The 1,079,284-nt window shown below is 44.2% G+C and overlaps 232 protein-coding genes and 3 non-coding genes across 235 annotated transcripts in view, besides 607 other annotated features; 108 read left to right on the plus strand and 127 right to left on the minus strand.

Annotated features, from left to right (window-relative positions):
* The first annotated feature begins 3,333 nt into the window (after positions 1–3,333).
* Positions 3,334–3,365: a microsatellite.
* A 3,431-nt stretch (positions 3,366–6,796) lies between these two features.
* On the plus strand, positions 6,797–7,760 carry PVX_094230 (hypothetical protein). Its single transcript, XM_001614267.1, has one exon. It carries the CDS (start codon positions 7,064–7,066, stop codon positions 7,409–7,411), a length of 348 nt encoding a protein of 115 aa, XP_001614317.1. The 5' UTR covers positions 6,797–7,063; the 3' UTR covers positions 7,412–7,760.
* A 195-nt stretch (positions 7,761–7,955) lies between these two features.
* Positions 7,956–8,054: a microsatellite.
* Positions 8,055–8,466: 412 nt separating this feature from the next.
* Positions 8,467–8,561: a microsatellite.
* A 222-nt stretch (positions 8,562–8,783) lies between these two features.
* Positions 8,784–8,822: a microsatellite.
* A 473-nt stretch (positions 8,823–9,295) lies between these two features.
* Positions 9,296–9,331: a microsatellite.
* A 617-nt stretch (positions 9,332–9,948) lies between these two features.
* Positions 9,949–9,996: a microsatellite.
* A 2,430-nt stretch (positions 9,997–12,426) lies between these two features.
* Positions 12,427–12,447: a microsatellite.
* A 208-nt stretch (positions 12,448–12,655) lies between these two features.
* Positions 12,656–12,675: a microsatellite.
* An 89-nt stretch (positions 12,676–12,764) lies between these two features.
* Positions 12,765–12,811: a microsatellite.
* An 844-nt stretch (positions 12,812–13,655) lies between these two features.
* PVX_094235 (hypothetical protein) lies at positions 13,656–13,925 on the minus strand (the record flags this gene model as incomplete). Its single annotated transcript, XM_001614268.1, has 1 exon — positions 13,656–13,925. One exon carries the CDS (start codon positions 13,923–13,925, stop codon positions 13,656–13,658), a length of 270 nt encoding a protein of 89 aa, XP_001614318.1.
* A 2,532-nt stretch (positions 13,926–16,457) lies between these two features.
* Positions 16,458–16,477: a microsatellite.
* A 998-nt stretch (positions 16,478–17,475) lies between these two features.
* PVX_094240 (variable surface protein Vir12/24-related) lies at positions 17,476–18,899 on the minus strand (the record flags this gene model as incomplete). The annotated part of the gene is made up of 2 exons (XM_001614269.1): positions 17,476–17,526; positions 17,619–18,899. The coding sequence occupies 2 exons, from the start codon at positions 18,897–18,899 to the stop codon at positions 17,476–17,478; spliced, it is 1,332 nt and encodes a 443-aa protein (XP_001614319.1).
* Positions 18,579–18,628: a microsatellite.
* A 498-nt stretch (positions 18,900–19,397) lies between the features above and the next one.
* Positions 19,398–19,454: a microsatellite.
* A 491-nt stretch (positions 19,455–19,945) lies between these two features.
* Positions 19,946–19,969: a microsatellite.
* A 2,956-nt stretch (positions 19,970–22,925) lies between these two features.
* Positions 22,926–22,956: a microsatellite.
* A 393-nt stretch (positions 22,957–23,349) lies between these two features.
* Positions 23,350–23,375: a microsatellite.
* A 3,646-nt stretch (positions 23,376–27,021) lies between these two features.
* On the minus strand, positions 27,022–29,332 carry PVX_094245 (variable surface protein Vir12-like; the record flags this gene model as incomplete). Its single annotated transcript, XM_001614270.1, has 4 exons — positions 29,116–29,332; positions 27,869–28,958; positions 27,330–27,784; positions 27,022–27,204 (listed from the first exon to the last, which is right to left on the minus strand). The coding sequence occupies exons 1-4, from the start codon at positions 29,140–29,142 to the stop codon at positions 27,022–27,024; spliced, it is 1,755 nt and encodes a 584-aa protein (XP_001614320.1). The 5' UTR covers positions 29,143–29,332.
* Positions 27,800–27,842: a microsatellite.
* Positions 29,333–29,519: 187 nt separating the features above from the next.
* Positions 29,520–29,544: a microsatellite.
* Positions 29,545–30,092: 548 nt separating this feature from the next.
* Positions 30,093–30,132: a microsatellite.
* Positions 30,133–32,319: 2,187 nt separating this feature from the next.
* Positions 32,320–32,357: a microsatellite.
* A 2,870-nt stretch (positions 32,358–35,227) lies between these two features.
* Positions 35,228–35,283: a microsatellite.
* Positions 35,284–38,540: 3,257 nt separating this feature from the next.
* Positions 38,541–38,594: a microsatellite.
* A 1,257-nt stretch (positions 38,595–39,851) lies between these two features.
* Positions 39,852–39,964: a microsatellite.
* Positions 39,965–42,996: 3,032 nt separating this feature from the next.
* Positions 42,997–43,039: a microsatellite.
* Positions 43,040–43,656: 617 nt separating this feature from the next.
* On the plus strand, positions 43,657–45,383 carry PVX_094250 (hypothetical protein; the record flags this gene model as incomplete). Its single annotated transcript, XM_001614271.1, has 2 exons — positions 43,657–44,370; positions 44,520–45,383. The coding sequence occupies 2 exons, from the start codon at positions 43,657–43,659 to the stop codon at positions 45,381–45,383; spliced, it is 1,578 nt and encodes a 525-aa protein (XP_001614321.1).
* Positions 45,384–46,801: 1,418 nt separating this feature from the next.
* Positions 46,802–46,826: a microsatellite.
* A 1,576-nt stretch (positions 46,827–48,402) lies between these two features.
* On the plus strand, positions 48,403–56,904 carry PVX_094255 (reticulocyte binding protein 2 precursor, putative; the record flags this gene model as incomplete). Its single annotated transcript, XM_001614272.1, has 2 exons — positions 48,403–48,453; positions 48,962–56,904. The coding sequence occupies exons 1-2, from the start codon at positions 48,438–48,440 to the stop codon at positions 56,902–56,904; spliced, it is 7,959 nt and encodes a 2,652-aa protein (XP_001614322.1). The 5' UTR covers positions 48,403–48,437.
* Positions 50,656–50,682: a microsatellite.
* Positions 50,904–50,935: a microsatellite.
* Positions 50,941–50,974: a microsatellite.
* Positions 51,276–51,308: a microsatellite.
* Positions 51,921–51,988: a microsatellite.
* Positions 52,614–52,639: a microsatellite.
* Positions 56,905–57,053: 149 nt separating the features above from the next.
* Positions 57,054–57,087: a microsatellite.
* Positions 57,088–58,984: 1,897 nt separating this feature from the next.
* Positions 58,985–59,009: a microsatellite.
* A 529-nt stretch (positions 59,010–59,538) lies between these two features.
* Positions 59,539–59,659: a microsatellite.
* Positions 59,660–59,896: 237 nt separating this feature from the next.
* PVX_094260 (hypothetical protein) lies at positions 59,897–60,493 on the plus strand (the record flags this gene model as incomplete). The annotated part of the gene is made up of 1 exon (XM_001614273.1): positions 59,897–60,493. One exon carries the CDS (start codon positions 59,897–59,899, stop codon positions 60,491–60,493), a length of 597 nt encoding a protein of 198 aa, XP_001614323.1.
* A 182-nt stretch (positions 60,494–60,675) lies between these two features.
* Positions 60,676–60,698: a microsatellite.
* Positions 60,699–62,652: 1,954 nt separating this feature from the next.
* Positions 62,653–62,707: a microsatellite.
* A 286-nt stretch (positions 62,708–62,993) lies between these two features.
* Positions 62,994–63,022: a microsatellite.
* A 190-nt stretch (positions 63,023–63,212) lies between these two features.
* Positions 63,213–63,233: a microsatellite.
* Positions 63,234–63,390: 157 nt separating this feature from the next.
* On the minus strand, positions 63,391–68,578 carry PVX_094265 (cytoadherence-linked asexual protein (CLAG), putative; the record flags this gene model as incomplete). The annotated part of the gene is made up of 9 exons (XM_001614274.1): positions 63,391–64,629; positions 64,846–65,612; positions 65,785–65,943; positions 66,164–66,349; positions 66,494–66,619; positions 66,764–66,826; positions 66,925–66,978; positions 67,106–67,681; positions 67,783–68,578. The coding sequence occupies 9 exons, from the start codon at positions 68,576–68,578 to the stop codon at positions 63,391–63,393; spliced, it is 3,966 nt and encodes a 1,321-aa protein (XP_001614324.1).
* Positions 64,169–64,196: a microsatellite.
* Positions 64,807–64,889: a microsatellite.
* Positions 65,541–65,562: a microsatellite.
* Positions 66,123–66,142: a microsatellite.
* Positions 66,208–66,231: a microsatellite.
* Positions 68,009–68,039: a microsatellite.
* A 310-nt stretch (positions 68,579–68,888) lies between the features above and the next one.
* Positions 68,889–68,937: a microsatellite.
* A 470-nt stretch (positions 68,938–69,407) lies between these two features.
* Positions 69,408–69,449: a microsatellite.
* A 1,503-nt stretch (positions 69,450–70,952) lies between these two features.
* Positions 70,953–70,975: a microsatellite.
* A 686-nt stretch (positions 70,976–71,661) lies between these two features.
* Positions 71,662–71,700: a microsatellite.
* A 1,581-nt stretch (positions 71,701–73,281) lies between these two features.
* Positions 73,282–73,302: a microsatellite.
* Positions 73,303–74,209: 907 nt separating this feature from the next.
* Positions 74,210–74,233: a microsatellite.
* A 290-nt stretch (positions 74,234–74,523) lies between these two features.
* Positions 74,524–74,548: a microsatellite.
* Positions 74,549–76,319: 1,771 nt separating this feature from the next.
* Positions 76,320–76,365: a microsatellite.
* Positions 76,366–77,122: 757 nt separating this feature from the next.
* Positions 77,123–77,159: a microsatellite.
* Positions 77,160–77,473: 314 nt separating this feature from the next.
* PVX_094275 (hypothetical protein) lies at positions 77,474–79,739 on the minus strand (the record flags this gene model as incomplete). The annotated part of the gene is made up of 2 exons (XM_001614275.1): positions 78,996–79,739; positions 77,474–78,868 (listed from the first exon to the last, which is right to left on the minus strand). The coding sequence occupies exons 1-2, from the start codon at positions 79,185–79,187 to the stop codon at positions 77,474–77,476; spliced, it is 1,587 nt and encodes a 528-aa protein (XP_001614325.1). The 5' UTR covers positions 79,188–79,739.
* Positions 78,150–78,200: a microsatellite.
* Positions 78,366–78,513: a microsatellite.
* Positions 78,515–78,549: a microsatellite.
* A 1,918-nt stretch (positions 79,740–81,657) lies between the features above and the next one.
* Positions 81,658–81,700: a microsatellite.
* Positions 81,701–83,119: 1,419 nt separating this feature from the next.
* Positions 83,120–83,140: a microsatellite.
* Positions 83,141–85,612: 2,472 nt separating this feature from the next.
* Positions 85,613–85,637: a microsatellite.
* Positions 85,638–86,511: 874 nt separating this feature from the next.
* Positions 86,512–86,536: a microsatellite.
* A 207-nt stretch (positions 86,537–86,743) lies between these two features.
* Positions 86,744–86,781: a microsatellite.
* Positions 86,782–87,699: 918 nt separating this feature from the next.
* Positions 87,700–87,745: a microsatellite.
* Positions 87,746–88,301: 556 nt separating this feature from the next.
* Positions 88,302–88,336: a microsatellite.
* Positions 88,337–88,442: 106 nt separating this feature from the next.
* Positions 88,443–88,472: a microsatellite.
* Position 88,473: 1 nt separating this feature from the next.
* Positions 88,474–88,524: a microsatellite.
* Positions 88,525–89,173: 649 nt separating this feature from the next.
* Positions 89,174–89,214: a microsatellite.
* A 161-nt stretch (positions 89,215–89,375) lies between these two features.
* Positions 89,376–89,402: a microsatellite.
* Positions 89,403–89,404: 2 nt separating this feature from the next.
* Positions 89,405–89,430: a microsatellite.
* A 21-nt stretch (positions 89,431–89,451) lies between these two features.
* On the minus strand, positions 89,452–91,374 carry PVX_094280 (hypothetical protein; the record flags this gene model as incomplete). The annotated part of the gene is made up of 4 exons (XM_001614276.1): positions 89,452–90,564; positions 90,712–90,947; positions 91,002–91,093; positions 91,297–91,374. 4 exons carry the CDS (start codon positions 91,372–91,374, stop codon positions 89,753–89,755), a joined length of 1,218 nt encoding a protein of 405 aa, XP_001614326.1. The 3' UTR covers positions 89,452–89,752.
* Positions 90,443–90,468: a microsatellite.
* Positions 91,375–92,339: 965 nt separating the features above from the next.
* Positions 92,340–92,680: a microsatellite.
* Positions 92,681–93,065: 385 nt separating this feature from the next.
* Positions 93,066–93,089: a microsatellite.
* A 3,100-nt stretch (positions 93,090–96,189) lies between these two features.
* PVX_094285 (Pv-fam-h protein) lies at positions 96,190–97,308 on the minus strand (the record flags this gene model as incomplete). The annotated part of the gene is made up of 2 exons (XM_001614277.1): positions 96,827–97,308; positions 96,190–96,654 (listed from the first exon to the last, which is right to left on the minus strand). Exons 1-2 carry the CDS (start codon positions 97,022–97,024, stop codon positions 96,190–96,192), a joined length of 663 nt encoding a protein of 220 aa, XP_001614327.1. The 5' UTR covers positions 97,025–97,308.
* Positions 97,039–97,087: a microsatellite.
* Positions 97,309–97,945: 637 nt separating the features above from the next.
* Positions 97,946–97,966: a microsatellite.
* Positions 97,967–98,734: 768 nt separating this feature from the next.
* Positions 98,735–98,893: a microsatellite.
* Positions 98,780–100,396, minus strand: PVX_094290 (Pv-fam-h protein). The gene is made up of 2 exons (XM_001614278.1): positions 99,900–100,396; positions 98,780–99,700 (listed from the first exon to the last, which is right to left on the minus strand). Exons 1-2 carry the CDS (start codon positions 100,092–100,094, stop codon positions 99,203–99,205), a joined length of 693 nt encoding a protein of 230 aa, XP_001614328.1. The 5' UTR covers positions 100,095–100,396; the 3' UTR covers positions 98,780–99,202.
* Positions 98,946–98,982: a microsatellite.
* Positions 99,044–99,066: a microsatellite.
* Positions 99,192–99,256: a microsatellite.
* Positions 99,962–99,997: a microsatellite.
* A 119-nt stretch (positions 100,397–100,515) lies between the features above and the next one.
* Positions 100,516–100,539: a microsatellite.
* A 134-nt stretch (positions 100,540–100,673) lies between these two features.
* Positions 100,674–100,695: a microsatellite.
* Positions 100,695–100,743: a microsatellite.
* Positions 100,744–101,045: 302 nt separating this feature from the next.
* Positions 101,046–101,110: a microsatellite.
* A 403-nt stretch (positions 101,111–101,513) lies between these two features.
* Positions 101,514–101,545: a microsatellite.
* Positions 101,546–102,492: 947 nt separating this feature from the next.
* Positions 102,493–103,658, minus strand: PVX_094295 (Pv-fam-h protein; the record flags this gene model as incomplete). Its single annotated transcript, XM_001614279.1, has 2 exons — positions 102,493–103,251; positions 103,467–103,658. 2 exons carry the CDS (start codon positions 103,656–103,658, stop codon positions 102,493–102,495), a joined length of 951 nt encoding a protein of 316 aa, XP_001614329.1.
* Positions 103,006–103,045: a microsatellite.
* Positions 103,178–103,217: a microsatellite.
* A 369-nt stretch (positions 103,659–104,027) lies between the features above and the next one.
* Positions 104,028–104,104: a microsatellite.
* A 2,081-nt stretch (positions 104,105–106,185) lies between these two features.
* Positions 106,186–106,229: a microsatellite.
* A 222-nt stretch (positions 106,230–106,451) lies between these two features.
* Positions 106,452–106,475: a microsatellite.
* A 396-nt stretch (positions 106,476–106,871) lies between these two features.
* Positions 106,872–110,449, minus strand: PVX_094300 (Pv-fam-h protein; the record flags this gene model as incomplete). Its single annotated transcript, XM_001614280.1, has 3 exons — positions 109,676–110,449; positions 107,341–109,501; positions 106,872–107,095 (listed from the first exon to the last, which is right to left on the minus strand). Exons 1-3 carry the CDS (start codon positions 109,784–109,786, stop codon positions 106,872–106,874), a joined length of 2,496 nt encoding a protein of 831 aa, XP_001614330.1. The 5' UTR covers positions 109,787–110,449.
* Positions 107,304–107,325: a microsatellite.
* Positions 109,878–109,914: a microsatellite.
* Positions 110,450–111,675: 1,226 nt separating the features above from the next.
* Positions 111,676–111,695: a microsatellite.
* A 104-nt stretch (positions 111,696–111,799) lies between these two features.
* Positions 111,800–111,827: a microsatellite.
* A 122-nt stretch (positions 111,828–111,949) lies between these two features.
* Positions 111,950–111,979: a microsatellite.
* A 1,223-nt stretch (positions 111,980–113,202) lies between these two features.
* Positions 113,203–113,229: a microsatellite.
* A 94-nt stretch (positions 113,230–113,323) lies between these two features.
* Positions 113,324–113,418: a microsatellite.
* Positions 113,419–113,541: 123 nt separating this feature from the next.
* Positions 113,542–113,579: a microsatellite.
* A 149-nt stretch (positions 113,580–113,728) lies between these two features.
* Positions 113,729–113,755: a microsatellite.
* Positions 113,756–113,899: 144 nt separating this feature from the next.
* Positions 113,900–113,937: a microsatellite.
* A 3,172-nt stretch (positions 113,938–117,109) lies between these two features.
* Positions 117,110–117,150: a microsatellite.
* Positions 117,151–117,483: 333 nt separating this feature from the next.
* Positions 117,484–117,503: a microsatellite.
* Positions 117,504–117,537: a microsatellite.
* Positions 117,538–117,551: 14 nt separating this feature from the next.
* Positions 117,552–117,586: a microsatellite.
* A 626-nt stretch (positions 117,587–118,212) lies between these two features.
* Positions 118,213–118,358: a microsatellite.
* Positions 118,359–119,792: 1,434 nt separating this feature from the next.
* Positions 119,793–122,669, plus strand: PVX_094305 (tryptophan-rich antigen; the record flags this gene model as incomplete). Its single annotated transcript, XM_001614281.1, has 2 exons — positions 119,793–119,993; positions 120,261–122,669. The coding sequence occupies 2 exons, from the start codon at positions 119,793–119,795 to the stop codon at positions 122,667–122,669; spliced, it is 2,610 nt and encodes an 869-aa protein (XP_001614331.1).
* Positions 121,436–121,492: a microsatellite.
* Positions 122,076–122,096: a microsatellite.
* Positions 122,183–122,223: a microsatellite.
* Positions 122,369–122,405: a microsatellite.
* A 1,011-nt stretch (positions 122,670–123,680) lies between the features above and the next one.
* Positions 123,681–123,700: a microsatellite.
* A 356-nt stretch (positions 123,701–124,056) lies between these two features.
* Positions 124,057–124,086: a microsatellite.
* Positions 124,087–124,564: 478 nt separating this feature from the next.
* Positions 124,565–124,589: a microsatellite.
* Positions 124,590–124,645: 56 nt separating this feature from the next.
* Positions 124,646–124,679: a microsatellite.
* Positions 124,680–124,808: 129 nt separating this feature from the next.
* Positions 124,809–124,834: a microsatellite.
* Positions 124,835–124,998: 164 nt separating this feature from the next.
* Positions 124,999–125,019: a microsatellite.
* A 235-nt stretch (positions 125,020–125,254) lies between these two features.
* Positions 125,255–125,325: a microsatellite.
* A 354-nt stretch (positions 125,326–125,679) lies between these two features.
* PVX_254313 lies at positions 125,680–130,761 on the minus strand. Its single transcript, XR_003001233.1, has one exon. It is a non-coding gene; the product is annotated as a large subunit 28S ribosomal RNA (ribosomal RNA).
* Positions 125,972–126,003: a microsatellite.
* Positions 126,794–126,822: a microsatellite.
* Positions 127,836–127,855: a microsatellite.
* Positions 128,057–128,087: a microsatellite.
* Positions 128,713–128,742: a microsatellite.
* Positions 128,864–128,884: a microsatellite.
* Positions 129,320–129,344: a microsatellite.
* Positions 130,621–130,777: a microsatellite.
* On the minus strand, positions 130,762–131,686 carry PVX_094307. Its single transcript, XR_003001214.1, has one exon. It is a non-coding gene; the product is annotated as an internal transcribed spacer 2 (transcript).
* Positions 131,028–131,047: a microsatellite.
* PVX_094308 lies at positions 131,687–131,814 on the minus strand (the record flags this gene model as incomplete). Its single annotated transcript, XR_003001215.1, has 1 exon — positions 131,687–131,814. It is a non-coding gene; the product is annotated as a 5.8S ribosomal RNA (ribosomal RNA).
* Positions 131,815–132,420: 606 nt separating this feature from the next.
* Positions 132,421–132,572: a microsatellite.
* Positions 132,573–134,445: 1,873 nt separating this feature from the next.
* Positions 134,446–134,465: a microsatellite.
* A 206-nt stretch (positions 134,466–134,671) lies between these two features.
* Positions 134,672–134,713: a microsatellite.
* A 996-nt stretch (positions 134,714–135,709) lies between these two features.
* Positions 135,710–135,812: a microsatellite.
* Positions 135,813–136,034: 222 nt separating this feature from the next.
* Positions 136,035–136,209: a microsatellite.
* A 7-nt stretch (positions 136,210–136,216) lies between these two features.
* Positions 136,217–136,403: a microsatellite.
* Positions 136,404–136,406: 3 nt separating this feature from the next.
* Positions 136,407–136,582: a microsatellite.
* A 388-nt stretch (positions 136,583–136,970) lies between these two features.
* On the plus strand, positions 136,971–138,365 carry PVX_094310 (hypothetical protein, conserved; the record flags this gene model as incomplete). Its single annotated transcript, XM_001614282.1, has 2 exons — positions 136,971–137,050; positions 137,102–138,365. 2 exons carry the CDS (start codon positions 136,971–136,973, stop codon positions 138,363–138,365), a joined length of 1,344 nt encoding a protein of 447 aa, XP_001614332.1.
* Positions 137,955–138,015: a microsatellite.
* Positions 138,221–138,248: a microsatellite.
* Positions 138,289–138,352: a microsatellite.
* Positions 138,366–141,296: 2,931 nt separating the features above from the next.
* Positions 141,297–141,321: a microsatellite.
* A 147-nt stretch (positions 141,322–141,468) lies between these two features.
* Positions 141,469–141,538: a microsatellite.
* Positions 141,539–141,760: 222 nt separating this feature from the next.
* On the plus strand, positions 141,761–145,084 carry PVX_094315 (RNA binding protein, putative; the record flags this gene model as incomplete). Its single annotated transcript, XM_001614283.1, has 7 exons — positions 141,761–142,025; positions 142,269–142,386; positions 142,566–142,654; positions 143,645–143,722; positions 143,950–144,037; positions 144,364–144,669; positions 144,839–145,084. 7 exons carry the CDS (start codon positions 141,761–141,763, stop codon positions 144,861–144,863), a joined length of 969 nt encoding a protein of 322 aa, XP_001614333.1. The 3' UTR covers positions 144,864–145,084.
* Positions 143,824–143,858: a microsatellite.
* Positions 144,104–144,133: a microsatellite.
* A 13-nt stretch (positions 145,085–145,097) lies between the features above and the next one.
* Positions 145,098–145,120: a microsatellite.
* Positions 145,121–145,295: 175 nt separating this feature from the next.
* PVX_094325 (hypothetical protein, conserved) lies at positions 145,296–146,671 on the minus strand (the record flags this gene model as incomplete). The annotated part of the gene is made up of 3 exons (XM_001614284.1): positions 145,296–145,562; positions 145,842–145,917; positions 146,160–146,671. 3 exons carry the CDS (start codon positions 146,669–146,671, stop codon positions 145,296–145,298), a joined length of 855 nt encoding a protein of 284 aa, XP_001614334.1.
* Positions 146,281–146,304: a microsatellite.
* A 287-nt stretch (positions 146,672–146,958) lies between the features above and the next one.
* Positions 146,959–146,981: a microsatellite.
* A 789-nt stretch (positions 146,982–147,770) lies between these two features.
* Positions 147,771–147,797: a microsatellite.
* A 58-nt stretch (positions 147,798–147,855) lies between these two features.
* Positions 147,856–147,880: a microsatellite.
* A 56-nt stretch (positions 147,881–147,936) lies between these two features.
* PVX_094330 (hypothetical protein, conserved) lies at positions 147,937–149,502 on the plus strand (the record flags this gene model as incomplete). The annotated part of the gene is made up of 1 exon (XM_001614285.1): positions 147,937–149,502. The coding sequence occupies one exon, from the start codon at positions 147,937–147,939 to the stop codon at positions 149,500–149,502; it is 1,566 nt and encodes a 521-aa protein (XP_001614335.1).
* Positions 148,892–148,914: a microsatellite.
* A 362-nt stretch (positions 149,503–149,864) lies between the features above and the next one.
* Positions 149,865–149,887: a microsatellite.
* Positions 149,888–149,896: 9 nt separating this feature from the next.
* Positions 149,897–149,952: a microsatellite.
* Positions 149,953–151,134: 1,182 nt separating this feature from the next.
* PVX_094335 (hypothetical protein, conserved) lies at positions 151,135–153,957 on the plus strand (the record flags this gene model as incomplete). The annotated part of the gene is made up of 1 exon (XM_001614286.1): positions 151,135–153,957. One exon carries the CDS (start codon positions 151,135–151,137, stop codon positions 153,955–153,957), a length of 2,823 nt encoding a protein of 940 aa, XP_001614336.1.
* Positions 152,278–152,376: a microsatellite.
* Positions 152,479–152,515: a microsatellite.
* Positions 152,874–152,893: a microsatellite.
* A 256-nt stretch (positions 153,958–154,213) lies between the features above and the next one.
* Positions 154,214–154,265: a microsatellite.
* A 473-nt stretch (positions 154,266–154,738) lies between these two features.
* Positions 154,739–154,761: a microsatellite.
* Positions 154,762–155,319: 558 nt separating this feature from the next.
* Positions 155,320–160,842, plus strand: PVX_094340 (hypothetical protein, conserved; the record flags this gene model as incomplete). The annotated part of the gene is made up of 2 exons (XM_001614287.1): positions 155,320–155,566; positions 155,708–160,842. 2 exons carry the CDS (start codon positions 155,320–155,322, stop codon positions 160,840–160,842), a joined length of 5,382 nt encoding a protein of 1,793 aa, XP_001614337.1.
* A 1,456-nt stretch (positions 160,843–162,298) lies between these two features.
* Positions 162,299–162,345: a microsatellite.
* Positions 162,346–162,546: 201 nt separating this feature from the next.
* PVX_094345 (hypothetical protein, conserved) lies at positions 162,547–164,303 on the plus strand. The gene is made up of 5 exons (XM_001614288.1): positions 162,547–162,997; positions 163,276–163,356; positions 163,738–163,765; positions 163,886–163,971; positions 164,163–164,303. Exons 1-5 carry the CDS (start codon positions 162,873–162,875, stop codon positions 164,221–164,223), a joined length of 381 nt encoding a protein of 126 aa, XP_001614338.1. The 5' UTR covers positions 162,547–162,872; the 3' UTR covers positions 164,224–164,303.
* A 1,872-nt stretch (positions 164,304–166,175) lies between these two features.
* Positions 166,176–166,195: a microsatellite.
* Positions 166,196–166,382: 187 nt separating this feature from the next.
* On the plus strand, positions 166,383–170,045 carry PVX_094350 (hypothetical protein, conserved; the record flags this gene model as incomplete). Its single annotated transcript, XM_001614289.1, has 1 exon — positions 166,383–170,045. One exon carries the CDS (start codon positions 166,383–166,385, stop codon positions 170,043–170,045), a length of 3,663 nt encoding a protein of 1,220 aa, XP_001614339.1.
* A 3,539-nt stretch (positions 170,046–173,584) lies between these two features.
* Positions 173,585–173,606: a microsatellite.
* A 501-nt stretch (positions 173,607–174,107) lies between these two features.
* Positions 174,108–174,131: a microsatellite.
* Positions 174,132–174,536: 405 nt separating this feature from the next.
* PVX_094360 (hypothetical protein, conserved) lies at positions 174,537–175,362 on the plus strand (the record flags this gene model as incomplete). The annotated part of the gene is made up of 2 exons (XM_001614290.1): positions 174,537–174,911; positions 175,075–175,362. 2 exons carry the CDS (start codon positions 174,537–174,539, stop codon positions 175,360–175,362), a joined length of 663 nt encoding a protein of 220 aa, XP_001614340.1.
* A 255-nt stretch (positions 175,363–175,617) lies between these two features.
* Positions 175,618–175,660: a microsatellite.
* A 420-nt stretch (positions 175,661–176,080) lies between these two features.
* PVX_094365 (N-acetyltransferase, putative) lies at positions 176,081–177,016 on the minus strand. Its single transcript, XM_001614291.1, has one exon. The coding sequence runs from the start codon at positions 176,665–176,667 to the stop codon at positions 176,209–176,211; it is 459 nt and encodes a 152-aa protein (XP_001614341.1). The 5' UTR covers positions 176,668–177,016; the 3' UTR covers positions 176,081–176,208.
* Positions 176,637–176,656: a microsatellite.
* A 1,090-nt stretch (positions 177,017–178,106) lies between the features above and the next one.
* Positions 178,107–183,233, minus strand: PVX_094370 (hypothetical protein, conserved; the record flags this gene model as incomplete). The annotated part of the gene is made up of 2 exons (XM_001614292.1): positions 178,107–182,194; positions 182,507–183,233. The coding sequence occupies 2 exons, from the start codon at positions 183,231–183,233 to the stop codon at positions 178,107–178,109; spliced, it is 4,815 nt and encodes a 1,604-aa protein (XP_001614342.1).
* Positions 182,334–182,358: a microsatellite.
* A 2,160-nt stretch (positions 183,234–185,393) lies between the features above and the next one.
* On the minus strand, positions 185,394–187,439 carry PVX_094375 (40S ribosomal protein S20e, putative). The gene is made up of 2 exons (XM_001614293.1): positions 186,475–187,439; positions 185,394–185,841 (listed from the first exon to the last, which is right to left on the minus strand). Exons 1-2 carry the CDS (start codon positions 186,572–186,574, stop codon positions 185,585–185,587), a joined length of 357 nt encoding a protein of 118 aa, XP_001614343.1. The 5' UTR covers positions 186,575–187,439; the 3' UTR covers positions 185,394–185,584.
* Positions 186,961–186,982: a microsatellite.
* Positions 187,029–187,048: a microsatellite.
* Positions 187,440–188,403: 964 nt separating the features above from the next.
* Positions 188,404–188,423: a microsatellite.
* Positions 188,424–190,068: 1,645 nt separating this feature from the next.
* Positions 190,069–191,209, plus strand: PVX_094380 (hypothetical protein, conserved; the record flags this gene model as incomplete). Its single annotated transcript, XM_001614294.1, has 1 exon — positions 190,069–191,209. One exon carries the CDS (start codon positions 190,069–190,071, stop codon positions 190,927–190,929), a length of 861 nt encoding a protein of 286 aa, XP_001614344.1. The 3' UTR covers positions 190,930–191,209.
* Positions 191,210–192,040: 831 nt separating this feature from the next.
* PVX_094385 (hypothetical protein, conserved) lies at positions 192,041–195,958 on the minus strand (the record flags this gene model as incomplete). The annotated part of the gene is made up of 1 exon (XM_001614295.1): positions 192,041–195,958. One exon carries the CDS (start codon positions 195,956–195,958, stop codon positions 192,041–192,043), a length of 3,918 nt encoding a protein of 1,305 aa, XP_001614345.1.
* Positions 195,298–195,323: a microsatellite.
* Positions 195,733–195,758: a microsatellite.
* Positions 195,857–195,876: a microsatellite.
* Positions 195,959–196,620: 662 nt separating the features above from the next.
* Positions 196,621–196,656: a microsatellite.
* A 157-nt stretch (positions 196,657–196,813) lies between these two features.
* Positions 196,814–196,833: a microsatellite.
* A 2,760-nt stretch (positions 196,834–199,593) lies between these two features.
* Positions 199,594–203,777, minus strand: PVX_094390 (U5 small nuclear ribonuclear protein, putative; the record flags this gene model as incomplete). The annotated part of the gene is made up of 1 exon (XM_001614296.1): positions 199,594–203,777. The coding sequence occupies exon 1, from the start codon at positions 203,347–203,349 to the stop codon at positions 199,594–199,596; it is 3,756 nt and encodes a 1,251-aa protein (XP_001614346.1). The 5' UTR covers positions 203,350–203,777.
* Positions 200,184–200,204: a microsatellite.
* Positions 200,622–200,747: a microsatellite.
* Positions 202,787–202,819: a microsatellite.
* A 1,661-nt stretch (positions 203,778–205,438) lies between the features above and the next one.
* PVX_094395 (hypothetical protein, conserved) lies at positions 205,439–206,330 on the plus strand (the record flags this gene model as incomplete). Its single annotated transcript, XM_001614297.1, has 2 exons — positions 205,439–205,830; positions 205,955–206,330. 2 exons carry the CDS (start codon positions 205,439–205,441, stop codon positions 206,328–206,330), a joined length of 768 nt encoding a protein of 255 aa, XP_001614347.1.
* A 205-nt stretch (positions 206,331–206,535) lies between these two features.
* Positions 206,536–208,393, minus strand: PVX_094400 (60S ribosomal protein L13a, putative). The gene is made up of 2 exons (XM_001614298.1): positions 208,096–208,393; positions 206,536–207,492 (listed from the first exon to the last, which is right to left on the minus strand). The coding sequence occupies exons 1-2, from the start codon at positions 208,105–208,107 to the stop codon at positions 206,896–206,898; spliced, it is 609 nt and encodes a 202-aa protein (XP_001614348.1). The 5' UTR covers positions 208,108–208,393; the 3' UTR covers positions 206,536–206,895.
* Positions 208,394–208,772: 379 nt separating this feature from the next.
* Positions 208,773–208,873: a microsatellite.
* A 1,856-nt stretch (positions 208,874–210,729) lies between these two features.
* Positions 210,730–210,758: a microsatellite.
* Positions 210,759–211,409: 651 nt separating this feature from the next.
* On the minus strand, positions 211,410–219,782 carry PVX_094405 (hypothetical protein, conserved; the record flags this gene model as incomplete). The annotated part of the gene is made up of 2 exons (XM_001614299.1): positions 211,410–217,303; positions 217,496–219,782. 2 exons carry the CDS (start codon positions 219,780–219,782, stop codon positions 211,410–211,412), a joined length of 8,181 nt encoding a protein of 2,726 aa, XP_001614349.1.
* Positions 215,142–215,162: a microsatellite.
* Positions 219,555–219,585: a microsatellite.
* Positions 219,658–219,688: a microsatellite.
* An 87-nt stretch (positions 219,783–219,869) lies between the features above and the next one.
* Positions 219,870–219,953: a microsatellite.
* A 2,148-nt stretch (positions 219,954–222,101) lies between these two features.
* Positions 222,102–222,127: a microsatellite.
* A 453-nt stretch (positions 222,128–222,580) lies between these two features.
* On the minus strand, positions 222,581–226,060 carry PVX_094410 (hypothetical protein, conserved; the record flags this gene model as incomplete). The annotated part of the gene is made up of 1 exon (XM_001614300.1): positions 222,581–226,060. One exon carries the CDS (start codon positions 226,058–226,060, stop codon positions 222,581–222,583), a length of 3,480 nt encoding a protein of 1,159 aa, XP_001614350.1.
* Positions 224,946–225,028: a microsatellite.
* A 313-nt stretch (positions 226,061–226,373) lies between the features above and the next one.
* Positions 226,374–226,409: a microsatellite.
* Positions 226,410–229,251: 2,842 nt separating this feature from the next.
* PVX_094415 (hypothetical protein, conserved) lies at positions 229,252–232,306 on the minus strand (the record flags this gene model as incomplete). The annotated part of the gene is made up of 2 exons (XM_001614301.1): positions 229,252–231,585; positions 231,835–232,306. 2 exons carry the CDS (start codon positions 232,304–232,306, stop codon positions 229,721–229,723), a joined length of 2,337 nt encoding a protein of 778 aa, XP_001614351.1. The 3' UTR covers positions 229,252–229,720.
* A 1,145-nt stretch (positions 232,307–233,451) lies between these two features.
* Positions 233,452–233,478: a microsatellite.
* Positions 233,479–234,092: 614 nt separating this feature from the next.
* Positions 234,093–234,159: a microsatellite.
* A 2,249-nt stretch (positions 234,160–236,408) lies between these two features.
* PVX_094420 (hypothetical protein, conserved) lies at positions 236,409–238,512 on the minus strand. Its single transcript, XM_001614302.1, has one exon. The coding sequence runs from the start codon at positions 237,780–237,782 to the stop codon at positions 237,171–237,173; it is 612 nt and encodes a 203-aa protein (XP_001614352.1). The 5' UTR covers positions 237,783–238,512; the 3' UTR covers positions 236,409–237,170.
* Positions 237,388–237,413: a microsatellite.
* Positions 237,472–237,501: a microsatellite.
* Positions 238,345–238,408: a microsatellite.
* Positions 238,513–240,485: 1,973 nt separating the features above from the next.
* On the plus strand, positions 240,486–244,191 carry PVX_094425 (hypothetical protein, conserved; the record flags this gene model as incomplete). Its single annotated transcript, XM_001614303.1, has 5 exons — positions 240,486–242,921; positions 243,116–243,273; positions 243,417–243,521; positions 243,699–243,908; positions 244,056–244,191. 5 exons carry the CDS (start codon positions 240,486–240,488, stop codon positions 244,189–244,191), a joined length of 3,045 nt encoding a protein of 1,014 aa, XP_001614353.1.
* Positions 244,192–244,516: 325 nt separating this feature from the next.
* PVX_094430 (hypothetical protein, conserved) lies at positions 244,517–245,765 on the minus strand (the record flags this gene model as incomplete). Its single annotated transcript, XM_001614304.1, has 4 exons — positions 244,517–244,849; positions 244,996–245,096; positions 245,226–245,462; positions 245,630–245,765. The coding sequence occupies 4 exons, from the start codon at positions 245,763–245,765 to the stop codon at positions 244,517–244,519; spliced, it is 807 nt and encodes a 268-aa protein (XP_001614354.1).
* Positions 245,128–245,148: a microsatellite.
* Positions 245,502–245,544: a microsatellite.
* A 929-nt stretch (positions 245,766–246,694) lies between the features above and the next one.
* PVX_094435 (ADP/ATP carrier protein, putative) lies at positions 246,695–248,082 on the plus strand (the record flags this gene model as incomplete). The annotated part of the gene is made up of 3 exons (XM_001614305.1): positions 246,695–246,902; positions 247,046–247,360; positions 247,580–248,082. 3 exons carry the CDS (start codon positions 246,695–246,697, stop codon positions 248,080–248,082), a joined length of 1,026 nt encoding a protein of 341 aa, XP_001614355.1.
* Positions 246,825–246,850: a microsatellite.
* Positions 247,206–247,269: a microsatellite.
* Positions 248,047–248,072: a microsatellite.
* Positions 248,083–248,942: 860 nt separating the features above from the next.
* PVX_094440 (hypothetical protein, conserved) lies at positions 248,943–249,917 on the plus strand (the record flags this gene model as incomplete). Its single annotated transcript, XM_001614306.1, has 1 exon — positions 248,943–249,917. One exon carries the CDS (start codon positions 248,943–248,945, stop codon positions 249,915–249,917), a length of 975 nt encoding a protein of 324 aa, XP_001614356.1.
* A 152-nt stretch (positions 249,918–250,069) lies between these two features.
* PVX_094445 (tRNA ligase, putative) lies at positions 250,070–251,677 on the minus strand (the record flags this gene model as incomplete). Its single annotated transcript, XM_001614307.1, has 1 exon — positions 250,070–251,677. One exon carries the CDS (start codon positions 251,675–251,677, stop codon positions 250,070–250,072), a length of 1,608 nt encoding a protein of 535 aa, XP_001614357.1.
* Positions 250,420–250,443: a microsatellite.
* A 1,178-nt stretch (positions 251,678–252,855) lies between the features above and the next one.
* Positions 252,856–256,387, plus strand: PVX_094450 (hypothetical protein, conserved; the record flags this gene model as incomplete). Its single annotated transcript, XM_001614308.1, has 1 exon — positions 252,856–256,387. The coding sequence occupies exon 1, from the start codon at positions 253,148–253,150 to the stop codon at positions 256,385–256,387; it is 3,240 nt and encodes a 1,079-aa protein (XP_001614358.1). The 5' UTR covers positions 252,856–253,147.
* Positions 254,247–254,352: a microsatellite.
* Positions 255,599–255,628: a microsatellite.
* Positions 256,224–256,248: a microsatellite.
* Positions 256,364–257,322, minus strand: PVX_094455 (hypothetical protein). The gene is made up of 3 exons (XM_001614309.1): positions 257,006–257,322; positions 256,855–256,902; positions 256,364–256,642 (listed from the first exon to the last, which is right to left on the minus strand). The coding sequence occupies exons 1-3, from the start codon at positions 257,072–257,074 to the stop codon at positions 256,517–256,519; spliced, it is 243 nt and encodes an 80-aa protein (XP_001614359.1). The 5' UTR covers positions 257,075–257,322; the 3' UTR covers positions 256,364–256,516.
* A 178-nt stretch (positions 257,323–257,500) lies between these two features.
* PVX_094460 (hypothetical protein, conserved) lies at positions 257,501–258,765 on the minus strand (the record flags this gene model as incomplete). Its single annotated transcript, XM_001614310.1, has 2 exons — positions 257,501–258,413; positions 258,698–258,765. 2 exons carry the CDS (start codon positions 258,763–258,765, stop codon positions 257,501–257,503), a joined length of 981 nt encoding a protein of 326 aa, XP_001614360.1.
* A 731-nt stretch (positions 258,766–259,496) lies between these two features.
* Positions 259,497–259,522: a microsatellite.
* Positions 259,523–259,654: 132 nt separating this feature from the next.
* Positions 259,655–259,712: a microsatellite.
* A 2,214-nt stretch (positions 259,713–261,926) lies between these two features.
* Positions 261,927–266,546, minus strand: PVX_094465 (regulator of nonsense transcripts, putative; the record flags this gene model as incomplete). Its single annotated transcript, XM_001614311.1, has 1 exon — positions 261,927–266,546. One exon carries the CDS (start codon positions 266,544–266,546, stop codon positions 261,927–261,929), a length of 4,620 nt encoding a protein of 1,539 aa, XP_001614361.1.
* A 118-nt stretch (positions 266,547–266,664) lies between these two features.
* Positions 266,665–266,697: a microsatellite.
* Positions 266,698–268,226: 1,529 nt separating this feature from the next.
* Positions 268,227–268,247: a microsatellite.
* A 1,631-nt stretch (positions 268,248–269,878) lies between these two features.
* PVX_094470 (hypothetical protein) lies at positions 269,879–272,050 on the minus strand (the record flags this gene model as incomplete). The annotated part of the gene is made up of 1 exon (XM_001614312.1): positions 269,879–272,050. The coding sequence occupies one exon, from the start codon at positions 272,048–272,050 to the stop codon at positions 269,879–269,881; it is 2,172 nt and encodes a 723-aa protein (XP_001614362.1).
* Positions 270,516–270,537: a microsatellite.
* Positions 272,051–273,392: 1,342 nt separating the features above from the next.
* On the minus strand, positions 273,393–275,132 carry PVX_094475 (hypothetical protein, conserved; the record flags this gene model as incomplete). The annotated part of the gene is made up of 1 exon (XM_001614313.1): positions 273,393–275,132. One exon carries the CDS (start codon positions 275,130–275,132, stop codon positions 273,393–273,395), a length of 1,740 nt encoding a protein of 579 aa, XP_001614363.1.
* Positions 275,133–275,245: 113 nt separating this feature from the next.
* Positions 275,246–275,770, minus strand: PVX_094480 (hypothetical protein; the record flags this gene model as incomplete). Its single annotated transcript, XM_001614314.1, has 1 exon — positions 275,246–275,770. The coding sequence occupies one exon, from the start codon at positions 275,768–275,770 to the stop codon at positions 275,246–275,248; it is 525 nt and encodes a 174-aa protein (XP_001614364.1).
* Positions 275,771–277,301: 1,531 nt separating this feature from the next.
* Positions 277,302–277,321: a microsatellite.
* A 1,615-nt stretch (positions 277,322–278,936) lies between these two features.
* PVX_094485 (hypothetical protein, conserved) lies at positions 278,937–279,812 on the plus strand (the record flags this gene model as incomplete). The annotated part of the gene is made up of 2 exons (XM_001614315.1): positions 278,937–279,483; positions 279,673–279,812. The coding sequence occupies 2 exons, from the start codon at positions 278,937–278,939 to the stop codon at positions 279,810–279,812; spliced, it is 687 nt and encodes a 228-aa protein (XP_001614365.1).
* An 888-nt stretch (positions 279,813–280,700) lies between these two features.
* Positions 280,701–280,731: a microsatellite.
* Positions 280,732–280,904: 173 nt separating this feature from the next.
* Positions 280,905–280,930: a microsatellite.
* A 1-nt stretch (position 280,931) lies between these two features.
* Positions 280,932–280,962: a microsatellite.
* Positions 280,963–281,003: 41 nt separating this feature from the next.
* On the plus strand, positions 281,004–282,668 carry PVX_094490 (hypothetical protein, conserved; the record flags this gene model as incomplete). The annotated part of the gene is made up of 1 exon (XM_001614316.1): positions 281,004–282,668. The coding sequence occupies one exon, from the start codon at positions 281,004–281,006 to the stop codon at positions 282,534–282,536; it is 1,533 nt and encodes a 510-aa protein (XP_001614366.1). The 3' UTR covers positions 282,537–282,668.
* Positions 281,868–282,044: a microsatellite.
* A 393-nt stretch (positions 282,669–283,061) lies between the features above and the next one.
* Positions 283,062–284,607, minus strand: PVX_094495 (hypothetical protein, conserved; the record flags this gene model as incomplete). The annotated part of the gene is made up of 2 exons (XM_001614317.1): positions 283,062–283,214; positions 283,426–284,607. 2 exons carry the CDS (start codon positions 284,605–284,607, stop codon positions 283,062–283,064), a joined length of 1,335 nt encoding a protein of 444 aa, XP_001614367.1.
* Positions 283,916–283,939: a microsatellite.
* Positions 284,436–284,460: a microsatellite.
* Positions 284,461–284,508: a microsatellite.
* Positions 284,608–286,402: 1,795 nt separating the features above from the next.
* Positions 286,403–286,446: a microsatellite.
* A 66-nt stretch (positions 286,447–286,512) lies between these two features.
* Positions 286,513–288,299, minus strand: PVX_094500 (hypothetical protein, conserved; the record flags this gene model as incomplete). Its single annotated transcript, XM_001614318.1, has 5 exons — positions 287,822–288,299; positions 287,261–287,408; positions 287,074–287,134; positions 286,718–286,877; positions 286,513–286,583 (listed from the first exon to the last, which is right to left on the minus strand). The coding sequence occupies exons 1-5, from the start codon at positions 287,937–287,939 to the stop codon at positions 286,513–286,515; spliced, it is 558 nt and encodes a 185-aa protein (XP_001614368.1). The 5' UTR covers positions 287,940–288,299.
* Positions 288,300–289,117: 818 nt separating this feature from the next.
* Positions 289,118–289,153: a microsatellite.
* A 1,022-nt stretch (positions 289,154–290,175) lies between these two features.
* Positions 290,176–290,199: a microsatellite.
* A 705-nt stretch (positions 290,200–290,904) lies between these two features.
* Positions 290,905–292,697, minus strand: PVX_094505 (hypothetical protein, conserved). Its single transcript, XM_001614319.1, has 3 exons — positions 292,062–292,697; positions 291,266–291,428; positions 290,905–291,143 (listed from the first exon to the last, which is right to left on the minus strand). The coding sequence occupies exons 1-3, from the start codon at positions 292,110–292,112 to the stop codon at positions 291,034–291,036; spliced, it is 324 nt and encodes a 107-aa protein (XP_001614369.1). The 5' UTR covers positions 292,113–292,697; the 3' UTR covers positions 290,905–291,033.
* Positions 291,177–291,214: a microsatellite.
* A 1,498-nt stretch (positions 292,698–294,195) lies between the features above and the next one.
* Positions 294,196–294,227: a microsatellite.
* Positions 294,228–294,688: 461 nt separating this feature from the next.
* PVX_094510 (hypothetical protein) lies at positions 294,689–296,338 on the minus strand. Its single transcript, XM_001614320.1, has 6 exons — positions 296,028–296,338; positions 295,761–295,852; positions 295,506–295,572; positions 295,283–295,326; positions 295,143–295,169; positions 294,689–294,970 (listed from the first exon to the last, which is right to left on the minus strand). The coding sequence occupies exons 1-6, from the start codon at positions 296,134–296,136 to the stop codon at positions 294,914–294,916; spliced, it is 396 nt and encodes a 131-aa protein (XP_001614370.1). The 5' UTR covers positions 296,137–296,338; the 3' UTR covers positions 294,689–294,913.
* A 194-nt stretch (positions 296,339–296,532) lies between these two features.
* Positions 296,533–296,558: a microsatellite.
* Positions 296,559–296,774: 216 nt separating this feature from the next.
* On the minus strand, positions 296,775–299,714 carry PVX_094515 (hypothetical protein, conserved; the record flags this gene model as incomplete). The annotated part of the gene is made up of 1 exon (XM_001614321.1): positions 296,775–299,714. Exon 1 carries the CDS (start codon positions 299,451–299,453, stop codon positions 296,775–296,777), a length of 2,679 nt encoding a protein of 892 aa, XP_001614371.1. The 5' UTR covers positions 299,454–299,714.
* Positions 297,103–297,129: a microsatellite.
* Positions 298,448–298,504: a microsatellite.
* Positions 299,049–299,072: a microsatellite.
* Positions 299,566–299,590: a microsatellite.
* Positions 299,715–300,107: 393 nt separating the features above from the next.
* On the plus strand, positions 300,108–300,971 carry PVX_094520 (hypothetical protein, conserved; the record flags this gene model as incomplete). The annotated part of the gene is made up of 1 exon (XM_001614322.1): positions 300,108–300,971. The coding sequence occupies one exon, from the start codon at positions 300,108–300,110 to the stop codon at positions 300,969–300,971; it is 864 nt and encodes a 287-aa protein (XP_001614372.1).
* Positions 300,909–300,930: a microsatellite.
* Positions 300,972–301,020: 49 nt separating the features above from the next.
* Positions 301,021–301,139: a microsatellite.
* Positions 301,140–301,229: 90 nt separating this feature from the next.
* Positions 301,230–301,388: a microsatellite.
* A 105-nt stretch (positions 301,389–301,493) lies between these two features.
* Positions 301,494–302,075, minus strand: PVX_094525 (thioredoxin domain containing protein; the record flags this gene model as incomplete). Its single annotated transcript, XM_001614323.1, has 1 exon — positions 301,494–302,075. One exon carries the CDS (start codon positions 302,073–302,075, stop codon positions 301,494–301,496), a length of 582 nt encoding a protein of 193 aa, XP_001614373.1.
* Positions 301,527–301,546: a microsatellite.
* Positions 301,626–301,741: a microsatellite.
* Positions 302,076–302,078: 3 nt separating the features above from the next.
* Positions 302,079–302,098: a microsatellite.
* Positions 302,099–302,937: 839 nt separating this feature from the next.
* Positions 302,938–306,824, plus strand: PVX_094530 (hypothetical protein). The gene is made up of 4 exons (XM_001614324.1): positions 302,938–303,096; positions 303,288–303,358; positions 303,570–303,673; positions 303,804–306,824. Exons 3-4 carry the CDS (start codon positions 303,671–303,673, stop codon positions 304,737–304,739), a joined length of 939 nt encoding a protein of 312 aa, XP_001614374.1. The 5' UTR covers positions 302,938–303,096; positions 303,288–303,358; positions 303,570–303,670; the 3' UTR covers positions 304,740–306,824.
* Positions 303,956–303,986: a microsatellite.
* Positions 304,031–304,064: a microsatellite.
* Positions 304,460–304,484: a microsatellite.
* Positions 305,403–305,422: a microsatellite.
* A 57-nt stretch (positions 306,825–306,881) lies between the features above and the next one.
* Positions 306,882–310,488, plus strand: PVX_094535 (RNA binding protein, putative). Its single transcript, XM_001614325.1, has 4 exons — positions 306,882–308,163; positions 308,614–308,778; positions 309,096–309,174; positions 309,328–310,488. Exons 1-4 carry the CDS (start codon positions 308,146–308,148, stop codon positions 309,816–309,818), a joined length of 753 nt encoding a protein of 250 aa, XP_001614375.1. The 5' UTR covers positions 306,882–308,145; the 3' UTR covers positions 309,819–310,488.
* Positions 307,769–307,830: a microsatellite.
* Positions 310,489–310,985: 497 nt separating the features above from the next.
* Positions 310,986–311,006: a microsatellite.
* A 318-nt stretch (positions 311,007–311,324) lies between these two features.
* Positions 311,325–311,354: a microsatellite.
* A 1,693-nt stretch (positions 311,355–313,047) lies between these two features.
* PVX_094540 (hypothetical protein, conserved) lies at positions 313,048–314,809 on the plus strand (the record flags this gene model as incomplete). The annotated part of the gene is made up of 7 exons (XM_001614326.1): positions 313,048–313,246; positions 313,405–313,464; positions 313,632–313,683; positions 313,984–314,073; positions 314,246–314,286; positions 314,458–314,549; positions 314,723–314,809. 7 exons carry the CDS (start codon positions 313,048–313,050, stop codon positions 314,807–314,809), a joined length of 621 nt encoding a protein of 206 aa, XP_001614376.1.
* Positions 313,941–313,968: a microsatellite.
* A 1,239-nt stretch (positions 314,810–316,048) lies between the features above and the next one.
* Positions 316,049–318,386, plus strand: PVX_094545 (hypothetical protein, conserved; the record flags this gene model as incomplete). Its single annotated transcript, XM_001614327.1, has 8 exons — positions 316,049–316,615; positions 316,826–316,898; positions 317,031–317,087; positions 317,262–317,326; positions 317,481–317,581; positions 317,694–317,758; positions 317,879–318,003; positions 318,140–318,386. Exons 1-8 carry the CDS (start codon positions 316,539–316,541, stop codon positions 318,384–318,386), a joined length of 810 nt encoding a protein of 269 aa, XP_001614377.1. The 5' UTR covers positions 316,049–316,538.
* Positions 316,383–316,420: a microsatellite.
* Positions 316,420–316,439: a microsatellite.
* Positions 318,090–318,123: a microsatellite.
* Positions 318,308–318,329: a microsatellite.
* An 89-nt stretch (positions 318,387–318,475) lies between the features above and the next one.
* On the minus strand, positions 318,476–320,207 carry PVX_094550 (dynein light chain 2B, cytoplasmic, putative). Its single transcript, XM_001614328.1, has 4 exons — positions 319,789–320,207; positions 319,273–319,339; positions 319,051–319,102; positions 318,476–318,803 (listed from the first exon to the last, which is right to left on the minus strand). The coding sequence occupies exons 1-4, from the start codon at positions 319,880–319,882 to the stop codon at positions 318,675–318,677; spliced, it is 342 nt and encodes a 113-aa protein (XP_001614378.1). The 5' UTR covers positions 319,883–320,207; the 3' UTR covers positions 318,476–318,674.
* Positions 318,495–318,560: a microsatellite.
* Positions 318,749–318,826: a microsatellite.
* Positions 320,208–320,854: 647 nt separating the features above from the next.
* PVX_094555 (Rho-GTPase-activating protein 1, putative) lies at positions 320,855–323,144 on the minus strand (the record flags this gene model as incomplete). The annotated part of the gene is made up of 5 exons (XM_001614329.1): positions 320,855–321,280; positions 321,445–322,292; positions 322,456–322,568; positions 322,744–322,857; positions 323,056–323,144. 5 exons carry the CDS (start codon positions 323,142–323,144, stop codon positions 320,855–320,857), a joined length of 1,590 nt encoding a protein of 529 aa, XP_001614379.1.
* Positions 321,582–321,733: a microsatellite.
* Positions 321,776–321,802: a microsatellite.
* A 1,418-nt stretch (positions 323,145–324,562) lies between the features above and the next one.
* Positions 324,563–324,614: a microsatellite.
* A 522-nt stretch (positions 324,615–325,136) lies between these two features.
* Positions 325,137–325,170: a microsatellite.
* Positions 325,171–326,132: 962 nt separating this feature from the next.
* Positions 326,133–326,155: a microsatellite.
* Positions 326,156–326,808: 653 nt separating this feature from the next.
* Positions 326,809–326,888: a microsatellite.
* Positions 326,889–327,132: 244 nt separating this feature from the next.
* On the plus strand, positions 327,133–329,194 carry PVX_094560 (hypothetical protein, conserved; the record flags this gene model as incomplete). The annotated part of the gene is made up of 2 exons (XM_001614330.1): positions 327,133–328,215; positions 328,418–329,194. The coding sequence occupies exons 1-2, from the start codon at positions 327,145–327,147 to the stop codon at positions 329,192–329,194; spliced, it is 1,848 nt and encodes a 615-aa protein (XP_001614380.1). The 5' UTR covers positions 327,133–327,144.
* Positions 327,270–327,296: a microsatellite.
* Positions 327,318–327,376: a microsatellite.
* Positions 328,041–328,071: a microsatellite.
* A 129-nt stretch (positions 329,195–329,323) lies between the features above and the next one.
* Positions 329,324–329,370: a microsatellite.
* A 250-nt stretch (positions 329,371–329,620) lies between these two features.
* Positions 329,621–329,647: a microsatellite.
* Positions 329,648–330,034: 387 nt separating this feature from the next.
* Positions 330,035–331,135, plus strand: PVX_094565 (hypothetical protein, conserved; the record flags this gene model as incomplete). The annotated part of the gene is made up of 1 exon (XM_001614331.1): positions 330,035–331,135. The coding sequence occupies exon 1, from the start codon at positions 330,488–330,490 to the stop codon at positions 331,133–331,135; it is 648 nt and encodes a 215-aa protein (XP_001614381.1). The 5' UTR covers positions 330,035–330,487.
* Positions 330,280–330,312: a microsatellite.
* Positions 330,483–330,530: a microsatellite.
* A 337-nt stretch (positions 331,136–331,472) lies between the features above and the next one.
* Positions 331,473–331,503: a microsatellite.
* Positions 331,504–331,791: 288 nt separating this feature from the next.
* Positions 331,792–331,820: a microsatellite.
* Positions 331,821–332,033: 213 nt separating this feature from the next.
* PVX_094570 (hypothetical protein) lies at positions 332,034–332,844 on the plus strand. Its single transcript, XM_001614332.1, has one exon. It carries the CDS (start codon positions 332,172–332,174, stop codon positions 332,514–332,516), a length of 345 nt encoding a protein of 114 aa, XP_001614382.1. The 5' UTR covers positions 332,034–332,171; the 3' UTR covers positions 332,517–332,844.
* A 356-nt stretch (positions 332,845–333,200) lies between these two features.
* Positions 333,201–333,530, plus strand: PVX_094575 (hypothetical protein, conserved; the record flags this gene model as incomplete). The annotated part of the gene is made up of 1 exon (XM_001614333.1): positions 333,201–333,530. The coding sequence occupies one exon, from the start codon at positions 333,201–333,203 to the stop codon at positions 333,528–333,530; it is 330 nt and encodes a 109-aa protein (XP_001614383.1).
* Positions 333,531–333,870: 340 nt separating this feature from the next.
* Positions 333,871–333,916: a microsatellite.
* Positions 333,917–334,926: 1,010 nt separating this feature from the next.
* Positions 334,927–334,954: a microsatellite.
* A 307-nt stretch (positions 334,955–335,261) lies between these two features.
* Positions 335,262–335,284: a microsatellite.
* A 52-nt stretch (positions 335,285–335,336) lies between these two features.
* PVX_094580 (asparagine-rich antigen, putative) lies at positions 335,337–339,482 on the minus strand (the record flags this gene model as incomplete). Its single annotated transcript, XM_001614334.1, has 1 exon — positions 335,337–339,482. One exon carries the CDS (start codon positions 339,480–339,482, stop codon positions 335,337–335,339), a length of 4,146 nt encoding a protein of 1,381 aa, XP_001614384.1.
* Positions 339,483–340,537: 1,055 nt separating this feature from the next.
* Positions 340,538–340,564: a microsatellite.
* A 735-nt stretch (positions 340,565–341,299) lies between these two features.
* Positions 341,300–341,319: a microsatellite.
* Positions 341,320–345,879: 4,560 nt separating this feature from the next.
* Positions 345,880–345,906: a microsatellite.
* Positions 345,907–346,000: a microsatellite.
* A 441-nt stretch (positions 346,001–346,441) lies between these two features.
* Positions 346,442–346,491: a microsatellite.
* Positions 346,492–347,144: 653 nt separating this feature from the next.
* Positions 347,145–347,165: a microsatellite.
* Positions 347,166–348,189: 1,024 nt separating this feature from the next.
* On the minus strand, positions 348,190–350,562 carry PVX_094585 (hypothetical protein, conserved; the record flags this gene model as incomplete). Its single annotated transcript, XM_001614335.1, has 1 exon — positions 348,190–350,562. One exon carries the CDS (start codon positions 350,560–350,562, stop codon positions 348,190–348,192), a length of 2,373 nt encoding a protein of 790 aa, XP_001614385.1.
* A 267-nt stretch (positions 350,563–350,829) lies between these two features.
* Positions 350,830–350,887: a microsatellite.
* A 32-nt stretch (positions 350,888–350,919) lies between these two features.
* Positions 350,920–351,096: a microsatellite.
* Positions 351,097–352,276: 1,180 nt separating this feature from the next.
* Positions 352,277–352,296: a microsatellite.
* Positions 352,297–352,393: 97 nt separating this feature from the next.
* Positions 352,394–352,456: a microsatellite.
* A 61-nt stretch (positions 352,457–352,517) lies between these two features.
* PVX_094590 (eukaryotic translation initiation factor 3 subunit 7, putative) lies at positions 352,518–354,924 on the plus strand (the record flags this gene model as incomplete). The annotated part of the gene is made up of 1 exon (XM_001614336.1): positions 352,518–354,924. The coding sequence occupies exon 1, from the start codon at positions 353,287–353,289 to the stop codon at positions 354,922–354,924; it is 1,638 nt and encodes a 545-aa protein (XP_001614386.1). The 5' UTR covers positions 352,518–353,286.
* Positions 352,582–352,665: a microsatellite.
* Positions 353,090–353,156: a microsatellite.
* Positions 354,045–354,085: a microsatellite.
* Positions 354,925–355,120: 196 nt separating the features above from the next.
* Positions 355,121–355,145: a microsatellite.
* A 249-nt stretch (positions 355,146–355,394) lies between these two features.
* Positions 355,395–355,565: a microsatellite.
* Positions 355,566–356,649: 1,084 nt separating this feature from the next.
* Positions 356,650–356,669: a microsatellite.
* A 236-nt stretch (positions 356,670–356,905) lies between these two features.
* Positions 356,906–356,941: a microsatellite.
* A 402-nt stretch (positions 356,942–357,343) lies between these two features.
* Positions 357,344–357,521: a microsatellite.
* Positions 357,522–357,749: 228 nt separating this feature from the next.
* Positions 357,750–357,772: a microsatellite.
* A 520-nt stretch (positions 357,773–358,292) lies between these two features.
* Positions 358,293–358,312: a microsatellite.
* A 407-nt stretch (positions 358,313–358,719) lies between these two features.
* Positions 358,720–358,745: a microsatellite.
* A 558-nt stretch (positions 358,746–359,303) lies between these two features.
* Positions 359,304–359,323: a microsatellite.
* Positions 359,324–359,549: 226 nt separating this feature from the next.
* PVX_094595 (hypothetical protein, conserved) lies at positions 359,550–366,170 on the plus strand (the record flags this gene model as incomplete). The annotated part of the gene is made up of 1 exon (XM_001614337.1): positions 359,550–366,170. The coding sequence occupies one exon, from the start codon at positions 359,550–359,552 to the stop codon at positions 366,168–366,170; it is 6,621 nt and encodes a 2,206-aa protein (XP_001614387.1).
* Positions 362,372–362,422: a microsatellite.
* Positions 363,007–363,027: a microsatellite.
* Positions 366,171–368,128: 1,958 nt separating the features above from the next.
* Positions 368,129–368,150: a microsatellite.
* A 1,847-nt stretch (positions 368,151–369,997) lies between these two features.
* Positions 369,998–370,063: a microsatellite.
* A 388-nt stretch (positions 370,064–370,451) lies between these two features.
* Positions 370,452–381,566, plus strand: PVX_094600 (hypothetical protein, conserved; the record flags this gene model as incomplete). Its single annotated transcript, XM_001614338.1, has 1 exon — positions 370,452–381,566. One exon carries the CDS (start codon positions 370,452–370,454, stop codon positions 381,249–381,251), a length of 10,800 nt encoding a protein of 3,599 aa, XP_001614388.1. The 3' UTR covers positions 381,252–381,566.
* Positions 380,579–380,638: a microsatellite.
* Positions 381,246–381,268: a microsatellite.
* An 817-nt stretch (positions 381,567–382,383) lies between the features above and the next one.
* Positions 382,384–383,607, minus strand: PVX_094605 (endonuclease, putative; the record flags this gene model as incomplete). Its single annotated transcript, XM_001614339.1, has 1 exon — positions 382,384–383,607. The coding sequence occupies one exon, from the start codon at positions 383,605–383,607 to the stop codon at positions 382,384–382,386; it is 1,224 nt and encodes a 407-aa protein (XP_001614389.1).
* A 976-nt stretch (positions 383,608–384,583) lies between these two features.
* Positions 384,584–384,613: a microsatellite.
* Positions 384,614–384,886: 273 nt separating this feature from the next.
* Positions 384,887–386,350, plus strand: PVX_094610 (hypothetical protein; the record flags this gene model as incomplete). Its single annotated transcript, XM_001614340.1, has 7 exons — positions 384,887–385,039; positions 385,135–385,256; positions 385,354–385,458; positions 385,618–385,663; positions 385,746–385,829; positions 386,013–386,064; positions 386,238–386,350. The coding sequence occupies 7 exons, from the start codon at positions 384,887–384,889 to the stop codon at positions 386,348–386,350; spliced, it is 675 nt and encodes a 224-aa protein (XP_001614390.1).
* A 715-nt stretch (positions 386,351–387,065) lies between these two features.
* On the minus strand, positions 387,066–389,415 carry PVX_094615 (26S proteasome regulatory subunit 4, putative; the record flags this gene model as incomplete). The annotated part of the gene is made up of 2 exons (XM_001614341.1): positions 388,650–389,415; positions 387,066–388,360 (listed from the first exon to the last, which is right to left on the minus strand). The coding sequence occupies exons 1-2, from the start codon at positions 388,696–388,698 to the stop codon at positions 387,066–387,068; spliced, it is 1,344 nt and encodes a 447-aa protein (XP_001614391.1). The 5' UTR covers positions 388,699–389,415.
* Positions 387,564–387,589: a microsatellite.
* Positions 389,416–390,181: 766 nt separating the features above from the next.
* Positions 390,182–390,252: a microsatellite.
* Positions 390,253–391,833: 1,581 nt separating this feature from the next.
* Positions 391,834–394,656, plus strand: PVX_094620 (hypothetical protein, conserved; the record flags this gene model as incomplete). The annotated part of the gene is made up of 1 exon (XM_001614342.1): positions 391,834–394,656. One exon carries the CDS (start codon positions 391,834–391,836, stop codon positions 394,654–394,656), a length of 2,823 nt encoding a protein of 940 aa, XP_001614392.1.
* Positions 394,657–396,231: 1,575 nt separating this feature from the next.
* Positions 396,232–396,275: a microsatellite.
* A 593-nt stretch (positions 396,276–396,868) lies between these two features.
* PVX_094625 (hypothetical protein, conserved) lies at positions 396,869–398,823 on the plus strand (the record flags this gene model as incomplete). Its single annotated transcript, XM_001614343.1, has 1 exon — positions 396,869–398,823. The coding sequence occupies exon 1, from the start codon at positions 397,315–397,317 to the stop codon at positions 398,821–398,823; it is 1,509 nt and encodes a 502-aa protein (XP_001614393.1). The 5' UTR covers positions 396,869–397,314.
* Positions 398,824–401,185: 2,362 nt separating this feature from the next.
* PVX_094635 (tubulin beta chain, putative) lies at positions 401,186–403,383 on the minus strand (the record flags this gene model as incomplete). Its single annotated transcript, XM_001614344.1, has 3 exons — positions 401,186–401,474; positions 401,671–402,623; positions 403,288–403,383. 3 exons carry the CDS (start codon positions 403,381–403,383, stop codon positions 401,186–401,188), a joined length of 1,338 nt encoding a protein of 445 aa, XP_001614394.1.
* Positions 401,512–401,534: a microsatellite.
* Positions 402,493–402,533: a microsatellite.
* A 4,000-nt stretch (positions 403,384–407,383) lies between the features above and the next one.
* Positions 407,384–409,258, minus strand: PVX_094640 (nucleolar protein NOP5, putative; the record flags this gene model as incomplete). Its single annotated transcript, XM_001614345.1, has 1 exon — positions 407,384–409,258. The coding sequence occupies exon 1, from the start codon at positions 408,821–408,823 to the stop codon at positions 407,384–407,386; it is 1,440 nt and encodes a 479-aa protein (XP_001614395.1). The 5' UTR covers positions 408,824–409,258.
* Positions 407,455–407,504: a microsatellite.
* Positions 409,259–410,636: 1,378 nt separating the features above from the next.
* Positions 410,637–410,656: a microsatellite.
* Positions 410,657–411,632: 976 nt separating this feature from the next.
* Positions 411,633–411,668: a microsatellite.
* Positions 411,669–411,709: 41 nt separating this feature from the next.
* Positions 411,710–411,769: a microsatellite.
* Positions 411,770–412,003: 234 nt separating this feature from the next.
* Positions 412,004–412,062: a microsatellite.
* Positions 412,063–412,098: 36 nt separating this feature from the next.
* Positions 412,099–412,123: a microsatellite.
* Positions 412,124–412,320: 197 nt separating this feature from the next.
* Positions 412,321–412,344: a microsatellite.
* Positions 412,345–415,219: 2,875 nt separating this feature from the next.
* Positions 415,220–415,371: a microsatellite.
* Positions 415,372–415,616: 245 nt separating this feature from the next.
* Positions 415,617–415,784: a microsatellite.
* A 2,198-nt stretch (positions 415,785–417,982) lies between these two features.
* On the minus strand, positions 417,983–420,118 carry PVX_094645 (RAD protein (Pv-fam-e)). The gene is made up of 3 exons (XM_001614346.1): positions 419,969–420,118; positions 419,694–419,809; positions 417,983–419,469 (listed from the first exon to the last, which is right to left on the minus strand). The coding sequence occupies exons 2-3, from the start codon at positions 419,760–419,762 to the stop codon at positions 418,681–418,683; spliced, it is 858 nt and encodes a 285-aa protein (XP_001614396.1). The 5' UTR covers positions 419,763–419,809; positions 419,969–420,118; the 3' UTR covers positions 417,983–418,680.
* A 408-nt stretch (positions 420,119–420,526) lies between these two features.
* Positions 420,527–420,548: a microsatellite.
* Positions 420,549–421,694: 1,146 nt separating this feature from the next.
* Positions 421,695–422,686, minus strand: PVX_094650 (RAD protein (Pv-fam-e); the record flags this gene model as incomplete). The annotated part of the gene is made up of 2 exons (XM_001614347.1): positions 421,695–422,408; positions 422,618–422,686. The coding sequence occupies 2 exons, from the start codon at positions 422,684–422,686 to the stop codon at positions 421,695–421,697; spliced, it is 783 nt and encodes a 260-aa protein (XP_001614397.1).
* A 3,119-nt stretch (positions 422,687–425,805) lies between these two features.
* Positions 425,806–425,832: a microsatellite.
* Positions 425,833–426,066: 234 nt separating this feature from the next.
* Positions 426,067–426,093: a microsatellite.
* Positions 426,094–426,379: 286 nt separating this feature from the next.
* Positions 426,380–427,030, minus strand: PVX_094655 (RAD protein (Pv-fam-e); the record flags this gene model as incomplete). Its single annotated transcript, XM_001614348.1, has 1 exon — positions 426,380–427,030. One exon carries the CDS (start codon positions 427,028–427,030, stop codon positions 426,380–426,382), a length of 651 nt encoding a protein of 216 aa, XP_001614398.1.
* Positions 427,031–427,323: 293 nt separating this feature from the next.
* Positions 427,324–427,390: a microsatellite.
* Positions 427,391–429,843: 2,453 nt separating this feature from the next.
* Positions 429,844–429,906: a microsatellite.
* A 1,110-nt stretch (positions 429,907–431,016) lies between these two features.
* On the minus strand, positions 431,017–432,016 carry PVX_094660 (adenylate kinase 2, putative; the record flags this gene model as incomplete). The annotated part of the gene is made up of 2 exons (XM_001614349.1): positions 431,017–431,622; positions 431,894–432,016. The coding sequence occupies 2 exons, from the start codon at positions 432,014–432,016 to the stop codon at positions 431,017–431,019; spliced, it is 729 nt and encodes a 242-aa protein (XP_001614399.1).
* Positions 431,208–431,230: a microsatellite.
* Positions 431,813–431,838: a microsatellite.
* Positions 432,017–432,376: 360 nt separating the features above from the next.
* PVX_094665 (diphthine synthase, putative) lies at positions 432,377–434,144 on the plus strand (the record flags this gene model as incomplete). The annotated part of the gene is made up of 1 exon (XM_001614350.1): positions 432,377–434,144. The coding sequence occupies exon 1, from the start codon at positions 433,329–433,331 to the stop codon at positions 434,142–434,144; it is 816 nt and encodes a 271-aa protein (XP_001614400.1). The 5' UTR covers positions 432,377–433,328.
* Positions 432,725–432,753: a microsatellite.
* Positions 434,145–434,339: 195 nt separating the features above from the next.
* Positions 434,340–434,364: a microsatellite.
* A 1-nt stretch (position 434,365) lies between these two features.
* Positions 434,366–434,401: a microsatellite.
* An 88-nt stretch (positions 434,402–434,489) lies between these two features.
* Positions 434,490–436,256, plus strand: PVX_094670 (hypothetical protein, conserved; the record flags this gene model as incomplete). The annotated part of the gene is made up of 1 exon (XM_001614351.1): positions 434,490–436,256. The coding sequence occupies exon 1, from the start codon at positions 434,856–434,858 to the stop codon at positions 436,254–436,256; it is 1,401 nt and encodes a 466-aa protein (XP_001614401.1). The 5' UTR covers positions 434,490–434,855.
* Positions 435,169–435,216: a microsatellite.
* Positions 435,474–435,506: a microsatellite.
* A 1,079-nt stretch (positions 436,257–437,335) lies between the features above and the next one.
* Positions 437,336–437,371: a microsatellite.
* PVX_094675 (hypothetical protein, conserved) lies at positions 437,348–439,987 on the plus strand (the record flags this gene model as incomplete). Its single annotated transcript, XM_001614352.1, has 1 exon — positions 437,348–439,987. One exon carries the CDS (start codon positions 437,348–437,350, stop codon positions 439,985–439,987), a length of 2,640 nt encoding a protein of 879 aa, XP_001614402.1.
* Positions 439,027–439,066: a microsatellite.
* Positions 439,356–439,453: a microsatellite.
* Positions 439,528–439,550: a microsatellite.
* Positions 439,988–440,084: 97 nt separating the features above from the next.
* Positions 440,085–440,143: a microsatellite.
* A 286-nt stretch (positions 440,144–440,429) lies between these two features.
* Positions 440,430–442,181, minus strand: PVX_094680 (hypothetical protein, conserved; the record flags this gene model as incomplete). Its single annotated transcript, XM_001614353.1, has 1 exon — positions 440,430–442,181. One exon carries the CDS (start codon positions 442,179–442,181, stop codon positions 440,430–440,432), a length of 1,752 nt encoding a protein of 583 aa, XP_001614403.1.
* Positions 442,182–443,443: 1,262 nt separating this feature from the next.
* Positions 443,444–445,291, plus strand: PVX_094685 (hypothetical protein, conserved). Its single transcript, XM_001614354.1, has one exon. It carries the CDS (start codon positions 443,880–443,882, stop codon positions 444,978–444,980), a length of 1,101 nt encoding a protein of 366 aa, XP_001614404.1. The 5' UTR covers positions 443,444–443,879; the 3' UTR covers positions 444,981–445,291.
* Positions 444,458–444,483: a microsatellite.
* A 315-nt stretch (positions 445,292–445,606) lies between the features above and the next one.
* Positions 445,607–445,627: a microsatellite.
* A 5-nt stretch (positions 445,628–445,632) lies between these two features.
* On the minus strand, positions 445,633–447,512 carry PVX_094690 (hypothetical protein, conserved; the record flags this gene model as incomplete). The annotated part of the gene is made up of 4 exons (XM_001614355.1): positions 447,229–447,512; positions 446,830–446,934; positions 445,997–446,621; positions 445,633–445,772 (listed from the first exon to the last, which is right to left on the minus strand). The coding sequence occupies exons 1-4, from the start codon at positions 447,340–447,342 to the stop codon at positions 445,633–445,635; spliced, it is 984 nt and encodes a 327-aa protein (XP_001614405.1). The 5' UTR covers positions 447,343–447,512.
* Positions 447,513–447,732: 220 nt separating this feature from the next.
* Positions 447,733–447,779: a microsatellite.
* A 1,647-nt stretch (positions 447,780–449,426) lies between these two features.
* On the plus strand, positions 449,427–451,028 carry PVX_094695 (protein phosphatase 2C, putative; the record flags this gene model as incomplete). The annotated part of the gene is given in 2 exon segments (XM_001614356.1): positions 449,427–449,488; positions 449,508–451,028. 1 exon segment carries the CDS (start codon positions 449,820–449,822, stop codon positions 451,026–451,028), a length of 1,209 nt encoding a protein of 402 aa, XP_001614406.1. The 5' UTR covers positions 449,427–449,488; positions 449,508–449,819.
* Positions 451,029–452,082: 1,054 nt separating this feature from the next.
* Positions 452,083–453,660, minus strand: PVX_094700 (hypothetical protein, conserved; the record flags this gene model as incomplete). Its single annotated transcript, XM_001614357.1, has 1 exon — positions 452,083–453,660. One exon carries the CDS (start codon positions 453,658–453,660, stop codon positions 452,083–452,085), a length of 1,578 nt encoding a protein of 525 aa, XP_001614407.1.
* A 1,019-nt stretch (positions 453,661–454,679) lies between these two features.
* Positions 454,680–454,711: a microsatellite.
* A 1,423-nt stretch (positions 454,712–456,134) lies between these two features.
* PVX_094705 (hypothetical protein, conserved) lies at positions 456,135–460,429 on the minus strand (the record flags this gene model as incomplete). The annotated part of the gene is made up of 2 exons (XM_001614358.1): positions 456,344–460,429; positions 456,135–456,222 (listed from the first exon to the last, which is right to left on the minus strand). Exons 1-2 carry the CDS (start codon positions 459,784–459,786, stop codon positions 456,135–456,137), a joined length of 3,531 nt encoding a protein of 1,176 aa, XP_001614408.1. The 5' UTR covers positions 459,787–460,429.
* Positions 458,453–458,488: a microsatellite.
* Positions 458,792–458,815: a microsatellite.
* Positions 459,302–459,322: a microsatellite.
* Positions 460,113–460,134: a microsatellite.
* A 300-nt stretch (positions 460,430–460,729) lies between the features above and the next one.
* Positions 460,730–460,893: a microsatellite.
* PVX_094710 (WD domain, G-beta repeat domain containing protein) lies at positions 460,855–471,088 on the minus strand (the record flags this gene model as incomplete). Its single annotated transcript, XM_001614359.1, has 3 exons — positions 460,855–461,113; positions 461,287–461,412; positions 461,514–471,088. 3 exons carry the CDS (start codon positions 471,086–471,088, stop codon positions 461,017–461,019), a joined length of 9,798 nt encoding a protein of 3,265 aa, XP_001614409.1. The 3' UTR covers positions 460,855–461,016.
* Positions 466,272–466,300: a microsatellite.
* Positions 466,358–466,393: a microsatellite.
* A 480-nt stretch (positions 471,089–471,568) lies between the features above and the next one.
* Positions 471,569–471,594: a microsatellite.
* A 184-nt stretch (positions 471,595–471,778) lies between these two features.
* Positions 471,779–471,798: a microsatellite.
* Positions 471,799–472,922: 1,124 nt separating this feature from the next.
* On the plus strand, positions 472,923–475,451 carry PVX_094715 (hypothetical protein, conserved; the record flags this gene model as incomplete). The annotated part of the gene is made up of 2 exons (XM_001614360.1): positions 472,923–475,151; positions 475,350–475,451. 2 exons carry the CDS (start codon positions 472,923–472,925, stop codon positions 475,449–475,451), a joined length of 2,331 nt encoding a protein of 776 aa, XP_001614410.1.
* Positions 475,452–475,612: 161 nt separating this feature from the next.
* Positions 475,613–476,870, minus strand: PVX_094720 (hypothetical protein, conserved; the record flags this gene model as incomplete). The annotated part of the gene is made up of 2 exons (XM_001614361.1): positions 476,170–476,870; positions 475,613–475,918 (listed from the first exon to the last, which is right to left on the minus strand). The coding sequence occupies exons 1-2, from the start codon at positions 476,503–476,505 to the stop codon at positions 475,613–475,615; spliced, it is 642 nt and encodes a 213-aa protein (XP_001614411.1). The 5' UTR covers positions 476,506–476,870.
* A 695-nt stretch (positions 476,871–477,565) lies between these two features.
* PVX_094725 (hypothetical protein, conserved) lies at positions 477,566–478,453 on the plus strand (the record flags this gene model as incomplete). The annotated part of the gene is made up of 1 exon (XM_001614362.1): positions 477,566–478,453. One exon carries the CDS (start codon positions 477,566–477,568, stop codon positions 478,451–478,453), a length of 888 nt encoding a protein of 295 aa, XP_001614412.1.
* Positions 478,454–479,019: 566 nt separating this feature from the next.
* PVX_094730 (hypothetical protein, conserved) lies at positions 479,020–485,201 on the minus strand. Its single transcript, XM_001614363.1, has one exon. The coding sequence runs from the start codon at positions 484,591–484,593 to the stop codon at positions 479,323–479,325; it is 5,271 nt and encodes a 1,756-aa protein (XP_001614413.1). The 5' UTR covers positions 484,594–485,201; the 3' UTR covers positions 479,020–479,322.
* Positions 481,327–481,351: a microsatellite.
* Positions 482,922–482,942: a microsatellite.
* Positions 483,370–483,389: a microsatellite.
* Positions 483,981–484,000: a microsatellite.
* Positions 485,202–488,003: 2,802 nt separating the features above from the next.
* Positions 488,004–488,028: a microsatellite.
* A 477-nt stretch (positions 488,029–488,505) lies between these two features.
* On the plus strand, positions 488,506–490,018 carry PVX_094735 (hypothetical protein, conserved). Its single transcript, XM_001614364.1, has 4 exons — positions 488,506–488,860; positions 489,028–489,304; positions 489,559–489,617; positions 489,792–490,018. Exons 2-4 carry the CDS (start codon positions 489,033–489,035, stop codon positions 489,809–489,811), a joined length of 351 nt encoding a protein of 116 aa, XP_001614414.1. The 5' UTR covers positions 488,506–488,860; positions 489,028–489,032; the 3' UTR covers positions 489,812–490,018.
* A 747-nt stretch (positions 490,019–490,765) lies between these two features.
* Positions 490,766–492,325, minus strand: PVX_094740 (hypothetical protein, conserved; the record flags this gene model as incomplete). The annotated part of the gene is made up of 3 exons (XM_001614365.1): positions 491,764–492,325; positions 491,063–491,620; positions 490,766–490,893 (listed from the first exon to the last, which is right to left on the minus strand). Exons 1-3 carry the CDS (start codon positions 491,939–491,941, stop codon positions 490,766–490,768), a joined length of 864 nt encoding a protein of 287 aa, XP_001614415.1. The 5' UTR covers positions 491,942–492,325.
* Positions 491,902–491,935: a microsatellite.
* On the plus strand, positions 492,145–494,090 carry PVX_094745 (hypothetical protein, conserved). The gene is made up of 8 exons (XM_001614366.1): positions 492,145–492,356; positions 492,514–492,550; positions 492,674–492,741; positions 492,984–493,181; positions 493,353–493,400; positions 493,584–493,634; positions 493,770–493,842; positions 493,996–494,090. Exons 1-8 carry the CDS (start codon positions 492,348–492,350, stop codon positions 494,076–494,078), a joined length of 567 nt encoding a protein of 188 aa, XP_001614416.1. The 5' UTR covers positions 492,145–492,347; the 3' UTR covers positions 494,079–494,090.
* A 165-nt stretch (positions 494,091–494,255) lies between these two features.
* PVX_094750 (eukaryotic translation initiation factor 2 beta, putative) lies at positions 494,256–497,599 on the minus strand. Its single transcript, XM_001614367.1, is given in 6 exon segments — positions 494,256–495,189; positions 495,205–495,417; positions 495,595–496,516; positions 496,716–496,775; positions 496,906–497,256; positions 497,457–497,599. 2 exon segments carry the CDS (start codon positions 496,185–496,187, stop codon positions 495,342–495,344), a joined length of 669 nt encoding a protein of 222 aa, XP_001614417.1. The 5' UTR covers positions 496,188–496,516; positions 496,716–496,775; positions 496,906–497,256; positions 497,457–497,599; the 3' UTR covers positions 494,256–495,189; positions 495,205–495,341.
* Positions 496,378–496,398: a microsatellite.
* A 490-nt stretch (positions 497,600–498,089) lies between the features above and the next one.
* On the plus strand, positions 498,090–500,427 carry PVX_094755 (hypothetical protein, conserved). The gene is made up of 7 exons (XM_001614368.1): positions 498,090–498,704; positions 498,936–498,987; positions 499,242–499,302; positions 499,430–499,551; positions 499,716–499,861; positions 500,059–500,164; positions 500,316–500,427. The coding sequence occupies exons 1-7, from the start codon at positions 498,580–498,582 to the stop codon at positions 500,376–500,378; spliced, it is 675 nt and encodes a 224-aa protein (XP_001614418.1). The 5' UTR covers positions 498,090–498,579; the 3' UTR covers positions 500,379–500,427.
* Positions 498,135–498,158: a microsatellite.
* Positions 498,557–498,597: a microsatellite.
* Positions 498,937–498,965: a microsatellite.
* Positions 500,428–500,670: 243 nt separating the features above from the next.
* Positions 500,671–501,555, minus strand: PVX_094760 (hypothetical protein, conserved; the record flags this gene model as incomplete). Its single annotated transcript, XM_001614369.1, has 1 exon — positions 500,671–501,555. Exon 1 carries the CDS (start codon positions 501,529–501,531, stop codon positions 500,671–500,673), a length of 861 nt encoding a protein of 286 aa, XP_001614419.1. The 5' UTR covers positions 501,532–501,555.
* Positions 501,300–501,325: a microsatellite.
* Positions 501,556–502,897: 1,342 nt separating the features above from the next.
* Positions 502,898–504,219, plus strand: PVX_094765 (hypothetical protein, conserved; the record flags this gene model as incomplete). Its single annotated transcript, XM_001614370.1, has 4 exons — positions 502,898–503,631; positions 503,742–503,837; positions 503,924–503,972; positions 504,157–504,219. 4 exons carry the CDS (start codon positions 502,898–502,900, stop codon positions 504,217–504,219), a joined length of 942 nt encoding a protein of 313 aa, XP_001614420.1.
* Positions 504,220–505,126: 907 nt separating this feature from the next.
* Positions 505,127–505,149: a microsatellite.
* Positions 505,150–505,163: 14 nt separating this feature from the next.
* On the minus strand, positions 505,164–506,329 carry PVX_094770 (hypothetical protein, conserved; the record flags this gene model as incomplete). The annotated part of the gene is made up of 4 exons (XM_001614371.1): positions 505,164–505,376; positions 505,643–505,717; positions 505,976–506,049; positions 506,257–506,329. 4 exons carry the CDS (start codon positions 506,327–506,329, stop codon positions 505,164–505,166), a joined length of 435 nt encoding a protein of 144 aa, XP_001614421.1.
* Positions 505,777–505,825: a microsatellite.
* A 1,006-nt stretch (positions 506,330–507,335) lies between the features above and the next one.
* Positions 507,336–507,362: a microsatellite.
* Positions 507,363–508,123: 761 nt separating this feature from the next.
* Positions 508,124–508,171: a microsatellite.
* Positions 508,172–508,738: 567 nt separating this feature from the next.
* Positions 508,739–511,354, minus strand: PVX_094775 (hypothetical protein, conserved; the record flags this gene model as incomplete). Its single annotated transcript, XM_001614372.1, has 2 exons — positions 508,739–508,973; positions 509,115–511,354. 2 exons carry the CDS (start codon positions 511,352–511,354, stop codon positions 508,739–508,741), a joined length of 2,475 nt encoding a protein of 824 aa, XP_001614422.1.
* Positions 509,776–509,804: a microsatellite.
* A 330-nt stretch (positions 511,355–511,684) lies between the features above and the next one.
* Positions 511,685–511,709: a microsatellite.
* Positions 511,710–512,218: 509 nt separating this feature from the next.
* PVX_094780 (SNARE domain containing protein) lies at positions 512,219–513,972 on the plus strand. The gene is made up of 4 exons (XM_001614373.1): positions 512,219–513,068; positions 513,275–513,331; positions 513,493–513,567; positions 513,664–513,972. Exons 1-4 carry the CDS (start codon positions 512,928–512,930, stop codon positions 513,745–513,747), a joined length of 357 nt encoding a protein of 118 aa, XP_001614423.1. The 5' UTR covers positions 512,219–512,927; the 3' UTR covers positions 513,748–513,972.
* Positions 512,830–512,854: a microsatellite.
* A 765-nt stretch (positions 513,973–514,737) lies between the features above and the next one.
* PVX_094785 (hypothetical protein, conserved) lies at positions 514,738–516,534 on the plus strand (the record flags this gene model as incomplete). Its single annotated transcript, XM_001614374.1, has 1 exon — positions 514,738–516,534. One exon carries the CDS (start codon positions 514,738–514,740, stop codon positions 516,532–516,534), a length of 1,797 nt encoding a protein of 598 aa, XP_001614424.1.
* Positions 515,727–515,748: a microsatellite.
* Positions 516,535–517,058: 524 nt separating the features above from the next.
* On the minus strand, positions 517,059–517,880 carry PVX_094790 (20S proteasome beta subunit, putative; the record flags this gene model as incomplete). The annotated part of the gene is made up of 1 exon (XM_001614375.1): positions 517,059–517,880. One exon carries the CDS (start codon positions 517,878–517,880, stop codon positions 517,059–517,061), a length of 822 nt encoding a protein of 273 aa, XP_001614425.1.
* Positions 517,737–517,758: a microsatellite.
* Positions 517,801–517,828: a microsatellite.
* A 324-nt stretch (positions 517,881–518,204) lies between the features above and the next one.
* Positions 518,205–518,227: a microsatellite.
* Positions 518,228–520,559: 2,332 nt separating this feature from the next.
* On the minus strand, positions 520,560–521,087 carry PVX_094795 (hypothetical protein, conserved; the record flags this gene model as incomplete). Its single annotated transcript, XM_001614376.1, has 1 exon — positions 520,560–521,087. The coding sequence occupies one exon, from the start codon at positions 521,085–521,087 to the stop codon at positions 520,560–520,562; it is 528 nt and encodes a 175-aa protein (XP_001614426.1).
* Positions 521,088–521,861: 774 nt separating this feature from the next.
* Positions 521,862–523,493, minus strand: PVX_094800 (hypothetical protein, conserved; the record flags this gene model as incomplete). Its single annotated transcript, XM_001614377.1, has 1 exon — positions 521,862–523,493. One exon carries the CDS (start codon positions 523,491–523,493, stop codon positions 521,862–521,864), a length of 1,632 nt encoding a protein of 543 aa, XP_001614427.1.
* A 1,000-nt stretch (positions 523,494–524,493) lies between these two features.
* Positions 524,494–524,524: a microsatellite.
* A 381-nt stretch (positions 524,525–524,905) lies between these two features.
* Positions 524,906–524,929: a microsatellite.
* A 451-nt stretch (positions 524,930–525,380) lies between these two features.
* Positions 525,381–525,401: a microsatellite.
* A 46-nt stretch (positions 525,402–525,447) lies between these two features.
* On the plus strand, positions 525,448–527,055 carry PVX_094805 (DNA repair protein RAD23, putative; the record flags this gene model as incomplete). Its single annotated transcript, XM_001614378.1, has 1 exon — positions 525,448–527,055. Exon 1 carries the CDS (start codon positions 525,835–525,837, stop codon positions 527,053–527,055), a length of 1,221 nt encoding a protein of 406 aa, XP_001614428.1. The 5' UTR covers positions 525,448–525,834.
* A 2,257-nt stretch (positions 527,056–529,312) lies between these two features.
* Positions 529,313–529,341: a microsatellite.
* A 1,462-nt stretch (positions 529,342–530,803) lies between these two features.
* Positions 530,804–530,825: a microsatellite.
* A 482-nt stretch (positions 530,826–531,307) lies between these two features.
* On the plus strand, positions 531,308–536,372 carry PVX_094810 (QF122 antigen, putative). Its single transcript, XM_001614379.1, has 3 exons — positions 531,308–531,901; positions 532,213–532,358; positions 532,829–536,372. Exon 3 carries the CDS (start codon positions 532,830–532,832, stop codon positions 535,785–535,787), a length of 2,958 nt encoding a protein of 985 aa, XP_001614429.1. The 5' UTR covers positions 531,308–531,901; positions 532,213–532,358; position 532,829; the 3' UTR covers positions 535,788–536,372.
* Positions 532,419–532,440: a microsatellite.
* Positions 535,411–535,436: a microsatellite.
* Positions 535,907–535,926: a microsatellite.
* Positions 536,373–537,948: 1,576 nt separating the features above from the next.
* On the minus strand, positions 537,949–539,972 carry PVX_094815 (hypothetical protein, conserved; the record flags this gene model as incomplete). The annotated part of the gene is made up of 6 exons (XM_001614380.1): positions 539,592–539,972; positions 539,304–539,430; positions 538,980–539,141; positions 538,760–538,841; positions 538,356–538,495; positions 537,949–538,074 (listed from the first exon to the last, which is right to left on the minus strand). Exons 1-6 carry the CDS (start codon positions 539,888–539,890, stop codon positions 537,949–537,951), a joined length of 936 nt encoding a protein of 311 aa, XP_001614430.1. The 5' UTR covers positions 539,891–539,972.
* Positions 539,867–539,888: a microsatellite.
* Positions 539,973–541,255: 1,283 nt separating the features above from the next.
* Positions 541,256–541,345: a microsatellite.
* Positions 541,346–541,520: 175 nt separating this feature from the next.
* PVX_094820 (hypothetical protein, conserved) lies at positions 541,521–545,391 on the plus strand (the record flags this gene model as incomplete). The annotated part of the gene is made up of 9 exons (XM_001614381.1): positions 541,521–543,086; positions 543,313–543,409; positions 543,633–543,693; positions 543,835–543,945; positions 544,067–544,128; positions 544,230–544,267; positions 544,383–544,466; positions 544,608–544,708; positions 544,929–545,391. The coding sequence occupies 9 exons, from the start codon at positions 541,521–541,523 to the stop codon at positions 545,389–545,391; spliced, it is 2,583 nt and encodes an 860-aa protein (XP_001614431.1).
* Positions 541,572–541,661: a microsatellite.
* Positions 542,508–542,552: a microsatellite.
* Positions 542,723–542,754: a microsatellite.
* Positions 543,190–543,292: a microsatellite.
* Positions 543,852–543,880: a microsatellite.
* A 1,643-nt stretch (positions 545,392–547,034) lies between the features above and the next one.
* On the minus strand, positions 547,035–548,294 carry PVX_094825 (hypothetical protein, conserved; the record flags this gene model as incomplete). The annotated part of the gene is made up of 1 exon (XM_001614382.1): positions 547,035–548,294. One exon carries the CDS (start codon positions 548,292–548,294, stop codon positions 547,035–547,037), a length of 1,260 nt encoding a protein of 419 aa, XP_001614432.1.
* Positions 548,295–549,492: 1,198 nt separating this feature from the next.
* PVX_094830 (hypothetical protein, conserved) lies at positions 549,493–551,046 on the plus strand (the record flags this gene model as incomplete). The annotated part of the gene is made up of 3 exons (XM_001614383.1): positions 549,493–549,772; positions 549,932–550,468; positions 550,813–551,046. Exons 2-3 carry the CDS (start codon positions 549,950–549,952, stop codon positions 551,044–551,046), a joined length of 753 nt encoding a protein of 250 aa, XP_001614433.1. The 5' UTR covers positions 549,493–549,772; positions 549,932–549,949.
* Positions 550,827–550,854: a microsatellite.
* Positions 551,047–551,241: 195 nt separating the features above from the next.
* Positions 551,242–551,303: a microsatellite.
* Positions 551,304–551,331: 28 nt separating this feature from the next.
* PVX_094835 (ubiquinol-cytochrome c reductase, putative) lies at positions 551,332–553,214 on the minus strand. Its single transcript, XM_001614384.1, has 2 exons — positions 552,484–553,214; positions 551,332–552,239 (listed from the first exon to the last, which is right to left on the minus strand). The coding sequence occupies exons 1-2, from the start codon at positions 552,689–552,691 to the stop codon at positions 551,866–551,868; spliced, it is 582 nt and encodes a 193-aa protein (XP_001614434.1). The 5' UTR covers positions 552,692–553,214; the 3' UTR covers positions 551,332–551,865.
* Positions 552,422–552,499: a microsatellite.
* Positions 553,215–554,427: 1,213 nt separating the features above from the next.
* On the minus strand, positions 554,428–556,926 carry PVX_094840 (hypoxanthine phosphoribosyltransferase, putative). Its single transcript, XM_001614385.1, has 3 exons — positions 556,560–556,926; positions 556,120–556,213; positions 554,428–555,983 (listed from the first exon to the last, which is right to left on the minus strand). Exons 1-3 carry the CDS (start codon positions 556,574–556,576, stop codon positions 555,393–555,395), a joined length of 702 nt encoding a protein of 233 aa, XP_001614435.1. The 5' UTR covers positions 556,577–556,926; the 3' UTR covers positions 554,428–555,392.
* Positions 555,258–555,292: a microsatellite.
* Positions 555,576–555,614: a microsatellite.
* Positions 556,148–556,169: a microsatellite.
* Positions 556,927–558,490: 1,564 nt separating the features above from the next.
* PVX_094845 (phosphoglucomutase, putative) lies at positions 558,491–560,423 on the minus strand (the record flags this gene model as incomplete). Its single annotated transcript, XM_001614386.1, has 1 exon — positions 558,491–560,423. The coding sequence occupies exon 1, from the start codon at positions 560,270–560,272 to the stop codon at positions 558,491–558,493; it is 1,782 nt and encodes a 593-aa protein (XP_001614436.1). The 5' UTR covers positions 560,273–560,423.
* Positions 560,095–560,118: a microsatellite.
* Positions 560,424–562,102: 1,679 nt separating the features above from the next.
* PVX_094850 (GMP synthetase, putative) lies at positions 562,103–564,495 on the minus strand. The gene has a single exon (XM_001614387.1). The coding sequence runs from the start codon at positions 564,124–564,126 to the stop codon at positions 562,483–562,485; it is 1,644 nt and encodes a 547-aa protein (XP_001614437.1). The 5' UTR covers positions 564,127–564,495; the 3' UTR covers positions 562,103–562,482.
* Positions 562,545–562,582: a microsatellite.
* Positions 564,483–564,509: a microsatellite.
* A 1,837-nt stretch (positions 564,510–566,346) lies between these two features.
* Positions 566,347–566,369: a microsatellite.
* An 862-nt stretch (positions 566,370–567,231) lies between these two features.
* Positions 567,232–572,052, plus strand: PVX_094855 (hypothetical protein, conserved; the record flags this gene model as incomplete). The annotated part of the gene is made up of 3 exons (XM_001614388.1): positions 567,232–571,327; positions 571,540–571,741; positions 571,947–572,052. 3 exons carry the CDS (start codon positions 567,232–567,234, stop codon positions 572,050–572,052), a joined length of 4,404 nt encoding a protein of 1,467 aa, XP_001614438.1.
* Positions 567,797–567,820: a microsatellite.
* Positions 568,647–568,671: a microsatellite.
* Positions 569,101–569,123: a microsatellite.
* Positions 571,945–571,975: a microsatellite.
* Positions 572,053–572,841: 789 nt separating the features above from the next.
* PVX_094860 (hypothetical protein, conserved) lies at positions 572,842–575,139 on the plus strand (the record flags this gene model as incomplete). Its single annotated transcript, XM_001614389.1, has 1 exon — positions 572,842–575,139. Exon 1 carries the CDS (start codon positions 573,058–573,060, stop codon positions 575,137–575,139), a length of 2,082 nt encoding a protein of 693 aa, XP_001614439.1. The 5' UTR covers positions 572,842–573,057.
* Positions 575,140–576,361: 1,222 nt separating this feature from the next.
* Positions 576,362–578,061, minus strand: PVX_094865 (hypothetical protein, conserved; the record flags this gene model as incomplete). Its single annotated transcript, XM_001614390.1, has 2 exons — positions 577,547–578,061; positions 576,362–577,374 (listed from the first exon to the last, which is right to left on the minus strand). Exons 1-2 carry the CDS (start codon positions 577,674–577,676, stop codon positions 576,362–576,364), a joined length of 1,143 nt encoding a protein of 380 aa, XP_001614440.1. The 5' UTR covers positions 577,677–578,061.
* Positions 576,979–576,998: a microsatellite.
* Positions 577,301–577,320: a microsatellite.
* Positions 577,579–577,601: a microsatellite.
* Positions 577,627–577,658: a microsatellite.
* A 2,435-nt stretch (positions 578,062–580,496) lies between the features above and the next one.
* PVX_094870 (hypothetical protein, conserved) lies at positions 580,497–582,406 on the plus strand (the record flags this gene model as incomplete). Its single annotated transcript, XM_001614391.1, has 3 exons — positions 580,497–580,564; positions 580,648–580,742; positions 580,890–582,406. The coding sequence occupies 3 exons, from the start codon at positions 580,497–580,499 to the stop codon at positions 582,236–582,238; spliced, it is 1,512 nt and encodes a 503-aa protein (XP_001614441.1). The 3' UTR covers positions 582,239–582,406.
* Positions 581,620–581,651: a microsatellite.
* Positions 582,407–582,683: 277 nt separating the features above from the next.
* Positions 582,684–582,723: a microsatellite.
* A 105-nt stretch (positions 582,724–582,828) lies between these two features.
* PVX_094875 (hypothetical protein, conserved) lies at positions 582,829–586,796 on the minus strand (the record flags this gene model as incomplete). Its single annotated transcript, XM_001614392.1, has 2 exons — positions 584,397–586,796; positions 582,829–584,178 (listed from the first exon to the last, which is right to left on the minus strand). Exons 1-2 carry the CDS (start codon positions 586,497–586,499, stop codon positions 582,829–582,831), a joined length of 3,453 nt encoding a protein of 1,150 aa, XP_001614442.1. The 5' UTR covers positions 586,500–586,796.
* Positions 583,310–583,371: a microsatellite.
* Positions 584,061–584,089: a microsatellite.
* A 2,525-nt stretch (positions 586,797–589,321) lies between the features above and the next one.
* Positions 589,322–589,352: a microsatellite.
* Positions 589,353–590,959: 1,607 nt separating this feature from the next.
* Positions 590,960–591,007: a microsatellite.
* Positions 591,008–591,408: 401 nt separating this feature from the next.
* On the plus strand, positions 591,409–594,901 carry PVX_094880 (hypothetical protein, conserved; the record flags this gene model as incomplete). Its single annotated transcript, XM_001614393.1, has 1 exon — positions 591,409–594,901. Exon 1 carries the CDS (start codon positions 592,115–592,117, stop codon positions 594,899–594,901), a length of 2,787 nt encoding a protein of 928 aa, XP_001614443.1. The 5' UTR covers positions 591,409–592,114.
* Positions 593,940–593,976: a microsatellite.
* Positions 594,902–596,375: 1,474 nt separating the features above from the next.
* PVX_094885 (hypothetical protein, conserved) lies at positions 596,376–598,867 on the minus strand. Its single transcript, XM_001614394.1, has one exon. It carries the CDS (start codon positions 598,501–598,503, stop codon positions 596,554–596,556), a length of 1,950 nt encoding a protein of 649 aa, XP_001614444.1. The 5' UTR covers positions 598,504–598,867; the 3' UTR covers positions 596,376–596,553.
* Positions 596,764–596,847: a microsatellite.
* Positions 598,868–599,135: 268 nt separating the features above from the next.
* Positions 599,136–599,155: a microsatellite.
* A 934-nt stretch (positions 599,156–600,089) lies between these two features.
* On the minus strand, positions 600,090–603,796 carry PVX_094890 (hypothetical protein, conserved; the record flags this gene model as incomplete). Its single annotated transcript, XM_001614395.1, has 8 exons — positions 600,090–600,800; positions 601,008–601,230; positions 601,689–601,801; positions 601,967–602,149; positions 602,296–602,403; positions 602,511–602,585; positions 602,717–602,817; positions 602,956–603,796. 8 exons carry the CDS (start codon positions 603,794–603,796, stop codon positions 600,090–600,092), a joined length of 2,355 nt encoding a protein of 784 aa, XP_001614445.1.
* Positions 601,123–601,142: a microsatellite.
* Positions 601,413–601,484: a microsatellite.
* Positions 601,882–601,920: a microsatellite.
* Positions 601,997–602,063: a microsatellite.
* Positions 602,268–602,287: a microsatellite.
* Positions 603,797–607,123: 3,327 nt separating the features above from the next.
* Positions 607,124–607,152: a microsatellite.
* A 153-nt stretch (positions 607,153–607,305) lies between these two features.
* Positions 607,306–607,457: a microsatellite.
* A 1,696-nt stretch (positions 607,458–609,153) lies between these two features.
* Positions 609,154–609,251: a microsatellite.
* Positions 609,178–614,609, plus strand: PVX_094895 (phospholipase C-like, putative; the record flags this gene model as incomplete). Its single annotated transcript, XM_001614396.1, has 4 exons — positions 609,178–613,241; positions 613,353–613,431; positions 613,581–613,642; positions 613,834–614,609. 4 exons carry the CDS (start codon positions 609,178–609,180, stop codon positions 613,925–613,927), a joined length of 4,299 nt encoding a protein of 1,432 aa, XP_001614446.1. The 3' UTR covers positions 613,928–614,609.
* Positions 610,695–610,725: a microsatellite.
* Positions 614,126–614,159: a microsatellite.
* Positions 614,610–615,277: 668 nt separating the features above from the next.
* Positions 615,278–615,299: a microsatellite.
* A 388-nt stretch (positions 615,300–615,687) lies between these two features.
* Positions 615,688–615,723: a microsatellite.
* Positions 615,724–616,051: 328 nt separating this feature from the next.
* PVX_094900 (hypothetical protein, conserved) lies at positions 616,052–622,171 on the plus strand (the record flags this gene model as incomplete). The annotated part of the gene is made up of 1 exon (XM_001614397.1): positions 616,052–622,171. One exon carries the CDS (start codon positions 616,052–616,054, stop codon positions 622,169–622,171), a length of 6,120 nt encoding a protein of 2,039 aa, XP_001614447.1.
* Positions 617,126–617,179: a microsatellite.
* Positions 617,271–617,294: a microsatellite.
* Positions 620,124–620,236: a microsatellite.
* A 769-nt stretch (positions 622,172–622,940) lies between the features above and the next one.
* Positions 622,941–623,606, plus strand: PVX_094902 (hypothetical protein, conserved; the record flags this gene model as incomplete). Its single annotated transcript, XM_001614398.1, has 2 exons — positions 622,941–623,215; positions 623,372–623,606. The coding sequence occupies 2 exons, from the start codon at positions 622,941–622,943 to the stop codon at positions 623,604–623,606; spliced, it is 510 nt and encodes a 169-aa protein (XP_001614448.1).
* A 44-nt stretch (positions 623,607–623,650) lies between these two features.
* Positions 623,651–627,543, plus strand: PVX_094905 (hypothetical protein, conserved). Its single transcript, XM_001614399.1, has 4 exons — positions 623,651–625,030; positions 625,388–625,478; positions 625,703–626,594; positions 626,767–627,543. Exons 1-4 carry the CDS (start codon positions 624,956–624,958, stop codon positions 627,152–627,154), a joined length of 1,446 nt encoding a protein of 481 aa, XP_001614449.1. The 5' UTR covers positions 623,651–624,955; the 3' UTR covers positions 627,155–627,543.
* Positions 625,047–625,086: a microsatellite.
* Positions 625,509–625,535: a microsatellite.
* Positions 625,987–626,012: a microsatellite.
* Positions 626,965–626,990: a microsatellite.
* Positions 627,544–628,522: 979 nt separating the features above from the next.
* Positions 628,523–631,717, minus strand: PVX_094910 (initiation factor 2 subunit family, putative; the record flags this gene model as incomplete). Its single annotated transcript, XM_001614400.1, has 1 exon — positions 628,523–631,717. One exon carries the CDS (start codon positions 631,715–631,717, stop codon positions 628,523–628,525), a length of 3,195 nt encoding a protein of 1,064 aa, XP_001614450.1.
* Positions 631,718–633,616: 1,899 nt separating this feature from the next.
* Positions 633,617–633,659: a microsatellite.
* A 325-nt stretch (positions 633,660–633,984) lies between these two features.
* Positions 633,985–634,024: a microsatellite.
* Positions 634,025–634,051: a microsatellite.
* Positions 634,052–634,294: 243 nt separating this feature from the next.
* On the minus strand, positions 634,295–636,081 carry PVX_094915 (GDP-L-fucose synthetase, putative; the record flags this gene model as incomplete). The annotated part of the gene is made up of 6 exons (XM_001614401.1): positions 634,295–634,366; positions 634,480–634,515; positions 634,635–634,699; positions 634,791–634,967; positions 635,125–635,407; positions 635,734–636,081. The coding sequence occupies 6 exons, from the start codon at positions 636,079–636,081 to the stop codon at positions 634,295–634,297; spliced, it is 981 nt and encodes a 326-aa protein (XP_001614451.1).
* Positions 636,082–636,193: 112 nt separating this feature from the next.
* Positions 636,194–636,217: a microsatellite.
* Positions 636,218–637,194: 977 nt separating this feature from the next.
* Positions 637,195–637,270: a microsatellite.
* Positions 637,271–638,571: 1,301 nt separating this feature from the next.
* Positions 638,572–643,383, plus strand: PVX_094920 (hypothetical protein, conserved; the record flags this gene model as incomplete). The annotated part of the gene is made up of 1 exon (XM_001614402.1): positions 638,572–643,383. The coding sequence occupies one exon, from the start codon at positions 638,572–638,574 to the stop codon at positions 643,381–643,383; it is 4,812 nt and encodes a 1,603-aa protein (XP_001614452.1).
* Positions 641,059–641,104: a microsatellite.
* Positions 642,483–642,579: a microsatellite.
* Positions 643,384–643,670: 287 nt separating the features above from the next.
* Positions 643,671–643,692: a microsatellite.
* Positions 643,693–644,481: 789 nt separating this feature from the next.
* Positions 644,482–644,504: a microsatellite.
* Positions 644,505–645,280: 776 nt separating this feature from the next.
* Positions 645,281–647,790, plus strand: PVX_094925 (hypothetical protein, conserved; the record flags this gene model as incomplete). The annotated part of the gene is made up of 2 exons (XM_001614403.1): positions 645,281–645,319; positions 645,409–647,790. 2 exons carry the CDS (start codon positions 645,281–645,283, stop codon positions 647,788–647,790), a joined length of 2,421 nt encoding a protein of 806 aa, XP_001614453.1.
* Positions 645,637–645,664: a microsatellite.
* Positions 645,836–645,864: a microsatellite.
* Positions 645,866–645,892: a microsatellite.
* Positions 646,269–646,307: a microsatellite.
* Positions 647,791–648,073: 283 nt separating the features above from the next.
* Positions 648,074–648,093: a microsatellite.
* A 239-nt stretch (positions 648,094–648,332) lies between these two features.
* Positions 648,333–648,357: a microsatellite.
* Positions 648,358–649,250: 893 nt separating this feature from the next.
* Positions 649,251–649,276: a microsatellite.
* A 1,955-nt stretch (positions 649,277–651,231) lies between these two features.
* Positions 651,232–651,330: a microsatellite.
* Positions 651,331–654,220: 2,890 nt separating this feature from the next.
* PVX_094930 (hypothetical protein, conserved) lies at positions 654,221–659,586 on the plus strand (the record flags this gene model as incomplete). The annotated part of the gene is made up of 2 exons (XM_001614404.1): positions 654,221–658,877; positions 659,035–659,586. The coding sequence occupies 2 exons, from the start codon at positions 654,221–654,223 to the stop codon at positions 659,304–659,306; spliced, it is 4,929 nt and encodes a 1,642-aa protein (XP_001614454.1). The 3' UTR covers positions 659,307–659,586.
* Positions 659,482–659,512: a microsatellite.
* A 35-nt stretch (positions 659,587–659,621) lies between the features above and the next one.
* PVX_094935 (cyclin dependent kinase 7 (cdk7), putative) lies at positions 659,622–661,219 on the plus strand (the record flags this gene model as incomplete). The annotated part of the gene is made up of 1 exon (XM_001614405.1): positions 659,622–661,219. The coding sequence occupies exon 1, from the start codon at positions 660,242–660,244 to the stop codon at positions 661,217–661,219; it is 978 nt and encodes a 325-aa protein (XP_001614455.1). The 5' UTR covers positions 659,622–660,241.
* Positions 659,669–659,713: a microsatellite.
* Positions 660,276–660,300: a microsatellite.
* A 201-nt stretch (positions 661,220–661,420) lies between the features above and the next one.
* Positions 661,421–661,444: a microsatellite.
* Positions 661,445–661,994: 550 nt separating this feature from the next.
* Positions 661,995–662,024: a microsatellite.
* A 423-nt stretch (positions 662,025–662,447) lies between these two features.
* PVX_094940 (hypothetical protein, conserved) lies at positions 662,448–667,029 on the plus strand (the record flags this gene model as incomplete). Its single annotated transcript, XM_001614406.1, has 2 exons — positions 662,448–662,922; positions 663,011–667,029. Exon 2 carries the CDS (start codon positions 663,025–663,027, stop codon positions 667,027–667,029), a length of 4,005 nt encoding a protein of 1,334 aa, XP_001614456.1. The 5' UTR covers positions 662,448–662,922; positions 663,011–663,024.
* Positions 662,461–662,515: a microsatellite.
* Positions 665,996–666,105: a microsatellite.
* Positions 666,112–666,252: a microsatellite.
* Positions 666,406–666,471: a microsatellite.
* Positions 667,030–667,600: 571 nt separating the features above from the next.
* On the minus strand, positions 667,601–673,807 carry PVX_094945 (transcrition adapter 2, putative; the record flags this gene model as incomplete). Its single annotated transcript, XM_001614407.1, has 1 exon — positions 667,601–673,807. One exon carries the CDS (start codon positions 673,805–673,807, stop codon positions 668,201–668,203), a length of 5,607 nt encoding a protein of 1,868 aa, XP_001614457.1. The 3' UTR covers positions 667,601–668,200.
* A 369-nt stretch (positions 673,808–674,176) lies between these two features.
* Positions 674,177–674,285: a microsatellite.
* A 4,350-nt stretch (positions 674,286–678,635) lies between these two features.
* Positions 678,636–678,677: a microsatellite.
* A 3,058-nt stretch (positions 678,678–681,735) lies between these two features.
* Positions 681,736–681,803: a microsatellite.
* Positions 681,804–681,946: 143 nt separating this feature from the next.
* Positions 681,947–683,788, plus strand: PVX_094950 (prohibitin, putative). Its single transcript, XM_001614408.1, has one exon. The coding sequence runs from the start codon at positions 682,448–682,450 to the stop codon at positions 683,297–683,299; it is 852 nt and encodes a 283-aa protein (XP_001614458.1). The 5' UTR covers positions 681,947–682,447; the 3' UTR covers positions 683,300–683,788.
* Positions 683,013–683,047: a microsatellite.
* Positions 683,141–683,171: a microsatellite.
* A 49-nt stretch (positions 683,789–683,837) lies between the features above and the next one.
* Positions 683,838–683,932: a microsatellite.
* Positions 683,933–684,363: 431 nt separating this feature from the next.
* On the minus strand, positions 684,364–687,069 carry PVX_094955 (hypothetical protein, conserved; the record flags this gene model as incomplete). The annotated part of the gene is made up of 5 exons (XM_001614409.1): positions 684,364–684,626; positions 684,748–684,823; positions 685,061–685,451; positions 685,585–686,452; positions 686,715–687,069. 5 exons carry the CDS (start codon positions 687,067–687,069, stop codon positions 684,364–684,366), a joined length of 1,953 nt encoding a protein of 650 aa, XP_001614459.1.
* Positions 685,211–685,249: a microsatellite.
* A 528-nt stretch (positions 687,070–687,597) lies between the features above and the next one.
* On the minus strand, positions 687,598–688,224 carry PVX_094960 (hypothetical protein; the record flags this gene model as incomplete). The annotated part of the gene is made up of 2 exons (XM_001614410.1): positions 687,598–687,820; positions 688,172–688,224. The coding sequence occupies 2 exons, from the start codon at positions 688,222–688,224 to the stop codon at positions 687,598–687,600; spliced, it is 276 nt and encodes a 91-aa protein (XP_001614460.1).
* Positions 688,225–688,539: 315 nt separating this feature from the next.
* Positions 688,540–688,562: a microsatellite.
* A 214-nt stretch (positions 688,563–688,776) lies between these two features.
* Positions 688,777–688,804: a microsatellite.
* A 575-nt stretch (positions 688,805–689,379) lies between these two features.
* On the minus strand, positions 689,380–696,816 carry PVX_094965 (hypothetical protein, conserved; the record flags this gene model as incomplete). Its single annotated transcript, XM_001614411.1, has 1 exon — positions 689,380–696,816. One exon carries the CDS (start codon positions 696,814–696,816, stop codon positions 689,557–689,559), a length of 7,260 nt encoding a protein of 2,419 aa, XP_001614461.1. The 3' UTR covers positions 689,380–689,556.
* Positions 691,144–691,171: a microsatellite.
* Positions 691,343–691,364: a microsatellite.
* Positions 693,013–693,091: a microsatellite.
* Positions 696,817–698,587: 1,771 nt separating the features above from the next.
* Positions 698,588–698,607: a microsatellite.
* A 1,864-nt stretch (positions 698,608–700,471) lies between these two features.
* Positions 700,472–701,476, plus strand: PVX_094970 (FAD synthetase, putative; the record flags this gene model as incomplete). The annotated part of the gene is made up of 1 exon (XM_001614412.1): positions 700,472–701,476. One exon carries the CDS (start codon positions 700,472–700,474, stop codon positions 701,474–701,476), a length of 1,005 nt encoding a protein of 334 aa, XP_001614462.1.
* Positions 701,477–702,507: 1,031 nt separating this feature from the next.
* PVX_094975 (hypothetical protein, conserved) lies at positions 702,508–704,283 on the minus strand (the record flags this gene model as incomplete). Its single annotated transcript, XM_001614413.1, has 1 exon — positions 702,508–704,283. Exon 1 carries the CDS (start codon positions 703,759–703,761, stop codon positions 702,508–702,510), a length of 1,254 nt encoding a protein of 417 aa, XP_001614463.1. The 5' UTR covers positions 703,762–704,283.
* Positions 704,284–704,536: 253 nt separating this feature from the next.
* On the minus strand, positions 704,537–707,947 carry PVX_094980 (cysteine -tRNA ligase, putative). The gene is made up of 3 exons (XM_001614414.1): positions 707,449–707,947; positions 706,640–706,794; positions 704,537–706,488 (listed from the first exon to the last, which is right to left on the minus strand). The coding sequence occupies exons 1-3, from the start codon at positions 707,684–707,686 to the stop codon at positions 704,821–704,823; spliced, it is 2,061 nt and encodes a 686-aa protein (XP_001614464.1). The 5' UTR covers positions 707,687–707,947; the 3' UTR covers positions 704,537–704,820.
* Positions 707,948–708,847: 900 nt separating this feature from the next.
* PVX_094985 (methionine aminopeptidase, putative) lies at positions 708,848–710,218 on the plus strand (the record flags this gene model as incomplete). Its single annotated transcript, XM_001614415.1, has 1 exon — positions 708,848–710,218. One exon carries the CDS (start codon positions 708,848–708,850, stop codon positions 710,216–710,218), a length of 1,371 nt encoding a protein of 456 aa, XP_001614465.1.
* Positions 709,378–709,406: a microsatellite.
* Positions 709,700–709,719: a microsatellite.
* Positions 709,774–709,803: a microsatellite.
* A 1,067-nt stretch (positions 710,219–711,285) lies between the features above and the next one.
* PVX_094990 (hypothetical protein, conserved) lies at positions 711,286–713,382 on the plus strand (the record flags this gene model as incomplete). Its single annotated transcript, XM_001614416.1, has 1 exon — positions 711,286–713,382. The coding sequence occupies one exon, from the start codon at positions 711,286–711,288 to the stop codon at positions 713,380–713,382; it is 2,097 nt and encodes a 698-aa protein (XP_001614466.1).
* Positions 712,899–712,920: a microsatellite.
* Positions 713,383–713,904: 522 nt separating the features above from the next.
* Positions 713,905–715,608, minus strand: PVX_094995 (hypothetical protein, conserved; the record flags this gene model as incomplete). Its single annotated transcript, XM_001614417.1, has 1 exon — positions 713,905–715,608. The coding sequence occupies one exon, from the start codon at positions 715,606–715,608 to the stop codon at positions 713,905–713,907; it is 1,704 nt and encodes a 567-aa protein (XP_001614467.1).
* Positions 715,609–717,039: 1,431 nt separating this feature from the next.
* PVX_095000 (heat shock protein 60, putative) lies at positions 717,040–719,048 on the minus strand (the record flags this gene model as incomplete). Its single annotated transcript, XM_001614418.1, has 2 exons — positions 717,040–718,640; positions 718,907–719,048. 2 exons carry the CDS (start codon positions 719,046–719,048, stop codon positions 717,040–717,042), a joined length of 1,743 nt encoding a protein of 580 aa, XP_001614468.1.
* Positions 718,684–718,706: a microsatellite.
* A 661-nt stretch (positions 719,049–719,709) lies between the features above and the next one.
* Positions 719,710–719,751: a microsatellite.
* A 481-nt stretch (positions 719,752–720,232) lies between these two features.
* PVX_095005 (hypothetical protein) lies at positions 720,233–722,394 on the minus strand (the record flags this gene model as incomplete). The annotated part of the gene is made up of 9 exons (XM_001614419.1): positions 720,233–720,385; positions 720,526–720,658; positions 720,818–720,885; positions 721,055–721,127; positions 721,253–721,326; positions 721,421–721,475; positions 721,597–721,817; positions 721,908–722,071; positions 722,328–722,394. The coding sequence occupies 9 exons, from the start codon at positions 722,392–722,394 to the stop codon at positions 720,233–720,235; spliced, it is 1,008 nt and encodes a 335-aa protein (XP_001614469.1).
* Positions 721,617–721,642: a microsatellite.
* Positions 722,260–722,280: a microsatellite.
* Positions 722,395–723,858: 1,464 nt separating the features above from the next.
* PVX_095010 (ribonucleotide reductase small subunit, putative) lies at positions 723,859–725,567 on the plus strand (the record flags this gene model as incomplete). Its single annotated transcript, XM_001614420.1, has 5 exons — positions 723,859–723,945; positions 724,103–724,135; positions 724,270–724,406; positions 724,613–725,270; positions 725,475–725,567. The coding sequence occupies 5 exons, from the start codon at positions 723,859–723,861 to the stop codon at positions 725,565–725,567; spliced, it is 1,008 nt and encodes a 335-aa protein (XP_001614470.1).
* Positions 724,651–724,676: a microsatellite.
* A 2,187-nt stretch (positions 725,568–727,754) lies between the features above and the next one.
* Positions 727,755–727,777: a microsatellite.
* Positions 727,778–728,067: 290 nt separating this feature from the next.
* On the plus strand, positions 728,068–730,834 carry PVX_095015 (enolase, putative). Its single transcript, XM_001614421.1, has 2 exons — positions 728,068–728,405; positions 729,010–730,834. The coding sequence occupies exons 1-2, from the start codon at positions 728,363–728,365 to the stop codon at positions 730,305–730,307; spliced, it is 1,341 nt and encodes a 446-aa protein (XP_001614471.1). The 5' UTR covers positions 728,068–728,362; the 3' UTR covers positions 730,308–730,834.
* Positions 730,352–730,371: a microsatellite.
* Positions 730,663–730,686: a microsatellite.
* Positions 730,835–731,702: 868 nt separating the features above from the next.
* Positions 731,703–731,730: a microsatellite.
* A 1,160-nt stretch (positions 731,731–732,890) lies between these two features.
* On the plus strand, positions 732,891–734,390 carry PVX_095020 (hypothetical protein, conserved; the record flags this gene model as incomplete). Its single annotated transcript, XM_001614422.1, has 1 exon — positions 732,891–734,390. The coding sequence occupies one exon, from the start codon at positions 732,891–732,893 to the stop codon at positions 734,388–734,390; it is 1,500 nt and encodes a 499-aa protein (XP_001614472.1).
* Positions 733,832–733,870: a microsatellite.
* Positions 734,057–734,081: a microsatellite.
* A 287-nt stretch (positions 734,391–734,677) lies between the features above and the next one.
* Positions 734,678–734,700: a microsatellite.
* Positions 734,701–735,214: 514 nt separating this feature from the next.
* Positions 735,215–737,075, minus strand: PVX_095025 (hypothetical protein, conserved; the record flags this gene model as incomplete). Its single annotated transcript, XM_001614423.1, has 2 exons — positions 736,171–737,075; positions 735,215–736,019 (listed from the first exon to the last, which is right to left on the minus strand). The coding sequence occupies exon 2, from the start codon at positions 735,929–735,931 to the stop codon at positions 735,215–735,217; it is 717 nt and encodes a 238-aa protein (XP_001614473.1). The 5' UTR covers positions 735,932–736,019; positions 736,171–737,075.
* Positions 735,482–735,508: a microsatellite.
* Positions 736,707–736,727: a microsatellite.
* Positions 737,076–737,201: 126 nt separating the features above from the next.
* Positions 737,202–737,227: a microsatellite.
* A 422-nt stretch (positions 737,228–737,649) lies between these two features.
* Positions 737,650–739,909, plus strand: PVX_095030 (hypothetical protein, conserved). Its single transcript, XM_001614424.1, has one exon. The coding sequence runs from the start codon at positions 737,880–737,882 to the stop codon at positions 739,575–739,577; it is 1,698 nt and encodes a 565-aa protein (XP_001614474.1). The 5' UTR covers positions 737,650–737,879; the 3' UTR covers positions 739,578–739,909.
* Positions 738,273–738,296: a microsatellite.
* Positions 738,931–738,960: a microsatellite.
* Positions 739,132–739,156: a microsatellite.
* Positions 739,910–740,735: 826 nt separating the features above from the next.
* On the minus strand, positions 740,736–743,801 carry PVX_095035 (hypothetical protein, conserved; the record flags this gene model as incomplete). Its single annotated transcript, XM_001614425.1, has 1 exon — positions 740,736–743,801. The coding sequence occupies one exon, from the start codon at positions 743,799–743,801 to the stop codon at positions 740,736–740,738; it is 3,066 nt and encodes a 1,021-aa protein (XP_001614475.1).
* Positions 743,135–743,167: a microsatellite.
* Positions 743,441–743,464: a microsatellite.
* A 2,004-nt stretch (positions 743,802–745,805) lies between the features above and the next one.
* Positions 745,806–745,830: a microsatellite.
* Positions 745,831–746,138: 308 nt separating this feature from the next.
* Positions 746,139–746,221: a microsatellite.
* Positions 746,222–748,639: 2,418 nt separating this feature from the next.
* On the plus strand, positions 748,640–751,573 carry PVX_095040 (hypothetical protein, conserved; the record flags this gene model as incomplete). Its single annotated transcript, XM_001614426.1, has 1 exon — positions 748,640–751,573. The coding sequence occupies exon 1, from the start codon at positions 749,375–749,377 to the stop codon at positions 751,571–751,573; it is 2,199 nt and encodes a 732-aa protein (XP_001614476.1). The 5' UTR covers positions 748,640–749,374.
* Positions 751,428–751,544: a microsatellite.
* Positions 751,574–752,279: 706 nt separating the features above from the next.
* On the minus strand, positions 752,280–755,318 carry PVX_095045 (hypothetical protein, conserved; the record flags this gene model as incomplete). The annotated part of the gene is made up of 3 exons (XM_001614427.1): positions 753,078–755,318; positions 752,604–752,830; positions 752,280–752,408 (listed from the first exon to the last, which is right to left on the minus strand). The coding sequence occupies exons 1-3, from the start codon at positions 754,849–754,851 to the stop codon at positions 752,280–752,282; spliced, it is 2,130 nt and encodes a 709-aa protein (XP_001614477.1). The 5' UTR covers positions 754,852–755,318.
* Positions 754,664–754,755: a microsatellite.
* A 16-nt stretch (positions 755,319–755,334) lies between the features above and the next one.
* On the minus strand, positions 755,335–758,207 carry PVX_095050 (hypothetical protein, conserved). Its single transcript, XM_001614428.1, has 4 exons — positions 757,269–758,207; positions 756,751–756,922; positions 756,283–756,592; positions 755,335–756,127 (listed from the first exon to the last, which is right to left on the minus strand). The coding sequence occupies exons 1-4, from the start codon at positions 757,302–757,304 to the stop codon at positions 755,695–755,697; spliced, it is 951 nt and encodes a 316-aa protein (XP_001614478.1). The 5' UTR covers positions 757,305–758,207; the 3' UTR covers positions 755,335–755,694.
* Positions 756,111–756,180: a microsatellite.
* Positions 756,311–756,332: a microsatellite.
* Positions 756,426–756,593: a microsatellite.
* Positions 758,208–758,310: 103 nt separating the features above from the next.
* Positions 758,311–758,337: a microsatellite.
* Positions 758,338–759,344: 1,007 nt separating this feature from the next.
* PVX_095055 (hypothetical protein, conserved) lies at positions 759,345–762,572 on the plus strand (the record flags this gene model as incomplete). Its single annotated transcript, XM_001614429.1, has 1 exon — positions 759,345–762,572. One exon carries the CDS (start codon positions 759,345–759,347, stop codon positions 762,570–762,572), a length of 3,228 nt encoding a protein of 1,075 aa, XP_001614479.1.
* Positions 759,367–759,391: a microsatellite.
* Positions 760,310–760,366: a microsatellite.
* Positions 761,078–761,097: a microsatellite.
* Positions 761,444–761,486: a microsatellite.
* A 539-nt stretch (positions 762,573–763,111) lies between the features above and the next one.
* PVX_095060 (hypothetical protein, conserved) lies at positions 763,112–764,266 on the minus strand (the record flags this gene model as incomplete). Its single annotated transcript, XM_001614430.1, has 1 exon — positions 763,112–764,266. One exon carries the CDS (start codon positions 764,264–764,266, stop codon positions 763,112–763,114), a length of 1,155 nt encoding a protein of 384 aa, XP_001614480.1.
* Positions 763,129–763,150: a microsatellite.
* Positions 763,805–763,825: a microsatellite.
* A 912-nt stretch (positions 764,267–765,178) lies between the features above and the next one.
* PVX_095065 (hypothetical protein, conserved) lies at positions 765,179–766,578 on the minus strand (the record flags this gene model as incomplete). The annotated part of the gene is made up of 1 exon (XM_001614431.1): positions 765,179–766,578. Exon 1 carries the CDS (start codon positions 766,376–766,378, stop codon positions 765,179–765,181), a length of 1,200 nt encoding a protein of 399 aa, XP_001614481.1. The 5' UTR covers positions 766,379–766,578.
* An 898-nt stretch (positions 766,579–767,476) lies between these two features.
* Positions 767,477–771,691, minus strand: PVX_095070 (hypothetical protein, conserved; the record flags this gene model as incomplete). Its single annotated transcript, XM_001614432.1, has 1 exon — positions 767,477–771,691. One exon carries the CDS (start codon positions 771,689–771,691, stop codon positions 767,477–767,479), a length of 4,215 nt encoding a protein of 1,404 aa, XP_001614482.1.
* Positions 769,129–769,155: a microsatellite.
* Positions 769,478–769,532: a microsatellite.
* A 1,788-nt stretch (positions 771,692–773,479) lies between the features above and the next one.
* PVX_095075 (hypothetical protein, conserved) lies at positions 773,480–775,583 on the plus strand. The gene is made up of 3 exons (XM_001614433.1): positions 773,480–773,886; positions 774,069–774,166; positions 774,434–775,583. The coding sequence occupies exons 1-3, from the start codon at positions 773,869–773,871 to the stop codon at positions 774,480–774,482; spliced, it is 165 nt and encodes a 54-aa protein (XP_001614483.1). The 5' UTR covers positions 773,480–773,868; the 3' UTR covers positions 774,483–775,583.
* A 556-nt stretch (positions 775,584–776,139) lies between these two features.
* Positions 776,140–776,164: a microsatellite.
* A 79-nt stretch (positions 776,165–776,243) lies between these two features.
* On the plus strand, positions 776,244–778,189 carry PVX_095080 (40S ribosomal protein S3a, putative). The gene is made up of 2 exons (XM_001614434.1): positions 776,244–776,794; positions 777,244–778,189. Exons 1-2 carry the CDS (start codon positions 776,632–776,634, stop codon positions 777,867–777,869), a joined length of 789 nt encoding a protein of 262 aa, XP_001614484.1. The 5' UTR covers positions 776,244–776,631; the 3' UTR covers positions 777,870–778,189.
* Positions 778,190–778,478: 289 nt separating this feature from the next.
* PVX_095085 (hypothetical protein) lies at positions 778,479–779,660 on the minus strand (the record flags this gene model as incomplete). Its single annotated transcript, XM_001614435.1, has 5 exons — positions 778,479–778,525; positions 778,674–778,737; positions 778,849–778,979; positions 779,190–779,393; positions 779,561–779,660. The coding sequence occupies 5 exons, from the start codon at positions 779,658–779,660 to the stop codon at positions 778,479–778,481; spliced, it is 546 nt and encodes a 181-aa protein (XP_001614485.1).
* Positions 779,175–779,201: a microsatellite.
* Positions 779,661–781,396: 1,736 nt separating the features above from the next.
* PVX_095095 (hypothetical protein, conserved) lies at positions 781,397–789,816 on the plus strand (the record flags this gene model as incomplete). Its single annotated transcript, XM_001614436.1, has 2 exons — positions 781,397–789,296; positions 789,690–789,816. Exons 1-2 carry the CDS (start codon positions 781,465–781,467, stop codon positions 789,814–789,816), a joined length of 7,959 nt encoding a protein of 2,652 aa, XP_001614486.1. The 5' UTR covers positions 781,397–781,464.
* Positions 785,218–785,259: a microsatellite.
* Positions 788,131–788,160: a microsatellite.
* Positions 788,424–788,491: a microsatellite.
* A 516-nt stretch (positions 789,817–790,332) lies between the features above and the next one.
* PVX_095100 (hypothetical protein, conserved) lies at positions 790,333–794,971 on the minus strand (the record flags this gene model as incomplete). The annotated part of the gene is made up of 1 exon (XM_001614437.1): positions 790,333–794,971. The coding sequence occupies exon 1, from the start codon at positions 794,557–794,559 to the stop codon at positions 790,333–790,335; it is 4,227 nt and encodes a 1,408-aa protein (XP_001614487.1). The 5' UTR covers positions 794,560–794,971.
* Positions 790,349–790,421: a microsatellite.
* Positions 792,092–792,114: a microsatellite.
* Positions 794,972–796,764: 1,793 nt separating the features above from the next.
* On the plus strand, positions 796,765–797,742 carry PVX_095105 (HesB-like domain containing protein; the record flags this gene model as incomplete). Its single annotated transcript, XM_001614438.1, has 1 exon — positions 796,765–797,742. One exon carries the CDS (start codon positions 796,765–796,767, stop codon positions 797,740–797,742), a length of 978 nt encoding a protein of 325 aa, XP_001614488.1.
* A 156-nt stretch (positions 797,743–797,898) lies between these two features.
* On the minus strand, positions 797,899–800,578 carry PVX_095115 (D123 (regulator of eIF2), putative; the record flags this gene model as incomplete). Its single annotated transcript, XM_001614439.1, has 3 exons — positions 797,899–798,003; positions 798,107–798,268; positions 798,560–800,578. 3 exons carry the CDS (start codon positions 800,576–800,578, stop codon positions 797,899–797,901), a joined length of 2,286 nt encoding a protein of 761 aa, XP_001614489.1.
* Positions 799,896–799,925: a microsatellite.
* Positions 800,579–801,305: 727 nt separating the features above from the next.
* Positions 801,306–801,328: a microsatellite.
* Positions 801,329–803,460: 2,132 nt separating this feature from the next.
* PVX_095120 (diacylglycerol O-acyltransferase, putative) lies at positions 803,461–805,170 on the plus strand (the record flags this gene model as incomplete). The annotated part of the gene is made up of 1 exon (XM_001614440.1): positions 803,461–805,170. The coding sequence occupies one exon, from the start codon at positions 803,461–803,463 to the stop codon at positions 805,168–805,170; it is 1,710 nt and encodes a 569-aa protein (XP_001614490.1).
* A 160-nt stretch (positions 805,171–805,330) lies between these two features.
* Positions 805,331–805,446: a microsatellite.
* Positions 805,445–805,478: a microsatellite.
* A 621-nt stretch (positions 805,479–806,099) lies between these two features.
* Positions 806,100–806,121: a microsatellite.
* Positions 806,122–806,166: 45 nt separating this feature from the next.
* Positions 806,167–810,228, plus strand: PVX_095125 (hypothetical protein, conserved; the record flags this gene model as incomplete). The annotated part of the gene is made up of 11 exons (XM_001614441.1): positions 806,167–806,275; positions 806,406–807,469; positions 807,785–807,874; positions 808,093–808,178; positions 808,315–808,378; positions 808,518–808,582; positions 808,797–808,859; positions 809,001–809,152; positions 809,736–809,785; positions 809,917–809,974; positions 810,098–810,228. The coding sequence occupies 11 exons, from the start codon at positions 806,167–806,169 to the stop codon at positions 810,226–810,228; spliced, it is 1,932 nt and encodes a 643-aa protein (XP_001614491.1).
* Positions 806,442–806,462: a microsatellite.
* Positions 807,650–807,683: a microsatellite.
* Positions 807,776–807,853: a microsatellite.
* Positions 810,229–811,294: 1,066 nt separating the features above from the next.
* Positions 811,295–812,971, plus strand: PVX_095130 (mRNA capping enzyme, putative; the record flags this gene model as incomplete). The annotated part of the gene is made up of 1 exon (XM_001614442.1): positions 811,295–812,971. The coding sequence occupies one exon, from the start codon at positions 811,295–811,297 to the stop codon at positions 812,969–812,971; it is 1,677 nt and encodes a 558-aa protein (XP_001614492.1).
* Positions 812,162–812,193: a microsatellite.
* Positions 812,972–813,023: 52 nt separating the features above from the next.
* Positions 813,024–813,055: a microsatellite.
* A 1,099-nt stretch (positions 813,056–814,154) lies between these two features.
* PVX_095135 (cyclophilin, putative) lies at positions 814,155–815,688 on the plus strand. Its single transcript, XM_001614443.1, has 2 exons — positions 814,155–814,377; positions 814,515–815,688. The coding sequence occupies exon 2, from the start codon at positions 814,531–814,533 to the stop codon at positions 815,041–815,043; it is 513 nt and encodes a 170-aa protein (XP_001614493.1). The 5' UTR covers positions 814,155–814,377; positions 814,515–814,530; the 3' UTR covers positions 815,044–815,688.
* Positions 815,689–816,909: 1,221 nt separating this feature from the next.
* Positions 816,910–816,935: a microsatellite.
* A 96-nt stretch (positions 816,936–817,031) lies between these two features.
* On the minus strand, positions 817,032–821,220 carry PVX_095140 (hypothetical protein, conserved; the record flags this gene model as incomplete). The annotated part of the gene is made up of 4 exons (XM_001614444.1): positions 817,032–817,127; positions 817,272–817,607; positions 817,724–818,035; positions 818,182–821,220. 4 exons carry the CDS (start codon positions 821,218–821,220, stop codon positions 817,032–817,034), a joined length of 3,783 nt encoding a protein of 1,260 aa, XP_001614494.1.
* Positions 817,071–817,094: a microsatellite.
* Positions 819,741–819,775: a microsatellite.
* Positions 819,857–819,882: a microsatellite.
* Positions 821,221–821,327: 107 nt separating the features above from the next.
* Positions 821,328–821,347: a microsatellite.
* Positions 821,348–822,032: 685 nt separating this feature from the next.
* Positions 822,033–822,054: a microsatellite.
* Positions 822,055–823,478: 1,424 nt separating this feature from the next.
* Positions 823,479–831,224, minus strand: PVX_095145 (hypothetical protein, conserved; the record flags this gene model as incomplete). The annotated part of the gene is made up of 1 exon (XM_001614445.1): positions 823,479–831,224. The coding sequence occupies one exon, from the start codon at positions 831,222–831,224 to the stop codon at positions 823,479–823,481; it is 7,746 nt and encodes a 2,581-aa protein (XP_001614495.1).
* Positions 826,623–826,718: a microsatellite.
* Positions 828,405–828,424: a microsatellite.
* A 1,337-nt stretch (positions 831,225–832,561) lies between the features above and the next one.
* Positions 832,562–832,647: a microsatellite.
* Positions 832,648–832,808: 161 nt separating this feature from the next.
* Positions 832,809–832,834: a microsatellite.
* A 1,631-nt stretch (positions 832,835–834,465) lies between these two features.
* Positions 834,466–834,534: a microsatellite.
* Positions 834,491–840,854, plus strand: PVX_095150 (hypothetical protein, conserved; the record flags this gene model as incomplete). The annotated part of the gene is made up of 5 exons (XM_001614446.1): positions 834,491–839,549; positions 839,731–839,937; positions 840,197–840,285; positions 840,418–840,517; positions 840,660–840,854. Exons 1-5 carry the CDS (start codon positions 834,948–834,950, stop codon positions 840,852–840,854), a joined length of 5,193 nt encoding a protein of 1,730 aa, XP_001614496.1. The 5' UTR covers positions 834,491–834,947.
* Positions 835,159–835,221: a microsatellite.
* Positions 838,027–838,056: a microsatellite.
* A 519-nt stretch (positions 840,855–841,373) lies between the features above and the next one.
* PVX_095155 (ATP-dependent RNA Helicase, putative) lies at positions 841,374–843,896 on the minus strand (the record flags this gene model as incomplete). Its single annotated transcript, XM_001614447.1, has 2 exons — positions 841,374–841,720; positions 841,958–843,896. 2 exons carry the CDS (start codon positions 843,894–843,896, stop codon positions 841,374–841,376), a joined length of 2,286 nt encoding a protein of 761 aa, XP_001614497.1.
* Positions 843,619–843,662: a microsatellite.
* A 1,467-nt stretch (positions 843,897–845,363) lies between the features above and the next one.
* Positions 845,364–847,961, plus strand: PVX_095160 (hypothetical protein, conserved; the record flags this gene model as incomplete). The annotated part of the gene is made up of 1 exon (XM_001614448.1): positions 845,364–847,961. One exon carries the CDS (start codon positions 845,364–845,366, stop codon positions 847,959–847,961), a length of 2,598 nt encoding a protein of 865 aa, XP_001614498.1.
* Positions 845,516–845,551: a microsatellite.
* Positions 845,686–845,864: a microsatellite.
* Positions 847,962–848,749: 788 nt separating the features above from the next.
* Positions 848,750–849,724, minus strand: PVX_095165 (protein kinase, putative; the record flags this gene model as incomplete). Its single annotated transcript, XM_001614449.1, has 2 exons — positions 848,750–849,293; positions 849,420–849,724. The coding sequence occupies 2 exons, from the start codon at positions 849,722–849,724 to the stop codon at positions 848,750–848,752; spliced, it is 849 nt and encodes a 282-aa protein (XP_001614499.1).
* Positions 849,725–851,562: 1,838 nt separating this feature from the next.
* Positions 851,563–851,605: a microsatellite.
* A 627-nt stretch (positions 851,606–852,232) lies between these two features.
* Positions 852,233–855,559, plus strand: PVX_095170 (hypothetical protein, conserved; the record flags this gene model as incomplete). The annotated part of the gene is made up of 1 exon (XM_001614450.1): positions 852,233–855,559. One exon carries the CDS (start codon positions 852,233–852,235, stop codon positions 855,557–855,559), a length of 3,327 nt encoding a protein of 1,108 aa, XP_001614500.1.
* Positions 852,995–853,025: a microsatellite.
* Positions 853,152–853,175: a microsatellite.
* Positions 854,068–854,138: a microsatellite.
* Positions 855,347–855,366: a microsatellite.
* Positions 855,560–856,924: 1,365 nt separating the features above from the next.
* On the plus strand, positions 856,925–859,397 carry PVX_095175 (N-acetylglucosamine-1-phosphate transferase, putative; the record flags this gene model as incomplete). The annotated part of the gene is made up of 7 exons (XM_001614451.1): positions 856,925–857,421; positions 857,642–857,772; positions 857,945–857,995; positions 858,130–858,190; positions 858,328–858,492; positions 858,630–858,697; positions 858,897–859,397. The coding sequence occupies exons 1-7, from the start codon at positions 857,172–857,174 to the stop codon at positions 859,395–859,397; spliced, it is 1,227 nt and encodes a 408-aa protein (XP_001614501.1). The 5' UTR covers positions 856,925–857,171.
* Positions 859,398–860,893: 1,496 nt separating this feature from the next.
* PVX_095180 (hypothetical protein, conserved) lies at positions 860,894–865,849 on the plus strand (the record flags this gene model as incomplete). The annotated part of the gene is made up of 1 exon (XM_001614452.1): positions 860,894–865,849. One exon carries the CDS (start codon positions 860,894–860,896, stop codon positions 865,847–865,849), a length of 4,956 nt encoding a protein of 1,651 aa, XP_001614502.1.
* Positions 861,594–861,625: a microsatellite.
* Positions 862,814–862,845: a microsatellite.
* Positions 863,393–863,418: a microsatellite.
* Positions 865,850–866,199: 350 nt separating the features above from the next.
* On the minus strand, positions 866,200–868,238 carry PVX_095185 (hypothetical protein, conserved). Its single transcript, XM_001614453.1, has 2 exons — positions 866,721–868,238; positions 866,200–866,532 (listed from the first exon to the last, which is right to left on the minus strand). Exons 1-2 carry the CDS (start codon positions 867,891–867,893, stop codon positions 866,311–866,313), a joined length of 1,395 nt encoding a protein of 464 aa, XP_001614503.1. The 5' UTR covers positions 867,894–868,238; the 3' UTR covers positions 866,200–866,310.
* Positions 867,096–867,115: a microsatellite.
* An 817-nt stretch (positions 868,239–869,055) lies between the features above and the next one.
* Positions 869,056–870,787, minus strand: PVX_095190 (histone H2A, putative). The gene is made up of 3 exons (XM_001614454.1): positions 870,442–870,787; positions 869,869–870,120; positions 869,056–869,685 (listed from the first exon to the last, which is right to left on the minus strand). The coding sequence occupies exons 1-3, from the start codon at positions 870,533–870,535 to the stop codon at positions 869,555–869,557; spliced, it is 477 nt and encodes a 158-aa protein (XP_001614504.1). The 5' UTR covers positions 870,536–870,787; the 3' UTR covers positions 869,056–869,554.
* Positions 869,057–869,085: a microsatellite.
* Positions 869,834–869,870: a microsatellite.
* Positions 870,763–870,785: a microsatellite.
* A 1,318-nt stretch (positions 870,788–872,105) lies between the features above and the next one.
* Positions 872,106–872,139: a microsatellite.
* Positions 872,140–872,584: 445 nt separating this feature from the next.
* Positions 872,585–872,606: a microsatellite.
* A 662-nt stretch (positions 872,607–873,268) lies between these two features.
* Positions 873,269–875,617, minus strand: PVX_095195 (ATP-dependent RNA helicase, putative; the record flags this gene model as incomplete). The annotated part of the gene is made up of 2 exons (XM_001614455.1): positions 873,269–874,815; positions 875,227–875,617. The coding sequence occupies 2 exons, from the start codon at positions 875,615–875,617 to the stop codon at positions 873,905–873,907; spliced, it is 1,302 nt and encodes a 433-aa protein (XP_001614505.1). The 3' UTR covers positions 873,269–873,904.
* Positions 875,059–875,155: a microsatellite.
* A 1,791-nt stretch (positions 875,618–877,408) lies between the features above and the next one.
* Positions 877,409–877,433: a microsatellite.
* A 2,226-nt stretch (positions 877,434–879,659) lies between these two features.
* Positions 879,660–879,685: a microsatellite.
* A 483-nt stretch (positions 879,686–880,168) lies between these two features.
* PVX_095200 (hypothetical protein, conserved) lies at positions 880,169–883,570 on the minus strand. Its single transcript, XM_001614456.1, has 8 exons — positions 882,522–883,570; positions 882,226–882,290; positions 881,930–882,011; positions 881,682–881,743; positions 881,465–881,551; positions 881,253–881,310; positions 880,842–880,908; positions 880,169–880,725 (listed from the first exon to the last, which is right to left on the minus strand). Exons 1-8 carry the CDS (start codon positions 882,562–882,564, stop codon positions 880,629–880,631), a joined length of 561 nt encoding a protein of 186 aa, XP_001614506.1. The 5' UTR covers positions 882,565–883,570; the 3' UTR covers positions 880,169–880,628.
* Positions 882,592–882,618: a microsatellite.
* Positions 882,768–886,424, plus strand: PVX_095205 (hypothetical protein, conserved). The gene is made up of 6 exons (XM_001614457.1): positions 882,768–883,604; positions 883,633–884,356; positions 884,485–884,597; positions 884,785–884,818; positions 885,042–885,110; positions 885,393–886,424. Exons 2-6 carry the CDS (start codon positions 884,219–884,221, stop codon positions 885,501–885,503), a joined length of 465 nt encoding a protein of 154 aa, XP_001614507.1. The 5' UTR covers positions 882,768–883,604; positions 883,633–884,218; the 3' UTR covers positions 885,504–886,424.
* Positions 883,431–883,498: a microsatellite.
* Positions 884,718–884,760: a microsatellite.
* Positions 885,791–887,520, minus strand: PVX_095210 (pyrazinamidase/nicotinamidase, putative; the record flags this gene model as incomplete). Its single annotated transcript, XM_001614458.1, has 1 exon — positions 885,791–887,520. Exon 1 carries the CDS (start codon positions 887,126–887,128, stop codon positions 885,791–885,793), a length of 1,338 nt encoding a protein of 445 aa, XP_001614508.1. The 5' UTR covers positions 887,129–887,520.
* A 359-nt stretch (positions 887,521–887,879) lies between these two features.
* Positions 887,880–887,909: a microsatellite.
* Positions 887,910–888,156: 247 nt separating this feature from the next.
* Positions 888,157–888,242: a microsatellite.
* A 123-nt stretch (positions 888,243–888,365) lies between these two features.
* Positions 888,366–888,386: a microsatellite.
* An 856-nt stretch (positions 888,387–889,242) lies between these two features.
* Positions 889,243–889,264: a microsatellite.
* Positions 889,265–889,595: 331 nt separating this feature from the next.
* Positions 889,596–889,698: a microsatellite.
* Positions 889,699–889,839: 141 nt separating this feature from the next.
* Positions 889,840–889,864: a microsatellite.
* Positions 889,865–890,021: 157 nt separating this feature from the next.
* Positions 890,022–890,048: a microsatellite.
* Positions 890,049–891,607: 1,559 nt separating this feature from the next.
* Positions 891,608–891,631: a microsatellite.
* A 580-nt stretch (positions 891,632–892,211) lies between these two features.
* Positions 892,212–892,450: a microsatellite.
* A 242-nt stretch (positions 892,451–892,692) lies between these two features.
* Positions 892,693–892,719: a microsatellite.
* An 809-nt stretch (positions 892,720–893,528) lies between these two features.
* PVX_095215 (hypothetical protein, conserved) lies at positions 893,529–903,719 on the plus strand (the record flags this gene model as incomplete). The annotated part of the gene is made up of 1 exon (XM_001614459.1): positions 893,529–903,719. One exon carries the CDS (start codon positions 893,529–893,531, stop codon positions 903,717–903,719), a length of 10,191 nt encoding a protein of 3,396 aa, XP_001614509.1.
* Positions 893,952–893,971: a microsatellite.
* Positions 894,241–894,262: a microsatellite.
* Positions 896,458–896,503: a microsatellite.
* Positions 896,925–896,946: a microsatellite.
* Positions 898,842–898,867: a microsatellite.
* Positions 898,983–899,020: a microsatellite.
* Positions 899,226–899,263: a microsatellite.
* Positions 899,876–899,896: a microsatellite.
* Positions 902,756–902,784: a microsatellite.
* Positions 903,720–904,749: 1,030 nt separating the features above from the next.
* On the minus strand, positions 904,750–906,573 carry PVX_095220 (T-complex protein 1, epsilon subunit, putative; the record flags this gene model as incomplete). Its single annotated transcript, XM_001614460.1, has 1 exon — positions 904,750–906,573. The coding sequence occupies one exon, from the start codon at positions 906,571–906,573 to the stop codon at positions 904,966–904,968; it is 1,608 nt and encodes a 535-aa protein (XP_001614510.1). The 3' UTR covers positions 904,750–904,965.
* A 1,655-nt stretch (positions 906,574–908,228) lies between these two features.
* Positions 908,229–909,899, minus strand: PVX_095225 (hypothetical protein, conserved; the record flags this gene model as incomplete). The annotated part of the gene is made up of 1 exon (XM_001614461.1): positions 908,229–909,899. The coding sequence occupies one exon, from the start codon at positions 909,897–909,899 to the stop codon at positions 908,229–908,231; it is 1,671 nt and encodes a 556-aa protein (XP_001614511.1).
* A 633-nt stretch (positions 909,900–910,532) lies between these two features.
* PVX_095230 (vesicle transport protein Sec22, putative) lies at positions 910,533–912,801 on the minus strand. The gene is made up of 5 exons (XM_001614462.1): positions 912,147–912,801; positions 911,663–911,769; positions 911,450–911,536; positions 910,956–911,273; positions 910,533–910,757 (listed from the first exon to the last, which is right to left on the minus strand). Exons 1-4 carry the CDS (start codon positions 912,311–912,313, stop codon positions 911,059–911,061), a joined length of 576 nt encoding a protein of 191 aa, XP_001614512.1. The 5' UTR covers positions 912,314–912,801; the 3' UTR covers positions 910,533–910,757; positions 910,956–911,058.
* Positions 912,802–913,758: 957 nt separating this feature from the next.
* Positions 913,759–916,122, minus strand: PVX_095235 (hypothetical protein, conserved). The gene is made up of 5 exons (XM_001614463.1): positions 915,492–916,122; positions 914,998–915,106; positions 914,750–914,812; positions 914,319–914,458; positions 913,759–914,176 (listed from the first exon to the last, which is right to left on the minus strand). The coding sequence occupies exons 1-5, from the start codon at positions 915,518–915,520 to the stop codon at positions 914,080–914,082; spliced, it is 438 nt and encodes a 145-aa protein (XP_001614513.1). The 5' UTR covers positions 915,521–916,122; the 3' UTR covers positions 913,759–914,079.
* Positions 915,993–916,027: a microsatellite.
* Positions 916,123–916,151: 29 nt separating the features above from the next.
* Positions 916,152–916,224: a microsatellite.
* Positions 916,225–917,859: 1,635 nt separating this feature from the next.
* Positions 917,860–917,898: a microsatellite.
* A 391-nt stretch (positions 917,899–918,289) lies between these two features.
* Positions 918,290–918,335: a microsatellite.
* On the plus strand, positions 918,327–919,582 carry PVX_095240 (hypothetical protein, conserved; the record flags this gene model as incomplete). Its single annotated transcript, XM_001614464.1, has 1 exon — positions 918,327–919,582. The coding sequence occupies exon 1, from the start codon at positions 918,689–918,691 to the stop codon at positions 919,580–919,582; it is 894 nt and encodes a 297-aa protein (XP_001614514.1). The 5' UTR covers positions 918,327–918,688.
* A 960-nt stretch (positions 919,583–920,542) lies between these two features.
* On the plus strand, positions 920,543–921,940 carry PVX_095245 (hypothetical protein, conserved; the record flags this gene model as incomplete). Its single annotated transcript, XM_001614465.1, has 1 exon — positions 920,543–921,940. The coding sequence occupies one exon, from the start codon at positions 920,543–920,545 to the stop codon at positions 921,938–921,940; it is 1,398 nt and encodes a 465-aa protein (XP_001614515.1).
* Positions 921,941–922,330: 390 nt separating this feature from the next.
* On the minus strand, positions 922,331–930,713 carry PVX_095250 (ABC transporter, putative; the record flags this gene model as incomplete). The annotated part of the gene is made up of 4 exons (XM_001614466.1): positions 922,331–922,443; positions 922,583–930,138; positions 930,331–930,433; positions 930,572–930,713. 4 exons carry the CDS (start codon positions 930,711–930,713, stop codon positions 922,331–922,333), a joined length of 7,914 nt encoding a protein of 2,637 aa, XP_001614516.1.
* Positions 924,119–924,142: a microsatellite.
* Positions 924,421–924,449: a microsatellite.
* Positions 927,408–927,435: a microsatellite.
* A 189-nt stretch (positions 930,714–930,902) lies between the features above and the next one.
* Positions 930,903–930,979: a microsatellite.
* A 276-nt stretch (positions 930,980–931,255) lies between these two features.
* Positions 931,256–931,275: a microsatellite.
* A 1,551-nt stretch (positions 931,276–932,826) lies between these two features.
* Positions 932,827–933,720, minus strand: PVX_095255 (elongation factor 1, putative; the record flags this gene model as incomplete). The annotated part of the gene is made up of 3 exons (XM_001614467.1): positions 932,827–933,018; positions 933,252–933,402; positions 933,593–933,720. 3 exons carry the CDS (start codon positions 933,718–933,720, stop codon positions 932,827–932,829), a joined length of 471 nt encoding a protein of 156 aa, XP_001614517.1.
* Positions 933,382–933,405: a microsatellite.
* Positions 933,721–934,778: 1,058 nt separating the features above from the next.
* PVX_095260 (RNA-binding protein, putative) lies at positions 934,779–936,681 on the minus strand (the record flags this gene model as incomplete). The annotated part of the gene is made up of 4 exons (XM_001614468.1): positions 935,993–936,681; positions 935,770–935,868; positions 935,469–935,623; positions 934,779–935,303 (listed from the first exon to the last, which is right to left on the minus strand). Exons 1-4 carry the CDS (start codon positions 936,111–936,113, stop codon positions 934,779–934,781), a joined length of 900 nt encoding a protein of 299 aa, XP_001614518.1. The 5' UTR covers positions 936,114–936,681.
* An 890-nt stretch (positions 936,682–937,571) lies between these two features.
* On the minus strand, positions 937,572–941,429 carry PVX_095265 (kinesin, putative; the record flags this gene model as incomplete). The annotated part of the gene is made up of 1 exon (XM_001614469.1): positions 937,572–941,429. One exon carries the CDS (start codon positions 941,427–941,429, stop codon positions 937,572–937,574), a length of 3,858 nt encoding a protein of 1,285 aa, XP_001614519.1.
* A 1,345-nt stretch (positions 941,430–942,774) lies between these two features.
* Positions 942,775–942,808: a microsatellite.
* Position 942,809: 1 nt separating this feature from the next.
* Positions 942,810–942,844: a microsatellite.
* An 8-nt stretch (positions 942,845–942,852) lies between these two features.
* Positions 942,853–942,929: a microsatellite.
* Positions 942,930–943,125: 196 nt separating this feature from the next.
* Positions 943,126–943,147: a microsatellite.
* A 265-nt stretch (positions 943,148–943,412) lies between these two features.
* Positions 943,413–943,440: a microsatellite.
* Positions 943,441–943,700: 260 nt separating this feature from the next.
* On the minus strand, positions 943,701–944,759 carry PVX_095270 (ubiquitin-conjugating enzyme E2, putative; the record flags this gene model as incomplete). Its single annotated transcript, XM_001614470.1, has 2 exons — positions 943,893–944,759; positions 943,701–943,757 (listed from the first exon to the last, which is right to left on the minus strand). The coding sequence occupies exons 1-2, from the start codon at positions 944,316–944,318 to the stop codon at positions 943,701–943,703; spliced, it is 483 nt and encodes a 160-aa protein (XP_001614520.1). The 5' UTR covers positions 944,319–944,759.
* A 943-nt stretch (positions 944,760–945,702) lies between these two features.
* On the plus strand, positions 945,703–947,685 carry PVX_095275 (endonuclease/exonuclease/phosphatase domain containing protein; the record flags this gene model as incomplete). Its single annotated transcript, XM_001614471.1, has 1 exon — positions 945,703–947,685. The coding sequence occupies one exon, from the start codon at positions 945,703–945,705 to the stop codon at positions 947,683–947,685; it is 1,983 nt and encodes a 660-aa protein (XP_001614521.1).
* Positions 946,085–946,161: a microsatellite.
* Positions 947,686–947,965: 280 nt separating the features above from the next.
* Positions 947,966–947,997: a microsatellite.
* A 129-nt stretch (positions 947,998–948,126) lies between these two features.
* Positions 948,127–948,176: a microsatellite.
* Positions 948,177–948,735: 559 nt separating this feature from the next.
* Positions 948,736–949,450, plus strand: PVX_095280 (RING-box protein HRT1, putative; the record flags this gene model as incomplete). The annotated part of the gene is made up of 1 exon (XM_001614472.1): positions 948,736–949,450. Exon 1 carries the CDS (start codon positions 948,992–948,994, stop codon positions 949,448–949,450), a length of 459 nt encoding a protein of 152 aa, XP_001614522.1. The 5' UTR covers positions 948,736–948,991.
* A 730-nt stretch (positions 949,451–950,180) lies between these two features.
* PVX_095285 (potential phospholipid-transporting ATPase, putative) lies at positions 950,181–955,304 on the minus strand (the record flags this gene model as incomplete). Its single annotated transcript, XM_001614473.1, has 1 exon — positions 950,181–955,304. One exon carries the CDS (start codon positions 955,302–955,304, stop codon positions 950,181–950,183), a length of 5,124 nt encoding a protein of 1,707 aa, XP_001614523.1.
* Positions 952,523–952,569: a microsatellite.
* Positions 953,541–953,564: a microsatellite.
* Positions 953,646–953,665: a microsatellite.
* Positions 953,878–953,907: a microsatellite.
* Positions 954,892–954,916: a microsatellite.
* Positions 955,035–955,070: a microsatellite.
* A 2,337-nt stretch (positions 955,305–957,641) lies between the features above and the next one.
* Positions 957,642–959,678, plus strand: PVX_095290 (hypothetical protein, conserved; the record flags this gene model as incomplete). The annotated part of the gene is made up of 3 exons (XM_001614474.1): positions 957,642–957,714; positions 957,963–958,025; positions 958,114–959,678. The coding sequence occupies 3 exons, from the start codon at positions 957,642–957,644 to the stop codon at positions 959,253–959,255; spliced, it is 1,278 nt and encodes a 425-aa protein (XP_001614524.1). The 3' UTR covers positions 959,256–959,678.
* Positions 959,408–959,431: a microsatellite.
* Positions 959,679–959,729: 51 nt separating the features above from the next.
* On the minus strand, positions 959,730–961,531 carry PVX_095295 (triosephophate isomerase, putative; the record flags this gene model as incomplete). The annotated part of the gene is made up of 4 exons (XM_001614475.1): positions 959,730–959,849; positions 960,023–960,117; positions 960,384–960,504; positions 960,698–961,531. The coding sequence occupies 4 exons, from the start codon at positions 961,529–961,531 to the stop codon at positions 959,730–959,732; spliced, it is 1,170 nt and encodes a 389-aa protein (XP_001614525.1).
* Positions 961,350–961,392: a microsatellite.
* A 3,610-nt stretch (positions 961,532–965,141) lies between the features above and the next one.
* Positions 965,142–967,877, plus strand: PVX_095300 (RNA-metabolising metallo-beta-lactamase domain containing protein; the record flags this gene model as incomplete). The annotated part of the gene is made up of 1 exon (XM_001614476.1): positions 965,142–967,877. One exon carries the CDS (start codon positions 965,142–965,144, stop codon positions 967,875–967,877), a length of 2,736 nt encoding a protein of 911 aa, XP_001614526.1.
* A 224-nt stretch (positions 967,878–968,101) lies between these two features.
* Positions 968,102–968,144: a microsatellite.
* A 93-nt stretch (positions 968,145–968,237) lies between these two features.
* Positions 968,238–968,263: a microsatellite.
* A 46-nt stretch (positions 968,264–968,309) lies between these two features.
* PVX_095305 (hypothetical protein, conserved) lies at positions 968,310–982,798 on the minus strand (the record flags this gene model as incomplete). Its single annotated transcript, XM_001614477.1, has 1 exon — positions 968,310–982,798. Exon 1 carries the CDS (start codon positions 982,335–982,337, stop codon positions 968,310–968,312), a length of 14,028 nt encoding a protein of 4,675 aa, XP_001614527.1. The 5' UTR covers positions 982,338–982,798.
* Positions 969,189–969,215: a microsatellite.
* Positions 970,540–970,667: a microsatellite.
* Positions 971,596–971,615: a microsatellite.
* Positions 973,354–973,389: a microsatellite.
* Positions 975,743–975,765: a microsatellite.
* Positions 979,477–979,544: a microsatellite.
* Positions 982,799–984,817: 2,019 nt separating the features above from the next.
* PVX_095310 (hypothetical protein, conserved) lies at positions 984,818–989,967 on the plus strand (the record flags this gene model as incomplete). The annotated part of the gene is made up of 17 exons (XM_001614478.1): positions 984,818–985,537; positions 985,648–985,819; positions 986,050–986,092; positions 986,223–986,286; positions 986,389–986,439; positions 986,576–986,633; positions 986,781–986,860; positions 987,057–987,162; positions 987,278–987,351; positions 987,493–987,564; positions 987,721–987,861; positions 988,080–988,149; positions 988,279–988,360; positions 988,518–988,584; positions 988,712–988,782; positions 988,962–989,080; positions 989,912–989,967. 17 exons carry the CDS (start codon positions 984,818–984,820, stop codon positions 989,965–989,967), a joined length of 2,046 nt encoding a protein of 681 aa, XP_001614528.1.
* Positions 985,174–985,233: a microsatellite.
* Positions 989,968–990,403: 436 nt separating the features above from the next.
* Positions 990,404–993,774, plus strand: PVX_095315 (hypothetical protein, conserved; the record flags this gene model as incomplete). The annotated part of the gene is made up of 3 exons (XM_001614479.1): positions 990,404–990,482; positions 990,708–991,129; positions 991,288–993,774. 3 exons carry the CDS (start codon positions 990,404–990,406, stop codon positions 993,772–993,774), a joined length of 2,988 nt encoding a protein of 995 aa, XP_001614529.1.
* Positions 993,775–994,617: 843 nt separating this feature from the next.
* On the minus strand, positions 994,618–1,001,757 carry PVX_095320 (DNA-directed RNA polymerase II largest subunit, putative; the record flags this gene model as incomplete). The annotated part of the gene is made up of 1 exon (XM_001614480.1): positions 994,618–1,001,757. One exon carries the CDS (start codon positions 1,001,755–1,001,757, stop codon positions 994,618–994,620), a length of 7,140 nt encoding a protein of 2,379 aa, XP_001614530.1.
* Positions 995,489–995,513: a microsatellite.
* Positions 997,105–997,130: a microsatellite.
* Positions 1,000,940–1,000,968: a microsatellite.
* Positions 1,001,300–1,001,327: a microsatellite.
* Positions 1,001,758–1,001,918: 161 nt separating the features above from the next.
* Positions 1,001,919–1,001,951: a microsatellite.
* A 2,347-nt stretch (positions 1,001,952–1,004,298) lies between these two features.
* Positions 1,004,299–1,004,326: a microsatellite.
* Positions 1,004,327–1,004,910: 584 nt separating this feature from the next.
* On the minus strand, positions 1,004,911–1,005,987 carry PVX_095325 (stomatin-like protein, putative; the record flags this gene model as incomplete). The annotated part of the gene is made up of 1 exon (XM_001614481.1): positions 1,004,911–1,005,987. One exon carries the CDS (start codon positions 1,005,985–1,005,987, stop codon positions 1,004,911–1,004,913), a length of 1,077 nt encoding a protein of 358 aa, XP_001614531.1.
* Positions 1,005,305–1,005,338: a microsatellite.
* Positions 1,005,339–1,005,361: a microsatellite.
* A 1,394-nt stretch (positions 1,005,988–1,007,381) lies between the features above and the next one.
* On the minus strand, positions 1,007,382–1,008,646 carry PVX_095330 (hypothetical protein, conserved). Its single transcript, XM_001614482.1, has one exon. The coding sequence runs from the start codon at positions 1,008,443–1,008,445 to the stop codon at positions 1,007,795–1,007,797; it is 651 nt and encodes a 216-aa protein (XP_001614532.1). The 5' UTR covers positions 1,008,446–1,008,646; the 3' UTR covers positions 1,007,382–1,007,794.
* Positions 1,008,647–1,008,791: 145 nt separating this feature from the next.
* On the minus strand, positions 1,008,792–1,010,907 carry PVX_095335 (hypothetical protein, conserved; the record flags this gene model as incomplete). The annotated part of the gene is made up of 2 exons (XM_001614483.1): positions 1,008,792–1,010,630; positions 1,010,842–1,010,907. The coding sequence occupies 2 exons, from the start codon at positions 1,010,905–1,010,907 to the stop codon at positions 1,008,792–1,008,794; spliced, it is 1,905 nt and encodes a 634-aa protein (XP_001614533.1).
* Positions 1,009,574–1,009,625: a microsatellite.
* Positions 1,010,908–1,011,278: 371 nt separating the features above from the next.
* PVX_095340 (26S proteasome regulatory subunit p27, putative) lies at positions 1,011,279–1,012,324 on the plus strand (the record flags this gene model as incomplete). Its single annotated transcript, XM_001614484.1, has 1 exon — positions 1,011,279–1,012,324. Exon 1 carries the CDS (start codon positions 1,011,443–1,011,445, stop codon positions 1,012,322–1,012,324), a length of 882 nt encoding a protein of 293 aa, XP_001614534.1. The 5' UTR covers positions 1,011,279–1,011,442.
* Positions 1,012,325–1,012,726: 402 nt separating this feature from the next.
* On the minus strand, positions 1,012,727–1,021,944 carry PVX_095345 (hypothetical protein, conserved; the record flags this gene model as incomplete). Its single annotated transcript, XM_001614485.1, has 10 exons — positions 1,012,727–1,012,808; positions 1,013,030–1,013,332; positions 1,013,581–1,013,654; positions 1,013,761–1,013,803; positions 1,013,971–1,014,042; positions 1,014,160–1,014,206; positions 1,014,352–1,014,418; positions 1,014,572–1,014,648; positions 1,014,775–1,014,846; positions 1,015,105–1,021,944. 10 exons carry the CDS (start codon positions 1,021,942–1,021,944, stop codon positions 1,012,727–1,012,729), a joined length of 7,677 nt encoding a protein of 2,558 aa, XP_001614535.1.
* Positions 1,013,887–1,013,942: a microsatellite.
* Positions 1,014,925–1,014,947: a microsatellite.
* Positions 1,017,535–1,017,558: a microsatellite.
* Positions 1,018,719–1,018,741: a microsatellite.
* Positions 1,019,981–1,020,015: a microsatellite.
* A 2,490-nt stretch (positions 1,021,945–1,024,434) lies between the features above and the next one.
* Positions 1,024,435–1,026,075, minus strand: PVX_095350 (40S ribosomal protein S11, putative). The gene is made up of 4 exons (XM_001614486.1): positions 1,025,827–1,026,075; positions 1,025,302–1,025,501; positions 1,024,959–1,025,129; positions 1,024,435–1,024,729 (listed from the first exon to the last, which is right to left on the minus strand). Exons 1-4 carry the CDS (start codon positions 1,025,848–1,025,850, stop codon positions 1,024,639–1,024,641), a joined length of 486 nt encoding a protein of 161 aa, XP_001614536.1. The 5' UTR covers positions 1,025,851–1,026,075; the 3' UTR covers positions 1,024,435–1,024,638.
* Positions 1,026,076–1,029,177: 3,102 nt separating this feature from the next.
* On the plus strand, positions 1,029,178–1,033,490 carry PVX_095355 (kinesin-related motor protein, putative; the record flags this gene model as incomplete). Its single annotated transcript, XM_001614487.1, has 2 exons — positions 1,029,178–1,029,465; positions 1,029,645–1,033,490. The coding sequence occupies 2 exons, from the start codon at positions 1,029,178–1,029,180 to the stop codon at positions 1,033,488–1,033,490; spliced, it is 4,134 nt and encodes a 1,377-aa protein (XP_001614537.1).
* A 3,016-nt stretch (positions 1,033,491–1,036,506) lies between these two features.
* On the plus strand, positions 1,036,507–1,038,343 carry PVX_095360 (hypothetical protein, conserved; the record flags this gene model as incomplete). Its single annotated transcript, XM_001614488.1, has 2 exons — positions 1,036,507–1,037,845; positions 1,038,114–1,038,343. 2 exons carry the CDS (start codon positions 1,036,507–1,036,509, stop codon positions 1,038,341–1,038,343), a joined length of 1,569 nt encoding a protein of 522 aa, XP_001614538.1.
* A 3,231-nt stretch (positions 1,038,344–1,041,574) lies between these two features.
* PVX_095365 (hypothetical protein, conserved) lies at positions 1,041,575–1,050,460 on the plus strand (the record flags this gene model as incomplete). The annotated part of the gene is made up of 1 exon (XM_001614489.1): positions 1,041,575–1,050,460. The coding sequence occupies one exon, from the start codon at positions 1,041,575–1,041,577 to the stop codon at positions 1,050,458–1,050,460; it is 8,886 nt and encodes a 2,961-aa protein (XP_001614539.1).
* A 4,438-nt stretch (positions 1,050,461–1,054,898) lies between these two features.
* PVX_095370 (protein kinase domain containing protein) lies at positions 1,054,899–1,059,074 on the plus strand (the record flags this gene model as incomplete). The annotated part of the gene is made up of 1 exon (XM_001614490.1): positions 1,054,899–1,059,074. The coding sequence occupies one exon, from the start codon at positions 1,054,899–1,054,901 to the stop codon at positions 1,059,072–1,059,074; it is 4,176 nt and encodes a 1,391-aa protein (XP_001614540.1).
* A 792-nt stretch (positions 1,059,075–1,059,866) lies between these two features.
* PVX_095375 (hypothetical protein, conserved) lies at positions 1,059,867–1,062,630 on the minus strand (the record flags this gene model as incomplete). Its single annotated transcript, XM_001614491.1, has 2 exons — positions 1,059,867–1,061,477; positions 1,061,611–1,062,630. 2 exons carry the CDS (start codon positions 1,062,628–1,062,630, stop codon positions 1,059,867–1,059,869), a joined length of 2,631 nt encoding a protein of 876 aa, XP_001614541.1.
* Positions 1,062,631–1,064,145: 1,515 nt separating this feature from the next.
* Positions 1,064,146–1,065,584, plus strand: PVX_095380 (20S proteasome alpha subunit G, putative). The gene is made up of 2 exons (XM_001614492.1): positions 1,064,146–1,065,055; positions 1,065,154–1,065,584. Exons 1-2 carry the CDS (start codon positions 1,064,611–1,064,613, stop codon positions 1,065,468–1,065,470), a joined length of 762 nt encoding a protein of 253 aa, XP_001614542.1. The 5' UTR covers positions 1,064,146–1,064,610; the 3' UTR covers positions 1,065,471–1,065,584.
* Positions 1,065,585–1,067,257: 1,673 nt separating this feature from the next.
* PVX_095385 (hypothetical protein, conserved) lies at positions 1,067,258–1,069,210 on the plus strand (the record flags this gene model as incomplete). The annotated part of the gene is made up of 2 exons (XM_001614493.1): positions 1,067,258–1,067,473; positions 1,067,611–1,069,210. 2 exons carry the CDS (start codon positions 1,067,258–1,067,260, stop codon positions 1,068,943–1,068,945), a joined length of 1,551 nt encoding a protein of 516 aa, XP_001614543.1. The 3' UTR covers positions 1,068,946–1,069,210.
* Positions 1,069,211–1,069,279: 69 nt separating this feature from the next.
* On the minus strand, positions 1,069,280–1,070,864 carry PVX_095390 (40S ribosomal protein S15Aa, putative). The gene is made up of 3 exons (XM_001614494.1): positions 1,070,654–1,070,864; positions 1,070,027–1,070,259; positions 1,069,280–1,069,882 (listed from the first exon to the last, which is right to left on the minus strand). Exons 2-3 carry the CDS (start codon positions 1,070,257–1,070,259, stop codon positions 1,069,723–1,069,725), a joined length of 393 nt encoding a protein of 130 aa, XP_001614544.1. The 5' UTR covers positions 1,070,654–1,070,864; the 3' UTR covers positions 1,069,280–1,069,722.
* Positions 1,070,737–1,071,852, plus strand: PVX_095395 (hypothetical protein, conserved; the record flags this gene model as incomplete). The annotated part of the gene is made up of 3 exons (XM_001614495.1): positions 1,070,737–1,070,839; positions 1,070,874–1,070,946; positions 1,071,068–1,071,852. The coding sequence occupies 3 exons, from the start codon at positions 1,070,737–1,070,739 to the stop codon at positions 1,071,369–1,071,371; spliced, it is 480 nt and encodes a 159-aa protein (XP_001614545.1). The 3' UTR covers positions 1,071,372–1,071,852.
* A 547-nt stretch (positions 1,071,853–1,072,399) lies between these two features.
* PVX_095400 (hypothetical protein, conserved) lies at positions 1,072,400–1,073,217 on the minus strand (the record flags this gene model as incomplete). Its single annotated transcript, XM_001614496.1, has 2 exons — positions 1,072,400–1,072,761; positions 1,072,896–1,073,217. The coding sequence occupies 2 exons, from the start codon at positions 1,073,215–1,073,217 to the stop codon at positions 1,072,400–1,072,402; spliced, it is 684 nt and encodes a 227-aa protein (XP_001614546.1).
* Positions 1,073,218–1,076,251: 3,034 nt separating this feature from the next.
* Positions 1,076,252–1,078,487, plus strand: PVX_095405 (transporter, putative). The gene is made up of 3 exons (XM_001614497.1): positions 1,076,252–1,076,715; positions 1,076,912–1,077,516; positions 1,077,932–1,078,487. Exons 1-3 carry the CDS (start codon positions 1,076,526–1,076,528, stop codon positions 1,077,956–1,077,958), a joined length of 822 nt encoding a protein of 273 aa, XP_001614547.1. The 5' UTR covers positions 1,076,252–1,076,525; the 3' UTR covers positions 1,077,959–1,078,487.
* Positions 1,078,488–1,079,013: 526 nt separating this feature from the next.
* PVX_095410 (hypothetical protein, conserved) overlaps positions 1,079,014–1,079,284 on the minus strand; it is a gene marked incomplete at its 3' end in the record, with an annotated part of 1,475 nt that continues 1,204 nt past the window's right edge. Inside the window, exon 1 of the mRNA XM_001614498.1 lies at positions 1,079,014–1,079,284. This exon is cut by the window's right edge and continues 1,204 nt beyond it. Coding sequence (XP_001614548.1) covers positions 1,079,014–1,079,284 — 271 coding nt within the window.

The following is a 1,079,284-nucleotide window of genomic DNA, read 5'->3' on the forward strand; positions in this document are numbered from 1 at the left end:
TGGTTCTGCTTGTTCTCGCATGGCTCTTTTTTTTCTCTTCTTGGAGCCTACTACCATTTCTTGCTTGATATTTGCCAATTCAGCCGCTTTTGCTGCAATAGCCTTCTTTTCCTCAGTGGCAGCAACAGCCTCTTCTTCCTTCTTTTCCTCAGTGGTCTCAACAGCCTCTTTTTCCTTCTTTTCCTCAGTGGTTGCAACATCCTCTTCTTCCTTTTCCTCAGTGGTCGCAACTGTCTCTTTTTCCTTCTTTTCCTCAGTGGTCTCAACAGCTTCTTTTTCCTTCTTTTCCTCAGTGGTCGCAACTGTCTCTTTTTCCTTCTTTTCCTCAGTGGTCTCAACAGCCTCTTTTTCCTTCTTTTCCTCGGTGGTCGCAACATCCTCTTCTTCCTTCTTTTCCTCAGTGGTCGCAACAGCCTCTCTTGCCAATGGAGCTGCTTTTGCTACGATAGCTGCCATAGCCTCTTTTTCTGCCTTGGCTTCTCTTACCAATACTGCTGCCTGTGCCTCTCTTGCCAATACTGCTAACTGTGTCTTTCTTACCTTCCTTACCTTCCTTTCCGCAAGTTCTTCCACAGCCTCTCTTGCCAGCACTGCTAACTGTGCCTTTCTTGCCTGCATTATCTTCCTTTCCGCAAGTGCCTCCACAGCCTCTCTCGCCAGTATTGCTAACTGTGCCTTTCTTGCCAATAGAGCTTCCTGTTCCTTTCTTGCCTGCATTGCCTTCCTTTCCACAAGGGCCTCCACAGCCTCTTTTGCCAATGCTGCTAACTGTGCCTTTCTTGCCAATAGAGCTTCCTGTTCTTTTCTTGCCTTTCTTGCCTTCATTTCCGCAAGTTCTTCCGCAGCCTCTCTTGCCAGTACTGCTAACTGTGCCTTTCTTGCCAATAGAGCTTCCTGTTCCTTTCTTGCCTTTCTTGCCTTCATTTCCGCAAGCTCTTCCACAGCCTCTCTTGCCAATACTGCTAATTGTGCCTTTTGTTCTCTCACACGCTCTCTTTCCAATAAAGCGTCTATTTCCTTATCTATTTCCTCGTCTGATTTAGCATCTCTGAATAGGAACTCATGGGTGTTATGTCTCTCATAGATATTTTCCGTGTTTATGTTATTCACCACTTTTGCGCTGTTGCTGTTGGTGGTATGGGTCATTCCTCTTGGTGATGAACAGCTGCTTATGTTGCTCTGGTGGTAATTTCCATCGTCTTTGTATTTATGCATATCGTCAATGAAAAGTTCACAATCTTGAGGTACACGCTGGATGGGCTCTGAATGATGTGATGTATCATCGGTGTTGTAGTCGCCCTGGATAACCCCTGTTGATAATGGCAAAGTGTTCATCTCGCTCGTGAGACCTTTTGCTTGGTCTATGTTATTAAACAAATTGCCATTGTTACGGTTACCCTGGCTAAAGTTTGAATGGTGTGATGCGTCGTCAATGTTGTTGGTGTTGTTATAGCTTTGGCTAGAAAAAGTTGGTGCTGACAAGTTGTTCATAGTGCTCTGGAGACCAAATTTCTGGCCTTGGTTATTGAACAAATTGTCACTAGTGAAGTTGCCAATGCTGAGGTTGCTATAGCTAGAAAAAGATGGTTGCGACAAGTTGTTCATAGTGCTCTGGAGACCAATTTTCTGGTCTTTGTTGTTGAACAAATTGTCACTAGAGAAGTTGCCTTGGCTAGAAAAAGAGGGTTGTGACAAGTTGTTCATGCTGTTCTGGAGACCAAGCTGTGGGTCTTGATTATTGAACAAATTGTCACTAGAGAAGTTGCCACTGTTGAAGTTGTTGTGGCTAGAAAAAGATGGTTGCGACAAGTTGTTCATGGTGCTTTGGAGACCAAGTTGTGGGTCTTGGTTGTTGAACAAATTGTCACTAGAGAAGTTGCCTTGGCTAGAAAAAGTTGGTGGTGACGAGTTGTCCATGGTGCTTTGGAGACCAAAGTGTGGGGTTTCGTTGTTGAACAAGTTGTCACTAGAGAAGTTGCCTTGGCTAAAATTGCCTTGGCTAGAAAAAGTTGGTGGTGACGAGTTGTCCATGGTGCTTTGGAGACCAAACTGTAGGTGTTGGTTGTTGAACAAATTGTCACTAGAGAAGTTGCCAGTGCTAAAATTGCCTTGGCTAGGTTCTAATGGCTTTGACAAATTTTCCATGTTGTTATGGCCTTGGCTAAATCCCCACTGCTCTGGCAAGCTGTTCATGTTGTTCTGGAGACCAATCTGCGGGTCTTGGTTGTTGAACATGTTGCCATCGCTGAAGATGCCACTGCTGAAGTTGCCACTGCTGAAGTTGCCACTGCTAAAGTTGCCTTGGCTAAGTCCTAATGGTTTGGAAAAATTGTCCGCCATGCTTCCCTGCTCAGTGTTGTCCTCCTTCATAGGATTAATAGAATGAAAAAAATTTTGGTTCCCCTCCTCGTGCACCTCGCCCTTGAAGAATGCGTTTTCACTTTTAGGTTGTTCCCATGTGCCCGTGAGGCTGTTGTACACATGCTGGTCCTGTGTTGACTCGCTCTTGAACATGTTGTCACTGCTGTGGTTTTCTCTTGGGTCCCTAATATACGCACTCCTTTTGTTCTGTGAAAAATCGGGTACATGATCACTGTACATGCCATAATTACTGGGGTAATTTGCCATTGTTCTTGGCAACTCTTCATTATTTTGGTTGTAGTTGTTACACCCAGTCTCCATGGCATTGCTAAAGTTGAAACTCTTTTTTCTCTTACTGTCTCTTTCTTCATGCACTGTTTCATTATCTTCAAATTTTCTCAGTGAGCTTCCCATATTTCCACAGAAATTGCTATCTCCGTTTGATGCTTGGGCGAGGGCGAAGAAACTTGAACCATGACTTTTGTTGTCGGCTGCTCCATTATATGAATGAATATCTTCACTTTTAGCACTTTCGTTGTTCCTTTGCTGCATAAAAGTTCCACTGTTTTGTAAAGTCCAAGTTGGTTCCTGAACAGAAACATCCCCATGATTCTGCACAGACACCGCCGGTTCTTGTGACCAAAAGTTGGAACTGTTATGAACAGCACCCACGGCACCCTGCACAAAACCCCCCCGGGTTTGAACAGGCGCCAATGGTTCTTGTGCCGAAAATGTGAAGCTATTTTGAGTAGGCGCCAGTGTGTCTTGCGGCGAAAAAATGAATCCATTTTGGGTACATGCCACTGGTTCTCGCGGTGAAAAAATGAATCCATTTTGAGAAGGCACCACTGGTTCTTTGGGCGAAAAAATGAATCCATTTTGAGTACATGCCACTGGTTCTCGCGGCGAAAAAATGAATCCATTTTGAGTAGGCGCCACTGTCTCTTGCGGTGAAAAAATGAATCCATTTTGAGTAGCTGCCACTGGTTCTCGCGGCGAAAAAATAAATCCATTTTGAGAAGGTGCCACTGGTTCTTTGGGCGAAAATATGAATCCATTTTGCGCAGGCTCCACTGATTCTTTGGGCGAAAATATGAATCCATTTTGCGCCGCCGCCACTGGTTCGCGGGCCAAAAATGCCGAGCTATTCTCAGAAGTCTCTACCGGTTCGAGGTCCAAAAATTCCAAGTTACTCGAAGCAACCTCCATCTGTTTCTGAGTGGCGACCTCCAAATTATCCTGGACATTCTCTAAAGGCTCCTCAACAGCATAGCCATTTTCATCATATGTAACTTTCACTACGTCTACAATTGTGGAACTCTCGTGTGATGTGTTTTCTTCTGGCTCTGATACCTCTTTACCGCCTTGGTGTCTTGGAATGTCCATTATGCAAAGTATAGGTCCGCAATAGTTTGTTGATGTGTTTTCTGTTGACCCACTTACCACACCATCGCAGTTGTACGATGGATTTTTAAACGTATCTGGAATACTCTCATAGCAATTATATAGAGAGTTACGCGCAGTTCCATCAGTACAAATGGGGGCGTTGGCTTTTCTCTCTACGTACTCTTCATGTTTTGAACGGTTCTTTCTTTCATTTTCATATTCTAGTTCGCGTATTTTTTTTTCCTCATCATCTGAATCTAAGAGTCCAAAACTTTCAGCTGGGGAAGAGAAGTCGCCATCACTTTCGTCATCGAAAATCAAATTTTTCAAATCATAAATGCTTAACCAACAGGGAGGATCCTTCGAATAAACGAGTCTAATAATGCTCTTCATCTTATGCTGGATGTACATTGAGGGCACTTTTGTATATGTATGTATGCAAATTTCCTTAAATATGTCATTTACTCTGATAATATCCTGTCCTAATAAGTTTTCAAACCCTTCACACAGCTGATCATAAAATATTCTCGTATACTTATAAATACTGTACGCATTTGTCAAAGAATTCATATCTCGGTATATATGCGGTTTGTAGGTCCCATCCTCCGTACACGTCTTATATCTGTACAATATTCTTATTAAATTATTTCGCGTCACTACAAAATTCTTCTTATTTCCATACGATTTAAACGTCTCATAATGTATTTCTGGAGGCAATTCCCACACATCAATTCCACTCAAAAATAATCTCGATATGATATGAAGCCAATAATGCACAAATCTATGACTGTAGCTCAACTGAGAAGCATACGTTCTAAGAACACTGTCCATTTTGTAATCATAGAACTGGATTATGTAACGCCCTTTAGAAAGTGTTTCCTGAAGTTTCTCAAAATATTCATCAATTTTTGTCAAAGCTATAATGTAAGGATGATCTGCAGCGTATATACCATCTGTCTTCTCAATACTTGTTCTATATCGTTTTCTATACGCGTCAATTGTACATCTCATATCTGGAGCTTCTAAATCTCTTATACTTTTCTTTATGGACCGTATGATTTTTAAAACGTATGATCTGAATATATATATAATATCACTGTAAGAACGAAATTTCATCTCCTCATAGATCTCTACACAATCATCTTCTAAATAGTCATCTCTAAATAGTTCAGTAATTGGATTCAATGGCTGCTTTTCAAAATAGGCAAACACCTTTTTACAGATAGAAAAACGATATTGGGGGTATAAACTATGAATCTTCTTTCCATAATAATAACGAGTCGAATAATTTGGGTAGAATCTATTGTTTCCTTTGAAGTGTGCAAGAAACTCCGAAGTAATGGCCTCTGCATATTTTAAAACACGTGAAGCTTCTCTCCAACATATGCCCCCTTTTCTGTCAATATAATTTTTATATTTTTCTCTCATCTTTCGTGTTGGATCATTGAAATACGTTCTTCTAATTTGGTTAAGCGATGTGTCCTGCGGCATTTGAAACAAACTTGGAAGCATATATTCAGCTGTACGTCTATTTCCATTAATAATATCTGCTTTTCTTTCTTCATATTTCGGTATAAACACTTTTTTCATATGCACAGTTTCTTTTTCTAAATCACTATCCCCATGTGTCACACTTCCTTCATCCTTCTCGCCACAATCTGAATGTGCTGTGTCACTCAAATATGTATTGCCCTCTTCACCGGAGTCCCTTTCATTGTCATTATCGTCCTCAACAATATGGGTGCTTGCTTCTGAATCCCCATTATCACTGCTGCCACTGCCACTACCACTGTCACCAAACGGTTCATTACTACTCGCTTCATGCCTCTGACCCATCTGATTTTCGTAACCCTGTGCAGCTGCTCCAGCTGCAACTGCAACAGAGCTTAAATCAACTCCATCAAATAAACCGCCAGTCAAATTTGCCCCACTTGAATCACCTATACCGCTATCCAGTTGCATCATCCACGGTGGAATTAAACTTGAGCTACTTTTCCAGTGGCCCCCTCGTAAACCACTGTGCTCACTTGTAACATCCCTGCAATATGGTGCAACATCGGCGGCGGCATCCAGGCAATCTTCCCTTTTGAAGCTATCCTCCCTTTTGAGGCTATCCTCTCTCTTAAAGTCGTCCTCCCTTTTGAAGCTATCCTCTCTCTTAAAGTTGTCCTCCCTTTTGAAGCTATCCTCTCTCTTAAAGTTGTCCTCCCTTTTTAAACTCTCTTCCTCTCGCTTTACACTCCTGTCCCACCTGTTCCCTTTAAAACTGTTACGTACATAGACCTCTTCACCTTTGGAGGGCAAAACGTCATTTTTTTTCTCGGCACATCTTTCCCAAGGCAGCATATACGCACTGCTACCCACATCGTCCTCTCTTTTTAAGTTATCCTCATCTCTTCGACTCCTTCCCAGTGGTAACATATATGCACAATTACTCGCAGAATCTTCTCTTTTTAAGTTTTCCTCACCAGATTTTGCGCAAGAGCTCCACGGCAGCATACGGCCAGAGAAACCTCCGCTCACCGTTTTTTCTTCTTCCCTTTCAGCATTCTTCTGTGCACTTCTTTTTTTCCACTTTTCCCTTTCTTCATCTGATTGCTCATCTTCACTTGACGATTTCTCGTCATCCGTATGGCCTTGGTCATCCGAAGAATTTTCCCCATCCGAAGGACCATCCCCGTTGTGATTGTTTCCTCGGTCGTTTCCACCTCCGCTTCCACTTCCGTTTCCGCTTCCATATCCATGTACGCTTCCATATTCATGTAGGCTTCCATATCCAACTTCGCTTCCAAAATCACATTCGCTTACATATTCATATCCATATCCATATCCACTTCCATACCCATATCCATATCCGCTTCCATACCCATATCCATATCCGCTACCATATCCGTTTCCGTTTCCACTTCCGCTTTCACTTTGTATTTTACTCACGACTTCGCAATCAGCACCACAGTCCTCTATCATCATGCTCCTTTCCCTGGGAAAATATGGCCCTTTAATTACTTCTGCACTTTTTCGCCTCTTTATTTTCTCCTTGCCTTTCCGCACTGTGATCGTGTAAACAGCATTCGTCCTCCTAATAAGTCCTCTGTTAAAATTATATTCCATTTTTACGTTACAAAGCGATTTGTACATGTCGTATTTCTTACCATGAATGTATTGAAAAACAGCATTATATGATGTTTGGCGGATATTTCTCACCGCGCAGTACCGTGTTTCCCAAAAACAAATAGAAAATCCCTTTGTCTGGGGTAAACAATGAACCCTATTGGATTCATTATCTACTACCTCCAACAACTGTGCATCATTTTCCATGGAAGACTCAGCAGGCAGATTGAAAAGTTCTCTAACATCTTTCAAATCGCACTCTGCAAAATCCTTCGACAGCACATTTGCCACTTCCTTTGTGGCTTCCACAGTCTCCTTGAAGAGCGTCTCAACACCACTCAAGTCACAGTCCGCAATATCCGTAAACAGCAAGTCGAATTTTTCCTTTGTGGATACTGCAGACTCGTTGAAGAGTGCCTCAACACCGCTCAAATCGAACTCTTCCACATCCCTAACCAACAGTTTTTTACTCTCCACCGTGCATTCAGTGGCGTCTCTTGGCAGCGACTCAAGGTGTTCCCCTGAAGCAGGCGAAGCAGGCTTAAACTGTTGACTAACGTGGTCCAACGTATGCTCTATAAAACTCATCAGATCTTGTACGCATTCCATTTGGTCCTCTGAATTACGCTTTAACGAATCTGATGAGCTTTTCGCATTCTCTACCGAACCCTCTTTGAACACAGTCTTAAAACGCGTAAACTTGTCTTCAATTTTACTTCTCATCCATTTTACCATTTGCACAAAATCTTCCGTTTCAGCATTGGGCAACACTTTCAAGCCCTCTTCAGTCGAGCTCTCTACATAGTCTTCCGAAAAATCGCTCTCACTTTCGCCTCCTTCCTTACTTCGTGGACTATTAAAATCCGTAACTACTACACTTTCCAACTCTTCTTCTGAATCGTCAACCGCCGAGGTAACGGAATAATCTGTAAAAACAAGTGACTCAACAGCACTGAGGACATTCTCTTCATCACTCTCAACCGCATTCAACTCATTTATGGACAAATCATCTGAACAGCAATCCATCTTAACAACACATTTGTCACTTACAGCTTTTAGATCTGCGCCTAGTTGACCTTCTAGCGCATCCTCTACTGTGACAACTCTCTCTACAGCTGTGCTTACGAACTCGCACTTGTTCTCCACAGCGATTTCTTGGACGATTTCTGGGGCAACTTCTGCAGCTATTTCTTGGACAATTTCTGGGACAACTTCTGGGACAACTTTTGCAGCAATTTCTTGTACGACAACCATTTTTTGATATTTCTTCTGCTTCTTCCTAGAATTCTTGGTACTCTGCGGGTTGATGAAAGAGAAAACATAATTTTATTTTCTCCATTTTAGGCAAGTTACGGAAGAATGAAAAAGAATAATACACAACATGCACATTGTACAGCCTTTACACAAATTTTTATGCACACCCAACGTTCGCGGAGAGCAAACCACATGTGGTTTTTCGCACGAAATTCTAGGTGCCAATTTAAGTAACGCAGAAACGATCGTCCTAACTTTACGAGTCCAAGTGATTGCCACGCGAAAGATGTTAAGGGGTCTCCGAAACATCTCATGCCAAACACTTGAATCTCGTGAAATTCAAACGTCACGCATGGAAGATGTAATGCAAATAGAGATATTCCTATCCATATGGATAGAAATATGATGTACATTACGTACCTTGTTGTGTTTTTTTTTTCCTTTTCTAGGTCTCCTAGTATAGTAGTTCCTCTTGCTCTTTACTATACTCTTACCACCCATGGTTACAAGTAATAGAATATTTGGATATTAAGCAAAGAATACTGCCTCTTAAGAATAAGTGGCTTATAAGTATGTAGGCGTGTGAATACACGTAAGAAATAAACACAAATAGGGCATAAATATAGATGTTTTCTCTGCAATTAACAAGTGCCAAGGGGCAGATGCAAATGCGAAAAATGACAGTTCAAAGGGGAGATGTAACAATGATTGGAAAATGTAACAGTGAAGGGAAAAATACCAGTGAAAAAGTGGGGAAATGCCAATGAAAAGGGGGGAAAATACCAGTGAAAAGGGGGAGAAAAAGTGCAAGTACAAATGGGAAAAAAAAAACAGTGAAAAAGGAGGAAAATATATGTAAAAGGGGGTGCAAAAAACAAGTGAAAATGATTCAAAAAGTTAGAGAAAAAGGATGCAATAAACGATAGAAAAAGTGTTCAAAAAACAAGTGAAAAAAGATGAAAGGAACGAATGAAGGGAAAAGGAAAAAGGTGATACCTACAGGATACGTTAGAGCGTATTATGTAAGGCTAAGCCATACAGGTATACTTTCAAACAAATAAGGAAAAAAAAAGGGGAACAAACATGTCAAATAAAGAATACGTTAGAGCGTATCTTATGTGGGTGTGCAAATATTGGTATTTTGACAAATAAAGGGAACAAATGATAAGGTATATGAGTGCGAAGAATAAGTTACTATACAAACATGACCAACAATGAATACGTTAGAGCGTATTATGTTAGGCTATGAAATACAGGTACTCTTTCAAACAAATAAGGAAAACAAAAAGGGAACAAATATGGCAAATGAAGAATACGTTAGAGCGTATCTTATGTGAAAGTGTAACACTGGTATTTTTACAAACAAAGGGGGCAAATGATAAGGTGCGCGCGTGCAAATAAATGCTTACCATGTAAGCATGACCAATGATGAATACGTTAAAGCGTATCATGTACGGGTATGCAATACAGGTATACTTTCAAACGATGGGTGAAAATGGTAAGGTGCAAGCGTGCGAAGGAGAACGCGCCACAAAAACAATCCAAATAAAGGATACGTCAGAGCGTATTTTATATGGGTATGCAATGCGTGTGAGCTCCAAAGAAAAAATGCGTCATATGCAGTGTATAAGATAAAAATGTATGTGATTCACAATGATATACGTAGTACGAAACATGAAAACAAATTTACTCGACGGTAAATTATTTTTTGAAGGGGGGGAGGGGAAGTTTTGCCGTAAGCAGTACCTTCGCAAGTATACATATACTGACCTCGAAAAAATTACATGAAGTTTGCCTTAAACAAAAATTTGCTTTCGAACAAAAAATGTAACCTTAAACGCAGTAAACACACGTATACAAACTCAATACTTAAGTAAACACAAACAGGTGAAAAACTTGCATGGTAATACTCATACGAAGAAAAAACTTTTTAAGTGCTCTTATTTGTGAAAATAAATTTTCATAAAAGTGAACAAATAAATGTTTTAAAACAAAAAAAAACAATATATGTTTACCTTTTTGCAATTGAACTTACGCAAAAAAACGCGAAAACTTTTAACAGAAATTGCTCTTTCGATTAAGCATTTACAAAACTGCGCGAATGTGAGGCTCGTCAACCGTTCAAGGCATCAAGTAAAAATTGCATACCTATAGCACCTGGCTCATTCATTTCCGCGTATTCCAATGTGATCTCAAAAGGGTTCACTACCAAAAACAGTTATATTCCTTTAGAGAACACCTGTTCTAATAATATATGATTTGCTGAATGCAGTTTTTTCTGCTTTATTTTTTAATGGGTTATTTAACTATACAGGGATTCTCTAAGCACACTAATTTTCCAAAACACTGTTTTCATTATAAGAGGTTTTTCCGCATTTTTGCGAATTTTGGGCATTTTCAACATTGTGATGACCCCGATATGCTGCTTCGCACGAAGAACCATATGAGCACAAGGTGAAAATGAAAAAATAATAAACACACCCCTTGTGTGCTACCACTTGAAATAACTAGCCAGTTTGTTCTTACAAGCTTAGCCTCCGCGTATTCCCTTTAAAAATTTATATATATAAAGGAAGCACATGAGCATACGAAGAACTAGAGGCATATGGGCCAAAGAAATACCGTGGATATTCTGTATGCTCAGCGTACCTCATATGTATTCAATACGAAGTGCGCACAAGGGGGGGCTGCAAATTGTAAAAATTCACAAGGGTATGCTCTTTCGTACTGCCTGGTTTCGTGCTTAAATATACAGTACGTACATATTAAAAATGGTCACAATGAACGGAAGAAATCTGAGGCTCTCAGGCTTTTTCAGAGTACTTCATTCGAGGTAGTGTATAAATCTGGTGCACGAGAAAACGCGGGAAATTTTGGAAAAATCCACGAAAATTCGCGCAATATACGGTTAACATATTTTTTTATATGTATCAATCTCCTATTTTGCTGAGTGTTTTTTTTTTTTAAATATTTTATGTAAATTGTCATAAGAAATAATATGGAGATTGTTGCGCGGAAAAAATGCTTTGTCATATGTATATATACATACGCAAATAGAAGCAATCCCTGTGGGGTTAAAAAAAAAAATATACGTTAAAGCATATTAAGGGTTACTTTAAAAGGTACCTTCTTCATCAGCGTAATTTCCTCTTTTCAGGGTAATTTTTTGAAAGGAAAACTAAATGTATATTACACTTAACATAACAATAACAATGGAGAGGTGTTATATGTTCCTTGAGGTGTAATTCTCAGTTATGCTATGTTCAACTTTGCAGTTTGGTTTTACTCATACAGATTAATTTTGCGCTTACGCTTAAGTATAAACTTAATTTTTTTTTTTAAACTGTAAGGGTTAAACGTAAACTTTTTTTTTTTTTTTAACCGTAAGTGTTATGTTTAGCCGTATATTTTTTTTCTTAATCATACGTGCTGAGTTTGGGCCTTATTATATTTTTTTTTTAACTGTAAGGGTTACATTTAACTGTAATTTTTTTTTTTAACCATACAAGTTGATTTTACGATTATTTTTCTTTTTTTTTTTTGACCGTACAGCTTAATTACAACATTATATTTTAATTTTCTCCGCATATTTTAAGCATATGTCATATCATTTTTTCTCCTTTCTCTCCTGGGCATATTTGCCGGATCATTCTGTTGTACTTTTGTTTTCCCCCCAGAACAAATGCTACCCAACTGGCACGATTCGTTAAAAAAAAGATCGTTTCGACCCTGTGCACCGTACAACACTTCAAAGGGATAGCAAATGATTTTAAATGTGGGCAATAACCAAAGTCGGAGCTGCATTACGCAAACATGCGTGCATGCAAGCGTGCATTAATGCGTCTTTCGGTTCTCCTAACATAAAGGCACTACGTTTATGCTATACGGGGCAAGGACTTATACTGCTTTTTGAAGCGTATCCGTGTATCTGTACATGCCTGCATGTAGCGTTTATCCAGACGCGTCCTGGGGAAAAAAGGCACAGATGCGTCTATATACTTGTGTATACAGGCATTTCCTTCACGTGGTAAACAGGGAAGTTGCATTTTAAACCTCCTCTCCTTTTGTTGGGTGAATATTGAACAACTTCTCCTCCGTATGAGGTGTCATATAATAGTATAAAACACCCGCTCTTACGTACAACCGAAGGGAAAGGGGCAAACATTAAGAATATAAACACTTTTTTTTTTTTTTTGCTGTGCTGACGTAATAAAACATATTGATCAGATCAATTGAGCATATATGTAAGTGATAACATGATGGAATGTATAATATCCTTCCATTTTTGTCAGCTACGACATCACATTCGACATAAGGACAACCACAACAAATGCGCTACATTGGGGGGGCTGTACATGAACAATTATTTAACGGATGGATGTTAAACATATTGTTTCTTGCCATATAAATATTTCGCAACACAATATACAACCTTATTTCATGGTCACATACTTTGCTACAAGCCTTCGCTTAGCTAAGATTTACTCGTTCTTATGCTGTGCAAATTTGCCGTTAACCCATATGTATGTTAATTTTTTTTGGATTTTTTCTTCCCAAAAAAAAAAAAAAAAATATGCTTAAAATTGTGAATATATGGGAAAGGGGAAAATAAAAAAATTTTCCCTTAGCTGATTCGTGTTGATGTTCTCATTAACATATATTTTCATCAAAAAAATGATTTTTTTTTTTCGCGAAAATTAATTATATATTGACACGAATATGCGACATAATTTTTTCTCATACTTCAATTAATTTTTTATTCGTCATGATGGAAAAAGCGCGAGGTGAGCGGAAAATAGGAAAAAAATTCGCTTAATTTTACATGGTCACATAAATGCCATAAGTGAGTTATATTCCTTGTGTCATTTCCTTTTTGTGATTTTTTTCTTTTTTTTGGGGCTGTTTCGTACACGAATATTTTTGACTTTTTTCTTTTTTTTTTTTCCAAGCCCTGTGATTTTGTAATTGACCGTACACTTTATTTGGCCGAGCCAAGTGACTTTGCAATTGATCATGCACTTACATTTGCGCGAGCGTTTAACCTTGCACGTTCACGTATACTTGCAACCTTGTAATTGATCTTATGCTTGCCCTTACGTTTTACTTGACCTTATACCTGCACTTGACCTTACATTAGCTCTTAAACTTGTACTTAGCCTTACATTAGCTCTTAAACTTGTACTTAGCCTTACATTAGCTCTTAAACTTGTACTTGCTCTTACACGTGTACTTGATCTTGCATGTTCACTTATACTTTACCTGCCCCGCAACTTTGCATTTTGCCATACATTTGCAATTGCCCTTCATTGTGACCTTATATTTACACTTGCTCTTATACTTGCACTTGACGTTACACATGCACGTAACCTTACGCTTACACGTGCACATTCATTTTCTTTTTAACTTTCATTTTCCATTTGACTTTAACTTGCTCTTACACTTACCCATTCACTTCACATTTACGTTTGCTCTTGCATTTATGCGTGCACGTGACCTTACATTTTCCCCAACACGTGCTCACGACCTTGCTCGTGCCCTTGATCTTAATCTTGCCTTGTTCTTACTACTAATAGTGACCTGCTTATAAACCCAACCCCTTTCTTGTACTTAAGGCATGCCTTGACCTTGCCCCTATATAATACCCTAGCCTTGACCTTGCCCCTATATAATACCCTAGCCTTGACCTTGATCCTTCCCTTACTCGAATTCTTCTTTCGATTTTTTCTGAAAAAAATGAGGTGCTCCATACCTTCAGCCTTCATTGAATAGCATACAAATAAAACTATTCCGCGTATCGATTCATCTAAGCTCATGTGTGCATTATTGTAAGAAGAACATTGGCATTAATTAAATCGATGCGTTTAACCACTTTAATTTATTTCCATGCAAATGACGGCGCATGCGGGGTGATTTTCCTCATTTCCGGCTTTCTGAGCAGTAAAAATATTCACATTATCTTTGCGCAAAATGAATAAATATCAAGCAACACATATTTTTATTTTTTCCACTCTTTTGAGTTTCACAGGAGTGCAAAATATGGCCAAATGTTTAACACAACTACGTATATGCATGTTTCTTCACATTTATTACTTTATTTTTCACGAATATTTTTCTTGCGCAAATTATATACCCCTTCTCAATATACACATTTTGAAGTTTAAAACTTCCCAACCCCTCATATGTGTAAATTGTTCATGCCAGTTGGCAACTTTTTTATTATAACAATGGCAATTTGTATACAGGGTTATTTTCCTTTTGCCAATATTCCATTTTTACAAATAATTAAAGGATTCACTAAACTCATTTGGGGAACATCCTGAACAGCTAACAATGTTCAGAAAAAAATCCAAACGCTTATGATTTATGTAAGCACACACATCACATTTTTTCATTTTCCCTGCTTACTTTTGCGTAAATAATTTATTTTCCTGTCCCCATTTTTAGTAGCTAAATATGATACACGTGCATTTTCGAGGTATCACGCCACCTGCTATCATGCGTACACAAGAAGGTACATAAAAACATGCTCGCACATACTTACATATGTGTACGTATGCACGTCCAAACTCCGCTTGTATGGGAACTACCAAATAATCACCGCGAGGAGGTAAGAAAAGCATGCATGCCATGATGCATCGTATGTTACGAGAAAAACCTCGCATAGGACGCTTGAACGCTCATTTTTTCCCCATTTTCCCGTTCATCTCCCATTTTCGAATAATAGTTAAATAAAATAAAGGTACCATTCCACTTGCACATCAATATGCGTACGATCGATCATCAATATTAGTATTTACCAATGTGTACAATGAGCGAGGAAGATTTAAAAAAAATAATATTTCGGTGAACCTAGGGAAAGATTGCAAACGCATTCACACACAAAACATCTAAAAATTGTGTGAAGTACATTTCAACGTCGTACAGCAGGTGTATGGCAATTTATAGATATCCTTTCCCTAATGCGCATCCATAATATAGCGTCCATTTTGAAAAACATTTAAAGAAAAATACTTATTTTTAAAACATATGCAATTTTGTGATGGTTTATTTCGTTGAGTATATTTTTAATAAGAAAAAAATATTTTTTAGAATTGCACATGCATAGTGCAATATTTAACGGAGCTTTATAAAAATTACAGAGCTGGATGAGCTCTTAAAATGAAATATTTTGTGTTAACATGACTTTGCATTAGACCAAATGTGCGCCGATTCACTTGCACCGCGATGTGTCCACATTGTGAGTTGGGAAATAAGGCAAAAGGGTAAATCGCGCGTAGTATATGTCCGTATACTCTCGTGTATATCCATATAATTAACGTTGAAAACCTATGTAAACCCGTGGTCGTTCTTTTCCCCACGTCATATACAATACGGGCGGTATAGTACTTCAAAAAAGGAAAAATCATGGAACTCTTATCGCATTTACGCGTAAACAACCGTGCAATTTGTGTGGCGTTTTAAAAAAGGAACACTCATACTATACTCATCCTTATATCATAATAAAAAATGGTGTATAAAAATTTTCAAATATTCACCTTAAGAAGTGTTTTATTGCACCTTCGCCTCACCCCATTTTGCTGATGTAGCCTCTTTAAATTATCCCTTCAATAATGGCGTGAAGGACGCACATGAAAGGGAATAATGAAGGCCTTTAAATGTGAACAAAATGATTCTTCAAATTTTCGTACTTTTAACATTTTACACCTCTCAAAGAACACAATTTAATCGCATTTTGGAGGAACGCATTCTCCATATTCGTACGCGTGACTCATCTGTTAAAACAACCCCCTTTGTGGATACTCCCTGCAGGCACATCGCAAGCATAAGTCGCTATTTTTTTACTCCCATTTTGGCCACAGCGGTGAAACCCTCACCTCTTGATGGAACGAAAAAAAAAGAGAACATTAACGCGTGAAAATGTTTAATTTAATCACAAAAAATTGCTACAAATAGTTTGCGGGTTGAGGAAGTATAAGCTTGCTCTTCACCCAAACCAATGTAGTGATTCCGCGTGTAACCTTTCCTCAGGGAAAAACAAAACTGTGAATTTTCCCCGTGAAAAAAAAATTTATCAAAGCGTAGTTCATTCGGCAATATCCACAATAAAGAGAGCGACAGGGTTATGTAATTTTATTCCTTTCTTCGCGCTCTTAAAACATGAATTTTTTCATACATTCGTGTTTTACCCCCATGCTACGGGCACTTTGTAATTTTCTTAAAAACCTTTCGCGGGGAAGTGTGTTGATAACAGTTCAGCCATCTCAACATGGGTACATTTATGAAAGATTTCCATACAATGATGGATCTGTACGGAAGCGAAAAAATGTATATTGTACAATGGTTAATTTATGACACAAAGGATGGTGTTTGTTGAAAGTTTTTACATAATTAATGAGAAAAAAATTAAAGAAAAAAAGGTAAAAAGGCAAACTTAACTTGTAAAAGGCTAAAACATACGCGCACGTGTGCAAGCACACTCATGTACGCACATACGTACGTGATAACGTGTATAACAATTTTATGCACACATAATCCGTATGATTTTAAAACAAAGGGAGTTATGACGCTTCTGCACTTGTACGGTGGTACCAAATGCGTTTTCATCGGTGTTGCAGTACGTTGAGAAATACGTATGGGGCAATTTAATTTTCCACTCTTCGAGGCACACACGATTTATTATTACTCTATTCACACAGATGTCCTTTCAGGGGGGCACCTAACTTGTTCGTTCGTTTGGTGGTCCACCCAACGGCTTATCACATTGGTTCTGTTTTGTTCCATACACCCGTAATGCATCTCTTAGTGCATGCTCCATTGCGCTCGCATAGTAACAAATAGAATGTTTCCCCCATAGCCCCCTTTTTTGCTAGTCATTTCATATGTGTTGCATTTATTTATGGTCATTATACGGTTCATTCTGTCGACGAAAAGCTCTAAATTTGTATCCTACCTCTGACATTCCTTCATAGTCCCTTCCAACATTCTACTCAAATCCGTAAACTTCATATGTTCAAGCAGCTAATAACAGTTTTCTAAACAACCCCTATCGACCATCTGAAGTGTCCTTTTTGCATTCTTTAGATATTCAAAGCTTTTTTCTCCTTCTGCATAGTAAACCTTGCTAAATATAATTCACAACAGCGTAATATTTACCATCTCGTTATTATCCTCCCTAATAATTTTCCATTTGTCCTTACACTAGCACGACGCTTCATGAAGAATGATACACTAGGCGTATTCGCTCGTTTTGGAAGTTTGGAGGAACCGGCATGGGAGAATTGCTTGGTAATGTTAGCGGAATTTCTGGGTAATATGTAGGTATCCTATTTTTTTTACTGTGACCTCTTTTATTTAACCAAAGTCCTAAAGGCGTAAACTAAAATGAATGGAAAAAAAAAATAGAGCGAACGTGCACTCATTTATTTTGCAATTATACATTTAAAGCGAATTTAAATTAAAAATTGTGACATCAAGGATGAATGCTCCAAAAGGGTATTTCCGTTTACCTTATAATATACGAATGAAATGGAAAATATTCCTAATATGAGCAAAACGGACACACCAGTTTTAAAATATTTGGGATTTTCTACGATACTCTGTATATTTAAATTATCGAAAAAACTTTTCATGGGAACCTCCTCCTTTATGGCAACTTCGGCAACTTTTTTAGGAACACTATTTTTAAAAGGGTCAATTATAGGTTCCTGTTTAAATACTTCATCAAAGCCGTGATAATTTTCAGCTGAAACTTCGCGGCATGCAGCATAGGTCGGTAAAATATCATTTTTCATTTCTTTACATCTCAAAAATTTATATGTTGTTTGATTTTCCGGTTCAGAACTGGTAGATATGTTAGGTCTTGGACTTTCGGCAGCCCCTGCAGTTATGGTAGTTCTGTCTTCTGAGATTTCCCCTTCCTGAACAGGGCTTACATCACTATCACATTTTAAACTACGTAACAGATTATTTGGATCATATTCCTTTTCGCATTTAAAATAATCTTGACAAAGATTTCCCCAAAATATATCACAGCAGTTGTACTCCTTTTTGTGTTTCTCATACAACCCTTGAATGTAGACCAGGTATTTATTATATTTCTCACACTTTTCATTTTTGGTAGAAATGTTTTCCTTGATTTTTTCAAATTTTTTAAAATAATCGTATAATTCTTTTATATCTTTACACCTATCTAATGTGCATACAGGATTGTAAAAACAGGGTTTGTATTTGCTAAATTCGCCATTACTAAAAAGTCTCGTAGGTGGTTTAGGTTTCCAACGACCCCGAGAGTCAACAGATCCACCATTATTGTCACCCCCTGCAGCATTAGATCCTGCCGGCAATAGGGACTGATAGTTTTTATTATAATCTTGATTCATTAAATGGTAATTAATTTTATTCCATTCCAGTAACAGTTCATCAATGTCGGCTGTGTTAATTGGTTTTCCCCCATTTCCATTAAAGGATTTATATATTTCGTCAAATACCCACCAATTAAAATATAAACAACGATCCCTGTACCTTTCATCTTTTATTTTATCCGTTTCGTTCAATTTATTCAAATTTCTCTCAATTTTTTTACATAGCGTTTTGATATCTTCATTTTTAGTTTTTAAGTCTTTGCAATGCTTAGTAACACTGTCATCATTAGCCGCAATGTCTTTATTCAACTCTGTGTATATTTCTTGGGAAGCTAACTCGGTCAATACATCTGCCTGTATACAAAATGGGGGAGAATCAAAAATATAAACAGTTAAATGAATTATGTCCAAAAGGAATTCTCCCATTGTGCATAACAAGAATTGTAACAATTCCATGAAAGATCATAAATATTGTTAAAATATAAAGTGGAAATGTACCCATTCATTGTCACCACCAGACGTCATTCTATATTAAATTGTGCTCAGTTTATTCGATAATAATTCTTCTTTTTTTAACTCTCTGTATGTTACAAGGAAGAACAAAGTGTATTCTTACACACGCACGTACTGCTAAAAATGACACATAAATATATATTTCTTTTTATCTAAGACTGAAACTTAATAATATTTTTATTGGGGTAAGGCATAGACACACATAATTAGAAAAAATATGTATTAAAAATAGTGTAACCGTTAAGGAATAGTCTTGTGGAAAAAATTTTCCTCTTACTAAATTTCAAGCTCAGCTTGCATTTTGCACAATTCTATTTGCCACCCTCAGAGAAACAGCTTACTAAAAGTTGCACATGCACAAAGTGCAATTTTTATACAATTATTTTTGTGCGTACTTTCTTTAAATACACACTTTAAAAACAAGTTTACGAACACATAAATTTTCTTTCAAAAATAACTTATGGGTTACCGCATAATTTAACTAACCGTTTGTGACATTATGTGTAAGCTGCAAATACAACCATGGTAATGCACAACTCCGTTTTACACACCCAACCAAGTGTGTATATATGGTTTAAAAATCAAACGAAGGGAAAGATATTTCGTAAATTACATTTTATTATATAATAAATGTCTGTTATAACACGATAATGGTATTTTTTCTGTTATTTAAATTTTTTTTGAAACATTTTGAACTCCCCTACTTCAACTTTTATTAATGCTTGGGGAAATTAAAAGTTTCGCTTTTTTCCGCATTACAACTATGAACATGCAACACCCCCATCCTAATCTCATACGTATTGTTCACAAAATATTAAAACACGAAATGGTGTACACCAATTATTTCGAAAATTTTACATTTAAGATAATTTTATGCTTCTTTTGAAACATAAAAAAAAAGAAACGAAATTTTATTCATTTTACAACCCCAGGAAAAGTATTAGCACAAAATTTATTCTGATCACCTTCGTGTGTACATAATACACGTGCAACTCTGCAAGCATGTTCATCACACATATTTTGCTTTTTTCTTAATCTATCAGCACATATTTTACAATAACCTATTCGGATGATTCGTTCGTCTTACACAAAATCGTAAGAACGTTAAATAATATTTTAATTAAAAAATAACAAAATGGCAAATGATAATTGGTAGCACATTTCTATTTATTTATTCACTTTTTGACCATACAAATCATGAACTTGTTTCTCAGCATAATGAAGCCACTACATTTTTTCCATCTTAATATTGTTGATATCAAAATTAAATGCATTTTTGTCTTGTACCTTGCAGTAAATTGGGAACTTTACCAAAGCGATATATGAGGGATAATTTTTTATTTTCCTCCTCATTTGAAAATAAGATCTAAAAAATTACGCGCAATTATTTTGCACCAATTTTTTTTGCAAACATTCAAAACAAAATTACCTAATTGGAATGCTTCCTAAATTCGTTATTTACCTAGAACGTCAAAGATTAAACGAACATTTGCAACATAACAATTTGTTTTTTTTCCATTTTGAGCGAACTATTTTGCCAAAGAAACAACGCTTTTGATATACACATCCATTTGATGTATTAATGTTTTAAAGTTCTATGCGAAATTTACACATTTTTATGCTTTTATCGAAACAAATTTAAAGTGATACACTTCCACGTGCTCTGGATAAGATATATAAAAAAAGTTTATACCTACGCCGAAATGTGAGATATAGCTTTATATTAATCCTTTTCTGGACGATCAGCAAAATGTATTCGTACTAAAAAAAAAGTGTAATTTTGCTTTGCGTCTATTCTAATGTAAGTTACCCTTTTCAATATTGCGCCGATCACTTAACGGATTGCAAACCAAACAATCCATAGATTAACGCAGCACACATTGAAAAGGTATCCATTAAAGCAAATTAAATATACATAAATTAAAAAGACATAAATGAAATAGACATAAATTAAAAAGACATAAATGAAATAGACATAAATTAAATAATCAACATTTATTTTTTGTACAAAACGTTAAACAGTTGTAAAAACGAAGATCACATTATTTCAAAATAAAGAAACTTATTCAAAATTATAATTCAAAAAACAAAGAAAAGGATATATGTGTGTACTCTTCTTAGTATTATAAGCATGACAGTTCTCTTCCACATTTTTATTTTTTCCGTTCTCTTAAATAAATTAAATATGGCCTATATTACATGACCAACTGGAAAAACCGCTTAAAATAAAGGTGTCTTTCGCTTTACTAAGATGTTTAGTTTTAATAAATTGTAATTATGGAGTAAATAGGATCCTAATAGAATGTCCTATTCGAACTACTCCCCCCACCATTGTCTGAACTATGCTCCATACGCAATGTTACTTCTTAAAATCATGCTATCAATCTATGTATCAATGTATACTCACTTAACATCAATTTTGTAACTTCATCCAGGAGATTTAACTCCATTTATTGTACAATTTTGTAACATTTTTTTTTATTTATTTCGTTTTAAATAATTGACGCATTTAATTAACTTCATGTGAATTATCTCTGACAAAGCAACTTCATTTAAGGTGTAAAGCGCACATATATGTACGCACTACCCTTAGCTAGAACACCATTTAAGTTATAACATTTGTGGATACATACAAGGGCTTGCTAATTTGTTACTCAATCAGTAAGCCAAATAGAGGGCAAATATAGTAAACATGAACCCAAAGGGGAAACACATTTTCCTCAACTTTTATTACAAGTTATGTATTCTTGAAATGTTTTTTTTTGAAACAAGCAATATAATTAACAGTTCTGTTTCGTCTTTCCATTTTTTATTGTACAGTTGCTTGCAAAGTCCCATGAAATTCACGTTTTCTTGGAATTATTTTAAAATCAAGAATTATTCATACTGCTATATCGTATATGATATTGCCTTTCGCCTACAGGCTGCTCCATTTGTCGAGGATCATTAAATGGTAAGCCATCAATTTCTCCTCCAAAATAATTAGGCATTTCACTCATCGTTTTTTTACGAGATCCTAGGTGTGATCCAATTGGGGTAAACTAAAAATAAAAAGAATATCGCATTTTTAAATATATAATCCTTTAATGAAGATAATTCTCCTAAGAAATGCATGACTCAAATAACATTCAGATGCTGTCTTATTTTGAAAAAATATTAACTTTAAACAAAAGATACAAAAAGGAAGTTACTCCTAATGCTCCACAAGAGGGAGTTACTATCTTTGACATAAAAACTCTGGAATCATTACTTTCAGCATGTGGTAAATGTTCACTTCCAGCACGTGGTAAATATTCATTTACAGAACCTTGGAAATTTGCATGTCCATTCATTTCTTTATCAGTACGTGTGCCTGGTAATTCTTGAGCAATTTCTATGCTAAGCACTTTATTTTCCATTTTGCATAATGAATTTTCACGCTCAGTGGAACAAATATTTTCTTTTAACAATTTACATAACAATGTTCCATTTGCAGAACAAATTTTTTTAATTTTTTCATCTTCATTTGTACAACCAGAAATGTAATCAAGACATAATTTGCTAAACGACACTGATTCAGCAGCATTAGCTATGTTGGTTGTTTTATAATACTTACAAAATTCATTATGTGTTTCCAATATTTCAGATTTATCAAAAATTTTCTCTGAATTGTCTAAGGGACAAATATCCACACCTGTTGGATCAGTATAATTCCCCTTCCATTTACTAATAAGGAGAGTAGCATTTCATGGGTAAATTTATTAGTTAAAACCTGATCGTAAAACCAGTAATTTAGATATTTACATTTGTCAATTTTTGTAGCGCTATGATCTGATTGATCTTTCAATATTTCACGATTTCGAAGTAGTTTTTTACAAAGATCTTGAAATTCAGATTTTTTCGATGGTGTCTTTTTCGGCAGGATGCTACATGTACTCGCATAACCTCCTAAGCTATCATTATTGTTAAACTTTATATATAAATTATATAAAGGAGAATTTTGCAAAACTTCTAACTATATATGGAAAGAAAACATAAAAATACATGTGAATAAACTATTCATTTTAATTCTGAAACCTTTATATATCTATTATGCAGATTAAAATAATGGCAGCAAAAATAGATTTTAATACACAATGAAAAAGTACTTGTTCTGCCAATTTAAGAAAATCAGGCTTTACTGTGTTTTCGGTTTGATCTCCTAAGCGAAAGGATAATATTATTTACTATATATACTTTTATGTAATACATTACAATTCTATAAATTATTATTATAGTATACAATACTTTTTGTTAAATATAAAACGTAAATCAACGTTATTATGATTACCTTTCGATGGTGAAACTTCACTTACTTCATTATCAGATTGCTGTCCTCTAGTTTCTTCTACTGCTTTTCCGTTTCCACGTTCACCCATGGTTGTAGTATCACCATGTTCACCAGATACGGGTTCTTTACTTTTTCCATTATTTACACATTCTAAAACTTTTAATTCAATTTCTTGATATATTTTCCTACAATACTCCAATTCACTGCAATAATCTTTGTTATTATCAGTACTAACACATGCAACTTTCTTATTGTACTCTTCAATTAATTCATTAAAAGAATTACAGCATTCGCTTTCTTTTATTTTTTCTTCTATATTAGACTTATTTGTAGCATTTTTATAGTTTTCCAAATAATCGTATAATATTTTTATGTTCTTAATTTTATCCAACTCCATTCTATAAATTGGACACGTTTCTGAATGTTGTTCTCTATATCCTTTTAGGATATCATCTTTCTCATTCTCCCCAAAAAAATTATTGAAAATTTCTTTAACAATGCTTTCAGAAATACGATTTTTTATTAAATAATAATAAAACCAATATTTAAAATAAAAGCATTTTTTTGTAGAATCACCCGTAAAAAATGAAGTATCACTTGCCTTTTTATCATAAAACAAATAATTTTTAATAAAAGTATAATAAGCATTTCTGATAGATTCGATGTCTTTTGTATCATCCGTAACATCCGTATCATCCGTATCTTCATCAAATATATGTTGTAAATCGAAGTTCACAACACCGTCAGTAATACTAAAGTGATCATCTCCAAAACCATCATGAAAAACAGGATTTCCATCTTCATCAGGTACAAGAATAGGATCAATATCTTTTACTCCATCTAATGTTTTAAAATATTTCTCTAAATTGGTATTTTTTGGAATGGTTATCTAAATATAAAGAGAAAGAATAAAACATCCATATTAGTATATTCTAACTATTCGAAAAGATCATATACTAATATCTAGAAAAATAAAACATTAATATAATGTGCCATAAACAAATGCTTAAATAAAATATATATGTTAACCTCCTTTAGAGATTCATTCAGTTTATAATAAGGATCTAAATCATTGTCTTCTTGTTCTTCCATTTTTTAACACATGTGATATAAGTAATGGAATACTTGTTCACACATTAAATTATATGTAAATAATAAGATAAAGTAAAATGGTGATCTGTTATGTATTTTCCTTTTATCAATTTTGAATCCACTAAAAATGCTAATACACACCGATGTTTAATTATTAATTATAAATAAATTAGAATAAGTAACATAAAATTTTGTGCACACTTTTAAATATGAAAATGTAAGAAGAAAATTAAAATTATGGTACAATAAGGATAAAATTATGTCTTCGAAAAAATACAATTTCAGATTTATCATTTATATAATCATTATTTTGTAGACATTTCTACATTATACAGAAGATCCTATATTTAGTGTTACAAATAGTGAAACTTAGAATTTGGTCTACAGTGCTATTCCCTTGGTCATATTATATCATAACAATATGCTACAATTCATCAAATAATAATTACCAAAAAGTAATTAATATTACATTAGTTTTCTTTCAAAATAATGCCTAGAATGATATTTATTAAGAGTAAAAAAACATGATAGAAGAGGAAAACTAGGGGGGAATACATCAATGTTATGCTTAATACATATAATCACCCTTTCCATGCATTAAGGTTACATCTTTTTAGAAACCTATTCAATATGACATTATGTGAAAAAATCGAACAAAAGGAAAAGGATTAAACATTATAACAATATTTAGGTTTTCTTCCTTTTTTTCTAGCACTCAATTCATCATTAATATAGCGATATATTTTTAGTGTAAAAATTTAATGCTATTTATAAGACATGGAAATACTTTTTTATTCATTGCTTGTACCTTCTCTAAATAGATGCATTTAGTCCTTATACGATACAGAATAATGCTAATAAATAAACAATAATTAATAAATGTTAAATAATCTTACGAAAAATTCGTAGATTTTTATTTATTTTCATAAGTTATAATAACATTTAATATTAACAAATTTTAAATTTTAAATTAAAAAAAAATTATTTCCCCTATAGCTTAACACACAGTGTAAATGATGGCGATATAATATGTATATACTAATATGAATTCACTGTTTTTTTATATATTTGGATCATTATTATTAAAATGCGCCTAAATGAAGCTTCCGTTTTATTAAGGTAATAACGTAACTATGAATGATGCAGCACTCCGTGCAAACACACATTTCGAATGCCCTCTTTTAATAAAATGTTTACAAAAAAGGAAACTATTAAATATCATTTTATAATTTTTTTTAATTGAAAAATTAATGTTTAATAAGAATAGAATTTATCCAAAATGCATAACTTATTGTAGAATGTGCGTAAGTTTCACCGAAGGTTGAGCAAACCCTTCATCGTTATTTTAAAAACTAGAGAAAATACGAACAGTGCAGTAAACATTTTAAAATTTTAATACATTCTGCATAATTTTTATTAGCGTCTTTTCAATTATATTTTTTTTATATTTTCCACATATTTTTCACAATTCTTCTTTTCGGCTCTACTGCTTTTCATATTAACATAATTTTTAAAGTAGTCATGAACATCTTTCTCTACTTCCGTTCAAAAAATTCACCTTGAAAATATAATTTACAAGGGGGCCCTTCTTAACATTTGATTATTAATTTTGTTCATTACACCTATATGGCTGCTATAAATGCTATCTTTACAACTAAAATTGGAATATGTAGAAACCGCTTTTCTTAATTTATAATGTATCAAGTGCTGTTGGTAAAAACGATTTTATATACCCTCATAGCTATCACATATAGTGGCTAATTCTTTTAATTTTTTTTTTCACTTAAGGTTTTATATTCTTAAATGTGCAAAATAATTTTTTTTTTAAAGATGTATACAATACCATTTTGAGCATTGAATTACATACCAAATTGGTACTATCACAAATACATCAAATATTGTTGATTAAATTAAATAAACAAAAAGACTACTACTAATTGTAATATAGTAACTTTTAAACAATGTCAAAATAATAAACTAAAAAAAAATGCTAATAAAAAATAAAAAAATAAACAAATAAAACAAATCAAAAGTTTTAATTATAAAAAGTGAAATACAGAGAGATGTTCGCAAAAGGTCGTAAAAACAATTGCTTTTATTATTCATTCAGACAGAAATATTCAAACATATTGTCTTATGTGACCTTGCAAATTAGGTAGTACTCTCTAAAATATTTTTACAAATATATTTTTTTAAACAATATTTAAATGATGCATAGCACTGGGGGGACGCTCCTATCATATATCATTCCTTATCTTTCATTTTTACAAAGTTTATGGAAATATAAGAGCGAATAATTGAGGTATGTAGCACACTGCTACTGAATCAGTCTTTCTCATATACACCCAAACTATAATTCTAGCGTTTTTAAAAAATTAATTCACTCTAGATTGGTCTAATATTGTGTCACGTTTTTCCAATAATAATTAATGTGACATATTATGCATTATAGTTAAGCGCCTTAAGGATTATAACAAACATGTACATCTTTGTAACACATTAATTAACATTAACTTGTTTATCTTTCCCATTTCATTATCTCCACTTTTTATTAAAAGTAAATACTTGAACTATGTTGGTACTTTCCCCCTCACATGTGCTCGCTCCAAACTTTTTCATGTTAAAAAGGTCTAATTAGTAGTAAGAGTCTTGATCAGGGTGATAATTCAAATATAATCGATCCGATTCAGAATCTAAAAACGTTTCCTCAGAACCATACATTTCTAACTCCTTTTCATACTCTTCGTAGTAATTATGCTCAAATATCTTTCCCTTTTTCTTTTTCTTTTTGCGTAAACTTGATTCTAATCGAGAAGACTAAAACAAAAGAGAAAATAAAAGGTGTAAAAATGTAGTAAAATGGTAAATATTGGGATAAAATAAAAATAAATTATAGCTGCGAACACAACATTCATATGTCATAAAGTATAATGTGCAATTACCCTGTTGTAGTAGAAAAGGAAGCAAATTGTTCCAAGTACTGCAACGGCCATGATGATGTTACGAAAAAAGTTTGAGTCTAACTCTTCATGTGTAGTTCCTACAGCACTAGGGGTGTCAGCAACGGCCAAAGGTACTTCACTGCTTGCAAGCTCTGGATTATAAACTTGCGCTACATGAACGCCCTGCTCAGCGCCACCTACTGGTAGGGAACTCAAAGGTGCTTCATTATGCAAGGTTCCTGACGTTTCACTTACTTCCCGTCGACGATTTTCCGGCTCAGATACTGCCGGCTCAGTTTTTACCACCACGTGTTTTGCCGCTGCAGGTTTTACCCCTACGGGGGGTTCCCTTGCAGGTTCTGGTGCTGCAGACTTTGTCGCTACAGGCTTTGCCGCTACAGGTTTTGCAGCTTCAGGGTTTGGCCTTCCAGATTCTGCTTCTGGAAGCTTTGTCGCTACAGGTTTTGCAGGTGCAGGTTTCGCGGCTACAGGTTTTGCAGGTGCAGGTGCCCCGTTAGCGAGCTCTGGTTTCTCTTTACCAGTTGTTAATTCTTTACCAGTTCCTGTTACTTTGGGAGCAGGCGCTGATTTAAGAGGGGGGTCAGCTGTTTCCCCAGCCTTTCCTTTAGCTGGCGGTACGAGTTCCTTCGGTGCCTTTTGGCCTTGACCGGCTACTAAATTAGCTGATTTTTGCTGAGTACTAGAAACTGAGGAACTCCAAAATGAAAATGGATTGAATGAAAAGGGAGATCTAGGTGCTTCTTCGGGTTTTTTTACTTGCACTTTTACATCACTGGGTCCAGTTCCCACTGCACTACTTGCTTGTTGACGCGATGCTTTATCTTTACCTTCTAATCCACCCGCTCCAGGATTTTCAGTACCAGCACTTAATTTTTCACCTTTTGAATGTACACCATCACCTCCACCGGGTGTATTAAGCTCCTGTCCTTTATTTTGCACTGCTGCACCTGTCTCCTTTGTTTTAGCAGCTGCTGCTTGGGGTTTAGCTTTTTCTAGTAAGGGTAAGAGATCCTTCGGGTTGAACTTGTCACTTTCTTTTTCAAAAAAGGGTTCACAATCATTAAAATAATAATCCACAGTATTACCACAGTCCTCGTAATGTTTATCAAATAGTTTTATAATGTAGGGTACGTACTTATGATATACATCGTATTTATCCTTAGAGCTAGCGTTCTTTTTAATGGTTTCATAATTTTTGAAATAATGTTTCAAATTCATCTTTTCTAAATTTTCTTCAAATTCTTCGTAATCTTTGTAATTAAAATGATATTGACAAGTAGTTTTACCCTGTTTTTTACTAATGCTCGTTTGAATATTCAAGAAATCTTCTATAACTTCCTTCGCAAGGGGATCGTTCTTTTTTGATCCAATCAATTTCCACATTTGATTAAATATCCAATATTTGTAATTATCACAAGTATTGTCATGTTCAGTCTTATCTGCTATGCTATATACATGTTGCAAATTTTTTGCAAATTTATTACAGAGTTCATTACTAATCTTTTTACCGGTAATTTTTAACGTTTTACACTCATCAGTTATCACACTCGGTTTGCTCACATTGTCACTTAGCTTTTTATACAAAGGTGTATCTTCCAAAACTTTATCCTGTTACATGAGCAAAAAAAAAAAAAAAAAAATCAATTATATGACAGATTAAACGATTTTTTTGAATGTACAAACTCTACACTGTGATCTCCGTTCCCAATACAATGTTCTGATAATAAAATCTGGTGAATTTGTCTATTATAAAATATTAATTTACCCATAGTTCTACAGAATAGTCTCCCATTTTGTTTTCATTTATGCTAACTATGATACGTAAGAAAGGTTCGTTCTATGTACACAAGTACATATATAATAAACATATAAACTTTAGTGGTATGTTAATATACCTTCATGCTAATTTTAGACAAAATAAAGATATATTCCTATGTACTCTTTTGAATGTAGCACAAAATGAAATAAATACTTTTAATTTCAAAAAATAAATCACAAACATAAAGAATTTAGGCCATTTAATCAAAATATAAAGCTATAAAGGAACAATAAAATTTTACAAAATATGCATTCGTAAGCAAACGGGTATGTTCCACCAATAGCAAAGCATATATACAATTATCTCCCTTTTTGAAAAAAAAAAAACTGTAAAATCAGTACAGAAATGTTTATTTAAAATATCTATGTAGTGTTTAAATTTTTCGTTTACGGATAATACTTCATTTGAAAAAAATTACAAAAATCGCAGTATATAAGAAGTAACCTTCTATCAATTTCGAAATGCTTATAATATTATTTTCTTCTCCAGTATACTACTATTTTCTAGGCATTAAAAAAGGTATGTATATCATTATGGTATCAACCTTTGCCTAAACCCCTGTTAAAAAAATTAAACAAAAACTGAAAATAAAAGAGAAATATCTTCATTTAATTGTAAAAACGACATACAAAGAATAAACGACATTTTATATAAAGCCATTTTCATTTATCGCAAAAAATTTAATCTACGTAAATTTTAATCAAACATATGGCGCGACGTCTACTCCTTCATAACGTTTCCGAAAAATTAATTCACATGCTTTGTTCCTTCTTCAAGTCTCCTCGCGTCATTTAACGCATAATTTTTTTTATATTTATATATTTATTTAAATTTGTAAAACTGTATGTAATAATTATTTCTAGAAAAGGAATACTTAGAATTAAAAAATGTTTTTTTTAGTTTATTATAAAAACCTAGGAATTAAAGGATGCTTTTCTGTAGATAGCAAAATTTTATTTATTACCCAATTGATGAGTCAATACGATACATGTATGACATACTTTAGCATATTATAAAAACAACCTTGTGATGTATTTTCCTACCTTTCCTTAGTACGTATATAAAGGAACATTCACATTTATCTTATTTTTTACAGTTTTTTTTTAACATGTCATTCCTTTGGGTTTACATTATGGGAATTACCCCCAATGGTTAATTTCATTTTAAATAAATGAAAAATTAAAGAAGAATAATTCTCATTTTGCTTTCATATTCCATATAGCTCTCGCAATAGAAAATTCAAGTCCATGTTTGCATATAGCGCAGCATATAAAGCTTTTTGACATAGCTTATTTTGAGTCATTTTTCTCCTTTTAACGATTAATTTAAGTATATTTATAAAGAGCTTCTACTTGAAGCGGAAAAGGACTTACTGTTAACGAATATAGGAAGTGCCTTCCTCTTGCTAATCAGTACATGCATGGTGGATGCACATTCATAGCCCCCATACGCTACGGCAATACTTAAGTAGTTTCTTTTAAGAATATATCAACCATGTTAATGTAAATACTATTGCTATTCATAAATTGTACCATTTATTAATACCCCGTTGAGAAGAAAACTTGCCATTTATGCTCATGAGAGCGTTTTATTATTATAAAATTGGTCATGCTTAAATTGTCTACATTGTACCTATATATTTTGATGCATTCTCAGTTTGCCTCAATATTGCGCATTAAATAAATTGGCTTATTATTTCGATAAAAAAAGCCTTAATTTAGAATAATTCTACATTTATCCTAAATTCAATTAGGCATACTAACTCTCTCCTATTTTACATGTTGCAAAAAAAAAAGGTGTCTAATACTTAACATCACAAGGTCTAACTGTTCCAGGGACTTCATATATCTGCAGTGGTCTTATCGGCTTACCATAACACTAGACTCCTTATGGGTATTTGTTTTATTTGTGCTAAATCAGTACATTTAGAGGGAGTAACTCAAGTAAGCTCCTTCTAATGTTAAATAATGTAAACCCATTTCTATAATTTATGTTGACTTATTGATTTTTTTAATAACCACTTTATTAGTATCAATAATATAAAGGTGCTAACGTTCAGCAAAATCTTTTCATACACAGCTAGCAGTGCGCGTACTTCCATAAAGTGCACATTATATGCTACACAGTTAGTTACCCTGTTAATCATTTCATATTTGAATTTATTTGCATTTGTCTAGCATATACATTTTGCTTGTTTTTTTTTACATTTCCGTTTTAACACATGTATGATAAATATATATGCCATGTTAGCATCTTATTATGGTGGTGCATCATAACCAATTCGATATTTTCTTCGGCGTTCATTTCGTTTACATATAGATATTTCCTTTCAATTTATTGTCTCATTAGGTAAATTTTCCATCCACCATGTTATGCCCTATGTTAAGCAATTCTTATGCTTACCCACGTTGTCTTTACAATGCTCCGTTTTGGTGATGCATATAAAGTCGAAAATTTTCGGCATTAACTTATCTTATATGTTAAGAGCTAAACATTCGTTTCATAACACTTTCTTATTTTTATCGGTGTCTTTACGAATGTATTTGCTAAAGGGGCAATGCTCCAATTTGGCCTTAAATGTACATTAAAAAAAGGAGGTGTCATATACAATGGTCCCAAGAATAAAGAAATAAAAGAACAACAAAAATATTAAAATGGCTAAAGTCGTAGCATATTTTTAACTACCGTAGGATCCTTGTTTCGTTCGTTGGGGGCTTGACTGCATCATATATGATGCTGCGAACACCCATAATATAACACTTTGAATTGCAACAACGTGATTGCTTTTTATACGAAATGATAAATAATTAAGCAATTTATTTTTACATCATTGAGTGTTCGAACCACATAAGGGCAGAATCTCACATAACATTGATAATTAAGGGGTGCGTGTTATATAATACCTCTCATGCGCTTTCTTTCTCTTACGTACCTGTTTCTTTGTTTTTTGCGCCCTTTTCTGTAAGCACTATTGTTATAAAGAACCACATAACGATAATGTGCTTTCTTCTCCTTCTAATTAGCGCCACATATTGAAAGGCATATATCTTTTCCTTTACCCATTTCTGAATGTAAAATTTTCATTTTTTCCAGCTCCTAAGTGGTATTACTTCAATGAATAAATAGGCAAATATAGCTCCCCACTAATCATTCTACAGGAGTCATTCTATTTTTATTATGAACATTTTCTAGGTTAATACTTTATAGTATAATTATTTCATGTTAGAAGTTTTAAAGTTAATACATAAAAAATATCATGTCTATTATTAAATCATGAATGGAATAATTATCCTCTAATTGCAACAATTTATCATTATGCAATATTTATCCAAATGAGTAATTTTATGTGATTAACAAAAACGAGAATATCATAAAAAAAAAATTAAAGATGCATAATTCCATGCATAGCAATTAATAATGACCATAAATTATATAACACACATTTTTAAAACCAATAAAATTAGCGCTTAAAAACATTGACAACATATCCAATTTTGTCCATACAAAAAGACAAACACATTTTTGTTTTTACTGTATCAAGTATGCACTGTGCTACACATATGCCACCTTGCAATTATAACAAACATTAATAAAATTATATTGAATGTAATGGAATATAAAATTCATTCCACTTTATGACCTAAAAAAAAGACTATTTTTTATATAACTTAGATTAAACAACAAACATTTATAAAACCTATGAAACAGTATATTTTGCACACCAAACAAAAAAAAAAAAAAAAAAAAAAAATCATAAAGAATTGCGTTTATGATAAAAATATAAATTTAATTAACAACCTGATGGCTTTAAACCAGCAAGGATCTCGCGTACTAGTTCAACGCTTGTGCAAATAAACCTCCAAGTACACAAAAAAGAAAAGCTCATTTATATGTACCTTAATAGGAAACATTAAATTATGCTAAAGCGTTATATCAAATATGGCGAAAAGCCGTAAACAATTTAAATATATATGAAGCACAAGCACACATATATATTTATTTATTCATCCATTTTATCTACACATATGTTACATTTGAGGGGAATGTGTCTGTAATGACCAAATAATGCCCAACGTGCTTGTCCCGTAAGGAATCTGATTCTAGATAACATACGTATACCTCTGTAGAAAACTTCATTTTACAAATGGATACTGCCGTTACAACTACAATTACAAGTATATTTATATTTTCTTTGCAATTTCCTTTCATATTGAATTTTTTTTACTAATATGTAAATAAGTGTTAAAACAGAAAAGATACTGAAAACGTGCGAAATTAATATGTTCGCCCCCAACAAAATGTTTTTTGCAATATCAACTGATTCCAAAACTTTTGTTGCACGCAGTATAAATACTAGTAACCCAAACAATTTCGTAATAAACGGCATAAGCACAAACATACGATATTTTTTAAATAATATTTTTAAGAACATTTTTTTATCCATATTCGGATCCTTCTGCAGATTACTTATATAGTCAAAATTCCTATACACTCTATTTTCAAAGTGCCTATCTATCTTTTTCCACGTTTTATATATAAAACCCTTTCTTCTTTTAGGTCGTGCGTTCGATTCGGTATCGTCACCACTAAAATTTAATCTTAATTCTTCTTTTCTTGGGGGGGGTTCAATATATTTTTTTGATTCACTTTTCTTGTCAAATGATAATTTCTCTTCTTTCTTCTTTCTTGACCTTCTTTTATAGATATATAGAAATTTCGCTTTTTTCTTATTTTTTAAATTTTTGTTCACACCTGGCAAAACTAAATCTTGGTCCACCTGTACACCTTTGTTCACATGAACGACACGTCTTGATAATAGACGTCTTCTCATTAAATCTGCCCCATCAGTTATCTTGTGCTTATTATTAATTGGATTCTCAAAGGTACCCTAAAAAGAAAAAGCAATTATTTATTAATTACAAAAGATAATTTATTATGTCCTCATTAAAATATGCTATCATACGTAAGGCAAAATTGGGAAAATATGAAAAAAAAAAGGCATTAAAATATTTTTAGCATAAATACCTCATCCTTGTAATAACGGTATAATATACAAATTAAAAGGATGAGCGTAGAACTTTTAATAAAAGTCATTAATTTATAATTTTCCCTCAAATGACGCCTTAGTAATCTTCTCATGACTTCAGTTAAAGGAATGTCACATAGTCTTTACAAAGTGTATAATAAAAAAGGCGGTTATCAAATTATCGCTATTTATCCTCATGATCTTGCAATTATAATATTTTAGACGTATTTAATGGAACATAAAAAAAAAATATGATTGGTATATATAAATAAATTAAACAAATTTTATTAAACTTTAGGAAAATAAAAGACAATTGAAAATAGTTTGCTAAAATTATTACATATAATTTATTTTAATAAAACTAGTTTTGACAAAAACATTTTTTTATTAAATTTCATTAAAAATTTCCAAAGTACGTAAATTTAAATTTTCACAATTAAATTTTTTTTGTATTAATTTTTTGAGAGCAAATAATATTTAAAAATAAAAATGTCTACCATATTTTAAAATGTTTTTAAATTAAAATCTCTCGCATCTTTTTGGAAAATTATATATTTTTTTTTTATTTCGTGCTTCCATAAAATGTAATAAATATTATTAACGGTCAAAATAATTGATTCACAAAATATATCTGCTCTTTGCTTTGTTCTCCATTAATTGATAATTTGTAAATTATTTTCTCCATAAATAGTATGTACTATAAAATATGTATGCACTACTCAAGGTATAATGGTACCAATATTTTAGTATTAAATATTCCTGCATGTGAAAAATTATTTTCTTCATAAAATGGGGATATATATGCAGTTCAGTGTAACGGATCATTCATTCAAATTTGGGGCATTAAATAGGGTTAACAAAAAGGATAATAATATGATAAGTATGACGATAAGTATAACGATAAGTATGACGATAAGTATGATGATAAATAAAAAAATGATAGATAGAATGATAAAAGTTTTGCCCCAGTAAAATTTATTTTCAATTTTACCTTAATGAACCACAGATTTTAACTCCGTGAAAATTTACTGTGCTTTTCCAACAATAAATTCTTCATTGAAATGTTTTAAAAAATTTTAATTTTACTTTAAGCATTTAATTTATTCGTAAAAAAAAAAAATATAATGGATAACCCTGTTATAGGAAAAAATATTCATTAACATATTTATTTTAATAATGCATTGAATTCTTCCGTTGGTACGTAAATTAGGTTCCGTTGACAAATTATTTTATATTCAATGATTGTTATTTTTTTTTCATTCGATTTTTAATAAAAATTTTTATACATTTATGATGTCCTCCATCATATTTTTCTGTACGCTCCAAGAAAGATACATTTTGCATAATCAGTTGTTTTTATTTTTATTTTTATTTTGTTACTGCATTATTCAATAAATTAGTGTTTAATTTGACGTGGCACATAATAATTATTACAATTTTTAACAACATACACTCTATAGATGGGGCACTATAATAAAAGAAAAAAATATTTTTTTTATTTTTTTTAATTAACCGTTATTTAATTGATAAAATTTTGCCTTACAATATTTCTCTGTGTACACTTTTTAACTTTGTTATTTCTAGGAATTTTCACCATTTTTAATGTTTTTCCCATTTTACTATTTTTCCCATTTTTCCCATTTTTATAACTTTTATTTCTCCTCGTTAATCCAATTATTTTGAGTACCACACAATTCATCTTAAATTGTGCACTGTCATATTTGTATAAGTGTGACTACCACAATATGTTGCAAAAATAAAAGGGATTAGGTTACCCCTCCTACTAAGCGTATACATCAATAAAAGGATACTGAACAAATTACCAAAAAAAAGACATAAAAAAAATAAAAATAATAAAACGTAAAAGATTAATGCATAACAAGTACATATACTATACGTAAATATTAACCATTAAATTCACACAAACATAGCTAAAAAAATATATATGCCATTTTTGACATTAATCCGTATAAAACAATTTAACATGAATCGGCAATGGTAAAGTATAAGAATGTGCAGCATAAAACAATTTTAGCAAAGTATCGCGAAATTCATAATAATAGAAGGATGCCTTGCGCACATGCTTACAATGATATGCATTCCTGCCCTACTGCTTACCATTGTTCTTTAGGTACCCAACAAAATGTTGTATCCCTTTACGCCGTTTAACATAGAATGCAATATTTTGGTTCATAATAACAATAGCACAATTATGCGTATTAACTAAAAGGTGTTTAACATATCAATAGTTCTAACCATTGAATTGACCACTGAAGTGTAGGAGTGTAATCATACATTGCATATATTTCCCCGTTCTAATAATATAAAATTAATAATTTTTGTTTCCTTATGAGGAAAATGATTTTTGCACTACACGATACGTGTTCGAAGTCCTTGCACCTTGGCTCTTCAGTTAACTTATCTTTTCGTGTTTCATATTATAGAGCATACGTCATGATACCTTAATAATTATATTTTCTATAAAACGTATTCACATTTTGATAAATGCAAAATTTGTGTTCCATGTTATACGGTACAGTCAATTATGACGCGAAAAAAACATCGCTTGTAGTCATGACAAATGATATGCTAAGAAAGCATCCAAGAGTTAAATCTTTTGTAGAATAAATATGTCTCTGTGCAAACAAAATTCACGATATTGCAAAAAAAAAAAAAAATATATATACATATATATATATGTTCGTTTTCCCGCACAAAATAGCGAATAAAACGCATAACATAAAGTACGACAATTTAATAATTACTTTTGCACGCAAATCATAACTTATTGGGTGTATTTTTTAAAGCACAAGAAAACCGCTCTTGTATTATTCTACCTTGTTTATGAGGTTGCTCCTACGGAATCGTTTTATAGCCCGGCTTATCTTTCCAGTAGGGTCAAAATTGGAACCTTTTCGTTCGTATGTTTCAAAAATTATTTGCGCAGTTGCTAAATGCATTTTACGACATTTCGCGGAACGTTTCATCATACTGGTATCTGTGCACATCATAGAGGTAAAATGTGAATTATCATCTACATTCCACTATACCTTTAACCATTCTACCTTTTCAAAAGTACTTAATATTCCTTCTTTTCAACTCAATTATCTATAGAATTATCTTCACAGTATATAATACACAGCAAAATTATGTTACTAGTTAGTATAATTATTTACAATATTGTGCAGTGTAATTTGAAACTTCTCTAAGTTTGCGTCGTTTTTAGACAAATTTTATTTTGTAACAAAGTTAGCACTATATTAATAAAAATTAATATGTGCTCAAGCCAAAAAAAAGTAATTAGAAAATTTAAAAAAGTAGAGAAATAATAGTACAAAAAAAAAATATATTATTTTAGACAATTCAAAAGCAATTTATATTTTATGGGGTGAAATTAAATGGAAACTATAATTGCTTCTTATGAATAAATTTACTTTAAAAAATTCACACATTATGATCTTTTTTCCGCCATTAATAATAATGTAGCAAAATGAAATAACGGAATTAAGCATCATAAGTGGTTTACTTAAATAAGTAGGAACTATAATTAAAAAAAACATAATTGGAGGTAAGAATAAATGTGTGTATATTTTTTATTGCAACATAGGTCATATGTAACAAAAAATTTATGCCTTACAATAATCCCCCAATTTTATACTAAATATATAAATAATATGAATATATGCATATTCAAATTATTTTCTTTTTAACATAGATTTATGTTATAAAATGGAAAAAAAAGAAAAGGGAAGAATATATTAATTCGAAATTTATAATCTTGTTATTTTTGATATTATTTCCTCATATAACTTATTTTATAGAAAAAAATAATTCTTCACCTATGCGCCATTTTAATACATTTTATTTTTTATAATTTTAATTTTTATTAACCTCTTGTCTTTTACTTATTAAGGCGAAATCGATGTCATCCATAATATGTATAATTTATCTTCCCTTTTTTTTTTCCACCTTGTATATAAGTGGAACAACGTTACGAATTCGCCTGCTCTTCAAGCTAACCTTCATCGTAATTAATATGATTAATATAATTAACATAACTAATATAACTAATATTACATATTATGCTTTATCATTACTTATTTCAATGGTTGATATCCTAAGGATAAATCGTTAGGCATCGGCATCGGCATAGCCATAGGCATCGGCATAGGCATAGCCATGGGCATAGGCATAAATTGCGTTTCTTCGTCTAAATCATAATCTAGACGTTTTTTCTTCTTTTTTTTGCGTCTGCCAAAGAGGGGTCCTCCCGTATATATCTAATAAAAATGTAAAAAATATAATTCATATACATTTATGTGTGTTATATAATTATAGGTATATTCACCTAATATATATTACTAATGCGAAATATCAATAATTATCATCAAGAGTAATATTTACCTTATAGAACATCAATATGAGGATGACTGTTACAGATAAAGAGATACACATAGGGATAGTAATTTCAAACTCATTAATTTTGCCTATTATTCTTGTGAACATTTTCTCCGCAAATATAGACGCACTATCGACTGCCCTCACAGATTTTAATGTGTAATGTGCAGATGTTTGTATGGTTTCTAAAACTGTAATTACATTTTCAATTGTTGTTTTGTGATCTGTAACATTTAATCCACATACTGTAGTCGTGTTATTTAATTTTATGATATCTCTTAATTTTTCTGTATAACATTTATTAGTTAAAAGTTCTAGTGCAGTAGGTAATCTAAATGGTAATGAACTAAATAATGATTGTGGTAATGGATTAACTAATGATTGTTGTAATTTACTAAATAATCCTTCGGGTAAAAAATTAGAAAATACATTAGATTCTATATTAGGTACTGTATTATTTGAAGTTTTATTTCCTGTCAAACATTCGTTAAATGCTTCAAAAGCTTGCATAGTTGCATTGTTATCTCTAATATCAGAACACGGACATCTATTAGTACGAGTTTCAGAAACATTATTATCCAAACAATCACATATATTTTCAATACTATCAAGCATTGGAAAACTAACTTTAAATCCTCCAATCAATTCTTTGCATTCCTTCGAAGTAAAACTCATTTTGTCTTTCTTTAAAAATTACAAAAATAGTAAAAATAGAACTCTTTTTTCTTCATTTGCTCATTTTATTAAGGTAATTTTGAAAAATACATAAATTACTTGTATAATCCAAAAAAAATTACATCAATAATAATCAGCCTGTAATTAATGCAATCTTCTATTAGTATTTAATGAATAACGACACCCTTTTTTGAGGCTTACACTCTAATTACTATTAAATATGTCTCAGAAAAATAAACAGTTCTTCTAGTTGTATTATTTGCGAAATTTGTCTATATACAACTATGGTCAAATTATTGACAAGATTCAAATGAACACAAAAAAAAAATATATATATTATTAATTAAAAAATTAGGGTCAATAGAATATTATTATTTTGGTTGTCCAAATGGATGCTCAAAAGAGACATGTAAAAATTATTACATAAAAAAAAAAATAATAAGTAATATTTGCTAAATCAATTATGTAGGTTCCCTTTAATTTGATTACCAAAAAAATGCATAAAACAGAAAAAATTATAATTGATTAAATAGTAAGATTTCAAAACCTAAATAGACAGTCATTATTGCGCATACGTTTTTTTTATTACTAATTTTTATAATATATATAAATATTTTTTAAAAGACATTCATTTGGTTGTCACCTTCGAACAGTTTAACATACAACTGCGCGAACCTTTTTTTTGCTGAAAATTGTTATTAATAAAATTTAATATAGAATGATAAAAAAATATGGCATATAAAATGTCATTATTTAAAACGTTTTTGTATACATTTGTGTCTCATCTCAAAACGCTTTTTTTCATATAAATATTTAGGACTCATTTGTTATATATATTTAGGTGCATATAAATTTTTTTTTGTATTACTGTTCAATATTACAGTTATTCTGTTTGATGAAAGCACGTTATTTTTTATGCATGAATTTTTTTTATTTTAATTTTCGAAAAAAAAATACATATTAAGTCTTTTATATTTTATATTATAAAGTTACATTTCTTCTGTATAACATAACCTTTTTGTTTCTTTAAAAGGTAATTTTTTAATACCTTATATGCGCATAGATAAATTTCTTTTAAGAATTAAAAATTCTACCTTGTTCTAGCATACACTAGACAAACAAAACGGGGGGAACGAAATCGATATATTTTACTATACCTTTTTTAATGGCATAATTATGTCATTATATGATTTATAATTTTTTTATATTGTATTAAGGATGCAAAGCATACGTTAACATGACAAAAGAATGAACTATTACGCATATGTTTTTTATTTCAGAAAAAGTCTCTTCACATATAAGCAAGCGAATCGTTCGCATGTCATAGAATCATTTTATAACTGAAAAATAGTCATAGTTCTATCACACCATTATTTCGATCTACATATAAATTGCTGCTGACGTTGGAATTGTACTACATTTAATAAATATTAAGAGATCCACAAAATTTTATTTTTTTATTATGTAGTTAATATTAGGGGCATTCGCTCAAAATAGAGTAAATTTTTAGTAATAAGTAAAAATAAAGATAACTCTTTAAACTTGCTTTATATGACAATTAAAGAACACAACTGATAGGTGGTGAACATTTTATGCGTAACTTAAAATTTAAAAACGTGAGCCATTCCGCTCAATTTGTTGCTCTGACAATAAATTTTTTCATTTGCCCAAAAATTTGTTTTCCCAAAATGTACATACAAAATGTGGTTTATCCTTAGTGTCTTTTCTACGCCAGGGGCAACAGAATAAAATTTCTTCTAAATTATGAAGTGGCATTTAAACTAAATCCTACTATGCCATGCAAAATTTACACATTTTGTCATTTGCATGTTGTATACTTTTTATATTATTTGTTTTCTAAATTTATTCATTTGATTAATATACCTAATTCGTGAATGCTATATAGCAATTTCGTCGTTAAGAAGTTTATTTTATGCGAAAAAAATAATAAACATATTGTACCAATAATAAAAATGTACTAATTTTTACAAACTGATAAGCACGATGGGTGGGCTTGCTCTTTTTACACGATTTTGCCAAACGTTGCAAACCGCGTTAGACATTTTAAAAAAAAATATGCTATTTTTTTGCTACATTTTTGCATCCCCATGTGTTAGCAATAAGGGGGGAAGAGAATTAGCTCTTTTTCATGCTACCTTATATATTTACCAAGAAATAGAGTCATATAAAAAAATATAAATTGGGCGATAATGTGGCAATTATGTGTTACCGGGAAGTAGGCCCAAAGAGGACGTATATGTATTTAAAAGCCGAGCATAAATTTTATCAGTTCAGTTTGACTCAATTTTGTAATTATATTTATGTTATTTTACGTAGGAGAGAATGATTAATCTCATTTCCCCCCCTTTTTAACGCATTCATTTTCGACATTTTCTATCCCCATGTCTGCCCTTAAAATAATAGTAATAGTAATACATATAATGGCTATGCAATGCGCTAGGATATCCTACCCATATTTTGAAACAAAATGGAAATATAACATCATTTGAAATGCAGGGGAGTCAAAGAAACTACTTTGCATTTGCAAAATTGTACACACTTCTCCAAATTACTCAATTATAATGGATAAAAAGGCCCTCACAAAAATAGACATTTCTGCAGTTAAAGATTGCCTACATTTGGGAATTGCCTTCTTCCTTAAAATGCGTTCGCGTACCATTTCTAGGCAGCTAAAATTTGTAGAATTTATACATGTAATATTAAGGCAATATTTAAAATAGGGTTAACTTGTAAGTAAAGCTGTATGAACGAAACACAGTGATGCCGTTTTAATGGACACATCGAAACAGTTATTTATAATAAAGAAAATTTTATTGTCCAAATTTATCCGCGGACAATTCGTTCATAAAGAGAAAACTAAATATGTAGTATAATGCGGACAAAACATGCAAATTTTGAAAAACATATTTTGTTCCGCATGCGTAACGTAACACGTGAGTAAATTATAGCGGTGTGAAACCAAAATGTGCCACACGGTATTACATTTTAGCGTAGTTTCTTCCGAACAAATATTTATATCGTTTCAATTAAATGTTTTCTCTTTTCATTCCATGAATGATACTGAGACAACCATATAGTGATGTATAAAAAATGGACACGCTTTTCGAATATACTCAAATTTAATCCTCATTGTTACGAAAAAGTAATCAATAAAATGTTAACCGACTATGTAACATTACTCTCTATATTTAGGTTCCTTCACAACTATGAGAAATTACATACGCTTTTATTAGGATGGCTGATGATGTTGTAAAAATAACCCTCAATTTGCTAGATCAAGAAGTAAAGCTTAAACTTCTCTAAAATTAGCTGTTTATAGAATGTCCTTTTAGCATACCAGTGCTTCTCAAAATGAGCAAACATTATTATGTATATTTTAATTTCGTTTTATTCATAGGGTGCACCACTGAAAGAATCGAAACTAAAACTGCTTCATACAAAATTTGAAAATGCAAAAGACACTTCGGCTTCTCACGATATATGCAGTCTTACAAATGACCCAGACAAGCCAGCTACAGTTCACCCTAATATTAATATATTTTGCAATCAGATTGGGAATATATTAACCAAAATGGATGATATTTGTCAAGAACATGCTGATGAAAGTATCGGCAACTGCTGCGACTATTTCGTGCATTGGGTGTATGAAAAAATTATAGACAACCAATATGATGTCTTTAATACTCGATGGCTTTACAAAAAGGTTCAGAAATTCATTATAAGTAATAACTCTGTTAGCGGTAAAAAGCTTAAATGTAATGAAAATTTCTTGGCAGTTCTAGATGCGAACTTACTAAAAATTAAGGAAGCGTTGTATAACTTTTTGCAGCATTATGACAGTGTAAGAAATTTATTGAATGGCGAATCTCCTAACCGGGATGAATACTGCAGATATATAAAACGCCATTTTTCGTTATACAAACAGGTGCAAAATGTAGATCAGGCAAAATCAGTTAGAGCCTATAGCGATGAAATAAAACAATTCAGAAACAAATTTAATGCCAGCGAAATTGCGCTCCTTGAAAGCAAATGTAATGACGCTTCTAAAAGGTCCACATTCTTTAAAGAGTATAAGAATATACTCTCATCGGACGAAGGACAAACAACATATATGGAACAAACTGATCCAGAAGTTCTCAATAAACAAGTCATAAATGTAAGCGGAACTCCTAGAGAGATACACAAATAAATGCATCTCCATTTTTCTGTTACAATTATATTTGTAAATCTTCATTTGAAGACAGATCTGCTAATAATAGAAATCAAAAAAATATTTCACATAAAGCAATTTTTCCCTATTTATGCATTTTCATTTCTCTCTTAATTTTTAGTATGATATTTTTTATGAAGCAGATGTGTATGATAAAATGGAACAGCTGGCTGAGAGCAGTGTAAATTCCATGTCTGGCATTACTCATTACTGTAATAAAATGATAAGAGATCCTATGGAAAACGATACTGTGATTGCAAAATTTTGTGAACTTTTTATAACATATTTTTGGAATTTGAATAATTATAATACTTCTAATTCATCTGGTCATGAGAAATATCTGGAATATATGAATTATTGGTTAAACCACAAATTAAAAGATGATGAAAGAACTCCTAAATACTTTATACAATTTCTTAATGAACGTTTAGACAAAAGATTTTCGGCATTTGGTGATTATAACAAATTTAAGGAAAAGGTATATGACATGGACAACAATGTTTATCATGAAATGAACATCCTGTACAATTTGTACCTTAATTTTAATAAAATTAATAACCAAACCATAAGCGAAAGAGAATGTTCAAATCAATTCAAAAAATGTGCCGATATTTTTGAGCAAGGAATGAATCTATATTATAAGACAAAAAATCCTAAATTTTTCAAAGAATTGACAAAATTTTGGTCCACATTTAATAACTATTTTAAAAGTGATTCCAAAGCGTGTAAACTTGAAGATTCACAAAGATTGCCAAAAATTAAAACGTTGGAAGAACACGAAAGGGAGACGTCTTTGAAAGAAGCCTTAAAATCGTGTGACTCCTTAAGCTCCAACAATTTGGACATACTTCCCCAATCAAATGATAATTATGTACCTAATCATTTTCTGTTACAGTTAATTATGTAGCTATGTAGCTATGTATCTCAAAAAATTTCCCCACTGTACAATGCTCAAGGGGATGTTCTCTAAAATGAACCATTTGCGCAATTCTATTTTTCATCTTTTTGCTCCAATTTCAGGCAGAACTTTTGAAAGCTTTATCCGCCGATAAAGCATACACACTTTTGAACGCTAACCAGTATGATAAATCTATATGTGGAAAATACTGTGGAAAGGTAACTTCTTCACCTAGTAACCACTTGACTAAATTGCTTTGCGCGAAGCTTGCAACGAACTTGACCAATTTATCTGATGTGCTGAAAAGTGTAGCATCCCCAGATGATCGTTGCTCTTATTTGACATATTGGACGTACGATAAAATTGCGAGCATTCTAAAGAACAGGTGGACGAGTGCTCACTACAACAATGCTATTCAAGAAATTAACCAAGTAATATATCGTGTTAATCATGAACTGGAAAAACATGGTAAAAATTGTTCCTATAATCTCTACAGCAATGTTGATCACTGGAAGGATGAAAAAGCTTTGCATGACTATTTTAACATTCATGGAGACATAATTAATTGTGTTTCTACTAATCAGGGTGGTTGTTCTAAATATTGTGATTACATTAACTACATTAATGAGCTTTATAAAGAATATGTGACACACTGCTGCTCATGTTATAGTTATCCTAAGGTTCTATGTTTGGATAATTGTCCAAAATTTTTCAAATGCAATAAGGCATATTACCCCTACGATCTCATGCTTAAATTGAACTGCCGAAATTATAATCCCAGCGAAAGGATAGACCATATATTTAAGGCGATAACATTCGACACCGATGTCTTACGGAGAAGTCAAACAGCAACAGGTTTTACGTGTAATGGTTTAATATGCAATCCGATTGACGCTACCATTTTGGTGGCTGTTACACTCCTTGGGATATTTTTCACCTTATTCGTTTTCTATAAGGTAACTAATTCTATTTTTATGTGCAACTAATTCTAAGTTTCACAACTTCCTAGCCTTACATGAATAACACAAAAAAATGAACATATGACAAACGCTTCCTACATGTTATCTGCGCCCTAGTTTACTCCATTTGGATCTTGGCTACACAGAAGAGCACTAAAGAAGAAAAGGCTCAAACAGAACGTGCAGACCAGACGCCCTAGATTAATCTATAGCAATGCAGAACCAACGAGCGTCAGATTGCAAAACAGAAGAATTAGTGTACCTTATCATAATTCCCCATAATCTTTGCAAACTTGCACAAAAATATACAAATGTGATCAAAAGAATCCTATTCCATGTAACGCTTATCATGTGCTATGACTAATTGTACTTAATCAGAAGTAGAAATAGATTTACTTTAAAAAAGGGGGGTTCTTTTTGGAATAATTTAAGCCTACTTTGTATTTTATTTTATTTTATTTATTTTTTTTTTTTTGTTATTTTTAAAGAATTCCACTTTAACTTCAACATTTTTGTCTCTTGTTGATAAAGCTATATGCTACTCTTTGTTAATTAATCGTGAATGCACACATTTGAGGAGTACGTACATATTATACTTAGCGCACAAAATAAAAAAAAGGACACAACCCCATTTTACCTGTTTGTACTTTTTCTTTTTTATCATGTCACGGTTTTTATTCAAAAAATGTTCCGAATAAATATTAAGATAGATTCATTACGTTCGTAACATGCCTCAACAATCTGCTTATTTGTGGTTTTCTAATTTTAGAAAGTTAAAACAAAGTTGATAGAACAGTTGTTCATATGAGATTAATGAATGAGTCCTCATGCATTATACTCATTCTGAGCAGTCAACACAAATTGCAACATGTGCGTGTTTATTATGATATGTTTTTTTAACAAACCTATTAACATCCATTCTGTTCATTAATTATTTCTTGGACCGTTAGGGGTAACTTTTATTCATTATTAAATACACCCTTTCATCAACAAAACTAGAGTGCACCGTCAATCATGCAAAATTCGTGTTAACAATAGAGTAGAAAAATGGAGTAAAAATTTGCACATATGCTTGTTCTTTCTTCATTTATAAGTAACAATTTCTTAAAATAACGTGAACAGTGGGTAAAAAAAAAGGGATAAAAATGTGCAAAACCAGCAAGAAAAAATGCTTACTACATCTATAACCATATTAATTTGTTAAACATATGTACAACAATATAGAAAAAAATGTGCCAAAGGGAAAAAAATTTTTTTTGAGTAAAATGAATAATTCACGTATGCAGAGCAATTTTCCCTTTTGCAAATGGCAAGAAATAGCTTATTTTGCGAAGGAATAGTTGAGGGTAAAAATTTGCACATCTATTTCAAAATTTCACGAACCAATTACTAAATCGTGAATTCTGTAAATTTAATTACGCTTCAACAAAAAGTAAAAGCAAAGAAGTGTAAAAATAAACTGCACATTTTTGGGGAAATGAAAAGTAAATCAGAGAAAACACATCAAAATATGATCCTGAACAGCGACATTCACAGTAATCATTGTTCTTATTTATTTATTAGCAAATAACCATTTCAATAATTAAATTCATTAATTCTAAACGTTTAACAGTTGCACAAATTATTTAATAAAAAAACGACACCGCGTTAGTGCAAAAAAATTTCTTGTAAAAGAAAAAATCCCAATGTGTAAATGTAATAAAGTAAAAAAATCATAAAATTGTTTAGATCTTGCCTGGTGATTCTTAGAATCAAAACTGAATGGCAATTCGTAAATTTTTTCTCTTTTTTTTTGTGTAAAATTATAGTGCCTTAAAAATCAGGGAACCCACTAATATCTAAGGTGTAATTTTTCAACTTATGATACATGCATAACGTCAAAATGGTAAACGTGTTTTAAATTTAAAAAGACTTTTCTTTAACAGCTGCTTTGTCGCGACGCACACATCTAACAAATTAACTTTTTTCCTTTTTCAATCGAAACAAATTAATTTGAATGCTATTTGTTAAAGCTTCATAAGAAAAATTAAAAAAACATTATGTAGCGAAGAGGCCTTTTTAACTATTTTTTTTTGTGTGTAAAATTTTTTTCGTTTGCAACTTAAAGTTTATCCATAGATTCGCAAGTTACACATTTAACAAAATTAAAAAAAAAAAGGAAAATCGTTTATTTTTAAATATTTTCATGAAAATTAAAAGTAATGAAAATATAAGTTTCTTTTTTTTGAGGCACAATTTGTTAAAAACACTTTCGAAGAATGTTAGTGTTCCTACGTTCCTCACATTTACATATAGATAGATATCCTTTTCTCTAATTTGTAGAAATGGGAAATTAGCCTATTTTATATTAATCTAAACTATTCATAGAGTATAATTTTTTTTTTCGTTTTATATTCTTGTACATTTCCTATTATACAAATGTTGCTTAGCTGTGATTACACCTTCTACCTCGGGTTAATTCTGTTGTAATAAAAAAAAAACAGGTTTTCCAGCATTTTTTTATCCTACATGAGTCACCTATTTATAATTCAAACGTGAAAATGTACCATTCGGTTTTATATTAAAATTTATAACAATAACATCACTTAGTAACGCTTCTTTTTAATATTATTCTTTTTCCCATCGTAACGATAAGAGAATGCAAATATTTACGTTACGCTTGTAAGTAATTTCTACTACTTTTATGCAAACTGAACCACCTATCAGTGAAAAATAAATTGCACCATATCCTCATTAGTATACACCTAATTAATAAATCCTTGCGCCAAATTAAACTAGGATGCAACATTCCTGATTAATAGCAAAAAAAAGAAAAGGTTACACTTCCCCCCTTTCATATATGGAAATAAACGCGCTTTGGACGATTTTGTGCAATCTTCTATTGGTCCTTTTAGGTAGAAAAAAATTAAAAGAGATAAATGAATGTACACATGTAGACACACACATGAGTGCACATATGGACACACACACAAGAGTGCACATGTAGACACACACATGAGTACACACATAGACACACACAAAGGAGCACACATATAGACACACACACATGAGTACAAATAATAATTTCGTAAGCCATTGCATATGCACATACCTATTCGTTTTCATCTATTTCAATAACACGCCCTGTTGCTCACTCTAACGCTCAGTAATTTTACACACGCATGCATATACACTCACTGTAGCGTCAAGTAGAGATGTCAACAGGAGTAAACCGAACAGATTTAAAAAGGAACTCACGTTATCACCCATATATCAAAATTTAATTCGAAGCAGTCAAGTACAACATGATAAAAACTATGAAGTTGATGATGGCAAAATTAACGATGGAGGTGACGAAAAAGCGCATTCCCCTGATAGCTCATTCTCGGGGGATTCAGAAAGGTATAGCGCTAAAGGAAAACCATCGTACTATTCTTACATAAAAAGAGGGGACATATATACACACAGTTCAAACACAAATAAAAGCTTAAATGATAGTAACAAGTTGAATAGGAATACGATTCCAAACGAATTTATTCAAACTAGTAATAAGGAAAAACCTGAGAAGAAAACTACCAAAAGTGAACCAGCTCCAAAAAACGGTCAAACGTCTCCTTCACCAAAAGAGCCTTCCCCCGAATCTACACAAATTACCAATACAACTGATAACATAGACTACTTCGACATTTCAGATGAGAGCAATTACTATTTAATTTCCCAGTTAAGACCACATTTTTCTAATATATACTTTTTCGATGAATTTAAACGTTACGCATCATATCACACAGAAATCAAACGTTATGAGGACATACATAAGACAAAAGTTAATTCCCTTTTGAACGAAGCATCCAGAGCAATCGGCATTTGTAACAGGGCAAAAAATACAGTGAAGGGGTTAATAAATATTTTAGAGAATCCCCAAAAGTTTAAAACGCAAAGAGAATCATATGATGTAAAACTTCGCCAATATGAAGAAAAAAAGGAAGCATTTAGGGGATGCTTACTAAATAAAAATCGGAAGAATTTGGATCAAATAAAAAAAATAAATAACGAAATTCGTGATCTGCTAGAAAAACTGAAATGCTCACAGGACTGTCAAACTAATGTATATTTTGACATGATTAAAATATACTTGGTAGATTTTAAAAAAATGCCTTACGAAAATTATGACACTTTTATAAAACAGTATAAAAATTCTTACCTTTCTGGTGTTGATATGATAAGGAAAATTGAAAAACAAATAGACAACCCAGTTACCATAAATGCGATAAAATTCACTCAAAAGGAGATGGGATACATTATAGACAGATTTGAATATCACCTGCAAAAAGTGAAACATTCCATTGATCAAGTGACAGCATTGTCCGACGGGGTTAAACCAAAACAGGTCACTAAAAATCGTCTTAAAGAGTACTACTTTAATATAGGTAACTACTACTCCATTTTTAAATTCGGCAAAGATAGTCTCAATATGTTGAATAAAGCATTAATACATAAAGAAAAAATAGTCCACAACTTACTTGGTGAATTATTTGGCCATTTAGAAGAGAGAATATCTAAACTTATAGATTCAGAGTACTTCATAACAGAAAGTAATAACATCATTTCACAATCCGAAGAAACTTTAAAACTTGCGGAAGACGTATATGATAAAAACACCAAACTGATAGAGGACCTTACACTGTATCCACACTTAGAAATTAACGAATTCAAAAAAGACTACGACAACAATGTGGAAGATTTGAGAGAATCTATCATCTACATACAATCATACGTCTCATCTATTAAAAGTGCGTATAGATATAATGTGTTAGAAAAGGACTCTGTAGAAAGTAAACAAAAGAACATACCAGCTAACAGTAATGCCCAGAAGAAAGTCGATGAGCTGTTGAGCATTATAGATAGCATAAGTTATAGCAATTTTTCCGTAGCCGAGAATTTTCAAAAAATGAAAGATTACTATAAAGAAATCGAAAAATTAAAAATCAAAATACTGCAATTAATAGAAGCCATTAAAAAATACCAACAACATGTGGAAGAATTAATCAACAAGGAAAAAGCAGTTGCGATTCTCAAAGAAGATATAAATAAAATAATAGAATATATAAAAGGAATAATAGAAAAATTGAAACAACTAATTTCTGCGAATAAAGATTTTGATAAAATTTTCCAGCAAGTTGAACAATTAATTAACGAAGCGCTTTTTAACAAAGACCAATTTGAACATAATAAAAATGACTTACACACCAAAATGAAAGAAATAATGCATACATTTCACGAGCGTGATTTACAACAATTTTTGGACAATATGTCGAAATTTTTAAAGGACCAAGAAGCTTCCTACCAAAATGCAGACAGTAAGGAAAAGCTTGACCAACTGCTAACAACAGTAAAGGCAAAACAAGATGAACTTAAAGAGATGAAATGCGATGACATTCCAGACATAATCGACAATTTGAAAAAAGAATCGCAAAATGTTTTAAATCTAAAAGATGAGGTCATAAATAAACAGTTTGAAAATATGCGCACAGAAATGTCAAGTTCATTGGATCAAATGACCAAAGAGTATAACGCTCTCAAAAGCAGCATAGAGGAATACGAAGCGGAAAAAAAAGGAATAGAAAACCATAAACAAAATATAATTAAAAGAAAAAATACATTCATCGTTGCTGAACATGAAAATGATGAAGATGTGCCGGAAGGGAAAAATACCTACAACGAGTTTATAAGCAATAAGGACACAATTTTGCAAAAAGAAAGCGCAATTAGCAACCAGATGAACACATTAGAGGAAAAAAAAAGAAATAGAAAAACTACGTTACAAACATATGGTGACGCAATACAAAAATTAGAAACGTACACTGAAAAGAAGGATGAAGAAACTAAAGTGCTGCTAGACAAGTTTAACACCGAAGTGGAAAACTTCAAACTAGATGAAGATGAAAAATCATTTAACGATGCCAAAAGTATTGTCAGTAACACAATAAATGAAGTCGAAAATGAAAACAAAAATATAGACTCCATTAAGAAAGTGAATATTGCAATGAAACGCTCCAGAAGTAACCAACAATCCGTTGAACAGCTAATCAGAAATAAGGATAATCTTCTAAAAGAAAAAATGGAAAAACACTTTCAAAAAATAAACACAGATGAAATAATAGGACAAAGTGCCAAGGCAAACTTGCTAAACAATCTAGAGAGCGAAAAAGCTATCATAAACGAACAGTTAAATGACGCTCATTTGAATGACCTAAAATTGCAGATAGAAAAAACTCTAAGTTATTGTGAAAAATCAAGGGAAAATATTAAAGGAAATAATGGAACACATCCAGAAGAATTAAACGCAAGCGAAATTGAGTGGGAAGCTACGAAAGGAAAAATAGAAACACTAAACAGTAATTATCAAGCGTTAAACAAAAACATGGATGATATAATCAATAAGCAGCACGATGAAATGATAGTGCTCATTGATAGAGATATAAAGGAGAAGGGAAAAGACATCGAGCTTAAAGTTGAGCAACGTATACAGGCGCTCGAAAAAATGAAAGCAAAATTGTCCTCATTTGATACCAATGAGGATGTTAAAAAATACCAAAGTGACATAAATAAAGAAGAACTCATAAAATTAAAAGAAATGTCCACTGCAGTCCTAAACAAAATTGATCAAAATAAAAATCAATTGATTAACGTAAAGACAAAATCCAGTGGCTACGTCGCAGAATCGAATGGAATAAAAAATAAACAAACCGAACCGAGTCAAGAGAAAGACAAGCAAATTGTGTACAACACAAATAGGGGTGACATCGAAAAAGTTTATAAAAACATTAGAGACATGTACAACGAACTGGATGATGTCGAAAAGGAAGAAACCACCTCAAACGAAGTAGACAACATAGAAATGCAGTATGACAGACTTTTAATCAATTTGCTTGTTCAAAAGATCAACGAAGAAAACACAAAGGCGAAGGGACTCATGGAAGAAATTAAATCATACATAGAAAATATTGAAAGTGTACAGGCCAAAATGTCAGATGAAACGCGAGAAGGCGCAACTGAGTTTGAGTTTAATCAATATCAGCAGAGCAGTTTAGCCAATGATAAAAAAATTACCGAAATTGTTCAACATGCTATAAATAAGAAGGGAGAAGCAGAAAGAAGTAAAAAAACGAATGAAGTAAAATCCATCAAAAATGACGTTAACACTTACATGCAACAAGTTATAGATGAATATAACGCTATGCAAAAGGCGTTAGGGGATATTAAAAATGTGAACGATTTATTAATATCAACCAGTGGTAGAAGAATCGCTGAAGAAATATCGAAGAGCACTAACGAAGCTGAGAATTTTGAAAAGCAAGCAAAAGGAGAATTAGGAAAAATAAATGATATAATTGAAAAAATGGAAAATCAAATGGTTCAGGCAAAGGAACACGAAAATAAAATTCATATAAACTTAGAGGATAAACAAATAGATGAAGAAGTGCAAAAAATTAGACAAATTCATGAAGAACTTATAAATACGAAAATTGCAATGAATGAACATTTAAGTAAGACAAAAGCCGCTAAAGAAAATTGCCTTTCCCAAGTCCGTAATGCCGAGAGGGGGAAAATTAAAATAGATTTTCTCAATAATAACAAACAAAGTAGCAATTTGAAAGACGTCAATATGGATCATGTAACTAAAAATATTGCCGACTGTGTGGAACACTCAAAAGAAGTTAATAAAACTGAAAACGAAGCTGAAAAGGAACATGACCTATTCCTAGAATATGAAAAAGATATTACCAGCATATTAAACAGATCCTCAATTTTAGGAATAGAAACAAAATCGAAAAAAAGAAAAAACGAAGCTACCAAAATAATGGGCCAAATTGAGGGGGAACATTCTATAATTAAAACGGAACTTCAACAATCTTCAGAAAATTTTAAACAACTGAATGAAAAATATAACCTTAGCGAAGAAAAAAGTATGCTTGCCAATCCCACATCCACCAAAGCAAATGAGTCCATACAGTATAACATAGGCAAGGTGAAACAAAATTTGTTATACATAGACAATATAGCGAAAGAAGTAGACACTATTTTAACTAACGCACAAGATTCAATTAGATCAATATCGCAGATTTCCAAACTAGACGGAAGGAATACACTACAAATGGTGGAAAAGGAAGCAGCAGATTATGTAAAATATTTAGACAAAATAACCAAAGAGAAGGAACTAATGAATGATAAACACAAAGACCTCAATCCCATAAAGTCCGATATTGCAAATATAGAAACAGAATTGAAAAAGCATAGGAAACTTTTCGAAATAGGACTTTTGAATAAGGTTATCGAGATAGCTAAAACGAGAAAATTGTACATGGATTCAGTGGAACAGCTCCTAAATTCCTCCATCAATAATTTTGTTACCCTCTTTAATGGGTTCAATTTAAAAAAATATAAAATTGAAACCAGTTTAGACGTTTATAAAGGAAAAATAAGTGAATTCCACACTGAATTCCTTCAGCCATACGAATCAATTCAAAATAAGGAAAAACGCGTACTGGACCCTTCGGTAGATTTTAGTGCAGCAAAAAATATGCGAGAAGAAGCTCAAAAGGAGGAAAAAAATATCGAAAATGTAGAAAAAAAGACAAAAAAATATCTAAGCGATATTAACAAAATGGAATCCTTTACATTCATACGTAATATGAGACAAACTTTGGATGAACTAAGCAAAACATGCAAACAGGAATACGCAGAAGTCGAGGGAGGTCACAAAGACATTGAAAAAATCATAGAAGATATTAAGAGCCTAAACGATGAAAGTGGCTCGTCAGCTAAATTACAACAAGCAGAGGATAAAAATAGCCAAATGAAAGCCAAAGTGAATCATTATTCACTTAAGAAAGAGGCACACACTATATTAGAACAAATTGTCAAATCAGCCAATTTTGTAGGCATTACAATAGTGACAGCGTTACAGCCATCAGATTTAGCTGCTAAAGCGAGTTTGCAAAAAGCACCAGAATTGCAGTTTGAATCCCAATCCAAAGTAACACTAGAAAGCGGACAATTCTTAGAAAAAAAAAACCAATTGGATGTCCACGAAAATGTGCAAGCCGCCTACAATACCGTTCTTCAGATATACAAATATTCAGATGATATAGTAAGGAAGCAGGAAAAATGCGAACAATTAGTAAAAGACGGAAAAGATATATGCCTTAAATTCAAATCAATAAACGAAATTAAAGTTATGATTCAAAATAGTAAGGGAAAAGAAAGCACCCTTTCAGCCAAAGTGAGTCACTCCTTTAACAAGCTAAGTGAGCTAAACAAAATTAAGTGCAATGATGAAAGTTACGATGCCATTTTGGAAACACCCAGTAGGGAAGAACTAAACAAACTAAGGAGCACATTTAAACAAGAGAAAGACACCATCGCAAACCAAGCAAAATTGAGTGGCTATAAAACAGATTTCGAAACTCACATTGGAAAATTAAATGACTTAGCCAAAATAGTGGACAACTTAAAAGCCAGCGAAACTCTTCCAAAAAATATAGAAGAAAAAAAAACGTCCATCAACCTAATTTCAACCAAATTGGAAACCATCGAAAAGGAAATTGAAAGTATTAATTCCTCCTTTGATCAGTTGCTCGAGAAAGGAAAGAAGTGCGAAATGACGAAGTACAAATTGGTAAGGGATAGCCTAAGCACTAAAATAAATGACCATTCTGCAATCATTAAGGACAACCAAAAAAAAGCCACTGAATATTTAACGTACATTCAAAATAATCACATTTCCATATTTAAAGACATTGATATGCTAAATGAAAACCTGGGTGAAAAATCCGTAAGTAGGTATGCCATAGCCAAAATCGAAGAAGCAAATGATCTTTCCGCACAACTAACCGCTGCAGTTAGTGAATACGAAGCGATAGCTAATTCTATTAGAAAAGAATTTACAAATATAAGTGACCACACCGAAATGGACACTCTTGAAAATGAGGCAAAAATGTTGAAAGAACATTATGACAATCTAATAAATAAAAAAAACATCATAACAGAATTACATAACAAAATTAATTTAATTAAACTGCTTGAAATAAGAGCCACCTCTGATAAATACGTCGATATAGCTGAACTGCTTGGCGAAGTAGTAAAGGATCAAAAAAAAAAGTTACAAGAAGCAAAAAATAAACTGGACACGCTTAAAGACCATATAGCAGTTAAAGAAAAGGAGTTAATCAACCATGACAGCTCCTTCACCCTAGTGTCCATTAAAGCGTTCGACGAAATATATGATGACATTAAATATAATGTAGGCCAATTGCACACATTAGAAGTAACTAACTTTGATGAACTTAAAAAAGGTAAAACGTATGAAGAAAATGTTACCCATTTATTAAACAGAAGGGAAACCTTACAGAATGATCTCCACAATTATGAAGAAAAAGACAAACTGAAAAATACAAATATAGAAATGTCAAATGAAGAAAACAACCAAATAAGACAAACCAGTGAAGTAATAAAAAAATTAGAAAGCGAATTTCAAAACTTGCTAAAAATTATTCAACAAAGTAACACGCTATGCAGTAATGATAATATAAAACAGTTCATTTCTGATATTCTAAAAAAAGTGGAAACTATTAGAGAAAGGTTTGTCAAGAATTTCCCCGAGAGAGAGAAGTACCATCAAATAGAAATCAACTACAACGAAATTAAAGGCATTGTTAAAGAAGTAGATACAAATCCAGAAATAAGCATATTTACTGAAAAAATAAATACATATATACGGCAAAAAATTAGAAGCGCTCACCATTTGGAAGATGCCCAAAAAATAAAAGACATAATAGAAGATGTTACAAGTAACTATAGAAAAATAAAAAGTAAACTCTCTCAAGTTAATAACGCTTTAGATAGAATTAAAATAAAGAAAAGTGAGATGGATACCCTATTTGAATCATTGTCCAAAGAAAATGCCAATAATTATAATTCCGCAAAATATTTTTTAGTCGATTCGGATAAAATAATTAAGCATTTAGAAGACCAAGTTAGCAAAATGTCAAGCTTAATAAGTTACGCCGAAAGGGAAATAAAAGAATTAGAAGAAAAAGTGTATAGCATATTAAATCGACCTGTTATTGATAACTCCGCTTCGGAGCAAATCAAACTGTTAAGTGATACCCAAGAGAACGATACAGACGAAGCTCAAAAACGGGAATTTGCTGAAGAACAAATTCTGAATTTACCTAAACAACAGATACATTCAGATGAGGGCAACAATAATGATATGAGCACTACAGATAGTGCAAATGAAGAGAAACAAACTGGAGAGGAAGAATCACAACATGAGGATCAGTCACAACCAAGGGGGATACATAGTCGAGTTCGCCTTGCAGAAGGAATTATTTTGGGATTATCTGTCTTTTCAGGTATTATTTTTATCTCATTCAGGCATAAGGATGAGGAAAAGAAAGACCCTGAATCCGTCGGGGAACAATTTGAAGGTAATAACAATTTTAATGAAGACGATAAGGAAGAAGTCATAGACGTTTGCTTCGACAATAGCGATTATTCTGAATAGAACGCAAATACTCTACCTATGTAGAAACAGAAAATTAGCTAAAAAAATTGTGCTAAAAGTAAATTTGGAAAGAAGACACTCAATGCAGTTCAATAGATTAGAAGATATCTACAAAGGAGTAACTTCAAATCAAATAATACCCGAGAAAATGCACATTACAAAAATGTTTAATGATAAATTGTAAGGGTATAATAAATTTGTCAGCTTTTTTAATTTATCTTTTAAAGCAGAAGGGGAGCGTCTCTACGTCTTCACAGGTGTGTATTCTATGAGGAACATACCTTAAGGAGGAAAAAAGCAAATAACCGAGTTAAATGTACGATTGTTATTGTATTATAGGGAAATTCCCTATAACGGCAAATAATACCTACTACCATTTTGTGTTCGTTGTAGTAAAAGGTGAGTAGAAATTCAAGAAACAATTAATGCACAGGGGTTGTGTTCTACTAAGGAAAAAAAAACCTAGATATATTATTTTCTGCCAAATGCGTTACTTCTACAAATGGCTAAATTTGATGAATTTCTAAAAAAATGAACAAATTATTAAATTGGGTATACCTCTTTTTAGATTATAAAAATCGCTGCCAAAAAAAATTAGGAGAATTACATTCATAATTCCACTGATTTGTATATTTGTCGTTTCCTTCAGAATGGTGTTTATATCAAGTTACACTTTTGCACAATTTTATTTTTCTAATTTTTTAATGCACTTAATAATTGTTAACTTTGAAACGTTGGTAACTCGTTTTAAAAATGAATGTAAATCCGTATGCGAATTATATAATGGTAAAAAATGCATTAAAAATTTTAATCACAATTTTGACATTTTTTTTACATATTAAAATGTTTGAAAACGCTTTATCACAATTCGATTTACTTAAATTTTTTTTTTTTTTAGTTTTATATTTAGTAAAGATGACTAAAAATCTCGTCACGCACATTAAACTTATTTATTTTCCCGTTAACTCTCTTTCTAAGGTGCTTTACCTTCCCCTTGTTAGAAAGATCATAGCATAAATAAACTACGCTCCTTCATAAGCATATTTTTAATAACTTTTCAATACCTTTCCATATACTTACCGATTCGGCTTTTTTATTATTAGTACCTTCTCCAAAATAGGTAATTTTTATTAATATATCACTCTGTTAGTTCGGAATGCCTTTTCATCGTTTCTAAGTATGCACGACATCGTTTTTTATGCCTCCGCGTTGCTTAAAAAGGAGCGAAATTGTTGCGGAAGCATAACTATACATATACATATATATATACATATATATACATACGTATAACATAGTGAAAGTTTTACCACAATTTTATTTAATGAGCAAACAATTCTATATTACTAATGTCATAATTAAGCTACGTTATTTCGCATTTGCCCTCAGAAAATAGCGGTTTAACGTTGGCGTTATTCGAAGTTCTCTATTTTTTAGTTACTCTCTCGTGCGAATAAAATTTCCGTGCCGCTTGCATAAAATCTTTATAATGACGCAAAATTTGCCTTTATTTTGCCCTTCCCACATTTTATACTTTAATTTATGCAGCCTTTTAGCACTCTGCTCAATTTAATACGCATTTATGTAAGCTCCTTTTAAAATATAAAAAACTTTGTGCATTTTTATCATTTAACCTATTTTTGATTTACCAAAGGGTTATTCCGTTAAACATTTATTTTTAGTGCTACATTATTTATAAAGGGGAACAATCCACATTTTTTCACTCAAGAGGATTTATTTCGTTATAAGTAGTATCTTAAATATTGTCGTGCATGTCGACTTTTTCGCGTTAGGGTGATGCTTACTCTGCCTATTTAAAGCGCAATTTTACGTTTGTTCAAAAAAATAGTATATGATGTACTAATATATGAACTTATCAATTGAACACCCGCCCCTTTATATAACATTTTAAGGAATAATGTTTGCAATTTATTCCTAAATTCACTTTGGCATTACTTTTTATCCTATCGATTTTATAAATTACATAAAATTTTCCGTTTATTAAAAGCCTCCATTTTGCCTTTTTTTCTTTAACAAGTTCATTTTTTTCATTTCATTGAAAGAAAATTTTATGAATAATATTTTCCTCTTAACAGTTTGCCATACAAACTGGAAAATAATGTACCCCTTACCATTTTTAAAACACATGTCATTGTCTTATTGTCAATTAATTGAACGAAATTACCCCCTCGTTCTATCATAGCGTAAACCCTTACACCAAGTACATATTATTTTTGCGATATTATTGTTACGCTTTTGTGTAAAAAATATTAGACCACAATTAATTACGCATTGTGCGATATAAATTTATGATTCTTCTCAAGAAATATTTTTTTTTACATTATAAAATTAATAATAAAGTGAACATCATAGACTAATAGTGTAACTGTTTTTTTTTTTGGTCAGTTATGATAAATATAACAACTTTGAAATTTTATTTTTTAAACCAGTACACATATTCGTGTTTTTAAAATGTTTCCTAAATGGATGTAAAGTACATTCTAATTTTTTTTTTTTTTTAAGTAACGAATTCTTTCTCCTTTATTTGAACATTCAAAAGTTCATTAAGCAGTGTATAACTTTATTTTTAAAAAAAACAGTACCATATTAGTTAGTTATATTTGACTTAAATATGACGAATGATCATTTAAGCCAATTACCTTCCAAGAAGTTCTATAAGAGTTTGGATGATGTCGGAAATTCAAATGATTTTTCTGCTGAATGTGACCAAATAGAGACTGATTCTTCCTCAAAAGACGGAACTCAAAAAGTTTGCTATAAATTAGCTAATAATTTATCATCCCTTGAGAATTAACGTGCAAACAATCATCTATCTTATTATAAGCATTGTTTTGATTTGAATTTCTGGTTATTTAAACAAATACCTGAAGTTCCTAATTCTGGGGAAACTGTAAGTAATCTTAATGTTGAAAAATTTCACAAATTATGGAAAATTATTATATACAAAATAAGTAGTAAACTATATGATGTATGTATGCCTGAATCCAAAAAATATAATAAGGAATTATATCAGCACTTGAAGGATTTGTTTGATTTCATAGAAGACCATGATACAATTAAAAAAGAAATTGAAGAGGGTAAGGAGACGAAGGAGCCGGAAAAAATTAGTACATATTGTGAATATGTTAAAAAAGCAATTCCATTATATGAGGCGTTTAAAGGTTTATGTACAACTCCAGAAATTAATAAATGCACACATTGTATTAAAGATTACCAAAAGTATGATCCAAGTGCACTCTTGGAAAAATCATCATGTGATAAAAAAATAAAAGAAAAAGGTAATCAAGATGAAAGTATTAAACAGGAAATCAAACGATTACAAGAATCACCTGAAGATAATCCTGTATTATATTCAACAAACGACAAAGCATATGATGCAAGTGACTTGATTCCATATCTAATGAATTTATTGAAGGACGGTCTAAGCTACATTGGTATAGATAAGATTTATAATTATATTCCATTTTTACAAAATATAATTAGCTTAGAAAAGTTTAGTGTAATAGTCGCATCGACTATTTTATTTATTGGAGGACTAATCCTTTATTCTATTTTGCATAAGGTAAAATAAATGCCTGCTTTAAAATGTGTGTCTTATACAGAACAGCATTAATAACTTATTTTTATAAAAAATATACAATTATGATGCGAACATAATAGACACATGATTTATTTTCTTTCAATTTTATTTTACTTCCTATCCGTTTTAGTGCTTTCCGCATTTTAGTTGCTTGAATATTTTAAGACGAAGAAGACGTAGAGGTATGAATGCTTTTGAACCTGCACAGCAATTAATGCCGGGCATGCTTGATTTTCAAAATCCTATGTTCGGAAACATGCAATCTGGTGCCCCCTATGGTATGCCATACCAAGCCATGCAATATGGCGCATGAGATAATTTGGCACAAAATGACTCAAGTTAATTATGGCAGTTATTGGACAAATGGGTGGAGAAAAAACTTCAACCGCAATTTCGTTTACAATAAAAAATAAAAAAATAAGGAAGACAGTATATTAATCACGTGCATGTAAAAATAATCCAATTGAGAAAAAAAACTTAACACTTGCTATTATTTAGGTTTTAAAAAAATAGTCGTAGTCTAAGCAGAAAAGATATCGTTTGGTCAAAATGAATCCCATTAGACACCATTCCTTTAGCCACAATAAAAGGGAACATACAAAATTTATACACTATGATATGAAATTCACAACATTTACTATCTTTTTTTTTTGGTGGTAACTACAGTTATATTAATCCCTTGTGATATGGTCACCATGGATGTATCTAGCCCAACAATGTGCCATGGCATGCCTGTCAGTTTTTACCGCATTTTTTCAAGAATACTTATTATGCATAATTTACTATCATGATAAGTATTCATAAATTGAAAAAATAATGAGAATTCTCAGAATGTTTAGCCAACGTGATCAACGTAGGGCATGACGGTGTCTTAGACAACACTCTACTGCACTTTAAATTTAGTACAGTGTAATTTTTGTGTGCCTAAAATGATGGGAATCCATCTTCGCCGATTTACGCATTTGTTATGAGCTTATATTATTTTAATTACTTCCCATTCCCACCTTATATCACTAAAAAGGGTTTTAATATAAAATTGTCTTCCGTCCACTACAAGCAAACCTCTTATAATTTGAGCTACTCTTTTGTTACATTTGTGCCATTCGTGGGAGCAACGAAACGTTCATTTTGAACAAATGTTTTCGATTTTTTTAGTTTTTTCAGTTTTTTTTAATTTTTTTTTTTCGTTGTGCGCAATTTTAACAAAAATGCTTATATTAATATGATTTGATTAATATATGAATATGTCCCTCTCAAAATTGCGACAAGCCGAGGGTATTCCCCACAAAAAAAAAAAACCTTCATTTTTGTGTTTTAATTTTAAAAATGTATCTAAACTATGATTAATTATTATTACATTTGTTATACTAAACACAATTTGTGTTCTGTCCCCAAATTAAAATTAAATTTACACAGTTTTATTGTCTTCTTATTTTACTTCAAATGTATAGCGCATTCTACATGATTTCTCATTTTCACCACTTCATTACGCTACCTCAATATGCCCTTATTTATCAGTAGAATTTTTTTTTTTTTTTTTTTTTATAAATGCAGCGTAATGGTCTCCATTATGCTGCTTCCCTTCTTATTCCGAAGACTCTTTATTAGAACCACTAATAAATTAACTGTTTCCAATTAAATTTTCCAATAATAGCCTTCTTCTAACCAAATATTTACTTGTTGCGTGGGTGCAAACTCGTGTAGCATCATGAAAGTGTAACTAAACATAGATGGCTTAAATAGACAAATGGTGATTTACCTTATTTGTCCTTTTAAGAAATGTGTGAAATGCATTTTATTGCGTATCTATGTTATATGATTTACTATCTTCATTCCTAACTTGGTGTACAGTGCCACAAGATACGACTCAATCACATAAACTCTAAAGGAACCGCTCTGACGTATTTTATCTTATATTTTTTCTTTAAACTATTTCTTCTCATTCTATCATTTGTATTCCTCCAAGGACAGACACTTATTACATGCGTTCTTTTCAATTTGTAGCATTATCAAGTGCAGCTGGTTCGAATTACAATTTTAGGCAATACTGCAAAACGGTTCCTACAAAAGTGGATTCATATTTTCTACCTTTTCTTTCAAATTACTTCTACACATGGCATTAGCTAACCATCATGCAGAGAGTAACCCCTGCTTAATGTGTCTATTTTTTTTTATTCATAAATTTAGAAGTAGTCTACATTTGGTTATGCAAAATTTTTTACATCATCCCTGAGGGGAAACATTGTTGGTGTTACTATGGATATTACATAAAGCACGAAAAAAGATACCAACAGGTAAAAAAAAAAGGGTGCACTAGCATGTATTTACAAAATGACTTGCCACTTTGCACCACATGGTAAAAAAACGGCATCTTGTAAAGCATCCCCAAAGCGCTAATAAATAAGACAAAGTCGAAAAAAAATTATCAAATGTTGTAATTATATTATTTAGATAAAATAAATAAACAAATTTGTATGACATAAAATAAGTGCAGAGGCAGCCATTTTTAGAACATGTTTGCTCAAATGTGCAAATCAAACACTACCAAAAAAAAGGCAAAAAGGAAAAGAACTTAATCTTCTTTTTCTACATTTTTTGCGGAAAATATGTATATAGTTTTTAAAATAATTATTTACATCATAATTAAGTTGGTACTCCCGTGATTATTTACCTAACCCGTTTAACCACCACCTGTAGCTCATTATTAAACTAATCATATTTGTAATAGTCAAAATGGGGAGGCAAATATGAGGGACCTGGTTGTCTTTTTTTTTTTTTTTTTTTTTTTTTCTCATATTCTGCATTTCTACAATCGCTTACATTTTCAGATCCTCCCAGGGCACCCATGTATCGTGACCCAATAACAAACTGGACGGACAGATTTGCGACTAATTTGTAGAAATGTAATACTTGTCATTTAAAAATTTCTCTTCTTCCCCCAAATCGTCAAAAAAGGAAGCATCATCTACGTAAAATGAATATGCATTTTTGAGCAAATTGTCTATTATCTGGGGAGACAACATGGATGTATTCCCTCGAAAATTGGACAGCATATTAGTGTCCCTATCAATTTTGTATTTCACTCTAGCATTCATTGATTCCTCCATGTAGCCCCTCCTTTCGATACTTCTTAATTTTTCATTTACCAATTTTAAGAGTTTATCCGTTGTGTATCTTCTAAAATACACCTTAACAAGATTCGAAGCATAGTATTCCACTACTCGATAAAATCGGTGTAGCACCCTGATGTTGTTCACAAAGATATAAACGAACGTCTGGTATATGGCATACATGCGCATAAAATTAAATAAAAATATGGTGCACAGTAACCCATTAATAACTTCCATAAAGGTCTTTTTAATAAGCGAATGCACGATTGGCTTTTTCTTCAAAAATTCGGGAAGTCCCCTAGTTAGGCTTAAACCTTGCTTTATTTGATTCCCGATTCTTCCAAAAAAACTTTCGGGGAACACACTTCCAGAACTGACAAACAAATTAGAAGTCACATAGGCAGTTAGAATACCCATAGGTTTGCCAACATCTGGCCAGAGTAACTTATCGTAAATAAATTCAAATTCGTTCGGTTGGGTGCCAACATTTTGAATCCTCTTTACAAAAAAGGTTAAGTTAATGCCTATATATTTTCTATTAATATACTGAATCACCTTTTCGGAAGAATAATAGTTAGGGCTAGCTATAGCCTGGTTTTCACATAAAATGCTTAAATTGTTTAATTTCAATATGGTGTACATTTTTGAACATAACAGAAATAAGTTTGCGAAGATAAATGTTTTTCCATATTTTATTTGAATAATAGGTTTTTTGGCATAGGGAGGTAAAAAGCTGTTCTTCACATTATCCAGTATACTTCCATAATAAGCATATGCAGCTTTAAAAAATGCGGTTTCGTGCAACGAGATTCCAATCATTTTTGCTGATCCATACTTCTTATCAAGCGTGCTTGCATTATTACTTAATTTCATGGAAAAAATCATTTGAAACATGGTAAACACTGTTTTGGCGAAGAATTTTGACGACATGGAGTTGTGTATTTCTTCTTCCCTTTCTTCCTTGCTCATTTTTGAGTAATTTTCTGATACATTGAAGAAAAAGATGTTGCTTAAGCTCTGAAAAGGGAAGAAAAGGGGGAAGAACGAACCAGTTGGCAAGCGCGTCCTCACAAAAGTGGAACGCGTAAATCGCGTAAAACGCGGAAAGAGTGTAAAACACGGAAAATGTGGGAAATTAAAAAAGCAAATCCCATCGATCGGATAAGAACTGACAACTACGAACGTTTACGTGCCATTTCACGGCGTAAACCTTTGCACGCATTTATGTCCAACCATTTCGTCGTTTCTCCGCTGCACACCGAAGCTGTTCTCAATTTTTCTAAGCAAAAAATAGACCGCTTGCAAAAAGGAAATGTCCGAGAAAATATTCCTGTTCGCCTTAAATATCCCAAATAATTCGTCCACAATTTCTTTAAAACATTTTTCATTCATTGTGAATCCGTATATGATGCCATACCTATAGAAATCTAAAGAATTCCCAGCAATCGAATGCATATAATACAATGTTCTATCTAGTAGAAGCTTTGTAGGAGGGGTAGACGATAAGTATTTTCTTATATTGAATATATCCGCCAGAAAAATCATGTCCTTATAATGCTTTGAATATAATTCGTAGCAGTCCTTCATTAGCAAAATTCTTTTACTTATGTTGTAAAAATTATGATACTTGAATAAATTTTTTACGTTCCTTTGTTCGAAATACGATTCGTATGCTCTCATTATGTATCTTTTTAGCACTAAATTCCACTTCTGATATTTTGGAGCTACAAAATTTCCGGACTTTATGTTGTCTCTCATCCGATTTCTTGCAAACTCGTTATCATAATTTAAGAAGAAATAACCAATCTGAGAATGATCGTACCACTCCTTAAATTTATGCTCAATCATTATGGACAATGCAAAGGGACGCATCTCCCCAACTGGGGGTTCATTCAGGTAGCTAAAAAAATCCAACTGTAAGTAAGAATTCACGTGCACCATGAATCGGATGCTTTTTTTCTTTTTCTCTATGGAGGTGCTACTTAGCATATTTTCTAGCTCTGCAGGGTAGTGGGGGACGCAGCGAGGCCGTTTTGTCGAGGTGAGTACGTAAGTTCATGCACAGTAATGCGTAGGCAAATTCACATATACATACACGTAGCTGCATATTCGTTAAACGTTACGTCATGGGCAAATAGACAAAACGAATAGTCAGCGTGTTTCCATACATACTTTCTACTAAGCTGAAGGGAATGTTTCTCCTGACATACAATGTATGAGCTTTTTTCAAAGCGGAAGGAAACCAGTAGCTTGTGGTAACTGTTAGGTGAAAGCTGTCTTCCCTTTTTAAACTCAAATACATGGCTTCTGCTACATTATTACTGACAATGCCTGCAAGGTAAGTTAATACATTTTTCATTACTGCAGGGTGGTTCGTACAAGTAAAAAAGAACTAATTCATTGATTAATTTATTTTTTCTATTGTGATGAGGGAGGGGATTCGTTTCTCCCCTTTAATAGCGCTCACTATATTTTCTATCAACCACAGGAAGAACGTTTTTTCGTTATCCATTTTGTGAATTTCTTTTTATCTCTTTCTTTCTGTGATTACCCTTGTAGGAAGTAAGTCTAAAGAGCAACAAAAACGTGTACCAATTAATATCGTTCGTCAAAAAGTTATCGTAATCCTCGTAAATGTCCACATTTCTTATTAGCGTGCTCACATTATCTATTTTGACAACGTTTGCGACGTAATTGTAATATTTTTGTAGCATGGATGGGTTTTCCTCATGTTTTTCTAAAGGAAAAAAAAAGGACACAGCAAGGAGCACGTTGCGTTGCAATGGGGACAAAAAGAGTGAAAATGAACGGAGCACACTAATATGTTTGTATATTTATATAAGTCTAATTATTTGTCTATTTTGGTCCCATTTAATATTACTATTAATATATATGAAGGTTCCTTTACACATGTCGCACTTTGCCATTCTCAACTGTTCGTAAACGAATTGGTATTTAGCCTTTGATGCCCTTTTCTTTTTGCGTGGGGAAATACACCCGCGGATGCCTGCATTTTGGAAACATTTGCATTAACCATTTGGTCACATAAAAAAGTGTATATTGTCACTTAAAGCAGAACAGAAATTATTTTTTTCTTTTTCTCGATAGCTGCATATCATTTTGTTCTTTCACATGAATGTTTAAAACGTACATTCTATCAAATTGCGGAATAGGTCGGTGATGCTGGAAGTGTCATCAAAGGCCAACTGAATAGCTAAAAAAAAAAAAAAAATGTGTACATATTCGGATTAGCTAATTATTTATTTAATCACAGTTGCATACATTTGCATGTATGCATTTTTTTTTTTTTACCGTTGTAATATCCTGGTAGGTGCAGTGAAGTTACGTAAGCCTTACTCTCGTTATCTGCCCGAATTGAAAAATGATTATATGCGTATGTTAAAACGCATAATGTGATGGCGAAGTGGTGAAAAATGTAATAAAAAAGGAGTGCTTGTGTGCACTCTTACAGATAGTTGTTCTCAAAAATTACTTAAAATTCCAATCAGGTTTAAAAAATGCATGTATAAAATTTTCTTCGGCGTGAAATGATTGTACCGCATTACAAAGTTGAAATAATTTGTGTACAAGTTGAACGGGTTTATTCTCCTAAAGTAGAAAGGGCGGTTGCTCAAGGGAGTCAGATTGATGCCCTCCCTTATAAAAGGAGAACTATTGTATACATTACAGTAGTAAATACTGTTGCACATAAATTTTAAAAAATCATCCTTCATGTGTGTGTGCTCTAGCAGCACCTGCGTTTTAAAGTCCTCTTGGTATATATTTGTGATGAGCTCCATTTGGTATTTGTTAAAGTGATGAACTAGGAACTCCAATATGATGCACTCTTCCGATGAGGAGTTTTTGTTTTTCTTTAAGTAGATTTTTCTTCGCTTCTTGTCTGAATAAATAACCCCATCGGCGTCGCACATCGCGTCAAGTAGCCTAAACCTATCTGACACATTATATTGTAAAATTTTTTGCCAGCTAAAAAACCTTAATTCTCCATGCACGAAATAACTCTGAAATTTCTTGAGAGCTAGTTTAAGGACAACAAAATATCCTAACGCTGTAATAATGAGGAGTAAACAAAAAAAAGTAAATGCTGCTTGAAAAAAAAGGAAAGAATTTTTTTTTTCCAATATTTACGAATGCGGAGAATGGCAGCACCTATCAGATGGGAGCCCACCAAATGGAATATCGAAATTCCGTAGCTGTTCGATATTTTATCCAAGTCAGCCATAAAACTAATATCGTCATTGGTGGTAAAAAGTAAATCACTGGGACGCTTTACATCAAAGATGGCATTGTTCAATATGGTAGACGAATATGCGTTGCTCTTTGGGTCCATTTTCTTTAATTCATTAATGTGGTTTATGATGCCTCTAAAATATTCGTCATTATATGTATTAGAAATGTCGTTCTTAAACAAATCATTGTTGTAATGGAATATTGCATTTATTCGCGTGAGCGATTCCTTTAAATCTTGTGTTTTTCTATACGCAATCATAGGGGTTAACATAAGTTTAATTATTTTTAGGGTCCGTATAATTATAATCTTCCTCTTAACTAAATCCGACTTTTCCAAAGTGTATGATTTTATAAGTTGCTCTTTTGTGATATGCTCGTATTTGATCAAATCATTTGCAGTAGCATCTGGACGAGGTATTATATATATATCCCTAATTCCACCCTCAGAGTTTATTTTTATTATTTTGAAATTAGACATGTCTCCCAGATAGGACACATTTTCAGGTGTTACTATAGGTACTTTCAATTCATCAGAATGTAACGAGGTGATTATATTTTTCTCTAACACTTTTAAATTCATAAACATTTCCTTATTATCAATCATATTCTTCAATTCGTCAACATTAAGTTTACGATGAAAAAAACATCTTATATTTCCTTTAAAAATTAAAAGCACCAGAATAATTGACAACGGTACACTGAACAGCGCTGTCATCTTTAAAACTGCTCTATTTTACACATTACCATTTTAGCTATGTGCATCATGTTAACATTGAACAATTTAAAACGTCGTAAAATGGGGAAAAAATATATCATAAAAGGAATAATGCTATATACCGCATTAAATGGCATAACATTTAGAAGCAAAGAAAGACTAAACGGTTGTAATATACACACATATATATGAACATTTTTTCATTGCACATAACGCATATCATATGGTATATTTTCAAGGGTAACACGATTATGACTTTGAGAAATATGCGATGATTATTTGAAAATGTGTACACACTGGGGAAATAAAAATAAAAAAATATTTGTTTATTTTCACAAAATTTATTTCAAATTTCCCTTATTTATCTAGCATGAAAGAATGTTTTCACCTTAAAAATATGCCTCCTTTGTAATCATTCAATTTTGTCATCCTTTCTTAAGTCTAAGCATTTTTACTTGATCGCAGGAAAGGCAATTTTTCAGCCTTCGGTGCACTGAATAAATCAAAATTATGCAAATGTTATCCTGACATTGCAAATATATACAATCTAATGAATGTACACATGCCTAATCATTTAGAGTTCCGTTAACCAATGGAGACACCTTGCTCAGCTATACATTTTTAAATACCTGACACTTTCGAAAGTTATAACCTTTCCTTTATTTCTCTCTTCACATAGAGAAACAAACAAGCTCAATTTTTTTGTATACATATTTATACATCGCTACTACGTTAAAACAAATTACATAAATTTGTATTTGACTCTTTTGTTTTAAACCTTTCACACATTTTTTTAAATATAAATAAATAAAAATGCGTTACATAGCATGCGCTAGTAAATATAATAAATGGAGAAATTCTATCACAATAACGATAGCAAATAAATAATTTAAAATAACCTCAGTGCATGAGAATAATCATTGAATTTCATCAAATAAAAAGCAAAATTAATTTTTAGATTTTATTTACTCAATGTTAACATTGAAAGATGTACACAACGAGCATGTATTCATATTATGTACATGCACGATATATCCATGAATCATGGGAGAGAGAGCACAAAGCAGATAATCCTTTCTATTCATCCTTTTAAACACCGTTCGTGTAGTTATTTAAAATGTTATAATAAGAATAATCTAAGTTTGTAAATTCAAAAAATATATAAAAGTAGTATTTTTTGATTTATCCTCAAGTTTATTTTTTTCAAACAGGTTCCAAGCGATTTACTATTAACCTTTTTATAATTCAATTTATTCACTCACGTTCTTGATCTTATTTCTTTTTCCTCAAAATTCGCTGCTATATTTCTTATTTTACATCTATATTGTTCTTTTTCCGTTTAAAGTTGTTTATTAAACTTTTTTTTTTGATTTACAATCCGATAAAACATTACTCAAGTTCAGTTAGAGACTTTTATTTTGGCCTATCCCGATTTTGCTCGTTTTTCTTATTATGATTCTTTATTGACTATTTACGCGATGTTGTAATTTTTCCGATTTTTCATTGCTTTTTTTTGCATTTAAGCAATTATCCGTTATTTATAAGAAGCCATTTTAATTTTGTTTTATAAATCATAGCCTTTCGTACAATACATTTCCACCCTAAGCAAATAATGTTAACAACACAGTGGTATTCATATGTTCCATTAGTTGCTATTTCCGCTGCCATGTTGATTATTGTTATAATCTTCCTAGTCATCGCTAATTTTGTCACTTTTTTTATTTTCATCCATGTGTTAGTTGCTGCCTTTCTTCTCTTCAACCTCCTCTCCATCTTCTAGTACCTCCATTTGAGGATAAATTGTATAAATATATCTCCATCTTCTAGAACCTCCATTTGATGATAAACTGTATAAATATATCTCCATCTTCTAGAACCTCCATTTGATGATAAACTGTATAAATATATCTCCAACTTTCTTTACCTTTCGTGGATTCGGCATGCACACTACACATTTTTCTAAACATCTTCAAATAACCTTATTTGTTTGGTGCCATACGTTTTAGAAGATATTTATTATATGAAAAATAATTAAAAACCGATGGAATAGCACCTAAATTGGATATATAATCACGTATAAATTGAAAAATCTATTACATTTTAGCATTTTGCTTCATTTTTTTTTTTTCTCATTTATGTTTTCCTTCTCCAATAATTTTGTAGCATCATCATAACAACTTTTATCTGTTTATTATTTTTTTATTTATTCATTCCTTCTCCACGTTTTATGCATTTTTCTGAGCACCAATTTTGACCTTTGCATTATATATCATTATAATAGCACTCATTTTTATTACGAAGTGGTGTTCTCTCTTAGGAATAATATATTCACCATAATCATTTGTTTTCAGAAGTAGATCCACTAAAGTAGTCGTATTTAAATTGTAACACTTGTGAAGCATGTTTTATTTACTGTAGAATATTTGCAACCTTTGTGCTGCACGTTCCAATTTGTGCTGTTTTTTTAGGTCCATACTCTTTTAATAGGATAATATATTTTTCCTTGTAAAAAGATTCTTTTTTCTTTCTATGCTATCATGTTGGTGCATGGAAATAACTCACAAAATAAGATGCAATAGTGCAATATCTCACTGCATATTTTTCATAGAAAAAAAAAAATTGCATCAAGATGATAATTAGATCGAGCGACATATTATATTCCCTTTTTTCTGATATTATAAATATATCCTATCTTTTGTATATCCCAGGTTACGTAAATCTTTGTTGACCTATTTGTAGAAAAAAAATAATAAGAAAAAGAAGAAATACATCTTTTTGTGCATTCCACATTACCTCCATCATAAAAAAGTAAGCAGTGGTTGATTTTATCATACGTATTATTTCGTTCACCTTTGTGAAATAAAGTAACATGCATTGCCAATTTCAAAACTCGAAAGTAAAAAAAAAGACAAAATATACTATACAAATTCATTAAATTTTTTTTTTTTTAAGATCCCATGTTACACGTTGTCTTGCTCGGATCTGCATGCATGTTCACGCACCCGCCCCTAAATAATTTCGAAAATTAGAAAAATTGATAGAATTAATATGCAAGGTAATGAGCAAATGTAGCGTAATATGCGAGAAGGCTCTTTTTCACAACAACATTATCTGTAGTTCTATTTTTGACTTCTGATGCTCATTCGAAAATTTTCATTTTTTTTTTATAAATACGATTTTTCTATAACCCTTGTAGCATCATAACATCATAACATCGTAAAATCATTATTAATAAGGCGATTAAAAAAAAAAAAATAGACTGGAATATTCTTTTAATACCGTTTTCTAATAATTAGAGGGAATCGCCCAGTTTATTCTCTTCATTATTAGTTCTACTCCACCTTTCCAACAATTTTTCTGCTTCAGTCTGAATAAACTTGCGCAAAAATATAAAAGGGATAGAATACGTATTATCTCCATAGTTCTCTGTATTTTAAACGAATAACATTGTGAGAAATTTTTGGTTCATTTGTTTATTAAATATATTTTTTTTTTTTTATTATTCATTTATGTATTCATGTAAACAATAAAAATGAGTACAAATTAGGACATTCAAATTTATACCTATTATGCATTACTATATATCTAACTTTTGCTTAATTAATATGGTAATAATGTTAAATATTAAACTGGCTTTTTACTTAAATAGTCTTTATCTTTGGGTTTTAATTGAATAACTTCATATGATTGTTTTTTCATGTTTTTTTTTTTTTTTGCAAAAAGTTAGGTAAAAAGTGTAAATAAAGTTCGTTGTGTACAATTATATCCTACTTATTAATACAGTGAATTTTAAGAAAGGCATTTTATTTTTATATTATAAATAAACCCACGCTGTTGTGTAGTTCGACCTACCATTGCCGATGGTGCATATGCATTTCATTAAACATTTCCAACAATCAGTGGTATTTATTACATTTAAGTTCCTTCATCTGTTCTTTCATCTACATATGCTTCAATTAGATTTATAACTTAATCGTAATTTATTTTGCATTTCGGGGAAAATATCAGCGAAGTGTTAAAAAGAGCTCCTAATAAGTGCATGGCTACTTTTTTTCCCCATTTAAGCCCTTGTATAAAAAATATCAAATATCAATCATCAATTTTGTAATTTCATTTGATTAGACACTGCTTACGAAATTATGCTATAATTCGTTTTATCCTTCTTTTCATAATGTTGAAAAATTTCCTTGTTTAGTAATATTCAAAAAATACATATGATATATTACACTTATATTGAGCAGCGACAAATGCATAATCTGAGAAATAAAACTGTATCTAAGATAAATTATCCGCATGCATGTACTTACGTGAATATATATTCATGGGTCAAATGGTTTGCCAAAGTAGGTTTTATAATAAAGGACATAGGAAATATATTCTTATTCGTGGGTTTTATATTAAACCTTACGAATTTGCGTCTTTAATTTTGGGATATCGTCGTCCTGTGCGAACTTTTTTTCTCCTTTCTTGTCTTCTTCATATTTTCTTCTTACAATTACATTATTTGATGCATTAATCTTGGTATCTCTATTATTTTATATAAATGTTACTCATTTCCGTTTTCATGATTTACCCTGCCTTTCTCCCAATGAAGGATCAACCAATAGGCGACGGACAAAAATGTTATTCCATTCTCATCATATAAGGAAGCAACTTGTTATAGGATAAAAACGAAACATAAATTAGAAACACTACTACGTAATAGGTAACACAAATATCTAAAAACAGCATTTTAAAAAAGGTCACTATCATTTTTAATTAATATAGAAGCCTCGGTTAACTTCTTCATTCATGCGCCTAAACCACCGGCAATAATAACGTAAGAGGTACTAATATAGTGCATGTGAACCCTTGCCATAATGCAATTTCCGTGAAAAATGTACCTTACATGATAAATACGCTATATATAATTATTCGTAAGGATATCCATAAAAATTAATTTAACCAATTACACTTATTTATGTAGTATAACTTTCGATACTCGGGGAAGTACCTCCATTTTCCTTTATTGAAAAAGATCATTTGCGTGTGGGGGACATTTCGGACATAAAAAAAATTAAGTTGCCATAATTGCCTACTACTTTTCATACGGATTAATTCCTTCTCAAAAATGTGTATTTCAAGTGAGGGCAATGCTAATTTTATAATAAGACGGTAGTAAAATTTTATTTGTACTTAGGGCATCCTCACTGTCGCATGAAAACATAAAAAAGGATGTACGAAATGTTACACTAGACCAAAATTGTTAGTTGAACAGTGAAACTTTTTTATTTCATTCACTTTAGTTTTCACATGACGCGCTCTTCGCCGCGTAGGTAACATGCGTATATGTGTTTTCTTCGCATGTTACGTTGTATGCAAAAAATTTCATCCCCACATAAAAAAATTTTTATATAAAAAAGTTAATTATTGTGAAGCTAAAATGCACGCGAAAGTGCATGCGAAAATGCGCACGAAAATGCATGCGAAAATGTACGCAAAAATGTACGCGAAAATGGCCGCAAAATGGGAGCGAAAGGGCACACCAAAATGCGCACCAAGATGTAATAATTGGGTCGAATGGTCTTCCTAAAATATGTAACAGTGAGGTACCATTCCTTGCTGCCTTTTTTCAGTTTAAAAATATATACAAAACAGAAGGAATAAAGAGCAAACCATGTTGAGGTAGAGGACCCCCAGAAATAGCTTTATTTTTTCCTCTCCGCATGGAAAACATTTTTCATAAAGGATTACTCATCTATACAACTTTTCATTTGATATAATTCTGTTAAAGATCTCCATAAGAGGTAAACCGCATAGAAAACCTAACAAAAAGGGAATGGAAGTAACCCACTGTCCTAAAGAGACAATCGAAATGAAGGTAATCAGCATACCTAAAGACACCAGTGCTATAAGGTCCCTTAGCCTTTTTATCATATATGTGTTATTACACTTTCTAAATAATTTTCTTTGGTCATATTTTACGTAGGACTTCTTAATGCCATTTCTAAAGTCTTCGCCAAGTTCGGCATCATGGACCAAATCGGTTATTTGCTCATATGAATTTATAACATTCTTCACGTTAATCTGTGCTTTATTTTTTCTCCGCTTCGCCTTTGATAATTGCTCATCAGAGCTGTAAACTATCCCTTCATCATTAAGCATTTCTCCTAAGTGCCTGTTAGGCCTGTCCAAAAAGGGGCTTCCTTTGTCATTATTCCTGCTGGAGACATTTTTAAAGAAATCCTAAAAAGTAAATTAAATTTTGTAATCCGAAAGGACATGTATTTTCATTTTAATGAAATTATTTTTTCAAAAAAATAATGAAACAACAAAAATGTACAAAACTTTTTTGAATCTTTCTGCATTATCCTACCTCTGTACTGTAGCACAGACAGAGCCAAATGACAACAGCAAAGGTAGCAAATTTGACGTAGCGAAAAAGGATTATTTGTTCCTTCTTAAAATTTTTCATTAATGCAGTGGTGGCATTTCTCGTATTAATCTTTCTACCTCAATGCTGACTCTTCTGATATGTTTGCAACCAATTCAGCGTAACTTGTCTGTTGATCAATTTCTTTTAAACTTTTTATTATTTAAAACATATTTGTAAAAATGAGGCAAGTATAATAAAATTGTCCCTATTAAATTTTACTTACATATCATGGTTATACTTTTTTTTTATCATCTTTTTTGTACTTAATATTATTTAAAAAAAAAAAAAAAAAGTATTATATTTATAAAATTAACCATTCATATTGTCTGTCCAATAATTAACATTAGACTAATTCTGAGTGGGAAAAAAATTACTCCTCTTTGTGACAACGTCGTTAAATATTGTTGCGTAAAAAGGTAGCGCCACCATTATACATAAATAAATTGATATTTTATGTACGAAAATTCACTACCTTTTGAGTCGTAAAAAAATGTCTTAAAAGAAAAAAATCCTCACATTTAAAACCAAGAAATACGCAAAAGGAAGAAAAAAAAATCATAAACTTATGTACAATAGTTTATTTAATTAATTGTTACAGAAAAACAAATTAACTATTTTAAAAATGTAAAAATTCTGCCGCGTACTTTCCTGCAATATCGCGAAATTTTAATTCGTAAAAATAGCAGTAAAGTCACCGAAAGTAAATGCCAAAACAGGAAGTACAAATGGCCCCAGTATAAATTAATTTTTTTTGAAAAGAAAATAACTAAAAAGGTCACCCCTGAAAAGTTATGCTAAGTATGCATTTTGCGTTCTGCAATGTTTTTCTACTAAGGTAAAAATAAAACCATAAGTCGCAGAATAACATCATACGTAATGTTTCTTATCCTTTAAAAGGACGTCTGTTAAAACTTTTTGGTCATATTTAAAGTACCACTTAGCTTTAATCTGTTAATGGCAAAAGTACGCCTATTTTTATATATCCCCACGTTATAAGGTCAATTTTGTGCCAATTTTTGTAAGCAGTGCTTCGCTAATGTTAAAAGTGGGCTCAACGATGAATTTACATACATAGTTGCCATTTTCGTTAAAACGAATCGCACAAATCGCACATGCATGTTCAGTAAAATAAATCTTTTAAATGAATTCCAGCAGCGGAGACCACTTATAAGGCAGCACAAAATTAACAAAGTAGAAAAACTCCCAGCATCATTCATCAAATCGGTAACACAACATTTAACAAATCTTTTTGTAAAGAATTGATTTTAAAAAATGTTGTGGCATCTTCTCGCCGCGATTCTTAATGCGTGTAAAAAAAGTAAAAATGCATGAGCAGTATTTTTTCCGCGGAATAGACTTCATTGCGAATTTTTCGAAGCACAATGGGCATGAAAATTAAGGCACATATATATCCTTAGCAAAGAAGCGGATCATTCCGAAAAATTAAAAAATATATATACGTATATATATACGTATATATGTACACATATGTGTATGCCCAGTTTGACACCTTTAACGCCGAAATAGGGGCACCTTAACTTCTATGCCGAATGAAGGCCAATTTGTCTTAATTAGATGGTGGAATAACGCCTTACGGCTAGATATGAATTTTTTTATAATACTATAAAAATTTTAAATGACTAACCAATTCAACACAACTCTTTGAAAAATTTCGCAGTGCATTAATAACAAGAAGTGACACATAAATAATTCACACGCACATCTATACATATGTGCAAGGTGCACGTCGCATGAAAAATATTTCTAATAAGTGTACCAGACCAACCGAAGCGGTTTGGCAAAGTACAAGCAAAACCTTTTCATTAAAACATAATATTGAATTATTTAAAAAAAAAAAACAACGGATGAATGACATGCAAAGGTGAAGTAAAAGTACTACAACATAAGTGATAAACATTTGTGTACATATATTTATGTGTAATCAAATAAGGGTTGAATAAACATATTATGCTAAGGAACATAAGAAAATTAACAAAACTGTTTTAATGTGTCCCATAGCGGATTTAGCTACGTTTAATCTTTTCACTGTCTTTTATTTATTTATTTACTTATTTATTTTTTTTTTTTTTGCTTCTTTCACCACATACCAAATAAAAATTCTTCACTTACTTTACACTGTGTATTTTCAAACCTTTACAAACAATCGAAAGATAATTAAAATTATCGCGCATTGTAAAAGAGTGAACAATTGACATTCCAGTTATACAAATAAGTGTCATACTACCCGAGCTAAGGCAGTGGCTCAAAGGCCGAATTAAATTTTATCCTTTTTTTTGGCACTTTATTAAATTTTTCTCCTAATTTACTTATCTTTTTTCGCAAATTCGTTTTACAATATGTCTGTTTTTCCGATTTAGTTCCCCTATTCTTTTCTTGTATTGCAATTTCCGAATCGATAATTTAAAAGTATGCACTCTTTTGCGTGTTCAGTTATTGGGCAGCCTTCGTTTCAGTTCATTCTAATTTCCGGCATTGCATTCCGCGCGTTTCAACTCTTCATTTTCTGTGTCTCTATTTTCTGCGTATTTATCTTCCGTTTCAGCGCGTTCGGTTTTATTACATGCTAAATCTGCAGTTCCTGATCCAGAACAGGCAGTGCAATCTGATAAATTAACTTCCGTGTTATCCAATTTTATTCTTTTTCTACTCTTTGAGCTCTTTTTCTTTCCTTCAGCGCAATCTGACAGATCACCTTGCGTACTGCCTGATTCTTTATTATTTGACTTTTTATTAAAATATTTCGCCTTTTTTAATTCTTCTTTTTTAGCTTCATCAATATCTGTACAGTCTGATAAGTATTTCACAGCTCTTGCAATTTCCGATTTTCTTCTCTTTTTATTAAGTTTTCTTCTTTTTCTTCTGTTTCTTTTTTTTAATCCATTCTTCAATCCCTTCTTCGGTTCACCATTTGATTCACTGTTCGATTCATTGTTTGATTCGCTGTTTGATTCGCTGTTTGATTCCATGTTCGATTCACTGTTGGATTCACGATATGATTCCATGTTAGATTCGCTGTTTGAATCATACTGCGATTTCGTATCCTTAGATACACCCTTTTTCTTTCCTTTCCTTTTTCCTCCTTTTTTTGCTTCTTTATTTTCTGATTGTTGAATTATTTCCGACAATATCGAATCTAAGTCTTCTATTTTTGCATTTCCTGCTTCACCATTTTTCAGTTCTGAATTCCCTTCCACATATAATGTTTTTTTTTTTCTGGGTTTCTTTTTCGATTTTTTCTTAGATCTTTTCCTTCTTTTCTTTCCGTTTTCTTCCTCATCGGGAAATACATCTTCAAGGTAGCTAACTTCTCCGTTTAGTAATTTTATATATTCATTTTCTACACCCTCCGTATCTGAATCTGCCCATTCTTTATTTTCGTTATTCACATATGAACATTCTCCTTTTTGTTGTTCTGTGTTTTCTGTTCCGGCTAGTTCCCAGTCTCCACTTTCATCTTCCACATACCACATTTCTCCATTCTCTTGTTTGGCACTCTCCACATCTGAATCTTCATTGTCTTTTTCTTGAGTTGTTAAATTTTCCTTTTCGAGATATTCCGATCTTACACCCCCTGGTACAAAGTCGTTTTCTACGAAAACGGTTTTTTTTCCTCTAGGACGCTTTAATTTTTTTTTTTTTAGTTTTTTTTTTAACGCTTTTTTCCTTTTCTTTTCTGCGAGTTCTGTTTCAGTAGTTTCGCACATAGAGCTCTTCTCATTATCCGACGCGCGATGACTCGGACCGGCAGCTCTCTGTTCTGAATCATAATCAACCGCTGCAATAATTCTGCTATTTCTCAGCTCGGAGGGATTTCCCAGGCTCTTCTTTTTGTTCAGGGACTTACCACAGGTGGACTAAAAAAAGAAAAAATGATAATCATTATTTTTAAAGTACCTACTTATTTTGCATTAAACAATGTTTTGCTTTTTAAAGGGACGTAAAAAAAAATATAGCCTATCGATTCGCATAATTATTAGTTACGTCGTCGCTATAATGGCACATCCAAATGAACAGAGCAACAGTAAACACCTTCATGATGTAGAGGGGCATGTTTTTCTCTTTTATGCATCTATTCCTGGCGTTATGCATATTTGCCTTTTCCGAATTTTTAAAAGAATTTGTGCATCCTTCGGAAGATGCAACCTTATTAAAACAATCAATTGAGTTAACCATTTTTTTTTTTTTTTTTTGTTCTTTTCTAAATTAAAAACATCTTCAAACTTACAGTAACGATTTTGGTAAATCAAGTACTGTTATAAAAATAGGTACAGCAAAAAATTACATGAAAAACATGTTTGCTAAATTTTTAGCCAAAAATATTTGACAAAAAATTAGTTTAAATAAAAGGATATCAGGTAAAAATTACAAATATACTTTAAATATACTTTACATATATTTTAAATATATTCTAAATATATTCTAAAAAAAAGTACCTTTACTGTTAGCACCAAAAAAAAGCAATGGCTGCAATAGCAATGGCTGTAATAGCAATGGCTGTAATAGCAATGGCTGTAATAGCAATGGCAATAAAATTTTGCTTTCATTTCAATCAAAAGAATAAAAAGCTGTACTCTTTGTAGATAAGTTATACGACCACCTTTTCTCATTAGGAATAAAAAAAAAAACAATAAATGAATAACATATAAGCGATGTGAATTACCTCACGAAGGCTTGTAAAAAGAAAAAAAATTATGAACATGGAATGTAGTTCTGAACGATGTTTTCTCCATAAATTCAGTTTTCACTCTTACGATGTTAGCAATGCGCAAAATGAATCGCAGAAGTGGCAGTAAAATAATATAAAAGTAGAAGGGCTGAAGTGGCTACTCGCGCTATGTAGTATGTACTATATAGTATATTCTTATACTATATATTATATATTCTTATTTTTCCTTCTCTTTTTTTTGCAAAAAATAGAATCGCGCTTTGCTGAAGAACCTCTACATAAAAAAACATATCACATGTATGCCATAATAAGCAAAGTAAGTCATTTCAATTGACTATATTCTACAACATCGGTTTTATTACAAAAATGGAATTGCTTAAGGTACAAATAATCGTTCCATTTTAGGAAAAATTTTACGTTTTTTTTCTTTTTTTAACTTCCTTTCGTTCTATACATTTGTATAAAATTCACTGTTGCCCTGCAACCGAGTGACCGATCGAACTGCAAAGAATTGTATAAATAAGAAAAAACGTATAACCTTGTCGTTGATGTAAACCATCGTAATTCCCTTTTTAAATAATTTTACTTTTATCTTTACTAATGATCGAACGGCCTAATAAGCAAACGGCTAATCCATAACGCTACATTGCTTCCTAAAAATGCATATCAAAAGGTACAAGTCTGGCCACGTTCAATACGGCAAAATGTAGTCCGATTAACCAACAGAGAAGTGTACACAAGTAGGTGTACCTTTTTTGACTGCGAAACGTTCCTTTCATGTCGTTTACATTTCTGCGCAGATGCACTATACATAGTCGCATTAACACAGTAACTCTTTTTGAAATGCCGCTCGCATAGTGACAAAGAAAAACATTAATTCCTCCTCTTTCCACTTCAAAATTCTAAAAGTGCTAATTTTGGCATAACATTCTATACGTATCATTAATTAATTCTTAGTAGGAGGAAAATTACCTTATTTGTATCTGATAGTTCAACTTTCAGAGGATGTAAAAAAAAAAAAAAAAAAATTATCAATTCTTTTTTTTTTTTTTTCGCAAAATATTTTATAACACATTTAACACATCATATATAATATAGAAAGTTCTAATGACATATGTACTTCAAATAGTAACATATGGTTTGGAAAAGGGGGAAAAAAGAAAGAAATGCATTCGCTTAATTTTATGAAATCAAAATGTAACATACTATACATATTTAAAAATAAATAAACAATATGCGTAACTAGCTATGAAAGATTAAAATGATAACATAAAATCAGTATGCAAAATATGATATGCATTTTTCACCGAGATCAAGGATATACAACGTCGTATAAATTCAGTGTAAACATATAACTGGTGCACTCCACGGCTAATATGAAATAGCACAGAATTGTGTTGCAGACATAAATATGTACATACATATATATGTACATACATATACATTTACATATACATATATACATATATATATATATATATATATATACATACATACATACATACATACATACATACATACATACATACATACATACATACATACATACATACATACATACATACATACATACATACATACATACATACATACATACATACATACATACATACATACATACATACATACATACATACATACATACATACATACATACATACATACATACATACATACATACATACATACATACATACATACATACATACATACATACATACATACATACATACATACATACATACATGCTTGGCCTTCTATGCAAATTCCCACAAAGTGGGGCCATTAATTACACAATTGGGACTGAAACAGCTGTGTAAAAAAAAAAAGGAACAAAAACAATATATAAGGAGACATGGGACTACTAAATTATGTTAAAAAACTATTTGAAAATCCAACATAAAAAAAAAAGAAAAAAAGATACATAAATTAAAATATACGCTAGGCACACATTTGCGCCGTTTAGTACCGATGTATTGGTATATACATGCGAGGCACCACAAAAACGAGGGATATCGCATGAATGTATCTTAAGCTGCTATGGTATAGTATGCTCCCTCCTTATGATGTTACCCCTATTTATATTCCATTTAAATTGCCCTTTTAGCATTTCTCCCTGTTTAGCCTCACTGTAGTTTTCATATTTTCCCACTTCTCCGTAAATTTATATAACAACTGACGTATCAATATTGAGCATAAAAGAGCACACGTATGCCCATAAGGATAACATCAAAAAGATTGTAATTTAATTACACGTAATGATAACTGCTTTGAGTGCCTTTTCTCTTCTTTCATACCCATAACACGCTACTTTAATTTATGCTTTTTTCTTTTTATTTTATGCGTCAATTCCTTAATCGAGTGTTTTTTCTTTTTTGATTTTTTCTCCGGTGTACTTTCATTGGGATTATTCAAATTCTCATCTGAGCCGCTTTCCACAGTGCTACTACCTGGAATATCAATTTCCAATCCTTCATTCTTAGACGAATCCTTTTTCTTATCACTTGAACTATGTTTTGATTCTGATTCCTTCGATTCACCATGCTTCTTATGATGAGATGAGTTCTTCTTTAATAATGAACTATACACTGGCGAACTTTCTTCACTTAATGCAGTTTTACTTTCTGTTTTGTGAGTTTTCTCCTCAAAATTGATCTTACCGTCTATTGAATTTCTTTTCACTTCTGTGACCTCAGATGATTTCTCTTTGCTTCCCTTTTTCGCATCAGTATTCAGTTTAGTATCTGATATATTCTTTTTGAATCCTATATTTTGTGTGTGCAGCTTTTCCTTACTTCCAGTTTTCGCGCTTTCCGTTTTGGAATCAAGATTTAGTTTACTATCGGAAATATTTTTTTTAATCCCTGCATGGTGCACTTGAGAATTTTCCACATGCCCCGTCGCCTTACTTTCTGCTTTATAATTTTTAGGGTCAAAATGCTGTTTGCTGTCCGATGGGCTTCTTTTTAATGACGTCTTTGACAAATGGAGCTTGTCCTTACTTCCGCTTGCTGCATGTTCAGTTTTATCCGCTTTCGTTTCAACAACTAGTTTACTGTCAGACGTATTTTTTTTTAAGCTAGATTTATGCGAATTGTGAGTGCCTTTACTATCCGATTTTGCACTTTCCCCTTCATGGGCCGCTTTACTACCAGATATATCTTTTTTTATTGCACTGTTTCCCGAATGGATGTTTATTCTAGGGTTTGGCATAGGTTTTTTCTCCCCAGCAATTCCTAACTCGGAATTACCCTTATGGTGTAATGTAGGAACAATAGGTGATACCATCGGTGCGGTGTTACTTTTTTTAACGTCTAATTTATTTTCTTCCCGTACCATTTCTGGCCGTAAATCCTTTTTACTTTCTGGCACCTTCTTCTTTTCTGCACTTGAATCGGTTGTTTCCTTTTTCGCGGAATCTGCAACATTGGACACTTCCTTTTTCGATTGCTCCGTTTCGGGTTCAGATTTCTTTACCTCGTAAGAAGCGTTACTTTGTGGCTCTCCCTTTTGAGGGTTATAATTTTGTCCACCACTATAGGTGCTTCTTTGTGGCTCCCCCTGTTGAGGGTTATAATTCTGCCCACCACCATAGGTGCTTCTTTGTGGTTCCCCCTGTTGAGGGTTATAATTCTGTCCACCACTATAGGTGCTTTTTTGTTGCTCTCCTTGTTGCGGACCATAATTCTGCGCACCACCATAGGTACTTCTTTGTGGCTCTCCTTGTTGCGGACCATAATTCTGCGCACCACCATAGGTACTTCTTTGTGGCTCTCCTTGTTGCGGACCATAATTCTGCCCACCACCATAGGAGTTATTTTGTTGCTCTCCCTGTTGAGGGTTATAATTCTGCGCACCACTATAGGTGTAATTTTGTTGCTCTCTCTGTTGAGGGCCATAATTCTGCCCACCACTATAGGTGTAATTTTGTGGCTCTCCCTGCTGAAAGCCATAATTCTGCGCACCACCATACGAGTAATTTTGCTGCTCTCCCTGTTGCGGACCATAATTCTGAGTATTTCCAGATGTGCTTTGTTCCGGTTGTGCATACTGCGACCCAGCAGTGTTGTTATAATGTGTTGCATTTGCCCCTTCACCAGCATACGGTGCTTCGTAATAACCACCACTATTATTTGGATGGTTGCCGTTCCCACCTGCATACTGAGATTCGTAGCTAATATTATATTGGGGTGCATTCTCTCCTGAGTATTGATGTTCATTGTAATAGCCCTCGTAATAGGATTGGTTGGTATTCCCTCCCCCATATTGAGAATCATACTGTTCATTATAAGCGGGTGCATTCTCTCCTAAATAATTATGTTCATCGTAATAGTTATCATAATACGATTGGTTCACATTTCCCTCACCATACTGCGAATCGTAGTGTTCATTATAATTGGATGCATTTTCCCCTCCGTCTCCATATTGTTCTGTATAATAGTCATTATAATTTGACTGATTCGATCCACCTCCCACATTCTGATATTGGTAATTATCATTATAATGTGGCTCATTTCTTCCCCCTGCTCCTCCCGCATGCTGTTCCGCATAATAGTCATGGTAAGTTAGCTGGTTTCGGCCCCCTCCTCTCTGCTGATTTGCGTAGTAGTTATTGTAATGAGGGTGGTTTCTTCCATCTTCAACAAATTGAGAACCGTAATTGTCCTTACAATCTGATAAAAACTGTTTCACACCGGTGATCTGAGATTCACACACTTCCTTACAATCTGATATAATTTTTTTCACACCAAGGAAGGGCAACCCCCCCAAATCTTTGCAATCTGATATAATTTTTTTCATTCCAAGGAAGGGCAACTCACTCAAGTCTGAATAATCTGTAAAAAACTTTTTTACTCCCTCGAACTGTGATTCACATGTTTCTTTACAATCTGACAATATTTTCATCACTCCATTAAATTGATTATCGTAGTGTTCTGCATGACCAGGAGGATTTCTCCTTACTATCATATTTTGCCCATAGTTATTTGGATACGGAGCTCTGTTACTACCTGGTTGCACATGCTGGGGAGGGTAATTATTATAAGGCGGTACATGTTTGCTTCCTCCTGGAATATGTGATTCATAGTTCATTTCATAGTCAGCTAAGCTTCTTCTTCCCCCCGTAAAATGTGTGCTAGGTTTATTATTACTCTTTTTCCACCTCTGCTCATAATTGCATTTTTGACAATTCTTGGGGGGCTTAACTCCCAATTTAGGTTTTCCACTGTTCAGAGTTGTTTGCTCTAACTCCGCACTGTTGCTATCATCAGTTCCGTGTACTACTTTGGACTTGTCGGAATTCTCTGTTTTTTTTTCTAATTCGTTTTTTTCACATTTCCCTTTCTTACCTCCTAACTTGGGAATATCACCAGATATTAATTTATGCCCTAAATCGAAATTGCCATTTTTATTTTCTGTAGATTCGTTTAATACCACAACTGGTGTGTCATGGGTGTCGTCAAATGATTGTAATATTCTGCTATTGCTCAGGTCTGCTGCGTTCTCTACACTTCTTCTATTACCCAAGTGTTTATCACAGGTGGACTAAAAATGGTGAAAAGGGGAGGAAAAAAAATGCTCTATGAATATATCCATTTCTACGCTAAGATATAGACAAACATTAACATACATATTAAGATCACTTGCTGCAAAAAAAAAGCACAACAAAATAGACTTCTAATGCATAAATTATTACATTCTTGTAATATTGGCATGTCCAAAAGCACAGCGTCAGTATGAGAACATTTTTAAACCATAGAAAAACAAGTTTTTGTTTTGTATAAGGCTTCTTTGAGACAATCATAATTGTAGCGGTAAATCTCTTAAGTGTATTCGTATGATGCTCATAGAGTGCGATATATTGCTGCAGTCATTATTATTATTTTTGATCATTTTCTATTTTTGTCTAAAACCAAAAGCACATTTTAAAACGATTATGCAGCTTAAAAAATTGACAAATGTGCTCAAGGAATAATAGGACTACCAAAAAAAAGACTTCTTACACATATATCACTCGAGAAAATTTTGAAAAAAAAAAAAAAAAGGCTCACGAAAAATTATTCTTATATGTATGGCTTAAAAATACAATGAAAAAAAGCGCAAAGCGATCGTCGCTTCCCCTTATCTTATTTGAAAATATAGCTTATTTGGAAGCATAAATAAAACTATTTTTGCGGTAATTAAAAAATGACGCGATTACTTTAAGCATAAAAAAGGGCAAGCGTTTCGGCCATATATAATACTATTATTGCGACATGTATGCATATGCTTCACGAAAAAAAAAAAAAAATAGCAATATAAACGGTACAGCTGAACGACGCGCAAAAATAAATCCTCTTCCTATCGCGTTTAATTATATATCAACAAAAGGCAATAAAATAAAAAAAATACCAATAATGAATTAAGTTTCTTTCTACTGTTACACGCGTTATACTATAAACTATTGAAATGCAGCATATAACGTATTATTTTTATTAAAGCCATAAAAAAACATTAAAGCGGATATATTTGACGTCATAAATAAATAATTTTTACTATGAATTCTCTTTATCTTAACAAAAAGGTAAAGGAAAGAACCTTTTTTCAGCAAAAAAAATTTATTTTCATTAATTTTGAATAAAATGCAACAAAATTGATGAAACGTTTAATTTGCATATAATAATATTACTATATAAAATTATAACATGCAAACATTCACATATAAAAAATATATGGAAGGAATTTTAAAAAATGTTTTCCATACAATTGTAAAAAAAAAAAAATATTCCAAAGAAAATTTATAGTAAACGAAATTGGCGCGTTTATATTTTTTCCGGAATGGCAAACAATTCCATCATTATTAACTTTGCATGAAAAAAAAGGAAATGCTAACTATTAAAAAAATTAATAAAATTAATAAAATCAAATTAACCCAAAATTTGTTAAAAAAAACAATTCAATTGCGGTGAAAGTTGTGTTATCACATAGCTATATAGTCGCTTATGCAATTAACGCAAAAAAAATGTACATTGCATAATAGATTAAAAAATGAAAACGTGAAATGGGTGATGGGATGATGACTAATAAAAATGTGGAAAATCTTTATACTTCTTTTGTTACTATTTTTTTTTCTTTTTTTCACAATTTCGTTTTTTCTTTTTTTTTTTTTTTTTTTTCTACTAAAAAAAGTTCGTAATTTATTTTTTTACTCCTAAATATTTGCTAATGGGGGGGGAGGAAGTTTTAAAAAAAATATCATGTGAAGATTTTTTTATTTATTTTATCTATTATCATTCATAACGCACTTGTGTTAAAATAATAATATCGATTTTAAATTCCATCAGAAATATCGCATTTTTATTTTAACTGGTCATTTTGATCCACACTCTGGGGTTATAATAACATATGGAATAAAGTAAAAAAAAAAAAAAAGGTATTATATCATTTTAATATTCTACTAGGTCAAGATAAAACATTTTTTTCGACATTGTAAATTATCCTTCCAGTTAAAGCAAAATTTCAAAGTCGAAATATTTGAATTACCTTTTTTTTGAGTGTTATTTTATGGCACGAAGGGGCTGAATTGGGTGAGTGAAAGAGAGAGTACCTTACGCATCATCTATATGTATACATACATATATACGTACTATATGTGCATATGCGTTAGATGGATAAAATCGCTTCTTCGCCATGTCGAAGCATGCCACTTCTTTTTTCCTAACATATGTAGTTACAACTGCGTTTTAAATAAATTTCATATCCGAATGTGCAACACACATTCCTATAGTATGCTCCCATGCGCGCGATTTACCTCCTCTTATCGAATGTGCTCGTTTCAAAAGAATGCTATTAACCAATTTAACAAATTTGTGAAAAACTATTTCTGTGAAGAATGACGAAAAGGGTAAAAAAGGAAATATCAAATGTTCTTTATTTTGGAAAGGATAATTTTTTTTTTTTTTTTTCCTAACCTGTGCGTTTATTTTTACGCACATAAACCTCTGCAAAGAAACCTTTTCTCCTTCGTATTTATGATCCTTAAATATATCCATCTGCAATTTCATTTATTGACACGCCTAGTAATGTACAGAATCCTGTTCATAGTGATCTCCACTGAGTGCGAATTGTTACACTATGTTCCTTCAAAAAGTGCCCGCTTGATCAAAAGAGTTTTTTCCCATTTGTGCAGATTAATACGCTGATAACTTCCCTACATTTGCACATGAAATGAAAGTGTTTATTCCGCTTTGTTATTTAATTTTTTTTCTCATATGGTAGAAGTTTATGTATCCGTTCTTATGCAGATTAGTACAACTTATATTTCGTCGTCTCTTTTTTTTTTTGCACGTCTGTTCCTTTTAATGCCAAGGTGTTGTGTTCTTCTTAATTTATACCTCTGTTCACATAATGACTAGCTCGAAATTAATCCCATACTTGTTGGGACCTTTCAGAGATTTTCTCCCTCTATTTTTTCCCTCCATTTTCGCCCACTATTTTCGCTCTCCGAAGTGGTTAATGCCTTTTCGCCGGTTGAAGTAACCCTCGATCGCTGCCTACTCTCCCATTCACCGCAATCACGAAAGTGGGGAAGGAACGCCCCCGTCGTCTTCTAAAATATGTCACAGTTATGTGGAGAAATTACGGGCCAGGGGATAAGTCTGCACTAGTAGTCACGTGTTCATGAAAAAAAAGAAAGCTTTATTTGCTACTACTATTTTATTTGCGCGTCAAGAGGTTTCGCTCGAAAATGGGCACATGTACCTATGTACGTATGTATGTATATAATATGCACATGAGCGCTCGAAAAAAAATTAGCACCGTCGAAATGGCCATGCGGGATTGCCCTTCAGTTCGCGGTAACTGCATCCATGGTAGCATATCCGGTGTGGCATTACTATTGCGTTCCTTTTCCAAGTTGACATGTACATTTTTTATAAACGTTCCGTGGCTCAGTATGCGGATTATCTCACACGAATTGCGGAGTCTTTTTAGATATGATATTGTTAAAATGTGTTCCCCTTAACTGCAAATTTTGCGAAACGCGCGCTCTTCTAAATTGCTATCCTTTTAACTATGCTACACTGCGAACAGGGCCTTGCACAGACTTCCTCAAAACAAATTGATTCTTTTAAATGTAACAATTCCTTTGCAATGTATAAAATGGGGAACATCAAATTCGATGAAAAAAAAACCAAATAAAGTAATTCGTCCTTGAAGTGCCGCGTCACTCTTAATAATAACATTTTTCCTTTAATGAATGTACATTTATTTGAAACTTTTTAAGACCCACTCGAGTTAGCGGTGAGTTGAAAATATGTCTAAGGGTAGAACATATACTGCACGCAGGCGTCCCCCACTTTTGTGCACAACATTTTATTAATACGTTGCTTACATGCTTATAGCATTATATTTGGTGAAAATTGTTTTAAAAAGTTTCGCTTTATGTACATTAATTCAAAAACTAGACACAATTAAATAAATTATGATTTAATATGAATTAGAATTAATTAATATGTACTCATTTTTACAATTAAATTAAATGTAAAGCTTGTTAGACAAATATTATATATCCCAGAAGAATTATAAAATATTAATTAAAAAAAAAAAAAAAAAAAAAAAAGCATAAAGAATGGGAAAATATATACAAGTGTGTCATATGCCAGGAATGTTATTATATTTTTTGAAGTAAAGAAATTTTTAGAAAGAATATGCAATAATAACATTTTTCACGCACACTTGCATTCTTATTATACATTTTTTTTTTTTTTTTTTTTTTATTATTGAAATATTTTATGTAACAAATTTTAGAGGAATATATTCAACGTTAGAACATTCAATTTAAAACCGACTAAAAAAGAGGATAACGAACGGCCCCCTTCTGTGCAGAATGATATATATACACCACAAAAAAGGCACATGAATTATTTACTTTTTACACCTTAAAAACAAATAAAAAAATAGAGCAAAAGTAGAGCAAAAATAGAGCAAAAATAAGGCAAAAATATGGCAAAAATAAAGCAAAAATAAAGAAAAAAACGAGGGAAAAAAATAAAATATATAAAGTTTAATAAGAAAACGAAAAAAAAAACATGTTTTATGAATCCATAAGATATTCACGTCTCACTCGTTTTTGTTCTTTCCTTTTCTTTTTAAGCCTTTTAATATAGTAGGACGTGAATATAAAAGATAAAGTACTACATAAAATGGGTATTGCTACATAATGAAAGCAGGAAAACACGACACCACCAATGAAAAAAACGGTAGAAAGGAAAGGTAACTGTTTCACAACTTTGCCATCATATTTTTTTATATACTCTCTCATGCGTTTATCAACAGTATTTCTCTTTTTACTATGAGGCACTACTGTTAAGTCATGACTTTCGTATTCATTATCGTCTTCTTCATTTACAATATACTCGCTATCTCCATAAACACTGTTCTTTTTTTTTAAAGGAAGTGTGTAGTGCTGGTCTAAAAATGCCAAATCATCGTCGTCATCCCCATCATCATCTTCGAATGCATTATGATTACCGTGCTCGGAAATTACATATTTAGTGCCTTTTAAAGAACGAGTATCAAACGTATCATCGAACATTGAATAATCATCCCTGCCATATGATCGGTGGTGTCCACTACGTCCTTTACGTTGGTAGGGAACTCTACGGCGATGGGGCAGGGAACCATTAAATGAATAATTTGAAAGATTATCTTCTTCAGAGGTTGAGCCCTCACTCTCATCATCGTCGTCGATAGGTGCATATCGAATATCCTCATAATTTTGATGAGAACCACTGAAAGATTTGGTATCATCATAATCCAAATCTAGACGATTTGTTCTTTCAAAATGTTGGTGAGGTAGTCCATCAAAATCGAGGTGAGTTGGTTTCTCAAAATGGTGGCGAGGTTCTTCCTCAAAATGATGACGATATGGGCCCTGATAATGTTGACGAGGTTCTTCCTCAAAATGGTGGCGATATGGGTCCTCATAATGGTGGCGATATGGATTCTCAAAATTTCGTCTATTGGTACTTTCAAAATTTCTCCTATTAGTACTTTCAAAATTTCGTCGATTGGGGCTTCCTACATTTTGGCGTCTATGCCTACGACGAGATGAACCATTCGCATCTTGGTATCTTGAATAATTATCCGTATGTTGATAGGAAGGATAATTATGGCCTTGAAAGATCACATAATTATCATTATCATAGGATGAGGAATAACGTCTATTATCTCCAGCACGCGAATTCAAGAACCTTCTTGCATTCTGTCTATTTGCATAATTGTTGTTTCTTTGGGATCTGGCAGAAGCATTTGCATATGCCCAATCACTTCCTTTATCATACCTCCTCCCACCTTCTGTCAACGTTCTGTTCGTATTTACACTAGGCTTATCCTGTACTTTAAATTTCTTATCCCGGACGGAATCGTAATTACACTATAAAAAGGGGGTAAAAAAAAGGCAACACATGAAAAAAATGTGAGGACAAAAAAGACATACATTTTTTTGTTCCTTTTTGTTGCTCATTTTGTGTGCCATAATTCTTATGACGAAGAATGCATAAAAATACAAAGGGGAAAAAAAAAAAAGACATGGTCATAAAATGCATTAAATAAAGCTATGTAGAAAAAGTTCCTTACGTCAACAACGTTAAAACGGTCCAGAGTCCATATTGAAATAATAAATAATAGTAAGTTTTTAATAAAAATATTTAACATATTTATTTTTTCAGCTGTATTACTTGATTCTTTTCAATGTAAACATATGGCCCCACAAAAAAAAAAGGAAAAAAACGAAAATTCAAACTTTACTCTATTAATAAAATATAATAATGATTAACGGCTTGGTTGTGATTTGCCGTAAATCATATTATATTTTATTAAAATCAGTTCAAATTTTTGCATTATGCGTAAAAAATGATTCGAATATAACTTTTGGTTGCAGAGTGGTTAAAACATAAAAATATAAAATGCGGGAGCAAACCAAATCAAGTAAAAAGTAAATATCAAAATTTATAGTAATTATAAATTACTATAATAATTAACAATGTTTTCTACTGCAATAAATTTAAATATGCTGCGCGTACGTTACATACATATATACATGTAAATACATATATATATATGTACAACGCTTTGATAACTCTTTCTCGCAGGAGTCAAAAAATACGTATTTTTATTTTTTTCTTTTTGGCATATTCCTTTTTTTCAAACAAATAGTACAGCAGCTGTTCGATCTGAAATAATCTTTTCGAGACGTCAAAAAAAAAAAAAAAAATTAGAAAAAATTAGAAAAAAAAATACAACAAATAATGAGAATTTTATTATTATAACAAAATATTTAAATATTTAAAAGCATAAATGCCTAAATGTTTAAATATTCAAATATTCAAATGTTCAAAATGGTAATGTTAAATAGTATTCAAAAGTGCTGCCATAATAATACATCCAACACGATCACATACTCGTGTTATGACATATGTTGTAACAGTTTATAAATGCAGGAATAAATGTTACCGAAGAGCTACATGTATGGCAAAATGTTACAGCAGCACAAAACAAATAGTTGAATTAAAGGCATAACATATACATATATAACATTTTAAACGTAAAAAAAACAACAAATAAATGTTTCATTATATATATAATACATATATAACATATAATATATGCATTTTTTCCGCTGAGTAATAATCGAAAATTTAAATATTTTTTTTTTTTGCAAATTATACGTAACATACAAGTTATAAATCATAAATACAAATCATACTATAGTTTTATTGTATTTATAAATATATCACATTAAAATAAATAATTTTTTTATTGTCATCATAGTAAAAGCAATGCATCATGTTACAACAATATTTAGAATGAAAAAGCGCATAATTTGTTTTAACACCAGTATATTTTCTATTTGCTGTTCTTTAAATTTCAGAAAAAAACGTTTATTTCATTAAATTTTAATAGCAATATATGCACTTTTCTACTATACCTTTTCTTTTATTTTTTTTATTATTTTTTCCGTTCAGGGTTTTACGTTTTACATACATTCATTCTTGTACGCTTAGAAATAGTTCTAATTGCGTAACAGAAATACGCAAAAATAAATGAATATAATATACATATATATTTTATACATATATATTTTATACATATATATTATACATTAATATGCATTACATATGCATCACTCATGAATCAGCTTCAATCTCTTGAAATGTGAGAAATATGAAATGAAAAGGAAAGGGTTTGAATAATCATTTCACGAAAAATGTACGGTACATTTTATAAAGCAAAAATGTCAAACTGTTATCCTCATGTCATGTATACTCACTCAATGCATTCATTCTTTTCCTCTCAATTGTGATAATAAAAAAAACTGTGTTCGCGAAAAAAAAAATTTAAATAAAATTGATCAAATTGTGTTGACAATTTTATTAATAAAAAGGGTTCGTGATTTGCTACCTCCTCGTAGTGCGATTTATAAAATCCATCGAACTTCGAAAAGCATAACGCAGTCAATAATTGTATATTTTTCTATCCATTTATTTGTTCATTATATGATTAAAAAAAAAAAATAGGGTCGCATATTAGTACAAATATATATATTTATAATACGGAGTGCATTTTTTTTCGCTCGTTTTTTAGCCTAATACCAAGACATATACATTTTAGCCGTATTCTTAATTCAAATGAAATTCCTTTTTTTTTTTTTACTCGTTAAGCCCACACATATTATAACTGTGCTCAGAGCGATATATTGCAAATGACGCAATTTCATTTTCCTTCAGCGCTGTGCGTGTGCCAACAACCTCTCTGCATCGTTTTGTAAATTTAGCTCATTTAGTGAATATTTATTTTTGTAAATTGTTGATATCTCCGTATCGTTTGAAAAGCAAAAGGGCATATAAATAAATGGAAATAAAATATGTTAACAATATTTCACTTCCCTCCATTAAGCGGTATACAATACTATGTTTTACCACGTTTACACTACTTTTTTTTTTTTTTTTCCCAAACTTAATCGTTTTGTACATTCTTGTGTGCTCTTTTTTTTATTATTTTTATTTTTTTTTTCTTTTCTAGTATTTCTCTTTCATCATCCTTTTGTGTAACTTATTTTTGAGCAACTGGAAAATGTTTTATTTTGAAAGATCGGTGAGAAGGATATGACTGCGAACTGATTCATCCCCCTTATTACCACTTTTTGCCATTCCCATTTTTTAATGTAGCATAGCATAAATATGTGTGTTTTAGCATACGAATGCATAATTCTTTACACCCTGAAAGTCTCCCCCTCCCAATATTTCTTTTTTGCCCCACTTACGTAGTTCCCTTCGTTGGAAAGCTTAGCGCTAATTTTATAATTTTTGGGAAGCAAACATATGTGCCTGCCCCTCTCTGCATACATTTCACTTCAACCCATTAAGCATAAAACTGTCTCTTCCGTGTTGTTGCACCTTAAAAAGAGTAAACAAAGAGGACATAAAGGGGCACTTATAAAAAAAGGAAATTCCTCTTGTTACCTCGAAGGGGGATTACTCAATTGAGTATCCTCGTTATGGTCAAGTGGTCTCTTTCATTAGTAATTCTTCTCCCTCCACAATGCGAACCACATTAAATTCCAAAAAAAAAGACATACACATTGTATACCTCCCTTCGGGAGTCAACCCATTTGGAAACATTTCATTTATATCTTAATTACACAAATTGTGTAACATATATTGCCGTTCCTTTTAAGAATGAAGGAGTGCCTACCCATGTGCATATGATTAGTAGTAACAACAGTGGCAGTAGCAATGCTAGTAGTCGCAACACTCTTAGGGTATTTTCCTCCCATGTTGGGAGAAAGCACCTAGTTGCGGTGACCATCTTAAATTTCAACAATGCAGTTTAACTTTTGAAAAATTGAAAATAATCACGTGGTTTTACATCTCACAAAATGTAGTGTGCCCCTGTGTGTACCTTATAGAACCAATTAAAGCTCGAAATGGACTCCAAATTGGGGTGTCCCCTCCCTCAACATACGAACGAATAAAACTATTTCTGAAAAAAGATGAAACACTTTCGCTTGTAAGAATGAGACATATTTTACACATTTTAGGGCAAACCTCAGCTATATTAGCGCATAAAGAAATAAACGTGCCCGCTTGTTATATCATAAATGGTGTGACTGCCTAAATGGGTTTGACACTCTGCATGGGTGCTATTCGCTTTGGCGTTAATTCATTTTAGGGCTGAAAACTGCCTCTCCTTCTACGGGTATGCATATGTATATATATATGTGTGTAAATATGTAAGTATGTATGTGTGGGCATATTTCCACTTCCTTGGCTTCAATTATCACCGGTGCGCGTTATAGACAAGGGAGAGGGGTTGCACAGGTCGTTCGAGTCGGCCATTTTCTGGCGCATCACAGAAGTTAAGCCCATAGTGCGTATTACACTCAAGCAGTTAGCTTAAAATTTGTGAGCGTCTATGAAGTGTACCCGAGGTTGAAAAGGAGGTACGTCTAAATGTTTTTATTCACGTTCTTTCCCTTCCCTTCCTTTCCCTTCCTTCCAGGAAGTTGCGGGAAAGTCCACAATGAACGCGTAAAGCAATATCCATAATTTATCTATATGCTGCATGACAGCTCTCCATCTTGCAGTTTACACATTTCCCTCCGTCGAGGCAGTACGAGCCGATAAGCTACAAAACGACCCATTCGTTTTTTTTTTAACAAAAATTTAATTATCAAAGGTTTTTACCCAATTTTTATAAAATCCTTATAATGTAAAAATTATCCAAAAAAAAAATGTACACAAAGGGAGTCCCCTTTATATGCAAGGTGGGACACAAAAACGATGAGTAGAAGCCCCGACGAATGCACCACGAAGTTGTATAGCTAATTTTTCACCCAATGAAAAAGGCAAGTGTATTATTATACGCTTATTAAAATGGAAACTAAAGCATGGTGTTTATGTGTATACAGAGTGATTCACAACTTAGCTGCAGTAAAAGGGATAAGCACACCGGTACGTCTACACGTACATTCCTACTTGTGCGTATTAAAACAAACGAGTGAAAAGTAAACGAGTGAAAAGTAAGTGGGTGAAAAGTAAACGAGTGGAACACATTAGGGCAGTTCCAAACTAAAACAAATATTGTAACAACCAAAGGTGGCAAAAATGATGAATATTATTATCAAGCTGCGCAATGCACAAAAGGATTATCAAATCGCGAATCCCCACATAAAATGCATGGTAACAAAATATAACACTTTTGAAAGACACATAAAAAAATTAATCAAATGTTTGCTTATCTAGTGAGGTCCAATCGGCCATTTCGAAAAACAAATGAAATAGTTTTAACGCTACGCTAAATACATGAACGAAATGGCGCTAATTTTTTTTTTTTTTTTTTTTTTCCTGTTAGACTTTATGCTGCGCTTTTCCACACAGATAAGAGTGAATCCATTTTACCACAATTTAAAAATGAGCAGAATAAACTCCTCGGAAAAACCCTCACTATATTGCTTAGCATCACATCACATCACATACTTTCCGCCATCCTTGAAAAGATATATTTTAAATCCCAAGAGAAGTTCACAAATTTCAAAATCAGTATAACCATTAGGGCTGCAAAAAACCTGTAATATTCATTAGAATACAATATGAATGCACACAAGACCAGAAAATAGGGATAAGATAATTCCCTGAAATTGTTGGAAAACGCTGAAATGCTATTGTCACTACCCTGTTTTATAATACGCTCGCAATCTCCTAATTTCTTCCTGCGCTGTTGATCCATGTCCATGCCTTTTGTTTTATCTAAATGGGACTTCACAGTCGTTTTGATTCTTTCTGAATCCTCATCAGTGTATCCCATTTTAGTTAAAAAGTTTTTCTTATACAAATCGAACACCGCATCGAATTGCACTTCCGATTCGGCTAATAGTCTGTAGCCGCCTAACCATTTTGGGATTTCCCTATCACTCTTGACTTCATAGCTCGCGTCCTACAAATCGTCACAGTTGAGGATAAAAAAAATACACGGTTTATTTTCACACTGAAGAAAATGTAACTACGTTTAGGGGCGTACGTATATGTGCCCTCATGAACACCTTCACTGATGCACGTAGACCCCCAACCGCATCGCGACGGGGTTTCCAATCTTCCCACAAGCTTACCTCGCCGGAACACCGTATTATCCATATTAGAAGGGAAAACATAAGAACTTTAAAAAGGGTAAAGGTGCCTATTTTATCGCGGATGATTCCCCCCGCTTTTGACGCATTCTCATTTTGCCTCCTAAAACGTAGAGCTGCTTTTTTTGCCGATTCCAGATATGTATCCTCACTCGACTCGCTAAAAGTTACCTCTACCATTTTGCATATCCGTACAGGTTTAGAAGTAGTTCAAATTATGAACCAAATAAATTATATATAAAGGGAATTGCAAACAAGGAAAAAAATTAGCAAGCAAAATAGCAGGAGAAACTGCTTTGCTTAACTTCGCTCATTATAGAAAAATTGTATTTGTGCTTGAGCAACACGCTATACATTACTAGGATGACACGAGAAAATAAAAACGGCTGACAAATATATGCCCGTTAATATAGTTCCATATTTATCGCAGCGAATCGTTACGACGTAATATACATATTATATATGTTATATATTATATATATATTTTTTTTTTTTTTTTTGCCAAAATTGTGGCTTCTAAAAAATTCAATTAAAAATTTTAATGCGAGCAAAAATATTTTTTTTTCGTCCATGGACGTACTAAAATATTTCTACCACCCCCAGAAGCGTTCCCTAAAACTTATTTCGCAAAACCATATTTCCTCCCTGCCTTATAGCATATTATGTGAAAGATTCAACGCATATTGTTAATAGCATTGCTAAAGCCATTAAGAAGACCATCATAGAAATGAAGCAGCTTTATTCTATAGCTCCTAAGCAGCGAAATGAGGGACCCCAATAAGCATAAAATTATTATAGCAATTTTGTTACAGCTAGCGGGAGGAGTATGCCCTGTTTTCATCATTTAACGGAACAAAGGCGGGTAGTTTGTAAAACATAAATCTTAAGTAAAAGTTTTAGTTCTAAAATGAGCCCCGTTTTGCCTGACGTTTTTGTATTCCCCTCATCTGGGAGATAAACAAAGGCATAAACCGGGGCTGTCGCTTTCCCCACAATATAATTGCTATTCTACCTGCGACATTCTTGTAAACCTTTTCGGGGGCAAGACCAAATCCCCGCGCCGGACTTCCACAAGAGAAAAAAAACATAGCAGTTAAAAATGTACCACTACGAAGTTTCGCTTCTTTTATTTTACTTCCAAAACGGGGTGGGGGAAATATTTTAGCAAAATGTCCCCCATTGAGCATATAGATATAAATGCGTCTGGTGGTTCACTTCTCTAATCTAGCTTAAGCGCTAAATCAGTGGTGTTCTATCTCAATTTTGTAGCTATAAGAAATATACAAATGAGCAACATGTCTGCTCTTTTATTTTTTTTTTTTTTCCCTTTTTTGGTCGTTTTCCTCCGTTGCAATATGAAATTGCAAAGCTATCACTTCTTACATGATAACCCTATTGGTGTGTTCAAAATGACCCCCTCTTCATAATTCATCTTAATAATGACCAATTTAATAGACTGCCAAAAAGAAAAAAAAAATGACTTATTATGGCACACTCTATGGCAGATTATTTTTGTGCAATTTTTTAACCTCACCCTTTTGGTTAACACATAGGGAATTTAATATAGACAAACTATTTTTTCCAAAATAATGGCACTGTTATCACATGATACGTTTCATGGGCATCCTTCACGGAGCCATTTTGGCTTAAATCCGATTAGGTAAAGAAGGCCAAAAATATGGAGTCTACTTGTAAGTTTTGAAAACGCAGAATGGGGCGCAGTTCCCACTGTTCCCTTGCGAAACAAACCAACGAACGAAAAAAAGGAAAAGCACACACACATATATATGTATACATATACATACATACGCATGCACGTTAAACGGGTTGATTAAAATACATGGGCATCCCCAAATGGGGAACAAATCAGCCATCCTTTTAAAATGTTAACATAAAGCACTGTATGGAGGCACGAAATGAAATGCTTCAAAAGTTTCTAGTGATATGCATCCACATCTGTTAAAATGGTAATTCGCCAATGATAATGCTCCTCCTAGTTACACCAGGTAAGCTTACGTACGCTGTAGACATATATGTGTATATGCGCAGATGTCCACCGTTTAGCATTATTTTGACACGCTTATGCTGCATGGGTATGCACACCATTCGAAAGTATTATTCTTTTTTTTTTTCAAAACGCTGAAAAGGCTATTCGTTTGAGTACCAATAGACAGCCTCACAGTAGACCACCTAACTACCCACGAAGGTGCCCCCCTCATATAAACTACATTCTATAAATAGCTTCTTCCCTCTTTACTAATATACCATTTTTATATAAGCTCCGAAAAGCTCGTCATTTTCTACATGTATCTCACAGTTTTGCAAACAATCTGGGCAAAAATAAACATTGCAAAGAAGTTACAGAAATTTCAATTTTTTATTTAAGCTTTCCAGTTCCCAAAACATATTTAGTACTATAATTACGCCCATAACGACGAGCAGGTATCGAGACTTAAAGTATCCAAGAGCTACGATAAGAATGGTGAGTGATGTAAGCTTGTAATTTAAAATTAAATTTATGAGCGAACCAAAAATTCCTACAGATTTAGAACTCTTTTTTTCTTTATTTGCCTTATCCGAAGCGTTATCTGATCCTCCACTTCCTTCCTCAGATTCCTTTGCATTCTGCTGATCTGTCACATTCCATTTTATTTTATCGAAATAGGACTTCACAGAATTTTTTATAGTTTGGCATTGCTCTTCATCACACCCCAATTTTTCCAAAACGTTTTTTTTGAATGTCCCATACACTTCGTCGAAATCCATTGGCGGTTCTGCTAATAATCTGTTAGCGCTTTTGTGCATGGTCGCTTGTCCTCGCTGGGGGGTCTCTCCCATGACTCCACGGGTTGCGCTCTAAACATCGTTGGGGACGTTCAAAGGGGGAGGAGAAGAAATGTATGAAACGTTTGCATTCACCCGCGCGTACAGAACAGGTGCATTCGTATATGCATAATACGTATGTGCATAATAGGTGCGTGCATAATCTGTACATATGTACATCTGTGCAGGGTCTAAGGGCGACACCGCGCGAAACGCGCTGCTATTGGCTCACCTCGTGCGAACCCCGCGCTATCCATACGAACAGGGCAAACATGAAAAGCTTTAAAAAGGCAGCATACTTTACCCCTTTTCGAGGACACTGTTCTGCTAGCCCTTCAACGTCGCCATACCCATCTGCGCTAGTGACATTTTGTGCCGCCCCTCCACAGGCAGTTATCACGTTTGCCCCTCCGTAACTCATCTTCATCGTTTTCTACTTTTTGCAGTTTTACAAAATAAAATAAAATTTTCAATAAATAGTATAATGATAAAAAAATATTAACATACGTAACTTATCCTATGGACATTTCTACAGCAGCGAAATAAATTTATTTTAGGTTCACTTCTACAGAGAAAAATGGCAAGCATAATTATTCAAGCCATCAGGTAGAGGGGATTATTCTAAAAATAGAAAAATGTTAACACGAATAGGTTCAAATAAAAAATCGCATTTTTAGCATATTAACTTCTCATCATACTTAATTGAATTATGAACTTCAAATCAGAGTTATTTATTCCTCTTTTTAGAAAAAAAAAAAAAAAAAAAATTATAATCGTCCACAAAATTACGCATAATTTTTAAAATAAAAGGGGAAAAAATAAAATTTCAACAAGTGCGCTGCACTGCGCTACTAGATAATTTTTCCCCTACCAGTTCTGAATGATTACATAAAAAGGACATCGTTGCAATTTCATTTTCGTAATACATTAAAATTTTAGTGGTACATGAAAAAAAAAAAAAAAATAGCGTATAGATCTGCGGAGGGCATATGTTCCCTTTCTCTTCAAATTATAACGCCTTTTTTCTTCCCTAGTGAAGAGAATGCAATGCCCGTGTTGCAACGTCCCAATGCATGTGCCTCATCATCCCTTCCACGTCAATTTAAATATAATCCACACACTTTTCACGATTCGTAAATCTTCAATAAAGTTAAAAAGATACGGCCAACTACATTTTATATGCCATGTGACAGCCCGAAGCACGGTTTGCGTCTGTTCTAAAGAAGGCCATTGCAGGCATGTGCAGGAAGAGCTTAACCACGCATACCTACTCAGTTCTTAAAAGTGACGAACGAAATGGTATAAAAAGTGGAGAAAAATTTTGCATCCCAAATATTCTTAAAGGTGCATCTATTTTTTTATCATTCCAAACGGGGGAAATAAACCTCACATCGTGACAGTTTGACACACGTGTATGTCTATACGTATACAAATGCATACACCCTGGCGCAGAGAGGGGCACCAGTTTAAACTAACCACGGTGTAGCACTTTAATGGTTCGACACTAGCTGTGAGGTCTCATCACCTTTGATAAGCGCAGAATGGAAAGATAAAACCCGCTTCAGGCAAAAACTGTCTCGCTTTGTTTTATTGTATAATTGTTCCCCCCACCGCCAAAGGGCCACTTAAAATTTGGGCACTTTTCCCCTCTCCTAAAAGTTAAGAAAACGCTTAATGGGTTTTCCGCGGGGGCAACAATTAAAACTACTAATTTATGCTAACTATAAAATAACCTTTTTGATGCGCGCAACGGTGGGGCGTTCCCCCTATAGGACGGTTATCTAGTCGTTATACCATCTACCACGCAACAGCCCTTTCAATATCTTACGCTTCGAAAGGTACGCTTTTGCCACAAATTTTGGACATTTAATGGGCATTTTTTTTGGCGTCGAAGTTGGCAAGCATGCGGCACAAAATCCAAAAAAAAACACTTTAACCGCATTTTTGTCATGACAAAGATTTCATTTTAACATTTAGCTTGTAATGAGTATAAAAATGGAGAGTTTTAAGAAGCAATTTATTTATAAATAGAAAAATATGCCCACGTCCGTATGTACATAATACTCATATGCATGTTAACGTTTTATACATACGCTCACATATTTTCTAAGATATAAATGAGGACGCATATAGCTTCGTCTGTTTGTACTTGCTTCATTCATCAACTCGCACGACAAATGCATTGCACATATTATATTTAATTATTAAAAACTAAAAATTCTTTGAAGAGTGGTTGTCTAACTTATTATATACATGCAGACTATTGTGTAGCACAAAAAAAAAAAAAAAAAAAAAAAAAAATGGTATCTAACATGTATGGAAAACATACATATTCATACATGACGAATTTTTAACACCACATGCTGGGGAAAGGAATATTGATAAAGAAAAAAAAATATGGTGTGATGTGATGTGATAAGGCATGACATGATACGGTGTAGTGTGGTACAATGTGGTGTAGTATGGCACGGTATGGTGCAGTATAACATGGCACCCGACCTTCCTAAGAAGGCTAATCAGTATGCCCATTAACTCTCGAATTTTATAGGGGGAGACTTTACATATAAAAAAAAAATTACTCTATATTAAATTAAGCTCATTAGGTGATCTTTAATGTATATATATATATATATATATATATATATATATATTTTTTCCCCCTCCTTTTCCTTATTATGGTAATCGTCATCACATCACCATCGAGGCCGCGTCATCGCTATATTGCTTCATAACTTTGCGACACCCCAACATTGCGCTCTTTGGGGTTACCTTCTCTCTAAACTGCTCACGCTTAGAAGGAACATCCGAACTGCCGAATAAACCGTCTACTTTTTTTTGGGGAAAAACATATCGTGCATCATTTTGAGGGTCCAGAAAAAATTCAAAGCTTTCAAAAATAATATGGAAAATAAAAACAAAGTAATGTGAAACTGTCCGAAACATGCTGATATAATTGAGCTCATGATAATGAAGGAGGTGGACCACAAGAAATTGAAATAGTTCAAATATTGTAAAACGGGGCTACGGTTACTATTATCAGCTGGTACTATCGTCTGTGTTTTTTGTTGTTCTCCTGTTACTTGCCCATCACCATCATTTGAAGTACCCTCTTCGCCTTCCTTCTTTTTTTCTGGGTCTCCACTTTTACTTTCATTTGGCGATTGCAAAGGGCAAGAATTGGAAGGGCCGCACAGTCCGGGGAATGCAGGTGGGCACGCTCCAGGTGGACACATTCCTGGAAAAGCTGGGGAGCACGCACCTGGTTTCATAGGTGGAAACATTCCTGGCATTCCTGGCATTCCCGGCATTCCAGGCATTCCTGGGGGGCACTGCAACATACTACAGGGGTTTTGTTGAAATTGTTTAGCTAATGCTCCCAAATCTATTTTATCAAAATATGATTTCATCATAGTTCTAATTTGGTCCTTCTGGTTGCTATCGCATCCCATTTTGTCTAAAAAGCTTCTCTGATAGAGATCGAACACTTGGTCGAATTCGACTAACGGTTGTCCTAACAGTCTACTGGGTCTGATGGTGGCTGATCTGCCCATGTTGTGGTTCCCATTCATGAACTCGCCAGAGTACTGCAAAAATTGGAAAAAAAATTAAAAAGAAAGTTATATTAACACGTAACAATTATTTTTTTATTTTTTACTTTTGTGCCAGCGGGAATGCCACTACACGTATACACATTCCTTGTAGCCATTCGCACTTAACACGCATTTATGCACATATGTACGTGGGGCCTCCAACAAAGCCGCTGCACAGAATGCCTAATTCGTGTGAGTGATTAACTTACCATGCTGGAACACTGTACTAGCCACAGAAGGAGAGAAAATGTCACAACTTTACAAGCGGAAAAGACACCCATTATTTTGCCTCTACCACTGTCCTTCGCTGCGTTTGCACCATTGCTATTTGAGCTGTCCGTTACATGCTGTGCCGGCTCCTCACCAAGGGAGGCACCCTTTTTTGATTTACCAAAAGCCATTTTCTTCGTCTTATCTTCTATAAACTTTGCGAGTACGTAAAAAAGAGGCACAGGGAAGCCTTAAATTGGGAATGAATGCCTTCCACAGTAGCGAAGAATCGCTAACTAAATACTAATATGTATATATGTATATATAATAGATCTCTCAAGGGGGAATGGCAACTGATTCGCACCCTGTTTTACGTATGGACATGTACATGTAAGCTTAAACGGCTGTTACGGCGCAAATGCCACGGACACTGCTGCGTTGGGGGAAGGTATAAATATGGGAAAATACAAACTTCAGAAAAAAAAGCATTAATGAACGTAAAAAGCTGCTACTCTGTAATCTATTTTTAAACAGCTCTCATACATATGACGAACGTTCGAAACAAAGCAACAATATTTATAGGCAAAATGGTAGTACAAAATTAAAAATTAACAAAAAAAAGAAGAAAATAATAATATATCAAAAAAAAGAACGGTACGCTTTGCTAACAGAAAAATTCTATATGAATAATAGCAATAATAATAAGAATATTTTCTTTTGTCACTATGAAAAAATTATATTAATTATTTTACTTTTAAAAAAATATATGCGGTCGTAATTTGTTTTGCAATTCTATAAATATATATACCTGTAGGCAATTGCATATGACAATACAATGGTGGGGATAAAAATTATTGCAATAAAAGAAGATATGAAAAAAACCGTTTCTAGTTTAAATAAATATAAAAATTTACGGCTGAGGCAAAAGTTTTGTCACAATTTTAAAAATTACAGAAAAAGTTCGTTATATTTGAAAGCGCCATATTATATGTAAACAAATTTATATAAACAGATAAATTATCATATATAGCATATTATATACGAAAGAAAAACGGATTCATCTTGTCTCATGTATAATTTTATATAATATATACCTTTTGGTACTTGTATATATTTTTATTTAATATTAAAAAAACTATATTCTAAGTAAGCTATTTTAGGCCTAAAATCAAGCCAACTCACGAGGTCCTTTTTTTTTTTTTTTTCTAACGCAATGCTAAATATACGCACAGAAAAAAAAATATACATATATATATATACATTTTGCGAAATGATGAAATTTAAAAAATGCGACATATTTTATTTAGTACTACATAAATTATAAGTGCTTCGCAATAAAAAAAAATGCACGAAAAGGAAGAAGGTATGTATGGCTATCTCATTTATTTTATATTGCCAGAGGAGCTATGAAGCCGACACCGCTACGCGACAAACGGAATAGCAAAAAACAATACATGCATATTTTATCTCATAATTTTTTTTTTCTAAGAAAATCAATCCTTTGTGCCACGACCTGACATGCACTGGTGCGTATTGGCGCGTATTCCTATTTTCATTTATGGTATACTTTACTATAAAATTAAGGCGAGCCAGCCGCGCGGTAATTACCTTTATGCCTATACGTATAGCAATTACGCGTGGGCATAATGTATATATATATATGAATAACATATATACGCTGCTGTAAAGAACGAAAGAGGCTAACCTATCACCCTTCGAACAATTTTTATAAATCCCAATTAAGAATAATAAGAGTGAGAAGACGAAATGGTATACGTACAATACTGTAAAGCGGTCCACATGTAATATTAGCAATCCATTTTTTTTATTATCTAAAAAGTTACAATTTAAAAGCGCGCTAAAGGTGGTACATAACGCGTTAACATATTCTTCTCACCTTTATGAGTGGTGTCACCTTCTGAGTACTGACATAGTGGGGTGACTATACTAGCTAAATGTGGCAAACGCAAAGAAGTAACTATATTTGTTCTTTTTCCTCCAAATGTTATTATACGTACATTGTTACATTATATATTGTAACATTTCCCTTTCGTTTGGCTGCACTTTTTTCATGTAAAAAGCAGCACCCCTATTTAAAGTTAGTTCATCTTTTTGGATGTAACACAGTCCTTAAATTTGCGCAAAAGGAGGTTCACCCAAATAATCAATTTAACTTTGCTAATCTGGCCCTGTTTTAAGGCACACAAATAAATAGGCAAAATAGCTGTTTTTTTTTTCTTTTTTTGACCTATTTGTCCACACCGCCTCTATATAAGCATGACAAACGTTTGGTTTACAAAATCGTCAGAACAAAATGCCCTTCTATTCAAGTTCACCACTTTTTCTTCCGCATAAAATAAAAGCTAGCATAATGACATATATGACAAAAAAAAAAGAGGCACTTTTTATTGTCCGCATTATGGCAAAAATTTACTCCCGTGAATGCAAATTCGATTGCATGTTCCTCATCAGGGGGTATTAAACGGTAGATAAAAATGGCAAATAAAAAATCATTCACCAAGTACTGGCCATTTGAACATCCCCACGAGTACATTTGCATACGTACGTACGTATGTATGTATATTTGCCGACGTGTCTGTACATATAACAATGCAGGGTCGAATTTAACAAATCTCTTATGGGAAAGGTTTTTAATATTAACGTTAATTAAAGCAGGCTCATATGCAATAAAAATTAATTTCTTTTGCCCATATAAAAAGCAAAACCTCACGTTTTTATATATACTCCAAGTGTAAAAAAAAAAAAAAAAAAAAATATACATACATATATATATATGTATATAAATATTACGTTTGCGCAGGGCAAATAAACCAATTTTTTATAAATTATGAAAATATATGCGTACATATTATTACATAATTTTTACAACAAGGATTAATGTATAAAAAAGGTGTTTAAAAAGTAAACGTTATATCACTTAGCAACTTTATAAGTCATAAATATGTATTAAAAAAAAAAAAAAACTTGTAAAAAACGTATATACGACGTGGTATTCAAATTGTTACACAACACATGAAAAAAAAAAAAAAAAACATACACATTATATGTAACATGAACACATATATATGCATATGTATATATTGTATAACACTTGGGCGGAACATGTCATATTTTAAAAAATCTTCAGAATGCACGACAGCCATATTATTGGGCTTATCATCTCTATGTAGGATGGGATGTGACATCCAGGTGCGAAACAAGTTTTGTCCGAGCACTCATTTGAATGGAGCAAACCCTCGTCTCTCAACTTTTAATGTGAAAATATAGTCATCAAGTTATACTCCAATTCCTAATTCGTAAAAACGTACAAAGATTTTTCCAGCATGTTAAACAGTCTGCATTTCCACTGATATGGTTATATATGCAAGGTACATATAAGTACTTTATATATATATTATGTACGCATCTTCTTCGTTTACCTTATTCGGTGGAAGGAAAAAACTGTGCGCCCAAAAAAATCGCTCATCATCATCATCATCATCATCTTCATCTTCATCTTCATCTTCATCTTCATCTTCATCTTCATCATCATCTTCATCATCATCTTCATCATCATCTTCATCATCATCTTCATCTTCATCTTCATCAACATCTTCTTCATCATCATCTATTTGCGCATCATATTAAAGATGTTGCCTAACTCCCTAAATAAATTCAGCCCTATAATAAACATCATGGTATATACGAAATATTTAATCTTATAGTACGCAAGTCCAACTAGAAAAGTTGCATTTACAGCGAATCTAGCATCGATACCAAAAAAATTTAATTTATTAACAAAACTTGCTAGTGCGCTAGTTTCTCCTTTTTTTGCTAATTGTGGACCAAATAATAAATCCAGACTAGGCATACCTGGAACGCCAAAGTTTGCGAAGGGGTCAAAATTTGCCTGATCTGGGGATAGCGGCATTTGGGGCATTTGCGGCATTTGGGGCATTTGGGGCATTTGCGGCATTTGGGGCATTTGCGGCATTTGGGGCATTTGGGGCTTCTGTGGCATTTGGGGCTTCTGTGGCATTTGGGGCTTCTGTTGCACTTGCGGCTTCTGTTGCACTTGCGGCTTCTGTGGTGGCAGTTTTGGTAGTGGAGGTGGTTGCTTTATATCCTCCATTTTTTCCACTGCATCTTCAAATACTTCTTCTTGTTCTTCTACGGCATCTACAAATACATCTTTATTCTCGGAATCATTTGCATCTAGATTCTCCACAACTACTTGTCTTTTCTTTTCCTTTCTCTTTCCCCCTACAGTAGTAGCTTCTTCGTTCTTCTCATCCTTTATTTCCTCAACCACGACTCCGGGTCCCTGAGCCAAATTATTACCCTTTGGTCCTCCACCTTGTTTGTTGTTAACCTTGTTTGGCTCAGCTCCACGAAGATTTCCTGGAACTGCATTTCCTCCCTGTGGAGCTCCTCCAAATAAGTTTGCACTCTTTTGTAAATCTTCTAAGAAGTTAAAATTTGGGACACATGGTTGCCCATTTCCGCATGCACCTGGATTTTGTCCTCCAAAAAGTTGTGCCAAAGCGTCTAGTGGAGGAAATGGCATTCCTGAACATCCGCCTTGTTGGGATCCTCCATTTGCACAACTATTAGGTGGAGCAAATAAATCCGCGAAAGGTGGGAATTGAGGCAATGGTCCTGGCATTCCCGAACTTGGCCCTGCTTGTGGTCCAGCATTATTGTTCGCTCCTGCGCCTGGATTTGCTGCTGCAAAAAGTTGTGCCAAGGCGTCTAGTGGAGGAAAGGGCATTCCTGAACATCCGCCTTGTTGGGGTCCTCCATTTGCACAACTATTAGGTGGAGCAAATAAATCCGCGAAAGGTGGGAATTGAGGCAATGGTCCTGGCATTCCCGAACTTGGCCCTGCTTGTGGTCCAGCATTATTGTTCGCTCCTGCGCCTGGATTTGCTGCTGCAAACAGTTGTGCCAAGGCGTCTAGTGGAGGAAAGGGCATTCCTGAACATCCGCCTTGTTGGGGTCCTCCATTTGCACAACTATTAGGTGGAGCAAATAAATCCGCGAAAGGTGGGAATGGAGGCAATGGTCCTGGCATTCCTGAGCTTGGACCTGGCATTCCTGAGCTTGGTCCTGGCATTCCTGAGCTTGGACCCGGCATTCTTGAGCTTGGATCCGGCATTCTTGAGCTTGGACCTGGCATTCCTGAGCTTGGACCTGGCTTCTCACCATCATCTACCTTTGAACTTGGACCTGGTTTCTCAACATCATCTACCTTTGAACTTGGACCTGGTTTCTCACCATCATCTGCCTTCGAACTGGAGCCTTCCTTATCATCGCCATCCTTCTCATCATCATCTTTCTTCTCACGATCATCACTCTTCGAACTTGGACCAGGTTGGGCTTCCCCATCTGCGTTAGCACTTGTACCAGGTTGAGGTTCTAAATTAAAGCTTGCGCTAGTTCCTGGCTGAGGTTCTGCATTAATGCTTGCACTTGTTCCTGGTTGGGGCTCTTCATTAAAGCTTGCACTAGTTCCTGGTTGAGGTTCTCCGTCTGAACTAGTACTTGTGCCGGGCTGGGGGGACGAGGAGTTATCTTGGGGAAGTGGAGCGAATGGACCAAACTTGCTGGGATCTTTTTGAAACTCTTCAAGCATATTGGGTGGGGGTGGGAACTTTTCCAAAACATTTGGAGGGAGATTAAGCTTTTCCAACATACCAGGGGGGGGTGGGAACTGTTCGAGCAAATTGGGTGGGATTTGAATCTGGCCAGGCATATTTGGATTTGGCGCAAATTGTTGGAACATTTCTGGATTCTGTTGAGCCTGTCGTTCTAAGGCAGCTAAATCTAAATTTTTAAAATATGAATGCATAATATCTTTAATTTGGCTTTGTTCCTGATCTGCTAATCCCATTTTATCTAAAAAACTATCTTTGAATGTGTTAAACACGGAGTCGAATTCTATTTTGGGTTGCTCTGATAACAATCTGCCATTTCTTAAGGTCTCTGATTTCCCCATGTTATGCGCGCCATTTGTGCCCTCGTAGTGTCCATCCTGAGCAGAAGCGAAACGGGTTTTCAACAGAGTAAGCAAAACATGAACCTACTTGCCCATTCAAACGTATCTAAATATGAATAGGGTGTATGCGCCACATGGGGTTTGTTGTCACACCATCGTAACGTTTATATATGTGGCCGCTGCTTAAAGCTATGCTTCTGAAAAACTTACATTGTTGGAACATTTTGCAATCCATACTAAGAAGGTAAATAAAGATATTTTTAAAATGGGGCTAAGAGCAGTTTTTTTTTCCTTTGTATTTCTTTTTTTTGCTTTTCCCATATCTGTAGCTGATGTAAAAACTTCGCGCTAAAAAGGTCACCGCAAATGAAGGGTAAATCAGGTAGGTAAAAATTTAATCTAACTCTACTCTGTCAAGTGTACAAAGTTTATATGTTCATGGATATACGTATCAGTATATACCTTATAACATATAAAGTACGATAAAAAAATAACACAGTTTTGTTTAACCCTATTATGATTATATTTTCGAACGCCTTCACGTTTTCTATGCAACGTTAGTAGCGGCCTCTTTAATTACGATTCGTAAATATGGTAACAACAAATCTATAGTTAAAGAGCGCCTTTGCAAAGCATGAAATTGCTACTAAAAGGCTATTAAACAAGCGAAATGAACTTATAGAAAATGTACTTTTTTAACTAATAAATTATATATATATTATATGTATGTAAATGTATATATTACATTATTATATATATGCATATTTTTTTTTTTTTTCTTTATTTCTCGCATTAATCAATTCTAAAAAAAAAAATATAAATAATACTGCTAAAAATATTTAATATAAATTTATACGTAAAAAACATGAACATTTTTTTATTTAAAAAAATAAAAATTATTTAATTTTAGAGTCATAAAATAAATAGGGTGAGCTACAAAAAAGATATTTTTTTTTGTTAATAATTCAATTCCATTACTGCGTTACAAAATGATGCGAAGCGGTATTCTTTTTTATTTATTTGTAAGAGGCAAAAAAATAGGGATATACCACAAATTAATAAAAATTTATATGCGTAGCGTAGCCCACTCATTACGGCTCGTTTTTGTTCATAACATTAATAAATAAAATGTAGTGACAATAAATAAATGCAAAAAAAGCACAAATGAAATCAATGCAGTATCTGCGAAGCGCCAATTTGTAGGTACACCGTGCATCATATCGTACAAAAGTAAGATAATCGCTTCTTGCAAGCTTAAACAAAATTGTCGCTAGAGAATGTAAAAGTATAATAAATGTCGCTTCCTCATTAGATATTATTTTAATAAAAATTGTACATAACGAATTACTTTTTTTTTTTTTTTTTTTTTAGACCCCGCGGATCGGTGCCAGAAAAAGGGAGCCGCTATTTTTGCGGGGTCTCCCTCAAGAGCAACGCGCAGCGCTGGCTAAAAGGTACATACGTACATACATATATATATCTATATACATACATACCTTCAAGCACCAGATAATAATACATAATAATGCTGCATTACGTAACTGCATATACGAGCACAATATAATGAATCGATTATGCCGCGATGGCTCCCCCAACGAGCGAAGCAGGATACGAGTTTTGCTCCGCGCATATAATGCTGCGATTGTATTGCATTCTGTTGTACTGCATTATATTGCATATAAACGATTTATCTTACATGTGTTTTTACTTACAAAACGCGCTCCCGTCCGCTGCTGCGTTTTGAAAGAGCGATAACAAAGAAACAGCCAAGGGGAGGAGCTGCCTCCAAAAAAAAAAGTTCAAAACATATAGGTATATAGTAGGTACCTTTTTTTGATTTAAAAAATGTACATGCAAAAAATTAGTACAAATATTTTTGTATACCTTTTGTTGGCCCATTTTTTAGATCATATTCTTTTTCATATCTGAGTCGATGCCCCCAAAATGCATGAATGCCCAAAATGGGCTCTTTATGCGTATACCCCAAAACAAGAACAAAATTTCGCGCCTTTTGCCATAAACACGAACAGGGGAAAGGGGCAGAAAAGCTTAAAAATAGGCCATTAAGTTACAATATAAAAAAAAAAGGAATAATTAAGAAAAAATATGGCAAACCTCATCTTTTCATATGCCTAGTTACGAAAAAGCAAATAAGGGGCACCACGTATGTGCCCATTTAATGCTTAAAGGAATATATGTAATCTATATAACAAACTACCCTAGCCCATTATTGTAGCATTTAAAAGTGCTATATACAATGGGAAGGAGACGACTAACCATCGATTCTCGGTTGACCATCTCTAAGGTCTCTGCCAAAATGATCTACAATCTTTCATTTAAGCAATATGTACTAAAGGATGCTTCATTTAACCAAAATTTTCTGCACATAAAAGGAAGATTCCTAATTTAAGGGGTAATAATATGCTACTTTAACTCTTATTGTGGTCGAAAAAAACCATGCACTTTTTATAAATACCCCTTCGCATAGTAGCGTAGTAATTTAATTAAAGCAGCTTTGCCAGCATATCTGTCATATGCTGACTCCTAGTTGGGCTTCACAAAATTGGCCGACTTGCTCAAAGCGCAGTTATTCCCCACCATATGGACGAATAGCAAATGCGAATAATAATATTGCAATTATTTACATGTGTGCGTATTTTTTATACAATTCGCATTACACATAAATGAAAGGCAAAGCAAATGGGGCTTCTTTCCCTAAAAAAAACGCCCCACTTTTTCAACCCTAACTCTTTTCACTAGATATAGTAGGATTTATTTTTTTGTCAAGCTTAGCCCCGAGTGCGAAAAAGGATGAAAGTATAGGTTACTCATATGGGAAAAAGTTCCTTATGAAATAATTAGGCAAAAAGGGTGTATACATATTTATATATAAACCTATTTGTGTGATTAATGAGCACCTCTTGTGACCTTTTTTTTTTTGGTTTTACCCCCTTTGTTCGGCAAAAAAAACTATAAGGAGATATAAAGAGAAGTTTTTTTTTTTTTTTCATGTGTGCCATGCGTCCCCAGTTTGAGCACAAGGTGGACGTTTTCTAAATGCTCTCACGCCCCTGCCATGCACAATGCGTGAGGAAGCTAATTCAAATTGGTTTACAATCAATAAAGGAGAAAAAAGAAAAAAAATGTAAACATTACGCATGAACAAATTTGCCTTATAAAATAAAACCCATTTATACACTTGAAACGATATTTTTATACATACCTTTTTGCTGCACTACCAACGGAGTAACCACTTACATGTGTAATGCTACTCGAGCGATATGAAAAAATGCGTAAGAGAGTAAAAATGCACTGATAAGGGAAGCAGTAAAAAAAAAAAATAAAAAAAAAAAAAAAAACCTAAAGGTAAACCATTTATTTAACTTATCCAATATAAAAGTGGTCCTGAAATAGTATTTGCATTTAGGGCGCGTAATACCTATTTTCTAAATAAATTTATTAAACCTATCCCCCCACACACTTTAATTTGCTTAATTTTTGTCCTTCCCAAAAATACTCTTCGCATTTTACATATCGCAATCAATCTGCGTATTTGCTTTTTTCTAATTGGTATGGATTTGTGCTTACATAATTAATTAAACGAAAAAAAAAAAAAATAACCGCGTGGAGAGCATATTTATTTACAAATACTTGTTGCATGAATGCTTACTGCGCATATAAATATATCGTACTGTGGCATATATGCTTTCATAACGTGTACATTACATGTATTGCATATATATACATAAGTAGCGCGTACGTAAGCTGCGTGCATGCCGTTTTATGTCCACCACCAATTAATTGGGAGGAAAATCGAGGCGCCATCTACTAGCCAGCATATAAAAATCGATCAAATCGCATTTAGAAATAATCAAAATAAAGAGAAGAGGAAAAACGTCTTAACAAAAGGTAGGGTAGAAAAAAAAAAAAGAAAAAAAAAGAGAAAAAAAAAGCATAAAAATAAATATTAGCAAAATAAATATTAGAAAAAGAATGCTTATAGGTACATCATTTATCTTGTTTCGGTTGCGTTAACATTTTTTTTTTAATCACCTTTTTATTTTCTAAAAAAAAATACGTATTTTTTTTTTTTTTTTTTTTTTTTTTATCCAAGTATGCCATCATAGATACGACAATAAATAAAATTATAAATTAATTTTGCAATATATACGGTTTCTACAGGTATAAATTAAAAAAAAAAATAAGTTACTACCGTATCAAATATTTATTAATTAACCTTTTTATGCGCAACGTGCTTTTTTGAAAATTAGAAAAAAAAAAAAAAAAAAAAATTGCCTTTTTCTTGTACAAAACTTTTTGTGCTGTTTTTTTCTCCTCATTGGTACATACATATAGATAGATATTTTTGCATTTACAAATGCTTAAGCGTCTGGCCAAGCGAAATTATTTTGCGAGTAAAACATAACATTGCGAATATATGAGTAGCAGCTCTGTAGACCTGCCTCCGCGAGCTTTTGCCCCAATTTAAGTATGTACAAAATAGCATCTTTGGAAAAAAAAAAAAAAATACATATAATATGAACATACAATATATACATATAATACTTACATATACATGAACGTATATACATATGTATGGCAATGTACGTACTACGTCAGTACCTGCAGTGCCGCCCTCTGCTTCGCAATTTTGTCCACAGTTATGCATAAATCTATGGCCATTTTGCTTTTTTCATAAATTATAAATGAACATCAATTTTACCTACAAAGAAATATTCCATTTGTCTTCGCCTACCTTACCGTACAGGTCGTCCGCCTCGAGATTCAGACTCTGCGAATGTTCATCTGAGCTAAGACGATATAGTTGTCTCCTGCCTTAATAAACGAAGAAAGGGACCAACATTTATGCATAAATATAAATATAAATATAAATATACATGCGAACCTGTTTGTCTAGTGTCGCCTTTGTCACAAATCCTTTGAATGTAGTGACGACGTACGTGCGTTGCTAATTCTGGGAGGGACACTGCGAACCTGCATAACTAACGAGCCAGTCACATTGCACAAGTGCCTGCAGACTGGTCTTGTTCCGCTGTTTGTTTCGCCAGCAAGCGGTCCTCTCCCCTTAGAAGCTGCGTTCAGCTAAGCATAGCAAGGGAATATTCACCCCAAAGTGTTGTCACCCACCGCGTTATCCACATCTCAAAGAGAAAACGTTCTCACCACTGCTTCACACTTTCAAACCCTCTGGACAATTAAAACGTTCCATTCACACTCATAAAAAAAGAAATTCCAAAACGCTAATAACGCAAAATGGAGGCCCAAGCAATAGTAAGCGTAGCTCAAGTGAGCCCACTGCCCCAAATGTCCGCAGAATACAACAAATGGAAAACGCAAGTTATTTCCGACTTTATTAGCAACTTCAACGATTTAAATAGTGTAAGTAAGCCAAGATGCAAAGGAATTTACAGAAACTTAAACTACTGGTTGGATGACAACCGTGATGAGTTTGTCCTCAACAAGGCTAAATTATTTGGCATCACATCTCCAGAAGATACATGGCTAACAGATATAGAAAAACCTCTCGTCGCAAAAATCGAGTCCCTAGATTATTTATCCCTATTTAAGAGAGCCCCATATAAGTATCCAAAAAATTTGAGAGATGTCCTCGGAGAAGTAGAAGAATTTCTAGACGAAAGAGATATATACCTTCACGAACTGAACATAGATTGTAAATCTAATGAGTATTTACTTTTCAAAGATTGGATTAGCAGGAAGAAAGATTTCTTGACCAACCACTCCGACTGGCACTTGGTAGTAAAACACAAAAAAGATATTCCTCCCGCACTCAAATCAAGGTTCGACGTGGACAACGTATTCAAATCTGAGTCCTACTGCAGAGCTAGTGTGCCAAATAGGCATTTACCAAACAACTTCAATTTCTTAAACACATATCAACCACCTCCCAATGTGAATAAAGACTTCTCTGCCGCTGTCACTAGAGATTTTTGGGTCAATTTCCCCCAAAGTTTGGTCTACTCAAACCCGATGATAACTGTCAGCATAATTGCCTTTCAGTGCCTGTTGCTCTTCTTCCTCTTCCAAAAGGTAAGTTAAGTTAAGCTAAGCTAAGCACAAAAAGGGGCTTTGCACCAAGTCGTAATGATATACGCCCCGTGAAGCCTTTCTTTTCGATCAGCACGAATGGAAGGAGCTTCACCTGCTGCAAATTCTTCCTGTGTGCGTGATACACCCCTCTCTGTGTATTTTCACTACCCCCCTGGTGCACGCTTAATCATACCTGTATGCATCCACCACCCCCTACTTTCCCCACCACAGAACTTCTATCCCGAATATTCCAGCAAAAAGAAAAAAAAAGCCAGAAGAGAACTATCCCCTGATGGAGAGGAATTTTACAACCCAGACGGTACGATAAACCCTGCTGTACTTTCAAGAGGCAATAAATCCAAAAACGAATACTACGCTTTTTACCCTGTTAAACCAAACAAGACAAAAGAAGGCCAGGAGAAAAAGGAGAAAACTGTCGATGATTCTGATGATGCATCATCTAGCTCCTCAGGAAGCGAAGGAAAAGGATTAAAGAAAGAAGAATTAGAAAAATTAAAAAAAGAAAATTTACCAGACGAAATCGATGTAGAAAATTTAACCAAAAAAAATACCTACGTATTCCCAAATGAACACAACGATGGACTGACCATCATCGATATATACGTCCCATTACACAACAATGGTGAAGAAGTCGTCGAGTTGTCCAAGGAGGAAGTTTTGGATGTCTGCAGGCAGCTATTTAAAAATAGAAAAGCTAAAAAACCAGAGACCGATGAGGAAAAAGAATTAGTCCAGAACGGAAAGAAATACGTTGTTCTCTAATCATGCCGTGATAGGCACGGAAAGGATAGCGCAAATGACGGGCGGGGGAAGATACACCACATAATATAAGTATATGTAGTAAATAATATTTAAGACACCCCTTTTTACAACTCACCCAGGAGAGCGAATTAATTTTTAACCCTTCTAGGAAGGTAAGACTTTGCTAGGCTGCTCAACACGAAAAGGAAAAAAACACAAAATTGCTATTTCGCCAACATGACAATTTTGCACCAATGATAACACACTTTTTGGACAAAAAAAAAAAAAAAAAAAACTTTATACATTTAGAAAAAAAAAAAAAAACTGTACCCGGGGAACAGCCCTAAACGAAACTCTCATTTTGTGTATGATCATTATTTTCATTTTACCAAAAATAAGATTTACAACACTTTGTAATTTTCACCTATTCATTTATGCCGCACAAAGATCGACAGTTAAAATGGAGCCTTATTCCCAATTAAGTCAATCATTTATATTTTTTTTTTTTTTTTTTATTTCCCCCTTTTTTTTTACCTTTTATGATTACTTTAAGTTGAAAATTTTTACACCCATTTTTTCTTTAATTACTTTTTGTTAAAACAAAATGCTCGCTTTTGCAATGCGCAACAAACGAACCACGCATTCACAATTATAAAACCATGACAGTCATATTAGCATCCCCCCTTTTTTCTTAAAATGTGGAAGCGCATTGTTTAACAAGCGTTGTCTCGTAAAGCGGTACACCATGGAAGCTTAAAATTTTTTACGTATATATATAGGAAGAAGGAGTGCCTTTCATCCGCCTCCCTTTTCCTGCCTTTCTCCTTTTATATAAATTTTGCTTCACCTTCATACGATGCAACTTGTTTGCACTTGCTAGCCATCCACATTTTAGCCGATTATACAAAAATGTACAAACGCAAAAGCCCGTTTTGAATGCATACCTCGGGCGGAATAACACAATTAGTTTTTCCTTTAAAGGGTCTCAACAGGAAGCCTTTTTACTTCCATTTACGTTGAAGCGGTTTGGCTTGCACGCTTCGTTTGAAGTGCGCCTGCTAATGTACAGTAGCCAATTCGAACAACACATTTGAAGTTTTGCTGCCAACTTGCGCAAAGAAGAAGTTCCTTCAATGTTATGCACATTTTGCAGTGGAACCATCTTAACAATGTCCGTTTTGTCCTTATGCATATCAGCAGGAAGGACAACCATTCATATGTAGGCACTCACGATGTAGTCAATTAGCTCATACGTAACATGAAGAATGCCGCAAAGAACCTCCCCTTGCTGCATGCAGTTAATTTAGCGCCCTCCTTGCACCCTTTCGCATCAGCCCTTTGTACTGGTAAAATTGCAAAACGTTAATTGAAGTGATAAGGATGGCCAAAATGGATATGCACTGACAATCGTAACACACCGGAATAACTGGCGAAATAAATAAAGGGAGCGGGAGCGGTCATTAAATCGCTACCCTCGTAAGCCACACGAAAGCACCCACCAGTCGTCATCACCATCGCCATCGCCCTCACCCATCAGAATCACTGCATAAAAAAATGTCGCTCCATCCAGAGAGAGCAAAACGAAGGTTAAGCGCAACCAGGTAGCAACTTCAAAACGATGGCATAAGAAGTTAACTTTGTGGTACGCGTAAAATGCAGTCGTTCCAACGGAAAACTCACAAAAGCTACTTAATACAGTGGACACGAGGAAAGCAATGAAGCCCCCCTTACAAGTAACGCAAAGGTGGCAATAATGACGAAAAGAAAAAAAAAAAAAAAGAAAATTTAATTTGAAATTTTAACTGTTTGGAAATTTTAACTGTTTGGAAATTTTAACTGTTTGGAAATTTTAACCATTTGAAAATCATAACTGTTTGGAAATTTTAACCATTTGAAAATCATAACTGTTTGGAAATTTTAACCATTTGAAAATCTTAACTGTTTGGAAATTTTAACCATTTGAAAATCTTAACTGTTTGGAAATTTTAACCATTTGAAAATCTTAACTGTTTGGAAATTTTAACTGTTTGGAAATTTTAACTGCTTGGAAATTTTAACTGCTTGGAAATTTTAACTTACGCATTAGTCGCAAAAAGGAGAAAAAAAAAAAAAAAAACACTCATGTTAATCGTTTCCTCCCAGGAATATAACCCTCATAACAAAACATCACCTCCTCCTTCGTTGCAAAAAATATTCGCAGGTGAAGAGGTATATATATTACAATGCGCACAGTGTTAACCCTAATTTTTCTCTTTGCCCTTAAGTAGTACCTTATTGGCAAAAGAACGAAAAAAAAAAAAATTCCTACAAAATGGTGGAACCCTTAACATTGTGAAAAATATGTTCGTAAAGATAAATTAAGGAAAGAAAAAAATTACTACAAACGAGTTAAAACTTTCCAATTTTAACAAAAAAAAATTTTTTAAGGTAGAGAAGCAGCAGCAGAGATATTTAAAAAAATACATCACGCGTTATTTATACATTGGCATAGAACTAAAAGAGGTAAACGGTTTTCAATTCATTTTTTAGCACAAATTATTAGCAAACATTATATAATTGCTCCTCCGCGAAAAGCCCGCTCCACGTTTTTTTTTCTCTTCTGTGCGTTATAGCATAATAAATTTGTTTGCAATCGCTAATACTATGCGTTTTATATTATATAAATTTTTGGTTTAAATAAAAGAACAAAAAAAAGAGAGATTTATTTGTTGCAATAGAAAGAAGCGCGATTTTTGTTAATTTTATATATATAATTTTTTTTTGAAGAAAATATAACAAAAATAAAAGGTATAGCAAATAAAAATTCAGCGTGTACATGAGCAACGGTATTGAAGGTACATCTATAATTTTTTTTTTTGTGTTTTTTACTTTTTTGGTTTTGTGCCTTTTTAGTTTTGTGCCTTTTTGGTTTTGTGCCTTTTTGGTTATGTACCTTTTTGGTTATGTGCTTTTTTAGTTTTGTGCCTTTTTAGTTTTGTACCTTTTTGGTTATGTGCCTTTTTGATTTTGCGCCTTTTTAGTTTTGTGCCTCTTTCGTTTTGTACTTTTTTGTGAATACCTTTCCGTTTAATTCTCTTCTGTTTATTCTATTCGGTTTATTCCCTTCGGTTTATTCCCTTCGGTTTATTCCCTTCGGTTTATTCCCTTCTGTTTATTCTATTCGGTTTATTCCCTTCGGTTTATTCTATTCGGTTTATTCCCTCCGATTTATTCTCTTTACCTTTTATGGCCCTGGCCCTTCCCGCCTGTACTTCCTTGCGCCTATCCGTTTGTACGATGATCGATCTTTGCCCTGTACCCGCTTGTTAATTTCATCTTTATCCAATGTTAGCTCCGTCCCCCCTGCTTATTCTTCCTTTTTTTGTTTACGACCGGTCTTTGAAAGCCCCCATTTTGCAGTCGCTCGAAATGTCATCACGGGAAATTAACTAGCTAAAATAATAAAAAATTTGCATTTTCATTGAAAATTTTTTTTTTTTTTTTTTTTGTTGACACAATGTTTGAGCGTCTGGAAGAAAATTGGCTTCATATTCGCAGAAATGATGATTTTATAAAAAAAAGAAATGCTCCATATAGCCTACTCTTCTCCAAGAATCTGAAAATGTATGGAGAGAGTAACTCGAATTCTTCATTATACTACATGTGTATTGCAATGTCCATTGTTCTACACTATGGCTTAACGTGCGTCATTAACACGGTAAGGATAATACGCGAGAAAGCGTTATCTGTGCATGCGCACATAAGCACATACGTACATAAGCACACACGCATGGCACACATCCTTGTTACATATCTGCACATTTGCAAAAGCTGTAACTACATGCCCACGCTCACATCTACATGACTCTCTCCACGTAGCCACTACATTCAAACCGAAAAAGCGCAATAATAAAAACAGTTCCATTGATGGAATAACCATAGCAACGCACACCTCATGATTTTCCTTTAAATTTCCCTTTTGTAGAACTCCTTCAGAAAAAGGGGACACCGTAGGTACTATGACTCGTCATACACCGATTTTGAGGAAATTAAAAAAAGTGACACAAGTGAAAACTCATCCAACGATAAAGATTACAACCAAACAAACAATATCGTCGATCAAATTATAAATCCAAATTTTGCAAACATAAAAATTGGAAGTAATTCTAACATAACAGACCATATCGTTTCCCACGCAAGGGGCGAATATTACCCAAACATAACCAACGAGAAATTTACAAAAATAGATGACGAAACATTTTCAAACCTTCTGGATGGTAGCCTCTCCAAATTCGAAAATGAAAATTTTACACATGCAACGGAGCACAAATTTGAAAAACTGCCAACATTAAAATTTGTAAAACAGACTACATCCAAATTCTCTAAATTAATTACACCTTGTCAACGGAACACAGCTACCGATACCTGCCCCGACGTAAGTAACGAACAGTTATTTAATCTGATGAGCCAAAAAGCGCCAAACGATGAATCGGAAAGAGCGCCAAATGGTGAATCTAAAAAAGCACCAAACGATGAATCTAAGAAAGCACCAAACGGTGAATCTAAGAAAGCACCAAACGGTGAATCTAAGAAAGCACCAAACAATGAAACTAAGAAAGCACCAAGCGATGAATCTAAAAAATCGCCAAACGGTGAAACTAAGAAAACACCAAGCGATGAATCTAAAAAATCGCCAAACGGTGAATCTAAAAAAACACCAACCACAATAACGAAAAAGCGTACAAGCGATGAATCGAAAAAACCTGCTCATGTAACGTCCAAAAAACCTCCTAATGTAGAATCGAAAAAACCTCCTACTGTAAAGTCCAAAAAAAACCCCAACGCAAAATCCAAACAATCTCCAAGCGCAGCAACAAAAAAATCTCCAAACACAGGAAAAAAAACGCCCCCCAACGCAGCAACAAAAAAATCACCTAACGTGGCAACAAAAAGAACGCTTAGCATAGAAGCAAAGAAGGCGACTAATGAAATATTCAAAGAGGATCCCAACTTAGGAGCCAACAAATCTCCAGCACAAACAGCAAAGAAAGCTCCAGCACAAACAGCAAAGAAAGCTCCAGCACAAACAGCAAAGAAAGCTACCGAAGTAACTACTAAGAAAACACCCACAAAAGCTGCTAAAAAAACTACCGAAGAAACTACTAAGAAAACACCCACAGAAACTGCCAAGAAAACGCCAGCACACGCAACAAAAAAAAAACCCGCGAAAGCTGCCAAGAAAACTCCCTCAGAAGCTGCTAAGAAAACTCTCGAAGAAACTGCCAAGAAAACTCCCGCAGAAGCTGCCAAGAAAACTCCCGAAGAAACTGCCAATAAAACCGCCTCAGAAGCTGCCAAGAAACCCCCCAACGCAGCAAATGAAAAAAAAGGGACACCCAACGTAGACGAAGTGGAACCGGCTGCAAAGTCGTACTTCCAAAATTTTATGGACAACACTGTATTCGCATGGAGGGAAAAAATACACTCAAAAATGAATGCAAATAAGGAAAAATTGTTACAAGATAAAACAACGCAGTCATCGGAAGGAGAACAAGGTGATATAAAAGATGGCTCGAAAAAACCAAAAAAAGAAGAACCCACGGAGGAATGGAAAATACAACAATTTAAAAATTGGTTAAACAATTTGGAAAAGGAATACGATGCCTGGAAGGTTTCACTAGTGAATGATAACAACGAGTGGATTCTTAAGAAAAATGAAATTTTTGAAAATATCCTAAATAGAATAAAGGAAAAATGGGAATCATGGAATATATACACACTGAAAGATATAAACGATGATGTAATTAGGTTAAAAGATTTAGACACTGAAGAACAGTGGAGTAAGTGGTTGGATGCGCAGTGGAAACCTTATAATAAGCAAACCTGGTTTGACCTCATAGATTCATATGAAAAATTGTATCATCAATGGAAACGTACCCATTGGGATAAATGGAAATCAAGAAAAATGACAGAATGGATATCTCAAGAATGGAAAGTTGATGAAGAAGAAAAATGGGCACAATGGGAAAGTCAGAAATGGGAAAAATATTTTCAACGCAAAGAGAAAAAGGAATGGATTGAAAGAAATGAAATAGAAATCTCCATCATAAGGGACTGGCTAAAGGAAAAAGAAAGTATGCCTGTGCAATGCGATGGCTGGTTAGAATGGGATACGTGGAAGCAGGAAAAGTTCCAACATTTGGATGATTACTTGAATTCGCTGAAAAATCAGTGGCTCGCGGAGAAGAAGTGGATGATCTTGGCGAATGCGTCAAAGGAACGGGAGCTGGCTGAACAGCGGGCCGCGCCAGGGGGGAAAAAAGCGGCTGCAAAGGGTGCACCGCAAAATGGTGATAAAGCTGACGACAAAGCTGACGATAAAGCTGACAATTAAAGTGCCAACCAAAGTGACAACCAAAGTGACAACCAAACTAACCCAATTTGGAAAGTTAAAAAGTTCTTACAAGCCAGAGCACTTTCTTCCCTAATCGACGTGTATGCGGAAGTCGCGCAGCCAGCCGCTCTCGTTGCGCATGGACGAAATGGAAATTTCAAAACCGAGCAAACATATAATATACCCCTGCTGTATGATGTCAAAAAAAGGGGATGCACAAAAAGATGGTTTTTTAGCTCGTGTTAGATAAATATTTTGGAACGCTGTTCCACTTTGTCACATAATATTTTAAACAAAAAAGGTAAGAATAAAAATAGTGCAAGGGAATCCACGCACAGTGGACCCCCATGAGCATAAACAAAGGTGGCAGGTGATACGTGTTATGGCGTAAACGCGCATCCACTGCAACCGTGGCGATCGCGGGGATCACCCTTTCTTTGTAAATTATGCATCATCCCACGTATCAAAGTGCAACGCTAATTTGTTAACTTAAGTTAGCTTTTAACTTAATATTTTTTTTTTTTTTTTTTTTGATACGCTTATCCCGATATGCTCATCGTTACCTTCATTTATTTGTTCGCCTTTACAATTTGTTTAAAATTCGTTTCGAGTTTGTTTAGTATTTGCGGAAAGGGTATATTTACCTCCTTTGCGCGCCACCCCCCCACACTTCTTACCTTTTTTTTTTTTTTTTTGTTTTCCTTAAAACACAAATTTTTAATTTCCCAATATTGATTAAAAAAGCGCACATGCGTGCTAATTGCTAAATATGCATATATATATATTTATTTATGCACATATATGTGGGTTAGTACAAACCAGTGTGCATATCTATACAATTTAAACAGCGCGGCAAAAATGGCCGAGTCTCTTTCCTTTTCACCCTTCAACTGGCTCCATCACGTTTACGATGATGATTCACATTTGTAGCTGCTTTTCCACAGAGGCATAAAAAGGGTAATGTATTAGCTGAACATTGCTGGACAAACCACGCACGCGAAAAAGTAAAAATAAAATAAAAATAAATGTCAAATATATGGCTTAAATACACGTCGTGTGAACTGTACCACGTGGGAGGCAAAGCATGAAAATTTTCCGTGAGAAAAATTTAAATGAAGTATCTTAAAAATGATGAAATCTACGAAACTGACAAGGAATTAAAAAACGCATTTTCTTTAAACATTTTAATACGTAAAGAACATAAAAAAAAAAAAAAATTGATTATTTTCCCCCCCACCTTTACACTTTTTTTTTCCCGCAATAGGGCGGGAATACCTTTATATATATGCATATCAAATGAACGTATATAAATGTACATATGACGCAAAAACGTGCTACATTTTCGTATTGCGCAAAGATGCTTCGAATTGGAACCATTGGAGTGAGTGCTATGAATGGACCCTGAAAGGAAATGCTAAAGGCACAGATACATATAATACGTATTATATGTAAACCCGTTTTTGTTGCATTATATGGGGAAAAATTTCCACATAATAGCTAGCTTTGTACTTCTTCAGTGAAAATTCCCCCCATGTCAATAGCACCATCGCTCCACCAAAATACCAGAAACATTAACACGCAACGCATACACAACACCATTTACTTTTTCCCCTTGTTTCACCTCCTACATTACACCAATGCGTTTGTAAAGAGCGCAGCTCGCGTGACAGTTAAGTATGCTTTTTTTTTATTAGCGCAAAAAAATGTTGCACACAGGGCATACATATGCGGCAATTTGTAAGTATTAAGGCATTTGCTTAAATACGTACGAGGAGGCATGCATAAGGGCATACATAATTTCATGCATTAGGCATACATAATTTCATGCATAAAGGCATACATAATTTCATGCATAAAGGCATACATAGTTTTATACATAAAGGTATAAACATTTTCATGCCTAAGGGCGAATGCATCCGCAGATGAATACGCAAGTTCACATGCAACGCCACAAACAAACACCCACACTTCAGTGCATATAAAAGCGCATATACTTAAGGGCTATATATGGTCATATGCCCATATAACCAAACACATAAGTAATAAGCACACGCGTACGGCTATTCATAAGTAATGAAAGCTCGCACACGGCCATATATTCACGTACGTACATAAGTGCATACGAGCACACACATAAACATATACATAAGCACATATAAAAACACATATAAAAGCACGTACATAAGCATATACATAAGCACATATAAAAACACATATAAAAGCACGTACATAAGCATATACATAAGCACTTATGAAAGCACTTATGAAAGCACATATAAAAAGCATATACATAAACACGTACATAAGCATATACATAAACACGTACATAAGCATATACATAAACACGTACATAAGCACATAAAATATAAGCATATACATAAGCACATAAAATATAAGCATATACATAAGCACATAAAATATAAGCATATACATAAACGCTTATAAAAGCACGTACATAAACATATACATAAGCACATATAAAAGTATATACATAAGCACACATAAAAGGTATATACATAAGCGCTTATAAAAGCACATACATAAGCACATAGATACATATGAAATATACAGGCACGTATATAAGGCCATATGCCCACATACGTACTAAGTACATACCACATACGTACTAAGTGCATGCCACATACGTACTAAGTGCATGCCACATACGTACTAAGTGCATGCCACATACGTACTAAGTGCATGCCACATACGTACTAAGTACATGCCACATACGTACTAAGTACATACCACAGACGTATAAGTACATGCCAGATACGCGCTAAGCACATGCTAAGTGAACCATGCACAGGGGCAGCGCACGCGCACGCAGGCTCGGCCGCCACACGGCCGCTAACTCCCGCGAACCCCCGCGAAGGGAACACTTGAGAACAAAAGGTTGATTACTTAAAATTGTAGGGCGCATTACTTTATGCGTGGATATGCAGTTCGTAGGAACTTACATATGCGCATGCACGCAAATAGTAAAAGAGCGCTAGTAATACTTGGTTGTAAAAAATGAAAGCCCTTGGATGAGCCTCAACAGATCGTAAAATGAGATTTACTTTCATGTTTACAGCACCAGGGGTAATTCAAGTCGTCTACAGGCATTTTTTAATTGCATTCTGCATTATAAAAATTACGGTGAAAAAGTATTCTTCTCGGTCATCACAAAGAAAAAGGAGGCACATAGCATTTTGAGCTCAAGCGGCCGAAAAATGGAAAAAAGGACAACCCGGTGTTCCCCTCACTCCCGTATCTTAAAAAGTAATACGGGAGATGAGTATAACAACAAACCGCCCCATTCTACCATACTGCAAAAGGAAACTTAATGTCACTCTACAATTTGGAAAAAATTGAGCATAGCTGCTTCTACCATAGATAGCGGCGAACTCTGTAACGCAGTGCTACCCCCTCCCCCTTCTTCCAACTTTGAAGAATACTCTGGCGGATGGGTTACTAATATGCATATATACCCTACAAAAAGTAAGGAAGCATATGTATTCTTTTTCCAGTTTTGCTTTAGTAAAGCAAAACATGTGAAAAGCCAAATTATGCAGAACACGCTTACAGTAATGTTTATCCAGCATGGATTCTGGCTTGAGATGTATTCAGCCATTATATATATATCATCCAACAGACGTAGCTTCGGAACTCTGGCTTGTCAACCAATTCCTGTACCAAATGTCTGAACCAACTTTTCCTCTCGTACTCAGTTGGATTACCGTCACATTATCAATGCGTTTTTGATTTAACAATTTTCATCAGTAGGTTTAAAACTGGGCGAGTCTCATGACTGCCCCAACACTCAGCACACGTTCCCTGTTAGCGGTTGAACAATCCGACACTTTGGGACTTCTTCGTCCCAATGATAGGAAATGCTGATATTACAAAATGGTCAAAAAGCTACGTCGCTAAAAGTCGCTCGGCGGCCGCAAGAAAGTTATCCCTATTATAACCCTTTCCTATCGCCCCTTATCTGCACATTGTATGGAAGGCATGAGCGGGCACACGCAGGTGAAAGCGTACATATGCACGTATGTACGTACATACGTACATTTTCACTTACGTATGCGCGCGCATACCCCCATGACTTTTTCGCAGGAATAAGGTGATAATTACAGGCCATACAAACTCCCCAAAAGGAGTACCACCTTAGCAGGCATTTCTTATATTGCAAAGTCCCCAAGAGATTTCTGTTCTCTTTGAGTCTGCTAACTGCATTCGCACATTGTACCCCCGCCCTTCATCGAAACAAAGGGTGAAAGGCAAACGTAGCGGCACTGTAAGTTAACTCCCCACTAGGCTGTGTCTCCGCGTAGTGCTATTAAGGGGAGGAGCATACATGCGCAGCAAGAACGCACATACATACGTACATACATAAGTACGCACGTAAGTATGTGCATATCCACATACGCACGTGTGCCCCTTTTTCCCCACACTAACGGATAAGTAAAAGGACTTTGGATGGAGTGGTATTTCACTTGCGCGGAACCCTTCTTTCAGAATTCCGCTCCCACTTATGCTACACAATCGGAAGCCGTTCTACAGAGCCTACCTGGAGTCGAGTTAAATAGGGTCTTCTATGACCCAACTGATTTAACCAAGCCTGTATATCCCTTGGTTGTGGTTTCGCTAGATTGCAAGTAGGGACAGCAGGAATTTTGTTTATCTACTCTAAGTGCCCTTCGATTATTAAAAGTACCAGGCCGTCATCTCAACCTTGGGGGATAAAAAATACATTACACCACATAAGGCCTGGAGGACCAGATAGAACACCCGGCTCACAAGCCATAGGCAGCATAAAAGTACTATATATGCCCTTTGGCAAGAATCAGGAGGCACGCATAATGATGGAACACTTGGCTAAATATCAGAAGCTGTAGCAACTACTTCCGCCATTTGCCTGCGCATTTATCGAATTACAGTCACTCTGTTATTCAAAAGCACTGGGCAGAAATCACACTGCGTCAAGGGTGCTCCAAAGGAGTACATACAATAAGCATATGCGTATATACGTTATACGATAAGGTATTTATACCTACTCTCTGAGGGCGCTCACAGTGTTATGTCGTAAACAGTCAAATTCCTCTTGTCCGTTTCAGTTCTGATTCGATGCTGTATATGTACACAAGTCAGTCACGGCATGCCCCCATTTAAGGCACGCTGAAGCAGTGCTCTTAAGTAGGAAAAATACCATAACTTTCTCGCAGTACGGAAGAAGGGGGGAAAGAAATCTATAGTTATGGGTGAATTAAACGAGCACACAAAAAAAAAAGAATGAACAGATGAAAAATCATCCGTAGCAGCCTTATTATTTGCATACCCGCTTGATCCCCCCAGACCTATATGATAACTAACCACCCCATTATGATCTCCACTTAGCATCATCAGAGCCATATCCTTATCCCGAAGTTACGGATCCAATTTGTCTCACTTCCCTTACTTACATTGTTCTATTTAACCAGAGGCTGCTAACCTTGGAGACCTGATGCGGTTATTCGGTACGCACAACAATGGTATTCAGCTTATATGAAAATAAAGGGGGTGAAGACTCCCCGCTGGAACAGGAATTTCTCCCCCATTTTCAAAATTTACTTGTTCCCTCCTTTTTTCAAGGATAGTCCTTACGCTTTCGAATAATTCCGTAAAAAAGAATTACTATTACTACAAGGGTCGGAGGAGAACTGCATATTGGAAAGAACCGAAGTTTCCCCAATGCGCACCTTTCCCCCGATATGCAGGTTCGGCATACCTCTTCGCCAAGTGAATTGCTCCTCAGAGGTTTGCCGCCAAGTTAAGTGCAAAGATAACGCACCTCGAATGTAAGGCCTATGTTAAGGAGTTCATTTGCTATTTGTGTTACCACCTTTCTGCTTTTTCCGGGAAAAAACCCTGAACATATGTTTTACATACCATTCGTATGGCACAGGAATGTTAACCTGTTTCCCTTTCGAGTAGGCCGGGAAAAAGGGATTGCACAATATGTTCATATACACAATGCGTCATACATATAATGCATTTCACATATGCATACGCTCACTTGTGCAGTCCCTTTTCCCCAGCCGCTTTTCAAACCCTTCGGTTGCCTCTTAGGAGCGGCTAACTTTTGCACAAACACAGTTGGCAAAAAACCCTTCTCCACTTCAGTCTTCAAAGTTCTCATTTGAATATTTGCTACTTCCACCAAGATCTGCACTAGGGAGATGTTCCACGAAAACTCACGTATTTCGCTTCGACACAAAACCCCACGATTTTCTACTCATAAAAGGGTTATTACGAAATGAAAAAAGAAGAGGTTCCCATTTCGCTCCTTTTATGGCCCGGTATCGGTAATCCGCTTTAGCGCCATCCATTTTCAGGGCAAGTTCATTCGGCAGGTGAGTTGCCACACACTCCTTAGCGGATCTCGACTTCTGTGAGCACCGTCCTGCTGTCAGTACGAACCAACACCTTTTCTTTAATTGGATCTAATGAGCGAATATTTAGGCACCTTATCCAGGCGTTAGGTTGAACCCTCACAGCCATTTCCTCTCACCGGAAATGGTCCACTTGGAGTTATCATTTAATTCAGAGAAGGCGCCTAAAAAGGGATGACGTACAACATAGTCTCAAACTAGGTTCACATTTTCCTCAGTGTACAAAATTAAGGAAAATCGAGAGAGAAGTCGCCCCAGCAAACGAATCGCCACCCGCTAGCGGAGCGTTCCCCATAAAGAAGTAACAACCCCAACTAGCGAAGCAACACCCGCAACCGAATGCGATCCATTGGTCTCATGCCATAAGTATCACACATTGTAACGCTCCTGTATACGCAATTGCATATCAGGGCTTACAAAATACTCGCCTTTGCATCCGAATAACTGCCGTATGTATGCTGCACAAACTCCAGCGATCTTGAGAGATCCTTCGAAAATAACCAGCTATTAGGCTTTTCGTATGGTCTTTCACCCCTAAACGCAGTTGAAGTGAACGATTCTTACATCGATTTCAGTTCGACCCTCCATCAGCCTTTCGACTGACTTCAGTCTCACCACGCCTAGTTCAAAGCCTTTCGGGTCCTATCAAATATGCTCATACTCAATAAGGCGTATATTCACCCCATCGGTATTGTATGCCCAGGAGAAAATACGATAAAGTCCCCCCTCATGCTACAAATTACATATATATGTAATATATACCGTCGCGTATAAAAAAAAGTTATCTCACAGTTTAGCCTAACCATATACACTCGCATATTTGATAGACTCCTTGGTCCGTGTCTCAAAACGGGTGGGTTAAGAAAGTTTCACATAAAAATGTTAGGATTATCTTAAATGGTAAAAAAAGGAAGAAGATACTTGTTCCTTTTTCTACGATTTAAATTATACTTCCTCAGTAAATAGGATTTATGCAATTTTCCCTGGGGGGAAAACCAAGAAACCTTCATGTTGCCTTAACCTAAATCCGAAAACCTAGAGACAACACTCAAAGGCAAAGAATCACAATCCTGTTGTGTAACGGTCCTCATATATAAAAAAAAGAAACATATATGGCCCCCTTTTTCTATCCCGATTCACTGATAATCCTTTTTATAATAAAGAGGAAAAACAAATTCCGAAGAATAATTTCCCCTCTTTACTACATTTCCTCTCTTAATCCGTTCCACCTTAACGATTTCAGGTACTATTTAATGGCTCATTCCTGAGTACTATTTCATCTTTCCCTCACGGTACTTGTTTGCTATCGGTCTCCTACACATATTTAGCTTTATGTGAAAAATGTATGCAAAGTCACACATATTAGTGCTCCAATCTTAAAGAACACGACTCTATAAGTGAACTTCCAAAAAATTGAAAGCGAAAGCAACAAGCTACGGGCCTTTCACCCTCTTAGGGAGAGCTTTCCTGCTCACTTCGCTTGAATGCTAAGGCATTAATTGGAATGTTTACTCAACATGACAATTCCCAAAGTAAGTTTGCACAAAACTGAGGGATTTTCCTTTTGAGCTCTTCCTTGTTCACGAGACGCTACTAAAGGAATCATTGTTATTTTCTTCTCTTCCGCTTAATCGTTATCCATTCGGCGGATCCGCCCTTCTATTATGTTCTTTGACATTCAATACTGAAATATGTTTTATAGGTAGTGCAACGCGGGCTGCTACAAATACCCACCCGCAAAACCTATGTCATGGGAAGGGAAAATGGTTAGACCCTAAAATAATACACTGTAAAAGAGAGATATATACATGAGTGTCCATGTATATACATTCATATTTACTACCCCTACGTACAGAGATACTTCTCTATTCAAGAGTAAAACACACCTGAATAAAAATGCAAACCCGCGGGCAAGTATCACTTCAACATCTTAACATCCTCGTCCTCCATGATGAATTTTTTTTAACTGGTTGTCCCCACTTTATATACCGAAGTATTGGGTATGCAGCTAAGAAAAATTCATAGCCCGAAGGAAGCGGCTCGCATAAGGGACATACATACGTATAAAACGCAGCATGTACTTATAACTCACCGATCCGCGGACTATTTTGTGGCCAACTCACGGCACACGAAGGAAATACTCTTCGGTTAATACGAAAGAAGGGGAATACACATACACCTTTACGATAAATATTATCGCAAGGCATACATGCTTCCCCTCCTTTGGGGTAAAAGCCTACTGTTGATTCTTACGTACTGAAATAAATTCCGCACGTGTATATCTCTACAAGTGGTATCCAATATTGAACCGCAACATGAAGACTCATCAAGTGAGGTTTCTATCATGCTCTGTAACAAGGAACATTTTTAGCGTCTCGAAATCTATCCGATCGTTTATGGGCAAATGTAGAGATCCTCCCTCGTTTCCAGTGCCATCCGCCCCCCCAAATGTATATATATATATACACTTAGGAAGAGCTTCATTTCGCGCTGTTGCCGTGAATCCATACTGCAGTAGGCGAAATTTATAAATAAATTTCTTAAAAATAATAGAAGTACTGCCAATTGGTGAGGCCCCTTTGGGTAAAGAGACCTCTTGGAGTGTAGTTTACATTCAGCATTCTGATGATGATTCGCAGAGACATACATGCAAGCTTCATTGCCTATCGTATTTTGCTACGGCCTTCATCGCTGTAGGAACCAAGACATCCATCGTTAAGGCTGTGATAATTTTGAACTTCACACCTGGGGAATACACGCCACAAAGCGAGCATAGCCATATGTGCTCTACACGTAGGGGTATAATTTAAAATATACACCTGCGGATATGCTCATATTACTTCTGCTCACAATGTGCCGACCCCGTGCTCGTCCAAAATTAGTATCTATATACACTATAACATACACGCACCAAAGGTGCCACGATTTAATATATGCAAAAAATTGATTTTTATTTATGTTTCAGATTATGATGAGTGCTCACCGACGAGCACTATCATCTGTGCGTTATGCGGACATGCATAATACTCTATATATATAGGTATATATATATGCTCGCATAACGCACCCCGCTAGGGAACATATGACTCCTTTATCCTTTCTTCCGAATTGACAAGCGCCTCAAAAAAAGAGCGCTACAATAACGGCTTAAGAACGAAGAGTGGGCATTGCGCTCCTCCACGCGTATCGTCCATAAGTACATACATTCATATGCTTATACTCCTATGGTACGCTAAACGACCTGCAAATGATTCTCACAAGGTAATATTACACAGCCCAGCATATAATTGGCATGGACCCTCCCGCAGCAGCCCTTTAATGGGAAAAAACGGCCACGCTATATATTAATTAGGGTCAACGGAAATAACCTAATGTAATTATATAACAGTTCACTGCGTGCTCGGGGGACTACTTGTGGAATGGGCGCGCAGGAGGAAGAGCGGTACTGTTTTTCCTGCATACAGTTTCCCTTATATATGGTACAAATATACAACCCGCGCAATCACTACTGCATTCTCTCGCTGCTACTCCACTTAAGGGGAAAACACACGAGGGAGGCAAAATAATCACGCTGGTGTAATTGCCACATATATAAAAACTATATTCGCGGTCTGCACAACCCGATGTGCCTTAAGTAAAATCATTCCTTTCCGTTCCTTTTTTTATTTGCCTCCTACACTTTCTGACGTGTTTCCTCCAGCCCACATATATGGGCATAAGCACTTTAACCTATCTGCTGGGTGCTAAAACGTTCATATATACATATATATATTTATATATATATTCCATTCCGACCCCGACACACAGATACATTTTATTGCTTGGAGGAAGCAATGCGAAATCTTAAAGCACCAATTGGGTGTAGGAAGAAGGCATTACCGCCTCTAAGGCATAATTCACTTCCGAGGATTGGCCGCTTCCAAAGCATAAGCTCCATTCACGGCAAATTCAATTTTTTAAAACTTTTTTTTTCATTTCTTTAACTTTTCTTCCCATTTTCCTCCCCCAGAGATATGAAAATGTCCCACAATTGGACGTTTATTCCAGATCACCATTCGACCTTCTTAGTAAATTTCCTATTGGCACGAGTTGGTCCTGATAAAACGTCTTCCTGTTCAGCATCAAACGAAAATTAACAGTAAATCCCTCTGCCTACAAAATTAAAAAAAAAAAAAAAATCATCCCCTGCTATTATAGGGGCAACAAGAAATCATCCCTTCTTATTATAGGCAGCAAAAAACGATTAAACCCTTGTATAATAAATTCGGAAAAATATATTATCCCCTATCAGGACTGGAAAATTATATCATCCGCGGGGGGGTAAAACAGGCGCACAAAATGTACTAATCCCTCGTACTGTGTTATGTACAGAAAATTGTCACTATAAATTCATGAGCCTTTACACTTGGGTAAAATATTCCTTACCAAAATTTTCGTATAAAATTTTGAAGCCTTTAAAATTGCTAGGAATTTCTTCACGGCAAATTCAATTTTTTAAAACTTTTTTTTCATTTCTTTAACTTTTCTTCCCATTTTCCTCCCCCAGAGATATGAAAATGTCCCACAATTGGTCATTTATTCCAGATCACCATTCGACCTTCTTAGTAAATTTCCTATTGACACGAGTTGGTCCTAATAAAACTTCTTCCTGGGTCAGTCAGTGCCTGTCAGTGCCAGTGCCTATCCAAAAATTGACTATATATTCCTTTGCCTGCAAAAAATAAAAAAAATTTCCTTTTCCTTTTATCCCTTTATATTCCAAGGTTGGGCAAACATCCCGCATTTAATAGTATTTTCCATAAGGTTACTCGGCACGTTTTGTAACTTCCTCTTTAACACCCTTGTGTAAAAATGACTTCTGTTCTTCGTATCTGCGTAGGAACAATTTTCGCGAAATGTTGTATAAGCGTTGCAGGCGGGGAGAGAAAAAAAAAAAAAAAAGGTATAAATGAATTTTTGCCGCAAAACCCACTTTATAAAATTACACGCGGAACATAACACACGGGAAAAAATTCATATAAGGAAAAAATTTTGAATAAAATAAACCAAAGAGAAGAGTAAAAAAAAAAAAAAAAAAGGTATGAATTAACCACATTCATTTACATATAAAGGAATTTTTTTAAACAAATGTAAGCAAAATATTCGAACGTAATGAAAAATGCTCAAAGTGTTATCCCCATATCAAGGGAAAAAATGCGCGTGCCAAATAAAACCCTTTGCCCTCATTTTTTACACTACTTTTCAGTTCGCCGTTCTGTCATCATAGAACTTTTTGTACTGATTAATGTTGCATAATTGTGTCAATGAATTGCGCTAATGATCGAGCTGACCCGCGCTAATGCAGGGGAGAATGATTTAAAACCCAGCCCTCCGTAAAATGAGCTATACCTTCTCTCCATTGCTCATATTTCTCCGCTCTTCCTCTGATTGACCACAAACACTATCCAACATCCTTTATACTGATTATTTTCATAAATGGCGATGCTTCATTCGTGCCTTTCCTTGAGCCATCGTACTGTTGATAATTTCTTTTACTTCTTCCACTTGCATTTACATATGTGCTTGCTACAGGGGAACAACTTTTGGAGGGGGTGGGCGTGCGCGAAAAGCTCACGTTACCTTGTTAAACTCAGTGCGAAGCATTTGAACCTTCGAATGTTCGATCGATCATTGCTGTGCCATTGCATATATGTGTATGTGCTTGAGCGCGTGAGCGAGTGCATTGCTTCGAGCACATTCGCCTCACTCGTACGGGCATATGTACAATCATGTGTATCTCACATGTGAACGCGCATGCACAATCACGATACCCCCAATCCTGAAATTATCTTAATCAAACACTGAGCAGAAACCATCTTGCGTTTTCTTCTTCAAAAGAAAATCTTGACGCAGCGGGGGGGAAGCATGTTTCCTTTTCGGCGCTTGCATCGATAAGTGTTCCTGTGTACCTCTGTACCCCTGTGACTATGCACTTACGCGCGAAAGCATGGCGATTTGTCGCTCCCCCGCCCAACGGTGTAACTCTGCGGAGAATTACGCACGAGCGAAAACAGAAAGGGAGGTCTTAAAAAAAACGTTTCAGCTTCCCCAGGATACACGAATTAAAGAAAAATGAGCCAACATTAAAAGTGTTCAAATATGCTCAATTTTGTACTCAATTGCAGAGGCATACAGCTCACGCTCATGGCTCATTTGCCTCTTTCAAAATGTAATAGAAAACCTAGAAGCACAAATGGAAGCAGATGGCCAATATGCATTTTTACATGTACGGAAAGGGCACTATTCACTCCCATTTCGCGTCAATGCCTTCATCTAATGCGCCACTCGTGTATGAGCTAAGTAAAATATGTAAGCTCCGGCGAATAATAAAGCATGAAATGCAACATTTAACAAAAGAGTAGGTCATCAAAAGGCGGCAGGCGCGGAATGCAAAATGGGTGACACGGGTTTGCTCACCAGGGGTACGTACCAGGTGGGGCATACTCCATAAATGGAAGCAAAAGGAAGCCCAGCTTCGACTGCAAGGCGACCATCATCTGCTTCACAAAAAAAAGGCACATGGATGAATGGATAGATAAAAAAATAAAACTTTAAAATCTTTACTGCCACAAAAAAAAAAAAAAAAAAAAAAAGCACAACTGCGACAATGTGCCTACAATAGCATGCCATTTAACGTTGCTGCATCCGTCAACGTGAAAATTTTGCTAATATTTTGCTTCCCTCCCGTTATGCATAAAACCACCGCGTAACTGCAAAAAGGGCGCCACACTGGAAATGCAGAATATTTGCAAAAGTAATGAACGTGCTTAAAAACGAATGATAAAAATGAAGAAAAAAAATAAAATAAATAAATAAATCATCATGGCTAAAATAGCAGCACGCTATATCGTTAAAAGCGCTTCGAAATGCTACTTTTTTGAGAAATGCCGTCACGACATTTCGAAACAAAAGACACAACATAAAAACGACAAGGAAACAAAAAAGCACGGTACGGTGATGTATGCAAAATGGGGCAAAACATACCACCGGGGGGGGAATGTCTCTCCTTTAGTGGCCTTCCAGCAGTTGTGCAGCGGTAAATATGTACATATAAGGGTAAAGCGTATAAACATTTATGAACAAAGGAAAAGGTAAAACCAAACCATGTAGCTACTGATTTTGTAATTTTCAACTGGATCATTTGTTTATTTTTACTACCCTTCGCAGTCACTTTGGCGATGCTTTTACGTGCGCTTTTACGTGCGCTTTTATGTACGCTTTTATGCACTTTGAAAGAGAGTGGCATTTTTACCCTTGGCCCGTCTATACGTACATTTTGACACTCCCCTCTGCTTAATTTCGCGCGAAGTGTCAGAGATGACCATCACTTTTATGTATGGAATCGTTTCAGTCGTTCTGTGGTTCATATAAATTGAGGCTTTAAAAAAAAAAAAAAAAAAAAAAAAAAATAGCTAGACAGAAACAATATTAGCTTTCCTCGTCTGCATTTTGGCTGTTTATTTTGGCTTTTTTTTTTTTTTTTTTTTTTTTTCGCTACCTATATTAGCCACTTGTTCAGCTCACCACATTTGCTATTTTTTTCTCCATTTTTAACCGCCTAGTTCCGCATCGCTGTGGTGTCCCTGTTCCTATTTCCGGTATGCGCACCAGATTTGTGGAAAACGACAGGTTAGTGCTACAATGCTTAAAAGAATAGTTTCAGTCCTTTTGTCCCTCACAGCATTTTTTTTTCTTTGTAATTTCTCCCCACCTCCGCGTCCATGCTATATATGCACAGAGAAAGGAACATTTTCCCGTTTTGACACTACCTCCATTTTGATACTACCTCCGTTTTGATGCTACCCCCGTTCTGCCGCAACCTCCATTTTGCCCCCCTTTTTTGTAAATGTCTGCCACTCTGCTTTTCCTCTTAATAATCCGCTTAGCTCTTTCCTTACCGCCCCACAACGCCAAGGCGGCAAATCCGTAATCAATAAAAGATGCAGATTTTGAAATTACGTACGAACCGAATGGCAGGCAACTGCACGTTGGCAGCCTCAACCAGGAAAGGTGCAACAACTACAGCTACTACATAAATCAGCAGTGCGAAATAATTCACTCTCTCGAAAAAATCGATGAGCAAAATGCTCTCTTGTGTAAAAACAAAAACAAATGTGAGTACCTCATAAATTATGTGTTCCAAAGTCTGGGCATAGAAGCCGTCCCAGAAGAAGACTTCTTAAATTTAACTCTACCACTTAACGAAAATGTTGGGGAAAAAGAAAAATGCAACAAAGAAGTGCAGATAAATGAAAAAATGAAATGCATGTGCTGCATCAAAGAGATGGAAAGTAGCGAAACGGAAAAAATAAATACCGAATTAACCCCAGGGCAAAGAACCCAAAACGCTGCGTACCCCTTCGGTGATTGCAAGTGTGTTCTAAAATATGAAGTAGACGACGAACACGCCTTAAATGCCGATAAATGTAAAAACTTCATCTGCAACAGTGGGATTTGCACACGGCGCATGGATGGAGAACCCCTCTGCTCCTGCGAGGAGAACCATTATTTCGACAAAAGAGTGAGTGCGTGCGTAAGGCATCAAGATGGGGTGAACGGAGGGGCGAGCCAAGCGAGTCAGTCAAGGCAGGCAAATCAGTCAACTGAGTCAAATCAGTCAACTGAGTCAACTCGGTCAACTGAGTCAACTCGATCAACTGAGGCGGTCATGGACCAACCGCGCCATGTAACATATGAGAGCGACTCGAACGGAAACAAAATAAATGACGATCACAAAAAGGGGGACCATACACAGAGAGTTAACGACAACCACGATGACGACAGCGAAACACATTCTCACCACGCGCAAGGAAGCCAAAATAACCACGAAAATAGAAACCTAAGCAATGCGTTCACCGATGAGTGTCCAATAAATCACGTAAGAAATAAACAGGGGGAGTGCCAAAGGAGGGAAAGCAACTCAGCAGAGAACATCTGCCTCAGAATAGAATGTTTCGTCAATTCAGACCCACCAGAATGTACATGTGTAGATAAAAATGGGGAAAAAATAGAAAAAGCTATCTTCGACGTTTCCCACATAACAATGTGCACCCTCAATAACATAAACTGCGACTACGGGATATGCAATAACTCGACAAAAAAAGGAGAACTCGCATGTATTTGCGATAAGAAGTATAAATATAACAGCTCTTTGAAGGTATGCATTGGCTACGCCGTAGCACGTCTTCTCAGTTGGGTGCTCATCATCGCGCTGTTCAGCATAATCGCAACTGCGCTGTGAGGTGAAGAAAAGAGTTAAATAAATGGGCTTTCTTTCCCTTTTCACTCACACCAAACAACACAATTAAATAACTCACATGAAGGTGCGTTTTCCCCATGCAGGGTATTCACTCTTTGTATCACATCGTTCCTTTTTCTTTTTAAAATGTTGTACCCCCCAAAATGCATAGCTACCCGCAGGTGGGAATAACCAAACGGGGGAGAAATCACCTCAGGAAAGCGCACCACACCTCGGCAAAAAAAAAAAAAAAAAAAAAAATGGAAATATGCGTAACCCATGTCCAGAGGCGGTAAAAACATGCGTTATATGCCTCCCTGGAAAAACACCCCTTTTAACCATCCATGCCATTTACTTCTTTTTTTTGGCAGGAATTAATTCCCCTGGGTGATGTTATTCATCGCACGATTAACAATTGTTAATTTATGCCCCTTTTGTTCATCCCCAAATGATTAAATGTTTAAATGTCGATAATGTGGAAAGCACATTTGGCATGCCAAGAAAAAAAGATTTTTCTTCCGTTCTTTTTAATTCTTAATAAATAATTTTTTTAAAAAAAAAAACACTTTGTTGTCCTCCCTTGTTTGAGCAAATAACGCTTTTAAAATTTTTCCCATAAAAAGTGAAACAGCGTAGCCATTTTGTAGGACATGTCCAACTGGCACTGCAACCATTGACCCGCAAAACTGTCCGACCCCACATGGAGTGTAAAACTACTGCGGTATAATGCGGTCTACTGAGCTATTGGCCATATTGAGGGCGCACAAATGGGCTAACCAGCTTCCCATAAGTGCACCAGAAAGAAGAAGATACAAAAAAAGAGGGGTACCATTATGCAGCCATGTTGTAAAAAATAAAGAAGTAAATTTTTTCCCCTTCTACCATTTTAGGGTGACACAACGTACTTACTTTAATTTCCTGCCCCTTCCGTAGTTGCCTTTTTTAGGGGCTTTTTTGAGATCATCTCATTATGGCCCTCTGAAATATGTACCATATTGGCATTCCCCCAAACAGGCACATCAATCCTGCAGCTTTTTAATTCTTCTCCCCCCAATTTTATACCTGACATGGAGGACAGGAAAATGCAGGCAACTGAATAAACATGTTAATCAAAAAAAAAAATACACATAAGAGGCGCCAAAAAAAAACGATATGCACTGCTCCATCAAGTGACAGGAAAAGGCCTAAACATTTAACCGTTTCGATAAAAACGTTTGCCCAATGAATAACAAATTGTTGCAACAGTTTTATCTGTAATGTTTGTGTACCCACGTTCTCTGCTAGCGCTCTTAATGCTTGCCCTATTCGTTAAGCTGCGCAGCATTACTGCGTTTTTACCCGTGGCCATAATAACTCCCTATAAAGTAACATAGCCTAAAGCCTTAACGTGGCTCTGAAGTGTGACCAAGTTGGAACCCCTCGAAAAGATTTTCATTCATTTCTCCGCACGCAACCTATGTAACAAATATAAATACATACATTTGTGCGCATAAGGTATGTCCCATGAGCCATGCTAACCGTGGAACAAATGCCCTCCTCCACCTTTAACCGTTCGACCGTTTTGCATGCTCACCGTGTTTCCTGCACCCCTCTTTACACCACATAAAATCAACCGCAGAAACTGCTTCGTATATGCGCTTGCCGCTTATCAACACAAATACGAAGCAGATGGTGATGGAGTCAAAAAATGAAGAATACCTCCCTCATGTGTTCTCTTCTGCCTTTTAATTTACCAAAAAGGGTCGTTCAAATTGGGAACGTTAAAAGTGGGTCCCCCCGTGTGGAAACCCGTGTGGAAACCCGTGTGGAAACCCGTGTGGAAACCCATGTGGTGATGGGACCCGCGTCATGGCTCGCACGCAAATAGGAAAAGATCAAAGCGTTATTTTCCCCTTTTCGCTCACAAAAAATATATGTTGGCACAGGTGCTGCTCACCTCCGAAGAACAAACGCCACATTTGTTTTCTCTTTTCTTAAAATAAGTTTTACATGAAGGGAACGCACGTACATGCGCAGTCGCATCAATGAGCGAAAATGGAACGGCAACCTTCTTCCTATTTTAAAGGCGCAATTTTCCCCAGCCCGCGGGTGTAAATCTTAAATTTGGTTTCCATTTTTTAAGCAGGATGGGATTCAAAAATGTTCTTCAAAAATATGGCTAAACTGATCAACATCAATTTTTAAAGCGAAAAAAAAAAGGGGGGGAATTGGGAGAACATGCGTTTTTCTCAGCAGAGATGCATACATATTTATGTGACCCTAAACCAAGGTGGTGGAAACGTAAAAAAACTGCCAACAAATGCAGGAGCGTGTGCTTAACCTTATATGTATGCAGCTTAAACGTATGCTCATAACGATGCATACACTTATGGGCATGGGACGCCTCATGCGTATACCTCTTCGTGCTCACGTATGCAGGAAGGAAAAAAAAAAAAAAACATCTACAAAAAATATTGCCAAATTGTCAAAAAAAAAAAAAAAATAATATAAACGTATTTAAATAGCCAGAGAGGGAAATATAATTGTGTTTTTCCGGAAAAACAAAAAAGGCTCATTTGCCCCAAAGGGAAGAATGAATAAAATTGAACCATTAAATTCACGTTAACGAAAACAACCAATGCGTTTGTTTTGTGCGCGAGAAGGGCTTCATCATACATGCATTTGAATTTGCGTTCACATTTGCATTTACGTTCACATTTGCATTTACGTTCACATTTGCTTTTACATTTGCGTATGCGTATATACATACAATCGCATCATTCACAGTTTTACGTAACTTCCCCTTCACCCATCGTTCATCGTCACCAGTAATTAATCACGCGCTTGTAAAATTAACAACTGTGAAGTATTTGAAAAAAAAAAAAAAAAAAAAACATGGAGAAAAAAAAACAGTACATATAGCACTATCTTGCAAAAGAGTTCATATTAATTGACAAATATAATTCGTGGGATGTAGGACAAAAAACATATAACATTTAAATATGAGTGTACATTAGAGTGCATATGTAAATCGTGTAAACGGATAGGAGCGGGCCCACTCAATCATGGTACTGCTTACCCTTATAGGAGGTATGCTTTAAGTACTTACATACTTGTGCTCCATTTCCGTGCTTCTTAATTTAAAGGATGCTTTTAATCCATACCACCCCCTCCACTGCTTCCACCTTTTGTTAAAGAGCAAATTCAGTTATCCATTTATCCACCTATCCATTTTTCATGTACACTCTTTCATTTGCCGTTGTGTCAGTTTTTTTTTTTTTTTTTTTTCCCACCTGCACCCACCATTCGCTATCACATATATGTATAGCCCCTTCTAACAAACTCCCCCCTTTCCTTGTGTACAATTTTTTCGTTAATTGTAAAAAGCGTATACACATTTTTTAAGTAAAATAAAAAAAATGAGCTATAAAGATGATAAAAGGGACTCTGAAGAGCGCGACCATGAACGTGATCGAGAACGGGACCGCGATCGGGAACGCGACCACGACCGGGATCACGACCGAGACCATGATCGGGACCATGACAGGGATCATGACAGGGACCATGACAGGGACCATGACAGGGACCATGATCGAGACCACGATCGGGACCGCGACCGGGACCGCGACCGGGACCATGACCGGGACCGCGATCGGGACCACGACAGGGATCACAAGAACGATGGTAAAGCTGGCAAAATGAGCAGCACAGGAGGATGTTACACCGCATTGTTTTTCGCCATGCATGTGTAGCGTGCAGCAGTCTACGCCGCTCCTGCATAGGCACACACAACCGTGTGTACCTTCTTAAGCACCACATTTGCGTTGCGTGGGGTTCACTCTTTACACCTCTGACAGGAGGCGCTTCTAAATATGTTGCCCAATTTGCACGCCCACACGCAACTCTCACCACGCCCTCTCCCCGAAGGAACAACCCTGTACGTGTCAAACTTAAGCTCAAAAATAACGACGTCCAGGCTGCAAGACATTTTTGAAGAGTACGGGACGATAGAAAAGTGCTACGTCATCAGCAACCCGATCACCAGGTAGGGAACGTCCGACACCCCGTCCCATTTTGCGGTTCATCCTTAGTATGTGGACGCTGTGCGTGTGCACTCCGCGTATGTCCACTCCCTGCAGATAATGTCGCCTCCATTTTTCAGCACACGCAAGAGGCAACTCGAATTTTAGGTAACTTCCGCCAAATGTTCCTCCCATCCCGCAGAGAATCCCGCAACTTCGGATTTGTCACGTTCAACAATCCCGATGACGCGAATAATGCCATGATCAAGGCCAACAAAATGGACATTGAAGGTTATTAACAAAACAAAGCGAATACATGTGCCTGCAGTTTGCATGCTTTTCATATCTGCGTATTATTGTGATCGGCGTGGCGCAAACAGGGAAAAAATAAGCAAAATAAAATAAAAAATAGTGCATCATAATATATTAAAACGTAGTCACATCGCTGTGCTGTAGTACTCATCTTTAAAAAAAAAAAAAAATCCAATAAAGGAATGGCAACTTAATGTGCATGCGAATAACCAAAAAGATATGCATAAATCGGGAGCGCTCTTCTACAAAGGAAATCAACTCCATGGAGGGACTTCCCCCCAAAAAAAAACGTGATTGATAAGATGATTCCCAACTTGCAGACAGTCCATAAGCATACATACATTACTATGCACAGTCGCAGAAATTACTACCACAATAATGCTGCTACCGTTTCTTTTCTCTCCCCAATATAAAGAATTTTCCGTCGTTCGAACCCTTTCCAGCATGCATGCGATATATACGCAATTCACATATGTCTGTCTACACATTTGGGTGAATACTCTTGGAACACACCAGCATTGCAGCCCTGCGGCCATACAGCTATTTCAATTTGAACAAATTTAACCCCGTTGCCATTCCCAATACGACTAGCCATCCTGCTGACCGAAAGTCATATTCGAAAAGAAAACGCATCTTTTTCTTGCCTCACAAAATTGTCATGCAAAAAGATTACGTACAAAAAATGCCGACAAAGTGTTCCCGAGTTTTGCCTCCACCATGTATGCCCCCACTGCATATTTGTGAACATGTGGAAAAGTTGCAACTTTGAAATGATGTACTCCTGCCTGCACGCTTACTCAAAAAAAAAAAAAAAAAAAAAAATGCAAAATTCCCGCGCTTCACAATACCCGTTACAAACATGCACACGTTGTACGCCCAATGCTGGATGTATTTACAAATGATGTCAAAAAAAATTATCAGCAAACAAATGAAATAAACACAATCATTTTCGAATTTTTTTAATGATAGGGCGTATCATCAACGTAGAAATAGCCAAGCGAAACGAGCCGCACGATCCAACCCCGGGAGAGTACAAGGGAATTCAAAGTAGGTGCAGCGTTCACGGGACGCCCCAAGCATGTTCGCATTAGCACACGAATTGTTGCCCTGGCTGCCATAGCTGCCATGGCTACCCCGTGTGTACTCGTTTTAGGAAATGCCTCATTTATTTACAAATAAATACGTTTGTAACCATGTCAAACACCATTGGAAAGATTTCCATCCCCCCAACATGAATCTTTTTTTTTATTTTTCCCCCTTTTCTCCCCCCAAAGATATGATCAAAAGAAACGGAATGAGGTACGATTTTTATGGCAGAAGATACGACAGAGCATTTGACAGGAGAAGATACGACACAAGAAGGTAATTCGAGTTAATGAGTGGAGTCTTCCACTGAGGGAGAAAAGTGTTGCCCACATCAGACGTCACACTCAGTTGACTGTTATGATCGGGCACGTTCATGCATCCCCCTCGTGGTACCACCTTTTGTGTTGCGTGTATTGTAAAATCCGCTTGTCGAACTGGTCCATAGGTCCCCAATTGGGGAAAACTTCATTCCATTTAGCAATCACTTTTTTGAGACCCCCATTGTTATCGCTCCGTTTTGTACACCCATGTGGTGGAGGGACCTATGCACGTATATACTAACCCTTTGATGACTGTCCCCTTTTTCCCCTTCCCCCGTGTAGACCCTACCCATACTACCGAGACCACGTCCAAAGTTTCGGCTACCATCGCAACAACTCGTATAGACACTACGACAGATACGGAAGGAATGCATATGATGACCATCGACATTACGATCGAAGGTCCATAGACGATAAGTACTACAAGAGAAACGATTATTACAAAAGAAACGCCAGGAGCAGTGACGATGAAAGGGATTACTCCAGGGATGACAGTAGAAGAAAGAAACGATATGAACGAAGCAGAAAGTCGTCCAGTATTTCGAATAGCGAGAGGAGACACTACAGGAATAATTCCTCGATCGAAAGGTGAGGCCATTAATATGAGAGTTTGAAGCGAAGGGGGAAGCCCCTCCCAGTGAGTAGAAACATAGGCAAATGACTATACACGCAATTTTGTAAATCGTTTTCGCATTTATACTTGTTAATACCTGCACACGCACGTCGTGTATTTTTGCTTTTACCCATCCCCTTGTAGAAGCCCGCACCACAGAAGGAAGTGAAATGAGAACAGGCACAAATTGTGGACCGCATGCCAAAATATTTGTACACTAAAAGCAAACACCCAGATTATGTTTCCCGAATTAAGAGGAGAGGGTTTCATATTTTTGTATATTTTAATCCCATGACAATTTTTTTTTTTTTCCAAAACGAATAAATCAATATGTTTGAATGTTCATAAAAATTCAAATTTTTAAATTTTTAAATTTAAGTACGCACAAACCCCCAAAAAAAAAAAAAAAAAAACACACACATATATATATTATATATATATAGCTGAACGAATGAATAGCATTTTTTTCATTTTTTAATTCCCACGCATATGTCGTAAACTACCAAAATTTTAAAAACAACATAATGATAAAAATGAACCACTTCAGCAGTCACAGCTTGGTTTAAAAAAAAAAAAAATAACAATCAACTTATCTTGGTCGCTAAATATAATCATCATCGTACCTCCACCTTTTTAACAACTTCTTGTAACTAAACAAAAGGGAAAAAAAAAAAAAAAAGAGGCATACAATGTGGTAGAGCGTGCCAGCAAAATGTGACAGCAGAATATGCGCGTCGAAACACAACACATGAATCAAAAATTGCACAAAAGTTTCACAAAAATTGCATAAAAATTTCGCAAAAGTTTCACAAAAATTGCATAAAAATTTCGCAAAAGTTTCACAAAAATCGCACAAAAAACGCCAGTGCTGCATGGGCACTTCCGAAAATGAGTGCGCGAAAGGCCCAGGACAGTGCAGTGCGTTCCCCGCTACGAATGTACCCTAAAAAATGAAAATCAAAATAGCGCAAAAAGAAAACAAGACGAGCGAAAGATGAGATAAAGATGAGAGAAAGACGAGTCAAAAACGATCGAAAGACGAGCGAAAACGAGCGAAAGACGAACCCAAAGCAAAACAGAACAACACATAAACGCACAGCCGAGCGATTACTTCTTCATTTTTCCATCTTTACCTAAATATTTTTACAGGTAAGTCAGCTTTTTGCCTGCAATAATTCTCGCACATTTGCAACCACGTCATGAGTTCTTCCCTGGTCCCCGCTCTGTACATTTGCGCACGCGTGTCCGTCATGCAACAAATGAGGTATAAAATGATGTGTACAAAATGAGGCTGTTAACAATGAAGCACTTAAGCGGAGAATACGAAACGAGGAACGGCCAACTCGCATGGGCGACCGATCGAAGGACCGCACACAGTCAAGCGCGCAAAATATGAGGCGCATGGAAAAGCAGAAGCAGCTGCAATGGCAGCGGCACCGCCACGAAGCAGCATCTAATTCGTTACCTGACGGGGTATATTTTGGAAAACTCAAGGAAGCAGTTTTTCCCCTTTCCTTTTATACACTGCTCAGGGAAATTTGAATAAAACGAATGAACATATGCCCGCTCCCTGTCCGAGAATTTTTCGTTTAAGTAGGACGCGAATACCCAAAATAAAAACCACTGCGCGTGGCATGGATGTTTAACGTCATTTGAATTTAAGCTTTCATCAAACATGTAAAAATTCTCTTGCTTTATTTTTTCCATTTCGTTATTTTTTAAATGTTCTCCCGAGATAGTTTGTACATCCGTCTGTGGCAGCCTCTGCATGGCCTGCGCATCCGTCTGTGGCAACCCCTGCTCGGCCTGCGCATCAGCCCGTTGCCACTTCTCCCCTTTTGACAGTCCGCCGGGCGGGAAGCGGCCATTTTCCCTTTTCTTGTTTTTGTCTTCATCTTCGTAATGCTTAATCTCCGCAACATTTTTTTTCGTATCATTATTTTTGTAAAACACTTTCGATGCCACTTGGTTACCCATGATGCCGTACCGACATCTTAATCACATGGGTGATTGAATAGTACCACCACGCAAGGAAGGATGACGAAGCGTCACGCAGGCTCTCGTATCGTCAGTGCAATAGACAAAATGGCTGTCACTATATACACTGCACATGTGCCAAGCGGGTCTGCTGCTTCAACCATCAGCAGCTGCGAACACTTGCAGATACATATACGCACGTATGGTGCTATGTATTTTTTGGCGCGTCTCACTAGGATGGACTTCTCTCTTCTTCACCTCGTTAGACCTCGCCCCGCTATTCATTTTAAGGATTGACGATGGGGTCACTACTTCCCCGCCCCTCTTCCTCAAAAAAGACCGTTAATTAGGCGTTACACTATATCATGAAATTTCTTCTGCGTAAAAATTTCCGTGTTATCTTCTGGGCGTGTGAGAAAAATGGGATCCGGGTATACAATCGCAGTCTCAAAAAGGGGAGCCGGGTATACAATCGTGGTATCAAAAGTGGGATCCTGGTGTAAAATGGTAGGGTTAAAAATGGGATAACTCCCTGCGCGCTCTCGCTATATAGAAAAGCAGCACACTGGAAAGAAAGTAAATCAACCTTTCGTGGGGAGCAGCTGGAATGGCTTCCCAATTACGAATCATTCGAATTGCAGTGTGGCGGTTGGGCAGCATGCCAAGTTGCCAAAATGAACTGAATTTTTTCGTAACCGGAGGTGAAGCAAATCAGCTAAGAAAATACGCAAAAATGGAAGGCCCCTAAACACTATCGTTTGGGAACAAGTAGGGCAATTTTTCCTTCCCACAATAAGAAAAAAAAAAAAAAAGGGGAGCCTACTTTTCTGCCCCCCCCAACTGACAATTGTGCATACGACCACGTAGGTAGGAAAAATTGAGTTGGCCCAAATAAAAGGGATAAAAAAATAAGCATGCCCAAATTGATACAATTGTGCAACACGCGTGAACCACTTGCGGGCGCTGTGTATAAAAAAAAAATCCTCGCTTAACCCACTTGCAACTTGCAACTTGCAAAAGAGGCAAAAAGCGAAAAGGGAGCTTCACTATGGTACGCGAAAATGCATTGGGGTAGAAAACCTTCCACACTTAAACAAGGAGTAAGGCTTAAGCGAAATGGTGAAAGAGGAACGACTGAATGAGAAGAGGCTTATATCATTGCAAGCAAATGCGTTAAACCCTTCGCCAATCCCAACCCCCCCCTCCAGTGACACATTATGCCAACTTCTTAAACAAACTGACCAAACGATCATCGCTATCACACAATGCTTTTAGTAAACGCAAGTGCCAGGCTCAGATATGCTGTGAATCTCACCCTATTCTTTTTCTTTACAAAAATAGTAATTTGCATTTTATGTAAACATAACAGTACCCTACGCAGTAGCAACATTTTCCGCCACAAGAGCAAAAAAGTATTCCAAATAGACCCCTCCCGAGCTGAGAAAAAAATTCCCAAGTGTGTAACCTTCATCCATTTTAACAGTCCATACAAAAAGATAGACACCAGAGAAAAGGAATATAAACTGAATGACGACTTGAGGAACATCATCCTCCTGTTTGGGAGAATTGCAGAGCCGTATTACCCCAAGACAGCTGAACAGTTTAATTTTTACAAAGAACCGTATAGCAAATATATCCACACGGGTGAAAATCCAAGTCACACAAAATGGAAACACGTTTTTAAGGACCATCAAACAATTAATAAAAATATTTTCCATGAAAAAATTTGCCAACTGAAATTTAAATGGCCAATTAACCAAGATGAAAATATTGCAGAAAATAACTTCTACAATTTAGTTATAGAAAAATGCCTGAACAACATCAACATTGTAAAAAATAATATCCACCAGTTGAAGCTCCTTCTCAGCAGAGCTATAGAAAGTAAGAAGGAACCTGCGGGGAGGGGCGGCAAGCAGGCCACACCCGCCGAGGAACAACGGAGACTCTTCCTCCACAGTTTGTACGACGAACTGGAAAAGGAATTCTTCAGCGAAAATGAGGAGGCTTCGCAGCGGGAAGAGCGGTGGAATGCGCGGCAACAGGGGGACCCCCTCGAAAGAGACAGGCGCAGGAGGCAAATCCTGGAAAAATTGGAAAACTTCCACCTGAGCGACATCTTTAAGCAACACAACAGGTCCTACACAAGACTGCTCGTAAACGAAATTTTTAACAAAGAATATCCTTCCAAAAAGACGACGGATTTATTCCTTCATTTGCTTTTCCAAACAAATGTAGAAGAATTTTCGTATGAACAATTTCTAACCTGCCTGAACAGGCTAGGCAAAAAAATCGAGCTCTTCACCTGCAACTACAATTCCAACATTCACTTTGATCACTTCTTCTTTCTCATGAAAAATGAATTTAAAAAAAACTCCATTCTCCTGAAGAAGAAAAAAGCGGCTCCTCCAAAAATTGCAAAAGCGAAAAGGGAGTACAGTAACGACCCAAGTAAAAGCCTAACTGCGCAAAGAAACAAAACGAGACTCATCCAACACAGACATAACAGTGTAGGGGAAAATGCGAAAAAAAAAAGGAAACAAAATTCGCTCATCATACAGCATGATGCCATCGGCAACCAGTTTAATGGCACACAGGGGAATGTCAAAAATGAAGACCATTTGCACCAAATAGATGGTCTGGATACGCGGCAGGCAAATTTTATAATTCCTCCCACCTTGGACACCGAAGAAAATGCAAAGGAAGGTAAAAAAATGCACACCGATGGTATGCGGACCGGTTCCCAAACTGTGGGCACCAACCTCAAGAGCACAGTTATTCGGCTATTTAACTACATCGTCGATAGCATAAAAAAAATGGCTTCTAATGGGTGAGTGTAAAAATGGCTTTCTTTTTTCCCTCCATTTGGTACAGCTCCGCCGTTGGCTCGTCAGCGCATCAAGGGATGCCTTGCGGCCACGTGGGGAGAGATACCAGCACGTTCTGTCAAAGCTCCTCCAAGTTGTCACTACATGCGTAGGTACACACGTTTGAACTTCGCAACGGTGCATTGATAGGCGGCTGTGCGCATTTCTTCCCCGTGCGTCCCCTTTATTTTTCCTTCTTTTTTTTTTAAAAGTGCTCTGCAAATTTGATAATTGCGTTATCTCATTTGTGGAAGTTCCATCCGCACCACAGTTTGCTGCCCCTCGTTTGGGAAGTTCCCCACGAGAGGCGCTTCTCGAAGGGGTCATTCGGAGGCCCTTCGTCGCCCCCTCGCCAAGTTGGCATTTTTTTTCAATACACCCACAGCGCAACAAAAAAAAAAAAAACGCACCTCTGACGCCCATTTGTTTGTTTCTTTCTTCACCTAAATAGTGATACCGCTTCCCTCAAACACCATTCCCTTGTCCATATGACCATCAAAGCTGTATGTTCGTATGAAACACCAATGTGTACACTTCTCGCATGATGCTCACGTGTATCGCCCTTGTTTTTATGTCTATAAAAAACAAACGCACCAAAGCGTTAGCCTCAATTAAGGAACAAATCCGCGCCAAGTGAAGTAGAAAATGTCTGTTCCTCCGTTAATCCTTCCGCTTTGCTTTAAAAAGAAACCTTTTCAACTCCAGAGCGGGATAAACGTTTTTACCGCGCTAACTCGTACGTAGGATACGCGTCGGACTAACATAGGTTTTTTTTTTTTTTTTTTTTTTTTTTTTTCTGACCATCTTACGCATTGGTAAAAGTGAAGGACACAAATCGCTTACAAAATGGGAAAAAAAAAAAAAAAAAAAAAAAAATTCTAATGAGTGGAATTTTTTCCCCCCCACTTTCTCAACCCTGTATGCGAGCATCTCCCCACAGCGCATAATACCAATTCATTTTGAGGCTGCTTAACCTGCTGAAGGACGAAACGAGTGATTCGTAAGAAGTGCTACACCCCCCGCATGTGAACAATTTTGTATGACTTTTCGCTTTTGTATTTCCTTCCCCCTGGCCACTAACAGAATTGTCTCAAAATGAACAGAAACGTGTGATTTTTTTTTTCTTTTTTTTTCCCACCGCCCCCCAATTGGTTTTCCCTTTTAAAACACGAGTTAGCACCTTCCGTGTAAAGCATATCACCCTTTCTGTGGCCCCCTTGTGTCATATTCGATTGTCACCGTTTGAATGCACACACGTGGGTGGTCCCCCTTGTACGTATGAAACACACACTTGTGCATGCTTGCCCCTCCATTTTTTGAGCATTCCCCCTTTGAACCTGAATCTGAGGAAGACAGGCTAACACTAGGCCCCCCTTCTCGCCGCCCAACGGGTCGTTCAGCATGTGCTGCTCAATCTAGTTAAAATTGCGTCCCGCGGTTAGGAGCGCCATTCCGTTATTCTTTTTATTCTTCCCACGCCCCATCCGAGTAACGCTGCGTATATGTGTATATATATAAATATATTTGTTTATATATTTACATATATGCGTCTGCCCATCTGCCAACTCCCCTCATCACGCGCGAAAAGCGGCAGACAAAATGCTCGGCAAATTCATCTCCGAAACGTACAACAAAGTGAAGAGCAAAGCAGATGAAGTGAGACTGCACGTAAGCGTTCAGGCCATAAAGGCGAAGGAAGTTTTCGGGCTGGTCAAACCAACCACTGTGGAGCAACTGGAGGTTTTACTAAACTATGAGCTGCAACAAATAGACACAGCGGAAGCCCTAATAGGAACATATAAAAAATGGATTTACAATTTATCTCAGTCGGAAAAATGTGACTGCATAAGGTACTATAAAAGTGTTAATCGGGGCAGCGAAAAGAGGGAGTCCGCAACATCCAGCGCCCGCTCCTTCACCAACAGCAACGAAGAACAGAAGGATAATACCTTCCAAGTGAAAAGAAGAAGCGAACATACCCTATCGAATAGCAACATCACGAGTGCTTGTAACAGTGATATCGTCGATGCGTATGACTCCTACTGCAATAGCGAGGATGAGCCTGCAAAGGGGGGGGCAGATCTGGAGGAACAGCATCAGAGCATTGCAGGAATGGTAACTCCGGTTAAGTTAAACGACATCTTTGATGCGGAGCCGAGGCGTCACGTGATGCTAGGCAGCCAGGAGGGTCTGCCACATGAAACGACCATCGCGGAGAAGAATAAAAGCAACGCGGACGAGAGTAAAGGCAACACGGACGAGAGTAAAGGCAACACGGACGAGAGTAAAGGCAACACCGCCCAGGAAACCGCCCACTCCACGAGCAAGTGCGAACCCAGCCAGAACGCAAACAAAGAACAGCCAGCCAGCTACATCTATGATGATCACTACGGATACAATTTTAAAGAATTCTTTCTAAAGAGCAACATTCTGGAAAAGTCAATAAGCCTAATTTTAGAAAAAAGAGATATCAGATTATCGCTAGTTGGACCCATAGAAAAAGACGATCTAGAAAACCCTAGAACGACTATTCTAACCCTGTTCAGTCACTGCCTAATTGGAAATCAAAAGCTCCACAAAGATATCCTCTTCATAATCTTAACAACGGATAAGCTGTTTGACAATCACAAAGAATTATTTTTAGAACTACTAGCTGTTCTAAAGTATGACTACTTAGATGTGTATTTGATGAACATCAGGAAAATCGTATCAGCTGAGGTTCTTTCCCTAAAGAGTAAAATACAAATGTACGATTCGAAGCTCATCAACGTTAGTAAGCTCTCCTCCATGGACATCCTCAGCCCGAGGACCAGCGTCTCCTCCATCGATTTCGACAAGGAGGAGCTGCACTCCCAGCAGTATGCAACGCGTCAAACGGGGAAGAGAGATCTCGAGGTGTCTTCCCCCCCATTCAGCTTCGAAAGTTTGGACGGCCAACCGCTTTACACACAGGAGCACAGCGGCGCTGCCCAGTTGTCAGACCATCCGCACCCACTCGGGGTGACCAACACAACAAATCCAGCTAACCAGAAGAATGAGGAAAATACATTCGATACGGAAGGCGCGTGGGAAAATGACCCCCCCAAAACGGAACTCAGCAAAGAAATCAGCAAAGAAATCAGCAAAGAACTCTGCAAAGAACTCGGCAAAAAACTCAGTAACGAACTCAGCAAAGAACTCCACAGAGAGGACTCCCCCGCAGACGAAAAGGAAATTATAGAATCGAACAAAATGCAGCAAATAAAAATACTCGCCTCAGCAAAACTGATAGAGTTACACAAAATGCTACAAAGGATCCTCCAAGTGGCCACGGAAAATAGACAAAAGAGGAAAGTAGAAATCAAAGTGAAGTTAGAAGAGCTGAAGAAAATCATGGAGGTCTGCAAAAAGGATTGCGAAATAACTCTACATGATACGGAAGATTCAAAAGTACACATAGAAAATGTCTACGTAAAGGAACTGGACCTAAGAACGAGCAGCATTAACCAAACACAAGAACAAGTAGACCAGATGAAAAGAACCATAGAAGAGCTATTAAAAAAGAAAAGGGACCTCTACAATGAGTATAACCTTATATGCAATGAAATAAACATAATGAACAAACAACTCTCCACTGTCCTATCCACCCTGACAGCTTATAAAAAGGAATTAAATCAAGCCGAAGTGGAATATTTAAATAAACTCTCAAATACAAATAAAGCCAAACATATGCACCAGGAGAGGAAATTATACGTATCAAATTTGGATAACATCTCGGATGAAATTTTAAGAGAATATGAAAGTTCGACCTACATAAGTACAGACGAGTTGGTTTCCAAAACGCTGAAAATGAAGAAGCCGCTAAACAAAGTTATTACTAACCATTTGACCTATCTGAAGGATAAACTGTGCTTGCTAAATGCATTGCTAAAATTTTATGTGCACCGGGTGAAGTTCCTCCTGGGGCAGCACCCCACTGAGGGGGGGGCAGCGGAGGGGAAAGCCACGGAAGGCAACACCATGGGGGTTATGCAGAGCCACTCCGCGAAAGACACGGAAGGCAACACCGTGGGGGATGTGCACAACCACTCCGCGAAAGATATGGAAAGCAACGCAATGGGGGGAACGCACACCCACTCAGAGGTATATCCGGAACGCAACCCCCTGGGAGACGAACCCAACTCCCTCGCCCCCCCAAACCATCAAGAGCAGGCCAGAAAACTAAAACTCATCAAGTATAAAAAATGCTACTTCAAAATTATCGAGCAGATAAGCAAAGTCTGGGTAGCCATACAAGAATTTTACGACCTCAATAAAGAGAACATAGACGATGCTGAAGGGGACTGCCCCGCCGATGCCGTATACCAGCAGATTAACGATCTGTACAATTACAGCAAGCGGTTTATCATGCAGAATGGCTCCCTCATTTCGTCAATTTCGTGATTCGCGAAATGTGAGGAGGTCTTAATCGGGGGCCGTGGTGCATGCCTGCACACCAAGTGCTGCTCCGCGTGTGGAGCGTATGTACATATGTATACCTTATTCCCATCTGATAGCTGATTTATTTCCCCCTTTTTTTACGTAATTTCTTTTTTGCGAAATTTTTCTCACCTGATCCATCGCCATTCCTTTGAGGAATAGCATCCACGCGTATACAACACCACACCGTCGGGAAAATTGAACAAACGAATGCAAAGCATGATGCGCATACGTTCAACCGCGTGGTAGCCTTTTTTGCTAAACAGTGAGAATACTCCCCAGTATATTTATCCATACACCACTTTGTACTTTTCCCGTTTTTTTTTTTTTTTTTGTGCCATTTTTTTTTCCTTACGACTGCTCGCTTACCAACAACTTTACATTCCAGCAGATGAACCCCCATTTGGTGACTCCATCCGATATGTGGCTCGTAAACGGGGGGAGAGGTCTTCGCCCCACTTGGGAATTACGCAACGGCTCAGCACGGGGTGTAGCGGCGTGGCGGTAAGGTGGCCAAATGGCCAAATGGCCAAACGGCAGACTGACCAACTGCGGACCCTCGCGCGGTCAATTTTACACCACCATGTCACCGGCGAAATATGCAGCCAAAATGACGCAACGCATGCCAAAAGTTCCGAAAAAATACACGCACAAAAAGTTAGCACAGGGGGTGTACAAAATTGCAACAAGGCTTTCCTCACTTTTAGTAACTTTGCCAAAATGCTACTTAAACAAACTGTCACAAAGGAACAATCGCGATGAATTTCCCACATAAGTATCCCTCACCTTGATGTTACCAAAAAAAAAACAACTCTACATATGCTTGTACATGAGCGCATTTTCAAATTTTTCATTTTCCAAGTGGTTCACGCGTTAAACGGTGTGGTGTACGCCGTATGTTAACTTCTCAAGCCCGGGAAAAAAAAAAAAAAAAAAAATACGCAAAAGTGAAGAAGGAAAAAAATTAAATAAAACAAACACGAAATAAGAGATAAGCAAAATGATTTTTTTCAAACAAAACGCACAAATGATAAGAAAAAATTGACGCTTTAAATTAATTTCCGCGTAGCAGTCATTTTCCCGTCGAGGTGACCAATTTGCGTATGCATCCCCTCTGAAGTGAAAAGCGGAGGGGCGCGCCCGCACAGCGGAAGTGAACTTTTGCGAAATCCGCATTTGCGTATACTGCATATCAGCACATCAGTTAAAAAAAGGGAAAAGGAAAACGAAGCTGAGGGAACTGCTCCAAATTGTTCCAAGTTGAGCGAAAAAAAGCGACGCACGCGATAAATCCGAACAGCGCGGAACTCGCTGCCCAAATGGACCATGAAAAACAACAACAAGGCCACGAAAAACTGTTACCTTAAGGAACCCTCATGCAACCATGGCAACAATGCCCTAAACAAATGCTCCAGCTACTTTGACATAAGTCAGATTAAACAGTTATACGCACCCCAAAGTGCCAATGGGTATGAACAAATTTTTTCCCCTCCTCGTAAAGCCAAGAAGGCAGGAAGAAAAAGTAAAAAAGAAATATCCAACACTAAGGGCGCCATCCCTTCATTCCACAGTGGTAACGACAAAATGAATTGAACGAATTGAACGAATCGAACGAATCGAACGAGTGAGAAAAGATTTTCCCCCCCTAAATGGGAAAATCGCTAACCCAATTAACACACCCTCATTATACTGCATCTCCCACACCAACCTGCAGACCAGTACCAAAATGACACGAAAACCCCCGTACCTGTAGGAATAGGAGAAAGGAAAAAAATGAAATTTAACGCGCCAAATGAAGATCCCCACTTTTTTTACAGCAATTCGTTTGACCAAACGCCCAGAAAGCACTTCTCATTTAACGACGCGGACCCCCAAAATGAAGAATCCCCAAACCTCTATAATCCAAGCGGCAGTGTTAGAAAAGGTGCCAACAAAAAGGCGATTAGCAGAAACGCTTCATTAAACAAATACGATTTTATTAGATTTGTTTGTTCTCCGACCAAAAAGAGCGTCGATAATAGAAGCGCAAAGTGTGATAGTGAAAGGGGCACCCCGGCGAAAAATGGAACCACTGGAAATGCAGCCAAAAATGACCGCAAAAAAGGAGCAAAATATGGCGAACACACTGCCGCTAACATGGGCTCTACGAATGACCCCAAAAGAGTCGTAAAAAATTACCCCCAATGGGAAAATATTTTCGATCCGAAAAATGACCCTAAAAATGGAGCCAAAAATGACCACAAAAATTACCCCCAAAATGACCGCAAAAAAGGCGGAAACTACGGTGAACACACTGCCGCTAACGTGGGCTCTACGAATGACCCCAAAGGAGTCGTAAAAAATTACCCCCAATGGGAAAATATTTTCGACCCGAAAAGGGACGCTCAGAATGCCTCCAAAACCGACCAAAAGTTTGACCCCCAAAATGATCGCAAAAAAGGCGGAAACTACGGCGAACACACTGCCACTAGCATAGGCTCTACGAATGACCCCAAAGGAGCCGTAAACAACTACCCCAAATGGGAAAATATTTTCGATCCGAAAAGGCACCCACAGAATGCCTCCAAAATCGACCAAAAGTTTGACCCCCAAAATGACCGCAAAAAAGGCGGAAACTACGGCGAACACACTGCCGCTAACGTGGGCTATACGAATGACCCCAAAGGAGTCGTAAACAATTATCCCCAGTGGGACCAATTTTTTGACCCAACAAGGGAGCACCAGAGTGCCTCAAAAACGGAACAAAATTTTCACCCCCAAAGTGACCTCAAAGGAGGTGTATTATATGCCCAAAATGTTACCCAGAACAATGACTCAAAGAATGACGCAAAAGGGGCCCATAACAGTTGCCCCCAATGGAACCAATTTTTTCAGCCAACAAGGGAGCACCAGAGTACCTCAAAAACGGAACAAATTTTTTACCCCCAAAGTGACCTCAAAGGAGGGGTAGTGTATGCCCAAAAAAAAGCCCAAAGCAACGACGCAAAGAATGACGCAAAAGGAACCCAAAACAGTTGCCCCCAATGGGACCAATTTTTTGACCCAAGAAGGGACCCGCAGAATGCCCTCAGAACGAACCAAATGTTTGACCCCCAAAGTGACTTCAAAGGAGGGGTAGTGTATGCCCAAAATGTCACCCACAACAATGACGCAAAGATTTACGCAAAGTGTGCCACCTTTCGTGTCACAAAGAGTTATCCGCAAAATGACCCAAAGTGGGATCCCAAAAATGCCCCCAAAACGGACCCTCAAAATGAGTCGATTTTTGATCCCAAAAGGGGTGCAAACTGCGGCGAACGCGTTGGCACAAATGGGGCCACTAACGATGACACGGGGGAAGACCCCCAAAGTGGCATAAAAAATTGGCCAAAAAATGACCTCCAAAGTGACATAAAAAGTTGCCCAAAAAATGACCCCCAAAATGGCATAAATAATGGTCCAAATAACTACCCCCAGAGTGGCATAAATAATGGCCCAAAAAGTTACCCCCAGAGAGGCATAAATAATGACCCCCAAAATGACCTCAAAACGAGTCAACATTTTCCCCTACAAAATGCCTCCCAAAGTGGCATAAAAAATTGCCCAAATAACTACCCCCCAAACGGCGCTAGTAACTCCCCCCCAAATGACCCGCACGATGGCAGCAACCAAAGCAGCGGGAACTCGCAGGAGAGCACCCCCCAGAACGGGGCGCAGAACAACGGACTGATCGACCTGGATAGCCACGACTCCATCGACCGACTCAGTAGAAACTTTTTCATAAACAACAAAAAGATTTTCCTTACGCACTTTCGAAAAGATAAGGAGGCACACATTACACGTGCCAGCAGTCATGCGCATAGCAGTGGTGGGAACGTTCCTCTCCGTTACGAAACCCCCGAAGGGGGCAGGAACGAAGGAAAAAATGAACACAGCAAATGGGGGGAAAATGCTGAAGGGGTAACCCCATGTGGTGAAACTTCGCAGTGGGGCCTTTTTGCAAAAGGGAATTCCCCGCATTTTGAGGACTACATTCAGAGGGGGGAGAAAAGCGGCGGAGTGGAAAACTGCAGTAGGGGTAGTTACTACAGTGGGTGGAATCACCGCATTGGGGAGAACCAAACCGCACATGACGACTGCCACGAAGATGACGAGCACCATAATCACGACGCACGCTACTCCGAGGAAGAGCCAGCTGACGGCAGCAACTTCCTACAAGACATGAACTCCTTTGTGCGCAAAAACTGCAACGTGACAAAATCGCTGTACAGCCACCTGGACGTCCCCTACAATGGCAGCAAGGCAGAAATTAAAAAGGCGTATAAGGAAAAAATAAAGGTGCACCACCCAGATAAAGGAGGAAGCATAAACAAGTTCCTCCAACTGAAACTCTCATATGACATCCTAACGAACGATAAAAAGAGAAAAATGTATGACAAATATGGGCATAGCATATTAGAATTATTAGTCAGCGAAAAATTTCAAAACTATGAGATATGCTCATCGGAAGAAGAAAATTGTGAAAACGAAATTGATGAGGAAAATTTAAAAGTGTACGATTTGTTTGTCCAAAAGTACAACAACACATCGTACCTACACAATTTAAGCGATTTAAAAATGGATAGCTATCAGTATAACGATTTTCAAAAATTAATTTTCCATTTTTTTAATGACGAAAATCCCATGTTCAAGAATACCTTCCATTTATTCCCCGCGTACTCCCCGGCGGTCCCTCCGTATAGGAGGAAAAAGGCGAACCAGCGAAAAGCAGATAAAAAGAGGGCAGCCGAGAAAGGGGCGGGTGAAGAGGCGGAAAAAGAGGCAAATAAACAGGCGAATAAACAGGCAGATATAGGAAAAATTCCCCGCTTGGAATTTCCCAGCAGCTTGGAGAACTCCCCTAATCGGTCTGCCCGAACGAATGAGCTTCTCAGCCCCGCAGGCAGTTCCACCTCTCGAAATGACTCCCCCTCAAATTGCAGCGAAACGAAGGAAAGCTCAATTTACGATGTACTGAACGCAGGACATGTCACTAACCTGTTTAACGAAATGGACGACGATTTTAAATACTTTTACAAAAAATGCATCGTTCATAAAATAGAGGAATCAGAACAGGCTAACAACGCCAGGTATGGCAAAAAAGGGGCCACAAAAAGTGTAAGCCGACGGGATGGCCATCACGTGGAGGGGGAGGCCAACGGGGATGATGCCTCCACCCCAGTGAAGGAACATACCCACCACCCGGCGAAGGAACATACCCACCACCCGGCGAAGGAACATACCCACCACCCGGCGAAGGAACATACCCACCACCCGGCGAAGGAACATACCCACCACCCGGCGAAGGAACATACCCACCACCCGGCGAAGGAACATACCCACCACCCGGCGAAGGAACATGTAGAGCGCCCCTTCGAACAGCCCTCCTACGATGAAGATGCCGCCACCCCCCTAGCGCAGTGCCAACTCTCCCAGGAAAAACACACCTCCAACCGCCGCAGCCGAAACGAAGAAACCGCCCACTCCTTCCGGGACATCCAGACCTCCCCCATTGCGTACAAAATTATAAACGAAAATGATGAGAGGCACATAGCCGAGTTTTACAGGTGGTTTGAATTATTTTTCAGCCACCACCAGGGGGCGCACCCGGAGAGCGAAGCGGCTAACGAAGCGGAGTATGAAACGACCAACGAAACCGCGAACGAAGTAGCTAACCACGCAACCCAAGGCGACCGCCGCATTTGTAGCGATGTGCCCCCCGGGACACAAGAAGAAACACATTCAGCGCAAACTGACGTAGCGGATGTAGAAATCAACTCGGAGCCATTTAGAACGTTTCAATACTGTGCAGAGAAATTCTGCGCCTTTGGGCAGACGCTGCGTAGCAGTAATGACACCCCGAATGGGCGAGTAAATGGGGATGCCCCAAACGGGCGGAGCCCCGCAAGATTTGCACATAACAGCGGCAAAACGGAACATTGTAATGGCGGTAAAACGAAACACTTTAATGGCGACAAACCTAGCAGACCGCGAGAAGAAAAGGCGCACAGAGGAACCCCCCCGCGCAGCAGCGCCAAAGCGGAAGACAACCACCTGACAGTCAACATTGAAGAAAAATATGGCTTCAATTTGCTGAAAAAAAGTGAACAAAAAATTAAAGACATAACGCACGATTTTAATTACATATATATAGGAAGTAACATGATGAAGAAAAACAAATTTATCCTTTTCGTAAAAGAAGAAAGTATAAAAAAATTTTTAAAAATTAAACTGCTCATCGAGAAAATTAAAAAAAAATCAAATTTGAAACTCATATCCGCATTCGAAAAGGAAATAGAAAAAAACATAAAACACATGGAATATATTTTACTCCTGACAACACACAGGGATGAATTTCTTCCCCTTAACGATTTTTACCTGCTTGACAGAAATGCTTTTGCAAAAGAGCTTTATTGCATACCCATATATGTAAAAAAGAACAGCATAAGCAGACCAACGCATTTTCACATCAGGTGGATTGTATACACCATACAGTCGCTCATTTTTTTTAATTTTTTTTTTAAAAAAGTGAATAAGTATATGTGTGCCTTCCCCTTCTTTAATTACAAGTATAATTTACTCAAACATTTTTTGGGCCATGAGGAGAAAGCCAATAGCATCCACCATCAGGTAAAAAATTTTTACATTTTTTTCCAGCAGTACATCCTCAAGAATAAGCACCACTATTTGAAGTACTTTCCGCACTCTATCATCGTGCACTTAAAAAATGACGCATCGCAAGATGACCAGAGTAAGAAGCCCGTGCGAGTAAATATGTCCTCCATTTTGGTGCTCACCTCGAACAAGCATACACCCTCCGCGGAGTGGTAGCCACGGATGGGTGCATCATTTGTAGCGGTGTAATGTGTGTACACGCAGGTGCAGGCGAAGCGGACAAAATGGGTTTGCACCACGCACCCGCCAAAAGTATGCTGAGCTCCGTAGAAGTATTGCCCGCCGATCGGCTTCCCCCCTTCGTACACACTTCTGCCGTCTGCCCATTTCCTTTGGGGCACTTTGCTGTACATCCCTTTGTTATGCCCACCCACTTTGTGAGCAAATTCGCCTCCCCATTTTTGTTACCATATTACCAGGTGGAAGAATAGTTGGCGTGCCTGATGGGCGACGCGGCTATCCACCACTTTGTCATTTGATTATTTTTCCCACTTCCCCGCTAACTATCATTTGCATTTCACTGCCCCCCTTTTTTTTTTTTATGATGATGCCAAAAAGGGCGAACCTTAAAAACTCTTTGTTTAATGATGAGAAATGGGGTCTCCCCAATTCCCCCATGGAGATTCACCCCCCAGTTTGCACGCACACGTTGACGTACAAATGTGCTACGCGTACTTTTTTAATGCCATGACGTTTTTACACGCTCATTGGTGTTGCCCCTCCAGGTTCAGTCTACCACAGCTCAGCAGCTGAAGCTGCCAATACCACCATTTTTACAACCCAAGTTACCACTACCACCATTTTTAACCGTTGCCAAAAATTGCAATGTCGATGCTTCCACCCCCCATGAACGAATCAGTTGCGCGTTCCAAAAATGAGTAAATGTTAACGTTAAGGTTAAACGGATTGACATAATGAAATACCCTTTTGTGTGATTCGTCAGAGTGCCCCACCGCACCCGTGCTGCCTCACCTCGCAGTGTACACGTGATACAGTTTCGTCCGCCCATCCACAGCCGCTCAAACGAAACCACACGTTTAAGTGGTACCCTCTAACGGATGCGTCATCAATTTTGGCATGTTCCTCATCTCACCCCGTCCGCAAAAAGAAGGATGGAAAATGCTTATACATTTCACCTATCCGCTAACAGACGGAAAAGCTTCCTACGCCAAACGCATAACTCAGCAGCGAAGGAACCTACCACACCTTTACCCGTATGCATGTGATGGAGCTCACGTAGGATGCGAGAAACGCGTTGAAGTTTACTCATTCGGGGAATCACATCCTCACAACATTATACAATTCAACACGTCTCCACTCATTTGTTGAGGATGTTCCTTTTATATACCCCTTGCACGCACTACCCGTAACAGTATCTCCCCCCCCAAAAAAGAGACGCTTTTCCCCCCTACCGGGATATAATCACGTATATTCTACTGCTTACCCCCTGCGTGTGCCATTTTTTCTAAAATTTCGAGGCCAAGCTGGGAAGAGCCAAAATGGGGGTAACCCCAATTCTAGGGGGGAAACTAACCGGGACGCCGACCGCAAGGGCGGGAAAGGCAAAAACAGCCCCCCCAAGTAGTCCCCAAACTAACCACAAATCAAAAGGGTAAGGAAAAAAGCAAATGCGCAAAAATAAAAATAAAAATAAAATACTATCACTGCCAACATTGTCAAATTGTTGAACAGCGAAAAGGTCAAAAAAAAAAACTGGTGAATCAAATAGGAAAGCCAAAACGTGGCAAAAAAAAAAAAAAAAAATCACCAAATCAGAAATAAAAAGGCAGAATGGTAAGTGACGAATGGCAAAGGCCAAATGACAATCGCCGAATGACGAACAGAAAAAAAACAAACATTACTGTAAGGAATACGGAGGTGACGCAGATGAGCAGATAAGCAGATGGCGTAAAATGCCAAACGAAAGGCTTCCCAAAACGCAGCAGAAAAAGCATTTTTCCTCACTTGTACGAGTGACGCATATTCAAAACGTATTTGATGCCTCGTGACTGGCGATTCTTGTGTGATTAGAAAAACACCCCTGATGCGCGGACCAGCAAACATCAAACCCTCAAGGCAACAGATGAGCAAAATAACTTTATAATGAAAATTGTTTAACCCTGTTTTGGTAACCTCCTCTAACACATTTTCAACAGCTTTTTTTTTTTTTTTTTTTTGTTTCAAAAATGAGCCAATCAAATAAAAAAATCACCAAGGCCAAGATAGAAGGCATAAAGAGCGCCGACCTGGAGGTATTCAAGAGTTCCTTAATTCCCTTTAACGCCACAGTGGAGAAGTACACGGAAAAGGAGTAAGCCCCCATGTAGATACTAGCTTCGCTGCTTGCAGGACGCGTCAGCATATGCTTATATATTTACGTACATGCTTGTGCAATCCTGCGGCTGTCCCCTGCACTTGCCCTCACCAGCAACACGCACATGTGTACTTGTGCCCATTAGCAAAGAGATCCACCACAACATAGCAGTTGCATCATTATACGGAGTAGAACCCTTTCTGCCGCTCAACTTCCACCCCCTTTGTACCATCTCATTTTTGCCTTTTTCCCCCCCATCACCTTTCCCTTTGCAGCGAAACAGCCATAGTGACATTCAAGGCGGGCATAGAAAAGAAGCACCTAGACGGAATTGGAAAATACACCGTTAAGCCCATGTAAGTAGCTTTGCGGGGGGTTTCATAGACACCTCCTATTGCTCGGATGTGCCTGTTTGTATGATTAGACGATTGCATGGTTGCACAATTGCGCCTGTGTTTATGTAGTGGTGCTACGCATGGTTGTCTCTCAAACGTTAAGACGTGGCCCACGGCACATTCACGCATTATACATACGGAGAACTCAGGGCAAGGGCGCCATCGCAGGGCAGCGATAATTGATTGAAAATTTGGCCGCTTCGTACGAACGGGGCTGATCTTTCAGCGCACCATCCCTTTTCCCGTTTAGTTATGCCTCCGTGGATGTGCTTAAATGTACACATGTATGTACACACATGTATACACGTGTATGTTTTTTTTTTTTCTCTCCACTTTTCCCAGGGAATTCGAAGGCGAGTCCGGCGACCAAGTACAGTCCCACCGCGCATGCCAGCGCTCCATCACCCCCTTTCGAGGCAACGGCATAAACGGAAAATATCCTGCATCGAACCCTCCCTCCTTTTATTTTTTTTTCTTTCCCTTTTTGTAGAACCTGAGAAAGCGGAACACGAATTTTATTTGCGATCGGATTGTGGTAGATGAGCATGACATTATCAAGTTTTTCCTCAACACCACGTAAGGCACAAGCGGACAGCACGCCGCTTCGGACAGCAGTTAACCTTAGGGGGGCGAGACAAATGCCAACCTGGGAACTGCGTAGTGAAAGGCGAAATTCTCGCCTTGTTAATAAGCTCCTCCTTTTTCCATCGCTGTGCTTACTCCTCACCCATTACTTTTATTTTATTTTTTTTTTTTTTTCCGCGCAGGCTCATCGCGCCCGTTATATTTGTCCTACTGAGTCTCCTGATATTCTTTTCAATTTTCTGATGGACCCATGATTATGCGAGATGGCGTAAATCGCCCCTTTTTTTTATCACCACCCCAAAGCTGCAACGTGTATGTCTATGTGTATGTCTATGTGTATGTCTGTATGTCTATATATCTACACGTATGCGTGTTTTTTTTTTTTTTTTTTTTTTTTTTTCCTTCCCCTTTTTTTTGGAGACACATATCCCACCCTGTTTCATGTCCTCACGTTTTTATAACATGTAACAACACCCTCCACGTAAAAATTGTATCATTTTGAATCATATTCGACGTTGTCCTGCTGGCACTTTCCTGTACGAGCGGAAAATGTGCCAACTGTTTGACGAGTTGCGAATGGGCAGTCTCAAAGAAGCACACACAGGGGGTAACGCTTTCGTTTAATTTGTTGCCCACTGAAAAAGTCTAAATCAAATCATGTGGCAGGAAAAAAAATGAACGAGGTGAACCGAGTGACTCTTCCAGAGAAGCATAATGGCACCACCCCATTTGGTGGAAATCCCCAACGCGTCACCATCATCATAACCCTGTTTAGGCGCAAACAGTTTACCCCTTTCGAAATGACCTTCTGAGAGAGAAGTGAAACACACGAAATGCAGATTTGCGTCCAATTAAGTCTACTACATCTGTTTCACACTGAACGTGTTGGCCACTCGACCGTCTCCCATTTGGACCTTCCACGGTAACGCATTTTTATTTTTTAATTATTTAACTTGTTCCCCTTCTTCCGCTTCCTTTTCCGCTTCTCTCCCTCCATCGTTTAACTGTGAAAAACGCTTCTGCTCATAAGGCACACACTTTGGGGGAGGGAAAAAACTCACTCATAAACAATTTAAAGCGTTATGGTTAGCCAAAGGAGTCCCCTTACATCTGCCGTTTCGTTTGAGTGGAATCTTCCACTTTGTTAGTCATCAAATTGGTTCGAGGAAAAAACAATTCGTACGTAATTTAAAAGGCGCAAAATGGCCAATACGTATGACACCAACCCGTTGAGTTTCAACCCTCGCAGTTGTCTTTAGATGGATGAACGGAGTTGGGCCAAGTGAATACGCCAAGCTGGCCCCTCCGAACCTTGCGCATGTGTATACACGAATTAGTACAATTAAAACATTTTGGTGATTCGTTTTGCCGTTCTTTTTCCATTTCTTTCGGTTTTTTTTTTTTTTTTTTTTACACCATTCGCATACCCATTTGAGGAAACATTTGGTGCGCTAATTCACACACGCATTTTTTTTTTTTCCCCCCTTCATCTTCTCCCCAATTCGGTAGTGATACCAACGCGGAGACCAACTAAATGGCTCTGTTTTATTAAAAGCTATACATAGTAATTCAATTTTTTGTTCGCCTCATTTCTGCTCACTTTTTATTTTGCTGGTCGGACGGGTATTCCAAAGCGCATGTGTGTACACACTTCAGTATGCACATGCGTATGCCCGTGCGCATACGGCTCGCTTTAAACATATGCACTATGGTGATCATTTTTTTTTATAAAATGTCACCTGCTTTGCTGTCTTTCTTAGGAGTCCATACACGTGCATGTTATTTTCCCCCTTCACATAGTGCGAAACGGCTATTTTTGCCTCCCCCATCACTTAACCCGGCTCCCACATCTGGGGGAAATGGGGTGGGGTATTCCCAGCGAGTAACAGCGCGTCTACCACTGAGTGTTCAACTTCTCCTCAACGCTTTAAACATTTGAGAGGCCCTCCTTTCAGCATTTTCAAAATTGTTAAGGAGAAAATGTGTGCAAATTTTTTTCCCCTCCTTTTTATGCCCTCATAAGTCTGCATTCGAGTCCCATGCCGAGTTCGTTTCGCTTCTTTATTTTTCTTCTTCCTTGTCCGACCACGGCGTTGCGTAGCTTAGCTTGAATCATGCCTCTTCAATTCGATGTGATAATCAGGCCGCGCAATTTGCAGGAGCTGCTCCTCGATGCTCCACGAGATGGCTCCCTGCGCGTGTGCGCGTCCGCACTTGTGTGACTGCACCCCACCCCCCTAACTGCATATGTTGTTACTCCGTTTTTTTAAGCCTATACATGTGTATACCTCGTTTGTAAGTGGTGCGTAAAGAGATAGCCACCAGGACGATTCAGCCGCCTCTCCACGACGCCTTCATTACCCCCCCCTCTCCACACCGCCTTCATTACACCTCTCTACAAAATGGAGAACCCCGTGAGGCACTCGGTGGACATAAAGTCGGAAGACTTCGTCGTCCTGATTTCGCTCCAAAACCTGCAGACCTTCATCATGATAGGGTACACAGCCGTGAACAAAGACCACCTGAATTTCGACTTCTCCTACTTATGGGCCCTCTGCATCGGGACGGGCCTCTTCATATACTCCCTCATCAGCTTTGTACTCATAAGATCCCTAGCACTGTCAAAAATAGACATAGGCAAATACGTCCTGGAGCTGCTATTCAGTTTGAGTATAATCGCCACATGTTCACTCTCCATAATAATTGACTCTTTCAAAATAGCCAACATGCAGTTGCTTTTTTTTTCGTTCGCTTTAACGGGCTATGCCTACTACAATTTGATGAGCCTCTTCTTTTTCTGCACACTGGTAGGAATGACCATTCAGTACAATTTAAGTTTCACTGGGTTCAGAGCGCATTCGACTTCTTTCTTCTTTTTAGATATGCTATCTTACCTAGTGCAAATGATAGGAGGGAACATCCTCTACTTTCGCATGTACGAGCTGTGTACCCTAATCGTCATTTCGAAGAGGAACCCCTGCAAGTATGTTGTCGCATCGAAGGAAGTGAAACAAGTGGAGAAGCAAATTTTCTCTTCTTTATTTAATTCTTACATGTGCATCAAGTCCAAAACTTATTCAGATTTAACCTGCACTAATGATCTGTTAAATAAAGACAGTCAATCTGTTGTCGGTAGGGATACGAACCCTAAGTGGAACTCCCCCATTGGTACTTCCTACCAGGATAAGGTCAATCATACGAAGAAGTTACTCCTTCGGAGGGGAAAACGGGACAAACGCTACCCCAAAGGGGGAGGGGGAGCTCGACTAACATGTGCAAAACATAGTGCCTACCATAATAGCCGAAGTCTTGCCAACTGTGCCAGTAAGAATACCCCCATTTGCACAACTAACTTTAGGATATCTAACACCCTTTCACTTAAAAATCATTTCAACCCTAACCTAACCTTAGAAGCGTCTCCCCCCGTTTGTAAAAAATGCGTTTCGGAAAAGAATAGCCATAAGGATAATGAGTACAAAAACGGGGAAGAGAGAAAAAAAGCAAAACGTGGTATCAAGTCGGGCACTGCAAACAAGTCTAACCAGTTGGGCAACCACGGGGGGGACGCTACGCAGGTGGCTAATCCTACCTACAGAACTACTTCCCACGGGGGGGACGCAACCCAGGTGGCTTATCCTACCTACAGAACTACTTCCCACGGGGGGGACGCAACGCAGGTGGATAGTCCTACCCACCCAACTACCTCCCATGGGGGGAACAACTCGTCGAGCGGGCACCCCCAAGACGACGAAGTGCTCATCCCCATTAGGGGAACCAACGCCACTAACGATGCAGCCGCCACCTACAACTCGAACGCTAGTTGGATCAAAACCGCTGCGGTTATTGACGTGTCTGTGGAGGGGAAGCAGAAAAAGGGGGGACATCAAACGTTCGCGGGCAATCCCGTAAATTCATCCGCTAATTTCCCATCGGACAAGAAACCTTCCTACAACTCGCACCGCAACGGAGGTACTCCCCCCCCAAATGAACAACTCAGGTACTACGCCTGCCCCTGCTACCAGACCCACTCCAGCGGATCGTCCCTCAGTGAGGTGCCCTCGGGACAAACGACGAAGCGGAAAAATAGTGCGCACAACTCGGTTGAAGGGGGAAACCCCAAAATGGATAATCAGCAAAGTCGCCGCGTGAGTAACAAGCGGGTAGATGGCGCAACGGGTGAGGAACATGACCACCCAAGTGACCCCCCCGCAGATAACCCAAATGGAAACTCCAACACCTACCACTGCAATGTGATGGCGTGTAGTTATAGTATAATAAAAGGCACACACAATGGGAGTACGCCCAGTGGAGGGAGACAGGGCGATAGGTCCTCTCGAGCGGTAGGGGCTCAACGGGTCGAAATCGGCGAAATGGAGGTCATCCCTCGAGGGGGAAATTCGATCCAAGCGTACCCCCGCGGGAGAAGGCCCTCTGCGCACAGTAACTGCACGGATCACCTGGGCGATGAAAGTCGCCAAAGTGAAAGCAAATTCGAGTCCACGTCAAACGAGGACGCGTCGGACACGCTGGAGAGGACACTGCCTGAAAGGGAGCAATCGCATGGGCTAAGCCAACCCACGCGGGGTGAGGCAAACCTATCTGGCGAGGCAAACCCATCGGACGAGCCAATCCCATCGGATGAGGCAAACCTATTGGAGGTATACCGAGGGGCCCAACCAAACGACCACAACGCCCCGGCGAGCTGCAAAAAGGAAACCCATTTTCACAAAAAGCTCCCCCTGCGCAAGTCCAAAAGCTCGCTACACACAAACCAGTGGGGCGAAAATCCCCCGCACAGACACCCCTCGCGCAGCAGCAACAACACCAAGCTGATCACCTTCACAAACAAGGAGTTGCGCGCCACCTCAAAAAAGGAGTTGCAAAATGGAAGCAACAGCAACTCGAATTGCAAGTACAGCAAAAAAAACGCATCAAGGCAGCACGAAATATTAGACAAAATTGTGCAACTGGACATCAGCAATCAGGACCAAAAAAATAAAAAAAAAGGCAAAAATAAAGACGCGTCGTCGTTATCCTCGTCGTCCTTACCGCCGCTATCGCAATCGCCGCTATCTCCTCCAATGGCCTCCCCGATAGGAAGAAAAAAAATTTACTTTGCGAAAAAAAAGAAAAAAAAATACACGTCAATCTTTCTGGAAAATCCAAAGGTACAATATTTATTTGTGCACATTCCACAGTATTTCAAACACATCTTCGACATGACGAAGAAAATATTTTTCGATTTAAAAAAAAAAAAAGTGCTCATGCAAAACGCAACTTGGAAAAATAAAATATTCATCCCTGAAAGGGACCCACTAGGGTTATTCAAAAACGCAAACCTAGAAAAGTGGTACGTGTCCTGGATGGACGAGTTTAACAGAAATATTATCTCCAAAACTTACTACATAGCCATCTACCTCATCATGTATATAATTACCCTAGACTTTATAACAGCATATAAATTGTACTACACAACAACGAGGAGGAAGATAAACGGGGCCTTAATCACTCAACACAGTTACCTGCGCTACTACTTCTTCAAATCGATCGTCAACACGGCTGTGTATCTCCTCTACATACTCTTTTTAACATTTAAAATACGAAAGGATCCCACTTATAATGTTAAGCGGTATTATTTTGTTACCCTTCTGTTGTGTTTAGTCAAACTCATCATATCGTCTTTAGACATTTACGTGGCCATCACCTCGCTCGATTACTTCATCAGCCCCTACTACGTGTACATATACATCCATATGCTGATCGTGCAGACGTCCATTTTGTTACTAGTTAGATACCCTACACATTACCTGCTATTTTTTCTGTATATGATTTGCTTCACTTCGTTATACTGGTGCTTTTCCATCCACAAATGCTTTATGGAATTTATTTTCATCGTCGCTTGTGTTTCTTTTACCATTATTTATTCTTATGTGCTTTGCTCCAGGACGGTGGAGATCAATCGGCGCATTTTGTTTTCCAAGTATGAGCTGCCCTACCTCTTGTACCTCAAGGAGATTGCCGGGTGCCTCAGCAGGCGCCGCTCCCAGGGGGAAGCGCCGCCATGATGGAAGTGGCCACCATACGGGGAGTCACCGCCATACGGGAAATCACCGCCATAAGGGAAATCACCGCCATACGGGAAATCACCGCGTGGCGCACCTGACAGGGGGGTTTATCAGAGTTGTTCAAGTTGGGGTGAGCCCAACGGATGTGAACTGAGGAGAGATTAAACGAGTAGAGATGCACCGATTCGAGATCGACCCCTCCGAGATAAAGCGAATCCAGATGAACCCATTCGAGATGACCTCCCCACCTCTGTCGCCCCACGCCACCCCCATGCGCGCTTGTTTTGGTTACACCTTGGTTCCCGTTCTGGCGGTCCCCACGCACACACACACCTTCCACCGGAGTCCCGAAGGGAAACATATTTGAAGACCTTCCATTCGGCCTCCCCCGTTTGTGCATTTCCCCGCGCGTGGGGTTAACTGCTAGGTGGCTACGGCGGCCTCCAATTATTTGGCCTCATTTGTAAACCCGCTTTTTTGACCGCCTTTTTAACCGACTTTTTTGACCGCTTTTTTACCGCCCTTTTTAACCGCTTCTTTTACCGTCTTGCGGAACAAACGCCGAGCCCAATTTGAACTTCCACTTCTGACCCCCACCACGTCCAACATTTGTGCCACGCGCTTTAATTCAACGTTTTGTATTTGCCTCTCCCGAGTGAGGAGGCGGCAGCCTCCGGGGGAGCTTCACCGGTAGGAACACTTCCTCCCATTTCCACTGGCTTCACTTCATGCGCTTTGCCCTTTTTTCCGCTCCCTCACTCGGCTTATCTTACGTTTCCCCCGTTCGGAATTTGCCTAACCATTCTTTGCCCCCCAAAAGGAACCCTTTCTCCCCAGTTGCACAAATAGCACGCCTCACCTCACCCCTCCTCACCGATGGGGCGTGCAAAATTTACGCACCTCAATCGGCATGGCAAAAATAATTATCTCCATGTGTACGTACCTTCAAAGTGGAAATTTACCCGCAATGTTTGCCATTAAAAAGGTGGCCATGCTACAATGTGCCTATACCCTCTACACGCACAAAAAAAAAAAAAAAAAAAAAAAAATACCCACACTGCATAACCACGCGCAGTATGAACAAACGTGTGCCCCTCTAAGAAGCTGAAAGAGTTCCGCAAAACGTTTTACTTACCTATGCGTTCATGCCGTACATAAACAGCTGCACATCCAGTGTGATAGCCTTCAAAATCTTTCTCCTTACAAAACAGTTGGTCTCGCCTGTTCGACTCGTTTGACGCCATAATAAGGATATTACTGCGGGAGGTACTTCATCGCCCAGGAGTTTATCACCCGGTCACTGCGCCACTCTTCCACTTTCTTTACCCAACTAGGGCTAATTCACACAAACGAAAAAAAAAGGAACACCCCGGGGAAGTACCTTTCAGACCCAATTTAATAGCCCCCCTTTTGAAGTGCAGTCCTACTGAATGAACACAAAAGCTGCCCCCTTCATGCGGCCAACTTGATAAAAGGTATGGCCTCCCCAAGGTGGCAGCTATGCCAGTTATGCCACCTGCGACATGCCATTATCCACCCCATTTAGATACATACCCACACATACACAACTCCATTCGTAAGCACAAATCCTACCGCGCACACTTCTCAACACGCAGAGGAAGAAACGCTTCCCCCCTCGAGATACCCCCAACCCAGGAGAGTGGAAATAACTCCAACGGCTTTGTTTATCCATCCCCCTTTGATAAGATGATCTTAGTAAGAATGAAAAAGGAGGCTGAAAAATAGCTCCACGTGAAGAGAGCAATTTTGTAGGCAATCGCGTCCTCCTTTTAAAAATGAAATAAAAGAAAAGTAGCCCCCCTTTACGTGGTTACTCTGTGTAAAGATGTCCATCAACCATGTGCAAGTTTGACGGGCAGATATTCTCCCTATGAAGTCTCTTTCTTGCCACATTAGTGTGCATACACCCATTTGGGGGAAGGCAACCCAACTGTGTTGTTATAATGCGATAAATAGAAGAGATTCTTTTCTTGCCAGCCCCTCCCTTTCGAAATGTCCATTTTGCTAAATTCATTTTTATGCCAACTTTTTACGCAGAAAAACCGCTCCATTCGTTACCTGTCGAGTGAATTCAAGTCTCTCCCCAAGCCGGTTCGTTTGATTATGCGGCACGTGCCTTACACCACCGCGTACCCTACACCGCCGCGCGCCCTACACTGCCGCGTCCCCCACTGCCTTCGTAGCCCGCAGGGACAGGCGTCGTGTTTCACGGAAAACTCCAACAAGTAAAATACGCCATCAGTTTCCCGAGTTACCTGTTTATAATTTTTTCCGGGTTTATGGGGGCCATGTCAGGAAATTTCTTTTTTAAAAAATACATTTTGAGGAGGAACCCCCCCAACGTAAGACTGCGCATGCGGGTGTCGGTGCGCCCAAGCACTTGTGCGTCTATCGTCCTGTCATTATGTCCAATAAGGGGTAAATTCTCGTGGTATCCTTTACCGCTTCTCATTCGCGCCCCATATTTTCTTCTTTCCGCCCAGCCCCTGAGGGACCCCAACGACTTGCCGCCGGAGAAGCACCCCCACACCCCTGAGGAGGAAGACTAACATGGGGAAAGAAACAAACGGATAAATATGTAGCCAAAAATGCAGACAAAAAACGGGAAGGAGTGAGCCGCACTGTTGTGAAGGCCAACCCGCTCAACTGCGAAAAAGGAAATAAACAAAAAATAGAAAACTTTTTTCTCATTGCGAAGAGAGCACCCCGCAAAATTGAAGTAAAGAAATACTCGCCATGTTGTAAGTTTCCACTTGTCCGTTAAAATGTGTGCGTGCCACATTGATAAAAAAAAAACCATTAAATGAAGGAAGCACTTCAAAACTATTCTGAAGACGCCCCTTCCCATGCAACTAAATTAACCATAGCTATATTGTCTCCCCCAAGAAAAACGCGTAAAAGTTGCTCAGAATTTTGCCAAATGGCCCAACTGCCAGTATACACATTTATAGGTCAGTTAAGAAAAATTCAAAGAAGCCATTTGAAAAGCACGTGAAAATAATTCCCATTCGATTGTTCGTAAAGTAGGCAGCATGAGCAGAGATATCCGTTGAGTAGTTCCCCTTTTTTAAAAATGACAATGTGCATTTTATTCCCCCTTTTTTTTTTATTGTAATTGTTTAAAAAAATGCAAATAAAGAAAAAATTTCAAAATGGATCCACATTTTTAATACACTCCACTTTTATAGCTGATAAATCAGACCCATTTATCCCCCCACGTGTACAGTTACTTTTTATTTCCATTTTTCCCCACCCCCGTCTTTTGTATTAACATGTCGCCCCTTTACTTTAAATAACACACAGGAATATTCATGAATGTTTCTTCTTCCCACCTCCCCCTTTTTTTATGTGAACACATTTGTTTAATGCCTTTAAAATAAAACTCTTTACGGAATTGTCCTTTATGCAATTTTATTGCTTAAAAATAAGGCAACGGAAATGTCGCAATGGCGTACATACTTTTTTTAAAAAAAAAATTGCGAACATTTCGCTTCACCCATTTGATTGGTGATCTCACCTATGATGAGAGAAGTTCGACGGGTTTATTTTTTTCTTTCAGTTGAGCCACGCAAAAATCAGGTATTCCAGTTTTTGCAAAAAAAAAACAACGTCCATAAATTTGCCTTTGGGGCGGGACACACTGCTGTTAAGAAAATAAGTTTGTCCCTTTACTGGGGTTAACTCCCACCAATATGTACACGTAGGAACTGCCTTCTTACACATACACCGGCATTTTTTTCCTTTTTTTTTTTTTTCACCCCACATTAAACTGAAAAGACAGTACAAAGTTTCCATTTCGCTTATTTACCCTGCTAACTATACCATGTTACACACATTTTTGCAACAATTCAGCTCATGTGCACGTACAACATTTGTGCAAACTTTTCGAGACATAATAATTTGGCTTGCCACACGTCCGACCCGACATTTTGCCCCTTCCTCAATCAGTCGAATTTTCTCGCACACTACAATGGCAAAATATTTTCTTTGCATATTGCTGCGCCACTAACACATATGCTTTTTTAAATGAAGCCAATTTAAAAAAAAAAAAAAAAAAATCACAACATTTGCCATCCCCTCCATGGGGGCCCAAAAGAAGTGCAGTAACTCTAGCGGGTTAGCAACTTTTGCGAATCCCCCTCAAAAAAAAACAACAAATCGGAGCAGTGTATACCTGCGCAAAAGTTTCCCTAACGGGTGATCGATTGGATTCGTTTTTTCTCCACCGTGTGCAGGTTGATTTTTTCACCAGTAAAGGAGTAGCCCCACGTGTTGACAAAGCTGTAATGAAGCAGCGTCAGAGCCGCGACACAAGATCGGGCATCCCTTAAGGCAGCGTTACCTCAATAGGAACAATCATCCAGCCAGTCCGATGCTCACATAGGGGTAGTGACCCTCCGTAAAAATGAGTTGCGCTTCACTAAACAGCGTACTTCTTTTCCCCCTCGAAAAAAACGGAAACGCCTTGAGATGTACCTATATTTTCTCCTCCTCCTGCTTACACTCACCAAAAGAAACTACACCCTCAACATTAAGAAGAGGTCCCACGTTTTGAATTTTGTGCGTTTTAGCAACTCTAAGGCATCAAGCAAAAATGTCACCTTCACTTATTTAATGAATAAGAATTCAAGTCGGCATGAGATATACAGGAAAAGATTCGAAAGGGAACTGAAGGAGACACTCCAGTCAATTTTGTACAAAAAGGGGATTAAAATAAATTATAAGTACCACATCGATGAAGATATAATAGAAGGAATAGCCATTCACCAAGTGCAGCTGAACAGCGATTGTTCTGTGGCAAAAGTTTTTATCGAAATAATGGGAGACTCCATCGATTCCAGACAGGTACTGCACGTGAACTAGCAAGTGTGAATGAGTTTACTACACCGGGATGCTCGCATTTTATGCCGCATGGTTGCACACAAAATGGCGATACTGCTTCGTCATTTTTTCAATTTTTAACACCCCTTTCTTCTGCTTCCTACCGCTTTTACCGCTCCCCCCGCAGGGCTACATCTGGATGAAGAAAAACTGCAAACGAATTCGCTACATGTTGGCCCAAGCAATTAAACACCGGAAAAGAGTCCCATTTTTAAACTTCGTCCTCAGCAATTTAAGTGAGCAAACACAGTTGCTTTGCCAGATGGAAAACATACGGGAGTACTACGGAGATATGTTTAAGGAGGAGTTGGGGGAGAGTGAATCAAACGGGGAAGAAGCAGATGGGGGAGCGAATGGGGAAGAAAAAGGGAACACGCAGTACCCGCAAAGTGAAGAACCGGGCGACGAACAGTAGTTACCCAAAACAGCTGCAAGGACGAAGCTGACATGAGGGACATAACCACGCATGTGCACAATTCTGCTAGTAACAAGTCGCCCACCATTTTTTCCTTTTTTTTTTTTTTGTGTGTTTCTCGTGAAAAAAACGCATAGTTGCACATTTTCCTCCACATATTGCATCTCTCAAAATTCGACTAAACTTGCGAAAAAATTCATTTAAAAAAAAGCAACACATATATATGCGCAGCTTTGTCCGTTCTGGTAATAAAAAGTTAGGCGAAAAAACACACACATCGCGCAAATACGACAGCACAAAAAAATATGAACCGTTCAGGCATTTCACAATTTGGAAAAAAAAAAAAAAAAAAAAAAGACGTGTGTACGAGTACAACAATGTTTAGCTAGCTCAAACATTTACAAAAAAAAAAAAAAAAAAAATTAAAACTGCAAAAGTAATCCAACAAACGGAAACCCGAAGGATGCTCCATTTCAAAGCTGCTTTTTTTTTGTTTTCTCACAAATGAGGCTTACATTAGCTTTATGTTATCCAACTTTTGCAAAATTGTCAAACGTGGGCAAATTTCAAAATGTGCGGTGGTGTAGGACAGAGGGGTGCCTTCATAAAATGGGATGCCCCTTCACTAAGCATTGAATGCCGCTTTGGGTGGGAACTGCACACTTTTTTTTTTTTGCGTGCCTCCTTTGCGACGTAAAATGTCGCAATTCCCATCACAATGTGCGTAAATATGTTCATCTCATTTGGTAATTAACATTTTAACATTTACAATGTCGCAACATCGTAGAGGTGATCAACTCCACGACGGTGACGGCCACCACAAAGGACTCCTCTCCTGCCATGGGCCTATTTAACAAAAAGGTGCTCCATCAAATAGGCGTCTTCCTTATTTCCATAATACAACGGTTCGATTCCCTTCACTTTATAATTTAACACGTTATTGTACAAATTCAACGCGGCGTAGTTGCTCACTCGAACATGCAAGCAAATGTTATGTACGTGGTATATATCATTCACAAATTGGTGTGTCTGTGTGATTAAATGATAAGCAAGTTTCTGCTTCCTGTACGTTTTCAAAACGGCAACTGAAGTTAAATGACCCTTCTTATCATTTTCTTCTTCCAACTTTCCTAAGGTATATCCGCAAACTTTTCCCTTTCCATCCTCTGCCACTTGGCTCAGCGATGGCCACGATAAGGCATGGTAAAAATAATATCTCATGTTGTAATTTTCGGGCAGGTTTACGCTATTGCACTGTTGCATGGACAACAGGTCGTAAACGTTGCTCTTCCTTATTGACAGCATTGGCGTAGCAAATGAAAAAAGGAGGAAACAAAAAAAGGGATGCTTCTTACAAATACGAATAAAAAATATCAACAAAATAGTAATTATGTGATTATTTTGAAAAAGGTTTTCCCCACGTTTTGTGCCTCCCACACATTTCGCCGCGGCGCCTGTTGAATTGGTCCAGCTGCTAATCTCAACAATGAGCAGGACAAATGAGAAAACTGCTATTCCTCCGAAAAGGGCAAAACAACTGTAACTCTACTTGCTTCGCGCCAGCTCTGCAAAATGTACTTTTCTGCCAAGGGGGGAAAGTCATATGTAAGCAGTCACTCCCGCAATAACGAACATCGCGAATGATATATGTACGCAAAAATAATTCGCAAAAAAGAAAAAAATGTTCTATATGTGCTTCAGCTGCGAAAAGGTAACGTTAGCTTTGCCCTCCATGCATTGTTGATTCTTCCCGCTCGTGCTGCAAAATTCGATATTTAAAAAAAAAAAAAAAAAAAATTGACGCGGGGAAAGGGGCAAACTTGCAGCAGCTTTTCAAACGCGTGCCCCCAATTTTTTCTCCCTCAAATGATTTTACAATTTGTGTTTTGTTTTTTCACCATTTGAAGGTAAATCTGTTACATATATATATTTATATGCTTAGGTTTTTCCTCCCCCTTTGTGTTTATTTTTTAGCCTTCATTTGGGGGAAAAAAAAAATACCCAACTGGTACATGCGTACGTTCACTTCACCCCGCACGTAATATGCTTCCCATTTCGGTTTAACGAACACTTAGGGGGCCATTTCTTTCCCCCCTTTTTCCTGCTAAATTAAAGCTAACAGAGCGAAAAAAGGAAACTTTGCGAAACCTGGCAATGTTCCTCCACTTGCCGCTGCAATTACAAAAAAACGGTCGCCGCAGTTGTTCGCGTCTCTCCCCAATTCCACCCACACGATGATGAACAACGTCAAAAGGGGGGAACGAATTTGTCACACATGAACACACCAATAGGGTGATTAAATCAGTTCGTATTTTTTTTTTTAACTTCTAAACGAGAGGGACATATTTTTATAACCCCAAACGGCACTGTTCCCCCTTTTCCCCAATAACCCTTCGCGCCATAGACGATGGTGACCGAGAAGTAATTTCACCCCACGTGCACACATGCACATGGAGGGGGGGAAAAGAAAAGCGTAACCAAACAGTACACCATCGCCTTTTTTGCGACACGAAACATTTAGTTGATTGCGCGGAAGGGAGGGGGCGACGGGGAAAACACAGGGAAAAACTAAATACTAAAAATGGGAGAAAACTATGGGCAAAAATACAAATTGGGGCAAAAATAAAATGCTAACTAATTGCCAAACCGCCTGTTGGGGGCGAAAGACGCTCAGAAAAGTAACGCCGCGAATAGCCGCAAACTCAAACGCACCCGTGTGCGAATACGCAGCAGTCTCGTGGCCCCTACCCGGGGGCGTCCCAAAAGAGGGACGATCGCAAAAGCAGGAAGTTGTCCGCGTACAAAAAAATGTACCAAAAAACTCTCGAAACGAACATGAGGTGGTATATGTCGAAGGGCTCCGCGGAGTAGCCCGTAGATGTGCTCTCCCCATTTATAGCCAGTCTGTAAATTTCTGCACACTGCATATTCTCTGGTATGCTCATGAAAACGTTATGCATGTTTATATTTTTGTTAAACTTTATATTGCTCAGTTTGAAGAATTGTCCCCCCTTTAATTTTATATACCGCATGGCTACCTCCTCGGGGGTTAAGCTATTGTACAGAGTAAAGGGGCCCTCGAAGAAGTACCTCCACTCATCCTCTTCCAAGGTACAACACGAAATGTGAATCATATAAATTAGCGCCGTCTGGATCATGAAGAGAGGATATATTTTCTCCAAACAAATTTGTATTTCATCAAAGGATACCAGTCGAGACAAAAACATATCATTTGACATGTGCCACTTGGGTACATATTTGTAGGACATTTTTTTATTTTTCTTCGCGAGTAGTTCTTCCACTGAGTTGGGGCTTCCCTCATCAGGGTGGTTGTTCGTGCGGTATGGATGCTCCGTTTTATCGCTTTTAAGACTCGCATGGTTTAACATCGAATGGGTTATATGGTCGCCTTGGTGCGGCACTTCTCCCTCTTCTTCCTGTTCGCCCCTTTCGCTTTTCTCCCCCGTGGAGAAGCCCCCCCAGTTGTCCTCCCCCATCTCGTCGTCCAAACTGCTGGGAATATAATCCAAAGAGCAGCTACTCGACGTGTCGTCATATTCCCCCCGATTGGCCGCACACTCCCTCCCCTTCCTCAAGTAGTTCTTGTAGTTGATGTAGTATGAGGAGTCCACCATGGGGGCCGCGTCACCATGTGGCACCCCCGCAGCTTTCCCAAACCTTCCCGTCTCAACGCCCAAACTGGATGAAAGAAAAACGAACAACTTAACAATGTCAGAGGTTATTTTATTTCTCAGGAGAACCATCTCTCGATTCTTCCCCTCATACTTCAACAGATTTAAAAAAGCATTTCTCGAGTTAAACACCTCATTAGCTTTTTCACTTCTATACATCGATATAAAATGTCTACTAGGCACGGGGAAATCCGGAATGACATAAGGCACATACCTCATGCTTTTCATGAAACCATTAAAGTTCACATTTTTGGGAAATATTTTCTTCTCAAATAGAATATGTTTTGGCAAATCTGGGTCTGAGAAGCAGATGCCCCAGAAGACTTCATCTACGGAGGTGAAATTTGGGTACCCTTTCACCTTCCTCATATTTTCTGTAAATAATTTTAGCGTCCTCAAATTGATTTCTTTCACCTTCTTTGACGCGTCAACTGTGTTGAAGAAGTTTTCGTACGTGGGGGATACCTCCTCGATGGTTTCGCTAAGCCAGTACGGTTCGGCCGCTCCACTCCCCGCTTCTTCCCTGGGGACGTTGGCTTTGAGGGAGTCCCCTTCTATCGCGTATGCATTTAGTGAGTACGCTTTTAAGGAGTCCTCTTTTAATGAGTCCCCTTTTAGGGAGTCCCCTTTTAGCGAGTCCCCTTTTAGGGAGTCCCTTTCTAGCCTATCGTGGGGACCCCCCTCCCTCCACTTGGCAAACGTCGCGGCGATGTCCCCCTTCATTTGCTCTTCATAGGTGCACTCCGAGTGGTGCCTCTTTTGCGTGTCTGGGAAGTTCTCTCCGAGGTGCCGATTCAATTCGTTCGTCTCTGCGATGCTGTTCACCTGGGCTGTCTTTTCCCCCCAGTTTGCTTCCTCTCCCTCCAGGGCGCACGCCTTCAAGTTGGAGCTGCCCCACCGGGGAGGAATGACTCCCCCGTGTGCATCACTCCACCCCTTCACATGAGGCTTCTCCCCATACTTAGCGTACAACTTGCCGGTCAGTGCCAACAGCTGAGCGGCCTCCTCGATAACTCTCCCGTCTAGAGAGCTGCACCCCCTGTGCGCCTTTTTATACTCTCTCTCAAATTCGAGGAGGGCCTCAAAAAAATGCTGCACTGAGGGAAAGCCATAGTAATACAAAATGAACTCCTTCATCTTCCTCATTTTGTTCTGAACTTTCTTTTTCCGCATGTACCGATAATAATCCGACTGGTATGGAGGACTACCAGCATAAAACCCATCGAAGGCATTCTTCTCCTCTGAGTCTTCATTTAAATCTTGTACCAAGGCCTGATGCACATATAAAGTTTTACTCTCACCATCCTTCAACCCGACCTCTTCAACATCTTTTACGAAGAAGAAGGCATCCTTGGGGATGAAAATTTTGTCCAGAAAAAAAAAATGATTTTTAAAATGTGTATTAACTTCTCTAGTCAACTTGAGGTAATTCATTTTGTTCTTCACCAAATGTACGTTTGCATTTCTTTCTCCATGCAGACTTGAGCTTTGCATCATTTTGTTTCTCTGCGGGTTCAGCATGTAGAAGCATCCCTTATTCTCTTCATAATCCAGAGGGTATGATTTTAGCAGGCAAAATAGATTTTCCAAAATCATCATTTTGTAGTCGAAATTCCCTACGTTGTATCTGCAGAATGAGTGGAAGTTTCCCCACATGACGTATTCCTTAAAATAGTTTTTACTCATCTCCTCGTTTATTTTCTCCTTCAGCAGTTCGCAAAATTTCTCGATGGTGATGCTATCCGCGAGTTTAAACTTCATGTACAAGTACCAGAATATTTTCTTCACCTTGTTCAGCTGCAAAATTTCGTTGAGCGAGATGTCCAGGGCGCCTAGATGGTCTTCCACCCTGTCTAGTAAAGCGGCGCACCGCTTCTCCGGCCCTCCTCTGTTTACTCCACCGCTTAACCCACTCGTGTTGATTGTTTCTTCTCTTTTCCCCTCAGCTGCTTCCCCTTCATGACTAAATACCCGATCCACATACTTCGCAAAGTACACCCGTGCGTCCCCTTCTGCCCTTTCGCGAATGCCTCTTCTTCCCTTCTTTACCACCTCCCCTTTTTTCTCTCCCCCCCTCCCGCTCCTCCGCCGCTCCCTCTCCAACACCATCAGCAACTGCATTATGCACTTTATCCCTAAATCCTCCTCACAGCTTTTTCCTCGGTCCTTTGCCTTCCTCCCGCGGTCACTTACGTCGGGGGTACGCCTCTCATAGGGCGCCACGTTGGGCGTAACATTGGACGCCCCTTGGCCTATCCCGTCGGTGGAGTCCCCCCCCTTTTCGAAGCTCACTTCAGTAGTGAAGGACTCACGCGTGGACGTCTTCCCCTTCTTCACATCGTCAATGTGGGGAAAACTTGCAACATTTTCACCCCCCCCCGCGTCATGCATTATGTACACATCTCGGGTGTCCTCCTCCCCCCGAGTACTCACTTCGTGCATGTCTTCCTCATGCACGTCTTCCTCGTGCTTATCCATCACGGGGGCATCCTCCCCAGATGTGTTCACTTCGGCTGGGCAGTTATATGCCACCAGATTATCTCCACCGTTTTGCTTCTTCTTCTTCTCCATTTGTCCCCTTATAGCGAAGTATAACCCCTCCGTGGGCTTCTCCCCCACTTCGCCAGCATTTTCTAGAAGTACCTCGCTCAACGACCTGGCAACGTTATGCATTCTGCGGTGACCCTCAACGTGATGCTTCAATCCTCTTCCACCCTGCGGCGTAGAATCTGGGGTTATCCGGCAGACCCTCCTCGCGACGCTGTCCACCCCGTCTGCACATGTTAAGCTGCACTTGCTGGGTACCCCCCCTCTACACATTAAACTTGACTTATTTGCCACCCCCCCGCACGCACTTCTCTGCCTCACCACCTCCACCCGTTTGACAAATGGGGAAGTGTTGCTTCTAACCGCCTTCGTCATATGCGTACGGCCATTCAGGGGGCACCAGTCCGTGTGCTGCTTACTCCTGCTTTTGCACAACTTGAGGGGGTTCGTTTTTCCTCCCCCGTCAACATCTCCATAGCGATGTAGGGCACCACAGAAGAGCGGCCTATCACATCGGTGAGGCGCATCACTGGACCATTCCGTTTCTCCCCCCTTGGTAATTATCCTCGAAACGTTCCTCCCAGGGATTTTCTCTGAAAATGTGTGCAAGGAGGCACTCAACATGCGCTTCCCCCTGCCTGAACTGTCGCTCAATTCGTTTGGATGTGCAACATTCACTTCGCTGCTGCTATTGGGCGGCGTGTCTGTGCATTTGTAAGGGGGCACTTTTGCGCCCTTTCGGTGGAATCCACCCTGAGTGCGGGTCCCCCCACGGGGGCCGCTCACAAAACGTTGCTTCTCCTCATTTGACTTCGCACAGTTGGCACACCCAACGCAGCAGTGCAACGCCTGCTCCTCCATAGTGGCGGAAAAAACACCGGGAAATTTGCCCTCGCGCTTCTTACCCTTGCAGGAAAAACACACACCATCACTTGCGTTGTATCCAACTGGGAAGTTCATCCCATTTGCGTTTTTTAACTGATGAGTTGACGAGTTGGCATATTCGATATGACTATAGTGAACTAATTTTCCGTCGTGCGGAGTACCCATCTCAGACAACATTTCTCCCGCGTGGGAATTTTTTTTTTTTTTTTTTTCGCCTTCCCCCTGGGTGAAGTCTTTTTCCAATTTGTGATTATTTCCACACGTAAAAAAAGCTTCATTTATGCGCCCCTTCTGAAAATTCCTTTGTGTGCACGTTTGTTTGCCCTCCCCTGGGTGATTTGCGCTGCCTTCGCGTATGCACCTCCCTGGGGGGTTACTTTTTTTTTCCTTTACATGATAAAAATTATTTTGCTCACAAACTGGGTATACGAGGACATCCATTTTTTTGTAATTTCCTGATTTGTCATCAAATAAGACAGGTTGTTTTATTTTCCATTCGTGATTTTGCACATTTTCCATTTTTTTTCTCATCAGCATGTTATTTAATGAGTATCCATTTGTGCGCCCCGCATTTGGACTGTCCCCACACGTTGTTTCACTTCCCATGGGGGTTAATTCTCCCCCTTTTATTTTTAACCTGCTACATTCGTCATTTGAACTGTCATATGATCTTCCTTTTCTCGCATACACCGCCTGACTTTCACTGGGTTTTTTCTTCTCCGTCCTCGCGAAGTTAAATATGTTCATTTTGCTCTCTCCCACGATGGTTTTTTTGTACGCCCAAAAGGGGAAGGGTCAGCCAAAAGTGGGGCACTATATATTTGCTCCAACACGGGCTATTTTGTTCGCCTTCAGGAAGATGATATGACCGATCTGCACATGTTACAATTTGTTTGTGCCGGGAGAATAAGCGAAGGGGGGGCATTCAAAGGGGGGCACTCGAAGGGGGCCAATCGAAGGGTCTGCTCATGCACGCCTATACTTACACCACGCTACAGTCAGCGAGGTGCCTGGCGTAAACAAGGGCATCCGCATCAAACGCAGCTCGGTGTTGCATAATTCTCTCACCAGCGGTGGTGGCTGTTTGTACAGACTGGAGCACATACAAGAGGCAGGCGGCAGACAAACGGACGGACGAACTGACTGATCGCTTATCGTAAATCTTCCCCTCGGCACAGGTACAAGCGGATAAACGCACGCGCAAAAAGTGGTATACACATGTGGGGGGCCACTCCAGTGAGGGTAAACCCAGTCGCACACGGCAAGCACACACAAACTGCTAAGTACACACTCGCGGGATGACAAAATTAAACTCAACTTGGTACTTAAAAAAAAAAAAAAAGGAAAAAAATTGGAGTTTTTACACAAACAGATGGGTCATGGAACTCTCACTTTTCAACTAATCAAACAATTTGACGCGTCGTCATCTTCGTCTTCCTCCGCGTCTGCGTATGTGGTTGCGGTGTGCAGACAGTCATCTTGGGTGTACCCCCCTTCCCCAAAAATTGACTTCTCACATATCCTCAGAATTAACCACTCTGAGTGGATTTTTTTTTTTTTTTTTTTTTTTTTTACCTTTCGAACGACTTGGTACCACCGCATGCATGCGTTTGTTGGGCCCTGGGGGGAGACATTAAAACACTCGCAATGAAGCTGTTGAAATAGGGGAAAAAAAAAAAAAATACGCATATATATGCACTACACAGTGGCAGCGCAGCAGGATGGGTCACGGACAATGCGGAAGTAACCAAATGTAACCGCCCTGTCGCGGGAAAGGGCAAAATTTCTGCACACTTCTCCACCCCTGCTAACAACGCCCTGTTCTGGAAAACGAAAGAAAACAAAATGGGCCAAACGCACATGTGCTATACATACATGCATACATACACAGTAGCACAAATAGACCAGTTGTAACCCCGCGCCCAGCTGACACAACTGCGTAAATGTGATGTGCACTGAATTGCATTCCTTCCAAGTGGAGCAAACAAAAAAAAAAAAAAAAAAAAAATTGTCTACGTTGCTCCAACGTATTCTTGCAACTATGCATGCGCCACTTCAAAAATGTGCAAAAAGATGGAACTTGAAAAATAGGCCATTTTGTTACCCTTTTTTTTTTTTTTTTTTTTAAATGCGCATTTTTGCGAAACGCTGTGCGATAATCAGTTTCGTAAGAATGGACTGCAAAAGAAAGGAGAGACAAAGTGGCAGTAGACCAAGAGAGAGAACCCTCATAAACGCGTCTCCCCTTTTAATCACCCCAACGGACTGCAACGAACTGCTGCCTCACAGCGTACTCCCCCAATTGAGAATGACATAACGTTCGTTTGTGCCAAATTGAGCTACCCTCATGTGGGACCTCTCCCTTCATTAACACCACTTAATACGCATAATGCTTGTGACACATGCGCCATTCTTTTAAACAGCGTGCTAGTAAGGCAAACCACAATGCAAGTCACTGCGTCGGAGTGGACGCATGGCTGGGTTGCTACACTTCACCTGTAGCATATATGCACACCCATCCTGCGGGGAGTGACGTTACAAAACCTGCCGAGGAATATTTTGACCCATATTAAAACATACCTTCTACAGATCGAACCATTTTGGTACGTTTTAAATGGCGCAACTTCCCAAATGTGCATCATCTAGTGTGCCAACGGAATAACAAAATGAATGCCTCTTTTTTTTTCCCTATTTTAAAATTAAGCTATTCACAAGTAAATTGACGCACGTTTATTCCTAACTGTTATCCACTTTTTGGTTCAATTAAAATCCTTAAAAAAACAAAAGAAGAAGCGCACAAGTGGCGTAGTAAAAAACGTAGCAGGAAAGATAGAAGGAAAGATAGAAGGAAAGATAGCAGGAAACGTAATAAAAAGGAGAAAAAAAAAAAAAAAAAAAAAAAAAAATTAAATAAAGGAGGAATGAAGCACTTCGACCCGCAATTTCAACAAGCACAAAATTTGGGCGTAACAATTCTCCTACTCTTCCACGAAATGTTCCTCTACCCCAATGGTCCTTTTTTGTACTCGTGTACGCACATCCCCTGTCTTCATCAAATTATTATTTTTTTTTTTTTTTTTTTTCCCTTCTTCCCTAATTTACGAATCTGTTATAATAACCTCAACCTCAACCCCAGGGTCAATGTTGATGGATGTCATCTGCGTAACAACCTCACATTGGGAATACAAATCAATCAGTCTTTTATAAATTCTGAGTTCGAATCTATCCCAGGTGTTGGTACCTTCACCGCATGGAGATTTCCTCGTCGTTATCCTCAGCGTTTTTACTGGTAGCCTCACCGGTCCGGACACGTTTAGGTTCTTCTCCTTCGCGCCTTTCATGATGTCGCTGCAGACTGAGTAGTGAAGGGGGGAGTGCATATGAGGAAAGTGCGCACATGGGGAGATGCACCAGCGCAAGAAAAGATGCATACACGGTTCAGCTCATCACGAATAATCAGCTCCGTAGGGATATTCAAAATGAATGTACGCTCCGTGTGTGCGTCATGTTAAGGGGATCTCGTTTCGTTGGAGGGCTGATTACTAATCCGGTAATTCACGCTTTCATACACCCTCGCATGAGTATATATATATGCACAGTGGGTTGTTAATCTTGCGCACACCCCCTCTATGCTATGGTGACCGCAATCATCACAGGGTTTGCTGCTCCTTTAACTTGGAAGCACATATCACATTCGTACGGTCCTCTTTTTCATGATTGGCAAAACGTCTATGTAGACGCCTGGCCATTTCACAAAAATGATTTTGGCGCATCCCCACTGTGCATGTACCCTCACGCACGCCTACATACTGTCATACGTAGTACAGCCGTGCTTGCAATTTTTTTCATCAACTCTCATAAGAGAATATATTTACGCAGTTCGCACGAAATATCGCTCTTCCCTTTTCTCCCCCTTGGGCAAGGCTCACATACTACACTGCCGTGCGGTATGTTGGCTGCCCCCCTGGGGGGAAGGTTAATTTTTTACCTTTCTCTATGGCCCTCAAACTCTTGGAGGTTAAAGCAATACGAATGCGACGAAGTCTAAACTTCTCGCTTTCAACGGCTCCTTTCATCAATTTACTCATTTTTGAGAAGGCGAAATATGTGAAGGTGATTTTTGCGTGTTGAAAATGTTAAAAAAAAAAAAATTGCCAAAAAGTTTATTTTCCCCCTTTTCAAATTTTTACAATTCGATGGGTCACGTACGTGATAGGTATGTAAATACGATATGGTTGGTATTTGTCACTTCTTATCTGCTCTTTTGGAACATTTTTGTAAAACAAAATGCGCTTGGATTGTTTTTAAAGATCGCTTCGTGCTTTATTCGTTTCATGCGAAGGGCATGCAATGTTACGATATAGTGACATGACAAATAATTTGATTGAATTTTTTTTTTTTTTTTTTACATTTTAAATGTACAGTTTTAATGCGCGATTAGGTTTTAAAAAGAAGTATTCAAGAGGCATGTAAGCTTTTTTTTGTGCGTACAATTTATGTATACCATTTTGTGCCTGCGATGAGAGGGGGTAAGTAAAATGGCCCTTGGAACGGCTTAAAAAAAAAAAAAGGATACCTTCACGTAGCAAAAAACGCTACCAACTACTACTGTGTTCACTTTTTTTTTCACGGTGCTTAAATATTGTCACCCACATATTACTTATAGGCTTTTTCGCAGTTGCCAATAAAAAGGAGCTACATAAACCTGCCGAGAAAAAGCATTCTTTTGCCGCAGGGCGCTCCGCAAAATGTATGGGGTATGTATTTAATTTTATATGTACGCTCTTCTGTCAACGCCTGCAACACAGAGTAGTACGCGCGAGGCACGAAGGAACGTGTTCACAGCATTCTCAATTTGGGCAACTCTACAAATGCCACATTAAATAAATTTACGTCATTTCGATTATGCAAATATGTCGCAAAAGTTCATTCATTTTTATGTCCTTTTATATTATTTTATTTTTTTTTCCCTTTTTGCAAAAAATGTATGCTATAAGTGATCGCATATGGGCGGCACAGCAGTATGCCATAAAAAGGTGCACCTACATCACCATATGCATTTCTTGATAGCCCAGCATGTTTTCATCAAATTTATGCGCATGAAAAGATAGCCACATTTTTTTATCACATTTTTGCTACATTTGCGTATTTAATGCTGATAAATTAAGGGGGGCGAGGGAAATGTAAAAACAATTTGTAGGCCAATTAAATTGTAATAAATGCTCAGTTTAATGGCCGATTAACCGTGCGACCAAACCGCAAAGTTGGATAATATTACTACGTTTTCGTTTAATACCCTTTGAAGGTGTCACTGCGAGGGCGCATAAACTCCACACGCTTAAAATTAAGCACATCGCGACCTAGGCGTTTAGGGCTCCTCACAAGCGACATAAATTCAATTGTGTTTTTAAAATTCACTTACGTCATTCTAGTGGGAATGCCATTTTTATGTGTACCATGTTGCCTCATGGGTACTATCAGAGAAGGAACAAAAAGGGGGAAAAGGAACCACTATATATAGAGTAACCAATTTGGTTACTCCCCCAACGTTCACTTTAAAATAAAACAAAAATTTTTATTTCCCGAAATTTACCACACGTCAATTTTTTTTTAATTATTTTCCCCGTTTAAACCGCTAACTTTTTGAAAAGCACAAAAGTGACAAGTTGTGCAAATTTTTGAAGGTTACAAAAGTGCGAAAAGTGGAGTGAACGTTTTATTTTTACATCATTGCGCATGTCCAGGTGAAGGCAGTTCCTCCGTCTATATAGATTCATCTAAGCGATTACTTAAAGGTGTACAGGTCAACTGCGCCACGTGTTTAGCCGCGCCCACAGCTGCTGCTCCCCCCTCGAGTGGAAATTTTTTTTCGCGAAACATTTGCACATGTTTTTTTTTTTTACCTCATCTTACCTGCTGAAGAGAAAAAAGGCCTCGTGCCCCTCATTCGGCAGTTCGATCGGCGCTTTGCCCAAATGGCTAATTCGCAAAAATAGAAACATTTCGATTTGTCACCCACTGTGAGCGTGTGCCGTACGGCAAAAAGGGAAAGAGAGAAAAAAAAAAACGTAACTGCTTATTAAATATAGCTACTTGCTACTTAACCAAATGGGCGAATGGTGGTGGCGTTTCATTATCGCATAAACGTGGAGGAGGGAGTAGCAATTCACGCACGTCCTCAACCTGTGCGGTATATGAAGGGATGGGGAATCTGTATATACACAGTACACACAGGTGTTACGCTTGTGTACATACATAAACATGCCCATAATGTATACACCAGAAATTCACACACTGGAAAAGCGTAATGGAAGTTTTTAATAATTCAAATATTTCCAGCAAAAGGGGAAAAATTTCATTTTCCAACATGTGGCTATTTCACCTAAATTCCTTTTTTGTAACATAAAACTGTGTGACAACTAATGGGTAGCAATTTTTTTTTTTTTTTTTTTTTGTGAGAGATGTGAACCGTTATATGAGAATTTTTTTTATGAACAGCCATTTTTTGTGTGCATTTTTTTTTTTTTTTTTTTAATTTACAGCTATTTGTGTACATGTGTACAGTACACCTCTACAAACGCGTACCCCACAATGTCGTTTTTGTGTGTACATTTTAAACAAAAGAGAAAAACAAAACAGCATAAAGGTGAAAAAAAGTGTACACATAATGTTCTTTAATTCAAATGTTCTAAATTATCCCTAATTTGTTCGCCGTAACCGCCTTTAAAAAACTAAGAGTTATATGCACTCGCAAAGTTAGGTGAGTAAATTTACCTGAACTGTTCATGTAATAACCGCGTATTGTGTCGTACAGCTATTTTTTTTTTTTTTTTCTAAAAAGGAGTAATAACTAGTGATAGTGCCATTTGTGAAAAAAAAAAAAAAAAAACTAACTAAACAAACGAACAAACGAATGAATAAAAAAGAAACAAAAACAAACGACGAAAAATCAGTTAACAAGTTAAACAAGTTAAACAGGTTAAACAGATTAAACAAATTAAATCTGAGTGTAACAAGTTTAGCGGATATCCGATTGAACGTGAATGCAAACGTTTTTCTTAATTTTTCCTTTCCTCCTTCATTTCTTCTTTTTGTTTTCTTTTCACCATTTTGATTAACGTTTAAAACTTAACAGAAGAGTTCTTCATCTGTGTTTTTTTTTTTTTTTTCGCCCCGAGCTAGTACTGTATTTTGTTGTGTGTTGTTTGTTCTGCTGCGAATTTGTTCTGCCGCTAATTTGTTCTGCCGCAAATTTGTTCTGCTGTGAATTTGTTCTGCCGCGAATTTGTTCTGCTGCGAATTTGTTTTGTTGCTAGTTTGCTTTTTACCAATCCACTCTGTGCCATTTTTACCCCATTCGCCATTTCCAACCGCCTTCTCCTTTTTGCTTAATTTCCCCCGCGACATCTCCCCATTTAAACGCAAAAGTGTACACGCTCACCACCGCACTTGCCAAATTGCACATAAATGAGCAACCCGTGAAATTGGCCTGCTTTCCCAACAGTGCTGATTTTTAGCTACACCTTTTTTCCCCTACGCGAAGTTTTCTCTTGTGCTGTGCGCCTCCCGACGAACGAACAAAATGTCAGGCTCAGTCAACAGATCCAACAGCTTCCAAAAAGCAGATAGCATGGATGCCAAGGAAACTTCCACAGTCGACCGAAAGTGGGTTGCCCTAACGGCGTACCAACCCGTGGACGTCGTCACCAAAACGGTTGAAGTTCCCGTTATCAAAACGGTAGAAAAATTTGTCCCAAAAACAATCATTCAAGAGAAAATCATCCACGTGCCTAAGAATGTCACCCACATTGTAGAAAAAATCGTAGAGGTACCAGAAGTTAAGTATATAGAAAAAATTGTTGAAGTGCCACACATTCACTACAAGAATAAGTACGTGCCCAAAATTGAAGTTGTAGAGAAGGTTGTGGAGAGACAGAAAATTATCGAAAAATGGCATGACAAAATTGTGGAAGTACCTCAAATTAAGGAAGTCGTCAGATTTAAAGAAATTGAAGATGCTGAGGAAGTTATAAAATACATTCCAAGAAACTCAAAAAATATTAACTGGGAAGAGGAGTACCAGAAGTACACGCAACGAAAGGGACAAGAGAGATACAGCTTGGATAACAACGCCTATCAGCAGAAGATGAGCTCCTACAATGACTATAATGAGAAGGCGTACTCGCAAAATGCCTACAGCAGAAGTCTAGATTTTATGAACAAGCAATCTTCCAGCCTAAATAATCAGAGCAATATCAGGAGCGAAGATTTTTCCCAAATTAATTTCTTCAACCAGTACATCGGAAGTGCCGGGGCAAGTTACGACAAGCAGAGAAACAGCGTCCCCACCTCCAGCTTCGACGCGCGCGGCAGCTTGCAGTTGAAGAGAATGCCCTCCGAGGAGGCCAAGCCCGTCGGCTGCTGCACCTCCGCCTGCACTTGAGCGGTTAGGCGGGTTGGCGGCAGGTCGGTCGGCTGGCCGCATCCCCTTTTTATCCACATTTCGATACCCCCCGTTGTATGATGAAGCGCATCGTGGGAAGCTTCTGCGCGTCGCCCCTTTTTGTGTGCAACTGTGACGGCGAAGCGGCGTCGTAGCGAGGCTGTCCAGACGTTCAGACGTTCAGACGCTCAGACGCTCAGACGTTCAGACGCTCAGACGCTCAGACGTTCAGACGCTCAGACGTTCAGACGTTCAGACGCTCAGACGTTTTTACGACGCTGTTACGACGCGCTGCCATTCCGTTTTCCCCCCCTGCTAAGTGCAACAAAACAAGACAAAAAAAAAAAAAATTAAGCAAATATTTTAATATACTTCACCCCCCCGGGAATAACGCACCTTTCACGAGTGTTACCTTAAAAAAGAAAAAAAAAAAAAAGCGAACTGATACAGGATTACATCCATGCATGATTCTACCTCTGCGCATATTTACCCACAGACGGGTGCGCCTAACAAATGTCGCTACGCATTCCGTGAAAAGTGACACTTCTTCTGCCCCTTTTTCTGCCCCTTTTTCTGTCCCTTTTTCTGTCCCCTTTTTTTTTTTCGTGTTTTTTTTTTTTTTTTTTCCCAAAATAGTTCTAATTAATGTTAAAATAAATATAAAAAAAAAAAATTTAATTAAATAGTGCCGTTACCCGTTGCCGTGCATTTGGCTTGAGACAAAAAAATTTAAACAAATGGCTTGTTAAATGCGTGCGTCCAACTTGGGGCGTTCATTGGGACTGACCTAGCGCGGTTGGGAGCGGTTTGACGCGGTTGGACGCGGTTACACGCAGTTGGCCTCGGTTCAGCTCAGTAGGCCGCTATTTGGCGCGCTCCCCCGCAATTACCCCACCCGTCTGTTGACCGATGCACCTTAAATTGCGTTTAAAAGGGTCCTCCACCGCTACAACGTGTTCATGTGTGTGGAGGGGGTGCACCCCTAACGAGGTGCATAAATGTAGCATCACAAACTAGACGTTCCGAGGATAACATAAAAAAAAAAAAAAAATGGGCATGCCGACAGAGAGGCTAATACGAATTGGCAGAATGAAGACCCCCCTCCACCCCCTTACACATTGTTCGACGCGCAAATGTTCATATACGCCGTGGTCTTGTCCAACCCTATGTAGTGAATTTTTTTCTGCAAAAATTGATCGGCCGCCTTCAGGTCTGAGACCAAATCGTACACGTTGGTGTGCTTCTCCAGCTGCGTAATCAAACTCAGGTGGTCCCTCCAGGTGTTTATGGCGTTACATAAATCAATGATTGGGTTTAGGAAGCTAGGGAAGTTTTTCCTCACGGCCTTTTCAAATTCGTTAAAGTTGTTTTGTGGGTTATCTTGACCCGTGGGGTACTGGCCGTTTTGCCTTTCTCCCTTCTCCGTCTCTTCGCTACCAGCTCCTTTGCTGCTCCTCCTTTGTGCGCCGCTTCCCCCCACGAGGTCGTGATCCTTTGGCCCAGTTCCCTCCCCTTCAATGTCTCCACCGATGAGGCAGTTCCCCCCATCAGTGCACGTATCTTCCATGGTGCTGTCCCCCTCATAGGCATGTTCCTCACTCGGTTTGTTATTCTTCATGGTGCAGCCCTTCCAACTGTTCGGACCGCTTAATTCCGCTTGTTCATTGGGCACATTCGCATCTGTCCTGGAGGTCTCCCTTTTCAACGCTTGAAGGTCCCTTTGTTCGACGGGCTCCGTTTTGCTGACCTTTTCGTTTTTGGGCGGGAGATGTGCATCCCCCTGGGAAACTTCTTCTTCCCCTCTGTGTTGACTTACCTGGTTACTCTTCGAGTTATTCCCTTCCGCAGCTCCCATGACGGTTTCACTGTTCACCTTTTCCTCTCCCCCCCCCGCAGATTTTCCTCCCTCCCTCTGTGCTCTCTCAGATGTAGTCGTTTCGCTTTCACTGGTGGGGTGGCCGCAACCCTCACGGGAGGTTGCCTCTCCCCTTTTTAGGTCGTCAAAATTGAATAGCAAAAAATACTTGGTTAAAACCCCCATAAGGTGGTGCGTTACGAAAAAACCTGAAATACTGCTATCATTAGGGTTGTATAAATTTTCCGGGAGGAGGTGTATTAACTCCATATTACTTATAAGTACATTGGCCACACAAGCCTGCAGCAACTGCCTCAAGGTCTTTTTAATAATTTTAACAACAGCGAAGAAGGCACACAGGTCAAAGTCAATCAGCCCATCATACGTCCTACAGGTATCAATTTCTACACTGTAAAGGGAATATATTCGAGACAAAAGGGTGACACTTTTTTTATCTTGTTCGGACAAATCTTTGGAACTCAAAACAGACGCGTAGGCATTTTCGGGATAGGCCTTTCCATTTGGAGGGACCAAAGGCTCCGTGGTTAAAAAACCAAATTTCAATAATTCAAAAATGATCAAAATGTTGCTGTCGATATCTTTGTTCCTCACTTCTGAGAGTAGAAGCCCAAAAACGGTGACTCCGCAATTTTTCGTGAAGATCCCCAGATTTTCCAGAAACATGTAGTACACTAGGGACAGGAGGCTTTCGAAATTCTGGTTGCTCACCTTCAGCAGGTTTTTGTAGTAGTCGTTGTAGTGCTTCGTCACTTGGTCCGCGTGCGACTCGCCCTCTGGCGAACTCTCCACGTCGGAAGCGTCTCCCAGGTTGGGGGCGTCACCCTGGTTGGAAGCGTCACCCTGGTTGGATGCGTCCCCCCGGTTGGAAGCGTCCCCCCGGTTGGAAGCGTCCCCCCGGTTGGAAGCATCTCCCCGGTTGGAAGCATCTCCCCGGTTGGAAGCGTCCCCCCGGTTGGAAGCATCTCCCCGGTTGGAAGCATCTCCCCGGTTGGAAGCGTCCCCCCGGTTGGACGCACCTTCCGCGTCCTGCTCCTCTGCTGTGTACCCTCCTGAGCTCTGCGCCGCCTCCTCCGTGGCGCGGCCATTCCCCCCGCTTCTGCGAGCACTGCCATGTTCACTGCCACGCTCACTACTACTCCTACTGCCACGTTCGCTACCACGTTCACTTCCACTCCTGCTGCCACGTTCGCTGCCACGTTCGGTGCCGCGTTCGGTGCCGCGTTCACTTCCCCTCCCGCAGACGAGCGATACGCTCCTGCTCTCCGAGTACAAGTGCCAGCGCAAAATGAACTGCAAGTCGACCCTGCTGCTGTTCTGCCTCTTTATCTCTTCACCCACGTTGGCCTTATTGATGTCCCACAGAAAACCATCCACCAGCCGCACATCCAGGTACGTGAAATTCTCTTTTCCATCCAAAATGTTATTCACATAGTACCCATAATCAAAAAATTTGATCTTCCTTTTGTAAAAAAAAGGATTCAATTTCACCGAAATGAGTCCCAACATCCGGCAGCGGTATTCCCTCAAATCTATTAGAGAGTCCCTATACTCAAACGAGTCAATTATTGGGTGCGTGTAGTCAATCCACTCTCCTAACGCTAAGACGCATGGGATCTTTTTGCTCAGAAGCCCAATTGACATTAGGTAATAAACGCTCGTCGGGAACTTCGCTCCAACCACGTTTAGGTAGTTTTCCGGCATTACATGGTCGACATAGAATCCTTTTTTGTTTTTTTCTGCCTTTGTTTTTCCATTGGGTTTGCCCTCCCCCGATGCTTCTTCACCGTTGAGGCGATTCGCTCCATCGTTGGGGGTTACCGATTCACTGCCCTGCATGTGATCATTACTGGAGGGGAACCCCCCCAAGTTGCTCCTATCTGCTTCGCCATTGTTATGGGATTTTCGGCGAGGCGCACCGCTTTCTTCGCCACTTCGCACGGTAGTTCCCTCTTGGTACGCCACGCTCACATTTTCGCTCGCTTCGGTGTGCCCTTCGTTCGCTCCGCCCGGTTCACCACCACTTTGAGATACGCCCCGACTTGCCTTCCCCCCTTTGCGGGTCCCTTCCAAGTGGGCAGCATCCCCCTCCGCACCATCTCCATCAAGCGGCGAGTTCGGCTGACCGCCCACGCCGCTCACGCCGCTAATACCGCTAATACCACTAACACCGCTAATACCGCTAACACCGCTAACACTGATAGGACCCCCCCCCGCCTGGCCACCTTTGCCCGAGTCATCCCCCTCCACTTCAACGTTGCCGGCGAAGAAGTCCACCTCCCCGCTGCAGAGCAAAACGATGGGGAACTTCAAAAGCGCTTTGCAAACGCAGTACCCCTGGATGTGGTTCGCCCCCACGTCATCATTGGGGAGGTGTTCCAAGTAGCTCACGAGCGATGCTTGCTGGACGAACTCGATGGCTGTCTCGAAGCTGAAATCGTTCCTCCCATAGTTAAAGTGAGACATATTAAGAAAAGGAAAGGTTAAGCAATATTCTGTGCCTGCCAAAAGACATGCATCAAGCAGTTGCTCATTTGTGATGTTCCAAAAATTTAGTAAAAACGGTAAGTCTACCCATTCGAAATAATTCTCTTTCCATTCAAAACTTAGAATAACCTTTGATACATTCTGCAGCACAATCGTTGGAGGACCAAACACTAAATCTATCAAATGGATGTGATCGAAATAGGACAGCTGGGAAATGGCTAGATAAGGAGCATACATACATTTGAATCCTTTGCTTTTTAAATAATGAAATAATATAAAAGCAACATCTGCATTACATATGTTGGAAGCTCTTTCGAAATTTGAATTGGATAGTTTTTTCTCCCTATTTACATAGTACAACCATCCTTGTTCTATATTTTGGTGCACAGGGGCTGAAAAGAGCTTGTGCGCCCTGGGGGTTATCCCATCAAACACGAAGATCACATTTAAGTTTAGGCTCTTGAAATGGTCGCACTGCTGGTCTATCAGGTGAAATATACAGGGGGAGACACACCCAGACACGTCACTTAGAACATCCTTCAGCTCACTGCACGTTCGTAAGAAGTATAGGGCATCCACCCCTAACGTTAAGTTCTTTATATCTTCTAGGGCACTCTTCTTCAGTAGGTTCCGCTCTGTCAGGTAGCTCTGCAGGCGTCGGACCCTCATCTTGGCCTCTCCCCTACACGTGATGTGCGTTTGTACGTTTGTATGCACGTATGTATACGCCTGTATCTGTTGTTACATGTGCTCACAGATTTATAAACTATCTTGCGCTCTCCCGAGTGCAGTCCCCTGGAGACCTCCGCCAAACTGCTTCCCTGCCAGACAAGCACACCGGCGGGGAGTCGAACTGAACCACTTCTGCCCTTCCTGGTAGACTACTACCATGCGCACGGGGAGATTCTCTAACGGGGGGTGCCTCTCCAACTGACGTGTTACAATAAAAAAGGAAGAGAGTCTTCTTGGGGGGGGGGGGGAGAAAAAGCTTATCAGCTTTGGCTAGCTACAAACATGTGCACCAGAATATGCAGACTCACATGGCTTTACATGGCTTTACACGACTTCACATGGCTTCTTCACCTTCAGGGGACTCTTCAAATGTGTATCTCAATTTGCATGTACGTGCTACTTGCACATGATGGGGGGGAAAAAAAAAAAAAAATTACCTTTTTTGGCACCAACTCATATGTACAAACTGGGATGGTCACAAATACGCGTAAGGAGGAATGGCCTACTAGCACTAACTACCCCTTTTTTGTAACCGCCGAAGAGGGGAACACTCCAAACGGAGGGGTACCTCTTCTCTTAAACCTTAAGCGGTTCTTCCGCTCGTGCGTTGCGATGTAAAACGCACTGGTGGGGCTGTACGCTGACACCTCCCACTTCCACACACACATAGAAGCAAACGCGGTGGGCACCCTCACGCAAGTTCAACCAACTGCGTAGCCATGCAGGGGTTCACAAATACGTTGCGTCTTGCGTGCATTTTACGATGGGGCTAAGCTGGCCCTACACATGTGCAGCGGAACTGCGCGGCAAAAAGGGGGCGCACAAAGGGGGACACGACAAAGTTGGCGTGCAAACTTCGCAGCCGTGTGGACGAAAAAATCGCAAACTTCTCAGCGCCTGTAAAAACACACTTGCAAAAAAACATACACGCAAGAAAGGGGGACCCCTAAATTGCAAAGTGGCCAATGTAGAGGCTAAAACTTAACCGCAACAGTGAGCAGGCATCCCCACAATGTAAACGAAAAGGCATATTAAAAAAAAAAGGGGGAAGCAAAGAAAAAAAAAAAAAAAAAAAAGTCCCCTATACGCTAACAAAGGAACGGCAAAAATGAACACAAAGAGTAGAGGGGGGCGAAAAAAGAAATGTTCCATACAGTTTTGCAAAAAAAAAAAAAACGTTCCAAAAAAATTGCGAACAGTTTAGCAAAAACGGGCCAAAGAAGTACCATAAAATGTCTCCCCTCTAAAAAAATTGCCACAAATTCGCCCTGCGCGTATGCAGCGTGCGTCCCGCAAAAGGGGGTACTGCTGCCACTGTCACGGCCACTGCTACTTCTGCTACTGCCGCTACTACAACGTAAGTGCTGAACACACAAACGTGGAGGCGCAAACGCGGGGGAGCAAAGGTCTGCCCACGAGGAAGGAAACAGGAGGAGGGCGGCTTTTCTCACAACGGGCGCAGTCTCCCCAGCTCTATCCCTCTCACCCGGTCGGTCACCCAGTCGGTCACCCAGTCGGTCACCCGGTCGGTCACCCAGTCGGTCACCCGGTCGGTCACCCAGTCGGTCACCCGGTCGGTCACTCGGTCTCTCGCTCAATGGCAGAATGCACGCGCACCCCTCTTCACTACAAGCGTACACATGTACAAAAGGCACTCCCTCTCATAACATAAAATACACCATGCGGAGGTACACGTATATATAAGCATTCGCTTATTTTTTTTTATTTTACTTTTTTAACGTAGCGCTTCGTTTGTTTCCCACGTTTGTTTTCATTACGCGTTTGCCCCTTAACGAACACACAGGGTTACATATGCTCGAAAAAAAAAAAAAAAATAACAGCAAAGATTAGCACTACAGTTATGCCGCGTAACGCCGCTTTCTTTTCTGTTTCACCCAGGGGGGTATCTCCTCATTTGTAAACTTAAATTGCAGTCCACGGGAAGAAGCGCAAACTTCATTCCGTCCTGCCAAGTGGAGGGGAAAAGCGGCGAAATGGTGGAGCGGCTAAAACGCGCGGTGATACATGGGGAGCGCAAAATGACACAGCCACACTGGTGAGCAATACACTTGGCACTTTTTTACACAAACTTTTTTTTTCCTGCCATGGCATGCTTCTATAAAAATTGAGCAAAAAGGTGACCCTCAGGAAAAAAACATCGCTGGGTTGCATAAGGCGCTGGCGTACTGGCGCACTGACGCAGCGATGGAGCGGTGGAACGGTGGAGCGACGCGCTGACGTGACGGCATGCGCGCAAAATGATCGTCGCCCCTCCAAAGCTACACTACACAGTTTCCACAAAAATTACAGTTTAAACTTTACGCAGTAAGCCTGAGCGTATGTCCGCCCCAGCGATAACGTGAAGAATGTGTTTTGTCCCGCAGAAAAAAAAAAAAGTTTGCGAAAATTCTTAAAAGGGATACCAACAAAATAAACTTCTCTTTGTACGTACATGGATGCTCCACTCCATATACACATACATAACCATTTAGCAGATAAGGCAACCCTTTTTTTTTTTTTTTTTGTGTGTATGCATCCCGCTGAGGCGAAGCTTTGGACACGCCGCGATGCAGCTCGCCTTCTACATAAAAATAAAAAAGCGCAACATTTTGGTGTGCACGTGGCAGGACCAATCGTGTTAACTCACGCAAAATGTTAAGCGGAATAAGTTAAACGTTGCTGTGTGTAAATAAAAAAATGGCTAATCATCCCCCGTATGTTTTTTTATTTTTTATTTTTTTTTTTGTTGTCATTTAACCCCAGTTATATGTGGACGAATCAGTTATCCCTCCCCCAAGAGGCGTAAATATATCGCGTATGCATGTGTGCGCGCGGGCCCATTTTTCCTTTTAAAGGTGAAAACATTTTTTGTGCCAACGTTTGGCTCCCCCTCCTACCCCTTCCCATGCTAGCAGCGTAGCGGCAGTGTAGCGGCAGGGAATGATCACGTAATGGACGGCGTTAGAAAGAAAACTTGCTGATTCCCCTCAACCTCCGCAAAGATGCGTACTCTCGAATGACCCTCTCTGTACGCCTTAACTGCAGGAGCATAACTCGTGCCAGGTGTTCGGTACGTCTTTTAAGGAAAACATGCGGGTTGGTTAATTGCCCGTGTTACTGCTCCTTTTTTTTTTCCCCCTTATAAGCCACCCCTCAGTGGGGTACTCCCTCAAATCGCACGGACAACTGAGAAAACAAAAATAAATTGACCAAATCTGCCAAATGAGCGAAATGCAGATAGGCGTTATATGCCCACAGGGGCTACCCCCATCTCGCCTTGGAGTGGAAAAGCACATCACACACACCGTAGTGGATAACTGGGCTGTGAATTAAAAAGTGGCACCCTAAAATGTGCTGTTGCAGAGTTGCGCGTTTCCGTGCAGCCCACCGGAAGCGGCAGCGCGCGCGAAGTGTGCAAATAGGGATAAAGTATCATTAGGGATTAAAAAAAGAAAGAAAAAAGAAAAAAAAAAGGGAAAAGTCCATACCGGTCCCCACAGGTACACACAAGTACACACCCGTGCCTGTGTGACCGCGTGCCCGTGTGCCGCTCGCCGCTCGCCGCTCTCCCCTCAGAAATACTCCGCGAACTCGTCCTTTATGTTGAGCAGCATGGGGTCGTCAAAGAACCGGTTAATCGTGACGTCCTCGGTTAGCCCCTTCCTCCTCCTGGTTTTCAGCAAAAACTCCCGGGCCAAATGCTGAATGGGGGCAGGCTCCAGGGGCCTTAGAACGACGGACTTGTCTAGAGGGTCCCCGGGAACGATATGCCAGTGGTCAAACATGCTCAAGCAAAATGCCTGGCCACTTGTGTGGGTCCTCAAATCTGTTTCAAAGCCGAAGGACTCAATGGCTGGCAAGTACGCGTGGACCATATACAGGGGGGTCCCCACTTTGGGGAAATCTTTCAACACGTGTCCTCTTCTTCTAGACAGCACATTATAAACAGATGAAACAGAATCACCTGAACAAATAATTTCTGTAAATAAAATGGGTTCTAATAACCTCGGGGTAGCTAATAAAAAGGAAGAATATATAGCTCTCCTCGCTGTTGGAATAATTTGGCCAGCTCCCCTATTGATTGGGTCATCGTCTATTTCTCCTTTTAAAATTTTGACCTTCACATTTTTCATGCATTCCTCGATTAGGGGTCCCTCCTTCGTGGCCCAGCAGAATCCCTGAATGATGTTCTCCTTAATGGAGTAGAGGCTTTCTTTATTTGTTTCTTTATACAAAGAATCGTCCACTAGGACGTTTGGGCTGTTGCTCTCCGGGCCGAAGGCCCAAATGGATCTTATGGAGAGGAGGTCCCAGTTGTGCTTGTCCGTGAGCAGCGAGATGACGTTCTTGTCCAGGCTGTAATTCAGCGTGTTTGGGTGCTTCTCCGCGGGGGGGTCTCCGTTCAGAGGGACTTCGCCGGGTTCGTCCGATTGGTCCGCCGCTTCCTCCGCCGCTTCCTCCGCTCCCCCCCCCTGGCGCAGCAACCCGTCGAGCGCGCGCAGGTACTCCTCCACGTGGGCGTCCCGCTCGCTCCTGTCCAGGTGGACCAACCCCTGCACGATGTCATCCACCAGCTCCTTCTGCATCGGCTCCACAATCATATGCAGTTTGTTCTTCTTATTGGGCGTCTCCGCGAAGCAGTTCAGAGCGGAAGTTTCGATCACCGTCTCGTTGAACTGCACCACAGGGTCGGACACCTTAATTTCGAGGTCCCCATAAAGCTTCCTCAAATCGTGCAAAATGCAGTCCAAATATAATTCCCCCGTCCCCAGGATTATGTGCTCACCAGATTCTTCCACTTTGGTGCTGGACAAAGGATACGTTTTATCAATTTTCCTCAAACCCTCTAACATTTTGGGAAGTTCCGAAGGGTTAATAGGTTCACAGGCAACTTTAAAAACGGAGTTGGCGCAATTGATATATCTGAACTTCCTATGTAGGGGGTAGAATATCTCCGTTTCTGCTTCATCTTCTTCCAGAAGCATCCGCTCTTCCTTCTGCAAACCGTTTTGGGATCCTAAAGTGGGTGCCATTCCCGTTCCTTTCGTTCCACTCAGCTGATCCTTCTTCGCACCTTTTACGTTCGCACCTTTTACGTTCGCACCTTTTACGTTCGCGCCTTTTACGTTCGCGCCTTTTACGTTCGCGCCTTTTACGTTCGCGCCTTTTCCATTCGCACCTTTTACAGTCGCACTTTTCCTCCTCTTCACATTCGTTATGGTGCACGTTTTGTTAATGCAGATGTCCACCCCCCCAATGAGCACGAAATTTCCCGCGGGGACCTCATCCACCTCGACTCTGTATCTACCCTCATAAATCCACAAATGAGTAACCACCCGAGTGATCATATCTTCGTCGTCACTAGGGCTGTAACCTTCGCCCAAGATACGCACCGTTTGTCCCTTCCTAATTGTGCCACACATGACCCTACCGAAGAGGTCCAAAATGATGCACTCCGGTCGGTGGTAATTCTTAATAATGTAAATCATGAGGTTGTCCGTTTGATCCCCCTTAAGGCACCTCATCATGTCGTAGCAGATCTTCGTTTTTAGCGAGCCGGAGTAAATTTGCCTCGTCTTCTGTTTCGCATTCTCCACTGGGGAGGGGCAGTTATCCAAAATGACATCCACGAAGGCAGTTGTGTCTTCGAATATCATCCCGTTGATCTTTTTAAGTAAAAATTTGCTGCTAAAGAGGTAGTCGTTTTTCTTCAGTGTAATGTTAAAATTTTTTAAAAAGGGAATGAGGAACTCTTTTTCTTCCGAGCAGACATAGCCAAAGATTTTGTAAATGGGGTTTAAGATAAACTCCACAAATGACCTCCTCTGATTGGAGTACAGTGGAGATGACACGAAGGAGAAGTCCCTCTCGTTAAAGTAAAGATCTCCCCAGAGGTGCTGTGCAAATTCGTCAATGTCGATGCTGTATGCGCTATACAAGTTACAGTAAATTTTACTAAACGATTTGAGGGTGAAAAAAACTCCATACATGCTGGAAGCGAAGAGCACGTTGTTCTTCAGAGGGGACAACAGAAATCGCTTCTTCTCCTTCGCACTCTTGTTCAGCATATCACAAAACGATTCAATTTTTTTGTTAATCTCCTCAATGGTATAATTAATTTTGTGGTAGGCATCATTCGGGGGTAGCCGCAAATCCATTATTAGCTTATCCAAGCAGTTAACAATTAACACCAGCTTCACATTTTCGTAAATGCACGTTTTTATAACATTCTCCGTCACGTACATGCACCCATCGGTGACGTCCACCACTAAGCAGCAGCACTCGCAGATGTTCACCGCGCATAGGAATTCATCAAAAAAATTGACATGCCCAGGGGTGTCCACGATATTAAAAAGGTAAGACTTATATTTCAAGTTGTTCTTTTTTTTATTTAGTAAAATGTTACTTGAGATATTTTCATACATTTTATTTTGAAGAATGAGGGAGATGGGAATTGCCTTGATGGATAGCCCTCTTGCTTGTTCATCCAGCCTCGTATCTGTGTAGTTCACTAGGTGGTCAATTTTTTTCGCATTAAATGGAGTCACCAGGGATGTGTTATCCTTTCGGGGGGTGTTTCTCCTTATTGGTACTCCCTCCATTTCGGCATTCACGTGGAAGAAGCTGGCCGTGCCGCTGTTAGGGTTTCCCCCGCATCCCATGCCACTACCGTAGGACAGTTTCGTTTTGCTTTCCTTCTTCTCTCGAGTAAATTCGATTATCCTATCCAGGAAGGTCGTCTTCCCGTGATGGAAGTGCCCCGCTATGCAAATATTTTTTATAAACTGCGTGTGAGCCATCAACTGGGATAGGTATTTAAAACTGAACGTGTTGTTGGGCAGACTCGTTTCGATCAAATCGAAATTTTTCCTGTTCGCCTCCACGTCTAGCTTCTTAATGAAGCTGATTCGCTCTACATTTGTGTTTATCTTGTTGATCGTTGCTTCTTCTATGTCTTGCGTATCTTCCTGTTCCACGAACACCTCCACCCCTTCGTACGCTCTCTGCAGCTCGTCTAGGTTTTCCCCGGGGCGGCCCCCCTGGCTGTCGTCGCTGCGAGATTCGTTTTCCCCCCCTTTTTTTTTCCTCCTTCCTCTCCCCTTTGGCTTTCCCCGCCGGGTATCGCCATCTGAGTGGCTACCTACATCACTACCTACATCACTATCTGAATGGCTATCCGAATGGCTATCCTCATCGCTACCCCCATCGCTACCTCCGTCCGAGTCCGCATCCTCGTCTTGGTCCCCATCCGAGTAGTCCCCATCGCTGTCGATGTCTTCCCCTATGTAATTCCCAAACTCGTCATACAGGTTGTTCTTCGTCTCCATGGCTGCCCAGCAACAGAGGAGGGGTGTGCTGAAAATGGATTTCTACCAACCGCCGACCTTTGTGGATGCGCTCCCCGCACGGTAGATAACTTCCCCCCCCGATGCCGCCGGAATTTGGCTGACGAACTGACACTGTCACGCAACACAGACTGCAGTGATGGCCTCGATAAGCATATAAAGGCAGCGTCCCCCTGCAACTTTGGCGCGACCTCGTTCGTTCCCCTTCGCAGTCGAGTGGGGCGTCAAACTGCGCTCTTCGATTAATTTGCTTATTTTTGCTTATTTTTTTACTTTTTTTTTTCGTATTTTTTGTTTTTTCCCCCTCTCCGCTTCTACTCCCTTGGAACAGTTGCGTTTCTTTTGTACACTCCCCGCGGGGTTACTCTCGAACCAATGCGGATCACCCTTGGCAGGCTTCTCCCCTAAGCGCAGTTCGTTTTTCTCCCCTGGGATGATGGCAGCTTGCTCGCCTTGGAAAGTGGCAATTCGGGGACTCCTATTTTTCTTACCTTCGTCGTCGCTTTTCCGTTTTTTTTTTTTTTTTTTTTTGCGTGCCATTCTTTGGCTGGCATTTTTGCCCTACATTTTTGTGCCACCTTCCCGTGGTGTTATTATTTTTTTTTTTTCCTTTTCCTCGAGCTACACGGTCAACATGCTGGTGGACGAGTTGGCGCAGCAGCTCTTCTTTAGCGCGTTCAAGCGGTTCACCTGATTAGCGTGTCCCCATTTCGCCTCTCACCTCCCACCTTATCAGCAACCATGCACAGTGACTCCTCCATGCGCAGGGAAGACGAGGCGAACGCCCCATATGGTCCCAGGGGGGGGGAAAGGAACACCCCACGCGGGAAATTAAAAAAGGACCATCCATTTCGATGTCGCCAGGTGCAGCCATGGAAGTTTTACTAAATAAAGGTTAATCATTTTTTTTTTTTTTTTTAATATGCCCACACGAAAAGGACAATAAAAGGGCCATCACCCTTTAAGCATAGATAAGGATAATCCCTTTCGGTAGGTATGAAACAAAATATGAATTTATATTCCCCTCTTCTAACTGCACCCACGTGGAAGTACATCCCTGGAGGTACCTGCTCATATAGCCTTCTTCGGACATCCTCTCTTCTCCCTTTCCGATTGGATTACCCTCCGGAGAACCTTCAAAAAAGGGGACCCATAAATACAGCCCCCCCTTTTAAGTTAACCATGTGTGTCACGACGGTTGGTCTTTACTTCCCTTTTCGCGTGCATGCACAGTTAGGAAAATATTAATCATCACTCTGTGGGTACCTCTCCCCACTTCGAAACACGTGCGTAGCGCAGCATACGTTCCGCCATGCATTTGTGACGCGCGAGATAACCCTGCAAGGAGGTAAACTAACGGAGAGGGGTACTCCCCTAAGTGGACGTCCTAGCGGGCACCTCTCCCACATAAGTTCCGTGTTCAACGCGACAAATAAAAGGTGAATCATTAAGGGGTATGCACTTGGCCATCAGTGCACATGGGCACTAACCTGTATGAGCTTTTTCGCATCGTCAAACGTGCCATTCCGAAAGGGCGTTATCTTAAAAAGGCGCAAAAGGGATCGCCGCAAAAAAGAAGGGCCTCCATGTTGTGGCCCCTCCCACGTGCTTCTCCAGTTCTGCTTCTACGCTGCTACGCTACGTCCGATTCGACTTGTAGTTTTTTTTTTCCCCCCCACGCAAAGTATTCCCCCAAAGGGGGTAGGCAGCCACATAAGAAGTAAAAAAAAGGGCTAGCCGATAGGACATCAAAAAAAATAATATTCATAACAGCAGCCGTGGTAGAGTTAACTACACACAGAGGGGCGATCGCTTAAATTGGAAGCAAACTGGAAGGGTAGACAGCGGAAGGGCGCGCGACCGTGTTACGGTGCAACTGCAAAGGTGGTCGCCCACCCCAAAAACTATATATCTCGAAATCGGCAAAGAGGCAGAAAAACAAACGTGTGCATTTTCCTGAACATATATTTAGGCACACCATAGTGAAGTAGGTATACCCCTGCACACCTCTTGGTGAAACTGGCTACCCCTGGTGAAGCTGCACCCCCCCTGGTGAAGTGCCCCCCCCAAGATGCACCCCCGCGACGGAATCACCCCCATCGAAATCGAGAAGATGCGAAACGACTTCGTCAGATGCATCATCAAAGATGAGGAGTACAAAAAAAAAGACGAGAAAAAAAAAGAAATCGTAAAGTACTGCAAAAGCTACAAAGATTTCTGCAACATCGTAAGCTCAGTAAATATGAAACCCGTTAGGACATACGAGCAGAAGGTCTCCTATGAGGACTACGTCAACTTGAACGTTTCCTCTTCGCAGTCTCAAATGGAAGCGCTTAAAAGGAGAAACAGACGGAGCCAAAAATTTCACCTCACCAATTTGTTTCAGATTAATAGCCCCGTGGAATTGCCCTCTCCGCAGGAGGTCCAAGAGAGGAAGTCCGAACAGGAGATAAAGCAATTTTTGTAAGCCCCTCAACAGATGTCGCGACTGAGCGGAGAGAAGCTGTCGTGCCAAATGTGTCTGCACTTCTTCCATCGTCGACGCAGCTACCATATCCCATTTGCTTGCACACCCCTCACACCTCAGAAACCTGTTGCGGGACAACCAAAAGGATTACGCCAATTTTATAAAACGCAACTATACGTCTGATGAGCTGACCGACGTGCTTAGCCTTATAGGCAGAAAATGGGACGACCTCTTTGAGCCCACTGCTGCGGATTCCCCCGTGATGGAAAACGCTCAGCAGAAATTCCGCAACTTGGCCGACTTCCTCATTCATCTGGCGAACCACTGGGAGAGGCAGAACCTCTCCGCGTACTTCACGCAGGATGAGCTGAACCGAATAAACTTAAACCTCCAGGATGTGATTGGCAAGATGGAAAGGGCGGCTTCTACGTATGATGACGGTGGCAATGGCGAAGCAAGCAGAGTGATACGTCAACTTAAGGGGATTCACCTTTAGAGGAACCCCTGGGGGGGGAGGTCTACACCTGCCATTTGATGCTTGCCACTTGCCACTTCCCACTCTCTGCTGCGCAAACCCAGCGCACACAGTGGGAGTCACCCCCCAACGTAACATACGCAGCTAATGGATGTGCACGCCGAACCGATTCGTCAATCGAAGGGGACCTCTCCCCTCTCACAACCCTTCACCACCACCCTTTGTCGCTACTTAATTATTTTTAAAAGATTATTTAAAAGGAATTTTCCACTGGCATATGAGGTGGGTCAGTTGTGCCGGTCAAGTCCAGGGATGCACATACATAAAGATATACAGCATATAGATACACCTGCGTTGGTAAAAACTTCGGTCCCGTTGGCCAAAAAAGAGTTCCTTTCCCTTTTTAATCTCTCTCGGTGATAGGTGGCATGCAAAATGAAAAAAAAAAAAAAAAAAATACACACGCACATGCGCACACACAAACTGCGCACCCGTGTACAAGCGCACGCACGTAACATACGTGGTGCTGCATGCAGACTGCCCTCCCGTACACACAGCGCACACTCGCATCATGCTGCCTTGCTCCCTACGCGTAGCCAAAATTTTCTAACACCTTGCGCTCCTCAGGATTTATCATATTCAGCGCCTCCGTCTTTAACTCCTTCTTCTCATTCAACACACTCACCTTCTTTTTGTAATATAACTTGCTCAGCTTTTTTCTTGATATTTCATTTTTCTTCACCAATTCGTCGTAGTTCCAACCCACTCTCGAACTTAACGTTCCCAGACGACAGTATCTTCTGTGCTTCTTCAATCTGAATGCTCTCAAAGCACTTGGTAGGACGTACTTTTTCTTTTTATCATATGGGTATGGCATGCCTACGAATACCTTCAGTTTTTTAAGGGCAATTTTTCCCTTGTACGTTTTATGTGGTAGCATTCCTCTTACACATCTCCACAAGATTTTGGAGGGCTCTCTCAAATGTAGGGGTCCCTTCTTAGGGTTCGTGTTCGTTCGCAGCCTTAGAAATTCCTGGTACTTGAGTTTGTTTCTGTAAAGGCTGCCCGATATGTTTATATCTTCGCACCTCACGGCGACTACCCTCTGGCCGTTCAGAAGCTCCTTGGCGATTATCGAGGCCAACCTTCCCAGCAGGTGTCCCTTGCAGTCGATTACGTATACCTGTGGGGGGGAGCGGTAATGTGAAGCGGTAATGTGAAGCGGTAATGTGAAGCGGTAATGTGAAGCGGTAAGGCGAATCGGTAAGGCGAATCGGTAAGGCGAATCGGTAAGGCGAAGCGTTGTGGAGAAGCGGTACGGCGAAGCAGAGTACTTGCGCGGGGTGCCCATTCGCAACTTCGCTACACTCGCACCTTCGCACCTTTGACGCATTTCAACATGCCAACGTGTGCGCCTGTGCATCCTCCGTGTCACTCTCTCCCTCGCTACACGTTCTGCAAAAATGCGCTCACATAAGGATGAGTTCATACCCACACGAGGCCGATACACACGCGGTTATAAGCGATGACCGATGCGCCTCTACAATCTGGCGCGACTGCCTCCCCGCGAAGTTGTACACCGCCTTTCACCCTCCAATTTCGCGCCATCCACGTGACGCATATGCAACAGTTGCACGCGCATAAGCATACGCTCCTCTCATCGCACGTGGCACCCTTTTAATTTTTTTTTTTTCTTATACCACTCGGGTTAACATCCGCGTAGCATACACGTTAACGTCCGCGTAGCATTCGCGCTAACTTCCGCGCTAACGTTCTCATGGGGTACCTTTTTATACATGGTTTTCCACAGGGGGCTGAAGATGCGAAAAGGGATTTCTGTTCAGCTAAACAGTTAAAAAAAAAAAAACAAATTTTTGCAAAAGAAAAAAAATGCCGATTTCGAATTCCTGACGGATGTTTAATTATATCATGGCATAACGAAGGAGATGCTATTTTGTAATAACATAGCTAAGCGAGAGAGAAAAGAAAAGGCAAAAAAAAAAAAAAAAAAACATATATACTTATGTACCACCTCAGCGCAGTGTTGGAATAGCTTAAGTTTTATGTTAAACACGTCGAAAGGGAAAAAAAAGAAAAGAAAAAAAAAAAATAAAATGAAGCAAAAATCAGTGTTGCTGTGAATATTGGCTTAGTATGAAAAAACCGTTACGAGCTCTTCCCAAACGAATCAAGCGTATTATAAAATTGTTCTTTTTTTTTTTTCACGTCACGCGTGTGGTATTATTTATTGTATGCGCATGAGGGGAGCTCCTCCGCCCCTTCGCGCTATGCGCAGGTATGTACTGCGTATGTATGTACTGCGTATGTATGTACTACGTATGTATGTACTGCGTATGTATGTACTGCGTATGTATGTATGCCCCTTCCTTCGAGTGACCCGCAAAGCACTCGACGGCCTACCTCTTTCATTTTTGCCGCACGAGGAATAGCGCCAAAGGAAACAAAAGCGATTAACATTGCCCTTCTGCCCCCTAAAAAATCAGGTGCAACGCAGGCATTATATGCATACTACGCGGTAGGTATTTTTTTTTTATTTTCATTTGCATCGCCTCTGAGCTCCTCCTACCCACTGTACATTCATCTCATACGAATTAAGCACACGGTGCCACCCACCCCGCGGAACACCTTCCCAATTTGCCATTTCCGCTAAACAGGGGGAAAAAAAAATATACGTAATTTGGTAATTGTTGCCAAAGGGGGGAGGGGGGTATTTATTCCTTCCAAAATGACTCCACAGTTTTATCATAATAATCATAAGGAAAAACGAGCTGGTCAAAATAAATCCCAACTTATTTTATATCAAACAAATGAGCAAACTTTCTTGCCATTCTTCCAGCTATTTTTTTTTCCTTTTAGTATGTTCATTTTAAAGAAATCGCTTTGCCTTTTCCGCGTGCCTTTTCGCCGTCGTCAACCCAAAAGGGGTATCCCCCCCAAAATTTAGGGGCCCAAAAAAAAAAAAAAAAGGCGCGCAGGACACTCGATCGACGAACTTCCCCATTTGGCTCTCCCTTCACATCATTGACACGGCATAAGTTTATGGGAACAGAAACAAAGAGGAAACACACAACAATGTAAAAAAAAAAAGTATCACCTACTTTCGCGAAACTGTTTTTCCTTTTTTTTGTGCGCCACGCTAAAGCTCGAGGAAGGAAACAACCTCGATCAATCACCACCTAACTCGCTTAATTGTTTTTTTTCATCTGCAAAAGGAACAAAAAAAAAAAAAAAAAAATACCACTTAAGGAAAAGAAAAATAAATGTAGATTTGTTCATATTTGGATATATTCCTCATTTAACATTCCTTCAACAATTTTCACATTTTTGATTCTTTTTTGCAAAGGGGTTATTTTGCCAATTTCACAACAATTGGGTATTTTTTTTATTTTTCGCACCCCGATGCGGACCCTTTCCCATTGTGTGCTGCCTCCCCAAAGGGGCCAACCGCGCACTCACAGCGACCATCGCATCACGCACATGTAGAAACTTCTCCCATTCGACAAATCTTCATTTTTGTGAAAGCTGCAAAAATTAAGCTTTACATATTTGTCCCCCCTTGCATGGGGTCCACCCCGCACACCAGTCGAATGGTGCTTATATTACCGCGCAATTTTCCTCCCCCCCGGGACTCCTATTTTTTCATGAGAAATGTTCTGTTTGGGTCATGCCCCCAGTTGCTAGCATATTCCAAAAAAAGGAAAAATAAAAAAAAAAAATATAAAAGTAACACTACCCATTCTCTCCGCATTCCACACAGACATGCAGCGCTCTCCGTAAATCCATTTTAGCAAACGCATGCGCGCACAGCGGTGAATGCCATTGTTAGCCCTCTTTCCATGGCAAACCAAAGGGGGCGAATAACCGTTAGCCCTGGACGTAGCCCATGAGCACTTCCTCTTCGTGTCAAATTTCTCCACCGCACAGGGGCAAACGGGGTCATTTAAGCAATTGCTAGAAAGGGTACCACATTTAAAGGAAAGAAACTTCCACTGTAGAGTCCCCCTAACGTTGGGTGCAACTTCAATATGGCGTGTAAATCGGAGAGCACAAAAAATATCACTGAGCATTTTCCCCTCTCCTACGTTGACCCACCTCTGCATATGCTTTGCCAAAGCTCCCACAACGGGCATGTGCTACCAAAGGGTACTTACCTCCCCGCCGCGTCCATCACGTGTAGCGTAGGACTGTGCATTTAAAAAAAATAAGAGAAGCAAATTACCCTCCGAAATGATGCACACTGGAATAGGCAATCGAGGGGATTCACTCAGGTACGCCCTTCACAACACCGCATGGTCACTTCCCCATTTCGTGTGTGCCAGGTGGACACCCTTTTTTATGGTAGCATTTTTAAAAAGTTCGCCAAAATGTTGGGAAAAACTTCGAAAGGGGAAAGCGCTGCGATGGTCATCGCTGAAATGGGGTGATAAATGGCCACAACAGGAAAGGGGGGAAAAACATAGAGAGGGTACGATATCTTCAAAAAGGGGGGGAAGCTTAAAATTGCAACAAAAAAAAAGAAAAAAAAAAAAGAAACTCACCGCCAGCACGCACACTCACATATATATATATTTATACATTTTCACGTGGGATACACCCCTGTGCACGCGTGCCCCCAACTGGAGAGAAAGGCAACCACGGGGGGCTCTTAAATGCCCTGTCGCGGGGAAGCCATCCCTCCACTGCCGCTTCCACTGCCACGGTCACTCATCTGAAACTAACGGATGCGCGTTAAATGAAAAAATCAGGGAAAAGGAAAAAAAAAGGAAATCACATACGTAAACGGGTTGAAACAAAACAGGAGGGGACAACTGAAATGGGACGCCACGCAAGCGCCGTCATGCAGAGTGGTATGTGCTTGGCGAGACAGACAAGTTTGCACACGTTTGACACGATTTGGATTGGTACGAGGAGATGGTGGGGGCCAGAGGGGAATTATCGAAAAGGGTGGGCTGAACTGGGGAGGCGCTCCTCCGCGTCGCCACTCCGCCGCTTCACCACTTCTTCACTCCCCCACTTCACCGCTTCACCGCTTCACCGCTCCCCCACTTCTCCACTTCTTCACTTCACCGCTTCCCCCCCCTAGATGTATATCAAATACACCGCGTTGTCCTCGCGGCGGAGGGCCCACTCGTTCTTCTTCTTGTAGGTAATATCAATGTAGTGGTCGGAGAGGAACAAGTAGCTGAGCTTTATCCTGGAGAGCTGTATGTCCCTAGCGCACTTGGACTGAATTTTCAAAAATCCACTGAACAGCCCCGCAGTTGTGCAATTCCAGATTTTGAAGGAAAGGTCCAGCTTGGAGTAGGAAGCTAAGCAAGTCCCCGTGCTGTTAAAGTTGATGCAATCTACGTCTCTCTTATGCCCTTGAAAAATCTTCAATTTCTTTGCGTTCTTCAAATCGTATAGATAAATGCATTTGCTCATGTTATTTGCCACAGCCAATCGTTGTGTAAATTTATTAAAGCAACAGATGGGGTACTGTTTCACTAAGGTGTAGATTAGGCTGGTCGATAGCTTCAGGCAAAGGATACGAAGGTTGTTGGAGGGGTCAAGAGAATTCAAAAGGATGTCAATTATAACGTCCATGTAGAGGATAAATACACATTTATAATTTTTTATTAAAATTATGAGAAGGAATAAAATTTTATTCATACAGGATACTCTCCTCTGAACATGACTTGTTATATAATGTAGCGTCTTTAAGAATAAGAAGGGCTCCGTCCTCCCCGTGTTAATTAATATTTTTAAAAAGCTCAGATTGTTCGTTGATAGGGTATACAAATCGAAGATATTCAAAATGAAGTGACATATGTTAATGTAATTGTGTTCATTTATTTGGGACTTTTTCCCCTTCATTTGGGCCATTTTCATTTGGAGCATCTGCATTTGCATCATCTTCATTTTGCTTTCATCACATGATAGGTGGTACACCTCATTGTAGTAGCTTTGCCCTCTGCTTATCCCTTCCACGGGGTGAATTTGATCTGATGAACCTACCTGGTTCACCACTCCAACTACTATTTGGGATGGGGCTGACCCTGTTGTCCCTGCATCGAGGATTTCATTTGACCTCCCCAGGAATGCGCTCCTCCCCTCACTGTGTGCCTCTGAAAAGACATTTTCATAAGAGTTCAGTGAGAGCTGCTCTTCCCTCTCAGACTCTAACTCTCCGCCCGCTTTTCCGTTATCTGCTGAGCCGACAAAATCGTCCAGGTAATTCTTCAAATTGATTTCGCTCACGGAGTGGCCGAGCGTTTTATCGCTCCCCGCGATGGGCATGGCCGCCCCCGCGAAGGGGGCGTTAGAAGCGGCAGGAGCGGTGGGAGCGGTAGGAGCGGTAGACGCGGCAGGAGTGGCAGACGCGGCAGGAGTGGCAGACGCGGCAGACGCAGCAGTACCACCGCCAGTCGCCGCGCCAGTCGCCCCTTCTTCTGGCGGCACCGCCCCCAGGATGTAATAATCCTTCAGGGCCCTAAAGTAGCTCTCATCGATCATCCGCTCGTTCAGGTGAAAGTCCTCCTTCTTCAAATGCAAGTTGAAGGACAGGTAGGACACATTCTTCATGTTGCTGGTGAAGATGCCCCTCTGAATCAGCACGTGGAAATCCCAGGTGATAGAAAAGCTCAGAGAAAGCAAGTGAATAAAATGAAACAATTTAAATTTGTTAAACTTATTGTCCTTCTCTATGAGGTACTGAGTGTCAACGAAAATGTAGTAGCAGATGTGATGCACAATGAGGGTTATCATGCTGGCATTGGTATAGAACGTTTTGGAGTTCCTCAAATAGTGGGACTTCACCAGGAGTAGCAGCAGTAATAGGGTAAGGCAAATTTCGTCCGCGTAGATAAAGGGGTAGAAAAAAAAGGATCCCACTTTTGGTATGATAATTGTAATCACATAGGTCCCTGTCGTATCATACAACGATATTTCATCCATGCTCTTTTGAATGATTCTTTTTTTCTTATTATTTATTCTTAAAATTTCTGTGGAGGTCTTGGCGTACTTATCCAAAGTTTTGTCCTTCACATTGGCTATCACCGTGCACATAAACCTTTGCAACTGTATGCGTATACTCTTATCGTATGGGTACATTGATATGTAGCTCAGGAGAAACAGATTCAGCGTGTTGCTCTCGGGCAGATTCTCTACTATGTACCTCCTAAAGTTGAAGAGCGTGGCAGGGTCGTAGCGCCCCCCTTTGCTGCTGGCGCACCACAGGCTCAGGAACCGCAGCATGAAGCAGCAGTACAGCGTCTTCACATACACGCTGTTGCAGTACACGTCCACGGAGTTGTTCTCGAAGAGGAGTTCCCGGTGGGGCGCAGAGAGCCTCCGCGGGGGGGGTCCGTTATGGGGTGGCACGTGATGGGGTGGCACGTGATGGGGTGGCACGTGATGGGGTGGCACGTTATGGGGTGGCACACGATGGGTTGGCACACGATGGGCATGGCTACCACAATGGGCATGGCTACCACAATGGTCACTCCTTGCAGAGCGACGAAGCCGGTCGCGCTTCACATACAAGTACAGACTCGACTTGTCCGACGAATAATTGGCGAACTCATCATCGGAGTATTTCAAAAACCACCGGGTCGAGCCCGCCACGGTCCGCCGACGCACCCCCAAATCTTTGTAGTAGTTATACTGCATCATGTGGTACTTCTTCCTCCTCGCCCGGGCGCTAAAATGCTTGGAATCTTCTACAGTGTTCCAGAGACCACAGCTGGTGCCTGAGGAGGCCTTGCGAATGAGTCGGTTGGCGGCCCCCCCGTCGCCCCTAACCGGTTGGCTATGTATCCCACAATGTGCTTCCTTAAAGCTGGGCCGCTCAGGGTAGTTACCACCGCGGGCGCTACCGCCAGCAGTACTGCAGTCACTCCCGCTGCTGCTTCTCCCCTGTGTGGGGCCACGGCGACTGTTGAGCATCTCCCCCTCTTGGGGAGGCGGTTCCTGGAGAGGCGGTTCCTGGGGAAGCGGTTCCCTTTTTGGCCCCTCCCCCTGGGGTTCCTCCGCCGCAGTGAGATCATCACACAGAATCACCCCCGGGTCCACGTTGAAGATGCTGCTCCCCTCGTCATACCTATACATCTGCAGATTCTTATACTTGGAAAACTCCATAAAGTCGTTGCACCGCCGCTTGAGGCTCCCCATCTTGATGCCAAAAATGAGGTACTTCTTTTTATACTCTTCACTTAGGAAAAACTTTCTCTTAAATTTGTTATTGTAAATGTAGGGCTGATCCAAGTGTAGGGAATCCAAAATGAATTTTTCTTTTTTTTTTTTCTCCTGAATTTCGTACCTGTCTCTCCTCCCTCCACTAATGGTGACGTACACGTTGCCCTCACAGGTACCCTCCTTCAGGGAGTGCATTTTGGAGAAGTAGTATATCTGCGTGGACATCGGGATCAGCGTCGACAGAGTGGATTCCTTCCCGTGAATGCACAACGAAAAAGGAATTGAGGGGAAGTTCACTAGGAAGGAAAACAGCTCCCTACAGAGATGCACACATTTGGGCGGCAAGAAAAAAGGAAAAAAAAATTTCGTCAGCGGTAGAGCCTTTTGGGACAAATTGCTGTCCCTGAATAGGACGTAACTTATGACTGGTATTTGGCTCTTCACAAGGTAGCTGGAGGGGCGCTTCTCTACTCTTCTTGGAAATCTTTCACTTCTCGCCAATTTATCGCGGGGGGGGCTCCTCCTTGGGGGGGCGCCGTGGTATGCCTCCTCGCTGTCCTCCTTCCCGCGCTGCGCGAGGGGGGTGCTGCCCTGGGAAACTGCTCCGCCGCCGCCGCCGCTACCGCTACTATCGCTGCCGGTCCAGGCGTCAACCGCTCCGCGAACTGCCCTGGTAACCTCCCCGCCGCCCGCGCGCACCCGGTTGAGGATGCGCACCGACGTGACGTCCACGCCCAGCTTCATGTGGCACGTCTCCGTGGGGACCACGGACATGCCGGCGAAGTCCGAATCGTAGAGGGACCGCAGGAAGCGCCCGCTGCCATACTCATAAATGAAGACCAAGTTATTCAGCGAAGTGATATACAAGAGAGAGGAAAACGTATTGACATAGACGTGATTTATTAACTTAAAATTAATTTCGTTCTTCTTCTCTAGCTTTTTAAATGAGCAGTAAAGACATACACTGAGCATGTTCTTTATTTCCCCATGATGTGCCTTCCTCTTTTTATGTATTTTCCTCTTCACATGGTAGAAGCTCCCTTTAGAATCACCGGCAGGTCTGCTCATGGTGCAGGAGGTGGCATCGTAAAAGCCTTTCATTAGCTTTATCTTTAAGTCTTTCTTAATTTTGAGAATGTGTAGTAGGTTGTCTTTCCTTTCTGTAGCTCTCCCGTTATTATATATTCCCTTTTTTTTAAAAAAACTTCTCATATAATTTAAAAAGAGGATTTTCTTTTTCTTTTTTTTGCGACGCTCCAGCTCCTTCTTCCTTAACGATTCTTCATCCGTCGTTATGGCTATTCTGCATCTATCATTTTTGCAAAACAGGTATGCGAAATTATTCTCGTCGTAATGGCTTTCACTCAAATTGAGGAGAATCAGATTGTTGCTGGCATCACAGCTTAGAACCCAAAATGATTCCATCTGGTTACTCCCCTCTGTTGGGTCCCCTCTGTTGGGGGCATTCTCATCGATAACGCTGTGGATGCTTCTTACGTAGTTAAAATGGCACGCCTTTATAAACTTCTTCAATTTAAAGCTTCTTAAATCCCATATTAGAATGTCTCCTTTGCTGGATCCCCCTACCAGGTAGTGCCCCTCACAGTGGAGAGTCGTTATGAAAACGTTCTTTTTTAGGAGGTACCTGGGGATGGGTAGCTCTCGGATGAATCTACTTCCCATCACCCCATTTGTTTTCCCCTTCTTACATCTCATGATTTTCCCTCGAGAGGATTTCCCATAAGAATTAATTAACGCACTTAGGACATGCCCATTGGTGAAGCTTAAAAAAATATAAATGTTAAGATTCCTCTCTGCTATTGCGTAGGCCACTATGGTTCTCCCCCCCCTATCGAGTCTTCCCCGTTCAACATGCTCACCCTGCATGGTGCACTCCTTATTGTGTAGTAAATCTGTGAGGAGGTCACTACACCGGCGTATGTTAGGCGGAAGGACATGCTCCGTGTGCAACCATGAAGTAGCATCCCAGTTGTCATCCCCACTGAGTAACGGGTTTGCCTTAACGGGCTCGTTTTTTTTTCCATCCAAGATGGTTCCATTTCCACTCTGGGCAATCTTCTTCCCCTCCATGAGTCTCTTCCTCTTCGGCAAGAGCCACACCTTCTCCAATTTTGTGGTCTTAAACCAGGCAGTGAGTAGCCCCTCAAAAAGGACCACCCGATTGGGGTTCTTCCTACTAACAAAAAGAAACAGCAAATCATCCGTACACTTTGCATACTTCTTAACAGAGCCAATTTTATTCCCTCTGGTTCCTCTACAGATGGTGTTGCTCTTGGACAGACTCACGTATTCCTGAGAGGTGGGCCTAGACAACATCACCTGCTCATTCGAAGCTGCCTTAGATTTTAAAGATCCTATAGAAAAGTTACTTCTTAAAGAAGTGGGAGTAACCTCCGTGCTGTCATTTATTTTTATCCTAAACTTATTGCTGTTATTGTAGTTACTCCCCCCTTCGTTGTGATTGCTCGCTCTATTCTCCTCCCCATCGTCGTCCTCATCTCCTAAGAAGCTCCTCTTCCTGCATATGCGCTCCTTGTATATCACTATAGGGATGGGGCTCTTATGCGAACCCAGGTACTTCTTCGAAACCTTCGTCAGGAAAAAGGACTTTATGTTTGACTGGAAGGAAAGGAAGAGGCTGGAAAACTTCAGAGGCAGGGTGTAGCTGTAGAAGTTCCCCTCCGTCGTCCAGGCGATTATCGAGCCGCACACGTTCTTGGACAGCTTCTGCATCACGTCGAAGGACTTCGTTTTGAGTCCGCTGCTTTTGAAGATGCCTGCAGGGGGGGGGAAGCATAGCCAGGGAGTGACGCGTGGTTAGAGGCGGGGGCTACCGAGGGAGTACGTCCAACAGTGCAGCTTAGTGCAGCGGCTTAGTTTAGCGGTTTAGTCTAGCAGATTAGTCACACCGCTCAACCACACCGCTCATCACACCGCTCAACCACGCCGCTCATCGCAGCGAGGCGTACCCGAGGAAAACCGCAAGAGGGGGCGGCGCACCACCTGCAGACCCACCCAGTGGGGGTTCCTGCGCCTCCTCTTCTGGGAGTCCTGGTGGTAGTCCGGGCAAAACAAGTCCATGAGAGGAACAAACGCGGAGGAGAAGTCCTTCCGCTCATAAATGATCAACCTCGTTTCCTGCAAAATGATGACGTAGCTGTCTATGACCCCAATACGGCTGGAGTTCCCATTCGTAGCAATTTCGACGCAGTCCTCAGCTGGAGTTAAGTTAGAAATCAATTTAGCGTCTATCAGGTACAACCCACCGCACTGTTTATACCCTTCATGACATTTCACACACCTGTCATGAGCTTTCAAATTCATATCATGCGAAGTGTGCACTTTAATTTTTAATAACTCATCCATTATACAATTCTCTGCAATTTCATTTATAATTTCGTTATACAAATCTAGTTCTGTTTTTTCTATTCTAATTACGAACCTACATTTTCCTTTGTAGTAGGTTAGAAAATCAGTTAAGTCCCAACAGATGATGTCTCCATTGGATAGCGACGCGACGATGAATACGGGGCAGCTAAACAGGTTATTTAGCTTCTTATTAACTTCATCCTGCTTCATCTTTTCATATTCTTCATTTTGATCCGTTGCAGAGTTACTTCCACTGAGGTCTGCCTCATTATCGTGTAATGCCACCCGTTTAGAATTTTCCTTTTTTTTATAGGAGCTGTATAATTTCTTCTTCAACAGTTTGAAGCACTGGATGAGTGACCTTTGGTTGTCCTCCTTTAGGTACGGCACTAGCCCTGTTGCGATGCAGCATATTCGTACGCTCTCTCTATGGTCACCTCCTTCCATTTTGCTTTTCTTTGTTACACTTTCTGTTGAGTATTTCTGCCCCTCCAGGGTGGCGTAGCTGTTTGCTTGCCTCCTCACGTTCTGCCTCGTCGTGCCGACACCCAGGTTTGCGTTGCTTCGTTTGGCGCGCCTTTTTTGAAGAGAAACGGATCCCTCCTCTGCGATTGCTTCCTCTCCGTTTGCTTCTTCGTATCCTTCCACTTCTGCACCCCCCCCAGGGGCTTCGCTCCCATAGGGGAGTTCCCTCCCATATGGTGGCTCACTCCCGTCTGTCGCCTCCCCCCCGTCAGTGGCGTCACTCCACGGCCCTGCCGCCACTCCCCCATCGATAAGCGCCCTCTCGTTCACTTCGCCCGAACTGGACGACGAAGAGTGGTGCCTGTCAACCGAATCCCCAACGAAGTAATTCCTCCCTACTGCAGAGCCTTTATTATCGCACTGATTTGAATTTCCAGCCGATCCTGGGGTGCCTCCCTTCTCGCCTTCCATCTCCCCCCTCTTGTGATTGCTCCCCTCCATGTAGTTATCCAAAGTTAAATGCGCAATGATCTCTCTGCTCTTGTTCCCCCAGAGGTCCATCAGAAGCACCTTCCTATCCCCACACAAGAGGATAAACCGTCTATCTGGCAACACCCTCAAGTTGTAAATAAAAAAATTGAAGCCCTTTACTACTCTGAAGCACCTCCCCTCATCTAGAGACCAAAAATATAGGCAGTTATCCAGATGAAGCGAAATTAAAATCTCTTTCGATATGCATTCGATGAGGGATGAGCAGGACAGTCCAAAGCACAACTGCACGATGCTGTTGCTACACGTGTTGTTATTATTACTTAGGAGGATACAATAGGGGAGAAAGTTGATTCTATTTTCTGGGGCCTCCCCTTCTTGGTGCCCTCGCTCTGCTTCCCCTCCTTCTGGTTCTTCCCCCGCCTTGCCATTCCTCCTTCCCCTGCTGTATACATATTCGCTCGTCCCCTCACCGTTAACCTGTTCCGTCTTTCCTCGCCCCTCCCCCATTGGCAGTTTAACCCCATTCGCGTTATGTGCAGCGCCCCCTAGTTCTCCCTCCCCAGGGGAATTACTACTAACCGGGATTTCACTCCCATCGGGGTGCTTCCCCACAACGCTGAAGCTGTTCCCTCCCCCGGGGCCTTTCTTAAATTCCTCTTTGTAACTTCCACCCGGGGATACAAACAGGGCACCCACACTGTCTACACGACTCACACCGGTTTCGTTCGAACCGGGGAAGCTCGCACTGGCACAACTGCCACCCCCTCGCGCGCTACTCGCATTCTCTCCGACTTTAAACAAAACGATGCTCCCCTCGTAGCTCCCCACGGAGAGGACGGTGCACCCCTCATTCATGCAGTAGCATGAGATGCTGAAGGGGGATGTGAAGTTGGGCCATACGATGGATCCTAACTTTAAATCTTCGTTCATCGTTTGTTCATAGTTGGGTGCAAATTAGAGGTGCCAACTGGGCGGTGGCAAAGTAGCGGTGGTAAATTAGCGGCGCCAACTTGGCCGTGGCTGGAATGAAATAAAGGCAACTTCCTCACAGCCAGCGGGACAACCGGGGCACCAAATCAAATTTGAAACGTGCCTCCCTAAAAGCTCGCACATTCATGTCTTCACAAGGCTTCCCTTCTGTTAGGAGCGACGCGTTCGTTTGGTCCCCTTCGCTGCTACTTCGCTGCTACTTCGCTGCTACTTCGCCGCTTCTTCACTGCTCTGTGTGGCGGCCCGTTTTGTCGAGGGGCCCAGGACGCAGCTCGCGCACAGCTTGGTTGTTCCTATCGTCAGCTCGCTTCGGCTTCTGCCAGATTAGCCTCTGCCAGCTTAGCCTATCCTATTTGTTTATTTTTCCCCCGGTAGATATCTGCTCACCTTGGCGCTGCGGCCACTGTTCCGCCCGCGCGCAGCTGCTGCCAGCAGGCTTGACTTTATTTTGCTCGCCTTTGCATACGTTTCTCCTTTCTGCCTCAATTTGCAGCATGTTCAGTTGAACATAATCAGTTTAACTGCTCGCAGTTGGCTTCACTCCGGGCAAATCGCCTCAATCGCGCACATCATTTTAACCCCTTTCGGTTTTTTTTTTTTTTCGGCCCTCACTCGGTTAAAATAAAATTCGTTTGGCCATATTTCACTTCGTCCCGCTTAGCGTGTGCCTTGGCCATTCCTCCCTACCCATGTAAGCTACCCCTACAGCCGCATGCACATATTGCATCACCCACCCCCAGCTGCTGCTCCACCCCCGTGATGGCAAAATTATTTATTCTCATTTCTATTGCGAGCACATGGAAGGAAGCCGTACGGGAATAGTTCCTCCTTGCGCTTTTCAAAACGTTAGAAAAATAAAATGTGGCCGGCTTAACCTACCCGTTTTGACTACCTCACCTAATGGGGGGACCTGTCGGGGTAGGAGCCCTCCTCTTTGTAAAACTGACTCACCCGTAAGGTCCATAACGAATGGAGCAAATGTGATAAGAGATAACACTTGGTTAGCCAAATGAAAGTGTAAAATGTAAAAGCGAGGAAGGAATAAACTAAAGGGACAACCCATGTACTTACGCTGCTGCGTAGTACCTGCACGTGTCTCATCTAGCTTCCCCCGAGTGCCTATTCATTTGTGTACCAGTGGAGAACCCCATAGGCACACATTTGTGGGACGCCAATTTGTGAAGGAAGATCTTCCCCCTATAATGACATGCCACAACGGTCCGTATGAGAAAACCATCAAAAGGAATCTCTCAACCTAATCGAACTCCCCGTGGTGGGGGGGGCACCTAGACGTTTTCGAACAGCTGGGCGAAGTGGAGGGGTCCCCCAACGCGGCCCCATCTTTGTAACCTCAACATTGTAACGGCAACATTTTAACAACTTTGTGAGAATAACTTTTATTTTATTTTTTTTTTTCTTTGCTCCGCTAAGTCCACTCAGTCTTGCTACGGAAGGGGCCGCAAAAATGGTGCCACTCTTTTTTAACTCCCCCCTTCCATTTTTGTTTCAAAAAAACGGCTACAAATGGGACACCTCTGGTAATTTTCCCCCGTGGAGGGGCTACAAATGTGACGCGCTCCTCCATTTGGGTTTTCTACTCTGGGGTGGCCCGGCCAGGCGTAACGCAAATTCGCACAAGGAGAACCTTCGCAAGAGAGGGGCCTGCACCAAGGGGGTACCATCCTCACTCCTCACTCCTACACCTCCACCACAGCGCAGTCCGAAAAAATTGCAACTCTTTCAACCATTCGGATATTCATTCGTTAAAAGTTAATTTGAAAATGGGAATGATAATTCATAAAAATGAGGAGCGATGAATCGACACGCACATCATTGGAGTGGTACACATGTGCTCATTGGTCTGTGTAGGACACACGCACATGGGATTTATGCAAGTGCTCGTCGTGCACACGAGAACTCGCGTAAAATCTGCACACAATTAAAAAAAAAAAAATTGTGAAGAAGTAGACGGGATGAGGGGTGAAAATGTGGACTAATAAAGCTACTTCATGTGAAGGTATCACGGGGAAGGGGGGGGATTTTTCAAACAAACTTTAAAAAAATAAAATAAAGCGCAGGCCTGCCAATTGCGCTTCCGTATGTATGTACGCATCAGATGGTCACCTCCACATGTTCCTTTGAAACATATTAAAGGGGAAGAGGCAAAAAAATGGCGATGGGACTAAATGGCGAAAGCGTGGAGTGGCGAAAGCGTGGAGTGGCGAAAGCGCGGAGTGGCAAAGGGCAAAACAACACTTTTACAATACAATAAAATTAAACTGCGCCACCTTTGCGCCACCTTCCCCCCCCTCGAAGTCATATGTTTAAATATGGCTCTTTTCGGCAAAAAAAAAAAAAAAAAAAAAAAAAAACACTTATTTAAAAATATAAACAACGTAAAGATCCGACTTTATAAAAAGGCAGGAAAAGGATAAAAGTGGGGGAAGAACAAATTTGCAAATGGGTGCCCTGTGCTGGAGCGCATATATTGTGCCTATAAATATAAGACACTGACGCACTGGGCCTGGGTGTTTGGGGGGGGTAGGTTCATACGCACATGCAGCTACGCTGATATGCCTCCTCGTAACCCTAATTGGCATGCTGCGTGAAGTGCGCAAAATGGGGAAAAGCACACAACAAGCGCCCGTCTAATGAACGGTGAGCGCACAAATAGGGGACATATTTTCCCTCCCCCCATTTGACAGATTTTATTTTAAAAAAAAAAAAAAAAAAATGGATTACCCTTGGGGTTGATCTTCATTTGTGCCATGGGTATCACCTCTGTTCCGATCATCACCACTGCCGCTTTCTTTCTCCTTTCCGTTCATCCTACCCGCGCCAACATGGTTTTCCCCGTCCAGGTGCATAGCGTCCCTCTCAATGTTACCTTTTACAGAATGGGCTGCGCTTCCCTCATTGATTCCCGTGGACTCCGAGTGGGCTGCACTTTTGGTTGCCCCCCCCTCACGGGCATTCGCCTCGCCGGCACCGCCAGCATCGTTCCCACCGCTAACACCGCTAACACCGCAAACACCGCTAGCACCACCAGCATCGTTCGCCCCGCTTTCGTCATGCCCCTTTTCGCTCCTCTTTTTATCCTTGCCGTCGTACCCCTTTAGCCAGTGCAGCCTATCGAACAGGTACTTCTTCACTGTGCTTTGCTTCTTCTGGCTATTCCTGGCGTCCCCCGCCTCTTCCGCTGCCGCCACCTCTGCCGCGCCCCCCTCAACGCCGCTACCCGAGCTGCAATTATTCCGCCCATCCACATGCTGACTGCTCTTCGACTTCTTCCTCATATTTTCCTTTTCGATGTCACTCTCCTTGCATTGCCCCGAGCTGTTATTGCTGTTGCTTCCGTTGCTATACGCTGAGCTCACTTTTTCGTAAATCCTCTTTTCGTTTTTCTTCGATGCACTCCTAACGCTTCCGCTTTGCTTGTCCTTGGGGTCACTGCTACTGCTGCCCTTCGCACTGGGGCTCCCAGAACAGTCATCACTTTTAGCACACGATTCCGCATGTGTGGCATCTCTTTTGGTATCCCCCTTCTGCTTATCATGGCAGGTGGCACCATTCGATCGATTAGCATCATTCACACCAGTGCCGCTTGTGGAAGGCCCCTCACCGTTGAACACGTTGCAACTTGGTTTCCTGTTTGTAGGCACACTTTGGCTAAAGGGACCCCCCGGATCTGGGTCTCCTTCCCTAAGTCCGTTTTTGCTTAATTGGCCATCCACGAATCCCCCTTCCTGCCGCTGCGAATCATTCCCCCTATTTGTCACGTACGCATGTGCAGCATTCATAAAAGCAGAGGTCTCAAATCCGTCGACTGTCAAGTCGAATGGATTCTCCTGGTTGGCCCCCGCCACCGGCTCAAACTCGGTCGTCCCGGTAATCTTCGTCGACCGGATACCCCCCCGTGTAGGATCTCCCAAACTGTCTGTGCCACCCCCTTGGCCAAAGTTCAAACTGCTGTCAACATCAAACATCCTCGCGGGGTCAAACACGTTGTCTGTTGTGTGGAGTCCCCCGGGTACCGATTCGTGCACCCTGCTCCTTACGCGCAATCCGTTGGCGTGCATCCCTCCCGCGAGGTTCTCGCGTGTACTACCGCCCCCTAGATTTGTGGTACCTCCGCTTCCCTTTTCGCTCGAATTGTTATTACTACCGGCGCGGTTTCCCTCCTCGGCAGGGCTCGCGCCGTTCCCATTCGACGCGCTTCCCTCGCCAGAGGGCCCCTCCACTTGACCTTCCGCTACTTCTGCGACTTCCGCTACTTCTCCTACTTCTGCGGCTTCTGCTACTTGTGCTACTCCCCCCTGACCCCACTCATGCACATTTCGGCTATCCGAATTTCTGTTGCTGCTTCTGGCAAACACTTGCGGCGCGGAGACAAACCCGACTCCCCTATTTGTATCGTTACCTCCAAGTATAAACGTATTGAAAATATTTTGTATAATGCTCTGCGTCTGTGCAGATGCAAATCCCTCAACCAGGTTGATGTCGTATTCTTCCGTGACGGGGATGTATCTCTCCCCCCCCTCCTCCGCGAGTAAGCCGGAGCCACTGGTCTGCTGTGCTGAGGGGTCATTCGACTGTGCAGTAGTGCTGCCATCCTGAGCAGTAGTGCCACTACCCGGAGCAGTAGTGCCGCTACCCTGAGCAGTAGTGCTGCTACCCTGCGCAGTAGTGCCGCCACCCTGAACAGTGGCACCATCGTGCCTGTTTGCCGACGGGGCTGCCTCCCCAGCAGGGGACTCCTCCTTCCCCGGGGCACCCTCGTTGCTCCCCTGCGGACAACCACTATTACCTCCACCAGCGTCACTCCTGCCAACGGCATTGTTACTCACGGAGGTACTCTCCGTGTTAACCCCATTAGAACCTCCAAACGTGTTGTTGCGAGAAATTTCTGAGTTGATCCTTTCCCGTAGTTCCTCCCGCTTACAATTATACTCCTGATCATCCGTGGGAAGTTCAAAGCGGCAAGTGGGACACGAATTTCTCTCCTTCAACCACGGAATGATACACGAGCAATGAAAAACATGCCGACATCGCTCATTATCTGTTACCCTATGTACCTCATCATTTTCTTTATATTCCTCTCTGCATATGGCACATGATTCTAACTCCTCTGCTCTTTCTTTGGTTAGCACCTCAACTTTCAAATTTTTTATAATTGCTTCGGATGCAGGTGGGGGTCCATTTCTGGATGGATCACTCTCCATGATGATGGTCAACACTTGGTCTAAAGAAATATTGTCGAATGAGTTGGTTAGTATGTTGTCAATCAAGTCGTGGAAGTTCAGCCTGATTGGGGAGTTCAGGGGGATGTTGGTGATGTCAATTGCCCGGGTGATGATTCTGGGGCTCCTGGGGTTCCTGCTCGCCCCTCCGCTGGCATTCACGCTGCTGGCACTCACGCCGCTGGCACTAACGCCGCTTCCCACACCGCTTCCAACACCGCTTCCAACACCGCTTCCAACACCGCTTCCAACACCGCTTCCAACACGGCTTCCACTCGTGGCACCTCCATCCCCCCCGCTGTCACTGACCCGGCCGACGCCCCCCGCGCCGCTAACCCCGGTGAACCCGGTAAATCCGCCCAACCCGCCAAAGGCACCCAGCCCGCCGACCCCTCCTCCACTGTCGGCGCCGCCATTGTTGTATATGTAGTTCCTCCCGAAGAAGACCCTACCCTGCGCATCATTTCGAGGTGCACTATCGGGCATTCCCCCCTCCGAGGCGGGGCCACCAAAGTTGGCGGTAAAATGGATGTCCGCATCACTGGGCCTCAAATTCGTGTTGAACATCTGCTGATACACATTTCTGAACATCATCAAATCGTTAAAGAAGTTTTCACTTGTTCCGAAGAAGCCGCTGCCATTGCTTCGGTTGCCCTGTCTATTGCTGCCACGGTTATCCCCATTGCCCTCCGTGGCGGATCCTCTCCCACCACCACTTTCATTCCCATAAGGGGTGTGTAAATTATTCGCATAATCGTTACTAGCACCACCACCTTCTTCATTCGTGTTCCGTCTCTCCCTATTGGAGTTAATCGAGTGAAAACTCAGGGGGTCATCTTCGTCAATTTTCTCCACAAAGCCCACGTGATTGCAGCTTTTACATTTTATCTCCCCATCGTATATAATTTCGATATCGCTAGTTCGTTTCACATCTTCACAACTATGACAAAAGTACTCATAATCATCAACCTGATTCATAATAATATGAATGTTTTTCCTTTAATTTGTTTAACAAATGGGAGGTTCTCACCCGTTGGACACAAAAAAAAAAAAAAAGAAAAAAAAAACATGCGACAAGGTTTGGAGTGATGATGATCAGCTGAAGGGGGGTGAGCCAAGTGGCAGAAAAAAAAAAAAAAAAAAAAAAAAAAAAAAGACTTCACTTGACTTCAATTGACTTAACCCAAATGACACAAATGTAATGCTTCCCCTTTTCACACTTCTCCCTTTCCAAGGGGTTTACACTCGACGGGCGTGCGTACGTTACGTGGAAAAAAAAAGATGCGACTCACATGCGTTTTATATGTAAAGCAGGTGTACACATGTGCATGTATATACGCAGAAATGTACACACGGGCATTCTCATTTCCCGCCTTCCGCTCGTATATAAAAAAAAAAAAAAAAAAATAGCTGCACGGGTGGCCGCGAGGGAATAAACACGTAGGCCATTTAATTCTTCCCCTTGCCGTGGAGGTACACGTTCCAAAATTTTGTTAATTCAAAAAAAATTAGATAAAACAAAAAAAAAGGGTGAGGGAAGCACGGGGGGAGGGTCGCCTCGCTGGGGTCTTATTCGCAAAGCGCAGGGGGGTGTACGTGCACGCGTGAGCGTGTGAAAGTGTGGCCGTATGGCAGTATGGCAGTATGTCCTATGTCCGCTTTGCCGCTTTGCCGCTTTGCCGCAAATCCGTACAGCACAAACGTGTCACACGCAAACGCGTCTGCAGACACCTCATACACAAACGAACGCACATGCATACACGCGCGCGCAATGCGTAAGCACGCTCAAATGGAAATACAGTTGACGCATTTAAATTTAAAAAAGTGTAAACGTATGCACAGAATATGCGGCGCGTACACGTTCGGGGGAGGGAGTGAACGAGGGAGTCATTACATGTACGTGTCAAACTCGGCGAGCGGCGTGGAAAACCCGCAGTATGGGCAATTGGTTGTTTCTCACGTGTGGGCGAAAATGCAGCAACGTGAGGCAAATTGTGGCAAAGTGAGGCAAATTGAAGCAAGCGAAACGGAGCGAAACGCAGTGAAACGAAGTGAGGCGTAAATCAGTTAAACACGCGTGTTCCTCTCTGCTATTTTAAAAAAATAACAAAACGAGTAAAACATAACATTACGAAATGTTTCTACATTGACATATGAACTGCGAACATGTTCACGTGACATTCGTGCGATTGTTTTCTCTGTTAAAAAAAAAAAAAAAAAAATGCTGCTCAAAGCAAAATGGAAACAGAAAAAAAAATGAAGAGGAAGAAACATACCAATGCAGGAAAAGAACGAACATATGGTGTTATTATATATAGCCGCATCACGTGCAAGCGCAGTTTTTTTTTTTTTCTTCAAGTGGATATTGCATGCAGAGAAAGCAACGTGTTTTTTTCACTTTTCCTTGTTCGCTCTCTTTAGGCATGTTTTGCGAACACGGCATACCTTCGCGTATGTTCATTCAAGTGACATGTTCAGCATGGGGTGGGGGGCGCGCTGCTCACCTGCAAAGCATGAGCAAAGGTGAAAGTTGGTTTTGTGTTGGCAGAAAATTGGGTGGAACACTCGCCTTTTTTTTGGGGGGGGGGGAGGGGGGCGCTGTTTCTCCTTTGTTATGCTATGCTGCTGGTTGCTATGCTGCTCGACATGTTTATGTAGGACGTGGGGAAGGTCTTTCGCTCAGTTCGCGGGGGAAGTGCTCACCGGTTGGGGCTAACTCGGTTGCCAATTCGGTCGTTATTTTTAGCGTACATTTGAGCGGACCTTTTTAATGAGCAATTTTCACGGTTGCCTTTTTTTTTTTGCCATACCAACTACACCACGCGGATATGCGCCTTTACCACTTCTTGCGCCAAGTGAACAACGCAAATTTCTCCACCCGCCTGCGTTGTACATGCATAATATTGCTTACCACGCGTAGGCGAGCAGGGCCAACCTGTTCCTGCATCATTATGCCACCATGACCCCAATGGAGCAATCTTGTCAGGCTAAGAAGCATCCCTTTTTTTTTTTGCGCTGTTACGGTGGCATATGAACAGCTTTTATTTTCCTGCCAACGAAGCGGAGGGCTGAAGGGTCAAATGCTATTCCTCCCATGTTTTTCCCCCAGAGGGACTTTTTAAAAAATGACCATCCGTGCATGTACAGGTCAACTCAAATTTGCATGCGCATGTGAGCATTTGCCGCAGCGGGTTGCCCATCCGAATGTGCAGATCCGTATCAGATGGCAACTGCAACATGCACGCACCAATGAAGCTTCCATCGCACACCCGATGTGCATCCGAACATTGGCCCTATGTTCTTCCCAACTCCCCTCAAGTGGCATTTCATCGGGCGTTTCCATCGCGGCGGAAAAGTTGGGTGCCCGGGTAAGTGGCCCAGAAGTTGCAGTAAACGCGATTGACATGTGTTATTAAGAGTACCCATCAGAGAAAGGTAGCCAACGGGACGAAGCAAACTTGTGAAGGGGTTATCTGTACACCACCACCATCCTATCCCCCGCATAGACTGCGCGCACCGCTCCACTGTTCATATGCACAGAAAGTACTGCGCCACAGTGTGCTGCCTTGTTCTGTAAGAAGCAGCCCCCTCAGGGTTACCACCTTTTCTGTACCATTCATATGCATTACACGGTCAAACACGACTGAGCAGATAAGCGGCAAAAAAAAGGCAAAGCGCAATCCCCTCAGCGGTGAAACAGATGCGACATGCGCTTACACGCCGTGAGCCCCTCCCGCGTGTAGCCACCGGTTCTCACTTTTAGCTTTGAACGAAAAAGGTTCTGTTCTATGACCATCCACGCGAATGGGAGGAAGCCCTCCCCTCCACAACAACCTACAAAGTTATAGCATGTCCGCAAAAAGGAAAGTTCACAGAGCAACGTTGCATGGTCCCCATTGTATGGCGTCACGAAAAGCGGCTTACTACACAACAACATGGTTAGCGCATTTTCCCCTAAAATTAGCAGCGTGACTACTCCCGTAATGGCCAACGCTGCCACATTGCTTCTTTTGTTTGCACCACCCGAAAAACCGCACACAATCGGTGCTGCAATCTACATAGGTGTACCACTCCCCCATGGCGAAATCGCCCTCACCGCTTCGAAAAAATTAACCATTGAGCGATGAATAGAAAGTCTATCGTGTGTGGCGTTGGGAAAAGTCCACTATTAATGCACACGTGGTAAGCATGCCTGTTTGGGGCTGTGAACACCTGGAGCTCCCCTTTTCACAGTTTCCCAAAAACTGCCTCTTCGAAAAAAGGGGCCACAATGACCAGGAAAAGGAGCCCATAAAATGGTACACACGCACGCACATAAGTAATTATATAAATAAATGCATGCATACATTATTTAATTATTTTGTGGAAAAAAAAACTCCCACATTGAGGCGATGAAAATAATTGCTCACTGTTCGCAGCGCATGTCGATGGGCTGCTGGGTGGAATCGACATGAAGGGGAAGAAGCAGGGGATGGTGACGAATCCCCCACAGATGGATTTCATGAGAGTAACACGAAGCTGATTTGTGTAAAAAATGTCCTAATGCACGAGGAGTATCCCTTTTACCAAGTGTGTTTTGTCCTAACGCACGAGGAGCATCCATCTTACCATGTGCGTTTTATTTACCACGACCACTCCCTACGAACCACTCTCAGTCGAATTTGCCTTGTTCACGCACACCTTCTTCGAAGCGGCCCACTTGTCGTTATTCGCACTGTCATCGTAATAAATATCTCGCAGGTCTCTCCTGGAGCAGGAATCTTCGGACGCTTTTCTTCCCCTTCGTCCGCCTTTGGTGTTTCTCTTATGCGACTGCTGCTTCGCCTTCACGCTCACACTTCTGCTCCTGCTTCTGCTCCCATAACGGTCTCCCTCACCATCCTTCAAAGCGCCATCTGCATGGTGCTCAGCCTTATCTCTCACATTTGCAGAACCGACGACACTTCCCTCCTCATCGCTTTTGTACATATTTTCCTCTTCATCGTCTCCTCGTGTGCTCAGCTCTCTATCATTCTTAATTGCCTCCTCCCTTTCCTTATCGACAGAGTACTCATCCTCCTTATCCTTGCCTTTCACGGAACTTCGCTGGTCGTCCGCTACATTATCTTCTAAACGATCTGCACTTTCGCTTCTCCCATTTTTGTTATTCCTTCTTTGTTTCGTGCCGCCCATGTTCCCCGCTCCTCCGCTTCGGCCACTACTACTCCCGCTTTTTTCTGACAACCTATCGGCCTCTCCCAAGTTTTCCTCCTTAACCTTGTTGTTCCCTCCTCTGCCGCTGAGCTGACTGTGCCTGTCCATATCGTTACCGTCGTCTCTGCCCTCCCTATTTGCAGCGTCCTCTCCATTGGCTCTTTCTCTCTCTTGTGAGCTGCCCCTTCTCTTATCGTTGTGCGCGCCTCCCCTTCGGTGGTCCTTGTCCCCCTTGTCATGCTGCCCGTCCTCCTTTTCGTCCCTCCCGAATTTGTTCCTGTCGTGGGGCTTGCCCGTCTCCTTCTCTTGGCGCCTCTCATGCTTCTCATGCTTGTCACGCCTCTCATACCTGTCATGCTTCTCATACCTGTCGTGCCTCTCATACCTGTCGTGCTTCTCATACCTGTCGTGGGGCCTCTCCAGAAAACGCTCCCTCCTGTGGGCGTCCCTGTCCGCGTCGTACCCCTCGCGGTGGTGCGCCCTATCCTTGTCATCAGAATGGGGGTGATGGAAATTAGGGTCCCGTCTATCCTCACCTCGATTTTTAAATTTCAAGTTGAGAGGAGAATCCACAAATTTCATAACCTCCACGGCTAGCCCGTTGAATTTACGACCGTTTAATACCTCCACTGCCTTTTTCACAGTCTCGGAATTATAATACTCTATGATGCCAAACCTTTCTTTATTATCGTCTTGTATAATGTTGGCATAATTAACTGACCCTACATCCCTTCCGAAGTCTTTCAGATCTTGCCAGCTAGCTTTTTCGTCTATATTTTTTACTACAATTCGTAAGGCATTCTTCTTCTCTCTGCTTTCATTCCTATTGGGGGAATAGGTCCTTCCGTACGGGGGGTAAAAACTTCGATTGTCACTTCGGTTGTGAAAGTAGTTCCCCGCATGATGTGGTTGCACATTTAGCTCCTCTCCAAAAAAAAACTGTCCATTTTCTTCCTTTATGGCAATCTCTGCATGGGACGTTTTCTCATACTCTATAAATGCAAATCTCGTTTTCCACTGCATGTTTACTATGTCACCGTATTTCAAAAACTTTCTCCTTACGTCTTCTTCTCTCGCTTCGGGGGATATATTTCCTACGAAGATTTTACATGGGTCTGCTTTTTTGTAAAAATAATTCCTCACCTCTCTTGGTCGTTCCCTTCTCATCATTCCTATGGTGTTGCTCATTCGGTTCGAATCATTTTCATACACGTATCTTTGGCGGTCTCCCCCTGGGGAGTATTTCCTCATGTTCATTCTTTCGTCGCGACCTTCTCGGTATTCGTGCATATTGCTGTTGTGTGGGCCACCTGGGTGATGCTGATGTGGGGGGCGCTCAAATGGGGGGCGGTCATATGGAGGGCGGTCATATGGAGGGCGGTCATACGGGGGGCGCTCAAACGGTGGACGGTCATACGGAGGGCGATCATATGAGGGGCGATCATATGGGGGGCGATCATACGGAGGGCGCTCATACGGTGGACGGTCATGCGGATAACGATCATGGGGGGGGCGATCCAGTGGGTGCCTTTCATGCGGGTAACGCTCATGTGGGTAACGCTCCGGCTCGTAGTGGCCCCCGTTCTTGGTGTCCCACTTGCTGCTGTGTTCTTTTTCATATTTGTACTTATCACCACGCTTTCGCTCTCCGTTTCGATCGTCATAAACCGCCGCGTTTCTGGTTCTCTCTTTGGAGGAGTTTCTCTTGGGAGACTTGTTGTGATATTTGTCTCTTGGGAACTTATGATGATGTGGGCTACGGCTACGTGTGCGACTGGGGCTGTGTCCTCCTCGATTGGCATCATATCCGTTTTCTCGGTGGTGCTGACGATGTCCATGCTGGTGGTAATCTCTCCTCTCCCGGGAATAATTTCGACCCCTTTCTACATTGGAGGTTTCATTTCTTTTGCTGTAATTGTCAACGGAAGACTTCCTATAACCGCCATGGTTATGCTCATTCTTGTGATGGTCTCTCCCTCCTGCAGTCATTTTTTCGCGACTCCTGGATGCGTACCTCCTGCCTTCGTCCATGTAGTACGCCTCCTTGTTATCTTTCATATGAAAGGTTAACTCGTTCGGGTTTATTGCAATTATGCGCTTTCCCCCTGTGTCTATCTCTCTGTGGTAATGCTCCTCTCGGTTGCTCCTTCCGTGCGTTTGGCTTTGCCGCAACAAAGGGAGGGCAAAAAAAAACGCTGCTACTATATATGCTATCTCAGCTACGTGCAGCTGCGGTTATGTGCCTTTCCACTATAACGCAAACCGTGGAGGGGCACTGCGCGAGGGGGCAAACGCTCTTTGCTCGTCCTCCCGCGGGAACTACACAACCAAAGGGGTTGGAAAAAAAAAAAAATCCTCTTCTACTTTCACCAAGCATAAATTGTCATATATAATACGCTACGTATGTAACAAAATAACGCATGGGTGAAACCTCCAGCGATTTTTTTTTTTTTTTTTTCTCACTTTTCCGCAATCTACAAAAGGTACGGTACTACGTACTACTTTGCTTTTTCGCTTATCTTCTTTTAATTTTTATTTTTTTCCACAAGGCGAATTGACGTTATCGCCAAAAAAATTGCTAAACAATGTAGGGAAAAAAAAAAAAAATAAGCGAGGGCAATGCGAACGCGAAAGTGAAGGGAAATAGAAAAACTACGAAGCTTGCAAAACTCGCAGCTGAAATGAAAACAAAACGTGACTTCTGTTTCCGTTCGTATCTCCTTCCAAATGGGAAGCAAAAGGGTGACGCAAAAAATGGGGAGCATAAAATGGAAAGAAAAAGTGAAAAATGCTACGCGAAAAATGTTATGCATGATATGTAAAAAAAAAAAAAAGCAATCTTCGCTGCGCAGTTTTTTCTTCTCCCCATTCTGGTATACATTGCTAAAAAATTAAGTGCTCCATAAAAAGGAAAGAAATGGCAATCCCCCATGCGATAGGATAGCTGCTCTTCGAGGGGCGGCACGCATATGGCTCAGTTTATTTCGCATATGAAATTATCCTCTACTTGTATACATCATTTTGCTTGCATACCATTTGGGCTTATATATATGTTCCCTCTCGCCATTCCTCGGGACGTGCAAAATGCATACCGAACGACGAGCTTACATGAACGTTCCAACTTATGCAGCTTCTCACTCACGCGAATTATGCTTTCGGGGGCGGCGTTATTTTTTTGCCGCTTAACATTTGTTTAGCCAATTGCGCCAATTGTGCCTATTGTGCCCATTTGGCTCTTCTCCATTCGGCTGATTTACCATTAATCGCCGTGACAGCCCGTTGGACGCACCTAGTCCGCCGCAACTTCCCCCCCCACTTATCCGGATGTCAAACGTTTGTGCTGACTGCGTTCCGTAGTTTATTCACGTAACCTTTTTTTTTTTTTTGGTGCTCTTAATATGGTAGCAAATGGTAGGCATATACATAGGATGCAAATAACTCGATGTTCCCAGGAAAAACCCTTTTTTTCTTTCTTTCTTATTTCCAACGGATGGTCACAAAAATGCGCTATGCAATCATATGCACGTTTCTACATACATACATGCGCTACATAATATGAATGTTTATTTTTCCCTTGACTCATTTCGCTTTTTTTTTTTTTTTTTTTTTGTGGGCCCCTTAACCCCCCCATTAATCACTTGACCGAAAGGCAACTCCATTTCGGGAAAATCAAAAGGGTCATATACACAATATGTTAACTACGCATTGAGCATACATGCACAAATGGCACAATCTTTACTCTTTAACTCCCCCCAAAATGTAGCATTAACAGGGGTGACAGACCCACCACTTGACATTTCTTCTTCCGTTGTATTTTCACTTTGCTTATAAAAATCAGCACGTGCGTTGGTATGCGCAAGTCATGTATGTACATATGTGCGTAAGGCGCAGCATATAATTGCGTTTCGATTATGTTACACCTTCCTCCCTGTGATTATTTTTTTTAATCCCTTTGGCATTGCATACATATACATACATATATATACATAACATATATAAATATATCCTTGTGAGCACTGCTGATTTACCACCTCCCTGCTGGACTGCCCTCTTTAAAAACGCTTTGCAAAGCGGCCAACTGTTACCTTTTCTTCGAGCAGCTTCCAACACAAACATGCATATAGGGTGAAGCGCAAGGGGCGCAACGTGTACTCATGCCCATGCGTGCAAGCCCTCCAAAAGCGTTTCTTTCAATATATATATGTACAACTTTTACGTGGCCTTTTAGTTTACCGCCTAAATATTTGCAAACTGAATATGTTCATAAGGGCGTTTATTGCTTCCTCTCCTTTTTTTTCGAATAGCTAAACTTACACGTGGCCTTTACCCACTACGTGAATAGAGAATCGTTCAGTTAATCGGCCTTCGCTGAAAATCCCCCTGTTTCTACACGGGGTTATAACCCTATATATACAAACTTATATAGCAAAATGTACTATTCGTGTCACAACCCCAACAATCGAGGCGTGTGAGTTCTCTCTAAATGGTGTTAACATTTCCTGGCTACCCACGTACGTATACATTCATACAGGCTGCTCCCCATCACACCTTTCACATTGTTGCCCATCCGTGCTGCCAAACAATCATACGGGGGTGTACATAAGTCCGCCATAGCGCCATGGCGCCATAGTGCTGAATTTTTTCGTCAGCCCTTTTCTACATCCAGAAATTCCATACACTCGTCACGTGTGATAAAAAATAAAAAGCGACAACATCATTTGGCATAAGGCAGCTCAGTTCTGCAAGATTAACAAATTGAATTCACTAGCTTGTTGCATATTTTACCATCGTTGCGGCAGTTTCCGCTCCAACCATTTTAACAAAATTTCTTTCAACATTGCAAAAATGAGTGACAAAATAAATAAATTCCTCTCGTGCTTTCTTAATATATCACTTTTTAAGCACCATTTGGTTAAGTGCCAAATGATAAACATGTGTAAAGCTCGAATGGTAAAATGAGCGACAACAATTTCAGGTACAAATTATTCCAAAAAAGAAAAGTGTCAATTTTACGTCTAGCTTCGATTTATTAAGTGAACGCACATTTGTCTGTGCATGGGTGCGGACAGAAATGTAAAATATACATATATGTGCGCATTTTCCATTTTTCCATTTTTGCTATCTTACCCTTTTTCACTTTTCCACGTCACGCCGCATATCTTCGCGTATAATTCTGAACCGTTCAGGCAAAAAAAAAAAAAAAAAAACTGCCCCAAATAAAACAAAGCCAAAACAGTCATTTTGGCGGAATAGCCATTGCGAATAAGCAACTTGTGTGATAGCCATTTTTTTTTTTTTTTTTTTTTTTTTTCCCATTTACTGCCTTTTGCGGCACTGCTCATTAATGAATGAAAACTACAAACAGGCGTACACTTCTCCACAGCTTCATATAACAAAATGGCACTTATCTTTCCCTTTACGTTCGTTCTGTATCGTTTTACTTTATTTTTCCTCTTAGTAGAGCGTAAAAAATAGCGTCAGTTCACTTTTCAAGTTATATCTTTTCCCAAACGCGCAATGCGCCACACACTCGTATATTCATATAATCTATGCTTTGTTAGAAGTCCCAGTAACTTTCTTTCCTTTACATTTTTAAAGCAAACAATATGTTTAAAAAAGGTACGATAAAATAGTGTAGCCACAAGCTGTTCCTCACAAAAGTGTACTACATATAAGTATATATATATATATATATATATATATATATATATATATTTATACGTATATATAATGCCTCATGAACAACGACCAAATAATCCCTTTTTGTTACTGCTTTTTAATCCTTCTTTGAACGTTTTGACATTTTTCAAATTTGCATAAATGTACAGAGTCACATTTTTACGTGTTTCACGGGGAAGTCCCCACGTATGCAACGCACACATGTATGCACGTACTCACGTACAAATGCTTTCTTTTCTTGTGTGCATAAGTATATAGACTGAAATTGTTTTTCTCAACAAAATATCATTTGTAGGCCTCCAAATATATTTGCTTACTTTTACAAATCTCACATTGTTAATTAAAAAAAAAAAAAAATGCTATATTTCGTTATGATAACCATTTTCGTTCCTTTTTAATTTTTCGAAAATGTGATAATTTTACCAAAAAAAACAAAAAAAAACCAAACAAATTTGCACATAAAAAAGTTGTAGAAGTCTGTTTCGTTGATTTATTATTCGCGCCCCACTGGCTTTATATATTAAGTAGCTCTTTAACAAGCACAAAAAAAAGAAGAAATGACGGTATTATAATGGTATAATAATGGTATTGTAATGGTATAATAATGGTATTATAATGGCAATATAATGATATTATAATGGCAATATAATGGCAATATAACAACATCGTAACGGCATTACAGCAGCACCATAACAGCGTCATAATAACAGCATAACCAACTGGCGGGAATAGTACAAAGAAACAAAATAACAAATCAAATTACTTTCCAGTAACCCCACGTGAGCTTTCCAAAAAATAATGCTAATGGTAAGATAAATCGGACGGAGGAAAAAAAAAAAAAGAAAAAAGAAAAATTCTGCTTCCTCAAAATAAATCCTTTTATTTTACATGATAAATAAAACAAATTTAAATTGAAATTTAAAGGAAAAAAATTTTTTTTATATGATCCATTCGATAACCTCAACATATGTGCTATATATTGGATAAGATATTTTCCCTTTTAACCATCCTGGCACCATTTCGCGTGCACTGGGGCTCAATGTGGCCTGCTCTCACCGGCAAAGGTACATAAACAGAAATAAACTCCGCCCGACTTGTTCTTCCAATCTGTACATATTCACGTACTGCCACTATACAATGATTTTACTTCTCCCGTGTTGTGAAAGTGCTCCGTGGACTCTGCTGTGATGGCCCATTCTTCTCCATAACTTTTTTTTCACGAATTCTCCTCCCCGGCCTTACTCAAATAATTTTCAAGTTCAAAAATTTTGACATCTAAAAATTTATCCATTTCTGTTAAATTGTTATACTGATTTTCGTGCTCCTTCATTTCTATTAACAATTTGCTTAAAATATCCTTTAGGGAGTTAAATTTTAAGCTTACATTCAGCTGATTTTCAAAATCTTCCGTTCCTAGGCATTTGTTCAGATTAATGTACTCCAAATTGTAGTTAGCATTGACATTTTGCAGCTTATTATTTAAATCCTGTTTTATTAGCTCATTCCTCCTGTAATTTATTTTTTCATTTATTTGAATTTCCTCCGCTACATTTTCAAAAGATTGCTTTAAAAAATTTAAAAAATTATTTCCATATTGATTTAAAATATCTTCATACTTAACATCCTTCACCTCTTTTAATTTTTCCAAAATGTTGCAGGCGTTATATTTTTGTTCAAACTTTATGTTTTCCGTTCTCATTAATTTTTTCAACAAAATGATGTTCTCTTCGTATTTTTTTTCTTCTTCTATTTCTTCTCCTTTTTTTTCTGACGTTATATCCGAAAATAAAAAATTCCAAATGAACTTCAACTCCTCAACGGTCGACATGTTTCTTTTTGCGGAGGGGAAAAAAAAAGTTTGCGTGAAAAGCGCGCAGTTCGCGATTTTGCATAACTCCCTTTTAGCACGTTTGTGCTTTGGCAGTTTGTACTATTGTCACTTTTCTGCTTCTCCTATTGGAACATTCCTTACTTTTCTCCCTTTTCGTCGCTTTCGTTTGTTCCCTCTCCCCCTGCTGTTTTTAAAACTTTCAACGAATTTGTTCCCTTCCAACGAACGAGCAAAATGTTAAAAAATCAATTCGACAAAGCGGAATTTTGGGAAGGCAAATTTTGCCGCATGCACTTGCGCGCTGCGTATGGTATGCATATGTAGGCATATAAGTTCAGAGCATGCAAACCACCTCGTGCGCGCGCATAGGCGGCATACGCCACATAAATGATGCCTATGCGCATAACATTTCCGCTTGATCACTTTGCGCGCACGATGAATCCCAATTCATCGAAAAAAGCACGTTTGCGCGTTTCGCAGTGCTACAGGCAAAAATAAGGGTAAATTTCCTTTTCGTGCGCGGAATGGTCAAATGCAAACATTCATACGTTCATCCGTTCGTACTTCATATGTTCATACGTTTGTACTTCATCCGTTCATCCGTTCGTGCGTCTCGGGAATGGCGAAACAGCCATTCGCAGAATTGTGGCAATTTTGCCAAACGGGGGAAAGCGAAGTGGGGGGTTTTCCCAATTGACCATTCCGCAGTTTTGCTTAATTTTTACGTAAATTCGCTCATAATTTTTTTTTTTTTTTTTTCTGTACACATATGTACACGCACCGAGTTCCACCTGAACGGCACAAAAATATTTTTGCCTCGGGCTAAGTGGCCAAATAAAACATTCCCTGATAAGGTTAATCAATTTGATTTTTATCGTGTGTAAGGGTTTTCTTTTCTTTTTTTAAACTTTCTCGATACTGCAAAAGGGCAACTTCTTCGCAGTTTACCTCGCGTTGGTATGTATATGCATTTCGTTGGGGAAATTTTTAAAATGAGGGGATATGAGCGAGCGCTCAGAAGGTACCGCCAACAGGTTTGAGAGCAGCCTTCTGCTAGCGGAATACAGTCCGCTTTTCAAAGGGGAAGCATCCCGCATGTCATTTTATTCCTGCTGCTTGTTCCATGTGCGCGCCCGAGCTGACCAAGCCAAACTGGGCATATACCACAAAAATATGGCAAGCATATCACAAGCAGAACTCAAACGCATTTAAATAAACGGTAATTTTACCTGAAACACACTTTTCCGCGTCGCGCATTTGTTTACATACCCCTGAGTATGCCCGCGTTGGCACTGCACCTTTGCACACAAAATGGCTATTTTTTTTTTTTTTTTTTAACCATTTTGCGAAATAGTATGAACGGTTAATCCTTTTTTTTTTTTTTTTTTTTTTTTGCGCTCCAAAGTAGCACTTTTCTGATAAGACCTTTGCGATTTATCTGTAGTTCTTTTTCCCATGTGTGCGCAGCAAAGGAGTAGTTATGGTGAAAAGAGTTCACTCCGTAGACGTTCTTACGTTTGAGTGTGCACATCCCCGCGTGTCCCTTTCACATTAACACATTTGCAACCCCTGCTTGCGCACGCTCTGGTACAGTTCTCCACAACTGGCACTGAGAAAAGGATATATAATGCAGTTCTTCAAAATGGCAACCACCCCGTGTGTGCCAAGTGTAGCCGCTCTTCAAATGCATGTTCGTTGGACGTCGTCCCACCATGGAAATGGAAAAATAATTTCCCGTATGATGGCCTAGCGCCGTGGGGACATATGCACCCCGCATGTCCAAACTCGCACATAAATTAATTTCTGATAATGTCATAATTTTTTTTGCGACGCTGCACCGTATGGTGGTGTTTTTAACATGTGTGCAATGTTGCAAAAAAGGAAAACAAAGTCCCACCATCAAACGGTTCGCACATTTTAAGTCACTACCCAAGATTCGCGTGTGCACATGGGTACGCAACTCCCAGTGTATATTTCCCCTTTTTGCCATTTTTCGAAAATGTGAAGTGAGCACTTTTTGCAACGGAAAAAATACCTGTACCATAGTATAAGCTAAGCTGCAGTACGGGGGTAGCTTCCAACCGTGTGGCGACGTCCATCCAAAGCGCAAAACGGCACGCTAGGAGGCAAACTGCCTGCACAGGGCATGGTTCCTTCCTGGACGGGAGAATACCCCTTTTCGATGACAACAACATAACTGTGTTGTATGACTCGTCCGACTGTGATATATCCCCCTGCACGCTTCTACCATTTGGTCTTTTCCCCCTTTTTCGAAAATGCTGAAATACTTCACGAAGGAGCACTACTCGTACCTTTCGAGCAGCAAGCGGATGTCCTTCCGGGTCGAGAAGGACATTAAGACGAGGTATCAACTGAGGGAAGAAGGCACATGGTGGTGTAGCAGCGCGGGGTGGATGCGCAAAGGGGGAGTTGACTCCCTATTTGGAAGGAAAACGGGGAAGCTTAATTGAAATGTGCTGCGTGTGGCTAACGCTCTGTTGAATGCTCTAAAAGTGGAGGAACACACCCAAGGGGTGCCTCGTTCGATACGCCAGGACACCCCGCGTAATACCACTGCTTGTTATCTTTTGGTAGCTTGGGGCACCTTTTGGTATCCTTTGCTATCCTTTTCATCGATATCGCCTCCCCCCCCATTTCGCTCCAAGGACGACGTTCGTCAACCGGGAGGACCTGAAGCACATGTTCGTGATGGACTCGCAGGACACGACAGCCGGGCTGTGCCTTCTGAACATCTCGTTGTTCCTCCTAGGGGGGTTATCCCAAGAAAAAAGAAAAGGAGACCTCGCGACGAATCTACAAGGAGGTCTTTTCATCATAAGTTTGATCATCTTTTCAATACAAAAAATGCTAGCGCGATGTATCCTGTCAGATGTGACCTTCGCCCTCCTACTGTACATTTCTTGCGTGTTGCCATTCCTTCTTCTAGAACTGAATGGCTGTTTTAACAACCTCGTCTTCTTCCCCATATGTGTCATGTTCTATTTCACTCGGTACCACCTGAGGACTTTATTCATCCTAGACTCCTTTCTCATTCTAACCATTTTGGTAATTAACGTTTCCATAAACTCCAGCACCATCGATATATATATTTTCCTCTTTTTGCTGACTGCCCTCTTTCTCAGTATGATTTATTACCGCTATTTGTACTACTTTTCTAGAGCCCTTTCTAACTCTGTAGCTAGCCCAAGAAATATGATTTTAATGTTCCCCTATATAAATGAATACCACCAAGTTTGTTTTGCCAAGCTAGCCGATGTGCTGCTGGACTTAAACAATTACATGCACACAAAATGGAACATCTTCTGTGGAAACATCCCGAAGGGTCATTTAAAAAGTGAAAAGGATTTCCGCAACCTACAAATTGTGGCTAGCAGATTGGCAAATAAATTTTTCACTCTCAGGAATCAAAAGGTCTTTTCCACTTACCCTCCGTATTACTGTCTAAAAGTTCTTTATCATAAAAAATTGTATTTAATAACTTCTGCTATTGAGAGGAAGAGAAAACAGATTGGGAAGATGCACTCCAATCAGAATAGGAGCAACTTCTTATTCTTAATGGAGATGGTAAGGCTGCACAGGGGGGTTGAGCCTCTGCAAGAGGATGCCCGCCACTCGGGGGGAGATCCCCTCCAGTTAGGAAAAGGCCCATCTCAAAGAGGTAAGAAGAAAAAAATAAAAAACGCCACCCGTGAGGATGCGAAAAGGGGAAAAGAAGGGAACAACCGCGTAGAACAGAACGCACGTGTAGATCCTACTCCTTTGAAACATGTGGAGGAGGCGAACATACCGCAAGCGAGCGAACAAACATGGGGAGTCAAACCGGAAGAAGGAACAACCTCCAGGGGAGAACCCCCTTCTCGGGGTCACAACAAAAATAAGGATACACCCAAAAAAGGACAAAAAGTGAAGCCAGCAAAAAGCGCCCTCAGGAGCAACGAAAAAAATGACCACCTTCAAAACGACGCCGCACAATATCACCTCAAAGAGGAACACAAAAAGGAAAACAAAAAACGAAACAGTGTGAAGGACAATTCTGTAAATAATAGTTCCACCCTGTTTAGGAAGAGTGCCGAGAGGGGAAGGGACCTTTCTGGGGAAACTCCACATACTAAGAAAGACAGACTACAAATCGAAACCCCAATTGGCCATCTGCTCAGCACCAGCGAAAATACTAAAAGAGAAAAAAAGCGCTACAAAATTGGCAACAAAAGTGAAGCACTTGGTGAAGCACTTTTTGAGTCCAAATATGAAACACGCGGGGGGGGCAAACCTGAGCAACCCAGAGCAGTCTCACCCCACCACGGTACTGACGCCTTTAAAAAGAATAAGAAGAAGACTGCACGTAGAAGCACACACGTAGGGGGGAACCAAAATGATGAGCACCGTAAATACGACACGTGGGGGAAAAGGCTGAAAAGCAAATTCGCACACCAGAAAGAGCATGGCTTTGAATTTTTCACCAAAAGGAGGGAAAAAATGGGGCATCAAATCCGCGACCGAGGCAGCGCTGATGGTGTAAACCCCAATGGGGCCCTCCCTCCTGCAAACAAAAACGAGGTCGATTCACAAATCCGGCAAAATTTAAATTCCTACGTGAACGATAAAATGGTAGCTACTCCAAATGCGCAAAGTAACTACATGAACATGTACATGTACATGCGCAGGCAAGACAACAGTGGGAAACAAACAAGTGTGCATTACTCGAATGAAGGCACGCAAAAAAAAAAGAAAAAATCGGAAGGAAACTTCTCCTCATCAAGAAAGTATCATCATGACTGGAGCTTGCTATCGGAAGAGAAAATAATTTTCCTAAATTTCTCCTGCCTCTTCTATGTGTTCATCCACAAAATTAAATGGCTGTTAAAATATATAGAACAAGTGAACTCTGTTGTTCAGGGGGGTTACTTCCGGCAGGGAATCTCCCCAAAGAGGGACCATCTGTTGGCCTACATAGACCAGAAGGTCGAGCGGTACTACATCCTTTGGTCCAATTCCTTTGATTTGGTTTACCACGTGGAGAATTACATCCCCCACATTTTGCTCATCCTCACTCTGCACCTCTCCTCCGTTTTCGTGCGAGTTGCTCCCCTGCATCTCAGCGGCTCCTACGATTTGGTAAGCGCGCCTGGGGAGGCTGAGTATGCACATAAATGAAGAACAGGTGTGCACTTGATGATTCATTTGTTTGCTTCTTTGCCTGCTTCTTTGCCTGCTTCTTTGCCTGCTTCTTTGCCTGCTTCTTTTCTTGCTTCTTTGCCTACTTATTTGCTCGTTTGTCTTTTCCCCCCCTTGCGAACGCTGCTTCCCAGTTCCGCGTGGCCAGCTTCTCGACCATTTTCGCTGCCAGATTTCTGCTGGCCCCCGTCGTGTTCGCCCTCATCTTCTGGCCGATAATCAAAACCAGATCAGTGAACCCCAGGAACATTTTCAAAATTAAAATGCGCTTTTTCCTCCTCTCCCTTTTTATGTAACCAGAATGAACTTCCCCCTGGGTGGGTAGAAGCCCGCCGCGGGGCGCACGCTCAAGCATAGGCATATGGGTAGACCCCTGCGGTGGCACATCCCGGAGTGTCTACTCACTCGCGCGCCGCCGCTCCCCCCGCTTGACAGCATGACGCTCTCCACCTTGGACTACCTGTGGACGATACTCCTCGTGCAGAAGAATTTCTGGAGGCTGGATGGCGCTGTCCTGGCGGAGCTTCAAAGGACGTACAGGTGAGCCCCCCCGCGGATGAGCGGGGCACAGTTCATTTTTGCGGCGCGACACAGTTCATTTTTTCACCTCGCCAATGGTGCATGTCTCCCTACCTGAACTGTTCATATTTTTTTTTTCTTTCTTCTTTCCCGTCACTTACTCTCCCCTCTTGTCATGCCCCTCCCCTCCAGCTGCAGTATGTTTTCCCTAGCGGAGCTAATCTTCTTCGCGCCCGTCTTCTACTTCCTCATCATGCATCGGTTAAAGTCTCTCTGGTACCTGTACATCATTTGGTTGGGCCTAATAAATGGGATCTATTGGAGTTTGATTGGCACCTTCCTCCCCGGCCTGAAGATGAATATCTCCCTGGCGACTTCAGTTGCGATGTGCGTCTTGTTCATTATCAGGTCCGCATGGGAGGTCATTCGCGAGGGGTCCATTTTGTGCAGTCCACTTTGTGCCGTCCATTTTGTACTGTCCACTTTGCGCCTTCCTTTGTGCCTTTTTTCTTTTCCTACCGCGCCCCTCTGCACACGCTTCCTCCCCCTTTGCAGGCCCTTCGAGATGGTCAAACGGGACATATTCTGCAGGTGCGTCCTGCCCTACATTTTATTCCTGGACGATGTATTATGCACCCTCGACTGTGAGAAAAGGCTCAAATATCTGCGCATGCCAAAGGTGGGGGAATGAAGAGGCTCCCTCGGCCAACTGCCCATCACGCTGCTATACACCCACCAGGGAGAACCTCCTCCAAATAAAGAGTAAAAAATTGACAAACAAATGAGCAAATTAGCTAATCAGCAAAAGGGGAAGACGTTATTACGCAAAAATTGAAAAAGGACAAAAAAAAAAAAAAAAAAAAAGTTGAAACGTCGAACGAATGGACGGAGAAGTACCACCAAATTGGGGCACTCCATGGTGAGGAAGACAACTGCGCAGAGATGAAACGCGTCGGAGAAATCTTAAAACGGTTAAGTTACGCAAAAGGGTGACGGTCGGGGGTAAACCTGTTAAGCTAGCCCAGTAAACTCGGGTCATTGGCTAAGTTGCCCAAAATGGCCGCCTTGTAAATAGGCGTAGAATTGAAGAAGGCATCCACATTTGCATCAATGGAACATTTGCAAGAAAATATCAATTCATATTTTTTCTCGTTTTGCACCTTCCTAAACTCGTTCGAGATGTACAGATCGTCAAGTCTAACGGAAAAATACAGCCGATTGAACCGCTTGCAGTCGTTATATAATGGCTGTACTTCTGCCCTCTGCTCATTCGTCAGCTCATAACCCAGGTGAAAAGGCACAGTGTGGATAACGCTCGAGGGGGTGAGCAACGAGTATTTTATTTTTATCTGTAAGGAGGGGGAAATGTGTGCAGATGTGCCATGGGTCCTTACGTTCGCCACGTTAGGGAGGTGACCCTATGGAGGTCGCTCCACATTGCTGCTTCACCTTTGTGTCGTTTTTTTTTTTTTTTTTTTTTTTTTCCACGCCTTACGGATAACTTGGTGGGGAAGGTCCTCTCGTCCTTGTTCGTCGGCACGCTTATTTCGCTCCTCCGCGAGAGGGGCGTCTGGTTAGCTGAGCTTTCCCCCAGGCCTGCAGTTGGGGAAAGGGAAGGGCACCCTCCATAGATACACTACCATGAACCACTCGCACAGATGTATTAACAGAGGTAGACTCTCCACATGCAGAGTCAATGGAGAGAAATTCACTCCTCGTCCCTACCCCCATTGTACAAGAGACAGCCGTGATTCGCTCCCACCGGGTAGTAAAAATACTTTACGCTCTCCGCAGAAAGGCTATACGTCAGTGTGGTGTTGTTAGTGACGCTTAATTTGATGTTCAGTTTTGCCCCAATTATTACCCTATTATTTATGTACCGAAATTGAAACGTATTCGCATCGTCTTCAAGTATGCTTATCTCGGGGGTGTACGAGGTGGTCCAAAATCCTAGCAGCACTCCTGTGGGTGTTACCGTTGTGGGGTGGCGATATATTGGTCGTATGGAGGTGCACCCAACAATGCGAGTATTTATGCACAGGTGGAGAGCCCACAGGACGGCCGTGAGTACCCATGTCGCAACCCCGCTAGAGGTTCTCTCTCCCTTTGGAGAGGTGGTAGCTGCTAACCTCCTACAAAGCATGCCATAAAAAGGAGCGTCAGGTAGACCATATGAAAAAATACGATTTTCTTGTTCAGGCTGTTTTTCTCGGATAGCTCATTTTGGTAAGCTCTCTTTCGCTTGTGCGTCACTTCGCCTTCCATGCGTGGGTACGGACAATTGGGGGGTTGGGAGGTGTGGCGAGGGGGTAGCAGCGGGTTGGCCTGCAGTATGAAATGCTATATGGAGCGCTTTCTTGAGCTCTTTCTAAAGTGCTACCTGGCCTGATACCTGCCCTGCTATCTGGTCTGCCAGTTCGAGTGCCTCGCCGATGCAGCGATCCAGAAGGGGTATGCAGACCAGCCAGGGGAGCGGCAAATGTGCGCAAGAGAGGTACACAGGAGAGGTACACAAAAAGGGGTAAGCAAAATGGTACTTAAAAAGGGCACACAAAAAAGGCACACAAAAAAGGTACACAAAAAAGGTACATAAAATGGGTACACACAAATGGTACTTAAAAATGTGCGCCAAAATGTGACGGAAATGCCCGAGGTGCCACAGATTCAAAGCAAGAGCTGCCTCCGCGCATGCAAATTTTTTCACGGACGCGTACAAACCGTTGAGGGCCCCCCCCCAAAAAAAGCGATAAAGAGGGAACGCCTCCTAGCAGGGATAAGCTATACACTTACGTAGGTAAAGATACTCCCACAATTTACGAAAAAATGTACAGACAATTGCAACGATCGCCATATGGATGTGAGTGCTATTCGTGTGGCGTTAAATACACAGGTCCCCGTTTTTGCCCCTAACCTATAAACTCCCCAACCGCGTAGCTGAAGAGCAAAACGGGCAACTCTCTTGAAACGGCATGCCGAAACGGGGAGAAAAAGATGAAAAATATAAGAAAAAAAATCACTAGGGAAAAAATGGAATAAGCATTACGCTTCCTCTTTGCGAACAAAGATTAGAGTCACGCTCCTTTCCAGTTCCTTTTCACCATTTGAAAAAAAAAAAAAATTCCCTGCTAATTGGTACCCCCTTCTTATAACATAGCAGTTTATTCCCCCTTTGCAATTTTTTTTTTTCTTTTGATATGGAAAATTACTATTTAAAAAAAAAGGAAAAAATTAAATATAAGGAGTTATTCATAACGACTTTTTTAACCCATGGAGGATCAAATCTCATTTCTAAGCTTCTCGTTTCTCCCTTGGAGCGAATTGTAATCATTAGACAAACGCAACCTTTTTTTTTCAGAAACGTTTTGCTCCACTCCTCCTTTACGTACTCAAATATAGTGAGAGGTAGGTCGGGCTGCTCGCAGTAGGGCTGGAAAAGGAGGCACCTCAACGGTTGCCCTCTACGTCCCCCACCCGCCGCGCTTCCTTACTTGCGTACGATACACCTACACCGCCGCGCACCCCTCGCTCCCTTCCACGCACCCAAGGTATATACGCCAAGCAAGGCCTGACGTCCCTCTGGTGGGGGTACCATGCAAGCATATGGAACTTCCTTTCCTTCAGCTTCTTCAGACTACTCTTTCACGATAAGATCAAGTACAACCTAGCGATAGAAAACAGCAAAAAGAACTACCTAACAACCTTCTTCCTCCTCTACACCTCCAGTTGCTTCGCCGCTGCGATTTCATACCCGCTGGACACCATTCATAATTGCATGGCACTGAACCATGAAACAGTTAAGAATAAAAAGCTCACCAGTAGGGGCATTTTCCTTTTCATATACGATTTGGTTCTAAAAAGAAGTAAGAGCATAGAGGAAAGGAAGTAGCTGCGGAGGGGCGCACACATAAGACGGCTCTACGAGTTTATGTGACCCCCTGCCGGTGTGCAACGGGCAGGCGCACGCGTGGGTATATACATGTATGCCTATGCACTTGATGTGTTCCCTTCGCTGCCCCCAATACGGTCGTCCACTTACATTCAGTTCATTCCCCCAATACTTTTCCCCCTGCATGCCGCAGAACTTAAACACCTGTACGCTGGGTACAGCCTGTGCCTACTAAACTTCATCCCCTACTTGCTCATCTCAATAAAGCTGAATGAAATTTTTACCAAGCACTTTATCGAAACCAATTCGCACGAAAAAAATGGCGATGCCCCACAGGGGGGAGAAGAACAATATGCTGATAGAAACATAAGTGAAGAATATCGAAGACTGTTTAAAAAAACGCCAAACGTCTTGTCCTACATTTTCCTGGGTGTTCTCACCGGATACATATCACAAGTGGCCACGTACCCCCTGGAGACCATCCGCAGGAAGTACCAGTACCACGTCATATATGAAAAGAATTTCCCCCAAACATTAATGCATAGTAAAAATTGGAAGGTGAAGAAGCCGCAAAAACTTATCGCCAAAATTTCGAATGTGTACAGGGGATTTTCCTTGCATACCTTTAAACTAATTCCAGAGTATTTAATATTCAGTTGTTTTTTTTACTACGTCAAGAATAATATGCCTATATGAGTTTGTCCCCTTCCCCTCCCCTCCTCATTGTTGTGGTTCCCCTTGTTCTCAGTAGTGTGACAAAATTTGCCTGAACGGTTCATATTTTTTTTAATTTTTTAACTTTTTAATTTTTTAATTGTTTAATTGTTTAATTGTTTAATTGTTTAATTTTTTTTTTTTTTTTTTTTTTTTTTCTGTAATTTTGGCTAGTTATAAAAAATTGCCCATTTTGCTGCGAAACGCTTGTGCGCCCAATGCCCCAGTTTGTGTCACACGCTTCTGATTTATTCGTTTCCTTTCCGCGTTTTGCGAGTTTTAACCCGCAGTCTGTTTACGTATTTATGTATTTACTTGTTTATTCACTTATTTATCCACCTATTTTTTCGTCGCTGCTACCTTTGCGTATGTTTTGTGCAAGTGCGGCTTGTTCCCCCCCCAAAACTGCACACATTTGAATTTTTTTTCAACCCCCCCCTTGTATTGATCTCTCCCTGTGCGAAAGAACAACATTTTATGCTCACGCACCTGCTGCCAACCTTCCCATTTTGAAAATGGCAACAAATTGCAAAACTGCACGGGAGATGTATGACAGTGTCCCATGTGCTAGGCGTCAACAGGGGAGTTACAACGTGTAAAGGTATCCCTACATTGGGGCTTCTTCACCTGGCACGCAAAAGGGGGACACAAAAAGGGGTAGAAAAGAGCAGATAGTGATAATCCGCTTTAGGTAACCCCTTACTGGTGAGCGCCTGTTGTGGAGATACCTACCTGCAGATGCAGGTGCATGTGCACTTTGGCAAACGTGTAAGGTTACCCCATCTGCATAATATTACGCTGGCCTTCGCGTTGCCCCCTTAAGATAAACCGCTCCACCCACCATGCAGAGGGCCCTCTTCTCCAACGCGCGAACGTGCCACTTCCTAAAAGCGCAGAGGAGACACGGGGGGACGTCCCTGCTGACCAAAATCGGACAGTCATTCAACCAGGAAAGTTTAAAAAATGCGAAAATAAAGTTAACCAACTACGGAAGGAGCATCTCGCCGAACCATCTGGGAAAGACAAGCAGCAGTCCTGGAGGAGCCAGCGGAGAAAGTGGCATATTCCAACACTTTATAGACTTATTTAAAAAGAGAAGAAACGTAAAGGACACCCCCGAAAGTAGTGACAAAAACGAAAAAAAGGAAAAGGAGTTTTTTGAATACTACGTAAAATGCTTGATGAAGTATGAAGGAATTTTTACGTATCGAAAATTTCAATCATTTTTAAAAGACCTGTGTGACTATTTCAACCTCTTTGGCTTGACATATAAATATAAAAAAAAAATGAACCCCCAATTGGAGAAGCTAAAGAAGCAGTATGAAGTTATGAATTCATTTTTACCCTACGAGTTGGACTCGGATGATTACAAAATATTTCACGAGGAGAGCAAAATGTACATAGCTCAATCGTGCAACGTTGATGTTAACTTCATTGATGAGTTACTCCTTTTTCACGATTCGTTAAAGACTGACCGGACGTGGTTTTATCGGAGAATTATTTTAAAGAGGAAGCTACCCGAAAGTTTTGAGGAGCGAGAAATTGAGGCTCCGTACGATAGACCCATCACGAAAACTTTTAATTATGGCATTAAGGAATCTTCACTGGAATATGAACAGTTCATGCGAAAGCATGGGCGCAAAATGAAATTCAAAAAATGGATCTCGAAACATCACCCGTGGTTTAGGAAAAACAGCTCTGGCAAGAACAGATGGGCCACGCGGCCCTACACGAAGAAGTTCCCCTACCTGTACTACTCGCGCGTCCCCGGGCATTTGTACCTCTCCAGGAACCGGCCTCGCGTGGGGGCGCACTGAGGGGGAGCGGCGTTACGGCGGTGTTACGGCGGCGTTAAGGCGGTGTGAATGTGGCGTGAAAACGACGCGAACGCGGCGCGGTCGGCACCCTACCCGGGGGTAAACTTATGAGGGACATGCCACATAAGTGACACTCCACTTCGAACTACCCCTCACACGATCTTAATCAAACCGCGAAGGGCGAACTGACGCGTTGGCTCCGCCAACATGAGCAGGGAAGCGCCGCCCGCGGGGGAGACGTCCAAGCCGATGTTGCGCAAAATGGAGGAACAGATATGCGGCATAATGGGATACAAAAAAACGGAAACAAATTTTATGCCCTCCAGGGTCTCATAAATTATTCGATTAAAACGGACAGAATCATCAGTACACTTCCAGGGCTCCCGATGGACGAAAAATTTGTTCACCTGTTTTATCAGCGTCATCAAATTTTCCAAAAAGAGGGGGAACTCCCTATTATGAATTAGGGCTACTAACTTCTGTTTGCTTTCTGAGCATTGCCTCAAAATGGGGGACTCTAAAAAATCGGTTTCTCCAATTTGAAAGATATTCAAATAATTACTATCCACACAGAGGGATACAACTCGGTAGATTAAATTTCCAACGTTGTTTCGAACAAACAGTTGAAACGACTCAAGATGAGTTTTCTTAAAATTTTTATCCTCAAAAATATTGGCACAGCCGAAGAAGTATAGCCTAACAATATCTGTGTCATATTTCTGCACAATATCAAATGGACTTATCACATTGCCAATCGTTTTTGACATTTTCACATTTTCGCTTTTTATCAATCCATGGCATAGTATTTTTTTCGGCAATTTTAAGTGAAGACTTTGCAGCAGGCAGATGTAAAGCACCCCATGGAATTTGAGGATGTCCTTTCCTATTATCTGTACTTCTGGGTTCCATGCCTTTTGGAAGAGCCTGAAAAGGGTGCCATCCGAGGGGGTCATATCAGATGGGGGCGCCTGATTCCTCATGTGGGGATCGCTTTCCCCGTGGCGGGAATTCCCCAAACGGACTATGCTTAAGATGTCTTCATAGGAGCAAACAAGTTCGTCTTTCTCCACATCGTTCGAGGGAGGAGAACATGGAGAGCCATTCGAACTTTCCCCGTCAGGTGAGCCCCCCCATGGTGGGGAAAGAATACCGGGGGAGTCCCTTCCACCACCTAGTTGCCTCCTCTTCACCATGTGCAACACAGAGGATACATACGACAGGAGCGCATCGAACCACACGTAGATGGTCCCTTTTTCCTCGCCAGGAATTTTGATTCCCCACTGTGTGTTGTACCTACTTATGCACACATCTTTCAGTTCGTGATTGACAAAATGGAGCATCTCCTTCTGTAGGTAGGATGGGTAGATAACCTCTTCACTGCGTTGATATAAATCTGTTAAGAAATTTTTAAATTTTAAAATGTTAAAAAAGTAGCTATTTTCTTCCTCAATGTAGAGAACACTGGGGTCGTTTTTTCTCTTCTGTTTTAACTCAAATTCGTTCAGATATTTTTCTTCATTTACGTCGTAGTACCCTCTATAAGTTCCTTTGTATATGTAGCCATTCTCCGCTAAATATTTCCAAACCTGTTGCACAAAGCTTTTGTGAAATTGGCTAGTCGTCCTATAAAATATATTAACATGTACATGTAATTTTTGGTTCATCATTTGGTAATAGCTGCTCATATTGTTCACATGCTCCGCGATGGAAATTTCCAGTTTTTTAGATTTTCGTTCAATCTTCAATCCGTGCTCGTCCATCCCGGAAAAGAGAATAACCCGTCTGCGTCTTCTTCCCTCTGCGCATTCCCATTTGGCGAAGCGGCAAATGATGTCGCTCAAAACGTTGCAGTACGCATGGCCTATGTGTGGCTTGTCATTTGCGTAGTACACGGGGGTGCTAACGAAGTAGTCCCCCTCCGTTTGTTCTTCGCCCGTTTGGCCATCAAAACGTGGCACATTGGTAGAGCGGTTCTCAGTGGAGGAATTATTCGCAAGTTGCTTCTCCTCGGTGGGGGAATTATACACAAGTTGCTTCTCCCCGATGGGGGAACTCCCCCCCGGGGTGCTACCCCTGACGCTGTTCTCCGGGTTCCCCTTTTGCAAAGCTCCCAATGTCCTTTTTGTAACCCTCGCTCGTGTAGTGCTATGCCCCCAAGGCATATGCTCCTTGCCCCTATTTACGTACGCATAGTAATGTTGGTATTTCCTCTTTGGGTTTGCCCTCCTCCAGTTGTTGCCTCCTTCCTTTCGGCGAAATGGTGATGCCCATGTGGGGTGTCGGCCAATTGGGCGAAAGTCGCCACGGGGGGTGGAGAAGGACGGGGGGCTTCCCTTGAACGCTTCTGCGAGGGGCACACTTATCAGGCCAACCAGCAGGGGGGGGAGCGCCCATTTCATAATTTAGCTCAACTGGTTCGTTCACTTGGGGTGCGGGCTGCAGCCTCCACAGTGACAGATAGTCCCTACAGCGATAGATAGCCCCCACAGCGACAGATTGCCCCTACTTTTTGCGTTTTCTTAATTTTTCGTTACTTTAATTTTTCCTTTTTCCGAGTACCCCCTGCGACATCGGCAGCGGGCGTTTCAAAGGGGCACGTGGGTCGTCCCCCCAGAGATACGCAACCTGTAAATAGCAGCCTCTTAACAGCAACCTGCTGATTGCAACCCGCTAACTACAATCTGCGCGCGAGCGGCCGGGGTTGTTTGCCCTTTCCGCCGCTAATCCAGGGAGGCGTATAGCTTTTTCCTGGGAAGGAAATATTCGCCCCATTTTCCCGGCGCATATTTGCAAAGTGGGCGAAAAAAAAAAAAAAAAAAAGGCTAAAACGGGGGATGCTAACTACCTCATATCAGGTCGCCATTTATATTCCGCTTTGTTCGCATTTTTCGCGGAATTTTACGCGGCAATTTGCGCAGCATTTTAGGCAGCATTTTGCGCGGCATTCCACGCGGCATTATTTTCAAACGTTTCGTCATTTTCTCCCCCACCTGTTGCTATTCTTTTCCCCGTTTCTGCAAAATTTCCACAAATCGCTTTGTGGCCATCCCGCGTGGTGCCCTGTCACCAGAAACATGTGACGAACCACCACGGTAAGAACCCCCCGGATGGTACTACTTGCATAGCAGTAGCGCTACTAACGGAAATAGGAAGAGTCCCCCCTTTTGGGATTCCCCTCCATCAGTAACTATACCACCCGCGGCCGCTTCTCTTTCCTGATTAACAAACAAATGGGGAAGCGAACCCGGCGAGGGAAGAGGAGAATCACCTCGCTGAACGAGCTGTACGAACTGGAGTATGTAAAAAAAGAAAAAAAAAAAAAATTGAAACAACTCAGCTCATTTACAGTTAAGAAGAATGACGAATCGGGTGTAGAGGAAAACAAAGAGAGAGACAAAAACGGCAAACAAATTAACCCCTTGATACTTGAGGAGTATAAAAAATTGAAGGAATTAGAAGAACCGACTTGCGAAAAAGGAAAAGAAACAAATGGAGAGGAAAGGAAAAATAAATCAGCCCACGCAACCTTCTTGCAAATCTTAAAAAAAAAGGAACAACAGGAGAGAAGAACAAATGGAGACACGATTAGTCACGTTAGGAAAAAACACCCAAATGGGCGACCCGCTTTAGCAGATCCGTCTGAAGGGACTACCTCCCATGAAGAGGCAAACCGGGGAAACTCTCCTAACAAGGGGGAAGCCAAAGAAGGCACCACAACCCCTCAGATTAAAGAATCCAAAATAATGGCGCCAAAAAATGTAGACGATTTGTACATGTCCTTTCTCATAAGAAGTGTAAAAAGTCAGAGGAGCCAACAGATCGGAAGGAGCTCCCCCAAATGGGAGAGTTGCCAAGGTATGATGAACACAACTAAGGGGAAAAGCCCAACGGATGGTTGCTCAATCAACAGGAGCGAAGCACACAGTGAAGAATTCAGTGAAGAACTCAGTGAAGAGGCTCCGGAAGGAACCCAACCACACCCCAATTACTGCCCTACCTACAAAGCCAAATGCATTTTTAAAAATTACATGAACGAGTCATACAAATTGCATGAAAACAAAATGGACTACTTCTTCACTTTTTGCCAAAACGTGGACGAGAAATTTTTGCAAAAATTTTGCGCAAAAAAGGTGAGCAAAGTGGGGAAAGCTGCTACCGGCGAGCGAGGCAGGAAGGGCGAAACAATCGAGGAGGCCTATGTGACGTCCAACTTGTTTTTAGAGACGAACATTTTTAGCGGCTCACGGGGTGAGCGCGGTGAGCGGCATACCGGGGAGCGGACCGAGGAGCGAACTGAGGAGCATACCAACGATTGCAGCGACAACCGCAGTGACAACCACACCGCTACCCACGCCGACCCCGAGGGCGAACTCTTCTGCGACGTCCAAATCAAGCCGCATTTTTTCTCCAGCTACCGGGAGAGAAACCACGTGCCGTATTACCTGCTGAACGTTCTGGAGACCACCCCAAAGTGCTTTCTGCACAAAGGGAACCCCTACAACGTGTACGAGCCTATAATCCAGCGCGCGGAGAAGTACCTCTCCGCCTTTGAGCACCCCCTGGCGTACTTCAACAGGGCGGTTTACAGATACCTGGGGGAGTACTACAGCGATGGCCCCAATCCAGTCAATCCAGTGGGGGCTCAGCAAAATGGTGAAACTTATGATAGTGGAAGAGACAACCCTCTTGTCCAAGACCACCGCTTTACCCCCCAACTCCAGATGAAGGACAAAGAGAAAACGCAAAACGTGGTGAACCTCATGCAGCACGACGAACTGAAGAGCTACTTCCACTACGTCAATTCGTACGTCGATGTGTTGTACTCAAACCAACACCTCCTTAACAGCCATTTTGTTAGACTCCTAAATTGCGTCCACCTCCTGACCCACTTAAAGAAAAGGAGGAAGAGAAAAAAGTACATAAAAAAAAAAATAGAAAAATTGGAAAAGGAACAACAGGTAGAAAAGGACAACGTGCAGGTGAAAGAAGAACTCTGTGATGAAAGTTTCGCAAAACCAAAAATTTTAATCCTCTGTGGATTCAGGCACATTGCAAAAGAGTACACCGATTTAATCATCCATATGTTGACTCCCTCTGAGGTGAAAAATAAAAACAGATTTGTTGACGAATATGATGTAACTGCTGAAGAGAAAAAAGGCATCAGAGAGGTCTTCCTAAAAAAGAGAAAACCCATTGATTATATAAACATGTACAGAGGCAATAACGATGACTGTTTCAGGCTAGGAATTAAACTGCTCGACGATGAGAAGAAAATACAACTGTATAGCCCATTCTATGAGAGCGACATTTTAATATGCTCCCCGCTTGGGTTGGACGTCATCATTAAGGAGAGCCATGGAGAGGCCGAGGAGAAAGTCGGCCTAGAAAGTGAGGACTCTTCCGATCGAGACGGATGGGGGGACGAGGAAAAGGGTACATCAGACAGAGGAAAAAAGAGCAACCGAACAAAAGAAAACAATTCGAAAAAAAAAAAAAACGAAAAAAAAAAAAAAAAACTTTACGAATATGACTTCCTCTCTTCGATCGAAATTTTAATCATCGACCAGGCAGATATCATTTTAATGCAAAACATTTTGACGCTGAAAAATGTCCTAAACTTTGTGAACAAACCTTTGCTCAAATGGGGAAGTGCCAACATAAACCGAATCCCCAAGTATGTTATAAACGGGTACGTGAAGAACTACAGACAAACGATAATTACCGCCAGCATTTTGGACACAACGTTCATTTCGCTAATTCAGGCGGCGGCCAATTACAGGGGCTTCGTGAAGCTGTTCATGAAGGGGGGAGACGCCGAGGGGGAGAGGGAAAATGGGCAGCTAGGTAACGAGAAAGATGGGAAACGGGGAGGCAGTGGACAGCTGCTCAATGCGGATGACCCGAGTCGCCCCTGCAAAACGATCTTGCTAAGCGTAAGAAACCACTTCCACACAAACCAGTATTTCAGAAAAATCGAGTGCCCGCACATTCTCCAAATAGAGGAAAGCATCATACAGTTTTTCGCCACAAACGTAATTGACATCCTCACAAATATTAAGCAGCTCCTCATTTTTTTACCCACCTACATTGAATACCTTCGCATACACGAAATTTTAAAAAAAAATGACATCTCCTTTAAAGGGGTGAACGAATATACAAATGAAAAAAAAATTGGGAAAATTCAAAAGCTGTTTAAACTTGGAAGAATAAACATCCTACTGGTAACGGGCCGTTTGGTTTTTTACGAGAGGTGTACCTTCAGGGGGGCCAACCACGTCATTTTTTTTTCCCCCCCCAAATTTCTTTTCATGTACTATGAAATGATTAAAAATTTAGCCCCCTCCTCAAATTCGTCCTCCATTTGTTACTATACAAAATATCATACTTACGAGTTGGAGCGGATCGTGGGGCAAAAACTGGCCATGCAGTTGATGCGGGAGAAGCCCGGAAAAATTACTCTCTTTAAGTGAGCATACGTTCGTGTAGAATGGTGCGCAGATATATACAGAAAATAAACGTGGGGTGAAAAAAAAAAATTCATATAAGCCTCTGTATCCGTCGGGGCCTACCGATAATACATCCGTTCGAGATGTTCATCTTTATTTCGCCATGAGGGAAGACCATCTTCTCTTGGTGCCCCTCCCCATTTTGGAAAGCTCTGCAAAGAAGTCGCGCTCTACAATTCCTTGATGATTTTCCAGTGCATATCTACATTTAGCCTTTTTCTGTGGTAGAGAAAAAAGTGGTGAAATTTTTTTCCACAAAAATGTGTAACGTGTAACGTGTTGCGTTTGCGTTTGCACCTGGTGGCTGTATTACCAGGACATTTGCTTCTTTTTTTTTGTGTGTTTCTTTCCCTCTTTGCTTTTCTCATTTTTCGTGTTTTTCCCCTTTTTTTTGTCCACATTTGCGCCTACCCCAAAATGCCCCATTTTACCAATTCGCCATAAGACTCAATTTCCAGCTTTTCCAGTTTGGCCATCATCTTAAAGGTGAAATTTGCAAACATGTGTGCAGTTAAAGCAGCCATTTGTAGTATGAACAGAAAAAAAAAAAAAAAAAAAAATAGCCATTTTGGCTGTACAAACCATTTCCGCTTTGGCTAGCTGGAGCTCATAATCCGATAATGTTGATTTTTTGCCTGAACAGTCATGCATTCTGCAAATTATAGTGTTTGTTCGTAAAAAAGGAAACAAAAGCGCCTTCCTGCAAAAATGTGTAAACCGCTCTATGTGCCTAATTGGGGGTAAAAATGCTGAGCACAGTGGCCATGTAGTTTCCTTCAGCTCGCTAACAAATGTGCGGAAGTGCAACGAAAAATAGGAAGCAAACGCGGCAAAGGTTCAATCGAAATGGGGAAGTCACGAATGGGACGAAACGTAAGCCTCCATTGGGTAAGCATCTTAAAAATTGACGTGCTCGCCAAGCAAAAACACCAACAAGTGATTTTTCGACACACGTGCTTGTTGTGCGTAAAAATGGGAAAGCGAGTGGAGCAACAACGAATTAAAGGCCCCGTTTCCCCCACTCTCACCGCACATGACCCCGCGTGACGGCACACATGCTGAGCTAAAAGAAGAGTGTCAAAGCTCAAAAAGGGTAGACAGCTGCAGGGCATCCATTTCTTGGTTGGTATCATTTCGCGCGTTAAACATTCTGATAAAGTTAATATTTTTGCACAAAACGCGATGGAAATTTTGTAAACTCTGCAAATTCACCTCTTTTATTAGCGTGTTCACCAGTTTGTTGCTCCTTCTGCAGCTGTTAAAGTACTCCGAGAATAAGTTATTCGTCACGCAGTCGTCATCGATTAGGTTTTTTTCTTCCGCTTTGGCGTCCGCTTTTACTTCCCCGTTTTTTTCTCCCCTTTGGGTCGCGCCAAACCTGGCATGCCCCCCATTTGAGGGTCCCTTCTTCAAATAAAAGGCATTTAAAAAATTATCCAGTTCGCAGATGAAGTCCCCCTTGGAGTACATCCTATGTTTGTCTATGTACGAGTCTATCGTTACAATTTTGTTCACATAAGAGTTGACTTCCCTATCTCCTATGAGGAAGCTGTGGTTTTTCGCCCCCCCTGCATTCAGGCATACTGCGTTAGTCTCACCACTTGGTTTATTTTTCCATCTCGACGGCTGCGAATTGCTATACGAGTGGTACATCAAAAGGGCGTCATCGAACTTGTTATTTTTTTTCTTCTTCCCCTCCCTCCCTTTATCATTATGACGTACCCTAATTGAAGAGTAGTTCTCCAGCACATACTGAGCAAAGAAATGTGGATCCCCCTGTAACGTTTTCAAAACTACCAGACACAAGTCAATGCACTTTTCTATGTTCTTCTTGGACTTGCCCAACTTTCTTCTGCTATTCATTTTTGAGCTTCCACCGTCATCCCTTTTTATGCCATCGTTCTCTTTAATTTTGTCGAAGGAGTAATACAAATTGGGGACCAAATGTTTGAGGAGGACCCCAACGAGGGAGTCAACCCCCTTTTGGAATCTGTTAAGGAGGGGGGGAGGTAGGAGATATTTTAATAGTATAAACCGCTGTTCTGATTTACATACGCCCATAGGGAGGGTCCCCTTACGTACAGGCCAAGTCAAGTAGAACCGTTCCACGTGCATGCATAAGTGCGTACTGCTGGGTTATTCACCCTCTCGCAAGAAAACACATGCTGCAATTATCATGCCGCCCCACCTGGCGCATTTTTCAAAGCACAGACACGACTGACAAAAAGGAAAAAACTGCATAACCACTCTGCGTAGCCACTATTCTGGGATCACCTCACACACCGTTTGTGTTCCCCCTCCCCCCGTAAGGCAGTGAGAACATCGCCATTTGTCATCCTCATTTCTACGAAGACACGGCTCCATATGTGTTACTGTGTGTGCCTAGATGATCGTATATATACGCGGGTGGAGGTGATTTCCCTACCGTTTTGGAAAAACATCTCCATGCTCCATTTTTCTGCTTATTTTTTTTGCGCTCCCCCTGTGTGATCACCAGAATGGTTCAACTTGGGCGGCAAGCGATTGGGCAGCACTACGGGGTAAGGGTGCTATCAAATCGGAGCAACCACCACTTAGTGCGGGCAAGTGATTGTCCAAACAGGAACGAATACGCACAAAGGGAGAATTTCAACGGAAAGGATTTAATTTGCCCTTTTGGAGATGCTCTCCCCTTGTCAGGTTTCACATACGTATTCACCTCCTGTTGTGTGGAGAGGAGGCTCCTCATTTGGGAGGTATGCACAAATAGACGCTGCGTTGGTTAGCCACATAGAGGTACACATGTGTGGGAAGAGAAGGAAAAAGTCCCCCATTCTTTTGCCCTCTCGAAAAAAAAAAAAAAAAAAAAAACGCTTTAACCACGAGACAGCTTTATGGAGGGTAAATTTTGGTAATAGTGCGGCGTCAGGGGGAGAAGCGTGTACACATTTGGAGGAGAGTCCTTTAAAGGGGAGACCTTCGTGATGGCCTCATCTTCCACAAGGCGAATATCGCTTGGCGAAATTGCACCTACGTTGTTCTTATCGTGCGCGCATTTGGGGGGAGTTTTTTTTTTTAAAATGTCATGCGTATGTTTAATGTATGTGTACGCTTTGGAGGAGTCACCACAAGTAATATGCGCCACGCAGTGGTCTCCCCCTTCACGCGACGGAAATTTGTTTCCCCCCTTTGTGTTCCCACCAGGACAATCAACACACCGTTTGACAAAAAATCGCTTTAATAACTTCCGGAGGTACAATTTGCACGCTGTCTCAATTTTGAATAGCCCATATATCTTTTTAAAGCCTCTAAATAATTTAACTCGCATTTCGCTACGCTTAAAATGTGCCTTCCTTTCAACCTCGCGGTAAAATTCGTTAAGCGCTTCTGCAGTTGGGGATTTAATTTCCCCTTGTACGAGGCCCACCCCGTTGTAGACATAGACGCTTGGTTTTTCTTCATCTTCTATTTTGTTAATAATTTTTATTTTGCCAAAAGCATTTCGTAACAATTTTTTTTCGCTGATCGCCTTGTTCAAAATTTCAAGTCCCCTCCCCGTTTTGAGGGTGCTCGTGACGAGGTCCTTCCCCTCCTCGAAGGTTAGGAACTGTTTCTTTAATTTCTCGCTAACTTTGGACGCGGGTGGGTGAGAAAGAAGTGAAGGGAGGTGGCTAACCGGACGGAACGTTTGCACTTTTGCAAGTTGGCATGTTGGCACTTTTGCATGTTGGTGGGGGCCCCTCTCACAGCAGCTGCACACGCGGGAACAGACAGCTAACATGCAAGTGTGCCCCACCTGAGCGGGACTCCCCTCATTCGTTTCCTCATCTTACGCTTACTTTTAACCATTGAGGGGTTGCCTATCCGTTCACTGTCGAGAGGGTGCTACTCTTTTTTGGTTTTTATTTTTCACCTTTTATTTTTCTGTCCATTTGAAGTCCACAAATAGGCTTCACCCTTGTTCAGTGCCTTCCTTCAAAATGAGACACTTTTTAGCGGCAGGGTAAAGCTCCCACTATGTGCCGCAAATTTGGGTCACTCCCAGAGGGGGGAATTTACAACGCGGGTCACAAAGTGATGAAGCTTGTGAACAGGCTGCGTAATTTGGCGAGGGGCCCAACAACTTACAGACAATAAAAAAAAAATAACATCAAAAGCATGCCGCACTATCTTGGTCCTTCACCTTACCTGCTTTTATGCAACGGGCGCGTTTTTCGCGTGCTGCCCATTTTGTGCGTTCTATTTTTTATTTTATTTTTTATTTTTTTCCTCCATTTGGAGTTAACATTTCGCAGTTTTGTCCCCCACGTGCATGCAAGTTCATCCGTCCCTATCGCGCGCGTCTCTTACAGTTGAGTTGTTCACAGGAAAAATTGCAATGGACGAGGAGCGGTGCAGGTGCTATGGGAAGGAAGGAACACAGCTCCATCCAAGGCAGCAACTACAGGTGCATTTAAGCGTGTATATTGCGCAATGTATGTGTGCATATGCGTAGCTTCTCCACCTGCACAGACAGCGCGCTGGGAAAGAAAAAAAAAAAAAACTTACGACGCGCATTATCGATGAGGATGATCTTGTGTGGTCCACCTTCCAACGAAAAATTACAAAACGGGTAGGAGCGCGCGTTCTCATGTGCGCACGCGGTGTGAGGCGGCCACGTAGGACGGCCACGGTGTAGGGCGGCCACATGGGTGTGATATCCTCGGTACCGCTCTCCCGCTTAATTCCTTCCACACACATGCATGTATATGTGTGGACTGGCTAGACGGGCAAAAGCAACTGCGCGAGGGGACACATGTTGGTGGGCCTTTTTAAAAGCAAAAGGGCCTTCCCTGGTCGAAAAATTGTTGTTATTTTTTAAGTCATATTCCTCCACAGGTGGGGCAGACGAAGAACCTACTTCGTTAAGGAGCCTCTTTATATTTTCACCCTCTAAATTTATATAAAGTTATTTGCACCTCCATCTCGTGTGTAATTCCCATCGTTAGGTATACAACCCATGTGTGGGTAGCCCCCCCGTAATGTGCATCACCCCAATTTGGATGTTCCCTCTGTAGGGTGCCTACGCCGTCTTTCGAACTTCAAAACTTCGAAAGGGAGTCTACGGAGAGCAAAAATATATACTCCTTCCATTTGTCAGCCTACTTGCCTGCTTTCCCACTTGCCGCTTGCCACCCCTTCGCATGGTCACTCTGGACACTTACACAGGTACGATTCGCCCGCGTGGGCATGTGCCTAAACAAATTCACTCACCTATAGGGGTTGCTTCCATGATGGGTCATCCTCCAACGGTATGGTCCAACCTGCTTCTACCATCTCTCCTTCCGTCCGGTTATGCCCCTCACTACTATGCTTCGATATGCAGAAAAAGAGGAAGGCGGCACGCTCCTTCTCCATGGGAAGATCACAAAAAAAAGGAAAAAAAAAAAAAGTCCCTCATATGAGCTGTCAAATGTGGATCCTCATCTGGCCTGTAAGAATATGCCTACCTTACTCGAACTGATCTTTATGTGAAAATGCCTTTTCATACATTTCTATTTCGGTATCTCCTTACATCTGCTGTGTTGGCTAGTTTCTGTTTAATCTCCCCGTGGTGGCCGCCAGCGATGCGCGGTTTGCGTGTATGATGCGACCCGTGGGAGCCCTGCCCATTGTGCAGACTGGAGGCGTCCCTGTCATTGCCGTAGTAAAACTGGTAGGGGAACAAATCTGAGTTCCTCACGAAGCTGCCTCCGCCGAAGTTTTCTCTAAAGGAGGAGTCCACCAAGTGGTTGGCCACATGGTTCCTATCCTCACTCAAACCGCTGTTACTATAGCACAGGAAATTTGGGTTGGCATAACTTTTCGTGCTATGCGAAAGGGAAGGGGCAGGCTCATAATTGGGGAAGCTATCACTTGGGGAGTTTTTATTAACTATAGAGTCTTCATTAAATTGGGAGAGCTGACTCAAATTGTTTACGTAAGATTTTACCCCCTGCTTCGCTCCGCCTACTTGCCTTTGGTGCATGTAGCTGAGGAATTCCTTGTTCATGACCGCGTCACTGCAGTAGCTCAGGTTGGACGTGTTCATGTGCATAAAGGTGTTGCTGCTTTGGGTCTTTCCGTCGCCACTGCCGGGGAGGCTCCCATCGCTCTCACCACTTCCACCGCTGCTATCGCTCCCACCGCTTCTTCCGCTTCTTCCGCTTCTTCCGCTTCTTCCACTTCTACCGCTCCCCCTGCCGGGGAAGGCGCCCGCCCGGGGGGGCCGCTCACTCGGCAGGAAGTAACTAAAGTTGATGTACCTGGAGGGCTGCTTCATCGGGGTCGGAATGTGAATGTTCATGGGCTTCAAATTGGACAGGCACCCCTCGACGATGAGTTCCTTCTTCTTAAACTGGCTGAGGAGGTTAATCCACACAGAGTTAACATTCGTGATGGTCTCATTCGAGTTATGCATTTTCTTTATCATCACGTGGTGTCTGGAGAGCACCTTCGCATTGCCACAGATGATCAGTCCATACTTGGCCCTCGTCAAAGCTACGTTTAACCTCCTTGGGTCATTTAAAAAACCGATTCCCAATTTTTTGTTCGAACGAACACAAGAGAGGAGGATGAAGTCCTTTTCTCTCCCCTGAAATGCATCCACAGAGGCCACCTCTATCTCTGTGGAGTGTTGATAGGAAATATTCTTTTGGAAAAGGGAAGTTATGTAAGCCCTTTGCCCCTCATACGGTGTTATTACCCCTATCTGGGTTGGCTTCAATCCACAACTGATGAGGGTCCTGACTAGCTTTTCCATGTTGGAGGCTTCTGCTCTGTTTAGGTAGCTCGTCCCTGAAGCGGACATTTCCTCCAACCCAGTGGAGTTATAAAAAAACATGGGGCACTTTGGATTTGGCCATGGGAAGTCCTTCAGAGGGTATTCTCTCTCCTTTAGTGTAATACCATTTTGGAGGCAACCATCATAGAAGACATACGATGGGAACTCACTTAACGCTGGGTGCATACGGTACTGGACTTCTAACCTGAAGGGTGTGATACCCAACATGACTAATCGTTCGAAAAGACTCTTTCCCAACCCTGCATTGGCTGCCTTTTTACAAACTATTATGGGACCTAACTGGCAGTGGTCTCCAACGAGTACAATCTGCTTAGCCCCCGTCACGAGGGGTACTAAGCACTCCGGTTCTGTTGACTGCGTCGCTTCATCAACTAGCACTTGACTAAACCGGAATCGTTTCAACCGTTTGTCCATGGCCCCCACACAGGTGGTACATATCACATCTGCCTCTAGCAGTATTTTATACTCTGCAAAAAAGATTAGCTTCTTTAATCTCCTTTCGTCCTTCTGGGATAGCTCCCCAACTTCCTCCTTCAGCTCAAGTAGCTTGTTCAACTCCTCTCCAATATCCGATTTGAGCAATTTCATTTGATTATGCAGGTAGAGGTAATCGGCAATGCTGGGGACGTACTCCCTACTCTTGGCACAGAGCCGTACCACCTTCAACCCCGTTTTGTGGATCCTCACAGAGAGCTGATCCACAGCGACGTTACTCGGGGCAGTGACTAACACTTTGCCCATCTTTGTCTTAGACAGATGGTACACCAGAGTGGCACACGTTAGCGTTTTCCCTGTACCTGGTGGCCCTTGAATGAGGGATAAAGGAGACACTAAGCTTTTCTTTATAGCATCAATTTGTGAGTGATTAAGTGCGGCTAAATTAGGGGCTGAGTAATTTACTATACGTGGGGGAGACCTCTTCCCATGGACTTGACTGCTCAATGCCGTTTTGTAATAATTGAGTGACTCCTCTGAGACTTCATGGCCAAGTAGCTTATGGTACAAATACCCACTGAGTGAGTAGGAATTTTGCGCAAACTCATTCAACGCTAACTGCATTCGATCGTACGCGGTGCTTTTCCACACAAACTCGACGGCGTACCCAGTGGTTATGTTGTTTACCCATGGCCCGTTGGCCGTACTGGAGGTTCTCAACTCTAGGGCTATTTCCTCCGTGTTGTGAATTCTGGAAATGTGCCCTTCGCAACTCCACACCGTTCCGTTAGGATATGTGTAGGACAGCTTTAGCTCATCTCCTGCTACCAACCTTAACTCACTTTCCTCCTTCACGTAAATAAAATGGGCATATCTTTTTTTGTTCAACCCTATATCCCACCGGACGGTCACATTAGCCTGCTTCTGCCCCTCCTTAATCGATTTGTCATAATCAGCTTCCAACTGAATTAAGGGTGCAAAGATGGACTGGTAATGGTAGGCATCTTCATACCTTAGCTCCACCTTAACGGGTTCATCATTTAGAATCTCTCCATCTAGCTCATCTATATACACGTCTTTTTTATTTTTCCATAGCTCTTCTAGCTTGTTTACATTATACGATGTGGTTCTCTTTCCTTTCCTCTCTGCTTCTTCCGCCGTGGGGATGTTTACTAGCCAGTCGAGCAGACACCTGTCCTCAATCACTGGTTGCCATTTGTTCAGGTCCCAGTCCTTCATCTTTATTAGCTCCTTTAGGTTGTTTCCTACAGTTGCGCAATAGTTGCTTGCGTCCTCCGAGTCCTTCGATTTCACATCCTGCTCCGTTTGCTCCGTTTGCTCCGTTTGCTCCGTTTTTTCCTTTCCATTTTGACCCTTCTTCGCTGCAAACCTGTTGAGGGAACTTCCTCCCGCGGAGCTCCCCTTTTCCTGCTCACTCGTGTACCCAAAATCGTCGCTGCTTAGGTATCCCTTGTTCTTCACCATATTCGTGTCTTCCTTCGTGCTCGCAACGTCATCTTCATCCGTGCTGATTGGGTCATCTTCCCCGTGGAAATGTTCGTACGGGAGGCCCTTTTTCTTCTCCTTGGGCTCTCTCTCCGGGGGGTCCTTCAGTTCGGCGGGGTGTCCCTTCCCATTTGCTTGCGGCCCATCTGTTTGCGGCGCATCTGCTTGCTGCCCATATGCTTGCGGTCCATCTGCTTGCGGCCCATCTGCTGGCTGCCCATCTGTTTGCTTCCCCCCCTCTTGGGTGACCCGCTCCTGTTCCGCTTCGCCCCTCCCGCTCAGCGAAATGCACCTGGCCAAGCACGGATCCCTGCATATGATGACGACGACCCCCTCCTCAGGCGTGGGTAGGAACCCCAGCAAAAACACATTCTTGCACCCGCAGTTGTAGCACTCCAGGATGGTTTCACCCAGCAGGCTCTTCTTATGAAGCTTAATCTCCTTGTGCTTGGACCTCACCAGGTGCGTGACGATGTGGCTGCCACACGTGCCATAGGACCCATTGCAGAACCATCGATTGCACGTGTTGCACTGAACCACACTGTCCACAGAATCCATTTCACAGTAACGGCATCGAAAATATTTTGGCTTTTCTTTATTCCCCTTACTGGCGCATGCCATGTCAACACTATAGCTGTAACTATCGCAGTTGCTGTTGGAGTACTGGCTGCACTCCCTTGGGTACTTCCCCCTGGCATTGTAATCTTCGTACATTTTTTTTTTATCCTGTTCGTAGTCCTCCCTGGGCAAGCTAACATACCTGTTGGACGTTCGGTCCCCACAGCTGCTTCTCTCCTGGAGGGAGTGCCCCTTCTCGTTATGGTTACTGTGTGGGTTGTTGAAGCCCATGTTTTGTGTATCCCTCTGTTGGTTTTTTTTTTTTTTTTTTTTGCATCCCAAGTTATTCCACGCGTCAGTTTTACCATACTTAGCAATGCGCTCCTCTGCCAAACTTTCATCCTCCAGTGCGATGTCACCACCGCTTTCGTGAAGGCCATCATCTACGTATCCGTATCTGTGGTCCAATTCGAGAGCTCTCCTCCCCATCAGGTGGTCCTCTTCCTCTCCCTGCACATCATCCAGCCTCTTCTCATGCGAAGCGTTGCGAGTCCGTCGTGCTGGTTTGCTCTTCTTTCCAGTGGGCCTACTTTTCTTGCTTCCTTCTTTGTACACGGTGGTGGTGTCTACGGAGGAGTTATCCGTGCCGTCTTCGCCGCCCTCTCCGCCGTCCACCACGTCTGCCCCGCTTTCTCCACCCGTCTGGAAAAACTGCTCGGCAATTTTTTTCCCATTTTTTTTTTTCCCCTTCAGAGTGCAGAAATTGTAAAAGTCGTCAAAATCGTCCACATCAATTTGGTTGTAGTCGAACGTGTTCTCCATGGTTGCCACGTGTGGCGGCGTCTCCCTTTTGCGCAGCGGCAAGGGGGGCTCCTCCACGGGTTATGTGTAACAGGAGAGGGGAGGAGCTCCTCGCAGGTACAATAAGTGACTGCATGCGCACGTGTTATCCTCTTTCTCCCGGGTGGATTTTTATCCCTACCGATCGATCAGGGGTGCCTACGTACTCACCACACCAAAAGTGCAAACAGGAAAATACGTCGTGGGTTACGTTATCCGTGTGCACAAATGAGTATTTCACAACTGTGCGTGTTTACCCCCCTCGGATTTCTCTCTCCTTATGGGCGCGATAAAAGGAGGGCACTACCACACGGTGTTAGCTTCTAAAAAGTGTACATTGTACGTACACGCTGAGTGAACCAAGTGCCGACGCCCACTCCGTGTGCACACTTCTCATGTGAAAGCTCCCACTTGGGCAGAACTGCACCACCCCTCTGCGCTCTGCAACTTGTGGGTACCCCTCCCCCAAAAAGAGGTCACAAGGGGGGGAAAAAAAAAGAAGAGGAAAATTAGCCAACTTCCTGTAAAAAGAGGCAAATTAGCCAATTTTCTACAAAAAGGAAGCAATTTTTTTGCCCTCCCAAACGGCACTGCACAGAGCCGAACAAAGTTGTACACGGAGGAACTTCCAAATGACATACACTAGGAATACACAGCGCGCGGTTTCACCGCTACCCAATTTCGTGTGTTAAAAAAAGGGGGGACGACAATATCCTCCTTTGATTTTGCACAAAAAGGGCCCAAAAGTCTGGTCATTTCATACACCTCTCCTATATATGTACATGCGCACATGTCATATGTGTACAATTGCACAAGGGCGAATACACATACATAAGGGAGAGAGAGTGCATCCCAGTTTGGTGAAAAAAAAAAAAAAAAAAAGAAAAAGGAGAAGAAAAAGGAGAAAAAGAAGAAAAAGAAAAAAAAGAAACTTTCTTCAGCTCAACACCTCTTAATCATAGTGTGCTTGCCTATACCTCATCTCCACCTCTCTGCCTTTTTTTTTTCTTTTTCTCAGCATGCCCTTCAACCTAGCTGGGTATGTTCAGCGAGTTGACGCAGCTCCGTTTATGCTCAAAAGGGTTAAGCTGGCCAGGCGGGTAAATGCAAAAATGTGAAAATATGCATTACGTGTATGTAATAAATAAATAAATACACAGATATGTACATATTTAAACATTTTGTGAAAAAAAAAAATTCCATTATAGCTCCATTTGACGTAGGTTAACTCAGGAAAAAAAATAAATAAATAAATACTCAATTTTGTGTACATGGGAGTACTTTTTTTTTTTTTTTTTAATCCCGACGTTTTTGGTACTCACTAGCAATCCAGCCTCGTACACCTCCTAATCCTTTCCGCGTTTTTTTTCATTTTTCTCTTCATCAGATTGTTATATGTTTTTTTATGCAATGTGAATGCCTTTTCTCCGTTGCTTTAGTTATTCCCTGATGGGTACCTTTTTTTACGCATGCAGGGAGGGGGGGCATACAAACTTCCGCACATGCACATAACAGGGTGGCTACGTGTATGTACAGCGCCTACGCAAGTGCCATGCGCGCAGATATGTGCGTAGGGAGGGATGAAGAAATGAGCGGGTGTACTTATGATCGGATGAATGGATGTACTTCTGAACGTACACTCGTGTGATAACGTTTCCCCCTTGCGCGCCGCTTCCTAACCGCCCTCTGCAGGGCTCACGAAGGTGGCATACTCCATTTTGCTCTTTCTAAAAATGGGATATCCCCTTTGGCAAAAAGGAAGTTTCCTCTTTTGAGACTTCTCCCCCCGCAAAAGTGAAGAAGGCAGGAATAAAATCTCACCCTCTCCCTCCATATGTGTATGCACATGTCCTGGGGATACATAACCAATTGTGTTTGCAGTTTTGTGTGGGTACTCATTTGTACCGCCATTTATTCATTTATGTACCTACCTGCATGTACCTCCACACACGGCATACGGAGGGACATCCCCCCGTTGCAGTTCCCCACGATGCGTTGCATTAACACAATTTTGCACAGTTGGGACAGATCGGTCGTCTAAAAAGAGGCAACACTGAAGTGAACATCTTAATAGGGGAGCAATATTCCTCCATGCATGTGTGCCTATAGTACATGCCCATGTGCATTCCCTCGCAAAGGGTTGGAAAAGAGGAAAAGAAAATGTAAGGCGAATAAAAACGGTCAACATGTTCGTTCCTTTGAAGCCCCGAACGGTGCCAGCGGGGTGAACGCAAATGTCACTAAATGGACGGGGGGCGAAAAAAAAAAAAAAAAAAATCTTTGTTAAAAAATTGCCTCCATTTGTGTTTCCCTTTATGGTGGGCCATCAACGGTAAACACCAAGCAGAAGGGCACAACATGATGGGTTTCTCCCTTCCTCTGTACACTTCGCGGGAAAGCTGCGAATACTCAGCTGTCATGTGTATTATATGTCCCAACGGGGAAATAAAAATTCCTGGGTGAAGGAGACAGCACAGGGCTGGAAAAGCGGGAAAAATAAAACTTTAATGTGAAAAAAAACAACGCCACGATGAATTGACGAAACTGTGGGGGGAAGTCACTACCGTCGCGCAGGTATCTTGGTACCCAGTTAAAGCAAACAAGAATGCGAAAATTGGCAGTAGGCCCAAATGGCCGTCGCAAAGGTTTTTCTTTCATCGCAAAGGTCTTTCTTTCGCTGCAACGCCCCCGGCGAGGGGCCGACGAAAAATCCCAACTTGTGCTGCGCCATGTGAGCCTTTCCCCCTTTCTGCGTCCAAATAGGCACCTCTCGCAGTGCTTACCTTTTGGTGATGTGTCTCCCCAACTGCGGAAGCATCGCCCCAGACTCATCCCAACCATTTCGCTCTTCTAATTTTGTCATTTAAAATTATTATTTTATTTTATTTATTTTTATTTTTTTTCAAAAGTTATCTAATTTGAAAACAAACTCATCGGAATTTAAAAAATGCAGAGTGGGGAATGAACATCAAAAGGTGGGAAAATAAAAGCGGCGAAGAGCGTGCTCAGCGTTAGGCACGCAAAATTATAGCGGTGGTTACTTCACATTGGTACACGTAGGCGAGTTACGCTCGCCAAACAAAAAAAAAAAAAAAAAAAAAATCATCACGTTACGTCACATCACATTACATCACGTAAAAATAATGAGAAGAGTAAAAATGTGCACACAAATGACGGGCAGCATAACCACTTCAAACGAAAGGCTGCAACTAGAGAGCTATCCTCATGGAGGGCACTGCCAGTGGACCCTTTCACAGAATGAAGCCAAAAAAAAAAAAAATAAAACGACGCAAACGTTAAAAAGGCGACAAGCGTTATGGCAGTTTCTCCCTCTTGTTGCCCTTTTTATTTTTATTCACCTTTGCAGGCACGTCAGCAACAACCTTATTTGCTGCGTGCCCTTCCTTCTGTATGTGTGCAAATAATTTATTTCGCGAGTCAAATGTTTCCCTGCACATTTTACACACCAGACTTTTTGTACTTTCTTTAATTTTACTTTTCGAATTTGCTTTTCCGCGTATGTCCTTACTGTCTTCCTTCGGCTCCTCCAAGTCTTTTTCTTCGTTTTCTTTCCTGTTAACACCTTCTTTTTTTTTTTTTTTCTTTAGCGATTTTTTTTTTCGCTTGGAAGATGCATAGTCGTCGCTCGAGTCCGTTTCGTTTGCGGCCTGCGAGGGGGCCTTCTGCTGTGCAGAATCGTCCTGCTGAGGCGACCCCTCCCGCTGTGCAGAATCGTCCTGCTGAGGAGACCCCTCCCGCTGCAAACTTTCTGTTGCGTCTGGCATGCCCTCTTCTTCCGTTGAATGCACCAATTTGTTTCGATTCCGCTTCTTCCCTTTGTACCATGACAAGACGTCTTCATCCAGGTGTGAGGACTCCGAGGCGGAGTTGACCCACTCGGGCAGGTTCTTCTCTGGGGCCGCGCCCTTTTTGTCTTTCTTTTTTTTCGCCTTCGACTTTGGGGCGCCCAGGGGAGCGCGCCCCTCCGAGTTATCGCTTTGTGGGTTATTAGGGGCGTCCATCTGACCGTCCATATGATCATCCATATGATCATCCATCGGGTCGTCCATCTGATCATCCATCGGGTCATCCATCTGATCATCCATCGGGTCGTCCATCTGACCGTCCATATGATCATCCATATGATCATCCATCGGGTCATCCATCTGATCATCCATCGGGTCATCCATCTGATCGTCCGCCTGCCCATCCACCCGCTTACCCTGCGACTCGGCCCCCCCGGCGCCGAAAATGCCCCCCAAGGCATACCTCTTGGCGTGCTTCAAAAAGTTGCTCACGTGCTTCTTGGACTTCTCGTGCGAGCTGTACTGCTTCATGCTTTTGAAGTTCTTCCTGCACACTTCGCACCGGTAGATGATTTCGCCGTAGGGGTTGTCCTCATCTTTGTCGCCTCCCCCGGCTTCTCCCTCTTCACAATACGAGTCGTCGTTCCGTTGGCCCCCGCGACCAGCACGGTGCTTCCCCGCTTCGCGGTGGCCCTGTTGGCTGCTCGAGGAATAGCCACAGGGTTGCTCCTCCTCCGATGCTTCCTCCCCCCCGGGGTCCTCCCGTTTCTCCTCATTCTGCTCAAACAGCAGCTTCCTCTGAAGTATCTGCTCTCTACGCTGCCTCTCCTTTTCTTCTAGCCGTTTCCTCTTCTCCTCGGCTAACTCCACAACCCTGTTGAGGTACCTCACATCGTGTTTCTTCAAATGCTCCACCAGAGACCTCACATTTTCGTTGAACTCCTTCCTCTCCTTTAGGCTTCTCTTTTCAGCCACTTTCTTCAAATTTCGTCTTACGTGTCTATTTTCTTGCTCAAACATTTTCATATATTCATACGAATAGTCAAATTTTTTAACGGTGGAGAAATTAGCCCAATAGGAGTAAAACTCATCTATTTGTTTTCCCCCCGATTGGGAGTTCCCAAAGGAGGGAGCATTCACTTGGTTCTCCCCCTTCTCTCCCTTCCTACCGTAACGGTTATACATATTTAGCTCTTCATTTTCCTCTTTTATTATTTCTTCAAATAATTTTCTATACACATTGTAAAAGCTCCTCTCATCTTTGTCATTAAATCCTTCGTAGCAACTGCTGCTGAAATATTCCCAGAGGTTTACACCCGAGGTGGCTCCTCCGAAGCTTCCACCACTTCCACCGCTTCTATCACTTCCGGCGCTCCCACTTCTTCTTCCTGCTTGCCTGCTTTGCTCCCGCTTTTCCTCACTTTCCTTTCCTGCAATGATTCGCACCCGATTTCTGTCGTACCATTTCCTCCTCCGCTCGTCCACCAAACATTCATATGCCTCCTGAACTTGCCGAAATATATTTGTGCACCTCTTCTGCTCCTCCTCGGACAAATGGGAGTTCTTATCTGGGTGGTACTGAAGAATAATTTTTTTGTAACTCTTTTTGATTTCCTCTACCGTCGCAGTACTTTCAACGTTTAATATTTCGTAGTAGCATTTGCATTTTTCTATATCCATGCTGCTGCTTCGGGGTTGGCGTGCTTATATGTGGGGGAAGGGGCAGAGTAACGGGTGAGGCGTACGGAGGAGCTACGCAAAAGGGGAAGCTATGCCGAGGGGGGTCTCCTACGCCTTCTTTTTGTTATCCAGCCCCGCTGCTGAGATCTCCAATCCGGAGGGATCTTTTCCTGCTTAGCTTCTCCTCCCCAGCGCTTGTGCCGCACAGCTCATCCGGCTATACGCGGGACGGGCGGGAAAAATACTCTCTGATGGGGAAAGCAAACCTGAGCAGTGGCGCTCGCTGCCTGCGTCACTATACCCTAATGGCTGCAATTTTGTCACAAAAATGTTGCAAAAATAACGCTCAAGTGACGCAAAAAATCACGACCAATGGGCACGTGCTGGACGTCTACTCCTCCTCCTCTTCCCGGGCGCTCCTCCCTTTCGAGCACCTAAATTGACGTAACATAACAAGCAAGCAGTCCAGCTCCGCAAGCGATTGTTTCCCTCACGCGGAGAATCCTCACATGATCATCGATCGAGTAGCAAAATAGGGAAGCATTCACTTTGCTGCCCCTTCTCAGCAATTCTTATAACAAGAGATTATTGCGTAAGTGCGTTTTTTTTTTTTTTTTTTTTTTTTAAATTTCCTCGTTAAGTAGCCCCTCAGCATTTATTTCTCGTCCCCTCCTTCGCAGCATCTCACCAGGTTCTTTGGGGGCGTAGTCGATACGTTTTTTCGGCCACCTTTTGCGCGACCAAATTGTTTGCCACAGAAGGGAGCATCTGCATGCCAGTGCTGCTTCTTCAGCTTCTGATTCTGCTTCTGTTTTTTTTGCAAAATGGCAAAGGCCATGATTGAATCTTCAAATGGTGTAGGTTTCTTCTTTTTTTTTTTTTTCTGCGCGCCCTCTTTTTGGTAATACCCTCCCATGCTACCGCTCTGCTGCTGCTACTGCTATCTTTCCCTTTTTCGCTCTCAACTCGCTCTTGGATTTAGTATGTGACTTACATGGAGAGGGGGGAAGCCAGCTCCCCTTGAATTGGGGCTAACCCTCCGCAGTCCCCACCTGTTTGACGAAGTGGGGAGAACCAAATAAAGGCGTTACAAAAAATTAAACAAACTTCACCGTTAACGGAAAAAAAAAAAAAAAAAAAAAAGAAATACATTTACATATACATATATATTTGCATATACATATACGTATACATGTGTGCCCTTTTTATGGGCAAACGCGCGCAACGCCTAAAACGAAATGTCTACGAACGAAGCGGGCACCTCGGCCTGAGCATCCGCGGGATTGGCTTGTTTGAAAATGGTGCTACCGGGGGGAACTACACTTGCCCCGCGTCCGCCCCGTCAGGCCAGCAAATGCCTGTTCGCCAGCGCGCGGTCGATCACGGAGGAGCCAGGCCAGCCAGACGAGCCAATGAAATCCTCCGCCACAATGGCGTAAAACTTTTTCTGAAAAGCAACGAGAGAACTGTTCCGCTTGATGGACAAGTCCGCAGTGGGGATGTTCATGAGGACCCGCATCTCCGCCAACAGGTAGCTCAAAACGGAGCCCGCGTAGTAACAGGAAAAGTGATAGGGGAAGCTGGTCGAGTGTATGGAATAGCTGGGCCCAATTTTGTAGGGAAGGTAGCTTCCAATGAGGTTGTAAAAAGGGGCCAGCGAATCATCGGCATGAGCGCGGTCATATGGCTGCCCATCTGCCTGCGCATGTACCTGCTCGTGTGCCTTCCCGTGTGCCACTCCCGCGCGACCCTCCAAATGGCTGGCGAAAAACTCTCGAGGGTTTAACCCGTGGATCTCGTAGTCCACCACCGCGTGCGTGAAGATGTTGGCCAGCCGAGAGGAGTCAAATTTAATGGCCTTGAAAATATCTTCACTTATTTTGGAGTTATTATCTGCCTTATTTGATAGCGCTTGCAACACGCTGAGGTTATTCACCAGGTGTTCACTCATGTGCGAAAAGAACTCCGCATAATCCAAGGGCATGTTCGAAAAACGATAGAGGGTATACCTCCTAGACAGTAACAACAAATGATAGGCATGCCCAAATTCATGAAATAGGGTTAAAATTTCTGAACAACTGAAGAGCTTTTTTTCTATTGGTATGGTCCCAATGAATTTGTAGTCAACCACTACGTGTCCTGGGCATATCAGGCAGGTATTCGATAGGCAGTTCATGGAGGGCACTCTAAAATAGTCCCTAAGCTTTATCTCCATGTAGGGTACTATATACATATAGCCTAGCAGACTATCCCCGGGGGGGACTTCCCTTCTGGGACTCTCTCCAAATCGACTTCGTGCTAGTGATTCGTATACGTGTGTATTGGCACCACTGCTATGATTAGCACTCCTCCGTTCAATCCTATACACGAGAGTCCCCTTGGGCCACTTCTTCGTAACGCCCTTCTCTCGCACCTCCTCATAGGAGAAGTTGTAAATCCGAGAGACTATTTCGATGAAATTCTTCCAGACGTGCCCGTGGGGGAAGAAGGTATTCACGAAGTATTCGTCTGGCTTGTTCGCACATTTGTTGTGGTAGTAGCTCCAGTCGTGCAAGGTGGGTTTATCCCGAAGAGGGGCCATTCTATCACGTCGCAATTCGCCTCTGTCGTGGGGAAGGCCATACCGATCGCTCGGTTGACTGCCCCCCCCCGAACGGAGTAACTTCCCCATGTTAACGCTCACACGCGCATAATCCCTATCCACCTTCTCCTTAACTAGGTTAAAGAAGTCCCTCAATTTGTTGTACTTACCCTTCTCACTTGTAAAATGAGACATTGAATAGTCCACCCAGTTTCTATACCCAAGCTTCGTCGCTACATCGTACCTCTTCTTCAGAATTTTTATTACGTCTCTATTTAGGCTTTGATTTTCATATGGGCTGTTCAGAAGAGTCAACACCTTTTCCCTTAACGCCGATTCGGTTACTCCGTTTAGGATAAATTCATAGTTGTGCTTGCTTATCGGTATTTTTAGCTTCTTCCTGTTAAATGCGCACTGGTGTTTCTGCTTCCATTCTTCGTCTATGTTTATTTGGCTCCTGTCTATTGTTAGGTGTCTGGGGGGGGGGGGGAGGATCACCATTATCACGACGATGACGATAATGATAATGATGATGATCACGATGATGATGAGGAATACCTACACATTGTAGGGGAACCCCCCGAAGGAGCATCCCCACATGCACAGCGCCGCACTCACCTTATCTTAACGCCGTTGATTTTCTTCAAATACGCGGCGCAGTCTGCGCCCAGCTCGGCCACCAAGTGGCTAACCGATTTCTCATTTTTTATGTGGATGCTATACGGGATGTATTTCTCATCCGCGCTTTCGACCCCCGTGATTTGTAGACTCGTGGCAATTCTCTGCTCCACATATTCAAGAACTTTCTTGTGCACAAAAGTGATCTTCTTCAACTTTGCACATGTGATTAGGAAGTAATACAAATTTAAGCAGCTCTGCAGAGTGGTGTGGCTTCTTTTCTGGTCACCCCCCGATACGACTGCACTTCGCGCACTGATCAGCTTGTCAATTTCTTTCGATATGAAAAATAAATTTATGCATGTTTTGTCTACAGGATAGCTGATCAGCTTGGAACTCTTCACGTGCTCCACAATTTCGTCATGCAGTTTTCTTTTTTCCGCCCCACATAGCATGGGCGATATTTTCGAAAAAATCAGAAAAATGCATTTATTTATAATGAACTTACTTCCTGAGTTCATTTTCTGGGGGGATGCTCAATTTTTTTTTTCTCTCTTTTCCACTTCGGCTAAACTGCTGCGTTTTTCTTAGCGTTGACTCTTAGCGCATTTTCGCACAACTCCTTTCCTCCCATTCGTTCTTAACGTCAAAGTTGGCATGAAGGATGCGGCCCCCCTTCTTCATGCCAGTAAAAAGTTGTTGCAGGGAGTTTCAAAAAAGAGCGACGCAGTGGTAAGTAGAACTTTTTTTTTTTTTTGCAAAATGGCTAGCTAAAAAAAAAAAAAAAAAAATTCCTACAAAATGGCTACCCATTCTGATAATTTTTTTTTTTTTTCATTATGGGCCCTTCTTCACACACGTGAAACCCAAAGCGTGTACGATTCTTTTTCGCCCATCGAGAAGTACCACTATGGAAAGGCTTCCCCTGTGAAGTGGCACTATGTCCGCAGATATGGCGACACATTCATCAGGTAAATCAAATTCGCATAGAACTTTCTACTGCGATGTTTCAAAAGATCGAGACGAATCAACCGTGGAGCTGTCTCCAAGGGCGGTATGCCACACGGTCCACTTGGGCACCCTGTTCTGTTTACACATAATCAGGCAATTGTTGTGCCTTTGGAAGGGATAAAAGGTGCCATTTATTTTGTAAAACATGGTGGAGCATGAAGCTCACTTGTTTGGTCTACCCCCGCGTAAGTACGCACATGCATGGCGGATCATCCCCCCGCACACATTCTACAAAGTGTTACATCCGCAAAGAAAAGAAAACAAAACAAGAAGAAAGGGAGATACTGCTCCCATAAGAACCGTAAAAGGATATATTTCGTCGCAAAAGAGAACCCCTTGCGGTGGGAATTTTATTTTTCCGTAAGCGCGCTTCACCCTCGCGTCCAAATGAATGCACACAAATTGCAAACGTGTGTGGCGACCGCATGTGCACTTATATACGGGTAAACCTATTTCTGCGAAACTCATTTGAACGTAGGCCCCTTTGCACACTGATCGAGTTTTCACCAACAGCGTCTGTTCAGTGGAGCAACGTTTAATACGAGGTGGCTACAAAGGAAGTATGCCAAAGATAAACATGCGCACCGGAAGCGCTTGGCACGTTCTCCAAAAAAGGGAAGTTCCTTTTTGAGAGGCGAAGAAAGACATTGTAACTTTGCAAATCCGGTTCGAACAACACAATTGTGTACCACCTTATCTGTTCATTTGCTCCATGTTGTGTGTATTACTTTTTTTTTTTTTTTTTTTGGTGGGGGCTGAAGAATCTTCGTACGTTGTACCATCACATGTGAAACGTTAGACAGCTCTCCTTCCCGCGTATCTCACTTTTTTTTTTTCCAAAAAAATGAATTAACCGTTCTGACCATTTTCCCATTTGGTCTAACCGCATGCGCGTCATTTTTTCTTCACATTCCACAACTTTTCCGAATTGCCATTTTAGCACTGCTACTTTTTTTTTTTTTTTTGGAAACTTCCTCCGACGTGGCGAACTGAGGGATTTCCCAAGTTGGCCAATTTCCACCGCGCAGCGCAGAACAAAATTGTTGACAACTCAGGGGACATCTATTTCGTTTTGTTCTCAGCTTGCACAGTGTTGCATAAATTTTTCCTTCCCGTTTGTGCATTGAAAAGGTGGAAAGTCAGGGAGGTATGAAGTTAAAAAAAAATTTTCTTTTAAACAGTGTATTTTATTTAAATGAAATGTTTTTTTAAATGAAATGTTTTTTTAAATGAAATGTTATTTTAAATGAAATGTTTTTTTCAAACGTAACAGATTTTCCCCCGCGCGATAATTATTGTGGCGTTACTTTGCTGCTTCAAAATAGCGTCTTTTAATGTAGAAAATGGCAAAAAAAAATGTGCGCACGAGTGGAGGGGTGTGCACGCATAGCAAGTGCATATAATATACACATGCGGACACGAACGTACTTGTGCACATGCCCATATGCGTACAACACCAGCAACCCGTTTATGCACAGATCGCGTGGGGGAAAGTGACCAGGGGTCGGGGAGAATTGCCGAAGAAAAGGAAACAAGGGCGGCAACTACGCCAAAAATGAAATGAAAAAAAGGTGTCTTCGAACAGGTGAAGTGAAAAAAAAAAAAAAAAAAAAATAAAAAATAAAAGAATGCAAAATAGTGTAATTTTATTTCTGACGATTCTTACGATGCGGAAGAGGGACACATTCGTCTGAAAAAAACTCACGGCAGTGGCGAAAAAATCGAGTGGCAACAAACGCACAGCTATATTGCAAAAAAGCGTGACACTGGAGGAAGTGGGGGGCGGCGCACGCGGAGGACGCATCGCACATGAAGCAGACGCGGCAAACGCGCAAACGTGCAAACGCTGCCAAAACTGCCAACACTGCCAACGCTGCCGACGCCGCACCCCAGACGGCCGCTCAAACGCGTTAAGGCAATAAACGAAACGCAGAGCAGAACGGAGCATAATATAACCTGGCAGAACGGAGCATAATATATCCTAGCAGAACGCAGCGCAACAGCGCCATCATTACATGATCGCCACGGACAAGCGCATACGCCCCGTCATTTGTTCTGTCTGCGCAGTCTGAGTGGAAGAAATGACGTTGCTATAATGCCGTTCCTAGTATTTAAAGTTTCTTTTTTTAGTTTTTTCTTTATTTCTTTATTTTTTTCATCGCGTCAATGCTGTGTAGTTCTCCTACCCCCGCATCATCACTGCTCCGCTACAGACGAGCTGCCTCCTCTTATGAGCATTCAATACAAACCGACTACATTTTGATGAGACAATTTTGAACATCCAAGGGGAAGAACACACCAAGTGGAGTCATCTGGCACATTCTCTCGCCTGAACATTTATTTTCTTTTTTTTTACAAAACGGTTCCCTAAATTTGTCACATTTACGAGGACAACCGTAGGACGATTTAGAGTCACGCCAGATTAGTGCACTACGCTCCACTGCACCGAGTTACGTTTTGCCACACTTTTCTCTTTCTCTCGAGAGATCGGGGCAAGCATAGGAAGATTAGCCAAGTGGTGGCGCAACAAACGACCGCGCCAATCAAGGGATGCAACAAACCAGCGTGATTACTCCCCCCTGCGGCTAGGCATACCGACAAAGACGTCCACCCTACAGCCCCCCTGACTCATCCCCCCATATCTCCCCCCCAAAAAAAAAAAAAAAAAAAAAAAACATGAACGATAACAACGCGCACCTACTTCAATTCTATGATGTGTATAAAGACAACAGAACCAAATGGGGAATCGGATTAAACAAATTGAACATCCATATAGAAAACTACAAATCAAACAGAACGAAATTATTTCTTTACGTACTATGGAACATCCTCATTTTTATATATATGCTTGAGTTTTTCGTGAATTTATTTTTCCTCCTTTGTATCTCACATGGTAATCTCGTGAGCACAAGTATCCTTTCCTTTTCTCTCTTGGATTCAATTTTAGTTATCCTTTTGACAAGCCAAGGAGTACATGCTTACTCGAAGGACAAGTCGATAGAATTACACAAGTGCGCCAAATATTTCCATGTCTTGAGCATTTGGTGCTCCGTCAAGTTGCTTCTCTACGTCTTCGTGGCGATTCTATCCTTTGCTCTCCTCCCCAGCGAGAAGCTCAACCGCCTTTTTTACTTCTATGGCACCAAGGGGCTTTACTTTAACTACTTCATAGAGATAGTCATAACTGTGAATGTGGTCAAAGCGGTGCTAACCTTCTTCACGGGTAAGCGGACCCGCGGAGTGGGTTCGTCTCTTCAGTTGTGACTGCCCAGCTTGACCATGTGCTGTTGTGACTGCCCAGCATGACCATGTGCTGTTGTGACTGCCCAGCTTGACCACGTGCTGATGCACCTCCCCATTTTCTCCTTCCCCCAATTTCTCCTCCCCCCATTTTCACGCCCCCCCTCCGCAGGCCAAAAGGTCCAGTACATCTTCAGCTGCATCAGGACGTCCACCATCCTGAAGAGCAAAATTCGCAAAGACCTCGAGAAGCAGTCCTTCCTATTTGAAGACCACACCTACGGGACATTCATGACCGACCTGCGCGAGTGAACGACGTTGCCACGCAGCGGTTGAGCCGACTGGAAAAGGGAACCCGCTTGGCCGTCTGCAAGTTGTTGGTTTGTTGCTCCCCATTTGGGCGGTGCGTATATTTTTATTTTTTTTTTTTTGTTTTATTTTTTTATTTTTCCTCTCTTGTCATTCACCCCTTTGCTTGTTCCACCTGATGGGTGAAATTGGCCCTTCGGCGCTTTGCATACACGTGGGCAAGGGCACACCTGCTCAGCTGCGCAAGCGAGCCTTTTCTGCGCGCACAAACTTTTTCTGCCCCCCCTTAGATTTTACGTTTTATAATTTACATGCGAATTGCTAATTTTTCCCCCCCTCTGTGCATTTCCGGGGGCAACTCTTCACACGGCACTTTCCCGCATGTGCTTATCAACTCCTGCTTGTGCGCATAAGGTTGGGCCCACTGCTCACAGCGCTCCCCCTCTTCATTTTTAGTTTTTGGCCTCGTATAAAAATTGCCCAATTTTTTTGATTGAAATTGTTTCCCCAATTTTAAAATGCCGCTCTTGGAGGAAGGCCTCTTCTCCGTAAGAGATTGTTTGCCCGTGGCAGGGAAAGGGCGACGGGTTACACTTCCCCTTTCCTCGTCCAGGGGGGAACGCCCTGATGGAAGCCCCAGCGGTTGTGTGCTCCTTCGCGAAAGGGGGTGTGTGCTAGTGTATCTTCTCCGCTCCGGGGAGTGCACAGTCCACCCAAAAAGGGAATAAAAACGAATTGAAGCGAAGTAAATATGCACATGCATATGTGTAACACCCCCAAATGGCAGCCGCGTGCAGGAGAGACTTCTCCAGTTCGACGCAGCAGCGGATAGATCTGTAGCCACCAAGCGTAAGTGTACATCGTACTCCAGTTCGCTGCTACCCATTTGGTTGGGGGTACTAACTCATCGCAGAAGGGTCAGGGGAAAAGGCACCTCGCGTAAAGGTGTCTCAGTAAAATTGGGCAGACTTACCCATCTCTGTGTGCAAGTCAAAAGGTACTCCAAAATAGAAGATGGAGGTGAGGAAGGAAGACCCCATCGCAGCCCCCTACATTGGAGTGAGCTAAGTGGCTAGCTGCGCATCTTCACACACAATGTGGATTCGCACTCTGGCGGGTCTTCTCCTGCTTGTGATTTATGCCCACCTTCGCGGGTCCCTTTCGGTTAGAGTGACTCCACATGGAGGGGCAAAAATGAGTCCAACTATGGGGTGGAAACCCCCCCCCCAGTACATCACAACCCTGGTGAATAAAACGCCGATAGGAAAGATAACCAAAAAGAGTGTGAGACCCCCCCTGCGGAGAACAAACGTAAAAATGATTTTAGCGCCGAAGGGATCGATGCACGAGAAGAAGACGAAAGAAATTTTGGAAGACCCACTGAAAAACTACCCATGGGAAATAAGCATCCCCTTTCACGAAACGATTACAAAAGAACTGAGTCCGTATTATAACTTCCTGAAATGTGAATGGGCATACGTAGACCACAAAAAGGACGTGAGGAGACCATGCGGGAAGATCGAAGGAGGGCTGGAAAATTATGATGGGAAAGGATTAAAATTAGAGAAAGGAGTAGACAGACCAAGGTATAATAAAATACCCTACTATGATGACCATGGGGTTGAATGGAGAAATATAAACCAAGACGAGCTAATAAGATTTGACTTCCTCCCAGATGGCAATCAGGACCAAACCTTCCTCGAAACAGAAGAAGATCTGGAGCATCGACAGTGGGGGAATTGGAATTATAACTCTTCTAAAGAGACGACGCAGTTAAACTCTGCTTGGAGAGATCCCGTGCTGTCTAGAAGTCTGACGAATTTAATTTACCCTTGGAATCATAAGGCACATGAAAATCATGCTATTCCTTATGGGTATAGCTCCCCCGCTTTGTTTATACCTGAACCCAAGATCGAGTGGGAGCTCGCGGCCAGGGGATTCTTCGCGGGCTATTATGAAGATCCGAACTGGTCACGCATCAAATATTACAAGCAAACCAGGAAACTTATTTTACAATGGCATGATGAAAGTAAGAACAACGGTGGTGAGAAGGACAGCCGGGTGATGGACAGAATCAAAATGGAGCTCTTTGGAATGACCACTAAAAAAAGATACCCCTCCAAGCAAATCAAACTGATCAACGAGCATGCACTGCTGAGAGCCAAAGAAATCGTTCTAGATCATTTATTGAACCCTAGTGGAGACCCAGATTATATAACCTACTTCCTCGATAGACATGAACCCATAGACTACATCGGGGGGGGGAACCACCACTGCTCGGAGGAAGAAATTAAAGACAAAACAGTGGTACTTAACATGTGTGTTTACCCTGTCAAACAGAGGCATGAAACTTACTCAAGCAATATGTCCATTTCGGAGATGGCCGAAATGTACCACTACTACATGACGGAAATAAGGGGAGAGGGCAGGTCCCATCAGTCATGTGAAGATCCGGTGGAGGATAAGTACCAATGCTATGAGTTGCAAAAACAGAGGGACCAATTTCCTGCCTTGGTATCACTATATAAACCCCTTTGGACGAATAAAAAATTTGGAGATGAATTTGGGCAGGCTCTCCGGGAGGGAGAGAAAGTACGCCTCGACCAGCTGCGCACGTTTAACAGAAAACTCAGGGTTAAAAGGAGGAGCAAACTCACTCCGGAACAGAGGGACGCCTACAACTACGTCGATGACTACAGCTGTGTGGACGACCAGTACGAGTTTTAGCCTGCGCGGCGGCTTCGCGGCGGCTGTGTGACATCTACGCGGAGGCTGTGTACCATCGACGCACCACTTCTTCACCCTTCTTCACTCTTCTCCACCCCTTTACACCCTTTTTTTTGTACCATTTGAACACCAGGAGGGGGACGCACCGCGCACCCCCATCCGTTCGCCTAAAATTTGAACTTCCTTTTTAAAAACAACTTCGTTTGGTACCTCCCGAGGTGGCTATCCATGGGGGAAGTGCCATCCGCGGCGCGCAAAAGAAAAAGATTGTGACGAAATGGGAGACCAATTGAAAGACAGAGCACACTGCAAAAGGGGGATTCCCTCCTTTTTGCGGACATTACAAATGTAGGGGTCGGGACCGGGGGGAGGAAAAAAAAAAAAAAAAAACACATATGTACATATACACATATATACATATACATATGTACATTTCATAAAATAACGGTGAACCTTACACTTCGCTGCTAAACTGGGGCAATAGCACAATCGCGATGGGCGGCCCTCCACCGCCTCTCGGCACCCTCACTGGATGCACTGAAACGCCCCGAAGCTGCACGCGTAGGAGCAGAGCTTCTCCGTCTCGATTTCCTCCTGGAATATTGGCAGCCCCTTCTGGATGACGAAAATGAAGTTGCCCCTGAATTCGATCTCCTCTTCGATGGGGGCATAGTGCAGCTGCGAAAGGGGGTAAAGGGAAAAACAATCACTGGTGTAGTAACGTGCAATAAAAACAAACTTCCAGCATGTTAAAGGAGGAGAAACCGAGGGGGGTACCCCCAAAGGAGCTGCCCTGTTTGTCGACGCGATTTAGACAAATGATCATCCATCTTTGCGCAACTCAGTTGGGTGAAGCCCCTCCGCGCGGTGGCTTCCACTCCGGCGATACCTTCTTCTGCTTGGAGTCGAAAAATATGACGTCCAGTTTGGGGGGGGGCTGGGCATCGAAGGCAGGCAAGAAGTACAAAACGCCGTTGAATTTCTTTTTTATCTTTATAAAGTTAATTACACACTCGTAGTAAGGCTTTAAATCATTCACATAGCTACTCTGCATTAGCTTCGCAACATCTTTCAGTAAAATCTCTTTCATTTTGTTCTTCCCAAAATAAAAATCCGGAATGGTACTTGAGAATATGTAGGCTAATACTCCTCTCCCTTTTATGGGTTGTTTGGAATAATGTAATTCTAGTTGTCCGTTGTTTTCCTCACTGTATATTAAATAGATTCCCTCTCTTACTGGCACGGATGTTTCTTTCACTTCTGGTGGGGGTCCTACACACGCTGAGGCCTCAGGGGGGGGAGGGGCTGATGCTGCTCCAAGGAAACTAAACTTGGGCTTTTTCTTCTGCAGCAATTTAGGCTTCCTATCTTTTATGATTAGAAGGGAACCTCTTTTTGTTTGTTCCTTTGGTTTTTCCAAATCTTCAATTTTTTTTTCCTCTTCTTCTGTCTTGCTTTTTGCCGCTGCTTCGAGGAGACGCTTCATCAGGTCTTCCTCCTCCAGCATGCTCAGTCGTTCCCGTTCCCTTGCGTTTTGCCTCTCCTCCTCTTCCTCCTGTTCCTTTTTCCTTTTTTCTCGCTCTGCCTCTTCCCTGCCCCTTTCATCCTCCAAAGTAAGTTCATTCAGCACATCATCGTCATCATTGTTGCCACAGCAGAGACATAGGAAGCACCCTCCCCCTTCTCTCTTAATCGGTTCCTTCTTCGCAGCTTCCATTTTTTCTCTCACGACTGCACCGTTTGGGTGATTCTTCATCGTGTTCTTATTCCCCCCGGGGTTCTTATCTTTTTGGTGGGGCCCCTCTCCATGTCGCCTCGAGGGGGGCGACTGCGTTGATGTGGTGGACTGCGAGGAGTCAGCGCTCGCTTTGGCGGGCTTGGTCAGATTGGCTTCGTTCCGCTGCCCGCTTTTCCCACTTTTTCCACTTTTCCCGCTTCTCCCACTTTGCTTGCGCTTCTTCATTGGGGCGGCCCGCTTCTCCTTCTCCTGTGTCTGCGACGCGTTGGGCGGCCCCAAGCCGGCTTCCTTCTTCTTGAGCGCCGCACCCGAACCTTTGGATGACCTCCTCATTTGGCGAAGTTCAATCTGGGGGGGAGAACTCCACGTCTAATCAGATGCAGCCTTATGAAACTGTTTCGTAAATATTCCTAACGGGGGGGGGGGGGGGGGGGAAACATTCCAAAGAAACCCCTGCGTAGCTGTAACAATGGGTTTGCACCTCTATACAGTTACGTTCTCTTTTAAAAAAAAAAAAAAAAGAATTAGAATGTCTCACCAACACAGTAGGTAAGTTTCCCCCTTCTTTGCCGCACAGACGTAAAAATGTGTAGACTTGCATGAAAAGCCTCAACGTGCGTGAATGGCCAATTAGTGACGCTCAAAATGGGCATGGAAAAAAAAGGGAAAGGGAAAGGGAAAAAAAAATGTCCTTGTGTGTACTTAGGCGATACTGCACTTGTGGACGCACCAAATGAGGGCTTCTACTAAAGGAACTCAGAAATCGGAAGACTGCCACTTCGCGTCGTGAACATGCGCTAAGTAGAAGCTGGCATAACTGCGCACACGGTCGCACGGCCACTTGGTCGCATGAGTACACTGTCCCCATGCTACACAGTTACACAGCTACACAGCCACGAGGACAACCTTGGGGTGCCCCCAATAGCGCGTGCTCATAACGCGCGCGGAAAGTGCCACCCGAAGGGGTTGTCTTTGCTACGTTCAGCGTAGAATTAAAAAAAAAAAAAAAAAAAAAAAAAACGGTGAACTACCAAAAATGATGGTAACAAATGGAACGCGCTTCCCCAGCCACTTATTTTGGAAAAAAATATATTTGCCCTTCGCAACTTGTGCTCTGTCTTTCAGCATGCAACTACAAGCCGCAGGAAGAGCCACATTTAAAAAACTTCAACAGCATGGTGGATCCCCCTTTACTGGCAAAGAACCTTATTAACCGTGTGAGCGGATTACCCCTGTGTGCAACTGTCAGATCGGTAGACACCCTCACAGTGAGAAGCAGACGGCACATAGGCTTCGAAAGAAAATAAGAAGCGTTCCTGTTTGGAGGTGCACACTGGGAAGGCAGCACCGCTTCAGCTATTCCACAACGGCGTTCCACTATGCTGCAAGGGGGTGGTCCCACCGAGGAGGGTTTCTTTAAAGGGACCGGGAAAAAGGGACAATCTTGGCAAGCGGAAAGGAACGACCAGCAGCCCCTCCACCCCACGTCCGCCTTTAGGTACTCCATTCCTCAAACTATTTGCAAAAGGGAAGAAATAAATGCAAGTTACCGCGAAGATGTGAATTTCTTTTTTTTTTTTTTTTTTTTTTTCCACGTGTACATACACAAATTGGGAGCACATCCTACGTCATACCGAGTGGAAGCAATTTTTATGAAACTGTGCCGACTTGCACACTGGACCATTTGCGATAAAAAAAAAGTTGCGGGGGTGACCCATTCATTTTGCAACAATATTATCTTCGTGATAGAACATATAACGAAAAACAAGTCGCTCAACTTAGCAGGAACGGGAACGTCCACCTGAGTACCTTTTTGGACGGCATCAATTTGGAGTTGTTTTTTCCGTTGAGGTGTTTGCCTAAACGGGTCAGTTTATCCCTTTACTGTCTAATGAGACCTTCCCAATTAGAAGTGGCAAATGGTGGGGCGTACGACATCCCCACTGTGATGCATTCCTGTGCGCGGATTTGTTTCCTACGGGCCAGCACATCATAATGGTAACTTTATTTCCATTTTTTTATTTTAAAGGAGTAAGAAAAAAAAAAAAAAAAAAAGTTGTGCATTTTTCGGCACATCCAAACGTCCTTCACACACAGGGATCTGCATTTCCGCTTAACATGCGCTCAATTATTAGGTAGTAATAAAAAGGTTTATCCCCCCTCTAATGGGTGCACTGTTCGCTTGGTTATACACACCATCAGCAAAAAAAAAAAAAAGTGATGGCGGCATGCCAGTTGCTACGCCGTTATTTCGTCTTCCAGGTACATGTGCTCAAACGAGAACTCCTCCTTCAGTTGTTTGGACCAGGCTGCGGGGGGAGGGGGCGTAGCAAAACATAATGACTCCCATGCAAACGTGCACACGTGCCAATATGCAGACGTACGAATGCTTGCTCATACACACATATACACCCTTGCAATCGCGCGACCGTGCAAAGCGTACTCGACTCGTAGTCAAAGGACAGGTAGGTCCCTTGCTCCGTTTTGTCATTCAGCATGCGCGTGTTGTTATCGCACGGAAGAAACCAAGTTGTGTATTTCTTGTGGTATTTCCAGGACTTTTTCTTCAGCTCCTTCGCGGCTAGGTGTTGCTGGTAGGTTCCCTAGTGGGGGGGTAGGCATGCGGGTAGATACACACGAAGGGGGAGGCACACCCAGTGAGCGGCATGCATACAGGCAGACACACACGAAGGGGAGAGGCACACCCAGTGAGCGGCATGCATACAGGCACACACACACAAAGGGGGAGACACACACATGATTGCGCCCGCGCAAATTCTCCCTTTGGGGGGCGCTCACCGGTTGGTAGTAGAATATAAAAAATAGCGTGTCCAGGGGAAGTTTTTCGAAAAGCTGAGGGCTGCGGGGGGAAAGGAACATCCGCGCAGATGCGCAATCAATTATGCATGTATACATATATTTATGCATATACACATATATGCTTATACACATATACGCATATATATGTACACATTCCTGCGCGCACCTTTGAAAGTCGGAAAGGGGAGTTGACGGGAAATGCTCGCACGGGTTGCCACACATTACCCGGGGGGCGTACTGGCGGAAATGATCTCTATCACTTTTCTTTATACAATTTGTGTAGCTGCTCTCGATGAGTTCCTCAAGTTTAAGCGCTGCGAAGGGGGGGGGGGGGGATGCAACGGTGTGGGGTATAAAGGAAAAGGCAAAGAAAACGAAATGAATTTTACAAAAAGGTGTGCCAATGTGTGCGACAAAATAAACTGTAGCGGGGGGAAGAAACTGCCATGTACAAACGCAGGTGGGACTTTTTGGGGAAAATCTCAAAAGAGCGACGATGTTTTTTTTCTTCCGTGGGGGGGCTGTTCCCTGGTGCCAACCCTCACGATGGTTCGTCTCCTTTCGGAAGAACAACAACATCGAAAATCGCTTCCCCCTCAGCTAAAGAGCCCTCATGGGTGTGTGCACAACCAAATGCATAGCAGCAAAACTGTGCAAATAACACAACGGTTAAACCTATTTGTGTGTGCATTTTTTTTTTTTTTTTTTTTTTTTCTCTCGCCATTACTGTTCCGCTCGAGTAGCCTCTGGGCCGACATAGACAACTCCTCATCGCTGACTTGTTTTCTCTTTCCATCTTCCTTCATCAAATTGGTCCCGCATTGTTCTTCCATCGTTTTTTCCATTGTGGGTCTATTTGATGCCGTGTCCAGGGGGAATTTATTTTTTTCCCTTTCTGATTACACAAAAAAATGGCCCAAAAAGGATACCAAAAAAGTTACACAAAAAAATTGCCCCAAAATGGTCTCGAATTTATGCAAAACGGACTCCTACTCTTTTGCCCTTCTCCGTTGTGTACTATTGTGTGCTATTGAGAAGTGCCCCTCTGGAAGGAAAAATCAAGTAGCTCTCAATGGAGGCAAAAAAAAAGGGGGGAAACGTGAAGAAATCAGCTTTGGTGGAGGGGGAAATTTATAAAAATGGGCCAAGTCACCTAGGGGGTAATAAAATAACTATTTGGAAAATACAAAATACACTAAACAGGTGGAAAAAAAAAAAAAAAAAAAAAAAAACGGGGCACATCCTAACAAAATGAAACTTCTCCCCCACTTCGCAAAGTCAAAAAAAAAAAATTTGTAGAAGGGACATGTCGAAACGGTTATCCTGCGGAGAAGTTACCTAAAGCACAGCAGACGGTACCTACACCAAATTAAACGCGGTGTGCGCGGCAGTAGCTGGAAGAAGAAACCAAAAAAAGGGCTAGGACAAGGGCAAGAACAGGGGTATGGGTAGAGGCACCCGCATGGTCATACGTAGGGGTGGCATAACCGTGAGACAAAATTGAAGCTACGCGAAAGAAAATATTCGAACAAAACGTTTTGGAGCACCCTCAGAAATGCAATACGGAAGGGGGTTAAAAAAAACAACAAATAAGAAAGTCGTTGGTAGGAAACATGCGAGCACCAATAGCGATAATAATTCCCCATGCAGTTTTGCGAAAAAAAAAATAAAAAAAAACTACCCCTTTTCAGCACATTTTAACTAGCGTGGTGGTGATTTTGCTCACACCCGCTGTGTAGATCTTCCCTTGTGGGCATCCGCCCATGAGGAGGAGCACGACATCCTACCCAAGGGAGATCTAAACAGGGGAAAATGGAGAGGCCCACTCAGCGGAACTACGCTAACTTCTCAGTGTGTAACATTTGAAGGGAAATTATGCTGGTCCCTAAACATACAGAGACGCCCCCATGTGGTGACCCACCTGACCGTAAGAATTATTTTTCCCTTTCGTTTTTTGAACACACGGGGGGAGGAGCGCCCAGCAGGAGCAGCCCAACCAGACTGATTAAAACGAACTCAAAGAGAGACCTCCCCACTTTGCCTTTATGTGGCAAGCACGAACTAGCGGGAAAACTGCAGGCAGGGAATTGCCCTGAGGGGGTACCATCAAAATGGAGGCAGACATACCTACATGTATCTCCCCCAATTGCGGTACCTCATTTGGGGATTATTACCTCACTACGTGCGCGCCAAATATGCGCCAACAACGTTGCTGTGCCATTCGCTTCCAAATGGTGCCGTGCCCACAATTGTGATTTTTCAAACACGTGTAAACTCAATGGACAAAGCAGACCGTTGGAACTACGCGTCCTCACAGATGGGCGTAACAGAAGAGTATCGCCAAAACGGTTGACACTACTAAAACGGATGACATCGCTCATTACCCCCATTTTTCCTGTCAGCTGAGCGGCCCCTTGGGCCTCCTTCCCAGAACACCATCCTCATCGCACTGGGGCGCTGGAACTTTCCCCCCCAGTGGGCACACAATGCGAGGCGTCCCCACCTCCGCTGTCACATTTCTCTGCTAAGAAGCATTCCTTCTTGTTGCCCTTTTTTTTTTTTTTTTTTTTTTCCAAAATGAACTTAATAAGAAGAAATATGCACATGGTTTATTTTTGGGATGAATTAAAAAATGTGAGCTGAGTATGCAAGCGTGTGTAGGTGTATATATATAGGCGTATATATATGAGCGTATATAAGTGAATATATATAGGCGTGGGCAAGTGTATATATATAGGCGTATATATATAAGCGTACATACATATGCGTGCATATGCATATGCGCGGGTTTGCGCTGGCATGAATGCGTAGCAAGGTGCAGACGTAAGAGGTGTAAGAGGTGTGAGCAGGCACAGGCAGATAAATGCAGGCATGTACAAGTATACACGTAAATATATATATGGGTGGGTATATATGTATATGTGTACGTATATGAGTAGGCATATGAGTGTGCATATGAGTAGGCATATGAGTGTGCATATGAGTAGGCATATGAGTGTGCATATGAGTGTGCATATGAGTAGGCATATGCGTGGGTGGGTTGGCGTGTCCGTTTATCGGAGTGTCCTTTTTTTTTTTTTTTTTCGATCTCGCGCAGGTGTGATGTGGTATGTGTACAAATACAAGTAAACGCTTTAAGATCAATCAAATTAAAAGCTTTGACGAGGGAAAAAAAAAAAAAAAAAAAATTATTAAAACATGCAGGGTGTGTGGCGGTGAAAGGAAAAGGAGAAAAATGAAAGGAGGCTGGAAAAAATAAAAATAACAACACATACACATGTATATATATAGGATGTGTGCACATATATATACGTACACGCATATGCGTACGGGCATATATGCACAGGGGCATATGTACACACACGTATGTACATATATATATAAGCACACACGTGGGAGGCGAAAAATAAATACATACAAAAAAACATAAATCTGGTAAACAATTCTTCCAATTTTTTTTTTTTTTGGCGTGTATATAATATATATGTATGAATGATACTCTCAACAGGTTCCTCCGTGCTTCGATCTTTACATGTTAACTACTTCCTCGGTGTCCCCTTGGGTTTGCACTGTCCGTTTCGTACGCATGTTGATATGTTTGGCATGGGCACTGTGTGCGCCAGCATCCTTCAGCACGTCGCCATCGGCATGTACATATGCCTATTGTACTTAAACACCTCTGCACAATGGGACGCGCGAAGGATCGCTGGGTGGTTGCTCAAAAAAAAAAAAAAAAAAAAGCAAGTGCGCCATGTCTGCACCAGTTTTTTTTTTTTTTTCCTTTTTTTGACCCTTCTGTTCAGCCCTTTTTCTTCCGTTCTGCTGATACTTCATGGTGCACGTCTCACCATATACATGCTTGGCTAGTTCCCAAACGGCACATGCATTATTCTTTTGGCACGTCTATTATCCGCTACATGTTTCGTCAACGTCCTCCTCTTAGCTTGCGACAAAATCTGGGTGCTTCTTCAGAACGATGGTTATTTTGGGTATCCTCCTGTTGATTCGATCCGAGCTGAAGTAGGCCGTTTGAATTTTGGTGATTTGCCCTGCGGGTGGGGGGTGGCACGGAAAGCGGTGAGGTGTGCGTAAGGGGAGCAACCAGATCTGCAGGATGCACTGCAGCAAAGGGAACCACCCCAGACGTACAAAGACTTATATGTGCACTTACCTATGTCCTCCTTTTCCATAATGGACGCTGCACCAATTGCAATTTTGGTGGCGCTGCCCAAGCCGGTTATTATAACTTCGTCGAATGGGCTCTTTTCCTCATTTCCGGTGAACATCCTTTTTCCGATGCGGGCATAGAACGTTGGCTTCTTCGTCATGGACACCTACAAAAGGGGAAAGCGGTAAAACGGCAAGGGGGTGTATAAACATGTCGTGGTGCACGTGTGCATGAGCGGCAAGATGCAGCTTCGCCTCTCAATTGATTAGCCTCAGTTTGACGAAAATGCCATGCACGTAGGGGGAGCAGCCATCGGGTGAGTGTGTAGGGGGGCGGACACAAAATACTCATCACAGCAAAAAGATAAAAAAAAATAAAACAGACAGAGTAGCAAAAAAATGAACGAACAAACACAAAATGGGGAAAGCTTCCACGACAGTGTAAATCCGGCTTCACGTTTAACATTTGAAGGACGTCCAACCAAATTTTACGCAGCGACACATGATTGATCGAAAAAACGTAAAACACAGATGAGTCATACGCGCGCCGAAGTATATTTTTTTTTAAAGAATTTTCGGATGGAAAATGGAAGAAGAAAAGGAGGCACATTTGGGTCTACATGTGGGTCTACATTTGGGTCCACATTTAGGTCTACATTTTGGTCCCCATTTTGGCCACGTTAATTGCTCTCCATGTGCTGCCTCTATTCATTCTCCCCGTTTCGCCGAGTGATGTAGTTCCCTTTGTTCGCGCTCTGCATTCCCCCCTGTGGGCTACGCCTCAACGGCGCTGTGGTTACCTGGATCGAATTCTCGGCCCGTTCCTGTGACACTTCCTCTGTGCTTCCCATTTTGCATAAATCGCGGAGTGGTTTGTAAAAGAGGCAAATGCGAATAACGTTTGCGTAGCTGTACGGGTGCGCTGTACACTTGCGGCGGTGTTAACGAGCATATGCAGGTGGTATCTACACGTATGCATGCACTGCTCCAGCGGCTTTATATATGTGCGAGTAGCAGGAGTCGACACGCGCGCATAGGCATATATATACATACGTATGCGTCAGCACATGTACGCCTCAGCACATGTACGCCTCAGCACATGGATGTACGTAGATATACGTGGAGGTGACGTAACAAAAGGGGCGCAGAACGTTATTTATATGAACGCAAAAAAAAAGAAAAGGAACAAACAAACAATATAAATAAAAAATAAAGCGATAAGATAATGAATTGAAACGGCCCTTTTCTTTTTATTTGCGACAGCTTGAATTTCAAAAAAAAATTTCAAAATGAGAGGAGATGAAAACCTTCGAAAGGTACCTCTTGGATAGCATAACAACATGTAACGTAATCAATTACAAAATGAAGAAGCTCTGGTCACAGAAATATGTAGCATATAATGCGTAAACATATATACAGTACATATTACCAAAAGGAAAAAAAAAAAAAAAAAAAAAAAAATTTTTAATGTTAAAAAAAAAATAATGGTACGAATCGATTTAAGCAATGATAATAATAACAATGATAATGTAATAATAAATGGGAGGGGGCGAAAAACGAAAATAAAAAATTATGCCTGCAAAAAAATGTATACAAATACAATACAATACGATAATAAAAACGTCATACATACGCTCGGATATGTTTTTCCTCTCGTATGCAATACATACCGACGCGTTGTCATGTAAAAAATAATTGCTTCTGCGTACGTAGCGTGGATGTAGGTGCCCAGCAGGTTATATTAACCATGCGCTTGTATATATAATGAGAAGGGCGAAGCTTTTTTCCCTTCCCTTTCGTTCAGCGCAACGGCGCTTAGGCGCTACGACGAGTATTTTTTTTTTATTTGCTCGCTATCGTTTGTATTCTCTTTCTCTGATATGCTCTAACGTTGAGCGCGGAGAGTGGCATACGGCCCTGCTGCAGTGCATACGTTTTTTTTTTTTTTTTTTTTTTTTTATGGCGGGCATACGCCACGGCATAGAATCGCCAAAATGAGGTGAGCCTTTTTTTATGAGTATATAAAAAATGGCGTTATCCTGCTAAAAATGTGCCGCCTACACTCACAAATGCTTATGCATCCCTGGAGCATACATGTGAAAAGCTAAACGTTCTGTCATTACTCACAAAAGGAAACACAGATGGTGGTACCTCTCATGCCAAGTTCTAGCGATATTTTTGCTTTTTCTAACTGTTTGGGAATAGCGAAAAGGGAAAATATCACCAATTGGGGGGGTAGTCGGCAACTAAATGTAGGAAGAAAAAAAAAAAAAAAAAAATTGGCATGGCGCAAAAAATGAGCTGTATTAATGTTTAAAAAAAAAAAAAAATTTAGCAACAAAATGGAATCTCAAATGTAGCAAAATAATGTGAAGCGAAGCTGCGTCAGTCCCTTTCTCGTCAATTTTATAACACAATTGTGAAGCGAAAAAGAAGTTTCTCTTTACGCTAATTTTATTTTTTTTTTTTTTACCGCAAACAACATGTGACTGACCCCAACGACGCGGTTAGATAGAGGGAGTATTTTTTCTCGTTCGCTTTTTTGTGAGCATTTCTCTACATGTGAGTTTTCCCCTTTTTCGTTCGTTAGCTGTGCATACGTTTTTTCAAGTACATCGCATAACAGTTGACACATGAGGGAAGGAGGCAAAAGCGATCCCACCAGTTTATGCTGCTTTGTCCGTCGCGGGGGGGGCCACCCTCTCTGCCCCTAATCAGCCGCAGGAAGCAACGTTGTTACGTACATATGGTAATTTTTCTTCTTCTTTTTTTATGCTTGATACTTAGGGGAAAAAAATGAAAGTGAAAACGTCTGTATGTAGAGCTTCTCGCAGGGGGAGCGGGAAACTACTTGTTCATCCTCCCCATGGTAATGATAAAAAAAAAAAAAAAAAAAAGGCCCCTTCGGAGAAGCACATAGCTTTACAGTGCTGGGTGGTGTCCTCTTTGCCTATCAAATGTACCAATTCGCAGTGTTCTTTTTTCCCTCGTCACCTTATTGTAACCAATTAAATGGGAAACCACCCACTTTTGTATTTCTCCCCGCTGCTCATCTGTCAAAGGAGAAGGGGTGAATTTTAAACCCCAGTTGTTCTAGGGGAAAACATTCCCGTTATTACCATTCGAGGTGGGGGTAGGGGTTGACCACGGAGCGTATTCCCCACTGAGCGGATCGCACAACCGTCTATGAAATGCCTACCATGTGTTATCATTACCGTAGATGTGTATGTAGCGCGACGCGTACGTATAAACCGTGTGAGCTGTGGCGGCCCACCCCCCTTCCGTGGGGAGGTACCAAGTCACTTCCGATTTGCAGCACAAGGTGGGGCCATATACATTCGTCAGTTTGTTGCACATGGCAGTCGTAGAGGTGGGTGGGGAGTCCACATAAAGCGGGACACACTTCACGCGTGTCGTGCAGACCTTAGGCCTACATATGTACGCGCGGGGGGAAGAGCAATGATAGCGACAGTGGTAGGGGCGACAGTAGCAGAAGTGACAGGGGTAGGAACAACGGTGGGAGATTCACCCCCCTCACATGTTCACACTTACTGCCGCATTGCTGTGCAAACATTTTCTGCAAAGGGGAAAAAGATGAAAAAAAAAAAAAGGAACCCCCCCTTTGTCGCTTCCCCCAACCCTACCGCAAATTTCACTCGGTGGAAAAGCTTTCATAAAATTTTACATGCGCGTCGACTTCATCTAAAAACTGAAATGCAGTCGTTTCAAGTTGGCACAATTGTGTGTGTGCGTGGAGAAGTGCAGGGCGTATGTGCCTTTTTTTTGCTGCATACTTTATTTCCTTTTTTTTGCTGCATACTTTATTTCCTTTTTTTTGCCAGCCTATTTTATTTCCCTTTTTTTGCGCTTTTTCGGGTTACCCTATCTAGGAACCTCTTCTGCTCTATCTGAGAAGGGGAAACAAATTTGTTCAAATGTACTCCTACGTGATAGGCGCGTGGAGGATGGCTCGCCGCTCCCCCTGGCAGCAAATCAAAATAAAACCTTTTGGTCGAAATACCGGTTCGAAGGTGTCCACTAAGTTGCGTAAAACGTCCGTCACAGCTGCGAAATAGAGGAAGCCCATTTTTTTTTTTTTTTGTTTCATCATTACGTTGGAAAGACAAAGTGAAAAACACATTGGGTAGGTGGCAGCTCCAGCTGTCCCTTTTCTCCCCCCCATTTTTAAGAGCACTCCAATTGTAGTGTTATAAGCAGAGATTTTTCTCAGCTTTTCAAGTTACATATGTTTGAGGGGTCGTCCACTTCTTCCAAAAATTTGTTATACAATTCGCCTGGGGGGACATCCTCCTGCAAATTGGATGTGCACATTTCAGCGGTCAAGGTGAACTCTTTAAATGGAGGTTACCAAATGGATGTCTCCAAGTGGGGGTTACCACCAAAGTGCCTGCACACACTGCACATGGTCACCCTTCCACCACATTGGAAAACTCAAAATGCCCCATTTGTGCATTTCTCCTGGCGAAACTGTCACTTACCCTTGGCTGGAGAATAATTAATGGGGTGTCCAAAGCTCCCGCCTCCCCCTTTAGCTGCAACTTGAACGCTTTTTTCTTTTTGTCATCGTACGCTTGTGGGAAAAAAAAAAAAATTTAAGTAATTAACTCCCATGCATAGATAGGCCGCATTATACAGCTACAAGGGGGAAGTTCCCACTTTACGCAAGCATCAGTCAGCACCCCGCTGCTGCACTAAAGCAACCGAGAGGAGGAACCCCCCTCCTTTGTTCCCTCCTCATTTCGTACACAGGTCTATATTCAAGTCGCCAGGTTGGTGCATCTCCCCCTTTGAGACCAACACAGCGCATTGGCAAAGCACCGCGAAAAGGAAGATTTTCAAAATCGGGCCATTCATATTTTCCAGGGAGGTACTTCACCAAATGGGGGCATTCGCATGTAGACAAAAGGATTACAGAGAATGTGCCTCACCACCACTCCAAAGGTGAAACGTACAGATACAGTCTTCACCCCAATTTGACAAAAACAAGCCGTCCACAATTTAACGCCAAAAAGGGGAACTTCTTTCAATTTGAGAAAGTTACATGAAATATTTTTCGAAAAAACAAAAAAGATACGTACAGTTACGAATCAAAACGTGGGAACAATTTAAACAAAATGGGTTCCCCGTCGGAGTGTCCCTTCACTGGGGGAGATGACCAAGGGGGGGTGGAGGCAAAACGGAGGGGTGCCCCCTCGCAGCGAATTATCAGTGTATGTACAGAAAAAAAAAAATAAAAAAAATAACAATAAAATAAAAAATAATAAAATAAAAAACAATAAAATAACCATTTGGGGTTCCACCGTTGCAGAAGGGTACCCCCATTTGTGCAAATCCCTTCCGAGAGAGACACATCGCACTCCTTAAACATGTTCAAAATAGTGTGCATGTCGTTATGCATCACTTTGCATCCTTCTTCGCACCATTCATTTGTACGCATGGGGTGAGGCGCCCCACCGGCCTGGAGAGAACCTTCGCCTGCTCCCTTAACCAATTCAACCCTGCCCGTCCAGGACGCTCTGCCGAAGCGCGCTAATGGAGCCCATCTTCTCCTCGTAACTCATGCACCTCCAGGAATAAAACGGAATGGCGATTATGCTGTACCCCTTAATCAGCAAGTAATTTATTTTTACTAATGTCTCCGACTTAACGAAATAGTTTTTGTTCTGAAAAACTTCATATGGGTCGTACGAAATGTCGCAAATTAGAAGCAGCTGTTTTTTTTCTGTCTGGGGATTTCGATTTGGGGGGATACTTCCCTTTGCCTGCGTTTTTGACAACCCACCTGCGTTTCTCACATCAGAAGATCCAGCGGATTTATGCTCCTCTTCCATAGGTTCATTCCGCACACTCACTTCCCTCAAGAGGTCCCACTCGGTGCCTTGCCCCGGGGAGTAGAAAAAATCCCGAGGCTCCAAAAACAAGTAAGCCACGTAGTTATCAAATTCGAACAGCGATATTGTGTAGGCATCCTCCTTAAAATACATCTTCACATTTTTCGTAAATTTTTGAACAATTCCAAATAATTCTAAAGTTAGAATTTTATTTGGTATGCTGTCCTTCATGGCGTAGGGGAAGGTATACACCACGGGTGAGTTTTCCTCTGGTGGAGCCGCTTCTTCCTCCGCAGTTGCACCGAATCGATGCCTGCTTTTCCCCCACAGGGTGATGTCCTTATAAAAGTACTCCACAAAAGTATACACACTTTGGTCCTCTATGGGGTAGCCCACCTTTTCGTCTTTACCCTTCCTCCGTACCAACGCGTAATGCTCTAAACATTTTTCGATTGACGAGCTGTGCGCATGCTTCAACTCAGCATTCAACAGATTCACAACAAAGCACAGCACCAAGCTGTGGTTATCCGCATTTTCAGATGCGTGGAAAATACCAAAATAGCGCTTCACTAATTGTTCATAAAAATCGGTATCCTCGTTAATATAAAAGAGGCACTTCTTTCTCCACTTGGCAGAATTGACGGAACTTAAATTTAAAAGTGACAAGTTCCATATGATTGGCGTTTTAAATAAGGCGGAAAAAATTTTTATTAGGCAATTGAAATTTAAGTACTCCTTTGAAAGAATAATTTCCCGACTTATGCAATTTAAGAAAGATTTAAATTTGTCTTCATACTCGCTTACACAATTTTGCAGAAGAAAATTCACCAGACATTCAAATAGGTCTACATTCAACTGGCACACCGAATTGGGATTTATTTTTTGCCTCAAATTGTAATGCAAATAGTGCTGGGTTAGTTCTTCTTCAGAAAAAACGCGGCTCTTCATTTCGCTTCCGCATGAATTCGTTTTTTTTAAAGTGCCCTCCAAAAGGGGGAAGTAAAACTGGGAACTGCTCTGCATATCATGAATGGGGCTGTACTCACTCGCAAGGTGGCCTAGCCGAAATGGCTCCCCCCATTCGTCCTCCGCCAGTGGGCCGCCCCCCTCAGTGTGTTGTTCGCCCACGTTGTTACTGACCACCTCGGTAGGCAAAACATTCCTTCCGTTACTCGTGCTGTCTATCGTGCCGCCGCTCCTTCCGCCGCTCCTCCCGTCGCTCGCTAAATGGGGAGATTTTTCCAAATCTCGCAAAGTGTCCAAATTTACCTTGCCGTTCAGGTGATTTCCCCTCCCATGAACGAACAAAAAATTTTGCACACAGGACAAAATTTGGTCGTACTTAAACTCGACGTTGACGCGCTGCACGCTGTGCGAGTGGTTTACGCTGTGCACGCTGCTTACGCTTCGCACTCGGTTTACGGTGGACAGTATGTTGATCACCTTGACGGCGACGGGGAATGCCAAGTGGGACAAGTTCACACAGGTAACAAACTTACCAGTAACGTGCGAGTGAACTCCTAGCCTGTTTAACGAAATCGCTAACTCGGCCAGCTGCACATTGTTTAAGTGCGGAACGAACGCGGGAATTTTCTCCACAAGTAGGGAGTTTATTTCCTTATTTACAAAGTCGAATTTGGAATACACGTGTGCAATTTTTACGAGCTGATCACCGTTCAACTTGTTTTGATTTTTTACAAAAATGTCAACAGAGGAGTATAACAGCATATCCTTTTTGATGTCCAAGTAGGCAAGCGAAATCAACACGTTGACCAAACTCTCCACGTCAAACATGTGGAGCACATTCAACGTTGCAATGGCTATTCGGTTAAATAGATTGACGTCTCTTATTTGTACTTTGCAAAAACTTAAACTTAAAATGGATAAGTTTTCAGGAGTTGCCAAGTTTATTTTGTTCAAAAACGAAATGGATAATGATGCGTACAGGGGAATGTACACCAAATTTAACTTGGAACATAAAAAAGAAATGTCACATATCTCTTTGATTGAATATTTGCATGTCTGTACGGATATCTGATGCAAGACGTTTCTTACCATCTCCTCTTCTTCATTCAGTTTGTTATTCATTTCCAAAGATTTTAACACCCTATAACAGTCCTTTGCGTCAAATGAGCCTATTTCACCGATTATTCTTTTTTTGAACATTTCGTACATGGCTTTATTTTCGTTCGATATTCTTAAAATGTCGAATGCGTAGTTGCCTAGGCTCTTCGCTGATAATTTTGCGACATCCCTCTCGCTTGGCACAAACACGCTCCTCCTATGACACCAGAAAAGAAGGCCCCTCCTTTGCCTTCTTCCCCTTACACATTTTATCATCTTGTCAGCTCCTCAGAAAATTTTGCAGGACCTGCGAGGGTAATTGCTGCGTCTGGTAATGCTTCATTGTTTTTTTTTCTCAGATTGGTCAACGGTCGAAGTTTCACCAGGCAGCTATTTCGCCTTTCCCATTTGGAAATGAAAAAATGGAGTGAGTGGCAAATCCTACGTGAGGACGAAATTACAAGTGAAAATGCAAGCCGACGCGCCGTTGTGCCGTTAAACGAGTCACGAGCACCCACGGGTGAATTTTCCCGCACTGGAAAGTAAAAAAAAAAAAAAAAAAAAACAACTGCCGCAGCGGGATGTGCCTCCTCACCACTGCGCTATCGCCTTTTCCACCCCACGAACGGTCGAACGATTACACCCTTCCCGTTCGTAATTTTATTTTTTTCCATTTTTTCCTTGTGGAGTGTTGATTACATTTGACTTAACCCTGCTAACTAATTTTTCCACACTTTCGAACGCATATACATTTGTATTCACGTACGCACGCGCCACTTGTCAGTAATGTGCCCACACCCGTTGACGTACTTTCCTTGATTTGTACCCCCACCCCCTCCCTAGTTGGCAACCATGTAGAACGATTTTTACCTGACCAGCTAGCTTTTTTTTTTTTTTTTTTTTTTTTTTTTTTCTGCGTAATTTTCCCCAATGGCGGCGTTTAAACCGTACAAGTTCGTCTTTTTTGACAAAAACGTAAAAAATAGTAACTTGTACAAGCAGATAATTGCACACCTGGATTTGTCAATTCTTTGTAAAGAAATTTATGTAAGTGAAAAGTTTTGCCATTTCAAATACGAACATGTGAGTAGGAACAAATTGGTGTACTTTTCAGATCACAACTTGGTCGACAAATTGAAATGCCCTCCGCGTGACCGCAACATCGGGGAGCACCTTCTACAGCTCACCTCCAGAGGGACGCAGCATGCTCATGACCGCACAGATGAGGAAGACAAATTTGAAGCGAAAAAATTGCATAGCGACACGGTGAAAGAGAAACCAACTGGAATTCCCAACAACGAACTGCGTAAAAATGATGAAGAGGATATGCCCCCCCTCGTAAGTTTCTTTACGTATGATGAAAAAGAAAAAGACGAATTTTTTAACACATTAAATTTGAACAGGAAATACGAGGTGGACCACATAAACATTTTGTGCTTGAGCAATTGCGACTCCATTGTTGATGCGCTTAGGCGGCAGCCAGGCAAACGGAGAATTTCGATCTTCTGCCCATTTTACGTAATTCATGATTATGGCGGTGATAGCGGCGATAGAGGTGCTCTTCTCCATAGCGCCTGGGGCAACTTCGGAGGGAAGAACGTCCCAAAAAGGCTTTCCGAATTTTTATACACCATCGCTAGCGACTTTCTTCCCATGAGTTACAAGTACATTCTTATGTCCGACCTCGTCCGAGCGATTATTGTAAATTCGGAATTGTGTCAAAACCGCGGGGAGGAAAACGTGGAGGTGTTGGAATTCATGGACATGATGCAGATCATAGGGAAGACCGTATAATAGGTGGGGCTATTCCATCCCCCCCAAGAGTATCTTCGCACCATTTGTGTGTATAGCAGTTAGGAGTTATGGCCATCCCATTAAAAGAACCTCCCACTGGGCTGTAAAAATACTTGCATTCCTCCGCTGCCACCAAAGGGGCCGCTTATCAAACCGAAGCTGTGTGGCCATTTACTCACACGCAACTTCGCCAAAGTAGCGGGAAAATCACAATTTAATTATGACAAAGGGATACTGTTTTGTAATGGCGTGAATAAACAGCGCTGCGAAGGGAACAAAATGGGCAGGGCGCGAGATGAATGAGCGAAAGTGGGGGCAAAGTTGGATAGCCCCATACGGCATGATTACATAAAAACGGGGGGAATCCAACTGGGGGAACCCAACTGGGGAAACCCTAATAGGGGTAGGAAAAAAAAAAAAAAAAGAACCACGAACAGAAGGGATACACTCACATAGGGAGGCATCCAACACACGCACAAGGTGCACCCCCCCTTAATCATCACTTGCGCAAAAAGAATTCAATCAATCCTCCGCCTCCCGAGAATCAATCAGCTTCCATTTCTTTAAAACATTAATGAGGGTCTGCTCGGAAAAGTTATCGCCGCCTAACTCGTCAAAGCCAATGATGGAGTGCTCAGTTTGTCCGTTCTGAATAAGCATCAAGGTGGGGATGCACCAAATTTTCAAGCGCTCACAGAGAAAAGGAGATTTTTCAGCGTTAATTTTAACAAAATTAATATGAAGAAATTTTTTGGACATGCTGATCAATTTGCTATCCAAATATTCACACCTCCAGGTGGTCGTCCTGTAAAAATGGCAACATACATTTTTTGAGCTTTTACAAATTTCGAAAAATTCTTTTTCTGATAAAATTTCCTTATATATCCCATGTCCCTTTTTCAGCAAATTTAAATTTTCATTATGTTTATTTTTAAGTTCTTGTAATCTTTTGTTTTTTATAAACTCCAGTTCTTCGTCATTTTCATCGTATATTTTTTTTTCCAGTTTTTCGTATCTTTTGATTTCCAGGTCGATTTCGTTTTCCTTGTCGCGCAGCGCCTCCAGGAGGTGCTTTTCTATGTTCCTCGTCACTTTGTTATTCATTTTGTTTTCCCTCCTTTGCTTCTACGTGCGTATGCTTCTGCTTGCCTCTTCTTTGCTTCCCCTTCTTTCGATTGATGGGATGCTTTTCCTTTATTTGTTCCACAAACGGTACACACGCGCAATGCGCTTCATCAAATTGTGTGCCTGACTTGGACTGCGTCCGTGCGCACTTTGGCCAAAGCGCAGGGGCGGCCGCATGGGCATGTAAAAATGTAGAGCTCTATTTTCACAAACGTGCGTACGTATACCCGCGCAAGTTCATCCGTTCACGACAGCAAGAAGTTTTGTGAAGCCGTACGCCAGTGTGCCCTGGCGGAAGCGTATGCAGGGCGGCGGTCTTGCGTGTGCCGAACGTTTAACGGGGGAAGCGACGCGCCGATTGGGGGGACACCTTAACCAAACCGCTTTCCCGAACGACCAAGCGCCTCGCGTCCACACATGTCCAGCGAACTCACCGAACGGTACTACAGCACACTCCGAACGAAGGTACGAAAATGAGAAAATTTTCATTCGCGCATTTCCACCCCGCAGATAAAAAAGGAGTAAATTTCACGAATGTGGACTCTACCAAAGTGATGGTTGGCCAAGCATACCTTTTGCGAAAAAAAAAAAAAAAAAGAAAAAAGAAACAGAAGAAGGGGAAGGAGGAGCAAATGGCCAAGCACAGGCGCAGTGCGCTACACGTGTTTGCAGTTTTTTTTTTCCCCAATATGTTGTGCCGTATTCCTATTATACAAAACCAGGGGCGACAAATTGCCACAGGTGTTAGCCAGCCCTCGTTCGCTTTGCCTTGCGCACAATTTTTAGCGTCGCGAAGAGGACATTTTTTTTTTTTGCAAACTTTGCTTTTGCCCCTCCTCGCATGGGCCGTGTGAACTGTGCGGCCCCCGTATGCCGCTCATTTCCCCGCATGCATGCGTCGGGGTATACCTACGTGCGTTGTTCCTCCCTTCAGCAGGAGAACCCTCTCTTGGCCGTGGTCTACATTTGACCCGCGTTTTCCAAATTGCTCACAGCGAAAGTATGCTTGACCAAACGTGCCACATCACGTGCAGGTTTTTTTTTACCATTTTGTCATTTTTGCTCCACCCCTTCTGCTTCCTTTTTTTTTCCATTTTAAATTTCTCCTTTGTGGAAAAAACCAAGCAACGTAAAAACGCGCCCCTAACGGATAAAAATATTTCCCAATTTTGTAATTCCTCTTTTTAACAGCTTAAAAAGGCAAAGCTTCTGAGTAGGTGACGCTGAGGGGGTGCCCCTTTCCCTGCCGGTTGTGCTTAAATGTAAGAGCTTATGCTTGTATACTTCCCTGCGAATGTTTGCATGCTCCTCTTTGTATATTCTTCGTTGTGCTTTTCCCGCCGTATGTATGCCTGAATAAGTTGCCTTGCCCCCTACTTACCGTGTGCCGCCCTGCCCCCCACTTGCCGTGTGCCGCCTTACCCCCTACTTTCCCTGTGCCGCCTTACCCCCCCGGCGCGAACAAAATGAAAGTCGAAAGCAACAGCAGCGACCTCGCCGACCCGTTCGCGGCGTCCCAGATTATAGGCGATAAGCTGCTGCAGGGTTGGACCTTGCTGAATGAGTGTTGCCACATGGTAAGATGCGCGCGCCAGTTGGTGCTTGTGCGTGGGAGATGCGCCCCAGCGTTAGCTCCCCAACGAGTGATCCATTTAATATTCATAATCGATGATCTGCTGATAACCCATTCTCTTCTCATAACCGCAGTGCATGGTGACCCCCCTGATTAAGCAGAAGCACAAAGAGGAGCGGTTCTGCGCCAAGTGCAACGTGTACATTCGCTCGGAAAGCCCAGAAGGGGGTGAACTCCCCACCAACAAGGGAAGCAGCAACGTGGATGGAAAGAAAAGGGTGGAAGGGGATTGCCGAAGGGATGACCACCTGGAGGGTCCCCACAATTTGGCTGCTGAGACTAACACTACAAATGTGGAGACCCACCCTGATGCCTGCACAGAGAAGTACCCCCACGCAAGTACCTATGGAGACCCCCTTTTTGAGGAGAAATTGTCCCCCGTAGAATTCATCAAAGAAATAAAACTGCAGCATGACGAGTTTAACCAAATCTTAAACAGAAATAGCATCACGAAGGGGGAAATAGAAAATTTGCTAGAGGTCAAACAGTACGTAAAGGAAAGGTGCGGGTATGACCTCGGCGAGTGGATGAACAGTGGCAGGAGTTCCCTCCTCAAAGGGACACAAATGAGAAGTCAAAAAGAAAGCCAAAAAGAATCAACCCATTTATCGAAAAACGATGTGGACCCCTACGTGGAAGATAAAAAACGAGACCTGTTGCAAAACACAGAAATGAAGCATCCCCATGGGTGTATGGAAGGACAGTCAAGTCAGAAGCGCGAGTATCTAAATGACTCTACACAAAGATCCCCAAATCTGGTAATCTCCAAGGAGAATTATTTCCCCACTGGAGGTATCGATTTTGATAAATACACAAATTATAGGGTAGACTTTATGATTTTAGATAAAGCAAAGGACACCTTCATGCAGAAATTGGATAAGTACGTCGAACAGCTGGGCAGGTGTGACAGCAGGAGTGACGAGAGAGAGTGCATCAGCCAAGTCGCCACCGTCGTGGACGTGCTAGAGAGGGTAAACAACTTGAGGAGAAACATTCACATTGTAATTTAGCGGCTACAGGTATGGCAGTGGAAGATGTGTATCTGCTCCTGCTGTACTCTTAGAGGGACCCACATTACACACATGGTGTAGACCCTTGTAAGGCCCCCTTTTCGTGCCAACCGGTTTGATCACACATCGGTGGGCATACTGAAAGATGATTACCTTTTTTGAAACCCTACCAGGGAGACTCTGCCCAGTTGGCCATATCTCACCATGTAGCCACATTTTTTTTACCCAAATGGAAAAAAAGAAATTGCCACACCGTTTTGTCCACTCTTTGTGGTAGTTTAGCGGCCCCTTTTTTTTTATGGGCATATTCGCTTAGCGACTCGGCGGGGGGGCCACGTACGTACAAAGGTAGCAATTAATAGGCGCCTTGTGCATAAAAATGTACGTATGTACGCACGCATGTATGTATGCATGTATTTTTTTTTTTTTTTTTTTTCCCAATTGACCCCTTACCAATGCAGCATTTGTATGTACTTTTTTCCTTTTTAATTCACTTGCATACTCCTCGGTGCGCACTTTTCCCCCGCGTGGAGAAAACACCCTTCGTCAAGCGCGTAATTTGTTTGCAAAAAGCGCAATAAAAAGAGGCTGTACAAAATAGTGGGCACACGGTGGGGATGCATCTCCCCAGTGTTAAGGCTTTTACCCATTGTTCTGGCTTCCCTGATAGGCCACCTTTTTTTATAACCAGCAATGGAAAAGAAAGCGGCTACTCCTCACTGGTGGTAACGCCACATGGGGGTGCCTCCACTCACGGCACACGTTTACAAGTTGTTCTCTGTTGGGGAAGGGTTTGCTTTAATTGGCATATGCAAATTTTGCATTTTTAAAAAAAGGCAGCCATTAAAACGGATATGAAAGGGTGATATGTGGGGGAACTGACTTGCGGGTTTTTTTTTCTTCCTTTTTTTAGGTGAATAAATAAGCCTCATTTGGTAACCGCCCCTTGGATGTATTCCCCTTCGCACTGTGCTGGCCCAAAAAGGAAGCACGAAAAAAAAACTGCAAGTGGCTTAATCGAATAGCAGTTGGGAGGAGGAACAAAAATGTGGTTATAAAAAGGGGAAAGTGGGGCGCGCAATGGTATCTTTTTATCTACTTATAATACGTCGAGTGTAAGGCGAATATGTGGGGCCTCCCCCCTCTGTTGAGCTTCCCTTTTTGCGTACATTACGCGGGAACACCTGGGGGGTATATATTATACCGCACAGCATGCATAAATAAATTAACATTTTGTACGGGGTGAACCCTCTCCTGTTCGCCCCGTATGCATAATCCCTTTGGCGCATACAACTGCACGCACGCGAAGTGCTGTGCTGGCCTGGGGCCCATTTTGAACCCTCCCGAATCCCTCTGGGCAAAAGTGGTCATACCTTTCCTTCGCGTTCATCTCCGCGCAGCGCCCCCAAGTGGGGAAATTCGCTCCTTTGCAAAAATGGAAAAATGTAACCTTTTTGAGGATGCCCTTTTGGAGGTAAAAAGGAGGCGGCCCCCATTCGCTTTTATTTAAAAAAGGGGAAAAAATAAGTGGGGGAACGTCCCCCTTTGGTAGTTCCGCCTCACTTAAGTTGCTATGCCCTTTCGCTTTGTCATGCACGAAATGATGCAATGGCAAAAAAAGGGTATGCGAAAAGAGGTATGCAAAAAAAAGGGGATGCCAAAAAAAAAGCGGCCCACCAAAAGGGTATATATACTTATATGAACAGAGCCGCGCAAGAGTGCGCCCGTCGCTCCGCTTTTCGTATGCACCAAGGGGAACCCCCATCGCAAAGTATTCTACTTGTACCACTCTTTCACACCCACATGGTTATGCCCGCATTCCGAATCGGCAGCAGTGGGTATTTTTTTTATTCGTGCGGGATGCAAAGCGACGGGCGGCACGGGGGGGAGGATTACTTTTTTGAAATCGACCACGCAGGTATCTGTACGTACAAATACGCATAAGCAATGTACAGGAGCATGTGCGCGCGTATTTTCGTGGCACATAAATCGCCCTAACAAATAAAAACATGCGTTCTGCCTTTGCCTCGTGGGATTGGGCATTTGTTACGTCGCGAGGTTCATTTTGCAATGTACTTTGCACTGCTTTTTTCTTTTCTTTTTTTTTTTTTTTTTTTTTTGCAAAATTGAAAAAAACAACCCAGTTTTCGCTTACCATTTTAGCGGTAACAATTCCAGCACCAAGTTATGTACGTACAAATTACTCACATGGGTATATGATGCATTCCCTTTTCACATCCTTTGCCCTTTGCATTTTAGCGGCCTTACAAAGCCAACGAACTGCAAGCGCAACAGCACATTACCAAAAAAAAAAAAAAAAAAAAAAGAGGAGTTACATTGTACACGTTTGTTTGTTTATATATTTTGCATTTTACATATCACCCTCTTGGTATCCCCCGTTTTGCGAGAAAAAAAAAAACGTTTTTCTTTGAAGAAACACAAAATTGAGGAAATGTACATATGAGAGGATCTGAGTAGCATTCCATGGGTTTACATAACACGTACGTGCGTTATACATGCATACATACATGAGTGGTACATACATGCGACATATATAACTCACTTTGTACGCATTGCTTTGCCGCCCTGCTGCATACTCTGCATATAGCCACCCCCACGCACGCAAGCGAATGCGTCAACTTTTTAACCCCCTATTTAGTTACCAAACTTTTTTAAATTAAAGCCAACTTTTGGAGTATAACCAGCAGTGGCGGAAAAAACCAAACTGGCTTGAAGAAGCGCTTTAAAAAAATAAAACGGCATCAAAAAAAAAAAAAAAAAAACCAAACCAAAGCGTAGCATAGCAAAGCGAAGCAAAGGAAAAAGGAGATTTAAAAATAATATATAAAAAGTGAGAAAACGGAAAAAAAAAAAAGTTACAAACGAAACATTCATATATAGAGTTACCTAATTAAAGAAAATCCCTGCAGCATTTTTTTTATTTTTTTATTTTTTCATTTTTTCATTTTTTCATTTTTACATATTTTCATATTTTCATTTTTTCATTTTTTCATTTTAATTAATTGTATGAACACTTTAAAGAGCAGCTAAGCTTAAGAGGCCATAAGCGTTTGATTAGCATATATGTGAACCCCCACGTTTACGTAAACACGCTCGCGCGCATATGTAAAATAAAAAAAAAACTCCCTAGGGGGAAAACAACCGAATTTGCAAAAATTGCAAATCGCGCAGCCATTTTTTCCCGCGGTTTGTCACTTTCCCAGCAATACATAAATACATATACGCGAGAATTTCCGACTCCCTCCGTATAATTATATTTGCTCACACGTACACGTACGCGCCTTCGTATCGTTACATTCACGCAAGCGCCCCTGTTCACAATTTGGCGAGCGGCCTCAATTTTTACCAACCCGAAAAATCCAACACAACAAGATAACCATTCACCATGGAGGATAACAGTAATGTAAGTCGCAATTTTTTTTTCCCCCCCATTTTACGCATTTCTTTTGCGAAAAATTGAGTGTTGTATTTCCACCAACTGATCGTTTAATCAGTTGTGATGCGGCACACAGAAAGGGTTGCTTCTGTTGCGGGTGCCAAGTGCACCAAAGCGCAAAGTGCAGTTACGCTGTGAGAATGTAGAGCTGAGTGAGCGCGCTGCGAATCTGCGCCTGTGTCAGTATGTGTATTTATTTGCGCGGAAGGCGCTTTTCGGGGGTGCCAAGTGTCGAAAGAAGGAAAAAGCGGACGCGGCTACGCACCGCAGCGGTGGTGTGCATGCCATCCGCATATCTTATGCATACCACATGCGTACCACCGTAGCGCTTCTTGCCCCCCCTGGAGGAACCCCCTTTTTGTGCGTTTCACCCAATATGCAATTCGTTAACATTTTTCTCCCCCCCTCGGGCGATAGGCATCCGTTCACTCCGCTGTGCAGCAAAGCCCAGCCAAGGGTTGTCGGGTTTACGTTGGAAATTTGCCCTGGAAAGTCACATGGCCAGTTTTGAAGACGCACATGAAAAAAGCCGGAGATGTCGTGCGGGTCGACATTTTCGAGGACACGCAGGGAAGGTCAAAGGTGGGTCATCTGCATGTGTTGTGTGTGTAGGGTGCTCACATAGTGCCGTGTGTGTAGGGTGCTCACATAGTGCCGTGTGTGTAGGGTGCTCACATAGTGCCGTGTGTGTAGGGTGCTCACATAGTGCCGTGTGTGTAGGGTGCTCACATAGTGCCGTGTGTGTAGGATACTCGCCTAGTCCCGTGTGTGTATTCGCACAAGTGTGCTATGAAGCAGCTTCCCAATTTTTTTTGACCGCACCTGAGGCGTAAGTCTGCTCGTGCAGCTGTGTGCGTGCACATCCTGCATGTGATGCCATTTTCCCCTTATCTGCTCAGGGATGTGGAATTGTAGAGTATGCCACGTATGAGGAGGCGCAGGAGGCCATAAACAGTCTGAACGATTCCAAGTTGGAGGGTAAGTCGACTCGTCGGTGCCTGCGTGGAGCGAGGCGGTTGCATATGCGCATGGTGTTTCACACGTGCTGATTGCTTCATACGTACCGTGTGCCTCTTTCATGGTGAGCGCCTCTGACATGCCTGTTTTTGCACACCCCGTGCTGCCCTTCAGACCGACTCATTTTCGTGAGGGAGGATCGAGAGGAAAACTCGGGCAACTACGAAAAGCGCAGATTCAACAACGTGAGGAAAGACAAGTTCTACGACCCCAGAAGGAGACGCGATTTTGACTACAGAAGGGACTACAGAAGAGACGACTTTCGAAGGGACTACCGTAGAGACGAATACAGAAGAGACTTCCGAAGGGACTTCCGAAGAGACGATTTCCGAAGAAGCGAGTTCAGAATGTCCAGCAAGAGAAACTGCACCCTCATCGTTTACAACTTGCCACCACAAAGCACTTGGAAAGAATTAAAAGATTTATTTAAAAAACACGGCCGAGTGGTCAGGGCAGATTTGAAAAATGAGGAAACCGCATCAAAGGAAGTCACCGGAACGGTCATTATGGAGAGTGAGTACGACGCGAAAAACGCAATTGACGCGCTCAACTTTTGCAACTTCGACGGGTACATTTTGAAGGTCAACTTTGAGAACACCGAGTGAAGGAAGGGAGGCAGCGTGGAATGGGGCAACAGCAAAAGCGAAAGAAAAAGCGAAGAGAGAGCGAAGCAGAAAAGTGGAAGCGAAGAAGGATTGGATACGTAGCAAGACAGGTACGCAGTAAGATAGATACGCAGTAAGATAGATAGACAGTAAGACACATACGCAGTAAGATAGAATTGTCCTAAGACAGATGTGTAGTAAGATAGATACGTAGTAAGATCGAATTGTAGCAGAGAGCAAGTGTACAGAAGAACAAGCGGAGAGAGAGGGGGAAAAGTGCCCCCACCTTGCTGCAGTTCCGCGCGCGCCCCCACTGCCCATATGTAAGCAACTAAAGGCATGTAAAAATGGACCACTCCACTCCCATGTGTGTTCTTTACCCCCTGCTGTGTAACGTAGTAAAGCTTTTTATGGAGTCCCAGTTTAATGAACAGACCCACCACAAGCAAAAAAAAAAAAAAAAAACCCTCCCCCTCACGTACCCCCTCTCCCTGTTCCCATGTATATGTATATATAAAAATAAATGTGCCCACTCGCCTATGCCGTTTTATATGCTCACCTACATAATGCAGTTATATGTATGTATGTGTGTGTGTATATGTATGCTGTGTGCATACGTGCGTATGTGCGCGCGTGCATATGTGCGTGCATGCAGGAAGTAGCCATTGTTAAGAGCCCTATGTTATCTGAGCCAAAAATAAAAAAAAAAAAAAAAAAAAAGACCAGTGTATATGCATATGTTCATACGGAAGGAAATATATATGTGCAGATATATATTTTTTTAATTTCTCGCAACTCATATTTTTGTATTTGAAACTACTCAAAATTTTTAATCTATTTTAAAAAAAAAAGATGAAAAAATATGTTACCCAGTGAGACGCTCCGGAGGAGCAGGCGAAATGAAGAGCTCCCCCTTTTTTTTTTTTTTTTTGCGTCTCAGCATGGCTGTCACGTGGAGGAAGGAGTGACCCTTCACCGCAGCGCACGATGCTACTTGCTCCACCTCTCCAACTGCGCATCGGACGTGTGTGCTAGTACTTACAAAACGGTAAGGGGTTCATGTGAGAAACCTCATTACACACTGCATCTACGTTTGGGAAAGATGAAAGGGTGGCAATTTAAAGGAAAAAAAATGTTGAAATGTGTACCGTGGTGTACTATCCTTTTGAAGCCTCCCTGCTGTGTGCGGCGCAGCAAACTGTCTAGGGTCGCGAAACTATATGGGGGCCACGCCAAGCAGTAGCCCCTTTAGAAAAATGACTATAAAGTAGATCAACGCGGGCAACTTCCAACCCCCGGTTGTAAAAACGTGCGAACGAAGAAATTGCTTTTTATCGTTGCACGAGAAAACCTGCACATGGTATACAACCGTCTGCACCCCGTGAAAGATATTTTCCGTTAAGCGAATTTTATTCTCGGTGCCCCTCAGTTGTGACATTCCCTTTGTTAGGAATTCCACCTTGGGGAGTCCTCTGTCAGCAAAAGGTATATGATTCGAATGTTTTACCAAAATGAGGCAATCCCCATGAGGATTACTAAACGTAAGAAATGCTCCTTTTGCAATTTTTCCGAAAAATGGAAGGCATGGGGAAAGTGAGGGGGAGGACGACCAGCCCATTCCCCCCTTGTGTACTTCCCCCTATGCACACTCCGACTTATCATTGAGTTACGCCTTTTTGACGACTTAGCCATATACGCAGATTGTCACTCTTGGAGGGACATGGGTTGGCTGAACTTTTGTCCCTCCTTCAAATGGGCGTAGCATGTATCTGCGGATAGCAAAATAGGGTTATGCTCATTTGGTGGTTGTTACTCCCAGGCTAGCTTTCTCAATGGGATGCGTCAAATGAGAGCATTTGAACAGTTTGGTTAAATGGGCACGGAGGCTCTCCATCAGATGGAGGGAAGTATAATGCGCACGTGGGTCATCCCAAAGGGCGAGGCAGAATAGCACCTTCGAAAACATCTGACAAATTCGCGCATACACATGCGTGTGCACACAAATGTGTATATGTATATATACATGAGTTCACGCGTGATGGGGTATGGGCCCCACGGAGGGAGGGAAAATCACCCCGCACAAGTTGTATGCCTGAACTGGCACATGCGGGGAGCACTCCCTTAAGCAGTTTTGCTTAACAGGGGGAGAGCTCACTGACGGTTGTGCTGCTAAAATAAGGGAAATCCGTACATGCGTAAGACGTCTGCGTAATTTTCCGCTTGCCGATTAATTTGCCCTCCCTAGGAATGAAAAGGTGGGTTTTTTCCAACTCCTCGGACACTTGAAATGTATGCACGTTTTCATTTTTTTCACTTTTCGCGTTTGTCCCACGCGGCGCATTCGTCCACTTCCCCCATTTTGCGCATTTTTTTCCTCGTTTTTTTCGCTTTTTTTTTCCTGCCCTTTTTGCTTCCGTTTTCCGCGCGCCTCCAATTCCCGTGTGCGCCATGGCGAAAATTACAAAAAGGCGGGAAAAAAAACCGAAAAATAACGAAAAAAAACCGAAAAAATAGCGAAAAAAAAACGGAAAAAAATGAACAATCAGGTGAACAAAAAATGTACAAAACGGGAAAAAAAACAAATGGCAAAATGATGACTCGCGAAGCGTAAAAAAAAGCAAGTAAAAGAAAAATGAATAATATGACGAAGTAGTAAAGCGGCAATTGCAAAGCAGCAAAGTAGCGAATGGCGAAACGGCGAAAAGCGATATATCGAAGCATAGCAAACGCAATCGCAGAATGAAACAAAACAGAAAATGCTTCCGCCCAAGTTCCCCCCATATTTTCTAACCCTTTGAAGACATTGTTTTGTTGTTTTATTTAAACATAAAAGGAAAATAATGGGAAAATGTAACATGAGAACAGCTTGACACTGATGGGAACAATTTTTTTTTTTTTTTACGTTAATTTTTTTTTTAAGTGTATATATAAAAACTGTACGGGCGCAGCTGAACACTCTCGCTTTCACTTTCCCGACCGTACGTATCTCCCCCCCATCTATACACGCAAAAGGCGTGCTCGCTTTTAACCTCCGTCTCACAGTTGTCAGTCCAAAGGGATCGGTCTCGCCTATGTATATCCCCATCGCCTCTTGAGCGCATCACACAGCCACCGCCCCGCGTTACCAAAAGGTAATCCGCAGAAAGTAGCGCGACCGCCGCAGCGAGGCAAACCGCAGAAGGCAAACCGCAGAAGGCACACCGCGTCACAACCCAGCCAGCCCGGATCAATGAGGAAGAAAAACCGAGCCAAGGGAAGAGAATGCGCAAGGAAAGATGACAAAAGCGACGTGTCTGGGCATTACGAAACGAGGGGCTCCCAGGAAATCCCCCAGCCGGATTTCAATTCCAGTATGGTCTACTTAAATATATATGACTTGGATGCCGTTTCCAAGGTTGTCAACACGGTGGCTAGATCGATGGGCGCGGGTAATTTATGCGTGCGTTTTAAGCGGCGCGCAGGGTGATCACCTGCACATGCATATATATGTATATATGTATGTACATGTTTATATATATTTATATGTACACGTGTGTATAGTTCCACCGGTGAAATGCCCCCGATTGTGATGCCTCCCCCCTGACAGGCGCCTTTCACGCCGGCGTAGAAGTCTACGGCTATGAGTACTCATTCGGTTACATAGTAGGTAAGCACAGAGGAAGGCCCCAAAGTTGCAGCGGTGGGGCGGTTCGAAAATGCCCGTCTCCGCATTCGTCCCTTCACCCGTTCACCCGCTCACATTATCATGCATGCTCATACGTGCTCATATCTTCTCCCCCTCCACGATTTACCGCCCCTTCATCCCCCCTGTAGACGGAGAAACGGGGGTGACCAAAACGAGCGCCCGCTATCATCCCTACCACGTGTATCGTGAAAGCATCCCTATGGTAACTTACTATTTTGTTTTCCCCAAACAGTGAAACGTGGCTAATGTGGGGAAAAAATGTCCCCCCTATATTTGGACACCTTCACCATTACGTGCATGTGTTTTTTTTTTTTCCTTGTAGGGGTAAAGCACACTTTGAGAAGGACACTTTAAAGCGTCTCCTCAGGATTTCTTTCTTTTTTTTTTTTTTTTTTTTTTTTTTATCATACCCTTTATTTTGATGTGCACCTCTTCGGATGATCTCACGTCTCTTTTTTTTTTTACCCCCCCTACTTGTAGTAAAACTCCACTGACGAAGGAAGAAGTAGACCTCTTGGTTGAGGTGATGAAGCTGCAGTGGATCGGAGACACCTACGACATATTGTCAAGGTATGGCCGTTCAGGCAGAGAGAAAAAGGCGGCTCGAAAGGGGCAAAGTCCCAGTGGAAGCAAATTGCACTCCAAACGGAGGACCCTTCAGATATGCACATGGTACACACACATGTGTGTTTTCCTACGCACCTGTACACACCCTCACCACACACACGCTCTCTATTCACAGGAACTGCCTTAACTATGCCGACTACTTCTGCAACTTGCTGGGTTAGAACGATGCGAAGCTGCGATGGAGTGATGCGCGAGATTATGCTCGCTTGCTTGAGGTGCATCCCGCTTGTGTTATCACGTCTGTTCCGCACCCCCTATGTGAGATATGTTTACCCCTCTGTGTTTTCTCCCCCTCCAACAACCCCATCTGTGTCCACCCCCCTTCAGATGTCGGCAGCATCCCCGAATGGGTCATGAGTTTACAAAAAAAAGTCACATGGGTAAAGTCAAACATAAATGTCGCGGCGTCAAAGTTGAAGGTAGGAAATTTTTTTTTTTTTGGCACCCCCCCCTGAGGATGCCTCGACTGATTAGCACATACAAATCACAGTAGTGTTGAACAGATCGAGCATGCATACCTATATGTGTATGCCCATTTCTGCACGCGTTTCCCCATATTTCCTTATTCCCCTATTCCCCCCCTAAAAAACAGGAATTAAACAAAGCTGCTGGAATACCAACAGTGATAAACTTCATAAAGAAAAAGTACAACGACAATGGTGAAGACTACGAAGGGTAAAAGAGCATTTGCGCCTTTTTACGCATTTAAATTTTTTTTTGACGCTCTCCACCTGGTGCAAAAAAAAAAAAAAAAAGAAAAACAGATCATTACCCCCGCGCACTGCGACCACCAACACAGCTGCATTGGACCACCACTCCCACTTCTTCTCATTTTAAATCGTTTGTCGCAGATGTAAAGTGATTGTAAAATCGTAGTGTTTAAATTTTAATAAATCTTAGAAAGGAAAAAAAAGGAAAAGGAAAAAAAGGAAAAGAAAAAAAAAAAGGAAAAAAAAATGTTAAACTATGTATTATCATTTTTTTTTTTTTTTTTCCTCGCTTTTTTTTGGTCATTTTTTGCCTATTTTGTTGCCTTATTTTTTTGCCCTATTTTTTCTCCTTCTTTTCTCGCCGCTTTCTCCGCCTCCTTTCCCACTTGTTCTTCCGCGTTTTTTTTCCCAGTCTCATTTGTTTTAATAGTTTTTTTTTTTAAGCCGACGATTTATCGATTCATAGACATGGACGAGTGCGCGCAAATATTCCACGCAAAAGTCACGTGTCCCTCCTTTTTTAAATGTGACCATTTTTGCCATTTTGTGTATCACGCCTTGCGTTACGTTGTGTGTGTGCGTGTTGCGCTTGGGCCCATGTGCCTGCGCGCGCGTCGTGTGTGCGCCGTTGGCCTTTTTTTTCTTTCCGCTCCTTGTGTTCCGCCCAGGCCGGCGCCAAGTGTTGCAGTGAATATTTGCAAATGTAAATATAAATATGTGCATGTAAATATACATATACTGTATACATGTTATATGCGCACGCTTGCACGTGTATGTATATACAGCTATACAGCTGTACAGCTGTGCAGCCTGACAGGTGTATGCCCATGGAACAACGTTTGTGCCCCTCCCAGTCATCCTTTTTTTATGTCATCCTCCTTGTTACGATAGGTAAAAAGAAGGGGAATGTTCATTTTTGCATGCCTTTTGTTTACCCTCCTTTACCATAATTGGAAACTAAAAGGGAAAAATAACAATAAAGCTCTCAAATATGGAAAAGCAAAAGTGACGCGAAAAGTTGGGCGCGGTCTGCCCGCACGGGAGCAGCGCTATATGGTGGCTAAGTACCGCGGGCGGCAAAAATGTTGGTAACAAAACGAACGACAAGTCGGGAGTGCCCCCCGCTTGCTCCAAAGTACCCCCTTTTGAACACCCGCGCAAGGCGAAAAAGGAAAAAAAAAAAAAAAAAAAACGCCCTAAAATTGTACGCTCGCAAAGAAGCATACAAACAAACAAACAAATTGACAAAATAAAAAAGAAGCAAAAGAACGATACACCACTCAGGGGATATTTTCTCCTTTTTTTAACTCCAAACGTAATCTTCAATTTTTCGCCTTTTTTACATCCCGCGTGGTGAACAAAAAAGTATGCCCCCCAAAATGCTTGCATGTTTAAGCATGCATAATAGAGTATAACCCCCTGTTAGGCAGCTTTATTGGAGCCCCTCAGAACCTTTTAATGACAACCAAAGAAAAGCTGTGCCTGCCTCATTGGGAAACGCGGGGCAGCACATACCTACTCTTGCAAGTAGTTCCCCAAGTTTGCTCCACTTCTTAATTATTTCTGGTGATGCACGCAAGTTGAAAACACCTAAACTGTTAATTGACCCTCCACAAGCAGCCGCGAAAAGGGAAGCACATCCCAGTATGTAGAGCTGCCTCCCAATCACGTACGCCAAATTTTTTAGCTTATCCCAAAATGGCGCTCTTCCATTTTGTTAACTGTTCCCTGACGGCCTTCACACCCTACTACATAATCTATGACGGATTTAAATTGTAATGACACCATATAGACATGAAAGATTTAAAAAAAAAAAAAGTCCCCCTGATTAACGAATGACGTGCAGCAGCACTTTAGCAACGTGAGAAGTAGACCCCAAATGGGGCATCATTCGAATGTATTCTTTTTCGCGCTTTTCTCCAAATTAGCACATGTATTTTTATTTTATTTTTTTTTTTTTTTTTTTTCCTTCCCCTTTTTAATAGGTCAAAGAATGCCGGATCGACAAAGCTGTTTTTCCTCGTGTGTTTTTACTACATCGTCTCTCAAATTTTGAAGGTTACATTGGAGGAGGATTCTCCAAACAGTGAAAGCACAAAAGAACCGCTTATTGCCCCCACTTGAGCGTATGTAATTACCTGGGTGCCACCACCACTTGTAACGCTTCCCCCCTTTGGCCCCTTCTTGCAGCTGTTCACCCTGGCGTTCTTCTCGATAGGCCTCCTGCAGAACATGAACCTTTTCAACGTACGTTTGGCAGGCTAGGCCTCCCACAAAGGGGGTGGACACGCAGAAGTGCACAAGTGCACACCTGCCCCTGCTGACTACCCCTGCACGACTACCTTTACGTGACTCCCTTTACATGATTGCATATTTACTTGCCTATGGGAACTCCCTTTTGTTTGCGCCGCCCCGCTTCAGATAATCTTCCAAGAGTGCGCCAACTTCATAGACCTCGCTGGGCTCTACTACATCTTGTCCCATAAGTAAGCACAAGGAGAATAAAAATGAACTCATGAAGATGGTTGCGAGTGTATATTTGTGTGGCATGCCTGTACAGGGGCTTCCTCTCCATTGATTGCCTTCTTTTGCTTTCACTCCCCTCTTTTCATGCGCTCTACCCCCTACATCCACGTGCAGGCACACCAACACGATCAACCTGAAGGAGAGAATACTATCCGTGGGCCTCAGCTGGGGATTCTACGAATCCGTGGCCACCAATTTTTTCCCCTTTTTCATTGGTAATATGAGTAGCTCTATATAGGAAGTGCAATTTGTGGGGGGAGGTCTCCCCTCATGCTCATCAGAACTAACCCCAATTTTTTGTAATCCTTTTTTTTCTCCTCCATGCAGGGGGAAGATCGATGGACTTTTCGCTGAAGCATATCTACCGCTCCATATCGGCCAACACCTTCATGGTTAAATTGCACCGCCACTTTAGTCGCGCAAGTGCACATTGTGCATGACAGCTCATTTGGTACGCTAACCTGCTATGCCAGTGCCCTGACCAACTTCTCCTCCCTTTTCCCCCATTTCAGTTTTCGAACCTGTCCAAAACGTGCCTCCTTTTCATGTGGACAAGGAACACCCAAAGCAGGAAGAAAATCAACGCGGTGAATTTCCTTTTGCTTTACTTCACCTTCATTTTGCCCCTCGTGAATAAGTAAGCCGCGGTAGGAAAAGGAAAGAAAAACGCACCCACGCATGCGCAGGCATGTGCATACATAGGCATGTACATACATGCGTACATACATACGTACATGCATTTATACCCCCACGTGTGCCGCGCCCCCCCACAGAATCATTCTCATACAGGAGGAATCATTCAATAAGGGGATTATCATTCACCTCCTCGTCCTCCTAGTGTGCACGTTCGTCCTCTCCTTTGCCACGAAATGCATTTTCAACTCCAAGTCGAACGCTAACGTAGAGTTATATAAAGAATCGCACACACGAAGTTACGAAAAGAATGATAGTAATGATGATGACGGGGATGGCGAAATGAATAAAGATCAGAAGAAAAAAAAAAAAAAAAAAAAAAAATGATTTTCTAACAAATGAGGGAACATGAATGGTTATGTGGGAACATCAGATGAGAAGGATAAGTCGGCCCCCCGTCCCCTATTCGTATTTGTTTCTGCTTTTGCAGAGGTGGTGGTTCGTCCGTGGAGCTAACTGAGCGCGGTGGGGCGTGTGCATCCACATATTAGGACATTCCTCTGTGTTTTTACCCTCTTCGTGTTTACCCTTTGTGTATCCCCCTTGCGTTGTGCCGACTGGGGGAGACGCCGCCCCTAAACGCAGGGACGCTCCTTCGGAGTGCCTTCCACACATTCATTTATTTTTATTCGTTTGCGTGTCCTTGCAATTTTGTTTTGTTATGAGCGAGTAGTCCCCATGGTTGCATATGATGTATTCAGTTTCTTTTTTCGTTCGAATTCGTAAGTTACTGTTGAATTCGTTCTGGGGAGAGGTGCACAGGGAGGGGACGTGGCGGCATCTCAGATGGGTGGCGTGCACTTGGACACTCAACTGAGGATGCGTAGATGCACCAACACCACCCAGGGTTCCCGTGTGCACCGCGCGAGGTTCACACACTCTGTTCGTAACGCTCATCAAGTTAACGATGCATTATGGGTCTTGTTTTTTACCCCCCTATTTTGCCTTTTTGCAGCTTTTTTTTTTTTTCTTTTTTTTTCTCCTTTTTTACCTCTTGAGGAAGCAATTCCTTAACGCATCTTTTTGTTTTTGTTAGCAAGTCTCTACAATTAGAAAGAAAGAAAAAAAAAAAGATGTAAAGGCAGGAAAAGGAATGTGCAGCGCGAGCAGCTTGGCACACTTTCGACACTCTCCTGGCATCTCTTCAGTAAAAAAAACAAAAAAAAGATAATATGAGATAACGTAGGATAACGTAAGATAAGGTGAGGGTTACGAGAACAGGGAGGCCTGCTTAACTGCGTGTTCGTAGCTCACGTCTTCGTTGTATTTTAGCGGGATGCCTTAGCAAGTGGTACGGGGGAAGGGGCGAAAATGGCAGATGTTTCCTTATAAGGTGGCTACACATAATTGCGCAGGTTAATTGCATTGGAGGTGAGAGGGGGAAGGTGATACTCCGGATGTGCAACGTAAGTGGGGGGTGCTTATGCTGCTATGCTATTTCTTCTGATCGTACGTTAGCCACTTCTTTCTTATGGCGGCACTTGTGGGAGTTTTCTCCCCCTCCAGTTAGCCCCTCAATCATGCGGCGTTCTCTTTTTTTTTTTTCCCCTTTCCCAATAGAGGTTACACTAAGGTGAATACCACTTGCGCGTAACGTTCGACGCGGTCTACATTTTATGTGCCACCCCATCATACGCAGACCGCCTGCCCGGAGACAACGTTGGGATATACTGATATGATGGCAAGCTCACCTCCTCACCTCCCCCCCTCCTCGCTCACTCTCTCTTACCGTCAGAATTGATCAGGACGTAAGACTCTATGGACGAGTTGCTGTTCATCCAGGCGTTTAGCGATTCACTTATTTCGCTCGCTGAGCCAGCCATTGTGTCTCCTCCGTCTACTTTTTCTCCTTTTTTTTTGTCTCGTTAAGGTTATTCAAAAAGGGTTATACGAAATATCGGTATGGTAACCACCGGTTGGAGTTAGCGCAAAGGCAAATTCAAAAGGTGCCAAGGAACACAAACTGAACCCCACGAACGCGTTCGCAACGGGCCTATGCACGTGATTGCAAAAGGGGTATTTCTATGCGCGTGTGCAGGTACATATAATGCGCAGCCTGTGCGTCCACCAACGAGCATAACCTTGTAGGAGAAAAAAATTACGTGCAACAAATACTACTGCCAGGGGAAACATACAGCTTGCGTTATTTAAAAAGAGAAGAAAAAAAAAAAAAAAAAAAATTAAGATGATAACATACCACATGTGTGCAAGCACAGATACGTACACGTGTAGGTGCGCTTGCCAAAAGGGTGGGAGATACACATCTCCGCAGAGGTAACATGTGGACATACGTTCGACAAAAAAAGGGAAGAAGGATATGCAGAGGGGGGATAGCGCACGTCCCCGAAACTGCAAACGAAGGTGCGAAGGGGGACGCAAAAAAAAAAAAAAAAAACAAGCGGAAGTAGACAATTTTGATAATGAAAAAAAAGCACACACAAGTGCACACAAAAAAAGGACCCTCCCCCCATATATACATACATATACATATATATATGTGTGTGCCTCTCTTGCGCTGCTCTCCCGCGGGAAACGCAACTGATGGGATAAAAATTCGTTTTATCATCACGAACAGTGGGAGTACATTAACTACTAACAAGTCAGCGTCCAGCATGCACCTTTCAGCGACCGTTGGGGACGTGTCGGCACATTTGAGCGTGGGTCCCCCGAAGATTTATAAGCCTTACTTAGTATTGCCGCTAATTTGCTCGGCTTCTCCTCTTTTCACCCCAAAAAAAAATAAAATTATCTAACGGATGAGTGAAAACGAATTAGAAGCTGCTTCCCCACCGCTCTCACTCCGCCTTCCCTTCCTCCCTTTTAAAATTAACCTTCCTGGTGCCCTCCACTGAACCTGATTCTTCCTCCGTGGCTTCCTCTGTCACTTCCTCGGACTCCTCCTCAGACTCTTCCTCAGACTCTTCCTCAGAATCCTCCCCTGACTCCTCCTCCGACTCTTCCTCGGACTCTTCGTCCGATTTCTTCTTCGATTCGTCCTTTTGTGGGGTGTCCTTTTTGTTGGGGGCTCCCCTTTCCGAGGCCTTGGATCCACGCTTGGCCAGCTCCGCCGAATCGCTAGACTGCCCCTTATTGCCTTTGCTTCCATGTGACTCGCTGCTCGTGTCCTCACTTGAGCTCTCCGATTTGGAGTCCTTCTCCTTGCTGTCATCTGACTCGCTCTCGTCTGAGCTGTCACTTTCTGCGTCGTATTTCTGCGGGTTCTGCGCAAAAGGGGAGTAGGAAAAAATGGGAAAAAAAACTCAAATGGGGAAGGCGTCCCAAAATGGAGACAGAATGACATATGCACGCAGGCGATACCGGTTGGAACAACCACGCCGCTCAGCAAGCCGCTAAACACGGCGCTAACCACGCTTCTTCCACTCACCGTCAAAATGTCGGGGGCCTCAATTATCATCTGCAGGCACCTATTCGCCAAGGGAATGCACTGCGAAAAAACGGCGTTCGGAACCCTGGGTCTGAAGAAGGTGGGCGCAAAGATTTTAGCCAGCGTTTCCACCGTCATGTTATTCTCACTCGAATACGTCGATACAGTTTTAAAAAACTTCAAAAGACAAACTAGACACTCCTTAACACCCGGCTCAAGATTATCATACAGTTTAAATAAAACACTCCTAATCGCCTTATCCGAAGCTGAAACTGTTTTTAAATGATACAATTTGGTGAAGGCATCTTTCCCTAACAACCCATTTTTCTGTGTATCTAAAAAAAGCTTAAATGAACATACTAGGGATGGAATATTGTTAAAATCGGTCGTCGGTTCGCCATACTCTATGTCTCCAATTATCCCATACAGTGTATTCGCATCTGCTTGTAAGTAGAAGAGATCTTTCGTATTAACAATTTCAGGCTTTAATAAATGGGTTAAGAAATCCACAAGGATGGAAGGGACGTGTTTATATTCCATGTAGGGTGTTCCAAATCGTTGGCATAAAATCTCTAAGTCTGCTCCGAAAACGGAAACTGTCTTTCCTCCTAATAGCACTTCTTCATTTCTCTGAACTATGTATGGGAAGCATCTCAAATAATATGTTGGGTTGATATTTAATTTTAAAAATAAATCTTCTAGCTTTTCTATGTATTCTACTTTCTTCCAGAATTTAGCTGACACGAATGGAGTCACAATGGTGAGCATCGTTTTGGACATAAATCCGCTGTGCACCAGGTACAGTTTTTTCAGATTCTTTTTGTATTTCCTCGGAAGCGTGTCGTACCCTGCGCGGGAAGGGGGATGGAAGAATAAAATGATTGAATGGGCATCTTACCAGGAGCCTTTTTTTTTACGCGTGGGAAAATGACCAACATGGAATGTCTGCACTTTTCGCGCCATCCCAATTGGTCAGTTCCCTTTGCCTCTTTTTTTTTTCCCCCTCCTTACACTGCTTCGCGTACGCGTACACCGCGTCGGTCAGCCAACTCGTGTGCGTTTCGCACAGAATCAGCACGTAGTTCTCCTTCACGATGGGGTCCAGCGTCAGGATGGCGTATCTCCTGCAGGGGGAGAAGTGGCAATATCCAGAAAAGGGGAAAAATAAATAAAAAATAAGCAAACAAATGAAGTAAAAAATAAATAAAACAAAGTTGCATCATCGCCACCAGCAGGGCACTCTAACTTCCACTGCCGCAACTCACGCAAATAAACAGCGCCAGTAGGCGATCCACTTACAGCGTCTTCTCAGGGTCCGCACCGGACGAAACGATAAAACACGGAATCAGCAAAACGATGTGTGAGCCGTACCCATCCTTCCCAATCACCTTCAGCAAGTCGGTCTTGTACAACCTGCTCAAAAGAAGAGTCGTTCGTGTGAACATGCGACAGAGCAAAAGCGCACACACGGATGTGAACACTCGCGTTACGTACTCCGTACTCATGAATAATGCGCAATTCTTTTGCACACTGTCTGACTAAGTTTGTAAAAAAAAAAAAAAATAGCATAGTGCTCATTTGTAGGGACATGCATCCATTGCACATACTTACTCGTCAAAATTTTCCGTGTACGACTTTTTCAGCAATTTTTCGTATTCCACCAGAATTTCCTGCGGTACTTCGGCATCCGAGTCCAGCATTTTTTCTTCTCGCGAGTTGTTGCAAGTCGAATTTAAGGCGAGCGTCAGGTAAAAAACGGCCCAAAAAAAGTGGAATAAGCAAGCGCATAAAGCTAAGACGCGTTCATGCTGCGATGGTAAGCGGCGCCATTCATGCTGCGATTATAAGCGGCGTCATTCATGCTGCGATGATAAGCGGCGCCATTCATGCTGTTCTCATAAGCGATGTCATTCACGCGGCATTCACAATATTTACGATCAAATTTAACAAATTTTGTAACACTTTACTGACGTGATGGCGTGTCTTTTTTTTTTTCTCTCTCTTAACAAAATGCGAGTTTTGCTTTTTACTCCGATGAGGGTGACGAGCTTTCCGTTTGGTCCTGTTCTGTAACAGTTTTATGTTATTGCGCTATATTTTTTCTTCCTCCGCTTACGTAATTTAAAAAATAAAATATAACATGAACACCATTAATTGGACAAAAAAAAAAAAAAAAAAATCGATTAATTTTGAGATAAACAATTAACAGATTGTACGCAAAAAAAAAGAAAAAAGAAAAAAAGAAATACATTTGCAAATTTTCAGTCCTTTCTTCCTTTTTGCAACTTTTTGTATCTTATTAAAATGAACAGGGATTAAATGCGCAATTTTTTTTTTGGGGGGGGGAATGGTTTGAGGGATTAAGTGCAAGTTAATACCTGCTTGATCGCTTACCTGCTTGAACTTTGCCTCACGCCCCTTTTATGAAGAGCTCACAAAATGTACGAACAGATGCATATTCGCTTAAGCGCACATGTACACATGCGTGTAATTTGTGAATGTTTGCTTCGTTGGATAAATTAATAAAAACGGCAACGCGTACCACTCAAGGAATTTTTTTTTTTTTTTTTTTTTTTCTCGTCGTTCCCCGCATTGCTTGACTCATCGTGTAATATCCCTTTCCGCAAAGCTGTTGAGCAAGCTTATAACAATGTTTCAAAAATAGGACTCTTTTTGTTATCGAAGTTGACGTCTATATCGACATTGCGCGGATTAAGCGAGCACTCATTTGTTTATCATTTCACCCGTTCGTCATTTTATTTTTTCGAACTTTTTTTTTACATTAGCAATGTGATCGCCCCACTATTTTGACATTCGCGTGAAGTGTAAAATCATGTACATGGCGAGGTGTTTACCTGTGCTACTAGCCTTTTTTGAGACTTTGGCAAAGTTATACGCCTCTCCGGAAGGGAAAGGTGAATAAAGAAGTGATGGAGTGGTGACTTTCCCTGGAGAGTAAACAAAACGAACGATGTGTGCCTCTTTACAAGGGAGCACATATTTGTACGCGTACAATATGCACATTTTCTGCCCACGTACCCCCTATACCGTTTGCCCGCATGCTTTCGAGAAAGACTTGCACGGTTGCACATATGGTGAAAGGAAGCAGGGAATTTTCCTTTTTTACGTACACCAAATGTAGGATTTACGATAAGATTAAAAAGAGAAGAAAGTTCATCCAAGCGGTTTTGCTGCGAACACGCGTCCAGCTAAATTGACGTTACGTGTTACATTCGGTTTTTTTTTTTTCTTTTTCATTTGGCACATTTGTATGAACGAGTCATAAAAAAAGGTGTTTTTTTTTTTTTTTTTTCCGTGCATAAGGCAAACCTGTGTGGCGATTTACATGAACTGTTCAGCCAAAAATACCAAAAAGGGTACATAAATGTACTGTGTTGCACACACACAGACATTCGCGTGTTTTTTGCGCGAAGCGTTCTTGTTCATCTTTGCCATGCAAATGGTTATATTTTACGTGTAGAAAATAGTTCTCCAGAGATGGAAAGCAACGCGTAATCTTGGACAGTATGTGGGAGAAAAGGAATGAACTATTCGGCATATTCACTTCATAGTGTGTGTGCATGTACGCACGTACGGCGCGCTGCGCGTACGGATATCCATATGTATATCCCAACTTTGCTACAGCCGTATGCGTACAGTTTTATTTCTTCATTTTATGCCGCGACATATGTGTGCACGTTATCCGTGGTGAAGGAAAAATGTACTTAGTTGTAGAGTCTCAGCAGAGGGAAGAATACCAGCGAAAAATGAACAAACTGGGAATGGCCTGAAAAATCATGCCTTCACCCAAATGGCATAGAACAAAATCGTTTCAGCCATTTTAGACAATTTTTTAAAATTCTCCCCATGGATGCTACTTCGTTCCTATGTATATTCTCTTTTCTACTGCATTTGCATATTTTTTCCTACATGTAGAGGAAATATTCCCCAAAATGGAAAATCGCACGGCGTCATTTACACTCAGTTGCTGCAAAAGCGACTTTTGCTGTTACAATCGCCTAAAAGGAAAATTAAAAAAAGTGTGTCACATGTAAAGTAAAATTATTAAAAATGTAGCAAGAAATTTCCGATTTTTTATTGTACATTGTTATTATGCATTTTCGCTTTTTTTTCCTTTCTTTTTGCAACGTAAATGTTGTAGGCAACCGGTGCGTGCAGTTGTAAACGGCGTGATTTTTAAAACAGAACTACACATTTCACTTTCTGAATTTTTTTCCTTTTTCACCGCGGACTTTGTTATTTCATGCAAAAAAGGAATTTTTAAAAATGTTTTCAAGTACGCATAGAAAGGAAAATTCTGGGGATAACGAAAAAAGAAAAACGAAAAGGTAAAGGAAAAGGAAAAAGAAAAATTAAAGTAAAGGCAAAAGTAAAAATGAAAGTGAACAAAATGTACAAAATTAGCAGACAAATTGCCCAAAACGATATCGAAATTTTACACACAAATATTTTGTACTGTCGGTAGACTCCACAGAAATTTTTTCCAAAACGTTGTTTTGTTTTTTGTCTAATTTTAAATATTTTTTCCTTCTCTATCATATTGTTTATTTTTTATTTTTTTCTGAATTATTATGAACATACATTTTTTGCGTACATTCTTAGTATTTTTTAGTATATCTGTTTTAAGTTTTATTCACTGCTTTTGTTTTAGACTTTGTGGCCGTTCGAATAAGGCAAACGGTGAAAAAAGCGTGGAAAAATAGGGCCAAATAAAGGAAAACTGAAAAATGCCCCCTTAAATCCACCACCCCGTTGCTCCCCCTCAGTTTTTAAAATAAGATATAAATTTCTACATCCATTTGGCGTTCTTTTTTTTTTCTTTCACTTTTCCTATTTCGTCACTTTTGCGTAGACAATTATATTTTATGTTACCTCATTTCATTTTTGCTTCTTCACGTTATTTTCTTGCGCCCCAAAAGGCGACGACGTTTTTCAATTTGCACACTGAACTTGTCTACATCGCAATAGCGGGCGATTAAGAAAAAAGGGGGAAAATACAGAACATATTGCAAAAAGGACGCCCAGACAACGGCGCAAATAACTTCCACAAGGTGCAAAATTATAAAGTATAAAATAAAGTGAAAGCCATTAGTGCTCCGTTTGGACCGAAGTACCCCCCTTGTGACTTTCTCGTTCGTATTTTATTTCTTTTTTTTCCTAAATTGGCGGCGAAATAGGTGGCTTCCTAAACGCTGGAACAACATTGATGATGCCACTGGCGTGACGCTTCGAAGAATGTGCAGTTGTACTTGTACGCGCGCAGCAAGCGAAGACTCCCCCAGAAAAAGCACCTACTTTTTGTCTACATAGAAAGGCAAAAAAAAAGAAAATAAAAAAGGAGCAAAATAGAAGACGAATTTTTTGGCAAAAAAAAAGGAGTCACTCTGCAGTTTAGGCAAAACTGAATTTTTTTTTTTCAACTCTTTGTCGAAATGGTGATACGCAAGTAAGAGGCCAGCTTTACTCACAAGCGCACTCGAAAAACGTCCACCTGTGCGCTCTTACCTGCACCCATATTTCTGAACGTACCGACGTGGGAATGCTCGCAAAAGTGACCCTCTTAAAAATCGTCACGTTCAACACACTTCGAGATTTAGCTCCAATATAGTACCCGTCTACTACACAGAGGGGGTAAAATTCCGCAGAGAACATTCAAAAGGAAGACATGAAAATTAAAAAATGGAAAGTTGCAGAAGGGGAGAAAGCAAACACATGCATTTCCTGAGTAATGTCAATTCGAAAAAAAAATTAAATATCGTAGAAAAAAAAAGTATACTAGAAAAAGTCCACATACTTCCCATAAAAAGAAAAGTGGAAAATGCAGATCCGCTGTATAGAGAACTACAGTTGATGATAAATGATAAGTGCGTCCTGTATGAGGGCTTCATAATTGCCGCAAATGGAGAAAAAGAAAAGGTCCCTGGGGGGGGAAACACACGGAAAGGTATGAAGGAAGACCTAACAAATGACAAGGCGGAAGGGGCTACTAAAAGTGAAAACCACATAACAGGAACAAACCTGCTCGAAAAATTAAGCAGCGACAAAGAGGGAACTTGCCCAAATGGAGACCCCTGGGAAGTTGCGCATAGGAAGGAATCGAACAGTTACGCAGAAAAACAAAATTCGAGTGAAAAGGACAGGAAAAACACACCCAGTAATGACCACATTTGCTTGCATGAAAAACGCAATAAAGACAAATTAGCAGACGAAACTTCCCATTTTAAAGAAAACACAGACTACTACGTTGTTGTGAATTGCATCCCTTCCAAGGGAATCCTCACGCGGGACACCCTAATTTACACGGATGGAAAATACGTGGACAATTTAAAAAAAATTCATCTCATAATAATACGAGATAAATACTATAAAAAATATGAAAAAAAATTGAAAAAAAAATTTTTTTCTTTAAAAAAATATATACTTAAAAAAGGCAATCAATTTTTTAATGAAGCCATGTCCCTCATTCCGTTTTCCTTTGACCACTTTTCGAGCAAGTGCAGTTCAGAAAGGGGCAAGAACAACAGCACCTTCGGAGTAAAGCACGGGGATACTGTCACGCCGCGCTCTTCCACCATGAGGAGAAGAAGCCTCGTCTTGGAAAAAATCCTTCTAACCTGTCTGCACCCCTATTTCAAGAAAAACAGGACTAAGCTATTTTACTCCGGCAAGCTGCTCCTTATAAATAATTTTTCTTTCCTCGTCGTGAAGATAGATGCTGACGTGAACGTGGGCTTCGTGGACAACTCTACGGTTAGGAATGCGGGCGGCGCCTCGGCGATGTGTGTATTTACCTATGCATGTGTGTGCGTATGTTTATGTATATGTCCATTTGTGCACAGTTGGGTGTCCCCCACGGATGATGGCGCTTCTTTTTCGCGCCGCTTCCTGGGCAGTCCACATTTTCGGCATGGCCCCACAAATTACTCTCACCGATGCCCCCTCCCCCCCGCAGGAGATCTGCCTGAACGCAGACGCGTACGACCCGTTTAGGAACGTGCACATCGTGCCCCTGTACGACACGCTGCCGACGACCTACAACTATAACATCTTCGCAGACTACATCAAGCCGTATATAGAGAGGCACTACTTAAGTTTGTTTTCCATGCACGACACCTTTTTTTACAAAGGGGTGCAATTTAAAATTATGGGGATCGACCCAATGAATATCAAATCTGGAAGAGGAAGAATTACCTGCAACACGTTTATATACACGGAGGGGGCAATCAAGCCAACCTTCTTCGACGTTATTTCGAATGAATCTATAAACTACATTCAGTGCTTACCAGTAGAATACAAGCCATATGCCGTTTTGAACATTTTGCAACAGTTAGATGCAGACTCTTTGTTACGGCTCTTCCCGTCGACTAACGCGAACTTGCAGGAGAGCGCCCTCAACGAGCAGCGCATTCTCAGCCACTTGGATAAATACAAGTACGTGTATAAGAACCACACACTGGAGGAGGGTCAGGGTGGGAAGATGCTGCTAGACGTAGATGCGGGGGAACACATAGATGCGGAAAAGCACATAGATGCGGAAAAGCACATAGATGCAGCAAATAAGAGTGACAACTTTGCGTATGAACAGTGTGCCGTTTGCTTCGAACATTTTCAGGACTACGACAAGTGTATTAAGTTGGCTTGTCTGCACACCTACCACTGGAAGTGCGTCAAGAGCTGGTTTCGGTTTAACCTCACTTGTCCCTGTTGCCGCCGCGAATTGACCATTTAGGGTGATCAGCACACACCTCGGGGGATGCGCTCCCCTAGACGCCCTCACAAGGGTATGCTGCACAAAATGGCCATTATAATTTTTTTTTTTTTTTTTTTTTTTTTTTCCAAAAATGATGACACCGCATGGGATGGATTTTCTTCCCATCGGTACGGCCGCATGAAGAACCTCTCAACGGGTTAATATCGCGGTGCACGGGCGAACCAACGTGGGCGTGTGTGTGGTGGTTCTTCCCCGTGTGCAGCCTGGCCGATCAGATTATCACAACTATGTTGAAGAAAAAAATGCAAAAGGGAGGCTACACCAGGTGTGGAATGGTTTGCCATTCCGCGGCAGAACAAACATCACAAAAACGAGAAAAAAACAAAGTAGGGACAATCGGGCGAACCGGGAACGGCTCATCTGTGACCCCCAAGTTGGTTCTCCATAAAAAGCGTCACATGCAGTTCGCTCATCCCACCAGCTGGCATGGCAGTTAAAAAAAATTCATTCGAATGTCCAAAGGGTGCTATTCCGTGGGCAGGCAGTTCGTCTCATCTTCTGCCTTCACCTGCAACTCGTTTTTGCCATTTTGGTAAAACATTTGATGGGCGGAAAAATGGGACTCGCCCCCAAATCGGCAAGTGTAAAATGTTAATTTATGCATTGGCATCGTTAGCTAATTTTTGTGTACACGTCGGGTGGCCAAATGTAACGTGAGCCCCCTGGCACCTCCCTTTCATTCTCCCGCCAACAATCCGTCATCCACTTTCACATATATTTTTTTTTTTTTTAAGTGCGCATAACTTGTGGGAAAAAAAAAAAACAAACAAAATAATACCATGCGGTGTCATCATTTTTGAAAAAAAAAAAAAAAAAAAATACCATTCAGATAAGATAACGTTTTACCAATTTTGCGGAAAAAAAGTAAAGTGAAGGGGTCCAGGTCAAACTGAATTGGAGCCTCATAAACGTTCGCCCCGCCCTTCTACACGAAATATTGCTACTGACGCGATAGCGCTGTGGCCCAACTGAGGAGTTGGCGGCTTGTTGGCGACTTCACCTCAGGGGGAGAAAACCCCCAAATGGTGGCTCCACAAAGCGATCAACACAACGCGGGGGACGCCGCACGTCCGTTTGCATCTATGTGGGGAGTAAAAAGAGGGGCCATCCGCAATTTGGGCATCATTCGAAGCCGCAGCGGTGAATAATACCCCCATGCGATGAAGGACGCCCCCCTGCACACACACACGTAATAACCCCCCACGTAAAAACCCATGTAAAATATAACGCTACCCCTCGCGCGCCCCCAAAATGAACTTCGTCAAAACGCACATTTACGAACAGGAGTACACCAATGAAGGAATAAAAGAGCAAGAAAAGGACGCGAGGAGCGCAAAAGAAATTGACGAAAATAAGCGGCTAAAGGAGCTGCCAGAGTTTAAAAGGGACAATCAATTCTTAAGCCTATCGGAACAACTTGAACTGAAAAAAAATAACAACAGTGGTGGAGGTGGACCCGGGAAAGAAGATGAAGCAGAAGGACTCATGAACATTTATGAAATGCCAAACTTGACGGAAGAATATGCAGAATATTATGACAATTATGCGAAACATGATCATTATAGTGCCGAGAAAATCAGGGAGAGAGAAAAAGAAGTGGAATTTGAATTTAAAGAAGCTATAAAAAGTTATGCAAAGAAAAAAGAATTAAAGGAAAAGGAAGATGAAGCGGATTTGTGGAAGGAAGAAAGTAATAATGTTAACTTACGTGAGGTTAAAAAAAATATTATTAAAAAAAAAAAAATCACTCCAGTGAAAACCAGTGTGAAGGCCATTATAAAGACGAAGAAAAAAAGTGCCATCGCTTCTCCAAAGGGGGGCCATGCTGACGTCAAAAAGGTGTCCACCCTCGAGAGCAATTCGCTGTTGCTTGGTTATTCGGATTACTCGGATGAGTAGCGGGGAATGCTTTTCATGTGTGCATTTATTTGTGTGTTCGCTCCCGTCTGCGTTTTAAGAGCCCTCTCCAAGTCAGCCCCCATGTACAGTTACTTTAACGAGCATGTGATGTCCCCCCGTTTGGGGAAACACGTTTGCATAACTTTTTGGGATGATAGGGAAAAGGGAGACATGCGAATATTCCGCCTTTTATTCGAACGAGAGAACCCCACACGATGACTATGTTGCTACGTTTCTCCCGTGCGTGTCCTTTTTTTTTTCTTTTTTTTTTGTTGTTCTTCTTCCCATTTTGTCTAGCCCCTGTTGAGGGATACTCCTTCCCTCGCTTCATTAACGTGTGCGAAAAAGTGTCACCCATAATTTTTTTCACCGCAACGAACCCTACGAAAAAAAAGTGGGCACACGCGCAACTCGCCCATGTTAAGCTTAACTTATCCTTTTTTTTTTTTTTCGTTTAAACGGTTAATTTGGAAAAAATGGCGCAAAGATGCCGACATCGCCATGGCACTACTCCTTGTCTGCGATTCCCCCCAATTGGGACATACAATTGAGAAACAGACTTGCACAGAATGATGTACATATTTTTGCTTCTTACACGACTGCTCATCAGCGTAGGGTGAAGAAAAAAAAAAAAAAAAAGAGGGACTCGAAAAAATGCGAAAAACAATATGTTAACAATTTGGGAAGTATTTTTCCACAAACTGGAATTGCCACAACGGATGGGAGACTTTTCCTTTTTGGCATGTTGAGGCGAATTTATTTTTACACGTGTGAAGGGCCAGTGGAGGCGCTCCTCCCACGGCGTTACAAATGCAAAGGGAGCATCCCGCGAGGACCATTTTTGTGACGCTGCTCCTACCACTTTGCGCAAAATGTCATTTGTATGCAACGAAAATGCAGGAAGGGAGCCAAAAAAAAAAAAAAAAAATACATACATTTATATTTTTTTCATGGGTTTTTATTAAAACCATTTTGGTGATCCCCCAGAGGAAAATTTTTTCTTACTCATTGGAACCACTGCAATCAGTGCAGCAAAATGGTTTTGAAGGATAAAAGGAAAAAAAAAAAAAATTTCGCAAAATACAAGGGCAAGAAAAACTTCAGTAAATTTCCTACGAAGGAAGAAAATGACAAAACGGGAAATGCCAGCCGCGGAAGCGAACTCTATGACGAGAGCGACTTGCCATGCTATGACAATAATGATGACATCCTAATTAGGGACAAGGATTTTTTTTCGTACCTTTTAAAGTCTGATGATGAATTAAGCGAGAAGGGGGGAGTTCCAAAGGGGCAAGCGTCAAGTGTAGGGGCACGGAAGGGCCGTCGCGCCGACTTCCTCCTGGCAGCAGTGGCGTTTAGCATACCTCCCGGCATGGTATAGCCTATGTGTGCATCCGCCAAAATGGGAAAAGTCCCCTTTTAGCTGTACCATATGCACGTGTATAGATGCCTTTGCCGCGGCGCATGTGTGCAGGTTCGCCATGCTGTCCCATGAGAGGAATCTCCAATGCAAATTTCACCCAAGCGTTTCCACTCGAGCGGATTTGAAGTGAACATATGAGGCATCTTTTCCATTTGTTCTTTCCTTCCTCGTTATGCGAAGAGACGCTTCAAAAAAGCACATTTTGACAATCTCCCCTTTGGCGATAAAATCGAAGGGACTACCGAAGGTGGTGGTGCGCTGAGCGGAGGGGTATAATGAGGGAGAGAAAAATAACATGCCTTCCAGCGATTTACCCCTCCGTAGCGACCCCGTCAGGTGTTCTCCTAAAGTTGGTAAATTTTGTTCGCCATTTGGTTAAGGGGTCGATTCAGCACCACTTGTCTTTCATTTGCCTTCCCCCAACCGCTTCCCCCAAATGCATAAACAGATAAACGCGGCAATAACTTTTCAAAAGAGCAACCCACGAGCGGTCCGCAGTTTCAGCTCCGACGCAGCGTTGCGGCCGACCCGCTTCAACCTGTCTGCACACGTAACTGCAAAGGCGCCCATCACCCACAGGGGCACATCCTTACAGACTCTCCCCCTTCACACACATACACACTTTAGAAGAGGAGGATAAAAATGATCACACAGTGCAGGGTCAATTTGCTGAAAAAGATAAAGGACAAGATACCCTACGGAGTTAAACAAAGCCAAAGTTACAAGGATGCCAAGAAGCAGGAAAGGCTGTCACTTGAGGCGAACAGAAAGTTAAAAGAAACCAGAGGCATGCTCCTCGATGGGAAGAAAAACTTATTTATGAGTTTGAGGCAAAATAGTGACATCAACTGGTACCGGGCGGGCCAAATATTGAAGCATCTGGAGATTCATCAGAGAGCCAAGCCGGAAATCACGCCAAAGCTACGCGAGAGGATCACCAACATTGCTAATTTTGTCAAAAGGGGGAGATAAAATGGGGCACACACATAGAGAGACGGTTTGAGCATGCCCCCTGTATTTGGTCCTTTCAACTCTGTACGCATGATGGGTGTACGTCCGGGGGAGCGGCCCTTTCTCCTACATTGCGGAAATACATACACGCATATTGCACACACATACCGTTTAAGTGTCTATCGAAATTCCACACGAAGGGGTTGAAAACTCATATATTCCCTTTCTTCTTAACCCGTGCTAATCCAAGCCGGGGGCCACACTAAAACGAATGGCCAATCAGGACACGTTAAACTTCCCATCCACTGGGGTGTCCGAAAAAGAAAAACTCCTATCCTTCCAACTTTGTTTTAATATGATATAAAAAAAAAGATTTATTTTCATTTTATTCATTTGAAATGTGTTTTTATAACGTAAAAAGCACATGCGGTGGGCAACATATAACAATCGGCACATATGCAAGTCCGTACATATAAGCGCCCCGATATATACGCAGATGAAATACACACATGCGTAAGCTGTGCGGGCGGAAGCCGCGCGTGTGCACATACACGTATCTACATGTACAATGGATAGGTTTACATTTAAAAAAAGGATAAAAAAAAGATAAAAAAAAAGATAAAAAAATATTAAATACGGTCTGTTGGTGATTAATAACGTGTAAAGTGCGAAGGGGGGACGCGTGTGCAATGTATGGGTTATGGCACGAACATATAAGCAACGCAGGTGGCATTTTAACAATTACATGTGTTTGTTTGTTTGTTGGTTTGTATGTGCGCGTGTGCAGGATACACTTTATGCACACTCATGCAAGACAGTAAACGCGCGCCTTTGCGCATTCATAAGGTCATAAGGGGAAATAAAAGGAGGGGGATTCAAAGGGGGGATATTTTTATAAAAACATATATATTCATGCGTGATTAAATTATTTAAAAAATAAAGTGCTAAAAGGGAGAGGGGGAGTAGTAGTATCGAATGGTGAGGAACGAATGGTGGAAACGAATGGTGAAAACGAATGGTGGAAACGAATGGTGGGAATCGAATGGTGGGAATCGAATTGTGGGAAACGAATAATTGGGAACGAATGGGAAGAAGAGAATGGGGGGAAATAAAAAAAAAAAAAAAAAAAAAAAATATATATATATATATATATATATATATATATATATATATATACATATATACATATATACATATATATACATACATACACATACGCATACATATCAGCGAATTGCAAACACAGTTATGTAGCAATAACGATGTGTCTTGTAACACAATAAAAAAAAAATAAATGGCGCGATGCATGGCCAATAAGGGGACAATACATGGCCCGATGGATGGTCAGGCCAATACACAGTCAATACATGGTCAATACATGGTCAATACATGCTCAATAAACGGGTGCAATGCAGTGAAAAAAAAAAAAAAGGTTCGCTCTGCTTCGCTACCAACCTACGGAGGGCCACACACACTGGCACATAATCGTCCTTATCTACGACGTCGCATACATCACGCCGGGACGCCTCAGTGCAACTGGGTGTCTCCGTTCGGGTACGACTGTCATGTCCCACTTCCTCACCAAACTTTTTATTCGTTTCGCTTTTTCTACGATGGCAGTTGGGCTCGGCCTTCTCGGGCTTCTTCCGCCCTTCGCGCATTGCGCGTTGTTTGTTTGTTTGTTTGTCTGTCTGTCTGTCTGTCTGTCTGTCTGTCTGCTTTTGTTTTTTATTTTTTTGCTTCCTTCGCTTCTTACACTTCTTACACTTCTTACACTTCTTACGCTTCTTGCGCTCCCCGTGCTAAGAACTCTGGTGGTCTTCCTCCTCACTGCTCCGTCTTTATCTCCGGCTTCACACTCATGTAGTACATGGAGGACTCGTTCAGCTCATTAGCGTTGGAGCCAATCATGTTGGCCGCGCCCGCGTTTTCACCGTCGTACGAGTTAAAATTGGCACCTGCGTTGGGGCCATACGGGTTGTTATTAGCATAGCTGCTATTCGCGCCGCTATCACCGCTAACACCGCTGACACCGCTATCAATGTTGCCTGACTCGTTCATAATATTTACAAACTTCCTCTGCTCCAGGGGATGCTCCGCACCTCTGCTGTTGTCTAATACATCACGCCCCTCCATGATGCTGCCAGTACTGTCCTTGTTCGTTCCCAGATTTACGCTGCCACTGGCGCTGTTGACCATGGCTTTACTCATGACGGGTTCTGCATTCATGTTCATGTTAGAACCCGTAGATGCAATGCCGTATTGGGTATTTGACTGATTCGCGTTAATGTCATTCTCTGCATTCATGTGCATTTCGTTCAGTCGCACTACACCCACTACAGCTGGGTCCTCCATGTGGTGATGGCCAAACGCTGCTGCTGCTGCTGCTGCTCCACCTATGGTCTTGTTGCCAACATGCGCCCCGCCCACCTTCCTGTTGTTATTATTCAGCACGCACTCGCTAACGACTAGGTAATTGTCTACGCTACTATTCTGTAGGACACTCCCACCGGCGTTATTTCCTGCACCGTTGCTGCTCTCCATTAGGTGTGCTTTGTTTAACACCTTCGGATTCTCATCGTCCATCATTGCTGAAGACGTGCCCGGAGCAACTAGCACCTCCCCCGAGGGGAAACTTTTCCCACTGTAGTTTGCACCTAACCCCATTTGTTCATTCATGTAGACGTTTACTCCATTTGCGATGGTTGCGTTCCCCTTCATGGATGATGGGCCGTTCACATTGTTCTCGCCTAGGCCGGCACCGACGACGATTCCGCTGTTGGGCAATAACCCCCCGTGGTGGAAATTGTTCTGGCCAGCCGCTCCCACAGTTGCCGCTCCTGCTCCCGCTACTGCCCCCCCAGCGCTGTCGTTTACGGCACTACTCCCACCACTGTAGTTGTACGCGCAGCCGTTCATGATGCCCATCTTGCTGGCAGCATTCATGTTGTTTGCCCCCTCGACGCTGTTCAGCATGCCGTTCGCGCCGTCCATGCCGCTCAACATGTTGTTCGCGTTGTTGCTGCTTCCATTCCCGATGGTCGTTTCCTCGTCATTCATGTTGCCCATGTCTGCGTTTTTCTCCCCGCCGCTGTTGCCCATGCTGTTCATGATGCCGTGCGCGTTCACGCCTCCTTTGTAGGCGCCCATGCTCTGCGCGAAGTTGCCGCCGCTAACGCCGCTAACCCCCCCAATGGGCATGCCACCCACAACGTGGTCCATGCCAACGGCGCCGCCCATGGCACCATTCATGTACCCCATGTTGCCCATAAGCGCGCCATTCGCCGAGCTCGAGACGCCCATCGCACCGTAGTTATTGGCGTTGTAGGCATTCCCATTGGCCCCCGCATTATTCCCATACGTGTCCTTAAATGCCAAATTCATCAAGCTGTTCTGGTTATTCATGAGGTTCTTCGAGTCTACATTAAATATGTTAATGAGCTCCTCGTCTGTAAAGGGCACAGCTTTGTAGGCGCACTTTACCGTATGGACAGCCAAACTGTGTGCCTTATTGAACCCCCATTTTTTTAGAAGGTACTTGGATATTTTGGGTTCTTTGGAATTTTCATTTTCTAGATATTTTGCAAACCATGAGTAGGAATATGGGTCGAATCGAACCCCTTCTACTGGGGTGAGCGCACTAGCACGTGCAGTTAGGCTTTCCATTCTTCTTCCTCTAGGTGCCCTTGTCCTCTTCGTAGGCGAATAATCATTTTCGCTCTCTTGGCAATCGCTATGTGGCATTTTATTTGGGTGCATATTATTGTTGTTGTTTATTCCGTGGGCATTATAATGATGGTGCATCTGAGACATGATCATATTTCCATTCATATTTTTATTCGTGTCGTTTAGGTTATCTTCCGGGTCTAGCGAATTCATGTCCATCATTACGTCCATCGTATTTTCCGAATTCATGGTGAGCAGGTTTCTAATCCGCTTGGTTCTATTTTCTGTGGTGGTCGCTCCTGCTTGTTCCGCTTCTAGCCTGCACTGAATGGCTAGCTCCTTTGCCTTTTCAAAGCCTAATTTTTTTATGGGGAACCTTCTCATCTGGAAGTTTTTCCCTATGGACCAATAGGCTAGCCAGGAACCCTTTCGATCATTGTAGGATACGCCCTTCATCGGTCTGGTGCAGTTCTTATCAAAAGAGTCTATAGCTTCCATCAGATCTGCGTTTTCCCCATTTCTGCACAGCGTCTGCTCCATATCGTCCAGTGAGAGTTGCGAATCTTCGCTCAGTTTCCTCTTAGGAGGCCTCCCCCTTCCTCGCTTTATTCCTTTGTTATTTTCATTTTTCAAATGATCCTTCTTGTTCATATGTTCGTGTGTTCCCCCTGTGGACATGCCTCCGCTGTTCATCGCTGCATTCGTGCCTGCGTGGGATGCATTATTTCCGCTACCGCTCATCATGCCCATACTGCCGCCCACGCCACTTCCCCCCATGTTGTTGTTCCCCATGGTGCCATCCTCCATCCCCATATCGTTGTTATTCTTCATAGCTTCATTTGCTGCGCTATCCACTGTCTTCCTTCCATGCACATGGAACATGGGTTTGCATCTAGCGCCTGCCTTTTCCGCTTCTTGTCTAGCTTTCACAGCTAAAATTCTTGCTTGTTCAAAACCGTACTGCTTAACGGAGAAGTACCTTCTGATCTCCCTCGTGTTATCGTTCCAAGCAGCTAGCCATTGTTGCTTCTTCGGATTGAATCTAACCCCAGGAATTCTAGGCAGGTATTCAGGATGTCCCTCTGTACAAGCCCTAGTCCACGTGTTCATAACATCGCTGTTATTCTTCTTCATCGAATCATATTTCATATTATAATTCTTGCCACTCAAATTGTTGCTGTTATTGTTGTTTGCCGAGCCGCTATTCGGAATGCTCAAATTCATGTTCATCATGCTGCTACCGCTGTCGTTCATGTTCCTACTGCTGCTTATAAGGTTACTATCAAATAAGTTATTATCATCCAAATCGGAGTCGTATAGAGTCTTATCCTTCAGGTAGTCCTCCTGGTACTCAAAATCTGAGTCCTTGCTATATTTCAATTCCTCCTCCAAACTGCAGTAATTTTTATTCGCCTTCACTTCGTATTTCTTCAAGTACGAAATTACATTTTCCACTTCTGTATTGCTTAAGGAGTCATTTTTCGAGTTCATCATATATTTTAAACAATTTGGGGAATCATCCGACAGATTGGTCCTCATAAGGCAGTCATAATAATCTTCTACAATGTTGCTATCTTCATGGTCTCCTAAGGTAAAGCATCCCAGATTGCCCCCTTCGGCATTTATGCTAATATGTCCGCTAGCATTCCCGGTGGCATTTCCACTTACGTTACTAGTACTGTTTGCAGAATTCATATGGATGCTACTCCCCTTCATAGACAGCTGCGAATTTAAATTGTTCGAATTCATGTTCCCTTGCATGGAGTTGCTAGCCGTCGTGGTTGCATTCCCTTTCTTGTCGTGAATAATATCTTCATAATCGTTATGTAGTTCTAGATAACTAACGTAGTTACTTGAGCTCTGTTGCGAGTCAGCCGCGCGAAGTATATTCAACTGCTGCTTTAAATAGTCGCAAACGGATATGTTCCAGGTGGAAGGCAATTTGTTGTAGCTTAGACAGGGGCCAAACACGGCGATGTAGTTATGCAAATCTACAACGGTTACTGCACTCCTTAATCTGTTCAGGTGATACATAAAAGACGCTTTCTCATCCGAACTGTTCGAATCCGCACACATGTCCTTCAGAATTACTATCAATTGTTGTTTGCATATTTCCACTAATGATGGTACGTCTAATTTGTCTTGCTCGTTCATGTGCATCGATATCTCTGCGTCTTCCTTCTTATCATACGCCACTTCTCCTTCGTGCTCGTTTAGAGATGCCAACCCGATTAGCAGGTCAGTTCCGTTTTCGTTCCTCTCCTCATTTTTGATGCTCATGTCTTTATCCGTCGTTAGTGCTTCCATGTTGCCGGTGGGTCGGGTTCTTCCGCGTGCATATATGTACGTATGGGGGGTGCGTGCGCGTGCAAACGGCCGGGTTCACTGTGCATGTGCATACGCACATATATATGCATATATATACATACACATACACATACACGTGTATGCGCGCGAACGCACAGGGGGAATTAACGGGTGCACACACGAGCACGCACACAGGGAGGCACGCAACGATTCACGCAAAGATTCACGCAACGATTCACGCAACGATTCACGCAAGGATTCACGCAAAGATTCACGCAAGGATTCACGCAAAGATTCACGCAAGGATTCACGCAAAGATTCACGCAAGGATTCACGCAAGGATTCACGCAAGGATTCACGCAAGGATTCAAGCAACGATTCATGCAGCGACTCACGCAATTCTTCGCTATGCCTTAAAAAGATGGACGGGGCATTTCAAAAATGGGGGCGCGGCCAAAGTGGCTCCGCACGCAGCTCCCACGTAAGCTAAGTGTGTCAAATGTGAGCTGCGCGCTCGGCTGCCTGGCTATATTATGATGGCCTCAAAACTCCTGCCCATGTTAAGTTCTCCTTAACTGGGTGGAAGAAAAGTACGCAGTTCTGTCCTTTCGGTTACTCGCTATCGGCGTTTTGCTGCTCCTGTGGCTGTCTTTCTCTGGTCTGAACGCCTTCGTCCGTTCGTGCCCCTTAACCTTTCATGTATGGGTTTGCGTGCCGCCCTCCTTGCGTGCACGTGGTATCAATGCATGCACGCGGGGGTGCACTCAACGGGCGGGCACGCATAAGTAAAGGCGCGCAGCTATGCACCCGTACGTATGTGCACCTATGTATCGGTACGTATGCGCACCTACGTATCGGTACGCACGCGCTGGTATATTTCCGCACTTATGTGTACCTATGCACGCGCGTACTTCGGGGTCGCTCCGCTCCTCGACGCATACACCCGTATGTACAGGTGCATACAGGCACTCGTCGAACAAAACAGTGCTGGAAGCGAACCGGTGCAGCGCGGGCAGCTCTCCAACGACACCGCACTCGCGCTGGGTGTAAATGCCAAGTCACGTTTCGCCGTGAATGGGTCTAGGCCCCGAGACTTGTCACCTACGCATATGCCATAAACACATGGAGGTGCCGCATCACCTGCGGCCTCGTACATATATATGTGCGCTTTGTGTATATACGTATGTACATGTATAAAAAAAACAATTGCATATGCATATATGTACAATAAGGGGCAAATGTTAATGCGTAAACTCTGGCATTAAGTGCGGGGAGTATATATTACGCCCCCTCTTGCTGGCATAATTTGTGTATAAATATTTTACAAGTACGTATATGAATTTAAAAAAAAAAAAAAAAAGGGAAAATGGGAAAAAGGGGAAAAATTTGAAAAAGAGGAAAAATGGGAAAAGGGCTAAGGAAAAAGGGAAAAATGGAAAAAAAAAATACAAAATTTAAAAATGTAAAACTACGGGAAGAAGATATATACTACTGTGTTTATGTTCTTTTTATATCCGCGATCGATTTGGCTTTTTTTTTTTTTTTTTTTTACGTTTTCAATCCCTTAAGAGTTATTTTGTTGTGCCTAATTTTTAATCTTTTATTTTTTTTTTTTTTTAATTTCGTTATAATCTTCTCAATCTTACGTATCTTATCTTTTCTTTTCTTATCTTTTCTTATCTTATCTTATCTTATCTTAACTTATCTCATATCGTGTCAAATGTACTTTGCCTTGTTAGCTCTTCCTTCCTTTTATCCCTAATTTTTGCGTTTTTTATACAATCTTGCCGTTTCAATTCTAGTTTATTTGCGTATAATGGATCACGAATTGCACGATATATATATATAAATGTATACATGTATATGCGTAATATTATGCAAGTATGTATATATATATGCATATATGTATATATAAATATGTCACTTTTTTGAGCACTTTTTATTTTTTTTCGCAAGCTACTGCTTCGCTTCGCCTGGTCGTGTTGGTTTGTTATGTGCATAAACAAATTTACGGAAATAAAAAGAAAATGAGATAATTTAAAAAAGAATGTTGGGGGGAAAAAATACAAAAAATGGTTCTTTAAAAATGGGCATATTTCATGCAAATGTATGTAAACAACAGGAGGATGAACCAGCAGGAAAAATATGCAAAAAAATAAATAAATATATACTTAATTTTTCTTCCCTTCCCCATGTACATCTCCTATTATTTCACTTTCTTTTTTTTTACAGTTCGTGGGGAATGGCCCTCCAGTTTTTTTTTTTTTTTAAATGCAATTTGAATTAACAATTGTGGCACAAACTTTGGGGTTTTTGCGCTTTTTTTTTTTTTTTTACATGTAATAAATGCAAACGTGTATTAAACGTACATGTATATGTATATATTTATGCAGACCGTGTATGCGTATATTTTTCGCCACATGTAAAAATGAACATTATATTATATGTGCCATAATGTACGCCACAGTGTTCGCCATAATATGTACCCATACGATAATGTACGGCATAATATGCATACGGCGCATTCCTCTCTGCTGCGTGCATGTATCACATTATGCGCCCCCCACGAGTATACGCATTTAACACGTACAGAGTATTATTATATAATGCGTATGTTCACGTCAATATGGCACATGTGGTATGCGCGTGCGTTCACTTAAGTGCGAATAAGTACAAAACATACGCGCAGTTTCATCACATATACTTGTGCTTTTTACTTGTAATAAAATTGTTTGGCATATAAAAAAAAACTGGGTTGCGCGTTTACAACTGGGGTGATCGCGATTTCACCAGTCAACGAATTGTGCTTCGCCGAATTGTGCTTCGCCGCGCGGTTGTTCATATGTTCACGCGTGCGCGGGGAATATGCATACAATGCGAGTACAATGAGGTGCTTGGTACATACATATGTATATACGTGTAGTGTACCGTAAGGTGATTCTTATATGCATATACGTAGCACAGTATGATGCTTCGTACATACGTACATACGCAGCATTCACTTCTCAAAAATAAACGTGCGCGCACGATCTGTTCGCGTAAATTGCGCAAGTAATATGTACTTAATGTTGTGCATAAAAAAATGGGATACTCGTGTATGAATATGCCCTTATATGCTGGTGCGCGCTGGGAGTGAAACTCTCACTTATATGCACTTTTTTTTTTTTTTTTACATGGTCAAATTGCACTTGGCGAAAAACGCGCCAGAATATGTATACGTACAGAACAATGTATTTATGTAACGGCTGCGTTGCACGTAATTCGCTCATGTGTGAGAAGTGGGCCTCCGACGGGCACGCGTATACATAAGCATGTACATATACATATATGTACATTTACGCGACCGCGCGAATGTGCTTAATTGGTGTGCCCGCAAACTGGCTGTTGCTTCAAGCCACACGCATGTGTATACATATAAGTGAATAAGCACATGTACGTGTATGTGCGCAAATGTATTGACTTGCTCCCATACAGCGGTGGGGAGGAAAACGCCTTGTGAACGTGCGGGGCGGGTTGACAGGAACGACCGCAGTAAAAGCAAATAGGCTTGTTTTCCCCCAACGGAAGTTGCAGCTGTGCGGGTATATACAAATGGTTACACTTGCAACTGGCATGTGTACTTTCGCGTCAATATGTTGATATGCATATACATAAACGTTGTATATTTACAATCTGTCCGAATGATTCTCCCCAGATGAGTCCAACTGAATTTTTAACCCCCCGCGGCTGTGCGATCGCTTATTTCTGCGCACCAATTGACGATGAAACATAACCGGGTTTGGCCAAAAATTGCAAACGACTCTCTCAGCTCACTCTGCTTGAACAGCTCTGTTCTTTTTTATGTTGCATGCAGGGGGGCACATGCTCATGCCGCATGCGTATAATAAAAACACATGTACTTGTTCTTATACGCATGTGCCTTTTCCTATGCTCCTTTTTGGTGGGTCTGTCCGTAGCATGCAGTAACGTTTTGCAGTCATGCACATTCGAGGAAAATTGCTCTGAAAATTGGCTGAAAATTGCGCCCTTCCGGAATTTAAAAAAAAAAAAAAAGGAGCAGCTGGGCTGGGAACACTAACTATACGAGAGTGAAAAGTCACTAGCAAAGGATGAGCAACAACGGGCACGCTGAAAACACCCAACAGTGGGTGGGCAACAAACGGTAAGCACCCAATGTTGAGCAACCAGCGGGGAGTGAAACCCCAAGTTGTATGTAAAAAAAAAGCAGCTAGAAAGAGTGATCTTCTCCCTATACATATGCATGTAAAAAGGAAAAAAAAAAAAAAAGCCAACATGGATGTATACATACATATACATCATTAACCGTAATTGTTAAAGAAAATTGTAAAAAAGGAACATGCCAAGGTGAAATTGAAAAAAAAAAAAAAAAAAAAAAAAAGGTACAAGCAAACAAACGAACGGAAAAGGATTAACATTTGATTGTTTTACTTCACTTTCAAAAGAGTCAAATTTATTTTTTTTATTTTTTTTCCGCCCCCATCGTCGGTTGCCTAAGTGTTTTTCCTCCAAATTTTAATGCACAGGAGGAAAGAAAAAAAAAAAGTGGACGCTTTTAAAAATAAGGCGAATAAGTGCCAACCTGTTTTTCCTCTTTCAAAAAGGCATATCACCCAATGCACGTCATCATCGTGCCACGTCGCACTGCGTTGAACCACATAGAAGCGCGCCGAACTGCGTCAAACTGTGCCAAGCCGCTCCAAACCGCGCCGAACTGCGTCAAACTGTGCCAAGCCGCTCCAAACCGCGCCGAACTGCAACAAACCGCGTCAAAACGCACTAAACCACGTCAAACCACGCCAAACCACTTCAAACACAAACCACATGAACTGCCTTTATTGATTCATGCCAATGCGTACGTTGAAGCACCGTGCAACCTTGTCATCGTGCCGCTCGAAATTTTGTTTGTTTAATCGCGTTTGTTTAGGCGATGGCACGAAGACCATTTGTCGCCAAAAGGATCGATTCTCCTTATCGCCACAAGGCACTTGCTCAACCTTTTAAAAAATTAAACAACATGTGCATTTTTTAAAGGCACATAAAAGGGGTTGAATTGGTTACGTGTTGAAGCACCCCAGTAAAACCGCTCTTCCGTCGGTCGCCACCGTTTGCACTCTTCGAGACGATTTGTTTTCGCCGAACAGAAGTTATCGCAATATAGTTTAATTGGTCGACGTGTAAGCCCTTCCAGGGGGGGAAAAATCATGACGCATTTTGCACGTCTACCCGTATGTCAATAGGACTTCATAATTTTTCCATTCCCCCTTTAACTGTATTCTTCCGTGCATTTTTTTGTGCAAAGGGGAGGAAGCCTTGTTCTAGGGAAGTATACCCCCTTTTTTTGTAACCCACCGCTCAACACCAAGAGGGCGTTTTCACTGCATAAGAAGGGCCGTGCCAAGTGAAGTACCCCAAAAAAGAATACAAATGAGGAGCACCTTGATGAGATAATCCTTTGGTGTGATGCCTCTGTTAATAGTATTCCTCAAGGGTGTCATGGCGGAGAGGCGGGACTATCCCAAAATGCATCCACCTGCTGATCACCCTACGGAATAACCAAAAAAACCACAAAAATGAGTAGTAAATCTCTAACAGATTTGGCAAAACACCCCAGACATAAATGCACGCGAATGATAATTGGTCATATTTCCATTTGGCATATTTCTGTGCTAAAATTGAAAAGGTGCAGTAAAAGTGCCGCACAGGGGGAGTTACTCTTCTGAACAACTTTTTGTTCAAAATTTTACCACTTGATTTTTTTTTTTTTTTTTCATCAATTCTAGCATTTTAATAACCCCTTCACTCCCTCAATAGTGGACCAATTTGCATACATAAGCATACGTGCATTGTGAAAATGTTTTTTTATGACAAACGGATGTAGGGACAAAAAAAAAAAAAAAAAAAAGGTGCATGCACAAATGAGGAAAAAAGTGAACTTAAATACAAAAAAAAAAAAACTACTTACGAAAAGAATTCTGCTAAATGGCAAAAAGGAAAAACAACTTCTTACAAAATGGCATACAAATTTTGTTCTCCCATTTTAAGTGTTATTTGTTTTTTTTTTGAAACGTACAACCAGGTATGCACGTGTGTAATATCGAAGCTAATACGAAACGCATGTAAGTGCCAGCACGATTTCGGTTTTTTTTTTTTTTTTTTTTTTTTTTTATTTATTTTGCAATGCACCCGTTTCGAATTTTGCCTTACTGGGGTAGCCCATAAATTATGCACTTTCACATGCACTTGTGCATTCATCACGCATCGTTATATATATACGGGCCGTTATCATTTATACGAGTTTTTTTGCTACACAAGTTTTGAGGCCACACTCCTTCGCCATGCGCCCTCATCCCATTAAGTGAAGTGACCCTTTGGCATTTTTTGCCTCCGCGCTCAAAAGCGTAGTGCCCCTTCCATGCAAAAGGGAACGAAGTATTGCGAAGCATTTTTTCATAAAAAAGTGATCAAATTGTGGCCGCATCACAGCATAACTGAATGGTCGTAAAAGCGTGCAAGCACACGGGCAAACGCCAAGCAAGAACGTGAGCATACAGTCAAGCAAGAGCGTGAGTATACGGCCAAGCAAGCACACGGGCAAACGGCCAAGCAAGCACACGGGCAAACGGCCAAGCAAGAACGTGAGCATACAGTCAAGCAAGAGCGTGAGTATACGGCCAAGCAAGCACACGGGCAAACGGCCAAGCAAGAACGTGAGCATACAGTCAAGCAAGAGCGTGAGTATACGGCCAAGCAAGCACATGGGCACACGGCCAAGGGAACATGCATACGCTTCCTCCTCTACTCTGTGCAACCACACTACATAACACATTAACGAATTGGGAGGGCTCCTCCCGTTTTGCGGAGCGCTCAAAGCATTTGCGCAAGTGGTGTAATGGATCTGCAATTCGTGGTGCACCACTCTCGGCGCATGCAGTGCTGATCGATTTAAGGCATACGCCCAATAAGTCGCCCCATATGCCTCTCCTTTTTTTTTTTTTTTTTTTTTTTATTGCACAGTGGGGCATTTGCAAAATTGAGCATTAGTCGGTTTGTTCGCCCATATAGTTATATATATATGCTTTATATGTACTGCTTTGTATATACTATTTTATATATACTAATTTATACATTTTTGCGCATTTATATATTTGCTATTTTATATATTTTTTTTTTTTATATGTGATGCCCGTGTGCGGTGACATGCGCTCGTGCGCGCACCAGCTCTGAGCTTCTGAGGAGGGCTCTCTTTGATCGATCTCCCTTTTTTATTTGTTTATCTCCACATGCCTCCTTCCATTCGTGAAGCTCCGCATTTGTGTCGCCAACATTTTATGAGTGCATGCGTTCGCGTGCAAATTCGATAATCTCGCGCGAGCAGCTTTGGATTATATCCCCAGAAAAGGCATACCAGAAAAAGCGTACTAATAAAACGTACCGGAAAAACGTAAGATGCTTTCCTGTTAGCAACTGCATAGTGGAAGCCACTTCATTTAATTTCACATTGAGAGACACGATCGCACAATTTTGCAAAAAAAAAAAAAAAAAAAAGGAGCGGTGAAAAGGGAGTGGCAAAAAGGGAATGACAAAAAGGAGTCCTTACCCATGCGCATGAATCGACATGGCGAATGCGTAACGTGTTACTGCAACGTCGGAGCGTGTGTTGCACGGTTGGGTAAAAATGTTCATTTTTTCGTTTTTTTAACAAATGTGTGTATTCACACGTATGTTTGGAGGTACAAAAAAAATCGTGTATGCCTATTTAGGAGGGTATCCATTAGAGCACTGCCATGCAGATGAAATAGCAAAACAAACGTTCGCCGAACAGAGGAAGCGACATAAAATATACTCGGGGGCTTCTTCCACACGCTTGCAACTGGGCCTTTTCGAAATGGTGTCGATGTGCTTGAGAATAAAAAAAAAAAAAAAAGGGGATCACATAAAAAGTGAGATATATATTTTTTTTTCGTTTTTTTTTTTTTTTGAGCATAGCCCATTTTGCTGCTCAAATGGGGAAAACCTCCCAGTTAGTGTTCATCTGATGGCACCTTTTTTTTTTTTTTTTGTTCACCTATACCCCGCATGTTTAGCAATCTCGCGTGACTTCCGTTCGAGGGCATACCGGTGGGGAAGCAAAAATGGGTGGCATCGATCCGGCACTGCTTCGCCCCATTATGTTGCACATCACAAGGGAAATAAGAAGCACCCACACGATTGACCCACATTTGTTGAGGGGCATTTCTGCACGCACACATTAGATGCAAGCGGGGTTGTAGCACTAAGAGTATGCTTCTCTAACCGCGCGCAAAAAAAACAGCTTTGTGCAAAAATGCACCATTTTTTGTGACGACCTACCCAAGGTGGGATCATTTTTTCAAACAGGGAAGAAACGTTAATTAGGGGGAGGGGACCTCTCCGTTGGTTTTCATATATTGTTCGCAAAATGGACTATGAAATTGGATCCCTCGAGTGGTGAAAATGGGGTGGCGCAAATCGAATATGAGATGTCTAAGCAGGCAGCGCAGGTGCAGAAAGGTGGAGGAAAAAAAAAAAAAAAAAAAATACGAATTAGGTGAAACAGTGTAACCGGGGAGCAGGAACGCTGAGAGGCATAACAAGAGAGACGTTCGCGTGATGACCATTTGGGGGAAAAGATTTGCCAAATGGTTACGCGCTCAATGGGTCACCTGACCTACTCCGCCAGGCGCAAAGCCTTGCCGGCCAGCATCAGCCTGGACACAGCAAGCCGCAAGTAGTATCTGAAGAGAACCACATTTCGGACGTGCTCGCTGAAGGGCGAAAAGGTCGTTTTGCAGCTGCCGGTGAGCTCATCAATATAGCGCAGAGCATCGACGAACTGGTTCTGTTGCACGCTACTTAAGGCGTAGGACAAATGTACCAAGTTACACTTTAAAGAAGAATCATCCGTCAATGACCGGTGAAAAAGGATGCCCATTTTAGGTTCACAATTTAGGTAAAAAAAGGAAGCAACCCTACTTATGATTTTTTTTAAAAAGTAATTCTCGCCATGTTGTATGAAAGCTTCTTTCACCCCTTCTCTGTACAAAATGTAAAATTCTTTTTTCATTTTTTCTATGTTATTCGAAGTCGGTTTGAACGTATGGGAAAAAAAATTATCCGGCAAGGTAGCGAATACCGAGTCTAGGAAAGGATCCTTCTTAAAGTGCCTCTTCACATCTGTCAAAATGGATTCAATGGCTAAATCTTGGATAATGCAGTTCTGCAGGTGGATGAGCTTATTCTGTATATCATTTATGGTCTCTAGTTTCTCCATTTTGACCTTCTCCCTAAAGTGGCTGCCCCTCATAGCATCAACGTCACATGCATAGGAATTTATTTTGCTCAGGTAGTTTTTCCTTACCCTGTTTAATTCATCTTCTATCTTAGTTCTTTCCATTTTTACTTCTTCCCTTTTTTGATTTCTCATTAGACATGCGAAGATTTCCTTTTCACTTTCGTAGCTCTTCTTTAGCAGCATTTCTGCCTCCTTTAGTTTCCTCCTCATGCATTTTTGTAATTTTTTTTGCATTTTTTTTTTTTCCTTCAAATATGTATCGTTGTACTTAACCGTTAGGCCCCTCTTCAGAGCTTCCTTTTCCTCCTCCATCAAAATGTCTTTGTACTTCCTTGTTAACAACTCGTTTAGGAACATGGTGATGAGTTTATCGTTTAGCTCTTCTTTGGAGAGCTCTCCAGATGGGCCTTCACTTTTTTGGCCTTCATTTTTTACAATTCCTTTTATCTCCCCACCGTTCAGTGGGACTTCCGATCGCCCCTCTGCTATTTCTTCTCTGATGTGTTTGTCACTTGGAGGGTTCCCCTGTGGTGTGTTAGGACTCTGCTGATCGTCACGGTTATCACTCCCCTTTTTTGCCGCTGCCTCTACCTCCCGTTCGCATCCCTCAGTTGTGTCTTTTTCCTTGACGGGGTGGGAATCACTTCGGAGTGAAATGTCCGCCTCTCTCTCGTACGAACTTGCTTCCTCTGCGCCTCCATCCTTTTGCTGCCCTTCTCTGCATAGTTCCTTCCCCTCTATTAAGGTGTGAGCGGTTTGTCCATGCGTATCAGTGTAGCTTTCCTCTTTGTTCTCCTCATCGTGGGTCTTTTTCGTGACAGTAGTGACTACTTCATCTGCGAATAGTTTTTGGTCCTCTTCGATGCTACCGACCAGGGGGGGTTGCTTCTCTTCGCTAGTTAGCGGCACATCAGCAGGGTTATCCTCTCCCGGTCTATTGATTTCTTCCTCATCTGCACAAATATGTCCATTCACATTGTGCTGCCCATTTGTCTCCCTCTCCGTTTCTTCCACTTGTTCACCTAGAAACATCTCTTCTGCGCCACCGCTTTGGTCTTCTCCATGAGGAGTCACTTCATCATCTGGCGTATTCCCAGTGGTGGTTCCCCCGATGGTGACTCCCCCAATGGTCGTTCCCCCAATGCTCATATCTTCGTACCCATCGATGGGGCAGCGGTTGGTCAGATCCTCACCATGCAAATTGAGCACATCTTCTTCTTCCCCCTCGGGGGAGTTTACCCTGTTGAGCAGATCGATGACAAGTCTTATGTCATCACTTGAGGAGTGCTCCTCTAAGTCTCCATTAGGGGAAGTCTCTCTAACTGGATTCGCCTCTTCTGTCTCCTCCGGCGTTCCCTCTTCCAGCATGCTATTATCCCCATGCGCCTCCTCATCAAAGCATATAGGTGAATGCAGTTCAATGGGGGGTTTCTCCGCAGTGTGGGTGTGCTTCAAATTATCTTCGGGGGAGATTGCGATGTGAGCGGTGAGAGTGGTGATGGCTGCACCTGCTTCGTCATCACGAGCAATATCTGCGCTGCCCCCGCCCCTCGGCGAAGAAAGCGGCTCGGACAAATCCCGCTTCTCAACCGGACGGACAAAACCGCTGCAATTATCATCACGCTTCGAGATAAACCCTTTTAACGAGCGGCACAAGAGAAGCGAATAATAATTTCCATTTTTTACAATCACGAGTAGGTACCCCTTAAGCTTCTGAGCCACTCCATCCAAGTACATTTGAAGTGGCATTATTTTTAAATCTATAAGGTTAGACAAGCCTGTGAGCTTTTTTATTTTTTCCCGCACCCGTTCATCGTCCAGTATAATGTGCAAACCCTCGTAGCAAATGTAGCAGAAAAATGTGGCCACAAACAAACTTTTGAAGAAATTATTATTTTTTTTTTTTTTTTCAGAAATAAGGCTACCACTGTTGTTATCTTCATGTTGTTCTCCATTTGGTGAGTTCCTACTGTGCAACTTTCTGTTGCCTATGGGGGAAAATCTCTTCAGCTCTTTCTCGCCTAGTCTGCGCGTACTCCCTACAATGCTCACGTGTTTTACGGCGCCACCCTTTCGCAGCGCGTGCCGCAGATGAATCATGGCGCCGCGTATATATATGAATGTAAATGTGTACGCGTGTGAGACGCCTCAGTGGGCGCTATCCACAAACGGGAGGGAAACACCTGTCAGTGGCTCGACACTCGCATTCGTCCCTCCGAGCGTATGGTTTTTGTTTATGCATACGCCTGCCGGAAACATGTTGGGTTGGACACAGCGGGGGTCACCAGGAATTAGTCGTCATCACCTCGTCGTCATCACCTCGTCGTCATCACCTCGTCGTCATCACCTTGATGTCATTAACTTATTTTACTTTAGCATAGCTTGTTAAAGGTGAATGTGCCTCCCCCCTGGATGTCCTTTTTTTTTTCACTGCGTTGCAGTTGCTACTGTTTTATTTTTTTACCCTAACGTTTCAGTGATGAATAAGTTGCGATTGCGTTTGACTGGTTCACTTTGTTCACATGTTGTCACTGCGTATGCTCGATGCAAAGGTGAGGAGTCTACACCAGCGCATAGCCGCATGGAAGCATGATCGCACGTTGCTCTCCACTCGACAGACACACCCAAGTGAAAAGAGAAGCAGTTACATACGTGCATGCATAATTAATTTATCTTCAAAACGGAGGGAGGACACCACAAGGGGGGGAAAAAAAAAATAACTGCACGGGGGAAGAATTATTTCCCCAAAATGGCCCCACAATGGAGGGTTATTATTTCCCCAGAGAGGCGAAAATTTTGGAGGGCTATTTAAAAAAAAAAAAATTCTTCCTCATCACAACAAAGAAAAAATCCGTAGCCTTTCCTTCTTTTCCGTTTTATTCACAAAATATTCGCAAAATGAAGTAGAGGCCTTTCCCTTCAAGTCCTCTTTTTTTTTTTTTTTTTTTTTATCCTCTTTCAAATGGGGTCCCCCCATCCGTGCGCGTTCCCTGTGTGGTAAAACAAATGTGCGTCATTTCTCGCGGCGGGGCTCCGTCTGCCGTTTGCCTCTGCACAGATGCCAGACATTTTTTCCCTACCGTGGGGTGCGTATGTAACATATTCACCTACGTGCGTGCACGTAAAAAGAAGGTAAAACCATTTGGTTCAAAAGTAGTTTAACGATCCATCCGTTGCGTTTACACCCTCGGAAAAGGAACATGACAGAATATTAAAACCCTCAGCGCAGTGGTTAACGTGCGCGGTGAAAAGGAACAATTCGAGCGAGTTGGGGCTTATTGCCTGACGACGGTGCACACGTCCCATGTGCTAAAGCCTGTGCCGACGTCATAGAGTTGTGAGCCTACAGGTCGGTATATTCCCCACGTGTATATGTGAACCGATTTTTTTTTTTTTGCGAATGATATATATCTTTAAAGGCACGATGAGACCACTCCCCACAGTATGGGAATGTTCCCAAAAGGGTGAAAAGGAAAAAAAAAAAAAAAAATTCATCCATAGGAACAATCATACAAATGTATATAGTAGGTAACCAATGAGGATAATAAAAAAAGCATTCCACTTTCACCACATTTTTATAGCGCAAATAGCGTCGAAGATCTGGAAAAAAAAATAAAAATAATAGCGCGGCAAAATCATATGCGTAGTGGCGTATGCCAATGGTGGCCCCATTTAAGTGCTTCAATTTTACCCACATGTGGTACACGGCAAACTTGAGAAAAAAAAAAAACTGACGTAAAAAAATTGCCATACATTTGTACAACATATTTTTGCATACGCCAAGGTGAAAGGAAACGAACTCGGAGAGGGTTAAAAGAAAAATTGCATTTTTTTGACCATCTCGCGTGAACCACTAACACTATACATGGTGAAAGAAAAAACGACTTATCAAATACTTTATGAGGTGAATTCTTTTTCAAAGGATCCGATCCTCTTTTTATATTTCACTATATTTTTCTTCCACGCCTTCAAAAGAGTTGCCTCATCAGATTGTACGTACACGTTTTGGTAACTTACCTGCCCCATGTTGCGCGAAGGAGGCTCCATTTTTTTGCCCTTCCCGTTTTAGCAAAATGCCAAATTAGCATTTAGCGGCGGGAGGTATATTATACTTATATGTACGTTTCTACGTTGAGCTGTGCTCCATTTTTATGATTTTTTTTAAAACCCCTTTTGTGACGCAGGAGGGGAGTTTCCTTTCAGTACACGTTTAGTTTAGCAAAAGCGGGGGAAAAGTAAACGCGTATACGTATGCATGTATATGTGAACGGTTTATACGTATATATTTGAAGGTTTGGCCCTGCGAATACGCGCGCGTATGCCTCGGCCGCTGCCTCCCTCTGCGCTCCAAGTGTAACCGAGCTGCCCGATCGTGCTCTCCAGGAGGGGCTAACTGGTGTTCCGACCGGCACAATAGCTGTGTAGCGGTATAGCCGCATAGCAGCCTATCCGTACAACCGCTTCCAGCAGAACATGTCCGCCTTTAAACTAATCGGAGTGGCGAACAACAGGACGTGGGGTCCTGACTCGAAGAACGAGGAGCTGGTGAACCAGTGCATGGGGGAGTTGAAGAAGTACCAGTTTGAGCCGTCGATGAAATTCGAAAAAATAGGAAAAATCTGCGACTTCACGAGCAGCAGCTATCAGAAGAACGTAAAGGATGCGAACAAGAATTCGAACGAAGGAAATGCATTTGAGGACGAGCTGCAGTTCCAAACAGTTGATTTACGAGCAGGACAAAAGCAAAAGGGACCCATGTACGGCAAGAAAAAAATTATGAACAAGCAAACCACACAAGCATTTGCACAAAAACAGGAAGAAGAAAATAACCTCTACAGTAGCAGAATCAAAACAGCTGAGCAGAAGAAGCAAAAATTACTGCAGCAAGCGAAAACAGCTCGAATGAATGCAAGGCATAGGATTTTCACCGAGTGGAGTATCGAGCCCACCCCGGTATGGACAGTCGAATGCGAAGTTATGTTTAACGAATTGCCAAAGAAGCTAATAAAAATGGAAAACTTCCAAATGCAAGATATTTACTTCAGAGGCAGATTATTATACTACGATAAAAAATTTGAAAATATTAATGTGAAGAGCCCCCCAGGACTGGTCAACCAAAGTAAGGACAGCATCAACTTGGTGTGCAAGACTATGGACGATCAGTCCTTGATGGAGATTCTCCTGGACGAGGACAAAAAGAGCAAAGCAGCCGCAGCGGTAGCGGAAGATGGAGTGAATAGCAGCAACATAATTGTCGTTTCGACCGACCAGATACTCTCCTGCCTCATGTCAGCAGCGCAGTCCAAGTACTCATGGCATTTGTTAATAACCAAAGAGGGGAACAAAATTATTATAGACAAGGATGAAGACTCCATTGTAGATTTACTAACCGTTAATGAAAACTCGATCGACGCTCCTACACAGGATAATGAAAATAAAATCAATAGTTTGCAAGCTCTCGGATTTGAAGCCATAAAAATTAATCAGCGATTTAGGAAACAAGTGCTTCTAAAAAATGAACAGGCGGAGCAGTTTGATAATGCCTCCTTTACTGCCAAAAATTGCAAAAATTTTGATGTCCTTTATAGGTATAGAAAAATTCTTGTCCCCCCTATAGTAAATGGATCTTCTAAAAAAAAATGCACCCTCATCACCAGGGGGGAGATCCATTCCAAACTGAAAGGAACGGCTAACTCGTATGTCTACATCTGTGCTCTTAACGAATATGATATTAAGAGCCATAAAAACTGGAGGTCCCAAATTGAAAACCAAAAGGGGGCTCTTCTCGCCAATGAAATTAGGAACAATACTTCCAAATTGCAAAAGTTTATATGCCAAGCTTTGATTAGCGGTTGCGAAGACATCAAGTTAGGATTCATTTCGAGGAAGAATGCCAATGATGCGGAGAACCACCACATCCTCTCCATTCAGTCCCACAAGACCAAAGATCTGTCAACGCAGATTGGCTTGAAATATGAAAATATCTGGGGCATCCTTAGATACATCGTTGACATCATTTCGGAGAAGCCCGATGGAAAGTACGTCATTTTGAAGGACCCCCTCAAGGCCCTCCTGCGACTCTACTGCACGCACGACGATGAAAATAACTAGGCTGTGGGGAGCTCGGCGGGGTGCCCCACCGGTTTGACCGCTTCACATTTGGCGGCGCCTGCGCGGGGGAGGAACCATCATTTTTGCATATATCACCCCGGGGGGGGGGATACTCATGTGGGAAGGCGGCGGCACCGGGAGGAAACTACCCCCTGTGCGGCCCCCACCAAAACGACCAGCGCGAAGGTCACACTGCTCAAACACGCGCGCCTAGGCGTATGCATACCTGTGTAAATATTCGAACGTTTGGAAGCTCCTTTTCATTTCCCCTCCAGCACTACCTACGGTTTTTACCTCTCTAACATTTAACCTTTCGCCTTTTTTTTTTTTTTTTTTTATATAAAAGTGTAAAATTTTTAAGAACTTGCCAGCCTGTTGCAATTTTTTTTAAATTCATCTGTACCATAGCATTTAAGGGAAAAAGGAATGCATCTGTTTTGAGCCATTGTGGTTGAGTCGCGTGGGTGTAGGAAGCGCTACGGGAAGTGTCCACCGCGCAGGCGGCAGATAACAACATGTAGGGGAGGAATCACAAAAATGTAGAAAAAAAAAAAAAAAAAAACATATCCATCTGTTCACTCCCTTTTAGTGAGGAAACGATTTCATTTTGAGTGCCCTTTTTTTCATTTTTGCAAAGCTCGCGGGGTGGACTTTGCTGACATGGAGAGTTAATCGTTCCAATCACCGCCTGTTTCGTCTTGAGCGCTTCACAGGTAAGGGATGAATCGACGCAGGATTCAAAAAATGAAGAAAAAAGAAGCCGTCATTTCTGTGTTGCCAAGTTTGCTCATTTGTGTTGGGAAAAGGTGGGGGGGCATGCATACACACTGATTGCTCTTTTCCAATGGGTACATGCACACATGTGCGGGGTGCTTGTAGCCATGTCCTTTGTTGTTAACAAACATTTATTTACGTTCATCAGCACAAAGTTCACTCCTCCTTTGAGGGGAGACCCCTAAGTGGTAGGTCTCCCCCCCCGCCTTTGGAGTTTTACCAAAGTGTGTGTCTCATTGTGCCCTCGGGCTTGTCCACTCGCTTTTCCCCAATGGCATTGCTCTTCTCATACGATCTTGGTTTTTCCTCATTTCTACTTTTGAAATCCTCCTATGGTTGTCTACGGGATGCCCGTACCGAGTGAAACTACCTTTGTTCCGCTTTTCTGTTGGGACACTTTAGTCACCGCCAAAATTTGCGCATATGCTTAACATAATTTGGGGGCACCGCAACAGCTGTACATCCCCCTACGACGGTGATCATTTGGGCCTTTTTTTTTTTTTTTACCTCTACGCAGTATATGCGCTGTTATCCCTCTTAAGTGTAGAAGTTTCCTTTTCTCACTTTTCGGCAATTTGCAAAATGAGGCAGAAGAGAACGGGCACAGCATGGTGCACCTGCGAACAGCTAACCCTGACATGAGCGTAGTGAAGTCTCTCAATGATTTGCAGCAAATGAGCGTGCATATATATGTGTGCTAACTGTGTAGAAACGAACACACACACATATCTGTAAGAGCAAGTGAGTTTTTGCGCAGTTGCGGCTGCCAACCCATTTGTTAAAAGTCCTTTGTTCGCAACACAACGGGGAGAATAAGCGAATCAGAGCTCCCACTTAGTTCTATTTTTCCCCCCTTTCAATAGGAATCATTTTTAGCGACAAAGGCGAAACAGTTGTCACTAGCATTGTGTTTACTCCTAAATTTTTCGCTGCATGTGAGGCTATGCGCCTGGAGGGGAACCCATGCAAGGACAGGTGTGCATGTGCGCATGCATATTCACTTACGTGAGTGTTTATGTAGATACATAGTTTTTTTTTTATGAGGGCAGCTCCCATTGAAAAATCTGATGAGACCATTCCCTGCCCTGTTCCATTCTCCGTTTAAAAAAAAATAAAAAATAAACGTAAACAAATGGATATGTTAGCAAATTTCCGCATCGCTTCGCTTTTTTTTTTTTTTTTTTTTTTGGGGAAAAATATGGAACTGCGTTTACAGACGTGAGAGACAGTTGGTGTTTATCTTTTCTGTCAATTTTGTGAAGTTGCAAATTTGTGAAGTTGCAAATTTGTGAAGTTGCCATTTTGTGAAGTTGCAATTTTGTGAAGTTGCAATTTTGTGAAGTTGTAAGTTTGCGCAGCTGCATTTTTGTCGATGCATTTTTGTCGATGCATTTTTGTCGATGCAACTTTGTCGATACAACTTTGTCGATGAAATTTTTCAGTCGCATTTTTCAGTCGCATTTTTCAGTTGCATTTTGAAGTTGCATTTTGAAGTTGCATTTTGAAGTTGCTTTTTGCAGTTGCATTTTGAAGTTGCTTTTTGCAGTTGCCTTTTCCAGTTGCCTTTTTCAGCTACAATTTCGCCGTCGCAACTTTACGAAGGCGCACTTGTGCGAAGCTGCAATTTTGAAATATTGCCATGTCGAATGTGAGGCCAGCTGAAATGTGGGCCAACTGTCAGGATAGCAAGCTGCGAAGCTGCGAACCTGCGAAGCGTAAAACAGCCAACCTGCTAAGCGCCAACCTGCCAACCTGCCAGTCGAAGATTTGAACACATGGACGCCGACAGCTTAAAAACATGAAGCTAAAAAATTTCGAGGAACGTTTACCCCTTTTGTAGCATTTGACAGGAATGGAGAAAAGAATAACATGCCAACAAAAAAGGAATAGGAAACACAATATTCCTATGCATATGCGTTCCTTCTTGCGTTTTTATTTTTTCCCATTTTTTTAGATTTGTTTGATTCTTGCGTGGATGACTAGTTAGAAGCTATTTTTCACTTTTCTGCACTTGTGCATCGCTCGTTTTGTAGTACCCTGCCAGCCAGCAGTACTCTTTTCTCGCGAGTACAGATTTTTCACTTTGTTATTTTACACTTTATTTAATGTTTCGCCTTTCGCGTTTTATCTTTTTTGTTTTACTTTTGCGTTTTATCTTTTTTGTTTTGCTTTTGCGTTTTATCTGTTTTGTTTTGCTTTCGCGTTTTATCTTTTTTGTTTTGCCTTTTCGCCTTTGTTTTTTCGCCTCTCCCTTTGCCTTTTCTTTTTCGCCTTTTCGCCTTTGTTTTTCCTTTTTTGCGTTACCTCCCTCGCGCGGCCCTTGCGCGTATCATTTTTTTAGTGTTTAACAATTTCGCGCTATTTTTTTTTTCCAGCTGCACTGCTTGGTTGCTTCGCCAATTGCCAATTGCCTACACCTATGCGTGTATAACGTGTACGTACACGGGTGGCGTATTCCCCTCGCGGCACTGCATTGCGGGTATCGCCTCGCACAGGCCAGTGCGCATGTGTACGTACGGGATGTATGCGTACACATATGCGCATATTCATTCGCACGTACGATAGCAATTGTACGCATGAGCGCTGTACACATAAGCGCCGTACACATAAGCGCGCTACGCATGAGCGCTGTACCGTACGCATATGCAAGTTCGCGTTCATGTGCACGTAGCAGGGGCGCTCAGGAAGGTGTGTGTTTGAGTGTAGGCGGTTCATTTCCTCGCAAACACACTTTCGGCGAACGTCCCCCATGCTGTGACGAACAATCCGCTCGCGTATGCATTTGCGCAAGTACACAAACGAATCAGTGGAGCATACATGTGAACACACGCGCGAGATATCACACGCACAGAAAATTAATTTACGCGTATGTATTTGTATACGTGTAAAATTTGGACCCTGAAAAATCACCCCTTTCTCACCTCATTTTTTAATATAATTTCCAAAAATAATTTCATCATTATTTGTCTAAAATATTGCATTTCCTAAACAATTTTTTTAACAGAGCGAACGTTAGTTTGGAAAGGCAAGTACGCAAAAAAAAAAAAAAAAAAAAAAAACGAAAGCAAAAAAAAGGAAAAAAGGAAAAAAAAAAAAACAAAGTACGGGAAAAGCGAGTAAACATACGGAGGAAAATATCTCCAAAATAGTACCAAAAATAGTGCCAAAAATAGTGCCAAAAATAGTACCAAAAATATCCCCAAAAATATCACCAAAATATTACCAAAAGTAATAGTAAAACTTTTAGGGAAAATAACACCAAAGTGATAACGAAGCTACACTGAAGCGTCATCGAAGCGATAACCTAACCATAGCCAACCCCTAACCCGCTAACGCGCTAACTTGTTAACCTGTTAACCCCACTTAGTGATAGGTGACAAAGGAACAGCGAAGGCGGGGAAAGAACGACTAGTGACGGAGGCAGGGAGGTACCCCCCCTGAGGAACGTCACAGAAGAATATAACCAAGTGCCGCGTTGAGTGAGCGGAGGGAAACAGGAAGGGCGCAAAAAACACGTGTACGCGCTCGCCAGTTAAATTGTGTGCAATTCGCCAGTTAACCTAACCCCTGTGCACCCCGCCGCTTATCAATACACACACCCAAACGTGTGTGCAAAGTATGCTTTCAAAAGAGTACCCAGTAGATGAGCGTCTACACACACATGTAATATGTTGGCACGGATGTACGTGCAAAAGGCGCCCCTCCAGTCACCACTACCCCGCACGTATCTCTGCACGTATACGGGCCTACATACACACGTATGTATAAATCTATATATATGCACACACGAAGGTAACCGAAGACCCCCTCCCCCCTAATAGAAACGCCACATACCAACCCGGTTGCTAAATATGAAAAACGGGATCATAAGTAATCAAAGTAAAAATGAAAACAAGCAGACACCATTAAAGCAAGACACTATAGCACATTTGAAACTTCCGGACAAGGGGGCCTACTTTAATAACTTCATCATAGAAAAATTCGATAACATAAATGACATTAGTTTATATTTGAGGGAGTCCAATAACGTGGCTGACGGTGCACAGCAGGTGGGGGGGGACGATGTGTTTGTGGTCGACCTCATCGGAGCCGTCGAGGGGGGCGCGCTTAAAAATGGCGATTTGAGAAGTTCCCATGGGAGAAGTAGCAGTGCCCGGAGCAGCAGAAATGGGGGCACCCCCCCCTTGAGGAGTGCCAGAAATAAGAGCGGTAGCCACGATAGCAGTAATCACGTTAGCAGTAATCACGTCAGTAGCAACCACGTCAGTAGCAACCACATCACGAGCAACCACATTAGCAGCAATCGCGCGGGGGGCTACCGCTCCAGCAATAATCGCTCCCTCAGTGACCGCTCCCCGAGTAGCCAGTCTATGAGTAACCTCTTCCCAGGGGATCGCCCCTCGGGTGACCATCCCCCCAGTGAGCTCCCCCTCGAGGTCCTCACAAGCAGTAACCAAAACGGCAGCCTGAGCAGCAGCTATAAGAGGAGGAAGTCCGAAGGAGAGGGTGGAAGCCCGCGCAAGCCAAACCGCGAGGCGAAAAAATTTTTGACCAACAAACACCACGAAGTGGGGATAAAAGCGGAGAGGAAGAGGAGAAGCAAAAGTGATATCAATCAAGGGGATAGGAAAAAAAAAAAAAAGTCGAATGAAAAAAGGGAATTTAGAAACGCCAAGCAAGGGCTAGGCATAAGGAATAATATGATCAATAAGAATTCCTCAAAACGGAGGAGTAAACTGCAAAAGGGTTATTCAGTTAGGAAGAAAAGGCACCTTAGGAGGGGGCAGTTATCATCCACGAGCAGCAGCAACGATGGGGAATTCAGCGCAAACAAGTATATCCTGGACAAAATATTTCTGTCCCTGAAAAAGAAGGGCAGTTCGATGGAGCAACTGAACAACAGTTTTTATATTGAGTATGACGAGAGTGCCGATTTAGACGTCGGGGGGGAGGCGGACACGGATTTGGAGCTAGCCGAGGGGGGGGCACTGGGTGGCTTCTCCGCCGCCGCATCGGCTGGCGTATCTGCTGCTGCATCTGCTGGGATATCTGCTGGTTTATCCGCTGGCTTCTCTACCAACGTTAAGTTCTCCGCTCCGGGCCGTGCTGCGCGAGGGACCGTGCGAGGAGCCCCCCATGGAGGCCCCAGTCCCTACGCAGACAACGCTCTGGAGGAGCACTACCCGCCCGAGCCTCCCAAAAATTCGCTTCTCAAAAAAAACAATTACCACACACACCGCAACACAAACAAGGCGCACAGAACGAGGAATGCTAACCATTTGTATAAACACCTAGACAGTAAATATAAGGAGCACCACCCGGGTGATCTAAAAAATGGGAAAATCTTCCCCTCCCCCAAGAGCGGCAGTAACAATGTAGAATATGACTGCATAGGTTTCGTATGTGATGAAGAGTACATGTGTAAGAACCTCCACTTTGATGAAAATCACGTCGAAAGCCCTGACAGAATAAAATGCATTATAAAAGCGTTGAAAGAAAAAAACGTAATAAATAAAATGGTTCAAATAAAATGTAGGGAGGCTTTATATGAAGAAATTAAAGAGTGCCATACGAGTAGTCATATTAATAATATCTTTTACTCCCTAAAGAGGAAATTAAAATATAAGAAGAAGGATGTTATATATCCCTTTGATAAGCACGACACTTACTATACGTCCTACACGGGGACTGTTTCGAAGAGGGCCGTTGGGGGACTGCTAAATCTATGTGATGCCATTTTGTCCAATAAGAATGAAAAGTTTAAGTACATCGATTTTAAGAAATCCTTTCGGTACAATTATAACTTTTTCAAGAACATTCCGCCCAACAGTGTTAGAAGCTTTCTGGGGAACAGAATTAACCACAACACTCATTTGAAGCGCTCCAAGTCGGAGAGCAACCTGTACGTGATGAGTCGATTCGAGTCGCCCGACATCGGTAGTGGCGCAGTTGGCGCAGTTGGCGGTGGTAGCAGCGGGGTAGGCGTCCTCAGCAGCCTTAGCAGCTTTAGCGGTAGTTCGAAAAATAAGCAACCCTCCAATAACACTGCCAAACGGGGTACTCACAAACCCGTCAGTACGTCCAACTACTGCTACAGCGGAAACCAGGCACCTAGTGAGCCCCACCCCAGTGAGGCACCCCCTGGGGAGGACCACTCGAGTGAGGTCCTTTCCACCCTCGCAGAACGTAACAAAGAGGAGATTGCCCCCCACACTGGTGAGGCCAGCTCCCCCCAGGAAGGTGCCAACTTGACTGAAAAAGCCACCCCACCGGAGAAATCAGAGGCAGGCACCGAATTAGCGAACGTGATTGAAGCGAGGCCCCCCACGAGTAGCTCCACGAATAACCCCGCGAGTAATCCTACGAATGCCCCCACGAGTAACCCCCCCAATAGGGAAGAAGTGCCCATTTTCAACAAACCGTTTAGGAGCTACTCAACCTCCATGTGCAGCGTCAAGGAGTGCAGCACCAGTAGCAACTCCTTCACTGACATCAACTGCGGATTTGCGGCCATCAGACCGCCCGGTCACCACTGCAGTAGGAACAGCCCCTCCGGCTTCTGCATATTCAACAATATTAGTGTGGCTTGCAAATACATTTTTAAAAAATATGGTATAAGGAAAATCTTCATTTTCGATTGGGATGTGCACCATGATAACGGGACGCAAGAAATATTCTACAGCGATAAGGACGTCCTATGTTTTTCCATTCACAGATTTGATAAGAAGAAGGATGATGGGAAGAAGAAGAAAGGGGAGGGAGCTGCCAACAAAGGCGCTAGCACCGCTACCGGGGGGGGAGCCACAAACGGCGAAAAGGGGAAGAAGAAAGACGGTTCTGATGATAGCGGGAAGAATAGCAAAGGAAGGAAGGGAGAAAACAACAAAGGTTCGAGTAAAACGTTTAAGGCATACACGAAGGGAGCGTCCATATTGGGTCCCGCCTTGAGCACCACAGAGGGTGCCCTATCAACCACGGTCGACACGAAAAAGACAGCTGCCATTTCGAGTGACTCTTCCAACAGAACTGCAAGTAATGCCACACATAGTGATGATACGAAAAAGAAGAAAAAAAAAAAGAGGAAAAAAAAAAGAACCAAAGAAAAAAAGAAACTCAAGTCGTATGAAGAAAATTTATTTTATCCTCGCACAGGAGCGAAAAGCGAATTGGGAAGTAAAAGCGGTTACAAATTTAACATCAATGTGCCCCTCGAAAAAGGGTACAATAATTGTGACGTTTACTACGTATTTAAGTATCTACTCCTTCCTGTACTGGAAAATTTTCAACCGGAATTTATTTTCATATCATGTGGGTTTGATGCTTCTATTAATGACCCCCTGGGGGAGTGTAATCTCACACACAATTTTTACCAGTGGATGACTTTGCAGTTAAAAAATTTCGCCAACATTTTCTGCAAAGGGAGAATTATCCTCGTGTTAGAAGGGGGGTACAATTTGAATTACCTTCCCAAGTGTACCCTAGCGTGTATCAAGGCGTTAATCAAAAAGAACAAAAATAGAAAGAAGGAGTACCCCCTCATGCAAGATTGGCAGTGCACTGGGAAGCTACCCACTGAGGGGGGAATGCCCACAAAGGAGGGCGGATTATCGATGGGTACCTCCCCTAATGGAGTTCCCTCAATGAAGGAAGCCCTCCCGAAGGGGAATCACATCAGTGAACCGAACGGGTTACTAAACAAAGAGGAGTTAACCCCCTCGAATGATTCCGCTTTTAGGAAGATGCAAAATTGGAGACAAGTTAAGCATGGAAGTCTCATCAATAGTAATCACAAAGATAATGATCATGTTAATTTTTACAAATTCAAATGCTATTCAGATTATTACAAAACGTCAAACAAGCATTTGAAACACTTGGCTGGGAAGACATACACTAGTAACATGACGTCCAAGAAGAAGGAGCTCATCACGACGGGAAAGCTACACTACTCCACATACAAAGTGATAAAATACTTTCTGTGCATCCTCAAAGGGGATCCTTTCCACCTGAATATTAAACTACCACCATATAATTCTTTTTTAAAAAAAAAAGGATTAGAAAATAAAAAATTAAGTCTTGAAAGGAAAATTAGTATATTCAAGAAGGTGGACACTCGAGCTGATCATCTTCGCCGTGATGGAGGTAGTTATTACCCCCATTATGGAGAGGGTCCTTATCAGAATGATCTCCATAGAGGTGGTAATGCTGGCAGCCCTGGTGACGCCCCCTATGATGAAGACGACGGTGGAATTATGAATTGCCATGTGAAGGAGAAAATAGAGCAATTAAACAGGTACAACCAGACGTACAAGAAGCAGTACTCTCTGTCGTCCACCACCATTTCGAACCTGTCGCACAGCGATTTGTACATTTCGAACGACGAACTTGACTACAACAGCTCCAGCTCAGACAGCAGCAGGAGCAGCAAAAGGAAGGTTATCCTGCTGAATAAGCTGAAACTGAAGATAAGTAAACACGGCAATGTGAGCAGTGCCCCCGCCGCGTCGCGTCCCATGCCCAAGATGGAAAAGAGGAGGAAGCGCCAGAAGCAGAAGCGGAAGCAAAAGCAGAAGCAGAAGCAGAAACATAAGCAACTGCAACAGCAGAGGAAGACGTTTTCCATTTTTAGCGGCAACAACCAGGAGTTCAAGGGAATAGAAATATGGGACCTCACCAAAATCCCCGAGGAGGATGACATAATACATGTCAGCGATCACAATAGCAGTGAAGGGGCTGGCCGGGCAGCTACCACCTGTGGAAAGGGAGGGGGAACAACCCCCAATTTGAGTCTCACCCAGTGCCCTCCCCTCCAGAGTGACCACCAAGATGCCCACCTTGGCTTCGACCTAACGAACTTGAAGTACTGCCAAGACCAGCTGCAGAACTCCTTCACCATGTACACCCAGCGGAAGAAAGGATTCATATTCTTCTACGGCAGTGGACACAGAAACCAGTGGATACTACCTGCACATAAGAAAATTACACGCATAATTAAGCTTTGCTCCGATTTAGAAGCCTACTTCTACGCTTGGTTGTATCTATGCTGTGGGAAAGAAATGTGCATTTCGGGCACGATGGACGATTATGCCTCCATCCTCGAAGATGAAGTGACCGTGGAGGGGGTCTCCCTGAGCGTTGACCTATCCGAAGAGCAGAAAAGGCAAGCCAAGGAGTTCTTGAAGTTTACCGTCCCGTGCTACTATTCCTTTTTAAAGAGAAAGCAGTTGCTCCAGCTGGGTTACCAGGAAGGGGCTCCCCAAGGGGTTGAAGTGGTGCACATGAAGGAACGTCTCAAAGATAGCAGCCCCAAGGATGAAACGGAAGGCAACCACAATTGGAAGGAGCAAACCATCGATGATGGATTACACGAAAAAGAGAAAGGCAAAAGCAACCATGATGATAGCTCGAAGGAAAACTCGAAAAAGAGCGAAGTGACGCTAAATTTTGGTGAACACTGTACAAGCCAAAATGTCGATCGTAAAAGCGAAGGTAGTAACTTCCTATATGAGCAGAATGAAGAAGAAAAAAAAAATGCGATGGAGCAGAAACGAAGTGACAGTGTGAACGACAATCCAAGCAACACAAAACAGACTGATGAATCACTTTTAAAAAATGAAAAAAATAAAACTGCCATTTGTTTAGCCAATGTGTTAAGTACAATGAGACACCCCTGCGTAATGGATGTAAAAATGGGGGTCCGCTTATATGGTGATGACTGTGATGCGGATTCTATACAGAAAAAAATTCAAAAGGCAAAGAGCAGATCCTGCCTGTCCCACGGATTCCACCTAACAAGCGTTATAGGTTGGGACAAAAAAAAAGAAGAACCCTTTTTCATATCAAAGGAGGATGCCCATTCGATAAAAAACGATGATGCTTTTGTGGATGCCTTTATGTCCTTCTTCTTAGCATGTGACAATGTACATCTGTCTAAGCTGTTGTTGAAGAAGCTGCTCCTCATTCTAGAACATATGAAGGCTTTCTTTGAATCGCAGCAGCTATTTGCCTTCTACGGGACTAGCTTGTTATTCGTTTTTGACTCGGACCCCTCCAAGGATAAGGGCGATGACGGGGGGAGTGCCGACGTGGCAGCAAATCCAACTGGCGACGTGACAGCAAACCCAACTGACGACGTGACAAAACTAACTGCTCTGAACAGCGCCAGCCTCGCAGTCGACCCAGATGAAGAAAGAAGCAACGAACGGGAAAAGGAAGACCACGAAGATATTTTCAACTTTAGGGAAAAAATGCAGAGCATTTTTGAAGAATCTCTAACGCCGGAAGAAAGGGACACATACATGCAGACAAAACTGAACTGCAAAATTTTAAAAAGCGCCAACGTATACATAATCGATTTTGCACATGCTAGTTTGAATAGAAATCAAATAGACGAGGGGTTCCTGCTTGGAATAACATCTCTTCATCGTATTATGAAAAAAACGATTGAAAAGATCCAGACCCTTTATCTTCCCTAGTGCTCATTTGGGGGGCAAACCAGAATCATTCACTATGTAACACGAATGCTACATCGTTTTCTTTAAACCAATCCGGTTAGCTAATTTGCATGCGGTGTACTTTTATCCGTTCAGGTACATGCATATGAAAAAAATTCCTAAATTTGTGCTTTTTTTTTTTTTTTAGAGTGTATAAAATGGGCTATATGTGCACCGATAGGGCGTTGCGTCGTAGGTAGCCCATTCGTTGTGCCTATGCAGTGTGCCATCCGGCGCACCTACCCCGCATGCCGACCATTTTGCCACTTTCAGTGCTCTTTTTGAGGTCCCTCACTTTTAATTTACCCCTTATCCGTCCAATTTGTCCCTGCGTCTGTGACCTTTTTTTTTAATATGTTCGAAAGACCAGCAACATTTAACCCTAAACGGAAGTTTAATTTTGATGCGATTTTGCGCTGGAACTTTGTCTTATTTGCGCGGGAGCTTTTTTTCCGTCGTTGCCCTGAGCAGTCGTGCGAAATTTTGCGGAAAAATTGGCGCAATTGTTATTCCCCATTTTTGGCCACTTCCTTTTTCATCATCTAGGCGGTTCATTATGCGCATACTCCCATGCGGACATACGCAGGAGGTTTCCTTTTATCATTTGATCTTCCAATCCTCAGGTTGATGTCCCATTGGGAAGGTGCCTTATGCGATGTGCACACAACCATCGCCACATTTTTGTCTAAACTGTGCTTACGTTACTTTGACGCCTTTTACGTCACGTTAAGAGGTGGCCATCCCAAGTTTCGTCCGCCTCCGTTAATTTCATCCTTTCTTCATTATCATTTTTTTTTTTGCTTTTTCTAGTTAGGGACACTTTGGGAGAAGCACACCGATTTCCAAAGCAAATGTGTCATTTTTTATGTAGGCAAAATGTGAGCGGCACAGCACAGCGTAGCACGAGGGGTAAATCGGGGAAAACCCAAACCAGCAGGGTTGGTTGTACCGATTCGCCAGTCGCATTCACCTCCGCTTTTCTCCCTCTTTCGACACGTCTCATTTGAACATAGGTAGACACAAATGTGTGTTTGCTCGTTAGGCTCTTTTGACGCCCGTTTTTTTTTTTTTTTTCCTATGTTCCTCTTAATACTCTCCAAAATGAGCGTAGAAACCTGCAGAATTTTCACAGCCCCAGTTTTGCAACCATCTTGGTAACATTAAACATATGTTCACGCGTGTGGACATCCTTATTGCCACAGTTATGCCCCGATGTGATGGAGCTGCTAAATGGAAGCACCACAAGGGGAGACGACCTTCACTCAGCACGACTGCAAATTTCGTTCGCCACCACTTGGTTGCCTTTTTAATACAAGTTCAGATTAATTCGCCATCTACGAAGCTGCTAAAGTGGTTTGGAAGCTGTAAACCACGGGGGAATGTGTTCCCTGAGTGAATACGCCTTACCAAATTGTTCGTGCACCCTGGCAATCGCACGTTTCTTAAGGAACTAAGAGGCGACCTCATAGATTAGAAAACCACAGAAATTGATGACATGTGTTTTGCTACATATGGCTAGTCCACTCTGCTTAATTTTTTCCCCCTCTTTTTGCAGAGCGTACAATTTCGTGCTTAGCGCGAAAATATATATATATATACATATAAAAGGAACTTAGGCCAATTGGCGAACAAAAATGTACAATATTTTTACGCAAAATTGCAACAACAATTGCAGCCGCATTTGCGTTCCCTTTGGTTGCTATTTATTCTGAAGGGAGCATTTTTGTACGGCGTTTTTTTTTTTTTTTTCTCTCCCCGTATGCACGTAATAAGTATGCCTACAAAATAATGGTGATCGCGCTGCTTGCATCATTTAAAGCCATCACCTTACGGATTCGTGCGCATATAAAACGTAGGCACGTGCAGATTGCCATCGCGTAAAAGCACGCAGAGGAATTACATCTCCGTGGCGAAATGCCCCCCATGAATGAACGGAATGGAATGCAGCGCTTGAGAGGAGAGGCAGGCCCGAAGTTGCGTCGGTCAATATTTACAAACGCGCATATACGTAAACATGTATTGTATACGTGGTAGGGTCCCTTCGTACGCGTAGCCACCACCGCGCAACCCTTCGCGGAAATAAATACGCGAGTTCCGAACCAAGAAAAGCCAAATTTACGCGCGCGGTTTGCTGCTTCGTTTTCATACGCACGTAACGCCTGCGATTTTGCTTCGTTAATCTTGCTGTTTTTTTTGAACGCATTTTACAAACGATTTTACTTTCGCTTTGGCGGCTTTTATTTTACCGCGTTGGCTTTTATTTTACCGCGTTGGCTTTTATTTTTCCGCTTTGACTTTTATCTTTCCGCTTTGGCTTTTATCTTTCCGCTTTGACTTTTATCTTACCGCTTTGGCTTTTACCTTACCGCTTTGGCTTTTATCTTACCGCTTTGGCTTTTATTTTTCCGCTTTGACTTTTATCTTACCGCTTTGGCTTTTATTTTACTTTTTTTTTTTTTTTTAACGTGAAAATTTCTCCTTTCAGTTGATTTCCTTTTTTACTTTAAGTGTACCACTTTTTAGCCCTTTTCAATTTAACCTTTTTTTTGTTCCCAATTTATGAGGCGTATATATGTACCACTGTTCATGTAATGCCGCACGTGTATAAGCTTATCCGAGTACATGCTACGTAAATATATATGCTGCGCGGATGTACGGCGCGCAAACATATGTCACCTTTATGTTTTGCCCGTAACTTGGCACTTACGTTGTAAATTTATACCCACCAGTTGTACTGCCGAGTTGCACCTCCAGGCCGCACTTTCCAGGGGGCACTCCCAAGCGACCTCCCCGCGAGTGCTTCCCTCCCCCAACAGCGTATAGTACACTTTCCCATCGCGTATTTAATATAAATACCAGGGGACTTGCGCTTCACCATGTGGCATGTAATTCCTGTGGGTGTCACAGTGCATGAATGTATGAATGGAAAATTTTCGTGCCTCCCACCTTGGTACATTTTTAACAATAATGTACACTATGTTGTATACGCGCGTGTGGAGTAATGGCAAAAAAAAGGGGAAATTTATTTCCTAAGAGTTTAAAAATGAACGCAATTTTTTATACATTTTTGTGTGTATTTAAGGGATCAATTTGAAATTTTTAATTTCAAATCGTACCAATTTGTTGCGCTTCATTTTGCTTCGCTTTGCTTCGTATCACTTCATTTTGCTTTATTTTGCTTCGTTTTTTTTTTCCTTTTTTTCGCGATTAACTGCGGTTCGCAGTTTCATCCGATTTTACAATTACGCGTTTGGAAAGTGAACGTATGTGCGCTGCGCCCTGTGTGGATGCGCATACATACGTGTACTTCTACCATGCACATATGTGAACGTATGTATATATGCACATTGAACATATGCACTTCCGTACGTGGGGCACGTGTGTATGTATGCGCATGTTTGTGACCGTGTAAGATTGTTAAACGTTTGTATTCAGCTCATTTAGAGGATATACACGTTTATGCAGCATACACCCTTTACGCATTCTGCATATGCAAGCAGAATTGTACACATAGAAACGCGCGCATTGTTAAGAAAACTATTGAGTGAAAAAATACATTCCCCATGTTCTCCCCCCCCTTTTTTTTTTTTCACTTGTCATTCTGTTCAATTGTGTAAATTTTGGAAAAACGCGAATTTGCTGAATTGATGAAAAAAAAAAATTTTTTTATATATATACTGAAAAGTTGGAAGAAAAAAATTTTCAAAATAAAAAAAAAAAAAATACTTGTGACTTTTTTGTTTTAACGCATCTCCATAGTAGCATACCTGCGAACTCTTTTTGTATTTCCCCGTTTTTTTTTTTTTTTTTTTTTTTGCATTGTATACATGTGCGTGTATACAACTGCGCGAGAGGAGTTACCTTTGCGCGTGTACCTGTGGCAGTTCCATTAGGCAACTTCGCTTCGAGGACTGCGCATGCGTTGTTGCATTTGAATAGAGCACACTCGCCGCGAGCTCACTTGAATGGAGCACACGCACCGCGATCACCCTTGGCGCGACAACACTCAGAGAAGCTGGTCTGTGCAAGCACGCATAACCGCTCGCGTGTACGCACGAATGTAGGCGAGCGCGCGTGTGCCCGTACGTATGCGCACGTTTGGGTGTCACGGGGTAACGTCCGCGGCAGGGGGCAGAAGCGGAGGAAGTGGCACGCGGGGCAGCACGTAGAGCAACCTGCAGTGCAACTTGCAGTGCGACTTCCGGAGCACCTCGCCAATTGCGCCAACCCGCGTCCCCCCGTCCCGTGATATGCACACTTATAATGGATAGGGGAAGAACTAATGGAAGGAGAAACAACGACGTGATGAACGCCCTGAGGGAGGGAAACATAAAAAACGAAAATGTAGACGAAAATCAATTCTGGACCAACATCGACAATCAGTACTTCTCCAATTTTGACAAGAGATTAATTTCTGCCTTTGAAGACCACATCAAATGCACAGATTATATTTGTAACAAAATAAAAAATAAAAAAATTAATAAAAAAATTTTCCAAAACATTAACTGTTACTCCAGTTCCGTAAAAATAAAATTAAATCCAAATGAGAGAAATAATGAAACGTCCAACATTACCGATTACATTTCTGAAAATAAAAATTTGATTTTTAAAAATGAGCAAGATGAAAAGGGGAACGAAAATGACCAAGCGGTCATCCCCTTTGTGGATATTGTGAATGAAATAAAAAAGGAGGAAAACCTCTTCACCTTTACTCCAAAAAATTACGAACAGGATGTAGATAAAAAAATTACCAATCATGAAAATGCCCAATCAGGTGAAGAAAGAAAAAGCATTATCGAATTTATGCCATTCGCGAGAAATGAATTTTTATTGAATACCTTGCATCATCAGAATTTACGGAATGGTCACCCCGGTGGATTCCCCTTCAGTATGGGCAGAAATTTCAGCCACATTCAGCCGAGTAATCTGAAGGAAAACAATTTCTTCATGAGGGGGTTCCCCTTGCCCGGTCCTCCCAACCTCCTTGCAAATGGCCCCATGTTTGACATTCAGGAGAATTTCAGAAATGGCCATCCTCACAATGTGGATCCTCTGGGCTACATCGTTTCCTCCCCCTTGGGAGGAACTCACCATGTGAGCGTAAGGAATGCCAACACCCCCTTTGTGAATATCATCGACAGCAGTGGTAGTCATGGCGTGAACAACAATGGCAGTAGTGGCCACATGTTCAGTTACGCCCAATTTAAAAGTACCCCCAGGGAACCAGGTGTGGTGCCAGAATTTAAGAAAATGGGGAAAGGGATAAGCGAAGTGAATGCGAATGCGAGTGCTGGCTCGTCTCCAAACAGCGCAGCCCCAGTTACAAATGTCGTGTCGGCAATTAACGATTGGAAGGTTAGCAAACTGGCCGAGGACGCGAATAACGGTGCGAAAAATAAAGCGCCGCTTAATGAAACGAATGCGTGCGTCAGTGCAGCAATTGGCAGCGCAAATGCGAGTCTCCTCCCGAACGGAAGAAACGACTCCAACAATTTAATGAGTAAGAAATTGAGCGGAGCAAACAAGGCAGGCTTTCCCAACGGTAGTGCTCCTCACCCCTTTAACGCGGGAAATTCCAACACGGGAAGTAACAGCGAAGTGGCTGACCATTTAAAGGGCTGCACCTTATCCACCCCCAGCATGGCGAACCATTTGGGGGAAAATATACCCGGTGCCAATTTTGACCCGACGAAAACACGGGGCAACAGCGGCATGAATAACTTCCAAAACTTTGAGGCCTTCCCCAACAACTACCCTTTCTTTAACAACTGCTTTGGTAACAACAACTTACTGCTGATGAACAGCCAATTCGACAACAAGATGAGTGAAGAAATGAACATGTTCCCCTGCGCTCTTTCGGATGTGACTCGGGGGATGTTTAATCCCGCGAACAAGGGAGCGGGGCTGAGTGGCCCTCCAGAGGACAGCTACAGTGGGGGGAAGAACGGGGCAAAAGCTGCCACAAATCTGAGCAGCAACAATCGGGGTAACGTCGAAAAATCGGGGGCCAGAAATCTTCCCAATTTTGGAAACACGCAAAATAATAAAAGCATAATCAATTTGGAGCATCTCCACATGAACAGCAATTTGAACCATGCCATTGATGAAGAACACTCTTCGATGTTCTTTGACAAGCAGGGAGGCAATAAATTCCCAACGCAGAATTATCCCCTATCGAATAACCAACTCAGTTTAAGCCACGGAATTGGTTCTTACAAAAATGATATGCTGTATGGAAAGCAGTTTATGCCCCCCCCACACACTCCAATGTATGGTAAAGGGTTCTACCACCAAGCCGATTTGATAAATTACGAAAATGTGATGATGCTACAAAGGGGTGAAGATAACATGGGTGATCCTTTCGACCAATCGTTTAAATCTAAGAATTTGAAGGTTCCCTCCAAAAAGGGAAGCGAAACAAAGTTAAAAAAAAATATCGAAAATGATGAACATTCCAAATCGCAGATGGAAAAGTGGACGACTCCCTCTAGAACCAGTAGAACGGGCAAACAGGACTCCAATTTCTTTAACCCCTTTTTGAACAAGAAATATGATGGGGTGGGTAAGCTGCCCTACATTCAGAACAAACCCGTTCCCAATGGACTCCACATCTCGATTTACATCCCCAAGAATTACAACTTTAGTGAAAAAAGCAACGCGGATGATGAGAACGAAAGAGATGCCGAAAAGAGCAACGGTGGGGAAAAAGCCTTTGTCAAGCGAAACAGCGGTGCGCATGGAAACACAGGTAAGGAGGAACAACCGCTTAAAGAGGAAGAGGACCTCCACGAGAAGGAAGCACTAGCCAAATTGCTTACCGAAATTACCTTTGGCGATAGAAGGAACATTCTGAACCCTAAGATGTCCGTGCAAGATAAGGAAAAATGCTACAACAGCATTTTGGACGAACTGAAGAATTATGCCTCCTTGCCAATTATCCTGGGGAATATTTTGCCCTACTGGGAAAGGCAGAAAAATAAAAATTTACTTTATAAGGTAAAAAATTTGAAGCTGACCAATGCCAAGTCCAAGTACATTCACATCAAAAATGTCAATAAGAAGATAGCATGCAGGAGAATTAGGAAGAGGAAAAAACGCCTATCCGTACGTAATGACCTTAGTGAAAAACTGAAAAAGAAGAAAAAGAAGAAAAAAAAAAAACACATCACAGATGGTGCCCCTCTAACGATGGACCCAAAGGAAGAGGCAAATGACCCGAACAAAATTGAACACGATGGTGTGAATAAAAGCCTGGACAACTTGGCGAAGGAAAAATACAAATTTGACAACAACACCAATAGCTTGGAACTGACCGACGCAGAGTCGAAGAAGGTGCACAACGAACATAAGGATGACGAATCTGCAAATAATGTGGATAGCAGTGAAGCCAAGGAGGAGTGCAGCAAATCGGAACAGGCGCAGATGGACCATTCGGGCAGCGACGTGAGGGAGGAGGAGCAGCAGCCGCAGCAGCAGGAGGAGAACGCAGATGCCGCGGCGCAGTGGGAGCCTCTTCCAGCCGAAAAAGTGGAAAAATTAGATGCAACGGGTGAGAGAAAGCAGTCATATGAACAAAATGAAGGAGTGGGAAAAGCGAACCGTTTAAGAAGCGCAGATGAGGAGAAGCACAGCCTTGCGATTAGCTGCCAAATGCAGGAGTCGCTAAAGATTTGCCCCCCTAGCAACGTGAGCGAGGACAAAGAATCGCAGGTGCAGCCGCCCATTGATGATGGAACCCCTTGCGCAGTGGGGAAGCTGGTAGACCCTGGAGCGACTAACCAGGAAGACCTCCCACCGAGTAGTACAAACCGGGGTAACAGTAACAACTCGAAAGGAGCCCAGAAGAAAAAAAAACACCAAAGTGTGTATCGAGAACACCGTAGGAAATCCCTCTATAGGAAAAAATTACTTTTAAAGAAGCAAAAAAAGTACTACAAATTTCAGTTTCTAAGGAAATTCAAATTCTCCATTCCGAATAAAGCCACGGTGCCGTTTAATAGTTCCATTTTTTCGCTGCAAAGAAATCAGTACAAATCTAACATATATTTCGAGTTCATTTTAACAAATATAAATTTGGACAAGTACCGAAAGAACATTTTGAATGTGAATTACAACAACAGCAATTCTGTCACGAAGAAGGCGGCACGTGCGTATTGTATAAATTTTAACAAATTAAAGAATCGGAAGAAGAAGCTAGTGAAGAGGAGTACCTCGGGGGGGGGTGAAATGAAGCCGAGGATTTCTTCCTCCGCCTCTGGGTTGAAGAAGAATTTTAAGAACGACCAGGAGGGAGCTGCACGATGCATCTCCAGTGATAATAACACTCCACTGGGTGAGCAGCCCAAGGGGGGTTCCCCAGAATTTGCAGAGGGGGCGAGCAGTGGAGGCGCAATCGTCAGCCAGACCAATGAGAAGAGCGTAAAAATTGCCAGCCACTCGAACGACGCGAACATTGCCAGCCACGCTAACGACGCGAACATTACCAGCCACTCGAACGACGCGAACATTGCCAGCCACTCAAACGACGCAAAAATTGCCAGCCGCTCGAACGACGCGAGAAACATGAAGAACATCAACAAGGAAATCTGCGTGCTGTTTTCCCGGTACGTGCACAACATAAAGGAGCAGAGGAAAATCCTCACCAAGCTGCTAGACAGCATAAAGAACGAAAAGAAAAAGCCCTACAAATACTGGTACTCCATAGAGGACAAGATGATTAACTTCTACATCAATGAGTATTTGAAGAATAAGTTGAACACCAAACATACGTATACCCTGTCCAAGCAGATTGTAGATTTGCTCAAATTAAGAATTTTAATTAGCAACAGCTCTCAGTTACCAAACAGTTGGACCGAAAAGGCCCTGTGCAACATTTGCAGTTTGGGGGAGGATTGGGAGGATAACCCCATCGTTTTCTGCGACTGTTGTTACACGCCCATGCACTCGTTTTGCACCGGCTCGAGGAATATTAAAAATTATAACATTGTTAGGAGAAGCTCTCAAAATTCGGACAAGAACGAATCGGAGGGGCCATCCGGCAAGCCGCACGAACCCGTTTGGGCTCCCAACAGCACGAGTAAGAAGAATGAACCGAAGAAGGTGAACCTCAACATAATGAAGTCGCTTCTCTCCGACTGTTACGTAAATTTTAATTCGCCCCTTAGCATTTTCACCGCCTCAACATGTGGCGAAGTTGGGGCAGCCGGTAGAAATGACGAAGCGGAGGGTGAGGATGGCAAAAATGGGGTCAGCCACGATGCTGAGATGAAGGCCCCTTCGGGCAGCAACCTGCACGGGAGCGGACTCAAAGTGGAGGCTGCAAGCCAGGCATCGAACGAAGTAAATAACGAGGGAGATAATCCCAACGGAGGAGCGAATAAAAATTCGAGCCCAACCTCCGCAGGGGAAGGTACCACCAATGTGAAGATCGAAAAAGTGGATTCGCTGAAAAAGGAAGAGAAGGACGAAGCCCCCGTTTTGAAGGACCTCTTAGGGGGAAGCACCCAAAATGAGCCGCAAAATCAGCAGAGCGGCGTCCTCGAAAGGGGAGGGACAGCCACCCCAACGCCACCCTACCTGGTAAACAGCACGAACATTGCAACCCCAAGTGCAAGTGGCGAAAATAATGCCAACCAAGAAGGTGCGAAAAATCCGGAGGACGAACAGTGGATCTGCCCATTATGCTCCTACTTGAGGAACCAAATTTTGTTCATCGAAGATTCCACCGCTTTTAAAATTATTAGAAATTTAAGTGGGCCTAGAAAAAAAAAAGAAATTGAATACCTATCCCGATCGTGTGACGAACTTGGTAACTCCTCTTTAGATATAAAGAACGAATTGAAGGAATACACCCCCCCGGAGGAAATCACCATAAATAGGAACCACCCCACCAGTGCAATTTATAAACACAAATCCATTTTGCTTCTGTTCAACATCGATAGGGATGTTTCGCTTTACAAGGAGAGGTACAACGTAGACATTAAAGACTCGCATGACTTTTTCGAGAAAGTCATTTTGAAGAACACCCATTTGTATAAGTACAAAATATTTTTCAATTGCATTATTGTGAGTAAGGCCGTTCCCCAGGGAGGAGGGAGAGAGGAAGGTAACCGTAGTAGTACTAGTAGCAGTAGTAGTCACCTGGTTGGCTATGGCCAGGCGATGCACACACCCCAGGTGAGCGCACTAAACCCTGAACATCTTAAAATGTTCCGGCAGGAACCCTTCCTCATAAACGAAAATTTGGAAGAAAGTGACGCGGATGATTCAAAGGAAAATGAAAAGGAAAAGGATAAGGAGGAAAAGGGAGATAGGAGAAAGAGGGATAGAAATTCGCACCATAGTAAAATATCGAAGAGAGAATTAAAGAGGAGAAATAGATTGAGAGCCAAAAAGGGAAATGCCAACAAGAAGAGTAGCAACCCGAATGATGCTAACGCAAATGTGGTAGTCAGAAAAAGAGGCAGACCCCTGGGAAGCACCAAATTGAACAAAATTAAAATGCTCAGTATGAATAAGAGCAACAGTAAAAATGAGGACAACCATGTGGAAGGCACGTGTAACAATTTGAGCCATAATAGTGGCCACCTCAGTACCCCCAGCGCTAACCTAAACGTGTACCCCTTCCACCATAGTAGTCACGTTAAGAGCGAAACGGACTGTGACATCAGTCAGTATGCCCACCAGAATAGCAGCCAAGGAAAGAGCCAAGCTGAGTTCCACCAACGTGAGGATAGCAACGACGGGGATATCAAAATGAGTCTGAAAGAAAAAACACTCATTGCGCAGAAGTATTTTAGCGAAAAGAGTGAAGATTTGTCCCACTTTATCAACCGAAATTTCCCCTTCTATGAAAACGACTCGGATGAGAATAACCTATTGTTGAAGTACAACCACAGCAAGAACTTCTCCTTCGTTTTTAAAATCCCCACCTGCTGCATTTGCGAATTTGATTCCTTCTACTTGGGGGGGGGTCCCATCAAGAGGACCAAAAAGAAAAACGAGTGGTGCCACATCCGTTGCGCTTTAATAAGTAACTGCGTAATTAATGACAAAATTGAAATTAGCAGTAGGGATAAAACCAAATATAAATGCTCCCTTTGCTTGAGGACCAACAGCACGGGAATAATTAAATGTAACATTGCCGACTGCTGTAAGTACTACCACATATCTTGTGCCACATCTTCCAATAAGTATCTCATCGAGTTGAACGAATCTAACAAGCTAGTTCTGTTTTGCTCCAACCATTCGCAGAGAAAAGCGCCGACCGAAATTTTAAGGAAATATCAAATCCTTCGCGAAAAAGAATTTAATAAAAATAAAATGGAAGATAAAGTAAACATATCCAAAGTGTTTGACGCTTACATTTTGCAATCCTACCTCAAAATAAGTGACATGAAATTGTTCAATTTGTTGTCTTTATCATCTCTTTCCATTTTCGAAAAATTCGTTTATTTTAATTATGATAAGTATAGCCAGAATTTGCAGACGAACATTGGCGTGATCGACGATTTTAATGATTTGTACCAGGCGTTCGATCAGCACTTGTCCAGGGAGCGCAACGATGTGGCGAGCGCGGGGTCGGACTCGGGCCGGGCGAGAAGGAGGCCCTCCGCAACCGCAACCGCTACCTGCTTGCCCGATGCGGATGAGGAGCAGGGGAAGATGTTCCTGGAGCTGGAGGAGAAGAACCGAACGAAGAACACGGCCATCGACCTATTCGACCTGGAAACGATAAACAAAATTAGCACCACCAAGTGCAACAACATCATAAGCATAAGCAGCTTCAAAAATATTTATAACGAAAACATGCTGGATGAGGATTCCCTCCTGAAATTGCTCACTCACGATTTCCTGTACATGCAAAAGGATCTACAAGAATTGAACAGCGTGATACTGAGCGATAAGTATAAAAAGCTAAAAAATTTTGAAAATATTTTATTACTGTACCCTCATTTTAATGATTTCCAGTTGAGGAGGCTGTCGGAGCTGATCCTGGAGAAGTATCACATTAACATTGCGAGTTACCAAGATGACGATTCTTTTTTTTCCTTTTTCCTTCATTTTCTGTCCCTATTGAATAATAAAAATTTGATGCTGTGCAGTGTGTGCTTGTCCAAGTCGAGTTACCCACAGAGGGGGAGGGATGAGAAGAAGCCCGGAGGCAGGGGCGACGCGAGCGCGCTGGAGGGGGGAAATAGCAACCTCCCCGGGAGTGGCGGCCCCGTTAGCGGAAACAGCAGCCACGATAACAGCAACTACACCTGCGGGTCCAACCTGAGGGAACATCTGGAGAATAAAAAGGAGCGCAGACTGGGCTCGCTCAGCGTGCTGAAGAAATGCTCCCTCTGCAATGTGTTCATTTGCTACTTCTGCTGCCACAGAATGAACATTGACATTATAAAGAATTACCTCAACGAGGGGGTGAAGTACAAGCCGCCCAGCCACTCAGTTGTGAAAACGAGCGAACGAGTTAGAAACCCCACGCGCTCCAACAAAGTGGGAAGACCAAGCAAAAATAAGCACAAAGCGCAAGCGGATGCCACGACGAATTGTAATGACGGCGTGGCGGCAGCGGATGCGAATAGTGAAAGTAAAGTGGGAGAATCGGCTGTTGTCGCTGGTACGGATAAAGTGACCGTTGACCCGTCGGAGGGGCCCCAGTCTGGGGAGAAACAAAATGGAAGTAGGAATGGTTCCATCGACGCGGGGGCGGTTAGTGCGGAGGTGGTTACCGCTGATGCTGCTGATGTTGCTGATGCTGCTGATGTTGCTGATGCTGCTGATACGGCTCATGCCGCCAACACCGCTCACACCGCCAACACCGCTCACACCGCCAACACCGCTCACACCGCCAACCCCGCTAACCCCGCTGATGCTGCCGCCCCGGCGAGTGCCCACGGGGAGGAGGCCGCACAAGCGGGGGACGAACCCCGGGAGAGGAGAAACTCAAAAGATAGTAAAGCTCCGGACCAACGTTTATTGTCAAAGGTTGAGCAGGCAAAGGAACACACGCACGATGGAGGCAAAAGGAATGACAGCGATGCGGAGTTTGTATGCCCGAGGTGCCAATATTTTCAAGTAAAAAAAAAAATAGGCTTCTGCACGTACTGCCCCAGATTAGATGGATTCCTAAACTGCTTTGAAGATAAGGCCAAAAAGGAGCTCCTTTTTGTGCACCCAAAATGTTTAGAATATGTTAATACAGCTTACTGCAAAAAGAACATGAACGAGACCAAACCGGGGGCAATTAAAAAGGTATGCAGTTACTGCAGAATTAAGCATGGGATAGTTATCACGTGCAGCAACACCGACTGTGATGTGTCCTTTCATATTTCCTGTGGAATTCTATTAGGGTGCAAAATGGACAATTTTTTTGGTCGAGTTGATATTTACAACCCTAAGAAGGCCTACTGTTTTAAACACACCTTCCAGTCATGTAAGAAGAACACGCTAGTCAATTTTATTAACACAAATAAGCTGTTCTTTTTTGAGAATTTCCTGGACTACCCCTTCAACCACCTGTATAACTTCATAATGGGCACCTACATTTTCAAGCAGCTAAACAAAAACTGCGTTAGCCATTTGATGAAGCCCATCAAGATAGAAGAAAACCCCTGCCTCAATACCATTTTCGAAAGGACGCAACTGAACGTTTTGAGGAAAGCTACCCATCTTTTGTCCAATGACGTTAAAAGAAGCCACAAGAAGAAAACGGGTTTAGGCCACGATCTCGATGAGGAGCACATTGCAGCGGGGATCTTCCACAATGAGGACAACACTGGTGGTTCTCATGAAAATAACAGCGAGACATTTTTTCACAAAGATTTGAAGTTCCTAATTGAACACCACTCTAGAACCCCATCCCATGCACAGAAGAACATGCAAGGAGAGGACGCACGACTGGGGGCGAACCACATTTCGGACCTCATCATGGGAAGGAAAGGAGCAACAGATGGTAGTAACTTAGCGCAAGATAAACGCAACGCTCTGCAGGGAGAATCAGATGGTGGAAAAAATCCCTTTGCTCTCTCAAGCATAAGTGGAAAATTCAAAAACGACCACCCCTCCTTTGTTGACGATAACGTAACCGAAAGTGCAGTCTCTGTGTTGTCCGAAAATGAAACAGAAGAACTTCGGTCCTTTCAAAATGTCTCCTTTTTTAACTCCAGGGCATGTTCCCAAATTAACAGTATAGTGAGCAATAGCTTTATAAATCAAATGAGGAAGTTCCCTCCCAACCAAAACATGATGATGATGCCCTATTACAATGGTGCTAATGTGATCCCCAATAATACCTACCCCTTTTTCGACGCCAAATGTGAGGACATGAAAAACGCTGCACAGTTGGCCCATCTAGGAATTGGAAGTAGTGCCCGAAGCAACCCTCAGGTGTTTCCGGGCAAAAGTGATAAGTATAGCCAATTAGAACGAAAGAGAAAGAAATATCTGCTGCACCCGAATGAGGAAGTGGCCAAGAAGAATCTTCTGAATGATGCCAGTCCGTTGAGTGTCAACCTGGATGTGAATAGCAAAGCGGATGGAAGGAAAAGAAGGAAGTATCGAAAAAATAAAAACGGAAACAATGAGGACAATTTTGAAAGACCAAACGTTAGCAGCATGTTAAGTGCGCCAGGTGAGCTAATAAACCCAACGCAGATAAGCAGCAGCCGTGCGCAAAACCCCAATGCTGCTGCGCAGTTTGATGTTAATATGAATACGACGACATACCATCTGAACGAGCTTATCGTCAGTAAGGATAAACACTCCGCGGAAAAGGCTAAAGGTGCCAAAAACGAAATGGTGAAAATGAACCAAAATGAAATAAAGGAAGAAAAACCACAGAGACAAAATGAAGAACTGATAAAGGAGGAACAAATTTACTGCCCAGTTTGCAAATGCTTTTATGAAGAACTCAGTGATGGTTCCCCAGCGGACGGACTTAATTGGATTGGATGTGACAAATGTGAAAAATGGTACCACTGGATCTGCTGCAAGTATTCCATTGACAATCCCCCCGATATGGAAAATGACTGGTACTGCAGCACCTGCCTGAACAGCTGATGCGGCTTCCCTGCCAGGGGAGCGTTCGAACAGCACGCAGGGAGGAAATGAAAAGGGGGGGGATGGTACCCCCGCAAGGGTTTCTGTTGGTGGCCCGCGCGTCAACTTTTATTTATCATGTTTTCTTTTCCCTTTTTTTTTTAATTTAAAGTTTTCAATTTTTAAGTTCTTGCCGCTCCCCGGGTGCGGCTTTGTGTGTGCCCCTTTTTACGTTCCTTTTTTTGCGTGCCTTTTTTGCGTGCCATTTTTGAGTGCCCTTTTTGCTGCCTTTTTTGCGTGCCCCCTTTTTTAAGTCCATCCCCAATTGGTTCAACATTCGCCTTCGTAAATCTGACCAGCCTTACGAACATACGTCCAAATAGCGGTGAAGGCGAGATGAAGAGACACCTGCACGGCTAGTTCGGGTCCACTCTGCTGTGCGGGCAGGCGTCCCATGCGAGTGTCTGTGCGTTTTTTTTTTTTTTTTTTAACAAAATGAGACTTGTTGTTTTTCGTTGTCACCTTTCATCCCAGCTTTTGCCTTTGATTATTCCTTCACTTTGCCTTTTAATTTTGATACTCCCCCGAACGTTACGCGCTCACCTGTGTGTGCGTGAACGACTGCGAATTCGTGTCCACTCGTTTAACTTGTTAAAATGGAACCACTTTCGCGTTCAGCGAGTAGAGAAGTGTGTGTGCATAAGTATCTGCGTCCTTCGCGCGGGGTGCTGCTCATGGGGGGGTCACCAACATGGGGAGAATTGCGTGCACAGTTTCTGCTTGAAGCAGCTGGTAGAAGGCATTTCCCATTCGCGCTACGTTATCCCGGAAAGGGAAGTTTAATGCAATTGCGTGGTAATCCCCGGGGGAGATAACCCAAATGTGTGAAGCTTAAACGTGTGCTCACTCTGACGCAGAGAGGATTTTCCGAATCAATCACAATAAGCATGCGCAAAAAAAAAAAAAAGGACAACCAGCGATGAAGAAGTTGTTAAGAATGAGAATGCTGCTTTAACATTTTGAACGTTTTAAAAATGGCTGGTGGGGCAGTATCTGCACTCAAATGTGTGTAAATGGTTTTATTTTTCTTTAAAATTGCGACGGGTGAAAAACTTCCCCACCGAGTAGGCGCATTTTTTCCGCGCGGGACACCTCAATAGGAGTTAAAAAACACCTTGCGCGCCTGCTCGTACGTAAACTCATTAACAATGTAGTCGTTGAGCGACATGGATATGCCGCTTAATTTCTGGTTGAACAGCTTGGAATTTTTATATTTGTTAAAAGCGCTGGACTCCAAAAAGGTCTCTATCGTTTTGTACTTCTTAATAATTTCGTGCGCCTTCACGGGTCCAATGCCCGGTATTTTAGCGCTGTAGTCGCAGCCTGAAAGGATGCAGAAATCGATGAACTGCTCGTAGTTTATGTTTAACTCGTTTAGCAGCTCGTCTTTGTTAATTATATGTCTTTTCTTTTTATTCATAATGAAGCGTATTAAGTTGGGGGCTCCAAATGCCAATGCGTCCGTATCGTCTGACACGACGATGTCCTTTTCGTGCGAGCACTGAATTGCGCATTCTTTCTCTGCATCATTTTTTGTTATAAAGATGGGTATCTTCTCCAGGAACAGATAGTTGTAAATATCGTTGGCCGTTTTGGAGTTAATTTTTATAAAAATGTTTTTTTTAAACAAATCGTGAATGCCGTCTTCGTCCACGACGACTTCCATTTTGCTCTTCTTCTGGCTTTTCCCTTCGCTAATGCTACCATCGCTCATGCTGCTGATGGCGCTCTTGTGCTCCCCAAAGGGTTTGCCCCCGCTGTTCGCACTGGCGTTTCCGTTTGAGTTTGCATTTGTAGGGTCCCCAATGGGTGAGTCCCCGCGCGGCGACTCTCCACACTGCGCCTCTCCTCGATGCACCTCTGCACCCCGGGCGCCCCCTCCCTTGGACGCGTCCACGTTCAAAATGTCGAAGAGGTTTTTCTTCTTCCTGAGAGAATCCCTCTCCCTCCACACATGCTTCTTACATTTATAATCCAGAGGCTGCAGTTCATACCTGGCCCCAATGTCCTCGATAATATAAAGCGTGCTAATTTTTAATGACTTAAAATACTCATGCTGCTTTTTCAGCAACTCGATGCTTTTTTTAATAATGTACTGTCTAACCAAAATGTGGGTCCTCAAATCATTGGCTTTATATCTCTTTTCACGATTCTTATCGTTTATTATATGCTTCCATGCTACGTACATAAATTTGTAAATGAAGAAGGTCCCATCGATTACAAACTTTTTCCCTGTGAAGCTTTTTATGTCATCTATTTTTTTGATGGTGCTCGGGATTTTCTTGTTCACAAATTGGACGAATCCTTTGATGGTCATAATAGATGGCTGCCTCGCCGGTGGGTGCGGGTGCAGCCAGCGGTGCGGATGCGGTACGAGTGGCAGTGCAGCGAACGGTGCAGCGAACGGTGCAGCGAACGGTACGGGTGGCGCTGTGGGTGACGACGTGTATCTCTTCACACTGGCGGATCTCCTTTCATCTGTTCCCCCCAGCTAGGGTGTCTCAAAATAGGAACACTCCTCTGTGGACGACTCGCCGTTGTGCAATCTACCCCTCTGTTGTTACGACTAACCAGTTTGCGGCGAATCACCATTCAACCCTACACACACGTACGCAGTTGAGCAAGCAGGTTAAAATACCCCCCACACACAGCGATTTCGCCCCTCCTGTCCGTGATGCTTCCTCTTTTCCTGCCCTTCACTGTACTCTCCGTAGAAGCATCCTTACCGCACAGAAGGAACAATCACTCAACGGCAACTTTGAAAATTTTTATTTTGATTTTTACAAAATGGCCACTCTGTTGCCTCTAACACCATATAGTGATACAGTGAAACGTGGGGGGGAAATATAACACCTGGCTCATTTAGAAGCCGTAAAATTGTGCTTCCTTCAGGTGTGCATAAGGGAAATGCAAAAAAACTCCTTTTCTTCAATTCTTTCCTTTGACCGGATGGAGATCCTAGGGGGGGAAAACTAGGCACCTTTGCATTGGCTCATAGGAACGGAAATACACTCCCCTTTAGTAAAGCATATCTTCTCAGCACTCCCTCCTTCGCGTCAGCAGAAGGGGGAAACTCGCTCAACAGGTGGTAACATACGAGTATATGGTACATACGCGCAAGAGGCTAAAGTGAGGAGATGGGGGCAACTCTTGGGGATCTGACCAGCGCTTCTAAAATGGCACTTGGGTAAATCGCGCTAGCTGCCATTTAGCGAAGCGGTAAAGAATGAGAGAGAAAAAAAAAGAAAAAATGCCCCTTCGGTGATGCACCTAGAAGCTTGCCAAAGCGAAACTCCCCAAGGGGGTACACATGTATGGAGGTATACATATACATATATTTATATGCACGTTTTTTTTTCCCTTTTTTTTGCACGTGTAAGGTGTAGGCACCACCACCCCAAGAGGGAAGTACCCCCTTTTGCATTTTACCCTAATGGGAGGCATGCCCCAATGTGCGCTTAGCAAATCCCTCTGCTCGTTCACTGTGTGATTGTTCACCTAATTGCTCACCATGTGATTGCGCTCACGTGCCAGCTCGCGTTATCCCCCTCCTCTGAGGATTTTTTCCTTTCCCTACCCCCCTTTATAACCCCAAAATGGTGTATGCAATAATAATCCACTCGTCCGAATGCCACGAGAAATACTATTTCAGCTATTACTACGGGGAGGGGGAAATTGAAAAAGAGAAGGAGAAAGAGAAGGAGAAAGAGAAGGAGGAGGAAGACGAAGACGACTGCGTTAGACAACGGGTATGAAGCTGCAAGGTCCTAACAGTTGAAACCCTCCCAGAGTTACAATTTCGATACACACACATATCTGCCATATTGCACGAACACCCTTTTAGACCATTATTAGGAGAGTCCTCGAAGAAATAAATTACTATGAAAATGGAAAAGAGAAAACAGATAATACGATCAAGAATAACAGGGAGAAGTATCTGGATTTGCTGGGCGCGTTCCTCTCAAAGTAGGAAAAATAAAAAGTTGGAAAAAGCAAGCACTGTAAGGTGCAACAAGTGCACGTCCTCATGCCGCCTTGCATGCACCCCTTTGCTTCCCTCTAGGAATAACAGCGACGAAGGAAAAATAGACGGTGAGGGTTTCTTCCGAATCGTCGATCCCTCCCTTTTCAAAAATAGGATTAACGTTCTGTGGAAAGTTTTGAACAAGTAGGGCGTCCAGGCGGCTTGCCATTCGAAGGGGGGCATCCCCCCCTAAGTGGGCAGCCACCCACTACTCAAACTGCTTAACCTCTCCGCCCACTACTCAAACTGCTTAACCTCGCCACCCACTACTCAAACCGCTTAACCTCGCTACCCCCGTAACAGAATTTGCTACACCCTGGTATTCTATGCCCACGAAAATATTCACCTGGTTAGAAGATTAAAGGCCTCAAAACAAATTTGCCATCCCCTATGTAGTGAAAAAATGCGGAACACTTTCATTCCCCACGCAGGCGGACTACTTCTTGCACACATTTATAAGCGCCCTGAGGGAGCAGCACGACGCGATGAAGAGAAAGAAATGCAAAAGTGACATGGTTATACAATTTGTACAAAACGCGTACATTGTTACCTTCAATCTACGCAAATGCAAACGTTTCGGTGTTTTCTCTCCCGTCTGGGAGGGCAGCACTTAATTGCCACCTTGGCAACCACCTTTGTCGCTCTTTTTACTCGATGGTAGTTAAAAAACTGTTTGGTTTGCTCCCCCCATCCCGCAGGACCTTTTTCACCCCGATACTGTGCTGGCCGTTCTGTACTTCTTCCTACCAAGTTATAAAAAAAGGCATTACGCACCTCATCCCCGATGGTGCATATGCTAAAAGGGCACTTGTTTTAACTCTAAAGGCATATGAAATGGACCCCTTGGTGCACCAACATTTTAAGTATACACGCATGTACACTCATACATGTGTGCCCCTCCTCCCAACTACTTTCACGTGCAGAAGGGCAACTGCTGCTGATGAATGAGAACCATGCAAAATTTCTGAACAGCCAAGTTAAGCAGTTCCTCGCGGAAAAGGCACAGTTAACCCCCAAGGATTCCAAACTTGCTTAAAATGGGCAGCCCTGTTTTTTTATTCTTCCCAGCTGTGCTTCGAAAAACTGCTAACCGTTCGATGGGTATATCGAAAAGGCAATGCACTGAATGGAGAATGCAGTTTAACGTTATGTGTAAAGGGGGAGATATACCACCTGCTTAATTTTGAGTGTGCCCCTTTCCCTTTGCAATCATGTGCAGATTGAGCGTTTAGGCATGCACACACAGGTGGTCCTACGTCTGAACATATAAACCTCTACATACACACCCTCTCATCCTGCTCCCACTCTTATGAACAAATTTGTTGCGCATAAAAAATTTACATAGTCTTAAAAATATTTTTCACTTTTTCGTAAAGGTGTAATTTTGTATTGTATTATTTTTTAGGGGGAAAAAAAAAAAAATATGTGAGTACGTAATGTGCGTAAATATGTCTACATCGATGCACGCGCGCACACTGCTACGCGCGCGTTACAAAAAAACTCATAACTCTTTATAAAGGGAGTGGCGCTACTCAGTACGGTTCGCTTCACCCTGCAGAAGAGGGGGCACTTGGGGGGCGCACCCCGAGCAGCGAGCTTCACATGTTTGGGGAAAAATACGCTACTTCGATTGGCGATACCTCCTCAATCGTGCATAAACGCACAAGTTGCAGAGAAGCAAATGGGTAGGGCTGCTGCACATGTATTGGAAGGTGCATAACTAATTAGCGGGGTCAGCAGCACCTCGAAAGCTACAAGTACAACCCCTCGGGGATGTTGCCCTTTTTCTGGTAGAGCGCTTTATCCCTCGCCTTACGCAAGTCCACCTGCGTAATTTTCATTCTTCTTTCTCGCAGAGCCAACAATCCTGCCTCGGTACATATGGCTTTAATATCTGCACCAGATAACTCATCCTTGGACATAACGAATTCTTCCAAATCGACATCTGGAGACATGGTCATTTTGCTGGTATGGATTTGGAAAATTCTTCTCTTCGTTTTGGTGTCCGGATTAGGTAGCTGTATTTTTCTGTCTATTCTTCCTGGTCTAATTAAAGCCGGGTCTAGAGAATCAATTCGGTTGGTTGCCATAATGACCTTAACATCTCCCCTCGAATCAAAACCATCTAACTGGTTTAGTAGTTCTAACATGGTTCTTTGAATTTCTCTCTCCCCTCCACTAGTCGCTTCATATCTCTTCGTACCTACAGCATCAATTTCGTCAATAAAAACGATGGAAGGTGCGTGGTCTTCTGCCACCTTAAACATTTCTCTAACTAGCTTAGGTCCATCTCCTAAATATTTCTGTATTAATTCTGAGCCTACAACTCTTAGGAAAGTAGCCGATGTTTCGTTTGCCACCGCTTTGGCTAGGAGAGTTTTTCCGGTGCCTGGGGGGCCATAGAGTATAACTCCCTTTGGTGGTTTAATACCAATATCTTCATACAACTCAGGATGGGTTAGAGGCAATTCTACTGCTTCTTTAATTTCTTGGATTTGTGACTCCAAACCACCAATGTCTGCATAGGATTCTAGGGGGGCTTTCTCCACTTTCATAACTGAGACTAATGGGTCCACTTCATCCAACAGTATGCCAACGACGCTGTTCGTTTTGTTATTTAGCAGAACTGAACATCCAGGCTCCAATAAATCCTTATCAACAAAGGATAGTATATTTACATAGTACTCTGGTCCTACTGACGTGGCAATAATGCCGTGATTTTCGTCAATCAGTTCTTCCAGCGTACCAACACTCATTGGTGAACCTCTCAAATCGTCAATTTTTAGTTTCACATAATTTTTATCTTCCGTCGTTTTTATCTGTTCCTGGTTTGTAATAAATTCTTCTTCCAACAGTAGGTAATCTTTTATTCGTTCCAACTTTAGAAGTTTCAATCTGCATTTCGTATTGGGGGTAACCGTCGGTAATTTGGAATGTCCCGTGACTCCTTTTTTTTTTTTCTTTCTTTTGCCTATATGTGAGGGCGGCGCGCTTTCTAGCTTTTTCTTCTCCTTGTCTTTTCCTTTATCCTTATCATCTTTTTTGCCTAACGGGGGGGGGGAGTGAAGTCATTACAGGGGTGCACTTCGCATAACTGCGCATTGCCTCTATTTAAGAGGAGCGTTTTTTTTTTCCCCTTTTTGGTGCAATTCTGCTCCTCACGGGGTTTTTGCGGGGGTAACGGCATGCATACATGTGGGGATATACTCACATAACCCTATGCTGCCACTTATGGTGGCATTCCCCCTCAGTGGAAATTTACAAACAAAGTAAAATCCCCATATGTGCGTCCTCTCTCCCCATCGACGACGCTACCAGGAAGGATACTTTTTTACCTAAAAATCCGTAGGGGTTGTTGTTCATTCCGCCTTGCGTGTTTCCCATGGTTTGCAAAGTTACGCAGGTATGTGCATGCGGGTGGAGGTGTATATGCGGCTACACACTTATATGCCCTACGCCGGTGTAAACACAAGGAGCGTATGTTCCCCCTTTGCTCGCGCCTTCTTTTCTCCTGGGTTATAATGTACCACGTGGGACCGTTTGCAACGTGCTTACGCACAAAAAGGGGGACGCGCAAAAGGGGCCTGCGCTAAGTTGTAAATATATGCTCACGGTGCGGCAATTATGTGTGAACGTTCGGGCGTGTGCACAGTGGAGTATGCGCTCCTATCATACGCAGTTCATGCCGATTTATTGTGCCTCTTTCGATCTGTAAAACTTTTACTCACATTTGCAGCGATGTTCGCTTAAGCTGTTGCTCGCGCGCTTTCTCACTTTGCCGTGCCTCTTCGATTCTGCTTATCCTTACGTTTTGCCCGATGGTATTTTCTTCCTCTTTCACTTAAGCGGCAGCCACCCTTTCAGCACTCACACATTATTTGTTCTTCTCTTCCAACCAAAAAATGTAGAGTTGGAGCGATAAAAAGCGCCCACCCAAAGGGATATCCCTACGCACAGAGCTGTGTTAACGCGTTCACGCATCCGCTTACGCGTACGTAAGTATGTATATGTGAATATGTACACGTACAAGTATGCACGTTTACATGCGTTAAAAGGAGGTATTTTTTTTTTTTTTCATTCGTTTTTCCGGCCAAGGGGAGGAAAAAAAAAAATTAAAATAAATAAAAAATGGCAAAAGGACGAGTATTTCCGCTTGGCCGTACTTCAGCCAAAAAAAAAAAAAAAAGAAAGCAAATGGGGGGAGAGACTTCCAAAAAAATGCCTCCCTTAAAGCGGTGCACATGTATGGTTCACCTGTACAGCACGCATATGTACATATGTACAATATACACGTACATATTAATATGCGCGTAAATATTATTTACGTACGCAAGCGCATTTACGCATGTACGCGCGCGCTTGCCCCCAACCGTGCCACGCAAGCGAAAGCGCTGCATTTGTGGCCACTTCACCTGCGCGCGGCTAACGTGTTGCAATTTGTTTTTTCGGAAAAAGCAGTACTCCGATTATGCGCCCCCACCATCCTCATGGCCTTGGCGTAGGACTCATGTGTATGCTGCGCATAGGCGTGTTTGAAGTAAACGTACAAGCATGTTTATACATACCCCTTTTTGCTGCGCGCATGGCGAAGACGTTTTAACCTAAACTACTGTGTACATGATTACACAATTATGTATTTAGTCGCTCCATGGGCTTTTTCCCCCTGGTGAACTTTTTAAAAAGCTTTTAAAGCATTCCGTTCGCAGATATTTATGTACGCATACTGCATAGGTACACGCGAAAACATACAGGTGGGGGTACGCTTTGTGTTCCCGCCCAACCTTTTGACACCTTAGCATGTCGCGTGCTGAGTGTCAATTCCTCGCTGATGTTTTAAAGCCTTTGTAAAAAGGGGAAAAAAAAAAGAATATTACTCTTTTTTTTCCGCACTTTTGAGAGGAACTTTCTCAGAACGGGCTATAAGTCTCTTTGGTTTTTTTTTTTTTTTTTTTTTTTCATACATATTTTACCACTAGGCATTTCACTATCACCAAAGTGGCGCTCCTTTCTGTTTCTCCTTCAATACATCCCTGTTGCTTTGCTACATTTTGCTTAAACTTACTGCTTTTTCTTTTTTTCCGTTTTTTGTCGTGAGGGCATCGCAACAGAGATTTATTTTGCCATTGTGAGGCACAAAAAAACCGATGCAACGGTCACGCGAGGAAGTAACCTCATGGGTGACGACGAACTGTATATGCGATGAGATAAATGCTTTACACATTTTCGTTACTAGGGGAACCGTTTCATTTTTTTTTTTTTTTTTTCTCAATCTTTATATAAGCAAAAGGGTCATATACTTAGAGCAATTACGCATTTTTCTAAGTAACCCCTTTACAATTATTCAAATTGCGCACTTGAATGTGTAAGTGAAATTGCGTCTGTGAAATGTATATATGTCCCCCTCAGGCGATTTTTCAAAAATTTGTACATACGCTTCTTACACAGGGTGTGTTAAAATGTCATGCCGTTAATTATCTCTTCATTCGCTTTTCGCATCGTATATTTCTTTTAAACCCTTTTTAATGTTCCCGCTTCAAAGCGTATACATGGCACGCAGACGATTAGCACAAACGACTAGCAGAAAGGAAATAATTTGAAAATTCACATAAATAGTAACATTACAGCAGGATGTGCATGTGAAAATAAATCACAAACTGAACGCAGGAGAAAAAAAAAAAAAGGGGAAACAAAAACAGCATATATCGCCACGATGGACTCGAACAATATGGGAGAATTGCGTAAATCTCCGCATTGATAACATATTTGTTTGTATAGTCCATGTGTCATATGTGTTAAAGCATTTGTGTAATTTCTCCCTCTGGCCAGAAATGGTTCGTCATAAATTTTTCTCCCCCTCTGCGTTCTGCTGCATTTTTTGCAAAATAATTTTTTTGTGTGTGTTTAATATTTGTAGTTTTTTTTTTTTTTTTTTTTTTTTTTTTTTTTCTTTTTTTTCCTTCCCTGTGTCCATTTGTGCGATTAGCTAACCAGCAGAGCTAAAATCGCGAAACGCGCAGCTCCTATGACAGTTTTTACATGCGTTTAAATTTCCCCGTTTCGTAATTTTGCCCATTTATCATTTCTTCGCATATATTTACGTGTCCACACGCAGAGAAATATGCGCGTTGCCGTACTTACACCTGACAGCGCGTGTTTTTAACCCGATAGGGCGGCCAACCATTTCGCGTTACAGAAAGGAGAGAAAAAGGAAATTATGGCTGTGTAAGAAGTGACAAACTGTGACATCTCCATGAGTGTGTACCCACATGTGCGTACCGTGAAAGGCGCAAACCTTTAACGTGAAAACACGGGGTGTGCAGACGCACGTATGTATATACGCACGTATAGACGCATATCTGGGGCATGCGGAGTAACTTGGGGCGTCGGGAGTTACTTGGCGTGTCGGGAGTTACTTGGCGCGCCCACCCGTAGGAGCCGTGTATGATGCGTTTTGAGCCCCACTCCTCTCCCCCCACATGCTTCCCCCCCCCAATTGTCCCTTCCCTCAACGAAAATAAAATGAATATAAGATTGGTGTGTGAAATAATAGCCATGATTTTGCTACATGTCATATTTTACAAGGTGTCCATTTATTACTTACTGAGGTATTTAGACATTTTAAATCATTCGAATAAATTTAACAAAAACATTTTTTTCATAACCTTTTTAGTTTGTATGTCTATCTTTTCCCTTTTCCTCTTTGAGCTATCCAACATCGTGTCCAATGGTACCATCACGTACATTTGGCACATTGACATATGTGTCTTAGTCTGCTTGCTGTATATAGTCATTCCCATAGAGTTCGTCAACACGATTTTTGATTCGAGTAATTACAAAGAAATTCTTTCCCCAGAATTTAACTCCCACTCGCATATCAAATTGATAAAAAAATATTACATAAAGATAAGTGCCATTTATAAGGAGCAAAATGGAATTAGCAAAAAGATAAAGAAGCATTTTTTTCTCATTCGAAGCATCATATTTTTATCATTTCTTTGGCTAAGTTTAGGGAAATTAAAAAATATGATTTACAAAAAGAACTACAATTATGTCATAGCAGATGATAACACGCTCAATATAAGGAAGTATCTGCTCTACAGTCAGAACGCCGAGATGCAGAAGAAAAATCAAAACAAATTCTTTAATAAGACCATATTTTACCTTCTAGAAAAGAGGAAAAAATGCTTTAATTATTACTCCACCGCATTTCAAGACTTCCACCAATATTACAACAAGGGGCAAGACGAAGGTGAACAAACGAGGGAAGAAAAAAAAAACATATTTAAAAAATGCATTAACCGGGTATATAGCATCTTGGGCATCCTCTTTGTTATGTTTCTACATTACCTAATGTTGCTGTACAAATTCATCATCGGAGAGCTGCTCATAAACATTTGTGCTCTTGGAGTGACGACCAATTCTATCGTCGCAGGCATATCCTCTATGTATTTTATTTATGATTACATTATCACCTTTGTATATTATGTGCAAATTCCGAAGATACAAATACAGATTTATAACATTGAAGAAAGAATACTAATTAACTTCACTAATTATATGTTTAAAAAGGAGGAGCTGCAAAAGCTGCAGAGTAACTTTGACATTCATTCAAAACGGTTTCTATACGATTCCAAAAGGGGGGGATCTCCTGTGGGGAATGCTTCCCCTTTGGAAGGGCCAGAGAAGAACAATTCTGAGAGTTATAAGGAAAAGCAGTTCCCATCCAAAGGGGAACTCCAACAAAATGGCGAACAAGGAATCATTGCAAGAAGTAAAACTGCCATAATGAGAAAAAGAAAAAACTCTGTAAAGAAATCTTCCGTACTTGTAAACTTCACCAATCGGTTAAAAAATATGTGCACCTTTAGGAATAGCAGCTTGTTAAACTATGCAGATAGCGGTGGGCAGGTGCGAACCGCCGACTTTGCCTTTTTGGAGGACAAGCAAAGACACTCCAACGCGAGTAAGAAGAAACACAAACGATTAAGTACTCACCATTTTGAGCAACCAAAAAGTAAAAAGAAAAGTGGAAACTTCAGCGACCACGAATCGACTGTCATTAACTATTTTTATAAAAATATAAACAAAAATAATGTGCACCCTTTGAAGAGGTCAAATAGTTGCCCGCTTTCCTTTGCCGAAAGTAATGACGCCTCGTCCGACGGTGAACCCCGCGCGGGCGCGACTGAGGAGGGCCAAGTCAGGAAGTACAGCTCCCTAAGTGTGACGCTTGACGGTGAGCCCGCCTCCTCGAAGGGGGAAGGCCCCGGTCGCGCTGCTGTTAGCGGAGATGTCCGCGGCGATCGCATCGGTGACCAGAGCGGGTGCCGGCACAGGGATACGCGCAGCCACGGTGAAGGAGCAAACGGGGAAGACCCCCCCAACACGCACAGCACCCCCAATACGCCAAACACGCACAACCCCCCCAACGCGGGCGCCAAAAAATTCTTCTTCAAAAGCATCAGCTTCCCAGTGAACAAGTTCGAAAAAACCAAGTACAACGAGAAGAAGCAAAAAATGGAGCGCATTCAATTTCTGTACGAAATGGAAAAGAACTTCCACGTAAAGAACAAAATGAGCGTAGATGATGCCGAATTGAAGGAGGAGTCCAGCGAACAAAACGACAGCCAGGCAAGCGACGACCAGAACATTTACGACTCGTGTAATGAAGATATACGAAAAATACAAGACATTGAAAATTACAATAAATTAAAAAAAGAAATAGAAAATATTGTGTACACAAATACGAGTATGTATTACTCCTTAAATGCAATTTTGAGCAGGAAATTTGAAATTCAAAAGAATAAAAATTGCCTAGTTGGAAAAATTAACGTCTTTTTAAATTCGGTGATGTTTTTAACAGTCATTTATAAAATTATTATGTCCATTTTGAACATAATTTTTATAAGAATTTATGTAAGGGATCCTTTTTCCAAAATTATTGAAAAGGTGTGTTTATTTTTTAATATAAAATATAATATAGCCATAATTTATGGGCCATATATATCGTTGGTGTACATTTCGTACATCGTGGCAATTAACATGAAGAAGTTTTTACAGCAGGTTATCCAAATATCGACTTATTTTTCTTTTTATTTTAAACTTTTTTTAAATATGTGGATTTTGTTAATTTCCGAATTAATGGGCCTCTATTTTGTGACCAACTCTTTGCTCTTAACTTCCTACATTCCTGTAAATTACAATCACATTATGAATTTTGTCATGGGAAATAATTATGATTATAATATATTTCATTTGCACTCTGATTATGTTTTCATCACGTCCTTCACGTCCACGTTAATTTTTTGCGTCCTCTACATGTTTTATTTTTATTTTTTTTAAGTCCCTCGCGTTTGCCAGCGTTTGCCGCATTTGCCGCATTTGCAAGCACTTGTTACATTGTGAATGTGTTTGCACTCTCTGCTCGCTGCGCATATTGCAGTTTCGTCTTCCATTCGCGAATGGAAATTCGGGTCCCCCCGTCTGTTCCCGTTTGCTCTTCCTCTTCCTCTTCCTCTCACTTTTGCTTCTGCTTTTTCCCCTTCCTCTCACTTTTGCTTCTGCTTTTCCCCTTGCTTTTCCTCTTTCCCTTTTTTTTTGTCACAGCGGCTTGCCCGAATGTTTCACACGAGCATGTGGCATCGCCTTTTGACTTTTTAATTCGTTAGGCTTAATTCGTTTATAGTCCCCTTTCACTTTGCATTTTACGCCGCACGGTGTTATCGCTTTATCGCTTTATCGCTTTATCGTTTTATCGCCTTATAGTTTTATCGCCTTATCGCCGCGCTGCTCCACAGCGGGACCTTTTTTTTGTTCATCCCTCTGCATGGCTCCCCCTTTCTTTTTTAATTAAACTTAACATAACGGACACGTACATGTGCCAACTCACATGCGCATATGCATATGTAGATAAGCCTGAGCAAACATATGTTTTGTGTAACTCTTGGCAAAGCTTTTGCTTTTTAAAATTACAACACAGTGTAGAGTTAAAAGTGTGCAGAAGGGCAAATACCGTGGGGAAAGGCTGGCATTGCGGAGGGCATGCCAAGAGGTGGTCATTCTGTCATTCCGCCATCCACTTCGTGTAATCGCGAGGCGCAAGACAATTTCCCCGTCAATTCCGTTCCCCACTTGGGTTTAACTCCTATTTGGGAATATTTTCATGTTAAAGAGATGTTAATTAATCCCTTTTTATTTTTTAATTTTTAAACACCGTGACGAGGAAAGTTAAACGCGGAGTTACGCCCAACTTGGCAACTTTCGCATGGGGAACCCTTTAACGCAAGTGTCTATCTGTTTGTTCCTCCATTAAAGGCGTTGCAACATTTATGGGAGGCTCTCCGTATAGCTGACAAATTTACTGCCCCTCACGTGCAGTCACGCGCACAACAACATCGTGCATGCAACAATTCTTGGACGCGGAGCTGTCCCGCTGCATGCCGCGGGAGAGTGGCAACACAACAGATATGCCACTTCCCACAAAATGCAAGTCCTTTTAACAGCAAAATTTGGGCCGCACTTTTAATGCGAATAGTTTTTATTTTGGGGAAAAAAATCCATTTTTATGGTGAAAACAGAGTGCCCATTATTTTACGCGCACCCATTTTTTTTTTTTCAAACGGCGTGTTGAAGCTGGTGATAATTGGGGCAATGGTTTAGCACCTTTGTGCGTTAAGACACATGCGAGGATGTCTTTGCAGAAAAGATTTTTTTTTTGGTGCAGCCCACTTTGTTCAAAAAGGAGATGGCCTCATTTTTCCGTGGTTAAAAATCGGAGTTGTCTGTGCGTTTGGTTCATGTCCGGAGGACCGTTTTGCCCATGCAGATGAACTCACGTCTGCATGCAGCATGTGGGCGCGCAAAGGGATATGCGCACATGTATCTACATATATATGTGTATACATATATATACATACATATGTGTATTTTTTTTTTCCTTTGTGGCTCGAAGTGATCTGCCCCCGCATGCGACCACTTTGCGCGCGCACCAAAGTGGAGCATCCTGCACGACGGCACTCACCTCCCGTTTGTTTAAAAAGGCTCAAATTGCAAAGAGTTTATCATAAAAAAATCATGTTAAAAAAAATTATGCTAAAAAAAATTCACGTTTTATGAAAGTACCATTATGTACAGTGCCTCGCCTATATGTCATAAAAAAAAGGATAATTTTTTAGCACCCAATTTTTTTTTTTTTTTTGCTATTATTCGAACAACGGGCTCATGTAGACTTTTTCGGCAATCTGCTCTGAGAGACATATTCAAGTTGAGCGAATTGGATCGAATAGCGATCGGATAATGATCACATAGTGATCACATAGTGCTCAATAAAAAGGGCCCTTTTTCCCATATTTGACCTTAAATTGGTGCCCCCTCGATCTTGGCCGCTTTAATTGTAAGCGTGAGGGTGAACTTGTCGCGCATAGTTGTGTGTAATAGTACACACGTACATATAAAATATATATATATTTTTATTTTTATTTTAATTTTTTTTATTTTATAAATTACATTTATCCAAAATACAAATGACCTATCACCCCATTGTAGCACTTGTCACCACCTTTTAGTAGCCGATTTGTTAACTTTTAAGGTTTTGTAAAACTTAAAAGGCGTTTTTTAATAGACACATCACAATTTTGCACATATTAATAGGAACTGTTTGCTTGCTTTTTTTCGAAAATTTACTTTTCCTCATGTTTCAGTAGAAGCGCCCTACAGTGCATGTCCAAGTGTTTGTAAAAATTATTTTTGAAAATATATTTATTTCGCGTTGAGGCAGCACCGATCATATAGAGCCAAAACCACACCTTTTCATATATCAGTATTCGTACCCGTTACGCTATTTTTTTTATCCATATATTGTTCGTTTTTCTGGAGCCACCTTTTACTACACTACTTAACACACCTGCCATTCGCTTCCGAGTGAACATCTCCATCTGCAATAAATCACAGCTAGCCATTTTGATCTACACCTTTTTGTTTGCCACCCTGCGCAACGCACACATGAACACACGCGCGCAAACCAAGAGCAACCTCAAGATGAACCAACCGGCTGACATAAAGTACCAATTCACGAAAACCAAAATTTGCAGACACTTCCTAGAAAATAGGTGTGTGAATAAAGACAACTGCAATTACGCTCATGTGCTGGAAGAATTAAGACCTCTACCCAACTTACAAAATACCAAACTCTGCAAAAGCGTTAAGAAAAAAATCCCCTGCTGTAACCCCAACTGTAAATATGCTCACAAAATTGAGAAGCTGCAACCCAGTACTGACCTTGCCACCTACAAAACTACACTGTGCTATTTCTGGAAAAAGAAAAAATGCATGAATCAGGATAAGTGCAGATTTGCTCATGGGATTGAAGAAATAAGACCTTTACGAATACCAAAGGAAGGGAAAACTGAAAGGGCATCTCTTCCGCTGTCCGATACTGACTCCAGTTTAGGCACACAACAGCATCAGCAGAAGGGGAAGCCGAGCGCCAAACGGACGAAAGAGGGGGGCATGCTGCCTGGCAAAAAATGGGGCAAGCAGTGGGATCGAAGGGGGGGCAACATGTGGGGAAGAGATGCAGGCAGGGGTGGGGGCAAGCGTGAAGGTAAAGTGTGGGAAGATCGTAGCGGTGATATGTGGGAAGATCGTAGCGGTAAAGCGTGGGAAAATCGCAGCGGCAGCAAATGGAGCAACGAACGAGACAGCAACAGAACCACCCAGCGAACCGCCGAACGAACCGCCGAACGAACGAACCAGAGAGACAACTTCCTACTGGAAGAAGAAAGAGTTCCAAATATCCTATCCAACATACACCTATTCGAGAACAGCCCAGTGATGGAAAATGACCTATTCCAGCTGAATGATAACTTTTTAAATATATGTAACAGTGTGAGCTTGGACAGCGACGCGCTTTACACCCCCCCAGGAGAGACCTATTCTAGCGAACACGAGCAGAAGGAGTCGGATGAGAACAACAGTTGGGAAGACTCCGTTGTAGATCTGAATTTTCTAAACTTGGATTACCTTAATGATGAGGAAGACGTTGCAAAATATGAATTGTTTCGGGGAAGTGGCCTTGACATAAATCTGGAGAACCTCCAAGCCCTAAGTATGCAAGTAAATCACGACGCATACACGGGTAGAAGTTTGGACGCCAATATGTGGAGTATAGAAGAAGGGGAGGTTAACAGAAACTATGGCGTAGGAGGAGGGAGACATCCAGAAATAAGCCAAAGTAACAACCCTAATGTGTTTCTAGATGCAAGTCCAAACGAAAGTGAAAATGTACTTGCCAGTGGTCAGAGTGGGAATAACGAACAAAATATGGAGAGAAATCAAGGCATAATTTCCAACCAACTTAATATCTTCAATGCGCAGTCGATCGAAGAGTTGTTTTCATTCGATGCTACTTCCTCAGAGAAACTGCTGAGCGACTCGGAATTTTTTGCCCAATGGTGTAAAAGTATAAAGGATAGAAGTTCGAAGCATTATAATAGCTTATGTTTATCCTAGGCATCGTCCAAGCGTCCAAGCGTCCAACTGTGTGTATTGAGCTCGTAGGGCCCTTCTCCCTGTATAATATAATATAAAAAAAAAGAAAAAAAAAATATATATATATCAAGTGAGACGCACGGTGCTATATTGCACGCAGAAAAAATTGAATTAAGTTAGACGCATCCTCATGGGTAAGAATTCCTCACAACTTTTAAATCATCATAGAACGTCGTTATATGCCATCCCGTATATTATTTCCTATAAAGTGATTATAAAAAATAAGTCCAGTCGTATAGCCTTCCTTTTTTTTTTTTTTTTATATTTGTTTGAGAAAATTTCCAAAGTTTTTTCATGTAATGTTTACAAAAGGGTATGTATGAACGTGTGCACCCTTCGAATGATCCCAAAATTGTACATTATAATTACCTTATTGTTGTAATTAAAAAAATTTACTCATGCCCACACGTATTTTGAGCACTTGCTAAAATTGCACTCGTGTGTAAATGAGTAAAATTGTGTTTAACTAAACAGCTGTTGTGTTGATATAGCTCTCCATTTATATGCAACTTTTTTTTTTTTTTTTTTTTGTCCTACGTGTCCGCATCGCCTTATTCGTCCTAATTATTTTTAAGTGCAAACTGCGCATGTGTGTCCTTTTCAATTTTGTTTTTCCTGTCCTTTCTTTTTGCTCGATTTGCAAACCGTTTTTATTGTTCCGAATTTTTTCTGCTTTTTTTTTTTTTTTTTCGTTCTTTTTTATGTAACATAACGTAAAACCGAAGCAACAGCGAATGTATACTTTTTAAAGATATTTATTGTAAAAATGGGATTTACAAAATGGTCTCTTTTTGTTTCCATTTTTGCGTTCCATGTGATTGTGGTCACCGATGGTGTGTCACACGGCAGACATGAAAATGGATGTTTCCTTTTCTGGGCAAACGTGAGGCCTACGGCACAGAAATGAAGCATAAAGGATGCTTATACTCCCCACGGTGTGTGTGTGTGTGTGCGTATGGACGCGATATGTTCCTTTTAAAGCAACTGGAGAGTGCATATGAAAGGCAATGCTATCACAGTAGCAGTTCAGATTGTTCAAATGGAGTAGTTGCTACTAATTATGGCAATGCTCCAATTTGGTGTTCCCATTTTACCATTCGAGGAAGTAACGCCTTTAATTTTTTCCTTCAGTTGTGGGAATTTTTTGGCTATATTTTTTCTTTTTTTTTTTTGCAACTGTTAAGGGGTATGCACATGGGAAGCGAATATGCAGGGAGTAGGGGGTACATCTTGCAACAGCACAAAGGACAGCGTGTCTGGTTGGGTGACCTCCACGATATGTTCGCGTCCATCACTTGGGGAGTGAGCATACGTACATGCACCTGTCTGTGGTGCGTAAGTGGCCTTCCCTTTTCACGTGGTTTGATCGAACAGTTGCACACACGGAAGGTGTCCTACGCCCTTCCTCCTCCAACAACAGCGATATGGCCGCAACTGGCAGTTCGTAAAAACGTTGAACGTGCAGGAAAATATGGCAAATTGTTATATAGTTGTTTTAATTTTAATTTTTTTTTTTTTTTTCAGTTTTTTTGTTTTTTTTTCATGTACAAAAAAGATGCTGCCACGGGTGAGGAAATTATTATTTTATTTTTTTTTTTTTTTGTATATTTATTTTTTTAGCTTTTTTTTTTTTTTTTTTTTTGCACACTTTTAATATACTTTTGCCATTGCGCCAAAACATAAAAATCTAAATAAGTGTATACACCTTTATAGGAGAAAACGAGTTAATTATAAATGGTAAATGTATTTCTATGATACTGTTGGGGGGGGAATTTTAATTACACATACATTTGCATATGCGTACACGTGGCACATGTAGGCATATGTGATTCGTATGGATGTATATGTACATGGGCCTACGCGCAGGTATACGTCGTATATATAAATATGTATAAATATGCATACATATAAATATATGTGTACATATATACATATTTACACTCTTGCATGTGCGTGCACATGTCGTATACATTTCCTTTTTTTTTTTTTTTTTTTTGAGGTACACGTATATGCGTTGCGTACACTGTGTGTTGTATATATATATAAACCTTTCGCGTGGAAAAAAAAAAAAAAGCGTCGAAATGAATGCAATAAACCCGAGCTGTCCCCTTTCGCACGTCTAGCAGAACTCTAAATAATCCATGGTGTAGAATATGCTAATTCAAATTGTAATAACCCTGACATAATTTCCGCAAAAAAAAAAAAAAAAAAAAAAAAGGCAAGGTGCGGGGCGGGGATAAAATTGTTCAATCTCGTAATTTTATATGCCTTTTTTTTTTTTTTAAACTAGCTTTACCAAGGAATACGTGTGGGATACATTTACCTAAGCTTCGACGTCTCCTTCTTCCTCCTCAAATTCTCCTTCCTCTTCAGCTGTTGCATCTTGGTATTGCTGATACTCGGAAACCAAATCGTTCATGTTGGACTCTGCCTCTGTGAATTCCATTTCGTCCATGCCCTCTCCTGTGTACCAGTGCAAAAATGCCTTTCTTCTGAACATAGCCGTAAACTGATCTGACACTCTCTTGAACATTTCCTGGATGGCCGTGGAGTTTCCTACGAAGGTGACTGCCATTTTCAATCCCTTGGGTGGAATGTCACAAACGCTGGACCTGTGGAGGGGGAAGCGGAATGGGGACGTCGTTAAGCGAGAGTTACGTCGCGGTGCAGGTAGGAAAAAGATACTTTTCCCCGGGGGGTGTTCTCCCTGCGAAAGAGTTGCGTGGAAAGCCATCTCGCTTCGCCGCAAACACTTCGCCGCAAACACTTCGCCGCAATCGCTTCCTCCCTGTTGGGCACAAAACCTACTTGGTGTTGTGGGGAATCCATTCGACGAAGTAGGAGGAGTTCTTGTTCTGCACGCTGAGCATCTGCTCGTCCACCTCCTTAGTCGACATTCGTCCTCTAAACATGGCGCAGGCGGTTAGGTATCTTCCGTGTCTCGGGTCACTTGCACACATCATATTCTTGGCATCGAACATCTGCTGAGTTAGCTCTGGTACGGTAAGAGCCCTGTACTGCTGACTGCCTCTGCTTGTTAGTGGTGCAAAACCAATCATAAAAAAGTGGAGTCTTGGGAAGGGAATTAAATTGACAGCTAATTTTCTCAAATCAGAATTTAACTGACCAGGAAATCTTAACGAACATGTAACTCCTGACATGGCAGCAGAAACCAAGTGATTTAAATCACCATAAGTTGGAGTAGTAAGTTTCAATGTTCTAAAACAAATATCATACAAGGCCTCATTATCTATAACTTGTACCTCATCAGCATTTTCAACCAATTGATGGACAGACAGAGTAGCATTGTATGGCTCAACAACTGTGTCTGATACTTTTGGGGAGGGGAATACTGAAAAGGTTTCCATAATACGGTCTGGGTATTCTTCCCTAATTTTACTAATCAGCAAGGTTCCCATACCACTACCTGTACCTCCACCTAAAGAATGCGTAATTTGAAATCCTTGCAAACAATCACATCCTTCTGCTTCCTTTCGAACTACGTCTAAAACTGCATCTATTAATTCCGCACCTTCTGTGTAATGTCCCTTGGCCCAATTGTTTCCAGCTCCTGTCTGTCCGAATACAAAATTATCAGGTCTGAATAACTGGCCGAAAGGTCCTGCTCGTACACTGTCCATAGTTCCTGGTTCCAGGTCCATTAAAATGGCTCTGGGCACGTACCTGCCACCGGTTGCTTCATTGTAAAACACATCAACTCTTTCTAACTGTAGGTCACTGTCTCCTCTGTAGGTACCACTCTGCGGGTGAACACGAAGGGGTGAGCGTGTGAAAATTATTTCTACGTCTTCCATGAAGAAGCCAATTCGACGAACTACGTACATGCATGCATGTCATTTGTTCAATTGCATGCAAAATTTGTACGCTCATAGGTGCAACGGTGCGGAAGATCGATACGCATCCGTTGTGTGCTCATTTGTGCAAGATAAACAGGAATTATAAGCTCCATTTTTTATTCTTTCCCTTGCGTAATTAACAACTTAAGGTGCAACATTTCGGAGGCATGTCTCGCGGTGCAAAGATGGACACGCATGGAGTACACTACGTATGAACGCGGTTTGAGCGGATACACCCTGTGCACGGGTGTAGGGCAAGTCTCACTGCGTGCATGGTCCTCAGTTCGCATGATATCACACGCGCGCATGATACGAATAAACATGGGTAGGAACACGAATGGAGCAGCTCACAGGAGGGATATCGAAGTGACCTCTTCACATGGTCACACCCCCATGTGGTGGTACACCTGTGTGTGTGTACTACCGGGGGATACACACATGCAAATGAGTATGCAAACAAATGGTCGCGCACTGGTGCAGGCGCTGGTACACATACATGCAGGGATACACCTGTGCGTATCCCCCCCCACGAACGGGTATGCCCCTGTGTGTGAGACTAACTACTTACTGGATCTATGCCGTGCTCGTCGGATATGACTTCCCAAAATTTTGCACCTATCTGGTTACCACACTGGCCGGCTTGGATGTGAACGATTTCTCTCATTTTTGTGTGCGAAGTTAACAGAAAAGGGGATCTTCTGTGGTATGCAAATGTACGTGCGTATGTATATACACGTTTGTGTAAGCGTAATTATACACGTGTACTGTGAGCCGTACTGTATATTCACTTGGCGAAAAGGGAAATGAACACTGAGGTGATTACGAAATGTCAGATGAAATTATGACACTGGTAAAACGTTAAAAAAAAAAAAACACAGGGGGGGGAGAAGGAAAAAAAAAAAAATGAATTAAATGATGAGAAATAAATAAGGGAATGAAAATAAAATGAATGTGAGAAATAAATAAAGGGAATGAATAAACTTCTCGTAAAATAAATGTGGAGAAAGAAGGAAAAAAAAAAAAAATAAATAAAATAAATGCAAGCTAAAAGAAAACTGGAATGAAATGCTTAATTAATACATGTATATTTCTTTCCTTTTATTTTTTTTTTTTAAGTGTGTAAAAGTATGTAATAAAAAAAAAAAAAAAAAATGGTAAGCTTTTTGGGAGGCAGCTTTGCCGTGCGATGGCGGGTCAAGCGCGCGCGGGCGATAGCAGTTGGCCAAAAAAGGGCTATATATATAAGTACGTGCATGGGCGTAAAATGTACAGCCGCATACGTAAGTATAAGCGTATATAAACAGGCATAAAAATGTTTATATATGTATAAATATGCATAAACATGTATATATGCGTATAACTATTTACCATTGCGTATGTATATATTCCTAACACACGCCATGTGCGCAGCATGCCTACACGCCCACGAACTTTCTTCGCTGCACAAGCTGCGCCAGTGGGGACACGAAGCGTTAGCTTAAGCCAAAGCGAAAGCGAATGTAGGGGGGAGTGCGAATGGCCTCTCTGCAAACACGGGGAGGGATGTGCTGCTTATTTCTTTCAGCGCTGCGTATGTATGTGTTTGCACATGGGTAATTGTGTACGTATATATAAAAGCCTTTGCGTGTTTTTATATATATTTATATATTTTTATGCCATACATGTTTATATATTTTTATACATATGCATATGTATGCATTTTTACACATTTATATATTTATACATGTTTATATATTTTTATACATATTTATACATATTCGTATATTTTTATACACATTTATATATATATAATTATATATTTTTTTTTTGAGCCCCTTCGCGTGTGTACGCGCAATGCACAATTATCCCTTTTTTATCACGTGGAGGCTGAAAAAAAAAAAAAAAATGGGCAGTGTTTTAACTTTGCTAGGAATTTACTTGGCACGATTGTGCAAATTGTAGTGTGTCCGTCGATATGGCAGTATATGTGTGTATGTCATTGGTGTGCCAAGTTTTTTTCCTTCATTGGGCAAGAAAGCGCACGGCACAGTCCACTGGAATTTGCCTTAGTGCGTCGAAGCTTGGTGTGCACAAGTGAAAATGCCTTTATGCACTTATGGGTATATACACTAATGTGTTATACACTAATGCATTATACACTTATGCATATTTATGCACAGCTTGGTTGCCTCTTTTTTTCGCGTCCACTCGTTTATTGCTGGCCGGGGGGACCCAAATAGACAAGCGCCAGTTAACTAACCATCAAGGGAGGTCCCTGTGCACAATATCACACGCAGTATGCTCGCAGCAGGGCACCTGGAAATGACTTTATTTTATTTTTTTATTTCTACAAAAATTTCTATATTTTTACGTTTCTATATTTCTATGTTTCTATATTTTTATGTTTCTATATTTCTATATTTCTGCGTTTCTATATTTCTATGCCGCTTTTCCCATTTGTGCGCTAGCGCATGTGTGAACATGAAGGACTTGCGCGAGCAGAATTAAGTGCCCCCTATTGCCTAACTTTTTTCCAAAGCCTTCGAAAAACGCAGCGTGGTTTGCTTGTTTTTTTTCCCGTTAAAGTGTAGATTTAGAGGGTACATTACATGCCGAAGTGGTGTATTAACAAATGGAAAGCATTGCCCAGTTCGTAGGGAAAATAAGATCCTTGTGTACGTAGAAATTGCAACGTAGGAAATGACTGTTTGGGTTTGCTTTTTTTACTTTTGCCCTTTTCCCGTTTTTTACATAGCTAAGCATAATTGTGGAGACACGCAAAAACCGTCGGGGGTAGCGAAATTGAGCAGCAAGCCTTCTTAAAAAGCTAACCAGTAAAGAGCAATTAACGCGCTAACCATGAGATAGCAATTCGTTAGTCTCTAATTGGACCCTCGTCTTCAGTTGGTTAGTCCCAAGTAAAGCACTCCTCAGCAGCAGTGGCTTTTCGAACCGTCAAAAGAGGCAAAAAAAAAAAAAGGGGGTGGAGCCAGAGATTATAAATGGGATAACCTCTTTATGGTGAAAAAGCAAATGACATTTTTAAAAATTTCTCTACAGTTTCCCCCTCCTCTTTAAGTGTCTACAAAAGGGTCAAAACTCAGCAGTGGTGAGTCACATTTAGGATCGAAAAAAAGAAAACTACCAACGATAAAAAGTGGATGTCACTTTTGCAAGTACGTTAATGCCTGGCAATATCGCCGAAAGTTTTTTCTCCCCTGCTGCTATTTTTGCGCTCGTTCATTCTCCGCAAAAATGTGGCAGAAAGTGGCCACATTGTTTTTCACACATGGTGACACCTTCTTAAAAGGTAATATATGAACGTGCAGGTAAAAAATTTCCGTGGAGGTTTTTCCCCCTTGAAGAGGTCGTTCATCAAATGCGTATGCAAACGTGATCATGTTTTTCTTCCCCATTATTGTGCTGGCAATTTTGGCGGAAAGTGCACATATTTTATTATTTATTTTTTTTTTTTAATCCCTTCTACGGGTTACTGACCTTTCTGTGGGCACTGGCACTTGGTGCTCATGTTTGCCTTGCACTACGAAGGAATGAATGGCTCACCCATTTTCACAAAAAATGCAAGCGAATGCATTTAATTTGCTTTCTCCTATCAATGGTTTATTCGTAAATGCGCATATTCCCATTTTAAAAAGGAAAAGGGAGGTTAGTATGGAAAATTGTGTCTGCATTAATTTTCGCTAAACAGTGAGGCCATAAAAATTGCTTTTCCCCCGTGCCTGCTCAGGCAATGTTCCTTTTTACACGTCTTCCCAAGTGCACTACTTAAGCAGAGTTGAAAGTGCCAAAGAATGGGAAAAAAAAAAAATGCCAAGCAGCGTTGATCGTGCTAGATAGCACTAATCTGTGCACCTTCAAAGAGTATATAAAAACAAATGGACTCATAAGAATGAGAAAGGCCTTTTTTGTTATTTTTGTTTTCCCTTCTCCTTCCGCACATATGCCAAAGCGGTGAAGTAGACTTATTTTCTTTCCCCCGCATGATTGGCCAGCGCGCGTATATGCAATATGCACAATTTTAGGCAAATTTTTCAAAAAGGGGGGGAATAGTTTGTCTAACTAGTAGCTGTAAAAATTGTTGCGGTTGTAAAAACTACAGGGGGAGCATCGCGCTACACTGAGTGGTAGAGACGGAATGAAACGCATTAGACACAAATTACATCGTGTTGTGAAAAAGTAAGGATAATAAAATAGGAGGAAAAAAACAAAGGCAAAGGTAAAGTAAAGGCAAGGGGGGGTTAACTTATAAGGGTGTAAAAACGTATAACTGAGTCAGCTGAAGTACACGTTTTACGTGGGTAACAATACGAAACATTAAAGAGGGGCTAAAAAAAATACATATTTGGATTCACTTTGCCGTTGTGGCGGTGTGAGCTTCTTCTACTTTTTCTTATTCTACTTTTTATTTCCCCCCTGTGTGGGGTTCTAAAATCGGGGGGCATTTCCCTTTTGGGGGACATATCCCTTTTGGGGGGTGTATTAAAAATGTTTCCTCTCAGCGGTAACGCCGCGGGGCTTCCAATTGGCTCCCGAATGGTAGGACGAAAGGCTGCACCGCGCACCGTGGTGGGGTAAAAAAGATTGCCCACGCGGGGGTACAAAAGCCAATCATTCGGCTTCATTAACCGCTTGACTTGGCAGCGGAATCACCTCTGCGCATGGCGTCACTTCCTCTTCTGCTTCTTGATAAACTTCTTGTTGTTCCAGTCCGCCTCTCGCTTATTAAACCGGAAGTCCTTCTTCTTGTTGAACGCGTTGTTATTGTTACTGCTACTGTTATTGTTGTTCCTATTTTGGTCAACATTCGACTGGTTGGGGTTGTACTTGCTGTGCTGCGCCTGCATTTGCAGCTGCGAGTTGGAATTCTTTAAATTGCTCATCTTCTTCTGCATGCTGTTTGTTATATATTCTAGTCTCTTCTCCAGGAGCGTTTTGCACGTTATGGCAATGGACGGCTCTGTGAAGTTTCCCAAAGCGTCCACTCTTGTGCACAAGGACAATTTCGCGGCTAAAGATCTGCTAATTTTTCCCTTCAGTTTGGGTGTAGTTTGGCCTACTACAGTGGCGTGGTAAATTAGCCCATATTTGGGCGTTTTCGATTTCGTTTTTAGGGCCCTAAAAAGAGCTTTTTCAGAACCCAAAATTTGCAAAGTCGAACTTGGGTATTTTGCCAAAGACATGAGGGAACCCGCCTTTGCAATTAACTTGGCCCCGATTAAATCACCAACAAGGTAGGTCAAATTTGGTGCAATAGAGCTCATTCTGTATTTCAAGTAAATGGCTAGCGATTCTCTATACTCTGTTAGCTCCAATAAACGATCAGCTAACTCGTTAATGCAGTTTAAATCATCGTCTTCAATCTCCGTCCCCATGGATATTTCGGCCAACTGTTTTATTTCCCTTTGAATTTCTTCTGTTGTCTCTTCTAGCAAGTTGACATTCTTTGCATTGCTCCGGAACCCAATCCGCTTAACACATTTCGCATATATTTTATTGTCCGTGATTACTTTCCCCAGTTCTGGAAAGTGCCATCCATACCACTCCTTCAGTCGCATAGAAAACACGTTTATTTCTTTATCCAAATCTTCCAGCAAGCCAACTGCTTGTATAATCATTACGTCAACTTTGTCAGCGCTAAACTTTAATTTGAATCGATTTAGCGAATGAGATAAACTCAATTTTAACAATTTCGCATCTTCTTCCTTTACACCTACTAGCAATCCATACAGATGCGTTCGAATTCCTCTAATTATTTCCTGTGTCGAATTGGTATACGTTACATTTATATTGTATTTTTTTTTTATCAATCCACCTAACGTTTTATCACATAAAGCTAGCGTTTCATTTAGCTTTGGCTTCACTATATTTTTCTTTAAAAACTTCTTCAGCCCTTTTCCCAACTTGGATTCCATCAACTTGTTCGTTTCGTCAAAGGCCTTTTGGAACTTTTTAAATTTACTGAAACTGTAAAGGGATACATTTTTCCTCGCTTCCTCTGCGTTTCGAAAGCATTTTTCAATATCCTTCACATCTGATTCGATTAACTTGCTGTTCTCGACTTTGAACAGGCCGTACCCTGCTGCCGTTTCTATCAGGATCAACATTTTCCTTCTGTTCCTCCTTCAAAATGTGCGCAGTGGGTCACTTGACTTTGATCAACGGATGGTGTCAAGCTCTTCAAATTTGCTGGCTATCGTTTTTCACTTACGACTTAGCGGTTAGTCACCTTTTCTTGGTCGCCCTTCACCAATCCCGCTTTGACACTTTTTCTTCACTCCTTACCGATGATCCGTCAAAATTCTCCAACGCTCAACAGCAATTTGCCACTAAAAAAGCTGTTTTTTCCTTAAAAAAGGTTCTCTGGGGGGCATGTTCTGCAATTCGGCAACTGAACTATCACGGGCTACTGCTCCTCCTCTGCTGCCAATTTGCGAAGTCGTTTTGATTGAACTTCCCAACGCTTTGTTCTTTAAACTTTTAAAACTCAATTTTTTAATTTCTCATATTTTACGAAATATAGCAACCGTTATTATTAACGCGTAAAAAAAAAAAAAAAAAAAAAAGCCAATTTTATGCCATACGCTTCAGCAAAAATGAAGAAATAAAAAGTGCTGCAATTTTTTTTTTTGTTCCCGCTTCTGCAAAAGCGCTGTAACCTCCTGCTGGCCTACCTCTTTCTCCCTCTCAAATGCTTAACTTATGACTGTAAAATGATTTGTATGCCTCTTTACAATTCTTCCTTTTGCGGCGAATTTGTACAATTTCGTTGTGTAGCTTGAAGAATATTTTTTTGAAAAGCATTTTTGCGAAATTTATTCGAGTGATGAAAGCGCGTTTTTTCCCCACAACGGATTGTTTTTCCTTTTTTTTTTTTTTGTAACATTTTAAAATTGGCACCTGTGATGTTGTGATTTTTTCTGCACTTGGCGGGGGCCGCAAAATTGTATGCCAAAAAAAGCATGCATGAATGGATGTGTTTTTTTTTTTTTTTTTTTGTTCAGTTTATGTAGCAAGCATATATTACCCTTTTTGCTTATTTTCTTTTACTATATGGAGAATTTTTTTAGTGGCCTTTTTTTTACGCATAATGAGTTCTTTGTATTTTTTAAAATGCCGCAAAATGAATGATCATGCCGTGGGGGAAGAATTTTGCTAGGAAAAAAAATTATGCAAATAGCAACACGTACGTGAAGTGCTTCCCAACAAATGAATGAATTTGGTTTCCTCGCAACGACGAATGCACATGTTGTGACAAGTTGGGAAATCCCAAATGTATTTTACTATCTCTACGTAAGTAGAGGGAACATTGTGGCACATAACACAACGAAATAGAAAATAAACATGGTCCAATTTGACTCAGTTTATAGCTCCACTGAAGGGGAAATGTATGTGCCACATTTTCTCTGTACATTATTGCAAAATGGACTGAATTTTTTCCACTGCGCGTAAAAATGAAGTGGCGCAGAATTAAGCACATATGGCGTGGTTCCCTTTAAACATAAAAAAGAAAATCACCAAATCGAGGCATCTTGTTTGCCAGCGGTGTAATCGTCTTATCACTACTTTAATATTTACCAACGTGTCATATATGCGACATGAATGCCATCCTTTTTCCCTCCGTGATTTTCCCACTCGCTTTGCAAAACATGCGTAAATTGTGAAGTGTACGGATTGAAGGGGGAAATTACCTTTTTTGTAAAATAAAAAATAAGTAAATTTACATAAAAAAAATAAAATCATTAAAATGATACAACTGACAGTGTCTCCACAGAGGCAAACGTTCAAGCACGTTAATGCTGTTTGTCCAGGTGAACATGCAGAAGTTACTTCCCCACCAAGGGGGCATGAATAACCAAGAAAGATGATAATAAAAAAAAAAGCATCCTTTTACGGAGCACACGCAAAGCTCTTCATTCTGCCGCAGACCCCCCGAGGCACAAAGGCAAAGCAGTCTTACATTCTCACGTAAACTTTTGCATTATGTGCGCGTGCACAACCGACTGATACATTTATAAGAGCTATTAAAAAATAAAAAAAGTAATTTTTCCCATTTTTTATAAAGTGCCATAAAAAATTTACCATTCTGCTACTCTCCATGCTTGCAATGGTACATCTAACTTGTAAAGATTCCCTTTTAACTTGTGTTCACCAATTGGTCAAAGTTAACTCGACCTAATTGCACACCTTAGATGTACACATTATAAGATTCAGAAAATTCTCTAATGCCTCGGGTGGATTATTTACTGTTAAGCTTTCTTGTGCGTTTCCCGCATTTTCCCGCTTGCCGTTCGTTTTATCATTACCATTGCTATTATTGCTATTGTTTTTTTTTTTAATTTATGGCTAAGGCGGAATCGCCCCTTTTTTACTGCATCATCGCTTGGTTGTAAAGGTTGTGTGTTCCTTTCGAGGAGGTTCCACTTGTAGAAGATTCTACGATCATTTTTTTTTTTTTAAATATGCATAGTCACTTCTATGAAGTGCATTTAATTAATTAAAAAGGCAGATGCAGAAACGTTTCGTCCTCAATACTAAATTAAGTATTGAAAGATGCCGAAGGAGGGGAGCGTGGAGGGGATGGACAGCCCGCGATTTAACGTGCCAAAGTTTTGATCGTCAAATTTTAGCGAACCGAAGATTATCACGTGGAAACACCACGACTAAGTTCACAATTCGGATCCTCCTGCTTCTTATCCTCTTGCATGCATCTTAGGAACGCACGAACCATTTGCTGCGACTTCGCTGGTCAACATTCTCAATCAGGTTTATGTGCATGTGTGCGTAAACCTTCACTTCTTTACGCGTGCGAATTGAAGCGCCCATATATTTTTAATTCCCCCCCAGGGATGCACCCTTGACCCGAAGGAAAGCGGCAGCCACCCCTTTATGCAAGTGAGCAAAAGCTTCCCAATAAAACTAGCAGCGTGACACCGTCCCTATTAAAAAAAAACTTCCACCATACCTAAATTTAACAAAAATGAAAGTCAAAAAATGTACTTGCCGAGGAAAAACAGAAAAATGCCATTTGTATGCAAAGAGGCTGAACTTGCACCCCAGTTAACTTAGAACTGACTAATGAATTTAATCTACCATTAAAGCATTTTTGCAGAAAGTAAAAAAAAAAAGTACCTCGGATTCTTTCACTTCTGCATGTACCAAAGAAACAGCTATTTTACTCTGTTAGATACGCTATGGGAAATGCATTAAAACAATTAGCAATCAAATGCAAAATGGCGTGGGAAGATGAACTTAAATGCTTAACCGAATGCAATCATGCCCTTACTAGCGAGTGCATGTTCATGTCTCATTTTTCATCACATGAACTTTGATTCCTATATGAATAAAAATTGTCCCATATGATACCGTTGCTTTTATAAATTTGATAAACAAATTTGACTTATGGTATAAATTTCTGGAGATGAGACAAATGGGTCTTCATTTTGACGAACAACGCCAGGAATTACAAACCCGCACATATGGAACCCCCGCACGATACTGAAGGGGACCTGGTTGGCGTGGACATAGCTGAGGGGAAGTTACCCAAATGAGGACCTTCCAGTGTTACGACAGCTGCGCACATCCCGATCCAAAAAGAGCCCATCAATATCGGAAATTCTAAATCACTGGGGTAGTCACCTCGCAGGGGATGATCAAAGAAGAACCTATCAAATGTGTAACCTGCCAATGTCAAGCCAGCCATGGAGATGCCCATCAGAGATGAGCATGAACCCCTCCTTAGAGTTAAACAAATAAAGCAAGAACCGATCCAGGAGGGGCACCCCAAAGAACAGGTGGAAGAAGACGAGAAAGGAATACACGTATGGGAGGAAGAAACTGGATGTGCAGAGGATTAGCTACATTCGCATGAAACGGAAGGTAATAAAAAAGGAGAAGGCACACAGGGGGATAATGCTGAAAAAAATGGGGTCGAAAATGCCGCGGAAAATGGGGGACGACAATGCTACAGGAAGGGGCAGGACAATGCTGGAGGAATGCGGGACCAAAATTCTGAACGAAAAGTGAGTGCGATAACGCAAATGCGCTTCAGAAAACATTTATGCCACTATCTGATTTCCATAAAAAATAACATTCTTGACGCTTTTGGATGCAAATGGCGTGGCTAATCGTGCGGAAAAACTCTTCATTTCTTCTGAAATTTAACATCACGAGGGGTGCATATAAATATCTCCTCGTTTGCTTGACAACCGTTACAATATAAGTACGTTAGGGTATGTTTTTTTTTTGTTTTTTTTTTTTCCCGCGAGAAGAAAGCTTGTGGGGGTGGTTGATGGGTGCTCCAGTTTTGTGACTAGGCAAAAGCTTCTGAATTTTACATTTCTATGTGTATATAACAAATTCCTTCCGTCAAGCTTCATATGTATTTGATGTGCTATAATTTGAAGGTACTAGAAAATATTCTGCTTCGTGCACAGTATTACGTACGTAGCAGCATCTTCCGCTATAGCCCTTTGGATTCAGTTTATGATAGTTCTGATGGATGTTTTTCCATAAACCGTTGTAATTATATGCCCCCAGAAGAAAATCTTCCCCACGTGCGTGACTGGAATTACCTCCAAAAATGTGCTCAGATTTTGGGAGAAAATATTCTTCTCTGTGCTGGTATGTGCGCGATCCCCTATGTAACATTTTATTTGCGAAACGCGAATCGGTTATGCTTCTTCGATCTGTAATGAGCATCGCATCTTGTGAACGCTAGAAGGTCCCTCTCGAAACTTCAAACGTGTTGATTACACAAACGCGCAGAGTTGTTCCATCAAATGAGAAAGCGTTTGCGAATGAAGAGTGGAAATATTTATGGGGATATCTTCAAAAAGGGAGGGGATGGAGAATTGTACATAATGTGCGCAGAATTGTAACTCTTCAGTTGCGGATGTTCATGTTTGCTATCTTCATACTTATGCAAAAACGATTAATTTTTCCACAATTCTTCAATAAAATTTTAAAAAATTTGAATTCTTATGTAAAACATGTTTCGTTAAAAGTGCAAATTTGCTTACAACGATCAGTATTCACAAAAAAAGGGAAGATACTCACACAGGGTGATGCGAAAATGCTTGCGTGTTCATCCTTACAAAGATTTCGTAAAAAATGTTTGTAAACGTTCATCTGTGTGTACTTACGCAACATAGTGAAACATAAGGGGAATTATTGTATACTGCATCATTTCGCATAAATTCACATCGCGGAAGTAGTGATTTCATCTCACGTTTAATGCGCAAGAATAATTACGAGTAAAGCATAAATTGGAGAATGTAAAAATTAATTCCTATTCATTTTTTGCTGTATGCGAATTTTAAGTACTTCACTTCGTAACATAATATTATGGAAAAAAACAAAAATAAAAGTAATGTGATGCAAGGGAACGAAGTTGGAACACAAGAACAGAGGCGCACAACATTTCGCACATCTTATATTAAATAAAAACCACTTATTTTCCCCTCAATTTTTACATAAAAATTGCTTAAATAACGCTTCATATCTGTGCTGTAATTTGCATCATTTTCCAAAAAAATATATATATATCCGGATATGCCAAATTATACGCGTATAGGCTATTCGTGAAAATTGAGAGCGCACATTTTGAGCATGACTCTTAATGCCCTCTTATTTTTTGTTACTGCTCTCAGCACAGTAAGTTCGACCATCGGTTCTGATATGAAGGTCAAGGTTTCGATTCCCCGAACTGGTGACATTCACGATACACTGACTAACGAGGCCACTGTTAAGCTGCAGGGGGGTAGAGCAGGACTTTTTTTTTTTTTTTTGCTATAAAGCTATTTGGTTAATGTAGCTACACGCAAAAAAAAAAAAAAAAAAAAAAAAAAATCGTTAGCTCATAAGCCGTAGTGCTTCACAAACCTGAAATTAATATTGAATTATGGGGCTCTAAGTGCAGTGCATATGTGCTTGGAATATTCTCCTGACATAGACGCATAATTTCCATTCGTAAATAGGTCTTGGCATCTATTTACATTCCGCAAAATTGCGACTATTTCCTCCAGGTGGCAATTTTTTCCATCAAGCTATATTTTCACCAGCTAGCCGTTTCCTGTAGCTAGCAAAAAAAAAAAAAAAACAAAAAAAAAACGTATAATTATCAAAAAAAGGCCTTTTGCATATTTCGCTATTTCTTTACAATAATAGCAGTAAGTACACATTTTCAATCGACTACGGTTTATGATAATGCACTTAAAGCGAAAGCAAGTCTGAGACACTTTAATTTTTATGCTTTCAAAAAAAGCCATATTAATCTACAACATTTTCATGAAACGTTTAGCGTGCATGGAACACATGACGGAGCGCTTTCTCAACACGTATATTATGGCTTGCAGGAATGTTTACGTGAAAGTCGCTTTGTCCTCAATATGGCAGCAATTCTGTAAACGCACTGTGCAATTTATGTAAGAGCGAAAATGTTAAGTCCTTAATTTAACAGTTTTGCATAAGTTTTTTTTTTAAGTACATTTTTAAAGAATGCTGCATTTGGACGTAGCATTATGCGCTATCATAATGGTAAACATACATGAATAAACGCACACGAAATGAATAAATAGACAGACAAAACAATCTATGTATACTGCATAGTAAACGTATAAGGAAGTGTGCAACAGTGCACAATCACGCATGACGCACTTTTAGGGGCAAGTGCGCTAAAAGGGGGGGTTAGTATACATTTTTACTCGCAACATTACACATGCACATCAAAAATTAATATTTTTTTTAAATAAATATTACACCTACGTGCGAACATGCGTTTACACTTGTAATTAATTTCGCTTCTATAGTGCACTAAGCGTTATGCAAAATGTAACAAAATGATGTGCACTAACGTCCCAGTGGGAGGCCCTTCCCCTGCTGCGAAAAATGTAGCATAACGATTGGAAGCACTAATTAGTGCACTGTTTTGTCCATTGCCGAAGTGCATTAGTAGAAATACTTAGATATGCAAAAACATGTTTACTAAAATTGTACGTGAGACCCCCACACTATTAGTGTCCGCAAAGAAAATCCGAACAAGTATCGGGAAATGAGTTAATGTTGGAAATGATTATGCATGTATGTGTAAATAAAAAAAAAAACAAAAAAAACAATATTAAGCTCATGATTTGCACTTTATGCTCTATTAATGCCACATATACAATATGCTATTCTTTTTAAAGCAAACTAGGGCGAATTCTTTTTGAAGGCATGCACAAATGGGTATATTTTTCGTGCATGTTGCATTTCAGCTATGCTTGTACGTATTTAATTAGGTGAAAATTGTGCACTGCATTTTTTTGAGCACTTTATAAAAAAAGCATGAAAAATGCATGAAAAACGCATGAAAACACGCATGAAAACACGCATGAAAACACGCATGAAAACATGCATGAAAACACGCATGATAAAACGATGAGCGCATGCTGAAAGGAAAGAAACGGAATTTCAGTGCCGTCTCTTACTCGTAGTAACCTATAAAATGATATGCTACATACGGTGTAAGACTTAAGCTCGCTTTCATATTTCGGAATGTATAAATGGTTGAGAAAAAAAAGAACTCATGAACATTGCAAAAAATGTGAGAAAAATAAAGACTATTTGTAATGCAAAACGGGGGGCACACTTAAGTGTGAAAAAATAAAGAATTGCTAACATTTCACAGGTTGTTAACAATTTTTATGAATATGTTTATCCACTTTTTATTGGATCATAGGTGCATCAACATAGTGCACCTTTTTTTTTTTTTTTTCCCCTTTTTTCCCCGATTCCTTTTACGCATTAATTATTGTCAATAAAATTGTAAAAAATGCACCGATATTTTCCGAACAAGTGCACCGATATTTTCCCAGTAAATGCACCTTTCAAATAATACTCAAAATGATGGAAACACAAATAAGCTCATTTTCCATGATAAACATAAAATGAGTTCATCATAGCTTAAGATGAATCATTTTAATGCAAAAGAGCGTAAATACTAATTATGCATATTATACTTTTTTCGCTATTTCTGGTATGTAAGAGGGCCATGGAAATCTCACTAATTCGAAATTTTTTTTACAACCCACGCGTTCTTATTAACGAACCGATGTAATTTTTTTCATCATTCTAAGTTACTCGTATCCTTCTCTTTAATCCTTTTAGTTAAGCCATTTTGTAAGCCCCCCCGTTTTTGCAACAGCGTATATTATTCTGACGCACTATGCCTTTCATTATATTATTAGTGCCATATTAGTATACGAACAATTTTTGAGCGATGAAACATTTTTGCAGATATTCCATTGGATCAAAGTAAAGAATTTTTTTACACGGTGACTTAGAACTTTGGGGAATTGCACACTGCAAAATTATTGAATGTTATCTGAAATAATGACAAACTTGTTGCCTCATTTTGCTGGGATAGCATATACTAATAGGTAATTAAAAAATTACCTTAGTAGAGTTGCCTCCCTGTGTCCAGCTTAACAATTTTTAGAGTGTACATATCTACTAATGTGTTTGTAAAGTTCGCACGAAAACTTGCATTACCACATGAAAAACGTACATAAACATAATTTCCAAAGAAAACTAATCTTATTAAGAGCGTACAGTATGAAGAGAAACTTGTTTGACGCTATTCTTAGGTAAATGCTTGTTAATAGACAGCACGGATGGTTAGCATAAACGTATACGCACGCTGTCAAAAAGGATGATGAATATTTTTATGATGAAAAGAACAATACATGAAATAAACGAACAGAATAAGAGGAACGCAAAAGTGGAAATATTTAAAATTTTTATGAGATAGAGTAAAATTATTTTTATAACAAAATTTACTCTCTCAAAAAATGTAGTGCAATTTTTCCATGTGCCATCAGACAAGATGTTGCACGTTGCCCTTCTTCTTAACTTTATCCGTTCTGCTTCCAAAATGGAGGAATGCCGCACATCGTTCCGTTTCGTTTCATTCTTCCTCTTTTTTTTAAAAATTTTTTCCATTTTTTATTCATCCTGTTTTCATTCTGATTATATTTATTTCTTGTTTTTATTTGCCGCTTCACCTTTGTAGCGTTATGCCTTTTGCGCAAAATATTTTCCTCATCTCGATCCATTATTTTGCAAAAAGGAATCACGCATTTTGAAATGCTGAAAAATGAACATTTCAAACGAGGCTACAGTGTTCATTTGGTTGTTCATGGAATCCTCACGTGTTCTTCTACAGTGCTGTTCTAGAGTATTATTCTGTAGTACTCTTCTGTAGCACTTACTTCCTGTGAAATTCGCCTTTCAAATATTGGAAAAATACTTTTCTGTTCCTCCCCTGGCATTCCACATTCTGAAGATAATTTCTTAAACAGACTCGTCAATTTGTCTCCCATTTTTTATACTCCTCCTTTGTGCGAGAGTTGTAACGACCCATAAATTTATATATATATTTTTTTTCTTATAAAAATGAAGCAACCGTTTTTTCCCTTTTTAATGAACGCACTGTTAATTTTTCCTTTGATGGGGTGTGCCCTATAAGCTGTAGTTCCCTCATTTCAGGCAAATTATATTTTACGCAAGTTGGCTTCCTAAATTGGTGAAAGGTATGCCCTCTTCATGGTCATGTTTTTTTTTTCTTTTCTTTACCTCTAAATGTTAGGCGGGGGGGACATCACAAATATATGCATGTGTATACACAGGTTGGCAGATCCTTTTTCTTCCCCTTGGTAAGTTTCCTCTAAGTACGCTTTTCTCTGCTTAGAAGGCATATTTAAATGGATAATTTTTGTTTCCTCTGTGGAGCGGCTCCTCGAATTGCCTTTTCCCCAATCTTGCATCAATTTTGTAGACCTTCTGTTCATCACCTCACGTTTCTGCTTCGCGCACCGTTGCACGTTATCTATTTAATTACTTATTTGTTTATTTTATTTATTTATGTACTTATTTATGTATTTTTTTGCAGCGCACATCCCTCCCCGCTGGAGCAGTTTCCCCCTTTTTACCAACCTCGCTTTTGCTTTCTAATTTTGTCATCAAAGAACTTGACCCATTTTTTTTCCTCCTCTAACAACTTCTTATTCCACAACCAGCTACCATAGTGAGAGAAGGCAGCGTGGTTAATATTTTTAGGGTCTACTACCCTTTCGACATAACTATCGGTGTGCTTTTTGTGAATTTCATTAATAGTTTTCAAATCATTGGTGAGGGCATTTTCACATTCCTTCCAGTATTTTTCCTTATCTTGCTCTTTCATACCACATTCATCAGCTCCTGCAAAAAAGTTCGTTCTTAATTTATCCATCAACCCTTTATATTGCACATTTAGGTACTTACAATAATGGTTAAATACTTTATTCAGTCTGGACTCATTAACTAGCGAACTGAAATTTTTTACTAGCGTGGGTATATCAGTTTTAAAGAATTCTTCTGGGATGGGAAATTGCTTATCTTTGTTTATAGGCAAGAAAGACAAGGCTGCGTACGCGTTTTGCCTTTTAGGTAATGGACCTTCTTCTATGGCTACCACTTTTACTGACCGAGATGGGTGTTTATCATTTGAAACTGTTTCTGTAACGGTTTCCGTAACTGTTTGATGTACTTTTTCCTTTACCTTTCCAGTTACGCCATCCTTAACTGTGAGTGTGCTTTTGGTCGTCACTTTGCTTACCACCTTTCCCCTCAGGGGGGACTTGCTCTCTCTTAATGCCCTCTCGGCTAGCTGCCTGGGTGCACCTCTGCATACGTTCCAGACCTCCGACAAAATGGCGTTGGGCGAGCCCACGGTGTTCTGCGGGAGGGGGGAAAAGGGGAAAAAAGGGGGAAAAGAAAGGTGAAAAAAATGGCAAAAAAAGAGACGAAAAAATTGGCAAAAAAAGAGACGAAAAAATTGGCAAAAAAAGAGACGAAAAAATTGGCAAAAAAAGAGACGAAAAAATTGGCAAAAAAGGAGACGAAAAAAGGTCCCGTTCAGCATGCTTAACCAAACCGTGAGCAACTATAAACGTATCTTACTAAGGAGAGGAAGCTCAAAAGAACAAATATTAGTGCGCTGTCGAATCTCTTCATGGTGAATAGGGTCATACAAAAAGTGAACACTCGTGTCGAATTTTTTACTCCAAATGGAAATTCTACAAGTTAAAATTTGGCAGAAAATATTTTAAAAAAAATTTCTGTCACTAATGATGATTTTTAATTTCTAATATGCTTACACAAAAATGAGAAAAGTAAATGTATTTACCTTTGTGCGAATAAAAAATGGCAAAAAAAAAAAAAAAAAAAAAAATTACTTTTTTATCCTTAAAAATAGCTGCGAGAAAGGAGTGCGTTGGCAGTCCTTATACAAAATTCTGTCAGATAATACTTTTTTTTTTTATTATTTAAAAATGTTAAATATTTCGTGTCGAGGAAGGGGGGTTGTTTAGAAGTGTCACTGTCATGGTCATTGTGATCGTCATATGTGCGGACGAACTTAAACAAGTCGGATGCACCCCTATAAGTGTATGCCTGCCTAATAGGAAAAAGAAACACGCCTAATGAAGCGTACACATAAAAAAGGGCAAGGCACAGCGGAGCGTTACAATTTATGCATGCTTACCCTGCTAAACGAAGAAAATAAAATTTGCAAGAAATGCCATTATGAGAGAAACACATAAATGGGAGAACATACCAACGAATTAATTAAAATGGAATAAGTATTCCCTAAAAGGGATAGCGGTTTATCCTTTTTTTATTACAACAAATTAGTAGCAGTAGTAGTGCAATTTAAAAAAAAAAAAATCCAGTTAGTAACATAAAAAGCTAATAAAATGTGCCGAAGAGCGCTAGCGAATTGCGCCTTCTGAAAGGTGCAAATGTGAAATGACGCAAAAAAAAAAAAAAAAAAAAAGAAAAGCAAAACAGTGTACTCTGTTTGTTCTCTCCAAAATTGTTAAATCCTTTTTTGTGTTGCCTTTTTCTGGAGGATGCTTTTTCATTTTGCTGAAGGTTTTAAGCGGGACGGTACTTTTCCCCCACGTTTTTTTAGCAAATCCTGCAAAACGATATTAATGTAGGGGCTTACATATCATCCTCGCTTGTGCGCATACGCGTACACCTGTTCAAAACTTATATGGCTACTTCCGTATGGGCATATCTTCTAGAGCAGTTGGACCGAATCGTGTCGCGTATATATCTTCACCATTTTTTAAAAACATTTACGTGGTTAGGAAAAAAAAGTTAATTATTTTCATGTATAAAATTTGACAAAAGGAACACACGAAAATGAGCTGCTACAATGCTGCTAATTTTGTTTTCGATGTCCCAGCAATGATATGCCCCCCCTTCGAATCGCTAAATTAATTGTAAAAATATGTTGTGTTTTTATTTATAATGGGCACTACACATCTTTGGGCGTTACTCCAAAGGGCTCACAAGGGGGGATGTTTATTTCACACCCAAGGGGGCCGCCAAATGGACAAGCGAGACGCGCTTCACATTTAACACCGTTACGTAGTTGTCTACCCAGGTGACAGGACAGCACACACGTAGGTAGTATAATTCGAAGGAGGGACCCCTTCATAGTAACTCCAAAGATAAACGGAGGTGTTAATATCCCCCTCCTCCTTCAGGGGGATGATTATCCTCACGGCTGTAGTACACACCTTTTATGGTACTAACAAACATTATCATCATTTTGAAGAAGAATAACAAATGGTTCAACGTTTTTACAAACTATTAAGCTAAAAAAAGATGTAAAACCTATTTGAATGTAAGGGGAAATCATTACATATATATAACTAAAAAAAAAAAAAAAAAAAAAAAAAAAAACGCAGTTATACACCGCCGGTCAAAAATGTATAACGCAGTCGAAACGGAAAAACGGAAGCGACAAATGGTGTTAGCGGCTCTTTATTTATGTCCTTATTTCTTTTTCTTTTTTTTTAAAAAAACCTTCTCAAACTGAAATTTCTTTCTTCCTCTGCACGATTGTTTCTTCCCTTTCTTTTGCGTTAAAGCGCACTGGGCATACCCCCTTCACTTCATGTGCTGCTTATCTCCCTTGTTTTTATAATTTTGCATCTTCTGGGCAAGTTTCTGTACCCACTTTTGCTCATTTTCATTCATTTCTTTATTCCAAGAAAAATCGTGGAGGGACAAAAAAAGTTTAAATTTGATGGCGGGTTGACTGGGCTTTTTCTGGATGTAGGAGTAAAAATTTTTATAGGCAAAATTATTCATCAAATTTAAATCATTTTTCAAGCCATTTTCACACTTGTACCAATATCTCACCATAGCTTCATGAGGAACTCGGTATTTGAATGCCATTTTTTCAGCCAGGCCCCACATTTTATCCGTCATTTCGTTGTAAATTTTATTCAGGTATTTAGTGTGCTGGTGAAATATAATATATTGCTGTCTCTGGCTTAAAATTTGTCCAAAGGAATTTAGCATCTTGTCAATTTCTGCCTTTGATAAATCTTGGGAAACGTCTGACTCTTTAACACCGAATTGCAATTTGATTTTTCTTTCGATAACTTCGGCTTTTTCATCCTTGACGTGCTTATCGTTTTCTGTGGCGTTTATTCCATTTTCATCTGCTATTTTGATGTTGTCCCTTTTCTTTAAACTTCTTACCGAAGAAACGTTCTTCTTTCGGCGCGCCGCCGTTTCGGCCAACTGTCTTGCGAGGTAGCTACTCCCTGGTTGTGACTCCCATGATGGGTTTAATTCCGACGGGCGAGCCCAATCCTGCACAGTTGGAAAAAGCAAACCCGGGTGCGTGCATGCAAAAATGTTTAAAATGTATAAAATGTAGATATGTGCACTTTTACACACACATATGTGGTGGAGAAAGAACTCAGTTTGGAAGGTCAAACAGGCTACAACAACCCTGGGTGGGTTAAATTCCTCCCCCCTTCCCAAGTTAATCTTCTGTCGTGGAATTTTTTTCTTCTTACCAGTGACTGTATGGTCAACAGGGCGAACAGCGCGGGGGTGACAAATCTAGATAGGTACATTTTATTCATGATCACCTTTTTTCACAAATTTGATTAATTATAAATGTAAATATTTCAATTTTTTGATTTTTTCGCAATGGAGCAAAGTTTTCTTAACATATATTTTAACACAAAATGGGCACAGAGTCGCGATTGTTCTGCTTACACAGTTCTGTTCTACACATGTTCTGAAATATGGTTACCTCTTTGCAAATAAAAAAAAAAAAAGAGAGAGATAGAGAGAGAGAAAGAAAGAAAGAAAGAAAGAACGAGAGAGGGTCATCCACTCATATCTCTATACAACGACGGACATGTTTATACATATGTTGCCTTATGACACATACAATGATGTTGGGTAGCATAAAGGTACATAATAATTGGTAAAAAAAATGAAGCAAAGAAAAAGGAGCCGTTGCGAAAAAAAAAAAAAAAAAAAAAAAAAGTAATAATATAATAACAATAAAATAATAATAAAATAAAAAGCCAATATCGTAATAAAATGAAAAAATACTAAAACGTGTACAGTACATTATAGCTGCGACTGCCTAACCGTTAACCTATCATAGAGAGAAAAAAAAAAAAAAATTGCTAAAAAATAACGCTGCAACCATTCCGTCGCGCAAGCGAGCAAAAGCTATAATCTCAGTTTTTAATTCACGATAAAACATCTACTTACATGGTGACCCTACAATTATTTTATTTGTTCGTGCAACTAAAATGCACATATGTAATACCGCCAATTTTTTGAAGCTAAATTTTGCTAACAAGTCGTGTTAGTGAAGGAGGGGCGCGAATTCCAGCCCGTCGTAATTTTAGATAGGTGAAAAGAAAACGATGCAAAGCGACACGATAAAACGAAGAACACCGGCTTGCTTTACAAAAATGACTTTCTTTCTGAATTGTTCTAGAGGCTATTTATGCGTACGTTGCATCGGGTGGAAGGAAGGGGGGGGGTTATGTCAGATGGGTTATGTCAAATGGGTGGGTGTGACGTGTAAGGCTTCTAGTTGATACGCACTTCCTACCTTCAGCACGCCTAGAGGTTCACCTAAAAATTGTAAAGTGAGAGAGGTTCAAATTGGGCGGGGGTTCTCTTCCGCTGCGATGTATGGAAGAATTTGCCTGGTCGGTAGGTAGATATGAGCAAGGGTTGGCAAGTATACTGAGTAGGTTCGCGCGGGTGTGACTAAGCAGGCACGTACAAATGCAGCAAAGAAGCCATGCATAAAAAAATAAAAAAAAAAAAATATATATGTATATACATATATGTATATATGTATATATACGTGTATGTCATACCCTGCGTGTGCACATTCTGACGAACTGTTTTGCAACCGCTCTGCCACTGCTCTACGGCGCAGAGGGCGAAGATGGCAAATTTGCGCATCAGGGTGAACACCCCATTTACTCAAATATTTTGTCCGTGTGGCCACAACGCATGTACATGCTGTGCAGGGCGCCATGAATTCACCTGACAACCAGGGGAAGTCGCTCCCTCTTTTTGCGCCTTTATCGAAGGTGCTGCCATGCGTATTCGCGTAAAATTGTTCCAAAAAAAAGAAAAAATAAAATAAAAAAAAAAAATTACTATTTGCTTTCCCTGAACCCTGTATGCAAATGTAAACTTTTATTCCATTTTTGTGAAAATTATTTTTAGCCTATAAATTTAACAGTAAAAAGTGGCCAAATGGGGTTGGGGTGATAGCGGGCATTGAATTATCCCCCACATCTTTCACATCTGCCGCTACCACCACCGCCACCGCTACACTATTTAAATTATTAAAAGGAGATGTTTGTAGAGAATTCCTTATGCCCGCTGTCCTCATATAAAAGGTCGATTTTATAGGTACCCACATTGTCCACCGCCAGGGGGGGGAAAAATAATCTTCCCATCGGCAAATATATAGTTGCCATGGCATGCACCTATTTCTCACCCCCGGTGTGGGCCTATTCATTTGCCTGAGGTGTGCATTAAAGGGATTTTCTCAAACCGCTTCAATTCAACGGTGTCACTTTTTTCTTGCACAAATTAGTTGCCTATTTTCTTGTAGGATATTTCGCTGGGGGCAATTTTAACACAAGCGAGTTTCCCCAACGCGGGTGTTTATTTTTTTATTCCATTTCGCGAGTTCATGTAATGTAAGGTGCGAAGAGAATGCTCCTCTCCACATAAGGGTAATGGCACACTCGCGTATTAACCCGTGCGACTATGGAAAGGCGAAGGGGGGGAAGCTACCATGGAGTTACTCCAAACAAGCCATTCATTAAAATTGATAGCTCACTAATTTGCACGAATGGAACGACGTTGTGTAGAGCGCTCCACCTGCAAAGTGCACACAGAGCCGCCGAAATATTCCTTTGGTGCCCATTTAATAAGTGGTAAGGCAAAATAAAGCGCTAGCTATTTTGCATCAATGGTAACATGCACATAAGGACCTCTTTAACTTTCGCCTCAAGGGAGATGCAACTTATGCTGCGGGTGTGGAAAGCACTATGGGGTGATAAATAAAATAAGTTGTAAAAATAATGGCGCAAACGGGTGTGCCATTTGGGTGGATTCGTGCCCCTCGTTGGGTCGCCCTCTCGTGAAGGTTCTTCCCCGCATGAACTGATAACCTGCAAAGGGTACCCCCTCGAGAGGACTACACCCCCCGAATACTTCCTCACTGGCGCCGCTCCCCTCGAAGGGTGTACTACTCTTATGGGGAAAAAAAAACAACCATTTCGGCACATTAAAAGGGAAAAAAATAAATTTCGAAGCATCTTCATCAAAATTCGAATTTAAAAATAATAATAAATTCCACAAATGGAAAAGAAAGTAAAGGGAGTCTTTGTTTGATTGGTTTATGAAAAGACACAAATTATTATCGTGGTATGTAAAATAAGAGAGTAGTAACTACCGTGAGAGCTTTTTTTTTTTTTATTTTTTGTTTATGCATGATTGAATGAAAGGCAAAAGCTTTTTGCGCAAATAACAGTATACAAATGTATCACATATAAGTGCATCATACCTTAACAAAATTATTTTTTCAAAAGAAAATAAAACAAACAAAATTAAAACAAAAAAAAATAAAACAAACAAAATTAGAACAAAAAAAAAGGGGAATAAGGGGGGAAAGAAGAAGCGGCAAATTGGGCTAAGGTAACGCGGTGACGCGCGAGGTGGCACATGCACGTACACATACATACGCGCGTATCTACTTGCGTGCACGCATACAATTTCCAACCGGGTGATCTTAAAGCGAATCCGTCCCTCTAGAATGACATTATACAACGGGGATTGGCCTACACATTGAGCCACCTCCGTCAAACAGTACTGAATGTTAAGGTAGAGGAAAAGGGATTGCAGCTTTCGTCCTTTTGGATAGTTAAAAATTATATACCATATACCAGGCGTAGAGGAAGAAATATCGTTTTTCTTTTTTTTTCTTTCTTTTTTCTTTTTTTTTCCACCCCGTGTATCCTCTCCTTTCGTCTCCTTCCTCATCAATATACAGAATGGTGCATATAGCAGTTGAAAGCAAAATATACAGTTTGCGCTTCCTTTAAAAAAAAAAGGTCCCTTCGGCTATGATTTATAGCTACCCTAATGTGAACATCAAATCTTACTGTTATTAATTTGGTGCGAATTTTCTTTTTTTTTTTTTTTACCTTTCCTGTTATTTATTTTCTCATGTGGTGTGCTCCTCCACTCAGCACTCCATTAAGCTATCCTATCCTATCTTATCTCTTTTTATATTTTTTTATATTTTTGGTGAGCACTTGCGTCCATTTCTTATTATTTTCACGTATTTTCTGTTTCCACATACGAACGTAGTCGGCCAGAAACGTTTTAAACCTTGCCATGTCTTCAACGGGAGCGTCCTTAGCAAACTCGAAGAAATGTTTGTAGGAATAATAATTCAAAGTGAACAGATGTCTGCTGACCCCCTTCTTGCATTCCATCCAGTACTGATTTAAATCTTCATCGGGTATATACCGTTTCGAGGCTAATTTATGACACAATTTTTGTAGCTTAATTATCATCTTAGAGTAACGGCGTTGTAAATACGTATGATAATGATAGAAGGTTGTGTACATATCTTTTTCGTTTATGGTTGCACCAAAGGAATTAATAAGTTTTGTTAATTCCTTTTTGGATAACTCCCTAGCAACATCTTCTTCACTAATTCTATATGGCATGGAGTAAGCCCTTGAGGCGTCACCAGATTTACGTTTTCGTTCTTCAATCTTTCGATTTTCTTCTCTCATCATATATTCATATGCAGCTTGGTCTTCCTGCCTGTAATAACCTTTGTTCTTCTTGTGGCTCCTACTGTGTGAATATTCTGATAACTGTCTTGACCGACTGTCATAAAATCGTGTGTACGTCATCCACGGGGAGGTGCTTGAATTTAGCCTATAAGTATCATTCTGCAAAAAAAAAAAAAAAGCGCAAAAAAGGGGTTGTTAAAGTGTACTAAATGGAAAGGCGGCACGGGGCAAAATATTTGACAATGTGGCAATTTCGCCAAATTCCACAGCTGCTGCCAAAGGAGCATCCTTTAGAGACAGCTCCCATTACAGCATATGTTCAACTCTCCCTTTTCTTTGCTTACCAGGATTGTAACAATTAACAGAACAAACAGTGATGAGACGACCGCTCTGAACAAACGACTTCTTTGGAAACTCATCTTCTTGGGACCTTTTTCTTTTTTTTACTAGTCGACTCGGAATGCTAAACTGTGAATATTTTGCTTTTTTACATCTTTCGGGCATCGGAATTGTTCATCATATACATTTAGGTTTACCTGTGGTGGGGGGGGGGACAGGCAGGTGATGGGCGGGTGATAGGTGAGCGACACGTACGGACTTGCTTGCATGGACTTGCTCGAACGGACAAGCCAAATGACGCCTTACTAGGATGCCATTCTGTAAGGTAATGGAAATACTTCAAACCAAACCTAGTTTGACGTATTTTAAAATACTGCATTAAACAAAAAAACAAAAAGAAATGCAAAGGCTGCGGGAAAAAACTCTTATCACAAAATCAAGAATACACTCTCCTTTTAGCCACAACCAATCAGGGATTAATTAACGCATAAAAAGAGAAAAAGCTGGTTTCAAAGGAAAAAAAAAAAAAAAAAAAAAAAAAAAAAAAAAAATTCGTCTTCCTCATATAGTAAATTAAAACATGGACAATTTTCAAAATCAAATAAAAATCATCTCAATAAACTAGAGAGTGGTTTCTCATGATAAGAATAACAAAAACAGATATATAACTTGTTAGAAAAAAAAAATTATAATATTTTAACTAACGTTTACGTGAACGTGAAGATTACTAAAATTTGTAACCATAATTCCTGCGAAGAAGAGAAGGGCAAGAAGAGAGAGGGCACGCAAAGAAAAAAATCGTAATATATATTGCAAGCAAAAATTTTTCGTACATCTGGTATATAAAAAAATATATAAATATGTATAAATATATAAACAACATCTAATTATATAAACATATATATAATATACAAAAAATTATATACATAAAAATGTACCCAAATTGTACAGTTCATGTGGTGCTATAGTCTATAGGTTGTTATAAAACATATGTAGGGCCGAAGCGTCGCATTTTTTTTCTTTTTTTTTTTTTTGCTTGGCAACTCTACAGCGCTAGTCCCTGCGTTTGTACTTGGGCGTTCAAAAAAAAGTTCACTGGGCAAAAAAGTCAATCGTACGTGCAAGTATTTATGCTTATTAATTTGAACGTACAAATTTGTACGTACGAATTTGTACGTATAATTTGTAATACTATATTATATACATAATAACGTAGATTTTTATATTTATTTGCCTCTCTTTTTTTTTACGCTCGCTTTTGCGTTTTTTCCGACAACATATGTACTGTATACTGCCTTTCTCTTCCGGGCGAATAAAAGGCGCGTATTTTATTTTGCCTCAATTTAACACTTTTTTCTTATCTTCGTTTTTTTTTATAGCATTGTTGTGGCCGCTCTGCTAATCCAGAGTTTTGCAAAAGTGCTAAGCGAGTTATTGGCTGAGATTTATTTTCAATAATTTTTGCAAAGCATCGCAGGATGGGGTAACCCTACAGGGGTGAATTACCCTTTCGTGCCAAAATGAACGAAATGGTCATTCGCGAGGTTTATTTGGCGTGCGGCGAAGCAGTGATGCGATGCGATAGGATAGGATATGAGATGTTATTTGATACAGTGTGATGTTGTGTACAATAGAGGGGGGAAAAACTCATCATCTTGTTAGCCGCATAACATATATGTATATTTATACGTACAAAATTGCATATTTGCATTTTACTTACCCGCCCATCGCGCGTTAACTGGGAAGAAGCCAAATGAATTAAAAAACTTCTCATTCACGCGTTCCATGAAAAGTTTTTTTTCTCCTGCATTTTTTAACGCGATTTGATGAAATGCGATGAAGGGGGAAAGGCCGCATTACCTAGCTAACAAATTGAAAGGCAAAAAAAAAAAAAAAAAAAAGGGGAAAGAAAATTCGCCATTTGGCAAACACGAGGCGTGCAAAGGGAATTGTAAAAATAAGTGCAGATCCCACTTTGCATAGTACTCACGCTACACAATTCTTAAGCTTAAGAAATTGACATTTTTTAATTGATATTTTTAAATTGTTATGTATGCTGACCATTTCGCGTTAAAAAATTGCACCGAATGTGTCCTATTTTGTTCGTGCGGAATTTTTTTTTTTTTAACATATACGTGATAAATTCACCGCTCATTTGTTCACCCCGGGACGCCACGCACCCTCTGTGGTACCAATAATGGCAAAGGTTCGCATTGCTCAACATCTGGGTGTTCGTTTTGACCCTAAATGCGCGCACAACACGTAGCTGTGCATTTCCAGTAGTGCTTCGTTGTGCCGTTTAGCATCAACAAATAGGCGGGAGAGTTACCTTTGCCGATTTTTCCGCTACCATATTTTGCAAACTTTATGCAGTGGAGCAAACAAAAACATTTTAACGACGCAGCTGCGATGTGTTTCTTAAGCAGCGAATCTGTACACATATAAGGGGGGAGAAGAAGGATTATACTTAAGGCCCCCTACCTACATGGTGTGGTCCTCTCAGAAAAAAATTGAGACGTGGTAAAGTCTGCACCCAGAAAACTACACAGCAGGGGGTGAAACATCCCCACTGTTGCTTTGTGTTCCCCGATCAGTAATAGTAACTTTTAAGTAGGTCATAACTGTGTGCACATTTGAGGGAAAAAAAAAAAATTCCTTTTGAAAAATTCATCCCATGTGCAAACGATACAGAACAGAGAAGGGCTCCCGAAACTGCACGACATCGTGCGTAAAAATGACTCCAAATGGAAGTTAAAAGAAAAAGGGGTTATACCATAGGTATATGTAAATTTTAACCCTCCGGACGGTTATGTAAACCTCATTTGCAGCTACCATTCGGGGCAAATTATGAAAAGATTTTTTAACGGACTTCCATTTGTATAACAAAGAAAATGTGAAGCACCTCCGCGCGTTGCTCTTTTGACGCATGGCGTTCTTCACCATAATGGCTCCCCTTTTTTCTGCATTTGTGTGTGCAAATGGGCACACTGAGCAAACAAATTGGGCATGTTTATAAAAACCGCTCCGTTCAACACCGAATGGGGGAAAAAACTTTAGCATTAAAAACGTTGCTCGCAGCTAAGGCAACTCGACAGCGTACAACGGACTGAAAAAGCGTGGCGGCGCACGCCCCCTAATGCGCACATTTTTAAATCTGCAATTGCAATTGCAAATGCAATGCGAATAATTCGTGCCGCCCACCTTTTACCATTTGCGAAGCAGCCCGCTCCATTTTTCCACATTTTTTAAATTAATATCACACATGTGCGTTGTAGTTTTTTAAAAACGAAAACGACTGAATGGATGGAAGGCGAAGGAAAGACACATTTTCATAAATGCTTCGAAAGTTCGATAAATTAAATAAAATAAAAGTGCAAATAAAATGCAAATAGACTTCTCGTAATATGCTCGCAAAGTGTAAAAAGGGAGAGACGAAGGGGAAGAATAGGAATAGGATAAAAAAAAAAAAAAAAAGTTGCCACAATCAAAAATCGGCCCAGTGAGGGCACTTTCTTTTTTTTTTCTTTTCAAAGGAACAACTCTGTTCACGAACAGAGACGCCTAAGCAGCTTCCAAATTTTTATCCTCGGTGGTGCGAACAATCGCCTTGGACCAAGGTCCGCAATAAATTGCGATTTTTAAAAATGAAGCAAAAAAAAAATTGATGCACACATGCTACGTGCGCATATGTACATAGATAAGGAATGACCCAGTTTGGTAAAACAAAATTCTGAGAGCTACGCCAAGAAGGGGGAAAAAACACACGATTATCCACCTATATGCTGGGATATCTTTTTTTCGAGGTCATTTGCAGGCTGTGTTGCGTCCAAATTGATTAATAAATTTTTGTTTTTATAATAATTGATTAAAGGAGTTGTTTCACTTTTAAAAACGTTGAGCCTTTTTTTTAAAACTTCTTCGTTATCGTCTTCCCTCTGTATTAGGGGCTCATTCGTTATGTCATCCTTAAAAGGGGTTTTTGGAGGATTAAAAATTTTATGGTAAATTCTTCCCGACGGTTTGTGAATTAATCGGCCACTTATCCGCTTGACTAGTACATCGTCTGGGACGTTAAAGTAAAAAACTCCATTCAGTTTCATTTGATTCGTTTGTAACAACTTATTTAAATCTTCCGCTTGTTTCACATTTCTTGGGTAACCATCAAGGATAAATCCCTTTTTACATTGGGGAGATTTTAACTTATCGTCCACCAAAGTTAGCACCACGTCATCATCCACCAGCTTTCCTTCATTGATAATGTTTCGGATTTTATTTCCTAAATCGTTTTTCTTTTCCGCTGCTTCTCTTAGGAGGTCTCCAGTAGACAAATGGCAGTAGCAGTGCGACTTCTTCAGGTTTAGCGATTGCGTTCCCTTGGAAAAATCGTGGAAAAAAATTACGCGTGTGTGCACAGGCGCGAAATTGTGAACGTCTAGAGAACGTCTCTCGAACAGCTCGCTCACAACCATATGGGTAGGCGAATACATACAGAACATACAACTGGTCGCGCTGCAAACCCCCTCAACCACATATGCGGGGGCTACAAAATAAATGGATGAACTTCCCCGCCTGCGTTTTCCCCCAACAAATTAGGACTTTCTTTTCTTTTTTTTTCTCTCTCTTTTTTCCCTTCTTTTTTCATACCTTTCCCGAACCGGGGGCTCCCAAAAAGATGTACCTTCCATCCGGTTTACTTAAACAGGAGTATCTTCTTTTCAATTCATTCAACAGATCAACGGTCGAAAATTTCTCTAAGTTGTCGCTCATTATTGGGAAGAACTGTGCAACTAGTAAAACTAACAAATGGCATTTAAAGGGGGGGGGGGAATTTATTTGTGCAACTTGGTATATATTATACAAATGTACGTACATATATGTGGCAGCCTTCAAGGGCATACAAATGTATCACACGTGCAGCTTATGATAAGCAGAAAAAGGGGGCAGATAAGCAAAAAGGAAAATAAACAGTAGCAGCAAAGCGCTATTCTTTAAATGAACATTGTTTAATTAATTTTTTTTTTTTTTTTTTTCCTTCTCACTATTACATATAACTGGTATTACAAGCATGGTATGTGGAAGAGCGCCTCGGGGTGGGTGGGGGTAAAAAAAAAATTACAACTTTGTAGCCTTATATATCTGCTTTGAAAAGAAAAAAATGGGAAAAAGGAAGAGGAGGCCAAAATGAGGGTAAGCAAAAGAGAACATTACGGCGGAAGAGTTTTAAGGCAACTATCTCTACCGCACTGTTCGCAGCTTATTACTTTTTATAAGGCAAAAGAAAAAGGCGTAACGAACGGCACAGGGTGGGGGATGTACAATTTAATTCCATGCCCAAGTTGACTCCAATTTGTGCTTGGCCATACGATTAATCCTCTATGACACGCGCGAACGCGTATTCTGTATGTACATCTTTGGTAAAGTGAAGATCTGAAAAGAAGAGGTTTACCGAAATGTATGCGGCAGGCTATTCGGCAAAATTGTAATTCGCAGACGATTGGGGAAATAGCTTTTTTGGCGAGGCTCCTGTTGAGTGAGGGGGCTGACAAAGCTGCTTCGGTGAAACGGCTTTCAACGAAACGGCTTTCAACGAAACGGCTTTCAACGAAACGGCTTTGACGAAACTGCTTTGACGAAACTGCTTCCAGCGAAACTGCTTCCAGCGAAACTGCTTCCAGGAAACCCCCCCCAGCGAAAGCGCATAGTGAGCACCATTTCTGAGCTAAATGTCGCGAGGGCAGCGGAGCAGTGCAACTAGGAAAGGCCCAGAAGAAAAGAGCGCGTGCGTGAACTGTTGCTAAATTTCGCCGTGCCTCCGCTCCTAGCCAAAGAGCTTCACTATATTGCCTCCATCTCAGTGGCAAGGGCAGTTGCGCGCTGCACCTTTTTTGTAAAAAAGCGAGCACGTGAAGCGGGCGTTATTGTGTGCGTACGTTAGGGCGGATATATATATATATATATAATATATAAGCACCCATTTAAGCGTACGCACACACATGTGCCTAACCGTTCACTTACACCCAGTCGTGTGCGTGTGCGTGTACCCCCCGGAACGCCCTAACGGAGACCAGCTGCCCACAGGATGGCACTGTACATCATCGGCCTAGGGCTGGGGGACGAAAGGGACGTCAGCGTAAAGGGAAAGGAACTGATCGAAATGTCAGACGTAGTATATTTAGAATCATACACGTCCGTTTTATTCGTTTCAAAAAATACCTTAGAAGAATTTTACAAAAAAAATATTAAGGAAGTAGACAGAAATCTAGCAGAAGAAAATTGTGAAGAGATACTAAAAGAAGCAATAAATAAAAAGGTATCCTTCTTAGTGGTCGGAGACCCACTATGCGCAACCACACACCATGACATTATCCTTCGAGCAAAAAAAAAAAATATTAATGTTCAGGTGATTCACAACGCTTCCGTCATGTCAGCCATAGGAGAAAGTGGTATGCAACTTTACAACTTTGGTCAAACTGTGTCCATCCCATATTTTGAGGGAAATTACAAACCGACTAGCTTTTACGATAAAATTAAGGTAAATTTAGACAACAATTTCCACACCTTATGTTTACTAGATATTAAAGTAAAAGAAAGGACGATAGAAAATATGATGAAAAATAAAAACATTTATGAGCCATCCAGATTTATGACCGTTAACGAGGCTATTGAACAGCTCCTTTATTGTGAAGAGGTGCTTAAAAAAAATGTCATTACGGATAACACGCGGGGCATTGCCATTGTCCGCATAGGGTCAGACAGCCAGCAGATTGTATCAGGCAGCTTATTGGCGCTCAAATCGGTCAGTTACAATGACCCGTTGCACTCTTTAATCATTTGTGCGCCCACGCTGCATGACGTGGAAAGGGAGTACTTCGAAATGTACCAGCACAGGTGTTGACATGGGCGTAAATGTGTGTGTATATGTGTATATATTTATGTTTTTTTTTTATTTCCCCCCCGTTTGTGTCCTTCCCTCGTTCATCATCACCTCTTTCATTAACTTCCCATTTAAGTAACATATTTGTTCACTAATTTTTAATTAACAATTTTGTCCTGTTAAAATTTGCTCGCAACAATATTTGTCACGCGTCATTTTTTTTTTTTTTTTTTTTTGAATAGCCGCCAATTTGGAGTAATTAAACGCGTATGTTGCTCATTTACTTTTGATTACCTTTTTTTTTACCATGTAGCGGTTTAAAATGGTGAGCACCTGTTCGCGCATGCATCGTGCATATTTGTACGTACATACATGTGCAAACGTATTCACGTGGTAGGGGCCCTTGTTCCTCCCTACACAGCTCTGTATTTACACAGCCACCAACGGTGCGCCACGAGAATTGACGTACAAAATGGAAGGGAACTTCTTCGAATTAACCTTTTTTGAGCGCTTTTGTGCCTGCTCTCCATGGGCATGATTAACTTTCCCCCGAAGTGCCTTACTATTGAGGACACGCTAAACGGAAGGAAGGTTATAGTGGCAACACTTTTCAAAAAAGCATATACGCACAGCTGCATTAGCGTGTCCATGCCGCTGTTCACCCTGACACATTTGGTGAGTAGTAAAAATAGGCACACCCATAAGGACATACACATTTAGGGGCTAGCTCCTATGCAATGGGAAAAAAGAAAAAAAATGATTAACCTATTGTATGCCCTATGCGCCCTATGGAACGTATTTTACCTATGCGCACCGCTATTCACTTGTCTTCATATTGAAGACACTGTCAAAGTTGAGCTACCCAAAATAGGGAGCGGCGATTTTTTAAAAATTTGTTGCGCAGACTTTTGCTCCTTCCAAAAATATGACGTAACTACGAAGACGTATTTGTTCATCAAGGAAAACATAATTTTGCATAATTGTAAAAATGGCATTAACTTGTACCACTCTAGTGACTATTTTTTTCACTTGGCTCACTTTGTAAAAAATGATCGAATGGTCGAAATTGTTGATTCCTTTGAGCATCAAAAGGTTAAGTTTACCGTTTGGGAGCCCCTTTTTGAATTGCTCTCAATTGGGGGTGGCCAGAAATATGTCCATATGCCCCTCGGATTTTATGAAGCTAAGAAATGCAGAAGGAGTCACACAAAGGGGAATGCCATTGGGGGGAACACGCCCTGGGATAATTACGGCAGCGCCGACTTTGAGCTTAACAGGGGGGGAAATGAACCATTTTGCGAAGGTGCACTGGAGGGAAAACGAGTAGGCGACGCTAAAGCGGCTAAAGCGGCTAAACTGGCTAAGACGAACGCCAATTGGAATAAGGCCCCCCCCGGAAATAAATTTGTTTGCACGGAACATTTACCCAAGGGGGGAAACACTAAAAGGTATCATTATGGCGACGAAAACAATTCGTGTCAAGTAGACCCATTAATGCAGTTGTTTAATGAACTCATGGCTGAACGGGAAAAGGAAAAAAATAGTTTTTTTCATCACTCAAACGGATTTACACAGGGGAGTGAAGCTCACGCTGATAATGTGCTAATAAGTTATATTGCAAAAAAATTTGGACAGAGGCACACATCAAAACTGTGTGCCCCTGGTGGAGGCATCTCCGAAGCAACACTCTACTTGTCACACCGCTTAACCCCCTTGATAAAAAATCTCCTCCTTAGTAACCCCATACTTATATTTTTATTTGAAGACCCAGCAATTTGCGGCTTGTGTGCGAAAAGGACGACCATTGTAGGGGAACCCACGCGAGGCGGAAAAAAAAAAAATAAAAAATGGTCACCCCCAAATTACAAATCGATGCTAAAAAGTGCCTCCATACTCCTTCTTCTTGCCATTTTAATGGCAACCATTTGGATACTTTTAAAGAGAAAGAAATGCAAAATGAAAGACGAAAAAATTCCGAGGGGTGCTGAAAAAAGGCTAGCCGAAATACACGTAGCGTACAAGAACAAAATACAAACAAATTTTGGCTCAAAAATAAAAGACATTACGGATGAAGATTTAATAAATCTCATCGCTCATAATAAGGCGGAGCTGATCATTGTCTGTCAACCGTAGCACCCGCGCGGGGGGGATTGTGGTAGTGCCCATTTTTCATGTCAAGCTGGAAATTTTGTATGAAGTTGCCCCCCTGTTTGCATCGTTTAAGGCATAAAAGAAGGTACATTTCGCGTAGCTGCGTCTGTCCTGCTGAATTTTTTGTTTTTTCGTGAAAATTTCCCCCCCCACAGTTTGTCACCCGGTTCCACTGCTTCACGGGCTGAGGATGTACATATATAGTTATACATGTAGTTATATATATATATACTATATTATCCTATTTTTTTTTTTTCTCTCATTTGACGTTTCAAAACGTAGGCGTTGTCGCATGCGTATGTTGAAACCCCCCCACATTGACGTGCTCATAATATGCACATAAAAATGGCAATTCGAATATGCGGCAAATTTCGCCATAGAACAGCGTTCTTTTTAAATTCGTTTTTATAATTCTATTGGATGAGCAGCGGATCCACAGGCATGTCAATTCGGCTTTATTTTTTTTTTGTAACTCCCCTGCAACGGTGATTGAACTCGCGTTTTTTTCGCTTTCCCAAATGATGTAAAACGCAAATTAGTAAAACTGTTGCATAATCGCAGGGAAAGAGAAAAAAAAAAAAAGTGATCACTTAATTTTTTTTTCTCTTTTTGGAAGAGGTAGCCATTTCGCCATCCTCCCCTCCCCATTCGTGTAAATCCGTACAAATGCGCAACTTAAATGAACACTTTCATTTGATATGTTAACCATAGTGGGTACAATTTAGCAACAATTTGTTCTTGCAAGTGACCCACATGTGAAGCTCGTTCGATGCAAAGAAGTAGAAAAAAAAAGGTACACAAAAGTAACCGTGGGATGGATGCAGACTGTTCGAAAGGGCCGCCAAGGAGAAATAACATAAAATAGCGCCCCACTGAAAACGCACAAATGCGCTTTCCAAAGTGGATATCGTTCCTGTAAGTGAGCTGTACCATGTGAGTACATCCCTGCGTAGGCCGGTGTAGACAGGCGATTTCCAGCAGAAGCGCAGGGGAGCCACGGTAGTTGTTTTTTTCCCCCAAGGGGAAAGTTGCACCAGGAAAATCACACCACCAAGGAGGTAGCTCCCCCCAAAATGTTCCACTCCTTCGAAGTGACCAAACTGTGCGACCACGAAAGTGTTAGCAGTCACCTAATAACGATCGGGTCGTTCAACATTCTCTGCGATTTGCCGTTGAACCCAAGGGAAATTCTGAATTTTAAGAAAAGCACAATAAGCTGCAATAATGTGGATGAAGAGAAGTCGCAGGGGGGGAAGCCACCGGGAGAGAAGTCACCTGGGGAGAAGCCACCGGGGGAGAAGTGCATACGGATAACGAACCTGGAGACGGAGGCCCTATCGAATAAGTTATTGCTAAACATAAGCAGCGTGCCGATAAAGATTCACATCATTTTAATTTCCTGCAGTGAATGTTTCATGGGGTTACCAATATTCTGCAAATATTTCGACGTGTCAGATACGCAAATAGTTTGCACAAAATTGACCTTCACCTTTGCTTTAAGCGCAGTCGAGAATTTACAGACGAAGGAAAGTTATTTACCGCCCTGGGATGAAGAAGATGCTCGGAGAGAGCGGTTTAGCAAAGAGGAGGTTAGCGAAGGGAAGCCTAGCGAGGAGAAGCCTAGCAAAGAGAGTTTCAGCAAAGACAGCTTCAACAAAGGGAGCTTCACCAAAGAGAGCTTCACCAAAGAGTGCTTCACCGCAGATGAATATTTCAATTTAAAACTAAGCTTCAGGAATTCCCTACATTTATTATCATACAGGGAAAAGATAAGCTTCCAGCAAAATGACGAAGTCATTTGCATTACCCCCTACAGCAGCGGGTACTCCTTGGGCAGCTGCAACTTTGTTGTTAAGACGGACCTTATGAATTTATGCATTATTAACAAAAGCTGCTATAATGTTAAAAGGCACCCCTCTCCGCTTGATTTGGCATGCCTGGAAAAGGCAGACTTTGTTCTTTTTACCGCATATGTGAAGGGGGGTGCGAGCACGGAGGGCCCGTCCCAGAGGGGGAGCGCGCCAGGCGGAAGCGTTCCCGGTGGAGGTCCTCCCAGCGGAGGAAGCCCAAATAGAAGCCCCCCAAACGGAAGTCCCCCAAATAGAAGTCCTCCAAATGGAAGTCCCCCAAACGGGAGCCCCCCAAACAGAAGCCCCTCAAACGGATGCCCCCCCAGCGAGCACACCCGGGAGAAAATAAACATGTGCGTCGAAAAGACCTACAAAGATAGCCTAAACAAGATATGCTCTATCGTCCTGCGGACGATCAAAAGCAAGGGGTGCGTGCTCATCCCAGTGGACCTGCACTTCCTGTACTTCCTCGAGTTGATCGAGTTGATAGGCGTAGTCATCAGCAAATATCTAGCCAAAGAAGAACAAGTGCTCATCTTTACCATAATAGGAAACATCAGCAATGTGATTCACCAAGCAGATTTGTGTGCCGAATGGGTAGAAGAATCGAGAAAAAAAAAATGCAGCAAAGTCTCCAATCCACAGGGACCTTTTTCCATTGAAATTATGATCAAAAATAATCGACTCATTACAGGAAATGATATAAATGATATAGCCAAATGGTTTAGGTACCCATGTGTATGTTTTGTGCAAGATTCATCTTTGCGATTTTTTGAATCTTCCACTTTGTTAGAAAAGTGGGCCATGGAGGAGAACAATTCTCTTCTGCTGATTGATCCATACTACGACCCTGTATCTGTGTTGGCTCCCTTCCACATTTACCTTAAAAAAATAAATGTCTTTTTTTGCCCCATTTCTTGGGATCTAAATGAGTCCGACATTTGGGAAATTATAAACACCAATGTGAATAAGAAATGTGTGTATTTGCTCCCCCACCGGTTGGGGGAGGGGGGCAGTTCACCGAGGATAGGCACCCAAGTGGAAACGACACATGTAAATAAAAGAAGCGGCCAAGTGGAAACGGCACATGTAGGCCAAGCAAGCAGCTACCACGTTGGAGAAAATAACGGGGAAGAGGAAAGTTACAATAAAAGAGGGAGCATCCCTCCATATGGAAGTTACCCAACTGGAAGCCCATATGGAAGTTACCCAACTGGAAGCCCATATGGAAGTTACCCAACTGGAAGCCCATATGGAGATGTGAACCCAAATGGAAACCCATGTGGAAATGTAAACCCAAATGACATCATCTACATCTACCCACTACGCACACGGGAAATTATTTATGACACATTTTCCCAGGTGGGTAAAAACATGCACCCAGTTCCCTTCACTGTCGACGGCACAAATAATTTGGAAAAAATTTTAACAAAGATAGATAACCTCCACTGCGCGAAGGTCAGATGCTCATACAATAGCACACTCTTCGGGGATTACATAAAAGAAGGCCAAATGGAAATGTGCAAATCAGCCTCACAAAGCATAGAGGTAGATAATAAAAAAACAGATGATGAATGGATGAGCGAAAAGGGAGTGAATCTCATGTTTGGGTCCATACGCGAAGAAGATTTTGTTGAGAAATTACTCCAGTTTGGCTACAACAAAAACGATTTAGTAGTAAACCATTCAGGGGGAAGTACCCCCGATGAGCAGACTGAAAAATACTTGTGGAGCATCACCATCAATTCAATTAACTCCAAGGTAGTATGCTACACAAGGTACGACATCGAGGTAGTCAGCAGCCATGCGAAGCTGCGTCAACAGGTTAAGGAGATTCTCCAGAGAATCACAACCACGCTATGATTCGCCGGTGCGCAGGAATACTTAAAAAAGGAGGAGTGAGAAAAGGGGCCCAGCAATGTTACCCCTACTGCTGTCATAAAATTGGCTACTCATTTGTGTGTGCAGCGGCAAGTTGATGTCCTGCCTCTCGCTGGGTCTTCATTTTTGTCCCCCCCTAACAATTCACCGTATAACTCTTCTAGCCTGCTGCTGCACCCTGCTGCCGCACCCCGCTGCTGTGCTCGCGCCGATCCCACTTGGGCGAAGTGCGGTTGGCACGGCTCTCCCAGTTGGTGCGTTTTTTTCGTAAAATAATAAATGTCTCCACTTCGTGGCAACTCAGGCAAAAATGCGTCAAAACGTTGATGCCGCTTCGTCAAAACGTTGATGCCGCTTCGTCAAAACGTTGATGCCGCCCCGTCACAATTTTGCTACCACCCCGTCAAAACGCTGATGCCGCCTGTTAAAACTTGCGCTTCCAGTTCCTGCGGTTGGCGTGGAAGTTGCCCCATATCTGGCCCTGCAGGCGCACGCGCTTGAGGTACCCGGGGGGGTGCTTCTCCATCCTGTCTCGGCGCTGCCTAAAGTAGAGGTAGTACTCGTCGGGGAGGTTTTCCACGTCGTTGTGGATGCCCTCGATTTTCAAAAGGGCGTTGTCCGCTAGCGACGCCACGTACTTGGTTTTGAAGAAGCCCCCCCGGTCAAAAGCCTGGGTGGTCAGCTTCCCATTATTGTAATACTGACTAAACACATTATCTGATTTTATCTTCAAAACATTTGTGTTTGGATCAATTTGGACGCGAACACTTGGAAGAACGTAGCCAGCTAATTTTCTTTCATAGGGGATGTTGTCCTGCTCCAGTTGGCCCAACTCCATTATGCTGACAGTTCCCACTTCCTGCACAACATAGCGCACATATATTTTAGCATTGATGAAAACGTTTTTTATTTGTTCGACGTAATTTATGTTAATTCCTGGCATTATTTCGTTTCCGCTCAGGAGGATGGTCTGCATGTGGGATGCCTTCTTTTGGATAAACTCCATTTTCGTCCCGATGTCCATATCGGAGTTTTTAAAAAAAAAAAGAAAATCGCGAATTAAATAATTGTTACAGACGAGCATATTTATGGGCATCTCCACATGGAATAGCTCTTCAAATAAATTCATGCCATCGGTGAAATTAAAATCAACATCGGTGAAGTCCTTTTTAATTAGCAAATTGTGAACCGCGAAATTGTTCTCTTTACTCTTCATATGTTCCTTAAACCAGTCCATGTAGCCATTACAATTTAACGTCTTCTTTTTGCTCGCTTCGGGGAAAGTGACAGTCGCGCCAGAAAAAAGGAGGCTAAAGAGCACATCAAAATAGAGTATACTGTTCGCTGGCACGCACATCAAGGCGATGGTGTTGCTTTGCCCCCAATTGAAGAAGTTACTTAAATGCATGGACTGGTTGAAAATGCAGGTGGATAAAAACTGTACGCTTTTGTCGCACTCGTTCTCTTTGGATAAGTACAAATGGAAGGCAGACGGGGAATCGCCCTGTAGGGGGGTCATCCCCTTCGCGGCAGAATTATTTCCGTCTTCCCCAATCCCTCGAATGAAATATCTCTCCTGCGCTTCGTTCATCTCTCCCCCCATTTGCCCATTCGCCCACTGTTCATCCTTCTTCAACTGGTACATAAACTTATGGCCGAAATTTTCCCGCCCTTCTTTCAAATCGTCCAAATACTCCTCATGCGATAAAACATCCGGCCTGTCATAACATATTAAAAAAGGAATTTGCAGATTGAGGGAAATTTCTTCGATAAAATGTTTGTAGAAAGGATGGCAAAGAATTAAATCGATGTTATTCTCTGCTATGTAAAAGGAATATTTCTGCTTTGTCTGTTTTGCCTTCTTTACAGGTGTTGGGATGGACACGTAATCGTAATTGTTCATTAAAACGCAAAATTGAAAAACCACTTGAGAGTAACATGGCGGGAAAAGGCAGCCTATTTTTTTCCCCCTACTATTTGACCAGCCCTGAAGCCCAAAATAATCGTTTACATAATACGCAAGCTTTTTATTCATTAAAAAAACTTCACTAAGGAATTGATTGGAAGAGACTAAACAACCGTTTGTGTAAATGTTAAATGGGATGCTCATTAGACTTCTCACTGTGCTGAAGCGCCTGCTTGGGCGTACCCAGTGGGCCCACATTTTGACATACATACTGTTACTGCGTCTTCTGTAGAAGGGGAGGTGTCCATCAATGTGCCTACGAGTATATGGGTCTTCCTACACACTTATGTCTCATTCCTTCCTGCTGCTCTCCAACCAGTCTGACTCTTTATTTCCCAATTAAACGGACCACCGCAATCACCTGCAGGGTTAAACCAAATCTTCGCGCTGTTGAAGGAGTGCTCGGAATATACGCCTCGCACGTGACTTAAAATGGAGGCAACCTCTCCGCTGCACATTTTTGGGGTTTCCAATAATTGGCCTCATTTACATCCCCACAGATGTGCAGATAGGCGGTTATGCAGATAAGCGGTTATGCAGATAAGCAGTTATACCTTCATGTAATGCGATGTTACTCATTCCTTAAGCTGCTTCCCTTTGAGCGCTCAACTGGGTGTCCCTTTTTCTGAGGGGACAAAATGTTCGCCCCCACGGTGGTACATCCGCTTGTAAATCTATCCCTACAGATAGGACCATATAACTAAGGACACTGGGTGAACGTTCTCTCCTTTTCTTCTCCCTCCGATTGGCACGTACATGTAGACATCAGGTTGCCGCATAAGTACCATGTGCGGGTGACGAATGGGGAGGTATTCACATATTTACAGCTGCGATGCTGTGGAGGGGTGCCCACTTGAGGCTTAAACGTTTAGGGAGCGAGTCCAGCAGAGGAATAACTGAAGACATGCCCAGAACGTATATACATACGTACATGCGATCTGCTCACGTGTTGGCTGGGCTTCCCTGTACGTTGTAAGCACGCAAACAAGTATGCACCTCCGATGTGCTATCCCTGAAGGGGCACTTGGCCAAGGACGGTGAAGAGGCAAGATTCCTCAATTTTGTTCCTCCCCTTTGATATGCCCTTTACACAGAAAAGTTCGAAAAGTTAAACACATCTTTTGCAATACGTTTGGCGTGATATGTGCAAAGTGCCCTTGTCAGGCGTTGCAATATGCATGTAGATATACGCACAATTGCTGCTCCCTCTTCTGAGAGAAAAATGCTGATGGATCCTTCGCGAACACGTGACATAGTCCATTTGCCCAAACAGGTGGGAAGTGCATCTTGCAGTGGAATGCTTCTCCTCTCTGGGAAACGGAAACTGTGAGAAAATGTACCCGCTTGGTAAAATAACGTTTGAATTTTTTTTTTTTTCCGTGGCGCCAATTTTTTTCTGGGGAAGGAATCTCCACAAATACAACGTGTTCAGGCGAATCGTTTTTTTTTTTTTTTTTTTCTTCTTCCTTTTTGAGATTAATTTGGAATAAAAGCACACCAGTTTGCGACTTTCATTAATCATTCTTCCAACGATTTTGTGTCATACGTACGTATGCATGTACCTTACCGTATGCGCTAAATTGGGAACCCAAAATGGGCGAAGGTCATTCGGAAGGGAAACTCGTTATCACGCTCTGCAATCGCCGCTGAGTTAATTTACGCAACAGGAACAGGGCGGTTTACATACTTGCCTCATTTTTAAGAACATGATATATCCTCGCATGTGGAAGCTTCTCCCCAGGAATATGGCCACAAGTGGAAGCACAAGTGGAAGCACAAGTGGAGGCACAAGCGCAGTGACTGTCCCAGTTGTGTTTTAAAGGTAACCAAAGGGGGCCGCTCTTAAGCCGCTGCCAAACCGCTGCCAACCGCTCGTACACGAAATAGAGAAGAAGTGGGAAAAAAAAAATGGGGAGGAAGAAGCGAAAGATAAACATCGAACTGAAGCCCTTTTGCTACTACTGTGACAGAGAATTCGACGACGAGAAGGTCCTCATCCAGCATCAAAAAGCGAAACATTTTAAATGCTTGCAGTGTAATAGGAAGCTAGACGTAGCTAGCGGGTTGGTGATCCACATGATGCAGGTACATAAGAGTAATTTAAAGACGGTACCCAATGCTTTGCCCAAAAGAAACGACCCAGAAATTATCATAAGAGGAATGGATGGAGTTCCACCAGAAATAATTGAAGAAAATTTAAGCAAATTGAAGCAAAAATTAGGAGATAAAAATATTAAAAGACAACAGAGAGTAAACTGGGCACAAGTCGCCATGGCACCTACAATGGAACAATTCCTACAGCAAGCTCAGATGGGGAACTTCTCCTTCCCAGGATTTAATTCCCCATTATTGCCAACAAATAACTTATTACCAAATGGTCCCCCAGATTCGAAGAAGAAAAACATCCCCCCTATGCCTTTATTTTTACCTAACAACTTTAATATGATGCAGCCACCTCCCCTAGGTGCTAATATGTATCCTCCAGTTAATCAACAGAATGCTAGCATGCCTAATATGCCCCCTCCTCATATGCCTTCCAGTATGACCCCACCGAATGCTCCCTCGTCTGGCCCGGCAGGATTCCCACCAAACATTCCAACACTCCCTCCTGGTTCTGCTCAGAAGTATCCTCCCAACGTAAACTTCCCAGGATCTGCATTTCCACAAAATTTATCTCCAAATATGTTCCAGCCACCACCCCATTCGATGTATATGCCACCCGGTCTTGGCCAACCGCCAGTCCCTCCTTCAGCCCCACCTATGATGCCGCCCGCAATTCCACCGTCTGCACCACCAGGGATGGCCCCCCACCAGCCCCTAAACCCAGATGATGTAGACGCAAAATTAGAGGCAGGTGCACCAGATGGGGAAAATTCATCCCCAACAAAATCGGACACGAAAAATGAACACAAGGATGTTAGTAGTAACCATGGAGAGATTGCCAACCAGGGACAACCGCACAGTGCAGACGAGAATGAAAATCCGGGTGGAAGCGATTCTGGAAAGTGATATGAGGCGTAGGAAAATAAGGCAAAGTGGGAAACCAGCAGTTGTATTTAAAGTGGGCACCCTAGACAGTTCTTTCCAGTCTACATAATTCGCGATGAACGTGATCCTTAAAAGTTGAGTTATCATGCCGCAGCAGTTTGTTCGCCCCAGCTTGGTACTCCTCAACGTAGCTTTTGCGTAGAGCAGAGCATAAATTTTGCCTAATGGGAAAATTTTTGCCAACCCCATTTCTACACTCTTTTGCATAAAAAAAAAAAACTTCTTCCTTCTTCTTCCTTCTTCACCATTCCAATTTGAACAAATAAATTAACGAAATAATTGCAGCTTTGTAAAGGGAATAAGTTTGGAGAGGTGGCAAAAGGTTAATTCGAAAGGGTGTAGCAAAAATTGCAAGTTGCGGGACAAACAAAAAATACAAAAAAAAGGGGCAAGCGGAAAGGCAGATGTGTGGTTGTGCGGACAGAAAATCAGCGGGTGGGTAGCTGGATAGCTGGGTAGGTGGCCATTTACGTGCGCTCTAGCCAGTCTGCCCCGGCGCTTTAATGTCGCCCTTCCCCAGGTAACGCACACACAATCTGCACATCGCACCGCTAGCTATTCAAAATGATATGCACCATAGGGGGGAATGCGCCATCCCCATATTACTATCCGCCTAATCGAGAATGATAACTTTTCTCTTTTTGCCCTTCCTAATACCCACGTTATCAGACGCGGTCGAGCCATTTTCATTTTCAGGACGTTTCACACCGCTGCAATCTCGTTTGACCTTCAAAACGTGCACGCAGTCGCTGCCTGGAGAGGGGAAAAAAAACACACAAAAGATGGACAACGTGTTGAGAGGAATCTACAAACTGAGGAGCACATTTCATGGGGCACATTTCAGGGCTTTCCCATTAGTACGCGCTTAAGGCTGCCATTACCGCTATTTTTTGGTGTGGCTCCTAAACTGCCGGGTAAAGTTATCACCTTTTCTTCACCCCCCTGTTCACTTGCCGCTTGCCTCTTCTTTCGCTTACCTCCTGGTATCTTGGACGATTTCCTACACACATCCTGCGCAGGCACATGTGTCTGTTCCTCCTCCTTTACACGATCCGCATTCAAAGTGAAAACATCTTTATTCCTTCCCTGCAACGAATTTGATCGTTTAAAATTATTTTTTGTGTTCTGCGAGGTTTCTGCACTTTCACCATTTTCATGGCTAGTCGAATCCATCGACGGGTCGATCACAATGATATCATTCGAAATGGAACAAATTTTATCATCACGTTCTTTTCGATTTTTAAATAAATTATCATACTGTTCTGGCGTTAAGCAACTTCCAAGGGATATATTTAATATTTCCCCATCTTTATTCATAAAATTATTAAGTAGCCTCATTTCAGCTGCCTGTGCTGCCATTAATTTGGGGCTGCCCTTACATATGCGGAAATCAGTTCCTCCTGTTTTTTTCCCTCCACTGATTTGATTTTCCAGTTTTCCAAAGGTGTACAGTTGATTATACTCCAATACTAGCTTGTCTAACAGTTCGTAAAATGACCTGTCATGTCCGCTGTGCACTATGTGCGCCAGCTCGTGCAGCAGCGTCCCCATGATGTCGTTGAAGTGAAATAACTCCCCTCCCCTTTTTTTCCTCATACGTATCTGCAAAGGGGCACACATGTATGCAAAGGGGAACACATATATGCAAAGGGGCACACATATATGCAAAGGGGAACACATATATGCAAAGGGGTGGGGGGGTACTTTTTATGTATGTGGGTACCCCTTATACATGTGCATAGGGGCACAGCGGAGGGAACCCTCACCCGCTATACTACACACATGCAACAAACGGTCAGCCGAAATGTACCTTAATTTCAGATTTAGTCGCTATGTTTAGCCCTAGCAATTTTGGGCTCCGAGGTAAAAACTCGGACAGTAACTCAACCGAAAAGCGCATCTTCTTCATAATTGGCTGCAAAAAGGAGGGGAAATTTGGGGGTATTAAAATGAGCGGTGAAATGTAGAAACGGCACAGGGGGTAACATACATCTCTGCGAATGAGTCGGTGGGGTGGAAGCAACACATATGAGAGGGCATCTGAGAGGACGTCTCGATGCGCCTCATTGGCAAGTCCTCCCACATTAACATTTCCTACTGTTTGCTCCATTTTTTTCACATCTTTTTGGCTAGCTACCACTCAGTTATTCACCTTTCAGTGGGTGTTTTTTTCTTTTTTTTTGTTTTTCTTTGTTTTTTTTCCTCTTACCATCACCTGGTCGGCGGCCCGGGTCAACACTGCCTTTGCCTTCTTATCATTTTCGTTTAAAACTTTAATTTTATGAATTCTGTATTTTACATCATCCAAATTTTTAATGTTCATGACTTAGGGAAGCGTTGTGAAGGCAGTTTGTCATTCTTTTTGCTTCTTCAAATTTTGCAAAATAAAACAAAAACAGGAACAAATGTTCTTATTTGCCAAGTTCATCACGCAGATGTTTGTTACAATTACGTTTTAAATTAATCGGGTAAATATTTCATCCATTAATACCTCGCCCCACCGCTTTTTTTTTTTTTTTTTTTTTTTTCCGTGATTTTTTCCGTCATTTTTTTTTACTCTTGGCGAACATGCAGGAATGGGGAGGGTGAGTGCGCTCAAAGTGTTCGGATGTGCATGTGCCTTTATATTTGCATTACCACGTTACGTCGGAGAAAAATGTACAAATCTCATTATGAGCAACTCGGCGCATAGAGATGTTCACTCTCTGCTAGCGTTAAATTGTTTTGCGTTTACACCTGACTACATTTTTTTTGTTCCGCGAAGCGTAGAAGAGGGAACCCCGTAAAAGGGATCCTCACAAAGGGGAGCCTCACAAAGTAAACACCGAGGAACGCTTTTCTTTACCCCCCGCATTAACTAAACACGCCATGCTGTGCAAACCTGGGGATGCTCAAAATGTGCGGAATTATTTTGCAAAATAATCTGCACTCTTCTTAAGTTGAAAGGAGGAAAAAAAAAAAAAATCCCCTTCATGCGGCAACATTTTTAAGCAGGATGTCTTTTTCGAGATTGTAAAAAAAAAAAAAAAAAAAAAGTATCGATGTTTTAAAGTTGGGCCATGCCTGAGTAATAGCCTAAATCAATTTAATAAATTTACGATGGGGGAACCTTCCACCCGTCTTCCCGATGATTAAAATGTGCAGTTAATGTAAAAACTGCGGGGGGGAAATTAAACCGCCCTTTTTTGTCAAAGGGTTATTAATATTGCGAACTTGTCTGTTGTCCTTTGCCAAGACAAAGCAGCAAAAAGGAAAAAAAAAAGGACATTAATGGCTGTACGTTAAATGTTACCTCTCTATGTTGTTGGGACTACAACGAAACGAGGGAAATCACATTATTTGTAATTAAAAATGAGCTACATATAAATACATTATGGGTATTTCTCTTCGGATGCACCTTTCTCTTCATTTGAACGGGCGCCAAAAAATGGGCAGAAGAAAAAAGTTCCTCCAAAATGACGGAAGTAGCACAGCATCACCGTGTTACGTGCCACTTGTTCGACCGCATCCACCGCCAGATGAAGGTGGCACATGTATAAAACCACATTAAACCCCACGCAACGCCATCCGCAGTTATCCAAAAAGGTTCGCTTTGTGCATCTCCAAATGGGGTATGCAATGCTATATGCCGATGTTGTTACCAAAATAACATTTTTTTTTTTTTAAATAAAATGTAGAACATGTAAAAGCGTAATAGCATCGCTACTGCAGCTTATCACGCAATTCTGGTGGGCCATTCGAATTGTAAAAAAATGGCCCAACGATGTGGGGGCTACATTCCTACTGGTTAAATTTATGATGTTTTACGGATAGGCCTAATATTCCAAAAAAAAAAAAAAAAAAAAAAGACTTTCAAAAATTGCAGTGGCATACATTCCGCAAATGTGGCAAAATTTTCCAAAAGGACATAAAAAGGAGTTATATTAAAATTGCAAAGTGAAGGAAAAGGCTGCCCCTATTTTTTACGCATCATTTTGTGATTTTTTCCCCCTTTTGCGTTTTATTTTCACGTATGCATGTTGCACCGTAAGGGATGATGCCAACACTGAGCTGTTGCAGTTTTTTCGAGCTCCAGCCAAACTTGGGTGAGAGAGCTTGTGCTAATGTTTCGCGCGTGCAGGGGTGGAGGAAATGTACTTATTTTGCTCCTTACCACCTTACCGCTTTGCCGCTCTACAGCGTCACCGCTTCACCGTTGCGCGCCGTTTTTTTATCCCGCTACAAAACCGGGCCTTCCCATTTTGGCAGACTGGCTTGCCATTTTTTGTTCCTCATAATTAGCACGTGGCGAAGAGGAAGTGGCCCCACGAAAATATAACTGTGTAATCGCGTGTACCCCCCCGGTTCGCCCCTTCTTTTCATGGCTTGCATTTAAGTCCACATAGCGTAATTTTTTTTTTTTTTTTTGGAAAAGTAAATTTTAAATGCGAGATGGGGGGAAAAGAATAAAGCAAAGCATGGCAAATAGGGCTAATCATGGCGGAAAAGGCAAACCATAGCGGAAAAGCGAACCATAGCGAAAAAGCGAACCATAGCGAAAAAGCGAACCACAGCGAAATAAGCAAACTATAGCGAAATAAGCAAACTATAGCCAAAAAGAAAACCACTGGCAATAAGCAAACCACTGCTAAAAAGCAAACCACTGCCAACAAGCAAACCACTGCCAACAAGCGAACCACCACCAACAAGCGAACCACCACCAACAAGCAAACCACCTCCAACAAGCAAACCACCTCCAGCAAGCAAACCACCTCCAGCAAGCAAACCCCATGCGGAAAAAACCCGAGGCTTTTACCCCAAATGATCACCACATTTTTCCCCCTGCTGGTCGTGCTCCTAAATAATATGCTCACGTGCTATCCAAAGCGACTCGCTCACTCCGTGTATGCTGTAGCGCCTATAAATTCGAAGAGGAAAATGAACTATTTGCTGAAAAAAGAAGATTGCTACTTTTACCGTCAGAACCTTAATTTTTTTTCCAAAGAATTCGAGAAAAAATTAAAAAAGAATAAGAAAACGAAAAATGAACTGGGAATGAAGGATAGCATTATGGATAAGCTATCTTTCTTGCCAACCCAAGGTGGCCACAAAAGCTCCAATTTCACAAACACGAAATGTGACACACAGCTTAGCAATAACTTCTCCAAGGAACTTAATTTTGTAACCAAGTTGCCTTGCACCTTCTTAAAAAATAAAGTCACCTTTAACTTTTTTAACATGGCAAACAGTGTATATTTGAAATATAAAATTAAAAAAAATATTCTTTTCTCCTTTAATAAAAAGGCCTTCTGCTCAAGTGGAAAACATTCCATTTTGACAAATTATAAAATTATTAAACACCCAGATAAGGTAGAAAGTGAAGATTGCTGTTTGAATGGGAAGGGATTTATGGCCATTGCTGATGGTGTAGGCTCATGGATCAGGCATGGAGTAAATCCGAGAAAATATCCCGAAAAATTTTTACAACTTTTACAAAAAAAAATGGATGAAAATGAAAATATGAAAATTGAAGATGTGCTCAACTATGCCTATCTAAATAATGACATCGAAGGATCAACCACCGTTTGTCTAATTATCTTTAATAACAATAGCACCATCTCCACGGCTGTCATTGGAGACTCCCAATTTATTCTCATTCGAAATGATAATATCATTTACCGCTCAAAACCGCAGCAGTATGAGTTTAATTTCCCCTACCAGTTGGGAAGTAATGAAGTGAGCAAGCCAAATGATGCTGACATTGCCCACATAGAAGTAAAAAAAAATGACATCATCGTTGCAGGGTCGGATGGACTGTGGGATAATTTGTATGATAATCAAATATTAAATTTGGTCAAGCAGAATAACTTTTCCTCCCTGTCGGAGAAAATTGCCAATGAGGCCTTTAACTACTCGAAAATGAAGCGGTGGATGTCTCCCTACATAAACAACTACAACAAGGAGTTTAAGTGCCACAAAACGGGCGGCAAAATGGATGACATCACTGTTTCCTGCGCGCTCATATGCTGAGCGCCGCGGCAGAGTGGACACAGGGCAAAACGGGACACCAGTGCAGGGGCAAACAAAAACAAAGTGAAGGGAAGAAGGGAAAATGCAACCAACATGGTAACGAAATGAGCCAAGTGCGGCACCCCACTGTAAACCCTAAAAATGCACACTTTGTATGTTAAGCAGCCCTCATCCGCCTTTGCTCGAAGGGGGAAAGAAGCCCCATTGAAGCATTTATAGGTTTAACGGAGAAGCCTCTTTTTGTGTAGCTCTAAAGGGACCCTACTTTTTAAAAACTCATAAAAGGGGGAGAACCCCACGGAGCCTTTCCCATGTGCGCATTTCCCCTCATCCCAGTTGTGCATGCACGCGTGTCCCTTTTGATTCCCACGAAGATGCCACCACCACTTCACCGTTGTTCCATTGTTATTCCATTTTTTTGTTGTTAATATGTGTACCGCTTCCGAGGCGCTTACTCCATCGCGCGGTGTAAATATATGCCTATTAATAAATCACCCCCCCATTCGAATCCCTCCCCTTTGAAGGTGCCCTTCGCATTCTTCCCATGTTTTGTAAATTTCAAAATATGCAAATGTACATTAAAGGAGTTTCCCTAATTTCACTAATTTTCCATTTTGAACATTTTTTATATGTACAATAATTTGAAATATTTTTTTTGTAGTATCTTAACAAAGCGCCCTAGTGCGGATAAACACCCCCCACTTGTTTCACCTTTGTAAATTAGCCCCCACGCGAGCACCCACACATATATGTGCATATGTGTGTGTATGTGGGTGACCAACTTCGATAGCCCAGTAGATATCCAACGGATGCTCCTCCTTGCTGCTTTTTCTTGCCGATATGTCCTATACGGAGGTAGCCAGCCCCCCTTTTGGGCCTTCTCACCCAGCTGCTTTGTAACGGGTTATGCGGCCCAGGGAAGGGATGCACCACAAGCGAGGAAACGCGACCGCGGCTAGTATCTCCCATGTCAGTATCACCGCTATTAATATCCCCCATGTCAACATAGCCGCTAGCAACATCTCCTATGCCGCTCCCCCCCCGTGGAAACCGCCTAACAGGAGGTGGAGCAGTTGCTCATGTTTGCCATGGCCCGATCCGAGTGGAAGTACTTGTTGCACTCGACCTCGTTCAGCCAGTACAGCTGTCGCTGCTCCTGCTGCCGCTGCTCCTGTTGCTGCTCGTCCTCCTCCTCCGCTTCCACACTGTCCGTTATAGCTAACTTCTGCACCGCGCGGCTCCTCCTCTTCGCAGGTTCCTCAAACAGGTACTCAAAGGAATCCCTTTTCAGACAGTACGGGATTCCAATTGACTTGTTCCAAGCATTGGACACGAAAAGGATAAGATTTTCATAATCGAGCAATTCGAGCAAGGGGTAGATTCTTTTATACCCACCCAGGTTCCTATTTTCATAACGGAAGCGACTCAAAGTTAGCTTCTCCTTCAACTCTTTCTTATGCTTTACCAAAACGTCACTATATTTTTTTCTAAACTTTTGCAAATTAAGATACTCTTGAATATGAATGTGTCTGTACTTGGAATGCATGTACAGCATGTTCAGCGTGTCTCTGATGACAGCATACTTTACCTTCTCATCTACGAGGGAGCTTGTCGCGAATGAAGGGGAGTGGTTCACCTCAAGGAGCCAAGGCTTTAATTTATAATCTAGTAAAATATCAAACCCTAGCACTTCAAAACACATACTATTGGAGTAATCACTAATATGAGCTGAGTTATAATAATGCTTCAACTCAGGTTGTATAGAACAAATCGTTTTAACAATCATATGTTCAATTCGTTTCATCACTGAATCCATGGGCAACCCTTCTTCCTTCAATTTCTGTAAGAATGCCTTCCAACTTCTCTTATGTCCCATCGTTGCATCATCAGGGTTTGGCGAATTTTCAAATTTATCTGACTTCTTGTTAATGGAAAAATTTGTTAGGTGCATGTTCACCTGTTTGAGATTCTTCGATTTTGGAAGCTTATACTTTTCTATTGAAAACCGCACTAAGCCATCTTCGTGCAAAAATATCCTCAGCGGATCACAGCCTGTCACTAAGACGTACAACCGAATGTCAAACTTTAACCCATTTATTAGTAGCGGCTTATGTATATACTTTTGAATAACGCAGCTGTCGTATTTGTTTATATTATCCAAAGTTTTTGTTAAATATATGCCCTTCCCTTGACATGAATTTTTTAACTTAACTATGTATGTCTTGGACCCACTTTCCTTTTTAAAATAATTTTTAAAGTCAGATATTTCGTTGGGTAAGATCCACGTAAGGGGGAAAAAATTGTAACTTTGCGGGAAATTTTTTTTCATTTTTTTTAAATTTTTACATAACTCATCTTTCCTTGTTATTCCTTTCATTCCAATGAAATGGTTAATTTTTTGGAACTTCTTCAATTTTCTGAACCTATCGTCGGAGATAGATGTGTCTAGCCATATGACATCCCAGTCAGTAGAATCCGGATCAGCTTCAATCCATTTTTCAGATTCGTCAACCACTCTTTTGATAATTTCATACCGCGTATTTGCTAAATGGATTTTATAATAGCAGTGTTTGTTCTTTACAAAAAGTCCATCATATTTACTTTGGGCGTAGTGCGTTAGATGCGCATCCATTGTTGCTGCCCTGTTTTGCGATACTACCCCGTTAGGATGTTGCGGTCGCTCGCGTCAATCAGTTACTCGCTACTATTTGGGGTTCTTTCACGGGAGTAACAAAAGTTGCGTAAATACATCTCTTTGTATTGCTTAGAAAAAGGCTCCCTTGTCTATTTTATCATCTGCATTGAAAAGGGGGTTCCCTCGATTATGCCTGATATGTTAACTTCCGCACTAACCTGTTAGATTTTTGCTGGGCACTATCCCTTAAGAAAGCAGTCAACTAAACAGATTTTTTCCTCTCGTAAGTTCGCGCGGCGAATGAGGTTTTTCCCAGTGTTGCATACGTGTTTACGCACCGGTTTGTGCTCAAAAAACGAAAAAGAGGGGAAAACATAAAGCTAAAAGAATGAGGGGCAAAAAATGAAGAGCAAAAAATGAAGTGCAAAAACTAAAGTGCAAAAACTAAAGTGCAAAAACTAAAAAAAATTGCAACGGCGAAAAAATAAACATTAAACCTAAAAAGTTAAGGATTTACAGTCTGGGAGGCAACCTATACAAGTGCACACATCTACATGCGCATAGACAGCTCCTATAACCCCCTTTGGCATTATTTTGACAATGTACACCCTTTTAAAGTTTTGGCGCAACGCCGCAAAGCAGCTAACTTTCTACGCTTTTGCAGACGCGGTTGCCCGTTTCGAGGATACACAAATCACGCGTGGTGTGAATTGTTTCAAAAGGTTCAATTTTTTACTTTTGTGCAAACGGATGGAACGAAAAAACAGTGGCTGCTTTTCTTCGGGGAATTCTTCCCGGCGCGCTGCACAAATGTCATATGCAAAATACACTGCAGAAAAAAAAAAAGAAGTAATATATTAAAAATTATGATAAATAAGACATCACTTTTTCTGCATATTCCAAACATACACCAAATTGTATAAAAATATGTTATGCGTAAATTTATTCCTCTTCATTGTTTCAACTTTTCGGACTGTTACTGCTTCATTTTTTATATTTTTCCTTTTTAATCATTTTTCAAATTACACAAAAAAAAAAAAAAAAATGTTACAACACTTTGCATACAATTAACTGCTCATTAAAAAATTCACAAAGTATAAACAAGCAGAAACAAATAACGTAAAAAGAGAAAACTGTCTAAAAGTGTGTACATCAAATTGTGCCTATAGAATAATCCTACGCAATTTATAGGAACTTTTTTCCCATTTTGGAAATGGTGAAAATTTGATGAATATGGAAATATTTGCGTTTTCAAACAAAAGGACAGTCAACAGATTGCTGCGCGCCAACACGAACCATCACTTTGTTCCCGTGTGTGCATATGTCTTTATCTGGGTTGGAAAAAAAAAAAAAAAAAAAAAAAAAAAAATATACATACACGTATAACCATATGCGTATGTGAACATTCCACCTTGCCGTTCATATATTTTTTTTTTTTCTTTTTTTTTTTTTTTTTCCTTTTGGCTACCTTCCCACAAATTAATTCAAAACGGGTGAAGCATTCCATTTGCCCCAGTGCTGGGGGTCCCAATTTCTCAAAATAAACTGGCGTACAATAAAATACATCATTACATACTTTGCTGACATGCCGGAACGTTCACTTTTTTCGCTCAACGAATGAAGACAATGATGTTTCCTTAATTTTGCCTTTTATGCATATGTGTGCATAGGGGAGGGGGGAAAATAAAACTTGACTCAAATGAACACTGAATTTCTAGGTTCTTTTGTGATAAAGCGCGGAACAGGACGGGGGGGACTAACCAGTGAGTAAAGATTAACACAGCACAAATGGAAGTGGCATAAAGAGATACACAACTGAGCCGCTGTTAATCTCCAATTTTGCGTCGTGTGCGCAGTGCTGTTGTTACGATAAATTCCCTTTCGTTTGTTCCCCCTTTTCGGTGCGCTTGGCATGTAAGAAAAAAAAAAGACTTAAATTGTCAAAGAATTTATCCCCCACCAACGCCGTTAACGTTAAAAAATTGATGCTACAAGAGGGCGTGGCAGATTATTTAACTGGCCCAAATGACACACTTTTAACATATATATTTACGAATTGCTCAGTATTTTTATTGTAGCACTATTTCTACAAATGCGCACGTGGCTGTCACTATTTACGCATGTGTCAATGAAGCCTCTAACAAAAATAAAAAAAAATCAGGACAAAATTAACCGCATTGCATAGCTGCATTCGCTTTGCTAATTTGCAAAATGTTCCTAAAAATAGGTACACCTGTTCGGTAATTTTTTTTCCAAATTTACAACGCAACAAAAACAGACGGGCACAAATTCAGTGTAGGCAAGCAAAATTGATGACAAAAAAAAAAAAAATAATGAAATAAGGTAAAATAAAATAAAACATGCCATACCAAATGTTATTTCAAAAAAGGCGCAACAAATGATCATTCAAAAGGGGTATCGCATGAATAAGCAGAACAACGCTACAGTATGTTCCTGCTCACTGTGCTGCTTTACCCTCCGGGGCAATCCACGCTTGTGTGCTTCAACGAGTCAAAGCTAACCGTTTTGGATATGTACTCCTCCCATAAATTCGTTTCGCTGCAAAGGTGGGGAAACAGAAAAATGGAAAATTTGTCAAATGTGCCACACGCGGGAAGACAAGCGGGCAGTACAAAGGGGCGGCCCAAACCGCCGCTTAAAACGACGCGTAAACACTTACGGGAAATCGTAGGAGTAATACTCATCAACAATCTGGAATATTAAATCATCGCACACAGCCAGATAATGGTTTGGCTTTTTAACTTTTGCCCCACATAGCGTTAGGTAATTTTTCAAGGAAAAGGCAATAGAGTGTATTATTGAAAAAACGCTCACATCATGATCGGTGAAAATGTTATAAAAACAAAAGCTCAAAATTTTATCTACGCTTAAACTGTTGCGACTTCTGAATTTATACTTGAGCGTTAAAATGGTGTTCAGCGCGATGAAGTGCTGAATAAAACTCAGCACATACTTTCGAGCGCTGTAGAAAAAATCCTCGCTCGTTCTTCTCATGAGGCATTTACAAAAATTGCTCATATATCTGTGATTGAGTAGAATTAAGCTTCTTTCACTCTTTAGATAGGCACGTCTTTTCTTTTTCCTTTTCTCAATTTTCGATTTTTTGATTATCACCCGCGTGTTGCCAACTGTGCAGCACCCCATGATGTTTAATTTGACTATGTCTGTTAAGGCGCTCAAGCATTTTATAAAAACGGGTAAGGAATTATTTAAATAATATTCCTTGAACGGTTTTTCAAACGTATTTGTGATTTTAATGGGTTCATCCTCTTCACAGCTCTTCGTTTTGCCTCCATCGTTGGAAGTATCTAAGGAACTCCTCCTCATTTTGTAATACCTTTTAGAACCCGCCTTTTCCCCATAAAAAATAACATTATCCCTCTTAATGCTTCTCAACGCTTTGTCACAGCATAGCAGTAGCAGAAGAGAAATTTCATGCAATAATTTCTTACCCCTTCCACTCCTATAAATGGATAGATAGACATTGTGCAGAACTGCAACTGCCTGGGAGAAGCAGCTGCTCGTGTTCGTTGCGGGTAAGAAAAATTTGTATTTAAAAATGGGAGCTTTGCATATGCTTATAATTAGCCTTTTATATTTTCCCCACTTTGAGTCGTAACTCAACGATTTGTCAAAGAGGATAAACGTTTTTAGAAAATCTAGGCAAAACGCAAAATGAAAGGCCTTCTCTCCCGATATATACTCCGTCTTTTCGAAAAGAAGGGAAGCATACTTCCTATAATTTAGTTGCCCCTTTAGCGAAATAGTGCCCCCCTCATCAAGATAAGCACACGGGTGACGGTACCACTGATGATACTGCTCATGGTGCACCTTCCTGTGACTCCATTTCCACTTGGTCCTTTTTTTAATTCTTCTAAAAACGCTGTCCAAAAAAAAGAACTTCATCATGTTTATACTTCCCCCCTTTTTGTGGCAAAAATGAGATACTCTTAGCAGAACTTGTTTGAAAAAATAACCATTGGACGAATTTAGGAAGGCCCACTTCTCCTCATTTGGCATTAAAAATAATACAACTGTGGAATACATTTCCTCTAGCAGGGAAAGCAGCGGTTTTTCGCTTCTCCCCTTAGCTCTCTGTTTTATCCGCTCAATCGTTTTTTTCACTTCTCTCTGCTCAAATAGGGTCTCACTCCCATTTTTATTATAGCTGGCTTCATTTTCTATGCTGAAGTGATCGATTATGGATCGGCCTTTCTGACCACTCGCAAGTTTTTCCTCCATCCTGTCTACGCTTTCGAGCACGTACACTGCCTGGATGAATAAATGTTTCACAAAGAAGAAAAATTCTTTCGGAAATTCCAAGTGCCCATTTTTACTTACCTTTTTCATTAACTTCAAAATGTGTATGAAAAAAAAAATAAAGCACACACTGGCGCTGGTCTTATCTGGAATAAGAGCCAAAAGGCAGTCCAGCGTTTTAACCAAATTTTCCATTTCGACTATATTATTTCTGATGATGGTGTTTTTATCTGGGTCATTTTTATCTTTACGAAATAATTTCCCTTTTTTTACATTAACTTGCTCGTTTATATACCTTTTCAGCAGAGGCTCTTGCCCGATTGTGCTTTTAAAAAACTCATCATACTTTGTTTCTTTGGCGTCTTCGTCTACCGGTTGGTCAGTGCTAACATGACTGATATAATCCATGTGGAACAAAATTAAATTTATGATTTTGCAAAACTGACTTTGAGCATGGGTTGCTATGCGGCACGATCTGCTGATTGTTGCGGTACCGCCACGCTGATTGACCCCCTTTTCATCGCTATGCAAAGGAGAGTTCGCAACATTTAGAGACAGTAGGCACTCCTTTGCGTACGCGCGTATATCCGAGTTGGACACAAACAGGAGGTTCAAAAAGGAATCAAAATCTTTTAGCAGCTTAAAAAATAGCCATTTCTGCGTTTTCTTTTCACACTTTGTAATTAGCTGTATTAGGAAGGCAATAAACCGTTGCGCCCTTTCCGTTGTGTCATTTTTTAGGAAAAACTTCTGTAGCCAAAGAAAATCATATAGCAGTAACTCTTGGTGCCATTTCTCACACACATTTAGCAGCACAGTTATGCATTCGTGGATGATGTAAATGGTTAAGTCAAATTTGATGACCAACTGAATAACCGTTTGGTAAATTTTAAAAATTATTTCCTCCTTCGAGGGAACCACAGCCGTGTCAGAATCACCCCTACGTTGATCATTTTTTTCTTTTGCCTCTTCAAACGGGTGTTTATATACACCCGTTTTCTGTCTTTTATATAGCAACACTTTGTCATTAATCTGGCTGGCGAATGTTTCCCCATTTTGAAGATCCATGTGGGGGAGCGGAGGGCTGCCTCGCAAATGGGGAAAAATGCAGGGGCGGCTTAAAAAAGGAGACCCCTGTGCGTCATTCGTCAAAATGGTACTGCCATGATTGCCCTGATTGACGTTTTTGCTCACCCTTCTTGCGGTACTGCCTATCCCCCTGTTTCTTCCCCAAGTGGGAGTCCCCCTCTCATCAGCCAACAGTGCGATAGATAGGAGACTCACAATTTTGCTAACGGGGGGAGTGGCCACATCATCCTCGTCATCTGACGTCCCCATGATGTTGCTAAAAATCCTCGATGAGATAAAAAAATTAATATAATTCAATTTTGCAAATATTTCAATATGATTGCCTTCACCCCAAAGGTTAGCAAAAATTAAATCGTAAAAAATTCTGCACGACAAACATTCCAAGTACTCACTCACGTTATCCACCTTGTTTAGCAAAAAAAAAAACGTATTCAGGCTGATGAAATAAATATTTTGGTACATGAACGTTTGGTGGTTGTTCCTAATGACATCAAGACATGCCCCGATTAAATGGTTCAGATCTCTGCTAGTGGCACACTTCAATTCTTCACTTATACAATTCGTTAGGAAGCTCCTATAGGAGCTAGCTAAAAAATCGCTGATGTCATCCTGAGCATCATGATTTGTGTAACAATTTAACAGAGCAGTTAAATTTTTTATGTTCCTTTCGCCTTCCAATTTGGCCTCTTTATCATCCGAGCAGGGGACCCCCTCAGCCATTAAGCACGTGCTGCTCCTTTTCTTATCGTTCATATTTGCATCGTGCAGGGGTGGACACAACTTTCCTCGCGTGTTAAGCAAATGAAGAACGAAATTGTATAACAAGTTGGGGGTAACCACCCACAGTTGGGAACACGTTGTGGAGGTTAAAACGGGAAGGAGGGGAAGACGAGTAGGAAAAAACGCACATGGGAGGTTTTCTTACTGTCGTGATGCGAGTGCCTAGTTCATACGATTTTATATAAGAGAGTTTACATAACCTACCTTTTCGCTCACCATGTGGAGCAATTTGGCTAGCCGTTTTGAAATACCCCAAAAAAAAAATATTTTTTTTCGCCAGGTTTCTCTTTCCAATATGTCAGCAGAGGTACGCAGGAAAAAAGAAAAAAATGACTCACATTTAGCTCAGCATTTTGCGTGACTTTGGCGTAGGGAAATGTTGCGATGTCACAGTGCTGCTACGTTGCGAGATTGCTACAAAACTGCTGCGAGTTTGTTTTCGTTTTATGGGGCCATTTCCCAGCCATAAAGGGGGAAAAATCATGAGAAGAAAAAAAAAAAAAAAAAAAAAAATAATTAATTAAATGCAGGTTTCACTACACGATGTCACGTTCGCATCGTACTGTACACTCTTCGTCAGCACCAATGAGATGAATGCTAAGAAAAGGTGTCCCCCTCGAAAGGCACAAATTGTGGTTTTACATTTCCATCTCGCATACACGCAGAAATAAAGGGGTAACAGTTGCTCAATTGTGTGTTTTTTTTTTTTTTTTTTTTCGCGCGCCAACAGAGCAGCTACCAAAGGGTCATGCACAAATAACCACATACAACGCCTCACAACAGATAAAGCGCTTTTTACAAGTTTGCCAAATGGTCTACTGATTGACAACCCCGCCAAATTGTTTAACCAGATAAGACCATCTTTTTACGAACATTTTGTGCGCGCCTTTTCTTCATAAAGAGAGCAGCTCGAATTCGATTTTGTCTCATGCTATGGTTATGTACCGCCCGCCCCAAGCCGCGAAAGGGTCGTGGTTTCAATTTATCCATGCGAAAAAGTGTTCTTAAAAAAATGATGAACAAATGGACATGGCGCCCAGGCGTCGTTGAAATGTTCATCGCATTAATCCATTTTGGGGTATACCATATATCCCCATTTTTTGGAAAAAAAAATGAAAAGTTAAAAAAAAAAATGGCTACATCCCCACTGGGAATTAAAAACACGTTACACATATTAATCTGTACGGGTGAAATGCTATGCGCTTATTTTTCGCTAAATATTTTAATGGACCCGTCACTTGAGGCAGTTAAAAAGTGGTTTTCATAACAGACGACCTTGTTGATAGCATTTGGTGAGTGCCTAAGGGGAAAAGAGTGGTGGGCGCGGGCAGCATTCCCCATATGTGTAACGGTGATGCGATTAAAATGGGTTTTTTCCCGGTATGATAGGATGCGCCCTGGTGTACGCACCAATGTAGCGGCGCGAATGTAGAGACACTTCTGCTCATATGTGCGCAAATGCGAAGGTCCTACCTGAGCGTCTTCCCCATTTTGTTAACCGCCAAATTTAGTTGGCTACTATAAATGTCCATATCTAGTAAGGCCTTCTCGTTGTCATTCACGGATAAGTTGCAGTCCCACATTTGGATAAAGCCGTCCCTGCAGGGGGGAGAGAAGTGGACGAGTGAATAAGGGGTGAAAATGGGGTGGCAAGTAGGATGAACAGATGGAATAAACGGGGCGCTTCCGCCGCCCCTAACCTGTCCGCCGTAACCAAGCCGCTGGTTTGATACTTGGCTATACTCGTTATGTCAACCATGTGGGCATTTTTAACAATTTTCATGAACCGGTTAAACTCATTCGTGGTGCTGTCCGTCGCGTAAAGCCAAAAGCGCAGGTGAGAATCTCTGCTTCCAGACACGATTAGCGAATCATAGTTGAACAAATTATTTGCATATTCAGCTGACTCCTCCTGTAGACTTGGGGTACCTTTATTTATCATCAAATCTGAAAGGTTAAAATTGGAGAGAGAAGTGCACCAGTCGTATGAGGGGGGGTAAAAAGATACCCATCCTTTCTTCCATATTTTGACCGTCTTATCTCTGCTAGCTATTATTATATTTTTTAATATATTCGAATCCTTTGTAATATTTTTTCCATTTTTTTTCATCGGAATTTGTGTTATGTATTCGATTTTATTTGTTATTGGTATTTTGGCTAGCCACATATTGTCGTCATTTTTTCTTATGTCAAAAACTTTAATAAAGTTTTCATTTCCGCAGGCACATATGCAATACTCGGACTGGAAATTCTCTGCATCTCTTATGGGTTTTAATTTGTCCCTTGCGTCTTCCTCAGCTGCGTCTGCTTTGCCATGGCAAAGGGTGCTGGTTTGGTTTCCCCGTTCGTGGCAGCTTTGGTGGGTTGCACTGCCCATTTTTTTGTTGCCATTTTCGTGGGCCTCACTGGCAACGTTTCTGCTGCCATTTTCGTGGGTCGCACTGGCAACGTTTCTGCTGCCATTTTCGTGGATCGCACTGGTAACGTTTTCTTCTTGCCATTCCCTGGAGAGTGGGTGCTTAAGGGAGGTGTCCCATGGCTCCTGCCCAACCGCATCTTCAACTGCATTTCGCTCGATTACATTTTGCACACCTCCGTAGGTGTAATCCCCATCTGCCGCCACACCGCTAAAAGTGGAGGTGCACCCATTTTGTAGCAAAAAAGGCACATAATCTGACTTATCATTTAGAAGCGAAATCAACAAGCTACCATCATTTTTATCGCTGTAGTAATATTTCTGTAAAGACACAGGGTTCGTTCTAATGTCAAATAGGTGCACATAACTGTTGATGCCAGCGAAAAAGCAATTATTTTGAAAGGACACAATTAAGCTGTTTATAAATGTGCTCTTTTCATTTTTTAAATTCACATGGTCATAATTCCACACAGCTTTTTTACCATCCCATAGCTTTATATTATTTATTGAGCTACTCAAAATGGTTAGATCTTTACTACTTGATCCTTTAACACATAATCCACTAACCCCATATTTATGGCAATTTTTCATGCACAAAGTTTTGTACCTTTTCTGTGTAGTCCCCTTGTTCAATGGGAATTCTTCTCCCATAGTATTATCCCCATCGTAGTTCCCACTGTTGGCAAAATTTCCTTTGATTTTTTTTTCCATCATGTGGAGGCTACCGAACGATTCGCTGCTCATGCCTATGTCGTTCATTTTGTTTTTGAAGATGTTGATGCTCTCCTCGTGTATCTTTTCTATCTTTTTAAAATCTTCCCTGTTGATTCCGTATTGTAGATTGTTACTTTGGGTTCCCTCCCCCCCGTCGTTTGGTTTGCCATAACCCCCGCAGTTGGGTTCATCCCTATTTGTTCTGCTGTTCCACTGGGCAGTTGATGAGGAGTCCATTTGGAGCTTTGCCCCTTGAGCCTTATGCGAGGTGTCGTCCCCCTTCTGCACTAACACAGTGTGGTGGAGTGGTCCCTCCGTCTGGTTCGCTGGCAATTTGTTTATACCCGCCTTCTTCCCCAACTTCGTTTCGGCATCTATTGAGGTGTTTTTACTTCGCATCTGGGATTCCTCCTCCGAATTTATATTCCGCACCTCCGTGTTGTTCGCCTCCCTCGTCACGTTTGTCCCATCCAAAGAGGCATCACTCGATTTGTTTTCCTTCTCTTTGCAAGCACGTTTGACGTTAGAGACGCCACCACTAATCCTGCTATTCCCGTCGGCGCTCTTCGATTTGATGGAGCAAACCTTTGGCTGCCTTTTCTTCACTCCATCTGCACTGGAAACGTTGAGGGAGCGCACCGTTTGGCCCACCTCTGTTGTTACTTCCTGTTTGTGGTTACCCTCGATGGGGTCTCGGCTGCCATCCTCCTTGTGGGTTCCATTACCGCTCATTTGCCTTGGGGCCAAATTGAAGTCCAATTTGTTCTCTCCCCAAAGTTGATCGGTCCGCCCCGACGAGGGCAACAAATTCGCCTTGCTTTCTTCCGCGATGGGGATGCCACATGGGCTGCTATACATGCCGGTGCCAATGCCTGCCGAGCACTCTCCATTGTCGTACTTTCCTCCAATCCTGCCCTCCCCCTTTTTCGCTGTGTCGATTGATGAGCAGTCCTCACCATCAGTGCGCACGTTCGTCAATGCACTGTTTAATTCTTGGCTACCCCTTTTCATGCTAGAGGAAACATGGTCTCCTTTTTTCCCCGGAGGGTTGCAACCCCCGTGTGGAACGCGTCCCTCTAACCGCTTCGACGCTGCGAATTCATTTCTTCCTTTTGAAAAAGCGTCACTACCGATGGTTGTATTTGCAGTAGGGGGGTGTACACACAAATCGATTGGAGAGGACTTCATCTGATCACATTTGCTATTGCAAAGGGGTGATTCCCTCTGTGGTGCCTCCGCTCCTTGGTAGGGCTCTCCTCCAGATTTACCGCATAAGAAACGTTGGCTTGGGTCCGAAGTGGTGACGTCCCTCTGTGTCTTTTCTTCCTCCCCCTTCGCACCGTTCACATCGTAATGCCCCCGCGAAAAGACGTCTTGGTAGTAGTCGAGGAAATTGTCGCCATTCTGCTTACTCGCGTAAAGGTAGCAGTTGTCTATGGACTTCCTTTTCATTCTTACATTTGGCAGCGCATGATGGTTTGTCTGCTCAAGGGAGCGTTCATCTACATCTACGGCGGCTATCGCGTCCACCGCGTCCATCGCGTTTACCGATTGGTCTTCTCCCCCCCCGCTGTCACCATGCACTCTACGAATGAAGCTCCCCTTTTCGCTTTTGCCAAAAATATTGTTATCATGCAACAGGTTGAGCGCACTCAGGTTGACATTTTTTGCCCCTTCATTTGGCATCCAATTTATTTGCTCATACCCTTTGGGGAGGTGGTGTATCCCCTCTTCAGCGGGCGCCCCTCCGTTAAACTTAGCCTCAAGTCCAACCCCCTCGTGTGCGTCGCGCATTCTGTTTAAGGAGAACCCGTCCGAATATCTCTTCCCCCATTTGGTTTCAAAATTGCCATTTTTTCCATTTTCGCCACTTTCGCCATTTTTGCCACTTTCAACCAAGTTGTCACTTCTGCACAGAACAACTCTCCTCTTGTTAAACCGGCTGAGGTGCAAATTTTCGATTAGCCTACTTTTATAGCTCCTCTTTTTCAAATTTGTCAAGTTCTGGTTCACCTCAGCGGTGGGGTTGATGCCCATCGAGCTGCTGAAGGTGTTTCTCCTTCTGCCGTCCAGCAGGCCATTCGCTGCGCCGTTTCGTGGAAGGACCTTCTTAAATTGGTCAAATTTGTAGAGCGGTAAAAGGGCACTCAACCCCGCATTGTTATTCTTCAGTTGCCTCTCTGCACAAGTCAAGTGAAACCCTCCATTGGGGTGACCCTCACGTGGGTCATTTATCTGGTTCGAATAAAAAGAGACCATGGAGTGGTTATTCAAATGGGAGTTACAACCAATGGGTAGTGTTAAATTGTTGGCCACATTTGTAAGGTAAAAAAAGTTGTAAATTTTGGATATGAACAAATTTTCTGAATAGATAAATTTTTTTAAAGATTTTATTTTTCTTTCACTTTCTTTCCTTTTGTTAAAATTGAAATATAACTTCTTCAACAAATGCTTCACGACTTTCTGTAAAATGAATTCTTCCTTCTTCGTGATGATGTCCCTTTTTAGTTTTTTTAAAAGTTCATTCGATTCTTTCAGCTTGTTTTCGTAATATGCTACCTCTTCGTCCATTTTTTCATCGCGTAATAAAATTGGCGGGTTTTCTCCCCCGTCTTTGTCCTCCACAGGGGGGAAATTTTCTTTAACAGGTATGCTGTCCTTACCATCGCTTTGACAATCGCGAACGTTTTGCTCCATTTTAGCAGTGGTCACTCTGTTGCGAAGTGGTTGCTCTGTCATGGGCTGTCCGGCGCTACTCTCTCGATCTTCACCTTCATTAGTAGTGCGATTTATTTGCGCGGATTTGTCTTCTACCCCTATGGGTGTGCTTCTCCTGGGGGAACCGTCCTGCTCACGATCCCCTTCTTCATCTTCATTTTTCCTCTTCACATACAGGGCCTGCAGAATTTTCCTAACCTGTCTGTTCATACTTTTTTCCTTGTCCAATTTTGCCTTAATGGAGCTGAGCTTCTTTTTCTTTTTCAAAAACTCCCTCAAGTAGTTTTTAATTTTCGCATCATTTTTGAAGCTGCTCTGAAATTTGGACTCGCTCTTATTGAACATATAAAATGAGTGGGAGGGAAAAAGGTTATTTTCTGGGTTACACACAGAGGGACTCGAATTTAGGTACAGCGATTTGACCCCATCGGAGAGGATGGTGCTTAGGGGCGAGGCATTATAGTCGTCGTTCTGGAGAGACGTGGCATCCTCCCTGTGCTGGTCACCACCACCGTTGTTACCATCATCAGGGTGATCATAATGGTGCACATCGCCATCGCGTAACGGAGTGGAGATGCGCATCCCGTCCGACGTGACCTTCTTAACCCGTGTGGAGACACCGTCAAATTTGTTTCGTTTGATGATCCCCTCAGGTGGCCGATTTTCTTGGCCCTTCTTTCTGTCACCCCGTCTGGCATTGCCACTTGGCCCTTTTTTTTTTAACTTTTTTAATTCCTCATTTAGTTCTTGATTCCTTTTGAGCAATTTTGAATATGCCTGCTTGCTTATTTCTTCCTTTTTTTTAAGTTTATTAATGTAATGTTCTTCTCGTTCATGCAACTTGGTAATTATATTTTCTTTTTTGCGAATAATGTTGGTATGCTTCCTCTGTTCTTCCTTCAACAAAGTGCTCGTTTTTAAAAAGTTACTCTTCATTTTCAAAATGTCTACCTTTAAGTGCTTAATTTGTTGCTCATTGTCGTTTAATTTTTTTTGAATCTTCTGCTTTTCATTTGTTATTCTTTGGATTTCTCCCTTCATGTTTTCTATCTTCTTGCAATTCTTATCATTCTGACTGCTGACCTGCAAATAGTGCAGCTTCTTTTTCAGACTCATTATGCTGTTCGTGAGGAGTTCATTTTTCGCGTTGTATTCTTCTTTCTCCCTGTTCACTCTTTTAATTTTGCATATGTCTTCTTTGATAATTTTTTGCAGCTTATTCAGTTTGTTCTTCAGAAATTTGGGGGACACATTGCCGCTGCTGCGGCCACTTCGGTCATCGCTGCTGGAGGGGCTGCTCTCGCATGTGTCATCCTCGGAGTGCTCCTCCACGGTTATCTTCTCGTCCTCCTCATCGCTTGTGTGCCATTTCGGGTTGACCTCCCCCCCTGCGCAATTCACAAAGTGGAGGTCATCCATTTTGCCACTTCCCACGAAATGGTCATACGGGTGTGAAATATCCGTTACTTCCATTTGGACTTGCTTTTTTTTCCTTTCATCTGGCACACCTCTGGGGGTTCCCTTTTCCCCATTTGTGGGTCCCCCCCTCCTGCCGTTACTGCCCATAGGGATCTCCCCCACTTCAGCGGTGTCATCAAATAGGCCCAAATCAACGTTGTTACTTGAGTATATAAAATTTGAAGACGCGCTGTCATTATTCTCGTAAAGTAGCATTTTTCTCCTCCTCCTACTTCTCACTTTTCTGTGCCTTCCTGCGCTTACCAAGCAGCTGTTCAACTGTGGGTTGTCAATCAGGCTGATCTCCTTTTTGTGATGATTCAAATTTTGGTGAAGCAGATCCATTAGCCGGGTCTGTTCATGACACCCGCCTGTCCCATAAGCACAAAATGAGTTAAGCCCCTTCGCACTGACTTCCGTATCCGTGAGGTTCTTCTTTCTTGCAAAGTGTTTTAACATTTTCCTTTTCATTTCTCTCTCGAATTCTACATCGCTAAAGTGGTCGCAGTTCGGCGGATAGAAATTGTCGTCCTGAGGCGGACTGTGGGGCAGTTTTTTCCTTCCATCTGGGCGGTTCTGCCGATTGGGGGGTCCCGCCTTTGCACCCCCTACGACAGCTCCAACATCTCTACCACGTATACCACTTCTTTCACTTCTTTCACTCCTTCCACTTCTTCCCCCCTTTGGCGCTTTTTTCTTCTTCCTCTTCCCCCCGCCGTACCTCCCCTCCGAGCTGAGCTTTGCACACCGTTTCATCCTCTTCACCATTTTCTTCAATTCGTCAATTTTCTTTTCGTACGCCTTATTCTTTTCAAAAATTGAAATGTACTTTTTGTTTAGGTCCCTCAGCTTCCTCTCATTATACCGGTTCAGCTCAAACTGCCTGAACAAGTTTTCTACGCACCTTTTATCTTCCTCTAAATTCACGAATAGGTATTTTTCCTCTAGCGTGTTGAAATCAGAGTCGCAAGCATCTTCCCTATCTTCGACCAAATTTTTTGTCTGGCACGTGGTACATAGGCTGTTGTTTCCATTGAGGGTGTCCCCTTTTGGTGCATCTTTCTTTGGAGGTTCCATCACATTTGGTGAGAGTTCCCCGGGGGGGTCTTTTGGCACACTGGTTAGATGGTCCCCCTCATTGGCGTTATCTGCCCACCACATCACACTTTCTTGAAAAATGCTTCGATTATCATGCGTTGCTCTGTTCATGTGCACCGTCTGGTCATCCCTCTTTTGCAGGGAGGGCCTCTCAACGCAGTGGCAGGTTTCACACGTGTCCACTTCGTACGAACCACCACTTACTACTACGTTCATGTCGTGTTCCTTTTTGCTGTTCTTCTCGACTATGTGTTCGTTGCTACTCTGTTTCAATCCGCAGGAGTGACACGATTTTGCATCTCCCATGGGGGTGCCTTTCATTGTGAGGGGGGCCATACCGCTTGAGCAAAGGCCATCATGGGTTGACTTGCCCGGTTCGGAAAATTTGCTGTTCACATTTGCGGCGTCTTCTTTATCTAGGTTGCCCCTTTTTTGAAAAAAGGAATCTACGCTCATGGTGAAATGGGGCCTGCTGGGAGGACCGCCACATGGAGGAGCACCACTTGGAGGGGCACTACTTAGAGCACCGCCACTCGGAGGGACGTCCGGCACGACCGTCCGGTTCTTGCAAACTGGGGCAGAAGTAATATGGATAGCGTTATCTCCAGCTCTATCGCCACTATGCACGATGGCACTCGCACCTCCTGGAACCGATTGCCCATCATTGGAGGGAAACTCCCCACCTATGCAGGGTTCCCCCCCCTGGGTGATGCACCCCTTTTGGTTGAGCAGACCTACAGAGCAACTTCTAACACTTTCGACCACGTTAGAGCGAAGTGAACCATCAGTAGGCGCATAGTTGGGCCTCTTCAACAATCCCATATAGTAAAATATCAAGCAAATTAATTTCTTCCTCTTCACCTTTAAGCCTTTCACCTTTTGCAGTAACAGCTTATTTTGGCTAGTTAATTCCTTAACCCTCGTAAAATCCCCCTCAGATGATTTATCTTTACATTCAATTTTGTATTTTTTCAACTCTAAATTTAGGTTAAACAGTTGCTTCCTCAAATCGTTAATAACTACACTGTTAATGTCATAGTTGATGACTGGGGTGTTTTTAATCTTCTTAGTCCTTGCGGCATATTTGATGGTGCTCAAGGATTCATAAAAGTCTACGGGGTCTATACTGATGCATGCAATCATAACTGTTTTGCTGTTTCCTCCAAGGGAGTCTTGAAGGATTCTGGTCAGCTTGGAATTCCTATACGGAACGTGTTGACTCTTTTTATTACTAGACAAGCTGTAAATGACGTTGCTTAGGGAGAGCAGTCCGTAGTTAATGCTGATTGCTTCTTTCAGCCTGTGTCCCTTCGTTTCGGTTCTTTTGGCTCTTTCACTCCCAGCCAAATCGACAAAATGGAATTTCGAGCAGATCACATCTGCTTTGTTTGTGTGTTCCAGTCCATCCCCGTTATGATTACCCTCTTTTGCAAAATTGAGATCTTTCTTCCCTTCGTCAGCATTTGTGTGTGCAGCAGCATTGCTGGTAGCTCCCTCTTCCGCTACATCACTACCATTTACGCTGCGTCTTTTTTGCTCTTCCCCCAATTGGTTAACTGCGCCCTGTTCGTTTCTGCAGTTTGGATTCCCCTCGGGGGGGTTTCCCTTGTTTTTCTCACTTTCTGCCGCTTGCTTCTTTCTCTGAATGAGGTTAACGGTGAAGATTGCGTGAGACCTGCTCGATTTATCATTCATGAAGGTTCTCTCTGTGGTCCTAAATAGATTGCCCTTATGCAGGATGGTGAAAACATCTTGAACAGTTTGTACCTTTTCATTTTTAATTCCCATAAGGATGATTTCCTTTTTGTTGATATCCTCCCTTATGGATATATTTTTATTAATTTTTTTTTTTTTTTTATTTTTTTTCCCATTTTTAAGGCTAACTTTATCGTGATAATCTTCTTCCTTAAAATCTATCAAATCGATAATTTCTTCGTTGTATATTTCGATATACGTACATGACACATCAAAATCGATTTTCCTTTTTTTCCTCTCAATTGTCTTAAACATATCATTTAAAAATCGAGGCAAAATACCAACACTTTGGGAAAACTCGTTCATGTAGTCGAATCCCATGGTGAAGGTTTTTCCTGACCCTGTCTGTCCATACGCAAAAATGGTACAGTTATAACCTTCAAACAAATTATTTAAAAAGGTATCCGACAGGTATGAGTAAACTTCTACCTGCTTCGTTTCTTCAGAAAAGATTTTATCAAATGAAAAATTCTGGTTATGTACGTAGAGGCAATTTTTCTTATATTTAATATTTTTCCCATCTTCATAATTTACCCCCCTTCCGGTGGTATCATTTTCGTTTAGCTTGCTCACTTTTTCCAATTTGTTCGTTTTAATTCTCGGCTTTATCCTTACAATCACTTGGCAGTTCTGTCGCTCACTCCCTCTGTTGTTGTTAGAGGTTTGCCCATTATGGTAACCATTCAATGGGTCGATCTGTTCTCTTTCCTCCTCATCGTAGGAGCTCAAATTATTGCTCTCCACCGATTCGCCAAACGCATCTTCGCATGAAAAAACGTCCTCCCTTTCGTACGCATATTCGTACTTGTTCATTTCTGCCACGTTTTTCTGGTCAAACTTTAGGGAACTGTTCGGATGATTTCTTTTGTTAAAAATTAGCTTATTAGTTTTGCTTTCTCCCGTTTGTTCCTTCTCTAAATGGTCGTCTTGCCGTTCATTCGATGCCAGTAAATGGTCCCCCTTTGGGTTGATGCCCACTGGGTTGCCAACGCAATTATGCGAGTCTAACTCTGCGTGTGTCTCTCCTTCCGCCTCTGCGTTATTTCCTCCTGTCCAGTTGCTCTGGGCATTTTTCTCAACTGCAGTTTTGACCCCTGCTGCAGCGAGGTCGTCCATCTGAGGGCTGTACGAAGGTTCGCCTGCTCTGCTACGCGCGTATGGTCACTGTTGTGCTGATATCTTCGCATATCCACCACATAACTGCGCGTGCATTGGTGTCAAAGTGCGCACGGGTTGTCACCATACTAACCTTTTGACTGCGGCACTGGGCGTATGCCTGGCGCCTAAAATGGGGACTATCGATGGGGTGGTTCCTTACCCCTCCAGGTGCTACGCAGGTGCTACGCCGATGCTGCGCTAATGCTACGCTACATGCGCGTGATTTCTTTTCCACTTTTCGGATGGCTTACACAAACCCGCATGTGTGGATCCCACTATGTGCGCGGCTGGAGCATTCACGTGGAGGCCAAACGGGAAGGAAAAAATCTAGATCAACGCCAAACGTTTGACGCACAAATGGGTTCTCAAATAAACAGAATAAGCAGTCGACAAATCCAATAATGAATGTTTTCCAATGCAAATTTCTTCTTAACAATTTACACTTTTTTTAAAGCGCTCACGTGTAATAACACCTGGATGGGTGGGATATTAAAATGGCAGTGGCAGTGGCAGTGGCAGTGGCTTTTTTTTTTTTTTTTTTTTTGGGCCCAGGTTGAGCATCCAGATGGGGGGCGCAGCAAAGGTATGTCTTGCGCTATGTGGACGGTATGCGCATGGTGAACGTGGCGAAACTGCCCCCTTGCGTGAACTACACCGGTAGGCACTTAAGCAGGGAAATCACGGCGAAATTTGTAAGCGAAAATTGCACCCGCAAAAGGAACAATCTCTTTCACTGCTGGGAGTAGAAAAAAAGGGCATACTATTTATAACATTATGTTGAAAAAAAAAAAGGGAGAAATTATACACAAAAGAGATACGCAAAAATGTGTGCTCGGGAAAATGCAAAGCTGTTCTGGCTTGGAAATTTTATTTGTGAAAATAGTTGTAGCTACAGCACTGGGTTCTTCCGCTTTGCTTGAAAAAGGGGGGGAAGAGCGGCGTGGAAAAGTGGCATAAAGTGGAGATGTCACAAAAAAAAAAAAAAAAAAAAGCAGAAGTGGTGCACAAAATGAGAAGCAAAAATGCCACACAGGAATTTCTAAAAAATCAAACTATCACTCACACGGGTGCTTTTTCCATTCCTCACTTTTTCGATTTTCCAGATTTTCTTTTTTTTCAACATTTTTTCTCACCCAAAGGGGCGTTGCGAACAGGTGCCAAAACAATCCAGTTGCACAGCGGGAACGACAAGCCAAAGAGGGTCAGGGGGGAGGAAAAACAATACCGCCATTTTTCCACGCACCTGAAAAGGCGACATACGCCACGTGGTTAGCAGCTAAATGAGTTCACCCCTCCTTTGGTTCAAGCAAATGATGCGCACCTCAAAACAAATTTTCTTGTTCCAAAAAGTGGCCTAAAAACTTCCCGCTGCTCCGTCGGTGGAATGTATACGTTGCTTCCATTCTTTTGTTCCAGTTCTTATAGGATAGTTATTGGCTTCATTTCGCTCCACCGTTCTCTGCAGTGGAGGAAGTAGAAAACTGTGGCCTTTCCACATTGGCCTTTTCCCAAATGGGGAGTCACCTCGAGTGAAGGCTGCTCTGCAGAAACAGCGCATTGGGCTCTGCTAAGTGGTCATTAGTTTTTTTTTTTTTTTTTTTTACCAAGTGGATAGTGTACCCCCCTTTTACGTTAACTTCGAACAGTTGAGGGATGCAAATTTGTGTATATGCACAACTGCAAAAGGGAAGGTGTGGCCCAAAAGAAGCCGCTGCGCAGTTGTCATCTCTGCGTGGCCGTCGTCGAACCATCTTGCGCAGATGATTCTAACGTGAACCCCCCGTTTTGGCATATGAAAGACATTTTGATGAAGTTCATCCTGGCGAAAGGTCCTCACGCCAAGCGTTCCTACGAGAGGAGGAGCGGCGTGATAGGGGGCGGTATGATGAGGAGCAGCGCAATAGCAAATGGCGCAATAGCCAACGGCGCAATAGCAAATGGCGCAATAGCCAACGGCGCAATAGCTTGCGGAGGGAGCCCCCCCCCGCGAGCCAACCCCGCGTGCAAACGGATGCACAGCCACGCAGAGGCCCCCCCGCGCGGCGAAGACAACTCCAGCTCCATAATCAACTACAAAATGGTGCTGGGCTTGAAAAGGGTAGAAATAAACAACCTGTCGTCCATGTGCAGGGACTTCCACAACATCTTCCGAATTGACAAGCAGCAGTTGGTAAAATACACAAATGATATTCTACCCTTTGTGAGGTACCTGAGGACAAGTGAAATCGTCATGATTTTACACCACTACGCTTTTATATGCTACCACAATGTGCACTTCTACGACAGTGTGTGGAGCCAAGCGATCAACAGGCTGCATGATATTGACTGTAAGGAGCTGGCCCTTATAGTATACAGCATGGGGAAGATAAAGTACACGAATAAAGATATGCTTTCCTTTTTCGAAAAGGAAATAAAAAAGTGGGCGACCAAATTTACAGGCAGGGACTGTTCCCTAATATTGAAAGGGTTGAAATGTTTAAATTATAATAATGAAGAAATTTACTCACTTATTTATAACCGCATTTTAGCCATCGCGGACCGTCTGAACATCCTAGACATTTGCATCATTTTGAATACACACAGTAAAAGTAAGAATGTCAATTTGAATTTGTTCGAAACGCTGCTGGACAAATCGCTGACCTTCTATTCGGTCCTAAATGAGCAGTGCATCGGGTCTCTACTGTGGAGTGTCAGCCATGCGAATATTAAGGCGGAGAAATACTTTGCCTTGTTGGGTTTGAGGTTGCGCATGCTCATGCACGAGAAGTTCGTGAAGGAAGGAAAACTGCCGCAGAAGGATCCCTTTGAGGATGATATCCCTCGGGGGGGGAAAAACTCCAGGGAAGATAAACCAGCAAGTGAATCGAAAAATGAATGCCCTCCAAAGGGGGACCCCCAACTGGGTGGCACACCCGCATCAGATGACCTACATTGTGAGGATAGCCAAACCAGCAGAAATGGATGCATAGACGATTTCAATTATGACCTTTTCGAAAGTAACAACGGGTCGGATACCGCAAATGAATCAAGCGATCTGTCAGACCATATGGACAATTGGAACTTCCGACTGAGTTCCCATACCCTGTGTAAATATGAAAATGTCATTCCCTCCATTATCTACTCCTATGGGAAGCAAAAAACTTATATGAAGCACAATATTTACGTGGACCGAACGTTATATAATCACATCCTTAACAGCTACAGCGTTGAACAGAGCATTAACAGCAGTCCGCAGGAAAGTGTGTACCTGTTCGATTTGTCGAGAAAAATTTTAAAAGATAAACACATTTTTGCTAATTCGGATGGTCAGAAAAAAAATAAATTAAGAAAATATCATATTAAAAAATATTATCAAGATATAATTTACATAGTAAATAATTACCTGCCTTTTTTCCTAAGCAACATACACTACAATGATTTAAAAAATGTCCTTTTTGGGATTGCCAAAATTGAAATGCCCGTGAACAAAAAACTGCTCAACGATATATTTGAATTAATTGCTCGGTATGTAAAATCTAATTTGTATAAAAATTATGAACTTATCAATCTAGCGAGATCCTTATCTCTGTTGCCTCATGTGAAGGCAGACTTATGGCATTGCATCATCGATTGTTACAAAAATAATTTCATCGAAAATACCAGTGTGAAGAATAACTGCTACATGTTTTATATTTTCTCCTTCGTTTCGAAGGGTTTGGCGAGCACAAAATTTCAGGACTTCCTAATTCTTTATATACGTGAAAAAGCTGCTCACCTGAGCAAAGAGGACGTCATACACATCATTAAAGGGTTAATTAATCTCAATTATTATCATCAAGAGTTGGTAAAAAATGTAACTAATTATGTGATAAAAAATTACGAGTCTTTTAACCTCATCGACATTGTGTACATTTTAAAGTACTTCACGGCCATGCACCTGCGGAACGAAACTATTTTTTCCCTGTTTTCGCTCACAATTAAGAAAAACAACACCCGCTGTAATTATGCGCTCATTTCGACCATTGCCGCTTTCTACTTGGAGGTTCGTTCGGCTACCGAAGGGGGCGCAGGCGGGGGGAAACAGCGCACGTTTGTTCCTGTCCCGGTGATGGCGTGATGGCACAGCTGCCTGACGGCGTGATCGCCTACCCACTTGTGCGCCTTTTTCCCACCGCCCCCTTTTTAACCCCGCATATATTGTGGCACCCACTTCACCCCTTCCCGTCGCTCCCCCCCTCAGATGGACATAACCCCCAAGGCAATTGAAGATATCCTACTGCAGGAGAAGATGAGCAGGCAAAAAAATTTCACCACGGAGGAGATTCACTGTGATGAGGAATAAAAAAAAAAGGGAAAAAAAGGAAAAAAAAGGGTGTCACAATTGGGGGACCCCCCCAATCCGGGTGGACGCATTTGCCTTCTTTGCTGCAACATGTGTTTTTCCACCACACCGCGCACCACACGCGCAAGTGATGCACATGTACGTACATGGGGGTATATACCCTAATTCCTGTAAAATTTGTAAAAAGAATTCATATGCGCTTCGGCCGTGTGTCCCCCTTCACCTTGCGCGCCCGTGCTTGGTGCACTGTCCTTGAAGGGGAAGCAAAAAATGTTCTTTAAATATCTCTGATCGAAACCTTTTGGAAATAAATTTTCATTGCCCCATCTTCCGTTGCCCTTGATCACGTCGTGATTTAAGTTTAGACTTTCTCTCGTATATTTTGGCAGCTTAATGTTATTTTTTTTTTTTTTCTTTAAATAAGCGATGGCGTTCAGTTCGCTGTATATGCTGGGGCACCACAATCCCTGCGAGTGGGCGCAGACGCGGAGGTGAAAAGGGAAGTATGATTGGAAGCGCGGTTTGCGGATGGCGGTTAGCGGTTTACGGTTCACGGTTCACGGTTCACGGTGGACGGACGGAAGCTCGTTCATCCGATCGTTCACTTGTGGGAGACGGGGAGAGGAACCCCGCGCCTTTCCCCGCATGCTCGCCGCGTACCAGCGCACATTCATATGCTAACGTTGAACACACCCCCCGCGGGGTGGCCTGAACATACCTGGATGCTCCTCTTGTTCGAATACACCCTGGGCCCCCCGTGCTTCAAATAGTCCGAATTTCCCGCACTGTCCTTATACAAATTAATGACATCAACAATGTGCTTCGATTTGATGTCTTTCAAGGATATTTCGTACCTGCTATTATTTATATATTCAAATATGGCCATTGGCTCTTCATACTGCTCATGCTGTATTTCGAAATTTAAGTGCTTATTTTCATCCCTATAATCTGGTAAAATGAACCTTAAGAAAAATCGAACATTCCTGCTGCTATGGCCCGTTTCGCTGTACTTGAGGAGGATTTTTTTTAATTGGTACACTCCATTGGAACACATATTTTCCTCTGCGTGGAGTGAACTTGTCCCCTTCGTGCTTCGCGCGTTGGAGGCGGGACAGCAGAAGTGAGCAACTTGTTGATCTTCTTTTTCTGCCCGTTTTCTCCCTCATGCATCTGCGTCCACGCGCGACCTCTTCCACAAGGCGGCAAATAAAATGGGTCAATGTGGAAGCCTCGATTTTGCAAAATATGTGGAGTGTGGATTCATTTTTCAGAGGGCCAAAATGGAAAAAAAAAAAAAAGAAAAAAAGAAGCTAATTTAACAGGGAAATGAAACTCCTCCCGTAGGTTCTCCAAAATTAAAAAATTTTAATTCCCCCTTTTGTGCAACTACTACAGCATGTTGGCACACCATTTTCCCTCGTAGCTGAAGGGAAAGGCACTTAAAAAAAGGTAACTTTTACACGTATGGCAATATGGCAAAATTGTGCCTGGCCGAACGGATACGTCGTGTGAATGTTTTTTTATGTTGCCCTATTTTTTTTAAATCTGTTCATTCCATTGCGCCCAAGTGGTAAAGCAAATTGTGTAGGCGCGTTTTGGTCATTTTTACTTACCACTTAATTTGTTAATTTGCTTAATGTGCCTTTTTAACAAACCTCTTTTGAGGCGTAACTCGTTTAACACAAAATTGGGGAATTTTTTCACGGCAAAAAATTTCGCCGCATATGCTGCGCGTAAGTAGTACCAATGAGGAGAAGCGTTGCCCCATATGCAAGTATTAATACCTCCCAAAAAAGTGTAAACAAAGGGGCATATCTGCCTGCATGATAATCTCCTTCACATAATCGCAACACTTTTTTACAAAATTATTTTCGTTTGCCTGATTTTACGACGCATCGTCCGCGAACTTTGTGAAAAATCTTCAGCGAAGGTAGAAGCCCCTCTTATTGTGTCCACCCATTTGGATGCGGCCGCTTATTGGCACACAGCGGTGTATGTTCACCCCTGCGTATACGTTCACGGAGCGCACTTCTTTTGGGAAAGCAAGTTAACACGTTGAAGTTGGCTCGTCCAAATTGCTCCCCCCCCCCAAATCACCACTTCGTATCAGCAGAATGGCAAAACACAGTACCTTTAAAAACCTCGTAAAACTGCACGGGGATATGAAGAAGGAAGAACTCCTGGTGCTCTTCTTCCACAGCTGCATTTTGGATAACAATTTTATATACAAGCTGAATGACGAACAGAAGTATGAAAAATCAGAAAGTCATGAAAAAATAAAAATTTCAAATGGGTATATAAAACACATGACTGATGTGGGTAGTGGCAAATTTTTTTTAAGTAGAATATTAATTGACCCCGAATGGAGAAGCAATTCAAGTAGCTACAACTTTCTGTACCAATCTGTAGACACCAACGACACCTACAATTTGAATTTGGTAAAAATAGAAAATTCGCTAGTTGTTCAAATTATCAACACCGCGCAGCCGTCCGTAGTTCACTCAGTCACAATTGATGTGGGCGAATATGTAAATGAGTGCACCGCTGAGGAAGGCAAAACGGATAACATAGAAGACCGCGTGATGATGGAAAAACTGGAAGGGGTATTCCAAACCCACATATTAAGCCACATGAAAAAAGGGAGCAGCAACAACATCCTTGGTGATAACAGTAGTAGTAAGGGGAAAGGACCGAAGGGACTCATCATAGAATCCAACGCAAATGAGCACTTTAGAAATGTTTTCCAAACCAACCCAGACCCATACCTCTTACCAAACTTTAATGCCAACCATTTTGATGATAAAAATCCGAACATTGGCAGAAGCTTAATTCCGGACCTTCGAAATAATGTTCCCATTTTAAAACCAGATGGATTGCTAGTCGGCCCGGACAATAAATTTTTTAACCCCAAAAATTTGCGCTATGACCCAATTGGGCCCTTCGGAAATGAGCCCAACGCGGACAACAAACCGTTTGAGTTTCAGGACAATTTCCCCTTTTAGGGAGGTCACTTTGGGGAAAAGCGCCAACGCATATGTAAGTGGGCTAATGTTTGATGGAATGTTGTCTCCAAATATGCCTAGCACCACTGTAATGTGTTTTTTTCTTTTTTTTTGTTTTATCGCGTTTATGCTAGTTTATATGTGCTGGCCCACTGCACTAGCGCTCACGTCACCCCGCGTGAGATGCCCCTATTCGGCATTGAACTACGCCAAGTGGGTAGCCGTTTGTGTAGCGTCGTAGTGTCCCCCTGCTGCACCATTGAAGGGAGTCTTTTTGCTTCTTCCAGGCGGGACATACACCCCACATGGCGTTTCGCTTCTTATCCCACTTGAGCTTCAGCTCGTAAGGGCACACTGGCCAGCACGCACAGGTGTAGCAACCATGGCGTGTTAAGCTCCGCAACACATTGTACTATATGTACATGTACATAACGTGTGTAGTGTGCACATAATGTGTAGATTTTTTTTTTTTTTCCTCCAAACCGGTGACGCAACTTCGCCCATGCAGCGACCGCCGCCCCCATGACGCTTTACCTAATGGCATTCATTTCGACTGCTGTTTTGTTCCCCACATTGGGAGGTGTGTCAAGGGATTTGCAAAAGAGTCTCCTTGGACGAGTTGACAAAAAAGAAAGGAAAAACAAATGTGTGCAGGAGGTAATTCGCAAACGGGGAGTCATTGGCCAATGAGCGGCCAATGAATGGCCACTCGCGCGAGGGTGTTTTCCAAATGGCACAAACATTATGGGCAGCTCTGCGGGGGGAATGACTGCTTCCGCCCCAACGAAAGAAACAACCACCTGCATATGACCATTCATTTTGCACACGCGCGAAACTGACCCCGGGCCGAAGCTTCCACCCCGTTACACCTACTGCTTAAACAAAATTTGTCGCGAAAAATTGGGCAGAATGCTTTGCACGACGAAGAGGAGCTCTTTGTTCGCCTTGCAGTAGTTGTACAGCATATCGATGAAGTAATTGCTGTTTTTCAAATTTTCATTATTTTCCATCATCGGGAGGGTTGAGCCAGGCTGCCCTTCAATGTGCGAAGCTGTTTCGTCGCCTCTTTTGGTCATACCTGTGTGGAGCCCCCCATACGAAGCTTCTTTTGTTAGCGCGGCGGAGGGCAGTGAAGAAGTGCCCCTTTGTTTTAATTCCTCCTGGTTGTAATTTTGTGTTTTCACGTCCTCATTATTTGCGCTTACACCGATTCGTTCCGCGCTTCCACCATCATCATCATCGTCTTCAAGATTTATCACTTCGATTAGTTCTATGGGTTCCTTTTTAACGCCACTGGTGGTACCATTTGCCGGGGCGCTCGTGTGGTCGCTCATCTGGGTTGCCTTCCCCCCGTGTGGGGAGACCTTCATTGGGTGATCTTTGCAGTTGGTTAGCGGTTCGGCTGGCAGTTCGGTTGGCGGTTTGGTTAACCGCTCGGTTGGCCGCTCCGTTTGCGGCTCGGATAGTGGCCCCGCCGCAGGGGCGTCCGCCCCCCCCAGCTGGTCCCGCCCAAAGTCAAACTCGTCGGCCATCCCCAAATCGTCATCGTACAGCTGCTTGAAAAAGCTCAAGATTTCCCTCTCCTCCGAGTTCTTATCCGCCTTTGCCGAGGGGTCCCCAAACCGATGTTTATTCTCCCCAATATTCATTTCACTTTGCCCTTCACAGTTTCCCCCCCCTCCGTCCTCTTCCGCCTGGCTCAGTCCAACAGAGTAAAGGAAGCTTTTCAAATCGAAGGAGGGATTTTCATTCTCACTAGTTGGCACGAAATTGTAATCGATTATATTTTTATTATAAAGAGAATTTTCTATCTTTTTGTTAATCACTTGTACCTTCTCATCGAACAGGTCTTCCTCCGTCACTTTTTCGGACAAAATTTTCATCTTCGTTTTGAATTTCTTGTACCTTATTTTGATTATTTTGTTTCTCATTTTGTAGTGCTTAATAATTTTCCCCCAGGCGTCGCATTTTTTTAAGAAGCTGCAGTTTCCGAAGATGAACAGATTGTACTTGGCTCGGGTCAGCGCCACGTTAAGTCGTTTGTAACTTGAGAAAAACATGTTCGAGTCGTCCACTTCGTCGTCTGCGCGGTCTTCTGCGGCGTCCTCCCCGGAGGAGGCGGAGCTTACGTTTGGTATGTTCTCCTCCTGGTCTGTGGTATCACTCCCGGCAGCGTTATCCTTCTCCCTCTTCTTCTTCCTCTTTTTCTTCCTCATGAGCGAACCCTTCGTGCGCACGCACACAAAGATGATGATGTCCTTTTCCGTGCCCTGAAAACCATCCACCGTGCCAATGTCAATAAAATTGGAAATATTATTTTTGTAGCCTTTTTTCGTGAAGAACATTTTTAGCTCCTTCTTTAGAAAAAACTTCTCCGTGGCGTAGGGGGTGATGATGCCTATTCGCTTGTACCACTCGTTCACATTCTCTGTGGTGAAGATGAAGTGCAAAAATTCGATGAACTGCAATACAGCTTCGCTTTCTTCAATGTTAATGTACGAGTTTTTTATTTTCCTTTGCTTCGAAAAGGATATATCGTAAAACACGCTATGTCTGAGGAAGGGGATAATAAACCAGTCGATTGCCCCTTGGTTTTTCTGGCATAAATGTATGTCGTGAAAATTGGGGGGCAATAAATTTCCAAAGTTACTTTGCATAAAGTGGAATAAATCGAATTTGTGAAAAAGGTCCCGTTGGATAATTGCTCCATTGTGTGGACCTCCTGGGTCACTCCTCAACTTTGTGAGGTACTCATTCATCTTCATCTCCTTAAAGAGGGTAAATAAAAAATAAGGGGCATCCGTAATTTTATTCCTGTAGTAGTACTTATTGGGGAAGTGCGAAATGTCTGGGTGCATCCTATACTGAATGGACAGCAAGTTATATTTGCACTTGTTCATTTTATGCTTCCTCTGCAATCGTTCGAAGAGGGACCGGGCATACTTGCGCCGCTTTGCAAAAAGAGAAAAGACCGTCGCGGACAGCTGCTTTGGATCTCCTACGAGAATAATCTTCTTACACGAAAAGGACAGAGGTATCAAAATGTCCAATTCGACCGACTGAGATGCTTCATCAATTATAATTGCATCGAACGTGTCAATGTAGTTAACTAGGGACGCGTTCGAACTGGCAGAAAGGGTCGAACAGATAATGGTAGACGTTTTCAATAAATTCTTTTTTATTATTTTATTTTCTTCCTTCTTATTAAGAAATAAAAATAACTGTTCCTTAAATTCCAGGCTAAATTCTAAAATGTCTGTGCTTACGTTTCTCCCTATTCTCGTCACTATAGGGTTAAAAAAATTCCCATTTTCGTCTAAAATTCCGCTACCTGGCGATATTAGCCTTCTCAGAATTTCGTCAATGGCTGCATTAGATGGGGCGCACACCAGTATCCTTTTGTTCTTAATTAAGTTTAGCTTGTTTATCTTTTCTTTTTTGAAGGTTCCTTGTTGTGTCTCTTCCGCGGGGTTCTTCCTTTTCCACTTTCTTTTTTCCCCAACGGGAATGAGATGCGCATTTTTGCTCACTAATTCGTTTTTCCCCCCCTTGGGTGATCCTTCCCCCGATGTGCCGGCCGCAAAGGAATACACATTGGCATCACTGACGTAGTACGAATAGTTGAGCTTCTCATTGGCATTCCTTTCCTCCAGAGAGTCCGCCTTCTTCGCCATACAATCGTTATTCACATAGGAATTATAAAAGGACTCCGTTAAGCCAATTAAATTTTTTATTCTGTTTTCATTATTTTTAAGAACGTCCTCTTCAGCTGAGTTGTTTGCATCCACCTGGCTGTCATCACTTTTCAACGTCCTGCTGGACGCATTCATAATGCTCAGATGAATTGCATACGCATAATTGTTTTCATTTTTATTTCCCTTACTAACGTGGAAGACGTTTTGATTTTTTTCTTCTTCGTTCTTTTCAATGTGGTCAAAAAAGTCTTCGTACTCCATTGCGTCGAAGCAGTTGTCGTTGAAGTAACAGTGGTCGTTTTTTTTATCGTAGTTGATCCAGACGTACGGGCTCTTTTTCTTTCCCCTCCCCCGTTCTTCCTCTCCCTCCTCAAGGGGAGGTAACGAATTGCCACTTAGGGGGCTCCTCCTACTGCGATTCAGTTCACCCTGTTGAAAAAAAATGAGCGCGCTGATGATTCCCAAAATGGTCGTCGTTTTTCCTGTCCCGGGGGGCCCCTGAATGAGCGTAATCCCGTCATTCATTATGCTGTTGTTTATGGCCCTTAATTGGTACTCATTGTAAATGTTTAGGAATTTATTTTTGAGCGCCTCTGGTATGTAGTGGAAGCCTCTATACTGCTGCGCCCCAGGGGGGGAGCATCCCCTTCCTCCTGAACTGTTATCCTTCCTCTCATCGTTGTTCGGAAAGACCATGTGTTGGCCTAGCGAGGGCTTCTCCCCTTTGACGTTCGCTAGGATATTTTTTATTACCTTACTTTTCCTGCTCCGCTTTTCACCATGATCGTCATTAAACGTGTCGTCATTAAACGTGTCGTCATTAAACGTGGGCTCCTCCGCCTTCACAGCGACTTCTTCCTTTCCTCCTGACCATTTGAACTTCATCAAATAGTCCCTAATTTTTTGCTTAAGTGTCTCCTCCAGATCGTCCGCTTCATTTGGATGCCCATTTGATGGTTCACCTGGGGTGGCTTCTCCGGGAGGTTTTTCCTGATGCTCTCCATTTGGTACTTGGTCTAAGGTAGCCTGGTCAACGAGTCCAACAGGTGTGTGCCCAACAGGTGTGCGCCCACCAGCTGTGTGCCCACCTTCTGTGTGCCCTTTTTTTCTCTTCTTCGCCTGAAGGGCGGCGAAGCCCCCCTGCTCGCTGGCGCTGTCGTCCTGCTTAACCTCCCCCTTGCAAGCGACGCCCTCTGCACGTGGGTCAACTTCCCCACGTGGGTGGCCATCCTCACTCGGGTCAACCTCCACAATTTCATTCAGCAACGCGGAGTTCCTAAAATTGAAGAGGCAGTTAAACAGCCGAAGGGTCGAAATTAAACTGGTCACCTTGGACACCCGCACGAAGTAGTGGGCTAATTTGTCAGCCACGAAAATTTCGTAAATGATATCCTTCCTCACTTTGTCAATGATATCAAAATTTTTGTAATTTAAATTAAATTTTACTTTAATTTGTTCCTTATTTTTCGAAACCACGTAGCCTAGCAAATGGCGGACGCAGTATTTCCTGATCATGTAGATGTCGTCATTCGTTTCGTCTTTCCCCGAGTTGGTGCCACCGTTCGGTTGGTTTTTCTTTTCGCCTGATTTGACGGAATAATTTTTGTGCTCATTTTGGGGCTCGTTTTCCTGTTCGTTTATATGCCCATTTTTTTGCTCCTTTTCGGGGAGTTCCGCCTCTTTCGCTTGCTCGCCACTGAGTGAACCCTCCGAATGGGAGCCCGAGGCAGAGGAATCCGCCTCCAGTTTGTCACCTTCCGAATCAGAAGATATGACCTCTTCTTCATCCGTTTTTGCGGATAAGAACATAGGGGTGTAAATATTATGCGCGTCACTTTTTGCAGTCCTTTTGGGAATAAACCTGAGCAGAATAAGGTCACCATAAAAGAGGTTTGCATACACGAAGCTGTCATAGGCTATGTTCATGCTGAATTCAAAATTGTAAATCTCCTTGGGGGGGTTAACCAACGTCACGTCATACTCTTTTATATTTTCATTTTCCTTTTTATTGTTTATTAACTGTTGTGTTTCGATCAGGAATAATGGAAAGTACGAATAAAAATATTCTTCAAAATTTCTATACACATCTGGAAGGGTGTAAATTTTTACATCCACTTTTAGGCGATTTTTTACACCATTAGAATCCAGCTCCTTTTCGCTCCTCAAGCTGGTATAATAATTCCATCTTAAAATTATATTAACCAGGTAATCAGAAACGTCTGTATACTTTTTTTCTATAATGAATGAGTGTAGTATCAACAGGATGCTGTCATTCGTCTCCTTCTCTACGTCTTCATCATTTAAGTGGAAGCTCCTCGAATTGCTAATTTCTTTCTTTATGCCTTCTTCTAGCTCCTTAAATTCATTGTCCTTTGCATATTTGGCAAATATCTTCCAGTCGAAAAAAATCTTCACAAAATGCTCATCGTCCCACTCTTCCCACATTTTAATGCTCTTGGGGAAAGGGCCCCTGGGGGTGCTGCTGTGCGCGTCCTCTTCGCCGTCAAGCGGGTGGAGAAAGAGAGAACGCCTGATGAATGCGACACATTTGCAAGTGGACGCTAGGGGGGGGTCCTCTCGACGGGAGGTGCTGCTTTGCGGATGTAACCTTTCGCTAACTTTTACTGTGCTAACTTCTACCGCGCTAAGTTGCGCATCTACATAATTTAGAACCCCTGCCCCTACAACTTCTCTCCCTTCCGTTTAACGCGTCACTCCTCATCTCGTTGCCCCATTCGAGATTCCCCTTTCTTCTCCCCTTTGGTGGTTATATTAATCCTTTTTTTTTTTCTTTTTAAAATAAATGGGAAAAAAATCCGTTGAAGGTTGGAAATAATGAAAACGTGCACGGAGAAGAAACCTGCGTTTTGAACACTTTCTGTGAAAATGCATCGGTTTCGATCCTACCTCCTTGTTTGTTCTCTCCTCTTATCATTTGTTTTGCTTTGCATTATTTTGCTCTTTTTTTTTTTTTTTTTTTTTAATTTTCATCACAACTCTTTTAGGTACATTACATACGCGTTAAGAAGCGTTTTTGGAATGCTACTTGACCCGAAAGAAAATAAAAAAAAAAATTACCATTTTTTTTATGCGTTCACTTAGCGGGGGTAGGGCGTTTCTACAGAATCACCGTTTTTAAATGTGACACATGGGTAGGGTGGGCCCTTTTTTTTTTCAGAGCCATCTTTCCTTCTTATGCACATATCATCCCACTATGGTGTGTTTTTTTTTTTTTTTTTAGCTAAAAGTGGGATGCTGCTATGTAGCATGTGTCACGTGCTACAACTTCCAACAAATTCACGGCAACGTTCGAAACCTGTTCTAGGCATTTTCTTTCGAGCCATCTTCGTCTCAAAGTCGCTCTTCATTCAGGCGAACACACGTGTATTTTTTTAAGAGGGTTGCGGATCTACCCTGGCTATTCCTCATCAAAAATGGCTCATTAGCTATTTTGCATTTATGCCATTTGCCCCCTAACCGCGCTGCCGTTTCACCCGTTTGACACTTTTTCATTTCCGACATGTTCCCCATAGATGGGTCATCCCAACTGCTGCTAAACGTGTAGTGACCCCCCCAAGGGGTTCTACAGCAGAACCGGTTCATTGGCATCGTCGGGGGGAGGTGCAATCTGCCCAGTGGGTATCATGGGCAGATATGCTTACATATGGTAAGCGTAAGTGGATACATGTTATCACTAATACCATGTAATTTTTTTTTTTTTTTTCTTTCCAATCAGCCTTTTTGCAAAAATTTGCACGCAACGACTACCACGCTGTGTTTCTATCACATGTCTTAGGTTTGCCACACGGTAGGACTAATGCTCAGGGCGTCATACATGTGCTATTTTAATTTTGCCCATGTGTTCCCATAGCGTATTTTTATGAATAATTTTAAAATTTAAAAAAAAAAAAAAAAATATCGAAGAGCGAAGTGCGCTTCATTTTAACCTCTTACCATTAAGGTGATACAAATTTTAACTTTTTACATGCAAAAGTAAATTGTCGAATAATTGGCACATAAACAAAAGGAATGGCTACAGCGCACGATTTGTAATGCCCACACCTTTTTGCTATGGAATTATATTTTTTTTTTTTTCCCATCGCCTTGGCCTCGCTTGCCCCTTTTTTGTGTACTTCTTAAGAGCTTTGAAGAATCACCGCACCAGCAGTTTGTTCCTCCCCCCCTGAGGAGGAAGCAAAATCGCAACGTTTAAGGAGAAGGTAGAACATTATGCTGGTGGAGCGGTCTGCTAACTACTTTTAATAGAACAAGGGGGGAGAAAGAAAGAGCTGATTTTCCTGACCCCATGACTCAACAGGGCAGAACCGAAATATAAATCGCCAACGCGATCATTTTAATGTTATGGGACATGTCTCTTTTTATAGTACAACACGCAGAGGGGTACTCAAAATAGGGGTCCCTAACGACGTAAAGAGAAACATAAAAAAAAAAGGAAAAAAATAACTCGTATGTACACTTTCCCAAAGGTGCAGCTATTTACATAATTGCTTCGTAGCTTGGACCATCTGTGCGAATACATAATATGCAGACTTATAAGTCGTGCCCCTCAATTTTCGCCCTTTTGGGAAATTTTATTAAAAATAGAAAAAAGGGTACATAGCGCGCTTACATAGCAGCATGCACAGCGTGAACTGTCACGTCAGGTGGTGACTGTACAGTGGGCGAACAGATGGTTAGAATGGAGTTTTTCACTTTGCTTTTTTTTTTTTTTTTTTTTTTTTGTTCTACCATGGTTATGGGCCCCCTTAACATACCCGCGGTTAGGTTAGGCAGTTTTTTGGCCCGGAACTGTTCACTGTAAGTCAGCAAAAAAAAAAAAAAAAGGAATAAAATGAGCAGAGAGCGGTTAATAAGGAATGATAAGGAATATTAGGGAATAATAAATAATAGAAAAAAGCAGCACGAGAAAAAGGTGCCAAAGGCGAGAACAAATCTAAACCCTTTTTACAAAAAAGGCGCGGCAGAACGGCGTATGTTTTTACATTTTATAATTCCTCGCAATCGCGTTTTATTTACATTAGTGGGGTCATTTTTTTCGCGGCAAAATTTAGGAGCATCGCCCAAAAGAGGGGCACAAAAGAAAAACGAGAACCGCACGCGTTGCCAATAAAAAGAGTCATAAATGTATATGTACATATGTATATGTATTATGTATGTACAAAGCAGTTGCGCGATTTGGGGCCGGAGGGGGGCCAGTCAAATGCCCCTCTGTAGGCACATACCCGCGCATGGGCGCGCGAATCGAAATTAATAAGGTTGAATAGGGCCAAAAAATGCATAGCCTCCCCCCCAGGATTTTTCTGGGGCAAAGAAAATAACCTGAACGTAACAGAACAAACCAGATGACAACAACGACATTGCGCGCATGCGGGTTAGCCTTACAGCGCGGAACAGGAAAAATCTGTTACTTAGCTCCGGTACTCAAATAAAACGAAACAATAAAAAAAACTTAGATCTTGTAAGAATAACAAAATGGCGATAACTCCGTTATGGCAATGCAGTATAGTATAGTATAGTATAATATAGTACGAAAATAACCGTTGGCATAAATTCCAGCGCGCAGTGCTCCTCTTCCTTTCTTGGTAGCGCCCATCAAACGTAGTAGCAGCATATATAACATAACATATACGTATGGGGGTCCGCACCACCACAGGTATATATGTCACTTACAACGCTTATATATCGCTATGTGACGAGCTGCCCATGGGACGATGCGGTATTGCCATGTTCACTATTTTATATGCATACCTGCCATCGCGGCGCATACTGCTACTTTCCTTAGCGGCGCCGCGGGTAAAAGGAAAGAAGAACAAACTGCTAGCCGGACAACAATTTCATTCTGCATATTCTGACAGTCAGCGATGATGGAATTTAACCCCAAAGCTGACGCGTAAAAATATATTTACTAAAACGAGCTTTTGTTACATGTACATGAAAACAGCTAAGTAGGCCAAAAAAAAAAATAGTGTTACCAACAGATCAAATACTTTCTTTTTTATGGCAAAGAAATACTACGCCCCACCCCCCCACTTTTTCTTTACGCAATATATGAATTTTTCTAGCTGCGAAAAAAAAAATGCTTTATTCTAAAAAAAAATATTCACATGAATTGTATTACGACTATCAGCCTTTTTCGTGAACCTTTATGCTATGTATACGTATGACGCAGATCACTTTCGCTTCCTTAAATGACCAAAAAAAAAAAATTATATACAATTTTTTTTTAAGCTAAAATATATTATATGCCTAAAAAATATTTACGCATAAATGTACATGCAAAAATATATGCGTACAAGTATACGCGCTTAAGCAAACATATATGAAAAAGATTAAGTCGCTTTTAAGATAAGAAAAAAAAAAAAAAAAAAATTGTTTTTGCAAAAAATAGTACATTGCAAAAGTATAAAAAGCATATATATGCAATATATGTACTTACGTGGGCATACCTCACAAAAGAGGATTATCTCATCTGAATTGCGCTTAAATAGCATTCCTTAGGGACATCCAAAAAGTACAAAAAAAATATTACGCAAGAATTGCTGAAATTGCTGAAATTGCAGGAATTGCAAGAATTGCAAAACACTGCAAATAAATAAGCATTACCCGAAGAGCATTACCATTAGAAGCTAACCTTTGGGGGGATATTTCTAATCTCTCGTGGGAGCTCCTACGCATACCATTTAGTTTAGCGGTAATAGCAGTGGCGCAAAGCGTGAAGCTGCCAAGCATATATATATATACAACTTACCATACATACGCAAAACAGGAGGCGCTGCGTGCACGCGCTATAACCCCCTTTGCCAACAGTAGCCACATTTTAAAAAATTTTCCCCTCCCCTTTACGCAAACAAATTGCAGACAAGATGAAGCTCAAATTAAACTTCGGGAAAAAGAAAAAAGGGTTTGACTGCTCCATAGTCGAAGGTTGCAAATCCCTCGTGGGGAAACTCTTCGGAAGCGGCATTGACAAATATTTTAAAATAGTTAACCTTGCAATAATTGCAATATTCGTCACAGTTTTGAATTATATATACTCCTTTGATACAAAAAATGCAAAGAAGAAGGACAAGAACTTGCTCTACATGTACTACGGATTTTTAGTATGTCTTGTGGGGTTCGCCATCAGCATTAACTGGTAAGGGCGCGCGCACGAGCGATTGGAGTGTGTGCAGTAAAAACTGCGCCTCTGCACATACACGTGCGTACGTACGCATGTATACACATGCAGATATCACATGCACATATCATATGCACATGTATCGCCGTTAAGTACCCCCCAAACGTGCGTACCTATGCGCGCCCCCACATATACATATGTCTGTACCTTCCCCCTTCTGTGGAACTCAAATTCACACCGCGCTCTTCCCTTATCGTTTGAAAATTTTACAGGATATACTTCGAGTATTCCAAAAATAAGAAAAAAAAAGGCTCCCCCTTGGAAGTTAAAAGTAAGAGATGAATAATGACGAATGCGCTGTTGTGGACAATTTATATTTCACCCTTTTTGCAACGGTTGCTTTTGCGTCTCGCTGTGCATGTTCCGTATGCGCTCCACTTGAGCGTGCTTTTCTCACCATTCTGCTCATACATTGCGCGTGCACTTTTTTTTTTTACCTTTTCAGTGGGAAGTAAAAAAAAATAAATGAAGGCCCAATTTTGTCCTACGCTATTTTATTTGTGAATTTCTCACCTGGTCGATGTAATATACAGTGGTTTATAATTCAGCAAAATATCCGGATCTTGTCCAACATCCTTTTTGGGACTTTTTTTAAATTTCTGTGATTAAATGTTTTGTTTACGGATTATATACGTACAAGCATGTATATTATATGGACGAACTTTTTTCATTTTGTCAGTATCCATTTTTTTTTTTTTTTTTTTTTTTTTTAAACATCCATATTATTTATATATATTGCCCATGTGCACACATATGCAGCTAGCCATATGCACACATATGTAGCTAGCCATGTTGCATGCATAGCCAAATTGTAAATAATATGTGACCATATTTGCTACTCCCTCCAAATGAATAAAATATGCAATTCGTTAATTAACTATTTTGTATAACGATATACGAAGCTTTTTCCCTCTCTCATCTTACTTGTTTAACTTCATAATAAAAAACATTTAATTGCGTTCTGTCCTCAAATGCCCAGACGCCATCTCCGGACGGCTTATTGTTTTTAAAGTTTCCCACGAAGTACATTCCTGAAGGGGCGCAGGCAGGATGAGAAGTGTGCGCGTGGGGTCAGAGGGCCACAAAGTGGACTTCTTTACATAGGGGGTATGCACAACGCGCAGGTTATATCTCCACCCCAGGTGATCGATCAGCACAACATTGTCATTTTAAAAAAAAAAAAAATTAAGTAAAATACCATTTGGTAGGATCCATTTGCCCTGTGTTAAATATCCGTCTTCCCATTGTCCTTCCAGAACGCTTTTGCACTTTTTGTATGTGTATCTTCCTGCGGGGCAGGGGATATTTGTGATGGACATTGACCTACTTTGAACGAATGGGAGCTCTGCTTACGCACATACATGGGTACATAAATACGCGTACACTGCACATGCGCACACTTCACACGCGCCTGTCTGATTAACCCCATCCGCTCTTCTTTCCAAACTTCCAGCCACCAACGTACACATCCCCGTTTCTGTACAGCATCATCCCCTCGTTGTGCTTGAGACCGTTGGCGTAGTTCCCATAGTAGAAGCTCCCTTTCTCTGCAGGTGTTCGGGTGTGTAAACCACGAAGCGGTATATACAAACATGCGCACATATATGCAAGAATATGTACATAATTGTGAAACCCTAGCACGGGCCAGAAACAAACACACGAAAAATGAGAGGGGGACCCCCCTTTGGGGGAGCGCTAACTTATTTATGTAATTACCTTTCGCGGGGATAATCGTTTCTTTTTTCATTTTTGTATTATTCCATTTTTGCAAAAGATGTAGCAACTTTTTGGAGGCATTTTTTTTATTATCAGCTGCTTTATTTCCCTTGCTATTTTGATTGCCATCCGCATTTGCGCTCTTCTCCTTGTCTTGTTCATTCGGATCGCTCTGTTCAGTGTCTCCTTCGCTTTGGTCTTCTCCGCTTTGATCTTCTCCGCTTGCGGCGTCTCCACTTTGACCGCTCCCACTGTTGTCGCTTCCACTTTGGTCATTTTCACCTTCCTCCTCGCTCGTGCCCTTTTCGCTATCCTCATCTTTGCCATTCTGCTCATTTTGCTCATCGTCCTGTTCGTCGCTGCTCTTTTCATCATCGCTCTTCTCGTCGACGCTGTTCTCCTCCTCCTCACTACTCTCATCATCTCTCCCCTTCGCCCCTCTCCCTTTGCCTCTCTCTTGCCCCTCGTTCATGTTGTAAAAATAAGTGCCGATCCCGTTCTTCTTGCCGTGCTCATACATCCCTTGGTAAAAATCGCCATTCTGGTAGTTATACTCACCTGTTTGGAGGGGGAAAAAAAAAGGAGACAGCAATGAGATCTAGGATACTGTGGAAGCGGGCCCAAAAGTGAAAAGGCGCAGAAGTGTGGTGAGAAAATATAAAAAAAGGATGTCTCTTAAGAAAGGGATAAATGCGACCAACCATATCCATGTTTTTTTCCTTGGAAGATATTTCCGTAATACTTCTCCGTGGTTTTCCATTTTTTGTTAAGGTAAAATGTCACAGTCCCCACTCCCGTGTAATTCCCTAGCGTGTTTGAAGACTCCCCATTGTCTTTCACCAATTTTAAAGTTTTTTTCTTGTCCTTTAATCGTCCCATTTTGTAGTTACGCGTGAATGCGCGAATGAGTGGAAAGGATGGGCTTCACAGGTGTGTACGAAATTGTTGGGAAGAGGTTTAATTTCCTTCACCATGCACACACAGGTTGGTTAGCAAATATCTTTGCGAGTTCCTCTCTATGTAATGAGCACATAAAAGGGAAAAAAAAAAGATAAATTCATTTCCGCAAAGGAGCACGAATTGGGGAGGGACATTCTGCTAAAATTATTTGGCGTCTACATGAAAGGGGGACTGAAAACTAGCGCAAAAAAAATTATCGTGCGAATTTAAAAAAAAAAAAATTCCATTGAAAGTCCTATGTCAAAAATATTGGATTGGCGTAACGTACAGAAGCGCCCTTTGGAATTCCCCCTCATCTCCTTCGCGTTCCAAATGCGCGGAAGCCATGGCAACGGTTAAAAATGAGGAGCATCGACAAGCTAAGCGAGGCATAAGCGGATAGACGCAAAAATGGATAGACGCACAAATGGACAGGCGCATGCACACATTTCCATGCTACGTGCACGTTCAAAAAATGTAACGCTTTCTATACGGCCACATTTTTTCCCCAGGAAGAGAGAGTAAAATTGCTCGTAGCAGCGAGGAAAGGTAGTGTGTCATTTTCGCTCATTTTTTGTGAGACCTCCGTAAATATGATGGGCTATAAAATTGCTAACCCGCCACTTGGGCGACGCGCTACCACTTTGCCAAAACTAACCACATTTTTGATAGGAATTTACGAAGATGTCGTTTCCTTGTCTAAGTTACAAATTCCTCTGGGGGACTACGTCCAGCCTCCGGTAAAATGAGACTAATACGTGTCTCACACGCGTTGAGGTGCGGCCTGGCGTATGAACCTACGGGAGTAGGAACATGTGCACCCCCTAACACGCATGGGAATCCCAATTTTCCTGTGCGAGTGCCCAAATGTTAAAATACACAAAAGGGCAATCATCTTTTGTGGCACGCGAAGTAGTTACCACAACCTGCAAATAACGCTTCACCCCATTTGTCACACCTTTTTCACGCTGTGCCGAGACAGCATAACAGAACAGCCTTCTGGTACAGCTGCCGGAATGGGAGCCTAAAGATGGCTAGGATAATTTTGAAAAAAGGAAGTAACATAAATCATAAGGATGCCAACGGAATATCTCCCCTTCATATCAGCGTCAAATATGGGCACCTAAACATTGCCAAGTTCCTCATCGAAAATGAGGCCGACGTGGACATAACAGACAATGTTCGGGCGAACGGGTGGAGCAGTAAAGAAGGCCCTTACGATACAGAAGGGATGCACGCCGAACGTGTACCAATTTGGTGCATTTCTTCATGCATACCGCGCATGCGAATAGGACGCCTTACACACGAAATAGCTGACAACCGCCCCCCAATGCCGCTTTCCCCACTACAGGAGGGACAGAGCCCCATCTTTTACGCCATAATAAACAAGCACTACGATGTAATGCTCTCACGAAGCGCTTCTAACGCTTCTAACCATCGCTAGCTTGTGTATATGGGCATATAAACACCCGCCGATTTGCATAACCCCTCAAAAGGGGCCCCTAACCTTCCTAAACCTTCCTCCGCACCGCTTCCACACGTAAAAATCTTACTACTCCTCGCCCTCTAAATGACGCCTCAGATCGTCAAGCTTCTGATAGAAAACGGAGCCGATGTGCAAATGAAAGACCACGTAAAGTTGAAATCGCCTGACTCATCATTTTAAAATATGTGCAACACGTTTGCGAAAGAAATATGGCCAGTTACCTAGATACCCATGCTCGCTCATTTTATCCTTAACATTAATCAAATTTCCTCCCCTTCGCAGAACAATGCCAGCGTGTATGACTACGCTGACTTTAGCGGAAAGACGAAGCTCTCTTCCTACATACTGTACAAGAGTAACATACCATAAGGAAAAAAAAAAAAAAAAAAAAAAATCACTCAAAAAGGAGTAACAAAATATCGGCTCTTCACACATTCGCTCATCCACGTAGCGTTCTCCTTAATATGACCACTTTTCTTCCCCCGCCTCCCACTTTCTGCTAAATCAGGCAACGAGATAATAGTTAACGATTCGAAGAGGGCTCTGAGTGGCGATTCGCCCCCCAAGGACGAGGACACGAAAGCTTCGTGAAGCTTCCCATGTAAGAAGTGTTTGTAAAAGCGCCCCGTTCATCACAATTTGAAATGATGCGTTGAATTGGGCTGCTGGGGGGCGTCCTTAATTGGAGGCACACGCGTGTGCACATACATAATATACGTACATATTTATATGCACATGTTTATTGCATGCGTGCGGCCGCGCAGGTATACACATAACACATACTATTAAAACAAAAATGTACATTCGTGAAGAAGTTGGTTGTTAATTTAAAAAGGGGAAATGTTTTTTCTATAATAATTATGTCTGCATGAGATATGCACACACACACGGGTGGACGCCTGCGTGCATAGGGGCATATACGTATGTACACGTGCGAACGCCTGCTGCACTGGCTTTTTTTTTTTTGCTCGTTTTTTAAACTGCTGGGCGCTCGCGCGCGTACATAAATATGAATGAATGGATAAATAAATATATACATATATGTGCACATATATATACATATATATATACACGCACGTGGAACAAAAAAGCGAAAGGGCGGGAGCAATGCGCAGGAGTGTTGCTTCTGCTAAATTTACAAGCACCATCAGGGAGGGAGTGGTTCACAGGGGGGCGAAGTCTCAGTGCAAGCTGCCGCTGCAACGGTGCACATTTGCTCAAAAAGGTACATCACACGCTATGCAGCCTTTCTGCACAGCGCTGCCCAGCGATAAGGTGCTTAACGAATTGAACCACCACATGGATGATCGTCTGCAAATCGTTCTTGCAAGTGGGTGCACACATACACATGCGTATGAGCACACGCCTATAGGCACATGTGTATGAGCATATGCGTATAAGCACACGCACATATCTACACATGTTTGTAGTATGCTGTGCCATGCAACGTCACATAGGTTAGTCTGTTCGTCTCCCCTCCTGCCTCCTCACAGCGACGCGCTATTTATTGCCTGACGAAAGAATTCCTTTTCACTTTTGCACGCACCATTTTTTGTTCTAAATCCGTTGTGCCAATTCAGAGTTCACACCATCGCTGCTTTACGTGAAACGTTTAACAAAAAATGGAGCCTCACATGGGGGTCCACGTAAACGCAGGGGTGTGTAGAAGGGGCATACAGAGGGGGCATACAGAGGGGGCATACTGAATAGGGCCCACCAACTAGCAAACTTATATTTACATTTGTTCTTCTTTCCTAATGCCGCAGTGAGGGAAGTACTAAAAATTGGGACCTTTCGTATCCTTCTGAGCGAACTGAACTCCTTTTTATATGCCATCGGCTTGGTGACCTCTCCTCAATTGGTATGCTTGGCCTTTCTTCTCTCTCCTCTTCCCAGGGCGTGGAAACCACTCTTAATGGTGGTGACCGATCTGTGAAGGGTGCAAATGGGGGGGAGTAAATGTAACGCGGACGTAAAAACATGCCCATGTGAGAGATCACATTATGGGGAAATGAAACCCACGGCAGATAAAATGTTAGCTAATGAGCAATATCGTTACGAAATGGCTAGCTTTCACAACAGTGAAGTGAAAAATAAAAAAGGTAACCTCTTAGCTCCGCAAGCATTACAGTGCTGGTGAAAAAGCCTAGTCCTGCTGTCCTTCTCCATGGCGGTGTTCGGACTTTTGCACATCTGACACGTCACATATTCAGTTATATATTTTCTTAACAAAGCTTCGATATGCTTCGGGCCATACTTTCCTTTTAAAACTAGCTGTCCCTCTCCTGCTATGGACCCTTCCGTACCCAATTCGGCTAAGACAAAATGAAAAACGTGTTCTTCATTTCTGTTCATAATTGTGCAAATATCTTTAAAATTAATCCAGGCGACTTTTTTCGAACCAACCCTAACCACTTGTGGAGGTTTAATGGTGTATTTTTTTGATATACACAAATCTATGTTGTGCTTGTTTACCAAATCTTGGATTCTGTGTAGGAGCTCGTCGTATGGGTACACTGCTCCTCTTTCGAATACCTTGCCTGTTCCGTCTATGATTACTTCCTCGACCTTTTCTGTGACTTCTTTTTTTTTTTTTTTTTTTTTTTTCTCACCAAAATCGAAAAGCTGCTTGGTTTCCTCGTCGTGCACTTTGTCCAAGTCGACGAAAACAGCCCCCGCGTCTTCCATTTTGTCCTCCATGGTGCGTTCGGGCGGTGGCAACGGGAGGTAGCAGACTGCCGCAGCAGGTGGTAACCGAATGCGGGAGGCAGTGCACGCTGTGCCTTGTACGATGAGCGCTCGGCCGACAGCGGTACACCTGGGCAAATGTACACGTCAGCTGAAAAGCTAGGAAATGCTTGGCGTGGTTTTATTTTTTTTTCTGCCTCCTTTCTTCCCTTCTCAAAATCGTGGAGCACAAAATATGTGCATTTAGCTATTTCTGAATCTCCACTTCGGCACCGAGGTGGCAACAATGTACGCTTCTTCTCAGTTTCTTCGTTGGGGGAATCTCCGTCAACCTTTCTTCACTTTCGAAACGAATGTGTACACAGTTGTCAACAGGGCAAAAGGGGGTTATACGCATATTTTAATCTCCCATTCGGTAGGTACTCGCTGGCTTCTTTACAAGAAGGCTACGCCCTTATATAGCGCCGCCAATTCTTGGGTATATAGGAAGGCACAAAAATATGCACGAGCGCACATGCGTACATACGTGCTAGTGTTTACCTCCGTTTGCAAGAGGGGGGACGACTCGGCCGTTTGGAAAGTCCCCTGCTGCAGTTAGAACTTGGTGCGAAGGCATACACGGAACAGATCGCTTTATGCAGGCATGTACGCGCGTGCTACATATATGTACAAGGTATATGTTTTATTTTTTTTTTTATTTTTTTTTTCTATTTATTTATTTTCTTTTTACTTTCATAGAAGCGTTCTTTTCATCCGCAGCTGTCGTCAAACGAAATGGATGGGTACACGCGAGAAATGCCCTCGTTGGAGGTTACAAAAAAAATTGTTTTTTCATTTAATTATTCGTGCTCGCAATGTTTCCCCTATGGCTTGGCGCCTATTTTATCGCTACACGTGCGTACGCAAGTTGGCACGCATGTACGTTAATTTTCGCAACAGAAAAAACATATGTATGTATATGTATGTATTATATATGCTTATTTGTGCGTAAGTTTTTATACGCTTTATGGCATGGGGGGAAACCAATTTGTTGATTAACCAAATGCGTGATTAGCCAAGCGGAGATGCTCAAGGGGGGGCACTTAGGGCGGCAAAAAAAGATGCATCGGGGTATATATATGTATATATATAATAATATGTATGTGCTTTCCCAAATGGGCAAGCTGTTTGTAGCGCGGGGAAGGCGTTACTTCAACTCGCGCCGACCACTACGTGCGCAATGAAAAGAGGAGAAGTGATTGCCCCCTCTCAATTGATGTGCGCCCAAACTTTGGTAAATACCTTTTAGGGCCGCTCAGCGGAGAGTTCCCTTTAAAAGGATTTTATACCGTTTGCCAGATTTAGGAAAGCGCTAAGGAAGTGTACATGTTAAAATCATGCCTGGTTGGAAGGTTGTACATTTTTGCGTTTGTATGCTTTACGTGCGGAGGTAAATACGCACCAATGCGTGCATTACAACGTACGTTGCAACACGCGTGAGCGAAGCAACCCCCGGCCCCTATATCTACGAATAGCAGCCCCCATGTAGGGGCGACTCCAATTGACATGAAAATATACTTGCACAAAGTTTAAGTGCCCCTTTTTTCGCGCACCCACAGCGCAAGGCGCGAAATAAAGTGACGTGATGTGGCATTTAGGCTACTCCGCATAAAGCAGGCATGCTTTCCCTTTTGAAGAGCATTTAGAGGCGGCTTGGGCGCAAGCTCTCAGAAAGAAAAAAGGGAAAAAGCCGTGCATATATTGCAAAATAAAATATACCGCTTTACGCGTGTGAATGGGGGTATATACATAATATGCATATGGAGGACTGCTTTTGCCGTGCATCCCTTTTTTCTTTCGTCCCATCATTCTTAGCCTCAAATATTTTTATGCTAATTTTTTTTTATTTCATTTTATATATTTTTTTTTTTTTTTGCCAGTTGACGGAACATTTTGCCTTAAAATTTGGAGAATTTTTCTTCTTAACTTTACGTGTACATGGGTTTACATAAAAGGGTTCATTTGTTTTTGTTATGTTTTTGATTTTTTCGATTTGCTAGATTTTTGCAGTTTTTCGGTTTTTGGGTTTTTCTGTTTTTACGAGTTTTCCCATTTTTGTCATTTTTCACAATTTTAACGTGTACGCCATTTGTGCTGCGAGCGACCATTTTTCCCACAATTTATTAGTTCCCCTCGCTGCTTTAGTCCTTATATGTATGTTACATATATGAGCATCAGTTTGTAGCGCACGTGCCCGCCCATTATATATTTACGTATGACTATGGGCATATCCACCTACATACATATTGTAGCTAGCGAAACGTTGATAAATTAGCCCGTAGTTGAACTGAGGAAAAAAAAAAAAAAAAAAAAAAAAGAAAATTATTATCACAATATTACACATTAGTAGACGAACAACTTTAAGATGAGCCATTATCGCTTTTTTGTTCGAGTGTTTCTTTTCTCCTTTTTATTTTTTAAAGTGCATAGTTGTCTGCATGTAACAGATGGCAGTTCTATCATTTTAGAAAACGTGGGAACGTCATACAAGTAAGGAGAAAAAATAGTGACTAGCCGAGGAGGGCGTAAAAAAAAAAAATAATAAAAATAAAATAAACACGATGTCCTTTTGTTCCATGGGAAGAGAGTCACCCAAGGACAACTTTTGATCATTTTCCACTTGGCTGTGTTGCCCATTGAGTGCCATTCTGCCCGTCCATGTGCGTTTTTACTGCGTATGCGCTCATCCCATTATGCCTTTTTTTTTTTTTTTTTTGAAAGACTTTTTTCCACGGATATGAAATGGGGAAGTGGGTCAGGAAACCAACTAGTGGTAATACACCGAAAGAGAAATTAAAAACGTCCACATGTGCGCAGCAGAGTGGATTTCCATTTTGGAGGAAATATTTTTACGAATATGAGAGAGTGCGTCCACACTGAGGGACGCGTTCTTACCTCTTTTTGTCACTCGATTGAATCGTAAAAGGGGTATCCCCTGCACAAACGGATATACCGTCGCATGCACTTGCAATTTTATATTCCTCCCCCAAACCTACACATATCATTGCTCTTACTTTTTCCCGAAAGACCGCAATAAAGACTAACAAGAACGAGGAAAACCTCTTGTGGACAGTTAACATTTATGATGGTACAAAGTGAAGAAGAAAGGGAGAAGCGCCATCCCGGGATGTGTAGCGATGGAGGCAGATGCTCCAAATAACCAATACGTATATGATTTTTTTCATTTTTGCACTTTCATTTTTCCCCCAACGCAGAGGTGAAGAGCTTCACGGGAAACAAAATAAACTGCGACGAAATCGTCACGCTGAAGCATGTCAAGTCGAACGGGTACTTGATGGGCTCTTCGCACGACTCGATACTGTCCAACAATTATGAGGTGAGGCGCGAAAGCGGGGTTGCCCGCGTGCGCATAGACATGCGTGCATGCAAGGATGAGCATGTGTACAAACGCTAATGCCGCGTACGGTTAAATGTCAAGTGCGAACCACCTGTGATAGCCTCATTTCACTCATCGCTTCCCTCCCCCCCTTCGCACCAAAGCTAAGTGTCCATCAGAGCAAAGAGTCGGGGAAATTTCAAGTCATTTGTGAAAACAAAAAGAATAGTCCCTACTGGTCACTGGGCGAAAATATTTACCTAAAGAGTGTGGACCACAATGGATATGTCTCCGCGAGCAAAAGCTATGAGTAATACGCTACACTTGAGGAGGAAGCAAGTCACCCATGGGGGTTGCTTTTCTCATCGGCATTTTTTTTACACACGGTGGAGTCATCACTGAGTGTGGGCATGCGACTGGAGTGGCCTGCCACACGTCTATTGAATTGCTTCCATACGCATGGAGATGCATTTCACTTTCCATTTTTTCTCTCCCCCCCCGTTGCAGATTTAATCAGTACAACTGCCACAACTGCCCGATTTTGTACCACCTGGAGGCGTGCATTATGAGGTACACTTACCCGCGCGATGAGCAGAAGTGGAGGGCCAAATCGGTAAGGCGCAGAGGGAGTACATACCTTCCGTGTGAGTACCTTCCGTGTGTGCACCCATCGCTTGAGTACCCACCGCGTGAGCACCCACCGCTTGAATACCCACCGCTTACGCGCTTACTCCACGCGAATGAAACTTCCCCCTCCCCCGCAGGGCGTCATCATAACCCAATTTAACGACGAACGAGGAGAGAAATTTAATGGCGATGAACTGTGAGCCGCTTTGCACCTCCATTTCCATTTCACGTTTATTAATTTTTTTTTTTTTTTTCCTTTTTTTATCTGATATTTTTTAATGTTCTGCGGCAGGGGTGCCTACTGTGCTTATTTTTACACCCCGCTGCTTTTTTTTTCCTTTTTTCTGTGTTTAACTCTCAAAAAGGCAAACAAAAAAAAAGTAGCCCCTTTCAATTACAAGCGGTAAATCGAAAGGGGGGTGTAAGATGGTAGCGCGAGGGGACGACACGAAGGGAAACAAACCCTACGAGCGCTGTTTAGGGCTTCCCCTGCTACTGAGGGGTGAGCGCCTTCCTCTGCGTCTTCAGCTCCAGGGTCCTTCGGACCACATTGCTAAAGTAGTTCTTTATCCAGGCACGCCTCGATTTGTAGTAATCAAATTGGTGGGTATTATTAAGGTAGCGTAACTTTTCCCTAAAGTAGTACCTTGAGTTGGCACAAATGTAGGGATACCACTGAATTAGATTTTCCTTGTTGATTCTCCCCTGGTGAAGATACAACCTCATATTATGAGACAGCGTGCGAGGGACATTCCCACGGATAAAAATCTTATGGTAAAACTCTTGTATATTCATTTGCTTAATAGTATACGTAAAGGTATTTCTATAACTTTTCACTAATCCAAAGTGCCCTAACGCATGGTACTTTATAAATTTCATCGGCGTGTTGTAATGTATCTGCACATTGTCAATATATAGACGAGATACATCTCCATTAAATTTGTGTACAATTTTTTCTTTTGAACTTAGCAAAGAGTTGAGAATATTATTTACTCTTATCTGTGGGATGGATTCTAAATAGACGATGGCATCTTCCAGGTGTAACCCCTTAATGAGTCTACCAAAGTTGTACAGATTACGCAAACTTATTTTTAACTGATACACTTTGAATGTCCAATATACATCGTCCTTTTTATTTTTTATTTTCTCTTCATCTTTCTTTGGTATCTTTGGCACTATGCCCTTCCGGATATACCTCCTTTCGTTGTACCTATGGATGATTCTTCTCCTCCATTCCCAAAACCCCTTTTTCCTGTAATACGGATTTCGCAGCCGTACATTCGTGTTTATGCATTTTTTACTCGTTAGGAAGAGGAAGTTCTTTTCGATGCGGCTTCTCAAAAGGGGAAACATAACTCCACAGGTGGGAGGAGGCGGAGGTGGAAAAAAAAAAAAAAAAAAAAAAAAACTGCTTCTCTCACACTGGGAGAAAGCTTACTTTTGAGCGTGTAGAAATGTTTGGCCTTCTCCGAACTATAAAAGGGGTTTCTTTTTTTTTTTTTAACTTCTTTTTTTCCTTCTTCCTTCACCATTTTGCGATGTTAATTTTTCCGACTCCGTTTTGTGCGACGCGCTTTGGGGTGTACAGTTAGGGGAGAGAAGCTACGTTCTCGGGTCCTCATCTGGGTGACCTTGCGCCCACTCGGGGGGAAACTTCCAATCGGTTTGCGACCCCTTCAATTTATTTTTCTCCCCCCTCTTCAGCATAAGTATAGTACGTGGCATGGCACACTTTTGCAACCGCGCATCGCTTCGCCTTTCCGCATGCAGTTATCTTCCCCTCGCGTATGTGTGGAAAAGGCGCGGTAAAAAAAAATAAATAAACAAACAAGCACCACTCCTTTCGAATGTCCATTTTGACGAAATGCGTGGATCCCTTCGACATCGCCTTACCGCTTCATCGCTTTACCGCTTTACCGCCTTACCAATTTGCCCTCCCGAACAATTGCACTTTTTCTTTTTTTCTCCACTGCATTTTTGCACATATGCAGCTTAGGCACCACGCGTGAGTTGCATCCGACTTAATTCGCCCCCCATAAAGTGACCACAAAATTGGAGAAAAAGGCGTCCAGCACATTTAGCACGACCTGAGGCATGCACACAATTGGGTTAGCCCAAACCTACCGAACGAATCAAACGCGCCATTTAGGTATGCCCATTTGGTGTGCGGCCCACCCGAGGTGACAAACAATATAGACAGTTCCTTTCATCGTCAGCCATTCTTCTAAAGTGCATAATTGAAAGGGCCATTCCCCGATCAGAACTGCGACTGTTGAGGGGCAAGAAATTCAAAGTGCCTTTTTTAAAAAGGAAGACTCGTACGTTTACGTCATGGCTGTTAAGCCTCTTCGTCCTGACTGTACTTAATTTGAGAAACCGCAGGGAGGTCTCCCCCAAGAATATTTTCCCCAAGAATATCTCCCCCCTGGTAGCAGAGCTGGTGAAGCGTCCCCCCACTGTGCCGCATCACAACGTTGGCCCCCCTCAAAATGGATTTGAAAAGCGCGCAGTGCATTTGGGACGCCCTCAACGATTTGCACAAGAGTGACAAGCAGGTGAGGAGCTAGAGCGGCCGGAGCGGCGCGTTTTATCCTCCTCACGGGATGCACCGGATGCACCGTTTGCTTCTACCGCGTCATTCTCACCACAAGCAACGAACCTGTGATGGCTCCTTTTTTTTCCTTCCTTTTAGGCGTACGAAAAGTTTATGGACAAGCACATGGGGAAGATGAAGCAGCAGAGGGCGATCAAACCCAAGTTCTGCTTCTGCGTCGTGGCGGACCTGGAAAAGGTGGCCATCAAGACAAAGGCAAGTGAGCACAAAGAGAAGATCTGTGATTACTATGTGTACGTATATCACAGCAGCAAAATGAAAGCGCCCACTTTCCCGAAGAGTTTCCCTAGCAACATAGAAGAAGTAAATTACGATGACATTTCCATTAGTACGTGTAAAATAAAAGGAGAAAGCTCCAGAGACATGTACGCAGAAGCTGTTATCCACTCGGAGGTTCACAAACATTTCAACAACGTACATTTTAAAAATAAAATTATCCAAAAGATATTAACAACATTAAGTGAATCAGAACAAATTCTTAGAAGTGACGTAAGCATAAATGGAAACTCCTTCAAATGTAATGAATTGGGATATGTCCCGAAGACGAAACATTTTTTAAACCCGCATTGTGTGGATGGCAGCTTCCAAACTGAAGACTCCAAATCGGTGGACGAAAGTGACATAAAATTTTACAACATGTTAAGTCAAAAACAGCTCAAAAGTAATGACCAAAAGGAGGAAGAGAAAAACGAAATAAAAATACACGACGAGACTAGTAATATGCAGATATTGAATGATATACAGTCGGTCAGGACCACCAAACGGGGGAAGAATGAAGATGGTGAAGGGGGGCGCATCCCCAGGCAGGTCAAGTCCTATCACTACACAGTTATTGACAGGTCAGAAATCGAAACGGAAAAAGGAGCGCTAAATTGTAAAAGTTTAGCCCCACGCGTATGCATATCTTTTCTCCCGCGACGTTAAATTGGTGTCCCTTTCTCCCCAACAGATACCTCCACATCATCGTCACCTTCAACAGCATTTCGTACGAACAGTTGGAGATTTTGAAAAAGGGCAGGACCGTCGAGATTTACGTGTCTAGCAGGTAATGCCCCATGCCGTTGCTGCGTTGAAAATGTACGTCTATATATGTACCCCCCCACATGTGTATTTTTGCTGTTTTTTTTACAGACCCGATGACTGCATGACTTTGAGCTTCAAGCAAAAATTGAGCGACAATGTAAGGATGCATCCACGCGAACTTAACCGTTTGCGGGAGGAATGTACCCCCCCTCACTCATGTGCATAAATATTTTCGTTTACCGCTACAATTGCTCAGTGTGTGAGCAGTTTAGCAATCGCCAAAATGGGAAAAAAAAAATATAAATGGCCATATTCCCTCCGTTGCCTCCCCCCTCACGCAGATCAAAGCCTACTTCAATGAAAAGGGCCTCAAGCTGACCATCAGTGTGGAGCTTCTATACTGAAGGGGATTATTTTACCGCCGTGGAGAGTCCAGAAGGCGCGAATGGGGGGAAGTAACTATATTGCAACTTTGTCTACTTCCAAAAGTGCTCTTGCTTCTTCCCCAACTGCGTTATCCCCGCAGCATCAATTTTATCTCCCCTAATTAGCTACTCTTCTCGCAACTTTACTCTGTTTTAATTTTTTTTTTTTTTTGTAAAGACAGTTGTTACCATATTAAACATTAATTATTCATGTGTGCAAAAAAAAAAAAAAAAAAAAAATGGTCGGTTAATTATCTGAAAATATAATTCGCTCAAGTTTATATTTTCATCTGTTGAGGGAAACAAAAAAATAAACTGATCAAAAATTTTTAAATCAGTTTTATTTAAAAATATTTCGAGGGGATAAAACGGCTATGGAGCATTAAGGGGCGGTAAGAAAAAGCGAAGTGAATAACAGGGGGAGGAGGGAAGCGGCGAAGAGGATAACTCTTCCCCCGAAATTAAAGAAAACGATCTAAGACTTGTGAAAAAATCATCGAAGGTGGACGCGTAAATTGATGTCTTCTTTAACAGATACACACACACATGCGGATAGCACGCGGACGAATTTGCGTGCGTACACAACTGCGCGCATGCAATCATACACATATAATCACACACATATGGTTATGCACATATAATTATGTACATATAATTATGCACACTTTTTTTTACACACACTTGCATGTTAGCACTAATTGGGCTCCCCCCCGCGGCACGCCGAAAGGGCGGCGGTCGGGCGAAGGGCTTGAATTAATAGGGGTACATAGTGGGGGCGAACGAAAAGCATCAGGCGTAAGAACATTAAATGCAAATGGGGCTGTCAAGGGGGGGTCAGAGTACGAAGCAGAAAGCACTTCTTATCATCTTGCCAAACGGAAGGAAACCCAAAGGAACCTGTTTAAAAGCCTTAATCAGAGAAATCAGGAAATTTTCTTGTAATCCCTCATAATAAAAATGAATAGGTTTTTCTCCTTCACAGTTCCAAATTTTATGGGGATACAGTTGCCGCTGTCGTCTAAGTGTAAAGCTAAGCAGCAGTTGTCGTTGATCAAGTTTGCTTGAGTCTCCACGCGCTTCAGCTGCTCTTCTCCATACAGCAAAGATCGAATGTCGCTGAAGTTGATCATCCGCACCTGGCAATGGGGTAGCAGCAAAGGGGGTAGTGTAACAGCGGTGGAGTAGCAGTGGTGGCGAAGTGACCGCCGTTAGCCTCGAGGCCTCTCCCCAGCACGTCCATTTTCGCCTGAACGCCCTGCTGCTTCCACGAACTGGGCCGTGTTATGCATACACACATATGTGTCCTTACGTACACACCCACACGTTGCACATTTTCACGTGCACTCTCTCGTCATTGTCGCCATATGACAAAAGTGAAAAGCAAATGAGCTGAATTGGTTACCTTCTGATGGCAAGATATGCACAGGGTTTTTTCGTTGAAATTGGCTTGCAAGTTACACGGTAATTTTGTTCCATCCTGCGGAGAGAAAAAAAAAAAAAAAAAAGTGCTCATAAGTTTGTAGGTGTGATGTGTGTAGGGATGGCCCCTTTGGGTGGGGCCACGTCGCTTGGAAATGTTCCCCTGGTGAAATACACAACAATGTGTTTGCATTTTCGAAAAAAAAAAGAATGCACAGGAAAGTTGGCAAAATGGACAAGAGCACAAACAGCTAAACAGATAATGGGGGCCCCCCTCTTTTGTGATGCCTTCAAATGAAGGCTAAAATTTCTTTACCTGTAGCAAGACAACTATTTGGATGTTGTTCTTTAATCGCTTTTTAAACTCGCTTATCTCACTGTTGGAAAAGTCTAAACAGGGAGAAATGAGCATGGCGCGTGTGATGCACGTACGAGTGAAAAAGGGGAAAATACTCATTTGTGCATGTATGCTTACACACATGGTGGAAACGTGCGTACTCGCGGCGCACACATTCGAGCGCTCCAAACTGCTCATGTAACACTCTGTGGAGGCGAGTGATTTTTCCCGGAAGGGGATTTAATTCTACGTATGATTACTTTCCAATATTTCGTCATCATTCAAGTATTTTTTATTTTCATCTAGGGAACAACAGGATACAATATTTCCCATTTTTCTGTTTGGGCGTTTCTTTCGAAATGTATAATTTGTGTAGAAACAACGGTTTGGGTTTTGCTTTGAATTATGCGCAAATGGTGGCGAATGGGTGTATGTATAGAGGGATATTTATGCATATATGCCTTTGCATATGTTTTTTTTTTTTTTTTTTTTTTCGTTCATAAGTATGGCAAATTTTCCAAGGAAAATTGTAACCCAAGAAAAAAAAAAAAGAAAAAAAAAAAAGAGAGTTATCACTGTGGGGGGGAAAAAAAAAGCAAAGAAGTGTAACATAAAAGGAAAAACACGCACTGCCCACTATTCCGTTTTACAATAGAAATATGTTTTAATTATAAGCATAAAGTTAAATAACGGAGAAGAAACGGAGGAGCATAGTTACTTATGACAGTATACACTTTATCATTTTAATTAAACACACCATGCATAATATAACTACAGGTAGAACGCAAAATTTACATATCATGTTATGTAATGCATTTTAAGCATATTTCACAAAGGGGACATAAGAAAGGAGTGTACATTTTAATTATATATTTTTCTTAATCTTTGCTTTTTCTTCTTTTTATTTTTGTGTTATTTTCCTAAATGACAAATAGAAGGCAAAAAAAAAAAAAAAAAAAAAAATAGCCATTTGAAATTCCCATTCAATATTCCTATTTGTGTAATAAGAAATTTTGCAATTCCTTTTTTTTTTTTTTTTGTTACTTAGCGTTGGAAAAAAAAAAAAAAAAAATGTGCAATTGCTTTTTAGTACTTTCTGGCTATGTCCTTTTTTTTTTCTTTTCACATTTTTTCCTTCATTTTGGAAGTAATAAAACACGTGCAAGCATTCAAAAACTGGGAGGGAAATTCTACTCGCAATTTAGCCTTAATGTTAAATAAGCACAAGTGCATGGGAAATAAGTGGCAGTCTTTTCTTTGGTTTTATTTTTTTATTTTTTTTTTTCACGTTTGCATTAAAATTGTGTGTAATTTTCATTCGGCGCTTGTATGGTGGGACACACAGTATGGTGAAGTGCAACACGCTTGATTTTCTACTTCCCGAAAGACAGAACTTTGGAGTGCTTTTCACTGGGATGCGATCGTGACTGTCCATTTGTCTGGCTGCGCCATTTTCCCATTCGCGTGAGCATGCCCGTCCCTGGGACCTTCATTTTTATTTCCGCATGGGCTTAAATAAAAATGCTAAAAAGTGCAAGCACCCTATGGGCTACTACGCAATACCCCCGCGCAGCAACTCGGTGGAAAAATTTCCCCTCATTGTCTGCCTTTTTTCAACCTCGCGCGTGTGGCATAAGTTGGGAAAAAAAATACTCCCCCCATGTGTTGTAATTATGGCTATGTTTGGGCACGCCTACCTGTGTTAAGGTGCCCATAAAATTGCACACAAAACTGGCGGTAAAAGTGCCCCCCCCCCCCCCCAAGTGCACACACACATCGCAACTGCTTACGGAAAGTCCATTCCCGCCTAAACGTGCCTCTTCATTATGAACGTTACAAAACTACGATGAAGCAATTTCAGTTGTCCAAAAAAAGTGAAGCTCACTTCATGTGCAATGGAAAATTTCCCTCACCCCTTTAACGTTCTGTTCTGAGTGAGCCGTACACAGGGAATACTCCCACGTACGCACGCGCACAGTCGTATGTGTGTCGATTGGGGTGGAGCAGATTGGCTCCTAATTTAACACTAGGCAAACACCCCAATTTTGGTGGGCTATTCTTAAGAAAGGGAAGAATGGCACAAAAAAGGGGAACCCCCTGTGGTTAATTAAACCCAGTGTGCGCCGCCTCATCATTCTGCTTACTGCAAACTGTGTATGTTAACCTCGTAAGATTTTCCAATTTGCTACTGCTTCGAGGAAGTGCACATGCAAAAACTGCAACGGAGCGTTTAAAAGGAAAACATTTCGCCAGTATACAGCGTATGAAAAAAAAAAAAATTCTTCTTTCCTCCTCTTTGTAATTTTTCCTCCTACATTGTGTAACGCGCGCAACTCGAAAGTAGCGTCTGAAAAAACACCGTACGTTATTTTTTGAAGGAACGAACTGGGACCTACGCACCCTTCAATGTAACGCGCTACCATTCGCACAGCATTGTGCAGCTTTACACTTTGCAATTTTTTTACGCGCATGCCAAATTGGGGTTAATAATGTGCAGGGTGATTGAAAAAAAAAAAAAAAACGAATAAAGACAAAATAATTGATAAGTGCATCAAATAGAGGCCAACAGTGTGAAAAAAAATTGGGGGGAATTCAGGGGGCACCTTTTGGTGTGCCCATTTCCTCTCAGTTCTGCGCCACCTGCGATAGCAAAAAGGGGGCGGTCTTACGGGTAGGTGGAGGCTACGAGGCGTACCGTCCCCCCAGCACATGTCCACAGTAGCCTACTCCGATCACCGCTCCCTACTCCATGTCGACGCACGAAGCAAAGAGTATAAAAAATATCCTGTAGAAATCAAAGTAGTCGCAAAGGCGGGTGCCAAATTTCTCCTCATATATTTCGATAAACTTTATGATTATTATATTTATGCTTTTCTTCTGCTCCGTGTATTTCTGGTCATTTTCAAGCACCACGTCTTCGTATAATTTCTTGTAGTTGATGTCGCGCTCCTGGTCGCTGATGACGTCTTGGTCGTAGCTGCGGGGGGGGAGGGGTTCGCAAAAAAGGGGCTAAATGAATGAACTTCGCCGAATGGGAGAGGCGCCGCCAATTCGAAGGCACACCGGAATGTGGTAACACGGGCACCCCCCTACGTAAGCACCTCTCCCCCTTGCTTACTTGCAAAACAGTTTGAACATGTAGAGGAGCGACTCCGCCTTGTGGTCGTAAAAAAAAACGGAGAGGAGCAGCAGAAAGATGAAGTGGCTCTTCGGGATGTCTCTCAGGGAAAGTCCATTGAAATAGGTGCTTTTATATTTTTGAAAAAGGAACTTATCCTCTTTAAAAATCTGCTTCACTGTGTTAAGAATATACGTCGGCGTGTGGTTGTTATAAAAAATGATAAACACTAGTGGCTTCATAATTTTGTAGCTCGTGTACGCGTATGTTAAAAACACCTCAACTCTTTTTTCAAACGAAATGATAGGCAAAAGATAAAAGTAAAAAAGTTTTACATATATAGGGTCATAATTTGAAGAGTGCATTAGACTTTTGGCCACATCTGCAACAACATTTATATTGTATGCTATATCGTTATATGTGTCCTTATGAATATTTTCAATGTTGGGAAGGCTCGCTAGTTTTCCTTTTTTGTCCTCCTCCTTTTTCGTATTAACAGGATCCCCCCCCGGCAACAGTTCACCCTGTTTTGTATTCAAGTGATTGTCTAGATCGTTTTCCTCCAGGAGGTCCTTGGCATGTTCCATGATGCTCATGCTCATGCTCATGTCTACGCTGTTGATGTCATTTATCTTTGGCTCCTTCAACATGGGTAGGACAATACTGTTGAGGTTTCCCCCCCCCCGCTTGCTTCTTATTTTCTGATTCAACTGCTTGAGGGGGTGAAAATCGTGTAGCTCGCTGAGGGACGGCAAACTGTTTACCATTCCCTCTGTGCAGTTAATGTACAAATTCATAAACGCGTCTAAGTATAAATTTTTTTCATCATCATTATTTTCATTGTACTGTTGATCCCCTGGAAGGTCTTGCTTCATTCCTCGTTCACTTAAATTGCTGCTGTCACTTTTGCTGGAGTCACTACTGTACAGGCTGTTGAGATATTCATTGGCTTCCTCCTTCTGCCTTTTCCTCAGTTTTAGCAACTTTCGTAGTTCTCTCTGGTCATTTTTATCCAGCTGGTAATTTACGTTCCCCACAGATGATTCGTCATACACGAGGGTGCTATTCTCGTCTGACTTCCCCCCTCCGAGGCTTCTAATCAGCGAAATGGCGCTAATGGGGTTCTTCGTGGGGGGGGCGGCCACGTTCGGAAAGGCGCTGCCGGTGCCTTCGCTTTTCATGGCCGTCACATCCGTTGTCTCCATGGCGGTGGAGGCATTTACACGGTCTGCTAGTGGAGCAGCTATCGCAGCAGCCCCCCCCGCCTGGCACTTATGTATATGCAGAAGCAGAAGCTTCAATTTCAATTCGTAAAAGTAGTAGTAGGGAAAGAGGGAGCAGAACAGCTGGTCTATCACCACCAGCAATTTCACGATGTTCCTTATATTGTACAGAATGTAAATATCAAGGTAGATGCTATGCAGGGGAAAATTAACCTTAACGCATTGCTGTATTAACTGCTTCAGAGATTTATCCAAAGATTTTGCATACTCCATGTGGAACAGTTTTGCGAAATGTATTAACACTTCCTCATCGGTTTCTTTATATATGACGATTTTTTCACTGGCCTTAAGTTTTTTTAGGAGGTATTCCCTAGACTTGTTCGATGCTAACGCTTTGGCCTGTACCTTTTCAACCCAGTCTTTCATGAGCATTTTCCTCACCGTGATCATGAAGTCTTTTATATGGTAATACAGATGGTCAACAAAGGTGAAGAAGGTACCCTTTGGGGTGTACACATATTTGTACTTCTCCAGCTCCTTTAAGTTATTATTAGACATTAGGAGGTTAAAAATACGCTGACGGGGAAACATATACCTCGATTTAATTCGCTTAAAAATGAAGAGGAGTATCTTCAAGTGCATATCACTGTGATAAAATTTGATCCCTCCTTTGTAAAAAAAAAAATTTACCAAATTTAGCACTCTCTTCAGGTACAGCACTCTGGGAGACAAGCCAGACAAAATGACAAAGAGCAGCTTCCCCGCATTTTTAAAAGACTCCAGACTGTTATCTAGCAGCAGCTCTAGGATCGTCGATTCTATATTTATGTAGTAGGAAAAATCGATTTTGCTGTTTCGACTTTCATTATATTCGTTGTACAGCTCCCGGTAATTTTTGCGCTTCCGTTTGTAATTCGTTCGTGTTCTTTCGCCCTCCCCCGGGGGGCGCAATTGGTCCATCTCCTCCACGGTGTGTTCTCCCTCAGTTACACTTTTCCGTCTCTTCTGCTTTTTCATTTTTTTGTCCTACATTCAGCTTCTCAAAACGAAAAATGGCTCATTCGAAGAAAGTGGTTGTTTCCGTGGTGGCCTCACTGCTACGAGCGCCTCTCCTACAGGATGCAGAACTTTTAGAAGTACATTGGCTCGGATTTCCTCCCCCCCTTTAATTGTAGACGGGTTATAACACGCTTTGCGGCGCCTACCGGTTTATCCATTTTAACATTTCGGTGGCACAGCTCATCTGTCCTTCGGGGTTTTATTAATCTACCCAGTTGGCTATACGAAGGGGGAAAATTCCAACGATGAACAAACAGAGAGAAGCGGCCCACGGTTCGCTGCTTCCTATGCGCTGTAATCACTTCACTGGTTCTAACGCAGGCAATATTCGCCACAGAATTTTGACGGAAAAAAAAAAATGACGCAACAGAAAGGTTATCAACCTGCGGATAACTTCACATGCTTCTTTTAAACACCCCGAATGTTATCACACAAATGCATGTAATGTAAAAACATACGTGTATACTTTTTTTTTACATTCCAGTCTTGAGATAGCTTCTGCCTTTTTCCCAACTGGACTGTAGCAAAAGTGGAACATCACGCGGGGGGTGCCTGAATTGGTGGGGTCCCAAAAGGAAAAAAAAAAAAATAAAAAGGAACCGCGGTAGGAGGGAAAAACTGATGGACCTGTCGAAAAAATTGCACTTTTTTTGTGGCAAAATTGTACGGACTGCATACCCACCGCGGGAGGCGAAATTTACGCAGGTTGGTTGAAAAAAAATTATCTTTTATAAAAATTGTGCTTCGCGAATTTGCGCGTTTCGTTTCTCCGTAATCAATTTGTTGGTCACTTTGCGCGCCAAATTTGTTCGTCGTTTTTTTGCCAAACTGTTCGTCGTTTTTATCGCCATTTTTATCGCCATTTTTATCGCCATTTTTATCGCCATTTTTATCGTCATTTCTATCGTCATTTCTATTGTCATTTCTATTGTCATTTTTGCCAATTCGTTCGCCGTTTTTAACGCCATCTGATTGCCATTTTATGGCCAATTTGTTCGCCATTTTACCGCCATTTTACGGCCATTTTATCACCATTTTACCGCCAACCTGTTAGCCTTTTTTCCCCAGTTTTTACATTCCTCCGCACTTTCCCTTTCACGTTATTATGTACACATTGGGTATACCCCTCTCGCATAAACGTAAACGCGTACACGGAGAACTTCCTGCAGATTCGAACTTCCGCGGACGCATGTCGCAGATGAGAACATCTCGCCAGTCACCCCAAATAGAAGATTTTTCAAATTGGGCAGCCAGGCCAAAAAATAAAATTAACGGGAGGAGCAACGGAACGGAGAAGGAAGCAAAAACAGGAAGACGAAAGGGACAGCGTTACTACCTAAGCGCATTCACATTTTGAGAAACCCCTGTTAGACTACTCCCCAGGCGGAAAAAACATCATTTGTAAATTTTTTTTTTTTCGCTCTACCGGATTTCCATTTTTTTCCCTTAAAAAGGAAGCGCGTTAATATTTATAAGCCTTCTTCACCTCATCGAAACGGTAGAATGACAATTTTTAAAACGTTCATTTAATATGGATTTTAATTCGAGGAAAAAAAAAAAAAAAAATAATAATAATAACAACGACATATATAATGAAAATATAAATATATACCTGGAGGAAAATGACAACTACATACTTGATTTGGAGAAGAAGGTTCAGACCCTCAAACTGGTAAGACACTTCGCAGCTAAACTGTGCGAAAGGGTTGCAAATATGATTGCGTGTGCATGTGAATAGGACAAACGACTGCTCCGAGTAGGGGCAGGTAGAGTGGCCACAAATGTACACACATGAATGGGCACCCAGTTATGACATTCAAATGAGTAACTTTTTTTTTTTTTTTTTTTTCTCATCTTTTTATTCGCAAAAATTCGAAGCTGGGATCCAACCTGAGAAATGAAGTCCGCACATCGAACTCCCTCCTGGATAATTTGGTAAAAAGGAAAAGAGGAAAATTTTATCCCCAGGGAGTGGCACCCTGATATGTTACCACTACCACCCCTTCCCAAGTTGTCGTACCATTTACCCCCCTCAAATAAGCACACATTGAAATACCCCCCCCTTTTTTTTTTTTTTTGCTACAATTTCGTCGTAGTCGGACAGGATGGAAAACGTGAACAGAAAGTTAACAGGCGTGTACAGGCGCGTGAAAAATATTATAAAGACAAAGGTATAGTGAGAGAAAAAAATATTTTAAATGCTCCAAACTGCTTTACTCGAAAAAGTTTCACATGATCGTATTTTTTTTTTTTTTTTTTTTTTTTAGGGAAATAAATACATGTTTTACCTCATCCTGTTCTTCCTCTTTTTGCTGTTTTTTATGAACTACTTATATCGAAAGAATAGATAAATTGTGCGTTTGCGGATGCGTCCATCTGTATAGTGCCACTCCCGCATGGGCACCCACGCGAGCGTTACTTCCGAAGGAGATCGCCCCTTTTAACCCCCCCCGTGAATTATTTGGCGCAGTTTGCGCAGCTATGGCTGTATAGTTTTTTTTACGTCCCTGCCCGCGCGCGTACACATATGCATATATATATATGTGTACACCCGCGCGTAATTATTTACACGCATATACTTATTTCCTTTTGACCAAACTTTCTTATTAATCATTGTAAAGGCTTTCTGCCCACCATTGTGCCTATTTTGAGGTGCACATGTAACTGTGGCGTAAAAAAGATCGTTCCATTTTGGGAACTCGCATAGTTTGCGTTGAAAAAAAAAAAAAAAAAAAAACAATTAAAAAGCGTGTACGCTGTAGTTGCACACCACGATCGATCCGCTCAACAGGTGAGCGTGCGGATAATTCAGCGTTAAGGACGGCCGAGTGAATTGCCACAAACATGTTTACGCGCGTAAACTCTGTGGCTTACGGACCTTCCGCGTTTACCTAAAGGGGAACTCCGCTTCGTGCTCGTTTGGAGGGCGCGGAGAGGCAGCAAATGTGGAAGTGATTAAAAGAAGCGGCACGGGTTAGCCTAAGCCTCGCGTTACACCCCGTTTGGTACTTCCCCTTCCCATTAACCACCAATCGAACACCCCGCAACGCGCGCACGTTCCCTGATGCGTTGGAAATGTGAATACGGGATAGGGTTAGCATGCCCGAGCAATTCTAAAATTTGCCAGCTCAGCATCGGTTTGGTTTATCCCTAAGAAAATCTTTTTCGTTCTCTTCGCGTGTTCGCTAAGTGAATGAAATAAAGGGGTATGTACTCAAGGGGCATGTACTTGTATGTGCATCCGCTCATGCGCCCGCCCATGCTCTCGCTCGTGCACCCGCTCCGCCCCCGCTGGGGAACCCCAACTTGGCGCAGCGCGCACGGAAGGCGAAAGGGACAAGATGATTTGCATCAAATGCGGGAGGTGCAACTCCAGTCTGTACACGGTGTACAACAAGACGAACATAAAACTGAACGAATGCAATCGGTGCAGCAACATATGCGATGAGTACATGGAGAGAAACACCTTCCTCATCTTTATTAACATTTTATTCCTGAAGCCCGAAGTGTATAGACACATCATATTTAATCGGCTGGAGTATCACGACAAATTTATTCACGTTTTTTTTCTTAAAATGATCATTTTGTTTTTAATAATAAATGCGTATTTACACCCCAACTTTGAAAGTGACCATAGGGAGGGAGGACGCACCTTCTCAGATTTCTTTCTTATGAACACCACCTTCGGGGAAAATACCCAAAGGAGTTACCCCACGGAATACAACTGCTCTTCATACACTCTTTTTATGTACAAATACGACGATAAGCATAAGCTGTATGGGCTATATAACATCTTTAACCAGTCGAATGTTCCCAATTTGGTGAATATACACAAGAACAAATTTCTGACGTGCATTTTCCACAACAGATTTAGGGACCACAACGTGTGCATCCTCAACCGCAAGTACGAGCACACGGAGGACTATGATAAGCGGCTGATTGATTTGTTTCTGCACAATAAGGAGAGCCCTGGGGGGAAGGACGTGCAGCTGAGCAGGTGGAAGGCGCATCTGAACAGTTGGAAGGAGCAGCAGAGCAGTTGGAAGGGGCAGCAGAGCAGTTGGAAGGGGCATCTTAGTGAGGGGGGGAAGACCCCTTCGGAGAGCCCCAGCTGGACTAACCTACTCCCATTCCGGGACGCCAAAAAAAAGCTGCTGCAGCTGGTACAGCGGAGCTTGAAGTACGAATCGATTTTCAAATTAAAAAAAAACCATCAACTGCTGCGGAACGACATCGTCACGCTGAAAAACGCGGAAGAATACAACAGCCTGTTCCAAATTACAAACGTCCTCGTGTATTACCACATTGATGAGCACAAAATAGTGCTGGAGACGAGGGAGAAGGAAGCCTACAACATCCATTACCTTCTAAATTTTTTGTGGAGCATATTTTTTTACCAAAAGGGGAGTGAAAAAAAGAATTACTTCAAAAGTGAGGCAAACTCATTTGTAAGGAAAGCATCTACAAAGGGTGTCTGTCCAGACCCGAGAAAGGAAATTTTCCCCTCCAATAAATGCTACGATTATGAGCTTCAAGACCACCCCTATGAAAATTTAAACAACTCGGGGGATAAACTCAACAGCTTGTGCAGAAATATTTTCAAAAACATCGATTTTACCTTTCACAAAAATGTGGACGAAATAACGAAGAAGCAAAATCAAAAGAAAAAAAAATTTAAAATTAAGCAAATCTCAATGTACTCCAAACTGCTATTTTCCGATTTGGATAATGAAAAATATATTTTGAAAATATGTAACTCTTCCTTTTCTTTTAAGAAATTAAAATCGGTGGTCATTAATTATCTGGTCTACTTCCTTCTTTTGTGCATTTTTACTTATCTCCTCAAGCTATATCAGGAGAGGAAATACAGAATTAGGATAACCATGGTGAAGTACAATTACCTCTTTATGCTGTTTGTGCTGAGCAATTACCCCCTCGTCATTTACTTCATCCTCAAGGTGTTCAATTATAACTACATCAATATATACCTACATGTGTACACCATTACTTGCAACACCATTGCTTATTATATATTCATTTCCTCGGACGGGAATTACATTTGCTACTCCATATTTTCGGTGCTCGCCAGTTACCTGCTCAAGAACTTCCTCATGCTGAAGCTAGGGGATTACCTTTAGCAGCAGGGAAGGGGGGAGTTTAGCAGCTCAGAAAGGGAGGGTTTTTCTGCACTTGTGTGCATGTGCCTCCCATTTTATCGTCCCCATTTGCCCCTCCACTCGGTGCGCCTCCCCCTTGCGCATGCCCAAATGGCATCAACCGTCATTTTTAATCTCCCGCACACCGCGCCGCCATCCCTTTTGTAAAGTTAAAAAAAATAATGTAAAACTTTTTTTTAGTCCCAAACTGCTCATATAATGCGTTGTAAATGTGTGGAAGCACAAAATGGGCAGGCAGGAAAAGTGCGGACCGTTCTGCGGCCAAAAGGGTTCGCAGTGGTCCCCGTGCAATGGGGAAAAAAGGTTTCTTTTGAAAGGCATTTGCCCAGTTTGACCTGCGCGTGCAATGTAGGAATTGTGCAAAAAATGGAAAAAAAAGGCAAAAAGTTGGGAAAAGAATTGCAAAAAGAATTGCGAAAAAAATGGCACAAAATGGGCACAAAATGCACAGTGGAACGCCGGAGGAGCGGCTCGACTAGGCCTTCCTACATAACGTGCTGGTCGTTCTGCGCCGGGTTCGTGTAATGATAATGCAGCTCGTACACATCCTGCCCCTCGATAATTTTGTCGTAGCCATTCTTGTGTATGTAAAAAACTCGAACCTTCCCACCGGAGCCTCCATCCCTGAAGGTGGCGTGATAAATTGCATTCCTGGCCAGTTCCACGGCTTGCTCCAGACTCAAATTGTAATCATAGGCAGAGTCCAAAATGGAGTAGGCATAAGTGCTACCACTTCCGCAACTAAATAAATTCCCCTCCACTTTCTTCCCCTCATCATCAATGTAAAACATATTAAAACCGGTGTGATCATAACCACTTAAGATGATTCCACAGCATAACCCATACCCCTTATATTGGTATAAAATATTACTTAAAATGGTGCTGGCTGCTCGGACAGAGATTTTCTCATTATTTCTCAATTCATAAATTTTTATAATTTTTCCCAAATATTTTTCCCAATATAAACAGTCTGCCGCTCCTCCTGCCATGGTCCCTAAGATGTTTTTATTTATTTCGATAATTTTCTCTACATTTTGTGAAGATATGAAGGAACCCATGGAGGCTCTAGAATCCACAGCCACAATTATTCCCTCCTTAAATTTGAAGGCCAGTGTAGTTGTACCTTTGTGAAAATCAAACAGTTTGTTGTTGCTACATTTTGTCTTGGTATCTTTTATGAAATTTCTTGGGACTGTTACTGGAGCTACACAGAATTGCAGCTCGTCGTAATTTTCTCCTCCCTCCTCCTCCACGTCATTGATTAAATTGTCAATTTCGCTCATCAGGCACCCCCCCCTTTCTGCCATTTTGCGCACAGGGTAAAGAGGATACACTGCTTGTGTGGGGTATGGCGATGTAAGGCTGGCCCTTTCACTGTGGCTACTCGCAATTGCGTTCTTTGTGTTATCGCCTTTTGGTTCTTAATTTATCTCAGAAAAGTGTAAAAAGGGCGGTTTTACAGGATGGGCACTTTTTTTGTTTTTTTTTTTTTTTTTTTTTGAGATTATCCAATGTATATCCTTCAATTATGCATTTGATGGCTTTCCTTCTTGAGTGCATACCAGATGGGGCACAATTCCCGCGGGGGTTAATTTTGCCTTACCACTTCCCACCATACGATAAAGCGTTTACCTTTCGTGCTCTTTCCACCACTAGTGGGTTTATCCTAACAAAAGTGTTCAAGAGGACAAATAATACCCTGTGGCAATACCCCCCATGTGCATTAACACGTACATGCGCGAGTGCTTCCTTTTCTGGTTTTGTCATCCAATCGGTGAGAATCACACTGGAGTGGGCCTCCTTACAAGCGCATATGCATACAAGCGCTATATGCGCATCCCTGTGATAGCCCCTTCTCGTTGCCATATTTTTACGATGAATAGGGTAACCTTCGTGTGGCCACAGTTGACAGTCCTGTTTATCCCTTTACCTTTCGATTTTCATAATTTTTTTCGCCTTTTAGGGCACACATATGACACAATATAGGCACAGCACTAAGCGAAACGAACACGCAGCAAAGTAGGAAGTGGGAACGAACGGTTGGGTTAGGCAACAAAAAAAAGAAAAAAAAACACTCGAGCATGTTCTTATTTATCTCCCTTACGACCATCTGTTATTGGAATTCTACTGAGAAAATGCAATTTGTTTGCCGCATGTGTGGCAGTTATTTTTTTACTTTCCCCTTTCGCGCAAAAGCAGCACAGAGCCACATATTACCATTTTGCTGCAGGGCTATTAAAGCCTTTAACGTGGAGGTATTTACCCGAACGTATGGGACTCTCCAACGAAATTAAAATTATTGTCAGCTTCCGCAAAACGGAGTGAAATTATCTCATTTTGTTCGTATCCTTTGCGGACACTCTTCCCCGATGGGGCAAGTAGGGCGAATGGCACCCAATCGCAATGTCATCGAATTGAAAACAATTGTGTAGGTTTAAATGGAACCTTTGGAAGGTGTGCAGTAAGCCGTATTTACGAAACCCAAACGGACATTCTCTGCATATGTGATTGTATGGCGGTGTACCCCTCTCCAGGGATACAACACTGGGAGTAACATTACCACGTTCGACTGTTCTAATGGGTAGGGATATGCACAGATATATGTGCATAATTGCTCACTGAAGGAGCATAACCTACCAAATGGCACACCGAAAGGTTTCCACGTATGTGAAAATTGAACGGGCAGCATCTCCCCCTTCACAAAAGCGTCTGTGTGACATTTAATAAGGAAAATGTGAACCTCCCGGACGAACTGCGATCATTCTATCCAGCCTGACCAATGTGATGACATGGAATAGTCATTTTCCCCTGTGAACAGGAAAGCTCACCTTCATCCTCAGGCTAATTGCTTTCCTTTTCGCGCCGTATGCTAGGCCACTTCACCCCTTTTTTAAGCCCCCATATGTGTTAGTTATACTATGTAAACCTCCCCCTAAAATGGAACCACCTAGCTGATGGTGAGAAAAAAAAAAAAAAAAAAAAAACAGCCACATGAATGTTAATAACACTGCAGTGTGCATCATTAACTGAACAAACTTACCTGCACACACGTTTGGCGCCGTCTTTGCTGCATTTTACAATTTTGTAAAAGTAACAACGCCAAAATGGAACGCGCGTGCACCCGTTCTTTTTCTCAATTCTAACTGCCTAACGCAGCTACCTAACGCAGCTACCTAACGCAGCTACCTAACGCAGCTACCTAACGCAGCTACCTAACGCAGCTACCTAACGCAGCTACCTAACGCAGCTACCTAACGCAGCTGCTTAATTATAGCCTCTTATTTATAACTAATAGTGCACATTGATAATTTAATGAATAGGGGTTCAGTTTCCAATTTTTGCAAAAGTAAAAACTTCGTAAGCAGGCGAGCCTTATGTTCCTCGCGTAAAATGAAGCGAACTTGTGAAGATCACATGAAAAAATAATACGTGAAAAAAGGAATAGGCAAATGAATAAATTGAGGCGTGGAGACGAAAGAGAAAGGGGGAATAATGCAGGAGCTCATGCACTGTTCATTTGCGTGCACAATTTCGGGGAGGAGGTGGCGCATATGAGGGATAACCAACTTGACGCTTCGTTTTCTTCTACTTGGCTTGATTTGTTTCTCGGCCAAATTTGGCCTCACGCTTGGGCATGGGTGATTCTTCGCCTCTCTCACCTTTTTCACGCGCTTCACACATATCACTCATTTCGCACGTATCACTCATTTCGCACTTATCACTCATTTCGCACTTATCACTCATTTCGCACTTATCACTCATTTTGCCCTTATCATGCGCTTCGCTCCCTTCACGAAGGCGCCTTGAAGGGGTACCATGGGGGGTGAATAACCACGTCACTTCTCAGCATCTTGGGCGAGCGTCAGGCGCATGTCTCCTGTTCGCGTGGCTTACGCGTTGCGCTGGTCGATTAAAACAGCGCGCACATCACATGCCCCCCGCGGAAGTCGCCTATGCTTTGGGCTTTCCAGCTCGCACAACAATAATTAAGCTTTGTAATCACTATAGGTGCCGGATTCTTCCTTCTTCGCATCCTTCTTTTCTTCCCTCTTGTCCAACTGCTTCTCGGACTCGATCTCCATATAGTTCTTGAATTCCCAGCCTGTTCCTCCAGCTTTCATAACGTTAAATATGGATAAATAAATGTTAAAGAAAACGGTTGTTGTGAACATCATAATGAACACAATAACTGTGGTAAAAATTTTACTTTCCAGTGTGTACTTATCTTTTACAAAAAGAGAAATGAAGACAAGTATAAAGGATACGATGTAATTTGCCAGAATAAAGGCCACAGAAATAGCAGCAATGCAAAAAATAATATAATTTTTGAGCGTCAATCCAAGAGTTAACAAGGATGCCAATACTGCATTCGTAATTATGAGGAGAATTCTGTATTCTTCACCATGGGAGAATATTGCTGATATGCAAAATCCTATATGAATCATAATTCCAATGATGCAACCCCCCGCTAATGGGAAGCAGCAGCACTTGCTCATTTTTCCTAGCCCCAACATTTTGAATAAATTTTTTGCGTTAAAAGGGTAAATTTGGTTTTTGTGCAGACTTTTGCAAGGTCCTTTTTTTTTTTTTTTTTTTTTTCCACAATCTGCTGATAGTTGTAAAAAAGAATGTAATTTTTCACTCTGTCTACGATGTGCTTATGCGTCTTTGTAATAAATATATAAGTCAAAAATATGTGCTTCAATTTTTTTGCGTTTATTTTTGAACAAAATATGGCAGCAGCAGCGGGAAAGGGGACAACGAAAGGGTCTTCAAACGAAAAAGGAAAGTTTGCAAAAAAAAGGGGAATTGTAAAAAGCGTAAATGGTGGGGGGAGAAAAAAAAAAGGGGAAAAATGGCATAAAAATGAAGATAAAGATAAAAAGCGGTTAAAGCTTCTACAAACGAAAAATGTGTTGGAAAATAAAAAAAATCCTCAAATGATGGGCAATTTTTTGCAGAATTGCTTGCAGAATTTTTTACAGTGGAAAAAAAAATAAAGCACAAAGTGTAGGATTACAAAAGGCATTTGCCATTTGTGCCATTTATGCAGTTTACGCCATTAATGCAATTTATGCAATTTATGGCTATTTTATTTGCGCAAAACGTATGACTTGTTCAAGCAAAACAGGAAGAAAAAAAAAAAAAATTAAGCTTGTACTTAATATTCTGCATGCACATGGCAGATTTTTTCCTTTTAAAGGCGTAAAATGAGGTAGCTTTTTTTTTTTTTTTTTGGCAAACTTTTGTTCATGCAAACTTTCATTTTGTTGATCACTTTGGCTGTTTCACTTTAGCGATTTAATTTTACACTTCAAAATTTGTGCAAAGTCCTCCTCATCATTTATCACATTTAATTTTTGAAAATAAAACATCAAGGTGTAGGCATTGTGTTCATTCACACTTTTGTAGTTCATTATGACGTACGTTTTGATGCTGGAAATAAGTGAGTTTCGCGTATGATTGAGGATTAAAAAAATGGTTAAGACTTTTATAATGTCTTGAATGGAACAAACGTCGTAGTTATTTACAAACAGGTTGATGTCGTCTTCCCACTGAGTTAAGCAGCACAGAAGGTTATTCTTCATTGCGTTGTAATCATGCTTATTTAAACATTTGACGTTGTCCTTCCTGTGCGTTTGGTCCACGAAATGTTCGCCATTATGCTTAACAAAAATTTTGCTTACGTCCAGCAGGTCACAACTGTACAGACCACTGTTGTTGCTTTCATAATTTTTCAACAGTATTGCCAACGAATACAAAATGTAAATTTTTAGCTCGCTCGCCAGTTTCATGTTTCTTATGTGCGAAATAAAAATGTCCATTTTGGACAGACTTATAAGGATGTTATACCTGGAGTAAATGTAAAACAAATTGCTCACCTGGTTTGCACTCAACAAATTCAAGTAGCTGAGCAGTTTCTCATTGAAGACGTTTATTATGTAATTGAGAAAATGTACGTAATCGATGCTGTAGTTGTGCGACCCGTCTACATGGGGATCAATCCTCTTCGTCGCAGCGTCATTACCCACCTCAACAACTTCTTTCAAAATGGGTAAAAAATGAACACAGTTAATGACGTCACTGATGGTGCTGCTGTCCATAACGTTGGCTAGTTTAAGTGCAGATAGCTTTAATATGTGATAAAAATTTTGATCTACTCTCATGTATGCGTATAATATTCTGCACAGGTCCACTAAATTTATATCATCCATGAGGATCACAATTTTTTGCGCTAAAATTTTGAAAAAATTCATATTCTTGTACAATATGCACGCATAGCAGTAGGCAATTACGCATATGTCCCTCACATGCACGTGGCTGCGAATTACATTTTCAGCAATTATGTTACTCAGTTTGACAAATAAATGTTCATCATATATTTTACTTTTAACTAGTGCATTTAAAATCATACAGATCTCCACTACGTTGTGAATGGTATGCACTTTTTTTTTTAATTCCTCCTTTAACAGTATGATTAAGTCCTCCTTCTTCCTTTTCGAGTACGTCGATATTAGCATAGCTAAATTGGACGTGTTAAAATATTCACTCTTCTTTTTTATGATTGGAATGAAACTTTCATACAGGTTCGTTTCGTATCTCATTTTGCTCAAGCAAAATAGGAAGGACGCAATATCTCCGACTTCAAATTTTTCCATTATTTCGTAGGACCTCTTTTCGATTTTTTTCCAAATAAAGTCATTCTTAATATTTTCCTTTAACAGCATATTAGAGAAAATGCACAGGACAGACGAATTCATCTGATTTATCTTAACTTCTCGGTCGTACGTCGTAGCATCTTCACCTTTATATCTGTACGACGCGTTGTGGTATTCCTTAAACCGGGATCTTATAAAAAAACGGCTGTTGCCTCTGTTCACATTTGCGCTTTGTTTAAGAATATTCTTAAACGTGCGCATTTGATGGGGATCTTTTTTTTCTTTTTGCGTTACCGCGCTGGGGCGCTATATGTGTGCATATGTATACACATCTGCAGATGTGCATGCACGTGCACACGATAATTCAAACAACGGAAAAACGTGTGCATGGTTTGCAGGGTTGCCGTGTGTGCTCCTCACTACTGTGCGCCCTGTGTATTCGTCTACATGGGTGGATTTCCAAACGGGCAAATGCGCACTTGGGCGTCAACACAGTTGTTCATCACACTGCGCACGACCGTGGGGAGGTTCTTCAAAATGGGGCGCAGAAAAAAGGGATTTCACCACACGGATGTGATAAACATAAGCTATTTTTTTGAGCGCACGCGCTTTCAGGAAAAAGTAGCAGATTATATCATAGTTGTAACCACCCCCAAAAAAAAAAAGGAGACACCTTTTCGACTTCTCCCCTTTGGTCAGAATTTACCCACTCTGCTAAATTTCGCATAATTTTATTTGGGCTCTCTGGTGCTGTTATGCCCACCCCCCAGGCGCGAATGCTCCTCTACACGGGGAAGAATTAAGCTGGCGAAATGATCAAATGGATGTTGTAGCATCAGACATTTGAAAACTCCAGACCATACATATGCAGGATGGGACTCTCACCTTTTTTCCTTTAATTTTCTCTTAGAAGAAAAAAAAAAAAAAAAAAAAAAATAGTCAAATTTTACTTAAAAGCGCTTCACAACAGCGAAGGGGGATTTTTTTTTTTTTTACTAAATGGTGTGCTACATTATCGCATTATCATTTTACGGGATAAGGAAAAAAAAAACCATTGTGTTGTTTTAAAACAGAGGTGCCTTCTCTCCATACAGGCTCTCTCAGACGTGAAGTTCACCGAACGCATTTACGTTTAGTACATGTGCTTGCTGCTACACATACCCATTTGGATATCTTCATACATATGCGAGCCTCCATATGTGCGCGAAATAACCCACCGATTGTACAAGCGGGTAAGCGGCTTTATAACGAAAAGAGGGGCTAATGGAACAAGCGAGAAAATACGCATTTGATGCGATATTTCGTGAAGGCCTTTTTCTCTAATTTGCCAAAATGTTGAACAAAAATTAGTGAAAATATTTTCATCTCCTTATTTTGCGCCTTTGTCATTGTGCCATTTTCAGCTGTTTTTTTTTTTTTTTTTTTTAAAAAACGTGTATCATATTATTTATAGCGTATACAAATACACGTAGAAGCAAATGGAACAAATTACTCAGCAAAAGGTTTGTCAATTGTTTTTTTTTACGCCAGTTTGAGGTTTTCTTTGTTTTTTTTCTCCATCCCGTTAGCTTATCAACAAGGGGGAAGCAAAAATACGCTTATAAGTGACGTACATCCAAACCCACGTGTTATAAACTCCGCTCCAAACGCTTCAGTACATTATCTTGAAAAAAACGCTCCAGCGAGTAACTTTCATCTCCGCTTAGCGTTTGCCATTTTGCCTTTTACGTTTCACCATTTTACATTTACATTCTCCCTTTTTTGACGTGTGCGTTTTTACGTACAGATCGTTGCGAAAAATAAAATCGCGTGGAAATATTTAAAACTCCTCAACTTTGCTACTTCACAAATTTAATTAAAAAGGAAAAAAAAAAAAAATAAATAAAACAATGCAGAAACAACCAACAGCGAGCACAACCCGTTAAGTTCAGTAGTCTTTCCCCGCGAGCGTTTTGCGCAACTCTTTTTCTTGAATTTTTCAGGGGTGAAACGAGTGAAGAAAGGCGCGCCAAAGGGAAAGTGGGGAAAACGAATAAATATATGAATAAATAAATGTGCAGGGGTGTACGCATGTATATGTGCACCCTTTTGTGTACCCTTTCATGTATGCATAACGCGACCCCCACGTGACGCATCCGCACCCCCCGAGTGCCTCGCTTGCGCGTTAAAGGAAAACATTTTTTTGCCATTTCTCGAAAAGGTGTGACAAGTTCGTAGGCGCAAAAATATAAAAACTCGCGCGGACGGATAACCGCATTTGTACCTGCGCAGTAGTACTTCCCCATTTTGCGCTCCCTCCTTTTTACATCGCAACGATAGTTCGCCCCCCTGTGTGCATTTGCCGCCACCCCGCGTGTTGAGAAAGTTTGGCCGGCTGCGCGTTTACGGCGTGGCTACTCGTTCGCGCAACCGTATGTGCGGAGTTGCGCAGAGGTGTGTTCCTCTGTCGAAGCGGCGCGTCAATCAAGTGGCACTCCAGTTAGGTAGCGCGGCAACCACATAACAGGCTGACTGATTAACAGCCTGACTGACTAGCCACCCAACCGCTTAACCGCCCAACCGCTTAACCGCCCAACCGCTTAGCCGCTCACCCTCTCCCAAAATGAAAGTAAAAGTAAGAACGCTTCAGAACAACGAAGAAGAAATCAGTGTCGACAATGAAGACACCATTTTAGACGTGAAGAAAAAGATAGAGGTGGCATTCCCCGAAATGCCCTGCGATAAGCAGAAGCTCATTTTTAGTGGAAATATATTGAAGGACGAAAGCAAAGCGGTGGACGTATTAAAAGAAAACGACATAGTTATAGTCATGGCGTGCAAAAAGATATTTAGTTCGAAGAACAACCAGACGAAGGAATCGTCATCATCATCGGCAAACGTTTTAAAAAGTAAAGAAAAGACGCCTTTGCCGGCGAATGATGACCAGAAGAATGCCGCTCCCACCGCAGCAGAGGAGGGAGGACAGAGCAAAAACCTCAACAACGCAGAATCGGCCCTAGTCACGGGGGAAAAGCTAAAAGAGACCATAGACAACATCTGCGCTATGGGATTTGAAAGAGAAGCCGTAAGGAAGGCCATGATGGTGGCGTTTAACAACCCCAACAGAGCGATTGATTATTTGACGAACGGCTTTCCAGACGAAAATGAGGTGAACGAGATAAGTGCAATCAACACAATGAATGGGATGAACGAAATGGGCGCCGCCAACGCAGCGAATGCAATGCGTGACGTAAATGAAACAAACGAGACTAACGAGACGAATGAAACGAACGATAACTCCTACGAGAGAGAAGATAACGAAAGTGCCCCCAATTTGCCAAACCTTCTAAATAATTATAGCGCCCTTGCAGATAACCCTAGACAGTCTGTACCAGATAGTACAGATCAGTTTAGAAGTTCCCCATTTTTTAACATCCTACGAGATGTAGCTTTATCGAACCCACAACGCATTCCTGAAATTTTAGAAATGATCGGAAGAACAGATCCTTCCTTTTTAGAATTTATTCGAGAGAACCAAGGGGAATTTATAAGGGCCATTCAAAATTATGGGACTAATGACCACACAGCTAACACAGAAAATGATTTAATGGCAGGTGATGCATTTGCCGATCAAGGGAACCAAAATATTACAGACCCAAATAATGAAAATTTTAATATTCCCATTACGCCTCTAAACGAGAACGAAATGGAGAGTATTAAAAAATTGGAATCGCTCGGATTCCCGAAGCACTTGGCGTTGGAAGCCTTCATTGCTTGTGATAAGAACGAGGAGATGGCGGCCAACTATTTGTTTGAGAATATGAATGACTACGCGTCGGAGTAGCGCGTTGGGGTAGTCATTTGGCGGGCGTGTTTCTCGATTCGTAGGGGGAAGCGTGCATCCCCAGGGTGGTGAGTCCCCAGTATGGGTAAACTATCTGCCAAGTGGACCCCTGCAACATGACATGCGTTGCTATGCGCGTACCACCCCATTGTGTGCACGTGCCGATGCCGCTTTCCAGCCCTACCTAATTGCGCGAGTGAACACCCCATTTGGGTGAATCACATTTCGGTGTAAAGTCGCGTATGGGTCAAATGCACTGATTTTTTTTTTTCCCCATTTTTTATTTTTTTAAGTCCTCCCCCCCCCAGCATATTACATATGCTTCCTTTCACTTCCTTTCGCTTCCTTTTAAAAAGAATGCCTTTGCACAACTTCTTACATATGTAGTACATTTTACGTTTGCTTAATGACATTATTTAATTGTTGCGCGATCGTTTTGGTTAACTTTTTGTAAATCAGTTCAAAAAGATTCTGATTCGAGCGGGTTGTTTATTCGTTTGTTTTTCTTCTCGATGCGGAGGGGCCTTTCCTCCTTCGCGGTGACGAAACGGTTTTGCATGAGCAAAGGGGCTGTTCCGGTGAAGAGCGGCTGTACATACGTACTTGCTGTGTGCATATGTATATGCCTCCCGCTGGTAATTGTTTAGCCAATTTTTTTACGCAATTTTTCGCGCAGATATTATGCGCTCAGGATGGGGATGATGAATCACGGGGTATTTACCTCCCCCCCTAAGCGGTAATCGCAAAAGAGCTCCTTCTCCAAGCGGGTTGGCAAAAGGTTGATCCTTTCATTCACCCTCCCTCAAATAGGGTGCCTAAATATTGTACCAGTCGTGTCACACTACAAAATACGCACGCAATGGTCATGACATCCATTTGTGCAAATTATTGTGCACATCCTTAATGCGTACATTTGCACTGCCTCCCTCATGGAAGGGGGAAATTTAAAGAAAATAAATTCCTCCCCCATTTGACACATTTGGGTCAACTCTGTTTCGCAAATTAAACGTAGCCGCTTTGCATTTTTTTGTGCCAACAGATGGCTAAGAAAAGAATTCAAAAGGAGCAAACATCATCAGTACGTTCCAAAAAAAAAGTGGGAAACCACAAATTAACCGCTTCTGTACTGCATGAATTGTGTCAATTTGTCAGGGCCTCCCAAAACGTACATACAACTCACCACACTGCCCCCCTTCTTTTACGTACACCAAATTTGGCCTCTTCAGTCATGTAAGAAAAATTTGCAGAAGCAATCGCATGTACGTTTATGCAATGCAACGCTCAACGTACTTGTTCACGCGCGTTGCGAGTGTATATCTATCTATGCATATGCGTTTATATGTACATTGTGTACACGTACAAGCGTCGCTTTGTCAAAACGTGACTGCTTCAAAAATCGTAATTTTTAAAAAAACAACTTTCCCTCAAACACCTTGCCATATTTTGTTGTAATCTTTTGGAGGAATATACAAATTGGGGAAAACATTTTTTTTTTAGCATGTTGTGGGGAAGTTGTTCCAAAATGGTTGGTTTTTCTGCAAAGTTTTTTTTTTTTTTTTTTTTTTCATTTTGGTAAACTGTCGTACATTACACCACTTTTATTTTCTGCTCTGAGTTGCAAAGTGGTTGGGGGGCAGGCACAGCACAGTTGGCGAGCGCACGTTGTAAAAGGTACATGTTTGAAACAACGATTTTTTTCACTCTACATTATTAAATAAAAGGCAGAAAGGGGCGGTGCACGTGCGCGTTGCTAAGAAAGCGACAGGAAAAAGATGCGTTTAACGGGATAGGGATGCCTTTTTGTTGATTACTTTCCCTTTTTTGCGAATAAAATGAAGAGAAAATGCGACTCGCCATGAGGTATGATTCAGCGTGCGACATGCACCATGGTGCTGACTGGCCGACTGCAAATTTGCGCGACATAAAAAATGACAATCTTACGCCCCTTTTGGAGGAAAATATAAATGCAACAACCCCCGCATGCAATTTCTCAGTACAGGGGGTGGGTGGGAAAAAAAAAAAAAAAAAGGGTGACAGGAAGGGAACAAAAGGGGGTAGCGCGGAACAGGTGATGTATTTTTTTTTATTTAGAATATATCGCGTTGTCACGCTGACGTGCGTATTATCCTGAAGTGCGTTGGCCGCTGGGTGTGGCGTTGCATATTCGGGTCAGGCAGCCCACAGCGCGGGGGTCCACCAGCATATCACTGTGAGCTGTTACTTTGTACTGCCACGTGCGTACGCAATGGGGCACATATAAATCGGCTTCGCCCGTGGGGTGCATACAGAAGTGCCCATTTGGCAGTGGCAACTGGGATGTACCTAGGGTACCCTCCCAACAACGCGTACACCCCCACGGGTAGGCACATATATATATAACATATAATATGTAATGTATACCATATCCCTTTGTTAACCGAATGAATCAACTTTTTTTTTTTTTTTGGGCCTTCGTTGCCGCTTGTGCGGGATATTGTCAGGCAGAAAAAATTGCTTCGCCACGCGCAAAGCCAAAATGGGGCATACCAAATTGTAAACATATGCATAAATAGGGAAGGACTACACAAAATTTGCGAACAGGGAGGTAGTTAATGAAAACACCCGTGCGAGAAGCGTACTTGTTCCTTTTTTTTCACCTCATTTGAAGCACCATTTGAAGCACCAATCACCGGTTTTCCCCTGTGCGCATATCCCCAACGCAACTGTGCATTATTAGGCATGCCACATTAATAGGCCAAACAAGTTAACGACGATGTTAACATGGCGAAGCGAACAAATTAAAAATGCAAAAATGGTACATCCGTGCGGAGTAGGTAGCACAGCACAACATTGCGTACTTAATGTGCTCAAAAAAGTACCTCAGCGCAAAGGCAAAATGGGTGCTGCCCGCGCATAGCAGTGCATACGTGCGTGTAGCATACACGTGCGTTCGCATATGCATATGCATACATATACGCATAATAAATATGCATAATATGCGTAATGTACATATATATAAACGTACATACATATTTATACATATGTACATGATATGATACATTCGTGTATGTACCTAATGGGGACAAGGAATAAGGTTGACCCCACATATGTGCCCCCGTATAATACTTTTTAAACCTTTCGTATTCCCGCGCACCCCAGCCAAAAACGCATACTTTTTTTTTTTTTTTTTCTCACTTTACCTTTTGCGCGTATAAGTGATCATTTGTTACTTCTTACATTTTTACGTTTACATATGGCATCATCTGTATATCCATCCGTTTACCCATCTGTATATCCATCCGCTTACCCATCCGTTTACCCATCCGTACATCCATCCGCTTACCCATCCATACATACATAACCCATTTAATTAATTAATTTTTTATTTTTTTGCCCAATAATGTAAAAAAAAAAAAAATGCATATACAAAGAGATAAGTATATATCACATATACAATAGCATTATTTGTTCATGCGTGTTCCCCCAATTTAAATATACATATGTATTATGCGCATTATATGTATACCATGTAAAATTTACAAGAAAAGTAAAAAATATGCGAGTGAACAGTATGTTCGCGTTACGTATACATATATAGGTTGTTAATTTACGTACTTGTTTTTTTTTGAGAAGCAAAATTTTCTTAAAAGGAAAAAAAAAACTATAAGGGAAATTTTTACAAGTATGACTATACTGCGCGGGTTTTAATGCGTCAACCCCCCTCTCCCTACAATTTTACAATTCGTTAATGCGCGTGACCCCCATACATTCGTACGTTTAGCCATACCATTCACCGGCACATATTTCACCTACGCGCGATGCCAAAGAGTTAACGTAGCGTAGCACACGACATATGAGTGTACGCAGAGTACCATGTAACGTACAGTTCGCGTAGCTGCAGTGGAACATACACAGGATGTGATCCAACATTCGAACGTCAGCCACACGCACGTGTATACAGTTGCATATACGTATATACGTACGGTATTACTCCTTCACACCCACGTTTGTACATATGCGCTGCAGCAAATATATGTACAGGACGCAAGCGTATATATTTGTACACGCGCATTTGTTCCAAGAACAAATCGAAAAACCATAAGTGAAGAAGTGTGGGAAAAAAGAAAACAACATAGCGACAGGAAAAATAAATTATTCTGTTTGTTTAACGCAACATCGCCTGTTGTTAACCGCCTGTTGGTTAGTTTTTTTTTTTTTTTTTTTTTTACTTTAAATTTTTTTTTTTTTTTAATGAATATACATATTTGCATATAAAACGCGTAATCGTACAATTGCGCAATCGTAAACCAGGGTGAATCTCTTGCCCCCTGCTTCCTCCTTCATGTGTACATAATTTTGTAAAAAAAATGTTAAACCATTGAGTGAAAGAGCACGCATCAGTGACCTTCATCATACCATCATATATGTATATATATATATATATGTACACATTTTATAATATTCATTTTACCATTGTTAAGAGTATGTACTGAAAGAGAGAATCAAAAATGAAAATATAAATTACTAACACGCGTTGCCCTCTCTTCCCCTTCCCACCCTTTTGCTGTTATAGTCATTTCACGTTCAGCGCAGTTTTTCATTTTTCTTGAAAGAGTAACTGTGTGTGCGCCTGTGCGCTGTGTGTTTGCGCGTTTGCCGTTTGCGAATCTGCCCCTTTGCGAATTTGCCTGTTTGCGAACCTGCCCATTTGCCCCTTTACCGCTTTGTGTTTTCATTGCTGTACCCCCCCTGAGAAAAAAAAATATAGCGCGCAACATTTTCTCAGTCGCATTTGAACGATTTGAAGTTTAAATTCATTTTTGAAGGGGCCGTTACGCGGTGACAGCGCCGTTTGAAGAGCGCCCGGGTGAGTGGAGAGTGTTCGCGCACACGTGCGTGTATAGATTTATGTACACCTGTATATTTATATATATATATAAAATATATACATACGCGTATATACCCACCCATTTAGATATATGTACGTGTAACAGCGCGCGGTTATATACACACCTACATACTCCCCCGCGTGCGCCCCGACGTACGGCGTATACACGGACGCGCAGTGCATGCTTGGAATGAGCCTCCAAGCGACGCGCAACGAGCTAAGAATCGTACATCCCGATCGCGGCGAGGAAGGTGCATATTTTATGTGAACACACCTGCACATACATATAGAGCAAACGTAAGTTGTCACTGACGCCCAGGAAGCCAGAAAAATATTTCTGTTGGCTGTCATAAGGCAGAAAATTATCCGAACAAGAAACAGCGAGGAAGTATCCACCCCCTCATCAGCGCAGCTGAAGGAAGCGAAACGTTACCAAGTAATTTTGCAAAAAAAAAAAAAAAAACAAACAAATAAATAAAAAAAAAAACAACAACAAAATGAAGGAGAGAAAAAGAAAATAACAAATAATATTTTATATTCATTTATTTTTTTTTTTTACTCCTCACCGCGCTGAATTTGAGTTAACGTGCGTGTTTGCTCTGCTGGTGGTACATTTCTTGTCGACCTGTTTGAGCAGTCGGTACGCCGAGTGTAGTGGGTGTTTTTTTTTTTTTTTTTGTTTTTTTTTTTCTACCCATTTGCCCCATTGCTTCCAATGTACATTTGAGTTTTTCTTCTACGTTGTGAGAGTCTCCGCGTTGTGGCAGCTAACCTGTTGCAGGCCGATCGGCAGCGATCCATACAGTTACACTTTTGCACCTCTGCATCTTTGCACTATTGCATTTTTGCACCTTTGCACACCTGCGTATGCGCCAATCGGCACCCCCGCTTCGAACCCGCTTGCAGAATGAACTTCATCACGAGAATGGGAAAGAAGGCCAAGGCCGCGGCGGCGGCGGTGGTCGAAGAGAAGCCAGCCAAGGAAAACAACGTGAAGGAGAACGCGGCGAACGATAAGAAGCAGGCGGCCCCCAAGGCGACCGAGAAGGGAGACAAAAACCAGAAGGCTCCGAAGAATGACAAGAAGGCGGCCCCCAGCAGTGGAGGTGAAGGAGCGGCAAATGTGCAACTCAACGGAAGCGTGAACAAAAAGGAAAAGGAGACGGACGGTAAGAAGAGCAACAACGCGAAGGAGAGCAATACCGGCGGTGCGAGTAACAGTAAAGCTGAGCAGAATCAAAACGCAGCACAGAAGAAAAAGAAGGCGAACAAGAATAACAAGAGGGAGGACGCTTCTGCGGGGAACCTAAACGAGGAGTCCATGGAGGAGGAGAAGGTGAACGAGAGCCCCGCGCAAGGCAAGGCGAAGGGTGCTAAGAAGGGAGAAGCGAAGAAGGAAGAGGCGAAGAAGGGGGAAGCGAAAAAGGGAGACGCGAAGAAAGGCGAAGCAAAGAAGGACGACGCGAAAAAAGCGGACGCTAAGAAGGCGGATGCAAAGAAAACCGACGTGGTGACCCCCGAACCCAAGGAGGAAGCCAAGAAGGACCTGAAAAAGGAACTCAAGCTGAAGGAAGACGAAAGGAAAAAAATCGAAAACGAGTTAAACAAAAAGTTTCAAAAGTTGAGCAAGCAAGATAACAGTAAAAATATCAACGACAAGATGGAGGCAGAAGTGAAGAGAAAGGCAGAATACGAAAATTTAATCGCCTCCATTAATACATCTATTTCTAAGGTAAATGCACAGACACCGAGACCAACGAATATGAAGATGTCATCTGCAGATGTAGAGAACAAATGTAAGGAGGCAAAACTGAAGAAGAAAAAAATGAACCCCAAAAATGAAGAAGAAATGGAAGAAGTAAACACGTACATTAACTACCTAGAGGAACAATTAAATATCACGAAAAATTACGAAAGTTTTAAAAGCTTCCAAAACAGGTTAATCACTTTGAAAAAGACATGTGAGGAGAAGCTAAAGGAGAATGTGAAAAGTCTATCCGAAATTAAAGTCCAAGAGAAGAAGCTCCGATTTGTTGATAAAATTATAAAATTTAAAAAGGAAAAACATAACGTTACCATTGTGGAAGCAGACATCACGAACAAGGAATTTGTCATGCCAAGTGATAAATACAACCAGTTAATTAAGCCCTTCAATTTCATCAACAAAATTCAGAGCAAATATGTGGTGTACGTAGATAAAGTGAACAACAATAATTTTGAGAACAAAGTGTCCCTTTTCATTTCAGGCTGCAAAGAAGATATAGAAAATTTCATCACGCATGTGAGGAGCCTCGATATGACGGAAAAAAATTACCTACATATGCCCAACAGGACCTTTAAATCGATGCTCAATATGTATGAGGGTAACTTCAGAAAAATGGAGGAAGAGACAAATGTGCTGCTACACATAGATAATGATACGCTGCACTACTGCGGAATGAAGAGCGATATAGAGCGACTGAAGGAAGTTATCGAAAAGGCAAACAATGAGCAAAGTGCCAACACGAAAAACATTTCCAAAGATATCAAATTGGACTCTGTGCTCGGAAGGGGATTTAACAAAAGTTTATTAAAAGCTATTGAGGCCAAGACCAACACGTTCATCCGCATGAATTATGACTCCAAAAGTTTCGAAGCTTGGGCTACCATCAAGGGGAATAAAAACAGCGATATAGAGGAAGCGGAGGAAAAGCTCAACGAAATTATCAAAAGCTTAGAATCCAAATTTGTAGAATTTGATGAAAGGGAAATGTTTAACTTGTATAAGAAATGTGCCTACGAATTGAATGACATAAAAGTCAATTTGAACCTCTTCGTCGTACGTCACGACAATGGTATTAGTCTCGTAGGAAAGGGGGAAAACATTCAGAAGGGGTTAGAAATTCTGGACTACGTGAAAAATGTGATATCCTCAAAATCGGTGAAGAAAAAAGTAACTGAAGAAGAAGCGTACCTTTTCAATGCCAATTACAGGAACTACATAAAAGCGCAAACCGGAGCAGAGGTAAAAATATTCAACAAAACGAATTATAAAGAACTAAACATCAGTGGAAATAAAAACGATATAGACAACGCTTTGCAGCTAATCGATGAGTTACTAGAAAAAAGAAAATGTGTGCATGTCGAAATTACCGAAAAGGTAATTGCCATGCTCCTTTCAGCCAAGGCTCAAAAAATTAAAGAAATTGAAAAAGACACATCCACAAGCATTCAGATAAACAAGAATAACCACGTGGCGCAGATCTACGGGCATGAAGAAAACATTGCCCTAGCGAAGGATGTCTTGCAAAATCTGTTACAATCAGATGATAAAGAGGAAAAATATAATGCCAATAATAATTACATCACCGTCGAAATGGTGGTAGATACGGAACATATTGGAAGCATCATTGGAAAGAAGGGTAGAACTATTAACAAAATTCAGGAAGAAACTTTTGCCAAAAAGATTCACATCGATAAGGATAGTAAGAAGGTCCTAATCCAAGGTACTCCCAAAACGGTTGAGGCGGCACAGAAGGAAATACAAAAAATTCTTAACAGAAGTAAGGAAGAAAATGCACACAATAATACCTACCAAGGTGACCGTTACAACAAAAACTTCAGTCACTCCTTGACACCCAATAGGAGAAACGCATACCAGAGCAGCAGCAACAACACCCGCTCAGCCAACAAATCTTCGCACCGACCCGATTCGGCCCAAAACGGCGTCTACATAAACACCAATGATGAGAAGGCCTTCCCCAGCCTCCACGATGTTAGTAACATTCAATCTAGGAAGACCAAGAAGGCCATCAACCAGGCTAATGTGAAGAGGCAAGACGAGCAGCAGCAGGCAGCCGAGGCCGCCACGGCTGACAAGCAGTAGGCGCCGCCGTCCATGGGCCTCGTGGGGACGAGGCAGAGCTACGCACAGAGATACGCCCGTCGTTACTTCCCCGCAGCAGTTTCGGTTTAACTTGCACATTCCACTTACAGCTTCGTTACGTCCCCGCGTCAGTTTCGGTTTACCTCGCACGCGCCACCTACAGCTTCGTTACCGCCCCGCCCCAGTTGCAGTTCCCTTTTTTTCGACACGCATATGCGCAAGTATATGTGCCTAGACGGTGCGCCCAGCCACGCCCACACACGACAACCATTTGCATGCGCACCCGAGGCGCGGCCGCGCGAACAGGCACATATAAGTTCCAACCCCCCTTCCCCCCGAGGTGTATGTGCGGGCAGGTACATGGGGTGTGCGGCATACACATTGGGGTTTGCGGCAAGTACATATTGGAGTTTGCGGCATACACATTGGTGTGTGCGAGCGTACTACCGCGTATATTTGTATGCTTTTTAAAGTCCAAATTGTGTGTGCGCGCAGTTGAGCCATTCGACAATTCAGCGCATACAATGTGTATTGAGTGATTGCCAGCGAGATGGGCAGTTCCGCGGAAGAAGCGAAGCAAAGATGAAAAAATAAAAATATAAAAAATAAAAAAAACAAAAAATTACGAAAAATTACGAAAAATAAAAAAAAAATCGAAAAAGTAAAAAAAAATAAAAAAGCAAAAAGCAAAAAAAAGCAAAAAACGAAAAGGCAAAAAAAAGCAAAAAAGTAAAAAAGCAAAAATAAAAAAAACAGCAGAGGCGAGTGAAAGCTGAGCAAAACAGAAAAAATAAAGCAAAAAACAAAGCAAAAAACAAAGCAAAACAAAATGCTCTCATTTACAACTCGCTTTTACAACACGCATTACAACACACCTCCACCGTCACCACGACCACCACCCCAACACACCATATGCTCAAATGACAGAAAGTCACTGGCCACTTTCGACGATATGTAAGGCGCACGCACGTCAACTCCAGACCACGTGCGCACACACGTATGCCCCATTTTGCAATTCTTCCTCTTGTATATTGTTTTAATTTTTAACATTTAAATTAAAGTTGCACATAATTTATTGTAATCAGTTTATGCCCACCAATAAAATTTAATCTCGTCCATTTAAATAGACCATTTTGAATACCATTTTTAGCATGCCATTTTGAACATTTTTAGCATACCATTTTGAACATTTTTAGCGTACCATTTTGAACATTTTTAGCGTACCATTTTGAACATTTTTAGCGCACCATTTTGAACACCCTTTTTAGCGCACCATTTTGAACACCCTTTTTAGCGCACCATTTTGAACACCCTTTTTAGCGTACCATTTTGCACTTTCCATTTTCTACATGACCATTTTAAACTAGACCATTTTTAACGTGACCATTTTCAACATATGCATTAGAGCTTTCCAATTGTTAATCGCTCCGTGAAGGGGTATAGGGAGCCACGGCAGTGGCACGTCTAAGCCACGTTAAGCCACTTATAAGGCACTTATAAGCGTTTACTTACCGTTTGGCTCCTCCCCCCCTCTGAAGCTATGCCCAAATGCCTTTTAAACAGTCGGGGTAGCCTCGGGTTAAGTGCTCCCTGCAAAAGGATCATCACTTGTGTCCATTACGCAGCAGTGTACACATGTCCTCACTGTTCATCGTCAAAACTGCTTCACCCAAATGTAGCTTCTTTGTAGTAGCACGGGGGGGCAAACCCGCGTAAATTTTCTCACCCAAAATGGAATAACCCTTTGGGGATATTCACATGGGACGAAAAAGGCAAATGGAGCAGCTTTGCGGAGGTCACCCACCTCCACTGGTAATTAATTAACTGTTGAGCAGCCCCCATTTAGGTTCGGCTCCGTTCAGCTTATCTCCGCCCAGCTCAGTTTTCCTTCTTTCCCCTCCACAGATTGCAAACTTCCGAGTGAAATGAAATTTTTTTTTTCATTTTTCTCGTTTCAATTTGGGGTTAAAAAGTGGAAAGTCTGGCATACATCACAGTATAAGTAATATGCCAAAATGTATTACAAAAAAAAATTAACTCACTGGGGAGTGAAAGGACAAACGCTTAAAGGTGTCAAATGAAATGACAAAAATTATACAGCGAGGCGATTATGCAAATGTGAAATGAGAAGAACGGATGAAATGCTAAACGTTTTCACCCGCTACCCTTTCGTTTGTTGGAAATGCTTCGTCAATATCATCATTTTGTCTGTCGCGTCATGCAAACCGGACAGAAAATTGTCCTTGTCCCATCTGCTCCACTTCCTGCTCATCTTGTTCAGGCAGAACTAAACGGAGGAGGAAAAAAACGCACACATATGTACGCGTGGGGAGATAGCTCCCTTACGCTAATGTAGTAAAACACAATGGCAATATAAAAAATGCAGGCGGCATTTTCGCTCCCCGATGTACACTCAGTCAGCTGCATTGTTGTGAAATGGTATGGCCATTCCCCATCTCCTTCGCCGCTAAACGCTCGCCTCTCACCGCAAGCGGGTCCACTCATAGGCGCGAAATGGAGAGGGCAAACAGCCCGGCGAACGCCATGGACCACCTCGTAACTACTCACCTCGAAGTTGGAAACATCCGGAACGTACTTGGACGATTTCAATTTTTTGATGATGTTTAAATATTTGCAAATGCTGTTTAACAAATGTTCCTTGTTCAAATGGAAGTTTTTGTAAAATAAGTATGCGTGCGCTAAAAATTCTGTGGGGGGGAAATTCACAAAGGGGAGGGATGTGCCGATCGGTTCGATACACACTCGTTCAGGCGACGTGTCGTCAATATGGATGTCGCTTCTCCATTAACGCGCCTTCTTTGCACGTATTCACTCATAAAAAAATTAATCAAAAAGGAAAAAAAAAAAGGAACACATAACATGGGATGATTGTTGCTTCGCCTCAATCACTTATGCGAATTTTTTTTCTTTTTTTTAACGCATTGCACATTTTTCCCTTTTTTTCTGATTACTTATTTTGTTTTTTTGGGATAACTCCTCCAGGTGTGAGATGTACTCCCTGCCGTATGGGCTGACCGTCACGTCGTCGCAGTTCTGCAGGTTGGTAGGTACATGCATAATGGGTAAGTGCGCACGCGGGAAAACGAATGGGCGGTAATACCGGCAAACGCGCAGCTCACACACAACGCGCTGAATACTCCCGCATCAGGGGGGCACTTCAGAAAACCTCACCTCAACCACCGACGTCAGATAGACAATATCGTCGTAGAGGTGGTTCGTCAGCTGCATGGGCCCCGTGTACGTAAGGAGGGAGAAGTCTTCCTTGTAAATCAAAAATAACTCGTCAATTTTTAGGAAGATGTTGTATAAGTCGATGAGGAATTCCATAAAGGTCTGAACGGGGAGGGGAGGAATAAAACACGTGCGGAATACACAATAATGAAATTTCCTCCGAAAGAGCAAACTGCTCCACAGAGATGAGCGTGCAGTGGGGATATGTAACTATTTATTTATCCCTCCATATGGGGGCGATCTCTTTGGAAAGGGGCGACCTACCCGTCGGCTAAAGCTCGTGTTATAGTCATTGATGTTTCGAAACAGTTCTCGAAATTTCTCCCGCTCCTTCAGTTTCTCATTTTCTATTTTGGCTAGCGTTGGGAACACTTCATTCCTGACGAAGAGGCTTTTCAAACGGGGAAAAGGGGTACGCACGTGTATAAAAATTTACATACATTATATTCCACGCGAAGGATGGGCAAAATTTCTCAAGACAGTTATGTACATATAACATAGCAAAACGGGGGAAGTGGGAAAAAAAAAAAAAAAAAAAAAGAGAAAACTTACAAATTGTCATGATAATTATACGCATCCTTCACATTGTAGTTAATATTATTTTTGTCTGGCCCACTGCGTTTTCTATAATCCTTTATCCTCTGTAGTTGTATTTCCCTAAAATTTACAAATTCCTTGGCTTTGAGACGATACCTAATCTTGTGGGGAGCATTTTTTTCAATAAAGAGTACGTTGCTGTTCGCGTTTCTTCTGTGTACGTTATAACATATTTTTGCATCATGCACATTACAAAAGATGGTGATCGCTGCCAAACAGGTTAGGATAATCTTAATCATGTTTTGGCTTCGCATCGGTTGAAATGTTGACACTGTATATCACCGCCTGCGAAAAACAGTAGCATCTTGATTTCTCATTTTTTGCACATGGGAAAGCGAAAAGGAAAAAAAAAGAAAATAAAAATAAAAAAATAAAATAAAAAAAAAAAAAAAAAAAAAACGCGTTTGCACCTTGATTATACAAAATGGTTTGAGAAATAATGCAGAGAATGCGCATTTGGTGAGCTCCGCACTTGGCGCGTTTCCCATTTGGCGAACACGCCCACGCTGAATTTTTAATTTTAACCGAGTATGCATCCTCCATTGGGTGAAAATTTTCCAAACCAATTGTCATATTTTGCAGTGCGCTTCTTAATGCGCTTCTTAACGCGCTTCCCAACGCGCTTTCCATCGCGCTTTCATCGCGATTTTCACCCCATTTTTATCGCCTGCTAACCCATTTTCATCCCATTTCCATCGCCTGCTTAACCCATTTTTAACGCGTTTTCGCGTTTCATTCTCCATAGCGCACAGCCAGGAGGGGGAAATCCATCCCTCGGCGCATCGCGCAAAAGCGTGTTTCACATTACACGCGTACATGCATATGCGTTTGTGCATACGCCGTTTGGCCGTTCGTCCTTCCCCCGGATGCATGTTCACCCACTGTTGCTTCCCCCCTTTTTAGTTTCACCCGTGGTGGTCAGCCGCTACCCATAAGCAGCTACCTGTCGGCCACTAAACGGAAACCGCTAACTGTTAGTCACTACCCATCAGCTGCTACTTCTCTCCGTTCATCCATCACCCCCTCCTTTGTTATGCCCCCTGCCCCTTTCGCCCGCCGTCCACATTGCTACACTGCGAACACGCCGCGTGAACAAAATGTTGTAAAAAAAAAAGGAAAAATAAAATGCGGGAAATGTAGCTAACTCTGGAAGGCATATCAAAATGTAACAAAAAAAAAAAGGCGAAGCAAAATAAAGGGTATAACTATATATATATTTTTTTTTATGTGTTAGTACCCTATTTGGTGATTATCCTCTACGTTTTGCAGCTTCGTGATTTTTTTTTTTTTTTTAAATGCCCATGTGTCATGTCCCATCTTGGCAACAACATTATGCGAGGCTTTTTCAAGTCTACAATTTGGCAGCATTTGACACCCCTTTTTTTTTCATATCTCAGTTTGGCAACCACTACGCACATCCCCGCTTGGGCAACATCATTCTGCATCTTTTTTATGCGTCCGATGCTGTCTTAATTTTTGGCAATTTGTAAAAAAAGCGGAAAAAAAAAACAAGCGTTTTTGTTTGTATGTTTGCATGGTTGTATATTTGCATGATTGTATATTTGCAAGATTGTATGTTTTTTTTTTTTTTTTTTCCACGAAAAAATGCGCATTTAACTTTTTGCCTGCTTCTCAAGAAAGCTAATTCGAGCGACTTTTTCTTCCGAGTGTCTACGCACGAGAGGTGTAGACAGAGCGGCGAGGAGAACGCGAAGACGTCGAACTGAAGGAACTACCCGCGCTGACGCGGCGGAACACGTTTGCCCCAGTAAAGACATATAGATAAGCGTTAAAAACACACACAAGCGCTTGTAAACATACGAAATTGCGAACGTACTTACACACCCGCGTGTCGTACCGGCGAAGGCGCCGCTAAATTTCAGGATGGACGATGAAGCGATAAATTTCAAAATTTGCAACTTAGTCAACCAGAAAAGAAAAGAAGCAAAGGACACGCGCCTACACTTCTTTGGCCAGAACCAAACACACAAGGAGAAGGCGCATGCGAAAGTTCTTCAAGCCCAGCAGCCAGTTCACCACCAAGAAGAACACTTCTTGGCAAAGGAGAAAAAATCGGACGTGCACTTTGCCATGCTTAAGCCGAATGACAAGGGGGGGAAAAAGCCAGTCGCTAAAAAGGATGCTGCTGCTGCTGCTGGACGTGGCGGGGGTGCGCCCCAAGCGAAAGAGGCACCCTTCGAGGAGGAACCCCCCGGGGAAGCGGACAGCGCGAGGCGGGAAGGCACAGTCGAGGAGAGCCGTGCCCAGGAAAAGGACAGTCAACGGGAGGGTCTCCAAAATGGAGGGCCCCAAAAAGGTGAACCCCAAAATGGAGGATCCCAAAATGGTGGACCCCAAAATGGTGGACCCCAAAATTGTGACTTCCAAAGATGCAGCTCTGCAAACTGCCCCCCGCATAGCTCTAACGAACCGTGCCGGTGCGCACAAAGCCATAGTACAGAGAAACAACCCTTTGGAGAAAAAGGGAAAAAAAACAAAAAGGGAACGAACGTAAATTATATAGTACACTACAACAGGTATAAACCAACCAGGGTACCCCCCACATTTAGCAAAAGTAAAGGCAACCCCCCAGTGGTAAAAAAAAATAAAAATCAGTACATAAATTGCAATTTCAGATACTATGTGAAGGAGAAAAATTACCTAACGCAAAGCGTAGATGAGCATATAAAATGGGAGCAAATCGAAAAAGTGGACTACATAGTGTTTGACAATACTAAGTTAGCATGCCCAATATGTCTGGAGGACAAAATAATTTCTCCAAGAATTACCAAATGTAGGCACATATTTTGTTTTTTCTGCATTTTAAAATATTTCATCGACGAAAATGATGAAAATAAAAAAATGTGGAAAAAGTGCCCCATCTGTTTCGAAATAATAAACGAAAATGACCTAAGAGCAGTCAAATTTCACTACGTAAAAAATTACAGCATCAATGATAGCATTAGTATGTGTCTGCTCTACACAGAGGATAAAAAAATCCACTTAAAATCGGATAGACTATATTTCAATAACAGCTTCAAAGTGACAAATAAAAATTTTGTGAAACATACCAAAACGGGGGATTATAAATATTTTGTCCATATAGATTATATGAATAAAAATTTAACTACCTTCAGTCGAAATCACACAAATAAAATTTCCAAATTAAATCTCAATTTGGGTATTCAATTTTCCAAACTGTTTTACCTGTACAATCCTCTCTCCATATGGATAAAAGACCTCCACATTTTTAACTTCATTTTGAAGAATAAGCAGATGCACTTGGTCGCTTCAGACACGAATGTCATTCAGAAGGCTATTGAAAATATTAAGTTAAAAATCAGCGAATATTTAAATATTCCCATTGAAAGGATGAATCCCGAGCTCAATTTGGACGAGCGCTCCTTCGACTCCTTTTACCTTTATGACAACTTGGCCCACGACGTTTACGTAAGGTTTGAGTTCGGCGAGATGCACTCACCATAGGGAGGGGGCGAACCGGTGAAGCGGCGAACCGGTAAAGGCCCTGTTTGGTTGCCAGGCAAAAATCGTCTCACTGATGGTCTCACTGATGATACCACTAATGATCCCACTGATGATCCCACTGATGTATCCATTTCCCCCCCCACAGGACAGCATAGAGCAAATAAAACAAGAAATGGACATCGAAACGGAGCTGGCCAAGAACCAGAAATCGCCCGTGGAGGAGAAATGCCCACTCGATGGAGAGAAGCCCGCCGACGAGGGTTCCCCGGACTTGAAGCATTTAAACCGTGCGTAAAAAAGGGAGAAAAAAAAAAGAAACATAAAAATGCGTTCATCATATGTGCACGCTTGTGAACGGAAAAGCGATGGCTAATTTTGTGGGAGCGGGCTGTACTGCCCCCCATTTATGATGTACCATGTGAAGTTTATTTATTTGCTAATATTTTTGTTAGTATTTTTCTTAGCTTTTTTGTTAATATTTTTTTTTTTGCGTCCTTCCTCCCCCCGCAGAGACCTACTTCTACCAGTGTATAGACGGGCAGTGCATTTTCCTGGACCCCTTCATTTTGAAGTACGCCCGCCATCCATGTGAAATGTGCAAATCTGCAGATGTGCGAATGTGCAAATGGGCAGTTCACTCCGTAGCCGTGCTCTCCGCACAACCCTTGGCTAGCCACTCACCGGCATGTTCACGTCTCCATCCTCCCCTCAGCCTACTCTTCTTCGAGTGCGACAACTACATGAACAGGATGCCCAAGTTTCTCTGCAACAGGCAAATCACCTACATTGAGACCTTCGAGCTGGATGAAAAAATCAGAAAAAGGTAGCACAGATGGAGTAGTGAAGGAGTATATGCGTTAACTGTTATTATTTTATTTTATTATTTTATTTTTTTTTATTTTTTCCCACTTTTTAACCCCTTTTTGTGTTCGTTTTTTTTACAGGCACGCCATTTTGTCCCACCTGCCGCTTGGCGTCAACGTCCTGTTCGTTTCGTTCAACATAGGTTAGTTCGCGAGGCCCATCTTTACGCCTCCCTTTTGTGAACCTGCCCCTCTTTTCCCACCCATGTGTGTATATCTGCATATTTTGTTCTTCCCTTTACAGATGATCTCTTATCGGAAAGGACCAAAACGCATTTTTCGGTAGGAATGCAGAAAAGGCAGCGAAAGTGAAGATGCCACCTTTTTTTTTTTTTTTTATTTTATTTTTTCAATTTTTTTTCATTTCCTTCTTTCAATTTATGCCTGCACAACTTAGAAGGAAATATCTGAGAGGAAGAAGAAGCACCACTCGATTTTGAGGAAAAAAATGAAGGAGGAAAAATATTTTAAACTACTAGCGGTAATAAGCGAAATGGACACAAGAGAGGGAGAGAAATAACTTCAACAGTGGAAGGAAAGAGAAAGAAAAAAAGAAAGCATCTCAATTTTTACCTTCCAAATCGCACCCACCGCACTGTACACCCTTATGCCAACCTTGTAGGACGAAGAAATAGACAGGAAGGAAAAGCGCTACTGGAATTTGCCCAACAACACGATAAACATACAGAGCGATACTATTAGCATAAGTTCTGGCATGTTAAGGTAGCCTAGCCCCACTGAGGGGGGAAAAGCATTCGAATGTGTCGCGTCAGCGTTTGCGTGACGAACAGTGTTTGCTATAAGAATGCCCATATGACATTTGCACAATTGAATGGACATCTCCAGGTGTCTACCTGCGTGAGTGTTTACAAGATGATTAACATTTTGCGTAACTTTTTTTTTTTTTTTTTTTTTTCCCCTTTGATGACTCCACCTTCGGAAGGCACCCAAACCTGTTGGACGAAGAAAAATACCTTCACGGGGAACTGGACGGCGACTGGGTGGTAAAACAAAACGAATGCGCGTTTGTAGAGCATCTTTTCGCGAATGTAAATTGGGATAACCAACCGGGGGGAACTAGCACAGGGGGGAGGCAAAAAAGTGGGCTAAAAAGGGGACCAAAAAATGGGTTAACTGGGGCAGCCGGGTCAAATGGGCCATCCGGGCCAACTTGGCCAAAAAAGGACCCCCCCGTAAACAGGGACAACGCAGCCGACCCAAACGTCTGCCACATTCCGAAGAGAAGCTTTCTCGAAATAGCGAAACAGAAAAGCGACGCGGGTGACGTTAAATCAGAAATGGGGAAAAAGAAGGAAGAACAGTTGTCCATTGGCTCCGGATCGGTTCACGTCAATTTGATTGATTTAATAAACACCAAAACGGCTAAAAAGAAGAAGAGAAAATAGGGCCTTTTTTTTTCTTTTTAAACGTATAATGTTCAGCCCATGCGTTAAAATTACGAAGCATACAAAGGGGCACATAACTGTTCATTCGTGTCAATCCTTTATTTTTCCAAATGGCCAATCGATGCGCGTCAATGGGCATAAAAATATTCATATGAGCGCACACACATGTGCGAAATTGCTTGTGTTTGCTCCTTTGCACAGACGCATATGTCACCATCTTTCCATCTTTTAAACATTCAAGTTCACGTCGCATCCGTGGGTGTTTGTCTTTTCCGCTTGTGTGTCTGATTTACCCTTTTGACAAGTTTATCGCTGTAACTTTTTTTTTTTTTTTTTCCTTAGTAGAGCGCGCATAGGACACGCCTGATTTATCATTTTTATGAAGCACTTCATTTTTTTTGCCATTTTTAATTTCTTATAAAAAAGTAACTCCCAACCGTTTGATGATTTTTTTTTCTGTTTTTTTTTTTTCCCATAAGTTTGTTGTTTCATGAGTTTTTCTCCGTTTAGGGGGCATTTCCGTTTTATTAATTGCTCTTTTTTTTGCAGAATTGTGTTGATATGTGTGTATGTGCACCCGCGTGTGTTTTTTTTTTTTTTTTGGTGGGGTCATTACGTGCACCCCAAGTAGCTCGCAAAATTTGCTTTCTCTTCAATTTTTAAATACGCGGGGAGGTCATTTTAAAGAGATCATTTTAAAGAAAACAATTTTTTTCTTTTTTCTGACGCATGTTGGGATAACTACCAACAGTGCTTCATGATCGGAGAGGTTAGGGGGCGCTACAAATTTTTACCTCCCTGTGCAATTACACCTTTTCGATGATGCTCCATCCAGCTTTGAAGTGTTACATAGGGGGAGGGGGTAAACACCCTGATGTGTAGCCAACACACGGGTGGATAATAGATCCTCACCCAATCGGCACAATTGAGAGGACATGCTCTCCCGAATTGGGGCACCCCCCCCAAGTAACAAAAAGAAATAACGACGGAGTGAATTTCCCCCAATTTGGATCCGAAGCTGCTAAAAATGTGACTCCACAAAAGGGCAGACATTTAAGGCGTAGGGAGGAACAGCTCACCAAAACGCTAAAATGATAACTGCTCAGTGTTTATTTACTTCCCCCACCTCACCCCCAAATGGAATCCTCCTCAAAAGGGTAAAAGCAGTACAGTCTTCTTCACGCGCAATGCAGTACCTTTTTTACACATGGGAACTTCTCCCAATGGGCAAAAAAAAAATAAAATAAACCGCGTTGTAACCACTATGTGCGGGGTGCACACTTTGCATTTAAAAAAAACAAATCCTTTTAAGGAAGGAATACACTACATAAAATGTCATGCGGTTAGAAGAAAAAAAAACAGGATGCACGTATGCACACTTTTACTTAAAAAAAGGGATAAAATGGCGTGGCTTCGTAAAAAAGCTGCCGCGTGAAGAGTTTTAACCCGCAAAATGGTGAACAGGTGTACGCAGCAACTGCCGGTAAACAAATGCGTATATTTGTCGTGTCGGATTGGCGCGCCGTCCACTTGGTGATATTGTTTGCAGGATGGCTCAGCGAGTGAAAGCTCTTTACACACACTGTGAGAAAGAAGTAGTGCCACCGCCGATGCCGCCAATGCCGACGATGCCGCCAACCTGGCTAATCCCCTTTTGTCACCTTTTTCAAGTAGGTCGTCTCCAGGAAGGCCTGCTTGGACGCCTCCAACTTATCCCGCAGCTGAATGTAAAACATAATGTTGTTGTTGTCGAGACCTTTGGCGTACGATTTTTCTTCAATTTTTTTGGTAAGTAATGCTATTTTATCGTCCAGCAGTTTGACCTTTTCCTCGTCGCTAAAGGAGGAGTATAAAATATGCGCTCTTTCCTTATGACTCACATTTTCCTCATTTTCCAGGTGGCTCATCTGCCCATATTTCTCTTCATCTTCATCTTCATCCAAAAACTCGAATGACTCTTCTAGTAATTTTCTGTATACCTTGTCCACTTTAAACATTTTTGCATTATCACTTTTTTCGTCTCTTACTTCATATCCTAGCTCTTTGTACAAGGCGCTCGTGGAGATGTTACGATTGAACAGGGGGTCTTCATCTCCGCTGCCCATTCGAATAGAACTTCCATCGAGTTTTTCCCCCGCATTGTATTCTCTCCGTGAGGTACTCCCCCCCCCTGTGTCGCCTACCCCGCTTCTCTCCATTTTGTTCTTAAAATCGTCCGCATCAGAGTATTCACTCTTCCTTTGCAGTTTGGCTAGCCAATAAATGTTATTCATTTTTCTATTGGACTGCCTTTTAAATAGAATAGATTGTGTGACTTTTTTTTCCAAAGATAAACGGTCCTTCAAGATGGCCTTTCTTTTTTTATCTTCCAATACTCTTTCCCTTATTAATTCTCTACGCCTTCTTTTATCTTCCCTCGTTTGTAAAATTAACTTCATTTGCTTCTCCCGTTCTTCCCTGGTGACTTCACTTAATTTGTGCAAATACTGTGCCCTATAAATTTTCCTCAAATCTCTCATTTGTCTCTCCCACATGAAGAGCTCACACTGGTAGGGAGTAATCCCATTATACATTTTGTTGTACATTTGCTGGTAGACACTTTCATTGGAGAGTAAAAATTCTAGTCGTCTCTCCAAGACTTCTTTGCTCACTTTGGGTGCTTTGATAACTTCCAGGATTTTTTCCCTTCCGCTTCCCTTAGCCCTTGGAATAATACGGGGCGTCCCCAAGTCGCAAAACAGCCGCTCCTTCTCCTTTAGCCTGGCTAGCCTTTTCACTGGGTTGCTGAAGGGCCCTATTTTCCTCTGCGGCTTTTCTCTCAGCTGCGCCCGCTTGAATTTCCCGAACACCCGCATGAAGCGCGAGGCGTACAGGACCCTCTGGAAGTTGTTCATGCAGCTCATCGGGGGGTCCCACGCGGGTATAATATAGCAGTTTGTAGGCAGCAGTTTGTAGGTAGCAGTTTGCAGGTAGCAATTTGCAGATAGCTGGCCTCGCCGCAGAGCAGTGTGTACCCCCCTGTTGACGCCCTCTCCCCTCAGTGATATGTCAAACTTTTCAGCTTCAACCGTCGAACGGGCGACCTGGGGAGGCTCAAATCAGTGTGCATTACGCGCCGGTTGACTTACCATGCCGAATGGTCCTATGCTTAATTTGCCCTGCCCGCGTTGTATCTTGCCTCTATGCGAGAGAAGGGGAAGCAAAACTGGGGGATCGCCAATGCCAGCTTCTTACCTTTCTAAGTCGAAACGGATGCTAATTGGTATGCATTTATTCGCCGCTTCTACCATTCTGGTCCTCTCATGATCACCGCTTCCCCCCTCGCGGCGCGTACTTACGCATGTGCACGAAATGTAGAAGGAATGAACTCCCTTACTTTCGCCAGAAGGTAATTCTAATCAAATGTATGGCCAACTGCAGCTTAACAAAGAAGTGTTTTTTTTTTTTTTTTTTTTTTTTGCAGCGCTGTAGAAGAAATGACAGCCAATTTTGGCACTTCACCCCGTTGGATAGGTCATTCGCGGAGAGTTCTTCTCCTGCTTCTCTCGCGCCTACTTGCCCCTCACTGTGCATTTGCCTCATTTCGTTGTTGCGTTTCAGAACCAGTTCGCACTTTCACCATTCCACCTGCAGGAGGATACACCTCCTGGAGGGTGAATACCTCCATAACAGACTCGCATACGTCAAAAAAAAAAAAAGAAAAACATGCACCGATTTACAGCATTGGGCGAACGAATGAACAGACTGGGAAAATGGCAAGTATACACACCAGGGGGAAAAATAAAATGCATAGCTGAAAAAAAAAAAAAAAAAAACATATCACAACGGAACAGTTGCACTTTAAAAGATTCATATTTTTTTTTTTTTTTTTTTGCTAATTTCTTAAAATGCATACCACAGCATGGATGTTTAAATTTCTTCCTTAGCATGCGCCCCAGTGTGAAGACTGTCTAGTTGGGGCACTTTTAAATAAACGAAAGGAAGAAAAAAAAAAAAAAAAAACGCAACAAAGCGAACAAACGGGCAGATTGACAGGTTGACAGACTGACGGAAAAAAAAAAAATTGCGTAACTCGGTTGCCTTTCCCCTCTGCCGCGTTACATTACAAAAAAGCGAAGACACAAAAAGTTGTGCAAAATGAGTGATGTAAAAAACAAAAAAAAAATAAAACAAAAAGCATTCGTTAAGATGTAAATTTCTCGAAAAAAAAACAAAGCAAGAGTGAATAGCAAAAAGTTCTACATAAAAAATATATTCGCATAACAAATTGATGCAGTGCACACGCCTAGCCAAAGGACGAAAATAGACGTGCAACGCGGGCGCAAAGCGTACCCCCTTGAAATTGCGCAACGGGCTGACACTCGGTCGCGCGGGTTAAGCGGTGAGGACGCCTGGGAAAGAAGCGGAAAGCACATCAAACAAGCGGACACACGCTTGTACCATTGCACGATTGCACGCGTAGGCATATTTACATGTTCGCCTTACGTGCGCGCCCGCTACCTCCCCCTCGCGCAGATATGCCACCACCCCCTAAACGCAGATATCCCCCCACAAGACGATGAAAAAACTACTCCTGCTTTTCCTCATCTGCTCCTTCAAAATATGGGCCGAAAATACAAGGGCATCAAAATTTGCAAACTCTAAGCGAAAGCGAAATGGCAACGCAATGAGAGAAAATAAACTGAACAATGACGACGTGGACCACTACAGCTTCCTCTCCTTGCGGACGGCGAACGAGGAGAAGGCTGCCACCGAAAACGACAGCAACAACGCGAAGAAGGAAGGCGAAGAAAACACCAACGGTAATGAAAAGAAGAATGAAGAGAATGGCAGTGGAAACGAAAAAAGGAACGAAGAAAACAACGCAAATGAGAAAAAAAATGAACAAACCAATGACCAAAGTAATGGCCAAAGTAACAGCCAAACTAATATCCCCAAAAAAAATGAAGCCGTGCCACCAGAAAAAAAAATTAATAAAGAAAACTTATTAGAGTATGGGACCCATGACAAAGATGGCCATTTTATTCCTTCCTATAAAACACTGACGGATGAAATTCTGTCAACGAATAATTCTCTGGTAAGTTTGCCACTTTGAAAGCCAAGCGCTGCTAAAATTATCATCCCCCAAATGAGCGCCTGTTAGTACGCACAGAATGGGCTTCCTATAGGGGGTCCTACATGCTCACTGAGGGACAGCGTGGGAGAAGCAGACCAAACGTACACACGCGTTGTTTATATATACACCATGCGAGAGTAGAAAAAATAAAAAAAAACGCACGAACAAATAGACACCCGTTGATCGCTCAATGTGACAATGGCATACCTTTTTGCCATGTGTGCCCCCGAAGCGACCCATGTATATCCCAACGTGTATCCCCACTTATGCCCCACTCGTGCCCTCTCCTTCCCCCCGCCTCGCAGGAAAGAGCGTCGAGCTTCCTAAAAATCGCCTGCTCACACATCATGAAAATCGTGGAATTCATCCCGGAGAGTAAACTGTCGTCTCAGTACATAAAGGTGGAGTCGAAAAACGTGTACATAAAGGACATCACCTCGGAATGCCAAAATATTTTTTTCTCGCTCGAAAAATTAACCATGACAATGATTGTCCTAAATTCAAAGATGAACAAGTTGGTCTACGTCCAGGATAAGTAGGCTGCAACGGTCGTGGTCCGCGTCGAAGAAGGGCACGTTCCCCCCACTTAGGCTTTCAGCGCTAGGTTTTTTCGCTTCCCCCTTTCTGCTTCGTGTTTTTCGCTTCATTGCCTCTTTTCCCGCTTACCCATTTGCCAGCCTCACATAACAGCGCTTTACGCATCTTTAAAAAAAGCTCACCCTCTATCCGCGCTGCTGTGAACTGCACATGTTTTTGTCCCTCGGGAATGTTTCTTTTTTTTTGTTGTTTTTTTTTTGTTTTTTTTTTGTGTCAATTTGGGAAGCACACCACTTGGTGAGTCCCACCTTTGAATAAACATTAACCATTTTTGTTTCTTTTTTTTGAAAAAAATTCCGCCAAGTGTAACGCTGGCACATACCGCCGTTCTTACACGGTAACATGTTAACGCTACATGTTCCTGTGCAGCAATGTATAAAAGTACCTACACACGTTTGCTTAAAATTTTTATTCGTAAAAAAAAAAAAAATAAAAAAAATAAAGTACCCTTTTTAACACTCCCTTATGGTGATATGTATAAGGGCGCTGCGGATATTTTCAAATTAAGGCAAAAACTTTTTTTTTGTTGTCTGTTTCATGCGTTTCCGCGTGGTGACACCTTTGTGGATGATGGCAATATGTGCATCACCCCTCAAGGGAATAGCGCCTCCCATGTTTTGCACGTACAGGGGAATGACACCCACTAGGGAAGTGTAGAGGAGGTGCCCACTGAATTATTAACCTGCACGAACCGCTTACCGAATAACCACGCACGTAGTAACAATTAGCTTGTCGGGAAAACCGGTGTGCCTTCCCCTCCTCTACTTCTTCTTAAGGGAGTGCGGTATGGCCGCTCCGTAAAGGTTCGGAATGGAAACGAGGAAATGCATTCCTGGCTCCAAGTCCCCAAAACCAGTGGTTCCTCCAGTATATAGCCTCCTGTCGTAGGGATGATAACCCAGTAATTCTTCCTCTTCTTGCAGCTGGAATTTTGCCTCTTCAATATATGGGGCAAGATAGGGGATGTAGGGGTCGTAGTTCTGTTCTGAGGGGTGCAGGTAAAGTCTTAAAAAATTGATGTGCGTTCCTCTTAGCATTCTCCTGTACCGCTTTATTTGAATATCCTTCGGGAGGAGGGATATGGCTCTCTCGATGACGGGGTCTTTGTCGCTGTACATGTCGTCGTACATGAGTCCTGCGCGGGGTGCACATAAAAAAATAAAATAAAATGATAATTAATAAACGCTACCATTACGGTTAGGACAACTCACGCCATTTGCAGCTATGGCATGTGCAAGCTACATCCGGTGTGCCGCACAGCCGGAGGATCGTTCTCCCATTCGGCATTTTCCCCCGACCATTATAGCTGCTCATCGTGGTGCGAACCTTAACGCGTCATTTGCAACGGCATCGCGCAACTTAGCACCATGCGGCCTTACCGTGTTCCCTCAGAAATTTGGTCATGGCACAAAATTGCCACCTTTCGTAGGGCGCCCGGACAAATTTAAAGTAGTAAGGAAAAAAGACTTTCTTAAAGATCTGGGACAAGGCCCCCGTTTTCCGTTTGGTCGGTTCAAACTCCAATTTCTGCAGCGGTTTCGAGCTTGACCGCGCGATGTATTTGCAGATTTCCTTGTGCAGCGACATTTTTCTCCGTGTGCATATTCGTGAAGATTTCTTCTCAATTCATTATATGGAACTGCCCTCCGCAATAGTACAGTTGCACGTATGTGTGGATATGCCTACGTCCGAGTGTGTACATGTGTGCAGGGAGCGCTTTGCACAGTGGTTACCTACGCTTTGGGAATTTCCCCTTTGCTGCTTGACCTGTGACGGCGGTTGACGCTCGTATGTGTGTGCATACGTACGCTTTTAAGCGGTTTTTTATATTATGATGGCCCACGCGCAATGCTCCAGTCGCTTGCTGTACCTCGTTAAATGGGGAAACGTCCGGCCAGCTTCAAAAAGCGCATATTCTCCATACAGTAAAATGTATCGAATTTTTTAAAAAAAAAAAGGGAAATACTCATTGGCCGCTTAAAACATCCTGATTTTTTTTTTTTTTTTTTTATTCTGTAAAATTGTGTATTCGCGCCGCTCGTACATTTCTTGCATTTCTAAAAAGGCAACTCCCCATGTTTGCCAATTTGGCTTCGTTAACCAAGCAGGTAAAAAAAAAAAAAAAAAAAAAAAAAAATCAGTTCAAACTGCAAGGCGAAATGGATACACTTCGTAAGTACATTTTCCGAAGCAGCTACATGAACAATATTACCACGTACACCTTTGGTATATTTAATTCTTTGGCGCGCCAATTTCTTTTTTGAGTGCCCCTTGTATGGCGTTCTCGAATGTTCACTGCCGACGTGACGCGGTTTTCCCTTCGTTTACGCGTAGAGATTGCTTCTTCCATTTTATTTTCAAATTGGGGGGAGGAAAACGCCCCGCGCTGTGCATACATAGGTATATATAAAAATATATACGCTGTATCTATCCACGTAGCTACAACGTATGTGTGCTTTGCGCGCATGGAACATGAGCACGCGGGGACTGCTGTTTACACCCTTTCACATGTTGCAAGAAAATTTGTCGTGCGGTGTATATCCCTGTTTGTCGCCTCACACTATGGAGAAGTGCATTGGGGGGGAGTTTTTTTTGACTATTCTGTAGTCCTTTTAACTTAAATTTGTGCATCTCTTTTGGAGCGCAGTTTATTTTTACTCGCGGGAATGTTTTGATTATTGGCAGCCACGGCCCTTTGCTTCATCGCAGGGAGGAACAAACCCGGCGCCGCGTTGGGACAAATTTTCCAGGGCGCACATTTTTGCAAAGACCTGCGAGACGCGTGTCCCCTTTGCCGACCTTCCTCTGCAGTGTACCCCTTCACGCAAATTAGCGAAACTGCATATGTTTGTAGAGGGAGGCCCCAACGGGAATTTAACCGGAGAGTCTTTTAAAAAAATAACCCTTATTGTAAGAGGTGGCTGCCCTCCTTTGTTTTTTTCACCCCTCTCATCTATTTTCCCTTCTTCAACTTGCACATAAAATGGAGGAGAACTCCCCTAAAAATGCTGGTCGGACGAACATTACCAATTTTAAACCGCACAAATAAGCAGGGGCAGACATTCAAACCTGAACATTTTTGCTAACACGATTGCGTCTCTTGCGAGGGGTGGCACAACGTTTCGGACGACTACTTCAAAATGGAGTGGCTTACACATGAACGTAATGCCTCCTTTTTTTATGCATTTTTTCCTTGTTGTGATTATTCACTGGGGAAAGGAAAAAGGAAAGAACAGGACGGGAGAGAACATGACAGTAATAAAAGGGGCAAATTGTAAAACCCCGCTTAGTGGACGCTTCCACAACGCTGCCATGCGCTACCTAAACGGTGCTCTTCGCTGCACATAAAGCTTAAATTTGTGGCTGTCTAACTCACGTGCGTTTTAAAAGTTGGGCGCGGGAAAGAGCCATGCAGGTGGAAGGGGCAAAATAAATAGAGCATACGTCATGGAATGAAAAACGTGGGAAGTATAAATTAAAAGGCGTTTTTTTCATTTCTTCTCCTTCCACAGGTGAGCAGGTTCACGGTTCGCCTGCCACGCTTATGTGGAAGGATGCGCTTGCGCGAAAGGATGCACTTGCGTGGGTATGCATATGGCACATATATGTGCACTTGCATACTTGTGCATTTTTTTCCTTTCGCGCGGGGGGCATATGTAAAATGAAAAGGCACACACGCAGCTCGCATGGAGCTGATGAACTCGTGGGAAAATAAAAATGACAGCATAAATGACAGCATAAATGAACGTATAAATGACAGCATAAATGAACGTATAAATGACAGCATAAATGAACGTATAAATGACAGTAAAAATGAAAGCAAGAATATGCGTGCAACGTTTTTTGTTAAAAGCCAGCAGACACATTTGCGACGCGAACATCTCTGCCAATGAAACGTTCGCATCAGTTTGGAAAGCCAATTTTAATTTTACGTGGAACAAAGTACCACTTTCATGTACCCCCTTTTTTGTCAATTTTTTTTTTTTTTTTTTTTTTTGGGGGTGAATTTATAATGATGCTGCACTTCTGCCATTTGTGAGATATACGACTCGTTAAAAAAAAGGATGGAGGGGGGGAAAAAGGAGTGGGAAGAAAAAGAGGCACTCAATATTTCCCCATTACACATCCTAAGTTGACATATGTTTCGCCATAAAGGTTGGAGGAGTGCGCGTGACAGCGGTAGGTAACAGTAGCGTGTGAACCGCGTATCCGAAGGGCTGTGCCAAAAATTCCCACACGGTCTCCTCCGCACCACGCGTTATTCCTTATTCCTTCCTACAAACGTCACTCAAGCAGTGGGAGGGGCGGTCCTGAATTTCTTTATACCTTCGTCATTCACCAAGCACAAATGGTCCAGGTCTCGAAATTTTTCATTGTAATCTAAGCTGTAGCCAACGACGAAGGCATCTGGAATTGAAAAACCAACAAAGTCAGCCTTAAAGCCGTTCCAAAGAGGAGTTCTCTTAATAAACAGACAGGTAATGGCAATAGTTTTCACCTCAAATTTTTTTAAATATTCACAAAACTTTAACAAGGTTTTTCCAGTGTCAATAATATCTTCAACAATTAAAACGTGTTTATCCTTTAGGCAGGATAAATCTTCGCTAACAATTTCGATGCGGTCTAAGGACTGGTCATTACAATACGACTTAACACGTACGTAGTGCTCCACATATAAATGCTTTGGGGATTCAGTCGAGCTGTAGTTGTGAATCCTATTCAAATATTTCAACAGCGCACTGAAGAACCCCCTGGATCCTTTCAGTAGGCAGATAACGTGAAATTCTTCATTCCTGTAAACTTGTTTGATGTCAAATGCCAATTTCTCTATTCGGTTTTTTAAAACTCCATTGGGGATTAGCACCTTCGTGATGTAGTTCTGCGAGGAGGGGGCACCATCACATATGTGCGGCAGTGTACATGTACGCGGCATACTAGGGAGGAAACAGCAATTTAGCCCGACATGCATTGGGGCCACAACGATTGCGATCCTCCACCAAAAATAATTCCGTTACCTTGTAGTGATCTGGGATTAAAAATGTGTCAATGTCGTATCCATCGTCGTCCTTTATGTAGATTGGCTCGAGGGCGTTTTCGCCAGCTCCGGGGCTGCAAAGAAAAAAAGGGGTTCACATTTGCAGGGGCATCTACAAAAGGGGAGCCACCTTTCCTCCTATGGCGATGGTATTCTCATAAAGGCTCCGCACACACACAGGTGCAGATTTCCAAAAATACAAATTTGTGTGGAAGCCATCATACAAAATCCCATTCCACATGTGCTACTCTCTATGTACACACATGCATTATTCTTTCCCTTCATCCTTATCGTTGTAGGAGGGGAAAAAAAAGAAAGAGGCAGCCAACCAACCAAACAAACAAACAATGTTACGATATGAACACAGTGAGGGAGTACTCACATTTGAGTTTTTTTTTTTTTTTTTTTTTTTTCGTTTACTTATTTGGGATTTTCATTTTGTTTTATTTTCGCCGTTGAGGGAGGGGGCCCAACTGCCGCTGCTATGGAAAGCTTTACAAACAGGGATGAATTTTTCTCTTTTGCAGAGAGTCAGTAAGTTCTTCTGAACGACTGGATAAAAAATGCCGCAAACTATTTGTATGCTTTGCGTTTAAAGAAAAATTATGAGTTTTTCGTGAAACGTAGAAGTGATTTATCTTAGCTGATAAGCGTATGCAGTACGTTTGTATGTACGTATTTTGTACGTGCGTGTGTTTTTTTTTTTTTTGCTTAATGTTCTTGAAATGTAAAAAAATGAAATATTTTTTTTTTTTAAATTTAAATAAATTTGCTTTTTTTTTAAGAGAAAAAACGCAATAATTTCAGTCATACCTACAGTTCACCTCCTTCAGTTCAGGTATTTTATATTTTTCGCCATGATACATGTACACTATATATAACACATGCATTTATAAGTATATAAGGCTTCTACCGATTGGCAAAAATCATCCTACCTAGCACACTGTATAGCCGTTATTATTTTATCTCTCTTCGGAGGAAGAGCCTTCTATACCTTCTTCGGCCGTTTCAGCGAAATGGCGACATGACAAAGAAGCTGTGAAATTGCATAGCTGCGAAATGTCCCTTCTTTTTCGCCTGCTTCACATGTATGTTAACTAAATGGATGGGCGCAGCAGTGGAGTACCCTACATTTAAATGAACACTTTAGGGAAGCAAAAAAGGTGTATACATAAAAAGGAATAATCCCTTGCATGCATATACCTCTCTTCTAATTGTAAAACCTCAGTTTGTCAATTTAAGAAAAAAAAAAAAAAAAAAAAAAGCGTGCATTTTCGGCGTTCCTTCGCATAATAGTGTGATCACCCCGATAGTGTACTTCCCCTTCAAGTGAAAAATTACATCAAAATGAGGAGATAGGGATGGATGCATGACCCATTCAGTTGGCGCAACTGTACACTGTCACCTATTGAAGAGAACGATCATTGTGAAAAGTGTACACTATGTAGTGACGTGGCTCTATGATTGATCCCCCTGTTGCAAAAAATGTTTGACGGCACACTAATGTTTGCAACGCATCGGCGCCAAATCGCTAACCCGAACGAATCCGCGAACGGTGTGAAGGAAGGACTCAACGTGGTGGAACGTGTTCTCCTTCCTCTATCCCCCTGCATTACCTTTTTTTCGAGGAACAAACGTTTTATTTGTGCTTATGGGGTCATCTACACGAGATGTTGAGTTTTTCACTTAACACAAAAAAAAAAAAAAAAAAAAAAAGATAGCAATGGCAGTGGCGATACGGGTAAAATCGCGAACCGCTTAAGCGCGATAGAAGTTTCTTTCGGAGCCAACGCCAAGATGTTTACTCCCCACATGAGTCGAAATTAGTGATGAAGCGGGGGTGCGAAGGGTGTGGAAAGAAAAGTAAAATGCTTTGCTAATGATATATGGATAGGCGTGAGCTCTCTGCCCAGTTTTGCTGAGCTCTGCCTGGCGTTCGCCCTGTTCGCCCCTTCGCACTGCATACATTTGCGAAGTACACATGCTAGGCGCATTGGACCCATCCCTCGCAGGGGATATAGCCGCGCTACGCCTTGTTGCAGGGGTGCCATGTGTAGGGGCGTAAACTATCTAACAAAGGAACAAAACATAGCAAAGCAAAGCAACACAAAGAGGCCGACAAGTGGGGAAGGGACGCCGTGTGCTATGCGCGTCCGACCGTTCCACTGGTGCTCCTTCGAATTGGGGTTCGCGCTTTGTCACTTGTTCTTTAGGATTGGGGTCGTCCGATTTGTCCCTCCTATTTGCGCCCCCTATTTGTGCCCCCCTATCTGTGACATTTTTTCATTTCTCCATATTTTGCAAAACCGCACAGCCGGCACGCGCTACGCCTCTTTAGGGGCGCTCCTCGCCTAGCACCGCTTAACGTTATACCGGTCCGGTTGCATAAACAGGGGCATGACCTCATCCACCAGTCGATCAATCTCTTCCTTCGCGGATTCATAGCTGCCCCTGGAAATCTCACTGTACCACTTCACCTTGGGCTCCGTTCCGCTAGCCCGTACGGTAAGTATGGCGGTGTTTTCAAAATGCAGGGTAATGCTTTGCGAGTCTGGCGTAGGCGCAATTAGGGACTTCCCATCCGGGGTGGTGGAGTCATATCCAGTGGTGAGGTCTCGTACGTGGACCACTTTATAGGACCCCAATTCGCTTCTGTATGAACCGTTACCCCTAAAATCATTAAATATGCTAACCACATCAGTAGGGTCCAAAACAGTGTAGTAGCCATTATTACTTACAAAGTAGCCAATTTCTTTTCGAATGTTTTCCAAGTACTCATGAAAGGTCAATCCATTTTCATATAAATAAACGGCTACTTCGATCCAGTACGCTAGGGCAGATATGCCACACTTGTCCCGTACGTATTTCGTTAAAGCATGTCCTAGGGCTTCTTCATAGCAGTACAAGGTGGTATAATTTTCCTGACTCAGATCTATGGCCTTATTTATCAGCCACTTAAAACCAGTTAACGTTTCATCGTACTTATACCCATACATTTCGCATAGCTTCTTTAGCATCCTTGAGCATACCACTGTGCAGATAAAGACATGCTTCGACTTGTCAATATTTTTTTTCTCATTTTGTTTCATCAAATGGTAGGCAAATATGATTCCCAACTCGTCTCCAGAAAATATCTTCCACTTGTTGTTAAATTTTTCTGCACAAGCAAATCTGTCCGCATCGGGGTCGTTGGCAACTACTATGGGGCTGTTCACCACATCGGCTAGTTGCATGGACATATTTAGTGCTCCCTTCTCTTCAGGGTTTGGAAAAGTAACCGTAGAGAAATCAGCATCAGGTAAGGCTTGCTGAGGTACCGTCAGCAAATTGTTATACCCAACTATGTGCATAACACCTTGGACAAATTTTCTCCCAATTCCATGCATGGGGGAGTATACTATGACCAGTTTTGTACGTGAATTCCTATGGCAGTTAAAATTAAATTCGCTTTTCATGTCGGACATAAACGAGTCGTACATTTCGTAGTAAATGTCCTCAACAAGAGACGTATCCTTCAAGTAAAAATCTTCATTTAAATAATCGTACACTTCGCTCCATGGCTTCAAATTGCTTAATATGCAATCGGAGATGTTCACATCCACAGGTGGAATTATCTGGGCCCCATTTGCCGCATACACTTTATAGCCATTGTCCAACTTGGGATTGTGAGAAGCTGTAACCATCACCCCACATAAACAGCTCTTCTTAAAACTGGAATAACACAATATAGGGGTAGCAACTGTTTGTCCAAATAAATACACTCGGAACCCTTTTGATAGGCACACAGATGCCGCTACGTGCGCGAAGGACTCTGAGTGATATCTTCCGTCGAAGCCAAATATGATGCCTCTGTTCTTACACAAGCTAATCCCGTACGTATTAATTAAGTAGGTACACAATCCCTGCGTCGTTTGCATAATGGTGACAACATTCATCGCATTAAACCCGACCCCCATTTTCCCCCTTAGACCAGCTGTGCCGAAATTTAGCCTCCTCAAAAACAAACGTTTTAGTTCTTCCTCATCATACGTAGATAGCGCTTCTTTCGTTTCGTCCGCTAAATATTGGGGCTTCCTAAATAGGTTCCACAATTCGACAGACACCGCAAGTTGTTCATTTTGTATTTGACCCATTTTGAGGTTTTTTTTTTTATTTTATTTTTATCCCTTCAAAATTTTTTCACCGAAAAAAAATAAAAAATTCTCGAAAAAAATGTAGAGCTGAGAAGTAACCAAATTAACTCGTAGAAAAATTATGGGACATACTAAATTAGATTTATGCCTTTTATGTAAAAATAGGGGTATTAAAAAAATTCCCCAAAGTGCTTCATTCCGCGCTGAAAAGAAAGAACTAATTTGTGCCTTTCGAGCTTCCGCTCATATCGTAAGGGGGTAGGAAATTTAAGCGGTTTGCTAAGAACCGGTGGAAAAAATAAAAAATAAAAAAAATAAAAAAATGATGGAAAAGTAGAAACGCGCATATACGCAACTATGTAGTTGGTTATTCATAAGGAAAAAAATTTCGCTCACAATTTAGGAAAAAAAATAACAAAAAAAAAAAAAAAAAAATGGCTAGCTGTGCCTACTTTACTATCCTTGTGAACAAAAAATTACCTGAACGGTTCAGGTGTTATGCTTTTTGTGCACCCCCAATTCGGCTACTTGACGTTGTCAATTTTTCCGAAAAGTGTTGATTACATTCTCTACACTTTATAAGTGTGCGTAAAATTTACACCACAGGAATGCATCCTTCAATTGAAGCCCCTTTCCCCAAAAGGTTGTGCCATTAAAACCGTTTAGCATGTGTAAATACACCACTTTGTAGAAACGTTCTATCTGTCACTTCTCCGATGAGCCGACGCATATGCCCACGTGTCCATGCACGCACACACGACAAATTTGGCTAGAGAAAACGCAATAGTGCGTTTATTTCTATTATAGAATGTGCTGTAAATTAAATGATGCCAATAAAGTTGCTCAAAAGGCATCCCACACTGCGGCGTTAAAGTGGTCTCACGATTTAGGCATATTTCATTTTTTTCTAACATCCGAGGGAAACATATGTCTATGATTTTTACAAAAATGCATTGCGCACACGTGTATATGTGTGTGTGTGCATTTTTTTGCTTAAACATTAGGGGGTCTTCCGAATGGTGAAATAAATCTGGTACGATCGCAAGGTCAGGCAGCGCACGGGAGCCTTTCATGCGGTGTGCACAGTTTGCCAATTTAAGAGCCCCCTCTTAGTTGTACCTTCTTTTCCCTTGTTACGCAGAAGAGATAAAGTGGTTACCTACTCGTGGAGATCTACCAAAAAAATGCCTTGCAGTGTTTTCCTTCTACTACAAAGCTTCTCTTCTCACGTGTTTGTGCAATGTGGCATTTAAACAAAAAAAAAAAAAAAATTGCACAATTTTTCACTTGTTGCACAATGAAGCATATGACACAAGTAGCACACCTGGCGCGTGTGCCTCCAAATTCTAATTAACTGTGCGCAACGTTCGTGCGTTTTGAAAAAAAAAATAACACCCTTTAAAGCTCCCCCACAAGTTACTCCTTTTGCAATGTTGTCCTAACTGTGCATGCGCCCACTCGAAAAGGGTAAATCTTATAAATTGTGAACAGCTTCATTTTTTATAGCAGAAATGTGCCTAAACAAGCAGAGCAATTTTTGCGCACGGGAGGAAGCACAATTAGGCGATAAAAATGAAGGAATGGCACTTCGCTTTTCCTTTTTTTTTTTTTTTGGAACTCTCCTTGCGAATTTGTTTCTGCCATTTCAAGGGGAAAAAAATTGCTCCTTTTGAAGCGAAAGAGATGGGTCAACAGCAGCTATATTTGTAACCATCCCTGTGTTGTTCGACTTATAATTGGGTTTAAATGGCTACTGGGAAAACGCAACCCTTTGATGCGATCCCTTATCGCTGCCCTAAGAACACCTACAGGGGCGCACCATTTATGACAAAACAGTTGCAAATGCTTACGAAGCAAGCGTGTGTTATTTTGAGAGGGGGAAAAAAAGAGGCAGCTTCTTAACCACCCAACGGTGTTTTCGTGCATGTAATGTTTTGGCAAAATGGGAAGTTATGACACCTTAACTGTGCATGGGACACTACGCTTTGAAGTGGTACAATAAGGTGTCCATCTTTTGGGGATACCCCTCAATTGGCGCAAATTAAATCTCTCATTGTTCGCGTTGCGCTAAATGTGCAACGGAGGGAGGCAAATGGGCGCTAAGATGGGGAAGCGGGGTACAGCAGAAAGGTGAATGCCAAATTGGGATAGTTTCCCTAAAGAGTCACCTACACAGTGTGTGTACCGCCCCCTCCCGCTTCGCTGTGCACTCACTCGAACTCAATCGTCGCGGGAGGCTTGGAAGAAATGTCGTAGAGAATCCTGTTGACTCCCTTGACCTCGCTGAGAATACGAGTGGAGATTTTCTCCAAAATGTCATACGGAATTTTATACCAGCTAGCGGTCATGAAGGAAGACGTTTTAACTGCCCTGAGAGAGCACACATAATCGTACGAGCGCGCATCCCCACTTACACCAACAGATTTAGTGGGCAACAAAACAGCAAAGGCTTGGCTAATGTCATTGTACAAATTATACGCCTTCAAATCGTTGATAAAAATATCGTCTACTTCTCTTAGGATGCTCAATTTGTGTTTGTCAATTTCTCCGATGACCCGGATGGCCAATCCAGGGCCTGGGAAAGGATGTCTGTTTGTGATTTCCTCTGGCAAATTTAATTCTTGTGATAATTTCTTCACGTCATCTTTAAATAAATATTTAAAAGGCTCAAATAATTTGAATTTTAAATTTTCTGGTAACCCTCCCACATTATGATGCGTTTTAATCGTGTCGGACAGCCTCTTCGAACATTTGCTTTCGATAATATCTGGGTATAAAGTGCCTTGCAGCAGGTACGTTTTTTCAATATCAATGTTTATGTTCTTTACTGCCTTTTCAAATTCTTCGATGAATAATTTTCCGATAATTTTCCTCTTTTGTTCCGGGTCTGTTACCCCTTTTAAGTTATTTAAAAAAATTTCCGAAGCATCAATTTTGGTTAAGTTCATATCTGGGAATATGCCCTTTAAAAAGGAGTACACTTTTTCGCCTTCATTTTTTCTTAACAATCCATTATCTATGAAGATGCCGTAAAATCTCTCTTTGAATATTTTGTGTGTAAATGCAGCAGCGACAGTGCTGTCGATTCCCCCGGACATGGCAGCAATAACGTAGTGGTCCTGTGCGTATTTCTTTATATTGTTCAGCTCAATTTCGTGATAACGAATTGGATCGAATTTTTTCGTGCATTCACAAATGTTGTAGGCAAAATTATAAAACATCTGGTCTCCATCCACAGACTCGTACACCTCAGGGTGGTACTGAACTCCATATATATTATGTTCCTCATTGTACATGGCACATATTAAGCAATCGTCAGTAGAATTTACAAGAAAAAAATTGTCGGGAATTTTTGTCACTTCATCTGTGTGATTCATCCATACGGTACTTTTCTCTGCGTTTTTTATGCCATCGAAAAGGATACATTTGCTGCCTTTGCTATCTCCATCCACCAGCTTGTAATTCTTATATTTTTCTTCACCCCCGTTTTTACTTGTTATTATATTTACGTCGGTACATCCATATTCTGAATTTTTGGACTTTTTAACTTCTCCATTCATCTGCACAGCTATTTCTTGCATTCCATAACATATGGCAAAAATGGGGATTTTTTTTTCCAAAAAATATTCCAACACTTCTTTCTTCAAGTGGGGCGCATTCTCCTCCGTAACGGAGTGGGGGCCTCCAGACAGAATGACTCCCTTGATGTTTAGCTCTTCCACTTCCTTCACGTCAATGCCATAGTCCCTCGTTTCGCTAAATATTTTGATATTATTCAGCCGCTTCACGATCAGGTGGAAGTACTGCGAGCCGAAGTTCAGCACCAGTATCTTGTCGTAGTCACCGCCCTCCATTACGCAAAAAAAAGGAAAAAAGGAGAGGGGGGGGCTGCAAAAATAGGTGCGTGATGACTAAAAAGGGTGTGGCGCAGGTCCCGCGTAGAAGATCAGAAGAAGCAAAGCTGACGTAGAATCTACAGATGCCGCTTTGTTCCACTCCCGCACCTGCAGCGCTAACAAGCTGAATTGCAGAGCGTGGCCAAGGGTCAGCTAATCGTTCGCTGAGTTAGTAGGCGATGTGGAGGAAGGCGCTTTTATGCTCGCCTGGGAAAATGGAGAGCGCATTATGCGGCTTTGCCAAGGTGGGGAAATACCTACGGACCAAGAGTGTATTATACATATGTAAGAGGCATATAACGGTATGGGGCATGTATATATGTATGCGCCAGGTATATATACAAATGTACGTGGTATACATATAATGCACAATCGTACATATGCTGGGGCCTCTCTTTCGGCGAGCAATCAGCGGCGATGCTGCTTAAATTGCATCTTGCGGGGAGGAATAACTTAGCTCGCAAAAATGGAAGGAAAAAAAAAAAAAACGAACATATGGAAAGAAGGCACTTTTTTTTTTTTTTTTTTATAAGGCTACAATTCCGCAGAGAGGAACGGAACCAATTATTTTCATTAGAACCTCTCCCACAAGCATGCCCATCGTGTCAGCTTATCCAATTTGTGAGCTCAATTTTGTTTCCTTATTCTAAAAAAAGGCATCGCGGGAGGATAAGCTGTGGGGAAAAATCAAATTGTGCTACTGCTGGCTGTGGAGAAAAGCAAAACTGTGGTATTACTGGCTGTGGAGTGTGCTCTCTCTACCCAGCCGAAATGAACCTTTTGTGGGGTGCGTCATATTATAAGCGGCAAAGTTAAAATGGAAATTTTTATCTATTTCATAATATGTACACGTGAATGCAAAGGACGAACCTCCCCAACCCCCTTTTTTTTTTTTTTCTTTTGAGCATCTACTATAAATGTAAAAATGTGCATAACCGTTTTAACCATTCGCGTGGACCCTTAAACAAACAGCCATTTAACCCAACTGAGAAAACGTTAAACGGACACAGGACCAAATGTAGAAGTGGAGAAAATGCACACAGGTGGGAGTTTGTTTTCCCCCCGTTTTACTATACCTTTTCATTTATTTTTTCAAATTGTATCTTCTAGGTACTCCCATGGATGTGTATTGCAGCAGATGTAGAGGTCCGCCAAAGGCGTCTCTCGCGCATGCATTTCCAAGCATATAATTCTAGGTAGGTGCTTTGCCAAGCCCAAGGGGCCTTTTTCTACCATTTTCTCCTTTAGAGAAAAATCCTTTTCGCTGGCCTGAAGAGAGCCATCTTGGGGAAGCGCCCAGAGATATGTGCATGTGTGTCCAAATGCATACATACACGTATGCACATGCATATGCGTGGAGGTTTACACTTCTCCAGGCGTATCCCGCTTGGTGCTCTCTCCCGCGCAACTGTCATTTTCTTTACCCTGTGAAATTTTAAGGGAAGTAGAAATGGGGATGGAAAAACTTGACTACACAAAGGAAACATAAAAACGGAAACGATTCCTCATTTGTGTTAAAAAATTAGAAAAAAACTTGAAGCCAAAAAAAAAAAAAAAAAAAATTATGAGCGCTGCTAAACCGGAGGTATATGCACTCTATGCGCTTATTGTGTGCCATTAATTTTCTCTTAAAGGGGGTTTCCTCCCATTCATCACAAGCAATTGCTTCTTTTTTTTTCTCCATTTTTTCGAAATTGAAAGGTAGAAAATGTAATATGAAAAAAATGACTTTAACACGGCTTGTTCTTTTTCACCACTGATGGTTGTGTGGCAATGCAGTTTGCGGTCATCTACAAGGCGAATGCCACGTAAAAGGGGAATACGGGCATTTCTACCTGTCTGTACGTGCGAGGATTGTTCTTTGAAAAAAAAAAAAAAAAAAAACACATACCGCGGGCACATTTAACCCTTTACGGTGACCTTTCCGTTTGCATAATTGCATAAAGCCGCGGCAGTCTAATTGGGGCGCATCCCTTTTTACCTTTTTTCAAAAAAAAAGGCCTACCGTGAGCAGAAAGGCAAACAAAAAAGAAATGTCAAACCATTTGGGAAAGAACAAAAAAGGAGCAAGCCAAGCCAAACGGGTTTTTACAAAATGGAAGCGTACCACAATGGGAAGATCGGGGTTCTGCACAAGTACGGAAAAAAAAAAAAAAAAAAAAAAAGATGGCAGGTACAGCGACGAAACTGTAAATGAATAAATAAATAAATAAATAAATAAAAAACGAACGCAAAATGGATACAAAAATATATATGTACAAAGAAAAGGAGGCAAAAAGGTATGACACTATTTTTTAAAAAAACGTATTTGCGTAAAACCTCCCTCAACCATATGCTCCTGTACTATGTATGCCAAAGCTCTGTTTTTAATTTCCATTTTGTACGGGTGATTGCGAAGATGAAAAACGCACAACCCCCCCCATTAGCCCGTTTTTCGCGCATAATTTTGAAACACTGAAAATTTGCGTGAGTTGAAAAGGTGAGCACTTTGGCTGGAAAGAGAAGGTGCGAGCTTCAGTTTGTACCCAGGGTGACACGAATGAGGGGGCACATGAGCAATACATGGATGATGCGTACATACGTACATACGTGCAGATACATATGAATATAAAAATATATAAGCACGTGGGGAACCAAAACCCCCCTTCCCCCACCCCCCACATAATATCTCTTCTACTTTTGCCACTCCATCAACACCATTAATAAGAGCCTCTCTTGAGCGTTTCCTTTTATATCCCAACCGCTGAGCGAAGAACCCCATTTTGTTTGCTTCCCTCCACCCCCCGTTTGTTTCCGTTATAGCCGCATGACGAGTACACCCTCTGTTGGGAATGCACAGCATAGGGAAGTATACATGCCTATTTTTGCGCTTCCCCGACCGTTGGCTCCATCTCCTTTTCAACCACCACGATGAAATTGTTTTGCTAAATTTTGTCCATAAGGGTTCCAGTTCGAGTTCCAGTTCCTGCTCCTGTCCCTGCCTTCTTTTTTAATTAAAATTTGTGTTTACGTGATCGTATTATACTCTCTTTCATTTTATTATTTTTTCTTTTTTCTTTTTTAATGGATACGGGAAAAATATTTTTGCCGCCCAACATCGCCTTGCCGTGTAAGTTAAAATGGGCTGTAGATAACAACTCCATCGTTAGCTCGAACCAAATAATTGCGTTTGTCATCGAGACGGGGCAGGACCGCACTGACGCGGAGCGAACGGGAGATCCGCACACGGAGAGACCCCTCATAGGGGAGCCGCCAACAGAGGAAGGCTCTTCCCAGCGGGGGAACTTCCATTTGGGAAGCGCCGAAGCGGAAGATGCACCCTACGGGAAATCGAGAAACGGAGGAGAAGAAGAAGGGGCAGCCCCCTTAGCCAGTCAAAATGGCAACAGCTGCGAAAATGCACATACAAATGTGGTCGAAGAAGTGCGCAGCAGTTTAGGAGATCATTACGCAGAGAGTCCCCTAAGAAGGGACGCGGCCGATGGTGTAGACAAGGATGCAGTTGATGGTGTGGCTAGCCAAGGTACCTTCCCAAACAAGGAAACAACCACAGACACGAGAGACAACCTCGAGACGGGAAGTAATCACTCGGAGGAGAGAAGAAACGAATCGGCAAATGAAAAAAATAACTTCATAAATTTAATTCTAAGCAATAAGAATAATTTTGACATTAAAAAAGACAGCTATGTCCCCTTGCGAAGCAGCAATCACGGCAGAATCCGCATACTAAAACAGAACCCATTTTTGGAAAAGGACGAGTACATCTATATTAGCAGTCCGAATGAGTTGTTGTGCGAAATTAGCGATGAAAGGTGCAACCACGAAGTTATTTTCTCGGGATTATGCACCAACTGCTTCTTAAACCAGGAAGAGATTAACAAAAATAAGAAAGAACAGAAATATTTTTTGTCTCCTGGGTTTTTAACCAACGAGAAGGAGCTGTACATTAACACTGATAAGGTCATCGATTTGGAGAAGGAGCGAATTAGCAACATCATTAGGAATAGAAAATTGTGCCTCGTGCTTGACTTGGACAATACCTTGCTGCATGCCTCCTTCTTTGTTATCTCCATAAATATGAACAGCGAGGTGATAAACATTACGACGGATATTGACGAGGAGTTGGCGGGCGCAAGTGGCGGTGCTAGCAGGAGCGGCGTAGGGAGTGGCGGCGCAGAGGACCCCGCCCACCATCGCAGCGCCCCCCGCGAAGCCGATTTGCCACTGGAGGAAGAGTGCGGCGCGGCGAACAGCAAGAAGGAGGACAACGTGAGGGCGGAGGACGGCGCGGATGTAGATGGAAACGGAGATGGAAACGGCGATGTAGATGGAAACGGAGATGGAAACGGCGATGCAGATGGCAGTGCAGATGGCCATGCAGATGGCCAGGGCGACGGCGCGGTATGCCCCAAGGTGAACCCCGAACTGTACTCCCTGTTCTGCCAAAGGAAAAACAACGGAGTGGACCACACGCACAAGTATCAAGACATAAAATCGAGTTACGAAAATTACTGCGATTTTCTGGCCAAAATGAACACCATAAATTTGTTAAAGCATAACGGAAAGTTTATACATTACGAAAATTTGAAGGACAAAAATATAAAAAAAAAAATTGATAAATTGGAACAATCCGTTTTGAAAACGAACGTGAAACATCACAAAGGGTCATACACAATTTACTACAAATTGAGACCTGGTGTGATACAATTTTTACAAAAAATGAATAAAAAATATGAAATATATTTATACACTATGGGGACTTTGGAGCATGCGAAATCTTGCTTGTTACTGTTGGATCCTCTTAAGAACTTTTTTGGGAATAGAGTTTTCTCGAGGAAAGACAGCGTCAATGGGTTGAAACACTTGAACCGCATCTTGCCAACCTATCGCAGTGTCTCCCTGTGCATTGATGATAGTGACTACATGTGGAAGGAAAGCAGCTCGTGCATTAAGGTACATGGGTACAACTACTTCCCAGAGATTAACTTTCTAGAGGATATTAAAAGGAAGCCCTATTTTTTAACCAAGTTTTTTGCTATGGCACAGTCGTATTTGAACTTCTCTTCTAACCTTTACGGGTTTATTAATTTTAAATGTAGTGAATATGAAAGGATGAGGATTCACCGTTTTAACAGCGTGCTGTATAGTGAGTGCTCCAGTTGGGGCGGCCCGTACAACGGCTCGATGGCGCTGGGCGGTGCGTACCAGGTGGTCGATCAGGGCAGCGCAGAGGAGGCTGAGGATGGCCTCTGCGAAGGGGAGGAAGTGGGTGTAGCCACGGAAGTAGCCACGGAAGTAGCCGCTGAACTAGCCGATGGAGTACCCCCTGGAACCTCGTGCGGTGACTCCTCGCAGGTGGGTGGATACCACTACGAGGGGGGAAGCACCCCAGTGAGGGAAGACGGGGAAGACGCGTTAGTTGCACAGAGAGGGAATCCCCTCAGCGGAAACGGAGACAGCGGCAATGGCGACAGCGGCAATGGCGACGGCGGCAGTGGCGACGAATTGGACGAGTCCTTCGAAGACAGCTTCATCGATTTAGACAAAGAGTTCGAAACGGACAGCGAAGAGGGCGACGTTAGCGTGATGGATCCTAAGGTGGAAAATAGCTCATGCGACTTAAGTGTGCAAAACGGGTTGGAATTTTTTGATGACGCGAACGATTTTCCCAAAGGGAAAGAAGCACCTCTGCAGCATTTTAGCGAAGAGCACGTCGCAAGCACATTCATCACGGGAACGCAAAATGGAGTTGTTAAGAGGGACCACCTTTCGAATTTGTATCCAAATGATGGTACGTATGCCCATATGAACAACCCCAATTGGGTCTACGTAGAAAAAGGGACTTCGGAAAATGTAAATAAAAACTTCCCCCCACAGAGTGACAATAATTTTTTTGTGAATGCAGACGGTTTGAAAGGAACATCCCCTACTAGTAGTGCCCCCCTGAATGGTGGAAGCTGTGCAGCTGATTTGTTCCAATCGGGAGTTGCGCAGCTCGCTGGAGAGGAGCACATCCCCATGGACACCAATTTGATGGGCACTAATTTGATGGGCGCCCAATTTGAGACCCCCAACCACTGCGAAGATAAAATGAATAGAACGAATGACCACATGAACAGCTACATCAGCAGCAACAGCAGCAGCTACGTCAATATGAACCTACACATTAGCAAACACATCGATAAGAAAAAAAATAAGAAAAAAAAAAAAAAAAACGCGAATGGCGAAATGGCTAGTAGCAACGCGAAGCACTTCCCGCGGAGTGATGGAGAGTATTCGCAAAACCAATTCGATCACGCCCTTCATGTAAGGACACCCGAAAGGTTCATTCCGTTTGAGGACGAAATTATTTACAAGTTCATTTCTGAGAGGAACTTTAGGAAGTACGACAATTATGTGGTGGGGTTCCTGCGCAGTTATTTCAGGGGGGGGAGGCTTCCCCGGGGGGGCGAGGCGGAAGAGGAGGGGCTCTCCGATGGGGATGCCAGTGCGGATGCTGAGGAGGGTGCCGAGGTATATGCTGAGGTGGATGACGAGATAGATGCTGAGGTAGATGCCGACGTGGATGACGATGAGGACGCCCCCGAGGGTGGCGAGGAAGCGGGCCGAGAGAACCCCCCCAGGAGCCACCGCGGAAGCAGAGGCGACGCGGAAATTAAGACGGAAGGGGAGGACCATCAACTCGGTCCTGGGGACCATCTGTCTCGGGGGGGGCAAGACAGTGTTAAGAGAGTAGAGAAAAAGATAAAGAAAACGAAAGTAAAAAAGCTAATTCATTTTGGCAATTTAAGGAAAAGGAATTCTACCAACTTCAGAACAGACCACAACAGTGATGACCCAGGGCCCCCTACCCCTCCTCCTCCAAGGGATAGCGATCAGAACATTCACAAACACGGAGCATCAAATCAAAATGAATATTACGAAAGCTTTTGTATACCCAAGAATTTCAACGAGGGGAATTTTAAAGACAATGATAAGCAGCTACATTATTTGACAGCCATATTGGACGAAATTCACCACATTTTTTACCAAATTTTTGAGCATTTTAAAATACATAAAACGAATGAAAGGAATGAAGAGGATCAGATATACAACTACTTTTTGCGCTACCCGATAGTTAGGACCATCTTGATTGAGTTCCGCAGGCATGTTTTGAAGGGTACGTGCGAGTGGCAGGGGGCGGTTCCTCCACGTGACTGTCTCAGTTCGCCATGAACGAGGCGCGCACTGCGTAGAAGCTGCCCACGTGTGTGTATACATGCATGTGTAGATGCATATGTATATGCACTTTCTTGTGAATGTCTTTCTTTTTTTTTTCCACCCCACCTGCATACATCGCTGCCCACCCATGTGTGCGCCTCCCCCCCGCAGACTGCACCTTCAACGTTTCGCAACTGTCCGATGAGATCCGGAGGAGCGATTTTATGGACCACATTTTGAAGTTAGGCGGAAGCATAAGTAATGACAACTACACGCACATTTTAACAGTAAACAATTTCCTAAAAAATGAAAATTGGGAAGATGCCAAGGTTACAAATTTGATGTGGATTGAACGAGCCTTGTACACTTGGACGTAGGGGATAATTTTAAAAGAACTATTTCATTCGCTTCCGCTGAGGAAGAACGTATATATGTGCATATAACATGAGGGAGGGGGGGTTGCTCCCCCCATTTGCTCATGCGCTTTCATTCGACTGCGTCGTAGCAGATTTTTCATGTCAGCGCACCCCGTCTGCCTACTTCTGCTCACTTCTGCGTATGTTCTGCCCCCCTTGCAGGAAGGTCGACACGAAGCACTACGACATGAGTTCGTGGGGCAAAACGCACAGGAACTTCTGGGACGTCATTGAATATGAAGAGAAAAAGAAGAAAAAAATGAAGTGAATTGTCTCGAAGTGAGTCCAAGTGCAGTGAAGCAAAGTGTGACGAAGTGAAAAAATTACTTTTCCCCCCTGTTGGGCGCGCGAGGCGGATTTGTGCCTCCACCGTCGCTCTGCCCCTTTTAACAAATTGGGGCAGTTCGCTCGACGTGATTTGTTTTCGCCATCGTTTCGTCCGCTCTACACGTCGCTCTTTTTTTCTTTCTATTTTTTTAACACGTGTGAGTACGCATTTCGTGGGTGTAAGTATGCCCACAATGTGTATGTATGCACAGTGCGGGTATCGCCACACGCTTTACTAAAACAAAAGGTGATAAGCAAGATAATCATTTTCTTTTTTTCTTTTCTCTTCTTTTTTTTTGTCATGGCTGGGAAGCGAGAATGCCTGTGGTGTTCGCATCACGCCCCTTTGTTTGCCCCATCTCACTTGTCATTTTTTGCCCCATTTTATCGCCATTTTGTTCCCCTATTTTATTGCCATTTTATTGCCATTTTATTGCCATTTTATTGCCATTTTATTGCCATTTTATTGCCATTTTATTGCCACCCTTTTGCCATCATTTTGCCCTTTTTTACGTGTCCCTGTTTAGTGCTTCCCTGTCGCGCGACCGCTGGCCGGCATGCACGCCCAGCGGGTGAGCACAGGATTTATGTGAACCCCGCACATGCAGTTTGCGAACGCAGGCATAGTACCAGCCAAACTTTCTCACCCCCCCGTATGATGATTTGAAAAAGTGCTGCGCGAAAAAAAGAAAAAAAAAAAAAAAAAAAAATAGAAATTTTTCCCCTCCATGTATGACCATGTAACCAGTTGGAAAACACCCCACGGTTGTAGCACATAGCAGGGAGGAACAAAATGCACACATGGGAAGGAAGCGGCAACAAACGGCAGGTAAACGACAAACGAACGCCTTAAATTACGCGAACCCCGCGCAAGCAACATGCGGACGGCGCCCACACGGCCGCTTTCCCCAGGCAACTTTCTCCTTAAGGGGCGCGAAGCAGAAGCATGAAAATTAGCCCCATAAGGAAAAAGGTGAACTCCTCACTGGTCGTGAGCAAAAGAATCCCGTCGTACTTAAAAAAGGAAAAAATCAATTTAAGCAAAAATAATGGCAGTTTTGACAAAAAAAGCGTCAAATATAATCAAGTGCCACAATTTGTTCAGGCAATAATAAAGTTTACGAAAAAAAATAAACTCCTCCAGGAGGAAGAAAACAGTGTAGTAAGTAAAAATAAACTCATTTTTTTAAACAATTTGTTGAGCGAAATTCAAAAGAATAAAACAATTCTAACGTCTTCCTCCATACACGACATATATCGATGTCTCTACAAATTGAACTACTTAAAAATAGACGTCATTTGTACTCTTTTTAGTGTACTTATAAATAACGCAATAAATTTTTCCAAAATAAGTGGCTATGTTCATTGCGATTTTAAAGAATTGATAAACATTACAAAATTTTTGCACCATTTTCGGAACATATGCAATTCGAATATTCAGGCGATTATACACGACAGCCATGACAGTGTTAACCTGCGAATTGTGAAGAGGTACTTGAAGGAACATGGGGGAAGAAGTGGCCCCTCCGTTGGCGGCACATATAATAGTGGCGTAATATACACACACGTTTATAGCTACATTGCAAAATATGATAGGGTTGAAAATGTGGACATTCTTTTGTATTCCCTCTTAAAGGGGAAACGCACCAATGTAGCTGTAAAGGGGGGGTCATACGGGGAAGAGGCGGCGCAGCAGGGAAACCGCTTCACCTTGACCGACGCGGAAGAGGCGGCGCAGCAGGGAAAGCACTTCAACTTGAGCGACGCGGAAGAGACAGCGCAACAGGAAAATCACTTCGCACTCGCCAACGCGGAAGAGGCGAAGAGAACGCTGCTAGTGGAGCACATAAACTCGTTTTACAAGCTAAACGACATGTTCGCCTTCCTTCTAAACAAAGTGCTGACATTCTTCAACGAACGCGCAGAGAGCTTCAATTTGTACCACTTAAAGCTGCTGTTCTTCTTCTTGGGGAAGTTCCAAACGTTTGACGCACACCTGATGGAAAAACTCACCAACAGGATTATCGAAGAAATCGAAAGGATAAAAACCAACCCGAAGCTCCTACACGATGATACCTCCACAGAGGAAAGGAAGAAACATAACTACGCAAAAAATAGGATTAAAAAACTGAGGAAAAAATATGTCAACACGTTTGTCAAAATAGACTCGAAGGAATTCCTAACCCTTCCATACACAATCGGCTTGTCCATGAACACCTATTTTAATAACTACCTAATTGAATATGTGAATATGTACGTGCTCAGTTTGATTAACTCTAGGGTAAACTGCGATATGGTAAGTTTTGCCTACTGCCTCGTCGGCTACAAGCACATTATGGTGCATTTTTTCATTCTCTTTAATATATTTTTGTTTAAAGAAAAATGCATGAAAAATAAAAAATTGTTGGAGAAATATGGCGTCTTTCTGCGCCGATTGGGGGGGACCCACTCGATGGGGATAAGTGAAGAGAGAAAAAATCCCCTTCGAAGTAGCACCATCGAACAGGATGGACCTACGCAAAGTATCCTCAGCAAGGAACCAAAAATGACCAATTGTGCAGCCCCCATCAAAATGAGGAAAAATCCAAACGAAGAAAACAACTGCGTGGCTAACTTCACGTGTATGCAGGAAGACCACACTGATGAGAGGGACAAAATGGGGGGCTACAAAAACCCGGAAGAGATCTTCAACATGCTGTTGGGGGAGTTCCAAATGAAGGTAGAAAATATCTTCCTAATAAATTTGGACAAACATTCCATAGAACAATCGTATAACAGCGAACAGCTTCGGAGGTTTTATTTGCAGTACAAAAAATTATTCGAGAAGGTATTCAATTACGCCATTTTTTTGCTAAGCAAATATGAGCCTGAGGAAATGTTGCGCATTTACAAGAATTTGAAGGCCCATGCGCTGAACGACCAGGTGGTCAAGCAGCTGTACGTGGAAGTGCTCTACGAGAAGGTTGTTTTTAATTCGGGAAATGAAAAAAAAGTTTCGAGTTTGTTGCGGTGCGTTTGCGGCGAGTAGGGGGGGGGGGGGGGAAATGCGGCAGCGAGGCGCGGCAGCGAAATGCGGCAGAAGAATGAAGCAACACAATATAGCAAATGCCAACAAATAGCAGCAGAACGTGGAAACAAAGGGGCGTTCCTTAAAAAAAACGAAGTTTAAAAATTGTCAACGGCAACACGTGCATTGAGACTGGCGTTTGCGCGGAAGCGAGTGGGTAGGCATACACACAAATGTATGTACGCGCGCGCGAGGGGGGGGGTGCTCCACAGAGGACAAGTTCCACGTGGTGAAGGCAGTTCCACGAAGATGACACATAAGTGAAAAGAAACATCAACAAAGAATGGAGTGAGAAGTAACGACTTTCGTGTAAGTGAGTACATGCAGGAAGGGGTGATGCGGCCGCACGTTGCCGCAAAGCATCGCTTGTACGTGTGCTCACGCACGTGCAGACCGCATGGGGGGGAAAGATATTTCAATGGACACTTTTTTCACAACAAGATATTGTAAAAAATGAACGAATTGGTATCTCACGAAATGGGATTTTTAGGTGTGCAAACGGGGGGTTATTCGAATGGCGGTGGGCACGAAACCGCGATGTGTGCAATGTGTGTGCATACGTCAGCACTTACATACGTATGTACGTATGTACGCATGCATATATGCACGTGTTCTCGTTTATACGCATTTGTACCCACGCTCGTGCGCACCTGTAGACGGGCGGGGTCGTCGCCCACACGGCTCACAATACTCACAATACTCACAACGCGCATATCGCCCACATCGCTTACAACGCGCGAAACATCATATGTACCCACCACGCACGCACGTCACTACGAATTAAAAAAAAGGGGCGGCACCTCCACTGCGCGCGCAGGTACGCTCGCACCGCTAGGCGGTGTACACATAAATGTATATATGTATATATATATTAATATGCTCGCCGCACGGAGCCCTCTTCAAGCGCAATAACAAATTAAAAAAAGGGGGAACAATTAGCGGCCGCTTTTCGCCCGCAAACACATACACCTCATATGCTCCTAACTGCGCGTGTGTTAACATACGTGCCAACGGGATAAGGAAACGGACGCGAACGCACACCCGCACCCTTGCAAATGTGCCCCCTCCGTGTAGTCCTTACCCGTGAGGCGGCTCCTTACCAACGAGACGGCTCCTTACTGACGCGATTGCTACTTTTTCCGGGGAGTCTCCCTCCCCATCCCACTCCAAACAGTACGAAAAATTAGTCAAAGCTGTGTGACGAAATCTTAAACATGTCTCCCCCAATATGCTCGTTAAAGCGCAACTTGTAAATTATGCCATTGGAGCAAATAACGATGATACAATTTTGGTCATTCACAAAGGCACAAATGGAGGAAATTTTTTTGCCCGGGATTTTGTACGTTGCGAAACTCCACTCACTATTCAAATACGGATGACATGGTAAGAGACATTTCAAATTGGATTTTTTATTTTTGGACTCTTTTTCATAATTGAGTAACGCTGGGGGGGATAAATTCTTGCCCTTACATATAATATCAACTTTCCGTAAAGGCCTTTTTTTTTTGTATATAGAAAATACATGTACTGTGTTTGTACTAGACGTTAAGCAAAGCCAGTTGTTATCTTCACTAATATTCAGGGAGAGAATTTTCGCATTTTTTGTTCCCCTCCTGAATTCATTTAGTAGAGTCCCATCAAAAGTATTAAACAGTCTGATGATGGTCCCCTTGGTGGATGACGTAACTAGTAATTTACCATCATTACTTAAGTTAATACATGCTACTGAATTGTCATGAGCATATATACTCAAATTTGTCTTAAAATTTATATAAGGTAATTCTTCATGAATATTTTCACTGGAATTTATTTCGAAGATATGTATATTCACTCGACCCTTTATGGGGGACAAATAAGCTATGATAATATTTTTATCTATATTAGACAAGCAACATAGCCCTGAGACATTTTTTGATGTATTTAAAGTTTCCAAAAGAATAATATCCTTCAGTCTGTATATACATAATTTATATTCCAAAATGACCACAATGATTTCTCTTAGTAGCCTCACTCCTATAATGTTGGAGGAAAATGTTAATTTGGCTATTTCTCTCATTTGTCTATCATCCCAAATTATTAACACGTTTTTCGCCCACTTTCCCTTCTTATCATTTTTGTTCCCTGTAATGGCCAGGATGTTGCATCGGTACAGCATCTCGGCGAGGTACAGTCCGTTCTTATTCCGGTCGGTTAGGTCTGCAAAATGGTGAAAAAGAGAAAAAGCTCATCGGGGTGTCGTGCAAGTGGGTTTCTCCCTATCATGGTGCTCACTTCCACAGGAGGGGAAAACTATCCTTTGTCATGCGCTTATTTAACTGCACTTTACTTCCCCCTTGTGCGGTCTCTCCGGGGGGGCCCCAGAACTTACCTCTACTATACGTCTGCGTAAACGGATTCGTGTTGTAAATCTTAAACCCCTTCTCATTGGCCATACACAGGCAGCCATAGTCCTGATTAAACGCTATATATCTGTTATTATCTAATCTCAACGACACCATTTTGCTGTTTCGCCGTTTCGCTGCTTCGCTGTTTTGCTGTTTTTTTTACAAAAAAATTGAACAGTAATGGCGGGAACATAGAACGTGCGCGTGGCATCTATCGACAAAGTAACCTACGCGTATATGCATCTACAACAGGTAGGCGCAGAGGCAGTTTTTACCGTGCCGTCCGTGTGGGTGGCAGCCTTATAGGGGCAGTGGCCAATTCGAGTACAGACCAATACGCGCAAAAAACCAACATGCGTGAAAGGCTTATGCGCGCAAATACATATGGTGGCACATAAGTACACCAGGCATCGACAGAGGAGGAGGGAGAGAAGCCTAAAGCTAAAAGATTAACAAACATATATTGCTTACAGTGCCTCTTCTACTGCAATAAAAGAAGAAGAAAAAAAAAAAAAAAAAAAATTCATTGCTTATTATCTCATCTACATTACTTAAAAATTCCTCCTCCAAAAGTATTAGAAGAAGAACATATGTACAATCTTATCAATCACAAGCGGTAAAAATGAAAAAGAAAAAAAAAATCGTGTCATTGCAAAATGGGCCACTAAAACGATTTTCGAAACTTCTAGGGTGCAAGTCCGCCTCTCTCCCGCTGGGGCAAACATGTACATAATAAATATATAGTATATATAATATTGCGCGAAAAAATAAAAAATTGTGGTGCAAAAAGGGTTAAATAAAAGTACATATGCATTTTAGAGGAAGTAAAAAATCTGCACAAGGAATGAATACTAAATTGCGCTAAAAAAAAATCAATTAAATAGCAAGAGGAAGTCAAAAAAAGGTAAGCAAAATGTACGCATATGCATATGTACATATTATACATATGCATATATTGCATGTGACTGTACGTAACCGTGTGGCGATGGGCGGCGCGCAGTCGACGCTCGCTGTGCGATCGGCATGAGGAGCGTATGCGGTGGGAGCATTGTATGTATACGCGCGTACGCAAATGGGAGTCGCGGCGTGGCGCGCCATTGGTAAGTCAAGTCGTATATGTATAATGTATATACTATGCTGGGTCTGAACAGGGCGGCCGCGCGGGCGAAAAATGGGAAGAAATCAGGAAAGAGGGCTGCGAGGAGAAAATGCAGAAAAAATGCTGAAAAAATGCAGGAAAGAAAGATGCACAAAAAACGCAAAGGAGAAAAAATAAAAACGGAAGAAATAACAAGTGAAAAAGTGAGAGATCGAAATGTTGGCACAGGAGAAGTAAAAGCGCGAGGAATGCCACATTTTATTGCTCAATTAATAATTCACCAAAGAAGCGCCTTTTTGTAGCGTCCAAAAAAAAAAAAAAAAAGGCGCAAAGGGAATAATATATGGTGTGCTATCCGTTATAAGCGAATAGGTACACTTATTTACACAAAACATAGAAGAACATTTTTTTTTTTTTTATGCTCTTTGTATGGACTTCTTTTCATTTTCTTTTTTGATATGTCGTGATAGGACGAACGTAAGCTCCCGCCGTTACAAGAGTTGTGTTTACCACGTGTACGAGAGTAGCGTGTTTGCGTACGTGCATGCCTACCTATGTGTATACCTTTACATACACATTTTTGCGCAGATATAAATGTAGGCCCTGCTGCAGGTTGGCCGAGCAACCAACCCGTACGCATTTTGCCGAGGCACTTATTTTTTTCCATGAAGGGAAAAAAAACATAATGCGGGTACCCATTTTGACATTCATTTAAAACGTTTGTGCAATCTGCAAAATGCGATAAAGTGTATGATGAAGTTAAAGACGAGCCATAGGAGAACCTGCTGTGTTTTAGTTCGCCACGAATGGTGACGCGGTTTATAACGCACGTCGAGTGTTTAATTCATGTGCATATGCGGAGCTCTACATGGGTGACTCTGCACGTGTGTACCCGTCGTATGGACATTCCCCCTCCCTCTTTTGCTCATTCGCCAGAAGACGCATTACAAAGAACACTCTTCAGCTTTGCCGTATCGTCGAAAAATTGAGGCAATTATCAGTAGTAAATATTTCCTTTTTTTTGAGTTAATTTTTTTGTGTTTTTTGTGTGTTTTTTTGTATTTTTTTTTTTTTTTTTCCCCCCTGTTGCCTTCACCCGTCCGCCCATACATGCGCCAATTTGGAGGAGGGCGCATGTAATGTACCAGTTCTTGTTAGACACTTGTGCACATGATAAACTCGCGTTTTTGCCATACACAATTTCGCCAATGTGTCCCTTTTCGCAAAACGGTGAAATAGGACACATTTGCCGTTTTTTTTTTTTTTTTTATTTTGCAATTTTTTTATTTTGTTTTATCTCCCCTTAAATGACCGCTGAATTTTGGCTCAGGTGTTGTACAACACTGTCATGTCAGTTTGTAATTTTTTTTTTTTTTTTTTCCATGCAATAAATGTGTTAGCATCGTGTGAAAGGTTTGTCATTTATTGTGAACATTTTTTGTAAAAAATAAAGCGAAGAAGTAAAGCGGCATAGCGGTATAGCTGTATAGCGGTCAAAGAGCAAAACAGCCACGCGAGGCAAACTGCAACATGAGCGTGCTGTCCCTTTTTCACATTGGGTCCCCGTTTTTGCGGACCAACTGCGTAGAAGAAAAAAAAATTTACGAAAGTAATTTTTGCAAACGGGGGGAAATAAACTCAAGGCGGGGCTATGTCCGCCCAATGTGCGTTATCCCGTACACTCCCCGCTGCTCCTCCTCTACAACGTGCGTAGCATTTTTAAACCTTTCAACCCATCTCCCTACGTTTCCTTTTCCTCTTCCTTTTGCAGATTTCATTTGTTCCGTGTGCCTCGACATATGTCACACCCCAGTGGTGACTGTGTGTAACCACATATGGTGAGCGGTGCAGATTTGTCTGTTGATTTGGCGGCGCCTTTGCGATTGAGAGTTGATCTTTCGTCGTACGTCCAACCCGCACATTCAATGTTCACCCCATTTTCATGTATCCCCCCCACACACACGTACATTTACAAACTTTTCTCAGTTGCTACAAATGTTTGTACTACTCCCTCCTGCACAAGAGAAAATGCCCCATTTGCAAACAAGCCATTCGAAATAATGAGTTGAAGAGAATAGCGGGTGAGAAAAATGACTTCCCCGCGTTTGCTAAGCGGATGATTGACTTCCTTTGCTCTACATGAGGTGTTCCATTTGCACCATTTGAATAACCCCCTTTGACGGGTTACACATTCTGCGGGCACTGCCAACTTTCTCCCCCTTCTGCAGGGAAAAGAAAAAGAGAGTATGAGCAATTAAGAATAAGGTGTAACTTATGTAAGGAGGAACTGAAAATAAAAAATTACGAGAAACATTTAAAAATTTGCAAGTACAAGAGATGCAAAAATTACATGTTAGGATGTGATTATTACGACAAAAGGAACAAATTAAAAGCACACGAAGAAACATGTGAGCATAGATTAATACGATGTTCAAATTGCTACAATTTATTTTATTATAAAAATCGCATTTTCATGTTAACCCTAAAGGAAAAATATGAAATGAACGTCAGGTGTACGTACACGTATTATTCTTTTTACTACAACTTGTTAATGAATACAAATTTTAATTTTTTTAAATACAACAAGTGTATGGCGAATAAGTATTTTTCTTGTGATAATTATTTGTCAAAGAAGTTGTCTCTTTTGAGGAGCTTTCAGCGTACCCTTGAACGTTTTGTGGGTAAATCGGATCCTGGGCAGGGAGGCCCAACGGTAGATCAAAGCAACGGTGAAATCACTCAAAGTAGTGGAGGAGCGCCTATCCAAAGTGGAAATCTCCTCAACAACGCAATTAAGAGTGGCCCATCCGTTTTCTACAGAGGAAGGGCCACTGGTGCTTCCGAATTGGAAATCGAAGGAAGTGAAGCTAATTACCAGCGTTTGCTAAATTTCGCGCCTCCGTCGGGCGGGGTAGCAGATGATGGACCCCTGCACATGCTCAGAACCAGTCGTTTGGCTAATGCCCACACGGGTGGAAGCCAACAGGGGGAATCTTATGAGAGTGACAGCTCGGGGGCGACGGACAAATTGGAAGAAGTCAGTCGCGCGGGCGAAGCGAGCCAATCCAGCAGCACGGACCACTCAAGAGGAAGCCACCAGTCAAGCGGCAGCCACCGCTCAAGTCGCTCACACCGTTCACACTGCTCACACCGCGCCAAGCGGAGTGGCCCCCCCCGCGGCGGCAACCATTCCGGTGAGGAGGAACCCTTGAACATACTGCCCCTGAGGAAATATTTCAGCTTCAAAGATAAAAACAGCAAGGACATCATAGTCATAATAAAGGAACTGTTCCAATTTGATAGCGTAGACATGAGCAACCTCTGTGTAGACGATAATGAGGAGTTTTTTTTATGCGAGAAAAATTGTTTTAGGAGTACCATTAAAAATCTTAAGAGCGAATTGGAGCAGTCCCTCGTGCTTTTATATTTTTGTTGCTGCGTGGGCATGCCTGCCATGTTCACACTTGGTTGCATGAGCTACATCACGACCAAGGGGCTATTTAGGTTCTCCTTCTTGTTGGCCAGCACGTTCATCAGTTTGTCGCAGCGCCTTTTTTTTAAGTTCTTCTACGGTTAAGGGTTGCGGGAGGTTTATCACCAGAAGTTAGCGGTGTGTCACGAATCTATGGCGCGACGTTAACCTTTGGCGCGACACGAACCTTTTGCGTTGTACTTTTTTTTTTTTGTGTTTTCCCTCAACCTCGCATTTTTTTGTATGCCTCTTTTTAATTATCATGTTTATTATTTAAACAAACGGAAAAGGGAGGGAGATAAAAAAAAAAAAACAGACGAGTTAGTGCCTTTTCGTTCGTCAGGCAAACAAAACGCGACATCTGCTATCTCCAAATTATGCATACAACGCGCAATGGTACAAAAAATGAAACAAATTGGGGCCGCGCGGCGCGGCGCAGACAAATGAACGCATTCGTGTGGAAGGTTTTACGAAAGGGTGCTCCACAGGGTGGGGGAGAACAGTGGTGTGACGCGGCCAAGGGGGGACACACATGCGCATATATACACATATATATACACACATATATATATATACACACACACTGCTCTCCCCTTCGGCACACCTAAAAACATGCCGCAAAGGCCACATTGCTCACTCATTACTGCCACTGTAATGCTATTTTTCTAGGTGTGCCCTTTTTGGCCGCCTCCCCCTCAACCCACCATTTTGATGTCCCCCTTATAATAATTAATGTTAATTAACTCAAAGCACTTGGATTTCTGCAGCGACTGGAGGTACCTGTTCTTGTGCCTCGGCGCGTAGCTGTTGTATATTTCGAAAAAGCGCTTGTAGTCGTTAATTTTGCAAATGTCCGCGTAGTCAATGTAGGTGATTACGCTGTTGAGGAGGAAATTGGCGATGTAGGCATATCTGTGATTCACGATGAAGAAGGAAATGAATTCCATCAGCTTGTTAAGGTATAGGAAGTAGGAGTGCTCGTTCTTTTCCTTCATTCGTTTTAAAAACAGCACGAAGTTGTCATCCCGGTGGGGGGCACCCCCCTCGTCATGGATGCGGCTCCCCTCGGTTTGGCCCACCCCCGCTTCGTCTCCCCCATTCTGCTGAAGTGCCCCATCTTCACACCCATCCGACTCGTTCGACCCACTTGGTACCATTTTTGACAACTCCGTGTAAATGTAACCTTGCAGCACATCTGCATTTTCCAAATAGTTATGTATACTGCCAGCCATAAGGTCATCATCGAATGGGTTGCTTTGCAGTGTTCCATTCGGGTGACTTCCCCTATGGGTGTCCGCTCCCCCATTGTTAGAAGTGTCATTAGTGGAGTCTCCCCCTTTTGTGCCCTTCTCCGTAGAAACGGAAACGGAACTATCTCTCCCCCTCTGGGTTATCTTCCTTATGCCATACTCATATTCAAACTTTTTTAAAAGATGCAAAATGGAGAAGGTGTAACGATTTAGATACGTCTCTATAACGGTTTGGAATTTAAATTTCTTATTGAGCTTCAAACATAGGAGCAAAGATTCGTTTGTTTTGTTTTCACTTAGCAGATTTTCCAGCTGGTTTTCATAAAATAGGTGTTTCCTCTTTTGCATCATGTTCTCCGTACACACCTTTGCACTAACGTTTTTTAAGAAGAGGAACTCTCCATTAAGTGAGGCAGACGCGATGGTATCGTTTCCGCAATTTTGGAGGCAAAATATTTTGTCCTTGTGGTAATTTACAGTGGACACCCTTTCGCAGTTCTTTATATTCACAATGCTAATGTTCCCATTGCTGAAAGCATTAATCATGCAGTTATCATTTAGAATTAAAACCTTCGTCAGGTTAAAGTCGAGGCTCTGGATGCTCTTCACGCATTCGAAGGTAGTCAGGCTCCAAATCCTCAAGCCATCGTACGCGTTGCTATACAGGATGTGATCCGTCTTGGAGAACTGAATGTTCTGAACCGGCTTTTTATGCCCCTCCAGCGTTCTCATCAGCTTTAGATTTGCGGCCTCGAACAGTTTCACCGTTTTGTCCTTGCTGCAGGTGGCGACGATCTGGGGGGAGCACGTGCAAAGGGTAAAAAAAAGGGTAAAAAAAAGGGTAAAAAAAGGGTATCAAAAAAGAGTTATCAAAAAGGGGTATCAAAAAAGTGGTGTCAAAAATTGGGTATCAAAAAGGGCATCAATGGGGGTAAAAAATATGCGCCGTGCGCGCATAAACGGGTTCTTTTTTGCCGCTTCGCTCCAAACGCATATACCTCTCGCTTGCTTACCTTCGAGCTGTGCGATATGGCCACATCGTTTATCGTAACTTTGTGCGGGTAAATGGTGAAGTTACTCTGGAAGGTCTCCTTGGCCTCAAAAGAGTCATCCAATTTTCTCTTTTTCCTTTCCTTTCCCCCTTGGATGTCATCCAAATTGACGGTGAAATTCCACAGCTTTAAACTGCTGTCCTCACACACACTCACGAGGACAACTCTGGGGAACTTTTTCACATTCACGTCAATCGAGTTGATGGTATACAGATTGTCCTTCAGTATGTAAATGCAACGATTGCTTCTTAAGCTCCACACGAAAATGCTCTTATCATTGGACCCGCTAAACAGCAGTTGGTTTTTTTCGCTCACCTTTATGCATGACACGACGTCTTCATGGCCTATGAGTAGCGTCTGCTTGATGAGATTTTCCTCAAAATTTAAAATTCGAATTATGTTATCCCCTGTGAGGACCGCAAACTGGTTTTGCTCTCGACTGCCATGTGACGCGTCCTCCAGTGCCAATTCGTCCTCACCACTTGGGGAGTCGCCACATGCCTCTTCCCCCCTGGATGCAGAATTTAACAAGAGCATTTCAAATATGCCCTCAATTCTGCAGGTGTAATTTCGTACCAACTTGAAAACACGCAGGTCATAAATTAACAGAGAACTATCCTCCCTAAACACATGTAATTTATTTTTTATAAGAATAAATTTGAGTACATTACTTTGGTTAACTAACGCTTCATTTTCTTTAAATTTGAAAATGATTTCTGCCTTTAATGGGTTGTAAAAAATGAAGTTTCCTTCCTCATCATGCGTTAGGATTAACCATTTTACATTTTCATCTTTTATTATTAACTTGCTTTTTTTGCTTTTGAAGATGCTCGACGGAATTACCAGCGCGTGGTTTATATCGTTCACTAGGTATATTTGCTTTATGGGGCTAAGCGAAACTACGCCGCTGTTTCGGCTTTTCTTTTTTTTCTTCTTAGTATTGTACTGGTTCTTCAGGGCGTTGAATTCTTCTTCGTCCTCCGCGTTCAGGAGGCTCAGGTCCCACACGTTCATGATTTTGTCATTGCCGACGGTGATGAACCCGATCAGCTTTTCCTCCGCCGCTGCTTCTTCCGCCGCTGCTTCCTCTGCTGCTGCTTCCTCCGCCGCTGCTTCCTCTGCTGCTGCTTCCTCTGCCGCTGCTTCCTCCGCCGCTGGCTCCTCCACCGCTTTCCCCTCCGCTGCTACCCCTCCCTGCACGGCCAAGAAGAGAAAGTCAACGACGCCACTCATGTGATCCTCGCACGCCGCGACCTTCTCCCCCTTGGCAAAGTCATAAATGAAAACATTCTTTGTCACATCGGAGCTGATGATAAAATTTCGATACATCCTCAAATTGGTAATTCGACTGTTGTGTATTCGGTAGGAATATTTTAACTTATAGGAGCCTAAATTATAAACGTTAACTAACCCATTGATGTAGCCGACGAGTAACTGCTTGCCTCCTTCGTGAGAGTATCCAAAGCAGGTTACAACCACATTCTGCGACTTCCAAATTTTCTTTTCCTTTAAGTGAACCCAGTTGTAGCAGTATGAGTATGCCCCCTTGTCCTCCTCTTCCGCTTCATCATACAGGTATATATCGTTCCTGTCTCCACTCTCTGTCCCTTCGCCATTTAAATCTCCATTTGGATGGCCATTCTCTTCATTGTCGCCATGTTGCTCATCCCCCTTCGTCGACGCATCCTTCAGACGTAGCACATAGTGATGTATCTTATTGTCGTCCGTCGAGAGAAACACACTTCCGTCAGCGTAGTGCAGGAGTCGTATAGAACTGAACAAAGATACGCAATGCCTGTTAAGGTACCTCTTATGGTAAGTCTCCTTCACGTCATCAATGTCGACGGAGGACTCCAGGACGCACGTGGGGTGCATAGCATTGTAAATGTTAAAGCTGCTACTGCTTCTGCTGCTGCCCTCCCATTCATTTATCTTAAAGCAGTACACGTTATCACCACACAGACTTAAGTACAGCTCGTGCTCCTTTGAATAAAAAACGTTTTTGTCCCCCTCGTAGAAGTCAAAGAACTTCTTCTCAATTTCGACATTTGTAACGATCGACATTGGCACGCGGTGGGGCAAGCAGCAAAAAGGGGGGAAAAAAAAAAAAAAAAAAAGGCTATAAAACTTTACGACATAGCTTAAAGAGGTATAATGCCAAACTGAAGTAGCGTAACTGGTTGCTTCTCCCCACTCATGGTTTTATTTTTTTTTTATTTAAAAAATTTCAGAGTTTCCGGCGGGTAGTCATACGGTCGCACGGTCGTATGTATTGTATACTCCGCGCTTTATACCAATACGGCTTCGTGTTGTTCGCCCACTGTCATTTGCATTCTTTCGACTAGCCACATTTGTTCTTTTAAAAAATATGCCTACAGCGTTGAACGCATCTTTTTTTCCAGCAAATTGTCACGAAAAAATTGCAACGGGTATGAAATTATTCTGCTGATGATCGGGGGCACAACTTTAACCAAATTTGCTACATGTTCCGCGAAAAAAAAAAAATAAAATAAAATAACTATCAGGGTGACGGGTACAACGTCAACATTGTGGGGGTGCCCTTTTCTGTTGGGTGTTCTCCTATGAGAAATATTTTCTCTTCCATAGGGTGATTTTTTTTTTTTTGCGACCCTTGAGTGAATGACCAAAGAGTGATTCCTCTTTGTGGTACCCTTTTCTTGTCACTTCGTTTCCTGCTCCGCATATTTTGTTTCCCCCCAATAGGGAAGGCACAAATTATGCACAACGTTGGTTCGTTCGCCCCGTCGTTTTGCGTTACAAACGAATGCGCATACATGTATGCCTTCCGCGTGCCTTTGTAGCCTACCCCTTTTACGAACAAATTGCACCTGGGCAACGCATTTTCAGCCATTGAAGGGATAATATTCAGTGGAAACTTTTGAAGGGGGAAACTCCACCGCTATTTTAGCACATCCAAATTACGTACTGACGACCGTTGAAGGAATGATGGATTTTAAATTGCAGACATGTCTTTCGTATCCGCGTGTGAATGCCTTCACTGGAGCGATTAGCCTTTGCAAACCGTTTGCATGCATGCCGTTTCGCTTACTTTTCCAGTCCCCTTTTGTTCGAAACGTAACGAGAACGCTTTTAAAATTTACGCATGAATTAATGGGCGTGAAAATATATCAAAGTGGAGAATACCTCTTTTTGTGAGGGGAAAACTCGCACTGTGACAAAAAATGCACACAAACGTATGCATTAAGGTGTGGCGTGCGAAAGGGTACATTTTAAATGTGCCATGCTGCACCTTTTATAAGTGTAAGATGGCAAAAAGGGGAAAATCCCTATCCCCCCAATTGACGTATTACCACATGCACATTTGCACAGACGACGTTGCCCGAAAAAAACATCTTCCAAGGGGTGTGGATACAGGATCCATCTTGTTTAACCATACGATATTTTGCTTTTAAAAAAAAAAAAAAAAAAAATACATAGTATCCCTTTAAATTTGCTCATATGACACATATATATTGCTCACATCGTAGAGTAAAAAAAAAGTGTAGGAAATTGTTTCAACAGAACAGTTGCGAAGTGAGGTTTAAAAAAATGTGCCGGCCTTTGGCGGCCAACTTGTGCACATCGATTTTCTGTTTCTGAGTAATGAATAGCTCCTATATGTGGGATTCCATTTTGCCTCCCTTAACATATGCGTAAATGGATACCCACATGTAGGAGCGCTTTCTCGCGGTACGAACGAACGCAACTGTCATTTGGAACCCCGGTTGGCGAACCCTTATAACGGCTTAATAACCATTTTGTTCCCCTCATTGCAAACAAAGTTGATGATCCGGCAACAATTTTGTAATTCTTGGCGTAGCATTATCGCCAATGAAATGGCCCACGTAAAGGGTTATATCATACCGTTTGCTTATTTGTGTGTATGCATGTAAGCTCCTTATGGAGGAACGCGTTTTTCCTTCAGAGAAGCCTGAGCCTGGGGCAGATCAGCTGCTTCGAAATGCCAGCATGTTTTTCAGGCAGCATTTGAGCTGGATATGTTATAGTACATATCCTGATTGCTCATCCGCGTGACATCTAGGCTTTTTTAAAAGCCGCGGAAGCCTCTCACCTTTTTAAGCTCACGGCAGCTCGGCAAAGGCGATCGCATAAGTACACATATGTGTATATATATATAGCTCATGGCGCCATTTTGCGCTTGAGCGCGCTGCCCCAAACGATTGCTCCTTTTGGTGTTATAGCAGAAGCAGGGCCCCTTGTTGGCATCGTATCAAAAAAATGAAGATGACCCGGATGTGCAGGCGGCGCACATGGCGCAGATAACGTACCGCTGTACATTTTCAGTGCTGCTCATTCTGCCTGACCCCCAATTTAAAGCTACGGTGATTTTTTCCTTGCGCTCAATTTGCTGCCTGCATGCGCAAAGGTATCCACGCTGTGATTGAAAAAAATATGTATCAAGCAATCACGTGAACAATTGCTCGCGGCACGCACATGCATTGTGTATTAGCCCCACGCCGTGATAGCGTTATATGAATAGGCTTTACGCGTATATGCGAACGCGTCGACATGACAAAAACGACTGAGCAATGAGCAATGAGCAATTGGTAAAATCAAAAAATGGTAAGCAGCTTGCATTTTCGCCAAAAAGCGATGAATTCAGAGTTGAAAATGATTTGTATTTATTTTAACAGAGGGGTGTGTTCTGTACAGTTATGCATTGGTATGTATATTTTAAATAGTATATATTAAATCCGTGTGCCTGTTTTAGCTTTTTTTTTTTTTTTTTTTTTTTCCCCCCTTTCCTTTCGCTTTACTTTCGCTTGCTTGCTTTGTTTTTTTTTTTTTTTTTTATTTGCCTTTAAAAGTGAGTACAGTTTCGAAAGAGCGGAAGCATAACGAATCTTAACCCACTTCGTCAAACACAGCACTTACGTGAGAGCTACAAATATGTGTTTTACTTCCACGCGTAATGGTATGAACGCAGGAAGCAGGGTTTAAACGTCCTCGCCGGACGAAATAATAACACAATTTTTTCCCCCAAGACGACAGGTAGCCATTTGTGCAGCACACGTATGCCTATATTTATGCTTACATTTATATGTGTATGAAGAGCTCCGCATGGTATATATGCCTGTTCACAGATGTGTAAAGCCTTATAGGCACTCGCACACTTCACACACCAGTAAACGTTTTGTTTGTACGTCGCGTTTATTCATAGCCTCGTCGCTTGTCAGGCATTTCTTGCCGTGAACTCGCGCACAATTTGTAACGCAAAAATGTGTCCCATGTGAATTTGTACACACCCTCGCCACGCGTACACAATTGAGTGTAAATTCTTCACACACGTAATTAGTTGAAGAGGTCAACGCACTTTACACATCGCGGGATTGTTTGGCTAAGCATACGTTGAGTTAGTGAATGAGTCAATATTTGCAAAAAAAAAAAAAAAAAAAATTATGTATGAACGTTTTTGTTTTCCCGTGATAACCCTAAATGAGGAAAATTTTTACCATGCCATCCCCCAATTTTGTTGTAGGTTATAATGAAAAATTAGACCTCCTCAAAAAAGAAAATAACATCAAATTTTTGTTTGGTCTAAAACAGAGACGCATTGTAAGTGCTCTGTGGACTCTGCCGACACTGCCCTAAGAGCGTGTCATGTGTATGTCCACTGAAAAAGGAGTCGCGCAGTGGATGCGCAGTCGTTTGTTGTTTCGTATGCTTTATGTATGTGTGCAAGTACGTACGTGCGTGTGTACCTTTTGTGCATGTATCTGTGTAGTTGTATGTGCGTGTACACCTGACATGCGCGCATGTGAGTTCGTGTTAGTGTTCGCGTAAATGTTCGTGTTAGTGTTCCCGTTAGTGTTCCCGTTAGTGTTCGCGTTAGTGTTCGCGTTAGTGTTCCCGTTAGTGTTCCCGTTAGCGTTCCCGTTATTGCTCGTGTTCGTGTTCTCGTTTCTCCCAGAAGAAACGCATTACGCTCCTACTTTGTAAAAACACGCGTGGACAGACGTAATTAAGCGTTGTTCTATGAAATACGCACGCAGAAGTATCTATTTTAATGTTACTTTCGCCCAACGGGAAAGGAGCGTCAAAAAAAGGCAAACACTTTAAATAATTAAAATGTTTGAAAGTGAATTGTTTTTTTTTTTTCGCAGTGTATGTGAAATTATGTAAATTTTTGCTACAGTTTTTTTTTTCCTTTTTTTTCTTTTTTTTTTTTTTTTTTCCCCCCGCGCGCCTTCAGCTGGCAGTCTGCCCATTTGGACGCGTCAGAATTTGTTACGTCTATTGTCAAGTTTTGTTCCTCACCATCATTGCTGGCATCATTGCCATCATCACCGTCAACATCATCGCCATCATTATCGTCATTTTCCCCCATGCCGCTTCCCCTCCCCCTCCCCTTTGTTTGTTTTTTTTTGAAAGTCATTTGTTAAACGTAAACATTTCTGAAGCATTTCCATTCGCGGAAAAAGAAACAGAAATAGGGGAAATTCATGTGCGATATTCTCACGATATGTTACAAAAAATTTTATGTACAAATGGCATGCGAGTAAAGGGGGGAATTTTCTGAACAAAAAAAAAAAAAAAAAAAATCAGACATGCGGGGGTTTTATGGACCCATGCAAATATGTACATAATCCATGTGTATGCGTGAGCTGCTGTATACCGCGTATTGTGTGCATATTTTGGAAATTCGCCTTTTTTTTTTTTTTTTACACATTGTGTGAACATTTCACATGTTCTGTGCACGTTTGTACGTTTATGTATATGTACACGAATGAGCACTCCGTTTTGGGCGCTCACGGGTACATCCCTCCCCCACCACCTACTGGTTTGCAACAAAATTGCACATATGTTTGTTAATACACGTGTTATGTTTTTCTACACACGTTTTTATGTGCACAGAATGTTATAGCGTCGGACAGGCGCTACACTGTTGCGGTTTTCCGACATTTTCTGCTCGCCGGTTTTATCGTAAAAATTGTTTACCGTTTATGGCAGCCGGTGAGCGGAACCGTTTCCGATTTTGTCCACTCGTTTTGCTGCTCATTCTTTGGTCTTTTCGTCTTGTGTCGTCCCGTCTCTTCTTTTCTTTTCTCTGCCTTTTTTTTTTTTTTTTTCCCTTTTGCTGCCCCGTTTTATGCCAACCCGATGGGTTTCTACAAAAATCTTTGAATTAACACCTTAATGATTTTTTCAAGCCCAATTTTGGAACAGTTTTCACAAACCTCATGGAGATAACATGCATGGGTCAGCCGTTGGACAGAATGCAAGTCGAAGTTGTGTAAAGCTCCTGCGCCTACGTACGCCTGCATGCTCTTATTTAGACCAATACAGACTCACATTTATGTAGGTCTCATAAGCGCACCATTTGGGAATGCCCCCTTGTGGACGCGTAGCCTAGTGCAGGGACGTACGTTCTTATGCACACCAGTTTGCGGCGGTGGGCCTTTTTTTCCGTCGTTACGAGTCGGCGAAGGGGTCCAACCATTTATGTCCGCACTGAAGAGGTACCTACGCAAAGGTACAGCCGTCAAAATATATACTCGTTGGGACGGTGCCACTGGTAGGGTACGGACCGCCGCGCACCCCCCACGAAAAAAAAGAGTGAAACAGAGAAAAACAGAACGAAGTGCTGCTAAAAAAAGTGCTGCAAAAAGTGCCACCAAACAAAGTGCTTCCAAAAAATGAACAGCACCGATGAAATAAACAATGAAGAGAACAGAGTATGTCACCATAACTTGAGAAAAAACAGGAAGCCGCGAAGCTACGATTTCGAATACTTTGATGAGTCGCTAAACAGGCAGAAGGGGAAAAAAAGGGGCAGAAAGAGGGGAAGGAAACCCAAAAATGCTCTGAGCGTAATTAGCAAAAGTGTAGACTCTACAAATGTAGACGAAAGGGTTAAAAGGCCGTACATTAGGAAAAAAAGCAAAGACACGAGTGTGCACGAGCAGGAAGATGTAGAAAACGAGAAAAGTGAAGACTACATTGTCCACAAAAATGAACATGTGGAAGATAACAAACTGCTCAACGTCCCGGCGGTACGCCCCAAAGGAAGAAGGAGAAGAAAAAATTTTAACATAGATAAAAGTATGCACCTACTTAATTCAAATGTACCCCTCAGAAATAGTAATATAAAAATTGACCGCATATGTGAATATTTATCCTACAAAACGAACACCACATGGAGGTACATGGGGTCGACTGTTAAATTTAGGCTTATAAATGATCAGCAGGAAAAATATATTTTTTTAAAAAATATGAAAAAGCATATCATATTTGAAATAATTAAAATTGCCATGTTCGCCCTACTCAGGGTTAATCTGAATGACAATAACATTTACACCTTACACACCGAGGGGAAGAAGAAACCCTCTAGGGAGAACCCCAATAAGCGTAGTAACACATCCAGGGGTAAACGCCCCTCGGAGGACAAAACCGCAGAAGGTAATAACTACACCGGTAGTGTTCTTCACCCCAGTGGGACAGAACAGCACGATAATAACACCCGCAGTAGTAACGGCCACGTACACTGCAGCTACTACTACTACAGTAAGCACAAAGCAGGCAGTGGTGGTAGTGCCAAAGGGTTAAGGCGCGCTTCCAGCCATGGCAGCGAAAGGGGGCAGGTCCATCATCGCGATACGGATGTGCATCACAGCAGTTATAACGATAACAGTGCAGGCATTACCCATGGGGGGTTCAACAATATGAAGAATCAACTCCCCAGAGAAAGTGATATGCCCCCCGCCTGCACGTACGGGCATTATGACGTGATGGAAGACATACATAAAAGGCTACAAGAAAAAAATGATATACTAAACCAAGGCGTAACTGTATCCGAAATTTTAGACTTTGTAAAAGAAAAATATGAAAAGTATTATGAAAATGTTAAACAGTACATTGTGACGACGCTGAATATTTATTGTGCTTTAAATATTTTCAAGCTGATCAGAAGAGGCAGGTATGCCATTTGTAGGTTCGAGCATTTTAACATTTTTAAAGTGAAATATTTTAAAAAATATTTTAAGTTTTTTTATAGCTTAAAGGGGGAGGAAGAAATTTTGATGAACTTTAAGAATTACTTGAAGTCCTTTTACTATGGCAAGACGGTACGGCAACTGCGGGCAGCGTCTAATGGGCACGTGGGCAGGCCTGCGGGCTCGGGCAGGGGTCGTCGATCCTATTCGAAGGAAGGTACAAGTAAAGGGGCAAGAGAAGCGGCACGGGAAGTGGTATGCGAAGCGGCAAGGGAAGCGGCATGCGAAGCGGCACGTGAAGAAGCAGACGAAGTGACCCATGGAGAGGCACACGAAGGCGCAAAGGAGAAGCGACGGACGAGCCCGCGAACGAGTACCCGAATGAGCCCCAGAACGACCCCCCAAGGGACTCCCGAAGCGAGCCCCCAGCCGAAGCAGAAGATGAGCAGGGAGCCCGAGGATTCTGCGCAAAACGGGACGATAAAGGAAGAGCAGGGGCAAATGAACGACGAGTCCCCAGAAAAGAATAAAAGTGTTAATCATGAAAACGCAGCGGGGGATATTACCTGCCCGGACAACACCATAGATAACGCAACGGTGGAGAGAAGAAACAGCAACGTATCATTGGCGAGTAAAACAGTCAAGTCGGAGCCTGATGGGGATAAAAACGACCCCGCGGTGAACGCCCCCTCAAACGAAGCGAACAACACTCGGAAAAGCAAAAGCAGAGCGAAAAATGGCCCAAAGGAACCCAAAACAAGGGCAAAACAGAAGAAAAAAAAAGGCAAAGGGAGTAACACCTTAGCAACATCATACGATGAGGAAAAAATAAAAAATGTGTGTATCGACTTAAATAAAATTAATGTAAAATGTATCAAAGTGGTATACGGCATGAAACATTTTTTCTGTTCCTACGATACGAAAGAAACAAATGATGAAGAATTTGAAATTATTAAAGTGCAAAAAAAATATGACCTACTGAGAAGGTCCAGCTTTGCAAACATGAATTTAAGATATAATTTTCTAAGTGGATCGAAGAGACTGCAAAGTAGAAATGTGGTGAACTACAATGAAGATAACTACGGCTCCATGGGCACCAAAAATTTGCTCCTAAGAAATGACAGCAGCGTTAACGTTAATGTTAACCTTAATACGGACGAACAAATGGGCAAGCAGCCCCAGTACGGGAAGCAGAAGAAACAAAATTACGAAGATGATGTAATGAAGCATGAGAAATACAATTCTGTTAATTTTAATATAAGCTATAAAACGCTGAGGAAAAAAATGATTTGCGTTAGACACTATGTAAGCACCACCAAGAAGGAGGAACGATCGCATAAGCCGAAAAATGAACTGAAAGGAAAGGATAAACTTCCCACCGTTTCGAATGACAGCTTGATACAGACCTGCTCCATAAATTCTAACATGTCAAACGTGATTAGCGTCGACGGGCTTTCCTCCATGAATTTCGAGAGCCACTGTTCGCAGTGAGGGGCCGAAGGGGGGAGGGAAAAGGGGGTCAGGGGGTGGCATCGTAATATAGTAAGGGAGTAGCAGCGTAAGTTAGTATTGGAGTAACCGAGCAAGAGAAGACGAACGCGGAGACAGGAATGCCATCCCCCTGGGGGGAAACACCTGCCAGTTTGCCATTTGCACACAACCCGTTAGCGCTCAATTTTGTCGGCAGCTTTGCCAGGACTGCAACAGCGCAGAAAAACATTGCAGATCGATAAGTGTAGCGCCACACACGTAGCAGTATCGTTTGCGGTTCATTCGCAGATATGAAAATAAAATTTTTATCGTCACTTTTTAAGGGGCACAGTTAATTCGAGGAATCCTCCATAAGGCGGTGGGGGGAGGGTGTCTCTGAGCTGTGACCCATAATGTGCCCATTGTGCCGTGGAAGACGGGAAGAAAAACCCATCCATAGATTTGTTTCAAATTGGGATCGAAGCGAAAGTGCCAACCTATGTGCAAGTGCAGATGTGTGTTGAAATGTGAGAGAACGTTACTTCGAGCGAAGTGTGTGGGTCGCGAAGAAGTTGTAGTGAATGGCCACTTCCGTGGGGTGGGTGTCGTACACTTCTGCGAGGAACCGAACAGGGGAAGGAAGGGTTCTTGAGATTGGGAAAAAATGGGGCGACGTAGCCAACCAGGGCGATTAGCCAACCAGCGGGCCTATCCAACGAACGACCGGCATCACCGTTCACATCACAGTTCGCTCCTTTTTTAAGTAAAGCGAGGGGGCCCATCCGCCTACCCATAGGTGCATGCCCACGTGTGCGTGCACTTAGTCACATTTAACTATGTTTCCGTTCACTACTACCATTTTGTCTTTCAAGGAAGTCGCTTCCGTTTTTGTGCATCCCTCCCCCCAAAGGAGTTATGAATCAGCAGTTGTTTTATGCTTCCTTCCGTTTTATTTATTTTTAATGAGCCTAATCCTTTTTTTTTTTTTTTTTTTTTTTTTTTTTGTAGTGATCATTTTGAATGAAAAACATTTCAGTTCCACTCATTTTTGCTTTTTATTTCAATGCTATTCGGTAGACCATACAACAGAAACTTTTTCACTTTTCGCATTTGATTCCCCCTTTTTATATTTGATGTTTTTACCATGTTTCGTCGTTTTTGCATCTACTTATTTTTGCTGCATCCGTTTTGCTGCGCTTTGCCATGTATGCTTTGCCATGCTATGCTTTGCCATGCTTTGCTTTGCCATGCTTTGCTTTGCCATGCTATGCTTTGCCATGCTTTGCTTTGCCATGCTTTGCTTTTTTTTTCAACCGTCCTGGAGAATTCTCCCCCTCTCTCTCTTTCTCCTTCCCGCCTCACTTTGCATTCGTCCGTGCAAAATTTTAAATTCACGTGTGTTTGTGTTCGATCAGCTGAAATGGCACTGTTCACCCGGTTTTGGCGGTAACTATGTACGCGCGCCTGCGCGCTGGTTTAGGGGTGGACCGCACTTGCTGTGTGCCTAGATGTACGGCTTAATAATGTTAAGTTGAAGGTTCGAATTATGAAAAAAGAGGGCGATCAGCAGAGCAGCGGTGCAGCAGTGCAACAGAGCAACAGAGCGGCAGCCAACAGCTCAACCGCTACGCAACCGCTACGCTAAGCAACCGCTGCACCAAGCAACCGCTACACTACGCGGCCTTCGCTTTGTAAAACGAGGGGACGGCGTGGAAATTCACAAAAATGTAGACGAGGGCCAAAAAGAGGGCGACGAGCAAAAAGTGGAGGTAGTGGAAGACGTAGGAAATGGCCATGGAAAAGGTGATGACGGCGCTTTTTTGGTAAAAATATTTTTGCTTCTTATCGTGCGGGATTATATAATCCGTGACGAGGAAATTCGAGTCGGTGACAAACGGACTGACAATCATCTTTACGTAATTGATAAACTTCCCCACCTCGACCTGGTACACAAAGAATTTCATAAATTTGTTAAGACTTTCATTTAGGGGAATAAATTCTTCCGCGGCTATCATCTGGTTGGTGTAGTTTAGCACCTCATTGTGCATGTCCTTCTCGTTTGCACTTTCCTCCTTGGGTGATTTGATATACACATACAACGCCTCGAATATATTTTTAATATGCGCCTTCACGACGTCTGGTTTTATCTTCTGCTCTATCAAGGGCGTCTTGTTAATAAAGCTTAGGATCTCCCCTTTTGTGCTTAACGTAAAACTGTCAACATTTTTTAATTCGAAATATTCATGGAGCCATGGCAGATGTTTGCTGTGCGTTTTTATTTTTTCTTCGCTCAATTGGATTTCCAAATGGAGATTTTTCATCAACACTCCTTTCAGAATGTCATAAAAACGTAGCACATGATCAGGTGGTAGCTTCTTATTCTGGTGAATAATAAAATCCTCATCGTTCAAACTGCCCAGAGTTAAAACAAATTGAATGTTTTCCCTAAATATGACATTCACCGAATCGAGAAAATGATCTATGCCAAAATAATAATTGGTGAAAAAAAATAAAATGTTATAATTGACCTCCTCATTTTTGTACACTTGGGAAAATAATTTTATTAATTCCGTCATGGCAATCACCTGTGTATTTGTCGCTGTGCTATGGGAGGGGTGCGCACTTATAATGCTGAAGACGTTGTAATCCATCGCGATGACGATTGTTTTCCTTTTCGTAAAGAGAAAAGTTTCATTATTTTTGCTCTTATTAAATACGGAACTTATGTGAATATTATCTTTGCTTAAAAAAAAGAAGACGTTTTTTGCGCCTATTTTATTTCTGTGCTGATTTTTGGACAGTGGCATGATGCTCACATTTCTGGTTAAGTCGAAGAGGCCGAACTTGCCCTTGTAGTTTTGGTAAATGCGCTCCACCTCCTGGTTGTTCTTTACGAAATAGACCGGTTGGTTAAGTTTGAAGTTTAGCAGGAACGCTTGGGCGAACAGGATTCGCCTCTCCAGCAGGTCATCGCTGATGTGGTTGGCGGTGCTTTGGCTAGAGGCGCTTTGGCTAGCGGCGCTTTGGCTAGCGGCGCTTTGGTTGGCGTTGCTTTGATTGGCGCTGCTTTGATTGGCGCTGCTCTCGTTAGCATTGCTTCGCTCATCGGTGGCGCTACTCGTCGACGCCCCCCCGTTAACGCGCAGGTACTCCCCCTTGTCTATGTGCAAATCCTCCGGCACCACTATCACCACCCCATTGTTGTTATTCCTCAAAATGAAGTGCAGCAAAAAATAAAAATTGCTGGCATACACAATTTCGTATAGGTAGATGAGCCCAGAGTATTTAACCAGCTGTCGTGAGCTCACATGCTTGCTGATGGTTTGCATTTTCTCCTTCACCAGCCTTTCGATTTTTGTTTCGTCATCCACGTCTATTAGGTCATCTATGGTGGAAGTGTCTCCTTCAAATTTGACATCTTTATAAAGGGTCAGTATGTTTATCAAATTGCTCTTAATCATATAATTGCTCGACCCAACATATTTGTTTCTGTTCGTCATCAGGTGGATCAGCGGGTAGGCCTTCGTTTCGTACAGCCCCCTAACCAAGCCATACTTAAAGAGGAACAAAAAAAACGTCAAAAGGGGGAAAAAAAAGGGCAACTTTCTTGAGGATGGCTTCATTGTTCCACGATCGTATCTCTTTCCAATCCTATCGCTTCCCTATCCTATCTCTTCCTCTGCGGCGATGTTTTGTAGGGCCTCCCGCGCCCATGAGGGGTGCGCCGTTACGCTGTCACGCTGCCACGCCGCGTACTGTGCGAGCGTGAAAACGGCTACTGCGTCGTAGGTTCCTCGGCCGCCGCGTTTATCTCATCATGGGGAAGTTTCTCCTATTTGTTACTTCTCACTTTTTATTTTACGTTTTTTTTTGTTTTCCTTTTTTGGGGGGAGGGGCCAGAACACGCAGGCATGCGGGTGAACAAATGGGCAGATCAACGAGTGGGAGAATAAGCGAGCCAACTAATCGGCAAATAGGAAGCTAACGAATAACCGCGATGAACAACCGTGCTGAACAACCGCGGGGGAAAAAAAAAAAAAAAAAATCATTGACAATTCAACATTTAGCCCTCCAGCACAGGCGCGTCATACAATCCGAGCAGCTCCATGGAAGCGGAGGGACGAAATGGCGTTTCCCTGAAAAAATCTCCTCTGAAAATACATGCACGCGCTATTGCACTGAGGTGGAACCATCTGGCGAAATTTCACCACGTTTGATCGCCTGGGGCTGACTATCCTCTGCGTAACCTGTGGGGAGAGGTAGCGCACGTGCTGGTGCGGTACTAATGCGTACGTTTGAACCTACACAATGCGTTCTCATTTTCGAAAAGGTGCTTCCTAAAAATGCGGGAGAGAAACACAAATGGGTAAAAAAAACCTACACGGCGCCAACAGAAGATCCGTGCCCAACCTCACAGTCACGCCAGTCCGTTATTGCAACTCTACCTCCGTCCCCTATTTGTGTATGTTTCCTTTTTACGAAGTAGCTGCCAAGTGGCTATACACTTATTGTAAAAAAAATTGTAATAATAATGATAATTTGACAGAAAAGAAAAAAAAAAAAAAAAAAAAAAAAAAGCAGATTGGCCAAGAAAGAGGCTTCTAAATGTTCGCATTTAGTGAAAGCGCTTCTGCTCTGTAGCATTATCTGCGTAAGCTAGGAACACATGGCGGACGCACAGAGCCACACCATTTGGACGCTCCCCCCAAACGGAAAAGCAGCCCTTCATTATAGCACTGCTGCATCTCCAGACTGAAAATGTTTAAAAAAAAAAGCTTCTCTTCCTCTTCACATTTTGCTTCCCTATCACAAAATGAAATGAGCGGCAGGTGAGTTGCCCACACGTCAGCATTTACAGATGTGGTAGTTGGGGGAGCCTTCCTTTTCGGAAGGGAGAGCCGCTAAAGGGGGGAGAAAGTTTAAGGAAAGGAACATTGTGAGTCTCTTCCTGCATAACGCAGTGCAGTAAAGGGGAACTCATCAAAAAAAAAAAAAAAAAACACACCCATCAATGTTATGCGTATGTGCTGAAATGCCGAGATGACCGCGAATACGCAGACTCACTCATGCCAAGGGGTGCTCACCTGGTCCCTCCCCGTAGGAGTAAATGTACCGAATGTTCACAATGTCCTTCACGTCCATGTTCCTTAAAATTTCGTTGGAGACGTAGAACTGCACGTCGCTGTAGTCGTTGCCTTTTTCTGAGAAGTTAAGAAAGATGGGACAGGTGCGCACAACGTAGGGGTGCACATACGCAGGGGTGAGTATTACACCAGGTTTGCCGTGACCACATAGCTACGTAGAAATGTGGCGCACATGTACGTACTACGTATGTATTTCTTTTCTTTTCTTTCTTTTTTTTACCCGTGTAGTTTCTAAACTTGCGAACGTGGAGGTTCTTCCGATGTATGACCTTCGCTTTTATGTAATTTTTTAAATTGTCCCCCCGCTGGAGGGGTTTCCTCAAACTGCTGCCCCGCTGGGGGGGTCGCCTCAAACTGCTGCCCCGCTGGGGGGATCTCCTCAAACTGCTGCCCCTCTGGAAGTGTCTGCCCAACCTGTTTTGCCCCCCTTTCACGTAAAACGAGTGAATCACGTCGCTCTCCGTTGGCACATTTTCCTCCCCCTTCTGCTGTTTAAAGGCAAAATCGTTGCTTTTGTTCGTCTCCTTCTTCCCTAGCAGTCGCGCATATTTTTTGTATAACAATTCGTATTTTTTCTTCAACAATTTGTGATCATTGGTTAAATTGAGGATAATTTTTTGGAGGCCTTGAATTTCCCCCCCTTGTGCGTGGTCATACATTTTGGCGAACGAATTATTTTCACCTGTTTGTGCAGGTTTGTATTCCTCTGCTAATGGGGCGTGACTTGTGTTGCTTCCCAGGAGATCGTACGTGTGGGTACTTTTTTCCTGCTTTAACTAAATAAAAAAAAAAAAAGTAGGAAAAAATAAAGTTACACAATTGGAAAGGCAGCAAAAAAAGGAAAAAGGATCCATCCAAATGAGAATCCACAGCACCAACAGGATGGACGTTATGTCTACACGCGAAAGGAGACATACAGACGCATTGGTGGCGATGTGTGGAGGGTATAACCTCCTTTGCCCCCCTTTTGCCACGAGGCATACTTTTAAATGATATTCATTGCCCCGATCCGTTTTCTCCTTTCCTTTTATGAAACATTTCAGGTAAGACGTCTGCTTATTTAGCGTGTCAATTTTCTTCCTTTTCCTTTTTAATCCTTTAAATAATTTAAGATTCGTTTTGGATAAAAAATAGCATTTCTCGTTACTTTCGAGCAGCTTGCTTTTTACTCTCTCGTAGTTTTCCAAAATGGTGTCACTTCGGTATCTGCGCGGTGGGCAGGAATTATGCGAGAGGGGGTGTAAAATATACGTGTCTTCTTTGCATGCGTTTGTTATACTACCATTTATTTGTTATGTTTTGCTTTCTTCATTTTGGCCTTTAATTGGCTCTCCTCACCTGCTGATTTGTTCATTCCTCCGTCTGGGCAGATCTGAGCACCTTCTTCCGCCCGTTTGTTTTTTCTTCCATTTGGGGGGTGAAGAAGGGAAAATGGGGAACAAAATGAATCACACATTTGACACGTTCAGGGGAAGCCAGCTTTAGACGAAACCGCATGTTTGTCCTCCCACCGTTCGCTCATTGTGGTATTCACTCATTGTGGTGGTCACTCATGGTGGTACCCACTCTGAAGCCTCTTGGCACATTTTCACAAAAGAGGGTGTATTCCCCGGTGAGTTCCTCATTTGGCACATAAGTCATTTTACTCATAACGGCATTCATACATGCACCTTCTTTTTGGTGCTACCTTTGGGGAGGGTGCATCGAACGTGGGGGGCGTCTGCAGCTGCACGAGTAAGTCGCTCTTTTCTAAAATCAAGTCATTGGCTGTTTTTAGCTAAACGGGTGCGCGGGGGGGGGGAAGTCATCGGAAGGGGGGGTAGCCATTTAGGTGTACATTGTAAGCAAAAACGAATTGTGTATGCATGTGAGGTAGTTTTACAAAATGCAGCCACCACAGATATGCAGTGTAAGCCTTTCCTTTTTTAAGTGCCTGCCCTACTTTGTCCTTTTCTCTCCTAAGCTTATCCGCTTTATTTTTTATTCTTTCCTGGAGCGACATCTTCTCATCGTTTATTTTATCGTTCAGTGAATTGGCCAGGTTTAATTCCCTCTTGAGGTTTTTTATTTCCAGTTCCAGGGCACCTTTTGCTTCATCGTCGTCTTGTTCCTCATTTTTTAATTTCTTGGGGGGAGGGGCAAATGGGGGGTACAATGAGGTAGGCATCGCGGGGATGGCAGGTGTTGTCGGAGCGTCTATAGTGATACTCTCAAACGATGAAGAAGTGTGCATCTGCTTTTGTGCGCGTTCTTTCCCTTTTTCCCTCAAACCTTTGTCTTATGCATTGTAAATTCGTAACTCTCAATGCGCTTGTTCATTTCGGTTTTCTCCTCCTCTATTTGACTTATCCGTTTGTTCAGGTCTCTTATTTCTTGGGCCTGCGGAGAGAGGGGTGTGCAAAGAACAATAGCACGTGTAGCTTCCTTGCGGTTTGCTTCCACACAGATGGACAGATGCTCGCATTTGTCTGCTGCATTCCTTTCACCTGTTCGTCGTTGTTCTCAACGGCAGTTTCGAGATTTCTGCTTAGCGCGTCGTTCGCCTTGTTCAGTTTGTGTATCTGCGTGGGGGGCGAAGCGGGGTGGGGCCATGCGCTCGTGATACGATCGGTGTGACAGTATCGGTGTGATGCGATTGGAGAGGCGAATATATTGCGCCTTCCCATCTGTGCACAGCATCGCGCCAACTTACCTCCTTCACGTATCTGTTCATCGCCTCCTTCAGGTTGACGTTCAAATGGTCTATGATTTTTTCCAGCAGCTGCCCGAGGCCCTTGTGGTCTAGGTATTCACCTGGCAAGCGTTGCAAAGGGGGTTATTACTACTATTATTATTTTATTTTATTTTTTATTTTTATTTTTTTTTTTTTCCCAAAACGTGTGCACATGTGGACCCACTTGGCACACACACGCGCACTTGGGGCAAACCCACCTGCCTCATCCTCCCCGCGAACATGTCCATACTTCCTCGATGGAGCAATGAACGCCGAATTGTCCACAGAGTCCGCGCCCAACTTCTCCTTATACTTCGTGACCTGCTTCCTCTTTAACATTTCTAGCAAATTTTTTTTTTTCCTACTCGAGTTATTATACGCCAACAATTCAGTGTCACTGAAGTAGCCTCTTTGTTCGCGTTGCGACTTTCTTTTAAAGTGGAAACTACCTGTATACCTTTTAGCAGAGGAAAAACCTTCACTTTCGAATGAGGAGGTTGTGTTTATTTTGGCTCCCTGATTGGTTCCTTTCACACAATCAGTTGTCTCTGTTATGCTTGGCGATTTGTTCCCTTCCCAGTGAGTATCTTGAAAATGTGCACACTTGTTATTTGCTCGTTTGGTTGAGTTTTCCTTGCGGGGCCGCTGCTCTCGCGCATGTGCGCCTTTTTGGGGTCCTCCCAGCTGTTCGCTTAGCGGTTCGTTTAGCGGTTCGGCCTGATGCTCAGTTTGCCGTTCCATTTGCCCCCCACTTTGAGGAGCGTCGCCGCACGCGGACTCGTCCCCTTCCCCCGAGCATGACTTATTGAAGTAGAAAAAACTTTTCGTCTTTTTAATTTTGTCATTTATTTGGTTGGCACTAAAATCGCGCGTATCATTTTCGCGGTGCAACGGGAAAATGGACTTCTCATTGTCCAGACTGTCGAATGTCTTTGACAGCTCGCTTGAAAAAAAGCTTTTAAGTTTATCATACCCGGGGTTCTTGGCATCATTTCGCTCGGATATTTTATCTAGCAAATTTATTATGCTGATTAGCTTTTCTGAGTTTTCTTTGTTCATTTCGGCTACTGAGCGCATGAGTCATGTTCCGCATGGGTGGGGGGAGGCAGCGCGCAGGTGTGTTATGGGTACATATAGAGTGCATAGACATGGACGGTGTTTCCAAAGTGGGGTCCTCTTTTTTTTGCTTAATTTTGACGAGGAAAGAAAGGCATTGTCTTCCTTTTAATGGCGCGCCGAAGAGTTGTACATAGTTAATATTACGGTATGGGATTTTTTTTTTTTTTTTTTTTTTCCCTTTCAGTAACGACTTATTTTGCAACGGTTTATACTTCTCAACGTGAGTAAATAAAGGAGTGGGGGTTCGTTTCTACTGCCTTTGCTTTTTTCTTATTTCCTGCTGTGCAGCATGAGGTTAAAAATGGTGGGAAGTGCGCTTTCGTTCCTTTTTACACTCATATTTGGTGACGGTGGGGAAAATTTAATTTTTTCAAAAAGGAACAAGTAGATTTAAAATGTTCTGACCGGGCAGATTTTTTACTTGCATAATTTTTTTGCGTGTTTACCAATTTGTACAATCATCCACATGTGCCGCTTATCCCCCTTGCGCATCTTTTTCCTTTCCTCTTTACATGTCTACATTTTGGAACAGCCGTAAGAAAAAAGGGAACTTCAGTGCGCAGAAAAAAAAAAAAAAAAAAAAAAAAAAAAAAAAAAAATGGGGGGGAGCAAGCAATCATAGGAACACAGGCGCGATGACGTAAAGTCTGTTCTGCCCTCACTTTGCTAATTCCTTAAAAATGGAAGACAAAATGAGACCACCCGGTTGGAACGGTTGTGGTGGACTCGCAAAAAGGGCAAAAAAAGTGGAAAGAGCAACATGACTTTTTTTTTACTTTTTAAAGACAAGGATTTTTCCATTTTTTTTACACATTCTCGTTCAGGCGAACAAGTGAGTTTAAATGTGGCCAACAGGTGGTGGTGTTGGGGGGGAAGTAAAACTGCGATGACCACGTGATGGCGTTAAAACGTACGCAGCGTGAAAAAAGATAAATTTCGTGCAGTTACATAAAAAATTGCACGGAGATGCCCACCTGTGACATTCAAATGTTTGATGTAGAACGCGCGTTAGGCCATTTCTGTTAGACTTTTTTTTTTTTTTTTTTCTATTATGCGTTATCCTCTGTGGAGGTTAAAATCGGGGGGAATTCCAAACCGCGCCTTTTTGTCGTTCCTTTTTAAGTATATTCTCACAAGCTTGGGGGCACACCCAAGGGGGGGGGAAAAAAAAAATGAATGCCACACAAATGTACATACATATGTACTGAGTGAAAATTGCAACCGTGCATAACAGCTATGTGCCATATGCCTTTTGTTCTCCCACGATATGTATATCCCCCCCCCGGCAGAGGCGCAAACACGCGGCGAGGAACCACAGGACCCAGAATAAATCAGCCAACTTTTTATTCATTACAACGTTGCTTTTTAATGAATAAAGGATTGTACAATTTTGTTGGGGAGAAAATGGGGAAACTTTTTGCCGATAAATAAGTGCACTCTTTTCCTTCGTTAGGAAAATTTGCATCGCAAGGAGGAACGAATATGTAGTCTCCTAAGTTTCAAGAATGAGCATACACCATCAGGAGTTTTTATGTGCTTGTTTTTATCTGCCCCAGTTTATACGTTCCTTTTATTGTACATGCAAATTAGAGGCAACTCGCCATGTTTTATATATTCCCCTGATGAGGGTCTGTTCCTCTTCCTTGTCATCCACAGTACGATGGGCGAACGGTATGGCTCAGTTTCGTATAGCATAGTAGTGGTAGTAGTAGTACATGCTCTGCGCGTTTTGCTAACTGGGAGTGTAATCAGATGCGTAGGTACGCACGCGCTTTATGCAAATCAAGCGCACTTTGCAAATCTCGCGAAGTATGCAAATCGCGCGCATCACCACAGCTCCACGAATTCTGCCAACTCGCCTTCATCTGTGAAGGGACACCCCATGCGAGATGCGCTCACTTCTATACCATTTCTGCCGCATTCGCGCAAAGGGGGGAACACATGCAGATGCGCGCCCAGATACGGCGCTACTTGAACCCACGCCAAGAACACGCGCGTGCGTATACAATATATATATAAATATACAAATAAATATATGTTAATACATACATTTATGCGTCATACTTTTGCCTGTGCGAAGCCGCCACCCCGGCGTAGGAGCTAACGCTTCACGCTCTCGCGCTCTTTCGCGGCGCACTGCAGCAGCTTTTTTTTTTTTTTTTTTTTTTTTCTACCCCCCCTTTGCGAAGGAATTTACCAATTTACCAATTTACCAGTTTGCCAGTTTGCCAATTTTTAAGGAGGACGTTTTTAAGGTACATGTGGTATGAAAGCGAAAAATTTGATTTACATATGAATACATTTTTAAGATGCACGAAGAGTTAACAGCATTTTAGCTTCATCATATGAATGTATTGCTTGTATGTAAGTCAGTTTGAAGTTTCATGCATCCACTAGAAAAAGGCAGGAAGGGAGGCCGAAAAGGAGGCAGGAAAGGAGGCAACAAAGGAGGCAAAAAAGGAAGCAACAAAGGAGGCAGAAAAGGAAGCAACAAAGGAGGCAACAAAGGAAGCAACAAAGGAGGCAGAAAAGGAAGCAACAAAGGAGGCGGATAAAAAAGGAAGAATCAAAGGCAGAGAAAAACCTACCAAACCTGCCAGTAAAAGCCGCCTATTAAAGCTTATAAAAAAAAAAAGAAGAAGCTTCCCTTCCTTTTTTGAGATTGACCCTAATGGGAAATACATAATCGCTTCATTCCTTCACTTTGCCTACCTATTGATTTGTTATACATGCTCGTCATCCTCTCGTCGCGAATGTGCTTTGCCGCCTTATGTGAAAGTCGGCCAACGTGCGCATGCATATATTTATATGAGTACATTTACATTCGTTGGTACATTTACATATTGCTAAGTTTCATAATGCTACGCTGGAGTGAATGAACATGTGATAAGCTCCATAACTGTTTCATTTTTCACATCAGTTTGCACACAAAAGAGGGGAGTTCACAGGGGGGGAAAAATCAACCCTGGATGTAACAGATGTCAGCGGTGCCCCACATGTGCATGCACCAGAGTTAGACCCCACATCTGCCTCCACCGACTTAGGCACGCAGGTACTTGCGCCCCCAAAATATGGAAAGGGGTGTGCGCTGCAGCTATTTTTTGTGCCGCGTTTTGTTTTATCGCCCCTTTAGTGGTTAGCGCTAAAGGAGGGCCCCACTAAGTGTGAGAGTGTTATCGTGTTATCGTGTAATTGTGTAATCGTGTAATCGTGTGAGCGTATGTCGTCAGAGAGTACATTCGCGTGAGCGCGTGTTCTTTTTTCATATGCATGTACGTGCGAATGTGAAGTAAAGACCGACGTGGAAAATGCGTTAAGATATGATGATGCAGTGTAGCCCTTCCTTACGTGCATCGTGAAGTGAATTTTTTTTTTTTTTTTTGTTTTTGGTCCATCCTTACTGTCAATACGTTCCAGCCGCTACTACGGCTAACGCAACTGCAGGGGCTGCTTCTCTCCCATTGGGATTATCGCCACTGGCTTGTTTGATTTGCTGTCCCGCGCTGCGTGTCTCACGTCATGATAATTATGGCAAAACGTGAGTGCCTTACAAAATGTGAATAACCAAGGGGCACAGCCAACACCAATCAGGGAGAAGCCTGCCGCGTGGATTTTGCTGTTCCCCTTTTTGCAGTTCCCCTGTTTCGCATTTCCCCTTTTTTTGCACTTCCCCCTTTTCGCAGTTACCCTTTTTTCTACACTGTCGCAGCCGATTGGCACACCCACTGCGCAGCCCCCGCATCGAATTTATTGCGAGGCAAATTTACCCACTTTCTGTGGATGCGTTTAGTGAGTACCTACGTAAACGCGTGGATGTTTCATTTTTTGTTATCACCCCCCTGGGAGAATCCCCAAGGAGCATATCGTGCCCTTTACTTTTTGCCGTGTTGACATTTTCCCCCCTTCACATTCCAAGCCCCTTTACCTACGTTGGAATTCTTTGTTTGCACTTCACACCCGTGTGCGCATTTGTCTTCTTGTTGGGGGCGTCCAAGCGCGGCTTTATCGTGTCATTTTTCGTCATTTGGTGTGCCATCATTTCTTGTTATTTATTTGCCGAGCACACCGTTTAGCGCCTGCGCGGAATCGTAGCGGCCAACTTCGCGGCACCTTCGCGACCTACCCTGCGACTAGTTAGCTCGCCGCTTATTTCCCCTTTTCTTACCGTTAAGTGGAAATATTTTTACGTTATTTGTAAGGCCCCGAGAATGTGCGCGTATGCCTACACGTACACACGCGCATGTTCATGCAGGGGGGTATGTGCGTGCTCCGACTTGCATACGCCGACGTGTATGTGTGGTGAGATGCACTCACGCGTTCACCCGCGCGCGTGTGAAAAGAAACGCTTACATGTGCGAGGGCGCAACAATTGAACCCCACCAGTGTTTACCCCCCGGTTTTGATGCAAGCTGCTGCTATGATATGTTGACTACCCCGCTGAGGCTACCCATTTGAGGCTGCCCCGCTGAAACTACCCATTTGAGGCTGCCCCGCTGAAACTACCCATTTGAGGCTACCCCGTTGAAACTACCCATTTGAGGCTACCCTTCGAGGCTACCCTTTGAGCTACCCTTTTTTTGTTTTTTCGTGTTTCCCCTTTCGCCACTGTTTTCCCTTTTTTGTTTTTTTTCCACGTCGCGTTTATCACGCCCAGTGCGCGCCGCCCATTTTGCACTTTCATTTTATTACCAGCCCGGTCAGCTCATACGTGCACACCGCACATTGCTAAACACTTACGTGCGCAGTTTTGGCATCTTGCGGATTGGGCGTTTAAATTTGCGCTCGCTTCCTCCGCACCATCACCATCGTCACCATCTTTTTTTTTTTTTTTTTTCCCTCCCCTTTTAATGCATACTGTCCTACGTGTGTGCAAAAATTTTCACACAGCAGAAACGGGGATAGCAGAGTGTTTACCCGTCAGCCGTTTTGATATGCACTTCTAAACATCGGGGGGGAGGAGAAAAAAAAGAAAAAAAAAAAAAGATCAATCTGACGACACCGCTCGTTCGTTTGCTCATTCGTTTGATCGCTCTTTTGCTCATTCGTTTGATCGCTCTTTTGCTCATTCGTTTGCTCGCTCGTTTGCTCACTCGTTTGTCCGCCCCTTCGCTCTCTGGATTTCCTTTTTATGGGGTGATACGGCCGGGGGCGTAGCAGCACAGCGCAACGTTGTTCGTGTAAACGTACGGGCCGCATACTTCGCGTTTCACACGGCGCGTTAGACCATACATGAAACGTTAGGCACCTACATAGACACGGAGAGAGAGAGGGAGACGGCGAATTGGTAGACGGATAGAGAAGTTCCCCCCCGCGCGTGCCTCATGAACTTTAGTGAGAGTGTACCCCGAGATGCATGCAATGAAGAAATACAAAAAGACGATGATGCAATAAGTCTGTTATCGCGGAGCGCAGGGGGAGAGAAGAATGGGGACTGTGGTCAGGTGAAGCGGCGTGAGCGGAGTAGAGGAGAGTCGCACAGGGGAGATACACACAGAGACCCGCACAGGGAACCGCACCGGGGAGAGGGGGCCACCCCGCGCAAGAAGGAAAGAGACTGCAGCAAAAAGAACGCGGAGGGGATTGACTCCAAGCTCGGATTTGACATAAAAAATGTGTTGACGCACGCGTACCTCCCCGTGTGCATCGAAAAAATGAAAGAAGGAGAGTACGTGTACAAATGGAACAGCAACAATATTTTCCAAAAGAAGACGCTGAAGTTTTTCTACCTAGATGTAAATAACTATTGCATACGATGGAATTCAAAAAAAAAAAAAGTGAAAGAAAATAAAAACCCAACTTTATACATATGGGATATTATAAAAATACTGGACGGATCAGAATCTTCCTTTTTTAAAAAAAAAGAAGAAGAAAAAAATTTATCCATTGAAATTATAAGTGCACAGAGAAATTTGAGAATTACCTTCCTAGACATACAGAGGTGGAAGATGTGGCTCTTCGGCTTGATGTATTATCAGTACAAGTTTATTAACAAAGGATCCGGCAAAAAAAAAATGAAGTCCTTCATATGTGAAAGTAACAAGCTGTACGACAATTACATCATCTCTGGCCTGAAGGACATCAACGCATTGACGCTCTCCCAGCTCTACATCATTCTCAGGAGCCTGAACATTTATTTGAACATGAAAATTTTGTACCATTATTTTTCTATATATAAAAATAAAGGCACCGTTAACTACGTAGGGTTTACCAAAATTCTGGAGCACATTTTTTCGAATAAACATATTACCATACATTTTGATTTGTATAAGGGGAAGAGCTCCGGCTGCATAGACAACAGGAATTTTATCGAATTTTTGATTGATGTGCAATGTGAGGGGAAATGTGAGGAGAGGATTTTCTCTGCGCGTCAAGTGGACCGCGAATTTTTTTTCCACGAGGGGATGTGCGGAAGGAAGGAAGCACAGGCGTTGCCATCCACGTGTGGGACATTGAACGGTACGGTTACTTCCACGTCAGGTGTCCGCTTAACAGGGGGAGTACCCCTCGCAGTGGATCCTACGCCAAGGGGTGGTGCCAAAAATGGAGGGAATGCCTCTGAAGGAACTCACCAGAAGATGGGAAAAAAAGGTGAAAATGATCCCTACGGAGAAGCCAATTCGGTTGGTAGGTACAAACCAAGAGGAGACACCCTCGTGGCTAATTCTGCGAAGAACAATGTTGGCAACTACCAGTGGGGAGGCACCTTCATGAAAAATGCGAATAAGGAGGGGGTCAATCAAAATGAGTTCCACTTCGGCGTGGACGCCTTACCGAGTGCTTTTCTCCTGCCGGACAATTGGATGTGCCAGGATGAAGACTACATCACTGTGTTAAATATACTCAGGGGTAAGCTCGGGCTGGGCGCCACAATCGGCGGCGGCTACCACAGCGACGGCTTCAGTGGGGGCGGTGCGAGCATGAAGCGTGGTGCAAGCAGTAGGTACAGCTATCGCATTGATGGACGCTGTCACAGCGGGCACAGCAGCGACGGCGCAGAGAACGCCAACGGGAGTCGGCTCTGCAACGGAGAGAGCACCCAAAAGGAACACCAAGGAAGGGCGCAAAACGAGGCCTACTACATCAGAGCCAAGGCAATATACAAACTGCTAAACACGATAAAGAAATACAACATCCCATTTGTTATGATTAATGAAGATAAGCATTATTTGACGCAGATCGGGTTGGTCTACTTCCTACTGTCAAAGGAAAACAGCATCATGTGCCCAGAGTACTCCAAAGTGTATCAAAATATGAACCTCCCCCTTTGCAACTACTGGATTAATAGCAGCCATAATACGTACCTTGGGAGGAAACAAATCTTTAGCTCAAGCAATATCGAGCAATATATTTACATCCTCATAGATGGGTGCAGATGCGTCGAATTCGATTGCTATTATTTTAATAAGAACATTGTTGTTTATCATGGGTTCTATGGCTATAAGTTAACCTCTTCCATCCTCTTCTGCGATACGCTCATTGCATGCAAACTGTTCGGATTTACAACCTCCCCCTTCCCCATCATCCTGTCCTTAGAAATTCACTGCAAAAATAAACACAAAAATTTGATTGCCAAAATTTTGATATGCATCCTAGGGAACCAGCTGTACATCCCCAAAAGTAGAGACGAAATTAATAACATCACGCCGAATAATTGTAAAAATAAATTTTTGGTGAAATATAAACATTTTGAAAATAATGAGAACTCGGGGTTTTACTTCATCTTTGAGGGGTTGCAGAGCGTCATGTATGACGAGCTGGGGTACATTTCGGACATCATTGGCGACCCCGATGAGGATGCGGACGAGCAGGACGGCCCCTTGGGGGGCGTGCACAACCTTCTCCGCGGAGAAAGCGGCAGAAGTGGAGACAGCGATAGCGATAGTGGCGATGAACGCAAAGGTGAGCGAAACGAGGGTCGCCACGCCCAGAAAAATGGTAAGCGGCTTGACCGGGGGAGCCCAAACCACCGGGAGGATGACGATATAGAGAAACAATTCGACAGCTACATAAAGAACAGCATCCAGAAGGGGTACATCCACGAACGGAAGAAGCGAAGCATCTACATCAGCAGTCTGTGCCACGACCCTGGCGCTGTGGAGAAGGACCCGCGAGATGATTCCTCCCACAGTGATGATGACCACGACCCCCAAGTGGTAAAAGGCACGAAGCTTTCGAGGCACAAAAAGGGGAAAGGTCACAGCAGGGGATCTACTACTAGGGGAGATGACAATAACCCGCGTAAGGACCACCCAAATGGCTTCCTTAAAGATGCTGATGGGGGTGGCCCCCCGCTGGCTAGCCAAAAAGTTGTAAATGGAACTACCGAAGAGGGCAAAAAAAAAACCGATAATCAAAACGCAAGAAGTAATAACATACTAAATGAGTACTCCTGTTTGAAGGGATACGCGTTTCAAAATTTTTGCGAAAATAGGACGTACAACGAAATATGCTCGATTAGCGAAAATAAATTTATCAAGCTGATTAAAAAGAATGAAGAGGAGATAATAAAGTATAACCAGAAAACGTTGACGCGAGTGTACCCTTCTGGGACCAGACTGGCCTCCACCAACTTTAACCCACTGATCTTCTGGAGCGCAGGAATCCAATTCGTGGCGTTAAATTACCAGTACAATGGGCTGAGCATGCTGCTCAACAAAGGAAGGTTTCTAGAAAATGGAGGGAAGCACTCAGGGTACATCCTAAAGCCAGAAATTTTACGTTTTAACGAAAAAAAAGACTACGACATTTTGCACCTCGACCTGCAAATACTGTCATTACATCAGATCAACTTGCTATTCTCCATCAAAAATAAATACCAAGAGAAGAAATTAAAAAAAAAATTATTCAAAATGGATATGATACAACGTATTCAGACACACAAAAAAATTAACAAAAAAATGAAAAATTTTAAAGACGTACAAAAATTAGAAAAGGAAAAAAAAAAATTCTTTTTCTCTGATGTACAGTCAGATGACAATAAGAAAAAAAAAAATATAAGTCACGAATTTCTCATGAAAAAATTTAACGATAATGACAATGACGTTAATTATATTCATAGCAAATGCTTAAATGTGGAAGAGAAATATGAGGACATGTTATCTGAGTATAAATCTTTCCTACTCTGTTCTTCCCTCTCGCACAGCAGCAGCTTCAACAGCTGCAGCAGCAATACTACTACTTCCAATAATGCTACGACCGACTCGACGAAGAATAATTCCTCCAAGTCCAAGAGTAAGAGCTTCTATCAAACGTTTGAGGAGCTGAAGAAGGCGAACAATTTGTTCTTCTATTTGTACGTCACCATCTCCGTGCACGGCTACAACGAGCACAAGTATTACTTCAAAACGGAGATCGCCAAGGTCAATTTTTACGACCTCAACTATTGGTAGGGCTCCCCGCAATTGCGTAGCGGCGCATCTGTATATGCCACTTCCCACATGCACACGCTTACACTCACCCTGTTGACACCCCTTCGATGTGTTTCCCCCTCCCGCAGTTGGTCAAAGCCATCAATTTTCCAAATGAAAATAACGTACCCCTCACTGGCCCTCATTGTGTTTGAGCTGAAAACTTATGTAAGTCAACAAAGATAGTTACAGCGCGGTTGTTAGAGGTGCCTGCCGTGTTGTCTCCTGCCCGAGTGCGTTCGTTCGCCTAGTGGTGGAGTTATAATGTGTTTTATTTTTATTTTATTTCCCCCCCCCTTTTTCAACCCCCTCTGCAGGACACCGTAAAAAGCGAACTCATTGCGTGCGCCTGCTTCCCAGTTAAATGCCTCCGAGAAGGGTAAAGCCAACGTTGCCCTCCCCCCAAAGGGGGAGCCGAATAGTGGGGCCCTCACGAGTAGCCGTTACGATGAGACGCCCCCGCGCAAATGATTTCCATCTGCATTTCCCTGCGCAGTTTTTCCACCACATTTTAATTTTTTTCTTTTTCTTTTTTTTTCTTTTTCTTTCATTTTTGCCTCCACTTCGCAGCATCCGATTTGTCCCGCTGTGCGACAAGTACTTGAAGGACATAAAAGGGTCGGGCATTTTGGTAAATCTGAAAATTGGCACAAACGGCGGCTGAGGATTCCAAAATGTTGCACATCCGCGCTCGCGTTGTTTGTGCAGACGCAGATGCGATGCACGCGCACACATGAAGAACGAATCTCCCACGATTTAAACATTTCAAGGGTGCTTTTCATCACCAGCCTTTCCTTTTTTTTAAATAATGTTTAGTTTTTAATAACATTTTGTACGCATGACGAGATTATTTGTTAAGTTGAACTCATTTTTTGTCCCATTTTTAATTGCGCATTTGTGTATGCCTAAACAGGGAGATACATAAATGCGCACACGTGCATACGTCTCATTTGTTCACCTAATTTTCCACCAACGCGTTACTTTATTTTATTTTATTTTACTTTTCATGCAATTCTGCTTGCCCTTCATTTTGCAAACCTCCTACAAATCATAGGAAGAATTGTGTGGCAGTGCTTGTACAAGAGAGTGCGCTATGAACGCAGACGCTTGTGCCCCTCCCCCGGCACATCCATGTGCATATATGCATGTGTGAGGAGGAGCATCTGAAAAATGTGAGGCACACAAAAAAGTTCATTCCATTTGTTCGTACGAAGTGGTGTTATATGTGTAAAAAGTGATTACATACGGCTGGAACGCGCATATAGAGCGACGTTTTTAAGTGGTTCAAGGGGATCAAGAGGAGCAATGTACATGCGTGTGCCTTCGTGTGTGATACATACGTGCATACTTATGCGAATACACGTTTTATAAATCCTGCTTAACACCTTTTTCACGCTTCTACGGAATTTCCCCCATTCTGGTATGTTTGTATGTGGAATGTTGCATTTTACTGAGTTTTTTTTTTTTTTTTTTTTTTTTTTGGTATAGTTACACCCAAAAAAAATTCAGCACGAACAGTGAAGAATGTGTTGTTTAGCCACGCCAATCCTTTACTCGCTCTTTTGAGGGTTTTAAATTGGCCCTATAAACGATCGTTTCCACTTCACTCCCCCGCTCGTTGGTGATTATGCATGCGTTGTGAGAACATCACATACGTATGTGTATATATCCGTTCCACGCGCGCAGGCCACGCGGCATGCGGTTCATCCCCCCAAACTGGGCAACCCCCACACACCCCCAGGTGCACATATGTAGGCCAGCACGCGGATTACCCAAGTGTAAACGCGCCAACGTACACATACATAGGTCCACGCGTTTACCCTGCATGTTCACTGCATGCTCACTACATGCTCACTGCATGCTCACTACATACCCACTGCCATATGCTTGCACGCCCCCGCGCAGACATGAGAACAGCAGAAAAAGGCATGCGCACCAATGCTTTGACCCACCGGGCTACCCCACTTTTTGCGCCTTTTTTTTTTTCTCTTTTGCCCTAAAACTGAACCATTTTCAAAATAAGGCACAATAATTTGACTTGGCCAACCACAATGAAGTGGTGAAAAATAAAAGGCGAATGAGTTAAGCAGCAGGTCGTCAACTTTCGAGGGCGTCACCAAACGTTCGCGAACGTGTGCCAACGTGTAGGGGAAGAGTGAAGCGCGCTGTTCATTCTGCTTACCCTGCAGCGCCCCCTTTCGTAAGTGTGGGGGGGGTCTTGGCGAACCGGGCCCGCCAGGAGTCTCCCCGGTAAGAGGCACCCCACCGAGTGATGCCCCCCAAGGGCAAAAGCGGTGCGAAGATTAAACCACACTTGCGAATTCATTTTTTCCACCCGTTAGTGGAACATGTAAATATATGTGTGATGTTTAAATTTTTTTTTTAATTCACGAGCTACCTTGGGTTACAATTTTTTAAGGATAAATTTTTGCATTTTTTTTTTTTTTTTTTGTTTTTTTGTCACCTCGAATTGAGATCTCCACTGTGCGCGAATTATGCAACAGGTGAACGAACACACACGTTGAGCGGGATCCAAATAGCGCGCAGAATTGGATGGAGCACATCGCTCACGGCCTCTGCAAGGAGAGCAACTGTTCCCCGGGTTGTGCGTACGTGCGAAGTGTATAGGTGAATTGAACACACTTCCGCGTGAATACCCCTATATACACGCACAGGCATATACGCGTAGAGGCACATACACGCTTGTGCCCCACGACGCGTGGCATACGGCGCTCCCCCCCCTGACAGTAGCAACAGAAAAAAGTAGGCCAAAGGACGGAGGCGAAATATGAAAAACGCAAATGGAAATATACGTTCCCTTGCGTGCAACGAGAATGTAGAAGAAAAAAAAAAAAAATGGCTAAGCACAATTAAGGAAGACGATTCGATCCATTTCAAAAAAGGGGTAGACAGCAAAAGCTTGAAAAATGCAGCTCTGTCATTTTTTAAAGAAAAAAATATCTACAATGAGGAAAATGTGGCCATTTTAAATGCCTTCTGTAAAGAAAAACTAGACGACCATCTGGTAAATGAGGAAATTGTCGAATTTCTGCAGAAGGCGTTTTTCCTGTATGAATATTTTATTAAGGAAAAAAAGAATAGCAAAATTGGCAAAAAGGAATTCATTGAAAATGTATGCGATTGCTGCAGAAGAATATTTTTAAAAAATATTATAAAATATGAAAAGGAAATTTTAGATTTTTTGCTGAAAAATTTAATCAACTTTATTAACCAGCGTTCCTTCTTCGGCATATACCAGTCGCTATACAACATATCGCAGTATCAAAATAAAAACTTCAGAAGGGCGAGCGAGTATGCAGACGGGAAGTTCCAGTTGCTGCTTAACGTTGTGTGCAGGGAGGTAAGCGGGGGGAGTCTGCTCGTTAATGATAACAGGTTCAATTTGGATGCTCTGTTTCTGCCCGACGAGAATGACGAGAAGGAGATGAGGGAGTACCTTGCCGGAATGGCGACGAGTGCACAGAGAGGGAGCGGGGCGAAGGGAAGCGGCAAGGAGGGAGAAGCTTCCGCGAAGGGAGAGGCAGCCGCGAAGGGGGGTGCGAAGCAGAGAAAAAAGGGCGCGCTGTTAAGAAGCATAGACGGCGGGGGCCAGGCGGGAGAGACGGGAGAGGCGGGGGCACCAGGATCGACCGCCGACATGGAGTGCCTGGACAAAGAACTGAGTTGCTTCCACCTGTTCGTGTATTTCCAGGCCTGTTTCGAAAACATCAATTTTTATTTAATAGAAAAATTTATCGAAAATTACTACATTAGCCAGGGCAAGGAGAACATCTACAAGGAGCTATTCCTCTTTTTGTTTTTAATTTACAAAGAGAAGATGCACAGCGTGGTGGATGGCATTTTGACCAACACGATAAATTATTTAACCAAAGCAAATGATACAGAAGTGAGGAAAAAAAAAAAACTATTAAATGAGGAGGTGGAGGTGGTAGCCCAAAAAATACACCTCACAGATTATCTGTTCTATTTCGAATTGCTTATAAGTATTATCACCTTCAAAAATTTTCAGTATGAAAATAATTACGAATACTACATACATATGCTGAAGCTACTTTACGAAAATGATGAGTTGCAGGAAATATTCACATCGTCTCTGTTTTTCGTTTTTATTAGTGCCGAAGATGGCGCTGTTAGAAATATGCTGCTAGCCAATTTTTCAAAATACCATTCGAGAAAGCATCCACTTTTGTCGAAATTTTTTATTCACCTAAAGAATGTATTTCGTTTTATATACGACCTGGACAGTGACCACTTAGTGTACAATCACGCTACGTTTAGCGGTGCTCCTATTGCCCCTTTTTTGCTCCACCCAGAAAGTGGGGAAAAAAAACAAGGAAATTACAACAGTGGTTTGAAAGTGAAACAGGAGTACCTCCCCTTTGTGGCAAATAATATACACATAGACAAATATACGTGTGCATTTTTTAAAGAAGCTTACTACATCGTTAGCAGAATCAACACGGAGTGCTTCTGCCAAGTGACAAATTTATTTTTACACATTTATGACCACATCTTCAACAAGCTAATAAACATCATTTATGAAAATGAAATGAATTTGAATGACGAATTTTTCCAAATCTGCAAAAATATCCTCAGACCCTTTTTATTTATCTACGTTGAATTGTTTGACAATATTTTGGAAAAATTTAAAGAAAGAATATTTAATGAACGCTTGATGCTCTCCTTTGCTTTTATTAAAAAATATCTTTTTAAAAGTCTCTATGAGAAGGCCTTCCAGCAGAAGGATCTCTTCTACGTCATTTATCAGTTTTATTTTTTGCTCTACGCTCTCAAATACAACTTTCGAAATTTTCTAACTGCCTTCGTTATGACCAAGCGGAAGGTGACGCACCAGCTGGAATTATTCCTCAAGCTTAAGCTTCAGAATTGTACAAGTGTGATCGGCAAACCGGTGCATAGCGATGGAGGGGGAAACGCTTTAGAAGACGCGCCGCAGGAAGATGGCGAGCACAGCAGCGGTAGTAGTGATGGGGACAGCGCGCAAGGGACGAATAGGAAGAACCGCGACGGGGGTACCACAAAGGAGAAGCGTAATAACCAAAAAAAAAGACACCCATCAGGGGACCACCCAGAAAGTGAACAATCCGGAAAGGACTCGGTAGAAAACCCAAATGAGGATTCGCTCCAAATCGTGGAGCACAACCTGGAAAAACCGCAAAGCAATCAGGAGAGGGAAAAAAACAACATAATAAATTTCTTTCAGAAGAATTATTGGACACTGAAATATTTCGAGGCGAACACGGAGAAGAAGCTGGATGAGTTTTGCTCCCCTGATTTTAGCGTACCTTTGGTTATGAAGGAGACGCCCAAGTTGAAGAAGCACAGCGTTGGCAGCAACCAGAGCGATAAGAGGGCGAAGAGCGTTTGCGGCAGCCAGAGCGATAAGAGAGGGAAGGGCGCTGGCGACGGGGGAAGCGCAGACGGGAAAGACGGGACCACCAGGGGGTACGACTCCACAAGGGAGCAAGACCAAAAAGGGAGATTCGTGAAAAAGCTACACTCCTTCTTCGGAAGAAAAAAAGAAGTGGATAAACTGATCAATGAGCTGTTTCTAAACAATAAGGACAACGTGTATAGCAAAATTTTAAAAACCAATTTGGCCATAATAAAAAAGCTGGGTAACATCCGCATGGATGTGCTGTATCCCATTTTTAACGCCAGCCTGGTGTTCCTATTTGACGACTTTTATTTTTTCATCATACAGAATATAAAGCTAGTCATTGAGGGAAAGGAGAAAAAACTATCCAATCATAAAATCTTCCTAAATATGTCCTTCATTTTGCTGCACACCTTCGCCAAGGATGTGAAGGTGGAGAAGTACCTCGTGTCCATTTTTTACATTTTAAGATTATCTCTAAATAAGTTGAAGAAAATTAAAATAGTGGAGCAGCAAAAAATACAGGGGAGTAACTCCAACGAAGTGTATAATAAAAATACGAAGAAATTTGAAGACAATATAAAATATTACAACCTTAGGAAGGATAAGGATGTGGTAAAGGCGAACACATCAGGGGTGGAGGAAGAAATTGAGAACGCGGAGGACTTGCAATTCTCTGCTGATGAAAGGGCCACTTCCACCCTGCGCAAAATTGAAGAAAAGGTAAAACTCTATCAGAACATTTTTTATATTTTTTTAAAATTGCTTCAAAACATTTTGAAGGAGAACAATTTGTACTACAATTTTAAATTCATCATTTATGACATTTTATTTTGCGAGTTTTCCAACAAGGGAATCGTCTTCTCGTGCATGAAGTGCATTTTGGACAGGGCCAAGCTGCAGGAGGTGTGCGCCTACAGTTTGGCGGTGCTCCGCGCGGGGGGCGCAGATGAGGCGGATGGCGCAGCGGATGACGCGGCGGATAAGGTGGCGGATAAGGTGGCGGATAAGGTGGCGGATAACCTGACGGACAACCTGACTGACAACCTGACTGACGCGGCGGCTCGGCCAAACCTCAGCCACCTGTCGCGCATCGCCCCCGAGGGGAAATCCTTCCGGGTGAACTTCTTCGAACCCAGCCGCGCGAGCAACCCAAAGGTGTCCTCGCTCCACATCAATGTGATAATACTGTATTTTATCTTTACCCAGAAGAACAAGAACAACGAAAAGAGCAAACTGTACGACGGCTGCCTAAAAATGAGCGTGGACGACTACTACAGCGTTGCCAACAAGCTGCTCCACATTTTATACACCAGGGAGGAGCAAAATGCCTACTACGAGAGGTACCTGAAATACCTGTGCCTGAAAATTTTAAAAAAAATTTACTGCCTCTTTTCGATTAAAGAGGCGGACATGTACCTAACGCACATAAAAGGGAACAGCACAGAGGAAACAATTTTTGAAGATAAAAAACTGAAAAATGTAAACCGTTATAAGGAGGAGCTCATTGGTTTATTTAAGCTATTATCAAATTATGAAATTAAAAATTATTTTGAAAAAAAAAATGGACATAAAACATCAGAGGCGCACAAATTTTTCTTTTTAAAAAATCTAACCAGTAACGATCACGTGTTGAAGAGTGACAATCTGTGCTTCCTCATCAGCTGCCTACTTTTTCTCTTCAACCTGAAATACGATAAGACGACTTTCTACAAAATTGTGTACATCATTTTGGTAGAAAAGAATGAAAACAAAAATTATATTTTAAAAAAAGTCATCTCATCTGTTAAGAAATTCATCAAAATGGCAGATACGTACAATTGCGTGCATAGGGAAAATAAAAAAAAAAAAATAAGACTACCAGTCGATATAACAAACCATTCTGTGCTCTTGTATACCGTCCGAACGAGCATTATTCTGCTGCTTCTAATGGACAGTAACAGTGTTAACAAGCCAGCAATGGTCCAAGAGAATTATATCACCTACCCAAACTTTCGAAGCTACTATATAAAAAAAAAAAACATTAAAAATTACTACACTCAGTTAAACTTTTTACTCTTTAGAATCTTCTACAGTGAAAAAATTTTGCCATATTTCTTCAAAATATTTTTTAGCACCCTATACGTTATATCTTTTAGAAAGGTGAACCAAAATAATTTTTACTTTTTCGAGAAAATGTTCAATCTGAAGGATGCTATGGAAGTTAGTCCGACGGGGGGTGAGCCAAAACAAGGAGACCCCGCAGCTACGGGGGAGAACCTGCTCAATGGAAGCGAAGACAAATCTGTGAAGCTGCTGGATGAGAGTAGCATTCAACTGAGTGAAAAGTCGAAGGGGCTATCGTCTAGCCAGACAAACGGAGAAAATGAGCACGTAGCCAAAAAAGACAAGAAGGTGGGGAAAAAACACATGGGAGGGGAACAAAATAGGGGCAGTAGGGTAAAACCAACGAGGCGCAGTGCAGGGGTGAAGAGAAAACTCCTGAAGGGGGAGAAAAATTCGGACGAAGTTTCGGAGGAAGGCTCGGGGGAAGGGTCAGGGGAAGACTGGGAGAAAGACTCGGGGGGAGACTCCGCGGACGACTCGGAGGAAGACCCACAGGGGAGAAGCACCGCTTCCGAAGAAATGAAGAAAAATTACCGGGTAATTTTGCGAAGCCGTAATGGAAAAACGACCATGCTGAGGAATAAGCAGGACGAAAAAACAAACCACGTGGGTAACACGTCAGATAAAAAGTACATCAAAATTGAAGACAGCACGAGTAGCAACTCAACGTCCGACTCAGATGTATCGTTCAAAATAGAAACAAAGAAGAAGAACACTCGAAAAAATTTGGACACAAATAATACTGCTCCCAGTGGGAAAAGAAGGAAGGTGCCCTCCAACAGCTCGGAAAATGCAACAACTGAGGGGAAGAAACGCACACAGAAAGGGACTTCCCCGCAGGAGAAGGTGCAAAAACGGTCATTTAGCAAGCGGGAAGAGGTTAAAGCGGATGTATTAGACACAACAGATGCATTGAACGTGGTGGAAGTACACTGCGAGGGAGATACAGGAGGAAGTCCAAAAGCGGGCGCATCAACCGGTGCTGCAACAGGGGGGGGAAGCGACTCCACGGAAAATTTTCTATTCAACGGAGCGCTGTCCTTAAAAATTCTAAACCATTTCATATTTCTCTGCAAAGGATTCCATGAGGACTTGGAGATAAAAATATACAACGGGGTAGTAGCATGTTTGAAGGAAAACGAAAACGACAAGGAAAAATTGAAAAATATTTTAAGTCTTCAATTCAGTGAGGACGAAAAAAGCTCCACAAAGTATAAGAAGAAATTACAGCTGCTGAGAGTTATTCAAACGAAAATTATCTTCCTCAGTTATATAAAAGATAATTTAAAAAAAAGGAAATCGCTCATATCCCGAATGAGTGAATTAAACTTAAATATTTTTAAAAACAAACCCATGTTTAGCATTGAGTTGGATTTCGTCTGAGCGGGAGGCAAACGTGCTGTGAGCCGCTTTTCACAATGATATCTGCGTTTTTTTTTTTGCTATATTTTGCAAAATTTAGCAACCACCGCGGGCAACGTACCGGTGTACATCCCGTCACATTAATGCTTCCCATATGTATGTGCACACGCCGACAAACGAATCAGCAAAAGTGGAAAATTTTATTTTTACTTTTTACTTCCATTTTTACTTCTCATTTTTAGCAGCAAACACCCCCTGCGCTTGCACATGACAACGCGGGGGGTCTGCATTTACCTTTTTTTCGACCACCTGGGTGGTAGGCAATTCACGCCAAGTTGCGCCCCACAACTCTGGGTGTATTTAAAAATTACAATTGTGAAACGATCTCGTGTTATTTTCTTCACTCTGAGTCAGGAAAAAGAATTGCTTTTTTTTTTATATATTTCTCCCCTGATATAGCATCCCATTTTGTATGAAGATGCAAAAGGGGGGCTGCGTTTCATTTTGCTCCACCACTCATTTATGTATGCCGCCACATGGGTAGATCATACGTGCATATTTCCAGGTATGTACATATATATATATATATAATACATATATATATATTTTTTTTTTTTTTTTTTTTTTTTTCTTCCCGTTTTCCCACTGTCAAGCTCAACTGTAACGCCATCCACTGCGGTTCAACCGAGTACCACCAAGCAAAGAATTTGCCAATAACACTCGCGCAGTAGGACCTTAACAGCGTCCCACATGCATATATACATGCACAAACAATTATGCAAAACCGCGTATGTGTGATTGGTTTCCCCTTTTTTATAAAATGAAATTTGTTTTCCCCCTTTTGTTGTATGCCCTTTTAAAAAGCGCCTTTTGCGAAATCAAAGAATTAAGTCATCACGAATTTCACCGAATGCTAACCACAGAGAAGAAGGACCAGAAAAAAATATACGCTCTTGATAGTAAGCCAAATTTTAAAAACGCACATTATTTTCAGGACTTCTTACATTTGAAGACCGACGTCGATTTCGTTCTCTATGTCTATGCCAAGTGGGACGCAGACTCCAAGTACTGTTTGGGATGCCGCTCTGGGGCGAATATTCAAGTGCACATCGGCACATAAACCCATCAGCACATAGACCCATCGCCATGCACGTGTGTACCTTTGTAGCCCGCGTCACTCCCCCCGCTTTACCCTTTTGCTTCTTTCCCCCCCTTGCGCAGCAACCTGATCACCGTTTTCCGCGAAGTCGCAAGAATAATCGGGGAGAATAAAATAAAAATCGATTTTTACACCTTCAATATTGATAATGCCAAGGAGTTGTGCAATTTTATGAATATCAAAACCCTGCCAGTTATTCTATACGTCTCATCTGTGCATAAGAAAAAATACAACTCCCTCCTTTACAAAGCTTTGAGCTCGAGCAAGGATGTGAAAATAAGCAACGCCTTCAGGTAAAGCGCCCAAAAAAAGGGGGAGCACAAATCGGTGCGTATTAATAATATGCTAGCGCGATCACTCCCGAATGGTCATTAGAACCGTCATTGCGTAGTTATTCTGCGCACGTCTCTGCTTAACTGTCATGCGTTCACGTTTGCAACAGATTATGTGCCATTTCATTGTTCCTTGTTATGTACTCCTTTACCACACATTTGTTCAATTTTGCGGATAGAATTATTCTGTCTCGGTGGCTCGATGGAGTCCGCCATTGGCCATTTCTGCGCAGTGCATATACGTCATTTTTCGTCCTTTTTTTTCACTCATTTTCACCCTTTTTTCATCCCCCTTCTGCCCCCTCGAAGGTACAATGGAGACATGTACTGCTACGATTACATCGTGGAATGGATAGAGGCACATCACTACTTCACCCGAGCGGTCATGTTAGCAAAAAAATTATTTCAGTGGAGGAAAAAGTAATCACGAATTATCGCGCTGATTATTGGTTAGCCTTTTTTTTTTTATTTTATTTTGTATACGCGCGTTATTCAGTTTGTCATTAGCGTTTTGAAGGCTGTGCTAACTGCATACTGTGCTACTGCGTACCCCATGTGTCCATTTGTACATCTCCTTGCCTTGCAAAATTAACGGAAAAAAGGGAACCCCCCCTCATTTTCTTCATTTCGGTCAACTTTCACATTTTTTAAAAACAGACATTCGTTTGAACGTCGCGAGTGGGCAACCCCCCTTCCGTTTTTATATTTTTTTTTTTCGCAGCATGGATGGGGATGTCTATACGCGCACATGCGAACGTGCAAACGTGCAGACATATAAACACAAGTTCGCGTGATCATATGCGAACGCGCACATGCACCAAGACGAACACGTCCATTTGCATATGCGCATTCGTACGAATACGCGTATAGCCTTCCTTTTTGCGGGACGAAATTCCCGCGGCCTACCGCCAAACTTTTTACCTTCAAAACTCGTTCATGCAGATTTGTGCATGGAGATGTACACATGAGCATACCCGCGCAAAGCGCAGTGTTGTCGACAACGATTTAAACACTCGCGTTAAATACGCCAAAATTTTTCAGTTTGAAATGTGTGGGAAACAAATCACAAATGCCAAATGACACACTTTCGCGCCGTACATGTGCAGGTGAATTGAACTACATTATGCGCACATGTGTGTAGGTTTACGCGTCACGAAACCATTTTTCGCCGTTTCCCTTTTAATGAGCAATCCTCAGCTGAACTGTTCGATGACTCCTAACAGAATAACGCGACAATGTGCAAAGCATTTTAATAAATGACCGAGGACAGAAGAAACACCCGCCAAAGAAAAAAAAAAAAAAAAAAAATTGAGAATGAGAATGATAATATTTTATTTGGCTATTCTGTGCTATGTTAGCTCCGCTGCAGATTCTCAAACGAAATCGAACGTATGAAAAGATTAGAGGCGATTATTTGCCTCGTTGCGCCGACGTTTGTTCTGCTGCCCTCGTACATGCATGTTTATATGTACATATGTAATGACCTCCCGGTGACTTCCCTTCCGCGAGCATTATATTTCACACCTTGCGATGCCGTTTTAAACGCGAAAGTACCACCGTTTAGTCTTCCACATCGCAACGTCCATTCTACATGCACGGCGTCACTGTAGACAGACCAACCGGTGTGTGTGTGTGTGTATGGGCGAGGGGGGGGAGGCCCCCAATCTGTGTACACCTGTACATGCATAAACCTCTGCTCACGCGTAAGTACTCACTTCCCCCTTGAAACGACTCCCCCTCTCTTAGCAGAATTATCTTTTAAAAAATCACGAGCCATCCAAAATATCAAGGAAAAAGGCAAGAAAATATGATAAGCATGGTTTAACTAATTTTACAGGTAAGAGCAGAAAGGGGCAGACAATGCGCGACGGCTTCGACGACGCTCCAACGGAGAGACTTTTCTAATAAACGCATTATGAGATGCTATTCATTTGCACGTGTTGGAAAAAAAAAAAAAAAAAACGCCGATTTGGGCATTCGTCAAACGACGTCACTGATTAAAAGGATGCCATGCTGTGATGAACATTTTATGAATTTTTTTTTTTCCCCCAACATTATTAGACTTCTCTTTCGTGTCGCAAGCGGAAGCAAGTGATAGCGAAGCGCATGCAGGAAAGGAAGGCAAAAAAGAGGAGAAGGATAAAAAAAACGACACGGGGAAAGATGATTGGAAGGGGAAACATGAGGAACATGCAATGCACGAGGGGGAGGTAAAACATGCGGTGCAGGAAACACATGGTGAAAAAAAACCATCAAATGAGGAGAAGAACAAAAAGGAAAGCAAAGATGACGCAGAGGACGACGATAATGTGGACGAGGGTGATGAAGGTGACAACGATGGCGAAGACGACGACGAAGATGGGGAACCCAAAATCAATTCCAAAAAAAAAGGAAATTTAAAGGAAGATAAAAAGGGAGGAGATAACAAAGAAAAGAAAAAAAAAACAAAAGGAGATTTCGATGATGACGAAAATTCTGAGGAAGATGAAGATGATGAGAATGAAGATGAGGCGGATGGGGAGGACGAAGACGAGGAGGAAGAAATGGGAAAGAAGCCATCAAACAAAAAAGACATTGAGAAACAACAAAAGGGGAGCGACAAAAATGATGAGAAAGGTAAAAAAGAAATAAAGGTCCACGGAGGGGATGAGCACAAGCATGAAGAGCATCACGAGGTGCACACTGCAGGGAAGCACCAGGGGGACAACCACGTCCAAGCTCACGCCCAAAAAACGCATAACGCAGCTGAAAAACAACAGAGCGGTAAAGAAGCTAATAACAATCAAGCTGCACATAACCCAGAAGTAAAAACGAGCGTGCCAATATTAAGTAACATTGAACAGAGGCAGCCTACAAGCCCTCCCCTCTCCAACGTGGCGCAGAATGCAATTCCAGCTTTAAGCGCGTTCATTCCGAAGAGAGAGGATCCCATTGTCCCACACAACAATAACGTGTAGGTTTCTCTTTCCCTCCTTTCAAAGCTGCGCACATGAGTGTGTGTGTGTGCATGTAGGCTTCTATACGTGGCTACTGCGCGTAGGCACAGTTTATCCCCCCAACCGAATTATTTACCCCTTTATAGCATGCTCATTTTTTACGCCGATGCTCTCCCCACCACTTTGCAGCAAAATAAACGAAGATATACACATCCCCGATGATATTAAAAAAGATTTCATGAAACTGCTAAGAAGCGTCGTTCAACTTAACGTTAAGGAAGCCCTGCACCAGGGGAACAGTCATCACCCACATGGAGATCAGCAGAAAAACTCCTCAGGCATGCCACCAACGCATATGAATGCTCCCCCTGGGAATGGAACAAACAACACATCATTTTTAAACAGATTGATGGATCATTTTAAGAAATATCTGCTGTACTACTTAGGAGGCCTCGTGGTTTTTTCTGCTTTTGCATTGGCTATGCAATGTTCAGACGTAAGCGACAAAAAGAGAAAGAATCCTGCCAAAAGGGACAGAAGCAAAATTACCAATTATCGAAGAGACATCGAAAGCTGAGGGGGGAGGCACGTTCAATCGCGTCTGCCGCTGCATGTGCATGTGCACGCGATTTCGTGTGACAGCGTACATAATTACACCCGCACGCACACATATATGTATGCATGTCCCTATTTTTTATTTTCAGTAGAATGAATCGTAGCAGAAAAGTGTAGAGAAGTTCCCCCCTCGGGTTTCTAAATCGCTAGGCTTTTTTTGTCATTTTTTTGTTATTTTTTTGTTATTTTTTTGGTATTTTTTGGTATTTTTTTGTTATTTTGATTGCTATTTTTTTGCTATTTTTTTGTATTTTTTTGCTTTCGCGTGCATATCTGCTTGTTCCTTTTTCACGTAGACACATAATTAAGTAACATTTTTTGTTCCCAATTTAAGCCCCCTTTCCGTTGTTTCTAGCAACTCCGCGTCACACAATTGTGTGTAATGTTCTGCAGCAGCGGAAAAGCTTTTCATGCCAAAGGAGGAGCTTTTTCGCGCTCCCCTATGTTTTGTTCTGCTACTACACGGGGGTTACTTGGGGAACAAAAAAGTGAAAGAAAAGCGCTGCCATGTCGTGATCACTGCGCACTTCGCTTTTACGGCTGGCAGGGCGCCCCATCACGCGGTCTCCACGCAGTCTTCACGCTTATTAGACCCTTTTAATCTTAAAAAGTGCCAACTTGCTAGCCGTTCCCCTTTCTGCGATTGGGGACGTACAAAACCAGCTGCACTGTTTCGCGTGAAGGTGTGCGTCTACAGATTCGGTTAGGCTGCTCCCTTGAATTAATCTAAGGGGCACGCCGTCCAAAGGAGATACCTGCCGCATGTACGTAGGTCGCATGCCCATAAACCTTCAGCGCTTTCTGCGCCTCGTCCTGTTAGCCAATATCCAATGTGCAACCTGCGCAAGGGGCAGGAATTATACCCGCAAAAGGGATGCAATACGGACGGCAAAGCAGACTAATTTCTGTGGCTAAGATTTTTCCTTTCCCCCGGACGTCCGTAGCACTGGCACAGGTGCAGTTGTGGGAACATACAAAAGCCACACGTTCGCTTCTGCTTACGCTTACGTTCCGATTGCGCTTCTTTTCTTTTCAAGGACAAAGCGGAAGAATCATTCAAAATGAAAGGGCGTATGCAGAGAATATCAGTTTGCGCCTTTGCGAGAAAAGGGTTAGCTACAAAAGGGTCATTTGGGGGACTCCTTTTTCGCAAAGGTAGGAAACAAAAAAGGTTGAAACAGGGGGTGAGGGACACTAAAAAAAAGAAAAGTAGCGGGGAAGGCACGCGTGCACTCCTGCGTAGAGGTGTGCAGGTGTGAAGAAGTGAAGAAGTACTCATGTGAAGACCCACACACGCGCCCACTTCCACACCCGCTCGCGCGCAGACGTGCTAGACGTTATTCTGGACGAACACCCTTAGGGCGTTCCTGTTTGCGCTGGTGTACAAGCCCACCTCCGTGACGATATAGCTGATGTGCTTCAGCGGAGTGACGTCATTGCATATGTTGGCAACGTAAAAAGACTTGTCCGTGGTGGAATTAATTTTGCTGATGTGCGACTGGACGGAGCTGAAAAGGTTCGTCTCGTTATGAGTATCTGTGCAGACATTCTTTATGTTCATATTTCCAATGGAGGTACAAATAGAATCACAAATGCTGTTGCAGCATATTTTTTCTTCGTCACTTTCGCAGGATTCAATGTGCGCGCTCAAGTTATTCGAAGGGGCACCAACGTGGCTGTTAAAACTGGGGGGGTAACTACTTTTGTCATTTTTAAGGTTAAAAAAAACTCTATTCTTTTTAACAGCATTTTTACCGTCACTGGGGACGTTTCCACAATTCTGCTTACCACTTATAAGGGAGTTACTTTTTTCATTTTTATTTTCGTTGGATGTTCTTCCGGGCGGTTTCAGTATCCCCTTGGTGGATCCTACCTTGCTTGTACTTCTCGTTGTAAGTACACTTGCGGTGGTAACTATTTTGACTTCTTTCCCGGGCCCCCTTCCGGCAACTTGGCTCTTCCAACTGGTACTTGCTTCTTCCCCCTCGTGGGGGCATTCCTGCTTCGTCTGAATGGGAGTTTCTCTACTCGGCTCGTCGTGCTTGGGGAACAATGTGGAGGCGTCCCCTCCGCTGCGTGTAGCGTCTACACATTTGAGAAATGCATTGCAGCTACTCGGGGAGGAATCGCTCTTCGTTTTGGGGACTTCTGGATGGCTGCCCCCGGGGTGATCCTCCGATTCACTTGGTTGACAATTTGTTTTAAAATCCCCTTTGAGAAGAATCCCGTTTGGGCTGCCATGAATGGAGGGAGGTGGCGCTACTTCTGATGGGTAGAACTTTTCCTGCCCGCGGTTTGATCGCCTACTCGGGGGGGAAAAAGCACCTGGCCGTTTTTTCCTTGCTTCTACGGCGAAATACTTGATAATGGGCTTGCTGGGCGGCCCGCCTCCTGTGCCAGTTTTGCGATTATTAAAAAGGACGGCGTTGGAGCTTATGTCAGCGTAGGAATTTATGAAGGTGTTTAACTTCCGGTTAAAGATGACCCCATGGTCCAGGCACTTGTTCCTTTTGGGGGCGCTTCTCTGGGCGGCCGCATGCTGCGGTGGATGCGATTGATGCTGCGCCTGATGCTGCCCCTGCTGCTTCTGCCGATGCCGGTAGTGGTCGTAGTGGCTGTGGTGTCTGTGGTGCGGGTGGTGGTGCATGTATATGTAATCGTAAATGTCCAAATTGTTGTTAATATTATTTATGCTAAAGCTGTCAATGATAATCTTGTTGCTAATTTTGTAGGTCTCACAAGCGATATACACCAGCACATTGCTAAGGTGAGCCATCATGCATATGATGCTGGTACCCACGTAGGCATAAACGCTGTTATGTATAATGGCATCGATCCCTAGAAGCACTTTGGTGCAATTCTTTATATTATAAAAAAGGGCCCCAATTAATGTGTACGTAACTGGGATCCCAAGTTTGGTATACAATTTAATATCATTCGAATTTTTATAAGGTTCCGAGTCGACCAAAATTATTTCAAACTGTTTTCCACTTCTCTTCGCCTTTACTATAGACAAATATACATCATAGTCAAAGGTGTAGATTAGCAAAATGTCATTCTGAGAAATGATGTGCTCCGCCACGTAGTTAGAAATGTGAATCGATGGAATAACAATTTTGGTTCTTATATAATTATTAATATTGTTGGTAATTATCACCTTGGTCTGCTCTAGAATATTCTTTCCTATATGCTCCGCAATCATATTTTTAAACCATCTGATTACTTCCCCCATGCTGATGCTATGTTTTTTGCACATTATTATGTAATTTATCTCCTTGTCTATTACAATTTTCATATGCCTATTAATGGGCTCATAGGGAGGGAGGGAGTAGTCCTTAATAAAGGACTTCAATGCTGTTAGCAAATCCACATTTCTATCATTGTGGCTGTTGTTAAAATATTTGTTAAAAAAAATTCCAGTCCTTAACACATTGGGGTGTATTTCATTTTGGTTTAAGTCAAGTAAAATTCTGTCAAATATATTTATTTTTTGGAACACATCGAAATTGTAGAGATCTTCAAACTGCTCCTTATCATGTGAGAGGAAGTAGTAGTGCTGCACATTCGTCAGGTTTAACTTTGCACTTATGAAATTCTGGATCGGTCCGCTGATTGGCGAAACTTCCTTATCAGTAACGGAGACGTTTTTCCTCACCGCCGTTGCGCTTGGTTTGGTCCTGTTATTCGGGGCATTCGCCTTTGCTCCATCCACTTGCTGAGTGGGTCTGTTCTCTGGGTGGGGGCATTCCCTTGCGCTTCTTTCCCCAACAGGGGTATTTACCCCCTCAGTTGTTACTCTACGTGTGGCCTCAATTCCACTCTCACTTCCCCCCTCCGCCACCTTCCTTTTCGCTGCATCCACCGGTAACACCCCTCTGTTCGGTTCTGCCTCTGAACTTTCCTTCTCCCCCGATTGGCGGCTCCCTTCCGATTTACCGCCACTCACGCTGCTCTTCAGTTTGCCAGACTCAATCAAGTTTATTTTGCGCAAGTTGTAGTAGATGTCGTAGGGGAAGGTCACCGTGGCGGTGGTGGATGCGGTGGAGGAAGCGATTGACGAAGCGGTAGTGGACGCCGTAGTGGATGCCGTGGTGGACGCGGTGGTGGACGCGGTGGAGGACAAACTGGCGCACGCGGTGAGGGAACCCCTGGCAGACGCAGACGCGCTGTCCTCCCCGTCGCAACCATCATAGTAAGCACCTCCCCCCTGCAATACGGACGCGCTCCTTTCATGCAGCGGCTTGCAAATCAAGCAGCGGTGCTTCGAAAAGTAGTGGCATTTGTAGATATTATTAATTATACACAGAATGGAGTAAAACACGGTGTTCTTCTCATTATACGGCTTGATAAAACTTTTGAACAGGGTATGTAAAAACGTTTTCTTCGTCGAGCTTTTACTCCTCGTTGAAACTCGGATGAATTTCTCATTTCTTAAAAAGTTCTTCTTTATTTTTTCTCTGCTCACTTTTGCATTCGCTCTTGTTTTTTTTCTCTTGTGAAACGTTACGTACGGTTTATCTTCCATTTTGTACCCATGGGGGGTTGTGCGGGCCGTTTAAAGGGATAAACACGGGTTAACGGGAAAATGGCGACAAGTGCGTCAGAAGTGTTAGAAGGTTTAGAAGTGTTATAAGCGTCAGAAGCGTCAGAACGCCGGAAGTATTAGAAGCGGTAGGAGCCTCAGATGGGTCAGCTTTGTGGATACAAGTACACTTATGCTCGCGGGCGGAGGCGCGCAAAGGAACCCCCGCCCACCCGCAACTGTGCTGGCCTGCACGAGATTGTCACATGTGAGAAGGGCGAAACGCGCGCATCAGCGCGTGCATCGTGATGGCGAGCTAGCAGCCACACGAACGAACGAACATGCGCATAACAAGCAAAAATATGCAGCACCACAGAGGGGTTATTATATGCCCTGTGTAATTATATATGAACATTTGCAGATAAACGCATGGCGGGTCAAAGGGCCTACATCTCTAGGGGCCTCTCTCCTTAGCGATGCTTCCACGTGTACCCTTTTACATGTACAAGCACGCTGGCGCGCAGTCATACGTGCAGTCGTGCGTACACGCGTGATACAATATGCGTGGCGCAAAAAGGGTTAAACGCTCACAGGAAAACATTTTCGCAAATGACGTAGGCAAAGGTAAAACAAAGTTACACCAGCTGGTGAAAGTATCTTCAGTCGGCTTAGCAGTGCTCGGAAGGAGAAAAAAAAAAAAAAAAAAAAAAGAGGAATAGTAAGAGGAATAATAAGCGGAATAATAAGAGGAACAATAAGAGGAAGAGGAGTAAGAAGAGGAAGAACTGCCACATGTACCATATAACAAAAAAAATGTTGCTTCAATTCAGTTACAAATGTGTGCTACATGGAGTACATTAAATTTTTTAAAAACGCTCACGTAAACGCAGTTATAACTGCGAACGAGATGGTAAAAAAAAAAAAAAAAACATTCTCTACGTTTTGTTTTAAAACGCCTGCTTGTGGACGATTTATATGTCGTACAATTTCGCAATTACATGTTTTGTAGGACCCTCTACCTTCATGCATTTATGGGAAAAATGCATAGTCACTTTTTGGGCTAAAATGTGAAAAAAAAAAAAATGCCATTGGTGGATTTATCTGTACTTTTTTTTGACCGTCCACATGCTGCAAAAGTGGCAACAATTTTTACATCGAGAGAAAAAAATGCCATTCCGGTTATTCCACTTAAAACATCGCTCACGGTTTTACTTCCGCAGTTTCACCTCCACAGCTTCACCTCCACAGCTGCACTTCCACAATTTACCCCCACACTTTGCTACTTTTCTTGCACTTGCGAAATATGTACATTTATGCAGAATGGCAAGCCATCGCGGCGGGGGGCAGTCTGGTGTGCGCTTTTCTCCTCTCCACGAAATTTACACGAAAGTGAAATTTTTGCCTGAAAAAAAATGCGGCAAAAAAGGGGTGGAGACTGCAGGACGGTCAATTTTGTTACGGGCGATCAGACCATGTAAAGATGAGATAGCAAAATGGGGAAAAAAAAAAAAAAAAAAAAAAAGGAGAACTTGTAACTATCTGTTTATATACCCAATTGTAACGACGAAACGGATGTTATTTTTCTCGTGAGAAAACCCGCGCAATGACAAAAAAGGGTCCATAAACAATTTACCAGGTGTAGAGAAATTTTAAAGATAGTGAAACCCCCCAAGTGGAAAAGTATGCTTTATGTGTGGCAGCAAAAAATGTAAAATGTTAGAGGGCCAACTTTGAAAAAAATACACATTCGTGAATTTGTAAATATGTGTAAATTTTGTTTAATCGCGAATTGCCTTCCGGAAAGGAAAAATAAAATAGCTTCTTTACCCCCGTCTGCGCTTCGCAATTTGCTTGTAAAGTGCAAAAGAGAAGTGCCCCCTTTTTTACGCATCACCGGTTTAAGCTTCAAACGGGGAGCATAGCACAGGTTCAGCTCGTCCCAAAGGATATATGTGGAACGCATAGCATAAATGTCGTGCACGTATGCAGGGCATATGTGTCACTCCCCCGTTCAATTCATTTGTGCTTTCGAATCCTTAAAGCGGCATTTTTTTTTTTCTTTTTTCACAAATGCTTCGCACAGTGTTGTACGCTCCGTTTGCGGAGCGGTTAAGATGGTGTGTATACATTTTTATGTGTATTTTTTTTTATTTATTTTTCCCCCCTTGGAAATAAACTTTGGAAAGTACAAATTCGCGTGGGGTGGAGGCCTCTCGCACGTCAGTTTTCTTTTTTGGCACTCTACAAAAGTTCGTTAGTTGTCAAATAATTGCAGTGAAGGTGGATAAACTGAGCAAAATGGTTTGGAAAAACAACACACCCTGTGTGTGAAAGGCGAGCCTGCAAACTTGCCATCGCCGAAATGTCACCTTCTTACGCTCTCGTACGCGCCAATGAACCAATCGATCGTTTCTTCCAAACCTGCAAAGGCGCATTGCGCATTATAAATGCGTTACATATGTTAAGGAAGGGGGCAGCTCATAACGCGCTCTTTCAGTTCGCTTGGATTACAAACTGAGCAGCGTTGCAGAGTTTTTACTTCATTTTTACGTTATTTTTTTTTTTTTTTTTCATCTTTATTTAACCCTTGTCCATGTCAGTAAACGCGAAAGAGTTATCCAGAATTCTCATTAACTTGTCGTTGCTCGATGTCTAAAAAAGAAAAAAAAAAAAAAAAAAAAATATTTTTTCACCGTGGAGATAAACGCGTGTGACTGAAAAACTCCCTTTTTTATGGAACATCCCATTCGTTGTTATGTTGAAACCTTCCGGTGAATTCCGTTATCCGCTGTTTCGTCGAACTAAGCAAAAGGGGGTTCAATTTTTGTTCATTTTAAGCAGTTTTCTTTTTCGATATATATATGTATATATATATATATATACTTTTTCTTTTTTTTTTTTTTTTTTTTTACGGACGAACCAATACTTCTTTGTCGAATTTTAGGAAACGTTTAATTTTCTCGGCCAACTCCTTAATGGTCAATTCTGCCGAAGTGACGAACGGGGCAACACTGTTGTGGGGAAATTTTACTCAAAAATACACATGCACATTTTTGAGCACATGTTACGTGCGTACCGTTTGAAGGCAAATTAGTGGAGAATATAACGCTGCAAATTTCATCCTTAACTATCGTGAAATGCTTGCAATAATACGTGTTGAGGATGTAGAGCAAAATGGTGGCTACGTCTCTGTTGTAAATGAATTGGCGGACAGCCGTCCCATCGCCCATGAGCCGCACGTCGGTGTTGTTCACTGAGGGGGGAGAAAAAAACACACATACGCACGTATGTATATATATATATATATATATATATATGTGTGTATGCACATGTAACCATTTTTATGTCCCGTTTCGCAAGACAGAAGTGCCCCCCCCCTTCCCTTAAAAGCAGCAAAACTTTTGAACTACCTTTTGCCAAATAAATCTTATGAATAATAGAAGGCACTACGTGCGAAGAGGCTAAGTTAAAATTGTCGTATTTGCCATACACATTTGTGGGTATTATGCAGATCCACTGGTAGTTGTATTTTTCTCTGTAAAATCTGACCATCACTTCCAGAACTCTTTTCGACATGCTGTATCCTTCGTTGCTCAGGTGGCACCTTCCCTCATGTATGTCTTCTTCAGTTAAAGGTAAAGTGCACTTTTCTGGGAAGACGCAAGTGGACAGGGTGAATATTCCTCTCGTAATCTACAACATTGGAATGGAAAAAAGGAGAGTTATTTTTTGTCTTTTGCTCAGAAGACGAAGCTTCCACGCTGAGTTCGTTGTGCTGGTCTTTCACCAAGTCTTTATATTTTTTTCCTAGACTATACAGTAGTTTTTTGCACATATATTTTTTTCCCCATTTGAGACGGACTCTTTAAGCAAACGTGTGCCAAATTTGACATATTCGGGGGACCCCCCACTTGAGCATGTAGCGGTTCGCCCCATTCACGTGTGCATATATACATAGGTACGTACAATCGCACGAGCACACTTGCGTATGACTTCTATCCTTTTCCCCCCCGCCGTACCGAATACCTGTGGCAGAGTTTAACCACGTTTAGGTTAATCTCCAAGTTGTCCACCAGAAACTGCAGGTTGTTGTTTTTATTTGCGTACAGACCACCTACACATGCCGCAAAATGCACGATGTCTGTAATTTCGTTTTTTTCGAAAAATTGTTGCGCTTCATCAAAATTTTTTAAATCACACATTTTTGAACTTAGAAAAATATATTTCTTAATTACGTTGTTATCCCCAGAGTTTACAATTATCTCATTTTCATTTTCTACAAAATGAGGGGTTTCCTTTTTTATTACTTCCCGTAAACTATTTCCTAGCAACCCGGTGCCCCCAGTTACCAGGCAAACCCTTACCATCGTGTGATAAGAAAAAAAACGGAGAACAAATCAAAGGGGCATACACTTTATTACGCGTCACTCCTTGGAATGATCAGAAGTACATCCCAAAAAGTTGCATACCAGTTGGCGCGAACGAATATGGCCTTATAGGAATGGTAAAAGTGGGTATACCCCGTATAACATATTGTGGCAGAGGGAAACACTGGTTTTGTGTCAAACCGGTCAGTTCTTTTTAATTGTGTATTGCGTAACCTCACTGTGCGAAATTATTATGGCTTTTTTTTTTTTTTTTTTAATTTCTGCTTGGAAAAAATTGCACGCTAAATTTCGTGCAAATTTTCATGCCAAATTTCCTGCCAATTTCCCGCTTGCGGGTTAGGGCAGGCGAAGTTGGGCAGACCCATTTTACCCCTTTGCTAGACGTTAAAAAGTGGGTGTGGAAAACGGAAAAAGGAAAAACATGGAATGGGAAAGAAAACTGAATGGCGTAAAAACGGTAATAAATCCATGGGGGGAAGAGCAAAAAAAAATATATTGGACATACTTTTCCCCTTTTGCGCACACAAAATGGTGTGTAAATAAATGCATATACATCGTGTTACCTCTTGGTTGACCCAAAAGTGAACAATTCGTCACACCCCCTTGAAGGGGAAAACTGTAGTTTGTTGCTGTGATGGGGGAAGTCCTAACTGGAAAGAGGCAGTCCATGTGTATTCCTTTTAAAATGTTAAAATGGGGAGACAAAAAAAAAAAAAAAAAAAACGCAGCCTGCAAAACAAAGCCAGCACTGCTTAAAAACTGCATTGTACTGTTGACAGCCGTTGGAGGTGGACTAGCACCTGAACGATCTTTCATGGTGAAGTGGTGGTTGCCCCTGTTTGCTGCAAATGTAAGGCAACAGTTACGAGCATTGTGTACATTTACGCGAGTGTAGAAACAAAACAGTGTTGACACAGTTCGGATTAATTTCTTTTTAATTTTTTTTTAATTTTCTCTTGATCAAAAAAAAAAAAAAAAAAAAAAAAAGCTAGCAAACTTCATTTGGGGCGTTCCACCCCAGGAGGAGGATCCCCATCACAACAGAAAGAAAATTGCGCCAAAAGTACACCTTAATTTACTTCCAATTTGATAAACTTGGAACAGTTAAAATGGCCTCTTTTTTTTGGCTACTCATGCGCCATCTCATTTAGCATGGTATGCTTTCCCCAAATATTAACTTTTTAAAAAAAAAAAAAGTATACTCGCCGGAATGGCTGATCGTTTTTTTGTGCCAACGGCTACGTGTTCGCCACTCTGAAAAAGTAACTTTTTTTCACTTCACGTTTAATGTGTAAAAAAAAAAAAAAGTTGAAACGAACCTGAACGGTTTAGCAGACCCTTCTTCAAATTAACAAAAAAAGCACCAATTTTGACAAGCAGAACGGTAAAGGAAACAGAAACCGAAAAGGGAAATACGCTGCCTGGCAGATTTACACATTTCGCATGAAAGGAAAGGAAATAAAGTGGGAGCGATTAGTGCGAGCGATTAGTGTGAGTAATTAGCGCGCCCAATAGCGTATTCAATTTAGCTCTTTGCGCGCCTGGTGTTCGCAAATTGCGCTTCATCTCGGGTGTAATAGATTGATACATGCGGGTTATTTCATTTTGTTTCACTGTTCATCTGTTCACCTGCTCACCTGTTCGCCTGGTTCATTTTGCTAATTTTTTTTCCGTCCAACTTGCCGGTTCGCCCAACCAAAGCGAGGCGAACAAATGCCCTTTTGCGGAGTTCACTCCCTCCCCCCTGGTTAGCAAGTGATCTCACACACCTGCCTTTCAAGCGCGGCACGATGCCAAAAAGGCACACAAATGAACGCAGATCAAATGGTGGCCCAAGTGACAGATCAAATTGCAGATCAAATCTCAGATCAACACACGGGAAAAAAAAAAAAAAAAAAAAAAAAAATTCTTATCTCGGATCAGCACACTGTATTTTATTATTTTATTATTATTTTTTTTTTTTTCTCCAATTTCCCGCTAATAAAAATCTAAAAGGAATGCCTTCTCCGTAGTCTAATGTGAAAAGGTGAGTATTTTTAAGGTGAACATTTTTAAGGTGGATTTTTTCCAGGCGAATTTTTCCCAGGCGAATTTTTCCCAGGCGAACTTTCTTTTGGGTGGATACGCGCAGTTTCGCAAACGTTCGTTCCAATAAAATGGAATCGAAGGTGAAAGGAGGGAAACGCACGTGAGAAGTGTTCTAAGTGAAATGCTGAAAAGCGAAAGGCTGATCGGCGAAATACAGCAGAATAAAGCAAACGCAGCTCAGCTAGCCTGTTCTCCGAAAGTACGAACCCATAATGGGCACAAAAAGGAGCAAAAATAGCTGCAAATAAGTTAATAGTATTTACTTCTTCACCCCCTTTTGCGCCCTCGTTGCGCCTTTTCACCTGCACATTTCACCTGCACATTTCACCTGTACATTTCACCTGCACATTGCACACTTTCGTTTCCAAACCAATAGTGACGATGCCACGAATAACTCCCCTTTTTTTGCTCTCCATTTTACTCTCTTTTTTCCTTTTCTCCGGGCAAAATGCATTAACAAACGATGACGACACAAACAAAAGGGCTACCTTGCTAGCCCTCCTAAAAAACACCTTCATCGATAATACGGAAAATAAAAAACCAGATGATATAAACACAGCATTGGAAAACATAAACAATATGACCTTACACCCCACAGATACAGACAAATTTAACAAATTTTTGGATCATTTTTTAAAATTTTTTCACATTTACGTATCTTTCAGTGATAAGGACAAAAGGGTGTTACACCTCTCTGGGGTTTTAAATGAGGTGTACGTGGACGTAGAGTCCCTCAGCGAGGAAAACCTCCAGAAACATTTTGACAGTGTTCACGAGAAGGGACTCAATTTGATTAATTTAATCGTACATAGTAATTTGGTGCACCCCAAATATGATGAAACGGCGGTGCAGGGGATGGAGGGGGAGGAGCCTGAACAGACGGATGGCCCCACGGAAGGGCCGGGGTCCCACGGGAAGGTAGACCCCCCACAAGAGGGCGACCCTCAGGAGGAGGAAGGCCCCTCACAAGAGGGCCACCCTCAGGAGAAGGTAGACCCCACACAAGAGAACCACCCTCACGAGAAGGTAGACCCTCCACAAGAGGGCGACCCCGCACAAGAGAGCCACCCTCACCAGAAGGACGGCCCCGCCCAGCAGGACCACAGCCAGGAATACGCGGTGACGCCTGAATATGCTGATCACTACCACTACGGTGGCCATGAGGAAGACCCGGAGGATATGGATTACGAAAATGGCGAAGAATACGATGCGCAGGGGGATCCGGACGACCACGATGAGCACTACGAATTCGACGAGCATGATGAGCATGGCGAGCATGGCGATTACGACCATGATGAGCATGGCGAACATGACGAGCCCTACCATGAGGAAGACAAGAAGAAAATAAAATACGTGGGGAAAAAGCTGAAAAACTTGCTAGCCATGAAAAACATCAAACTGAATAACAACTCCACTGGAGAATTTAAAGTAAATTTCTACACGAACTACGTGAATTACATCAACACCCCATACGGTGCACCTCTATTGCCCTTTCATAAGGACAGCTACGAATACGCCGAGGTATATTCAGGTGATAAGCTGCACCCAAAGAAGCACGGCGATGAGCAAATGTACTATGTCGGGGAGAAGGAGCTGATACCAGTACATGGAAAAGGGGACATGCAGAAGGAGGGCCCATACGATGTGTATAAGGGAGCAATGAAGGGGATTTACGAAAATATTAAAAAGAAGGCAGCCAAAAAGGGAGGTAAAAACGGATGGTGGGGGAAGAAAAAGGCGGGAAAATATCAAATAAAGGAAGACAGCAATGGGGACGACGACGATGATGAAGATGGTGATGGCGATGGTGACGATGATGACGATGATGACAATGGCGACGATGACGATGATGAAGACCCAGACGAAGACGACCAGCTGCAGAATGAGCCTCTTCACAAAGGGCATGGGCCAAACAAGAAGCCTAAATATGGCCATAAGAAAAAAAAAATTCATGGGGAGAACGTGGACGATGAGGAAACGACTGACAAGGCACCATCGGAAAAGGGAAAAAAAGGCATCGATTTTGCTTATACGTATTACAACCCGTATTACATGTTCAAGCTGGGCAGCAACATGCCAACCGGGAAGAAGGCGCAGCCGAGTGGGAAGGGTGCGCCAGCGAAGGGCGGGCTCCTGAAAGGGGGAAAAGGCCATGATGAGGAGGAGGAAGAAGTGGCAGACGAAGAAGAGGAAGAAGAGGAAGAAGCAGAAGTGGCAGACGCGGAAGACGTGGCAGACGAGGAAGACGCAGAAGAAGTGGCAGACGAAGACGCGGATGTGACAGACGGAGACGACGCGGAGAAGCAACACGCAAAGAAAAGCGCCGCGAACCTCTTCGTAAATACGCTCCTGGAACTGGCGGGCTACCTAGAGCCGAGCGAAAGCAAAAAGAGCGAACTGAAGGAAGACAAAAATAGCCTTGGGCAAGCGAACAAAAGCAGACCCATATACAAAAAAAAAGAAATGAAAAGCAGAAAAATGAAAACAAAGAAAGACATCGTAGACGAAAAGACAACAGAAAAAATCAAAGACACCATGTACGTTAAAGTGGGTCAAAATGGAACAAATGGATTTTTAAATTTCTTCGATTTTAGAGAATATGCAGTAAAAGAAAATTTCAAAGATCTCCTAAAAGTGATGGAAACCTTAAAGGTGTTTAATATAACCGAAACGATTATTTTCATTCAGAAGTTTACAGAGTCTGTATGTGCCTCATACTGCATGGGGATAACAGATGTGCTGGAGCTAGTAAATAATGATATGCTGTTGTACGAGAAGATGTCTTTCCACTTCCGTAAGAATGGCATGACCGTCACGACTAATTCAAATTACGAATTTAATGGCATAAATTTTGAAAGCTTGCTAGCTTTGCTAAATATAAATAAAGAAACCATACCACTCACTTGCCCTTGTAAATCCTACACCAATAATATTATCAGCTACTGTAAGCAGTATAAGTCTAATTTGAAGGGGTACTTTACCCAGTCGAAGAATTCGGAATATTTGGAAAAATTCACCCCCTATTATCTCCTGGAGCAGTTAATTCTTTTGGAGGATAAGCTAAATTATATTAAAAAGAATGGGAAAATATCCTCAGATACGTCTGTGAAAATTTTGGAGAGTAAGGACCTTCACACGACGGCCTACTACCACAACAACAGGTACTTCCCCCCCTTGAAGGCCTCCAGCGCGTCGTCCACTGCGCCTGTAAGTGCAGTTGGTGGGAAGAGCGGACTTAACCGCGTTGGCGGATTTGGAGGAAACGGAGTTGACGGAAATGGCGTAAGCAGTCATGGAAGCAACCACGGAGGGGGGGAGCTTGCGGACGAGCTCAAGTACCCCGACGTAGACACGCTGAACATCTACTACAACGCCTCCCCAGTGAACCTGAAGAGCATCCACGATGTTAAGAATGTGCTGATTGACGAAGTGAAGTCAAAAATATTTTACATAAATTCGTACCGAATAGGAAACCAGTTTTTCCCCACGTACAGCAACCTAGGCAAAGACGACCACGATTTGGAAATTCTGGAGAGCGCTAATTCTTCCAAGCTGAAAGTGGAGGGCAGGACGAGCAAGCGAAGCCCCAAGTTGGGCCACTTCGTGGTGCCCAAGCTGGAGTCTGTGGAGAAGCACTCCACGGGGGGAAGCGGTGGAAGCGATGGAAGCGATGAAGATAGCGATGAAACCACAGATGCGGGAAGCGACGGAGGAAGCGATGGAGGAAGCGTGGGCGGGGGAGCCCTCGCGAAGCACAAAATCATGGGGAACAGCGACTGGATTCCGTTGAAAAGCCCGCCCAACCACGAAGACTTTTACAACGCGAAAAAGCGCCACACGAACCTGCTGGACCACGAGGGGAAGCAACTGTGCGAAAAGAAAATGGACGATAGCGACTGCGTGAGTTTGAAGTGCGCCTTTTTGGAGAAGGACGCGCGCGCGAAGGAGTCCGGCGAGTGTGACAAGGAAGTGGTCGACAAGCACACGGGTGATAAGGAAGCGAGCGACAAGCAAACTGGTGAGGGAGGCGAAACCGATGGGGCAGACCAAGCGGAAAGCCAAAACAACGTAAACGAGAGCGAAGAACATTCTGCGGAGTCCCTCAAGCTGCAGAGCAAAATGGGAGAACCCCTCTCGTGCAAGAAGAAAAAAGCGATAAGCGCCAAGTACTTAATTTATTTTTTTAAAAACGTACATGTGTGGAAAACAGGGGAGTACTGCCAAAATGTTAATTACATAGATAACTGGTTGAAGAAAATTAATTACAACGAAGAAATCATATTCCAGGAACAGCTAGACGAAGACAGCGTGGTGCTCTACTTCTCCTCCAATTTGAAGGACAAATATAAGCTGGACATGGAGTACTTCATATTTTTATTGCAAAAAATTTCACTAATAATGTACGTGGAAGATCTCTGTGGAATTTTCCAAATAGACGAAATGAAGCAAAATAAAAAAATTGACAAACACATAGAAAACCCAGCAAATATTCACAACTTTATGGAAAAACATATTTTATTTTCACATGAGCAATATTCGAAGAAGAATAAATATGCAAAGGAGCTATCTATAATTTCTACTTCCAATTTTTTTTCTTCCAAAAAGGATATTATTCTGAATAGCCAGCCATACAACAACATAGTATTTAACGAAAAGGAAATTTACGAATCGCTATACGTTTACATGGAAGATGTGCTAACAGAGCGAATGATAAATGAAACGTGGCTGACCCCCTACGGATTTATCCTATGCAAACCAACCTTAAGTGATGCAAATAATTACAAATTGAAGATTTCCCAAAATGAATTCATCACGAAATATTCCAGAAGCGCTATAGATAAATATATGTATTATGAGTACAGGAAAATTGGGAACAATATCGTGCAGCACCATTTGGACTTGAGTCCCAAATTAAGCGAGCATCTGGCTGAACTGAAGGAGTACCGCTTAATCATTTACAATGATAATCCGTCCATGACAAACATCATAATCACGACGACTGTTAACGTTTTGAATATTGCCTTTTTGCAGAGCTTGTTGGAGGTCATTTTGGACATCAGGGCTACTCAGCAGTTCTTTTCCTACAAGGGCAGGTTCATCCCCATAAACGCCTTCATCATTTTGGACGAGGGGGTCAACTACCTCTTCTTTAACTACGTCCCGAATGAAAACCACATCAACTACGCCGCGTGAAGGGGGGCGCCCAGCAGGCGGTAGCTTGGCAGGCGGTGGCTCTACATGATAGCCGCTTAGCAGGTGGCAGCTTAGCAGGCGGTCGCTTAACCAGATAGCCGCTTATCAGGCGGCCGCTTAACCAGATTGCCCCCGTCGAACATCACGGGCCACCTTTACGGACAAAGCACCACCACCCCCGCGAACAGCGCGAACCGCACGAAAGGCACGTTCGCATAAGCCCAATTGAAAAAGGCTCCTCGGATGCGACTGATACCCCCGAGCCGTTCACCACACAGTGCGCAGGTGCATTTGGTCGCTTTTTTAGCGGCGTGGACGCGTGCGTACCGACACAAATAATTAACACGTGATAAAGCATATGCCCCCTTTTTTTTTTTTACCGATTGCTCTAATACACACAAGCATGGGCGTACTCATTAGTACCTACACGTGCAGACGCGCAGCAGCATGCGCGCGAAGCAGCTTGTTGCAAGCAGATTTTCATTGCACTTTTCCCTTCAACAGCATTACGATTTATTGCTCAATTTTAAAGTGTTTCCCACCATCTCTCACTCCACTTTAACCATTGGCTCATTTACAACTTATTAAATAAAAAGAAAAATGGCAGCAATTTCGATGGGGGAGAATACCCAACGGGCGTGTGGAAAGTATGGGGCAACTGCTCTGCTCCGTCCCAACCACACAGTCGCGCTCTTGCGCCATTCGTTCGACTCAGAACAGGGCGTTTCACTAGGGCGCTGCTTAACCAGCTTAACAGAAGGGAGGCATTTCACGAGGGTCATTCTTGCAACATTCTGCGCTATGTAGATTTTTACCCGCCATATGATCCTTCGAATAGGTATAAATTACAACTGCGACGCGTCTACAAGGTGATTTTTTTTTCTTTTACTGAACGAAGCAGTGGCACTAGCCATTTTAACACACAACAAGTTGGTGAAGGGCTTCGATGGGGGGCGTTATCCTTTTTGCCTCACCCGTTAAGCTTCCCTCCCTCTATGCCGCATGTGTGCAATGTTGAAAAAGCGTTTTAAGTGGGAGCTCTCCCCCCACGAAAAAAAAAAAAAAAAAAGAAGTAAAAAGAACTAAAAAAGAAGTAAAAAAGAAGTAAAAAAGAAGTAAAGAACCCTCTGGTCATCCCCCTTTCCGCGGCAAAACTATGCTGACAATAAAAGAAGCCTTTTCGACCGTTCCAGCAGACCCCATTTTGCATCACCACATCGTGTCTATTACTAATTTGATTGCCTGCCCATTTTCGAAAAAAAAAAAAAAAGCGCATTAATTGGACCTGGGGAGAGGCATCTTATGCTGCGCGGAGATGTGCAAAGGTACCAATTCTTCCCTCGTTGGAGAAAATGCAAAAGGGAGACAACGCGAGGGAGCCAATTTAGTGGGAAGGGCTATGCCAGAAATGGGGCAAAGCAAAGGAAAAAATATTTTTAAAAAAAAAATTGTGAGAATAGCTGCAAATAATGCTCACCAATCGATGGCCTACACACCGCTATTGCTACAGTTTGGGGGAAGGGCATACACGCACGCTTCGTCCGTGTATGAAGGTTATGCAGTGAGGCCACGGAGGTGTCCCCCTGTCTGTGCGCGTGTAGAGGCGTACATGCAGATAGACACACCCACATGCGCATGCGCAAACTGTGGATCTCCCTTCGCCTCCCCCCCTCATGACATAACGTAAAACTTAGTAAAAACGTAGGAGGAGAAGGAGCGCGAGCCAAAAATGAAGCCCACGCGGGCACTCCAATCTTTGGTCCTCCTCCTTTGCTGCGCTATTTTTGGAAGAGACAAACGGGAGGATGGAGGCAGGAGCGTGTCCTTCATCCAGGTGGCGCACTCCTTTGCTAAAAAGAAAGTGTGCACATCTTCGTCGGACGACTCCACGTGCAGAATGGTTGCGTTTGGGCAGCTGGACGTTTCGAACAACTCGGTGAGTGTGGGAAGCGCGCAAGGGAGAAGCGCGAAAAGACGAATCACCACACATGTCGCGCACAAAGACGAAGCGCCACCCCCCCGTAGGTACTACGCCTGAAGGTGCTGAGGCCGGATGGAAAAGGGTACTTCCTAACTATTCGAAGGGACTACGTGACCATTCTGTATTACCTAAAGTATATGAAGGACATCCCCTTCAAATATACAGAAGTAGTGGACGTGTTTAACCACCAAAAGTTTAAAAAATACTCAGAGAGGGAAATTAAGGAATACACATACACATGTAACGTGCGGAGGATAGAAGAAATAAACAGCCCAGATGGAGATTTCCCACCGCATTTTCTTGAATACATAAAGGGAGAAGCATGTTCATGCCAATCGTATAACTTGTTTAGGGATAACAAAGATATAAAGAGGTCAAAATTAAAGTGCATTTATTTTAATATGCTATTCTCCGAATCGGCCACCGTTTACAGTAGGCACTGTGCCATCATGGATTTCTCCTCCTATGCTGTATATGACATAGATTACCCCCCACTATTTAATACCCAAGTGGATATAACTGTGCAGGAATATTCCTATGATGACGTCAGTAGCGTTTTAAATAAAACGTATGATTTAGTTACAAAGGAGAAGAAATACGAATTGAATGATTCCATAACGGAAATTAGAGACGATTATTTTGACTTGTGGTTGCTTCTAAGGAGTGAATTCCATGGGAAAAACACTTTAGTCAATTTGTCCAATGATTATATTCTCATTCCTTCTGCTCCGGTGCACGATATAGACGTTTTAGCGAGTGACGTTACTAGGAATTGTGGCCTACAAGAGAATTCCCCCCTTCTGAAAGGATGCGATTATCATGGAGTATGCAATGAAATTCACCCCTGCTTGAGAAAAGCTCTCATGATGCCAAAGTACCTCTTCGACTTGAGCGGCAAAACATGTGACAAATTTGGGGTGTCTCTTACCAAATGGAGAGCAGCTAATGGGAACTTCTGTGCCGCTCCCCCTGGACACTGCATTTCTGTAAACCTTCAGAGATATTACGATGCGCATAAAGCAGCTATGGATTCAGATGGGGCTTCAAAATATAAAATTAAAAATGTATATGCATCGGAACCACAGACGAGGATATACAAACCATCCACTTTGCCTGACCATTTGAAAGATAAAATTAACAATAATCATAAAAAAATCGATGCCAACGATTTAGATAATAAAGTATTTTACAATCCAAAGACAGCTGCACACACGCAATTCATTGAGTATAAATTTAATGGAAATCATTCTGTTGAGATTAAGTTCGAAACGAATGCGTTGGAGGTGTACGAAATTAGGCCTGTTTCGACTGCCACCATTACGCATATTACTACTCCCAAAAATTGTTCTTCTAATCAGTCGGAGTCAAAAGATTGCGTTCTAATTGTGCATACCTGGAATAACAGCGCCAATGTGGGCTCAAACTTCTCTTGCCATGTGATTTGCACAGATAAGGAGACGGGGAAAATTGCTACTCACATTGGGCCCATCAGCCCTGTGAACGCGTTCATTGATGCTAACAAGAATTACGCCTTTTATTTTATTATCAAATTTTTAATAAACAAAGAAATAAAAACCATGTGTAAGGCAGTTCTTCGCGATTCGAATGGGAAGGAGTGTTCCAAGGAGGATTTCCTATTAACATCAAAGGAGACTGTGCACGTGGTAGATATAGCACTACCAGAAATGACAGTCGAAACAAGTGTAACCAAATATGACAGCGAACCGGAAGCTTCCCAAAATGATGATAGCGATACGTGCAAGTGTACTTTTGAAATTTTTTGCTACCTATTTAATATGAAAAAATGTGTTAATTATTACACAAAACGGATCAAAAATGTCATCAAAAAATTTGCCATAATTGCCATTTTGGTCATCCTCGCACCTGCCTTAATTCCGCTGTTGCCTTTTTTTATCAAATTCTTCTTCGTGTGTCTGTCCCTGGCCCTTAGAATATACCACTCCCTTTTAGTCGCCTTGCAAAGCATCAACTTGGCGGGTATCAAGGAGCGCCTACACATCCGCGGGAAGAGAAGCAAATGCAAAAAGGGGACAACAGGGGCAACGGGGGCCGCCTCGTCATCCTCCTCTTCCCTAATTGAAACGAGCAGTGTTTCTTCCATGTCTCAAAAAGGCGGCACCAGAAATGGCTCCTTCCGTGTGAAGAAGTCAGCAAAAAGTGAGGCGCTTAAACAAACGAGGAGAAAAAAAAAAAAAAAAAAATCTGGCAGAATGGGTAACAAGACCATGACGGGTGCACACTCGCGTAACGATTATAGCCAACATGGTGGCTCCTCTTCAGAGGGAACTGCAATATATTCATCGCAATCTGCTAGTTCAATAGACTTAAGCCAATCGGACAGATCTTCTAATAAGGGCACGCGAGCGCCCTCCCGCGCACATGCAAGGGGCAGCTATAACGTTTAAAAGGAGAGAAGTGTGCCTAAGTTTGGTAGAACCTCCAGGCGAATGCTCTACGCACCACCAGGGTGAACCCACGGGGAACACCTCCACCGGATAGCTTACTCAAAAGAGTGAAAAAAAAAAAAAAAAAGAATTTAAAATTGCCATTTTTACGATTTTGGCCTTGTTTGGGGGAACCCAATTTTGGAGGCATATTTTGCCCCCTGCCTTTTTTCGAACTTCACCCCATCATTTTACCGATTCGTCATTTTGTCTTTCTCACCCTTTTGAAGTTATAAATGGTGCACCCCTTTTTGTATGTTCACCATGTGGGCACCTCCACTTGGGGCCTTCCTTTTTTTTTGGCGGGGGCCCATTTCATTTTTGTTTTTTTTCCCTGCACATATTGTTTAAGCAGCATTTGTTAAATGGACCACTTGAAGGAATAAAAGAAAAAAAAGAAAAAAAAAAAAACAAACAGTTTCTTAGCAGCATACATGTTATGTGCAGATAAGTGTATACCTATGCGTACAGAAGTACACGTTTCACAGCAAAAAAAATTGCAGTATAATTGCAGTGTGTATTTGCGGTGTGTGTCTGCACTGTGCTGGTGAAGCGGCCGCGAGGGAGGCAAATATGTGCATACATATATATGTGTATATATATACATGTATGCATAAAGAACAAAACGGAGTTCATTAGCATAGGAACTACATGTCAAATGTGCTGGCGTCTCTGCAAACTGGGTGGCCACTCATTCTGCGTGAAAAAATTCGCGCAACGTGGCCCTCTCCACATACGGTTGTCTTTTCCATTTCGCAAAAATGATGGGCATAAAAAAAGGGATAGCTATTTACCCCTACTACTTAACCATCGCTATCTGCGTTTTTCTTAACCTCAGGGGAGGGGTGCGGAGAACATTTCGCGGCCACTTTGTGCACATCACAACGTGGTTAATTTTGTGGTATGCATAAAGAAGGGGTTCTTTTATTTTTTTTTTCCCCCCCCAGTCAATATCCCTCTACATGTGCATTCCTTGGGAGGGGTGCTAATTTAGTTGTTCCTCGCTTCGTTCCACATGTGCATAGGGGGAAGTAGAATTACATCCACAGCGTAAGGGTAGTAATGCCTTACGCATACCTTGCTAAAGTAAAGGGGAATGTTTTTTTTTTTTTTTTTTGGAAAGTGTTTTCAAGTCATGTTCTTCATCAGCGGGAGGCTCGAGTGGCATACCATGTGTGAAGAAAAAAAAAAAAAAAAAAAAAAGCATAGCGAACCAAATCATGGCGAATCATAACGAAGCGAAGCGAAATGCATAAATCGACGTTGAAGCAGAGCTGCGTTTCCCCCGCTTAACACAATTTTGTTCATTTTTTCCGCCGAGCAGCGCGTTTTCACCCCTCCGTTTGAGTAGCGCCAAATTGTGCCATCCGTTTTTGTTTCACGAATGTTCTTTTTTCCCTGCAGTTCGCGTTACCCCCCATTTATGTAGAGCTGTTCCCACACTGGGGGTGGACGTTTAAGCATTATATGCAAATGTGCGTGTATACATGAATACACAGAGCATGCCTATACATATTGCATCCGCGTGTCCCCTTTTCTTTCAGCGCGAAACACTTGCTCCACAACACATTCGTGTATTTTTCTTTTCCTTCTTCCTGCACACAAAGAACGTTAAAAAAAATTGGCTCCTTCCCCTGCCATCATAAAGGGAACATATGTATGCACATGCTATACGTATGAACGAGCGGAAACAAAATGCTTAACGCGCATATGTCCGAACGCAAGCTTTCACGCAATTGCTCGTAAGGGTAACCAGGCGCGAGCATTTCGTTAAATGAGAAAATTCCCCTTCGCTGCGCTCAAGGAGCTTTCCTCCTCAGTGTAGCTGCCCTTTATCTACATTTTGTGCATTTAACGCCATTCAGAATTGCTATATAAACGCATACATACGTCCGTGCATGTGTATCTCTCCCCACTTGTGCGTAACACATGCGCGCATGCTTTGCCTCGTTCGTAGCTACATGTATGCGTTCACCAATTGTGGAGTTATCTCCAGGTTGCATTTGTTTCATTTCCATCACCGAACTGTAAGCACGCTGCGTCAGCCGCGCCCGTCACACCCGTTGCGCCAGTCGCACCCGTCGGTTGGCTTTTTTTTTCACCCCCGTATGTGATGTACATATGCAAATGGGAGGGCACATGCAGTGGGTTAGCCCTTCTCATTTTAAAGCGCACGATTTATACGGCACGTCAAACCGCACCTTTTAAGCGGCACGCTTTGCCTTTGCCCTTTTCGCTTCATCCTTTTGTTTTACATTTCCCCCTTACGTGCAGAAAGCTTTCTACCGAGCGACCATTACTGAGTTAAACCAGGACTGCGGAGTTTTTTTTTTTTTTTTTTTTTTTTACATTTCCCCTTTTAGTTGAATGCGCTCGTATATGCATGAAATTTTGTTCGTGAGGGTGCTACGCTTGAAAGCCAAATGATATGAGCAAACAGATTGTCAGCATTTAGTACCTGCATACGTGCATACATGTTCACATATGCACGCACGTATGCGTACACATGCGCTCCTGCGCGTGCCCCCCTTTTGTATGTAGCCTGCTCGTTTTGGATTTCGTCGTTTCCCTGATCCACACGTTCGCTGTGTGATGAGGGCACAGCTCCTTTCCTCCAAGCGCTGCAACTACGCACGCCAGAAGCATTCCCTTAAGCAGCCTGCCCTCCAGCAGCATGCCTTCATTGTGTACGTTACATTTTTACCCCCTCGCACCAATGGGCATGTACATGTATATATGCCTACACATATGTGCATATTTTTACGTACGTGTTAATTAAAATGGTAAGTACTCCCCCAACTTCTCCACGTGCAAATATATGTGCACACATTACACGTATATATTTTTACATCACGTGGATGCCGAAGCCTATGTAAACCTTTTTTGGCTCTTGTGAGTTTTCCTTTTTTTTTTTTTTTTTTTTTTTTGCGTCACCCCCGTTTATTGCTCCCTTGTGATATGAGCCACATTTTGTTGCAGCGCGCTTCCGTGTGTGATAATATAAAAACGGATTAAGGGGCATCCCATTTATGTGTTCCTTTCATTTTGCGCTCCAGCATATGCCGGAGAAAAGGGACACACTGTCGCAGCATTTGGCTGTACATGTGCAGTTCGCCCTTATCGCCTTTCGTGGACGGATAATAAGTAATAAGTGCGCGGATGTATATGCGTAGGCCAACTATTTGTAGAGAGATCTCAAAAAAAAAAGAAAAAAGAAAATGGGAATATAATAAAATCACAGTAAGACAAATAACATTTCACTCGTTTTACACGTAGATATGCATATTATCACTCACATACGATTTATGTGAAATTAATCCCCATTATGGTGAATGCCATTAGGGGAAAAAATTAAATCCAAGCAAAAAAAAAATAAAAGAAAACACAAACGGAAAGAAAAAAAAAAAAAAAAAAAAAAGTGCGCGAAGCCATGATGAATGCACAGATATAGTGTAGACCAAGTGAGAATATTAATACTCATGATCGCGTGTATGTGTGTGTGTTTATGTGCCCGCATATACATTTATATGTGTAGCGAAAGTCTGAAAGTTTTTCTCCCCTTTGTTCTTCACCTTATTCGTCCTCTTCGCTCACACTGCGTGTAATTCCTGCGATTGCTTCTCTTGGTGTGCACTGCTTGTTGGGCGCGCGGACGACAACCTGCAACGCGCCCCATTTTGTTAACATAGCGGTAAATCGCATTTTGCCCCCCTTTCGAGTTCTTCTTTTTTGCCCCCTTTTATGAAAGGAATACCCCCTCTGAGCAAACAGTTTTTACGCCTTGTTTCTGTGCTTCCCCCTTTTTTTTGACAAAAGACCCAAAATGATAGAGTGCCTTGGCGCACTGCGCACAAATCGGGAGAGCGCATTAGATGATTACTTCTCCGCAAGGGGAAAGACAATTGAAAGGATAGGACAGACGTGCCCCCTTTATCCCCCCTCCAACTGCTATCGCTGCGTAAATTATGATCAAGTTATTCCCCCCAGCCCTCGTTCCCATGCGAAAATTATATCGTATAACCTTTTTGATGCGAATGCACACGGAGAAGAGACCATGTTAGGATTGGACAACACATATGAAGAGAAGCTGCTGAGGGGAGGATACCAAACGTGCCATAGGATTACCTATGATGTGAAGGGAAGCAACCGAGAAGCTTTATTTTTCTGCGTGGAGAGTGAAAAACAAAATGGAAGACGTAAACGTTTTAGTGGCAACTGTGAAAGTCACGCTGGTGTAAAAATATCGAAGAAAGGAGGAGACCATCCTACTCGTTTGAAGCTGAAGAGGAAGAATGAAAATGCGCTTCACCTTAGAAGCACCAGTAGAGCACCACTCAACAGTAGAGTAGAGAAAGGACGATACAAATTTCACTCGCGCATGTGGAACGTGCCGAGTGGATACTTTAGAGGACTACTCGAACGTGCCTTAAAATGGAAAAGGAGATGTTTCTGCGGATATTCGAAAAGGATAATTTCACCGAATCGAAAAATATGCCTCATACGATTTTTTGTGCCCATGTCAAAATGTTGTAAGAAAAAATTAAAAAAAATTGAGACCTTTTTTCTAACCAGAAAGAAGTTGCGGACATGTAACCAAGTGATGAGCAACATGACTGCCCATAGACGAAGAGTGCCCCCCCGTTTTAGGGCAAAACGCGAAGAGAGTTGTGAAAAAATGAACGAACGAGAAGTCTGCCTCTATGTTTGCCATTGCAGCGTTTTAAAAAATTACAATTTGGACTCCATTTGGGGGACGAAAAGGCACAAAAAAGGAGTAGCGTATAAATGCCACGACTTAAAATCGTCTTTTAAATCGACCAATTCGACGCATCTCCTTTTTTATAACCCTGTGGAGAATCGAAAAAAGGAAAAAAACGCACACGTAGCTCCTTTTACGCAGTTCTCCTACACCTCGTACATGCTAGGGCATGTTTTTACCCAACCGGCACATCACTGCCATCAGTTGGGGGAGAAAAAAGGTGAAAAAAAAATAAGTAACGTTTTTGGGGTGAATCCGATGTCATCACGGGGAGAGGTACTCAGCCCGATCCAATGCGATGTTAGTAGCGTGTGTAAACATGAAGGGACTTATAGCCAAGTGGGTGTTTACAACGTTACAGAAATGAATTCTCATTTCAACCCAGAGTGGAAAAAATTTAACATGTGTATAATGCCTTCCAAAAGTTACAGTTTTTCAGATTTTTACGAACTGTTAGGCGGTGTCATTCCAGAGCACTCCCCCATGAATTGCACCTTGGGGATGGGAGAGGCAGCGCTTCTCTCTCCGTTACAGTACCAGGGGGAGAAGCTTTTTTTTTATATCCTCCCGTACACACACATGAAGATTCAACCGAAGTGCTTTGCAAATATATCCCTGTTGAACAACCCCCAATGGATTGAGCATCCGAATTGTTATCTGTGCCCTCCTCCTTTTGGAAGAAGAAAAAAGAACGACAAATTGATCGGCAAGAAGTTTCCCCCCTGCAGTGTAACATTACCCAGTTTATGTGCCCCTCATTTGGCCCATTTGGAATGTAAAAAAAATTACAAGTGCAAAGTTTACAAAGGAGAGGTCATCTCACGGCAGCTTCTCTGCCTAGAAGTCGGGGGAGACGTAACTGCATTCATTACGCATGGAAGGGTAGAAGCGGTAAATTATGCACAAAGAGTAGTAACTGCACCTGCTGATGGGAAGCTTCCCCGCGTTGGTATCTCCAGCAGGGGTGAAATATTTTTTTTCGACAAAGAAGGCACTTTTAGTGGTACCCCCTGTGCATGCAAATGTAGGAATGGATGTCCCTCCTTGGAGTCTACCCAGTGGGGAAAGGCACCTGGTGGAGATAAAACAGAAGCGACACCTCCCTACTTTGGCAAATTCATGTGGGCGTCAAAATCGCATGAACAGTCATGCAAAGTCGAACTGGTGCTGTACACCTTCTTCACGCAGGTAGTGGAACGAATGATCCGCCTGGCAGCTTATTACCTTTGCTTCTTCCACTTTGTCCTTTGCAACGTTCAGTTTTGCTTAACCGTTTTGGTAAAGTTTGTGGAGGGCAAGATGTGCCCGCTGATCAGAAGGAAAAATAAAAAAGGGGAACGCTTGTCTCTCCTTGGTGAAGAAGTAGGACTGGGGGATCAAATGGACGAAACGGTTCATTTAACGGTTCATTTAACGGTTCATTTTGAAAGGGGAGAGGTCTCATCAAAAAGGATGGGGGTTCTCCCTGCTTGTGATGAGTCACTCGGGAGGGATTACACCACCAAGGGGGGAGGCAAAGATCATCCGTTAGTCGCGAAGTTGTTGCCGAAGGGGCGTTACAAAAATGGAAGGACTACTCTGTGCACGTATTATTCTGTGCGCACAGAACCTGCCAAAGGGGGTGCCTCCAGAATGGGGGAAAGCCCGACCTGCTCGCATTTTCCCAAAGGGGCAACCCCCCATGCAGACCGTAGAAATTTCAACAAGGAGGATCTGCTCACACGTCAGTGCGGAGGTAGGAACAAGGGGAGGGAGAAGAAGAAGAAAGAGATGCCTAGCTGCATGAGCAGGGAAACAAACCTACCGGAAGAGAGAAACAAAAGAGGTGCATTCGAACGCTGTGCTGAATATTCCACCCTGGGGAACTCCCCCAATTATGAACAACTGGTTGACACCCCGGGGAAGAGCCACTCGTGTAGCTGCTCGTACCCCCCCTGCAAATCGACGCTGTTTCTGTCGGACAACTCGAATAAAAGGTGCTTTAGAAAGAAGGGCAGCGAAGGCAACAGGGGAAGGAGAAAAGGAGGCGATAAGAAGGCAAATGAGCCAAAAGGTAACCAAGGAAAGGGAAGAAAAAACAGAGATGATGGAAATGGGTCGGATTCACACATGGAGTCCGATTCTGAGTCCAGCTCGGGTGAGGACGACGAAGAGGAGGAAGAGGAGGATGACGAGGAGGAGGAAGAGGAGGAAGAAGAGGAGGAGGAAGAGGAGGAAGATGAGGAAGAGGAAGACGAGGAAGACGGAGGCGAATTCGACGTCGGAGATGAAAACGACGAAGAGGAGGACGACGACGATGATGAAGAAGAAGATGAGGATGATGACGGGGCGGAGGAGGACGACGAAGAGGACGATTACGAAGAAGACGAGTTCGACGTGGACGAGGAAAACTATGATGAGGAGGATGATGAGGATGAGGAGGATGACGAAGTGGAGGGGGAGCCGGACGACGACGCGGATGAGGAGGAAAACGATGATGAGGATGAAGATGATGAGGAGGACGATGATGACGACGATGATGAGGAGGAGGATGAGCCGGAGGACGAAACCGATGAGGAAGAAGGTGACGACGATGAACCGGATGACGAGACGGACGATGACGACGATGACCACAAACGCGGCTGCAAAAAGAGGAAAAAAAAAACCAAGCGGGGAAAGAAGCACCCGTGCAAGGAGGGAGAAATCCACCTAGAAGACGACAGACAGGATTATCCATGCAACCTTAGCAATACCCATTATGACAAAAAAAAAAAACTCTATCTGAAGAAAAAAAACAAAAAGTTTAAGCACAGATATGTGTACCTGAACAATCTATTCAAAGACAGCGTGTGTATAAACACCACAAACGTGTCCAATTTCATTTCAGTGAGTAAAGACAAACTGACTGCCACGTATAGCGCATGGGGAAAGCACACAGACATTGCATGCGTTCAGGTGAATAAATGTGCCTCCAGAGATTGCAGCATTTACTATTTCGAAGTGGAAGTGTTAAGCTGCACCAACTTTTCCAAAATTGTCATCGGCATGACGAGCAAAAATTACACGATTAACAAAAACCCAGGATCAGAATATAACTCCTTTGGATATAAAAATGATGATGGGAAAAAAATGATCGATAGTAAGCTAGAAAATTACAGCAATGGGTACACCAAATATGATATAATAGGGTGTGGAATTAACTATTTTGACAATAGCGCCTTTTTTACAAAAAATGGGAAGTTTCTAGGAAAAGCCTGTAATGTGAACCCTAAATATGATTATTACGCCACTGTTGGGTTGACCACTCTAGGCGACCGAATAAAATTTCATCTGAACAATTTCTATTTTGACATTTACAATATGATTTATGAAGAATGTGAAAAGGAAAGGAAAATTATAAAATCCATTTACATTCAAAAAGACATCTTTACTGATGTTATTAAGTCCCATTTGATTAAGTGCGGCTATTTTAACACCTACAAATCGTTCGTAGATTTTCTCGACAAGCATAAGAACACGGGGGATAATGGCAGCAGCGTGGGAGGGTCCTCCAACAGTAAGCACTCCCTGGATAGGTTCTTTGCGGGTCAGATGCACGCGTCCGGGGGGGAGGACCAAGCGAAAAGGGAGGAAGCAAAGAAGGAAGAAGTAAAAAAGGATGAAGCGAAAAAGGAAGAAGCGAAAAAGGATGAAGTAAAGAAAGATGAAACAAAAAAGGATGAAGCAAAAGCGGAGGAAGTCAAAACAGACGATGTAAAAACGAACGAAGCAAAAACTGACGAAGCGAAGGACAAACCCACGGGCGACCCCCCAGCGCACCCTTCGCAAACTCAAAGCAGCGACAACAAGCACGATGAGGGGGAAGACACGAAACGGAAAGGCGAAGCGGTAGAGGCCGCAAACGATCACATGAAGAAGGAAGACGAGTCTCTATCGAAAACGTGTGCCAGCAGCAGTGAGGCACCGAAAAATGCGAGTCCACACAAAACGGAAGGAAAAGATCCCAAGGAGGATCAAAACGACGAAAACGACAAACACGCTTTTAACAAATTTCTAATTAACTACCTAGATGTGTACGAAAAACTGAACAAGGAGGAAAAGGGCGAAAGTAGGGACAAAGCGGAAGAGGCAAAGCAAGGAGGCGAAACGGGCAACCCGACTCTCACCCCAAGCGGTGTACTCAAAAGTGATAAAAATGAAGGTGAGGATAAACAGACGGGGGACCCCAAATCTGCAACTGATGACACGAAAGGGGATAGCCATCCAGTGGGAGATCCCACGGGAAGTAGAAACAGGGAGGAAAAGCCAACTAGCGCGAGTGGCACCGATCAGCAGAAGGTGGAAGCGAGCACAGGGGGTGCCACCCCCCCAGCAGGTGAGGCTGCCACCTCAGCAGGGGAATTGCCCCCTTTGAGCCAGGCGCACCCAAAGGAGAACCCCACAGAAGAAGCAGAAAAGCAAACCATCAGCGATCTCACAGCCAACATCCTGAAGAGCTACGAATTTAGCCCATACAACTACCCAGGAGCAAACCTGCAAAATACACTGTGGATATCTCGCAAAAGCAGTCTGGGCAGTTTATTAAACGTAAGAAAAGACTCCAACACGTTGCTACTAAATCGGTTAAGAGGTAAGAGGAGCCTTAACCTGAAAGAAGATTTGAACCTTCTGGCCACCAACTTTTTTAATACGAAAAAGGAAGCGAGGAAAAATGAAAGCGACATTAACAAAAAAATTCATCTTTTGCTAAGGGAGAAATCTGGGATGATTAAAAATGAAAGTTTAAAAAAATTAAATAAAAAAGAAGGAAAGGGGTACTCAGTAGATAAGGAATACATTACGAAGCATTTTGTAAATTTGTACCTGTCTGAGGAGAAGCTCAAAAAAATGGTTAACTCGCTGCAGACAAGGCACATCATACGGAATAGCATCCTCAGTGGAAATATTATACAGGTGCTGAACATCCTGGAAGAGGAGTACGCAGATTTGCTGACCAACGAGAGGGGTAGCTTTCACGTTGCCATGTTGTACACGCAGCAGCTGATAGAGATATTGAAGCCGAATAAAAAATTTATCAAAAGAATTTCTTCAAGAAAAAAAAAGTGTAAAAAGTTGGGAGCCTATGATTTAGAGGACGATCTGCTCAGCGAAACGAGTTACAAAACGTATGACACTCTGAGTGATGATCACTTTTACGATGACATCAAAACGGATTGTGGGTCGTCCGACAGCCTACTTTGTGAGAGCTCCAATGAGGAGTATAGCAGGCACGATGATATAGTGCTCAAATTGGAGAAGCTCAACAGAAGGGGGGGCAACAGGAAGGAGGCACTAGGGAGGTCTGACAGACGGCGTCGCAAGAAGTTAGCGGAGCGCCGCGCAAAAAGTAGCTACAAAAGTAGCGACAGCAGTGGGGATGGAACGGATGACAAGGGGGAGGGCAGCGTAAACGGCGGCGGTAAGGTGAAGAGGCAATCGGAGAAGCTCCCCGCGAAAGGGCCTTCAAACAATGGAAAGGGGCAACCGTTCGACCCGTCCAACGCCAAGAAGGAAGCAGCTCATAAGGAAGATGAACTTACGCCGGGAGCAGGGGATGACAAAAATGCAGACCGCGCGAATGACCCCAAAACGGAGGAACGAAAAGGAACGGACACTACAGGGGTGAATGAAAATAAGAAGAGAAATTCCCAACTAAACAATAATCACCTTGGGAAAGAAAAAAAAATCGAAAGGATGATATACCGAAGCATGAGATCAAATTACGATGAGGAATTTTTCGAAACGAATAACTTGCAAGAAGAGTACGAACAGCATTACAACAAGCTGTCAAAAGAATATGAATTTTTTGAGGAGGATAATCCGTACCATAATAAAAATAGAAACCAATCCTTCAGAAAGGGGAGATGTGTAAAAAATAGGTACCCAAAGAAAGCGCACACATTTTCCTCCAGCTCAAGTGATGGTGATAGCACCTCCGATTGTGACAGTAACGACTCGAACTTTAATGAAAAGCATTACGAATTTAATGAAATAAATTTCGAACAGATATATCAATACATATATAAAAATAAATCGCCAAATAGGGAGGAGGTAAAATTTAAAAAGGATCATTTGTATTTAGCCCTCCTATGGATTCGAGAAAAGTTGTCCCTTTTTAACAAGTCGCGCCAGGTGAACGTGCGCCAATGTATCCTGGACACGACTTCGCTGATTGCTTATCATAAGCCCTACAAGGAGAGACTCGTTCGCATGTTCTTCTCGAAGAACAGAAATCTGCTCACCTTCAGTTCGGTCAACGAGGGCATACTGGGTACCATTCGTGCATTCCCGGGCGTTGTGCGTTTCGCCGTGCTGTGCGTGGAATTTTCACGCCACAGTGGGTGAAAAATTTTAGCGCCATTTTGAGCACCCATTTTGAGTACCCTTTTTGAGTGCCCCTTTTAATGCCCCTTTTTCCCCCCCCGAAGGCCTCTGCCTGAAGGTCCCCGTGTACTCCCCCCTGGAAATTATGGTGAAGCACCTCATACTGTGCAGAAACCTGCTGCGAGAAAAAAAGGGAAACATCGGGATCAAGTACGACTGCCGCTACGTGTGCCAGCCGTACAAACGGTACATGATTAAAGTTAAAAACAACAAAAAGAAGAGAAGGTACTTCAAGGAAGCGACGAAGCAAAAAAATGAGAAGGGGTCCCTAAACGGAAAAATTATTGAAGATAACAGGTTATCCATTTTTCAGTAAATTCGGCTCGCGCGGCTGTCCTTTTTTTTTTTTTTTTTCCCACTTTGTTTCACCGTGCATGTGCAAATGCATCGCATGTGTTGTTCCGAGTGCTTGTAGAGCTCTTTTCTGGTTTTAAGTTGTCCCCCCCCAGCGCTGTGCTGAGGAAAGGCGCGCATGCCCATGCGCATGTATATGCACCTGCATATGTGTACATGTGCACCCTTTAGCCAATTAACAAACGTGTAGAAAGAGCACCCCTGGCAAGGTTTTTATGCCGTTTTTTTTAAAACTAAAATTTGCAGAATAAGGGGTAACCTTTTTTTTCTCATTAAATGGAGGCGAAACATATGGGCACGCTTCCCCCATGCAGGAATTTCCTCTTTCGAAACGGTCATTTTCTTACGAACAGTGCGTTAACAATTACGGCATGTTCATATTTGCGGTATTCTCTTTCTTTTGGCCCGACTGGCGATGTTAATCCGCCGCGGAGGTACAAAGCCGCATGCGCAGGTGCCGGCACCTCGCGAGGGCCTGAATGACCATTTTGGCCACTGCGGGAAGGGGAAGAACGAGCCCCCAGTTGATTAACTCTCCCGTTAAGGCAAGCGCCGAAGCGACCTACACCTTTGCTGAACTTTTTCGCGTGGCAAGTGACCGTTGGCCAAAAGGATATATATATATAAAAAATTCCCTAAAAAGGTACGCAGCAAATGCAGCAAAACAGAGCAGCGCGCAAGGAGTGATGAAACCGTGAGTGGAGCATGGCAAAATAAGGGAAGTCGAGTCAGAGGCAACTTTCACAAAATCGCCCCCCCGTTTCTTCTGTGTAGGTGCTTCCACTGAAGCATCTTTTTTGGGGGCTACCATTTGTGCTCGCCCCTGGGAGAGGAACACCCTAATGAGCCCTCCATAGTAACTTCCCAATCCTGGCGTCTGGACCCTCGCCGCAAATAATGGAAACGAAATCGGCGGAGAGATACATTTTCAAACCGAACTTCCTGGGGGAGGGGTCCTACGGAAAAGTGTACAAGGCGTACGACACCATACTGAAAAAGGAAGTAGCCATAAAAAAAATGAAAATTAACAAAATAAGTAATTACATAGATGAGTGTGGAATTAACTTCGTGTTACTTAGAGAAATAAAAATAATGAAAGAAATAAAACACCAAAATATTATGACCGCGTTAGATTTGTACTGCGAAAAGGACTACATCAATTTGGTGATGGAAATTATGGACTATGACTTGGCAAAAATTATTAATAGAAAAATATTACTAACAGATAGCCAAAAAAAATGCATCCTTTTGCAGATTCTGAATGGCCTCAACGTATTACATAAGTATTATTTTATGCATCGAGATTTATCCCCTGCGAATATATTCATTAACAAAAAAGGGGAAGTGAAAATCGCTGATTTTGGGTTATCCTCCAAATATGCATTTGATATGTACGTAGATTCGTATGCAAAAGATAAGCATACTAAGAGGACGTTAAATATGACTAGCAAAGTTGTCACCCTATGGTACAGGGCACCCGAATTGCTAATGGGAAGTAATAAATACAACTCCTCCGTTGACATGTGGAGCTTTGGATGCATATTTGCAGAACTTCTTTTACAGAAGGCTTTATTTCCTGGAGAAAACGAAATCGACCAGTTAGGGAAAATCTTTTTTTTGTTGGGAACACCAAGTGAAGACAACTGGCCTGAGGCTCTTTACCTTCCCCTGTATACAGAATTTACAAAGGCCAATAAGAAGGACTTTAAAAGCCTATTTAAAATTGACGATGACGACTGCATCGATTTGTTAATGTCTTTTCTGCGCCTGAATTCGCATGAGCGCATCACCGCGGAGGACGCTCTGAAGCACAAGTACTTTTTCAGCGACCCCCTGCCCTGCGACGCGTCGCAGCTCCCGTTCAACGAGCTGTGACTGCTTGGCGGGGAGCAGGACGCGCGCAAGCAGAAGTGGGAATGGTAAATACATATATGTATGTATACATCTGCTTATGCGTTTATATTTCTTTTTATGCTCCTTTCCATACCCGCTGGCGCGTGTCGCCGCGTGGCCTCATCCCATCACGCCTTTCCCGCAGTGGAGGAGCCTCGTTTTCCTAATCGCGCATCCGTCCATTTGGTCCCAACTTTGTCCCAACTTTTTTTTAGTGCTAACCTGTTTATGTTGCTTGGCGCAACCCAGGGAAAAAAAAAAGTTAAGCGGTATAGCTGTATAGCGGTAAAGCGGTAAAACGGTATAGCGCTATAACGCTATAACGATAAAGCGGCAAAACGGCAAAACGGCAAAACGGCAAAACGGCAAACAGACATTGAAAGGGCCCACCTGTCCACCCCCTTTTTTATGCAAAATTGTTACGAAGAATCATTTAGGGCCCTTTTTATTTAAAAAAATTTCTTTTTACCCATGCAAAGGCTGATCCATTTTGCTGTGCCTTAAGCCGCGAAGGGGGCAGTCATATAAATAACTACATATTGCTTACTATTAGCACTCGCGCGTAAAGCGATTTGCTTGAATATGAAAATGAATATTTTTACGTTACTAAAAGGTACGGCCGCTTTTGCAAAAATCGCTTTGAAGGAGCGACGGGACAGGACTTCTTTTTCTGGTTGCTTCTTTTTCTCTTTGCTTCTTTTTCTCGTGGCTTCTTTTCCTTTTTGCTTCTTTTCTCCGCGCCTACCCCGCTCAGTCTGTCCGTAAGCGAGACCGCATTTTTTTTAAATTGCCTGTCCCGTCCAAAAAAAAAAGGCACTTGGATTTTTTCCCCCGAGGTGCTTTTCCATAATCCCTCAGAGATGGCAGTGGCAAACGTGGGCAGCTAAATAAATTATGTATATAAATAAATACATGCATAAAGGGAAGAATATATTTACCCAATCGTGTATATAGGTATGTATTATTTTCTATTTATCGCTATTTTTTTTTTTTTTTGGCGCAATTTGGAACGTAGCATCCTGGTGGTAATTCCCTAAGAAAGAAAAATTCTCCTGGCTTGAATTTTTTTTTTTTTTTTTTTCTTCCAAATGCATGTATTTTTTTTTTTTTTTGGACTAATAAAGGCATGCTTTTTTATGATAAACATAAGCATATATTTTCTCCATTTTACGCGTTTTATTTTAGCGCATTTGCTCATTTGTTCATTTTTATGATAATAAAACTGTTTGCATTTTTTTTTTCTTCCTATTTATGCATTTTTCCCCCCTCCTATCATTTCTGTATTTTTTTTTTGGGGGTTCATTTTCTACGCAAGACCCACAGTATAGCTGATCCTGCTCGGGAACGCTAATTCATTTTGTTTAATGATTTGAGGAAGCGTGCGGAAGTTTTCTTTAAGGTCAATTCCCTTTTTGTTTTTGTTCATTTGGCTTTTTTCGTCCTGTTTGCATGGGCCAGGGGTAGTCATAGCTGCATTTGAGTACCTGTGGGCGCCAAGCGGGGGACGCTTTCTCAGCTCGCGTGGTAACTCGCGTGGCAGTGAGAAAAAACGAGTGGGCAAGACTCACCACTTGCAGAGGACCGTCCGGCCAAAAGTCACGCGAAAGGGCAAAGCTGAGGCGAAACTGAGACGAAACTGAGGCGAAACTGAGACGAAACTGAGGCAAAACTGAGACGAAACTGAGGCAAAACTGAGACGAAACTGAGGCAAAACTGAGACGAAACTGAGGCGAAACTGAGACGAAGCTGAGGCGAAACTGAGGCGAAGCTGAGCCGAAGCAGTATTCATGGGCGGGAGAATGGAAGAGCTCCTGAACCTGTACCCAAGCGAAAGTAAAGGCTTAAGCGAAGACAACTATGGCTTGCTCAACGGGTTTGTAATGGCCCCTCGGGGGGGGAAGGACAAGTGGGGAGGCGCTGACAATGTTATGGAAGACGCAGGGGAGGAAGAGACAAACTTCGACCACGCAAAGGAAGTAGACTCAGATGATGACGGCTATGGAGAAGACGGACTGTACGATAATGGAAATGATAAAAATAAGCTCCCCTTTGACAAAAAAAAACACGAAAAGTTGATAAAAAAAATATGCTATCGGAACGATTTAAAATACTACAATTATTATATTAACAATTTTGAAAAAATAAAAAACATAAAAGGGATAAAAGATCGAGGAGAAAATCGAATTTGCGTGTTAATTCTTTGCCTGAATTATATATACTGCAATTTGAACAATGAAATTATGACCATTCATGAGTTGAAAAGGCAAATAAAAAAAAACATCACCAAGACGAGAGTTTATTGCAAAAATTTGGCGAAAATTTTGTTTATCATTTGTGGTAAATTGCAAATAAAAAATTTTACAAAAAATGATATACTGCCATATATGGAAAAATGCATTACTACGATAATTAAGAGGCTGAAAATTTTGGACGACAATTTGGGGCGTGAGGAGGACTTCCTCCATGTGAGTAGGAAGACGAACATTTTCGATGACATTTTCGATTTTATAAATAATGGCTCCGGGGACGACTTTGCTTTGAAGGAGGAAGGGGCGCTGTTCGGTGAGGCTACTTCGCAGGGGGAAGAAGGGGGGGCGGAGCTTTCCCAGTCGGACAATCTCTTCTCCAGGGGGACAAGCAGGGACTCCCATGGCGAGGAAGGCGCTCACCAGGTGGGGCTCGCGGCGAGCGAGGCGGAAAAGGAAAACGCAGCAGAAAAGACGAACGAAGCAGAAAAGGCAAACGCAGCCGAAACGACCCATCGTCCGGGCACTATCCACGGTATGGAACCACCTGAGGGGGGCGCAAACGACATGCCAGACATTGCCCCAGGTAGGGAGTACCCCACGTGCAGTTCGTCACCCACGCAGCATACATTTGGGGGGGAAAATCCCCGTGCATGGATGAAAGGTATGGATAACACACGGAGTGAAAACTGCAGTAGCAGCGAAACGGAGGAGAAAAAAAGAAAATGCAAAACGCAGAAGAGGAAGAATGAAAAAGATGATGGCAATGAAAGGAAAAGAAAAAACACAACAACGTCGAAAGAAGTAACAAAAGATATAGACAAAAATGTGCTGATCGAATTTTTGGAAAAAAATGTGACGCTGCTGTCGCTATACTCCTGCGTGGTATACTCCATATTTATCCTCTGGAATCGAACGGAAAATATGGACACCAATTTGTATAACAAGGAGAGTAGGAAGTGCGGAGGGAATTTGCATTATTTCCTGTGTGCATCTATTATCATCACTTTTGACGTCTTCAATGTAAAGATAAAGGACCAGTTTGTTTGTTCCTGCCTAGGTGTTGTGCAACAGACCATAACGACGGAAAAGAAAAAAATGCTCAGCTTCTTCCTAACCACGTTTAGTGAGTTTCTCGGATTGGAGTTACCCTCCGTTCAGGCAGTCCCCCTATTCATGCGCATCCTCTTTAGCAACTACATCCTCCTGCAAATGTACTTATTATACATCGTACAGAATTACCAGCTGATAAAAAAGGAGGGCTTCCTACTCTCCATGGAGCAGTTGCAGGTCTTCTTAGCAAAGCTCTTTAGGATTATTCGCCAGAAGTTTTTAAACGTAGCAGACATTTCCGTGGATTATGATCTGTTCCTTCGATCGGATTGGGTTTGTAAAAACGTTGTGCAGGTTGTTTCTCAAAATGAGGACCTTTCAACTGTGAAGAAGCTGTTAAAAGATTTGACGAAAAATTACCCAACAGAGCAGGAGGGGAAATCTCGAGGGGAGTACAATTTTGAGGAGGCCTACCAGATAGACTTGAACCATATTGATTTGTGCATCCCTCGAATGTTGGCGCACTGTCTGGGTATCTGCAAGGGGGAAGCGCCTCCAAGTGGTAATGCAAGCGGCAACCCAAGTGGTAGCCCAACTGGTGGGCTCCCTCCATGGGCTCCCCGCGGGGAAGAGAAGACTCTCCTGGAGCGTCGCCACAAGAAGGGGAAAAAACTGAAAAGTGCGATCGAGGTTAAGTCTCCATTCCATGACTCGACTGCATACGGGGGAGACGCATTCGATCATCAGCGGGATGTACTCGATGAGGATGGAACCGGTCGGAGTGCCTCCCTGAGTGGTAGCAATAATGAGGAGAAGGGCGGCCCCCACACCTGCGACGAAGCTGCATGTAGAAGCACTGAGCACGACGAATCAACACCGAATAGCAGCCCCAAGAAACGCAGCACATGCGCAGACAGAAAAGGTCTGGACAGTGGAGTGAAGAAGCCAGTGGAAGATTACTTAGAAGAAACAAAACTGGGGAAGACGCACACGGACGATTTTGCAAAAGGGGATACATTAAAAACGCCAGGTGAAAGTTCCCCACTGGACTTCTTCTCCAGCCATATAAACATTTTAAAAAAAATAAACCTACAAAATATACACGAAATGAACATGGAAATAGTTCCATTTTTTAACGTCAAAATAGTTGTGCAGTTTTTATTTTACAATGTTTTGAAGAGCATTATTTACAATTGTTACTCGCTGAGTTTTTTCAGTCTGCACAATTTGCATCGGTCCGTTAGCACAAGGAAAAGCGCAAAAGAGGATTCACTTGTGTGTGAAGAATTGCAAAAGGGGGATCCCCACGACATGCCCATTTTTTTAAAAAACAAAATTGCCAGCAAAATCAAAGAAATGAAGGGGAAGAAATACACCTTCGAAAAATACATCATTTGTGAGCAGCCCCACTACATAGAGAAGTTTCAGAATTGCAAGTTGCTTGGGGAAGATGCCAGGAGATTTTTAAGTGACCAGCAGGTTAAGCTGCAGAGTGTTAAGGATTTGTTTCCGAGCTGTGCTATTGAGGAAGGCTCGAATGGATCGAATGGCGCTAATCCCGCAAATCGCGCGAATGACTCCCTTTGTCTGGACACCTCCAGCGATGGCACTTCTAATGCCGCGGCCGCTCAGGCGGAGGGGGAGCAGCCCCCCTTGTGCAGAATTGACAGCATGTCCGGGAGCAGCTCAAGTGGGAGCAGTGGAAGCAGCGGAACAAGCGGCACAAGCGGCAGCACCGAAAGCAGCGCCGGCACTGCCCTGAGCGATCAGCAAGGAACCAAAGGAAGTAAGAACAAGCTGAAGCGAAGCAATAGCAGCAGAAGTGACTCCAACAACGGGAAGAAAATAAAAATAGCCCTCTGCCACTACGACGTAGGCGTCGAGAATTGCAACGACTGCCAGAACAGCCTAAAGGAGGAGCCCTTCAGCCTGTTCGATTATATTTATAACAACAAAATGATGAAGGAATATAAAAACGTCGAGCAGTTATTCTCCAGAAAAAATTTCACTCTCCTTTTTAACATGTTTAACAATATGAATTATCCTTTCCATGGAAATAAAAAAAAATTAGTAAAAATGAACGACTGCTTGTACCACACATACCATTTAATAGGCATTAAAAAAATTGCAGGCACTGGGTATAGCTTCACCTACAAAAACGAGTTAAATGATAATTATTATAAAGTCCTCAAAACGAAAATTTGTAACATCCTGTCCGTGCAAGACATTTATTTTTTGTTTAACCGATTTTTTTATTTCTTGTTTGTTTATATCAAATCGCACTGCTGCTTTGGGGGGAAAACTGGCGGCGATTTTGGCACTGCCGGAGGAGTGGAGCCTCGGCCAGCGCAGTCATCGCAGCCATCGCAGCCATCGCAGCCATCGCAGCCACCGCAAACATCGCACACATCGCACACGTCGAAGGTCTGCCCCTGTAACAAGGCCAACTGCTGTTACAAAATTAAGACCATTGTGCTATTTGGAAACGTCTAGGGGGCCCACGTGCCTACAGCGCGGAGCGCCGCGCGTTCGCACCCCTGCGTTTCATTTGGCTGCATATTTCGTGTGCGCCGACCCTGCGTATGTCGGTTTGCACCCATTTGGTGTCCACTTTGCACACCCATTTGTCTTGCTTATAGGCTACGCCTATTACAGCACCCCCCCTCCCCCTCTGTGGCTGCGTACGTACCGCCTTTTTTTTTTTTTTTTTTTCCGTTTGGTAAAATAAACGCGCACGAATGAGCTCTGCGCGTGTGCGGAGAGAATACATGATTGTACTCATCCCGCCGCTCCTTCTCATTTGCAAAAGGGGAAGAGCCTCCATTTGGAATTTTTTTTTTTTATTTTTTACTTATTTATATTTATATTTATTTTGCTCCCCCGCTCCATATGCTACAACTTTTGTTTCACATTTGTTTAAATTAAAAAATACAAAAAGCTTTAAAAAGTTAAGTCTACTGTAAAAATGAGGTGGAAAGAAAGGGGGAAGAAGGCGCTATTTGCTCCACATAGCAGAGAAAAAAATTAAAAAATAAACAACTGCAGTATGTGCACACATACATGCGTACGTACAGGTACATATGTGTACACGCACAGGGGCAGCGAGGCAAGGGGCCGGCTCGCCTTTACAACAAAAATCACGCGAAAAGGTGCGAAAGGTGCAGAATGTGCGAAGCGGCTGAACGAACCACGCCAGCGGGGGGACAATCGTTTCCCGATTCTGTCTTCTGTCTGAACAAACATTTTATAAACAGACCGTCGTCCGTCCCGCTTCGTAAAATGGTAAAAACATGAGCTGCGTGCGTGCAGTGGTTGCGTCCCCCCTCTTGCCCACAAACACACACGGAAAAGGGGGACAGATGGAGGAAGACATACATACGTTCAACACATTATGTGGTGTCAACCGCGAGAAATTTAATAAACAAACGTGTAAGGGGCGGGTAAAACACTGCGCATGGGAAAAGAAAGAAGAAAAAAAAAAGGAGAAAAAAAGGAAGAAAAAAAGGAAGAAAAAAAAGGCATACTCGTGGCATACCAACCTTTCGTCAATAAAACATCGGTTAATAAAACAGTTTGTGTTTGCGGCGCCGCTCCTACGGTGGGCCAGTTAATTGCACACATCCCTTGTGAGAGTTATTCAGGTGTGGAGGCTGCCCAGGCGACGTCACATCTTCATGGACTTCTTCGTCGACGAGGAAACCAAACTGGTGGAGCCCTTCCTCTTCTTCGACGACTTCTTCTTCAAACTGTCGTCAGCCGTTTTGGCCTTCCTATCACTTCTGTCGTTATCCTTCGTATCAACGCTGGAAGATACCAAATCGGTGTTCAAATTGTCGCTCTTCGCTTTGCTACGTCTGTTCTTATCATTCTTACTCAATACGGATGAAGAAGATGGAGAGGGGGTGCTCAGCTTTTTCCCTTTGGGTAATTTTCCATCCAATTCTAAGCTTGAATCAAATGGTTCCACACAACAACTGTTTTCATTTTCCAGATCTAAATGGCTGCTCACTCTGGAGTCATTTCTACTCAAATCGTAGTCACTACTTTTCTTGGACTTGCTGTTACTTCGCTTTTTTGACGTGTTTTCAAAAATTTCACTGCTAAGACTGTCCTCGTTCTTTGGAGTGCCTTTTTTCAGCTTGCCCGACGAATGGTCTGCATTATTAAATGTGCCACTACTGCTCATTTCCTTCTCTTCAGTTATATTTGCCTCCCCCGTTTTTTTCTTACCTTGGCTGGTACTTTTAACTTGTGATGGAGTTTCCTTCGTTTTATCCACCGATTTTCTCCTCGAATTATTTGAAGTTTTTAAAATTTCATTTGTAGAATTGCTATCCCCTATGCTTGTCTTCATTGTCATTGTGCTGACTAAATCTGAGCTTTCTTCCTTAATTTCTGTTTTCTGTTTTGAGCTTTTCTTTTTACTTTTTTTTTCATTTTCATCTGCGTCTACGTCGGCGTTTGTTTCTCTGTCATCTCCATCGTCGTCCAGGTCTCCATAGTCCTCCTCCACCTCTTTGTCTTCTTCGTCGTACGGGCTGGGCGCATTCACATCGGTGGGTTTTTCTCCCCCGGGTGTCGCAGCGCTGGGTGTTGCAGCGCTGGGGGGCGCTTCTACCTCGCTACGCTTGGACTCATTCGTTTTGTTTTCTGCTTCCTTCTTGTCGTGCGAAACTTCCTTGGTCTGCTTTTCCTCCTCATTGGCGCCCCCTTCTTCTGCCGCTGCCCCCTCGAGGCCTCCCAAACTTTGCGCGTTCTCCGTTTTTTCCCCCTCCAGGGTTGTGGCTGCACTAGTACTTCCTTTCTTCTTCACGTTGGCTTTTTTCTTTTGACTAGCGGTTAAATTTTCTGGGCTCCTTGGACTCACTTCCTTAGTGGGGCTACTCACCCCTTCGGATTCTTTGGGAGTTGCCAACTGCTGTGTCGTTTTCTCGTCTTTTTCTTTCTTCACTTTTCTCTCTCTGGATTTTTTGTCCTTCATGGTAGAAGTTGCTCCATCGGGGGCACTTACAGGAGCGCTACTCGTCGTTTTTTCTTTATCGGTGGGGTCTCCTAGGTTTTCCTTCTCGTCAGTTTTTCCCACAGATTGGATGCTCGTCGGTAGGTCCTTATCGTTCAGTGGGTCACCGTTTAAGTTCGGTTCATTCGGGATGGTCGCACTTTCCTCGTTCGTCTGCAGGGCGTTCCCCGCGCTTTCACTGGGCATTTCGGCTCTCACCGTTGGGGTGCCACTACCATTTGCAGTGGTACTGGGGGCGGCACCTGTGGCTGCATTGGTGATGCCACTCGGGCCGCAGACTGCCCCCCCGGTTGGTCCTCCCGCATAGCCGCTACCCTGATAGGCGCTCCCCTGATAGGCACCCCCCGGATAGGCACCCCCCGGATAGCCGCCCCCCTGGTAGTTTCCCCCGGCGTAGTTGTTCCCCGCGTTGCTGGGAGCGCCACCGGCATTGCCTCCGTTATCGTTCGGGTCGTCCACCTCCACCTTCTCCGATCGACTAAAACTGTTGTAGTCATAATTCGTCCTGAGCTTCCGTCTCTTATCTTCGTTCTTCCTTATGTAGGAATTTTTAAGGTTGCCATTTCCGTTGGTGTTTAGGAGTTCCTCTTTCTGGTTAATGTCGAAGCTGAGGAAGAAGTCGTAGAGTTGGCCCACCTTGTAACCCTTGAGCTTCAACTCGTTGATATCCTTGAGCATATTCAAATTGCTATTGCTAATTTCCATTATGAGTAGCCTCTTGATGAGTAGGAAGAACAGAATGGGTAGTTTCATATTTTTACAAAACTCCACTTCCTTCTCGTTCAACAGGTCCAGTTCTACAAACGTATCGATGTTTAATTTTTTGCTTTCCTCCATGTCTTCTTCCTCCTTTTGCTTAATTCTGCATTCCTTTTTGTTGCTCTTGAGGGCTTTCGCGCCGACCTTTTCTGGCTGTTCCTGCAGTTGCAGTTGCAGCTGCTGCAGTTGCTGTTGCTGCTGCTGCTGCTTGACTGCTTCTTTCGCCCGCCGGTTCTTCTCAATTTCGTACTCCTGCACCTGCTCGATGTTCTGCAGCCCCAGCGTTTTCCACTCCTGCAGTTTGGTCAACCTTTGGCGGAGCTTCTGCTCCTCCAGGAGCAGCTGAATGAAATATTCGTGGTGTTGCGGGGAGTGAAATCTGGATAGCGGCTTCAGCGCAGTATACAATTCCTTTTCCTCCTTGGTCCTCTTCTTATCCCTCTGCATTTGCGACTTGGTGTCCAAGAGGCCCCTCTCAATAACGGTCCTTTTTCTGTAAATCCTTTCATCCAATTTGGAGTTATAAATCTCCAGCACCTGCAATTTTAGCTCCTTCTGTTGAGGCAAATCTGATTCTTTAAATTCCATATCAGCTAGCAACAACTCCGCGTCGTTATCATATTCAATATCGAAGTCTCCTCTTAGTGGCCAGTAGCCTATAATCTGCGTCCTGTTGTTTTTCTTCGATTTCGGTTGCACATAATCATCATTTTCGTTTAGATCCTTTTCTGTAACATGTTCAATTTCGTATGGATTTCCATCCGGCTTTATTAATAACCTTTTATTATCCGGCAGCGGGGCACAATTAGATTTAAGGTAAAAATTGTAGTAATGTTTTTCACACTCTCTATCCGTCTTGGCAATTTTCGCAGCGGAATTTACCAAATCAGCTACTTGTTCCCAATTTCCAAACCCATATTTGCTTATCCCATCTAGCAGTAGCAGCTCCTCTTCTGCACTCCAATTTAATTTATACAAAGGGAAGTCATATTTTGGTATGGGTATATAATTGTGATAGTTATAATGCTCACATTTTTCGGATTTCATCTCCTTTCCACTGCTGAAGCAATTTACACATAGGTCGAAATCTACACACTCGGCGCACCTTATTCTTATTGCATGCGTAATATCTTTGTTACATATATCGCAGTGATAGTTGCTGTCAAATATGTCCTCTTCAATCGCTCCCTCCAATGAGATGTTATTGCTCGTGTTCACGTCTAGGATGTGACATTTTAAGGAGGATCCCATTCTCTGCATGTCATTCATGTTTTCCATAAAATCGAAATTGGTACTTCCTGGAATGATGTTATCCTTAAACATTGGGGGAAATGGCTGTGCTGCATTTTGCTTGAATGGCATGTTCGCATGCTGCTGTGGGATCATTTGCATGTGTTGCGGTAGATTCGCCACATTCTGCATTTGCATTTGTTGCTGCGGCTGGTGATGCTGCTGCTGATGCTGATAAGCCATGCTCTGCTGCATCGGCGAGAGGCCCTGCTTCTGCGCGTGCAGGTGCAGTGGAGGCACGCTCTGCTGCGCGTGGTGCAACATGCCCTGCTGCTTCTGCTGCTGTTGCTGCTGCTGCAGGAACATCTGCTGAGGCGTCAACATGCCCTGCTGAAGCATGTACTGGTGCTGCATGTAGGGGCTGTGCATCCACTCGTAAGAAAGCTGCTGGGGACCCATGTGCTGCGGAGTTGAAGACGCCCTCGGGAAAAACGGGGGCTGCTGCTGGTACATGTGCATGGGGTTGCCATGCATGAATGGCGGCATGTTTTGCTGGCTCAGGGGAACGTGCGAGAAGGACACGTGGCTGGGCTGCCTGTTGATCGAGCCGGATATGCTCGTCGTGTTCATCGTTTTGGTCGTGGGGCCCATCTGCTGCTGGGCGTTCTGTTGGTGCTGCACGCCTTGCTGCATACCCTGCTGCATGCCCTGTTGCGCGCTCGGCGGGTGCTGAAACAGTTGGGGCACCCCCTTCTGCGCGGTGGACGAGGCGAGGAGGGGCTGCACGTTCGACTGGTTGGACGAACCCGGCGACTGCATTAGCAACTGCTGCGAATTCTGCTTGGCCTGCAGGAGGTGCGGCCCCGGCAGCATGTTCGGCGGCATGTTTGGCGGCATGCTCGGTTGCACATTCTGCTGCACGTTCTGTTGCACGCCCTGCTGCACGCCCTGCTTGTTGGTCAAGTTGTGACTCATGCTGAGGCCCACAGCGTGGTTCACGCTGCCCATCGGGTTTGGCAAGCCGTGCTGTTGCTGCAGCTGCTGCGCGGGCATGTTCCCGCCGTTGCCACTGCTATTGTTGTTGCTGCTGCTATTGTTTTTACTGCTGCTGGTGCTGCTCATATGCTGTGATGTGCTGCTACCCTTGTAGGGATATTTCAACGGCATAGGATTTACATGGCTCGACGGGTTGGTCATGGAGGTCATGCTCGACGTGTTGGCACTTCTTTGCGAATTGCTGGAGGAATCCATGGGGTTCATTACATGCCTCGGCATCTTCTGCGAAATGGAGTTGCTCCTCCGGTCAGGGGAATTCATCGATAACATCTGAGGCATTTTCAGGATAGAAGCATTTGCCTGTTTCTGGGCACCTTGTTGGGGTGGAAACTTGGAAGGGTTATTTGGCTGCATCATATTATAGGGGTGGATATTTTTCTGATGAAATAAATGCTGCAAATGCATTTGCTGTTGAATTTGAAATTGCTGGTGCAGTTGATTGGGCATGAAATTATTTGGGGGCACGCTACTGCTGCTGCTGCTCGTGCTGCTATGTGGCTGTGAGTTGGTCATTTTGTTATCTCCCGCGTTCTGCCCGGGGGGCATGAACTGGTTGTGCTTATGTTTGAGCATTCCTCCTGCTGGCTGCTTCACATTTTGCATACTTTGCACACTTTGCACACTTTGCATATTTTGCATATTATCCAAGGGGTCTCCTCCACCCCCACCGCTGCTATTCATGCTAGTATGCATGCCACTTTGACCCCCATGTGGTTGTAGCATGTTCGCCCCATGCGATTGCAGCGCGTTCGCCCCATGCGGTTGCAGCATGTTCGGCCCCATAAACATGCTTGGGAAATTCATCATTTGATTCGGGGGCACGCTGTTCATCCTGGGGTTGTTCATGCCGCTGCTGAAGCCGCTGCCAATACCGCTGCCAATACCGCTGCCCATGCCGCTACCCATGGCGCCCTTCCCATTCTGCCCATTCACGTGGGGCATATAATTCATATTCGAACTGCCCATCTCCGCGGGGGGCCCGCCCCCCTTGTTCATTAAGCTGTTCGATGCACTTCTTATCATCCCAATGGCTTTGTTATTTTCTGCATTCTCAAAGAAGGGGTCTCCTTTTCCTGCCATGTTAAGATGATTCCCACCACTGCTGCTTTCATGTTTGTAGGCGTTTTCTAAATGCCCTGCGTTGCTGTCAACGTAACTCCCATTCATCATGCTGGTTGCACTGTCCTTCTCGTGATTGGCATACATGAGATTCACATCGTCCATTTTCATTTCGTGCATGTTGATGGCGTTCCTGCCTTTCTCAATGTTACTACCTCCGTTCTTGCTATCGTTCGTGTTGCCCTGCTCGTCGTCCTCTGGGTCGTGGAAGGCATCCCTGTGATTGTTGTGATTATTATTATTATTATTATTATTGTTGTTCTCCCCGTTGTTGTCGCCACTTCCTCCTGCACCCCCAAGGCCGCCACCTCCGGAACCTCCGGAACCTTTCATCCCGCCACAGTTACCCGCGCTGCCGCCCCCGTTGGGCGTGTCACCTCGGCAGTTGCCGTTTGAATATGCGCCGGAGTAGTTGTTCCCACCGTTGTCACCTCCGCTGTTGCTAATGCAGTAGGTCGTAGGATCCTCACCCCATTTCGGGCAGTTCCTAAGGACGCTTTGGTCTACACTACTGACGGGGAGTAATGAGCAATGCGAGGGCTCCACAACCATGGGGGATGACGATTTGTATGCTCCTTGTTCTTCCTCACTGAGGGATAAAAATTCAATCACCATATTTTTACAAGCCATATTAAAATATAACATTTTTTTTCCACTCGGGGGGGTAACACGAGCGTTATGTGCGCTTCGGTTTGGTATCCCCAGCTGGGTTACACAACGATTTGGTTTTCCCTGGATGGTTTTATATTCGCTCTTGAACTGAGCATCCCCCTTGTTGCCCTTCCTAACAAACCCATCTTGACCTCTTCCATTATGCACACAATACAGATGATTTATTTTTCCCTTTTGGGGCTCTCTCAATAGGGCTCCGTCTCTCCATTTCCTCTTCCAATTTCTCCTCCCGTGCAGCCAGCAAATGTCGCAACTTTTGCTAATTCGCCTAGCCACACGTTTTCTTAAAAAGGGCACAATGCTGACGCGGTTCATTCTTCCTCGTGTTGGTCTTCCCCCAATAGGATCCCCAAAAGGGGGAGGGACACATGACGAACACGCTTGAGAACCCTTTGCAAAGCAACCGTTTTCATAACGCACTTCATCACACTTGGTTTTGTGCAGATGGGGAATATTCCCCCAAAAGAGGAAATCAATTTTGCGGTCAACATGGCATATCCCTTTAAACATGGCAGAGGCTCCTTTCCTCATTTCGCAATTGCTAATAAAAATGGGGGTACACAAAAGAGGCTCTGATTGGAAATTCATTTCGAAGCAAACATCATCAGAGATGGCAACGTCCCGGTGAGAAGAACGCTGATTCGATTTAACAGTACAACCTTGCGTTTGTTTCATGAGCAAAATATTTTCAACTGTTGCCCTAAAAAGGGGTGTGCCCCAAAGAATGCGTTGGGGAAAAACACCTCCAAGGGCTGTGCTACCCCTGTTAGATGTAGCCAAATGATAAGCTAATTTCATCATTTCGTATGTTGACACACTGGTTTTGTCCCCTTCATCGTTTTTCTCCACACAGGCATGCCCTTCTTTACACATTTGCTGCCACGAAAAGGTTGTTCTTTTTAACAACTCGTGCAAGTCGCTATATTTTTGAGCCAACTGGAAATAATTAATGAGGGTGTTTAAAAAGTGACTTCTCGGTGTCTTGATCTGTGTGGGAAGAAGGTCTCTACCTCGGGGCACTTCCCCTAATGTGCACAACCACACAGGGTTATCACCACTGCAAAGCATATTATTGGTCAAATGGTATGAATGCTTCTCCACCCCTTTCGGAAAAAATGCGCCCAAAAAAATGTCCTTCATCAGTTCGTGCAATGAACAGATGGGGTGCGACAAACGGGTTGCGAACGTCGTTAGATCATTTAAAACGGCATGCTCAATCGAGGAGCGTCTTCCGCTTTCCACCAGATGGCAAGAAATATTCTCTCCTTTTTTTGTAATTTCAGAAAAAGCCTCTTCCGCGTTGATATAGTTATTTATTAGCTCGTTCGTGGTAGAGCGGCCTTCGTTATAATTCCCCATAAATGCCGCCCTTTCACCCTTTTCCAATCGCGCGCAACGGGGACTGTCACTTCCGATGGTATTGATGCCTCCAGTTTGGTCCTCTTTCCTGTGCTCCCTCCTTGCAATATACCTTTTTTTCTTTATCCCTTTATTATAATATTTTTTTTTCGTTTTTTTGCTCTTCCTGCGCACCCCGCATCTTTCCACCTTTACAGTTTTGCCGCCTTTCGGAGTGTCAATTTGTTCATCTTTTGCATGCCACCCGTATGTATGATAATCCCCCACATGACTTGTGCATTCTTCGTTTAGACATACCGTATGACGATTGGGAGGAAAGCCCCTTTGCGAATTCTTCTCATCGTCCCTCTTCCTCCCATGTACGTTGTTACTACTGAGCAGTTTTGCGTGGTTGTGACGCCCACCGTTCAATTCTCCCTTGGTTGCCCTCCTCAGGTGCTCAAATAGCAAAATCTCGATGATTACATTTTTTACTATCTGCTGATTGAAACTTCTTAACTGCTCCTTTTCGTATTCTACACATGAATTGTAAACCCCGAAGCTTCCTTCGTACGTTGTTAATGTGCATGGATACGTCTCATCATATTTGTATGTATTATTCATCATATGGTTAATTCAGGGAAAGGGTAATATAATGAGGCGGGTTAAGGGGGAGAGGGGTGGCTTCGAAAAGGATGCAATGAATGCCACGTACGTTACATATGGGTACACATACGTAAATGGAAAATGGGCACGTGGTTTTTCAATTGGATTTGTCTTGGTTTGTTTTGCCTGTTTTGTCAGGTTTTGCCAGGTTTTGCACTGTTTTGCTTTTTTTTTTCTTTCTCTCTTCTTCCCGATTAGCTGCGTTCTTCCGTGCAAGTAGCTTTCTCCACAGTGTCAGCACTGTTGGCCTCCGCTTCTTCAGTTTCGAGCAATTTGTAGAAGCGGGGGGCAATTTGGAATTGTTCCCCCGTTTTCCAATTTTTGCCCCTTTGCACCTTTGCCACGTTTCGATTTTCCGACAAATGTGCACCCACTTCTCAACCCTTAAGTGAAAAGTTAAAGCAGTCAAAGGGGGGCGCGGCTGAAATCAACGCACTCAAGGTTTGCAATTCTTAAAATGTCCTTAGGTCATAAAAGAGAGATTAAACATGAACTTATAAAAAATAAGGGGTTCCCTATCATCATTGTTTGGTAAGCTAGCACAAAATCGTTAACACCGTTGCGACGGGGGGGGTTACAACACGCATGAACATTTTTCTTTCCCAGTGGCCCTTCGCATTTCCGCTTTTCCAGGGAGCTCGCCCGTGCTGCCCGTATATGTGCGCAAAAGTATGTCACTAGTACGTATACGTATGTACATATATATAAGTACATACGTTACATACATAATAAGCGCATATGCGTGCGCGCCGGGTGCGGAAAAAGTGCGTCACTGGCAGGGTTTAATGACACGTGAAATGTACGCATACGTACAAACATACGCGCACGTATATTGCGTATATTATTTTATACATATATATGCGTATACAATTTCGTTTTTTTTTTTTTTTTTTTTTTTATTCGCAATTTTCATCCTTTTCAGGAAATTAATAACATGTAAACAAGTGCGATTTTTAACTTATTTTCCTTTTATTTTTACTTATTTTTTCTTTATACGTAAAAAAGGAAAAACGGTAAATTTATCCAAAAGAAAAAAGCTAAGGGTTTTTATAAAAAAAAAAAAAAAAAATTTCAAAATAGTGCATGTTAACTGGGGGGTAGTAAATAATGCCAAGAAAAATAAAAAAAAAAAAAAAAAAACCATTTATTTTTGGGATACATACGCATACGTAAAAATACGCCCATGTGGGGATTCATCTTACGCGTACCTCCTCGCGCGTATGCCAATGGAATGAATATGCCATTTATGCGCTTCCAAAGGGGCGCACGAAGAATGTATTCGCGCGAGTGGGAATTAAAAAGGGGAAGGAAATGAAATTGTTAAAAAATTGCAATTCGTTTGGATCATCACTAAGTTAATACGCGTGATTGGGAATATTTTAAAAAATATTACGTGAACATTTACTATACAATTAAAAAGTTGCAAATGGGAAAAAGTTGTACCTCTGCTGAATACCTTCATCGTCGTAACAAATGCGCAATTTTAAAGGGCATTCTCGCGGTATGTAAAATGCTTATATAAATGTATATAACGTTATATGCATACCCCATTACATACGTTTGGGCTTACTGCAGCGTATGCGCTTATCGATCAACGCAAGGAGAACGTACCCACCTTTGCGATTGTCCCGCACATGTATGTATGTATATATACCCCCCCACATCCCCCTCTCATGCGTTGACACATGTACGTATATGCAATCGTTATTTTCACGTACACAAGAAAAAGCAGCTTTATCGAATCAAATGAGTTTTCTTAAACAAATTGAATTCCGTACATGTAAAGGAATTTTCCAAGGGGTTACAAATTGCGAACATGCAATTTTTCCCATTTTAATTTTCCAAAAGGAGGAATTGCAGTACAGAATAAAACTTCCCCACTGCAGAGTACTTGTTCGCACAGGTGCCATTCGTATAATACTTCCTCGATCACTTCACATGGGAGGGAAAAAAAAAAAAAAAAAAGTTCCGCACGGAATGGCATGATCGGATGGGTACGAGCGAATTCTCCGCGCACGCATAAAATTTCCGCGCGCACAACTAAGCGGGGTGCAACGGAGTTCCTACAGTTCCTACCCTTACCGCTTAAGTCTCCATGCGTATATGCACCCGGTGTATGCTACTTGTGCCCACCGATGTAGCCGCAATAAAGCGGAAAAAAATCAAAGCTGTGCAAAAAGTAGGCATACTGCGAAAGTGACCCCTGCGTTGAGTCATCACACCATGGGGAACCAAGAAAAAAAAAAAAAAAAAAGGCCAAGGACATACCTGTTCGTAATAAATTGCACATTAATTTGAATAAGTCAATCCTACATAAAAAAGGAAGTAATATTGGGGCGTTTTAAAAAAATCCCCTTATTGTGTAACTAACAAAAAAATGAATTAAACGAGGCAGTGTCGACAATTTATGCATAAATGTATGGAAAAAAAAAAAAAAAAATAATAATAAAGGAACACCCCAGGGGTGTTAAAATTTTGACCTTTAACAGGGGAGAGACGTGTCCAACCGAAGGCACAACGCGTAACGCAGCACATGTGAAAAAATTAAACCGCCATGAATGTACAAACCAAATTAGCGCAGATAAACCACTGTAACAAACGGCGTTAGACTAATTTGTCTTGTGATTACTCATGAATTCCTACCGCATTCAATTCGTGATAGGTAGCTTCGTCACATAATTGACAAAGAGGGATGCATTTACATGGGGGAAGAAGCTGTCTTGGGGGGGTTACCCCAAAAGAGATGGTTACATTTCCTACTGGGCACTCTTCGGACGTACATATGCTCCTTCCCAGGGGTTATATTTTGTAGTAGGGGTCTACGAAATGGTTTCCCACCACCTGCACGAGTAGTCACACAAGTGCACCTCGTAGCAACAGCACGGGAAAAAAGGAAAAAAAAAAAAAACAGACATGTGAAGGAATATGCGTAAAGTGTTCCACTAAACTTGTCATAATGGGATGCAAAACCGGGGGGCATTCACTTAAGCATTGTTATGTAACTCCCTCCCCCCTTCCTTCCCCAATGTTGTACGTATTTGCTAGCGACACATTTGTTAGTGGCACATTTGAGACGCGAGCAATTTCGAGTGAGATGCATTCGCGTCATTTATACGAGTGTGCAAAGAAGAAGCCTCTCCACACACCACCATCACATGTCCAAATGGATGCTCCTATGCGGGCACGCCCATGCTTATACACCTACTACGGATGTGAAGATCCTGGGCCAGCACACACGTACGTAGTTATTCTCATACATATGCATACGTGTAGGCGGATGCAGAGGTTCCCCTGAAGCAGCAAATACGCATAGAAGAAATAATGCTGCCGAGCTGCGAGCGAAAAATACACGCACATGTCATGTGTAAAGTGTGCACATCTGAATATTTACACTCTCGTGAAGTTATAACTAAAAAGGGGGAAAGGGAAAAAAACACTTCTGCTATTGTTCGCTCTCATGTGGGGATAACACATTTGACAAAAAAAAAAAAAAAAAAAAAAAAAAAACATGTAAACGCAGATAGATTAATCACTATAAACGTGGCCGTGCCTTTTGACTCTTCTCTCCTTCGATTTCACACTTCGTATCCCCTTTTGGTGACATGAAAGGAAAGCTCACGCCTAGGACTTCTCAATCAAAAGGTAAAATAGCAATACGCTAGCGAAAGTGCAAATGGTAAAAAAAAAAAAAAAAAAAAAATGCATATTTGTATATATGAACATCATTGTACACATTTACATGCACAAAATAAAACACCGTGTAAAAAAAAAAAAAAAATTAATAAACTAATAAATTAACAAATTAACAGATGAACGAATGAATAGTGCACAACAGGGGAAGGAACATTTTACACAGCTATTCCTCCCTGCCATTTTTACAATGCTTAGCTTCACAAAATAGGAAGAAGCAACGATGAAGCAGCGACCCTAGCGCTGATGTAGACTGCAGAGTGGTACGCAAATGCGCAGAGAAAAAAGTAAAAAGGGGTCAAGTCTTTCCCGTGGGCACGCATGTAAATATATATACATATATACATGCACAGGCATGTGCCTATTCGCAGAATAAGCCTTCTCCTAAACGTTGGCTACCTCACGAAGGTGTGTGTACAATCGCGGAGGGGGAAAATAGAAGGCAAGCCAAAGAGTGCTCTTTGAAATATGTACAAACAGGTAGTGTCACTTACCTCTTCCTGTTTTTTCAGAGCGCATTAAAAGACCGCCATTTTGTGTAAAAAATACGGCCATAAAAAGGTACAAAAAGGTGTAAAAAAAAAACAAAAAAAAAAAAGCGTAGCACATAATTAAACAATGTGCACCCCGGACGAATTCCCTTTGAGCACCACCCATATCTAAAGCCAGTGGTAAGGAGCGACGATAATTGCAAAATAAATGAGTGCACAATGATGCCCGCCATTTGGGTCGCCACGCATTTTGCCTGCACTCAATATTTGGAGTAGTAGCTACTTTGAGGACCGAAAAAAAAGGGGGGCATGCAAAAATGCTGCGGTTCGAAAGTTCTTACCCATCGGAGGGACTACCTCATTAAAGGGTATGCACAACTGTTTGGTGTAATTCTTAGAAAAGGGTAATTTTTTGCACCTATTTTGTTCCATTTTTTTTTCCCCCAATTACGGGTGCTCTAATAAGTGTACTTCTACCAGCGGAGTATTCCAAAAGGGGGGCAAAAAAAAAAAAAAAACAGAAAAATAGGAAAACATAACAACCCTGCACAGTTAAACATTCCTTTCGCTTCCCATTAGCGTGTCACCTTTTTCCCAAATCGCAATGAACACCTGTGCGTTGTGGGTACTTCCCTAAGGTGAGGTCCACACTGAGAGGTATAAGCACATAACTAACCACACACAATGGAGTTCCTCATTCGAATCTTCACTTTCAATGTGTAGGTGCCTAACGAGGCGCACAAAATGTTTACTTCTTAAATGTTCCACCTCAATTTTGTGAATTTCCTTTTTATGCCAAATGACCCTTTCCGGGAACGTCGCAAAAAAAGGGGGAGGTGGGCCAGCTGGCACGCAACTGTTTCGATCAAGTGGAGGAAAAAATGGAGAAGCATAAGATGTAGTACAATTTGTTGCACCGCAAAAGATGGATACGTCAACGATTGTGCAGATAGCCCTTTGGGGGTTCTGCCCTCCAAGAAAAAATGCATTTCTATGAGTATCTTCTCCCCCCCCATAAAAAAAGGAGTCTCTTCGGTGTAGAAGCGCTTCGTCCGTTTTTCCATTTGGGAATGACGAAGCGGGTGTTTCAGCGCAGCGCGGGGGACTCGAAATTGCACAAAAATTGCACAAGGGTTGAACCCCCGGGGGAAACGCAACGCACGCACAGCTGCGCTTGTTGAGCGGCGCGCCGATGCGTTATGTTATACTGTGCTATACTATGCTGTGCTGTACTGCATTGTATTATTTTTTTTTTTTTTTTTGCCGCGCTGCAAACACGCCGTTATTTTGGAACACCATCGTGTGGCGAAACCGGGATAGTTAAACGCATACGTGTAGGAATGTACGCGTGATGGCACGCTTTTCTTTTATTTCCTTCTCTTTTATGTTCTTCTCATTTGCTTTGCTTTGCGTTCCTTATTTCTTTACTTTCACGTACACCCAAGTGCAACACGCGTTGAGCGCTTTACATAATTGTGGCGAGTCCCCTCCCCCCGTGCGAGAACGACCCTCCCAATTTTTCTGCTCCAAAGCACGCAACGAATAAATGACCTACACGGGGAGATTCAGAAATGTGCGTACCCTCCTTTGAAAGTCGGCAGGATTGTACACCAACGGGGAGTGCGTATAGCTCTGCGCGGGTGAATGTGCCACGATAGCGTGCCCGATTGACAGTCATACCAACGTTTCAGCGTACATTGCAGTAGGGGTAAAGGAGCCCATCCCTGGATCGTGTGCAAGTGGGAAGAATACTGGAGCAGAAGGTTTCAGCAAGGAAAGGGCATTCCACTCAGCAGATCGTAACTGTGCCGTTTTTTCCCTCCATAGAGGTGAAAACTTCCCGACTGATCTCCCCCCCGCAATTGGCAGAATGAGCAACCCGCAAAACTTCGATATACACAATTTGAGAAGGCTAGGAAAGATAGGGGTAAGCGTGGGGGCATTTCTCGGGTTAACATCATTTAGCAGTTGGCTGTTTAATAACAGCCTATACAATGTAGAGGCAGGAAAGAGAGCCATAAAGTACAACAGGCTGTTTGGCCTATCGAACAGAATATACGGAGAAGGGACTCATTTTTTAATCCCCTATTTTGAGAGGTGTATAATTTACGACGTGAGAACGAAGCCTCGTGTTCTCATGTCCTTAACAGGATCTAGAGATTTACAAATGGTTAACATCACATGCCGAGTTTTGTCTAGACCGAATGAAAATAAACTGGTAGAAATATATAGAACTTTGGGAAAGGAATATGATGAGAAGGTCCTTCCTTCTATCATTAACGAAGTGCTAAAAAGTGTGGTGGCTCAGTATAACGCTTCTCAGTTGATTACCCAAAGGGAGGTTGTAAGCAAATCTGTTAGGGAACAGCTGGTGCAGAGGGCCAAAGATTTTAATATCCTCCTAGACGACGCGTCCATAACGCACCTAAGTTTTAGTAATGAATATGAGAAGGCTGTGGAAGCCAAACAGGTGGCTCAGCAGGAGGCTGAAAGGAGCAAATACATCGTTTTAAAAGCAGAACAAGAAAAAAAATCAACAATTATTAAAGCACAAGGGGAGGCCGAAGTAGCCAAGTTGATTGGACTTGCGGTGAAGGATAACCCTGCCTTCATGGAACTTAAAAAAATAGAACTCTCGAAGGAGGTCGCCAATATCATTTCCAAATGTCAGAATAAGGTTATGTTGTCCACGGACTCGCTTCTGTTCAATTTTGCCAAGTGACCCCCGGGTGGGAGGCCTACAGAGGAATCATGCCATGTGTAAGGCTCGCCATCAGATATATAAGCGTTGCGGCGGTGATGCGGGGATTTCTCCCCTCGCGCGGCACTTCAATACGCACTGCAGCCTGTTCCCCCGAATGGTTGTTAATTTTTTCTAGGTAGCCACATCCCACAGTGTGCGGCCATGCTGACCTAACACCAACACGATGCTCATCGTGCGCATGAGTGCGGTTAGCATGTCCCCACCCCGCAATTTTGCCGCTCTTCAGTTTGGTCCTTCTCACGCGGTTATTTCGTAGTTTGCCATTCCTTACATTGCCCTTCCCCAACAGACACGGTGCCCCCGCGAAGTTGCCACCTGCATGTCTCACCTTTGCCTAAACACGCTTCGCCATTTTTCATTTGTAATTTTTTAAGCAACTCCATTTTGACGTATTTTAAAAATTACCCCTTGGTTCTGCAGGGGTGTACCGCTCGGTCCTGCAGGGGTGTACTTCTCAGTCCTGCCGGGGGCGCCACTCCAACACCGCTGCACGGCTGCACCGTTGCACGGCTGCCCCTCTGCCTATTCCTTCTCCTCTTCGCAAAAGAGCAACTCCTTGTTCAGCTCGTCCTGCCGAAATGGTGAGCATGCAAAGTAAGCGGTGGAGAAGTGTGCATCCGCTGGGGGGGCAAAGAATGGGGAGATAAGTTAGTATCAATGTTGCGCTTTCTACCGCCACGGGTGTGTATCTTTTTTTTTTTCTTTCCTACGTCTATCTCAATTAAATCATCCGGGTAGTTAAAAAAGTAGCTGTAATATTTGCACGACCTAAGGGAAAAAAATTTCATGTGCAAGTGGCCACATGGTGAGCTTCCTTCACATTTCGTTTTCGCGTCCGGGGAGGGGAGGAAGTTCTCACTTTGGTTTTTTGTTTTTTTAAACGCACGTGAAGAAGCAGCGGAAGGATCGATACTGGGCTGATGCGTCACGTGGGACATTTTTCACGACAGGCGTTTGCATGTCATGTAATGCGACCCTCCTATGTGCTGGTGTAAAGTGAGGACTCTCCCCCCTCCGGGTCTTTACCTTATTTGATACGTTTTGGAGCACCACTTGTGGATATGCGATGAATAATGGATTTTTTTATTTTTGTAAAAGTCAAAGTTTCTGTTGTCTTTCATTTGATCCTTTGGGTAGCTGCCCCCCTTGGTGTCCGTGTCTATCTCTGCCACGAACCCTTGCAGCTCGTTTTTGCTCAGCTTGCATATTTCCTTAATGTCGATGATTTTCTTTTTCTGGTTGGACTCCAGCAGCGTTTCGATGAAGTCAATTATTTTTAGGTGGTCTGCGTGGGGTGCCATGTGGGGGGTGTACATAAGCGGGCTCACTATCGCCAATGCTACAGCGGGGGGGCCGATTTGCGAACCCCCATCTGCGCCTCGGAGTCTACCCCCCTCTTTCCGCACCTTCGTTCTTTTCGTCCAGCACTTTGAACAGCTTGGTTAGGGTCCTCTCCACCAGCTCCAGCGCGGGGATGTTGGTCTGAGCGATTGGGGAGGTCATTCGAATGAGGGGTGTGAGGAGTGTAAGCAGTGTAAGCAGTATGAGGAGTGTGTGAAAAATGTAAAACTTCGAAGTTGCAGCAGTGTGGCGATTCTTTTTCACATATGTTTTCCTATATGGTGTGTTTACTCCACCGCTGCGTTGACGCCGCAGTGATGATAATGTGTCTGGCCCGCACTGGACTTTCTTTTGTCCCTCCCCTTTCCTTAATTTTACCTTTTCCGATTTTTTGGAGGGCCCCTTTCCCTTGTACCCCCCCGCGGAGTCCTCCTTAAAGTCCTCCTTCTTCTGCTTCTCATCGTTTATCGAATTGTATATCTTCTGTACGGTGTCCAATTTTATGCTGTTAATGATGATGGTGATGGAGACCCTCAAAAAGGCAGCCACATCTAATTCTAGGTTCCGGTCAAAGTTGAGGGAGGACAGAATGATGTGGATGATGTTTTTATTCAGGTAAATTCTGCTGCAAGAGTCCAGGACATTTTTGCAGTCGAATATGTGTATCTTCTTTTTGCCCTTGAGGTTGTGCTTGACTAATTCCTGGCACAGGTACTTCTGCAGCATTTTCGCGTTCCGCTCGAAGATGCTGTTTCGGATGCCTTCGAATCTGTGGTGGGGGGGAAGCAAAGGAGAAGTGTAGAAGTGCACAGATGACGCGGCGTGCCAAGAATCACGCGTGCCCACATTTTGGTAGAGTTCCCTTTTGAATGTGGCCACTTCCTCGCTGAGGCGCCCCTCACCTGAGGCGCAGCACCACCTCGCGCACATCCCTGTAGTACACATAGTTATCATCGTTGTAGGAGAAAACGCGGAGCAGCAGCTTGTACTCCTGCCTCGACATGATGTGCTCGTTTTGAAGAAGCACCCTTTTCATCTGGGAGCGGTGAATAAACCCACTGTCTGAAGGATCATATTTTCTAAATTCCTGCAGAAACGTTTCGTACATGAAATTCAGTTCGTTCTCGTAGCATGCAAAAATTAGCTGCTTGTAGAGGAGCAAGCTGTCCAAAGGGATGGCCTCAAAGTGCTCCCGATTCCTTTTCAACTCATATAGGTATGTGGGGATGACATGCAAGTAGTTATTATAGCAGACACATCCGTTGTCCTCTTCATCCGCAAAAGAAATGTACAGTAAAAAGTCGTAGTAATTATCGGTAAAAATATAGGGGTAAAATTCATTGTCTTGGTCGAAAAGGAAAAACTCACAATTTCTTGGGACACTTTTAGACTCATAAAAAATGTTACTTCCATTAAACATATTATTTTTGTAAATGCTAATATCTTTGATGAGGTCTACTTCTTTATTGTTAACGTTGAATAGGTTCAGCAGTTTTTTTTTATCATCTCTATTTGTGGCCTTTTTGGCTGTCCCTTTTTTGCTTCCCTTGGGGATATTTGGCGTGTCCGAAAATTCCCCCTTGGAACTGTCGTCCGTGCTGGTGCTCCCCTCTTCATTCGACTCATAAAAGGGGTAGCTCTCCGGGGGGAATTCATTTGGCTCCGGTTTGTCCTCCCCCCCCGCGTGGCTCTTCAGCCGCCGGTGGCTCACGCACATCTTGTGGTTCACCATTTTTAGAATCTCCACGTAGTGCTCCTGCTTCAGTTTTCCTTAACGGGTTGGGAAGTTAATGGGGTAAGAAGTTAAGGGGTTAGGAAGTCAAGAAGTGAAGTAGTCAAAAGTTACGAAGTAACGAAGTCGCGAAGTCACGGGGTGGCAAACCTGAGCGATGCCCCAAACCGCGTCGTGCCACATTTCATGCCTCTCACCACACGGGTAGCTGATAAGCGGCTGAATAGGGGATTAACTCCTCCAGCCTGGTAAGCCCTTCCGAGCCATTCCATCAATTTCTCTCCCCCCATTTTGTCTTACCCTTCTTCTTAATGTCCACATCGGCGAAGTAAAAGGCCAAGTTGAGCTTCAAAAACGAGAGGGCTTCATTTAGCTTTTCATTGTCCACATTTTTTGTGCTTCCTTTTGCTAACTCGGAACTCCCATGATCCATACTCATATCCGCTTTGGAATTTACTTTGTCTAATTCTAAGGTCTCATCAAAGAAGGTCTTTTTGTGGAACAACTTATCCGCTTTTACGAATGTTTTTTTTTTTTCTCGGAGCTCCTTTTCTTCTTCCTTCTTCCTTCGAGCCGCTTCCCGCTCGTCTTTGATTTTTTGCAAAATCGCCTCGATGCTCCCCTCGTCGGCGGGTTTGATGAACCTAGTTCGCATGAACCTGCGGGGGGGGGGTTAAAGTGGGAGGAGCGCCACGGGGTGTCTTAAACGGGGAAAAAATAGCCCCAACTGGTAAGAAACAGCAAGCAACGAATGGTAGGAAAATGACTTATTTTTTCCTGCCGCATAATGGCGTTATGTGAACGCCCATATTTGTTCTTTTTGGTAACTCGGATGAAAGGTCAAGGTTGTTCCTAAGTTTCTCTTTATCTTTGATGAGCCTGGCAGAGGGAAAAAAAAAGGGGCGTTTTTTTTTTTTTTTTTTTTCGTTTGTGCCGATGGCAACCACGTGAGCGCAAAAATGGAACACCTTTTAGTTAATAGGACCCTTCCATCTGGAGGGCATATCTCTTTAGGGCGACGTTCCCAAAATGTGGAGATGCATATTTGTTTTTTCACCCTCCCAGGTAGAAGCAGCTGCGTTATCGTCACAGATGGGTTAAGTCTTTCTCCATTTTGTCTTTTTTTTCTTTTTCGTCTTTTTCTCCTTTTTCTCCCTTTTTTTTTCGTTTTTTTCCGCTTTCCCTACTTGTCAATCCAGGCCTCGCAATTCAGACCCATGTCCACCGTCCTCACTAAATTCTCATTTTCAAATTTGAACGTCACGAAGTATTTGTCTCCATTTGGGGGCTCCCCTCCGAAGGTGTTCACGTCAATCGGTCCTACTTCAGTTATGGTGAAGGCCGCGTTCACCGTGCATTTGGCGATGGATTCGTTTTCATTTTGGTGGTAAAAGGTGACCTTATAGCTGCGGTGTGTTTGTGCCGTGGGGGGGAGTTGAAAGAAAATGAAGCGGACAAAACAGATGAATAAATAAGCAGCGTAGGAGGGGCAAATCCACGTGGCCCATCCCGTTTGACACTTTCTTTTAGGCTAAGACTGCGTGGGGGACAACTCCGCTCTTACTAGTGCTCCCCCTTTTCTTCGTCCTTCCCCTTGACGAGTATCCTGTAGGCATACCTGCATTGGTGTTCGTAAGTGAACGCGCGCGTGGGCACCTATATGTAAATTTGCTTATGTATCTACCTACTCATCTGGTTATAAATCTACACATGCCTCTGAGCATGTCTAATTTGTCTCCCCTCCCCAGTTAGATTACTTGCGCGTCCACTGCTTGATTATGCCGACCAGCAACTCAATCCTTTCGTCCATCCCTGAAATGGTTCCTCTCTTGAGTGAGACCCTTTCCAAAAGAGGGATAGCTCACTTTGCAGAAGAGGCCTTTACACAAATGGCATCAAATCGCCATTCGCACCTTCTGCGCAATGGCTCACTTTTACGTTTCCACAACGGGCGAATTTGGTATGCCCTCACGTGGGAAGCTATTTTACAAAAATGAGCACAACTGGGGTTTTGCTGGGCATCATTTTTTTTTTTTTTTGCACTGTTTGCTTACACAATTGTGTAGGTAATTTTTTTTTTTTTCTCTTCCTCGCGTGGCCCTGTCCATGTGGCATTTCAATTTGAGGTGGCTCTCCCCTCAGCTGGGACAAAAAAGTTAACTCCAATTTGGCGCTGACAGATGCGCAAGGGAAGGATGTTCACCAGGAAAGCGCATCCTGCGTACAGTTTTGTGCCATTTTTCCCAGCGCGTGTGCGGCGAGTATAGTGTCTCCTTTGGGCGGAGTCATCCTCGGCGGGGGCTTCCCCATCGCGGGCGCAGTGAAAAAACAAACGTTTCTTTTTTATTAAAAACGAGGGAACAAGGTTTGTGCCGATCGTTCGACGAAAAGGAAGAAGTGGAAAGACAAAGCGGAAAGACTAAAACGGGGAAGCTAAAACGGAAAAACTAAAGACACAAAGGTGATCCACAAAAGTGACCCACAAAGGTGACCCACAAAGAGGGTGCCACAAAACTGCCCTGTGCGGGGAAAAAATTAAAACTTAAAAAATACACCTCAGGACAAGAAAAAAAAAAGCTTGCCACTCGGTAAGGAAGCTTACACGCTCGTGCTAATGTGCGTGCATACCGATGGGACTTGCCTCGTATATGCTACGTGGCGTCCACCCCCTATTTGCACAAAGATGGGGGAAAAAAAAAACAAACCAAACAGATGAGCCAAAAAGGTAATACAAAAAAATAAACAGTTGCTATTCTGTGCGTATTTATAAAAATCGTCCAACCCAGAGTAGCAACATCTTAATAGTGCAAAACAGCTTGTCCTTCGTGGAAATGGATTATCGACTGGTACAAACCATCGCTGCTCCTTTTCCAAAGGTGTTACCTAGGCACTGGCAATGACTCATTAAGTGATCCCCCAAACAGACTTCTCTTTTCTTTGGTAATTCATGAATGGACAGAATTTTTCCGAAGAAATGAACTTGATAGCCCCTTTTGAAAAGTGGGACACAGGTGCGATGAATGCGTACGGAAAGATCTACGCTTGTAGAAAAATTATCCAACATGGTGCTGTTCCACATGATACTGTGCCAGTGTGCGTATTGACCCACTTCCTCACACTGAACCCGGCTCCCCTTTTTTTTCTAGGCCTGCTTTACTCCCGGGAAAAAGCCCTGGGTAAATTGCATAGAGTCCATGAAACTTTTGTAGTTGTTGTTTTCCAAGCTGTTCTTGAGGGACTGCTTGATCACCTTCTTATCATAGTCGTTAAACTTCAGCCAGTCTGAGCAGATGTCTACGTCTTGTATGTAATTCTTTCCTAGCTGGACACCTGGGATTTTCATTAGCTGTTCTATGGTCAGGTTACTTTCATCGATGGTGGTATGCATGGAGTGCATGTCATTCGAGGGGGTACCCTTTTGGTATGCGTTTAAAAAGTTGGGCACCACGGAGACGTTTCCGTCGCTTTTGTGTAGGGGCGCGGCTTCTTTTGAGAAGCTTTCGGGGTTCCACAGATTGGCTGGGTTGGAGTGGTTTGCCGATCCGTTGTGTGGAGCGTACTGGGTGGAGCTGTTCGGCATGCAGGTGGCTCCGCTGTGTGGCATGAAGGTGGCCCCACTCCGAGGCATATAGTTTGACCCGACATTTGGCACATAGTTGGCACCGCTGTGTGGAGAGCAGTTCATCCCACCGTGTGGCGCGTAGCCCACCCCGCTGGGCTGCATATAGTTGGGCCCCATTCGGTGCGCACTGCCGCTCCACCCATGGCTGGAAGGCTTCAACACACCGTTTTCATGCATAGAAGCAGTCTTGAGTACGCAGTTTCGGTTCAGCTTCTCCTGGGAGCTATGCAAATTGAAGCTGCTCATTTGGGCATTGCTGTTCCTTTTCTCCTGAAGGGAGGTTAGCTTTTCCTTAAAAAAGGGGTAACTGCTGTCCTGGTGTCCTACATTTTGCTTGCCTACCAACGTGTTGTTACTCAGATGTATAGAACCCATTCCCTTCAGAGCAGGTTCTGCTTCTACAAAGGGGTTAATAAAAGTCATCTTGGCATTACTGTGCTGTTCCATTTTGCTAACCTCATTACTGGCGTTTCCTTTGTTGCAGGGGTACCCCGTTTGGTTCATTTGCTCACTCCTAAAAAGACACCTGTTTTCGTTCGTAAAGGAAACGTGTTGCTTCGTATTCACGTCGCACATGTTGAGGAAGTCCCTTTCCTTCTCTACTGAAATTGCCGCTTTTTTTTCATGCTCTTGAAATTTGGCCACGGACATGGGGTTGTGTAAGGTGCTGTTTCGCTTCTGAAATGGGAAAAGGAATTCGCCGCTGGGCTGGTGGTGCAAGAAGTGGGAGTTGGTCTTCTTCGTGCCCATCGGTAAAAGTGGTGAGGGGGGTGCCATTCCTGTGAGTGCTCCGCTTGGAGCGAATGCCCCGTTCGATGAGTGCGTTGTGTGATGCGTAGGTGCTGCGGAACCCCCTCGAGAATTGTAATTTGGCTTATATGCTCCCTCCACCGTTTTGATATTCCTGTTGGGTGCAAATGCAACGTTGCTACCTGCTTGCACTGGGTCGTTCGAAATTTCGCTGTAACATTTAGTGCCACTTATGCCCCCGTTTGTGCAGTTCTTCCAGTTTGGCATTCCGCTTGGATGGTTCAGATGGGCAGCGGCGAAGCCACTCATAGGGGTAGCGGCGAAGTTACTCATATGGGCAGCACCGTAGTTCCTCAGAGGGGCAACGCCGTAGTTACTCATATGGCCAGCGCCGTAGCTACTCATATGAGCAGCGGCGAAGTTGCTCGTGCGGCTATTCAGAGGGGCTCCTCCCTGTACGCCGCCAATCCCTCCACTGGCCGCGCCTAACACGTGGGCCTTCCTAGTAAACATGCTATTGACCCGTTTCTTTCCCCCATCTTGCGTTTTCACTTTGCACAAGTAGTTCCTAACTTTGTCAATGGGGTTGTCGCTGTCTTTGTGCTCGCCTGGCTTGTTGGTTGAGTCTGTGACCGAGGTCTTTCCTTCTCCCTCCGTTTCTGCGCCGCCTTCCTTCTGTTTTGAGCTGCCATCCTTCTGTTTTGCGCTGCCATCCTTCTGTTTTGAGCTTCCATCATTTTGTTTTTCGATTTCCCTGCTCTGATCTGCTTCCTGCACCTGGCTAGCCTCACCTGAGTGACTCTCCTCCTCATCATCGGCGCCCCCCTTCCCCGACGCGCACTTGCTTTGGAAAAAATTTAGCTGCTCCATGAAGTGGCTGACGATGTTTCCGCCCTTTTTATTATCGCAGAGGTAGTTGTTATTCTCGTTCGCGAAACAGCTCTCATAGCTGTGTCTGTTTTGGGGCACCTCCTTGGGGGTACTCTCTTCTGCTTTGTTGCCCCCCTCCTTCAGTTCGCCACTTTTGTCCTTTTTCCCCTCATCGGCGGCGTTGCAGAAAGGCACGCCTTCAATAGCAGTAGTACAGCTGACCGATTTACTGCTTCGGAGGGTAAAATTTTTAATTTTATTTGTCACAATTTCGGTAAATCTGTTGTACGCCGATTTAGTTTCGGTTCCCTTCTGCCCATTTGTTTGGATTCCTTTCTTCTCATCCGTTTGGATCCCCCTCCTTTCAATCGCTTCGATCCCCCTCTTCTCAATCGCTTCGATCCCCTTCTTCTCAATCGCTTCCCCCCCTGGGGAAAGCTTCCCCTCGTTGAACCCGTTTCCCAAGTTTATTAGGTTTTTCAAATTGGCTAGCTTCTTAAAATTGGTTAGGTTATTCAAGTTGCTCTCCAAACTGTTAGAGTTGGCTACATCCCGGCTGTCTTTTTTTCCACCCCCCTGGTTTATCTGCACCGAGTTGTTATTACTCTTGGCGCTTGCATATCTGCTCGTGTCGTTAGAGCTGTTAACATTTCTCCTAAAGCCTGAGTACCCATTGGGGCTTACCATTTTGCTGTACCCATTGCTGTACCTTTTGTCCGTGAAGGGGGGTTGCCTTCGGAAGTGGTTCATGTGGCTGGCGCGTTTGTCGCCCATAAGTTTGGCTTGTAAGTTCGACGGCTTCTCCGCGTGATTAGCGTGATTAGCGGCGTTAGCGGGGTTAGTAGCGTTAACGGGGGCAGCGATTTTCCCTTTGAGGGGGTCATCCCCGCAACGCTCCAACCTCTCGCCATCCTTGCTATCTTCGCTTTCTTCTTTAAGTTGGTTGGCCTGCTCCGCCGGGGTCTTCCCCAGGGCGTCCTTTTCGTCTGCTTCTCGCAAATTGACCTTATTTTTGTCAAGCAGCGTGTCATCTTTCGAAACTTCGACCTGCGTTTTTTGGTGCCCCCACAGTTGGTTGCTTCCTTTGGTGAGGTTTGCCACGGGGATGTTGGCTGGCTTGGTTTTATCCTCAGGGAGTTTCACACCGTTCACCGTTTCCTCCGCCTTCCCAGGTTGGACTGGCAGGTTACCAGTCCCGTTTTTCACTTGGGCCAACTTTCCGCTGTAATTATAAATTAAATCGTAGCTGTGATTTTCGCTAGCCAGCTGCTTCCTCTCGTTAGAACCTTTGCCCTGTACTTCCCTCCACAAATAATTTTCTGATTTCATTTCGCGCACTGGGTGGAGTCCTCCTAGGGGGGACTTCCCCATTCGCATTTTATAGGCGTCGTTAAAGTTTGGCAGATTCGTTATGGACGCCCTGTCTTGCGTCTTAACCTCGTAGGGGGTCATTCCGTTTGGTATGTTTGCCCTTCCATGGGCGATACTCATGTGGGCGCCGTTCATGTGGGTTCCATTCATGTGGGCGCCATTCATGTGGGCGCCATTCATGTGGATGCCGTTCATATGGGCACTGCTCACAAGTGCACTGTTCACACTGACGCTGTGCATGTGGGCGCCGCTCATGCTGGGCACTCCGGGCTGGCCCTTCTTGTGCGGACACCTCATCTGGGGGGCCAGTTTACTTTGCTGCACCAAGTGCGTCTTCTGGAAAGCGGCGGCAGTTTCAGCCACACCTGCCGCGACCGCTACCGCTCCTGCGTTTGCGGCGCTGGTGGGGCCGTACCTCTTCATATAGCTCGCAACGGCGTGCATGCTATCATCCCTGCTATACTTAGGATAGTTAAAATTGAGGGTCGCCCTGGAGTCCACCTTTTTATTTTTCCCCTGGTCGGGGTTTTCCCTTTTAATGCTGAAGTTATTCGGCCAGAAGATTTTGCTTTTCCCCTTAATTTCCTCTGCACCTTTTTGGCCCTTTTCGCCCTTCTTACTGGTTACCACCTTTTTAACATCCCCGGGTGTTTTTTCTTCCACAGTTTTGGAGATTGCCGCCGTTTTTTTCTGCTTCAAATTTTTTGCTAATTCGTTTTTTTTCTTTCCGTCGGTTAGACCGCTGGAATTTCTCTCATCCGCTGTTTCTGCTTTGTTCGTTTTTTTCGTTTTCTTCGTTTTATTTATTTTTTTATTTTTTTCATTTTCTTCCTCACTTTTGGTTAGCTCTTTTGTGCCTTCCTGTTTTTCACGTGTCTTTTTGACGATCGAGTCCTTCAGTTTGGCGTTTTTGCACGCGGCGGGTTTTGCATCCGTCTGCGTTAGGTTTGCGTGGGATTTGTTGCCACTGGGATTGCCTCCTCCAGTGTTCCCGCTACCGCGCATAGCACTGTTGCCGCGTATAGCACTGTTGCCGCTTATAGCGCTGCTACCGCTTACAATGCTGCTGCCATTCGAGGGAGCCAACTCCTTGGGGAAGGGCGTGCCGGACCCTTTTCCCCCCCGTTTCGCGCAGGCAGTCGGGTTTTTCTTCGCGTCATCGTTACCTGCGCCTTCCTTCTTGGTGTTCTTTATTTCGTCCATTATAATGTCCTTTGTCAAATTGCGAGTGTTGTTCTCTGCATCTGTCAACTTGATTGCCGATTTGGTATCCCCCTCTTCGTCGTTCATAGGGGAATCCCTCTCTCCCGTTTTGGCGTGTCTCATAGCATTTTCCCCCGCCTCCGTGGTGGGAGAGCCGCTCAGCTTCGTTTGCTGCTCACTGGATGTGTTTCCCGCTACGTCTGCACCTTCTCCCCCCTGCGCGTGGCGCGTGGCGCTCATCTGCGAGAGGATATCATTCTTGTGAACCAGAATTTTCTGACTGGTCAGGTAACCCGCTATGATATCCCTCAAGCTTCTCTTCGGTGAGTCCTCCTCCGAGAGAATCAGTTTAATAATTTCGTTTATGTGTTTGATGAGGTTGTCGAAGCAGTCCAAGCTGTCCAAGCTGTTTAACCTGTTTGACCTGTTGTGCACCTGCAGGACGTCGTTAAACAGTGAAGCGAATTTCAAGGACACCAGCTCGAACAGCAGCTTGTCCTCCACCTCCACGCCCTTGTTACTCCTCATTAGCAGCAGCATATTGTTAAAATGGACGACCATCTTCATAATTTCGTTAAAGTAGTTACTGTTTTTTTCGTTCCTCTGTATGACGTACGATTTGATGTCAGCAAGGGTTATATATTTTTCTTCCTTTTTTTTTTCGCTGCTTGTGCATTTCTTCTGTAGGTTTCCCTCATCAGAGGGATGTGAACCGTCTGCCATAAGTTCCCCCTTTGCACTACCATCACGATGACGCAAAATAGCGTTGTACAGCAGCTCCACGTTGGACGAACTCATTTGGTAATTCGCATCTGAGGAGGCATTCTTAAATGCGTCGAAGGTGATTCTTTCCTCCATTATGTTTAGCATGCCCTTGAGCACGTCCTCCGTTATGTAGTTAGTAGCGTACACATCCATGTTGACGGATTCTTCCTCGAAGGAGAAGTTCATGGAGGACGTTTTTTTCAGCGCCTCCACGTTAAATGGGTGCGTCTCGTCTTCGCTCTGTGGATGGGCATGTCCCCGTCCCCTCTCGAGCGCCTTATCTGCGTCGTTTACCGCTTCGTCTACCGCTTCGTCTACCGCTTCGTCCACCACTTCGTCCACCGCTTCATCTACCGCTTCATCTACCGCTTCTCCCACCAGTGGGGCACCCCCCTTCTGCTCGTTCTTCCCAAAGTCAAAGTACTTGGACACGTGGGAGACCTCAAATTGGTACTTGGTAAATATTTTTTCCAACTCCGCGGAGCCGTTCCTGCTGCTCCCGCCGCTCTCGCTGCAGGCGCCGCTTCCGGAGTTGCTGCCCACGTGGGGCGACTGGAATGCGTCCTCCGGTTCGCTATCATCTTGCATAGCAGTCTTCTTAAGGTCCCCCCCTGTAATGTCCTCCGCGTCCTTCTCCGGGCCCTTCCCCTTGAGGGGTGCGCACAAATTGCTTATATCGCTTAAGTTATAACCCAGCTCAACATACACCCTCTTCCTCGCCTCATCCGCTATGGAGGAGATGTCTAGCAGGCTTTCCTTCTCAATAAGGGAAGGGGAGTGAGATTTCCTGTTGCTGTAGTTCAGTTCTTCTAGCGATTTGTTACTCAATGCTGGTTTCCCAAATGTGCTGCTCATCTGGAGTTGGTTCTTCTTCCCGTTCTTGAGTTCACCTTTTGGAGATTCTTCATCCTTTGCATCTTCGCTCATTTCCTGGTCAGAGTACTTCTGAATATCGTCATAGGAGTTACTTTTCCCAGTGCTGTATGTGGAGTACCTCTCCCGTTTGGCTTCCTCATCTGTGTGTGTCTCCTCAACCTTAGCGGCTTCCTCATCCTTAGTGGCTTCTTCCTCCGTAGCGGCCTCTTCATTGCTGTCCTTATGGAGGAGCGTCCCATTTTGATTCTTTCCACCAGCGAAATCAGCATCCCCAGATGATTCCCCAAACTTCTTCTCCCCCTTGAACGCTGTGGTGTTATCTAGACGGTCAAACGCGTGACTTGAGTAACACGAGTAGACGTTATTCGACCCATTGGATACCTCCTCATCTTTGCAACTGCTCATGTAGCAATCATTTTTCGTGTCGTTTTCGTTATCCTCTGGAAGGAACATGCTTCTTTGAAACTCGGTCATAATATTTTCCTTTTCTCGATTGTGGAGCATATGACTGTCCTTCTCCCCAGAGTGATCACTTTGTTTTCCTTCCACTTGGCCATCATCCGTTTTGTTTACTAACAAATTTGTACTTTTGCCTTTTTCTACGACTGGAGATTCTTCTTCATTAAAATGGCTCAGAAAAAGCTTCGAATATTCACTCGTCTTGGACACGAATTCGTCCAGCATACTTATGGTGTACTGCATTGGCGTTTCTACATTTTCTTTCTTCTGCGTTTGCTCATTAGATGTCCTTTCAGCATGTTCGTTTTTTTTCTTCATCATAGTTTCTTTCCCATTTCCGTTGTTGTTTTGCCTGACCAGGTGGTCATTCAGCACTCCTTTCATGTCTCTACTTGCTACATCCGAAAGGGGAGTCCCCCCCTGTTCTTCCAGCTTACATTTTGTCATACCTTCCGGGTTGTCCTCCCTCTCCACAGAAAAAAACATCCTTTCGAAATGGAGTGTGTGTGTGCGGATATCCTCTTGGGGTCCTTTTCTCTTCGTTACGGGATGTTCGATGGGCAGGATGGCCGACCAAACAGTTTTCACAAATATAGGAGTAAACAATTTATGAACAAGCGCGTCAGTGGGGGAAAGAAGTCACAAAAAAGTAACAAAATTGGCCAAACGAGGGAGAACTGACGAGATGCAATTTGGCGGAAGCTACAACGACATGTCTGGGTCACCCCGTCGGAGCCTCTTGCGCCTTATTCTGCTTAATTCGGATTTTTTTTTATGGCTGCGCTTTCGAAATAACCTTTCGTGTTACTCGTGCGCGCCGATTTTGTGGTCGAAAGGGGGCACCACGCGGCCGCCGGCATGGTCTAGAACTGTGTGCAGTTTTGGGGCCACGCGTTGACGGGGCCGGGGTGATGTGAAAAATAAAACAGGTGAAATGTGGAAGTCAAAATGGTGAAATGTGAAAAATCAAACGGGTGAACTGCGGCGGAGCGGACGGGTTACCCAAGCACAACCGCGCGCGTGACTGAAAAATAAACGCCAAGGGTACACCCAAAAGCTGCGCAAGGGGGGGGTCGGCGGGAAAATTTCCGCGGCAGGTATGTTGTCAATACGAAAAAAAAAAATAAGTTTTACAAGTTGCAGAAGTTACAAAAATTGCAGAAGTTACAAAAATTGCAGAAGTTACACAAGTTGAAGAAGTTTCACAAGTTGAAGAAGTTTCACAAGTTGAAGAAGTTTCACAAGTTGAAGAAGTTTCACAAGATGAACAAACTGCACAGCCAGTTGTCTTACGAGCATGTCCGCACTCAACTGCTAACGTTGTCCAGCATACTGCCACAAAACGTGTTGGACGGAAAAAAAAAAAAGAAAAGGTGAACGTGAAATTTACAATGTAAAAAGCATACGTAGAAAAAGAAAACGAAAAAAATGTGCGTCTACAAAGAAAACAATGTCCTCAAAAAGGGGATTTATTTTTGTGTAATTTGTTTTTTTTTTTTTTCTTTTACACTTTTTTGCCCCATATAACATGCTTAATTTTTTTTGTTACACTTAATTAATGTATTTACAAAATAACATTTTGACAGTTAAACAAAAAAAGTAAAATGCCATCGAACGTTTTTTCCTTTTTTGCAGCATATTCCGTATTGTCAACCCTGCACAATGCCACATACAAAATGGAAAAACGAAATGACAAAAATGCACGAAAGTGCAAAGGATTAGCGTTTTGTCTGGCGGTCAAAATGTGTATTGCTGTGTCCGCACCATCTTTGTAGTGTATTTTTTTTTTTTTTTTTTTTTTTTTTTTTGCGTAGTATGTGAAGGGGAATAGAAACATACGATGATGGGAAGGACGCGCATAAAATGGTTACTTCCCCTGTTTGGGATTTCCCCCTCGTCACTTCGTCTTACGGGATACAATTCTGCATTCACATGTGCCCATACAGGTGCACGTGAACACCCGTGCTGGAAAAAGGGGAGGTGCAACGTGTTCTTTAAGAAGTGTTCCAAATAGAAACATTGAATGGGAAAAAAAACGATGGCGCATTTTCCAAGCAGAATGTAAGAAACTGCAGTTGTGTAACGCATAGGAATGTTCTGCTTTTTTTTTTTTTTTTTTTTCAAACGGGTTGGACAATGGGAACTTCACATTAGGAGCTGCACGCACATTTATTTAAAAAAAAAAAAAAAAAAAATAGAAAGAAAGGAATGGAAAATACTTAACGAGGGGGCGTACTGCTGCTCGCGAATGGACCCCCAGAGATGCAGAATTAAAATTTAAAGCGTGTGTTGCCCGTCCTTGCAGCTCGAAAAGCAATTTCTGTAACTACGCTGCGGAACAGGCGCGGCGAATGCAGGGCCTGCCAAAAGGACTGTTTCAAAAGTGAAGCAACGTTTCGTTACGCAGAATTATTTGTTGCTTCCCTACCACTGCGCTGCATATTAGTGGTGCCTGCAGTTATCGCAGTATGGTTGCCTTTCCCACCCTTTTTTAAACGTGTCAAACGTACCCACCATGTCGAACGAAGTGCGTACCTGCGTGCGGCGGCAGCATGGGGTGGCTAACATAGAGCGTTGTGAGGATGTCTACGTACGTGTCTGTGTGTGAAACGCCACTGGTTTGGTTAGTGTGCATTCCAATTTTTAAAGCGAGTTAACAGCGCACACATTTCGCATGGGGATAGGTAAAAATATTCCCTCAGGGGAAAAGAAAAATTTAAGTTCTGCATCAGTGCGCAAGCGCACACACGCAAATGGCCTATTTGCATCTTTTTTCATTTAAAGCAGTTCCCCTTTGGGGTGATGTGGGGGCCCGGAACGCATAATATGTGCCGTAAGGACCATCCTCTTTTTTTCACAAAATGTAAACGAAAATTTTAATCCTGCATTAACGCACGAATGGCTGGCAGGAGTGGCCATTCTCAACTTGGTCTACATTTCACCCTTTTTTTAAAAATAAAAAGGGAAAATTACAATTCGAATGGTTTGAGTCATGCTAAGGTTCCACGTGGGGCGAAATGGCCATACACATGTTCATATATGTATCTTAACATGTGGGTTTTACAAACCAAGCAACATTTCCCCTCCTGGTTTTCCCCTTCTTCTTCCTCCTCACACACAACACTCCGACGTTGTCACCGCCTTCTCTCGATTGGTAAAATGATTATGTCGAAAAAAGGGGAATGGAATTAATTCAGTTCATCCCCCCTCCCCTAGGGGTTCCACAAAAAAAAAATTATTCCGATGAAGCGACGCATAGCATGGTGCGAAACTGCGTGGCGAACAAACTAGTAAAAAAGGTCAACATGAATTATGGCGCGCCGTTCAATTTGCCATTTTGTCCACCCTTACGCAAAATTTCGACTCTTGCGCGGTTTCTATAGTTAAGGTTGTTCACAAGGCTATTCACAAGGTTATTCACAATCGCGTGTTGGTAACACCTCGTGCGTGTTAATGCTTTAATGGAAGAAAAAAAGGGAAGATGGGGGAATTATAACAGTTGCGAAGTTCTCGCATAGCTTCGCCACAGTTTGGGCATAGCCTCTGCAAACTTGTTTTAATATATTTTTCTCCGTGTATCTTTTCGCGATACTCATTTCTTCGCTTCTTATGCCACTTTTGCTTTACTTTTTGTCCCATCTGAAGGGCGAACCATTTAGCATCATGCCCGAAATGGTTGGAGAAAGGTGAGAGTTTTTATTGCTTTTTTTTTTGGGTACACCTTTTCTTGCGCTTTTTGTGTACACTTTTTTTTGCGCTTTTTGTGTACACTTTTTTTTGCGCTTTTTGTGTACACTTTTTTTTGCGCTTTTTGTGTACACTTTTTTTTGCGCTTTTTTTTTGCCTCCTTTGCGTAGGCCCCGAACGGAGCCCCGCTTCGCAGATTCGCAGATACGCTGACACTTTTGAATGTGGTTTCTCCGTTAGAGATTTTTGTCCTGTCAGTTACTTTCTTTCACCGTAGCATATCCCTCTCTGAGTAAATTTTTTTTTTTTTTGTGAATTATCAAACGCGTTCTATACGAAAGAAAACACGTGGATACTTGCGCAATGTTCAACTCGCTTACTATAACTTTTTTTTTTTTTTTTTAATCCTTTAAAATAACGATAAGACCCCGATTCATGTGAAACGCTTGAAAGCATGGCATCCGCAGACGAGGATGAGTGGAATGATTACTCGAACGCCCTCAAGTTGTTTGAAAAAATCGAAAAATTACACAACGAACATGTTAAAGAGACAAACCAATTAAAGCAATGCAGTGGTAGAACGTCGAACGACTGTGATCAGCCGCATCAGAATGAAAATAAAACGGGAAAGGATGCAAAAAACAGGGACGTTATCAAACGTAGTATGTACAATTACGATGTTGTTAATTATTATAAAGACGAAGCGATATTAAGGGAAAAAATAATGGAGTTGTCAGATGATATAATGGCGGCAATATATCACATTTACGATTTGTTTCGCCTTTGCAAGGATAATGTTTTTCTGTCCTTTAATGGAGGGAAAGATGCCGTCGTAATTTTACACCTCTTCAGGTGTGCATACGCTAAATACATACATGATGTGAAGGGGGAAAGAAAAAAACCAAAGTTAATTTACTTTCAAGACGAAGTAAACGAATTTCCAGAAGTGTACCAATTTTTAAACGAATGTGTCTATATGCACGATTTTGACATTACTGTTATTAAGGGGACATGGAAAAGTAGCATTACAAAATTTATAGAAACTTTTCAAAGGCAACATCGAATTAGCAGGATGGATCAAATGAAAGAAAATTTCGTCGATTCTTGTGCTTTCTTCCCAACTATAGCATTCATTAATGGCACAAGGTTTAACGACACACATAGTGAAAAGTTACAAATTCTGAATATCAGTTCAAGGGGACTCCCACCATACTTGTATTTAAACCCAGTTTTTTACTGGACCTATGGAGCCATTTGGACCTTTATTTTATATTTTAAATTTGATTATTGCATTTTATATAATCATGGCTACTCCTCCATCGGTTCAGTCAATGATACGGTAAAGAACGAATTCTTAAAATGCAACGATTGCTATTTACCTGCCTATTTCTTGAAAAACTGGGACTACGAAAGACACAATAGAGTGTCACCTGAAGAGAGCCAAGGGGGAAGCTCCTAACAGGTTAATTGGCGGGGGTGCACTTTTACTATTAAGGGTAAAAAAATATATTATATGGGTAACCGCAAACGCACACATTTGCAACATTTCGGAAAAAATTCTGAACAGTTCATAAATTTTTTAAAATGTGGCCCATTTTGAGGTGGAAACTTTGAAAAAAAAAAAAAAAAAAAAAACTAGTTGGGAGAATTAAAAATGGCTATTTAACCGAATTAAAAAATGGCTAGTTGGGAGAATTAAAAAATGGCTATTTGACCGAATTAAAAATGGCTAGTTGAGCGAATTAAAAAACAGCTAGCTTTCCTTACTCCCCCTTTTATTCTTTTGCTAAATTAAGAACAGAAACCGAAAAGTATCTCAGTGCGCGCATCCTGTACAGCATATGAAAAAAATTGTGCTACCCCAATAAATTGTTTCACATATAAACACACATTTTAGGCATTTTTTTTTTTTCATTGCCTTGCTTTTTGATTTATGCGTACCATATTTGAACACTGCTCATTTGTGTAGATTTAATTTTGATAGGAACCTGCTTTCGCGACTGCTTATTACGCGACTGTTTCTTCTTTTTTTTGTCTTTTAAAAACTAACATACGCTTCACTGCCTTGTGAAAATTTTTTCCCATTGGGGGGAAAGATTTAAAGCAAAATTTCAATTACGGGTAAAGATTAACATCTTTGTAGAAACGCAACGTCAGTAATAAAACGTGCCCAATCTTGTGCGCGCAAATTTGCCAGCACATGTTTCACTTAAAAAAATAATATACTCGCACAGTTAGCGGAGAATGGGACATATACGTGCGTGTGCACGTCACACGCATGCACACAAATGTGCATAGTTAGACACTTCTGTCTACTGCAAAAACTACCACATTTGGCGAAAAATGTACCAACGTAGTAGATCCGTGGAGCAAATTTGCTTTCAAATTTGGTGACAAAAAAAAAAGAAAAAAAGAATAGTTACACAAATATGGTATGTTTCGATATGCGCACTTCACACATCGCACTTACGGAGGGAAAACGCTTCCATTTTAGCTACTTGCGCCACCGGAGTTGCCATCGCTATCCGAATTGTACTCATTAAGAATGCTCGAAAGGTCCTCCTTCTTTTTAATGACAAAGTTGTAACTCTTTTCGAAATTGTTCCTTTTCGCACTTTGTTCGGTGCCTACAGCTGATAGGCGGCTTTTAAAAATGCTGCTTCTTGGTTTGGGCATGGGCCCTTCCGTTTCTTGCATGCCATCAGTATTTGCTTGGTTTGTTCTCCGCACCTTAATCGTTCCGTCTGTGCCTACTTTTGCCGCTTCGTCACCATGAATTTGCCTTTTTTTGGCTCCCCCCCGTAATTCTCTTGTTTTACGTAAGGGGCTGTTTGGAAGTGTTTCATCTCTGGCGCTTTTGTCGCAGTTGCTGTTATGCGCTTCGTTGTTGTGCGGTTGGCCGCTTTGTGCGTCATCGTTGTCAGCGTCACTGCTGTGTGGGCCTGCCTCCTCTTCGCTCGCCCCCCCCGCGTCTTCCTCTTCTAACACCTCCTCTACGATGACGTCGTCCTCGCCCGCGGCCGACCCTCTTGGCGCGCCCCCAGGCTGATCCGCAGCCCCCCTACTTTTGCGAAGCAAAGTGAAAAACGCCTTTTCATCTTCCGAGTCTAAATTGTTCATGAAAAAATTATTTGTATTATTTTTCATTTCGCTGTTTTCGTACAATTTATGCAGCGCCTTATTGATGCTGTCAAATTTGTCAATGTGTCTTCTGTTCATATTTTTCAATTCCTCCAACTGTTCATTTGTTTTTAATTCCAGCAGAGCATTGTAGGACTCCTTTTCCTTGTTCTTCAGTTTATCTTCTTCTTTGATGAGATTATTTTCTCGATAATAATCATCGGCAATTTCCTGCTCCTTGTGTGCATCGTATGTTCTTATTCCTCCAGCTATTAAAATGTAGTCTCCATTTTTGGGATCCGTTTTGAAAATAATTTCATTTTTACACTCAAAGCATTTTCCATAAAATTGCCAAATGGGGATGTTCAGGTAACTTTCGTCTCTTAATTTCTCAACCCTGGAGTTGAATTTCGTTCCAACGTATGTGAAGCTTTTGCATTTGTTGCATTTCAGTGTGAAGGGGTACATCATTCTGATGTTTAAAAAATGCTTCTTCTTCTTGTTATACTTATTGCTCTTGTTTTTTTTCTTTTCGATTTTTCTCATCAATTTTTTGCTTTCCGTTAATTTGTCCGGATCGAAGTCCGGGGGGATGTACTTGTTCAGCACTTTCCGTTCGGCCATGGTTCAGGTGAAGCGGGTGGAGTAGTGGTGGGGGGAGTAAGTGAAGGTAAATGCGCCACGAAGGGGCTACTCGAGGGGGGAAGCTATGCAGATTGGGGATACCTAAATAAGTATATCTCCTAAATCGCCCTGTTGCAGTTGCTTCTTCACCCCCGCCTCCCTAAAACAACTGCAAATTGGGGGGAGGGGAATTCCCATTTTTTTCCATCATCCGAGAGATCATCAACGGGGAAAAAATATACCCATCACGCTTATTTCTGCGTGGTTGTTGGGAAAAATAAATTGCTTCGCAACATGGTAAAAAAAAAAAAAAAACTACATATATATATATATGGGACCGCAAACTGTTGCATTATATTGCATGAGGGCGCCAAAGTGGGATGGGGAACTTTCGCGAGGTGCCAAAAAATGAAGAGGATACTGCGCGGATCGTTCATTCGTTTTTTCCGTTAATCGTTTGTTCATTTGTTTTGCGGATTGTTTATTCATTTGTTTTGCGGGTCGCTTGTTCATTTTTTCGCCAATCGTTTGTTCATTTTTTCCGCGAAACGATATATTTTTTCCCCCTTGTTCACCCCTTTGCCTTTTTTCGCTTTACACAAATGAGCGCGGTGGCTGACTGCTCTTCTTTTAAAAAAAAATGGATGCAGCCTTCTCCATTTTAGCATTTCCTTTTTTACTGCTTCGAAAGGACAAACGTGAAACGCGCGGGGGGCTTCTCCCGAAGGCCGTCGTTTTTCCGTCGCGCACGATGGGTGTGTTTGCGGGCGGTAAGTCGAAAAAAATGGGAAAAATTGGAAAAATTGGCAAAAAATTAGCAAAAAATGGCAAAAAATGGCAGTAACTGACAAAAAGGGCAAAGATGACGAAACGGCAAATATGACGAAACGGGCAAAGATAACTAAACGGGCAAATATGACGATACCGACAAAACACTTTTCATCATTTTTAATGTGCAAAAAAACATTCTCCCCAAAGGGCTTCCTCACCACTCCAACCGCCCCTGATGGCCAACGTGGAGCACTCGCCATGCTGGGCACGTTCACCGCTTCCCACTGATCACTCCCGCTTGTCGTTCTGGTCACTTTTGCCCTTCCTCTTGCTGAGCTCCTGCTCGCGCTTCCGCTTCTCCTGCTGCAGCTGGTTCTCATCGAGGAGCTTCACGACGAACTCGTTGTTGGGTCGGTCATCGATGAGTATGCCCAGGTTTAGCAGCCGCTCATCTCGTAGCAAATCGCATTCCTTCAATAACGTCTCATTGTTAGCCTTCACACTGTTAACAAACTCGGCGTAGAGTAGATCCCTCTGTTGGGCAGCAGCACTGCTTTCACATTCTTGTTCTCCCTTTTTGGTGGCATCTTTTGTCTCTTTGGTAATTTTCCTAATCAGTTTAGCATTGCTCTGCAGTGTGGTCCGAATGTTGCTTCTATACGTGCCAAGCGTGTGGAGGAGTTCATCAAACTTGTCATTCTTCTCACCTTGCGCTTGGCCATACACCAACCCGAAGGTATCCAAAATGAAGGAGATATAATGCTTCAGCTCCAAGAGTAACCCAATTTGAATCTTCTCATTTTGTAAATATATATTAATTTCGGTGATTAGCTTTTGCAGTGCTAGAATAACTTCAGGCGTGTTAAAGTTATCCAACAGAGCCTGATGCACTTTGCTCTTTGTCGAACGGAATAGCTTGTTAAGATTGTCGTCCACTTGGGTCCAGAACAAATTGGAGTTAGTCAGGTGGAAGTTTTTTATCTTCATCTCGAGTAGGGCGAAGAAGTTAAAAACGAACTTGTCAATCTCTACGCACTGAACCATGCTTTCTCCATTGGGGCTATAATTCATGAAGCTATCCCACTTGTTTAGTAAAAATAAAATACGAATCTGGTTGGGGGTATACTCACTTAGCATATGTTTTATTGTTATAAAATTTTTTAACGATTTTGACATTTTCAAGCCTTCTATGTGTAGATGACCCGAATGGAGAAAATAATTCACCCACTGACTTGCATCAAAAAAAGCTTCACTTTGAGCTAATTCGTTATCATGGTGTGGGAATCGAAGGTCCACTCCCCCACTATGAATGTCAAGGACGCTTCCTAAAATGTTACTAGCCATTGTTGAACATTCTATATGCCATCCGGGTCTGCCTTTTCCCCAAGGAGAGTCCCAATAAGGTTCATTCGGTTTGGAGGATTTCCACAGGGCGAAATCGTACGCATTTTTTTTCTTCTTTGATATGACTCCTAAATCTCCTTCCCCTTCCAAAATTTTCGTTTCGTCCTTCACAGAGAGTGGCTCCATGCGGGCGTAAAAATGCTTCGGACTTTTTTTAAACTCGTCAATGTCAAAGTATACACTACCTTCTTCACTCACATAGGCATATTTATTGTCAATAATTTTTTCTATATAATGAATAATTTGATCTACGTATTCGCTGACCCTGGTGATGGCTGTCGGGAGGAGGACATTCAGCTTTTTCATGTCTTCCCAGAATTCGCATTCCCATTTTCTGGCTAGCTCTGTGAAGCTTACCTTCTCCTCTTCGCTTCTTTTAATAATTTTGTCGTCGATATCCGTTATGTTTATCACCATGAATACGTCGTACTTGAAGTAATTCACGAGGATCCTCCGGATGATGTCGAAGCTCACGTAGGTCCTCGCGTGGCCCAGGTGCGCCGCGTCGTACACCGTCGGTCCGCATGCGTACCACTTTATTTGGTTCTTCTCCTGCGGTGGGGTTGAACAGGAGCAATGAAAACAGGAGCGGTTGCGACGAAAGCAGTTGCGATGAAGCAGCTGTGGTGAACCCAGTTGTGGCGAAAGCTGCTCTGCGTTCCCCTCGATCTTTCCCACTTCCCCTCAACCGCTCGCGGCTTACCTGCGGAACGAACTCCACCTTGCTCCGCGTCAGGGAGTTGTTCACCAGCAAACCCGTTATTTTCTTGCCCTCCTTGGGCGGCATGTCCCATTTGGGCAGGCTGCTACTCGTCTCCATGCTGCACTGAAGTGCTTTTGCCTTGGCCACGTGTCCGTCTGCTCGCGTGGAGAAAAAAAAAAATAAAACAAATAAAACAATAAAATTACAGTGGTGCCACTCGTGATCGTGGTAGTTTTCCTCCCCCTTAAAATTGCAAAGCGCGCGGCACCCACACAACACGCACAGACACATGCAGAAGCGACACGGCGGGAGGTAATTCCTCACTTGGGGGGAATGACCAAATGGGTGTAATCGACTGCGGAGTCACACGAAAAGGTCACAGTTGTTTGGGAGCAAATTCGAAATGATTTATGCATAAGCGTAAAAATGCATAACCAACCGTTTGCTGCAAAGTGGTCAGCGTGATTGGTGTGCAAAATTGGGGGTGAAAAAATTCGTTTCACTTTTTTTTGCTAGCATAAGCGAGTATTCCAAGGGGCGAAGAAAATAAAATTACGCGCAATGGGAAAGAAAAAAAAACGATAAGCAAATAGAGAGAAGATCTAACAGTGGGTATGGCTCACACTTGTGCATTCACCTCCACGTGAGGTATACCCAATGAAGGCTGCACATTCGAATTGCTTGCGGCGCTCCTATGAACATACCAATCGTTGTGTGTACACTATCGGTATGCTTTCATCTGTGCAGTTACATAACTCGCGAATGCCCTTTTGGTGTTTTTTTTTTTTTTTTTTTTTTTCCTTCCTTACTGTGAAAAAAATGGTACCCCTTGCGATGAAATGAGTTGCGGATAAAATACATCCCCCGGGGGCTCCACGGGGTCTTCCTCTTTGTGAAAATGAGCCTTTCAGAACGGCTTATTACTGACAGGGGACTCGTGCCGCGCCCACTGCTGCGACTGCTCCTGGGAAGCTTTAGCGATGCAGAGAAGTTCTTATTGTGCGAAATGGCGAAAAGGGCTGAGCATATCAAAATGAAAAGTTTCATTTAAATTTTTTACACATATATAGTCTGGTATATATGCATCTCCGCGGTGAGGGGCGTGCAGGGCCAAGCAACAATCTCCGTTTTGCAGCTCATCGCGCGGAGTTGGCGCCAAGCGCGAAGAACCAACAATGGGAGGAAGGCGCAGTCACGGTGGTGATCAGCGATCAGCGAGTAGTGATCATTGATCGGCGATCGGCGATCGGCGATCGTCCTCACAATCGCTAGTGTTATCCTTATGGCAGTGTTAATATAGCCCCAAACAGAAAAAAAATAACGAGGGAAAAAAAAAAAAAATCAACTTGCCATCGTAGTGCAGTCAAGTGAAGGGTCGACCAGGTTGCCCATAAGTACATCGTCAATATATTTTCATACGTGCATCCTCCCCACAGCTGTATGCCGCTGGCAATACGGCAGAGTAAGCACATGGGAAATGCATATCAAATCAGCCGATAATCAAAGGACTCCCTCCCAGTCATGTTGCATATACAACTGCGCAGTAGAGGCTTTTCCGCTTTATTCCCAAGTTTATGAGGTTGTTCCCAATTTTGTGAACGGACTGGCCCCCCCCTGCTGCAGGTCGTTTTTTTTTTTTCCCCCACGTACAAACATGCTTCTGTTCAGTTCGACGTGACTCGCCTCGCTCCGATTTGAAAGAAAAAGAAAAAGAATAAGGGGAATCTCGATTGGAAGGGACAAAGAAAGCGACGCGCAAGCCAACGCTCAGCTGCCCGCGAATGTGGATACCTGACTTGGGGAAAAAAAAAAAAAAAAAATAAGAAAAAAGAAAGAAGGAAAAATTGACCCAAGGGGTGATGCAAAATAGCTCCCCCGTTGCAGATCGAATTAAAAAAAAAAAAAAAAGAGCCGTGCACGAAGGGGGAAAAGACTGCGTACATAATACATACCCTGGGGAGGCACATATATATGCCACATAGACGCATGTGCGCAAGGGCGAATGAGCGTGGAGCGTAAACCGGCGCGGCACATATCCACTCGCGTGCGGGGGGAGCCCAAAGGGTGTAACTTACTTGGCGCACTTCAAACGGTGTAACATATTTGGAGCGCCCAAACGGTGTAACTTATTTGGCTCCCGTAAAAGGTGTACCTTGGAGCACTTCCAAAGGGGTAAATCGCGTGGCTCTGTAAACGCCCGTGAGCAACATGGTACACGAGAAACGCGAGTGCGAGGTGGAGGAGAGAGAGGATGAAAACCGAGGGGACAGCCACTCCCCGGTCAGCATCGCACAAAATGCAGAGAAGGAAGACACGTGCAACGGGTGTGGGAAAGCACTAGCCAAAAAGTTGAGCTGCCCAATCTGCCTGAAAAAAAAAATTTACAGCTATTTTTGCACACAGGAATGTTTCAAAAATTCGTGGAAAGGACATGTGGAAAAGGTGCATGAAAAGTGGAAAAAGGAGGAGGCGGAGAATGAGGAAGGGGGAAAAGGCAATCATGTCAAAACGGACAATATCGAGGAGGAAAAAAAAAAAAAGTTCATGGAAATCGTAAAAAAGCAATTATCACCTGAACATTTTGACCCAACAAACAGAAAGTACTGGATTTATGACAGTCACTTGAAAAATTTCGTCAATTTTGTATTTACGGGGAATTTGAGACCGTGGCCCATAACGCCAATCAATGCCGTGCCGGCACATATAAAAAGGCCAGATTATGCAATCACATCCATCCCCGAATCAGAGTTAAGGTATAAAAGGAAAAGTGATATATATGTGAATAGCCAAGAGGAAATTCAAAACATAAGGGAGGCATGCATTTTGGGGAGAAGGACTTTGGATTACGCGCATTCGTTAGTAGCACCAGGAGTAACCACTGATGAGATAGACAAAAAGGTTCACAAATTTATTGTAGAGCATAATGCGTATCCCTCCACTTTAAATTATTATGAATTTCCCAAATCGTGTTGCACCTCTGTAAACGAAATCGTATGCCATGGGATCCCTGACATGAGACCTTTGCAAAATGGGGACATCATCAACATTGACATAAGTGTCTTTTTAAAAGGAGTGCATGCAGATTTGAATGAAACTTTCTTTGTTGGTGATGTGGACCAAGTGCCAAAGGAAGCCAAGGAACTCGTGCAGACATGCTACTTCTCCCTAATGGAATCTATTAAAAAATGCAAACCGGGGATGCTATATAAAAATATTGGCAACATCATAGATTCTTATGTTTCTAAGAAAGGCTTTTCTGTGGTACGTACTTACTCAGGTCATGGGGTTGGGAAACTGTTTCATTCAAATCCAACTATTCCTCATTTTAAAAAAAATAAAGCCGTTGGGATTATGAAGGCTGGCCATGTGTTCACCATTGAGCCGATGATCAATCAGGGACACTACTCTGATGTCTTGTGGCCTGACAAGTGGACCAGCGCCACGTCCGATGGGAAATTGTCGGCCCAGTTTGAGCACACTTTGTTAATTACCGACAAGGGCGTCGAGATTTTGACCAAGCGGCTCGCGGACTCGCCGAGTCTGGGCTTCGACACGAGGGACGATTTGTACGCGCTGTGAGGTGGCGCGGCGCTTCCCCATTTGTTCGCCCTGTTTGGCCCGTTTCGCTTTTTTCCCCTTTTTTCGCTTTTTTTTCCCGCCCCGTGACTCTTTGGGTGTATCCCCACGTTTGTGCCCGTTCATAGGTATATTTTTTTTTTTTTTTTTTTTTTTTTTATGCCTTCCCATTTTGTCAAAACTTTTCACCCAAGTGCAACCCGTTTTGCTTCCCCGAAGCGGCAACCACATCGAGGAGTACGCTGACCAGGAGGGGTGCAACTGCAATTGTTGTGCGTTGTCCGTTCCCCGGTGGGTAATCCGAAGTGTGTTTTTCTCCCTCACGCTGAAGCCTTTTTATGTATCACCCGTCTCCGTTAAACAAGTGCCCTGTTTCGTCTGAGCGAATTTGCTTTGTGTTTGCTGCGACCCGTCGTGATGATACCCTTTGGCGCTGGTGATTTGTATCCTCCCTACCCATTGCACCCTTCTTTGGGAAACACCGCATGGGAAAAAAGAGACAATTTTTTGCTGCCCAAGTGGTGATAATTTAACCACGCGCAGTGACGATGTGGCTTCGTAAAAAAAATGACTCACGGATGGTGTGTGCGTGAATTTTTTTTTATTTCTCTTTTTTCAATTTTCCCATTTTGCTTGGCAAATTGGCATATAGCAATCAAAGGGCGAAACCACTTTTTTGGAAAAACGCCAACGGGCAGGCGCTGGGGTTGGTAGAATACGTGTAATTAATCTGCCGACGGGGATGGCATAAATGTGCAGGAATGTAGGGTGTTAGGAAAAAAAAAAAAAAAAAAAAATGGGGAAGCGAAGCGAGCGAAGAAAAGGGAACGCACAACATTGCCGAGCAGAGTGAACAATTTCGAGTTGGCATATTTGCCCTGTTTGTTTGCCCATGTTCTTTTTTTTTTTTTTTTTCTTTCACCCGCTCTGCCGCCTCCTCCAAACCCCACCTGACACAATGTCACAATAGCGCCTAAGTTGTGCGAAGGACTGGGGCTAATCAACACGCATAGCGCTCTCAGATGAAATTTCTTTTGGGGGGAAAAAAGAAAAAATGAATCACCATAATAATGAAAAAATTAATCGAAAAGGATGTTATAAAAATAAATTATCACAACTTTTTAAATAAATACAAAACACACACGGGGTGTGAAAGGGATGCCACTGACAAAGAACTGTACGAACACTTCATCGTAAATCCGCTCACTTATTCCAGACCGAGGGGATGCTTGCCGAAAGGGTTCAGCCAACGGAAAGAACTCCAACACCTGGAAGGATTAAACATTTTTGAAATTGTCGATTATGTCAATGTGGGGGAGCGGCTGTACAAGTTTGACGAGGCCGACGGGGGGGAAGATGGCGAAGTGGGGGAAGATGGGGAAGTGCGGGAAGAAGGCGAAGTGCGGGAAGAAGGCGAAGTGCGGGAAGAAGACGAAGTGCAGGACTCCCCCAACGGCTCGGAGAAGGACTGTGCGGACTCGCCACATGACGATCCCCCTAATAGCAGAAAGATCAGCCGATTTGACAAATTGAAGAAGAAAAACGAAAAAAACGACAACGTAAAGACAACAAATAAGATGGACAAGAATTACCTCCCCAACAAGGGGAATCCCAAAAGAAGAATTTTTCGCTTTTTACTCTTCGATGGGAATGATTTTATTTATGCCTATGAGATGGAGTACAACGAGAATTTTAACTACCTAGAAAAGTGTCTTTATAGGTACCCCAAAATTATTTTGTATAATAAACCCGCCATTCAACGTGGGACTTTACTGTTAAAGAAAAGTCAGGTGGCCATCTTATTTAAGGGGTGCAAAGAGTCCGGAACGGATGGTGCCCCTTTGGAGGATGACCAACTGGAAGAAGTGGCCTCCACTACAGGGAACCTCTTCCATGGGGAGGACAACCAAAATTGCCAAGTTACCATAAAAAAGAGAGAAAACCCTAGTATTATCAATTTAGCGGATGGCCCAACAAATTACGCTTATAAGGACCAAATTGGGATGCGCCAAAAAATCCAGTGCAGGGAAAACCAGGATGGTGACTCCCCCAGGAAATTCTACTACGTAGAAGACACGGCAAAAAATGATTTCCAATTTAACAGTGCATACGTCAAAAGGGTGAATTATCCCGACGTGGAGGACAGAAGTAAGTCCAACATATGTAACAGGATTAATCAACACAGCCTTGATGCGCTTGGCAAGGATTATCCCCATAGCAAAGGGGAACACTCATGGGAAGGGCGTACTAATGCGCACTGTGAAGAAACGGAACATATACACAGGGTGGGTAGCAACCCGAATGGATATTACAACCGCAACGGTAAGTGGAGCCACCTTCACAATTGGGAAAAGGTTGACGGGGATAATTTTAACATGGGTGATGGTAACCACTGGGAGAGACACCCAAGTGAACACACCACCTCCATGCACGCAATGCAGAGCAGGAACGGCTTCGAAAAAGAGAGAACCTACTTCTGCAATAGGGATAACGATCGGCAGTACCCCACAAAGTGTAACGACAATTATGCGGAAAAGTTTGGTGAAGATTATCCACAGATGAGTGAATATAACGATAAGAAGGAGGGGCCCCTTTATTGGCCAAAAGAAACGAAGTACAAGCGCGCCAGCAACGAACTGAAAGACACAGGTTATCAAAGATTAAGTGATGCTGTAGGAGGAGACTGGAGTGGCCACCTCAAACATGGAAGCAATGGAAACGAAGGAGATACTAGCCATTTTAGCAGCCCATATGGCAACTTTGGGCGCATGGCTCATTACCCCATGGATACAAATGAGTGGGAAAAGAATAACCGTTTAACAGCGCTTGCAAAGGGGGGGAGCGAAAACTGGATGATGGGCAACCGGTTCACAAAAACGCATTCGCCGAGTCGTGAAATCCAAATGGGTGAGGCGCTGCAAAATGGAGGAAGCACACATTTAGGGGCGAAAGACCCAGTGGGAAAGTACTCTGCTGGGCTGACGAGCGGCGAAAATTTCGGCAAAACAGATCAACGCTACAATGTCCGCTACAATGCCATAAACAGAAAAAATGACGACGAATTGATCGATTTGACGGAAGGGTTTTTTCAGTCCGATTTTTTTCACAAGACGCAAGAATTGGACAGCGTGAATAAAGGTAGCGAGGTGATTATTCTCGATGACTGATTTTTTTTTTTTTTTTTTTTTTTTTTCAATTTTTACCTGCACCGTTCACGCGGTTTAGTGGGAAAGCGGGCGATAGCGATCATGCACACCGCGACATTAACTCATTTGACACATTCGCATGTTGGCGGCATGTGCTGGGCAGCCAGTTCCTGTGCGCGCATTTTCCAGGAATTTGCATTTTTCGTCGAAGTGGCAACGAAGAGGGGTGCTATATATGAAAGTTACGACGGGTGTCTCCCCGTTTTGGGAAGCCCTGGTGGGGGGGATTTAAAAGCGTGATGTTTAGCTAGTTGGTTAGCGATTGGGCGGCTGCTACCTAGCTAACTATTTTTTTTTTTTTTCCGCGCGCTATTCTCCACAGCTAGCCATTTTGTGCCTCGTTTTTCGTTTAATGCAATTTTTGCATGAACAGGCGGGTGAAAAAAAAAAAAAAAGTCGCAAAAGCACGAAGCAACAAAGTAGCAATGTAGCAACGTGGCAAAGCAAAATAACTGCGCATGCACACACGAGGACCCCCCCGCGCTACACCAAAACGTGGCCCGCCCCGCACACGTCCCTCCAGGAGCCGTTATTTTTTAAGATTTTATAGGCGCGCTTCATTTCGTTGACAATCGTTTTGTAGTTTTGGGGCAGGACGTTGGCCACATTTTTGCCCACCTCAAAGGGGTTGTCCACGAAAAGGAAGTAGGACTCGTAGCTTCTAACGGCTTGGAAGTTCTGGTAATAATCGTTTATGTCTCGTATGGCAATTATGCCGCTTTTGTATTTGTATCCAAAAAATTTGAAGAACTCAATAAGCAAAGTTGACGTGTCTACATACACATCGTTGTAGTTATTAATTCTGCGCAGCTCTTCTCGAATGACATTTTCGTCCTGGCAAAATTTACAATCAACACCCATGACATAAAAGGGTTTTTCATTTCTTTTGAAAGAGATGTCTTGAAGGGAGGTAAGAATTTTGGGCTCCGTCACATATTGCAAAAAGTGAATTATCATTAAAATTAAAGAAAATGACGATAAAAATCCTTTCGATCTGTCATTTATATTTCTATTTTTCGACCAATACTTTAACGCAATTCCCATTAACTGTAGCCTTTTATCTATGCTTACATATTTTTGAATCAACTTCGAGTTGACCACCGCAAGGATGTTATTTACCGAAATGTCACAGGACAGCTCAAACGAGTGTCTTAAACTTTTACAATAAAAATGAATGATGGGTACTTTTGCAGAAAATCTCTGCTCAATTATTCCATCATTAAAACTGTTCAATATGAGGCAGATTTTTTTTAGGAATGTTATTTGGTCCTTCCTGCTGAGCAGTATAGGGATTTGAATGCATATGTCTATGTCGCTGTTTCGAGTCCAAAAACCGTTGATGATAGACCCAAAGGGCGTTACGTGGCAATTTTTGTAATGCTTATTAATTTCCTTCTGCAGGAAGGCGAGGAACGTTTTCATGCTGTTGACATCGTTTTGGGAGGGCCTCAGGGCGACTTCCAGTTTGCTCAGTTCTGCGTCCAGTGCACTTGGGGGGTACTCACTTGGAGGGGTGTCACTTGGAGGGGTGTCACTTTGGGGGGTATCACTTGGGGGGTAATCTCCAGGGGGGCGACTGCTCTTACCGCATTCCCCTTCGCGCTCCCTTATGTACCAATTTAGGTACGACTTCATCTCCGCTTGCTGCGTATCACCACTCGGTTTTCCCTTCCCCGTGGTGGCTCCGAACTGGTTAGAAATTTCTCCCTGCATAATCGTACAAGTGCTGGTACCATCGCTCAGTGTCTTAACGTATTTTTTCTCCTCTTCGTCTAAGTTATCGAAAAGGTTCTCCCCTGCGCCAGGATCCCCCCATTTGGTTCCCCCACTGTTGAGGCTTGCATTTGGCTCGGCGCAACTGTCTGGATAAACCATATGACCATCTGCCTTTTCCATTCCATTGTGAAGTTCACTCCCAACATATCTTTCAGCAGAACGACCCGTTTCTGCCTTCCCTTCGGGAGATTCCTCCCCATCCGAGTCGTCACTACTCACATAGTCGTGCAAAGCGTCAGCTAGCTTAACACTAGTCAGCTGGATTTTCTTGTCGACTTGGCAGATTCGGCCCTCTCCTCTCCTGTTCTGTTCGCTGGTGCCCAACTCGCAAAAGGAATGGAGCCTTCTACAACGTACTTTGTAAATTCGTTGCAAATTATTACTCACCGGGTGAAAGGCGTAAATGGGCATTTGCCCTTTTTCTCTTATCAGGTGTGAAAAAAGGGTGGAACATTTTTTAACGTTCATTTCGTGGGCAAAATGGTCCTTCACGTTTGTGTGTTAAGGTGAGGATGACTGGGAGTTTGCCTTCGGATGTGGAGCTCTTATGGGTTAGGGGGGGAAACTACCAATAAGAGTTGCACTCCTTTTTCACTTTTTTTTTTTTTTCCAATCAAGCGTTTTTATTTACATTCCCGTGGGGGCATTTGCGAGGCAGCATACACATAGGAGCGTGTATGCGCTTTCCACCCAGTCGTTCTGCCAATGGCGCTGCTGCTTCAGCGTGGCGGGTCCCGAATGAACATTTCGCCTACGCTAGAAACGGAATGGATCTCCCTCGTTGAGTTACGTTTGGCTTAAGCGGGGTTCCCCTCAGCAGTTGTCACAGTTCGACGCTTCTCGAAGCTCCTTTCCATTTCACATTTTCCGCGCAAATGTCATTCAACGGGGAAGGCGCTTCCTAAATGGGCCCAACTGTGTACGATGCGGGGGGTAGCTCCCTTGGGGGAGTGTTCAAAAAGGGGCACATTCGAAGTTTCGCACGGCCCTACGAAATGGACCTCCAAACGGTATGGCAGATCATATCTTTGCAACTCAGAAAAGGCTAACATGCTTTACAGCTAACCCGTTTCGTTTTACCGTGTAAGCAGCACCGCGACGATGTGCGCCATGCAGTTAAGGATGGCAACACGGAGTTGTTTGGAGGGTACACAATAACTTCATGGGCGAGGTTAAAAAAGGGGAAGTGCAAAAATGGGGATAAAAAAAAAAAAAAAAATTAATAAATGGGGCACTTGTTTAAAAGTAGCTTTAGCTAGCTGTACGAATAAGGAACATCCTTATAGAGGAAAAAAAAAAAAAAAAAAAAAAATTTCTTTTTTTTCTCATAACTATGCAGATGTGTTAAAATAAAAAATTGAGAGATGGTGCCCTATTCTGAAGTGTTACTGGCGAAAGGTGTGCACAGCGGGAAACACGACAAAAATGGATCTCCAGCGGGGGTTTGCACTTCCGCTGTTACAGAATGTCGTGTCCTGTTTTTTTTTTTTTTTCTTGATCGAATCGTTCATTCGAAAAATTTGTGTAGTTGAGCATGCAAAAGGGGGGAGAGCAGTATGCAGAGCTTTTTGCTCCACCCGTTCGCCTGTCATGGGTACGCATCACAGTTGGGGTGTTCCACTTGGGTGTCCCGCTTGGGTGTCCCGCTTGGGTGTCCCGCTTGGGTGTCCCGCTTGGGTGTCCCGCTTGGGTGTCCCACTTGGGGTATCCCGCTTGGCTATCCCACTTGGCTATCCCGCTTGGCTATCCCGCTTGGCTATCCCCCCGCGGAGTGCACACCACTCAGGGGATACCACCTGCGGGCCTTCCACTTGGGGGTGGAGCCGCCGCTCAGTACGCCGCTCAGTAGATGCCCCCCATGTCGCCCATCGAATTTACCGAGTTCATGTGCGGGTTGGCCTCATCCGCCTTGGCGTCCTTAAAATCGACAATGGCGACCTCCGTGGTGGTCATAAGAGAAGCAATAGAAGCTGCGTCCGAAATGGCCGTCTTGACAACCTTCGTGGGGTCGATAATACCAGACTCAATCATATTTACATACTTCCCCTCCTGAGCATTAAATCCTATGTTACAATTTTTTTCTTTTAAAATGTTCCCAGCAACTACGGATCCTTCATGTCCCGCATTTTCTGCAATTTGCTTGATGGGTGCCTTACACGCATCTTTGATTATATTCACACCGACTCTTTGGTCGTAATTATCCGTTTGCACGGAGTCTAACTCTTTGGAGGCAAATAATAATGCACTTCCACCCCCGGGGACGATACCTTCTTCCACAGCAGCTTTCGTTGCACATAGAGCGTCTTGTATTCTATCCTTAATTTCGTTCACCTCTACTTCGCTTATACCTCCAACTTTGATCAGAGCAACTCCCCCAGTGATTTTGGCTAGTCGTTCTTGTAATTTTTCCTTCTCATAATCTGACGTATTTAACTTAATGGAATTTCTTATACTTTCGCATCTTTCGTTAATTTCTTCCTTCTTCCCTTCCCCCTCCATGATAAGGGTACTATCCTTCGTAACGTTAATTAACTTGGCTTTTCCCAAATAGGACACGACATCTGGGTCGTCCAATTTTAGGCCTGCTTCTTCAGTTACCACTTTGGCACCTGTCATTACGGCAATGTCGTGTACGAGGGCCTTTCTATGTTCGCCAAATCCGGGGGCTTTCACAGCACATATTTTTAACCCTAATCTGAGCTTGTTCACTATGAGGGTAGCCAAGGCGTCACTATCCACGTCCTCTGCAATTACCAGCAAAGAGGACTGGTTCTGCAAGACATGTTCCAAAATGGGTAGCAAAGACTTAACACTAGAAATTTTTTTTTCATGTATGAGGATATATGGCTTGTCTAATTCTACCTTTTGATCTTTACTGTTGTTAATAAAATATGGGGAAATATAACCTCTGTCGAATTTGATTCCTTCTACAATTTCGAGTTCATGCTGTAGTGTTTTTCCCTCCGTGACTGTTATGGTGCCTTCCTTCCCGACCCTCTTCATGGTGTCCGCTATCAGTTGGCCTATGTTTTTATCACCATTAGCTGAGATGCTAGCTACGTTAAATATTTCCTCCGTTGTGGTTACATCTTTTTTGATTGAATTTAGGTATTCTAGAACCCGTTCTACTCCCTTGTTTATTCCTCTTAGTAAATCCATTGGGTTCATTCCTGAGTCTACAGCTTTGCACCCTTGTTGAAATATGGACCTTGCTAGGATGGTGGCCGTCGTCGTTCCATCTCCTGCTTTGTCATTCGTGTTTGCTGCCACTTGCTTTACCATTTGCGCCCCGAGGTTCGCCAGCTTGTTGTTGAACTCGATGCTCTTCGCTACGGTCACTCCGTCCTTGGTGATTTTGGGCGACCCGAAGGACTGCTCGATGATCACGTTGCGCCCCTTGGGCCCCAGCGTCACGCTCACGGCGTCAGCCAGTTTGTTGCATCCTGGGGGGGGGGGGGCAAAGTGGAGAAGCGGTTAGGCGAAAAGGTGGCAATGTGCGGAAGCGGTTAGGTGACAGCGTAACAATGTGAGGACGTGGTTACGTGAAAAGGTGGTGATGCAGAGACTCCACGAAATGGGAACCCTAGCTAGCACACACACGTACACATATACACAAACGTGCGTATCTGCGCGCGCCAATTCGCATATGGGGCAAAACTCAACCAGCACAACATACTGCGCGCCCCTTTCCGCTTGAAGCATTTCTTACCTGTGAGCATGGCCGTCCTGGCATCGCTGCCAAACCGTATGTCCTTCGATATGTTCCTTCTCTGAACGGTGTTTAAAATCGAAACACATTTGTTCGCGCAGCCGCCGTTGTTAATGACTTTTCCGCGGAGTGTAGATAGCATTTTGCACGGGGTTCACACTGAAAGGAAGTTGTAAATTTTTTTTTTTTTTTTTTTTCCCGTTATGTGCCTATTTGTTTTGTATTTCCCGTGTGATGTATGCAACGCTTGGAACGACGTCACGGGGGATACACCTTCAATCGAGGCTACACAGGGATGTTGTTCACTTGGTAAAGCGGTGAATCCGCCAAGCAAATCGAGGAAACGATGAGAAGCACGGTTGCGTTTGCGTATACACAATTGGTGAGGAGCTGAACTGGTAATGCGAAAAAATATTAAAAGAAATAGGGGAAAAAACCCAGGGTGTTGTTGTTTTTTTGTTGCGCGTAAAACTGCGATTGATGTTATTTTTTATTTTATTTTATTTTTTTTTTGTTTCACGTTTTATGCTTCATTTTGAAATATCTCATTTTTTGTTCCACATAAGTTCGTTCATTTATTTTATTAATTTTATTTTTTATTTTTTTTTGGCGATTTTTGCGTACCACACGGTCACCTCATCTGACGCGAACGGATTTTTTTAAAAAATGTGGTGACTCATGGTCCCGCGTTTTGGGGTGCATAAAATTTACCCTAATGGTTCAAATAATATATGAACACAACACCGCGGCAGAAGGAGGGGCGGGGCTGCACTTCCACCTGGCTTGTTTATGTTGTCGTTAAATGGCTGCCACAAACTGGTCAGCACATTATCGTACTATGTTTCACATGTAGGATACTTAAGGAAGAAAACTTTTCAGCTAAACTGTTCACCCAGTTGTGAGTAGTTTACAGAGGAAAAAAAGGGGGGCCTACACGCGATGCGATGTGATGCTGTGATGTGCTGTGCTGTGCGTATTTACATATATGCATGCATACCACCAGCGCACAAAAAAAAAAAGTAATAATAAAATATTAAAATTAGTCAAAAGGTGCAATTAAAGCGTTTCTAAGCGAGGTGCGTAACGCACATGTGCATTCGGCTCACTTAAACCGGTTTAGTTTTCTTTTCCTCTTTTCATTATGCCAATTCGTTGGTCGGTGTCACACCGTGAGAGGCGGATTCGCAAAAGGGATACTTAAAAAAATAACTCATCCTTGGAAAAGTGTAGAAAGTGTACCTTCCCTTCCTCTTCCTCTTTCACGTTTGCAATCGTGACACACCGTGGTTGTACTCCGTGGTGGTACTCCGTGGAACACATTTCCTTTTAATCTACTTTTTTTAAAAATGCGGGGAAATTTTCTACAACGTATAGGCCACTTGCTGCCCCTTCTTGGCCACCTTTCGTGAGATTCCTTTTCCCTATTTTTATGTCATACACCTGCGCTTCTTCTGATACGCGAAAGTTAGGAGACTTTTCCTAAAGTGTTTGTTTCGTTAAAAGGGAAATAGTAGGTGTATTATGTTATTTTTATTTTATTTTATTTTTTTTTTTTTCGCTTTTCTTTTAAGAAGCGATTTTTTATTAACTAGGAAATACATTCCCTTTTGCCTTAAAACCTGCGTGTTTTGCCAGTTGAAATCTAAAACTTCCTTCCATTGGGCCGAATCTCTGCTTATGTTAATTTTTTTTAATAATTCTGACAAGCCATCGTAATTCAAAATGTACGGGAAAAAAGCTAGCTGTTTCGAGCTAAAAGTGGGAAAAAAAAAAAAAAAAAAATATGAACAGGCAGGTAAAACTACGCACACATCAGAAAGGATGACCGAGGTGAAAAAAAATCACAAACGCATACACACGACGTATTTAACGCTGCCCTATTAGCGCTTTTGGGTAATCTTCTTTGTGTACTTCTCTATGATGGGGGAACTCACTGAGTTAATGTAGAAGTTCGTTTCGCTGCTGTCATGTATTCTTATCTGTAAAAGGGGCGGTGGAAAACGGCAAACGTGGGTTAGATCATATGTGTTCGCAGTGTGTGCGCGAGAGAAGTGCTCCTAAAAGGAAAAATATTTTGCAGAGGAAGTGCGCACGTGCATATGTGCGTCTACGCATACGTATACACAGTTGTATGTTTATTTTCCTAACCTGCTTCGAATTCGCCAATATGTTGCAGTCCACACAGCTATATATTAGAAGGGACGACTCCACCGCCGCGACCCTGAATAACGCGAAGGTGTAAACAGCGAGTGGGATGGGAAAAAAAAAAAAAATTGGAGGGTACATTATGAAAGGCGCTCATTTGGGGAAACACATATCCGTTTAAGAGACCCCCTTCGACCTTACCAAATGGTGCAATTTTTAATTCTCCGTATTAACACCGAACTTAGCACATCGAGTATTACAACTTCGCAGTTGACCTGTTCAGGTAAAAATAAACGTTGTTGGAGTAACTGCAGCGTGGAAGACTACTTCACGGTGCGTCGTTTTATTTGCCTTTTTTTTTCTTTGTACTAGGTTATCCAGAAGTAGGCTTGAACAATCGGTTTCGCCGAGGCCTCTCACTATCCTGCTCGCACAGGGAAAGAAGTTGCGAGTGAAGAGGGGTCAGCGTTTTTTATTTTTTATTTTTTATTTTTTTACGCCGCTTTCGTTAGCGGGGTAACTGTGGGAAGACTTTTGGGGTGTACCTTTCATTGTGAACATCCTGGAAGGATAGCTTGTGCTGGTTTAAGTCAACCCAGTCGTCGTTCAGTTCTCTGCTTTCATCATCATTCTCGGCGAAGTCATCCTCGGGAAGGAGAAAACTGTCGTTGAAGTTGCCATTGAGAACTTCAAACTGTTCTCTGTTCTTATTTTGAATGAGCGTATGTTTTAAGGACTCGATTTCTTTTATCAGTTCTTTCAGTTTCTGGAGAAAATGGAGGGGAGGCGCTCAATGGGGTGGTTGTAAAAGCGGGTCGTTCGTGTGCACTGGCAAAAGGTGCCTCTTTGAACACACCTTTTCGTATATCACGACCGAACTGTGCTTAAGGAACTGGAAGTACACATTGGACAGCGAATCCTTCAGGTGGATGCTCCTGTCACATAGCTTGTTGACTTCTTCCATTGCATTGTCGTCGGAGGGTGCGGCGCTTTTCAGTCGGAGCACTTGCTGTTCAATGTCTAGCGGATCATTTGAACGGGAAAGGAAAAGGAAAAAAAAATAAATATATGTGCATGCCTTTTTTGGAGGTAAAAACCAAGCGCTTTGCTATTTTGCCGCACGGGAAAAACTGAGGACGGGCTGTATCATGCGTGCGTTGAGAATGGCAAACGTGGGGCATCCACCATGCATGGAAGCATCGCATGCCTTTGCACATATGCACATGGCATTCCACAGTGCCTATATATATAAAAACCACGCTGTAGCAAAATGAACCTTTTACATTTGTTTGAAGAATTTCTTCATAGTTATCGCACCCGTTTGTTACCAAGTTGTGATCCATTTTTTTGTAGATGCCTCAACGATGTCCTGTTGTGTTTGTGGCAATTTGGGCATCGACCAGAGGTGAAGCGAAAAGAGGCGCACAATACTGTCATGTGAAGAAACAACAGAGGGGGGAAAACCGACGCGAAGGAAAATTAAAAATTTGATTATCATAGTTGAAATGGGGCTTTTCTTTTTTTCTTCCTTTTTTTTTTTTTTTTTTTTTTCACATTTCAGTTAAGTTCAAAATATGTGTACCTTTAAAAAACGCAACTGCGCCGTTGAGCGTATTGCGAGGAATTATTTTTCCTATCCCTAACCATGTCAACTTTTTTTTTTCTCCATGTGTATTCGTATGTTTGTGCATTGTTCAATCTATGCTATATTTGCAAAGCGGGCTATCACAGTTCCGATTTTTTTTTTTTTTTTTTTTTTTTTCCTTCAACGTGTGGATGGTCACCAGTGAATGCTTGTGGAATTTCCTTCACTTTGTTGTGGAGCTCATTTGGGGCGACAAAAATGGACTTACCCTGTGCGACGCTGACTGGTAAATGTACCAGTAGGCACTGCAGAAATGCATGTGCTCTCTCGCGCGGTGCGACGTTTGTGTGGGGAAATGCATAGGGGAGTGGCGGTTGTACCACTCTTCCCTGGGTGTGTGTTTTATGCTGCCGCTTTGCTGCGCCGCTTCTCCGCTTCCACCCGGGCCAGGGTGCCCAGCGCTCCAACGCACGTGCAGCGCATGTGCCATACATGCGCGCTGGCAGCATGCAGGAGGCATGTTAGACATTGTTCGCTGCTCGCTTTGCCTCCCCGCCAACGTGCGCTACACACAAAGAAGAGTGTGAAAATAGGCATGCATGTATGCTTGCACTACAGCGCGCGTGCATATGTATCAGCGCGAAGGTGGAGAAGCTCACTGCTTCCACCCTGCGAATTTCTCCTTCCCCGAGTCCATTTGTGCGGCTTCGATTTTTTGTGTGAAGCTTCGAGTGAGGAAAAGTATGGAACGTTTGGAAGCGGCGCAGTGAAGCTTTTTTTTTTTTTTTTTTTTTTTCCCAAGCGAGCGAAGCTATGTAAGCACGTACACATGTGAAAAACACGCACGGATGAATATGGAATGAGCTCACGAAGGGATGATGATGCTAATGGTCCCCACGTACTGTGCATGCGTGCGAATGGATGCCCACATTTTGTATGCATCAGTGAGAAGTAAAACGCACGCATTTTAAAAATGCAAAATTTCAGGAAATGTTCTAAAGGGAAGAAAATAACCATTTGGCGAAACGTTTAAGTGGAAACATTTTATTGTAAAAAAGTAGTTGCTCTTTCGCCTTCGCGTTTTTTCTCTCTTTTTTTCCTGTTTTTCCTTCTTTTTTTTTTTTTTTTTTTTCCACGCACAGCTTTGTTTTATTTTCCGCAATTTTGTTCGAACACAAACTCAACGTTGATTAAGAGCACACCTTTTTAACGCGTCACCAAAATGGACAAAGAGCATTATCACGACCAGGAAGTGCTGCTGGATGCCCAAAACAATGACGACATTTTGAAGGAGAACCAGTTCAGATGGGTAAGGGGCCAAGTGGAAACACGGCAGGGGAAGCTCAACGTGGAGCCTCACACCATGTAGCACAGGTGTACATGTCGCTGCGAAAATGCACACATACAGACAGGCAAAAGTATTAGCAATAATGTGAGCCCCTCTTTTTTTTTTCTCCCCCTGGCAGGTTATGTTCCCCATCAAATACAAAACGTTCTGGGTAGGTTTCCCAAAAAGGGGAAAAACATCTAACCGGTTTATCCCTCTCCATGTTGCACGTGCTGGTTTGTTCTGTGCATTTTTTTTTTTTTTTTTTTTTTCCTTTACTTGGCATTTGCTTCACCCCTTCTGTAGAGTTACTACAAAGAGATAGAATCCCTCTTCTGGACGGCCGAGGACTACAACTTCGATAAGGACAAGAAGTTCCTGGAGAGCATTGACAAGAACATGCTCGTGAAGCTGTTCGAGCTGATATGCTTCTACAGCTTAAAGTGAGGCGCATCGAAGTGCATCGAAGCGCAGCGGAGTGGAATAAGCCTTGGCGTGTTAAAGCGCGCGCGGTTACGCCATAGGATCCATGCACGATGTTACCAATTTACCTGTTGTCAACCACATCACCCGCCGCTAACCACATCACCCGCCGCTAACCACATCACCCGCCGCTAACTGCTAACCGCTAACCGCTACCCCCCCACAGGGACCTCCACGTATACGAGGAGCAGGCGCTGATCACGAGCAAAATGCTGGACATCATTCAGATCCCCGAGGGCCGCGCCTTTTACGGCTTCCAAATGTGCATGGAAAATATCCACGACGAAGTGTACGCATGCATCTTCGAAACGTACATCCCAGACGCAAAGCAAAAAAGGGTCATCATCAACAAAGTCATACAGCTAGACAGTGTGTTGAAGAAACAAAAATGGCTAACCGAATTGTTCGAAACAAATATCCCCTTCTACAACAAACTTGTCCTTATCTACATATCCAAAGTCCTTTTCAACGGCACGTTAAATATCCTCATTGGATACTGTAAAGAGAATTCCATCCTCCCCTGTTTGTGTAATGTGCATGAGAAGATTCACCGGGATGAGTACCTGCATGGAGACTTCTCCGTTATGTGTTGCAATCATTTGAACAACAAATTGAAATATGAAAGCCTTTTGGATTACTTCAAAATGGCTGTGGAGCTGGAGTACCAGTTTTCCATGGAGATGCTGGAGCTGTCCGTTTTGAAAATAAAGAAGGAGCAGGTGAAGTCTTTTCTGGAGTACCTAGCCGATACCATGCTCGTCAATTTGAAGCACCCCAAGTATTTTAATTCCAAGTACCCCTTCACCTGGCCTGAGTTTAATAAGGTGCGCGCGTTTGTCTTTCCCCACTTGGGGATCTTGCGTGCTGTGAGTTGTGTCCGTCCATTTGGATGGCACCCCAGCGGAGTGGCAGTTTTTTTTGCATCATTTTGGCATTACTTTGTAATTACTTTGGCATATTTTTGTCATTATTTTGGCACATTTTTGTCATTATTTTTTTTTTTTTTTTTTTTTCCCTTCCCACTGCAGATCGTGGTGAGCGAGAACCAGAAGGCGGAATCGGTCAAGAAGACGGGGGACATTTACGGAGAGAGACAGATCGTCCTGGACGAGGACTTCTAAGTGTTGGCCACGCCACCTGCGGGGGGAAGGGGCCTCCACACACGGAGGCGGGCCTGTCAGAGGGAGCATCTCCAGATATACCCCTTTTCGAACAACACAAAGCAACACCGTTGTGCTTATTAAAACGACCCACACGAACACGCAGAACGAAAAAAGGGGAAATAAAAATAATCCCACTATGGGCACATTTGTGTACCCCTGTCCCCTTCTCCCCAATTTTTCAACGAATTGTAAGGACAACTTGCTACACCCAATTAAATGGCATCCTGCCGCTTCTCCCTTCCATTTTGTTCACACATCCACAGGACAAATGTACACACGTACAGATGTTCATGCGTACAAATTTTTGTACATACAAATGTTGACTTTTTGTTTTTTTTTTTTTTTTTTTTCATGTTATGTATAAATTAAAAAAAAAAATTAAACTTGGCTAGTTCATGTATTAATCCTATACTCAATGGAAAAATTCGTAAAAGTGGGACGCAGTGTGTGTGAAGCGGATTTGTGGCGTAATTACCCTCGTGTATCCCACATTGGAGTAAAAATTGTGTCACCTTGGATGGGGCCTCAACAGGGGCGCACACATTTTGAGCGGCCTCACGTCGAATCAGCGTAGGGAAAAGAAACATACACACAAAAGTAGGTACACACATAGGCACAATGATATGTACATACATGCATGCGAAGGACATGCAAAATAAAAAAAAAAAACTTCACCCGGTATGCTGCAGCAAAGATAGACGCTTTTTTTTCAACCCTTTTGTGGTGCACTTGATCCACATTTTTGCAAAACGGGTGGAGAACGACGTGGGGTAATTTTGCCAAGCCTCCCGGTTGTTTGTTCCCTTTTTTTATGTGCCATTTTTACGGCGGGCCTCCTATATGGCGTGTTTACCCCGCGTGAATGCGTATTTGTGCATATTTACCTATCAATGAACTGTGTTGGTGGTCTATACAAATTAACTTCTCAATTCGTTCATTCGAGTGGGGAGTGTGCTCTGTTACACATCGAAGCAGTTCGGCGTACGCGACGGGTGAGTATATGCCCTCCGTTGACCAGCATTTCGCCTATGTCGAGTGGAAAAGGGTGGGGGGCTTCATCCCATATGAAGGGTATTCCCTGTTCGGGGACATACAAGTGTATTTATATTTATAATTATACTTATATGTATTATTATTCTTATTTTTGATTTTTCCCCTTCAAATCCGCCATCCCCACGATGACAATTTTGACGTCAGGTGATGCAGGACAATGTACGTATGCAATTCCGTTTGGCCATTTGCCAATTTACCCAATGTTTTATCGCCTTTTTAAGCACATAAATGCTGGGGGAAGGTAGCCATAATAATTTGTTTTTGTTTTTTTTTATCAAATGAATGCCTTTTACCTTTCCTGGTCAGGTGAAAAATGTTCCTTTTAGAGGATACAATACAGTGTTTTTTTTTTTTTTTTTTTTTTTTCGACATGACATACCGTTTTTACCTTCCTGGTCAGGTGAAAATGTTCCCCTTTTGTGATACAAAGCAGTGACGCGTACTTTTTTGTGTACTCATTTTGAATGTCATTTTTAGCAGTTTCATTTGGCGTGAAAAAAGTGAGAAAAAAAATTTGCTCTAACGACATGTGGCATCTTTCCATGTTGTCGTGTCATGTGAGCTTGCGGCGTGTGCCTCTACGCGAACGAGAGTATTTTTTTTTTTGCGGGAGGGGTGCGCGAAAAGAGTGCCACTTGTGTGTTGCTACATTTTTGCGTACTTGAGATGGGGGGAGCGCGGGAAAAATAACGCGAGCGGGGGGGGAGGCATACTTCAGTGGCATAAGTAATTCCGAAAGCGTTCTTTTGCGCGCACGCGCGTACGTGAGCGTAGAACGTTGCATGCGCGATGTGCGCAGGAGAGGATAGGAGTACATGAAAGTGGAGCCTGCGAATGTGGAGTTGGCGCAGTTGGCTAAGTTGGCGGCCCTGCGGCATAGGCGTAACATTAGACCCCCTCAACTGATGAGCATACGAGTGAACTGTGCATTGACCTCCATGTTGTGATGCCCTCTTTGCGACATAGAAAAAGTGGCACATGATGCCAGGGCGGAAGAGGCAAAAAAAAAAGAAAAACAAAAAAAAAAAAATACATTGCGACAGTCCTCTAATTTTTAACCCCTTTTTTCTCACCACTGAGTATACAAATGGTGCGTACCGTAACTCATCCACATGTCGCTAAAGTGCCGGGCATGTGGACGAACACCCCCTTGTGGTACTCGAACTGCAAATTTATATGCCGTCGTCCCTGTTTATCTACCAAAAAAAAAAAAAAAAAAAAAAAAATCCGAAGGAGAGAAAACATAGGCTGCATTTATTGCATGTAAAAATAATTGTATCATGTGCACCATCAGAAAGTGGGGCAATTATAAACCAAATTGGTACTTTTTTTTTATTTTTTTGCAATTTTTTATATTTAAAAAGGCGTACACTTCCTCCTCTTGGCAGTAACATTTTTTTTTTTTAAAAAGATATTAATTCTTTTAAGTACACTCTTTTTAAAAATATACTTTTATTCTTTCCTTGCAAATTAAATTCCTCCACAAATTACCACGCAAACGTGCAAAATAAGCATATAACAGGAGAAAAAACAAAAAACCAAAAAAACTTTTGATTAATCTCTAACATTATTCAACTTCCTTTCACATCACTTTTTCGCTGAACGCGTTATTTTTACCACATAGAGATAGCGTTTTTACGTATTACTCTCTCTGAAGTTTTTCCCATAGTTTTATACCTTCCATCCACACCTAGGAAAAAATGGCCCACGTAATTACTCGTATTTCTGCCCGTGAAATTTTGGGTAAGCACTTGAGCGATGTAGCACTGCGTGTGCGTATGCCCGGATTGGTAGATAGCTGCACGGGATAGAGCGTTTGAGTATGCGCAGGTTTACCTTCACGAGGTGAAGCCCTGGCAGAGGTGTGGTACTTGTGTACGTGTTTGCTTCTCCTCCCTTTTTGTGATTGCACGTGTGCCGCGTGGTGTGATTGGCGCTATTCATTTGTGCGAATGTGTAGAGGGTCAGTTGGAGGATCGCCCCTCTGATGAGAGCGTCGAATAGAGCAGCCATCCTTTGAGCGCCTTTCCCTTTGGGAGAGTACTTTGGTGGTGTGGGCGAGCAGGGCGGCAAGCAATTTGGCGACGTAGCGTGCAACTAATTCGCTACGTGTGCTGCACCCATTTGTAAATGCGCGGTGTTGCAGATGCCCCTCGTGAATGACCCCTACGCAGGGGCAGATCACATAATTGGGCATGCCTATGAGGTGTGCTTCTCTCCGCCCCGAGACCAAAGAGGAGCAACGCTAACGGAGCGGAGAAGTGAACATTGTGTAGTACGCCTAGTGGGTGCCACCGCTAACCTAGTGCCAACCTCACCGATAACCCCGCCGCTAACCCCCGCGCAGACTCCCGAGGAAACCCAACCGTTGAAGTAGACCTCGAAACGAACGTCGGTATCTTCCGAGCCGCAGTGCCATCAGGAGCGTCCACAGGAATATACGAAGCGTTGGAGTTGAGAGACAATGACAAGAGCAGATACCTAGGAAAGGGTGTGCAGAAAGCCATCAAAAATATTAACGAGCACATTGCCCCCAAGTTGATTGGCCTAGATTGCAGAGAGCAGAAAAAAATCGACAACATGATGGTGGAAGAATTGGATGGAAGCAAAAACGAATGGGGATGGTCAAAAAGTAAGTTGGGAGCAAATGCCATTTTGGCAATTTCGATGGCTGTATGTAGAGCTGGAGCTGCCGCGAATAAGGTGTCCCTATACAAGTACTTAGCCCAATTGGCAGGAAAGAAAAATGACCAGATGGTTTTACCTGTCCCCTGTTTGAATGTAATAAATGGAGGATCTCACGCAGGAAACAAATTGTCCTTCCAAGAATTTATGATAGTCCCAGTTGGTGCTCCCAATTTTAAGGAGGCATTAAGATACGGAGCGGAAGTGTATCATACGCTAAAATCTGAGATTAAGAAAAAGTACGGCATTGATGCAACGAACGTAGGAGATGAGGGAGGATTTGCTCCAAACATATTAAATGCCAATGAGGCTTTGGATCTTCTAGTGAGTGCCATTAAAAGTGCTGGCTATGAAGGAAAGGTGAAGATCGCCATGGATGTTGCTGCGTCGGAATTTTACCAAGCTGATACGAAGACCTACGATTTGGACTTTAAAACGCCAAACAATGACAAGTCTTTAGTCAAAACGGGAGCTGAGTTGGTTAACCTCTACATCGATATGGTTAAGAAGTACCCAATTATTTCGATTGAAGATCCATTTGATCAGGACGATTGGGAAAATTACGCCAAGTTGACTGAGGCCATTGGTAAGGACGTCCAAATTGTGGGAGATGATTTACTTGTTACTAACCCTACGAGGATTACCAAAGCTTTGGAGAAGAAGGCCTGCAATGCTTTGTTGCTGAAAGTGAATCAAATAGGTTCCATTACCGAAGCTATTGAGGCTTGCTTACTATCGCAGAAGAACGACTGGGGTGTTATGGTTTCCCACAGATCTGGAGAGACAGAAGATGTTTTTATTGCCGACTTGGTGGTTGCTCTTAGAACCGGACAAATCAAAACTGGTGCTCCTTGCAGAAGTGAGAGGAATGCCAAGTATAACCAGTTGTTAAGGATTGAAGAATCCCTTGGAAGCAATGCCCTTTTCGCTGGAGAGAAATTTAGGCACCAATTAAGTTGAGCGTCCTCCGTACCCGAATGGGGGGTAGCCCCGTCTGGTGTGTGTTTGCCGCCCTCAGTTGGTGCCCCCACCAGTACGTATTGTGCAAAGGGGTAGTGTAGTGGTGCGAAAGAGAAGGTCATGGGAATTGCTAAACGGGAGGAGTGGTTTTTCCCCCCCAAGAAGCCATCCTCTTCCTTTCTCTCCCCACTGTCCCCACTTCCCCATTTCGCACATTGCGATAGCCCGAAGCTTTTCCGCCGTGCGCATACCTCAGTGTGTCTGCGCTGGCGTCCGTATCAGCGCCTGTATTTTCGTCCCTCCAGTGTGTGCTTCTTATTTATGCGCGTTTATATCAGCTTAGATACCCGCACGCGTCCTCACCCAGGCCTGTTGCGGGCACGCCCGAGCATATATTAACAGGGCCCCCTCGCACGCGAGTCTCCATTTTAGCCATCCACCCATCAGTACATCATCCATTTTAACTAGACGTGTACACGAACTTGTAAAACAGCGGCTCTGAAACGTAGACCTATTGGTCGGTTGGCAAACTTGCCAGGATGGCTCGACAGGAGAGGTGGCACGAAGCGGAGTGAGGCCCGTTTGATCGTCCCCATTTAGTCCCCCGTCGAGTTGACTCGGAATGTCACACAGATAATCTGATCAAGTGTGCGGCAAAAAGGCGCAGCTTCAGGCTGGCATTGAGCGGAACCGCCTCCACCGCGTAAAGGACACTCCTGTGTTACGTTGACAAAATTTTTACGCAATCGTCGCAGCAGAGGTGGTAGCCGCAGCCGAGGCAGTAATCGCCACCTCCATTCGCCGATTGACCCACCATTACGCAAAGCGAATTTTGCCAAAGGTCGAACAAAGAGGAAGTGGCCCTGCCCGTAGTCGCCAGGCAGCGTGTCGAAAAGGAAGCACGCGAGTGTCCCAGCTTTGCAAAAAAAAAAAAAAGCAGAACCAGTTTATCCAACATACGTTTTGCACGTTTTAAGAAGTTCGCCACTGATTTGTGGACAGCTTGTCGCTAACCTGCTGCCACTTTGCCACTTCACCGCTGCGTGGTGAATTCAGCCGCGCGGGAGAGCTCCGCGTCAGCACGTGTGTACACCCCAGGGGTAGGGGGAAGAAAAAAAAAAAAAAAAGGAAATCCAACCCATGCGGAAGGGGGAAAAACAAAACGAACAAAAGCGAAGTGCGGCGGAGGAAGGGAACCCAATTCAACGTAACCCCTAACTCTCACCCCCGCGGTGAGCAAAAGGAATTGCCGCAGCCCAGCCGGCACAAAGTGAACAGCTGTGTTGGAACAAATGGCAAGGAAAAAAAGAAAAAAAAAAAAATAGGTTTTTACAGAAAGGACGCTCGATCGCACAAGCGAACGGGCGAGAAGGCTGACCCTTTGGAAAAGCTTCTTACATGACTCTTCCTGTTCCCCCTCCACCCCTTCCTTGCGGATGTTCATTTTTTAAAAAAAAGGGCAACGCCACGTGCACACTCACCTATACATACACACCCGCGCATGTGATGATCAGCAAACTCTGAAAGTCGGGCAATTCGACGTGACCTTTGCTCTTCAGTTTTTCTTTTCTTTTTTTTTTTCTTTTTGTTTTGACCCTTCCCCTCAACGTGATGCGCTACACACTGAAGAATGAAACGTGAAAACGAATCTGTGGTTGTGTACTTGTGTCAGCAAAAAGAAAAAAAAAAAAAAAATTGCCAAAGTTGAGTTCGTCTATTTCGGTGGAACATGTTTCTTTTTTTTTTTTTTTCCATCCTTTTAACCATTTTTGTGTTTCCACAAGGTTGAACTTTGGCATTTTCGCTTTTACGGTTTGGAGTTTTTTTTTTTTTTACGCATTTTATGTGTTTCTCCTCCGTTTTGGTTTTTTTTTTTTTTTTTTTTTTTTCCCCCCTTCACTATACCTTTGCGAAGGACAACAACACTCTGCTTTTTACACAACAGAAAAATTGTTAAACTCAATTTAGTTTTTGTGTTCGCCCTTCCCGGTGTCACGTTTGTCCCCATTTGGGTACACCACAGTATTCGCTTCTCCTTGCTTCCCTCCCCGTTACGTCTTTTTTTTTGGGCCCCATTTGAAACTCCCCCATTTTGCGGATCGGCCTTCAGCAGAGGGGAAGCCACATTGATCAGATTGGAAGTGGACCCATCGCTGCTTCCAGAACGTGTTTCGCCAAGGGGAGAAGTAGCCTCGCATCCATAGGTACACCAGCGGGAAGAAGATAAAGGATCAAAGAAAGGGCTGACCCATAGTACAGGCCATTACATGCGATAGTATAAAAAAATAACCCACCATGTGCACATCACAGTAACAAATTAGAGACTCCCCCCCAGAAAAAGAAAAAAAATAGAGTACAAGAGGCACATTTTAGTGGACCCCTTTTTTTATTCTCCACGTGTCAGTTGGGAGCCGTGCATATACAAACACACATGGTCCTATTGGCCGACTGGGCGAAGGTCCCCATAGGAGCAGCACGACGTGCGAGCGTGTTTTTGCACATGCATACACATTTTTACGCCTGTGTACGCGCCCCGACGCAGTTGCCAAAAGGGAGAAGCACACAACAATGATGCAGCCAAACATGGAGGACAGGAAAGGCAGCAGCCGAGGAACTGCCCTAGGGAGAAGCGTAAACGGAGCCATAAAGCTCGTGTCAAAGGGTAAGAAGCGCAATCAGCATGGGGAGTTCATGCCGAATGGGTTGAATGTCAGCACGAGGAAGAAGAGCAGCAATAGGGGGGTACTCAACGGGGGGGTCGTCAACAGGGGGAGTGCCGCCCCTATCCACGGCGCTAACGATGGCAGCCGGAGAGAGCACTCCGTAAATAACGTTGACCAGTTCGAGCTGCAGTGCCGAGACTACCTAGACGGGGTTCTAAAGATAAGCGAATACGTGAAGCTGCCCAAGAGCATCAACAATGAGGAGGACAAGAAGAGGTGGAAGAAGGCCCAATGCTTACGTAACAAAATGAAGCAATACGATCAGCTCACGAGGAAAAAATTGTTCCAAAGAAAAAGTGTTAGTAATAAGGCAAAATTCAACAGGGAGAGGTACATTATATTAAATAAAATCCCCAGGTATAGGGAGGCCTTTCCTTCCGTCATGGACGACCCGTCAAACAAAATCAAGGAGGACATCATTCGTACGTACCTCAAGACACATGCTGCTTACTTCCTATCGGAGAGTCGAAACGGAAGCAGCCGCAAGTATGAAAATGGTTACAACATGAGTTTTGTGAAGAAGGGGCCCAACAGCTACCTGTGCAGGCACATGAACAAGGACGGGGAGGTGGATGCTTGTATGCGTTACTACTGCGGCTCCCCCCATGGGGGCCAGCACAGGACAGGCGGTACAAGGAACCACTCGAAGGGTACGAAGAAGGATTTGTCTTACAATTTGTGGAAGAAGATCATCCTCGAGGGGATAAAAAATGGCACCATTGGCGTGGGCGATGTGGGCGGCGTTGGCGGTATGAGCGGTGCTTGCGGCATGAGCCGTATGAGCAACGTTCGCGGAGCTCGCAGCGTGAGCGGGCGCGCTCCGAGCAAGTACGACATTTTCGTCAACGGGTCCTACCACAACCTGCGGAGCGTGACTGGCGGGGTGAACGACTCGGGGAAAGCGACCAGAAAAAGCGCCCTGAGTCGAAGCAGCCAAGCGAATAAAAAATTGTTAACAAGCACAAACGGTGCCTCCAACAGAATAATCCTACACAATGACAAAAGGGAAGATGCATATGAATTGAATTCGAGTAGAACGAACGGGAGAATGTCTCCCCCCCATGCGAAGGTTGTTAAAAATTCCTCCACGTACAATTCCTCTGTGGACTCGAAAGAGGCGCGCACACAAGGGGGAGGATCCACCCCAAGCCGCACCCCACACACGACTATATTAAATACCCACAGTCAGCAATCAAAAGGGAACTCCCTCTGTTCGGACGAATCGATGAAGAGACTTATGTACGACAAGTGCAATGTAGAAAGTGAGAAGTTCTTTTACAAAAAAGATCGATTTTCTTTACTAGGTCGGATTAAGAAAAACAAAGAGATCGAGGTGAGGCTCGTGTTGAACAAGGTGTAACGCGGGAAAGTGCGCTTCTCACAAGAAGGGGAAATAATATCCCCCTCGATGAGGTAGCCTTGTCCAGAAGACTCAAAACCACTTAACAGATTCGACGCATTGAAGAAGAAAAAAAAAAAAAACATGTTTCACCTGAACATGTGTGCATTTTTTTTTTTTTTTTTTTTTTTTTCTGTTCATATTGTGTACTTCCCCCTCGCATGGCTAGCCAAAATGTCGAGCTGAGGATTTCCCAATTTTCTCCTCCCCTCGTTTATCCAAAAGATAAGATTTAATGTAACATTGTTGTATGTTTGACTTGTGCGTTTTTTTTTCTTTTTTTTTTCCGTCCATTGGCCCCTACGTCGTTCTCCATTTTTTAGTTTTTTAAAAGTAACCGCGTCGCAGTTGTGAAGACAGCTGCTTTGCAAGTTCATGTAAAAATTTGCACTTTAGTATAATTTTTTTAAATTAAAAAAAAACAAAGGGGAAATGTGCCCCGCGGAGGGGAGCCGGGCAGAGCAAAAGTTAGCAGAGCAAAAGTGAGCATAGTAAAGCTCAGCAGAGCAAAGCTAAGCAATGCAACGTGGATTGGGGAAAACAAAAGGGGGTCCCTTACGGCGCAGCCCCCAGGCGTGTCAGCGAGGTTTCTCCATGTATGTGGTGCAACGGGAGCGAGTCATCGGAAAGGCGCAGTGGAAAGCACACAGAGGTGTGCACTCCGCCGCTTACATTGGCAGTTTAGACGCACAGTTTACACACGCCGCTTACACACGCCGCTTACACACGCCGCTTACGCACGCCGCTTACACATGCAGCTTGCAAACGCCGCTCACACAGGGCGGTCACCTCCCACCGCAGCAACAAAGCTTTATAATTTTGAAAATGAACCGGATGATCAAATTTATAAGTCTTCTGATGAAGGTGAAGGTCAGGCGAATAACGATGTAGAACAGAATTAACGCCGCCACGCACTTCAGCAGCTTGATAAGGATTAGCCTTTTAATTTCATTCGCACTGACGGCATCCTTCCCAGGTCGTAAAGTATGCATATCTGCGGTCCCTGCATTTGCGGGTCCCTCTTTCAACTTTTTAAGTAAATAATTGACAGCGTCAAATATGAAGGTGCCATTTTTAACTATGTCTGTGTGGTTTACAAGGGAAGCACCATCCATGAAATTTAATTTGTAGTCACTTCCATCATTTTTGTTAAATAAGTCAAGGTAGCCTCTTTCTGCATTTTCACTTTTGTTTGTTTGATTTTTGTTAAACTCGTCCGATTCGTCTTGCCCCTTTTTTTTCTTCTTCTTCTGGTTATCTTCACTTAATTGCCTGTCATTCCTCGGGGGGTTAACCCCATTTGGGTCGTTTATGTTGATACCTTTCGCGGAAGTGAAGAAGGTCGAGGGGCCCAGACAGACCAACCCGCTTAGGAACAAGAACAAGAAAAAAAGAAAGGCGTTTTTTCTGATTTTTTTTTTTTTCCTTTTTTTCTTTTTGAATCGCTCATCGGGGTGATCTCCGCGACCGCCATGGTGGATCAGCTCGTTTGCGCGTTCCATCTAAGGGGGGGAGTCCTTATCGGTGATGGCGCTGTTAGCGGTATTGGCGATATTGGCGGTTTTGGCTGTATTGACTGTGTTGGCGGTCCTGAGGGTGGTAATGGCGGGGGCGATGAGGAGGGGCGCTTCTCTTCTCTTCCCGGGGTGGCGCTCTCAACCCAGTCTCTACTTAGCCATTGCTGTAGTCGGCACGTTAGTGCATCGGAGCGTCATTAAATATTCTCCTCGGAGAGGCTAACCTGCGACGCGTTTTGTTTTGCGCAAAGTTGCGATTGAAGAAGCGGGGTTGGAGACGCGAAAATGGAGAAACTAAGGGACCGAAACGAAGCTTCAGAAACCAAGTTAGGAGAAAAGACATTCGGGAATTTCACCCTCAGGATTATCACCCACAATATGATGCCATTAAATTTTTTTTTTTTTTTTTTTGTCTACTTTGAAGCTATATGCCTTACACGTAGGAACCGCGTGCACACAGCAGGACGCGCGGGGGTCCCGCACGTTGGGCGTTACCCCGTTAAGCGTTCATTTGGTTCGCAGAGAAGGGGGGTTATACCTTTTTCGTAGGAGATCACATGGGAGGCTACGCGAGGGGATACACAGAGGCCTGAATTTCTGCTCACTGTGCGGTGGGTCCTCCTTGGTTCTAATTGAACGAACCAGATGAGAGGGGTCCCCTCGCACTCTCCACAATTTCGCGCAGCCATCAGCGTACAGGGAAAGAGACGATGTTTCCTTTCAAACCTTACGAACCCAATAAGCATATAGCATTGCGCTTTCTGCTATTGGTATAGAGAAGAGGCATTATTTTTCTTTACGCAGGTGCGTCGTCCATGGGGGGATGGGTCCCTCCCGATTGAAGAATTCTTTCGTTTCATTGCAATGAAATGGAAGGAGTTCATCCCAATGTGATATATTTTATCTTTTCCTTTTCCAATGGTCGCCACCTTTCTTTTGCAAAAATGTAGTTTACCCCTTTTTTTTCTTTTCCTCCTTGGGGGCCTGTGGGCATTTAAGGGTTTCCCCTCGAAAAATGGCAATCCGGTAAATCACCCCTCTGGCGATGTGCCAAACGGGGGGAAGAAAAAGGAAAACACATCCATCGTCGTTGCTTCAGGGCTGCTTAAATTATGCCTAAACGTGCACCAAAAATTTTCACGCACGGAATAATTCATGCGTGATTCGCAGCATGCATTTTGGGCAGGCGGGGCGCACAAATCGGCGAAGCAGAAAATAAAAAAAAAAAAATGCAACATTTAAGTGGGAAAAAGAGCAAATTGCATGAGGACGCTTAGCTAAGCGGATTTATTTAAGCTGAAAGGAATGCCTTCGGAAAAGCGCGAGCATAGCGAGATTTTCCAAACGTTTTATTTCCAACCTTCTGTGGAGGCCGCTGCACAATTTTGCGCGTTCACCTGGGCGGCAGTTTGATTTGACTTTGCCCTGTGGCGAGGCGCGCGTTGAGGGGTTGCCAACGTGGTTATCCCAGTTAGCGGTTGTTATCCCCGCTTAGCAATTGTTACCCCTGTTCTGCGGTTTTCCTGACCAACCCATGATGAGGCGCCAAAATGACGTGAAGGGGGAGAACCTTTTGCAAGAAGCACAAACTGGAAGGAGACTCTCCGCCGAAGTGTCCACATAGTGCAGCGGCCTAGAAGCAGTTAGCAAGGGCTGGGCGGTGGAGCGAGCGTCGTGGGGGCAGGGGGGAAAAAAAGACCCCAGGCAGGGCAACCAATGTACACCACGTCGCGTGCGGGTCATTTCGGTGGAAAGTTGGCGAATTGGTGGATAGTGGCTGGGGGGGTGTCTCGCTAAGGGGAGAGGTGCACACAGTGTGTCATCCCCCTGCAGCGCTTATATTGTGGGACCCCCCACGCTTCCCTGAAGGCAGCGCGACTCCGCCGCACCACCGCTCCACCGCGCACACTCACAGCCAGCAGCTCACACCACGATGATAAAGCTGGAGGAGGTGTTCACGCTCGAAATTTTAATAAAAATTTTGAGCAAGATTTTCGTGAAGGGGAACTACTGCATAACGAAGGAAGACATCAACACGAAGAACTGCCGAGTGATGATTTTCGAGTCCAAGCTGGAGATGCCCAATTTGAAGAAAAACGGAGAGGAAGAATTTATGAACATGCTCTTCTATTTCCACAACAAAAATTATTTGTTCTTCATTGTATACTGCCTGAACAAGAAGAATATCGTCTACCTAAATTTTTTCAACCCCCTACTAAGTGAGAAGGAGAGTATCGAGTCGATCAATTTGTTTTTCATTAACAACTTCTTCCCGCATATCATTTTGGGCCTCAACAATGGAAAGGTCTTTCTATATAACCACGAAGGAATTATCTGCATGCAGAACAAATTTGTAGATAGTAAAATTAAGCTAATTTTTTTGGAGCGCCATAAGGAGTACATCCTCTTGGTGTATGAAAACAACACCGTGGTGAACACAAACATTTATTTGATCAAACGAGCGTTGGAAATCAACTCGAAAGTTTTGCCATTCGATTACTGCTTCACCGTTAATAAAAATATGAGCATAAATCATATCTTTTTAAGGAACGCTAATTATTCTCCTGAAGTTTTTAAAAAAGATTTATATTGCACGTACAGTAGGGACGACCTGACTAGGTACATCAGCGATGCGATTAATTCGCAGCAACCTCAGTTTAATAGAATTGCTAATGCCAATTATGTAATCACGTCCAAGAGTATAACCATTTCTATAAGTTGTCTCATTCGACCGAATCCTTCTAATGACCTTTTAACGAAGAAGGAAAATTTTGGTGCATCAGAAAAGCTTAGTTCTAGGATTAATAATTTTTTGAAAAATATGTTTACGAAAAAGAGTGACTCCTCTGCTGCGATGGTAGCTGCGTCTGCTTCTTCAGGGGGGACAACTTCTCCAGCGGTAGGACCTTCAGTGGGTTCCCCCTCCACAGCGTTGTCCCTTCCTTCTTCTAGTGCTGCATCTGGCTCCGCTGGGGTGCAGCCCACAGAAGCAAGTGCCATCCCACACCATAGCATGCCCAATACGTATGGAAACACAACGGATAACCTCAACACGCAAGTGGTTCACAGCTTTAACGATGCGAAGAGGCAAATTATTGACATTTGCATTTGCCCTTGGAATCAAAACTTGGTATTGGCGTTAGACAATTTAGGAAGGATCTGCCTCTTTAACATTTGCACGTTGAGCATTTTGCACATGTGGAAGAGTTACCGCTCGGCTTTTATGAGCTTTATTCAGAGGAGGAAGGTGGGCAGTCGTCCTTCGGCTAGCGTGCCCAAGGGGGGGGCCGCCGCCACTGGCACGAACGCAGCTGCGACTGCAAATGCAAATGCAAATGCAACTACAACTGTTACCGCGAGTGCAACCGCGACTGGCCAGGGCGAAAGCGCAGAGCAGCTGAACGACAAGGCAATTCTGTTTTACCTCAAGAGCAGGAACTTGATCGAAATTTGGGACCTCAAGACGCTGCACAAGGTGTATAGCGTGCGCACCTATGAGGACCCCCAGCTCTTCAAAATATTTTTTGCAGACCACGACGTGCCGAACAAGATTTACTTCTTCAGCACCAGCCACCACGTCTTCCTCATGAACACCAACTTTGAGTTGTTCCACGTTAAGTGGCCGGCCTGACGCGCCGCGGTGGTGCCAATTGTGGAGGTGTCAATCGCGGTGGTGTCAATCGTAGTGGTGTCAATCGTAGTGGTGTCAATCGCAGTGGTGTCAATCGCAGTGGTGTCAATCGCAGTGGTGTGAGTATTCACTACGCGGAATAATCGCTCCTTTTTTTTTTTTCCCCCCACCCGCTTCTCCCCTGCGATGCCTCCCTTAGCCACAGGGGGGTCCTCCTCGTCATTTTTATTAACCCATATTGTCGTCCCCGTTATGCTCATCACTTCCCCTTTTTGTTCTCACCACCTGTGAAGAGACACCACCGCGACTTTTGTTTAACAGTTTGCCCCTACCTGCGAAGCGTTTACTACGGTGTATATGTCACCCATATGCTGCGCATTTACCGCGTGGGTGCCACCCTTTCGACAACGTTCGGCGGCCGCCCCCTCGTGGCTTGCCCAGATTGCCCATTCCAGTTAGGTAAAAAGGTTTATTAAAGGAAACCTCCCCGCGTGGCCTGTTGGTTCTCATCCGGCGGGGTGCACTGGAGAGGGTCTTCCTTTCGTTCCATCGGAGGGTAAACGCATCTCAATATAGGTTGTGAAAAAAAAAAAAAAAAAAGGAAAAAAAAAAAAAGAAAAAAAAAAAAAAGGAAAAAAAAAAAAAGAAAAAAAAAAAAAAGGGAAAAAAAAAGAAAAAAAAAAAGGAAAAAAAAAAAAAGGCGATCGGGAGTTCCCTACAGCAGAGTACGTTGCGCCTCCGCACGGGGGGGAAAATAACCGCGTGCGGGTGAAAATGTGTACGTGTATATGTATATATGCATTTGTGCGCGTACGAACGCACGTCTGTTTGGCTATAAATGCGCAAGCGAGTGCACGCGCTGGTCATTAATTACGAATGGGGTGGGGCGTCAACGCTGCGGGCGCCCTCTTCGCCTGGTCGTCTCTTCATCTCCTCGTCTGCTTCGTCTCCTCACCGCTTCACCTCTTTACTGCTTCCCTTCCTGGTTCTGGATCAAGCTCTTTAGTGCCTTAGGGGGATGGGCGTGGAGAAGTGGGGCGTGACTGGCACAGATGGCGACGCGGGCTCAGCCACGCTGTGGTGACTGCGCTATGGTAACTGCACCGTGGTGACTACGCATCGGAGGGCAGGGGAAGGAAGCCCCCCTGCATCCGCCCCTCAGGGTTTCCTCTTTCTTTCGTCCTTCCGTTGTACCATGATAGTTTCATTGGTGGTGATGTCCACCTCCGCGTGCTTGGAGTTGTATTTGATGCCGTCCTTCTTCGTGAACTTCTTTTTGTAAAAATCTTGAATGGGGGGTCCACAGTGCTGGAGCATGTGCTGCGGTGGGTACATTTGCTGTGCGTGGTAGTTGGCGTTCTTGTTGTTTTGGTGGTGGCCACCCTTGGCGCCGCCGAAGTTTTTGCTGTTCCCGCCCAGGGGGGGAGGTCCTCCCATGCTGCCGATGCTGGGCAGGCCGCTCATCCCGCCGATGCTGCCAATTCCGCTCATGCCGCTAATCCCGCTAACACCGCCCACCCCGCTCGCCGCGCCATTCCGTGACGCCTTGAGCAGGGACTTGAGCGAATCCAGGACGTTGTTCACCTTGGCGTTTTTAATGCCCTCTGGAATGGAGTTATTATCTGCCAAGTTGTAGGCCACACTGCCGCCGCTATCCCCATGTGTATGGTCGTTATCTAGACGAAGCAGCGAGTTAATAATAGGAGTTATGTTTATGTTTCCTTGTGGGGGGCTGCTGCCCTGATTTTTAAGCGCTTCTTGGTTGGCACTATTAGATGCAGCGAAATGTTCCCCGTTGTGGATCTTCTTTCCTAGGGCGTTACTTGGTGGGTTATTCTTAACGTTGCTTGCACTGTTTTGTAAGAAGGGGTGAGCCGGTCTCCTATTGATGAGGATGCCATCCAGACTAGTGACGTCGTTATTGCTTCTATTAGCGCCATCATTATGGAGGGTGTCTGCCACGAGGTTACCATAAGCCAGGGTGTTCTCCTCCGGGTAGTGCTTATGGTGGGCTCTACTATAATGTTCATTGCTAGTTATATTTGCTAAGTTTGCCAAGTTTACCATATTGGCGATATTCGCTATGTTAGATGCGTTGGCCAGGCTAGACAAATTGGCGACATTCACGTTCGTCATGTTGGCGTTGTTCCCACGGCTTCCGCGACGGGGGAGCTGGAAAGAGGGGGGCTGCTCATTGGTCATTCGGTTTGAATTGCTCGATCGGAAGATGTCCAGGAGGCCTTTCCCCCCATCCCTTGGGTGCAGTTCTTTGTGCCCGCCCACGATGTGGTTAGCCCCTCCAATGTGGTTTGCACTTCCAATATGGTTTGCCCCTCCAATGTGGTTGGCCCCTCCAATGTGGTTAGCCCCTCCAACGTGGCTCCGACTGGCCAAGCTGCTCAGATGGCTCAGGCCCGCGTTGCTGCTTCCAGCGTGCCACGTGCTGTCGAAGGGGTCCTCCGCGTGCGTCCGGTTGTCGGCGTACTCCGAGCCGCTGCGCTCTTTCAGGATGGAAATTTGCTTCATGAGGAGCTCCGCCACGGTGCTGCTTATTTGGGGCTGGTCGGCCTGCGCGCCCAGGGCGCCGTCATCCGCCTTCGCGCCGCCAAAGGAGGCAACGCCGCCAACACCGCCAACACCGCCAACGCCGCTAATACCGCTAATACCGCCCTCGTAGTTCCGGCTGGGCCTGGCCGAGGAGCCGAGGACCCTCGGGCCGCTCTTCCCCTCGGCGCCGTCCACCGCGCCAGCACTATGTCCACTATGCCCATTCACGTAGGTGAGGATGTCCACATGCTCCTCCTGGTTACTCGCATTACTGTTTTTAAACCATCTGGCGAAATTACTTTTGGTGAGGTTCTCCTCATCGTTGTCTTTAAAAATGCTATAATTATTTTGCTCACCGAAATTTGGATTCTTTGCCTTTTCATTGTTTTTCCAAAATTTTTTTATATCGCCCAGGGTAAAAATTTCATTGTTATTTCTCTTGGCATAATGGGAGGGGTGGTCCCAGTATCGGTCTGCTTCACTGGCTTGGTTTTTTTTTTTGTCTGGATGGTCATGTGGACGGAGGTGGTCAAATGGGGTAGACTGCTCCTGAGCGGTGGAGAAGTCGTGCGCGAGTGAGACGTCCCTACCACCACCTAAATCTGCAGCATTGGAAAAATGAAACGCTCTCTTCTCCTTATCGTATTTGTTATTCATTCCCATTTTGTTGTGAAAGTGGTTCTGGTTAGCCATAAAAAACTCCTGTCCAGTTAGATGCATTTTTCCCTCATTGTCAATGTAGAGGTTATTTTCGGGCAGATGGTATAAACTATTGTCCGCATTTTTAAAAGACCTAATGTTAAAGGTACTTGCCATGTGGGGTGTAAATCCTTGGTGGTGCTTACTTCCCTTGTAGTGTTCTTCATTGAAGGAAGCTCTTACTTTAACATAATTTGGGATGATTCCACCTCCATTTGGGTTCATAGATGCGTTTAAGAGACCTCCAAAATTGGAGTGACTAGCGAAATTTACGTGGTTGCCATAGTTGGAGGTATACCCTGGGTTCATCATATGCATGGCATTGTTTGGGGAAAACCTGTCTCGGTTAAACTTGTTCAGGGGCGCCTTGTTATTCTTATTCTCCTTAATAAAGCAGTATTCATTTTTGGCTTCCTCCGGGTTACCGGCGTGGTCGTCGGCCTTTACTTCCAAAAAGCGCAGCAGCAGCAGTTCGTACAGGGAGTACCTCAGGCACTTTTGCTTCGGCGCGCGCTCGTTGTAGGTGGCCTCGTCCAGGTCGCCGTCGCCGTCGTTCAGTTCTGCGAGGGGTTCCGCTGCTGGTTCGGTTGCCAGTTCTGCTGATGGTTCTACTGCCGATTCTGCCGCCGATTCTGCTGCTGGCTCCGCTGCTTGTTCTGCTGCTCCCACCGGCTCCGCCTCGGTCTGCGCGCCGGCGTCGACCCCCCCGCGCCGACTGGAGCAGGGGCTGCTCACGTCCTCGTAGTAGTAGTGGTACAGCGGCGTGTACGGACCCCCGTTCTCATTGAAAATCACATCGGTGCTGATGCACGTTATCCTCTTGTATTTATAAATGTGCTTGTACGTTAGCTTGTAAAGCGGATGGTAAGATTTAAAAATAAAATTCCCATTCTTGTCTAAAACGCTGTCACACGATGCGCTGATGGACTTGTTCTCACTTCTGTTATCGACGATGATGAAGTTTGTCGCTTCTACCATTTCGGCTTCAAACGAGGGGTTTCAATGGATGGTGCCCTCTGGGGACTTTACTTTAACTACCTTCAAGGGGGAGGGGAGAGACGAGAGAGAGGAATGTACCCGCGCGGGTGCTCTCTCACCAGGAGGTGTACCTATGAATACGTATGCGTGCCGCTTGATTGGGCACACGACACAATTATGCATGCGGGTCTGCCCCCCAGGTTAAATCTAATTAAAAAAAAAAAAAAAAGAAACTCTACATACGTCCATCAACGTGAATGTGCATTCGTAGAGAAAAACGATTCAGCGTTGAGGAGAATTTAATTCGACGAAAAAAAGGAAAAAAGGGAAAAAAAAGGGAAAAAAAAGGAAAGGAAAGAAAGAAAAAGCAACGGGCTAAATGTGCCAAGGGCAGAATTCAAAAGTGACGCCCCAACTCGGCTGCTGCCTACACACCCGCTTGGTCTACTCGCAGGGTGGCGTTACTACTAATTTAAAAATGAAAAAAAAAAAAATAATAAAATGATAAAATAAATAATAAATAATAAAATTAATAAAAAATATAAAAAAAAAAAATTACGATTTTTTTTCCCCACGAAAGGGTTTTTTTTTCCCGGTTTAATTGCTCCACTGTGCCTGTGCGACGTCACACACCATTTTGCTTTCCCCACTTGCCGTTGTTTCTCATTTGGTTGCGCAGATACTGTTGTGCTGATACTGTTGTGCTGATACTGTTGTGCTAATTTGCCCGTTTGGGCTTCTGCTTTCTTTTTTTAATTCTCCTTCCCTTTCCCAGAGTGGGTGTGCGGCGAGGCGATGCACGCGGGGGATTACTCCAGGACGCACGCTCCTGCGTCCTTATCTACACACAGACACACGTGTACGCCTGTTCGTATGCACGTGCTCATGCGCGTGGGTACTGATTCAAAACGGGATGGCGGTGGGCGCCAAAGACTGTTAGCGCCCGTCTGCTGCTACACTTTGCGGGCGCGTTCCTTTTCGTGTGGCCCTTCACCCAGGTAGATACACACGGAAGCGTCACGTATGCCTGCGCACACCGCCCATGTGTGCATATGAGCATGTACGTATGTATGTACATACACGCATGCATACGTGCATACGCAGGTATACACTGCTGTGGGGGGCCGGCACTACTTCAGCTGAACGCCAAGGGGACGAACTCTCATCTTAGGCGGGGGGAGCTTCTCTCACGAATGCTCACAAGAATTCGCAAAAAACCTTTGCGAAGCCCATACACTCGTAAAAAAAAAAAAAAAAAAAAAAGAGTCACTCAAAGAGGCTCTCAAATGAGAGATGCATATGGAATGAAGTGAAGCCGCGTGTACAGGTGGGCGCGTGAAAACTTGTGCCAATGTATGCGCACGGATGTATGTGCCTATGAATGTATGTGCCTAAGAATGCAAGTACCTATCAATGTAAGTACCTATGAATGTATGTACCTACGAATGTAAGTACCAACGAATGTATGTACCCATGAACGCATATGTATGGATACCTATTCATGTATGTACGTACGTATATGTAACAAGCGCATTGTACATGTACGGAATGAGAGTACCATATGCGCTACGCGAAGGAGAGAAAAAAAAAAAGAAAAAAAAGAAAAAAAAGGAGAAAAAAGGAAAAACAAATGAAAAAAATGAAAAAATGAAAAATAAAAAAATGAAAAATGAAAAAATGAAAACTGAAAAATGAAAAAATGAAAACTGAAAAATGAAAAAATGAAAAAATGAAAAAAAAAAAAGAACTTTGTTTATAACTATGTTTATACCAATGGCACATAAGGTACGCATGGCACATATGCACAATTACAAAAGATTAGAAAAAAAAAAAAAAAATCTCTTGTGCAATCAGCAGAAGGACGCGTTTTCTCGCTTCGCATGCTGTGTGCGTGCGGTAGCATTCCGCTTTCGCTCTACACTTTGCAAAAAAAATAATTAATAAATAAACGGCAGCTAAGATTGGTTTTCCTTTTTATCGGCTGCTTCGCTTAGTTGGCTCGTGAACACTGGGGGGGTTTCTACGCGACACGCTCTCCTCCCTGTATGTGCGATGGGCTTATTCTAGGCTCGTTTTTTTTTCCCTGCGTGATGCGTCAGGGGGGGGGTTGGCCAGCAGATTCAGCTGCAGGTTCAACTGCAGGTTCGCTCAGATTCGTCAATCGCGTAGAACCGTACACTCCGCCTAGTAGATATTTCTCCCCACCCCGCAGTTGTTCCTGCTCCCCTTTTCGCTCTGCACCAGGCAAAGCGTTATCACGTAGAGGAGCAAACGAACGGAGACTCGTATAGATTTGGTGAAGAGAAAGGAAAAAAATGATATTCACGGAGGTGTAGGTTTCGTAAATGGGAGGAGGTAACGCGATGGAGGAAGAGCGTATCTTATATTATCATACCTACGGTGCTAGCTTCCCAGTAGGCACATGAACATAAGCAAATGCAATGGAAACACGGATGGGTCGCCTGTGCACCTTTCCCATTTGAGGATCAGTGCTTGCAAGCTCACTCATGTGTATAGAACCATAGGAGCGGTTCCTTTAGATGCAAGAGCTCCTAACAGAGGGGTCGCCTTCTACGCCTGTAGGTACCACCATATTGTTCGAATGTGAAGGGGCCTCTAAGCAGGCTTCCCTCAAACGTTCAACTGGTATGAACGGCAATAAATCGCTTCACAGAGCAGTTTCGCTGGGCAATTTCGCTGGGCAGTTTCGCAGGGCAGTTTTCTTGCCCGTGCAACCACCGGGGTGGAGGTAGACTTGCCGCTGTAGACGTAGCACCAACGCTACGACCTCGCATTCGGAGAGGCGGAAGGACGGGCACAGCTTCTCGCCACGTGGCATGTACATATATTAGAACATACGGGCGTGACGTTCTATGCAGGAGGGGCAGACGCTGCACGTCTGTACACACATGTGCATTCGCAGAGATGCGTGGTGTAGGTGATTATTCAGAGTGCGGAGGTAACTGAAGCGAATGAGGCGGGTGAGGCGCCCTCGCCCTTCACACGTTAGCAGTTGTGTGTGACTGGAGCCGCTCACGGGATGGTCCTACGCCGTTGCTATTGGCGCAGCGGTAAAACGGGCATGAAAATGGGCATGTAAACTGTGCGTGTAATATGTACAGGTAATCCGCACAGATAACGCGCTCGGGTAAAGGAAGGCAAAATTCGTTTATGCATTTCAGACACTTCACACGTGAAAGGGGGAAGGAAATGAAGAGAGATAAAATAAATATAAAAATGGAAAGGAAAAAAAAAAAAAAAAAAGAAATCGGATGAGGAAACATATGAACATATCAGATGAAGAATAAAATGAAGATTCTTCTGATGTGTAAATTTCACTTCTTTTACAAATGAGCTAAAGCGAAAAAGGTCACGCCATGTCACGAAGAGCACATGTGTGAGCGCATCCCATTTTGTTCCCTTTTCCGTTCCTTTTTAGCGTCCTTTTTTTTGGTTCCTTTTTTTTCGTACTTTTTTTTTTTTTTTTCCCCCTAGTATGAGCAGTGTAGTGTATGTACAGGGCGAACAAACGCATCGTCATATTGTTTAAAAATGATGAGGAAAAAAAAAAATAAAAAAAAGGGCTTTGTTAAAACTCTGGCGGTAATTCTTTTTTCAACATTTTGTTTTTCCAACTGTTTAAAGTGACTGTATGTTCTCTTAACTGGGATGAGAACAATACAGCGTGGTAAGCGCCATACGGATGGAGCTAAAATGACTGCTTCGCTTTTTCTATTGACATTTCTACACCGTTGGTAAGTTGGTATTTTTGTCCGAGTGATTTGTTTACGCCATTTCGTGGCAACTTGGTGTGTTTCACCCAGTGGAAGAGTTCACTCCAGGTGCCTTCCCCCCTATACTCCATCATTTCACCACTGCCTGTGTGCAGAATGGGCTAGTTGTCGGCTGGGGTTATCACGTCCAATTTGTTTTTTCGTGGCCGTGCTGACATGGCTTTGTCTAACGCACACATGCATAAACATGTGAAGATAAAAAAAAATGGGCCCCTGTGGTGGTGAAGATCACCTGGGCAGAGTCACCCCACGCTGCGTTCAGCCCCATCCGTGGAGAAAGCATAAAACGTGAGAGGTGTAAAAAAGCAGCGGCCATGTGCAGCAAAGTTCGGGATGGAGAAACAAAAAGGAACTGCCCTCTACTGCTGCACAGCATGGGCATCGCAACAGTGCACACCGGAACGTAAATTAACCAAAACTGATTGGCATGTCAGCCAGTCGCCCTTCCAGCTAGCTTCACCTTCACCCCACGCTGGGGTACTTGTATACACAGTCCCCCATTTAAAAGGAAAAAAAAAAAAAAAAAAAGAGGATTGACAGAATAAAGAAGTATTCTTACACGTCCGTATGCACGAAATTTACCTCCTCCCTTTGTCACTTTTTTTTTTTCTTCCCATCTTTGCCACTTTGTCAAATGGAAGGAGTTCAGTGGGAAACAGCGCCAAAAAATAGCACTCACATTTGTACGTACGTACCCATTTGTATTTACCAATCTGTATGTCCTTCTGGACTGACCAGAGTGTACATGCCGTCAAACCGCGGCGGTTTTAATCACGTGGAGAAAATAAACTCACGTGAAAAAAGAAAAACATGAGGAACGTTAAAAAAGCGAAAGCTCAAAGTGGGTAACAGATACGCACGTGGAGAAGACCATCAACGTTGTGGTGATGACTCGGTTGAACGTTTCGCATACTCATCCTTTTCGCTGCCCTTTGTTGGCCCCACTTCATTCGTTGTGAATTTTTTTTTTATGCCGCTTGGTAAAAAAAAAAAAAAAAACTGACACTGCTTACTATGGCAAAATCAACGGCCCGATTTGTAACTTATAAGTTTTGATCACAACGCGAAGGTACATGGTTGGAAAAAGAAAAGAAGTTGATTTACGTGGCCCTTTGCTTGATAAAACTCCCCGTGGTGAACTTTTAACTAAACTTATGCTGATGGGCATTTCAGCATTTTCCTGGCAAAGGGGCAGAGGGGGAAATCCACAAAATTGCGTAGCTCATATTGCTACATGTTAAAGGGGAACTTTTTCTCCGCAAGGATTTGCCCACCGCCACCCCCCGTGGTTGTTTCATTGCATGGGGGAGGTGCTGCGGTGCGATGCGATGTGATGCGGAAGATTGTCCCTTCAATTCACTCCGCGTATGCGTGAATTCACGTGCGTAGGGTCTTCCCCTGTTATTACGCGCTCGCGCGGGGCACCCCCAAAAGGGAAAAAAAAAAATATATATAAAAACATATATATATAAATATATTTATGTAAACATATTTACATTTATACTTGTACGTGCGAACCCCGCCAAGGCGCGCACTTCCCGGCCGCCTTTTGCTGCGTGCTGGCGCGGGGAAACGGCGACTGCGGTGAAGCAGTATTTGCGCCATCGCGCGTGGACGTACTTCTAACGAGGGAGACGCTTGGAAAAGGAAGGCTCCCTCCGTTTAAGGTTTATCGAAAAGGGGGCGCCAGAGTGGACACAGAGCCACCCTCGCGTTTATACGGGAGACCCACTCTCGTGATAGAGCCATCTGGCGAGTACCTGTGAGCCCCGCCAACAAATGGAGAACGTAGAGGAGTTGAGCATCGAGGAGACAAACAAGCTGAGGGAGAAGCTGGGGTTGAAGAAGCTAGACGTGGAGGATAAGCAGGATAAGAAGAAGAAGAGGGGCGCCTCGAAAAATGAGCAGGACAACGAACCGAAGGGACGCGCCAAACGGGGAGGCGCCAAGAATGGGAAGAAAGACGCAGGTGAGGAAGATAACCAAGAAGGGGGTGACGCCTTAGAAGGGGAAGGCAAAAACGGACGCGGCAGAACGAAGGAAGCCCCCAAGGGAAGCAACAAATCGACGAAAACGATCAGCGAGGAGTTCAATGACGACATAGACGATGTGGAGAAGTGGATAAGCAAAACGAGAAAGACCATCGATAAGAAGCTGGCCGATGATGAAGGCATCAAGTACAGCGACGATGACGATGAGGAGGAGAAAGGGGGGAAAAAAAAAAAAAAAAAAAACAACGTTAGTCGCAGCGTGGATAGCAACCACGCCACGGTGGAACACAAAAATGAAGAACTAACAGATGACATGATTTTGACATTGAAAGATCAACACGTGTTAAATAATGACGAAGGAAAGGACTGCCTAATAAATGAAGAATTAAAAAAACAAAACGTGAAAAGCATACTAGCAAAAAATGATGACAGCTTTTGGAGAAAAAATTATTATGACCCCCTCTCGTACTACGACGATACGAATAAGCAGAATGCAGAGGATGGCTCAGCCGTCCATATGCTTTCGAAATATGACGAGACGAAGCACTCCTTCGATGTGACTATAAAGTATGATGAGCAGGGGGGGGGAGGTAATGATGACCATGACCGTGATGGGGACGATGATGATGATGGCAGTGCGCATGCTGGCAGGGGGGGAACGAAGGGCAAGGCGAGGGGAGCAAGGACCGCCAAGAGTAGGAATAATCGACTCGAGGGGGAGGTAAAGGGGGAAGGCCAAGTACTGCACACCCAGAAAACGCTGCCAATGCGGCAAACGACCAGCCCAGATGGCAGCGCTTTCAAAGTGAAGAAGAGAAAAATTAAAAATATCAACAGGCGGAAGAAGGAAGAGGACGCGTGGGCCTTTCTGTATGATGAACCAGAGGGGCAGGATGAAGAGGAGGCGGCGCAGGAAGGAAGGCAAGCAAAGGGGAGCACCTCAGAGAGGAACACAGTTGAGGGAAAAACTCGAGGGAACGAACAGAACAACGAAAACGCAAACGCAAACGCAAACGCAAACGTCATAGAGGACGTTCTTAAAAAAATAAGAGACGAACAGACGAGCATGAACTTTAACAGCTACTTCGATTACGACTTGGGCGAAAACGAAGAGGACAAGGAGCTGTACGAACTTCTGCAACAGGGGAATAGCCTGAAAAGGAGAAAAAAGGAAATGGATTACCAAAAGGAGCTCTTAAAATATATAGTTATAAATGAGGACGTGAAAAAGAACGAGGAGGTCAGCGGCAATGTCATTAAGTTGTCTGACGCGTCTGAGTTCTGCAGAAGTATAACTCTCCCGATGGAGATACAGGAAAGTGAGAGCATGGAGAAGCTGCAGAGAGGGGGGGGAGGCCTTCTCGACGCAGAGGCGAGTGCAGCCCTCGGAGGGGACCGCTCATCCAATCTGATAGCTCCTCTGAGTGTGAATGCAAGCGATGATATGTTAAGATCAACGGATGGGCAGAGAGGAAAGGGGAAGTCCACGAAGGGTGGCCAAGCGAAAGGTGGCGATAAGGATAGCGATGACGATGACAATGACGATGGCAACGACATGAACTTGAGCGATCACGCATTCTCCCAAGATGGGGTGTCCGAAATTTTCAACGAAATTAAACTGGATGAGGGGCTGTACGGAGCGCTGGAGTATTTAAAAACAAAAGGAGAATTAACTATGGAAGAGAAAATTTATCGCAACCCGGAGAACAGACCGCTGCACATGTCCACGTCAAAGCACGACATAAAGTTGGACTACAAGAACGACTCCGGCAAAGTGATGACGCCCAAGGAGACGTTTCGGTACATTTCTTGGATTTTTCACGGGAAGAAACAGGGCAAGAATAAAATGGAGAAGAAAATGAGGAGGATGGAGATCGAGCGCCGCTTTAAGGAGGACCCCATGGGCTCCCTTCCCACGCTCAACGTCCTCAAGAAGGTGCAGCAGGTCCACAAGAAGTCGTACTTCACCCTGTCGAATAATAACTGATTGGGGGGAGGGGAGAAGTGGAGAAGGGGATGGGAGAGGCAGCCATTCTTACACGCGCAACAGTTCTGCACGCACACGCCGGGCGTTACTCTTTTTCGAACTCCCCGGTTCGCGACCCCCCATTCTTCGCCCATTTGTGCGGCATGCTGCTATACCGCAGCCGCGCCGTTGCACACACCATTGCGCCAATTTTTGTTCATCCATTTTTGCACACATCTTTGCACACATCTTTGCACACATCTTTGCACACATTTTGGCCATTTTGGCTATTTTGACCATTTTGGCTATTTTTTTTTTTTTTTTTTTTTTCCGTTTTGGCTGTTTGTTCATATTTTTTCGAAGCGATTTTCGCGTGGCTCCCCTTTTTTAGTGTCCACTTGTGTGCGTGCAGGCATGTACCCCTGCATTTGCATACGCACGTATGTGCCCATTTTTCCGTATTTACGAGAAGACCCACCCATTTTTGGGTAAATCGTTAAAAAGAAGAAAAAAAAAGCATCACTAGAAAGATGCGCGAGGTTTAAAAGGGCATCGTTAAAAAGTCGCGCGATGTTAAAAAAGGCATCGCTACAACGTCGCATTAGTTTTGGCAGAAACGTCCCCGTGGTCACTATATGGGCAACAATTGCGTGGCTCGTTTGGGGGCGAACACAGGGAAGGTGCCCCCCACCCCCCTTTGCTTCACCCGGGCTATCCCTCCCACCCGTCATGCCTTCTTCCTCTTTTCCTGGATGTACCTATCCAGCTTTTCGTTAAACTTCTTGCAGATGCTTATTTGTTCAAAGAGGTGAATTAGCAGCGGCTTGCCCATGATAAGCACACTGTTGTACTCCTCCTGGGGGGCGGTGGAAAAAAAAGGGGAAGTGAGACCGAGTGGACATCACTCGTTCTGGGTGCGCCAAGTGGGCATGAACCAGTTCGACCGCACTCCTCCCGTTTGGTGCACACATGCACAAAAGGGGTAAAAAAAAAAAAAAAAAAAAATAGCTAGCTTATAATCTGCCCCTGTTGGAGCAGCGCCCATGCTTACCTGCTTGGCCTGTATCTCCTCCTTAATCTTGGACAGATTCTGCAGGATCTTGTTCCGCTTCGCCTGCTCCGGGATGCACGACGTGTAGAAGAGGTTCAGCAGATAATTCACTTTCACGTGGTAGTCCTTGACAATGTCGAGGATGTGCTGCTCGTACTCGATCGTGCCTATCAGCATGGACTGGTTGCTCTGGCACTTCTTCGTGTTGGAGACGAACAGGAGTCTCCCTACGGGGGGGAAGGGAGTAAACATGGCGAAGATGTGGCAAAAATGTGGAGGAACAACACGGAGGAACAACACGGAGGAACAATACGGAGGAACAATACGGAGGAACAATACGGAGGAACAATACGGAGGAACAATACGGAGGAACAATACGGAGAAACAAAATGGGAAAACTCCTCCCCTTTGGAGACGCACTAACAGCCGATCACACCAATCCGCCCGCGCGAGAGACGCTTCCAGGAAACCCACCTATATTGAACAACTCGGGGTAGTTCTTCCTGCCGGATTGCTGCTTAAATGTTTGGAGCTGGTCCATGAACGCGGCGAACTTTTGGTTTAGGCGATCGGCAGCCTGAGCCGACTCTTCACTATCTGCCTCACCATCAAAGGGGCGTTTTTTTTTTTTTTTTTCGATTTGAAATTGCAACTCTTTTTTCTCCTTCACGGGATTCAAGTCTGTGTCCTCAATTTTGTTCTTCAAATCTTCGTAAAAAGTGTCGAAGGTAAACTTCTTATCCTTTATCATCCCAATGCAGTAATTATTAAATTTGTTAATTAGGAGGTTATGGGAGTTGCTCCCTTTGGAATACTTCTCATTTGTTAAGAGGCCAAACCCCTGGGCACTTTCTTCATTAAAATAGTAGTTGTTGTTAAAAAGGATGTTTTTTTTTTTGTACGATTTTGTGGACAAGTATTCTTTTAAAATGCATTTCTCCAGTGTCCCTTTGATGTCTTGGTTTGGATTCTCCAAGTCGTACGAAAGGGACGCATTTTTATAATACGTGTTTTGTTCTTCTTCATCCGTGATGAGGGTTACATCCCTGCGGTCGTCCGTCCTGTCGGTAGCGGTGTCCGTAGCAACCCCTGCGGGCCTCTTCTGCTGGTCGCCCTTAATGGAGAAGAAGTTTTTGTTCCCCATTATGTCCTTTTCATTTTTGTCGTAAAAGAATAAGTGGCTATATTTGTTATTAAAAAGGAAGAACCAGAATTTGCTTTCGCTGAGGATATTGTTGGCCATGTAATAATCGTAGAGCTTCTTCAACTCTTTGTTCTCTGAAAGAATCACTCTACTTATTTGTTTGTTAATTTCGACGCTCTTTGCCATCTTCTGTTCCTCCGTGATGAACAGGGGTTCCTTCAGAATCCCCTCCTCTGCGCTGCAACTGATGTTTCTGTGCTCATACAACTCGCTCTTATGGACTTTGTAAAATTCCTTTTCTGTTAATATGTTATTTTGTATACACATTTGGTACAGGCTCTTCAGCTGTGGGTCCGCCTCGAACATTTTGTGCAAACTGCTTAGCGCCTCATTTTCCTTTTCGTTCTCCTCAGATGGGTTGCTTCTCTCACTATGATCGCTGTCCTCACTTTGGCTACTTCCCCCCACATGTTCGCGTACCTTCGTGGAAGAGTCCCCTTTCGCTGCTATATCTTTTTCCTCTCCAGACAGTTCACCCTTTGCATTTTTTACAAAATGTTGGGGGGCACTTTCCTTCGGGGGAAGCTGTTCTCTACTAACCTGCTCACTAGAGTGATCCCCTTTCTGGTCCTCTACAATCCCCCTGGAATCACCTTTTGAGAGTGCCCCAGAGGAGTCCTCATACACTTTGTACTTGTCCCTAATTAGGTGCAAATTAAACTCTATGTAGATGTGATTCTTTACGTTTTCCTTATTGAGTGTGTTGATAATTTGACACGCCTTGCTATTCTGCTGGTCGTAGAAAAACTCAAAAACGAAGGACTCCGTGTGGTTATAGTCATGGAAGCAGAAATTATTCTTTTTGTTCGTTACGGCAAAGGTGAATCTGGTTTTACTTTTTTTTTTTGACTTTTCCGTTTTCTTCCAACTGAATATGCATACCTTCAAGTCCATATCATCAATGAGGAAAAGGGCGTTGCTCTGTGCCTTTTCCTTTTTCGTGCGCTCGGAGATGTACACCAGGTATCTGCTCGTTATGTATAGTTCCCCCTTCTCGTTGTTATACAGCACTTCGAATGCGGCATGAACTTTTTCTTCCTCCATGGGGGAGAGAGTGGGGGGAAGGTTGCCTGTCTCGTTGAGCCTTTGCGGTTTTCCCGCTTTGCCGCTTTGTAGCTTTACCGCTTTGCCGCTCTGCCGCTTTACCGCGTTGCCAGCCTAAGTCGGTCTTCCCTGGAGACGGCAAAGAATCGTGGCAATGTAGTTACTAGCACACAAAAAATGCCAGGTTGGAAGCCGCTTCTCCGCAATTTTTCAGGCAAATGAGTACCCCTCCATCGGGGTAAAGCGTGAAGCCCCTCGGTATGGCAGAAAAAAGGGGGACACTCGAACAAACCCCTACTCACGTGCAGAAGTGAGCACGTTGTGTTGACTGCTGGGTCCCATTTGCGCAACAGAGGAGGAACAAATAAAAAAAAAAGGGAAAAAGTGCATCATTCGCCTTTTTTTTTTTTTTCTTCCTTAACTGATCTAACTTTTCTTACCCTTTTTTTTTTATTCCATTTGACGGCGTTTTTATTTTTACTATGGAGGTTGGAGGTACAAATGGGAACAAAAAAGGGTGACAAACGGGCCAAAAAAAAAAGAGGCGCAAGGATGTGAAGAAAAAAAGGGGGACGGGGGAAGGGGAAAGGCGGAACTGCATGAACGTCGCTCCGAGGAGCAAAATGGCAAAAAAAAAGGAAAAAAAAAAGAAACTCCTCTTTTGGGTTTCTCATCTTTTAGGCTTCTCCCCTTTTGGGCTTCTCCCCTTTTGGGCTTCTCCTGCACAGACGTAAGCACTTGAGGGGTAAAATCCCACGAGTGCAGCGGGAGAGACCCATTCAGAGAGGACCCCTTTCCCTGCAGGTGGGTGTTGCGAGGGCCCCCACGCCGCAGGCAAACGAGTCAGTCCTCATTATCATGGCAGTCGAACTTCCTCCTAATGGTGAAACTGGAGGGGGCGTTTTTATACTCAATATTTTCCACCTTCTTATGGGCCACAAGCAAGTGCTTGCTTTTGCTGACGGCCTTTTCGTGAAAGGACCTCCACTGCTGCGTTTTATTTGTGTACTCTTTATTTATCAATTCACTTTTTTGCTTCTTTTTGAGAGCTATTCTTTTTTTCTTTTTCCTCATTTGAACTTTTAAAGAGTCGTTTTCCTTTACGATTAGATTTTCGGGGATTTTATAGCCCGCGGGGGTGACTATTTCTTTCACTTTTTTTTTTTTTTTTATTCTCACTTGGTCGTTCTTCACGTATTCGCTGGTGTTATAGCCGATGTAGTTGACGAGGAACGTGTCGCCTTTGCTCTTCGAGACGATGCAGTCGTACCAGAGGCTGCAGGGGGGGAGCGAAATGGGGAGTGCAATTGGGGGGGTAATTAGGGGTGTAACTAGGGGTGTAATGAGGAGTGTAACTAGGGGTGTCATTACTATGCGGGGGGTGACCCCTTTCTTTTGGCAACACCGCTTCTCCTCTCCCCCTTCGCTTACCCGTCCTTCTTGTAGAGGGCCTGGAACTGGGTGTTCTCCGCGAGCGCGGACTCCGTGAGCACCTCGTTCATGAGGACATACTTGGGGGGGATCATAATCTGCTCGTTGTTTTCAAATATATTTATTAGCAGCTGTTCTGTGCCGTTTTCCTTAACGACGTTTTGGATCAGTCCGTAGACTTTTTTACTTTCATAAATGAAGCTGCATGTTCTCCCAATGACTGCGCTTGCTTCGTTTGTGGCATCTTGGTTTGCCTCCTCCGCGGGTTCTTTCTCCAGGCTCGGTTCCAGCGCGTCTCCTTCCGCTTCATCTAAAAGGGGGTTTCAAAATGGGGGGAAAGAAAAAATAGCAATATTACTGGCCATTCTCTGTGCAGCATTGTGTCTGCATATGTTTGGGGGTGCACTTCCCTCGGGAGCGCTCCCCATGAAGGGGGGGGATATCTACACACTTTCCTCTCCTACTCACTTTGCTTTTTGTAGTTAATCAAATCGAGCGTCAAGTTTATCACCTCCAGCATGTCACATTCCAACTTCCTCAGGTTTTTAATTTGCTCATCTTCTTCTCCGGAGGTCTCTTCATACTTTTTTATTTCTTCCCTTACCAAGGCTAGCTGTTTTTCATACTCGGCTATTTTGCCCTACAATGGGGGGAAAAAAAAAAAGAAAAGAAAATAAGTAGTTACATTTGGAGGCTACCCTTAGGGGGAGAGTAACTACCGATGGCACTTGGACGTCAGCCGCACCGTTACGCAGGTGACATATCGTTTGACTTTCCAGGAAGACAGTTGCTTCCCCCTTTGGTGTACATTTGATTATGCGGCGGTACTGTTCGCTGTTCCACTGTGTGGTGGTTAACACAGTGTTGATCGCGCCGTTGAGTCTTTTTTTTTTTTTTTTTTGGGGGGGGGGGGGGGATAAGCCTATAGCCACGTGGATGCCAATCGTGTAGCCGCGTAAATGCTAAACTTGCCGCTGTGAACGTACCTCTAACCCCTCCAACGTTTCGTTAAATTCCTCCATTTCATCTGCTGGGGTAGATTCTCTAGGGGGATGTCAAAAAGAAGTGGGGAGTTGCGATGAGCTCGCGAGGGGGGAGAGGGTAAGAAACATCTGCGTGAGTGCAGGCGGGAGGATAATGTAACGACAAACGATTCCTTCGCCGTCGCTATAGAGCAAATAAAGGCAGATGGGATCAACAGATTGTTTTGCTCTTCTCGAACCATAACTTGTTTTTCGTACCAACACCTGCCGCTCTACCTTCGCCTCTAATTCTTACGCGACCCTTTTTCTTCTCGCCAAAGCTTCAGCCTAGTTCATGGGCCATGGCGCAAACGATACATTTTTAATCTTGCCCTGTTCGGGTTTGCTTCAAGCGTCGAAAGTAGGGAGCAAACAGAAAAAAAAATAAAAAAATAAAAAAAGGAGTAAAAGGAGCCAAGCGGGATGGGAGAAGCGGCAAGGTGGGAAAAATTATTCGCGGGGGAAAGCGGAAAGATGGAGGAACTGGAAGCGGAAAAATGGGCACAATTTTCGGCGCGGAAAAGAGGAAAAAAAATTCCAAATTTAAAAAAAAAAAGGACGGACGGACGGACGGACGGATGGAGTTACCACGAGCTGTACCATATGAGTACTCACCCCCGTCGCGTTTTTTTAAAAATAATCCTTTTCTGCAAATTGCCATGTTATTACCTTTGAGGGAACAAGCTGCCGGAAAATATACCTTCCCACCTCAAGTATGAGGGCGTTTGCGTGGGTCAGGCCCCTGTGGGAAGAAGCAAAGGATGGGGGAGGGGCTGCCAAATGGAACGACGAATCGACACAAATTCGCAAAACAGCGATTCTTTCATTTGCCCCTTTTGCTACTCTGTTTCTGCCAGCAATGGCCGCAAACCATTTTTGTCCATCTTTGCACACAGGTTGGGCAGAAAAAAAAAAAAGAAAAAAAAAAAAAGAAAAAAAAAAAAATAATTAAAAAAAAAAGGATTTTTCCCCCCCATTCGTATTTTCAATTGTGCAAAACGCGGCAACGCATCTGAACAGGTAGTAAAAAAAAAAAAAAAGAACGCATGGAGGCAACAAATCGTGGTCGTGGCAACCACCGGGGGATTCACGTTCGCACACAGGAAGAGGCACCCAAATGGGACAACATGAAGCAGCAGAGGAAGTGCAAAGTTTTGGGAGGTAGATGTTACAATTCCGGCTGATCGCTGCTCATATGTCTATCCTTTTCGTCAGGTCGGCCGCCATCCGTTTTTCGTTCTGCGTGGGGGGTACAGTCTGTTCGTGCGTTTGTCCCAATCTATTTTAATTCTCCCTCTTTGCAAAAAGGCAACCGCGGAATGGCAACCGCGGAGTGGCGCGACGCCCCAATTTGGAGCCGAACGGGGAAAAAAAAAACAACAACCTGTTGGACGGTCAGGCATTTGTTGCCATTTCTCCCGCGCGCGTGATGCGTATAAATGCGCATCAACATTGGCCATTTTGTGAAAGAAAATGGAAAGAGTTGGCAAAGAATTGCGAGAGTGGCGACTCGACGCAGCAGCGGCAGCAGCGGCAGCCGCTTTGCCGCCATGTGCGGGGTGCAAAAGTGGGGGCGCGAAAAATTGCCTCCAGCCGCGTGATCATGCGCGCCTCCTCCCCTGCGAAGGCAGACAGGAGTTTCCCCCGGCAGTGCGAACGGGGTGGGTTGGAAATTTGGAAAATTGGCCGAGTTGGAAAAATTGGAAAGTTGGAAAAATTGGAAAGTTGAAAAAATTGGAAAGTTGGAAAAATTGGAAAGTTGGAAAAATTGGAAAGTTGGAAAAATTGGAAAGTTGAAAAAATTGGAAAGTTGGAAAAATTGGAAAGTTGGAAAAATTGGAAAAACTGGCAAAATTGGCCAGGCTGACCAAATTTGCCAAACTGACAACAGTGCGCATTTCCCCAATTTGGCTGAACCGGCAAGTCGCGCCGAGCGGATCAGTTGGAGAGGGCAACTGGCCAGTGGTGAAAACCCTCTGTACATATTTCCTGCACATACACCCCCCCCATTCATGAGTGACAATCCGCGCGGACAGAAAGATGAAGTGCCGGGTGTGCATACTACTGCTGCTGCTCCTCGTAGGGGTGAGGAGGGGCAGAGCGAACGTGGTGGAGGATGATATTTTCTACCAAAAGGGGGAGGTGGAAAAACTTACCTTCTCCCTTGACCACCGAGTGAGAGACAAGTCCAAAAAGGAAAGGGTGGATTACACAAATGGGGAAAATGCCTATGCGTATGTAGACAAGGCAATTGCAAAAGTGTTTACATTAACCTCTGAAGCGGAGATAAAAAAATTTTTTTCTCTCAACAAAGATGTGAAGACGTGTGATTACTTAATCGCTCAGGGGTCCCTCAAGAAGGACCTGCAAAAAAACAAATGCTATAGGAAAACCTTCTGTGGAGTTATCCCCCACAGAGAGTACATACCAGGGGGGGGGTCCTCGAACAAACGGGAGAGCGATTTAATACACTGCGCCTACATGAATGATACACACATTGTGATTTACCATGTGGGGAGGCCTCATCTGCTCAAGCCAAACGTTGTTTACGAAGAACTATTTTTCCAGGAGAGTGAAAAGGGAGTCATCAGCTGTCACGCTATGAACATTAACCTGAGGTATGTGGGCATCCACACAAGTGGGAACAACACCTGCATACAGGACTACCTGCAGGAGCACCTCAAAGAATTGTGTAATGAGAAAAAGGCCTGTGAAATTGATTTTAAAAATGTGAAGAAGGGGAACAGCTGCAGTCTGGAAAACAACTTCCTCATCCATGTGAATTACGAATGCGTGGATAGCTGTAATCAAAAGGAGAACCAAACGTGTGACATTTACAACGGGGAGGGCCGCATGACTACATGCAGGTACGGCTATAACATGCTGCCACGTATTAACGATTTTTGTGAAAAGAATTACACCTGTAATAGTCGCGTTTGCTCGGTTAACCAATTTTGCGATGAGGCAACAGAATCGTGCGTTTGCAAAACGTCGCTGCTGCCGGTGGAGAAGACGCACTGTTTGTATACCCACGTGTGTGACGCGATCAAATGCCCTGAGGACGCCACCTGCGTTGTTGAGAGAAATTCGAAGAAGGCAGAGTGCAGGTGCGACGAAGGGAAGTACCTTCACAAAAATGAGTGCTACAACATGGAAGAATTGGAGAGACTCATAAAGGCAGAAACCACTCCTCATGAGAAGCAATATAAAAAGGATCTTTTCATCCGTTCGGCTTTAAAGCCGGAACATATTTACATGCACTGTGAAGAAGGCTACTCCATCCATGTGGTTAACGCAACTCTCTCTTGTTACCACATCTCCTTTAAGGAGAACAAAATTAAGTATATTACGGATAGGTTGAGGGAGGCCTGCAACGGAAGGGGGAGGTGCGCCTTTGGCAACAGCGTAGACCAAGTGGTACCTCCCCTGGACTCGGCTAACATGTGTGGCACGAAGGGAACCATTTACCAGTACGAATACGTGTGCGTGCGTGGGGGTCCCTCTCCACCGGTACCTGTGATGGCACAACTGGGCAGAGACCCCCCCCCGAAGAGCCTCACCAAAGAGAAGGGAGCAATTTTCAGGAGCAGATTCCACAGCCAAATAGAATGCCCAGGTGGAACCATAACGGTAAACAAGGCTTTCCTAAAAGCGGGAGACGGTTGTGAAGACCTAGATTTAACCAATTCAGTTAAGGAGTACTGCGACCAGCTTAGCTTTTGCGATGTGGGATTGACACACCACTTTGATACGTATTGTAAGAATGACCAGTACCTGTTCGTTCACTACACTTGTGAGGACCTCTGCAAAACGTGTGGCCCTAATTCGTCCTGCTACGGAAACAAGTACAAACATAAGTGCCTGTGCAATAGCCCCTTCGAGAGTAAAAAGAACCATTCCATTTGCGAAGCACGAGGTAGCTGCGATGCACAGGTATGCGGCAAGAATCAAATTTGCAAAATGGTAGACGCTAAAGCAACATGCACATGTGCAGATAAATACCAAAATGTGAATGGGGTGTGTCTACCGGAAGATAAGTGCGACCTTCTGTGCCCCTCAAACAAATCGTGCCTGCTGGAAAATGGGAAAAAAATATGCAAGTGCATTAATGGGTTGACTCTACAGAACGGCGAGTGCGTCTGCTCGGATAGCAGCCAAATTGAAGAAGGACACCTCTGTGTGCCCAAGAATAAATGTAAACGGAAGGAGTACCAACAGCTCTGCACCAATGAGAAGGAACACTGTGTGTATGATGAGCAGACGGACATTGTGCGGTGCGACTGCGTGGACCACTTCAAGCGGAACGAACGGGGAATTTGCATCCCAGTCGACTACTGCAAAAATGTCACCTGCAAGGAAAATGAGATTTGCAAAGTTGTTAATAATACACCCACATGTGAGTGTAAAGAAAATTTAAAAAGAAATAGTAACAATGAATGTGTATTCAATAACATGTGTCTTGTTAATAAAGGGAACTGCCCCATTGATTCGGAGTGCATTTATCACGAGAAAAAAAGGCATCAGTGTTTGTGCCATAAGAAGGGCCTCGTCGCCATTAATGGCAAGTGCGTCATGCAGGACATGTGCAGGAGCGATCAGAACAAATGCTCCGAAAATTCCATTTGTGTAAATCAAGTGAATAAAGAACCGCTGTGCATATGTTTGTTTAATTATGTGAAGAGTCGGTCGGGCGACTCGCCCGAGGGTGGACAGACGTGCGTGGTGGACAATCCCTGCCTCGCGCACAACGGGGGCTGCTCGCCAAACGAGGTTTGCACGTTCAAAAATGGAAAGGTAAGTTGCGCCTGCGGGGAGAACTACCGCCCCAGGGGGAAGGACAGCCCAACGGGACAAGCGGTCAAACGGGGGGAAGCGACCAAACGGGGTGACGCGGGTCAGCCCGGGCAGGCGCACTCAGCAAATGAGAACGCGTGCCTGCCCAAGACGTCCGAGGCGGACCAAACCTTCACCTTCCAGTACAACGACGACGCGGCCATCATTCTCGGGTCCTGCGGAATTATACAGTTTGTGCAAAAGAGCGATCAGGTCATTTGGAAAATTAACAGCAACAATCACTTTTACATTTTTAATTATGACTATCCATCTGAGGGTCAGCTGTCGGCACAAGTCGTGAACAAGCAGGAGAGCAGCATTTTGTACTTAAAGAAAACCCACGCGGGGAAAGTCTTTTACGCCGACTTTGAGTTGGGTCATCAGGGATGCTCCTACGGAAACATGTTTCTCTACGCCCACCGGGAGGAGGCTTAGCCGGTGTGCCTGTGCCTGCGGGGGGGCGCTCCTCCTGGGGAGCCGCTCCTCCTGCGCGTTTTTATTTCCACATTTTGAAAGCACATTTGGATGGCACATTTGGATGGCACATTTGGATGGCACATTTGGATGGCACATTTGGATGGCACATTTTAATTGCACATTTTAATTGCACATTTTATTTCCACATTTTATTTCCATTTTTATTTCCCATTTTTAATTCCCATTTTTAATTCCCTTTCTTTTTGCATCACCGTGCTTGTCTTCGCGTCCCCACTTGCCCCCAACACCGATTGGTTAACCCCTCTGATGGTGGCGCTCTCCTAATTAGAGCGCGAACTGGCACTTTAATTCGTTCGATCGTTCCTTTTCCATTTCGGTTGCGTTAAAAATGGGGTTCGGCTCGGGTGCGTCCTTATGGGGGTGACGCCTTCCCCCCTGCCTCCCCACGATTGAGTAAGCCGCTTCACCTTATAAGCCAATCCGCTTCACCTTATACGCCAAATCGCTTCACTTTATGCGCCACTTCACCGGAAAGCCTAATTGCTCCTCCAATTTTCAAACAAGAAATCCCTGACAGACGTTTTGCTCCTGCACACGGTGATTCCCTGCTCCTTGCAGGACCTGGACAGGGAGGAGGCCTCGCTGGGGTCTTCCAACACGTCGTCGGTAAAATCCACGAGGATTTCAAAATGCAGATTTAGGTGGTTCACCAACTTGGCATTCCTAATGTAGTGTATATATGGGAAGGTCCCTACCCCATGCTGCCTCAGCTTCTTCAAAAAGTTTAACAGTTCGCTGTGGATGTGCACATCGTTTTTGTTGGTCACCTGGTGAGGCGTCGAGTGGAGGAATATTTTCAGTCCGCACTGAGCGACCTTCTCTAAAGCGCTGCTTTCTATCTCGGTGTTGTATAGCCTTTTGTTGAACCCGGGGTCTAGGAGGTACACCGAATCGACGTACGGAAGGAGAAGCTGACCCTCGTTGGCCTCCCTCATCAGGGCGAACAGAACTGAGCACCCCCTGCTGAATCCGATCAAAACGAGTCTGCGTTTTAGTGGGCTCAGCGGTGGGGGTCCATCAGTGTGGTCACTCCTCCCATGCGCACTTGTGTGAGTCCCTTCCCCATTAGAATCACCGCATGGGGTGCCATTAACGGACGCGGTGTGATCCCCGTTTAGTCCGCTTTCCCCGCTTCCGACGCTCCCCCCAGATAGCCGCTCATCCAGCGATAACAGCAGACACAACAAATGGTTCACACTTTTGGCAGGCACCACCGCATCGCCGGGATTTGTTCCCCCTGTGTTAACGTGCCCTGTCCCTCTTGCCACAGTCACAGGGTGACCATGCCCGCTGAGCGAAACATCAGATGGATTTAAAAAATTAGAAAAGGAGGAAAAGTGATTTACAAAAAGGCTAGGCTTAATAAAAACTAAGTGGTCATACAAGTACTTGGAGGATAGGACCCAGAATAGGGCTTCATAACTGTAGCAGTAGTCTGAGCATTCGTTAGTAGCCTCTAGCTTAAAGGACGTATATATAGAGTTGGTGAAAAAATTTGAATAGTCCCCTGGGAAGAAAATAATGTACTTGCTGGCGTAAGATTTGTTCGTGCGTATGGGCTCCCTGTACAGCACGGTGTTGCACCTCTCATTGTAGCCTGCCAAGTTGTGGACGCTGAAGCAGATCGGCATTTTTCAAGAGCCTTCGCATGGGGGGGAGGGCAGGTAGGGAAGCAGGAATAGGGGGAGATTAAATGGGGAATATCTTTCGCAAAGCGGGTCGGCGGTGGGAAGCAGTCGCAGAAGTTGGCAGCAGTAGGTGGGGACATCAAAAGGGGAAAAAAAAAAGATGACACGCAAATGGGCAAATGTAAAACCGCTTCCCATAAGACAAGAAAAAAAAAAAAAAAACTCCTACGCAGCAGCGTTACGTGCATGCCCTAGCCACGCAAAACATCGCGTAGTGCTGCAGAGGGTGACAAGGGCACACCAGCTGTGGGGACCCAAATAACCACTTCGCCATTCGCAATTGCGGTTGGGGGAAAAACACAAAAAGGGAATGGCAAAAGTGAACAAATGAAAGGGCAGTACATATACGTACATGTACCCTCAGCGCAACAATTGCAGAACTGCTTTTTTCATAACCCACGTTAAGCACATCGCGGGGGTGAAAAAATAGGCGAATGTAAACACTTCCTCCTGCCGCCTCCCCGTGACACGTTGGCACAAAAATCACCTGACTGTTCATGTGAAAAATGTGCACAATTTTGTTCCCAAGCTGGTGGGTGCACCTGGTATTTTTTTTTTTTTTTTTTTTTTCTTCCCATCGGTTGGCCTGTTCGTGCCAACGATTTGTGCCGCTACTTGAAGCCATTTGTGCAGCCCACTTGAAAACGACTTCGCCCGCGTAACGCTGTCTCCGCGGCCTACACGTGGGGACCTGGCCTCTTCGCGGGGGGGGTGCGGCACTGCAGGAACTTTGCCGTGCGAGGGCGGCGCATTTGTGAGAAGTTGCACCTGCGTTTGCCGCTTTCCCGTTTACCGCAATCCCGTTTGCTCAATTGCGGCATGCCAAAAGGCGGTAACTTTTTGCGCGCAGCTTCCCTAATGGATGCTTCCCGCGCGGGAGTCCCCCCTGCGCAACTCGATCGTCTGACTGCCCAGCAGCAGCTTCGCGTGGAGGATGAAAAACCCCTTGTCCATTTTGCCCCTGGTGGCCGTCATTTGAACGACGCCCTGTTTGTCCAAGGCCTGAATAAACACCTTGCTGTTCAGGTAATTTTTTTCATGTACTCCAGATATGCTCAAAATTTGAATTGGACTGTTCCCCATAATTTTGTACAGCTGGTCATTACTTAGCACAAACTGTTTGACGAAATTTAAACCAAAATAGGAATTTGTGTAAATGTAAATTCTTTTAATGGCGAGGAGGGTAGATAGGAGGAATGCGCAAAAGAGGAATTTCCCCAGATTTTTTTGCTTTTGGCTAAATGTTTTTTTTTTCTGGTCATACTTGTAAAAGTACGAATTGTGTGCAGGATGGCCATGCACGGCATGTATTTCGTATTTGTAATGGAAAAAATTATTCACCAAATGGTTTACGCGGTTTAGTAGGGATTTATTTTCCCCATTTTTCTGCAGCTCGTTTGTTAACTTTTCTTTTTTAACCATCATTATGTTGTTAATTTTCCATTTTTTCCCCTTCCCAATGATGTTTAACATGTCCACGTGTTTGTTCGGTACTTCATCATCACGCTGTAATGCGTTGTCTGCTCCTGTTTCGTTTGCTTGACCGTGTTGGTCAGATTGCCCCTTATCTGCGTCACCCCCGCTTGAGGTAAACGATGAAATGAATGATCGTAGCCTCTGTAGAAGGAGCTTTATTTCCTTTTTTATTAAGTAAGGATTTTCTATATAGTCCGAAATGTCTTTGCCTTCTTCATCGTCCAGTTCGTCTGAGTTCGCGTATCCCTTTTTTGCCTTGTCATTTTTTACAGCGTTCACATGCAGGTAAATATGCTCCCCCTTATGGGACAAAAGCAGTTCACACTTTGCCCTTTCATTTGATGAATCTATGTTCCCCTTTTTTTTTAAAATTTTCACGCTAGCAATATCTGCATAATTCAGGTACACCCTTAGAACGCTGACTGCGTCCTCGATGTAGGAGTGACGACTTTCAAAATTGTTAAAGTACTTTGCGGTGAACAGCAGGCCGCTGTTTATGAGTAGGAACCATGTGCTTCCCAGGCAAAAGGCAAAGGTGTTGTTTTTGTAAAAGCTGAAGAGTTTTTTGTTGACAAACATTTTGCACACACACCCCTGAACGCAGTGCTGCCTGGTCGGCCTTTTTGCGGTGCGCTGGGCTTCGCAGTTCTGCGGGTGGCGGCCTCGTCGCGCGCTGCTATGGGACACATCGTCGTGTTGGGTTCACCATTTGGTGGTGGCCGCTTCGCTACTTCGCGGTGTTGCTTTACACGAGGTCGCAGAGCGCAGGGCGCAAGTGCATGCCCTTATCGCCGACGCATTCGGTTTACACGCTTCCAGTGGCACACTCGGGTACTCAGTCGCGTGAGGTAAATTCTCTGATTCGCTTCATCCTTCTGGTCAATACGTCGCCCCTTCGTTTGAATGCCTTCACAAAGTTAAAGTCGCTGTGCGTGGAGGTATTACAAAAAAAGGGCCTTCTTTCTCTCTCGCTCTTTATCTCTTTTTTTTTTTTTTTTTCCAAAAGTGTATTGCCGGCAAGGTGGGAAGGAAGGTGAGAAGGCGCATATTGTGTGCCTCGTTCATTTTTTTTTTTTTCCGGTGCGTATGCGCAGAGTGGCGATAAATGTGCTCGCTTGGGAGACTCCCGCAAAACGATGGAGTGGAGCAACCTTGGACCGGTTCACGCCTTCCCCTTTGCGAAGGCTTCTTACACATTTCACCTCGCTTGCGTTTCAAAATGGGAACCGTGTGCATAACTTGCTGGGGGGTTCCTTTTCTCCGCATGGGGATTTTTTCCCCTGCGTTTTTTTGCCAGCTGCGCCAAAAGGGGGACCACCACCAGCACCCTACATTCGTGACGCCCCTTTTTCAAAAAGTGGTGAGCACAACGCGGGGATTAGCCCATTCGCCCGCGTGTGCGCGAAGGGTGCAACGCTTCTGCTGCTTCTCCCTGGGGTAACACATCGGTGAACAAATCGGCAACCGCAACAATCGACAAGTGGGCGCGAGGAAGGCCTCGCTGCGCCTCGATGCGCCGCGCCCTGCGTGTCGGTTCGTGGCGAACTGGGGGAGTTGTGCAAACGGGAATATGCATGTCAAATTACGGAAATGTTGGAAAAAAAAAGGGGGGAAATTAGAGGGGGAAATTAGGGGGGGAAGTTAAGCACGTACGTCTCAGCACATCGCTGAAGCACCTCACCGGTGGTAGTACAGCAAAGAGGAGAAGAGGGAGACCACGAAAAAAAACAGGAAGAAATTAAAATAGGGCGAGTCGTGAATGGACGTGCGAAGCAGGTAGTAGATGTAGGGCAGGCGCTTCTTCTGCTTCTGGAGCCTGTCTTTTTCTGCGGCTTTATTGAGCTTGCTCTTTTTGGAGTGGCCCAAATTCTCCATAACGAGGCTATCCTGGACGATGTACTTATAAATGGGTGGGATGATGGCTATTGTTTTTTGGTTACGTTTGTGATGGGGCAAATTGCGAAAGGAGGAGAGGGGTGCGTTCTTTTTCCCCTTAGTGGTAAAATTCATGTACATATATTTTTTGTTTTTTTTTTCCTTTCTACATTTGTGTTGATATAAAAACGTAACATGTTTTGCCATTCTGTGGAGTATTTTTTCATACTTGTTTTTTTTTTTTTTTTTTTTTCTCTTTATCAGGAGGTGTTCCCTTCTGCCCTTCACCTTGATGTACTGAATGATGTAGCATTTTTTTTTGGACCTAATCCTTTGCCTGTTGCAGATGTCTTTGTAGCTCACAATAAAATCGTAGAATACGTACTGGAAGAAATCCTCCACGAGCAGGTGCTTTTTTATAATTTCTTTATTCATTTCTAAGTGGTTGCAGAGAATTGAATGGGGGTAGTGCAGGTAGATGTTGTTGTCGTCTTTGCTGTGCTTTTCTCCCCTCCACAGTGGGTTCTTCCTCTTTTCTTCGGGGCTCCCCTCGCTCTGCTCGCCCAGCAGGTCGTGGATGTACTCGTCGTACGTTTTCATCTTGCTGGGCGGCACGTTCAGGCTGCACGCGTTCGCGGGGGTGCACTCCTTCGAGGGGTTGCCCTCGCCCTGCGGAGGTTGCGGCGGTTGCGGCGGCTCCGGTAGTTCATCTTGCAGATCCTCCTGCTGCTCCCCCTGCCGCTTATCCTGACGCTCCTCACGTCGCTCCTCCTGCCGCTCTTCCGCACCCCCCGCCTTGCTGTACGCGTAGAAGCTGCGAATGGACTGCTCCACCGAGCGGTTGCGCAACTCCTCCCGCTCCCGCTCATAGTGGAAGTAGTGCAGAATGAAGGGGTAGCTATAGATGGGGGAGAAGGGGGGGAAGGAAATTTTCTTCCTTATCTTCTCCAAAAAGGTATCCTGCGGGATTTTATAATTCATATAGTAGTAGGTTTTTTTAATTATGTTATCCACATTCAAGTCCTTCCATTTCATGTTTTGAAAAATGTAGTGCGTCTCGGTGTACATATTATTGTAGAGCATTTCCTTTTTCTTCTTGTTGGCAATCTGTATGAGCTCCTCCTTCTTGTGCAAAATGATGGCGCTGGTGAAGTAGATTATGAAGATGCCATCATTCGAGAGGAGGGTATCAAAAATCCTGGCGAGTTTTTCAAACTCGGTGAATACGTGAGAGTAGTACGTAACGACCCAACTTAGGCAGAAGAAGAATTCGGTGCCGCTCAGCTTGAGGGAGTTCCTCTTACTGTCCAATTGGTTGGTATCACTTTTGGAGTCATTCTGCTGCTCCTTCCCTCTGTTGGCGCCTCTTTCCTCGCTGCCACCATTTCGACTCCCCCCCAAACTGGCTCTCTCACTTCTATTCACGTACTTCATATTTTCATACTGCTGCTCCTTTTGGAGAAGGCAGAACACGTTGTAGACCTCCTTGTCCATGTACTTGAGCAGCAAGCCGATGCTCTTGAAGGTGTTGTTAATGGAGACGTCCAGCGATAGCGTCAAGTAGTCGATCATGTAGAAAAGGAGGAAGCGCTCGCACAGGAGGTATACGATGTATTCTTTTTTCTTCTTCTTCTTTTTATACTTTATATACCTCTCCAGGTTAATATTATTCAGCAGGCATATCTTTTCGATGTACCTTTCCTCCATGAGGAACATGTCGTAGATGTTGTTTTGGAAGATGTCTCCTCCGATGAGTGGTCCCTTCCGCTTCGTTGGGGGTAACGTCCCTCCTTTCGCCTCACCATCTTCATTATTGTGTGGAACGGGGGTGGACACCTTCTTCCCTTCCTGCTCCGCTGTACCTCCCTCGTGTGGAAAAAAAACCTGGGAGGTGGACCCCCCCGGGGGATGCTGCCCATTACACTCCCTTTTCAATTTTGAAAAAATAAAATCACAAATTTTGTTTACGACAAACTTGGAAATGAAGTGCTCCAAGAAGACGTACTTTTTGTACCTCCTCAAAAAGTGATGAAAATATAAAGTGACGAAAACGAGACAAACGTCATGTACCCCCTGCGCGTAAAAAATTTTATTCGAGTGTTTATATAAAATGCTGCAAATGACATTTTTCAAAATGTATTGATACTTCTTCTTAATTTCGTAAATGTTATATTTGTGTATATTCCACGTGTTTACGCTCCTTTTGACGTCCTTCTTCACTTGCACTCTTTCATTTTCGTCCAGCAACACACTGTCGATAATCCACTTGTTCAAATTTGAATTAAAATTGTAATTATTTTCAATATTATATTTTAGGTAGGACAAAATGTTTGTGTCTTCTTTCGTTTGATTTTTCCGAAGGATATAATCCACTATGTAGAGGTCCACCTCCAACATGTTTTTATAAATCACCTTGAACAATTTTATGATAAATTTTATGTTTTTTTTTTTATCATAATTATTTTTCTCTTTGTCAATATGGAGCAAAAAATGAATGATTTTTTTCGTCTTCTTTTCGATGCACCTTTTGGCCTGCTTCTCTATTTCACGCTTGGCAATTTTGTTTGTTTTTTTTTTTTTGGGGTACTTTTCTTCGGAGAAAAAGGGGAAGGAGTCATCATTCGGTTGGGCCTTCCCTGGGAGGACACTCCTTTGAGGGGCATTGACCCTCTTGCTCGATGATCTCCTTTTTAGCGACTTACTCCCCTTGCTGCGCCCCTCCCGTGCGCCGTCATTCGAGTGGGAACTACTGAAAAAATGCAGGGGGGGGGTGCGCCTCTTCTGCCTACTCCTCGACTTGCTCCCCACCATGTCCATGTCGTCTGAACAGTTGGAGGCGAACGATGACACGGACGACGCTGTGAAGGACGTCGTCGAGGAAATAAAACTGTCCGATAGGTAGAGCGAATTTTCAGAAGCACAATGATCTACTGCTTCCAAGGCGGGGATACATAACAGTTCCGTTCTGCCGGACGGCGTTGACGATGTTCTTGACGAGCAGCTTGGGGGTGCCGGCGATGCCGACGGACTTGCGCTGTGGCACTTCTCGTCCTCTTCCTTCTGGTAGAACCGCCTCCTCGCCCGCGTGCTTTTGCGGTTACGACAGTGGCCATCATGTGCAGCTGCTTTGTTTCCGCATTGGGCTCCGCTTCCATCCTTGTCGCTTGATTTGGTTCTCCCCACTGATGGGCACCCCTCCGAGGGGGCACCTGTGGTAGGGGGTAACCGTCCCCCCTGGTCAGCCGAAGGGGGAAGACCCCCTCCTTCATCACTTACCCCGTAGGTGAAAACAAATTCCTTCTTCCGAGGACACGAAAAATTATCATAATAGTAAATTTTATTTTGACTCTGCGTATGTGGAGTAGTCCCTCCTTTTTGCCGCAAATCACCTTTGGCACATTCACGCGGGCGCCAATCACCCGCCCCGTCCTCCTCTTGGATCCATTTTAACTTAAAGTGCTTGGCCGAATTCACAAATTTAAATTTGTTCTTATGTTTCATACAAAGGATGGATATCGGGTGATCATTATAATTTTTTTCCTTCGACAAGTTGATGTTAAATCCGAGTAGGAGTAGCCACAACTTCTGTCTCAGCTTATCATTTTGAAATCCTCCTTGCGTGAAGGAGAAGAATTTAATCAATTCGTACAGCTTCTTCTTCTCGTTCGTCGTTACGTTTTCATATATCTTCAGGATTTTCTTTAAATTGGACAGCTTCTCATCATTCTTTTCTTCATACTTGTCAAAGTGATTTTTATAAATAGTTATGTTGTCAAACAGGTACAGCCTGTCATTGTCCTTGCTGCTGGGGATGTAGTGCTTCTGTACGTACATACATCCATTTTTTTTTTTAATTTGTACTTTTTTTTTTTCAAACAGTTCACTATCGCTGTAATGTTTTTTTCTATATGTTGTGTATCTCGATTTGCTTTTTTTTTTTTTGTTATACAAATTTTCGAAATCTACGCAGCTGTAGTAGCCTCTTTCCTCCTTTGCCTTTTTTAAAGGAGCTTTCATATTATTGCTGCAGTGGTTTCTTCTTATGTTCGTCCGTTCATAATTACGCGCTTGGGGGGAGGGTACAAGTGGGTGAGGGGGTCAGCAAAAATGTGCACACTGCTCAGGTAGATGAGAGGGAAAAATAAAATAATAATAATAAAATATGCACTGTTCAGGTAAAAACGGAAAAAAAAAAAAAAAATAATAATAAAATATGCACTGTTCAAGCAAAAATGGGAAACAAACAGATGAACGCTTAAAGGGCGACGTCTACCTCCGCTTAATGGGCGGTTCACACAGAAAGCGGCACATATGTAGAGACACATACAGGTAAATGCTTTTCCCCCTGTTTATGCCCCAAAGCAGCTTCTTCAAAATTGCTGCAAGTTGCAAAGGTACACTGTACACCGCATTACCATTACCCCGCAACAACTTTCGGACTCTCATAAAATTATGCACACAAAAAATGGGGTTGCCCCTTTGCCGTGGCTCGAATGGGTGAAGAAAAAAAAAAAAATAAATAATATTCTTTTATGTTCACAAAATGAGGATGCGCAACGAACTCGCAAATATGTGCGCTTCTTCATTCACGCGTAAATCCTCTTAAAATCGGAGCAAACTCATGCACGTTCATATATATACATATATGTACTGTGCGGGGGAATTAAAATAAAAAAAAAACACAAAAAAATGAACGGCGGGGAGGTGGGGGAACCTGGCTGTGCGAATTACTGACAAGGGGCACGGCCCATGTGCTTCACTGGTGCAAAGTAACTCTGGGCGCCCACATTTCGCACGAATGGCGAGTGCATATACGGAGCAAAAGCGTTGTCTCTTTAAAAAAAATAAAAAGGACACGCGCACCATGTATGTTCATGCTGCGTGGGCATGTCATTCTCTTTACTCGTGAACGTACGGGCGCTTCGGCTTATGCCAATACGGAAGCACAGCGGTAGGCAAATGGTCACACACACAGAGATAGGCACGGGTGCATAGGTACATCTGTACGTGCACACATGTGGGGTATGTATCCTTCACCGCAGCGTTTGTCTTCCTCCAAATTGTTGGAGCTCACATCGGAGAATAGCTTCTAACTCAGAGTGTCTGGTTTATACAACGGGAGAAACACCCTTACGTTGTGCTACGCTCAGGACGTATGTGTTTTCCCCTGACGAAAGGTACCAATGATTGCTTTGTGGAGACAACTGTAACAGCGTGATGTAGTTTTTCTTCCTCTGAGGTGGTTACTATGTAGATGCGTTAAGATAACTGTGTTTATTTATTTGAGGGGGTCTCGCTGCGATTCGACGTGTAAAAGGTATGTTTGCAAATCATGCGCGGATCATACGTGCTTCGTTACAGAGCAGTTGCGCGAGTGCCTGACCAGTATACTCCCTCGAGTACCCACGCCAATGCATGCACGGCGGTGGGAATGCCCACAGGGGGTAACCACGGGAAGGCATATCGCCCAATGGTTAAGCGGCTCGACGAACAGAAAACTTAGGATAAATAAAAATCGTACGTACTACTAATGCGCCATTTGAAAAAAAAAAATTTCCTCATTTTTGTGAGCGCAATTTTGCCGAGGCGAACTTTTTTCTTTCTCAGAAAAGTATAAAAAACGAAACAAAATAAAAACGTTGCGAAGCGGCGAAACGGCGAAATGGCGGGCGTATATTTTATTTTGGCGGAAAGGCTAAACGAGGGTCACCCATCATACAAATGCACGCACGCGATGCGACGCGAAATGGATAATACGTACGTACGTACATATATGTATTCAATTCATATGTACCGCTCAACGCTAATGTATAAAAAACGTATTCAAAGGAACTGTGAACTCCCCTTCTCCCCCTCCCCAAAAAAAAAAAAAAGAGTTTTTCAATTGCGAAGGCACCCACGTTTTCTCCCCCAGGATGCACGCAAAACGTTTTTTTTTAATTTTCCAAGCGTTTTTCCCTTTCCGTCACGTATATGTATCTTTTTGCTAAACCCTTAAGCGAAGGCAGCAGCACCAGAAAAAAAAAAGAAAACAAAATAAAGAGGAGCAGCGCGACGCAAAACAAACACGCCCTTTTAAAACATTTCAGTACGAAGATATTTTTCTCGTCCGATTTGTTTTTCGTCTTGGTCTTTCTGTTCGCATTTTGTTTCCGCTTTCACGCTGCGTCTCCGTTCCGAGTATTTCCAGCAGAATGCCGCTAAACGTACAGGTTAATTTTCGCCCTGAGTTGCCGCGCAAAGGGGGGACGACAACCCTTCGCACGGCACCTCGCTGTGTGCGTATGGATATATTTATACATATATATATGTATATGAGTGCGCACGGACGTACATACTGCATACCTTCTCATAACCCCGTTGTGTCCTTTTTTTTTGTTTTTCCCCGGCGTAGGGAGGAAAGAAGAAGCCGCTGAAGGCCGCCAAGAAGGGACCCGTCGAAATGACGGAAGAAGAAAAAGCTTTTAAAAAGGAAATGGCCGAGAAGAAAAAGTACGCCAGCAGCTCTCCACCGCATGTCATTCGCGGCACGAGGGAACACATATGTAGACTGCGCTTGAGTGGCGATTTATTTTTTTCAATGATGTCTTCCCAGTGATGCATGTGACATCGGGAATGGCGTCTCAGTGTGGACGCAGTATGAACACGCGCATGCGCCTTACATGTATATGTACCCTTTTAGTTGCTCCGGTTTGCTGCTCCTTTTCCTTTGCCCATAGCGCTGACCCATGCTGCTAACCCATCCCGCTTTCCCTGCAGGGCCGAAGAAGAAGCTAAACAGAAATTGTTGAAGGCCAAAAAGAAGTAAACGACTGCCGAATCGCTACATAGAACAAGCAAAATGATGAAGGAGATCCGCACGAGTGGGAAAATCCCTTGGGTCTGTCAACGGAGCCCTTTGCTTGGGGAGACAACACTGACGAGAAGCTGGTCATGCGCGAAGTCCTGTTTAAAGCACACCGATTTTACGCCTTTTTTTTTTTTTTTAATTTTTTAAGTATAACCGTATTGTAAATAATGCGCAAATGTATGCACAGTGCATGCAAAAAAAAAAAAAAAAAAGACAACGCAAACACAAAAAAGATAACGCAAACTCAAAAAAGATAACGCAAACACAAAAAAGATAACGCAGACACAAAAAAGATAACCCAAAAAAAAAGAAAATTTCACAACTCCCGTCCGTTGAACTTCTTCGGCCCGCGAACCTTTTATGCTCAAAAGGGGAAACGGAGAAGACGTTGTTTGTCTGTCCACTGATTGGAGCAAAATTTGTGTCAGTTCTCACCGACGGAAAAAGAAAACTACTTGCATGTACACGTGTGTATAGTACATATGATTCTTCTGTAAAAAACGATTTAAAGAGTTTGACCAAAGCGAGGTGCGCATGTACGGCAACGAGGGGTAGCCCTTCTGCGCTGAGCAGCAGTGAGTAGCAGCGAGCCTACGTCTGTGGAAGCCCCCCGTTCGGAGCTCCATCTGGAGATAAACGAATGGTGTGCTACACATGTATAAGGCAACCTATTGATATATACGAATAACTCCTCTGCGCGTTAATCAGGTCATTGTAAACCCTAATGTGGCACCCCTTTTAAAACATCACCGCTCCATGTGTGCGACCTTTAACTTGGCACTGTTCTTACATTATATGTAGCACACGAACGGGGGAAGATTATCTTACCTACCCAGCCCATTTCGCGTAGCTACTCATAAAAAGAAAAGGCGCTCTCGTAAAACTTAATTTAAAAATATATGATGGGATGATGAGCTATACTTTTTTTCTTTTTTTTTCCCCACAATTGGGGGATACTTTTTCGACCGTTCCCCGCACAGGAAAATGCAAATATATACCTGTGCATGCCGCGGGAAAGCAGCAGCAGCTGTAGCGGTGACAGGTTTCAGTTGCTGGCCTGGGGGAAGTGCTATATTTCTAACACAGTTTTGCGAAGCGCATCGTTCGCGTAAATGTGAAAAAGTCTTCTTATGGAAAAGAAAAAAAAAATTAAAAAACGTTCGGTATGAGCATACCTAATTGTTCACATAAAATGAAGGTTGATCAAAAAGGATTTTTTTTTTTTTTCTTTTTTCCCTTAGTGGGGGGATAGGGCAACCCCGCCAACTCACAGGGCGCATACATTTTATAGGATACCCCTTTATCACCGCGAAATGGGCAGATGTTGCGAAAAAAAAAAAGAGGCATATATACTATTTTATGTACCATGCGGTGCGGCGGAGCAGTTGGTATAGCAGTTTTATCACCATCATCATGGTGATGCTTAATCAGAAGGGAAGAAAAAAAATGAACACTGTTCTTAGCACTTTAACAAACATCTTTGCCTTTTCACTGCTAAAAAAAAGGAATGGGGAAGGGGCAGTGGTGGCCTGGGGATATGCCAAACTGTTGAGGGCACTGGAAGGTAAAAAAAAAAAAAAAAAAAGAGCACCATAAAATTGGGCGGCGCAAAGCTGTAGTGTGATGCAAACTGCATTCGGGGAAAGGCCAAAATTAAAAAAACAGTCACACTGCGAAATCGCACGTAGGGGTCATAAAAAAAAAAAGGCATACATATTATATGCATAGCAAATTTTAAAAGCTTCACAGTAGTTCACAGATTTATGGCACGCGCGAAGGGCTGCTTCATATATTGTATGTATATATGTATTCACCTGTGGCGTGGTAAATTATTTAAAAGAAAATTCAGCATATGTACAGTCACGTAAGTACTTTTGCGCATACAGCATAAGCAACTCTCTGACGAAGATTTGCAAACGTATCGCAGTCAATTTTTTTACTTTAGCCGCTCGCGCAAACTTATAACTGTGACATCGCTTGTACAACTTTTTCCATCGAGCGTGTTTCAACCTTCCAACTTCGTAACTTTGCAACTTCGCAACTTCGCATCTTTCCAAACTTCCCAACTTTTCACTTCCAACCTTACGAAGCAACTGGCGAAAATAAAATGGCGGTAGGAAAAAACAAAAGAACGTCAAAGGGAAAGAAAGGAGGAAAGAAAAAGGTCACGGATGTTTTTACCAAGAAGGAGTGGTATGACCTGAAGGCCCCCAAAATGTTTTTGGTCAGAAATTTCGGAAAAACCCTAGTCACGAAAACCATTGGAAAAAGTAAGTCCCCCGAGGAGTTGTGGCGAGGGCGCCATGTATACGTGGAGCTAGCCAAATTGTAGCATTAATTTGTTTTTTGTTTTTTTTTTTTTTTTTTTCCCTTGTTCATACGGAATTGTGCCGGCATATGTTTATGCCAGTAGTGCGTGATGTTGCACAGCGTATCGGCAAATCAGCTTTTCTGATGCTATGCTGATCGGATAGGCTGGAGATACCCTGCTTGATGTGTCCGTTGTTTGTTGCTCTGCGCGAAGGCTTTTTTTTTTGGCCAACCCCGGCGCAGCCGCGACATTTCCATGTGTGCAACTTTTTGCTGACCTGTTCATGCGAAAGGGGACACCCGCGTGTGAGGTGTTTGCGATTTGCCGCACTTCGCTTTGCCAAACCTCACTTTGCTTTACTTTGCCGCACTTCACTTTGCTTTTTTTTCGCGACGCCCACCCGCGCAGAGTTGGCCACGGACGGCTTGAAGGGACGAATTTACGAAGTGAACCTGGCCGACCTGAACAACGACGAGGACCAAGCTCACAAGAAAATAAAACTGTGCTGTGACCACATCATCAACAAAGATTGCTACACGGATTTCTGCGGTCTCAGCATAACGAGGGACAAGCTATGCTCATTGATAAGAAAGGGATACACCCTCATTGAGGGATACACGGATGTAAAAACGATTGACAACTACCAGCTGAGGATGTTTTGCATTGCTTTCACGAAGAAGAGACCAAACCAGACCAAAACCACCTGCTACGCACAGACGAGTCAAATTAAAAAAATAAGAAAAAAAATGGTAGATATCATGAACGCTGAAGCGAGTAAAGTTATGCTAAAAGATCTCGTGAAAAAATTTATTCCAGAATCGATTGGAAAGGAAGTGGAGAAACAGTGCAAGAAGATATACCCCCTCCAGAACGTTTTAATAAGAAAAGTAAAAATTTTAAAGAGACCCAAATTGGACATTTCCAAATTGATGGAGTTGCACACGGACTCGAAAGAAGACGCTGGAAAGAATGTCAAGTCGTTACCTGAGTCGAAGGAGGCCACGAACATCTTAAGTGCTGAGTTGAAACATTAGAGGGTTGTTCCTCCGCCAGCTGCAATTTGGGGGGAGATTAATGTGCTAATCTGTTGGGTTGGTTTCTCCCCACGCGATTTCTTCCTCCGCCCAAAGCGCGCACAAAATGTTGCATTTATATGCACTCCCATTCGGATGCTCACCCCGTTTTAACGGTAGAGTCCCTCCAACGCATAATGCGTCTTGTCCTACCGCATGTGCGTATATTTTCGTTTATACTACACATGTGGGTACGTCCACGCGAGAACGTGTGATTTCTTTTTTCCTTTTTTTATGAATTTACGGAACGGGACTTAATTTTTAAAAAAAATAATCGCGGTTTTTACGAAAAAGTGTGCACCCGCGGGGGGGGAGGACTATCTAGGTGGTTACCCCCACAAGTGGGCATTCCCATCTGCCCAGTTATTGCGTACAACAGTGGGGCAGAAGCCAATTCGAAGGGGCGCTGCGTGGTCGCCACACGCGCCAATAAGTGAAAGGAAATTCGCACAGCTATGCAGTAAAGAAGAGTGTACGCTATAACGTTTTTGGCGTACTCGTTGCGGGGGAAGGGGCAACGGCGGAATCGAACATGGTAAGATAATTACATGTGCATGCCTTCTGGTCACCTTATCGTTTGCCAATGCTTTGCAGTCTTATTAGCAGCGGTTTTAGGTCTGTTGTGGAAGGGGTGGTAGGGAGATGACAGGTGGGTGAACAGGCACACGCGAAATGGCAAACGCGAAATGGCAAACGCGAAAAGGCGCGCAGGAGGGCAAATAATTCGCTAAGCAAAGTGGAAAGTCTACCGTCCGCGTTGCTTACCTGCCTCGTGCTGATATTGGACGTGGGTTTTTTTAAAAATTTCTTTCGTTTTCAAGAGGACGTCCTTAAAAAAAAAGGGGGGGGGAAAGTTGTGCAGCAACCGTTAGGAAGTTTTCCCCATTTGCAGTCACGCATAACGTATGCGCGGTGACTAAATGGGTTAAGAAGCTCTTACGTTCAGCATGCTCGAATGCTTGGAGACCTCCAGCGCAACCTTTTCCATCCGTCCTTGGAATTCTTTTTTTTTTTCCTCAAGGATTAAGTTTTTGTTCGCGAGAATGTTGTCTTTCTCTTGTCTAAGCTGTACTGTTCGGTTGGTTTTTTTTTTTTTTTGCATGAAGTTAGGGGGTAAAACGTATGCACATAAGGAGAAAAAAAAAAGGATAAATGGGGAAGATGGAAGAGGGAAAAAAAAAAAAAAAAAAAAAAAAAAAGAAAGTAAGAAGAAAAAAGAAAAAAAAAAGAAGAAAGAAGAAAAAACTCCCCTCATCCGTGCACATTAATTACATATTTCACTGTACGATCTTTCGGAGAGAACTTTCAAATCGGCTAACACGTCGAGGATCTCCCGTTCGATGCTTCTGTACTGGTTTAAGATTTGTTGGTACTCGGTAAGGAACTGCTCGTAGTTGGCTTTATTCTCTACCTCCAGCTGCTTAATGTTTTGTATTTTGTTTTCTCTTTGCTCCTTTAGCGTGTTGATAATTTGGGTTTTTTCGGCTGCGCAGGGATGGGGAGGGGGGGTAACCCTTTGGGTTGCGAAGTTGGGCAGATAGGCTCATCATATCGGATTAGCAGATCGGGTGAGCAGATCGGATGGGTAGGCCCTCCCAGGTCAGGGGGACCACGTGCTCGCTGCACAGCCCCCGCACCTCACTTCACCTCACCTAAGTCATTTTTTAGAGATTCGATTTTTTCCCGAAGTTCCTTTGCCTTCAACAAATGTGCATCCTCCTTCTGCTTATTTTTATCCTTCCCGGATTTCATTGTTTCGCAAGTTTCGCTTTATGCAGAGGGGAGGAGTACGTTTTGACGTGTGCGCGCATAGGGGGGGGACCTAGGAAGGTCACACGAGGGTCTCATTCACTGGTACGCGCGGCCAGACAGGGGCATCCATACGTATCATCCGAAAAAAAGATCAACATTGCTAAGCGGTAAAGCGGTAAAATTGACCGGGGGGATAAAGACACTCGAGAGGGAATACACTCCTCCGCCCGTCGCGCGCGATTCATTCCGGTTCATCCCCCCTCGGTTTGGAAACCAGGAGACAAAGGATGGTGTAATTGTGGGGAAAAAAAAAAAAAAAAAATATAAGAGAAGAGAAAAAAAATACCAACATATAATACCCCTACGGATGCACATCCACTTTGTATCTTCGGCGAACGAAGCTGCGATGCGATTTTTCTACCATTTGCGCTGGAACTTTTGGCGAAGAGGAACCATTTTGATGCTTTTACCGATAATTACCCTATTTTTAAGCAAGGAGTGAACATGAAGGGGGGGAGGGGAGAAATCCCCCTCAGTACCTTCACCCATGTATTGTACGTCTTCCCCGCAAAGGCATTGGTGACATCCTGATGGGGAGGACAAACTGCCATTTTAAAAAAAAAAAAAAAAATTCACTAACACCCTTGTGTACACAAATTGGCGGAGGGATGTACCCGGACAAACGACGTCCCCCATTTTGCTTAACTTTGGCGTCTTAAAGGAAAATAAATTGAAATGATAGGAACGCCCCATCTGCATACATGCTTGTGCATTCCTGGTCATCCCCGTCGGTGTAGGTGTTACGTGTAAGTAACTCCTTTCTCTCGCGTGCGACATGGCAGCTCCAGTTCCTTGTGTACACAAATGTGTTGTGACAGGCGGGGATGAAAAGGAAGAAAAAAAAAAAAAAACAGAAAAACAGGAAAAAAAAAACAAAACAGCCCAGTGTGACCCACACAACTGGTAATCATCACCCATGTAAACTCATTTTTCGTTAGAGTACGAAATGTTACATTCAAAAGGAACTAATCGTGACTATAAAAAAAAAAGATATAAAATAATTTCCTAAACGTTACTGCCACGATTAATCGATGGGGTGTATACGTATTTTTAAAAATCTCCCCCACTCGTACTTTTTTCTGCCCATACAATACCGCTCAGCATTTTTTTTTTTTTTTTTTCTTTTCCTCCTTTGAGTAAATCGTCCAAAGAATGGCTCCAAATTGGTCATCCGCTTAACCACTTTTATCCTTTTGAAGAATTAAAATTTTTTATGGCCTCTTCAAAAGAGCGTTTGTCATTTTTTGTTTTCCTTCCAAGGAATTTGTATCCCCCTTGGTCATGCATATGGTTTGTACGTTCCACTATGCACGAATGAGAAGGGAAACAAAGACCAGTTAAAAAGGGGAGAGTGGCTGGGGGTACGCGAACCCTGGGCTTCGATCGGTTCATCTCATGCGTGGGCAGCGAGCGTTTGCTGCTCACCACGTGTTGTTCGTTGCTTCCGGTGGGTCGCTTACCACGTCGTTTCGTCGCTGCGCAGTTTCGTAGCCGCGTCGCCGAATAACCACGTCGTTTCGTAACCGCTTCGTTTGTTAGCCGCGTCGTTTCGTAACCGCTTCATTTCTTTGCCGCTTCCTGCGCACCTGCCTGTGCGTCTCCGTCCTGCCACGAGCCAGCCAGTGAGCTGAACACGTAGGGGGATGTGAGCGAGCAGCATAGGGGGCCTCGGCAAGGGGGAACCCCACGAAAGGGAGCACCGCATGGCCAAAGGGAAAACGTCGGCGAAGCGAGGCGCTCCAAAATGAACAACAAAAGGAAAAACTACAACCCGAATAGTAAGGCCGATGGGGAAGACCCTCGGCAGGACAGGCCCCCAATCGAGGGTCACCCGTCCATCGGTTACGAGAATAGGAAAGTGAGGAGAGGTCTGTACGGCGCGTCCGAAAGGACCCCCATCAGTGGCGGCAATGTTGGCGGCAATGTTGGCGGCAATGTTGGCGGCAATATTAGCGGCAATATTAGCGGCAATAGTGGCAGCAACAGAGGTGGCAACAGTGGCGGCAACCGTGGCAGCAACAGAGGCGGCAACACGGGGGGCTTGTACCCCGGAGAGAGCTCTTCTCTTAACCACGTAACGAACGAGACATACCCGCCGAACTACGCCCTCTATCCGAGCCAGGCAAACTTCAAAGCACACCCCAATCGAAATGCCCCCATGAAAAATAACCCCCTTAACAAAAGGTCTAATGCCAACCCAAGTAGTGACCCCTCTCCTCACAAAATGAATACCAACAATGAAAAAAAAAAGGATAACTATAGGAGTAAAAGTTTTTTAAATTTAAATTATTCGAAGCTAAATTGGTGCAACCACTCCGCCAGTTGGAAGAACGTCAGGGGGGGTGGACAGAATGTGTCTCGAGAGAATGGGAAGAAACAAACGATGAGCAGTGGCGACGAGGTGGGGGTGGCCTCTGCGTATGGCGCTGCGGGGCCGCGTACTGGGCCGCTTACTGGGCCGCTTACCGGGCCGCTTACCGGGCCGCTTACTGGGCCGCTTACTGGGCCGCTTACCGGGCCGCTTACCGGGTCGCTTACCGGGCAGCTTACCGGGCAGCTTACCGGGCCGAGTGACTCCCCCAATGTGAGCAGCCCCAGCGGGGGCGCCCCCCCGATGAGCGGGACGACCCAGGGGAGCAGCGCCAACAGCGGTCACAGCGGTCACAGCGGTCACAGCGGTCTCAGCGGTAGCCACACCAACAGCGGCAACAGCCTGAGTTACAAAAACGTGAGCAGCCCGCCCTGCCCCAAAAGTGCCAACTTTGAAAAGGCACCGGCACACAAGTATAGCAACAAATTTTACCCCAACATGACTCTGTGCAACGTGAATGACAGAGGGAACAGGGAGGGGGTGGGCAAGGGAAAGGTTAAAGATAAAGGCAAAAAATTTGAGTTGGGAAAGAATCGAATTCTCTTTCAGAATAAGAAGTGGTTTGATAGTGGCAGCACGAATGGGAAGGGCGTAGCTGTCCACAAGGGGGAGTCGTCCTCCGGTGGCAGGGTGGGCCCTGGTGTGGTGGGAGGTTCCCCCGAGCAGGGCGGGGCCAACGTTAGCGGTGCCAACGTTAGCGGCACTAATGTGAGCGGTAATACCGCTAATGGAAATACCGCTAATGGAAGTACCACTAATGGCAGTACCGCCAATGGCGATGACGCTAATTGGGCCGGGCCGGGAACGGCCCCCACCCAGGAAAGCGCTCGCATTTTGGAAATGCTTTCGGAGTGCCTGAACTCGGTGGGCGACCAAGGAGGGGGGGACCTGAGCGCGATATACAACGCGCTGACGCAAAATAAAAGCAAAGAGTCCCTGATGAGCTTGCTAGATAATATAAAACTTTTGGAGGAAGCGTCCAAAGGGAAGCCTCCCCCGGGGGAGGCAGCCACTGGAGACAGTTGGGTTGGCGGTCCGTACGACCACGTGGAGGGTGGGGTGATGGTCGAAGGCAAAAACAGAGTGAATTTTGCAAATGCCCCGTTTGGTGGCTCACCGAGCGTGCTAACGAATGCGGTGAGGGGTGAAATGGGTGCCAGTGGGGAGGGGGCGCCTTCAGCGATGAGCGATGCGAGAAGCATTCGCGATGGGGGCACGTCCAACCTAGTTAGCCACCCACGCTGTGAAAGCAGTAGGGGTTACAAAGGGGACACATCAAATGTTGGCTGCGCGGTGGACGCGGCAGGTGTAGCAAGCGCGTCCACCTCTGCCAACTGTGCCAACCGCGCTAGCCACGCTAGTCACGCCCCCCGCGTGGCCCTCTTCACGCAGCTGCGAAAGGACCACAGCACAGGGGACAAGTGGAAGGACGCAGTGGCGAAGTGCAGCGAGCGGAAGACGCAGGAGAGCTTCTGCAAAGTGGAAGAGGGGATGAAGAGCAACCTGAAAATCACGGAGATTTTTAAGGCGAGCCTATTCTATGGTGAAAAGAGACACGTGTACAAAGCGGCCTTGTATAAAAATTACCAACAAATATGGCTGCACAGTGGAAGGTTCCTTCTCCTGGAGAGCATCTTCCACTTTGGAAAGGCGAAGGAGAAGAGGAAGGAAGCGAGGGAGGCGAGGGAGGCCAACCTAATCGAATGTGCCACGAACTGCTCAATCCCGTTTGGCAGTTTTTTACAATTTTTTAACAATTTTTACGAAACTTCAGAAAGTTATAAATGCAAAATTTGCTTCTTCCTGATTTACAAAATAATAATTATGCATGAGGATGATGAGGAGTATGGGCGGTACTACAGTTTGATTATTAAGACCCTTAATGGGAGCACGTTAGTTTTTTTTCTGCTGGTGCTGATTAACCTGATGGGGAGGCACTCCTTCAAGGTGGCTTACTTTGTGAATTTCATCGAGCGGTTGCTCCCAGTGGTAACGAGGGGCCCCCGCGTGAATGCAGCGGCAAGCGGTGTGGCGACATCTCAGGGTGGGAGTAGTACCCCCAATGGAGCAGACAAAGGGATCTTCTTCAACATCCTTTTTTTCAAGCTGTTCAGGCTGATATTTTACCGAATAGAATCATTTTCCACGCAGAAGAAGCACCTGCTGATGGTTTTTTTAAGATACATCAAGAACTTCCTCCTGAACATCTGCTCCTCCATTTTGATTACACAGTACCTCTTCATAAAATGTGTAGATCTGATGAATAAGTACAACAACCAGCAGTACATTTTGATTAAGACGACCTCCATGGAGATACTTTTACAGCTATGGAACAACGATTTTTTGAAACTCTACATTTTGAAGATTGGCAGCCCCCTCCTTCGCTTCCTCATCTTTATGAGCAATGTAGAGTACGTGAATAAGAATATTTTCCCCTTTATTTTGACCCCCATTGAGAGTGCTAACCAGGTGGAGATGAGGGACGCCCTTCAGGGAGAGTTACACGGTAGTAGGTTCCACACACAGGGGAGGAAGAGGTGGAGGCACTACTGTAGGAAGTTTGTAAGGGGGAAGAAGTGCTCCCTTTTGGTTAGGAGCTTCCGCGGTGATGACGTTCGAGAGGTTGTTCTGTTGCGATCGGAGGAGAAGAACTCCGTGATTGAGGTACCCCACGGGGGACCCCCTCGCGCTGATCAGTGTGCAGACGGACGGACGGATCTCCGGCAAGAAACGCTGCTGGAGCACATCCTGCAGGTGCGTAGAAGCTACAACTACTTCAAAATTCTGCTCCCCCCGGATGAGAAGAGCTGCCTCAATTTCCTGCTTCGGCTGAATAACCCGAACAACGGCTTCCACTTTGACCTCTTCTACAATTTGTTTGTCGAGTGCAATTTGGCAAATTTGGTTCACGAGAATAGGGTGGTATATTATGTGGAGTTTGTAAAAAGGGGGGGGGGGAAAGGGAAGGGGCATAACGAGGAGGCCTCGAGGGATGAGCACTTCATCAGGGGAAGTATGATCGTAAGAGGGCTGGACGGTTTAGCCCCCTCAGGGGAGGAGGGAAGTTTCCCCCTGAAAAGGGGCACTCATTCGGACGTGGAGGGTGGCTTCCCCCCAGTTATGAGTTCCGACCAGAAGAGTGGCTTCCCTAACGAGGAGGAGCAGCAGCATGTGGAGGAAGAGGAGGAGGGGGACCCACCCGCCCGCTCAAACGAGCAACTGCTGTTCGACCTGCACGGAATGATACAACGAAGAAACTGCGTGATGTCCAAAATATACAGCGCGCACATCAGGCTGAGCTTCTTTTTCGGCGTTTTCTTCTACAGGAGCCACGACATTTATAGGATCTTGTCGAGCTCGCTCGGAACGTACGCGAGGAAGTTTAAGAATTTTAAAAAGGAGAACCAGAAGGCGATCAAATTTATGAACATCAATAACATTACGCACATTTTGACGGTCACCTTTTTGCTGAAGTTTGTGGGGCACTTGGATGCTACTCACAGGAGAGGCGCGCCCCACTTGACGCAGGAGGAGGAAGACTTCCTCGCGTGCTACCGCCTTTTGGAGCACGCCCTGGGCAAGGACACCAGCACCGCCAACACGTTCCTAAACTACCTGAACAACGTCATTCTTCACCTTCACGAGAGGAAAAGGGAGAGCCTGGTGCTGAGCGCCATCCTGACGCTCACCATTTACAACTTTTTAACCCTCACTGGGGGGGGGAACACGAAGCGGAAGGAAAAGCAGCAGACGAATCGGATGACTAATCGGATGACTAATCGGATGACTAATCGGATGACTAATCGGATGACTAATCGGATGACGAGGGAGAAGAACCCAATTGAGCAGCTGGAAAACCTCAGCTTAAGCGAAATCGTCGAGGAAATACACAACAACTGCCTCATAGGGATGCTCCTTAGAGAAAATAACTTTTACATCGACACCGAGACCAAGTTCACAGAGGTGGACGACATCTACTCATGCGAGCTGAAGAACCACATGAAGTTCATCCCGAAGGACATCAACAGGGAGGTCTTCCAGCTGGTCCATTTTAAGAAGTACGTTTTCCAGAGGGGCCCCTACAAAAAAATTGACCTTATAAAGATAGGCAAGCGGAACACGGTCAATAATTTGTACTCCTCGGAGATCCTCAATTACGTCTACTACAACGCGCTGTATGTGCTGATCCACTTGGTTATGAACGTCCGCTTTTACGAGGCCATCTTCAGGCGCACCTACAAGATTGGCGGGGTTAGCAGCGTTAGCGGTGGTGATGAGGATGCTAGCCGGGTTGACCGCTTTGTGCGAGCGGGGGGAGCGTTCAGGCCGGGAGGGGAGGCAGACGAAGTGGGGGCGGACGAAGCGGGGGCAGCCCAGCCAAACTGGCAGCACTGCCTCACCGTCGTCCTGAAAAAGCAAAATGGAGACTCCTACTGGAGGAAGAAAAGGTATATTGTGAAATTTTACAGAAAAGCCAAAAAGAAAATTGTGAAAATTTTGAAGACCTTTTTGGTTGCCAGCAATGTAAATAAGTTCATGCGCTGTTTGGGGGAGGACAAGTTTTTCTTCAACTTGTTTTTCCAGTTCGACAACTCCCCCCTGTTTCTCCGCGCGGCTCTGCTGGAGGGGGGAATTTCCAGTGTGAATACTAACGCGAACTCAAGTGTTAACTCCAGCGCAGCTGCAGATGAGGGGGGAGGGCCGCCCGCCCTGCCCTGCCGCCACGTGGACATCCTCCAAGGGGTAGGCAACTTCTGCCTCCTCGTTGAGGAGATTAACAAGCTGATTAGCTTCGTCACCCATCGGGGGAAGGCCGCGTGCGACGTCGTCAAGTGCACCTTTGCGAATTGCCCCCTTGTTCCCCATGAAGATAAGTTCAGCGTTCAGTTTCGCTTCTACACCATTGTGTGGAGCGATTGGGTGGTGGATCACAGGGGGGAGGAGGACTCCCCAGATGGAGTGTCCCCAGATGGAGTGTCCCCAAATGGAGCGTCCCCAGATGGAGCGTCCCCAGATGGAGTGCCCCCAGACAAATGGTGCGCCTCCTTCTCCTATGGGGAGCAAGACAAGTGTGCCTTTCATTTCAACGAATTGGTAGACCGCGTGGTTAGCGCAATTGTAGATGCGAATTACGCAAAGGAGAAGATCTTGTGGTGGTCTGAATTTTTTTTCAGCCTGGGGAACTTTGGCGTGGTGAACTTCCACCTGCTGTTTTATCTGTGCTCCCTGGTGGGGGGCCTGGCCGGGGGGAAGGAAGAGATGAAGGAAGAGAAGGAAGTACGGGGGGAGGTGGGGAAGGAAGAGATGAAGGAAGGGGGGAAAGAAGTTGGTGCCCACCCTGCCGCAAACCGAAGAGACCGCTCCTCGCACGCCCTGCGGAGGAAGGTGCAAATCTGCGAGCAGATATACGTGCTGTACCTGTTTAGGATAGGCCTGCTGCTGAACGTGAGTCTGTATGAAGCATTCGATTTGCTAACTTCGCTAATCACTACCATTTTTAATTTTGACATTTTCCAATTCTACATGAAGAAAAAGAAGTACCATGTAGAGCCGGGTGCTCGGGGGGAAGTCCAGTCGTTTGTAAACAGTGTGAAAGAAGAAGCGAAGAATGTTCTGACCAATTACGATGTTAACGTTTTTATAGAGAGCATTATCCGTATGAGTGATTATATTTTTTATATGAAAAGCGTAAAGATTTTGATTCTTAAGAGCTACTGCTTTGTTAATGTTCTGTTGCACGTGCTGTCTTTGAAGAAAGTGCTCATTGAAATGAGCCAGGCGGAATGTATCGACCTCCTGGAGGGGGAGACGGACAGCGGGGAGGAGGAATACAAGGGGGGGAGGGACGCCATGGAATGGCCCCAATTGGGCAAATGGAAGGGGAAGAGGGGAGAAGAAGGGGTGCCTCCATTTCGTAGTGCTTCCAACGGGGAGGAACCCCAAAAGGACTCGCTTCCCCAGAAGGACTCGCTTCCCCAGAAGGACTCGCTTCCCCAGAAGGACTCGCTTCCCCAGAAGGATTCGCTTCCCCAGAAGGACTCGCTTCCCCAGAAGGACTCGCTTCCCCAAAAGGACTCGCTTCCCCAGAAGGACTCGCTTCCCCAGAAGGATCCTCCTCCCGATGATTCGCTCCCCAATTGGAGGCACTACGACTCGGCGGAGGAATCGGAGAAGTTCAGCTCGTCGGACAGCAGTGACGGGGAGAAGGTGGAGGACCATTTGGACGGCTATGGAAGCTTCTGCAGGGGGAGGCCCCTCGGAAAGGCCGCCGAAGAGGTGATTAACAATCGGACGAAAAACCCCAAAGGGGGGCACTTAAAGCAGGGAAGTCACGTAAAACAGGGAAGCCGCTCAAACCAGGGAGTCCGCCTAAACCACAGGGCAGAAACAAATGGAGGGAACAAAATATGGATTTTGCAGATCTTCAAATATTTGGATTGCCACTCGTTTCTCTGCTTTCGAAAGGACAAAACGGAAGAGGAGCACTTTTACGAAAAAAGAAAACATTTCCGCAATTTCTTTTTCCCCCCAAATTTAAAAAAATGGAAAAAAAAAAAAAAAAAAAACAGTGACCAAGATTTGTGCACACTAGTTTATACGTTAAAGAAGCGGTTAATCCAAAACGGGAATTTTTTAAGCATGTATAAGCAGGCCTTCTTCATAAAATGGACATGTCTTCGTATTTTCATTTTGCAAAAGTACCGGTTAAAAATGTTTGACAGTTTGGAGGCCTTTCAGTACATTTACGAAAGAGTGAACTCCGTGGCGCCCACGGAAAATTTGCTTTTTAAAATTCCCGCGGAGGCGAATTGGGGCGCGCCCTTCGAAGGCAGCGCGGACGTCAGGCACCCCTTCCTCATCTCTCTTTGCCTCATCGGCCGCCAGCTGGGGGCGCTGTCGCGGCGCCACCGTAGGGTGAGCGGTCCGCGCGCCGTAACAGAGCAGCATTCCGCGATAGAGCAGCGTTCCGCGATAGGGCAGCGTTCCGCGATAGGGCAGCGTTCCGTGAGGGAGCACCGCACCATTGGTGCCTGCCCAGACGCGCTGCCCAACGAAGAAGCCAAACGACAACAGGAAGGGGAAGCACTATTTAACGAGGTGAACATTTATTTAGCTAATTTCATTTTGTCCTTTTATCCGTATCTTATCAAGTCCCGTTTTTCGTATGAAATATTTTTGCGGCTGCTCAGAATTTACCTGAACATGTATTTGATATCGAAGGGGAGAAACGCCCTCTCTGTGCGCTCCCCCATTTATCTCCTCCTGATGATTTTCGTCCACCACACACATGTGTGCAAGTACATGATGCTTTCCCACTTCACGAGGGTTACGCAGTATTTGCGTTCGCCTGAACAATCGGAGGAGGATTTGCGCGAAGACTCGCTGCCGCGTGAGGCGTTGCAGGTTTACTTCAGGTATGCAGGGCGAGTCGCCCCCGAGGGGTTGGCCCGCTGCGTGTGTTCAGTTCACGCGAATGAGTTGCGTGATGTCCACGTAGCGTCCTTCTTCTGTCAGCTTTTTCGCGTGGCCTCCTCACTGCAACGTTCACCATTACGCGGGCTGCTCATTTATTTATTTATTTTTTTTTCCCCTTTCAGAGAAAGCGTGGAGTTCTTCCTGCACAACTGCACCCAGGAGGACCTCCAGTTTGAGGACGTAAAAATCAGCTGCGACGGAAACGCAGTTTCGCTGTTTTATCACATGTTAGTTGGGAACTTTGCGTAGCATTCGTGGGGGAGCTTTTTCGCACATGTAAGGATGGAAGGAAGAGGAAAAAAAAAAAAAAAAACGCGCTGTTGTGTGCATGGGAAAACGCACTTTCTCGCTTGCGTCTGTTCATTTTGGGAAGTTTGTCTATTTTTTCGTTCTTTTTTGGAAGTGATACGCTATTATCTTCGTATTTGTACGTTTTTTCTCTTCGTATTTGTACGCTTTTTTTCTCCTTAGTTATGTTATGTTATGTTATGTTTTTTTTTTTTTTTTTTTCCCCTGACCCACAAGCAATCCCCAGCCGCGCAAAGACGTTGCACAATTTTGGCCCCTCCTTGTGGGGGGCACCGCACTTATCGCATTTCAAAAAAACTTCCAACCCGTTCCGTGGCCTTCGCCGCGTTTTCCCTTTTTTGTGTAATTAATTTGATCATTGGGAGTGGTAGGCGGCACCCTGAGGGTTCTTTTTTCTCCGCGGCGGGGTGCGCACATGCCAGCTTGGAGATTCTCAGTTGGGCGCGCGTCCCCCCCTCACCTGCGTGAATGGCGCGAATGGCGGGAGTGGCGATAGTCCCCGTCGCCGCCGTACCAGCCGCACTCGCCTTCCCTGTCGCTTGGCCCGCTTGACTCGCTTGGCGCGCTGGGCTGGCCGGGGTCTTCCCGCTCCCGCCCGCCGAGGAGCCTCAAGTGCAGCTGGTTAATCTCGTCGAAGATGATTTGCGTGAAGAGCAAAATGATCTTGAGCTTGTTCAGGTCACTCTTGCCCAGCGACTTGAAGTAGTTACGCCGGTTGTACCTGACGTACAGACACAAGTAGGCAGCCACCAACAACACGTTCACAGCAATGAACAGCGAATTTTTATTGTATGAGGAAAGGAAGAGGAAATATTTTGAAAAGATGCTGAAGAGCAATTCTGGCTTGATGAAGTTAAAGTAGACAAGCAGGTCGTATCTCAGTAGGGAAATAATAAAGCCAAAAAAGATGGCCATATATTTGAAGAAATAAAATTTTATATTTTGAATTCTAAGGGACCTGTTTTGCTTCACAACGTGTTCATTGTCGGTGATTTTCTTCAAACAGGTGCTCCTAATCTTTTCGAGGTCTCGCTTGAGCATGTAGATGCTTTGGTTGCTCTTCAGGTCGATCGTTTCGTCGATTTTGAATAGCAGCTCGTGTATCATGTTAAGTTCCCTCACGTCTTCGTTGCGCAAGCCGGTGCGCATACCGCTGCCCATACCGCTGCCCATACCGCTGCGCATTCCGCTGTGCATACCGCTGTTCACTCCGCTGCGCATTCCGCTGTGAATACCGGGGGGGAGGTAGGCCGAGCTTCTCCCGTTCACATGGTAGTCGCTGTCCGTCAGGAAGGACTCGCGGGACACGTCATTATCCGCACCGGGGAAGTAGCTCCCGCGGGGGTAACCCCCTTTGGCGTAGTCCCCCCTGGCGTGGGCCCCGTATCTGCTCATCCCAGCGTTCCCATTCCCCAAAAAGAGATACTCCTCCGGTATGCTTCTCCTCTGAGGATACCTGGAATTGCCATGCCTGCTGTCTATGTGGTCATCCTGGTCATCGCCACTCAAATCGCTCTTCACTCTCCCCCCATACGGATCATGTTCATATGGAACGTTACAGCTAAACCTGTTTCCTCTCTCATGAATATATTTTCGATTGGCTCCTTCGAGTTTCGCCTTTTCATATTTCCACTTTTCCTTTTTAAGTAAGTCGCTTGGAATTTCGGGAAGGTAGATGGTCAAAAACTCGAGTACCTTATATGTGTTGCTCCCACTGTCGTGCACATCGGTGTATTTCAATTTGTTGGCATCATCCAACTGGTGGAGCCTGTCGACGTTGGTAGCTCGTCCTCGCCCCCCACTCGTCCTCTTAATGTAGCTGTTTATGCTGGTGTGGAGCAGACTGTAGATGGTTGTTACCACTTCGTAGATGAGGACCACGCAGAATATGCTCAGGTTCTTCAGGCAGTCCCCGTAGTTTATTTTTTTTTCGAACAGCTTATCCAGGTGAGTTTTCAGCTTTCCTTCGGTCGATTTTGGCGGGTCGCCGCGTTTGGTGGGGGGGGGCCCCGTCGAGGCTTTTCCTGTCGAGGCTTTCCCCACGGACGCGCGGCCCATGGAGGCTTTCCCCGCCGGAGCTGGCCCCCCTGCCCGCATCGAGTTTAACCGGCCGATGCCCCCCTTGGCGGCACTCGCCGAGCTGAGTATTTTATCCTTAAACGAGTTGTAACTTTTGGTCAGAATTTTTTTCAAAATCCCGCCTGTCTCTTCTTCGCCGGTGGATTTCTCCTGCGCGCGTTCGCCCTTCCTGTGCGGTGTGTGGAAGTTGCTCTGGTCGCCCCCATAGCGGGGTGGTCGGTCGTCCTGGTAGGGTTCCTCTCCAGCGTAGTGGTGCGCTCCCCCACCGTAGCTGCGGCCTCCTTCGTTATAGCCTCCCTCTTCCTCTCCGTAGCACTGTGCTACATGGTCTACATCCCCCCCCGCGCTTCTCCGGCTGATCATTTTGGTGATCATTTTGGGGAAGAGCAGGACGTTCTGGAAGGACCGAATGGATCTGTTGAAGAACTGGTTTATCACCTGGGCGTTCTTGCTCAGGGGGTTTCGCCAATCGAGGGTGTTCTGTGTTGGCAGCCCGCTTCGCCAGTCGAGGGTGCTCTGTTTGGGCAGCCCGCTTCTCCAATCAAATTCACCGCGTCCGTTGGCTGCTCCGTGGTGCCCCGCGTCCGGCTCGAGTTGCGCCCCGTCGAGGAGGGAAGCGGCCCCGTGGGGGCTGGCCAGGCTGTACCTGAACAAATTTAAGCTCCTTAAAAAGTACTGAGTGAGGTAGAAGACCACTCTGTAGAGGCTAATTTTTTGAAGCATGTCAATTCTGGTGAGGCAGATGGTGACTTTGTTCAGCTGGTTATCCATCAGATAGTTAATAATTCGAAGGAGCCTGTTGTTAATAGAAAACTGGTTAGAATCTATAAAGAGGAAAATTGCATCTACGTATTTAGACAGGTTCATAACTATTTCGTCGTACTCTGCATCACAGATGTCATTGATCCCACTGGTATCTAAAAAAGAAACTGAATTGATTCTGTTCATATATTTGGTTAGATGATTCTGGTAGCAAATTTTTCCAAAAAGGTACTTTTTAACATTATGGGCTTTTTTCCGTAGTTTTTGAAATGGCTTAAACAGATAATCGCAGTTTTCTCCTGACAGGATTACTCTCTCATTTTGATTGTGTTCATCCATGGTATGTATGGGACTACCAGGAGAGGAGAGATGGTCCTGCTCGTTGGGGTCACCCATATGGTTAGTGTTCATTTGTGTAGTTTGTCTTTCCCTATGGTAGTGAGAGGAGCCATAAGATCCGCCCCTATTTTTGTGTCTATTCATAAGCCCAAATTGGTAATTGGCATTATTTAACCTCTTAAAGTTAAATTTGAAATTATTTTTTATATCAACGTAGGTGATTTCGTTTTTCTTGGCAATCGAACTGGTGTTTTGGACGTAACTCTCGGTGAACCAGTTAATGAAGGAGCTCTTTCCACTCTGGGGATTGCCCAAAAGCAAGACGGTAGTTTTTTTGTGAAAAACGGAGATGTCTACGTTTAGGTAGTCGCTTATAAGATTCAGATTCAAATCATTTATGCAGATGCTGTTGTTGCTGTCGTTTACATTTTTTAAATTGGAGTACCTGGACTGTTTGTTGTAAATTTGGTCTATTCGGTTCAGCACATCTGCGATGAAGCTGTCGTTTTCTCCCCTCAGGTAGGCGGTGTCTCCCGTCAGGTAGTACTCACTGTTGGGGTTACGCTCATCGGCGATTCTGCTGTTGAGGGGTGGGCTCGCTCCGCACGCGGCGGATTCGGCAGCGGCTTCGGCGGCGGCTTCGTCACTACTGTTGCAGCTGTAGCAGCAGGAGGCCGCCTCTTCGGCTTCCCCGCCCTCCCTGGACGTGGCCTTTCCGCCGCAGTGCTCCTTCGTCATTTGCTCCTTCGTCATTTGTTCCTTCGTCATTTGTTCCTTCTTGGTTCGGTAATTTGCCAGCAACTTGTTGTAGCGCTCAAACATCAGCTCGTTCTTCCTATCCGTTTTGGCCTCCCCGTTTTGCAGCTTTCCATTCTTATCCCCCCTCTGGTGGTCCGTCTGCAGATTGTGTTCTCCCTCCTCTGCCTTGCCTGCCTCGTAATAGTAATTATTATAAGAGTTGAAGTTTATTTGCCTGGCTTCCTCGTCGAACTCTTCCTCTTCGTAATCGTCATCATCGTCATCGTCGTCGTCTTCCTCGTCGTCGCCAATTTGGTAGTCTTCATCATCATCGTCATCGTCGTCGTCATCATCGTCGTCGTCTTCTTCGTCATCTTCGTCGTCCTCCTCTTCCTCCTCTTCCTCCTCCTCCACCTGCGCACCGTCGCAAACCTCCTGGTGGGGGCCCCTGCCCGCCACGCAGTTGTTGCCTTTCTTATCCGCTTTGCTAAACTTAACGGCCTGGTCTAAATAGTCCATGTCCATCAGGCCCATTTTTTTCTTTTTCTGATTGTGCATTATATTTTTGTAGTTGTTCATGTTCATTTTATTATTTTGGCAGTTTTCATCATTTCGGCGATTTTCATCATTTCGGCGATTTTCATCATTTCGGCGATTTTCATCATTTCGGCGATTTTCATCATTTCGGCGATTTTCATCATTTCGGTAGTTTTCGTCTTTGGGGCCGTTCACCCCGTTTTGCACGTTGGCGCCTTTGGCGTACATGTTTCTATCGGTGGGTGTTCACGTGAGTGGAGACCGATGGGTGGGCTGCTCGAAGGAGAGGCGCGACAAATGGGGAGGGACCCTTTCTCAGGTGAGAAGACGAGCGGAGGAATTCCCCCCTGTGAAAGTGTATTTTTACGCGCATACGAGGTTACTACACTGTGTAGGGTTCCGCTTCTGAGGAACTTGAAGAAGCATGGCGCTGCCTGGAAAACTCGTCACCCCCGGGTGTCTAAAGAGGTTGTGTGCATGCTGCTAAGTTCAGCTCTCCCTTTTTTTTTTTTTTTTTTTTTTCCACGAGAGTTGAGAAATTTCACGCTTCTTTACCGCTACGCGTCTCCCTCTCGACATGGGGAGGTTTTTTTTTTTTTCAGTCCCTTCCCCACCTCGCAGGGTTTCAACTTGTCCGGCCATTAGCTTTCCCTTTTCGAGGCGGCTCTCCAGCGTGCGCCCGAAAAAATGCGTTTCCCGGTGCCCCAATGAGAGGTAGGCACGTTTCGTTTGTCACGTCACTTTTGGTACTTTTTTTTTTTTTTTCAGCGCGGTGGGGTATGCAAGACAGGGTTGGGGGGTGTACATGTGTAGATATGTGCATATATGTACACATATGTGTGTTTTTTTTTTTTTTTTTTTTTCTCCCCCCTTTGTTGCTTCGTATAAGGGGAGCAAAAGGGAAGACCTAAGCTGCGGGCCTTTCCAACATAGGGCCTTCTCCTACATCGTAAAGTTGAACGTGAAGGTTCCTTTTCGAATGGAGCAAATGGGTGGGATGGCTAGCCGGCCCATGTTCGTGGGCATCATAGAGGGCACAACGTTGGGGGGGTGATCAGCCACACTGAGGTTACGTCGCTCTTTTTTTTGTTCATAACTTTTTTTTTTTTAATGGACACCTTTGGCTTCTTGACTAAATGGAAAAGGGAAAGCTGCCACGTGTTGGGACGTATGACGTTGCAAGGTTTCCTTTTTAACCCCCCCGGGGAGGCATTTCCTCCCCCCTCCAACCATAAACATACATAAACACACACGCGCATGTGCCAGACTGCTTATCATTCCTTTTGAATGTATTTTCAAAGCGGGGGTGGGGATGACCCATCGGAGCAGGACCCCCTCCTTTCTTCTCGCTCGTGGAAGTGGTTTCTACGTGTGCAAGCCAACCGCTACACACGTGATTGATGGTGTAGCGTTCCTCGCGGGGAATGTACCTCCCCATTGGGGCTGTCTTCCAGCTTTTTTCGCGAATGGGCTGACCAACAGGAATAGGGTGAAACCACGTCATTGCAAATTTGGCAAGCTGTCCATAAAGTGGACGCGAAAAAAAAAAAAAAAACTTCCACGTTGTTCCTTTTTGCAACGCCTGAAAAGGGGAGGAGGCAGCCCCCCCGCTCCACCTCATCACATCATTTTTTGGTGAAAAAAAAAAAAAAAAACCAACACGTAAGTGCGCACATAAAGCAGGGCGCGCAAAACCGCTTGGACGAATGTTGTTACGCAAAATTGCTATAAGAGGCAACACAGCTAAGTGAAGAAATTTATTTTAACATTCATTTTGCTTTATTTCGTCCCATTCCGCGTCAATCCTCTTTTTTTGGAGGCTCTTTTTTTTTCCCGCTGCACGCGCAAACTGTGCATTCATCTTTGCAAAGTTGCGCAAAAGGATAATTGAAATAAAGAGGAAATTTGTTCGCCACTCATAAGGGATGTACACTCCTCATTTTTTGAAAGCAGGACGAGTGTGCTTCTTTCTTTTGACACCCAAGGAACATTTCGTTCACGCTTGCAGTGATTGTGACTGCGATTGTAATTGTAACTGTAATTGGGATTATTTTTTTTTTTTTTGTTTTTTTTTTTTTTTTTTTCCACCCGGGGGAGTGAAACTCGCTCGATCTGTGCATAGCCATACCATTTCGAGGGGAAAGAAAAAGGATACCGCGTGAAGGGGCAAGCCCACCATAACATGACATAACATCAGATTACATAACATCAGATTACATAACATCAGATTACATAACATCGCATAACATAACATGCGCACCGAGCGGTGAACCGAGGGAGCACGCTAAGCAGGCGGCGATGCCAAGGAAGGGGTCCTCTCCAAAGGAGCGCCCCACCGCGTTGAGCCCACGCAACAGGAGGGTACAAAATGTTTGCAAAATGCACATGGAGTCCTTTTCGAAACGACTGCTCCACCTGTTGAGAGTGAACCGAATGATGTTTTGTGGCCCACGTAGGTACGCCTACCATTTTGAGAAAACCAGCGTTCCCAGCAAAGGGGAGGCAGCCAAGCGGCTGGACCACTTGGTGGTGAGGATAAGCCGCAATAGGAGAAACGACGCGTTTGAGGAGTCGGCGGTGAGTCAAGCCGAATTGGAGGCAACCCTTCGCACAGGTGGGGTAAGAAGTGGGCTAGGAAGTGGCCTAAGAAGTGGCGCAAAAAATGACCCAAAGGGCGGCCCCAAACGTGGTGCACACTTCACGGCCAGCTTTGGCCCAAATGATGAAAGTGAAGAACGGCGGGGGCAGGAGTATCTGCTGAACGAGTTAAACGAGTTTGTCCCCGTGGATAGGGGGGGCGGGGGAGTTGGCGGTACGGTGAAGAGCTCCCCCCAGAGTGGAGACCCCAAAGGGGGTAAGCATACACCTCCGAGTGAAGACCCAAAAGGGAGTAAACATGCTACCAAGAGGGCCCCCCCCCTGGGCAGCCACCACGATGAAGAGGCAAAGCTGGAAAGGCTACTAAAGAAGAGACAAGGCATAAAAAAAGACATCGTGACGATAACGGAAAAGGCAAGGGACGAAATTAAGCAGTTAGTAAAGGAATACCGGAGCAAGAAAGATGGGGATCCAAATTACATTTTAAAATTATTTTACATAATCAAAGGATGCAACGGACTGACTCATTCGTTTAACTTTGTTCATAAGAATGAGCTGCATGCAAATGATGAACTTATCTTTGAAGACGACGGTAGGGAGAACATCCTCCTAGCGATTGATAGCAAGTGCATACTCTACGTCATTAACACCACGCTGGATTACTACAGAGACGATTTGACGGAGCGGTTTATCTTCACGAACCCGAACGTCACCTCCGTTTGCCCCTGCGGGACGAGCTTCCACTTTAACCGTGGAGGGGGCAGCGGCGGGGATAGCGGCGGGGTTAGCGGCGGGGTTAGCGGCGGGGGCTGAGCCGCACGTACGTAGACACCTGCATAGGCACCTGCATTGACACCCGCATTGACGCACGCTTACTTGGCCGCGTTCACGCCTTTTTTTTCCCGTGCGGCCTTTCCCAAATGAACCCCGCCTCAGGGCTCCCATTTGAATTTCGCAGACACAACCCGCTCAGCCAGCAGCACTGCCTTCTGGCGGGGCGCCCTCGTTTTGCATTTTGATGGTCTGCAGCAGACTGTCCATGTCGATTTCGCCCTCCTTGACGTAGCTCAGGTCCTGCGCAGGGGGGGTGAAGCGGTAAGGCGGTAAAGCGATAAAGCGGTGAAGCTACACAGCGGTGAAGCTACACAGCGGTGGGGGCACCCCTGCCGGCAATTACCTTCGGGTACAAATTGGCGTTCTTCTTGTAAATCGCCTCATCCTTCGTGATGCAGTAGTAGAGGACGCCATCACAGACGTACAAATCAGACTGGGCTTCCTCTTTGGCAGCACCCGCTTGGTTGCCCTTCTCCTCTTCCTTCGTGGTGGTGGTCATGTGCACCTCGCCGCTTCCCTTTTTCAGAACCGTTAGAGGTTCCACTGCAAAGGAGGAAGCATCAAATTTGTAGAGGCCCCCGTCAGTTAAGCGGCCCCCGTCAGTTAAGCGGCCCCCGTCAGTTAAGCGGCCCCCGTCAGTTAAGCGGCCCCCGTCAGTTAAGCGGCCCCCGTCAGTTAAGCGGCCCCCGTCAGTTAAGCGGCCCCCGTCAGTTAAGCGGCCCCCGTCAGTTAAGCGGCCCCCGTCAGTTAAGCGGCCCCCGTCAGTTAAGCGGCCCCCGTCAGTTAAGCGGCCCACATCGGTTAAGCGGCCCCAATCAGTTAGGCCCCCCCGATGTGTATCCTCCTCTCCAGGGGCCTCCCCCCCCTCGGTGAACAAATAATTGGTCAAAAATTTGTTCGTAAAAACGGGGTGCTTATTTTTGAAGAGCCAGCTTTTGGCATTTATGAGGAGCACTTTTTTCTTGTTGGTTTTTCTAAAGGTGTGAATGTACAGCTGCAAAATGTAGTGGTCCTGAGGGAAGGTGTCTCGAATGTGCTTCTTGAAGAAGGTGCTTATGGTGCGTATGACATCTTCAATAACGTCTGGCTTAGACAAAAAAGGGAAGAAATAGTTGAGGCATTTTTGAGACACCGCCACGACGCTGTTGCGATAGACGTACACATCGAAGAGGAAGCAGAGGTTGAGATGCACGTATTTGGAGAGAATGAGGTGGTTGTTTTCGCTGCTCGTTTGGTTTTCTTTCAACGTCTTGTAAACGTCCGTGCTGCTTTTTAGCATGAGGAGGGCGTCATAGAGAGTGTTAACTTCCAGGCTGAAGCTGTTCACGAAGGACCCCTTTTTCAAATTTTTGTAATTCACTCGCAGGAAGACACTTCCGTTGAGTTCCTCGATGGCTTGTTGGATTTCCTCCAGCTGGCTGCGGAACTGCTCGCTTTGGAAGAGGCTCTTCCGTTGGCGTTTTTCAGACGTTTCATCGTGGAAGCGGTTGTGAGTGGGGTGGCTAGTGGGGTCGTCTTGGGGGCACCTCAATTGAGTCGCTTCTTCAATTCCGTTGTTGGTACTTACGTGTGCGCTTTTCACTTCTGAGTGGGTGGCCTCATCCGCCGTCGCCGCCGCTTCCACCGCCTCCCCCCCCGAGGATGCGTCCGAGTAAGAATCGAAGGACGAGTACTCATTGTCCTCCTCCTGCACAGCCCGCAGCCTGTTCCTCTTGACGTAACTTGGGAGGAAAACAGAATCCAGCAGGAGGTACCGGACGACCTCATCATTCAACTTTATGCTACGCGACTTTATCATTACGCTGTGATACATTTCATACAGTTCTTTGTACCTTATGGCATTGCTCTTTTTCAAAGAGGAATTGTAAAAGTGGGGTTCGAACAGGGAGAACAAGAAGGCATTCATCTGGCGGATTCCTCTTTCTACGTCATTTGCCGAAGGTGCACAGCAGCATTCGCGGAAATTGGGGGAAAAACTTTTTTTTTTTTTTTCCTCCAATGTGGTCTCCCCACTTATCGAGTGCAACTTGATGGAGCGAAGCACCCCGTTGGCGAGGGTGGCGGCGTTGGCTTCGTTGGCGGCGTTGGCGGCGTTGGCGGCGTTGGCGGCGTTGGCTTCGTTGGCTTCGTTTCCCCTGAGCACCACTTTGAGTTGGTTTTGCCTTGCCGCAGGGGGGGTTCGCGTGGCTGCCTCTTTCGATGGGGCTTCCTCTTTCGACGTGGCTACCCCGTTTGGCTGGCCCCCCCCCGCGACAACCCCGCCGAGGTTGTAGTCCCACTTCCTACTGATGAGGGTGCATTCGTTCGAAGTGACCGTCGCGACGCCTCTGTCCGGGTGCAGATCAACTGCCACCTTAACCAAGTTGTGGCTAAACTCCACGTCTGCTTCATCAGTGCTCAGCAAAAGAAGCCCGTCCAGGTGAATCTCACGGACCATTTGGAGGGTTTCATCACGCCCGAGTACCCTTCTTCCATGCTCGCAGTCCTCCAGCCGCATCTTCAATTTTTGTGCCTTCTCCTTAACATGACCCACAAGGGAATCTTTCACTTTGCGAGAGTTAAGAATCAGGTGGATGCGCTCAAAATTGTTCATCAAATAATCGTAAAGGAATGAGCTCAGCAGGACTGTGTCGTCACCAAGGGGGTGCGTCACGCAGGGGCAGTCGTCCGCCGTGCCTTCTTCCTTCGCCGCTTCGGTTGCTTCGGCGGTTTCGGTTGCTTCTACCGCTTCGACCGCTTTGACCGCTTCGTCCACGTCACCCCTTGGGGGGATTCCCCCCTTGTCGCCCTGCATACCCTCCTGGGCAGTGTCCATTTTTGCGGAGCGACTGAATCGTCTGAGCTTTCTCGATGCAGCGCTGACTTTCAAAGCATTCCTCTTTGTTGCAATTTGGGTGCCTGTCAAAATGGTAAAATTTTGACGCCCCCCTTGAGAGAAGCTCCAACCGGGAATGATGAGCGGACTGAGCAGGTAGCGACGGTCCACTCAGTTGCTAGCAATGAGCACGGGGGACATGCGTGCATTCATCGCTGCTATTATTTCCTATGTTGTGAAGTTGGGCAACGTTTGCATGTACGCCACGAGATGCAGCCATGAAGCGTTTCACCCCGGGAAAGTTAAAAATGATACAAAAAAAAAAAAAAAAATAAAAAAAAAAAAAATATATTTTCCAGATTACAATTCTGGAGCATATAGAAATATATGCTAAGCCATTCTCCACTCAGTTGCTACCGCAACGGAAAAAAATAAACCGACTGAACAACAGTGCTGCAATTGTTTTGTTTTATCTCCTGGGTGGGTGCCAAAAGGGAAGGGACCCATTTGGATAACGTGCTTCTTCACCCTCCCACCGTGAGTGGCAAGCCCGTCCCGTTTTTCTTTTCCCCCCCCCATTTTGCACCTCTTTTTAGTAGGGCCGACTGGCTGAGCAGCGTTCGGAGTGCCATCCTGCCAGTGGGTTAACTACCAATCGGATCGCTCCTATGGTTTGCACAGATACGTTCAGCCGCATGTACATGTGAGAGTAGCATCTTGGCGTGTTTACAAGAAACGGGCTTTTTTTTTTTTCACGCTTAAGGCTTCGCCGTTGTACTGCCGCTTAGCAGTTTGGCCTCTCCACCGCCGCTTATCAGTTTGGTCTCTCTTCACCGCTGTACAGCCGCACCGCGGCACCGCTTTGCCGATTCCCCGAATTGCAAAATTTGAGGGGCACGCAACTGATGAGCATCTACCTCCGTCAGTTCACCTTCGTTCGTAGCTTCCTGGCTAGGGGATGTCATTTGTATGCAAAAGAGTGGCACCTGTGCGAGGCATTTTTCCTAGCACCTCTGGTTAAGGAGAAACGGAGAGTTAAACGAAGCTGCAACGTGAGAGGGCTGCACCTATTCGAGCCGCGCGAAGGGAGCAGTCTCGAACGGTGTGACAAGCCGCCTCTGTACACATATACACGCAGCGGCAGGCGTGCAAGCATCACATTCATCCTAATGGAGTGTTTTTTTTTTTTTTTTTTTTTTTCTTTTTCTTCCTCCTAACTGTTGTGAGGTTACGCGTTCGCGGAGGAAATTAATTTTTTCATTTCGCCTTTTGTACGACGCGTTTCGCGCATCTCTAATTTGAGAGGCCCTACGTTGTTCGTTTTTTGTGTTTAAGCCTGTGGGTTCCTTCACTTGGCTCCCCTCACGTGGCTTCCTTCCCCCTGGCGCGCTTCCCCATCTAATCGCCGCAACTCGCAGCGATGCCCGCACGGGGGTGACGAGCTTAAGCAGGGCAAGAGGGCATGTGAGCTGCTATGAGAGCATCATGAGAGTGGCCATGCGAGCAGCTTTGCTTATGTTCGTATACACATGCGCGTGCGTATGGAACGGTCCCTAATGGTTTCTCATTCAGCTGGAGAAGCCGCACGGGCAGTTACATCACGGTGACTTCTTCACGGTGACTTCCCCACGGGTTACTTCCCCACTGGTGACTCCCTCTCTGGTGACGTTCTCCCCAGTGATCGCGAACGAGAAGTGGCCTCCCAATCCCCGCGGAGGGAGCCATTCCACAGCGGCTCCCCCTTCGCACGTGAAGAAGGCGATAGGGTGACCAGGAAGGTTCCCCACCGCAAATGCATCTCTTGTCATATGCACCTTTTGTGAAAAACTTTCTGCCGCCCCTCCCCCTTCACCATTTTGTCGTCACCCCATTGGCATATTAGCTATTTATTATTATTTTTTTTTATTTTTTTTTTTATTTAATTTTCTCTTTTCTGGCTTTCACTTTTTTGTTGGCTTCACCAGCGTCCTTTTCCTGGGCGTCGCTTCCAACCCAGTGCGTCTGCACACGCAGGAGCGTACAGGCATGAGGTGGCACAGCGAGAGAGAGCACGCGCAGAAGGATGTTCCTCCATTTCGTTGACGGGTAAGGCGAGAGCAGGCTGCGCGCACGCGGATGCGTAGGTTTACATCTGCATAGACGAGCAGATGTGGTGACGAGTGAGTATACCTGTGGTGAGTGCCCCCCTCCCCGGGAGAACAGCAACCCGTTGTAGAGTCCACTCGCAGGGGTGATGCCTATTTGTCTACAGCGACGTTTTAGATGAGCGTATGTGATAGAATGAGTCCGCCACAGCCCCGTTTGGTGCACCACATGTGGAGTTGTTCCCCTGGGGAGAAGCTTCACCACCCGACCACCCCTGAAGCGATAACCCCATGGGGGCGAATTGCACTTTTCCCATTTTTGTGAATCTTCCCCCTCTTAGAAAAGGACGCACCTGACGCAGGACGCGTGTTCTTAATGAATGGCGCGAGTCCCAAGGGGAAGGCAGAGCCCAGAGGTAGAAGCAGCGGCCGCGGCGAAGGGGGGGAGAAGAGCAAGCAGGGAAGGAGCACAAATTAACAGAAAAGGAAGCACAAAATAACGCAACGAAATGTGATTGCCCAATTCGCTGCCCCCTCCCCCGATTTGCTCCATACCCAGTTCGCCTGGCGGCACGCGCGTTTTGTTGACGAGTGGGGCGAGTTGACTGGTGGTGAGACACCGGGGATAGGTCCAGCTGTCTGGTGAGTCGCTGGAGATAGGTCTAGCTGAAGGTGAGTCACCGGGGATAGGTCCCGCTGTCTGGTGAGTCACCCGCGACCGATCCTACCCACTTCGCTGCCACTCCACTGCCACCCCGCTGCCACTCCGCTTCCTACCGCCACCCCCTCGCGCGAAAAATGAATCGCGAAAATGACGACTTGAGAAGATTCAAAGGCAGACCTCTGTTCGAAAACGTGCACCGAGTGAAGCAGACGAGTCTGCTCTCGCACAAGGCCCTAGACATTGACATGAAGGGGTTCCTAAATTTGGCGGTGATTTTAATTTGCACCGTGAATTTCAGGCTGATCCTGGAGCGCATAAAGAAACAGGGGTTCGTTGTGAATTTGCCTCACAGTAGTGAGGTGGTGAAGAATTTGCCTCTTCTAATTTGTTTTTTGTGTCTAAGTGTAAGTCTGTTTTTCAGTTGGTTCATAGAAAGGCACGTGACGTGTTGGTTGTTGTGCCAGCCGTGTGGTAGTGATGAGGGTGTCGGGGGTAGGAAGGGGCCTTCTGGGCGCTTCCTACGTGAAGGGAAAGGCAGCAAGATGAAGGAGTTAACTAATTGTGAATTTATGGACCAGATGGGTTGCTCCCGAGCGAGTGACGAGGCGACAAACGATGGGAGTGTGCAGAGCGGCGGGAAGAGCCCCTCGGGGGTGAGGCGCAGAGGTGGAAGGAGGGGGCAACGGGGGGGTGTGCAGGAGGAAGAAGGGGAAGAAGTGGAAGAAGCGGAGGAGGCGGACGAAGCGGTGGCCGCGTCGCGAGGATACCCCTTTGGCTCCCTCGCCAACAACCCTCACAGTCGAAGCGAAAAGCCGAGGGGGTGGAAGAACTTCCATCTGTCAATTTTTCTACTGAGGTGCATAAACAGCGTGTTCATCCTGCTGCTGCCCTACCTAACGGTGACCCACTACGACGCAGAGCCAATTTTATCGTCGATCCTGCTTACGATTTCTATAGTCTGGTTTTTTAAAAATTATTCGTTTCATCAAGTTTGTTACGACACTAGAAAATTGCACATTGAACAGGTGAATCTCGAGAGGATAAAGGACCCCTCATTTGAAATAAGCTACGTAAAGAATTACCCCCACTGTTTAAAACTGAAGGATTATTTCACTTACATTCTGATGCCGACGCTGTGTTTTCAGTACACCTACCCAAGGACGGACAGAACCAGGTGGTCCCACGTGGCCAAATACTCCATAGAGGCAATACTACTAACCGTAATGGTAAAAATTATCCTAGAGCAGTATATTTTTATTACGATAGAAAATACATTCACCATGAAAGAATTCCGGTCGGCTGTGCTGACTGTTAAGGTCACTCACATAATCGAGCGGATGCTAAAAATTTCCATTGGGACTTTATACATTTGGCTGATTGGGTTTTTAATTGTATTTCATCATTGGTGCAATATTTTGGCTGAAATTACTCGATTTGATGATAGGCTGTTTTACAAAGACTGGTGGAATGCCAGCTCCTTTGCAGATTACTGGAGGAAGTGGAACCTGCCCATTCATTATTTCATCCACAGGCATATTAACAAGCCGTTGATTTACTACGGGTTTAACAGAAATTTCTCTATGGTGATTGTTTTTTTCATTTCTGCTTTGCTGCACGAGTACCTGATTAGCATTCCTTTGAAATTGGGTTTTTCGGGATATATTTTTTTTTTTTTCATTGGGCAGATTCCCCTCATCCAGTTGACGAACAACGACTATTTTAAAAAGCACAAGACCACTGGGAACTCCATTTTCTGGATTGTCTTTTGCATCACTGGCCAGCCCCTCATTTTGTTCATTTATTACTACTCCTGGGGGAGTCGCAAGGGCATTCTCCACCGGTGAGGGGGGGGGCGCTATGCCAGTGCCATTCGCGGTTTGCCAATGCGGTTTGCCAATGCGGTTTGCCAATGCGGTTTGCCAATGCGGTTTGCCAGTGCGGTTTGCCAGTGCGGTTTGCCAGTGCGGTTTGCCAGTGCGGTTTGCGGTGTGCACCAACATGGGGATGCATTTACATGCCTATGCGGGCGCGTCCCCGCGGCGACTGCGCGAAGCCACGGCCAGTCATCGTTTGCCCCTCATTTGTGCCTGCCGCTTCACCTGTTTAGTCGCCCACATGCACGTGCGCATACGCAGGAGTGATAACGTGCGAACTGCGCTCGCCTAGCACACCCCCTTGTTAACAATTCATCCCCCCAAACTGACCTTATGGAAAAGACCCCCCCGTGCAGGCGAGTAGCCAGTTGGCTCGTCCCACCGCACATGCGTACACCTACGTGTGTATAGTGCATATTGCATAATGCATATTGTATATTGTTTTTTTTTTTGTTTTTTTTTTTTTTCCTTGTTCGTCCCGTTTTCCCCCCCAAAAAAAAAACGCAAAAGTGACAATTGTGCGCAGAAAAAATAGATATGTGCAACGCAATTAAATACCTTGTTGGAACAGACCAACGTGTGACTACAAGGACACCAATAGGAAAAAAAAAAAAAAAAAAAAAAAATACTCCACGTAGTGTCCTCCCCTCCATTTCGCTAAAGCGTTCCCCATTGGGCCATTTTCCTACTCACCCGTTTCGTCTTCCATTTAGCACTTTCGCATTTGGTCTGTAGGATAGCTTCTACCAATCCGGGGGGACCCCCCACAAATGGGGCTTAACAGTACGACCATCGCGAAATTAAAAAAAGGCATGCTTGAGAGAAGGGAAGACAACTTAAGGTGAAGTCTATCTGTTTGGGCCATTTTTTACGCCACTATTTTTGCACTCTCTCTGAAAGCACACATGTTGTGCGTTCCCCAGCCCCCCTTTTGAGGAAAACGAATGAGCATATGTCTTGCCAGCCATGGAGGGAGGTAAAAACGAATGGGAAGAGAGGAAGTCAAATGGGGACTCCTCTGTTACCACATGGGAACGCTTTGAGAAGTCTAACCAACCCGTTTATGCGCGGGTATGTAAGAAGGCTGCACATTGCAATGGCAGCTTTCCTTTGGTTACCCGTGCGGAAGACGTGTGGTTGCTGCCTGCCCGTGGATGATCATTTGAGTGATTACCCATGCTGCTACCTTTCCACCCACCCCCTAGTTGACGAGCTGGATGCCATCAAAGACTACCTCGGCGAACTTAACCGCTCAGCGCAAGGCCTACAAAATGCAAATTACCACCGCAGTGTGTTGAGGGGTACATCACGGAAGGGCTCACATGGGAAGGACCCAAGTGGGAGGAACCCCTTCCTCCGGTGCACTCAAATGAGGAGAGACGTGGACCAGCAATTCAGGTGCATCGACTTTGATAGCCACTCGAAGGACTCGGAGAGTGCGAGTACGTCGGATGACCCCTCTGGGGGGGAGAGGCGAAGTGGGGGAGGCAGCCCAACAGGAAGAGCACCCCTAATAGGGCAACCAAGAAAAAATAAAACAACCTCACAAATGAAGGAAGGGGGGGGAAAAAAAAAAGACATCCGCTTCTCACTTGAGAAGAGAAGCGGTGCAGAGGAAAGGAGCCGACGCGGGGAGACACAGACGCGGCTCATTCCGTGTGGAGCGACGAGGAAGCAGGATGAAGGTAAATCGGAGCAAGCGGAGAAAGCGAAGCAAACGAAGCAAACGAGCCAACCTGAGCTAGCGAACCAACCTGCCAACTTCTCAAACGAGCGGGAAAGGGAACTGTTCCAGTACCTTGTTGCAAAGGCAAATGACGAAATCGAAAATATCAGCCGCAGCTTGGAGCAGAAGTACGGAGAAGAGCTGGTGAGCAAAGTGGGAAAGATAAAAGCATCGTATGAAAGTAAAATAAAAAAACTGTTGACGGTGAGGAGGTGTCTTTGTGATGAGAAGGAACAAATGGTGAAGGAGGACAAGTACAGCAAAGGGGTCATAAAAAAATTGGAAAAAAAAAATCTTCTGTTGCTACACCAGATGGAGGAGTTAAAAAAAGAACTTCATCTTGTTGGTGACGAAAAATTGCAGAGAGAGGTGCCAAAATGGAGTGGGCAGGGGGTGCTCATGGGGTCATGGAGGGAGGGGCTTCACCCAGATGGGCTTTATCGAGATGGCCACCAAATTAGGGACTACGAAAAAAGGATAAGAAGGCTGAATGAGCAGCTGAACCGGACGCACGGCGACTGTTTAGCTTTTAAAGCCAAGTGGGTAAGTTCAGGCGGTGGCACGCCATTCTTCTTCTCCCCACGTGGGGATATCCCAAGTGGCGAATTTGCCCATCACATGTGGCGAATTGTGTCTATCGTGTGCGTCCAATTTGCGGCTTTTTTTTTCCACTCAGGAAGGAAACGAACGGCAGTTGCACCAGCGGGAGGAAGAAGTGGTACGCACCCCCGTCTGCCAAACGCAGCGAGAGAACTTCTAAAGTTGCGCTTACAGAAAGTATAGGCGCACGGTTAAATATGCCGAGCTGTCCCATGCGCTCCTAATCCACACACACATTTCCCCAATCCGATTGACTAGAGTGATCTGCAGCGGGAAGTGCACAGGTGCCTTACCTCCAAAAAGGAAGTGGAGGAAAAATGGGCCCATCTGAAGGGGGAAATTTTTAAGGTAAAACAGGAAAGTGCTCTTGTAAGCGGTGCGCCGTGCAGAGAGACAAACTGGAAAGTGCCCCTTACATATGGATGCCCTTTCTGGGGGACTCCTCGACGTATTACGAGGCATGGTCACTCTGTTTATGTGCCTTCTCCGCGACTTATATGTCCTCCCTCTCTTACTATCTCTCTCCCTCCCTCTCTTTATCTCCCCCCCCCGCTGCCCACACCCAGATGGAGGCGGAGAATGACCGCCTGCGGGCCGAGCTGAAGAAAGCCAAGTTGAGCGCCCAGCAGTTGGAGGAAGACCACGCAGACGCGTAAGGGGCTGCATCGTCGGCAGGGCGACGAAGTCGTTCCCCCGTGGGGGCGCAAAAAGAAAGTTATGCGTGTGTTTTATTATATTTTTTTTTTTTTTTTTATCTTATATTACTCATTTATTATTTTTTGCCGTAGCTGCCAGCGCAAGGATCACCTCCTCGCGTGCTACAAAGCGGAGGAAAAGAAGCTGAAAGAAGATGTGCAGAGCTGCAAGATGGTACAAATGGGTCTGGCGGCCGTCTACCGAAGCGATCGCCCTGCGACCGCCACGCATGTGGGCACATTTCCAGAGATTCATTTTTTTTCTTTTTTTTTCTTCTTCTTTTCTGCAACATTAGAAGTGCGCACTGCTGGAAAATAAAAACCAGGAGCAGCTTTTCGAAAAGAAGTGCAAGATGCTGCAGTGAGGAAAAAAAAAAAAAAAAAAAAAAAAAAGGGAAAATAATACAACATAATATAAAAGAAGAGAATAGAAGAGATGATTCCAAAATGGTGGACACTTCTTACACACGAGTGTGCCTTGCGTCCACAACGGTGCCTTTTTTTTTTTGGCCGACTAAACGCCACAACGTTGAGATTGCCACTCCGTTACTCCGTTGTGCTCCCTCCCCCCGCAGAAACGCGCTGAAGGATGCAGAGAATGAGAAGAGCATTTACGAGAGGATCTGCGAAAGGAACGAGTAATCTGGCTTTTCCCCAAAAAAAAAAAAAATAAATAATAAAAAATAAAACACTCTTGTGTACCCCCGTGGGGCAGTAAGCCCACACATTTGGCAGCTCACCTCATGCTTCCCCCTTTTTCGTCCCTCCACCAATCGAAGAAACTTACAGAGAGACATGCGCATCGAAATAAAGAGCCTAAAGAACGAGCTGTACGAGAGCAGAAATAAAATTTACAAAATTAGTAAAGCGGGAGTTAACATCCCGCAGGGGGGGATATTCTACGGAGACGCGAATGGGATGGCGACAAGAGGTAAACTACACAGTTAGGCGGTATTGCACCGCATTTAGGGGGGGGGAAAAATGAGGAGTAGGAGGAGAAGACCCATTTGCACCCTGCTTGTAATTCCTTTTTTTCCTTTAGGGGTGGACCCTTCCGATGGTGAAGCAGTTAACCGCGAAAGGGAATCACCACGTGTAAGTACCATTTTGCCTTTATGTAACAACCCCTTCTTTTTTGCGCCACTACTATAAACCCGTACTGGGATGCATAGGCACATAAGTTGCACGGCACTGAGGAGAGTTCAACTCCCACCGCTTGCATCCAGCGAAATTATTACTTCCCCCCTTTGGACGCAGATGAGGGAAGACCCACTCGGAAAAGACGCACAGCTGTAGGGATGAAAGAGGGGCCAACCGGGCTAGACACCCCGCGCAAAGCAATTCGACATCGACGGGTTGTACCTCCATGAGAGGGACTCTCCCCCCAGGCCCAAGTCCAAATGGAAAACTTCGCTTCCACCGCGTTGCTGAGGGTGAGTTATTTACCATTTGTTTGGCACTACTAATGGGTCACATCCCTTTTTGGGACTTTCTCTTTCTAACTTGCAGCCCAGGGGAGCAGGACACGACGCAAAAGATAAAATCCATAGAGAAGCAACTTACAGTAGGGAGAGCCTTTTTTTTTAAATCGAAACAGCCACGGGCTTATCATTTGGAGGGTGTACACTCCATTGGGTAGCTATGCCTCTGCCATTTCCCCCCACATCAACAGCATTACCGCCCCTCTTTTCACAGCTGCTCAAACTTGAACGTAACAACAAAGAAGGGGAGTTAAAAAGGTGTCCAACGCAGGGTATGTACCTTAACCCATTTGAGGCATTATCTATTAGGTGATGGGGCGACTTCATCACAGGAGGACTTGTCTGCGCCAGAGATGCTTTTTTTTTTTTTTTTTTTTGGTACTTCTCCTCTGCAGGGGGAAGAACAGAAGAAGTGCGAAGAAGGGAAAGCCTCACGAAGAGGCTCCAGTGCATCGACGAGAAAATAACCATGCTGGATGGGACTTTAAAAATGATTCAAATGAGCACCAGCGATCATATTACATGATGAGAGGGGTCACTTAGCAGAGTAATATGCAAAATGTCCCTGTGTGGGTGGGAGGGGCTACCCGTTAGAAGCCTCCTTCGAAAAAACCATTTTGTGTACATAAGGGAGGGCAATTTTTTTTGCCATCACTTCGCCACAAGGTTCACGAAAAAAGTTCTTCACATTTGACTTGTTAATTTTTTTTTATTTTTTCTCTTTTGTCGCCGTGTTTTTTAGCACTTCTATTGCGTGGGGTGTTTGTCGGTCGGCGAGGGTGGCCCCCCCCACAGGGAGTATCATGCCCGTACGTTTTTTATAAATATACCCCTCGCGTTTGCACAGAAGGGAAGAATCCTTTCATGGCTGCAATTTTTTCTCCACTTCTGTGGGGTGGCCCAAATGTGTTTTCCCCTTTGGCTCTACATGTCGACTCTTCTTTTTTTTTTTCGTGATTGGGTGGTACTCAATTGTTCGCGGCGGGGAGGCTCAAATGGGAAACTCATTGGGATGTCCCACTCTCCCCGCTCGAGCGAATACATACCCCTACGTAGTCTCACTTTTTTTTTTTTTTTTTTTTTTAAAAGCCCGTGAGGGGAGGAAAACCCAGCGCGGCTGCCCGTTAGGTAGTTACGGCGTGTTCCTATTTTTCGTTTGAGTTTACGCGGTTGGTAATTTCTTCCGACGCATAGGAGAGTTGCGTACCTCCCAGCAGAGGTGTTCACCCCGTGAGAATGTACCCTCCTCTCCTCCAAAGGAAAGCACACCTTTCGAAGGGAGTTGCCACGACAGCGAGTTTGGTTGAATGACAACACATTGGGTGCATCCCTGCGTGGGGAGACAGCATGTGAAGCGAGGCTCCAACTGAAGGGGCACTCGCGGGGCCGAGCGTGTGTAGGTTCGCAGCACGGAGGGGGAACTCACGCAGGTTGGCCTCACCCAGGTTGGCTTCACGCAGGTTGGCCTCACCGAGGTTGGCTTCCCGCAGGATTGCTTTTTTTTTGTAGTGCCACACAGTTGCATTGGTGGGGGGGCACAGGAGAGGTGTTCGCCGCTAACCCGCCGGTGGCCCGCCGCTAACCCCCGCGCCATGGTGAGGGAGGCGCACGAGCTGCTGGACGGCAGCAGACCGATCCCCATCGACCAAATCACGTACGAGCTGTCCCAGAACATCATCCTGGCCTTCGACAGCAACGAGTTGGCCTCAAGAAAAGACACACAGATCGAAGTGGAGACAAGAATAGGCCTCGTAATTGACAAGAATAAAAACAGAATCAAATTGCCAAGCAATACGGATGCCATTGTTGAAAGTAATTACTCCGATTTTACCTCAGGGGTGGATAGGCACTCCTTTGAATATCTCCTGAATTATTTGCATTCCTTGGAGGGGAGGGAGAGGAACAAATGGGGCGTCAGCACGAAGGTGCTGAAGGGGGATAGGGGCATAAAGGGAAATGCCCCTCACGATGGAGATGTGCCAAGTGAGAAGAGGGATTCCCCCCCAGGAGATGAAGAAGAGCCAGTTAGCGACAGGGACAGCTACATTTACGAATTTTTTTCTACAAAGAAGGTGCGAAGCGTAGACAAGTACTACGTTCTGCAAAGGGACAACTCTCGAGTTCGCGTGACAACGTATTTGAATGGCGATTCGGGAGGGGAGAGCGAGAGCATGGCGAAGTCGCTGTGCAAAAGGAATTTAAACACGTGGAATATTTACATGGGGAATAATAAGGACTACTTTGACGAGGAGGACGAAGAGGACGATGAGGAGGACGAGGAGGACACCAAGGGGAAGAAGAAAAGGAGGACTGACCCGGGGGGGAGCGCAAGTGCAAGCGGAAGTGCGAGCGCAAACGGAAGCGCCGGTGCCCGATCGGGGGACGACTCCGTGGACTATCGAATAGCCATAAACCTGGAGCAAACCAAACGGATAAGCAAACTGTTTCTTTCCAAAATCGCGCCTGTACACGAAAGGGTAAAAGAGAGGACATCCTTCATAAACAAAATTCTGGGCATCCAACTGGACTTAACCAAAATAAAGACAAAGGAAGATGGCGAGCTGTACGAAATTGAAATTGAAATTCTCTCCAAAAGTATTTTAAAAGCTATGTCAAATTTGCGAAATAAAAATGATTCAAATTATTTGCTTTTTATTTGTTCCAATTTGGTAAATAACGCCCGCGGGATTTGTAGGGAGTTGTGCCATTTTAGGAAGAGGCAAACTTTGGTGAAGGAACCCGGTTTGGATGCCGGGGGGGAAAAGGACATACAAAACATGTATGTACACTCATCGAGGGAGAGAAAAAATTTTGAAAAATATGTACATTCGGTGGCCCCTATCGTTGGAGACTACATGTATAGGGTGGTTGCCAGGAATGAAGAGAGGATCCACGCCGTGCTGCGCGAAAAGGGCCTCTCCAATAAGCGCAAAATAGAGGCTCTGCAAAAACTTATCGAAATTCGGCGCCACAATAAGAAGTCCGTCAAGAAGATCAGCGAGACGTACGCGGAGAATCGCTGGAGGGTTGTGCGCACGGAGGGGGCGCAGGGCCAGGTCGTCCTGGTCAGCGAGGGGAGCGATGGGAGTGATGGGGGTGATGGGAGTGACGGAGCGGGCGAACTGCGCTGCGAGGAAAACGTGGAGCCCACAGGATTCAACTTCGACAACAGCAGCGCGAGTGGCAGCGAGGGGGAGGGAGAGAAAGGCCAAAAGGACAGCTCACAGCCGGATGGCAGTAAGTACACGAATTTCTACAGCGACACGTGATGTGTGTCAGTCTGCATGGGGGGGAAAACCGCTCCCCCGTTTGTGTATCTCGTTTGCGTTCGTCAGATCAGCATGCCCTTTGCAAGCATTTTCGCGTATGTGTGCATGCGGAATGGCGTTTTTTTTTTGGGATGGTCTCCCCCATTTGTATAAACCTTCTCAGTGTCTCTCTCGTTTGCTTTCTCATTTTTTTTAAAATTTCGCTCGTGCAAGCGGATCGCTCACACGTGAAAGCGCATGGCCCACGCCTTATTCGAACGCTTTCCCTTTTTTTCGTAAAAACTAAGAACGGTGTGGGGACCGCACACGGGGGAGTTAACCCGTTGGTGCGCTCTTACAAATGCGATTATCTTTTCGCGCTGCCCATTTGGGGGGGAAAAAAAAAAAAAAAAAATCACAAAAATGATACGCCGTAGGGGCGCAAAAAAAAAAAAAAAAAAGGCTCTTTTACAAATGCACAGAGGTTGGTCATGCTTCTATATTTCCACTGGGTATCCCTGCCAATGTACGTTGTTTTTACTTCCCCAGAGGGGATGCACTTGTGCAAAAAAAATACATATGGGCGTTTATTGTTTGCCCGTTTTTCTGCTTACCTATACGTACATAGCAATTCGCATATCGTATGCCCAGCAAGGGGGCGAAAATTGACGAGTGATGAAGTGCGTTGCTTTGTACCTACTGCGTGACCTACGTCGGGTGTAGCCCCCATCACGCGCGCTGCGTAAGCACAGCAACGGGTTCTTCGCGGTACGGGGGGGGTTCACCAAATGGCTTCTGCGCAGCTGCACGGGTTGGTTGCACAGGGGGAAAAAATAAAAGCCAGCGGCGCATACGCGCACGTCACATATGTATAAACCTACATATGTACATATGTATAATTGTATGTATGCACAGTGTACATCACATTCATGCGAGGCGCACATGGCCCCTTTCTCCTGCTACATGCCAAAAACGTTCGCTCGCGGGCACTCGCAAAAAAGGTATGCGCATTTGGCATGTAGAAGGAGAAAGGGACGCTTAACAAAAATGCACCTCCATTTTGCATAATTTTAAAACGCGCAAAAGTAGCAACGAAAAAGTGCCGCAAAAAAATAAAAAAAAAAAACTCAACGACGAAGAAAAGTAGTACATTTCGCAAGCATACATCGTACAGGTGAAAAAAACGTAACAGTAAAAAAAGCACATCAAAAAAAACACAGCAAAATAAACACCTACAAAATAAACACATACAAAATAAACACATACAAAACGAACACATAGCAAAAAATCGCTTGCAAAAAATTTCTTGCAAAAATCAAAACAAGCAAAAGAACCCCCTTTGCCATCACGGCGTAAAGTAAGCGGGCAAAACACGCGCAACTCGCTTTGCTCATTTTTATAAGCATATATATGCCGCTCCCCTATGGGTAGATATACGTACCAGCGATATGCCCACAAAATAATCGGCGAATGTTCCTACACGCTTTTCCTATATGTATAAAAACTTCCCCCCTTTTAAGGCACACAAAACCATCGACCTACCCTCCCCCCTTCACATTTAAAGTTCTCTTTAAGCCAAAATGAGTAGGAGCAAAGTTTTCTTTGATATTTCCATTGACAACAAAAGTGCAGGAAGGATTGTATTCGAGCTGTTCAGCGACATCACCCCTAGGACGTGTGAAAATTTTAGGTCCCTATGTGCAGGCGATAAAGTAGGTTCCAAGGGAAAGAACCTACACTACAAGAATTCCATTTTCCATCGAATTATTCCTCAGTTCATGTGCCAAGGAGGAGACATAACACACGGAAACGGATCAGGTGGAGAGTCCATATACGGAAGATCCTTCACTGATGAAAATTTCAAAATGAAGCATGACCAACCAGGTTTACTCTCCATGGCTAATGCAGGCCCGAACACAAATTCGTCTCAGTTTTTTATCACCTTGGTTCCATGCCCATGGTTAGATGGAAAGCATGTTGTTTTTGGAAAGGTCATCGAGGGAATGAACGTTGTTAGGTATATGGAAAAGGAAGGTGCCAATAGTGGGTATGTCAAAAGGCCAGTTGTCGTGACCAACTGTGGGGAGATGTAATGTGGAAGGAGGGCACTCATCCAGGGAGTGTACGCATGTGCTAAATGTGTACATATGCGATAGGTATTCCGAGGGGGAGTCCGTTTCCCTCGCGCGAGGAACACACACCTCCTCGAGGAGGCATGCCCACTCGGTTTATCGCAAACGTGAGGGCATTCCCCTTACGCATACGAAGCTATATTGCTAAAATGTTTATAAAAGTCGCAAATTTTTGAATATTTTATGAGCAATTTATGCGCTATGCGTACACCCCTCTTGCGTGTTTCCTCCTCAAAGCATGTGCACAGCTAGCTGCGAATGGGCATAGCATGTACACACATACATTCACACGTATATTCACACGTATATTCACGCATATCATATTCACGCATATCATATTCACGCATATTTTATATTAACACATATATGTCGTTTTATTTCCCGCCGCTTTGCACGCTTAAAAAGCAAGGCGCCTTATGAAGATTGTCGCGTAACGTTTTATTATTCATTGAAAAGGTTTTTTCCAACGGCACTTTTTTCCCCATAGCGCATTTTTCATTCATTACCCATTGCCCACGTAGAACATCCACCCACCCATGCATGCCTGCATGCAAACACGCTCAACACAGCCATATTTAATCGCATAAATTAGCATTAAAAGGAAAACGCACCATCCTGTAGAACTTCTTACACTGTTAAAAGGGGGTGAAAAATCATCACCCGTGGGTGATAAAAGGCATGACGCGCTGGGTATTCCACCCGTTGGTATTTACCCCGGACGGTCATAAAAACCGCTCCGCGGTAGCGCATGAATAGGGCAAATACGAACATATCGAAATTTATGCGTTAAACAATTTGTACATTTCGCATGTGAATGATTTTTATCCTTACATGTGCCTCTTTATTCCCTTATCCCCCCTTTTGTCAGCAAAGTGGAGACATTTTTCTGTGTGTGCATTTGTTTGTTCTGATTAAGCTGTCTGCAAAAATTGCGCAATTTATACATGACTGTGCAGGTAAAAAAAGAATCCCCCTCAATTCTGGAGCCTCCTGCTGAACATGAACAAATGCGCGCCTACAGAGTAGGTAGAGCGTGCATCCTGTATTTTACGAGCGGATGGACCTACCACCCATATGTACGTGAAAGAAGGGGGCATGGCGAAGTATATCTCTCTAAATATGTAGGCATACGTACACTTGAGAGTCCCACTCTACACAGTTTTTTCCCCCTCCGAAAATAAAAATATGAATTATGCTAATTTTTTTTTCGAATTGGTGATCCAAAAACCTGAACTGTTCATAATTTTTTCTCTCCAAATGGTTATTTTTCTGTGCTAGCTATTTTAAAAAAAAAAAAAAAACGTGTGTGCAAAAGAACGAAATGGTGAAAAATGTACTTCCATTTAGGAGTTAGTTCCATACTAAGCAGCCATTTGAGTCACCTGTATTGTACCCCTTATGAATACGCTACTTGAAATAAGCTTCATAAAAGAGCGATTTATTTTTTCCCTTCTTACATGATGGATGTCCCCCCAATTGGGGATACCCCCCGTTGGGCAAGCCGACATGAACAATTCGCGACACACCCTGTACACTCGATTGTAACATAAAACGGGGGAAGACCCTTTAAACGAGCTAATCAAATTTGCAAAAACGGAAAGAGGGAGAAGGAAAAGGTAGTATAAAAACGATTGGGATGCGAAGAGGTGTGAGCCAGACTGGGCACTTGCGCACAAACACACGCGAGGCAGTGTGTACACCCATCCGTATATACATATGTACAGCTTAACGCTGCGTAAAAGTGAGTTTACAACTAATTGGGAATTAAAACAACAACAAAAACAATTTTTCAAAATGATCAAAAAAAAAAAAAAAGAAAAATACCCAGATGAAGTGACAGTTCATGGGTTGGCATTACAAAATGGCAAAGGTGAAAAGTAACGTGGAAGCACAAAAAATGTGAAGAGGCGAGTCAAAGAGGGCGCGTGATCCTCCTTATGTCGAGCACTTCACATGGCACTAATATCGTCATATGGCTTCCCCAGGTTTTTGAGATGCTTCTTTTCGGATATCGTGTAGGACACGATCATAACTGAGAGGATGATCTGTGGGGGAAAAAAAAAAAAAAAAAAAATGAAACAATTGCAGCGCACAACCCCGATGTGTGCTACATTTACACAAATGAGGCAACCCCATTTGAGCGCATTTTTTCGCCTCATTTTCCAAACCTTGAAAAGGAAAAGGCAAACCCAGATGGACAAGGCAAAGGAAAAGTGGGAGATGTTGTACAAATAGTTTAATCTGAGGGGGGGAGAGGAAAGGTTATTATGTGCGTATATGTAATCGCTTTGTCTTCCCATACATCGGGAGTCTGGGTCCCACTTGGAGCCCCCTTCATGAAGCACCCACCTTGGGAGGGAACACACGATGAGCGTCACGACCGGCATGGACATGTAGCCAAGTCTTCGCGTGGGGATGTGCGCAAAGCAGAAGATGTTTTTGCAGGGCACTTCGAAGGAGGAGGTGTTCATGTAGTAGATGTTGTTGTTGGGCGTTCTGGAAATTAGGACGTCCGCCAGGAGGGTCTTCGGGGGTGCAAAAGGGGGGGTGTATGTGTAGGATGACTTGTGTGCACTCTATTTAGTGGACTCTCAGCGCACTCCTCTGTGCACTCGTCTCATCTCGTTTCGGCTCTCCTTACGTGGAAGTACTTGTTGAGGGAGTCGGAGTCCAGCTTGTTGTACTTGAGCAGGTAGGAGTGCTTGCACCAGTCGACGCCGACCTCGAGGAGCAGAATAATTATGAGCCAGCTGGAAATGCTAAAAAAGGAATTCTGCGTTCTGTAGGCAGTGGACATTTTTAGCAGCACGAGGAAGGCATCGATGAAGAGGTAGAAGCGCTCCACTGCATCTGAGGCCACAATTGTGAAGAGGGAAGTCTTGGAGAATTTTTTGAAGACGGTTGATTTGATTTCTGTGAAGTTGCTCATCACAAGGATTAGGAACATGGTCGACTGTGGGCAGGAAAAAAGGGGGTGCACAGGCATATGTACGTGTGTTAGATGATGTGGTGAAGATGTGTTGGGGCATCCCGGGCACTTTGCCTGGCCCCACTCAACACACATGGATGGTGGCGTTCCCAAAGGGAGGCGGAAATTACCTCCGACGAATTGATCGCAATGTTCAGCGAGAGGAAGCGTATCAGATGCGCAAAGGCGTGGGTTAAGATATAGGTAAGAACAAAAATGTACTGCACAATAAATTTGATGAGTATGCTGTAGAAGGGGTAGAAGATGGGGATTTTAAATTTCTTGTTCGTTTGGTCGTCCTTGTCTTTGTCCTTATCTTTGTCCTTATCTTTGTTATTTTTGAGGCAGTCGATTTTGTTTTTTTCCCGTTCGTTTGGGCTCAGCTGGTTTGGGTTCTGGTTCTGATTTGCGTTCTGATTCTGGTTTTGGTTCTGGCTTGGGATATGGTTGTGTCTGGGGGCGCTGGAAACTTCACTTCTGCACATCTCCACATCCTGTGCGTCGTTGCCAACTGGGCAAATGCCTGCCGGTTTGCTCGCCGCTTGGTCATCACTCGGGGGTGCCTCACCCTGATTTGGATGTTCCCGAGTTGGGGTTGCGTTTGTTTCGGGGTAGTGCTCCGCTTGGGTGGAGGGTCCCCCTGTGGTAGCTCCATTTGTGGTAGTCGTGGGAGAAGCTGCTGGGAAGGTAGCTTTTTTCCCCCCTTGCAGAGCCCCACCTGGGGAAACCCCACCTGACGGAACCCCACCTGAGCCATGTTCAGCCATCCCGGGCACCCCCCCCGCCTCTCGCTCACCCTCTTTACTCGTGTAGTGGTTCCTAACAATGTACACATAGGATCTTAAGTTAATAATTCTGATGAACGTTCGAATCATGTTGTCTATGAGGTCCTTCCCTAAGGACCTCAGCAGTCTCTCCACAATTTCCAGCATGTTCAGCACAACGTATAGTTTCATAAATGGCTGGGCTCTTATGTAATGGTAAATCCTAGAAGTGTCCACAAAGGAAAAAATGTAGATGCAGATAAGGATGAGGGACATTCTGATTAGCCCGCTGTATTCTGGAAAGGATAACTTGAGAGAGTTCAAGTGCTGTTTGAGTAATTTCCTTTTCATTTCTTTAACTTTGGAAATATTTTTGATGATGCTCCTTCGCTTGGTGAACCCCTCATTGAGTTTGTAGTAGACGCAGTTTTCGCTGTTTCGCTTTTGAGTCATAAAAAGGGGGTCGAGTTGACCGCTCTGGTTCTGTCCGTATGGGTCACTTGGGTTGTTTTCTTCGTCGGGGTTACTCTGCCCATCCAAGAATAGCACCCCGTCGAACACTTCGCATATATCCGAGGGGTTGCTACTACAAGAGAGGTCGCTTCCATCAGTTGTGTAGACGCTCTGGTTGGAAGAATCACTCACTTGGTCATCCCCGTTTGGTGGGGGATTACCCTGTTGTGAATAATTGTTCGTGCTGCTTTGTCGGTTGCTGATTGGAAGGAACAGTGCGCTTTCGTTTGGGGGCTCCTCCTTCTTCTGCGTTGGGTGGCTCGCCTGGTTTGGGCTCTCCCCTTTGCGCGCTTCGCCAGTTTGCGAAGTCGCCGCGGGTTCGCCCTCCGCTTGGTCATCCCGGCTTAGCTGTTCCGTCGCTGGGTCACCGCAGGTTTGCCCTTCCTCCGTTTTCGCCGCTTCGCTTTTGCGTTCCTCCGTTTTTGCCGCCTCGCTTTGCCCTTCCTCCGCGCGGTCGGCCCCCTTCTTGCCACTCCCCAGGCACTTCGCCTCGAACGACCGGGTGACGATCTTCTTCTTCTCCTCGGCGTTAAAAATGCTGCACGAGTAGAGTCTGTTGATGTGAAAGAAGAGCAGCACTCTGATGCAGACGCGCTTGAACACGTCGTACACACTCTTGACTGAACTTTTTAAAACGTGGCATATTTTCCTTTTCGCAAATGAGAGCGGTTCGAAGAGGAGGCGACGGGATAGGCGGGTTGTCTTTCTCCTTCGTAGAGCATTTTTTTCTATCGATTTTTTATTAAGCATTTGGAGCATTCTCTTGTTGTGCTTTATCTCGGCCCTCCTTTTTCGCCTCTCAAGATGGGCGTCCCTCAGGTGGTCGGCGTCGTCTTTCTTCGCGCCTGTGATGGAGCCGCCATTTTGGAGTGGCCCCCCACCGGCGTATTCGCCGGAGCTGCCGATTGGGGGGTCGGCACAGGGGTGGATGGTACACCTGTCAAGGTTGGCACCCAAGTCCGCACTGCCGCTTATGACCACATTGCCGCCCAGATCCGCGCTACCGCTCAGGACCGCACTGCTGCCCAGGACGGCGCTGCTGCCCAGTTTGTTCAGACTCCTTAACCTGCTGAGCACGGCATTCGTGTCGATGGAGTTATTCTGCGAAATGCTCTTCACCCCCTCGAAGCTGAGTTCATCCGAGTTGGAGTAATTGACGTTGTAGGCGAAGCAATTTGCACGAGGATGTCCAAAAAAGGAGTTCTTAGACGAATTTTTTTTCAAACTGAAGGAACATTCAAGGGAGTTTTTCTTCCCTGAATGATCATCAGTGTCAATTTTTTTATTTTTTTTTTTTAACACTCTTCTTTTTCTTCTTTCACTTGGAGAAAATTTATTTGAACTTTTAATCATCCTCGCTTTGTATTTTTTTAAATCTTTATAATTGTACGTTGTTGCATATTTATAAAATTTGAAATTTTTTATATTGCAAAAATGGCGGAGGAAATTACGCGCAGCATTTCTCAGGAAGGTGTACAGCAAAATTGAGAGGGAGCGTATGACTTGTACAGGCATGAAGGTAATGTCGTAGAGGATGTTATCTAAACAGAGGAGGAAGGAGAAGCTCATGATTTTCTCCAAGAAGTAGGGCACGTTCAACATGTGTTCCAATGCATTTTCTGGGATCGAGTCCGTCTTAAAAAAGGTGTCCAAAAATTTGTAAAAGTCGTACTGACGGTCATCCTTTCCGGGGTTATTTGCCTGACCAGTGCCTGGCGCCTTCGTTGCCCCTCTTACGGGGCCATTCCCTTCGCTTAAATTTTTCTTCCCTTTCCGTTCCGCCGCTGCCGCCGCGCCTCCCTCGCCGTTTTCACCGTCACTCAGGTACGAGTCGTAGTACCTCCCCCCCCTTACTTCATCTAATATAAAGTCGTACAGAGTTATCCTGTTCATGCTTTTTTTATCATTTTAGTTATTTCGGGTGAGCGCAGTTGGGCTGGGGGGGGAGTCTTCGCCAGGTAATCACATAGGTATGTACATATGTATAAGTAGGTGTATACTTATGCATACGTAGGTATGTACTTATGCATACCTAGGCATATACTTACGTATGCACACAGCTGCGTCTTCCTTGGGGCGCCTTGGAAGGACGCCTTTTTCAAAGCAGCCCTGCTGGTGAGAGGACTAGCAGGGTGAACGTGCAGGCCCAGCAAAGAGGCACAAAGGAAAGAAGCGCATTTGTCGCTGCTAATAGGAGGAATGCCAAAGGGGAGAAAAAAAAAAAAAAAAAAAAAAAAAATACTCACAGTGTTGCACGCTTTCGTATGAACAGTACATGCAAAGGCCCAATGACATGAAAGCGTTTGCACTGAAAATTTATCTGTTCACTTTTTGCATACATTCCGCGTGTTTTCCCTTGCTATCCTTTCATTTCTTTTCCCTTTTTTTTTTTTTTATATATACCTTCATGGGAGCTAATTCCCCACATTTGGCACTTTTTTCATTTTTATTTTCTCAAGCGCATTAACGTCGAAGTTAAGCATGCGGGGCGTTCGCGTCGGCTAGCACACGTCGTGTTCGTGATAGGCGACCTTTCCGGGGGACGCTTCAAGTGCACAGAATAAGGCGCGCCCGTTCCCAAGGGGGGAATAGCATGGGGCGGTACGTGTTCGTGTACTTTATTTTGCGAGTCAGGTGAGTGCCTAACGCCACCACTGGTCGCTTGCCCTCTTAAATGAACCACGAGTGCAGCGAGCAGGGGAGCAGAAAAGGAGAGTTCCCCCTCGATAGAGCATTGTTTATCGCTTACACTTTTGCAAGAAAAAAAAAAAAATATTAACTCTTCGTAAATATGCCTGCTTGACGTGCGACAATTGGTAGCGGTGAGGGGGCTGAGGAAAGAAACGAAAAAAGCCACAGGTTGGGCCTTTTGGGGGATGGGAAAGCAGGCGGCTGCACCGCCTACTTAACAGCTTCGACTCAGTTGCGTTTTTTTTTTCTTTTTTTTAAGTGCGTTCCAACGTGGATGCATTTGCGGGGACCCACTGTTCACCCCGACGGAACCCTAAATGGGTGAACAGCGTTGTCTCGAAAAAAAAGGTGGCAAAAATGCTGGTAGCGCAGGAGGGATTTTTCCCCCTCCCCATTCTACGAAGAATCGAATGAAAGGCAAACCCGCTACACACTGTAGTGTGCGCTTTCCTTGTGTATGTGCCACCCCCATTGGGGGAAAGCCACGACACGGGGCCGCTGGAACAGCGCTCCAACTGATATCCCCCGTTGCGATTTCTGATTCGCGTAAGGCGTGCTTACTTCATACTTAAAGCGGTGCATGCGGTTGGTTCATCTTCATGCGACAAAAAAAAAAAAAAAAAGAGGAAAAGGAGGGGAAAAAGGTGTAAAGAAAAAGAAGAAGGCGTGAAGAAAAAGGCGAAGAGTGTGGGGACTGGGTTAAAAAGGCTGAATATGCAGGGCGATAGAAGCGCAAGTGGTCACACGAGCATGTGCGCGTGTAGGTACGCGCGTGCGTTGGGGTCTACCCCTGTGGTTTGGGCCTACCCCTGCTGCTTCAAATGTGCTTCAAATGTGCTTCCCTTTTTTTTGGGGGGGAACCACATTTGAGGCCCGCTTCTAACACAGCAAAGAACAAATGAAGAAAACAAAGTGGGTCATCACTGGGCTCCTTCGCGGCAACGGGCAGGATGCAGAGCCACGCATCATGAAAGATGTGCACACTTTTTTTTTTGCACGAAATGGGGGCATGCATTTTGGCGCCCTTCCCCCTGAAGGGGATAAAGCCGCGCCCTGCGTTGTAGGCAAACATCTACGCGGCGAAATCATACGGGCGCAGACCGCTGACGTGCAACGTCGCTCGGGGGGATCGCGGCATGAAAAGGAGGGGTAAAAGAAGGGGAAAAGAAGAGGAAAAAAATACACATACATAGATACATACACACACACACATATATATATATATATATATATATATATACATGTACACCCCCCGTTGGCACATGCAAATGGAAGGAACCGCTTGAACTTGCAAACTCGACAAATGATACTAAAAAGTGACACAAAGGTGGGGTAAAAAAGGGGGACCAAAAACGAACTTTTTAAGCAACACAAACGGGCGACAGTTTCTCCCCCGAAAAAGGGAAGCAAACACATTGTGCTGCTCCCATTTAAAGCGCGCCTGCACTTGGGGAGACGGGTCAGATGAAGTCCCGGTTGTTCATGTTGGAGGACCTGGTGTTGTAGCGGCTCCTGGAGTAGTTTGACGAGCCGTTCCTGAGGTGCCTGCTGCTGCTGCCGTTGTTGAGGAAGTCCTCCCCCTGGTTGAGGGTGGCTGCCCCGTGGTTGTTCTCCCGCCTGCTCATTTCCTTATTGCGTAGACGGTCGCTTTTCCGAACATTGACGTGGACGACCTCATCACAATTGTAATTTTTCTTTTCATTGTTTTTTTTATTCCTGGCGGAGGTCCTTCTGGGGGTGGCGTTATTATTGCGTGCGTTGGTCCTGCGTCTACTGCTGGTGGTTCTCTTGGGAGCTCTGGTAGTGCCCCTGCGTCTGTTCCTCCTATTGTTCCTTCTCGAATAGGAGCTGGATGCGTGGTTGTAGCCAAAGTCATAATCGTCGTGAGCATAATCATCATCGTCGTCATCATCATCATCGTCTTCTTCATCCTCAGTGAAAAAGTTGGCTGACTGGTCGCTTGTAAAAACGGAGGAGTGCTCGCTTATCACGGCAATGTCTGTGTTCCTTCCGGAGCTCAGCACATTTTCGTAGTTCATCAAAAAGTTGGTGACGTTGATGGTGCTGTTCGCGTTGGGCACGTTGGCCATGCTGGCCATGTTAGCGGCGTTAGCCATGTTTGCGGCGTTAGTCATATTGGCACCGTTCCGTGCGCCGACTGCACTCCCCGGGGTGTTCACCTGCATGTTGCCTCTAAACATTGCAAACAATTCATTGTACCTAGCGTAGCTGGAGAGTAGCGAATTTTGAACCGTTCTTGAATTCAGAAAGTCATAATTTCCAGTGGACCTTAGATACAAGGAATACGGGTTCAGGAAGCTACAGGTGTTGAACCCATCGATGCTTTTAATTATGCAGTTCCTTCCCTTCAGCTGACAGTTATTCATTAGGTTGAAACTTTCTCTAATTAAACTTTTGCAGTAGTTCTCTTCTAAAACGTTAAGCAGTTTCATCGTGTGTGCATTCATAAAGAGCATTCGGTTGCTATTCGTGTAGATGAACAGCCTATGGTCGAACTGCCTCATCTGTGCGTCCACGTTCGTGTAGTGCCTCAAGTATCCTTGAAGAACCTCTTTGAGGCTTTTTTCCGAGTAGGCCCTCTTTTTATAATACATAAAACTGTCAATGTCTTCTTCTTCCCTACAAGGGAACCTTTTCAAAATTTGATACAGCAGTGAGTGGCTCATTTCGTCCATTTGTTGTCTAAAGGGGTTCCTCTCGGGGGTCCTCTTCCCTCCTCTGCTTCCCCATGTTAGGACGCTGCTACCGTCACAGCTGCTACCGTCACAGATTGGACTCACATTTATGAATCGTTTGTACGACCGGCCTACTCGCACAGCGTTCACGTAGCAGCGCTTGTACTTGTCCGCGCGGTTGCTTTTCCGCTTGAACGTTTCTATGCACCTGGTCAGCGCTGCGCCGAGGGGGGGCTCCTCCCCGCTCCATCCACCGCCGACTGCACTACCCATTTCGCCGCTAACCACGCCAACCCCGCCGATTCCGCGCGCGCAGCCCCGCAGGAGGCGGAGGAAGGCCTCGCTCTTCTCATTCTTCCTGTGGACGGGCACCCTGGGCAGCAGGGGCTCCTCCTCCCCCCTGTTGTTCACCACCTGGAAGGGCTGCTTGCTGCCGCCAGCTTGCTGGCTGAGGTGCTCTTCCACACTGACACCGCAATGGTGTCCATCACTAACTGAGCTGCTTCGATGTTCTCCCCTCCCCTCTGCGAGGGCACTTCCCTGGGCTTCGCTCGCCCCTCTGTGGTTGAACCGTCTGCTGTGATTCCAAGTGGGGGCACCACCGCACGTGTTGTGATGACCGGGATTTATAGAACCAACCGTCATGGGGCCGCCACCCCCCCGGTAATTTATGAACGCCTTGTACAGAACGTCAAACGTCAGGAGGGCCTTCAGATTGATGGCGCTCTCCCCCTTCAACCTGCGGCACACTTGGGTGAAGTAGTTGAGCTGAACGCATATGGGGTCCACCGGGGAGGTGCTAATTTTGCCTAGGTAGCTTCTACTGCAATTGAAGCTCGAAAATTTGGGGAGGACCGGCTGCAGCTGCTCCTCGTACATTTTAAATTTCTTGTCTACCAGAATGTTTGCGTTGGAGAAGTTTACCAGGCAGGGGTTGTCTGCTTCCTTTTTGGGTTTGTTCCTTCGGCGGGCGCCTCTGCCAGTTTCGTCTCGCCATCCGCCGTCATCGTAATCGCCATTGTCCTCCTCGCTGCTATGCTCGCTGCTATCCGCGCTACTACCCGTGCTGCTGCCGGCGATACTGCTGTCGCCCCGCTTCGCTGCCCACGCGCGGCCTGGATAACGCGGCCTCCGCCTGCCCTTCCGCGCCGCCGCATCGAAGCGATCACCTGGGCGGCCACCCCCCCTCACATGCTTCATCTGCCCATGTAGGTCCGATTCGAATGGCCTGTGATTTCCCCTTTGGAGAGAACCCAGCTTGCTCCCTTTAGGTGAGTCGCTAAACAGATCATCCGAATAGTTCCCATAATTTGAATTGTCACTAAAAAAATGAATGGAGCTACATTTTTCAAAATCTGTATCCCAGTCACTCATGTATCGATCCCTTTTCACCACCTCTTCTCTTTCCTTTCGCTTATCTCCACTGAAGAATTCTTTTAATTTGTTAATGTGTATGTCGTAGGGGTAGTGTATTCCTTCCCTTGGGTGGTTCCCTGCAGTTAGCAAACATTCATACTCATCACGATTGTCCTTTTTTGCCTTAAAATCGGAGGGCGGCACATTTGTGCTTCGCTTTCTCATGGGCAGGAATGGGTTCTTCCTATAGCGGTAGGTGTGTTCGCCGTTGGAACTTTCCCGCCCGCTTGACTGCCCATCGGAATGACTGCTCAAATGTTCCGCACCGTCCCTCCCAGCTATGTGAAGCCTCTTCCGCGTAGGCGCGTCTCCCGCGTTGGCTGCACTTGACCTGGTTCCCACATTCTGCGCGGCGGATCGGTTCCTTGCCGTCCTTTTACTCCTAAACCCGCAGCCGTAGTTGTCACTCAGGACGCTATCAAGGTTGATGACCTCCTTCTTTCGGTTGGCACTATTCTTAATGCACTCTCGGTGCATATCCTCCACGTTAATAACTTCGTCGCTCTTTGAGGGTATGTTCTCCAAGTTGATGACGTGTTTGTCCTCCCTCCCCTGGAAGGTGCCTTTGTCGATGATTTTCACTTCATCGTTGGGGCTCTTGTCGCTCCCGTCATCGGATGCACCTGTGTTTTTTTTTTTCTTTTTCTTTTTTTTCTTTGTATCTTTCGCTTCCCCCCCGTCCTGCACCGAAATTTTGGAGTTCTTCGAGTTGCTATCTGTGTAGAGGGTGTAGATCGAGTTGGCCGAGCAGGAGAGCTCCGAGCTGTCCTCTATAATTCGGTTGCTCCTGCGGGTGGCTCTCCTCCCTTTGCGGGGAGGGGCGTCATTTCGGGGAGAGGCGTCATTCCGGGGAGCGGCGTCATTCCGGGGAGCGGCACCATTCCGGGAGGCGGTGACATTCCGAGAGGCGGCGCCATTCCTCGCTGCTGCACCAATGATGGTGGCCCCGCCCCAATTGTTGCCAAAGCTGCCGCCCGCCCCTGCGACCTCCACGCCGGTGTTGAAACTAGATGAAGTGTTTATACTCTCCCCGAAAAGGAACCCCCTGGGGGCAGTAACCCCCGCTGCCGTTGCTACCGCTGTTGCTCCCACACCACCACTGCTAAACCGCACGACGTCCACGGCCTCCTCCGCATTGTTGGCCTCAAACGAATCGTACATAAACACATCGGGCAAGGAATTCATGTTTTCATAATTGTCCGTCGATTCGTTAATGGCGGGTTCGTTGAAGGAGCAAATTTGGCAAGAAGTAATTTGATCGGATAGGGTCAACTTGTAGGAGGCGTTTCTATTGAGAGTGAAAATGGAGAAGTAGCCATAATTGTGGGAGACGATGAAGAGGTAACCGTTTTGACTCCACTCCGCACTTAAATTTTTTAATTCACTGTCGTAGGAATACTTCTTTATTATCTTTTTCTTCTGAGCGTTTAGAAGATATATGTATTTCCTATAACAGGCAAAGAGAATTACGTCTGTGAAAAAGGGATTCGGCTTGATGAAGCTCACATAGCTGTTGCATTTCTTTAAATCAAAATTTTTGACTTCTTCGTAGGTCCTCAGGCAGAAGATAGACAGGTTTGTTTTCATGGTGACTGCAAAGGTGTCTTCTTTCGACGCATTTGACTTGTTGGTAATTCCGTCGGCCACGATTAGGTATTCGTCGGACGCGTTGAACGACACGTTGCTGATTTTGTAGTTTAATTTTTTGGCTCTCATTTTGGGCTTGTTGCTCGCCTTCTCGTTGTACACGCACTGGGCGCCGGTTCGCTCGGGGGCCTGGTTGGCGGTGAGGCGGTTAGCGGTGAGCCGATTAGCGGTCAGCCGGTTGGAGGCAATCCTGTTAGCGGCAATCCTATTCGCCGCAACCCTGTTGGGGGCCCCCCCGTTCGCGTCGAGGCTGTTATTCCCATTTGCGCTGCCGCTGCTGTGGATGATGCTCTCCATGATGACGCTGCCGTTGTTCGCCTCCCCCGCGTCCGCGCCGCTGACCACGCCGCCGACCACGCTGACCCCTCCCAACTTGTCCTGCTCGTCGGGGGCCCCTCCGCCAGAGTTGACCCCCCGCTGCACCCTGAGGAGCCGCTTCCTCTTGAGCTCCTTCTCCCGGTTGACCCTTGGCACGTATTCCTTCCCACTGGAGGAGTAGCAGTAAGAGGAGCAGGACGTAGACGATATGACGAACAGATTGTCGTACTCATTTTCGTCATTCACGTCGTTCGCAGCATTGTTGTTTTCATTCCCCCTGGGATCTCTCCTATCGCTCGTCTTCCGTGTGTCGTCTCCCCGGGCAGGGCAGCCTCCCAAGTCGTTTTTCCCCCCTTTGGCCTTGTTGCTCTCGTTGAGGGCGAGGGACTCCAAAAAGAATTCAACGTAGAGGGAGGTGTAGAAGCAGCAAACGTTGACTTTGCCACGTGCACCACTGTTGATGCTTCTGCTGTGGGTACGGCTCCTCCTGAACTTGGTGCGGGCCATCTCGTCGATGTAGCTCTGGAAGTGCCACAAAAATACAGAGCCGCTAAACTGCACAGTGAGGAAGTCAGCGGACCGGTTGGAAAAGGCGAAGAGGAGAATTTCCTCGTTGAAATCTTCAAACCGTTTGAAGAGGGAGAAGCCGATTTCCTTCTTAGCATTGTCTTGCAAAATGTTTATCTCAAAGCATTGGAAAATTTTTGCGTAGGAAAGATCTTCATCGCTCATTTTTTGTTTTTTCTTCTCCCCTTTGTAGGTGAGTTCAATAACGTCATCCGTGTGAGTGCTGCCATATTTACGCTCGTCAATTTTGTTGACATATTTGATGATGGCCACATCGTTGGGGGTGATGCTCAGCAAGTCGTCCGTTCGCTCCTCATCATCGTAGTAAGGCTTCGATGTTAGAAGCAAAAACATGAGCTTCTTTTTCCTGCTCTTGTAATTGGCGGTGTTTGCAAAATCGTTCTTTTCGGAAAATCTGTCGATGCACTGATTCGACGTGTTGATGAACATGAGGTAGGCACTCTTCAATCCCCTGATGGGTCCCTTGGACATCAGCAAGGTGTTATAAATGTAGGGGGAGACGTTATAACTTAGGGAATAGGAAAAATTAATGTAAGGAAAAAATTTCACCTCTCCAAGGTTCATATCTAGGGAGTACATCAAATGGGAATCATTGCTCAAATCGTCAAACATGATGATGAAGAAGTAGGAGTTGGTGGAGCAGATGGCATACGTTTTGTAAGTATCATTTCCATTTTGGCTGCTCCCCTTTTCATGGTAAAAAAACTGAACCGTCTTCATTAGAAACGTTCTCCTATAGGTGAAGAGAGTTTTATAAATGTGCTTATCGACTAGCCAAAATTTAACAACCCCCTTTTCGTCACAGGAGAGGATGTACTTGTCCGATCGGTGGACATCAAAATCGGTGATGGCATTCCGGTGAGCCTTAATGCAGAGGATTAAATTCCCCGTGATGGCATGAAAGATTTTCAAGTGGCCATCCTTTCCAGAAGTCACTACATTTTCGCAGCTATTATTAAATCTCATTTTTGTTATAAATTTGAAGTCCTTCTTATTGGGGATGAAATGAGACAGGATGGTTATGTTCCTCTTTATATTCTTCACACAGTAGTTATACACATCGTACATGTATCTTGTGTTGCTTATATGATTCCTCAGTTTTGTATTTTTGGTGACGTAGAAGAGCTCTTGCTTAATTTTGGTGAAGATATTGTTGCACCGGTTGGGCTCGTACCTCGTTATTTGAATGGACTTGCTTTTGTTGCTTTCGTATTCCTCTTTGAGTCTGTCCTGGCTGCTGAAGAAGAACTCCTTTATGTTGTGCTCCGGGTACTTGCACGTCAGCATGTTGATTACCCCTTTGAAGATGTTATACATGTCCGCTTCGATCTTCTCCCGCGGGGGGGCGACCCTGGCGAGGGCCGCCCCTGCATGGCGGCGTTCGCTTCGTTGGTCATTTCTACTTTCGCAGCGGCGTTCGCTTCGTTCGTCGCTCCGTTGGTCGCTTCGCTGGTCGACCCTCCCTTCGCCGATACTTCCCTCCATCTCCATTTTCAGCTTCTTCCTGGCGAGGCGCGCTGCGCCCCCTTCCTCCCCTGACGAGTGGGGCCTCTCTCTCCCTCCCCCGATGTGCGGGGACCCATCGCCCAGCTCTCCAACATGTTGGCAGCCCGACTGGTCATATTTGACACCCTTCTCCACTTCTCCCCTTCCGTGGTGCACCCCGGTGGATGACCCTTGCGGGGAGCTGCCACCCTCCTGTTCGTCATCACTCCATTGGTGGCCGTTCCCCTTTGCGCCTTCCCCATGGCGGCTCTCCATCGCGCCACTTCCCCCGCTCCTGCTTCTAATGGAGCTGCTGCTCCGTTTGTTCCTCTTGGTGTTTACTCGGCAGGGGGGCGCTCTCTCACCCCTATCAACCCATTCGGGGTTGTCCCAATGTTTTTCCTCAGTTGGGGGTGAAGTCCGTGACCCACTGGAGGAGCTGCTCCCACGGGGAAGCCGTTCCTTCCTCCTCTCAAATTCGTTGCCACCCATTTTATCATCGTCAAATATGAGGTCCTTATTTTTGAGGACCCTATACACATCGTCCACATCATCTGCGTTGGCACTTTTTTTAATTTCGTTCAAGCAGATGTTGATGAGGACCTTGTACGTGTCGCTGACATGGTTGCGCATGGTGGGGGGTTCGGAGCTGCCCGCGCTGTTTGCCCTCCCCACGTCCCCTCCCTGCTCAAATGTGTGCGCACTGCTGGGGTAACCGCTTCGATAATCAGTGGGGTGGTCCCTCCCCGGTGTGGTGCTCACCATCTTTTTGGTGCTCCCGGAAGTGGTGGCTTCCATTTCGGTTTTCACCGCGTCGTTCCGCAGGTCTCTTTGCTTCCTTCGAGAGGAGCCCTCACTTTCTGTGCTTGCACTGGAGTGCCTACTCCCCTTGGAATTGCCATTTTTGCGTAAACATCCCCCAGTGGGGGTGTTGTCCGAAGCTTGGCACAGAGTCGCAGAAGCCCAGAAATCTTCCCCATCACTTAATTTCTGCCTTTTAAAATTCACCCCCTCCACAGGATGGGTTTTACCCCTCTGTTCTCTCCGCGACTCCATTTTTTCCTTTTTTTTCAGCACGTGCAATGAAGCGTCTGCGGCAGACATGGGTTCGCGCGCCACTGTCCGAGCATGTATGCCTCTGCTGGAGGGTCAACTCGTTGCCACAAGGAGGTTCCTTCCCGACGGTGACATAGCCTGCGTTTGGTTCTTCCACGCGGTTAGGCGGTTCTTAGTTAGCCCGTCGGTCCTTTGCCCGTTTGTTCGTTTGCTTCTTTGCCTGCTCGCTTCCTCCCTTCGTCCCTTGCTTCCCCCTTTGCTTTCTTTTTTTCGCAAATTTCTGACACGCGCGCCGCCTGCCTCGCTGCCGTTTTCATCATTAACAGGCGCGAAACTCGCAGGCGCGTCATCGGTTCGCTTCGCCAAATCGGCGGCCTCATTCGGCATGCGTTGCGGTTACGCGCAGGGGGGTACATACACATATGTACATATATAATATGCATGTAGCTAGGCGAACGCGTAGGGACCGGCCATGCGTATGCGGTCCTACTCGTCAGAACATTTCTCGGAGGGGGAGCGAATGCTGCTTCTCATGCACGTGGCCGCTTATTTTCGTTCACGCGATATTGGTGTACGTTTTTGGCAGACGGCTTCGCAGCTTCGCAGTTTCTCCGCTTCGCAAATTCGCAAAGATGGTGCTGCGCCCTCTAGTGGTGGTTGCGGGTGGTGTTCCCGTGCTGCCATGGTTCCCCCTCACGCGGTGGAGCGGTGTAGCGGTCGTGCTGACGTCGGACGTGCGATGCTACGAAGGTACGTCGTGCAACTTTGCGAATGCGTAATCATGTGGACGCCAGCATGCACGGCCGCGCCCGTACGCAGCGCGGGAAGGCCGCTTCGAACGTATGCTTACATGCGCAAGGCGCACGTAGGTATATACTCCCCTTTTTTTTTTGCATGTGCCGCACGAGGCCATCCCCCAATGTAGGCGAAATGGTAACCTCGCGCAGTTTTACGCAAATGAATGTTCACATGTTTATCTTCCCATCAAGTGGGGGGGGGCATCACAATTCATTGAACGAAAATTAAAGCACTTTGGGTCATACTTTTTTCGCCAATTTGTTGGGATGCCACAATGTCATTGTCATTGCCATTGCAAATGCAATTGCAATTACTATCACCATTGCAGTTTTTTTTTTTTTTTTTTTTTTTTCCATTTCCGTTTTTTTTTTTCGCATCATTTTTGGAGAACGCACGGGGCGGCGCGGAGAACGTGTATCTCCTCACAGGCACATAATACATACTTCTATACTTGCGCGTATAATTATGGCAAAACGCGTAGGCAATAAATGTATGCGAGGTTTTGTTCCTTTCGGACAAGTACGCATTTTTTTTTTTTTTTTTTGGCGTTCAAAATGTGGCGGCACTGTGTCATTGGCGGGAATTTTTTTTTTTTTTTTTTTCCCCTGCCTGAGGTGGCTTCGTTTTGTCATGCCACTCTTCATTGTTTTTACTCTGCTTCTTCCTCTCATTCTGCTTCTTCCTCTCATTCTGCTTCTTCCTCTCATTCTGCTTCTTCCTCTCATTCTGCTTCTTTCCCTTTGCGTGCGCCGCTTTGCTCTGGCTTGCGCGGAGCGCCAGTTGGGCCACATAAAATTGCTTCACTGCGTTTCTCATCGTGCGGCCGTTTCAAGCATCTTCACCTTCCCCCCACGTTGAAACAGATGCGATGGTGGCAATGCAGTAGGCGTTCCTCATTAAAATAAGCGACATGCGTGGGGATGCCCCCCTGTTGATCACCTCTCAGGAAGTGACAACTTTTGTACTTCTTTCCGCTAGTGAGATGATCGGATGGCATCCCCCGTTAGGAGCACCTCCTCCACTGCGTATGCGAAAATGCGCTCAGAGGAAGGAACACTGCCTTGCATCGTCTCGCGTGGCAATATGCAAAAATGTGAGCAGCTAAAATGTGGAATCCAATCTCGGAACGGCTTTAATTTACGCTGATTTTTATACCAAATGAAGCCACCGCAACATAGCGGTTAAGCAGTGAAGGATGAGAAGCGAATTTTCAAAATAGACAGCCTTCCAAATGGGGACGGACAATTGTAGGGCTAGTTAGTAGTAGACGGGGGAGGAAATGCACACCGATGTGCGTATAGACCGTTTCATGCGCATGTGCGTGTTATAGCTTATGGTGGAGGCCCTCCACGAAAAAGTAACGGGGTTTGTTGTATCGGCGATTGTTGTATCCGCCCCTGAACGTACGTACGCACGGGGGAAGTCCTCACTTTTTGCCCAAGCGGAAAGCACACTTTTATGCTGGGCGGTGGAGACGATGCACCTGTCTTGTGCAGGCTCAACGTGTGGCTCTTAAAGGAGAAGCAGTGGTAGCGATTTTCCTGCAGGCATGTGAAGAGGTGCTGAATATCAGATTTTCTCTCCCCTTCTGGTGGAGACCCCCTCTCGTCGTTTCCCCCCCATTTGAGCCGAACAAATTGGAGGCAAAATGGTCACGAAATTGGTACTATATTGGTTCCTATGTAAATGAATTTTTTTTTTTTTTCCCTCTTTTGTTCCCCGTTTGATAAGCCAATTGTTCAATTCATTCAAATGATGGTGCATTTTCCGGTCGCCTCTTTAGAGTTGCAAGTGGGAAGCTCCCCACGGGGGGCGCGCTGCGGGTGTTTTCTCCCGTCATCCATGAAGTGGTCAATCTTTCCCATGTGTAGGAAAAAAAAAAAAAAAAATTAAGCTAAACTGAACTATGTTAAGCTAAACTGCGTACATCAAATTATGTGCGGTGCGCACTCAACATAGCTCGCGCCTCCCCTCTCCCACATGGGGAGAAAACTTCCCTCCATTCTCCGCCAATTTCCCGCACCTTGCAAATCAAAACAATTTTGTAACACACACAAAGATAGGGGCCTGAACGTAGCAATATGTGCACAAAAAAAAAAAATAAATAAAATAGGCGCGACAAAATAAGGTGACAAAATGAGCGCACAGTAAAAAGGCAGAATGGTTAAATGGGCCATTCCCTAATTGCGCAAAACGACCTTCCAAATTATAAACGCAGGAAAGGGAAAAAAAAAAAAAAAAAAAAAAGAAAAGGAAAAAAAGTGCAATGTTCGAAATGTACGTGTTATTCGATTCTCCGAAGGGGAAAGCATCCCACGGGCAGAGATTTTTTTTTTTTTTTTTTCTGTTTCAGGCCTAGTGCGATGCGTTCACTTGGATGTGTAGGCATATATATATACATACATACATACATACATACATACATACATACATACATACATACATACATACATACATACATACATACATACATACATACATACATACATACATACATACATACATACATACATACATACATACATACATACATACATACATACATACATACATACATACATACATACATGCATATATACATGTACATATACGTGTTTGCCTCCTTGTGTGTGCATTGCCCCCTGGGGATTCAAGGCAGCGCCATTTTGAGCCACGCGCGGAGAGGCAAACCGGGAGGAGGCAGCTCGGACGAAACGCGCACACGGGAAGGATTTCCCCACGAGGGGAGAAGAATAACTGCAGTTGTGGTTGCCCTTGTGTGAAATTCTCTAAGCGGAAGAGGCCTCCATCCCCTCCCTGTCGGTGTCACTTCGTTGAGAGAGAGTACAAACCGTTGTAGCACCTACTAATGCGAAAAAAAAAAAACGAACATGGGAGCTACACAGATGTAAAGCTACCCGGCAAGGCTAATTGCACACAGAAAAAATGGAAAAAAAAATTGGGTGTGTATATAAAATTAAGGAGAGCAGGAGGGGGAAAGGCTTGTGTAAGCCCGCTGATGAAGCGAAAAAGAAGGGGGCGGTGTTGCGCTGCGTTAATGATATGCGGGGTGATGAAGCAGCCAGCGTGCCTGATGAAGCAGCAAGCGTGCCTAGTGATGAAGCCAACGTGCCTGGTGATGAAGCCAGCGTGCCTAGTGATGAAGCCAGCGTGCCTAGTGATGAAGCCAGCGTGCCTAGTGATGAAGCCAGCGTGCCTAGTGATGAAGCCAGCGTGCCTAGTGATGAAGCCAGCGTGCCTAGTGATGAAGCCAGCGTGCCTGGTGAAGCAACCAGTGTGCCTAGTGATGAAGCCAACTTGCTTGGCGATGCCCACTGTAGGACCGAAGCCAGCCCGTTTGCTAAGCGCAGAGGGATGAACCGCTTTGAAGGTCCACCGTGCAGTAGCAATGCAGACGAACCACTGTGTGGCCACTCCAAACTTGGGAGAAGTGATGAAGGAGAGAGTCACCTGAACAGGGCATGTCTGAATGACGAATCGGATTTGGTAAAGAAGGAGAGTGAAGGACAGCTCCGTTCTTCCAGTCTCCTACCTGAGACTGCATATGAGGGGCAAACCGGAGGAGGCATAAAAAGAGAGGCTGCTCAGATGCACAGCTTAATTTGGGAGGAAGACGAGAGTGTGCAAATGGATGTCAGCCTTTCTGAGGTACCCCTGGTGGGAAGAACCGAACATGATCGAGGATGCAGTTGTGGTGACGCCGCGTGCGCTATGTGTGCGGATGGAGGGTTGGAGGACGTCGATTGGGTGGACGCTGCTTTGGCAGGTGGCGATTCGAACGATTCGAACGATGCGAACGATGCGAACGATGCGAGTAACACCGCCAACTGCGGACGCGGCTGCCACTTCGTAGAGAGCGACCGGGAGGAGGGACTCGGAGGGATGGGGCCGCCCGAGCAGAACGACAAACAGACGGACAGCGAAGACGACAATGAAATAAAAAACATACTAGACGTGTTGCAGAATTTGAAAAAATATAATTTTGATGAGACGGCCAATTTCGATAATGATGCTCTTTACGAGCCAGTTGATGATGACGCGGAGGATGAGGAGACGGGGAAGGGCAGAGTGGACCCCTTTGTGCAGGAGAGGAACGCCCCCTTTTTGGAGAGCGAATATGTTTTTAAGGACCCTACTGGTGAGGCTGCCGCAAACGGGGTGGCTACCACCAACGGGGTGGAGGGCGATGCCGCTAACGACAGCAACGAGCAGGAGTACCTCGATCTGCAAAAGATAAAGGAGAAGTACAGGCGGTACAATTTCTCCCTAAGCGATGTTGATGAGGAGGGGGAGGCCGAGCACGTGGAGGAGTCCAGGCAGTCAAAGGGGTACACGCACACAGGGGAAGACGAAAGTTACCAGCGTGAGGAAGAGGAACCCACTGATAAACCGCACGAAGGTGAAGTAAAAGGGGAAGAAGAGAGGGGTGGAACAAACGACGTCGCGGGGGAAATGCCGCATGAGGACAAGCACATGTCTCACGCGGTCGACGGTGCGGACGCAGATCATATGATGAACACTCCAAATAAGGTTAAAAAAAAAAAGAAAAAAAAAAGGAGCGCAAAAAAAGGAAAAACATATTCTGAGCATTGTGAAGGGGCGGGTGTCGGAGGAGATGATAACGGAGACGGCGACGATGGGAGTGTCCCCAGTAGTGGCCAGCGGGTGAGTAGCGGGGACCGTGCCAGTAGCGAACAACGGGTCAGCGGTGACGAGGGGCAGGGCAACCCCCCTGGGGAGACCGCTGCAGCCGAAGACGGCGAATCGAAGGTGGTGACTACAAAAAGGGAACCCATCCCAAACGAGAGGAAGAACAACCACGATGGAGGTGACCTGCATGAATGCAACAGCGCAACCGAGTCAGGCGTGCCATCTGGCAAGGACGAAGACGAACGCGAGGAGAAGATGAGAAGGAAGAAGCTGCTCAAGCAAAACATTTGCAGCTTAAGCAATAAGGGGAGGGATAGCCAGACGGGTGCCGGCCATATTGACGTAAGGGGTGCCGACCATATTGACGCAATGGGTGTCGCCCACTTTGACGTAACGGCTGCACCGCAGAATGGAGGCGCTTCGACGAATGCTACCCTGCAGAACGAGGCGGAGAGCACGAAGGGCGTGGGGAACCCCCCATATGGGGACCTCTCGGAGGAAGTGAGGAACATAATGAATTCGAATGGCAGTGATGGGGAGGAGGAGAACCACTTGGAGTTTGACCACTACTTGATTAAGCTGCATAATTTGAAGAGCCTGCTTCGGCAGGAGACCATTCAGAGTGATGAGGACGGCGGGGGGGAAACGGCGCCGGTGCGGGGGAGCGCGGCCAAGGGGGGGGGGGCAGACGGGGAAGGGGAAGAAGATGAGGAAGATGAGGAAGTTGAAGAAGGGGAAGAAGTCGAAGTAGACCGAGACGACGGCGTGGATGCGGACGAGCGGCCCAGTGCGAACCCCCCGGAGGAGCCTACCCCCTTGAGGGCGCGCAAGAGGGGCCCCCCCGGAGAGGCGGCGGGCGACGCGCAGGCAGCCCAGGTGGAGCTGTTCGCCGAAAGGAACAGCCGCCTCAAAAGGGAAGTGAAAAGTCTACAAAGAGAAATGGCCAGGTACAAAAAAATGGAAAAGACATTCCACAAAAATAGAGAGAAATATAAAACAAAACTGACGCTAATTAGAGAATACGAAAAGAAAATCGACCACATGATAATGGATTTGAAGAAGCTAAAGGACACATGCACGAGCAAAGAAAAAAAGTTGGCAAGATTTGAAGAGATAGTAAAATACATGAATGAGCAGTTCGCCATGAGCAAGATCCAATTTGAAAACAAAATGAATGAGTATGTCCTCTTTTTAAAAAAAAAGGACTCGGAAATTTACATGCTAAAGGAAATTATAAAAGAAAAGGAGAAAATCGTCACCTTTAATGAAAGCATTCTGAAGCAGTACAAACACGACATCGATGACATGTTGAGGCAGAACATCGAGCGAGTGGAACATGTTAAGGCCAAACTGAAGACGCAGCAAGATCTCATTGCAGATAAGGAGAGTAAAATTAAAACGCTCGAGCAGGACGTTAGGGGCTACGCAGAGCAGTTAAATAAAATGGACAACGAAATGAAGAAGGTGCTTTACCAAAGGGAGGTGGACGATGAGAGGAGGAAAGAAATAGAGAGCAATTATCAGAAGGAGAAAAAAAAAAACGAAAATTTGACCACCCAAGTGGAGCAACTCGGGAGGGAAAAACAAGACCTACATTACAAAGTGGAAAGTTTGCTGCAGAGCGAAAAGAGTATTCTGAACGGCAAGGCAGAATTGGCCGAAAGTCAAAAGGTGTTAACCGTGGAGAATGAACAAATGAAAAAGGAGAGAGAAGTGCTCCTAAATGAGAGGGCGCAAATGGAGGAGCGGTGCAACTTGCTCAGCGCCGAAAATGGGAAAATGAGTGACCAAATGGAAATCCTCCAAAGGGAAAAAAACGAACGGGAGAGTGAGCTAGCCAGGTTGACGGGGGAGGCAACCAAGCTGAAGGAGGATCTCTCCAAATTGAAAGAAGAAAAGGACCAAATCGAGGCGAAAAATCTCACCCAGCAGGGCGAAAAAGACACCCTGAAAAATGCGCTGGAAGAGACGAAGCGCAAGATGGAGGACTGCGTGAGGGAAAATGAAAAGCTGAAAGGCATTCTAAACGATGTGACCTCCAAAAATGAGCAGCTCTCCTCAAAAAGGGAACAGGAAGAACAAAGGATGAAGGAACAAATAAAAGATCTGGAAGACAAACTGGCGGAGCACAACACGCTGTATTGCAAGGAAAAGGAAGTCATTCACAATTTGAGCGAGGAGAAAAATAAATTCATTAAAGAATGCGAAAGGTTAAAAAGTAGGAACAAAAAAATCATCTCCAAGTTGAAGGAAAATCAAGTGAAAAATAAAGCAAAGGTAGACGAAATGGAAAGAGAAAAAAAACAATCTGTGCAGATGGAAAAGGATCACTTCGCGCAAAAGGTAAATTCACTCGAGGAGGCCTTCCAAAGTACGTACAATGAACTTCAGGAAGAAAAAAACTCTCTGAAGGAAGAACTCCATGATGTCAAAATGGCAAATGAGGACTTGAAAAAAAAGGCTCAAAATCTCCACAACGTAAATGAAGTACTAATCAAAGAAATGAAAACCTACAATGAGGAGAAGGATAAGTTCATCAAAGGGTTGAAGAACATCAAGCTGGCATACCTCAAGATGAGGAAAGAAAATGAGCAGCTTAAAACGGACGCCTTTTCATACATTAAAAAGGACGTGGAGGAAAACTACATCCCCCTCTCTGCACACAAGCAGCTTTTGCACGAACAGAAGAGCTTGGCTGAGGAGAAAGAAACACTTCAGACGCAGCTCAAGGAACACGAGACCCTCATCGCACAGCTGAATAGGGACAAAGCAGACTTGGGAGAAAGCCTGAGCAGACTCTCCAAGGAGAACGAGGAGCTCAGCACCAACATCCGCGTTAAGAATAAGATCACGGAGGATGTCACGGCCAACGTGGAGGTGAGAGAGAGAAGCAACGAGGGAGAGAAGCGGCGATAGAGAGATGGCGCGCACGAGTGGATAAGCGGATATGCAGACAAGCGAACGGTCGACTCGTTCGTGCCGCTGTTCGCAGCACCACTGCGAACGATCGAAGCGCCCCTGCACGACGCCCCTCACCCCGCGCACCCTACTCCCGCAGAAACTCAAAAGTGACCTGACCAGCAAGGATGAAGAAGTGAAGAAAAAGGCCATGGAAGTTAAAAAGATGGAGCGCGACTACAAAAAGCTCCTGGACGATTACAAGAGTGAAAAAAAAAATATAATTTCAAAATATGAAAATGAGCTGGACGATTATCTGCGAAAGTGCGAGTTGGCGCACGCCAAGTATAAGAAGTGCGAGGAGGAGGTGAGAAGCGCTCACGCGGAGCGATCACATCCAACGCACACATGGAGCACTCACATGGGGCATCAACACCCGCTTCGCCCTCACGTGTGCTCAATTACACTGCTAAAAACGAATGTCCAATTAGGTGTACCACACACCCCTGCTTGCCACTCTGCAACGATGCCCTTTTGGCATAAATGTGTAACACCTCTCCGGGTTGGCGTTTTTGTGGAAACGCGGCCTCCCGATTTTACCTCTTTTCCTTTTGACCCCGTTGCAGATGAAGGAACTGAAAAATAAACTCAAGGTGAAGGACGAAGTGATAGAATACACACACAAGGAAATTGAAAACATTAAGGAGTCCTTCTGGTACGTTGCAAAAAAAAAAAAAAAATAAATAAATAAAAAATAATAAAAAAAAGGCCCCTTTGCCAAACGCGCTGCCGATTTGACTAAGTTTACCCCGGACCGCGCCCCACTTCTTCCGTTTCCCCTCCGCAGCAACGAATACGAATGCAAAATTAAGGACGTCGTGGAGGAGAAGGACAAGGAGGTGTACGCCATCCAGAGGAGGTGCAAGGAGCTGCACGAGGACAACAACGTGGGTTTCTTTTTTTTGCCTGCGATATGTGCGGCATGTGCAGCGCTATCGACGTGCATATGTATGTGCACGTGTGCACGTGCTTACGTATTCACGCACGCGCGCGTTCGTGCACACACGTGGGCGCTTCTTCACCCCGTAGATGAACAAAAGCGAAATCGCCAAGCTAAACAAACTGCTGGAAGACGCAAATAAGAAAATAAAGAAGAGAGACATGGAAATGTACATTCTGCTGGAACAAAACAAAAAGCAGAAGGAGAAGGCAGCCAAAAAAATGACCAAGGTGAACGAGCTGCTCAACAACCTGCAGAAGGAGTACACGGATAGCATTCCGTGAGGCGGAGGCGGAGGCGCAGCACTGGGGGGGCTGTTTTGTTGGCCCATTTTTCGGCCCCTTTTTTGTGCCCCCTTTTTTTTGGTTAGTCCTTTGCGTGGAGGGGAATATGGGGGCCTGCTTGAATGCTGCGCGTGGTCCCCTTATCCCCGTCGAATGGTTAGGTTGCAAATTTGTTGCCCTAAAAATTGCACCTTTGCGGTGTTCATTTTTGTCGCTCATTTGTCACTCGTTTGGTCCCCGTTTGTCGTTCGTTTGTCACCCGTTTGCCCCCCCCTCTGTCGCCCTTTTTTTGTTTTTCCTTTCCCCCCTCTGCATTTCCAAATCGCGCGCACACGGGGAGCACTTCCCTTTTGTTTCGTTTGCCAATTCGTTCAATGGGGGCCACGGAAGAGGCAAGGTAGATACACGCTTATGTGCACACACGTGCCGCCAACAAAGCAGCGGTTGTTCTTTTCCAAATTGGGGGGTTTCCAGCGAGGCGGAAAAATATTTACAACGACGGGGACGAACGAACCCCCTTCAGTATTCCTCATCGGAGGATGTCAAAACGTCATTTGGCGTAAAGACCTTCACATTTTTCAAAGCGTCCTCTTCACTTTTAGACGGCGCGGACATTTTTTTAAAGGCAAAGTCAGCCAATATGGATTTGTTATCCCCCGGATGTTTTGCCTTCTTCTGGGACACATCAAAGATGGAGTCGTTCATTTTTCTTTTCACTTTTTTCATTTGGACATCATTATGGAGGTTGTTGCTGCGAATAAAGTCTTCCAGCTCTTGGTCCACTTTTTCCTTTTTGTTATTTAAGTGGCTGTAAATGAGGAAGGCAATTCTTTTTTCGGATGGCTGTATGAACGTTATGGCTTGTCCTGCGCAAAAAAAAAAAAAAAAAAAAAAAAAAAAAAAGGTGCAGGTGAAAAGGGGCCCTTTTGTGTGTGTGTCATTTTGGCTAGCTGCGCGAAGGAACGCACTGAAGTGGTTGGGTGCGGAACGGGTGAAGCGCGCAACTGCTGAGCTATGCTCTACAGTAACTGCTCTGCTATGCTATGCTATGCTGTACAGCGCACTGCTCTACACTGCCGCTCCTCCGCCGCCTCCCTGCTCACCCCGGTTGTTCATCCGGGAACACCTGCCTATCCTGTGCACGTAGACGAAGAGGTCGCTGGGGCAGTCGTAGTTGATGACGAAGTTCAAGTCCATGACGTCGATGCCGCGCGCCATGAGGTCCGTGCTGACGAGAACTTGCGTTTTCTTCTTCTTCAGGCAATCCAGTTTGTACAGCCTCTCCGTCTGGTCTATGTCTCCATAAATGTAGTCAAACGAAATGTGCCTGAGCGAGATTTCCCTTTTCAACTTTTCATATAAAGTCATCACATTTTTTTTGCTATTGCAAAAAATAAATCCTTGGCCACTTGGAGCGCAGGCATGCACACAATTGAGCAGATAGCCATACTTTGCGTGGTCCTCAAGGATGTAAAATTTTTTATCGATTAAAACGTTGTTCTCTCCCACCTTAATGATGATGAATTTTTTATTTAAATACGGCTTTGCCAGTTCACATGATTGCTCAGAAAAGGTGGAGGAAAAAAATCCCTTCATCGCGTCAGCCCTTATATTTCTGAGTATGGAGGTAACGGAGTTGACAAATTGCTTCGAAAAAAGTCGGTCAAATTCGTCCAAAATGACGTACTTTATCTTCATAAGGGAGAGATACTTTTTATTAACAAAATTGATTAACGTTTTTACATTTGCAATTATGATGTCCACTCCTCGGTGAATGTCCTCATATGCGTTTTTGTAATTTATTCCGCTGAACAGGATGCACGATTTTAGTTTTTTCAAGCAGAGTTTGTCAATTTGGTCACCTATTTGCACGCACAGTTCCCTCGTCGGGGTGAGTATCAGCGCATGGGCCGAGGCGTTGCCTTTGCCCTGTTTGGACGGGTACGCCGTTGGTGGTGGTGCTGCTTGAGCTGTTGTTGTTGGAGGTGCTGCTGTCGATGCCGCTCCTGCCGCTGCGTGTTCCTCTTCCGGGGGGTCACCCTCCCTCTCGAAGTTTTTCTTCTTCCTTTCCCTCTCAACTTGTTTGTAGTTTCCCAAGTGGATTATCAAAGATATGATGAAGGAGAGGGTCTTTCCCGAACCAGTTCTGCTACTGGCTATGAAATCCCGACCACTTAAGAAGATCGGAATGACGATGCTTTGGATGGGGGACAAGATGCTTATGGACGAATTGTACATATTTTCCAGCACCTCCTTGTCTATCACATGTTTTAATTGCAAAAATGAAAAAATGGGTTTCGGAACGCTGAATCCGATAGTTGTGATGTTATTTTTCTTCTTGTACTCGACACTTTCTTCTAAAGTAAAATTGGTGATGCTTTCATCTGTAACAAAGATGTCTTTATTAAATTGATCCAGCTGCACCTCATCGTAGTTGATATCATTTTCAATTATTTCATTTTCCCTATTGCTGTCTCTTCCGTTTTGGAAGAAGTCATCCCCGTCATCTGGAGAATCATCGCTCATCATGTTCCTGTTGTGGGTTCCCTTTCCTCCATGCGCTTCTGCTCGCCGCTTCTCATTTGCCAATTCTTCATTTTTTTTTTCCAAAAATTCGTAAATATCAGCTGTGGCGTCATTGTCATCCAGACTATCGTCATCGTGCCCACCATCCTCTTCCGGATGGTCATCCAAGGTGTGACTACTTTTGCTTTCCCCATGAGCTTTACTTTCCCTAACAAAGTAGGTTCTTGCACGGCTGGGGGTGCTTCCTCTGGGGGGTTCCTTCTCCACACGTGAATAACTGCTGCCTTTGATGGGGTCCGACTTGGCCGCTGCCTCCTCTGCGTCCTTTTCTCTCAATTTCGTCTTTTGCTTCTCCTCCTCCAGCACTTTATTTATTTCCATCATGAATTCGTCCAGGGGGTCCATTTCCTGGTCGCCCGGGTCGCCCCGTTCGCCCGGTTCGCCCAGTTCGCCAAATTCGCCCTCCTTTGCATCCGCGGATTGCTCCGGGGAGCCATCTCCACTGGGACCGCCCATCGGGCCGCTACAAAGGGGACGCTTCACAGTTTGGCGGCTGGGCGGGGGGCTCCTCTTCGTGTGCCTCCGCGTGCGAAACGAAGGGAACACATGAAGCGGTCGGGTAAAACAAACCCCTAAATAAACGCGTGAAACAAAAAAAAAAAAAAGCGAACGGACTAGAGGGGGAGGAGGGAAGAAGGAAAAAAAAAAAAAAAAAAAATTGGCGATTAAAATGCGGAACGGGGAAGTGGAAACTGCAGGCATGCAGGCGCCCAATCACGCAAGCGTGTTTAAGAGGTGCGGTTCAACAGGTGCAGTTCATCAGGTGCAGTTCATCAGGTGCGATTCATCAGGTGCAGTTAAACATGTGCCGATCAACATATACCGTCAACATATACCGTCAACATATACCGTCAACATATACCGTCAACATATACCGTCAACATATACCGTCAACATGTGCACGTCGCGTTGGTGACGATTGCCAGATAAAACATCGCTTAGGCACCCAGGAGCGCACCCTCGGGGAGATGTACAAAAAAAAAAAAAAAATAAAAGAGGGGGGGGAATTACAAACGCATGCGCCCGTGGCGTGTGTTGACGCGAAGCAATATGGTGAACGTGGATTCACCGTGAAAGCGAGAATGGCGAAGATGCGTTGCGCTGCTTTGGGGATTCACCTGCACGATGTGCTTCACGTTGATGGCCAAGTTTGACCCCTAGCCGAGAGATCAGGGCAGAGCACCGGATGGAAATCTGTGCGCGCGCGATCGAGTAGCCACAAGCAGCGTGCACAGCAGAGAGGTCACGCTGTGATGGTCGGCACGCCGAGCGTATTCTGCGGGTATGCCGTTGGTATTCTCAGCCTATTCTGTGGATGTGCTGTGCGTATCGGAGGGGTATGCCATGCGTATCCCAGAGGTATGCTTTGCCTATCCTGTGGGTATGCCACGCCTTTTTTGTGCGTATCCTGCGGGTATACCACGCCTCTTTTGTGCGTATCCTGTGGGCATGCCACGCCTCTTTTGTGCGTATTCTGAGTGTATACCGCGCCTTTTTTGTGCGTATCCTGTGGGTGACCCCTTTGTATCCCCTTCTATCACGCACGTACCGCCTACCATCACGTAGGTATCCCCCACCATCACGTGCGTATCTTCTACCTTTACGTGCGTATCTCCTACCTTCACGTGCGTACCCCTCCGCGTGAATTTTTCTTTGCGGCCCGCGGCTTGCCAAGCTTGCCAAGGGGGGAGACGAATCCGTTGTTGCGTCCAGCCGCCCCACACACGGTAGCCGCGGTTCAACGGTCCGACGAGGCAGGGCTGGTGCGCGTATCGCCACGCGGGTTATCGCCACACGGTTTGCCGCATATCGCTCACCGCTCACCGCCCATCGCCACACGGCTTACGCTTCCCCCTACCGCTCACCGCTTCCCCTTCCAGCATGCAGAACAGCGCGACGGGGATCAGGAAGATCCCGCCGTTCATGAAGGAGCTGGAGGAGGCGTACAACATATGCCACTGCGGAGCGAACGTGATAGAGAAGTGCTTCTTCGCCAAGGAGGTGAAGAGGAGCATCAACAAGCGGGAGGTGCACATGTACCAGCTGTGCATCATCCACTACCAACTGAGCAACCGGGAAAAAATTTACAAAATGGCGTGCATCCAAGATGACCTAGACATGAGCAACAGCTTCTATGATGGGGAGTTAAAGATGTACGTGTCGAAGGACGGGACCGTAGGATGCCTATTTTGTAATGAGGAGAAGAAGAGGAGAATCGATTTATTTAAAAATGAAACAAACAACGGCAAGTTCTTCGTAACCTGTATGAACAACGTGCCGATAGGCACAGACACACACAGGCGCTTCTTCATGCACGAGTCTTTTTGCTCCTTCAACGCGAGTAACACCCTCATGATTTACAGTGCCGAAAGTGACGATATGAAATTGAAGAAGGAGAGTAATTTTATACAAAAAAAGGATTTTGAAATTTTAAAAAAAATTAACAATCATATTTACACAGAAACGTTTGGAGAGCAATTTGATTACTCCTTCTTCAATTTGTTTGTTTATAATTTGGTGGACAATACGGTTAAGTACATAACGGTGAAGGACGTCTCGGGGTGTTACTACAGTCCCCAGTTTATTGATGACACCTCTTTTGTGTGTCTTTCATACAGGACTGTTCCCTACCGACTGGGGATATACGCCTTTAATGTGAGACCCAACGATTTGTACCTCTGCACGTTGAACGATTCGGATGTAGAGCCTTGCGACAGGAGGGAGCGCGATGGGAGGGATGGGAAACGGGGGGGACTTCCCGGTGGAGGAGGAGGTGGCCAAACCAGTGAACGTAACCGGAAGAATCACATTCGGTGTGCCTATGCTAAATTATCTGGAAAGAATTTCAAACATACAGCTGCGCCGCTCGTAATTAGACACGACGATTCCTGTGTGTTCGTAGCCTGCTTGGTCGTTTTTGCAAAAAATGAGGAGTCGAAGCAGCACTTGATGGAGTACAGCTTGGTGCTGATAAAGCTGGTGAAGGAGGACGCCAAGGCGAGGGCGAAGAGAAATAGGGGTAACGTACCACAGGAGGAGAAGCACGAGGTGCACGCGGAGGGTGGCTTCTACTGCAGTGGCGAGGGAAGTGACGGTACGAACGATTGCGAGCAGGGGGGCCACCCCACCAGTGTAGCCGCAACACCTGTAAGTGCGGCCGCTACTCCGCCTAGTCAAGATGACATATGCAACTATAAGAAAGCGGAGACGGAGGTGATCATTCGGGAGGGGAGCTACACCGGGTTCTTCCGCGGGTTGTACACGAACGAAATAAAGGGGTGCTGCTATCCGTATCTCTTCTTAAACACGATTTTCTATTGCAGCAAGATTGCCATCGCTGTGCACATGTTCACGAAGAAGGTGCACCGAATATTAATTCATAACATTTATAATCACAACGATGTGAACACAAGCATCGAAATCATGTGCATGAAGGAGGATAACCTGCTGGTGAGCATCCGAAATATGCTGCTCAACGATGTGCTGGCGTATTGCCTTTTTAACGAATCAAATATAAGTGGGGACTACGTGTACCTCACGAATGTACGTAGTTACAATCTCGACTTTACGACGTATGAAACTATTAAGAAGAAACAGACGAGCATCATTTATGCCAATGTGAATGACCTGTCGGAGAAGCTCTTTATGCTGTTGAGCCAAATGGAAACGTCCCTTTTTAATGAAAAGCATCCCTACATTAGGAGGAAAAATGCCACCTTTAATATGCTATACGAGAGCGAACTGGAATTCCAGCATGATGTGCAGAAGAGGGGTCTACACCTACCAAACTTTAATTTGTTTAATGGGAAAAATAAGAGGAACTTAATCTTGTACATCCATGGGGGGCCCTACTGCACTTGCCTCAATGAGTATAAGGATGTCTTCATTTTTTTTGCCGCCTGCGGATTTGACGTCCTCTGCGTCAACTACATTGGGTCCCTTGGCTATTCAGACAAACCGAACGTTTTAAATGGGCACGTGAATTCTCTCGAAATTAAGGACATCATAGATACGTTTAAAAATTTTTACAATTGTTTTGGGGACTACGAAAGCGTCTACCTGTACGGAGCATCCTACGGAGCGTTTGCCTCCTGCGCCATTCTAACCAAGTGCAACTTATTCAAAAGTTGCTGCATCATCAATGGGATATACGAGTGGGTTCTGTCCGCTCACTCGAGCGATGTGCCCGATTATTACCTAAATTTGTGCTTGAACAAAGGAGCAGAGTACGATTGCTTTTTTAGTAAAAATGACTATGCGAGCATGTATGAATTATCCCCGGTGCACTGCGTGCAGAACATTTGCACGCCGATTTTGATTGTTGCTTCGAAGGACGACTTGCGCGTCTCGCACCACAACAGCCTCTCCCTGTACAAGCGGCTGCGCGCGCTCAAGAAGAAGTCCAAGCTCTTCCTCTTCGACGACTGCACGCACTCCGTCAAGAACCTCGCCTTCGAGGAGACCCTCCTCCTCAACGTCGTCCTCTGGTTCTACGACTACGACAGTAGGAAGAAGCGGTGAGCAAGCGGCGTGAAGCGGCGCGAGCAGCGTGAAGCGGCATCGAGCGGCATCGAGCGGCACAAAGCGGCATAACTGACATATACCCACCGCTCAATCTGCGTAACCCCAAAACTCGCTTCTAACCAACTGAACCGTAAACCATAAACCTTACCCGCTTCCAACCCTTCTAACCCTTCTACCCCCCTTAACCGCCTCTGCCCCTGGACAGACTTCTCCCCATTTGGAAGTCCACACACTGGGGGCTGACCCACCCGGCTGCGGCCCCGTCGCGGGAACCTAACATGTTTACTAAAAAGTTTTTAAAAAGAGAAAACTCTGCAACACGAATGTGCCAATGGAGGGATGCCGCCAATGGAAAGACATACCCATCAACCGTGCGTACCGCCTCGTGAGAAGCGGGTGTGGCGCCAGCGCAGCTGCGTAGAAGGCCGGACGGAAAGCCTCATCACCAGCTCTTATTCAACTCATCCTCGTCGTAGTCCTCCTCCGTTTTGAGGATGCCGTTTTCAAGGGAGTAGATCAGCTCTCGGGCCTCCCTACGGGGAAGAGGGGAAAAAAAAGCGACATGCAGGTGTGTATAAGTATGTACGTATATATGTGTACATACGCAGGTGTGCTATTCTGTGCCGCGGGGTGAGCGTACTTGCGCGTCTTCTCGTCGATGATGTTGTGCAGGGGGAGATTGTCCCGACCTGCGGGGGGGAAAAAACACGCACACATATATATATATAAGTGAACATACAAACGTATGTACATGCGCATATGCGGGGGGGCCGCGAACCGGCCGGCTAACCCCGTATCCAGGGATGCTGCGCGAGCTCGTGGAGGGTGGGGCGCAAGTCGTAGTCCTTCTCCAGGCACTGCTTGATGAAGTCAAAAATGGGACTGCCCAGTTTGCTATACTGCGTTTTCAAATGGGCCAAAGAAACTTCCTCATGTGCTATGTCCGAATAGGTTTGCAAAGCGTCTTTATTAAAAAAGGGAAACGAACCAGTCAACATAAAGTAGAGTAGGAGACCAATGTACCACGTGTTATTCTTGTTGTGATTTAATTTTTTGATTTCCTGTGGGGATCTGATGAAGAATAACCCATACAGGTCTCCGTTGTAATCTATATTATCATATTTTTTATCTTTGCTTAAGAGGCTGACTCTCACTTCGTCTCTCTTTTGGTCCTTCAGGTAGATGCAATAGCCATTTAAATTTCCGTGGTGAATGTTTTGTTCCTCCAGGAAGGCCATGGCCACTATGATCTGGAAGAACCACTCCGCCAGGAGCCGCTCGCTGATGACGTTGCTCTCGTCCAGGAGGTCGTCCGTCAGGAATCCGCCGCTGCGGTGGAAGGGGTGGTGAAAGCGGTGATCGACGTGGTGGTGAAGGCGGTGGTCAACGTGCTGATCGACGTGGCTGTCTGCGTGGCTGTCTACGTGGTGGCCAACGTGGGACCGCCCTACTTACGTGCAGCGCTCCATGACGACGTGCACACTGCTCGCATCCTCGTACATATTATAAACCTTAAGCAGGAAGCGCGGCATGCTGCTCGTCTTGTCGTAGGTATGCGCCCTCAGCTTGGACAGGTGGTCGAACGTGGCTCCGTATAGCACGTCCCTACGCAGCTTGCGGACGATCCTCCTCTCCCCCTTGCGCAGAAACTTGCACGAATATAACTCCAAGTCGTCCTCTATATTTATGTTCGTGTCCATCATGTAGCCATGGTGGAAGTACTTGGTGTGCTTTTCGTTCGCGGCGTAGAGGATTCCCATTGGGGGGGGGGGGGGCAGAAGCAGACGGACCGTTAAAGTGGCAGAAGTGGGGTAGGCAGAAGCAGACGGACCGTTAAAGTGGCAGAAGTGGGGTAGGCAGAAGCAGACGGCCCGTTAAAGCGGCAGAAGTCGTAGGAGGGGGCAAACAGTGGGGCAAAAATTTAAAGCACCGAATCGGAGGGACGCCAAAGAGACGCTGCTGCAAATCAAAAGGGGCTACGCGATCCACCCATCGGTGCATGTACACACGTTCGCTTGCTTGCTTGCATGCATGCAGTGGCGCGCTTCTTGGTGAACCCCTGGGGGAGGCGGAATGGCCGATCGGATCGCACACACAGGGAAGTTCAGGGAAATGGTATAACCAAACGGGTTGCGAAAAAGGGTGTTATTCTCCAACGGGTGTGCGTCACCAACGTGTAAATTAAATGGGGAAGAAAGAGGGAAGAAAAAAAAAATAATAATAATAAAAAAAGACTCTCGTATTCTTTTGGAACCCATCCAATGGACAACTTAACCGAGTCGGCGGAAAAAAGAAAAAAAAATGAACTCGCTAGTCAGGGAAAACCAAAAATGTGCATTATATTTTTCTCCTTAAAATGTATTTTTTTTTTTTTTTTTTTTTCTCTCTTTTTTGCTCCATCTAATTTGTTTTGCTCCGGGCGAACGTAGTGCCCTTCACGTTGGTCAAATGGGGGGCGCGCTGGTCGGAGTTGCACACTGGTTGGAGTTGCACACTGGTTGGAGATGCACACTGGTTGGAGATGCACACTGGTTGGAGATGCACACTGGTTGATGTACTTTCCCCACGGGGGCGCCTCCATACCGCGAATGACTCATGTGTGCGCTGTGTATTGATTCAACACGCTGCAGGTAGCTGAAGGTAGCTGCATCATGTGCGCCGCGACCCTGGGGAAAGTACATCGCCCAGGAGCATACCCCCACAGGCGCGAGTTGAAAATACGTGCGTCGGGCGACTCGTCGCGCCTTCCCCGCCATTGCAGCTTCGGCGCGAGGGGGAAAAATCCAGTTGCGGGAAACTCGCACCTGCGTACAGGCGCATATGCATACACATACACATATATATGTATGCCAAACGGGTTATCTTCGCGGAGCAGGGGTGAGCGACAAAAATGCCGAGTTTACCGTGCGCATGTGCGCGTTTGCTGCTTTTATTCCTTCCTGTGGTGAAAATTTCGCGTCCCCCGCCGGATGGCCACTCCGCTTCGCCACTCCATATGCGCACAACTCGACTTGGCCTCTCTCACAAAGTGGCACGCGCTTTGCCGTTTTTGCTGTTCGATTTGTGGGCACATTTCTGGAGGGTAACGCCGACTAGCTGACCAGACGATACGCCGACACGCCGACGCTTCCTGTGCACGCGCAGTGGCGACGCGGTTAAAAGTGGCCAAAATGAGAAAAAAAAAGGGAAGTTCTCCCCCAAGAGTCTTACCACAACGGTGTGCGTTTGATGATCCCCTCCTTTTCACTCGCTTCGCAAATCGTGGTGACTGCTACGTTCACCTGTCGCCACGCGCAATTTGGCCAACTGTAGCAGCGAACGGTGTGAGGGGAGCATAGGCCAACTCTGCGCAAAGGTATAAGCTTATGCGTATGCATATGCATGTGCACATGTGCATGCGCGCGCATACGCAGGTAAACATTCACGTGAGCGATGAAGAGGGGGCACTCCTCTCATCCCCCCCCTCCGTGGGGGAAAATAATTCCAAAGTTTAAGTCGATCGAAATGCCGTCGTGAAGGTTTTGTCGAAATGGGCAAATCGTTTGGCGGTGGTATACGCAGGAGGACACCTGCACGAAGGGAAAAAGAAAAAAAAAAAAAAAAAAAAAAAAAATCATGTATTTTTAAAAAAACTTTTTTGCGTTATAACTACGTTGTGAATAACTCCTCTGGCACGTTTATGAAGCTTGTAGGAGCTGTCAAGTTAGGAGGTTTTTTTGTCCTGTACACGCAAGTATATATATCTTTGTGTGCACGTGCAACTGTTCGCGAATGGTATTTATTTTGCTTTATCGCTCTGATGGTAACTCTATCGTTTGTTCTTCCCCCCTGAAGAGGTAACACGCGATTGAATAGTTCTTTCCTTTGTGGATTTTTTTTTCCCCACTTGCTTTTGTTCTGTTCATGTGGCATCACAGGTGAGGTTAAAAGAGAAAATAAAAACAACCAAGTTGTAGATAAAAAAGGGACATTTTTTTTCTTCACGCTGGGGTGATCGGAGCAATTGAGCGGCACAACTGACGGGATGACGAAGCGGGGTGGTTGGACGTACGGGCACATCCTCACCTGAAGGGCATAAGTAGATAAATGCGCTGGCCACAAAAAGGAGACATTTTTTCATAGAAATTGGGAAAAGCATACCGCTTCAAATGTGTGGCGCCTTTTTTTTTTTTTTTTTTTTTCTTTTCACCGCCAATTAAAGGGAACAACTGGAGGACTGCACGAAAGCGGGAGAAGCACCACCTGAACAGATTAACACACGTGGCAAAATGATGAAAAAAAATTCAAAAGATTTAAAAAACTCATCACTAAATTTGAGCTTGCTGAATGGGGAAGCAAACGGAGGAGGGGACGATGAGGAGTTGGAAGAAGGTGTTGACAACATGCCAAGGAAAAGGCTGGCCAAGTTAATCAGCTTAGATAGGGGGGCAGGTCTATCCCAATTCAAAAGGTTCACTCGGTTGAAGACGTTTGGGCGGTCAGGGGGGGCTCCATATGAAGCGGCGTGCCAGGTGGAAGGGGACACACAACAACTGGAGGAGGTGCAATCAGCATACCAGGGGGAACCCCCCGATGAATATCCCCCATATGAGAAGCCAAGTAACACCTACCTGGGCAGAAGCAACGGGAAAATAAATTCCAAAGGAATGGAAAAGCGTGAGGGGAGTCCTAAGGTGAGACGAAAATTTTGCTCGCTCCTAGAAATGATAGGCAAGAAAAAAGGAGCCATAAATTATGATGTCCACAAAAAAGGGGAGGCCGCAAGTTCGACTGGGTGCACCCCTTTCCGTGGGAATGGAATTTCCCTGAACAAGTCAGGCGATGAGGGAAGGAGGTGTCCAAAAAGGGGGAGCGGCGGGTTGCCCGTTTTCACCACAGAAGTTTGCCAATCAGGGGGGAAGGAGTGTCTATACAGGTGTGAAAATGGAGGGGGAAGTTTGAAGGAGGCCCAAGACGGGGCAGGGGCGAAAGGAGCAGAATGGGCATACTTCAAACAGTGCAAACGGTGCGATGGATGGGAAGGGGAGAGGGGGCCCGCCGCAAACAGAGCGAACCGTGTCCACCGCTCCCATCGGTCCTCCCCTGGGGAGAGGAACGACGCGCCCCCCTTTTTAGAGAACATAAAACAGCTGCTGAATCTGTGCGATGAGCAAATGAAGGACCTGGTGCAGATCTCCAACTTTGAAATTGACCTAGACATTAACTCGTTTTACTTTCACTTCGTCAAGGAGAATAGCGACAGCTGTATTTCCACGTATAATATAAATCACAGCAAAAATATTTTCGACGTAAAACAGTTCAAAGCATATCCAAATGAAAAGATAACCACCTACAAGCAGACCTCCTCTCTCAATTGGGGAACTTACGTTTGTAATATTTCTCTTCAGGAGAGCTGCTATTTTTGTTATTACACATTTGGGGATGCTACTTCGATTGACTCGGATGGTGCACCCCGTGTCGATGGAAGCCGTAAGGAGAGTAACTCTTATGGGGGCAAAGAGTTCAAGGGAGAACTGGGGGACAACCATTTAATGGAGGAGCTGCAGAGATTGTACCACCCAAGTGGGGGATGTCCAAATGGAGGTTTGGAGGACACCCCCGTTGATGATGCAAAATGGGAGTTGAAATGTACTTGGGAGGGCCCCTCTGCTAACAGGGAGGAACATCCCCTCGTGAGTAACCACGTGGGTGCTTACCAAAATGGTGAAGTAGCTCTCAGCAGAAGGGGAAGCGAAAAGGCAGTCATCTTAAATGATGCAAAAAGGGACCTCACTTTGCACACAATTGGAGATGGTGAAGAAAAGGAGGAAGAGAAGGAAAAATGGGCGGACCTACATTTTGCTAATAAGTCGAAAAGTAACTCGAAGGGTGAATTGGGGCTGAGCGTAGAGGACACCACAAGTGAGCGTTCTGCCAAGGGGAGGAGCGGTGAAGTGGACGTTGGTAGCAGCAAAATGGGCGCATTCAGCACGGTGGGTGTAGCCTCTACGGGTGAACATGCCCCCCCAAGCGATGTTGCAATTTTCCTTTCTGACCAGTCATGTGATTACCAAAATTGTTACAGATTTAAAGATAACAATTTGGGAGGAGGCAGCTGCATGTTGGAGCCGGGGGGACTGCACGAGGTGACGGACGAAAGTGTCTTCAGTGGGGAGAATGAAAAAATGTTGAGTCGCGGTAAAGGGGAAACAAGTCAAGAGGAGGCACTCCGAAATGCGTCCACCATGAGCAGCAGCCATATGTGGAACCCGGACCGGGTGGAAGCAACAGGGAGTCAGCATTGGGAAGGCTCCTTTAAGGAGAATGGGGTAGGAAATGGTCACCAAGGGAATGCCTCTATGCGGAGGAAGAGCATCCCCAGGCAGCTGCTGGTAAAGTTGAAGAAAATGTGTGCAGGGAGAGCGACGGCCGAGGCGCGCAATCGTGGAGTGGAAAATGTTCAGAGGAGCGCAAACTACTGCCGCCAAAGCAGCAGAACGGAGGAACGAAAGGGGGAGGTACCGCACAGGGGAGCCTCCCTTTGGGAAAATTGCACCAGGATGAATGTACACAGCCAAGGGAATAGCAGAAGGGAAGAAAGAGACGAAAAAATGGGAAGTAGTCATCCGCATTACACACGAGGAGGTCTAAATGCGCACATCCAGAAGGAGGAGATAAAAAAAGAAAATCACCTACTGACAAATGAATACATCGATAACGCCTTTGATGAAATATATTACATTCAAAGGATTAATGCAGACAACGATTCGCTGTTCCTTTTTGTTAGGATTTACCAGATATATATCTTTTCGAAGAAATGGAATAACCACAGCAGTGATGGCAAGGGCAGTGCGAAGTGCACAAACGAAGGGGGGACCCTTTCTGATGAGTGCGCGCAGTGCAAGACGAACGTTTCCGTGTATGTACTCATCGTTTTAAAAAATAGCCTCCTTAAATATATCATAAAAAAAAAAATACTTAACGAGATTAGCAGCCGTGTGGACAAATGGAAAAAACACATCATCATAAAGGCTGAACATATTAAGGACGGTTCCGTGCCGCTGTGCATCCGAATGATTGAACGAAATGACGATGTGATTGATTACGTCGTTAAAAATGTTGCATACTTTTTCGATAATTATTTGCGCGATTTCTTCCACCTCCTTGTTGCACACGTGAATGACTTTTTTGGCCTAAGTAAAAATAGGACGCTGGAAAATTACTTCCAACGCTCAAGTAAAAGAGTGTATCATTTTATTCAGAAGAAGGTGCACCTGCGCAACGTGTATAATGATATTGTGCGGAAAAGTGAGGAAAAAAAAAGGAAAAAAAAAACAACCCAAGGTATCCAAGCCAACCAAAAAGGGTACACATTTTGCACGTGTCTCTTTAAAAGGAAGAAGGAACATAAAACGGGAGACTCTCCTCGTACGGATGAATATTCACTGCGCAGTTCCATTTTCGAACCAGCCTTTTATTACATCACCTCGAATGAAGTGGCACGCAATTACATCATTTATATGAACCATATTTATTTTAGAAGAATACTTTTGTTGTATCTTTTCGTTTTTATAGTTTACTTGGTAGTGAGCAGTTGTCCAGCGGTTGCCCTGTAAAAGGGGGCTACACGTGTGTGTGAAAAAGAGCTACTACATGGTTCCCACGTGGAATAATCACGTAGCCACTTGGCAAAAATGCTATAGCACAAACTGTAACGTAGTCCCATCGCGCAGAGGGACGATGCTACCCGCACGTATTATCCACATGTATGATGTTTGCTCGTTTAGGGAATGTCAACAGTTGGGCTTGATTTATGAGCGATGGTACTACCTCTCCGTTTTTTTTTTTTTTTACCTGTACAGTTGATAACCTTTTGGCTAGCTCTTTTTTTTTTTTTTTTTTTTCTGCATAGATTTAAAAAAAAAAAAAAAATTACCTTACTTGTTCATATATTTTTGTGAACATTTATTTTTCTTCCGTTCCATGGTAATGTTTTTTTTATTTTTCCATATGTATAGGTGCAACAGAGTAATTTTTTGATAGTTGCACATGAGGTGTGTTTTTCTTTACGCCGCAACACCGTTCACCCATTCCGTACAACGTGTTCACAATTTTTTAGCACACACGAAAGAGTTGCTTTGTTGAGAGAGGAAATTTACCAGTAACGGTTGTGAGAACGACGTGACAGTGATGATCCTATCAGTGTCATTTGCGAAAATGAAATTGAACAGTTGGGGAGTACTCTCCACTGGGGGGAAGAACAACGGGGGAAAGGCAAGCGCAGCTGCTGTGGAGCCAGCTTTGGTACTACTTTTTGGACGCAATTTTGGCGCGCTGCGCAATTGGGGGCATTATGTTGGTCCCTCAGAGGCATAAGGCGATATGCACGGATTGTTGGCGAACCACCGCAAGGGCTGCTTCGCAGGGGTTGGGCTCTCTTAGCACGTGCTAATAAATAAAAGGTGCAAATTTTGCGATGTGCTATACAGAGGGGTAATTGAAAAGGTGCCCATTTGGCATCATATATTGTTTACCCATTATACGGGCCTTTTTCCAAATAAGGAGAAAGCGTTTTTAAGGCGCACACGGTGCTGAAGTTTTCCAATTAAACTTAGGACACTCTGCGAGGAGGCGACTCCTCCTTTGTTACACCTATGGAGGCGTGCGTACAGATTGCAGCTGGCGCGCCCTTCAACCTTCAAATCGCCATACGTGTTGTGCTCACGAAGGGTATGTCCTCTGGATTTCCCCAATGGAGGTATCATATATATGAAGCGTAAAAGGGACGAGCGAATTACCCTCTCCCTGCATTCGTATACTTATGCACGTGCCCACGTATGAGAAAATTTTTATGTACACCGAATTGGTCGACCGCACGACACAATCACTCGTTGCACGAACGGATTGTAGAAAAAGATCGTCATCATAAGAAAAAAGTTTTGCAGGTAAGAGCTCCCCTCCCTTTTGGCTAGATTTTATTTACCCCTGCACGCTACAAACTTCACAGCATCGCATACGCACGAACGATTTTCCTGCATCGAGAGTAGCAAACGAGATGGTACAAAAGGGAGAAATAGTAAGTAGATACATTATCACAAATGACATAGTTGAACGGGCTCCCGTCAACTTACTTGGCAGTTCGTTGCCCCCGTCCCCCTCTCACTTTTACAAAAAAAAGGATTACTTAGCTGTACGCCATTTTTCCGGGCACCCCCACCTTCTCTCCACATGTTTGTGTCAAAAATGAAGAGCAAATATACAACTACTGCTAAGCATAATAAGGGGTGCATATATAGGGAAAACATACCTGAACAGTTTTTATTTTTTTTTCTTATCTTTTACCTATTAATTGTACTGTACGTGCTAAGGAACACACCCTATAAGAATATAATCCTTCTGTATATTGTGCCTTGTGTGTTGCTCTTTAAAGTTTCCTTTATATGTCTGCCCAGGTTTATCCACTTTTTGCATGAAAAGGGTAGGCATACGTAGAGCGCTGTTCAGTTGCTCTCATAGGGTTGTGTGCGTATGGGCGTGCACATGAGGAGATATACATTCATGTTGGACTGATATGCGGGATAACTCCGCAGAGTGGCAGCCCCAAATTGCAATTATGCGTACACATTGGGGATAACGCAAGCGGGAAACAAATAAAAAAAATCACCTCTCCCACGCATTTTTTCCCCTCATTTCTGCAGGATTATGCGGTGTAGATTTGAACAAAACAAGCAAAGACAAAGTGGCAGAACCGATTGGCCTATTCCCGTCCATTTTGTATTTCATTTTTACACTCTTTTATCAGTTGTTATACTACGATGATCATAAAATTGTTAGCAGATAATGGGAAAAAAGAAGAAAAAAAAAAAGAAAAAAATCGCATCCCTGTGGTGTTTGCCGCACGGTGATGTGTGAATATATGGAAACCGCGCTTCGCATATCTGTTATGTGTGAATGCCTCTCATTCTTATTTTCCCCCTCCCCCCCCGTTGATGCCTGCGCAGCTGCTAGAGTACAACGCCGGGTTGCTGTCCATAATTTTTATGACCTTTTTGGTAGGCGTACACATTTGTTCAAGTGTACACAGTAAAACGCGAAATGGCAGCGCATTTTTCTGCCTATTATTAGCTTCACAGTTAACATTGCACTTTTGTTTTCCCCCCATCCCCTTTTGACCATTTTGATGAAGGGCTTCATAGATGACATTCTCGAATTGAAGTGGAGATACAAAGTGATTCTCCCATTTTTCGGTTCTATTCTCTTATAAACAAAAAAGGGATTACAACCCCGCGGGATGCCAATGTTGTACATTTGTACAGTTTTTTTTTTTTTTTTTTCCTTCTGACTTGTTCATATTTTTTTTTTTTTTTTTTTTTTTACTTTTTAGCTAGCTTACCCCTGCTGTTGTCCTACTCCGGAAAGACGATCATCCGCATTCCCAGTTTTTTAAATTTCCTATTTAAGGAAAGGATTATAGACATTGGCTTTTTCTACTATTTGTACATAATCCTGTTGTGTGTTTTTTGCACCAATGCGATAAATATATACGCAGGTAGGGGTGTTTCCTTTTTGCGCGAGATTTGTTTATTTGGAGAATGTGGGCTTTATTTGGTGTGCCTTTTTGGCATCCATTCATTCATTAATTCATTGGTTGATTCATTCTTTTTTTCTTTTTTTTTTTCCCCATAGGGATCAACGGATTGGAGATAGGCCAGAGCCTAATTATTGCCTTTTTCATTTCGATCCACAATTTGATAGTAATAAAATTGCAGACCGCGGCGTGCGACCTTGTGTTGAACTGCGCAGTTGTGAAGGCGCGTTGCATGTGTTGTCGAACGGCTGAGATGAGTGGTACTGCTAAGCACATCAGTACGTAGATAATCATTCGCACACGCAAACATCTATGTAATCATTCACATGTGCTTGCACGTGCACATGCGTGTTGCTGCCGCGCAGGAAATCATCCTCAACTTAGGAACCGGGGGAGGCAAAGGGGTCATCGAAGGGGCACAAATCCTGAAACAACATTTCCTGTCAATCATATTTATACTGCCATTTGTATCCATCAATTTGGTTACCTTTTCTTTTAATTTTTTTCCATCCAAAGGATTTGTCGGCAACACGTTAACCTATTTCTGTGGCATTTTTTTAGCAGTTGTTTCTATATTTGGTCATTTCTCCAAAACGTTGATATTATTTTTAATTCCTCAATTTTTGAACTTTTTTCTTTCCCTACCACAATTACTTAATTTTGTGCCATGCCCAAGACACAGATTGCCAGTTGTGAATCCCAGGACGAATAAATTGACATATTCGCACAATTATACTTTAATAAATTTGATTTTGTATTTATTTGGGCCCCTGTCCGAGTTTCACTTAGTGGTACTCCTACTGGCCTTTCAGTTTGGGACCTGTTCCCTTGGTTTGTTTTTGCGCTACTTTATCGACACGACGTAGTGTGTGTGCGAGCGGGCACGGGCCTACTAAGTAGGTGCGTCTGTGTGGGAAATCTCGCACGTGTTACTCTGCAGAGTTATGCGAAGTTTGTATGTGATTTTTTTTTTTTTTTTTTTTTTTGCCATTGCGCATAGCGCGAAATTGCCCTCGTGTTGAAAACTGCACGTTGAACTGAGTGGAAGCTTCCTGTACCGTTATGTTAAAATCGTTTGACGTTCGCGTATGAGCGGCGGGTTGGTTGACCAATTTGTTGCCACGTAGCCTGGGCTGAGGAAGCAAAACTTTTTCCATATGACCGAACAAAAATAATACTGAAATGTGGGATATGTCACGCGGATGTCCTGAACTGCACGCACTTCCCACTTGGAGGGGTGAGGTCCATTAAAAGGGTGGCTGCAACTTTCGTGTTAAGTGGGTCCGCTCGGAAGTGGCGCATACTGGGGGGCGCCTCCATCCGTTCGTTGGTTAGCCCGACCATGGCTAGCTCGCCCCCTTCACGTGCACAAAAGCACGTGTACAAAAGTACGTGTACAAATGTGGAGAACGCACCTGGGGAATGGGCGCAACTGGGGTAGGATGGAAAAAATGTCCCCTTTTTGTGGCTCCCTCTTTGATTTGCCCCATTACGTGAATTGGCACGGCTGGCCGAAGTGGCATTCACCTTTACACAAGCATCGGAATGCGTAGCTGGGTATACGCAAAAATGCATACATACGTAAACACGCATATGAAGAAAAACCTTTTTTTGCAGTGACGATTTGCACAATTTGAAATTAAATAAAAAGGAACACGTGGTTGGCACGTTTGCGAGAGATTAAATCTGAAGTGACCATAAACGAATACATTTTGGGCCCCAAACGCGTCGAAAAAAAAATATTTTTTTGCGTTATTTTGCGGCTCCTATTGTTGTTAAGTGGTTCACGGCTATGTTGGCGGTATGCGAGTAGGCCATATACACCTCTGTACGTGTACGCATGAGTGTAAACGCGTATGTACGAATGAGTGTAAATGCGTATTTACGAATGAATGCAAACGCTCATGTGCGCATGCGAAAGTGGCGGTGTTCCCCGCGAGGCTCCTCCCTCAGAGACGAGTCAGCTACGCGCAGTTGATGCCAGAAAGGGTTACATGCCCATTTACACACCGCGCGGTGATGAGTAGTGGGGAGTGTTAGCCGTGCGGTGAGTCCCCCCTTTCGCCGGCAATTTTTTAAGCGGTTGCGGACGGCGGCAGTTCCTGGGATAGTTTCCTCTAGGAAGTGAAGAAGAACAGAAGGGGGGGAAAGGGAAAAAAGGAGCGAAAAAAAAAAAAGAAAAAAAAACGAAGAAAGAACGAAAAAAGAACGAAAAAAGAACGAAAAAAAATAGGTGAAAATAACACATGTGCAATTTTACCTATACACATTTGTGGAATTTTTTGCAAAGGCGAACTTTTTACCGCTTTTTTTTTTTTTTTTTTTTTTTTTTTCTTCTTTCCGTTGTTGCCCACCGCCCAGCATGATCGACGATATTTTGACTGCGGACGAAAGCGACAACAACTTTTTTGACGGAGGAATAAAATTCTTCAAGAGTGACGAAACCAACTCGTTCCACAGCGTAGAACCGGTTGTTGCGAGTGACGACGAGGGTGACGAGGATGCGGAAGAGAAGGAAGATCAAGATGAACCGGGAGGGCCTCACCATGTAGAGGAAGCCGCGGGACACGGCACATGCACACCCCTGGGGGAGAAATTAAAAGAGGGGCACCACTCCTCCCTAACGCGAACCGCTGTAGATAATTCTACGCCCAGCAGCAACCAACTTTGCGAATATAAAAATATAATTCTTGCGTTAAAAAAAATTAATGAGAGCGTCGACTCTGCGTTTGATTGTAACAGTGTTAACCCGTTTGTGGGGGAACAGGGAAGGCAAAGAATTGTGAAAAAAAAAAAAAAAAAAAAAATAGGAGAGCCGCAAAAGGAGCAGGTAAAAGGAGCGCGGCAAGCGGAGCAGGTAACAGGAGAACGCCAAACGGAACAGAAAAAAACAGCCGAACTAGGAAGAGGAACAAAAAAAATAACACCGCTGCGAGAACAAGTGGAAACAGGAAAAAAAAAAATATTAAATGGCCTACGGCCACTTGAAAATTGCAAAGTTCGTGTAAAAGGGTGCAACACCAGGGAGGAACGAATCGGGCAACTGCCAGGCGAGCACAGATCAGTTGGGGTTGTAGAGGAGTTCGCCGGAGGGGTCGTTCTGCCTCGGGCGCGCTGCGTAAGTCGACGGCGCCATCATGAGTGGAACGGTGGCCTGGAAGGGGAAGAAGCGGAAGGAGCCCAAGAAGCAGAAGAAGTCGAAGAAGCTGAAGAAGCTGAAGAAGCAGAAGAAGCAGAAGTAGGAGTAGCGGCCGCAGTGGAAGCCCAGCCAGCGCGCATCTCGCTGCGTCGAAAGGGGGAGCACAGCGAGGGGAACGAAGGGGCACACGACGGAGCGCGCCATCTTCTGGGCGGCAGCCATTTTACCCGCAAAGCTGCCAAGTGTAGAGGGAGCAGTCCGTCGTGCACACAAGGCTTCAACTCGATTGCGTGCAGCATGACGAGCAGCGCGGGTGGTAGTAGCACCGCGCAGGGGGGGATCGACGCGGTGGAAGAAGCGATTGACGGAGTGGCCATGGACGCGGTGGTGGAGGCGAGCAGCGAAGTGGCCATGGACGCGATGGAGGAGGCGAGCAGCGAAGTGTCCATCGACGCGATTGACCATGTTAGCCCCCACACAGGCGCAAATGGTCGAGGCGAGGAAAAAACGCCCTGCAGTGAAGACGCCGACCCCCTCGCAGGAATGGATGGAGAAGCCTCTGTGGGGGAAAAGGGTAGCCCCGGTGGTAGCCCAACTGATCATGTCCAAAGGAGAAGCATACCGAACGGTGCCCCACCATTAGCGTCACCATCTTACCACAACATTTCGGATAACTACTCCGCGGTGTACTCAAGTAGGAAAGGCGAAGGGGGGTGCCACACGTGGAGGGGGAAATCAGCCAAGTTAGAAGACAGCGTTCAGCAGGGCAAAGGAAGGAGCACCCCCTTCTTCTGTGTACCTCCCAATTGTTCAGACAAAAGGCAGGATGGGGAAGCGTTTCCTTTTTTTTGCTACTATGGGTGTGGAAAGGATGCTCTGCAGCCGGGGTGGAGGCAGAGACAGTGGAGTGTGCAAAGCGAGAAAACGATGGAGAGGCGGATGACCATCCGTGGGAGAGGGAACAGTGTGCCAAGTGAATACACCTGCAGGAGGAGAGTCTCTTCGAGCACAGACATTTCGAGCTTAACGTATACGCGGAGCAAAGAAATGGTGGAAGGAATGAATCGACGCGGTTTGGAAGGAAGGGACCCAAGTGGAGAGCCGCTTAACCATTGGGGAGAGGAAGAGCCGCGTTACCATTGGGGAGAGGAGAACCATCGTGGTGGTTGCGCTGCTAGCGAGAGAGTGTTGCCAAAGTTTAAGTCGCTTAGTAATGACGTGGGAGAGACGCACAGTGAGGGGCGGCATTTTGCCAACGCGTCGGTGGGGCAGTCGAAGGAGGAATGCTACGTGGGTAACTCACAGGGGAGAGGTGTAGGGAGAGACTTGGGGAGGGGGTTACCCCCCTGGGGGGATCATCCAAGGGAAGGCCAAGTTGAACCTGAAAGTGGAGACGATAGAGAAGTGTACCCCATGGAGGGAGGAGGAAGAATTCCCCTTTTGGCACCGTCCACACGAATGTACAGCCGAGAGGATGTGAAGAGGGGTGACCTTTTCGTTAGAGGCGGCTGCGGTTTGCTGGTCCCCCCGTTTAAAGGCCTAAAGGTTGGCTACCGCAGTTCGGGGGGAAGCCGCCAATCAGAGAAGAATCGGCGGCAGGTGGACACTGGCCAATCGGGAGAGCCCATCAGGGGGCGGAGCGGCTTCCGCGCAGAGAAGGACATCTTCTTCGAGGCGATAAGGAACATCATACGGATCATGAAGGAGATCAGAAAGATAAAAATGAATTTGAAAATCGAAAGGAACTACTCCCTAGTCATCCAAGACAAAGAAAAAAAAAACGAATTGGAGAAGCTCATCGATTATTTAACCTACCAAAAGGAGGTGAGGAAAAAATTGAAGAAGAGCTACTTTGATATGATAAACAAGGGGCTGTTTACATTCCTCCTGAGGAGCAACCGGGCCAACTTCTTCTTTACAGAGGAGGAGGTGAAGTTGCTCAAGCGATGGAACGAAATAAAATTTACAAAAGTGGGTAGCAGTTCGGGAGGGAACACCGAGGGGGAGGGCGGTAGGACGAACTGCCTTGGGAGGAGTGGTGGTGGTAGTCACACGGAGGGGGGGCCCTCGGACAGGAGAAAGATCCTCCACCGGTTGCGGCGTTTGAATGACGTCATTGGGCAGCAGCAGCGGCAGCAGCATCAGCAGCAGCATCAGCAGCATCAGCAGCATCAGCAGCATCAGCAGCATCAGCAGCATCAGCAGCATCAGCAGCAGGTGGAGGAGGAAGGGGTGCGGATTAACTGGGGAGATGAAGCCATGTGGATCGGAGAGGCCGATGGAGGGCTGTGGCCCAGCGGGGGGTACCCCCCCGGGGAAGCGCCCCGTCGTGGGGGCAGACCAAGGAAGAGCAAAAATATGGACTCGCTCCGAAGCGGATACCTGGGGAGCACCCCGTCGAGACCCATCTGGTACGAATCATATTTCGCTCATTGTGAAAAGAGCCAAAGAAACTCATTTAACATTTTTTTATGCCTAAAAAATGTGAAGAGGATATACATCTCGCAGAGGTTTAAAAGGAGGATACAAAATGGGCAGATATATTTGTCGAAAATATACGACGGTGAGAAGATGCTAGGCCATGTGAAATACATTTTGGAGGAATTGCTAAACAGGAGTCTCCCCGAGATTGTGTGTTTACACATTAATGACTGCTTCGTCGATGCGACCATTTCGTTTTTCATTTCTCTAATTCTTCTTCTTTTTAAGAATGTAAATACGATTAAGGTTATTCGATGCCATATTTATTATTCGTACCTGAGCGATTTTTTGGCTTACCAAAAAAGGAACAACTTGCGGAGCATGCACTTTGTGTGCAACAGTATCCTTTGGACGAGGCCCCCAGATTTCAGGAGCTTTCGCGGGGGGGTGCACTCCGCCAGGCAGCGGGAGAACTTCCTCCTCTACTTTAACACCAACTATGTGAAGAAGGGGAAGGGGTGGAAGAGGTGGGAGGGGCGACCCAACTCGAGCGGCGATGCCACGACCGGGGAATCCTGCCGACGCGAAGATTCGAGAGACACCAGTTTGAAGAGTTGCCTCCGGGGAAGGGCCCCCCCCTCGAATGGCGCCGCCACGGGGGATTATCGGATAGTCGTGAAGAGGGGGAAGGAAGTTGCCCGTTTTGGCGTGGACGAGTTTTACGACTGCTTCGTGTTGGGGGGGCGGGAAGCAAAAGGGGGGAGGGAAGCAAATGGGGGAAGCCAACCGAAGGGGGAGGATAATCAAAAGATCACACCAAACAAATCAGCCGACCCGCAAAACAACTCTGCCGCGCCGCTAATCAACTCTGCCGCGCCGCCAATCAACTCAGCCGCGCCGCCAATCAACTCAGCCGCGCCGCCAATCAACTCAGCCGCGCCGCCCCCCACCCCGGCGAACGCGTACAACATCCACAGCGGCTCGGGGAGCGACGCAAACACGTCGGAAGACTCTTTGAAGGAGGAACTGCAGGAGTGCCTGTGCACATTCCCGAGGAAAAGAATAGAAGAGGCAAATTTCTGGATGCTAAAAAAGTTAAAGCTATGCTCAAATAAGTTGAATGATGATGCCCTCATGTACATATGCACACTAATCAAAAAGGACAAATTAAAAAATCTAAAAGTCCTCGACTTGAGGTGGAATAATTTTACCTACAGAAGCTTGTTAGCTCTGTCACTGGCATTAACAAGCACCACAGTGAGTGAGGCATCTGAGGGGATACACTGCAAAAGGAGAAAGTTACACAAGCTTCTGCTCTCCGGAAATAATATCAAAAGTCCGCTGTACTCCTCCTTCCTCTCCAGCTTCTGTACATGCAATTTTATAGTCGTAAGGAAATTGGACTTCTCCATGAACCTAATTGATAGTGATTCTTTCGCCATCACCTTCAAATATTTTAGGCACATTTTTCAGCTCCAAAAAAAGAAGCCAAAAAAAAAAAACAACATTGGGAACGTCTTCATAAATCTTGATCATAACAATTTGAAGAATTCATTTTATATTAACAAATTGGCACACCTTTTGAAGAAGTTTCCCTCAAAGGAGTGGCAACCAAATGGGGAGACCCCAGTGAGGGAGCCAAACACAGGTGGGGAAGACGCTCGGAAAGGAGTGCTACTCAGTTTGCAGTATAATAATATAAAAAGGGGCACTTGGGGTGAAGATCCCGGGGGGACTACCTCTCGGATTAGGTTCTAACATAGGGTGGGGGGAATGAATTACCCTTCATGGTAAGGTGACTCCATGGAAGGGTCATATACCCATGTGGGTAAATGTGCATATAGAAAGTTATGCATGAGTACCCATCAGAGGGGGGAACAAAAACCGATGAAGTGGCAATCATACTGAGGTGAAGTTTGACTCTTCCGTGGGGATGGTTTTTCCCCCCCCATCTCCCCTTTTTTTTTTGTCTGCCCCCCAGTAGCGGAGCGCCCCCTTCGTTTGATTGGAAGGAGCTGCATTCCTCCTGCGGGTGGGCTGCCCGGATTGTTTTCTTTTTTTTTTCTTTTTTTTTGTGTATTAATTTGGCCGTACAGCTTTTGCACGCGGCTCCGATTTGGGATTGCCTCTTCCGGCACTACGTAGATGCGTTCGTTTCGTGTCGCTGTATGCCTCTACTTTCGCTTCTTTCGCTGCTCTCGCCTCGCTGCTTCCGCACATCACGTATTCGTGCTGACGCTCAAGTTGCCTACGTGGTTCAGGTAGGCCAGCGAATGCTGCAACTCGTTTGTGTCCAACAGACTGTCGTAGATGTTTCTCCAGTTTTCCCTGTAGTTCTCTGGGTCCTTGCCCGCCCTTTTCTTTTTCCTTTTCTTTTTCCCGCGGAGCTTTTCCCTGTGGATGCTGGGGAAGAACCTCATTTTGGGCGCGCTGAGTCCGAGCTGCGGGGTGGGGAGGTGAGGTGAAGAGTAAAGAGGTGAGTTAAAGGGGTGGGGTAAATTGGTGAGGTAAATTGTTGAAACGGGGTCATCGCTGCGGTGTAGCGCCCGCGCGGTGTGCGCTTCACCGCTTCTTCACTTCACCGCTTCTTCACTTCACCGCTCCTTCACTTCACCGCTCCTTCGCTTACCCGCTTGAAGAGCATGGCGTTTTGGACGTAGTTAAAGTTGGGGTTGAGGCCGACCTGCAGCTTGCGCTTCTTGTAGTTGTCCTTGATGGCCTGCAGCGTTTTCTGCTTGTAGTCGTCTTCGCGCCACTTCTGCTTGATGATCTCGGAGATCCTCTTGCGCCTCTCCAGGGTGAAGGGCTTCCTGCCACTGAGCATTTTCTCTCGAAATTCTTTTGTCTTCCACTTTTCTCTAAGCAAAATTGATTTCCTCCTTTTGGTATTTTCATCCTGATTGAATATCCTCGTTTTTGCGATGATGCTTTTTCGGTAGTTTTCGTCTGTCCATTTTAGTTTTATTTTGTAGGACAATAACTGTTTCGTTTTTTCGGAATGCTTAAATTGGTTTTTGCATCGGAGCAATTTTTTTCTTTCTTCTTGGTCCCTCCATCTGAGCTTGGCTAGCTCGGATAGCTTCTTCCGGACCTCTTCATTTTGGGTTTTTTTTTTCTTCCTCTTTTGGTGCGGCTGCGCGAGGGGGGGGGGCCCCGCCTGCTTCGGCGAGGTGGCATCAGCGTTGAGACTGTTGAGACGGTTGGCATTGTTAGCATCGTTGAGACCGTTGGCATGGCTGGCATCGTCATAGTTTACCTGATTAGCATCCTTATCGGGGGGAGTAGCGGCTTGGGGAGCGTTTAGGGGGGTTCCCACACCCTCCCTATGCTCGTCCTTCCCTATTGGGGTCTCCCCCGTTGGGTTCACTGGGGATATTCTACTGTGACCGCTGCTTCCATCCTGTATGACACCTTCGGAGGCCTCTTCCAGATTCTTCTTCCCCGTTAGCCTCACACCTTTAGAGGTGTCCCCCCCCGGAGCGACATCACCCCTTTGTGAGTAGAGCGGTGAGCATTTGCCTTTCTCTCCCTCGGAGTAGTACGCCTCTATACAATTCCTCCGCGCACCAGGATTCGCTGTGTAGGTGGGCAGAGTAACAGAGCAGTCCTTCCTGCTGGCGTACCTCAAGCGAAATATTTTCCTGCTGCGACTGGAGACTCCGTTAAAATGAGTAGGAAGAAAAAAGAGGTTCGTGGCCTGCCTTTTGGGGCTAACCGCGTGCGCATGCATGGAGGAAAAGTTGTAAATCGTCAGGGCGTAACATACACAGGCGAGGAGGGTCGCGCTCGCCCGATGGAACATATTAGCGCTGTGCTGGCGTTGGCTCGCTGCCCTCCTTCCCCCGTTCCACCACGTCGTTGGTTAGGCGGCGGTTGAGCGGCGGTTAAGCAGCGGTTAGGCGACGGTTAGGGGCAGTAAATGCCAAATCATTACCGCCAAACGACGAACTGATGCTTCATCGCTTCGTCACTTCTTCGCTTCCTCGCTTCCCCTCTATGCTGCGTTACCCAGTCGGCCGCCACAGTGGAGTGGGTTGCTCCTCTTCCATTTTTTCAGCCCCCCAGGAGAGATATGCAAAAATGGTGAATACCGTTTTGGTGGAGATTGGCTGAAAGGACTTACGCGTGGATGGGAATGCGAATGTACAGCCATGCATGCTCACATGCATAAGCGCGCTCGCTGCTTTCGATGCGGACGAAGTTCTGCCGCCTCTGAGGCGACGACAACTGAACGCATGCCCAAGGTGAAGAAAGGCACAACACAGCTTTGCCCCTCCACCAAGTGGGTTATAAAAAGTTTAAAAAAAAAAAAAAAAAAAAAAAGAACTTTTATAGAAAGGGTAATTTCTGCGTTCGCTTATTTTTTGCCCCTTTTAAGAGCAACAATAACGTCGGGCAAAAAATTGCTACAAACGGCGTTGCGATCCCCATTTCATCACTTCCTCAGGGGGTTGCAGTGGGAACCCCTTCGTCGAGTCGAAAAATGTAACGGTAGACGAGGTTAAACGAACTGCTCAGTACGGATTACACAAAATGGATGCCACGGAAGTTTTCAAATGGTCCGCGGTTTTGGAGTGTAGCATTCAGGGTTTGTGTGATGATACCTCTACGTGGATGGTCCCTATCCTAAACGTATGCCTACCCGCGTGAGAAAATCAAGGCAACTGTGCAACGCGTTTAAAGAAGTCCACCCGTTTAACCGCTTTACCTCCCTAGCACGTTCGAGGCACCCTTTTTTTTTGAACCGCCCCGTTTTGTGAAAAAAAAATGGAAAGTCTCACACGTTGAGCGAGAAAGGTGCATATATGGACGTGTTATGTACCCCCCAGAACAGTAAAAATATGACTTACATGACTTATAGGACTTTGTCCATCCTTCTCAAAAAATTAGTGGAAAAAAAAAAAAAAACACCTTTTTTGTGACGATTTAGGCGTACAGCAGTGACTGCAACTGACGTGATCTTTAGCAATTAAGGGGTGGTTATGATGATGGGAATATGAGTTATATATGTGTGCGGCGAGGGAGAGGCCATATGATGCGTAAGTTCACTCAAGTACTGGTTGACGCATGGGACCACGCGCGCACACGCGATAGGTCTACACACACTGTGCGTCTGCGCAGCACAACTGAACGAAGTGCCACGCCCGCTTCTCAACCGTAACATTAAAAAAAGACATTAATGCAAGGTAACACTGGGAAGAAATTAAAAAACGAAAAATATTTATATTTGTGCTTGCACTGTTGTAGCCTCTGCTAGCTGTTTGTATGAATGGAAGTGTTGGCACGTCTGCGATTGTAAAAATGGGTCCACGCGAGTATCGGCATATGCACACACACACACATAGGTAGGTGTACATACACACAAAAACACACGTGTGTGCAAGTGCGTAGGGATGGGGGAGCTGGCCAACAGTGATGGTTACAAGAAAAGTTCGCAGCACAACTGCGTTACTTTTTTCACCCCTAGTTTTTCTTTGGCTTCTTGGCCTGGGTGGGAGGCACGGGCACTTTGTTCATCAAGGCCTTGTGGATGTGTGGAATGACACCACCTCCAGCAATGGTTGCCTTTATAAGTGTATCCAACTCTTCGTCACCTGTGGGGAAGAAGTGGGAAACATGGCATTAGTATTCACATCTTCAATATCGCACTGATGGCCATTTTGTCCCGCACGCATAGTCGTAAAAGTACGCAGTGAAGGCACAAATAAGTTGGCTGCACACAATTTGGCTAGTCGCAAAATGCACATTAACATGGTGAAAAAAAAAAAAAAAATTACCTCGAATGGCTAGCTGCAAATGTCTGGGCGTAATTCTCTTCACTTTCAAATCCTTGGTTGCATTTCCTGCTAATTCTAAAACTTCGGCAGTGAGGTACTCCAAAATTGCCGCTGCGTAAACAGCTGCAGTTGATCCAACTCTTCCGTCCGAAGAAATTCTCGTTTTTAGCATTCTGTGGACTCTTCCTACTGGGAATTGTAAACCTGCTCGCGATGCTCGGGACAGAGGTGCCTTCTTGGTTTTACCGGAACCTGGGATGGGGGGCGGCGAGGAGTGGCGTGCGTCATGGGTGGATGCGGCGAACAACATGCGATGTGGAAGCATGCAGAGGTGACACGAAGGGGTGGGTGGACATGATTCTCCCCGCTTCACACGCGCGGGGGGCGTTAAAAATGTTGCATATTCGGTTGGGCAAAAAAAAAAAAAAAAAAGGAGTAATCCGTACAAAAGCAACATAAGCAACGTAAGCGACGAACGCAGCCTGCGCAGCGTGAATGATGCGAACGGACGGCCTGGTGCGCGGAAGGGCATACAGTGAGCTGGCCGCCTTCCCGTGCTAACTCGTTCCTAACCTGTTTTTCCCTTTCCTCCTTTTCCAAGACCAAGGACTTTACCTCCGACTTTTCCTCCCACTTTGCCACCAATCACTTTTCCTGGAACTTCCATTTTGATAAAGTGGATAAAAAATGGAACTTACGTTACGGGGGGTGGGAACTGTCGATAAATAAATTTGTTCGCGTGAATTTCCTTAAATTCGCGAGTGGGTGAATTGCGAGGAAAAGTTACAATAGCAGTTACGCAGTTTTGCAGTTATATAATTGTATAATTATGCTTTTTTTACCTTTGCGAATGGCAGTAAAAAAAAATATTGGCGATTGCAAAATTTTTGGCAAAACGAACGAAGCGAACAAAGCGAACGAAACGAAATAAAATTAAATCGCCCCAATCCGCTAATTGTGCCACTCCCCCGTGGGCGCATTTCTGCCGGTCATTTTTTTTTTGCGCGTTTCGAACAAAGGCAGAGTGAACGCATGCCGAAATGGGTAAAAAAAAAAAAAATTGCCCCGCCGCAACGATTTTACGTACATCACCATTTGCCCATATTTTGCGTACATGGTGTTTAATTTATGTACATATATATGTATATACATACACGTATGCGCAATTTGCCAAGGGGAAAATATCAACTCCTCATTTACCGCCCGAAGTGAAAAAAATCAACGCAGTGTACTCCCCTTTGACTCAAACATGTTCATGATTTTTCCCAAAAAAGGCAACCCCCAAAATGCGTGTGAGCAAAGCGGGGACGTACCGAGCGCGCCATTTGCCGAGAAAAAGTGAACAAAACGGTTAAGACATTTTTTGGTTTCGCCCCGCACGCGCGTATACACTTTAAAAATTTAGTGAAGCGTGGTACGCGGGAGGTACGCGTACGTAAAGGTTTTCACTCTGGCGATGATGATGATGATGATGATGGTGATACCCTAGGGGACTGGATGTACTCCGTATCGTCGCACTCGTGACGCATAAACTCCAAAGAAAGGAAAACGCCCCAATTGGCATCTCGATCACGTACGTTTTGCTTAAAATGGGCGGTGTATACTTCCCCGCCTTGTTCAATTTTTTTTTTTTCCCCAATTGAATGGAGTATAAAACGAAGCAACAAATATGCACACAACATATAGTATGTGCGTCCAGTTGGTTTATTTTTTTGCACAGCATGATAATGTAAAAATGCGTTTGAAGGGGGGGTAAAAATTTCGACTTTGTGTTTTAACCCCTGTTTGGAGGTTTTGACTCCCCTCCTGCGCATTTCCCCCTCTTACAACGAAGTGAAAAAAAATTGCATACATTTCCACATTGTATACGCACGTTGGGCGATTGGTTAAAATAGCAGGTGCTTAGAGGAGTGTTTATCTTGTTCTTTAGATTTAATCGTCGAAGAGGTGGGGAAAAAGAAAGGAAAAATCATGACAGTGACGCCACCGGATTAAAAAAGGAAAATATCCTGCGGAACGTTCCTCGTGAAATGTACCTTCTTTCCGTTTTTATGTGGAACATTGAGGAAAATTTACGGCTTTTTTTTTTTTTTTTTTGCAACACATTTTGTGTGTATACATACGTATCACTTCTTACGCGCAGCTGTTCGAATGGCCTGTCGTTATATTCCTCCAAAAGGGCGTTTTAAAAATGTTCCCGTGCAATCGTCACAATGTAGTGGGCTATGCTTTGGTACTCCCCGCATGGCGGGTTGTTAAAATGCGAAAAGGGGGAGCATGCATATAACGCTCGCATAATAATAATTATTATAATAATAATAAGAAGAAGAACAACAACAACCATAGTAATAATAATAATAATGCGTGTGATACCTCCGCCGAGGCAAAAAGGGCCCAGGGAAATGATGGCCCCTCCTTTAGTGCAACCGCCCTCGTGATGTACAAAGCCAGGGAAAAAAAGGAACCATGCCATTTCTCCATACTGGTGGGTGTGTTTCCCATTTAGCTTATGCGATGGAGGAGGCGCGAAAGGAAGGTTGACCAAATTAAACTCAGCCGAACGTTAATTTGAGAAGGACTCGAGTGAATGCGCCAAAAGGTACTCAGGCGGAGTAAAGCATATTTATTTTTATAGCGTGTTCCACTTATCTCTGTACTGATCCTTCGTAAATTTGTAGCTCTCCGAAAATTCTGCATAAAACAGGCACTCCACTGTAACTCTACGTCCATTGAGGTATTAAAAAAAACGAATAAACGAGTAAACGAATAAACATGCATAAATGCCTGAACGTTCAGGCGAAAAGGAGGGGAAAAAAAAAAATTTGGACGATTTTTACCTGAACGGTACATATAAAAGCAGTGCAGGGGTGGCACTTTTTGGAGATGCGCACACTTGTGGGGAGAATTATCACCGTTCACCAGTTTTGTAAATCTGTAACCCCCTTTGTCTGTGATGTGTAGCGCTTGAGGCAGTTATGTGTTCGAAAGGGGCATGTGTTTACACTTTAGCTTTGCAAGTAACCCCCTTTATTTTTCACCAAAATGGGGTGGTACACACCTATGGCTGGCGCTATGTGCAAAATCCCCCTTTTACAGGGGAAAACAACCGCACCGTGATGGGTCCCCAAACTGCAGTTGCGATCCCGATTTGCTTCCACACCCTCTGTGATCACCCGTGCCGAGGTTCACATGTGCATAATTCCTAATTGATCAATTATATTTATTTTCTCGTGTTTAATTTGGTGTAATTATAAAAAAACGTTTTAACAAAAAAAAAAAAAAAAATGTACAAATGTGTATATATATGTGGGCATATATACATATATGTGTAATCCGCTGTGCATTGTTTCATTATGTTTTAATTAATTTATACTCCAATGTAGACGTCAATGGAATTTAAAAAAAAAAAAAAAGGGGAAGAATGGAACAGCTGATGATAGATGCGTACGCGCGATGGGAGGTTCGCTATATCAGATGCGTGGAAGGTGAGCTGCAGATCGTCGTAGGCGCAGACGAGGGAAGAATGAAATGCACGAAAAGGCTTGGCATACATTTAAAGGCACGCATGCATACGTGGGCACATATATATATATACATATATGTATGTCTATATATGCTTATATAAGACTCTGTGGACGCATGTGTACGAATAGGGGGCGCGCGAGGCACCCGCGGTGGGTGTTGCTGTGCGCGCGCGGCGCACCTGTGCGTGGCGTGCACACCAAGGGCAGGGAAATTTGCATGGCAGTTGCGTACCAAGTGCATACAACATCCTTGCAGTATGCATAAGATATGCACACGATGTGCACACCATATGCGTACTATATGCATACGGTTGGCGCAAACATACATAGGTGAGGGTGGGTGTGCGTGTGGAGGGGGGGTAAAGCCTGGTTCGCGCGTTCGCCGAATGTAGCTGCACACTGCAGTGGCAGATGGCAAGCTGCATATTGCGCACTGCATATTGCAGAATGTAGTTGCCGACTGCATATTGCGCACTGGGTCTGCCCTTCCGGCTCCCTCCCCGTGGCACAAATTAGGTGTAGAGGGAGGGGTCGATTTCGTTCGGAATGGGCTGAATCTCGGTGCCGAGCTCCAACTCGATTTTGTACAAATTGAAACGGTCCTCATAGGTAATCAAGTTGATGGCCAAGCCCAGGTGGCCATATCTCCCAGATCGACCAATTCTATGAAGGTACGTCTCCGAGTTTTTTGGAAAATCAAAATTTATAACCACATTAACAGACTGTATGTCTATACCCCTTGTAAATAGGTCCGAAGAAACTAAACATCTGCAGGCTCCATTTCGAAAGTCATGAAAGACTCTGTTTCGATGGGTTTGAGACATTCTTGCATGTATGTAGAAAGAGCTGTAACCTAATTCGGTGATTTTTTTGGCTAGTAACTCTACTCTAGTTATGCTATTACAGAAGATGATGGCTTGATTTATTTGGAGCTTTGCAAAAAGGGTATTCAGGCAATGTACCTTTTGTCTTTCCTTTACAAAGGCATAGTACTGTGTAATTCCTTTCAAGGTCAGCTCGTCCATCAGATTTATTTCGTGAGCATCTGAGAGGTAGATCTGTCTGAACTCCTTTACCGTGACGGGGAAGGTAGCAGAGTACATTAGTATTTGTTTCTCTTTGGGTAAGAATTTCATTAGCTCTTCTACGATGGGCTGAAACTCTGGCGATAATAATTTATCTGCTTCATCCATGACCATTATGTGGCACCCTGATAGGTTGGCTACATCTTTGTTTGCCAAATCGAGGATTCTCCCTGGTGTTCCACATAGGATGTGCACGACGTTGTAGAGTCGCATGATGTCCTCTCGGAGCGACGTCCCTCCCGTGGTGACCATGCACTGAATCTTCATGTGCTTCCCCAGCTCCTTGATCATGGCTGAGGTCTGCAGGGCGAGTTCCCGCGTCGGCACGAGGATGAGTCCTGCGGGGGGGAGGAAAAGGGGGAGCATTTGAAGGGGAGGAAAAGGGGGAGCATTTGAAGGGGAGGAAAAGGGGGAGCATTTGAAGGGGAGGAAAAGGGAGAGCATTTGAAGGGGAGGAAAAGGGAGAGCATTTGAAGGGGAGGAAAAGGGAGAGCATTTGAAGGGGAGGAAAAGGGGGAGCATTTGAAGGGGAGGAAAAGGGAGAGCATTTGAAGGGGAGGAAAAGGGAGAGCATTTGAAGGGGAGGAAAATGGGCATCCATTTTGTGGGAAGAAAAAGGGGAAGCACTTTATGGGGAAGCAAATGGATAGGCATCTTATCCCGGAAAGGACGTCGCAAGCCTTCGCACCGTCACCACCGCATCGGCGATACGCTCTCCCCAAGGACAGGCTGATCACTCCCCAACCCACCTTGAATGAAATTCTTGTGCGTGTTGCACTTCTCCAGGAGGGGAATTGCAAAGGCCGCCGTCTTCCCTGTACCATTCTTGGCCCGCGCTAGAATGTTCTTGCCGGCCAGCGCCACGGGGATGCTTTCCTCTTGAATGGGAGACGGCTTCTCATAGCCCTTTTCAAATATGCCCATAAGAAGCTCCCTTTTTAAGAAGTAATCTTCAAACTCATTTCCCTTGGTCTTCGTGACATCTTCCGTTCTGTATCGGTGGTCTTTGAGGGGCTCCAGAATTCTCTTTTTCCAGCTTTCGTCAAAAGGGGCATTTGCGCTGTCGTCTATTTTGTTTAAATTGTTTTCATTGGAGTTATTCAAAGCGTTCGGAGCGGCGCAGTTGGTTCTATAGCTCATTTTGCTGCTCGGTGGGGTGGCGTTTGACCGGCGGTTCGGTGGCGTTTCGGTGGCAGTTCGGTGGCAGTTCGGTGGCGGTTCGGTGGCGGCTCACGTCAGTTCGGCTTCCGTTCAGCGTCAGTTAAGCGTAAGTTAAGCGTAAGTTTTGTGCCCGCGCAGCGGGGGGTCTGTCGAGTTGTCTTGCACGCTTTTCTTGCCGGGCGACCGCTCCGTACGCTCTTGCGAGAGGGGCCACTTACACACACTGGAGATGGTCAAATGGATTCATACAGAAACGTGGGGATGAAAATTCCAAATCGCGAGGTAAGAAAGCCAGGTAGTTATGTGCTTTCTTTTATTTTCTAGGCGCACTCGGCATGAAACAAAAACGAACGGAGATAGGAGAGGGGGAGGGTAGCGCGCAGGCGCGCAATGGTAACGAAGGCGGCGCAACAGATAGCGCAGCAGATGGCGTAGCAGGAGAAGGGAAGGCAGGACTGGGGGGGAGGTAAGATTAAAAAAAAAAAGAAAGGAAAAAAGGGGGTCGCGTCGAAAAAATAAAGCAAAAAATGCGAAGAGGTGAACGCTGCGAAGGATAAACGACGCAGGTGGCAAACCACGCAAAGGCGAAGCCGCGCAAAGGCACAAAACAGGGAAAATGCGTTTACAGGTTGATTAAACTAAATACACATATAAAGCCCAAACAGGTGAAATTTACAGAATAATAAGAACGTACATAATGAGGGGGCGGGAAAAAAAAGGGGGTGAAGAGGGAAGCTTAAAGATACAAAAAAAAAAGCGAAATGCAAAGGTGGGGGGGGGGAAATGAATGCGCAAAGAAATAGGTGAAGTGATGAAGCGATGAGCGGTGAAACGGCGAAGTGACGCAGTGACGAAGCGACGAAATGGAATGTACTATTAGGAGATATCATACGATGCGATGGGTAGGGTAAGTTTTGCTTATGTGTATGGCCGCTTATGGTCTGGTGAAGGATAAAAGGTTTTCCAAATCTGCTTTCTTTTTTTTTTTTTTTTTTTTTTTTTTCCTTAAATGACTCTGTTGGTATTATTCAAATAAAAAAAATAAAAAACGAAATGATCTTTAAACCTGGGGAGTAAAAAAAAGGAAAAGGGAAATTAAATGAATAAAATGAAAGGTAAAAAAAAAAGGGGTGAATAAAAGGGTTAAAAAAAAAGGCTATAAAGGGAACGAAAAAAAAAAAAAAATGTACAAAGTGGCTCGCAATACGCACGCATGTAGATATGACCGAGCATGTTACGCGCCGCATGGGTGTGCATACATATGAGCATGTAGGGATAGGCACATGTATATGTATATATATATATGTATTATGTAATATGTAATAGGTAATATGTAACATGTGTGCCTTCCGCCCGTGCCTCTTCCCGAGCTACGCTTGTATGTACACATGCAGACCTACGAGCGTACATACATGGGACGCACTTATGTTGCGCAAAAAAAATAAAAATAAAGGGGTGCAAAAAAAAAAAAAAAAAAAAAGGAACAACGGCAGCCTTAAACTAGTCCACTACGCAAAAGGGGACATTTGCACAAACGCATAGATATGAAAAACGGTGGCACATGAGGGTTACACGCGGAGGCATATTTTCTTTATAGAGCAATCGGAACGATGTTACTCGAAAGGTGAAACAAAAGAGGTCTATCAATGTAGTGCGCACGTGTGTGTGTTGTGTAGTGCACCGAATGGCTCCTATTGAAGGGCTTCTATCGTGTGGAGTTATGCATACGCAAAATGAAGAAACGGAGACCCCCCTACAACCGGCTGAACGCTGGTGCTCATAACAGGAGCATCTTAAGCCACGCAGGTGAAACGGTCAAAGCAAACATTTGCACAACAGTGACGCGCTCAGCCTAAGGAGACCTTCTGCGTAAATCCTCACAACAGGTGGGGGCATGACTCGACTTGTTATGTAGATACAGACGCGGTTCGGCTCGGGGGGGCAGCGCTAACGGGTGCGCATGTAGGGAGGTGCACGTGCAAGTGGGCATACGAATGGGTGTAAATTTTAAGAGCGGGGTGTACACTGCACAGGTGGAATAAAAAAAAGTGAGAAAAAAAAAAGGGGAAAAAAAAAAGAGAAAGGAGGGGAAGATGGATGTCTACTTGCTTTTGCGTGTGGGGGGGCACTACAAAATGGGGACGGGCGAAGCGCCAATTAAGGGAAGAAGTGCGACCGCGGGGAGTAGACGGGGGTGGGGAGTTGCACAAAGGGGTTGCACTAAACAGTTGCATACAAAGCGTAAAGCAAAGAACGACGTGGGTGATGGGCTGTCCAACTACCCGCTACATGCACAAGGGGAACATAAATGCGCATATGCTTAAACACACCGTTGTAAAAAAAAAAAAAAAAAAAAAAGAGGCATAGGACGGAATGTATACGTGTGCACAGACGAGACAATGTGCAGGGGGTGGTGGTTCTCTGTAGGCCCCAAAAAGGGGCAGACCAAAAGGCACGTGTGGAAAAGCGATGTACGTAAGGAGGGGGCGTTTACATTGCAGGCAAAAAACGAGGGCGTTGGAAAAACAACGTAACGAATGATGAGCAGTGCACAGGGGGGGGAAATCCACAGAGATGAAGTGGAAATGGCTTACCTTCAGATACGCTCACTCGGCCTATTACACAGGTTAAACGCTTTTACAAAAAATTACTTATTTATAATTATCATGTGGAGAAGGGGGGAAAAAAAAAAGCAAAGTGAAGCAAAGCAAAGCAAAGCAAAGCAAAGCAAAGCAAAGCAAAGCGAAGCAAAGCGAAGCAATGCAAAGCACAGTAAAGCGAAGTGAAGCAAAAAGTAGTTACATAACATAACGTAACGCGAGCTAACAATTTTTTAAAATTTTTAATTTATGTATAAATAACGCAGTAAAAAATAAAATAAAATAACAATAACAGTAACCTCCTTGGCATGAGTCATATCAACGGGACTTTCCAAAAAAAAAAAAAAAAAAAAAAAAACCAAGGGTGTTGGGATAGGCAGTACATATATTATATATGCGTATAGGTGGGCTCCACATGCCACAGGCGGATGCCACGTCGCGATCATCCGGTGAGCATGACGACACGTGTCAGAGCAGAGGAGCATAACTCGTGGTCCGCTGGATGTGGCATGAGGAAAAAAAAAAAAAAAAAAAAGGAAAAACATGAGCCGTTTAAACATGAGCCGTTTAAACATGAGCCGTTTAAACATGAGCCGTTTAAACATGAGCCGTTTAAACATGAGCGCTTTAGCATGTGCGCTTTAGCATGTGCGCTTTAGCATGTGCGCTTTAGCATGTGCGATTTAGCATGTGTGATTTAGCATGTGCGATTTAGCATGTGCGATTTAGCATGTGCAATTTGTTCCCTCCTTGGGGGCCCTTTAAAAGATCTTCCCGATGTATGCCGCGATTACAGGTGTAACGTTATAGGGCCATAGGCTCGCTGGAAGGGAACGGAAGTGGGCACGTGGATACGCACGTGTATGTTGGCACGTATGTACATACATCCCCGCGCATGTACGTACAAGTGCTCCAACCTGGTGGTATGCTCAGCTTTCCACGTCGGGGGGGGGGGGGGGCCTCGTGAAAGGAGGGTGACTTAATCGCGCCACTCCACTGGTGGGTCCCCCCCAAACGGGTGTATTATACGGGTGTATTATATAGGCACATATCTGATCACCGCTTATCCCATCATCTGTGTAACTATGTACGTACATTTGGGCGAGGGCTCACCGCCTGCGGAAGATGCTCAGCTCAGGTGGTCTTTCCGCGTGGCCAAGCCTCCAAAGTGGGGGAAGGCGTCTCTCAGTAGTGGAGCCGCACACACGTACGTAAGTACATGCATACTGCATAGCTACATATATATACATATGGTTCCCCCCCTTGTTAATACCATAACGAAGTTGCGCCGATCGGACGGCGCAGTGTGACCGGCGTAAGGCCGCCCAAACGTGCTGACCCTGTCTGGAGTGCTCAGACATGCGCATCGGTGACGCGTAAAGAGTTTGCAAAAAGGAGGTTCACCAGAGTAGATTGAACGCGCGATGTGAAGAAGTGGACCGCGAGATAAATGGGCCCCTTTTAAAACAATTGCTACAAATCAACGTTTGTCTTATCTGCCAATTTGGCACTCTATTGTCGTTTTTTTTTCCCCCTCATTTGGAGTTCCCTCTTTTAAAGTGTCACTTAGGATGAGCGGGAGAAAAAAGAAAGCGAGACAGCCAAATTTTACCAACAAGTGCATTTATTATGCCGCATGTGGGTGGACCCCCTTTCGCTGAAGGGAGAAGCCACCTGTTGCACACCACGAACCGGCTGGAAAGCAAAGGCAAAACGCCAAGCGGTAATAACTCGGTTGCATGTGTCATTCGTTGTGTGAACCCCTCAGTTGCTAAGCGCACCGCGGGGGTACCCTAAGTGGAGTGCTTCACACAGCAGCCGCCGATTGGAGGAACTCGCTTTGGGATTTGGGAATACCTTTTGGGGCGTCCTCTCCACGTGTGCTCGGAAGAGGGGCAATAAAAAATTCGATTGAGAAAAGAAAAAGAAATCTACACTTTGACAAACGGCATAAACACGCATGCGGTACGTATTGTGGTGAGTTCCCAACGGTTGCCACCGACTCATGGTGCACTAGTAGGCTAATCGTTTGGTTCCCCCCCGTTTCGCCACTGACCCTGGGTTGGGGCGGCTCCCAGGGGGAAGCGGTCAATGGGTGGCAAAAAAAAAAAAAAAAAAAAAAAAGATAACAACATAATAACATAATAACGTAATAACATAATAACAGTAACTGTGTTAGCGGTATCAATAAGGGCCATATATTTGCCAGTGCACTGCTATGTTCAAGGGGGTGGTGAGCTCCCACGGTGGCACCCGCACATGCGTCAACTTGGTGCCACTCCCGTGGGTTTGGAGGATAAACAGGCCCGCACTGTGGTTGTTCAGTTGACCAGCTGACTGATGAGCTGCTCTGTCGCGTCGGTTGGCACATACATCCCACCTGCACCGCGCTAGTCCTGCTTCTTATCATCACAGAGTTTGAAAAGCTTGCCGTGATCTGAAAGGAACTGCTTCAACATGGCGTCTGCGTAACACTGGATGAGGAAGCTGCGAGGAATGGGGGGACAGTCACAAGCATTGGGAATGTACGCTTGGGTAACGACGCATATGTGCACACTTCCACATTTCCATGCTGCGATGTGAAGGGGAAGGATGCAACTTACCCATCTTCGTTGAACAGCTTGCGGAGCTCAAACGACGTGCTGTGCTTTTGCTTATCCATCTTGTAGGCTGCAGGGTGCGGAGAAGCAGGCATAATATGTTTTTTCTTTCTTTCTTTCTTTCTTTCTTTCTTTCTTTCTTTCTTTCTTTCTTTCTTTCTTTCTTTCTTTCTTTCTTTCTTTCTTTCTTTCTTTCTTTCTTTCTTTCTTTCTTTCTTTCTTTCTTTCTTTCTTTCTTTCTTTCTTTCTTTCTTTCTTTCTTTCTTTCTTTCTTTCTTTCTTTCTTTCTTTCTTTCTTTCTTTCTTTCTTTCTTTCTTTCTTTCTTTCTTTCTTTTTTTTTTTGGGGAATAATTTCGCATGAACAGTTCAGGCGTTATTTCCCCTCGCGGTGGCTCCCCTTTTTGGTGGCTGACTTAATAGGAGGGCGCTCTTGTTGATGTCCAGCTCGATGAACAGCTTCGCCACGCCGCCCTGGGTGAAACAAAAAAAGGGGGAAAAATGAAGCGCTTTTTTAGCAGCTCAAAAGCAGCACATGTGTGCGTTTTGTGATACGCATTTTGCGTTGCGTTGCGTTATGTTGTGTGTTTTTTTTTTTTTTTTTTTTTTCTTTTGGCGAGGCCCCTACATTGTTCGTCTTCAAAATCATGAAGATGTCTTCGAAGAAGAAGTACTCCCAAAAGAAGAGAGTTACCGACACGATGAAGAAGGCGATCTGCAATTTGAAACAAAGGGGGGAAGGAGTGAGTATACGCGGTTACCTCCATTTTTTGTGGGTCGAGGGGGCAGACAAAACGCAGGGGTGGGAGTACTTGTGACGTTGTCCCATTGCGAGCGGTACTTACCAGCAACTTGATCATAAGCAACGGATTCTTTTTGTACTGCACGAAGATGGTGCAGTAGGACCCTGCAGAGGGGGATTATGTGGAGGGATGTCAAGCAAGAAAATGAGTTTCCATTAGGGCAAAAATAAATTAGTGGTGTCACAGCCCCTGCATGAGGGGAAGAGCGAGGGGGAATAACCCAAACACATGTCCTCATGAAGGGAGTGAAACCCTCGCAGTCGGCATGAGCAGATGGGCTGTTCCATTACCAATCGATATGAGCAGCAAGCTTAGGAAAATTCGGATGTTGGAGTACTTAATGTTTTCTGCGAAATTTTGGTCCCTTAATCTCTTGGGGGGGGAAAAGGACAGGCGGGGAGGTGAATACAGGTGGGTAGCGATGCACGTGTGGTATGCAAATGCATGTGTTGGTATGGGGACACCAAGAAGTGATCCGTTGCACCGCCTTTACGATGACGACACTCTGCTGTGCACACTTTTACAGAGACGCCCAATCGATGGCCACCCATTTGCACTTCTTTTGGGAGTCACTTTTCGCTCATACCTCGCTTAGGTAGTCCTGCGCGACCTTTTTCAACTCTTGTTCGCTGTACAGGTTGGTGACGAGGTCTGTAGGAGGGACGGGGGGAACCGTGTGTGTTGGGTAAGTGCGGGGAGGGGGGGAGTTGCCAGATGTTTTGTTCCAGCTGAGGAGTTAATACGTCCGCGATTTTATCAGCAGCTTTGTTAACTGGGTTGCGCTGCGTTGTATTGTATTGCGTTGTATTTTTTTTTTTTTTTTTTTCCCTAGGAGCCCGTCCGGCGCCGAGCCCTCCCCATCGCGCCAAGATAAGTGCTTACATATGCTACCCCTATTATCATCGTCCAGCTGTATTCTCGGCATGTTTCCCCTGTTTGTAAAAAATACGCTTCACTTGTGGTAGGGCAATCCCACGTTGGGGGGAAGGGGAGAAGTGGCAACGAAGTTCGCGCAACGTCAGGGAGGTGTAGTGGTGGTTCTCAAAAAAAAAAAAAAAAAAAAGGGGATCACTCTCCTGCGTCGTAATGGCATGAAAAATGGGACGAGCATATTAGCAAGTCCAAGTTAGGGGGGGGGAGAGACCTACTCACCAAGCATATATACCGTACAGGTATAATTATAAAATTGCAATTATGAAGAATTATATGCAAGTGAAATTCCCCCCAATTAGTTCTCCCCAGTGAATGACAAGGGTACGCACCATGCGTGAAGCGATTTACGCGTAGGCGTGTATCTTTTAGTTGCCCCTTTCGGAGTGGCACGGCGAGGAGAAAAAAAAAAAAAAAAAAAAAACACCACGCATGTATGTATTATATATATATAAGTACATACATACAAAGCTGCAGCGCGAATGATTGACTAACCACACGTCATCGCTGGACCAACGTACATTCACCGTGGCATGGTTCACTGTGCCGACGCGCTACATGAGAGTTTAGGCTTGTAGTAGATACGCCAAAGGAGTAGATCGCACGTGAAAAACGAGATCGACTGCGCGAAAGAGGGGCAGTCGCAGTACCGAACGATTAGCAGAAGTGAGGCCGCGTGGCTGCTCGAGGGGCGCGACTAGAGAGCACGCGGAGTGCGAGCGTTAAGCAGGCCAAGCAGGGGTAGGAGTGATAGGAGTGATAAGAGCTATTGGAGTGATTGCAGTAATTGGAGTAATTGGAAGTGAAGAGAAGCGATTAGGGCGTCCACGCTTTGGCCAATCTGCTGACCAGTCTGCCTACCCGCTGAGCTAGAGAGGCGCGCGAAGAGGGGCAAAACGCGAGTACAAGAGGGGTAGCACACGAGTACAAGAGGGGTAACATACGAGCACAAAGAGGGCAAGCGGTAGTGTAAAAGAGGCACAGGGGAGTTAAGAAGCGCGTGGTGGTGCAAGCGAGAGCAACCTGTGCGAACCAGCGCAAACGAGAGACCTGTACGAGCCAGCGCAACCTGCGCAATGCCACGAGCGCTAGAGCAACTGCGGGAAAATGTTCGTCGGGAAACTGTACTCGTTGACGAGCCTGTGTGTAAAGAAAATGTATCAAAAGAGCGTGCACGCGTTTCTGCACTTGTATTATTTTTTGTATATCGTTGACCAGCGCATGCGGAAAAAAAACAAGAGGAACAGGAAAAAGAAAGAGAGAAATGTCTTGACGTTTGGGAAGAAGGAGCGAAGCGGCGCGCCCAAGGCGGAGTGAAAAAGGGGCGCAAAAGGGGCGCAAAAAGGAGTGCAAAAAGGAGTGCAAAAAGGAGTGCAAAAAGGAGTGAACAGAGGAGTGCACAGAGGAGTTTACGGAGGAGTTTGCAGAGGAGCGCAAAAGGGAGTGAACAAAACGTGTCCCAGCACATCCACCGCTTCATCGCTTCATCACATCACCGCATCTCACCGCGCGCCAACTTGCGGAGTTCCCTTCTGCCCGGCGAGCGAACGCTTCCCCCTCTTGCAGGGATGACGCACGCGCGCAAGTTCACGTGCTCGTCACACACATGTGCATCGCTGTATGCGTAACTTCTGAGCGTGAGAGTACCCATGCACACACGGCCTTTTCAGCCGACAGTGATCATTTCATTTTTTCCTTTTCCATTCCACGAGAAGATGAACGTCGATATAGCCTTCGACGGGAATGAGTACACGCACAGTGGGTACTCGAAGAATTCCCTCATAGAGGTGGGCCGGCATAGCGGTGGGCCGCGGCGTGCAGCGAAGTAGCAGCGAAGCAGCAGCGAGGCAGCAGCGCAACTGCCGCGTAACCGCTTTGTAACCGCTTTGCCCCCTTCCCCGAAAAAAAAACGCAGGACAAAAATTACACCCTGGAGTATGAGAAGTACGTCCACTTTGCCTTCTTTACGTGTTACTACATTTCGCATATAAAAGGGGAAAAATGCACGGACACGGAGGTTTTGGCCTGGTAAGGCGAGATGGGGCTGTGCTCCTGCGAGGGAGCCACGCCGATGCGAGCGGCGTTATAAAGCCGATCCGTTTTGCGCAAGCATCCGGACGATCTGCAGGCGCGTTATAGGCACTGTGCAGCCACTCCCCACCGCCGCTTCGCCAATTCACCGCTTACCTATGCGATCCTCTTAATTCTTTTACAGGTATTTAAAAAAGTTTGAGCACGTCGTCATTAATGTAAGCAGCACGAGGGATATGCACACGTACATATGTACACATGCCTGTGTCCAAGTGCAGGGGTGAAAATGGCCATGCGTGCCCGCCGCCCCCCGACGTACACGCCGAGTGCGCACATGCAACGAGCACACAATCGCAGCGACGTATGAGCATACACACAACCGCAGCGACGTAGGAGCACACGCACACGTGCATATCGTTCATTTTTTTTTTTTTTTAAAAGTCCACAAAAAAGGTAAAAAGAACATATTTTAATTTAATAAACAATCTGATTCAGGATAAGTGTGTGAAGGTACGAAATGAAGAGACAAACACAAAAAAAAAAAAAAAACAAACTCGCCTTACGTTTTGGAAGTTGCAAAACTGTTGCTGCGTGTATGTGTGTGTATATATGTGTGCATATATGTGTGCACGTGGGGAGGAGCGTCCGCAAGTCTTTCCCAGTGGATACCGAGCTGCAGCACTGCAGTGGTGCTGCAACTGTACTGCATCTGCACTGCAACAGTACTGCCGCGTGTGATGGACAAGCACATCCGCACTCTGCCGGTGTGCCTTCTTTTTTTTCCCCCTTCAGGCCAAGCTGGAAAACAATAAAAGATACCTGACCCACAATGAGCATTTCATTTTGTGGGCGTGGAAGCGGAGAGCTCTCAAATTCGACCGGGATCAGTTCAACAAATTTTAGGCCCAGATGGGGGGTGGATGCCCTTCAAGAGAGTGAGTTGGGCACGGCCTTCCTCCACCTTCTGCGTTCTTCCTCCCATCGATTGAGCAATCCCTTTTTTCTCATTTTTTCCCCCCCTGAGTTGAATAAAATTATCACTATTTTTTGGTAACTTTTTTTTTTTTTTTTTTTTTTCCTCAACTCCGATTTTGAAATGGCTAGTTGGACGCTGTAACTGGGTGGCTTCTTGCCCGCTTCGCAGCTGCCACGGCAACTTCTGCCACTGCTATTGCTGCTTTTACCCCCCATCAAACGAACATGGTGGAGGAGTTCACAAACTTGATGCCCTTCCTCTTCAAGCTGTCCTTATCCTCCTCCCGGCCGAACAGGTACGCCGTTGCGTCCTCCACAATGTAGGTGTCGAACCCCAAATTCAAAAAGGACAGGGCAGTCTCCTTCACACAGTACTCGAAAATGAATCCGCAAATGTAAACAGATTTGATGTTCAATCCTTTCAGCAGTTTTAAAATCTTCTCGTTGATTTCCTCGTTTTCGAAAAAGGTGTGGCTGTCGTGGTTCTCTGTGTCCGCCTTCTTAATTACAATATCGTTTAGGTGTCTTATAAGAGTTGGGTGTATTTTGCTTCCCGGGGTGTTCCGCACGCAGTGGACTGGCCACACGTCTATCGATTCGTTTAGGAAGTGCAGCTTGGTGTACTCCTTTATATCGCTAGGGGAGTTCACATTTCTGTAGATGTGCCTGGTCGACTTGATTTTTGCCATGTTCTGCATCACATCGGTTAGGGTAAAAATTTTATGTTTTTTTAGGAAGGCAGCCTGTTGCGAGTGCGCGGCCTCTCCATCAGGGTCGTCACGCGGACATTCCTCACGCGGACATTCGTCTTCATGCTCTTCGTCGAGCGCCCTTTCCTCGTCCTGTTCCTCCTCATCAGCGCGCATTTCTTCGGCTTCTCCTAACGCGGCTAACCCATTGACGTGGGCGTGGGGAGGTACTTCGGTTAGCGCACGGCCATTCATCCTCACGCTGCTCTGTTTGAGGCCTCCATTTTTGCTTATCTGCTTGAAAACAATTCTGTGCGTCTCTGCAAAGGAGATGTGGTACTGCGGGTGGTAGTCCACAGATAATATGTTCAGAGCAAAATCTGAAGTTGGTCCGTTGGCGCTCTCTCTGGTTCCGTTTAGTAGTGCTACGCTGTTTGCCTCCCCAGTGTGCGAAAAACCGCTGTGGTGGCCATTGGGCATGCCGTTCACCGTGCCCTGTGCAGGTTGCCCCTGCAAGCCGTTGACGCCGTTGCAGCCGTTTAGGGTGCTCATCCCGTTGGGGCAAGTGGGCGCCATCCGATCGTCCCAGGGAAAGAGAAGAATGTCCCCCTCCCTCTGGGCATCATCAATATCATTGCTACACTGGTGGTACGGGACAATGTTCTCCTTTAGCAACTTATCCGGTTGGTACTGCATCATGTGTTTGCAGCTGCTTAATTTGATTAGGTCCCTTTCCGAGCAGTTGTGCAGCCTTAGTCTTATGGCGTTGATTTTGTTGAGCGCGTCCATGTAATCGTCTCGGGAGTTGAACGACCCCTTGGGGAGGAAGTCGTTTTGGGCATCTACAATGACGAAGCACTTCATTTTGTGTAAGCGGCGGGGTGTACAAGGGGTGGCTAGTCAAAAGGGGCTAGGTGTGGCTAGGCAAAACGAGCAGGGTGTGACTAGGCAAAAGGAGCTGAGTGTAGCTAGGCAAAAGGAGCTGAGTGTAGCTAGGCAAAACGATCAAGGTGTAGCTAGGCAAAACGATCAAGGTGTAGCTAGGCAAAACGATCAAGGTGTAGCTAGGCAAAACGATCAAGGTGTAGCGAGGCAAAACGAGCAAGGTGTGGCTGGGCAAAACGCGCACAGTGTTGCATCGATGCAGTTAGAGCGACACTCTTCGACAGAGTACGGGCGGTGCAATTGGAGTCATGTAGGGGGGAGCGGTGGATGCTGTTCAGGCAGGGTTGTGTAAAGTACATACAAGCGTATATAAAAAAGAAAATGAAAAAAAAGAAAAATATATAAGTGTATGTAAGCACATACTTTTTTTTTTTTTTTTTTTTTTTTTTGTGCTGTGCGATTGGCGTACTCGGCTGCTTCGCTTTGTGTGAACACTTGGAAGGCTACTTCGGGGGGTGTTCACACGGGCGTATTTTTTCTGCTCGTATGGAGGGGGGGTGGCATTATATATATATGTATATGTATATATACGTATATGTATACCCTGCGTGGGTCGGCACGCGTTCGAACCGTGAGCAGCGCACGCGGATAGGTATACAACTTCCCCTCTATCTCTTCTATATGCCTGTAGGGGTGCTCTACGTGTGTTTTTTTTTCTTTTTTTTTTTCTCGCCCACTTCCGCCCCCTTTTTTCAGCTCAGTTTTGCCCTGTTTTGTCCCACTTTGCCCTGTTTCGTTATGTTTTCGTTTTTTTTCGTTTTTTTTTTTTTTTTCTTTTTCTTTTTGATTTTCTCCACCACCCCCTCAGCGCTTCGCTTCTTAAGTGCGTGAACAAAAGCAGTGTTCACTTTTGGGTTATTTTTCCCCCGCTTTTTTTTCAAGAGTTACCATTTTTTGTTAACACGATGGGTGTAATTGGGCGGGCATTTTTTCAATAGCTGTGAAGTGGGAGGAACGGAAGGAAGAGGAAAGAAGCGGAAGGAAGCGGGAGATATTTTGCATCCCTGCCCCGTGTGTTCACGTTTTTACTTATGTATACGTTTCACGTTTGCCCTATTTTTCCCATTTTTATTTTGCGCGCGCGTTGTTGTAGGTTTATGCGCAAAAGTGAGGGGGGGGAAAAAACGTTTGCGGGTTTTTACACGCGTGAGTGATGTACACGTTGCACTCGGCAAAAGGAGCCTATCGACGTCAGCGCGGTTGGCAATTATTTTAGCATGAGTGTATGTATGAGCATTTGTGTATATGTATACACTTATACGTGCATATACCCATATATGCGAACGTACCAACGGGTTTGCGGAAAAGGCATGGACGATTGCCAAGTGTGGGGGAGGGCATATGTGTTCGTTTTATGTCAGTCGTGCTCGGCGCGCTGCATGTATTGGAAGGACCAGAAAAAAAAAAAAAAAAAAAAAGAGCGTTCGTGCGGTGGAAGGTTTGTGAAAGTGGCCATTCGTACGGTTTATTTATTTATTTTTTTTTTTTTACCGTTCACGTTTTATCACTCCTCTTTTTTTTGTTTTCCATTTTTTGTTCCTTTTTATTCCGTGCAACAAACGCGTCAAGCGAATTTCACCCCCCAAAAATGATTGCTCGCCGCTCAAATTTTTTACACCCACCCCCGTGAATGGTGGAAATTAAAACGTCCCAAAAGAGGTGTTTATAAAGCGGCCCTTTTTTAAAATGGCGTAGCTTCCTCCGCGCGATGCAATCAATTTTATTGTTCCATGCGGGGAAGCATCCTTTGGTTATTTTTTTTTTCTTTATTTTTTGAAAATGGGGAGGTTGGCCCATCCGAAGGAGGTTTCATTTTAACGTGACTCGTGAACTGTATAGCACTTCTGCTGATTCCTTTTTTGGTGTTATCCTCGTGTAACCGCGTGTACGCGTCAATGTTTGCGTGTGTGTAGGGGACAGTTGTGCGCGGTGGTAGAGGCGGTAACCATGACAGTACACAGCGTGCAAACTAATTAGGCACTCCCTGCGCAGAAGCGTTAGAAAAAACTCCATCGCAGTTTGAAGTTCCCCAATGGTGAAATGCCCATGATGTTCTTTTAGCCTAACCATTGTTAAATGTGCCCCCAGGAAAATGCACACAGGTGTACGCCATTTTTTGTACCCACCCTCCCCGGAAGAGGAACATACTTTGCAAAATAGAGAAGCATGCGCGGTGGATTTAGTATACATGTCCCTTGAACGTAAAAAAAAAAAAAAATGGAAAAAATCGCCACTACGGTGGTGTGCCCTCCATGTAGAAGTAATAAGTTATCGTGCCTGTACTGAAGTGTGTCCCTAACTTTCCTTTGGTACATCTGGTGAGAAAAAAAAAAAAAAAAGCGTCACCATGTACCATTATAACACCTTTAAGTGTGGACCGATGAGTAGCTCTCGTAATTTCTAACAAAGGGTGTGCAACTTTTCCACTCTGCCATCACACTGCGAAAAACCCTTTGCAACTGCTGACCCGTTTCAGATCAGTTAAGGCAAATTTTCCCATTTTCATGTTACACACATGGTATACCCTTTCTATCGTTTTGAGGTTTTGGGGTGTATGTGGCTTACCTTTCATTTGCTTCATACTCCCCTGCGAGTTTATTTATTTTTTTTTTTTGTTACCCCCGGGGGGATGTCCAAACCGAAGTGTGGGCATAACTTTAGAAGCCTTTTCAGCGCGTACATCGTAAGTATGCCAGGTGTATGTCGAGCCGACCCATTAAATCCGTGAGGAGAGTCAAGTTGGCCTGGTCGCTTGACAAACGCGCCTGCGCATTGTGAGCAGCGAACAGGACTCTCCTATCACAGCTTCCACGCCACGCCACGTCCTCGAAAACCTTCCAGTTATGCCTCCCCAGGAGTTTAACATATATTTATGTACGCGCCACTTAACGTAGATAAAGTTTGTGAGAAAAAAAAAAAAAAAACGCTGCGGGGTAATCCTAGTGAGCGGGCGTAAACTACATCGGCAGGGATGCGCCCATCAGTCGAATTGCGGAAGCGCCAATTTGGCTGACTCTTCTTTCGCAGGGAAAGTGCGCAGGTATGTGTTTATATAACTACTCACTTTGGTAACGCCAAATGGCGGGCCTTCCATTTGCTGCGAATCGGGCATCAGCTTGGCAGGAGGCTCTTGCGGAAGCCCCTCCCAGCTACACCGTTCATACACGCATGCGTGAAAAAACGCAAATGGGAAAATGAAATACAATATTCGCTTGGCTGAGAAGTGTACGTACACCTTTTTATCTGCGCGTAAGGTCAACGGGGGGCACCCAATGAGGGGTTATTTTTTTTTCCCCCAACAAAAGGATGGCAGATATAATTCATGCGAGTGCCAACAGGTGAAGTTCGTTTGCCTTCACTTGTGCCGTTTGAGAGGCCATTGTATGTATACACAAAGGGGAGGTATTGACGTGCCACTGGTTATGAGCAGCACGGCAAAAGTGCGCTCAAAGGTGCGATCAAAGTTGTGTGCAAAGGTGATGTGCACCCACCTGTGTGAAGCAAAGGTGGGGATATAAAATTCAGAGCAGGGGCAATGTGACCATGTCCCGTTATCACCACTTTGGATCACCCGGTTTTCACTTCTTTGAAGAAGACCCCATGGTACGTTTTTCACCCCAAGGAGAGTATTCTTGGTTGAAAACGCACATGTGCTGTGCCATAACATAGGTCCCCCACCTTTGATCGCTTTGCACCGTTTAGAGTTACCCTCTCGGAGGTGCAACTGTGCCTATCGTGCGTTGTTTGCGAACATATGGTTAACCGCTTTACCGATTGACCGTCCAACCGCTTAATCATTTTGGAACGCTCCCGACAAAACGCGCTATGTTTTTGTCTGCACAGTGGGAGTCCTCTATTCCCCCAAGATGGGCACTGATGCACATCGAACTTTATTACGTGATAATTGCACACCCGACGTTATTCACCCGATAAGAGCTGTGTACAAATAAATCCGTTTGCACTAGTTTTTATTTGTACCCACATTTGCATGTGCTCATGAGCGTAAATGGCATGCCTGCCGCAGGGGGGTGGGATGTTAAAAGGCCCTTCCCCAAGGAGGCATATTGCAAAGTAGCACTCCAGAGCGCAAGACCTGGTTTAACTATAACATGGTCACCCACGTGTGACATAAGATTGACTTCCCGTCCGTAATGAGAATATCCCCTATTTTGCATGCGAAACATTTTTTTTTAATGCAGTTATGATCATTCTTATGTATAGCACCGTTACCTTGAGTACGTACATGAGCGGGGGATGGAAAAAAAAAAAAGAAAAAAAAACTAAGCTAAGCTAAGCTAAGCTAAGCGATAAGGTTAAAAGTTAAAGAAGAAACACCGCCGATAAATTATGACACCACATGATGTGGAACTTTTTGTAAACCCGATTTTTTTTTTTTTTTTTTTCATTTAACGGGAACCGTGTGCATGCAGGTAATGGCAAGAAACGGTTTCATTTGCAGCTTTATGGTTAATCAATTTGGGAAGTGAAAATTTTTTTTTCTCCATTTTGATCTGGTTCCTATTAATGTTACCCCTTGGTAAAAATCATCTCAAAGTGTGACCTTTGCTTTTTCGCTTTTTTGCAAAGTGGAGAAACACGGTTCGGGTGAAGTGCACCGCACAATGGAAATGAAACGCACCTGTACGAGAAGCCATCTCAGTGTGCACCTTAAAAACATTAGTAACTTCTTTTTCGTGTTAAAAATGGACATTTATACATGCACCCGTTGAACAGTTGCAAGTGCACCTTGTGCGAAAAAATGCACAGACTAATTTTGCCACTTGGAAGCTTTGCCATTGAACAGATGGAAAAGTCTCCTTCATCTCCCTTCTCTCTGTGTGCTTTATTGTGCTTAAAATAAACGCACTGCAGTAGAACAGAAGTGTATATGTTGATGCCTTAAGAGAGAATAATTATTTTTATTTATCACACTTGATGGTTAAACGTTTGCACCTTATTTATGCTTAAAAAATGGGCTTGCTTTTTTTTCTTTTTAAACACAATATTGGTTATGTCATCCGTGCTTTTAAGCGTGCACCGATGGGGATAATAAAAATGCAAGCAGAATGTACGTGCATAGCCTGAGTGGAACACACGGTCGCGGGTGGGGCGGATAACACCCATGCGTTTATAAATATTTGCACAGCGTTGCTGGCAATAATACCAGCATATAATTATTCGCGCTTCTATGTTACGCGCGCAGGCATGTGTGCCCCTTGAAAAAGTACATGAATGTAAATTAAAAACGGAACACACGTGCATTCGCCAATGCTGCAATGTTTAAGTTTGAACTTTGAGCCTTGCATGGGATGACTAATAGAAGTGCCCCATTAGTGGGAACAATTTTTTAGCTACCTGGAAAAAAAAAAAAAAAAACATATTTTTAGCTACCTAGAAAAAAAAAAATCACACATTTTTAGCTACCTAGAAAAAAAAAATCACACATTTTTAGCTACCTAGAAAAAAAAAATCACACATTTTTAGCTACCTAGAAAAAAAAAATCACACATTTTTAGCTACCTGGAAAAAAAATCATACATTTTTAGCTACCTGGAAAAAAAATCATACATTTTTAGCTACCTGGAAATAAAAAGACACATTTTAGCTAGCCCGTGGGAAAAAAAAAAAAAAAAAGCGAAAAAAAAGGCAACTTTTCGCTACCTGGAAAAAAAATATACGTATGTATGTGGGTGCATTTGTAAAGAAGCTTATAATCCTGAACCAGGCACCATTTTGTAAGTATTGAGCTAGCCAAAAGAACAGGTAGCCAATGTTCTAACTGTTTAAAGTAGTTGACAAAAAAAAAAAAAAAAAATTAGTAATTCATTTTTTCCCCTTTTGAAAAAACATCTTCATTTATTTAATTTAATTCAATTTTGAAATAGTATATTTAAAAAAAATATATTTTTTTAAAAAAAATGTTTTTAAAAATTTTATATTTTTAAAAAATATATATTTAAAACATTATATTTTTTAACTGTTTTTAAATATGTTTTTTTAAAACAATTATTTGAAAATAGTTTTGCATAACTTTATTTGTTCCCCATTTGTTTTCTTCACCTTTTTGGCCATAACTGGTTTGTGTGTCAATTCTTTTGTATAGCGCTCTTTAAGGGAGCCGCAAAAAAAAAGTAAGTACGCAAAGGCGTACCCCTACATATTTGTTTATATTTGTACTAGCAAGTAATATATGCCTGCATGCTGTGTGCATACCAACCACCTATATATACATTTTAACATACTGGCAATATTGCGTACATATATGCTTTTTACCCTTGGCAAATGCTTGCGCACATAGTTAAGTACATTTGAAGTAAAAATGCATATCGTGAATTTGTATAGTGTGCTGGTTGTGTGCCTTTTTGGCATCGTGTGCTCCTCCTGGTTTAATGAGCCGTCGGCCAGCGCTTCGGCCGCTTCGCCTGCTGCGAACAGTAAGGGCATAAATTATGAAGATGACTACTACAACGTTGCGCAGAAGGATTCAACGTCACCCGCCTCAGCAGCGGCAAGTAGAAAGAGGAGATACATCTTGGATGTACGATCCTTCGGAAAAACGTGCCTCTTGGAGTACGAAAACGTTTGTGAAACAGCAGACTATTCTATCCACGTGAAGAATGGAATAAGCGGCCATGTTATCAAGGCAAGCTTGATTCAAAAAGAATCAAGTGATCTTGTGTCTGTACACAATTTGACGGACACCTTTTCTAAGGATGGAAGTGTCCAATTTATTTTTAAAAGCATTCCATCCCTACACTATAGTGTCGTGTTGGAAATGTCAGATTTGATAAACAATGCAGACTACGACATTGGGAACAACTGTCACTGTCACGGATGTAGTGACAATACGAGAGTAATTGACTTGAGCGAAATGGAAAATAGGATCACACACACAGTAAGAAGTGATAAAAAAAATAAAATTACATTTCCTCAAAAGACATTCGTCCATGGGAATTTTTTATTTAGCAAATTTTTATATTTCCATTCTGAGTTAAATGTAAAGACAATTGAACATTACACACAGTTATATTCTTACTACAACGAATTAGTGCATCCTTGTTCAGGTACCATTATGACTCACTCGGTGAATTATAACATCCATTATGACATGTCTACTGTGCATTGTTACCATGTCCATATGGTGGATAAGTTTGTGAAAAAGATTCACTCCGCAGTTGGAGATGAGAGGATAAGCGGAAGATCGGCGTTGAATTTTATGGGGAAAAATAGCCAGCCCATACTTATCAAATTGGAGGATAGACTCTCACATGACAATTTGGTAACGATTAGCGGAAAGAACTACAAAATTCAACTTCCCTTGAGATACGAAGATAATGGGTACTACTCCTCCAGGGGAAGCGTCGTCGGACGGCTGGTCACAATTTACACGCGTCACGTCTTTTTCCAGAAGAAGTACATCTATAAGAATAACGTGAACAACCGAATGGAGTACGTGCACATGTTTAGAATTCTTTTTAATTTATTTAAGCAGTTGTACAACGTTTCGTCTGAAGATATGTTGCTCTACACCACGGGTTTGACGATGAGAAAGGAGGGGAACACTTCTTCTTCTCCCACGCACGTGGATCAGGAGTATAACGTATATGCCGAGGAGTTGTCTGTGTTGCTCAATTCGCTCGCGTTTGAGTTCAGCGCCGAGGCAGTAGGTCTCAAGAGAGAAGTGCTCGTGGAGGAGGAATCCCAGTTTGTGTCAAAATACGGATCGAACCACTTCGCGCAAGTGAAGGAGAATCAACTTGTACTTAGATCCTCCACTGAAATATGTTTAGTCGTTTTGGAATCTATCGCCCGTGAATTGAGTACGTTTATAAACCTACGACTGAGGGAGGAGTACAGACACACGTGCAACACGATGAGGCAGGGGCACAGTTACGCGAACGTGTCCCCCATGTATCATACGTATGAGTTAGATTGCAACCTTTCCGTTTTGTACTTGGAGTATAACCTGGCTGAAGACGTCATGGTAAGGCGCCTCATAACGAACAAGACTCTTTTTGAGGAGGTCAAGTTGGAGCTCTTTTACAACGACATATTCGGGTACACGGTGTACCTGCATGTGCAGGTGGATGGCAAGTTTGTGCGCAGTTTGAAGAAGCGCGTGCCGAAGTATGTGAACGGGGGCAGCGTGGTGACCATGGCGGTGATAGGGCGAAGGAGCGACGGAGCAGACAGCGGCGAAGGGAGCGGCGCCTCCGACGTGATGGTGACCCTCAAGGAGATTTCCTTCCCCATGCTGTGCGGGGAAAGCTGCACTAGTAAGCACCCCATCGTGGTGGAGGACAACTTGGACTACATAACTGTTGGAGACATATGCGTGCACAATGAGGGATTGCCCAAAGTATGCTTCCCCGCGTACAGTTTTGGGTACGTATTCGACACAAGGTTGCTGCGAGTGCACATGATCAACATCAATCCGTATCCCGAAATTTTGCTGACGCCTTGGGTGCAGCGCTCCATCGTTGAGGGCTACTTTTGCATTTTGACGCCCACCCCTGGACAGATGGTTCCGAACGTGTCGGTGCCCTCGATGTACGAGGACACGGTGTGCAAGGAGTACATCAACAGGTGCAGCCTCAAAACGACGAAGTTTGTGCTGAGCGAGGCGGCGGCGATGCCCGCGAGCGCGCTGGTGGCGGCGCTGAGGAGGAACCAGTTAGGCGTGCACCTGTCAACGCACTTTGATGAGAAGCACGAGGAGATGCTGCAGGTGGTGTACCAGTTTGGTGGGAGCGGCGGACGAAGTGGTGGAAGCGGACGAAGCGGTGGCGAGCAGAGCTTCATCCTCACGCACTACAACGACAGCTTTTACATAAACGGGCGGTCGAACGAAATTCTGCGGAGCCGCGCGAAGGAGGCCTTCTCCAAGATAGGCTCCTCGGTGGGGGGAGCTTCGCACGATGGGAGCGGCGCGGCCGACGAGGAGGAGGACGACGAAGATGCGTTCTACAAAGGGCTGTCTCAGATCGTTGCCAAAACGCACAGCGTTCACGTGGTCGACAACAAAAGTGTGCTGCCAACCCACGTGCAGACGCCCAAACAGGACGACGCCACGCTGTACCAGCCGTTCGGAGAGATCAGCATCAACTACGAGAGGATTAAGCCCAACGTGTACATGAAGTTTTTGAACAATTACGTGTACTTTTACGAGGGGGAGGAGAAGAGCAACGCGGCGGGAGAGAGGCACAACGCGGAGATGTCGCCCCACTTCGTGAACGTGTCTCCGTACCAGTACGAGTGCCTGGGGGCGTACGCCTACTTGATGAACAAGTTCAACATCCTGGTGAATGACTCGCTGAACTGTGACGCCATACAGATGATAATCGAAGTGCTGCTGAAGGCCAACTTGGGGAAATACTTCATGGCGCATAAGGACAAGAAGATCCACTTGAACTTTTTCAAAAGAAACGAAAGTTCGCATGACGTGTTTGATCTGGTCCACATGGAGATATACGAAGCGCACGCGCCTTTGAAGCCGACCAAGACGTACAAACTGAATGTGAGCATAGATGAAAATAATTTGAATTTGTTGCACCTGCACAGGAATGTGGAGTTCCCCAACAAGTACTTCTCCAACGTGTACATTCTACTGTTCAAGGCGGCTTACTTATCGAACGGGTATGACTTTTACTCGTTCTTCTACGACTTGACTGGAATTCGCCTCATCGACAGTTTTGTGGTGGAGCATTTGGACAGGATGGACCCCGCGGAGAGAGAAGCGGTGAGGGGCATCCAGTCTGTGTTGAAAGACCAGCTCGAGGTGTCGCTGGAGAGGCACACCACGCGGTACGACTTGCTGATGAATGAGGTGTCGCTGCTCGCGGCGTACCTCACGGAGTTGACGTCGTCCTACAGGAGGGTCGCGCAGAGCCAGCCGGGAGAGGCAAAGAAGTTAGCCGGCGAGTCTGCGTCCGAGTCCGTGGCGCCCCTGGCAGGAATCAAATACTTCATCTACGTGGACGAGTTCAAGCACAGCAGCGAGAAGAAGCTCACGGCGAACGACATGGCCTTCCACCTGGCCAAGCGCGGCGCCCTCATGATTAGGAAGAAGTCCCTCTGCTGCTCCAACTTCGTGGACGAAGTGGAAAACTCTCTGTACTACCACATTCTGTACAGGTACGTGTGGGGTAGCTACAAGTTCGCGCAGGGCGTGGAAGACGCGGCGGAGATGGGCCGCAGCATTGTGCAGAGGCTTCTCGGAAGAGAGGTAAGCCGAAGTGAAGGCCGCACCGAAAGCTGGAGCGAAAGCGACGTGGCGTACGTGGCCAACTGGGTCATGGGCGAGGCGGGATACATATCGCGCAGGGACGCAGCGGCGCAGGCGGCCATCCGCGTGGACTTGCTAGACTGCCTGAACATGGACCTGCAGAATCATGACGAGAACGTGATCACGGAGTTCGCCTCCCAGTTTGACAAGCACGGAGCGTTGGTGTCGATCACGATGGAGAAGGGGGCCACGATGGCCGCTAACGGAGGCGACCAGCACTCCGTCTACTTCCTCTTCAGAAATTTAGCCGTCCCCTTCGTGGGAGAGACGCACAAGACGGAGACGCTGGAGCTGCGCAGAGTGCTCCTCTTGAAAGGCGGCGCCCCCTACCCGGCGACGGACAAGTCGGTGACGTACAAGGTCTACATCGACAACGTGAACAGCAACTCCATTTTCATGCTGGAGAAGGTCATCTTCGTTTCGAAAGCGGGCGACGAGCTGGTGAAGGAGATCAACGTGGAGTACCAAACGTTCTTCGTGCACCCGTACGGTATGATTTTGAACACGGCAATAGGGAAGACTCATTTAGAGGTGGCCGAGGAGTATTACGACAAAGCGTTGGAGTGCCACCACTACTATAACGGGCTGCAGGTGTGCCACAACCCGAAGTTTGACTATGAAGGGTTCTCTCCCTACTACGTGTCCTACTTGGAAAACAACCAGCGAAAGGACATTCTGTTCAAGAGCAAGGAAGAGGTAGCCAACATGATCAACAACGGGTACTTGACGGTGTCGAAGAGGTTCCAACTCGGCATGGGAGGAGACGTCATGACTGCAGATGTGTATAGAACCGTCCGCATCATCGTGGAGGAAGTGGCCTACTCAGTGGGCATACCCAATTTGGGAGAGAAATCCTGCGGAACGCTCTACTTGAACCGGGGCCAACTGCACGTGCCCAACGATGGGAAGTCGCTCATCTCGAACATCTTCTACGACACGAACTATTGCCTCGACAGGGGGGCCATCCTGAAGGAGATACTGCACATATGTAATTTTGAGAAGGAGGACTTGGTGAAGCTGTTCGACCACATGGACAGCAACGTGCTGCCGTACCAGTTGAGCGAGCAGTTTGCCGAGTCGCTAACCCGGGAGGAGGTGCTCAGCCTGGTCTACTACTTTTTGTCCGTGCCGCCGCAGGTGAACGAGCTGGTAAGGAAGAACTCGATTTATTTGGAGATCGCCGAGGGGGAGGTAACGCAGAAGGGAGGGTCGCCCGCAAACCACCCCGCAGTGGTTGTGGTCCCCTCCGTGTCCTACCTGCACTCGCTCCTCATAAGCAAGAGCTTGCTGTCCCCGAAGAGACTCAACGAAGAGTCGATCGTGCAGTTCAACGTGGCGCTGTACATGGAGCTGCTCAAAAATGTTCGCGAATTGCGCGCGGAGGGTAAGCAAAAGGTGGACGAGGCGGACCTGCCAGCGGAAGTCGCGCGGGGAAGCGGCGCACACGACCAGGAGAAGAAGGTGGTCCTCGAAGTGAAGAGCTACCTGCAGAGCAGACACACGTGCAGCGCGAACGGCAGGAGCGACGGCGGCGCAGCCGTGTCGCTGACGCCCCCGCAGTTCTCGAACGCCGGGCCGCTGTTCAAGCCAGACGACGTCCTGACGTACAACGTCCCCAGCTTCACCTACACGGACCGAGCCATCTACGTGAAGGAGCAGCCAGAAATACACAGCTCATTCAACAACGTGTTTCTCTATGAGGGGAAGAGTGCCGCATATGGGAAGTTCCTCAGCGCAATCGTGGTTCTTTCCCCCCACAGGTTTTTATCCCTCCAGAACGTTGCCTATGTAGGGCTCATCGCCAACACCTTTGACGATGTCAGTCAGTTTGTGCTGAAGTGCTACCCCCATAGGAAGTACGACACGTCGAAGTTTGCCAGCAGGTTCAACCTCGAGCCGAACACAGTCTACCTGGTGTGTAGGAACATGCCGGTGAAGTTCCTTCAAAATGGACTGTACGAGTTTAACAAGTACGTGGTAGAGTACGACACGAATGCGGACGGGACAGTCGGCACGCACATCTATGAGAGCATGCCGATAAGGCCAGTGTACGAAGTGTGTAATGACCCCAAGGTGGTGGTTCCCAAGGCGGAAGACGTGAGCGTTAAGGTGAAACTTGTGCAGAGCAGCAGTACGTCTGCCACGAACGCGGCGTTAGTGGAGTACCAGATAGAGGTGATCGGGTTAGTCGAGCTGCATGCAGACCCGTATGTTGTGATTAAGCCGATCTTTACGCACAGCTCGTATTTGTACAACACGGTTATCTACACGACGGACGATTTCGTGGCGTACAAGTACCCAAGGAAGCTCAAGTATTGGGAGTTTCTGAGGATCCCCTTCAGCAAGGGTCTGTTCAAGGACAAGGCGCTTACCTTGAGAACGGTGCAGTGCAATACGGGGCGACGGCTGGGGGACGGCGCAAAGGCGCACTGCGTGTACTCGCTGGTGCTGGTCAAGTCGTGCACCTTGGTGAGGGTCGTCGTGCGGGACCTCTACGGCAACGAGTACGAGGTGAGCCTGGACGGCGAGGCGCAGCCGCAGCAGCAGGGGAGCCAGACGGGTGCTGTGTGCAAGCCGGGGGGGGAAGTAACCAAGCCGGGAGGGGAAGTAACCAAGCCGGTAGAGGAAGTAACCAAACCGGTAGAGGAAGTAACCAAACCGGTAGAGGAAGCAGCCAAGCCTGCCCTCGCCCCCGCCCCCGCGCAGGGCACCACCAAGTTGTGCACCTCGTTCCTGCTGAGCATACAGAGCACACACCGCGGCGACGATGGTGGCGCCACCTCCTCAGAGAAGTGCTTCTTCCTCGTGCACTCGTCGTGCATCGTGAGGGAGGGTGTCATCTCGCTGAGCGTAGCAGAGGACAGGGAGACCTACTCCACGGACGCGGAAGAGAAGCACCTCATGAACAGGGACACGTTCGACGAGATCTTCAGAATGATATGCGAGCAGATCAAGCTGCAAAAGGGAGACTACTCGGTAAAGATTTCGAGCAGCGCGCAAAAGGGGGAGGTCACGACCGACAAGAAGACCTCTGTGCAGAGGGTGCACGAAGACGGATCGTCCTACGGCCAGAGCGGCTTTTTCGACTTTTGGAAGAACGGGTTCAACGTGCACCTCTTCGGGAGCAAGGGGCAAGCGGTGGCAGCGCCGGGGAATGAGGCCGATAAGGTGGAGGCCCCCAAGGTGGAGAAGGTAGAGAAGGTAGAGAAGGAGCCCCCCAAGGTGGAGAAGGCAGAGGAGAAGCTCGCCCAGGTGCTGTACGACCGGAGAGTGGACCACCTCGTAAGCATCAAGCGGACAGACGCGGCGTACGAGGACAAGTACACGCTGCTCACGGGGACGCTGAACTCCAGTGTAACATCCGTGGTGGTGAAAGACGGCAAGCTGAGCGCAACGTGTCTAGAGGGAGACTGCGTTTTGGAGAACACTTTCCTCGAGGACATGCTGAACGTGAGGAGTCTGAAGGACGGCACGTACGAACTGGACATCAAAAAGAGGATACATTTGAGCAAGAGCGACGAGAGTGACGGGAGAGAGGCACCGTTGGAAGCGTCACCATCAGAAGCGGCTTCTTTACCGTCTTCTTCGCCGTCTTCCCTGAGAGGGGGGAGCGCGCGCAGCGGAGGAACCCTCGCGTGCATCGTGGAAAACTCCTTCAACACGCTAAGTGGGGGTATTCCATTCAGGAAGGTGGTCCACGTGCAAGGCGGAGAACTGAGCGCAAGAGAAGGGACGTACGACGTGTTCATAACCAAGGGGAAGTACCAAGTAAAGAAGGGCGACAGCGATGCGAGTGCGAAGGACTGCGCAGTGATCGAGAAGTGCATTAACAAAGCGTGGAAGGTAAAGGCGAACAGGGACTACAAGTTTGGAGTGCAGCTCACCACCAGTGTTGCCCCTAACGCGGCAAACGTGGCTCACGCTGCCAATGCCGGCGGTGCGCGCTGCGCGCTGCTGGGCGACGGGGAGAAGGAGTACTACCTCGTGGTGAACAAGCTCGGGAAGAACGGCATGCCGCTGTACGTGAAAAACAGAGTGGTGCATTTCATTGGAAAGAAGGGGCTAGTCGACGGCAAGTACATTGTGCAGGTGGATGGCGACAAGTACGTTTCGCAAGCGCTGAATGTAACGAGTGACGGTGCAGAAACGACGGTTAGCACCACGCCTCTGGGGAAAGCGGCCGACCAGGATGAGCATTTCTTTCAAGACGTTTTTAAGATGTTACACAAGAAGGTAGGCAACGGGTCCTACTACGTGGAGCTTTCCAACAGCGAAATTGTGGACGTGAACGACGGGGTCGTTTTCACAGACCAGATAGTGTTGACCGAGTTGGCCGAGTTGGACGAGTTGGCTGAGTTGGCGGCGGCTTCTCCTCAAGTGGAAGAAGTGCAGGACAAGGACAGCGCCGTTAAGGCCTACTTAGTGGAGGTAGTCAGCGACGATGAAGACGACGAAGGGGTTGCTCTATATGAAGAACTGTATATCCTGCACGGGTACCCCTTAAAGGGCGGGCAATTCCACATAGCCTACAACGATGGAGAGTGTACACTGAAAAGTATAGTGAGTGGAAATGAAGACGCACGCTCGAGCGACATGGAAAAGGTGTTGAAGATATCCGGCAGGAAGATGAGCAATGGAGGTTACCTCATATACGTTGACGAGCTCTTCATGGATGAGCAGGGCGAATATTTTGACAACCCGTATGCCCCCTTATGGAAGAAGGGCCAGAGTGGAGAAAGACAGCAAAGCGGTCCCACCTCGCAAGGCACAAATACGGGAGAGGTCCTCATCGATGACGCGTTTTGGAAGCACGTCCTGCAGAATGTGGCCGTGGGGGAGTTCCACAAGGAGGGTATGATGAACCGTCCAACCACCGCTCAGCAGAGTGGACCAAAGGGAGAAGAGGCTCGCCCCTTTCACGCATTCGTTCATCTGGACAACGACGGACAAGGCAACAGCTGCAAGTTTAGAAAGGTCTTACAGGGATGGGGCACTGGGTTGCAGAAAGGCAAGTACTACGTGCAAGTGCTGAATGGGTCCTACTTCCCAACGATTATCTACGGACCGAAGGTGAATGATGCGTATCTGAAGATGCTCATAGAGAATGCGTGGGCGTATCCGTACAGCACCAGGTTGGGTTTCTACGTTGACATTCTCCCAGGAGGTTATCAAGCGGGAGGAGAGCAGATGGAGCACGCGCTACCCACAGGGGAGACCTACTACAGCGTCGCCATTAAGCAGTTGAGTGGTGACCCTGACCACCACCATGATGATGACAGGGGAGACGCCACAAGACAAGGCAAGCTTAACGGGGAGCTCATCAAAATTGCCGGGAGGGAAGTACCCACAGGAGAGTACTACATAGAGGTGACTGATGAGAAGGGCACCGCTACCGGGATGGACGCGAGTGGAAAAAAAATGGACGCGCCCTTCCTCAAAGATGTTGCGCTGTTGCTGTATGACATGATGAAGAGGGGCAGGTACCACGTGGTGATCACCCGGGATGGGGGAGTCACGAAGACTGAGCAGGGGCAGGCGGCGGGATCTGCCGCTTCTGCCGCGAAGCCGTTGAACAAGACTCTCGCGGTGACGAGGCTGCACCTCGTGGACGGCTCCCAGATCGTGCAAAAAGAGGGGACGATCACCGTCGGGATTAAGGTGCACCCGGAGAGGAACATCCCGGACGGAAGCTACGGAATGAACGTCTACACCAATGGGATGATTCAAATAAGGGGGATGTACATGGGCAGCTCGTTTGGCCCATCGGAGGAGGCAGAACTGAAGAGGGTGTTGCCGTCCCCCCCACCAGCCGGGTTGGCTAGCGGCCTTTACCTGGTGCAGGTGCTGAGCGGCGAGGAGCGGGCGACGAGCAGCGTGGATCGGGAGGCAGGGTTGAGGAGCAACTCGAGAGAGGGTAGAGACACATCCTTGAGCGGTTCCCCTTCTTCATCCGCTTCCACTCCTGCCGCTTCCCCCTCGTGCATGAGCTCCCCCGCGGGGAGGAAGACCTCCATGGTCATAACGAACTGGGATGGAAGCGCGGTGTACTACGACAACCAGCCACACGCCATGGGGCGAATCGCGCTGCCCCCCGTGGAGGGCGACCGGACGATGACTCAGTACCAGCGAGGAAACTGCCAGGAGGACATAAAGGTGACCCACTGCACGTCGTCCAACCCGGGCAACTGCAGGAATGTGTTCAAGGCCCGACGGGCCGGCGAATGACCAGGCAGAGCGGGGGCAGCATGACGGGGGCAGCATAACGGGGGCAGCATAACGGGGGTATCATGCCGATGTGCCGTCGCGAGGTGTGGAGGTTTGACTCAGCCTGCCCGCGCGCCCCCCTCATTTCGCGCGCCAATTATATTTGCGGCGTCGCTTGGCTGTGCATTTTATTTGCGGCGTCGCTTGGCTGTGCATTTTATTTGCGGCGTCGCTTGGCTGTGCATTTTATTTGCGGCGTCGCTTGGCTGTGCATTTTATTTGCGGCGTCGCTTGGCTGTGTATTTTATTTGCGGCTTTACTCGTGAGCGCATTTTTCTTCAACACCAACTCACTTCATTTGTGCTTAACTCTTAAAAAAAAATCTCAACTCAACGAGGTTCACTTGGTTTCGTCTGGCCGCCACGTATGTTCAACGGCACGGAGCCGCATGCAGACGCATGCGGACGCATGCAAAATGTGCGGGGACCACGCGCGGCGGTCGCAACAGCAACGAAGAAGGGATCGTCTGCGGGGGGGAGGGGCAACCTGTCTGTATATGCCTCTCCAACTGTGCAGGATAGCAGCTGAATTGGGGAGAGTGCGCATGCACCTCTAATTTTGCTGCGCCGTTCTGGGGAACACTTCCTCTGACTGCTCCGATTGGCGAGGCACCGGATGGGCCATGCGCTGCGATGAGCTGCCGTCGTATGGATCCGCTTTATTTATGTTCTTCCTCCCGATGGGGGTAGTCCAACATGAGGCACAATTATGCCGTCGTTTTTTTTATTTCCCCCCTTTGACCGAACGGGTCATTCATGTGGAGCGATTCCTTTTAGGGGAATTAAAAAACTGTTTACACGCACTTGTGTGCGATTTGGTTGGCTGCGTTTTTTATGAATGTTTGTGTAGGGGTGTAGGAGTGCAGCAAGTAGGGGGGGCACTCGCGCATGGGAAACCGTATAGGCGTTGCGTTATGCGCCAAGGCGAATTTGCGCCGTCTTCCCACTGAGTTGCAACTGGGCAGGAAAAAAAAAAAAAAAAAAAAAAAAAAAAGAAAAAATGCGCATGTGCAGAGGGGGCTTCACCCTTCTTGCAAGCTGTGCGTTTGGCTTGAGGGTGGTCCCGCAGGGTGACTAATGGGTACAATGGGGGGGCAGTCGCGGAGCTGACGCGGCGTTTTGCCAGCTACGCATGCTTCGGTGGGTATGCCCCGCTAGGTATGCCCCGCTTCGCACGCTACGCATGCTACGCTACGCTGGCTGCTCCCCTAGTTGAAGTCGTTCGGCGCGATGACGTCGTCGATTTTGAGTATCATCTTGACGACCTGCGTGGCGAGGGAGAACTGGTTGTACTTGGAGTTGAACGTTTCGAAGATGCCCTTCTCGATCATGTCGTCGACCTTGTAGTTGAGGCTGTCGATGCCGAGGTTTTTCTTCTTCTCCTGAAGGATCTTCGTTTTTATTTCTGAGATGATGTCGATGCTGTTGAGCCCCATGTTATTGCAGAGGTTGATTGGGATGGACAGCAGGGCGTTTCCAAAGGCTCGAATGGCATACTGTTCTATGCCTTTGCATTTGTCGGCCACGTTTTCGATGGCAAGTGCAGCGTAGATTTCGCTGGCCCCTCCCCCAGGGAGAATTCTATTATCCCTTATTAGGTTGCGAACGGAGCACAAGGCATCATGTACACTCCTTTCGCATTCTTCAATCATCATTTGGTTGCCCCCCCTCAACAGGATGGTGATAGCTTTTGTGTTTGAGCATCCTTCGATAAAGACCATGGGGTTGTTAACAGTACCGTGGGAGATTTCTCTGATCAAATCTGCCTTGCCTAATTTTGACTCATGTATGTCTTCAAATCTGGGGATGATTTTTCCCCCCGTGGCGATGGCTATGAGTTCCATTTCGACGCCTCCTACCCATCTGATGGCCGGGATGTTTTCCTTCAAGAGGAGGTAATTCGCTTCATCATCGAAGCCCCATTGGCATATGACGAAATTGGCTCCTGCCTTCTTCAACGAATCTATCATATCGTAAAAATATTTCTTCTCAATATTTTGGAGGTCCCTAAATGCATCTACATTAGTTATGTTAACCTTGTGTTTTATTTTGGGCTTGGGTGGTTCGAATGGGCAGGTTAGGATGGCAATTTTTGCGTTTTTCACTTCTTTGATCATCTGCGAATGGGAGAGTTCCTTGTTCAGCACGATTCCTTTGATTAGGGTAGACTCTTCTAAGAGTCCTCCTGTTTTTCCTTCAATTTTGATTAAGTCAAATCTGACGTCTTTCCTCTTCATATCTGCAACGGAGAGGACTGCATCTACTACGATGTTTGATAGGAGGTCCTTTTTGCTCGACACAATTTTGGAGCTTAGCGAAGTGCTGGCTAGCTTTTTTAACATTTCGTTGTTTTTCTCCTCGATGTCTACTGTTATGGCTATCTCTTCAATTGCCTTCAAAGCAATGTTGCACGCGTTTTCGAATCCGTCCGCGATACGTAGCGGGTGAATCCCCTTATCTATCAAAGTGTACGCTTCTTCTAGGAGGACCCCCGCGATGATAACAACACCGGTGGTCCCATCGCCAATTTCGTTGTCCTGACTTTTTGATAGTTCCACCAACAGTTTTGCACACTCGTGCTGGATGTCAATTTTTTCGAGTATCGTTGCTCCGTCGTTTGTAACCGTCACATTGTTATCCTCGCTGACGATGATTTTGTCCATTCCCCTCGGTCCGATGGAGCTCTTCAGGATGTCCGCCACCACCTTGGCCGCGAGGATATTACTCTTGTGCGCCTCGATTCCCTTGATCCGCTTCTTCTCCTCCTCCTTCAGGATCACGAACGGTTGCCCGTACTCGTCGATGGCGATGTTCATCGTGGAGCGGCAAAGCGGCGAAGCGAAGCAGCGAAGCGAAGCGAAGAAGCGAAGCGGTAGAGGGGCTTCTCGTTCAATTCACTTGGCGGACTTCTCGTGAGAACGCTACTGTTCTCCTCTGGGGTTTCCCTTCCACGGGGGTGGCCGCTCTGCAGTCACGCTATGGCGACGCTGTCGTCGGGGAGAAGCGTTTCGCCACGTGGAGTGATCGCGCCGGAGTAACCGTGCAGTGTGGTACGCTCGATGAACCCTCCTTTCCACTTCCAACAGTTTGGCTCACTTCCTCACGCCTCAGGGGTGCCCTTTTCTATGCACGCGAAAAAAATGGTGGCTCTTTTTTCCGTTAAAAAATTGCCTCGGCAGTGCGCGCTCTGTTCGCTACTACGCTATAGGTCATAGGCATTCGTCATCCGTCATTCGTTATGGCAATGGTGATGTTGATGGTCATTTGTTTTTTGTTTTTTGTTTTTTTTTTTTTTTGCTTTCTTTTTTTACGAACCACTGGGAGTATTTTTTTCCCGCGCGGCCAACTTCGAGGGGGTGGCGCAACGCACTTTTTTTAATTTCACGCGCGCCGGGGAGAAGGGGATGCCACGGATGGGGAAACCACAATCGCGTCGGTGCGTGCAGGCATACGGGCATACGCGCGCGTGGCTGCCCCGCTTGCAGGAATACACCAGCGGGGTGCCGCCGCCAGGGAGGAGAGGAACTTTGTGAAAAGCGTGCACGATAGTGGGGGGGTCATGTAGAAGGGTGCGATCAACTTGGCTTTTTCTTTTTTATTTTTTTTTTCTGTTCTTGCGGCGCCCACATGTCGCGGTTACTTGTGGGATAAGCGGTTCCTCCAAAGGGGGACTACCTCCCAAGCGCGTCACTGCGCCCGCGAGCTGCACCCTCCCTTTTTGAGGCGCTCCAGGAGTATACCACTCTATCGGGAACCATGCGGGCAGCCCCCTTTTGCAGAAGAGCCAGTTGTTACCTTTTTGCCGGAGCACCCTTTGCGCGCGGCCAGTTGTGTAAAAAAGTGGGAACAATTGTAGAGGAGACTTACAGGGGAGACTTACAGGGGAGACTCACAGGGGAGACTCACAGGGGAGACTCACAGGGGAGACTCACAGGGGAGACTCACAGGGGAGACTCACAGGGGAGACTCACAGGGGAGACTCACAGGGGAGACTCACAGGGGAGACTTACAGGGGAGACTCACAGGGGAGGGTCCCCACAAGTGAGGGGCGACGAAATGGAGCGGGCGATCCGCTTCGCTGTGCAGGAACGCCGCGTAAAACAAATTGTGTAAAAAAGAGTTGCACACGAGGGGATAAGCGGTTAAGGGGTTAGGCGGTTAAGGGGTTAGGCGGCTAATCGGTTAAGCGGTTAGGCGGCTAATCGGTTAAGCGGCTATACAGCTAAACGGCCAAACCGCTCATCCGCTCATCCGCTCAACCGCTCATCCGCTCAACCGCTCATCCGCTCATCCGCTCATCCGCTCATCCGCTCATCCGCTCATCCGCTCAACCGCTCATCCGCTCATCCGCTCAACCGCTCATCCGCTCATCCGCTCATCCGCTCAACCGCTCATCCGCTCATCCGCTCATCCGCTCATCCGCTCAACCGCTCATCCGCTCATCCGCTCATCCGCTCATCCGCTCATCCGCTCAACCGCTCATCCGAACAACCGCCCCCGAGGCGCCGTCCACGGGCCCGTTGAGCACGGACAAGTAGTCCGCCGGCGAGATGCTGCCGTGCAGGAGGTTCTTCAAGACAACCTCGTAGTTGGAGCAGGGCCAGAAGACGAGGCACTTGGCGCTGACTTGGATCTTTTCCCGCTCGGTCATATTTTTCCGCATCATCTTTTCACAAGTGTATCGGTACGACGTGGGCGCCAAACAAAAGCTCAGCGTTTCTTTCCATCCGATAGGGCAGCTAAAGGAGTAGTCTCTTTTACAGTCCCTAACACAGGGGTAGGACACATGGCACATCCTTTCGAAGTTTTTTTTCTCCTCCTCCATAAGGTTGCCTTTGAAAATGTAGTTGTGTCTGCACCTACCGTTGTAACTCTCAGAGGGGGTGCATTCCTTCTCGCTCACGGGGAGCCACAATTGGGGACAAACGGCATGGTAGTCCTTTTCGCACGATTTAACACATGGATAATTGAATTGGCACTTGTGTTCGTACGTCTGTTTCATTGCTTCATCGAGGTGCTTTAGGTAAATTCTCTTTTCGCAATTTCCAGAGTAGCTACTTGTGGCGAGGCAGTACCCATCTGCCCCTTCGACCCATCCAGATGGGCACAAAACGGAGTAATCATGAACGCATTTTTTTTTACATGGCCATCTGACCTCACACAGGTTAGAGTAAATGGCCTTCTCCTTACTGGTCATGTTGCTGAATTTTATTTTTCCTATGCATTTTCCTGTGTAGCTCTCCGGGGATTTGCAAAAACCACCCTGCTGCTGCTCCTCCTCCATAAGCCAATCAATGGGGCACACGGAGCCTTCAAAGTTTTGGACGCACTTATAATCGCACTTCCAAAATAGGGAACACTTCCTTTCCATTTGCATTTTTTCATCCTCCTGTAAATTGTTCTTCACTTCCTTTTCGCATGGACCGATGTACGACTCTGGGGCGACGCAAACCGTTTCATCCGTCTCGCTTACCTTCCAGTTTAATGGGCACCTTTGTGTGTAATCCCGCACGCAGTTTTTCACCTCCGACAGGGACTCCTTCAACACTTCGAGTGGCACGTCCACTTTGGTGGAGAGCCCCAGCTGGGAGATGATGCTTCTCTTGCCGTCCCGGTTTGCGGCGCTGAGCGAGTCCGTCTTCAGTTGGGCGTTTTCCTCATTGGCCGCTTTCACCGCTTTTGCCGCTTTTGCCGCTTCTGCCCCTTTTGCCGCCTCGTCCTGCTCCCGCTTCTTCAAGCACAGGCTTTCCAGCTGCTCCCTAACTTTTGCGTCCGCCTCGCCTTTGAACTCCTGTTCGATCATGCCGATGCACTTCGCGTATTCCTCCTCTGGGGAGACGCCTGTCCCCCCCCCAATTTGACTATCCCCCTGTTGGTCACTTGACTGGGTTCCCATTTCCTCCTTCCCCTGCTCTTTGCTTTCCACGTGCAGCTTCTTTCTCAAAGAGTCGAAGTTGTACTTTCGTATTTTTCTGTCCCCGCGTTGGTGAACCTCCTCATTTTGTTCCCTTTTGAGCGAAATTTCGTTTTTGCCTCCCGCGATTACCTCACCAGAGCAACTCTGGAAGACAACGCAGAGGGTGAGACAAACAAAGGCGAACCAGACAGAGGAAAACCAAACAAATGTGAGCCGTTTCGCCATCGCGACATGCAAATGGAGATACGCTTGAAGGCGTAGCGATGTGTGCACACGGGCTGACAAGTGCGACTTTTTACCTGAACGGGTCAGGCAGAAAGTGCGCGGAAAAAAGTGAAGACAAAAAGGGGTTACATACAAACAGGGTGGGAATATGTAGAAGAATGCGTTGCTATGTGCGTCTCTTCCTCCATGTGGACATGCGCTTGCACAGAATGGAGACCCCCTTACTGTGGTAGCGTGCATGTGCAGAGCCCCCAATTGAACATCCCCGTGCAAGGTTTTTCCTACAGTGGTTCACCTCACAGCGGTATGTAGTTACACGTGGTGAAAAAAAAAAGAATTGTCGCGGCGAATCAGCCCCGCGAATGAAAACACACCAGTGCTGCAATTCAGAGTGGACCTCCCTACGGGGAATGTGCAAAAAGGTGAGCACACCTTTTTAAAGTCTACGTGCCTTTTCGGGTGAGGCGACAGTTCTGTGCTGCCCCCAGCGCTCTCCCCACCATGCGAACAGGTGTGAATGTGCGTGCGTTCCCCTCTTGGCAGTTTCATCTGGCATCCCATTGGCACTCCCCCTTGGAAGTCTCATTTGACAGTCCCACCTACGCTGCCACGCCAGCAGCGCCTTCTCATCATAAGTTTCAAAATGATTAAACTCGTAGATATACACATTTGGGGGGAATTAAAGTTTGGTACAAAAACATAAAAAAAAAAAAAAAATTTAAATGGATCATCAGCGACAGGCAATTAAAAATAATTCTTAAAAATGATAATTAAAAAGAAGAAGAAAATTACGAAGATGAGGATTCCGTATTGGTACAGGGTGTACCTGAGGCTGAGCACTCTGGAGACCTTCTTAAACTGCGTGGTGGAGAAGTGGGGGGGGGCGAAGTTAATAAGTGGGGGAGACGTAGTTAAGAAGTGGGGGAGGCGTAATGGCGGCGTGGCGGGAAGACTTCGGACCATTTTTCCACCGAGCAAGTTCCCCCAAACTGCGCCGCGACACACTCAAACAGACGTGTGGACGCATTCCCACACGGAACCGCAACTCTGGAGTACCTTCTCCGACTCGTACTTCAAGTTGAAGGCTTTCCGTCCGACGTCTGAATGGGGAGGAGGGGCAAGTGGGAGGTGTAAGGGGGGGACCTCTCTGCACACGTGTCTACAACTGCAAAGAGGCACAAACGAACGGGGGTTGCCACGCAACTGCGCTGCGGTGAGTAGACGGACCTTCCAGATTCTCCCCACGCAGGAGGATATCGTCTATGTTCTTCCTCATTATGCTGCTGACTTCGTTCAGGCTTTCGTTAAGCTTTTTAATGGCGATGTTGGAGCGGGGGTCCTTGTACTCCTGTTTGATTTTTGAAATTTTTCTATCTTGGCAGGGGGGATGGGCCAAAGGGGGGGCGGTGAAGTGATGCGCAGTGAAAAGGGGGAGTGCAGTGAAAAGGGGGTGCGCAATGAAAGGAGATGGACCATGGGAGGTACTACACACCACCGTCCAACTTGCGCCGCAAAATTATTTTCACTTTCGACATGTAATGGCGGCATACCGAATTTGATGAAGGAGTAGGGCTTCTCGATCGTCTCAATGATGGACCTGTAATCTATCGAGTGGGTCCCATACTGGATCATCAGCTCTGTGCGGGGGGGGTGGGGAATTCAACATGGGGGTATACAAAAGAACACGAAGGGAGCGACAAGAGGGAAACAACACGATAGACGCTACGCGAGGGAAGCCACGCGAGGAGGCCCCATATTGCAACCTTCATTGAACTGCTTGCAAATGTCGTTTAAAAATAAAAAGGCTAATTTCTTCGGGTAGGTGACGGGGAAAACGGCGATGTAGGCTATTCCATTTTCGATGAGGAAGCTGAAAGGGGGGGGATAAAACGGAGGTTAACAGGTGGGGGAGCGGCGTCTTATGGGGGAGCGGTGTCTTATGGGCGAGGGTCAAAGTAGTAGCAGCGGAAGTGGCAGAGAAAGCAGCAGCGGAAGCAGAGGAGGAGAGCCCTTCGGCACGGGGTTAACTACAATTTGCTTGGTCCACTTCCCTGCGGTGGAGCATTTAGGGGGCCATCTCAATTTGCCGTTGGAGCCATTCTGCTCATTTTTGTGCTAATCCGTTTTGCCGCGATAAGTGTGATTCTGTTAAGCTATCTGCTGTTGGCTCGCCGCTAACCGCTCACCGCTACCCCGCTGCTACCCCGCCGCTCCTACGCTACCCCGACGCTACCCCGACGCACTTACTGGTAGTTGAACTGGTTGGACGTCACGGTGGACAAGCTGGGGAAGGAGTGCAGCCTCTTACATAATTTTTTCAACTCTATTTTGTGCGCAATATTTTTGGACTCGCTGTTCGTTTCGACCAAAGTCATGCCGTCGCTGACTCTACACAGCAGTACCACATCGCACATTTTTCTCCGCGCTTTTAGTCAAATGGGTGTTGGTTCAGTGGGATGGTAAAGTAAAGGAAAGCAATGTGGTCTCTTCAAACGAGGTGATGCGAAGGAAAAAAAAAATTTATGCTTTCTTTGTACACATGGTATGTGCAGATGGGGGGTAAAAAAAAAAAAAAAAAAGAGAGAGGAGGGGGAGATACAAACATGTGTGTCGATGAGTACACATTCAGAGTGCAACTCGCATGTTCTCTTTTTTGCAAATCATTATGTTTATGCAAATTTTCGAGGGATGCAACGCGCCGGTCAATCTGCTTATCCGGGGATGCCTTCATGCGGGTGAGTTCATGTTAGCGTGGCAGGACGGGGAAACTGGGAAAAATGCGAAAAGGGGAATTCATCATATGCGTTGTTTTTAAGTTGGCCTGCAGCAAACGCGCCCATCTGGAGAACGCCCCCGTCCGCTTCGTTGAAGAGACCAAGCAAAGGGAATGTTCAAACGATTTCTTTCGCGCAGCGGTGAGGGGGAAAAAACGTACAAAATGGTGAGCGGGAAAAAAAAAAAAAAAAAAAAAAAAGTTACGTGGCATGGAGCGCAGTGGAGTATTCCTCCCTTCGTGGTATATGCAAGATGTTTATTCCAAACGGTCGACCTCAACTGACACTCGCTCGTCGCAAAATTCACCAGTTCAACGCCGCCCAGTTGCTTTGCCAAAAAAAATGTATGCGCGGCACGTATTTTATTTTCCCGCATGCGTAAAAAGGGGAAGCGGCAAAAAGTGGCCATTTCTCATATCCTCTTAAAAGAGCAACAATATCTACCGCTGCAGTGGGGACTGTTTGCCACGGCAGCTGCTTCTTTTTTTTTTTTTTTTTTTTTTTTTTGGCCCATGTTAGCCCTCCCACTCTGGCGAACGCTCAAAGGAAAAACATATTCCTAACAGGCAAAGGAAATTTCGTCAACTTTTTTTTTTTAACCTGTACGATGTGGCAATTTGAAAGTTCAGGCGAGGGGACAAACTGGAGGGTTCAACGAAGCAGCGCTGTAGTGCTGCAGCGACGCCGCTAATCCAGGCGAGGTGCAGCGTTTAACCCAATAAGACTTCCCCTCACTATACGGCAATGTGTTGACAGTTGGAGGGCGCTAAGGGAGCGGCGCAGAGGGGATACAAAGACACCCCCACCGATTCTCTTTCTTTTCGCAAAAAGGGTTGGTAATTCCCCATGTGAGGGAGACTTAGCTATCTATATACCCATCACGATGGGGAATAAATAACAGCGTTGTGTACCCCCCACACAGGGAGGGGTACCCCTTCAGGGCGTTCTTTTTGGCAAACAAATTGCAAATGGGGAAATCTAGAAACGGGCACACGTCTATGCCAGGTATTTAATAATCAGTGCAATGGCTGATACATTTAAAAAATTAATTATCCAGGGGAGTGTTTTTTTTTTCTTTTTTTGTTTAATAAAATGCAGAGGAAAATTGCCATACGGGCAGAAGCTGCCAGAAATGACAGGGGTAAATTTTTATAATTTCAAAAAATTTAAAAACATTACACACAACTGTGTGTTTGGCGTTTCTTCAGCGAGGAGGCACACATACCCAGTTCGGGGGGGGGCACACGTGACACGCTGAAATTGTTTTTTTTTTTTTTGAAGGCACGGTTTTGTCTGCCCATTCTGCGTGGCTGTGGAGGTGGGGGGTGTCACCCCTCCCATTTGGCAACTTCGCCGATTAGCAGCTTCACCGATTAGCAGCTTCACCGCTTGGCCACTCCCCCCGTCTACTCTTCCAGTTCCTGGAGGTGCGGATGCTCCCCGCCCGAGTCATGTTCTTCAAGCTTATACTCTTCGTCGATTTCGTCGAACGTTCCGGACTTTCTGTGAGCAGGAAAGGGGGCAGGCGCGCGTGTGCAGGTGTGACGGTAAGCGTGTGTGCACGTTGTGGGCACGTTGGCTTGCTCGCAAAGACGCTCAAACGCCGCAAGGACGCCGCAAAATCTCTCGAACGGCGCAGCGCTACCTCAACTTCTGCAGCATCTTGTACTCGTTGTAGTGCTTCTTGCGCTTCTCCTTAAAGTCAATGTTGGCGACGGCTTTGCTCTCCTGCTTCTCCACCAGCTGGTTCAGCTTGTCTATCAGGTCGTCCGCGATGTTGTTTTGCTGAGGGAGGGGCAGCGCGAGGGGCAGCGCGAGGGGCAGCGCGAGCGGGGGTGGTGAAGGAGGAGGCAAAACGAACGAGATGATGACGCAATGCAGACGCGAATACGACGTGGTTACTTGCCCAACCATTCACCGAGCCGTTCACCCAAATGGATCAGTCAAAAGGGTAAAAAAAAAAAAAAAAAAATGCGGCCACGTCAAGCCGCTAACATTTCCAAAAGAAGCAGAGGAGAGTGCAGTGATGTGTCCACCTCCACCCTCTCAGCATTCCGCTGTGGGTAAAACCCTCACCTGCACTTCGCCTTGTCCCTTTGAGTCTCCGAACTTGGAGGCTTCATCTTCCGAAGCGCTATCCTGCGTGAAAGTTGGCCGTTTTAAGAGGACGCTATGGAGTGGGAAGTGACCAGGTGGCGGACTTATGACGAAGCCTCTCCAATGTACACCGTTCGAATTTACAAAACGTTGCTCCAAAATTCGCTACATGTGCATACGCAACGAAGTTACGCCGAATGAAGAACGACGGGGCGCACGCGCCGTACCATCAAAATGAAATTAAAGGGCGTGTTCGGCTCCAGGATTTTCATCCTCGAGCCTCTTTCCTTGTCTTGTTCATTAATGGTGACTTCATCCCATGATATGGTTTTTTTTCTGAACAAGTCAGGCGAAAGGAGAAAAAAAGGGGGAAGAAATATTTGCGCAAAAGTTGAGCAAAATGTAAGTGGGACTACTCACGTTGGTGTACACCGCCTCTCCAGTCTACATAAGCGTGATGGTGCACTCTCCAAATGGCACTCCCCAAATGGCACTCCCCAAATGGCGCTCTCCAAATGGCACTCCCCAAATGGCACTCCCCAAATGGCGCTCTCCAAATGGCACTCCCCAAATGGCACTCCCCAAATGGCACTCCCCAAATGGAACTCCCCGCATGGAACTCCCCAAATGGCACTCCCCAAATGGCACTCCCCAAATGGCACTCCCCAAATGGAACTCCCCAAATGGAACTCCCCAAATGGCACTACCCCTCCTCCCTTACGTAACCGTTTTGTCGATTTTCTTTTTCATCCTTTGTCTTTTTGTTTCATGTTCTTTCCTGCTGGGCGGGTCTACTCGAAGGTCTTAAACGAAATTAGGAGAAACGGGAAAATGGCATGCTCCCCTTGTGCATGTAGGTGTACATGCGTGCATGTCAGCAGTAACTCGCGAGCGTGACGTGTGGAAGGGGGGGACTGGCGTATGGCTCCTCAGTCACTTGGCCAAGGTCACATGGGTGGGGAAGCATATGCACGTGCGTATGCATGTGAGTGTATGCATAAGAGTGTATGCATAAGAGTGTACATGTGAGGGTATGCTTATGACTGTGTACGTCACTGTATATATGCGTATGTGCCCATGTAGAGGGACGCACTTGGGAGAAAAAACGCTGCAGCAATCTTCTTCCAATTCAAACGCACAAAAAAAAAGTTCGACGGGATGAAGCAATCTCTTGCAGGCAAGTAACGTGGGACGCGTATGTATTATATGTCACTCTTAAGAGGACGTAGCACAGTGGGTACATGAGGAATGCAAATTTTTTACGGCTTGCAAAATGGATGGAAGTGTGGCAGTGCATACGTTTATCCGGTGACTGACTGCTCGAGCCCCCTTCAGGTTCATCGTTTTTACGCGTACAGCGTATGTACGAAAAAAAAAAAAAAAAAAAAAAAAAAAATTAGCAAACGGGGGGAAGAAGCGAATGTGACATAGATGCTGACGTGTTTTTAATTTGTTTACGAAGCAAACGTTTGTGCGGCGTCGCTATTTTTGCGGTACCTCGGTATGGCCGCTTCTCACCGCGGGGATAAGTTAAAAAGAAGGGTTATGGGCGGGGTTATTATCCCATCCCCCCCCTCTGAGGAAGCCGCATCACTCATCACCTATTTGGTGCCCTTCCTGCGGGGGGGACACCCCTCCATACGCTGTACACACTGTAAGACATTCCTTCCCCCCACAGCGCACAGCTCAGTGACTGGCAGGGATACTCACAGGCACTCACAGGCACTCCCAAATGGTTAGCCCCTCATGCACAGACGCGTTACATGTCGGCGTCCATCAGGTTAGATGTGCTCCCAAATGGGTCCCTTTGCTTTCTCCCCTTTATGTGTTAGTCCTTTCCATTGGGAGGGGGGAAGGTGGGGTGTGCCCCCCCTCGTTTAACATTGCTCATCGTACCTCATCTTAGCCGCCCCCCCACACCGCACTGCTCGCACTCATTCATCGCAAGCGCACTGGGTGTCGTACTAACCGGGTGCTTAAATTCGTCACCCCCCTCCCCTTGGCCGCTTCCTCCAACGTGTGAGTGGTTCGATGTTGCCAACACCATCACAATGATTGGATTAGAGATGAGCACATTTTGCAGTCGCGCGAGCCAATAAACGTGCTGCGCATCTCTGTGGATACTTCCCCTGGGGAAGTGTATGCCTTTACGAAAAAGGAAAGAACTGATCACTGTGTGGATGGTGCCACCAGGAGGGAGGGGGGCAAAGGAAAAAGTCTTTTACGTAGAACGGGAGTTCGTCTTGATTTCCCTTTTTTTTTTACATCACTTTTTTGTTTATGAAATAGCCTCCACCATTTTGACATCCCCATAAGGCTGGTTCTTTTTCAAATGTAAAGTGGCCTGAACAGGCAGGCGCATAGGTGAGAGAGCCACCCGATTGTCTGCTTACGAGGCACTACAGTGAGGTGAGCCAAAAGGTCAGGGAGGCACATATCCTGTGGGGCAGCCTCCCCCCAAAAAAGGAGTTAACCTGATGGGAAAACTCCCAAAATGGCATAAGCTGTGAGGTACGTTTGAAAGGTACTGCCGAGTGGGACTCGGGCTCCTCTTTGCAGAGCAGAATCGATTTGAGATGAACACACAGGAAATGCTTCTCCCCTAATGGGGAAGTGACACACACACATGCCACAAAAATGGGACTACTTTTTAAATGGTAATAAAAATGATCAACTGCAGAGCAACTTGGGGGAGTTCCTCCTCAGTGGGTTGCTAACTTGTGAACACCATTGGGTTGCATATGATCTGGGGGAAAACACTCCATGTATCTCTATATCACCACTGTGGCTTTCCTTTATGGTACGCTTATATTTGAATAGAAAAACTTCGTAGGGTTTTTTCCACGGCATCGCATAGAACAATCTGATGTCCTCCCCCTCTTCTGCCTCTTTCTGAGCTGAGCGGTACCCCTCTCAGCAGCGGTTTCCGCACATGTGTATATGTACGCTTAAATGGACGAACGATAATGCGCCTATTTTGTTTAGCTGCAACATGAGAAGGGGGGGTGTCTTTTCCGTGGGGTTTACTCGGAGTTTTTTTTTTTTTTTTTACCCTATTCGTACGTTCATTCCGCGCAAAAGGGCAACGTCGCCTCTCGCCCGGACAGCTCCAAGGCGGGATGCCACCTCAATGGTGGGGGCCCCCTCATAAAGAAGTTTCCCAGCAAAGTGACGCTGCGAAATGACTTCACCTGTCGAGCATCCGCGGGGTGTAAAAAGGCCTCGCCGCGACCTGCGGACGTGCAAGAAGAGGTCCGCTTGACAAATAACTGTCGGGGGGGCTGCAACGAGGTCAGCCGTCCGTCGCTCCGCCCGCGCAACTCCGGCCTGACGCAAGCACGTATGTGCGTATGTGCTTATGCGCTTAGCCGATTATACACGTATGCTCCTATGCACCTATGTATGTACAATGTGCATCTTCGCGCGCTCCCATGCGCACGCGGTCGCTGCCGAATGAGGAGCTACTTGCTCTGCTCGACTGCAAGTGGAGGAGGCACTTTTGCGCAGAGCCGAAGTGCATTTTTTTTTTTTTTCACCCTATTCGTACGTTCATGCTGCACGCCAAATCGCTTTCCCCTTTACCTCCTCTTTTTCCCATCGAGCAGAATTAAATCTGCCAAGAGGGTTTTACAAGCCATTGTTGTTTGCACCAAAGTAAAGCAGATCCAGTGAGTGGACATTTTTTTTTTTAAGGGGGGACCCTCACGGTATGTTTTTTTTTCCCCATAGGGGTTGCGAAGCTGCCACCCTCCCGTGTGAAGGATCTTCCCCCCCTTGATGAACGCACCGGTTTATCTCCTCAACAAGGCTAGCATCTTTTCTACCTTGTCACCACACGGGAAAAAGGTCATTCCCCGTCCCACACGTCCCTTGCGGCACATGCCACGCAACACCGGCAGCCTGAAGCACAAGTGAACCATGGCGAACGCCGAGTTGGTGGACGCGGGGTGCTTCATCACCCAGATGAACGAGTTGCTGCTAATAGACCCCCTCTACCTAAACTGCGCCATGACGAATTACTGCAACAGTTACCTAAGTGGAAAGGAGGAACTGCTGCCGAGGGAGAGGCTAAATGGGATTTACTTTAAAAATGCAAAGCCGGGGCTATGGTCATCCTTTGCCATTCGAGAGAACAGCCAGGCGCATTTGAAGAAGACGGCCAAGCAAGAAACCGAAACGGACGCAGCAAATAGGAACGATAAGAACACGTATAATAATATAAGAAACGAAATGGTCCTCTCATTCGTATGTTTTAATAATACAAATTATATGCACCAATATTTAACCGTGGAAGAGGTAGATAAGCTACACTGGGAACGGATGGAGCCAAGTGAGGGTCACCCAGGAGTGGGTCCAACAGACAAGTGTAGCAGCACTGTTGATGGGGATTCCAAAAATGAGAAAGTGGCGAACTTTCATAACGATAGGAGTGAACTTCTCCCTCTGGAAAATTATTTTACAAACGTTTTAACCATCGAAAGTGGGCAGGCTGGCCTGTTTTGCATTGACTCAATAAAGAACAGCGCTGACCTGCTGTTTCAAAAGCACGGGATGAAGAACATCAGCAGTAGGGAACAGCTGGACATTTTATTTAACCAAAATATGAACGATCTGTATCCTTGGTTTGATCAGATTTGCAATTTAACGATGACGTCTTCCGTCGCTGTGGTCGATTTTATGGGCATGCCCATTGGCTGTGTTTGCCTGTCCAGCTCGGACTGCGTTGTTAACTACTTGTGCGAGGTGGTACGCGACGAAGTCACCGACGAGGTGTGGGCCATTCGCGTTAACTTCCTGGCGCCCCTGAAGTGAGGGGCCTCGCGTAGCAGCCGCGGGGAGGCGGTTTTTACGTTCACTCGTACGTATATGTGTGTTTATTTGGGCATTTATTTGTGCATTTATTTGCGCCTTTATTTGTACGTTTATTTGCGCGTTTATTTTTACGCTTACCTTTTGCGCGGTTAAAATTCACCTGACCCGGTCAGCAAAAACGGTGGAGGCCGCGCGTTGCTCTGAACGAGTAGCCCTCGCCTCTCCATCCCCAAGACCGCCTTTGCACCCCCCGTGTAGTTGTAGTGCCCCCTTTTTTCGTCATTTGTATAGTTACTTTGTCTACCAAGTGAGTAGGAAAAAAATTATTTTGTTTCAATTTGACCGCCCACTGGCAGACCGATTCGTTGCCCAGTTAATAAAAGTGAATGAACGAGCAGCCACGCAAAAAAAAAAAAAAAAAAAAGCAGCAGCAGGAGAAGAAGTGGCCATAACGCACACGCGGCATGTGCGTAGCTCACTTGCGTTGCTCGAAAGGGACGGAGCTAATCCGCCGCGCAGTTCTGCACACCGTTGGGCGTTCGCCGCGTGGGGAAGTCGCAAAAAAAACGAAAAGGTTTTTTTTTTTTCCCTCTAAAGGGAGCGTAAAACATTTCTCACGATGCCACACGTTAGCGGTTAAAATGGACGTGCCTCTTCTTTCATTTGCGAGTGCCGTCTTAGCAGCGTTAGCAGCGTTAGTAGCCAGTTCTCTGTCCACCGCTTAGCAGGCAACCGCGAGCGTGCCAACTGGGCGAACAGCGCACGATCGAAGATGGTCACTGCCGCATAACGGCGCACACGCGAGGCTCGTTTTGCTCCCCCCTACTGGACGCTCATTCATCCCTGTGGGGGCTGCCTCACGTAGGGGAAAAACAGTTGCTCAGATTTTTCCCTTGCATTTTTACGCAGCCCTGAACTATAAGCCTCCCGCACACATCCACCTACCCACACATCGCCAAAATGACCCTCAGGGAGAGGAAGGAGAAGCTCGAAATTGGCACCTACCAAAAGGAAGTCCACGAAGAACTGCAAGCGGCATATGAACAGAGCAAATTTGCCAAGTACGCGCAGGAACAAAATTTCGATACCTTCATATGGGATGGGAAAAAAAACAGTGGAGGCTGCATCGTGCTGGTCGAGGAGAATCATGTGAAGCACTGGAGGGATGAGAAGACCAAGTCGGGAGTTGTGCACAAAGGGATAGACGCGGTTACGTCATTTAAGAAGTTTGTAGGGAAGGAGATTAACCTTCAAGGGGAAGACAGTGATGGGGGGCAAACCATTGGGGGGGTGGAAAAACTAAAACGGTTAGTGGTGAAGGGGAGAAGCAGGAGTAGGAAAGGATGTGATGGGGATAATCTTTGGGTATTTCCCTCTGGGCAGGATGGCGGAGAGGACATCCTCGAGAGAATCGACCAGATAAGGCACGCCATCGCAGAGGTAAGGAGCACCATTAGGAGGAAAATTGACATGCGGGATGGTAAACATGACTGCCCACCTGATGACGTGAGGGATGGGAAACATGGCTGCCCACCTGATGACGTGAGGGATGGGAAACATGGCTGCCCACCTGATGACGTGACAGAGCTGCTTTTAAACTTTGCTCAGCTGCGTAACCATGTTGATGAGCTAACAACCTCAGTAGGAGCACCCGACCCCCGTTTGGGAGGGCAGGGCCAGTTGGATGGACACCTAAAGAGGGGCGACGTTACCTCCGGGGGGGAGGAGCAACACGAACAGGGAATAAAAAACAGTTACGTCCTTCTAGATTGCCAACTGGACGAAAGAGATGAAGAAACGGCGCACCATGAGGGGTATATCTCCCTTAGGAAGCGAAACCTACACACGATGCTGCAGCAGCTGCAAGCCAAAGTGGAGCAGTACGAATGGCTGCTAACAGAAGGGTGTTCCCATGAAAAGGGAGGTGCAGACAAAGGGCAAAGCGCTGGGCACACTCTACTATCCATTGCCATGTTCCTAAACCTATGTATGAGTGAAAATATGGGGAAGCGGATTTTAAATTATATTTATTTACAAAAGATAGAAATGAAGAAATGTAGGCAGTACTTGGCAAATTTGAAAAAGGGGAAGTCGCTTGACATTTTTTGTTCCCATGTTGAGTCTCTCACCAAGGGGGTCCCTCGCGAAGAAGACCCCGCCACGTTTGTGGATAAGCTCTTTCGCATAAATCTGACGCCACAAAACGAGCAGGTGTTGGCGCTGTACAAGCGGCTGCTGCACAGCGAGCTGGGCGTCGACTTGATGTTGCGCGAGGTGGAGGCGGTGAATGGTGCAGTTGAGAGGGTATGTCATAAATTGGAGGGGGGAGGCGATATTAGGAGGGATTACGCGGGGTGAGCGGTATAGACTGCGCTTTCGGCTGCGCTCCCCTGGGGAGAAAATGCCACCCCCATGGTGTTTGCCCCCCGTCCGGCATGATCACACTGCACGAACAAGGGGGGTAGCCTTACATGGAGGGGTTATTTACATATGACAAGTGGAGCCACGCGCAGATATGCGCATGTGCGAGTTTTTTTTTTTTTTTTTTTTTTTTACAAAAATGAAGTTAGACACGGAAAAAAAAAAAAAAAAACTCTAAAACAAGTAGCCAGCGCTATGATGAGCGGGAGGAAAGAAGTAAAGTGGAGAGGTGCGCAGGGAGGGAGGAACACTACCTCGCACTAGCTAACACGGGGAGGGCTCCATCAAAGCGGCCTCTTTAGGGAGCTTCCCTCCAGAGCGCCCCCCTCACAGGAGCTTCTTAAACAGGAGGAGGAAAATATCGTTCGCGTTCAAGTTGTTCATGTCCACCTGCTGCACTTGTATCTCCTTGTCGTCGAATTTGATCCGCTGCTTGATTTCTGCGGGGGGGGAAGCGGTAAAAAGGGGGCGGTAAAAATGGGCACAAAAAAGAAGCGCTAAAAAGACAACTCCGCTGCAGCTCCGCTAACACGCCGCTAATTCACGCTAATGCACGCTAATGCACCCTGGGGAACCTACCCAGCAACTTGAAGAAGTGCCTGTTGTCGGGGACCTTCAAAATGAAGAGGCACTGGCTGGAGGCAGTGACCTCGGAGTAGACCCTCTTCACCGACTTACAGCTCTGCAGGAACTGCTGTATATTCTGGTAGGCTAACTCACAAATGGCAAATTTGAAAAGGAGAAAGAGGGAGATGTATTTATTTCTGTTGAGGTACTGGTTGACGTGGGAGGACTTGTCCATTATGAGGTTGAGGAGGACTCGGTGGAGCTTGGAGAGGCTCATGAGTAGGTTATTTTTTTTTTTTTTGCTCGGGCGGAGGGGCAGGAGGCTGTTGTCTTTGCTCCTCTTGACGATTTTGAAAATGCAGAAGAGGTTGCGCAGGTTGAGCGCGTTTCTTTTGGCGTTCTGCTCGACGAGGGGGACGGCGCCCCGGCTGCGCCGCTCGTCCGTGTCGCTGCGGTTGCTGGTTCGGTTGCTGATTCGGTCTCTGCTGCGCTCTCTGCCACGGCTGCCGCTACCACTGCCGCTACCGCTACCGCCGCTGCCCCGCTCGTCGAGCGCCCTCACCACCCTGCAGAAGCGAACGCACGCGCGCTTGTTCGTGCAGAAGAAAACCCGTATGTACTCGCTTATCTTGGCCTGGTCGATGCCCTTCAGCTTCAACTGGAAGGAGTAGTAGCTCTGGAAGCTCCTCATCATGTTCTTCGTGTAGTTCGCATAGGTAATTTCGTTCTGGTTAAACAGGTACAAGTAGTCGTAGTAAAAGATGTCCGTGTATATATGCGTGTAAATCACAAAGTTGGTCGGGGCAAATTTTATCTTCAAAATGTTCTCCTTTATGAATGCGTTGATTATGCCTTCGTTGACGCTTTGGATGTTCGACGATATGGGGCACTCCGTTTGGTCCTCTCGCGGGAGGTTCTCTCCCCCGTCAGGGGGGGTCAGACCAAGTTGGCGGTTCACTTGGCTGTCAGGAGTTATACCAAGTTGGTGTCCCCCCTTGCCGCCGCCCTCTCCCCGCTCGTTCACCAACAGGACGTTCCTCAAAATGAGGTTTATGTAAATCTGCGAGCAGAAATCTATATTGTCATTCAGCTTGTAGAGGAAAATAATGCGGTCGTTTCGAAGGAGGTTGATGATGAGCTCCACCTTCTTCTTCATCCCGCCACTGAGTTGGTTGCAGTTTATGTGCAGGTCGCAGCGCAGGTTGACGGTGAGCATGAGGAGGTGGATAACGTAGAGGAGCTCCGCGTTGCTGAGGGAGATGTTCTTGTACGTCAGGATGACCTTCACGTGCTCGTAGATGGTCATGTTGGGGATGAGGGCGATTTTGTAGTCGCGCTCGTCCTTCGTGCGTTCGTCAGTGTGGCAATCCGTAGTGCGTTCGTCTGTGTGGCCATTGGTGTGCCCATTGGTGTGCCCATTGGTGTGCCAATCCGTAGTGCGTTCGTCCCTCCACCCCGCTGACCCCCTGGCGAAGAAGAGCTTGAAAAAGTAGAGCACATTCAGGTCGTTGTTAAAGATGGAGGAGAAGGTGTATATCTTGTAGGGCCTCATTTTCACGTTGATGTCCTTGAGGATGTACTTTTGGTCTGCGTGATGGCCTCCGCGGGGGTGTTGCTGGTGGGGGGGGTGGCTGCTCCCCTCTGAGCCGCTTCCCCCGCTGTGGCTTCCCTCATCGGATGATCCCTCCTCTCTTGCTGGTGCTTCTTTGCCATTCCCATTGGGCATTGCGGAAGTCTCTTTGGTGTCCTCCTCAGATAGCTCCTCGCTGAATCTCCTGTACGTGTCTGTGGCGACGGTTCTCTGGGGCAATCGTAAAACCCTGCTTGCGTAGGTGAGCAGCTTGGAGAGGCCCTTCTTTTCTACCCGTTCGTCCCTCTTGTACTCTCTGTTAGTAAGGTAAAAGTGTCTCACTGCAAAGGAGTACTTCTGCTTGGAGTGGGGCCTTCCCGCGCCGTCACTCGATTCCCCGTTGGTGCTGCTCTGTAGGTCACTTCGCTGCTCAGTTGGGTTTTCACTCGGCAATTCATTATTATATTTTCTCTCCGTTTCATCCACAGTCTCTCTGCTCGCACCCCGGTTGAGGCAGTACAACTTGTAAAAGAGCACCAGCAGGTACAGCGCGCAGTTCACGATGAGGAAGAGAAAATCCCCCGTGGTGTTAAAGAACGAGTTGGAGTCACTGCAAAATCCCTTCAACGCATCCGATGTGCGCACTGCACCCAATAATGTGTCTCCTGCCCCACGTGGGGATACACCGTCTGGATAGCTTCCGTGCAAGTGCCCTGTGTGTGTCCCCTGTTGGAAGTAGCTCCTGGAGGTGTCCCTGATTAGCTCTTCGTCAATTTGCTGCATGTGACGTCTCATGTTCAGGCATAAACTTCTGATGTTGAGCACATGGGAAAGAGAGAAAGAATCCAGGATGCGAAAAATGCAAACGAAGACGTGCGATAGGTTCATCAACACTTCATTGTTGTAGGCATATGAGAGGATGACCAAGACGTAAATGACAATGCTAATGATTCCACAGAAAATAAAATTAACAAAGACGAAGAGGATGTAACTGTGCAGGTAGAGAGAGGAGAAGAGGGAGATAGACAGGAAGGTGTTAAACCCGTAGAGCATCAAAAAGAGAAAAAAAGACGGAAGAACGAATTCGCGGTACTGAAATACGTAGAGAATAAAAAAGAGGAGGAGGATATAAATTAAATAATACATATACTCCAGCAGCAGGATCTGCAAATAATGCACATATTTGTGGACGTTAAATTTTTGAAACACCTTTCTGTGGTCTATTTCGTTGCGCAGCTTTTCGAAGAAGACGCAGAAGAAGATGACGATGGAGAGGAAGACGTACATGTTGATGTAGAAGTCGCGCAGGAAGTACTCGTGGAATTTGATGGGGAACGGCTCGTTGATCACGTCGATTTGGTTCTTCCGCGCGGGGGGGGGCGGTGTAGCGGTAGGAGTAGCGGTAGGAGTAGCGGTAGGAGTAGCGGTAGGTGTAGCGGTAGGAGTAGCGGTAGGTGTAGCGGTAGGTGTAGCGGTAGGTGTAGCGGTAGATGGGTGTGATTTCGTATTGTCTGCCCATTGGGGGCTCCCTCCACCTCGGTGCTGCATCCCGCTCTGAAACTCCGCCAAAATGTTGAAAGCCGAGTTGGTGTAGTAGGCATAGGAATGTATAGAGGTGTAGTTGCAAAAGAGATTCACGCTGACATCCACATCTGTTCTGTAGTCCAGGTCTCCCTGCTTGGTCTGCTTCTCGTTAATCTGAAATATGTACGTGCCCAGGGAAATGTCTTTCTGCTGAGTGGACCTCCTCTCCAAATAATTATGAACATGTTCATACAGATTGTCCTCGTTTATCAATTCGTCGATGTAGTTAATCTTCTCGTTTATGCAGTACCTCTCCAACAGGGAGTTGATCGTGCTGTTATAGAAGTTGAAGGAGTCGGTTGGAAGGTGGGCCTGGTTGTCTCTCCAATTTTGATTTATCCCTGGGGGGTGATTCTCCATCTGTTTCATTGGTACTACCGCTTTGCTTTTCCACTTTCTTCCCTTCCACTGACTGACCCATTTGGAGGTGACCTTCCCATCTGTGCTGCTTGGCCGTCCCCCATCGGGGCCCACCTCAGAGGTATATATAATGTAGTAGTTCAGCGTGCTGGTCTTCAAATGATTTGACGAAATGGTGGAGTAATCCAGCTCTATGTTTTCTATTTTTCCGAAGAGGGAGACGCACTTTATTATGAGGAGGCCGAAGGAGAGGAGGAAAATTGGCACGAGGAATTTGTACCAGTAGAAGCTGGTGTTGCAGAGGTCCTTCTTCAGCTTTAGGGAGAGGGTGGGCCTGACGTACGTGGAGAGGAAGTTGGCCAGCCGAGCGGTCAGCGGCTCGGCCAGGTGGGGTTTCCCCATGTTAGGGGTGCAGTTTGGCTCCTGCCCCTTCTTCTCCGCCCCTTCTTCACCAGTGGCTCTCCCCCCCCTAACCAGGATACCCCACAGATAGCCCCAATCGGGGGGGCCAGACCCACCACCACCCCCGGGGGGAGGAGCCGAGATGGCCAACTTGCTATTCAACTCATTAAAATACCTAACGTTGTCAAAAAAAAGATAAAAGAGAGGATCCATTTTGATCAAATTTCTAAGGTCCCTATCTTGGACGTTCTTCAAAAGGTTCTTCTTTTCATGGTAAGTGTAAATATAAATATACGTGTAGTAAATGTCGATTGTCTTTAGCTCGTATGTGAGGATGTGTCTGAATCGCTTTAGCACGTAGAGCAGCTTCTTCAGCGACTCCGTCTCGCTTATCTTATATGTGCAGTACACGTGAGTGGAGTTGAAGAAGATGAAGCACGTTTTGTTTTCTTCCCGCACGCTTTTCACCAGGTGGATGATGTCCTGCTTGATCGTCTCCGGGGGGTTGCTGGGCGCGCCGGGGTCGGTTAGGAAGTCGAACAGGTTGCTCTCAGGGTTGCCACTACTGTTTTGGCTACCTCCATTTGGACTGTCGCCAACGTTACTGCTACTATGACTACCTCCACTTTGCAGGGCCCCCCCCCCAAAGCGCACATTCAAAACGAACTTGTAGTCGATGAGCCCCCGGAACTGCCGCTTCGTCCCGTTGAAGATGACCTGCCCGCTCTTGATGACGGCGATGTCGTTGGCGAAGTTATTGGCCTCGTATATGTCATGGGTGCAAATAAAAATGATGTTGTTCTTTTTAATTTTCTCAAAAAATTTAAAGAGCTTGGTCTTGGTCTTAATGTCTAGAGCGATGAAGGGCTCGTCCAAAATGTACACGTCTCTCTTGACCAGGAAGCAAATGAAAATGGAAATCTTTTTCTTTACATCATCAATGAGGTTCTTAATTTTATGGTTGAGGTACTTTGCTAGATCCAAATCGTTCATTATTTTTCGAGTCCTTTTTTTCTTCAAATAAGTCTCTACATCCTTATTGTAGTAGAGGAGGAATATGACGATGGTTTCGTAGAAGGTGAGGTTTTCGTAGAGGATTACGTTTTGGCTGCAGTAGCTGATTTCTATTTCGTGGTTGCTTTGGCGGGTTCTTCTTCCCAGGAGTTTTCGGAGGGGGGCGGCTCCCCTGGGGCGTCCGCGCGCGATCACGCGAGGGGTGCTGCCGCGATGGGAGCTGACGTGATGGCCGCCGCTGCAATCGCCGCTAACGCCTTGGCCACTTCCCCCCCCCCTGATGAAGTGTATTTCCCCGGCGTCCTTCGTGATCATCCCCGTTATGATGTTGATGAGGGTGGACTTCCCCGAGCCGTTTTCCCCCAACAGGACAAATATCCGGTTGCTCCTCAGGGTAAGCGAAACGTTTTTCAGCACGTCCTTTCGGCCGTACGTCTTGTTGACGTTCTTGATGACTAGGTAGCAGTCCGAGGGGGGGTCCGCGGCGCGCAGAGGCGCCAGCCGCTTCCGAATCGGCCGTTGTGCTTCACCAGTTGGGCTCCGCCGCGTCGGCCACGTCGGCCGCGTCTGACACTTCTGCCGCTTCTCCTCGGGGGCGCCGTCGGTCAGCTCCAGCATGAAGCAGTCCGCCTGGCTGCACCCGCTCGACCCGCTTCGATCTATTGGCCCACTTCTTCCTCTTCTTTCTCTTCTCCCTCTTCTTCCGCTTCCCCCTCTTCTTCCGCTTCCCCCTCTTCTTCCACTGCTACACATTTGCGGGGCACCCCCCCCCCGGAGGTAGAGCTTCCCCTGGTGCCTGTTCCGGTGGTGTATCATGTAGGTCAGGATGCACGTCAAAAGGGCGAAGGACAAAACGGAGTACAGCAGAAGGTGCATTAAGCAAATATTCTCGAATTTAATAAACATCTCGGGGTAGCCAATCTGAATGCCATTTTTAATTAAAATGAAAATGAAATCCAGCGCCAAGCAGAAAGACGCATGAGGGATTAGCAAGACGAAGAAGGAGAGCACGTCTCCAACTCCAGAGTGAATAATCAAACGGAAAGATGAAAATAAAAAAAAAATTAAAAAAGAAGCAATGTAATTTATTGCACTATTGTCGGAGAAGTGCATGCAAATGACAGTGAAAAGTAAACTGCTCACTATGAACATGTACATGTAAAAAAAGAGAATAAAAAAATTTACCATTTTTTTAAAAATGTATACATGTATGACGTAAGTGAAGAGGATGTTATAGAAAAACAAAACGATGAAGTAGAAGAGGAGCCAGGAAAAGTAATAATAGTATTTATTTATCTTCAAACAGAAGAGGAAATTCTCCATGCTGACCTTCCTCTCTTTGTTAATGTCAAAACAGATGTTCACGATGAAGAGGCAGACGCACAGGAACATCACCACGCGGAAAATGTTCTTTTCGAATGTGTCGAAGGCGTTAATCTTCATGCTCCTCATGGGCATCTTCAGCAGGAAGAAGTCGTTCAGGTGGAGTGAGCCACGCGACCGACTAGCCGTGTCTGTGGCCGGTACGGCCGCGTCCGTGGCGGAGTGCGGCGAAGCATGCCTCCCCAGCTGCGCGTTATACCTGAGCATAAACAAGTTAAAGTGATACTCCAAAACGATGAAGAAGCTGCTGTAGTACCACTCGTTAAAATACACGTTTAGGGACAAATCGTCCACGGTATTAAAATTCACAAAATTCTGCTTCAGATTTATGTTTATATCATTGAAGAAGTAGTTCTCGCTAGACGTCAGCAGCGCGTAGTCCCCCACTCTGATTTTGTAGCTCACGTTCGTGATGACGTCTCTCTGTTTTTGCAGCGGCATCCCCAGGTGAGTGTCTCCAATGGGCTTGGCCATTCCGCTATTGTTAACTATTTTTTCTCTGCTGCTATCTTTACCATCGCTAGTCGGCTTAACTGTGGTCGTCTCGTTCGTGTGACTCGCCTCGTTGGCCTCGTTGGCCCCGTTGGCTTCGTTTCCCCCCTTGGCCGCGGCACCGCCGGGGCGCCCGGTGGGCTTCCGCCCCAACACGTAGGAGAAGCGCAACCGGTTCTGCTGCCCCAGGTGACTTACATTTTCAATGCCGAGCAAGCCGCACGCTCTGTTCGTCTCGATCAAATTATTTTTCACGAAATTAAAAAAAAACAATTTTCTCCGCTCGTCCTGGAAGAAGGCATTGTGGCTACTTTCGTCCTTCAGCTTCTTTATATCCCTAATGAAGGACCTGTACAGCTGCGTGCTTTTGACCTTTCTCAGGGTCTCCTCATCAATCTGCAACTTTAGCAGCACCTCGTAGTCGTTTTCTGGGTGCACATCTCGGTACAGCTCCTCCAGGGTTATGGCCTTGCCCCGTTTCAAATTGTTTTTAAAGGAGTGCACTAAGGGGGAGAGCTCCTCCCCTCGGCCATCGCCTAGATTATCGCCTCTATTATCGCCGCCATATCTTTGGCTCCCGCTGGCCAAGTCACTCTCCCGAAGCTGAATGGCATACTTCAAATTCTGCAGGCACTCCTCCTCGCTGCTGTACACCCGGAATATGTTCAGGTCGTTTTGGTTGGCGTAGGCGAGGAAGGCCCTGGAGAGCTCGTCGTCCGGCGTCAGGCAGATGTGGTTCACGTACACGTCTTCGCCGATTTCTCTGCGGGGGGGAGAAGTGGCACGGGTGAGGAAGCGGGGTGTGGAAGCGGGGTGTGGAAGTGGCATGGTTGGGGAAGCAGCTTGCGTGTAGCGGTCTCCTCCCACCACAGCACCCCGTTTGGACACATTTGCCATTTCTCTTTTCGCTTTCCCTTTCTCTCTCCTTTTCCTTTTCCTTCTCCGCGCGGCCTACCTGGAGCACAGCTCGTTGCTCAAAAATAAGACGTACTGCCTGATGGTGTCGTTCAAATCTATTTTATCATTTTCGGAGAAGTTGTTGTAGATCTCGAGGGAGTCTGCGGTGAGGAGAGGCGGTGGAGGGTGAAGCGGTGGAGGGTGAAGGGGTAAAGCGGTGGAGGGTGAAGGGGTAAAGCGGTGAAAAGGTGCCACGGTGAGGGCGTAAAACGGAACACCGCGCTCCCCGTATGCCTTACACTTGTCGCTGATATTCCTAAGGAACAAATGAAATGATACTAACAGAAAGGGGATCAACAAAAAGAAAAAGTAAAGAACAAAATCCTTTCTCTTTTCATAGTACGTCTTTTTGACCAAGCCGTATAGCTTACGGAGCTTCATCCTAATTTGCCGCGCAGTCGTTATTCTCAAATGGGGTTAGGAGTATCGAAATTGGGGAGTAGTATCAGAAGAGAAGAGGAGGAAGAAGAAGAAGCAGATGGGGAGAAATAAAAAAAAAAAAAAAAAAAAGTGAGCAGTAGGGAGAAAAAACGGGGTAGTCATCATAACGTGGTGCGTACGTACAGGTGCAATTGCTTCAAGGTAGCGCAAACTTCGAGGGGAGGAGAATCTACCACAAGGGGAGCGGCGCGCGTGTGTGCCGATAAGTTCATATGTCTACGGCTACACGCGCACATCTACGCAGAATCATACGGCAACACGCACACATCTACGCAGAATCATACGGCAACACGCACACATCTACGCAGAATCATACGGCAACACGCACACATCTACGCAGAATCATACGGCAACACGCACACATCTACGCAGAATCATACAGCTACACGAACACATCTACCCAGAAGCATACTTCTGCACGCGTGCATCTACACAGGAAAACTCTCCTGCATGCGCGCATCTTACATGCAGAAGGGGCAAACGCGAGCGAGGCAAATAAATAGAGGCAAACTCATCGTCATACAAGGCGGGAAATCTCAACGCACATGTGGTGATTTAGAGAACACTTGGAGGAGATCCAATGTGATTCCTCAACATCAGGGTGGAAACTCGCACGCGCAGGTTTATGTGGACTATGCATCTACCGCTGCGTGTGCTTCTGCATATCTGCCCAACCCTGCTGACAAGCACTCATTTGAGCAGCTCCAACGGGAACGGCTCTCTTCGTACATTAAAAAAAAAGGAGAAAAAAAAAAAAAAAAAAAAACTAATATAGTGTAATATAATACAATACAATACAATACGTTGTAGTAAGCTAATCTAACGTACAGTAGGATCACCTAACCTAACCCAGTATAATATAACATAACGTAATCTAGGCTAGGCTAGGATCGCTAAGCTGAAATGAACCAAACACGGGGTCAATGACGAATAAGCAACGGAAGAGTCACTTTACTAACATAAAAAAAAAAAAAAGTCACAAAGGAAAGGATTAAAAAGATTTTTTTTTTTTTTTTCAAATTAGGGTCATCAATTAATTTAATTAATTTTCCAAAAAAAATTAGCACAACGGCATGCGGTGAGAAAAAAAAAAAAAAAAAAAAAAGAGAGAGAGAAGCGCCGGAGAAAAAGCGGTAAAAGGAAAGAGGCGCAAATGAAAGGAACAAACGACGGGGCGAACCACGGTGCGAATGAGAACGACCTGGGCGGGGGGTATACAGAACTGCGGGGTTCGGGGAAAGGCGCCTTCGCCCCCCAAAAAACACAATGCTACGCTACGATGCACTGCCCGTTGCTAATTTTCTTGTCACGACGATATATTTATTAATAATTTTACCGACGTTGCCATCACACCACTGTTGCTTGGTTGCTTCTTTATTTTTTTTTTTTTTTTTTTTTCCCATCTTTTGTTCTCCGCACAATTTTGGGGTTCACGTTTTACATGCAAATTGAAAAAAAAAAAAAAAAAAGAAACGGTCGCACGGATGAACGGACGAACGGACGAACCAACAAAGGGACTGCCAAAATGTATGTATACCTTTATCCATGCACAGCCATAGGATCAACTTACGCGAATGTTTTTTCCCTTTTTACGTGCCTTTTTTATATGTACGACTACGCGTTGCTCCCAAACGGTTGATGCGTTCAGGTGGGCACTTCGAACCCGGCTGTGTAAACCTCTGGCCAGTGTGCCTCGCGCGGAGGCAGCTGCTGTTTTGGTAGTTCACAGTGGAGGGGGCCACTTGGGGGGAAATTATACACCTCTTTCGAAACACACCGATGTGTATACACTTACGCACTCTCCCCGTGGGGGTGGTAAACTCCCGCGACTCCCTGCATGCAAATTTCCCTCGTTCCATTTGGACCCACTATTGTGGAAAAAGGATGGCGAATTAACTCACCGAGGGGTTTCGCTCAGGGGGGCTTTCCTTGTGTGGAGGTGGGCAAATTCCTCGCGTGTGTATGTACATATGTGTACCCGCTTCTCCCCTCCGCTGGGCGCACCTCTGCACGGGGCCCATGCCCACTCGCCACAGACGGGCTGCAAAATGAGTTACAACTTGTTAAAGGAAATAATCTCGGCGGACTGAACGAGTCCTTCGACCTCCTCATCCAACTCTTCGCCTTCCATCAATTCCTGAAGCTCCTTTTTCTTCTTAACGTCCTGCTCACTTAGCCCCACGTTCTCTATCATCTCGATCAGTTCGTCTGTGTTTATCAAGTCGTCCACGATGACGCAGGAGACCTGCGGGCGGGGGGCGAGGTACGCATGGGGAGATGACCACGATGTGGTGACCGCCATGTGGAGGTCATAACAAACGTGTCAATGCTCATACAGCTGGTGCGCGCCACTAGGATAATAAGCGTATACGCGCCAATCGGCTATGCGCACAAATGGGGCACCGAACATATTGAATCCATTGGGGGGGTCCCCAAACGGGGCAACGCTAAACGTGTGCACTTTTGAGCGCACATTACCTGTAGCTTGAAGAGGCCAAAGGCAAAGGGCGTCTTTTTGTGCGCCTTTCCCCAGGTCAGCCCCTCCATTTCGATTTCCTTCACCAGTTTTAACACTTCGTCCAGGTTGGTTTCTTCTCCGTACGGCTTTATGTCGATAATGAGGGAGGACCTGCCGAATTGGGGGAGGGGCGGCGCCATGAGTGGGGGCACATACATACATGCATATGTATGTACTCATGGGTGTCACGTAGCAATGCAGAGCTAGCCATGGAGGTGGCTGCTCTGGTGTCCCCCCTATGTGCGCCCATCCACTTCCACTTCCACTTGGTTTATTCCCAGTGGGCCCATTTTCGCCTTACTTGTTGATGACTGGTTTCTTGCCTGGCTTTTTCCCCGGCTGCTCGCTAGCCGTGCCCGCCTGACTGCCTTCGTTATGCAGAAGGTAGTAGCTGAGGGGTACGTACAACTCGTCGTATGTGTTCGCCATTTTGTTTTTCTCTTTTCTGTTCTGTTTATGTTTTTTTTCTCAACCTGTTCGGTTTTCACTTTTGACGCTTTTCCCAATTTGCCTATTATGAGCAGGCGGTTTTATTTTTTTTTCGATGCGCACGTTTTGCTAAGCTAGCGATAAAATTGGTTTACGCGGAGAGCGCTGCTTCTTTCGGTTGGGGTTAAACCTCGTGGAGCAAAAGGGAAAGTGCTATGGGCGAAATGACAGGGCGAGGGAAAATGCTTCTTTTATTCGTAAAATTATTTTCATGTGCCTGATGCGGCCGAAGTGTTTTTCTCACGTAAGGCACTTTTCGCGCATAAGCATATGCTTTAATGATATGCGCACAAGGAAATACTTCCCCCCCAACTTCTCATTCTTACGTGCTCGCTTATACGTTCGGTGGTTGATTCAAATATGGAGCCGCCAACCTGCGCGCGGGGCCGGCAATCCTTTTTTTTTTATATTTCAAGTCCACATTTTAACCTGAACAGTCATATTTTTTTTTTTCACATTTGGGGAGAGTTTTCCCACTTTTGAAACATTCTCTTTTTTTTTTCTCCCCCCATTTTGTTATATTAAGCCATCGGGGGATTTATTTCCCTTCCAAGTAGTTACCTTTTTGAATTCAAATTTGTTGAAAAACTGGGAAGGGCGTTACTAATCCCATCGCACAAGGTTAGGATTAATCAGCTAGCTTTTCACGAAAAAAAAAAAAAAAATTGCACACAAAAAGGCTTCAAAAATTGTATGAACAGATCAGGCGATTAAAAAAAGCGTTGCACACACATAAATAAATAAATGAGTATAACATATGTAATAATAGGTACATGCCCATATGCACACTTTTGGGGCTGCCACGTGGGGGAATGGTCCTACATGCGGGGGGACTTACCCTTCGAGCGAACAAAACATTCGTTCAGCTGCGTGCAGTTGCTTCCTCCTGTGCGCACATTCATTCCGAGCTCCCCTCACCAACGAGGCAACACCGTATCGTTCTTCTTCTCTCAAACCTCTGTTAATCCCACCGCTGCGTGATGTCTTTCCCTCTGTGCTTAATGTCGCCTTTTTCCCTTTCTCCTATCACCGCGTCCGCTGCTACGCCTGCTGCTACGTCTACTGCTATGCCTGCTGCTGTGCCCGTTGCTTCGCCCCCTGCTGCCGCTGTTATGTGTGCGCCGCTCACGCTTGCGAGATTCTCCCCCTTTGCTGCGGTGAGACTTATGCTTGTCACGTACGTGGGTCATATCATCGTCATGTTTTCTATCCCTCCGTTTGTGCCTTTTTGGCGACGTGGATCTCTCTCCATGGCGTCTCTTCCTTTTTTCTGCAACGTTGTGGGACGAAGTGGACCGCCGATCTTCATTCTCCTTTTCTCCCTTGCCATCCCTTTTGTTTAACGATTTTTCAAAGTTGAGGGCCCACAATTCGTCTTCATCCATCAGTTTCTTCCGTTTTTCCTCATTCTGTTTATTCCGTATTTTATCGAACGTTTTGGTTAAATTTATTTCGCTCTCTATGACGTTGTACACGCCGATTCCTTGTCCCTCAGCGCCGGTGGGTTTGTATTCGTTTTGTCCCTGCAGGGGGGTTGAAGAAGAGAGAGAGAAAAAAAAAGGGAGGGGGTATAAGTGAGGTGCGCACGGAGCAAGCAGCACATCGAAGGTGTGGCACTACACATAAGCTTCCACCTACATATGTACAAACGCGCAAATATATGCGCTGATGAATGCGTGGAGCGTTACATCGTCGTTGGCGTATTTCTGGGGGAGCCTGTAATTTAAAATGTGGTCAACCACTAGGGGCCGGTCCAGCAGCTTGTATCCGTTAAAGTTGTCCACCGCTAGCACTGTGCTGCGCTGGTCCTCGTAGGATAGGAAGCAGTACCCCTTGGATTTTCCTGCAGGGGGGGAGGGCGCACACAGGGGAGATGTAAGAAAGAAAGAACAGCTAAGTGCTGCACCAAATGGTGATGCTGCCATCACACGTGCGGATAATGTAGTGGAGAATCCTTGGGACCACCTTTTTACAGTTTGGTCGAATTACCTGTCTCCTTGTCGCGCACCAGGTTAACGTCTATCGGTTCGCCAAACTGCGAAAATACGATAACGATGTCTCCTTCGGTTAGTCTGCTGTCCAGGTTGCCTGCTCAGGGGGATTCGCGGCCGAGTATATGTAGAGTGGCGCTCCGATGTACGCAGCGGTGAAGTGACGGGAAGTCTCTCTCGCTATTGCGACAGTTGTTGCTGCCTCCCCACTGGTCGCCTACCTATGTAGATGTAACTGGAGTCCTTATACTGGTCGTGCCATGAGGTTTGCTCGCTTCCAATGTTCTTCAGCTCCGCTTCGTTCAATTTTTCGACGCTCCGTATTTTATCGAATATGCCCATTTTTGCGCGGCCCTTCGGTTCTTTGCTGCTTCTCCGTTTGTTCCTCCCTGTTGTTAACTGCGCTAATGGGACATGCGCACCTCAGGCTGTGATGACGCTAATCCGTTGGCATTTGCCCAGCGGCATTCCATCACAGCTGCAGATGTGTGCATAGACACTGTAACATGTATGTCATTTTTTTGCTCCTTTTTTTGCTTCTTTTAACGGTACGGATGAACGGGGAAAGGGCGAGCGTGTGAGGGGTGTGGGTGCCTTCCAAATGGAGCTTCCTCACTGGTTGGAGGAAATAAAAAATATTAGAGTCGCCCTCGAGACAGGTGGCCTCCGCCCAAGCGTGAAGGAGTACGTTTGCATAAACGTGTACTTGTACATGTACTTGTACCTGCCATGCTCGTGGGGGATGCGCTCCTCTGGGTGGACGCTCCCCTCAAAATGTTCTCACCGGAAAAAAATGTATATTCTTAAAAATGGCATATGCCCTTATTCACGTGTTGTTGCAAATCGCAAAAATGTGATACTCGTGTGGCGCATCACTCTGCCGCCTTTTCTTGCAGTACGCGAATTTTTTCGCATTCAAAATGGGAAAAAAAAAAAAAAAAAAAAAAAAAAAAAAAAGCTAGCTCAGCTGGGTTGACTTAAAAATGGTAAACGGGGTTGTATAGCAAAGTAGTCCTTTAAATGTACATAAAAAAAGGGAAGGGAATGTAGATGCGCTGCTAAGCATTGCAAATGTACGCGTGTGAGATGTAAATATATGTATATATGCGTATACATATGTATATATACGTATGCATTTTTTACGCACGAGTCGGCGAAGCGCCGCTGCGCGGGAAGGGGGGAATTTGAAGCGCCAAAAGTGAGCAGGTATATATCTTATGTGGTTACCACACTCGTGAAAACATGAACACAAATCTGCTGAAGAGGGGGGTCGCCCCCGCGCGATGGAGAACAAACACGCGCCGAAACGTAAACATATAGGGGGGAGGGGGCGGAGTAAGCTGCGCTGTTCTCTCCCCCCGTCCACGACGTCCAGCTGTATGCTGTAAGAAGGAGAAGCCGCAATGGGGGAGCAGCAACCGCGTGGTAAATCACACTGAGGAACCATTCCCACCCCATTTGGGGACGCGTGCTAGGCGAAGGGAGCGCTCAGGGGTAGTACCTATACCCTGCAGTGCTTGTTCACTTTATCGGTCATTCGGCGGGAGATACACCATAAGGCTGCGCGGTGTGCTTCTCCGGCGGTGCGAGATGGGACCAGGTGGCACGGCCAAAGATGCATCACCATGGGGTGGTCAAAAGGGTGAAATGCTTCCACTACGTAGAGATGAAGTGACTTAAGTAGGATTGATGGTAGTGCCCCGTTCTCCTACCTTTGCATTGTAAGTGGAAGCGGGCAGCCACTCCAAACGCATAGACACTCCTATGCAGAGGGAAGTACACACCGGTGAAGGAGCTGCCTCACTTTCCTCTCACTTTTAACTTTTTCTTTCTGACGGATGAAGAATTCTCTTCGTGATGTTCGTGCTTTATATTTTCCTCCACGTGTGGGAGTTTCCTCTTGTTGCTCCTACCCGTCTCATTGTTGGTCAGCAGCCTGCCTACCTGAGGCTCACGCTTCGCTCTCCCCAAGGTGATTACATCGGTGGTGTTTTTTGCCTCCATCGGATCAGTAAAGGGAGTCACCTGGGCAGAGTCCCCCCCGTTGGCGTCGTAAAAGTTGTCTCCATGATGCTCTGCAAAATGGTCGGAGCAGTGGGGTGGATTATCTTCCGCCGCATTAGGGTTGTTAAAGAGGCTCCCTGTCCCGTTTGAAGCGTCATGGGGATAATCCTTTGTGGCGTCGCTAGGGTGCCCCCTATTAGTGCTATCTAACATTTGGCTGTACTTTATAACCCCGTGGGGTGCCAGCTCGGTGAGGATGCTTTTGCCCGCCTGCTCATTTAGGACGAGGCGGGGGTCTGCGTTGAGGCCGCTCTGCAGGAATAACTGCGACACGTCGGTTTTTATAATCGGGGCGTGGGAGGAGCTCTCCATTTTTTTGCTGATCGTGTCCATCAAGATGCTGTTTTGCATGTCGGTGAGGTTGTCTTGGAAGGTCTGCAGTTGTTGCCGTTTGCCCCGGTGATTCCTCTGTACATGTTCGTCTTGCTTCGCCCCGTCAGCGGGGGTGGCGCCCTCTTCCACGGCCGCCACAGGGGGTGCATCCGAAGTTGGAAGCTTCATCCCTGCCATGGGTATCTCTGACGAGGGCAACTCCCCCGCCAGGTTGCCCCCTCGTGTGTGCACTTGATCAGCGCAATTCGCTCTTAGGAGAAGCTCATTCGGCTCCTCCACTGCTGTACTCACGTCTGCAGAGCGCTTCAACCGGGGGGGTGCATCCCCCGAGAGGGCATTTCCTGGTGCGCCCCCCCCGGAGCGAATAAAATGGTCCAGATCCTCCCCCACAACGGAGTCGAAAACGTTCAGCAGCAGCAAATCATCCGGGTCATCCCCCGCGGGGAGGGAATCAATTTTCTGTTTAATTTCGTCTGACTTAATTTTAATAAGCTGCTCATACACGGAAATGTTCTGTTTCAGTCCGAGGATGGGCACTTTCCCGGAAGCGTTTTCCTTCCTCTGGTAGCAATGGTGGACGTTCTTGTAGAGCTGAAAGAGGACCTTCAAATTAGAGAAGCAGTCCTTCAGCTTGCTGTACCGTTGAAGAAGCAAGTCGTATTCCTTCTGAAGGAGGTCATTCCTTTTTAGTATTCTCTCCACGTCGCTTTCTTTATTATCGTTCGTTTGGACGGTCGCACACAGTTTGATGTTCCTCGCTCGGAAGGCATACTTAAGAGTGTTATTCGATTCTTGGAAGGACTTCCTTGACGGGTTAATATTGGCGATCATGACGACAAGGCAATTTCCTTCAAGGGAATTCTTCAACAGGTGGGTTAATTTGCTGTCCCTATATTTGACTCTCACCTTTGGGATGTGTTTATTAGACGCTAGGGAGTTAATACAATTGGCTAGCGCGAGGAGGGACTGGTTAATGTAGGAGCCTTCCTTAAACCTTTCGCCTTTATTGGACGTGGCACTAGCTCTCTCCGAACCAGCTAAATCGACGAAGCATAATTTGGCCTTATAACATATTGGGTTCATATTACTGTCCACCATTTCGTTATGCACATAAATCTGTAGAATGGCATGGGATCGACTGGATACTTTGTTTTCCCTAGTAGGAGACATTTTCCTATTTTTCACTCCCTCATTGATTAGCATCATCGCTTGTTCGTATGTTTCTACGTGCACTTCGCATAGGTTGCTTACGCGCACTTCGGCTGTATCTTCTTGCACCTCCAACGGTTTGTTCTTCTCCTTCCCAAGGAGGTCCCTAATGGTTTCGTTATACACCTCTAGGAAGCTCATCAGGACTTTTACCCTCTCATATCTCTTCTCCTTAATGATGGTGAATAACTCCAGGAGGGACAGCTGCACGATTCCATTCTGGTTCTTATCATCCAGCATGGTGTATGTTTTTCCTGAGCCTGTGGCCCCATAAGCAAAGACAGTCCCATTAACTCCCTTGAAGACGTGAGGGATTAACGGCTTGGCGGTGTGCAGAAAGACATTTTCTTGACTAGCATTAACGTCGAATACTACATCGAACACGTAAGTTGCTTGTTTTTTTTTTTGGGAGAGTAGGTAGCATTCTTTTTGATTCTCCTTTTCTATGAGGACGTAGTTTTTGTTGAAAATAGAGACGATATTTTCTTCCCCTTCTGAAATGGGTTTAATCCTCACGGCGACTTTTACATTTGAGTATGCGTTTAGGGTGCTTATGAGGTTGGAACTGTCTGCCCGTTTCAACGCATTAGTCTCTCCGTTGCTGCCGTAGGGGGAGGGGCCTGCGCAGGAGGTGGGGTTATACGTGCTGGAAGCTGCCCCCCCTCCACTAGAATTCACGCTGAGGATGTTCTTTATGTTAATCTGCGGGATGTATATGCTGTCGTAAATATTTTTGGACGTTATGGGGTACTCGCTGATGTGGTCCATCACGTTTTTGCTGGCTTGGCTCTTCGTCACGGACAGCCTGCTTCTGCTTTTGGTTTCCATGGTCCCGTTTTTCGCCTTCACTTCGCGCCTGACCACGCCGGGGGAGGTACTCCTGCAGGGGGAGCCACTTCTGCCGGGGGAGCTACTTCTGCCGGTGAAGCTGCTTCTGCCGATTGCGCCCATCACGCTGCCTCCACTCGCTCCCGCCGCGGCCTTCCGCTTGGGGGGCCGCCTCTTCTCACTGGGGACGGCCGCTGCCGCGCGCGCGCCGCTCCCGCTCGAGTGGGCGCCGCCGCCCGGCTGCGCTCGGCCGCGGCTTCGATTTCCGCCCGCGGGGTTGCTACTCTTGGCGCCGTCTTCCCTCGCGTTGCAGAATATTTTCAGCGTGCGGTCATTATGGCTGATTATGCTGTTCGCCTGGCTGTTGGGGCTGAACTTCTTGCCGCCAAAGCCGCGAGCGGGCCGAATGGCGCCAACAGGGCCAACAGGGCCAGCAGTGGCAACACCGCCAATAGGGCCAACCGGGCCAACAGGGCTAACCGGGCCAACCGCGCCAAACCCGGTGAGCAGCGGGACGCTGGTCAGGTTGTGGCTGCTTTTCAGGAAGGCCCTCTTGCTATCGCCGAGCGCGGGCTCATCGTTTGGGGGCCGCTTCACGTGCAAATTGTTCCTGTGTGCAAATCTGAAGTTCCTTCGCACGTCGCTAAACTCGGGCGAAATGGTTAGCACATTTATTTTTTTATTTTCCGCTGCGTCATTGTTGGGCACACAGGGAGGGGGGGTCCGCGCGGCAGTTTCGCCATTCGCCCCTTCTGCGCGGCATACTTCGCGGCCTTCTTTGCGGCTCTTTTCGCTACTTCCTTCGCGGCTCTTTTCGCTTCTTTCTTCGCTTCTTTCTTCGCTTCTTCCTTCGCCGCTCCCCTCGCTGCCTTTTTTTTTTTTTAAACTGGCTTGCTCCTCCCCATCGTTGTGCAGCGGGGCGGCCCCGTTTCCTTCCCTCTCGCTTTCGCCCGCCTCGCTCTGCGCTTCGAAGAAGATCGTGCCCCCCCTGGCGATGTCCTCGTTAGCAGCAGGAGCTGCGGGAGCGGCGTTAGCACTGTTATTCTTGTTTGCTTCGTTCGCTTCGTTCGCCTCGTTCGCCTCGTCCGCCTCGCTCGCCGCTAACGCCGCGCCCACCCCGTTCAGCTGCTTCAACTTCTTGTAGTTGACGTAAATTTCCTCCAAGCTTTTCCCGCCCTCTCCATCGTGACTCTTCGTAATTACGTTGGAGAGCTCCCCACTCATTTTATTTTTCCCCCCCCTACCCCTTTGGTACTGCGAAAGTGCTTACTATAAGCCCCTTTTGGCTAGTGAATCTGCACACACACACATGTGTGTGTGTGGTCAGGGCTAGGGGGAGGGGAGTGTTCCCTCGATAGGAAGAGAGAGCTCGCTGATTATCTCCGCAGAGTTTGTTCCACGTATATGACCATGCGTGGTACATGAGGACAGATGCACCCATTTAGGGACAGGGGGACCGTCCTTAGTAGAGCCCTCGGAATAATGCCAAGGGGGGTCTCTACTCCCTGGGTGTCTTCAAATGGGTAACCGGGAAATTGCAGCTCAGCACGCCTTTTTTAATGACCATTATTGGAAGCGATAAATTTTTTTGTGCGAGGGGATCTGGGCAGACAGGCATTTGCGTAGGTTAGAGGTGGTGCTCGTTGCTGCCTTGGGGAGAGTGAACCTACCTGTGGCACATAAGAACGGAAAAAAAAAAAAAAAAAATTTATATACTGGGGGATTTTCCCCTTAGAGGTACACATGTGTATACACTTTCCTGCGCTCTGCATACTGGCCTACTTTGCGTTTCCCCTCAGTGAGCCCGCCCCTCCAGCCGGTCGGCACATGTATACAAAGGTGTATGGGCATGTGGAGCGGCACCTTCGTATGGCGATGGAGCTGCACCTTCGTATGACGACGGGGCGATGAGCTACTATAGCGGCGCGCAGCGGAGATCGGCCGAGGCGTCAACTCTCATGTACGCCTATGCGCACGAAGCCCTCGCGCGGGATAGGCAAATGGACGGGGAAATAACTTCAAAAACAAACGCGTAAAAAGGAGATGTTTAAGTGTTAAAGTTTACGAAAAAAAAAAAAAAAAAAAAAAAATAGCCAAATTGGTTAACGCGGGACGATTGGTCAAATTCTTCGCCAAAACGGAGGCCCTCATCAAATCTGCCAAATTTGATGTTTTTTTTTTTTTTTTTTTTCTAACCCTTTTGCACATATAATTCAACGCACTCTATGCGATGGGTCCAGGCCCCTTATGCTAGACAAGTCTTTCCCATTGCTTCGTTCGTGCTGCCTTTTTCTTTCCCCCCCCGTTGGTTTATTTTCCCGCCATTTGGAGGTGTACATGGCATGCGCACGAGCAGGAACGTTTGTTCGCATGTTTGCATGTATGTATGCACAGGTGTAGGTATTTTTTTTTTTTTTTTTTTTTTTTTTTTTTCCCTGTGTGTGTGCCATGGTTCCACCCGGGGAACTGCTCACGCGAGTGCATCCGTCGCTCCGTTCATTTGTAGGAAAATTTTTTTTTTCCCTCATGCTTAACCAACTTTGCGCTAACCTTTGTAGATTGCTCATTTGGGCCTTTTCCACAAACCGCTCCATGTTTTCTTTTTATCCTTTTTATATGCGACTCTTTTGAGGGAACATAAATGTGCGTTCCGTATTGGGGCCTACACATACACTCATTTTGCTGGTTCGCTGGGATTGTGTATCCCCTCCTTTTTTTCTTCTAAGGCATTGTGTTGTGCTGGATAAATGCCTCACTGGGAGAGTTCAATCCCGTGGACTATTCATAAACTTTACAAAAAAAAAAAAATTCGCGACTGCCATGCAAGATTGGCCATCACGATGTCGTTTATCCGTAAAATGTTTTTCTTTTGGGGGAGGGGGGGATGCTCATCTGCTACGTCTCATCGTTGGGTGTGCCCTGCCACCCATGCGTCTCCGGATCGAATGAACCGTCAAATCATGGAACACACCTCCATGCGAAAAATTGCATCATGGGTGAAAAAACAGAAAGGGAAATTCCCAAACGCATTCCGCATCTCTCTTGAAAACCTACAGCATTTTCTTAACCCGGTTAGCAAAGCAAAAAATTGCGTGCGTGTTTTTTAAAAGTTTTTTTTATCGCTCCATCTTGTTGTTTTGGTAGTCCAAACGTACTGCAGCGCAAATGGGAAGGACTTTTTGGTCACCATAGAAGGGTGTATATTCGGTGGGAAAATTGGCACATTGGCTGGCAAATTGACTCTGCACTCGGAAGAGAAGTCGTGCAATCCATATGCCTCAAAAAGGGAGGCGGTGGCGTGGGGGATACACCCTTCACTTCTTCATTTTAAATTTTGTATGATAAGAGGGGCATTTCCATTTGGGTATTCTTCCGCTGGAAAACAACCTCGCGGGGGGTCTTAGTGGGGATACGCCCCCTTCTTCTTCTCCTCCTCCTTCTCACTTAAACTGAGCATGTCCTCCGGCCCATCGCTTCCTCATCGATGCCACTTTCCTAACTAAAGCTGTTCATGTTAAATTTGGGTATTTCCCAGCTATCCTCCACGCACATCTTCGGGGAGAAAAAAAAAAAAAAATAATAAAATAAAATAAAAATACAATTCAAACGTAGCAGTGTCATAGGGGGAAATAAAACGGTGACGCCTACACCTGCTGGGCTGCACTCTCGTGTAGCGACTCTCCTTACCAAAACTCTCCTATTGTACAAATTCCTGTTGTTAATGAAAATCCGAGCCGCCTCCGGATTCGCGGGGGAAGACGTGTTCGGGTCATTCAGCAAAGACTGAATAGACGTCAGCAGCGAAGTTATATCATAAATGGGGCTCCACTGGTTTTGCAAAATGTCCAGGCAAATATTTCCATCGGTGTATATATTTGGGTGAAACAATTTTGACAGGAACTTCACTTTGGGGGGACTTACGGGGTACTCTTCTGAAAAGTTAATGATTAAGTGGAAAATGCCACATTCCCATATGGTATCTTCCGGGCCCCTAATGATTGCATGGCAACACATGATGTTGTCTGCGAATGGGGCGGCCTCGAAGCTTTTGTTCTGATCCTTGTTGATTTTGTTTAAGTCTTGAATTATCCTCCGTCTGGCGAACGTGGACATGGTGCGCCGGCGGTGGTGAGGAGGCGGTAGTGAGGGTGATAGCAGTTGTGAAGCCCGTTGCGGCGTACCTGTGACGTTATAGGATGCTAAAATGGAATGCCTTCCCACTTCAAATCTTCCAGCGAGTGGCGCTTTCTCTTTTTATGTTTACATTTCTTCCTCGCCAAATGTGCCCGCGCCTTCGAGTTACTCTTACGCTCAGTTTTTATATGTACAACGACAACGTTGTTGGGGGTTGCTGGCAAAGTTGGTTCATCAATCCGTTCATTGGTTTCTTACCATCACACGCGGAATGTTGCTATGTACTTCACTATATGCTCCATTACGAGTTGCAGTTTCCTTCATGCTTGTGCCTCTTTTCCTGCGCTTTTGTCCTCTCACTCGTTAATTGAGCTGCTTCAAATTTGTGCATATGTTTTCCCCTCAAATGGCTAGTTGGGCAAAAAATTACCTGAACGGGTTAGCTTTTTTTTTTTTTTTTCGAAAATCTGTTCATAATTTTTTTTTCAACAAGTGAGCTTTCCAAAAAAGGCGGGAAAAAATAAAAAAAAATAAAATGAATAACGCTGCATGACAATTGCGATTTGCAGCCCCTGCAGGGTTGAAGTATAATATTAAAAAAAAAGATCGACCAAATGGGGGGCATTTATATTTTTCAATGCAATTCAGCAGAGAATATTGCTGCTTTCCTATTCCTCGCTAGTGAAAAGGAATAACTCCCTTCTTTGAAGAGATTATCCCAAAGGAAATACCTGCCTCGCTTTCTATAGGCACACAATGCGGGGTATTATGTACATACGCGCAGCTACATAAGCAGTGGGGACAAGCAAACCGCAAAAAAATGAAGAGAGCTACCAATTAAAAAAAAAAAAAACACCCATTGTTGAGCAAACCTTCATAGATGAGAAGGCATAATTTACTTATGTGCTTGGCAGCATTGACCATCTCTTTGCTATTGCCCTGCAGAAAAGGCGTGGCGACATGCTTATCTTGCAATGTGGCAATCGTAAAATATGTTCCAAATGCGAGGCTAACAAGAATACAACAGAGGGAGAGAAGCGGGTATCCCGTGAAAGGAAAAATCACTGCATGTGCAGGGAAGAGAAAGTCCCCCTTCCTGTTCCTGTGGTCGAAGCGTTTTCACGGCCTTCCAAACGGACCAAAGTTTTTTTTTCGTCGCCTCCAAACGAAGGGGGGAAAAGGAAGCGTCCTCTCGGGAGGTTCGGTGCAGGTGCTACGGAAGTCCAGCTGGCGCGAGGTCGGCAGCACGGTTGGTGGCACCTCTATTGGTAGCGCCCCCATTGGCAGCGCTTCCATCCATAGCACCCTCACCGGTAACACCTCCTTTGATAGCACCCCCATTGAGCACTCCCCGCTGCTCAAAATGTGCGCCCCGGAGGACAGTGCGCCCGCGTGCGATTCCGCCGCAACAAACGAAAGTAAGCAAAAGGAAGAGACCGAGGCACACTCGGATATCTCTACGAGCATAAATAAATCTCCAGACATGTCGATCCACGCAAAAAAGAACGGCGATGTGCGCGAAGAAAAGAGCCACGGTGGGCAAAGCGGCAAACCGTTCACCGTTGAGGAGCTGGAAGAGATAAGGAAAAATTGCAGCTACCTCAAAATAAACGAAACGGAAAGTGACGAATATAGCATAGAGCTGTACTTCCATTTTAAGGAATTCAAATTGTTAAGGAAAAAAGACGAGACGGTAAAGTCCTTAATAAATAGGCTAATTTTAAATATGAAAAAGTCGGACCGAAAAAGGAAGAAGCGGCCAAGTAAGAAGTACAGCCAAAGTGTGGAACAGCCCACGGGGAATGACTCCACAATAGATAAGGAGGAGGGCCCACCAAATGACATCCGCTTTTTGGACAAGGAAAACAACCCTGTGGATGAAAACTCGCTGCTGATTAATGTGGCGGACAAGCTAAGTTACATCCTCATTAATCAGCACAGGGTGGAAGTATTCAATGGGCTGTATGATCTGAAGCAAATTTACGTTTCCATGGATGTGTATAGCGGGCACCCCATCATCCCGGTGAATGCACCCATGAAAGACCTCCATTCGTATGTGCACTACTGGACGTATGCACATGATAAGAAGATCCTATCGCACGATTTGTTTTACAAGCCAAGGAAGGAAGACACAAACAAAAGACTTCAACTCGTTATATATAATAAGAATAACCCCTTCTTCTTCTACGTGACTAACGAAATGGAAGTGCTGTCGAACGAATTTGAGGAGGAGCTAAAAAGGAAAGGAGAAAGGTACCTCCATTTTGAGAAGGTGCTAAAGACAGATGACCCCAGCAGCGATAACGTAATACGCATTTTGACCTACAACATTCTTGCACCTATTTATACCAACACGAAGTACGCTCTGGAATATATGTTTAAAAATATAGACCCCTGCTATTTGAAAACGAATTACAGATCGCATTTACTAATTCATGACATCAGTTACGATTATGATATTATTTGCCTGCAAGAGGTGAGCGAACATCTGCATTCCAACCTCTTCTCTGTGTACCTACATGACGAATTTTACTCCTCTTACAAGCCAAAGAACAGCTATGGAAATGACGGATGTTCCTTATTTGTTAATAAAAAAAAGTTTGCCCTAATTGAGTATAAAAATTATGAATTTAACCAAGTGGTGAAACTTCCTGAGTTGAAGGACGTGTACGATGCATTTATCCAATCGGGAAATGACCTGGAGGAAATCATCAGAGAAATTAAAACCGTTTTTCAAGTTGGCATTTACACACATAGGAGTAGCACAAATGTATTTCTCGTGGCGAACACACATTTTTATTTCCACAGTTTGGCTAGCCATATTAGAGCACTACAGTCGTATAGCCTACTGCACATTTTGGAAACGCTCAAAAGGGTGTATGAACAGAAATGCGGGAAAACGGTGTATGTAGTGCTAAATGGAGACTTCAACACAAATTTCGAGTCAGAAGTTTTTTCCTTCCTCGAAGGAAAGGACATTGAGTCAGATTCGAACCTCTGGATAAACTCCAAACTGTTTAAGAAGGAATATGACGATTTGAATAAATACCCAACACTATTTGACTTGGCAAAAAATGGGCCTAATAAGGAACAAATTGTTGGCCCCCATTTGGACAGGAAAAAATTCCTGCCATTATATTCCGCCTATAAAAAGGGGGACATTGCGTACACCAACTGGAATAATAACTTTATTGACGTTTTGGATTACATCTTTTTGTCACCGGGGCTTAAGGTCAGACGGGTACTGAAGGGTATCGACAAGGGAATCTTCGACAAATATAAGGGGGTGCTATCTCCCATAAACCCCAGTGATCACATTAGCATAGCTGCCGAGGTGGAAATGTGACTTGGGGTGATTCTCCTTTCGGGGGGGCTATGCCCAGTGGGGTTGCTCCTTCCTCTCCGCAGCGCGGCCCTCTCTCTTGCTGCGTTGTTTTGTTAGCCGAAGGTTGTTAGCGAATCGCCTTGTTAGCGAATTGCCTTGTTAGCGAATCGCCTTGTTAGCCCATCGCTTTGCTAGCCAATCGCTTTGTTAACCCATCGTTTTGTTAACCCATCGTTTTGTTAACCCATCGTTTTGCTTTTTTTTTTTTTTTTCTTCATTTTTGCCTGAACAGGTCATACTTTTTTCTCATTTTGAAAAGTTGCGCGACATCCCATTTTTGCAAACCCGCGTTGTTGGCGAAGCTTAAGAATGGCAGAAGGTGCTAGGCCGCCACGAAATTGCGTTTCCCCATTTGTGCCATTCAGGCCTACTCAGTTGATATGGCACATTTCGCGCAAATGTGTTGTCACTCGCTTTTTTTTTTTTTTTTTTTTTTTTCAATTCGCATTTCGAGTATTTCTTTTGGCTAGTTGGAAAATGTTCAGCTCGTCTGCGGGTTGCCTGGAAAGTTGAGGATGAGGTTGAAGTTTTAGCGGTATGGGCTTGACGAGTCCTCCTTTTCCATTCGCCTGGCCATCCTTTTGGGGGCCACTTAACAGACATGCCTTCCCCCGATTGGCAAAACCACTTTGTGTACTTCTCTCCATTGAAGTTGTGTCCGTTCCCCCATCCGCGGAAATGCGCGGCGGTCATTTTGTAGGTGAATACTTTGACGTAGGCGGTCAGTTGGCCAATTTTGCAAACGAGGTGTGTTTCCCCCGATGGTGACGGAAAAGCACGTGCGCTCCCGCCTTGGTAGGAGTGGGGAAATATGCTCCCTATGCGGTTTTTCCCACGAAATTTAACCCTCTAAAATAACGCACACGCTGGAAGGGTAGAGTAGCCAAAAAAAAAAAAAAAAAAACACCAAAAAAAGGAAGTAGCGTTTGCAAAAAGTTAAGCATAGATAAGGAAAATATAACAAAAAGATTGATCAACAAATTGCGCTTTTTTCATTCCTGTGTTTGTAAGCTGGGGGTGTGAATGTGTCCCTTTCGCAAGAATGCCAAATGCGTAACTTTTGCATGAGGAAAACGCGCCGCTTGGTTTTTTTCTCCCCCCGTGCGCACTGTTAAGGAGTAGCAGTTCTTGCTTACAGGATACACCATCGCCCTGTTGCATAGGCTAACCTCTGCAGAGATCCCCTTCCCCCGATCTTACATGATTTTCAAGCGAGCGAAGGGGCCTTTTCCGACGCGTTTTTTTCCTAACCCGTAAGCACTCACCGATGAGTGGGCCAAACACGCTGAGCACGCTGCATACTGTGCGTACTGTGCGAACGTTGCTCACACAATTTACACAGTTTAAACCCTTCTCTACACAACCCCCCCCCGCCGAAGCAACGCCGAAACCAGCCAGCATGGCCAAGAACGAAGGGACAGAAGACAATGACATTTTCAAAATTCACAAATGGTCAGGTGTGGCTGCCTGGTCGTGGGACATCAGCGTGGATAACTGCGCCATCTGCAGGAACCACATAATGGACCTATGCATCGAATGCCAAGCAAAGTTAAACGAAAATGATGGAAACGATAAGGACAAAAAAATGGACAAGGACAGCTGCACGATAGCCTGGGGTGTGTGCAATCATGCCTTTCACCTTCACTGCATATCCAGGTGGATTAAGGCCAGACAAGTTTGCCCCCTCGACAACACGCCTTGGGAGTTCCAAAAGGCAGCGAACTGAAGTGGACTGCGAGTTTGGCTGCGCTTGTCTACTTTGGTCACGCGCACCTCTACATGGCACATTCTTAAAGTTGGCTGCCATATGTCCATGGGCGCGCCTAACTCCGCCCAACCTGCGCATCTGTCAGCACGCACATGTGTTTATGCGCGCATGGATAGGTACACGTCTGTACATTGTTGCTCTCCTTGCGCATGCTTCTTTTTTCTGTACACCCTAGCATGCGTTTTAGCATGCGTTTAAAAAAAAAAAAACTTTTTCCTTAACCCGTAATTAAAAAAATGTGGAAGTTAAACAACCCGAGGGGGGTAAAAACGGGGGGGGTGAATCAGCAAACGTGGAGAATGCGGCGAATGCGGCTAACGCTGCTAACGTGGCTAATGCGATTAACGCCGCTAACATGGCTAGCGTAACACACCCGAAACAAAACCGGCACGCACGCGCGTGGACTTATGGGCGTGGGTGCATGCTACGCAGCGCCGCGAAACGGTTTAACAAACAAAAAAAAAGAAGCGGGGGGTGTCCGCAGGGGGGGTCGAGGATGATTCGGCGCGCCCCCAAAAGGGGGGAAAAGGAAAGGAAAAAAAAAAAAAAAATATTCACGATGTCCCTTTTGACGTCGCACCGGGAGTGGCACACACGCGGCATGCATACATGCATACATGCATACACACATAAACGGGGCAAACACATGGCACCCTTATGACACCCTTATGGCACCCCTATGGAGGACTCACTTCTGCCCCTCTGCCTTGGCGAGCGGAATCTTAATTTTGTAGATGGCCTTCTGCACGAGGCCCCAGAAGGCCTCCTTGGCCTCGACGGCGAAGGCGAAGCCCTTGTGCGAGAAGACATGGGAGCTGTTCTTGCTGTCAATGTAGGCGAGCTTCTTAACTTCGTATTTCCGGAGGCCCTCAAACTTCCCCAGCTTCAGTTGCTCCAAGACAATTTGCTCCATGGTGGGCTTCTTCATAAACTGGTACGTCATAAGGAGAATGAGTGGCAGGAGAGAAACGTAGAGAGAGACGAACATGGCGAGGTAGAAATTGCCTGAGGAGTGGGCCTTCTCAAATGTGCCATGCAATTCATCAGCCCCCATGATATGTAAGAACAGTTTCGTATTGCTCACGATGAACCAGAAGAAGAACGTGGCGACGATTTCCATCCACAGGACAATGTGCGAAATGACGAACCACGTGTTGGTAAGCAGCACGACGACTGCATTGACTGCTATGACGTGGTGGGTGTAGAGAATTTGTGAAAAGGTATGAAAGTCAATATCTACGTTATGTTGTTCCTCCTTTAGAGAATCCGCCTGACCAGTGGCAAAGTGCAGCATGATGATGGTTTCCACTGTAGCTAGCCAAATTGCAAAGAGTAAGTAAACGAAGAGGTAATGAGTGCCATACGATCTGTACTTCTCCGGTTTAGACCGTTTGCCAATCCAGGCCTTCATTTTGTTCGTCGATTTTTGGAAAAAAGGAATTAATCTAAAGGGGATGAGGCAAAAGTGGAAAATGCTTTTGTACACCTGCTTTATCTTCTCGGTGTAGAATTCGATCCTCTTATTGGAGTAGAGCGGCCATAAGGTAGACGGAGAGGTCTCGTATAGGAGCGGGTTTTTCAAGAGTATGCGGTGCGGGAGCTGCTTATCCAGAGCAACGAAAAAGATAACCGGGAGGGAAGTAAACGCGATGTTAATGATTTGCTTGGTCCAGGGGTTCCACGCATCGATGGCACTGTAACCGGTCCAGAAATTCAAAACCATCGAGCAGAGGCAGAAACTCACATTTCGAAAAATGCAAAAATAGACTAGGAAGGAATTCCTTCTTAGAGATTCCCTCCCATGAACAAAGAGTAATTTTTTTAAATACTTAAATTCGCTTATGGTGAAATCGGAGGACCTGGCTGCTTGTAACCCCTCCTTTCCAGCAATTCCTACACCCACATTGGCCATCAGAATCATGCCCACATCATTTGCCCCATCTCCAATGGCTAAGGAGGTCCCCCTAGGATTGAAAGCAGAATTTTCTTTGACCAAAAGGGACTTTTGCTTAGGAGTGACTCTACAAGCAATGAGAGTAGATGCACTCCTAGCTAGGGTATAGAATTTTATTTTTAAAATTTTGCTCTTCATAATTTCGTCCAGTGCTTCCCCCGTGATGGTTATAGAAAATTGAGAGTAGTGCACCTTGTCCTTACCTTTGGCCTTCTCCACATCGTTGCAATTATTAGCAAAGGATTCGCTAGACTCAAGGAAGGAGTTAAATATCTTTTCCTGTTTGGCCAATTCTGGCAGGGAGTTTTCGTTCCTCAAGTTATACATGTTGGTAGACGAGATGACGCTCTTCTTGATGGACCCATAAAAATTAGTTTTCATAAAATTTAAAATCGTTTCTGACCGTAGATCTAAATTTAGGTTTTCCCAATTGACGCTATTCCACCACTTAGTTCCGTGGTCTACATTGAGCAGATTCGCTGCGTTGGTGTTCCTTTCATGAATTTTCATTTGCTCTAATAGGACATTTGGGTCTGTCTCGGTGAACACCGCATTGTAGGTTTGCTTATTTAATATGTTAATTGAGTGTCCTATGTTTATGGCCGTCTCTAATTTATCCCCAGTGAGTACACAGATGGTCATCCCCGCGTCTCTCAAGTCCTGTATCACCTGGGGGACGTCATCCTGCAGCTTGTCATCTATCCCGGTGCAGCCAATGATAATCAAATTGGCCTCTGCTTCATCGTAGAACTTTCCCAAATAGTCTTCACCCTCTTTGCGCTGCTCCGATTTTTTTCTTGCCTCCACATGGTGTTGGTACATGTTGGCGAATTCTTCCTCGGTGAGGTGTTTATACCCCAAGACGAGGGTCCTCAACCCGGAGGTGGCAAATGCATTCAGCTGGTACATCACGTGGTCCACTATGTGCTCTTGGTTCTTCGCCGCTAGCTTCAACACACTGGTGTCTGCTCCTTTGACTAGCATGTAGATTTCTTTCTTTTCATTTTTTACAATTAGGGACATGCGCTTCCTCACGTTGTCAAATGCGAAGACGTCTAGTATTTCGTAGGCCAGAATGGGCACGACCACCCGGTTGTTTTTTTCCCCCTCGCGTTTGGCCTCCTCCTTCGGGTTTGCCCTGTTCGCTGTGAAGAGGTTCTTCATGGGGATGGCTACGTGCAGGTTGGCGCTTTCTTTGATGCCGCTTTCCTTGTTGGCGCTCCCCATATTGCCGCTTTCCCTCCCTGGGGCATCGCTCAGCCGGGGGTCCCGCCTCCTCTCCCGGGAAGAGCCCACCTCCGGGAAACACACATCAAAGTTGTCTTCGTAGTAGCCCTTCTTCTGCAGAAAGTCGTTGTAGGCCTTCTCCCCCAGGATGAACCTCTGGGCGAAGGTGGACGTGAGCTCAATTTCGATCGTCGTCAGGTTGGGTCTATTCACGAATTCGCAGCCCAGGTAGAGCGCCGTGCTGATTAGGGCCAACTCGTCCGGCGAGCTGGCGTCGTACTGCGGCTGCGGCTGTGTGAGGTACGTGTAATTGATCATCGTTTCGCGGTCGAATATTTTGGTCTTCTCGGGGTTGCCTTCGCCGGAGGGGGCGCGGGCGGGGGGGGCCCCTCCCTCGCCCGAAGCAGGTCCATCCGCCTCATTTACTACCATGTCTGCAGCACGTTCACCCGCTTCGTTCGCTTCCCTGGCTTCCCTGGCTTCGCTCGGCTCGCTGGCCGCGTTGGCCGCGCCGCCCACCTCGTCGATGTCCACGTTCCGTATCATCGCGCTGTGGCAGAGGCTGAGCACGAGGAGGAGGAAGTGCACCTGGTCCTCCACGTCGCCCCGGATGCTGTAGATCTTGTTGACGAAGAGGATCCTGTTGAAGAAGACGAACTCGTTTTCGCCCCTCTGGAAGTCGTCCTCCGCGTAGACGTCCGCGGCGGCGTGCTCGCTGGTGAGGCTGTTCCTGTGCATGAGGCTCTTCTTCTCCTTGTGGGGGTTGACGGAGGTCTTGGACCACGTGAGGGGCGGCAGTTCGCAGGACTCGCCGCTGCCGTCCTCCGAGCTGAGGCTGGGGTCGGCGCTGTCCCTGGTGGGCAGGTCCTCCCCGCCGCGGCGATTCCTCCAGTCACGCTGGCTCTTCCCGCACAAGCCACTCATCCCGCCGCTCACGCCGCTTGCACCGCTTGCACCACTTCCACCGCTTCCGCCGCTCCCCCCCCCGCGCCTGCGCAGGATGTTCTCCCTGATGTTGCTAAAATCGTAGAAGCCGTAGATGCCCTTGTTCCCCAGCCCGATGTTCTGCAGCTGCATGATGTTCTGCGTGAGCGTGCCGGTCTTGTCCGAATAGATGTGCGTGATGTTGCCCATTTCTTCAAGGAGCTGCCCAGCCTTGCTGAGGGCGTGCCTGCCACACTTGGCGCTGTACATGTCGTTGTCCCAATTTATTAGGTACCCTTGCAAAAGGCGAACGACCTCCCAAATTAGAAGAAGATCCACTGGGATGAAGGACCCAAAGAGGAGAATCATAGATCCAATGGTGATGAAAAACGTTTTGAGGCTATCTGCCTGATGGCCCAGATTTAAGTACCACAAATTGTAGCCCTTTCTCCTCATCCATAGGACACCCGCAATTGCAACGATGAAGGAAATTAGCACTTGGCATATGATGAGGACAATCACATGGTTGCCATAAACGAATTCTAATCTCGACCACTTTTGCCTGGACTTGGTGGAGGCATTCTTCATCAGCTTGGTTCTATTGCCCGTGTTGATAACCAGTCCGTAGATCCACTTGGTGTTTACGAGGGATGTTCCTCTGAGGACTACGTTATCTATGGTGACCTGCACAGCTGTGCGTTCTGCGCTGAGGTGATCCTCCTTGGTGTGGCTCCCCGAAAAGGAGCCACTTCCCTGTTTGTCCCTCCACCCAGGGGTGGCTACTTCGTCATTATGTTCATCCGTGTGGCAGTTGCTTATTTTCCCCCTTTCCGTTTTCCTCCTATTTTTATCCCCAAGTTGGTCCTCCCCAGAAGGGGCTCCCCCCTTATAGGCATCGTAAAAGTGCACTAGCTGTCCTCCCTCCTTCTTATATTGCAGAGGAGGCAAGAGCATATGCCCCTTGTAATCAAAAATATTATCATTTGGACTTTCACTTATTAACTCTGCCTGGCAGTACCCAGCATGTTTATCATCCTGAAAGTATTTGGCAACATCTGGAAGGCAATACTTCTGTTTCACGTTCGACTCTCCATCAACATTCTTCGTTTCAATATTAACGATTCCCTTTTTGTTTGACGAATTGAGGATAATTAAATCGGCAGGGAAGTACTCATAGGAAAATATTTTTACTACATCTCCATCCTTCACATCTGCCCATTTTTTCTCCTTCAAAATGCCCTCTTGAAAGACCATGGTCTTTTTGCTGTTCTCTTCATTATCTGATTTATGCCTCTGTAGGTCTTCAAAAAATTCCTTTATCATGGCGACCACGATGATGAAGACCAGGGGGATGAGGTAGGTGGGCATTCCCTTCGAGTCTGTGATTTCGGGGATGAGTTGCAGCATGGAGATGGAAAGAAAGTACAAATTTCCCAATCGTAGGAATTGAAAGAAAACGATTAGTGGTAGGAAGCTATACAGTTTGTATTTTGCTGTGCGTATTTCATTTTTGTGTTTTTTCCCAAATATGAGATCTATGTTAAGGTCTTCTTCCTTCAGCTTCTCCTGGGCCTTCCTTATGTACTGCTCGTGGTTTTCCTTGGTCACCTCAAAGTTGGAGATTAGGTATATTCTGTTTTCGTTGCTCGTGCCCCTGATTTTGGTGGATATCCACTCCAGGAGGTTCATCACCTGCGTGTGCAGCATGGTTCCGCGGCGGCCTTCGCAGGGGGTTCAGAAGAGTACCTTCGAAGAAGTGCCTCCAGGTGAGCACGTCCAGGTGAGCACTTCCAGAGGTTTACCTCCAACTGGCACCTCTAACTGAGTGCGCGCCCCTTCGCCCCCCAACACTGCAGATGCACACAGGTGGAGGCGAATCGGGCGCGGCGACTCAGCTTGGCGTGGCGCGTGCCATGTACTGCTGGGCGGCGCAGAATCACGGGGGGCGCGCGTCGAGCGGGGCGCTGGGCCGGCCGGTCTTCTCACCTCGCCGTAGGAGGAAGTTTAAAAGAGGTTCAAATGGTGTGGCGGTAAAGCGGTAAGGCGGTTTAGCAGCTCGGCGGTGTAGCAGTTCCGCGGTTTAGCAGCTCGGCGGTAAAGCGGTAAGGCGGTTTAGCAGCTCGGCGGTGTAGCAGTTCCGCGGTGTAGCAGTTCCGCGGTGTAGCAGCTCGATGGTTTAGCAGCTCGATGGTTTAGCAGTTCCGCGGTGGCGTGGTTATGCGGTTCAGCGGTTTAGCGGCTCGGCGGTGGCGTGGTTATGCGATTACACCGCTGCGCTGTTACGCTGTTAGGCCGTTACGCTGTTGCGCCGCTACTCTGCTGCACGCGACGGAGCGCCCCTCTTCTCCTCCGCCCGTCACATCCTGCGCGAAACGAACACAAGGGGGCGCGGGCTCCACGCAGGGAGGAGGCATAAAATTGGCGCGTGTCACGAGTGGGGGGGCAGCTGGGTATGCTCGCGCGGGGAGCGTTCAAATGGGCACGCTCAAATGGGAAGTGTTCAAATGTGCCGCTTAACCACTGCGGAACAAACGTAACAAAGTGGGGCGTCCCCCGGCGGCGTAAAAAATGAGGTCAAAAAGAATTGCCCTGGAGGTGCCTCGACAATTGGCGTTGGCGATGTGCACACAGGGGTGAGGCGATTAGGAAGTTAGGACGTCCGCGTGAGCGAACGTGATCGCACGTGCGTAAGCATGTGTGTGGTGTGTGCATATGTACGCATGTACGTTTGCACACGGAAGCGCGCGTCGGACAGGGGGGCTAATGGTTAGGCGAATGGTGAGGCGAATAGTTGGGCTACGATCGAGCGACGCGCTGATGAGAAAAAAATAAGGGAGCGATGGCTTGAATAATGGCGCGAAGGTGACTCCAAAAATTCCACAAATGAAGGGGAAAATAAAATGTGTTGTGGGGGAATTTCTCACCAGAAATGCACAAACGCATCCAGCACATGGGGGCGCGTCGGTCTGAGCGTCCGTCTGAACGTCCGTCGCCCGAAGCGCATCGACTGGGCCGACTTCCAACTCGCAAGGGGCCGTGCGCACGTAAACAAAGCTGAACGATGAACGATTCGCGCTTCACAAATCACGCGCTGGGATTATTACACAGGGTAGGCTAAAGGGTGAGCGGACACCTGTGCCTTGGCGGGGTGGGGGCAAAACGGGCACACAATTGCAAAGGAACACGCGCGTATACCTTCCCCCTCGTTGCATACATGGGACAAATGCGCGAAGGGAAAAAATAAAACAAAAAAAAAAAAAAAATAAAAATAAAATAAAGGGAAATAATTAAAAGGGGGGGCCGGAACATTTGGTTATGCTCAGCATGCAGCCCCCTTTTCGCGGTTACGCGTGCGTGCCGAGATTAACCGGAAAAAAAAAAAAAAAAAAAAAAAAAAGCTGCAATGGTATACAAGTCGTGACAAACCCGTTTGGTTATCTTGCCTTATCTTTCCCCACCCACAAAAAAAAAGAAAAAATCAACCATTTGAGGAAAACTACCACCGAGTTGTTATAGAAAAAAAGAAAAACCTTGGATGTAAAATACATCACCGCTGGGAAAAGTTCAAACCGAGCGAAGCTTCTGCGAGTTAGCCGACCAAATAGGTTCCTCCATTTGAGGCGAAACGGAAATAAAAAGAAGAAGCAACAAACAGCGTTGTATCGTATTACTTCTCTTTCTCTTCGCTTCCATTCGCGCAGAGCGAAGGCGTGGGGAAGGTCTCATAACGGAAGCGAGGCATTCCCGTTGTACCAGTCGACAAAAACAGAAAATCGAAGCTCTGGCAGGAGAGCGAGTAGGAAGCGGACTCAGCCAACCCCCCTACAGATTAACCGCGGAGTTAATAAGGAAAAAAAAAATGCCTTAAGGCGGCAACGAGGAGTGACCGCCTCGTTACGTGACCGACTGGCAGAGTGAGGCAGTACCAGGAAAGGCAGCCAAGTGGATAAGCCTCCAACTGGATAAGCAGCCAACTGGTTAAAACGCCAACTGGATAGACCCCCCCCCCCTCTATTTGCCCTTCCTCCCAAACCGATTATACAAATGCGCAAATTCAGGACAGTCATTTTGTTCCTCGTTATTTACCTCTCGTTTTACCTGACCCGTTCATACAATGGTACGCATCCCCAGGGAAGGGGAGGCGCCCGCGTGGGCAGTAGTTTGTCTCTCCATACGTAGAGAGCGCCTTTGTAAAACTTCCCTACGTGGAGGAAGATTCCCTGTTGATAGGTGTCCCCCCCTCCGATCGAGTTTCCCTTATGAGGGTTACCGCGTTCACCTGAATATGCACATTTTTCATGACGATGCGTATTAATTGTTCCTTTTTTTTTTTTTTTTTTTTCTTTTTTCCCCACCCACCTGTAGACAACTTCGACGATATCGTAATTGTGGACGAGTCGGAGGAGGACCGGATGAAAAGTGCTGGAGGTATATATATTGCTCACTGGGCGGTCCCGCGTGACGCCCACACTTTGCATGCACGGTTGACCCACTCTACATACCGCTCCCCCCGCAGGTGCAGAGAAAGGTGCAAAGAAAGGGTTAGATACAGAGGCCGCGTCAGAGGCAGAGAGCGAGGCCGAGCCGGATGCCGAGTCGGATGCCGAGAGCGACGCCCAACAGCTGATACACTCCTGGGCGGGCGACAACGAAAACCTGCTGTACCTCAAAATAGGGATTTTCCTGTGCCTACTGGTAGTGACCATCGCGAACGGAGTGGTGGGCAGAAAGACGAACAGAACGATCGCCCTCTACTGGCTGAGATCATGCAAAGATATTTTCCTCCAAAATTTTGCCAAATTGGGAAATGAAAAATCTTTTTTATTTGAAAAGTCATATGACAAGTTTGAGTTTTACTGTACAGGTAGGAAGCACTGCAATTACTATTTCGTTAATTTAAATTTATGCAAAAGGCAATGTCTCTGGAGGTATTACCTGCTTAGCCATTTTGTGAAAGAGAACGACAGCATGAGTGTAGCCATTCATTTTGATAAGCTAGATAAGGGGGTTCTGTGTGTATTTAAAAAGCACCAGAAGAAGTACATCGATTGCCGCTTCCCCAATTTAAACAAATACACAAAAATGATGGCGAAAAAGGAATTGAAGGGAAGCTACGAAATTAAGGGGGACTCCAATGAAATTATGGAGTTAGTCCTGAATGGAAAAATATTAAATTTTCTGAACACCTACGATAGGTATGTAAACTACGTGTGCATCACGGACATTGCTCTGTTTGACTCGGAGGACAGGCTCAGTGGGGAGAAGGAGGAGAAGCACCCGAGTGAGCAGAAAGATCAACAGGGAAACAGGGGAGGGAAACACAAGTTCTGCTTCCTCAACTTTGTCATCCCCAAAAATGTCGAAGACCTCCGCACGCTGGTGAGCTTTTCAATCTACATGATCGACGCTTGCTACTGCATCGAGCTGTCGGAAAAGGTCAGGGACCACGTGAGGAAGATGCGAAGCATTGTGGAGAAGGAGGACTTGAGGAAAAAGCAGCAACTGAAGGAATTGCAGGAGCGGAAGAAGGCCCAGAAATTGCAAGAGGAGAAGGAGAGGGTTGAAAAGATGTCCGCCGAGCAGCAGCGGAAGTACGAGGAGAAGAAGCAGAAGAAGAGCTTGAAGAAGATGAAGAAAATTAAAATTATAAAGATGTGACGTTTGCCGCGAATTTGGGGCGGTGTGATTTGGAGTAGCGTGATTTGGAGTGGCGTAGTTTGGAGTGGCGTAGTTTGGAGTGGCGTAGTTTGGAGTGGCGTAGTTTGGAGTGGCGTAGTTTGGAGTGGCGTAGTTTGGAGTAGCTTAGTTTAAGTTACCACTTTTTTTGCCTTTTTTTTGCCTTTTTTTTGCCTTTTTTTCGCCTTTTTTTTGCCCTTTTTTTGCCCTTTTTTTGCCCTTTTTTTGCCTTTTTTTCGCCATTTTTTCTGTCCCTTCTACACCATTTGTTTGATTTGTCCCCCATCGGCGCGCAGCCACTTCGTTTTTCCTCCCACGCCGCAGCGAGGAGGCCGAACGAACGTCTCACCGCTCGCGCGTTTGTCACAGCTTGATGCGTTTTGCCATTTAAGTTTAAGTTTTTCCTCTTAATGTTGGTGGCCTCCGCGAAACCGACCGAGTCTAACGCGGCCGCCGCTAAACCGAACCGAGTTTGACGCAACTTTGGTCAACGTACTTTACGATGTCCATGAAGGTCTCGTCCAGTGAGCCCTTTCCTATGAGGAACCCATCGACGGGGGTCTTTTCCAGGTAGTTCTGCGGGGGGAGAGCAGCACAGGGGGGGTGGACAAATGGGATGGGCAGCACAAGAGGGGTGGTCAAACGGGGATAGTAGCATGGTTCGGGTGGACAAATGGGGATAGCAGCACGAATCGGATCTTCAAACGGGGATAGTAGCATGGTTCGGGTGGACAAACGGGGAGACTCACCTCCATGTTGTGCCGGGTCACCGATCCACCGTAGACGATTTTCACCGCGTCGCTTGTTTGCGCGTCCACCTCTTCTGCTAGGTTTCGCTTGATGTCTGCGCGGGGGGGAGGCCAGAAAGGGGCAGCAATAAGGGATGGGCGTAAGTGGGAGGCGTAAGTGGAAGGCGTAAGTGGAAGACGTAAGTGGAAGTGCACACGAGGACACTCCTACGAAGGGGTGCAGCAAAAAAAAAAAAAACACCAGCTGAGACGTCTCCTTAAAATGAATTCTCCTCCGTTCCCAGTTGGCTCCCCTCCTTTATCCTTTTTTTTTTTTTTTTTTTTCCCCTCTCTTTTTGGTCTTCCCCTCATTTTAACTCACCCCAGTAGCAGGTGTTCAAAAAGTCAGCCGACACGGGCTTCCCAGTGCCGACGGCGAAGCTGGGCTCCAGGGCTATGACAATGCTTTGCATGTGCTCCTTCGGAATTGTCTGCTTGATGAGCTTCACGTGGAGAAGAGAAGCGGTGAGGCGAAGAAGCGGGTGAGCGAACACGCACAAATGGGGGGCACATCTCAACAGGGGTAAAGGGGGGGGAGAGGTAACCCAAGCGCGGTGGTCTGCACGCGGTGATTCACGCCCGGTGGTTCACTCATATTGCCTTTTCCCCCATCCCTTTTCCATGTGATGGCCTTACGGAAAGGAGTGTCCTCGTCTTGGATGACGTGAATGGGCGGTCCTCATTTTGATAATCATCCCCGACGCACAGGATAACTTTCAGCTGGCTCTGCACAGCGTTGTGAACCTTCTGAGCTGTCTGTTCTAGTGTCTCCCCATTGCTGCAAAACCCTCTGCGCCTCTCGCTGTGTCCAATTATGGTATATTCATTTCCAAAGTGCTTTATTAAAGTGGCTGTGGTTTCTCCGGTGAAGGCCCCCAGGCCGCTTGCCAGGCTGACGTCTTGAGAGCAGGCAAAGATCTTCGAGTCATTCTCTTCAATTTTTTGCAGCAGATACGGCATGAATAATAAGTTAGGGGATAAAACAAGGTCCACATTATTGGAGTATTTTATTTTGGTAAAAGCGTCGATGAGTCTGTATGCTTCTGCCTTGGAGAGGTGGCACTTCCAGTTCCCGATGATGATTTTCCTCCCTTTAGGGTAGCCACTCCGGGAGCTGCCCTGCGAGCTGCCCTGCGAGTTGCCCTGCGAAATGTACTGCGAACTGCCCTGCGAATGAGTCACCGCTCCCTCCCTGGCGCCCGCATGGTTGTCAACAAGCGGGCACATCTCCACCACCTTATTTGGGTATTCATATGGAGAGTCTAAATTGCTTATCCTGCAGGCACTGGACCTCTGGCTGCGTCGTCTCTTCCTTCCTTTTAGGAGGGGCCTTGCGCGGAGGTAGAAGGAACGCACCTCCTTCGCTTTGAGGGGGTCAACGGAGGAACCGTCCGGCAGACACTCACTAAAGCGCAAGCATTCTGTGCCTACCCAGTAGATGCATAGCGCGCACAGCAGTCGCTTTCTCATGTTAGGTTCCCTCGCGAAGGTGAAAGGGGGGAAGCACAGCGGGATAGTGAAAGGGGGGAAGCACAGCGGGATGGTGAAAGGGGGGAAGCACAGAGGGATGGTGAAAGGAGGGAAGCACAGAGGGATGGTGAAAGAATGGCAAACGCGGACGGGGGAGGGAAAAAACAACAGGAGCGAACCGCATGGGGGGGAGAAGCCTGCTCATCTGATAATCCGCTCATCTGATGATCCGCTTATCTTCCCCCTGAACCAGTCAACTAGTGAAGGTTCCTCCCAAGAAGCACGCAACGTGCGCGTTATGTACGTGTAAAGGTGTGCGTATCTGCATGGCGTAATGCCTAACGGGGGGTCCCATTCTCATTTTTCTACCTTCGCAATTTAGTAAACAGTGGGGGAGCTAGCCGCCCTCCTGCCGCTGCGCGACGGATAAGCCAACAGAGGAAGATCCAAATGGGGAGAAGCGCACTCGCCAGGTGCACGCCAAACGGATAAGAGGGAAAACAGGGCTGTTGGACCCGCACCGGTGAGGCGGCTAGGAGGTGGAAACGAAATTAAAAAAAAAAAAAAAAAAAAAAGAAAAAAAAAAAAACGTACGTACTAACGAACGAACGAACGTGGCAGCAAATTCAGAAGTGGAAGAGTGCCCATCGAGGGAGTTCCTCCTATTTTTACAATGCATCGTGGAGAACGTGAAATCGATGCGTCAACAGGATGGGCGCGAAGGGAATACTCCCCCCCAGCTCTATAGGCATGTAAGAACTGCCATATGGTCGGCAGCACTGCCAATGCTTTGTTATTTGCACTTTCTCTGTAGAACTGATTAAAAATAATTTGGCGGATTGTGGGTGGCAAGATGAATGATCTCCAAGCGCTTCAAAATAGACGCTTCCCTCACCCGGGTGAATCCCCTTTATGAGTTGGTCCTCCCCAAGCACTGCCCAGTGGGGGAGGTACATGCAGCACTTCAAACCCATGCTCACTCCGCCAGTTAACGCAAAATAAAGGACAAAGTGAAGAAGTTAAAAGTGATCAAATGGTGGGGAACAGGACATCCCATTTGGACGCTCATCACTAAATTAGTACCTTCGTCTTTCTTGCCTGTTTTTTTTCGCAACTGGTGCACTTGCTCGTCTCACGAAATGGGCCTTTTGAAGGGGGCGTGCCGTGACTTGGGCCAGCTTAGTAGGACCCCCCTCCTCCGGGGATGCCAAAGCAACACAGGCATATGCGCACACATACACACGGGGGCTGCGCGCGACGGTGCCCATTTTTTCCTCTACGCTGCACTAATAGGGGGAGAAAAATGAGGGTACAGTGAGCGGCCTCCCAACTGTAGACCCCTCCGCATAACGAATCATAATTCACCACTGAAAGTGGGTCCTCCTCGCAGTGGCCACGTTTTGGCAGAGCTTACCCTTCAAATGGGAACACTACGTGTGGTGAGCAGAAGAGTAAAGAAATGGCCTTCAATTGGCGGATCACGCACACCCCCTCGCTCAAAAGAACGAGCAGAATGCATGACGGTGTAGCAAAAACACCTGTACGTGCATCACCGAAGGGAGGACATACCCCGGAGGGTAGCTACCTCCTTTTCCCTCCTTTTAAAACTCCAGCTCTCCGCTAAACGTCTCGCAGTCCTTACGCTTGATCGTGGGGGTGGCGCAAAACGGGCCATGTTCATGCTTCGATATGTCTGTACTTGCATATTTATTCTTTTTTTTTTTTTTTTTCCGGGGGTCTAATTTTTTTATTTCAAGTTTGTGAAGACTTCAAATTGGTATTCGCTCACGGTGGTATCGGCTGACGAATTGGTCTTCGCAAAATGGAGATGCCTTGTGGTGACCTTTCACTTCTTATGGGTGATCTTTCTCTTCTTTCCTTTCCTGTTTGTTCCTACTGATTGGATGGTGCCTGTTCAGCGGTGGTTGGAAGGTATGCCCCTTCCCGTACTCCACCCTGTATTGCCGCTTTGGGGGAGGAACCCCCAAATGTGCTTCACTTTTTGCTGTGCAACCCCTTTTGTGGTGGACCCCTTTAATTGTTTTCCTCCGAAGGGGGTACCTCACTGCTCCATTGCCTGCCCATCAAATGTGTATACGTAGGAAAGTGCACGTGTGTATGTACACACATGCATGCAGAGCACGGAGGTTGACACTGTTGCTCGAAGATTAACATAATTGTGACCACTTTAACAACGGTGTGAGGATTTCTCTGGGGAGAAAGCCTCGCCTTTCCTGTGAGATGCGCAAAATGACTCTTTTCACTTTTTCGCGAATGTCATTGTGCGGTGGAAAAGGTGAGGAGCACGAAAAAGGAAATCAGTGTGCGACTGTGTGGAGCTCTGTAACGGCGCGTTTAAGTTATATGCACACTGGGGGGCTCGCTCGTGCGGAATGTACAGCATTAAAAAAAAAAAAAAATAATAATAATAGATGAAAAGGACGTTACATTTGGTTTTTACTTATCTCTTCCCCACCTTTCTTTCCATTCTGAGGTGGAGGTTCCTCCCCCCACAAGCTGGCAGTCACACTTCTTCAAAATGGCCATTTTTTTAATTTCGCGGATGGCCGCCACGTCTGTGCGTGTGTACAGGCGCTTCACAGGGCATATTTCAAGGGGGGAAAAAAAGGATAACCTGTTGAGGGTGGTCCCCCGGAAATGCTCACCCAAAGTGAAATTAACCAACGGGGGGAAGAGCCATCAATGCGAGAGCATCCTCGTGGACCCACCTTTCCAACAGTGTTGCTTCTCCCCAGTGTGGGATGTCTTCACGGAATTTTTTTTTTTTTTTTCCTTTTTTCTCAAACGCGGGGTGACCCCCCCAGGAGAATACACCACGGAATTGCGTTCAAATGGGGGGACACAAAAATGAGGTGATGAACCGATTGAAGTGAGCATATTCGCAAGGAACATAGCAACTGCGCGTTGCTGGTAGGGTGACCAAAAAAAAAAAAAAAAAAAAAAATGGCAGCCCAGAATAGCTCATTTTTTTTTTTGTAACGGTTCCCCTAGTGGGACTCCTTCCCTGCACGCGGGAGGGGAGGCCCTCCTAAAAAATTGCCCCCCTGCGCTACGAAAAATAGGGAGCACTTCAAAGCGTGAAAAGAAGCCGTAAGGATAATATATTTTTTTCCCCTCCGTTTTGTACCCTTTTGAGGTTGCTTCTCCTTTGGAAGGGAAACATTCTCCGCCTTGGCAGGGGCACCCCTGGCTGGAAGTGCCCGTGTTTTTCCGCAATTTTTCGAAAAGGGATTATTCCCGTGGGTTGCAGCGGTAGGCCCCTCCTTCGCAAAGGCTCCCATAGAGTTGTGCTTCCCTTGTGGGTACCTCCTCCAACGGGGTTAATCCTCCCCCCCAAGGGAGGCCTTCAGCGCGCGCTTCACTGTATAAGGGGCTATTATAAACCCGCTTGATGGGAGAAGCAACCACAAACGCGTGTGGCGGTACGCTGTGAAGTGGCTACCGCTGGTGTAGGGGGAGAAAGGCTTCATAAGAGGGGGCCCCTCAAATAGGCCACTCCCCCAAAATTTGGTAACCCTCTTCCGTTCTGCTTTTCTGCCTCTCTGCTTCTATCCCTCTATCCCTCGCTGCCCCCCCTGTGGTAACACCCATGCAGCACTACAACCGCACGAAAATCGTGATACGCGTGCTGGGGGCGGGGCAGACGGTGGGGCGCTCGTGCGTGATCGTGGAGCTGGAGAACCGGCGAGTGATGTTCGACTGTGGCTCGCACCTGGGGTACAAAGACGAACGGAAGTACCCCAATTTCAACCTCCTGGTGAGTAGCGAGGCCCACGCAGAAGAGAGGGAGAAGGAGAAAGGCGAAGCGAACATTTATGAGCACCACCTAAACACAGAGGTGAACATAAGCATAGTGAATAGCAGCATCTCGGAAAAGGAAAAGTTAATAAACAATTTGAAGAGAATAAATGAAATGATCGACTGTGTAATTATAAGTCATTTCCATATGGACCACATAGGAGCCTTGCCCTTCTTCACGGAAATATTAAAATATAGGGGGACCATCCTTATGAGTTATCCAACGAAGGCCCTGAGCCCAATTTTATTGCTGGATGGATGTCGAGTGGCAGATTTAAAATGGGAGAAGCAAAACTTCGAGAGGCAAATCAAACTGTTAAATGAAAAATCGGATGAACTGCTAAATTATAACATTAGTAGTTTGAAGAAGGACCCGTGGAATATTAGCGAAGAGCAAATCTACTCCTGCATAGGCAAAGTGGTAGGGCTGCAAATAAATGAGACCTTCCAAATGGGGAACATGTCCATCACGCCGTATTACGCAGGCCATGTGTTAGGTGCCTGCATATTCAAAATAGAGGTAAACAACTTCAGCGTAATTTACACGGGTGATTATAACACCGTTCCGGATAAGCACCTTGGGAGCACGAAAATCCCTTCGCTTACCCCGGAGATCTTCATTTCTGAGTCTACGTACGCTACGTATGTGAGGCCAACGAGGAAGGCATCTGAATTGGATCTGTGCAACCTGGTTCACGAGTGTGTGCATAAGGGAGGGAAGGTCCTGATCCCCGTGTTTGCCATCGGACGAGCACAAGAGCTATCCATTCTGTTAGATTCCTACTGGAAGAAAATGAAAATAAATTACCCAATCTATTTTGGATGTGGCTTAACAGAAAATGCAAATAAGTACTATAGAATATACTCCTCCTGGGTGAATAGCAGCTGCGTCTCCACAGATAAGAAGAACCTCTTCGATTTTGCTAATATATCCCCATTTGTAAACAGTTACTTGGGTGAAAATCGGCCCATGGTTTTGTTTGCCACTCCGGGGATGCTCCACACGGGGTTATCTTTAAAAGCTTTTAAAGCATGGTCAGGCTGTAGTAAAAATTTAATTGTACTTCCAGGTTACTGCGTTCAAGGTACTGTGGGTCACAAGCTCATCATGGGAGAGAGGAAAATCTCATTTGATGGAAACACCTATTTGAATGTTGCCTGCAGAATTATATACCTTTCCTTTTCTGCACACGCTGATTCGAATGGGATACAACAGCTCATCAGACATGTGCTCCCTCAGAATGTTCTCTTCGTCCATGGGGAGAAACACGGAATGGAGAAGCTATCCAAGCATATAGCTTCCCATTATTTAATTAACTCCCTTTGCCCTTCCTTGGGCCAACACTGCGAGTTTAGTTTTTCCAAGGGTAATATGAAGCATGTCTACGTGGAGGGTACGCTTTACGCGGATATCCTTCGCAAACTAAATGAGCAGAAGGAGAGACGGTCCCTTTTGCTTAGCAGCAAGGCAAGTGGCCTCTACCGCAGTGACGCCACTAAATTGGCCGCACGGGATGGCACTCACTCCGTGTCGTTCGCGGCTTATGTTGTTTACTTCACCATTCGTGAGAAGCCCTACCTGTTGTTCCTCCCCAGGCGGGAGCTCGTGCGCGGGGTGCGGGCCAGGTGTTTCCCCGTCACGCTGCTCCGCGGGGGGAGGACCTTCAGCTCGGACAGGCTCTTCGGTATGGGCGGCACGGAACATGGTGGCAATGTGCCCCCCGCCCAGCCAGGCAAAAGGAAGTACGGCGAGATGTCAACAGGGGGGGGAGCACCATTGGAAGGGGAAGAAGGAGAAGAGGCGGGAAAAGAGGGAACATTGCGATGGCCTCCAAACGCGGAAGGGCGCAGTTCCCCCCAGGGAAGCCCCCCCAACCGGGCAAGTAAAAAGCTCGCAGGGGTGCCCACCGACTGGGTGGACCCTACAGGGGGGAGTCCAGGCGGGTCAGAAGTAGAAATGCAAAAAGGTGTAGCAGCAAAAGGAGGTCTCTTTCACCCCCACGAGGAGGAAGCGCAGCAGGGAGGGCGGCCTCTTAACCTCGCAAAGGGTGCACCCATTGCCGCTCCCACTCCCTGCGAAGACGCTCTGCAGACGGGTCGGCAAGTCCCCCCCAGAGGCACGCGCAACTACGCTAGGGGTGAAGACCAAGTAACCATGCCGCTAATCAACCTGCGCTTTAGGGAAAGCATCACCATAAGCTACCACAAATTTTACAATTTTGCAATTTCCTTTTTCAAAGAAATTTTGGACACGAAGAATAGGAATAGCATCCGTTTTTTGGGCGAAGGGGTAATTATAAAAAATGTGAAGGAGGGTGATGGGTATGTTTTCCTCTTGTCCTTTCTGTCTCTTCGGGCCATTCACGATGGGGGGAGTTCCCTGCTTGTTCAGTGGTCCTACGTGGACGACGCACCTGAGTCGGCCATCCATAAGTTCATAAGCGCGATTAGGGAGTACGCCGCGGGGGGGAAAGCAGAACCGTTGCAGCTGGAAGGGGAAAGAAATGTACATGCAGGGGAGGGGTAAGCAGTTTGTCTAGGCTATCTGACCGGTTGGCTTTAAGCATTCGGGGGGGAGGAACAATCGAGCGGCCCATATTCCTTTCCCATCCGAATGATACTTCGCTAGCCCGTTTGTCCGCTGCGAGGCGCAGTTGGGTTGGCCCCATTTGGGATGCAGTTTGTCTTTTTTTTTTTTTATGTTTATTCCGTTTTCTCTTCCCTTTCGTTTCGCTCAACAGTGCAAATTTCATCGCCCGCGAAGGCGCCGTTAAAAGTGAATTTCGTGCACCTTGGGGTGGGGAGAAACCGACTGAGGGGCAGCACCCCCCAAAAGGGAGAAACAAAAAAAGGGGAAATGGACGCACAAACGTATGTATGGAAGTATGTGTGTATGGAAGTACGTACGTATGGAAGTATGCGCGTGTTGTCATATGTAAGCGTAGGCATACTCGCAGAGCTAGGGGGAGGGCTTCAAGATGGAGAGCGCGGCCAGGGCCCTAATGATGGGCAAGTGCTCCGCTGCCCGATCCGGTGTCCGATCCGGCGCGTGCTGCTCCTGCAAGAAGGCGCAGAGCTGCTTGCTAATGGAAGAGCAGAGGGCCTCCAGCTTCATGCAGATGGACAGCAGCTGGATGAAGTAGGTCTCCTCCATACGATGCTGCAGGTGGGAGTGGGGTTCCTCTTCTCCCCCCCCTGCTCCGCCCACTTTTGCACTCAATTTTGCATTCACTGTTGGTGCCACCTCTAACGCTTGAGCTTCCCTCCTCATCCTCTTCAAGGTAACCCTGTGCAGCTTCTTACAATCCAATGAGAGAGAAACGAATTTGACCACCGACAGTGTGCATATTAAAGCGGACTCGAAAAAATCGGCCAGGTGATGAGCAGCTTTGGTTTCCCTCGGCAGAATGAACTCAGGGGGGTCTTCCTTCAGAAACTTTAACATTTCAATCCACTGCAAGAGGCTGGTCTCCATTTTTAAGTTCAACGCGGTTTTGAATTTGTCCACGCAGCTGTACTTTTGGTTGAGCAGCTGTATTTTGGCAAACTTTCGCCTCACGAATTGGCTCGCGCTTCGGTCGCCCGGCGTGTAGTTGAGCAGTTCGGCGGGGGGGGTAACGTCTTTCAAGAGGGAGTCCCCAACAGGGGCGTCCCTAACATAGGCGTCTTTCACAGAGGCTTCCTTACCGGCGGCTTCCCCCTCGTCGCTGCTCGAAACGAAATTCGCGTAGTTCTCATCAGAGAGCCTCTCCCCCGGGTCGAACGAGCGGCTCCTCTTATATTCCAGGGAGGGGAACTCCCTCTGCAGGGGGGTGCCCTGCCCCTCTTCCAGCGGCGCTACTTTGTTAACCTCTTCCCCTTGCCCGTCATCAGAAGGTGGTTCATCAGAAGGTGGCTCTCCGCTTGGCCCGATCGCAGCATGGTCCTTCTTACCTTCGCGGGAGGGTAGGTTGTGCGTGCTGATAGCCCTACCTTGGGGGGGAGGGCCCTCTTTTGGTTCTTCCCCCTTACAGACGTCTGCATTTTCCGCTTCACTGGAGGTATCCCCATTTGGGGGAGCACTACCACTTGTGTTAATCATACGAATCGCCTGATGCGACCAACCGGCTCGGCTGCAATTGTGGGGGGTCCTTATAGCATCCCCCTCTGTTGAATCCTTCCCCCGGTGGGTATATTCCTTCTCTACGCTGCCACTAACGCTAAGACTGTTGAAAAAGGCGCCATCGTAGGAGTAGTTGAAGGTCCCAGAGAGGGTGCTCAATATGGAGTCCGTCCAAACGGAGGTGATACTCTTCTGCATGGCATCTTCGCCGGTAGCCTCCCTTTGTTTTTTCCTTTTGTTTTGTTTTTCCTCTCCTCTGTTTGTTCTCCCCCCTATGTCTGCTCTCCCCCCTCCGTCTGTTCTCTCTCTCCTCTTCCACGCATGCACGTAGTTGCTCAAGTCCCCAAACAGCACATGCTCTGCCCTCGACTTGGTGCTTTTCACCTCATACTCACTTATCATTCTCTCAATGTCTTGGTTAATTGGGATGTTGGCGTTCCACACGTTTGGCCCCAAATAACTTCTGCTGCTCAGTAGGATGATGAAGGCTCTGTAGACGCTGTTGATGCTGCTTAGGTTCATCTGCAGATTTGTAAAGAATATTTGTTGCAGTCGGTCGCTCTCCTTTTTTACGCTCAGCAAGCTGTCCCTATCTTCTTCATTAGGGTCCACGTCAGCTCCGTACAAGTAGCCATTCAGCTCGGCGAATAGGTCCCTCTTCAGAGACACCTTCGTGTCGATGCATATAATAAGGGGGATGCAGATCTCCACAAGGAGTTTGTAATAGTGCGTGTTGATCCTTTCCTTCTTCACCTCAGGGGAGCTGTACGCTTGGCTCACGTCGCTCTCTTCGTCCGATTTGTTCGCGGCACTGTTGGTTGAGTGTCTTCTGTTCCTGTTCCTCTTCTTTTTCTTCCCCTTTTTGCGCGTCTCCCCAGTGGTGTTCCTCCCATGAGGGGCCACCTTCTGCTGATGCGCTTTCTCTACACCGTTAGTGTGGCCACCTGTAGGGGTATCGGCAGGCACACAGCTTACCATACCGCCGTTTATTTCTCCCACGGAGCCGCTTTTCTCATCCCAAGCGAGCCCCTTCGCGAAGTAGTCGTAGTCCGCCCCCTCCGTTGCCACCTGTTCCCCATCCTCTGCACCCGCCCCTTTGAAGTACTCCCTCTGTATGGTGATGCGCCTGGCCCTGTCCACTTGAGACATGCCCACGGAGGACCTACACACTTGGGATCTGACCACTTCGTACCTACCCACTTCTACCCCACTGGGGAGGAACAACTTGCGGTCAAAAAATAACAACGTGCTATTCACATGGTGAGAGAACTTCCACCTGAGGAACTCCTTCAAAGCCTTCCACACGTTGGCCGAGACGTTTTTCCTCTTGTCCACCAGGTGGATCATCAGGTAGGTGGCTATTTCGTACAGGTGCTTCTTCGGCAGGGTGTCTGTTTGGGTGGGAGGAGCAAGCCCCCCCTTGTGCTGCCTCTCCCAACGGAGGGTCCTAAAAACCTCGCGCAGGATCCCGCACATGAGTATCTTCTCCGCCGCCTCACTGCTATTCAAGTACGGAAGAACAACTGAGGGGGTGGTTAACATGTTGACGTAGGAAGCGCAAAGCGGAGAGGGCCACTGTTCCCGAGCGTACTTGCATGCCTCCTTGAAAGCCTTCAACGTCACCTTAACAATGTTTCGGTCACTACTGTCTAGGCATACAAAAAGAGAGTTAAGAACGTTTATGGTGTATTCCTCTTTGATTAGCACCGGAACGGGTTCTGAACCCGTTTCTAACTGGTACTCCCTGATAGCCTTAAAAATGATAAACAGGTTGGTGAAACACAGATGCAGGTACTTGGTCACCACGTCGTTTTTGTGTGTACAGTTGACCTGGTAAAGGACCTTAATTATGGGTTCTACTAGTCTCACATTTTCTGGCTCTATGCGCATGCACAGGAGGAGCTGCGAGAGGGTGACTAGCGAGATGATGACGTAATTGATGTTCCTACTTTTGAGGAAGATCTCCAGGAAGCCGAACACCTTCCGGCAGTGCCCGCGCTCGCAGCGGGGGGCGCTCCCCCGGGTGAAGATCTCCCTAGTGCCACTTCCCCGGGGGAGACACTCCCTAATAGTACTTCCCCTAGCACCGCTTCCCCTGCTGCCGCTCCCCCTGGTGGCGCTCCCCCCCAGGCTGCTCAAAACAATGCGCACCAACTCGATGAGCCCGTTTTCGAAGGAGTGCTTGTAGTACAGTAGCTTCTCCACCCTGCCTTCCTCAATTCGCCTTAGGATCCTCTTCCTCCCATTCAGCTTCAGCAGCTCCTTTATGATCCTCACACAGTTGAGCGTGTTATTCACGCTTATGCTGCAGGTGTAGTTTTGGTAAATTTTCTTGCTGAACTCTCCTCTGGAGACCTTCTTCACGTCTCTACTTCGGAGGATGCTGTTCCTTCTAAGGAAAAATGGGGACCCGTTGACCACTTTTGCGAAGTTGTCGTCGCTGTCTGTGTGGAGGGGGGCGCCGTCCCGGCTGTTTCCTTCCGCATTGTTTCTACTCTGCGTGGGTGACCCTTTCGTGTAGCTACTACTGTGTGTTGGTGCTCCTTTCGTGTTGCTTCTTCCCGGAAGTCCCCTCCTTTCCTGGAACTTCTCCGCAACCCGCGCGATTGGATCCTCTTTCTGGTCAACCTCATGTGCCTGCTCCGGCAGTTCTGGGGAGCCAACCCCAATCGCCTCTTCTGTCTTGTCCGCTTCGCCCCGTTGCGATTTGGCTTCACATTTCGCTTGCTCTTTCACTTGCTCTCCCCCTTCCGCGTAGTGCTGCCCGCCGAGTAACCCACTTGGGGGGAACACCTTCTCTGCCACCACCGCTCTCCCCTTAGCAGCTCCCGCCAGGACGCCACTCATATGGCCCAGCTGCTTCACCCCGAGAACAAAAAACATAATTACGAACAACTCGACGAAGTACCTCCTGGTGTAGTCCCTTATATAGCCATTTCGAAACTTTAGGAAGTGGAAGACCAACGAAAGGATGTTGCTCAAGTTCTTCGTCAGCTTAAGCGTGTCAAGGCTGTTCATTAGGTAAAACAAATAATCCATCGTCTTATGAAGCAGCCTCTCGTTGTTGCAAATCATGAAGATAAAATACACATGCTCATAGCTGTACTTTGACTGCAGGGTGCACAGCTTATTCACCACTACGTAGGGGTGTTTCCTGCACAGCACTAGGATGGTGCGCAGGGCCCTCTCCAGGACGTTAGGCCCCCTAACTGGTTTGTCACGCAGGTTGTCACGCGGGTTGTCACGTTGATTATCCCTTCGGTTATCACTTCGGATATCACATCGGTTTATACTTATGCCCTTAGGTGGACCCTCAATGTCCTGCCGCGCCCTGCACATGATGCGGTACGCCTCCAGCGTGCTGTTCGGCTCGTCCGTGCCCCGGGGGGGCGCCGCCTTGCTGAAGGACCCACTCGGGGGGCTCTCCCCGGACCCGCTCAAAACGTTCACCTTCGTGTAGTAGTGCACCTCATTAAGCACCCTACTCATGATTACGTCAATGTCTTGATGGCTCATTTGTTCGGCCCACGTGTGGTACATGAGCAGGTTGAGCCCGCTAATCGCCACCTGCCTGTTCTTATTATGAATGCAACTGATGAGGCAGTTAACATAGGACATCTTCTCCTCGTTGGAAAGCACCTCGCTAATCGCATCACTCATCGCTTTATACACGTTGGTTTCTTTCCTTGTGTTGTTCGTGAGCTGGCCCAGTCTTTTAATAAAACGGGTCTGGTAGGTTCCCGAGTTGATTTCCCTTATCCTGGTTCCCACCTTGACGAGAAAGTGGTTATGCCTCTCTACAGTGCGCATGTTGCTCCTGACATTTTGGTAACTAATCCGCGGGGGGGCAAGCCTACGATGGCGAGGTTCGCGGCGATGGCCACGTTCGCAGCGAGGGAGACCGTTTAGACCCTCTTTCGTAACTTTTGCCTCATCATAGGCGATTTCCCCTACTTCATCTTCCCTAACGCTACCGCCCCCATCGCTGCCACCCCCATCGCTGCAGCACGTCTTCTCGTTTATCCCCTCTCCCTCATCTCTGAACGTTTCTTCCGTCGGGTGCTCATCGCAATTTGCGGCGCCGCTGTTCGGTTGGTTGGGGGGGTCCTCTTCCAGGGTGTTGCCAGTTTGTCCATCGAATTTCCCCTTCCAGGTGTTGCCAATTTGTCCATCGAGTTTCCCCTTCCAGGTAGCCCTTTCCCTTTCCGCTTTCCTCTTCGCCCTTCTCCCTCTCACCCGATTCGTCACCGGGCTGGAGAGGCCATCCAAAATGACTTCTATTCGATTGAAAAAAAAGTGAACGAAGTGCCAGTTAGACAGCATTCTGCCCCTTTGTAACTTCCCCAGCAGCGCACAGACGGAGCACACGCTCAAGTAGCTGATGACCCTTTCGGGGTCTTTAACGTACGGGATGAGCAGCCCTATGCACTCGCACAGGTAATTGCGTTCGCCCTTCGCTTCGCTCTTCACGTCGCTCTTCGCTTCGTTTTTCGCTTCGTTCTTCTCTCCACTGCTCTGCTCTTGGAGGGAGCCCCCTTCATCCATGTGTGGGACATGGTCGGCCGCTCCCCCTGGAGGACTGTCACTATCAGAGGGGTCATACATAATGCTGGAGTTGGACCCTTTGTCGCTACCCACATGGCCATTTAATTTTCCTGCCCCACCGCTTTCACCACGCAGGGTTGTCTCTCCCCTGTGCAGGTGATTTCCGCCTGCCCCTTCAATTGCTGTTTCTTTTATCACGTTACCCTCTGCGTTGCTGACGCTGTCAAGGTAGTGTTCGCTTGAGTCGTTCTGTCCGTCTGGCCCGCCCCGATGGCTACTGCACCGACCGCTATCTCCCCCACCGCTCTCGTGGCTCCCCTCATTTCGGTTTGGCATCCCCCCGTGCTCATCATTCGCGTCGAAAAAATTCCCATAAGATATGTTCCCACCGGGGGAAAAAATCAAATTGAAATATTTTTCAAAATTTGAGGAGTTGCATGATGAGAGGTTCTTCCCCTCGTGGTCGTTTCGATTTGCTCTCCCTCCTCCATGGGTTGCTTCGTCTTCATGTCTCTTTCCTTTGGACCTGTCTCCGTCAATTTCGCCCCCATGGTGGTGCTTTTTTTCACTTAGCCTACACACTTTCAGGTGACCCGTTTGAGTATCCTCCGCGGGAGGAGCTCCATCGAGAGGCCCCATCCTACACCCTCCGTTGGGGGTCCCCACCCTGGCAGCACTAATAACTATCTGAGATAAAATCCGGAAGGATACGAATTTAACTTCTGCAATGTTTGTCGCCACGCAGGTGTCGTGTAGGTACTTAATTATCTTAAACTGCAGGGGGAAGGAATCCATACGTAGGGCGGCTTTGACGATGATGGACGAGATGAGGTTCAGGCAGGACAAGGCAGCACCTTCGTACTTCCTTAGGTAGCGGAACGGTTTGCTGTTCGAGTGAAGCAGTTTGTTCTCCCGTCGGTTCGCTCGGAGGGGATCATCTGTGTGCCCTTCAGTGTGTCCCCTTTCGATCCTCTTTGAGGATTTTTTTTTTTTTTTTTGCTCCGCCACCCCGGGGAAATGTTCGTCCGGTAGGATGCCCTTACTACCCGTGTCTTCATCCGCGCCGCGTTGACTCTTTCTCCTTCCGTCCCATTTAGCCCTTCCATCTCCACCCCTCTGATGAGCAACATGTGAGGAAGTGGCACCACCGTGATGCTCCGTCTGTTCCTCCCCATTTGGCGTCCCTCCGGTGAGCTCGTTATTCCGCATTTTCCCATTCGTGTGGTTCACCCCTTGTGGAAGTTTTTTCTCTTTCGTCACGTTCCCCTTTGGAATGGTTCTTTTTCCCTTTGAAATGTTGGCACTTTTATTTTTTTGCTTTTCCTCGGGCTGGTCACTCCGCACATGAGCAGTATCCAAGTTGCTAGCTCCGTTTTTCGCGGCCACGCCTTCGTTCGTCAGCGATTCGTCTGCATTCTGCCCCGCCATATTTGGACCCTGCCCTACCACATCTGCACTATCGTGCCACTTGCAATACATCTGCTTCCTCTCGTTTAGCACAATTTTAAGGAGCAATCTTGTTAAGACATCCACGATGATGAGTGCTGAGTGGAACTGCATGGGTTCTTCCACGAAAAGGCAGTAGTGTATGCTCTTCAGTGCGTTCTTCAAATTTGCGTAGGTGTCACTCGGTATGTCTAGGTGAGGCTCACTGGGGGGAGAGTGCCCTGGGCTTGCCCCTCCCTGTGTGGAGTCATTTTTTGAACCCCTTTCCTTCACCAAGTCCGAAAAATAGTCGTTGTAAATTACCCTCTCTGATGGTGCATCTATTGTTCTGTACTCCCATTCGATCATTCTCCCCCACATGTCAATTTTGCCAATGATGTGTTGTTCTTTCTGCAGGTGCAGCTCCTCAAATTGGTTTTTCTTCTTCGATTCGTTTGATCCGTTTGATCCGTTTGATCCGCTTGCCTTTAAATCCTCCCTAAGTTGGTGCTCGCTTTTACTTGTAATTATTCTCCTCTCCTGTTTAAAGTACAAGGCATAAAGGCCCACCCCGGTGAAGGTCATGCTGCTGATGGGGAGCGGCTGCTCGTCAAAGTTGGCAACGTAATACAGAGCTGAGTGAATCACTATATATTTGTATATGCACAGGCAGGAGTAAAACGGGACGTCCTTCACATTTTCTTTCATATAATGGTCACACACATCTTGGGTGGAGCACCATCTGGTTGGCCTGTCTAACGTGTTGGTGACTACATATGGCTGGGGAGTAGTAGTAGCTTCCAAATTTCCGCGCACCCGGTTAGCGTAGTGATCCCACTTCATCCTATGCCTATGTGCTGCCTCCCCACCGGGTGCCCTGATGCACTTTAGCTTCTTGGATACCATTTTCAGCGCCCGGAGCAGGCTCGCCTGGAGAGTCGCCTCCTTTTCCTCGTAGAGGGAGCAGATGATTGGGTCGACCAGCAGCTGGAAGACCAGCAGGTTGATTTTTTCGCTCGGCAGGCGCTTCCACAGGTTAGCGGGGTTAGCGGCGTTGGCTAAGCTAGCAGAATTGACGCTCGCGCTCACGCTCGCGTTCACGTTCACCTTCGCACTCATGGGAGGCGGTCCACACTGGGAAGACTCCCCGCTGTCCCTCTTTTCGACCCCAGAGAGGATGTCCCTCCGGACGAGCGCGTTCATTTTTATCTCTTCCTTGTAGCGCTCGTCCACGTACCTCTGCCTGTTGGAGAGGACCTCCCTCACGATATGTTCCTCAGTCAAGGGGGAGTCGTCCCTCCCGTGGATTGCATTGCCCAAAGAGGTGCTATACCTAGCTAGAGGCACATACACATGTTTAACATAAATGGCAAATAATTTTTCGTTCATGTAGACGTCTCGAATCACGTGTAGGTCTCTAACCTTTGAGGAGGGAACCTTCCTCAGGCACTTCCCCATCGTCAGTATGAGCGTACTTCTTATATTCTCTGCGTTAATAACGTTTGTTGATTTCCCAAAAATTGAAAAGGCGCTACTTTTCCTGTTGGCTACATCTGAGTGGTATATGCTGTTTAGTAGGAAGAGGACACGGAAGAGGTTGTTCTTGTGGAGTATGCTCTCTATGTAGTGGGAAGTCACATCCTGGTGAAACTGTTTGCTTATGGAGAAGCTGATGTCGTTTTGGAGGATGTAAGATCCTAGCTTGTCTTCCAGCAGTTGGTAGGATTTCCTCACCACTTCGTTACTTTGATAAAGGCGTTTTTTTAAATCATCTTGGTGGTTCACCTGTAGGGTAGTTTCATGTACTACTTTGTTTTGCATAGCACCATCATGGAAGTTCTCTCCTGTGGGGGGGATCCTCTTCACATCCATGTGTTTCTTTTCCCCTTTGTGGTGGGGGCCTCCCCCCCCTTCGGAGCATATCCCCAACTGGAGCAACCTTGCTCTGTAAACAGCCTGGTACTCATTCAGGTAGTGCACAAAACGGCTGACATTTTTCTCCCTAGACATGTCGGTGCTGTACTTATTAGACAGCAACATGAAGTTGTTAAAATCGAGTTGGTTCTCGGTGCTCTTCTTAAAGGACAAGCAGTCGGCTCTCATTAACTGAATGCACTCAATGCAGTTCCTCATGTATGGGGTGGTACATTTCTCTTTATATAAAATGAAAAAGTGGCTCCTATATATGGTAGAGAAATTCATGTAAAGCGTTAGGAATAAATTTTCCTCCTCGTTGACTGGGACCTCTTCGTTGAGCTTAAAAAAAATGGTAATCATCTTGTTGGCGTACTTCCCACTGAACTGCTTTATTATTACACACAGTAGGTTGATGACACTTAGGTAGAGGAGAGTGCTCTCAAATTCTTGGCTACTTTTGAGGAGCCGAACTAACTCCACCAGAGAGTAAAAGAAGGTAGTTACGTAACTGTGGTAGTTGTATATCCTGCCTATCTCCACTTTGACGTAGCCGCTGAAGAAGGTCTGCATCAGGTGGAGAATTCGGGTGAAGCGGCTGCTCAGGGACTCCGTGGCGGCGTGGCACGTGCTCGCCTCTCCCTCGCCGGGGGGGTTCGCGCCCACGAGAGTTCCTACGTCCAGGCTGCACGGGGCGCTCACCATGGGGGGGATGGCACCAAGGGGGGTCTCATTGGCGTGCTTCTCACTGGCGTGCCTCTCATTGGAGGCCCCCCCCAAATCCACGCTAAAGTAGTGCCTGGCGATGGCGCGGACTTTCCTGCGCCAACCTTTGCGGCACGCCCCGCGGCTGACATTCAGAGAGACGTCCAACACCCTCTTGCTAATCCCCCGGGCTATCTCCCGGTAGCACCCTTTAACTAGAGAGCGGTAGTATCTCGCGCGCTTCACAGCAGCAGTGTGTTTTTGTGGCTTTTTTTTCCCCCCCCCGGAGAGTGCAATTATACGTTTGAGAATCCTCCTGCTGTATAGACTACCCCCCGCGAGAGGAGCGGCGGCCCTGTCCCCCTTGCGAGCCACAGCTTGACTGCTCAGTCTCACCAAACTGAGGAGCAACTCAAAGTAGGTGAAGCTCTGCACAGAGGCGATGCTCTTCCCTTGAGTGAAGCTCCTCAAAATAGAAATGAGCTGCAGGCTGAGGAAGGAAACAACAATGTCGGAGTGGGTGCAGTACATAAACAGCACCGAAATGACATTGCTTATGTTTGGCAGCACCAAGTAATTGTAATGCAGTCTGGAGTGAAGTCTCAAGTGCTTCTTCACCATGTGGTTGTGCAGAAGAATGCACATGATGTTTAGTGCCTTCAAAATGGTTGCCACAATTTTGAAGCTCCTTTTTACATCCACCAGTAGCTCGAACAGCAGGGGGTAGAGCACCCTAGGGGAGTAGAAACAAAGGTGCTTCTCAAACGCTAGCGCGATTAGCTTCTTTACGTAAGGAACGGAAGGGTCCATGAAAATGAAGTAGTTCCAGTGTACGTCAAAGAACATCCTGTTGTGGTGAAATCCGTTTTGCAAAACCTCATTGGCGTTGTTGTTTGCGTCTATGATGGTGCCACTGTCGTCAACTTCATACCCGTATTTTTTATTTTGCTTTTTAAATTTTGATTCTTCGCTCAGCAGGGTGTTAATTAGAAAGTGCATTATTTTGATTACGTGTTTGCTTGGGATGAGCAGCCACGTTTTGATTTCCTGTCCGTGGTGCCCCATGGGGTTTATGCGCTCCCCCGGGTGGTGGCCCTCAAGGGGGGGTTCTCCACTAGGGGGGAGCGCCTCCCCTTTTCCACTCTTTCCACTCTGCTTGCCTTTCCCACTCTTTCTACTCTTTCCACTCTGTTCGCCTTTCCCACTCTGTTCGGCCTCCCCCCCCATGTACAAATCGCAGAGGGGGCTGCTGACCCTGGGGAGCAGCCCCAGAATGACATTCGGGTTGAACGAGGAGGAATCAAAATGCTGGTGGTAGGACAAAAGCAAGTTAATCTCTAAAAGCATATAAATGATGCTCAAATCGTTGCAAAACCGATCGGATAAATTTGCCACCATCTGGATGACGAGTTCGACGTTGCTGGTGTTGGTCCTATTGGCGTCTGTAATAAAGCTGCTTAACCGTTTGAAGCACTTCTTGTAGGGACCCCCCTTTGTCTTCATGTTTTGATTGGACAGATGCACCATGTTATTACCACTGCCTATATCCCCAGATATGAGCAAAAGGTACTGCCTCAACAGAGTGAGTGAGACTATAACTTCCACCTTCACACTCGATTTGACCTTCTCCCTGATGAAGCTGAGCACCAAATTGCTTGTGTAAGCACAAGTTATGAAAATGTTAAATAGCTCCATAACTTCCACAAAAGTGGAGACATACACATTGGACGTTATGTAGTTTGCAATCCCCTTAGCATTGCTCATCGTGTAGTTTTGATTAATCATGGTGAGGAGAATGGCATAGGCCACCTTCAGGGTGTGGCTAGCGAACCCTACGATGAGGTGTATCTTCGTCAGGCATTTTTGAAGAATACTTCGGAAGCTATTAATTACACTGTACTGTGGCAACCCCCTCACACTGCTGTAGTTTATGTGCACCTGTAAGTCTTTGTTATATCCCCCCGAGATTTCACTAACGGAAGCGTTGTTAACCGTTGCGTGGAAGAAGACGAGGAAATAGTGGATGCACTCTTCGATCACCTTCTTCGTCAATTCGTCGTTGTTTACGTAGAGGACCAGCTTCGATATGATGTAGAGGAGCTTTCTATAATTTTCGCTGCTTCGCTTCAGGGTGGGAAGCATGCTCAGGTATAGGGCCAGCATTTTTGAGCACACGGCTGTGGTTTCTTCCGCCTTTCTTCGTTCCTTCTCAAGGGGGAGTTGGGCTGCAGCGTGGGGAGAGGCAACGGGGGAGAGAATTCCCTTACCACGCGGGAGATCGCCCTTTTCTTTTGGGCTGCCGCCACTCCCCTCTGGCACCTGGCAGACCGCCCCCTCCCTCCAATTCTTAACCGTGTAGTACTTTTCGGACCCTTCCGATTCGTTTCGAAAGGGTTCGGCGGCATGCTCGCTCGGTTTAGCTTCTCTCTGGAAGGCCTTCACCAGGTTGTTCTTTCCTTTTGAGGGACCCCAGTTGGACTGCGCCCCGCCGTCACTGCCTCTCCCCTGGGAGCATTCCCCCCCAGGGGGGGTATCCCACCCATCTGGCTCCACTTCTCCATTATGCGCGTCATAGAAGACTTCACATGGGGATGCATCCCTCGATGTGTGTTCAGAGGAGGGGTCCTTATATGAGGTGCCTTTACCATTCCTTTCCCCCTCCGTGGGTCTGCGCAGGTTGGCCTGTCTACCGCTGTTATTGAAAATCCCCGGTGTGTTGCTCTTCCCCGGGGTGTTACTCCTCCCCAGGACGTTGGAATTTAGGGATGACTCCCTGGTATACGTTGTGCAGGTGTCCTCGCTCGTGTTTTCCAGAGACAAATGAATTATATCATTTTCAATGAAGACGTTGGTGTGGTGCTTATTGGGGATGATAAAATTCTTCCTCTTATATTTCGTGTTCATTCTAATGATGGTGTAGAGAACTGAGGGGAACTGAATGTCTTGGAATATTTGGGTCATGACTTTGTGCGTCAGATCTGCATGTGTGGTGCTCTGGCCCAGGGAAAGGACCGCGCTGAAGAATTCGTTGAGGACGCTTTTGGTGAGGTGCGGCACCTGCGTGAGGAGGTCGATGTAGAGCTCCAGGTAGGCGCGCAGCTTGGGGTTGTCACCACGCACGTTTTCGCTGCTCACTTTGTCGTTGCCCACTTTTTCACCGCTCACTTTTTCGCTGCCCCCTTTTTCGATGGTCGGTTTTCCCCCCCCCTCGGGGGAGTCCCCCACGGGGAGGGCGGCGCCCCCCACGCGCAGACACCCGTTCAGCTTCTCCACGAGCTTCTTCTTCAAATAGGCGTCTTCCCTCACGACGCACAGAATCAGCAGCTTGGTCATGATCCCGTGTCGCTCGTCGTCCCTCTTAATGAACAAAATTTCGTTCAGCAGAAAGTCAATTATATTTCTGATGATGTTATTTATTTCGGAGGTTTCTTTGGCATTCTGTGGGGGGATGCCCCCCAGTGGGGCGGAGGCAGCCACATGCGGAGATGTGCACTGGTTTGACTTTTTGGCGGCCTCCCTTTCGCTTATCATCGCTGTTTTGTATTCCTCCTTTTTGAGGCAGAGGAGTTTTGCGATTTTATCCTGATGGAAGATGCTTCCTCTTCCTCTTCTTTTCATGCTTCTCATGCTTCTCTCCCTGGGGTTCCCATCAGTTGCAAAGTGCAGGCTCCCCCGTGGGGAGAAAGCGGTGCCGCTGTCTGCTTGCTGGAGAGCTCCCCCCTCAGCCGCGTCACCCTGCAGTGGAACTGCGTCTGGAAGAAATACCCCCTCAGGGAGATCCTGAAATAGAAAGCAGTGCTCATCGCCATCAAAGAAGGAGTACCTTAAAATGTTCTCAAAGATGTGTAGGTCCTTAAATCTGTGCGTCCCCCCCTTTGGAGTTCCCCCCTTTTGAGTGTCTCCCTTTTGAGTGTCTCCCTTTTGAGTGTCTCCCTTTTGAGGGCCCCCCCTTTGAGAGCCCCCCTTTTGAGTGTCTGCCCTTTCCTCCTTTTCCCCTTCATTCCTCTTCACCTCGCCCAGGTATTCATCAACGGTGTTGCTAAAGCGATTATGAATGCAGTAGTGAACGAAGTCGTGAACCAAGCAGAGGAGCAACTTTTGATTTTCGTGACTGACCTTCTGAATTTGCAAAAAGGAAAACACGTAGTTGAGGATTTGTCCCTTGTGGTACAAGAGGTATACCTTAAGCGTGTTAATAATTTCTCGGTTTTTTTTTTTTTCTTCGTCTAGACAGTTCAGCAGAATGAAAACGATTTCCTCCAGCTCCAAGTTTGTGATGCTCGCCCGTTTTTTCATCGTGTCGGGGGGGAGGAACTAATGCGGCGGTGAGGCGAAGCATCAAAAGGAATGGCTTGCTTCAATCGCGAAAGGGAAGATTCCCCAGTATATTAACCGTTTAGGGGCTGCCGCAAAGGTTTGCACATGTAGACGCGCCTCTAGGGGGAATCCCAACTTTACCTTTACTACAGCTATCAAACAAAGCAACGGCGGAAGGAAAAAAAAAAAACAAAAACTAAAATGGAGCACAGGTGAGGGATACCATTCTGTATTCACACTGCTCAACACGTTTGTGCATTCGCGCTGTGGGGTGGCGGGGAAAAAATGCGCAACGCTTTGCAAGTGATTTGTAACCGTGTGGGAACGTCGCTACCCCCCTCGAACGCTTGAGAATGCTGTGTAGACCCTTCGCGAAAGGACTGGGCGGAAGTCGCTCATAGCGCGCAGTGTTGACTGCGGAATTCAACCCCAACTGGGGGAAAAGAAAAAAAAAAAAGGAACAAGACGCTTGAGTGGTTTTTCCGCCCAGGATCGACGCGGCAGCAGTGTGTACATAATTTCGCATACGGGGGTGTGCGCGTTGGTTCGCGAACAAATCCGGCCAAATGACGCAAAAAAATTTGCAGCAATTTTAGCAGCATATTTCGCGGCATATTTCGCGGCATATTTCGCAGCATTTTTCGCAGCATTTTTCACCGCACTTTTCACCGCATGCTTCGCCGCATGCTTCGCCGCAATTTTCCGCGCCATGCAGTGCAGACAAATGGGCCGCCATTCCTTCACCAATTTTTACAAAATTTGCCTCACGTCCACATGGCGCAATTAAAAGGTGTCAATTCAATTGGTCCACTGGGGTGGGTACGGCACTGAGCTATCGATGGTCCACGTGCGTATGTTTTGCTTCGCGCAGCATGTAGGCGAGGTGTGCGCGGGAGTTGGCCAACGGTGTGCTGCTATGCTGTGCTGCCGCTGCGATGCCGCTGTGATGCCGCTTTGCGGGCGATTTACAAAGTGTTTCTCTTCCCCCCCTTTGTGGAAAAAAAAAAAATAACAGTGCCATTTTTGCGGAGGCCCCAAAGAAACCCTGTTGAAAACTGGAGGGCCAAAATTGCGCCGACAATTTGTCATCAAATTGGGGGCAGCCCGGCGAAATGTGCGGATGGTCACGCGAAGTTTGCCGCGGTTGTGTGTTCCCAAAGAAGCAGGCGAAAAAATGAGCGGACGAACAGGCGAACAAACGCGTCAGAGGATGGGTGACGAATGGTAGCGTCCCTGCGAAACGGTAACCTCAACTTTGCGAAGCATCCACACGTATGTGCGCAGCATGTCTACACACACGTGCGTATTCCCCCCCTCTCTTCGGGATGCCACAGTTGGCATGGGACTGACTGCCACCTGTGCAATGCATAGGGGGGTAAAAGATCGGCCAACGTCACAGCGGCTCTTTCTCTCTGCACATTAACGCGTTAATAAAAAAAACATTTAAAGCAGCATCGCTTAAATGAGGAACACACCTTTGCAGCATTTTTTTCCGGAGAAAATAAAGCAATCCTGCGCGTTTATAACCCCGTCGAATTGGCAATCATAGGTGTGTCGATGGCATTACTTATGGGGAGGCGAAACCGGTCATTTTTTTTTTTTTTTTTTCTCGCCTTACTTGGGCATGCGAGAAAAGGGTTAACATAGCGTCAGCTTGCGTCCAGACAAAATAATTGCAAGCCGTTTTTTGCACGACAAAAGAGGTTTACAGAAATGGGAATAACGCCATTTAAATTAAGTGACTCATTTCCTGCGTTCTTCTTTTTCGTTATCTCAATTTAAAAGGGTAAGAAGAGGACGTATCCCCATTTGTCTCGTCATTTCATACGGGTTAGTGGCCCATCCGTTCAAGGCAGATAGGAAAAAAAAAAAAAAAAAAAAAAAAATACCTCTACGTGCCCGCAAGAATACACATACGTAAGTATCACCTAAAAGGATCTACATTTCTGTCCGTCCACATGAGTTTATCTTTCCCTTTTAAACAAATCAGATGGCATAATTTTCCTTTCACCGTTTTGTTCATACGAACAAGTGAGGCATGTTTCTCCCCCCCTGCCACTGAGTGAAGGCGTTTCCATGTGCATAGTTTTGCGAAAAACGCTGCATGTATTGGCCTACCGATTGGAAGTTCTCCTCTTACTCCTTTTTCCTTTTAATTACGGACAGGTCTCTTCCAAGGAGAGTCTCCAAACCTTTAGCGAAGCATAAGTGGTATCACTGCCTTTTCCCTGGGTGACAAACGAACCACACGGATGCATGCCCCCTTTTTGGCGAAGTGACTATCTCTCCCGTTTGTTCGCAAAAAAGTAACAATAGCGTACGGAGAAGACCCACGTGGTAGGAGTAACTCCTGTGCATCCTCCCCATGTATGGGTATGCCTCATCGGGAACATCACCTTTCCCAGTTGCTTATACGTCTCATCTTGTTATGGGGGAGGGAGCAGGAATGGTGACGCAACATGAAGGGCAGCTATGATTCCTTTAGCAAAGACAATTCAGATGAAGAACAATCGAAGCATCAAACTCAAAGTGAGAAAAAGAAAATGATGGTTAAGTATATGAGCACAATCGAGGCAGGCATGAAGGAGGGAGAAGTTAATTCATTGAAAGAAAAAAAATCAGATGAGGGCATTTCTGACGGGGGTGGGGAGGATGGAGAAGACGCAAGTTACGTAGACAGTGAGGACCACATCATTTTAACGGACGAAAATGGGGCACTGTCGGGCGGCACAGGGGGCGATCCCTCCAACAATGACTCCCCGTGCGGTAATGATGACGATTATTCTGTGGGCGAGGGGAGCGCAAGAAGTGTAAGAAGTGAAGGAAGTGCAGGAAGTGTTAGAAGTGAAGGCAGGAACCACCTCAGTTCAGGCCCCGTAAGAGATGCTCACGCCGCTGGGGTGGCCCATCTTTTTAGGTTCCCCCGACTAGTTTTGCTTCACCCGCTACGTTTTCGCTTTTACGAGGACCTGCACACTTTTCCCTCTTACGGTAGGCTTCGCTCAGCGGTGTGGAGCCTGGGGAGGAGGAAGAAGAAAAAGAAGAAGCAGAACAGCAGAGTGCACTACCGTATGGCGGCAGTGATAGAGATGCTGACCACTCGAGTGGGGATGGCGGGGATGCACTTCCCGCAGAAGGGGCCCTGCACGAAGAGGGGGGAAGCGCCGATGGTAGCAAAGGTAGGCAAGGCAGCAAATAGGCAAAACACGCACAAGCATGTGTACATATGCTTATACACAGAAGAGCCACACCGCCATTTTTCGACAAAACGCACTTCTCCAACGCAGAGGGGGGGAGAGAGACAACCGGGGGCACCCACCTCAACGTAGAAGGAGGCAGCCCACACAAGTCAGGTGAAGAGGGTGACGAGACCCCCTTCAACACGAAGGATAATGTCCCTAACATAGAACAAATGCACATGAACGAAAGGAGAAATGCCCTCTTCGATGTTGAAATTAAGGGTGAGGGGAGCGAGCCAAAAAAAAAATAAAAATAAAAATAAACAAATAGAGAGATAAACAAATAGACAGATAGACAAATGAGAAAAGGATGCAAAGTTATGCGTCCACACAAAAAATCCCCCTGTGATGGTACCCTTTTGGTGCATATATGAGCGATAATTCACCTGCACAGGTGCATAATTTCGCTTCCCCTTTTTTTTTTTTTTTTTTTCTCCCTTCCCTGCCGCTAGATATAAACGATTGGAAGTCCAAATACAGACAGTTGACATCATCGTACGTTGAAAAGCTGCGCATGCAGTTGGGCGTGCGGGCTCCTCTCCTTGCTTCGCTGTGTCTCCCCTTTTCTGCTTCTCCGCTTGGATTATTCATCCCCCTACACACATGCCGCTACTGCACCGCGCAGCTTCCGCAAATTGGAAAAGGAAATGAATAAAACGATCAACAGTGAACATATCGAGCCAGTAACGGTTATATGAGGAATAAAAGAGGAAAAAAAAAAACATCCCTACGTGGGAAATTTTGATGCAAAATGTGTAACAACTTGATTATGCCCCACTCTCCACGCGCAGAGACGAAGCATCAAGCAGCATAAGGACTTCCTAGACAACGAGTATAAGGAGGTGTGAAAAAAAAAAAAAAGAGTCCTTCTTTTTGTTTTATCTCCCCCTTTGAGGAAATCACACCTCTCCTTCGCTTCACCTGTGCTTATCGAAATGTATGGGCACATGGGTGTGTCAATTTTTACCTCCAATTCAGTGGCTGTCCGTTTTGCTAAAGACCGTTTCGGAGTTCAAAAAGAACATTGGGGCTCACGGTATGTTTGTAAAGCAGAAAAAAAAAGGGGAGAGGGGCTCACCGTGATGGGCTACGCGCCGCCTGTCTACACATCCATCGGGTGCCGCTCCAGTTTGCTGCTCCAATTTGCCGCCCCCATTTGCCACCCCATTTGCGACGAGCGCAGTTTCCGAGCTGAACGAAAAGGAGTACCTAATTTTGTCCAAAAATATCTTCGAGGATTTCCGGGAGAAATACTTGGAAGAGGTGACCAGCTGGTTTTGCGAGGGATCTACCCCTGGCAGCAACGTTTGGGGCGGATCTACGCCTGGAAGCAACGTTTGTGGCGGACCTACGCCTGACCAGTTTGCTCCGCCACGCATTACCGTGTTCTCCCATGCGCTGCCCCGTTTTGCCCCTTTTGACGCGCCCGCTTGCCCCGTTCACTTCCCCCCCTTCGAAGAGCCACCTAAACATCGTCCTCTATTTGACCGTGACGAAGCACGACATACCAGTTGACGAGCACGTTGGGAAGTACCTCCAGGGGTGTTACGAATCGGTGAACACGGGTAAGCGAAAAAAAAAAAAAAAAAGAGGAAGACCTTTCTGAGGGACCCCAAAAGGGCAATCATGCTTATCCTTTTTTACCCTTTTAACCCATTTGTATGTGCCCCCTTTTTGAAGACAAGACGCTGCACAGCGCCATACAGAAGCTGCTGGAAGTGAATGCGCACATTAGGGTTATAGGCGGGAGAACGGTACATCGTCAAAAGGGGAGAGAAAAGAGGAACCCTCCTTAACTACCCCATGTGCATACACAGAGGTGTGCAAAAATGTAATTTTGCTGTCCTATTGTTTAAAGAAATACACATGGACGCACTCGCGTTAACGGCGCGCAGGGCACCTGGGAGGAAGACGAGCACAACTACTTTATGAAGGTGTACGAGAGCAACGCCAATTTGGGAGATGAGGTAGTCCACGGGGAAGGCAGCTCCACGGGGAAGGCGGCTCCACGGAGAAGGCAGCTTCACGTTGAGCTCCTACCCTTCAGCGCGGAAATGGAGTAGAGGCACCCGCAGATAAGTGCACATGCCAATCCTAAAACACAACGCTTCCCCTCTGCCAAGGTTCTCGTTGGAATGCTGAAAAGCTGCATGAACAAATCGGAGGAGGAAATTATTGAGCACGTGTCTTGGTACAAGCAGTTCCTCTCGTATAATAGCTTAAAGATCAGGTGCCTGAACAGCATCAGCATCGTTAATGTGAATGTAAGAGCTGGGAGGGGCGAGAAAGGAGGGGGTGGAGCGCCATGGGGGGTCACCCTTTAGCGTAACCTCGCACTGTGCCACTTTGTACTGTACCGCTTCCGCTTCCTATTGCACCGCTTTCCCCTTTTGACCAATTTAGAGAGCTCCTTTTCCATGGGGGTCTTCTCCCCCTCGGTTTCCACTTACGCAATTTGCCCCTCCTCGCTACTTCACCACAGGAGCAGCGCAAGAACGACTCCAAAGTTGAGGAGAAAAAGCACATGATAAAGAAATGGAGGGAGAAAAAACGTGAGCACAAAGGGGGGCCGCGCGGTTGCTACGCCGTTGCTAAACAGCTGCTAAACAGCGGACGGATTTGGCTACTCCTCCACCGCGCGATGGCCTGCCTCACCCTGCACCCCACCCGCTGCTCCTCAGAGCAAGAGTCGGCCATCAAGATGAAGGAACTGCAAGACATGAAAAAGGAGGAAATGAAGATAAACAAAATAATTCGCGAGAAGTAAGCACGCACGAGGGGGGAGTACTGCTTGCGAGCGATTCTTACACACGACTGTGTCACAACCGCGACGGGGTGCGTCCCTACGCTGTGCACCTCTTGCTCATTTCGCCCGCGCGCACACCACGCACACCCCGCTTTGTCCCTCCCCACCGCGCAGCATCAAAAAGAAAAAGCAGATGATACAGGAGCAGCTGAACAGCAAAAAGGAGGAAATGAAGAAAAACGTAACGCGCAAAAAAGGGAAAAAGGAGAAAAGCAGGGGAACCAGTGGTGGGCTCCTCCATCACGAAGAGGACACACACGATCGCTCGTGATGCACTAAAAAATCGTGCCGCATTTTTCCCTAAGCAGAAAATGGAAAAGCAGCAGAAGAGCGTCCTGTCTGAGGAATCGTTGCAGAGGATTAATGAGCGGAATGAACGGTGCGGCGGAAAAGGGGCAACTCGGACGCGAAAAAATACGAAAAAAAAAATCATTTCGCTCCGTTTTTTTTCTTTTCCCTTTTGAGCATACCGCGCGAGATACGACGAAGCGGAATTGCAGCACTTTTTTTTATGGCGCCTTTCACATGGCCCTTTTTTTTCCCCTCCTCTTTGCTCAGCATTTTACAAAAGAAGGTGCAGTCGAATTTGACCCTTAACGAGGAGAACAACGAGCGGGAAAAGAAAACATCCAAGCAGAAGTACATGCACATCCAGAGCAAGCTACTGAGCAACACAGGTACGGTTGGCGTGGTCGTGGCCCTGATGGAGCTACTGGGGGGTGGCGCTCGTCCTTCTGCCCGCTAGGTGAATCGTGCCTCTTGTGCCAGCTAGCCCACCTTTTCAATTCTCCTGTGCTCCGCCCTCGCGCAGTTATTTTATCCCCCACCTGTTTGGCCTATTATGCCTCGTTTTTTCCCGTTGTGCATTTTTGTACCTCCACGCGTGCCCGTTGACTATTTTGGCTATTTTTCTTCGCCCCCGAGAGAGGGAAGCTGCTTAAGGCACCCTCTCCCCCCTGCAAGCTTCATTTTTCGGTTTGCACTGGGGGAAGCGGCAAAGCAGCAAATTCGTTTGCCTATGTAGTTGGTTCTCCTTTTGGTTTTCGCTCCATTTTATTTCGCTCCTGTTATTTCGCTCCTGTTATTTCGCTCCTGTTATTTCGCTCCTGTTATTTCGCTCCTTTTACTTCGCTCCTGTTATTTTGCTCCATTTTGCATGCGCGTATTCGCTGCGTGGTAATTTCCGAGTGGAGCATTTCTGTGTACTGCTTTGCGAGCCTGGGCTAGCCATCTTCCGCCTCGACCTTAACGTTCATGATTAAAGGGGAAAAAAAAAGAAAAAAAAAAAAAAAAAAACATACGTTCGTACATACATATCGTTGCATTGCATACCCTTTCACATTGTCACCTGCGTACCAGCGTGCTTGACAATTGGGGGGAAATAAAAGCGATTCTTCCCCCCTGGGGCATCGCTTTTGTTGCCCTCCCCGCGATTGGCGACGTAAAGAGGTGCCCGGATTGGCAACTGACGCGTCCCATTTTTTTTCGCCTCTTCCCCAACGTTGCAGATAACCTGTTGAGGAGAATTGAGTCCAGCGTAGAGACGATAAAGAACATTTTGTAGTTTGCGCGGTTCTATTTCGCTGGCCGATTTGGGGCACTTCTTTTTTCCGATTTGCGTGACTACTTTTTTTTTTTCTTTTTTTTCTTTTTTTCCCCCCTTTTTGCCACGTAGCCCCCGCGTGTGGGCCTAAACTATGGTGAGAACTCGTGCCGACTTGGCCTCGAAACCACGCGCCACAACCTTTTTTTACGAACACGAGACTTGTTAACTATGCCATTTCGCATTAATGAAACGCTTCGTGAGGAGAGAAAAAAAAGAGGAAATGCATTCACGGCTAAATTGCATCGAAAGAGAAAAAAAAAAAAAAGTGAATAGCGCGTTGTAGCGAGTACGCAGCTGCAACCGTATATTGAGGGCGAAGTTTATTTTTTTCTGTCTGCTCGTGAGAAGCGGCAGCTTTAGTGGGGGGCACAACGACGTGCAGATACCAAACAGGATGAATTTCAGACGGCTGAGCGCGAACCTGCTTGTGTGCTGGCTGGTACAGATATACGTGGAGAGGAAGCGCCCGCATTGTTACGGAAGCAGTAAGGGAGGAGCGGCAATCGGGAGGAGTAGGGGAAGGTTAACAAATGGGATTAGCCTTCCCCGAGTGGCACCCAGTCGACGGTGTCATTCTGTAAAAAAGAGGTCTAAGTGGAGCGTATGTGCTCCCCCTTTGTATAATCCTCCATGTGGGTAATTCTTTTTTACTTTTTTTTTTTTTTTTTTTTTTCCTTCCCCCTTTTGCGCCGCAGAAGCGAAGGCGCCGAAGCTGCCGCCCACGAAGAATGACCAGAATGGAGACCCGTCTGGACTGACGAACAGCGTGGACTCGCTGGTGGAGAACATCCTGGAAGTGGTGCACTACCTGGAGGACATGAACAATTACATCATCGACTTTAAGAAGGAGCTGCAGAGCAAATTCGAGCACCTGGTGCAGCACGACGCCAATCTGTATGAGTCCTACGAACATAACGAAAATATTTTGACCCAGATTTACGCCTACAATGAGAATAAGCTGCACAGGTACTCCAAATATTTGGAGAATCTGAAGAACGTCAAACTGGAAATGTTTAATGATACGATTAATAATATCCAGAGGGAGAATATTTACTACGTCAATTTTGTGTACAAGAATTTTCTCTCCAAGATTGACCTGCTGAGCGATCTGAACAAGAAGGTGCGTTGGGGGGGGAAGCCGGCAGGCGTGCTTCTCCTCCGCGGTTGTCAAGTGTTTCTATTATGTTTTCATATTTCCCTTTGCCCCTTTTCATATTTTCATTTTCCCTTTTTTCCCTTTACCCCTGTTCACATTTCCCTTTTTCCGCCCCCCCGCAGAAACTCGACAAGGAGCGGCGCAAGAACCTGCGCGAGCTGAACAAGTACCTGGAGGAGCTGAAGAACAAGATGATGAACATGGAGCAAAAGTTCAGCCAAGTGATAAAGGAGAAGTCGGAGTGCATACGGAGCTCGAACCAAGAAAACATAAGCAGGTTCGAGACGTCCGCCACGGACTACCTCAACGGAAACAGCAACTTTGACACCTTCTCCAGCTACGTAATAAATGACTTCCTCCTAAATGGAAAAAGAATTAACGTCCTGAATTATGAAAACAACTCCTTCTTCAAGAGCAACTTTTTGTATTTCAATTTTTTGCACAATTATATTAAGGCCAAAAAAAATGAAAAAATTTTAAATATCTACATCTATTTGAAGGACCCCCTGATAAAGGAGCACGAGTTGTCCTACCTCAACTACTACGTCATCGTGGACCTCCACATTGTGGACGTGATTGTGAAAAATGTGGAGCTGCTAGCCAAAGCGAAAGGGAAAAGTCCTAGCGATTTTAACGATGTGCTTATCTGCGTGGACAACTACACAGTCAAGTACAACGTCCTCTCGAGCAACATTTATTTGGACCTGCAGCCGGACATAAAGAATTTTTTTTCGAGCAGTAATGCAAATAAAATTGACGAGAAGAAGATTCAGGATATTCTGGCCCAGCTCAGGAAGAAGAACAAGGCCAATTATGAGAACACTATTTTTGCCGATGAGTATTATAGGAGGGAGGCCGGCGGGGAGAATCCAACTGGGGAGAAGCCGACTGGGGAGAAGAAGCCGACCGGGGGGAGCGGCCACCCTAATTTGTACCTCATGAAGAAGAACATCTTCTTCGACTCGAAGAAGGAGTACTACAAGAAGTTCCTCTCCTTCTACACGTACGAGGAAATATTTCGCATCCTCTGTAGCGACAACAGCAGCTGCAGTTTGAACATCCTCAATTCGCTGGACCACGTGAATAAGAACACGTTCATCTTGAAGAGCCACCTGACTGTTAAGAGCGAGCTGAAGAGGTTTTTCCAGGTCAACCAGAGCGAGCTGCTCAGCAGCAGGCGCAGGACGGAAGAGGCGAGCGTGGCGAGTGAGCTAAACGAAGCGAGCGAAGCGGTTAAGCCGACTCAACCGGGTGCTTCTCCCCAACTGGGTGTGCCTGGCCAAGCGGGCGCTTCTCCCCAACTGGGTGCTTCGCCCCAACTGGGTGTGCCTGGCCAAACGGGTGCCTCTCCCCAAGCGGGCACGACCCCCACCCCAAACGTGTGCCCCGTGCAGAAGCCAAACATATTCTCCCCCAGCAGCGACATGTGCCCGAGGCCGGCGGGGAAGAACCCCCAACCAGTTCAGTGCAGTCAAGACAACTTCATCAACATGAGCAATGTGGATGACTACCTGAATACCTACTACGTGTCCTACCACGAGTCCTTCAAGGTGGTGAAGCGGGAGCAGTACTACTCCATCCTTTCGCACATTTTTGAGAGCTACTTGAGCAAAGCGGACTCTCCCGAAATGTCTGGCAAGTTTCCCCACCTGAGGAGCAGGAACAACATCTCCATCAACTACCTGGGGATGCTGCCCGAAATTGTGAAGGCGTACAAGACGTTCAAGTACTGCAACTCGCTGTACGCGCTGGGGAACACCTACATCCGCAAGGGGACCCAGGAGGAAATGGTGGCGGAGGCGGAGGCGGAGGCGGAAGTGGAAGCGGCGGGGGCAGGAGCAGGGCCAGACGGGGAGGACGACCCGGAAGAGGAGGAGGAAGAGGAAGAGGAGAACAACGGTGCGAATGCCAACGCGGAGAAGGGAAACCCCGGAGAAGCGGGACCACTGCAGCCGCACAGCGAAATTACCAACGAAATCGCCTTCCTCAAAAGGAACAACCACAAGTACATGAAGCTGTTCCAGCAGCACGTGGAGGAGGAAATCAAATTCATAAACTTCTTCGAAGTGCTCATAAAAAAAAAAGTAGCCGTCATTTTGGAGAAAAACGAATTCCTAAAGCTCTACATTTTCTACGGGAAGAAGAAGCTCCCCAATCTGCCCTACACAAACTTATTCTTCAACTGCAGGACAATAATCAAAATTGAGGTCCTCAGAGATGTGAACACGAAGCAGATAATATACTCTAGTAGGTCCTTCTTCCTGGAGACTTTAATAACATTAAAGGAATATAAAATAAAAAACGAAAGCGCCTACATTATTATTGAGACTTCAGATGAAAAGAGCTCCATTAAGAAGAGACTCAAGATGGAAATGCTCTCCAGGATATCCCCCATGTCGCATATAAATGCCTATATCATTTCAAACAACGGGAGGGAGACCGTCTACCACAAGGGAAACGTGTACCAGCGGTCTGCCAATGACATAAAGGAAGTGATCAGCGACATTCGCAACGATTTTCTCAACATCATCCTCCCGCAGTACAATATGTTCGACCTGTTCGACAGCCACATTTACATCATCATTTGTTTGAAGAACGAGAATTGCTAAGGGGGGGAAGGCTGAGCGGTGGAGCTCCTCGGGGGCTCCCTCCCACCTTTGTGATGACAAAGGAGCCCCTTTTTCCCAAGCACAACTCAGCAGTGAGCAGTGACGACTGGCTATTTATGTATACCCCTTGCCAACCGACCCGTTGGCCCATTTTCGCACCGCTCACATTTTTGTCGCACCGAATGCACATGTACCGTTATGTAACCCCTGCGTACGCGCATGCGAATGTCCGCCTTACCTGCGTGTACGTACAGACATTTTTTGCTTGATTGTTTGATTGATTGATTGATTGATTTTTTTTTTTTTTTTTTTTTTTTTGGCTCCTTGCCCCTTCTGGGCAGAGCAACACAAACACACGTCTGCGTAACCTTGTGGGCCTGCCGCGGCGCACGTCTTTTAATTTTGCCGTCCGACTGGAGTTGCGCAGGGGGGAGAGGAGCCCTCAAGTTGCTACACAAACTGCCACAAAGCGTTCACAAAGAATGGAGGTAGAACGGTGGTAGTATGGTGGGGGGGGCCATAACCCAGTGACATCCCTCCCCGTGCGGTTTTCTTAAAGTGGGACCCATTCAGGCAGCCCCAAATCTGCCGCCGCGCCGCTACAAAATTTAATTACTACGCCCGCGCGGGGGGTTCGCTTACAATGCTCGTGTTACACATTTGAGGAACAAAAAAAAAAAAGGGTGTGCTAATGCGCACGGGGGGGCACACTCAGTGGCGGGGGTGTGATCGTGCGAACGTGCGAATGTGCGAGCGTGTGAACACGTGCCCACTGCGCTCCCTCCGATGAAGTCGCTACTGCCTACAACGCCGCCCCCCACGGCGTCACTGTCACTGTCACCGTCACTGCTCCATTTCGTCCTCCTCCATGTTGTAGGGCATCGGGGAGAAGGGGTCATCGTTCTGCACCTCCTCCGCATTGGCCTGCTGGATGGGCGAGAAGACGCTGACGTCCTGGATGTGCTGCTTGACCTGCACGGGGGACTGCAGGATGTAGGCCGGGGAGAGGGGGTGCTGGCTCTTGCTCCTGGCGTTGCCGCTTTGGTCGTACACAGGGGAGGAGATGGAGTACGCGGGGGAGGTGGGCGAGAATTTGGGAGACGCTATGGCGTAGGGGGAGTAGTGGGGGCTGCTGGGGTTGTTCGGAACGGGCGACGAGGGGGAGTACTGCGGCGACGTGGGCGAGTACTTAGGGGAAGTGGGCGAGTACTTGGGAGAGGTTGGCGAGTACTTGGGCGAGGTGGGCGAATACTTGGGCGAGGTGGGCGAATACTTGGGCGAGGTGGGCGAGTACTTCGGGGAGGTAACCGAGTAGACGGGCGAAACGACGCTGTGGTATTTCATCATATTGGGGTTCACCTCGTCCAGCTGATTCGTTGGAGACGTCGGGGAGTAATACGCCTTCGTGCCGTTCAAGCCGGAGGAGCCTCCACCACTGGCAGGGTTGGTCAGGTGGTACGTGGGAGAGGTGGGCGAGTAGGAAGGGGAGTAAATATTGTTCTGCGTCTGCTGCTTGGGGGAAAATAAGTCTAAAGCGCGATTAGGAGAGTACAGCATGGCAGGCGACTGTATGCTATTCAAATTTGCCTTGGGGGAAAACACATTGTAATTCATCATAGACATGCTGTTACTACTGCTGCCGACGTTGTTATTCTTTGGAGAGAAGAGCATGCTGGGATCGAGTGCTTGCTGGTTGTGATTATCAAAGGGAGAGAAGGGGGAGTGGATAACCGACGTGGGTGATTTGGGAGATTGCGTAGGAGAGAATTTGCCCCCCAATTTTAGCGTGTCCAAATTGTTAAAGTCGTTTTTGGAAGGAGACATGATACTTTCACCTCCACCACTTCCATCCCCATAGTTCTGCAGACATTGAGGGGATAAAATACCGTTGACGCTGTCTAGAGGAGCCGTAGGCGATAGCAAATTTACATTATACGTTGGGGAGAAGGGAAGCGGAGAGTTTAGCGTGTTAATTGCTACCGGTGATTGTAACCCATCTGGAGTGATTCCATGGTGACTATCTGGGGTGGTAAACCCAGCGCTGGTAATATCCATCAGAGTTTCTAAATTTTGATTGGCATCACTCAGCTTCTGATTGTCTATAATGATGTCGAAGACGCCGGTGCCTATTTTGCACAACTGGCCCAGCATGATATTCTCTGTTATTCCTTTGAGGTTATCTACCTGTGCAAAGGCAGCTGCTTCTAGGAGTATTTCCACCGTCTCTTCAAAGCTGCACTTGACTAGAGGACCTCTATCTACCCTATTGATGCCATGTCTCGTGATGGACATTAGGTAACCCCTCTGAGTCATCACATCGCAGAGGATAGACAAATGTCTGTAATTCACATAGGAGCTATCAAACGAAATGACTGTTCTCAATTCTTTTAGGAGAGCTCTCCTCACCGCCTCTATTCCTAACACTTCAAATATTTCTACTATATCATTTGAAACGGTTTTCTTATAATCCACGTGGGAAGCACAGAAGATGTGCTCCAAATTGCAGCCATCTGTGTCTAAGACCCAGTGGGAACTCCTCACAAATTTCCCATTGGTCGAGTCGTAAGTAATTTTGGACTCTTCTCGCATGTACACTTTGGTAATGTTTTCTATTCCCCTCAACTTTAACGTCGATAGGCACTGCTCCATCAGCTTCTTCAAAAAGGTATCTTCTGTGTCTTCCTTCATGTAAACGGGGTTGCTCAAATTGGTTATATTCCTCATGCTGTTCATATCTAGACTGTTTGCATTATTTCCACTGGGGGCATTTCCACCCGTGGTGCCTCCACCCGCGTTGGCGCCGCTGAGGCTGCTTCTGCCCTTCGCGGCGAGGGCATCTTCCTCTCCGTTTAAGTTGGCCTTCCCGAACATGTCCTCCGTGGTGCCATTTGGGGCGACATTCGCGGCGCCATTTGCGGCACCACTTCCAACTCCACTCCCGACGGCGCTCTCTCCACTTCTGCCCTCCCCTTTGACGAACAAGTCCGCTTCTTCGTACCCCTCAACGTAGTTGCTATCCGCCCGGTTGGCACTTTCCTCCTTGAGTTTCTTCATTTTAGTGGCACTCTTCCCCTTGCCCGTTTTATCCTTCACCGCTGCTTCATCCCGATGGGGATTCCCCGCCCCATCGTCGTCTTCACTCTCCGTACCGCTCGCACTCCCGTTGGCACTTCCAAATCGGTTCTCACTATTCACGCTGTTATTCCTGGAGCGGTTGCTACTAACGCTTTGGTTATCGTCCTTATCATTTTTCTTGCTCTGTGTGGTCTGGTTGCCATCCGCCTCGACGTTCTTCTTCGCCTTGAAGGTGTTCCCAATGTTGTAGTTTTCTTCCTCCTCCTCTTCCTCTTCTTCCTCTTCATATTCATCCTCCTGCGCCTGGTCCGGGTCGTCATTGAGAAAGTTGTATTCCCCATTTAGGTATTTAACCCTAATTCTTAGGATAAGGTCTTCCGAGTTATCATCCGTGTAGATGATGTCCAGCTCGTCACTGGAAAAGACGGAGTAAATGATGTAGACGATTTCCTTCATGGTTAGCTTTTTCTCATTCACGTGAATATTGGTTAGCTGAATCCGTAGAACCCATTCTCCTAGTGTATACTGTGTGTCATCTTCATCTGGAAATTCGTAGAACTCGTCGACCCACAGTTTGTCCTCTTCCAAAATGGTACTCGTCGTGTTAGGGTCGTAAATAATTTGAGCGTGTGATGTTAGTTGCTTCAGAGTTGTGTATTCCAGTTTGGTTAAAATATCCTTGGCTTTCTGCTGATCATTGGACACGACATCGTCTAGGTAGATCGTCGTGGAGGGGGTCTTCACATTCTTTACAATGTTAATTAACTCCTTCAATCTGGGCACCCCTAACGTTACGTTTTTGGACCCCACTCCGGCGAAGTGGAAGGTATTGAGCGTCATCTGCGTGGCGGGCTCTCCTATCGACTGGGCTGCCAAGGCGCCCACGCACTCTCCGGGGTGGCACAGCGACTTGTAGAAATTCTTCTCAATTTCTTGCAGAAGCCAGTCGATGCCCTTCATGCTGATCTTGTGGGTCTGCGTCAGGAGCTTCGAATTCAGGTAGGTTCTTAGGTGGGCCTTCAGCAGCACCGTGGCGTTGTTCTGGGCCTCCAGCGAGAGCGTGTCGTTGCTGTTGATTTGTTTGATGATGACTAGTTTTTCTAGGAAGCGGTTGACTTTGTGCACGATGTCCACGGGGTTGACGAGGGAGCGGTCGTCGCCACTTCCCTCGTCACCGCTTTCCTCGCCACTTTCGTTGCCATCGCTATCCTCTTCACCGCTTCCCTCGTCACCGCCTTCTTCAGCGCTCCCCTCCGCGAGGTCCTCGTCGAAGGGCTCGAAGCCGCTGTACGCGCCCTGCCCCTTCATGGCGCCGGCGAGTTCGTTCGCCTCGTACTCCTTCTTGATCTCCGACACGAATTCGCTGTTGCGCAGCTCGTCGGTGGGGTCTCCCAGCGCCGCGTCGGCGTTGGACGCGGCGCTGGCCGCCTTCGCCTGATCGTGGGAAGGGGTCGCCTTCTTCTCCTTCTTCTTCTTATTCTTCCCCTTCTTCTCCTCCCTCTTCTTCAGTTTGCCCCTCTTCGGCCCCATACCACTCGCACCAATGGGGTCCTTCACCTTGCCCCCCAGAACGGGCACGAAGGGGAACTGCGACTTGGCAAACTCGATGAGCCGGTTCATGTTGATGGGCAGGTGCTGCCTTACATCCCCGTCGGGGAATATCTCCTTGCAGATGTTATTCTTACATTTTAGGAGCTCCTCGAATTCCTGATTCAGCACATTCTGCTTGCTGTACTCCATGTAGGAGCCTTTCCTGTGTTGGCCCCCCTTCAGGTAGTAGTCCTTCCCGTAGCTGTCTTCACGATCGTCATCCTCATCATCGTCAAAGTTATATTTATACAATTTTTTCACCTCCTTATTGTCCAGCTTCATCAAATCAATTATTTGGTCTTCTATATACTCTCCAGCCATTCCATCCTCCCCATAGAGGAACTGAATAATATCCCCATAGGAATTCCTAACAGTTCGATCGTACTGCACCATGACGTCCTCCATGGCTTTGATTAGCCTCCTTTGAATGTAACCCGTTTCGGACGTCTTGCACGCCGTGTCTATGATACCTTCTCTTCCTCCCATGGCATGAAAGAAAACTTCCTGTGGGGTGAGTCCACTTAAATACGAATTGGAGACAAAGCCTCTGCTTTCTGGACCGTAATCAAATTTTATAAAATGGGGCAGCGACCTGTGGTTAAATCCGAAGGGAATTCGCTTCCCCTCCACATTTTGCTGGCCCACACAGGATATGATTTGCGAGATGTTGATGATGGATCCTTTGGAGCCACTCGCCACCATGCTGAAGATGTTATTCCTTTCGTCTAAACTTTCTGAGGCCACCTTTCCTGCCATTTCTCGGGCACAGTTCAGCTCGTTGTTTACCCTCGTTTCGAAAGATTCGTAGAGGGACTTGCCCGGCTGGCATTCCAACTCCCCTCTTTGCGCCTTCTTCACAATTTTGGACACCTCCTTTTTGGACTTACTAAGAATATCTTTCACCTTATCGAGGACCTTGTTACTAGCTATGATGTCCGAGCAGCTGACGGTGAACCCGATGTACTCTAACCAGTTGTTGGTGACCTTCTGCAGGGCGGAAATGAAATCTTTGGTCTTATCTGGCCCCATTTCATGCCACAAAATGTGAATCAGCGATCCGCTGGAAGAACCCACCGTGCGTTTGCAAATAATTCCACACAAGAGCTCGTTATTCTTTATAATCACCTTCCCATCGTTGACGGAGCAATACGGATTGTCGTCCTTACACGAGGTGGAGGAGTCCCTCATCAGGTTGATTTTTACATTCCTCCCCCAGCCGCTAATACCCCCCTTGAATGCACCATCTGTACTGTTCGTGCGTGTCGCTTCGTTTATAGTAGCTTGATTTTTCACATTACCGCTTAGCGTGTCTCCAATGGCTAGGGGGCTATGTGGGTGGAGGTGTGCGCCACTACCACCGCTGTTCCCTCGACCCATTTCGTCTTCCACTCTGAACCCGCTCGCGTTGGTAGCCCCCATCTTGGCGTTGCCCAGCGGATCGTTGAGTCTTTCCAAATCTTCAAACTGGAGGAGCATAGAGAAGATCTGCTTTCCCGTCCACAGGGCCTTCGGCTTCATAATAGCAGGAGTGGGTATCACGTGATTCCAGTAGGGAATCCAGATGAGCAAAGACATGACTTCTTCCTTTGTGAGGAAGTTATCCCTCCTTGTGAATTTCCTTATGGCCAAGAGGGAGTCCTGTACAATTCCCATAACGGGCTTGTTCCCCTGAGGAGAGACGATCTGCTTCTGCACAATCATGAGGTGCTTAATTTCGGACCTAGTCTCATGAGACTGCGCAAGGTGCAGATTCATTTCGTCTCCATCGAAATCGGCATTGTACGGGGAAGTAACAGCTAAGTTAAGCCTGAACGTGGAGTAGGGCAGTATCTTTGCCTTATGCCCCATGATACTCATTTTGTGAAGCGAAGGCTGCCGATTGAAGAGGATGTAATCCTCGTCTGTCATGTGCCTCTCCACTTTGTAGCCATATTCTAGTTCCCTCTCTGAGTTCTTCCTTACATGCCTAAGGTCATACTTGGTTCCGTTATCCCTAATGATATACTTGGCTCCTGGCCATTCGTAGGGCCCTCTTTCCACGAGCTTCTTCAAATCATCGTAATTGAGTGGAGTCACCGTTTCGCAGAACGTCAACGTCATGGCGACTGATTTGGGCACTCCTATGTAGTCTATGTTCAAATTTGGATCTCCTGTAATGACTGTTCTGGCAGAGAAGTCCACACGCTTTCCCATTAGATTTCCTCTGAGCCTTCCTTCCTTCCCCTTCAGCCTGGTCCGTATGGCTTTAATTGGCTTCTTCGAACGGGTAGTCGCAATGGGCATCCCCGGGATATCATTATCAAATAGGGTGGTAATATGAAATTGTAGGAGGGCACAAAGATCCTGCAGAACATGCGATTTGGCCCCCCTATCCGTTTGCCTCTTCAGCTGTATGTTCGTTTTAACAATGTCTAGCAGCTTCAAAGTCAGGTCGTCTTCACTCCTCTGGTTGCCATACTGTACGTAAGGCCTCGCACACGGGGGAGGAATCGGGATGAATGTCAAAATTAAGGATGCGGGGATACACCTATCTGAATTGAATCCTAAAATTGGCATTTCTTCTTTTCTAATTTTCTTCAAAATATCTAATGCTTCTTCTGCACTTAATTTCCTCTTACTCTCATCTATGTCTTCTTCACTAGAGTGCAAAAACTGAATGAACATGTTTGGTCCTTCCCTGGAGTACTTGGGCTGTACACACCCACAGTCCACGTCTTCCTTATTAACAATCTCGAAGATGTTACCGTAGCTGTTGGGGTTTAAAAGCATTTGCTGATTTACATTTAAGTTGCTCAAATCGTTATTATAAAAATTGTCCACCGAGTTATCATTCAGGTGTAACGTGTCCTCCTCCTGTGGAGAGGAGTGGTCGCACACTTTGATCCCTTGGCACACCTCCGACAGTCTCTTCAGCCTCAAACTGTTCACCTTTATTTTCTCTATGAACTTCACCTTGGAGTTGCTCGTATTGCACAGTAGCCTCCCACAGTGGTAGCACACGCACCTTAGCACATTCAGCACTACGTTCATGAACCCGTAGTGGTACATCGGTTTGGCTAGCTCAATGTAGCCAAAGTGGCCTGGGCAATATTTCACGTTCATGTTGCACGTCCCGCACAAAGTTTTGTAGTCTATGGTCCCCATGCGGATGTCGTTTAGGCCTCCCTCCCTTGGCAAGCCATCTTTGTACAGATCCACGTTCACAATTTCGCACACGCCTATTTTTTTTATAATTTCTGGGTCCAGCACGCCCAGCTCCAGGCGCTTCACCCTCTTCAGCTCGCACGCCGAGTAGGGCACGTTCAGGTCCACCGTCATTCTGGGGTAGAGCAGCGAGTGGGGCAGAGAGCGGAGCAGAGAGCGGGGTAGCGAGCGGAGTAGCGAGCGGAGCGAGGTCACTGGGTGGTCACCCTGCGGTTACTAGGCGGCCACGCTGCGGTTACTGGACGGCCACGCTGCGGTTACTGGACGGCCACGCTGCTCCAACTGCGTGACCACGCTGCTCCCACTGCACAGCCAGGGTTCAGCTCAGCACCCACTTTTTAATGCCTTCACAAAAGAAGCGTGGCCGCCGCTCCCCCTTGGCGAAGGAACAAACGTTGCCGCAAAAGAGTGACGGGAGCTTCACCAAGGGGGGGGCCTCCCCAAATGGCAGACTCTACCAACGTCACGCAGGGGGCTCGCACGTTTGGCTAACTACTCATTCATGCGAAGCGGCTGTGGGGGATACGCATTTGGGAGTTAAGCATCCGAATGATACGCATTTGGAGGGGGGATGATGGCGAGATGAACACACGCGGAGGAACTCTTCCATTCATGGAAATGGCCCCTGCACCGGCTAGGCGTTCTTCCAACGCGCGCGAACAGAGTGGCACGTTAAAATGGGGAAACAAAAATGCGCGTCATTTGGTAGGCACAGCGCTTACGCCTTCGCCGGTTAGCCGTTCTGTTTGTTTGCCTACGAATGGGGGGGTTTTTCTGCCACTTTTTTTCTGGCGTTTTATTCCTGCCGCTTTTTTTGTGCTAACTGCTCACTGTTCGCCTGCGCCTCGGAGGCTTCCTCCCTCCCGGGTGAATGTCGCTCGGCTGGAAATGCAAGCACTCACGCCCGCGCAACGCCCACCGCAGCGCGTTTCAAAGCAGTTTCACCTTCCTCCTCCACGTGGGGTCAAACGCCTCACATGCGTACATACGTACATACGTACATTCATGTAAATGTACATATATGCATACACGAAACATGACACAAAAAAAAGGAAAAAATAAGCGAACGAGTACGTGAAAGGACCATCCGCATACTAAGCAAAGCGTGGAAGTACGCATTTAAAGCTCACTGGAATTGAAAGAATGAAAAAACGAACCCGCATCTTTTCGAGCCTTTGCAGCTTTTTTTTTAAGTGGTAACGGGCGTTCTCGAGGGCATAAATTAACGCGTAAGCACATAAATGCAAAATGCATACAAGCGCACAGTTCGCAGGGAGGCCCGCCGTACGTCATATGCGGTGGACTTTAACTGCAGCCCCACAGCACATCGTTACTGGTACGCTCCTGCGCAGGCATATTTTATTTTGCCTTCCCGGTTTGGAAGCTGCCAATTCGGGTGCCACTAGCTTGGAGCTACAACTTGGTGCTACTACGTTCGTGCTACTACCCTTCGCACTGTTGATGGTGGCCCTCTCTGGAGACTTCCCTCCCCCGTGGGACGCTTCCTTTAAATGTCAGGAGAACGGGGGGGAATGCATACGCGGGAACGCAGCTATATTGGGGCATGTCAAAATAACGCCAACGATACGGCTTCGTACAATTACTGGTTTGACTGCGTACGTACGTGTATACGATACGCGTGGGACACCCCGTAAGCGTTAACAAAAGAGTGGCCATGAAAAAAAAAAAAAAAGGAGGGTCCAAAAAAATACGGCGAAAAGGGCTAAAGGCTGAAACGAAGAGCCGCCTTTAACATTTTGGGCAGCGCGCACATGTAGCGTAATATGCACGTACGACTCGTTCAAGCGGATGACACAGGTATGAGGCTTATGGCTTATCGGGCGGGAAAAAAAAAAAAAATTAAAGCGAATAAGCGGTGATGGCTCAGTCGGGAAGCGTCGCCCGCACGGAGGGAAAAAAACCCCCAGCACACGTCGCGATGGCACATTGCGATGGCATTACATAGCAGTACGCATTGCATACATACACCTGGTGTGCCGCGGCGTACGAGGAAAAAAAAAAAAAAAAAAAAAAACGTGTATAATACCACTCCTTTGGACGGTCGTTCCTGTTCATTTCGTGTGGCCACACAACTTTTCCACATGGCGAAGTTACCAAATGGGAAAAATGAATAAACATGGCCCACTGCTGGGAAGTACTCAAATGTGCTCACGTAACAGATTGCACTTCTTTTTTTTGCACACAATGGGCATACATAAAATGACTCATAAGGGTAGCCTTCACTTGGGAGGCACTTAAAGGCGCTCTTCTGAAGGGGAGACCGTCACTAAAGGACATACGTTTATGCCCCGCGGTTGGCGCGAAATCGCTCCCCCAAAACAGACAGGGATGCCTCTTCTGCGGGAGGAAAAAAGGAAGGTATAAAATTTGATTGTGCGTTTTCCCCCACCGTGTCAACCTATTTGGGGGTCTCCTTTCAATTGGGATGCCTCCAGATGGGGGAAACTTCGGCCACACGCAGAATAAGTGCAGCCCCCTCCAGCGCAATTGTAAAAGATTAATTGATGCTGCGCTGAAGGGAGTACCCCCCAATGTGCACACCAGCTGTAATTTCACCGTTTCGAGTAACCCACGTTGGCCATGTGTGCACCCACAAATGACCCCTGCTGATTCAAAAAAAATAGCAAACCAGGCGCAGACGCAACAGCACAGCCATTCACAAAAACGAAGTCGCCTTGTTACGCAAATGTGGGGACAGCCATTTTGATTTTTAAAAATTGTTCAATTTTTGAAATGGAGAAAAAACACAAATGGGGAAATTTTCTGTCAAAAAAAAAAAAAAACGATTAGTGGGGAGAAAAATGTTCCAAAAAAGGGGAACGTAAAGGGAGGGAACTGGAGAGATAGACCGCTCCCCTATCGCGTCACCCCCCCAAGTGCGAGGGCATCCAAGGCGGCGCCTCAACGGATGCTCTCAAAAACTGCGTAATGGTAATCTGTTCTGACGGGCCCACGCCATTTGAAGTGAAATTTCCGCTTAGCGGGCAGACTCTGCTGTAAAGAGACCCCCCTGGTGAGCGTACCGTAGAGGTGAGTGAATAGCAACTGGGTAAAAAAAAGGCAAAGTGGGTTAGCAATGTGGGATGGTCGAGTGAACCGGCAGAGTGGATCGGCAAAGCGAATTAGAAAAACGAATTGGCAAATTGGCTAAGTGGCTGGCAAAGTGGCTACCGCAAGGCAACCTGGGGGGAAGCGCGCAAACGGACCAACCCAGTGGCTATGCCCCGCGGGGCCCCCTCCGAAGGGTCAGTCCTTCGCCTCGGAACGCACCAAGTCAGCACCGGGGAGGGACTCCACCTGCGGAGGAGCCCCCCCACGTTTGGCCTTCTGTATGTTATTATATATAGACAAGGACTGCGAAATTAAGCTGCTAATGTTGTTCAGATCGGCCGGAATAATAACAGTGTTATTGTTTTTGCAAATGTTAGAGAAAACGTCAATGTACTGCTCAGCTAGGAGAAGAGACATTGCACTGTTAGAGTCTAGCTTTTTAATTTTATTTGAAATAATTTCTATAGCTTCCGCAGTAGCATCTGCCTTGGCTTTGATTGCGAAAGATTGTCCCTCTGCTATCAGAATGGACTTCTTTTTCTTTCCAATGGCAATATTAATTTCGCTCTCCCTTTCTCCCTCACTTTGCAAAATCTCCGCTCTCTTCCTTCGTTCCGCTTCCGCCTGCTTCTCCATGGCATTCTTAATGTTGACGGGGAGGATGATATCCCTAATTTCATACCGCATGCATTTGATTCCCCAGTTTTTTGCTGACTCGTTAATAGCTTTAACAATTTTTTCATTTAGATTATCTCTCTCTAGGAAAGTGGCGTCTAGGGTTAGCTTCCCTAACTCTGATCGCATGGTAACTTGGGCTAACTGGGTCACTGCGAAAACGGCGTCTTCAATTCCGTAGGAAGAGTTATATGGGTTATCGCATTTTATGTAGAGCACCCCATCTATGTTAAGAGTCACATTGTCCTTAGTGATGGCCGTTTGGTTTGGAATGGTTATCGTTTCCTCCTTTAGAGAAAATACGTAGGCTATTTTGTCTATGAAGGGGATGATAAAGTGTATCCCTGCCAGCAAGGTCTTTTTGTATTTCCCCAGACGCTCAATTATGTAGGCTGTTTGTTGTGGTATAATTACAACCCCTAGATTGTTCCAAATTTTTTTATTATATTTTTTCCCATCGCTGCTCGTGTAGTAGGTGCACCTGCGTTGGTTCAGTAGCGCTGTTGAAGGCGTAGTTGCGATTGCTCCACTGGGTACGCCTCTTCCAATGGCTTCCATGGTAGCAACTATCCCCTGCGTGTAGAAGCTTCTTGCCATGGTCAGCTTCCTCTGGCTATCCCTCCCCCACGGGCGGCTTCGCAGGAGGGCCTTCCCCCAGCCCCCTCCATTCGGCGCCATCATTTTCGTCGCCAAGTCAGCTCGCCCCCGGATAGCTTACCCGCGGGCATAGATTCACAAAAAAAAAAAAAAAGGCCCGTCCCTGCAACTTCTCAGCGAGTAATTTGCGCTAACTCGGAGTTTGCATCCGATCTGTTTGACGCTTCGCATGGTAGGGGTCAGCTCGTCGTTCGCTCAATTGCTTATTCGCCTTTTCGTTTTTTTTTTTTTTTTTTTTTTTTGGGGTCAATTGCATCCCAGTGCGCGTACAGCGGATAACCCGTGTGGTATAGAAAACGGTTTGAAGCTTCTACCGGTGTATCCATTTAGGGTGCTCGGCTTGGCGCTCCCACCGGTGTATCCATTTAGGGTGCTCGGCTTGGCGCTTCCACCGGTGTATCCATTTAGGATGCTTGCCTTGGCGCTTCCACCGGTGTATCCATTTAGGATGCTTGCCTTGGCGCTTCCACCGGTGTATCCATTTAGGATGCTTGCCTTGGCGCTCCCACCAGCGGAGTGCGGAGGGGGCTCTCTTCCCAATTGCACGCGTGTAGAAGCGGTGAGCGCATGCGGTGAGTGGTATGCGTATGCGTCACGCGAACAGTCGATGCAGATGCGCACGCGCGTGTGCACATATGCGTGGTGGTGGCCCCCCCACCGTTTAGCCACCCAGTTTGCCCGCCAAAGGAGCGACGGCACAAATGAGCGTGCCTTTGAAGCGGCAGTAAGCAGTGAAAAGTGGGGCCGAAACAACGTCGCATCGGCAGGATCAACCGTGCAGAGGGGCGAGTCACCTATTTAGTCAGCTTAGCAGAAAAGGTAATTCCAACAGGGGTGCGTAAAGCGGTGGATGATGAGCGGAACAACGCGAATACAACACAGGTGAGGATTCTACACTGGGGCAACGTCGCCCATTTGGGAATTCACCTGGAGTAGTTCGTCTAGGTAGCACAAAAAAGGGAGTAAAAAATGGAAGATGTTCATCTGGGTTGGGGGGGGAGAAACGAGGAAGTACCAAAGGGGGGAGGGCTCCAAATGGTCCCACCTTAGTAGAATCTAAATCGGGTGGACGTAGCTCATCACCAAATGGGGTTGTTGTGGCTGTAAATTCTCTCATCGAGTGGGGACCCCCCTCATGTGCTATTACAAACGAAAATGGATAGGGTGAAGATGAAGCGGAGAAGCCAGTTCGCCGCTTCACCTCCCCTGCAGCTACTTCCCCCACTTTTGCAGGGCTCATTTGGGAAGGCGTTTCTCATCCGAATGTGGCTTCCCCACCCGGCTCGCTCTCTAAATGGGCGTTGCACAGGGGGTACACAATGCGGAGAGGGGGTACCCCTTTTTTACACGCAGGGAATTTAATATGCAGCTTCTGTTTTTACTCCGTCTGGGAGAATGTTACAAAAAAAAAAAAAAAAAAAAAAATATTTCACCGTTCACTGCGTGGAAACTTATATAGGGTACCCCACAGGCGTCACGAGAACAAACGTGAAGAGCGAAAATACAATTCGTCCTATCATAGGGTGCCGTTTTATCCCTGCGCGTCCATTTTAGGAGCAGCGGGGTTGGTGTGCGTCTGCTTTACGCATGTGAAGAGGCGTTCCTCCGATGATGCGCGCTGTGATTTATGTGAGGAGGGGGAACAAGTGGGTGCAGAGCAGCTCGTAGGGATTAACACTGACGTCCGCCAAGAAGGGGCGTTGCATCCCATCCAGGTGTCTCTCCTCCCCCCGGTTCAATTCGCCTGTTAGAGGGCCAACTGGAGGAGGTAATCCGGGTGTATGAAGAAGCTCCCCCGACCACTTCTCTCTCTCATCTGTTCTGTATGATCCATTTCTGCAGAAGGAGTTGCCCCACTGGGATGGGCGTCATGCCTTTTCACGCTCTTAAAGAAATGTTGGTCGTTGTTTTGCTCGTTCCGGTTGACCCTCTCTCTGCTGAGCATTCGCCACTTGGCAAGCAACATATTAATGTCATGCAGATTTACTTCCTCTAGGGGGATGCCAAGAGCGACGCTTATAATTTCCCGCATATGGGTGTAGAGCTGCTCCACAGTGGACTCTTCCTCCTCGTAGCTTTTTTTGAATCTCCTGAATGCATTGGTTCGGGCAACGGATTTCAACTTGTTTATCCTTTTCACATCTGTGTTGTCTACCATTTTGTTTTTTATTTCGTCCGGCAGGTCGTCGTAGAGGACGGGGGGGTCCTCCCTCTTCAGAGGTGCGCTAAGAACATCCTGCATGGTGTAATAGTTATCCTCCTCCGAGGAGTTGGAAGCCCTTTTTAAAAGCTCCTGACTTGTTAATGTCTTTTTCGAGGGGGGGAGGCTGAACATGTGTGCCGTGGTGGACGCCGCCATCCAGAGGCAAGCAAGCGGGAGGAGTACTAAGGGGGTCATGTTGGTTAGTGACGCTCAGCCGCAACTGCTACGTGTGCGAAGGGACCTGCTGGCGACCACGCGGATGAGTCTACATCCACCGCAATCGCTTTTACGAAAAAAAAAAAAAAACAAATAAACTACAACAAACTGAAGTAAAAATGACGCCGCAACGGATGAATGGCATGTGTGAGCACAAACGGGTTAACGTTAACGATGGGGAAAAACTAACCAGATAGTGTTGACGCGGGGAAAATGCTAACCGATTGAACTTCGTGCGCGTGTGCAAAAAAAAAAAAAAAAAAAAAAAAAAAAAAAAAAATCGGCTGGCCCCACTTCACCACGCAAACTGCGCACATAGGACGCGCTACGACTCAGCCAGTGACCTATGCAGGGGATACTCCTGCTCAAATCTCTTGTTGGCAAACCGGATGGTGCCCTTCCTGTACCTGTGTGCGTTTTTTTTTTCCTGGCTGGGTATATCCCCCTCCAGTGTCAATTCATCAAAGCCAAAGAAAGGAACGCTGTTGTGATGCTTGACCAAGCAAATTCGGTAAGCGTCCTTCAACCCAGTTGCATTTAAAATGGACTTACAAAATTGGTGGTAGTCTATAATATGAAAAAGGTCAAACTGTTTAATGGCATTCCTTGCAAGCGCGTTGACGATCTTCGCATCCTCCAAGGTGAATTTCCTCTTTGCCAGGTTCAGCGCTCTGGCGGCTCTGTTAAAGTCGCATGGCTCGAAGTACTTTATATTGCCGTGCATATGTTTGCAAATAATTTGAAAAGAATCCCCATCGAGCAATCCATGAAAGGTTAAAATCTCCAACAGCCTGGGAGCATCATACATCATTTTGGAGTGTCTGTTCTCTGCCCTCTTAACAGCGTCGTTCACTCGAAAGAGGAATTCCTTTTTTGCCCTCCTGTCCGTCACCCCCTTATGAACGAAGGAAGAAAATTTCGTCAAACCGTCCATGTTCAAGATGGGCAAACTTGCATATATGTGTGGCATCATTTTTTTGTAAATCCGGTTGATTGGTCTGTAGCGAATTGGCAATGTATAGGAGAAGAGGCACCCGATTGAGCTGAGCACATGGGGAGGGTAATCATACGTGTATGTGCCTATATGCCTGAGGATGTGCTCAAATAGCCTCACATCGTTTATCTTTAATTTGCTGAATGAGGAGGCTATTTTTTCTAGGAGGAAAGGGTTGAGGGCGTTTCTGCTTTCATCTCTCAGCATGTACATGGTGAGTCTGCTGATGCAGTCGAAGAAGGGGTAGTTTTGGAACTTCAGGTTTGCGAAGGAGACGGCTATTTCGATTAGGCTCTCCATTTGGGGGTAGTAGCAGAACTGCCCCCGCCGGTGCTGCACGAGGTTGCCCTCCCCGGGGGGAGCGGCGGGAGCGGTAGACGTGGCAGACGCGCTAGACGCATCGGTGGAAGAAACCGCTCCCGCCGCGCCTACCGGGGCTCCTCCCCCCCGCGTGTTGTACTCGCCGAGCCGGCTGCGGCTACTCTCGTTGCACAGCCTAACCCTGAGCATCACCTCATCCGCTACCACGCCGAGGAACAGAAAGTCGTGGATCATGCAGGCCGCATAACTCTTCGCAATTTCGGATAGGTGGAAAAAGGAAAGCGTGCTCACGTGGGGTTTCAGCTGGTCCCTTATTTTGCAAAAGAGTTGCTTGTCTTGCAGCTCACAAAGGGCAAAACTCCGCAAAATTAAAATCAACTGATGAGGAAGGTAACAGCTTAGTCGGTGGTTTATCATCTTGCTCATGCCTTCCAACTGAGCTGTGGCTTTTAACCTCCCATAGTAGTAACATATTCTGGGGAGATTCAGGAAGGTATTAATTTTGTTTTGTACCCTGGAGGTGATTAATTTGAACCTCCAATCGCTGGTGGAGCAGGTCCCCACGTCGACTAGCCTCTTCAGAGCCTTTATATAATGATACGCCTTCTTTCTCTTGTGCCGGTAGTACACCCACACATTTAAAACCTCATCCGATGTTGTGGCTTGCGCGATCTTTTTGGGGAGCAGCCACTGCCAGCTGCAGGACGCCTTCTTTTCCGAATACGTCGGCTCGTAGTTGAAAATGAGTCGCTGTGTGTTTTCTATGCTTCTTGGGGGCTTGAACCGCTCGACGTACTTGCTCCATGAGCCCTTGCCCACTCGCTTGTGGAAGCGGTAGTACGCGAATCGCTGAGGAGTGGGAAGTGGGAAGTGGGAAGTGGGAAGTGGGAAGCGGGATGAGAGGCGGGATGAGAAACGGGATAAGAAGTGGGAAGAGACGCGGGGATGTCATTAGTGGGGTCGCTCTTAACGCTAGGATGTGCGAGACGGGCTTCTGCCCATCCGCACGCGCTGCTGTATGCGCTACTGCACCACACGCTAGTCACCCTTCAAAGCTAACCTTCTGGTTGTGGAAAAGGGGCCTTCTCCTGACGCTGCTGATGGGGGGGGTGAGCGCTCCGAGCATTTTGCTTCTTCGGGGAGATGTAGGGGTGGGGTGTAGAAGAGACTTTTGGGGGGCCTGTTCCTGGAGAAGCTGCTCTACCGGCCCTTTGAATTCCCTTTTGTGGGTGCGCCATTACATTCGTGCCTACGTACAAACGTATGTGTGCCTGTGCGTAGGTATGCCTATGCGTATGTATGCCTGTACGCACGCATCTAATGGCGCATCTATACATCTCTGCAGTGGTGCGATGTATAGCCATTTTTTTTCTCGCCTCTGGTGCGCGTGGATCGGAACGGGTTGACGATTTTGCCGTTTCACGTTTGGGTCTCCCGCTATTTCCACAGCGGGGGCTGCACGCGTGATTTTTTTTTTTTTTTTTTTTTTTTTCCATCACATATGAACCGCTTAACATGGAGGAGTATACTTTTGCGAGCGAGTGGTAGCTACACGGTTAGTGTTTTTTTTTCTCCTTTTTTTTCCTTATTTTCTCTCCCGTGAGAGACCCAACTCGCAGCGCAGTTCCGCGCAGGCATCTACCGACTGCGTCCGAGGGTGAATGCCTCCGTTTGTTGGCTGGCCGATTGGTGAACGCGTTGTCCCTGCAGTGTCACCACAGCGTTGCCGCCACGCCGAATTGAGGCTACACCGCGCCGCCACCACACCGCGCTACCGCGTTACTGCGCTACCGCTATACCGCTCCACCGCCACTCTCCGCAAAATGAACCTGGACGAGTTCAACGAGCTGGTGGAGCAGAGGAACCGAATCGAGCGGGAAATCCAGGAGAACGTGAACTTCCTGGAGGCCCCAGAAAACAAAGGCGTGGGCTTGCACGGCAAGCTGGTAGATGAAGAAGGATTCCCCAGAAACGACATTGACATATATAGCATCCGAGTGGCCAGGAACAAAGTCATCTGCTTAAAAAACGATTACCTAAATGTGAGCAAAAGAATAGAGGAGTACCTCCACAAGGTTCACACGTCCCACCCTGTCATACGAGTACAGAGGAGTAAGGCGAAGAAGGAAGAAGGAGATGACCCAAATGAATCTCCCCCAGAGAGTTGCACACAAGATTATGATGAGTCAGCACCTGGTTATGAACTCCTAATAGAAGAAGCGAAAAGAAGTACCTTTGCGATGATCGATGAGCTGGTGGAGAATTCCCCTTCACATAAGGCAGGGCTACGCATTAATGATTATATAATTCAATTTGGGGATGTACAAAAAAAAAAAAAAAAAAATGAAGAAAATGAAAAGGAAGATGCAGACATTTTCAACAGAATTGCAGCTTACATGCGTAACAATCCCACCAGAATTAAAGTCAAAATTTTGAGAGAGGGGAAGATTTTTTTTTACTTTGTTTTTCCAAATAGGACTCCCAATGGGTTATACATTGGATGTCACCTGACGCCGATCAGCGTGGGTGGGGGTAGTGTGTAGTGTAAGGGGGTTCCCAATCAGTCCCCAATCAGTCCCCAATCAGGTGAGAGGAGGCCACAAGATGAGATGGGGCACAAATGGGGAGAGGTTACCCATAAGAGGGAAAGAAGTTACAATGGAATGGGAACTTCCCCGTGGTTGCTACATAGTGATGATGGTGACGTCGGATTGGAGGACGGGGGAGACAAAACAGCTTCGAATTGATCCCCCCAGGGGAATGAAACGTTAAGTTGTTCGAGTGCCCTTCAACTGAGTGATGACCCAGTCGTTCACCTCGTATGGCACCACTCAAGTCCTCCTACCATTTATGTGTGTACTCTGCTGATGGGAGTGCTCCTGATCGAAACGCTACGTTGCTCGTTAGGGGAGGGGGGCAGATGGCGCAAGTTCTTCCGGAGGGTCTCACAGAAGGCCACACAGATTCTCTATGTCCAGCATGAAGTGTTCGAAGCTTCCAAGTTTGCAATTCAGCTTCTTGGCGATCCTGCAATGGGGGGGGCGTGGCACCGTGAGAAGTACGCGCGGGAGCGACGGACAAAGTAGCGCGCAGCGATTGCACCAGGTGAATGTGCCCACGGGTGATCTGCACATCGTCTGTGCACTCCGCTTCGAAGCCACTTCGACGCCACTTCGACGCCGCTTCGCCACCGCTTCGCCACCGCTTCGACGCCGCTTCACCACCGCTTCACCACCGCGCGCGCTTACCACTTGGCGTAAATGTACGTCTTCAGCTGCCGCTCGAAGGGCAGGTAAAAGAACATCTTGAAGAGCTCCCCGTCGACTACCCCCTTGCAGTTTTTGGAGGCCAAGCTGACTTTGTACTCTCGGTAAGAGCTGTGGCTCAAATTCCCGAGGGACGAGATATTGTCGTTGATAGCAATTTCGATGCACAGGGCCCTCTTGAACTGCAGGAAGTTGGAGAAGGGAATGAGGGCGCTGATCGAGCCTTCGCTGGAGGCGCACAGGATGCTCTGCTCCTTCTGCAGAATTTCGTTTCGGCGCTCCTCGCTGGGGGGGGAAACAGAAAATGTGAAGCGAAGCAGCGGTGAAAGGAGGAAAATGTGAAGCGAAGCAGCGGTGAAAGGAGGAAAATGTGAAGTGAAGCAGCGGTGAAAGGAGGAAAATGTGAAGCTCAGAAAAGGTGTCTTCTCTTGCGTGACGTTGCACCAATGAGTGCATCGCGTGGAGTTGCCTTTTCTACTGCTCTTTTTTTTTCTCCTTTTTTTTCTCCTTTTTTTGCCTCTCCCGATTCGTACTCGTCGACCAGGTTCCTCAAGGACGTCGAAAACATTTTGTTGACGACGCTCCCGTGGTTGAATTGTGAAACGAGCTGCAGATTGGGGGGGCATAACGCATATAGTGACGTGGGTGCGCACGAGGAAGCACCGCTATGTGTACATACGAACGCACGTGCACACATGCGCGCGCCTTTTTACCGATAGCTTGAAAGACTCTTCGTCGTTGAACTTGATGTTTGACCTGCGCAAAAAGCGTTTCGCAGTGGAGTTACAAATCGGTTGTGCGAGTGGTGTGTTCTGCCCACAGTGAGTGGTTGATAAGGGAGCCGGTTTGAGAAGCACCGTTTCAACGTGACTCCCTTTTTTTCTATTTTTTTCTACTTTTTTTTTTTTTTTCTGTTTTTTTACTTTTGCAAGACGAGGAAGTTGGACTCCATGTCCGAGACCAGGAAGTGGTTCTCCGACAGGGCACTGACGGATCTGGGGGGAAGCGGTGCGGGAAGGAAGAAGCGAATGGAGGGACGCGGTGCCGGGAAAGAAGAAGCGAATGTAGGTGATAAGGGCGACGTGCCCACGTTGGCTCGCTAATCCACTTACGTGCACCAAATGTTGGCGTAGTCCCGGCACACTTCGTTGAGAATGGCCTACAAGTGGGGGAAGAAGGAAAAAATGCGTCACATCAGATGCGCAGCTCTGCGAATGTTCCTCTTTCGGGGGAGGGGTCCCTCGAATGGTGAAGCTGATCCGCCAGGTTAAGAGTTTTTTTTTTTTTTTTTTTCTTTTTTTTACATTTTCGAAGTCGTAAGACAGGAGGGTCACTGACGTCATGATGTCGCCGACGACGATGTAGTTTTCTCTGCAGGGGGGGGGGAGCATTAAGGGGGAGTGGCATCATTAGCAGGGGTGGAAGCACTAAGAGGGGGTGGCCTGTTTGGCCTGGTTGGCCTGATTGGCTGCACACCGCTAACCGCGCCGCTACCCGCGGCATGAGCCCCGCTGAGTTCCTTACACGACGTCCAGACTCATGATCCAGGAGCTCGGCGTAAAGGAGGCCACCTCCAGGAAGGCATCGTTGCTTTCTATTTTCTGCTTCGGGGAAGTGGGGGGAAAAGGGGATGAGCATGGCATGAAATTGGGCTCAGCATGATGCGAACGTCGGCCAGATTGGCGCTCGCGCATGGGAAGGGGGGACGCATGGAGGGCTTCCCTTACGATGGCTTTGCTGGAGTTGTAGATGTACGCGCCCAGGTTGGCCAGAAAGTTCCCGATGTCGAGGATGACGACCTGTTGGGGGGGCGGAGAGGAGTAAGCGATTAAGCGGTGAGCGGTTAAGGGGTGGAGGGGGGAAGAGGAGTAAGCGATTAAGCGGTGAGCGGTTAAGGGGTGGAGGGGGGAAGAGGAGTAAGCGATTAAGCGGTGAGCGGTTAAGGGGTGGAGGGGGGAAGAGGCAGGTGGTGCGCCGACCATTTCTGCTACGTTCGCTACGCAGGCCACGTCTGCTACGTTCGCTACGCAGGCCACGTCTGCTGCGCCGCTCCCTACCGTGTTGTTCACCGCCGCGACGATCTTGTCGCGGAACTGCTTCAAGTGGGTGATCCCGCCGCAGCTGACGTTGTAGGTGTAGACGTGCTTGATTTCGAACTGGTTGGTCTGCTTCTTGGCCACGAAGACGTAGATGTGTCCGGAGGAGGGCTCCGTGATGCGCTCGTTGTTGTTGGCCGTGCCCACGCAGATGAGTGTGCGCACGGGGGGGGCGTCGGTCCGCTCCTCCGGGTGACTCGGCTTCAGCTCGTTCGTCTGGTTCGTCTGCTCCATTTGGCCCATTTGGCTCGTCTGCTCCATTTCACCCATGGAGGCCCCCCCCGAGCTGGGCGCCAGTTCGTAAATGCAAATGCTGGAGACGCTAAACTTGGAGGGAATGATATACGTGTACTTGAAGGAGTTCTGAAAGGGGTCGAAGAAGCAGACGATTTGCTTCATCATCTGGTTGGTCTTGTGCTTCTCCTCCACCGGGCAGGCCGTAATGAGCAATCCGGTATCAGCGTGGTAGGCAATTTTCTCCACAGTCCTATGGAAGGGGATTCTCTCCATAAAGGTTTTCTTCATCTCGTTGAGGTACGAAATGCACAGTTGATTTCCATCGAAGAAAATAAAATAGGAGTTGTTTTGGTTTTTTTTTTTAAATAAAAGGAAATTATGGAAGGGGTTCAAATAATTGAAATCGCTAAACATATCGACGAGATGTACATTTCTGATGGAGAGTTTGGAGATGGACAGTTTCTTCTTCAAAGTAGAGTATATAATAATAGGGCTGTCACAACAGACGAAGAGGAAATTGCACCTCTTCGTCAGCTTGCTCATGTTTACATCAATTTGGTTCCTCTCCGAATGAACCTTCAGAAAAGCTTTAAACTTTACTGGGCTGTTGGTACAGGTAGAGATTTTCCTCCTCTTGGTTAGCATAATCTTTTTACTTTTCACTACGTAACTTTTTAGGTACACTTTTTCGTCGAAGAGAATGTTATTTAAATTTTTAAAACAGACTGATGCATCTGATGAGATTTCTGCATCTACCTGTGCATCTACGTCACTGTATTTTCCTGAACCCATTTGTTTTTCTCGGACGTAGACATCGCTGTACTGTTTTTTTATTTTCCTTTGGAAGATGTCGCTGAGGATTTCCTCCTTTTCCTTCATCTGCTTGAGTTCCCGTCTGGTCAAATTCGCTTTGTTCTTCATTTTTTCCAGCTGGTACTCCTCGTTGTTTATGTCCGTTTTGCGAGCCGCGCGGGGGCAGTCCGACTGGCCATCAGGGGAGCGGCAGTCCGACCGCTTATCAGTGGAAGGCTCCTCCTCTTTGCACACTTTCCCCCTTCCCAGAATTGCGTCACTCAGGTCCGGTTTATCCTTCCCCCTTTTCGCTTCCCTCCCCACTGAGGTGGGATCTCCCGTCGACCCCTCCTCCTTTGTCGCGTTCCTTTCCGGGTCATCCGCATCCATCTCGTCCACTGAGCTGGAAATCCTGGGGACTTTCAGCTTCGCCTCCCCGTGCGAGGATCTCCTCCTTCCATCGTGGGTAGCGCCGGGGGGGCACTGTTCGCTAACCATTTCGTGGTTCAGGTTGACGGCCCTCCCCAGTGTTGAAGTGGGTGCATGGCTGCCATCAGCATTAGAATCGGACGACGCGCTTGGGGGGTGGGGAGTCCTGCTCAACGGGGTGTGATTCTCCCCCGAGGAGGGCTTCTTCCCCCCCGAGGAGAGTTTCTTCCCCCCTGAGGATGGCTTCTTCTCCCATGAAGTGCGCTTCTTCCCCCCCACGTGGCTGCGCGCCTCGTCGCGAAAGATATACCTGCTGCTTCCACTACTTTCACCACCGCAGTAGCTACTCCCACAGTTTGCATTTTCCCTGGGGTTAAGGGTTTCCCTCCTCTGCCTCATTTTGTCGTCCAGCATTTCGAAGGTGCGGAAGTTCAAGACGTCCTCCTCGGACGATTCTTCAGATGACATGCCGTAAATTTGAAAAAACTGAAAGTAGTATTTGAGCTTCTTCCGGTGGAGGCTCACTTCTCTGCGATGGTTTCTACCATTTGGGCTCCTCCTGGCGGTTCTGTTCGTCAGCCTGGATGGCACGCCGGCGCAATTGAGGTAGTGGCTGCACTCGCTCAGCTGGTCCGAGTCCTCATCCGGTTGAGAGGTGCGTCCATCCCATTGAGAGGTACCTCCAGCGTTCTGGACGCCGCTTCCCCCCTGCAAAATGTCCTCCATGCCGACAAACGTGTCCGACGCAGGCTCCGCGTGGTGAAACAAGCCAGCGTCGAGCAGAACTTCATCCTCCTGGTCCCCAACACAAAGACTATGCAAATCGGATAAACTGGTGAAAAGGTTCTTCTTACTGTTGAAGAACGGAAGCACATTCGCATGAGTTTCGGACATGTACTTGATTAGAGCCCTTTTGTATTTTTTTTCCTTTTTCTTCTTCTTCATAGTGTCTGTGATTTTAATTCTGTAGCTGTGTGGGGGCTGCTTCTCCCTATTCATGAGCTCGTCTCGATAAATGCACCGTATGCTTTCTTCTTTTTTTTTGAGGTAGGATTTGTGCAGGCTGAACAGGTTGCCGTGGGTGCGGCGCCTCCGTGGGGGGCGCTCAGTGCAGGCGAGTTGGTTCTTCGGTTCGCATTCCGTTTGGCATTCCGTTTGGCATTCCGTTTGGCATTCCGTTTGGCATTCCGTTTGGCATTCCGTTTGGCATTCCGTTTGGCATTCCGTTTGGAATTCCGTTTGGAATTCCGTTTTGCCTTCCTTCTTTCCTTCCCTTTTTCCTCCCTTCTTTCCTTCCCCTTTGGCTTCCTTCTTGCCTCCCACCCGAGCTGCCTGCCCCCCCCGCCTATCCGCGCACAGCAGAAAGTACTCCACAACGCCGCTGCTGTACCCGACGAAGAGGTACACATTATCGTTGAGCTCCAGCACCTCTACGTCCGATATGAAGACGAAGTAGTCCAGCGCGGGGGTGTAGAGGTGCGCCTGGGCGAACACGCCCCCGCGGTTGGGCAAGTTGAGCGGAAAGTTGAGCGGCGCGTTGAGCGGTGCGTCGTTCATAGGGATGTGTTTCTCCTCATTTGTTTCCTCTTTCTTCTCCTCTTTCTTTTGCTCCTCTTTCTTCTCCGCTTCTTCCTCCCCGCGGGCCGCGGCCCTAATCCGGTGGAGCGCCGCGTGGTCTATGTTGAGCAGGGCCACCTCCCGGCAGTCGAACACGCAGGCCATCAAACTTTTATACACCACGAGGGAGCTAATCGTCCCGCGCACCTCGTAGGTGTGCAAAATCTGCAGGCGCTTCTCCTCCACGGAGTACACCTCGATGCCCCTGTCACAATAAACATAGAGGTAGTCGCTGTAGAGGCAAAACCTGAAAATGTATTCCTTCGCCAATTGGTAAACCATTTTGAGAGACAAGCAGCAAAGGAGATTGATGTTCCGATTGGTCACTTGCACGACGTAGGGGAAGTTCTTCAACACGCTAAAGTGTATCGTGTTGCTGGTGAGGTCCACGTCTACGTCTTTATACTCGCAGAGGCATATTTCGTTGTGGCTGTTGGGGGGTCCTCCACTGGCAAAGGGGTAACAATTCGGGAAGAACTCATGTGTGCGGTTGGTCGGATCCCCATCATCATCGTCATTGTCGCCGTTGAAGGGGTGGTACTTCTTCCCATGTGGGTGTTCCCCGAAATTTGAGGTGGCCTCCCTGGACGCACCGCGTCTGCCCCTCTCAGCCCTTGCCCCCGGGGTCTCCCTACACACTCCCACCACCTTGGTGTGAAATCCATAAGACAGACATATGATGAAGATGTGAAAATAAATAAAATTGGCATAATTCAAAACGTCAATATCGTTTTCGTTTTGGAAATAATATTTATTTAAAAAGCACAAATTGATGTCCTTTATTTCTACACTGTTTTTTTCATTTAGATAGGCGAATGCTTGGAAGTGTAGGGGCGGCTTCTTCCGTTTTTCCTCCTCATCAGGGGGGGACATATGGCTTCGTAAAGAGTGCTTCTTCTTACTGTTGTTACTGTTGTGACCATTGAGAGGGGGGGCATTCTCATCCCTTCGGGATTTTTCCTCCCCGTGGATGTTCCTCTTCTGTGAGGGTCCCCCCCCGGGGATGTACTCCACCCCAGAAGTCCCAGTAGGGGAACTCTTCCTCAGGTGGATGACATATTTGACGACGAACATGTTAGTGATTTTCCCCAAGCTTAGCTTCGAAATGATGTTCACCTTCATCCCATTCCTTATGATGGAAATACACCCCGTTCTTCCGTAACTGTTGCAAGTGATGATCTCCTTTTCGCCATTTTTATTTTTCACAACGCAGAAATCGAGGATGGGTCCCATGTTTTGTATAACTGCTAAAATTTCGATGAAAAATTTTTTTTTTTTTTTTTTCCTTTCTTGCATGCTTTGTGTGCAACTGCTGGGGTGCAGGGCGGGGTCCCCCTCTTCTGCGTTAAGGGCGCCGCTGTCCACGCTGTCCACGCTGTCCACGCTGTCCAGGCGCTCGCTTCGGTGTCGACGCGCGTTTTCGTCGTAGCAGTGGCTCGGTCGGCAGCTGCTCTTCGCCCCACTGACTACATTGGCACTGCTGCCCACATTGGCCACATTGGCCAGATTCACCTCGCTCGCTGCGCCCTCATCGATCGAACCATGGTCAGGCACCCCGCCCCCGACGTGCCCACCGCTCAGCAAACAATGGAAACCGCTGTGGCCCGCGAGGGGGGGGGGCTCCACGGGGTTGTAGTCTTCGTACTCACACACGGGGTAGTTGTGCATGCGCAGCAAATAGCTGTCGCTCACTTGGGAGCCCAGGAAGATGATGTCGGGGAAGAGGGACACAATCACGTTGGACCTGGAGCAGGTGCCTATGAACTGCAGGGTGATGGAGTTGATGTTGCTGCAGCTGGTGGTGCGCGCGCGGTTGTCCACGCCGCTGAAGATGCTGCTGACGATGCGACTGTTGATACCGATGCCGCTGCCGATGCCGCTGCCGATGCCGCTTCCGATGCCGCTTCCGATGCCGCTTCCCATGCCGCTGCCCGCATTGCTGCCACGATCGCTTTTCATCCTGAGCGAAGACGGGGTGGACTCATAAAGGCAAGTTAAAATGAACAGGTCCCCATAATCGTCGGACAAAATGAATTTATTTCTGCTCAGGTGCTCAATGCACCGAATGGTTCTTAGCTCGGAGCTGAGGAAGAAGTTCCTGTCCTTGTCATTTTCTAAATTAATATAGCTAATGAATTGGAAGCCCACCAACATGAGTTTATTTCTGGCGAAGCAGAGGAGCTTGTTTATGCTCGAGTCGACCACTACGGGTTTGTAGTACATCAGGTGGATGCACTTTTCATTTTCTTCATCTTTAGGTCCGTTTACACATACGGCTTCGTTTCCGTGTGGGTAGGAAGCACCGCTGGTTTGTACCTGCCCGTGTTGACTGAGCCCATTTTTTACCCGTGGGTTAATGGAGGGGCTTATTTCACCCAAACTGCCGGTACGCTTCTCATCACTTAGAGAGTATAAACGGATCAGCCGTATGTACCTCTCGTAGGTGGTGGATTCCTTCTTCTTGGCGTCATACAGCACACATATTGTGGCACTTATTTTGCTTTTCTCTTTTTTCCTTCCCTTTTGAAGGGATCCATGGGTGCTGTTCTGTCTTCTCGAGTCGTTATTACCCCAATGGGTGTCATCTGCAAAACTGTCTGCAAAAAAACTACCCATGAAGGTGTCCATTTGGGGATGCCCATCCTGAATCTGATTTTCACTTTTGCAAGTCCATTCATTGAGCTCTTTCTTCACCCCCATATTTGATGTTCCCCTTTCTTCGTTTTTGGAGAAAGTTCCCTTTACAGATTGGTCGTGATCCAGGGGCGCCGTCTTATCTGCGTACTGCCTCTTGATTCGTTCTACGGTGGTGTACTGGCCATCGACGGCACTGCTTCTGCTCTCCTGTTTAATGCTCCCCTCGGGGGCGTTGCTTCTCCCTTCCGTTTTAGTGCCAATTATTAGGTCTTCGTCGAAAGGATCACCTCTTCCTTTGGCGCTGCTTCGGAGGGGCTCTCCCTTTGCAGTGGCATTTGGCTCATCTGCCGGCTCGTCATGTGTGTCGACGCTGTGCTTGCCGGTGCTTAGCTGGGGGGCCTTCACTCGGTCCTCCCCCCCGTCGCAGCCCCGTCCGCCGCCGACTGCTGCACCGCCGACCGCTGCGCCGCTCCTTCCCCCTGCTGCGCTACCCCCCCCCTGTTTGAACTTCAAAAAGATGATGTCGATGACCAGGCCCTCGTCCAGCCTCAACGTGTAGATGTGGCTCAAATTAAAGTAGTCATCATAGTCTATGTGAATATACTTGAGTATGCTTTTGTACCCGTAGAATAGGAGCGTCCGGTTCCGATCGTCCAACAGGAGAGTGATGTCTTCTTCTATATTCATGCCATTCATTTCGTGTAAATTAACCTGCGAGATGGTGACGAAGTCGTTCAGCTTCACATCAAAATGGAGCAGCAGCAAGTTGTATTTCCTCGTCAGTAAAAAAACGAACGATTTTATATTTTCCCTTATGCCTGAATCAGCTAGCTTTTCTGGGATGTATTCCCTCAGCTCTAGAATCTCAGCAAATACTGCATGCTTGCTGTAGTCACTTGTAAAGCCATCCTTATCCACTGAGCAGACGTTCAGGTAGTTGCTGCATGCGTAGAGCAAATATTTCTTCCTGTTTCCTTTTATGTTTGTGTAGATCGCCGTTCGGATGGACTGGCTCGGGATGATGTTGCTGTAGAAGTTGTATAGCCCCACGTTCTCGGGCCGCCTTTTCCCCGCCTCACTTGGATGCATTGTCACAGAGGGGGGGGGGCACTTCACCGCACCGTCGAAGGGAGCGCGTGGGAAAGGAATCGACTAGGCAGTGAGAGGTGTGAGCAATGGATGAAGTGAGCAATGAGAGGTGTGAGCAATGAATGCAGTGAGCAGATAATCCAGTGAGCGATGCACCCCCCCAGTGCTGCAACCCCGTGCACCACGAATGCTGCCTTCTTCGCTTACGTCGTGACTCTACTGTTTGCTCTTATGCCACCTCTCCCCGGGGTGACGCGCACGTTACTAGGTCTACGTGTCCTCGTCACTGGCATCCGCGCACGTAGCGTTGAAGAGCCACTCACTGGAAAGGCAAATAAAAGTACTCCTGTGCGTCATGAGGGAGGGGACGCACAAATGGGTAACACAAATGGGTAACACAAATGGGTAGCACAAATGGGTAAAACGAATGGATGCTGTTGGTGGAGCGCATTGATTGCGTTTGTACATGCAGTGATGGGGAGAAGAAAAGGGCACGTAAAAAAGGGGGCAAAGTGGGATTAATCCAGTCGATGAGAGACTAATCCGATCGATGAGAGACTAATCCGGTCGATGAGAAACTAATCGGGTCGACGATTCAGTGATCGGTACACGCACTACCCCCCCGGGAAAGGTAAAAACGTGGGAAGCGAAAAGGAGGGGCAGTGCGAAATTTCCCTTTGCGAAAAAATAGATTAATGCAAATGTAATGACGCTTATTTTTTTTTTTTTTTTTTTCCTTTCCGGGGGGAGATACACACAAGTATGCATGCTTACATCAAGCTGGTGTTTTTTAAGCGCAGGGCCAAGAATGCTGGTGCAAAATTGGCGAACTGGTTAACCGTTGGGGTGTGACTCCTTTCCCCGTTGGGGTGTGACTCCTTTCCCAGTTGGAGTGTAACCTCCTTTCCCAGATGGCGTGTAACTTCCTTTCCCGCTGGTGCTGTTCACCGTCACGCGGGGGCGAACTGGGGGCTCGATTTGTTGGGCAAGTCCGAGCACTCAGAAAAAAAAAAAAAAAAAGGCACACTGGGTAAACGTGCGGAAAAATGATAAGCCAGGGAAACGCAAAAGTGGAAGGCAAAGGCGCAGGAAAAAAAAGGAAAAAAAAAGGAAAAAATAATGCAAAAAAAATGCAAAAAAATGCAAAATAACGCAAAAGAAGGCAAAATAATGCAAACATGGTACGTTGGGCAGACGAACAAGGCAAGTGTAACACGCCGGTCGCGCAAATGGAAACCTAAAAAGGCACAATCCTGTTTACAGAATGGTTACGTTTCATGTGCAATTTAATTCTCTACCGCGTTCAGGTGATTCTTCATCTTGGTCGCGGGAAAAGGGAACCAAGGACGGCGTCGGTCGTGAAGGCATGATACATGCCCAGGGGGGGCACAACAGAGCGGGTGCACAAAGCAGGCACAAGTAGAATAGGCGTACACCAAGGGCCACACGTAGGAGCGTTCAAAATGGGCGCCAATCGGGGTACGCAAAATGACAGCAAATTGGGGTACCCCAAATGACCGCAAAATAGGGTAAGCAAAATGACAGCAAATTGGGGTACCCCAAATGACCGCAAAATAGAGTACGCAAAACGCAGCAACGTCCCCGCTTGGGAAACATTTTTTCGGCACTACCGTCGCATACTCCGTGTGATTTCCATCCATGAACGGGTCATCACCTCCGATTTTGTTCCTCTAAAATGCGTTGCATCCGCTTCTTAGTTAATGTGACACTCACGAGTGAGAAAAAAAAAAAAAAAAAAAAAGTCCCATTGTACGCTTAACCAATGTAGAGATATACTCCGTAGCTTATTTTAACATTTTACCTGACTGACCTGTTAGTGACACTCCTATCGCTCACCCAAGAAGGCGTTCCCCCTTGCACGGAAAAAAAGAAAAGAAAAAAAAAAAAAAAAACATGTCCAATCTGCGGCAACTTCCCTGGTCATACATCAGCATTGCCCAACATCCCGATTTGCACAAAGGCGCGTGTATAGGCTGGAGTATGCTGCTCCCCCTATAGCTTTCCCCCTTTTGCGCGAAGCAAACATGTAAAAAAAAAGCGATTACGTGCGGATGTTATCTTCATTTTCGTATAAAATTTACGCAGTTGGGAGGTACACAATTTTGCGAGAGTACGTATGCCCATCGTGCAACACATATTCCTTCGCCCAGCCAGTGGGAAGGCGATGTGCCGTCCCCATTTGGTGAGTTACAAACGGGGGTATACATCACAACAGGAAATCGTTTACGTATATTTTTTTTCTATATTTTGCACCGTTTTTGAGGCATTTTCAACGGGTTACACCCTTTTGTGCATTTTTAGCAACGCTGGACGTGCTATGAAACAAGGGCGCGCAACTCATGGGGGGCGTTCCCCTTGAACGGCACACTCCCAAATTGACAGAGTGCAGGCGTGCCCCTCTTGTGAGCACGTACGTATACAACCATATTTGCGCTCATTGGTACGTATTCATACTTAATTATACTTATTCATACTTATATGTTTACTAGCCTTTCAGTTAATTTTTCTTTAAATGGGAAAAAAAAAAAAAAAAAAAAAAAAAAAAAAAGGGGGAAATCCTCTGCAATCATTTCATAAAACGTTTCACGCCGTGTGCACAGGAAATATAGAATGTGCAATTTTTACGCATTCGCACATGTAGGTATACATTCGTAAGCTCTACACTCCGGGAGGTTAAAAGAGAACAAATTGTTTTCTGGCACTTCCAAAGATTTGGTGCTTCTCAACATGCAACACGTTGAATCGTACAGTTTTGGACAAGGGTCTGCAAAATTGGTGGGAAAAAAAAAAAAAAAATTAAAAAGTGCAAAGTGGAAGCGTATGTACTTCGCGCGGGAGATATAGAAAATCCAAATTTTACACACAAGTTGCAGTAAAATAAAAAGGGAACGCAAAAGCTCTCTGTTCTAAATTAAAGCGGCGTTTTGTACACACGTAAACTGCTCATTTCATAGCATACGCAACGCGCCCGATACGCAAAACAATTGTGTTACCTGCACTGTCCGACGGTGACGATGTCTCCTTCCTTCACATCGAAACATGGGGAGCAGTGGCATGGGATGTTCTTATGTCTCTTTTCAAATCGGTTGTACTTTTTTACATAATGTAGGTAATTTCTTCTTATAATAATTGTTCTCTTCATTTTGCTCGAAATTACCATACCCCTGCGTTTGGAAAAAAAAAAAAAAAATTAACACTCGCATTTGGTAGGCGGCAAACGGGGGGGAAGGAGATATCAGCTGGGTCTCTCCCTTTCGGCCCGCGCGTGCAACGACCACGTAAAGGGACGCCCCAGCCGTTCGGTCCATTTTTTTTCCCTTTTCGTTTTTTCCTTACTTTAATATACGCCCTCGGATGGAAACATTCCCGGTGAAGGGGCACTTTTTGTCCACGTACACGCCCTCCTTGGCCTCCTTCGGGGTGGCGAATCCTAAGCCGACCTTTTTCCAATACCTCGTGTAGCTCTTGGAGCCCTTCTTTATTTTCTTGGAGTTGAAAAAACTCGCTCCCTCCTGCTTTTGGTAGGCCCTCTCATGCTAAGCATAAGTAAAAAGGAAAAAAAAAGTGGGGAAACAAATTATATTGTGATACAGGTGTGGAGCATTTTTCGCTACAAAATGCGGCAAGGTCAAAATTTGTTCATTTTCGCCTGAACAGTTCAGGCAAATGTGGGGGATTTTTTTTTTTTTTTTTCCAAACAGCCAAAAGGTGTTTCCCAATGTAACGTCATGGCAGTGTGCCCATCATAAGAATTGTTGAGAAATCCCCATCTCTCTTTATTTTCATTTTGGATGCCTAGATAGTCCCCACGCAAAGCTGCATACATATGCTCTGCTTAATCTCCTCTGACTTTTAACTTACCTGAACATCCAAAGTTGTTGCCATTTTATCTCAGTCGTTGAAACGCTTTGGTACGGATGATTGAAAAAGCTTTTCTCAGTTTGGTTTACAGGTGATGTATGTTTTACGCGTTATGCGTTAATCGTTGCGTCAAATTTGCTTGCTCTTTTTTGCTTCAAGGGGAACACTGTTTTTCTTCAAAGCTTGCGTTGCTGCAATTTGTTTAAGCGAAAAAAAAAAATCGCATCCCTTTTAAATTTTCGCGATGGGGAAAAAGGCGAAATAGCGGAAGAGCGTAAGAAGTGAAAGAGCGAAAGAGTGAAAGAGCGAAAGGAGCGAAAAAAAGAAAAGGAAGAACAAGCGCAAAAGATAATTGCGGTTATTTATATACGCCGTATGGTATGCATTACATGCGCCTGCGCATTATCACGCACATGGTGCTTCGCGAACAGAGCGTTTTCACCCCAGGCGGGGCAACCGATTTAGTAATTTAACGCGGTAGGGTCATCCCATGAGCCATGTCACGCGTATCGTGTAATCTCGGGGGGGCGCTTAATTCACTAGCACCGTAGGGTGAGGGAAAATCCGCGGGCCACTTTCCCCGGTCACTGCGCACAAAATGTGGTAGCCCTCGTTTTTTTTTTTTTTTTCCTCTACTTAAAAAGAGGAAGAACATGAACAAACATGCTGCTTCGTTCCAAATGGAAGGATCATAATAATGGTTAACAAACCGACAAACAGTTACCATCATTTTAAGGTTATTTTTTTTTTATTTATTATTTTTTTTTTTTTTGCTAGTATGTGCCCCCTTCCCGCTTAACACTCTGCTAGGAAAAACGGCCTTAACCCCTTAGTCGCCTCTGACGCGTATGCGGCGTTTGTTTTTTTTTTTTTTTTTGGAGGCATACCTTGTTGGGACATTAGGAAACCCACCATGAGTATTTTCATACGCTTGACGAATTAAATGTGTCCCCCGAAAAATAAAAATGCTAATCATGTAGTGTAAAGAAGCGTAAATTAAATCAACTTCACAAAACGCAGGGTGAACATGTACGTTACATACATATAGGCAACGCGTTGTGCCAATTACATAAGCGAAATTTGTTGCTCGAAGGTTCCCGCGCAGTGAATACGAGCAGGATGCTTCTCCTGTTTGTCACTCATTTTTAAGAAAGCAATAACATGGAAAAATGCGAAAAAGAAAGTCGAGTTTTGCTTCCCCTCTCGGTGGCTTCCCCCTATGGGCTACTTCCTTATAGGCAAAAATGGGGTGAAAGAAAAAAAAAAAATCAGCCAAAGTTTACCAACTTCCGCCGAAATAACAGACGCGGGGATGTTACAATTCCCCCGCTCAAATTTAAATGGACCTTCCTTCTAGATATTTTTAATTGAAAAAATTTACATCGGAGCAAACGAGCTAGCATTTATGTAGGACTCGAAATGATGCGCCGAATGACCCACTCGGTATGCTCATGTGTTAAGCTGCTTTTTTATTTTCCCTATAACGTGGTCCTTTCCCCCGTTCCCTCTTTTAAAAAGACCCCCCCAAAATGGCTGTACCCTCGGTTAGCATTCCCATCCGAGGCAACTGCCAAATGCATGCAGTGAGCACATGTTCCTTTGCGTATGGCACAGTAGAATGTTTGCTTATCTCGCTGGTTAGGTGTTTCCCCCGGTGGGCATCACCCGGTTGTACTTCAACCCCGCAAAAGGGGCAAACGGCGCAAAGTGGTTTCCGTTTAGCAGGCAGAGCTCCCTTATAAATAAAGCCATATTCTGTGAGACCACAAGAGGTAAAAAAATGCTTGTAGAAAGGCAAAGCGGTTCGTCCCTAACTGCGCGTAGTGAACGTGCAGATAAGCAGCTCAACGTTAATGAATTGTGCCACCCCTCCCAGGGGTTACTCTTCCCCCTCGCTGTAAGCTAAGCTTCGTTATGCTGTGCGTAACTTCAAAGAGAAGTGAAAAAAAAGGTGCACAGGGGGCAGCGTACAAAAAGGTGTAGACCCATCTGGTTATCTTTCCTCTCGCGTGAGAGAAAGGGCGGAACGAAGTGCTGAACATTTTAAACGTCACTGGTACCTCCCCAAATGGGGGCATTACGCGCACGAAAGATGTGTCACTGCAAGTGCGCCTTTAAAGGGGGGACTTAAAAATAGACAAGCATATCACCCGCAAAAAAAAAAAAAAAAAAAAAAAAACGCCTATATTCCCATCGTCACATCCGCACATCTGCACATCTGAGCACCTGAATGTGCAATGGCGGGGCGCCATTTTTTCTCGGCACCCATTTGCTGCCTCATGACCGACGCGCTCACTTTGCGCAAATGCTTGATTCCCTCGTTGTGCACCCTTCGTACGGGGGAAAACCTCATCCGCTTGGCCTTTAAAGAACAAAAGTTATCTCCCGCGTGCGCTCTCCATTTTACGGGCCTCTTCCTTTTTTTAGCGCAAGCTGGGCTGTATGGCGCGAATGGGGAATTTAAGCGACACCTTTGAACACGCGCGATCTGCCCGATCGTTTTTTCCAACGCATCCGTGACGACCTCCATTTTGAATCATCACAGGTGTAATTTGTGCTTGGGCAGTGGGTGACCCGCCAAACTAGCCAAGTGTGCAAATTTAGACACTTTTTTTTTTATTTCCCCTTTTGCCTCTGTGGTTTGTTTTCTCTAGCTGCGCCTAAACGTTGCTACGGAGGTTGGGCCATTCCTCTAGAGCGATGAGAGGTATAGCTTCTTAAGGCTCCGAAGCAGCAGAAGCGGTGATTGGCCGATTCGTTGACGGATGTGTTGCCCGATGTTCTGACAGACGTTGACCACTCGCTGGTGCCTTGCCCGGCTTGAGCGCAAATTGGCGGAGAAGTGCACTTGGACGAGGAGGTTCGCGAGTTTGGCCCTAACTGAGGCCCAGTCGAAAACACCAATTTGTGCTTGCGCTGTTTATTTCCTTTTGGTGCGCTCGCTGGGAACATTTTGCCGCTTCGCCTTGGAGCGTTTTTTTTTTTTCTTTTTTTTGACTGCTATTTCTCCATCGCATTTTTCCTGCCCAGTACAGCACCCTCCTTTTTTTTTTTTTTTTTTTTCTCACCGCAATTATGCGAGTTCGTAGCACGTGATGGCCCATTTGTGTGACCGCCTATTCGTGTGACCGCCCATTTGTGTAATCCCCCATTTGTGTGATCTCCCTTTCGTGTGAACCTTCATTCGCTAATGATGACCCGGTGACTGCCTGGAGAGGCTCCTTTTCTCGAAGAAGCTTGCGCCTCCGGTTGGGGAGTAACCCTGGGCGCACACACACACGTATACACACCGCACAGGTGGCTACACACCTCCGCAGGGCAGCCGCCAGTCCCCACGCCCGTGCCCCCCGCATGGACGGAAGAGCGAAGCAAAGTACAATGCTGAGGAACTCCTACCAAAATGACAAGCCCAGCTGCGTTAACATAAAAGTCATCGTTCGCTGCAGACCCCTAAACGAAAAGGAGAAAAACGACGTAAACAACGAGGAGGTCGTCCGAATAAAAAACAACGAAGTGATCTTGACGCTCAACAGAAACAATGAGGTGTACGAGAAGAAGTACAGCTTTGACTATGCCTGCGATAAGGACGTGGATCAGAGGACTCTGTTTAACAATTACGTTTTCCAAATCGTCGACGAGGTAATGCCCGGGGGGGTGGCGTGTGGTGGGAGCCCCCCTCATTGGGTTTCTCACGTTTGCCGCTCCCCCCCTCACTGCGTTCTTCACATTTGCCGCGATCCCCCCTTTATTGCATTTTTCACCTTTGCCGCTCCCCCCCTCACTGCGTTCTTCACCTTTGCCGCCCCCCCCCCCCCCAGGTCCTCGAAGGGTTCAACTGCACGCTGTTCTGCTACGGGCAGACGGGCACGGGCAAAACGTACACCATGGAGGGGAGGATCCTGGAGCACCTGAAGCACGCCGAGGGCAAAAAAGTGGACCTGAGCGACAGCGTCAACAGCGACATAAATTACTACTACGAGCTGTGCGACAGTGACGACACGGGCATCATCTTCCGCGTGGCCAAGCGGATCTTCGACATCCTGAGGAGGAGGAAGGAGTACAAATCGGGGAAGTGGGGGGAGGCGGGAAAAGCGGAGAAGGTGCAGCTGGAGAAGGTGGAGAAAGCGGACAAGTTGGAGAAACCGGCAGGGGAGCTTGGCAAATCGGGGGAGACTTCTGAGCCCGGGGAGAGTTCCGAGCCCGGGGAGGCGGAGAAGAGCTCCTACGACTTCGCCATCAAGGTGAGCTACCTCGAAATCTACAACGAGGAGCTGTGCGACCTGCTGAGCACCGCCAGCGAGGCCAGCAAGCTCAGGATCTACGAAGACGCCACCAACAAAAGCAAAGGGTTAAACGTGGACAAGCTGGAGGAAAGGTCCATCAACTCGTTTGAAGAAATTTACTACCTAATCTGCTCGGCCATCAAAAAGAGACGAACCGCAGAAACGTCCTACAATAAGAAGTCGAGTAGAAGCCACTCCATTTTCGCCATCACCTTGATCATGAAGGATCTGAACAGTGATGGGGAGAGCATCACAAAAATAGGGAAACTAAATTTAGTAGATTTGGCTGGCAGCGAAAATGCGTTGAAAAGCTCCTATGGGAATTTGAAGATTAGACAGCAGGAAAGCTGCAACATAAATCAGTCTCTGCTAACCTTAGGAAGAGTGATTAACGCTTTGATTGAAAACTCGTCCTACATCCCTTATAGAGATTCTAAGCTGACTCGACTGCTGCAGGACTCCCTGGGAGGGAAGACCAAGACGTTCATCGTGGCTACCATTTCTCCCTCTTCGCTCTGCATCGACGAAACGTTGAGCACGCTGGACTACGTCTTCAGAGCGAAGAATATAAAAAACAGACCCGAAATCAACGTCAAGACGACCAAGCAATTAAAAATAAAAGACCTCAACAATGAAATTGAAAAGTTGAAGAATGCCCTCAATTTGAGTCGAGAGAAACGAGGGGTATACCTGGACAATGAGGAGTATAATAATATCCAAAACAGTTTAAAAAAAAATAGAGAAATTTTACTTCAAAAGGAGAAGATCCTTTTTGAAAAGAGTAAAAAAATTAAAACGCTATTGAGCAAAATGGATTACACTGATGATGTGCAGAATCAGGTCGTCCTGCTGCTGAAGGATGTCCTTTCCAAGTGTAGGAACATACAACTGGTTCATAACATTTTGGTAAACAAACTGTCTGAGGAGAAATGCGTCACGAGGTTTCTCCTGGCCGAGTTCCTCCACACCGAGGGGGAGTACCAGCAGCACGTCAATCTACTCGCGCAGACGCAGAAGAGGATCTCCACCCTTTTTCGAGAAACGATTGCGAACCTTACGGGGAGGAAGAACCAGGATTACTCCGCCCTGAAGCAGGTCTGCACCCTCATCGCCGCGGTGCTTGCGAAGGCCAAGGGGGACATCTCACAGGGGAGGGAGGCCATCCTGAAATGGCTGGACCACTTGGAGGGGCTAAATAATGATTGGCTGCTGCGCGAAAGCCGCCTCCTCAGTTTTCTCCTGGAGAAGGTGGGCGCCATGGAGCAGCATGACCGGAATGGGTTTCTCCAGCTGGGGGCGCTCGCGCGGGAGTTCCTCGCCTGCCGGGTGGACCTGCCCGATTTGAAGCGGGGGAATGGTTGTCTCGCTTCAAATCAGGAGAGTAGTTTTACCGCCTCGAATCAGGGGAGTAGTTTTCCCGCTTCAAATCAGGAGAGTAGTCTTCCCGCTTCGAATCAGGGGAGTAGCTGCCCCGACTCGGCCGCTCCACTGGAGACTTCCCCCCAGCCGGACCGCCAACAATGGGGGGCCTTGCTGGGCGCGCTGCGCGACCTCGCTCAGAGTGATGAAGCACGACGGGTGCTGAGCCAAGTGGAGAGCTACTACACGAAAGGAGATAGCTCAGCCAAGGAGACAGTGCAGCACATACGAAGCGTGAGCCACCTACTACATCTCTACCTAAGGCATTCATTTGAACAGTTAAAAAAGGAGATGAAAAAAAAGGTAGAGGCGCTGGAGGAAGAACGGGAGAAGCTAACCAAGCTGGTGGAGCAGCTCCAAAGTGACTACGAATCCTTCGAGTCGAGTCTAATGAAACGGAAGGAACAAATGGTGGAGACATACAGAGCAAGCATCCGGGAGGAGATAGACCTTTTTCAAAACCGAGTGATGGAGGATATCAAAGAAGTGGTCCAAAAGAATGTGAGCCAAATGAATGAGGTGGTGAATGGGAAGCTACAGTCCCTCTCTAGCCAACTGCACGACGAATGTAGAAGCAAGTTTAAAAAAATGATTACCCACTCGGTAAGCACCCTGGAGGGGTTCCTATCAAATCATGAGGAACGATGGGATAGACATCATCGGGACTGCCTCCAGTCAGCTGATCTGGTGAACCAAAAGGTGAGCTCCTATTACGAACACTTAGGTTGCATTTTCACAGATGTGGAGGCCCAATTTGCCAGTGAGAAAAAAAAAATGGAGAGAGACTTGCAAACCGTTAGAGACACGTATAGACGCATCATCCAGGGGAACAACGAAGCCATTGGGAAGGTGGCAAACCGGCTTGAGGCACACTCATCGGGTAATCAAAAGGATAAGGAGGTGCTTTACAGGGATGTGTCCGGAGCAATTTTGCGAGAAAGGGACGAACTGGACGGTAGGAGGAAGAAGGCAGAGGAGCTGGCGGGGAGACACGTGGAAGAGGTTAACCTGTGTAATGGAAACTATGGGGAACACCTCAGCAAATGTGACTCTTACGTGAAGCAGCTTCTGCAGCGATTTGGAGAAAAGGAAGAAGACCCAAGTGATGAGTGCGTGGTACTTCCCAATTGGGACACCCCCGTGAAGCACGAAGGGAAGGACATCCACGCGGAAATTGAAAGGGTGCGCTCCTACGCCAGCGAGAGTTTCGCCCACTTGGGAGACGCCCATTTCAGCGGCGTAGACCCCCCCGGTGATGCCACTTCAGGTGATGCCTGCGGGGTGAGCGACTTACCCTATGGCGGTCGCCACCCCTACGCCGACCTGCACTACGACCACGTGAGGGAGGAGGTCCTCAAAGAAATAGAAGACGTCTCCTTCCAGAAAGACATCAACTTCAAGTGCCTTTTCGACAGAATCGATGAGAATTTAAGTCTTATCCTTAACGAAAACAACTTTGCTCGCCATCGAGGTGGGAGCGTGGAACTCTCCAGGGGGGATAGCATTGGTGGGGGGGGCAGCATCATCATACCACTTACCTCCTCTCGTGCTGCTGCCCTTCCAGCTTCTTCCCCTCATGTGAATGACGTCCTACATACTACCTTTCATGGCAACTCCACTCCGTCTGCACCTCCTGGGAACGCCATGCAGAGAGGGACGACCCACGAACAGGGTCAGAAGAAAGCAAGTGGCTTCTTCCCCACAGGAGAGGGAGAAGCAAATGTGGAAAGTGGAAGCTCCAAGATCCTCTCAGATTGCAGCAGGAAGAGGAACAAAAGTATTGAAGCTGTGCAGGGGAGGAAACTCGGCTTCACTTCCAACGAGTTGAGGAATCCCATTGCGAGAATAAAGCCGCTGGGGAATAGCGGGGGGTCTCGAAAGAACTCACCAGCCCCGAAGCGGCTCAAGGAGGACGCTTCCAAAGGCAGGCCCATCAAGTTCCTTCGCAAATCGGAGGATTAGCCGCACTGCCAGATGGCATGAATTAAAAAAGGGGAAAAAAAAAATAACCTATGACAGGCGTTTCGCTCATCGTGCGTGCCCACCCCACTTTGTTTATGTGTATACCTCCCTTTTAAGGAGAAGAAATTTTTTTTTTTCTTTTTTTACTTAGCTCTCCTTTTTAATGGCCGAGGGGGGGAAGCTTCCAAAATGTTCCAAAATGGGTCAAAATATTCCAAAATGTTCCGAAATGTTCCAAAATGGGTCAAAATATTCCCAAACATTCCAGAAGCCTCCATTTGGCCCGTTCCTTGGAAGTCTTCCCCCTCGGGGGGTCACCCCCATTTGACCGCACACACACCTCCTTCATGTTGAACCCTCAAGATGGAAGAGCGTGTGCTTCTCTCTATTCGTGTGCATATGTTCACCCCCCCAGCTGTCGCTTGCGAAGCGCGGAGGTGGCCTGGCTTCATACGTCCCGCGTCTTCCTCGCCCTCACGTTGTTTTTTGTGTGTTAGTACCCACCTGCATCGCTTACAGTGGTTCTTCCCCCTCCCCCACCGCATTTGTTCAAACGGGGCAAATGTGCTGGCTTGGAATTTTGGCAAACTGGATGGACAGCACATTTAGTGCGCCCTCCATCATTCTCTTTTTTTTTTTTTCTTTCCTTTTTTTAGTTTTTTAAAATTTTTAATCGTAAAACGTTTGGCGTAAACATGACGTTACTGTGGCGCGACTCCCTACTGTGTGTTTTTTTTTGGTGATTTTTTCGGATGAGCACACTACCCCTGCGGGGATTCCTCACCATTTGAGTAAAGGCGCTTTAGGAGGATGTGCCACCTGGGGTTGGCGCTAACATGTGGAGTTACTCCCTCCCCCGTGGAACTGCTCTCTCTTGATTACACACCCTGGTGGGTATATTGCTGTCTACGCTTTTGAAGGTGCCCTCCTATCCGTCTACCGCTTATCAACAGGGGAGTGGGTTCTTCCCCTGAGAAGGGGACCCAACCGATGGAAGCGTCCGCGGGCTGGCAGCGTTGCAATGCGTAACGTGGATGTAGCGTCGCGACAACGTTGTGCAGAAGTGACCATTTGAGGAGGTCTTTTTGTGTCTCCCCTATTGTCCTCTCTTGGCCCTTCACATGGTAGCCAATTTCCCCGTCTAACGGTCTCTTTTTCGATTCCTTTCGACTCCCTTTCGATTCTTTTTCGAAGCCTTTCGACGCTTTCTCAGCTCCGCAACTCCTTCTCAACTGTTCTGGGGGGCAAAACAATCAGAACGTGGTAAGAAGGGCAACCCGGGGGGCCTCGCAAAGGTACACATCAAAAAGGAAAACGCAAGGTGGGGAGAGGGTGAAAAAAATTGCATACCGCTAACACATGGTGGGATTAATTTATTTATTTTTTTTTTCTCTTCCTCAATTTATCACAAATAACCTTTTCGCAGGAACGGAAAATACGTGCATACCAAATAGCAGTGATGGAAACGCCCCCAAACTGCGCCAAGTGCGAGGAAAAAAAAAAAAAAAAAAAAAAGAAAAAAAAAAAACGCACACTGCAAAAGTGCTCACTCTGAACACGGCGCCGCTTCGCCCCCTCCCTGTTGCTTCATACCTCCAAGTAGCGCTAGTCCGACCCCCGGATGCAGGAAAACAGGGCAAACTGGCTGGAATGGTGAGAGTTGGCACAGAATGGCACAACTGCACAAGAGCAGGCGGCGACTAGATAACTTTCCCCTGACGTAAGGAGATAACGCTTTACGTATCGTTCCCCCCACTGACGCGAACGGAAAGTGATTCACTCTGCCGACGAGGTGAACGAGCCTAGAAAGGAGCAACTCCAGAGAGGGAGAGAGAGAGGGCTGGCCCGCGCGCCGCGTGAAGCGGATAATCATGACCCACGGAGCTGTGCCCCCATATGAACACGCGCAAAGAAGCAAACGCGCGCGAGCAAACAAACAAACAAATAAACATACAAACAAATAAACAAACGCGCACTTTCGAACGCGCCTGTGCGTGCCCTTCGTACACACACGCCCTGACGCGCGGAGTTACCTGCACACACACGTCCGCGGGCGGCAAACCGACTGTGGCGATATAACGCTCGCCCAACTCGGGGCCGCGATCGTTCCGCCAAAGAGCATTGCACCTGCCGAGAGAACTCCCCCCGCTGGCAGCCGACGTGGACCGAACTGGGTCATCAGCAGCAGTAGCCGCACCGAGCGGAGCAACCGCAGAAGAGGTGGCGACGTTCCATTCGGACGAGCTGGGGGCAGACTGACCACATCTAGACTCACCGCATCAGGACCACCGCTAGCAATCGCTGGAGGGGAGGAACGAGGCCAGGCACGTACGCGCAAGGCAGCGGGAGAATGAATGCGAACACGGCACGGGCGAGGGGCACACCGAGGCGCGCAACAACGGAAGAAGCAACGTGAGGCGGCGTCAGACGGGAGGGGCATACGGGAGGGGCATACGGGAGAGGCAGACGAAGCATACGGGAGAGGTATACGGAAGAAGCAAACGGGAGAGGTATACGGAAGAAGCAAACGGGTGAGGTAGACGAGGCAAACGGGTGAGGTAGACGGGAGAGACATACGGGTGAGGCATACGGGCGAGGTAGACGAAGCAAACGGGTGAGTGCTTGCCAAGTGAGCGTTCGCCGAGTGTTAGACAGGAGGCGCAGCCCCGAGACGCGGCCGAGCGCCCACGGAGCAACGCTCGATTGGCGCGCGGAGGGAAGGCAACAAGTGGGGAAAAAAATAGGGCAAAAAAATTGGGCAGCGAGTGGGCAAAAAGCAGGTCAAAAGGCAGCTCAAATTTTTGTCAATTCCCCAAAACGCTGGCAAAAACTGGTCATCCCCCAAAACGCTGGCAAAAACTGGTCATCCCCCAAAACGCTGGCAAAAACTGGTCATCCCCCAAAACGCTGGCAAAAACTGGTCATCCCCCAAAACGCTGGCAAAAACTGGTCATCCCCCAAAACGCTGGCAAAGTAGGCGCAATCGGCGGACACGAGCATCCTCTGCTTTCCAAAAATGTCAGATGTGTTTTCCATTTTTAAGAAGAAGCGCATAAAAAAAGCCAAACCGAGCAAATCGTCCGTAAAAAAGGGCAAGGGGAGGATTTTCATGAGCGACAAGTCGCGTCGGAAGGCGTACGCGACGAGCCGAGCGGTGAGCAGCAGCCACGGCAGCGTCCTCCACAGGCACAGCGGTGAATACCGGAAGGCGCCCGTGGGGGTGGCTGGCGGCGCGGCAGCGAGCAACCACAGTGCAAGATTGAGCGGCGTTGTCCACGGAAGCATCAACGGGGGCATCGAGGACCCCCCGTTCGGCAAACTCCCGACCATCAAACTGCTCAACAGCGAGTCCAACGTCGTCGTGGAGAATTTCCCAAAGCTGCCGATAAAGAACATCGAGTCGTGCGAAGACGTCTACAACATATTTTACATAAGGGACCAGTACCTCATAGGAAATAAGAGCATCCAAATTAATAATGACCATTTGATTCTCCTGGAGACTACCCTAGACAAGCTCGACTCAGCCATAACGGAGCTAGACACAGAAGACAGCTACTCCACCAAGAAGATCCTGACGAGTGTATACGAGAAGGTCTTCAATTTGTATAGGAGCTTCAAAAGCATGAGGAGTTTGCCCCCCCAATTGTCTAATGCGTACAGCTGCTTCCAAAGCAACGTCATCTTTGTAAAGGGAAAGCAATTTAAAAAAAACTACGTGTTCGATAATTTGGTAAATGTCTATACGTATCTACAGAACAGTGAGCTTCAACAGGATAACATCGAAACGATCAACCAAGCCATTTATATAAATGACAAGAATGTCTCCGCTCCGTCCTTCATTAATAAAAGTATCCTCACCTCCAATGGGCATGTAGAAGAAAATATTGAATACCTGCCTATGAAATTTAACCCCCATTTTATAGAACTAAATAAGATCTCCATTTACTACCTTTTTGAAGAATCTATTAATCACATCATATGGCAGAAGGCTCTGGACGAGTTAGTCGTTGTAAAAGCGCTGGCAGATATTCCCTATTTGGACCTTTCTGAAGTGGAAGGATTTGATTTTAAGAGGATGAAGTCCGGGCAACGGCAATGGTATCCTGTGTACATTGCTAAAGAATTAAGTGAGGAAGGACTAGCCACCGTGGAATTCCCCTTTTGGTTTTACATAGACAATTTGAAGAATATTTACAGAAAGGAGTTCGAGGATGTGCATGAGCTGACGGACCTGCCGAGCCCCTTCTTCTTCGAGATCTCTTCGATGTTCCTGGAGAACAACGCCTTCAAGAACTCCACGCCGATCGAGACCATCGGCCAGCGCACGCCCTACAAGTACATCCTCAAGGTGGCAGGTGGGTTGAGCGGTGTGGCTAATTAGCGGCGTGGCTGACTAGCGGTGTGGCTGACTAGCGGTGTGGCTGACTAGCGGCGTGGCTGACTAGCGGCGTGGCTGACTAGCGGCGTGGCTGACTAGCGGCGTGGCTGACTAGCGGCGTGGCTGACTAGCGGCGTGGCTGCATTACCGCCGCGATAAGCTGGGTGCCTTGCCTTGCCTCCCCCCCGGTATCACTCCCCCCCTCCCTTACGCTTCCCCCCCCCTTACGCTTCTTCCCCGCGCAGGCCTCATCCAGGACATCCGCCAAAAGCGCATCCACAAAATTATGAACAAATTTAAAAACTTCGACGCCCTGTCAGAAATTATGATCATCAACAACATCCAGATTTACGAGACCTACTGCGTGAACTATTTGGCTTCCGTTTTTTTCCAGAGCAAGGGGTCCAGGGGCTCTTTGACGGACGGCTTCGACGTGCGCAACTACCTCTTCGACCCCTTTGTGTTCAGCGCCTGAGGGGGGGATCGCCGGCGAAGCGGCGGGGTTAGCGGCGGGGTTAGCGGCTGGACGGCGTAGGAACTACTGCCAAGTCGGCGGTAGGAACAACTGCCCGTACAACGGACGAACGAACGAACGATCAACCAATGCGCGCAGGTGTAGGAACAGTTTGGACAAGCCGGGGGAGGGTGCCCCCACGAGTCACTCCATCCACGCCATTTCGTGAACGAATACGTTCGCCCCACGGGGTACATCCCATCAGAGAAGAGCTTCCGCGCTGCGATGTTCACAGCGGAGGCGGCCCCCTCTCGCATCATATCGCCTTACCTCACCTCACCACACCTCTTCTTTTTTTTTTTTTTTTTGTATGCCCCTTGTTTAATGGCACATGTTAGCCCACACGGATGGTTCTGCTCCGCCCTTCGCTTCACCGCTCCCCCTACCGTGTGCCATTATTTGTTTATATTTCCTTTTTTATAGTGTAATTAGTTTTTTTTTTTTTCTTTTTTTTTTTTTCCCCTTTAACTTTGATTAATGCAGTCCAGCCCTGCGCTTGTGTGCAGGAGGGCAAATGCACTTGCACGGACATGAACACGTGCATGACCATGTGGATGAACACGTGCAAGACCATGTGGATGAACACGTGCATGACCATGTGGATGAACACGTGCATGACCATGTGGATGAACACGTGCAGGTGCAGGTGCCCAATTTTAATGATAACCTTTTTAAAAGCCCCTTTTTAATTGCTTTAACATTTTAAGTTAGAATGTGTGGCAGTCTTGATCGCCGGGGGAGGGGCACATCGCGTGCTTTCACCGCCAAGCTGTTGCAAAGTTGGGCCAAAAAGGGGGAGGCGGCTCCCAACTGTGTGGGATGCTTAACACTTGGCGACCACAATTCGGATGGCTTCTCCTACCTATGAGAGTAGCTTGCACCCTTAGGGGCCTCCACCCGGGGAAGTACAACGGGAGGATCTCCCCACATGAGGGCATCAACGTGCTGACTTTCTTTTGGGTCCACCGACGATGAGCCTTTCTACAGAGTTGCGACTCTGCTCACCTGTCCGTTTTACGTTCTCTTCTTATAGCAGTCGGGCCGATTAAATTTTTCACTCGTACGGGTCATCTCTAAAAGGGGGAAACAAAAATGGGGACTCACCTTTGTGTCTCTCCATCTTAGTGGTACTCCTCTTTTCATGTTAGCCACCTTTCGAAACGCAAAAAAGAGAAGAAAAAAAAAGCGTCCATTTGTTTGCCCTCCTAACGAATTCGCTTTAAGAAGACCATTTCGAAGCGCCTTTCTGGCGATGCAAATCACACGAAGGGATCCTCCGTGAAAGCGGCGGCACATTCCTCGGGGGAGCTGCACCAGTGAGACCTCCACAGGAGGCAACACAACCGAACGGATGCACACGGTGAGGGAAGCGAAGAATGAACCATGCAAACTTCTGTCTGGGAATGCTTAACAGTTGCGTGTCTGTCCACACTGCTGCGACGATGTGGCACTTTTCCAGTTGGGGGAAAACGCCAAATTGATTGTTCACTCTTTTATTTATTTTTTCTTTTTTTTTTATAGTCCCATTTGGGGACTCCCTCCGGAGTTGGGGATGACAAGAAGGGGACAGGGGGGGAAATTAAAACGGTGGAAAATGATGCCCTTCTTTCGCCCCCTAACGATCCAAGCGGAGATATGCACACTGGAGGGAGTTGCCCAACACGATGCGCTGCCAAGTTGAATCGTTCCTCCCTGCCTACTACGTGTTGCCTTCCATGATTCCTCTTTTTTTAATTTTTTTTTCCAAGGGTAGCCGCAACGGTGGGGATCCTCCCATAGTTGCGCTTTGCACGTAGGGAAGAAGTGGGAGGCGGGGAAGGAGGCGACAGAATGGGGAATGAAAAGGCAGGGGGAGATAACCACTCCTTCTCTGCTTTCCTTCGCTGCTTTTTTTCGCTGCATTCCCTCTCTGCAGGAACATGTGCCTGCTTAGCCGAACGAGCCTCCCCCGGCGCGAGCAAACGCGGAGGCGCGCAGTTTGCCAAATGTGCCAAGTTTACAAGTTTGCAAGTTTGCCCAATTTGCCAGTCGCGCGCGGGGAGCACAGCACAGTGTACACCCACCCCGTGGAGCAAATTTTCCTGAAAAACTACGATTCTGCAGAAGGTGGTGAAGCAGTGGGGGGGCCAAACAATCGACAGGGGGGAAGTACCCCGCGGGATCCTTCAACTTTCCGGGGTTACCTTTCCCGCAGGTGATAAAAATTGGAAGAAAAAAAAAAAAAAAAAAAAAAAAAAATTTTGCAGCGAAATATAACAAAGCAGAATTCCCCCCCCTTAGAAGGACAAAAATAATTTCCTCCTTTTTGCGCCCCGTCATTTGTCGAAGCGCGCAAGAGGGGGCTAATTAAAAACGCCGCGAAAAAAAAAAAAAAGGAAAAAAAAGAAATTCCTCTTGGCGTGTTCATTTAAGATTATGGGGATAATTACGAACGCGTAAAGAGAACGTGTTCCTTTTTTTTGGAAAATAAATTTGTAGTCAGGCGCACAAGTGCGACTGTTTCACTGCAAAATGTTTTCGTCATTTGGTGATGGCGAGTCGGTAGCCGCGAGTTGAGCGAACCGGTGCGATTGGCGCGATTAGCGTGATTAACTCCACTGATGCGATTGACGCGATTGGCGTGATTAACTTCATCGGGCTGCTGCTCGCGCACCACCTGGATGAAGCAGCAGCCGAAGCCCGCAGTGGAGAACTCGGCCGGCAGTTCACGTCGGGTGAGGCGCCATACGGAAAGGCTGGGCGACCGTTTAGTCTTCGCTCAGCGCGCCTTTCCCAGCTGCTTTTGGCGGGAGCGATTCGCGGCAACAGTTTGCAGCAACACTTCGCGGCTGCTTTCCCCATTTTCGAGCCTGATCAGCGCGCGGGCCGTTCCCGGCGCTCCCTGCTGCCTCCCCCCCATGGGCGACTGACGAAGACCCCTCGAACTGAGGCGCGCAGGAGCAGCTTAGCTCGTCCGTGGCGCTGCGATCCTAAGGCGGCCTCGGCAGAATGGACGGCGCGCTGGTCAGAAGGCGACCCTAATTTGTGAACCCCATTTTGAATTCCTTTTTCTTCTTTTTTTTCTCATTTTTCTCTTTTTTTTGTGTGCAATTCTGGATGTTTGCGCTGACCCGTCAGACACGTTCGCCCTGCCACGCCGCGCCTGGCCTCCCCCCTGTCGCGCTACGCCTCTCCCCCGCCGCTCGTTAAAAGATGCTTTTTAACGCCAAGAAGGGGAAGGAAACGGCGCGCGATGGGGGGGACGGCGGGGGCAGCGACGCGGCCCCAAGCGATGGAAGTCAGAACGGGGTTATAAACGACCAGGAGTATGAGAGTTTGTTCCCGTCGAACGGGCCCTACGGGGGCGGCCTGAGTGGCGGTTTGAGTGGCGGCCTGAGTGGCGGTGTAAGTGGCTGTCCAGGCTTCACCCCAAGCTACGCCCCACACTGCGGGCCCGCGTACGGGCCAGAGTACACGCACAGCTACAGCTACAGCCAAAGCCACACGCACAGCCACAGCCACGCGAACATCATCGAATCAATGTGCATCAACGAAATCAAGAGCGCCGAGGAGGACGAGCTGTTTGATGATTCCAAGCACCAAGATAAACAGGAGCTCATAACGAAGCTGAGGAGCAAACTGCAAATCAAAATAAAGGACTACAATTTGGTGATGGACACGCTCATAAGGACGAAGGAAGAATGTGTACAGAGGAAGGAGCAGGTGAAGGAGTTGCAGAAGAGGAACAGCCAGGTGGAAAGGGAGTGCTCAAATTTGAAGAATGTTATCGAGAGGAAGAACCTAGAAAGTGACATGCACTGCGGAGGGAAGGGCATCCTTTGGGGGACCACCGAAGGGGCGACCACGCATGCCCATTACAAGAGCGAACACGACGAGATGAAAATTAAACTAGCAAGGGTAGAAGAAAGGTACAAAGAAATGACCCGAAAGAATGAAAAACTCAGCAGCGACTTTAGCAGTCTGATGAAGGAGAAACTTAAAGTCGAAACGGAAGCGAACAAACAGATGGACGCTCTAAAAAGAGAAAACGCCAAACTGAAGGAAACAAATGAACAGCTGAAGGCGGAGAGGGAGCGACTCCTTAACAAGTACCTGCAAAGTGAAAAGAATAATTTTAAAGACATCAAAGAGAGCAAAGCAGAAGTACAGTCCCTCCGAGAAATAATCCTTAAAGAAGAAACGATGCGAAAAAATGCAGTTGAAAGTTTAAACAAAGCGAAGGAAATTTTGAGCAAATCTCTGGCCACATCAGAGGGTAGCATTAAAAAGTTATTAGAGGTAGAAAAAGGGAGAGACGAATTGAAGGAACAAAATGATCAACTGAAAAGGAAACTGCAAATCTGCCGAACAAAAGTAGACAATCTTAAAGGGGCATTAACCCAGTTCGAACGAATGTATAAAAAAATCGTGGAAAAAAATAATTTCTTGTTTTCCTTTACGCATGAATTTTTAAATACAAAAAATTGCAACGTGGTGATTTTGCGGTCCTCCAGCGATATTAGGCACGTGTGTGAGCAGTACAAAATTGATGCCTCTCTGTTTGAGAACGTCAACTGCTTCTCCGCTCTGTACATTTACGAAGTCGTTTTTAACGCCCCTCTGCCGGAGTCGGACGGGGAGAGCGGCGGGAGCGACGCGGATGAAGAGGGCGGTGTGAACGGAGCGAGCGGCGTGAGTGGAACAAATGACCTGCACAACTCGGCAAACCACAGGGGGGGGAAAAAGCGCTGCCGCGATAAATACATAAAAATCAAGAAGAAAAAGTTCAAAAGCCTCAATTACCTCCTTAACGAAGCGCAGGTGAAGGTCATCGCCCTCTCCAGGGCCAACGAAAAAATGGAGAAGTGCTACGCCAACGTGAGGAACAACCGGATGAAGGACGACGTGAATCGGTTTGTTAGGAAAAATTATCATTTGGACCCCCTCACCCTCCAAGGTGACAAGACGCACGTGGAAAACCTCCTGCATGAGAAGCTAGAGTACATTAAAGATGTGGAAGGCAAGGTGAAGGAGAGGGACCTCATCGTGCAGAAGCTCAAGGATGCCAACTTTAGAGTCAAATTGGAGAAAGAAACGCTGCTGAAGGTCATATCGTCCATTTCGAATCTGTCCTCCGTTGTGCACGTCGAGCGTAACAGCAGGAGCTGCTCCATCGAGAGCCTCGTGGAGGCGGCCGTCAGGGACTGCGTGGGTCGGCACGTTAAAAGCGGCTGCCTCGTGGACGACTTCAGCGGGAAGACCCCCTCCAACGTGAGCAACAACTCGCTGCAGCAGGGGGGGGCGATTAGCGGTACGCCAACCATGTCGGCAGCCATACCGCCAGCCACGCCGGCAGCCATCACGTCAACCCCTGCGCTGGCGGAGAAGGAGGAGGCCTTCCGCCAAGTGTTCGATAACCTCGAGAAGGCCATAGTGAGCATCGAGAGCAAGCAAATGAGTTACTTCAGGAGAAGCGACTTGCTGAGTTACCTGGACGACTACGTCATCACACTGGAGATCTTTGGCCGGATCTCCGAGTATAACGAGCAGTTCCGCGTGGAGCACCTCCTGGAGGACGGCCCAGTAGAGCGCCCCTCCTATGGTAGTAGTAGTAGCAGCCGCTTAGACCCGGTGACCCTCTCCGAGGAGCTGCAAAAGTGGAAGAAGAGGCACTCGGAAGAGGAGCTGCTGCACCATTTGGAAGAAGCCAAGGTGATTCAAAAGTACAGGCAATTCTACCATCACCACTTCATCCACATAAACACCATTTTCAACACAATCGTCAGTTATAACCTCGTGGATGTGATGGAGGCAAAGAACAAACTTGTGTATGAGCGATACTTTAACCTCTTCAATTTGAATTTTAGCAATGTGGAAATATCCTTCGAGTTGCTGCTCAACAGATTCGAAAGGATAATAAGGCTGGCGAAGAGGTACGCAGACAAGGTGCTGGAGAGCGACAAACGAATTACGCAGATGAATGTTAATGAGGCCAATCTGTTCGAAAGGGGGAAGAAATTGGAGTACGATTTGGAGGTCCTTTCGAAAGAGAAGGAGAAGCTTCAAAGGTTGGTGAGTCTAAACGAGGAGGAAATAAAACGGGTGGCTAACAATCACGCCATTCTGCAAAATGAGTGCAAAGAACACAAATGCAAAAATGACCTCCTAAGTGATAAGTACGAGCAGGTGAAGAAGGAGAAGCTGCTAATGGAGGAGGAACTCTCCAGTAAACACATTAGAAATGTAAAGCTGACAGAACAAAACGAAGAAATGATTAAACTGTATGAGAAGGAAAAGGCCTACCTCCACTCGCTCATACAAGAGGAAAAAGAAAACAACCAATTTTTGAAGGAAAAGCTAGACTCGTTCTTCACCCTAAATGAACAAATAAAATGTGATTACAACATTAGGCTTAATAATTTGAATGCCCTTTGGGTGGAGGAGAAGGACCACAACCGGAAGAACGTGGCCGATATTAGCAGCCTGAAGATGGAGAAGGCGAGTTTGCTGCAGCGAATCAAAGACCTGGAGGGTCAGAGCTCCTCGATGAAGCGGGAGCTGCACGAGCGCGTCAAGCAGGTGAACGTGCTCCGCCACTGTATGGCGGCGGAGGGGGGAGGCGGCCATGTGGGTGACCACACAGATGATCACGCAGATGATCACACCGCCAACCACACCGCGAACCGCCGGGCCGCCATCGACGAGCTGGAGTACAAAGCGGAAAAGGAAGTGCAGATCAAGAAGCTGCAGGAGAGCAAAGCCGACCTCGAAAGAGACATCCTGCAGCTGAAGGGGGAGAAGGAAATCCTCATGGGGGTGATCGAAACGTGGAGAAATTTCAGCGCATGCAGTAAAGACGAAATTAGAAGGCTCAAGAAGATGTGCAGTGAGCAAGTGCAGAAGCACAAGGAGTTCCTCCTAATCACCCAGTCAAATGAGGAGAAGCTAAGCAAAATAAAGGACCTGCTAGGGGTAGAGCAGTCCAAGCACGCCAGAGAGTTAGACGAGACGAAGGACAAGCTGAACGAGCAGATTGAGAAGCTGCAAGGTGAAGTGGCTGATAAAGAACTGCACCTGAAGGAGCTCAAATGGAGCCATGACCAGATGGAAAGCAAAATGAAAGCTCTAGAAAGAGAGAAAAAGGATCATCTGGGTATGAAGCAGAAGGAGGAGGAATACCTATCGCTGCTGAAAAATGATAAATCCAATTTGCAGAAAGAACTAAGTGCAATTGCACAGAAGTACCACTCGCAAGTGGAGCAAAATAAAAAGCTAATCGCCGAAAGGGAAGTCATAATCAGTTCCCATAAGAAAGAAGTTACCAATTTGAAGGACCTCCTGGAGAACCTAAAAAAAGATAACTCCCACCTGAATGACATGTTCAGAACGAGAGTCAATCTAAATGATAATCAAATTCTTAAGACGAGGTTGGAGCAGCTGCTCGACGTTAACAAAGACCTGCAGGAAGAACTGCACCACAACTGTGCCCTTCGGGATAAAGTCAATTTCGAAAACGACGAGCTGAAGCAAAAGTTGCAAGTGGAGAAGGGCAAACTGCTCCAGCAGCAGAAATACATCGTGGAGCTGCAGACCAATCTGACGGATAAGAACAGCCTAGGCCATATGAATGACGAGTTCATTGTGAGCCTCAAAGCGAATCTGCAGAAATCTAGGGGAGAGCTGCACAACTTGGCAAAGGAGATTGAGAAGGTCCAACTGAATGAGGAGAAGCACCAGGTGAAAATAAAACTTCTGGAGTCGCAGCTGTCTAGGAGGGAGAGCGAAAAGAGGAAGGTCGAGCAGCAGTTGGAGCTACTAACCAATGAGCATGCCATCCACTTTAACAGAATGAGGACCGACCTTGACGTCGTGAAGGAGCAAAACAGAGTCCTGCGACTCGCCAAAGAGGAGCACGAACGGAAGATTGAGCAGCTGGAAAAGGAGAACGAATTTTTCCAGGCCACCAAGAACAACGACTCGGCCATTGTGGAGAAGGAGAAGCTGCAGGGCCAAGTGGCGCAGCACCTCGCCGCGATCACCGCCAAGGAGAAGCAGATCATCGCTCTGAACTTCCAGGTTAGGAAGCTCGCCAATGAGAACGCCGAGCTGCGCGCGGGAAACGCGGCGGGGGAAGGAGACGAAGCGGGGATCGCGGCAGAGGGGGGCACCTCGAAGGGGCCGCTCGAAATATACAAATACATCGGCGAGAACATCGACCTGACGGCGGAGCTGGAGAACAGAAACGAAGTGATCGAGCAGTGCAGGGAGGAGGCCAGGGAGAAGGACCAGCAAATTAAGAAGCTGCACGAAGATGTCGACGCCCTAACTCGCAGCATGGCCAAATTGAAGGACTCCCTCAGCGTCATGGAGCAGTATAAGGACAGCATGAGTAAGCACATGAAGGAGAAGGACGAAATCATCGATGGGTTGAAAAAGGCGTATAGCAAAAAAGTGGATGACCTGCTTCAGGGCTACCCCGGCAGCAACACCAACAGTGGCTTCTCTGCTCTGGAGAATGCCATGAGTGCCTCTTCGGAGGAGATCCTAAGCACGCTAAAAAATTTATCCGCAAATGGAGGAGTTCCTCCCGAACGGTCTACAAATGGTGAGGAGTCCCCCTCGAATGGAAGCGAACACATTGTCATCATCAAGTGTAACATATTGAAGCTGTTTAAGCTGGGGTCCTGCTATCTCTACATAATCAACCGCAATATGAAGGAAATTCAAATTTTAAAAAACCAGGTGAGCTCTCTCAAGCAGAGCATACAGACGCAAAATGCCTTTATTCAAAGCCTCAAAAAAGAAAATAAAAAAAACGAAGTGATCCAAGTGAATAGCATAGACGAAATCGCACAGCTGAAGGGTGACCTACAGACAAATGAGAGCTCCCTACATAGCTTGAGGAACAATTTGAAGAACACAGAGCAGATGAATAAGCTGCACGAAATGAATCTTGGAAAATGCAAAAGCTTTATTATGCACCTCCTCCAAGAGAACATAATCATCTGCAATATTTTTAAAATGGTGAATTCTAGGAAAAGAGTGGAAGCCTCCATTATAAATCAACTGAGGGGATTGAAAAAGGCCTTCCACCTATACATGAACGATTCTCTTGTGGAGGAGCTACAGCGGGGCGGGGGTTGTGATGACCCCATTTTGGCTAAGCAGGAGATGAGGTGGACGAACGGTAACTGCAACGTCGTTGAGGAGGTCCTGCAGAACGTCGAGAGGTTTGCCCACAGTTTTAACTCCATGGTTGGAGAGGGGCGGGCTGATTTTATGAGCTTCCGCGCGGATGGAGAAGCGGGTGCAAATGCGGATGCAGATGTACATGCAGATGCACATGCTAGTGAGCCCTTGAGGGATGACCAACCCGGCCAAGAAGGCGTTTTCCCGCCCACCAGCGAAACTATCCCAGTTGCACATTCGGGACCGAGTCAGCACCTTGCGGAGGACCCACATGAGGAGCAAATCCAAAACAGTGGGACTCCCCAAAGAGGGGAACCCCCAAATGTGCTCAACTTTGATGGTACGCATATGAATGACGACCAAGAGGAGGGAAAACCAAACGATGGGGCGTATCCCTCCGAGGGATCACACGAGGAAGTGGAGCCCACCAAGGGAGGTGCCATCATCCCGCCAGATGAACAGGGCGTAAGTCAAGATAGGAACAACGAAACGTTGGAGCGATATGAGGAGAACGTCATGGAGGAAGAGCGCCAGGAGGAGAAGCAGTCCTCGTGCACGCAGGGAAGCCCCCGAGAAAGAAGCAGCTCTAGTGGAAACGTCACCGGCTTCATTCGAGGCATCTTCCGAGGTATAATTCGCGAAAAGGAAGAGGAGAATAAGCCCCCTCAGGAAGCAAGTGAGGCGGCCAGTCTGCCAGTTGAAGACGACGGAAAATCGGCCCTCCCCAACGCAAACGGGTTAATCGTAAACACTGAAGAAGGCGCCGGTGTTGTTACCCCAGGTTTGGAAAACGGAGTGAACTCCTCAGCGTCGTACGGGGAAGCGAATGGAAATGAGCAGGGTGGTACAGCCCAATCTGGTGAAGGGGATAAAGACGAAGAGGAAGATGGAGGGGAGACCGGCGCGGAGCTGTGCGGCGGCGAAATGGATGCCTCTCACATGGCAGTCGGTGTGGAAGGCGAGGAGGGGGCAGCCGATGGTGAGGAGGAAGCCGCAGGGGGGTCGACTCCATCGGGGGAGTTATGCAACATGGGAGGGGGAATAAACCCTCAAGAGGGTGATGGCGAGGGTGATAGCGAGAGCGTCGGGGGGGCTGAACAGGAGCAACCGAAGAGTGACGAAGTGCACGATGAAGAAGTGCTTCCTGGGGAGGTGCTGCCTGGGGAAGTGCTGCCTGGGGAAGTGCTGCCTGGGGAAGTGCTGCCTGACGAAGTACTACCTGATGAAGTACTCCCTGATGAAGCACTCCCTGACGAAGTGCCGCCTGACCAGCCGGCGTGGACCCCCCTGACGACCCGCGTGATGGAGGACCTCCACGCACCCAGCGGTCGCGTGGTGAGTCCGTTCAGGTCGCACGTGTCCGAAGATAACTACGATCCTGGGGAGGGAAGAGGAATGAAAAAGAGAAAATACAACTCGGATTCGGAGGTGGTGAATGCGAATTGGCCTACGTCTGCGAGGCACTTGAAGAAGCTCAAAAAGGCGGCGGAGGAGTCGCACCACCCGGATGAGTCACATCATTCGGAGGAGTCACATCAGGGGGAGCAGTCACATCATTCGGATGCGTCAGATCATCCTGCGCCGCAGCACCACCCGCAGCGGAGTGACGAGGAAGGGGGAGAGGGGGAGCACGTGAGCCATGGAAGTGGAGAGCCCTTTCAAGAGGGGGGGAGCTACATGGGCGATGGTGGCAGTTACCCCTACGATGATGAAGAAAGCAGAGAGGATGACATGCACGCTGAAGTGTACTCTCATGGGGGGAGAGAAAACACATTTTTCGAGTCCACCCAAGGAGGAGTGGGCCACGTAAGGGAGCTACACAGTTGTAGGAACCTCTACGATCAGGTCGATTCGAACCTCCTGCAGAGCAGTCAGCACCGTAAAGGGGAAAATAATTTCCCCCCCTATGAAGAAGAGAATCAAGAAATGGAGAGCAACCGAAGTTGCTATGTAATTTCGTCCGACGAGGACTGTGAGAGGAATGACGACCATGGGAGGGGCGCGCCCGCGGGGTTGCAGCGGAGAGGCGGTGAAGGGGAGGAGGAAGAAGAGGAAGAGGAAGATGAAGAAGATGATGGGGAGGATGATGGGGAGGATGATGAGGAGGAGGATGATGGAATGGGTGATTACGAAAATGAGGAGTACGAGCAGGAGGAGTACGCACAGGGGGAGTACGCTCAGGGGGGATACGAAAATGAGGAGTACGCACAGGAGGAGTACGAGCAGGATGAAGAGGACGACGGAGAGGACGATGGCGAGGACGACGGAGACGACGGCGAACACGCGAATGAACAGTTCGATCAGTACGAAGAGTACGACGCGGCGGCAGAGGAGGATGAGGAGGAGGAGGACTATGACCAGTACGATGGGGGGAACTCCAAGGATGAGATGGGTGAAGCGGGCCAAATGAGCGAAGCTGACGAGATGGGAGCAGCAGACGAGATGGGGGAGGAGGAGTATCCCCAGTACGATGAGTACAACGCGAGGGATCCCGAAGAGGGGGAGGAAGAAGATGACGAGGAGGAGGGACAAATCGAAGGAAGAGGGCTATCCCCAAATGTGCCCCTGAATAGCTCCCACGAACATGCTGACAGTGCAACGGACACCCCCTATCATCACCAAGGTGAAAGTTCCAATGATGAGCAGCCCAACAATGATTTTCCCCCATCTGCACATTCGGACGGGAGCAACGAACAGGGGGAAGAGCACCCCGTTTTGTTTAACCCTTCAAATGTAAACGTGGCACAGAATGACGTGTCGTACGAGGAGAATGCAGATCAAGGGGGGGCCATTAGCATACCGTCTTCGCATGAAAACAATGAGGAGGTGTTTGACAAGCAGGGGGTAGACACAGAAGGGGGTGCAGAAGCTGACGCCGAGGAGGGCGAGCAGGACGCCCAAGAGGACTAGAGGGAAGAGCGGCATTGCCACGTTCGCAGTGGGGTTCACCTGGCGAGCGTCCCCTTTGCCCTCAATTTTTTCCCCCCAAAATGGGAAACAGTTAACCACACTGCATGATTAAGGCGTGGTGTGCATGTGTACATGCGTTTCGCACCGGCTTCACCCGCGTCTGCTTATCGACGTGGTTAGTTTCTTCGATTATTTTTTTTTTTTTTTTTTCGACGCATTCTGCTCGCGTGTCTACATGTACACACTCCTGCACATTCGCGTCGGTGTGGAGTAACCACGAACTTTATCTACGCACCCCCCCCTGCGGAATTAATAAAAATCCTTTGTTTTGATGAATCACTTGGCCAGGTGTGTCCTTTGGCAGTGCCGTTAAATCAGCATCGCTCATTGGCGATTTGGGTAACGCTCTCATATGGACACTGTTAAGAAGCATTTTTTTTTTTTCTGTGTGGGATTATCGCTGCGACTGATGTAGTGGTACCCCCCTGTTAGCGGCCCCTCCAAATGGTGGAGGCGTAACTCAGCGCAGATTGGTCAACCCGTTTCGAATCGCCATCACGTCAGAAAAAAAAAAAAAAAAAAAAAAAAAAAAAAAAGCGGTGAGCGTAATTTGCCGCTATAGGGAAATACCACCACGGAACTGGAGAAGTGGAACTAAATGGCTCGACGTGTGAAGAGGCGTCCTCCCCCCTCTGCCAAGAAGTGGTTTGGTTGAGCAGGGTGAGGACTATGAGTGAGGGCTGCGCCTGTACGCGCCCACAAAATGTACATTCATCAATTGGCAGGTTCATCAATTGGCGCGTTTATCAAAGGCACATTTATCAAAGGCACATTTATCAAAGGCACATTTTTGCGAACTTTGCCTTCCCCAAGTTTAAGCGGCGAAGGAGGAACCCATGGGGGGAACGCTCAACCATCCGTGAAGCGCTAACGAAGCGAAAGTTGCTTCGTGTAAAATAAAATGTTCCCTTCAATTTGGTGCACATCGCGCGATGCGCAAAAAAAAAAAAAAAAAAAATAAAAAAAAAATAAAATAAAATAAAATAAAATAAAATAAAATAAAAGGGACAGATCGAAAAAGATAAACAGCCAAGAATTCGCGCGGGGAAATGCTCCTCTTTCGCTCGTTGGACAGTCACTTGCGAAGAGGAAGGGGCCAGGAGGCACGCCTCAAAGGCAGGCGTAGGGTCGTTACCAGGACAGATGAGCGCCAAAAGACATTTCACACTTGGCGGAAGAATTTTTCTACGCTCACTGGGGGAGTCCGCAGAGATGCGCCTTCCTCCGCGCGCCCCATTTTGTTGTTCCGTGGGTTGTTCCTGTGTTGTTCATTTTGTTGTTCCTGTGTTGTTAATTTTGCTGTTCATTTTGTTGTTCTTTTTTTTTTTTTTAATTTTTTTTTTTTTTTTCCTTTTCGCGACAATTTTGGAATGGCAAAGAATTGCAACTGTGCGGCGTTCCTCCGCTTAAGGTGAGAGATTTGGGGGAGGTGCCGAATTGGCAAACAAATCGGTGAGGGGGAAAGGGAAGCGGCTCTTGCCTCCGCGTTCAGTGACAGGGGGATACGGCACTCCTGCGAAGAGAGGTCAAACTCACACATTGTACCTCCGCGGGAGGGAGTGATAAAACACCCATTTTTGGACGTGTCGCATGCGCGATGAATTCTGTTTGCAGTTCAAATTTCGCCTCAAGCGGTTTATGGGGGAGGGGGGTATAGTACTTACTCATCGCTTAACCGAGCGTGCAAAGCAAGGGGCACACAAAAAAAGTACAAACGGACGAGCGGGCGAACATCCCAACTTCCCTGCGCATGTGCATACGGATGTGCGCGCCGCATACACACGTGGCACTTTTACACATGCGCCATGATCACTCTTCTGGAATGGCTCATCCACCATCCATCCATCCGATTGTTTTTTTTTCCCCATTTTGTTTCTTTCCGTGCGAAGCCATTGCTCGTCAATTCCACTTACGCATTTTGCAACACGTGGGGACATTCAAAGGAATGCGCTTTGACATACGTAAAGGTTTGCATACAGAACGAACTGAATTTTAACTCGCATACTTGCACATTGAGTTTAAATGCATTTTTAAATTTACTTCTTCCCCCCAATTTTATTTATTTTTTATTTTATTTTATTTTTTTTTCCCCATTTTTTCCTTTTCAATTTCACTGCCCTCGCGTAACTACTTCGCCCGCGTAAGTGTTTACGTTGGGGAGTAGTTGCCCAATGTGTGAACGCATGTTTGGCGAGTTAGCCGATTCGTCGCCGCTGATTAGTTAGCACTGTGATGGTCATCGACTCATGTGTGTATGTATGCAACACGTATGCCGTGACGTATACACAGGTGAGTCCACGACGCATACATCTCCGTTTAGCAGTATATCGAATTTGTATGCCCACCGGGAAAACGCCTGCTGTGTGCACTCATATGAATGAGCGCGCTTCCCGTTGTGCCACTGTTTAGCCTGTACATGTGCACGCACGTATATGGTCCACGTTTGTACGTCTACTGTGGGAGAGAGAAGCAAATGAGGAGTTGGAGCAAAGCAGGGGGAACCTGAATGGAAGAGGAAAACTTCCTATTGGGGGAAACAAAAATTTGGGAAACACGCGCAACGAACTCAAGAACAACGCATGGCGGAGAGTGAACGTGGCTGATTTGTTCGAACAGCAAAATTGATTGCGCGTTGATGCATCCTTTTACCTGCACCTGCAACTGCAACTGCGCCTACTCACTTCGGTTTGGCTGTGCTGAACTGCTGCACGCGGTAAGATAACCGCCTTGGTGTTCATTTGCGCGTAAGTCGGGAGTGCACGCTCAAGCGGAAAAGGGCACCCACCCACCTGGGCATATACGCACGTATGCACGTATGTATGTATGCACGTATATATGCATGTATGCATGCGTATGTGCCTCTACGCGGACGTGCGGAGACGAACATGCTTATGCTTACGCTCGTGCCCATGCACTTGACTGCCGTGCGTGTACATCCGAACAGCACCACTCATTTCGTCCCGTTCCGTTTCGTTGCGCTCGCTTTTTTTTTTTTTTTTTTTTTTTGCCCCCTGTGTGAGTGACGCGTGGGAAGAAAGGAGGAGCGAACGGGAGTTGAAACCAACTCAAACGAACCAAAGCAGAGCGAAACGAAGCGAAGCGAAATTGCGCAGGTGAACCAAGCAGAAGAAAGTTCGTGAACCCTCTCCACTCACCTTCGTTCGTTCGTTTGCCCATTTGTTCATCCATTTGCTCTCCCGTTTGTTTGCCCATTTGTTCACCGTTTGTTCACCCATTCGCTCATCCATTCGCTCACCCGTTTGCTCCCAGTTTGTTCGCCCATCCGCTCACCCATCCGCCATCCATTTTGTCGTTTTCCCCCCTTGCATTCACTCTCACGCGTTTCATTTAAGCATACGCACATACGTACTTACTCACGTTGTGTACGAATGGGAGCAGACTTGCGTTGACGCACAAAGCACACTTTACCCTCCCCGCGTTTGCAACCTTCCCCTTTTGCATGAATTTTCTTTCACCCCCCCCGTGCACGCACGCCTTCGCTCACACGCACCTGCGCCAATCATTTGGAGCACGCGAAGACGAAGTGGGTGTACGGGGGGCAGCACGAATCTGTACATATCTGTGCATAAGTACATACGTGCATGCACGAGTAAAGGCATTATTGTGCCACCCATTTGAGTGAAGCACGCACGTGTATATATATATATATGTATACACATTTGCATCTCTGCGCCCCGGGTTAAGTTCCGTGGGGAGAATAACAAAAAAGGGAGGAAAATCTCAAAGCGAAACGCGTCAACCAATTGTCCCCCCATTCCCCTCTTTCATGATACATACCTGAATGCATACACACCTACACAAGTACGTGAGCGCGTTGATACTTACATACATATGCAACACTTGCTTGTGCGTGCCTCCCCGCAGCGGTATGCCGACGTGTGGGAGGTAAAGAAGCGCGTTTTGTAAATGCGTCAAATGTGGCACTCTGTGTACTTTTACACACATAAAAACGTTGCAACATGCATGTTAAAAAAGAATGTATATATTCGCATTTTTCACACACACATTAAATCAGGTGAAAAAGGCCTGAACTGTTCAGGCGAAAAAGGGACATATGTCCACAAAAAAAAAAAAAAAAAAAAATCCTTCTTGGCTATTTTGACTGCACTGTCATTTTCTTAACATAAACACCTGTCCTATAGGGCCACTTTATTTATAAAAAAAAAAAACAAACACAAAAATACCCCCGCAAATGCACATGCGTACAACAAAATTATGAACAAGTCATATAACTAGCCATATAACTAGCTATTTTTATTTTCCAAAAAAAACAAAAAAACAGTGGCTTCCCCCGTTCGCCTTGCTTTTTTCTTCTTTCACCCCTTTTTATTTTTTTTTTTTAATCCTGAATATCTAGATGGATAGAGTTACGTCAAAACGAGTTAAAAATAATGTGTTGATAGAAAAAAGTGGTGACAGTGAGAAGAAGGCCCTTAGCAAGAGAAGGACAAACATGAATAAAAAAAAAAACGTCTTTCTAAATGACGAATCGAAGAATGGTGAAACTATTAAGAAGAATTTGAAGAGAGTGAAAACTGAAAAGATTTCCAAAAATGCAAAGGACAAGTTGGAAACCACCTGCTTAATTAACACCAGAAGCAAGGAAAATGGCAAAAAGGACACCATATATAAGGGGATAGAAAAGGAGAAGAAATACCCCCATGCAAGCAGAGTTACTTCCATTAAAGGTAACAACGCAAGTGCTAATGACGGCGGGGAGAACCGCGTGGGCGACGGGAAAAGTGACAACGTGAAGAGCTCAAATTACACCATTTTGAGCTATTTTAAGAACAAAAGCGCGACCGATAAGTATGGCGGTAAGGCGGCCGGCGGGGGGGATTCGAAGGCCGCGAACGAGGGCGAGGCGCGCAATGGAAGCGCAAACTGCGCGGTGCGCAGCGCGAGCAGCAACGCGCCGAGTCAAGCGGCGAGTCTGGAGGTCAGCCAAGCGGCCAACCAGGTAGCCAACCAGACGGCCAACCAATCAACCTCCAGCTACGCGAACGGGGCGAACCAAGCCAATTACCTGAACATGAAAAACAACATCGAGCACAACCTGATGAATTACAAGAAGTCCAAGTTGAACCAAATGCACGCGGAGAATTTCAGCATGGACTCCTACCGGTCGAACAACTCATCGAACAGCGAGCTGTACATCGGGTCGGAGCAGAACAATTTGTATTCGAGCAACCAGGAGCACGCTGTTGGTAGGTCCTCTATGCAGTTGAAGGATGGTAGTCTGCGGAGTACCACCGGGAGAGCGGTGGGACTGCATGCGAGTTTGAAAAGTGGCAACATGATGGACGTGCACGGTAGCATGTTGAAGGGGCCGCTACAGTTGAGCGATTTGTACAGCTCCAGGAATGGGGATTCGTCCACCGTGTTGGCTAGGAATTCGTTGTATAAGTGCAAGGAGGAGCGGGTGGATGGGGTAGATCGGGCGGATCGGTCGGATAGAGCCACCAACGGTGAGGGCGAAAAGGGACGTGCCGCCGGCCCCGAAAACGGATTCATCATGAGTAGCAGCCTGGGCAGCGGCTTGGCCAATTTCAGGGGGAAGGCCATTTCGCACGTGGAAAGGAGCCGAGGAGGAGTCGACCCAACCGAGTTTGCACTAAATGGCGAAGGAAGGCACAGTGAAGCTGGGCAGAGAGGCGTCGACATGAGGCGAAGCGGCGAGCACCTCTACAGTTACAAGGATCGGAATAAGGACTACCTGGATTCGATAAACCTGTCCATCAATCGGGAGAACGAAAATCATAGGGAGCTTCTAGTCCGGTCGCTCCCCAGCGGAAATGCGCTGCACAGGAATGCATTGAGTGGGCATGCTGTTGGTGCAAATAAGGTGGGCGATAAAGCGGTGGGCGGAAAGGCAGTTGGCGCAAGTGCCGTGAGCGGCGCGAAGTCGGACGAAGAATTCCTCGCCAACAACCTGCTCAACTTTGAAAACTACTGCTCGTACAAATTTAAGAGGAGCATAAACAACAACCTGATCAACAACATTTATAGCATGTACGAGGACAAGTCAAATTTGGAGGAGTTCATTTTGAGGAAGAGGCGAGAAGGGGGGGGGTGTAAATCGAAGGAGAGTCTGCCGAGGTGCAGACTGGATGATAGCTGCATGGTAGGACTACGAAATGACCATTTCGAGGGGGAAAAGCTTTTTAAAAGGCCACGAATGTCCCTATATAACACCCTTTTGGGGAGGAACAAATTCCAAGAGGGAAAGAAGGTGGAGAACAAAGAACAGGACAGCATGTCAGACCTTCTGCTCCATCACCAAGATTTGCTCATAAACAAGAGGGAAAAAATTGTGGTGAGTAAGGAGGTAGACACGAAGGAGATTACCATAAAGAAGTATATAAAGAATTTCTGGCTGCTTAGTCGAAAGGAATTTTTTAGCAAATATTGGAATGCCTCTCTACAGTTAGACAATGCAGAAGTGGAGAAGCTGAAGGAGCTGATCCCCTTTCCCGAAAATCAAACGTGCACAATAGATGACCTGTTCTGCAAGGATAACGAGGTCGTTGATGAGGACCAGCTGTTGAAGGACTACGTGACGGATGAGAAGCTGAAGAATTTCCGGCTGGATCTAATCGATGGGTTCCTCTACGACAAGCAGTCGCTGTACGAAAGGGAGATGCTCGAAAATGAAAAGATATTCTCTAACATTTCCTTTAACCACAAAAATTCGGAGATCAAAGTGGACAAGCTGTTGAATCTGTTTCCGCGAGACTTCATGAGGAAATACAAAATTGTGAAGAAGCTAGGGGAGGGGGTGTATGGCAAAGTCTTTAAGGCGGAGTCGTTGGAGGATTCCTATTTGCACTTTGCCGTAAAGGTGTTACGGTACTTCTGGCCGAATTTCAAATATAAGTTTGGCTCCGAGGAGTTTGCCATTAACGAGTTTAACATAATGAGGATCCTGTTCCACCCCAATGTGGTGTGCCTGTTGGACAGCTTTCGCGTGCACACGTATAGGAAGAGCAAGGTGAAGAACCACCGGAACCAGAAAGCGCGCAGCGAGACGCTGTCGGCGGAATACGACTTCAGCTTTCAGAGGCACCGCAAGGTGGAGCGCAACCAGTACTCCCCCTCGAGGGACACCATCGAGCGGAACAACCGGTACAGGAACTTGGTGTCGAAGAGCTGCCTCACGATTGAGGATTTGGAGAAGGACCTGGTGCTGTACAACCTAGACAAGGGGGGGAGTGGCGGCGTGGTTGGAAGCGTGATGGGAAGCGGCGTTGGTGGGGGTGGCGCTTCGGCGGCCGCGCGGAAGGACGCGCGCAAGGAGCGCAGCAACGACCTGGGCGGGCTGCACGCGAAGAAGAAGGTGCGCACGGCCACCTTCAAGTCCGCCGCGGGCGGCAGCGGGGGGGGCGCCGCCCGCCGGGCCGAGCTGCACAGAGGCAGGGCGGACAAGGCGGACAGAGCGAGCCACGCGAGTCAGGCGAGCCAGACGAATCGGACGAACCGGGCCAACCGGGCTATCGGAACGCTTCTAACCACCCGGACGAACAAAAGCATAGACAAGCTCAAGTTCAGGAAGCACTCGAGGAAGCTGAAGAAGATCGAGAATAAGAACAACGACTACATCGAAAACTGGGACCTCTTCCTAGTCATAGAAAAATGCGACTGCAGTCTGAATGACATACTTAATAAGGCGAAGAAGAGACACGCCTCCTTCATCCAACACATAAAGCAGTGCACAGCGCAGCATCTGCCAAGTGAGCGAATCGACATGTCCTATGACCACATACACAACTATGTGAAATATGTGTACCTTCCTTTGAAGAAGATTGAAAATCGGTCCTTCTACCCAGACATGCCATCGCTGTCAGAGGCTCAGACGAAAGTCATCATATATCAAATGCTGCAAGGGATCAACCACTTTCATAAAAAATTTGTAATTCATAGGGATATAAAGCCAGCCAATACGCTCATCAAGAATATAAAGTATTTATCCGATGGGTTGAACGACTCGAAGGAGTGGATTGTTAAAATTGCCGACTTTGGGTTGGGTGTATATGATCACTTTTTGAAAGCGGAGACGAAGGACTGTAATATTATTACTCTTCAGTATAGGCCTCCAGAAATCCTTTGCAACAGTACCATGTATAATTACTCTGTGGATATCTGGTCGATTGGCATCACCATGTGTGAGTGCTTGCTCGGGTTTGTGCCGGTCACTTCCAAATTTGAGTCCTCCGTGTTATTTAAAATTTTAGTTTTCCGAGGCATCCCAGATGAAGACTTTGACAATCTGCTGAAGAAGGAGTTCGTGGGGGAGCTGCCCCAGTTTAAGGTGGACCGTCTGCGGATGCTGGAGGTGATTTTCACGGACATTTACGGGCGCAGGTTGCTGAGCGAGCAGGGCATCGACCTGATCGACCAGTTCCTCAGCTACGACTACAAGAACAGGATCACTGCGGACGACGCGCTCAGGCACCCCTGGTTCGAGGACGTGCACCTCCACCTCAACGAGCGCCTGCTCCGCTACTACAAGCGCACGGGCACGTACTACTTCTAGGGGGAAGCGGCGGACGAGCGGCGGAGCGGCGGCGAGGTGGTTAGGCGGCGAGCCCTTAACGTGGAGCCGCCAACGGTGGATCACTTTGCGGTTGAGCCGCTAACGTGGGCGTCCTACGCGGCGACGCCGTTTTATCAACACACTCAGGGGGGGGCGTCCTTCCTTTCCCCCTCCATGCGTTCACCCCTTTTTTTTTTCAATCGTCCCCGTGGAAGTGCAATCAGCGTGGAAGTGCAACCAACCTCTACGTGCAAGTGTGCGCCCCTGCGCGCGTGCTACTTTCTGGCAGTCTCCAAATTTTTTGTGTGCAAGCGCGGGGCCCCCCGCAGTCGTGTCGTTAATTTATTGCAATTTTATTGCAATTTTATTGCAATTTTATTGCAAATTTATCGCTAATTTATGGTTATTTTTTTTTTTTTTTTTTTTTTTTCTCCCCGAGGGGACTTATGAAGAGGAGGACGAAGCCGCGCCGGTCGCGGTTAACGTGTTGTTACGCATTGGAGCATTCAGGGCGGGGCGCCCCCTGCGGTGTGAAGTTTGTTTCTTTTCCAGTTGGTAGGAAGTTGGTAGGAAGTGGTGTGCAAGTGGTGTACACGTCGCACACACGGAGTGAAAAAGGATCTTGAAAAGTGGACGAACGGGTGCCCGCTACAGTGCCCGCTACAGTGCCGCTACAGTGCCGCTACAGTGCCGCTACAGTGCCGCTACAGTGCCGCTACAGTGCCCGCTACAGTGCCCGCTACAGTGCCCGCTACAATTTTTTTTTGTTGTTGGGTGCGCGCTAACCCCCCCTCAGGGCAGGAAGAGGAGGAGGAGGACGACGAACAGGGAGAGCCCCCAACAAGTGGCGCCACTCCTGTAGAAGCTGTTCTTCCGAAAGGGGTCGTTAAGGCCGGAGAGTTTCGCATAGGGCTTTGAGGAGGGGCCCCTCTTCCCTGGTGGCGGCATCCCCTCGGGTTGCTTAAACTTGGGGAGTGGTTCATTAGTCTCCTTTGGTTGATCCTGCTTCTGCCTCTCCTCTTCCCCCCCCTCAGGGTCGTCCTTGTAATTTTTTGGAGGCTCGATAACCTTCCTGGAGTGAATGACCTCCGACGAGATGTTCTCCGTCGTGATGATGAAGTCTATCTGGTTGTAGGAGTCAGTACCTTCGCTCTTCCTAGCGTGGCACACGCACTTGAAATATAGGTACTTTATATTTTTCTGTTGGAGGAGCGAGTTAAAATGTTTGAAGACGACAAATCGGGTTTCGCTTATGTAGAGGCTGCCCTCATGGTGGGGGCCTCTCTCATGGTGGGGGCCTCTCTCATGGTGGGGGCCACTCTCATGGTGGGGGCCACTCTCATGGTGGGGGCCTCTCTCATGGTGGGGGCCACTCTCATGGTGGGGGCCACTCTCATGGGGGAGCTTCTTCTTCGTGTAGCTGTAGAGGAAGGGGACCTTCTGGGGGAAGACCGCGTGGATGTGGAAGCTCTTATTGGAGTGGTCCACCAGGGTGAGTGTGCACGGGGGGGCGGTGATCTGCAGGTGCGTTTCGCACACCATGCCGATGTAGTTGGTCTCGTTAAATTCGTTTAGCAAAAATTTTACATTTTCCTGGTAGTGCTTAAAGTATTTGTAGCTGATGTCAAATGAGGAGGAGAAGTTAATTCCCAAGATTTTTTTCATAGGCTTCACATTCTTTTGCAGCCTGAGGTATGCATGCTTAGTCCTCCCTCCCCCCTCCTGCTTACTAGTAAATGCAATTTTGGCGGTCCGACTGCTCGGGATGGTACTAGGGATGAGGATGGTAACTTGGTTGGTGCCCACTTGAACGAGCTCGTTAATATTGGAGGTGCTCAGCAGGTTATGCAGAGGGATGTGCACCCCATTGTAAAGCACTCGAGAGGCATTCACCAGCTGGGCATCCACTTCCCACTTATGTTCATCAAAATGGATGACAATTTTGCTCCTCCCCTGGATTATGAAGTCGCAGAGATCTTCTGAGCCAATATCGCATGTGTCTTCTTTGTAGGGACTTTCCAAGGTGAGGGAGATTTGCAGCTTTTCCTTCTTCTTCTCATTTTCAAATATGCAGGTGCTCTCCTTCACCTTGATGTGGTCTATTATGTATCGATAGAATAGGAAGGTGAAGATGAAGAGGTCCTCCTGCTCCACTTGCTCTCGCTCCAGGTAGTAAAGGGTCGTCTTATCATTGTTATACATATCGTTGGAGACGAAGCAGGTGGCGTCCTGGATGTCAAAGTGAGCCGGGACCACGACGCTGAAGCTTATTTCGTCTTCGTTCTGCGGGTTCACGTCTACGCTTTGCATGTCGATGCGGCACTGGTGGTTGGTGAAGGTGCTCGCCACGTACAGGCTGCCGCCCACGCGGAACTCGCACCCGGCGGCCTTCTCCTGCAGGTTCTGAGGGGGGAGACGGGGGGAAGTGGGGTGAAGCGGCAGTGAAGCGGCAGTGAAGTGCACTCAACTGAGCGGCAGGACGCAAAACGGAGTGGTAGCACCCCCTTGCTACGCAAAAATGAGTGACGGCGCCCACCTCGAAGATCCGGTAGAACTGGGGGCCGAGCGGCGAGAAGGGGCCCCGCTGGTAAGCCACCACCAAGGATGTCCCCTGGTGAAAGAGCGAGACGTGCGAGCAGGGGGAATCCGAAATGAGCGTCTCCAGCTCGCTATTCATGCTGACAGAGTTGAAGGACCACCCGATGTAGCACCTCTCCTTCGCCTCGTACACGATGTTCTGAAACATGCGGTTGCGTAGGACCCCCCTATATTGAATGCTCTCCGTTTCTTTGAGTGGTTTGGAGAGGAAGTCACACGCATACTCTTTCTCACTCCCCTTGATGCACCTCAGCTCGTAGTCATTGTCTTGGATGACATCATCGTAGAGGTTAAAATAGACGTGCTCAGGGAAAAACTCCACGTGCATTTTGTAATTCCCTATGGGGATCTTCGTTTTAAGAATAAACTCAATTGCATTTTCGTCCTTCATCGTTAACCCGTAATCGAAGGAGAAGGAGCAGAGGATGTTATTGCTTCTATTTATGCCACAGACAGCGATGGACTTCCTATTTTTAAAAAGGTAAGTCACTCTCGTTATTACATTAGCCATTTGCAAAATCTCATAATTTACACTAATCTTGTAGGTCTCCGTGGAGGGTTCTTTATAATTATTAAAAACGGTGACTCTTATTTTTGCATCGTAAGAATAAATGAGAATGAGTTTCTCTAAGAGGTAATCATCAATGAAAGTGTATGTGTTTATTTTTTGCTTCGTTATTAACACCTCTGTTGCAGGTTCCCACTTGAGGTCTTCCGAATTGTAGGTACGAAGAACCAGACCGTAGTAATCCCCTTCACCTACGAAAAAGCAAAAGTAGAGCGGGTTCCTCCTCAGCAGAGCTATAAACCCGCTGTGCTCGCAGTCGTAGGGGGTCTCCACGAACAGCTCCCCTTCTTCCTTTAGTGACGGCGCGAACTTCGCCAAGTGCCTCTCCTGGGAGAGGAGCCCCTCGCCCAGCAGCGCCAGCCACCACAGGGCGCACGTGAGGAGTTTCATCGGGGGGGGGGAAGGAATAAAAGGGGGGGACCGCTTGCCAGGTTGGGAGGCATGTCGGCAAGAAAAAAAAAGAAAAAAAACAGATGCGTAAAAATACAGCGAGATGAAGCAGCCAAGCAGTGTTTAACGGGGTCCCTACAGCTGCACACACCGTTTCGTGAGGAGGCTTCTTCCCACAACTGTTCGCGAAATAGTCGTGTCCGCGTGTGCTGGTACCCCCTTGACGCAATTTTCGCAGCGGCAGGGCAGACGTACGCATACGCGAACACCCCTGCACTTTCACGCTTGGGCGGAGGGGACCCTCCCGTGGAGAGGCAAACTGGGGGCGAACAAGCGCAGCTGCTTTGTGTAGACAATTGAGCAGACAAACATGCGGGGGGCTCATCACGTTGTTCCCTATCAAACCGGCTGGAACTGTTCTGTTGTGTTGCCCTTTCGATTTTTCCCCTTTTTTTCGGGAGCAAGAGTGTGTAGCTTGTGCAGCCATGCGTAATTTGCTGATTTGCTGATTTGTTTGTTGATTTGTTTGTTTGTTGATTTTTTTTTTTTTTTTTTTTTTTTTTTGAGCCAATGTGCATGCATTTTTTTCTCTCTCCCTCGCCATTGTTCGTATTCGCATGTGGGGAAAAAAAAAAAGCGACAGAACGGAACGCGCAAAGATGAGCGAGGAAGGGAGAGTGATGGAGTGTGAGGAAGAAAGGTGTTCCCCTTTTGCGTATGCATTGTTTGTTTGTCTTTTTCTTTTTCTTTTTTTTTTTTTTTTTTTCTGACCCTCTCACTACCCATGTCGGACACAGACATACACACGCCGTTCTGCAGCTGTGGGGGCGCTGCTGTCGAGCTAGAGACGGCCAAGGGTGGAAGTAGCAAACGTTGCCGCTTCTGCGCAACGGGGGGGAGATAATATGGTGTTTCTCTTTGAGGGGTGACTCACCCCACTGAAATGGTCACCGTTTGGGGGTCTCCCACAGATGGGCATGTTCACCTCGTTGGAATTGCCTGCGTGTGTGCAGCTTTGGCGTTGGAGGTTCCTTTTTTTTTGTTCTTTATCTCCCCAAAATCCCCGCCATAGGGACAAGAAAAATTAACTGTACGCACATGTGCGCTGTGCTGAGTAGGGTAGACTGGTGACCCATTTTTCGCATCCCTGCCGTTTTGTTGCCCCTTCAAATGGCGAGCCTCTGGGGGTGGAGCTCGTGGCGCTGCTGCTCCCAACGGTGGGGGACGACCAATTGCGGAGTGAGCTCGCGCTGTGCCTGTAACATCGCGCCGCATTTTTTTTGGCCAACTGGGGTGTAACTGCTCCGCCAGATTTTGGGCTGCGCTTAAGGGGGAGTCACCCGGGGAGGTGTGTTGAGGCGCTTTTCCCGGGCCAGGTGGCTCCCCGGGAGGGGCGTGCCAAAGTAGTTTTTACATACGTATGTATGCATGTATGCGTGTATATGTATATATGTACATATGTATGTGTTTTTTTTTTTTTTTTTTTTTTTTTTCTTTAATTCCTCTTGTCCCCCCGACCGAACAATTCGCGAAGAAGCGAGCCGTCGCGAGAGATTGCCAACCCAGCACACGCAGAGAAGCCACCGTGGAGCTTTTCCTTCGCAAGTTGGAAGGCAAACAGTTACAGAGGCGAAAGGAGCTAACGAAGTGAAAGGAGTCACAGAAGCAAAAGGAGTGAGCATACAGCAGCGTTCCCCCGCACGCTCGTACTTTCGCTTGTCACTTAGAAACGCTCAGAAGCGGCTTCTTCAGAATTACCAGCCCACACGTTAGCCGGGTAGGCGCTTCGTTCCCCCGCCCCTCATGCCCTCGCCGCTTCCCCCTTCTTTGCATTGTACAGAAGAGATAAAGAGCCCCTGTGCCCAGATCGGCCCCTGGTCCCCGTTTGAGGAACTCCCAGTTTGAAAGGTCCCTCGTTTGAGGAGCCCCTCGTCGAAGGAGCACCCTTTTTGGAAGCCCCCCGTTTGAGCACCCACACCGATGGCAGGGCTCAGCGCGGGGTACGACCTATCCGTCTCGACGTTCTCCCCAGACGGGAGGCTGTACCAGGTGGAATACATTTACAAGGCCATCAACAGCAATAACACGGCCCTGAGCCTGGAGTGCAAAGATGGGCTGCTCACCTGTTGCGTAAATTCAAATTTGCTTAAGAACAAAATGATAAAGCACAGTAGCTACAGTAGAATCCACCACATTAATAATAACGTGATCGTCACCTATGCTGGGCTCGATGGAGATGCCAGAAATATAATTGATCGAGCGAAATATGAAGCGAACAGTTACTACTTGAATTTCCACACGAATATCCCTCTGCACATTTTGGCCAACCGCGTTTCTCTTTACCTGCACTCGTTTACGCTGTACTGGCACTTGCGCCCCTTTGCCTCCTCCATCATACTGGCGTCCTTCGACGAGAAGGAGAAAGGTACGCAAGTGGGCGGCGCCTGGCCAGGTGCGCTTGGCGAGGCGGCAACCACCACACGGGCGTATGCACACCCCTCCCCTGTACACCCTCCCCCTTAGGCGAAATCTACTGCGTGGAGCCGAACGGAGCCTGCTACAAATACAGCGGAGTAGTCATCGGGAAGAACAAGGAAATGTTTAAAACTGAAATTGAAAAGAGAAACTACAAAGACGTGGACGTGAAGGAAGCCCTCGTGGATATTTATAAAATAATTTTAACAAGTGACGACCACATGAATAAGAACAACTTGCCTCACCTGGTTAACTTCTCTTGGGTGTGCAAAGATTCTTCTTATGAATACCAGGTGGTTGATTCGGAGACGCTGAACGAGGCCATGCGCGTGGCCGTGGAGTCGGTGGAGCAGTTGAACCAGTAGGGGGCTGCGCGCAAGTAGCGGCAGGCGAACATTTATTGGCACCTTCTCGGTGGTACATCCGTGCTGGAAACACTTGGTTGAGCAGGCGCGCTGATGATGGAGATGCCGCGTTGACGATTTCCTCCCCCTGTACTTGTGCATGTAAAGGAGGACCCTCCTTCGCCCCTTTTAACGTACTCACAACGATGCGCGCTCGTGGACGGGGCCTATGCACACCCATTTTTACCTGCACACATGTGAGCCCCTTCTGGGGGGGTAACCTTTTAACCGACCGAACGGGGGAGCAGTGGCCCCTCTCCCCCAGGAAGTCCTAAACGGAAGCAATCAAACAAACAAAGAAAAAACAATCAAACAAAGACGCACACATCACCCTCGAACAAACTTGGCACGCAGGTTCACCCCCGGGGGATCGCTGCCAAAGTCGCGCTCATCATTCAAGGCAGCCAGTCAAATGGCAACGAATGTAAAGCGGCCAAGTCGAACAGGGAAAAGGCACATACGCCCGCTCATGCTACGGAGACTGCGTCGAATCCGCGCCACTCCGCTACTTCATGTGAAGGGGGAAAAAAAAAAAAAAAAAAAAAAAAACACACACATCGCGCGCAAAATAATCACCTTCTTCACATTTTTAACTTAACACTGTGCATGGAAGGGGCGAGTTAAGAGAGATCCACTTGGTCGAAGCGTCCTGATCGCATTTATCCCTCGCGCCTGTGCGCTACTGCAACGGTGTGTAGGTGGGTGGGGGGAATGCTGGCCGAACCGCGGGGCTTCCCTCCCCCCAGGGAATGTGTTGGTCGCGCAAAAAAAAGAAACAAAAAAGAAACAAAAAAAGGAAACAAAACGAACGAAACGAAACTCGGCCAGCGATATGTAACCTTTCCGTGCGTTCCTTTTAATTCCTTTTTTGCGCATCTTTCGCGAAAAAAATAGCCCCTCCCCCTGTTACCCCCTTCCTTCGCGATTTTTGCGCGGCCGTCGGACGCAGCCTACGCAGAATGCCCCTATTCGCTTTGTCGCCACGGGGATGCAAAATGTAGCGAGTGCCAGGTGGGTGACAAGAAGGGGGCAAGCGGCGGCAAAGAGGAAGGCAAAGAGGGCGACGAAGAGGGCGGCGAAAGGGACCGCACAGAAGCGCCAATAGGGGCTGCAAAAGGTACCGCGTAAAAAAAGCGCAAGCAGAATTAACTGCAGAATTAACTGCCGAACTGCCTGCTAAACTGCCAGCGGAGGCCAAAAAAAAAAAAGAAAAAACGCCGCCCGCCCGCTCCAACTCTGCGCACCGCGTGGATGCGCCGATAGTTTCTCTGAAGCGTCAAAGTGTGGAGATTCCCATTTTTTTTTTTTTTCTTTATCCAGCTTTACGCGTCAGTTGTGGTGATTTTTGGCTTCGGACGCAACTGATGAAAAACCTCCTCGTAGGTGAAGAAAAAAAAAAAAAAAAAATATGCACAAGTCAGAATTTTTTTTTTTTTTTTTTTTTTTTTCCTAGCTGTGTGAAGAGAACAGCCCAGAGGAAGGGACACTTGCAATGAGTTGCTACGCGTTGTGATGCGTCGCACTTCACCAGTTGGCGGCCCCACCACTCGGCGGCGTACCGACGGGAGTGCTTGCTGCGCCCGGCTGCTCGCTGCGGAGTAAGGAGTGGGGGGGAGGTCTCGCCACCATGTGATTTGACGCAACGGGGGAGGCGAGAATTTCCGTCGCCAGCCACGGCAATTGCACAAAGCGTCTAACGCTTCCCCCGCTCCAGCCGCTTGTGGCTTATCTCCCCCCCGCCTCTCACCATGAACATCGTCGACGAGTACGACCTGGACATGTACAGGAACATTGTCATGTCCAACGACTGCAAGGAGGAAGACATCCTCTGCATTTTTAACATGTGCAGCTTCCTAAACACGTTGTGCTTCATCATCTTTTTCGTCATTTTCCTGTGGGCGCTCTCCATCATCTCGAGGTACTACACCTCCTACAGCATTATGAAGTACCTGAAGGATAGGAAGGTGAGCCACGGGGGTGTGAAGCGGTTCCACTGGCACGCCCGCAAGTCAGCACTACCCACCGCTTCCCACCGCTAATCACCGCTTCCCACCGCTTCCCACCGCTAATCACCGCCACTCACCGCTTCCCACCCCCCCAGGCCATCTACATGCAGAACATGTCGCGCTACATCAACGAGATAAGAATGCTGTGCAGGAGCCACGTGAACGACATCATCCGAATAAAAAAAAAAATAACGCCCAAGAGCGTGGAGAAGATCAGCCTGGACATATGCATAAATGATGGCATCCACCTGGTGAAAAACTACCTCAGCTCCAGCGCAAGTGACCCAGCTGACTTGTATAAATACGGAATCACCTTCACCTTCACCTCCAAAAATCCCGTGTGTGTAACTCTCTACTGGGGGGTACTCCTCAATGAAATAAATCAAGTGATACACGAAAAGACGGAGGCGAAGAGGAAGACCACCAACGGAAGGAGCACCGTCATTTGCATTGATAATTTTAGGACCTTTTTTACGGAGGGGTTTGGCAGATCGTTACAGTCGAAGCCCCCCTCCGATGCGATGACCTACCTGCTAGACAAACACAAGGGTGGTCTCTACTCAGGGGAGGAAGATGCCGGAGGGGGAGAAAATCTCTACTATCATCATCATTCTCATCACCCGAATAGGGATCATTTGTCCCCGCAGCAGAGCAACTCTTTCATTAACTTCACCTCCTGCTTGCACAAGACGCCTAGCTCCTTCTTCGCATGCAGGGAGAATATCACCTACACGATGCCGTGCGATGAGAGCTTCTGTGTAGCAGATGTCCTTAGCCAAATAGAGGAGGAGAGAAATGGACACCTGGATGACCTGAAGGAGAAACTGAAGAAGGGCAAATTCGACCAGCAACACCCACTCGATGAAAAGGTCTTAAGTAGCCACATGAGTGATGAGCAGATTAGAATCCCCCTCACCATTCTTATAAACGATGTTCCGTGTGCCGATTTAACGAACGCTTCTTCCCTCTATGGAAACTCCCCTGGGGGGTGGAGAAGCGTCACTACGAGTGCTACCCCCTCCAAAGGGGTTGGGAAAAACCGAGGCGGTGGAACCCATGCGAGCACGCTAGTCGTTCTGGTCGATTTTAAAAAGATGAAGGACAAGTACAAGCCATTCATCATCAAAGATATCTGTGTGATTAGCGAAAATGGAAGCAACGCCGCTGCACATAGAAGCAAGAAGAAACAGGACGTTTGCCAGTTCGTGGACGTTTTAGATATATATGGGCATGAGGAACACGATAAGGAGTGCCTCATCTGCATGACTTCATATAAGGACACCTTGTTGATGCCGTGCAGGCACTCGTCCTTTTGCTACGACTGCATGAAGTCCCTGCGCCAGGAGAAGTGCCCCATCTGCAGGTGCCTCTTCACCTCCTTCATAAAGTTCCCCCTCAAGAACGTGGACAAGGGGGGCGACCTGCCATAAGTCAAGAGGCAGGAAAGGAGAGAAAAAAAGGGGAAAAAAAAGAGTCATTTTCGAAACTGCTTCGCGATGCAGATCTGCGTAGTGCTACCCCACTGTGGAGCGTTCTTTTTCGTTTTTAAATGGGTACACACTTAGTTTGAGGATTGCTCCCGCTTTCGTTTTTTCCTCCTCCCCATTGCGTTGCAGCAAATTTGGACGCCTTTTCTTTTTTTTGTTTTTTGTGTGTGTTTCACTGGCCGTACTGCGGGTTGGCGGCGCGCCAGCGTCCATCCATGTTTGCGACGGGTTGGCGGCGCGCTTCAACGCGTCAACGCGTCAACGTTTCGAAGTTTTTCATCCATTTCGTTTTAGTTCATTCGGCTCAGTTGGCCCCTTCCGGGCACTCTTTGTTTTCGTGCGGTCGCCCGCGACCTCGTGCATAACTCCACGCGCACACACGGATGTAGTAAACAGACGGACAATCGCGCGCGGATTTCAATTTGGGAAAAAAAAAAAAAAAAAAAAATGACTTTCTCTCCAATTAAGCGTCGAAGCGGTGTGCAGTCACGCACCTTTGCAAAGGGGCGAGGGGGGAGCAGCTGGTCTGTGCGCTCCGTACGGTCATTCTCTTCTACTTGTGTTCACCTCCTCAGCATGAGCTTAGCTTCTTCCTTTGGGTGCCCCTCGGGTGGGTCTCGCCCCACTGACGTGACATCCTCGTTTGGAAGATAACACCTCTCGCAGCAAATCGGTTGGGTGAGTGCCTTCCCTCCTAGCAGGCACGCAGCCTACTTAACCTTAAAAGAAAAAGCCCAACACCTTGCCTCCCGTGTGCTTCCTTCTCGCCTCCTCGTGATCCATAATGCCGTAGGGGGTCGTCAGGATTAGGTGACCAAACAGTCTGCTCGGCAGGATGTTGGTGATGATCTTTTCGATCTCGTCCAGCTTCACGTCGTACCTGTGGGGGGGAGCGGCATGGTGGGAAGCGGCATTGTAGGAAGCGGAGTGGTGAGTGGCGTCATGGTGAGAAGCGACGTGGTGAGCACACCACGGTACATGGCCCATAGTGATACGTGTCTCGCCACCCTCCCGCGCGACTCACCTGGGGGATATGACGGCGCACTTGTTGATTCGGCCCAACAGGTTGACCACAATTTTGCCCGATCGGTGGTCATCCACAATTTCAAAATTTCCAATGTAGCCCTTCTTCTGCATGTACTGGAGGAACTTCACCACGACTTTGGACGAGGGCCTTATCAGCACCTGTCGCCTTCCTCTCTTCTCCGCGTTGTTAATCGTTTTTAGGCAGTCGGCCAGCACGCTCATTCGCACCATCTGCGGGGGGGAAAAGCGCGTTTGGTCAGATGGGTGGAGGGAAAGAAGCAAAAAAAAAGCAGAAAAAGAGCAGAAAAAGAGCAGAGAAAGAGCAGAAAAAGAGCAGAGAAAGAGCAGAAAAAGAGCAGAGAAAGAGCAGAGAAAGAGCAGAAAAAAAGCAGAAAAAAAGCAGAAAAAAAGCAGAAAAAAAGCAGAAAAAAAGCAGAAAAAAAGCAGAAAAAAAGCAGAAGAAAACCCAATGGGCGTAACTTCTGCACATGTATATGGTGACAGCCTTCTGAAGCAGTTTGGCCTTCCAAACGGGGGTGGTGAACGGGAGAGGCGCTCGCTTCTTTGGGTATCCTGCTCGCCGTCACTTGGCTGTTTCTCTGTTGCTCCACTCCCTCAACCTTACCTTGACTACGGATCGTTTCAAATGATTGTAAAAGAGATTCCTTCAAACGAGGCAGCTCTATTTCTTTTCTCCCCTTGGGGTGAATGATAAATGCTTATGCAGCGCCAAAAGAAAAGCGGTCAGCTGTGGGAAGAAACTTTAAAGTGAGCATAAAATTCTTAAGCAAAAAAAAATGTTCGCGAAATGGTGAGCAGGATGAGCAGTACGTAATGTTGTAAAGAAAAAAAAAAAAAAAAAAAAAAAAAAAAAAAAAAGAAAAGCAGTAAAGTTGCAGTCAAGTCAACTGGGGGAAGGTGCGCGATTCGGCTTGCTCTCTTAGTAGTGTTCTTTTTTTTTTTGTTTTCTTTTTTTCGCGATACCCTTCTCGGCAGCTTTGCTTCGCCGTGACCTCCCCTTATTGTAGCCTCTCCACAGGCGAACATATGCAGAGCCGGCGCCACGGCATACGCAAGTGCATAAGGGTAGCGGCGCCACTCCCTTTTTCTTTTTGCCGCCAATGAAAAAAGTGCTCAGCGCGGCGCAGCAAACGTATGACATTCTGTTGACGGGGAGGGAATACACGTTTGGTTTGTTCCCCCCGGCGCTTCTCCCATTTTTCCGCTTCCAGGTTTGGCGGCGCCGTTGGGAAAAAAGAAGAAATAAAAGGAAAAAGAAGGAAAAAAAAAAAGAAAAAAAAAGAAGAAACACATATCTACACTGCTTCATTAAAACCAATTGAACTTGCGCCCTCCCCCTTTGCCGCCCCTCCGCATCACATGGCTCAGTTGGGAAAAAAAAAAAAATTAATCAAATTAGCAGCGGAACGGTGGTACGCATAACATGTAACCGTTTAGGGGTTGTTCCTCTGGGGGGATGAGCGCTTCGAATGGAGTAGCCCAATGACAAATGGACCCATAAATGCAGCCACCCCTCTCTTTCATTGGTTTAGTTCCCCCAGGGTGGCCGTAACGCCGGGTTGTGCACCGATGGGTATGACGTTGTTGACGTGGGCGTGGCAACCCCTCCCGTACCCCTTCACTGATCGCCCCTGCTGGTAATAACCCCCCAATGGAAAGACCTACACCTTCTTGAGCGTACGGGTGGGGGGGAACCCCCATGCAACTGCCTGGCCTACCAAGCTGTGCCCCTTTCCGCTTGCGCACACGTATGCCCGCATGACGGGTAAAATTTAAAAAGATGCCTGTGGAAATATTCGTAACGAAAAAAAAAAAAAAAAGGAGAAGCAGAAGGAGAAGAAGCAGAGGCAGAGGCAGAGGCAGAGGCAGAGGCAGGGGCAGCGGCGTAGGAGAAGTCTAGGGAGACGATGGGGGGAAATAACTCGACCTGCGCTCGGGGCGCGCGGCCAACAAAATGCGCGTCAAAAAAAAACATACGTTTGTGTGTAGGCCCCTCCTCATGTGGAAAGACATTCCCCATTTTAAATTCTTCAAAATGGGTGACGCACGTGGGTTGAGACATGCGTTGAGGGGCTAGGGGGACCACCCTTCCTGTGTTAACACGCCCCTGGGGGGGATGCCGCATAACATCGCGTCGCTCCTCATCTTCCCACCGATCCACCGGTGGGCTTCTTCGAGAGTAGCGTCATTTGGGAGGCCATGTGGTAGACTCACTTGCGTAGCTCATATAGGTGCTTCTTCCCCTCTGCATCGATGGTGACTAAGCGGTGGAGGAAGTCGCGCGGGGGGTCCCCAGTGATGGCCGCTCTAACGCTTTTAGATTGCCACTTTTGGAGTGCCACCCACCCGGTCAGACATTCCTGCGGCGAACGCCGTCCTGCACGAGCTTCTCCGTGAGGTTGCCGGTGATCTGCGTGAGGTGGCTGGTGGCCGTCTGGCTAATCTTCTGCACCGTGTCGTCTATGGTCTTCTCGTGCTTCAGCAGGATGGGCCGAACGACTAAATTGTATACCGTTTCGGCGCCCCTGACTTGCGGCATGTACAGGTAGAGGAGGAAGAGGAGCTTCAACAGGTAGTAAAAGGGGACCCAAAATAGGATTATGTCGATTAGGTACTCGAAAAAAAAAAACAGCGAGTAGACCACCCAGTAGGTCAGCCACAGCTTCGTTTCGTCTTTTCTTTGGGACTCCACCGCCTTGAACGATTGGTACGCTGCGGGGGGGGAGCGGCATTAGGGGGGAAGCGGCATTGTGGGGGGAAGAGGCATTAGGAGGGGAAGCGGCACAGTGGAGACAACAGTGCAGACCGCAGCGCAAACCGCAGCGCAAACCGCAGCGCAGCCTCACCTGGGTAGGCAAAGCCGACGACGTTGCAAATGAGGGCCGCCCCCCAGCCGAAGATGAGCGAGAGGAAGAGGAACCCAGAAACTCCCACAATGACGTAGGACGGCTTGATGCCATATTTCTTTCCCAAATCGTCTAGAAAGGGATACTGCTTCACATGCTCGTCTATTTTGTCTAGGGTTTTACTTAAATCAAAATTACTAACTGAATCCCCGAGGACTTTGGAGGAGAGCCTCTTGAGGGCGCTCATGTTTTGGGAGCCCCCCCCTCCTCCGTACCTCTCATGCTCCTTGTCTTTGTTCTTGGGGTACAGCTTTCCCTTCATCGCTTCGTCTGCGCGGCAAGAGGGGTCAAATTAGGGGGGGTACACCAAGCGGCGCAATGAGCGGTTCACTGAGCGGCACGATGAGCTCAACCAGTGTGCCGCATCTTCGGCGGGGACTCCTCGCCTGACATGTGTGGCGGGCTTCCCCCCAGTTGCGTCACTACCGACTGCGTCCTACCTGGAGATGGGCTTCCCCCCTGTTGCAACTGCTAACGTTTGCAAAAAGGCTACGCGGCGAACTTGAGATCGGTTGGGAGAGGCCTTCCCTTTGGGGGGAGACGACTGGTGGTCGAACCTTCGGGGACCCGTTCGAAGGCACTGCTGTACGCAAACGGGCGGCAAAAGAGCGGCAAACGGCCAGCAAAGCGCAGCTCCTGCTTTTGCCACGGCCAACTTGAGCGCATTCACTCCAAGTGCATTGTTCGTTTGGCACACAGGATGTGCTTAGCGTTTGCCTGGAAGCATCAGCACGTGGGTTTCCCTCCTTGCATCCGCACTGGGCATCCACGCTTGGTATTGCTCTCTTAACATCCACGCTTGGTATTGCTCTCTTAACATCCACGCTTGGTGTTCCTCTCTTGGCATCCGCGCTTTATATTCCTCTCTTAACATCCACGCTTGACTCACAAAAGGGCGCTGCCAGCACAGGGGCACATACAAGGGGAGGCGACGAAGATCGTGAAAAAGCAAAGGGCCCAGTTGACAAGAAAAAAAAAAAAAAAATGTCGAAGCAGATGGCGAAAATGAAATGGTGCAGAGCTGCGTGAGGTGTGCGCTGTGCGGGGGGGGAGAGTCAGGCGCGCGAAAAGGAAAGAAAAAAAAAGAAAAAAAAAAAAAACACATACATATGTTCATATGTTCGTATGTTCATATGTTCGTATGTTCATATGTTCGTATGTTCATATGTTCGTATGTTCATATGTTCATATGTTCATATGTTCATATGTTCGTATGTTCATATGTAGATATGTACATATATATATACATCACACGGAGGACGCGTGCCAAATGTGCCGCGTGAGAGTAAAGGGGCGAGTCATTTGGCTGAATGCCCCCCCTAGGGGATCCGCATGATCTAATTTCTCTGCCTCTGCCGCCCCGAAGGAGAAACAGACAAATAGCGGGTGAGTAACGGAGGGAAGCCGCTCCAGGAAAAGAAAAAAAAAAAAAATAAAAAAAAAAAAAAAAAAATAAATAAATAAATACACCAATTCGACCGTCCGATGGGGGGAAAGCAAACAGTTTTACCTCCCACCTAAAAAGGAACACCCTGGGGTGGTGTTAAAAAGGAGTTACCTTCTCACACCGCTCACGTTTTCTCACCAAATGGAACAAATAATTCCCCCCTGCTCGGGTGCTACGTGGACAGCGAATCAGTTGGCTCGGCATCTTTCCTCGGGCGCGCTTCCCCATGTGGAGGCAAATCCGCACAGATTGGCAGTTCGAGTTGCAACTTAACGGAGCAGTTTTTCCTTTCAAACGTGGCCCGCTCGGGGAAAGGGGCTGCCTCTCCTGCCCACAGATCGTTGTCTAGTCGATGGGCGCTGGGTGGGCCTCTTGACGAAGTAGCCCACTTCCACAGGTTACGTCTCCACCGGTGTGGAAGCGAGGAGGTTCGTCCCTCGTAGGCAAAACAAATGAGCAGTTGGTGAACACCTCCAAATTGGGGTACCTCTTCCCTTTCACGTGAGATACGTCACCCATTTGGACCATCCTACTGGAGCAGCAACGGGCAAGGGAGCAGACGGAGGGAGGAAACACAAAAAGAGGAGGTTGATCGGGGGGTTGCTAATCAGTAAGACGGGTAACTCCCCCCCCTGATGGTTTTTATTTCCGGAGATGGAAGGGGTGTGTCTGTGTGTGGGGGGGGGGAGGGGGGCACCCCTCTTGTAATGCCTTCCCAGGGGGTGGAGTCCCCCCATAGAGGTGCCAGTTTTAACGCAGCGTGTAACAGCGCGGCGGCGGAGGAGACGCCCACGTGAGAGTGCCACTGCCCCGTAAAGGTGCATCCATGCGCGTGGAACCCATACGCGTGGAACCCATGCATGTGGACTAATTCACAGTCAAGTGCGCCTTTGTGAGAGTGCCTCCTCATTGTGGCCTACGCAAGATGGTATGCTCCCTGTGCGTTCTTCTCTGCCCCCCTGGGAAATGCGAAACGGGAAGAGCGCAGCGCACATGTGTTTGCTTGAGCGGTTGGGCGGTCGGTCGGTCGGTCGGTTGGACGGTCCATCACGCGGTCCACTCCGTTTGTGCTCGGCCAAACTAAACCGTTCGAGTGGCAGAAGGTGCCCAGAGAACCCCCCCCCGCAGGTATACACATACGAAGGCACATGCATGCGGCGTCTCAATGCGAGCAGCCGTTCTGGGGGGAGCTCACGAAAGCAAAACGCGCTTAACCAGTTGGGACTAATTTTTTTTAATCTGCAAATTCTGCACCCCCTCTGACCCTTTCACTAACCCTTTCCATCTCTGTGGCGAACAGCTGAGTGGAGATTCACCCGTTCCTCCTCCATTGATGATGCAACGTCGCCACGGCTGAGTCGCATACATAGGTAAGACCCGACTGGTTTGCCCCTTCCCAGTGTACCCATCCCTGTGCCCACCATACACGTGGGGCACAGCAGATTCATTTGCTACGCTCGCATTCGGGTGAGCTGCGCCAGCCTGGAGCATCTTTGCAGCACCTCTCCTTTACGCAGCTCGACGCGTCCGTTTGGCTTCTCCCCCCTCAGCGAGGGCCCCATAAAAGGGGCGCGCAACTGCTTCCATGCCACTTGCGCGGGAGTAGCTGCTCCAAAGCAGTTGCGCGAAAGCGGTGACCCACGAATGGTTAAAACTTGCAAATTGTTAACGCTAACATGTTCGTGCCGAAACAGCGACGAACGCTCTCGCGCGCGTGTCAACCACTTCCCCGCTGAGTCGTTTTTTTTTTTTTTTTCCTTTTCCATTTGGGGGCAAAGCAGCAACCCTTCAACTTCAACACATTTTTTTTTTTTTTTTTTTTTTTTTTTTTTTTCATTTTTTTTTTTTCCCCTCTCCCTGATTTGTTGCCCCATTTGAAATTACAGCCAAGGCGAATGACTTCCGATTGACGAAGAAGGTTTCTTTTTTGGCCGCTCTTCCAGCTTTTCCGCTTTTTTGGCCGCTCTTCCTGCTCTTCCGTTTTTTGGCCACTTTCCCCTCTCTTCCGCTTTTTTGGCCCCTCTTCCTACTTCTCAGCTTTTTTGGCTCCTCTTCCTACTCCCCCCCTTTTTTGTTCCCTCTTCCAACGCTTCCCCTTTTTTGCTCCCCCTTTGCCCCGTAAAATGACAAAGGGCAGCAAATACACGATAGACCCGATCAGCGTGAAGACCGCGTGCACCAGCGAGGAGTCCTACATTCGATGCGTTGAATATGGCAAGGGGAAGGCGCATTACCCCAATTTGTCGCTGCTGGCCAAGGCGATCCTGGCCGGCGTTTTCGTCGGCGTCTGCGCGCACGCCTCGGGGATAGCAGGTTAGCAGCGCGAGGGGGGAGGGGGCCCAGCGAAGTGGATCGCAAAAATGGATAGCGATGTGCCGCTATAAATGTGCCGCTATCCATGGGCGCAATAAATGGACGCCCGTGAGCATGCCCACGTTTCCACCTCGCTCGTTGCGCCGCTACGCCGCCCCACCGCTACGCTACCACCGCCGCTTCCCCCCCCCTGCAGGCGGCCACTTCTACTACCACAAGCTGCGAGAACACGTGGGGATCTCGATGAGCGCCTTCGTCTACGGATTCACCTTCCCTATAGCTTTCCTGTGCATCATAGCGACTGGATCGGACCTATTCACGGGGAACACCCTAGCCGTGACGACAGCGTTGCTGCAAAGGAAAGTCACTTTGCTGGAGTACCTACGAGTAATGAGCATCTCTCTCTTTGGCAATTACGTGGGAGCAGTTTCCTTTGCCTTCTTCGTCTCCCATCTATCCGGGGCTTTCAAAAAACATGAAGAAATTGGCAAAAATCACATCTTTCAATTTTTAAATGATATAGCCGAGAAGAAAGTGAGCCACACGTTTGTCCAGTGCGTCTGTCTAGCGATAGGTTGTAACATTTTTGTTTGCCTCGCCGTTTACTTCGTTTTAACTATTAAGGATGGCTCCGGGATGGTCTTCAGTGTGTTTTTTGCGGTATACGCTTTCGCCATCGCAGGATACGAGCACATCATCGCCAACATGTATACGCTCAACCTCGCCCTCATGATTGAGGCCAACGTGGATTGGACGAAAGCCTACGTGGATAACCTGCTGCCGACGCTGATTGGGAATTATGTGAGTGGCCAAGGGGAGGCAGCTCTCCGGGAGGGAGAGTGGAGCGGGCATCATCGAGCGGCTATCTTAGAGTGGCCATCATCGAGCGACCATCTTCCACCTGCGAGCCCCGCTTCACCCCGTTGTTACATCGGCACCCCCCCTCCCCTTTGCAGATTGCCGGAGCGATCGTCCTCGCGTGCCCGCTCTTCTACATCTACCGCCACAGCTACAGTGACTACGAAAAGACACGTGGCGATGGGGGCAACTCTGGTTTGAAGAGGTAGATGAGGGAGGGCACACTGCGTTGGCTGCTTCCCCGGGGGAGCAGCACACCTTTATGTGTGTATACCAGTATGTGTGTGCCATTTTCCCCCGTCACATCTCTACACCCCATTGTAAACACACTCCTCCCACTTCTCCCCCACCGGTGCAGCCTCTCCATAGAAATGCAAAACGGTAGCAGTGGCAGATGAGGTGAACGGATGGACCCCCTCCTGGCACACTGAACATTGGAGCGAAATTCCAGTTAACCTTTTTCCCCTGTCCCTGTCTTGTTCCTCACGTGAAAGCACGTCAGCAGTTGTAGCCACACGTGTGGCGGCATGTACAGCCAAACGTATGGCACTTCCAACCAAACGCGTGGCACTTCCATCCAAACGTATGGCACTTCCATCCAAACGTATGGCACTTCCAACCAAACGCGTGTGTTTCCACCCCGCTTTTTCCACGCACCCCTATGTCTCTACCTCTTTATGTGTATCTTATGAAGTGTAATAACCCCTTTGCGTCCATTTTTAATTGATTATTTACCCTGGCTTTTTTCCCCCTAGTTGGTTAATTTTTTTTCTTTTTTTTTTTTTTTCCCCTCCACTTCTCTGCCAACATTTGCGTTGCACACCGGATTGCTTCCCCCCTCTGCTGCGCCCGGTGTGCGAAACAATTTTTTGGGAATCTCCAAATTGTAGAAATAAGTATGCCTCTTTCTTTTCCCCGTGCGTTCGCTTTGCCAGTTAGCATTTGCCAGTTAGCATTTGCCAGTTAGCATTTGCCAGTTAGCATTTGCCAGTTAGCATTTGCCAGTTAGCATTTACCAGTTAGCGTTAAGCTCCTTTTTGCCTTCTTTTAATTTTCTTTTACTTTTCCTTTTCCTTTTTTTTACTTTTTTTTTTTTTTTTTTTTTTGTGCCAAGCGGCGCGGCGCCCGCTGGGAAGCCCTGCCAACTCAGCGACGGGTCGTGCACGCGACCCCTCAATTTGCCTGAACAGTTCAGGGGCGTTTCGTGCAGTTTCGCGGTGGTTTCGCGGAGGAAGTTTTGCGGCGCCTGTGCGGGCCGCGCGAAAAGAATCGTACATGCATAGACGGAAAGGCGGAAAGGCGGAAAGACGCAAAGACGCAAAGACGCATACATGCATATACGGCTAGCCGCCTATCCGAAAGACGCATACATGCATGTACGGTTAGCCGCCTATCCGAAAGACGCATACATGCATACATGCATATACGGTTAGCCGCCTATCAGCCAATCCGCCCGGCCGCCTGACCGCGCACCTGGGCCGCGAGCAACGCGTGCGAGCTGCGCGTGCGCGCGGTCAAGTCGTCGATGAGGGCGAAGTTGCGCCGGTAGTTATTCAGCGTCTCCTGAATGAGCTTCACGATGGAGTCTATTTCTCGCGCCTCCCGGTCCGCCTGCCTCTTCAGCTCATCCATCTGTCCATACAGTTGGCTGGCCTTCTCCTCCACAACGGCGACGTTCTTCTCCTCTGCCTGCACTTTTGCATTCCACTTG

The sequence above is a fragment of the Plasmodium vivax genome, chromosome 8, assembly GCF_000002415.2.
Source record: "Plasmodium vivax chromosome 8, whole genome shotgun sequence".
Lineage (NCBI taxonomy): Eukaryota > Apicomplexa > Aconoidasida > Haemosporida > Plasmodiidae > Plasmodium > Plasmodium vivax.

Excerpts from the sequence above, each read along its gene's own strand:
- PVX_094755 (XM_001614368.1), top strand. The coding sequence starts at position 498,580 with ATGAGCCATTATCGCTTTTTTGTTCGAGTGTTTCTTTTCTCCTTTTTA. Across the intron at positions 498,705-498,935 it reads AACGTGGGAACGTCATACAA|ACTTTTTTCCACGGATATGA; the intron begins GTAAGGAGAAAA and ends TTTTTTTGAAAG. Across the intron at positions 499,862-500,058 it reads TCCGCGAGCAAAAGCTATGA|ATTTAATCAGTACAACTGCC; the intron begins GTAATACGCTAC and ends CCCCCGTTGCAG.
- PVX_094420 (XM_001614302.1), bottom strand. The coding sequence starts at position 237,782 with ATGTCGACCGTTGAGGAGTTGAAGTTCATTTGGAATTTTTTATTTTCG.
- PVX_094455 (XM_001614309.1), bottom strand. The coding sequence starts at position 257,074 with ATGCATGACTGTTCAGGCAAAAAATCAACATTATCGGATTATGAGCTC. Across the intron at positions 256,903-257,005 it reads AGCTAGCCAAAGCGGAAATG|ATGATGGCCAAACTGGAAAA; the intron begins GTTTGTACAGCC and ends TTCACCTTTAAG. Across the intron at positions 256,643-256,854 it reads TTGAGTCTTATGGCGAATTG|AAAAAGGCTAAATGTAGATA; the intron begins GTAAAATGGGGC and ends TCTCTACCACAG.
- PVX_094850 (XM_001614387.1), bottom strand. The coding sequence starts at position 564,126 with ATGGAGGGCGGTGACTACGACAAGATACTGGTGCTGAACTTCGGCTCG.
- PVX_095050 (XM_001614428.1), bottom strand. The coding sequence starts at position 757,304 with ATGGAGGAATTTAACGAAACGTTGGAGGGGTTAGAG. Across the intron at positions 756,923-757,268 it reads AAACGTTGGAGGGGTTAGAG|GGCAAAATAGCCGAGTATGA; the intron begins GTACGTTCACAG and ends CCCCCATTGTAG. Across the intron at positions 756,128-756,282 it reads GCCCTCTACAAGAAGGACGG|CCTCTGGTACGACTGCATCG; the intron begins GTAAGCGAAGGG and ends CCCCCCCTGCAG.
- PVX_094505 (XM_001614319.1), bottom strand. The coding sequence starts at position 292,112 with ATGGGAAGCACAGAGGAAGTGTCACAGGAACGGGCCGAGAATTCGATC. Across the intron at positions 291,429-292,061 it reads GGGCCGAGAATTCGATCCAG|GTGTCCATGACGAAGAAGCC; the intron begins GTAACCACAGCG and ends CCCCTTTTGTAG. Across the intron at positions 291,144-291,265 it reads TATGGAAAAGGAGGACATAG|GGCAAATCACCAAAATTCAA; the intron begins GTAAGTGCACAT and ends CCCCACCCGCAG.
- PVX_094730 (XM_001614363.1), bottom strand. The coding sequence starts at position 484,593 with ATGTGGGAAGAGTGGGACGATGAGCATTTTGTGAAGATTTTTTTCGAC.
- PVX_094365 (XM_001614291.1), bottom strand. The coding sequence starts at position 176,667 with ATGCTGTCAATAAGGAAGAGCAACGTTTACGACCTGTTGTCCATGCAA.
- PVX_094835 (XM_001614384.1), bottom strand. The coding sequence starts at position 552,691 with ATGTCGCTGCACAAGGAAATCTGCAAATACATCGCGCGGTCAAGCTCG. Across the intron at positions 552,240-552,483 it reads CAAATTTCTGAGGGAACACG|GACTCATGTACGACGACATG; the intron begins GTAAGGCCGCAT and ends CACCCCGCGCAG.
- PVX_094375 (XM_001614293.1), bottom strand. The coding sequence starts at position 186,574 with ATGAGTAAATTGATGAAAGGAGCCGTTGAAAGCGAGAAGTTTAGACTT. Across the intron at positions 185,842-186,474 it reads TTTGAGGGCCATAGAGAAAG|TCTGCAGCGACATCATGAAA; the intron begins GTAAAAAATTAA and ends TTCACTACTCAG.
- PVX_095015 (XM_001614421.1), top strand. The coding sequence starts at position 728,363 with ATGGCCCACGTAATTACTCGTATTTCTGCCCGTGAAATTTTGG. Across the intron at positions 728,406-729,009 it reads TTCTGCCCGTGAAATTTTGG|ACTCCCGAGGAAACCCAACC; the intron begins GTAAGCACTTGA and ends ACCCCCGCGCAG.
- PVX_094750 (XM_001614367.1), bottom strand. The coding sequence starts at position 496,187 with ATGGAGGACAAAATGGAAGACGCGGGGGCTGTTTTCGTCGACTTGGAC. Across the intron at positions 495,418-495,594 it reads AATGCTTGCGGAGCTAAGAG|ATCGGTCACCACCATTAAGA; the intron begins GTTACCTTTTTT and ends CACCCTTCACAG.
- PVX_094950 (XM_001614408.1), top strand. The coding sequence starts at position 682,448 with ATGAGCAACCCGCAAAACTTCGATATACACAATTTGAGAAGGCTAGGA.
- PVX_095390 (XM_001614494.1), bottom strand. The coding sequence starts at position 1,070,259 with ATGGTGCGAATGAGCGTGCTGGCCGACTGCCTAAAAACGATTAACAAC. Across the intron at positions 1,069,883-1,070,026 it reads TGCGCCGTCATATCCCCCAG|GTACGACGTGAAGCTGGACG; the intron begins GTGAGTCGCGCG and ends TCCCCCCCACAG.
- PVX_094230 (XM_001614267.1), top strand. The coding sequence starts at position 7,064 with ATGGAAGACTCAGCAGGCAGATTGAAAAGTTCTCTAACATCTTTCAAA.
- PVX_094885 (XM_001614394.1), bottom strand. The coding sequence starts at position 598,503 with ATGAAGCCATCCTCAAGAAAGTTGCCCTTTTTTTTCCCCCTTTTGACG.
- PVX_095350 (XM_001614486.1), bottom strand. The coding sequence starts at position 1,025,850 with ATGGCAACAACTTTGGATGTTCAG. Across the intron at positions 1,025,502-1,025,826 it reads CAACAACTTTGGATGTTCAG|CATGAGAGGGCCTACCAAAA; the intron begins GTAAGTTAAAAG and ends ACTTATGCTTAG. Across the intron at positions 1,025,130-1,025,301 it reads ATCCGAGGGCGTATATTAAA|GGGTATGGTAATTTCGAGCA; the intron begins GTAAGGAAAAAA and ends TTCCAAACGCAG.
- PVX_095330 (XM_001614482.1), bottom strand. The coding sequence starts at position 1,008,445 with ATGACCCCCTTAGTACTCCTCCCGCTTGCTTGCCTCTGGATGGCGGCG.
- PVX_094550 (XM_001614328.1), bottom strand. The coding sequence starts at position 319,882 with ATGGCTGGCTCAGCGAGCGAAATAAGTGAATCGCTAAACGCCTGGATG. Across the intron at positions 319,340-319,788 it reads CGTCCTGATCAATTCTGACG|GCATCCCGCTAAAATACAAC; the intron begins GTAAGAGAGAGT and ends CCACTTGCTAAG. Across the intron at positions 318,804-319,050 it reads AGGAATTGCTTCCTCAAGAG|AACGAATTCAACAGTAACTT; the intron begins GTAAAAAAGGAG and ends ACCTCTCCCCAG.
- PVX_094735 (XM_001614364.1), top strand. The coding sequence starts at position 489,033 with ATGAAGCTCAAATTAAACTTCGGGAAAAAGAAAAAAGGGTTTGACTGC. Across the intron at positions 489,305-489,558 it reads TTCGCCATCAGCATTAACTG|GATATACTTCGAGTATTCCA; the intron begins GTAAGGGCGCGC and ends AAAATTTTACAG. Across the intron at positions 489,618-489,791 it reads CTCCCCCTTGGAAGTTAAAA|TGGGAAGTAAAAAAAAATAA; the intron begins GTAAGAGATGAA and ends TTACCTTTTCAG.
- PVX_094980 (XM_001614414.1), bottom strand. The coding sequence starts at position 707,686 with ATGAAACTTTTCATTTTGATATGCTCAGCCCTTTTCGCCATTTCGCAC. Across the intron at positions 706,795-707,448 it reads GGGGTACCATTTTTTTCACA|ACGGACACGTGGCCAAGGCA; the intron begins GTAAGGAAGGAA and ends CCACGCGAGCAG. Across the intron at positions 706,489-706,639 it reads AGGTGGAGTTCGTTCCGCAG|GAGAAGAACCAAATAAAGTG; the intron begins GTAAGCCGCGAG and ends ACCCCACCGCAG.
- PVX_095380 (XM_001614492.1), top strand. The coding sequence starts at position 1,064,611 with ATGGCAGGGCTCAGCGCGGGGTACGACCTATCCGTCTCGACGTTCTCC. Across the intron at positions 1,065,056-1,065,153 it reads CTTCGACGAGAAGGAGAAAG|GCGAAATCTACTGCGTGGAG; the intron begins GTACGCAAGTGG and ends CCTCCCCCTTAG.
- PVX_095185 (XM_001614453.1), bottom strand. The coding sequence starts at position 867,893 with ATGTTCCATCGGGCGAGCGCGACCCTCCTCGCCTGTGTATGTTACGCC. Across the intron at positions 866,533-866,720 it reads ACGCCATGCTCTTCAAGCGG|CTCGGACTCAGCGCGCCCAA; the intron begins GTAAGCGAAGGA and ends CCCACCCCGCAG.
- PVX_095030 (XM_001614424.1), top strand. The coding sequence starts at position 737,880 with ATGATAAAGCTGGAGGAGGTGTTCACGCTCGAAATTTTAATAAAAATT.
- PVX_095230 (XM_001614462.1), bottom strand. The coding sequence starts at position 912,313 with ATGTGCGATGTGGTACTGCTGTGTAGAGTCAGCGACGGCATGACTTTG. Across the intron at positions 911,537-911,662 it reads TTGCAAGCAGTTCAATGAAG|AGCTGATGATCCAGTATGGG; the intron begins GTTGCAATATGG and ends CCCCCCGCACAG. Across the intron at positions 911,274-911,449 it reads CTACTCCTTCATCAAATTCG|ATAGAAAAATTTCAAAAATC; the intron begins GTATGCCGCCAT and ends CCCCCTGCCAAG.
- PVX_094645 (XM_001614346.1), bottom strand. The coding sequence starts at position 419,762 with ATGACCCTATTCACCATGAAGAGATTCGACAGCGCACTAATATTTGTT. Across the intron at positions 419,470-419,693 it reads TTTTGAGCTTCCTCTCCTTA|AACACCGTGGGCTCGCCCAA; the intron begins GTAAGATACGTT and ends CCCCTCCCGCAG.
- PVX_095135 (XM_001614443.1), top strand. The coding sequence starts at position 814,531 with ATGAGTAGGAGCAAAGTTTTCTTTGATATTTCCATTGACAACAAAAGT.
- PVX_095200 (XM_001614456.1), bottom strand. The coding sequence starts at position 882,564 with ATGCCGAGAATACAGCTGGACGATGATAATAGGGGTAGCATAT. Across the intron at positions 882,012-882,225 it reads CGCAGGACTACCTAAGCGAG|AGATTAAGGGACCAAAATTT; the intron begins GTATGAGCGAAA and ends TCCCCCCCCAAG. Across the intron at positions 880,726-880,841 it reads AAGCTGTTCAACGAAGATGG|CTTCCTCATCCAGTGTTACG; the intron begins GTAAGTTGCATC and ends CATTCCTCGCAG.
- PVX_094510 (XM_001614320.1), bottom strand. The coding sequence starts at position 296,136 with ATGAATGGCCCGATTTTGAAAATCTTCCTTTTCGCGGTGCTTTGCCAA. Across the intron at positions 295,573-295,760 it reads TAATTATTCTCCAGCCAAGG|GAGGATGTCCCCCCAGGCGA; the intron begins GTAAGTGACAGT and ends TCCAATTTGCAG. Across the intron at positions 295,170-295,282 it reads TAGTGGACACCTTCGAACCG|ATAGAGCAGAAGAGGTTCCT; the intron begins GTATTTCGACCA and ends TCCCCTTCTCAG.
- PVX_095190 (XM_001614454.1), bottom strand. The coding sequence starts at position 870,535 with ATGGAAGTTCCAGGAAAAGTGATTGGTGGCAAAGTGGGAGGAAAAGTC. Across the intron at positions 870,121-870,441 it reads AGGAGGAAAGGGAAAAACAG|GTTCCGGTAAAACCAAGAAG; the intron begins GTTAGGAACGAG and ends CCCCCATCCCAG. Across the intron at positions 869,686-869,868 it reads TTTGCAGCTAGCCATTCGAG|GTGACGAAGAGTTGGATACA; the intron begins GTAATTTTTTTT and ends TCTTCCCCACAG.
- PVX_095075 (XM_001614433.1), top strand. Across the intron at positions 774,167-774,433 it reads GAAATGGCCGAGAAGAAAAA|GGCCGAAGAAGAAGCTAAAC; the intron begins GTACGCCAGCAG and ends CTTTCCCTGCAG.
- PVX_094535 (XM_001614325.1), top strand. Across the intron at positions 308,779-309,095 it reads ACACGCAGGGAAGGTCAAAG|GGATGTGGAATTGTAGAGTA; the intron begins GTGGGTCATCTG and ends TTATCTGCTCAG. Across the intron at positions 309,175-309,327 it reads GAACGATTCCAAGTTGGAGG|ACCGACTCATTTTCGTGAGG; the intron begins GTAAGTCGACTC and ends GCTGCCCTTCAG.
- PVX_094685 (XM_001614354.1), top strand. The coding sequence starts at position 443,880 with ATGGGGAGGAAGAAGCGAAAGATAAACATCGAACTGAAGCCCTTTTGC.
- PVX_094290 (XM_001614278.1), bottom strand. The coding sequence starts at position 100,094 with ATGAAGATGAGTTACGGAGGGGCAAACGTGATAACTGCCTGTGGAGGG. Across the intron at positions 99,701-99,899 it reads TAGCGCGGGGTTCGCACGAG|AGCGCAACCCGTGGAGTCAT; the intron begins GTGAGCCAATAG and ends AACGATGTTTAG.
- PVX_094810 (XM_001614379.1), top strand. The coding sequence starts at position 532,830 with ATGAACTTCATCACGAGAATGGGAAAGAAGGCCAAGGCCGCGGCGGCG.
- PVX_094780 (XM_001614373.1), top strand. The coding sequence starts at position 512,928 with ATGGATTTTAATTCGAGGAAAAAAAAAAAAAAAAATAATAATAATAAC. Across the intron at positions 513,069-513,274 it reads AGGTTCAGACCCTCAAACTG|CTGGGATCCAACCTGAGAAA; the intron begins GTAAGACACTTC and ends AAAAATTCGAAG. Across the intron at positions 513,332-513,492 it reads ACTCCCTCCTGGATAATTTG|TCGGACAGGATGGAAAACGT; the intron begins GTAAAAAGGAAA and ends ATTTCGTCGTAG.
- PVX_095080 (XM_001614434.1), top strand. The coding sequence starts at position 776,632 with ATGGCGGTAGGAAAAAACAAAAGAACGTCAAAGGGAAAGAAAGGAGGA. Across the intron at positions 776,795-777,243 it reads CACGAAAACCATTGGAAAAA|AGTTGGCCACGGACGGCTTG; the intron begins GTAAGTCCCCCG and ends CCACCCGCGCAG.
- PVX_094905 (XM_001614399.1), top strand. The coding sequence starts at position 624,956 with ATGAGAATGATAATATTTTATTTGGCTATTCTGTGCTATGTTAGCTCC. Across the intron at positions 625,031-625,387 it reads ATTCTCAAACGAAATCGAAC|CAGAATTATCTTTTAAAAAA; the intron begins GTATGAAAAGAT and ends CCCCTCTCTTAG. Across the intron at positions 625,479-625,702 it reads TGGTTTAACTAATTTTACAG|ACTTCTCTTTCGTGTCGCAA; the intron begins GTAAGAGCAGAA and ends CAACATTATTAG.
- PVX_094570 (XM_001614332.1), top strand. The coding sequence starts at position 332,172 with ATGGTTTTGAAGGATAAAAGGAAAAAAAAAAAAAATTTCGCAAAATAC.
- PVX_095205 (XM_001614457.1), top strand. The coding sequence starts at position 884,219 with ATGCACACACGGCCTTTTCAGCCGACAGTGATCATTTCATTTTTTCCT. Across the intron at positions 884,819-885,041 it reads TTGAGCACGTCGTCATTAAT|TCCACAAAAAAGGTAAAAAG; the intron begins GTAAGCAGCACG and ends TTTTTTTAAAAG. Across the intron at positions 885,111-885,392 it reads TTCAGGATAAGTGTGTGAAG|GCCAAGCTGGAAAACAATAA; the intron begins GTACGAAATGAA and ends TTCCCCCTTCAG.
- PVX_094840 (XM_001614385.1), bottom strand. Across the intron at positions 555,984-556,119 it reads TAATCCCAGATCACTACAAG|AACTACATCACGAAGGTGCT; the intron begins GTAACGGAATTA and ends CCCTCCTCGCAG.
- PVX_094345 (XM_001614288.1), top strand. The coding sequence starts at position 162,873 with ATGAGCCAATCAAATAAAAAAATCACCAAGGCCAAGATAGAAGGCATA. Across the intron at positions 162,998-163,275 it reads GAGAAGTACACGGAAAAGGA|CGAAACAGCCATAGTGACAT; the intron begins GTAAGCCCCCAT and ends TTCCCTTTGCAG. Across the intron at positions 163,766-163,885 it reads AAGGCGAGTCCGGCGACCAA|AACCTGAGAAAGCGGAACAC; the intron begins GTACAGTCCCAC and ends CCCTTTTTGTAG.
- PVX_095405 (XM_001614497.1), top strand. The coding sequence starts at position 1,076,526 with ATGACAAAGGGCAGCAAATACACGATAGACCCGATCAGCGTGAAGACC. Across the intron at positions 1,076,716-1,076,911 it reads GCACGCCTCGGGGATAGCAG|GCGGCCACTTCTACTACCAC; the intron begins GTTAGCAGCGCG and ends CCCCCCCTGCAG. Across the intron at positions 1,077,517-1,077,931 it reads CGACGCTGATTGGGAATTAT|CCTCTCCATAGAAATGCAAA; the intron begins GTGAGTGGCCAA and ends CCACCGGTGCAG.
- PVX_094745 (XM_001614366.1), top strand. Across the intron at positions 493,635-493,769 it reads ATGTGCAAATGAAAGACCAC|AACAATGCCAGCGTGTATGA; the intron begins GTAAAGTTGAAA and ends TCCCCTTCGCAG. Across the intron at positions 493,843-493,995 it reads TTCCTACATACTGTACAAGA|GCAACGAGATAATAGTTAAC; the intron begins GTAACATACCAT and ends CTGCTAAATCAG.
- PVX_095235 (XM_001614463.1), bottom strand. The coding sequence starts at position 915,520 with ATGAAAAAGAAAATCGACAAAACGGTTAC. Across the intron at positions 915,107-915,491 it reads AAAATCGACAAAACGGTTAC|AAAAAAAACCATATCATGGG; the intron begins GTAAGGGAGGAG and ends TGACTTGTTCAG. Across the intron at positions 914,177-914,318 it reads AAGATGCTGCAGAAGTTGAG|AAAGTCCGGAACGTTCGACG; the intron begins GTAGCGCTGCGC and ends TCCTGCTCACAG.